Source organism: Phocoena phocoena, chromosome 12 (assembly GCF_963924675.1).
Source record: "Phocoena phocoena chromosome 12, mPhoPho1.1, whole genome shotgun sequence".
NCBI classification, from domain to species: domain Eukaryota; kingdom Metazoa; phylum Chordata; class Mammalia; order Artiodactyla; family Phocoenidae; genus Phocoena; species Phocoena phocoena.
In genome coordinates, this window is record NC_089230.1 from 11326158 (window position 1) to 12479590 (window position 1153433).

At 41.0% G+C, this 1153433-nt stretch overlaps 6 protein-coding genes and 1 non-coding gene across 10 annotated transcripts; 4 read left to right on the forward strand and 3 right to left on the reverse strand.

Annotated features, from left to right (window-relative positions):
• Positions 1-233187: 233187 nt before the first annotated feature.
• Positions 233188-291183, forward strand: NOX3 (NADPH oxidase 3). The gene is made up of 13 exons (XM_065888731.1): positions 233188-233235; positions 233842-233937; positions 234054-234164; positions 235166-235250; positions 243507-243652; positions 246122-246303; positions 249813-249942; positions 255060-255152; positions 257065-257318; positions 263610-263772; positions 275231-275377; positions 280090-280214; positions 291057-291183. Exons 1-13 carry the CDS (start codon positions 233188-233190, stop codon positions 291181-291183), a joined length of 1707 nt encoding a protein of 568 aa, XP_065744803.1.
• Positions 291184-345244: 54061 nt separating this feature from the next.
• Positions 345245-402105, forward strand: TFB1M (transcription factor B1, mitochondrial). Its single transcript, XM_065888962.1, has 7 exons — positions 345245-345423; positions 348105-348256; positions 361950-362058; positions 363407-363558; positions 371569-371688; positions 398669-398796; positions 401752-402105. The coding sequence occupies exons 1-7, from the start codon at positions 345291-345293 to the stop codon at positions 402008-402010; spliced, it is 1053 nt and encodes a 350-aa protein (XP_065745034.1). The 5' UTR covers positions 345245-345290; the 3' UTR covers positions 402011-402105.
• CLDN20 (claudin 20) lies at positions 384920-385638 on the reverse strand. Its single transcript, XM_065889184.1, has one exon. It carries the CDS (start codon positions 385615-385617, stop codon positions 384967-384969), a length of 651 nt encoding a protein of 216 aa, XP_065745256.1. The 5' UTR covers positions 385618-385638; the 3' UTR covers positions 384920-384966.
• Positions 402106-402601: 496 nt separating the features above from the next.
• TIAM2 (TIAM Rac1 associated GEF 2) lies at positions 402602-760120 on the reverse strand. 2 transcript variants are annotated; one of them, XM_065888960.1, is made up of 26 exons: positions 759421-760120; positions 514007-514050; positions 511664-512839; positions 505600-506035; positions 500216-500388; positions 496718-496942; positions 484822-485007; positions 483960-484106; positions 473339-473500; positions 471845-471949; positions 471585-471663; positions 468064-468156; positions 467230-467493; positions 446305-446408; positions 418832-419011; positions 416159-416227; positions 415495-415620; positions 414549-414657; positions 410742-410921; positions 408928-409046; positions 407613-407721; positions 406951-407009; positions 406126-406231; positions 405100-405187; positions 404568-404722; positions 402602-403194 (listed from the first exon to the last, which is right to left on the reverse strand). In XM_065888960.1, exons 3-26 carry the CDS (start codon positions 512831-512833, stop codon positions 402602-402604), a joined length of 5037 nt encoding a protein of 1678 aa, XP_065745032.1. In that variant the 5' UTR covers positions 512834-512839; positions 514007-514050; positions 759421-760120. The 2 variants fall into 2 exon arrangements, with proteins under 2 accessions (XP_065745032.1, XP_065745033.1); XM_065888961.1 differs by lacking the exons at positions 500216-500388; positions 505600-506035; positions 511664-512839; positions 514007-514050; positions 759421-760120 and adding an exon at positions 480956-481027 and having other exon boundaries at positions 496718-496801.
• SCAF8 (SR-related CTD associated factor 8) lies at positions 758768-849058 on the reverse strand. The gene is made up of 25 exons (XM_065888611.1): positions 849016-849058; positions 846604-846696; positions 843726-843835; positions 835190-835534; positions 834765-834852; positions 828790-828854; positions 803979-804062; positions 799936-799980; positions 795652-795813; positions 792811-792964; positions 791625-791755; positions 789421-789597; positions 787751-787830; positions 785884-786001; positions 779525-779656; positions 779154-779266; positions 777533-777726; positions 774266-774366; positions 771645-771758; positions 770517-770673; positions 768507-768640; positions 766736-766880; positions 764915-764983; positions 762107-762325; positions 758768-760884 (listed from the first exon to the last, which is right to left on the reverse strand). Exons 1-25 carry the CDS (start codon positions 849056-849058, stop codon positions 759431-759433), a joined length of 4527 nt encoding a protein of 1508 aa, XP_065744683.1. The 3' UTR covers positions 758768-759430.
• A 139197-nt stretch (positions 849059-988255) lies between these two features.
• Positions 988256-1088277, forward strand: CNKSR3 (CNKSR family member 3). 3 transcript variants are annotated; one of them, XM_065888551.1, is made up of 13 exons: positions 988256-988307; positions 1051555-1051718; positions 1058443-1058645; positions 1059160-1059247; positions 1064535-1064576; positions 1067306-1067425; positions 1069442-1069501; positions 1074051-1074119; positions 1074361-1074507; positions 1079768-1079892; positions 1083034-1083239; positions 1083726-1083815; positions 1086757-1087055. In XM_065888551.1, the coding sequence occupies exons 1-13, from the start codon at positions 988256-988258 to the stop codon at positions 1087053-1087055; spliced, it is 1665 nt and encodes a 554-aa protein (XP_065744623.1). The 3 variants fall into 3 exon arrangements, with proteins under 3 accessions (XP_065744623.1, XP_065744625.1, XP_065744624.1); XM_065888553.1 differs by having other exon boundaries at positions 1086845-1087038; XM_065888552.1 differs by lacking the exon at positions 988256-988307 and adding an exon at positions 1018757-1019053 and having other exon boundaries at positions 1086757-1088277.
• TRNAK-UUU (transfer RNA lysine (anticodon UUU)) lies at positions 1030798-1030870 on the forward strand. Its single transcript has one exon. It is a non-coding gene; the product is annotated as a tRNA-Lys (tRNA).
• Positions 1088278-1153433: the final 65156 nt, after the last annotated feature.

Here is a 1153433-nt window from a genome sequence, read left to right on the forward strand (position 1 = left end):
CACTTGCATCCCATATAAATTTGACTTCAAGAAATTTTTAAGAAAAAAAAATCAAGCATACACATATGTATCCATGAAAGTAATTTCTAAATTGTGGAAGTGAAAAGTAGCATCAGCATTTAATAGGGAGTTGAGGAGATTTGGTTAATAATGAAGCTTTAGTGCTTTTTACTGAATTCTGATTTAGTGAGATAAAAATCATCTGCGTACTGAATTATACATGAAGGGAACAGTTTGTAGATTATTCTTGCCTGTGTCTACTTGTGGGTGCTGTATAATTTAGGCTTTAATATATTTGGAGCCCCTTTTCTTTTATTGTTCAGAAGCTGGTAAATACCTTCCTCCCAGTAGCATTTGGTCAATTTTATTTGTATGCAAAAACTGATACATAGAGGGTTAGTTTCCAGTTTTATGTATAGAAAGACACATAAGTATTTTTCAGATCTGTCCCTGATGCAGTTTCCAGCAAGATGAAGGAGTGTGATATGAAAATATATTATTCTATTGTAAAGCAGTGGAGAAAATCTCTAGACTAGATTCAACGGGAACACTGCTATGGATTGCAGGAAACAGACTTTATTTCCATTACTTCTCTTGCCTCATATTTTGTTTTCCTTCCCTTTGGCCAAGCCAAGGGTCAGGATGACAGACAAAAACCATGGGAAGTTCCAGCAGTTCCCTGGATAATTGGCAGAAGATAAAGTTATGGAGGTGATGAACACAGGAGAGACCATGTCAGCTCAAGACTCATTCTGCCACCCAGATTTCATTCAACTGATATCTACTTGTGACCTTCTGCAACTCATTTAACTAGTCAGAGCCCCCATTGCCTTCTCTGTAAAATGGACTTCATAACTACCATGTAAAGACCACTACTGACATAATGGACATACAAGTCTTTAGCAATTTAACATACTAATAAAACTATAAATTATTATGAGACATCTAGCACCTCTATATCAGTCAAGAGCGGAGCAATTCCTCATTTAATTGTTGGAAACACAGTAATTTCTCTGTTCAAATAAAGAAAATACAAACAGAAATGTGTTCTCAATTTGAGAAGTGCTCCTTATGTCTTAAGATAAAAATAAAGTCTTCTGATAAAAATAAATTCCTGAGAAAAAGAAAAGAAGTTATGTCAAAAGGCTCTTAGTTGGAAGGGGCTGAAATCTCCCACACTATACTATTCTCATTAATTTTATGGTAATAGGGTATGTTAACTAAAGTTTCTACTATCACATGTGCTTTGTGGATTTTTTAGTTGAGGCCTTAGCTCTGGCCTCTGGACCCTAATTGGATATTGTCTAATTATTTATATTCATTTTTCCAGAGAAATTTGCTTCACAGAATTAAAAAAGTTGATGAGTCAACAGTAGCTCCTATTCCCCTCTGATTTATAAGCATAAAAATATGTAAATCAAACATGACCCTCATAAACAACCCTGGTATCATTATTATAAAACAAAGCTCAACGCTCTGCTTCTAGTCCTAACTTTTCAGAATATTGGGTAAAATAAGAATCACTGACTCAGTAAATCCCATGAATTCTTTTGGCAAATGTGTGGCTTAAAGAGATTCAACTGTCTGTCAATAGATCTATGGGAAGAGAAGGAGCTATGTTTTTCTTCTCTTAATAGAAGAGGCAATTCTATTGAAGAAAAAAATATCCTTTCCTAATCAAGATATAAATGGGCAGTCCTCAGTGTTTTGAAGAAGAAATAGTCCCTCAAAAAAGGCCAGCTCTATAGAAATCCATAGCCTTTTGTCAGAACTGATTTTTTAAAAGGAGGAAAAAATTTGTAGTCTGGGCAGAAGCCTTCAGAGTGAAAGAAATGAGATGGAGAAAATCAACCTGGAGAAAACCAAAATTGTCACAATGAACGATGGACAATATATTATTGAGAACTCTGTGGAAAGGCAAATGTACATGTCTCTATACATCTATATATCTCACTGTCCATGATCAAATATAGTGAAAGAAATAGAAAGAAAGATGACCCTCATGATAGAAATGCTGTGCCTGGTTTTTATTTTCACATGGTTTAAGTAAAGGTCTGTGAATTTCTGAGATCAGTCACTTAGAGGAAGAAGGAGATGTCTTCATAAATTCTAGCCTATAAAATGAAAAGAAGACAGGTCTTTATAACTTTTTTGCAGTTTGTTTTAAAATGATGTTTAAATGACTTTTTTAAAAGCTAGAAATAATCTAATAATGATGGGAAATCAATTTACATGCTATTCATAGAGAAAATATTGAGGCTTCCTACTAATACACACGTTAAAAAATTGCCTTTTTCCACGAATTGTTTTCATCCCTGTGCATCTTTATTTCTCTATGGGAGGAGTAAGAGATGTCCGGTTCAAATATATTTGCATTCACTCCTCAAGTGTATACCAAGAGCTCCCTGTGAGCTGTGAGGGGCCAGGATCAAGGGACAACAAACCTGGGATTTAGAGTCTGGGATTATGACCTTCTTACAACAAAGGGGCTGAAATTCCCTCAAAAATCTCACAGAATTTTTATGTCTTTTAAGAACATGCCTATCAACTGTGTAGGAACACATCTCCAGATTTAAGTATTTTAACAGAACGTAATGTGTGTCTCATGGGACCCCAGACATGCACTTGTATGTGTGTCTGTAATCAGATTTTCTTAACTTCTTAATTTGGAATCATATTTTCCTAACTTCTTGATTTTCCTATTCTTCTGAATAATAAAAGTCTAATAATAAAATAATCACCCTAGTAAGAAATTTCACCACTAAAAATTTAGATTTGATTTTCTGTAGATAGAGCTGCATCTTCCTTTGTGCAGTTAGAAGAAATTCACCCCTCTTCACCCTCAGGGGTGCTTGGGGGTCTAGGATCACCCACAGCCATATATGCGGGTCTGTATCTCAGTTTCTGTGTGCTCCCCAGCCCCAGCCCTGGTCACAGGTTAATAGAGAGAGATGTGAATTTTCTTCCCACTTGATGAGGACACCTATTAATAGATTTACACCAACAGAAGGTTTGAATTCAGAGAAAAGAGTTTTCTATTTCATGGCTCTGTTTGGCCTGACAGGAGGTAAGAACCTGCTCTTACTAAAAGGTTTAGCATAATGGATTATGAATAATGAATTTTAAATCACTAGAAGTGTAACTTCTCATTCTTAGGTGTGTAAAGACCAATCTAGACTGTGGCAAATGAGGTTCCATTTAATCTCTGAATAATATCCCATTTTTCTCAGTGATGCTGAACTTGTGGATGTCATAGAGTAAATTTTTGCTACCATTGTGTTCTCTCTGAATATCAGTTCAAAAACAAAGAACCAAGCTTTAACATGACTGTAGTGTTTTCTTTTTAACATGAAACTTTTTTTAAAGCATATGGATCCAATATTAGAAGAAAATATGGTATTATGTATGTTGTCTCTGGGAACTTGCTTTGAAATTGTGTACAGCAATGTGAAATTATAAGCACAAATATTAACTAATAAAGTATTTCTGTTTCACATTCCCAAATTGCAGATTTAATTTTAAAAAAACCAAATGGCCATCATGCCTGTAACTAATGCTCTTGATTAATACAATATTACATGTCAGCTAAATTTGTCTGTAAATGTCTTGAGATATACAAAAAGTCCAATATTTTAAAAATCATTTGATTTTTCAGAGAATTACTTAAAAAGCCTTTCTAGATTCAGAGATATTAGATTATTACTGTCATTGGTCCCCTTTGGTTTAATCTGTATATGTTTACTTCTAACACATCTACTCAACAGGCTGGTTTATGGAGTTACATTTTTGATCCATGGCTGTCTTCCATAGCCTCTTCTTTATCATGAATTCCTATTATTCAGATGAGAGTATATACATATTTATAATACTGAAGCAAAAATTTTCAGTATAACCTAATCTATCCTCTAAGAGGTCTCTCAAGTTGCTTATAAACAGCGCTTCCGGACATCCTTTGTCCACGTGGATACAGCTGGCACCCTCTATGTCCTGGTTGGAAAGGTCCTGTACTTCTGTCTACTACTTACTTAGTGAAAAGCTGCATAGCAAAGTGACTCAGAGCAAGAACTCTGGAGGTGCTTTGCAATTTCCTCACTGGTACAATAGAGGTTGTACAGAACCCGTCTGGGAGTCCTGTTTCAAGGATTAAACGAGTTAACAGAATCAGAAGCTTTAGAGTGGTGTCCTGCAAATTTATAAGTATTCACTACTATAATTATTTTCTAGTGGTAAAGGGCCTACAATTCCAGATTGTATTTGCTTAGAAGCATCACATGTAATTATGAAGAACAAGAACTCTGGAGCTAGACTGTGTTGATTCAAATGTCACTTCTTCCCTTCTGAGCTATGTGGCCTTGGGGAAGTTCCTTAACCTCTCTGTGCCTCAGTTTCCCCTTGTGTTAAATGACACTAACTACAATATCTACCTTACAGAGTTGCTACGAGGATTTAATGAATTATTACATTTAAACCGTGCCCCAAAACATAGAATAAACAGATTACTTATTATCACTAGAAATGCTAGCATTAGTACTATCATTATTGTTAACTCTGAATAATGCTTCAGCTCTCATCCAAACTCTTTATTTCCTGGGGCAGCCTCTACTGAACATGTCCACATTTCTTACCTACTGTGTCTCCTCCTCCGGGTTGTGATTCTACATTTCTGTCTATACTCCATGAAGGCAGGGGGTAGGGCCAGTCTTTGCTCCTCATTTTTTCCCAAACTGTTAGGTCACGGTACATGGTCAGCCCCCAATAAATCTTTCTTGTATGAATGAATAAATTGTATTAAAAGCTCTAATTTCTGTGATTGGTCTTGCTAACTCAGACACAGATCTTGTAAGATAAGTGGGGTGGTACCAACCAGGGCATGGCGGTTATGAAGTCTGAATTTGCCCCGGGCTTGAAAGTTTCACCGGTCATTATTTTCTAACATCATTGATCTTGGTACACCACAGGTCCAGAACTAGCCACAACTAATGGTTCTGTGCCCGGTTCAAAGAATGTGAATCTTCCTACTAAAGCAGGACTCCCAGCACCCCCATAGCCACATCGTTTCCCCTCATGCTATAGATTCAGGTCACTCCAGGATCCAGGATCCAGGATTCATCATCCTTTTTCATTACGCGGCTGTTTGAGCTCTCACAGTTCCCGAGGGCTGCTCTGTTCTTAAGATCTCACAGCAGAGGATAACCAAGAGATTAGAAAATCCAGCTTAATTGAAATTGTGAACCTTGTCAGATTCAAATAAGAGGGCTTAAGCAGAAATGCTAGCCTCTTTCCACCCAGCCAAAGAAACCAAGGTTAAATAATTAAGCTAAAAGTTTTTAAAAATAAAACCACAATAGAGAAGAAGGGGAAGAAAATATTTACTGAAATATTGTTCAGCAGTGAAGCAAGGAGAACAGGCATCTCATTTGCACGAGCATCAAAAGTGCAGTTGGCATAAAATCATACAGTTAAATTACAGAATACCAACGCTTTCAATCCTGCATACATACATATAAACAAGATGTTTGAAAAATAAATGTAACCTTGTTCAAATCATCAGCGCTTCCCTCCAGAATAAATTTTACAATTTAGTCCTTAAAACCTTGGCAGAGTTTCTATAAAAGTATAAGCAATTTTAGTCTCAATTGTCAGATGCTAAATATATAAACTATGTTTAAAATGTCTATATTTTAAACAGTATAGTGTTTCTTATTCTCACAAATCAAATAAATGTGAAATTATAGCTCAAAACAGGCTATTTTGAGCCCATTGGTCATGCTTGTGTTGTTTGGCCACATTTAACATCTCTGATATAACCATTTTCTAAAGCTAAGTTTTAAAAAAAAATCCAGAAAACTTGAAATTATCTGCAACAATCTGGCCAAATGAGCACACAAACTTGTTTTGTTCAATTTTTCTAGGTTGTCTTATTTTTTATTCCCACAAATGTTTCCTCTTGCTTCACCCCAACACATGATTTTTGCCACCTTCCATTGCTCTAAACTACGGGTAATGATCTACCTAAGATGTCAGGAGAAGTAACCTGAGAACTGTATGATAAATTACAGGTAAAGATAAAGTTCAAACCGATTACATCTCCTCTTCTTAACAATAATTAATTGAAATCATTTAAACAGACACTGACATAAGAAAAGAAATGAATTTTGGAATATGTGTTAAAAACGTAGATTATTGACTTGGGAGACCATAATGGTCCTTTCATTATCTTCAGGGACTATTGTATGAAAACACTTTTGAAGAGTTTTTTAAAATGAATATTATTGACCTGATAGACCACAATACTTCCAAAGAGGGCATTAGTATCCACCTTCAAGCTAGTATTTATATTATTTAAAACCATTATTGGCATTAGTGCAAAAATCTCTTTCAACTTGAGTGCAGAGGCTGCATGAGAAAGTAGCCCAGTAATATCTATTTAGAAAAAAAGTTAAACTTACTCTCCTTTACCTCCTCAAGCCAATACAACTATAGACTCTAATAGATTTATTTCTCATTAAATTGGATCGAATGCTTTGGTTCCTTTGACTTAAATTATCTTTTAAGGGAATCAAATGCCAAAAATAATGTAAAGTAGGCTTTTTTTGATAAGAAAATTAAATTTATCCTCACATTAACTTGTTGAGTGGTTATATTCAGTCTTTGTGGTAGCAGATTACATCTGCCATCAATTACTTAGAACTCAAGGAGAGCTAAGTCACTTTAGTGCTAGCCGTGACCATTGCTATGTGGATGAAACCATCCTTGCTTCATGTTTTGTCTGTGATAAGTCAACTCCCCTTAAGCAGCAGAGCAACTCAGAGAAGCACTGCTGGGCGCTTACTGTGAAGTGAGTAAATGGGGTCTGCGTGTGCTCATGGTATCTGACAAGTCTGGAATCCTGGTGGCTTGAAAAATAGAGTGCTGAAGGGGACACAGTATCCACTGTCGTTCAAAAGTATTCTGATCTAAAGATCTAGCGTGTGCTTACTGGCCTATAAACTCCCTAGATTTAGGGTTTGTGTCTTCATTAACATGGATTCTTTGACTGCAAGCATCAGAAATTAATTCTGCCTAAATTAAGGGGAGAAAGGAAGTCATTGGAAAAATAAGGTACTCGCAGAAAGGACAAAAGAGAAGGCAGAAAGAGCAGGTTTGATAATAGGCAGGAAACAAGAAGCACTGAAAGGTTTCAGAGACAGGAAATATGCAAAGACTGCCCCTCTTTCTTCCCTGCCACCAACACTAGAATGAAGGGACCTGTTCTAATCAAATTTCTGTTAATATGTTATGCTCCTCAAAGTTTATCATTCCAGGAGAGAGTGTGTAAGCAGCTAAGTTTGGGTCACATGTCAGCATATTGGACCCTCCAGGATAGTGAAAGGAAAGACATGGAGAGAGGCTCCTCCATGGAGTCCTTGGGCTTCTGTGGTGGAACAGGGATGCTTTGATTTACCACCCAACCAAGGTTTCAAACAGTGGAGGGAAGTTAATGTCCCCCCCAAAATTCAGGGGGCTCTTAAAAGGGGGAATGGTTGTTGGGTGGCCAGAAACGTCCACACATAGTAGACACCCAATAACTATTTCCTGAAGAAAGGAAAGAATAAATGAGCAGGTGAGAGAATGAATGAATGGTTATGAAGAAGACATAGAATTATTTCCTTCTATTTCTTTCCAACGTAAGTCAGATAATGGCAATCATATTATTTCAGTTATGTCTTGCCGTTGGTGCAGAGGTGTTCCAGTAGTTTTCAGTAAAGCAAATTTATGCCAAGCAAACTCTATCTTCTAATTTACTTTCATTATAAAATCAGAGAAAATGGACAGCTGATGATACTGATTCTTGGATATGTTAAAAATGAGACCAATTTATAATTATAATATATTTAGAAGAAAGACTACAACTTTGTTTAAAATGTTAATAATATCATTCACAATGTTAGGAATTATGTTTTTCCATCACATTCAAATAAAGTGAGCTAATATTCTTCATCTCTTTTTTAAATAATGATGGTAAAATGAGAACTGGCATTTATTGGTAATGCTATTATTAAAATTATACTTATGGAGAATCACATGTTTTAAAATCTTTACATTTCCTTGTTGCTGAAATGTCTTAAGTCGCTTTCTTATCCTGGTTGTCAGCCCTGAGTATAAGAGTTATAGAAGGAAAAAGGGTGCCTCTGTCGTATAAGGAACTAGCAGTTCTTCTCAAATCACTGTCCAACAAGAGAGGTGTGATTTCAATATTTAGAATGTACAGTATCAGAATGAAAATTGCATCTTAATATGCAAGGTACTTATGTACCAATTCATTTAATAGAATTTCTACTGTGTGCTAAAAACTTGTTCAGGAAAAACAGATGTAAGTTAAGATGCAGAAGAAAGAGAGAGAGAGAGAGAGAGAGAGAGAGAGAGAGAGAGAGAGAGAGAAAATGATAGGAAAACTGACAATACCCAATGGGAAAGGAATGAACTGAACGTAGAGAGAATATCAGGATTTTACTGACTACCCACCACATCTCCATAGGGGACACCTCATAGACGGGTACGGTTCCCTATACTTTAAGAACTTCTGAGATTTTTTTTTTTTTTTGCTCTTTCAGTGTGATGAAATTCTACTTTTGCTGTAAAATTTCATTGTGCCCCAAATAAAGAGATTGGATACCACTGTCCACACAGTTGCTCAAATCCTAGATTTCACTCTGTCCCCACTACTAAGCACTCTGTTACCAATTTGGCTTAGTTTTGTACTTCTTAAAACTTTCATTTTCCCACCATTCTTTCCTAGTTCATGCTCCCGGCATCTCTCCCTGCCCTGCTGCATTATTTCCTTGTTTTCAATTTTGTTCTCTCAAGTTTATTCTCAAATACAATTTTTCTTATGTCATTTTTCTGTTTTAAATACCTCAGCGGGGTTCCAGTGCCCCTAGTGTCAGGTCCAAGCTGCCTAGATGCCCACTTCTCTACTGTCCTCACCTCCAAAGCCTACTTTCTACTCAGGACCCACTGAAGTCCTTTCCAGAGCTCCCAACACTCATTCTTGACACTGGTTCCTGTGAGTGCTTTCCTTGTTGATTTTTATGGGATGGGAATGGGTTCCAATAGATTCTGTGACAAGACAAGAAAAAGCAATTAGTCAAACTCTTTGGATTCAAGGAATTTGAGCACAAGATGAGTTCAGTTGACTAGTTTCAGTTCCATCACTCATTTGGCACTACACTGTTGGAATTGATTTGAGGATCGCAAAGTCCCCACTTCTGGGTGCTCGATGAGGTGCTACTGACGCCCTTAAATCCCAGAACCTAAATTAACGTGATTTATTATTGGGGTCTACATGCCACCTACCTGTGACTTTTCTTTATATAGCAAGTCGAATCAGCAGTTGAGCAAGAGTCTTAGATGTTGTAGGGGATAAAGGAGTGGACAAGGTAAGATTCGTTATATTAAAGAGTTCAAACCTCATTTATGGTACTACCTTAGAAGCATAGATGTCTAGATTACCTCATTCTGTAAATCTTTTACTTCTATCTGCAAACAAACAGGTATGTAGGAAATAAAATAAGTAAAATACCTAGATTCCACCAAGCAAAAGCTGTTAATATGTTGGCAGTATAAGAAGTGTTTCTATGTTTGTGCTCAATGGTCATCTGTTTACTCCACACCTATATGTAGAGGTTATGATGGTGAACTTTAAGGAAACAATAATTTACAATATGAGCATTTGCTTCTTTGGTGGAGGACCTTGTTTCTGTTTACTTCTAAACCGACAAGCTTTTCAGAAACAGAGAGGACGTAAGTTCTGAGAAATTTTGATGAACTTTCTGAGCTGTATGCAAAAACAAAACAAAACAAAAACCTGACAGATTTATTTGGGTTTAAAAAGGTAATAATAACTCTTTCTAAACTGTTAAAAGTCCTGATTGCTAGAACTCTCATGCTGAATAAGTGCATGCATTTTCACAGACTTTCAGGTTTCTCTCCATAAAACTCCTTGAGAATTGAAAAATAGAACTTCTTAGTTGTAGTTCAGAATTAATTGTTCACACTAGCTTTGGAATAATTTGCTTGAATTTCTTCTAATTTTGGGCCAGTGTAGTTATTGTTCATTTCCTAAAAATATCTCACCATCACAGAAAACACAAAAACAGGTTCAATCAGAAACTTGAAGTTTTAGAATAATCAGAATCTTCATTGATTCATCTCCCCAGAATTGAGAAAAACAGTTCAGTGTTTCCTGTCAGTGCAGCAAAGTGTGGATTTTGATTGGACGTAGGGGAAACAGTTCTGTTTCAAGATCTCATTACGAGCCACCTGCTGACTTCATAATTATGGCATTATTAAAATGATATTCCTCAAATTTGGTATTGCTTAGACATTGTGGACAGAAAGAAAGCTGATTGAAACTATTTAATTTGAAACTAAGGTGGCAATTTGTAGAAAAGGTGTCCTGAATGTATTTGACAAACGCAACAGGAAAATACCAAAGGTGCATTTTATCTGGAAAAGAAATGAGTCTAGGTTATCCAGTCCATGAGCCCAGGTGCTGGCATCACCCACCAAATGGTCCTTTACTTCCCCTGCTCTATCCTTCCTTTGGACCGGAGAGAAGAACTAAATTGGCAGTGTCCCAAGATAATCATTTCAATAACAAAGATGTGGAGTCGTGGAACGGAAATTAATTAGGAATGAAGTATGAGAATTGTGGGAGAACTTGTCCCCAATGAACAATTGCACTAAAACTTCAATGAAGCCAACATTTCTTCTGTATTAAAGTGGCAGACCAGATAAATAACCCAGAAGCAATAATCCATGGATTGCCATATCAAATAATACAATATTTATTAAGTGCATGGCACTGCTTTAAATGTCATGACTATACAGAGATTACTTTTTCCACCTATCTTGAAGTTTTACTGCCTTTCCAGGTGATGTCTGCAGGCACGCGGATGACTCAACACCATAGCCTGGAATTTCTCTGACCTCCCTGACTCAACTAAGTTGATCTCCTCTGCCAGCCAGCCACACAGCCCTCTCATTTATACTGTTTGCTCACTTTGGTTCCTTTGCCTCTGACCATCAACCTGATGAAGTACTCCCAGAAAGATGAAAACAAACCAAGAAACCCATCGCATCCGGCCCCCAGTCAACCTCCATGAGCTTTTCTCCTCTTCTACTTCCCCATCATTTTATTCTTCAACTACAGTTTGGCTTCCATCCTCAACCCCACCCTGGACCACTGTGACGGATTCCATTGTTGTCCTCTCATTGACAGCTCTAATGCACCTTTCTTAATCCTTAAGTTATAGGACCTCAATGAGGCATCTTAGTCAGCCTTTTGCTTCTGAGACATCCCTCTGACTCACTCTTGGGTCATCCCATCTGACTCATCCCATCCACTCATTCTTGGACTATTTTAAGAATTCCTCTTCAGATCTTCTCATTTCAGAATTTTGTCTTTCATTCCTCGCTCTTCACCTGTCTCACATGCCTTAAATTATGGCTTCAATTTTTACCTTTATGAACAGATGAGTGCTTAATCTCCCCCCAGCCACAATGCCACATCCTCAAATTATTTGGATAATAGCTTTCTCCACTACTGTATTGTAAACTTCACAAGAATAAGCATGGTGTTAGCCTTAACCTCTCCTCTATATCCAGAGAGTGTGGCACAAAGTAGACGCTCAATAAATATTTTTATGTGAATGACAAGTGAATTAAAACTGATGCATGCTCTATATTTCTACTGCAAATGTCTTAATGTATCTTCTCTCATTTGGATCATTGCAAGAGTTTCTCTTTTTCCTTGATCTTCCACCCTTCACAGAGCTAACCCAGTGATCAGTCTGAAGTTTTAATTCACCAGGTAAACCCTTCAAGGTTCCTGGTTATTTGCAGGATTAAATCCTCTGTAACCATATGGTCCTCCAGGGCCTGGCCTCTGTCCCCATTTTTGGTCTTGTTTCCTGTTCCTGCCATCCTCAGACTTGAGGTTCTGGTGGTTGCGGGTCTGCACTCCTTTGGATGTTAGGAAGTAAAGTGCATCCTATAGGTCCCCTCCTCCCCATATCCTTCCACTTGCCCAGGCTGTTTCCTCAGCCCCGCTCCCCTGCCTCATCCTCTGGATAAAACCGCTGAAGTCTTCAAGACTCAACTGAGATGCTGTCATCTTCTCCAGGACTCCATCCAATTTGGGAAAAGTGACTCTACTTTGTACTCCCACAGAAATCTACACACAATCCTCTCATTGTAGCTAATATTTATTGAAGGTTTACTATGTGTTAGACACTGTTCTAAGTGCTTTACATATGTTAACTCATTCAAGGAAATAGTATTCTCATTTTAGAGAAGAGGAAACTGAGGTATAAAAAATTTAAGTAACTTACCTAAGGCCACATAGGCAGCTTGACCCCAGAGCCCACACTGTTAATGGCCAGGCTACACAAAACACATGCATACATGCACCCTGAGTCTCTATGATTATGTGACTCTCCTGCTCACTATCTCCCTCCATATTACGAGAAACTCCTTTAGGGCAGAGACTACGTCTAATATCTTTGTATCTGTAGCACCTATGGAACGGTGCTAGGTCATAGTAGGTGCTTGATAAACATTTCTTGAATTAAATGGAAAACAAAGTCCCTAGACTCAAGCAAAGAGTGAGATATACATATGAAAGATGAAATAGTTATTATGTGTTTAATTCTCAGTATGTATTTTCCTTTTCTCCTTTATGACAGTCTCATGCATATGCTAACAAAATATGGTCCAAACTTCATCCCAGGGAGACAGATGCCAAATTGACTAGCTTTTGGCATTCCTGGAAGCTGCTCTTTGCTTTGATCATCTACAGTCATTTTGCAGGTAACTGATGTTGAGTGGGGATGTGTGGAGGCAGAGGTGGTCTTAGCCATTTCAATCAATGTCAGAAGTGAAATTCAGGACAACTAAAAGATATATATCCCTTGTCTTCTGCTGATGTTGTGAAAATTGATCTCTAAATGCTTTGACTTGGGGTGAAAAGAGCTGTATATCATACAAGCAGCCTTGCAAATATATTTTTACCCAAAGTAAGTAACAATTTTCAATGGGCAAGTAGGAAAGAAAACATCTTTATTTTATGATCTTTGGCCAGTGGAGTAGAAAGCAAGCTGGGGAAAGAGTTTTATTTATGTTATGATCATTCACTTATCTGGATTCCTTCTTTATCTTGTATATATTTCTATGATTTCATGCATCATCAGTTCACTTATCTACTCCCCTTCCACATTTTATTAAGCATCATGGGAACAGGAATGATGCCCAGGGAAACCCCTGGCATAGAGTAAGTGCTTAATGCACACCTGAAAGGAAACTGATGGCTCTGGATACAACCTTAACTAAGTATCAGTTACTCAGGATCAGCCTGAAGAGCAGGCCTAGGGGTTCAGTGTTACTTTAGATTAATAAAGAGGTTTCTCAGCCCCTGAGATTATGTTAGGGGAAACATTGAATTGGGAGAGGCTTTTTTTACCATTTTTTAAAATTGAAGTATAGTTAATTTACAATGTTGTGTTACTTTCAGGTGTACAGCAAAGTAATTCTGTTTATATATATATATATATCTATTCTTTTTCAGATTCTTTTCCGTTATAGGTCATTACATGATACTGAATATAATTCCCTGTGGTATATGGTAGGTCCTTGTGGTTTATCAATTTTATATATATTAATGTATATCCATTAAACCTAAACTCCTAATTTATCTCTTCCCCCACACCCCCCATTCCCTCTGGTAGCCATAAGTTTGCTTTCTATGTCTGTGAGTCTATTTCTGTTTTGTTAATAAGTTCACTTACATCATTTTTTTTAGATTCCACATATTAGTGATATCATATGCTATTTGTCTTTCTCTGTCTGACTTACTTCACTTAGGTATGATAATCTCTAGGTTCATCCATGTTGCTGCAAATGGCATTATTTGATTCTTTTTTATGGCTGAGTAATATTCCGTTGTGTATATATAGAACTGGGAGTGTTGATAACAAGTCTGAAGCTTAGAGTAAAATTCGCATGCCTGGATTCTGGAGTTCATGCTAAACTGAATCTGGAAGGAGATGAAGCAGCATTTAATAAGCAGCTATGCCACATGGTGTTTAAGTCCAAGAGGGACTTTCTGACGATTGCATATAGGATGGATAAACAACAAGGTCCTACTGTACAGCACAGGGAACTATATTCAATATCCTGGGATAAAACATAATGGAAAAGAATATGAAAAGAAATGTATATATGTATAACTGAGTCACTTTGCTGTACAGCAGAAATTAACACAACATTGTAAATCAACTGTTTCGATAAAAAAATAAATAAAAATGAAAAAAAAAAAGCAGCTACTCCAGGGAAGGCCTTGTGCCAAGCCTCAAGTATCAAAGAAGAGTAAGACCTTGTCTCCACCCCACATCAGCTCTGGACGCGGCAAGCAACGAACTGTATCCTTGGCACACAATTTAAGGGGCTACCAGAAGCGCTCGCTAATCAAGGTAAGTCAGAGTCGAATGCAGTATTTTTAAAAAATCAAAATTAATGCAAAAATCCATGAGGAACAAAACATTAACCTTTTCTAATAAAGACAGAATCAGTATCAGGGTTGTACCAAGCTATATTGGAGCCTGAGGCCAAAAAGACAAATTCAGTGATGCAAATCCTGCGTTCCTTTTAAATTGTCGTTATTTTGCTCATCATAATTTTTTGCATTAATTTTGATTTTTTAAAATACTGCACTAAAGTATTCTTTCTTTTGATTATGGAGGGGTATTTTGTTGTTTGTTTTTTTGTGGTACGCGGGCCTCTCACTGTCGTGGCGTCTCCCATTGCGGTGCACAGGCTCCGGACGCGCAGGCTCAGCGGCCATGGCTCACGGGCCCAGCCGCTCCGCGGCATTCCCGGACCGGGGCACGAACCCGCGTCCCCTGCATCGGCAGGCGGACTCTCAATCACTGCGCCACCAGGGAAGCCCTGGAGGGGTTTTTGATGCCCTTAAATGTTGTACTGAAGGATATTGCCTCACCCCAGGCCTGGCTCGTCTCATGAGACTCTCACAGTGAAGCTGGGAGCAGGATGGACACCTGAGAGTAAATGGAATTTATTAAAATGAAATCTTCTGATGGGAGGCATCCTGGGTATGCTACAGGTGCTCAGGGCTCCTGACCCATCAGGATTCGAGGAGAAAATGATAACTCAGGATTGTTAGCGAGTGAGGAAGGGTTAGCCCAGTACATACATGGTACGATGGCACGGCGGGTGGAAGGGAACGAGCAAACCGTGGCAATATAAGGCGGGATATCCTGGTATGCTTGGGGAAGCGCCAGCAGGGTGGTACTGTCAGAGGGGAGCCTGTGCAACAGGATGGCAGGGGTGGATGGGGCTGGAGGTAAGGTGAGGCCAGCTCCTGGATGCCTAGTTTGCTTCACTGAGGTACTCAGACCATCCTTCTTCCTGTTATCTCACGGCCACCCTGCTCCCTCCCTGCCCTTTAGTGCCTTAGCATTCCACCTGCAGGACCACTGGGTGTTAACCCAACATGTTCTGTGGTCCGTATTCAGAGATAACCAATCCACCTGACAAATAGTCCCATGCTAAAGAATCCTATGTTTGGGACAGCTCCATGTTCTTCCTTTCCACTAGGGAGGGTATTTTCCCTGTGGCTTTCTAAAAACAATGCTTTAATCCAGAAATCTGATTCTAGAAGCAGGAAATATGCTTAATGTGGCAAACCTGAGGACAGGTGGGGACTCAGTATATCCACCACAAGACATGGTGCAGAGAGCCATGCAAAGGCCCTGTAGCTGCATCCATTGTTCTAGGGACAGTGGGACACTTCAGAGTCAATTCTTGTGCTACCTGCTGAAGGAAGAGGGTACACTCAGCAGAGTCCAGGGTTGAGTGGAGAATAGGAAAGAAATATAAAGCTTAGGCCATTCTCTTCCTTTTGGGAGATGTCAGGCACACTAATTGGATATTACGATTTAAGTGATAGCATTACCGATACGGTTATTGAGGACTACCGCATCTGAGGGATAGTGAGAAAAAAAATTAGAATGATAATGTATTTTTTTTTAATTCATGGTGAGTCACTAAAAGCCTTTCTCCAGGTGTTCCTAACCCCCCTTACTAACATCATTTCTTAAAATACCCTACGGTTCACACTGCATCAGCTCCCAGGCTCCTGCCCTCTCCCCAGTTCACACTGGATCATCCATGACTGTTCATTCCCCTCCTTCTGCTCGCAAAGCACTCTCTGTTCTCCACCAGGGAGATTTTTCTCATCCTCCACGCCCACAGTCACTGGCCCTCTTCTGGGAAGGTCTCTGGTCACCTCCCCTCCAATGTGGCTAAACTAACCACTCTGGCCTCCAGAGTAGCATCTTAGTATGATTTTTCATCTCAGGAATGTAACTGTTACAGGCATTACATGCTATTACCCTTTGTTGTCTACGTGACTCCTCCTTTTCTTATGCTTTTCATGTACTAAATGCCTAGGATAGCACCAGGCTTAATTAAAATTGTTTGATGAAATTAATCTACAGACTTTAGCAAAGAAAATTTAAAAAATAATGAATGTGTTACACAATGAAAAAGATGAGAAGAGGTTACATTACTTGGAACGTTTTCATCCAGAGAAGAGAAAGTTAACTAATTTACTAATAACTGTTTTCAGAATGTCAAGTGGAAAAATCAGGATTGGTTTGGAATCTCTCACAAAACCAGCAGACTCTTCATGGAGAATGCCACTCTTAGAAACCCAAGATAATATTATAGAAAATATGCTAATATATATCCTAAAATTTATTTTCAACCATCCACCAGAAGCACAAGAAAGCTCACAGTAGAAAAACAACTTGTTAGGAATCTTATGGTATGAGCACCAAAGGCAGGAAACAAAAAAAATTAAACAAACAAGAAAGAGTTAACAGAATGTAAAAACCACAGTTTAGGTCCTATCTTTCCTCCGTTCTCCCAAACATTACAAGCCAAGGGCAAAATGTGAGTCTTTACTTGAAATTTTCAGTCATTTGTCACTGTTTTAAATATTAGCATTATTCGAAACACTGATGTATTTTGGGGGGCCATGAAAATGACTGTGTTAAGTGCAGAAAGACCATGCATACGATTAGCATAATAATGGGAAACAGACACAAAGCTTCCGCTTGTCTTAACCTCTCTGACCTTCAGCTCTTTAGCTGGAGTTAGAGATGGCGCTGGGTTTTTAGACTTAGTATGCAAAGGTGGGTAGAGATGGTGTCATTTCTTAAAATCATTGCCCTCAAGAGAGTAACAAGTTGTAAATTTCCAAAATGTTTGAGATTTCTGTCCACCGGTTCTGATGTGTTGCCATGCAGAAAGCCCAGCTCTAGTTAAGGATTTATCTCAGTCACCGAAGCCCCAGGCCAATGAAAGCCACGTGCACTGTGAAGGTGAAACACACAGTCTCCAAAGCTAAAGAGCCATCCACATCAATTTGCAGCGCGCTAAGTGGCATCAGCGGCGGGAGAGCTATTTATACTCCCTTCTCGGCTGAGAATTGTGGTGCTGTAACCAGGAGGAAAGCAAGGGGAATTGAATGGGCTGCTCAGAAACATAATGGTCATTTATGGCTAAAGTACCACCATAACAGTAGGACCCTAGCTCTCCTCTGCAGCAGACTTGAGGAATTTGCAATGAAATGCATGCACACACCAAACACAGCCCCCCTGGAGACCTTCTGTGACATACCTGTTCATATTGAAGCACAGGATGGCATTTGCTTTGCTTATCCAATGGGACAAAACCAAGGGACCTTCCTGAATTTTGTCCTCACCCCACAGATGCTGATGGAGAGGTCTCAGCCCACCACTGACAACTAGACTCTAATGAGCAAAACAAGTGAATAAGGAGAGAATCAGGAGGAAAATAATCAGACAATGTTTATCATGCAATGGGTGAAACTACTGTATTTTGTCACAATGTAAATTATAGTTTTGCATTATCAAGATAATAATTTGCTTTTGTGGCAAGAAATCACACCATGATGTGCTGCATCTGTATTTTAAGTTAGGCTTTTTAATCACAGGGATAAATTACGTATGTAAGAATCCCACTTTGAAAATATTACACAACACGTCATCTTCCAGCCCGTTAAATGTTGAAGTCTGTTCCTCTCTTATTTAAATGTTCCCTGGTAGTAAGTGTTTACTCTTTCCTAGTTGACCGGGGTGCCCTTCTGTGTACTCCCACAGACCCGCAGCCCTTTCATCCAGGGACAACTCTATTCATTTATGGGAACAATAACACATCTGAGCACACCCCGGTTCTGATCCCAAATGCCACCATTCTAACTGTCAAGGAGCTTGGTAGCACCCATTTAGCTTTATTTTGTATACCCTGGGAGAAAGCTGCTTTTCTCTCCCAGTTACACCTGCGTGAAGGTTTACAGATGTCCCAGAGCTAAAAAAAAAATGAATTCAATATGAAGTCAAGGTTATCAATATAAATGGCCCTTGTCATCTACTGCAACATTTGGGAGCCCCGTCATATCTGCTTCAAATCCTAACCAGGTAAATAACCTCCCCTGCACCTCAGTTTCTTCATCTACATAAAAGGACAATAGTAATTCATGTAAAGAATGGGGATTAAATAAAACCAAGTCTGTGAAGGACCAGTGAAGGTCCTGGTACATAACTAGTGCTCATTACATGAGAGTATATATTTGTATCATATTCATATTCATATTCTCTTTTCAAAGCAATGATTTGAGACTGTTCAATCAGAACCTTCTCTTTGGATTTCTTTGATTTCTAAATGGCCCATATCATCACTTGATGCTGTTTATCAACAAAGAATGAGATTAACATGGCCCCCTCTTTTGAGCCAAGCAAAAGAAAGAGGCAACTTGAAAAAAACTGTAGGCTTAGTGGCCAGTGAGGCAAGCTGAGCCATTCTGTCCTTCATTTATTATTTTCTGGCAAAGGATATGCCAACTCCATCTGCATCTACCACCTAGTCACTGCTTATTTGTCTCTACAGCTGGGATATCAATGTCCTGCAGTCAGCAAGGAATGGAACAAAGAAAAGATATCCCCTGGAAGATGACTCAAGTGGAGAGTGTAAGCCTGAAAAGAAAGACTGTGGATCTTCCAACACACTCTTGCCTGATTTCTCACAAGAAATTGTGGGTTATGGTTGACCCTACCCTTGAAATGTCTTTGTGAACTTTTCAAAATGCATGGTCCAGTTTGAAGAATATTGAAGAACTGGATGAATTGAGATGGTAAAGTGTAACTTCTACCCTTGCCAAATATTCTTCCAGTTAACCAAGGAATCTCATTTCTTTCTCAGTCATGTCTTTTCTAGTAAACATAATCTCCCCCAAATTAGTAAAGCTAAGAAGAATTGCATTGCTAGAAGTAGGGAGGAAAAAGAGAAGTTAGTCTTGAGAAAAACATAAGCCAAGGAAAGCACACATGTGCAGAAATAAAGAGTTTCTTCAGGCCTGAGTATGTGTGTATGAGAGAGGAACTAGGTCCCAAGAACTGGAATTCAAACAAATAAAAATGTAACTACACAAAGAAGTGAATAGGAGGTAAAAGGCAGAATGCCCCCAAATTCTCATACTTGGCTTTGAAACAAGAAGAACAAAATCTGAAATAGTGATTTTGACTGAAGAATGAGAAGAGAGTATCTTTGTTTTGCTTCTCATGGTGGAAGTTCATTACTATGGAGGTAGATAAGACTGTATCATCCTTAACAGGCAGATTGATTCTGATACAAGAACCAGAGATAAAACGCAGCTCAGGTCCCTAGAAAAAAGGCTCAAAGTGTGGGGTCAGGCTTCATCACAGAATGACAAAAAGGAGAGGCAAATATGCTGAGTGAAGTGAGAAAACAGAGCTGATCAACTTATGCCTGAGGAGACTCCCCAATTCCAGAAGAGCCATCACGCTAAGAAGTTTGTAATTAAGCTCATTTACTGTTAAAGGCTCTAGAAGAAGGCATCAAACAAAATCTGTGTCGGTGCAAATGACCACATAAAGACTCGAGTCAATAATTAGGGTGCAGTCCTGCAAACTTCTGTGGTTTGATAGATTTCTATCTTTCTCCGTCACACCTTTTCCAAAGGTCTACAGCTCGTGGGTCAAATCCAACCTGCCATGGTTTTGCACTCCTTGAGAGTGAAGAAGAGTTTTTATATTTTTAAATGGTTGGAAAAAAATCAAAACAAGAATAATATTTTGTGACTCGTGAAAATTATATGAAATTCAAATTTCGGTGTCCATAAATCTAGTTTTATTGGAACACAGCCAGATCCATTTACTATTGTCTATGACTGAGTTTGCATGACAGCAGCAGAATGAAGTAGTTGTGACAGACACCATATGGCCCACAATGTCTAAAATATTTACTATCTGGTCCTTTCCAGAACATTTGGCAAATCCTTACCTAGAAAAAAAACACAGGCTGTAGAATCAGGAGCATCAGATTACATTTCCAACTCCCTCACCTACTATGCTGTTGTCTGATCTTAAGCAAATTAGCCTCTCTGAGTCTCGGTTTCCTATTCTGTAAACTGAACGTGATATGTACTGCTTCATAGGTTTGCTGTTTATTGAACCTGAGGCATGCAGCTCTGGCTCTGGTCCACAGTAGGTTTTCAAGGAAGGCATTAAGCATTTCCTCCTATTGCCCTCTCCTCCTCCAGGTGAATTCCTTCTTCCTATTCTCAAAATTAGGCATTCCTTAAACTTCTGTCATAACACTCTGCCTAAGATTGTTCCCTCAGGTTTTTTCTCATTTTTCTCACTTGTAACTCTTCATTGAGGCAGACAACTCCCATATCGATATTCTAGTTCCACTTCTGTAAGTTCTGAGCAGAATTTTCCCACTGCCTTCAGGATATCTCCGCTTAGGTGTCTGCTATAGACTGAAGGTTTTCACCCCTGCCCCAAAATTCATATGTTAAATCCTAACCCACAATGTGGTGATACTTCAAGGTGGGACCTTTGGGAGGTGATTAGGTCATGAGGATGAAGCTCTAATAAATAGGATTAGTGCCCTTATAAAAGAGACCCCAGAGAGCTCCCTTGCCCTTCCCATCATGTGAGGACAGGGCAAGAAGACCAGGAAGTGGGTTCTCACCGGACACCAAGTCAGCTGGCACCCTGATTTTGGACTTCTAGCCTCCAGAACTGTGAGAAATAAATTTGTGTTGTTTTTAAGCCCCTTAGTCTATGGTATCCAATTATGGCAGCTCCAATGGACTAAGACAATGCCCTATGAACACCTCAACTTCATCTTCCACCAAAGCAAATAAATATCTCCTCCCCCTCTGAAACTAAGCAAACATAGAAAGCTAAGATCTTGTCCTACTGATATCATTATCTATCTGTCATCAAATTCTTACAGTCATTCAGATTCAAGAATCTTGAAGACACATTTCACTCCTCTCGCTGCCTTGTCCTATTGCACATCTACCCTCACCTTTCCAGCTTTACTCCTTTGGAATAACCAATATGCTCCTGACCAAGCTGGCTCCTCTAGACCATCACAGCACTCCTAGATTAACCTAGCTAAAGCACAGCTGTGATCACGTCATTCTCTGCTTGCAGGACATTTGGTCCTGTCCAAAACATCCATAATAGGTTTGGTCCACACCAAAAAGTCCCTGATATTTGGTCATATTTGTTCCTATTCAAAATGTCCATGGAGACATTTGGTCCATGCCAAAAATTCTTTGATATTTAGTCCTTGATACCAAGTATACCAAGTATGTTCGTGGACATTTTAGACAAGACCAAATATCAAGAACTTTTGGCATGGACCAAATGTCTTATGGACATTTTGGACAGCATCAAATGTCCGCTAACCCAATTTCCTACTTGAAAATTTCCTAGAACTCTCTATTTTGTCTCAAATTAAGTACAAATTACTTAGTCAGAAATGAAACGTTCCAAACAGCTATACACAACCTACTTTTTCAAACTCATCTCCTTCTACTCTCCTTAATATGGACCATACTCCAGCCACATTTGATTATTCACTTTTCTAGAATGTGTCTTTCCCTTCCCCTCAATGTCTTTTCCTCACTTAAGCTATCCCATCCACCTCTTATGATCTTTACTCCAACATGGTTTAAATCTACCTGTACTTTAAATTTTTGATTAAGTGCCATCACTTCAGTGAAATTTCCCTGATTATTTGGAGCCACAAGTAAATCTTTCCCTCCACTGAAGTCCCATCATAATTGATTGAATCCTCTCATGGCATTTATTATCTTCTTTCTTGGGATATAACCCTGTGTCTGCATGTTTTATGTATAGACGAGGGCAATATATTACAGTAAGTCAGAGTGACTTCAGTCTCATTCCTGCCACTCCACAGTAGTAAGACCCTAGGCAAATTATTTAACATCTCTCGCCTCAGTTTCCCTACCTGTGAAATGGGGATAGTTACACCTAGCACATAAGACATTGAGGGGATTAAATAAGGTAATACATATTAGGCACTTGACACACAATCTGCTCGGTGGCTATTTTTATAGTCTACCTTTTTAATTCTATTTTTATTCCATCTTTCTTAAAAGATAATGTGTCTTTACTTCACTGACTGGACATTCAAGCAACTAAGGGCAGGCCTATGTTTTATTCATGGTGAAATCTTCCCTGAAAATGGCCTTAAAGTAGATACTCAAAAAACTCAAAACATTTGTTCTAAGGAAATGATGTAACAGTGAGATTATAATCAAATACAAAATGGTGATTACATGAACTCTGAAGTATAAGTTGAAAATAAAATTGAATAGCTGTGGATATGGAACATGGAAAATCACTCAGGAGTACTGTGTGACTAAAGGTAAGGTATTAATTCTTTCTGATTTCATGAGCTCCCTAATTAATAAAGGAAGATACTAGACAGTAAATTAATGAGATACAATATGACCTTGGCAAAAAATTGATGATTAAATTGATCAAAACAGTTCTTCCTTGGTAGGACGCAAGTAGATGGTTGAGTTTCAAATGATCATGTGGCACTTTAAAGATCAATGTGTTTCTCGGGTCCAATGGGGATCTTGACGGATACTGCCAGGTGCAAAGAATTGTATACCTCAGCCTAAAGGACCTCCTCATACAATGCTGGGGTCACAGCTGGCATGTTTTCTTGGGCTTACTCTCCTCCTTGTCAGAAGACAGTGAGACTGATTGGAGAACTTGACACAGACTTATTAAGAAACATTGTTTTTTAATTAAAAAGACAGAATTATTTATTTACTCAGGATTACATAAGAGCCTCACACCCAACATTAGCCTGAGGGGTTGTCTAAATACTGACGCATTGGGTACTCAAAGAGCAAAACATATAATCCAGAGTCCTAAATATACATTCAGTTGTGTGACTGTACCTTTCTCGTGGTTGACCTTGTAAATTAAAATTTCACAGATCCAAGTTAGAACTTTCTGATATTTATATTTACATTGAATATTCCTTTGTCCAAGTTTTTAACTAGTCACCTGCTAATATCCTGCCATTAGCTTACTGTTGATCAGGAAACACAAGGAACCGGAAGAGAATACATCAGTACCCGTTAGAAAATCTGAAATGGACAGGAACTCCCAAGGCAATCTGGAATTGCTTAAACTTTTAAGATCTTAGCCTTAAGTGCTCTTTTAATGTCTAACTGGGAAAAGTTAATGTCTCTCAGTTTAGAAAAGAAGCAATGCTGTGTTTTGGACATAATAAGAGCAGGAGTCAGGACAGCTGGGTGAACAGTCAACTCTGAGACTGCAAGGAAGGTCCTGTTATGTCCCTTGGAGACTGCTTAGATTGTGTGGGAGAAAATGTCATTGTTTTCAGGAGGATTTTTTAAAAAATTTTTATTGAAATACAGTTGTTTTACAATGTTGTGTTAGTTTCAGGTGTACAGCAAAGTGATTCAGTTAAATATATATAACCATCCTTTTTAAGATTCTTTTCCATTATAGGTTATTACAAGATATTGAGTAGCATTCCCTGTGCTATACAGTATGTCCTTGTTGTTTAACTATTTTATAGATAGTAGTGTGTATATGTTAATCCCTAACTCCTAATTTATGCCTCCCCCTCACTTTCCCCTTTGGTAACCGTAAGTTTGGTTTCTATGTCTGTGAGTCTATTTCTGTTTTGTAAGTAAGTTCATTTCTATCATTTTTTAAGATTCCACATACAAGCAATATCATATGATATATGTTTTTCTCTTTCTGGCTTACCTCACTTAGTATGATAATTTCTAGGTCCAGCCACGTTGCTGCAAATGGCATTTTTTCATTTTCTTTTATGGCTGAGTAATATTCCTTTGTGTATATATGTACCACATTTTCTTTATCCATTCATCTTTCGATGGACACTTAGGTTGTTTCCACGTCTTGGCTATTGTAAATAGTGCTGCAGGGAACATTGGTTTCCATGTATCTTTTCGAATTACAGTTTTCTCCGGATATGTACCCAGGAGTGGGATCACTGGATCGTACAGTAACTCTATTTTTAGTTTTTTGGTTGTTTTTTTTTTTTTTTTGCGGTACAAGGGCCTCTCACCGCTGCGGCCTCTCCCGTTGTGGAGCACAGGCTCCGGACGCACAGGCTCAGCGGCCATGGCTCACGGGCCCAGCCGCTCCACGGCATGTGGGATCTTCCCGGACCGGGGCACGAACCCGTGTCCCCTGCATCGGCAGGCAGACTCTCAACCACTGCACCACCTGGGAAGCCCCTATTTTTAGTTTTTAAAGGAACTTCCATATGGTTCTCCATAGTGGCTGCACCAATTTAAGTTCCCACCAACAGTGTAGGAGGGGGTCAGGAGGATTTAAAAGCCAAGGTGCACCTGATTAAAAAAAACAACACAAGAATCACTGATTTTTTATATTTTCTAGGAAGTTTCAGTAGTTCATTGTCCCAAGAAGTATGCCAAAAGGCTAAGAAATGTACTATAACAATGAAAATTGAGGTTATTGAGCACTCACTAAGCCTGGCTCCAGGCTAAGTATTTTATATATAATGATCATTTAATCCTCATAGCCTATAATGTAGCTCCATTTTACAGGTGATGCAACAGAGGCTCAGAGGAATTATTTGCCTAAGGTTGCAGAGCTTCTAAATGGCAAAGCATAGATTCACATCTAGATGTAATGGTCATACAATATCACCTTTCTTGTAAGTGAATACATAACGTTTAGTAAACACAAGTTTATATTTGATTATGAAATAGAAAGGAAGCACTCTTTTCTAATTACCAAAGCTGTCCATGACCTAAGATTTTACAGGATGAAAGGTGACTGTGATAAAGAAGAAAATTGTTCATACCTGAAGCTATATTTTCCTGAGAAATAAAATGCCAAAAGTGGGGAACTGTTACCAATTTTAAGCACAAAACAAATTTTGGAGATTCAGCTTGTTTTTTGTATAACAGGATATACGATAACTTATTCAGTTTATAGAAACATAAAATAACAATACTCTTAAAATCACTCTCAACCCAAAGGAGAAAAGAGAAGGCAAGTGAAAGAGTAGTTTAAGTTGGATTTAACCCCAGTATCGTGGTGCTTAACAAACTCTGAAAGTCATCATGTACCGACTTTCATCTTAATCATGCATCCTTGTGTCTAAAAATACTTGAGGATGATTCTTAGGACTGTTAAAGATTCCTCTTGAAAGAATACTAAGGATGCTTATTAAGTATTCACATGTCTTAATCAATGCTTACTCCATTAATGAATGAGACTCCTGTTTATCAGAAATGGCCTTATGAGGATATAGATTCTATCCTTTTTCTTGTCAGAGTCTCTGAAAATATGAACACTTTCTTCTCCAGTATGTAAAAAGCAGACAAGCAAACGTTTTAAAAGCAGCTAAAGTGATCTCCCTTTCCACATTCTATGCAGATAACAATACCTTCATAATTAAAGTACTATTATTACTATTTAATTGTCTGTTTCATTGTTTAATGAATAGGAGCTAGTTAATTATGGTGATGGGGAAAGACAAAGGACAGTTTTCTAGTGGGGGGATGCAAAGCTCTAGTTTTTACCATGTGGGCTGCAAATTGCTTTATTTATACTTCTGAACATCAGAACCTACATTCACACATCCTTGTCAAAATTATGAATATCTTTCAACATGATGCGAAAATGTGTTTAACAATTTTTTCTAATTTTGCATATTTAAATGATAATCACATTTATCTCTTGATAGATTAAAGTGGTTATTCTGGATTCATTCATCAAACAATGCTGAGAGTCAAAGGGCCACATCTTTTTAACCGCTCCTGGTAAGGACAGTTTTTAGGTACATGAGGTCAAGGACTCAAAAAATACACTGAAAGAACAAAACAGATCTAGCACTGATAAAACTCACCTTGGCCGGCTGTCTACACTGGGGCTTAAACCTCACTGTTGCTTTGTAACCCCTGAATAAGATCTGGATCTTGATGCAAAATTTGCCTTGCTGACTCCACCCCAAACACTACAGTTATACTCATGGAATTTCACATTCCAGGTTGAATGACACCTCACATTTGTATAGTGCTTAGCAGTTTTCAAAAGCACTTTTATGCCTATCATTTTATTTAATTGTTACAGCCTGTGAAGCATGCAGTTCAGATATTATATACATCTCACAAATTAGGAAACAGAGTCAATGAGATTGAGTGACCTGCCTTGATCTGGTGGCTAATACGTGGTAGAGATGCCTCTCCAACGCCTCTAGAACGATGGATAATTACATAAAGGAGTTGTCAGCATGACTTTGTTGACATTAACATTTTGCCAAAGCAACAAAGCCAAGAAAGAGAGTTCTCTGATCTGATGGAGTGCCTACTTCAGGAGCCTAATCTTCATGCAAAGAGGTGTTGAAAATTCTCTGTGTAGTGACAGACAAAATCTTCCTGAAATTTGCAAACATATCTCAATGCAAAAGTGTTCTCTGATGGAGGCACAACCCCAAATAAATGGACCTACACTGAATTTGTTATCTAACTTAATGTTCAGTTACACAAGGCTACTTCTGGATAGGAGATGGCGAGACTAGGTGACATTTCTGAAAGACACTGAGGAAAAAAGTATTAATTCTATTATTCAGGGGAGAAGTAAATCCTGTAGGATAAATAAAATTATGTTTCTCAACTTTTGTTTCCCTCAGTGACACATTAGAAATGTCACCAATAAATATATGCACCCAAGCCTGTCACCCTCCGTACTCTGTCTCTTAAGGCTGCCGCCACTGCCAGCTCACGCCTTGTACTGTTCCTACACCCAGGCTGAAAGTAACACAAGTCATTCTCACCAGGTGTGTCTGAACATCCTCCATGAGCAAATGCCAAAAATGGGTGGAGAGAGTTTGGAACAAGCCCAGAATTATAATAGGCACATAAAGCTAGATGTTATTTAATGAAAGAACCTTGCACATTGTCAATGTCACAAATATGAATTTCTTCATTTAGCAACAACCTCACAAAGAAAATATGTGAAATTTTTTGTCCCTATATTGATCTCCACAGGGTTTTCATCTGGCATTTTCTTTGGACCCGTATGTACTTGTGCTTAATATTGATTTTAATATGTTTCTTTACTGCTAAAAAAGTTTGATATTGTGTTTTTCTCTGTAATAGTAGGAAACTGGAGGTTTCATATTGATTGTGCTCCACTCCTACCAAATACTATCTGTAGAAAGTATATTTCTATCAATTTTTGCTCCCTCTCCACTGACCCTATCCTATTAAACAGTAAGAATTCAGTGATGGTGTTTCCAGAAATCCCTCAAGTCCGAGAAGAGGTAAAAACTAGGTCGTATGGATTTTTTTTAGAGATTTGAGTATTAAAATATGATTTTGATGACTTACTGTACAATCGTGACAACATGAAAATCAATTTTAATGGCATTATTATAACTTTTCTTACATTGTACAGTTTGTTGTATCCTACAAACAACGTAGGCAAATAAAATGAGTTAACATAGTGGAGATATATTAGGCTTAGGGAGATGGTGGGCATTATTTGATTTTTTTGTTTAATGACACTATTATGTGTCTAAAATATATGTTCCCTAAAAATTGATGTTTCTAATTATAACCATACCTTTAACACAGTCATATTACCCATTACCCGATGCATTCATATCTACTGCCCAAAGCACTGGAATATTGACTCTGTCAACTCAAGATTTAGAAGCAGAGATAAGAGTTATCTGTTTCCAATTATTGTAACTGCTGCAACTTTATTTCCTTTCCTTGACTATTCTAAAAGTTTTAGTAAACAGCTTGGTGATAAGTGGTCTTCGATAAGCAACAGCTCATATGAATACCCTGCAAACCAAAGAAACAAGTAAACTCAGACAACAGATGAATATTGAGATGTGAAATAAGCTTTCGGGAGATGCAAAGTCTTAGCAAAAGGAAAGGAACACAGGCAGCATCGGGGGCAGCAACAACAGGACTCCATATGGACAAGACCCAACCTAAGGTAAATGAGGGGTAGCAGGCCATCTGGGTATTGAGACAGAGCCAGAGGTATGAGAAGAAATGAAAGAAAGAAAATACTTCAGTTGCTCAAATTAGGATGCAAAGCCACACAGTTAAAGAGACTGAGATAGAGGGTGTTACTGATGGTATGCCGGCAGAACACTGCTTCGAACTCCATGTATGCTGACATTGAAGTTCAGGATTGATCCTTGGGTCTGGCAAAGTGGAACACATGCAGTTGGGAGTGAGGTGATCCTAAAGGCCGCGGGAATAGAAAGGCAGACAAGTCGTTAGTATAGCAGATGGGTACCTGGTATTATGAAGGCTCTTCTTCCTCTTTTCCTTTAACGATTTAGTGTTAGAAGAAAAGCACTGGTTCACCTGTCTGATCCAAGGAACAAAGTCAAGTTTAATAAAGCCAGACATTTGGAATAAAAGACATTTAGTCTGCTTTTAGGTTAAATTTCATGGATATTTATGACTGAGATAATTGCTGCCCCAAAGACCTTGTTGTTCTAAAAGGGGTGAAATTGAAAACAGAGTAGACGAGGGTTAGAAAAATAGGAATTAGGAAAGGGAAGAAGCAGAGGCAGACTCCAGGAAGAAAGATCAAGTTAGCAAGCCAAACATGAGAACCATGCAGTGTAAGACACACTCACAACATGATCCAAAGTTTGGCAGAGACAAACCAGCAATCAGTTAGCAATTTTTCTCTAAATACTTACTTTATCCAGTATATTGTAAAGATGATGAAGGATATACAACTAAAAAGACATTGTCCCTGACTATAGAACCTTACAGTTTAGTTGTAAAGAAAGAATATGTGTATTCAATCCAATAGAGCTGGAGGAAGGGCATCATAGTGGTAAGAGCAATAAGTAATATTGGCATTGGAAGAGGAGAGAGTGTCCCACAGTCTGGGATGATGAAGGAGATTTTCCACATATGTATAAGGAAGGTGGCCCTAAATATCTTGCAAGATGCTTTTCTACAATATCCTGATGTGATATTATCTTAGGGTACAGATTAATGTTGGGAGTGGAAAGAAAGAAAAATAAAAGAAGATAATGATGGAAGATTTTGGAATAAAATTATAACTGTTGCAGTAAAAAAAGAATATTTTAAATCCCAATGCTTTCTGTAAACTATTTAGATAAAACATAACTAGGGTTTTGATAAACACCCAGCAGTCCCCTCTCCCAAATCTCTTCATCTCCAAGTTGGTCCATTGCTCCAGAAGGTATTAACCAACTTGAACTGGTTAATGAGATAAAAACCTGGAGCTTAAAAGTAGCTTAAGATGCCCAGGGCTGATGGCCCAGACACCTTACAAAAACAAACACAAAGGCTGTTGGAAGGAATGCTCCCTCCATCCAAGCCTCAAATAATTCCCACGAATACAATTCTAATGAAAACAGCATATTATTTTAAAAATTACAACACACGTGAAAGACAAGGGCACATAACCAAGAGTCAGGAGAAACAACTCAACAGCAGATTAAAACCTGAAGAGACATCAGATATTGGAATTTTCAGACATGGAACATAAAACACATATATAATATGTTTTAAGAAATATAAGACAGAATTTAAAATGTGACAAAAAAAGAAACTATAAACTTAACTAGTGAGATCTGAAAAATAACCAAATAACATTTTTAGAAATAAAATATAAATAAAAATAATATAATAAAGTAGAAATATAAATACATTAAAATAACATAATAAAAAGTATAATTTATGTACACTTTTCAATTTTATAGATATTGAAATTAAAACATCCACTAATTTTTAAACTATTCTAGATCCTGCTGAAAAGATAAATAATGAGCTGGAAGATAGATCTGAAGGCATTATTCAACATATTGCAGCATAGACAATCCAGATGGAAAATAGGAAAGAAAGAATAAGAGTCATAGAGAATGAGGGAGTCTAAAATGTATACTCATATTTATGGATAAAGAAGATGTGGCACATATATACAATGGAATATTACTCAGCCATAAAAAGAAACGAAATTGAGCTATTTGTAATGAGGTGGATGGACCTAGAGTCTGTCATACAGAGTGAAGTAAGTCAGAAAGAGAAAAATACCGTATGCTAATGCACATATACAGAATCTAAAAAAACCATACTGATGAACCTAGTGTCAGGGCAGGAATAAAGACACAGACTTACTAGAGAATGGACTTGAGGATATGGGGAGGGGGAAGGGTAAGCTGTGACAAAGGGAGAGAGTGGCATGGACATATATACACTACCGAATGTAAACTAGATAGCTAGTGAGAAGCAGCCGCATAGCACAGGGAGATCAGCTCGGTGCTTTGTGACCGCCTAGAGAGGTGGGATAGAGAGGGTGGAAGGGAGGGAGACACAAGAGGGAAGAGATATGGGAACATATGTATATGTATAACTGATTCACTTTGTTATAAAGCAGAAGCTAACACACCATTGTAAAGCAGTTATACTCCAATAAAGATGTAAAATAAATTAATTAATTAAATAAATTAAAAAATAATAAAATGTATACTCAGATTTAGAGACAAAGGACAGAGAGATAAAGAAATGCAATATTCAAAGAAAAATAGCAGAGAATTTTCTATAATTGATAAAAGACTAAAATGTATTATTCATTAAGCTCAATAAATATCAAGCAGGATAAATAAGAATAAATCTAGCTATACTAAAATAAAGTGGGAGAAGACAAAAGGCAAAAAGTTCTGAAGAGTAGTCAGAAAGAAGATTAGATTGTGTATAAAATAATGACAAATGTCCTGTTTCTAAGTAGAAACAATGGAAACCATAAGGCAAAAGAATATCAAAGTATAACAGAAAAATGACTGTCAACTTAGATTGCAAAACTTCCCTTAAAGATCAAGTTTGAAATAAAAACAAGTTTAGACAACAAAGTAAAAGCATTCTCTATAGAAACTTCTAAAGGAAGTAGGAAAAAGATTCCAGAAGGAAGGTGTGATATACAAAAGAATCTACAAGTTCTCATTAGAACTTGGTGAAGTACATTATTATCCCCATTTTGCAGATGAGGAAACTGGGACACAAAAAATGTTCAATGAAAGTTCAATTTATTGAAGAAATATAATAATTTTGGACTCGCAGAAACCTAATAGAAGAGTTTAAAATTACAGAAAGCAAAAATTAACAAAATTAGGAGAAATTGAAAAGGTCACCATTATTGTGAGATTTTAATATACCTCTCTCATTGTTATTAAACTGAAACAAATATAAAAGATTTGAATGATATAAAAGCCAAACTTGATATAAAGAATACAAGTCAAATATCATATTTAAACAAGTTAAGAATAGACATTCTTTTCAAGTATACTTTAGCCATTTATATAAATTAATCATAGAGCAAATTTACACAAATTTCAAAGAAGTGATATTTTTCAAATTATATTTTCTGTCCACAATACAATTAGTTTTCAAATGAATGACAAAACAGATAATTAAAAACAAGTGTTTGAAAACGATGTATATATATTCTAATAGATATTTTAAGACACTGATAGCTAAATTATAATGAAAATGCTACATAGCATGCATAGCAAAACTTGTGGGATGCATAGGTCCATCAAATGACATGTCTCAGAATTTCTTACCAGTTTTATTCATGATTAACAAATTCTAGGAAAAAAACAAATGCCCACTAACATTAGAATGTTAAATGAAGTATGATACATTCATACCAGTAAAAAATGATGAATCTCTGATACTACAGCAAGGATAAAAGTCACGAGCATTGTTTGGGGGCCAAAGAAGCCAGACACAAAAGAGAACACATTGTATCATTCCATAAGACAGTGAAGAAAGAGCAAAACTAATCCATGGGGATAGATGTCAATATAAGTGGTTATCTCAGGGTGGGATGTTATTGACTGGGTTGAGATATGAGGGGACTTCTGAGTACTTGAAATGTTTCATACCTTGATCTTGGTGTAGTCACAGCTATATAAACATATAAATTCTTCTAAATGTATGCATAAGATCAGTGCATTTTATTCATTTCACTATATGTGTTTTTGTTCTCAATAAAAAGAAAAAATAAAACTTGTTAGCTGTAACTAATGGAGGTCTTAGAAGAATGTATAAGTCCTCAGAAACATTACATTTAGAAAAGACAAAAGCTAAAATTTAATGAGCTAAGCATACTACATAAGAGGATGGAAAAAAACGGGGAACAAAAGGCAAAGTCGAAAGAGGAGCTTTTAAAAAAATCAAAGCAAAAATTAATGAACCAGAAAAAGAATACATAGCGAGAAAATCAAGTTTAAAAAAAAAGATGGTTCTTTTAAAAGACTGATGAAATTAACAAAGCTCTGGAAAGTTTGAACAAGTAAAAGAAAGATGGGACAAGTAAGTATTAGAAACAAAGAATGGGATATAACTACAAATAGAGCAGATATATAAAAGATAATAATAACAGTAATGACAAGTAGCTAACATTTATTGAATATCTGTTATGTATTAGGCTTGCTCTAAGTGCTGTGCATATTTATTACTTCATTTAATCCTTGTGGCAATTCCTTGAAGTGGGTATTTTATTACAGCCATCTTTTGAAAGTAGATTTATGCCAATGAATTTTAAAACCAAGAAAAAGTTAGTAAATCCCCAGAAAAAGATAATTTAGCAACACTGTCTCAAGAGGAAATGAAAAAAAAATCTTAAAATATTATATAACAAGTTGAATAATTAGTTAAAATTCACCTATCATATAATCAAAGAAGCAAGTCATTCCAGTTTTCAATAAACTCTTCTATATAATAAACAAAAATAGAAACTCCCCAATATTTTGTATTAAATAGCAAAATAAAATAACATGAGAAAGAAAAACTAAAAGCTAACTTAATTCATAAATAGAACTGTAAAGATTCTAAACAAAATATAAGCAAAACAAATCTACCAATGTATAAAAAGGTAATTCAGCATACCCAAACTGAATTTATAGTAGGAATGAAGGTTTGAGTTACTATGAGCAAATCGATTGATGAGTGCAATCCACCACATTAATAGATTAAAGGTGAAAAAACATAGCATTTAAATAAGTGCAGGAAAAAACATATCACTTATACCACTAATCCTACTAAAACCCATGAAAGATAGATATTATCCTCATATTTTGTCAATAGGTAAATCAATAATAAGTAATAATAAAAACAGCCAACTTTATCAAGTGCTTGTTTTACACTAAGTAATTTGCAACTATTATTTTATCTCTCATAACGATCCTAAAAGCTATGCACTATTGTCTGTATTTTATAACCCTGTTATTTTTGCACTCAATTTTCACCAGCTTGAGTTTGAAACAATATTGTTCTTGTACTTTCCCTGCCCAGTTAGAATCACTTAATTAAAATAGTTTGCTTCAGTTATATCTAATACAGAGCGATGAACACCAAGATTTTTTTCATTAGCCATGGGTCTAATTTAAAACTGTTTCTAATTATGAAGAAAGGCTGAACATGTATATTTGTCGTATGTGTGTATACTGTCTTACATTTAAAAGATGGAGGTTTTTTGTTATTCTTTTTATCTTTTAAGTATTTCTGCATAGCAGGTTATTGATTTCCTTTTATAAAAAAAAAGGAGACACTTTGAATTATGCAAAAACATAAGTATGAATTTCATCTCCTTACACTTGTATCCTATTATAATCTTTCAGTCCATAAAGTGAATGCTTTCAAATGCAGAATATAAAAGTATTTTACATAGATTATTCCTTCAACAATGATATCTTAATATGAATTACAAAAGATAAGAAATAAAACTAATATCCATAACATTTAGAGAATATAAGACCTTGAGGAATTTATCAGTGTTTGAAATCAAAGATTTTATTTTAAAGCTACACTATAAGAATGTTCCATATCCACAAAAAGTAATGTGAACCAAGAAACAATGACCACACTGTATTTTTAGAAATAAAACTTAAATAGGTATTTCCATATTTGATCATGTGTCCAGGTTACAGAGGAACCTTGGCATTTAAAAAATTTCTTTCAAGTGTTCTAGAGCTCACGTTTTTTTTAATAAAAGCAAACCTGAAACCTTTCTGAAATTGTTTCCTTTGTGTGTGCACGTGTGTGTGCACGCACATATATTTTCCAAAGTGGTGGCTAATCTTAATGCATCTACTCTGCCCTCTGTGTCTGGTGAATGCTTTTACGCTTTTCTTGCTCCTGGGATGTTACCAAGCTTTCAAAATCTTAGGTGATGTGAAGAATTAAAAAAAAAAAGTTATATATATATCCTTTCATGGCTGCCCTCGTAATGTACAACACAGAACATCACTTAGGATTTAAGGGCCCATAAAACAGAAAGCTTGCTTAACCCCTTGACTGCTCGGTGCACATAAGTTGCTGTACCCTGTGAGACTAGAATTTTATGAGTGTTCAAGGCCGAGGTGTTTCAAGCTTCAGTAGCATATATTCATTCTGTTATGGTAACCCAGGTCAAAAGCAGCAGCAGATTTTCTTCCCTCTATTTTCTTTGTCTTTGAAACTGTTCATGGAAATTCCAATTTTGAAAATCAGAATGCCTGCAAACAAATAATAATCCACTAAATCGGTCACAAGAAATAGAAAGTATACATTTTGTTTCATGGATCAAAATAAGAGTGAATTCATTTCCAAAGAAGTCAGAAGTATCAGAAATAGTGGCATATTTTTTTCTTAAAAATGGCATGAACAGAGTGTAACGTTTGGAACTTAAAAAGGAACAGAAATCAATCCTATTGTGTGCTTAGTACTGTACCGTTCTAGCAAGGCAGCATTGGCTAGAATAGGACCCAGATATGGATACGGCAGCAATGTGAGCACATTCAGACAGTGTGAGCTATTCTAAGAGAGAAGGAGAAGCTGAAATTGGCTGACTGTGGAGATGGGAATCGTGAGGGAGGGTGAAGCGGGGAATGAGAGCCGCTTCCGTAGCTGGGGCTCCTGAACTGCCCCTTGGAATGCACTGGCTTCCTCTCTGAAGATACAATTTGATTATACAAAGGCCTACATGACCTGAATTTGTTTTGTTATTTTTAAATATAGTTATTTCCATTTAAAAAATCATTGCTCTGCACAAACCCATAGTGCTAAGTGGTGTGTGTGTGTGTGTGTGTGTGTGTGTGTGTGTGTGTGATGAATAAGAAACAGTGATTACCCCCAAGAAATCCGAGCATTCTGATAGTAGGGGTATGAAAATTATGGAAGCAGTTATAATACAAGACAAAACTCAGACACAAAATGTAACAATAGTTGCATTCGGACAATGCTCACTTAGGGTGTATGAAACACGCCAACCTGTATCATTTTATTTGTGCTTCACAACAATCTTGGATAGTAGATTTAACATCAGGGAGAACTGAAGTTCAGAGAGGTTGAGTGACTTTTACGAGATCACACAGTTTGTAAGCTGCAGAGCTGGAACTAAATACCATTCCTCTTATTTCAACTCCAATCTTCATTTAATTACACCTAGTGGCCGACATGTACTTATTACATATTTGACACTTCACTTTCCTCACAACAAAGGCATGCCAGGCTGTGGAATGGGGGGAGGGGGGGAAAGAGAGAGAGAGAAAAGGCAGGGAGGGGATAAAAGAGAAGGGCATGGGGGTGAGAAAGATGAATAAAGAAATCTGCACATAGGACAGGAAATGAGTTTCTCCCCATTATCCCCATCCACAAAATTTCCTAGGGCACCTCCAATTCTAAAAGATTTCTTACTCCTTTTAATTTCATGCATATTTCATCCTTGAAAAATTCTCCCCTGCCTAAGATTTCAAAATTTCTAGATGAAGCACTCTTTGTCTAAAGTTGTTGTTTGTCTTGGACTACCTGAGGGCTGGATGAGTCTTCCATCTTGTGTAACTTTGTTCCACACGGAATGCCTTTTATCCCCTAGAGTCATGCCTTGCCCTGGAATTCAGTTGCTGATGGAGGCATATAAACTCTTGCAGACTTTCAAAAGTCCATATCCCCGTTTTGAAATTAGAAAGCCTCATATTCTAAGTTCCAGTGTTTTCAAAACAGAAAAAGTTATGGTAGTCATGGCTTGTTTATAAGTTCAGAAGCTTTGATCACATAAAGAAATTGATGGTTATGAGAACTGAGTAATTTACTTTTATAAGCCTTTTATTTAATAAACCCATGACAAAATTAGAAACTGTACAATATTAATGCTTGCAACTTTTAAAGGTAATAATAAGTAAAACACTGAAACCTCATTTTAATTCTTAAATCATTTAATGAAGACAATACACATGCCCCAGTTTTATTAAATAGATAACGTGCTGTGAAAATTGGAATCCATATTATAGAAAGTGAATTAAACTCTGAGTGATGAATTCTCTTTATGTAAAGTCTTTGACTTTAGCAGATCACATGGCTCATGGAAGAGGTTGTTTCAGAAGAAGGACTTTGGATTAGGAATGTTCTGCCCTGACCTCAAGTTTAAGAGTCATCTTTATGAATGATGTGTCACTGCTTGGAAGATTTTTACAGTTTCTTTATCTTGGGAAAATTCTTTGGTTCCTGGATTACCTTTTAATAAGAAGTAGCTAACTTCTGATTGGAATCAACATCTCAACCAGAGAGCTCAACAAGAGTTTAATTAGCCTTCATGGTTCCACTTCATGATTTCACAGAACAGGTCTCTGGAAGTCAAGTCAGTGGCTATCAGTTTACTGCTGGGTCAGCATTTTGTGACTTCCAGATCACATTTATCAACAACATTTCGTGTGTCACTCAGCAGTCACTACTCTTGAGAAGGCAACACTGTTGGAATAGCTGTGCAGGACCGTGGTGGAAAGGCACATTCACACAGGAAAAAAAGATGTGAAACCAGAAGCCTCTTACAATGGTGGACACTTGAAGATTGTGTTGCTTTGGCTAAGCCTTTCTGTTGGAAATAGTTAGTCAAGGCACATGCTCTGAACTTGGCAGCTGAGCTAGAACACAGGGAAACAAAGCCTTCATTTGTCCTCATGAGCAGAAGAGCAGGAGAATTCTCCCCCTGATATTTTCATGTTGCTTTTGTTCATCTAGTATGCACAGCAAGCCACCACTGAAACACAATGGAACATTGTTCCACTGGATTGAAAATTGAACTTAAATTTATTTGAAATGATAATTTGTTGTCCCTCATGTCCAAGATACGGGAAGCTTTACAACTAAATCTGCATTTTTCAATTTTTTCAGGAAATATGTCTGGACCCAATACAAAATCTAGAGCAAGTCTGAACAATGATGTTACTAGACCAAGAATAGATGTGTCCCTAAACAAGCAAATAAATTACTTAGAGCAAATCAATCAATATTAAGAAAAAAACAAAAAAGGATGATTTAGAAATAAGTTCCCTAACATGATTGTATAAACTGACCTGAAAGTAAAACCCTATAAATTAGAGTTACATTATAAGAGAGAGTTGCTGTAATTATTATTATTTTTAACTTGCGCGTCAAATCAAAAGGGATCAATCACTATTTCTTAAGATTCTGCCAACATAACTAACACCCTAAACCTTTTGGCAACACACCGAAAACAAACACAAAAGAAAACAGTCAAAGCATCTGAGGGTTTATCAGGCAGATTTATTTTAAAAATCTGAACAAATGACTGCACTTTTGAATCTTACGAAATGTTTGACACCCTGTATTTGAAATCTTTGTTTCAGGCTTATTGCACGTGCTTGCAGTACGTTCCTCTTCAACTTGTACCTGTTATTTTCTGAATGGATGACTTGCAGAAGAGAATATACATGTACTTTTACCTTTTAATGTTTGACTTGATTACTAATGTTCTTGTGCTGAGACAATGTTATAAGCCAGAGAAGTTTAAGTGCATCGGGTACTAATGTAGGCTTGCCGAGGTTGTGGCAGAGTAATACAGAACAAAGATCACTGCATCAGTCACACCCTGCATTCTAAGTGATTGTATTATGATGTATCAGAATACGTTTCTGTGTTCTTAGGCTGTTAATAGTCAGCTACCATTTCAGCGACAAAGAAAAGCATGAAAGAAAAAGAGAGCAGCTAGTTAAAATGTCAATACCATTAGGTTATGAATTTGTTACATATAACATAGTAGAATAAAGTAGACATACCAGACTCGACATCCAGATATTTTGTCAATACTTTTTGGAAAGTACATTAAAGAGTAGGGTACTGTTTGGGTGATTCATTTTTCTCTTGATTTATCCAATATGTTCATTGGCTTGACAATACTCCCAAATCAAAACTGTCCAGAGAGAATAGCAATGTATCCATTGCCTCTACAGTCTTAAAATTTGGATTGTCAGATATCAAAAGGGTATAGGCAGCCCCTGCTGTTCTATATGGCTCGTTTTCCCACTTGGCTCATTCAAAGTGTCTAATTAGCAGCCACTCTTATTTCTCATTGCCTTTAGCGCCTCAATCAAGGATTTCTGCTGAAGGAACCCTGCTGCTGGTGCTAGAATTAAAAAAAAAATCATGAAACTCTTATTCATGTAATCAGCCTATAAACACCACCCCTTCATCACCAAGGGAAAGAGTATGATTATTCTTTTTCTCTTCCACATGCACTACTAAGACTAACCTTATATTACTTTCCCCTTTTTGTCTGATCTTGGTAATTCTTGTGTCAGGATAGACATAGGGAAGAAGATAGAAGGAAGAAAAAATGGAAAATCTTTAGGGTTAAGTGAAGTTTCTATTAAGTCTGGAAATACATGCAAATATCCATCTGTTCTCAAGGACATTTTCAGTCTGTAATAGTGCAAAATATGTCCAAAACAAATTACCCTAAAGACTTAAAACTTTGAATGAAACAAGCAAAATTATACCTGTTGGATATTTAATTGGTTATTTAAGCTTACACATTAAAAAAAATAAGTTGGATATATTCATTTATTCAACAGTAGTTAGTGGGGGCCATGTACCAGGCACTTTTCTAGGCGGTGGTGATAAAGAGGTGAGTAGGACATGATCTTTGAATTTAGAAGCTTATGAAAGAGACAGATGGGAAACAGGCAATTGAGAAATGTTTGTGAAAAGCACAGGTATTCTGGGAGATCTGGGAGAGACACCAATCTTAAGAGCACATAGATATCCTAATAGAATTGACAACTAACTTGTGTCCTAAATGATGAGTAAAATTTAGTAAGGCAGAAAGAGAAGCACTTCTGGAATTGTAGAGTAACAACATCTGAAAACCCACTCCTCTATTAAAGCAACAGGAACATTTGCAAAAATAGTCAAAACTTACATTTTTAGAACTCTGGAAATTAACTACAGGCTTGCAACCATCTAAGGAGCATTATTCAAGAAAAGTAGTTGAATCTTGGTAAGAAGTACAGGTGTCGTGGTGTTTCGACTTGGCCTATCCCCATCCCCATCTCTGCAACTCTGGAGCAGCCTTGAAAACCAACAGACTCAAAATCACTATAGCCGTGAATGCCAGCAGCCTAGCAGCCATTAGGTGGGGCTGAGTGGGTCTGCAGCTTAGAGCACACTCCGTGCAAGTACTTGTAGAAAACAATCAGCAACAATTGTTTAACACCAGAGCTGCCCAAGGCAGTGATTCCAGTTGGAGCTAATAAGAAGCTGACCAAAACATTTAAAAGAAACAAACAGGGGAGTAAGATGTTCATAGAGGACATTTAAAACTTCCAACGTATTCCTGGAAATCTAGAAGGCCAGGCGTACATATAGGACTGTGCACATGCTCAGGAAAGACGTGGGAGCATCCTGATCTCTCACCCCTGACTGACCATGACGCACTGTGCAAGCTGAGGTGGAGTTGTCAACTGCCTGCATGAGCACTGAAGGTGTGCCTCGGCACACACGAAGGACCAATCTGCAAAGCCTGAGAGACATGCTAGGTCTCTTCATTAGCTGACCACTAGGCTAACCACGCAGAGACATCAGTGGCCACAAAAGACAAAGAATACAGAACAAAGAAACAGTCACCAAACAATAAACAAACAAAAACACCTTATGGAATTGGGAATAGATACTGGATTTCCAGACTTAACATATTATATTATTAAAAATATTCAGTTTTCAACAAAAAATTACAGGATGTGCAAAGAAACAGGAAAATATGACACATAAACAGAAAAAAAAAAAGCAGTCAATAAAAAAATGTCCCTGAGGAAGTCCAGAGGTTGAACATCGTAAAAAAAGATTTTTAAATCAGCTATATACAATATGGTTAAAGAATTAAAGGAATCCATGTGCAAAAATTAAAAGAAAGCGGGAGAATTCTGTCTTGGCAAATAGAGGATATCATTAAACAGATAGAAATTATAGAAGTAACCAAGTAAAATTCTGTAGTTGAAAATTACAATAGCCGAAAAAAAATCATTAAAGGTGTTAACAGCAGATTTGAAATGTCACAAGAAAGAATTAGCCAATTTGACTATATTTCAATTAAGATTATATAATCTGAGAAACATAAAGAAAAATATTAAGAAAAATGAACACAGTCTCAGAGACCTATGAGACAATATCAAACATACCAATACATGAGTAACAAGAGCCCCATAAGGAGAGAGAAAAAAAGACAGAAAAAATATTTGAAGTAATAAAGACCAATAACTTCCTAAATTTTTTTTCTATTTAAAGTATTTTGTATTTTTATTTTTTAGCATCTTTATTGGAGTATATGTGCTTTACAATGGTGTGTTAGTTTTTGCTTTATAACAAAGTGAATCAGCTATACATATACATATATCCTCGTATCTCCTCCCTCTTGCATCTCCCTCCCACCCTCCCTATCCCACCCCTCTAGGTGGTCACATAAGACCTAGCTGATCTCCCTGTGCCATGCGGCTGCTTCCCACTAGCTATCGATTTTACATTTGGTAGTATATATAAGTCCATGCCACTCTCTCACTTTCTCCCAGCTTACCCTTCCCCCTCCCTGTGTCCCCAAGTCCATTCTCTACATCTGCATCTTTATTCCTGTCCTGCCCCTAGTTTCTTCAGAACCTTTTTTTTTTTTTTAGATTCCATATATATGTGTTAGCATACAGTAGTTGTTTTCCTCTTTCTGACTTACTTCACTCTGTATGGCAAACTCTAGGTCCATCCACCTAACTACAAATAACTCAACTTCATTTCTTTTTATGGCTGAATAATATGCCATTGTATATATGTGCCACATCTTCTTTATCCATTCATCTGTCGATGGACACTTAGGTTGTTTTCATGTCCTTGTTATTGTAAATAGAGCTGCAATGAACATTGTGGTACATGACTCTTTTTGAATTATGGTTTTCTCAGGGTATATGCCCAGTCGTGGGATTGCTGGATCGTGTGGTAGTTCTATTTTTAGTTTTTTAAGGAACCCCTCCATACTGATCTCCATAATGGCTGTATCAATTTACATTCCCACCAACAGTGCAGGAGGGTTGTCTTTTCTCCACACCCTCTCCAGAATTTATCATTTGTAGATTTTTTGATGATGGCCATTCTAACTGCTGTGAGATGATACCTCACTGTAGTTTTGATTTACATTTCTCTAATGATTAGTGATGTTGAGCATCCTTTCAAGTGTTTGTTGACCATCTGTATATGGAGAAATGTCTATTTCTTTGGAGAAATGTCAATTTAAATCTATTTAGGACTTCTGCCCATTTTTTGATTGGGTCAATCAGAAAATTTGATTGGGTTGTTTATTTTTTTGATATTGAGTTGCATGAGGTGCTTGTATATTTTGGAGATTAATCCTTTGTCAGTTGCTTTATTTGCAAATATTTTCTCCCATTCTGAGGGTTGTCTTTTCATCTTGTTTATGGTTTCCTTTGCTGTGCAAAACCTTTTAAGTTTCATTAGGTCCCATTTGTTTATTTTTATTTCCATTTCTCTAGGAGGTGGGTCAAAAGGGATCTTGCTGTGATTTATGTCATAGAGTGTTCTTCCTAAGTTTCCCTCTAAGAGTTTTATAGTGTCTGGCCTTACATTTAGGTCTTTAATCCATTTTGAGTTTATTTTTGTGTATGGTGTTAGGGAGTGTTCTAATCACATTCTTTTACATGTAGCTGTCCAGTTTTCCCAGCAACACTTATTGAAGAGGCTGTCTTTTCTCCATTGTATATTCTAGCCTCCTTTGTCAAAGAGAGGTGACCATATGTGCGTGGGTTTATCTCTGGGCTTTCTATTCTGTTCCATTGATCTATATTTCTGTTTTTGTGCCAGTACCATACTGTCTTGATTACTGTAAAATTTTAGTTTAGCCTGAAGTCAAGGACCCTGATACCTCCAGCTCTGTTTTTCTTTCTCAAGATTGCTTTGGCTATTCGGGGTCTTTTGTGTTTCCATACAAATTGTGAAATTTTTTGTTCTAGTTGTGTGAAAAATGCCATTGGTAGTTTGATAAGGATTACACTGAATCTGAAGATTGCTTTGGGTAGTATAGTCATTTTCACAATGTTGATTCTTCCAATCCGAGAACATGGTATATCTCTCCATGTGTTTGTATCATCTTTAATTTCTTTCATCAGTGTCTTATAGTTTTCTGCATACAGGTCTTTTGTCTCCTTAGGTAGGTTTATTCCTAGGTATTTTATTCTTTTTGTTCCAATGGTAAATGGGAGTGTTTCCTTAATTTCTCCTTCAAATTTTTCATCATTTGTCTATAGGAATGCAAGAGATTTCTGTGCATTAATTTTGTGTCCTGCTACTTTACCAAATTCATTCATTAGCTCTAGTAGTTTTCTGGTCGCATTTTTAGTATTCTCTATGTATGGTATCATGTCATCTGCAAACAGTGCCAGCTTTACCTCTCCTTTTCTGATTTGGATTCCTTTTATTTCATTTTCTTCTCTGATTGCTGTGGCTAAAACTTCCAAAAGTATGTTGAACAATAGCGGTGAGAGTGGACAACCTTGTCTTGTTCCTGATCTTAGAAGAAATGGTTTCAGTTTTTCACGATTGAGAACAATGTTGGCTGTGTGTTTGTCATATATATCCTTTATTATGTTGAGGTAAGTTTCCTCTATGTCTACTTTTCTGGAGGGTTTTTATCATACATGGGTGTTGAATTTTGCTGAAAGCTTTTTCTGTATCTATTGAGATGATCATATGGTTTTTCTCCTTCAATTTGTTGATATAGTTTATCACATTGATTGATTTGCATATATTGAAGAATCCTTGCATTCCTGTGATAAACCCCACTTGATCATGGTATATGATCCTTTTAGTGTGCTTTTGGATTCTGTTTGCTAGTATTTTGTTGAGGATTTTTGCATCTATATTCATCAGTGATATTGGCCTGTAGTTTTCTTTCTTTGTGACATCTTTGTCTGGTTTTGGTATCAATGTGATGGTGGCCTCATAGAATGAGTTTTGAAGTGTAATTTGAGAAGGATAGGTTTTAGTTCTTCTCTAAATGTTTGATAGAATTCGCCTGTGAATCCATCTGGCCCAGGGCTTTTGTTTGTTGGAAGATTTTGAACCACAGTCTCAGTTTCAGTGCTGTGATTGGTCTGTTTGTATTTTCTATTTCTTCCTGATTCAGTCTCAGAATGTTGTGCTTCTCTAAGAATTTGTCCATTTCTTCCAGGTTGTCCATTTTATTGGCACATAGTTGCCTGTAGTAATTTCTCATGATCCTTTGTATTTCTGCAGTGTCAGTTGTTACTTCTCCTTTTTCATTTCTAATTCTGTTGGTTTGAGTCTTCTCCCTTTTTTTCTTGATGAGGCTGGCTAATGGTTTATCAATTTTGTTTATGTTCTCAAAGAACCAGCTTTTAGTTTTATTGATCTTTGTAATTGTTTCCTTCATTTCTTTTTCATTTATTTCTGATCTGATCTTTATGATTTCTTTCCTTCTGCTAACTTTTGCGGTTTTTTGTTCTTCTTTCTCTAATTGCTTTAGGTGTAAGGTTAGGTTGTTTATTTGAGATTTTTCTTGTTTCTTGAGGTAAGATTATATTGCTATAAGCTTCCCTCTTAGAACTCCTTTTGCTGCATCCCATAGGTTTTGTGTCATCATGTTCAAAAAGTTATTGCTGTATTTGAGTATATCTTTCCACTTTTAATGAAGATATCTTCCCTAGAAACATGGGTAATTAGAAAATGATTACTATTTCCCCAATGTATCAGTTTCCTGTGGCTGCTATAACAAATTACCACAAATCTTTTGGCTTAAATCAACAGAAATTTATTCTTATTGTTCTCATTTTTTGGAGATAAAAGTTCCAAATCAGTTTCATTGGGTTGAAATCAAGTTATTGGCAAGACTGCACTCTCTCTGGAGTTTCTAATGAAGAATTCATTCTTACTCCTTCCAGCTTTTTTGTGGCTGCTGGCATTCCTTGGATTGTGGCCACATCACCAGACCAGGTCTGTCATCAGTGGGGCTTCACAGAATCCTCCCTGATATTTCAGTTTAAAAGAACCTTCAATTTCTTATTCTATACATGCTTAGTGGTTACCAAGTTTGAATCAGGAAATTACAAAACCACACATACCTGGACAATGGAGTTGTCAACAAAATACACAGGATGACTTTTAACAGTGGATTCCAATAATTAATTAATTAATAATCAAATAAAAGATAAGTAATCATTTTTGCATGTAGTATCTTTTGATGTAATACAAAAATTTTTATGATATGATTCCACCTGAAAAGTTCTTTATCTTGTGAATAAAGAACTTCACAAAGCTCTCAACATCACAAAAATATCTAATCAGAAAGATATTTTTACACAAGACTACATATCAACATCAGTAGGAACAGTCCATGCAGTGGTTCTCAAATTTTCATGACCATTCAAGGCAACAGAGCTTGTTAAAATACAGATTCCTAGGCTTCCCAACAGATATTCTGGTCCAGTAGGTTATGGACAAGAGCCATGAATCTGTATCTTAAAAGGTACCCTGATGCAGGTGGTCTGACCATGATTTGAAAATCACCAGTTAAGTGAGTACTGATCCTAAGTGAGATTTCTCATTCACTAGAGATCATCATCAGGGTGTAGGTACTGGGCCACAGTAGTACTGGGATTGCTCACATTAGCATGACCTACAGAGCAAGCTCTTTCTTACAGTGCTATAAGACCCTGGTTACAACTCTGCTACATTCCACGTATAGTAGAAGCACAGGAAAATCATTGAGAACCCACTCTTGTATTCATCAACCCTTCATTATCATTTTATATCATCAGTAGTTTGGGCTCTTGAAGCTGTGAAGCAAGGTTAGCTACCCAGAGAACTGTAACAAAGCTACACTCTGATGGTGAGGCTGGTTAAGTCAGAGTTTTATGCAACTCTGCTTAAGGACACAGCAAGAGACCCTACAGCTGGTGAGAGAGCTCTCTTGGACTCCTTTGAGAAAATTCCAACTTCACAGGCTATGAACATCACTAAAAGCCACTCAAGCTACTGACAAGGGCCAGCCACAAGTGAAACAGTGAAGTGTCAGAAGAGAGGTCAGTGTTTCCCTCTCTACGACTATACCAGCCTTATCCTGTGTTCTCACAGGACCAGGAATGGGCACAGCTTTAGGGTTGCTTTGAAGTCTCCTTCAAATGACACTAGGGACACAATGCCTTACCACTCCACCTCTGTGCCACATCAGTAACAGGGCTCTCCCCTGCTGAATATCTGTCACTTATTTTTCTACAGCAATGAAGTCTAAATGCCTTTGACCTTGCTGACAAGACCCCATAGAATCTGGTTCCTACACCTTACTAATCTTTTTTTCCTACTACCACTCCAACACCCCATGTACAGCTCACAGACACAATCTTCCTGGCTCCATATTGGCCCCTCTGGGGGCATGGCAAATACCAACTTCTCCCGCAAACCCAGTTTCCCTTATCCCTCAGCAGACTGAGTAGATTGTGTGCTGAACATCCTTGGGAAGCATCATTCACTCACCCTGCCACTTGAATGATGCCCCCTGGTGGTGGGCAATGTGGCTCTACACTGTTTTTGCACTGACATAAGAGTTTCTCCTCAGGGGTCTCCAGCTCCCTGTTAGCTATTTTCTGTCTCCACCTGTTACACTGAATGGTAGTCCTCATCTTACTGGTCTGTCTTCCTCCTTCAACTGTGAGCCTCTTGAGTACAAGTACAGTGCATGGTTCTATCATACAGTAAGCATTCAATAATCATTTTGATAGATGGATGGATGAAAAAATGGGTCCATGGATGGATGAAGCAATCACCAGGTTTCTAAATAGGCACTTCCATATGCTAAGAATTGAGCCCCCAAGGCATTTGAAATCAATCAAAATATAGTACAAGAAACTAATAACAATCTCAAAGAAGACATATCATTGCATAACATCATGCCCCAGGGACAGTTTATCCTGAGCCAACTATCTTCATTGGCAATGAGAATTGGAAAGCTGTCACTGGACTCTGTTCCTGCCGATAATGAACAGAATTGACTTTCCAGCAACTGGCAAGGTTGAGAATTGGATGAACAAGCCCATCATGTCCTTCAGGAGCCTGGCAGAGAGAGCACAGCTAAAGAGGCCTAGCTCAAGAAAGAGCTGCTATCTGGTGGTGATGTCTTGTCTTCATTGTGGCCTTGACCCACAGGTTGGTGTAGCATGTCACACTTGACTCCGTCATCAGTGTCTTTAAGCTGCTTGACATGAATCTCTCGGCAGGGTCAGAGCCCTTTGTGCTTGGACTCGCACCATCTAGAAACGTGGGACCAGGTTTCTTTTTTGGGGGGGTGGGGGGCAAGTACTTGATTAGATGGCTGTCTAGATGGCAGACAGCAATCCTAAGAACTGCTTTGAGGTTTGTGCTTTTCACAAGAACTGCACTTTGCTAAAGGTAGGCTGAAAACTTCACCTACAAGAATTCCCTGGTGGCAGCACCACTAGAAAGTGCCCCCTTTTCCAAACAAAGGCTTGTGGGTTGTTCCACACGACTCCACCCTCTGTGCAGTCTTTGAAAATGTAGTAACTTAGACACACGCTCTTCTTCACCTCCAGGAAACTGTTACTGAAAATTTTGTAAGAGAATTTAATTTTTTAAAAATCATTTCATCTTTCCAACTCTCTCTTTCCTCCATTTGACTTTAAAGCATGCCAGAATATGCTCTGAAGTATTATATGTGAAAATACGTGGCTTGAAAACAGCATAGAAATGTGCTGTTCAAGGCAAAAGGAGCTAATTAATAAGTTGCCTTCTTTTTTCCTTTTCTGCCTTGTCTTCCCACTGAGCAGCTCTAAATACTTGATGTGGAGTTGGGATTTTATTTTTATTTTTTAAATTATAGCCTATGCATCCTACAGACCTCTCCCTGAGACATATTGGCCTGGTACATAAACATCTGTGTGCTCCAGGGATCGTATATATTTTATTCTGGTTGGAACCCATGATAAGAAACTGAATTTAGAAAGTATTTTGTAGGCAACTAAAGTCAGCTACTGAATAAAATACAAAGAAAGGCCTTTAAAATGTGTTCTTATTCATTAGAATTTAATGCGTCAAAAGTTATTTTATGTCTAAAGTGAGAAGGACAAGAGTAAAAGAATAGCCTTCACAAAACTAAAGCCCCTAAAGACATTTATATTTTTCTTCCAGAATAAAGTAAATACTAAGAGAAATAATTTCACATGAAGTCAATGTACTGCGTGTTCAAAGAATAAACACAACGTGTTTCATTCTTGCTCTGTCCAACCCACAGCAGTGTATGTTTAGCCTCCTCTTGGAAATAGAGTCTTACAAAGTTTTAGGTTGTGGGGGAAACTTTAACTTTAGCTGATTGGAATTGCTGTTTTATTACACACTTTACCTTGTGTTCCCCTAACAAAGAATACATAGCCATGTAAACGTCTAAGTAAATGTTACCTTTCCCAGACTTTAACTCCAGAGATCACAGCTTTCCACCCTGCCCGGCATCCTGGGTCTAAGCTGAATTAATACGTGAAGGTTAAGAGGAGGTTAATCAATACAGTATAATCCATTATGAAAATATCTGCATGCTGCTTGTTTGTAAGGGAAAGGTGAGTGAGAAAAGGGGACATTTTCCACCAAGTCTAACACCTTGCTGCTGAAACGAAACCCATGGGACAGCAGTGCCAGCATCATCTAGGAGTTTGTTCAAAATGCAGAATCCCAGATCCCACCAGCTACTAACTCAGAATCTGGATTTAACAAGAGCCCCAGGAGGAGCTTATACATGTTAAATTTAAGAAGCACTGATTGAGGACCCAGTGTCTTCGCCAGAGGAGCTCAGAGACTCATTGGGATTGAGAGGTATACAAGGTTAAAGTTAGAGGATGACACAAGATCTCAAAGGAGTGGTGAAGACCTTAAATATTTTTGAGATTCAGAGGAAAGGGAGATCACAGTCAAGGACAAAACACTGCAAATGTCTACAGAGGTGAGGCTTAATGTGGAAGGGAAGGAGGTATGACAAACCAGAGGTAAAGGGGAGAGGACATTGAAAGAGAAAATTAAGCTGGCTTTATACATGAAGCAAAGGCACAGCGGGGAACAGTTAAGACCTGACCAGGGAGCTGCACATCTTACAGAAGGGAGCGTTCACTCTCTCATTCACATTTTGGAGTCCCTGTAATGTCTTCAATGTGTTGGGATTGTACAGAGCTTATCTCAATACACTTAGAATCATGTAAATAAAGAGTGGATGTTATGGACTGAATTGTATCTCCCCAAAACTCATATGTTGACACCCTAACTCCCAATATGACTGTATTTAGACACCAGGCCTTTAAACAGGTAATTAAGGTCAAATGAAGACATAAGGGTGGGGCCCTAATCCAATATGACTGGTGTCCTTATAGGACCAGGGAGAGACACCAGGGATGTGTTAGTACAGAAAAAAGGCCATGTGAGGACAGGGTGAGAAGGTGGCCATCTGGAAACCATCCCTACTGACACCTTGATCTTGACCTTGGACTTGTAGCCTCTACAGCTGTGACAACATACGTTTCTGTGGTTTAAGCCACCCAGTCTGTGTATTTTTTTATGGCAGCCCTAGGAAATTAATACAGTTAAAGTATTAATTAATATGCTTAACAAATACGCTTTGCTGGAAAGCAAAGTTGATGTCTAAGTCAAGTTTGAACTTGAGGCTTTAATTTATGAATAAGTTTTGGAGCTAATAATCTAGGTAGGATGGACTGAAGTAGGTAAGAAAAAAAGTTACCATCAAGTATTTGGGGATTGCTGTACCATCAAGGTGAGAAAGGAAGAAAGGCAGGTATCCAGGAGCTATTGCAGAGAAAGGCAGCTTAGAATTACTGAATTTTAAAGCAAAATGGGATGTCACCTTAGAGATCATGTAAGTCAACCTCTTCAATTTAGCTGACAGGGATTCTTCCACCCAGGCAGATAAATAACAAGGCTGGCATCATGGGCTTGTGATCTGTGAAGCCACACAGGGCCCCATGCTTAGATGGACCCCACATTTGGTTTAATGTCCTGCTGTTGCCACCTTAAAATTCTTAATAATTTTTGAAAAAGGAGCCCTGCGTCTTCACTTCACACTGGATCCCAGCAATCAAATAGCTGTTCCTGATCAATAGTGTGGTGGCCGTCATACCCAAAGCGTTCATTATGAGATCTCTACCCAGCTAGCCTGACCTCTAGTCCATGATTATCTCGCGTTCCCATGTGACCTCAGAGGCTGCTTGACCAGAGCCAGGAAAGGGGAAGTGGAGCCAAAAATCACTACCCCCATTAAGCTAAAGGGCCTGAAGGAATTATTGACAACAATATCAAAAATATGTTAGCCCAAAGTGGAGAGGTTCATTTTGAAGGAAGGGTAATAAGTTCTGTAGAGTTTGGGGGGGTTGTTTTGTTTGTTTTTATTTTGCTCTGCCTTGGGTTTTTGTTTGCTTGTTTATTCTGTTTCCTGTTTTTGTTTTTGATTAGTTTTGGGAATAAAGATTGGCCCCTCAGGTAAAACAGTTCAACAAGAAGAAGCAAATTTGGATTGGGAATCACAAAATATTGTAAATACATAATTGTATTGATACCCAGAATGGTGAGTGAGTTGTAAAACAACGAAGCCCTGGAAAGGGTGAAACCTCTCCGGAAAGAACTTAAAGAAGACAAAAAGGCAAAGATATTAGTGTTAAGAAATTAGTGGTATAAGGGGCCACATATAGGGGGCCAGAAAAGGAAAAGGGAAAAGAAAATAAGCAGACTAAGAATTGAGAAGGAAATCAATGTAAAGTATTATGAAATTCAAGGGTAGAGAGTTTTAGAAGGAATGGTCGATAGGTGCCAATAGTGAAGAAAAAGAGGAATGAGAAAAATATCATAGTTGGCAATTAGGAGGTTATTGGCAAATTCGACTGTGTATTCAATATTATCAGAAAAGTTAGACTAAATTGTGTGGGATTAAGGTCAGAATGTGATGGTTCAAAAAAAGCTAAAATAGCTTGTTTGGATCAACTAGAGTAAAACAGAAGAGTCAAGTAAAAAAAATTCCTAAATGGAGGCCAGTGTATATTTGAAAGAAGAGAAGAAACAAGCAGTGAAGAAAGAGAGATTAAAATATTAAAAGGAAAATGAAAAAGAAAGAGAGTGAGGGCTCAGAAGAGACAGTGGATGCTGGGACCTGAGTCACAGATAAGAGTGGTTGGCGTCGGAAAGGAGAAATATTTGTTCTTTCTGACTGAAAAAAGTAGAAAAGCAAAAAAAGGTATATATATAAAAAGAGTCAGTTTAAAGGATAGTGGGGCAGCTCTGAGTAAAAGTCATCATCTGAGTAAAATGGAAATGAAAGTCACTTGCTGAGGTGTTTCGTTACAATCTACAATTTAATAGTTTTCTACAAATATTGGGGGCTGTATGAGCAGTCTATCAGAGACAGGTTATGAAAATGGAATTTTTAATCATCCCACATAAACTCCTTTCCTAGAAACAATGTTATGCAGCATACTTGCCAAGGGAGAATTTAAAAACTGCTTATTCAGCAGTATGAAATATAGCATCTTTTGAATATTTCATAGCAAGGCTTCAGGTATAAAATTTCAGGAGTTGAAATCTGTAGAGTAATAAGAAACTGAAAAAAAAATTATCAGCAAAAATATTGTAGAGGGAGGCCAAAGCGACTAAACCGACCAAATTACAGAAGGAGAATAGAATCATTTATTATGAGCCTTGGAGTTAGAGGCTCCAAGAACAATCACAACCACAACCACACACACACACACACACACACACACTCACTCACAACTTGACATTTCTACTTCTACATAAAGTACCTAAAAAAGTGTGTTTATTTTGAGAAACACAGATAATCTAATGTGACTTAAAATCAGTCAATTGCTGTTCTTATTGGATACTAATGAATTCAATATATTCTATTAGAGATGGACTTTAGGTAAAGCAGTTAGAAGTGTTTTCCTAAAAATTTCTCATTCATTTATTTATTCATCCATAATGCTTACTCTTTGAAGTGAAAAAAAGTCATCTGCCTAGGAACTTTCTCTAACCTGTATGCTGAAATTTCGTGGACTCATAGAGCATCAAGCCCAAAGAAAAACCTCTTGCCAGAATCTGGAGGAATTTCCAATGACAGTAAGACCAATGGGGCTGGATCAAGAAAATTGATCAGTGACTTACGTTTCACCACATGAAGAAAGAAAAAGTATATTTGCTCCTCTGTGCTGTTGACTCTGATAGCCAGGTCCCTGTTTTTGCATTAACCACATGTTGTCCTTTAAGGAGAGCTCTATGCTGCCTCACTTCTCCACCATGCTCCACCCCATCCTTTACAATTCAGCTCTTCACCCCCAAGAAATGGTAGGTCTGATGTGTGTTACTAGTACTTCAGGAAAACAAGGTGTGAGGACTTAAGGCTTTTAATCGAAGAAGAGTAGAGTTTGAAACTGGTTTCCTAAGCAGATCTTCTTTGGGCTCTTTCTCCTCCTTTCTCCTCCTTGCTCACTGTGTTTCCTTCCTTTCTCTCATGCCTCTGCCATGTCAAGAAACTTCCTAAAAGATCAATGACACCCTGGGTGGAGCTCAAGAGAGAGAAGACATTTAGTAAGCACAGAAATCTGCTTTTATCTGTAGCCCTTTACACCTCAGCCGTGCACTTTTTATTTCTGAGAAAGCTTGTGGAAGCCTCTCCTCACTTGTCACACAGCCTCTCCAGAATTCCTCTTAATTCCTATTAGGTTTAATTACTTGACTTTAATATATTAGAGATTTGATGATTACTTTCAAAAGCAAATAAACTAGTAGCTTTTAAATGAATAATAATATATGTTTGTAAGATTACAAAAAAACATTTAAGCTAATTTTTAGGAGATATATATGTTTTGTCATTTAAAAAGAATGTCACACAAAACTGTACACCTTAACTGCCTTGTTCTCTCCTTTCTGATATCAAAGTCCAACAAATATATTTGGCGTTAGAAAGGATGGGTAGATACTGTCAGAGTGTAGATGCCTCTATAACACCAAACCAGGGAAAATGTGAGTGGTGGTAGTATGGTTGAGCTGCCAGTTAGCAAGATAGTATAACGTATCAATAACACTGTATCAAATTCTTTATGTTCCTCTCTCTTATAGTCTGTGCAATTAAAGAAAAATGAGTTCAGTAGAGTCTAGAGAAGTGAGAATTTGTAAGATAGCTGTCTATAGAAAATATGATGATTTATTATATAAGCAGATATGACATGTTCATAAATATTTTATTTTATTTGACCATGGATGTTTATCAGTATATATTTGACTATGTCCTCAACCAATATAACTACAAATGAGGTCCAGCAGAGCTTCCCTGGTGGCGCAGTGGTTGAGAGTCCGCCTGCCAATGCAGGGGACAAGGGTTTGTGCCCCGGTCCGGGAAGATCTCACATGCCGTGGAGCGGCTGGGCCCGTGAGCCATGGCCGCTGAGCCTGTGTGCCCGGAGCCTGTGCTCCGCAACGGGAGAGGCCACAACAGTGAGAGGCCCGCGTACAGCAAAAAAAAAAAAAAAAAAAAAGGATTCAAATGAGGTCCAGCAATGCCATTCCAACTGCATGATTTTAATAAATTTATTCTGACATGGTGCCTAGGCATTTTCTCCCACAAATTAGCCCCACTCCTAAGGATCAAGCAAGGTTGGAGATGGTCTTTGGAGAATATGGTCTTGACCATGGGCTCAAATCTCAGGTAGAGTTGGTTTTGAAGCTTACTAGTGCCATTTACTAGTTGTGTCATCTTGGAGAAGTGAACTGTCTGACCTACTCCTTGAATGTGTCAAATGAGGCTAAGATTCATGCCTTTCTCATCATGTGGGTATAAGAATAAGATAAAATAATGAGTGCTTAGCCAGGACCTGTCACAGAGCCAGTTCTTGGTAAGTGTTGACCATGACCTGTTGGCTCCTCTTTAGAAGTATTTATGATGCAGACTCATTCACAAACCTCAGGTCAAAGAGTTGCCACACTTGTCATGACATCCACAAATACTAGAGCCCTGGTGAATAAAAGAGAAACTAGACTTCTCAGAGATGACAGGCAAATTCTGGAGGTTATGGAAAAATGGCATGGATTTGAGCTGGCTGAGAATCCATGCCAAGAGAGAAATTATGATGTCCTTCAAATTGCAAAAGCAATTTTGAGGTCAGATTTCTATAAGAAAATTACCATTGTCCTGCACTGCTGACTACTGAGGTGCTGTGGATAAAGCTACAACCAGGATTTAAAATATTAATTATTGGTGCAACTTATCTTCAAGAAACTATTATTATTCCTATCCAAATACTTTAATTGTAATCAACAAGTATCAGTAAAAGAGTAGCTGTATATCAACTGTATAGTGTGATCTTATAGGCTTTTGTACTTTTGAGGCTTCCTTCCCACTCAGCTACAACCATCTTTCTACACCTTTCAGCTACTCCCAAAAACAACAGAGTAAGAGGGGATGGTGGAGGGGAGTAAATTATGAGTTATTGCAGGTTAGGTTATTTAGGCCCTAAAAGTATATGTATTGGGTAAATGGCAAAAGAATAAAGAGCTATGAGGAACTCTGTGAGAAGAACATGCAGTATGCTGTGGGTTTGCCTAGGTTTCTTCAGTCCGGCTCATAGAGAAATACAGACATGTGAAAGGACATGGCTTTGAGGCACAGGAAGCAGAACACCTAAAGAGAGGGGAGATCATAATGAAAACAAAGAAGGGTGAGCTGAGGAGGGATTCCTTGAAACTAAACGATGAGTAGGAATACAGTAAGACCCCTAAAATTCAATTGCATAAAATGTAGAGTTACATTATGACAAGGAGATCAAACGGCACAATACAAATCGATGCTGCTCCTGGCCACTGATTGGCGCCACCTGGTAAAGGCTATCTACTCCACTTGGACAACAATAGGGCCAGTCTGGGTCCTGTAGTTGGCTGTTTTCCAATACAGTGGCAGCAATTCCAGGAGTTTCCTAGGTGGATGATACTTTTTTATCTGCCCAATTTAGCAAAATTGAACTGAAATAATCCTGAGAACAGGATACCATCTCTTCTTCCAAGCTTCCCAAGAAGCCCACTGTTTCTTTGTTCGCCTTGCCTTCCTGTTGTCCCAAGAAGATAAGAACTTTAACTGTTCCTGATTGAGAGTTTGGCTATACCGAGGAGGTCAATTGTTATATGAAAATTAGCATTATTATGGAGTAAATTATTGTAGGATTTACAGTGTTTATATTCAAATTAGAGGCATTAAATAGAAAGATCAATCTACAAAAAACTGGATTAGTGATGTTGAATAAGTTCCAAACTCTCTCAGATTTGAAACAGAGGAAAAAGACAAAGAAACAAGACCAAGGAGAGAAAAGATGATTGAAAAATTAATGGACAAAATTAGATAGGATCAAAATTAAATTTTAGAATTAAAGCTGTTTCTGAGGAATACAGAATAATCAGAATAGAAGAGAAATTCAAGAAATTCAAAGATATAATTAAAATATTTTTTTCATTAGCCCAGTAAACACATTTGCACATAGATTTTTAAAAATTCACTATATTAAAGACAGAATCAATGAATCCCAATCCTGAAGGCAAACTGGAAAAAAAATTTTAATTTTTTAAATTAAGTTTTTAAAAATTTTTAATCAAGAAAAATATCCTACTGAATATCTTATTCAGCCATTAGATAAAATTCAGAAAGGTTATACATAATGCACAGATTATCTAAAGTTAAGCATGTTTCAATCACATCTGCAATACTACATTTTAGAAAAAAATAGAATAATTACAGAACTTTGAAAGAAAAATATGAAGACTCAAGTATGCTATGGCCAGTCAAGGTTTTGATTTTGTGTGTGTGTTTATATGTGAAAGCAATAGAAATACATTTCAGGTATGTATGGCTCATAAATATATCATTCACTTATTCCTCTAGGAAAAAAAGGTACTTAAAAATGTTTTCCATCTGACCAAGATTCAACATAGAAAAAGGGGAAATTTGTTGTATACAAAGATTGTCAGAAAGAGGTTGATAACCAGTTAAATACAGATTTATGTTTAGGAAATTGTAGCAAATTAGTTGTAAAACTGAATTACATGACAAGAATTATATTTGAGGAGAAATAACTTAGTAAAGAAATGTAAAACTAGGTTTATAAATAAAGTAAAAAAGTGCAAAAATTTGGGAAGGACCTTATAGGAGCTTTTAAACATATATGCAAAATTCCTATACAGAAAAGCAAGTCCAAAGATTCCAATTTATTCTTGAGTTACATACCAAAAAATAGTATGAGGAAAAGTAAGAAGGAAACTCCTAGTAGAATTAAAAGCTGAAAAAGATAACAGCTTAAAAATAAAAGTTTGTACATCAAAACATAGAAAACAAAACTAGCATTAAGGGAGTATAAAACACAGAAAGTAGGAAACAAAATGACAGATGACTTAAGTTTTGAGAAAGTAAATTTTTTAAGCTAAGCTCCCTGTTAAACAGCAAAGACTCAAATTAGACTATAACAGAATACAACAATATTATCCAAATTTTCCAAAATATTCTAAATTCTAAAATTTTAGAAAATTCTAAAGGCAGGAGAGTAAATCATTAATAATATGATTGTATGACTATTTATAAGCAAAATGTAAACATGAGGTAAGAAGAGTTGACGATATTATTTTCAGACTAGATGAAACTCAAGTTTAAAATATAAGTGTGTAAAAGATAATAAATTCATATTGATAAAGTATAAAATATACAATGAGGATATAATAGTGAACATTATGTACCAAATAGCATTTTATTACTCTATTTGAAGCAAAAATTCTTTGAAGTATAAGGAGAAACTAACAGAAGCAAAACAGAAAACAAATTTAATAAGACTCTAAAGAAATTAAATAGCTTTATTAATAAACTTGAATTAAGAGATGGATATTAAAATATACACCTTACAGAGCATATATCTTTTAAAATGTCTAAGTATAGATACAGATATATCAATAGATATAGATATAGGTATAGGTATAGTATAGATTGTATAATGCACATCAGAGAAAAAAAGGAGAAACCACATTAGCCTCTGACACAATACAATGAATCAAAAGATTATAAATAAACATTTGTGGTTTTTTTTTTTTACATCTCCAAAAATGACTTTGTAAATGAAGGGGAGGAAAAAAACCTGTAATTACAGACTATTTAGAAAGTATCTAAAGGATGTATACACATTTCCTTTCCACATATACCTATAGACATACATCTCTTTTATAGATTGATAAATAGAGAGATATGTATATAATCTGTATTTATAGATATATACATAGATACTCATGGCTTATTCATTCATGGCTTACTTCATAGTTGGAACATAGTGTAATTAATTATACTCAATGAATGAAATGACTTTAAAAAAGATCATCTTCAAAAAAGATCATCTTAAAATGTGTTTAGATTAAATTAGCATCCATTCCTAATTTAAGTCAAATAAAAAAAGGAAAATAGACTTCTCAGAAAGTCCTTCTTAACATGGTCAAAAACAATTTTAACCAACAACCAGCATTGCACCTAATGGTAGGAACACTAGATACATTCTCTTAAAACAACAGGAAAAACAAAGACATCTACTAGCATTGTGATTATTTTTTATCTGTCTCACCAATGCAATTGGACATAAGATAAAAATAGGAGATACCCCATCAGGAAAAGATTAAAGGGAGGAATCATTATTTATACATTGTATATATATATATATATATATATATATATATATATATATATGTACATATATATTTACTTAGAAAACACAAATGAAGACTATTAGAACTAACATAGGGACTTCCCTGGTGGTCCAATGGTTAAGACTCCATGCTTCCACTTTCAGCTGCGCAGTGAGAACAAAACAAATATACTTTGTTCAATAATTGTCAGTAACAAGTCAGTAATTGTCCTATATGTTAACATGTTAGAAAATATAATGTTAAAATAGAGCTCATCTACAAGAGTAAATACACAGAAAACACACACTATAATGAGGTGTGTCAACATTACTGATAGACATAAGAGAATAATACTTAAGTAAATGTAAAAATGATCCATATTCTTTTATTGGATAGCTGAATATTTAAAATCTATTCAAATATATTTATAGAATTTTTGCTTTTCTGATTAGTATCCTAGTGGAATATTGAGGGAGGGGTGATAGTTCTAATGTCCACCTAAAAAATTTGAATGTTAAGAATAACTGAAGAAATGTTTGAAAGAAAAACAGAGAATACGGTAGACTGTGCCTTAAGATATATTATTGGGCTGGCCAAAGGTTTGTTTTTTTCCATAAGATGACTCTAGTAGCACTTAGTTGTCTTTAACTTCATTTGAAACAATTTTGTTAGATTGTGACAGCTGTCATATCAGCGTGCGTTTAAAAAAAGGACATCAAAATTGGTGAATTTTTGTGCAGTCATTTTAATATTGAAGATGGAAGAAAAAGAAAAATTTTTGGCATATTATGCTTTATTATCTCAAGAAAGGTAAAAATGCAACTTAAATGCAAAAGAATGATTTGTGCAGTGTATGGAGAAGGTGTTGTGACAATTGAACATGTCAAAAGTGGTTTGCAATGTTTCGTGCTGGAGATTTTTCGCTGGATGATGCTCCATGGTCGGGTAAACCAGTTGAAGTTGATAGCGACCAAATCGAGACAGTAATTGAGAACAATCAGTGTTATACTACCCAGGAGATAGTCGACATACTCAAAATATCCAAACTAAGCATTGAAAGTCATTTGCTCAAGCTTGGTTATGTTCAGTGCTTTGATGTCTGGGCTCCACAGAAGTTAAGTGAAAGAAACCTTCTTGACTATATTTACGCATGCGATTCTCTACTTAAACATAATGAAAATGTTCCATTTTTAAAACAAATTCTGACTGCCAATGAAAAGTGGATACTATACAATAATGTGGAACAAAAGAATTCTGTTGAAATAAACCACCACCAACCACACCAAAGGCTGGTCTTCATCCAAAGAAGGTGATATTGTGTATATGGTGGGATTGGAAGGGAGTCCTCTATTATGAGTTCCTTCCTGAAATCCAAACGATTAATTCCAATAAGTACTGCTCCCAATTAGACCATCTGAAAGCAGCACTCGACGAAAAGCATCCAGAATGAGTCTACAGAAAGTGTATAATCTTCCATCAGGATAATGCAAGACTGCATGTTTCTTTGATGACCATGCAAAAACTGTTACACCTTGGCTGTGAAGTTCTGATTCATCTACTATATTCACCAGAGACTGCACCTTCAGATTTCCATTTTTTTATGTTTTTACAAAATTCTCTTAGGGGAAAAAAATTCAGTTCCCTGGAAGACTGTAAAAGGCACTTGGAACAGTTCTTTGCTCAAAAAGATAAAAAGTTTTGGGAAGATGGAATTATGAAGTTACCTAAAAAATGGCAGAAGGTAGTGGAACAAAAAGATGAATATGTTGTTCAGTAAAGATCTTGGTGAAAATGAAAATTTATATTTTATTTTTACTTAAAAACCAAAGGCAATTTTTGGTCAACCCAATAAAAACTACATAATATAAAGCTGTGATAATCAAAATAGGACAGGGATAGACAGAGTAACATATTGATGCTTGAACAAATAATAAAATGGAAATGATAATACAACCTAGAAATATCATATGAATACACTATTCTGGAACAATCAATTAACTGAAAATCACAAGACATGAACTAAAGCAAAATAAACCTAAGAAAGTTTATTTACAATAAAAAACCTAGACTCTTATCTAAGCCTCTTAGATAGCCTTATCCACCAGTGGGCAGACAGCAGAAGCAAGAAGAACTACAATCCTGCAGCCTGTGGAACAAAAACCACAGGCACAGAAAGATAGATGAAAAGGCAGTGGGCTATGTACCAGATGAAGAAACAAGATAAAACCCCAGAAAAACAACTAAATGAAGTGGAGATAGTCAACCTTCCATAAAAAGAATTCAAAATAATGATAATGAAGGTGATCCAGGACCTCAGAAAAAGAATGGAGGCAAAGATCAAGAAGATAAAAGAAATGTTTAACAAAGAACTAGAAGAATTAATCAACAAGCAAACAGAGATGAACAATACAATAACTGAAATGAAAACTACACTAGAAGGAATCAATAGTAGAATAACTGAGGCAGAAGAACGGATAAGTGACCTGGAAGACAGAATGGTGGAATTCACTGCTGTGGAACAGAATAAAGAAAAAAAAAGAAATAAAGGCAGCCTACAAGACCTCTGGGACAACATTAAATGCAACAACATTTGCATTATAGGGGTCCCATAAGGAGAAGAGAGAGAGAAAGGACCCGAGAAAATATTTGAAGAGATTATAGTCAAAAACTTCCCTAACATGGCAAAGGAAATAGCCACCCAAGTCCAGGAAGTGCAGAGAGTCCCACACAGGATAAACCCAAGGAGAAACACTCCAAGACACATAGTAATCAAACTAGCAAAAGTTAAAGACAAAGAAAAATTATTGAAAGCAGCAAGGGAAAAACAACAAATAACATAAAAGGGAACTCCCATAAGATTAACAGCTGATTTCTCAGCAGAAACCCTACAACCGGAAGGGAGTGGCATGATATACTTAAAGTGATGTAAGGGAAGAACCTACAACCAAGATTACTCTACCCGGAAAGGATCTCATTCAGATTCGATGGAGAAATTAAAATCTTTACAGGCAAGCAAAAGCTAAGAGAATTCAGCACCACCAAACCAGCTCTACAACAAATGCTAAAGGAACTTCTCTAAGTGGGAAACACAAGAGAAGAAAAGGACCTACAAAAACAAACCCAAAACAATTAAGAAAATGGTCATAGGAACATACGTATCTATAATTACCTCAATCGTGAATGGATTAAATACTCCAACCAAAAGACACAGACTGACTGAATGGATACAAAAACAAGACCCATATATATGCTGTCTACAAAAGACCCACTTCAGACCTAGGGACACATACAAATTGAAAGTGGATGGAAAAAGATATTCCATGCAAATGTAAATCAAAAGAAAGCTGGAGTAGCAATACTCATAGCAGATAAAACAGACTTTAAAATAAAGAATGTTCAAGAGACAAGGAAGGATGCTACATAATGATCAAGGGATCAATCCAAGAAGAAGATATAACAATTATAAATATATATGCACTTAACATAGGAGCATCTCAATATACCCAGAGAAAACCATATACCCAGAGAAAACCGTAATTCAAAAAGACACATGCACCCCAATGTTCATTGCAGCACTATTTACAATAGCCAGGTCATGGAAGCAACCTAAATGTCCATCGACAGATGAATGGATAAAGAAGATGTGGTATATATATATACAATGGAATATGACTCAGCCATATAAAGGAATGAAACTGGGTCATTTGTAGAGACATGGATGGATCTAGAGACTGTCATACAGAGTGAAGTAAGTCAGAAAGAGAAAAACAAATATCGTATATTAATGCATATATGTGGAACCTAGAAAAATGGTACAGATGAATCGGTTCATCCCAGTGTTTGGCAGAAATTGAGAACACAGATGTAGAGAACAAACATATGGACATCAAGGGGGGAAAGCGGTGGGGGGTGGGGGTGGAGGTGTGATCAGTCGGGAGATTGGGACTGACATGGATACACTGATGTGTATAAAATGGATAACTAATAAGAACATGCTGTGTAAAAAAATAAATTAAATAAAATGCAGAAATTAAAAAAAAAAAAAAAACCCAAAACCTAGAAGACCTTATAGAGAAACTGCTATCTGATCTTGCTCAAAAGAAAATGGGATAAATAACATAGGGAGAGAAATTACTAGACTTTGCTATTAAAAATTTAAAGCTTTTGTGTCTCAAATTGTAACACCAGGAGTCAACTTACAGAAGTAACTCTTTTGGCTCATTGTGGTTTTGAGCTTTGCATAAATGGAATGATGCAGTGCACATATCCTACCTGGGGCCTCTTTTGCACAGCATTATATCTGTGAGATCATCTGTGTGGTTGTGGACCATTGTAGTCACTTCTGCTGTGTCACATCACAGGGTGACTTGAAGGAGGTAGAAGGGGAGCCTCTGGAGACCAGGGAATGGTCTGTACTGACAATAATATGTTCACATTGTAAAACTGCATCATGATGTACACTTATAACGTGTACTTTTTTGTATAAATGTTACAATAGCAAGATAAAAAAGTAAACTTCAAAAAGAACTCTTTGAAAGCAAGGTTAAGCTGTAATAAAGTAAAATAGATAACCAGAAGCTAGAAATGATGAGTAAGAAAAATTTCTCCAGGATCTGGAGATGCCCTAAGAAATCTGCCAATCCCTGGTGGCCTAGAGGCTGGGTTTGAAAAGGTCACATTAGCACAGGGGGCAAGAGACAAAGCCCGGGGCCCGAGTTGAGTGTGAGGTCTGGGTCAGAAACTATAAATCTAGCACCTCTGCAAAGTGACACCTTCAGTGGATGAACCAGGGAAAAAGCCAACCCTGGAAGTAGGCTTGCCAATTTCACCCTTAGCTCAGGATAAAGGGAAATAAAAGGATGCATGTCCCCAAGAATTCCTGGCTATAAGCTGTGTTTGGGGCTAGAATTCACACTACCTTTGTGGCCTGAAAAGTCCAAATCAAAAATTTATTTTCAAGCGGTCTCCAGGCACCGGACAGAGCAAATGTCAATCATTTCTAATGCACCACAAATGACCATGATTTAAAATCAAGAGAAAAAACATCCTACAGAATCAGATCCACACAGAGATGAAACTGGGATTATACGAAACAGAGTATGAGTATATTAACACATTCAAAGAAATAAAAGAGGGGCTTGACAGTACAGTTAAGGAAGAAGAGATCAACAAACTTGACTAGGAAATATAAAGAAAGAAAGAGAATGTCCAGGAATAAAAAATATGATTATTGAAATTAGAAACTCAATGAATGAATTAAATGGCACATCAGATTCAGATGATGAGAGAACTGATGAACTACAAGAATAAATATCTAGAATGCAGCACAGAGTCACAGTGTTAGAAAATAGCTTATGCAATATGGGTAGAATAAAAGAGTCAAAAACACTTTATTCTTTCCAATAGGAAAAAATAAATAAAATAATGGCAACATAAAATTCAAGGTGATATAGGTGGTCAAGTATATTCCAGAATTGGTAAAAGACTACAACTCTCAAATTCAGAAATCTCAATGAAACACAAACAAAATACATTTTTAAAAATAGTCACACCTAAAAATATTTTCATGAAACAACAGAACTCCAGAGACAAAGAGAAAAATATTAAACTATTACTCAATGCAAATGAACTACAATTACCTTGAGATACCATTTCTCATGTATCAGAATAGCAAAACCCAAATGTTTGACAACATTCTCTGTTGAAGAGTCTGGCCTCATATTGCTGGTAAGATGCAAAATAAAATAAACCTTGTAGAAGGGATTTGGCCATATCAAACAAAATTATATATGCACATGTTCCTTGATCTAGCAACCCTACTCTAAGGGACAGCCCTCAAAGATACACCTGTAGAAATGTTAGAAGGTTTTACACAGGCTATTCATTTAAAATTCAATTAATAGAAAGAAAGAGACAATTCAAATACCTACTAATAGAAAACTAATTATATAAACTACAGTACATACACACAATGGAATGTGGTAGAGCTGTTTAACAGAATGAGGAATATCTCTATGTGTGACCATAAAGTGGTTCCAGGATATTTTATTTAAAAAAAAAAAAGCAAAGTGTCAAAGATGAGTAGGGTTTGTTATCATTTATCTAAGAATGTAAGAAGCATTCTTAAAACTAAAGATAAATTGAAAGTCTTATATATGAACAGAAGAAGGATATTGATTTCTCTAAATATTTCTTGTTTTGGAGATTTGACCTTGGGCCCAGGTATATGTTTTAAACAATTATAAAACAAAAATTAAATTTAAAAGTAATTCTGAAAAATTGAAAGCATTATTTGTAGATAGTATGATTACCTATGAAAAAGCTCCAAAATAACCCACATAATATAATTAATAAGAAAGTTTGATAAGTTTGCTAGAAGATCAATAGACAGAAGCAACAAACTGTAAAGGACATCTAAAGGTGGTAAAATTTATAGTAGCAACAAAGTAATATAAGCCACCTAGGTATAAATCTAATAAGACCCTTATGCAGAAAATAGGAAATTTCAAGAAAACATAAATAAATGGAGAGAAATACATTGTTCATGTATAGGAAGAGTTATTATTGTTAAGAGTCAATTTTTCCTAAATTGAGCTAAAGACTCAAGCAATTCTAATTAAAGTTCCTATGGGTTTGGGGCTTTTTTGTTTTTGTTTTTTTTGCTTAGTTTTCAAAACTTGACAAGATGATTTATAAATTTATATGGAATAGTAAAAAAGGCCAAGCCAAGAAAATGCAATTTGTCCTACGACATAGTAGTAAACCATATTGTTTTGGAAGGAAAGACAAATAGACAACAGGGACAGAACACAGCACCTGGAAGTAGAGGTGTATATATATGTATATATATGTATAATAATATACATATATATATAGAAACACAAAATGGGGCAGAGGTGGAAACATAGATCAGTGGAGAGGCTATTTAATAATTTGTGTTGGAGAAAATGTTCATCACATAGAAAATTTTTAAATAGATCTCTTCTTCAAACCGTACACAAAACTAGTTCTAGGTGGATTAAAGACTTAAATGTGAAGATCAAAACTATAACATTTTTATAAGACGATATGGAAGATATATTTATAAGTTTGGAGTAAAGAAAGAATCCTTAAGACAGTCACAACCAATACAAACCATAGCAACTATAAGAGCAAAGATGGAAAGTCCCAACTATATTAAAATTAAGATTTTTTCTGGTCAGAGAAGGCACATAAAGACAAAAAAAGACATATAAAATAAAAAGACTAGCCATAAAGTGGAAGATTTTTGCCAAACCTTATCAAAGAAGTAATGATCATTCAGAATATGTAAAGATCTTATATGAATTAATTCCTACATAGTAGGAAACTATTCAAAGGACATGAACACAGAAGAGGAAACATGAATGACCAAAATACACAAATTGAAATCACAAGAAAATACCAAACACACTACACTGGCAAAAGTTAAACAGTTGGATAATAACTATATAGCAAAGATGTGAAACAGCTGAAATTCTTATACATTGTTGAAGGGAATATTAATCAGTACAATTAGTTTGAAAAGCAATTTGATATAACCAAATAAAACTGTACCTGAGCACATAAGGAAGCCCCAGCAATTCCATTTTTAGTTATATCCCTAGAAAAATCACTGATTTTTTCATCAGATGAAAAACACTGGGATGGCATGTGTGGACAGCATTGTTTATAAGAACATAACAATGTTAGGTATTCCAAATATGTGTCAATGAAATAATATAAAATAATGGAAGTGAATGAACTATAGCTTCATGCATTAGCATGGATGAATCTCAGAAAAAGAAAAAGTGTTGTGCAAAAATAAATAACAAGCCACAATACAATACATACAGTATTATCTCATGCGTATAAAGCACAAATGCAAAATTAAACAATCAATGGTTAGTATGCAGATATTTCTAAGCTATGAAACAGCAAGGGAACAATTTATACAAATTTCAAGTTAATGGTTACCTTTGCGGTAGGGAGAGGGGTAAGTCATGACAAAGGGATATAAACAGGGCTCTAACGTACTGGTAACTTTCTATTTCTTTAGGCTGAGTTTGGGAATCATGGGTATTCACTGTATTACTTTAAACTGCATATATATATGTATATCTTATATATATATAAGATATACATATATATGCATTTTTAAGTATAATATACATAATAAAAAACATTTGTAATGTATGTAACAAATTTTTAATATCTTCACTATATTGAACCATACAAATTACTAAGAAAATCTCTAAATTGCCCCAGAAAAAGGTGAAAATAATTCATCTTTACTACTCTTCTAAAATGAAAATTAAAACAAATAATGAGGTAGCATTTTTCATCTATGAAATTAAAGTTTTATTTTTTTAATGAAACTGACTATGGTTGTTGAGGGAGATTGTGCAATAGTTTTTTGCACTATTCATGGGAAAATAAATTGGTACAAACTTTCCAGAAATAATATATTTCTATGGTTCTATTCATTTACTTCAAAGACTATATTTATATGTACAAGAATGTTTATTACAGCATTATGTATAACACTTATAAGAGTAAAATATTGGAAGCGATGTAAAAGTCCAAAAATATGGGGAGGATTAAAAAAATTATGATATAGCAATGCGATGGAATAATGGATAACATATAAAAGTCATAAATTTGTAGAATAAAGCAATGGCAAATTCTACTGATATATTACATCAGAAAAGTCAGGTACCAAACTATTTTGCAACAACATATAATTAAAAAATAATTCTTCGATACTTAAATGTGCTTGTATATATTAGATATACATAGAAAAATGATGAAAGGAAATATCTATCATAAAATACTAGCAATAATTACCTCTAGGGGATTAGATCTTAGATAATTTTATTATTGTTCTCCCAAAATTTCTATAATTTTCCTTTTTTTACAAAAGCAGGTATTATTTTTGTAGTCAGGAAAAAATTAATTTACTGAGTTTTAAAGTTTTATGAGTGATTCCAATGTTCAAAGGTTTTTTAAAATGTGGTGATGGCTATGAATATGTATCAGACTATCTCAAGAAGCCCACAAGCTAGATTTAAGGATAAAACTAGTTGAGAACATTCACAGTTTCAGGATAAACATACCACATGCCACAAGAGAGGCACATGTGGAAATCTTGGGAAAAGAGAAAACTCTCATCTGGTTGAGGAGGCTGAAGATGGGGTGGGAAGACTGCGTTGTAGACATTTAAGCATATAGCATATATAGTTGGAAAAACATATGCTTTAACACAGTCTGTGCTGTGTATGTGCACGTCTGTGTTTGTGCATGAGTGTGTCTTTTTACTCAAATAGGGAATGAGGTTTCTTGGAAAAACTAAATAATGATCCCAAAGAGTGTCCTTTCCATTATTTGTGGGCCTCATTCCATACATCTAGATTACTTCATTTTAAATTAATCCTTCCATCAGAACTCTGCATTTTTAAAAACTTATAGCCAAAACAAAACTTTTTACCTTGAAAAAAACTGCCTTCTACTTCGACAGCAATAGAGATTGCTAAATTTAAAAATATTATATGCAATATTTTTGCATGTTAACTATAAAAATCATATAATAATTAAATGTCCTAATCAGTCTTGGTGGCTCTGAGAAATCTAACGTATTTATACTATAAGGGGAAAAAAACCAACACTGAGGTAACAAATACTCTTAGGTTAAGAGTAGACTCACCCTCTTGTAACTGATAAAAGAGGAGTCATGCTTGTTTTTATGAATGTGATAGAATGATAGATAAATGGAAGGCAGCCCCGTAGTAATGTCTGTGACACAAACGGTAATGTACATCAGTATATTGCTTATCCTCTGTAAGATTGGTCCATGGCCAACACGGTCTACTGTGTTGAACACGTTATGCTAGACCCTGAGGGTGGGGAAGGAGTTTGGGTCAGATGTTTCAGGTCTGGGAGTGGGGAAGATCAGTTTCTCAGAAGAGGATTCATGTGCAAATGATTTATTAATAAAATACTCCCAGAAAAATAAAACTACAATAGTGAGAGGCTGGGGGAACATGGATCTGAAGGCGCAAGCAAACGCACATCTCCAGCAGTCTCAGAGCAGTGGGTGCAGCCTGACTCTTCAAAAGACTCTGGAAGGTAAAAAATCCTTCCAATCTGAGGCAAGAGTGTTGGCAATTACCCCCAGGAAACTTAAACTCCCTGGCACCTCTTTTCGCCTTCTCTCTTTGGAGCAAAGCTGTTGCGGTAGCTTAAGGCTATTGGAAAGAAGAGCATTCACAGGGGGTTGTTAGAGGCAAATAGGAACTAGTCCAGGGATCTGGGTGGAGGTCCAGGAGGGTCCGGTCCGGGAGGGTCCAGTCCAGAAAGCTCAGAGGAGAGGGTGGAGACAGAGATTCAGACACACCTTCATCCTCAGATTAATTATAGTCAGAGATGGCAGTGAGCGCAAGAAGGCAGCAGCTTAGACTGGAGATGATCCCAACTTGGGCAGAAGACCAAGGTGCTGCTTCTGGGGCCTCAGTTCCAACTGTGAGCCTCCCTGAAATGTTTTTCCTCTTCTGCCCAACAAGGATCACAAGGATATCTCCCTTACAGGTTAGTTTTGACCATCAATGAAGATAATGTACCTGTAAGTACTTTATAAGCTGTAAAATTCTATAGAAACAAGTAATTTTAATTATGATACAAGATGGAATGGGAGAATTCCCTGGCGGTCCAGTGTTAGGACTCAGCACTTTCACTGCCAGGGACCCTGGGTTCGATCCTTGGTCTGGAAACTAGGATCCCGCAGAAAAAAAAGAAAAAGAAAAAAAAAAAGATGGAATAGGAATGTCGCACAAAATATGTCATGAAATCCCAGAGGAGGGACAGTGAAGGCAGAATTTGAGTTGATTCTTAAAGGATGAATAAAGTTTTGAGAACAAATTCAGGGCAGAAGAGAGAATTCCAGGTGAATAGAACATTATCAGAAAGACCTGGGATACAGAAGCCCATTGCTCTGACTTTCCTTCAGATGTCCTCATCTGCTTCATCAGCCCTCTGTCTGTGATGTGACTATTTCTCTGGTCCAACAATTTGTGCTTTTGATGTATACAGTAACGACATTTTCCGTTATGTTCCACCCACATTTCCCTTCTGGCTAAAAGCTGAGAATAGAGACCAGTTTCCAGGTCAATTAAGAGATTACATCTATCATGCTAACTTTTCTTTGTCCCTCTGTTTACAGTGAAATCTTATTCCTTGTGATTTTGTATCTAATATCATCTAAACACATTAAATGCAAAACTGTGAAACTTGTGTAAAAATATTTGTACCCTTAAATATGAAATGGGATGATGACTTTCAAATTAAGGTAACTTGCATTTAGTGTAACCAGGTATATTTTAAAATCAATTTTAAAAATATATTGTATATATAACACATATATTATTCAGGCTCAACAGGAATTTATGATCCCAAATGACAGGTATTAGAGAAATGTAACAAATATGGTACATAAAATTTTTCAATTACAAAGTTATTTAATTATGGTAATAACTGATACTTGAACATCTGAATGATGAACATTTGAATAGCATCTTACAAAAGGCCTTTCTTATTACTTAATTCTCAATACAGCCCTAAAGGGAGTTATTAACATGAAGAAATTGAACTTTAGGGCATTCAAGTAAAGTGCCAAAGGTTGGACAGCTAATACTTGCCTAAATCAGAGCATAAACCAAATCATCAGACCCCCAACCTGGGCTTCTTAGATCATGTCATATTGTGCCATTTATAGAAATTACTTTAAAATATATATTCATCTTCCAGCAAATTTGTTAATAGTTCATAACCTAAAATGTGGAAGGCAAAGATCAGAGAAAAGTATGGGAAGCAGTAATTCTCCTTGCCCCCTACTATGTTAGAAGAGCGAATATTTTATTTTATGACATCCTTCATCCTCGACCATCTGCTTCAACATCCTTCACTAGATCAGTCATCTATTTTAGACCTAGGCCTGCTCAGCTTTTATCATCAACTGCTCAGATATACCTTATCTCAGAGCATGACTTGAGATTGTCATTTATTTGTTCATAGCCTATTTGTCTAGAATTTACAAGAACTGAGGGGGAGGTCTCATAAGTCTTCTTATCAAGCACTATGGCTCCAGCTCTGCCAAATATTAGGAACCTGACTCTAGATAAAAATCTCCCCTCATTCTGCACCTGCAAATATGTACAGATTCCAGGGCAGGGAAGGGGATGAATGTGCAAATTCAGATAATTTCTGACAATTATTGGTTATTAATCACCTCCTCTATACCAGTATGTATTTGTTGTTTTACCTACATTATCTCATTTTAATCTTCAAAATAATTCCACGAAGTTCATTACTTTCATTTATTACATTCATACAAGGAGGGCACTTGTAACAGAGTTCTGAGACAAGACCTGTCCAACACCCATGTTAATTATCTACCTTCTAGATTCTAGACTTGACTTTAAGTTTAGAGTTGAACTGTTGTTCATCTATCCCTTCCTCTATTCTTTGGTAAATATTAATTATCATTGGTAAATGATGCCAGCACTGAAATCATAAGAGAGAACAATATTCACTCCTGAAGATTAAAAACTACATCAGAAAAAAATAGGTAGAGTCATCTTAAAGAAATAGAATGAATACCAGACCTGTAAAACTTAACATGATTGAATATATTAACATAGATAAAGAAGGTGTCAATCAAAAAAGGAGGTATCTGTAACGTAAGTCTAGAAAAGTGCTCTCAGCATATCTGAGTCCCATCCAAGAAAGGGGATGCTTGGCCAATACATGCATAATTCCAGCCTCTCTGGTGATAATATTCCTATTGTGCAGATAAATATGTCAACCTGTGCTAACCTTGTGCTATTAAACATTCAAATTGTCTAATTCTTTGTCCTGATTTCTTGCTCACTAAGCTAACTTTTGATTACAGTTTGGCCTCTTAAGTATATGTGCCTACACAAAGGGAATGTGCTGGTCATTCCAATGCAAGTATTCAATTCCCATGACAGGTGTACTTCAAGTTCACAAACTGGCTTTCCCATTTAACTATCAGTCTTATGAGCTTTTTTACTATGGGTCTTATCTTGAAAGGCAGATACCTCTCAAGGAGTTGACAAAATCAGTTTTCTAAGTCTCCTATGTTGAAGATGAGACCACAGCCTGGAGTTGAATTCACCAAGATTGTCTACTGTCTACTGAAATAGTCTTCTGGCAAAACTCTAGAAGCCTACTATGATGGTTAATTTTATCTGTCAATATAGCTAAGCTGTGGTGCCCAGATATTCGGTCAAACACCAGTCTAGATGTTGCTAAGAAGGTAATTTTCTTTTAGATGTGATTAACATTTAAAGCAGTAGACTGAGTAAAGCAGATTACCCTTGATAATGTGAGTGGGCCTCATCCAATCAGCTGAAAGCCTTAAGAGCGAAGATCAGAGTTTTCTGAAGAAGGAGGAATTTGGCTTCTAGACTGCAACATCAATTCTTACCTGAATTTCCAGCCTGCCAGCTGCCCTACGTATTTCAGACTTGCCAGCCCTCATAACCACGTGAACCAATTCCTTAAAATCTCTCTTTCTCCTATTGATCAATTGATATAAAGATATAGATGTAGATATAAAAATTGATTTTGTTTCTCTGGGGAACCCTGACTAATATACTACCACTCTCAGTCTCCCAAGGTGGCCATCTACCTTTGCCACTGAAGATGTCTAAACAAGCTTATTTTTGTTAGGCACTTCACTGAATCATAGAATTTAGGGCAAGAGCACACTTTCCACCCAAGCAGAGTGGCTTTCTTTCAGTCAAACATGAATATAATTCATGTTTCTGGATTCTCAGTCTAGTGCTCTTGTGTTGATTTTCTTATTAATCAGTTATCTTCAGCCATATAATTTTTGTTGTTCTTCAAACTGCTAATTCTTAGCCCTACATTTACAGTGGTTTTAATGTTAACTTGCAGCTTGGGGTCTTGCTGTTGGTGGTCTTTGACTTTTGGTTTGAACATGAAATCTTCTAATCTCAGCCTCAGGCAGAAATGTCCTGCTGGGGTATTTTTATTGAATAGTGCATCTTACCTTTAAAAGAAATGTAGGTGGCATTTCAAATTTTTTCTTAGATGCCTTCAGGGATGCTTCAGGAACAAAGGTACTGCTAAGCCACTCTAATGTTCTTCAATAATTCTACATTACATGTGGAATCTATATAAAAGTCCATTAATTTTTGCATTTTCAGGCAGTGGAGATTGTAGCTAATCTGCTAATTGGATTGAATGAAAAAAAGAAAAATGTTTGAAAGCCTTCTTTGAGTATTAAAGTAGTATTCTGTTAGCTTTTCTTTCTACGTTAAACCAAATCAAATAGCTTCATCTTCCTGCACATTTACTGCCTTGGTTATGAAGTTGCCACATCCATGTGGAGTCCAGACTTATAGACCTTTGATTGCAGCTCATGAGTCAAAACTGGACTTTGAAAACTTTAATTGATCAGTGATACCTTTCTCTGAAAAGGAATAGAAAAGAGAAATAATGACTCTTACCTGGAACCATGATCTCACACTTATTTGCCAAGTCCATATCTGAATCTCAAATGTTCATTTCAGAAACTAAAGCATCCTGCAAGCCAAATAAGCCCACTGTGTCCTGAGAGGCACACCGTTTATTTTCAATGGCATTTTGGGGAACTTTTTGGCCTTTCCTTCAACTATCATCAAATGTTCATCTACCAGCAAAAGTAGATTTAGTCTGAAACCTGATAATATTTATAAGAAATTTGAGCATTGGTAATTTACTCATTCATTTACTCATCAGGCCTTTGGCAGTCTATGTGCTTCAGAAAAAACTAACTTCATGGAGCTAACAATCTATCTGATGATGTTGCTGACATCCTGTCTGAGAGACATAAAGGATGTCTTGTCAGTCACTAATAGACATTTTCATGTGAATGAAGATAAAATTTCTAAAGCAGTAGTGGAAATTCAGAATAGATTTGTTGTCAAACATTTATTAATAGTTCGAGATTATAGTCTCCTGGCTATGTTCAGTGATGTCTGGCCTAAACTCAATTCTTAATGAAGAATAGACACTCTCTTGAAAACTACCACTCTGTGCTCAGTGGATTTTTATGAGCTATTAATCATGTATTTGATTATTTTGGTATAAAACTTAAGCATGTATCGATGCATACAAAGTATAACATGACTGTGTTGTCCCCTCAAGAAAGCTAGCCACCAGAATCTTAGCATAGAACGCATTCATATAAGAAAGGACACAAGATTGATTAAATGCATTCTCGGAAGCCATCTCTGAGTTATCATCTGATACAAGACAGTACAACCACAGAATTACCTAGTCACTTTCCCAGATTTAGCAGCTGGGGCTGCTCTTATAGTTTACAGGAATATTAACCTGAATTCACAATTTCCTGTATGTCTCCTCCACCATGGCAAACTTGAGAGTTTTAGAGCTCAAGGCTTACCAATACAATCGGGGCTCATTAGAGCTGTATGAAAAATGTTGACTTGCGCAAGAATCTTCACTCAGGTCTAATTCTAATCTATATGTATAACAGCTGGTGAATCCAGACCGCTTGAGCCTCTTTTTCCCAATACAGGGAAAATCAGCTTCTTGCCATGCAAATATAAGTTGTTGGTAGTGTTACAAGGAAGGCATAGACAGGGGCCTTCACCAGGAAAATTGGAAGTTTCACTCAAAAAAAGAAAACGAAAAAGAAAAAATCTTCCTGGAGATGTTGCCGTAAGTGAATCTTCTTATCCCTGTAAGGTGTAGAGATCTGGAAGACAGACCTCATCCCCTTAGGTGATCCCAGCTGAATTTTAAGACATGGTAGCCAGCACGGAAGGGTAGGAAATCCCATTCTATATACTAATAAGCCAAATTAAAACGTTATTTGGAAAATAAAAATAATGCATCTCTTCAAAAAATGTCTAGGGAGCACTTAGTAGAATAATACCACATCTCAATGTCAAATAGCGATGCTGTTGAAATTATTTAATATGTATTGACCCAGCCAGAGTGTTTTCAGTACTACACGGGTAAAAGAGCAGCATCTTACCAAACTTCTAGTAAAAAGTCAATTGCTGTATTAATTGTTATAAGAAGTTCCACTCACACTCCACTTTATTGTGTCTTGGTGTTAGAAGGGGATGAAATACTAATATATATACCTTTTCAAGTCATGTAAAGTTCTCATTTTATCTGGAACAAAGTGGATAAGTACCAATGAGGCATCTTTCTTTTTCATTTGTACCTGACACAGTGTGTAAGAGCCTTATTCTGAGTATAAATGGACAGAACTTTCCCCTATACCTTGCAAAGTCTTTTAATTCTATTTCTAGGAAGATCACATTCTCCTGGATGAAAAGGGAGTTTGTCATCTTTTATATTATTTATCTGGAAATAATTTAACTGTGGAATTTCTGATGAGACCATCACAATATTTTTGCTTATGACTGTGCAGTGTTATATAAAAAGATAATGACACGATGCAAGTTTTCAATCCAATATCATTGCAAAAACCCTCTCCAAAGGTTCTTGGAAATAACCCTTTTCCAGGATATTCTTTCGTGATAAGAGAGTTAATCAAAAAGATAGAGAATTTTAACTCACTAATATTTATCTCAGTGGTACAAATCTTTGTGACAAGTTGAAAACAATGATTCCAAAGAAGCAGGGTGCAGAGTTTCTGCACTGCAGGCATATAAATTGCTGTCACTGGGACAATAGGAAAGGTCTCTGGGGCAGGACAATCTTACTATGCCCTTGGAGATCACTAGAATGTTAACAAGATCACTATTGTCCTCTTTTCAATGAATGTTCTGGTCTTTTGTGTGTAGGGGCCAGAAAATCCCATGACATTCTGTGAAGGTTGCAGGGTGTGTGCGTGTGTTTGTGTTCATTCACTGCTGATTTTATTTAGACAGGTGACTAGAGTGATCTGTAGATGCTATTGACATATATTGAAATTGAGCAGAGTCATACTACAAAGAATGAATTTTACTGTATGTAAATTTAAAAATAAATTAAATTTTAAAATCGGGAGAACCAGTTTGACATTTGAATAACGTTTGTCATTCCCTTTCAAAGCATTTTCTGAATCTGATTGCCGTTGCTTGTATACACCCAGCTTCTCTCCATTAGTGTCTGTTTATTGGGTTTTTATTAGGTGATAACACTTTTCCCTCCATTCTTTCCTTGGTTCCTTGCTCTCCATAACTGCTTATGCATTTTTTTCTTAAAATATCTTCTTCATTCCATTGCCTGCTTTAGACTTTGATGTTCACCTTCTGACTCATTGGGTCTTACTTGCATTATAGAGTTTCCCAGGCACTTCTTTGGAGGAAAAAAAAAAAAATCTATATCACAAACATGACAGTGACATTTGTTAAAGGTACGGAAATTAAAATTATGTAAACATTTCAATGATGGAGGAAACTGCAGTTCTTTGGAATTTTGCTTTTGATTTAACATCTGTGTTTGAATTTTCACAAGCTCAGCAATGAGTTCATTCCAATCCTGTATTTCAGTCTGTCTGTTGCCTAATGCAGAATAAGTAGGAGGCAAGAATGCAATATAAAACTATTGCTATGGGAAGCTTTTATAAAGAGTAGAATTTTTCTACTGATTATGGACTTTGAGCAGCAAGTGGCATTAAGAATCGATTTCATACATTACACTACATTAGGTATGATGTGGATTTCCATACCATAGGAAAGGTAGATTTTTGGCCCTCTGGGAATTGGTAATCTAAAGAAAATACTAGATAAACTGGAAAATATTCCCCATATATATTCATAAAAATGGCTCTCTAAAGGACTCTGTAATGGAATATTAAAATTTCTATATGAGTATTTTTAAAAAAGAAAGACTGATATGAATGGTTTGGGAGGAGGGGTGTGAGTGTGTGTGTGTGTGTGTGTGTGAGTGTGTGTGTGTGTGAATGAGCTTGGATTATTCGGTATCAGAATTTCCTTCATTTCATAGTCAATTGTGCTGCAGTTACTTGAACTCACTTTTAGTTTTCTAATTTTGTAGGTATGCTACAGTGGAATAATGTTGCGTCAAGAAAAGTATTAATAAAGCCTGAGTCAACAGTGTAAACTACAGGGATTTTACTTTAAATTGGAAGAAAGGAGCGTGAAAGCAAATTTGTACAACTCCTTTGAACTACAGAAGTTCAGGTACTTCCTATGCATTTGAGAAGCAATGAAATATGTAATATCAAGACTGTCAAAATTCTGTCTCCTCTTGCCCAAATCTTCCCACTAAGCCTCCTTACTTTCTGTAGGAGCTTAGTACTTTAGTACGGAGATTGGCTTTGAGATTTGATGCCCAAGGCCATATGTATGGTCCACACAAAAGTCAATCTCTAGCCATCTTAGAAAATGAGAGCCATTGCTACTGTATTATACATGTCAGTGTTACTCCCCTGTCATAGGTTGGCCACTGTATTCCTCATTTTAGTTATTGCTATTGCTCTAAACACTCAGGCCAGCAAGATTCAGATGAGATGACAAATACTGACTGCTCTTCTGGATACTTGCAAGGCATTCCACCTCTCTAATTAGGTACTGGTTGTCTGGAGTCAAATATATGCTGGCAAGTATGTCTCGTCATCCCTCCCCTGATTTAGACACAGCAATAGCTCTGTAGTCATCTTACTTGAAAAGGTTTCATCTCGTTTCACTCTGCATTTCCTCCTGTACTGGCCTGCTTTGCTCTCCTCTTTCCCACAGTGGATAGTTAAACCCTGTAATTTTCTAACAGATAACATATACAGCAACAATAACATATTTAGGGATAAATGTAACAAAAGACAAACAAGACCTTCATGGTTAAAGTTATGAAACTTTCTAGAAAGTCACAGTAGAAAATATAAATAAAAAGAAAAATGTGGGAAGCATCAAGATTGTAAAATTCTCCCAAGATTAACCTATAAATTAAATTAATTTCAATCAAACCACTAATATTTGTCATAAAAATTGATAAACTGATCTTAAAATTTGTATGAAAAAATAAAAGGTGAAGAATATCCAGGACAATTTTCAAGAACAAAAATGGAGGATTTTCTATACTATATGTCAAGACCTACTATAAAGCTACAGGAATTAAAACTGGGAGAAATTAGTACAAAGATAAACAAATATTCCATTGGTAAAAAAAAACACAGCGTAGAAACCAATCTATATATAACTGATATTTTTTATATGTGGCAGAGATGGCATTATAAATCAGTGGAGAAAGCCACATTCAATAAATGTCAATGAGGCAATTAATTGTTCATACAGAAAAGGACAAAATTTGATCTCTACCTCATACCATATACTGAATTCTATCTCAGAAGGATTAAGACTGAAGGATGCATTGTGTTTTTAATAACTACACACTTTAATAATAAATACTTTTATTAAAAAGTAAAACTATGAAACATTCATCATAGTTTGATTGCATTACAATAGGAAATGATTTCTGAAGAAAGACACAAAAGCATATCCAATGAAGAAAAAATCATTAAATAGGACTTCATTGAAATTAAAACCTTGATTTTGGTAAAAGACACCAGTGGAAGGGAAAGTCATTTATGAGAAAAGATATTTGTAACCAATATAACTAGTAGAGCATTTGAATATAGAGGATAAAAGAATACCTACAAATCAATAAGAAAAATGCAAAGAACCTACAGGAAAATTAACAAAGGATATTAACAAGCAACCCCCAGAGCTAAAAATCTGGATGGAAATTTAAAATACATTAGCAAAGTTTAAAGTGACAACACTAAATGCTGGTGAGAGTATAAGACAGTGGGAGTTGCTGGTGGAAGTGTAAACGGATAAAACTTTTTTGAAGAAAATTTAGCAATATTGAATATAGCTTAATTTAGAAATATCTTATTATCAAGCAATTTTATTTCTAAATAACTATCTTAGAGAATGTTTATCTGCAAAAGAAAACATACAAAAGGATGGTTATTGTCACACTATTTGTAAAAACAAATTTAGAAACAAATTGTCTTGTAGTAAAACATTCAATGGTTTACTCATACAATTAGGTACCATTTGGAAGTTTAAATGAAAAAACTAGATACATGAATATCAACACATATAATAAACCTAAAATGGTAATATTAGGTGAAAAAACTATGCATAATAAGGTTCACTATATGAGAAAATTTTGGAAATTTAAGACACAAAACAACAGTGCATATTGATTTTTGATACAAAAAATTATTAAAAATACATAGAATGATGCACATCTATCCTATTAGCAAGAGAAAGGTGAGAATAACTGGTAAGCTTTGGCTTTATCTACTGTTTCGCTTCTTCAAAAAATTAAAAATGAAATAAAAATATGACAGAATTCTGAGTTCTACTAGTACTTAATCTTTATTGTGAGCATCAGATAATAATACCATTTTCACTATTTTTCCATACACGTAAACATTTCAAAACTTTAAAAATTTGCATTATAAAGAGAAGAAAACAAGATTTTTTAATTTAGAAATCAATGACAATGAAAGTTTTACCTATCAGAGTCCGTGGGATATTGACTAACCACTATTCAGAGAAAAATGAAGTCTTAACGCATACTAAATTGACAAAATTAAATTTATTGATAATAAATGAAATAAACATTTAACTCAAGATGATAGAAAATGAACAATACTTTAAATTCAAAGGAATTAAATAACCATAAAAGCAGAAAATTACGTGGAAAGGCAAGAATAAACAGCAGACTTACTAACAAAATGAATTATTTTTAAACTTCAAGATAACAATACAAAAGCCAAACTGTGGCAAATTTAATCAGGAAAAAAAGAATAAATATCCAAACTTAAAAAAAGAAAAAGAAACAATGGAAGTGAGAAAGGAGATATAACGAAGGATTTGGGGGAGATTTTTTAAAATTTAAGTTTCATTAAACAACTTTATACAAATCAGTTATAAAATAATAAAATTGCATCAAGAGAAAGTTAATTCCCATATTTCCAGAGCATAAAAATGTACAATATCATCTTATGTTCTATAAGGCCTATAGATCATAGATTATAACCCTATTATCACAACTCACACATACACACACAAGCATAAAGCCAATCTCATTTGGCTTTATAGAATACAGAAATCAAAATCCTAAGTAAAACGTACACAAAATATATTCAGCAATGTATTAAAAGCAGGACAGTTTATCCCCAGATATGAAGGTACAGATCATCTGCCATTTTACTCTCAGATACATTCCTACCCTTTCCTGTTCTGCTGTTTGAAAGGGTTCTAAACCATGCAAACTCCATTCCCTTGATTTCTTGTTGTACTGGTTTCTGATTAGGTTTGGCCCATGGAAGTTTTGGGAAGAAAATTGTGGGGGCATAAGTTGCAGAAAACCTATGGTTAGTTCTCCAAACCCACCACTTCTGATGGCATCTCGAGCAGTTGCTGTCCTTCTGAGGTCCCAGCTCCTGCTGGCCTGAGCTCCTGAGGCCTTCGAACAGGACCCCCCCGCTTGGCTCTCCAGTCCCAGGGATGGGATGGTAGTGCAGCCTCTGCGCACTTTACCAGCCCTAGTTATCCCTTTCAGCTCTCCCAATACCTTTGTAAATAACTAGTTCCCCAAGTTCAATTTGTACTTTTGAACTACCCAGAGTAATATCCATTTTCCTGATTCTATCCTGACTGATAGAAAAAAGAAAGGTTTAATCAGGTCATCTCTATTAATTTATTTGCTAACTGAGTATAGAAGTAAATCATCATGATCTTAACAGAGGCTGAAGAAGGATTTGACAAAATTTAATATTTGATAGTGATGAAATAAGAATAAAACCCATACTCAGAATTAAAGTCTCAAGAAGAACAAAGGATAAAATTGTAAATATTTTAAGGTGGTATGAATGCCCTCTGCAGTATTATGAATCAGTACTTTCATCAGCAATGAATGTCAGATTCCTTAGTCTCAGTAGTAGGTTATCAAACTTAGATATTTTTTCCAATAGGGGAGAAAAAGAACATTTTAATGTAGTTTGATTTGCATTTCCTTACTAGGGCTGAGACTAACTTCTTGTCATATGTTGATAAGGTTTATTTTAAACTATCTTCTATATATTTTCCTTTTTTCTATTGACTAATGAGACGTTTTTATATATGCTCTTTGTCTATTATATAAGTTGAAAAAATATTTTTCCTGTTGGTCATTGGTCTTTTGGCTCTCTTTATATTCCTTTTTAACCATGCAAAACATCTTTTATTTTTATGCAAATTTATCAATCTTTTCTGTTATAGCTTCTGAATTATGAGTTATGGTTAGGAAGACTTTTTCACTTGATTTTCAAGGACTTATTCCATGTTTTCTTCTATAACTTTTATGGTTTTATTTCTCACATTTTTTAGTTTATTTAAAATTTATCCTAGTGAAAAATATAAAGTATAGATTCAATTTTATTTTTTTCAGGTGACCACTCAGAGGTCACAACATCTTATGTTGAAGAAACTATTTGTGCCCATTGGTTTGTGATGCCATTTTGTCTTATTTCCTACATTCACTATGTATTTGGTGTCTATTTCTAGACATTCTATTTTATTCCTCTTTCTACTTTCCACTAATTACTGAGACAATATATTTTTATGATTTTGTACTTTTTCTCATGTCTAGCATCAAATGTTACTGTAGAAAAATTTGAAACCAGGGTAATACCTTCCCCTATAATCTGGTTGTACAGAGGTTTCTTTCCTCTCTTTTAAAGATCAAAACTTTGTTAGGCTACATCTCAGTATTGATTAGTCTGGTGTTCTTTCCTTTGCATGCAGTGTGTCTTTAAATATATATAGAGGGAGACTTGTATTTTTCTAAATCTGTTTTAATTATATCTTTAAATATTTGTTCCACTCCATTGTTCTTGTTTTTCTTTTTCAGACTCCAGTTGTGTATATGTTGCACCTCCTTTGACTTAAACTACATTTTGAGTATTATCCCTAATCTTTTTTTATAATTTTCCATTTTATTTTGACCACTATTCTTGGGCAAGCCTTTAGGTCTCTGTCTGTACCTACTACCCTGTATGTGCTCTTTTGGGTTTCTCACTATTTCTTGTCTGTATTTCTACCAGTAATTTTTATTCTATTGCATTTTTCCTAAGTTCTGCCAGGTCATGTTTCAACTCTCCCTATTTTCTCACCATCTTTTCTTTGAGTTATTGTGTTTCTGCTTTACAGTGTTTTTTCATATTTTAGCCCCTTTTAAAGGTTTTTTGTTAAATGGCAAAATCTTAGTCCTTTAATCTGACCACAGCAACCTTTTGTAGTGGGTGTTCCTTAGGGGAAAGTTGTGCTGTCCTTTCCCACCTACTTCCCTCAGGTATCTGTGAATCAATGTTATGACATATTTTTATAAATCTTGACCCAGTTTAATGCTAATTTTCTTAGACCTGCCACCTCATTATTCTCTGAGCTTTCTCCCCCATGTACCTTCTGCTCCATTTCCTTGTGATTCTCTGCAGGTTGTGCAGATTTTGTTGTATGCAAGTGATATTGGCTTAGCACTTGAGAGTGATGCTTCCTCTCACTTATAGGAAATATATTTTTCCTGATTTTTCTTGAAGTCTGCCATCATTGGATCATCTCAATTTTACTTCTTCGAACATGATTTCAGAAGCACTTCACTCCTGTAATTTCTGTACTAATTTTGATTACTTTTGGTAAACTTGTGCATTTTAATATTGTATATTACAGCATAATATAGTAAAATATAACATAATATGATATTCCATCTCCTAGTTATGGTGAAGATGGAGAAGTTTTATTATCTTTATTACTATCCTTTGTTTTTGTGTAATACTCATGACAGAAACTGTTGTGTCAAGGTGCCATATCTATACAGGAGGTTATTCAGGACTCCGTATCCAGACTACACGGTTTGAATTCTAGCTCTGCCATTTATTAGCCATGTGACCTTAGGCGAGTTACTGATTCTCTCTCTACCACAGCATATTCCTGTATAAAATAATGGTAATAATACTGTGTACCTCACTGAGGTTGCGATATTACTACTTGTAGATAACAAAATCCACTATAGCTAGTTTAAGCAGAAATAGATCAAGTGGCCACAACTGTCACTCCCTTGTACTAGTATGATATATCCACACATTTGCAATGTTCTCATGAAAGGCAGTATATATTTTTCTACCCCATGACTTTGGGCTTAGCCATTTGACTTGTTTTGGTAAATGAAAAGTTAATGACATGACAGAAACAGAGGCCTGGAATGCGATTATACATATGGGTTTCTCTATTGGGCTTCTGCCATTTCTATGAGAACATACATCAGGTAGCCAACATTCTTTCTGCCTGAGCTTCAAGGTAAAGAATATCCAAATCAGACTTATAGCATGACACTTCCCTAGCCAACTTGTAGACTTGCAAGCCTAAAGCAGAGTCCCCCAGCCAACTGAGAGAAAAAGATAAAATGTGAATTTCTACTATTTTAGATCCTCACCCACAAAAGTCCATACTTGAGATACAGAATATAGCATACCTTCCCCATCACTAAAATTTATGTATTTTATGATAAAATTTTAAGATCCGTAATCCATGAAAAGAATGTTCATGTTTCAAGAGTCAGGTTCATGATGGATTTGGAGTAATTTAGAAACTATTGTCAATTAATTCTCATTTATATTTAGAGATAAAATTCATCCACTTTCACTAAAGGCTAAAAAATGAATTATAATGATAAATCAAAGGAAACCCTGTAAGATAAGTTATGACAGTTGATAAATTCACCCCAAAAGTATCTGATTTTTTCATTCACCTATCAGAAAGAGGTGGGGGGAGTAATATTTGTGAAGGAATTGATAATATGAAGCAATGAAAACTTACTTAAACTGCTTGCTGATCCCTGCTTGATTTGCCAACTATTTCCTCATCTCATCCTTTGGGAGATTAGAAAAGTACAGACAGAAAATATTTATATCCTACAGTGACTTAGTAGAACCAGTCAGCTGAAAAAAATTTGTGATATAAAACTATAGATTTTATTTAATAAATTTTGTGGGCTGCATTGTTTAGAAAACGGCAGCTTTTTCCTAAAGAAACCATAAAGTAGGTTATGTATCTGAAACTTCAGAATGTAACTACACTGATCTTCAATGTACTGTACTACTGTGTCTAAAAAAGGCAAATTTTTATACATATACAGTACAGGAAAGCTCCTTGACACCCACATGGGCATTGTTAATTATTAGTATCATTTGCTTGGAATAAAAAAGTGCAACAATTTGTTTGACAAAGAATCAAAATAGAAATGCATGCTTAAGTATTAGAAAGATTGCTATAGTATGAATGTAAAATACCTATACTGTATCTTGTTTTAAAAGAACAGTGAGTGACCAGCCATAATTCTTAGTCCCTAAAAAGTAGACCTGCCTTATAGTACTTTTATTTTATGTAGCCAAATGCTTGGAATTTCGGAGTTAGGATCACATCCCGCCATCACACAGCAGCACAAAACTCATTGGCATCTGATGGAAGTTTCACATGTGGAACAATGGTGGGTTTAAGACAAGGCAGAGAGTGTAATGCACTTCCTATAAAAAGAACACAACCTCTTCCTCCCTGTCAGCATTTAGGGCTACACTAAAGGTTATGTTTGCTGCTGCTCTCTGTTGTCCTTAACCACTGACATTTTAAAAAGTCTAAATGCACTGTGTCTTGGGACTCCTTTGTAAAGGGGGCTTTATAAGTGTAAATGGTTGTTGGTACAACCTCTATTTGACTTTTGACTATCACCTCCAGTTCCAAGTAGAACAAGTTTTGCTGCCTTTGCAGAGTCCTCAGCAGTCCTCACATTTCCTTGGGGAGTCCATATTCCATCTGGCAAAACCATCATTGTAATTTATCAAAGTAAGAATTGTGCCCACAAAAGCACGTGTTCTAAAGAAATAGAGAGTATTGTCTGCCTGCCTTCTCTTGCATAAGCACATTCAAAAGCCTTCAGTAAATGAATGATCAGCTGGACACAGACAATGGCTTGGGGTAAATATGAGCTTATGCTGTTATATTGTAGGAGGATCCATTAGAATGGAAAATGGATGGGGCTTTTGCTATGCAAGAGGCATGTTCCACGAATTAACATTAGTGCAGGTGCTAGAGGATTGTCTTAACTCGGGATGGAAATCTATGCTGATAAAGAAAGGGTCAAGGAACATGATCTGCATCATTAATTTGAACCTTTTCTTTGTAATAATAACTTAAAAGGAACAGCCAAATAACTGTAACTCAGTGTGTGGGAGTAAAACACTGCTCTGCGCATTTCCATGCAGCTGATAGAATCCAGCAAGTTGACCTCTTTCCAAAGAGATAGGTTGTTTATCTCTTTTTGAAGTTGAGTATTTTCAATGGATACTTCAGGAGATAATATCTGAGGAAGTTCCAGGTAGCAATCATCTGCCACTAACAGCACTGCCAACTTCGGTGACAGATGAACCTGGATGTTAGTCCTGGCTCAGCCACTTACAGAAACTCTGAGCCTTGGGCAAGCCATGTATCCTTTCTAAGTCTACATCCCCCCAACTGTGAACTATTATCTTCCTCATAGAACTGTAACACACGTCAACATTTAACACGTAAACACTTAGTATAATTTTAATAAATGTTAGTGATTGTTAGATTTATTGACACCCCTTGAAAGAATTGGAGATCATTTGTAATGAAAAACAAATATATAATAAAAGCAAAAGAATACAAAAAAAACTTATAAGACAGAAGAGGAAATAATTATACTAGAAATGTAGTAAAAAGATAGTTGCTGACAGCCAAGGGCAAAGCCAAGTGGGATAAATAATTTGGGACTCCTTACCTTATGATAGGACAGGAGCATTGTTCAGCCACAGGGCTGCCCAGGCATCCCCACCACTCCTCTGTTTTTAGCTGTTGCCCATCCCATTCCAGCAGTATTGCAGCTTCACAGTGTTTTGCCATTAATACTTCTCTAGACATCAAAAGATAAATGAATCAGCAAGACCAAGAAGTTAGCACCAAAATATCATTTTGTTTTTCTTAGAAAGTTTGCAATAAAAACAATTCACCTTGTGTAAATAAAAAGATGTCAATGGTTTCCCTTGTATATACAGCCTTAAAAAAAAAGGAAATCAGGAATTCTACCAGGAAAATTTCAGTATAATTTTTATAGTTGGGCTGACGTTCTGACTATAGAGAATTCTCAGTCTTTTTTTAATATGACTTCTCAAAACTCAAGCTTTAGAGTCTACAGCCTTCATGTAATAATAGCTGATTCTGGCTTGTTCTTGCCTTTTAGCCATTGAATGAAGACTTACAACTCCTGAGCTTAAGATTATGTAACTCTCTACCAGATGACAAATAAGCCTATTATATCTGTGTGGAAAAATCTTCCCTCCGTATGTGCTGAATAGGTGGGAGGGTTTATAGATATCTGATAGATTCTAGAAGTAATCTTACTGCCAAAATTCTACTCAATGATTACTTTTATATTGCACATACCTCTACCCACAGTGAACAGACTTTTCTGTCATTGAATATTCATTTATATAATTTCATACAAAGATGATAGATTAATTAAATTGTCACAGAAGATAATACATTGAAAGTTTATTTCATAAGATCAGTCATGTTAGACCATGCTCAGGAAGCATAAGATAAATCACAACAAATGATTAAGTTCCAAGTCTAGAAATAATATATTTCTTATCTCTTCTCCCTGTACTGTTAGTCTGCTTTTATAACAAAATGTCATAGACTGAATGGCTTAAACAACAGATACTTATTTTCTTACAGTTCTGGAGGCTGGGAAGTCTAAGATCAAGGTACCAGCTGATTTGCTTCCTAGTGACAGCCCTCTTCCTGGCTTGCAGACAGCCACCTTCTGGCTATGCCCTCATTTGTTGGGGTTGGGGAAGAAGGAGGTGGGGCGGGGAGGAGGAAGAGGGAGGAGGAGGGAGGGAAAGACAGAGAAAGAAAGGAAAGAGAACTAAGAGTACAAGTGCTCTGGTGTCTCTTCTTGTAAGTATACTAATCCTTTCGGACCAGGGCCCCATCCTTATGACCTCATTTAAACTTAATTACCTCCTTATAGGCCCTATCTCCAAATACACTCACATAGAAGCTTAAAGGTTCAACATAGGAATTTGGGGGGGGACACAATTCCATCCATAGCACTCCCTAACTCAAAACAGACAATGACCACATTGGGTTTGATCCCCTTTCATGGTAGGTAAGTAGGCCAGCTAAACTATGAGTTGACCCAGCCAGTCGATCAGTTATAGCAAGAAGAGTCTGGAGAATCCAGAGCTAGGAGTCTCTCACTTGATGTTAAAGTGCTAGCCAGTCAATATTAGATGGTACCCAAAATGAAATGCCTGGCTTAGGTGTCCATTATGCTTGGAGAAATCCAGGGACACTGGATTTCTGAAAATACACATTTTCAGTCAAGTCAGAATGTAGAACAGAAGTCCAAGGATCCTGAAAGAGGTATTGGGGTGGGGGTGACAGTAGGGAATTGTACAAGCCTAATAGATAAAATAGAAAGTGATCTGAATGGATTCCAAAGACCAGGCAATGCCCTCAGGTAGACCTGCACATGTTTTTCTATGTTAGAGCAGCTTAAGGGCACCAGATGCAAGCAGGCAAATAGACAGTCACGTTTCAGTCATTAAACTCTGGTACCAATCATCCTTGAAACATCTTAGGTAAATAAGAAGATCCTATGCATTTAAAGCAGAAGAGACCTCCTGATGTCTCTGTTTGAGTGGACAGTATATTTATGGGGTAACACACGTTACCTTTCACATAGTTGGTGCAAAATATTTCTGCACTGCATTAAATGTAAATAAAATGATAACTGTTGAAAGCAACAACAAAGCGTATTTATTTCGGCAAGATAAAATTTCCACAGCATTAATTACATTCTGATAAGATGGCCCATAACTTTCACCAAATTAAAAGAATCCCAAGAGAGGGACTCATTTCTAAGAAAAATAAAAATTAAAAAGAATATCCCATCCTTTCAACTCCCCCTTTGTCATCTTAATGGTTTAATGAATGCATATTTATGGATGCAATAAAATCCATCTCAAAAATTTTGGATAGTACATTTCTTCCCCATTCATTTCCTCCCTCCAGTTTTCTGGATTCATTTTTAATGTTGCTCTCTTTTATACAAATATCAGGGTAAGACTTTTATACTAAGACTCTGCCTAAAACTTGTCAGTGCCATCTCTGAAAGGTAAAACTGCCACCTTTGATGATTAATCAAATTTTCTCTAAATGGGATTAATTCGGGTGGATGTAAGAAAAAGATTGCCAGGGTGCATGTCCCACTTCCTGTCTGTCCTCGGGTCTTCTTTTTTTCCTTGTTGAATTGAAAATGAAGCTGAGCTATAATCTTGTGTGGCAGATACTGGATCCTTCCTTTGATAAACATCTAAAATGCTAATGAACGTGGGCTGCAGCTCTGAAGGAGCAAGCAAACGATTTGACAAGAATCTGGAGGGTAAAAAAACGAAGAACTTTCTGACTTAAAAGAACTCTTTTTGTTCACACTCGGTATTGTTTCCTGGAGAAAAAATTTTGCTCTGCGGAAAAACAGAACAAGATTCTGCTACATCAAAATGCGGAAGCATGAAAAACTGACGAGCTTTCAGATTGTCCTCTTTTGCATGCAAATCATATCAAAAGTTCTCATTAGCATAAATGCATGAGCAACTCTAAATGCTTTTAATTTCCAATCTCAGCCAGCAGAGGAGTAATTTGTCACTGTCAGGGTGAAAATCTAAAAAGAAAAAAGGAGAGAGAGAAGGACTCCATGCTAAATTGGAATCATATAAATTTTTGATTTGCTAATTGACTGATGCTACAGTTCAATCAGCTGCCTTGAAGGTGTAAATAATTCAAAGTACAGTCAGAAATAAGACCATAATGTGCCTCTACCGAAGGTATATTAGTATTCAGTGCAGCGGGACATAGCTGACCACACCTTTTTCACAGATACCCCCTTTAGTCAAATGATAAGTCTTCTGAAAGCAGCTGCACTCATACAAAACAATAAAAACACCTCTCCTATACCCCAAGCTTTACAAGAAGAGACATTAGGACCAAGGAAACAGAACTCAGCAATCTTTTACCTGTAAGCATCCCAGCAGGTTACAACCAAGGCTTCACGAGCCACCGTCCAACAGTAGCTCACTAATGCAATCATAAAGAGAAAAGAGAGAAGATACCAAATACAAATCTTATCTCTGCTCCTGATCACTTTCAATCTTTCTTTTCCTTTAATCAACTGCTTTAAATGTCATATGCAAAATGTATTTATTGCAAAAATCTCTCATTAGTTCTGGTGAGATAGGGATATTTGAAAATCTACTCCCTGTGGTTTATTTTTATCATGTAGTTCTATAATATTGACATCCTTACCTTCAAATGTCATCATTTGCACCATCCAAAAGTTAGCTTATAGGGACTTCCCTGGTGGTCCAATAGTTAAGACTCTGCACTTCCACTGCAGGGGGTGCGGGTTCCATGCCTGGTCAGGGAACTAAGATCCTGCATGCCGCACAGCGCGGCCAAAAAATAATAATTAAAAACAATTTTTTAAATTGTTTTTATATATAATTTATATATATAATTGTTTTTATATATAATTTTTTAAATAACTTTAAGCAAAGGTAGCTTACAAATATTCTAAGAAATATTGCTTAATTTAAAATCAAATGGGATAAATATGAGTAAAGTTCCAACTTATTGGGACTATCATTTACCTGGTAATCTGTATTTTATTCAGTAATAATCTTAGAACAATCGAGGAAATATGCTATAACCATGCTCCGGCACTTGCATTACAGAAAGTGAACCTGATGATAAAATGAAAATGCCAGTGACCTGTAGAATTGCAAGTAGAAATTAACTTTAGACTAATCACCCCGATGAGAAATTACAGAGGGCGCACGTGCCAACTTTCAAGGGATTCGCTTGAACTGCCTTTCAAGTTTAGGATACAGGCAGTAGCCTTCATCAATGTATGCACTCAAAGATCTATAACAAATACCACAAGCTATAAGAAAACTGACCTCTACATACCGACAAGTATGCCTAGAAAGAAGATAGAAAACTAAGTTCAAAAAACTCAAGTCAGCAATTAATGTATAGCATTTTTGGGCTTCCCTGGTGGCGCAGTGGTTGAAAGTCCACCTGCCGATGCAGGGGATGTGGGCTCGTGTCCCGGTCCGGGAGGATCTCACATGTCGCGGAGCGGCTGGGCCCATGAGCCATGGCCGCTGAGCCTGCACGTCCGGAGCCTGTGCTCCGCAACGGGAGAGGCCACAACAGTGAGAGGCCCGTGTACCACAAAAAAAAAAAAAAAAAAAAAAAAAAAATGTATAGCATTTTTTAAAAAGTCAATCTTCTCTAACCCCACTTACCACCATATTTCATTCTAGACTCTTATCCAATATCCTGGCTCTAAAAGTTTGTTCTTCAACAATCCTTTCAATCATTCTAGGTTTGTTTGGAAGTTCTATGGAGAACGACTTGCTATTACATAATGCAGATATAGTAAGTCTTATGTCATATGTGTTTATTATGGGCTTTTAGCTTTTTAATATCCTTTCACAGGTTGCCCTTTCTCGATTCCTTGTCATTGTCTCTGGGAAGACAGAATAAGGATCCAAAAGATGCAATTCTTAGCTTTTGAATGTTGAGTCAAGTCTCAAGAATCTGAGCATCAAACTCTTTAGCCCTTTATGTCATAAAATTTATGTTAGAAACAATAAACCTGAATGAATACATGATCAATTAAAGACAGTTTTGTTTTGTTTTTCCTGTCCCCAGACCAGCAAAAACAACTCGAACTTAGAAAGGAAAAGATAATGAGAGGAAAGCAAAGTAAGAGGCTGAATCTGAAGATACAAATGGATGAAGTCTGGACCCTATATAAAAACAGAACTCTGACCCACAACCTGCAGCTACCTGCCCAGGAAACCAACACCTTATCTACAATACATCACCCAAGAAGCCAGTCGGCTATAAGGCAGACTTGCAGGAAACCATGTAACCATCTTTAGTAACAATCCAGGAAGCCAAACAAAAACACCTGTAACTATTGGCTCCAAATAGCCAGGACTTGACTGATAACTGAGAGCTTCCCTAATTTCTGTCTCCATTTCCAACTTAGGACCAACTACCAAAAGCCATGTGCCCACCGCTAACCCATCCCATGGACCTCCTGCCCCTAGCCAGCCGCCTCCAGCATCCTGGTGCCCACAGCCTCCATCAGGGCACATGCCAACCTTCCCACCCCTCTGTCTGTCATTGGGTCTCCACCAATATTCAAGTAACAGTGGCTGACTCCCTTGCATAGCAAGCTCTGAATTGATAGCCTTTGCTTTTCTCGTTTAGGTGGTCTTTGTTTATTTCCACAAAAGGGATCCAGTGTGCCCAAGGGGAGCCACTTCCTCCTTGGAGGGTTGCAGTCCAACCTCTAGGTCCATTGTGAATCCCAAGAGCAGGGAGAACTTCTGCCTCGTTTCCCAATGGCTCCCAGAGGTGAGACGCTTTACAGAGAGTCTGCCCAGGATGAGGGGAGATCAGAATAACATCTACAACAGTTTTGAGCACATTCTACCTGCCAATATAAGAGACCCTAAAGGACTAACTAATTTCCATCCTGCCCTCCGGTGACCTTAGCTCCACAGCTCTCCCTCCCTCTTCCTCTTGATAAAACCCGAATTGCCCAGCCAACGGTGGCTAGTCCAAAAAAGCAACTCCTCTCCACCTGAGGACCCATTTTCAGCACCTAGTCCCCAAACTAGCTGAACTTCTTCTACTGACCTCTCTTTGCTCAGCTCTATAAAAATTCCACCCTTCTCTCCCAAGGTAGAACATTCCTTCAGCGCCTTCTCTGGCCGTGGCAATTTGAATAAAGGCTTTTCCCAGTGCTCTGCTAGATTTTCTTCCACACTAGTCTAAATGCTTTACATGTTTTATTTAATCTAATTTTCATAACAACTCTCGAGGTGGGTGCTATTACTATCCCCATTTTATAGAAGGAGAAACTCTGGCAGGAAAAATTTACTTGGGGGTAATTTCCAGGACTCATGGTATGCAGAGAAATACGCTGAATATGTTAGTACGACGCAGGGATTTCTTAACCTCATCACTGTTGACATTTTGGGTGGATAATCTTTTGTTGCAAGGGGCCAAGAACTAGAAAGAAGGAGAGAATTAGCATTTCCTTTTTGCAGCCTTTTAGAATTTTATTTTGATTTCACTTTTTAAAACAAGCATTTCTTCGTTTTATAATTTGCAAAGCATCAAGGAGGGAAACTTTCAAGAGAAAAGAAAGATCACCTTTGTTTTCTCAGCAGCCACATCGCATTACTGGTTTATATGGAGCTCATGATTAATTAAACTTTACAAGCCTTCTTTTACATAAATCGTTTCCTCTCCTCAAACCTCTACTCATAAAATTGATTTTTCAAACAAAACTCAGAGCCTTATATTTAATCTGTGATAGTTTCACATTCCATGCTCTGGTCTTTCATTGCAAAACCGGCAGTCGTTTGATTTTGACTCTTTGATTCAACTTACAATCTATCTCTCCTGGTTACTTATCATCTGTAATTTTGGTCACCACATCTCAATGCTAAAATAGTGCTGCTGAGACAGAACCAAAGAGTCCTGCATTCCTTCACTAGAGATTTCCTGCTCGGAAGTGGAAATACATTCATAAACATCAATTTAAATTGTTCTGCCAGCAGCCTGTCTCTGCACCTAATCATTCCACCTGTGGGGCCCCCGACTGGTACCCTGTGGGGTTGTGCACACTCTACATGACCATAGATGGTGGCGCTGATTGCCCGGATCACAATCCTCCAAGCATTTCCCACCAGAATCAGTAAGCACCATAAGGTGATTCTAGCCAGAGAGACAAACTATCTGAGCCTAGAAATATCCCACCTAGAGCCAGACGTGGGAGGAGGAAGAGAGGCATCCCCGGGACCTCTTCCGTCTTCATGAACAAAACCACGTGTGAAATAGGCCTCTCTTTTACTTCGTAAGTGTCTGGTACAAACAGTATTAAATGTATGAGTCAAACCATTAAGATGTGAACAAGAGGACCAGTTCTTCTATGTGACCCTATTTTTGAAAATCAAGTTTTTAATCATCTCCAGTCTTCCAGAACCACTTACTGTCACCATGGTTTCTTTTCTTAATTTTTATTTTTTAACATCTTTTTTGAAGTATAATTGCTTTACAATGGTGCGTTAGTTTCTCCTTTATAACAAAGTGAATCAGCTATATATATACATATGTTCCCATATCTCCTCCCTTTTGCATCTCCCTCCCTCCCACCCTCCCTATCCCACCCCTCTAGGCGGTCACAAAGCACCGAGCTGATCTCCCTGTGCTATGCGGCTGCTTCCCACTAGCTATCTATTTTACGTTTGGTAGTGTATATATGTCCATGCCACTCTCTCGCTTTGTCACAGCTTACCCTTCCCCCTCCCCATATCCTCAAGTCCATTCTCTAGTAGGTCTGTGTCTTTATTCCTGTCTTGCCCCTAGGTTCTTCATGACCATTTTTTTAAATTCCATATATATGTGTTAGCATACAGTATTTGTTTTTCTCTTTATGACTTACTTCACTCTGTATGACAGACTCTAGGTCCATCCACCTCACTACAAATAACAATCTCGTTTCTTTTTATGGCTAAGTAATATTCCATTCACCATGGTTTCTTAAAACATGCTAGGAGTGGTTGTGTGGTCACATGGGCAGGTTCCCTCAGGAGCCCATAATATAATTTTTGGTCCATGAGCATACATTATCCATATCAGCAGCATCCTTTTCCATCCCTACCTGTCACTTTTCCACCTTGTTAAATCCTTCTCATTTGCTGGGGCAGGGGGGTGGGGGGAAGGACTCTGAGAGGACCATGACCTAACATCCTCCCTTCTTCACAGCAGGTTTGGCCACCATTGAATTCTATACGTGCCCTAACATAGTACGTGGAACACCAGATGTACAAGGTATCCCAGTGAATTTCATTTGCTTACTTCCACTAAAATTCAGGAACTGAGAATGACCATTTCTCCCTTGCTCAGCCCAGTGTATGAATGTTAGTTAACATTTGATGAATGAATGAACAAAGATGAAACTGAATTTTAATACATTTAAAACAGGTGTTTTATGACTTCTTCAACTTCTCAGGCTTTGATTTCTTTCAAAATATTTGTTCTCAATTATCTTCCCCATTGGAACACAATTTTCCTTGAACAGGCTGAGCAGAAATAAAGCTGAAGGGCTGTGCTTTCCCTCTGTCATCTGTTAGCATCATACCATTTGCTCCAGGCAGAGGGCCTCCCTGTTTCTCTCTTACTCCAAACATAGCTTTAAAGAGTCTTTTTGTTGTCTTTGGCATTTTTTTTTTTTTGCAAGCCTCAGTTTATTCCCTGGCGGTCCAGTGTGTCAACTAAAAGTTGGCACTTGTCACTGGCACATGCCATCTACCTCTACAAGGATTAAATCATGTGCTGCTGTAGCTGCTGATTTTCAACACCCTCTGAAAGGAGTTCAGGGTGGAGAGAAGAAATGAGACACTCTGTGCTCTGGGAAAAACTGGCAGAACAGGTCTTCAGATAGTTAGATATTTTCAGGAGCCGATTTTATGAGCCAAATGCTTGTATCTCCTCATATCTAGAAAAGCACTAAAATCCTTCATGGTGACGACTGCTCCTCCTCTTGCAGAAACCTTCTGCCAGAAAATATGTGCTCGATTGCATGTACTCCCCCTTCACCAAAAGCACCTATATACTGACCTTCCCCCGTACCTCTTTCGAACAGTTCCTCAGAGCTATCTGAAACGCTGTCTCCTGGGCTGCAGTCCTCATTTTGCCCCAAATAAAACTTAACCCGCAACCCTCACATTGTGCATTTTTTTTTAAGTCGACAAGTGGTTAGGACTCCATACTTCCACTGCAGGGGGCACAGGTTCGATCCCTGGTCGGGGAATTAAGACCCGCAAGCCATGTGGCGCGGCCGAAAAAAAAATTTTTTTAATTAAAACAATGTTTAATTTTAATTTAATTTTAATTCTAATACTTAGAAAGTTCTATGACAAAAGGTAACATGTTCTTTTAAAAATGTGTACAAAACACTAATACAAAATTTATTTTAGCATGAGATAAAAGCAAAACAGTATTCTGTGGAATACGCCAATCACTGAGCATCACCTCCAGAAATCCTTTTGATAACTGCGCGTCATTCATCATGATTCAGGATCAACTCCCGTCGTGCCTTGGACATGTCCTCATCCAACGTGAGCTCATCTGGAAGCCCCTAAGGAGTCACACGGTCACATGAGGTTTCAACAATTCCCCCCTCACTTCTCAATTTCACCTGTGCAATTACATTTTTAGAATTTTAGTTCTAGAAAAACTGCGCTTTATTTACTTACATATGGTCTCTGACCATAATATGAATAGTCATATTTTTAATAAATATTTAAAATTCCTTTCCTAAAAGCTATGACCAATGTTGCTATTCTTGGCCATTAACGATTTTTTCTAAGTCTGCATCATTTCTAGCTACCTAGCCAGTTTTTTCCTGTTTGTCCAATTTCAGAATTATTTGTAAAATCAAGAAGACAAGAGTTATAATCCTACTTTGACTACTTAAAAAGGTGTTTTACCCAAGTGACTTCTTACTCTGAGCGCCTCAGTTTGTCTACCTGTAAAACAGAGATGACAACTGTAAATATCTATTCAAGTGCCGGCTTCTCTCAGAACTAGCTTCTCTTGCATTATAGTTGTTTATCATAGGGGTTCTCAACCAGGGAAATTTTGTGCCAAAGGGGACATTTGGCAACATGGAGACATTTTTGATTTTCACAGCTGGGGGGAGTTGCTACTGACATCTAGTGGATAGAGGCCAGGATGCGGCTTAACATCCCACAACAGAGAATCATCCAGTCTAAAATGTCAAGAGTGGCAAGGCTGAGAACCTCTGGAGACGTAAACCCTATGAAGACAAGAGCCATGTCGGTCATCACTATGGCATCCCTGGCACCAAGCACTGCACCTGGCACATGGTGGGTGTGCAGTAAATGTGGAATGAATCGTAGTGCAAAACAAAGGTCTGCAGACTGCCTCAATTCAAATCTCAGGATGAGAGTTACAAACCGTTAAATAAAATCATAGACCAAAGCACACATTCATCAACCACCATTCAGTACCCTGTGCATAGAAAGGTCTGTCCAAAACATGAGAGAAGAACAGCAACTAGGTGACTTCATACTTACCCAGTCATGTGCTGGTAAAAGTTTAACAATCAGCTCTCAGGCTGGTAGGGGCGAAAGGTGGAGGAAGCCCTGGTTTGCAGGGTCTTCCAAATTCTATAGTACAGATACTTTCACCGTGGATGTTTCCAAGTTACCAATGTGGTATCACTAAACCGAGATTTGGGAAAAGTTGCCCATGATCAGCTCGTATAAGCAAGTTCAAGCCAGTTCCAATATACCACTAGTTTTATCCTGAGCTTTCCCTCTGTCCTCTGTCAGCACCGTATCATCACCTTTACGCTGTGATTTACATCTTACCTTCAGCTGCTTTCATTACTCCCCCAGGTCCTCTGTAAACATAATATTAAAGAATCCAAAATAACTATGCCTCATCTATAGATTTCTTGTGGGCACAAGAATCCCACAGTGTTTTTCCAGCCTGAGTTAGAAGAAAACCATGCATTTGCTCTGGGTCCATTGACATGCTGATGGTAAATTCCAAAAAAAAGGTTTTTTAATCAAGAACATCTTTAGACCATCACTTAAAGTCATGTTAGACCTATAAAAATCATTAAAAGTACAGTTATAGTAAAGAATTAGAAAATAAACAAGTACATACCCTTAAAGGTCCAACGTGGTTCATGAAACGCTTCCAGTTACTTTCTGTGGTGACTAGTTCAAGCTCACACAATAAGAGCACCTGATTTTTTGAGGGTGTGTTGAGGCGGGGAATTCAAAGGAAATGTGAAGTTCATGCCTTGATGAATCACACAAATAGACATCCCCTTTCCCTTCACACACACTACACCTAATCAAATAAAACCTCGATTATCCAACACCATGAGAAATTAAGTAACTTTCTTTGTTAAAATAAAGATTAATTCAGAGGATTATTTTAGTCGAGTATCTCTAAACTTCTAAAAGCTTTAAAATTTTAGAGCTAAGAAAGAATCAGGAACTGTCAAATTTCTTTGTCCCCTAGATTTTATGAATGTATGTGTACATTTCCCTTGGCCTTCCCAGAAAACAGAATTTAACTAACAGAACATGGATGTGATGGCTTTGCAGCCTGTGAACTTGGTGGCATGCTAAGAAATCTCTTCTCTTTATTGTTTGGGGTAAGAAGAGAGATTTTTGTGAGATTTGGAAGTCAGAAGACAAGCAGTAGTCACTTTCTTCTGAAGGCTGATACAGGGCACTGGGCATGGTTTCGCTGTGTGCACATGGTTGCTGATCTGGCCACGTCATTAGTGGGATCCAGCAGTTGTGCCCACAGCAACCTGTACTGCCGCTTCCTCTCCTCCTTTAACTTCTCTAGTCTGGAGCCAGACTTGTGTGCTGCTCTTAGGCAAAGAGCACCAGCTTCTTCTGCGAGTCACCTTTGCTGTAGAGATTGCAAAGTGGTGACAGGTTCCCGTTTGTCCTCACCCCAACAGTGCCATGTTCCGTATAATGCACAGTGGTTCTGTCTTCCTGATTGAGCCCTAATCTATACAATGGATGTATAGGATTATGACTTCATAGGTATTCTCTCTCCTTAATAGAGAGCAATACACACCTGTTGGTGCCCTACCCACATCCCTTCACTCCAAGCCAGCGCTAACCTGCACACAGCGCTTTTATACACCATGGCCCCATGCATCTACTTCCCAGAATGATTTTGCTGGTGACAGGAATGCACTTGGCTCACACCTGGGGGAGGCCAGAAATAAGATGTTAGCGCCACAGAAGTCACCCTCAAACGAAGAGAGACAGGAATTGGTGGACAAGACTTCCAGGTTCCTCACCCCACCACAGGGGAGTTCTGAGGTGTGTTCCACAGTTTTTATGAGGGTCCCCATTGCACTTAAGCCCCCATTGCCCATGGCCATGATGTGCTCTTTAAAATATATTTGATTGGCCCCATTCCGTCCCTGCCTTACTTCTCTACCACAAAACAGCAGCTTTGGGATCACCTTCCAAAGTATTTACTCCCGAAGCTTTCTTTCAGGATCTGCGTTTGATGAAACTCAAACTAATACAACCTCTGAAAGTCTTTATATTCTACTTTGAAAAAGGACATTCCCTTGTGAAATGCAAAAATGTAATAGCCATCTTACAGTATCCCAATGTCGTCATTTTATTATAGCTCCAAGTAGAAAATTTAAGACAAGGTTCCCGACATTTTCCAAAGAAGAGTAAATTTTATTTCTCCCAAGGCTCAGAGTGCATGTATTCCCCTCTTAGGCTGACTCTGGAGTTACAGGCAGTGAAAGTATAGACACCTTACCTTCTTCCAGTTGTGACATCACATTCCAACTATCAGCCGTATGTCGGGATCTGCTGACGAGGTAGGCATGAAAGTCACCTGGAAAATGAAACAATAGATGTCCAGATCTGCTACATCATAAACCAAATTTGTGAAAAAGCTAAGTAGATAAAATCAGCCTGAATATTTACTTTCCCCATAATACACCCTATACAATGATTTTACAAATACTTTTATTTGCTTTTCTTACCTTTTTTTTCTATTAAAAAAAAAAGTCACCATGCATGGGTCACAGAAATTTATGGTGGGTTTCCAAGTAACTAAGTCCTCATTGTTCCAAATATAGAACAAAAATTGGAATTATTTTAACTAGTTCTTTCGAATATAAACTAGAACCAGGCAAATTATCCACCATGCAGAAGTCTATGGTGAAGGCTAGGTTTGAGAGGAATATTTAGCAAAAAATAAAGAACCATGCTGAAACTATTCTTTATTTTCTTCCTGGTTTCTCTTTTTGAGTCAATGACAATCCTAACAATTTTATTAAGCCAATAAAGGGTGACTGAAAGGGAAGCAGCCACAATGGAAGCTGGTGATCCAGAAATATGTGTGACAGTGCTACTGGCCCAGTACCACATAATCATCTGTTTTAAAGATTGTATAACAATGCTGGCCCAGATGAGTCAACACTCCAACTTATAGATGAAAAACTGAAGTCATCATCTAATTGCCCGTCACACACGCCAAATAATTTCTTTGTAAATAGAAGTGAAATATTTTTTTTGCATTCACATTCCAACAGAGTCAATAGAAAATTTAGATTGGAAAGTAGAAATTGATAATATGAAATGTCAATATGCTTATCTACTCTTTTTTTTAACTGATTGTAAAAGTTTGGTTCTGTTCCCCAAGACAGAGTTTCTAACACTCCTTAAGCAAATTCCCCTGTGGATGAATAATTCAGCAGAGAACTTCAGAAAAGGTCAGTTTTCATCATTGGAAGAAGGTGTGCCATATTAGTCATCCATGAAAATTAGAATAAATCACCATGGGTTAAAAGTATCGGCCAAGAGGCATCCAAATGTATTTAGATTAAATGAACTTATACTTTCTTCATTGGAGAGCTAAAACAGCTGTTTCACACCCTTCTGATTTCTTTTTAACAATGGCTATTACATCCTTCCCTTCCATGAAGTACAACTATGCTTTCTAACCACAATAATAGGAATAATATAAATGTTATAATGAGTCCGGGTTTAAGTGCATCTCTGGGAAATCATTTGAATGTAGAGAAAGAGAGCTTTATATGATAAGAGAAATTCAGCTTTATTGTATTAGTTTGTGTCATATTAGGAATATTCAGATTCTCTATTTTGCAGAAGACTTAGAATCTTAATTCAACAGCCCATTATAATCATGTACATCAAAAATATTTTCTTTAATCTGGAGAGTAAAATTTGTTTTGCAAAACAAAAAAGAGATCTTTTAATACAATTGGAACACACTGTACAAAGAAGAATTATTTGTGGGATGCCTCCTTGTAATTGCACCAGTTTTAATTTACAGTATCCATTTATTATTTCCACTGTTTTGTTTTCTGATGAAAGTGTTATGTTCTGCAGAAATTCAGTGCAATGAGGCAGGTCTAGTATTTTCTGTGGTGCTGTGTTACATCCAATCTTTTTTATTTATGCTAAGTTATTGTTTTAGATGATTCTTAGTTTTTCTTTAATACTATGACTGACTCTTGCAAAAATGTATGCAAATGTTTTTATTTTGTGAAAAATGAAAGGCAAAGTCATGCATTATGCTGGTCTTGCAAAAAGGAATCATTAGCTCTTGCCAAAAGCAAAGCAGTTGATCTCTTGCCATGCTATTGTATATGATTACTAATTTTCTATCAAGCATTGTCCTATGATAAACAAAATGGCCCATCAATGATGCCAAAAGGCAGATGATTCTTTGATAACTCAGCAACACTACCTCTAACTACTTCCCAAAAGGGTCTTTTCAAGAAAACCACATCTATGGCTTTTTCAGGAATGCCAGGGATATAAGTGTTCCTAGCGCAGATTTAACTGTAACACTAATTAAATGATCCTCTCATTCAGTAATTACTTATAGAATTATAGAATGGTGGGTTGAAAGGGACCTTGAGAGATTGAGTCAGCACCTACATCCTCTGTAAGGACCACATATAAACTATGCTAAACCCGAGGAAAACTACCCTATTTTTCAAATCTTAGTAAAAAAAAATTTTGTTGTTGTTTACAAGGTCTTTTCATGATCTAATCCAGAGATGAATGTACGCAGCATGAGAAAACTCCTTCCAATACACCATTTAGTTGCCATCTTCAGAGTAGCCTGAGAACACACCTGGAGCCCATCCTCTAGGTCAGCCAGTATTGTTTCATTTCCCTCAGGAACTATTCCCTGTCCAGGCTAAATAGCCCAGCTTCTAACTTATAAGTAGCACCTTCTTTTTCTTCCTTTTTCAGTTGTCACTTGTTATCCTAAATTCTCTTAAAATTTTCCTTTGTTTCCAGAACTTGTACATGGAAAATGTAAAGATCTGACCAATGCAGAATGAAATAATACCCTCTGACAAAACCCACCCTAGACCAAATTATGCAACAAAAGAAATTTGCTTCATTTGCCTCTTCCACCCACCACGAACAGCAGGGGAGGGTAGCTCTACGTATCAGTTCCATTTCAGGAGAAAAGAAGAAAGAGAAAACAGGGCAGGAAAAAGTGTTTAAATTTAATATGGCCAAACACTTCCCAGGTTATGTGAATGTTTTAAATTTATATATTCAAGAAGGTCAGAAAATTCCCCGAAGAGGAAAATTCAAAGAAAAACTGCCTATTCATATTAAAGTTCAAACTGCAAAACACCAAAGGTAAGGAGAAAAACTTGAAAGTAGTCAGAAGAAGAAAAGATGCAGTACATACAGTGGAATCATAGTGCAAATAATCAGAAATTTCTCAGTAGAAACCAGGGAAACTAGAGACAGTGGAATAATATATTTAAAGTACTGAAATTTAAAAAAAAAAAAGTTGTCAATGCAAAATTCTATGCCAAGTGAAAAATATCTTTAGAAATGAAGGTGAAACAAAGAAATTTTTTTTTTGGTGGTACGTGGGCCTCTCACTGTTGTGGCCTCTCCCGTTGCAGAGCACAGGCTCCAGACGCACAGGCTCAGCGGCCACGGCTCACGGGCCCAGTCGCTCCACGGCATGTGGGATCTTCCCGGACCAGGGCATGAACCCGTGTCCCCTGCATCGGCAGGCGGACTCTCAACCACGGCGCCACCAGGGAAGCCCAAGAAAATTTAAGATAAAGAAAAGTCAACAAAATATGTCACCAGCAAACCTTCACTATAAGAAATACTTAATACATTTCTTTAGGCTAAAAGAAATGTTTCCAGAGAAAAATTTGGATCTTCAGGAAAAACTGAAAAGCTCTGGAAATGGTAAATATCTATTTTTTCTCAATTTCCATAAAATACCTATGACTGTTTAAAATAAAAACTAAAACATTGTTTAGTGATGTTTTCAATGTTTGCAGTTGTAATATTTTATATTTATATACATTGTCATTGTATATAAAGAGATCTTGTATTAAAGAGATCGATATGATTGCAAGTTTTCTAATGTTACATTAAATGATACAAACTAATTTTAAGTAATCTGAGAAAGATTAAGGATACACATTGTTGTCTGCCAAACAACCATTTAAAAAACTGCAATAAGATATAGATAGAATGGCAATGAGATATAGCAATATATAAATTAAAATAGAATGCTAAAAAATATTCTAATAACTTAAAAAATTTAGGAAAGGAAAGGGGGAACATAAAAACAATAAAAGCAAAGGAAACAAGAAGAAAAAAGTTAAATGGATGACAAAATCCAAGCATATAAAAAATTACATTAAATGGTAATGATATAAACACTTTAATTACAAGTCAGAGGTTGTCACAGTGGATTAAAAAGCAAAACCACCATAAAACGCTTCCAATAAGAGATACATTTTAGATATGAAAACACAGTTCAAAAGGAAAGAATCTAATTACTAATATCAGAAATTAAAAAAGGGATTATCAATTCAGATCTTACAAATACTAAAAAGGGAAATTTTTAATGTCAATAAATTTGACAATTTAGGTAAAAAGGACAAATACCTTGAAAAATACCATTCTAAGAATGACAATAAACAAAACAGAGAAATTGAATATACCTATATCAATTAAGAAATTGAATTTGTTATAAAAAAATTTCAACAATGACTAAACACCTAAAATAGTTTTATTGGTGAACTCTATTAAACTTCAGGAAAAAAATAATACCCACCTTATACATTTTAAAAAACAAAAGGAAGAAATACTGACAAACTCACTTTCTGGGGCTATAAACCCAAAATTTTATAGAACATAGGTGTAAAAATCCTTTGCAAAATATTAGCAAATAGAATCCAACAATATATTAAAAAATATATAATACATTATTACTAAATACACCTTATCACAGAGATTCAAGGCTGGTTGAACATTTTAAAAAATGTAATTTACTCTATTAAAATAACAAAAGGGAAACTTCATATAATTCCAGTAGATACAGAAAAAGCAGCTGATAGAATTCAACACATATTCACATTAAAATTTTTAGCAAACTGGAAATAGTAAGGTATTCATCAATATGACATTAAAAAAAGCATACATAGTTAATATCATAATTAAGGGCCAAAAAAATCTCCCTAAAATCATTAAGCCAAGAATGCTCATATCCACCACTTCTAGTTAACATTATAATTGAAGTCTTAGCCATTGCGGTAAGGCAAGAAACAGAAATACAAGGCATACCAATCAGAAAGGGAAAACTAGAACTGTTCCTATTTACAAAAATCCCAATGAATCTACAAATCACTTGTAGACCTAAGTGAATAAACAGAACATGTTCATGGATTAGAAAACCCAGTATCACTAAGATGTTGGTTATAATAAAACTGATTTATGAGTTGAACACAATTTCAATTAAAGCTTTATTTTTGTAGAAACTGTCAAGCTAATTTTAAAAATATATGTGAAAATAAAAGAACTTAGAATAGCCCAGGAAATTATTTAAAGGAAGAACAATGTTGGAGGACTTACTATGATAAAAAAGCTTTTTACAAAGCTACAATAACCAAGACAGCTTAGAATTAGTAAACATATAAACAGATAATAAAATGCAATAAAGAATACAAAAGTATATCCACACATATAGTCAATTAATTTTTGGTAAAGGTGCCAAGGTAATTCAATGGAGAAAGGAGAGTCTTTTCATTAAATGGTACTTGAACAATTGGATAATCCATATCTTGAAAATTAACATTGAACTTTACTTCCCACAATGCATAAAAATCAATTCAACATAGATCACAGACCTAAATGTAAAATCGAATAGTATGAAACTTCTACAATAAACATGGGAGAAGATCTTTGTGACCTTGGGATAGGTAAAAATTTCTTACATCACAAAATCCACAGTACATAAAAGATTTTTGAAAAATTTGACCTCATCAAAATTAAAAGCTTCTGATCTTTGAATAAATGACACTATTGAACAAACAGTTAAGCCACAGTCTTGGAGAAAATATTTAGAAAACATGTAGAACAAAGGACTTGTATTTAGAACACTATATATAAAGAACACTTACATTCAATAATAAATTAAACAACCCGGGCTTCCCTGGTGGCGCAGCGGTTGAGAGTCCGCCTGCCGATGCAGGGGACACGGGTTCGTGCCCCGGTCCGGGAGGATCCCACGTGCCGCGGAGCGGCTGGGCCCGTGAGGCATGGCCGCTGAGCCTGCGCGTCCGGAGCCTGTGCTCCGCAACGGGAGAGACCACAACAGTGAGAGGCACACGTACCGAAGAAAAAAAAAAAAAAAAAAAAAAATATATATATATATATATATATATATATATAATAAATTAAACAACCCAGTTTAAAAAAAAGAGCAAAAGATTTGAAAAACAAGACACATCTCCAAAGGCAATATAGAAATAGCCAAGAAACACATGAAAAGATATTCAACATTATTAGTCAGCTGGGAAATATAGATTCAAGTCAAAATATGATACCACTAAAACTAAAAGGCTGACAATGCAGAGAGAAGGCAGGCAGAGGGAGCAACTGGAACTCACACATTTAAAACATATGTAGTTCATTGCATGTAAATTATCCTTCACTCAAGTTGGAAAACACCTGTACTCTACCTTGTCCTTAACGAAAAAGAATCAAGTATAACCTAGATAACAAAAATATATATTAGAGAGTCTGATTAAAATAACCAAAACAAATCATCATAAAAGGGAAATATTCTAATTTTGCTCAGTTATGCAAACAAAATAAATCCACATGGCTAAAACATTCCCATCAGTGGTTTACTGTCTTGGCTCAGCTTTTACTCAGAAGGTCCATTCAGTTTATATCTCCAACAGGATCACTGCAACCATGACTCATTTTGCAATTAGAATCTTCAATGTGAGTGTAGCAAAGCTAAAAACTTGGCATCATTTTCCTGCAGGAAAAAAAGAATCCCTGATAGAAACTGCACTTCTATTTAGTGTCCAGATGTTAACTTTATTAAACTGAAAACATTCTCCTCCCTCTTCACATTTTGTGGGCAGTACTTCGGCTCTAATAAATGACCTATTTTATACTCACACCCACACAATTAAATGTATCAAAACCCTATAATAAAGTAAAATTTTCAATGTTGAATTCCGGCTCGCTTTGGGTTCTTTTAAAGAATTAAAATTTTTTTTTTCTTTTTGCTTCACAAATATACAGAATTGTTTGTATAAACAAAATACATTTATGCAAATGTTATAACTCGTATTAATAAAGATAATGGGTCTCCCGAGAAAACAGTGGCCAAGGATCATGCAACTTGAAATTTATTTTAATTTGTATTCTTCTGGAAAAGGCAGAAAAAACATTTTCTCATTTCCATATCAGTTAAGATTTAGTATTCACTGGTCAGACAAACAAATTACCTTATATTGATATGATAATTAAGTCCTTAGTGCATATTACTCACACTTAGGGTGATATATAAATCTTGTTAATGAAGAGAACAGAAAAAAGCGTAAAGATATTGTGACGGCAAGCATGACGTAGAATATATCATTGTGGATCTAAGGCTGTGAGCTGCTTTCCTACCTCTAATAGCCACCATGGATCTCCCATGTATGGCTTAGATGTTTTAATCTGACTTTGTAATTTGAGTAAACACTGCATTACAGGAATGGAGGAAATGAAGTCCAAGCACCAGACATCCCGGGCAGTGAGGGGAGGTGCGTTTATGCAAGCCTGAGGTGGTGGCACAGGCACGGAGAAGCCAAATAGGAAAGGCCCTTACATCCTCCAAACCTGAGAATCTTTGCACTGATGTAAGAATATGTGAAAGTAAAGAGAAAGAAAGAAAAACAATTGGTCCTATTAACTGAACCTAAACCCCAGCCCTAAACAGCCTGAGAAGATGAATCCTAAGGTCCAGCTTTAAGTGTAGCAATGATTCAGAACCAAGAATAAGGCAACTTACAGAAAATGCATTCTTCCAAAGTGATGCCTGGATTTCTTTAGCAGAACAATAAGTTTTTATTCCACAGTTAGAATTTTAATGCATGTGGCAGAGACAGTTATTTATCCCCCAATATCTATTTGATTTTCATTAGTCTGCCATAATGGAATCCCTGGTTTTTAGCTGGGAGCCTCTCTTTAGGTGTGGCCATTTGACGAAGTTCTGGACAATGGGACACACGTGAAGTGGGTAACTACAAGAAGCTCCTAAAACAGAGTTTTGCACTTCTCCTTCCCTTTCCTCTTTCCTGCTGGCTGGAATGCATATGTAACAGCTGGACATGGACCAGCTGTCTTGCACAGAACACAGGACATGCCCTTGGAAATGGCCACACACAGCAGAAGAAGGAGAGAAAAGGAACCGGGGTGCCTGAGGCTTTCATGGAGTAGAGGCTTCGAAGCAGACCTACGTGCCTACATCTAGTCTTTATAGCAAAAGAGAAATCAAAGAAACTTAAATAAGACAGGAGCTTATTTGGGGGATTACTCTTATTTGCAGCCAAATCTAATTCTAAATAGCAAAAATCCTAGAAGCACAATTACTCAAAGGGGTTAATAGACTGGTAGGTATGAGTTTCACAAAACAGCACAGTCGATATTTTTACTCTTTCAGGTGGTAGAGGGCAGGAGAAGAAAAGCTTTGGATACTTCAATAAAAAATTGGAAATGACAAGGAGAGAAAAGAAGTGTAAAAGAAAAGGTAAAAACTCTAAAGACCAATTTCTTTAACGTATTTTGAGACAAAGAGTGGCTATGAACAAAGGTCCTTTCTTGTGTCCCTTCCTTCTCTCCTGAGGGTCTTTAAGTGTCACCTTCCCCATGAGGCTGTATTCAGGCTGTTACTGCCAAGGTTGAATTCATTCAATTTAGTTTGAATGATGACCACAGGCAGGAATGACTGTGGGCCCTTTAAATACTCATAAGGGTATTTGTGTCTGTTGTGGAGCCACCATGGTGTAGGAGTTAAAAACAGATTCTGCAGTCAGACTGACAGGGTCTGAATCATGGCTCCGCCATGTATACCTGGGTGAGCTCTCTGATCCTTGGTTTTCATTGTAAATGAGGTTAATAACAGTACCAACTATTTAGAACTAAATAAGACAAACATGCTGTGACATGTAAAGCACTTTGGAAGTATCTGGTAGGTATATAGTGCTTTAAAATATGTCAACATTATTTGATGATAATAATATTGCATTACCAATACATTTCTGAGCTCCTAGGGAAACTCATAGGATCCTATTCTTCTGCCCTTGATCAAATATAACTTTCCTCCTTTCTAGACCCCTCCATCTCCACCACAGCTGTGTGGATACAGAGGACCCAGCAAAAGACGCAAGGCTCTGGGACTGGTGAGGCCATAACATAGGAAGAACCGGGGCCTCTGAATGTCTGTGTGGAAGGCTGCCCTTCAGTCAAAGTCATTAGCATCTGCATGAGCAAAAAACAACTTTTCACCGTGTCTGTGCACTGAGATTTGGAGGCTTGTCTATTATACCATCTGGCATTACCCACCCTAATTGTATGAGATAGCTAGGACTGCTGCAACCAAGGCCCACAACTGAGTGGCTTAACAACAAGTCTATTTTCTTACAGTTCTGGAGGCTAGAAGTCTGAGATCAAGGTGCCAGCAGGGTCACGCTCCCTCTGAAAAACCTATGGAAGGGTCTACTCCAGGCATGTCTCCAAACTTCTAGAAGTTCCTTGGCTGTGGCTTCTGGTCTTCACATGAACTCCTAGCTTCATAATGCCACGTGAAGATTGTGTGTTTGTATCCAAAGTTTCTCCTTTTATAAGGACACTAATCATATTGGATTAGGGCCCAGCCTCATGATCTCATTTTAACTTGATTACCTCTGTAAAGACTATGTCCAAATAAGGTTCCATTCTGAGGTCCTGGGGCTTAGGACTCTAACCTTTCTTTTCTGGGAGACACAATTCCCCCCATAGCACTAACATAAATTACTAACTTCACATTCTCACTTACACCTAATTCTTCAAATCTGCAGAATGTGAGATGCCAGAAATTAAACCTATCATATTCTACCCTGGTTATTGTTAAACTAGAGAAAGTTTCATTATGTTAAATTAGCTGCTTTCCTAGCAAAGTCACTGTGTGGCTATATTTTATTCTGCATGTTAATACATAACCATAGATTTCTCTTCACTATCCATATATACATAATCCTATAAGCCTTTAGGTATGATATAGGCCTGGCATTTACCAGTCCCACCAATATCAAAGAATTATGAATAAGGCTTTGAGAAGTAGTTCAGGAAATATTTTTATAACAATAATTAGGATTGCCTTTTATATCTGTTACAGAAGAAGTCAGACAACTAGCAATTTCTATATACAAATAATAACAAAGGAATACAGTTTTAATAAAATCACTTCAAGTCATAAGTATTAGAATGGATAAAATATGACCAACATAATCGCTCAAAATCAAGGAGACCACAGTTGTAAATGGCACTGAACACTCTTGTATCCATGTCGTGTGTCATATCCTACACACATTGTAAGATGAAAAAGAAAGTTTCTGGAGCATAAGGCCCATATGTTTGTTCACTTCATCTCTCTTGCTCCCACCAATAACCTTAGAGCCAACTTTTTTCTCCAGGAGACTGATTTCCTTGCAATCTATTTAGTTTTGAGGTAGTTCATTGTTTAAATGTTCATATTTGAAACATTTAATACTCCCCAGAAAGCTTTATTTTGTCTTTAACTTTGTCTTTAACAAAAATCAGAAGAGCTCAGATAACTGCTGTACCTACCGGCACACCAAAGAAGAGGCTAACACACAACTTATTCTGAAAATTCACTTTAGAAAAGACCAAGTGAAGAAAATTCAGGCCTTAGGCGGGCTATTGCATGGATCCATTGCATCTTAAGTCTAATAACTTTTTCAGAAGCACAGTAAAAGAACAGCAAACCATTTTTATTTGAATAAAATCTACTCCCACAAAACTCAGAATTTCCAAACTACTTCAAAGGCCATTCACTGAATACCCCAAGGATGGTTTCAAGTTTAAATTTTGCGAAGGACTGGAATCAATGGTTCGGGAAGAAAGGCAAAAAGAGTTTTATTTACATTAAGAAACATGGTGAAGAAAGAAAAGGAAAAAAAACAACCACCTTACTTATTTCTAGAAAGGAGGTCAGAGAACCCAGTGGGTCAGAGAACCCACACAGATTAGAACTTGCTAAATTTAGACCTTGAGGTTATGAAGGCACAAGTTCCAAAATTATCTGTTTGTTCCACAAATTTCTTAAGAGTAAATTAACTATTAATACATCTCTTGATCAAAGGTCTAGGTTGGTTAACACCATGGTCACTCTGAATTGGGTTAGAAGAGTGGAAGGAACAACGTGATGGAGGGACACCACCAGCCTTAGAGCTGGACCCCAGTGGAATGAGAGGGAACATGGGAAGTGGCGAGAGCTCTGAGAAATCTCCCTTTCTGAGCACAGTAACTTATTTTGCCATCCTTTCTATGATACTTCTTAGTTCCTAGAATTTGTGGAACAAGAAATTAGTTTGAGAATGAACCCAGGATAATCCTACTACAAAAAAACAACATGAGGCGAAAGGAAATATCAACTGAAATTTTATCTCAAGGTCATCAATTCCGGGCAAGAGAAACCATTTTACAAGCTGAACCGACATGGGTTGACTCGTTACAACGAAGGCAGCTGAGATAAAAGTGAGACTTGTTCAGGTATTCTCATTTTCCATAAGGCACAAATAGGGACTGAAAGAGCAAAATTCTGAATCCATCAAACTGATTTTATTTAGAAAAACTATCGGGGCTTCCCTGGTGGCGCAGTGGTTGAGAGTCCGCCTGCCGATGCAGGGGACGCGGGTTCGTGCCCCGGTCTGGGAGGATCCCACATGCCGCAGAGCGGTTGGGCCCGTGAGCCATGGCCGCTGAGCCTGCGCGTCTGGAGCCTGTGTTCCGCAACGGGAGAGGCCACAATAGTGAGAGGCCTGCGTACCGCAAAAAAAAAAAAAAAGAACTATCTTTAGTTTCTATGTCCTGCCCCCTCCTGTTCTGTGGATTATGTTCATCTTTTCTATTCTAAAAATTTCTTCCAGAGAATTCCCTGGCGGTCCAGTGGTTAGGACTCCACGCTTTCACTGCCAAGGGCATGCGTTCAATCCCTGGTTGGGAAACTAAGATCCTGCAGGCTGTGTAGCACAGCCAAAAACTACATACATACATATTTCTTCCCTCTTCAAGGAGATTCCCTTGGTGTTCAGTCTCTCACTTCCTGTTTATTACCTTCATTTGCAAATGAAATGGTCACACTTGCAATTTTCACTTGCACCTCACCTAACTCCTCCTTAACCCTTTGCAATCCAACCTTTACTACCACTCTGCTCTCAGGGGCCACAAAGACAGTTGCCATCCCAACAGCCTTTTCTCAAGACACCCCCTCCTTGACTTTTTTCCAGCATTTTACGCTGTAGCTCTACTCCACTTCATTTGTACCTTCTTCCTCTTTCCTTTCCTGGTTTTAAAATTCCTGGTTCTCTCAATAGGTCTCTGATTATACTTTCTCACCCTCTTCCACTGCTATCGCTTCATCTCCTCATTCTCTGAATATAGACATTTCTTCCTAGGTCCTATACAGATCATCTTCTAGTCTCTTCTAGATGACCACAAGCTTCCCCAAATCCATTCTGTGCCTTCATTACTCAAATTCTTCATTACCAACTGCTGGCTACACACCCATCTCCACCTAAACATTCTACCAACCCTCAAACTTGATACGAAAGCAACATACCTCACTTAACTTCTGCCTTGCTAATACTTCTATTTAATCTAGTAGTTCCCATGGATGACTTTTTTCTCCAACCAGTAGATGCTGGCTTTGCTCACCACTGTTTTCCCAAGCAGACATGACCTTTTCAAGCTCAGCTACTTCAGACAACTCCTTGCTTTATCCATTTATTTATTTAGTAGATACCTATGCAGTGTTTATCATGCACCAGATATTCCAAGCATTGAGGTTACAATGTTAAACATACCGGGCGCAATCCTTTTCATCATTTCTTTGTGATTATTTGATTAAAAATAGATAAAAGCCTATAACTGTGAGGTATATAATAAAGGATATGTATGTGATGCTGTTAGAATAATTAGGAGATTGACTTAATCCAGAAACTCAAGGAAGGCATTCCTGGAAGACAAAAACTGAAGGAAAAGTAGAGTCTGGTAGGCTGGCTTCCCATACCCCCAGAAACCGTAACCATGACTCAAGGAATAACTGCTCCTCAGACAGTAACATTCAAGGTAAGAAGATTAGAATATTCCTTCACTTTTTCTTTCAGTTCTCTGAATTCTTACAACCAATAGGTTATTACGATGGCTATTATTATGTGTCAACTTGACTGGGCCATGGAGTACACAGACATTTGGTCAAACATTATTATGTGAGATTAACATTTAAATCAGTAGGACTTCGCTGGCAGTCCAGTGATTAAGCCTCTGCGCTTCCAATGCAGGGGGCAGGGGTTTGATCCCTGGTTGGGGAACTAATATCCCACATGCCGTGGCCAAAAAAATAAAATAAAATAATATTCCACTTTAAATCAGTAGACAGAGTAAAGCACATTGCCCACTCTAATGTGGGTCAGCCTTATTTAATTAGTTAAAGAGCTGAATTCAACAAAAACGTTGACCCCCCGCCCCCCCACAGAAAAGAATTCTTCCTGACATTCCTGACAGCCTTCAAACTGGGACATCAGATTTTTCTTGCCTTCAGACTGGAACTGAAACACGAGCTCTTCCTGTGTCTCAAGGCTGCTGGCCTTGGGACCAGAGCTACATCATCAGCTCTCCTGGTTCTCAGGCCTTTAGACTCAGACTGGACCTTACATCATCAGCTCCCCTGGGCTCCCAACGGGCCAACTCACCCTGTAGATCTTGGAACTTGCCAGCCTCCATAATCATGTGAGCCAATTCCTTATACATGCAGTATATGGTTCTATTTCTATGGAGAATGCTGAATAATACAATTATAAAGATTTCTAATAAATTTTTCTAATGCAGTTTCTCATTCTGTTTTTATGTTAACCCACTGTGTAAAGAATGAGAATAAAATTTTTTCTATTTCTTTAATTTTGTATCTATATGAGATGATGGATGCTCACTAAACTTGTGTAATCATTTCATGATGTATGTGAGTCAAATCATTATGCTATACACCTTAAACTTATACAGTTTTGTATGTCAATTACATCTTAATAAAGCTGGAAGAAAAAATAGAATTAAAAAAAAAGAATGAGAAAAGTGAATTACTATACCAGCTCATACTGAGTACACTTTTAGGAAACATTCTGTTTTTGTTTGGGAGAACATCTTGATGAATTTCTAAAAGGAGAAAGTGAGAACCTATGGGAAAATACCACGGCAACAAGGCATTATGGGTAAACTGCTTTACATGAAAACAGAGATTATTTAGGCTTCTAGGAGGGGATGGTGGAGAAGGAGCGGAGAGAGGAGGAGGAAGAGAGAGAAGTCCAAGCAAGATATGAGGGAAGAGAGTCTGGGCACCTTAAGAAATAGAGGGGCCAGGAACTGGAACCAATTTAAGAACCAGACACCCAAGTTCAGTACTAAGTATTTATACGATTCTATGGCAGAATCCCGAGGTATTCCCTTCTCTTTCCAACAGAGCCCCATTCTGTTCATGCATCTGGTAGCCCTGCATTTCATGGGCCACTCCCAAGACTGACACAGGGAATGATGAGTCTAAGCCCATCACTGTAATTATACTTTTTTGTTCCTGACTAGTCTAGTTTATATTTTTTTGTTCCTGACTAGTCTAGTTTATATTTTTTTGTTCCTGACACTAGTCTAGACATAGGCATGAGCATGTGCCAGAACCATGGCTCCTGAACAAATGGTTAATAAAGAAACACTTAACACGGGACTCACCCCTTCTTGCCTAAACATCGCTTGGACGTTGACAGATCTAAGGAAAAATTCACTGACCCTGGAACCACCCTACCATCAGGATTTCTTATGTGAGAAAAGAATTTCTTTCTGTTTTTCATTTTTACTCAGGTTTCCTGTTATTTGCAGCCAAAGGCAACATAACCGAAAGAGAGTGACTTGTCAGTAACTTGATGAAAGAAATGTATAAGAACGAGTCAAAATAAACTTACTTAATATATTCTAGACTGAAAATTTTATTACTCATAAAACAATTTTTTTCTGGCAATCCCCCATGTTATCTATCACACAATTTGTTAATCTAGTTAAATATCCATTAGATAATAAAACTGCAAGATACTTATGTATCATTTTTAATGTTCCTGAAAAGTAAATAATGAATGGTATAAAAATCATTTTACATTGGCAACTTTATAATATCCCGTATATTGGTAGCTAATAAAATCTGTATAACGACATGAAAGTTGTCTTAACCCAAAGTATTCTGATTTAATCATTCTATACCTCTAAGTACTATTTCTCCTTTTCTTTATTAGGAGCAGAGTGTTGTTCCCATTCTATAAGCAATGTATATTTCCAAGTTTTATTAGGTCTTAGAAAGTTATAATAATTAGAAAAATAATAACATCACTGGGTTCTAAATTCTGAGCTAAATAATCTGCTTGCAGTATTTCATTTCAACCTCATACCTTCCAATTTTTCAGATGAGAACCCAAGGTTTAGATTTAGAGTAACTAATTCCAGGTCCTAAAAATATAACCCAGGTCTATCTATGTGAAAAGTTATGAGTTATTAAAACAGCTGATCAATCAATTTTTTAAAAGCCTCATAAACCCAGTGTAACTAGAGTTTTCTCCCAAATTGTTTTATAAGAGAATTATAAATTTTTTTATCTTAGGAAAAAAAAAAGGAATTAAAAAAGACACATATAACCTAGTCTCTTTGAAACATTTTACTAACATTGATTCGGTTGTGAGATAAATGTTGGACAAAGATAATTCTAAAGTTTATTTAATATCAGTTAAAACAGAAAAACACTACAGAACTAACAGGGAAGTTTGCTATAGTTATAAAACACTATCCAGCTCCTCTGCACATCAGGAAATTCCATGATGTTCAAATTTGATATGGTCTGCAGAAGTTCACTTAGGTATTTGGTCCACTACTCATGCAGAATAGTTTCTCAACATTTTCTTTGAAATCTCTGGGGACTCAACTGTAATTATTGAACAATAAGAGGATACTTATGTGGAAAGAATACAAAAAGAAAACCTCTCAGCCTTTGTGTGAATTCTTACGAAGACATATTACTATGAGCTGTTTTAATGAATGCCAACCCTACTGTCTTACACTGAGATTTTTCTCTAATTATCAAATTGATTATGACAAAACTCAACTTCGTAGGAATATATTTACTGCAAAATCTCTTATATAAATGGGTCCTGAACTATTTGTGTGATGAGGTATAAATGTCCCATATTCAAGAATGCTCTCTTCTTTCCACAATAGTAAGAACTATTCTGTTCATCTGATTCGAAATAATTTTTGTGCTAAATGCATAGAATTCAAAGTTAAAACTGAGTTCCCAATTTTTATTTTCAACATTTTTAATAAAAGGAGCAGTACAGTTTTATCAGAAAAAGAAAATTTTGACATAGGTATAAACCTGTCAAAAGAATAAAATTAACTTGGTTAGATAGAATTTGTATTTGGTAAGTGCATGCTGGTTATTAGAGATCATTATTTCCTTGTCCAGATTCTCACAATTAATCCCTTTACTCTGAATGTAAAATCTTGCTCATATATAACCACCAGCCAAAAAGATTACAAGAAACCACAAAATAATACAACGTATAATTCACAAAAATAAATTTGAAAATAGAAAACCTGATGCTATCAAAGCAATTGATCATAGGCTAGAGAAACACATACATATTTTGAAATATGTCTGGGACCACATACTTTCATCTCTTCTCCCTCATAGAAACTCAATAAAATGACAGTTAAAGGCATAAAACCCTGTAAAACTATAAGAACCAAGAGAAGAAACGACACAACAGTAAATAAAACTATCATTTGGAAGATAAAAAGTAGATGACTTAGTAAAATCTAGGAATCTATAACCTAAGAGCTTACAGAATAGAATATCAATGAGAAGTGTGCCAATATACCCAACAGGAACCTGAAAAGCTCAGGGTATGGAAGAACCAGGAAATGTGCAGGGTAAAGATGATACCTCTCTGTTAAAACTGGGGTACTAGTTAAAATTATGTATATGGTTAGTTAGACCCCTAAGTATCCCCTCATCCTGCACATTCAGGGACAGCCTTTTTTCCCCAATATGCACAAGGGAACAGAGGAAACTAAAATTCAATTAAACAAAATCAGAGGGAAACAGACTCCTGTATAACAGGCAAGAACAGTATTGAGGAATGGAGAGCAAAATAGAAGGACTAAGTGAAATTCTAAATATGAGACAGTAGAACTTAATCCTTGTCTCCCACACTGCTCTAAGAAATGGAATAAGACATAAAGAAAGAGCACTTGGAGATTGAAAATATACTGAAAATAAATTTTCAATAGTAGGGAAAAGTCTTGGAAATCTGCCATAAAGGAAAAGAAAAAGACATATGTAGACAATAAGATAGAAAAAGTGAAAATTAGATGATCACACCAAGGAGTCCACAATTTGATTGGTAGAAATTCTAGAAATAAATAGAGAAAAATGCAGGGGAAGAAATTGTTAAAGAAAATACAAGAAATTTTCCTGTACAATTGAAATAACTTCCCAATATAAAGAAAAAGGAAGCCCACACTAAAGGTACATAATAAAATTTTATAACACTTTTAGAATATTTGCTTTTTCTTTCAGTTTCTAGAGAGAAACAAAAGATACACAAAGAACCAAGAATTTTAAAAGTCTGCACAATAATCTTCATAGCATCTTTATTCATAAAGTAAAAAACTGGAAATAATCCAGATTTCCATGATGTCCACCAGCAGTAGCACTAAATCCAGCAAATAAAAAACTGAGCTACTGCTACATGTCGCAACATAGATGGATATCAGAAACATAATGTTGTGCACAATAAACCAAACACAGAAGATTATGTGCTATATGATTCCATTTATGTGACGTTTAAGAACAGGCAAAGTCAGAACAGCATTTAGGTTCAGGAGTCAAGAATAATTTACTGTAAAGGACACAGGGAGCCTTCTGGGGTGGCTGGAAATGTTCTCTGTAACCTTGATCTCAATAGATGGCTCTTTCCATATTAAAACTCCATCAAGTTCTATATTTAAGATGAGTGTACTTCATATAGTACATACCTCCATAAACTTGTTTTTAAAAAAACGAACAAACTTGTTTTTTTAAATTGAACAAAAAATAAGAAAGGCATTAAATTTTAACATATCACTGAAAACTAGAAGGTAGACTAGTGTATTCAAAATCCTGAGAGAAAGAAATTTTCAATTTAGAATTCTATACCCATCAAAACTATCGATTAATACAAAACATGGAAATCCTCAAATATTATTGATACTTCCCATGTACTTTCCCTTAGGAAAATTCCGGAGGACGTGCTTCACAAAAATTTAGTAATTAATCAAAAAGGAGAAAGACTCAAGATCCAAGAAACAATATCAACACAGGACAAAGTTAAGGAGTTTCCCCAAATGATAGAAAAATGAAGTATCAGAATGATAGCTGTGTCACAGGTCTGGGATATGCTGTTGTCCTGATTGGAATGGGAGGCTAGGAGAAGTAGCCAGAGAAAGGATATGGAAGAGAGAATTTTCCTGATTTGTTGATCATGGAGTATTGGAGAATAATTGGCACTAGGTAACTAAGCCAAAAAAAAAAAAAAGTTTTAATGAGGCAATAATATTCCTCTTTCCTCCTTACAAAAAGAACTTGGAAAGAAGAAAAGAAAAATATAGTATACAACCTGGATCAAGAGTGAAAAATATTAAATAGTCATAATATAAATATTAAACATTGATTTAAACGAAAAAAGGTAACTATCAATATTCTGGTAAAGTAAGCAATGAGAAAATGAGGGTAAGTGTAATTAAATCCATATCTACCCATTGATTATGGACAATCAATTTGTAGTTATTAAATAAACGAGAAAAAGTGGCAGTTTAAACACACTATTTTGAAATACTAAGATAAAAACAAAAATTGAAAGTAGTTGCCTTGGGGAACATGGTTAAAGAAATGTGGAAAAGTATTGTTGTTTTTGCTTATTGGCCTTTAAGCATTATTTGACTCTTAAAATGTTAATATAATAGTTATGTGGACTTCCCCGGTGGTACAGTGGTTAAGAATCCGCCTGCCAATGCGGTTCAAGCCCTGGTCCGGGAAGATCCCACATGCCACGGAGCAACTAAGCCCGTGCGCCACAACTACTGAGCCTGTGTTCTAGAGCCCACGAGCCACAACTACTGAGCCCATGTGCCACAACTACTGAAGTCTACATGCCTAGAGCCTGTGCTCCGCAACAAGAGAAGCCACCACAATGAGAAGCCCGCGCACCGCAACCAAGAGTAGTCCCCACTCGCTGCAACCAGAGAAAGCCTGCACTCAGCAACGAAGACCCAACGCAGCCAAAAATAAATAAATAAATTTATTAAAAAAAATAATAATAGTTATCAGAAGATAAAAATACAAATGAAAAAGTGAAAACTAATTTTTGAAAGGGGTAAAGAGGGCTTTACCAAACAGTTTTATGGGTGAGTTATATAAATTCAGTTGGAACAAAGCCTTTTGTTATTTGAACTATTTCAGCTACATTATTTGAACTATTTCAAATATGGTAAGAAAATACAGTAAGCTTTCTAATTCATCCTGATAGCAAACCTCCGAAAGAAAATTTCAATTATGAATATAGATACAAATTTAAAATAAAGTATTAAAAAATTAAGTCCAGAATTACATAGTAATAATATACTATAACTAAAAAGGATTTATTCCAGATGATTCAACATCAGCATTTGATGCTGTTTATTGCATTTAAAACTTAAAAAGAAAAACTCATGTGATTATAACCCCATGAAGAATATGTGTTAGATAAAACTCAACAGCACCTTCTTAATAAAAAAAAAAAGTAAAATAAAAGTCAAAGAATAGTTTCTAAACATAATAAGGAATATTTTCCAGAAACTAATAGCAAATGTATTAAAAGAAATACATTGCTGTGATATCAGAAATCAGAACAGGGATACCCATTAAGCGGTATTATTATTTAACACTGTTTAAGGGTCCAGCTAATAAGATGAGAGAAAAAAGTCCTATAAATATAGTAAAGCTAGAGGAAAGAAATAATCACTATTTGCAGCTAGGACTATATCTAGAAAATCTAACACTCAAAATCTATTACTATTAATGATATGGTTAATAAGGTGACATTGGGAGATAGGCCTTCATGGGTCTCATGTTTTTGCATGTCTTGAAAATAGAGGCTCTGACAGCTCTTGTTGCAGACTATCTTTTCAAGGATGGGTGTATAGCAACCAGCCTTGGAAGACAGAGATGATATTTCTCTGGCGCAAAGAGCAGGTCTGCTTACTGTCCAATAAAATAAAAATAATATCTCTCTCCAGAGCAAAGGTCAAGTAGGTTTGCTTGCTGCTCATTATAAAACTTTGAGTTCCCTAAGCTCAGCCTTGCTCAGCTGTGATGCGAACCCACTGCGTACAGCATCCACCTGGGCCAATCCAGGTCTCCCCTGTGGGACGTGAGGAGAATGGAGGACTGATGTGCACAGAAAGCCCATGCTGCTTACTGTGCTGTGACTAATAAGTCCTTTGCCTGTGATCCAGGAGCTAAAGTTGGAGAGACAGTGTCCGCAATGGTGGCGACGTCTGGAAGAAACAGACCGCTCATATCCAGGAGACTAGCCATCAAGACACCCAGCAAGGCATATTTTCTCCCTCTTCCTGAAGGTGTTTCAGCAAGCCTCAGTCAAACAGACTGCCCTGCCTACCCAGCAGTGTGTGAAACAGATAAAGCAAGCGTCTGACAGGGAATCTCCAACTAAAAGATGAGCAAGAATCACCGAACAGTTTATAAAAACCAGCTCCGTTACAGAAGATATCGATTTCAAGAAAATGAAAAAGTACATCTAAGAAAACATTTTGTAAGGCAAACAGTTCTTTAGAACAAGTATACTAAAGAGCCTAGTATCTGTGAGAATATTTATTTAAAAATCAAGTAAAGTGAGTTAAATTTAAAATTTATCATGAAAAGAAAATTCAATTAGGCTAAATAGTTAAATGATCAGTTAAAGAGAAAAATAATTGAGTTGGAAGACGGGGCCAACGAGTTATTTCAGAATGCCAAATAAAAGGATTAAAAGATTAAAATTATAAAGTATGAGGCAAGGGACATGGAATATAGGGTCCAGAAGTTCTGCAACCTATTTCATAGGATTTTCTGAAAGGGAGGAATAGAAAGATGGAGGATTAAAATTCTAAGAAATAATGGAAAACATTTTCCCAGAACTGAAGGAAAAAATCCTCAGATTAAAGTAGTTCCTCTAGTCTTGAGTAGAATTTAAGAACACACACACATGCACATACCCTAGACATATCATTACTGAATTTCAGGTTATTACAAATGAACAGAAAACCTTAAATACTTTAAGAAAGATAAAAATTTTTTAAATCAGATTAGCAATGTCTTCTCACCAGCAATGTAAGAAAACAAGGAAACAATATCTTCAAACTCTTAGGAAAAATAACTTAGAACCCAGGAATCTACACCAGACAAGTCACTAATCACGTGTGAATGAATCATTAAAAATAAAACTTTGTGATATAGACAAAAATTGATCAATAAAGCCCAGATCTGGATGGGAGATATGATAGTGGGAGCTGGTTTGTTTTTTGGGGGGTTTTCTTGATCTCCCAAAACCACCATGAAAACAGAGCAAAACCAAAGATGCATAAAGCTGGGTGATAAGTTATCCTATGAATCCCCCAAATTCAAGTGATAGGAACAAAATACTGCCAGCTGAGAGACTACAAATGCATCTGTGCAGGAGGAAGCAGTGGAAACATGACCAGGCTTCCCACAGACCCCCAAGCCAGGAAACACTCACTGTAAAGGTACACAGGTGGCAACCTGAGAACAGCAGCAGAAACCAGAAGGTGATCTGCAGGATCCAATTCACAGGTGTGTGCAAAGGACCGGACCATGTCCCAGGTCGCCAAAGGTCTGATGGTGTTGGGACCATTTCGACCTTAAAACTAGTAAATCAAAGCTCCATTCCAAGACGAAGCCTTACACTGAAGAGAAATAGCTAGAAGTAAAATCCAAACTGAGCCAGGCAAGGACATTCAAAACAAAAGAAGGTGAAGGTCTATAAAAAGCTGGGAAGGAAAGCCGTGAAAGCAGACCTTGGAAAACACGAGGCAATTTTTCTCACCATGTTTTAAGAAGACAGAAGACTTCCAGAGCTGTGAATCTTAAAATAATTTATATAATAAATGAGGAACAGAAAAGAATCAGTCAAATGCCATAGAAAGTTACCATAAGCAAAAGGAAGACAAGGACAGGATAATACCTTAATAAGCAATTCCAACATGTCAGAAGGACAAGCCCTACAGATAAAACTGTAACCTCATATTTTAGCACAAGCTATGTCAGACACTATGAAAGAACAATATAAATTCAAATTAGAAAAAAAACCTCAGCAATGAAGATATTAAGGAAAATACTGTTGTGAAGAGGTGACATAATTCACAAAAGAATTTTTTTTAATTTCTTTAAATCATATCCAAAATGAAGAATAAACTAGAAAGAACATAAGAGCTAGTGAACATAACAGATAATGTCTTAAGAGAAATAGATGGAAAAGAAGAAATTCTTTAAACCTAAAAGATACGATGAGAGAGATCAATAGGAGTTGAAAGAAATGGATGGATTGGGGCTTTGGTTAAAGAAAAGCTAACATACATATGATAAGAGTCCCCAAAGACTAAAAGTAACACAAAAACTAATTCAAGAAAAGTTTTCTGAAATATAAGATGACTTGAAACCATATCTTAAAGAGCTACCATATGTCTTTGAAGATTGGCCTAGAATGGCCAACATCAAGACATATCAGAAAGTCAGCCAGACAGACAGACAGAAAAGAGAATGAAAAACCTATCTGGGCATCCAAGCAAAAAGGTCAAGTCACTTATATAAAAAGACATCAGACTTTTGACAATATCTATTTACCTGTAAAATTAAAGTTAAAAAATGATTATAAGGAATACAGTTATATACTGGCTTTATTTCCTTTAATATATATTTTTTTTTAGTTTTGATTTTGAAACCAGGTACGTATTTAAATTTTAACTTTAAAGTGTCATTATAAACTCATGATGAATTTATTATAAAAAACATTTTCTAGCTCTTGCCATTAACAAGGCCTGGAAATAATCACCAACTCAGAAGCAAAGAACATGCGTACCACCAAGACTATGATCTCTATGTGTATTTCCCACTAAAAAGAATCAGGGTTCCCTGGACAAGTGGCTGATTCCAGGTAAAGGACAGAAAATGTACAAGATGAGGATCCTTGTCATACTAGAAAGTAGGAAGTTATCAAAGGCCACAAAGGTCATGTCAAGAGGATTTAGAATCCAACCTGGATAAGCTCCCTTTGGCTAAAGGTGGGTCAGTTAGAACATCAATAATGATAACAACTACAATCAACTGAAACACAAATATGTTTAAATCTGTAAACTTATAATGATATTTTTAAAAGCTCATTGTTCACAATCATAAATTCATTATTTTGAAAACTGGTAAATAAAGAGAAAGCATCAAATATTTATCCTGCTTTTCCTCTAGGATCTAACCTCAGATCCTATGGGAATTAGATTATATGGGATCACCAATCATGATCACAGCTGATAACATCACATTAAGAGAAGAGCTCTACTGACGGAAGAGCACATCACTCTGAAGTAGGCTTGCCAAAACTTAATAAATAAATAAAACTGAGTCTGATCAAGCTCTTAGATCTTACTAAAATTTACAGGAGTTAAAGGGACAGAGAAATGTGAAATGGGAATGTAATCAGCAAAATTCAAAGTGTGAGAAACTCTATCGGACAAATCGTGTAGGTTGTTTAATGAACAAACTGCAGAGAAAGAAAAGGTGGAGGGAGAGAATCTGTAGATTAAAGATTTAAGATACAGTCAAACAATTGCAATGATAGATTTATTTGGATCCTAATTCAAACAGTATGTGTGTACACGTGCATTCGAGATAATATGAAAACATGAACATTATTAATATTTGATAGTAATAAATTCTTATTATCAATATTTAGGTGTGATAGTATTGTTGCTATGTATTTTTTAATGTAACTATTGTTTAGAGATATAAACTGAAATATTTACATTAAATATTCATATTTGAAATGATATGATGTTTAGAATTTGCTTAAAATAATCTGGGGAATATGGTGAGGGGACATGGGTAGGTAGAGGTATGAATAAAATAAGACAGCCCATGTTGATAACTGTTGAAGCTGGATGATGGATATGTTGGGTTATTAAACATTTTCTCTGCATTTGTATATGTTTGACATTTTTCTCCAATAAAAATGTATGAAAGGGCTTCCCTGGTTGCACAGTGGTTGAGGGTCTGCCTGCCGATGCAGGGGACACGGGTTCGTGCCCCGGTCCGGGAAGATCCCACATGCCGCAGAGCAGCTGGGCCTGTGAGCCATGGCCGCTGAGCCTGCGCATCCAGAGCCTGTGCTCCACAGCGGGAGAGGCCACAACAGTGAGAGGCCTGCGTACCACCAAAACAAAACAAAAAAAGTATGAAAAATGCCTTTAGGGCCTCCCTGGTGGCACAGTGGTTAAGAATCTGCCTGCCAATGCAGGCGACACAGGTTCAAGCCCTGGTCCAGGAAGATCTCACATGCCACGGGGCAACTAAGCCCGTGCGCCACAACTACTGAGCCTGCACTCTAGAGCCTGTGAGCCACAACTACTGAGCCCATGTGCCACAACTGCTAAAGCCCGCACGCCTAGAACCCGTGCTCTGCAACAAAGAGAAGCCACTGCAATGAGAAGCCTGCATACCGCAATAAAAAGTAGCCCCTGCTTGCCGCAACTAGAGAAAGCCCGCACGCAACGAAGACCCAACTCAGCCAAAAATAAATAAATAAAATAAATAAATTTATTTTTTAAAAATGCCTTTAAAAAAACTAGTGAGCACAATAAAGACTTTTTTTTTCAAAAGCACAAAGAAAGTAAATTGAGAATGAAAAGGGAAACTGTATGAGGGAGATTTTTTTAAAAGAACAAATGTCTATTAATAAATTTGTAAACAACTTAAAGTAAGAAATTTCTCAAAAATGGCCCAAGAATAAAATCTTGAGTAGACCACCTCTACTGAAGGAATTAAAACCATAAGTAAAATTACAACCCCTGGAACTACTAGGCATGGATAGCTTTATGATAGAATTGTAACAAATTTTCAAGCAACAGAAATTTCCCATCTTAAACAATCTTTCCTAAATCAAGGAAAAAATATGGACAAATTAGTAAATTTCCTATAAATATGCTATATCATAAAACATTAGGACTCCAATTAAATCAAAGAAAAGATCGAAGTGCCCAGTCATTATTACTATTCAGCAGTATATTGAAGTTTCTACAAGTAAAAAAAAATAAATAAATAAAAACCTAAAGTCATAAATAGAAGAAACGAAGAACAAATGTCATGATTTGACAATGATACAAAGATCTTATAGGGCTTCCCTGGTGGCACAGTGGTTGAGAGTCCGCCTGCCAATGCAGGGGACACGGGTTTGTGCTCCGGTCCGGGAAGATCCCACATGCCGTGGAACGGCTGGGCCCGTGAGCCATGGCCGCTGAGCCTGCGCATCCAGAGCCTGTGCTCCGCAACGGGAGAGGCCACAACAGTGAGAGACCCACGTACCGAAAAAAAAAAAAAATCTTATAAAGCCAACTGTCAAACAATTAGAATAATGATTTCAGAAATACAGACAACTGGAAATCTACATAGCCAAATAACCGTCTTCTCACGGAGGGCAAAACTGGAAAAGTGGGGGAGAAATAAGTACTTTCAACAATTCATACTGATTGAATTGTTTCCTGAGTATGTATTTCTTACTAATACAAAAAACTGAATTTTTTATTCAAAAACAAAGCATTCAGTGATGTCAAAAATGAAAACTAAGAAGTCCAAAGCAGCAGAAAAAAACACTTCGATGACACTGATGCTAAGATCACTGGCATATATTTATGGCATGTACTTCTACCCCTTTCTGAAAATCAAAACTGTATTTAACCATTTCTTCTTTTCTTCTACTCTTACCCATTCTCCTTCCTTCTTAAACTGGGCAAATAGCCAACTTTGTCTAAGCTGTGCCCACATACATTTGATAATTAACTTTCTCCTTTGTTCTCCATAAAGAGTAATTTTCGAACTCTCCCACCAAGGCGTCCAGTAACAGCCAACAGACTGACAGTAGTGTTCTAAGATTTTGCCACAATAATAAAATATCTTTGAACCTTATATTTTATCTTCAAATACATTTAAAGTTTGTATTATGAAACTTGCATCTATTGTAATATAAAATACCCCAACTACTTAGAAATTGTCTCCCCCAAAATTGTTATAAAGGACCCCTGAGGGAACTTGCCACGTTAATCTTGTAGCTTCCTGCACCCATTTTGCAAACCTCAGAGTCAGAAGCCCTGCTTTTGTTTCCAGAGCTGAACCTCTTATCAAACAGCATATCCTGTTTTCTTCCGAAGTCTTTCTCCGTTCCTATCTCCTCTTTCTAAATGTTTTTTTAAATGGTCTTAAATAAATGTTCATTGGGTTTAATTTAGCAGAATTTCTTTGCTTTTAGTGCTCCCAACAGCCTGCTAATCCCAGCCTGTAAGAAACTGAGAAGGTATTTTAGTCTAATTTTTAACGTTTTGGGTAGTTCTGGGTGTTTCCCCCCCCCCTCCATAAACAGACTCATCTGTAGCTAATTAAACGGTACGTCAGAGCTAGAGTCCGGATCTCCTAACTTCCAGTCTAGCGCTCTTTATAAAACACTGAATGGCCTTCAAAATCATCTTAAAAGGTAGGGGGAAGCATGACATAGAAGAAAAGGGCGGTTTGACCTGCTCTGGGTAAGTTGAGCAAAAGGGAATTATTGAAAGGATATTGAGAGCTCGCAGAATTGACGGGAAGTCTGAGGATCCAAGCTTGAAAACCAGACGGGTGAGGGAAGGCCCTGGGGGCTGGAGGTGAGAACCCCAGGGCAGCTCCATCTCTGGGCACCAAGTGGCGGGTCTTTTCCTGGATGAACACGTGTGTCAACTGCTTTCGGTGAGCACACTCCAGAGAGGGAGCATGGTCACGTGGGGACGTGGAGACGTGGCACTTCTACTTGGCTAGCAGAGGACCGCGCACCTGATTCAGGGTCCTAACCGATAGCATCCAACAGAGGAGAGGGCAATTCCCCATAAGGAAACAAAAGTGCTGGAAACAAGATGGAGATTAAAAAGTGCCGTGAGGAAAAAAAAAAACACCCGAATGGCTCACCCGCTTCGTCTCACAGAATTACAGTGATGAGGGAATTAGGTAATGTATGTAAAAATGCTTTGTAAACTATGACAAGCTCTACAAAGGCATTTTGATGAAGTGTTACCTCTTCTTCAAGGTAACATTTTAACAACTCCATTTAATACCTCATCTCCAAACGTGAAAATTTCAGGCAGGCTAACGAAAGAAATGTTTTTCTCTGGAGAGGAAAATTCCATTTGACTCTTTTCAGATCATACGTATTTTAACCCATGGTCGTCTTACTGCTGAGGTAGAATCTGAATACCACCACCTGAAGGGCAGTTCCACAAATAGTGCATTACAAATAATGTTCTACGGGTGCAACTTCCATCAAAACAAGGTCTTATCAATTTTAGTTTACACAAATCTTTCTAAATGGCATTGAAAATTGACTTGAATTATAAGCCACATTTTGCTCTGTAACAAAGTGTATTAAAGCAAAGCTTGAATTAGCTCCCCATAGAGCACTGTAAATTTCAGGATGGTGCCTGGAAAGGTCCAGCCCAAAATGAGTTAAAATTTCCCCTACAAAAAGGAAAGAGTACAATAACCCTCATTTGTCTTTGATATGTGTATTAGTATTCTATTGTTGCTTTAACAAGTTACCACAAATTTAGCAGCTTAAAATAACACCTATTTATTTTCTCACAGTTCTGCAGTCAGACGTCTAGGTTGGCGTGACCGGTTTCTCTACCCCCAGGTTTCACAAGGCCAAAATCAAAGTGTCGCTGGCCAGGATCTTATTGGGAAACTCTGGGAAAAAAACATGCTTCCACAGTGATTCAGAAGGTGGGCAGAATCCAGTTCCTTGGGGTTGTAGGACTGAAGCTCCTGCTTTCTTGCTGGCTGTCAGCTGGGAGTCACTCTGAGCTCCTAGAGGCCCCCCTCCAGCCTTTGCACTTAGCCCCTCAGAAGCAAAAACAGAAGGTAGAATCCTCCAAATGCTTGGAATCTCTCCGCTTTCCTTGTCTGCCTTATCTCTCTAGCTCACTCTCTCTTCTACCTTCCTTTTCTACTTTTAAAGTTTCATGTGATTACATTGGTCCCTCCTTGAGAATACAGGCTCCATTCTCTTAAGGTCAGCCTAATAAGTAACCTTAATTCCATCAGAAAGTGCCTTCACAATAGTACCTACTTAGTGTTTGATTGAATAGCCAGAGGTTGGAATCTTGAGTGGACATTTTCAGAATTCCACCCACCACAATATGTCTTTAGGGAGTAACCAAAAGTTTTTAAAAAACTGGAGTGATAAAAGCCATTAAATTTCTACAAAGCATCACAAGTGAGTATCTCTGGGTGATTGTTTCGTGAATCATTATCAGAACTGGCCCAAAATTGTTTACAGTTTTCAAAGTCCGTCGTGTGACCAATATCATAATTTAAAGTCCCTAGCTGTATCAAAAATTGCTGTGATCAGTGATGAAAATTTTCCAAATATTTCTTTATATTTCTAATACATAAGATATTCCTCAAATTTTTCAAATGGACATATTCAGTCATAACTCACACACTTATTATTTTAGATACTAGTTTATCTCTAAATTCCCTTTCCATCGGATTTTATGAGATGTAGTTTCCAAGGATTTGAATATAGTCAAAAGTTTTGTAACACAAATTCAGTTATATTTTTATTCCAGTCCTAAACAGCAATTAGGACATGGAGAAGAACCTAGATGCCTCATTTTTCCCACATGGAATCCTTAATACAGTTACAAACACACAGATTAATCACTAAGTCAGCAATTATTTATTGAAGACCCATGGAGCCAACACTACCATCTCTAAGCACTTAGGATTACACAGTATATAGAAATAGAGAAATTGTTCCTGTTGTAAAGGATTTTCTGAGGCAGGAAAACATATGACCAACATGAATAGTGTGTTCAAATGAATATTTTAAAACGAGTTAAGAAGGGTATTGGGGTATTGGGGTATACTACTGTAGATTGCAAAAGAAAAGTGCGTAATAGCAAGAAGTTTCTTTGAGTAGCTAAGTCCACAAATGATAGAATAATCTAGTAACAATTTACCAGTGTTCAGGAGATTCTGCTTGGTGACGGTGGCAAATGATTTGATGGTTCTAAGTAGAAACAGTGAAAGTAGACAGACTTAGAGAGGTAGAGGTGGAATTAGACTGCAAGGCTAAAAAGATAGCCTGATTACCTTGTGGTTTCAGGAATGTTTATTTTGTAAGATGTTTAATAACTTTTACTAACTTTAAGTTCCATTTGTTTATTCAACAGATCTGACATATAAATAGGGCTTTAACACATTCTTTTTCATGTAGGATCTATACTTTAATGTCCTAAAAAACTGCTTTCCATGAATAATTCATATTTTTCATATCTAGTCCACAGGAAATCAGACAAGTCTTTTCAAAGTAAGTGACTTCTATACTGAGACTGAAGGATGGATAGGAGTTACCAGATCTGGGTTTTAGAATAATCCTCCGGTCTGAATCGTGGACAGGAATGAGGAAGCCTGGATTTGTAGTTTGACGACCTATTAAGCATAATCAAGGTAAAGAGTGATGGCAACGTGAACTATGGTAGCAGTAGTGAGAATGGAGGGAGGAGACAGAATTGAGAGGTATTCATGGGAGAGAATAAAATAAATAAAACTTGATGACTGGCTGGAAATGGGGGACAGGTGAGGAAGAGGGAACTATTATGAATAAGCCCCAAGATTCTGGATGTTACTACTGAGGTCAGTTTTGTTGGAGAGGAAGTTTGGGGGATAAAATAATGAGCTTGAGAAATGTTGAATTTGAGATGCCTGTGAGACATGCAAAGGGAACTGCCTTAGTTGGATATATGGTGGGCAGTTGGCTGTAGGGAGTGGGAATTCCAGATGCAGGCCCTGAGTCTTGAGCACAGAGGCTGTGATTGACACCGAAGGAGTTGCTGTAACCACACAGGGGAGACCAAGGGGAGAAAGAAGACATGAGACCCCAGACAGAATCCCAAGGGAATAGTACTTAAAGATGCCATCTCTGTGTTGGACAAGAAAAGCAGCAGGATATGTAATGGGTATCTCAACGTGGGAGTCACTGGCTACCTCAGATGACGTTTCCTGGGGTTCTCAGTAAATAAAGACAGAATGAGTGCATTCGTTCAATGCCTACTTTGGTTCCAGACACCATGCAAAGCCCCAAGATCAGTCTCAGAATCCCCGAACTGAAGATAAACTTCTAGAGTGTTGCCCTCAAGACCCGTTTTATGAAGCTCTAGGTTAATCACACAGACAACCCAAATCAAAAGTTCTGTTTGGGACACGTATTCTCAAAGTACATTCTGAATAATAGGGGACCTCTATTGGGGGCATAAATTCGCAATGTGCTTCAAGGTGTATTTTGTAGTTAATTGATCAGGAGGCAGAATTATTTCAAATTAACCATTCTGTGGAGGGTTCTTTGTGGCTGAGGGAACTGATTGGTAGTATTTTTTTCCTAAAAATATCTAGACCACTTTGGCTTTTTCATATTTTGTGGCACTCAGCTCTGGAGTCTCCACCTAGAATTTTACCAGGAATTTTCCTTTTGAGAACATTTGACCCCTGAGCATAGGCACCCCTATGGTCTACCTGGGAGCAACTAAATTACCATTATTGTTGAAGGAAAATATGAGTTAATCTCTTTCTAATTCATGCCAATTTTATTACCCACGTATTTAATATGACAAGCATGTGGGTATTGTTTCCCTCATAGTAACATCTCGGGTGTGTAAGTGTCTTTACAAAACATGTACACATACAAAAGCTCTTTTAATCATCAGAGTAACATGTCAATACTACCTGTTTTACAGATGAGAAAACTGAGACTCTAGAAAAGCAATTGCCAAGGCCACTGAGCTAGCATATGGCAAAGTGAGAGACTGATTCTGGAGATTTAGATCTCAAATCAATTATTTTTCTAACTAAACAAATATTTTAGGCACCCAACATATGGCACCCTGCAATTTCATTCTCCACAGTAACCGTATTACTCTAATTTCGGTTATAGATTTTTTCCCTTCTTTTATGTGTTTCTAATCCTTCTTCCTGGCCTTTTAATTAATCTTTTATGTGGTTTAATTATGTTTGCTTTAAATCACTTTTTGAAAAAGGTGGGGTATCATAAATAAATTAGTAGACACTTAGATTATACATCTGAGGCTTGCTGATTCCCTTGGCAATAACAAAATTTAAATCACATTTAGGTGACAAGGAAAAAAAGCAAAAACTATCAATATGAACCAGATTTTTCACACATCTTCAATAAAGCACTTGTTCATTTCTGCTAATGATGACAATTCCCCAATTAAAATTAATCCTAATCAAGAAAATAATCCCTACTGCTTATAACCCCAAGTGCAGAGGATCCATCCATCTCCTCTCTCTATTTAGAAACACTCAATAAAACGATTTAGAGGGTCTAGTGAAGCTGTAATTTCAAAATAGAAGAAGGGAGGAAGCTATGAAAGCAGAAGCTAGGTAGGGAGGTGATCCAATGCCCACCCTCCAGCTATGAATGAAACAAATTATTTCCATATGTGTCCAAAATCACTCTTCTTACCAATGCTGTATGTCCTGCTCTATGTCCTTTCTCATTTCACTCATTTTCACTATCTACATGTCTACAACTTACAGATGATCCGTATTCATTAATACCTCTTTTTTTATACATGTAAATATTTCTAGGATTCATTCATTCAACAAATATTGATTGAAACCTACCAAATGCCAGGTGCTGTGCTAATAACAGGCAACGCAGCAGCAAAAGTAAAACAAAAAAGGAAGACACATTTGGGGATGATGATACATGATCAGTCATTTACAATCAGTAAAAATTATTTATTTGCTTTTCTTAACTGGCATACATGTGAAATTATTTTCACTGAGGAAAAAACTACTGTGTATATGGGTAAGGAGGAAAATAGATGGTTTGAGAATAAGAATGTCCTCCTCTGATTAGGAATGGGCTACTTATCCATTTACTGCCTCCTAGGTCCAAATTCACCCTTCACTACCTGAGCTGTGATAATGGGCTAGACTCTAAGGGTTTCTCCTCCACAGTGAGCATGATGTGATGCTTTATCAGTAGAGGCACTGAAGGGACATTGAAAGAAGAAGGGGCTCACTGCTGCTGTTTACTATCGTTATTATTGGTGTTGCTTCTACAGTGTTGTGGATCTGTGTGACACATCTGCTGCTGTTCTGCCTCAGAGCTCACGGTCCCTTGGTGACCTCACAGCCCTGTCCTGGGTCCAGTGGCCACCTCCCTCCAGTTGTCCCAATGCAAACACCACATGCTCTTGGCCGGTGCCCACAACAGCACTCTGACCCCCTATGTGTACCCACCACCAACCGTGGCTCACTGACATCCCAGAGTCACAGAGCCCTTGAGTGGCCTATACCCCTGTGAGGTTGATTCCTCATTTCCCAGGGACTGGACCAGCTCTGGCTTGGGCAATCCAGTGAACTTCTGCACCACCCAGTGGTGGCTACAGTCACACCTTCCCCAACAAGGTCAGAAGTGCAGCCTGGTGTAGGAGACACCCTCTTCCAAGTTTGTCCTTTCTTAGGTATTCTCCTTCTGTCAGTACCAGGGTACTTTTTTTTTAGATTCTGTTTACACCTTTATAATTACTTTCCTATCACAGCTTATTCATACTTAATATTAAACTTCTAGTCTTTAAATTACTGTGTGGTTTCTGTTTCCTAACTCTACCCAGACTGATACAAAGGGCTTTTGAGACAAGATACCAAAAGAGTAGCCAATGGTGAAAGAAAGAAAAACTGAAAAGATACCAACAAAAACTTTGCCGATTCCAATAGTCTACACAGAGCTAAGCCCAGTCCCAGGACATGAAAAGGGAACTCAACTCTTCTCTTCCTTTTCCCCACCTACATTGTCCTATCCCAACTGGCCCCTTGATTTTAGGACCCTAGCCTAGAGATTAGGAGGGGTTAGGTCTTGGAATCTAATCCCATTTTTGTATCCCATTTACTTTGCAAAACCTGCTTCAAATTCCCTACAATCGACTTATAAATAAACTTTTTAAGGGGGGGAGGCATTAAAATGTGAATATTCCCCATAACCACATATTGAAAATTGGTTTTACATATTCAATTCTAAAAAGTCAAAGCACAATAAAATTGACAACACAGTATGGGCCAGTAGAAGGAACATGGGCTTCTGCATCATGTCAAATGTTTTAAACTCTGATTCTACTGCTTACCAATAACATCCACCTCATAGGTTTGCTACGGGAATCACATATTACCATGTATGTGAAGTATATCACACACAGTAGGTGCTACTCAATAAACATTGTTTGTCTTTCCCTTGTATCTTTTTTTAATGAAATTTATTGTTTTCAATCTGAAAGAGAATAGTTCTTTTCCTGGGATCTACTGAAACACAGGGGCTGCTTGAGGCAGTGTTTCCACCTTTGTAAGTTTGCCCTGTGGCCTTCATTCTTGAAAAGCAGCAGGTTAAAGGGTGTGAGCTCCTCTCTCACGGCCTGAGCCAGCTGTCGCTGCCATGCTGGTTCTCTGAGCCTCGAAAAAGCTATACAAGGAGGTCCTCTTCACACACAGCGTTTTAGGTCTGACATTATTTTATTCCAGTGCTTTAATCACAGCATTATACATGTTTTCTTTAAGCATTTTGAGTTTAATAAAATCTCTGTTGCATATAGGATTATGTAATTTATGTGATAAAGAAGTTCCAGTCTTTCCTGATTGAAACCTGTTTAAGGCAGAACCCATTATTCTTTTAGGGTAGAAAGGAAGTCTGGGAGAAGTTACAATGGAGTGGCAATAAAAAAATATGTCAGAAATATCAGTCAAGAAGTGCTAAGAGACCTGGCTCAGAGCCCAATTAGGATTGAACGAAGATATATATATATATAACCTAGTTAAGCTAAAGAATCCTTGATTAAGCTACTGGAAAGTCAAGGATTTTAAAGTTCAAAGTATATGCAGACTTCTGTCAAATTTCTTTCAGAGAAGGCGACAAGAGAACTTACTAGCAGCCATAGAGAGTGACAGATATAAATAAAATTCTGAAGGAAACTTTAACATAACTGAAGCAAAAACGAAAAAAAAAAGAACAAGGTTTTGTATACTGTTCTTTGTCTTTGTACATTGATTTATCTTTTTTGCTGAAGGAGGTTGCATTGAGTTTTTCTTTTTAAAAGCACACACAGATATCATTTATTAATAATTATCTTTGGGCTTAAGAAGTTATAAATAACTACATTTCTCAATGACAATTGTCCATCATTGATTTGAATTCTTTCAGGAAATCTGCGTCCCTCAGAACAGTCAAGTGCCCAAGCTGCACTGATATGGCTACAGCTGCTCCTGTAGCTGAGTTCCAATTCATATACTCAAATTTGACTTGGCAGGGCTTTGTAGCATTCTTAGGAGTTTTTACCTTTTTACAATCAATATGCAAATAGTCATGACAGTAATAAAAGAACCACCTTCTGCATCTGTTTGGTCACCAAGTTTATAGCTGCTGCCCTCTCTCTATCCTTGAGTCTAATCCCTTTTCATCCACAACCACTGAATTATTTCAGATGCTCATCTTCCAGCTCCTGGATGGACTCAAAGTCTTCCTATAGTATTTCCTTGCCCCCTGTCCCCTCATAACAAGAGTCATCTTACTAAAATTTGAATCTATTTACATCATCCCCAGCTTATATTCCATCAATGGCTACCCATTGCTGAGGTTAAGTCCAGACTCTTTAGCATGTGTCTGAGGCCCTTCATTCCATGGTCCCATCTGTTTTCCCATCATCACCTCCTGCCCCACACTGAAGTATTCTACCACACTTGCTTCTGCATCCCTGCCATAGGAGAACCATATAATGCTAATTCAAGGCAAGCTAGCAAGAGGCACAGTGTCAAATTAATAGTAATCTAGAGAAAAGACTGAAAGCATTGTGGGGTAAGAGCTCATCCAAATAACCATTTAGCAATTAAGCTGACCCATCTTCCAGGAAGCCACTTAGTGACCATCTGCTGTTACATAAGCATGGTCCTTGGGAGTCCCCCTCCTCTACCCCAACCAGCTTGTCATCACATTCCTTACAACTACAGTCAGTGCTCTCCCTGGGAGGAGCTCTAATAAATACAATTGTGCCATCTTTTAATTGTCAAGTGATGTTTTAGCACCCCATATAGAATGGTACCCTCAAAAGCTGCCCATCTGATCAGCCCCTTTATCTACAATGACAAATCCCCACCCGTCCTTCGAGATTCAATTAATACACCACCTCTGTGAAGATTTCTGTACCTAACCTCCAATTCTCTAGCAGAATTAATTAAACAGACAGTTTCAGAGCACATACTATTATCAGTGCTTTATGATTTCTATTCTAAGTGTTTTTCAAATATTATCTGACCTTTTTCCTTGCAATACCGCTACATGTTATGTGCTATTATTTGTGCCTCATTTATAGGTAGGAGATCTGTCATGTAGCTAGTAAATGGTAGAATTAAGATTCAGATCCCAGCAGACTGGTTCCAGAGTCCTCGCCCCTAGCCAGTCTTCTTATCTGTATGCTTACTTTTCCACTCCACTGCCAGTACCTCTTATGATTAACTCTATTACGGCTGGCATATAATCATATATGTTTACATGTTGGTTTTTCCTCTAGATTTTGAGGTCCCTAAAAGTAGGGCTTTTTCCCATATGCATATCTCCAAGAACTTGCTTAGACTTAATACATAATAGGCATTCTCTAAATATTTGTTGGATCATTAATTAAACAAACAGTTTTCATGAAAGTGAAGCCTGTGTTTGGATCTCTATGTTAAGAATCCAAGAACTAAACTTATGGTGATCATTTTGAAATGTATAGAAATATCAAATCATTGTGGGTACCAGGAACTAACATAGCATTATAGGTCAATTATACTTCGAAAGCAAACAGACCAACTCATAGAAAAAGAGATCAGATTTGTGGTTACCAAGGGTGGGGACTTAGTGGAGGGGGAATTGGATGAAGGTAGTGAAAGGGTACAAACTTTCAGTTATAAGGTAAGTACTAGGGATGTAATGTACAACATAATGAATAGAATTAACACCGCTGTACACTATATATGAAAGTTGTTAAGACAGTAAATCCTAAGAGTCCTCATCACAAGGAAAAAATGTATTTTTTTCTATTTCTTTAATTTTGTATTTACATAAGTTGATGAATGTTCACTAAATTTTTGCGGTAATCATTTCATAATGTAAGTCAAGTCATTATGCTGTGCACCTTAAACATATAGAGTCCTGTATGCCAATTATATCTCAGTAAAACTGCAAGGAAAAAAGGGGAAAAAATGATGTGTCTAACATAGGAAGGGGTGGCACACTCATTGTCTGAAACCCATGCTTCTATGTCCAGGTCATGCTATGGACTACCGTCATCTTCATATTCTCTGTTGCCCTGAAGTTGACATGTGTGACTAAACTAAATGGTATAATAAAGTGCTAATCTTGACATTCAAAAAAAAAAAAAAGAATCCAATAAGAGATACCGTACGTATTCCAAAGGAGCTGCATTTCACATGGGAAATACAGAGGAGCAGAGTATTTGGTCATTTATGTCTTCAAAATCGAAGCAAATGGCCAAATTATCCTTGCTAAAGTTAAATTCAACTACCAAGTTGCATGTACAATAATAGGATATTTTCAAAAGCAACTTTAATAATGTAACCTATAAAAGCATAGTAGTGGGCTTCCCTGGTGGTGCAGTGGTTGAGAGTCCGCCTGCCGATGCAGGGGACGCGGGTTCGTGCCCGGGTCCGGGAAGATCCCACATGCCGCGGAGCGGCTGGGCCCGTGAGCCATGGTCGCTGAGCCTGCGCGTCCGGAGCCTGTGCTCCGCAACGGGAGAGGCCACAACAGTGAGAGGCCCGCGTACCACAAAAAAAAAAAAAAAAAAAAAATGCATAGTAGTAAAAAATATTTTCAGAGTCATCAATATGATGAAAAAAATTAAGATGATTTTCTGATAGTCACTTCTAAAAGAATTACTACAACACTAGGATAATTAAGGCCAACCAGGGAGATAAAAACCTTCAGATTCAAGATGTGAAGAAATGTCAGAGGGTATGAAACAATTGTTTTAATTTTTTCTCATTTGTAAATTCATTTTATGCCTCCAAGTGCAATATAAATTATTTACCAAAATTAGCTGTAATCATTTACAGGGACAAGCACAAGCGGTTCACACATAAACCTGTATCGCTGCTTTATTTGCATGTAAACTGTACATATGTCTAATTAGAGAGGCAACTGTAAAAGTAAACAATGCTTAATGTTGTAAAAAATCCCCGCGCCCTTCCTTCTCCTGATTTAAGGAAGAGGTAAGGAGAAAAGAGCCAGTGGCACAAGGGAAAAAATATTCTTATTTGAAACATCTTCAGAAACCATATTTCAAGATAGGATTCAGTAGGACTTTTATCCAGTTTCTAATTCTCTGCCTCAATTATCATTCAGGTTTATGAAGTGTATTGGAAATATTATTTTTGACTTGAAATATACACTCTATGAGAAGTCTGACCACAGGCGTGTGCACTTTATCTTATGAGGTTGAGATCTTGCCTTTGCCTCTGCCTAAGCTATGGTCCCATGTCTCTCTCTGGACATTAGTCATGTTCTCAGTCCTTATGTGATTCTCTTGGACAAGGACAACTTGCTTGCTATCCAGTAAGATACCATGAAAAGTCTCTTAAATTAACCAGCTGAGCACTACAGTTCATTATTTACTAATTTATGTTTCATATTCTGCTTTCAGTGGAACTTTCCCCCTTTTTTCAACCTAGGACCTGAGCCTGCATATCCCCAGCCATTCCTTATTTGTTAGTGCATCTTTTATATAAATGAATATAAATGCAAGGGACTTGGAATGATGGAGAGTTGTCCATACAGTGTTGGGAGGCAGATCTATGATGAGATGATCCTTTCTGAAATCAAACGCATCTAATCACATTGCTTCACGGCCACATCTATAAATGACACTGGACAACTGTGATCAAACCTTGGAAACCGATAACAGCTACTACTTTGCCTGTTTCTCGGGGAGATGCCCTGCCACAAGGGAGTCAGTAAAGATGGCGTTGGAGAGATTGCTAGTGTATCCTGTGCACTTTTGCAGATGAGAACCTGAAGGTGTTCAGTGTGTTCCTGGCAAACCCTAATTTCCATTCTCAGATGTAAATACAGAAATTTAACCCTTATTCTGCATTACATGTGCCTCCCACACACTGGAACTTGAAGATTCTGTGTTTAATGAGTCAATAAAAAGAATTATTTTTTTTTGCCTTTGGACATCCATTTTCCATAGCCATTACATCTTTTGTGTATGCATCTGAACACACACACAAACACGTACTCAGAATGTGTATAAATGCGTAGTTTAGATCGGTGATTTGGGGGAAGTCTTTCTGGCTGTTAAGCTCTTCCGGGTGAATATCATTCTCAGTATAACCTCAAGTTCAAAACGACACATACAAGGATGGTAGAAACTCCATGGAGCCAGTGGTAATAGCTAACTCAATTTATAAGCATTGCCATGCCCACGTCTTTAACTTTGCCTGTAGCTGTAGGCTAGACTGCGTTTCAATCGGTTCGAGTTCAGCTGTCTGTTTTATTACACCCAGGCCAGTAACACTTTGGGGATTTTTAGTCCCTTCAGTGACAAATGTATATTCAACCACTGCTGTAAGCAGAAGCCCACATTGCAGGTCACCAAAGGACAACAAACTGAGTAGGGATGTCAGAGAAATGTTCAGAAAAATATCTATATGTGACTGCAATTGACTCTACCTTCAATATTTTCAATCTTTGAGAAGCATATAAAGTTGTTTTTTCAAGTCATATATATATATTTTTTTAAATCTGTGTCTCTTAAAAAGAAATAGCTAGATTGCCTAAGACACTTCTAACAAAATTTTATACAAAGTTAACTCATTCAGATGACAGACAATGACAAGATTTTTACACTACCTCATGTGGAGGTTGGTTGGGTGTAATATTTTTTAATAGAGATCAGGTAGTCTATTCACAGACGCTACTCTGAGATTCTTATTGCACAAAGCTGAAATAACTGTCCTTAAATGGTATGATGCACCAGCTATGCTTACTGAGACCCTGGGAGAAATTCACCTTCATTGTGTTGTCACTTAGCCAACACAATTGAGAGATAAAGAAAAATGCCTTCCTACGGGAAAAGTGTCAGCTGTGCTGATTCAGAACAGACACTGAAGTGGCCCTAATATATTTTCACCTTGATGCCTGTGCTCAGGCTACACTGATGGACTCAAATTATCACTGTAAAGTTCTTTTATTCTATAAAGGAGGTAAGAAATTTTCACCCAGTCTCATCAGTCAACTGAAAACTTTCTTTCTGCTGACCCTAGATCTGCCTCCATCTGTTATAAATGTCCAATTCATTTGTGCAACATGCAAATTTTATTTAACTGAAAGAAAGTCTGTGAAATTTTAATCGTTGGCTTTTACTTGTGGCCCTCCTACCATCGAATTCCACAAATAAAAATCTTATGAGAGAGTTGAGAACAATAGTAACTTTACTTGCTTTTCTCAGTTCTTAGGCCTACAACACCAGGAGCTAATCACTTGACAATTAATATCAGAACATCAAGAGAAGAAATGTTTTTAATGACTGAAGTCTTTTTTTATTATTATTTTTTGAAGTCTTTTTTTTTTTTTTTTTTACTAGTTTGTGACATGCATACTTTTTCCTGTCCTATACCGTCTCCTGAACCTAAGAAATGAAGCAGGGTATTTTCCACATTGAGGTACACCTATCAGACTACTTGGCAAAAGTATATAACCAGATTTGACTTAACCAAACCCAGGCAAGGCTCAGTCTCCTCAGAGAACAATCAAATACACTTTGATTCTCTTATGTAAAAATAGCAAGGAACAGTAAGATCATATTCAAATCAATACTCATTTAATATCACATTTGTTCCCAGAAATAAACATTAAAAGGAGGCATTAAATATTAATATGTCAGAGTCCAAAATGAGTATATATATTTGGAACTGTTACAAATATGTATACAGTGTGTGTTATTCAGTGTTTCCCTTTCATGTTCTTTTTGCCAGAATCTGGCAACACTTCAAATAATCAGGGAAAGAAAAAACTATCTTCAGGGAATATCCTTCAATAATACTTTGTTTGAAGGTTGCTTGTATTCAGTGGCATGGTTTCCCTTCTTAAAACCTTTGCTGGACACAGTTCACCAAGCACCTGTTCCTGCGAAGGACTCTAACTCCGTGTTCATGTAGAGCTGTATCATTTTAAATGCCTTTCTTTGTTGTGAATCCAGTTAATTAAAAATTAAACTGTGGATCTACTGTCTTAAAAGCATGATTAAACCTCTGAAAACTCCTTAACGTTCCATTTTAGGGTGGGATCCCCCCAAAGCCTGTGAATTCTCATGAACCAGGCATGCAGAGTTTGAGTCACATTAAACTTTCAACATCGTTGCCCTATATCCCCCCTTACTCCTATCCTAAGTCTCCCCCAAACCACCATCTTGTTCCTTAGAAAATTTCACTCTCCCCCAGCTGTCCCTTGTCATGAAAAAAAAACAATCTAATAAATTTATTTGTCCATAAATTAGTGGTTAAGATTCACAACTGTCAAGGACATTTGCTTGGTCCATGTAGTTGCTCAACAAATATTATTGCAGTACCCACTCTGCAGGGATTTTTTTCCTAATGGAAAACACAGCCTGGAGCAAGATACATGTGTCTTATCTTCTGAAGCTATGGTTACATGCCCTTCGTCATTCCTAATAGTTTTTGGGGGTTTTTTGTTTTTTTATTTTCTCTTGATCTTCCTTACCAGGGGGGTTCTTTTTCTTAATTGAAGTATAGTTGATTTACAATGTTATGTTAGTTTCAGGTATACAGCAAAGTGATTCAGTTATATATATGCACATTCTTTTCCATATCCTTTTCCACTATAGGTTATTGCAAGATATTGAATATAGTTCCCTGTGCTATACAATAGGTCCTTGTCATTTATCTATTTTATATATAGTAGTGTGTATCCATCAATCCCAAACACCTAATTTATATCCCCCCCCTTTTTCCATTTGGTAACCATAAGTTTGCCTTCTTTGTCTGTGACTCAATTTCTGTTTTATAAATAAGTTCATTTATATCATTTTTTTAGATTCTACATATAAGTGATATATGATATTTGTCTTTCTCTGTCTGACTTAACTTCACTTAGCATAATCTCTAGGTCCATCCATGTTGTTACAAATGGCATTATTTCATTCTTTTTAATGACTGAATACTATTCCATTATATACATATACCACATCTTCTTTATCCATTTGTCTGTCTATAGGCATTTAGGTTGCTTCCATGTCTTGGCTATTGTAAATAGTGTTGCTATGAACATAGGGGTGCATGTATCTTCTCAAATTAGAGATTTTGCCTTTTCTGGATATATGCCCAGGAGTGGGATTGCTGGATCATATGGTAACTCTATTTTTAGTTTTTAAAGGAATATTCATACTGTTCTCCATAGTGGCTGTACCAATTTACATTCCTACCAACATAGGAGGGTTCCCTTTTCTCCACACCCTCTCCAGCATTTATTATTTGTAGACTTTATGATGATGGCCATTCTGACTGGTGTGAGGTGATACCTCATGGTAGATTTGATTTGCATTTCTCTAACAATTAGTGATGTTGGGCATCTTTTTATGTGCCTGTTGGCCATTTGTATGTCTTCTTTGGAGAAATGTCTATTTAGGTCTTCTGCCCATTTTTTGTTTGGTTGTTTGGTTTTTTGATATTAAGCTGTGTGAGCTGTTTATATATTTTGGAAATTAATCCCTTGTCAGTTGCATCATTTGCAAATATTTTCTCCCATTCTGTAGGTTGTCTTTTTATGTTTATGGTTTGTTATGTTTATGCTGTGCAAAAGCTTTTAAGTTTAATTAGGTCCCATTTGTTTATTTTTGCTTTTGTTTCCATTACTCAAGGAGATGGATCTAAAAATTATTGCTGTAATTTATGTCAAAGAGTGTTGTACCTATGTTTTCCTCTAGGAGTTTTATAGCATCTGGTCTTACATTTAGGTCTTTAATACCAGCGGGTTTTCTATGTTGTTCATCTTTTAAAAGGAACAGTTTTTACCTCCATCAATGCTATTCATTAAACTTTGTTTTCTATTTACTTAATTAACTTTTTCACTTTATTATTTTTTCCTCTGCTTTCTTTGCATATACCCTGCTGTTTCTTTTCCTAACTTCTTGAGTTGCCTGCTTGGTTCTTTAATTTTCAGTCTTTCTAAGAGACATATTTGGAGGTTGTAACTGTCCTGAGAGCTGATTGGCTTGTATTCCACAGTTCTGATATGTAACATTTTCATTAATTTTTTGGTTTTTTGAATTATTTAGAAAGGCATGTTTTATAATCTTGTCATTTTAATTCTGAGTCCCAACTTTATTGGTCAGAGAATGTGGTCCCTATGATACTGACTCTTTGGTTTTGATGACACTGTCTTGTAGCCCAGTGAGTGATGTTTTCATACATGTTCCATGTATGTTTGGAAGTACATTCTGTAACTGTGGGCTACAAGTTTCCATATATGTCCATTAGATGAAACTTGCCCATTGTTTTTGTTTCAACTTCTATGGCTATATTAAGTTTTTGCCTTAAATGTTAAAACATCCCAGATACTTGCATGCCAGTATGACTGTAGATGTGTAAGTTTACCCTGGAAATTCTAACAATTTTATATTATGAAATTTGAGGCTATGTAGCTAGATATGTACAATTGCTGAATTGTTATATTTTGTACAAGATTTATTCCTCTTACCATTATGTAACAGTCCTCATTATCCCTAATAAAATTTTTGCCTTAAAGTCCGTGTTGTTATATTAACGCAGCCACTCTGCCTTTTTTTCTGGTTAGTGTTTTCCCTGCATGTATTTTCTGATCTCCTTTACTCTCATCCTTTGTAATGAGATGAGTATATCAATGAGTATATCTCATCCTTAGATATATTGCTTGTAAACAGCATACCTGTGACTTTTTGAGACAATCTCTGTATTCTGTCAATTTTTGTCTGTTTACATTTACTGTGATCACTGATATAGTAAAGGATATTGGTGGCCTAAAGGATATAACTTTTATGTAACAGTGTAGAAATAGCACAACAAAGGAGGGAAAAAAGAGAAAAAGGGGAAAGAGGTGAGAAGGTAAAATAAGTTTGCTGACTGCCTCATATTGTCCACTCCAATGGCCTAGAAGGATGGTCACCACAGCAGTAATGAATTTTCTTATTGCTTGGATTCTCATCTTTTATATAATGCATGACTAAAAGAAACAAGGGCCCTTGAGGATAGGGCTGAGTACAGGTCTGAGTAAAGAAGGTACAGTGTAAGCCTGGAATATCTTGTCCTGCCAAAAAGCAAGAACATTTTCAAGATTAATGAAGTGTGTCAAAAGGACACAGGAGCCAAACTAATGGAGCTCTTCTACGGCCAGAATTATGTCAATTAGAGTATAAAAAAATAATGATTGTAATTGATTGAACCACATTTATGGAAATCCATCTGTTTATAATGATACTAAAAAAAGAGAAAGCCAAAAAAATCTTTTGTGGTCAATTGAGGCCACTCTTAAAGTAACTCCTTACTTTGAAAAATGTTAAATAAAGGGAAGAAACTCAGTATTTACTCTGCCTTTCAAGCAAGAACTTTATTTTAGGATAACCAAATAGTCTCAATTGATAAAACAAATCAAACTGATAAAAAAAAGTACTACTTTATAGAAAATGCCAGGTTATATATTTAGAAGAAATGATGGAAGTAGAAAATCATCACCTTAATTGATTCAGAAAAAGATTATCCATTGTTGTTAACATTAAGTAAATGGTTAGTGGGGAGCTGAACGTCTCTTCGATACCAAAGGAGCACTATACCCTCATAAGGAAAAACAACATTGGATTCTACTTAGGAAAAAATATCAGTTCTTAAGGATTTTTTATACAAGTAAGCAAAATAAATATCAAGAGATATTAAGAAATTATTACCATATGTGATAATGTTATTTTGGATATATAAGGAAATGTTTCTAGTTTTAAGAAGCAATCTAAAGTAGAAAAAATAAAATAATGGCTGTATAAACAAATGAAGTATATCCCTCATGTCTCTATTTTTCTGTTATATCAATCTTCTCTATTACAGAAGTAGATCTCAATTTAGGTTAAAAAATTGTTATTTTATGCAAATATATAAATATATAATACATACATATACATTTCTTTTCTCTATCATTAGCCCTTTATATTTTAATATAGACAATAATATGTGTTAAATAAACATAATAAAGTCTGAGGTTGATCAGTTTCCCCACATTCTTCATAAATAATACAAGACCCTAGAGAAATGTTTAACACTAATCCTACTCCTTTTATCTTACATGCTGTCGCTCTGCATTTTAAACTTTGTGTTTATATCCAATCACTTGTCATCATTGTGTCATCATTGTAACCATCATCATCATCATCTTTAGATTTCCCACATGTTTGCATTTTGCTGGTTAATCATTGCTTCTTGTGTCCTATACAAGATAAGTTCACAATTCTTCTTCCTGTACTTCATTCTTTGATAGTTCTTTCAGTATTATTCCATGATTGGTAAACTCTTCCAATATTTTCTGTCTGAAAAAGTCTTTATCTAACTCCCATGTTTAAATCATAGTTGATCTGGGTATAGGAATCTAGCTGGAGATTATTTCTCAAAGGTCTTTCAAATCTTATTTGTTTGTTCACTGCTTGCTTTTGTTGTAGTTGGGAAGTATAGAGACAATCTAATTGTTATTAATTTGTGGTTATTATTTTTTGGTGTTCTGCTTTTTTCACTAGATATTTTTAGCTCTGAAATTTTCTTTATCCTGCCATGAATTCATTGTGCTCATTGAATCTAAAATGCATGTCTTACAAAAATTCTGGAAAATCTATTACCTGGTACCTTTGAATATCACTTCTCCACCATCCTCACTAGTTTCTCTTTCTACATCTGCTATTTACTCTGTTGAAACTTGTCATTCTGTTCTTCGTGTCTCTTAACTTCTCTTCATACTTTCCATCTATTTATGTCTCCATGATGAAAGTTGCACAATTCCTTCAAATATATCTTATAGTTCACTAATTCTATGTTCAGTTGCCTAACCTATCTAATAGATTTTTTATTTTGAAGACTGTATTTTTAATTTCATGAAAATATATTAGTTCCCTTTTCTAACAGGACCAGTCTTTGTACCCATTAAACCTATTTACTTTATATGTCATATTGCAATCCTGTCAATCCTGTTAAGTTTAATATTCTTGTTTATTTTATATGCTGACTTTTACCCATAGTAGACTGTTTGATCTTGGAGTTTTTGGAATATTCTATTGTGAGCTCGTTATTTGGAAGATGGGGTCTTTATTAGTGAAACCTCTTATGATCTGGATTATAAAAGTATTCCCAGTGAGTTTTCTTCTGCTAGGAGCCCCAGGGCTATCACTAGCCTAGGATAACTTAATGTTACTCTCAGTTTAAGGATTTCCAGACAATTCAGAAAACATAAATTTAGTCCTCAAATTATGGTGAGGCTATGCCTGTGTTTCTCAATTCTCAGAGCCCAGGCTGAGACATCCAATTATTTTTGACATCTTCGCCAGCTGATATGCAGAAATTTTCTAAGATTCCTTTTCACTTAGTATGTAGCCCTTTGAGGGTCTTGGCTTTATGAAGCTGTAAGCCACATCAGTTCCTCCTTCCTTGCTAAGCCCCAATTTCTCTTATCTCTATATGAGTGTTTCTATGATAATCAGACACTCCAGAGCTGTAGAGTTTCAGCTCACAAACTCACAACAGTGGCTTTCATTTCCCTCTTCCTTTTTGGCTCCTATATCATGCTCCCTTTGTAGTTCACCTCTATATTTCAGAGAATTTTTGTCATATTTTATCCTGCATTTCTAGATGTTAGTTGCAGGTAAATTTTCAGATTACCTAGTCTGCCGTATTGCCAGAAATGGGCATATTAATTTTGGTTTTTTCTTTTAAACTTATGTGACATAAATTTTTCTCATTGCCTTTAACATTTCTACTTAAATTCCAGAAGAAGAAAAAATGAACGTATGCATCCTAATATTTGAGCCTTCTTTCATGAACATCTCCCAGGATAAGGTATGTTCCGCTGAAGTTCCTGGTGTATAAACCTTAAAAATCTGCTACTGTTATTTCGTTGACCTACATTTGGCCAATAAATTTATTGCTGCAAATGGAAATTAGGTAAGGGAAGTACTGTCTTCTTTCATTTAAAATGCTCCTGGTTTTCATTTGTTCGTCTTTATTATTGTCAGCTTTAATAGCTCTGATAGTGCCGTCTTTTCTATTCCTTGGGAATTATACTTGATTTGTCTCTGATTTCTCAGACAGCTTCTTCTGTACCTGTATGTTCTCCTATTTTTACCTATCCCACTGAAAGATAAGCCTTCTATTCCCTTTTTAAGTCAATGATCCAGGAAGTTCTTTTCCTGTCCTGATTGCACTAGTTCACCTAAATGACTGGGTCTCTTACTACAGCTTTAGCTATTCTTCCTAATCCAGCTGTGCTGGACATGCTGCCTCAGACTCAGTATTTGTGTCTTTTACAGCACACATTGTACTTTTTGTTCATCATGATATATTCAAAATCCGGCTATTTCCTTCTACAGAATAGTATGTTGTCTCCCTATCCCACTTTCTGGCATCAAAAAATTATTTGTTTGGAGACAAAAGATCTTCTGATGCTTGAGGTCCTGATGTCCCCATGCTCCCTACTCTCTTCTCTTCAGTCTCTGCCCTGTGTATGTACCAATGTGCATGATTACTATTTCCTCGATTAAATTTCCAGAATTCTGAATTCAAGATTTTTTTCCATCCATTTTGACTTTTTTCTTTCCCTTTTTCCCTTGCCTTCGAATTCAGGCTTATAAAATACCTTAATGTAATGGTCAGTTTGATATTGCCAAATAAAAAAAATTAAGCTAGTTTTTGGTACTTTATTTTAAAAACTGTCTCCAATACCAATCATCAGCACCATTTCAGAGGCAAATGGGAAGGAATAAAATATGTGCCGTCACCTCGTCTTTCCCACATCCTATCGTGATTATATATGCAGGATTATTCCTGCTCATCCCCTTCATGTGTGCAAAATCATTTTTATCTTTTTACTCTATCAGATAAGCACTGTCTGGAATAAAAGCAATATCCATATCTTTAGTTGTACCAAGGGAGTATATGTGAGAGTCTTAAGAGAAGAGGATCCAGAAGGTAAATCAGTTATTAAATGTAAATTATAATTAATATTTGACCAGCACCATGTTACCAAGGGCAGAATTCCTGCCTTAAAGGGTCCTACAATTCTTTTAATGAGAGGACTATGGAATGCGAAAAAGGAAAATGAATTACTACAGGGGTGTGTGTGCACGTGTGTGTGTTTGCATAAGCAAATAGAACATGGATGACAATCAAAAACATGTTTAGAACTGTAAAATAGAAACGTACATAGGAAGATACTTTTATTGCGATTCAAAAATCCTGAAAACTTCCAAATACGTGATTGTATCTCCCTTTCTGTAATATTTAAAGAAGTAAAGGAGGACACTGGTTAAATTGTAGATATGAAGCAAAATAAGAGCCAATAATATTTTTTTTTCGAAAGCTCACTGTTACCGAATTCAGATAGTCGCCCGAACTCTATCAGTCATTCAAGACTAAACGATAGTTTTTCTAAAATCGATTTGCATCATGTGGGTATTCTCTGAGGCCCTGTGACTATAATTCACACTACGACATTCAAAAGATGCAACTGAAAGGCTCCTGTGAGCACCGTCTCAACCTCATAACTCAGCTCCTCCGTGAGCACACATTCTGACTCTGAACGTGTCCCAGCATCCAGAATCCACAAGATGGCGTTAGTGTTCACTTTTTTTTTTTCTTTTTAAGCACGTTAATTTTACAAGTCATTTAATTGTCTTTTTTTCTTTTTTTTTAAGAAAAAGATAAAAATTTTTCCTCTTCTGGGATATATTTAATATGATTAACAGTGATTAACTTTATAATTTCTGGAAATAACAGAAAATCACTTGCCTACATCTTCTACTTTGCATTTGTGTTTTGAAAGTTGATCCCCTCATTCCTCGGGCTTCTATGTCTCTCTTCTGTGATAAAATTCTAAGACTGTACAGTCCAGTCATCAGTAGCCACGTATGCAATTTAAATTTTAATTAATCAAAGTTAAATAAAACTCAAAATTCAATCCTTCAATAGCCACAGCCACCTGAGGCTAATGGCTGCCATCCTGCACCAAGCCATACAGAGCATTCTTACCAGCACAGGAAGTTCTGTTGGACAGCACTGCCTAAACGATAGTGGCTCAAAGACCTGGATGTATTTCCCAGAACTGATATATCGAAATCGTATCCCCCATCAGTGTCTTTCACTGTGACACATACATTCTGAAGCGGAAATAGAGGTGATAGAAAGTTGAAATGAAAATGTAAATTTTCTCACACTTTTGTGTACAGTGTGTACACAGGAACATTGCTTCATCCTGTAAAATAATCCACACGTGGACCATGTGTTTAGAGTGTATAACTTTGGACATTTTCAGAGCAGCCACTGTCATAATTATTTTTTTAACTCATATTATTGAAGCCCAGCATGGTCATGATTTCAGAAACAGAAAAACAAAATAGTAGAGCTGAGAAGAAACCTGGAGATCATCTGATCCAGCTTCCTGTGTGACTCATTAGGAGACAGGACCAAAAAATGAGGCAAGTAATGTAACAGACAGTCCCCTAGTACAGGAGACCAGAAAAAATTCTATCTTGGGTGATCTTGGTTGAACTTTTCTGTACCTAACTTTTGTTACATAGAAAAGAAAGGATTAAGAAAGGTTATATGGAAGTTTACTTTTAGCTCTAAATTTATCTCTTGGATCACATTTAGTGTTCGGAATTCAAGCGGTTTCAAAGTCACAGGATAAAAGATAGTACATCCACCCTGAGTAGTAATTTTATTCAAAGATGTGAGGAGGGAAAGTTAAGTACTTTGACTAGTAAGTGATTTTAAAATTATTCTTTTACCTTTAAAAAATGCAGACGTGTTATGGAGGAGATAAAACATGAAGCTACAAAGGAATATTATGCCTGTTGTGGGCTATTTGAGATACACTCCCAAATCCCTCCAGGAGTTCTCATTCATTCTTTCTGCCTTTAAGGACAGTTTTTACACACTTGAGGAATGCCTCAATGGGCAGCTGCACAGGAGTGAAAGGCTTCCAATGACAAGTTTGGAGACTTGACCATGGTTTGAATAAGGTCCGCAAGTCCAGAAATTTCATTTGGTTAAATACATGGTAAGGTTATGGTTAGCTCACAATAAAATACAAAATAAAAATGTAATGGTTAATAGTGATGATGGTGCTAATTACACCAGAAATCTGGGCTAAATAACTACTAAATTGTATAAAAGCAGATACTCTGAGCCTACTGGAAGCTAAGTAAAAAGAAAATAGAATAAGTGACGGCATTCTCATTTTATACTAAATGAAGAATAATATTGTAAAGGAGAGTAGACAAATATATCCAAATTCAGAAAAATCAGAGAGGCCAAATGCAGGTGCATTTTTATAAGGAACATTAGGATTATATAATGAACATTGTATATAATAGTAATTTTATAAATTATGGAGAAGTACCCGTTATAAAGTCATTTCTTAGCTTGACCTTGGAAAAGGTGAAAAACATGTCGCTGTATTGGAAACCTGTCAAATCACTTCTGCAGAAAGTTGAACACTAATGTGTTCCAGCCTTGTAGCATTTCAGCAGCCTAACTTGATACAAGGGTAGATCTTAGAGAATATGGAGAAATGAATGACCACTGCTTTTTAAATGGTAAGTACTTAATTTTTACAATTTTGCACATTAAAATGTCACCAATTCCACAAGAAATCCATGTTTTACTGAAAAGAGTAAGTTCCGTTGTATCCTTAAATATCAGTTGTTTAAAACAGAGACCATACCAGAGACGTTTTGTATCCCTGAAAAGAAACAACCCACAAATATTTATCCAAGAGCCCATGGTAAATTGGGACTGGGAATACATTGTTAATTCTTGTCTTAGATTTTCAAACTGTAATGGTGATTAAATACTGATCGGTAGATGACTTTTTCCTTCATATTTTTTTATTGTGGTTTAAAAAAAACACACAATGTTAAATTTACCTTCTTAACTATTTAAGGGTACAGTTCAGTGGTGTTAAGTATATTCACATTTTTGTGCAACAGATCTCTAGAATTTTTTAAACTTACAAAACTGAAAAACTCCACTGATGAAACGCTAATCCCCTTTCCTTCCTGCTCTTAACCTTTGGAAACCACCTTTCAACTTTCTGTTTCTATGATTTTGACTAGTTTAGATTCTTCATATGAGTGGAATCTCACAGTATCTGTCCTTTTGTGACTGGCTTGTTTAATTTAGCATAACATCCTCAAGGTTCATCCATGTTGTAGCATATGACAAGACTTCCTTCTTTTTCAAAACTGAATAATATTCCGTTACATGTATATACCACATTTTCTTAATGCATTTATCCATCAAAGGACACTTGAGTTGCTTCCACCTCTTGGCTATTATGAATAATACTGCAATGAACATGGGCATGCAAATATCTCTCTAAAATCCTCCTCTGAATTCTTTTGAATATATACCCAGAAGTGGGATTGCTGGATCATTTGGTAATTCTACATTTAATTTTTTGAGAAGCCTCCATATTGTTTTCCATAATGGCTGCAACATTTTACATTCCTGCCGATGGTGCACAAGGGCTTCAATTTCTCCATATCCTTGTCAACACCTGACGTTTTCTTTTGTTAGTGGTGATCCTAAATTCTGTGTTGCCCTATCAAATATCAACTGTGCCAGCCAGTCTCTTGATAGGAATATTGCATAGCAAGCAGTTCAAGGTGGAGGTTGTTTGGATGCCCTGAATTGTAGAATCGTAAGGGTTGCAACAATCTTAAATGTATACATTTAATTAATTTGAAATGGTTTAATAATGGTGGGCAGTCAAATAGTGGTGCCCATGCTATACAGTCGTGGTCTTTGTTGATGCAGTAGTCTTCGGTAACGTGGTATAGCGCTGTCAGAGAAGACGGCTTGAGTTTCCCAACCCTGATCCTGCCACTATCAAGTTATAGGATGTGGGAAAATACTTAACCACTCTGAGCTCATTTCCCACATTTGTGAATTGGGAATAATGATATCTAGTGCACAGCACATTGTTGGCATGAGGATTAAATGAAAGGATGTACGTAAAGTGTCTGGCACATAATATGCTATCAACAAACGTTAGCTTCTTTTTGCTTAATCCCCAAATCCATTTCTCATGCAAGTTAATATAGTGAGAGATCAAGCCTGAATTTTTAATAAAAGTATGATAGGAAGTTTCAGGAGACATTCAACAGTCACTGTAATTTGAAGGAAGATTTTTTTATAGTAGTCTACACCAGACATTCAACCTGAAGCTACCCTACATGAAGAGGAATCTGCCACCCCAGATAAGATTTAAGCAATGCCTTCTGCAGAAGAGTTGCCTTATCTTTATCTTTAATATAAGATGTTAAATCAAAAGGGCTTTCATGAGTGAGTTGTCCTAGCACCTTCAGCAACTGGGGTCTGAGAAGCTATACTCATAGGCCCGGAGGAACACAGAGAAGGCCTTACACTGATGTCTTTGGTAGTTCACCAGTCCATTCTATTTAATAAATGCATTATTAATCTATTTTCAACAGATCAGCCAGAGGGATGTTCTCAAGCTATTATACCTCTTAATCCTGTCACACCTCCAACAGCTTTCTCCTAGAAAGCTATTAAGCCACAGATGGCAGGAATCTTTGTCCGTTTTGATCACTGCTTTAAACTTAGTACATAGAATAGTGCCTAAAAGATAAGAGGCCCTTAATAACTACTTATTGAATAAATACATATATGAGTAAAGGAATAAACGAAACAGTCAAACTGAAAGGATTTCCATACAGTATCCCAGGTTCTGATTAAATGTCCTACTTCTTGTCAAGGCCTTCCTTGACTTCTAACCAAGGTCTCTGAAATAGAGTCAGGAAACCAGTCAACCCCTGGTGATGCAAGTGTGTGTCACTTCCTCTCTGATGTTTGAATCTACAGTCAGTACAGACATCTCTCCCTAAAGATTTCCAGGCTTGAACACTGTAAATTGTTTTCAGCTCCTCCCCCGGCCACCCCCCCACCCCCCCACCCCCCCACCCCCCCACCCCCCACCCCCCCACCTCCCCCCCCCCACCCCCCCACCCCCCACCCCCCCGGCCAGGAGGAGAGACCTCACTCCAGTTCAGGCTCCAAGTCGGCATAAAAACTCAGGGCATTATTCTGGAGGGAGAAGCAAGTCTAGGGCACCATTATACTTTGAATTCCAACTAAGATGTTCTTCTCATGGACAAAGAAGGATATGCTAAATAGTCAATTATCAATAAATTTTTGCTCCTTCTATGCAAACGAGGTTACCGCAAGACTTATCTTTGAGTTTCACTTAAATATATTGAGTTGTAGTTGTGAGTTTGATCCAAAATTTCTCTTGCTGGATAGGATATCATTGTAAGAACAATGGCCTATTGGGAAACAATATCCTAACATTATCCTAAGCTAGGTAATCTAGCAATAGAATTCTTTTTTTTTTTTTTTTGCAATACACGGGCCTCTCACTGCTGTGGCCTCTACCGTTGCGGAGCACAGCCTCCAGACGTGCAGGCTCAGCGGCCATGGCTCACGGGCCCAGCCGCTTCGCGGCACGTGGGATCTTCCCGGACCGAGGCACGAACCTGTGTCCCCTGCATCGGCAGGCGGACTCTCAACCACTGCGCCACCAGGGAAGCCCTAGCAATAGAATTTTATTAGAACCATTTCTATTCTTGACATTCTGACTCCCAAAATTACTGTGTCAAATAAAGGGTGCCTCAGACATATAATGTTTAACCAGCTCTCTACTTGGGACCATAAATCTGGACTTTCACATGCCTACTGGTAGTGTGTGTGTGTGTATGTGTGTGTGTGTGTGTATGTGTGTGTGTGTGTGTGTATGTGTGTGTGTGTGTGTGTGTGTGGTGGAGAAACAGAGATAAGGACAGAGAGAGAGTGAGAAAAAGAACATACTCAGAGCTGGCTTGCCAATTAGTCAATCAGGAATTAGAAGTAGATTCTCATTGGTTTACATTTAGATAGTTTAAACATGACCTGATTGATACTGACTTCACTCAGTGTGATCAAGAAGTCCTGAACTCCACTAGACATACGTGGTTGGGTGATATTCTCTCAAAAACACAGAAAGAAAAAAAAAAGCAAAACATAAGTAGAGAAGAAAGGTTACTGTATTGAAGTTTCAATAAGTTAAATTTAGAAAACTGGACTGAAGGCCTTAGAATATTGTTTCCAGAATTGAAAGTGCACACCTATCACCCAAGGATCTTGTTAAAAATGCAAGTTTTTGCTCAGTGGACCTGGCTTGGGACTGAGATTCTGCATTTCCAACAAGTCCCAGGTGATACTGATGCCTGCTGGTCCACAGATCACACTTTGACTAACAATGTTTGCAAACATGCTGACAAAGGCCTGGTCCCCCCAAATGAGAAAGAAGCCACCCAAACAAGGCAGGTCAAAGCCCTAGGTGATTTTAGAAAGCCCCTGACTCATTGTCAACTCATTGGAAGACCATGATTACGTTATGGGAAGAAATCAGTATTTTATCGTGTGTTATAGTTCAAGCTCCCTTCCTGTCACAAGCACGAATCATTGACGCTTAGTCTGCGTCAGTTGTTGCCATGAGATTTTATTGCTTGAATTCAAGAGCTACACAGTAAGTCTCGCCTTTAGCACATTCCACATTTATAGGAAAAAGAAAGAGAATCCCATGCAGCAGCACTGCATAAAACCAGTGATCAGGGCTTCCCTGGTGGCGCAGTGGTTGAGAGTCCGCCTGCCGATGCGGGGGACACGGGTTCGTGCCCCGGTCCGGGAGGATCCCACGTGCCGCGGAGCGGCTGGGCCCGTGAGCCATGGCCGCTGAGCCTGCGCGTCCGGAGCCTGTGCTCCGCAACGGGAGAGACCACAGCAGTGAGAGGCCCGCGCGCGTACCGCAAAAAAAAAAAAAAAAAAAAAAAAAAAGAGTCACATCTATTCAGACAAAATTTTGTAAAGAACGGAAGAGTCAGGATTGAGTTTGGTGAATGGCTACAGTTAGGAAGAATAAAGGCTGTTAGAAGTTCATCTCTAGACATGATTTGTCCACTTAGCCTTGAACTTTAGGAAAAGTCTTTAAAGTGTGACCAGGCGCGTTGGGCAGGAAGGCCTAGAGAAGCTCTGCACCACCTGGATGCCTGCAGCTTGCTGCTGCCTTGCCTCCTGGGGGCGCTCTGGGGGGGCCCTGCCTCCTCCAAGCACCGCGCTGGGCCACGGTGAGCATCCCTGCCCCTCCCCAGGACACATTCAGCATGAGGCTACGCCTCACCAGCACAGAACAAAAGAAAGGAGACAATTATGTGAAAAAGCCTAGGGGGAAATACCAAATAAAAGCACTCAGAAAAGCTCTTCAACTTGCTGAAAATTCATAACTTGAATAAAAGTCATTTCCTTTTGAGCTTTTCCTACAGAATTCTCTGGCGTGTCCTGTTGTGCTGCATAGAGAAACAAAGCAAAGTCAGACAGTTATTTTCCTAACTGACTGAGCAGAAATATACGTTGGAGTAGATGTGAGTACACCGGAAACAGCAAACTCATCCACCTACGGCAAAGAGAAGATGCAGAGACCTTTGAATTTGGAAGTTTCAAGGTTTGACTTCCTTGTTCAAATAACAAAACATAATTTATGGGCCTTATATTACCATAGTTCTAGACAAAATGGTTTTGGCTATGACACATCCAATTGAATACTGAGGAGAAAAAACAACTTATTCTTTAACAGTTGTCAGGGTCAGTGTGACTTGCCTGAATATGGAAGCACATGTTCTGTGGGCGGGTAGGACATTGTTAGAGGTTGCACCCTATGAGTATTGGAGTGAAATGGGTAGGAGACACTGAGGGCCTAAGGAATGTGTTATTGAAGAAAATATAACGAAAGACAGAGCCAAGGACTTAACTTCAGGGAAATTTTATACTTAGGGGCGGGAAGAGAGAGAAGAGCCATGAAAAGCCACTAAAAGGACTGGTCAGAGTCAAAAGTATTAGCACAGAAGCCAAAGACAAGAAATGACTTGGGAAAGGGATAGAGGTGCCCAATTGCATTAAATATTCAAGAAAACTCAAGAGGTATGAGCACTGACCAAAGGTCACTGGATTTCACAAGCAGCATTTTACCTTGAGTATGTAGCTTAATTAGAGTTAATATAAATGACATTAGGAAGGGTTAAATTTAAAAGATAATGTGTTCGCAGGGAAATGGAGAAGTTTAACCTTGTATGAAAGAAGGTTAAGAGGGAATGACAAAATTAAGAGTTTTGAGAACAGGATGGAGAAAACACATTTATGTCAACATAACATGGAGAGGATCCATGCCAGACAGGTCAGTTTTCTAGTCGTGGTAGGTGGTGCCATATCATTTCTGAGAGGGACACATGGAACAGAGCTAAAGGAATATAATGGGCTTTGTTCTGAAATAGTTGGGAAATTAATATGAGAAGGATACAAAGACTGCTCTGTATTTATATACAAATATAAATACACTTAAAGTTGGTATAATTTAGCACTAAAATGACCTTAAAACTCACTTTATAAAAAAACATCGCCCATTTCTTTGATTTCTTGGAGTTATTAGTTTTATCCCTTGGTAATAATACTATCCTTTGATAATAATTTTATAGAAAAATCTTTCTAAACAAATTTATTATATTTCTTTTTTCTGTGCACATCTCTGCTCAGCCAAAGTCAGAGTAGCAAACATGGAAATAAACATGGCAGAAAGAGCCCTTGGGAATCTTCTGGTCCAGTCTGAGCCCATGTTTTGCCTCACTGAATATGCAATACTGTAACTATCACTCATGGTTGTCACCCACTGCCTTCCCTACTCTCCATTCTTCAGAGGAAGGAGAAAACATAAAGATCCTGTCATCCTCTTGACATTACGTACCCAACTGGTGATAGATAAAAAATGCCAAACCTCTGTTTAAGACCCAGTCCTCTGTCTGTACTTCAGGCATATCCCCCTATTTAGCCAGAACTCTCAACCTCTTAACAGAGACCTGAGTTCACTCAACATTTGATCTATTTGGTAATCAGTCATCTTAATAGTAAAATCTAAGAGGGTTCACCAAAGGAATGAGTTGTCATTTAAAAATATTTAGTATATTCAATAATAGTCCTATATAAAATAACTCAAGACATTATTCTATTATTTTATTTATTTTTTTAATAAATTTATTTTATTTATGTTTATTTTTGGCTGCATTGGGTCTTTGTTGCTGCATGCAGAGTGGGGGCTACTCTTCATTGCAGTGCGCGGGCTTCTCATTGCGGTGGCTTCTCTTGTTGCGGAGCACGGGCTTTAGGTGCGCGGGCTTCAGTAGTTGTGGTGCACGGGCTTAGTTGCCGTGGATGGCACATGGGATCTTGTGGCTTGAACCTGTGTCCCCTGCATTGGTAGGAGGATTCTTAACCACTGTGCCACCAGGGAAGCCCTACTGATTATTATATGATACACAGTTATGCCAAACAGACTCTCCCTGATTGCCAATTCTGCACACACAAATTCTTGGTTTTTCTTCAAAAGTAACTTGCATGTGTTTATATTATCTTCATATAAAGATTTGTCCCTGCCCCCTAGTCACCAAAATGTGTATCTGTATGTGAAACTCAACACTGGTATCATTGGCCCTGGGCTACCCATACTCCTTTGCTTAGAATCCTTTGTGATGGAGTGTATATTCATGCAACTTTTGACCGGCTTAAGTGTATCATCCAAATAAAACAGTCATTATTTCTTTTGTATAAATATGTGGGTCTATATGGAAACTAAGCCTAAGAATTTGGACTTATTAGCATGATGTTCAAACTGGCTTTGTTAACTCCCAGGAGGCATTATTACCCTGAAATATTCTTATTTATAAATCAGAATCCAATCTCATGCTAATATATCAGTATTGTTGGAAAGGGTAGTGCTCTAGGAAGATTTCAAAAATAAAGCAAGGAAACAGGATCAGGTACCACAATACAGGGAGAGACACTGGTACACACCAAACATGTATAGAGGTAAACAATAAGAATCCTGGTCAAAAAAAGAGCTGAGGGTCAGAAGCCAGCAGCTTATGGTGATTTGTGCTGGTTGATCACTCAGAGCAAGGGAATGAGGAAATACACAGGCAGGAAGGAAAGACAGTATGAGTTAAGAGAAGCAGACATGCCCCACAGGAAACGAGGGGAACACATCGTGAGGTCAAGTTCTACCAGAGCCAGGAATTTCCTCCCACGTGGAGTATCATTTTTGTTGCAAACAAACCACCTTAGAAATGAGTGGTTTAAAACAATATCCAGTCTTATGTAACATAGGTATATGGACCCACTGGACAGTTATTTCTGATGATGTGGGCCAGGCTCAGCTGATCTTGGCTGAGATTCCTCATGCGTCTGTGGACAGCTGGGGTGTTGGCTGGGGCTGGCTGGCCTTGGAGGGCCTCACCTCAGAAGACTCAGCTTTTCTATTTGTAATGAGGTGGATAGACCTAGAGTCTGTCATACAGAGTGAAGTAAGTCAGAAAGAGAAAGACAAATACCATATGCTAACACATATATGTGGAATTTAAGGGAAAAAATGTCATGAAGAACCTAGGGGTAAGACAGGAATAAAGACACAGACCTGCTGGAGAACGGACTTGAGGATATGGGGAGGGGGAAGGGTGAGCTGCGACAAAGCGAGAGAGAGGCATGGACATATATACACTACCAAACGTAAGGTAGACAGCTAGTGGGAAGCAGCCGCATAGCACAGGGAGATCAGCTCGGTGCTTTGTGAGCGCCTGGAGGGGTGGGATAGGGAGGGTGGAAGGGAGGGAGACGCAAGAGGGAAGAGATGTGGGAACATATGTATATGTATAACTGATTCACTTTGTTATAAAGCAGAAACTAACACACCATTGTAAAGCAATTATACCCCAATAAAGATGTTAAAAAAAAAAAAAAGACTCAGCTCTTTTCCAGGTTAGCCTGGGTATGTTCTCACAGTGAAGTACAAGAAAAGAGATTATACAAGTGCCTTTTCAAGCCTTTGCTCACATCTGGTCTGCTATTGTCCCATTGCCCAAAGAAAGTCATGCAGTTAATCCTGGAACTAATATGGAAGGGCACAACCAAAGAAGATGGTGTTAAATTGGAACCATTCATACAATCCATATACCATACTAAGGAGCCAGTATCAGGGCATTGGTAGTTTGGAGCTAAATGATAAGGACAGGTAAGTGCACATACCTTCTGATGAAGAAGAGCCTGGGAACTGATGCAGGGAAGGCAAATATTTCACTTGTAAATACTTGCCCAAAAGTAATTAAAGGAAGACAGGCCACTCAAAACCTGGCTGCACGTTTCTACCTGCTAAGGTTTCAGGATGCAGCATGGGAGACTTAGGCTAGATGTAAAGAAAATCTCGCTGACAATGAAAGTTTTTAAACACTGCAATGGATTACTAAAGGAAACTGTAATTTTCTTTTAAAGTACTTAAAATCAAACTAGCTACCTTGTTATCTGGTATGTGCTCTTGGACAGAAGCAGAAAGATGAACTAATTGACCTTTCAGAGTCCCTCCAGACCTATTATTGTCACGCTGAACCTATTCGCACAGTGGAAGAAAGACTCTAACAGCCTGCCTTTTATTCCTACACTAAACGCACATTTATTACAGACCCTCTCTGTGCCTGGCACGCTGCTTGGTGCTAGAGATATAATCTCAGCCTTTAAGGAGATCACAGGCTTTGGTCAAAAGGTGAAGCAAAAATGCTCCATCTACATAAGTGTTAACACACAGGTGATAGAAGATGCTATTTAAAACAGTGAATGTCTTCAAAGGACAAAGGCTACTGTGAAGGGGAAGACCCCCTGCCCTGGGTCTCTGCCTATCTTTTGAGCTGCCCAAGAGACCAGAAGGCTCTTTTGTTCAACTGGGCCCATTGATGGGTTTGAGATAGACAAAGGGACTTAGAGCAGAGTTACAGGTATGGGACTGGAGACAGCAGAGTTCTCTGCATAATTAAGTGAGAATTTGTGATTTGCTGGAAAACTTAGGTAAGAATGGGAGCAGAATAGGGATGGAATAGGGAAGGCAAGAGTCCAGGCATTACATGGGGTAACATGGCCAGGGAGAAAGCCCTTGGTCTGTGGTGGCTAGAGCATATCTATGAACCTAACAATCTCATTTTTAAAAAGCTAACAAGAGAGACTTCTGTCCAAACAAGATAACTAGTATAGACTCGTCTCTTCCTACTTTTTCCTACTTAGGATAACGATAAACACTGGAAATAATGCAGGCTAAAATCAAAGGAGAACTCTGAGAGGTGGCTGCTGAAAGGCAAACTGCTTTAAGGAGCCCAGGACTGAAGAAACAACATTATGTCTGGGCATCTTACAACCTCATGCCCAACAGCAGGGCACGTGGTTGGCATTTCCCAGCCCCCAAAACTAACGACAGAAGGTGTTCAGGTAGTCCACAGGGGTTTGACCGAAGCCCCAGTGAAAACAGGTTACCCAGGGAAATATTCTCCTTCCCTGACAGTCCTGGGACACCCCTCTCCTACTCAGAGACACCCACAAAGCAGATCCCACCACAAGCACCTTCCCAGGAAGCCCTCTCTGCCCCCACAAGTCAGAGACTTCATTTTCTCACCTCGAGATTCAGGACAGGTGACACACCTGGTGCCATTCCTTCCACCCCTTCAAGGAGCACCAGCGAAGATCTGTTGGAGTCCCGTGGCTGACCTTAAAGAATGGCCAGAAGAAGTTCTTCAAACAAAAATGAAATGAAAAAGAAGGTTTCCATGCCACGAGGAAGGAAGAAAAAAACAGCGAGAAAAGCAATACAATAGACTGTCATTTTTCTCTTGAGTTTTCTAAAATATGTGTTATGATTGAAATTAAAATTATAACACCATCTAATACTTAAGACAATGATATTTAAAGTAGAGAGGGTAAAAGATAAATTGAAGTGGGGTTTCCACATTTAACTGGAAGTGGCCAAATGCTGATACCAGTAGTCAGTGGTAAAGCATGTATATATGTTGTAATGCCCAGAGCAGATACCAAGAAAACTATACTAAGCAAAATTCTCAAAAATACAAAAATTACATCAAGGTGGAATCTTTAAAACATGTTCAAGTAACCCGCAGGAAGGCAAGGGGGAAAAAAAACAAAGAACAAGAAACAGAGGAAATAAACAGAAAACAAATAACAAAATGTTAGATTTAAGCTCTAACACATCAGTAATTACTTTAAGGGTAAATGGTTTAAATATGCCAACTGGAAGGCAGAAATTGGCAGACTGGATTTTTTAAAAAATGATCCAATTACATGCCGTTAACAAGAAATTTACTTCAAATTCAATGGCATAGGTAGGTTGAAAGAAAAAGGATGAAAAAAGGCATATCATTTTGTTTATGAAAAGGGATTGAGATACATGCATAAGCTTGTATATGTATAAAAATGTTACAGAAGGGCTTCCCTGGTGGCGCAGTGGTTGAGAGTCCCCCTGCCGATGCAGGGGACACGGGTTCGTGCCCCGGTCCGGGAAGATCCCACGTGCCACGGAGCGGCTGGGCCCGTGAGCCATGGCCGCTGAGCCTGCGCATCCGGAGCCTGTGCTCCGCAACGGGAGAGGCCACAACAGTGAGAGACCCGCGTACCGCCAAAAAAAAAAGCACTGAAAAAAATGTTACAGAAGACTACAAAAAAACATTAACAGTATTTAGTTCCAATGAGGGTAATTGGGGATCTGGTATGAGAATACTTTTCACTGTCTACCCTTCCATGCACTTTAAAAAATTTAACACATGCACTGGTAAAGTTTATGCACGTTTATGTAAAAATAAACCGAAGAAAATAACTTTGGTTAATAAAACGTAAGGACTATCTACTAAACAATGCTATGTTATTATAGTAGCGGAATAATAGACCCCACCAAGGCCAACCACAAACCATTAGTAAAAGTCCCACATTATGTGATTTATCTGCATTAATATTGCTCTAGAGTTAAAGGAGAATCATGGAAAGGGATCCATGTTCCCTCTTTGTGTCAACACCGGGACTGAGATATAGGAATAGCCACAAGCTAAAGAATGAAGAATAATAGCTCAGCAGAGGCAAGAGAGAGCCGAAGTTGCTCATAAAAATATAAGTCCCCCTTGCCCTCCCATCCCCATCCACCAGAGAGTCACAGAAATCTTGATGAAGCCATTGAATTTTACAGTCATGTGTGGTTGTTCAAGTTCATCTCCTTTTAAGCTCAAAGAAGAGACTTTTAGCTGACCATTAGGTGACAGCAGCATGACCTATACCTTGGTCTAGGCCACTTGTCCACTTGTGGAAAGACAGCATTAAATGGTTTGACCAAAAACAATTCATCCAGAGATCTCAAAATTTTTCAGTGGTAATACCCATTGACAAGATTTATTATTTTAATTACTTAAGTATTATTTCTAAATTATAACAAAAGAATCATGTTCCTTAGATACAAGCTACTTAAAGCATCTATACCATGTTTGCGATATACCTACATCCATTTTCAAATTCAGGAAAAAAATGCCCCATGATCAGAACCCTGATGACATATTCTGTTTCCTCTTTCATGACAGTAGCAGTGGGTGAGATTGATGACTCAGAGCTTTCATACATTATGGTTTTCCCCATTAGCTATTTATAGGGAAATCTTTTAAAAATGTATATGCTTAAAAGTTTAAAGTGTGTTTCTCAGGACATTACATTGACAAAATAGATATTCTGTAGGTTCTTTCACTCCAGACAATTTTATTGTCAAAGGAAACAGAAAACGTAGAACAGTTCAAGTTCCTGATCAAAACCCTTAAGTAGGGACTTCCATGGTGGCACAGTGGTTAAGAATCCACCTGTCAATGCAGGGGACATGGTTTCGAGCCCTGGTCCGGGAAGATCCCACATGCTGCGGAACAACTAAGCCCGTGCACCACAACTATTGAGCCTGCCCTCTAGAGCCCATGGGCCACAACTACTGACCTGCATGCCACAACTACTGAAGCCCACGCGCCTAGAGCCCGTGCTCCGCAACAAAGAGAAGCCCCGCTCACCGCAACTAGACAAAGCCCACGCATAGCAAAGAAGACCCAATGCAGCCAAAAATTAATTAATTAATTAATTTTTTAAAACCTCAAGTAAAAAGAGAATTTCTTCCTAGATAAAAAATAATATTATCCAAAAATCCTTAAATTAAAAGAAAACAAAACAGGATTTTTTTCCCTAGAAAAAATACAACAGTACAAGACAATACACTTGTAAGCCTGATTCAAACCTAGGAAAGAAGTGGTATTTGGAGGTACAGGAAGAATATTTAGATTAAATGGAAGAAATGACAAGAAAAACCACCAAAGAGGAGTTGGTCTTAAGGACCCCATTGCCTATCCTTGTCACCCGTCTCTTCTGTCTAGTGGCCTTAGAAGTGGCACATTTCTAAGTGAAGAGATGAAGAAATTACTGTAGTGGTTGCCATATTAGAATACTATCTACCTCACTGTCAAGTGAAGTTCATTTGATTCCTGTGGATAACTACGGTGCATTAGTCAGCACATTGAGATGGAGAGGTTTTTCATATAATCAAATGACCTATTTAATTGAAAATCATGATTTCATCTTGGACAAACTACTTTTGGCCTATGCATGCCTAACAGTAAAAAAAAAAAAAAAAACAGACCAGATCTTGCACTAGCATTCACCAGTAGGCTTAAGCTTCTTGGATACACTCAGTTTCCTTAAAGCCAAGAATACAATCTTCCACTTGGCTCCCAACCAGAGACGCCAAAACTCATTGCCTAATGCTGCAATTTATTTTGTGACAGCCCTCTTCTTAGCCCATATTTAAATTCCAGTACAAAATAGATACAGAAGGCACTTGGGATTTCAACTCTTATGGATTACATTGTTTAAACCTAGAAGAACAAAATGCCCTAAAATAGTGCAGGCAAAACATGTATAAGTATTTTGAAGATCCAAATTTCTTTAAATCAATATAGTATTCCCTTTCTGCTTTCACTAGAGTACTAAGTGGCATATGTGAAGGACATAGGCAAACCTGTGGAACCCGAGTCTGAAAGATTTTAGGACAGCAGCCCACAGTATAATAAAATCACTTTTAATTCAACAGAGTTACTAGGATAACCTAAAGTTATATACCAGCTTTTTAAAAAAATATATACAAAGCTTAATTCAGCTGACTCCCCTAAGTTTTTTCCTTGTATTCAAGGAATTTGTAACTGAATAGTATAACCAGCATACCAAATTGTTCAGTGATGCAAAAGATTATAAAGAGAAGAAGAGAGGTAAAGAAGGAAACAAGAGTCACCATTGGAGAAAGGAAGCAATGATTTACATGGAATATTTGGCATGGAATGCTTTACCTTGTCAAGACTTGCTGTGCACTGTAAAATCCTGTTTAGAAACTATGGCAGCATATTAAGGAGATTTAGTGTTATGAAAACAAATGGGGAACTAAAAGTAATAAAATGAAGTTTCTAATGTCAACTGACACGAAATGTGTGACCTCGAGCAAGTCACTTAACTTCGTAAGTCTTAACTTCTATGAAGGCCTTAAACTAGAATTATTTCTAAGCTCTACACAATAGGAAATATGTTTTTTAAGTATTAGGAGTGAAAATTTTAAAACATGTATTTTGGAAGAAGTAATACATTGACTATTGTTTCTTTTAGAAAAAAATTTTTACGTGTGATATTTTGCAAAAATAATTTCTATTAAAAAAGACATCTATGATGTTTTTCTCAAGAATTTTGCATTATTAAAGGTTGGAAAGTCAGCTGAAACTTGAAATGTTTCTGAATAACAACTATGTCTAAAATTTTTTAAAATTATTCAGTCTTCAAACAAGTTGATAATTATTTTAAAAATATCTTGCAATATGATATCAGAACACGTGATACCTGTAAAAATCTTTTGTCAACTGAAAGGCAATAAAAAATATAAATATCACTGTTATTATTGTTAGTGCTAGAAAATTCTACATACGCTGCTGAGTTCTTAGGTTTATGGATTATTCCTTTACATTTTTAGTGACGATAAAATCTAGATGTTAAGTTCTAAGCAAGATCCTGTAATGAACAGCTCGTATGAACGTTCTTTCTCCTTAGCTTTTAGAATATTTGGTAAACCCAGATCCTATCTATGATTCTTCAACAGTTTTATTCAAATACAGGACTAGTACTGATTTTAACTTAAGAAGCTATCCATTGTCACTCATGTAGCTCTGGATGAATGAATTTTAATTTGACCCTCAAGAGTCAGTCTAGCCAAATAATAACAATGAAAATGCATGAGAACAGTAATTTCAACCTGGCTATTTCACAGACAAGCTTATTTTATGCATCAATAGCAAATAAATCAAGAAATTGGATGGACTTGCTGAATGTCTTTCACTGCTCTAAGTAAATCCATCTAGCTAGCGTAACAAGCAGTTCTGAAGATTGGAATATAAGCAGAGAAGAAATATTGATTGATTGCTTTATTTAGAGTAGAACTGTACCACCTATGCAAGGCATTTAGCATATCAAGCTAGGCAGTACCATCTTGTTGCTATAAACTTAACTGCAAGATAGATTAGACACTGGTGTGTGGAGTCTGGTCCCATAACTAAGAGCCATCTCTAATAGCAAAGCAGCTCCTACTAAAGGCATTAACTTTAGGGAGATGCAAGTGACTGCTAGCTGGCACATTCGATTTCCACACTGCAACACTACAGGGCAGCTGAGCATCTGTGGGAATGTCAAAATTCGCCTGTGGGAGTGAGTTGTTTCCAATCGACCTTGTAGGCACTTTAAAGAGTGCACCATTTTGGATGTTTGGACATTGTTATGGACACGTAACAGCAAAGCACCCTCTAGAACAGCGGTCCCCAACGTTTTTGGCACCAGGGACTGGTCTCGTGGAAGACAATTTTTCAACGGATGGTGGCGGGGAGGGGGATGGTTCAGGCGATGGGGAGCGGCAGATGAAGCTTCGCTCGCTCACCCACCACTCACATCCTGCTGTGTGGCTAGGTTCCTAACAGGCCACAGACTGGTACCCGTCCACGGTCCGGGGGTTGGAGACTCCAGCTCTAGAAAAACCTCTCCTTCCCTCTCAGCAATTCTTATTGTTGTTGTAATTATTATGTCACAAATAGAAATAATACAAATAAGCCCTGGCCCATCATCTGAGACCTAGTAGATGTCCTACTGAGCATGAAAGAACATAAAAGAATTTAAAGAATGGGAAATACCTGCATTAGCAATATAACTGCCTGGCAGAGATATGTTTAAGTGCTTATTCCATGATGAGCAGCATTTTATTAACAATGCCAGCCCTGAGAAAAACTGGGAGAAATATTTACCAATCTCATAAATTTCTAGACTAATCCACAAGATTATCCAGATCACTCAAGTTTTCCAGTTGATGTTTCTCTGGGATTGACACATCTATTTTGATGCCTTGCTTGAACAGCCTCTAGCCGGGGCTACATTCATGGGCATTTGAAATGCCTGCCTATGCCTGGTGCCTGAGATTTCAGGGCACCCCTCATGCTCCAAGCTCCATCTCCCACTTGTAGTGTTGATGCAGACACTCCTTGGGGACCTTAAAATATGGGGGAAACAAACTTTGAAAGGAGACAACTAGAAATTCCAACAATTGGTTACCTTATGCCAAAAAACCAAATTGTCCAAAGTAATACAGTGACTCGACATTCAGGGAGACCTAAATCCCAAGAGCTTCGTGTACTACAAATTAACACCCAACAACGTAGCTTATAAATTCTTCTATAAAATAAAGCAAGTTATATCTGAAAAACAGACTTAAATGATGTCTGCAATTGCCCCAAAGAGTTACTTTGAATCTCATAACCAGTAGAGGAATCCCAGTGCATGGAATTCCAACTGCTTTTTCAGAAAAATGACAAATTGCTATAGATCCCAAGCCTTGAGGAGGGTCACTTGTAAATGTAACTGCTCAACCTTAATTTATTACTGTGTAAAACCTTATAGGCATTTTTATCAGAAGAAGAATGTTTGTTCTCACAAATAACTTGATAAAATCAGTTGTAATGTGATTCAGAAGTAAAATCATTGGTTATATTTGATACAAACGTCAAGGGAAAGTGCTTAAATATGTTTCTAGTACAACCAAGTGAACACTAGTAGTTTGTTAACTTTAAAAGAAGAACACGATTATAATTCTTTTTAAAGGCTTGGTTTACGAAGATCTTCTCCAATAGCCTTCAGAGACTCTCCAGTGAAACTGATGTTTGTCTAGCTTTTACTCTGCAGTTATAGTACTCCAGTGAACCCATCACGACAAGCCTTCTCTAAACACCACAGTTCCTACACTGGAGGATTACAGAAATAGGTGATATGTTCTACTGAATGTTATAGCTTTCACTCTGTTGCAGTGATGTCACACATGTGAGCATTACTTGTATGAAGATTCTGGAGCGACCTGACCTGGGTGGCTCTCCTTTTCCCGTGAGACCCCACCTCTCCTTGGTGCTCCTGCAGTTCTCTTTACCTCGATCCTGGCACATAACCCACCGTGCTGATATTAATCCAAACATCATGTGAATGAATAGACGATAAGCTCTACAAGAGTAGGAGCTTTCTGCTATCAGCTTTGTGTCTGCAGCCTCAAGCAATAACTGCACGTCACTCAAAAGTTCACAGAACATGTTCTTACCGGTTGAACTGAATAGTGACCAGGCATTTGACTATGTCAGCTTATTTTTTCTTCTTTCGTTTTTGCGGAATCTAAAAAAAAATAAAAAGATACAAATGAAGTTACTTACAAAACAGACACAGATTCACAAACATAGAGAAGGAATTTATGGTTATGGGGGTGGGGGGAATAGATTGGGAGTTTGGGATTGACATGTACACACTACTATATTTAAAATAAAATGCCCTTCCATATGTCAGCTTTCTATGTCTAAAGACCAATACTTTCATCTGAGGCCCCAAAAGGCATAACCAACCAACTTCCTGGCAGCAGCTCATAGGACTTTTTGGTCCTCAGGTTTTAGAAAGGAAGCTACTGTAACTTTACACAGCAATGCTGAAGGGAGATCTAAGTGCCTCTCTGTGAGATGCAGAAATGGGAAGAGTTTATCACCTACTATAAATAGAAAAAAATGAGCATGTTTACTCTCTTTTCTTGTAGTACAGTATGAAAAAAATTGAATAAATATCCTCGATGCCAAACTCATTAGGTTTCATTCTAGAAATGATTGTGTGAAAAGGGAGAGTTTCAGAAAAGCTTTTTCAAAATGAGACTGTTTAAGTAGGTTTTTTTCCTCAATCCAAACTACAAATTTTGATTTATAAACCACAAGCAGTTTCAGAAGCATCTCTGAAAAGGCTACTTATACTCTTCCAGGCAGGAATCTGATAGTGCTGGGTGGTTATTTTTCTAGAGAAAATGCTGTCTTCCAACAGGTTGGGCTTGCATTGTTCCATAGGAAACCACATTTCTCCCATCAGTGAGATCTCCCCGCTGAAAAGAGAATTCCATTTTCTTGAACCTTCCTTCTGCCACATCAGAGAAGAAATGCCTAGAAGTTCGCACAAAGCTTGCCGAGGATTGAGCTGCAACAGCATGAGAAGACTGGTAAACTCCCCACCCCTCCCTATGGGCACAGTGGCATCACGCCACGTGACTCCTGTGGCGGGTATCACATGCTCTGTCATAGAAGAGGACAGAGCGTCTGTGTCTGTTCTAGATTTCTCTAGCAGTGATTTTCCTGTTCCTGTTCCTATTTGAATTGCCCTTTCTCTTTCTTCACAAAACATATCACAGCTTCATTTTCAAGGCCAAGGAGGAGAGTAAGCTGTTTCCATCCAAGGGTGATTTTCATAATTAGTCAGTTCATCCCATTTCACATTCCCAATTTATTTCATGTATCTTCCAGTCCCAACAAAGGACCATATGAGCATTTTTATTTTTTTGAAGATATTTTGCAAATGGAAAAAAAAGAACAGTTTTGAAGTGTCCTCTAAAGTTGTCAGGAACATAAAATTAAAATCCCTTTAAGATACCAAAATCAAACTAATGAAGAACAGATTAATAAGATTTCAGGAAACCTTTCTTTATTCCCTTAAGCAGCTCTAACTAAGAAAAATATAAATTCAACTCAATAGAAAATTCTTTCATGAGAAATGATTAAGGTTTGGAGAATGAAGTTTAGGAAGGGAAGAGGGAGGCCATTCTTCCACAGTGAGGACTAATTTCTAAGGTTAACATCATTCATTCTCGTACAAAATGGTTCTAAAAATTTATGTGTACAACTTACTATACCTACAGAGTAAGGAAACCATCATAAAAGATTTCACCCATGAAGGATTAACTGCTATGAAAATTTCCACCTGCAATAAACAACTAGAAAATGAGACAATATTTATGAAACAAATGTTTTCAAACTGTGGACAACAGGCAATGTGTAGGTCAGTGGTTCCTAAGAGAAGGAGAAAATGAAGTCCTACAATTGCCCTTGTTTACTGCCTGGGGTCAGTTTCTAGGTCCAAAACAGTGAAGCAGGAAATAAAGAGAGGCTGAAGTTCTCACTGAGTTGAAGAGATCAGGTTTGGAGTTTGATTATCTAAGCCAGATTGTCTAAAATTTACAGAACAGAATAGGGGAGAGGAGGGAGCTACACAGAGATAGCTCCAGAGATCTGCAGAAGTGTCCACTGAAATCGTTGCCTAAATACTAAACTATGCATGTGTATGGTAGAACTCCAGAATGCTGGGGGAAGAACCAGAAAGCAGTAGGATGAAAAATTAATCTAAGAGAAGGCAGGAAAAACAGGAGAAAACAATGACCAAAAAACCCCAGATGGGACAAATAGGTAACAACTAGCAAGATGGTAGATTTAACCCAAAACTTGTCAATAATTACATTTAATATAAATGGTCTAAAAACTAATTAAGAGACAGAAATTGTTAGACTTAATAAAAAACCAAAACCAGCTATACACTAGCTTCAAGAAACCAATTTTAAATATAAATACTCAGATAAATTAAATATAAAGGAATGGAAAAAGATATACCAAGAAAAAGAATCTAAAGAAAGCCAGAGTGGCTATATTAACATCAGACAAACTAGACTTCAGAACAATAAATATTACCAGTAATTAAGAGGGATACTTTATCACAATAAAACAGTCAGTCCAACACAATCTTAAAGGTGTACATACCTAATAACAGAACTCCAAAATATATGAAGTGAATATTGATGGAACGAAAGGAAGATATAGATGAATCCAAAATTATTGTTAGATATGTCAATAATGTTTTTTTCAGTACCTGAAATGACAAGTAGAGAGAAAAATCATTAAAATATTGAAGACTTGAGGAATAACACTATCAATCAACTTTGACCTAACTGATATTTATAGAAAACTCCACTCAAAAACAGAAGAATAGGGCTTCCCTGGTGGCACAGTGGTTGAGAGTCCGCCTGCTGATGCAGGGGACATGGGTTCATGCCCCGGTCCGGGAAGATCCCACATGCCACGGAGTGGCTAGGCCCATGAGCCATGGCTACTGAGCCTGCGTGTCCGGAGCCTGTGCTCTGCAGTGGGAGAGGCCACAACAGTGAGAGGCCGGCATACCGCAAAAAAAAAAAAAACCACAAGAATAAATATTCTTTTCAACTGTAGATGAAACACATTTACCAAGATAGACCATGTTCTGAGTTATAAGACAATAAATTTATTTATCTCAATAAATTTAGACAGACCAAAATCATATAAAATATATTCTTTGATCACAGCAGGATTAAACTAAAAATTTTAAAAGATATCTGGAAAAATCACCAACTATTTGGAAATTAAATAACACACTTCTAAATAACCCATGGGTCAAAAAAAATTATAAGGAAAATGAGAAAATATTTTCAACAAATGATAATAAAAATACAACATTTGATATTTGTGGAATGTAGCAAAAGCAGTGCTTAGAGGGAAACTCATAGCTTTAAATACTTATATTAAGAAAGAAAAATGGTCTAAAAATTATTATCTAAAAAACTAAACCCAAAGTAAGCAGAAGAAAGGCAATAATAAGAAAAGAGACTATGAAATAGAAACAGGACACACAATAGAGAAAAAAATCAGTGTAACCAAAAGCTGGTTATCTTTAAAAAAGAGAAAGACTATAAATTACCAATATCAAGACTAAAAGAAGTGACATCACTTCTGATTCTATAAAAATTAAAAGAATAATAAGAAAATACTATAAACATATTTATACTAATAAATTTGACAGCTTAGATAAAATAGAAAAATTCCTTGAAAGACAAAAAAAATTCACTCAAGAAGAAATAATGTTAAAGACCTATATCCTATTCAAGAAGTTGAATTTATAGTTTAAACACCATCCCACAAAGAAAATTCCAGGCTTAAGTGAACTTATTGGTAAGTTGAACCAAACATGAAAGGAAAGAATAACACCAAAGCTTCTAGAAAACAGAAGAGAAAGGAATATTTCCCTAAGACCAACACTATCCCGATTCCAAAACAAGACAAAAAAATATTACAAGAAAAGAAAACTACAGGTGAAGATCTTTCATAAACATAGAGGTAAAAATTTTTAATGAAATATTAGGAAATCAAATCCAGCCATATATAAAGACAATGCACCATGACCAAGTGGGATCTATTTCAGGAATGCAACATTCAAAAATCAATGTAATTCACCATGTTAAGATGTTAAAAAAAAAAAAAAGCAAAACTACATGATCATTTCAATAGATACAGAAAGAACATTTGAAAAAATTCAACACATACTTATATCAAAAACTGTCAATAAACTACAAAAAGAAAAAAACTTCCTCAACTTGATAAAGAACATCTACAAAAAATATTTCAAAACACACTGTAAAGAAGGTAAGTCACTCTTGGAGGAGATATTTTCAAAACATATAGCTGATAAAGGACTTTTACCCAGAATATCAAAATAACTCATAATTTGTTAAGAGGAGAATCCAATAAAGACTGGGCAAAGCGTGTGAACACTTCTTAAAAGAAGATATACAAATGGCAAATAAGCACATCAATAGGTGCTCAATATCATCAGTCATTAAAGAAATTCAATTGCTACTAATGCCCGCTAAATTGACTAAAATTAAAGACTAACGCTACCAAATGTTATTGAAGATATGGAGTAACTGAACTTTCTTACATTGCTTCAATGTATAAATGAAATGAAACTTGCTATAGCTACTATGCGAAATAGTTTGGCAGCTTCTTACAAATGCTGCAAGTACATTTACCATACTACACAGAAATCCCACTCCTATATATTTACTTAAGAAAAATGAAAATATATGCCATGCAAAGATATACCTGAAGGTTCATAGCAGTTTTATCCATAATAGCTCCAAACTGGAAACAAACCAGATGTGCCTCAAGTAATGAATGAATAAACAAATGGTATAACTATACAGGTGACTACTACTCAGTCACAAAAAGAAATACTGAAAGACTTGAAGCATAGATGATTCTCAAATGAATAACGCAAGTGAAAGAAGCCAGACACAGAGAACCTACAGGCCAAATGACAAAGACAAAACTAATGTCATGAAAAGATCAGGAGTTTCCAGGGTCCAGAGCAAAGGAGAGACTGAATGCAAAGGGTCATAAGAGGATTTTAGGGATGATAAAAATGCTCTATATTTTGCTTGTGGTGATGCTTACTCAGCAGTATACATTTGTCAAAATTATACATTTAAGTTGATTAATTTTATTGTTTAATTGTTCATCAATAAAGCTTATTCTTTAAAAATATCAGAAGGAAACATAATAAAAAGAAGCCATCATCATTTATTTAAAATTCTATGCGAAAAGATATTGCTCTTTTTTCCCTATTATTGTGTGTCCTGAGGTGTGTTTTACCTTTTATCGAATAGGGGAAAAATCAAGCTATTTTAAACTGAGATTATGTGGAAAGAGCTTCAAGTGGTATAAATACATTTATATTAAAATTAGAGTACTTTACAATAACTAATTGATGGGGTTTTTTTAACAGATATTTTAGAAGTGCAAAGAATACACATGGATGCTTATCTTTTTTAAAATTAATTTTTATTGGAGTCTAGTTGATTTACAATGTGTTAGCTTCTGCTGCACAGCAAAGTGAATCAGCCATACATATTGGATGCTTATCTTTATTGTGATTTATTAAGTAGTTGGATGGCTCTACTCAAATCTCAATATTTACTACTTTCAGTACTTCATTTGAATTACAGTTTCATTTAGAGAATTCTAATTTTTATAATCAGTAAGTCATTACTTTTCACATAAAATTATAATGAACATAACGTTGGGATAACATTATGTTTACTGTTTTGCAGTTTCACTTCTAGACTATTTCGTAAAAATTTGAAAAACAAATTCACTGACGGGAATAGATTTCCTCTGCTTGGCTTTCAAATTCATTGTAATCAATCCTGGAACATTAAGCACATTTCCTCATCAATACGAAAATGAAACTTCAGGGACTGACCTTATAAATAGATCAGAGAAAGCTGAAGGACACTGAGAATAAGTTACCATTTCCAGATAATCAAGCCCGATAAAAATGTAGTGTTTGAATGTGAATTTGCAAAATAAATCAAATTCAAAGGTATGTTCTCAGATTTTAAATAGCCTATGTTGGGCTTCCCTGGTGGCACAGTGGTTGAGAGTCTGCCTACAGATGCAGGAGACGCGGGTTCGTGCCCCTGTCCGGGAAGATCCCACATGCCGTGGAGCGGCTGGGCCCGTAAGCCATGGCCGCTGAGCCTGCACGTCCGGAGCCTGTGCTCCGCAACAGGAGAGGCCACAACAGTGAGAGACCCGCGTACTGAAAAAAAAAAAAAATAGCCTATGCTGAAAGAGAAAAGAGTAACTTAGTAAATCTTGATCACTTTAAATTGGCAACACCGGAGGCTTCCGGGAAGATGGCGGAAGAGTAAGACGCCGTGATCACCTTCCTCCCCACAGATACACCAGAAATACATCTACACGTGGAACAACTCCTACAGAACACCTACTGAATGCTGGCAGACCTCAGACCTCCCAAAAGGCAAGAAACCCCCCACGTACCTGGATAGGGCAAAAGAAAAAAGAATAGAGACAAAAGGATAGGGACGGGACCTGCACCAGTGGGAGGGAGCCGTGAAGGAGGAAAGGTTTCTACACACGAGAAAGCCCCTTCGCGGGCGGAGACTGTGGGTGGCGGAGGGGAAAAGCTTCGGAGCCGCAGCAGCTTCGAAGCCGCGGTGGAGAGCACAGCAACAGGGGTGCGGAGGGCAAAGCGGAGAGATTCCCGCACAGAGGATCAGGGCCGACCAGCACTCACCAGGCCGAGAGGCTTGTCTGCTCCCCCGCCGGGGCGGGCGGGGCCTGGAGCTGAGGCTCGGGCTTCAGTCGGAGCGCAGGGAGAGGACTGGGGTTGGTGGCGTGAACACAGCCTGCAGGGGGTCGGTGCACCACGGCTAGCCGGGAAGGAGTCCGGGGAAAAGTCTGAACCTGCCTAAGAGGCAAGAGACTTTTTCTTCCCTCTTTGTTTCCTGGTGCGCGAGGAGAGGGGATTAACAGAGCTGCTTAAAGGAGCTCCAGAGACTGGCGTGAGCCGCAGCGAAAAGCGCGGACTCCAGAGACGGGCGTGAGACGCTAAGGCTGCTGCTGCCACCACCCAGAAGCCTGTGTGCGAGCACAGGTCACTATCCACACCCCTCTTCCGGGGAGCCTTTGCAGCCCGCCACTGCCAGGGTCCCGGGATTCAGGGACAACTCCCCCGGGAGAACTCAGGCGCAGCGCAGGCTGCTGCAACGTCACGCCGGCCTCTGCCGCCGCAGGTTCGCCCTCCCTCCGTGCCCCTCCCTCCCCCCGGCCTGAGTGAGCCAGAGCCCCCGAAGCAGCGGCTCCTTTAACCCCGTCCTGTCTGAGCGAAGAACAGACGCCCTCCGGTGACCTACACACAGAGGCGGGGCCAAAGCCAAAGCTGTGCCCCTGGGAGCTGTGAGAACAAAGAAGAGAAAGGGAAATTTCTTCCAGCAGCCACAGAAGCAGCGGATTAAATCTCCACAATCCGCTTGATGTACCCTGCATCTCTGGAATACATGAATAGACAACGAATCATCCCAAATTGAGGAGGTGGACTTTGACAGCAAGATTTATGATTTTTTCCCCTTTTCCTCTTTTTGTGAGTGTGTATGTGTATGCTTCTGTGTGAGATTTTGTCTGTATAGCTTTGCTTCCACCATTTGTCCCAGGGTTCTATCCGTCCGTTTTTTGTTTTGTTTTGTTTGTTTTCTTTTGTTTTCTTAATAATTATTTTTTTATTTTAATAACTTTATTATATTTTATCTTACTTTATTTTATTTCACTTTATCTCCTTTCTTTCTTTCTTTTTTTCCTTCCTTCCCGCCTTCCTTCCTTCCTTCCTTCCTGCCTCCCTCCCTCCCTCCCTTCCTTCTTTCTTTCTTTCTTTCTTTCTACTTCTACTAATTCTTTCTTTCTACTTTTTCTCCCTTTTATTCTGAGCCGTGTGGATGAAAGACTCTTGGTGCTGCAGCCAGGAGTCAGTGCTGTGCCTCTGAGGTGGGAGAGCCAATTTCAGGACACTAGTCCACAAGAGACCTCCCAGCTCCACATAATATCAAATGGCAAAAATCTCCCAGAGATTTCCATCTCAACACCAGCCCCAAGCTTCACTCAACGACCAGCAAGCTACAGTGCTGGACATCCTATGCCACACAACTAGCAAGACAGGAACACAACCCCACCCATTAGCAGAGAGGCTGCCTAAAATCATACTAAGTCCACAGACACCCCAAAACACACCACCAGAAGTGGACCTGCCCACCAGAAAGACAAGATCCAGCCTCATCCACCAGAACATAGGCACTAGTCCTCTCCACCAGGAAGCCTACACAACCCACTGAACCAACCTTAGCCACTGGGGACAGACACCAAACACAACGGGAACTACGAACCTGCAGCCTGCAGAAAGGAGACCCCAAACACAGTAAGATAAGCAAAATGAGAAGACAGAAAAACACACAGCAGATGAAGGAGCAAGATAAAAACCCACCAGACCTAACAAATGAAGAGGAAATAGGCAGTCTACCTGAAAAAGAATTCAGAATAATGTGAGTAAAGATGTTCCAAAATCTTGGAAATAGAATAGACAAAATGCAAGAAACATTTAACAAGGACCTAGAAGAACTAAAGATGAAACAAACAACGATGAACAACACAATAAATGAAATTAAAAATACTCCAGATGGGATCAATAGCAGAATAACTGAGGCAGAAGAACGGATAAGTGACCTGGAAGATAAAATAGTGGAAATAACTACTGCAGAGCAGAATAAAGAGAAAAGAATGAAAAGAACTGATGACAGTCTCAGAGACCTCTGGGACAACATTAAATGCAGCAACATTCGAATTATTGGGGTTCCAGAAGAATAAGAGAAAAAGAAAGGGACTGAGAAAATATTTAAGAGATTATAGTTGAAAACTTCCCTAATATGGGGAAGGAAATATTTAATCAAGTCCAGGAAGCACAGAGCGTCCCATACAGGATAAATCCAAGGAGAAATATACCAAGACACATATTAATCAAACTCTCAAAAATTAAATACAAAGAAAGCATATTAAAAGCAGCAAGGGAAAAACAACAAATAACACACAAGGGAATCCCCATAAGGTTAACAGCTGATCTTTCAGCAGAAACTCTGCAAGCCAGAAGGGAGTGGCAGGACATATTTAAACTGATGAAGGAGAAAAACCTGCAACCAAGATTATTCTACCCAGCAAGGATCTCATTCAGATTTGATGGAGAAATTAAAACTTTTACAGACAAGCAAAACCTGAGAGAGTTCAGCACCACCAAAACAGCTTTAAACAACTTGTAAAGGAACTTCTCTAGGCAAGAAACACAAAAGAAGGAAAAGACCTACAATAACGAACCCAAAACAATTAAGAAAATGGGAATAGGAACATACATATCGATAATTACCTTAAATGTAAATGGATTAAATGCTCACACCAAAAGACACAGATTGGCTGAATGGATACAAAAACAAGTCCCATATATTTTCTGTCTACAAGAGACCCACTTCAGACCTAGAGACACATACAGACTGAAAGGGGATTGAAAAAGATATTTCATGCAAATGGAAACCAAAAGAAAGCTGGAGTAGCAATTCTCATATCAGACAAAATAGACTTTAAAATAAAGACTATTAGAAGAGACAAAGAAGGACACTACATAATGATCAAGGGATCGATCCAAGAAGAAGATATAACAATTGTAAATATTTATGCACCCAATATAGGAGCATCTCAATACATAAGGCAAATACTAACAGCCATAAAAGGGGAAATCAACAGTAACACATTTATAGTAGGGGACTTTAACACCCCACTTTCACCAATGGACAGATCATCCAAAATGAAAATAAATAAGGAAACACAAGCTTTAAATGATACATTAAACAAGATGGACTTAATTGATATTTATAGGACATTCCATCCAAAGCAACAGAATACACATTTTTCTCAAGTGCTCATGGAACATTCTCCAGGATAGATCACATCTTGGGTAACAAGTCAAGCCTCGGTAAATTTAAGGAAATTGTTTCAAGTATCTTTTCCGACCACAACACTATTGATAATTGTAGTTATCAATTACAGGAAAAGATCTGTAAAAAATACAAACACATGGAGGCTAAACAATACACTACTTAATAACGAATTGATCACTGAAAAAATCAAAGAGGAAATAAAAAAATACCTAGAAACAAATGACAATGGAGACACGACGACCCAAAATCTACGGGATGCAGCAAAAGCAGTTCTAAGAGGGAAGCTTATAGCAGTACAATCCTACCTTAAGAAACAGGAACATCTCGAATACACAACCTAATCTTGCACCTAAAGCAATTAGAGAAAGAAGAACAAAAAACCCAAAGTTAGCAGAAGGAAAGAAATCATAAAAATCAGATCAGAAATAAATGAAAAAGAAATGAAGGAAACAATAGCAAAGATCAATAAAACTAAAAGCTGGTTCTTTGAGAAGATAAACAAAATAGATAAACCATTAGCCAGACTCATCAAGAAAAAAAGGGAGAAGGCTCAAATCAATAGAATTAGAAATGAAAAAGGAGAAGTAACAACTGACACTGCAGAAATACAAAAGATCATGAGAGATTACTACAAGCAACTCTATGCCAATAAAATGGGCAATCTGGAAGAAATGGACAAATTCTTAGAAATGCACAACCTGCCAAGACTGAATCAGGAAGAAATAGAAAATATGAACAGACCAATCACAAGCACTGAAAGTGAAACTGTGATTAAAAATCTTCCAACAAACAAAAGCCCGGGACCAGATGGCTTCACAGGAGAATTCTATCAAACATTTAGAGAAGATCTAACACCTACCCTTCTCAAACTCTTCCAAAATATAGCAGAGGGAGGAACACTCCCAAACTCATTCTACGAGGCCACCATCACCTTGATACCAAAACCAGACAAGGATGTCACAAAGAAAGAAAACTACAGGCCAATATAACTGATGAACATAGATGTAAAAATCCTCAATAAAATACTAGCAAACAGAATCCAACAGCACATTAAAAGGATCATACACCATGATCAAGTGGGGTTTATTCCAGGAATGCAAGGTTTCTTCAGTATACGCAAAACAGTCAACGTGATAAACCATATTAACAAATTGAAGGAGAAAAACCATATGATCATCTCAATGGATGCAGAAAAAGCTTTTGACAAAATTCAACACCCACTTATGATAAAAAAACCCTGCAGAAAGTAAGCATAGAGGGAACTTTCCTCAACATAATAAAGGCCATATGTGACAAACCCACAGCCAACATCATCCTCAATGGTGAAAAACTGAAAGCGTTTCCACTAAGATCAGGAAGAAGACAAGGTTGCCCATACTCACCACTCTTATTCAACATAGTTTTGGAAGTTCTAGCCACAGCAATCAGAGAAGAAAAGAAAATAAAAGGAATCCAAATCGGAAAAGAAGAAGTAAAGCTGTCACTGTTTGCAGATGACATGATACTATACATAGAGAATCCTAAAGATGCTACCAGAAAACTACTAGAGCTAATCAATGAATTTGGTAAAGTAGCAGGATACAAAATTAAGGCACAGAAATCTCTGGCATTCCTATACACTAATGATGAAAAATCTGAAAGTGAAATCAAGAAAACACTCCCATTTACCATTGCAACAAAAAGAATAAAATATCTAGGAATAAACCTACCTAAGGAGACAAAAGACCTGTATGCAGAAAATTATAAGACACTGATGAAAGAAATTAAAGATGATACAAATAGATGGAGAGATATACCATGTTCTTGGATTGGAAGAATCAATATTGTGAAAATGACTCTACTACCCAAAGCAATCTACAGATTCAATACAATCCCTATCAAACTACCACTGGTATTTTTCACAGAACTAGAACAAAAAATTTCACAATTTGTATGGAAACACAAAAGACCCCGAATAGCCAAAGCAGTCTTGAGAACGAAAAATGGAGCTGGAGGAATCAGGCTCCCTGACTTCAGACCAAGCTACAGTAATCAAGGCTCCCTGACTACAGACAAAGCTACAAAGCTACATTAATCAAGACAGTATGGTACTGGCACAAAAACAGAAATATAAATCAATGGAACAGTATAGAAAGCCCAGAGATCAACAGTATAGAAAGCCCAGAGATCAACCCACGCACATATGGTCACCTTATCTTTGATAAGGGAGGCAGGAATGTACATTGGAGAAAGGACAGCCTCTTCAATAAGTGGTGCTGGGAAAACTGGACAGGTACATGTAAAAGTATGAGATTAGATCACTCCCTAACGCCATACACAAAAATAAGCTCAAAATGGGTTAAAGATCTAAATGTAAGGCCAGAAACTATCAAACTCTTAGAGGAAAAGATAGGCAAAACACTCTATGACATAAATCACAGCAAGATCCTTTTTGACCCACCTCCTAGAGAAATGGAAATAAAAACAAAAATAAACAAATGGGACCTAATGAAACTTCAAAGCTTTTGCACAGCAAAGGAAACGATAAACAAGACAAAAAGACAACCCTCAGAATGGGAGAAAATATTTGCAAATGAAGCAACTGACAAAGGATTAATCTCCAAAATTTATAAGCAGCTCAGGCAAAATGGGCCGAAGACCTAAATAGACATTTCTCCAAAGAAGATATACAGACTGCCAACAAACATGAAAAAATGCTCAACTTAATTAATCATTAGAGAAATGCAAGTCAAAACTACAATGAGATATCATCTCACACCAGTCAGAATGGCCATCATCAAAAAATCTAGAAACAATAAATGCTGGAGAGGGTGTGGAGAAAAAGGAACACCCATGCACTGCTGGTGGGAATGTGAATTGGTACAGCCACTATGGAGAACAGTATGGAGGTTCCTTAAAAAACTACAAATAGAACTACCATATGACCCAGCAATCCCACTACTGGGCATATACCCTGAGAAAACCATAATTCAAAAAGAGTCATGTACCAAAATGTTCATTGCAGCTCTATTCACAATAGCCCGGTGATGGAAACAACCTAAGTGTCCATCATCGGATGAATGGATAAAGAAGATGTGGCACATATATATAATGGAATATTAGCCATAAAAATAAACGAAATTGAGCTATTTGTAATGAGGTGGATAGACCTAGAGTCTGTCATACAGAGTGAAGTAAGTCAGAAAGAGAAAGACAAATACCGTATGCTAACACATATATATGGAATTTCAGGGGAAAAAATGTCATGAAGAACCTAGGGGTAAGACAGGAATAAAGACACAGACCTACTAGAGAATGGACTTGAGGATATGGGGAGGGGGAAAGGTAAGCTGTGACAAAGCGAGAGAGAGGCATGGACATATATACACTACCAAACGTAAGGTAGATAGCTAGCGGGAAGCAGCCGCATAGCACAGGGAGGTCAGCTCAGTGCTTTGTGACCACCTGGAGGGGTGGGATAGGGAGGGTGGGAGGGAGGGAGACGCAAGAGGGAAGAGATGTGGGAACATATGTATATGTATAACTGATTCACTGTGTTACAAAGCAGAAACTAACACACCATTGTAAAGCAATTATACTCCAATAAAGATGTTAAATAAATAAATAAATAAAATAAATTGGCAACACCTGGAGTGTGCTCTGCAGAAGGTTTGTGTCAGGTACACACACACACACACACACCATGAGTTCATTGTCAAACCAATCACAATAATGTAGATGTAAACAAAATAAAACCAATTTTCTCATATCAGGACATCTCAGAACGTTTAATATGCTAATCTACATTGGGATTCTTACTGGAGAAAGTTGCATGTACCACAAATTATTTAACTATGAAATCTTTTATCCAGGATCAGCTACTGGAGTTTGTGTTTTAAAAACGAACTTTGGGAAAGCTGGCCTAAAGTGGTGTTTATTTTCCCAGAGAAACTCTTACATATGCGAGCACAGTTCTCTAAACCACATCTCACTTAATCTTTTAATAGGTATGTCGTTTTATTTGTTCTGTTTGTTAAATGCCCGAAATAATTATTTTGTTGCTTGTTTTTTAATAATCTCTTGGAAAGTGTTTATTTGTACACATTTTCAATAAGTAAATAATTATAAAATGTATGTATATAATTTAGCTAATTATGAATGGCTCTATAACATTTTCTAAACCTAGGCAAAGCTAGTCTGCTTTATAGTAGATAGGCATACCCTCTTATCTACAAAGGGACAGTTTTTAAACAAGAGCAGTTGTTAGAAGACAATTCTCCATGGGTTTCATGCATTTCTACATGTCTTATGACCAGAGGCATTGACAGTTTTTTCAGTACTATCTTTTGAAAGACATTTGTCTAGCAAACAGCCTTGGAAGATATAGAGTCTTCCTCTGGGGCACAGACAAAGGTTGGGTAGGTTTGCTAGCAGTCCCCTTCAAAAGAATAATTCCTTTAAAGTTTGGTCCCTGAACTCCCTTTAAACACTCAGGGCTTCTCAGCCATGAGACGGATGCACTGCATTGGAGTGTCCACCTGGGCTGCTCCGTATCACACCCACGGGCCTCACCGTGCAACAGAAACATTGTGAACATGAAGTTCAAGCTTCCTGCTGTGCCATGAGTAATAAGATCCTTTGTCTCTGACCCAGGAGTCTCGTATCTGCAAGCATCCATGAAACTGTGACAGGCTATCATTAGCTTGCAAATAGGATAAAAGCTCAGACTTTTCATAGTTCTTGGCAGCTGTAACATTTACACTGAGGTGACACTTTCAGGTGAATAACTTCCTATATAACAGCAAGAAAAGTTTGAAGATGTCAGTGGAGGATTGAACAGCACAAGACAGGGAAGGAGTAAGGAGGCTTAGTCTTTTATTTTATTTTATTTTTATTTTTATTTTTTGGCTGTGTTGGGTCTTCATTGCTGTGCACAGGATTTCTCTAGTTGCAGTGCACGGGCTTCTTATTGCGGTGGCTTCTCTTGTTGTGGAGCATGGGCTCTAGGTGCACGGGCTTCAGTAGTTGTGGCATGCAGGCTCAGCAGTTGTGGCACATGGGCTTAGTTGCTCCGTGGCATGTGGGATCTTCCCGAACCATGCATCGAACCTGTGTCCCCTTCATTGGGGGGGGGGGGGGCAGATTCTTAACAGCTGTGCCACTAGGGAAGTCTCAAAGGAGGCTTAGTCTTATTGAAAGAACCAAATACATACCATTGGTTCCCAGGAATGGCCAATGTAAGACACACTGACAAAGTCAGAAAGAAATAACAGAGGCAGAATTTCAGAACACAATGATTTTGTTTTCATGGTCCAGCTGTACCTTCTACACAGTTTATGGGACTTACAAGCAGAAAAGAGTGACACGAAGCTAGAATCTGGGAGAGCCAGGACAAGTCTATTCTATAGGTCTGCAAGAAAAAATCTAAAAAGCTAAAATAGTTCTGTGTAAACTGTAGTACATCTTATTTTGGTTGCTCAGGCATGATCAGAATACGTAGTTCATGCTTGCAATTCTAGAATGGAAGAAAGGACTTGAAAGGTAACTTGGAATAAGGACAAACTGCAAAGGAGAACATTCCAGAAAAATAAACGCTCTAGAATTAGAGAAATAAGATCCTGCTGTCTACATTCATGACTAGCACCTAACAAGTTATTCCTGTACCATTTTGTTCATTTTATTCTTTTAGGACCCAAAAACCAAAAATCCCAAAGTTTTGGATGATGAAACTCTGGGTCTTATTATTCAATACTGTGGTAAGCAGAATAACAAGCCCATAAATATTCATGCCTTAATCCTCTGAACCTGTAAATTGCAGTACATGGCAAAAGAGACCTTTCAGATATAATCAAGGTTACAAAGTTGCAAATGGGGAGATTATTCTGCCTTGTTTGGGTGGACCAATCTAGTCAGGCAAATTCCTGAAAGCAGAGAATTTTTTTCCAGCTAGAGCCAGTAAAGATGCAGCAGTGGGAAAGTCGGAGAGATTTGAAGCATGAGAGGGACTCGACTAGTTGTTGCTGGAGGGGCACCACATGGCCACATGGAATGCATGAGAAGGAATGTGGGCAGCCTCTAGGAGAAAAGACCAGCTAGGAGCAAGACCTTTGCTGACCATCAGCAAGGAAAGGGAGACCTCATTCCTACAACTTCATGGAACTGAATTCAGCCAATGACCAGAATGACCTTAGAAGTGGATTCATCCCAGAGCTTCAGAAAGGAGTGTAACGCTGCCATCACTTTGAATTCTGCCTTACAATCCTTTAAGCAGAAGACCCAGCTAAGCTAAGCTATGCCCGGAAATTCTGACCTATAGAACTGTGTGATAATAAATGGGTGTTGTTTTAAGTGCTAAATTTGTGGTAATTTGTTATGGCAGAAATAGAAACTAATACAACACTAAACTCCCTCTGTAACCACTGATGGACAATTTGTCTGAAGCTTTTATATTTGAGGATTCAAGCAGCGATGACCCGATAAGCAAACCTATGGAGATGTTACCAGTTTTTAATTCCAGTGTCATTTATTTGCCTACAGACATGTGTCTAGTAAATGAAATAACTTGGTGAATAATTGAAACTTTGCTATTTGATACCTTTTCAATTATTCAGTAACAAAAGAGAATAACAGTATCATTCCCAGAGAGTTTAAATAAATATTTCTCTCCTGAATTTATTTAACTCTTACACTGTGACCACAATGTCAAGGCTACCGTGCTGACAGTGAAGATTGGAAAACTTCTTTTGAATTATTCTTTTAGGCATTGTATGTGAGGTCGCTATAGGTTAGTGAAGCACATAGGTTAGTATTTGCATCAAGATGCAGTCCTTCTAAAAGGATCTTTCTCGTTCCTTTGGACTAAGGAAACTAACTTTGAGAATAAAATTCCTTGACAATCTAAACAGTAGAATTGGAGTGTTGTAACTTTGGGGAGATGGTTATATAGCTGATCATTAGTTAACTCACAGCAAGATTATTTTTATTAACAACTCAAGAATAGTAGTAAAGAACGGAAAAGAGAGGAGTGGTCTCTCTAGGATACAGTGAGTGGTTTGGCAAGATCACAATTATTTATGTGGTAACTCTGAGTCAATACTCCAGAGGAGGGAATGCTTTTCAGTATCACTAACGAGGTCTTAACTCTTCACATGGTTTCTCCCCATCCTTTCATTTAATATTAAGGTATGTTCGCTAATAATAACAGATTACCAATTACCTCCTTCCAAACATAAATCTCAGAAGCAGAAGATTCTATTTTCTGTCTTCTGACATCAACAACAAAACTAGAATAGGAAAAGATGCTGGTACCTCCCTAGAAAATGTTCTGCACTGCAGAACGTGGTAGAGAGCATTAAACCCCTGCCAGGAGAACTTCTACTTTGATAATAAGAATACACCATATCTCACTTACAATGTATGGTCTCCAGTAAAGGAGTACCAGAAAAATTGAGGGGAAATTCTCCTTATTGAGTCAACATTTATTTTTTAAATTGTACCCGGACATCTGTAAAGGGCAAACTCAAAGTGGAGCTTAAGAACTAAACGCTATGTAATATGTCCTCTTTTTAAGAAGGACAATACCATCTCAAGTGGATAAAATTTCCTGGTTTGAAAAAGTCCTCTAGAAAGGGGAATTTCCCAGTGTCCTATGGCAACTCATATTGATATAGCATTTTTGGAACATTTATTGTCATATATAACTCAGCTGTTGAAGTCTGCTTCTTCTTGAAAAATCTTTCAGTTAATATTTATTAAGTACCCACCATGGTCTGATTCTTCCTATCTCCTATTTAACAAAGTTATTGAGCTATAATTCAATACCAAAAATTCACCCATTTAAAGAGTTTTTAAAGTGGTTTTAGTGTATTTAGAGTTGTACAGCCATCATCCCAGTCTGTTTAGAACATTTCCATCACTCCAGAAGGAATCCCATGAAAAGTCTTTCCAGCATTCTTTCTTCCCCCAGCCACTGGCAACCACTAATCTGCTTTTTGTATCTGTAGATGTGCTTGTTTTGGACATTCAATAAATATATGGAATCATATCTTTAAGACTGTTTTTTTTCACTTAGCCCAATGTTTCAAGGTTTATCCACACTGTGGTATGTATCAGTTCATCATTCCTTTTTATGGCTAGATAATATTCCACTCTATGAATATATAACATTTTATTTACCCATTTATCAGTTGATGGACATTTGGATTATTTCCACTTTTTGGTCATTATGAATAATGCTGCTTTAATCATTCATTTGTCACACAAGTTTTTGTGCAGATGTATGTTTTCATTTCTCTTAGATACGTACTAAGAGTGGAATGACGGATCATATGATGTGGTTAACATTTTGAGGGACCACCAAATTTTTTCCCAAAGTGGCTGCTCAGTGTTACATTCCTACCATCAATGTCCTACACATCCTCTCCACACTTGTGATTTGTCTTGTGTCTTTTTTCTTACTGCCATTCTAGTTGATCCACAATCAACTTTTCATGTGCTAATTAACCACTTACATATCTTATTTGGATAACTGTCTATTCAAATAGTTTGCCCATATGTTAATTGAGTTATTTAACTTTTCTATTATTGAGTTGTAACAGTTCTTAATATATTCTGGATACAAATATTTTATCAGATACATGATTTTCAAATATTTTCTCCCATTCTGTGGGTGGTTTTTTCATTTTCTTGATGGTAGTGTTTGCTGAAAAAACTATTTGTTTCTCTATTGAATTGTCTTGACACCCTTGTCAAAAACCATAAATGTATGGGTTTATTTCTCAACCTTGAATTCTATTTCATTGATCTACATATTTATTTTTTTGCAAGTACCACACTACCTTGATTACTGTAGCTTTGCAGTAAGTTTCAAAACTGGGAAGCATGAGTCCTTTAGCTTTTTCTTTTTCAAGATAGTTTTTGCTATTCTGGGCCCCTTCAGATTCCATATGGATTTTAGAATCACTTTATCAATTCCTACCACAACCAAAGAAAAAGCAGCTAGGATTTTGACAGAGATTGTGTTGAATCAGAAGATCAGTTGGGGAAGTATTGTGTTTCAACAATACTAAGACTTCTGTTTTGTGGTTTGCACTTCTTTTGTTAATTTGTTTCTTTTGTTAATGCGTTTTACAGTCAGTCCTGTGAATTAACTGTCACTGTGCCTGCTGACCAGGCAGTTTGACTTGTTATGTATAAAAGCTCTTTAAAGCTGCAAATTCTCTCTTCTGTTGACTTTGAATCTCCCACAGCACCCAGTTAGAGTATAAGATACTCCACAGAAAGTTAATTTGTAAGCATTGAATAAATAACTTTTACTGAAAGTTAATTTTTTACCTATTGTGGGAGTGAATGATCCAATGATCACGAATGAGGAAATGAAGACAATATGCCAAAAGATATTGGAGAAAGTCACCCCAGGAGTGGTTGCTGAAGACAAAAGATGCAGTCCTTGACTTACAAATGATCTTTGGCTGTATAGCAAATGCTGTGGCTTGTACATTTTTTTTCCACCTCCAGAAACCCAGACATCCATAAATGCTGGGGGCATAGGCACAAGAAGCCTCTTCAGTCAATAGCAGTGGTCAACATTTTTATTCTAAAAAGGATCAGATAGTAAATATGTTTCGGGCTATCTGTCCTCTGTTACAGCTACTCAATTCCACCATTGTAGCACAAAAGCAGACACAGACAAAACGTAAACGAATGAGTGTGCCTGTGTTCCAATAAAACTTTGTTTATAAAAATAGGTAGCAGACCAGATTTGGGCAGCAAGCAGTACATAGTCAACTCCTGGTCTATCATCATGTACCTAGAACACTGTGCTGTCATTACAGACCTGTAATGGGTAGCATGGGCAGAGAGTGCTAGCTCAAAGAGAAATTTTTTTCATTATTACAACCTAAAGTATCAGAATCACATCTGCATCAGGCATTCAGCTGACCAAGAGGAAGATAGACTGCCGATTCTATACCTTCAGTGATGACTGACTCCTGAGGAGGGAGCTGGGTTCATGCAGCCAGAGAATGGGGACCTACAACTGCCCAAGGCTTCTGGATTAGTCTGCTAGGGCTGTTGCCACAGACTGGAAGGCTTAAACAACAGAAATTTATTTTCTCACAATCCTGGAGGCTGGATGTCCAAGATCAAGCACGTCAACAGGCACCAATCATATTAGATTAGAGCCCACCTTAATGACCTCAGTCTAATTTAATCATTTAAAGACCCTGTCTACAAACAGTCACATTCTGAGGTACTAGGGGTTAGGACTTCAATGTATGAATTTGAATACAATTCAGCCCGTAATACCTTCTCTCAGAGAAAACCCAGAAACACTTAAGTGTAAAACCAGCCCCTATATTTTCCTTTTCTTTGTTTCACCTGTCTCTGTACCTGTACTTCCCACTTCCCTTTCCATGGCCACCACCAGCTGTGTAGGATCTGGATTTCTTCCCATCCTAGTTTACCAAAGAACAGATAAAATCTCCCAGCTTCTTTCTTATTTCTCCAGCCTATAAAGCATGCTCATAGCCATCTGAAGATTTCCATATGTTTAAAGTAGTGTGTAATAAATATTCTTTCCCTCTTTCAGAACTTAAACCTTGTTAGGACAGACATAGTTATACTAGAAGAGGTCGTTGTATATACAATGGACAGAAGAAAGATTTGTCTAGTTTACTGTTAATAACACTAACTCACATTAACATCGAACTTTGCCAGCCACCATAATATACATATACATATATGATCACTTTTCATCCTTATGGTAGCCTGTGAGGAAAATAGGTCAACCCCAATTTACAAATGAAGGATCTGAGCTTTAAAGAGTTTCAGTGATTTTGCCTAAGATTATACAACTAGATTATACAACCAGAAAAATCCCATGGCTCTGACAAAGACTTGGGGCTATTTGTAGCTGATATTATTCAGATATTCAAAGCTAGAACCTTCCTATTTTAAATGTAAATGAAAGTGTGTCATTTCTGTCCATCAGCAGATGAATGGATAAAGAAGATGTGGCACATATATACAATGGAATATTACTCAGCCATAAAAAGAAAAGAAACAGTTATTTGTAGTGAGGTGGGTGGGGCTAGAGTCTGTCATACAGAGTGAAGTAAGTCAGAAAGAGAAAAACAAACACCGTATGCTAATGCATACATGTGGAATCTTTAAAAAAAAAAAAAAGGTACTGAATCGAGTTGCAAGGCAGGAATAAAGAGGTAGACATAGAGAATGAACTTGATGACATGGGGTGGGAGGGCAAAGCTGGGGCAAAGTGAGAGTGGTATCGACATATATACACTACTGAATGTAACATAGTTGGCTGGTGGGAAGAAGCAGCATAGCACAGGGAGATGAGCTTGGTGCTTTGCGATGACCTAGAGGGGTGGGATGGGGAGGGTGGGAGGGAGGCTCAACAGGGAGGGGATACGGGGACGTGTGTGTGCACATGGCTGATTCACCTTGCTGTACAACAGAACTAACACAGCATTGTGAAGCAAGTACACTCCAATAAAGATCTATTTTTTTTAAAAAGTGTGTTATTTCTGATTGAGAAAAAGGAGGTAAGGTTGGAGGGTAGATTTGCCCAAGGAGTAATGAGCAGATTCAGTCCTAGGAGAAAGGGAAGAAAATAAGGTAAGTAGGCTGCAATATTCAGAAAGTACAATACAAACCCCAACCAGGAGGGGAAAGAGTGTGCTTCCCCTCCCCCCACCTCTGCTAGGCTGAGGGTCCCCAGACAAAAGTCTGAAGTGCTAGCTTAGGGAAAACATGAGGGAGAAGCTAGGCAGAGCTGCCTGGGCTTCCCAAAACCATTTTCTAAAAGGAAAGATGGCAGAAGGCTATCCCAAGAGGTAGCTGCTCCCACGACCACGGGGGAACAGGTTTGCAGACCAGTTTCAGGTGTTCCAGGCCAACATTCCTTAATATGCAGCCTATAGTATGTCAGACACAAGTAAGCCTGGATCTGCCTGCAGCCTGTTGACAGAAGAAATGGTCTGTCTTAGGTTTATCTTAGGGATAGTTTATCTTAGGGATAAACCTAAGAAGAAATCCTCACGTTGGAATACTCGGTGTTGAAAAGAAATTGTACGATCCTTCCCTCCCTGTCCTCCAGAAAAGGCTTTTTATTTTCTAAAGGGCATGATGCTTAAATTGTTCCAACCGAGGCTGTGCAGATTTCTTCAAAGGGGCCTCTGTGGCTACCCTTGGGAGACAACGCCAAAATACATTAGATTTTGAAGCTCTAATTTGAAAAAATGTTTCTAATTCAGATCCTCCGGTTTCCTTTAGTAAATTTCACAGTATTATTTCTTGTTATACTTCCTCTTGGCACTATATATAATCCTACCCTTCTTCTTACCCTTTAGCTAGCAGTCAAGAGTTATTGCATCTCTCCAATTCATCACTTAGTTAAGACGTATAAAGCATAATGAGTTATTTTAGCCACCTTTCTCAGGCTTAAATCCCTAACCTGGTCTCTTTATCGTCCCTAGCACTTTTCTGGCAGAAGATCTCAAAGCTGGAAGAAATTTTAAAGATCACCTTAGTCCAGCCACCTAATTGATATCTAAATCCCATTCACCCAGAAGACCAATAAAAAGAACCCCAAATGGCTACTCAGCCCTCAGGTAACTCAGTACCTTGTGAAGCAACTCTTTCTTTGGACAGTGGATATGGTTTTTCTGTGTGTTTTTTTGTTCTAGTGGGGAAAAAAAAAATCTGTGGCTTCCAACTACTGTTCCATGCTCTTAGCACTAAACAAGAGTCTATTCTTTACACATGCAGCCGATCAAGTATTGAAAACAAGTTTCGAGCTCATTGACTATCCCCAAGGCTCTAGCTAAGGTCAGATAGTAAGGGCGTACATTAAATTTAACTATGAAGTAAGCAAATTGTCTACCTACTTACTCATTAGCTTGCCTGGAAAAAACACAAAGAAAGCATCCAAGTGCTATTTACGGAATTTCCACCCTCCCCACGTCTTTTTTTGGTCAGTGTCCTGCTTGTTCTCCCTGGAGAGCCTTTACTTTTACCTTTTCACCCATCATTTACCTATATTTTCCTTAAGTCCCTACTACGTAATTGGTTAAAAATCTAACATGTGAATTTGGACGACTAAGTGACCAGGACAGAATGACTTAGCCTTCTCTGACAACATCATTTTATGAGAGACCATCAGTATTTAACGCTAATAAATACAGGATAGTGCAAACACCAGATGACCTAATAGTTTGAAAGGGGTGAGACCCTGAGCTCTGGAAAGTAATTTTGACCCTTTGAAAAGTACTTTGTTTGTCTAGCCTAGGGCTCAGTGCTGGAGAATAACAGTAATGTGTTTCAGATTCTTGAATAAACCTCCATGTCAACGTTAAAGAATCGCTTATGTTTTTTTGTTTGGGGAGATGACTCAACACTTCCAGCGTAAGCTGCAAATCAGCTCAGCTGAATTGCATTCGCATCTGGGAAGTAAGAAGCTTACCATAAGCATTCTCCCTTGATTAGTCATATATTCAAGGGAAGAAAGGTCTTGACTATATCTTTACCCTCATTTCTAGAAATCCCTTCATTCTATGGACAGAGAGACCCATTAGCTTAGCTGTCTCTCTACCAAGGCAGCAGTCCTGCACCTTCTCTGACTGATGAGAAGTTAAAGGTTTCCCAGGAAGCAAATGCCACTGACTCCTGTGGTTACCTTTGTCAGTGTGGCACTGAAATATGCCTGTATGTCGCCCTGCCCCGCCCACCCTGATTCCAAACCCTCTGAGTCTCCCTGCCTTTTTCTACTCTCCCCATGAAGGCATTTTTCACCCTTCTGGCCCTGACAGATTAATCTTTGCTGGGCCAGCTCTGACCTCAAAGAACTCCAGACGTTCCATTTGCTTCCAGAGTAAAAGCCAAAGTCTAACCAGGCATTCCAGATTCTTCATGAGTGAGCCTCTTCCCACCTTTTTGGGCTGACCTCCCACATTCCCTTCACAAATCCTCTTAGGCAGAGCTAACCATTGGGCTCACCTCCCATAAACACAGACCCTTTCACACCAGCCCTTGATGTCCTTTCTGCCTGGAACCTCCTTTGCTACTTGTTCCCAAAGGGATGCGTTCTGCTGCCCTTCAGAATCTAACACTAATGCTTCCATCAAGGGTTCTTTGATATTGCTCATAACATTTCCTTCCAAACTCTCAGGAGATTGGCTTTATTACTTTTTTGTTGTACTTACAAATAACCTAACTTGAACTATTTTATCATCTTCCTACTTGCCTATAATAATGTCTTACACCATCACCTAGTACTATGTTTGAATCCATTGGCGCTCAATAAGTGCTTATCAGATGGCATCAAGCTAAAGTCATTAACCTGAGTTTATTCATAAACTCAAATTCCAATGAAAAAGAAATAAGAAAGAATAGATATATAAATGACACATATACATGTTCATTTTAGGCCCAAGACCAGCTTTTTAGAATATTGACCTTGGGCACTTGATCCAAGGCATTTTTGTGGTTGTTATCACTGAGTCCTATGTTATTTATATATTTTGCTATTAGAAGACAATGAAAAAAGCTCATCACTCACTCCCACCAAGTTTTAGTACTGATAAACCACCCTGGAAACTCTTTTGTGTTTCATTCATTGCTGGCTCCGTCACAATGTTGCATTCCATTGGTGCTCTTGCTTTCCTTTTAGCATTTCTGTGTTTCTCTCTTAAAGTCCTTGGAGTTGTTGCAGAATATCATTGTGTCTTGTAATCACTGAGAAAAATGGAACAATTCAATTTCCCACCAACGTAACTCTGGATAATCCTCCTTTGCTGCTAATTCTGGAAAGGACCAGAAAACACAAAGAAAACATCAAAGTGCTATTTCCTGAAGTAATTCCGTTCTCCTCAATGCCTTCTCAAAAGTGACAGCAGAAGCAGAAGAAACAAGGTGCAGCTTGCAGAAGCTCATGACAGTGCCGCAATCCAGGACTGCAATAACTGAGTTTTAATGTCCTGAGCTGTTACTTGTCATAAATCCTCTATATGTAAAACCCTAGCCTCCGCTAGGCGAGATGAATGGTTAGCAGTGTATATATTATTTATTAAACCTCTTTTTATGTTGCTTGGCAATCTGTGCTACCTTCAAACAAGTTGAAATAATTGACATTTAGCACATCAACCTGCTTTTGACTGAGAAGCATGACATTCATGTAGATAGTAAACACTTGGCAATTGCTGTAAATGTCTCCAAATTTAACGTCATGACCTTTTCTCAGGTAAATGTTTTTGGATAAAATGTAAATAATGATTCACTGTATGTCAAATACCACAGTATGTCAACTACTGTACAGTGTCAAGTTTACTGTCTTGTTACCCTCCAGAGGTTCATAGATTGGTTGACCTGTTGCATCTTTCAGTGAGTTTTATATTAAAACTCACCATTATTTATTATAATTTATTGGCTTTCCAAACTTTTTTCCCCACAATCTTTCTGATTAAGAAGAAGTGTGGTTTGGTTTCATTGTTTAATTAAATGAAACTTGGCATTTTAAAAATCCATACTGTGGCATGAAAAAATTAATTCTATTTCAGAGGCTTCTAGGCACAGGGATACACACATGCCTCAGAGTCTCTGGAAGTAGTGACTGCAGATCATCAAATAGAAAGTAAGACTAACGGATTCAAGGGGCCCATTTTTTACCCTCCAACATCTTTGGGCTCTTCTCCAATCACATAACAAATGCTAATGTTATGAAAGTATAATGTAACTGCATCTAATCATGCTGCTTTATAAAAATTCATCCTCATTCATCACCATGAAAAGGATCACTCTAATTAATAATCCATAGGGCCTTTGTTACTGCATTTAAATCCTTTCGCTAAGAAGAGTTCTACTTTTCAGATGGCGTTCTCTTTGTACATGCTAAGTGCACGTGGCATTTTTTTTCATGCGTCTTCCATTCCTTTAGTTTAACAAAGTATTCTAGACAGAGTATTTTGCAACTGTTGAAGTGGTTCAATTAGACTATTTTAATGTAGCAATAAAAATAGATATGCATTGACATGCTAAGAATAAAATGAAGTCTATTTAAATTCGTTTTCTGATGTTGAAAAATAAGCAATTCGGTCAAATTTCTAGAGAGGTTCCTACAGAGGAACTCAGATAATCAGTTAAAGAAGAAATAGGTATGAATTCTGTTTTTAAATTGAAGTTTAGTTGATTTACAGTGTTTCAGGTATACAGCAAAGTGCTTCAGTTTTATACATATATATAATACATATATATCTAAGTATGTATATATATATTCATTCTCAAATATATATACATATTCCAAAACAAGAATTTTAAAAAAAGAAAAAAGAAATGGCTATGAAGACCCATTGTGTGCCTGATATTCATTTTGCATTTTGCTCACCCTTTAGTAAACAGTTTTTTCAACAGAATTTTATTAAGCGCCTGCTCTGGGCAAAAGTCACTCTACACCTTGTGACTTTCACACTGGATGAGGCATTGGGGTGCCTTCCTCACAGAGCTTACACTCTGGGGGAAACTTTACATTACACAGACTCACCCTCTCTTTGTTTTCACAACACCAAGGCACAGTTAAAACTGTTGAAACCTAAGAGATCACTTCTTCCAACACCTTCATTTTCTACATGGAAAACTTTAGTCCCAGGATTTCTCTCTGACTTGTCCGAGGTCACACGCTCTCAGCAGCAGAAGGAAACGAGAATGGAGTTCTCCCACCTCCTGCAGGGTTTGTGATCCTCCCACTGTCCACCTAATTCATCTTCTAGTCCATTTAAAATTCAATTCAAAATGGCACCTCATACAAAAGTTTGGGGGAAATTATCCTATCCTTATGCAATTGCCATTATGGGAAAACACAACAAACTGCATAGATATTTAAATATCTCTTGGGAATACTGTCAAATTGTGGTTAAAAATAATAGTGATGATGATAATAATATTAAACTCCTTTATCATGCCTCTTAGCTTCCAAATATACTTCTAAGCCCTTTACGTATATTGGCTCATTTAATCCTCAAAACACTATTGGGCAGGTCCTATTATCCCCATTTTACACAAAGACACAAAAAAGGCACAAAGAAGCAAAGAAACTAGCTCTTAAAATATTCTTCAATTTAATGAGACAGTGCAGCCATTAAAAATAATAAGCTGACAATGTGTACATACTGTACACATTATTGATACTGTAAGATTTCCATAGTTTATTGTTAAGTGAAAAAATATGCATTTACGTATGTGTGTAAATACATATATGTATATATATGTACATAGGTACCTATATATGTGTGTGTATTGCTATTGTTTGTTTTCTTTTAATCACCAGGGAACTTAGTCAAAAATATACTTTCCACACTAGTCAGGCATAAAAAAGAATGAAATAGTGCCATTTGCAGCAATATGGATGAACCTAGAGATTATCATACCAAGTGAAGTAAATCAGAAAAAGAAAGCAAATATCATATGATATCACTTAAATGTGAAATCTAAAATATGACACAAATGAACTTATCTACAAAACAGAAACAGACTCACAGATAGAGAGAACAGACTTGTAATTGCCAATGAGAGTGAGGGGATGATTTGAGAGTTTGGGATTAGCAGATGCAAATTGTTATACGTCGGATGTAGAAACAACAAGGTCCTACTGTCTAGCACAGGGAACGACATCCAATATCCTGTGATAAATCATAATGGAAAAGAATATGAAAAGAATGTATATACATGTATAACTGAATTACTCTGCTGTACAGCAGAAATGAACACAACACTGTAAATCAACGATACTTGGATAAAATAAATTTAAAATAAAAAAATATATACATACATGTGTACATACATATACTTTCCAGTGTCTTAACTCTAACCTATCAAATTAGAGTATCTCTGGGTGGGGTCTACACCAACTGATTCATAAATAGATGATGCATCTAAGCACCCTTGGTTAAGATTGCCTGCCCTAGTGTAGTCGAACTCAGCAGGGAAACAGCATTCTAATTAACTGATTACTATAAGTTATATTAAGTTATGAAATCCAATAACCTTAAAATTCTCAAGACGTATTTACATATATATAAATATATCCCACATCGTGTACAAGGAAAGAACACATGAACAGGAGCAAGGGCTTTTAGCCCATTGCTAACAAAGGGCATCCATGAAATCTTTCCTGTCACTAATACACCAGAAAAGCAGGCTTCAGAATTTTAATTGTTAATCCCTGATTTCGACCATTGAACTGCAATGCCCTTTAAGGCTAAACTAAATTTTAAATTCAATTCACTTGAAGGAGTTCATTGGTGACCTTTGAGAAATCAATTGTGTAGTATTCCAGACAAAAAGATGATCTAACTTCCCTGTAAATTGATGACCTTAAAAGTCATGTGCCATCCCTACCAAATATATTGGGAGCGCACTTTCACGGTTCAAGCTCGATGACAGATTCTTATGTCCTAATGGGAAACTTTGAGTCTCCACAAAAAGAGGGATGAACACTGAGAGCCAGCTCTGAGTTTGGTTCTCTGGAGAAACATTTAGCAATTTTTATAAACGCTATTTTGGTCTCACCCACTCATTGTTTTGTTTACTTAAATAAAAATTAAAGTCAGTCCTTGATTAAAATCTTTATTTTAAAAGTAATAAATGTTCTGTTTTGGAAAAATAAAAGGTGAAGTGGTTTGTCTCTAGACAAACTTTAGAGGTAGTCATGGAGACACAATTTTCAGTATGTAGATGCAGAAAACAGTAGCTGTCACCATGAATTGTCGTAACGCTCGAATGAGTCCACCTCCCACAAGTGGCCATGGCCTCACCACGTGCTTTCTGTCTGTCAGGGGCCCAGGATCCCTGAACATCCAGATTCAGGAGTTCCTTTCCTATGGCTGAACCTTGTTTCTATTAAATTTCATATCAAGATCAGTGGACCTCCCTACATGACGTACGACCTGTTGCGGAGAAGCTCCCTCTCCAGAGACCCCTGACATCGAAGCAGCCCTTGTTCCATGGAAATGCAAACCAAGCTCCAGTATGTTAGCCGGGGTGGTGGCCATCCCTTGAGATAACTCCGTGATTGACTACAACCACCAGTTCCTAATTTTACTGGCACTTATTAGTTTAATAAATCCACTAATGAGGTAAACAACCGAGTACAACGTTTAGACAAAACAAGGAGATGACCCCTGTTTTGTGAGATCAGCAGAAGCTTAGAGGAAAACAGAACTGGTCCAGAATAATGAAAGAAGTGTTAAGATGCCCCATGTTTCATTTGTTTTCAAGGAGTGTTTGTCAGCTCCCCTCTGACTCTCAGTTAATAGCGGCCCAGGTCCCCGTTCTATCGGCCCAGCCAGCAGAGTTAAACACTGCTTCTCAGGACAGCCTTATATAAATAAGTTATGGACAATATATTGCCAGCTTCCACCACCTAATAACATCATGTATTTTTCATGTATTGTTGGGATTCATAAGTTGGAGGCATATCCATTGAGATGGATAATGGCTGTGCTCTTTTATTTTATGCACTTAGCCTTCTTATTGAGAATTGCATTAATCTTGTGTTTTTTAATGGTGAATGTCAAAGATGTGTCTCTCCTTCTCCTATTACAAAAAGAAAATCCTGTTTTGACTTCTAATGTACTTGCTACTTCCGTTCATCCCCTGCTTAGACATTTTTTATTAGTGTAATTGTTTTTAGAGTCATAAACCAAAAGCTGAAATCTAAGGAGATCAGATTCGTATGGAGTAGATTTATGATCCAATATGAAAAACTTTTGTACTTTGAGATGCAGTCCCCAGAGTCAAGAAGGATTTGATGTCAGAATGTTTTTAAATCATTTCCTAGAGGAGATCTAATACAAGTGCCTGGAAACGCTAGGGCTCCAACAAATGGAGTTAAATTTCAGATTAATTTGCATTGATATCAAGGAGTATTAGGTGATTTAACCATCATTAGTTTCAAATTGTTATACAGATTAAGCAGCTATTTTATCCTAAATGCAAACACAGAACTACTATTTAATTGTTTTAAATAGGCTGTAATTTTGAATATTTCTAGTATGACAGATTTTCTCAACCCCTCTGAAATAAGCAATGCTGAAAATATGTGAACAAAAACCAGTTAGTGCAAACACACCATTACACCGTAGAAAAGAAAGCTTCCACAGATATAGGCTTTCTGCAACTACAGATCTACGTGGACTTTCTAACAAATTTCTTAGCTTACAAGACATCAGAGACCAAAGGGACTGTGAAAGATGATCCAATCTTGTACCCTTATTTTACACCAGACATATCTGAGTGGATAAGTGGATTATCACACAGCTGTTTGAAGGAAGAGATTATGTAAGAATACAGGACTCTGTCTTCTACGACAATATTGTTTCCACCAGACCATCTTATGTCTACATGACCATAGAAAAGCAAAGTGGTAGAGTGTTTGTGAAATTTTTTGCCATCCTTGAATGACAATTTGAAGGACTCCATGATTACTATAATATTTTTAAAAATAAAACTAGGTAAAAACCAAATTGTTCTTGGGTGTTACATACAATACCAGCCACTTTTTTTTTTCTATTTTTGTTATTTTATTTTTACTGATGGTTCATGGAACTTATTTTTACTGTTTCTCTAACCTTGAAATTATCTTTTAGAAAGCGCTGTTTTCTGATCTTTGTTGTTTTCACTTAGGGTTCAGTAATTGTGAATACTTTGTTAAGATTTGAAAAGGAATATCCGAGGCATTGTGACAAAGCTATTAAGAGCTATTACATCTATACCATCAAATTACTCTATTAGACATACACATTTTCATACTAAGCCTAAAAATGTGATTAAGACCACCAGAATGAGAACCAAGAGGACAAATCTAATTGTTGTACTTATATCAGTATTTAAGATTGCACTGTTGACATGTTGCACGTTAGTAGAAATGTAAATTGGTGCAGCCACTATGAAAAAGAGTATGGAGGTTCCTCCAAAAATTAAAAATAGAACTACCATATGATCCAGTAATTCTACTTCCGGATATTTATCTGAAGGAAATAAAATCATTATCTCAAAGAGATATCTGCACTCCCATGTTAAATGCTGCATTATGTACAATAGCCAAGACATGGAAACAACCTAAGAGGCCACTGACAGATAAATGGACAAAGAAAATGCATATATATATATATATATATATATATATATATATACATTCAGCCATTAAAAGAAGGAAATTCTGCCATTTGTGACAATATGGATGGAACTTGAAACATTATGGTATGTTAAATAAGTCAGTCAGAGAAAGACAAATCCTTGTATGACTTCACTGATATGTGGAATCTTAAGAAAACTGAATTCAGAGATACAGAGAACAGATTAGTGATTGCCAGAGGCAAGAGATCAGGGTTGGACAAAATGGGTGAAGGCGGTCAAAGGTACAAACTCCCAGTTATATGACAAGTCCTGAGGATGTAGGGTACAGCATGGTAAGTATAGTTAACAATACTCTATTGCATATTTGAAAGTTCCTAAGAGAGATCTTAAAAGTTCTTATCACAAGAAAGAAAAAATTTGTAATTATGTCTCATGATGAATGTTAACTAAAAGTTATTGTGGTAATCATTTCCCGATATATACATATATAAAATCATTAGGTTGTACACCTAAAACTAATCCAGTATTATATGTCAATTATATCTCAATTTTTAAAAATTAAAATATATATGTGTAGCAATAGTTAAAATTTATTGAGTACCTATTGTGTGCCAAGCCCTTGTGAAGGGCCCTATATATATATATTTTTTTTTCATTTAATTCTCAGCACAAAACTACAAGGTGGATAGCACTACTGCTCCAGTATGCAGTTGAAGAAAGAGAAGGTCAAAGAGAACTTGCTCAAGATCATATTGCTCGGGAGGTCGTGGTTTTTGAGTATGAGCCACAAATTCCTTTTTTTTTTTTTTTTTTGCGTTACGTGGGCCTCTCACTGTTGTGGTCTCTCCCGTTGCGGAGCACAGGCTCCGGACGCGCAGGCTCAGCGGCCATGGCTCACGGGCCCAGCCGCTCCGCAACCACTGCGCCACCAGGGAAGCCCCCGAGCCACCAGTTCTTGCTTGGCCCTGCAATAAATCTTCCTCTGCTCAAAAAAAAAAAAAAAAAAATTAAAGGAAAGAAAGATCATATTGCTAACCAAAGATATGTCAACGTTCAGATCCTGGCAATCTGGTTCCAGAGCCTTTGCACTGAAGGAATCCAATGGAAACTTATTAAGAACTTCACTTGGAGCAGATTTAGGACCAGTCTATCTTCTACTATGCAGATAACAACTTCATGAGATTTGAAAGCTCTTTTTCCAATAGCCTCATCAATTGCTTTCAATTTCTTATGCAAATGAAGTTACAGATATGTAAATGCAAGCTCAAAGCAGAAATGCAAACCTAATAAATTTGTAATGAATGCAACCTTTATTAACAGTCTATGGTTCCAATGAGAACTCTTCCTATAATTTACAGCAGTGGCGTAATTATTCTATTTCCCATAAATGGCTACCATAGTGATACCAAGTTTGTAGCTTGTCACATGGATGACAGCACAAGTCATATATAGCTGTTCATTTTAAACAAGTCAGATACATTGTGGGTATTCCCTAGCAATAACATTATGAAATATATTTATGAATGTATGGGGACATTTACTGAATGGCACAAATTAAAACATTAAATAAGAAGTAAATATGATAAACAATGAACTGCAGCATACAAATAAAATGTTGTTATACATTTTGTCCTTTTTGTCTTGCTACCTATACTTATCCATTTGTGCCCTGTTTTTAGTTAATGTCTGAGTGACAAATGTCACCACAATTAATCCTCCTGTGAAGAGAACTATTTCTATCACTGTAGTTATGAAGGGAAGAATGATATCTGGAAATACTTTGGAGTCCTATTTCTGAAATACTGGTATTAAATACCAAAGAATGGCTTAATTATCTTATGTCATTATTTTACTTCAAAGTCTAAAATATTGATAATGAAGTGATTCACAGAGAGTGATGACAGTAACCTTTTACCTTTGTTATGTCTTGAAAGGTCACTTGGTTTTATGGACTTCTATGGGCACTTGTTTCAATAATTGTGTACTATATATCAGTGAAATCAGATGTATAATGCCAGAAGAGAAAAAATGCTCCAGCCTAATTTTACCCTATGTCTTCTAGACTGAAGTTCACAATGATGTGTTTTCACATTCACTTAGTTTGCTCAAACAATTACATCTTGGATACCTTCAAGATGACAGAAAATGGTGTAATGAATCTTAAGTTTGTGATCCTCATGTTTGCCCCATAACACTGTGTTTTCTTCTGTCTCATTGTTCTGTAATTGTCTATTTACTAATTTAGGGGGCCTATCTCCCCCTAAATTATAAGTTCCTTGAGATGATGACTGTGTCTTCTTCCTCTTTGAATCTGCATGTTCCTCTTTGGATTTTCAATAGAAGCACATTACCTTGAACGCAGTAGGCATGTGACATCCATTTGTGGAGTGAAGAAAGGAAAAAAGGAGGGAGAGAGGGAAAGAGTGATGGAAGGGAGGGAGAGAGGGAGGGGAGGAAGGAAAGAGGGAAGGGAGGAAGGAAGGAAGGAAGGAGGAATGAATTCTGCTGCATCCTCTTCTTAAACTAACAGACTCCATCCTTGTAGTCCTAGCAATGACATACATATGAAGGAAATGTGAATTCTAGATGAAGATATCACACAGATACAATTGATGCCAACAAAAGACATGAGCACAGTGTTCTGCTGCTATGAAACTTAGAGAAAATTCCTCTGGTTACAGTGTGCTTGGAGCTCTATTCAATTAGGTTAATCAAGCATGAGATCATACTGATCATTGTTTTTTTTTTTCTTTTTATACATCTTTATTGGAGTATAATTGCTTTACAATGGTGTGTTAGTTTCTGCTGTATAACAAAGTGAATCAGCTATACATATACATATATCCCCATATCCCCTCCCTCTTGAGCCTCCCTCCCACCTCCTTATCCCACCCCTCTAGGTGGTCACAAAGCACGGAGCTGATCTCCCTGTGCTATGCTGCTGCTTCCCACTAGCCATCTATTTTTCATTTGGTAGTGTATATATGTTGATGCTCCTCTCACTTCCCCCTCCCCCCGCCCCACATCCTCAGTCCATTCTCTATGTCTGCATAATTTTAAAGTACTCAAGTAGTGTTTATTAAGTGTCTAGCACAAGTCTAATATTATGCTATCCACTGAAAGAAAAGCAAAAGAAGTTGTGCAATCATCCATTCATTCAGCATTTATTATTTAGTAATTTGCCAGATGTGTTGAACACTTTCCCTGCCCTTGAGATAATTACATTGTTCCTGGGAAACCAAGGCCTGCAAGTGTAAAATAGGACACTGAGAACACTGGGATAAATATAAGCATTTAAGATAAAGGTAGTATTAGCCAACATTTAGTAAGTGCTTACTATGTGTCAGTCAAGGTGTCAAGCATTATACATGCATTACTTTAATGTTCACAGTACTTTATACTCATGTCATTGAAATACCCATTTTATAGCTGAGAAGTCTCAACCCAAAGCATTTAAATAATTTGCCAATTAATTTGAACCAATGGTCTTTCTGGCTCTGAAATTCATACACTTAACCATTATGCTCTACCGTCTCTGGTCACCTGCCTAAATTTTTGGAAGTAGACAATATACTCTAAGGAATAGAGATTCTGTTTTGGCTAAAATCAATTTTTTTTAAGTTTCATGGAATAAACAAAACTTGAGATACAGGTCCTGAAGTGTGGGCATGATTTATATTATTTGAATAAATAGAAGGAAGAATTGGTAATATCAAAGTGTGGAATAGTAAATCCAAATATGAAAATGTGGAATAGTAAATCCAAAAACATCAATGCAAATTTATGTGAAATGATGAGATCTGTCTAGGAGCAGATAATTTAATGGGATGGATGCCTTTGGACCATGAGTCTACGAAGACCAATGGATATGCTCAAGATGGCAACCTAAAACTAATGAACCACCATCCTCCCCTCCTCCATCAGCCCTTTCTTAATGACACCAAGTTCTGTTCACTTAGCTTTTGAATCAGTTTTCTCCTTTCCACGTCCATCAACAAAATCTTAGTTCCCAACTACACAATTTCTTCCTCAGATTTGTGCTCCAACATAACTTACTTTCATGCAAAGTATTAAATCTCTCTCTAATCCTAAGTTTTCCTATTAGAGAAGTGAATAGGAGAATAAAACCTGTTTCAAGGCTAGTATGTGCATTGAATAAAACAATACATAAAAAGTACATAGCTCAGTACTATTTTCCTGGCACATAGTATGAATTCAATAAATATTAGTTTTGCCATCTTCTTATCTCATCTTTTTATAATGTCTCCTCTGTTACCTATCTCCTAAAATACTGCTAGAGTTAATGTTTGCCAAAATGCACATCTCTTCATTTCAGTTTGCTGCTTTAAAATTTTCCAGTGAGAGGACCTTCAAAATGGCAGAGGAGTAAGACGTGGAGATCACCTTCCTCCCCACAAATACATCAAAAATACCTCTACACGTGGAACAACTCCTACAGACCACCTACTGAATGCTGGCAGAAGACCTCAGACTTCCCAAAAGGCAAGGCACTACCTACATACTTGCCATGTGGCTGACAGTGTTTTGGTGCTCTGGCCAGGTGTCAAGCCTATGTCTCTGAGGTGGGAGAGCCAAGCTTAGGATATTGGACCACCAGACACCTAATGGCCCCATGTAATATCACTTGACAAGAGCTCTCCCAGAGATCTCCGTCTCAACACTAAGACCCAGCTCCAATCAATGACCAGCAAGCTCCAGTGCTGGTCACCACATGCCAAACAACTAGCAAGGAACACAACCCCATCCATTAGCAGAGAGGCTGCCTAAAATCATACTAAGTTCACAGACACCCCAAAACACACGACCAGACATGGTCCTGTCTACCAGAAAAACAAGATCCAGCCTCATCCACCAGAACACAGGCACCAGTACCCTCCACCAGGAAGCCTACACAACCCACTGAACCAACCTTAGCCACTGGGGGCAGACACCAAAAACAACGGGAACTACGAACCTGCAGCTTGCGAAAAGAAGACCTCAAACACAGTAAGTGTGAAGAAAAATGAGAAGACAGAGAAATACACAGCAGATGAAGAAGGAAGGTAAAAACCTACCAGACCAAACAAATGAAGAGGAAATAGGCAGTCTACCTGAAAAATAATTCAGAGTAATGTTAGTAAAGACATCCGAAATCTTGGAAATAGAATGGAGAAAATACAAGAAACATTTAACAAGGACCTAGAAGAACTAAAGAGCAAACAAACAATGATGAACAATACAATAAATGAAATTAAAAATTCTCTAGAAGGAATCAATAGCAGAATAACTGAGGCAGAAGAATGGATAAGTGACCTGGAAGATAAAATAGTGGGCATAACTATCGCAGAGCAGAATAAAGAAATAAGAATGGAAAGGAATCGAGGACAGCCTCAGAGACCTCTGGGACAACATTCGAATTGTACCAACATTGTACATGTTGGTACAACATGGTAAATATACCAACATTCGAATTATAGGGTTCCCAGAAGAAGAAGAGAAAAAGAAAGGGACTGAGAAAGTATTTGAAGAGATTATAGTTGAGAACTTCCCTAATATGGGGGAGGAAATACTTAATCAGGTCCAGGGAGTGGAGAGAGCCCCATAGAAGACAAATCCAAGGAGAAACATGCCAAGACACATATTAATCAAGCCATCAAAAATTAAATACAAAGAAAAAATATTAAAAGTAGCAAGGGAAAAACAACAAATAACATACAACAGAATCCCCATAAGGTTAACAGCTGAACTTTCAGCAGAAACTCTGCAAGCCAGAAGAGAGTGGCAGAAAATATTTAAAGTGATGAAAGGGAAACACCTACAACCAATATTACCCTACCCAGCAAGGATCTCATCCAGATTTGATGGAGAAATTTAAAACTTTACAGACAAGCAAAAGCTAAGAGAATTCAGCACCACCAAACCAGCTTTACAACAAATGCTAAAGGAACTTCTCTAGGGAAGAAACACAAGAGAAGGAAAAGACTGAAAATAACAAACCCAAAACAATTAAGAAAATGGTAATAAGAACATACATACCGATACTTACCTTAAATGTAAATGGATTAAATGCTCCAATCAAAAGACATAGACTGGCTGAAGGGATACAAAAACAAGACCCATATATATGTTGTCTACAAGAGACCCGCTTCAGACCTAAGGACATATACAGACTGAAAGTGAGGGAATAGAAAAAGATATTCCATGCAAATGGAAATCAAAAGAAAGCTGGAGTAGCAATTCTCATATCAGACAAAACAGACTTTAAAATAAAGACTATTAAAAGAGACAAAGAAAGACACTACGTAATGATCAAAGGATCAATCCAAGAAGATATAACAATTGTAAATATTTATGCACCCAACATAGAATCACCTCAATACATAAGGCAAATGCTAACAGCCATAAAAGGGGACATTGACAGTAACACAATCATAGTAGGGGACTTTAACACCTCACTTACACCAATGGACAGATCATCCAAAATGAAAATACATAAGGAAACACAAGCTTTAAATGATACATTAAACAAGATGGACTTAATTGAAATTTATAGGACATTCCATCCAAAAACAACAGAATACACTTTCTTCTCAAGTGCTTATGGAACATTCTCTAGGATAGATCACATCTTGGGTCACAAATCAAGCCTTGGTAAATTTAAGAAAATTGAAATCATATCAAGTATCTTTTACAACCACAACACTATGAGACTAGACATCAATTACAGGAAAAGATCTGTAAAGAATACAAACACATGGAGGCTAAACAATATGCTACTAAATAGCCAAGAGATCACTGAAGAAAACAAAGAGGAAATCAAAAGATACCTAGAAAAAAATGACAATGAAAACACGACGTCCCAAAACTTATGGGATGCAACAAAAACCGTCCTAAGAGGGAAGTTTATAGCAATACAATCCTACCTCAAGAAAAAAGAAAAATCTCAAATAAACAACCTAACCTTACACCTAAAGCAATTAGAGAAAGAAGAACAAAATACCCACAAAGTTAACAGAAGGAAAGAAATCATAAAGATCAGATCAGAAATAAATGAAGGAAACAATAGCAAAGATCAATAAAACTAAAAGCTGGTTCTTTGAGAGGATAAACAAAATTGATAAACCATTAGCCAGACTCATCAGAAAAAAAGGGAGAAGACTCGAGTAAACAGAATTAGAAATGAAAAAGAAGTAACAACTGACACTGCAGAAATACAAAGGATCATGAGAGATTACTACAGGCAACTCTATGCCAAGAAAATGGACAACCTGGAAGAAATGGACAAATTCTTAGAAAAGCACAACCTTCTGAGACTGAACCAGGAAGAAATAGAAAATATAAACAGACCAATCACAAGCACTGAAATTGAAACTGTAACTAAAAATCTTCCAACAAACAAAAGCCCAGGACCAGATGGCTTCACAGGCAAATTCTATCAGACATTTAGAGAAGAGCTAACACTTATCCTTCTCAAACCCTTTCAAAATATAGCAGAGGGAGGAACACTCCCAAACTCATTCTACCAGGCCACCATCACCCTGATACCAAAACCAGACAAAAATGTCACAAAAGGAGGCTTCCCTGGTGGTGCAGTGGTTGAGAATCTGCCTGCTAATGCAGGGGACACGGGTTCGAGCCCTGGTCTGGGACGATCCCACATGCCGCGGAGCAACTAGGCCCGTGAGCCACAACTACTGAGCCTGTGTGCCTGGAGCCTGTGCTCGGCAACAAGAGAGGCCGCGAGAGTGAGAGGCCTGCGCACCGCGATGAAGAGTGGCCCCCGCTTGCCACAGCTAGAGAATGCCCTTGCACAGAAACTAAGACCCAACACAGCAAAAATAAATAAATTAACTTTTTTTAAAAGTCACAAAAAAAGAAAACTACTGGCCAATATCACTGATGAACATAGATGTAAAAATCCTCAACAAAATACTAGCAAACAGAATCCAACAGCACATTAAAAGGATCATACACCATGATCAAGTGGGGTTTATTCCAGGAATGCAAGGATTCTTCAATATACGCAAATCAATCAATGTGATAAACCATATTAACAAATTGAAGGAGAAAAACCATATGATCATCTCAATAGATGCAGAAAAAGCTTTCGACAAAATTCAGAACCCATTTATCATAAAAACTGTCCAGAAAAGTAGGCATAGAGGAAACTTACCTCAACATAATAAAGGCCATATATGACAAACCCACAGCAAACATCGTCCTCAATGGTGAAAAACTGAAACCGTTTCCACTAAGATCAGAAACAAGTCAAGGTTGCCCACTCTCACCACTATTAGTCAACATAGTTTTGGAAGTTTTAGCCACAGCAATCAGAGATGTAAAAGAAACAAGAGGAATCCAAATTGGAAAAATAGAAGTAAAACTGTCACTGTTTGCAGATGACCTGATACTATACATAGAGAATTCTAAAGATGCTACCAGAAAACTACTAGAGCTAATCAATGAACTTGGTAAAGTAGCAGGATACAAAATTTGTACACAGAAATCTCTTGCATTCCTATAACTAATGATGAAAAATCTGAATGAGAAATTAAGAAAACAGTCCCATTTACCACTGCAACAAAAAGAAAAAATACCTAGGAATAAACCTACCTAAGGAGACAAAAGACCTGTATACAGAAAACTATAAGACACTGATGAAAGAAATTAAAGATGATACAAACCAATGGAGAGATATACCATGTTCTTGGATTGGAAGAATCAACATTGTGAAAAAGACTTTACTACCCAAAGCAATATACAGATTCAATGCAATCCCTATCAAACTACCAGTGGCATGTTTCACAGAACTAGAACAAAAAATTTCACAATTTGTATGGAAACACAAAAGACCCCAAATAGACAAAGCAATCCTGAGAAACAAAAATGGAGCTGGAGGAATCAGCCTCCCTGATTTCAGACTATACTACAAGCTGTACCTTGTAGTGCTCAAGACAGTATGGTACTGGCACAAAAACAGAAATACAGATCAATGGAACAGGATAGAAAGCCCAGAGATAAACCCACGCACTTATGGTCACCTTATCTTTGATAAAAAAGGCAAGAATATACAATGGAGAAAAGACAGCCTCTTCAATAAGTGGTGCTGGGAAAACTGGACAGCCACATGTAAAAGAATGAAATCAGAACACTCCCTAACACCATACACAAAAATAAACTCAAAATGGATTAAAGACCTAACTTTAAGGCCAGACACTATAAAACTCTTAGAGGAAAACATAGAAAGAACACACTCTGACATAAATCACAGCAATATCTTTTGTGACCCACCTCCTAGAGAAATGGAAATAAAAACAAAAATTAACAAACGGTACCTAATGAAACTTCAAAGCTTTTGCACAGCAAAGGAAACCACAAACAAGACAAAAAGACAACCCTCAGAATGGGAGAAAATATTTGCAAATGAAGCAACTGACAAAGGATTAATCTCCAAAATATACAAGCAGCTCATGCAGCTCAGTATCAAAAAAACAAACAACCCAATCTAAAAATGGGCAGAAGACCTAAATAGACATTTCTCCAAAAAAGGTGTACAGATGGCCAACAAACACATGAAAAGATGCTCAACATCACTAATCATTAGAGAAATGCAAATCAAAACTACAGTGAGCTATCACCTCACACCAGTCAGAATGGCCATCATCAAAAATCTACAAACAATAAATGCTGGAGAGGGTGTGGAGAAAAGGGAACCCTCTTGCACTGTTGGTGGGAGTGTAAATTGACACAGCCACTATGGAGAACAGTATGGAGGTTCCTTAAAAAACTAAAAATAGAACTACCGTATGACCCAGCAATCCCACTCCTGGGCATATATCCAGAGAAAACCATAATTCTAAAAGAGTTATGTACCACAATGTTCATTGCAGCACTATTTACAATAGCCAGGACATGGAAGCAACCTAAGTGTCCATCATCAGATGAATGGATAAAGAAGATGTGGTACATATATACAATTGAATATTACTCAGCCATAAAAAGGAATGAAACTGGGTTATTTGTAGTGAGGTGGATGGACCTAGAGTCTGTCATACAGAGTGAAGTAAGTGAGAAAGAGGAAAACAAATACCGTATGCTAACACATATATATGGAATCTAAAAAAAAAAAAAAAAAAGGTTCTGAAGAACCTATGGGCAGAGCAGTAATAAAGACCCAGACATAGAGAATGGACTTGAGGACACAGGGAAGGGGAAGGGGAAGCTGGGACAAAGTGAGAGATTGGCATTGACATATATACCTGACCAAATTAAAATAGATAGCTAGTGGGAAGCAGCCCCATAGCACAGGGAGATCAGTTTGGTGCTCTGTGACCGCCTGGAGGGGTGGGATAGGGAGGGTGGGAGGGAGGGAGAAGCAAGAGGGAGGTAATATGGGGGACATATGTATAGGTATAGCTGATTCACTTTGTTATACAGCAACAACTAATACAACAAAGTAAAGCAATTATGCTCCAATAAAGATGTTAAAAACATAAATCAATAAGAATAAAAAAATGTTTTTAATTAAAAAAGAAATAAAAACTTCCAGTGATTTCTCATTGCATCCAGGATGAAATTCAAACCACTTAGTCTGGTACTAGCCTTGTAGGCCATTCATTCATTGGTAGATTAGTTTCATTTTAAAAATAAGTAAGCACCTCCTATGTGCCAGGAACTATTCTAGATGTGCAAACAGAAACAGCTACAAACCTGGTAATTCAAAGTCTAGAGCTCAAGATGAAGTTCTGGACTAGAAATAGTTTGGGGTTCATTATCATTAGGGTGAAACTATGGGGCTGGTTGAAATTGCTGATGGAGAACATGAAGCTTGAGAAGAAAGAAGGGTCAAGAATAAAACCTTTGAGATAACCAACATTTGATGTGATGTTGATCAGGACAGACAAAGAGGAGTTCATGAAGGAAATTAGAAGGAACAATTGGGAGAAATACAATGGGAACATATGAGGCTGACAATAGTCAAGGAGGAGGAAGAAAGGAAGGAGAGAGTAGTCAACGACATAGGTAAGTAGACCCTGCAATGAGAAAGCCATCAGTAACGTGTGCCCTGGCAAGGGTGGAAACCTACCTGCAACAGCTAGAAGAGAGAATGGCAGGTGAAACAATGAAAGCAAGGTTATGGGCTATATTCTTAGGTGCTTCTTGGTGAAGTGAAAGAGATACATCCCTCTATGCCCACCCCTGCATCTCCACACAGCCAAGAGCAGAATTTTCTTTAAAGAAAGATTTCATTTGCCAGGAGCTCTCAACACTGCCTGCTAGTTAGAATCACTTCAAGATAGTTTAAGAAATAATGACACTGTGCCTAAAGTCTTACCCAGTTGATTTTGAAATAGACCTGACATTAATATTGTTTTAAAGCTTCAAAAGTGATTCGAATTTGCAGCCAGGTTTAAGGACCATTGTCATAGGCAACAAGGAAGAAACGAGATCTGACATTAATATTGTTTTAAAGCTTCAAAAGTGATTCGAATTTGCAGCCACGTTTAAGGACCATTGTCATAGGCAACAAGGAAGAAACGAATCACAAGCCTTCTGGCTATCTCATGAAAGAAATGGGTAGAATCCTGTTGCGTGGCAGGGACTTTGAGTAACAATAGCTAATATGTTTTACGTGTTTATGCTGCATTGTGCCCAGGAGTTGATGTACACCATCTTAATGCATCCTTACCGTCACCCCGTGAGTATGAGTATGATACTCATCCCCATTATATGGCTGTGGAAACTGAGGCTCAGGAAGGTTAGGACTTTAGCCAACGTCAGCCAGCTGGTAAGAGCAGAGCCAGGTTTCACAGGAACCCAGTCTGTTGATTCCAGTTTCCTGTATGCCTAGCCTGCTCAATCCCACCACAAAAGCACTGTCGCTGACAGCACAGGATAACCAAATAATTCATTCCTGTGAGTATACAGACGAAAGCAGAAAACCAGAAGTGAAAATCTAAGACTAACAACACAAACCAACTCTACTGTAGGTTCTGCTAGAATATTCAGAAGTACGATGTTGTTAATTTCCAAAGTTATCCCTACATCATTTACTTGGCTAACTCTAGACTGCAGAAATTTAATTAGCAGGTCCCACACAATCCAGATAAACCACTAGACAGATAATTAATTTTGCTTAAACTAACACTGAACCTGAATGGCACTTCTATTCTACCTTCCTAAGTGACCCAAAACCGAATGGATGTGATGACGTAAACTTAAATAATGATTTAGTAGAGCAATTACCAGAAGTTACAAATTTTCTCCTAAATGATCTGCATGATAGAGAGTCCTAAATTTGCACGTAAGTGAAAGTTTATAAATTATTCAAGACAAGTGAGTGGAAGGGTATCACCAGCCGCCCTAAATTGTAACTCATTGTAACTAAAATTCATTTCATGGCACACACACATACAGATCACGCCTGTCCTCAAGGAGTAGACATAAATATGTTAGCATGTGTGTGTATGTGTGCAGTATTCACATGTTCCCTAACATGGAAGGGCTTAGGTCGATCACAGCATCTACAGTCGCACTGACAGCCACAGCATTTTAGAGGCTAAGTAAACAATGGATACTTTTTTAATTTGCAAATGACAGGATGAAGAATATTGTGGATTTTCCCCACCAGACTATAACAATATTAAGGTAAATCAAATTTTGCACCTCATTTATTTAACAATGTCATTTTTCAGTTGCTATAGGGTTTTTTAGCCTCTCAGAACACAAGGCTGCACAAATTGCCCAGAACTTATTTTTGCAAAGAAAAAAAAATTGTCACCTCTTGAACACTTAATTATAATTGGTTATGCTTCTTTTCTTTTATTAAAAGATAATTTATGAAAGACTATTTCAAGATTGTCTAAAATGCTGCCTTTGGAAAGACTGAAGCAAGGGAATGTAATCACTATGTAATGCAATCAGAATATGTAATTAACATATAATCATAAAAGAAGAAAATAGTCTCACAGCATCTGTGCCCCAAAGTCAACAACAGGACTGTATTTAAAAGGCTATATATGTTTTTTTTAATATTTTTAATGAAGATAATATGGATTTTATAAAATATTTTCTCAATCTTTTTTTTAAAATTTCAAACAGAAAATTTAAAAATTTGACCTAGAACTTAGTACCGGAAGGATGCTGCCTCTGGTTTTCAAGTCAGTTCACACATCCCTCCATATTCCCCAGTTCCCACTGAGCTCCCAATCATTCTCCATCCCAAATGTTTCTCCAGTCAAATCCTCCTCCATCCACCCCATACATTTCTTCTTTCTCTTGAGTCTTTGTTTGCTACTGAGGGCCATCCTCCAAAACCAAGACTTTGTTATTTTTAATTTCTGGTCAATTTTTTTTCCTAGTTAAGGATCCATAAGAACATAGAGAAATGCAATCACGGAAAATCACTGAGGATGGGGAGGTCACATAATTTTGTACCCCAAATCCATGACAAAACACAGGGCAAGAGACAAATTTGATTGAGTGATAAAGGTAATACTAAGAATCATAATAGCCAACAAAATTCAGAATCAAGTGCCTTTTATACATTCTCCTAGTTGTAGACATGAGGTGGTTTCAAATTTATTTCTTTAAAAAAATGCAACAAGGGCTTCCCTAGGGGCGCAGTGGGTGAGAGTCCGCCTGCCGATGCAGGGGACGCGGGTTCGCACCCCGGTCCGGGAAGATCCCACGTGTCGCGGAGCGGCTGGGCCCATGAGCCATGGCCGCTGAGCCTGCGCGTCCAGAGCCTGTGCTCCGCAACGGGAGAGGCCACAACAGTGAGAGGCCCGCGTACCACAAAAAACAAACAAACAAACAAACAAAAAAGCAACAAACTTCTTGTACATATCTCCTTGGATACATGTGTGAAGCTTCTTTAAGGCAGATACCTAGCAGAGTTGCTAGGTGGTAGGGTGTACAAATATTCCAGACAGCTACGTACTACTCAAGGCCTTTCCAGAGTGGTTTTAACAGTTAAATGGTTGGGGGAATTCCTTTTCCTTAATCCTTGCCAACTCAATATACTCTGGCATTTTAATTTTTGCCAATCGAATGTGTCAGAAAGGGTTCTTTGTTTCTTCAGTTTGTATTTCTCAAATTATTAATAAAGTTAAATTTCCTTTCATAGGTGTGTTGACCAATTTGATTTCCTCTTCTCATTGCTGTCCAGATTCATGTGTTTAGTTTTCTAGAGAGTTTTCTGTCTCTTTCTTATGGATTTCCTTCTATCTTTATATTAAAGGTATTAATTATATAGCATTAATATATGTTAACATTTTCTCTCAGTTTTCACACTCCTTTAACTACATATTATGTTTGTTATTGTATAAATTAAAGCTTTAATTTTGATGTGGTCAAATTTATAAATCCCTTTTTTTGTACCTTGTTTAAGACATCCTTTTCTATTCCCAGGTGATAAATCTTTCTCCTGTATTTTCTTCTAATAGTTTCAAATTTTTGGTTTTCATCTTTACGCATTTAATCCACACAGAATTCATTTGTATAGATAGAGTGAGAAAGGGAACCAATTCTATTTTTTCCATATTGAAAGCCATTTATCTCCTTATCACATATTAAACAGTCCATCTTCTGCCCACTGAGTTGTAACAGCACCTCTCATATAAGTTCCCACATAAGATAAATCCTCTACTAGACATTATATTCTGTTCCATTCAATAATTTGTTCTTATTCCAAAACCACATCATTTTATATTGTATCATATTTTTAATTAAGCTTTATATTATCTTGGTACTTAGAATAATTGTCCTTTCTTTGTGCCTATTACCTTTGCTTAATTTTGCTTTTAGAATTATCTTATTTTTCAATTTTTTATTTTTCCACTTTAATTTTTGAATCTCTTTCTCAAATTCCAAAAACTTAGTTATGAGATTTTAATGTAATTGCATTGAATTTAAAAACTGATTTGGTGGGGAAATGGCATCTTCATTATTGTGAGTCTTCTCATTCATGAAAATGATACATTGTTTATTACTTTAAGCTGATTTCAATGTTTACATTTCAAGGTTCTATAATTTTTTCCATAACAATATAACATACGTTTTGCTAAATTTGTTCCTGGCTACCACATACATTTTATTGCAATTGTGAATAGGATTTTATCGATTGTATTTTAGAAATAGAAAATCTATTAACTGTGTATGTTAATCTTTTATATACCAACTTTCCTAAAGTCTTTTAGTTGCTATAATTTCTGATTCTCTTGGACCATATATGTAGATAATCATTTGCAGTCTGCCTTTTTCTTGATAATTGTATAAATTGTAGTTCTATTTCTTGTATTATCTTCTTGGTTAGGTCCTCGAGGACAAGGTTGGATGATTATAACAAGCATCTTTGTTTTATAAAGTACACTAATGGAAAACGCTTTTAAGTTTTATCATTAAGTCTGAGGTTCATTATAACTTTTTGTTAGATGCCCTTCTTTAGTTTAAGAACTCTATCTCATATTCATAGTCTAATAAGAGCTTTCATCATAAATGAATATTGACTTTTATAGAATAAGTTTTCTCCAACCGTTGAGACAGTTCTATTGATTTTGATCTGAATTTGTTAATACAGTGAATAATATTTAGAGATGTCTAATTTTTTTAAGGAACATTCTTGAATTCCTTAAATAAACAGTAGTTTGTCCTAACAATTTTTTCTCTATACACTTATAGTCAATTGGCTAATATCTTCCTTAGGAATTTTACATCAAAATTTGTCTATAATTTTCTTTTCTTGTACTTTATCTAGTTTGGCTATCAAGATTATACTAGCATTGAATTGTTTTTACAAGAGAGACATCTCTTGTAAAGGTTCCATAAAACTTTCTTCTAAAACTTCCCGGGCCCTTTGTCCTATCACTGCTTTGGGAAAGGACAGGGTAGGATTTTGACTATTAATTAATTTCTTTAATAATTACTTTTCTACTCAGGTCTTCTATTTCTCCTTGAGTACATTGCACTAATGTATATTTTTCTTGAAAGTCATATGTTTTATCTATTTTTTCAAAATTTTAGAGAGTTATTCATAGTATACTCTGATGCTTTAAAAATATCTGTGTTGTTAGGTTCATTGTTTCAGTTTTGTCTTTACTATTTTGTTTTACTTATCTTTCATTATTTCATGCTATTATTTAATGATCATCTTCCTCTCTTAACTCTCTATTTTAAACATTTATTTTAAAGTCTCTTTCACATTTTTCTATTATTTCTTTTTCTAGAACTCTTTATTTTGTTAAATATTAGAGAGGGTAATATTATGAACCCGCATGTACTTGTCCTAGATTCAAAAATAATAAACTCTCGGCCAGTCTTTATTCATTTGTTACCCCCCATCCACTTTCTCCTACCCCTTGATTATTTTTAAACAAATCTCAGACATTATATCTTTGCATCCACACATATTTTAATATATATCTCTAAATGATAAAGACTCTTTTTTAAATGTAATCACCATAACATTGTCATACCTAAAGATTAAATATATATATATTTGATATCAGCAGATCCACTCAGTGTTCAATTTTCTTTACAGTCTCATAATTTTTTATAGTTTTATTGTCAGTTGTTTATTAAGGTCCATGCACTGTAACTGGCTAATGTGTCTTAAATCTATTTTGATATATAGATTTCCTCTAACTTTCATGTTGTTGCCTGAAGAAACTGAATAGGTTGTCCTACTGAGCACCCCTTAGTCTGGAATTTGCTAAATGCCTCCAGGTATTATTTTAAATAATAGAGTATTTTATACTCTTCTATACCCACTATTCCCTGAAAATTGGTGGTTAGATCTAGACACTTGATCATATTCAATATTTTGCTCGGCAAAAATACTTTATAATGTTATGGACCATGAAGAGATTCATAATGCCTGGTTGAATTTCTTTTTTTGATGTTATCGACTAGTGATAAAAGTTGCCTAAGTCCATTCAAGTTGCATTTCCAAATTATAATTCTAAAATTTTATTATTCCTTTTGCAGTCATAAGCTTGAAATCTGCCCTCCTAGAAAGAGAATTTTTCTTCATCAATTATTTGGTTACCCTAGGGACAGTTCAAGCAGAAAGGATAAAAATGTAAAAATGGTTGACTCTTTCAACAGGTTTCAAATGAGCTGGTGTCCCAGCTGCGTTGAAAGGTGATGAAGGAGGTGCTTCCTTTTAATATCTTTATGAACTCATGCCTTTAAATATATTTGATATGTGCTGTCTTTCTTGGTCCTCAAATTGTTCCACCTCTGGCCTGTGGGAGCTTTCTCAGTTTGGCTCTGAAGTCTCATTGACATGTTACTTGGAGTCTTTGATAGTTCCCTTGTTTTCTGGCATGACAAGGTAGTCCAGGCTATTGTAAATTTCCTGCTCCAGAACTCAGCCACTTCTCCGTGGATTTGTGGTTGCTTTTATTGGCAAATGGTATTTAGAAACCACAACCTGAGCCAAAAGATGTTCATTGCCCCTTTGCCATTTGGTCCCCTCCCCGTTCCCACCACTGGCCTTTTTCATTAGCATAACTAGAAAATAATCTTTTAGATAAATATATCATGATGTTATACTGATATTTCTAGTTCAAATCCATAATTATAGAGTTTCCATTTATCCTCATTAAGCTCACATATGTATCATTTTTCCCCACATTGAAAACCTTGGTTCTCAATGACACAAAAGTAAATATTCATTTTCTTTATCCTTCAATACACACAACAGTCTTAACAGTAATATTACCAATAAAAGTATACTTTAGTTCTTTTAGTCCTTACAGTTTATACCTCAAATGTAATTCAATTACTTTTAAAAATCAGTTGGAATAATTCTTTTTTATGTAGTTATTGCTCCTTTATTCCTAATAATTTAGATGATAATTATCTAATTTACTGTCTATGGACTGTCTTGCTGTGTACCAAACCTTAAATGTACTAAAAATTTCCCTATGTAAGGTTATCTCTCAATCTGAAAGGAAACCCAGTAGTTGAGTGCTACCTTCCATGGGACGTTTTCCAGTGTCTCTGCCAAGACCTTAAAAGTTTTGCTGGTTATGAACCATTTTTACATTAATTCATGGCTCTATGTTTATTGCTTTTTAGCACAAATTCAGGGTTCCAACTCTCAAGGCAATTGTCTCCTCCCACAGTAAGATATGAACTCCTGTCTTCCAGGATTATAAGCAAAGATCTTTCAGTTCTTATTGACAGACAGGACAGTGATGTCACAGCTTCTTCCATTGGGTAGGTAGCCTGTATCACCTCTTGGGTATGCGTGGGGCATCTTTCCTGACCTGTAAGTCCTGAGGTGAGTTTCCACACTGGAACCCACCTCTCACCACTGCTTCTCTGCATACTGTGCCCTCTTCATTTTGCTACCTGGAGTTTTCTCAAAAACTTGGTTTCTTAATATTTAAAAATAATTTAGGTGGCAATTTCTGTGTACTTTAAATAGTAGTGGAGTTCCCTGCATCTATGAACACCACAGCCTTGATCAGAAGTGTCAGAAATTAAACTTGTACAGATATGTTCACACAGTCCAGAAAATCCAGGTGAAATCTGGAAGCTTTCTTCATCCAGATATTTTGATATTTGTAAACATCTGAATAATTGAATTTTTCACCTGGACACTTGAGTTCATATAGATATATATCCAGTTTAATTTCTGGTACTCATTTTAGACAGTTTTTAACCTTTTAATCTACGTCCTGCCATAATTTGACCTTGAACTTGATACTTACACTCTCAGTGATTCAATGGGGACTCTGCCTTCTAGATCGTGTGACTATAACTGATGCACTGATGCACTACAGGCTAATAGATCCTACAAGTTTGAAAGCTTTTTCTCTGAGCATGCACCCGGCACAGTTTAGGGGTATTATCTTTTCCAGTTCCTTATTTAGTCAATTGTTGTTCTGAAGGAGACTTCAGGGCTCCCCAAGTGTCTCATTTGCATTTGTTATTAGGTTCCTCAAACTTAGCCCCCATATCTTCTTAAAAGTTTAATTTTTCAGAAGAGAAAGAACCACATGTTTTCAGCACTTTCTTCTTTTATGTCTTAAACCTATCTTAACACGTTTTTTTAAGATATTTTAAAATTAAATTTACCCCTCGGCAATTTGATTTGTAGGGTAAGGAGAGCAAAGTTTTACAAATGGAATACTTTTAAATAAATCATAATTAATTAACTATGCAAATATATCAAATAAGTGTGGATACATAGTTAGATGACTAATTACCATTCAGAAAGGTTAGAAATTGTAATACTATTTTTTAGCTTGGTTAATATAATATTATAATTGGGGTTGCTTTGATCATAGGGAATGTCACAGACAATAATTTTTCAAGCTTGGCTGATTTTGAAATCATATGGTTATGAGTATTAGCAGCTTAATATAAAATGTGGTGCTGTCCACAAAGTTAAAAGAAAATTATTTTTGTCATAATAAGCTATATTAATTTAATTAGCTGTGCATATGGTTACATTTTTCACTTGAAAATGAAAGCAGAATGTTCGCTGATCCAGTTTTTTAAAAAGAGAAAAAAGAATTCTTTGATATTTTAATTCTAGAGGAAAAAATGTTTGTCTCCTTAGGTTTTATTATTTCATATGTCCTAGTTTTTTAAGTGCCTGTTAATTCCTGTATCCTTCCGTAAGTGTTCACAGGGGCTCGGTGATGCGTTAGAGCTGCCACTCCTTGAATTAACTGAATGTGCTCTCTCCCAGCCTAATGCAATGACCTTCTACTTTGCCTTCTGGCTTCTAGGCTCACTCCCTCAGATCCATCCTCCACCCTGACACCAAGATCATCTTCTGATGCTGCAATCTGGGGCTGGTACCCTGTGTTTCACATTTTTACAGGGCTGATCACCCCTTGGTTCTCAACCAAGGGTCCATGAGCCATTCCCAATCAACAGATTCATTTCTTGGGCCCATACTGTAATATAAGCCTTGGTTTAATTTTCATTTAAATTTGTTCCCAAATTTTAAAATAAGGAGATTTTATGTAAAATTCTAGAAATCTTACTTTTCTTCAAAAATTGAAAAGATATAATAACGCTGGCCCACATTCCTTCAGGAGCTGAGTAGCGGCTGCTCCTCTCAGATGAGGTCGGTCACAGCAGGCAACTTGGGCCCCAGCTCACTGACATTAACCACCTGGAATCTGAATCTGTGGTCCCTGAAAGCAGGCTCAGATCCAAATCTGTTATTTTTTTCCTACAAGGCTGTAGTGGATTAAATTGTTGCCCCCAAAAGATAGGTCCACCTGGAATGTCAGAATATGACTTCATATAGAATAAGGGTCTTTGCAGATAATATAAAGGTAAGTATCTGAGATGAGATTATCTTGGATCAGGACAGGCCTTAAATATGATGATGGGCTGTCGTCATAGGAGACAGAAAAGGAGAAGACAGAGACACACAGAGAGCAGAAGGCCAAGTGAAGACGGAGGCAGAGATTGGAATTACACAGTCCCAAGCCAAGGAGAGCCAAGGGTGTTGGCAGCCACCAGCAGTGTAGGACAACAACTTTCTGTTGTTTTAAGCTTCCAGCTGGTGGTAATTTGTTACCGCAGCCCTAGGAAACTAACAAAGTCCCTCTGTGATCTGGCCCTGGTCTACCTCTCCAGTCTCTGCCCCTGTACATACTTGCCGTTCCCTCACAGCCAAGCGGTTTTGTGATTCTGTTTTTGCACCTGCTGCTCCCCCTGCCTGGAAAACTCTTACATCTCTTTCTTCCTGGTTGAATTTCACTTCACTTTAAGGCTCTTATCAGAGGGCAAACTCCTTGGAGAACCCCTCTTCCTTAGCTGGGAAAATGAGCAGGCTGCTGCCCCCTACTGGTAATAATGTTCCTTGACCTACAACACCTTTTAGTACTCGCCACACTAGGCTGAAAGCATGCCGGGGTAAGAAAGCTTCCAGAGGTGTTCATATTTGAACTAATCCTTGATGGCGGTGAAGGTTATGAGGCATGTGATGGTTAATTTTATGTGTCAACTTGACTAAGCCATGACTAAGCTGTGACAATGTTGTTTGGTCAAACACCAATCTACATGCTACTGTGAAGGTATATTTTTAGATGTATTTAACATTTAAATCAGTAGACTTTGGGACTTCCCTGGTGGCACAGTGGTTAAGAATCCGCCTGCCAATGCAGGGGACACGGTTTCGAGCCCTGGTCCAGGAAGATCCCACATGCCACAGAGCAACTAAGCCCCTGCACCACAACTACTGAGCCTGCACTCTAGAGCCCGCAAGCCACAACTACTGAGCCCATGTGCTGCAACTACTGAGGCCTGCATGCTCTAGGGCCTGTGCTCTGCAATAAGAGAAGCCACCACAATGAGGAGCCGATGCACCACAACGAAAAGTAGCCCCGCTCACTGCAACTAGAGAAAGCCCACATGCAGCAACAAAGACCCAATGCAGGAAAAAAAAAAAAAATCCATCTATAAAAAATATATAAATAAACCTCAAAAAAAAATCAGTAGACTGTAAGTAAAGCAGATTATCCTCCACAATACAGGTGGGCCTCATCCAATCCGTTGATTTGTTCTGTGCTTTAGAAAGGTAGCTACTTTGATTGCAATATCAAGATGGAAGCAGAATAACTATAGACAGATATCAATTATGGACTGTTGCAAAAATGCAAGTAAAATGTAATAAAGGCATGTAGTGAGGGACCTGGGATGAATGGGATGGCTGGCGTGCTGCGCTGTAACTTCTTGAAGTCAGGCTTGTGTCTTATTCCTCTTGGCCCCCCAGGGCCCACCCAGCACTCATGGGACACAGCATGCAACAACTTGTTAAATGAGGGATAAATGGAAGAATATACAGGAGAAGAATGAAGAAAGGTTTAAAGACAGCCTTGATGCTTCTATCGATACATCAGCATATCCATTCTTTTCCCTTTCAGTGCCTTTTTAAAGTTCTACTTGCCCATCCTCAAAATCTGTATCATCTAAAAATAATCAGGAACAGCGTGGATTTAACTTTGCGCAAAACTTCTTCCCCCTTGAGCCTTACCTCTAATCTCTTCCCTTTTTCCATCCTCCAGTTTTCCTTTGTATCATTTGGATCCATGAATGTATGAGATGAGTTTGATGAGTATGAGGATATGGTGATCAGTGAGGAGATCTAGTTTAGGGAAGTGGAGTCAAGGTTGGTTAGAAAAAATATTGTGTTAGCAAACTTACGGGAAAATGTATAGGTAGTCAAAGCCTACCTGTACAATGCGGACAGGAAGAAAATTAAGACGATGTCAAGATACCATTGGGTATTTTGCAGTCATCTGACCAAATCACCTGAACAGAGTCAGGGTGTGACCAATCAGTTTTGAGAAAACCCAAATTGTACTTTGTACCATATTGGTCACCTTGACAACAAATCCTCTTTCTTAGGACAATAATATCATACCAATAAAAGTGCTTGCAAATTAAGAAAGTATTAATTATAGGTGGAATACATATGGCTAAGCTAGCTCCACCTGGAGAAATAAGTGGGAGGGTATCTGAAGAGAGAGTACCACTAACACAGGATGGGGTAAGAGGGAATATTGAAGTTATATTACAGAAAGGATAAAGTGCAAAGAACAGATGGGTTTATTCACAACCAGCATCAATCAGTCAAATGATGTGCAGCCAGGATTTTGGATCCATTGCTCTCACCTCCTGGAAGTGACTTTAAACTGAAAAAGGAACAGTTATAGTAGGAGACTGTAGCATTGTAGCACCTGCAGCTTCAGTTGACACAAATCAGCTGGGATGATTGAGGCCACACAGAGAGGAGGAGAACCAGATATCAAAAGTGACCATAGACCAAAATACTGATTTTCAACATACTTATAGGAGCTCATTGTTCTTAATGAATATCCATCTTCTAAAAAGCACTCTAACATGGATTCTGAGCAATTTTGTTTCCCCCCCCCCCACCCCCGGCCAAAAGAATTGCTAAAAATATGGCAATGGGAAAAGTAAATTTTATTTTTAAATTATCTACAAGTAACAAAGCACTTCTTCAGGACTATTGTCCTATTAAGCTGTACTTTTCCCAGGAAAATTTAGGTTTTAAGTATCAACTTTTACACTTTGACATAAAATCCGCAAGAGCTATGTTGTCAGTGAGGCCAGAGGAGCGCTAGATGACTGATCCCGTCTTTACATGCGCCAAAAACACAGCTTAATGGCTCTAGTCATTCTGAATAATACTTCTTCTTTATTGGTTCAAGTTAATTAGCCAGACCATTGTAAAATGCATCTAGCTCTGGACACCAGTCCAACAGAAGCCTCCATGCGCATAGGGGAAGTTGTTATTGGTAGTTTGGGAAGAGCATCTGTGCACCTGTCTTTAAAGTAACAGGCAGACCACAGGACCAGGGGTCAGGTACGTACAGCTCAGCTATATTCACTAACTAGGAGATCTAGATGACTTCTGAGCCTCTTTGCATCGCTATATCACCTTCATCTGTAAAAAATGCCTTATACCACCCTCATAGATCTGCAGGATTAAGTTTCATAATATATGAAATGCCTGGCGCCTGGGAGGCTCTCTGGAAATGTCCACACTCCAGGCTTCTGGAGAGTAAATACATTCTCCCTATTAGCACTTCCAGGCCCCATTGTGTAGGACCCAGGCTCCTGGAATGAGCCCTTTGAGGCTTTTCGCTATTTCACCTCTGTATATTGTAGACTACAAAGATATGAAAACAGAGGTGTAGTGAGTGATACGATGGAATAGCCGGTAGACTTGAACAGCCGGACTCTCGTCCTTTTTTACTATTAACCTGCAATATTACTTTAAACTAGTCCCTTAAGCTGCCTGTCTCTGTTTTCTCCTTTGTAAAGTGAGAATGTTGATCTACATGATCCCTAGATTTCCCTCAGTTCTTGAGTATTATGATTCTAGGCAATTTTTTTACTGTATAAGTTTTGGGTGTACAGCATTATAATACGACACCTGCATACACTACAAAGTTATCACCACCACAAGTCTAGTAACCACCCATCACCACACAGCTGACTCCCATCACCCATTACCCTGCCCCCAACACACTTCCACTCTGGTAACCACTAGTCAGTTCTCTGTATATATGAGTTGGTTTATGTTTCATCTTGTTTGCTCATTCATTTTTTTTTTTTTTTTAGATTCCATGTATGAATGAAATCACAGTATTTGTCTTTATCTCTCACTTACTTGACTTAGTCAAATACCTTTAAGGTCCATCCGTGTTGTCACAAATGGCAGGATTTCATTCTTTTTTATGGCTGAGTAGTATTCCATTATATATATGTGCCACATCTTCCTTATCTATTCACCTATCAGTGAACACTCAGGTTGTTTCCACGTTGTAGCTATTGTAAATAATGCTTCTATGAACATAGGGGTGCATATATTTTTTCTAATTAGTGTTTTCCTGTTCTTCAGATGAATACCCAGAAGTGGTAATACTGGGTCATATGGTAGTTCTATTCTTAATTTTTCGAGGAATCTGCATACTGTTTTCCAGTTTACAGTTCTACCAACAGTACAGGATTTCCTTTTCTCTACATCCTCTCCAACATCTGTTATTTTTGTCTTTTCAATAAGAGTCACTCCTGTCAGCAAGAGGTGGTATCTCATTGTGGTTTTGATCTACTTTCCCTAATACTTAGAAATGTTGAACATCTTTTCATGTACCTGTAAGCCATCTGTATGTCTTCTTTGGAAAAATGTCTATTCAGATCCTCTGCCCATTTTTTAATCTGGTTGTTGTTTTATTGTTGTTCACTTGTATGCCTTCTTTATATATTTGTATATTAACCCTTTATTGGCTATATGATTTGTAAATATTTCTTCAATTCCATAAGTTGTCTCTTCATTTTGATATGTTGCAGAGATTTTAGTTTGATGTAGTTCCATTTGTTTACTTTTGCTTTTGTTTCCTTGCCTTTGGATTCAGATCCATAATAATACCTCTAAGACAGACGTCAATGAGGTTACTGCCTATGTTTTCTTCTAGGAATTTTATGGTTTCAGGTCTTACATACAAGTTTTAAATCCGTGTTAAGTTAATTTTTGTGTAAAGTGTAAGATAGGGGTCTAGTTTCATTCTTTTGCATGTGTGGCTATCCAGTTTCCTCAACACCATTTATTGATGAGACTATCCTCTTTCCTTTGTATGTTCTTTGCTACTTAGTTGTAAATTAACTGTTCATATATATGGGGATTTACTTCTGGGCTCTCAATTCTGTTCCATTGATCTGTGTCTGTTTTTATGCCAGTAAAATATGGTTTTGATTACTATAGTTTGTAACATATTTTGAAATTAGGGAGCATGATATCTCCATCTGTTCTTTAGAATCTCTGCAGATTCTTTTGACTATTTGGGATCTTTCATGTCTCCATACAAATTTTAGAATTATTTGTTCTTGTTCTGTGAAATATGCCATTGACATTTTGATAACAACTGCATTGACTCTAGATTAGTTTGGGCATTATGGACATTTTAATATTAATTCTTCCAATCCATGAACATGGAATATCTTTCCATTTATTTGTGTCTTCTTCAATTTCTTTCATGAGTGTCATAGTTTTCCATATACAGGTCTTTCACATCCTTGGTTAAATTTATTCCTAGGTATTTTATTCCTTTTTGATGCAATTGTAAATGGAAATATTTTCTTAATTTCTCTTTCTGATATTTCCTCATTAGTGCATAGAAATGCCACAGATTTCTGTATATTGATTTTGTATTCTGCAACATTACTGAATTTGTTTATTAGTTCTAAGTTTTTCGATGGAGTCTTTAGGTTTTCTATATATAGTATCCTGTCATATGCAAATAGTGACAGTTTTACTTCTTCCTATCTGATTTGGATGCTTTTCATTTTTTTCTTGCCTAATTGCTGTGGCTAGGACTTCCAATACTATGTTGAATAAAAGTGGTGAGAGTTGGCCTCCTTTTCTTTTTTCTGATCTTAGAGGAAAAGCTTTGAGCTTTTCACCCTTGAGTAGCTGTGGGTTTGTCATATATGACTTTTATTATGAGTCTTCTCTCTTTTTATTTAAGTCCTCTTTCTTTTTCATTGAGAAGCTTTATCAAAATGGATGTTGGATTTTGTCAAATGCTTTTTCTGCATCTATTGAGATGTTCATATAATTTTTATTCTTCATTTTGTAATGTGAGTATCACACTGATTGATTTGAAGATGTTGAACCATGCTTGTAAACCTGGAATACATCCCACCTGATCATGGTATATGATCCCTTTACTGTATTGCTGGATCTGGTTTGCTAATATTTTGTTGAAGACTTTTACATCTATGTTTATCAAGGATATTGGATTGTAATTTCTTCTTTTGTGGTATCCTTGTCTGGTTTTGGTATTATCAGGGTAATGCTGGTTTTGTAAAATGTGTTTGGAAGGTTTCTTTCCTCTGCTATATTTTGGAAGAGTTTGATAAGGATGGGTATTAAATCTTCTTTGATTATTTTGTAGAATTTGCCAATGAAGCTGTCTGGTCCTGGGCTTTTCTTTCTTGGGAGATCTTTGATTATTGTTTCAATCTCCTTACTAATAATTTGTCTATCCAAATTTTCTGTTTCTTCATCATACAGTCTTGGAAGATTGTATGTCTCTAGGAACTTATCCATTTCTTTTTTTATTGTTGTCCAACTTGTTAGTATATAATAGTTCTTATAGTCTCTTATGATCCTTTGTATTTCTGTGTTATCTGTCATAACTCCTCTTCTTTCATCTCTCATTTTATTTGAGTCCTCTCTCTCTCTTTTTTTGTTGATTAGTCTAGCTAAAGGCTTATCAATTTCATTTATCTTTTCAAAGAACCAGCTCTTAGTTTCACTGATCTTTCTATTGCTTTTTCTGTCTCTATTTCAGTTATTTCTGCTCTGATCTATATTATTTCCTCCCTTCTCCTAATTTTGGGCTTCATTTGTTCTTCCTTTTCTACTTCCTTCTGGTATAAAGTTAAACTGCTTATTTGAGATTTTTCTTGTTTCTTGAGGTAGGCTGATATTGTTATGAACTGCCTTCTTAGAACCATTTTTGCTGCATCCCATAGTTTTTGGTATGCTATATTTCTCTTTTCATTTGTCTCTAGGTATTTTTTTAATTCTTTGATTTCTTTGATTACCCATTGATTTTACAGTAGCATGTTGTTTAATCTCCATATTTTTTGTGGCATTTCTCTTTTTTGTGATTGATTTCTAGTTTCATGCCATTGTGATCAGAGAAGATGTTTGATATGATTTCAATTTTCTCGATTTATTGAGACTTGTTTTGTGACCTAACATGTTATCTGTCCTGGAGAATATTCCATGTGAATTTGAGAAGAATGTATATTCTGTTCCTTTTGGATGAATGTTCTATGTATATCTATTAAGTTCATCTGCTTTAATGTGGTGTTTAAGTCCAATGTTTTCTTATCGATTTTCTGTCTGGATGATCCATTGATGTAAGTGAGGTGTTAAAGGCCCCTACTATTGTTGTATTGAAAACTTTCAATTTTCCCCTTTAAGTCTATTAATATTTGCTTACATATCTTGGTGCTCATCTGTTGGATACATATACTTTTATAAATGTTATATCTTCTTGCTGGATTGACCCCTTTGTCATTACATAATGCCCTTCTTTGTCTTTTATTACAGTCTTTGTTTCAAAGTCTATTTTGTCTGATATGAATAGCTACTCCATGTCTCTTTTCATTACCATTTGCTTGAAATAGCTCTTTCCATCCCCTCACTTTCAGTCTGTGTATGTCCTTTCTACTGAAGTGAGTCTCTTGTAGAAAGAATATAGATAGCTTTTTTTTAAAATCCATTCAGCCATTCTGTTTTTTGATTGGCAAATTTAGTTCATTTACTTTCAAAGTAATTATTGATATGTATGTATTTATTGCCATTTTTATAAACTTAAAAAAAAAATAAATGCCAAAGCTTCATCTTTTAATTCCCCCTCCCTCACATTTTATATTTTCGATGATACATAGGCAAGGCTGCCCCAAGACCAGCTGCAGAGCCTGACCATGGCTGCTATGGCATGCTGGTGGGCAAGGCTGGCCCCTGGAATGGCTACAGAACCTGACCACAGCCGCTGTGAGATGCTGGTAGTAGGGCTAGCCCCCAGATGAGTCTAGGCAATTTTGATTCTAAGTATGAAGTTCTGAAGACCATCTTTTAAAAACTTTTACTTCGGGGCTTCCCTGGTGGCGCAGTGGTTGAGAGTCCGCCTGCCGATGCAGGGGACACGGGTTCGTGCCCCGGTCCGGCAAGATCCCACATGCCGTGGAGCGGCTGGGCCCGTGAGCCATGGCCGCTGAGCCTGCGCGTCTGGAGCCTGTGCTCCACAACGGGAGAGGTCACAACAGTGAGAGGCCCGCGTACTGCCAAAAAAAAAAAATTTTACTTGGGACTTCTCTGGCAGCCCGATGGTTAAGACTCTTCACTTCCACTGTAGGGGGCATGGGTTCAATCCCTGGTGGGGATCTTGCATGCCGCACAGCATGGCCAAAAAAAAAAGTTATTACTGAGTCTTTTGTGTGTGCGTGTCCTGTGTTGTTGGATGGTGGTTGTGGTGATGACTGTGGACAGGTTTGTCCCTTTTTGCCAGTTTCTAGTTTAGTGTTTATTGAATATTCACAGAAATTTTGTTAAGCTACCAAGCAAACATACCTCTTTTCTGTGCTTACAATTCTTTCTTCTATTTTCCATTTTTAAAATTTTTGCATTATTATGGTTCAGCTTCCTAACTGAGTCCTTTGTCAACATGACGAATCTTTAATGTTGTAATAATACAAATATTGATAGCTGAGCAGAATAATAACAAATTGCACATGAGATGACAAATGAGCAGCAAATCATTTCATCCAGAAGAGAGATACCGTTGAGCTTGTTGAGTGCCATTGGCATCCTTCAGAACAAATGTACAATGCTTTCTCCAGCTAATACTTCCTTATCTGATGGCTTTATTTAAAAAAAAAAAAAAAAAAAACCTTTGTTTCATCTTTCTGTTCTTTTCTGAACTCTGATCAAACAGTCCCACAGTTTGGCTTAAAAGTAAACTCTCCAGCTTGTCTAAACGGATCATGAAAACAGAATATTTCAATAGGTGTTCATTTGCTTTTTTATTTGCTACCAGAAAATTCATGGCTGTTACAAAAAAATATTTATTTTTAGGAAGCTTGTTTTATGTTGCTTCACCCCTCCCCTGTCTATTAAATCAAATGGATGTAATCCACTGCTTGATGCCTCAGAAACTTTCCCTGCAGCACACAGGGGATTAGGAAGCATGCAATGTGAAAGAGCAGCAGGAGAGATGGTTTGGAAGTGCTCTCCTCATCACAAATATGTGTCTTCAATATTTAGTTGTTGTGGCAGGAAAACAGCAACAAATACATGAACTGTAAACCATCTGGCTTGAAATATGTTCAAATATGAATGTTCATCTTGAAAAATGAAATCTATGGAATTCTGGCATCCACTTTGACTTTTGAGAGATGAACAGCTTGGATATGCAAAGAAGGGATTTCTAGACTAGCCTTCTTAAACTTTAAATTTTCCTGAACTGGAAGTTAAATAATTCACTACCTAGACAGGAGAACTTTCCTCTCACTTTTAAACTTTAAGGAGAAACGTTGCTCGAAAATCCTGCGATTGTATCTGTGTAGGGATTTGTACAGAATTGTCTTATGTTTTAGGAAGAAGAGAAATGAATGTGGCTCTGTGTTTATTATTTAACATTTATTAAGTTTCAGTGTATGCTAGGTACGATATAAAACACATAAAAAGCATGATAATTCTGACGTTCACCGGATTCCTAAACCAAAAAGTTAAAACTGGCAAAACAGGAGGCTTTGAACTGTTCCACTTAGTTTGGGGGTAAGAAATGATGAGTTAGTCACTCTGCTTGCTTTTGAACTATGATCCTGAGGCTACTCAGCATCCGTGCCCTATAAGAAGTAGCTCTCCAAATGACTCTCAGAAATATTTTAGGTGACTCAGTAAATGTAAAGATGAAACGTGCTGCAAACATATGTGAGCAATAGGGAAGATGAAGGCAAACAAAGCACAAAGCCCTCTGGGCTTAGCAACCGGATCAGAGGTAACCACAGAAAGGACTAGAAGCAGGAGTAAATTTTGCTTTTGCTGTTTGATGTTTTGGGAGCTTTTCAAATTGACCCTTTGAGAGACATAGAAATTCAAACTTATTTGCCTCCTTCTCTTCTTCACGTTATATAATTTTTTTTTTTTTTTTTTTTTTGGCGGTAAGCGGGCCTCTCACTGTTGTGGCCTCTCCCGTTGCGGAGCACAGGCTCCAGACGCGCAGGCTCAGCGGCCATGGCTCACGGGCCCAGCCGCTCTGCGGCATGTGGGATCCTCCCGGACCGGGGCACGAACCCGCGTCCCCTGCATCAGCAGGCAGACTCCCAACCACTGCGCCACCAGGGAAGCCCCTATAATTTTTGGCAAAACCCAGATTGATCCCCATTAGAGAGAATTCTCCCTACAGTAAATCCTTCAGCTAGATCTCTTTGTGCTTCAGTGACCCTCAGGTGGACAATCTCTACCACTCCAGGATGTACTCACTTTTAAATGATTCTTTAGTTGCTGCACATGTTCCCTGCTACACTGTAAGCTTCTAAATAGGGGACTATTCACTATTCACCAGACTCTAAGACCCTCTGTGCCTAGCGTCATGTGATGCGCGCAGCGGTCTCAGTAAGTATTCATTTGAAATTATGAAACTTGGATAAATGAAAGAATTATGCCTAGGTGGGAAAAAAAAGGTTTGAACTGGATAATGCTAACAAAGTTTGTGAAACAAGCCATTTTTACATGACATTAAGAGAGCACTATGTTTCCTAAAACAAAAATACAAGAAAAGGTAGGGTATTGGTGATATATTTAATTAAATTTTATTTTAAAATCAGGTATATTTCAATGCATGGCCTTTCTTTTTTTCTTTTATTCTACTTTTTTCTTTAAAAAGTTGAATTTATTCAACATATGATTTATCTAACAGAATCTCATAATTTTCACAGCAAATGTTCTTCAAAATAACTATGTAAAGACCTGAGATATATGTGTTTGTATTTTTTAATTTCTTTTTTTCACCTCTTTTCACTTTAATACTTAGTTGTTTGTAAATGCTTTTAGGAAAAGGGGCAAAAACATGTTCAACGCTTAGAAGAGGAAATTTGGCAATGCTATTTTTATGCTCTGTGAACTCTGCTATATCTACAGGAAACTTAGATTTTAGTATGCAGCAGCAAAAGCTACTAGATGATCAATCTTGCCCTTGAGGATCAAAGTTTTTCTTTGGTCAACTGTTCAACTAAGAAACTAAAAAGAACTAAAAATATAATGCAGCAAATCCAGTCCAGGAATGTATTGTGGGCAGCATGGAGTTTGTGTCATACATACAAGCAATTAACCTGCCTTTGTAAAGGTATTTGTTTGGTTTCCCTCCTACTTGTTCCATTATAGAAAGTTTGTTGTTGGTGATCTTTACAAGGGAAAAAACCCACATCTTTTGTGTAGTGAGCTGGAAGAACTTAATTAGAAAGACTGTATCTGCCTTAGAAACACACAATGCAGATTTCACTTCATTTGTTCTGAGAAAATTCTGAAAATGAAATGGACACAACATATTAGCAAGGAAAAACAATTAGATGAGACTAGATCAAATTCCGAGCATTTATATCATTTTAGTAGATTTCGTACAATTTCCTCTGCTTAGGTGCAACTCCATTCACCTGGCCCCAATTCTTGGGAAATGATTCAGGTAGTTCTGATTTAAATTCTGATCTGTACAGATTTCTTCACTGAAGTAAAAACTGCGGCAGACATTTTGGGGCATGATAGGCATCCTCGAACTTCACCAGGTAAATTAAAAATAAAGAGCACAGCCACAATATCTTAGTTATCAAAACTGAGAGCTTCTGAGGAGCCCAGAGGCTGAACTGAATTGTATGTGGGTGTGTGATATAAGGTATGATATCTTGTGTTTTATAAAATCTGATTCCAACATTGTAAACCAACCAGTGATGTCAACAGATTATTCTTATGTGTGAATATAGAGAAGATGAGAAGAAAAGGTATGTCCATCAATTGAACAAGTGTTGAGTTCTGAGTGAATTGAATATAATTTGAAAGTCACATACTTTTTAACATGAGTAAACTAAATATCATGTAAGTTCTACAAAAATAAAATCTGTAAAGAAAAGTGCTGAAGTTAAATCATGATTTATATTTTCATAATACAACTATGAGCCATTTCTTTACGCTATAAATGAATAATAGCTTCACTTTAACACAAAGTATCTTTACATATTCAAAATGAGGAACAAACATATCACATTTTAGAAATAAGAATGGAGCATGCAAAGATGTGTTTTTAAACCTAAACCTTTATATTTTTATTGTAGCACTAGAAATAGTCTAAGCAATTAACAACCACAATTGTTACCACAATTGTGATCACAATTATTATTCAGCAATATATGCCTCTCATTTGTAACACTGTGTGAAGAATACAGAAGGCTAGAAAAGCCCAACTCTTCCTGACACTCACTGAATCTAAAATAGACAAGATAGTATAAAATTCTGGAGGTAGTCTCTCTGAATTAATTTTTATAACCCAACTGAATAATGCCTCTAAGACATGTAAATCCTAAACACTTCAGAAATAACAAATCATCTCATCATGGAAGATTATTGGCTTAAAGAAATGAATATGAAGACTTTACACCTTTGTTATTTCTCACTGTTAAAAAAGCTACTGAGGATATTTCACTAGCTGCACGCTTACCTCAGGTTAATGCTGCCAAAATACATGTATTTTTATCTATTTCTAGAGGGGAAGGTTCCTTACAAAAATGATATCTTTTTCTAAAGAGAAGCAAATTTGCTAATTTTTGTGGCTACTCTAAAACCTCTCCCAAAGAAGCATTATCTCACATAAGTGTGAGTGTTTTATAACTGTGTGGGTGTATGTGCCTTGGTTAGGGGGACTGGAAGTGGAGGAGGAATGAGGTTGAATTCACAAGGTAGATATTACAATTAGCCTCTCTAAGCAAATGTATAAACTGAGGCTCAAAAGAGGTAACACAGCCAGGTCTGGGTGACAAGGAGAAAGCTCACCCATCCGTCAAAATGCTTAACTTATGATACCAAAGTTCAAAATGGTTAGAAATATGGGTGTTTTAAAAGGTACCTGGGATTTGTTCCAGCCAAGTATGGTAAGATGACAGACATGGAGATGTCTGCCTTGAAAGAAGAGTTTCTTACCTAGAGTTCCCAAGAGGAGGGGACACACACACCACACAGGGCCACATAGGGAAGCACCAGGGTCAGTCAGGAGGCAGGAGAAAGGGGATGAGCATGAGCCAGAGCCTTTATTGAGGTTTTTGTGGGAATGAATGGGTGAGACAGGGAGGGCAAACTGAGCAAGTTTAGGATTGGGTAGATTGAATAATTCCAATAGGCTCTGGGATAGAAAAGTGGTGCCTAGTTGTCCAGTATCTGGCCCTCAGGTGACTTAGGGAAAAAAGAACATTAGATTGGTGTGTGAGAGTTTGATCCAGGAGACATCTGGGGAATAGGCTCTAGATTGATTGGTTTGCATATCAAAGGCTGTTCTCTGCAGGTTGCTTTCTATCGCTAGGAATTAGCCAACCCTGGAAGGTACAGTTCCTCCCCTGAGTCTGCAAGTCTCCAACATGTCAAAGACATCTTCCTATATAGAAAATTAAAAAGAAAATGGTTAATAAAATAGGATAACATAGATTCATTTCTCTATAACCTATCGGCATTATGTAGAAATAGATGGCATACTTAATCACATATAGCAGCACACAGTTAGTGCTCTGTACCTGCAGGCTCCACATCCATGGATTCAACAATCACGGACTGAAAAAAATTTTTTTTTCCATTTCAGAAAGTTCCGAAAGGCAAACTTGAAGTTGATGCCCTCTGGCAACTATTCACTAGCATTTTCATTGTATTAGGTATTATAAGTACTCTAGAGATGATTTAAAGTATACAGGGTGATGAGTATAGGTTATATGCAAAGACTACACCATTTTATATAAGGGACTTGAGCACCCGCAGATTTTGGTATGCGAGGGCGTCTTCGAACCAATCCCCTGCATTTACTGAGGGAGGACTGTGTTTATTCACAATTAATTATTAACTAAATTAAATTAATTCCTATGACATAATGTGTCCGATTACAAGAATGCAATTTATACTGTATGTTAAGTGTGTTTGATGCACAAATCCATTTATTAGTACTTCATAAAAGGAGATGTTTAGGGAGCGGTGCTGGGGTTTGCCGCCATCTTGACGGAGAATCGCTGTGAGCTCCTGGGGTTGGGGGTTGGCCTCGGGGCGGGGTTGGGGGCGGACAGGGGCGGGGCTGGGGTGGCCTCGGGGCGGGGCTCTGAGCCTCAGCGCGGCACCGCCCCGGAGCGTGTCCTGCTCAACGGCCGAGGCACCGCTCCTCAGGCGTTGTGACGGGGATCCGAAATCCTTCCTGCACCGTCTGTGCCAGGCCCACCTGGACCCGGACTCGGACAAGCATGAAACAGGTGTCTCTTTCATGGTCAGAGACCGCACCTAGTTCGGCCCCTGGTGCACTCCGTGAGACACTGGTCATTCACAAAGACCTTGCAGAGGGAGCGGAATTTTACAATATCACCTCACTAGTAAAACCTGCAAAGGACAGAATTAGAGAAGGAGACAGCAAAACATCACGGCTGCGGGTGACGCACGTGCACCGAGGGCTCCAGGGTCCAGGAGCGGAGCTCCCGCAGACCGGGCCCACCAGGCCGACGGCGGGAGGTCCGAGCAGCTGGGCAGCAGCATCGGCTCTTCCTGCAACGACAGGGGTGCAGAACAGGTGGGTTCCTCTGCGGGGTCTCCCAGGAGCTGCACGACTCCCCCGACGGCCCAAGCAGGGAGCCCGGCGAGAAGGCCACCATCTTGTAAAAACGGGGTTCAAGGAAGGATGTGAGGAAGACAGTATCCACAGCTTTAGAAATGTTTTACCTTTTCCCAAGATGCAATGATCCGCCACGTCGAGGAAGACTGGCTGTGAGAAGAAACCTGCTTTGTACAATTTCTCGAGAGAGGTCTGGGTGTGACTCCTGGGCCCTCGAGGTGGGCGGTGAGGGACGGGGCCAGCTGTCCGAGGCCGGGCGTCCCCACTCAGGAGGCCTGGGTGGGCATCCCCGTAGGGACTTCCGCTTGGTTTCGCCAAGGGCCGCTCAGGCCTGAGGCAGGGCGCTCCTGACTGACCCTTTTAATCACCGAAGATAGCTGAAAGGACAGCGTTCTTGGTGCTACATAAACAGACTGTAACGGAGCCTGGGCCTCACTGGTGGGCAGTGGCAGCAGCGCCATGGCCCCGGGCTCTGGGTGCCCGCTGCTCACCCTGGCAGCGCCAGGCCCTGGTGCTCGGGGCAGGGGGTCTGCACTGCCTCCTCGATGAGATGGGTTGGTGGTTTCTCCTGGCCTCCGCGTGTTCAGTGATTCCCAGGCCTCCTTCCTGACCCGGCCCGGAACAATCGAGGCTTCTCCATTTGTCATTTCCAGGCGAGAGCCCTGTGCATCCTTTCTTTCCCTGTGTGGACGCTTTTACTTCTTAGAAATGCCTGAAAGTGCTGCTGCCTTTGGGGCTGATCTGTTAAGTCAGTTAAAAGGAGGTACAAGTTTTGCCTCGTCGGACCCACCCGGGGCCTTGGGGGACCTGGCGCCCATCCCTGCCTTGGTCTGGCCTGGGATGGAGGTCAGGGCGGGGTGTCTATGCAGCCGGCTTCTGGAGCCGAAACTCCGGGTCACGTTGCAAAGCGGACGTTTACAGCACATCGCAAACATCTCTTTCCTACGGGCCCTCTAGTCCTCTTGTGTAACTATGCACGTCTCCCTGATATATCTGGGGCGTTGGTGACACGGCCTGCACGGGCCCTGCTCCCCGACATGACGTTGGCGCTGCTAGGATTCCTTTGAAACCTTCCTCGGCTGGTCGTGCGGCCTGTCATTCCGGGGGGGCCTGGCTCGGAGGGCAGCTCTGCTACCTGACCTTGGGCTTCTAGGCAGGTCTGGCTCCAAACGCTTCCAGAGGCATCTCGCCTGTGCCCTCTTCTCATTTGCCAATATTACCTGATGAACCAGGTTCTGCGGCACCTAGGACTTGCCTCCTCCTTTTTGTAAGGTCTGTTGTATGTTGCTAAATGTTTGGCTTCATTGGTTTATAGCGACCTTTCTATAGGGCACACCCTGCTGACACGCCCTCCCCGGAGCCCGCAGGCGTGGGCGGCCCCTTCTTGGCCCGTGGGGCGCTGCTGTGATCTTGACATAATACATAGGCTTGTGGCTTTTTTTTTTTAATTTAAAGATATCAAGACTTAATTCACTAAAATTTATTCTACGTGGATATTTTTACTTCTGTACTTCTTTAAGTATCCATATTTTATCGGCTTACAGTTCATGCCTAAGTTTCCCCTGAAAATAGCAAATAAAATTGTGTATTTGTGGGGAAAAAAGAAATGTTTAGGGTAATGGTTAAAAATGAAGATGCTAAAATCAGAGAGAACTGGATTGAGGTCCCAGCTGCCCCTACTGCAAGTTACTTCATTAGGCCTGTTTCCACTTCTGTTTAAGGGGGCCCTACCTCATAGAGTGAGTCAGTGTATGATTTAATTGGACAATACTGGAAAAGTCCTTAACCTGGTGCCTGGATTATTGATTTAGGATTTAGAATTACTCTTATTATTTAGGTCAATGAATACTCATAATTATTATTCTCGACAGGTTTTTTCAAAGTTTTAATTTTTTTAGGATAACTAAATAGATTCACCGTATGAAGATGCAGAAAGCTTAAGCAATTATTCAAATGATTCAAATCTCCTCCTGTTTTCATCTTGTCTGAAAATTTTAAATGAAATATTTGAGTCAAAACTAGCCAAAAATTTGCTTCAAGTGGGCCAAGTTTGCCTACCAGAGCAACCATAGTCACTGTTTAATAACTATAACTTAAACAAAATCAGAGAATGGACCAGGCCTACGCATAGCCACTCCTGGCATCACTAAGGTATGAAAGAATATTCTCACTGACCTCATGGGTGTACCAAGTGGGATTAGGAAGAAAATAGGGTTTATTCCATCAATCCCACAAAAATGTCTCCTTTATTCTTCATAGCCACATGTTAAATTTATGAAAATTCTTCCATCTGTGTTTTTTTAAGATCCTTTTCTTTTTTCTTCACCATCTTCTGAAAGATTGTTTAACTTATATTTATTTACCCGCTCTTCTATGTCTTCTATAAAAAGCTTTTTTCAAAGAGGGAGAAAGGAAGTAAAGAAGCTAAATAGAGAAAACTCTATAAAAATGTTTTGCTGTATCCAGCCATCAGCAGCTAGGTTATTCTTCAAATTTACATAAGGATTTATTATCATCTTGACTGCAATCATATAGAAAACGAACGGGGTACAAAGTACATGAGGCTAATTTAATAAAACGAGCTTTCTTTGCTTGTGAAATCTTTGAAGAAAGGAATCATTAGACAGAGACTTGCCTTGTTTTCACCAAGGTCAGGAGGCATGTCAACTTGGAGATGTGCCCTTGGCGAGAAGTCCTTAATTAGAAATTCCTTGGGAGCTGCTCCCAGTAGGTACTTCCTAAGACGAAAAGACAAAATAACTTAGCAGGGAAGCCCTTACTAAGGGTAAGGTTACAACGTCCAGGTTCAGGTGAATGAAAGAAACAATTTGCTGACAGCAAAAGAGCAAAGCTGTCATGATGGGTTGCTGGATTTTGAATGAAAGTCTCTCCACCATATTAGTAGTAAGTATCATTTTTGTTATTTAACTTTAAATATATACATTGAATGTCTTGATGCTTAGGATAACTTGTAGAGCGATATGAAATAACTTCAAGTATTGCTCTGGTTAAAGGACTAAAACTTGTTAGAAAACATTCAATAGATATATTTAATTTACCCTTGCAGAATCATGTAAGTCATGACTTTTAAAGTCAAGTAGTTTGCTTTTGCATCATGTATGAATGTTTCTCTAAATCGAATGAAGGCTTTGAATTAGACTATGAAATTGGAATTTTTCCAGAGTACTTTCTGAGTTGTTTTTAAAGATTTCCTCCTTCTTGACATTATTGACTTAAAATGTTATAGCAATGTTGATTAGGATGGTTTTGTACTTTTCATTAATTTCCTTAAAATACACCCATATATGTTTAAAGTCTTTTTTTATAAAGTTAACAATTTCTTAGCATTACGATCACTGTTAAAAAACTGATCTATGAGAAATAAGTACTGTATTGTGGTTGATATTGAGAAGCTCTTCGTTTCACTTTAAAAGAAGAACCCCAAGTGATTTTGAATAGAAGAAAAGGTTGAAGACAGTATTGATTGGTTCTTTTTTCATTCTACTCTAGCTCTCATGGCTGGGAGTAAATTTATATCTGTTTATTGACACATTCTTTTGGTACGAAGAGGAAGAGTCTTTCCTTTATACACGAGTTATTCTGGGTGTAAGTAGATTTGGGGACTACACATTAATTATCATTTCAGAAAGAAAATGCATTCTATTTTCCCCGGCTTCCTTGTTTTCACTGTATCTCTTTCTTGTGTGTTTATGTATGGACAGTCAACACTGGCTTGGGCTCGAGCATCTGCAGTGTGCCTGAATTTTAACTGCATGCTAATTCTGTTACCAATCAGTCGAAACCTCCTTTCACTCATGAGAGGGACAAGTAGTGTAAGTACTAAATTATCTGAAATAATTTCAGTTGTTATGATCTAATGTGTGTCATTGAAAACAAAGATGTACTTCACTATGAAATTCCCAATAATCCTGGTTAGATTGAGGTTTGTTTCTCTGTAGTGAGAACACAAGGACTAAAACTGAACGTCTGAAATTGGAACATCTGATTTGTCTTTTGCTTTTGCCATTGACTCCCTACATGACATTGGACTCATTGCTCAACCTTCCCCTGATGCATTTGCTTCATTGGAAAAGAAGAGCTAATAAGATTGACCTGACTCGTGAAGATGGAAGTATTATAACAGCTTGAATTACTACAATTTCTGATTAAAAGGAGCTAAATAAGTAGATGAGCCAAATGCACTAAAGAAGCATCTCTCTGAGTTTTCAGCCCAGGAAAACACAGTCACTGTACATAGATTTTAGTATGTAACTTTTAGCCCCTACCAGACATATTGGGGTATTTCCCAATTATGTAGATTTCACCGTGTTGGGTGCTTACCTGTGTTTCCTGCCAAACAGAATAATGCACTGTACAGAAAAATAAGACCTTCAATAACCCTTCTAGACTACATAATTTATTATATAATCATCTTCATAATTTCATGAATATTTAGTTGTAGATGAATATAGAGCCTTTCTTGGTGTAGTAAGGAATAATTTATAGACTACTTAAACCATGTCACTGAGGATGATGGTTATAATCTTCATTTTCTAAATTAGCTGAGGCATGATTATTAGCAGGTTTATTCTAGAGTTTTGGCTTATAGCCAGGCAACTACTAACTCAGTCACTTTTATTGAGTTGAAATTTCAGCAAAGCCAGTAATAACCATTTGATTTTGCTTGTTTAATTAATGGCCACTAATTTTTGTGTCATGTAGCCTCACCTTCAGTAATTTAGAGACAGGGCCTGAGTCTTCCTTTCTTAACTCTTAGGACACAGTTATTGCTATGATTTTCCCTGAATAAGACTTTGAATTTCTGTTATTCTAGTGCTTCAGAGGACCGTGGAGGAGGCAATTAGACAAAAATCTCAAATTCCACAAACTGGTTGCCTATGGGATAGCCATGAATGCAAGTAAGTGCTAGTTATTAATTGCCTGATTAATTTTATAATACCTCCCATTCACTTTATAGTTTTATTTCCTCCCTGCCAAAGACTCACCCTTAGGTAAAAGAAATCTTTGCCTTCCATCTGACCGTACAAACCTTATATAAATGGATTTTTAAATTTCTGATTTATACGCATGCAGTCTTCCCTACCAAGCCTTCAATTTGTCAAGGAAAAGTTTATGAAACTTCATTTTCATTTGTGAATAACTAAGCTTGTTGATAATACCATGGTAAAAACCCACTTGAAAAATGAACACTTTGTTAGTCAATATAATTCACATCAGAAATAAAATTGACCTATACTCAAAATCCCATTCAGTCGTAGGAAAACGACTATCATATGGTATCATGGGCAATAAAAAGAAAAAAGAAAAGCAAGATCATGTGAACAAGGTCCTGAATAGTATTGAGCTAGTGGATATAAAAGGATCTTGAAAAGATATGAAGCTTTATAGGTATATAAAGTGTTACCACTATTTCTTGAATAGAAAACCAGAGAATTCAAGATACACGCACTAGAAGTTAGCATCAAAGGTCAAGGTTAAACTCTGGTGAGGAAGAAAGGAACAGGGGCAATAACCAACTGGCTTGTGGTTTTGTTGGGCAACAAAGACATTGAAATGAAAGGCTATCTGAACGATAAAGAGATATGATTCAGAACTGTTTCCCTCAAACTAATTTAACAATAAACTGTTTTTCTCATTTGTTTTTATCCTCTCATGCATAAAAAATAGCAGAGTAAAAAGAACACTCAAAACAAATGCGGGTTTAATTAGGCAACAAGACATGACAGACGGTGCCCCAGTGCCAATTAGCACAACTTCGGGTGTGCGCTGAGATGTGTGGGGAGAGTTCCCTACCGGCTGTCTTCAATGCCAGATTAAACCAACCCCGAAAACGTTTGCAAAAGGTCTTTGGAGTTTGTTAAGACTTAAGCGTAAAAATACATCATGTCTTAGAGAACACTAGCGAAGGGATGGAGGACAAGGAACAGGGCTAATTCATGTTTGTGTTCCAAGGCCTGCAATAGCGCTGAGTATATGTAGGTGCCAATAATCTTTGTGAATGGGGGAAGGGATGAAGACTCAGGGAAGCAGATTTCAGCTCAGAAATGCAAGTCTTTGCCAGACCTTGAAAATTATCTAAAATTAGAACGAGGGTCCCCTGAGAGTGCTGAGTTCCCTGTTGGGGGAGGTGTCCTAGTGGAATCCAAATTGCTCCTTGAAAAGCACTTCAGAGAAGGAATTCAAGGAATCGCTAGGCTTCCTTTAAAATCTTAAGAATCTTTAATTCTTTATTAAAAGAGGAGATAAAACACAGTATAATGTCAGGAAGAATATGATCACTCTGCAATAGCTTTAAGGCAGAATTGGACTCTAAGAGAAAGTTACAAACATATTACAGAGAGAAGGAACAAAAAAACCCACAGCGTCAAAACAATCAAAAAAGAAATCAAAGAATAAAGGAAAATATGTATTATACAATAGGTCTCTCCTTAAACCTTTGCGTATGTATATTTCTTCATCTGGAATCATATATCAATAGTATACCTGCATCAGTGATGTGTACCGAATATCTCCCTCCCATGTGCAAGATACCCTGATAGGAGCTGTAACCGTCTGAAACTGGTACAGTCAGTAATGTTTTCAGGATGGAGTATAATTCATAGGGACAGCAGTTGACTAGAATCAGATAACCAAGTTATTTTATACCCCTGCTAGTGATGGGTTGTGTGATCTCGGATAAGTTCCTTATGTCCTCCTCTGTGGAATTAAAAGAACAATAATCCAATCTATCCATCCTTATAAGATGCGCAGACCAGTTGTCAGGAGTGGACCTCTAGGAAACCGACAGACTTCAAGGTCATTCACTGTGGCTATTGCAAAGAGAATCAGGTCCAGGTTTAACAGGGCCAGCAGGCTCCGCTCGTCAAGCCCCGCCCACTGGTGCTTCCCCTCACCTCTCACCGCACCCCTTTGCTTTTCCCTAGCTCCTGGCGGTCCCTGAGCAGTCTGTGCCTTTACTCTTGGTATTCCCTTTGTCCAAAATGCTTATCCTCTCCTTCTTCATTGGGTAAGTGGTTGCTGTACCCAGGACTCGTTGCCTGGCCAGCTTTCCTCTGAGCCTCCAGGTCTGGGCTGTTGGCCCTCCTCACCTGTGGGTCCAGCCGCACCTCCTGCCCTATAGTACTATTTCTCAGACTCTCATCACCTTAAAATTTGTGACTGTGCCTTATGCCTCTTGGCTATCCTGGTCCCGGCACACAATAGGTCCTGAACAAATTCGGTCAAACCTGAGGATGAGTAGAGAAGTCAGCTAGCAGGCAAAAGAGATCAAGAGAATTCCTGGAAAAAGAGACAAGATATGAGAGTGCGGGAGTTCCTAGGGAACCTGGAGCGGTTTGGGGTGGGTGAAAGATGTAGTGGGCAGTGAAGAGGTTCAGAATGACGTCAGTCATCCAAGGTAATCAGTTCGCATTCTGCTGTGACAAGACGAAGCAGGCTGCTCTTTCTCCTCCGTCTTTCCCTCACAGATCCCTGGAGAGAATCAGGTATTCTCTCTGGCCCCCTTCTGCTTGAGTCCCCACTGTTGGCCAAGCTCCCAAACATCTCCCGGGGCTGTGCCAGCAGGGTCTGACTGCTTCTGAGAGCAGAGCGCCCCTCTTCTCCCACCTCCATGGCAACCAGCAGCGCTGCGGTTGTTTCCATTCCAGGCAAAGGCGGGAAGGTGGGGAGATGGCTCTCTGCTTCTCCCAGACCCTGACAAAGCAATTACTACATTTCACATTAACTACAAAACCTGGCTGGCAACGGTGCTTTTAGAAGAAAAAAAAAAAGCTAAGCCCTGGTTTCATAGATATACCTTTGCTTTTCACATTTTGTCCTTCCAGTGTATTCACTTGGGAGCAGCTGAAAATGTCCCCGTGCTTACTTTATTAGCATCGCCCATGATGCTGCTTTTCAAATAGCCGACTGGCTTAATAGAGGTGTGTAACCTTGGAAGAAGTGCGTCCACATAGAGGTTTGCGTGCCAGCCTCTAATTTCTCATCCATTCCCCTATAAGTTGAACTGCAGGCTTTAATTGGTCAAATCATTAAAGGATGTAATTAGAGCCTTGTGAAAGTAGGCTGGGGTGGAGGAGGGAAGAGGCAGACAATGGTATCCATAATCAAGGGCATCACCGAAAATGCAGTGACAGGAACTCTTCTTCCTTTGGCTTCCTGCCTTCCTGCATGCCTGCCTATGATAAGAGCTGCTGGAGCCTTCTTCAACCACTAATAAATCATTTTCAGGGCCCTATAACCTCACTGGTATAAAAATCATAGTTTCGCAGCTTCTCCGTTCTTACTAATGCAGGTCTTTCTGGGCTCTCTGGTCCACAGTAGACCTTGAAGACGCTTCCAGTGGAATAGTAGTACTTTGAGCCCGAGCTTCCTTCAAGGGGTCTGTGAATAGAGACCAAGGCAGCTCTCTCTGGCAAATTCTGCAGCTTGCATCCGCGAGGTTCCAGGGCGGACAGTGACCCACGTGTAGCTCCTGATGAGTTGCTGATTAAACCTCAAGAAACACAACACAGACAGGTTGAGAGAAACGACCTCAGAATCGGGGTGCTAAGAAAAAGTGATTTGGAGGTCTCACCACAGAGAACAGTCCCAGAGGCCCAAACTCTTCAGGACTTGATCCCAAAGGAATGGCTACTAGTTCTGCTTGAGGCACAGGGAGGTCCAAGGAGGCTCTCTACCCCGTCCTGCCCATAACATGATTTAATGTGATTTACAAATGAGTGGCATGCACAAGATGCCAGAGAATATGTGTATTCCTGCAGAAATCAGACCACACACTTGAAAGTTTGGGGCCAGATTCTGAAATGCAGAATCAAGAAACGCAGCCAGGATTTGTCCCAGCATCCTTCTTTCTAAAAGCTGCTTAATTAGGAGGTGACTAACTTCAGAATGACTGTTATCACTGACAGGCAGGCAGAAAGATAGCAAGAACTGACCACACTTCCAAGATTCTCCCTCAATTACCCTCGCTTTGATCTCCTGCAAAAGAAAAAGAAGGAAAGAAAGAAGGGAAAGGAACTTTCTCAGGGCAACTGGCTCTAATTGTAGCCTTTATGGTTTTTTTGTTCACTCTTCAATAAAATCTCCTTATGTGAGCTCAGAAGTTCACACACCAATTAAATGTGCATTTGTAGTGTGTCTAAGATTGTGGCTCTCTTTTAACTGTAAAAGTACTTTGGTAAGAAAATAAAATTGTGGGAAGACCCAGTCACAGCATCTTTTCGTCTGGCATTAAGGTGGGATCTGGAAATGCGTACCTAGGGCTCTTCCAAGGGCTTTGGCAGAAAGTCCCCAGAGGCACCAGGAAGAAGGAACCTGTGTAGTTGGTGACACTGGATTTGCCGTAACACTTAAGAAACCCCTTTGAGACAGTGTTGACTTTGAAAACATATTGAAACATAAGTTTCATGTTTGCATTGCTCTCGTGTTGGACTCCAGCTCCCTTTTAGATTGACAGATACTCCCAATTAGCTTCAGACGGAGACACAGGAGCCAGACAGCTGGAAGGGAGCCTAGACATCAAGGTTTAGTCCAGTCCACACATTTTACAGATGAGAAAACAGGGACTGAAAGAAGTTAAGTAACTGAGAAGTATCCTCTTCAGTACTGTTTCTCCTACATGCTCACATCAAATCTAGTAACATGATATGATTTTGATGCTAAGAAAGAGGAAAATAAAACCATATCTCTATTTTATCACATACTTGAAGCCACCGTCACTGTAAGTATAGCATGGCTATTCATATGAAAATAACTAAAATGTATAAAGGGAAGAATAGGAAATATAATGTCTGCAAAAGAACAAAATCAGTGTCTATCAAGTCCCAACAGTCCTGGATTTGGCAGCTGGGATACCTTTGGTTCCAAGCCAAGATCACAGTAAAATTAGGGTCTGCTCTAAGAGGAAATAAAACATTTAGACAAAATGGGCACAAGCAGTATCCTCTCTGAGAATTCCTAAGTAAAATAAGATATTCTACTTTTTATTTTCTACCTGTGAAAAGAAAACAAAATAGAGGTAGCTGGAGCAAAGGAACATTGAAGACGTGAATTTTAAAGTACATAAAAAAACTGGAAAGAATAATTGTCAATATATTCCCTCAGGAGCTACCTTTTGCAAAGCATCTTGGGTTTTCTTATACTACTACATTAGTTTCTTCAGCTCTGTTATGGGAAACCTGGCAAGAAGAATAAATAAAGAGTTCAATATCTTTGCTCATTCAATAAATGTACTTAAATTTTGTTTATCAGTGTCAAATTCTCATGTGGAAATCAACCTAACAGAAAATAGATTGTGATCAACAACTCATTACGTGGGAGAAAGATGTTACAGAACGTAGACTATAAAAGACCTAGAATTTATCCTGTGTTCCGTTTCTGACCATCACATGTGGATTATGTAATGGTAAATACATCACTTAATTTTTTGCTTGAAGCTCAGTATCTATTTCTGTAAAATGGGAACAGCTCCTCTCTGTCTGGTGTGCTTTAGTCCACAAAGGGAGAATTGAAGAAAGCTAGGAGCAGAGGAGCGAGGGTAAAGGGATATTATGTAAAAGGAGTATTTACACCCACCTACAAAGAGGACTCCAAAGGTCATAAGTCTTAGGAGCTATTTGACTCTAGATTAAAGACACCAACTGAGCCATTCAAAGAGTCTAGCTAAGCCCTTAGGAGAAATTCGTTTTCAGTAAACTGTAAGGGTATAACAATCATTGATTAGTGAAAAGAAGCAGTATAACTTAAAGGTCAAAAGATGGGGCCCTGGAATCAGGCAAACAGGCTTTTATCCTACCTTTGCCATTAATGGACTACAGGTCTCTTAACTTGTTATACACTGGTCTGTAAAGGGGGAATAAGATGAATACTTGAGGATTACATGAGGTCATATGCCTAAAGAATTCATACCAGTGCTTGCAGTATAATAAGTATTCAATATCTGTCAGCTATGAAAAATATTACCTGTTTCTTCAAAACTTTAAGATACTTACCAGAAAACAGCAATTAAAAATACTGGACAGGGGCTTCCCTGGTGGCACAGTGGTTGAGAGTCCGCCTGCCGATGCAGAGGACACGGGTTCGTGCCCGGTCCGGGAGGATCCCACATGCCGCGGAGCGGCTGGGCCCGTGAGCCACGGCCGCTGAGCCTGCGCGTCCGGAGCCTGTGCTCTGCAAAGGGAGAGGCACAGCAGTGAGAGGCCTGCGTACCGCAAAAAAAAAAAAAATACTGGACAATGTTTATGTTCAATTTAGCAAATAGTTCCTATTTTATCTACAGCATATTGCAAGAGTCTGCTGCCGGGTAAGCTTTTCTAGCTTTGTGGACGCTAAGACCAAACAAGGCAGCCCCTTCGTAGACGTGGCCGCATATAGTAACAAATGGAACATAACGAGGAAAGACACCGCCCCTTTGGTGCTAACCTCACCAAACCCGTAAGGAGACAGTCAACAGCACAGACCCAGAAACACTATAATGTGCTTTGCCTTCTTAAGTGAGCTTCAACCAAAAGTATATTTGAACTGATTTCTAACTAAAAGGCTGTAGGAAAATGTGTTAAAACACGTATCAGCAGGGAAAACACTACTCCAACGATGTTGCACACAGATTGACTCCCTGGACCTTTCTCCCTTTCTGTAATCTTATGGTCACTCTACAGATCATTACTAAGGACAGGCTGGTGCTAAGCGTGTGCCAGGTGTTGAGGTTTCAAGATGAACGAGTCTTGAGGCGTCAAAGTCCATCAAGAATCGCAGGTATAAATAAATACTCAGAACCATAGTATCTGGGAAATGTCATCAAGGTATGACATCCGTGCTTGTGGAATCGAAGAATGCTTGAGAAGACAATTTTTGAATTGGGTCTTAAAGCGTGAGGACTGCTTGGCAGCGCAGAAGAGGGAATGGCTCTGTTAAAAGAAACTCAGGTGGCAGAGAGAAGAGGCTAAATAGAAGATGTCATTTCTAAATGTATCTGATACTGGGACCACAGGAATCAAATGCCACCGATATTCACAGAACTTTCTGCTCTTCCTTTTCCCCTCACTCCCCATACCTCCAGCCACAACTTAGAGCCGTGGAGGACCCCAGAATTCACCCACAACTGTAGAGATTTATAGTAGTAGTAGCCTCTGCTGCTTTTCACTGTGGGTGCAGGAAAAAAAGAAAAACATATCAACCGGGAAATTATCTGTACTCTGGGTAATGAATTCTCATTTCACACTTGAATCTGATCCCAATGGCAAGTATCAGCTGGCCACCCAGCAGGGCTTCCATTGATAGGAAGAGACTCAGGATGTCTTTGTCTGGACGTTGTGACTGCTGGCTTCCCCACAGATTTCAGAAGACCGGGAAAAGTAGCATCGGGCACAGACTTCGTAGGCTGGATGATGCTGTGTTCTGAGCTTATTCTCTTCATGTGGAATTTAGACATCACCAATTCCCAGAATTAGAAAGCTGAATTTTCTTCTTAAGAATATACAAAGAGGCTTAGTTCCATAAATACTGGCTTATTTCAGTCCACTAGGAATAACACATGCAAGTATATGTGTGTATGTGTACATGTAGGTATATATATACATGTACACTAAAATGTATAAAGTAAGAATAAAAAATATAAAGTCTGAAAGAGAACAAGAACACTGTCTCCTCTGGTATCCATACGTATGTCGTATGCATATATATTAGTGTGCATTATGCACAGTATTCTAGACAATGTTTTCTTATTTCTTGGGAAAGAAGGGGTGTGTTGTGTGTGTGTGTGTGTGTGTGTGTGTGTGTGTATCTTATGTATATGTATAGGATGGAATACATATATATATATATATATATATATATATATATATATATATAAAATTAGCTTGTATATCATAATATCTATTCCAGGTCCAAAATGATTATATGTTTATAATTAAATTATGGTGAATTGAAATTTAATTTATGTGAATATAATTAAAATGAATGCTGTGAATCATACAATATCTTCAGAAGTATTTGATTCATTCCATTCAAGACACTTGGGAAAGATGCACAAATTACTCTTCCTTAGATATTACAAAAACCAGAACAGAGAAACTTGACCAGATAGGCACTGAGTTTCTGAGTAACTACCAAGGAAGAAATCCACATGGTGCATGTCCCATATCATCCCTGACCCGTAGCCATCCATATCTTGGCGCATTTGTGTAACCTGGAGTACTACCACTGGAGCCAGTCACCGGAAGCAGAGGGACTTGTAGCCGCACTTTCCAAACTTGGCAACGCCCCAGATGAGACCTACCTCAACCCCATCCGGACCTTCCACACAGTGAGTTCTCCTTGCATGCCACCTGGCTGCTCATCCCCCAGATTCTTCCTTTTCTGATCCCTTTATCAGGAATACTGTATTTCAAAAGCTTTTAATGAAACAAAAAGCTAGAGAGGTTTTTATGCCAAATGCTAACATCAATTTCACCTTTTAAAAAAGTTATTTTCTTCTGCCATCAATGTTGCTGAGAAGTTATGAACAAGAAGAAAAACCGATGCCACTTAATTAGTTTATAGCAAAAAATAGTAAATACACCTAAACAAGAAATGCAATAACCTGTTAAAACCCTAACATTTAAATTTTTTTAAGTAGCTCATGATTAGATTTTTTTTTTGCCTATGTTAGAATCATAAAGAATGTGAAGTGCCATCTAAATTCAGGGAGGAAGAATTGGATGTCTTCATTTTCAGTTTGCAAATTGTTTTCTGGATCCCTTCTCCTGTGTCATTTTTGGCACACAGGTGACTAGCTAGTTTGGCAAATCTGATGCTGGGCAAAGCAGCTAATTCCAGAATAAGACCCGCATGGCCAGTGACATCATTAGTGCTAATTAGCTGTGTGCCCATGTGGGAAACAAAAAAGAATACCCAAAGTATAGCCACAGAAAGCCATCTGTAAAGATTAAGACATTTCTCTCCTTTAATCCACCCTCTACCTCTCTTTTCCTGATTGGTTTAAACTTTTACCATGTACTACCTACTATATTGGAACATGTATTCAGCATGTTGACGAAGCTCAAAAATCTGTACTGCCCAAGAAGAGCCCTAAGACAATACTCTCCAGAATGGAAATTTCTCCACTACCATCTGGGCCATCCCTTTAAGTGACCTTTTGCCCACGCAGCCTGATTTGAAGAAGCAAAATTCAAAGTCTCTTTTTGGGGAAATTCTTCCATGTCATGTCCTCTAATTATCCTAAGATGATTTTGAAAAGCAGGCCACTGATCAAGTTAGAGCTACATTTTCTTAGCTGACAACAATTAGAAGCTACAGATGCCTTAAGCTTGTGGGAATGGAATGCCTTTGGTGTACTCATTTGAGCTGCAGGATTTGTCTGGGCACCTACTGGGGTTAACTCTTTTCCCCACTAGGGCTCTGGAAAATTCATTGCAATACACACCCGAGAATAAATCTCAACATTTTGAAGAGACTATGTAATAAATAGCACTTATTATAAATATTTTTAAAGCAATTTAACAAGATGATTAAGCTACTCCCTGTATGGTTATTTTGTAATTTTAGAAGCAATATACTATTTAAGTACTAATTAAGTTCAGGAAACCCTCTAATTTGGGATATTTAGAGAAAGATGGGTATCAGTAACACAGTGTGTACATTACAGAGTATTTCTAAAGAGACACAGTGGAATTGTTTAAGACAAATCATTGCAACTGAAACCAGTCTATAAATATGTCCTGGCAAGAGGGAAGTGGGGATTTGCTTTAATCAGCAAAGAAGAATGATTTGTAATTAGCACATCATATGATGTAAATGGATTTCTAAAATGCCTGAGTACACTTGAAAAAAGTCTTTTAAATGTTTTACACATACCCCTTTCAATTTTATTTCCACTGTGCTCTATGAAGAAAAAATAAACAACAGAGAAGTCCCTGTCCAAATTACCTTAAGATCTCAAAGCAGCCCAAATTAATGAGATTTAACTGACAAAAGATATAGTGTGAGTTCACTGAGCTCATTGTTGTCTCAAAGATAGTAACACAATGTGTGAATACTAATGACTTGGCCTGAATATGGGAAACTCACAATAAAAACAAAATGCTTTGTGATTCACATTCTAAAAAGCTATTTAATCAACCTCTACATTCACAGGGCAGAATTCTGGCCTTTTGGCAGGGTCTGTCCGATAAGGAGAGCTGTATCTTTATTGATCACCTGGGATTTACAAAGCCTTATTCCAAGCCTCCTGAGGTAACATGAAAGAAATGCAAGTCATGGTCCTTCCAATTAAAAAGCGAGAGCAAGGAATAACCGCCAGGGGAACAGAGTGTGCAGCTGCTTTATTAGGAATGCCCCTGAGGGACCTCTCCAAAACAGTGTTTATTAATGTTAAGATGCAATTAAGCATGGACATTCTTATTTTAAAAATTAAAAACTTGAAACTCGGCTTTATTTTGCAGTATTGTATCTTAAAATGCATTTTCATATATTGTCCTAATTTCAATTCAACATAATAACTTTGACATGACAGTTGATTTATACAGATGGAAAAATAAATGTAGTTAACAAAATGGCATTGGGCAAAATTTGAGCAGAGTGAATTTCCACCCTCAGGTGGAGTAGAGGAGAGGGCAAGGAAGTTCCCTCTTGAAGTGTATGGGGATGCTTTTCAAGGCTAATATGCTTCTGATTAGAACACTGTGAATTGCTACCTGCTTGGACTCTCAAATATTGATCCTAAAATGGAAAAACAGGACTGAGACATTAATGTCATGGTGCTTGTTTCTTTTAGAACACAATCACTGAGTTGCTAAGGACAGTCGCGGGTATTACTGGCCTGTTGATCTCTCTGGCTTTGATCTTGATCATGACCTCTTCCACCGAGTTCATCCGGCAGGCGTCCTATGAGTTGTTCTGGTACACACACCATGTTTTTATCATCTTCTTTATCGGTCTGGCTATCCACGGGGCAGGGTGAGTCCTTACGGCGGCGTCTTAGAAAGTCTTTTAGATGGAAAAACATGACATGCAAGACTAATGGACACATAGAATGTATGAAAAAAGCACATTCTCTGTGCCAAACACCTTTTTAATAATACTGAAAATAAGCAATGTAGATGGTGAAGGATTATACTTTTCCTAGCTAACTCTGTTGGAGAGTCTTGACATGTATATAAGAATTTTAATGAATGCTGAGTAACAATAGATCTCTGTTTCATTCAGAACCTATTTTCACAATCCAATTTATATGGGATTCGTTGGAATATATATTTTTGACACCCAGAGTTTACTTCTGCTTGACCAAAATCATCCCAGTGTCGGGGAGGGGACAGTGTGTGAGATGGCCAATCTGACCTAGGCTCTGCCACTGGTCTTCAGAGTGACCATGTGCAAGGCTTTCAATTCCCTGAACCTCAGTTTCCCCGTCTGACCTCTAGGAATCCTTTTTCCTCAAACATCCAATAAAATGCTGTGCTGGCATTCAACACCCACCTGGTAACTCTTAATTCCTTCATCAGGAAGCTAGAGCAGCAGCATCTGAAGTATAGCACCTTCAAAGATAGTGTTTTCAGTTCTTTAAATATTACCAAAATGGCTCTAGACCAATTAACCAATTGATGTCTGTAAACTAGGTTGTCCCATATTAATTACTTCATAAATTGATGTTCTTTTTTCCCATGTTAAATTTTCAAAGTACATTTATGTATATGCACGACCAATTTGACCTTGAAAACCGTCCTGCCCAATAGAGACGGTGCTGTTATTCCCCATTTCATAAGGAGGAAACAGATGTTCAAAGGGTTAAGTGATTCGCTCAAGATCCCAGGACAAATAAATGGCAGTCAGACCCAAGACACCGGTCTTCATGCAACCAAACCTTTACTCGTAACAAGCCCTGAAGATTGGTTCTCTACTTCCGCGAATAAACCATTCCTCGACACTTGCAAGACCGTGCCTGGTGATATTGCAAAGCCCTGTATGGCTTGCCAGAAGTTCTTCATCTGCTACCCACACTCACATGATACCATGTCCTGCACCTTGTTCTCCCACCACGGCAGCTGCTGAGTGCAGGGGGGCCGAGTCTCAGAGGTGGACTCTGTTTCTGCCCAGACCTGGAAGGGGAAACACACGGCCCAAGAGGCTGGATGGCCAAGCAGGTCACACACCACGTGGTGACTGTGGATCCCATGCGGGGCCCTCTGGGAGCTCTTCTCAATCAGCACCTCCCAGCAAGTCAACTGCGTCCTCCAGTCTCCCTCCCACACTAGAAGCACCCCTCATCTCAGCCCTCCACTTCTTGAAGGGGCTCCGAGCTGCTGCCACTGCCTCTGCCCAGTTAAGAGCTCCCCCATCATCTGTCAGCTTGTCTGACACAGACATTGTAGGAGGAAGAATTGCCCCAGGGGTGTATTTTACCCTAAAATATTGGCCATCCCTCTGCTAATCTTTAGAAACCTAGTCAGTCAATGTTCATATTGATGCTGCTGCCTGGCTAAGGGCTTTCTAGCCTCTTTTAACTTTAAAATACCTGCAGTTGACTCTTCTGAATGTGCCATCCCTCACCCTGACTTTTTGTATTTGGAGGGTGGGGTGGATGGTATGTCGTCCCCAAGCCTTCCACCCCAAAGACTGTCAGGCCTTCCTTTCTCTGTGGCCTCTTCTGCTGGTGCCAGGGTGTTAACCCCTGTAGTTCATTTGAGAGGCTCTTCATAATTCACATGTGTCTAGAAGAACTCTTCACAAAAATGACATGTGCATCACCCTGATCCTTCCTCCCCGGCATTCACACCCTGGTCCATTGTAGAAGCAAAAGAGGATTTCAATGGGCAGTGTTTCATTGGAGATATTTTTTAATATCCAAATAACATTTCATAAGATGAAATATTTTTTAGTCATTTTAACTTAGTTGGAAGGCTTATTTTGGGATAAGGGCCTCATTTAATCTTCTCAGCGTGAAGTATTCTACAGCTACTGTTTACAGCAAAAAGTAATTTGCAAATTCTGTACAAAAATGCCAAGTAGGATTATTGGAATGTGTTAAAGCCCACTAATCTTCTTATTTTGGGATGGCATAGATGAAGACATAAAAAGTTTAAAAAATTTTAAAAAGATACCTACTGCATTTGAGAAGTGTTCTGAGGTTCCTTTAGGTAAAATACGAAATGTTGTCTAAGGCCTGAGAACGAAGGTGTTAAAATTGACAGATTCTTTTCCTCTGGCTCCTATTTTTTATTCACCCTTCCTCTGTCTGGGCATCATTTGCTCATGGGAGATTCACAGATAGTTTTGCTCATCTAACTCAGTGGGATGTTATCAAGTTGGATGACTTCCATAAAACAGACTGGGAAAAAGGCCAGGATGGCAGTTCTCCAGGCTGTTTCCAAGGGCATTGCCGTGCCCTCGTCCCAGGCCCTACGATGCGAAAGGAGACATGTTACTCCACAGGCTACCCAGGACCTGAGCTGTGTCATGCTAAATTTTCTCTGTGAGGATCATGTTCCTCAAAAGTTAATCCATGTATTTTACTCATAAACTGCTAGGAATTGAGCAACACCTGGATTACATGACCTCAGCATCACATGCTTCACAGCCTGTGCACCAGTGGGTAAAGGGAGGAATTTGTACCTAAGCAAATTGTCCAGGGTCAATGGGTTCTGCATCTGTAGCAAATATAATATAGCAGGATCAGAACTTCCCTGGCAGTCCAGTGGTTAAGACTCCATGCCTCCACTATAGGGGGCATGGGTTCGATCCCTGGTCACGGAACTAAGATCCCACATGCTGCATGGCACGGCCAAAAAATGAAAAAAAAAAAAATATATATATATATATATATAGCAGTACCACAGGACTCTTGATCCAGTGCTCCATTCACGAAGGCCAGCTTCCTTTTTCACTCTCCAATTCAACAATATCGTCTTGAAGGCACATTTCACACTGACCTATTTTTACCCTGTCAAATACTAAGCCTGCTATCAGTCACTGGCGGGAAAAATACCATTATTCAGGGCACTTCTTTTGACTTCTTCACTTGATAACTTCTAGGTGCTTCAGAAACTTCAGAAACAAACCAGGAAGGGTAGAAGTTCAATAAATTTGCAAAATTTCCAAATAGTACAAAGGTAGCCAATTAGCCCAAATCAGCACTCAGGATAAGACATAACCTAATTAAAGTCAACAGTCTACAAAAGGATGTGTTCCCACAATTTCCCTTCATTATGAATTCTCTAATACAGACGCTTTCAATTTAACACAGGATACCACCGAGGGGCACTTCTTTTCTGGTATCTTCAGAGTTACTCGAAGCTTCTTAAATTCCTATTTTTAAAGATGCTCAGGGAAATACACCCCAGCCCAGATTTCAAGACAGTGGAAATGTTATTGCAGAGTCCGTCGTAGACTATGTATCTGTGGCATCCCAACACTGCACAAAATCAGTTTCAAATTTGGCGGTTTTGTTTTGTTTTGTTTTTAATGGCAAGTCGGATTGTTCGAGGGCAAACCGCTGAGAGTCTTCTGCTACACAACGTCACCTTCTGTAGAGAACACCTCGCTGAGTGGCAGACGGCTGCCCGGTGCCCCGTGCCTCAATTTTCTGGCAAGGAACCTTCGGTAAGAATGAGCCCAGGAGCTTTTAAAAATAGCTGTCGCCACAGTTGAAATAGCTAGAGCTTTTATATGCTTGAAAAAAGAACAGCGCATGTCACCATGAGACAAAGCCAACTCTTTATTAAGTGTGCTAATGGGGAACTCGAGTTATGGATCATTTTACAAGAGGTTGCCTGCCAAAAGCACTTTGTTCATTTTGAAACGTGTCCTTCCACTTACATTTAAATATGGATGGCTGAGAGGGTGGGAATTCAGAGCCCCCCCCCCCCCCCACCGCTCCCCCGCAAGCACAGTCCTGTCTCCAGAGGAGTCAGAAAGCTGTTTGGCTCACCTCCCTCTGCACTCAGCTCCCTACCCCCTGAACAACTGCCCTCTCCACTCTGAGAATTAATTGCATCCCTTCCCAAATGAACATTAGGCGACGACCAAATGAGAATCATGCCCTCTTTATAAGCTTGCCTTCTTTCTTTCCACAACTTTCGAGATGGAAAAAATTGAGTTTACGCGCATTTACTTCCTGTTCTAATTAAGCTTTTACTACTGAAATAATGAGAATATTAGCCCCAAATAGACTTAACTAGAGTAGACGATAATGTCCACAGGATCTCAAAAGTAAGATTTCCAGGGTATGCTGTAAGCATGACACTTGGTGGCATAGATAAATAGAAATAGTAATTCTCTTTGGTATCCTCACAGGTCTTAGAACAATGCAAACCTTGGGGCAGCTGGGTAATGCATGAAGGAAAGTAAATGAAACCAGCAGATTAAAACGAGGAGGAAACAAGTACCAAAAAATATGTATCATTAAACAATGGGAAGATAGTTTTCAGTATATAAATGGTGAGGATTCGGGAAATTATGTCATCAGCATGTGAAGAATATAATGATTGACTTTTTCGAAAATCCCTAACTCTATTAAATTAAGCGCTGGATTTTAAGAGTGGAAACAGCTAGGAAGAATGTTTAAAACCGAGAGAAGTACAATGGATGTGTCCATTAGGCTGTGGTTCTTTTAATGGCCGGTATAGATTGTCTCTGTCTTAAACCCAACCATCGGGAGCCACTACCCAGCCTGCATATTAATGAGGAACACGAAGGCCTCACTAAAATGTTCAGCTACAGTGTCTCCATAAAAAAATCAATACTCTCCCACACCTCATGAATACAGACTAGAGCCCGCTTCCAGCAGCGTATGCTGACGTTAACTATCATGAAGAGGGGGGAACGTACCCACCTCTCTGTTCACTCTCCCCTGCTATACTTCCTCGCACACCCAAACTCAGGTTGTCACTCTTTCCCATTATTTTTAATGGATCCTGATTCAAAGCGTGTGTGGGCTCTGCAATTACCGCTTGGCTGAGCTGTACGATATTCTCTCTGATGTCTTAGAGACACTGAATCCAAAAGGCATCCCAAGGACAAGTGCCCTCGCTTCACTGCACCACACCTACCCCGTCTTTGCAGGAATCCATCTCTTCCTCTTTGCCTCTCTTAACTCGGTGCATTTTCATGGTGCTTTTCTCAATAGAATATATTTATCAGTTCACCTTTAAGGGTGTACTACTCCCACGGTAGAGCTAAGGATGCTTTGTACATCACTTCATATAAACTGAACTGATCAAAGGAAACAGTTATACTTCGCAATCCCCTTTTCCCCCACTTGTCTCACTCCCCCTCTCTACCCAAACTCACAGACACATGCAAGACTCCAGACTCTATAGAATTCCTCATGCAAAATCCATCCCAAAAGATGCCTTGGTCTTCCTTAGCCAAAGAAGCGCCTTATTTCATTTAACTGCAACATTAACAACTAATAATAGTAATAAGACTGGCACTTTTTAAATTACTAGGGAATGATGTCAATGGTATAGGAAAAAGCTTTAACTGAGGTAGAGTCAATTTAGCAAACTTTTGCCAAGTGGTTATTATATTCTTGGCATCACAGTAGACGCAGGATTCAGGGATGTGGTTTCCGCTCCTGGAAATCTTATTGTCTAGAAAAAGAGGCCATTCGTAAACACATACATAAAATAAAATCAAAGCCAGCATGTTCTTATTTCTGGTAGGAATGAAAAACCAGGAGTGAAAGTGGAGGAAACAAGTTTCATTACTGCAGCTTTTAAATCAACATGGTTTTATTTCTATCATAAAATACTCACTGTACCATGACTTTTTGAGTATTTTTAGAGAAGAAAAAATAAAGCTAAAAATCCACAGGTCTTTTAACATTAAAGAAACTTAGATACTAAATAGACCTGACCCTTTATTTAATAGATGGAGAAATCGAGGTCCAAGGAGCTTTTATTTCTTACCTATGGTCACAAAGGGCATTCCTAGCAAAATCACATCAAGGAGCCAGAGCTCCTAACTCTGTGGCCATGAGCTTTCACCTCTCTACTCTTCGACATTCATTCTGAATCTCTGGCCTCCTTCCACTCCTCATTTTGTCAGCTCTCTGCTGCTATCTACAGCTCTATGACCCCGACATTGTGTTTATCTCTGTGAGTAGAACTAAAGCATATAAGAGCTTGGAGGGAACCCAAATAATAATTTCCTTCAATTCTCCCATTTTATAAAGCAGAAAATTTGAACATAAAAAAACCCAAGATTTTCCTAAAGGCATAGGGTGAGGGATGGTTACCCCAAGATCAGAAGCCAGGTCTTCTGGGACCCAGTCCAAGTTCTACCTTGCCCCTCCCGCTCTGGGCCGTGTCTCCTTCTTGTTTTTACTTGCTCTTGCCTATCCTGGTCATCACTGCCGGGATATTTATCTTTGAATATTCATCTCTGGCCATCCTCTCCCTCCATTCCTACCTTCCAGGGGCCCCAGGAGTATCACAGTGTAACTAAACTGGGCTTTCTCCTCCTGGAGCAATTTATATACTAGATAGAGATAGAGCCAAGGATTAATAGCTTACATTCTCCTCCCTGACTAACCGTACAAAGAAAAATAATCCGTTCCATTTTGTCAACATGGAAAAAGCAGAGAGCATGACTGACTTGACACCAACAAAATGAAGTGTATGTTGTCACAAACTTTCTAAAATGGGTGTGGAAGATTACTTGTAAAATCACATAGAAACTATGGGAGTGATTTTGCAAATCTCTCTCTAAGCTCATATAGAAAGAATTGCATCCTTGTTATCATTTCTGTAAATATCCAAGCCAACTCTCAAAATATTTTTTGGTTCATTCGAGCATAAGAGACCTAAGGATTCACTGCTTTGGTCCAACCACATCCTCCACGTCTACCCCTTCCTGCCTCATCCCTTACTCTGATCATCATCCTTACCTCACCCACAGCACAGGTGGACAGAAGGTTTTATTCTCTCTGCTATTCTGCACACATTGCTGAACCCCACTGAGGCAGAAAAGAATAAGTGGGTCAAATTGCTTTGTGTTGCCTACATAAATCGAGCCTTTGTCAGGCAAACAAGAGGCTCCCAGGGAAAAAGCACAGAAGGTTGATGTAAGTGAGAAAAAGTGCAGTGCAAACAGACCTAGAAATAAACAAAAGAGATTTAGAAGAAACAGGAAAGATAACAAAAGCAAAAATGATGCTGAAGGGCTTGTGACCGGTCAACAGAAAAGACAGAGAAGGATAATAGGGGAGTAATGAACAAGGAAGGTGATGAGTCAGTCGGTGAGGTTTTTAGTGAATATCTGAGTTCAAGAGAAGGGGACACCCTTTCTGTTCCTGAGATAGGATTCTAAGAGTAAGGTCGGTGGATTTAGAATTCCAAGGAGGGAATTCGGGGAAGTTAGGAGAAGGCTTGGGTTCTAGTCCTGGCTCTCTTGAGACCGCCTTCTGTGTCCCTAGGCAACTCATACTCATTCCCAGAACGTTATGTTATTTCTTCTTTAAAAGAAGAACTAGACTAGATATCCAAGAACCCTTATCCTCCTAAAATTCAATGAATTAATGAGTCTCTAATAGTTTGTAGAATACGTACCCTTTCTAATGTCAGCATTGGACAGAAAGAAGCATGATGACATGGGAAGAGCACAGGCTGGGTGGTCAAGACCAGTTCATGTCTTCACTGTGCACCTTGTTTATCACCTTTGTGACCCTGGACAATTTGTTTCATCTTGCTGAGCCTTAGTTTCCTTTTCTGCAAAATAAAGAGAATATCATATGCCTCAGAAGGTTGTTTGATATCAAACCTTCAAAATTTTTAAGTTGCCATTCCTTGCCTTTTAGGGGAAGCACACACCTAATGCTGTAACCCAACCCATGGTACAAGAGTGGCCTGCTGGTAAACTGACCCTCAGTAAGGCAGATTATACTCATAAAAGGTTAACACAGAATGGGGAAGTTCCCTGTCAAAATTCTCCAGACAAGTGTTGAGGCTTTTGCTCTGATTCTGTAAACCTAGATTTAAAGTGTTGAAAACTGGGGACTTCCCTGGCATTCAAGTGGTTAAGACTTCGCTTTCCAATGCAGGGGGTGTGGGTTCGATCCTTGGTCGGGGATCTGTGATCCCACATGCCTCGTGGCCAAAAAAACCAAAACATAAAACAGAAGCACTATTGTAACAAATTCAATAAAGGAAGACTTTTAAAAAAATAAAGTGCTGAGAAACTAAGTTTGTTTTATTCCATATAACATTGGCTGCACGCATGTGTGTGAGTGGGAGTGGGAGGGTGGGTGTGTGAGTTGCTCTAGGCAGATCCCCCAAGTTGTGATGCATTGTTGGCCCCCAAAATTACTATCCGAAACATTTTTTATTGAATTCTCATGTCCTGTTAACTCAGTAATGTAGTTTGTAAGCCTTTGACTTTGGCTGAGTTTGGGAGCATTTATGACCCTATCATATATAACATAAACATCAATCTGCTTTCTATTTCTTTGCAAATGCAGTTATTTCTAATTGCATAAAAGCATCATTGATCAAGTAAGCCTAAAAACCAATACAGAAGAGTTTAGTCTCTTAAATAAGCTTGTAGACTTCAAGGAATAATTGAATGTTATAGCATTTAATACAAGGAGATATCTTTGTTGTTGATAACTGGCCCAAACTTAAAGGAAAATGTCTAAACTCCGTCGTGTTACATATTGATTGGTTCAAATTGGAAATATTTGGATTCTATTTTCATTTCCTTTTCCTCTCTCTCTGCAGGCTTGGAAATGGGTTTTAGGCCCTGTGGTCTTGTATGCGTGTGAAAGAATACTTCGGTTCTGGCGATTTCAACAAGAAGTAGTCATTACCAAGGTATGCATGCAGGTTTAAGTCTGAAGAAAAACCTGAGTGTAGATGAAAATTTTTTATTAGCCCAAGTTTTTAATTTGCCATTTTTATTGCAGAACCATCTGTAATTTAGAGGCTCATCTTCTGTTCTAATAATTTCTTGTATCCTGTGCATCTTTTAGTGAGACTAATTTTACTGAAGACAGGGAGCAGGGCTCTGACTGGTGCACAGAATTCTGATAAAGGTTATGGTACAGCCCTGGAATCATCTGTATTTCTCTTTATTTCGGTGTCTCTCTAGGGGGAGAACGCAGGAGGGCTGAGTATGCTTTACATGGATCATAGTGACTTAGAGTATAATCACTTCCTCCACAGCATAAAAATACGAATGTTGCAAACACGCAAATAATTCACATATTTTCAAATACACACACTCTCACTTGGAACCACTCAACAGAAGATGCGGGAACAGTCACCCTCAGGTTCAAAGGGAGAAAGGGCACTCGGGGCGTTCAAAATGGAGAGGAAGGGCCCTGCCCTAAGGAATGAAGGCATGGTGGTAATATTTTCCAATCTTGCCCTCCCTCCTCACCGCTCTCCAGTTTTTACCTCGTGCTGGAGGAAGACCTCAGCAGATAGATCAAGAATACATGCCTAGGAGGACTTCCCTGACGGTCCAGTGGTTAAGAGTCCATGCTTCCACTGCAGCGGTTCAATCCCTGGTTGGGGACCAGGATCGGGCATGCTGCACAGTGTAGCCAAAAGATTTTTTAAAAAAGAATAAATGCCAAGGAGACCGAAAGCCTACCCCAAACTCTCCCCCTAGTTGTTTCAATCTCTTAAAAGAAATTCTCTGCTAACCAAACCCATGCAGCTTTGCTAATACAATATTAACAGAATACTTTGTCTCTTTAACTGTCTTCATGAAAGCAGATGCGCAGAAATTGCTCCATATTTCTGTTTTAAACTGCTTCCCTGTTGCTGTTTTTAAGTTAAGCACCAAAGGATATGAAGCTGTATCAAGAGCCAGACAGTAAAACTTCTGGAAATCGACTCGAGCTGTTACTAGGGAGACCATTTAACAGCAGAATCAGAACGAGTATCAGTAGGGAGAGGAGAAACTAATGATTAAAATGCTGTGAAATTCTCTTCTGAATGGAAAAATACTGTCACAGTATCTAGACACTAGATTCTGCCCCCTTATACCTCCTGCCACAAAAGAAGACCTGGGGGCCTGGCAACAAGAGGGAAGTCTAAGAAGGGAAATTAGTTCATTGTCTCTGATAAGTAGCAAGTTATAGAGCTCTTTAAAAAATAATAGCCTTTGCATCACGCTTTCTTACATCTAAAACTCAGAGCCTAGGCAGGAGATTGGACGAGACTTGACTAAAACCAAACCAAATGAATAAAACATTTCAGAGTATGAAGGCTGTTTTTCACTCAGAATGGAGAAATACCAGGGTTAGTTCACAAAGAAGCAGGAAAAGATGCACATCATTGAAAATAGTAACAAACTGGACCTATATTTTAAAACACGAAGTTGATTCTGTGGCTATTTTGATAACTTTAAGCATGATTAAGTGCTGTGGATGATATGCTAGTTTAGAATTCTCTTGGGCCTGAAATTAACTGTGCTATCGAAATAGTGGCCACTTGGGACAAACAGTCACGTGCTGGACACCACTTTGCCCCTGGATGCAGCTACCCAAATTTCCTACCTAGCACGCTGAAGGAGGTCAGTGTCATTCTTGCTGGAGTTGCCATCACTTTCATGTCCGGGTTGGAACGATTCTCGAAAACTCAAAATGAATGGTCTATGTCAATCATACCTCAGAAAAGTTGATATAAAAATTTTAAAACCTTTGATGGAATGAAGGCCATTGTCTTAGTATTTAACCTGAGTGAAAGAACCAGCACCTCTCTTGCTGTGATTTAGGTGGTAAGCCATCCATCTGGAGTGCTAGAACTTCACATGAAAAAGCGTGACTTTAAAATGGCACCAGGGCAGTACGTCTTGATCCAGTGCCCATCCATATCCTCGCTAGAGTGGCACCCCTTCACCCTCACCTCCGCTCCCCAGGAGGACTTCTTCAGTGTGCACATCCGGGCAGCAGGAGACTGGACAGAAGCTTTATGCAAGGCCTTTGGGGCAAACGGACAGGCCCTGAAGGAGCCCTGGAGCCTGCCAAGGTGGGAGCCCATTTCTCTTTTATGTGTAAGTTAGAATATTATAAAAAATAGGGTCCTTTAGTGCATCAACATGCTAACAACTTCTGCAATATATTATTCTGTATGGTAAATTTGAATCCATTTATAAAATTTGAGACTCTCTATTAAAAAAATATAACTCAGCAGATTTCCATTTGGAGCAAGTACATTTCTTTAAAAAACAAATGTTCAAGACAGGTGATGATCCAGGGAGAGGAAACATTTTGCTTTCCCAGGTCCAAAACGTCACTTTGGCAAATTATAAGCAGCTTATGATGAGTAAGGCAGCCTGGTGAACTTTTTGCTGTCACGGTCTGAGGTTTTTCAATTATATTTGTAAAGTTTGGTCTTCGTAAAAAGGATGCTTTACAGTCCAAATTAACCTGGCAGCCTCCATACACTGGAGAAAGAGCTAAACGATTAGACTAAAGCTCAGAAAATGACAAAATAATCTGAGAATCAAGAAAGTTAGTGGTGGTGTGCATTGTCAATCCCACATGTGTGATTGCAAAAAGTATTAATTAACCTCCACTGTGTGCCAGAAATACAAAGATGGCAAAACATTGCCTCCATTCTCTAGGACTTCTGAAATCAACACTGGTGTGCAAACAAATGATTTAATTTTGCTACACGGACGATGGGTAGACCTGAGAAAGTGGAATAACACTGATACCATATGTAGTTTCCTGGAGTTGTCGTAACAAAGTACCATGAACCAAGGGCCTTAAAACAACAGAAGTGTTATCTCTCACAGTTCTGGAGACTGCAGGTCTGAAATCTCGGTGTCAGCAGGGCCGTGCTCCCTCTGAAAGCTGTAGGAAGGATTCTTCCTTAGCTCCTCCCAGCTCCTGGTGGTTTGCCAGCCATCCTCGGCGTTCTGAGGCTGCGGCTGGCTGTGACAGTCCAGTCTCTGCATCTGTCATTACATGTTGTCCTCCCCTCTTGTGTCTGTGTCTCTGTGTTTCTGTGGTCCCTTCTTGCAAAGACACCAGTCACACTGGATTAAGGGCCCATCTTCCTGGATGACCTCATCTTAACTTGATTACATCTGCAACAATCCTATTTCCAAATAAGGTCACATCGGAAGATAGGATTTCAGCGTATCAACTGGACTAAACAATTGAATCCAAAACAACATCCTCTTCAGAAAAGCCTGGGCATGCGACAGAAGTCCCAGTGTCCTTGGCTCCTTTTAGTAAACAGTGGCTTAGAATTGATTCCCACTCTTGCTGCAGGATTATACAATAAGCACTCAAAGCCCATGTTTCAGGACCCAGAAAAACAGGGACACACACAAAAATGTTGAGAAAAACTTTGTGAAGGAATTTGATATTTCAAAAGAAGCATCAAGACATCCCCTCTTCTGCCATCCTTGGAGGGTATCAGGAACTGCCAAGCAGGTGACCACAGCTACAAGACTTCAGGTGGTGAACCCAGTAAGGACACACTTAGAATGGAACTTCCTAAGGGCAAGAGGTTGTCCTCCTCTATACGTCCCATGCCTAGAACAGTGTCTGACACGTAGTGGATACAGAGTAAATATTTGATGAGGAATGAATACCTGGACCCAAGATGGATGCTTCAACTCATTTAATTTAACAAATATTTACCCGTGGTAAACTAGGCACCAGAATAAATTTAAGGCACAGAATCTACGCAGCTTATTGTCCCTCCTCTGTCTTCCCATGGGACACTGAACTGTGACTATGTAGCACTGGGCTTGCTTGTGTTGAGTGGGTGGGAAGAGCCACAGTCTTCATTTCAAACACTGGTACTAAAGAGCAGTGTGATGATAAACCAAGTACAAACATCATCTATTCAGAGCCCCAAGTCACAAGACAACATCTGACTATTCCATTAAGACCTTATCCTTTTTATCGTGGAAAGGAAGCCATGTAACAGAATTCTGAGGTTCAGAGTGTAGTGTGAATGCTTAAAATCAGGAATGAAAGCATACACACATGCACATGCATGCACACACACAGGTCCCAGCCCTCCCTTGGCATTGCCAAGGTGGATGCCTTCATCCTATTTGCTAGTCTGGTTTCTGCTCTGAGTGTATACAGTTGTCCGGCCTATCGACCAACCTTCCTCTTCACAAACCAGCTCTCATTTCAGCCAGTCCCCCAACAAGAGCTCGGGAAGTGTTTCTCCGTAGTCGGTATGCTTTCTTTCTTTTTGTTTTATTGAAGTAGAGTTGATTTACAATGTTGTGTTAGTTTCAGGTGTACAGCAAAGTGATTCCATTTTACATATATACATATATCTATTTCTTTTAGATTCTTTCCCCTTAGAGATTATTACAAAATACTGTGTATAGTTCCCTGTGCTATACAGTAGGTCCTTGTTGGTTATCTATTTTATATACAGTAGTGTGTACATGTCAATCCCAACCTCCTAGTTTATCCCTCCCCCACTCTCCCCTTTGGTAACCATATGTATGTTTTCTATGCCTGTGGGTCTATTTGTGTTTTGTATATAAGTTCATTTGTATCTTTTTCTTAGGGTTCCATGAAATATCGTATGATACTTAGCATGCTTTTATCTCCAGAGTGCATCTTCAGCGCAAGGCCTGACATGATCTGGCCCCCAGACCTCCCTGGGCACCCCTGCTGCACCACCTGCTCCCTCGCTCACTCAGCCACTCTTCCAGCCTCCTGCTTCCCTCCCACACCAAGCACGCTCGCCTCAGGGCCTTTGCCGCTGCAGCTCCCTCTCCCTGGCACACTCTTCCCCCGGTCTCTGCTTGGCCGCCCCCTCACTGCCCCCAGGTCTCTGCTCTAATGTCGTCTAACGAGGCCTTCCCTTCCCGTTTCTTGCGATCCAGCAACCCCGACAGACACTCCACACTCGTCGTGGTCACTGTGCCCCGCGCCTTACTTTCTTCCTCTCCACCTGACACACTAAATGCCTGGTTGTTTATTTGTTTACCATTTAACTCCCCACACGAGAATGGGAACTTTATCTCTTTGATTCACTTTGTTGTCCCCAGTGACCAGAACGGGCCCTAACTCTCAGCTGGCACTCAATAAATATTTACCAGGTGAATAAAAATGAGTCATTGTACACAGTGCAGCTTCCCTTCATTTGTTAACTTCGTTTGACCTCTGCCTCTATATATGCGTAGGCATAAGAAACCCCCCAAAACCTAGAATTTGTTTAAATCTTCAACACATGACAAATCAGAATTTTACTGAACTTCCTTCGATGATTTTACCTCTCAACATTGTTTTAATTTTGGATTAAACGGAACAGTTTAGGGAGGGTACCATAATTCTTCACTGCTTTGCACCCAGAAAGGATTTAATCCAGTCCCAGGAACCTGTGAGACAAGCAGTGACTGAGGACCCCAAGAGGAGATGCAAAGCTTAGTGAAGAGCAGGGAAGCTCTTCCTCTGAACTCAGGAAAAAGGACAATGAAGCTCTTTTAAAAGACTTCGCATTAACTGATACACACTACTGTATATAAAAGAGACAAACAACAAGGACCCACTGTATAGCACAGGGAACTGTATTCAATACCTTACAATAACCTATCACGGAAAAGAATCTGAAAAAGAATAGATATATATGTATGTATCACTGAATCACTTTGCTGTACACCTGAAACAATGTAAATCAACTATACTTCAATAAAAATAAATAAATAAAATAAAAGACCTCACCTTCTGAAGTAAAATGGAGGAATTTCTCAGAGTCTGTGTTAGAGTTTTTAGCGATTTAATCTACTGCCCAGAGCCAAGGGTTCCAGCGTCCAACAGCCTGGGTTCAAAGCCCAATTTTGCATGGGATCTTGGAGGATGTATGCAACACCTGCCTCAGTTTCCTCATCTGTAAAATGAAGATGACAATAATAGTACATAGGTTCTGTTTAGGATTAAATATGACAGTCCATATGAAGCCCTTAGCATAATGCATAGTAAAAAAAAAAAAGTTAGCTCCTATTGTCATTGGCAAAATAAGAAAGGTCATCTACCACAGAGTCAACAGTGAAAGTGCTGATGACACAGGAGGGACAACGTGGATGGATAAAGTTCATGGGTTCAGAGAGACAAGACGGGAGGTTGACGAGGTGGTGGGTGGTGCTGCTGACAGGAGCAGCAAGGGCCGGGTGATGTGGCTGCTGGAGAGGGGACTCACTTCTAAGCTGCTTCATTAGAAACTGTATCCACATCAGACAGGAAGTAACTGAGTGAACTTGACAAATGAGAATTTGTGCAAAGGAAGCCAATTCAACATTGTGAGAGATGGAGATATTTTGGTCGAAAAAAGAACAATTGGGGTGTCATGATAGCTACATCAACTAGTTTAAGGGTTGAGAGGCAGGAAAGGGAAAACACCTGGTTTGTTTCTCAGGAAGGCAAAAGGCATGAGTTGTCAGAAGACAGATCCCAGTGAGACATGAGGAAAACCTGTCTAATACTTAGCCCTCCCTGCCCCTCTATGGAACAAGGGGCCCTACAATTTCACGTGGGAAAGTGATTAGTGATCAGGGATGTGAAAGGAGGGAATCTCTGTATGAACCAGGAGGTAGGACTCAATATTTCCTCCTGCTGCTTCCAGCTTAGGTTCTCAATTTTAATTATGTAGAAATTTGTTTATATGCACTTCTATGAATTATATGACACAATGCTTCTTTGGGTTTAATTGTTATCGTTTAAAATCAGTGTCAAATAAATCCCAAATACAACTAATTATAAAAACAATTAACAATAAGACACTTTCACCGTGGACCGTTTCATATTTATTCTCTTTCTCTCAATTCCCCTTATCTAATTATTTATAAAAGAATCTACCGTGGGCTGAGATACTAACCCTTTCTGATTAATGACCTTTTATTTTTATTCTTCTATTTCCATATATCAATATGTAATAAAGCCTTATTAATTAAGATAACTTGAGGAGAGTTAATTTGAATTGTTAGGAGGTCTGGCATATGGAATATTTTAAAATAAACCCAATTGAACTTTCATGAACACATAGTAAGCCCAAAAGGGGCAACCTCGGGTGCCTTCAACAGACACTCCTTAGGGAATGGTTATGAATAACTTAGAAGCTTCTTAATTAGCATATCTTTGTTCATATGTAAATGTGTGCTTTTGGAATAGTTGAGGTTATTTAATACATTCCGTTGACTGAAATATTTTAAACATTCCCTTTACAATTTATTCAATAAATTGTTATTGAACAGCTCCATGTAAGGTGCTGGGATGCAGTGGTGGGCAAAGGCAGACATGGTCCCTCCCTCTGCAGACCTGAGAGTCTAGTGACCAAACAGACACAAATTAAGTCATGCACACACACACACACACACACACACACACACCACCCAAAACAGCTATAAAATTACAACTGTGATAAGGACTGCAGAGGAGAGATGCGTGGTGTTATAAATTATCTAAGAGGGGATTTAACCTAGTCTAAGAAATCCGTGAAGACTTCCCCAGAGAAATGATAATTGGGATGAGACCTAATGGAAGGGAAACTATGAACCAAATAAGAGGATAGGAGAGAACTTGGGGCAGAGCATTCCAAGTGACTAGTTGGATTACCATGTGCAAAGGCCCCTTAGCCAAAGAGGGTCCTGTGTACGTTAAGAAACAAAAGAAAAGCCAGTGTGGAGAACTGGCCATGAGAGATGGAGCAGAATCCGGGGTCAGTCCATTTAGGACCAAGTTAAAGACAGTTGCACTTATTCAATGAATATGCATTATCCTTATAAAGAAAAATTTGCTAAGCAAAGACGAAACATCAGTGCAACCCCTGGCCTAATTATCACAGATTTTTGAGTTCGCATAATCTAAAATAATGAGTTTTAGAAATTCCACACAACTGACAAATTATTCCAAAATTATGTTTATTCCAAATGAATGGCTTCCATTAGACTAAAATTATATAAACATACGAAGAGGTGGGAACGGGGAGAATCATATTAGCAAAAGGACAGATAAGCCTTCTAAGCCACCTTGATGATTCTGTTTTTTCCCTCTGAGGGCAGATGGGAAAAAAAAGGAAAAGAAAAGGCATCTTCTACCAATCTACATGATGCTTGAAGGCAAAACAAACTCTTAAGAACTGTAAAAAAGAGCTGTGCCATAAGGCCGGCCACCATAGCCCTACACTATGTGTGTCCAAATAGGGCATTCTCAAGCACAGAGCCAACTTCCCTGCACACATTTGCTAACACATCCCATACAAAGCACTCGTTTAGGATGGCTTTGTTTTCAAGAGCGGAGTGTTCTGAATGTCAAACGGCGCACTTTGTGATTGCAGGCTGGCGGTGGACGGGCCGTTCGGAGCTGCACTGACAGATGTGTTTCACTATCCAGTGAGCATGTGCATTGCCACGGGAATAGGGGTCACTCCCTTTGCCGCTCTTCTGAAATCTATCTGGTACCAATGCTGTGAGTCACAAACCCAGTGGAAGCTGAGCAAGGTATGGAAAATATCATCAGCTTACCCTTCCATGAATTCAAAGGTTCAACATCCTTCTATCTATCATCTGCCGATTCCTGGGGAGGGTTTTAATTAACTATGAGGGATAAACTCAAGGATCCTTAACTATACTTATGTTCTTAAAAATCTCCATTCACTATTACATTTATGAGAAGGGTTATGTCTAATCTTGTTAAAGACGACAAGACATAAATTTTATTGCTTCATTGCCATTACAGGACATGTAATTGCTCATGTCAGTAAAATATGGACAGGCTGCAAATGGCTATGTGACTGAGGACTATTAGCAGGCAGCCTTAGACTCGAGCTTGATGCTGTGGTTGCAAGTGTACTATTCAATATCTTCATCTCAGGGACTCGGGGCCTTAACTGAGAAGCAAAAATGCCACAGCTGGGATTCCTTTGTCTGCTTGCCTGGTGCTGCCATCCAGCTCCAAATCTCCTTTGTGTCATCTCTTGTATGTTCTCTGACTAGCTGCCTCCATGGTTCCCTTGCTCCCTTTGTGCATCCCATGTTTTAACCCTCTTAGGATCAGCAACAGACACTAGAGCAGCAGGAGAAAGGGAGCCATGCGAACACTAAATGGTGTCAACTCAGGAGGGCCAAGGACATCAGGCACACTTGGTTCTAGTCCTGGTTCTGCCGCTTCTCTGACTGACACTTTGGCTGCAGTTTTGTCGTCTATCCCGGGAAGATGCTTGATTAAGTCAGCATGTCTATGGGACGTTAGTCATATGAGAAGGTCTACTAAGGAGAACTGTGTAGTGAAATGATTTCAGAAATGCTGTCACAGATCCCCCTTTAGAAGATTCACATCTTCTATTAGCCTATTAAATAAATTCTGCAGAAAAGAAACTCATTCAGTTTCATTTCACCCACCCTTCCCAAGCATATTTAGTCATGGAAACTTTCTTCATCTATCATTCTTTAAGAAATGGCACTTTGCGAAGCACTGGGGCAAGGCCAGAAGGGAAGATCTCTACAGGTGGGGCTTTCTCAACCAAGAAATTAGAGTAAAATTAGCTATCATTTCATGAGTTTCCAAGTGACAGGCGCTTGACATATGTTTTTTTCATTTTATTTTTATAATCTTCCCAACAACCTTAGAAAGTAGATAGCACAAGCTCTGTTCTCCAAATAAGGACTCTGAAGCTTTAGAGACACTAAAGTCACTTTCCTGAAAATACACTGTTAATGAAAGGCAAAATCAGGGTTCGAACTCAGGTGCATCTGGCTCTCTGGTTTGACATAACCAACACAGGTAGACATGGCTTCCACCTACTGTATTGTAGGAAGACTGTGGGATTCCTGGTCAGAGAATCTACCTCAGCCTGATTCCACCCTCACTAGAAGCATCACCCTGAGTGCATCAGTTCGCCTCTCGGAGCTAGGTTTCCTGATATACACGATGGAGAAATAAGAGTCCATATCCATCAGGGAGTTTTTGTTTGTTTGTTTTGTTTTTGTTTTTGTTTTTGTTTTTGCGGTACGCGGGCCTCTCACCGTTGCGGCCTCTCCCGTTGCGGAGCACAGACTCCGGACATGCAGGCTCAGCGGCCATGGCTCACGGGCCCAGCCGCTCCGCGGCACGTGGGATCCTCCCGGACCGGGGCACGAAGCCGCGTCCTCTGCATCGGCAGGCAGACTCTCAACCACTGCGCCACCAGGGAAGCCCCATCAGGGAGTTTTAATACCAAATAAATAATGTAGAAACATTACTGTATAAATGTGTATAAGATTATATTAAATGTGTATAAGATTATAATTAAATTAATTATATCTGCCAAAGATATAAATTACTAGTACTAATACTAATAGCCTAGATTAATCAATCATTGACTACCTAGAAGGCAGGGAGTTAGGCATTTTACACATACTATCTCACATCATCTTACACATACTATCTCACATCATCTTTACTTACCACTTTTCCATTTTACAGGTGAGAAAACTGAAGCTGGATCACAAAGCTAATAGGAATGATAGAATCATATCATTGAATCGTTGTAATACCTCTTTCAGATAAGTAGTATCCTCAGATTACCAGTGAGGAAACAGAAGCACAGAGAGCTAGTAAATATCAGAATGAGAGTTTGAACCCGGGTTCTTCTTAAGCTAAATCCCATCTTCTTTCCTTTATACCACAATAAGATTAACCAAGTGTTTTATTCTGTTCAGGCTGCTATAGCAAAATACCGTAGATGGGGTGGTATACCATACATACAACAGAAATGTATTTCTCCTACAGTTCTGGAGGCTGGGAAGTCCAAGATAAATGCACCAGCATCAGACTTGGTGTCTGATGAGAGCCCACTTCCTGGTTTATGGACGGTCATCTTCTAGCTCTAACTTTCCACTGCCAAAGAGGGCAAGTTTTTTGGACACTGATGGGCACTAATCCAATTCAAGAGGGCTCCACCCTTATGACCTAATCACCTCTGAAACTCCCCACCTCCAAATACCATCACACTGGGGATTAGATTTCAACATATGAATTTGGGGCAGGGGGCACAAACATTCAGTCTAGGGCACAAAGCAAGCAAAACAGACACTGTTTCATACATTTGGACTCCACTGCAAAGCTTTGTTATGGTTTATGTTGATTTCCCCATCTCTGTAAGCTCTTTCCTCTTGCTGTCTACCAAGTCAGACCCACTTATAGCAGCAGCTCATTGCTTCATGGTTCTCACTGTACAAAAGGTCACATTATGCTTCACATGGAGATGGTGATGGAATTGTGTGCCTCACTTTCATTCACTTATTCACTCAATGACTATTTATGCAGCACCTACTATGTGCCAAGCCCCACTCGTACTGACTGAAAAGCCTACCACTCTCCTCTCACCAGACTCACAATACCTGACCCTTCTCTCAACATCCATTACCCCTGTGCTGTTCTCCTTTTATATCATTTATCCTTCTTTTTTATTTTAACGTTCACAAAGTACTTTATTTCCCTTAACAGATTCTGAGCTCCTTAAGCGTGGCTTTTCTCGATATCTCCATTATTAGAGAGATCTATATTTATATATGCACACACACTATAAAGTTTGAATAAATCAATGAGTGAATAAATGTCCACTTGGCCAAAAGAATTAACAAATGGCTTCTGCACAATTTTCTGTAAAATTCTAGGTTACTAAGATTAATTTTCTTTTATTTAAACAAAAGACTATTCATTCAGCAACTTTATAATTAAAATAATACATTCCAATTATTTTATCACAAATAGGAAAATTCTTCTAAGAATCCACAGAATCTTAAAGTCCATATTGGAACCCACAGAATATTAATACCACCTTCTCTCTCACCATTTCATTGTTATTCCTGGGCTGTTTATGGGCTTTCTCAAAGCTGTTTCAGTGGGAGGGCTAAGGATTTACCACAAAAGTATAAAACAGGGGCTTTGATCTCTAGTCCAAAAAACAGAAATCATAGAATTGGAAATAAAACACAATGTTTTAATGACTTATAAAAATTGGGGGTAATACTGAGACAACCCTCAACTGAAAATAAAGGCAGGAGTTATAGTATATGGGAGAAAAGAAGCTAAAAGCATGGAATCACAAAATTGAAGGGGCTTGACCTTCCAGTTTTGCATAGAACAATACTTACAGTGGGAAGTGATTTGTCCAAAGTCCCTATCTGGCTAGCCACTGAGTCAGGACAGGAGCCTGTGTTTCTGGTTTCAAAGCTCTTTTATGAAAGAAGTGAGGTTTCACGCTACAGAAAGTTCAGGCTGAAAATCACACTTGACATCCACTTCCTCAGAATCTGCATGCTTGAGAAAAAGCTTAGGAAATTTCTGTTTTAAAGCAATTCTGTGTTTATTTGAGTACAGCTAACATTAGGCTTATGTAACTAATATTTGTCAGGGCCGCCCACATGCTTTTGAGATATAAATACTACTCCTTCCACTAAACTGTCAGCATCTCTATAATTTTTTAAGTGGGGGAGAGCAAAGCAGTACATTCTTATCTAACAGCATCTTCACAATTATAGATCTGGGCTATAGTTTTCAGAGTGTTCTTTTCTGCAACAAGGAAAGGGGAAAAAACAGCATAGAGGTTCAGAGCTGGAATTTTAAGTTTAAATAGTTAACTGCAATTGGTTCAGATTTTCTCCCTCCTGTGTAAAAGTTTGCATAAAGGCAGTCGTTTTTACGAACAAGGCTTATATTGCAAGTCTAGAGTAAAAAATTTGCACCAAAGTTTTCTTAGTTGTGACCATTGCAAACTACATCTCTTCCTCCTTCTCCTCTGCCACATTATTCTAGAACATTTCTAAGTAAAATGCAAAAGGATATCCAATAGGACTCCTGCATCTTCTTTGGGGTCATATGTAGCACTTTCTGTTTGAAGCTAGCGTTTTTCAAATTTTTTCTAGCTATGTGTTATTACTAAAGATAGTAGTGAGGAGCGGCAGAGGAAGAGAGAGAAGTGGTTAGGAGGACACTTCCCAAGAAGGCAAAATAACAATAAATATAATGATGCCCTGCTGTGAAGAAAATGGGAAAAAGTTGTAATATATTAAAGGGATATTTCCAACCCAAGAGTAAGAGCCACACTTCACTCAGTTAGAGGCAAATGAGAACACAGTGCTCTTTGGGGATGAAGGAAGGGGGTGTGAGCGGCTGGGACATCCCTGTGATACAGTATGGAGGAAGCCGAGGGTTAAAATGCCCCTTGGGGATGAATGTCCCCCCAGCTCCTGCCTAACGGAGATGATTAATTCTACATCACACTCAATTTGTGAAAAGAGCTCTTGAAAAAAGTTAGGACAGTTTGCTTGTGCAAACTGTCAAAATGATGAATGGAAATAGGTGTGTACAAACCAGGGGTGGGGAGGGGGCAGATTGCTGACATAAATGTATTGGCCTCCACATTTTAGTTCCCTAATATCACAGCCGTGCAGTCAGAACCGAGAGGACGGCCAACTGGATGATTTGGTTCATTTTCTTAACTGCATATGTAATCTTCAGATGATAATAAAATAGATTCTAGAAAAACTGAGATAACCTAATTTCTTCATAAATGGTCTTCCTTCATCAGCTCAATAATACATAACCGTGATAATGAGTATTTATAGTGTGTCCCGCGCAAAATGGCCTTTGGGTTCTTAACCTAATATAATAAACAGATAATTCAAATAAAAAGACAGCATGGGCCAGTGGGAACAAGGCAAAGAGGCCAAGAAAGGCAAAAATCCATACTGTCCTTAAATATATTAATAAAACAAAGGAGGGCCTGCTCTCTTTTCTAATGAATGAAAAATGCATTTAATTGAATCTGTTTTGAGGAATTATTTACTTTCACTTTCCCTCACCCTGCTGCTCTGGCTACTCCTGGAACTGATCATCTCTGGTAGCCACTGAGAGTGTCCTGATAAATTGAACCAGGGAACATGAGGCCAGCTTGCATCTCCAGGAGACACACGTGCTTCTCACCTTTCACTAGGCAGCCTCAAAAGACTCCAGTCCCCCAGGAGGTCTCCCCATTGTCCTGTGGGGAAGTGACCAGTATTAATATTTTTAATATCTTGGTTTATTAACCACACAAGCCGTACATGACTACAGGGTCCTTGTAAAAGATTCAAATAAAATAGTCAAAATCTCAATGAAAACAGACTTGTGGTTGCTGGGGGTGGGGTGGGGGGCGGTGGCGAGGGATGGACTGGGAGTTTGGGGTTGGTAGATGTAAATTATTACATTTAGAATGGATGAACAAGGTCCTACTGTAGAGCACAGGGAACTATATTCAATATCCTGAGATAAACCATAATGGAAAAGAATCTGAAAAAGAATGCATATATATGTATGTACAACTGAGTGACTTTGCTGTACAGCAGAAATGAGCACAACTTTGTAAATCAACTATACTTCAATTAAAAAAAAAAAAGAATGTGTAAGCATGGCTTTACAGAGAGGAAAGTGCACTGTTCTGGGGACCCTTGCAATGAAAGACATCAAGACTTCATTTAGCTGTGTTTTTTTAAACCTCATTTCTGTTTAGAAATAAATTGATTTAGCGGTTTGAAAAAAAAAACTCCCTTTATTCACCTCCCTTCCCAAATTAACCACCGCCACCACTTGGCCCTCCAGGGTTCTCACCTGAAACAGTTGAGCGCATCTTATTCCATTCCTTTCCTGCACTTTTGTGTACACATACGCACCTACACACATATGCAAGGTGTTATTTTATTTTTACATAAATAGGGATGTGGGGATGGGGAAGGAGGGAGAGAAAGAAAGGTGTGCAATTTGTGTTTTTGTTTTTCATTCTAACATGGCCTGGCGCTCCTTCAAGTGTCACTGCCTATTTATTGACTTTATTTTATTTAGCGCCTTCAGTGAATTCTGTAGTATGACTATCTCACAATTGATTTTATCATTCTGTTATTAATGAACATTCCAGTTGTCCAACAACCATAATTTGAGCAAACTGAGGCACAATAAACTTTAGGCCCTGGTCAAAGGGCAAAGCAGCAGCATAGCCATGACATAGTTAACATTAAGGATAATGGCTTTAAACAATAGTCTTAAGGGCGAAAAGTGATTGACAAAGGCTGGTCTTAGTATTACAATGGATAATGGGAAAAATAGTTTTATAATTTTATTTCTTTAAAACCAGATGTGGAAGCCATGTTAGGGAAGCTTCTCAAAACTAGTTGCTTCAAAATCTGTTTGCTATTGTCTTTACCCACGATGACCTTGGTAACAGCAACCACAAAATAAAAACCAGGACAATAATAGTTACCATTTATTGAGGAGGTATTATGTTTTCTAAATATCAGTCTCAGTCTTTATCTTTTCAAAGAGAAAAGTTCTCTTTTTAGAAAATATTCATGATTCCCTCCATGGAAAGTCACCATCACCCTCCCTGATTAAAGCTTCTATCAGTTCTGTTACATTGTATAGGGAGCGTGGAATCTTAGCTCAGGCTACTATAACAAAATACCAAGGCTGAGTGGCTTAAAACAACAAACATTTCTCATAGGTCTGGAGGCTGGAAGTCTGAAATCAGGGTGCCAGGATGATTGTGTTCTGGAGAGGACTCTTCCTGACTTGCAGATGGCTACCTTCTTGCTGTGTCTTCACATGACGAGAGAGGGAGCTCTGGTCTCTTCCTCTTCCTATAAGGGCACTAATCCCATCATGGGGGCCCACCCTCATGACCTCATCTAAATCTAACCATCTCTTAAAGGCCCCATTTCCAAATCATCACATTGGCGGTTAAGATTTCAACACACAAATTTAGGGGGGATGCCTTCATACCATAACAGTGGGGAACATAGGATGCTGCCCAGGAGGAGGCAAGGTCACAGTGCAATCCCACTGGCCTCCTAGAGGGAGCTGTTGTTCAAGGTCAAGGTCAACCCTGGCACCCAACATGGATCTTAGAGTACCTTTCACTAGTGAATGGGTTCCTCTTTCAGAACTACATCTTTATGACCAATGCTGAGGTTTTGAGACTGGTGCTAGAGATTTTGGTTTCACCTCCTGTCAATAACCACCATCTCTATAGTTCAGGAGTGACGGTGGACACAGACCCCCAAGTAAGGCAAGTGTCCCTCTTTGCTCTCTAATATAAACATGTGGCATTCATTCTGTAAGCTCCTCCAGATGACAGTGAGGTAGTAGCAATATCTCAGCTAACATCTCAGAGCACTTACTGCATCTTTAGATTTTGAGCTAAATGCTTCCACGAAACCTATCCTTTAATCTTCAAAATAATCTCATGGATTATTGTTCTGTGTTTTTGTTTTGGTTTTGGGTTTTTTTTTTTTGCCATTTCAATGTATGATAATCTAGACTCAAATTACATAACCTGCTCCCAGTTACACAGCTTGAAGGTGGTGAAGCCAGGAGACTAGGACAGGTTGCAGGACTCCATGCTCACAATGGTTAACTACTATGTTATATTACACCTTCAACCTGCACCCTCATTTGCAATTTCCTTCCTTAGAAAGGAAAAAGCCCCTTGGATGCTCTCGGCGATAGATAGATAGATAGATAGGTAATTTTTGTCCCCATTCCATCCTCAGGAAATTGATTTTGGGTCTAAAGAAATGCAGGTTGTATTTGAGGATGTGTCCCCTGCTGTGTTTGTGGGTACCTATCCAGGCCATGGCACGGGAATGTCTGATGGAAGAGTCTGGTGCTCTGGTAGTAAAATAGATAAGTAGCTTTTCTTATTTCATTTCCTGGAATTCTTTATCCAAAAATAGCATGGGGACATTTCCTACTGGGCCCAGATGACCTGGTCCACACTCTCTTAAAGAGAAGCCCAGGCTGTGGGAAAGGTGGGGATGAGCTGGAGCTGAGACCCAGGCCCCCCCAAGATTGGCCGTGGCTGAGTTTATCTCGTGGTTCGTGCTAGGAACGATGTGACAGCGAAGGCCTGTGATAGACCACATGCATACAGAACTCCCTAACCCCATAACAATGTCCTGGAGTGGTGCCCTGCAACATCTGGGGATCCATTAGATCTACAAAAATGTGTGGGCTGAGTCCTGTAAAAGAAAACTTCATTACTACAGAAGTTCAGAACTTTCATCATTTTACTGAGGATGACTTTCTGTGTAACAAAACCTTCTAAGGTTACCTGAGGTATTTTAGGCCTCTGTTATCTACTATAGATTTCTGAAAGCCATGCTTTATACAGGTAACCGGTTTTAGGGTGGTTTTATTTTTGGAGACTGAGGCGGGGCGAGAGTTGGGAAGCACAGATCACAGACGTGTAGCCTATTGTTTGGGACGTTTGTTCTACCATTGACCAGACCCTTCCTACTGGAGGAAACACAGAGGTGGGAAGCCTCTGTCCCTTCACAGTGAGCGTCCCTCACTATTAGAAAGATGAAAGGGAGTCAAAGTAAATGTGCTTTTTCCTCTCTTCAAAGTCCATTTTCTTCCCTTTCTGCCCAAGGCACTTCACCAGAGCCCATTCAGTGCCCCTCCATTGCCTCTTGCACCAAAGCTGCCCAGTGTCACCTGTGAGTCAGTTACAGAGGGAAAAACACACAAAGCCATTACAAGGAAGCAGAACGTATAAAAGGCTTGGCGAACCCTCAGAACACTGACACACAGCTAAGCCACAGGAAAGTAAAGACAGGAATGATTTCTGTTTGAAAGAATAAGGGTCAGTAAGTGGAGGAAAGCTAAGATGTGACTGTTTTTCAAGTAAGGGTGATTGGGACTGGATTTGAAATTGACAGGTTTAAAGAAAACGATTTTTTGGTTTGTTGTTTCAGATGAATGTATTTTTAGCATGTTTCTTAAAGAGTGAAAATAATAGAAAATAAGTCAATGTTGTTTGTTCTATACCAAATGCACCATTAATATTCTTAGATCAAACAAGCTACTAGGGGCAGGAACGAGGGGAGGAGTATAGGTGAGAAGGGCATTAAATTCAGTTAGTTGGTTTTGATTTCCACAGGGAGCAAAGCGAGTTAAAGGCAGGGCTGAGATTTTGAAAGAGTAATTTAAATGAGGCACTATACAAGGTGGAAAGAAAGAGGATAGCAGTATTCATCACCTACATAGCATATAAAATCAGCCTCTGGCCTCCATTCTTCCTTCCTTCCCCTACCCCTCCCCGATTCACCGCCCAGTCTATAAAAATGCTGCCAGAATGGTGGCCCTGGGATCCTTCCTCAGATGACGTCATTCCCCTGCTGGGCACCCTGCAGTGTCTCCCCACCTCACTCAGAGTAAAAGTCAGGACGGCCTCACAGCCCCCGTCTGCACCTCTCCGCCTTCCCCTCAGACCTCACCTCTCGCGGCCCACCCCCCACACACACTCCACTCCACCAGCTCCTGGCTCCCCTCTGACAGCTCCCACCCTGGGCCTCTCCCCTAACCATTCAACTCTCTCCACGTCTTGGCTTCAATGTCCTCTTTCCTTGTCCATTTGACTTAATATTGCAGGACTTTCCAGCCTGCCTTTTTTTTTTTTTTCAGAGTACCAATCACCCTCTGACATAGTCTATATTTTAGTTGTTAATTTATCATCTTTCTTTTCCCTCTAAAATGCAGACGCCATGAAGACAGGGAATTTTTATCTCCTTTGTTTGCTCTTCTAGCTCCAGAGCTGAAAACAGTCTTGACATGGACTGAGCATTCAGTATGTTCAGTACATTCAATTCAATTCTTTGAATCAACAAGGATGAACACGATTGTCAGGAGGGACCCACTGACTCAGTTTTACAGCTGAGAAGAAGCTCCTTTTGGGGTAGGGGAGCTAAAATACCTGGAGATTATTAGTAGTCCTGAGATTAATATTCCAAGAACCCTTCCAAACAGCAATTGTCCAACAAATATGTAGGCTCTAAGCTTTTGTTCTTCTTGAGTATTAATTTCATAAATTCCTGCACAAACCTGGAGAGAATAGGCAAGATACTTAGCCTGGAAACACGTTCTGTGATTTCTTTTTCCTCATGAATATGATCTGTTAATTAAATCTCGACTGTAAATTTCATTATATGATGATGGTGAGCTTGCAGCGTGGCGGGGGAGGGGAGGGTGAGAACACTGGCTATTGGAGACGATATTTCCTGGTGGAGATCAAGGCCGGCCCCCTCCTCTATCCTGTTAATCAGCATCTCTTTTGGGAGGGGGTGCAGGAAAGAGCAGTGGGCAGTGCGGGGTAGGAGTGTGAGAAAAAGAGGAGAATTAATAGACCTATCTCCCGTGGTTTCTTCTAGATACAATTATCTGAAACTCAAAGCGCAAAATCTAAGCCTTTATTTTAGCAAAGCCAAACTACTTCTCATCACATGCCATTTGCTAAACACAGAGAGTTTAAAAAAAAAAGAAAAAGAAAAGAAAGAAAAAAAAAATGTTCCTCAGTGTAATTTCATTATAGCAGTTGACGCACAACCCCTGCCACCACCCACCAGCTTCCTTGGACACTGATATGTCTGGCTGATGGGAAACTCCTGGACTGTGTGGCTTGATTCTGCGATTACCATAATCTCCACCCTCCGGAGGGCATGGCTGGTGAAGTGGATTAGTGAACAAGCCTTTGGGTCTCTGGAGAAGGTTCAAATCCAGAGCTTAGGTCATAAGTGAAGATGAAGGGCGTTGGTCTAACAGTTTATCCCCCTTTGGGAAGAGTGAAAGGCACAGCTAGTTATGATTATTAACCTCATTCAGAAGAAGCACAGCCAGGAATGGGGTAAATTAATCCTCATCCAGTGAAACTGGCAACAGCCCACAGGCTCCTGACTCTGAATTCATTCTGGGCCTTTTCAAACACAATGTGAATTTTTTCAAAAGAAATCACAGTGTGACTATTTGTTCGCTGGCAGAGTGAAGCGTGTTATTTTGCAGAAGTGCCCATTTGGGCTCAAATAATTTAGTGGAGATAAAGTAGTCTGCGATTATCAGCACATTATGAAAAGAGGGACAGATCTGTTTTCTTGCCTTCTCTCTTGACAGGTGTACTTCTACTGGATTTGCCGAGATCCAGGAGCCTTTGAGTGGTTTGCCGATCTCTTGCTCTCGCTGGAAACAAGGATGAGTGAGCAAGGGAAAACTCACTTCCTGAGTTATCATATATTTCTTACTGGCTGGGATGAAAATCAGGTATAGATAAGACTTTAAGAATGAGCAATATTATCTAACTTGTGTCATGATAGAGCAAAGAGAAGAGGAACAATTTCAATAATGCGCTACACAAAAGAAAAAGAGAATAAAATAAAACTAGATAAGAAAGAGCTATTCAAATTGTAGCAATAAAAGCTACAGTTGGGCTTCCCTGGTGGCGCAGTGGTTGAGGGTCCGCCTGCCGATGCAGGGGACACGGGTTCGTGCCCCGGTCCGGGAAGATCCCACGTGCCGTGGAGCGGCTGGGCCCGTGAGCCATGGCCGCTGAGCCTGCGCGTCCGGAGCCTGTGCTCCGCGACGGGAGAGGCCACAACAGTGAGAGGCCCGCGTACCACAAAAAAAAAAAAAAAAAAAGCTACAGTAAATTTGCTGAGGAATAGAAAAGAAGATTGGAAAAAGAGGTTGGTTAAAGGGAGAAAACCCCAAGTTTGGAAATCCAAGAGAAATTATGTCGTTAAAAGCTGCATTTGGGGCTTCCCTGGTGGCGCAGTGGTTGAGAATCCGCCTGCCAATGCAGGGGACACGTGTTTGAGCCCTGGTCCGGGAAGATCCCACATGCCACGGAGCAATTAAGCCCGTGTGCCACAGCTACTGAGCCTGTGCTCTAGAGCGTGTGAGCCACAACTACTGAGCTTGTGTGCCACAGCTACTGAGTCCGCATGCCTAGAGCCCATGCTCTGCAACAAGAGAAGCCACCGCAATGAGAAGCCCCCACACTGCAATGAAGAGTAGCCCCCGGTCACTGCAACCGAGAAAGCCCACACCCTGCAACGAAAACCCAATGCAGTCAAAAATAAAAAATAAATAAAATAAATAAATTTTTTTTTAAAGCTGCATTTGAAATTTAGTAACATCAGGCAAACATTATGGATTGGCTATATTGTCTCGTTGAGCTCCGAATTGGTTCTAATTCTATGTTTTGAGCTGTTCAGAGTTAAACAGAAAGAACTGACAGGTGTTGACAGTCAGCATTTTGTATTGTAAACCATGTGAGTTCCTACAGAAAATAATTATTATGAATACATGATTTATCTAGAGATTTATTTTTCTTAAGGCATTCTTAGAAATTGTGTGCACGTATGTTTATTCACCTAAGATCAAAATGATCTTCCGTTGGGGCAGGTGTTCTGCTGTGTCCATTAATATGTATTAATGACATATTAAGGTTGAGTTTACCAAAAATAATGCATATCAAAATATTGCACTGTGGTACTATTTCAGTGTTGACATGTTGAATGATAACTCTTACATTTCCAATCTTTTTTAATTCCTCAGATATGGACGCTAACAGTGAAGTGATTACTAGGCTATGACATTTATGTCCTAATCAGCACTTCCGTGACAGCTACTATAGATATATATATATTTTTTTGCTACTATAGATATTTAAGGAAAGTGTGTTTGAACCAGAGATTTGCATTAGTTACTAAATTTACAAATGAATGCACTCCTGAGAGCCTCTCTCTCTCTCTCTCTCTCTCTCTCTCTCTCACACACACACACAAATTGGCCCTATAGAACATCACTGTAGTTTGACTCTGTGCTTCTGCAAATGAATAAGACTTGCTTGAAATTCAGTAGCTAAACAATTTTTTAGGGTCTTATTTGCAGTCGGCCTTACATATTTATTCCTCTGGGATACTCTGAAATAGAGGTTTCCTGGGAATGAGGCTTGAAACATCTTCATGAATTAAATAGTGTTAATTATATTTTCCAAACAAATACTTTTTTCACATTCAATGGGATTTTTGACTAATGATCCACTTGGTGAAGTACAAACAAGCCTTTGTCTTCTGCTTTCTGGTCCTGTGCTGGCTCTTCTGCTTCTAAAGTGAATCGATCCCGAGTGTCCACTTAAGCAACCCCAGTCACTTGGAAGTTGCAAGACCGAGGCTCTGTTTGATTTTGTAACAACACAGCTCTACCCCATCCCATCCCTGCCACTTCCAAAAGTACGCTGTTAAGAGATAGTTTTCTTCTGAATACGAGCAAATTAAAATAGACATGTTCTTAAATTTTTGCCATGACATGTTGGAAATTCTTGAGATGCTTAAATTTCAGGACAAAATAATTGGTACATGCTGTCAGTTAGGAATCAAGAGGCTGTTTTAGAAACAGCCAATTGCTAAGCTGAATTCAACAACCTCAAAGTGGCAGAATGACAAGAACAGAAGGGACAGATGGAAAAGGGCAAATTATTATTATTATGAAGGGCAAATCAACAGGGTTTGGAGATTAATTGAACACCGGGCTGAGAAATATGGAGCAAACATAACTCCAAATGTTTGAACATCAGTGATTGGTAGCTGGAAGGTACCATGGGCGGAAGTGGGAAAAACTCTTTTTTCTACTGAATAATGCCCAAACTTCTTAGCAGATATTTCCAGGCCCCTCTTGACCTGACGGCAAAACCCACTTGTTCTATAGAATCCCCATCATTTTCCCCTGGCACCAGAGCCACCAAACAATACATGTTCTCCAGTCACACCAAGGACTTTCTTAATTCCATCTCCCCTCATCCTGTTTCCTTTCCCTGACATGTCACTCAGTGCCCTCTGTCCCACCTGCTGCACTACTGCATGGAATCATCCTTTCAAGACAGTCCCCACTAAGGCCTTGCCCAGTTCTCTTAGTCAAAATTACTTGGGGCTTCACCAGAGTAACATGCTTACTTCTCCAGAGCACTTCGCTTCTGTCTCTGGTAAAGAAGGGTGGTGGTCTGAATCAGGGCATAGAAATTGTGCACATGGTCTGCCTCTCCCTCCAATGACCAGTGCCTCACAGAGCAGAGACCTTCTGTCTGTCTTCTTTATACCATTCGATTCATAGCACTCTGCCTGCCTATGGAAATCCCTTAACAGTTGTACGTGGAAGTAACTTGAAGTCACAAATTATTTGGAAAGTGAGATGATTCATTTTTAGCTATGATGGTCAATTTGAAGGAACAGAAAGAATTCTACATAAAAATATGTTTGGGGAGTTTGTGATGCAGAATTCTACTCAAGCAGGAAGAGGAAGGCTTGGGAGAGAAAGTTTGAATTCATCTTTGTAGATTATGCTAATTGGATTGTGAAAATGGAAGCTCTTTGGGGAGTAGTGGTCCGAAAGAGATGCAGAGAGCTGAGCTAGAGACTGAGAAGGCAGCTACATATCAAGACAGGAGAACATGATAAGAAAATAACAACTACTGTTTCTTTCTTGAATCAGAGAGAAATAGAAGAACTAGGATTTTGTAATGCAAATAGAATCAAGAAGAAGCAATGTTCAACCACATGGTGGAGAAGCCAAGGAAAATAAGGCCTGAGTTAGTCATTAGATTTGGCACTTAGTCAAAAGGGAGTCAACTGTCTCCGCCTTCTTATTCTGCCCACTGCTGGAACCAGCTTCCTCTAGAGCACCAATCCATCGTACTGTGAAGCAAAAGCCTGTGGAGATGCAGCACTGCCATTCTAATCCGGAGGCCGATACAACTCTGACCCTGAGTTCCCGTTCTGATAATGCGGCTTCCGCCAGTTTTCAAGGCTCTGTCCTCAACTACCACCTCCGTTCTTATCCCTGAACTCTTGTCTCATATTTCGTGCTTTGAAAAACTTGCCTAAGAAGGGGGTCCTGCCCCACTCTTGCCAGTTTTCCCTCTCTTGCCTGGAGTCCTCTTCCCAAATTCAGTTCCTGTAGTAGCCCTGCTGCCTAGGCTCAGACTTGCCTGGTGCCAACTTCCTGCAGCCTGGATATCTGAGACTCCACCAAAGTCTGCCACCGTCTACTGACTGTTAGGGTGCAGCCTCCCTTCCCCTGGCTGCTTTCCTAGACTGATGTGAAGGCCAGCCGGGGAAGCCAGTCTTGCAGCAGGATCGTGGGGTAAGAGTTGGGCCCAGCAGGATTGTTACCCATACTGCTCAGAGGATGTAAGCAAATGAAGCACCAAAGGGTAAAAACCCATGAGCTCAAGAGCTGTGGTGGCATCTGAGCAGAGCAGACACATATCCCAGGAGGTAAGAAGCAAGAATCCTTCTTACCTACCAGAGTTCAGCATGGGCTGAAACAAATCATAGCAACTTAAAAAATCATCACTAGGCACGGCTATTCCCCAGACTCTTATTTATCGACCACTTGATGCCTGGGTGCTTTCGTGTAATTTGAAGGCAAGCGGTTGGCCACAGAGCTCCAGCCATGCCCCTTGCTACTTCTGGCCACCTCTCTGCCTGCCAGACTCAACATCCTCCCAGCACTTACACCTGGACACAGACCGTTTCACTCCAGTAGGCAGATCTCCCCGTAAAATCCAGCTTCACCCTGGGCTTTTTCTATCACTTTAATCTGTCAGGGCCCTTCTCACATCCCCAGGATTTACTGTGAAGTGAATGGGGACAGAGCTAGAGATTACTTTTTGAGAAATTTGGCAGAAAAAAAAAAAAAAAGGAAGTAGCTTAGTGCTTGCTTTCCTTTACCCCTTTTTACCGTATTACTCTCATCCTTTCAGGAAAAATCTTCTTTCCAGGCTCACATTTCTGCACATCAGCCACATAGAAAGCACTTTGTTTCAATAGTGCCCAAGGTAGACTACAAAGAATTTCCTATACAAAGTTGTGTATTAAATCTACAAATGAGCATAATTACTTCATCCTTTATTTATTAGAGGTTCCTTTTCTTTTCCCTCTAAATGTCATCTGATACCACAATTTTTACTTTAGGCCTTTCACATAGCTTTACACTGGGATGAAAATACTGACGTGATTACGGGATTAAGGCAGAAAACCTTCTACGGAAGACCGAACTGGAATCACGAGTTCCGGCAGGTAGCCTACAGTCACCCCAGGTAAGGCAGCTCTCTCTCCTCTGCCTGTTGGGAGCCTCCGTGGAGAGACAATGCCTCCATTGCTGCTGGAATGGAAAGCTCTCGGGCACAAACTGGTTAATCTGCAGCAGTGGGCATCTTGTTTAGAGATAAAACATCCACCTTAGAAAAGGTGGTCATGGGATGTTTCAGGAACTACAAACCTCTGCTTAAGCAGATTACAACATCTGACAATTATCAATTCCATTGAAATTTTTCACACTTAAACCCAGTCGAAGATGGTATTTCCTTTTTCTTAAATTTTATTGAAGTAGAGTTGATTTACAATGTTGTGTTAATTTCTGCTGTACAGCAAAGTGTCTCAGTTATACATATATATATTCTTTTTTATATTCTTTTCCATTATGGTTTATTACAGGATATTGAACATAGTTCCCTGTGCTGTACAGTAGGACCTTGTTGTTTATCCATCCTACGTATAGGAGTTTGCATCTGCTCATCCCAAACTCCCAGTCCTTCCGTTCCCCACCCTCCCTCCCCCTTGACAACCACACATCTGTTCTCTATGTCTGTGAGTCTGTTTCTGTTTCATAGATATGTTCATCTGTGTTGTATTTTAGATTCCACGTATAAGTGATATCATATGGTATTTGTCTTTCTCTTTCTGACTTACTTCGCTTAGTATGATCATCTCCAGGTCCAGAAGATGGTATTTCTTTTTCTTTTTTTTAATTAATTTCTTTATTTTGGGCTGTGTTGGGTCTTCATTGCTGCACACGGGCTTTCTCTAGTTGCGGGTACTCGGGGCTACTGTTCATTGCAGTGAGCGGGCTTCTTATTGCAGTGGCTTCTCTTGTTGTGGAGCACAGGCTCTAGGCACGTGGGCTCAGTAGCTGTGGCTTGTGGGCTCTAGAGCACAGGCTCAGTAGTTGTGGCACACAGGCTTAGTTGCTCCATAGCATGTGAGATCTTCCCGGACCAGCAATCAAACCCATGTCCCCTGCACTGGCAGGTGGATTCTTAACCACTCTGCCACCAGGGAAGCCCAAGATGTTATTTCTTAAACTCCCTATGCCTTCAAGAAATCTTGGGTGAACACAGTTGACCTCTAATTACTCAACTGGAGAACTCACTTATGCCAGACTGTAAACTGTATCCAGCAAAGCAGACAAAACTACTCTACAACCAAGCAGGGATTTGGGGTGGTAGTAGGGACCCAGGAACTGGAGTCCTAGTGCCTGGGTATAAATCCTACCTCTGCCGTTACCACCAATTTACCATGAACAGGTTATTTAGCCTGGCACTGACTTAGTTCCCATCTCCGTAAACTGCAGATAATAAAACTGTTTACCTCCTAGGCTTCTGTGAGGATTAAATGTGAGAATACTTATAAAGAGCCTAAAACAGTGCTTTGAGTTCAGTAAATGTTAGCTGCTATCATTAATATTATTATTTTAATTATTACTATTATTATCATTATATGTAGAGGAAGAAGAGCATTTGCTCTGGGACTATAAGGCAGGAGTGAAGGCTGATTCTAGAAGATTCTAGAAGATACTGGCTATGTGGCCTCAGACAAGCCCTCATTATAAAACATGAATGATTCTATGCATCCACAGTGTTATTTTCATATTTTAAAGGTGCATAGTATGTTGAAGAGCTTCGTAAAGGGCCAAGCACTAATATAAATAGTTGTTGTTATTATATATCGCCTAAATCAGTCTTTGTTTTGAACCCAATCATCTAAAAATCTTGAAAGTAGCCTGTCCTAATATGGTCTTTGTTTAAAGAATAGTTTCCACATTTGAGGAAAGTCCTGGAGGGAGCAAGGGAGTGTGCCACATGAACAACTGGGAAAGAGCAAAAGGGCAGCACATGCCAAGGCCCTGAGGCAGGATACACTGTTCCTGGCATGATCCAAGAGACCAGTGGGGTTGCGGAACCCAGCGGTTGAGTGAAAGAGTAGCAGGAGAAGGCATTTAGGAGAGACAACTAGGGAACAGTACAGGTCATTTTATTTGGATTTTACTCTGAGAGGGGAAGCTACTTGAAGGATTGAGCAGAAGAGTGAAATAATCCATCCATTTTATGTTTAATTGGATCCCTCTGGCTGCTATAAGAGGCGAGATTGTAAGGGGCCTTGGACGGAAATGGAGAGGCCAGTGAGGAGGTGGCCTGGATAGGGGGGGCCACAGTGGAGGTACTGAGAAGCCTTTGGATTCTGGATATTTTTTGAAGGTAGAGCCAGCATGACTTGCTAATGGGTTGGATAGGAAACATGGCCCAAGCTAGAATGGAGTTCCCAACAGCCGAGATGAGGACAGCTGTAAGGAGTGGTTGGCAGGCATGGGATGTCAGGAGTCCAGTTTCTCAACATGTTTAGCTTTAAGTTGCCTGTTATACATCCAGGCAGGGATGTTGAGTAGGCAGATGAATATGAGTCAGGAGTTCACGGGAGAAGTTCAGAATGGAGATACATGCTTGGAAAGTATGAGGATATGAATTGTGTTTGGGGCCATGAAACTAGATGAGATGGAGAAAGAAACAAATATAGATTGATGAGAGTTCCAAAAACCACAGTATTTGGAGGATAGGGAACTATATTGTCTATTTGCAGGTTATGGAGTTCAGTATATATTATTCATCACTATTTTATTTAATCATGTTGTTTAGGTCTTCTGTAGAACCTATTTTCTATCCATTTTATCAGTATTGAACCAGTAACAGTAAAACAAAAATCTAAGGTATTTCTGACTAATTTCTCATCTCCTGTGATTTCCCTGTTGTCTTCACATCTTTCCCCCCAGTTCTGGCATTGATGCTTTGCGGCCTTCCTTCACAGAGGTTATTGCTTCATTAAACTTTTTGTAGTTCCCTAGCATTTTTCTGCTCTCTGGAATACTTTTCTGGTGAATATTATTCCTCTTTTGCTCAATTTGGATGCTGTTTTATACTTTTTCTTATATTCTCTTTGTGCCAGAACTATTCTACTTTTTTTAAAAAAAATTAATTGTCACTGAATCTGTTAGACTTCCCTGGCCCAGCTATTTGAAGGAGGTTTGGTGAGGAGGGAGGTGTGCAGGAGGGACCAGATGGCTGCCCAAGGTTCATAACCTATCCAATTCCAATGGCTTCCTTTGTGTGAATTCACTCTGACCTAAACTGTCGTGCGCTGTGAGGCCCCCAGCCAACCCTTCTGCACCCTGTGCCCAGGCAGCCTTTGGGAGAAACCCTGGACCCCAAACAGTGTTCACTGCGGACACTCTGAACCCCTGACCACACCATGCCAGTGTCAGCCCGGGGAAGAGACAGAAGGAGTGCTTGTGGGGACTTACTCCTGGTCTTGAATTGTCCTGAGAATAAAAGACTTCCAAAGGGAAAAGCCAAGAAAAGCTTAATCTTTGGCTTCAGGATTAAGGGAAGGAACGAGTGGACCAGCTGCACTACCTCTTCCTCACCTCGGGCTCAGCTTCAGATGCCCCATAAGAGCTGGCCAAGCCCCGTGAAGGTGGCCTTGGGACTCTGCAGGCACCACTCCTGAAACCCAGCTGCTTCATTTCACCTCTTGCCTTGACTCTTGCTGACATTTGGTCTAGAATCCAATTCTCGCCCTCCATCCGTTCAAATGTGGTGCTTTGAACCCATCCCGGCTTCTGGAGCCTCAGAATCCAGTTCCTCTACGCTCCTTACTCAACACCCAGTCCTGGCTCCTAGACTCCCAGCCTCCTCTGAGCCCTGAAATTCACCCTTCATCTCACACCCATCCAGTACTTCTCGTCCAGAGGCAGAGACTGGATTATTATATCTGCAGTTTCCTTTAAAAATTGTAGGTCGAAAACTAACAAAATGTTACAAGCTTCTATGTTACAATCACATTGGTATTTTCTCCTTTTGGAAAAAAAATCTATTCATCTGATAAATGCTTTACACTCAGTTTTCAATTATCATGGAGTGAATGTTCCCACGTTGCAGGCTTTTGACACGGACACATATGTATATCTTGGTTTTTAAGTTTTTATAGATGAGACTGCTCTTTGCTATGATTGTCCCTCATTGACTCCTCACATTTGTGTTTGTGTTACACATGAAGTTTGTAGCCCAGTGGGAAGGCCTTTCAGATCAAACCATTTAACTACCTCCCTTCCCTCAGAAAGGTGTGAACCAGAAACACAGCATCCAGAGACCAAGAGTGGAACTGAGTTTGCACACACACTGTCTCCAAAATCATATTGCATCATGCTGAAAAGTGAGTCTGCCTGATTTTGCAGGGAGTGAGGAGTACAGAAGAGTGTGAAGGTGGGGAAACTATATAGCTCTCACTTTTCTCGTTGCCCTTGTGGGGAGTGTGTTCATTCCTTTTCAAAAGCCATAATCAAAGTGCAGTACATACATGTACCTAAAGCCCAGCTGAATCTTTCAGCACAGCTGAAAACTTGTGGAATCTCTCTCTTCCTGATGGATGACTTCATCTCTTCCAGAGTAGAAGGAGGCCCCAAGATTTGGATGTCACTGAATTAAGCCTCTATATCATACTCCCTAGCCCCAAATTCTAAAAATAGTGTATTTGTAGTAGATTTAGACTCTAGAACCCTGCAACTTGTTATATAGCTTCAACTTTCAATGTAACTAATATCAGACATGTGTAGGCAAAGATCAATTATCATTTTATCCATGGAATGCCGGATCCCTGGGAAGATACGAGTCACCAGTAAAACACTTAGCACTACTCTTCCAAAAGACCTTTTAAATGTCCTCCTTAAAATTTTGTTTTCTGCTGTGTAAAGAAGATTTATGTTTAATGAAGCTTTTAATGAAGAAATCTCAGAAAAAGAATGCCAATAGAATCTAATTTTTTAAAAAGAAAATCTAATATTGAGAAGAATTTCAATATCCTGGCCTTTGTCCAGATATAAATAAAACACAATTCAATTACTGTTCTGCACAAAGGACGAGGTCACATTAATTTTCCTCAAGATGGTTATTAAAGAGATAAACGGTATGTTTTCCCCTGATTATGTCAAGGAGATGTTTGTTCCCTCCCAAGCCTTCTTGGCTACTCTTATAAGACAGGTCTGTCCTGTCATTAGCTCAGATCTTTTGGCAAAGATGGGCCATAAAGAATTGGTGTATTTGTTCGTGGCCTCAGAAAAGGCTCTTTGTTCTTGAGGGTCTTTGAAATAGGCTCTCAACCATTTCTACTCATCAGCATGAAGCCAAGGATTCTCAGGGCTTACTCTTTTAAAAACATTTACCTGTTCACTTAAAGCTGGACTCTGTTCTTGTTATAAGAAGAAGGAGTTGAATCAAAAGAATAAAGGGAAGAGGGGCAAAAATGTTTTTTTTACAGAACATGAAAAACAGCACCAAAAATAAAGCTTGAAGGGAAGCAGATCAAAGAGAACAGTGCACGCTATAAAGGAAGCAGAAAATTGCAATAATAACAGTAATAGAGAAACAAATTGATGGGCATCAAAATGAAAACAAATAAGGAAAGGGAAAGAAAAAATTAAAAAGAGATCAAAGACCAAGAGTAGAAAATAGGAAAGTATATTCTGTTGTTTTTATGTGCAGTTAATTTTCGTAATTGTATCAGCTGTATTACAAAAACACAAGTATATTTTTAAAAGAAGATCAATAAATAGCAAGTGGATATGTAAAAAGTAAGTCTTCTACTGATACGGCCAAACTCACACACATGTGACAATTGTTGTATATTGCTTTAAGTTAGACAAGCACAGAAAATTACTCTAAACACAAAAACAATGGAAATTATTGTCTTAATTAAAATAAATAGGTTAGTTAAATACATACAATACATACTCTGATACCTCTGTCTTATTAATCTTTAGAAATGTGCATCTTATACAAAAATAGAAGTTATATTTCATTTTTTGTAGATGTTCTCAATATGTTCCCAAGCTTTCGGCAAATGTTCAGAAAATCAGGAAATCGTTTCCAAGAAGGTAGACAGAATGCAAATAAATACATCTTGATCACATCTAGCTACTTTTTTGATAAACACACATTATGCGTGTACCCAACCTTCTGGATTTGTAGATCAGTTGTTTTTAATTAATTGAATAAAATGATTCCATAAGACTTCAATCTTCGACCTTACATTTCACATAATATTTATAGTTTGCCACTTTTGACTTATCTACTAATAACTTCACCATGCCTTTTAGGCATAAAACTTTATGCAACTAATTACCATAAAAACTTGGAAGGTTTGGCCATTTTCTTCATAACTTCAGTAGAAGCGTTTCTTTTCTCTTGAAGGAAAAAATAAAGAAGAATACTACCATTTGTTAGAACAGCACAACCCAGCCCAACTGTGAAGGAAGGTGCCAATTTACCATAAGACTGGGAGCTTCTAATCCATGCTGCATGAACGTATTTTAGACCACCCATTGTTTCCAGAAATGTAAAAATACCTTTATACTAAATCGAGTCAATGTGTCCATCTGGAACCACATTTGCTTGTGTGCACACCCTCCAATTCTCATTTGTACGTGCATATGTGCAAAATGTTTTCAAATGATATTTTTAAGAAATTAACATTCTGATTATAGCACACAAGTCTGCCTATCTAAAAGGATATCCTAAACATTCCTTACATGACTAAATTGTTCAGAATACTCAAAGAAATAGACTTAAGTGGAAATCCCACACAAAATAAATTATAGCTTCATAATAAAAAGAAAGCCACCATAAACTTATGACTGGATATTATTAGCATACGTAAGTATACCTTTGCACCAGAGGGCATCCAGCCCTCCAGTTATAATCAAGTGAAGATTCAACGAAAATTACTGGCGCTATTCCATTTGTGGCAGGTGGGATTAGGGAGGTGGGTGAGCACAGGGTGGATTTATCACTATTCTGCAAATTTTCTTTGGTGATATTATCTGTCAAATCATTAGATATGGCAAAAATATTTGGATATTTCTGGGTGAAGTATATCAGTGAGAAGGTGTATATTTTTTAGTGTTTTATCAGAAGGGGAGGGGACAAGATTGGCAGAAACATGGCTCTACCATTCCCAGGGATCCGATACTACGAGTCAACTGCTTTCATTTCTCTCCCCTCTTTAACTGTGACATCCTCAAGGGCAGCAACTTTATCTGTGCTCCTCAGAGCCAAGCACAGTAACCAGCTTCAGCAAGTGAAGGGACCCCAAGAGGGATGAGGAAGCTAGGACAAGAGTGCTGACTCGCCAAAGAAGATGGAGTTGGTGGGAAGAGCTAGAGAAGTGCCTCAGCCGTGAGCAAAGCACCATTAGGGACGCCTGTAGCCCCTAATCAGCAACTGAATAATTAGGATGCAGAGAAAAGTAGTAGAGCAGGCTGCTACAAATCAGTTGGGAGATGGGTTTAAAAAAAAAAAAAAAAGGCCAACACAATTATCATCTGTGGTTATGAAAAAGAAGGTGTTGTACAAAATATAATTATGTGTTGAATCTTTTGGAGGCATTTCTAATGAAAAACATTCTCTAGGAAAGATTAACCAGAAGTTGTGTCCATTGTCTGATACCGAGCTTGTAGCTCTTGTTGTCTTCTTTCTAAGCCTCCATAAATCCATGGGAAGCTTCTGTTTATCGATTTTATTTGCAGAATGCACTCAGGGCATAAAGTAATTTGATTTTTTTAAAATGGGGTTTAGGGTCTGCCCCTACAGGGTTATAACTTACCAAGCATAAAAGCCAACACAGAAAAACAAACATACAATTTAAAGAGAGCAGGGCTCAAGGCAGCAGAACCTGGGAAGCCAGCAAGATGGTGGGATTATTCCCAAGCACACCCACTCTCCCATATATCTGCTGGGCGGAAATCTCCTGGGAGGTGACATTTTGGCTGCCTTTCAGGCATGGCATAGCTGAACTGTTTTGGAAAATGCATCAAGCCCACCAAAAAAGAGCACGATAGTTATTTAGCAAATAAGAGGGGGACAGGAGGATTTTCCTTATTGTTTATCAGAGCTAAAAATAATGCTGTTAATGTTAACCATCTTTGCAGCTTGTGTAAAATTTGTCTTTTTCCCATGAAAGTCAGCAGCCCAGACTGATCGATGCCGCTAATGTTGTCCCTAATCCAGTGCCTCCTGGGTGTGCAAACTCTGCAGCTTGCAGGCTGTAAACTGAAGAATAATGCCTTGTGTTTTTATACTTCTTTTAGAGAGAATCTTTTTTTTTTTTCATTCTGAGCAATCGTGGATAATTACAGTTTATAGAAGAATTTTTTCTTTACCAACCCCATTAGGGTTCTGTTGCAGTTGTCCGTTGCCTCATAAAAGAAAAAAAAAATGCTGCTGCATCTGTGCTTGAACCACTTTGTGGGGCTTCTCAGCTCCATGCTTCACAGTAAGCCTTCGTGATGAGAAAGCTCCGTACTGGAAACCACAAACGCCGAGGAGGGGAAGCAAGACAAGCAAAAGAACGCCATGTGTGGGGACAGTGATGCAGGGAGAGCTAGTGAACCACTGGCCTTTCTGCCTCAGTGGAAGATAGATAATGAATGGCCTTTGTGAGACTTTTTGGTCATTGTGTAGCCATGACAGTTCCATAAATACAGAAACGTGTGTACTCAGCTGTGTAATGTAGTAGCCACAACTTCACAAGAGGCAGGGTGACTGTGAACTGCTGCAGACACCAGTGGTACACCTGGCAGCCAGCAATCAGAATCCTTTGAAATGGAGCCTTAAAGGCAGAGCATCAAAGAGCATCTTCACGATCTGCAAACAGTCACCATGGCTGCAAACGAAAGGGCCATCTTAGCCTGTTGGGAATGGGCCAGTGGGCAATCTCTTTGGTGACACCTACACTAATGGAAAAATATCACCACCCATAACAATGTCTTTGAATATAGATGCAAGGATGCCTCAGGGCAGCAGACTCCCCACTGGGAAGCGTTTTGCCTGACCCATGTATCATTCAAAATGTTGCAGTCCAGAACTCAAAAAACCTAGTGCAAGAGTGCCGATTCCAGGAAATCTGTAATCACTGCTGGGTTAACAGCCCACATCGCATCTTGTGCTCAGCCTCGCGGAGCAGGCAGACATCGTGTGGGTCATAACGTAAGACAACGGTTCCCAAGAGCTCACCGTGTCTAACCCTCACGGAGGCACTAGGAGTTTGGCATAGAACTGTCCCCATGGAGAGATAAAGAAAGGGAGGCTTTTAAGAGACGAATTAATATGCCCTAAATTTCCCAGCAACGAAGTGGTGGAACCAGTAGCACTCTTAACCGTTGGGTGATATTTCCATAAACACCTTGAAAGTGCTTCATTAAGTCATAAACATAATTTTTCCAGTGGGCAATACTTTCTGAAAAAGTATTTTCTCAAATTTAGCCATGGGAATGATGTCTTTAAAAATAATACTTATACATTTTAAACATACAGTCATTTACAAATGAATCCACTTGATAAGTTCCTTTGAAGCTAGAGTTTGAAATGTAATTGAACCATCAATTTCTACCATGGATATTATGGTCCTGGAACACATAATTAAATGTGGATTCAATACATGGCACGGAATCATATTAATATACAAGCTAAGAAGAATGAGACTATAGAGGCATTTCCCAACAAAAACGGTTTGAGGAGGTAAAGGTAGTATAGTGAGCTGGTCCCAGAGTCCGAGGAATTTCTCTAAGACAGTCTTTCTCAAAGTGTCGCTCATAGTGCCGTGTGCTTTAATGTCACCTGGGGGCCTTGCTAAAAATGCATTCCTTGGATTCAAGCCTGGGACTCTATGTTTTAATAGTCTGTCTAGATAACTTTTTGCACAGCAAAGTATGAGAACTTTTGATCCAGACTAGAGCAACTAATTAAGCTTGTGCCAGAGATTGCAAAAATACTACAAGGAATAGTTCAATGCAAGATAAGGGGAAAACATGGTCTCTACAAGTCCCTATAGAGACCGGCCCCTCCCGATTCCCAGAGACAACTTGAATCCTGGTGCTGACTCATTGTTTATATATAACGAGAGCTGTCAGTTGTGTCTACAAGGGAGTTGAGCAGCCCTGGGATAGTCACTATATGCAAAAACACCTCTTCAACACTGTTTTCTGAAATGCCATAATTAGAGATGACAACTTGGGGGTGACTCCATTTTCAGGAATGTGATTTTCCTTTCCACCTCTTCTTTTTGACCTTCCTTGAAAAGTAAAGTAATTCCAAAGGGAGACATAAACTAAGTTGCTAGAACTTTTGTGTAAATGTTATCAACTATGAAAAGGCAGGGTTGAACAATAGTGATAACTAACACTTTTTAATCCTTTTGGAATGCATCATCTCACTTTGCTTTGGATAAAACATACCACGTAGTCGTTATTAGCTGGGTTTAATCATGCGGAGATTGAGGTTTAGAGTCTTACTCAAGACCACGCAGATAATAATGAGCAGAGCCCTTCATTCATTCCTTCAACAAACATGTATTGAGTGTCTACTGTACGCTGGATACTATTCTGAGTGGTAGGATTAGAGTGATGAGTAAAACAGACCAGATGCCTGCTCTCAGGGAGCTTACATTCTAATCACCAATCCAAGAGGTGGACCAAAACTCCGGGCGTCATCACCTCTATATTGAAATGCACTCACCTGCCCTCATGGCCCCTGCCAGCCTCAATCTTCTTGGTCTCACCTACCTGTGTGATGCAGGGCATAACAGGACTCTGGGAACCTGTGGGAGAACGTGGTACTGAAAGTAGGAGAAAAGAGTCTAAGAAAAAAGGAAGTGGGTGGAGAAAAACAAATACATAAAGTCACAACCGCAGCTACTCACTGACTGTATCATTCTGTCTTGGCTCCTGGCTGGCCGTGCCCTGTGTAACACGTTCTACCCTTGTCTTACCTCTATTGCAGCAGTAACATTGGAGTGTTCTTCTGTGGACCCAAAGCTCTCTCAAAGATAATTCAGAGAATGTGCCGCTTATATTCATCAGCTGACCCCAGGGGCATTCATTTTCATTATAACAGAGAAAGCTTCTAGACTTTGGAGGAAAAAAATCCACATGTTGTGTAAGTGGCTGCAATCATATAGGTCAAGAGTCGGGAAACTTTCCCCATAAAGGGCCAAGTAATAATTATTTCAGATTCCGTGGACTACATGGTCTCAGTGGCAACTACTCAACTCTGCCATTACAAGCACCAAAGTAGCCCCAGGACCTCAACAAATGGGCATGGCTGTGTTCCAGCAAAATTTTATTTATGGACACCGAAATCAAATTTCACAGTAGTTTCTTCTGTCATGAAATATTCTTCTTTTGATTCGTTTTCAACAATTTAAAAATGTGAAAGTCATTCTTGGTTCATGGGCTGTCCAAAAAACGGTGGGCCAGATTTGGCCTGTAGGAGGTAGTGTGCTGAGCCCTGATATGGGTCATCTTTCCCAAGCTTGTTTTCATGCTTAACAATATGTCCAAGTGGAGACCAGCATGGCTGCTTGGCTCGAAGCCTCCTTTAGAAGTCATTTCAAATTTCATCTCCCTGATGGCAGAGACATCTGTCTTGTATCCAAACCTGATCTTTTCTGCTTTAAACTTCAGCTCCTTTGTGCTTTTTTTCATCCTCTATAGATCTGAGAAATCACCAATGGAGGTTATCTTTCACAAAAATCCTTTCTATACTTGAAAATGATAATAAAATCATCCTTTACCTATCCCTTTTCTAGTCCAAACAATACTGAACTCTTAACTTTTCAGCCTAAGATATATACCCTAGCACTTCAATCATTCTTGTTGCCCTTCTTCAAATCCATTTTCATTTCTTCACATCCTTTTAAAATGTGTTGACTAAAATGAGACAACGTTCTAATCTAAGCATGACTAGTAGTGGCTAGAAGTGCGATTCTTTTTAGAGCTTGTGTGACGTATGCTTTTCAATACGACTAAATTCTGTTTGCCTCTCCTTTTTTCCTTCCTTCTTTCCTTGATTCCACATTCTTTCTCACTCTCTTTTAACAAATACTTTTCATTACTATCACATTTTGATCTATGATCATCTTGACACTTATACCCCAACTTAACTTCTGCCCCACAAACATACTGGGATTTTTTTTTTTATATATACTCACACTGAGCCAGTCTTTCCATGCCATGCAGCTCTTTTACCCCCAAAGCGTTCACAAAATAATCCTCATATCGTATAGTTTTCTCTCCTATTATCAATTATTTTTTAAGAACTTTTTTTTCTAATATTTCGAGATTGTTTTCAAGTCTAGCACCAGTGACTAATACTGGTATTTAGCTCAGTAATATCTATAGATTTAATTAGTGATATCTCAAACCTTTTGTTTAGATGTTCAGGTTTAGATTCTTTTGTTTAGATTCAAGTGATCAAATCCAAAGAACTCCATCATGAATTCTTGTAACTGCCTGTTAATGTGAGCACCCACTTGGGAACATGTTAATAATAACTAGCCATTGAGAATGGCACATCACCCTATACTTTCTTAGCTTAAAAATAACATGTCATATACAATGAAACAAAAGCATTTATTGAAATGAAAATAGACTGTTTTACAAATGCTTCTTATCTTTGTAGACTGCCATTTTTCCATAGAACAGAATTAAATTGGTATGACATGATTTGTTTTTACAAAGTTAGGCAACCACGTAAGCTCTTTCAGGTATTTCTAAATTATAAATTGATCATTTCTTTTACTTTATCCCCAGATATTAATGTTGATTCTATAATTTCTAGGGTATATACTTAACTATATTCTAGGAAAAAAGTTGGGTATATTCCCTGATGTCTCAAAAATTATTTCTACTAATTTTGCACTGGAATTTATTAGTATCTTTAAGTATTCCTTGGTGAATATTATTCAAACTCCACTAATTTTAATATACCTAATCTTTCTATTTATTTCTCCATTTAAACTTGATTCAGGCTTTACAACTAGGAATTTCTGCAGTCAAATGTATATATCTAAAATCTTTAGCAGGAAAATTAAATATATTAAAAGATTTTCTCTTGATCATATTCAGTTATTACTTTTCTTTCCCTGTCTATTTGTAAATAAAATGCACTCTCTGGTCAACTAATTTTGTCTAATAAGTATACTTGTCATTAAAAATAGATTTCAATCTCTGTACATGTCTCTTAATTTTGTTATAAACCTAAAACGGTTCAAAAAATAAACTTTAAAAAAAAAGATTTTGCTGCATTTTTAAAAATCTTTGCTGTTTGCATCGCTTTAAGTTTTGAGCTTTAGGTTACTTCTCTACATACTATGTAGAATCTGACCTATCTAGATAGAAAAATTACAAAAAAAGTCAGTAGATTTCTTTAATGCAGCAATAATCCAATAGGAAATGTGGATTTTTTTTTTTTTTTTTGCTTTACAATGGTGTGTTAGTTTCTGCTTTATAACAAAGTGAATCAGTTATACATATACATATGTTCCCATTATCTCTTCCCTCTTGCATCTCCCTCCCTCCCACCCTCCCTATCCCACCCCTCCAGGCGGTCACAAAGCACGGAGCTGATCTCCCTGTGCTATGCGGCTGCTTCCCACTAGCTGTCTACCTTACGTTTGGTAGTGTATATATGTCCATGCCTCTCTCTCGCTTTGTCACAGCTTACCCTTCCCCCTCCCCATATCCTCAAGTCCGTTCTCTAGTAGGTCTGTGTCTTTATTCCTGTCTTACCCCTAGGTTCTTCATGACATTTTTTTTCTTAGATTCCATATATATGTGTTAGCATACAGTATTTGTCTTTCTCTTTCTGACTTACTTCACTCTGTATGACATTCAAAGTAGAAACAGAAATGTAGCAAACATAAATTTATTTAACAAGAATTATGCAAGATGACTTGATAATGAGCAAATATTTACAGAGAGAGATTTTTAAATGGGTAGAAATAGCATGTTCCTAAATAGGAATATTAAACATACCAAAAATATTGATTTGTTCCAAATTAATTAATAGGTTAAATAAAATTACAATCGAAATTTAAATTCTCTTTAAAACTTTTTGAAATGGTAGATATGCTAAAGTTTACCTAGGAAAATATACAAGCAACAGAGAAGCAAAAACATGTGAGAAAGAAAAGAGCAAGCAAAGGGAAGAAAAGAAAAGAGGAGAGGAGAGAAAAAAAAGAACAGAACAGAAAGGAAGGGAAGAGAAGGAAGAGAAAGGAAAAGAAAATTCAACATCCAGAGCATCACTGTAAAACAGAAGACTGTAAAGTAACCAGAGAGAAAACGCTGTTACTTAAAAATAAACAATAAATTGGACAGCTGCCTTTCAGAAGCATCAGTAGAGACCAGATGATACTGAAGTAATATCTTCAAAGTGCTAAAGAAAACAATTGAGAATTTTGTGTTCAGTGAAATTATTGGTCAAAAGTGAAGGCAAGGGCTTCCCTGGTGGCACAGTGGTTAAGAATCCGCCTGCCAATGCAGGGGACACGGGTTTGAGCCCTGGTCCGGGAAGATCCCACGTGTTGTGGAGCAACTAAGCCCATACACCACAACTACTGAGCCTGCCCTCTAGAGCCCGCGAGCCACAACTACTGAAGCCTGCATGCCACAACTACTGAAGCCTGCGTGCCACAACTACTGAAGCCCGTGCGCCTAGAGCCCGTGCTCCGCGACAAGGGAAGCCACCGCAATGAGAAGCCCGCGCACCGCAACGAAGAGCAGCCCCCACTCGCCACAACTAGAGAAAGCCCACATGCAGCAACAAAGACCCAACGCAGCCAAAACTTAATTAATTAATTTAAAAAAAAAGTGAAGTCAAAATACAGATATTTTCAAACAAAAGAAAATCCTGTAATTTATCTCCCTCACTGAAACAACTACCAAAGGATAGATTTAAGGAAGGAGGAAATTCAGTTAATGAGATACAAAAAGCAGTGATGAGCAAAGACAGTGAGAAATATTTTGTCAAAATCTCTAAGCATTGGCTGTAAAAGAAATAAATGATTATTTCAGAAGGAATGCTTTTAAAAAGCAAAACTAAAATACTGGATGACGATAATATGGAAAATGGGAAGATGACACTAGAATTGAGGGATTCTAAGGTCCATACAGAATTGTTCAGGAGTATCCAAGAAATATTGACTAAATGTAGCCTTTTATTAAGTTCTATAAATAACTTTAAAAGGGATAACCTGAAATGGATTCCCTGCTCACCACCATTCCTTGTAATATAATTTCTCTATTCTTGAGTTTTATTCAGCCTAAATGACTAATTTGTTGAATTAATTGTCAAGCAATATGTTTTAAGAAGGACTCATGAGTGTTATATTCCCTCAGTTCATATTTGAGAATGTCAGTCTGTTGCTTTCTCACTCAGCTGACAGTTGGTTGCATCTAGTGCTCTTAGACCATATTCTTTTCCCCTCAGAAGTTTGCAGTATTACTCTGGTGTTTTCTGTCATCTAATATTGCTGTAGTGAAGTATGAGGCCAATTACATTCTTTTCCCTTTGAAAATAAATTCCCTTTTTTGCCTAGATGTCTAAATAATTCTTCTTTATCTTTGAAGTTCATAACTTTTTGGTATTGAATATTTCATACTGATTTTTCCTGTATTACAGTGTGCTTTTCTGAATATTTTTTCTTCATTTCAGGAGAATTTTCTTGCATTAGGTCTTTGAATGCACTTCTATTTCCTTTGTCTTCTTATTTCAGAGACTTCAGTTATCCCTATACTGGATCTTTTTTCTTATACGTGAATTCTTCTAATTAATCTCATTGTCTCTTTAATTTACTTGTGGCTTCTCCTGTCTTCTTACTGGTCCACAATCTCTTTCTGAAATGCTTAGAGCCATATATGTTTTGGAATTCAAAATTATTTTGTATTGTAGAAAATAAATGTGTATTTCATATATTGCATAAACTCCCAGTAGAATCAGGGGCAGCACCCAGCACTCAAAAGCTTTAATGTTTTTCAATGAAAAGTATAAATATGAATATTCAAATTAAGTGGGATAAATAAAGATCATAAGTAACTTCATATCTGTTCAGGATAGGTTATGCTGCCAAGTAGGTGACCAAGAAAAACCCTCTAAAATTCTTCATTTTTAAAAGTTTGAAAGTTCAGTTTAGGGAGAGATTATGGGCTTGGAATATGCTTTCAGCAATAAATTTTACTGTTGACAATTTTTTAATTAGTTCTGTAAAGAAGCTGTTTGGAGCCCTTTGTTACTTTAGACCTGCAGTATCTCTGTTGATTTCATTTTGTTGTTTTATAATTCTGTCTTTTTTCTCTTTCTTATTAAATTAATGTGCTCATTAAGTTCTCCATTACATGAAGGAATATTGAGGAATTACCTGAGTTATCATTTCTACTAGATTTGGTTAATTCATTCTTATGGTTGTTCTCTCTTTTTTCCTGTAGTATGTCTGCAAAGTTGCTATGCTCCTTGTATTTTATTTTTTACCTTGTTCATGTTAGTTGACTCTGTCCAGTTATTTTATTGATTCTTCCATATTATGAATACTTTCTTGGGTTTTCTTTTTCCATGCCATCTCTAAAACCACCTTTCTCTCCCTCTCTCTCTCTCTACTGTAACACCTTTATTGAGGTGTAATTCACAACCATAAAATTAACCCACTTAAAGTGTACTATTCAGTTGTTTTGTATATTAACAGAGTTGGGCAAGCATCACCACAATCAATTTTACAGCAGTTTTACCATTACAAAAGAAAACCCATATCAATTAGCAGTCACTGTTCAGAATGTACACTATATTCACGTACAGATTTTTGTGTGAATCATGTTTTCTCCTCCAGAGTTTGGTTTAGCCTGAGAATTTCATGTTTTATCCACTTTCCTGCCATCTGAGAGAACAGCAGCTGTGTTGGAGCACAGTGTAAGAGAGGAGGGAAGCTCAGCTTGAGTGGTGTACAGACTATCTTAGATTTCCTGGGCTCCATTTTATCTTCTAAGAGTATACTGACTGTCTTGTATCTTGGTTTACTCCAACTAACTGGACGAGGGAGGGTGTAGTGTATTTCCATGGGGAGGTACTCCCAGGCTTCAGACCATTTTGGGGGAGTTAAGTGTGAAGCTTGGATCTGTCTCTTCCAACAGGGAAAGTCAGCTCTATTGATTTCTTTCCCTCTCCATTCATAGCTTCCTAGTGGAAGAGGAAAAAGATAAGAATACCCTTTCTCTTCACTTCTTTCCAGAAATAAGAGTATTAGTGACTCAGGAGTGAAGCTTCAGAGGAGTAGAGTGAGGTAGAAGCCAAGTCATACTGTTGGTCTCCTTTCTGCTCCGGAATCCTCTGTGTCTTGTCTTGTGCACAAGTTTTTAAAATTTATTAGATTAGATTTGCCCTTTATTTTGTCTATGGGTGAATGTGTGTGTGACTGTGGCAATATCAATCTACTCTCTGTGGTTGAACGTCCACAATGGTCTCTCTTAACGCACTCCAATTGGATTGTTTATCTCCACAGCTATAACTATTTTCAAGAGACATACCTGCAGAATGTGAAATTCATCTGTTTTTTGTTGTTAGCAGTAACTGAAACAGTTGACTACTTCTCCCTTCTTCTGACTCTGGTGATATAGTAGCCCCTTAGTTTTCTTCTCAGGGTCCTCTGTCCAACTTTAAAATGTTGGAGTCTCCTAGGACTTGATCATAGTTCTTGCCTTCTTCTGTCTCCCCTCTACCGTTGACTGATCGCATGCATTGCCATGGCTTTGAACACTGTTTGCTGATGAGTTCCCAATTTAAAACTCCATTATAGACTTCTCCTTTGGATTCCAGTCTGATATATCCAACTGCCCGTTCCACCATTGGAAGTATAACAAGCCTCTCAAATTTTACATATCCAAAACCAAACTCTTTATTTTTCTCCTCATAATCCTGCTCTTCCATGTTTTTAAGTTTCAGTTAATGCCACCGTCCTCTACCAGAATGCATATGCTAAAAATGCTAAATACATCTGAGTCATCTTTAATTCTTCTCTTTTTATCATCATGCCCTCAAATCCCTATCCCAAACCACTGTTTCATCATCTTATTTCTCCATCTTTTCCTAAAAACATTTCAGGAAAGCATATGTAGTGCTTTCGTGACCTCAAATATGTACAATAGAAACTTCCAGGTTAATGCTTATGGATAGTCCAACTTCAGGCAATCTGTCCATACTTAGAGGCAAAGCTGATCCACATATAGGCACAAAGAAAGGCCTGATCATCAGGTTAACTAGTCTTTCCCTTCACTAAGAGGTGGATGACATCCTAGCTGTGCATTTCGTCTACACAGGTCACCTTATTACCAATTAATCTAAAGTGTTTTCTTGTACATCTATCAGCAATTATCATGCTGGATTTTTTTTTCTCTCCTCTTTTTCTTTTCTTGAATTCTTAAATTGTTCTCCCTATCAGTTTTCATACGAATTCTGAATCTGTCTAAGTTGCTTTTTCTCAGTTCTCTCCCTCAGACTGAACAGAAGAAAAGCTGCTTTAAGAATTCTTTATCAATTCCAAACACCTTCAGTTTATTACAAAACTTCCTGATTGATCTTAAAGAAAACAGCTCAATAACGATCCAGTCTTGATTTACTGTTCAATTAAATAATCCACTAACTAAGGAAAGGACAATCACCATTACATTTTTTATGTGACAGTCTTGTACCACATCCTCCAAATCTCTAGCCAACTTAACTCAACATTCAATTTTATTTTTTTAATGTTTGGAGTGTGTAGAAACAGCATCAACAATATATGGTGCCAATAAATAATTCTGGCAAAATACATGAAAGCTTTACAAAGAAAATGATAAAACTCTATCAACCATATCCTCATCACAACAACATGAACAGAGGTGTTACCCCTTTGCTGCCCCACCTCCACCTTGAGACTGTGTGGTGGGGACCTGTCAAGTGTTCTTGCCCTACACTAAACAAATATCTAGAAAATGTTGAGAAGAAGGGCCTGGGGAGAGGGCGGAGAGGGGGGTATCCCAGAACTAAGATTGCTGAAGAAAAGGATTCTTAAATCTACATCTAAAGTCCTGGGCAAATTCCCAAAAGGCCAGTGTGTAAAACCAAGCAGAATCAACAGCAAATGACTTGAGACTTGTACTCTGGTGAGGAATATTATCCAGTTTTCAGATTGGCCTCCAGGCTGCACACAAGTGAAGCATACCAGAATAGCATCGCAAAGGCTTTAAAAACTAAATTGATATTGGAACCACAAACCACAAAAGTGGGCCAGGATGTGTGTTCTGAACCCAAACCTGTTAACTGCCAGCTAAAATAGAAGATCTAAATAAGAACCAGAGTGTCATAACATTATACTCAAAATGTGCAGGATACAATCCAAAATTTTTGTCATACGAAGAACTAGGAAAATCTCAACTCAAATGAGAAAAGAAAATCAACAGATGCCAACACCAAGATGACACAAATGTTGGAATTATCTAACAAGAATTTTAAAGCAGCTATGATCAGGAGGTTCCAACAGGCAACTGCAATCACTGTGAAACAAATGCAAAAATAAATAGTCTCGACAAAGACATAGAAGATACAAAAAGAACCCAATGCAAGTTTTAGAACTTAAAAATATAATAACCAAAAGAAAAAACTCACTAGATGGCTTGTGGTAGGTAGGATAAGGCCCTGAACGTGCGTACATCCTAATCCCTAGAACTTGTGAGGTTCTTTGGCAAAGGGGAATTAAAATTCTAGATGAAATGATGGTTGCTTTGAGATGATCCCCTTGAGATGGGAAGGTCATCCTAGATTACCTGGGTGGGCCCAATGTTATCAAAAGGGACTTTAGAAATGGAAGAGGGAGGCAGAAAAGTCAGAGTCAAGAAACAGAAGTTGGAATGATGTGATGGATGACTTTGAAGGTGAAAGGGGCTGCAAGCCAAAGGATGTAAGCAGCCGCTGGAAGCTGGGAGAGGCAAGGATACAGATTCTCCCCATGACCCTTCAGAAGGAAGCACAGCCCTGCCAACATCCTGATCTTAATCCGGTGAGATTCATGTTGGAGTTTGACCTAAAAAAATTTAAGATAGCAAGATAGGGTTATGGAATTAAGAGATACAAACTGCTATGTATTGATATAAAATAGATAAGCAACAAGGATATATTGTATAGAACAGGGAAATATATCCATTATTTTGTAATAACTTTAAATGGAGTGTAATCTATAAAAATATTGAATCACTGGGACTTCCCCAGCAGTCCAGTGGTTAAGACTCTGTGCTTCCACCACAGGGTGCGTGGGTTTGATACCTAGTTGGGGAATTAAAATCCCACATGCCTTGCAGCACAGCCAGAAACAAACAAACAAACAAATTGAATCACTATGTTGTACACCTGAAACTAATATAATATTGTAAATCAACTATACTTCAATTTTTTTAACTAATTAATTTAAATATATATATGTAAGATAATAAATTTGCATTATGTTGTTGCAAGGTGCTAAATTTGGGGTAATTTGTTATAGCAGCAATGGATAACGGATACAGATAGAAAGGTGCAATGTTATCAATGTGTCAGTTCTCCTCAAAACAATCCACAGATTCTAAGTAACTTCAGTCAGAATTCTGAAAAGGTTTTTTATGAATCTTGATAGGCTTATTGAAAAAAATTATTTAGAAGAATACAGGAATAAGAATAACCCAGATGAAATTAAAGAACAAGAATCGTCAAACATTTTCCCACAAAGGGCAAGAAAATAAGTATTTTAGGCTTTGTCCACCTCTGTCATGTCTACTGTTTTGATTTATTATTCAATCCTTTACAGATGTAAAAACCATTCTGAGCTCAAGGCGTGTATAAAAACAAACCACCAGCTAGATTTGGCCCATGGGCCGTAGTTTGCCGATGCCAGAATTAGAAGGACACGAATAAGCCTCAAGATCGTATTGAGAAAAGAAAAGGTGTAGAAGAATAGATATTGTGTGGAACTACTCAAATAAGATTATAAAACATGTGAAACAATATTATTTACTCATACACACATAATCACATGCACGTAAGTGTACAGAAATTAAATTATGCACCCCAAATTCAGAACGCTGTTTGTTTCTAATAAGAGGAAAAAGATGAAGGACCTCAATAGTTTCTGTAATATTTACTTCTTAAGTTGGCTTTTTTAATATGTATTACTTAAGCTGTAATTTTGTATGCACCTGATATATTTCATAATATTAAGACATTCTTGGTAGATTTTTTGCTCTGCTAGGCAAGGGATGACTCCTCAAGTTATCAAGGGACATGTGGATTGTCCTCAGTGGTTGGAGGTTCCCAAGCTCATCCTTCTTGAGGGTTTATGCACTTATCCCATATATTAAAGATAAGGGTTTGAAAACACTTGGTTTTCTGGAACCCAGGAAGGCATGTTCAATTCATCATTGTGTCTGTGTCAAGGAAGCCTGGCTTGTCTCTCAACAACAGATGTCTAGAAATTTTCCAGAAGTCTGTGGTGAAAGAGACCCAGGCTGTCTTAGCCTCTCCCACCACTGCCATCTCCCAACCCACATGATCACTTGCCCAGTCACTGTGGGATCTGGATTTTTAGGACAACACACCAAGATCCTCCAGTCCACAAAGATGTCCTTTTCTAACACTCCCTGCCTTGGCCATCACATAGTACTGAGTTCTAGGACCCTCCACTCTGCTTCTATTCATTTACTTTCTTCAAACCCTGGAGTAAGTGTCAGAATATGGTACAAACACAATATGGAAAGAAAATATGAGAAGGGATCTGGCACAAACCCCCCACACTACAGCAGTTTGGGGGCCGGGAGACAGACCCAACCTATGTGCAAGAGCAGCTGGGCAGGAAGACAAAGTGTAGTGCCCAAAGAAGGGCTGTGTGTTGGGCAACGGTGGACATTAAGACTTCCAAGAGACAGGCATGTCCCAGGAAGGAAAGTAGACCAGGGTAGTAGAAATCCCAGACGGGTAGCACATTGGATTGAGGATGGCAAGTGTCATCAACAGGAAGCTTCACACCCAGGAATCAGAGTACTGGCTGCAGGACTGGGTATCAGAGGCAGAGGTGCCTGGACTTGACTGAGGATGGCAGGGTAGCGAGAACCAAAACAGAGCTCAGTTCTCAGCAGTGGAGCACACAGGAGCCCAGGAACATCACAGGGCTCTGGGGTCTGGGAAGCTGGAATATTCAGTTCCATGGGATGAAGCGATGGAGGTGTTTAAATTCTGCCCATCTGTTGTTTGAATTGGTCCAGGAACCAGGGCAGAGCTCAGCCTTGCGGTGAATGGCAAGACCCAGCCTAGCTCCTGTGACCTGGGGAAAGTCACAGGAAGAGAAAGGGGAGGGCAGCTGCCTGTTCCTCTTCTTCGTACGCTTGTCAATTTCCTCCCACCTCTCCCTGCTGTCCCCACCCAGGTATTAATTATTTGTACTAACATCTGCCGCACATTGCTCAGATTCACTGCTGGTACAAAGAAAGCGTTACAGAATAAAGTCGTGTTATTGTATTGTTTGAAATGGTGCATCTTGGTTTGAAAATTGCTTTAAGTTTTGGAAATGTCTCTCCATCCAGCATGATTAATGTGATACATACAGGAGAGCAGCAGAGTGAGTGGAGAATTAGAGTTGGTGCCAGTTCACCTCGAAGCATTTATCTTTGCTTTTTTTCCCCCTGGTGCCTGCACTGAGCCTGAGGGTAAGCTGACACTCTTTTTTTCTTTTTTAACAAATTAAGCTTCATTTTCCTTTTCATGCGTGTGTTAAGAACCTTGAAAGGAATGAGCAATGTCTGCAGCCTCCAATGCCAGCTGCTGTGGCAGGGAAGAAAGAGTTGACGATGTCCCACAGATTCGGAAAGATTGTTTAATGGGGCTGTGGCAGAGGTAACAAGCACAAAGATACTGTGCTGTCAGGACAAAGCAGGTTCTCTCTTCCCCCAGCCTCACGCTACATGATGTAACATTCAGCTTCTGGCCTAACGTGGCATCTCTTCCCGGCTTTGATTTATTCCCACTTTTGCAAATCACGGAGGTATGTTATAGGAGATGCATTTAGAGCCGTTGTTATAGTTCATTGAGGAGCCAGGTTTTATCCCTACCAGAGGAGAATCTCCTGCATAGCAGGGTGAGTGACCTAGAATAAATGGAAAAAAGGGGGGAAAAAAGAGAGACAGAGAGAGCAGGAACATAGATGTTATGCTGGGAGGAAATTGTATTTACTTTGATTGAAAACGCTTTTATTATGAACATAATTTAGATCAGAATGGAAAATAGAACAACTGGGCTCCTTGCCTGGTCGGGAGTGTTGCTGAGTACACAGCCGCTACAATAATGTAAGTGCGTATGTGATGACTGTGTTATTGTGTTTATATACGAAAGCACTATGCTCCATCAAAGGAAATGAAAAATATCTCCATGGGTTTGCTCAGTCAGCTTCTTTAGCAGAAAATGCTTGGAGGTGTGGAATAGTAACAGTGGCCAAAATGCAGAGTCTCAAAAGAACTACGCAGGTTTACATGAAAGTCACATGTCCACTGGAAACAGTGCAATGCTGACCAGACCCTGGCATCCTCAGAACAGTTAATCCTGTATTGTGACTTGGGCGTAAGTGCTCCTTGAGCACGAATTATACCCACAGCTGATGAGTTGGGCAAAATAATGTGCAAGGCAGCAGTACTGTCTGCAAGGAGCTTACAGTCCAGTTGAGCAGGCAAAACAAATACAGATAGAGAGATAATTAGAATTGCGGGGTGGGGGGTGGATTTCAAATGAATTGCTGAAACGATCCAAATTCTAAGGGGAATATTCCAGGAATTTAGCCACTCTCTCCAGAATGTCTGTGAGTATGTGTATGTATCTATACATATACACCTATATATTAACATTTTATTTACATAGATGATATATGTTTTTTACCTTTTTATCCTAACACACTCAATTAGGAAGTCTCTGTTTCCTTATTTCTAAGACTTTCTCCGTGTCAGAGGTACACTCCGGACCACAGAACTGACAGTGGAAGACTTTGTCTTCACATCCCACTCTCAGCAGCATAAAGGAGTCTCTAGATGTTTTCCTTGTCAATTCAAGTTGTAATTGATGCCCCAGCCACCGGCTGTGCCCACCCTCACCCCCACCCGCACCCCGCATGGTGTGGACTACTGCTAGTGCTGGAGGCGAAGTAAGGCTAAGAGGAGGGCAAAGAAAACTATCAGCTCCGAGCTTCACTCTGTGCTAGAACCATGGAATGATGCTAAAGGTTTCACCTGTTATCACATCTGACTCATGGAATTTCAACAAGAGCAGGGGCCTTGTCTTATAATCAACACTGTATCCCCTCTACCTAGAGCTGGTCTTGGCAGATAGAACATGCTCAGTAAATACCTGTTGAATGAATGAATCTTTATAGCAAACTCTGTGACGTGTATCACTACCTCATCTTACTGATGATGAAACTTCAACTCAAAGATTGAACCCTCTGCACCTGGTCACACAACACGTGGATACAATTACCCATATTTAAGACTAATTAGGTCTGACTCCAAAGGCCAGCTTCTTTCCACATAAGCATTGTGGCTGAAAAACAGGAGGTCTAAGCCTGACCTCAAAGGGCTTACCATCAAATAGGGAAACAACACTTAGCATGTACAAGCTGAGAACAAATGGCCCAAGGTAGGATGTGATTAAGAGAATGGAATGCTTGTGCAAATGATTTCCCTGAGCACGCCTCAGGCTCACACAGCCCCAGCACCCTTTCTCTGGCAGCAGCTACTAACCCACTCACTCCCACATCTGTACCATGACGGGGAAGGAAACTAATTACTAACACACTTGGTTTTGTCTACCCATGTTTTTTCAGGCCAAAATAACTTACGAGTAAGAAAGTAAACAAAATTTTTAAACTTATGATACCAGTTTACACAAACTTTTTTTTCTGATTTTGCTCTCATAAATTTCTATCAGATGGGTCTGGAATACTCAGAAGAGCTCTCTGCCATTGTCCTCTCTTCTTGCACCAGCTCACTGTGGTGACATGTATTACTCACAAAAGGTCAGCCATGCCTCGGACCTGAGTTAAAGACACTGCTGACAGGAGACAGGAGAGGGGTTAAGCACATAGAATCTGGGGTCAGATGCCAGTCACATGTGTAAAATAACCACAGTCGTGAGACTCAGATGATAAATGCCACCCTAGGAAGATCAGACGGTTACCACTTTAACCCGGTGATAAATTTTAGTGTCACTAATGGTGCGACAGCCAGAAATTAGGTACCTCCCAATGTAACGTAAAATGAAATACACAGCAACGCCTGTGAAGCATTCTTCCCGGAATGTTCAACCTAAACCTAATTGGGCCTTTCAATACAGGGGACAGAGGAATAGGTTAGATGACACCACAGAAAACAATCAGACAAATACAGAAGGAGGGACATTTTAAAGATAAAAGACCTGCTCTCTTCAAGCCAAAGTCATGATTTAAAATAAAAAGAGAGAGCAATGTTGTACTGTAAAAAAAAATGAAAGGGAGGATTTTCTAGATCAAGAGATATTTAAAGAGACATAATAGATGTGACAATTTAATTCTGGTTCAAACAAAAGAGCTATAAAGACATATGTGGAGAAGAATTGGGGAAATTTGAATATACACTGAGTTTTAGATATTGGAGAATTGTCAAGGATGATAATAATGTTATGGTTATGTAGAAAATGTCCTTACATTTTGGAGGTGCCTACTGAAATACGTAAGAGTGTAACGTTGTGATATCTGTAACTTAAAGTACTTCCACCAAAATAAAAAAACGACACCAGTGCAGAAAAGTATGAATAACTATTAAATGTAGATGATGGGGACTTCCCTGGTGGCACAGTGGTTAAGACCCGTGCTCCCAATGCAGGGGGCCAGGGTTCAATCCCTGGTCAGAGAACTGGATCCCACATGCCACAACTAAGGAGCTTGCATGTCACAACTAAGGAGCCGCAATCAAGACCTAGCGCAACCAAATAAATAAATTTTAAAAATAAATGTAGATGATAGGTTTATGGGTAATTTTAATTCTGACTTTCTACTTTTTAACACGTAAGTTTCTGTAAAAAAGAAAATTTTAAAGGATGATATGATGCATGTGAATTGTTCAACAGAATTCCTGGCACTCCGTAAATGCTTACTAATATTGGCTTTTACTACGATTATTGTTTTTATTATTTCCAGTTGTCAGTGCTGCTACCAGTGCCTGCCAACATTACCATGAAGGCCGCTGTCCCCCAAAGCCCAGAGCACTGTTGTCAGTGTGGACTGCTGTCTCCAGTCCCTGCCTGAGCGTGAAAGCCAGTGTTGCTGAGCCCTGTGCTCTCAATAACACGCATGTTGTTGTTGTTTTTTAGATTTTGGTCATTCTTAATGCATCCTGTTCCCTGGAAACTGGACCAGAGAAGAGTCTGTGTGGTGGGTCCTGGGCTCTATTTAGACAACAGCTATGAAGATACTGATGAGCCAGCTGTGTTGGAGGTGGTGAGGGTTGGTCATTCTTAATGCATCCTGTTCCCTGGAAACTGGACCAGAGAAGAGTCTGTGTGGTGGGTCCTGGGCTCTATTCAGACAACAGCTATGAAGATACTGATGAGCCAGCTGTGTTGGAGGTGGTGAGGGTTGGAGGAAGGAAGGGTCCCCGCCCAGGCTTCATCTTCACCATGAAGGGACACCAGTGAATTTTGATATACTCCTCTTCCTCGCTCACTCTTCTCCAAAAAGGAGGATTGTTTTATCTTACTGGCAAATTCAGGAGCAAGCACTTAGGCATGGACAGCTCAGCCTCTGCCTGTGCAGGACACATTATGTGTTAGGCTTTCCACATGCCAAGGCTTGCTGGCAAAGGCTCTGTGCCTACAGGAGGAGCCTGCAGTGTCACCTGTGATAGGGAGGATATTCGTCCAATCCTGAGATTCAAGATGGAAGTCCACGTCGCCACTCTAAAGCCATGTTCTTCAGTATTATTAAAACAACAAGCAACAACAAAACACCCAAAAAACTGCTATTTCCTCCTCCAGCTCCTTATTCCACTTTATTGTTTAGTTTCAAAGCACATGGAAGAGAAAAGGAGCGCTATGTGTCCATTTTCTCAAACCCAACATCCTGCGCCGAACGCCTGAGCTCCTAATCTTCCTACTGAGGTAAGTTCTTTCCCAGATCCTGGATGCACATTCCACACTCTAAGGCATGCAGGTATGCCCGGTAATGCCTACATATTAAGAAAACACAGTTGATCTGGGATTTCTGTTCTATGCGTTTTAACTGAGCTCAATATACTAGGGGTTACTAGTTATCAAACTTAAAGGGCTGGGCAAATGGGTTTTATATGAATTATAAGAAATTTTCAAGTTGGAGAACATTCTGAGTGAAGCTGAGTGAAATATGAGATTGCTATTAGTTCTCCTAGATATTCTAATGTTTCAAATTAGAAAGAGGAAGAGAACAAAGATCCATATGCTACAAGTATAGAATTAGTAAGTCCTTTAGTAATTACTTTTTCTATGGTCTGAGGAAAATGCTAAAGTTAATCTTCTTTTTTTATTTATTAATTTTTTGGCTGCACTGGGTCTTCATTGCTGCATGCGGGTTTTCTCCAGTTGTGGTGAGCAGGGGCTGCTCTTCGTTGCGTTGCGTGGGCTTCTCATTGCAGTGGCTTCTCGTTGCGGAGCACAGGCTCTAGGCGCGCGGGCTTCAGTAGTTGTGGCTTGCGGGTTCTAGAGCGCAGGCTCAGTAGTTGTGGCGCACGGGCTTAGTTGCTCCACGGCATGTGGGATCTTCCCTGACCAGGGCTCAAACCCGTGTCCCCTGCATTGGCAGGTGGATTCTTAACCACTGCGCCACCAGGGAAGTCCAACTAAAGTTAATCTTGAAGTTGAAATACTGGATGCCCTTCCAGTAACCATCTCAACTTGCTCTTCCTTGCCTAATAATTTCAACTATCAGGAGATATATTTCCTAGGAGGATACGTCACCAAATTCTTAAGGTAAAACAACTGATACAATGGATTTTGATATGAGCAGAAAACACCTACACGTAAGCCAAATAAACTAAAGACAATGATTTTTAATACATTTTTAAATGTGGTAAAATATACATAAGATGTATCAACTTAGCTATTTTTTAAGGGTAGATCACGGTTATTAAGTACATTCACATTATTGTGCAACCATCACCACCATCCGTCTCCAGAACTCTTTCATCCTGCAAAACTGAAACTCTGTACCAAGTAAATGACTTCTCATTCCCTCCCATCCCCCCAACCCCTGGCAGCCACCATTCTACTTTCTGTCTTTATGAATGTGACCATTCTCGGCACCTCCTATAGGTGGAATCATACAGTATTTGTCTTTTTGTGACTAAAGACAATTATTTTTAAGTGGCTTCCTTCCTGTGTTCTGCCCATCACTTATGTACACTTGGCCATGGGTATTTGCCCAATAACCCACCCAGCAATTGTACCAACACATAAGCCAGGCAATTTTACATTCAGAAGACCACCTCTTTCCACTTGACTTTTGCATTTAGCAATCACCATGTCAAATAAGGCCTCTGTGCCATAGCCTGTTTTCTTTGTTCAAAGTTAAATTTGTAAGATCAAAACACTCTCCAATTTGTCTGTACCAATCTCTGGAAGCCTCCTCAACGTGGTGTCAGCCTGGGTCATGCGCAGCAGACACCAAAAAGAGGGGGGACCAAAGCCAGACTCAGAGAGTAAAAATAAGCAGTCAGGAGTCTGGAGACAAAGCCATCAACAGAAGATGTCAACAGGCAACATCACAGACAAAGAAGTCTCAACTGAAGGAAGACCCACTGTGCATTTTCAGTAGCTCCGCTGGAGTACAGCAAGGCATCACATGTGTCAGAGGGTGCCCTTTACCAGCAACATGTGTCCAGTGTGTAAGACATATTAAGAAAATACTCTATATTCTCTACTTTTATTGTTTAATATTAAAATAAACTAAATCATATTTCTTAATCATCTCATTTCTACCAACAGAAGATACCAAATCCAAAAGCTGAATGGAATCTCACTTAATTCAAGTGTTATTTCTTCTATTTAAACACCTTGCTTTATATTAAGAAACGAAAACCCAGGTCTTAGGACCGAGAGGAAAGAGGGATCTTTTGTCTCGGATAGTTGTTTCTCTTATGAAAAGTGATTCTGGGAATAAGAAGTCAAAACCGATTTGACCTTTGGCCCTGAAATAGCACACACTGTATATCATGAAGCCATAACTAGAAATAGTGTTCAGGAGCTAGTAATAATGTATTTTTCAAACTGATATTACTGTATATAAAACTTTGTAATTAATTCTGGGTCCCGGAAGAATTAATTGTTTCTCATTTTGGGAAGAGTCTGCCTTTCTGTGCCTCAGATTCTTCATATTCTTAGTCAAGGCAGTAATTTTCAAGTTTCAGAGTTCAGAGTTGAAGTCCTGACAGACATAGTCATTTTCATAATCACTGAAAAAAATCTTCCATTAAAGAATTAAGCAGTTAAATCTTGACTTTACTTCATATGAAAGTGTCATGGTCCTGAAAATCGCATCTCTAGATGTCAGTTCTTATATACCACTTGGGCACATCATTATTCTTAATACACAGTTTGTTACAGAACCTCAGAATGTTGGAGACAGAATTGGAAGCCAACTACAACAAATTCTTCATTTTTCAGTTGAGGAAACTTTGGTCCAGACTAGTTTAAGTCAGTTAAGTCCATGTAACTAGAATAAAAATTCCCATCTCTTGAATCTTATTTCAAGCTATTTTCCTCACACCAAATAAAAATACCTAAATAGTGAGGAAAGAAATTGGTCTTTAGTTAGAATCCAACTCCTAAGACATTTCCAGAGTCCTCTTGCCTGACCAAACTTCTCCAAGATGAAGGATGCTAGTTTTGGATAGGAGCTAGTTTGATTAGTTGATTGGACAACTGGCTCAAAAATAGACTGTGTTGGCCGTGATCCATGTACTGAAATGCCCATCATAACACCTATGGTGCCCTTCGTAAAAAAAAGCTGCAATCCCTGGGGACAGTAAACAATTAACCATTATAGGGACTTAATTTGAATCATGCCTGGGTCAAATTTAAGTTACAAGGCAAACAGCTTCAGTCCAACCTCCTGAAGTAAGGTAGATTCTATGATAAATTTTTAAGAGAGCAGATTTCCAGAGTCTGAATATATAGAGAAGATAATGGTAAAAGGAAGAGATTTATAGATTTCACCAAGAACCAGGATATCTTTTGGAAAGTTAGAGTCCATACAGAAAAGAAAAAAAAAAAAAGTAGGCTATCATCTGAGGTAAAATAGCACCAGACTGTTAAGGTTACTTTTCAAATTTCAGAAAGATTCTTAAGATTAAGAAATGGGGAGAAAAATGGCTAGAAACATAATATCTGAGTTATCCAAGATTCAAATAAAGCAATCAAGGAGGAAGTGCAGAACATATCTGAGCAAAATAAGGATAGTAAAATAAGGATGCTGCAACCTAAGAACTAATAGATGGGAGAAGTGGTGAAAGACCAATTTCGTGTGCATAACTGCTTCAAATAAACATTAAAGACTCATCAGACCAAACGGCCAGATGGAAATACACGGTAACAAATGAGGGCTGTGATATAATTAGCAAGTAAGGAACCAGATAACCTCCTGCTGCCAAACAAAAACTCCGTATAGGAAGAATATGGTGTAAGCACATGGGAGGGGATATGGCTTTGTATTTTAGGGCCTGTTAAACAAAAACAAGTTGCAGAACTTTATGAGCAAAGGAAATATGATAGAATCACTGGGGATAGAAAGTGCCATACTTAAATATCTAGACCAGAGTTTGGCAGATAACAGCCTGTAGGCCAAATCCAGCCTACAGCTTATTTCCGTATAACCTGCAATCTAAGTGAAGTTTAAAAAGGAAATGTAGGGCTTCCCTGGTGGCGCAGTGGTTGAGACTGCGCCTGACGATGCAGGGGACGAGGGTTCATAACTCGGTCCAGGAAGATCCCACATGCCGCGGAGCAGCTGGGCCCGTGAGCCATGGCCACTGAGCCTGCGCGTCCGGAGCCTGTGCTCCGCAACGTGAGAGGCCACAACAGTGAGAGGCCCGTGTATTGCAAAAATAAATAAATAAAAATAAATAAATAAAAAGGAAATATATTGTTTTAAAGGCATCATATTAAAAATAAATGTGCCTGAGTAGAAAAATATCAGTGATGTCATACATAGCAGAAAAGATGCAAATAAAAAAATTTTAAGCTAAAAAAAGAATCAGGACACATGTCTGAGGAACCAACCCCAGTATTAAAATACTTGTTAGGAACAGGGGAGCCAGAAAGATAGCAAGAGAACCAATGAGACCAACTGAGTGATGATCACAAAATAAGAAGTCCATGCAGGTCTGAAAAGGAGATAGCAGAATGAATCATCTTATAAAGGAAAGCATTAGTGACAGTCTCACTCCTAAATTAACTTTTTGTTTGTTTGTTTTTGCAGTACGTAGGCCTCTCACTGTTGTGGCCTCTCCCGTTGCGGAGCACAGGCTCCGGACGTGCAGGCCCAGCGGCCATGGCTCACGGGCCCAGCCGCTCCGCGGCATGTGGGATCTTCCCGGACCGGGGCACGAACCCGCGTCCCCTGCATGGGCAGGTGGACTCCCAACCACTGCGCCACCAGGGAAGCCCCTAAATTAACTTTTGAAGCAGATCAGTGACAGATACAAAATCAAATAGCAACAAATAAACTAGATGTCTCGGCTGAGTCAATAATGCATTTTGTCACAATTTTCTTTCCCAAACTTGAGTAATCACTGGAAATAAATGGGCTCTACCCAAGAGTTTAGAAGACATTTCAAGGGTGAAATTTGGGATCCACTGAAACTTGTGTAGACAGATCAATTTAATGGAGCTGCTAATGTGACGAGCATTCACGAGTAAGGACCAAAGGCTATGATCCCCTGTACGTTTAAGAATAAGATAGTCTGCAGAGTAAGGCAAGATAGCTTCTGAAAGGAGTATTACACCTCCCTAATATTCTGACGGAAGCATGCAATAAATGTCCTCCATTTAAATACTCGGTAGGCCTGGGTTGGATACGAGTCCATGAAAAATTATGCATATTTGATAGTTCTAATTACAAAAGCGATATTTATTCTTTGTAGAAAATGTGGAAAACACAGAGAAGCAAAATGAGTTCTATTATAATCATCCATAATCTAGCTAACCAGAGATATCCACTGTTGATACTTTGCCATATATTATTTGGGACCAAACACAGAATTTAATTAACTGTTTTATCTTAGAAGAGAACTGACACTGACTCCCAAAAAGGAGAGAAGGGAAAGGAAAAATATTTTTTAAATTGTGCCAACTCACAAATGGATGCTAAGATCTTAACAAGAGACTGTTTACAATAAAATCCTCAGGTCTGCACATGACACTAAGTTCTTTTTAATAATGAAATATTATGCCACTTATGCAGAGGAAGCTGTGAAATTTTCACAAGACTGCATATGGGAGCAGAAAACTGGCAGATGAAATTCCTTATAGGCAAGTATAAGAGAATACATTTAGGGAAGTGTAAGACCAATTATCCTAGAAAAATGATGGATTCCAAGGTTTTAGTCACCATCTAGAACATGGAGTATGCCATCATTACAGACTGTACCTTAAAGACAATGTACTGATTCAACTAAAAGATTAAAAATTATGCAGAAACCAATATTATACTCTCAAAAAGAACTGTATATCTACAGCTAGAGTGCTCTGTGCATTTTCAGTCCTGCCTTAAGAAGGGCCAAAATAATTCAAAGAAATGATCAAAGCAAGATAGGGGTAGGGAATTAAGAGGTATATTTTATGAAGAATAAAATAAATAAGCTAAAATGATGTACAGCACAGGAATATAGCCACTATTTTATAATAACTATAAATGAAGTATAATCTATAAAAATTTTGAATCACTATGTTGTACACCTGAAACTAGTATAGTACTATAAATCAACTATACCTCAATGTTTTAAAATGCTCAAAAAGGTCAAAGAAGTGAAGACACTTGCCTATGAGAGTCGGTGATTATAATTGGTATTCTCCAATCTCCAAAGTCTAATTGTGATAGCTGAAATCTAAATGAAATGAAGTCTTTAAAATAGTGATATTTCTAGATTAGGTGATGCTTCTTAACCTGGGGTGCATGGCCTTTAGAATGGCACGCACATTTTTCTATACATATGTATTTATATATATATCTGTATATAAATAAAAATTGTATATATTTATGATACATATATATTTCTTCTGTTGATTAGATGCCTAGTTATCATCAGATTCTTAACAGTGGTCAAAACCCCAAAATCTCAAGAACTAGTGGTCTAGATGGTAAGGGTATGGATTCAGTCACTAATTCCTGGGAGCAGACCTTGCGGCTTGCAAGAGAAAGTTTTAGAATAAATCAAGTCGTGTTTATCCCATGAAAAATAAATGTGAGGAGCTCATTTCCCTGAGAAAGGCTGTAGAAGAAGAAGACGTAAACTTATGAGACTGTTTGAGGGAGATGTTTTAGGTAGATCTCTGAGTTTCTGATATTGGGGCTCCATGAGGGCAAAGACTGAGGTCTCTTTTCTTTGCGGCTCTGTGCCTAGTGCTTAGAACAGGGGCCTGGCACGTAGTAAGCACTCACTAAATACTTGCTGACCACTCAGGAGCTAGTGGAATCTTGTTGGCACCATCAGAGGTAGCGCAGCCTGAATGCAGGGTCTTTCGGTGGGTGGCATTCCTGACATTCACAAGGGTGAGGCTCTTTCCCTCCTTCTCTCTTTCCCATATCCTCATCTCAGTTTCTCACTTGATCATCTACCACCAGGAGGGCACCTAGATTGTGGAAGAGAACAGGCACCACATCAGCAAAGAACCTCATTATTTTGGCCTTCGAAGAAGACAGGAAAAAAGGCCTAGAAATGAAATATCAAAGAATTTAGGAACATAAAACAGGTAGGTACCACTGTTAAATAGAACACTGTCAGGCACATTAATTAGTTAACATTTGGGAAGTGCATTGAAGATGAAAATTGCCAAATAAGGGCTTTGCATGTTGAATCAGTTTCTCATTTGTTATAACTGGGTGGCATAAGGAACGATTCCACTAATAGTTGAGACAACTATTATGCCCAAAATGGGCTATAGAAGGTCTTTGGCCCTGAGAAGACTGAGCCCAGCGTAGCCCCGCTTTAGGATTTAGGGAGAGCATGTTCCCCCAGTATCTGCGAGGTTACAGCTATGGAGCTACCATCCCTGCTGTTCTCTGCTTTTGTTTGCCAATCCCTCTGCTACAGGCCTCTTGCAGGAGACCTCTTAAGGCCAGGTGAAGGCTTTATAAATAGCTTTGTTAGAAGCTTCCAACCCAACTTTCGATTCTGTTAAAATGGGATTTCAGCCAACCTCCCCTGGATGGATGGAATTCCATTCTTCTACAATATTGTGATATTGAGCTATCCAGGTATTCTTGAAACCCAATAGGACAAGAGCCAGAGCTCAGTACCAAGAGCTAGCTCGGCCTGTGCAGTCAGAACAGATACTCTCCCTAGAAGCAGGTGTCATTGAAGAGAGAATCCCGGATCAGAAATCATCTGGACTGGGTGGCTGATAGCATGTGAAACCAATTTCTTTCAGTATAATTTGTCTCTGAAAAAAAACGGGTTCTACATGTTTGATGTAGTTTTATCTATTTATACAGGATTTTTATTTTGACCAACATTTGTTTTGATTTACTTAAGTTTTAAGATCCCTCCTACTTCCAAAAGGAACTGAGACAGCTTATAGATTAAAACAAAGTACAAACAAACTAAAGCAGCCGGGCAGAAACTAGGACAGATAATGCATTCCTATGCTGGAATTCTTAGGACACAGTGAATATACGTTAGTAAAAAAAAAAAAAAAAAGTATTGGAACTGAGGTTAAAAAATCCTGGACTCTAGTCATAACTCTGTCCCTAATGAACTGTGTGGTCTTATGCAATCATTATTCCACTGGCAAAATAAAGTCTCTCGAAGTCTTTTAACGTGATCTTTTTAAGTGTTTAAAGAATAACGTTCTGGCATTAGTAAGTCAGGCAAAATGGAGTGGGTGAGGTTGTAGGGGGAACCGTTAAGAGATTGAAGTGTGATCCAGGTCCAGCAGGGATTAACAGTAGAGATGGATACAAAAGGAAGCAAAAAAGCTGTTTAAGGAAAACTTGACAAAACTTGGAAATTGACTGGATATGAGAAGGAACAAGATGATTCAAAGATACTGTGAGTGTCTGTGGCCGGGAGCGTGATATCGCTGTGAGTAGAAAGAGGAAAATGTTTCTAGAGAAGGAAGTGCAGCCAGGACAGAGCAGAGTGAGCTTGTCACGTGGAGTTTGTGATGACCGGAAACCATCCAAGGGAAAGCTCTATCATGGAGTCATGTCTGGTGCCAGCTGCACCCAAGGCAGGAGACACTCTCTCTGAAGTCATTAGTACTTCAGTGAAGGAGCAGATGAGCACAAACAGGAAGTGTGCAGAGGAGTGGAGTGCTGAGGGCTGAGTCCTGAGTTAACCTGGTTACTCAGTACCAACCGAGCCTTTGTTTCTGTCACTAAAGTGTTTTAATCTTTGCTCTTCTCAGGTATGTTCAATCCCATTGAAAGAGAGTGCGTGCTGGAGAAGACAAGCAGAGAGATGAGAAGCTGAGTTTCTGGTGGGTGTTCATCTGGCCTGATTGGCTGAGTTGTACTTTTCTCGCTTTCTTGCGCCTTTTATTGGATGGTGCCACTTAGTCGAAGGTCCTCTTCTGAATGCATATTGATACCGGGCAACCTGGAATTTCCTGAACTATGTAGGTAGACTCAGTGTGTTTCATCCAACTGTGTTTTATTTTCATTTTTCCAAGTCTGCCCCTGTCCATTCCAAGCTCCCGGGCTTCTAAGAGTCATCTTTTGTGCTGTGCTCACTGCCAAGCTTCTCCAGAAACCTTGGGCAAGTTAAGTCAGGAGTTTGTTAAGGTCTCTTTCCTCCCATTTATCAAGAGCAATTGCACAGATCCTGTATTCAACCCCATGATCTCTTCCCCTAGAACAGTACCCAACTTTGTTAATCCTCAGAGGCAGGTAGATAGTACTGGGGTTTTCCATTGCAGGATATATACTACCTGCATATGATATACACTATTATTTATTAGTATATAATAAATATAATATTATAATAAATTATAATTATTATATTATAAATATAATGCTATAATAAATTATAATAAATATAATAATTAGTATATATTATAATAATATATACTATTATTTACTATAATAAATTATAGAACAATGTACTAAACTACCAAAATACTCATCATCAAAAAAGAAAAGCATTTTTTATTTTCCTTTTAGTCTTTCCCCTTCTAATCTCGGCATCAAACATACCATAGTAAAAAAGAGGTAAATGTGTTTTATGTTAGAATAATAAGCTTATCTGAATATAAACTGGATATCTTTTTGGTATGACACACATTTATATAACATATATACTAATATATTATTATCAATATATTTTAATGGAGTATTTTCCTGCAGGGTAGGCTGTAATGTATATGTCTTAGTAATTGTAAAACTTGATGGCATGCAAACCTAAAACATTTTTTCAATAACAGAGTATAAATGATATTTTTGAAAATTTATTTAATTTATTTTTGGCTACACTGGGTTTTTGTTGCTGTGCGCAGGTTTTCTCTAGCTGCGGCGAGAGGGGGCTACTCTTTGTTGGGGCACGCGGGATTCTCATTGCTGTGGCTGCTCTTGTTGCGGAGCTCGGGCTCTAGGTGCGTGGGCTCAGTAGTTGTGGCTTGCGGGCTTAGTTGCTCCACGGCATGTGGGATCTCCCCGGACCAGGGCCCGAACACGTGTCACCTGCAATGGCAGGCGGATTCTTAACCACCGCGCCACCAGGGAAGCCCCTATAAATGATATTATCAATGTAGTTGATGCTAACATTTGCTAAACCAGCTTTTCTAATGATATTCATTTATGACACAAATACAACAATAAGACCAGACGTGGGAAGAAATAATGTATGTAATAGAAAAGAAAGGAACACCTAAGGACATAAATTCGACATGATTTTGGCTTTCTTGGAGAGTTGTCAGTGGTAGAACATTATTCCTGGTAGCTCTGGTGATCCAGGAAGAAGATTCTCCCGTCCGTGGTTCTCAGCTACTCGTGAACTGAAGTCAGTCAGAAACAAGTGAATGCTCAGGGCGGTTGGAGAGCAGAGCAGCCACAGCAAAATGGTTCTTCTCTCTGCACACTCAGAGGGCAAACTCAGATGAAACAGTCTAAGGGCAGAAGACGGTGGAACTCCACCCATGAGGTAAAAGTAAAAGAGAGCACGTGTGTGTTTGAGACAAAAAAAGAACAGAGCTGTAGGAGCCTCCAACAGAGAAGCATTAGCCTTCGGAAGAACGAGATCCCTGTATTTCTCACTTCTAAGAATTATTTGCACCATCTCTGCCCTGACATATCATCAAATATTTATTTTGAATGTAAGTGGAAAGTTCTGAAAGTACAAGAGGAAAATTGCTGGAATTAGAACCAGTCGGTTATGTTGTCTCTATGCTACTTCCTAGCCCTGTGGCATGAAGCAAGTTATTTAACCTCTCTGCCTGTTGTTTTATTTGTTTTTTTTTTCTTTTTCATTTTTTTAAATCTTTCTGAGCCTTTTTTTTAATCAGTAAAATGGGAATAGTAATTATAATGTGTCCCTTACAAAGTTGTTATCGAGATTCATGAGATAGTGTAGCTAGAAAGAATTTTGTAAATTTTGAGTGCTAGGCCAATGGCAGTTCTTAGCAATTCTCTAAGACCAGTGGCATGTATTTATCTGTTTATGATTGATATTGAGCTCAGTTCACTTGGGGATGAGCAAGGTCACTCAGGCAGTTGTGGGGGTGATTTGTGAAGAGTTCCACCAGCGTTTGGGGAGACAGGGTCTGTGGAAGGTGGCAATGAGACTACAGGAGGCTGCACGAAGGGGATCTGCTCTGTAGAGGCTGTCTCTGTCTGACCCTGGATTCCAATGGCCTTCCAGAAGTTACAGTGGTAGGGGTTTGGTGCCTATAACAAATGTACCTGTGGGTGGCTTCCTTGCTGGAGAAAAGGGGGTGAGAACCTCACTGATAGAGCGCTAATTCCCACCTCAGCCTGACCCCAGCTGCCACTGGGTGTCATTGTGAAGAATGACTGCTGGAGTCGTCCCACCCAGACCCTCTGGTGTCCCTGAAGGTCCGTGCGCAGGGGTCCTTGGTCATCGCTAGTTCAAAGGGATGTAGACAAGAAAAATGGGAACAGCGACCAACAGGGTCTTATGTTTAGTTAGCTTATTTCATTCTGCTGACTCAGCCCGCCTCTTTTTTTTTTTTTAATCTTTCTTTCCTTGCTGCAGGCCTTTCTTCTCCATGTTTCTCCTTTTTGCAAACTCTCTTCCTTCCTTTGGACTTCCCTCCTTTTCTCATGCTTTTAAATCATTTCTTCTCCCTTTCCCTTTAAATGGTCATTGTATTAAATCAAAACATTTCAATATCTCTTATGCAAAATAAATAGGGTTTTAGACTCTCTGCTCTTAAAATATATAAACAAAAATAATTTACAAAAAAATGAGATTAGGTTCATTTATTTAATGTAATGATCTTTTATTTTTCTGTCAGAGGCCCTTGATAGGAATTTGAACTTGAAGCAGTTTTAAGTGTTAAAAAGTCCACAACTGTCACCACAAAAAATTCCTGAAAAACTCCATCATGAAACATATCACTGTAAAGCAGATTGTATCGTCCCATAGAAACCAGTTTGTAATTAGGGGTTGTGTTCTTGATCAAGGACTTAAATTCAATAAATCATAGATATGACCGACAATAAGTCATAAAGGAAAAGACACAACAATAAAATTTTATAGGCATTTGAAATAGTAAAATTAGGCCCCAGGTCTTATAAAATGAGCAAAAATAGAGCATGCACCATGACTACGACAGGACCCTAACCTGCTATTAACTACACTGATCACATAAAAACACAACTCTACCTTGTCATAAATTTGACTAAAAATTAATATATATAATGGATATTAAACATTTAATTAGCAATAACTTTGTGTGCTGTCCTTGACTTTAGAAAAACTTTCTAGGGAGCCTTTGGGTGAGTTGAGCCTCCTTACAAAGCCAGCTGGTGAGCAGGGACTAGGTCAGAGCGTGGTGTTGGCCTTGGATGGGGTTCTGTTTTACACTCAATTTAGTCACTGAGACAAGTGAACATTCTAATTAAATTTGTAGGGGAGGGACTTCCCTGGTGGTGCAGTGGTTAAGAATCCACCTGCCAGGGCTTCCCTGGTGGCACAGTGGTTGAGAGTCCGCCTGCCAATGCAGGGGACACGGGTTCGTGCCCCGGTCCGGGAAGATCCCACATGCCGCGGAGCGGCTGGGCCCGTGAGCCATGGCCGCTGAGCCTGCGCGTCCGGAGCCTGTGCTCCGCAACGGGAGAGGCCGCAACAGTGAGAGGCCCGCGTACCGCAAAAAAAAAAAAAAAAAAAAAAGAATCCACCTGCCAATGCAGAGGACATGGATTTGACCTCTGGTCTGGGAAGATCCCACATGCCACGGAGCAACTAATCCTGTGCGTCACAGCTACTGAGGCTGTGCTCTAGAGCCCGTGAGCCACAACTACGGAGCCTGCATGCCACAATTACTGAAGCCTGCGTGCCTTGAGCCTGTGCTCCGCAACAAAAGAAGCCACCGCAATGAGAAGCCCGCGCACCACAACAAAGAGTAGCCCCCTCTCTCTGCAACTAGAGAATGCCCACGTGCAGCAACAAAGACCCAACACAGCCAAAAATTAATTAATTTATTTATTTATTAAAAGAAAAATTTGTAGGGGATGTTCCACAACTTTAAGATCTTGTTTAAAGTTAATAAGGATCAGAAGCTGGAAAAGTAGATGGACCTCAAAAGAATGAGATTCAATAGGGATTTATGATGAGATGAGACTGTCATCTCAGTAGAAGAACAAACCATGTATCATTATCATCAAAGAAACATTTCCTGAGGTCTCATCAAGCTAGGGGAAATACAACTGTTGTGTAAGCGGTTTAAAAGTAGTAAAAGGGCTGATCATAGATAAAGTTAATACCCTAAGTTAAAAGACATAAGTAAACATAAAATAGGCACATTTTGTAAGTATAACACATAGACATTAAATAGTCAATAAAAGCAGTAACTTAAGATTTGGGGGTTCCCCTAACCCCTCTGCCTACTGTAGCAGAGCACACAGCACCTGTGATGTCACCCAGTGTGACAATAGAGAGTGACATGGCTGTCTTCCTGCTCAGCTGTGTGTTCCCTGTGTCTTCCCGTCTTCTACCAAGCTGACCAATAACAAGCCCTCAGTCAATGTTTGTTGAATGAAAGGACAAATTAACACTCTTTTTCAGTGAGAAGCACTTGAGTAGGAGTCAAAAGCCCTGAGTTCTAAACCCCCCTCAACCACTCACTGCAACTGGATCTGGAATAAGTTCCAGTGAGGGGGTCCCTCACCTTTTGAATGCAAAGGACCACATTTATTACTCCTTCCGATGTTGGGCTCATGCCACAAAAATATTGGACTGCCAAATCCCTTTCATTAGGCGATCCTTTATAGTTTTCCCTTGAGACAACCAGCGTTAGCACACTAAGTCTATATGATTATTGCCAAGGGCTGAAAAATTACATTTTTATAGTCTATACAGTTTATCATTGGTAAATATTCCCCCTTTTAAAGGTGAAAACAGATGATGGCTACCCTTGCGTAACTATATTCAGAGTCTCCAAGGTGAAAGCAGTCTTGATGGTATCTGTGGGGCCTTCTCATCCTAACTTTGAAATCTGAATAATTTGGGGTTAGGGCCTAGAGAGGAAAAGCTAGGATGTGATAACAGTCTACATCCAAACATATGTAATCATGGATAAGTATTTGTGAAATATAGGAAAAGTGAAAACAGGGAAAGAAAATATGAAAGGAATTATCTATTTAAACAGAAGAAATAGGGATGTACATTTTTAAAAAACTCTCAACAGCAAGCATTTCCACGCACAACACAGAATTACCCAAAGAGACTTCAGTGAATCACGTGGTCCTCTAGAAGGGACTTGAAAAACACATGGTCCTCCCTCAGCAGCCAAAGGGCCAGGAATCCATTCCATGGCGTTTCTGACTGGACGATGCCAGCCTGGGATTTGATGAGTGAGACCCCAGGGCAATGCCTCCCAATCCAAGTGTAGATGGAAAACTACCTTAATCATTAGCTATATTCTCAGAGGATGAAGAGTAGAGGGGAAGAGGAGCATAAGAGAAGGGGGAGAAGCCAAGCCACAGACACTGCCTTGCTGGGAGACACAGGAGGAAGTACTGAAAACGCCCCCCTGGAATCCAGAGGGAAAGGCCTAGGACCACAGCACACTCTAGGTCGTCCCCAGGTGCGACGCAGCTGCTTCAGGACTGGGAGAGCTCAGGAAACACGCTCTTCCTTGCTCTGCCTGAGCTGCCCCATCCATCCAATGGAGACAGCCATCTTGCCTCATTCAACTGGGGTAAAAGGAGGCATAGGTACTTTGAAAAGTTGAAAAAGTTGCTAAACTATGGCTTTTAAGAAAGGCATAAACAGCTCTGCATATCTGGGGTGAAAGAGCACTTTTGCATAAAGGCTGAGGTGTGGGCTGCTGGCTGCCTCTTCAGCCCTACGATGCTCTGATCCCGGGGCTGGGGACAGCGGGTTCGCAAACCCATCACCTCTGGGGTTGTTGCTGTGCTTAGGAAAGCAGGCCCAGAAAGGGTAGCCTTTCCTGACAAGAGCTTTAAAAAAAAGAAAAAGAAGAAGAAAAAAAAAAAAGTTTCCAAATTGTTCTTCCCTTTAAAGTACTAAGAAAGAATAAAAGAACTGAAAAAAAGGAAGACAGAAATCACAGAAGAAAATAAAAAGATGAGGGTAGATTGGAAAATTTGAAAAATGAGGGAAGAGAATAAGAAGGGGAGAGAGGAAAAGATCAGAGAGATAAAAGAGATTTGTGGAGAAGAAAAAAAAAAAGAGAAACTGAGAGCAGATACAGGCCAACTTGAAAAGAAATGGAAGAATGTGTAAAAAAACCGACTTCACTGAGCACAGGAATAAAAAGCAATGCCAAATAAAAGGCAAAAGAAGAAAGCACTAAAATGAAAGAGCTATCAGAAAGGGAAAATGTCACATCGAGATAAAAGAGATATTTTTAAATGGGGGTAAAAACATCCTCCAAACATTTTTATTTAGTTAGCCAAGGAAGAACATGAATTCAAGAGGATAGGGAGATAAGAAAAGGAATGACAAACAGTCATATGAGAAATTAAATAATATTAAAGAAAAGAACAAGGAAGAAAGGAGACAAATGATTTTGGCAAAAGAGAAACTCTTATATAAGAAATTTCAGCAGCTAAATTAGGTTAAAAGCCCTTTGTAAACATTGTCCTCAATCAAAAGCATGTATTGAACTCACTTTGAACCTGGCAAACACAGGTAGGGAGAACACAGAGGCCCTTTAAAGAGGAGCGAAGACAAATCAGAAAACAAAAGTAGTTAACCTGGAATAAAAGCTCCAGGGCACACAAATCAGTCTTTTATCCTGTCGCCTGACACAGAGAAGGCATTCTAAAAGTATCTGTGGAATGAATAAATGAATGAGTGGATGGATGGGTGGATGGGTGGATGGATGGATGGATGATGGATGAATGGATTGGTAAATCTATGGAGTTTCAGGACCCTCCTGTGTGTCTATAACTCCTGATGACACAGAAACATTCTCTGCTCCCCAATGTGGAAACTCCTTTTCCTCCTTTGTTCTGCCAGCAAAAATGACAAAATCTCTGTGATCCATGGGCTACTCATCAGGGAGTCATCCCAGCCCCATTTCCCATTAGCAGGGAAGAAGGAAAATGTAAAAGTTTTTAACTTTTCAAAGCATTTCTAGAATAGCTCATTTTATCCCTGGCAAGTTGAGTGAGGCAACATAATTATCTTTCATTAAAATCAACTTTGAGGGCTTCCCTGGTGACGCAGTGGGTGAGAGTCCGCCTGCCGATGCAGGGGACACGGGTTCGTGCCCCGGTGTGGGAAGATCCCACATGCCGCGGAGCGGCTGGGCCCGTGAGCCATGGCTGCTGAGCCTGCATGTCCAGAGCCTGTGCTCCGCAAGGGGAGAGGCCACAGCAGTGACAGGCCCACGTACCGCCAAAAAAAAAAAAAAAAAAAAAAAAATCAACTTTGAGAAGTCTAGTGGTCATTTTAATGACCCCAGAAAAAGAAAACAATACCAGTCATGGGATAAGAAGGGCTAAATTGTGAGATTCCCCCAACACCTGAATAAGAGAGATTTCAGCACTACTGTGATTGAAGACAATTTAGCTTCACTCAGGATTCTTTGAAAAAGTGAGAGGTTAGCTGGGTTTTAAAATTTGAAAATAACAGGGCTTGAGGATATTAGACTAGGAAACGGAAAACACACGAGCGTGAGCACCCACCATTATCGTACACGTAAAGCAGTCGAAATCAACACTGAGAATTCTAGTGCCATTTAAGTGGCCTTGAATGAGGACCCAAAAACTCTCTCCACTCACTTCAACTGTTTTCGTAATAGACTCTACTTCCTACCTACCAAAGCCTAACCCTAAATTTAGAGCATTTTTTTTTCCTTTAAGGTATACCCTTTATAAGGCAAATACTGTGATAAACCTAGGGAGACACTAAGCAATACTTAAAAATGATTAAATGTGTATCAATCTCAAACTTGAAGTTATACAACTGCAAATGATAGTTACAAAATAGAGTTTGTATTGCAGGGAGTGGTCCTAAGACCTGCAAGGGAATTTTTCATCATTTCCTTGAGAGCCAGAAAAGCAATACCAACAACTATGGCCAAGCTTCAGAAGAGCAACTCAGAGCTAGACAAATACGTTTTTATGTCATCCCAGAGACTTTCAAGTTGCATATTAAGTATGGCATATTTAAATAAATGCATTTAAATTTATGGCATGGTAAGCCATGTTCATTTCAAATTGTCAAGAAATCCATTAGATAAATAGCATAGACTTGTCCTTCTAAAAAATATAATATTAAATTGGGAAATATTTTAAATAGGATTTTAAAGAGTTGCTCATATTAATGGAACTAATTACTGAAGGTTGTCATGTATACTATCAAGTTTCTTCTCTGTTTGAGAATAAATGGATTTCCTTTCACGTCTGCTTTCTTCAGATCAGAAATAATCCAGGTGTTGAGAGAGCCAGTGGTATGTTGTTACTACCCTAACTTAAAAAAAAACAAAATATTAATATCAGTTTCTAAAGTGAGTACAATTATTTAATTTATGTAATATGACTCATTTTCTAAGCTTGTGCTACTGGAAATGGATATTATTATTCTCTTCAGTTGAGCAGAGTTTAAACTCAGACTCACATATAAATGAGGGTCACAGAATCAGAAATTAAGATGGGTTATACAAGAAGAGAATAATAGAATGTTCTTGGAATTGGAAGGAACCTTGGCAATCATCATAGGTGCTTAATAAATATGTCAATTGGAAAATGTCACCAATAATGAAAAAAAAAACTGGATTTTGGAAAACAGTGCCAGTTATATGTGAATCCATCCTAATCACTGGCTATTTTCAGCAATTCCTGTTTAAGTGGTCAAACTTTTTTTTGCAGTGTAAGGCAAAGAGGAACTGCACAATACATACCCATGAGTCTGAATGAATTTTTGCTGTTGAATTTGTTGCTGGAAATCACTTTTTAGTGGCCACAGTCTCCTTCAGGAGCCTCTTAATGAGACCTAGGAGGAAAAAAAAAGATCGGAAGATGATGATAAAAAATAATACTGCAGGGCTTCCCTGGTGGCGCAGTGGTTTAGAATCTGCCTGCCAATGCAGGGGACACGGGTTCGAGCCCTGGTCTGGGAAAATTCCACATGCCGTGGAGCAACTGGGCCCGTGAGCCACAACTACTGAGCCTGCGCGTCTGGAGCCTGTGCTCCGCAACAGAGAGGCTGCGATAGTGAGAGGCCCGCGCACCGCGGTGAAGAGTGGCCCCTGCTCGCCACAACTAGAGAAAGCCCTCGCACAGAAACGAGGACCCAACACAGCCAAAAATAAATAAATAAATTTATTTAAAAAAAAAAAAGATACTGCAAAAGGTATGCAGTTAGGCTGAAATGGACCAGAAACATTGATCCACTGACCTACCTAAAAGGTAAAACATTCCCTGCTACAAAGTGGACCTTTTCGCATCAACTTTTTAAGAGCTCCTTAGGGCACTCTTTAACGCCACATAAAAAGTGTTTGCCAAAGGAACCCTGGGGTACTAGAAGGTTGTAAGTGACGAGCTAATTCTCAGAAGAGTTTTGGCTATATTGGATCACCATAGTATCAAGTGAAGAGTGCCACAGGACCTCAGAGCCCTTTTCCTGCTGAAATTTACTCAGTCGTGATCATCCTATCATTTTTTTTTCAATGAAACAGAAATAAGTAAGTTGGAACATTCATCCCATACTGGGAAGCCAAACTATATTCATGTATATTATTTTATTATTTTTTGCCTAGTTGGCCATGTCTGGTTCCTGTTTGGGTAGTGACTGGAACATACTGACAGATGTGGAAGCATGATTCAAAACTCAACCAGGGGGCTTCCCTGGTGGCGCGGTGGTTGAGAGTCCGCCTGCCGATGCAGGGGATGTGGGTTCGTTCCCTGATCTGGGAGGATCCCGCATGCCGCGGAGCGGCTGGGCCCGTGAGCCACGGCTGCTGAGCCTGCACGTCCGGAGCCTGTGCTCCGCAACGGGAGAGGCCACAACAGTGAGAAGCCCGCGTACCGAAAAAAAAAGAAAACCTCAACCAGGGCAATTTTTCCAAAAAATAATTGAAGACGGCATTCAAGCCTGGCATATACATAGACACCTACTATATTTGCATAGCCCAAGCTTACAGGAAGTTTTAATCAATCATTTTCTGTGTGTAGAATTATCCAGAAAACCATTACTTATTTTGCTAGAAAAAATAGTTTTGTTTTTCTTTGCTGCTGGATTAGTTGCATCCCATCTCCCACTCACCTCCCTCCCTCCACCAGCAAAAAAAAAAAAAAAAAGTTCATATCAAGATATAAGGATCAATGTCCCAGTTTATAAACAATCTTGGCTTATTTTTAAATCTCCAAAAAAAGTAGATTCTGTCACTTCTTTTCCCAATATGCATAAAAATTCTATCTTCTGTCACATACCTCTTCATTTATATTTATTGAGTGTTCCTCACTATGCCAGGTGCTAGGAAACTAGTAAACAAAAGAGAGAGACAAGTGTTGATTAAATAATCATAAAAAGTATGAATTACAAAAGTATGACTGAAGAAGGTGCTATATAAAAGGATAAACCAGGGGAACCTGATAGAACTGTAGGTCTGGAGTGGTGATGGGTCAAGAAAGAAGCAATATTTGAGCAGAGATTTTAATAAACAGACATTAATCCAACAGGATTTGGGAGGGAGAGACAAGAGAGGGAGGAGAAAGTTGCAGGCAAGACAAAAACAACACGTGCAAAGGCCCTGGGGCAAGAGGGAGAATGCACATTGAAGAACAGAAAGGCTTAAGAGAATGTAATACAGAAAAAGAGTGAGAGGGTTGAATTAGCTGAGGCTGGAGTATGTGAGTTTTTGCAGGCTTCCTAAGGAGTTTGATCTTCAAAAGCAACTGGAAGTTATTCAAAGGTTTCCAGATTTACTTTTTTTGTTTGTTTTCGTTTCGTTTGTTTTGTTTTTGTTTTGCGGTACGCGGGCCTCTCACTGTTGTGGCCTCTCCCGTTGCGGAGCACAGGCTCCGGACATGCAGGCTCAGCGGCCATGGCTCACGGGCCCAGCCGCTCCGCGGCATGTGGGATCTTCCCGGACCGGGGCACGAACCCGTGTCCCCTGCATCGGCAGGCGGACTCTCAACCGCTGCGCCACCAGGGAAGCCCCAGATTCACATTTTTAATAGCTCATTCTGGGTACAGTATATTAGAGTGAGGAGGTCTTTCAGTTGACTTAAAACAAGTGACAGTAGTACCTGCTGTAAGGATACCAGTGAGTTAGAGGGGAGTGTATGCATTCCGGAGATATTTAGGCAGTAAAACCCACAGGACTTGGCCTTGTTAAATGAATACATGAATGTATTAGTGAATCAGTCCTCAAAACGGTTCACATTCATTTACTCTTCCCACTTCCCACACTGACTGAATTTTAGAAAAATTCTCTATACAAATGGTAATTTTTAAAAAGAGAAAGTATAAAGTACATCCAGTGTTTTATGAAAAAAAAAGGCATGAGTCCTTATATCTTATGGACCTTATTTCAGGTTATAGACAAACCATCTTTAATTCAGTTATTTTTCCCCTTTGAATATTTTTGCAAGAAACTTTCCCAGGTTTCTAATTCATTCCCTACATTTATTAACATGTAAATGTTAACAGCCTTCAATTTAGAGCCAAGCTACAGATCATTCTTGAAGTGTGTTCACCAGAGCCAGCCATTGTGGAAGTAATAGCTATTACTTTAAAAATATATTTTTTAGAAAGGAAACAATGGTTAAGCAATATTCAACAAGTTTCCTTACTGAAAGGCTTTTCAGAGCCTTTAATGTGCTAATATGCATTATGAATTTCCAAGAGAGAAACAGGTAGCACATCCCAACTCATGTGTCCATGGAATGCCTTCCACTGAATATCTCAGGGATTCCATAAGAGCCTTTGGGTAAAGAGCTATGTACGTATTGACTCAGTTCCTTGAACAGAGTTTTGCATGAAACAGGTCTTTATAGTTTGTTAAATGAATGAAGATATAGATTACGACTTGCAAACTCTTAAGTCTCAGACGAGAGGGGGTTGGCAAATGTCCCAGGTCTCCACTGGGGGCAGGATTAGAAGGACAGCCTCTTATTACTCAGTTTCCAGCCAACTTGTTGACATGAAATATTCCTTTTTTTTTTTTTTTTGAGAAGCCAGAATTCTATATTTCTGTATGAAATTTCATATTTAAAAAAAGTTTTAATGCTATAGGTCAAACAGAACATATAGGTGACTGGTTTTCAACTTCAGAGGGCGATATTTCTCCACTTTAAAACAAAATTACAGTGAAGAGTCAGGACAAGCAACTCTAATGGAGCCACCAAGAATCCTTCTGTGAAATCCACAAATGCTTTCCACCCTTTTAAGGAACCCACAGTGTCCATCTGAGGAACATTAACTCCTTCATTGCCTGGAGGTATCATCAGAAGCCCAAAAATAGATAACTCACCAAATGACACTGTCAGACCCTGAAAGAAAGAATTATTTCATTTAAGTAAGCACATTTTCTCCCTATTGAGGAAAGATCAGGTCATTCAGGAATAAAGAGCAATGGAAGAGCAATGCCATTTGAGAAAGAGCATTATTATACCAGAGACCACACTTAGAGCAGCATAATCAGACCAGAGTTTAATTACAGGTGGGATTGTCAGATTGTTTGTCTGTTTTGCCTAAAAGAATATCACTATTTAAAAGACAGTCAACTCTCAGGTATTTAGGATCTGATTCATCATTTTATTGGTGACCTAACCCCAAATTTTGTCCTTTCTTGCTTAGAATACTTGTCCACTTCAGTGTTAATAGGTGCAGACAAATGCAGACTTATCAAGTTTTTATGCCTTAAATTGAACCAAAGATACACACACATACACCGTACACCCAGCATTAAGTATTCTGTCGGGGTTCTTCTCCTTACTTGTGTTGTTGCAGTAATGGTGCTTTATGGCTTATCCTTTGCTTAAAATTCTATTTGTATACCTTTTTTATCAGTTAGAAGTCCAACATGAATAGTGGGGGGAAAAATTATAGCACTGGCATGTTTCTATTTTGTAAAAATCAATTGTATTTTTAAATGAAGTGTAAACTTGAAAAAGTGAGGGTTTTTTTTTTTTTTTTTACTGCTAATGGAACCATATATATAACAAAACCTCTCTAACTAGAGATAACTTGTTTCATGACCTCAACAATCTAAAATATATCCAAGAAAATGAAATTGAACTAATAAGTCTATGAGAGCCAAAACAGATGATAACAAAAAATAATACCACGACCTCATGTTGCCACAGCGGGTTTTCTTTAAATCATTTTGAAACACCTTCATAAATATAATCTCATTTGGTTATTCTTAACAACATTGTAAGAAGGAAAGGGTTGGCAATATTATCCCCATTTTTCAGATGAGAAATGGAGGGTTACCATACAAGATTTTATCCAAATCAGGACATTGATTGAGGCCCTATTAATAATGACGCCAGAACAACAAACATAAACTGGCACAATCCCAGGCAAACTGGAACATACAGTCACCCTAGAAATATGGTGACTCAAAGCCATGTCCTTTTCTCAGAGCTTATTTGCTCCTGGAGTAGCTGACATGCCTCCCCTGTGAGGCAAGATGCTACCTGTAGCTGACAGGTGAGGGGTACAGAGTCAGCCTAGAAGGGCAGGTTTGGACCGGGAGTCTAACACAGACGAATTAGGCCAATGGTCCAAATCATGGTCACCAGGGCACTTAATGAACTTGTGGCTAATGTCCGATTCAAATGTCAGATAAGTCCCCAGATCAAACACAGTGCCCAGACTCTGAGTCAGGCAGTGGAAGAGTCTTCATGTCAGGGCTTTGTTCCCCAGTATTTCCAGTGAGTAACTACTCTGTGTTTGGGCTATGGGGATTGGTCAGGAGGGATAAGAAATGATGGAGAAAAAGACAGCAAAAGTCAAGAAGGTAAGTCTGAGACAATAGAGGTAAAATTCAAAAGCAGTCCCCAATCCCAACACAGAGGAACAGAGCTTAACATTTAGGGACATGGACCGGGCGTGTAAGCCGGAGCTTATCGGGAAGCAGCAGCTCCTGGGGCATTCACCAGGGCTAGGGACCTGAGGACCAAATATCAGATTTAGAGCACTAATACTAAACCCAGGAATGAGGCTTCTAATTTCTGCTAGGCTGGCAGCTAGGGGAAATCTTCAGAAAAAAGAAAGGAAGAACAGAGAGTCTCATAGGAGCCCCAGTTCTGACCAGTTCATCATCTGATCATCTTGGTTATCGACAGCAAGTGGCGAATGGGATGCTGCTGGACCCAGGCATTCTCATAGTCAGAGACCTGCTGACCAACTGACATCTGGGAAGAGGCAGATGCCCTTGAATGAGTGAACAGAGACCTGCATGGGTTAAGCAGGATTCTGAGTCCCAGTAGTTCCTGAGGGCCCTTGGTTAGATGGTACCTAATGGGCTTCTTGGCTCTAAAATTGGTTTTAAATGGTGAACCTTAACCTTCTTTTTCACAAAGGTTAAATTATATGCTGTTTAAAAAGGTGTGGCCATATGTAATAGATCTTAGAAAGATGATCTGTCCAAAATAATTAACATGGAAAGACTTTTTGCTTTAAGAGTAAGCCCCCTGGGCTACTCAGAAGCTTCAATTATCCAGACTGAAGCATTCAAACATGTCTGAGAGCCCGAATTCCAGTGCAACCGAGTACTGTTTTGCTTAAAAAGATTAGGATCCCTCCAAAATTAGCATATATCTAAACACTTCTTAGTCTCCATTTGAACTTCCCACTACTGAGTTGTGACGCTTGGGGTAGCTTCCTGAAATGCTCTGGGTCTCCTATTTTCATCTGGAAATGAGGGGATTAGACTCCTGAGATCAGGGCTCAACACACTATAACCCACCAGCTAAATCCAGTCTGATATCTGTTTTTGTAAATAAAGTTGTATTGGAACAGAGACACCCTCAGCCATTGACATATTGTCCTTGGCTGCTTTAAATCTACAATGGCGGAGTTGAGTAGTTAAAACACACACTGTATGGCTCACAAAGCCTAAAATATTTATTACATGACAGAATATTTACTACTTTGCAGGAAAATGTTTGCCCTTACCTGACCTAATTATTCTTGATTTTATAAGTATAGACAGACAGATATACAAGTATGGAAATCCATATATATATAATTTTTAAAATGTTCCTATTATTGGTGATTTCACTTCCTTAGAGGTTAGGCTTCTCATTTATTCCCCATCTCTCTCTGCTTCTCTCTAGCATTTTCTTACTTATCACAGCAATCACCTCTCACCTTGCTAGAAAGATTCTTCCTATCGCTTCATTTTGTGTCTGCTGTTCTCTCCCTCTCTCTCTCTCTCTCTCTCTCTCTCTCTCCCCTTCTCATTAAAGAGAGGGATAACCCCATATAACTAACAATGCTTAAAATTATTTTAAAAAGACAAAGCGGGGGCTTCCCTGGTGGCACAGTGGTTGAGAATCCGCCTGCCAATGCAGGGGACGCGGGTTCGTGCCCCGGTCCGGGAAGATCCCACATGCCGCGGAGCGGCTGGGCCCGTGAGCCATGGCCGCTGAGCCTGCGCGTCCGGAGCCTGTCCTCCGCAGCAGGAGAGGCCACAACAGTGAGAGGCCTGCGTACCGCAAAAAAGAAAGAAAGAAAGACAAAGGCCTTTGAAAATACTGTGACATGGTCTTTAAAACAAAGTAACTTTCTAAAAATAAAGCAAACAATACCAAAGTGGAGGAACTCTCCCTTCAACTAGCTCTCTTTCCTTTCAGCGTCCTGCAGAAGGTCCCGAATGCACGCCCACCCGCCGCGGTGTGTGGAAATGTCATGCTTGGTTTCGGCCACTTGTTTCTCTGCTTTCACCTCATTCTTACACCTTCAACTTTAAATTTCAGCTTTCCGTTTTCACGTTTATCTGCTGCACTGCTTCCCAAACCAGTGTGCCTGACCTTTCCCACATCACTTCCTGCTGGTTATTTTTCATGTTTTCATAGTCTCCTGACCATAATGGAAGTATTTTGGCTAAATCTTCTCTATCTGGAAACGTCTCCTATACCTTTGACTCCTTTTTTCTCCTAAATCATTTTAAAATCACATCACAAAGTTCTATTTTTACCTTTTCTTTAAATATAGTTACCTCTGAGCATTAAAGGACTCCCACTTCTTTCCCTTGACTATCCCTGTATAGAATACCCACTTGGGCTACTAGTTATTTATACTTTAGCAGTCAGCACTGGGGCTCCTTTCCCAGTCTGCTGCCATTAGGAGAACTAAAGCAGAACATTGAAACAAACCCCAATGTGAACTTTTCTCTGTAGTGAATCTGAGAATGAGCAGTCGACTTCCACTGATAACAAAGCACCATACATCCCATAATTGCAGTCATGCCCGCTGTAATGCGGTGCTGGTGAGGGGAGGAGATGGAGTCAGCTGAGAAAGCCTTTGTGCGGTTTAGTTGAGCATCACTCTTTAAACTGCATTATCCACACCGACGATGTATATTCAGTACTAATCGAAAAGGGAGCTAAGACTTGGGCAAGAGCATTTTAATCCTGTAGCACCTCAAATACGCTGTAGGTTAAATAGCTAAAGATAAAAAACTAACCTTGACCACTCAGTGTATGATAGTTCCCATGAATGCTAAGTACTTTCTAGAATTATCTCTTGTAATCCTGCCCCAAACCGCTGCCTACGTGCTTTAGGTTGTACACTGCACGAAAGCAGCAAATCGAAGGAGACTGTCACATCACAGCCATCTTATGATTCTGTAATTTTTTTGTATTTTTATCATAACTTTGTTAACTTCAGAGATGAGTGAGCTATATATTTATTAAGGCAGTTTTGTGGCAGATGACTACAAAATGTCTTTTTTCAATCGGATTGGAATATTATCACTGTCTGATTGGACTTACGAAAGAAGAATACATTTGATTATTAAAATATCTTGATGATCTAACAAAATTCAAAGTAAAATATGTTTCTAAATAAGAAATTGCTTTTCTCACTGAAGTACTGCTTAGTATCTTAACATTTTATAAAAATCTCTATCAGCGTCAATACACTGCTGTTCACATACTCTGCCATGTGTTTTTTGTGCCAAGTAGGATTGTAGGGTTCCTATTTTAAACATACAGGCACTTTCATTATGATACAAATAACTAGGTAGTAACTAATATTAATTTAGCATTAATAATATACAGAGTGAGTATTGATATAAATTAGAGATTACTATGTAATGATCTGCTAATTACATTAGAGCACTTGTTTATTTGTTGCTATGGAAATTTCATAATTAACTGCTATTAAACTTTTGGGATTGTTACATATCTCGTATTTTTAAATTTAATTTTTTAATTATTGTGATTAAAAATTCAAGTCATGTATTATATTGTTGAATAATTTGATTTCTATTATTTATTCAGAATTATTTTATGTTTGTATCACTGTAATTAATGAGAAATATATACTATACTGACTTCAGAAAGATGTTTTACTTGAGAGTGGGAACCTTTCTCTAATTTAGGCCAAGATGTCCTGTGAGCTAGCAGCAGCCCTGATTCCTCCACCAACCCTATGATGGAGAAGATATTATTATTTTTCTCTCTTTACACATGAGGAAAGAGAGGCTTAGAAATGTTAAATAATTTGCTCAGTGTCAGAGATAGCAAGTTATGAGCACAAGAATAAGCTAAAATAGGGAGTGACCATGTCTGTTTCGCTCACCACTTGGATCTCTATGCCTAGCACAAAGCATAGGTCATTAAATTCCTTTTAAATGGCTGAAAGAACCATGTGGCTTTGAGCAAATTACTTAAACTTTCTTAGTCTCTCTTTCCTCAACTGTTAACAAAAAAAAAGGGTAATAACAACACCTGCCTCAAAGGTCATGGTGAGGCTTACCTAACAGCAGCATTGTAGAGAACTAAGCACTCAATACACAGTAGCTATTCGTGCCATTATTTCCTGCAATGGCTACGGGCTACAAGAATTAGTCTCTATTTTCGAATTGGTTGGAGTCCTATTAAGAAAAAGAAGACATTCACACAAATAATTAAAACGGCTGCAGAATATGAGTTTATCAGATTAGCCAATAGAAGACCAAGCCTAAGGCAAAAAGTGTGAAATAACCAACATTCAGGACACCTTATCTACATCCTCTCTCCCCTGGGGTCCCTCAGGAGCCCTACTGCTTGAATAGCTGGCAATGTGGAGTAGGTTGCCTACTACTACCGAGGAGAATCACCTCCTGAGTGTTGCCCTTCTTCCCTCCACAAGGGGGACTCTACTCCCTCCTCCAGTGTCCTCCAGGATGGGGATGTGTGTGTGTGTCCCTGCAGGACATTTGGTTCTGTGCAAAATGTCTGTAAGACATTTGGTCCATAAGACATTTAGTCCATACCAAAGGTCCTTGAAATTTTTTCCTATCCAAAACATCCTTGAACATGTTCAGTCCATGCCCAAAGGTTTTAGACAGGATCAAATTTCAAGGACCTTTTGTCTCCATGGCCATTTGGGGCAGAACCAAATGTCTGCTAACTGTGTGTGCAGGAAGGTAGGGACCATTTGAAGAGTCAGTTGTTCATTTCCATTCTTCCTGCCTATCTCAACTACATTAAGTACCCAATTAAGGTTCATGAATGAATGAAAGAAAGGGGAATGAAATTACACACAAAACAGCAGAGATGTAGAAAAGACAAGTACGCAAGAGGAACCATGGGGAGGCAGTCCACAAGTCCAGAACATAAATCTGTTCAGAGGGTTTTCAGAAGATAGATCAAAGGAAGTAAAACCTCCACCAGGGGCAGCTCTGGTCTGTTTAGCCTTCAGCCACTTCATAACTTACTTGCAGCCCCTACCCTTGGATCTGCTTTGACAGGAGATCTTTAAATGTTGGGGGGAAATCACTTAACTGCTATCTGATTCTTCATCTGTAAAATAGAGCTAATGACACTGGCCTTCCTCCTAGAGCTATTGTGTGGGATAATTAATTAATAATTGCAGACTCCTTTGAGAGTATAAAGTGCGACATAAATGCTAAGCATTATTTCCATACAGTCTCTGCTGGCTCTTCGAAAGTGCATTCTGGTCCCGTGCCTTTGATCTGCTGTTATCACCTGAAACAGAGCAAACAAAGCCTTTGTATCATTAAGCAAATGCATAATGAATGCTATTCACTGTTAAAGGTTACTTAGCGCTCTAACTTTTTTTTTTCTTTTGAATAGGGACATCCTCCTGTGAGAGGATTATGTAAGCTAATAGCTAATGTATCAAAGGAAAGGGGAGAAAAGAAGCAGCCATGGCAACCAGAGCCACAAGGCCCACGCTTCGGCCATCAGAGGAAACCTGTGTCCACCTCAGAGGGAGGATAAGAAAGAAAACCAGAGGGGAAGATGAGCAGAGGAGTCAGTGGTGGCAAATGGCAGGCCAGGGCCTGTGTCTCCTCCCCCCGTCTCTCAGCTTATCGCGTTGAATATGAGATGCCATGTGCAATATTTGGGAGGGTGAAGGATTCATGCAAGCGTCAAGTTTCTCCATCGTTGCCCTTTTCCACGAGCCCCTCCATCTTCACTGGTGCTTTACTGGGGAGATTGTTTTTCTTTTGAATATAACCTTTTCTAGAGATAGAGGTGGGCAGCGCTGCAATCAGAAAGCCTTTATCCACCCCTGCGTTCCTACTGATGCTCGTTTATCTCCACAGAAACGGACCTCGACTGCAGACACCAGTGCAGTTCATTTACTCCAGAAACAATCGTCCCAAGGTTTTAAAGGTAAGCTAGGTGGCCTGAGAGAGACACACTCTCCTATAAAATGGGGAAAAGCTCAAAACTTGTAGATTGGTTCCTTTTATTTAATATTAAAATATTGGAACAAAATTACAATTCCCTTATGTGTTTCCTTTAGATTTAGACCGAAGAAATATCGCGTTCATTGATTTGGTTTAGATTTTGTGGTTTAGACTTTTATGCTCCAACGCAGTTTTATGGTATTCGGTTATTTTACAAGTTAAATCTTGAAATGTTAGGGTTAATTTTTAAACCATGTTTTTCAAAAACTATATAAATGTACAGTGTACTCCTCTCCCTCTATTCCTTTAAATAATACCCAAAACACAACTCTCACGTCCCCCTCTATGTTTTACTGCCTTGACTATAGAGATTTTATGTCTCTTATTTGGCATTGCTGTTTATTGTCATTCCTCCATAATTCTGGGAGGTTTTGCCGACCTGATTTTATTTCAGTATCCTTTGGAAAATCTATGTTCACTATGCTTAGTTAACTCAAACTTCAGCACTATTGGAAAAAGCTAGAAAATCTTTCTTAATGTAGAACAAGATCACCACCAAGTGGCCAGGCTGGGCTTCACTCTGTGCATCCTTCCAGATTTCCCCACACAAACACACATTTTTATTTCATTGGATTATACAGAGCAGAAATGTCCCTAAAGATAGCTAACCCAGCCCCTTCATTCTTCAGATGAGAAAATTGAAGGTCAGAAAGGTGAATTTCTTTGATCAAGCCCACAATGCCTCATGACATGCTACACTCTTCATTTTTTCAACAACAGTGCCTCACACCTGGGATTGAACTTCAGGGTCAACCAATCCAACCCTCTATCCTACAGATGGGGAAACCGAGGCACAGAGTAGGGAAATGGCTTCTCAAGGATCACAGAGCTGCTCAAATTTGGACAAGAACCCAGCTTTATTAACTCAGCCTGGCATTCATTCTCCTACAAGACCAGCCCCATGTAAAAATGTTTTCTTTTGACGCCTTGATTTATCATAACCCTAGTCTTAGTAGGTGACAACAGTATCTGAGAATGAAGTGGTCAATTTTTCCCTTCTTCAAAATAAGTCCACATCAGAGGAGCCCTTTGAAAGGCAAACTTCATTCTCATGAACGAACTGTTCCTTGTGGACAGGTATAAAAATATTTCACCACTTTTGTTTATATGATATTTAGGAGGTGATGAATTTCAGTGAAGGGAATTAGAAGTTCCAAGCGTATTCTTTTTTTTCCAGCACGCGGGCCTCTCACTGTTGTGGCCTCTCCCACTGCGGAGCACAGGCTCCGGACGCGCAGGCTCAGCGGCCGTGGCTCACGGGCCCAGCCGCTCCGCGGCATGTGGGATCTTCCCGGACCGGGGCACGAACCCGTGTCCCCTGCATCGGCAGGCGGACTCTCAACCACTGTGCCACCAGGGAAGCCCTCCAAGTGTATTCTTTTGGCTTAAGGAAAATAAATACTTATCTCTAGCTCAAAACGTCTTGATTCTACGGTTTGATTGCAGGCATTAGAGAACTTTCTTCGGCAAGTTGGGATGAGTCCTCATTGTCTTTGGACTCCCTTCCCTCTAACTTCAAAGTCATTGTAATAAAATAAGAAAGGTCCACAACACTGCAGATTCCTTATCACTCTGGAAAACTCTGAGTTCCTGAGTTCTCAGGGGGAATAGGGTTTGCACAGGGCAGCAGGTGCTGTGAGTTCCTGCCCCATCCCGTGTCCCTGTATCCTCCTAAGTTTACCTGCAGCTGTGATTCCAGGCGGACTGACAACTTCCCGCCTGCACTGCTGTCCTCCATTTTGAGGGCTTGGGGGAGCTTCCCCAGCTTCTAGTGGGAAAACTATGAGCTAGGCTTCACAAAGTTTTTCAACGTGTCCTCAGCGAGATTGAGGCTTAGTTGTCCTAGAGCCCTAGCATTAAACTACTCTTTAACCACATTTAATTAACTTTTCTCCCTTTCCCATCACAGGTTTCCCATTTCCTCCTCTGTGCTTCCTGGAATTACCTCCCATATAAACTACCTGCATCCACATCTTTGCCTCAGGATCTGATTTTGAGGTGCTACAAGCTACGATATTCATACTGTAAAGAAGCCCTGGTTCTGCCTTGGTGGCGGGACTGGTCCTCTAATAACTGTCTTCCAGAGGTCCTTCAGCCTGGCCCTTGTTCCTGCACGTAGGCAGATGAGCCGTGAAGCTCGGGATGTTGAAGCGACAGGCCTCGACTTGAAAAAACCTCTTGCAGGGGTCCCTGGAAATATACTCACATGGTTGTGCGTTTTTGTAAAACTTGTAAACGTAAGGCATTTTAACCACAGTTAAGACCATTGTCTCTGTCCAGGTGATATTCTGGTGGCCAAGACCACTTTGGGAGTCTGGCGAAAGTGGAAGATGAGTTAGGAATACATATTTTAATTGAACTTTGGAAAGATGTTTTAGAACATTTCAGTAAAACAAATACAAAATTATAGACTCCTGATTTGTGTGAATATGGAGTATGCTTTCTGTTATCTTTAAATTTGTGTATTTAAAGAGATGAAAGAAAATTTAGATTAAAAAATAGTGAGTAAGAAACAAAAGCAATAGAGTGATAAGTAGAGCAATAAAGTCAATAGAAATTATTCTTATATCAAGAAGTGAATTGCAACCAAAAAATTCATCATATCAAACGCAGTAATTTATTAAGAGGAATAAATAAATTGAGTAGAAGTAAGGAATAGGTTTATGGACTATTTGATAACCCAATTAATAAAGAGAAGTGAGTCATATGAATACATTGGAAAAAATTAAATATCTTGATTATTTGACACCAAATACTGACATCAGTGACTCTAATACAAACTCATAACACGTCATTACAATGAGGATGCCTATGACAAATTGGTTAACGAGTGTCATCAATTCAAAGTATTTAAAATTAGACCCAGCACAAAAAAACTTGAAATGCCCTATAGATATACAGATCATATACGCAAAAAGCCTAAAAGGGATTTTCCAAATTTGACAACAATCCTATTTACATGACATTGCCAATAATGAGTTTGAAGCTGCAATAAATGTTTCTAAACTATCAAAAACAAAAACCAAGTTTTAATCAATCAGAGTGGAGGAAACACTAAATTATCTTTCTATTCTCTCTATGGAAGATATTCTCAAAACCTCCTCATATGAAAAAACCACCAAAGAATTTGCTTCCAAAAATGTCAGGGAAAAATTATGAAAGCAGTTTGAAAGGAGTTAATTCATAAAAACATTACATTACTTTTCAGATGTTGTGATGTTTGTGCTATTTGTCATGCTTATAATTTCTTTCGTTATTCCAAATAAATAATGACTCTCATATCTAATTTTATATTCATAATTTTGTATTCTTTTTCTTAAAGAAAGCCTCCCAAGTTGTATAAACTTCCATATCTTCCCAAGGCTCCCTCTAACAGTGAACATGATATACGAGACCTTAATCCTGCAACAGAAAAGAAGCAAAATGCTCTGTCTTCCACTTAATATACAAGAATGGGTATGTATCATGAGACTTCCCAAAATCAATTCCTTTAAGAGAGTGAGAAAACAGTATATGATCTTTCTGTTATGACATGAATCATTATATCTTACAATAAATTAAGTTGGGACTATATACATTTATTCAAGAAAAGAATTACCCACCTACTGTATTTGATAGTGACCTACGCTGCTGGCATTTCCAAAACTTAGAAAGCAAAATGTCACATGAGTTAGTCATCACAGGGGAATGAAGGAAAACTGACAGAGACCTTGGAAGAGTAGACCCTGATACACTTCTTAGGCTTAGAGGACAATAAGAAAATAAGACAGTGTGTTACAAACTGCAGGTCAGAATCCATCATTGAGCAGTAGAAACTAATATATTTTAACAATCATGTTTTTAGAAAAAAAGATAAATGATTAAAAAAGAATAGACTAGGAAATAGATTGGATCACACATAGTTAGGTTAAGTGTTCTATGAAACGTCTGCGTGTGACAGTATGTGTGTACAGGGTTACCATGTAAAAGGCATTTTTTTACTGTGGATCACAGTCTAAAAAGTTTGAAAAGTATATAAAAGGGATATGGAGTAGCTGCAGATTTCAGCATAAGAGAATAAGAATGACAGAAACGGTTACCAGAGTTCAGGTTGGTTATTTGTGGCAGATTATTTGTAAATTCACTGGAATTTGGGAGGCATTTTTAATAGAAATAATAGTTTAAGTCATGATTGGATTCCTGAGTGAAACCACAAAAGCTTATTAACTCAAAATATAATATATAAATTATAGTATGATGTGGTACGATGTGATAAAATAGGATATGGTTGATATAATGACACTGCATAATATAATGAACACAATACAATATAAATTAATGATTACAGTTACTACAGCCCTAAACCAGCGCTCTCATTTCCCTCCCCACCGTCTCTCCCATGTGCAAGTCTCATGAGCAAACTGTTTTTTATATAGTCTACAATTACAGGATTTCAGTCACAATACTATGTGTATACATTTCAAAACACGATTTAACATTTTGTAATGATAATTTAATACTTTGTTTTGCACTGCCACTTGATTTGGTTTAATATAACTGTTACCTAAACCTTTCTGCCTAATTAGAACCACTCACCCTTCCTTGCCCTCACAAAAGAACAACAGAAGTATTGAATAGGCTAAATTAAAGGCCCTTGGGGTTACATTGGGCTCACCCAAACAATCCACGATTGGACAGTTTAGGAGAGGGGAAGTATAGTATGACAGAGGAATATGGTAAATTCAACGGCAGTCTGAAGGCACTGGGCTCCGGGTGGGCCACAAGGGAAAGGACAGGGTTCCAACAGAGCTGCTGTGGCCCTCCTCCTCTGACCAAGCCTCTCCATCCTTCTTCCTTCTGTTTTCACCAATCCCTTCTCAACTGGAGGAATAGGCAGCCCGCTGCTGTGAATTACAACTCACTAACTTGTACCGACAAGAATGAGGATCCCAGGCCAGGTATGTGCCCGCCGGCACTGCCATGCTCTTATGGCCTCGGCCTACACTCTTTGGTCTTTGGGGCTTGAGCTAGAGATGGGCAAGGAGAGGGAACCTAGAACAGAGAAAGAAGGAACAGATGTGGCCTGACTGAGGGTCTAGTCCACCCCGTAGTCCCTTTGCTGGGGAGGGACAGGGAGTTGTCACCAAGATGCCCAGGGAGACCCATTTACTGGCTGTTCACAGGGTCTCCTCATTCACAGAGCAGTTTGTTCCCACGTAAATTTTTTAATGCATGGAAAAGCCTTAAATGCAAATGTATTCATATTCACAGTTTTATTTATTCTTAACCTTTTTTTCTCCCAATTAAATGTTGAGGCTTAAACTAATAAACAACTGATATAATACAAGCTAATTATTTTTGCAATGTCTTTAGCATATGTTGACTTCTTCTTCATTCACAAGAAGATCTGCTTTATTCTGTAGGAAAAATCCCTACCCCCAGCTCTGAGTCATCCTGAGTGGTGAGGGTTGCCTGCTCTCACCACCTCATTAGGATACCTGACAACAGTTCACAGATCTTTGGGGATAATCAGCGGGCTTTCAAATACTGCCTGTAACAGTGATAAACACTATATTTTTAAAAAATAGTGTAACTCTTACATGGTTCCCTCAGGCAATTAGCCTGTGTTGCTTGCCATCATTGCCCTGCTTCCATCTGCAAAGAATAAGCATTTGGTCTGTCTGCTCAGAATTACCATGTATTCCCTCTAGGTGGGTCACTAGATTCCTTTGTGAACAGTGGGCATCAAACAGTCAATGTTTAATGACTGTTAAATGACAAACAGTCATTAAAAAAAAAAAACTAAATAGTGCAACATGTATCTCAACATTTCTCTAGAGCATGGAGTCATATTACATGGAATTATAAAATACTATCAGAAAAGGGCACTCTACATACCATAACAGTCATTTAAAAAAGTTCAGTTTGGCAATTCCTGGCCACATTTAATTTTCTCTGAAAATTCCCACATGGCAGAAACATACTGCTTTTTGTGGCTTTCAAGTCTCTTTCAGGGAACTGTAAAATGACAACCTTTTAGAATTAGCACTTTTTCTGTAAATAGACACTAAGTTACTTATACCAAACAAAGTCACCTATGCATTTTCATTAAAATAATACGAAAATGATAAGTAATTTTCCCACATAACCATTCTGGGATTTATGAGGATTAGAATTCTGTACTATAGTTCAGTAGAAAGCACTTGCAGTTCTTCATCTGCACCGATAGGTGGGGCTAGGAATTTCTGTGTTAATTATAATATTTTAGCATATTAAAATTTACATCTAGATGAAGCAGATACTTCAAAGCTTCAAAACTCATGAAACTGCATACGTCTCTTTTAAGGGATAAAACTGTTTGCAATAATACGTGAAATACACTAAAACACCCCCTGCTGATTTCATAGGCTTTGCAGGGAGTTATGCAAAATTTTCTGAAAACTAAAAGACTGAGGATGAGATATTTATGATGATAAAAATTAGATCTCAAGAACTATTAGAAACTTGGAAGATTCTCTTAAGGTGGAATTTTTAAATTCAATTCAGCAACTATTTAACACACACCAGAGGTAAAAGAGCCTAGCCGAGTCAGAAGATCGGAGTTTGAGCTGTGCCCTTGCTGGCAGCATGGCAGGGCACACTGAATATCTTTATAAACCTCCACCACGGAATTGAAATGAGAATTAACTGACGTAACTGTTTTGGGAATAAAAGGTCATCACCTCTCAAATATTGATTATTAAGACAGCATGGCATAAGACAATAATTCTCATATTTAGACGTGGAAACAAATTCTTCGGAATCCACCAATTCTCCATGTAAATTTGTTTTTGCCGTTTAAATTTTTGTTTTGTTTTTATGCTAATGTTAATCTTTTAAAAAGTTCACGTGAGCACATTCTGGATCATCTGAATACCCTCCTTCTAACTGCCATGCAACATGTGTACTCATGACAGCATTAGTGCCAAGTAATTGGACTTCGTTTGTTTCGAAGCTAATGAAAACAGACACAAGCTGACTTAACATGTAGCTTTCATATTCCTCCAAGACAAAGGCAAGCGACAATGGCAAAACTTCTGAACGAAGATTTGGTGGTAGTTTGGATCCGGAAAACTGATGAGAAAATTCTATCATTACGTGGTACACTATAGCATTTGGCAAAGCTGAACTTAAAAAAAACAGAATCCTGCCAGTCTGCATCAAGAACAGTGATTTAACATCATGCATCATCTGTACTGCTTTTGTAGCTTTAAATATGTATTCACTGTAATTGTGTTTTAGTTAGTCATATGAAAACTATAAGCTTAAGTTTATATTCATATTCTATATATTTAAAATAAGGTTATTTTAAAATTAACATACATTAATTAAATAATTAACTTTAAAATAATTTAATACTTGAGGGGTGTGGACAAGATCAGAACTCAGAAAAGAAAGAACTCAGGTTAAGTCTTCTCTCTAAGTCAAATGACCTCATCTCCCTCTATTTCTTCACAGAAATAAGGATAATAATCCCATCCACATAGGACTGTTGTGAGGAATAAATGAAACAATGAATATAACTGTGAATGAATACCTTCCCAGCCCTTACTGTGGAAAGTAAGGGCTCTGAATCAAGGGTCTAGACTTTCAGCCTACATTTCTATGCCACCTTGGGCAAATCACCTCACCTTTATGGGAGTCACTTCCCAATTTTCTAAAGCTAGGAGGTAGTTCAGATCAGATTATCTTACAGTTCCTTTTAATATAGCTATAACAGCAGGTGGTTGGGTTTTCCATTGGGATTTCAATGGACTCCTCATTTCCAAATCATACCCACAGTTACTTGGCTTTCCATTAGATTTATTTTAAATTTACTATTCTGAGAAATATAAAATTTTATCATTCACTTGTGACCAATGAGCAATTCACAAAAAAACACGGTTAGAAAAGCTAAATTCTCCCATCTATCAGAGAGATTTTTAATATCTTTCTTTGCTTTGTTGTTTTCCGTCCTAGGCAAGTAATATGACCTCTCCACTGCACTGCTTAAAAAGCAGGCTCTGGACACAGAATTGTGAATTTAAATCCTGACTCTACCACTTTTTATCTGGGCAGCCTAGGGCAAATTGCTGAACCTCTCTAAGACTTAATCTTTTGTAACAATTAAGGAGATGATGGTCCTAAAGCACTCGGCTGTGAAGCCTGATACTTTGGAAAAGCTCAGTGAATGTTAGCTATTATCGGTATTATCATGTTTAATTTTCCTTCCCTTTCATCCTTCGTTTTCCAGTTGCTACAAAGAGAGGCTTGCAGGATGAAGGGGCAATAAGAAAAGTCTGGGGAGCTATGCAAGAGGCGACAAACAATACTCAATTCGTAGGCAGATTAGCAGAAAGCAGCCACCACACGCCTCAGGAAACAGATTGGATCTGGGTTCTACAGTTTTCTAGCTTTGTGAGTTTCATTAGGATATCTCACCTCTCTGAAGTTTTTGTTCCTCCGCTCTAAACGAAGGCTAGTAATATTTACCCTATTTATTTCACAACACTGTTAGCGAAAGGTTCAAAAACAAGTATTTTATATATACACGAAAACACTTCCTAAAGCCTAAAGTACTAAACAAATCGGTTTTTCTAATTGATGACATTTTGAAGGGACAGGAGTTGGGTTCTACTCTGGCTCTCTCACGAACAAGCTGTGCTGACGTTGTTTAACTCCTCTGGGCCGCATTCACCTGCCAGATGATTATAGCAGTAACTGCCATCTTTGACTGCGGCTTTACCACACAGCATGCACTGCTCTACGTTCTGGACCTACACGCCAGGTGACCTCTCTCAGCGCCACAATTTTAAAGCAGATATTATGTTCACTTAACAGATCAAAAGAAAAATAGTAACAATAAGGCCAAGAGAAGTTAGAAACCTGCTACCCCGCACCTGCAGTGCTGAGGTTCTAAAAACACCTAACCATAAGAGACTTATTAGCAATCAACAGTCTTGCCTCTAATCACCCGCGACCCCTCACAGCGAGGCTGTAGGTACGCCCATCCACCTGGAGAACTTCATCCACCAATCCCCGGATCCGACCCTCCCCCCGTTCCTGCCCAGGCCCCGCCTCGCCCCGCCCCCGCCCCGGGCCGCTCCGGCCACCGCCCAACCACTAGAGGCCCGGCGCCGTAGACGCCTCCCCCGCCCTCACGTGCGGAAACCAGCGTGTACCCAGACCTCACCGCGCTTAACCGGACGGGGAGCATGCGCCATGTGTGCGCCTGGACTTCCTGTTCACGTCCCATCGCTTCCGGCGGGGTACGTCTGACCAATAAGGCAGGCCCGGAGGCGGGCCATAGTGCTACCCGGCTCTTCGCCCACCTTCACTTAAGGAACCGCGGGGAAGGACCTGCGTGAGACTTGTTCTGTGGGGTTGGGGCTCATGGCCGCCTCCAGGACGCTCGGCACTTTCCGACTCCCGCCGTTACCCACGATTCGAGAAATCATTAAGTTGTTTAGACTGCAAGCCGTGAAGCAGCTATCCCAGAATTTTCTCTTGGACTTGAGGCTGACAGGTGGATGGCTTATCAGTGCTCCCCGGATGTCTTCCCCCCGCGTCCCTGGGGCGTGGGTCGGGGGCGGGTCGCGCGGACCCTGCGGGCGGGTGATGGGGGACAGGCACAGGCGTGTAGTGGACTTAAGTCAGGCTCTTCTGCCGCTTTGAACTGAAAGAACTCCGGAGTCCCGCCGCCCAGGAGAGGTGGAATGCGTTGTTTGCTCAGGGGTGTTTGCCGTGGGCTCTTGAAGGCAGGTTGTACGGACGCCGAGCAAACACTAGGCGTAGAAGGGTTCGCGTTTCCTGAAAGGCGGTTTTGGAATTCGAGTCTCGGTGTGTTAACAATACGAAATACACCGCACGTGTTGACTAGATTGGCTTTTTATGCAGTTAAATTAGAGCAGGGATTTTATCAGTGACAGTGTCGGAAGAGTGTCAGTTTCATGGGATTCGTTATTTAAACGTTTACCTGTTGAGTCTAATCCTTGAGAATTTTAGATTAAACCAGCCCCTATGTGCTAGAGCTGAAGATGGGATATGCGAGTGAGCAAGGCGAAGCCTGTCCCCAAGGAGCTTACATTTTAGTCAGTTTACATTCCCATTCCTGAAGTAACATTTAAAGTACAATAAAATTCACCTGTTTGAAGCGCACAGTGTGATACATTTTGACAAACGTGTATATTCGTTTAACCGCTACCACCGTTTCTGAGTGTTGGTCGTTCTAAAAGCTGAGACTTCAATAATACGATGTATATCAAATGTGTCCACTAGTTCACGGTTGGAGTACTTCACGTTTCTGAGGTTTTGGTATTTCATTCTGTTTGGCCCCTCTTCAGAAACTGAAAGGATCAGTAAATCACACCCCGAAAGTTCATCTTCTGTTAAATGAAGTACAGTCCACAAAGCATGGATAGGATGTTTTATCTTTTGGACATAGAATAGCAGTGTGGACAGGCCAGTAGCAGTATAACTGGGTAAAAATAGCTTAACGTGGTTTCAGTTTTCTCATCTTTTAATTCGAGGAGAGCTCTACTATAAGAGCTTTAAAAGGTTACCCACCTCTCAGATTCTTTGCTTCTGGTAGTAAACCAGGACCAACCTTTATCTACTAGTCATAAGGCACATTCTAGGTATAGAGCACCGTTTTCAGGACTGAAAATACAGGTCTTTAAATTTCCAAAAGAGTCCTTCATGTACATTTTTTCATGTGAGTCTTTATTCACCTTTAGGAATAAATTCTGGAATCTAGGTACTATTATTCCCTGTTCTATAGGAACCAAAGTGAAGGGAAATTAAGGTGCTTGTGTGAGGTGAGAAGCTCAGGTGTGAGCAGAGCAAGATGGAAACCCAAGCGTAGTGAATTGACAGTGCCTCTGATAGTCATTTGTATTTGAATGTTTCTGAAAAGTTGAAGGTGGAACGACTGTCCTACCTACTGTGGTAGCTCTCCATTAAAAAAAAAAAGAGAATATTAAATTCACGATACCTGTGCTTAATGCAGACTCTCTGTTCCCTCCGAGAGGCGTTGGTCTTTAGTGGAGGAAGGATTGGCTTTAGGATTGACACCTGAGCTGGAGTCCCTTCTCTTCCATTTGCTTTCTAGGTGACCTCACCCAAATAAACTAATAAACAAGGAAACCAGGAAGTGTAGAGAAGTTAAACTGGGATAGTAGTTCTTAGTTAATGTGCTGTAAGGATTTGCTGTGAGAAAGCATGTAAAGCACCTGTAACAAATAGGTGGTCAGTGGGTGCAAGTTTTCTCCTGGCGCCCATTAAAGAGAAAACTATTTTTGGATGGTTGAGAGCCTGTTTTTGCCTCTAAGCCTACAAGGGTTGGTTATCAATAATAGAAGCAAAAATGAGACTGTAGTGAACAATGCGATGGAGTGCTGGTATGTTTTCAGTGGCTAAATTTCCACTATCCCAGGAAGCCCAACTGCTTGGATTTTAATATCTCAGTCAATAAAACCAGTCTGCTGTTTGTTTTCCCAGAAGTGATGGTTGATTGCAGTGAATCCCCAGTAGTCTGCTTTTCCATGATTTCTTAAGGTCTGCTTACTTAGATCGATTAATTAAAAAATGAATTTTCTCATATCAACTTGCACGTTTGCAAAGCTTAAAAAGCCTCCACTGCTAAATGTCACTTTTTCCTGAAAATAACCGAGAATCCAAGTTTCTGCAAGTCCTCTCAGCTAGGAACTTGTTGCCATTGCCCTATTGACCACCAACCAGATGCCTGCTAGTAAAAAGAGAGACTGCCAGCACTTTCTGCTTCTGGAGTTTTAACTTGCAGCACTGGAAATTCTGAGCGTGAAACTCATCTTGCTTATTCAGGTATTCAGCGTTCAACAGCTGTAGAGAAGTGGTGCGTGCTTTTCCAGGCAGTTCTTCATAGGAATTGATTGGTTTGGCAGAGAAAGACCATGTCGGCTAAATTTACGTTAAGGAAATTTGTTACGGTAATCTTATTTTTATTAAGGGTTTGGTACAATTCACCAGTTATATGGTAGAATGTTGAATGGCCCCTATATGTTGGTTTAGGTTGAGCGTTAAATAATAGGATAAATATTCAATATATTATATATAAAAGATTAGTTGATTGAGTAATTGCTGATAAGAATTGGTGTAGATTATTTTTCTTTTTAAATTCCATATGTTGAAATTTGCCAAGGTAATCGACTGAAACTTTCTTTTCTCTAGATAAAATTGTAAGGAAAGCTGGCAGTCTGACAAATGCTTATGTTTATGAAGTGGGCCCTGGGCCTGGGGGAATCACAAGATCCATTCTCAATGCCGGTGTTGCTGAACTTCTGGTGGTTGAAAAGGATAGTCGATTTATTCCTGGATTACAGGTGAGATATTTGGTGTCTTTTTTAGGAGGCAAAAACTCAATATAAATCTTCAAACAACGCTTCTTAAATCCCAGGGTATCCAAGGATTCTGTAGTTTGCTCCTCAAAGTACAGCTCTCCAGGCTTCGTTCCAGAGATTGATTCCATAGTCTGCAGTGGTATAGGAATCTGCATTTCTGGCCAGCATGCCCACATGAACTGTTGGCCACAGCTTGAATAAACCTGCTTTATGCATTGATACTAAACAAACTAATTGCCTTGTGTGACCTTTTTTTAATCTACTAATAGCTGTGCATGTCATGGCCCATTCTTTGAAAAATAAGTAAAACTAAGTAATGCCAATACTGATTTCTGAGAACCTCATTTAAATTCAGAAAATCATGTCTACAAGCAAAAGATGAAGACGTATGCCTCATCGAGAGAGACTAATTGTTAAGCTTAGGCATTTGTATAAGGATTTTTTAAGTGAAGAAATTAAGTTGTACCATTGTACATGTAGAGTTAAGATGAGGTTTAAATGAAATGATACATGCATCTAAAACAGTAGGTGATGTCATATGGGAAATATTTGAAGGAGTTGGGTGTGTTTCAACAGGAGAAGAGAAGCCTTGAGTGAGGGGATTGACAGCTGCCTATGAGAGGTTGTGGTGGGGGAGGATCAGCTTGTTTTGGTTTTCTCTAGAAGGGAACTAAAACAGGTAAGAACTGAGGGGGGAACTAAAACAGGTAAGAACTGAGGGAGGCAGACGTGGATTTAAAATGAGGAGGGACTTATATTTTTGAAACAGTGGCAAACAGTGGAACAGATTATATCGGGGATCTTGTAAAGGAAATTCTTCATGGGGGGCACTTAATGCACTTAAAAGAGTCTTTGTTTGATTCCTCTGCAATTCTGAAACTTTCAAAGAGCCCTTAGCCTTTAGTTCATATGAGTAGCAATTTATTAGGCGCGTCCAGCAGAACAATAAAAGTATCTACATTGTTACTTTCATACCAGAGGACAAATTGGTTTAAAATTAGGACGTTCTGATACTTTTGTATGAATTAATGGATAAACGTTTAATTTCCGCCGGAACAGTTAGAAAAATTTTGTTTGAAAATCTAGGGCTTTGTGTTCATGCCTCTGAATTTTTTTTAGAAACCTAGTGATTTTTTTCTCATTATTTTGCTATTTCTAGTTTTTATGCTTTAAACAATTATGTATTTTGTTTCATCTAATTTTGCCAGCCTTTATTCATAGAATTGGTTTCAGATTTATAACTTTATTTGAGGAAAGAGCGGTGTATCAGTGGGAGGTGGAAGTGATGATATTGTTATTTTTGGTGAGAGCATAAGGTGATAAAAAGTAACTGAATAACACTATGTAATTCCCTGCAGGTTTATTTATCTAACCCTTTTGTGGGCATAGAGAAGAAGACTCATCTGACCTTTTTCCCCTTAAAGGGACATCTTAACCCTAAATCTCACCCTCTCTTATGTGTAATTCTTTCTCATTAGGCAGGGAGGTGAATCACATTTCTCATCGCCAGCTTAATTTATATATTCTCCTCTCTGATCTCAACTAAAGATCTTTGAAGAAAGACTAAAACACAACTGTACTCTTCTCACCTGCCCACCCCCACCGCCTGTGCAAGTTCCTGCATTCCTAACCTCTGCCTTGTTTTATTTGTCTCGTGAGATTTATTATCGTCTGACACACTATACGTTCTTCTTTGTTGTCAGTCTCACCTCGTGGAATGTGAGCGTCATGAGGGTAGAGATTTTTGTTTGGTTTGTTCCCTGACATGTAAGAGTGCCTGGCACATAGCAGCAGGTGTTCAGTAGTGTCTCACGTGGGAGATAAATAAATGTTGCTCTGTCTTTGTAGGGATCTATCTAATTAGCTGATTAAATATGTTATTTAATGGTGAAAGTGAATAGTTGTGTAGCATTGATTATCAAAAGAGTTTTGTTGTTTTTTCCCTAACCATGAAGGTTGATTTCAAGGTAAATTACTGTGCAAGAAATGTGTATTTGACTTCTTTTTTGTCTCTGTAGAAGAGGCAAAATTAATTTTTAGTGTCTTATATGCAGGAAAGGAATTTACGTTAAAAAGAAATGTTGGGTACTAAAATATCAAATAGACTTCTTTTTCCTGTAAAGAATGTTTCAATATGTAAAACCACTTTCTTTTAGAGGCACTAAATTAATCATAAAACTCAGTGAAGGCAGAAGGAGAGTGATCTATTTTAAGGATTCCATTTTAGTGATATCTAAGCTAATAGAATTACTTTTTAAAGAAATTGTAATAATTTATAAGATGTCTGCTAGCTGAAAGTATGTCATTTGTAGCTTAATTCAATTCTTAAAATATTATCACGAGGCAGCCTAAGGGAAAGAACATAGTGATAACATAGGTTTCACCATCAGCATGTTGTAATGTAAGAAAACACGTCTGATACGTGGAAGCATTGTAGTCTGAGTTTGTAGCGAAGAACAGACTGTTAGCATCAAATGGCTTGTGTTTGACTTCAGGCTCTACCGTTTACTATTTATATGACTTTGGGCAGGTAACTATCGCTCTGTGCCTTGGTTTGTTCATAGGATTGCTATGGATTAAATGAATGCCTTATCTTAGTGGGCACTCAATACAATTTTTTTTTTTTTAAAGAAGATGTTGGGGGTATGAGTTTATTAATTTATTTTTGCTGTGTTGGGTCTTCGTTTCTGTGCGAGGGCTTTCTCTAGTATGGCAAGCGGGGGCCACTCTTCATCGCGGTGCGCGGGCCTCTCACTATCACAGCCTCTCTTGTTGCGGAGCACAGGCTCCAGACGCGCAGGGTCAGTAGTTGTGGCTCACGGGCCTAGTTGCTCCGCGGCATGTGGGATCCTCCCAGACCAGGGCTCGAACCCGTGTCCCCTGCATTAGCAGGCAGAGTCTCAACCACTGCGCCACCAGGGAAACCCTCAATACAATTTTTGTTATAAGTACCCCATGCCTTGGGCACTTTTGGTAATTAAGGATTGTTCATGAGACTGCTGATCTGGAAAGAGGTATAGGAGAAAAGTAATGTTGTTCCTTTGGAGCACTGGAAAATCCCCAGTGCTGTAGAAACATGGGGACTTTCTCCAACTCATCACACTAGTATTGGACACGTGGAGGTTCTTTCTCTCTTACTGTGGTTGCATTTTCTTGTGATTGTGCATAAAACTTAGTTTTTATCATGTAGAGTTTATCAATTTTTTTTAATTTGATGCTTTTTACACCTTAGTTTTAAAATAATTGGCCCAAACTAAGAATTTCTCCTACATTTTCTTCTGGATGTTTTATCTGGATGTGGAATCTTAAAACAACAACAATAACAACAAAACAAAAGTGAACTCCTAGATGCAGAGAACAGATTGGTGACTGCCAGAGGCTGGGGGTTGGGCTTGGGTGAACTGGGTGAAGTTAGTCAAAAGGTACAAACTTCCAGTCATAAGTCCTGGGGATGTAATGTAGAGCATGCTGACTACAGTTAATACTGTACTGTATATGTTAAAGTTGCTAAGAGAATGAATCTTAAAAGTGCTCATCAAAAAAAAAAAAAGTGCTCATCACAAGAAGAAAAGTATGTGTGTGGTGATACTTTCACAGTGTACACATATATCTAATCATTATGTTGTGCCCCGGAAACTAACATAATGTTATATGTTAATTGTATCTTAGTTTTTTAAAAGTTGTGCTAATTGAGTTGAAAGCTTATTTCCTGAATAATGTACAAATTCTTAGAATCATAAGCAACATAAGATCCAGTGGTTTTCAAAGTTCAGTTGACCCTAGAACAACACGGATTTGAACTGCAGTGGTCCACTTATACACAGATTGTTTTTTTCAGTAAATACATGCAGTACTGCACGATCCAAGGTTAGTTGAATTTGAGGTTGAACAGGTACAGAGGGCTGATTATGGGACTTGAGTATCTGAATTTAGGTATTCTCAGCAGGTCCTAGAACTAATCCCCTGCAGATACCAAGGGATGATTGTAAATGGGAAGGAGAAAAATAAAATCCCTCTCCAATTTTCCAAGTGTTGATTAAGTAGAGACCTTAATTTGGTAGTTAGAGGGCCGCCTCGTTGGTTTGCTCCAGGTGAGCCAAATTATAAACTGCCAGAACTTGCTCTCCTCTTGTTCTAAACATTCCACGACAAAACAAAAATAACAGTGAAAGGCAGAAGTCTCACTTTGATCTTCTTTTTGCACAATGAGAGGAACATGAACCTTGAAAATCTACAAATACACAGTTTGGAGTAAAATATTACAATAAATCCTTATGAATCACTAGGTAATATTAGTTCCTTACAATGAGCAGAAAAATTATGAAGGTATCTCTAAAATATTTTCAGTAAGGAAACTTTAGACACTAATCTTAGCGAGATCATTCTAACTCTAAATTCTCAAAATGGAGTCAATATAATTTGCTTCCACCTTACCCCATATAAGTGCATGAAATTTTAGCACTTAAATTTAATGCATGTTTCAGAGTCACAGTACTTTGAGAAATTAAAAAAAACAAAAAGCCAAAACCCAAACGAAGAATTTCTCCTGTCTTCTAGAAGTTTCATAGTTTTAACTTTTACATGTATGCCTATGACACATTTTGAGTTAACTTTTGTGTATATTGTGATGTGAGGGTAAAGATTTTTTTTTTTGCACCATTTGTTGAGAATATTATCTTTTCCTCATTGAGTTGCCTTGTTACTGTTGTCAAAAATCAATTAGGTTTACGTGTGTTGGTCCATATCTGGACTTCCAATTCTGTTTTATTGATCTATAGGTCTGTGTTTTCACCAATACCAATCTGTGTTGATTACCGTAGCTTTATAGTAAGACTTGAGAGCAGGTCATGTAAGTCTTCCAACCTTGTTCTTCTTTTTCAAAATTGTTTTTGCTATTCTAGATCCTTTGCATTTCCAAATAGTTTTAAAATCATATTGGCAATTTCCACTTTGAAAAAAAAAGCCTCACGTGATTGCTATTGGATTAAAACTGTAGATCACTTTAGGGAGAACTGGCATCTTAATAGTATCGTCTTCTGATGCATGAATGTGACATATTGCCCCATTTATTAGGTTTTCTCTAATTTCTCATGGCCATGTTTTATAGTTCTTAGTAGACAAGTCTTGCACACCTTTTGTCAGATTTACCCTTAACTATTTCGTATTCTTTGATACTGTTGTACATGGTATTGGTTTTTAATTTTAACTCAAAGTTGTTTGTTGTTACTATGTAGAAATACCATTTTTTTTTAGATATTGACTTTGTATTCCTACAACCTTGCTATACTCACTTATTAGTAGCTGTTTTATAGATTTCCTTAGTATTGTCTGCATATATTATTTCATCTGCAAATAAAGACAGTTTCACCTCCTCCATTCCAATCTATTTGTCACTGTTTTTCTTCATCTTGCACTAAGACCTACAGTACAGTGTTTAACAGAAGTGGTAGGAGTGAACATCCTTGTCTTTCTCGGGTCTTAGGGGAAAAGCATTCAGACTCTTAACCATTGAGTACGATGTTAGTTGTAGGTTTTTCCTGGATCTCCTTTTTCCGGCTGAAGAAGGTCCCTTCTGTTCTTAGTTTGCTGAGAAGTTTGTTTGTTTTAAATAATGAATGGATATTGGATTTGCAAGAATACATTTTCTGAGTTTTTGAGATAATCGTATGGTTTTCTTTTTTAACATAGCAAATTATATTGATTTTTCTAATGGTAAATAAACCATCTGTAGAATCTGTAATGATGTCCCCTCTCTCATTCCTGATGTTGGTAATTAGCATATCTCTCTTTACTGGTCAGTCTGGCTACAGAGTAGTCAACCTTATTGATCTTAAACAAAAACAGCTCTGGAATCACTGGGTTTTCTCTATTTTCTTATTTCATAGATTTCTGCTCTGAAATTTTTGTTCCTCTTGCTTTGGGTTTAATTTGTTCTTTCTGTAGTTTAAGGTGGAAACTAAAGTCATTGATTTGAAGCCTTTCTTATTTTCTTATAGGTGTTAGTACAATAAATTTCCCTCTCAGTACACCTTTAGGAGAATCCTACAAATTTTGATATGTTGTTTTCATTTTCATTGCATTCAGAATACTTTCTAATTTCCTTTTTCTTGTTAATATTTTTTGAGATATTAAAGAAAGACTTTAGCTCAGATTTCCCTTATAGCTTCTTATTTGACTTGTGGATTATTTAGAAGTGTATCATTTAGTTTGCAAATTTGGGGGCTTTTCAGACCTCTTTCTATTATTCTAGTTTAATTTCATTGTAATCAGAGAACATACTTTGCATGAGTCGAATCATTTTTTATTAATTCAGACTTGTTCATGGCATGTGGAATATGATCTGTCTTGGTAAACGTTTCTTGAAAAGAATATGCATTCTGCTGTTGTTGGATGCAGCATAAATTTCAATTAGGTCAGTTGGCATTACTCAAGTCTTCTATCTCCTTAGTGATTTTCTGTCTACTTGTTCAATCATTTATTGAGAGAAAGGTATTGAAATCTTGTACTCTAATTGCAGATTTGTCTGTCTCTCCTATCGGTTTTTGTTTCACCTATTTTTAAACACCGTTTTTAGGTGCATAAACATTTAGGATTGTTATATCTTTGTTATGGATTGGCTTCTTTATCATTTTGAAATGAACTTCCTGATCCCTGGTGATATTCTTTCCTCTGAAATCTACATTGTCTGATATTAATATAGCCATTCCGTCTTTCTTTTGATTAGTGTTAGAATGGTATATCTTTTCCACGCTTTTTACCTATTTCTGTTTTTATATTTTAAGTGTGTTTCTCAGAGGCAAGTGTGTAGTGGATCTTGCATTTTTCCCACCACTCTGGCCATCTCTGCCTTATGTATTAGTTTTCTATTGTTGCTGTAACAAATTACCACAAATTCAGTAGCTTAAAGTGACAAATTTTTATCCTACAGTTCTGGGTGTCAGAAGTCTAAAAGCAAGGTCAGCAGGGCTGTATTCTGCTGGAGGCTTCAAGGGAGAATGTTTCCTTGCCTTTTTCAGCTTCTAGAGGCCACCTGCCATCATTAGCTCATGTACCTCTCACTTCTACATCTCTACTATTGCCTCTAATCCTCCTGCCTCTCATCACCTTTGTGATTACATTGGACCCACTTGGATAATTTAGGCTTATTTCCCCATCTCAAGATCTTTTTTTTTTTTTTTTTTTTGTGGTACGCGGGCCTCTCACTGTTGTGGCCTCTCCCGTTGCGGAGCACAGGCTCCGGACGCGCAGGCTCAGTGGCCATGGCTCATGGGCCCAGCCGCTCCACGGCATGTGGGATCTTCCCGGACCGGGGCACGAACCCGTGTCCCCTGCATCGGCAGGCAGACTCTCAACCACTGCGCCACCAGGGAAGCTCTGCTGTCATTCTTATCTTTGCTTCTGTCTTTTTTCTCTGGCTGTTTTTAAGATTTTTTTCTTTATCACTGGTTTTGAGCATTTTCATCATGATGTGCCTTGGTGTCATTTTCTTCATGTTTCTTGCACATGGGGCAGTGAGAGCTTCTTGGATCTGCAGGTTTTCCTGCACTTCCTGTTGTCCAGTGTCTGAATATTGCCTCAACTATTTTGTCCGTTTCTCATTTAAGGCAAAAGAATGTATCTGGTCTCCTGTATTTCATCTCGACCAGAGTAAGAAGCTCTAGGAGTCTTCCTGACCGTTAAGTTATGTGTTTATTTCATGGAATTTTTGAGATAGTAAGGCATTGATTATTGTTAGTATTACCTCCGGGATTTTATAGTAGGTAAATAGAGTGATTATTTCTTGATAGGCAAAGTAGAGAGTTCATGGCACTGAGAATCAAATAGGCTGATGTTCAGATATCATATATGTCACTCACTAGCTTTGTGACCCTGAGCTTGCCTTTGAATCTTTTGTAGCTTCAGCTTTCTCATCTGCAGCATGGGAATGATAGTTATCTTTTGTTGTTATTACAAGGATAGATAGAAATTTATGTAAAGAGCCAGGCCTATTGCCAGTAGTCAATAAACGGTTACTATTATAACTATTCTCCTTCCCTGTCGTCTTGTAAAGGGACATATAAAGTAATCTAGTCATCCTGACAAAAGGAGCTGTTTTTAATCAGAGGTAGTAGAATTTTGAAATTCTTTCGTCACTAGCAAATTTTAAATAAGGAGGACTTTCTGTTGTGATAATTACATACTTTACACATGTAAGTTACTTGATATAGCTATAACCGTAGTTAATCATAACATAGACAGCACTCAACCAATTAGCAAAAGGTGACTTACAGCCAAAGTGCTTTCCTAGTCCACTGTAAGTCGTAAGTACAGAGATCAATGCTAGAAGCAGACCCACTGACAAGAGCAGGAAGTAACAATTATTACTGTGGCAGAAAAGCTATAAAAAGCAAATATAAAACTGAAAGAAAGCACAGCACTAAGGGATCATAACCATTGAGGCCTTTGCTCTACAGGCAGCAGTGACCCAAGTCATCAAGAAAGGGTGAAATTGGGTGCATTGTTCGTGGGGTAGGAAGAGAATTGTGCAATACAGTTTAGAAAGATTTCCACCTGTGTGTTTCTGTTGAAGAAATGTTAACACCTAAAGGAGTTACATTGGTTGAATAGAAAATTTATTAAATCAAACATCTAATTCCTTGATGAGTCTGAGTAAGTGAGTTTCTACTGTACATGTTCTGGTCCTGTTTAAAAAGCAAAGCAGGCTGACTTTTTGAAATCATGCTGTAATCTTCACCCTTAGAAAAGTCATTTGTAACATTATCTTAAATTCCTTTTGAATAATAGCATTAGTCTTTTCTCTGTGTTCTATATAATAAAAAAAACTTTTTTTCACCTATTGTGTTTCATACTGTAGATCCCTTATCATATAGTTTGCCTAACAGTTTTGTCCAGCCCTTATTTCAACAGTGTTTGGGTTCCTACTTTGTGGCAAGTTAGAAGGAAGGTAGTATCACTGGGCTGGGTAATTAATCTTTAGCCCACTGTACAGTGTTGGCTGCCATGAGCCCCTCACCATGAGAAGGTGGCATAAAACATACAAAATGGCTATTTGATACAGTTTTTCTCAAGGAATTGGTAATTGGGCATAAGTACCTTATAATTGGGTATAAGTTCTTTCCTCATCAAATTAGATCACCAGCAAACTATCTAGTTAGACCATAGCTACTTGCCCCCCACAGAAAGCATTCACTAAGACCTTGACTTGTTAGAGGAGAGAGATTTTTAGGTGACCATGTGAAGAATACTTTTGCATTTGTTTTCTCACTTTTATTAAAGGCATTCTCTGTTTGTTCCTTGTACCCTTTACAAAACTTAATACCAGAAAAACACATGATCTCTTGGAAACTGGGTATAATTACTTCCAATACTGAGTGAAAATGATATAATTCAGTATGTCAGCTGTGAGATCTAACATCTCCAGGATTGTTACGATGTAAAGCTCTCACGATTTACATGCATGTTTCTCCTATCGTGGTTTGGCTTTCTTTCTTCTTTTACAGCTTTATTTAATGAATATTTTTTACTCAAAGCTTACTCATGCCTCATTTTGGAAGAATATAGGATTGGAAACTAAAATAAAAATGATAGAATAATTTGAGTGTCTGTATAAATACCCATTTGGCTGTAATCAAGTGTGTGCATTCATAGCTGTGCCTTTGAGCACATTATGAGGCAACACCTCCAATGTTTTGAAGTGTTATTCTTGAAGGGTTGTAATAGTGATCTTTCCCACCCCTTCATCGTTCCCCAAACATCATTATGATGATGAAAACATTTTCCTCTATTAGTGGTTAGTTAGAAGGTCTTTCTATGTCATTGCTGAATATCATCAGGTGTTGAAATGGCTGCTGTCTGTAATCATGCTGTCGTTTCAGTTTGTATAGCATTTTCTTTTTTTTGGCCTCCATAATTGCTTCAGGGCCTTGCCATAAAACTGAACACCAGCATTCATTCCTTCTGCAGTGGGGAGTGGGAAAGGGGACGATTAAGCTACAGAGTGGTCCTGGAAACGGTAGACCTTTTAAAGGACAGGACGACTTGCTGTTTCACAGACTGACACTTAGGCCTGAAGGGGAATCCAAAAAAAAAAAGCAACTTTAAACTTAGAAAAGGAAGGTGAATGTGTATTATATCAGGTTTCTGGTATGCAGCTGTGTGTGTCAAGGTGGAAAAAATTAACACTTCATACTTGGTTATCAGAGCATGTAGATTAATGCCAAAAAGCCAAATTTACATTGTTTTAATCTTAATTACTGATTACTTCATTACTTTCTATATATTGACATGTGAAACATAAACTTTTAGTTCTGCCTCTTAGTTTTTGGTATGCTTATTTGTTTTAATTATGTGAAGCATAATTATAGAAAAATATTTTAAGTTCTTCATTGATGGTAAATGCTAACATTAAATACACAGTTTTTATACAGTAAGAACCTGTCCCATAGAGAGCTATCTCCTTTTTTATTTTTATGGTATATTGAGGTTATTATATTTTCTAAGATTAATTGTCTGGAACTCATCAGATTAAGTTTTAGCAAATCTTGGTAACTTAAAATAATCCATAAGTACATTAATATCAGAGGTACGCAATTATTTTTGCCGAACTACCATGGCTAAATGTATCAAAGCAGATGATTCCCAGACTTAAAATGTTTAGCCTCTAATTAGTATATGCATTTCAGCTATGCATTTCTCAACTTCTAATTGATTTATCAGTGAAATAAATCTTTGCAGGTTTCTGGACCCTACAAATTTTGGGAGCCCCAAATCTCACAGGCTAGGAGAGGAGTATTCCAGCTTCACAGAAAACTGAATGCCATTTGAGCATTCACTTATTCATCAAATATATATGAAGCACTACTGCGTACTATTGCAGCTGTAGGGGATATTAAGCTAGATAAGAAACAGGTGCCCTTAAGGGACCTATGTTGTTGCAGGGAAAAGAAACTTAAGTATACATAATTGTAATACACAGTGCTCTCAAGAAGCATGTGCAAGACACATTGCTGCCCCAAAGGTGTAAGTGATCTACAACTGGGTGCCCTGGTCCATGTCTCCTCTCTGGCTTCTGTGGTGGTGCTTTCATCCATCCTCAGTTGCCTCAGTTAGTGAAGAGGAGAGTTAGGAGAATTAGTTAGCTTTAATTGAGCTAGAGAAGAAGGTCCAAGGGATGCTCAGGGCAAAAGTTCCTTGAATTGGAGCCAAGGTTCTCTGAGCTCCGTGAGCTGAGATTTAATGTGGGTAGAGGGTTACCTCTTCCTTTGTAACCTACTTTAGATGTGTTTATTTTCATTGATTTTAGTCACTCCTGCATGTTGAGCTTTATAAGCTCAGGGATTGCATCTGTTTTTTTTGTTGTTTGTTTTTTAACTAAGGACTTAAAGAATCAAGCTTTGTGTTGGGTCCAGGGCACTTAACACAATGCAAATTTATAGATGGCTTAGCTGTAAGGCTCTTTTTAGTTAGGTGCCAGCACTTCAGTATTTTAAGAGCATTTCTTAAGATGTGATGCGAAGATGGATGAGATGGAGGGAAAAAAAAAGATTAAGGAAAGAGTACGTTTTTCCTTTATTTATTTTTCTTTTTTACTCAGAAAAACTGAAGGAAGAGGAAGGAAAGCAAATAGTGGAAGGTAGAAATAGGCTGAGAGGTAGCTTTTGTTAAAACATGCAGGGTGGGCTTCCCTGGTGGTGCAGTGGTTGAGAGTCCGCCTGCCGATGCAGGGGACACGGGTTCGTGCCCCGGTCCGGGAAGATCCCACATGCCGTGGAGCGGCTGGGCCCGTGAGCCATGGCCGCTGAGCCTGCGCTTCCGGAGCCTGTGCTCCGCAACGGGAGAGGCCACAACAGTAAGAGGCCCGCGTACCACAAAAAAAAAAAAAAACAAAAAACCATACAGGGTAATTCATTAGGTTGCAAGTGCCTGTGGATCAGAAGTACTTTAGGGGTACTCTGGTCAAGGAAGTGATTCAGACTCTGCCATGTACAGCTTGGCGACAACACATGACTTTCTGCTTGTTTGACTCTAGTCGTCGATTAAGTTAAAGATCTTGGTAATATGTAGAATCCTTTGTATATATTTAGGCTACAAAGATTTAGTTGAATTAAGTCCATCTCTCCTATGATTTGCTCCTAATTAATTCTCAGTATTTCATTATAATGTCCTTAGTCTCTAATTTATTTTTTATCAATAATTTTTAATTGAAGTATAGTTGGCTTACAATGTTGTGTTAATTTCTGTTGTACGGCAGACTGATTTGGTTATACATATATATACGTTCTTTTTTTATATTATTTTCCATTATGGTTTATCATAGAATATTGAATATAGTTCCCTGTGCTACACAGTAGGACCTTGGTGTTTATCCATCCTACGTATAATAGCTTGAATCTGCTAACCCCAAACTCTCAATCCTTCCATTCCCCACTCCCCCTTCCTCCCTTGGCAACCACCAGTCTGTTCTCTATGTCCGTGATTCTGTTTGTTTCAAGATAGGTTCATTTGTGTCATATTTTAGATTCTACATGTGTTACCATATGCTATTTGTCTTTTCCTTTCTGACTTCACTTAGTATGATAATCTCTAGTTGCATCAGTGTTGCTGCAAATGGCATTATTTCGTTCTTTTTTGTGGCTGAGTATAGTATTCCATTGTATATATGTACCACATCTTCTTTATCCATTCATCTGTCGATGGACATTTAGGTTGTTTCCATGTCTTGACTATTGTGAATAGTGCCACTGTGAACATTAGGGTGCATGTATCTTTTTGAATTATAGTTTTGTCTGAATATATGCTCAGGAGTGGGATTGCTGGGTCATATGGCAATTCTATTTTTAGTTTTCTAAGGAACCTCCGTACTGTTTTCCACATTGACTACACCAACTTACATTCCCACCAACAGTGTAGGAGGGTTCCCTTTTCTCTACACCCTCTCCGGCGTTTGTTATTTGTAGACTTTTTGATGATGGCCATTCTGACCGGTGTGAGGTGATACCTCATTGCAGTTTTGATTTGCATTTCTCTAATGATGAGCAGTGTTGAACATCTTTTCATGTGCCTATTGGCCATCTGTATGTGTTCTTTGGAGAAATGTCTGTTTAGGTCTTCTGCCCATTTTTTGATTGGGTTTTTTTGTTGTTGTTGAGTTGTATGAGCTGTTTGTATATTTTGGAAATTAAGCCCTTATGGGTCACATCGTTTGCAAATATTTTCTCCCATTCTGTAGGTTGTATTGTTTATGGTTTCCTCTGCTGTGCAAAAGCTTGTAAGTTTGATTAGGTCCCATTTGTTTATTTTTGGTTTTATTTCTGTTGCCTTGGGAGACTGCTTAGTCTGTAATTTAAAAAGACAGGTAAGAGTTGAGTTTTTGCTAAATCTGTACAGAAATACAAGTCATTCTGCGGGTCAGAATTAAGATAATGTATTACTTGTGATGTTATAAGCTATTGTTATACTAGTATCTGCCACTATCCCCAGTCATTCTTATGTGTTGAAAGTCAAACACCACAGTTGCCTGTTGGCAGTGGACACAGCATGGTATTAGTTCATTAATGATCATTCTTAGTCTCCTTTTCAGATTTATTTAACGATGCACAGACTTGAAGAAAAAAAAAATAGTTCTACTCTTCTCCAAAGTGTATGAGCTCATTTTATTGACCTTTTTGTAAACTAGATGCTTTCTGATGCAGCACCTGGAAAACTGAGAATTGTCCATGGAGATGTCTTGACATTTAAGTTAGAAAATGCTTTTCCAGAAAGTCTCAAAAGACAGTGGGAGGATGGTAAGTGACTTTGGGTTGGTTTTCTTATTTTCTTTTGTAATTATTTAGATCACAAATATTTATGTTATTTATTATACATTATAAATGTTTATTATATATTTATATTAAAAATTAAATGAATAGAATTAAATAGGTAATGCACATTGCAGTTTTTTTCTGCTTTTTCACTTTGTTCCAAAGTAAGATAAAGTAATTTGATTTTATAATTCTAATTTATTTACCCGATATTTTTCAGATACTTTGGGTTCTGTTCAAATAAACTTTCTATTTTTATGATACCATATAAGGATGGAATGAACTATAAAGTGTTACTTTTTCCAAGTGGTGAAAAAAGAAGTGTTTTAGTGAACCAAGCTGTACCCACACCTTTCTAACTTTATTTCCATTGTCTGTCACATTCAATGCCTAACCAAGGTGCTCTTCATTCACAAACAGTGTTTACTGGGTACCTGCTATGTGCCAGCTCCTTGGAATACATAGATAAATGGGGTGTGTTTCTTGCCCATAAAACCCCTCAGAACACCTGGAGGAGCGATTCTGGCATGCCCCCACGGCTGCCCCCCTCGTCTCTGGCCGCTGCACGCCAGGCTCCCACTGTCCTCTTCTCGGCACCAGCCTTCAGGTTTCTGCCTGCCCAGCCCGTCACAGACACAGTGACAACCGACCTAACTGCCTGCTTCAATCCATCTCAAGTTCCCTGGCATTAATCTGACTGTTACTCTCTTCTAGACTATTTCTCTGCTCCTGTCTTCCCGATACCAGGCGCTCCTATTCCTCCTTTTACATTGTTGGGAGCTTTCTCTAAGTATTCTTTGCTGGTGGTTATTTTTCCAGCCACATCTTACATGTTGTTTCTGAGCTGGGGGGAAGGGGTGGAATCTGCTGTTCCCATGCAGCAGGTTTGCCTGGATTGCTCCTCGCCTGTGGTTTCACTTACCATGTATATACTGCACACACTTAATCTTCATGTCCAGCCTGTATCCCCTGCCTAGGTATCTGACAGCTTCATCTGGGTGCCCCATAGGAACTTTGACCTCATCATGTCCAAAGCAAATGATCCTTTCCCTCAAACCAGTTCTTTTTCATATTTTTCCTAAGCCAAAACCTGAAGACTTTGACTGACTGAATAGTAATTAGGTAGGATTTTTTTCCCTTGATAATTCAAAGCGGATTGTGAGAAAACACGGCTTCTGAAGAATAAATGGACTGGAAAATACTCAGCCATATCTTTTTGTATATTTTTGTTTGATGCTGTTAATATCCAGTTTGATTTTACTCTTAGCTAAAATTGTATTCAGAATATATTGATGAAATAATCATTCCAAGTTTTTTTTCTTATGCCAAACAGATCCTCCAAATGTACATATTATTGGAAATCTGCCTTTTAGTGTATCAACTCCACTGATTATCAAATGGCTTGAAAATGTTTCTCATAGAAATGGACCTTTTGCTTATGGCAGAACCCAGATGACTTTGACTTTTCAAAAGGAAGTGGCAGAGGTAAGTTTTAACTTTTTCTGGCTATTTTATCATGTGATCAAATTACCAAATAAAAAGAATGTGATAATTTGGAGTTGAGAAAGGGAAGGCGGCTGCATGTCTTATTATTCAATAGATAGACTTTGATTCAGCTAATAAGCCTGCTAGGCATTCCCATGGCTGGAGTGTTCCAAGTTTGTCTCTCTAGAAAATAAACCCTTAGAGCAGATGAGAGCAGTTTTTGAAGTGCAGAGGTTTAAGGAGGGAATCTGTAGACTATAAGCATTTTTAAAAAAAGTCATTATGACATATAAATACAAACGAGTATATAATGTATATGCATGGCTTTGTGTACGTATGGCTTAATAAAAAGAACATATGAATCTCTACCACCCAAGTCAAGTTAATAATTAAATTATAAACATCTTTGACACCCTCTTCTATACCTCATTCTGATTACATCTCCTGTCCCCCACCTGCTACCAAGATAATCTATACCATGAGTTTGCGAATTATTATTCCCTGCATAGTTTATCGCATAGATTCTTATCTGTAGAATTAATATACTTTAGTTCTGTCCATTTTTTAACTTTATACAGGTGGGTTCATACAACGTGTATTCTTTTTATCCTGATCTGCTCATGTTCATAGCTGTAGTTTATTTGTACAGCTATTTACTACCCACTCTTTGACTATTTATCTGTCAGATTTATCTGTCCATTTTCCTGTTTCGGGACCCTGCATTAGTTTCAGTGTTTGATTATCACAACTGTCATGAACATTCCTATTTTGATGTCAACTGGTGCACATAGGCAAGATTTATTTAGGGTATAAACCTGAAAGTGGCAATGCTGGATCATTCTGCAGCTTTAAATTTACCACTCTTTTCTGCAGTGTCTAATCCGTTGTTAATTTTACTCAGTTTATTTTTCATTTCAGATATTGTATTTTTATCTCTAAAAGTTTCATTTGAGTCTTATTATATCTTCCCTTTCTCTCATTATGTTCATGCTTTCCTTGGCATCCTTATGCATATGTATAATATCTGTAATAGCTATTTTAAGATCTTTGCCTACTAATTTCATTACCTCTGTCATTTCTGTACTGTTCTACCAGTTGACTTTGCCCACCCTCTTTGCTATGTGTCCCGTTTTTCCGCTTCTTTGCAAGCCTGATAATTTTTGACAAGATACTGGATGTTCTGAGGTTTTTGGTTTTTTAATGTTGGGAATGCTTCTGGCATCTAGTGGATAGAGGTTAGGGATGCTGATAAACATCCTTCAGTGCACAGGACAGTCCCCCACAGCAAAGAATTACTCAGCACTAACCAGCCCAAAATGTCAATAACGCCACAGTTGGAAAAACTTTGTTTTAGATTATTTGGCTATAAAATCCATCACAAAAATTCGGACCCTTTTGTGTTTGTTAGAAACTCTAAGATGACATCCTCTTTTTCCTAAGGTCCTAGTCGTCTCCTCCTCGTGACTCTGTTCATTCTCTTCTGTTGGTTTGAATTGAGGCCATGCTAATAGTTCTTATTTTCTCAGCTTTTGGATTTGTCCTTGGTTTTTCTTTCTCAGCTGACAGATTATGGTATTTCTGTTCTTCAGTAACACAATAGAAATGCAAAATACTATGTACTCTGATTCTTTGGGGGGAAAGAGCAAAGGAACAGAGGCTGAAGAGGTGGGATAACATTTTCAATGACTGAGTGTCAGTTGTGCTTATTAATAATAGTGTTGCTTCCACTTAACCGTACGCAATTATTTTTCTTTAACAAAAAGTTGATTTTAGTATTAATATTGAGAAGAGTTTGTATTGAGTCTGTAATTAACGGAGTGCTTTGGAAGTGTAGATAACACTGCTCCTCTGACTGATTTTTGCAAGTGAAAGTTTCAGTGGGAGACTAAGCAGCATTGTCTTATGTAAACTCTGTTTGTTCTTGACACTGTCATATTTGTAATTTTGTATTTAGCCACAGAAAGCACTTTTAAACATTTGCTTGGCTTGGCTTTGTGAGTTACAGAACAGAAATGAGCATGTTCCTCTTAAGACTACAGGGTGTAAATTTAAGAATTCAGCTCACACATTATGAGGCGTGTAGACAGTTTAAAGTTAACAGCTCATAAAATAGAATCAGACTGTGTAGCAATAAATGAGACCTTAACAAATCTCATAGATGATGAAACTGAGGTTCCAAGTGGTTTAATGTCTTCCACAGGTTGTGGAGCTAGTTACAGGGAAAGCTGAACTTGAACACAGGTCATATGTTTTCTGCTGAAGTCTCGATGTTCACGTTCTTTCTGTGGCCAGACCTGTGGTCTTTTCTTTCTGGGTCCAGCATCAGCCTCTTCATCTCCTGCCATCTCCAGGGGACCCTGGCTGGTGAATGGTCACATCCCTGGCGGGGAGGAAATCACCTCTCCGTTAATTATCTAGTTCTCATCGTCCCTGGTGTTTGGCTGTGCAGCTTCTCAAGTATAAGCCTAATTTTTCTATTTGTACTTACAATTATTTTAGATGAATAGGAAAATAAATAACACTGTCCTTGTGAATTCTTGGACCCGTTGTTTTTCTTATATTCAATCAGAATTTTTTAAAAGCTTAAGGGTTAAGAGTTTTTCTTTTTACTGAAAAATTACCTGGTTTGATTCCCTGGGCTTTTGCTTTTCAAATCTATCCTGTGATGGAGTTTGAATTTTCATAGCTTTACCTGCAGTACATCTATCAAAGAAACATCAATTCATGTTTGAGTGGTTGATCGACTGTTTAACTCTTATGCTAGCGTTTAATGCAATCTTTTTGCAGAGCTTTCTGGTTTGTGGCTTGAATTTTTCCTTAATAAATTAGGGACAGGTATGTGTGCTGCTTTCTTCTAAGTTATAAGATGTGATTCACATATTTTCATCTCCACAGCCTGTGTGTGTATTTGCTACAAAGATTGGATGGGTTACACTGGATAGGTGTCTATCAGGACACCCCTTCCCCTGGCATAACTGGATACATAGCACTCTAGGTGAAATATATTGTACTTAAGTGTGTCTTTATAGCAAATTAGCTTACCACCCATGCCTCCCTGGTTTGCTTTTTGGTTAAAGTGATTTTTAAATTCTCTTCAGTGGGAACACACCTTTCAGATGTAAAGTAAAATACTGGAAGAAAATCCAGGATGAGATCATTTAAGTCTGGGCATTTCTTTTGGTTTATTTTCTAATTTTGTGATTATGTTCATGCTGCATTTTAGTTTTACACAACGGCTTTGAATGCTGCCGGTTTGCACAATGCATTTTAAAAATTTTGAATCTTATGCCAGTGGTAAAGTTCCTTTTTTCTTTATAAAGAACTAGAAATATTTTTGACCATTTGATCCATAAGCTTATTCTTTAACTTAAATCTGTACTTCCATTATTTGTCTTTGTTTTTGATTTTTTTTTTTTTTTTTTTTTGCGGTACGCGGGCCTCTCACTGTGGTGGCCTCTCCCGTTGCGGAGCAACAGGCTCCGGACGCGCAGGCTCAGTGGCCATGGCTCACGGGCCCAGCCGCTCCGCGGCATGTGGGATCCTCCCACACCGGGGCACGAACCCGTGTCCCCTGCATCGGCAGGCGGACTCTCAACCACTGCGCCACCAGGGAAGCCCTGTTTTTGATATTTGCATGAGAATATGTACAGTTCTCGGCTTTACATTTTAGAAGGGAAGAATTTATTTTGTTATATATACTGTAGCCACTCATCACTTGTCTTAACTTGACTTCCCGGTAATTTTAACTGTCCAAATACAGACAAGAGCCAGGTAATCTAAAGTAAAAAGGGTTGAGATGAGGGATGGCTTCTAAGTAACAAAATATGCTACAAAATCTACAGTTAACTTTGCCCATAGGAAATTTTCTCAGCATCTCAGATTAAAGCCTATTTTTAAATCTTACCTAAGGCAAAGCTTTTACAAGCCAAATTATGTGGTGTTCATGCCCACAGCTGGTTAGAAGCAGCAAAGTAAAAGGGACTATTAGAGTTTGACACGTGACAGTGAAGCAGGAAAGAGAAACACCCAGCACAGTAAATATATTGGGTTGGCCAAAAGATTCCTTCGGTTTTTAAGTAAAAATAAAAGACACATTTTTCATTTTTACCAAGAACTTTATTGAACAATGTACTCCACTACCTTCTGCCATTTTTCAGGCAACTTCACAATTCCATCTTCCCCAAACTTTTTCTTTTTGAGCAAAGAACTGTTCCAGGTGCCTTTTACAGTCTTCCAAGGAATTGAAATTTTTTCCATTAAGAGAATTTTGTAAAGACTGAAGTAATCGGAAATCCAAAGGTGCAATGCCTGGTGAATATGGCGGAGGAATCAGAACTTCCCAGCCAAGCTGTAACGGTTTTTGCCTGGTCATCGGAGAAACATGTGGTTTTGCATTGTCCTGATGGAAGATTATGCATTTTCTGTTGACTAATTCCGGACGCTTTTCATTGAGCACTGCTCTCAGTTGGTCTAATTGGGAGCAGTACATGTTGGAATTAATCGTCTAGTTTTCTGGAAGGAGCCCACAATAGAGGACTCCCTTCCATTCCCACCATGTACACGACATCACCTTCTTTGGATGAAGACCAGCCTTTGGAGTGGTGATGGTTCATTTTGTTTGCCCCACAATCTCTTCCATTCCACATTATTGTGCAGTATCTACGTTTCATCACCCACCACAATTTGTTTTAAAAACGGAGCATTTTCATTACATTTAAATAGAGAATTGCATGCGGAAATACAGTCAAGGTTTTTTTCACTTAACTTATGTGGTACCCAAACAACAAAGCGTTGAATATAACCAAGCTGGTGCAAATGATTTTCAGCACTTCATTTGTATATGTTGAGTTCGTTGGCTAGCTCCTGGGTGGTATAATGTTGCGTTCTCAATTAATTTCTCGATTTGGTCGCTATCAACTTCAGCTGGTCTGCCTGACTGTGGAGCATCGTCCAGCGAGAAATCTCCAGCACGAAACTTCACAGACCACTTTTGACACATTCGATCAGTCACAGCACCTTCTCCATACACTGGCACGAATCTTTTTTTTGCGTTTCAGTTCCGTTTTTACCTTTCTTGAAATAATAAAGCATAATATTCAGAAAATGTCGCTTTTTTTCTTGAATCTTCAATACTAAAATGGCTACACAAAAATTTACCAGTTTTGATAAGGTTTTTTCAATGCACGCTGATACGACAGCTATCACAATCTAACAAATCTGTTTCGAATGCAGTTAAAGACAGCTGAGTGCTACTAGAGCTATCTTGCGGGGGTGCCGGGGGGGGGACAAATGAACTTTTTGGCCAACCCAGTGACTCAGAAAGCGCTCCGTCTTTGACTGTTTAGTAGTACGGCACAGCACAGGCATACCTGGCCCCAGGATTATTCCAGTAATTGTTGGTATTTGTAATGTTGACTCTATCATTCAAAAGAGATTTAGAATGTCCAGGGAGTTCTAAGAACATAGAGAAGCAGGCTACATTTTAGAAAAATAAGTATGCCTAATTGTTTTATCCACCACTCAGCTTTGTCCAATCTTAATATACTGCCATATTTTTCATATCTTTTTAAGAAATGAAGTAGATATGTTTGGAGCCCTCTTCTATCCCCCTTTTCCCTCCTATGAATTGAACTGTCTTAAAATTGATATCATGCCCATGAACATGTTTTGCTTGCTCTACAGATATAAATAGATAGATATACACATGCACATAGAGAGTAAACAATAAATAATCTTTTGAAGTTATGAGGTGAGTGGAGTCATACTGTACATATTTTCTGTCAATTATTGTTTACTCTATTTGGGATTTATGTTGGTGTCTCTTGTTATTCATTGTAACTATTATTTAGCATTCCATTGTCAAAATTACCACAGTTTAATTATTCACCTATTGATGGACCTTTATATTTTTCCACTTTTTTTTGGATCCTACGTATAATGTTGCAGTGAATATCCCTGTACATATCTCCCTGTGAAGCAGGTCTCTAGGATATATTCATAAAGGTAGACCTAAAGGATCATCAGGGTTTACCCAACTTTAGCTTTGCTATATATATTGCCAGATCATAGGCCACAGTGCTTGTGCCAATTTCGCGTCTCACTAGCGGCGTATGGGAATTCCTGCTGCTCCGTATTGTTGCCAGTATTAGGTTCTGTCAGGTTCTTTTTCTGTTGTTTAAATTTTGTTCATTTCATGAATATGAAACTGTATCTCATACGGTTTTAATGTGCAGGTCCCTAATCTGTAATTTACTTACACATAGTTTATGGTTATGGTTCATTGGGGTTGCTCTTACCATATTTCTCATCATATTTTCTATTAGTTGTTTATCTTTTGATTATGGAGCTATAGGAGTTCTTCTGAGCACTAATCCTTTGTCAGATATCAGTTTCAAATACCTTGTCTCAGTCTGTGCCTTACCTTTATAGTGTTTTTATTACACAGAAGTTTTTAATTTAAATAGAACAAAATACATCAGTCTTTTCTTGCTTCTGCTTTTTCATTATGAAGAAATTCTTCCTTACCATGGGGGTCATAGATATTTACTTACAAAAATTAAAAATTTTTCACTTCCTGTTAATTCACTTGGAATTTATTTTTGGTTGTGATGTGAGATATGGACCTCCATTGTCCTCCTTGTAGATTCCTGTTTACAACAGTATCGCTGAAGGATCCTTCCTTTTCCCACTGGCAGCTGCTACCTCACATCTGTCACAGTTCAAATGTCCACATGTGCTTGGGTCTCTTTCTAAGGTTTTTGTTCCATTGGTCTGTTTGTACCTCTAGCAATACCGTACTGCCTTAATTTTGATATCTGGCAAGGCGAGTCCCCCCCACCTCATCTCCACACAGCAGCCTCTGCCCCCTGTTCCCCCAGTTCCTGATGTTCTTCTGGAGTATCCTGGCTGTCTTGGCCCTTTGCTTTTTCATATGAAATTTATATGGAATTTAAAGTTCTTTCTAAAAATCCTTTTCGGTTATTGGCTGAAATTGTATTTATGAGTTAATTTGAATATACCTAATGTTAAAATAAAAATGTTTGGGGCTTCCCTGGTGGCGCAGTGGTTGAGAGTCCGCCTGCCGATGCAGGGGACACGGGTTCGTGCCCTGGTCCGGGAAGATCCCACATGCCGCAGAGCAGCTGGGCCTGTGAGCCATGGCCGCTGAGCCTGCGTGTCCGGAGCCTGTGCTCCGCAACGGGAGAGGCCACAACAGTGAGAGGCCCACGTACCGCAAAAAAAAAAAAAAAAAAAAAAAGTTTGGGTGCTTAAAAGAATAAATTCCTAGTTTTTTGTAAAAATTAGTTGCAAAAACAGCCAATTCTTCAATAGTTCTGAATATTCAAGGTTTTATTACATTTAAGTAAAGAAAAGCACACCACTGAAAATGTTCATGCAGATATTGGGGTAGTTCATAAAATTAAAGCATCTTGGGGCTTCCCTGGTGGTGCAGTGGTTGAGAGTCCGCCTGCCGATGCAGGGGACACGGGTTCGTGCCCTGGCCCGGGAGGATCCCACATGCCGCGGAGCGGCTGTGCCCGTGAGCCATGGCCGCTGGGCCTGCGCGTCCGGAGCCTGTTGCTCCGCAACGGGAGAGGCCACAGCGGTGAGAGGCCCGCGTACCGCAAAAACAAAAACAAAAACAAAAACAAAAACAAAAAAATTAAAGCATCTTTAGCTCTTCATTATTCTTGCTAACTTTTTCATTTATCAGTACTTATGGATTACTTGTTTCATACAGTATCTTCTACATAATATAACAGTGGTTTGAAAATCCCAACAGCCAGTGGTAGGGAAGTTTTCTTATATGATTTTTTCGAGTGCACGGTATATGATATAATTCACGCTTCTTAGATGTACCTCAGTTAGTACTGGAGGAAAATATTCTCCATGTTGGCTTTGTATCATGTCAGATAGCCTATGCTTTTAAAATTTATCTCAGAAAATCTACCTAGTGCTCATAGATAATGAATGAATTACTTGCTAAAATTCCTTTGTGTCCTTGTGCAGAGACTTACAGCCAGTACAGGAAGCAAGCAGCGTAGTCGCCTCTCCATCATGGCCCAGTACCTCTGCGACGTTCAGCACATCTTGACAATTCCAGGTCAGGCTTTCATCCCCAAACCGGAGGTGAGTTTCTTTTTGTTTGTTTTAGCATACCAGAATTAGGATTTTAATTGTAATCTTTGCTCCTGTGAGGATATGTCATAGGAAATTATCTCTAGAATCTGATCTTATATGCACACCGTACCACACCTTTTTCTTTACCTCTCCTAAATGAGAATCATAAACATCACAGTATGAATAGTTCTTATTCTAATTTTTCTTCTCCTTCTATAGTGTGACCAAATGTCTAGGTTTATCCATGTTGCCCTGGTGGTGCTATTATCATTATTATTATTATCCCCTTTTACCCTTAAAAGTATCCCAGTATTTAAGATGAGTTATATGGTCACCCAATACTCAAAAAAAGAAATCAGTATTTCTTTGTGATTTCTGATGGAGACTTCTAGCTAAAGTTACATCAAACATTATCTGTTTATTTTTATTGAAATATATTTGACATTTAACATTGTATAAATTTAAGGTATACAACACGTTAACTTGGTACATTTATATGTTGTAATATAGTTGCCATTGTAGCAATAATTGGCACCTCTATCTTATTACATAATTATCCTTTCTTTTGGTAGTTGAAATAATTAAGTTCTAGTCTCTTAGCAAGTTTTATTATACTACAATATTGTTTATATTTACTGTGCATTATATCTCTAGGGTTTATTTACGACTCATTGTAAGTTTGTACCTTTAAACAGCTTCCTGTCCCCCCCTCCCCTGGTAACCACCATTTCACAAGTCTGGCTTTTTAAAATTCCACATGTAAGTGATAACATACAGTACTTGTCTTTCTGTCTGACTTATCTCACTTAGCATAATGTGCTCAAGGTCCAGCTGTGTTGTCACAGATTGTTGTGTTGTCAGGGTGTCCTCCTTTCTTATGACTGAATAATATTCCATAATATATGTATATAAAATATACACCACATTTTCTTTATCCGTTCATCTATCGATGGACATTTAGGTTAGCTTCCCTGTCTGGCTATTGTACATAATGCTGCAATTAATACAGAGGTGCATGTATCTTTTTGAGTTAGTGGTTTCATTTTCTTCAGATAAATACCCAGAAGTTGAATTGCTGGATCCTATGGTAGATCTGTTTTTAATTTTGCCAGGATACTCCATACCATTTTCCGTAGTGGCTGCACCAACTTACATTCCCACCAGCAGTGCACAAGGGTTCCCTTTTCTCCACATCCTCACCAGCACTTACCTCTTACCTTCTTGATCGCCATTCTAACAGGTGTGAGGTGATATCTCATTGTGATTTTCATTAGTATTGCCCTGATGATTAGTGATGTCGAGCATTTTTTCATGTACCTGTTGGCCATTGGGTTATCTTCTTTGGAAAAAAGTCTATTTAGTTTTTCTGCCCATCTTTTAATCAGATTATTTGGGGTTTTGTTGTCATTGAGTAGTAGGAGTTCTTTTTATATTTTGGGTATTAACTCCTTATCCAGTATATGATTTGTAAAATTTTTTTCTCATTCTGTAGTTTGTCTTTTCATTTTGTGAAGTGTTACTTTTGCTATGCAGAAGCTCTTAAGTTTGTGGTCCCTTCTGTTGATTTTTGCTTTTGTTCTATGTGTTTTTGTTGTTATATCCAAAAAAAATCATTGCCAGGACCAAGTGGAGGAGTTTACTTCCTACTCTTTTTTTCTGGGAGTTGTGTAGTGTCAGATCTTGTGTTTAAGTGTTTGATCCTAGAAAGGAGTCCAGTTTCACTGCGTGTGTTTATCCGGTTTTCCCAACACCATTCATTGAAGAAACTATGCTTTCCCCATTGGGTGCTCTTGGCTCCCTTGTCAAATATTAGTTGATCATATAAGCAAGGGTTTAATTCTGGGCTCTCTATCCTGTTCATTGGTCTATGCGTCTGTTTTTGTGCCAGTAACATTACTGTTTTTTGTTTTGTTCTGTCTTGTTTTTACTGTAGCTTTGTAGTATAGTTTGTAATCGGGAAGTATGATATCTCAGAAAGTGTGATACCTCCAGCTTTGTTTTTTTCCTCAGTATTGCTTTGGCTATTCAGGGACATCTGTGGTTCCATACAAATTTTAGAATTCTTTTTTCTGTTTCTGTAAAGAATGGCATTGGTATTTTCATGGGGATTGCATTGAATCTATAGATGGCTTTGGGTAGGATGGACATTGTAATAATATTCATTTTTCAAATCCATGAATATAAGATGTCTCCATTTGTGTTTTCTTTGATATCTTTCAGCAAAGTCTTGTAGTTTTCACTGTATAGGTCTTTCACTTCTTGATTAAATTTATTCCTAAGTATTTTATTGTTTTTGATGATATTGTGAATGGATAGTTCTGTTTCTTTTCAGATGTTTCATCCTTAGTATATAAAAATGCAGTTGATTTCTGTATGTTGATTTTTGTGTCTTGCAACTTTACTGAAATTGTTGATTACTTCCAAGAGTTTTTTGGTTGAGTCTTTGGGATTTTCTCTGTACAAAATCATATCATCTGCAAATAGTGACAGTTTTACTCCTTCTTTCCCAATTTGGATGCCTTTTCTTTGTCTTGTCTAATCACTCTAGCTAGGACTTCCAATATTCTTAAATAAATAAGAGTGGTGATAGTGGGCATCCTTGTCTTGTTCCTGATCTTAGAGGAAAAGCTTTCAGGTTTTCTCCACTGAGTGTAATGTTAGCTGTGCATTTGTTGTTTGTGGTCTTTATTCTGTGGAACTATGTTCCTTCTGTATCCAATCTACTGAAAGTTTTCATCAGGAAAGGTTGTTGTAATTGTCAAATGCTGTTTCTGCATCTAGTAAGGTGATCATGTGATTTTTATCTTTCATTTTATTAGTGTGATGTATTACATTTTTTGATTTGTGTATGTTGAACCATCCTTACATCTCAGGGATAAATCCCACTTGGTCATGGTGCATGATCCTTTTTATGTGTTCTTGAATTTGGCTTACTAATATTTTGTTGAGAATTTTTGCATATGTATTCATTAGGGGTATTGGTCTATGGTTTCCTTGTGGTATCCTTATCTGGCTTTGGTTTCAAAGTAATGCTGGCCTCATAGAATGAATTTGGAAGTATTCCCTCCTCCTCTGTTTTTGGAAGAGTTTGAGAGGATTGGTGTTAATTCTTCTTTGAATGGTAGAATTTTCAAGTGAAGACATCTGGTCCTGGGGTTTTCTGTTTTGGGAGGTTTTTGATTACTGATTCAACCTCTTTGCTCACTATTGGTCTGTTCAGATTTTGTTTCTTCGTGGTTCAGTCTTGATAGGTTGTGTGTTTCTAAGAACTTATCCATTTCCTCTAGGTTGTCTAATTTGTTGGCATATAGTTTTTCATAATAGTCTTGTATGGTTCTATGTATTTCTGTAGTCTCCGTTGTAATGTCTCCTTTTTCGTTTCTAATTTTATTTATTTGAGTCTTCTCTTTTTATCTTAGTCTGGCTAAAGGTTTGTCCATTTTTTTAATCTTTTCAAAGAACCAGCTCTTGGTTTTGTTGATTCTTTTGTTGTTTTTCTGGGCTTCATTTCATTTATTTCCAGTCTGATCTTTATTATTTCCTTTCTTTTGCTAGCTTTGTTCTTTTTCTAATTCCTCGAGGTATAAAGTTAGGTTATTTGAGATCTTTCTAATTTCTTAATATATGCATTTATTGCTGTAAACGTCTCAGAACTGCTTTTGCTGCATTCCATAGGTTTTAATATGTTGTATTTTCATTTGTTATTCGAGATAATTTTTTATTTCTCTTTTGATTTCTTCTCTGACCCATTGGTTGTTCAGAAGTGTGTTTAGTTTCCACGTATTTTTAGATCTTCCAGCTTTCCTCTCGCTGATTTCTAGTTTTATACCATTGTGGTCAGAAAAGATAGTTGGTGTGATTTTCATCTTCTTTAATTTTCTGAGATTTGTCTCATGCCCTGTCATGTGATCTATACTTGAAAACGTTCCATGTGCCCTCGAGAAGGATGTGTATTTTGCTCCTGTTGAGTGGAATGTTCTTTATATGTTTACGTCCGTTTGTTCTAGAGTATGGTTTCCAGCATTTCCTTGTTGATTTTCTGTCTGGATGAGCTTTCCATTGCTGACAGTGGCATATTATTGCATTGTTGTCTATCTCTCCCTTTGGATATGTTAGTACAGTAAGTCCCCTACATACGAATGAGTTCCATTCCGAGAGTGTGTCCTTAAGTCCAATTTTTCCTAAGTCCAACAAAGCCTAGGTACCCACCTAACACAATCGGCTCTATGGTACTGTACTGTAATAGGTTTATAATAATTTTCACACAAATAATACATTAAAAAACCCACAAAAATTTTAAAAAACACTTTTAGTCTTACAGTACCTTGCAAAGTACAGTAGTACAGCACAACAGCTGGCACACAGGGGCACGTTCACATCTTTGAAAGTTTGCAACTTGAAGGTTTGTATGTATTTGCTTAATATATTTCAGTGCTCCAATGTTGAGTGTATATATATTTACCATTATTATATCAATATCTTCAAGATGTACTGACCCTTTTTTTTTTTTTTTTTGCGGTATGCGGGCCTCTCACTGTTGTGGCCTCTCCCGTTGCGGAGCACAGGCTCCGGACGCACAGGCCCAGCGGCCATGGCTCACGGGCCCAGCCGCTCCGCAGCGTGTGGGATCTTCCCGGACCCGGGCACGAACCCGTGTCCCCTGCATCGGCAGGTGGACTCTCAACCACTGCGCCACCAGGGAAGCCCCGTACTGACCCTTTTATCATTACATAACAACCTTGTTTGTCTCTTGTTATCATTTTTTGGCTTGAAGTCTATTTTGTCTGATACAAGTGTGGCTCTACCCAGTTTCTTTTGGTTTCTACTTCCATTCCTTCACTTTGAGCCTATGTGTGTCTTTAGAGCCGAAATGAGCTTCCTATAGGCAGCATACAGTTGGGTTTTGGTTTTTTAATCCATGCAGTCACTGTGTACCTTTTGATTGGTGAATGCAGTCCATTTGTATTTAGAGTGATTATTGACATACAAGGGTTTACTGCTGCCATCTTACCATTTGCCTTCTGGTTGTTTTGTATCACCATTGTTTCTTTTGCCTCTCTGTTTCTGTCTGCCTTTCTAATGTGGTGGGTTTCCATGGTCATTTGCTCAGTCTTCCCTTTTTTATCTTTCATGACTCTACTATCGAGTTTGGCTTTGTGGTTGCCATGTGGCTTACGTAAAACATCTCAGAAACAAGACACTTCTTTTTATGCTGATAGCACCTTATCTTCGTCTATAAAGTTTCCATCCTTTCACTCTTCCTCTTTTATATCTTCGATATCTCACTTTTTATGCTGTGGATTCACAGAGAAATTGTAATAGCTATAGTTCTCCTTAATATTCTTTTCCTTAAGCCTTTATGCTGTAATTGTGGTTAACACACCATTCTAATATAAAGTTTTCTAATTCTGTTTTTCACCTTTGCAAGAGTATTGTGCGCTTTCTTTTGTTGCTTTAATGTCGTTATTAGTGTCTTTTTATTTTAGCTTGAAGAATTCCTTTGCAGCATTTCTTGCAAGGCAGACCTAGTGGTGAACTCCCTCAGTTTTTGTTTGTCTGGGAAAGCCTTTATTTGTTCATTATACTTGAAGGATAACTTTGCTGGATAAAGTATTCTTGGCTGGCAGTTTTTATCTTTCAACACTTTGAATATGTCATTATTCCATTCTCTCCTGGCCTGTAGTGTTTCTGCTGATAGCCTAGTGGCATTCCTTTGTAGGTTACTTCCCCCCCCCCCCCCCCACCGCTGCATTTAAGGTTCTTTCTCTATCATTGATTTTTGACAGTTTCATTATAATGTATCTTGGGTAAGGTCTTTTTGCATTGAGGTGATAGGGTATTCTATTAGTTTCTTGGACATGTATGCTTAATTCTTTCCCCAGGTTTGAGAGGTTCTCAGCAATTAATTCTCTAAATACATTCTCTGCTCTCTTCTCCTTTAGGAAGACCGATTATTCTTATATTTGTTTTTCTCATCACATCTGATAGCTCTCCTAGGATTTCTTCACTTTTTAAAAACCTTAGTTCTCACCCCTGAGTCATTTCTAAATTCCTGTCTTCCAAGTTGCTAATTCTTTCTTTGGTCTGATCTGCCCTATTTCTTAAGCTCTCTAATGTATTTTTCATATCATTCATTGAATTCTTCAGCTCCAGAATTTGGTTCTTTTTTAAAATTTCAATCTCTCTGGTACATAACTCCTTCTTTTTGCTCATTTTGTTCCTGAGGTCATCGAATCGCCTTTCTCAGTTTATCTGTAGCTCACTGAATTTCATCGTAGCAGCTATTCTGAATTCTTTGTAAGTTAGATTACAGTATTCTGTGCCTTTGAGTTTAGTTACTGGAGAATTATCATTTTCTTTTTGTGAATGCCATATTACCAGTTTTTCATCGTGTTTGATGAATTGTGCCTCTGCCATCTCATTTGAAGTAGCACACTTAGTTTTACTTTTGTTAAAATAAGACTGGCAAATAGAAACCCTTCTTTTGTTTTCCAGAAGGTGGCGCTATAGCTCAAGTTTTTGGTTTCTCTTGACCTGATCTGGCTTTGGGGCTGCACTCTGAAGGGGGTGTTAAAAAAAAAAAAAAAAAAGTTCGGCAGAAAAAGTCGGTGGCAGAGCGGCGGAAGGTTTGGGCTTAGTACCTGAGGCTCTGAGTGCTCACAGCCCAGTAGGGATGGTCCTCGAGTGGGGGTCCGCCCAGAGGTCCATGGCAGACCCCTTGCTGAAATCCCAAGGCAGACAGCAGAGAACAGCACCTTCCATGCACTCTGTTATTCCTGTCTGCCTCTTTCCCTTTCCTCTCCCTCGTCCCAGTCATGGAGGTCCCTCCTCAGAAATCCAGATGCTGCTGGAGAGAAGCAGGTCCATCTAGTTGCGATCTGGGCAGCCGGGAGGTCAGTTACTCGCCCCTTTCTCTTTCCACCTCCTCTGTGAAGCGAGGTCACCACTGTCCTGGTGAAAGCCCAGCACGTTGCTGTGTCGCTCTAGGGAAGGAGGGGGGCTCACTCCTGAGTTCCTCCTTCTCAGCTCCACGCTTGTCTTTATCACGCTCTGGTGGCGTGCCTGGTTCTCCCTCTGTTTGTCTGGACCTCTGCAAGTTCTGTCTCCCTGAGCGTCTGCTGCGGTTTTCAGTCGCCAGTCTCACTTCCCCCCCACCCCACCCCCATCAAGGTGCTGGGTGTGGGGCAGACTCACTGCCTTCCTGGGGTCCACAGCCCCATTCCCGGTCCTGTCTGTCTACTTCCTGAAGCACAGGTGGGTGGAAATCTCCTGGTTTGTCCGGTGTAACGTGCAGAGGCACTTTTTTCTGTTCGTTTACGAATGATGAATTGTATATAAAAGGGGAGAGAAAGAGAGACAAGTCGTGCTGCCAGGATGCTGATGTCACTGTAAAGATCCGAACATATTATATTTATCATGATTTTTCCCCCATTTTTTTGAGAGACCTTGTTTTGACAGTATTACTTGTGATCAGTCATCTGTGGAAAACTAGTTGGATATTAAACTAGACTCTGACTATTATATGCTAATCACAGAAGAGTAAGTGCTAATTACAGAAACCAAGGCTTCTCTGACAAAAGTACAAATCAGTAAGCCAGTGTCTAGTTTAGCAAAAGCACTGCTGGATGAGTTACTACAGGACGTGTGCTATAAAAACTTATTTATTTCTTCATTGAAGATATCCTGAGCCCCAGCCGCATGAAAAGCCCTAGCTAGGCAGAGAGGGGGTGGTGACAGGAGCGGTAGCCCAGTCAGACATCTGCCTTCAGGGAGTGCACAGCTAGTGAGGAACAGCTTTCTTCTTGCTGAAACTCTCAAGTCTTGCAAAGTTTCCCTTACGTTATTTGACATTCACTAATATAAGTAGATATCATGAAAAAATCATGTTTTTAGATTTAGGTATAGACGTAAGTTATAGATTTAGAATGGAGCCCCTGACCAATAGCGTTTGACCTGTTTGTACAAATTGAACCGTGATCTGAGGCATCGCCATGGCCTTTGCTGCCACCTTCCACGTCCTCTGCCATGTTGTCGACCACAGTTAGCCACGCTTTCGGGTGACTTTAGGAATTCAGTCCATCTTCCACTTTTATAACAAACTTAATTGTCAGCTTTTTCTAAATCAAGGTCAGTATTACCTCCCTTCAGCATCTCAAGCTTTCAGATATTGTAAATGACTTCTTCCAAAATAATAGATCCTATTAGATCCTAGACAGAACTTAATGATTGGAGATATAGATCATGATCAGATTTAACACAGTGGTGCTCTCAGGGATTTTTTTATCCTAGAATAGGTGGCCATTGTAATGAAGAAAACCAAGTCACCATATAGCCTTCTCTCTTCTCGCAGTGCATATATATGTGTATATAACTTTTTCAGCAGTATAAGAGCCAGTTATATCAGAAACCACTATCTTCACTTTTAGGCTTTTAAAGTTATGGTGATTGCTGTAATACAGAATCTTTAGACATCTAAATTGTACCAAGGGTTTCTCAGGGTAGATATTAGAATATTTTTAGTGGAAAGTTTCTAACTCTTTGTTTTAGTTACCTAGTTGAGAGTAATTGATGGTGTTTAGAAGTTATTGTCAACTTTATCTTTGATTTAGGGATAAGATCCACATATAGTTAAAGTACTCTTCCTCCAGGATTAAGGTCTTATGAAACTATTATTCGTTAAAAAGCCAGCTATGTCTTTGATTCTCTTTTTATTGAGGATGTTTGCTTTTTGGCAAATTAAACATACTCATAGCAGTTTTCTGTATGTGCTTTTCATCATGTTGTAAATACTACATGCGGAGGATTTATTTTTAATCCAGGAAAGCAAAGAGGAGAGAGAATGTATTATGATAAAGGAAAACAATCAATCAAATGATTAAATTTTAGTTGTAAAAAAATATGCTGCTGCTCTGAAGTAGTTTTACCATATTAGGGCAAATCGGGAATGCTCTGAGGAAAGCCAGAAAATATTTGACTGATAGTTACATGGAGCAAATCTTTAAAAATTCATTTTCTTAAGTAAGAATGGGGAAGAGTTCGTACAGAGATGATAAAAATAACAGTACAAGGGTGTCCCTCTGGCTAAACCCTTTTAAACGCAAGAAGAGAAAGTCATAAGCATAACACAGGTAAAATATGCTCAGAAAAAATTTACTAAACTTCAGTGCTTGTTCTCAACCCAAACTCTAAGAATAGATATGGAGAACTTCCTGTGTGATATAACAAGAAGGGCTTATTTATAACCATCTTAGGATTTTTCCTGTGAGAATCGGTTAACCCTTCTAATTATCGGTCTTTAAATTAACTAACTTAATCAAGCTTTAATGGCAGAACTCTCACAGCTGTGGAGCTATTACAACTACATGCTGCTCCTAAGTAGTTGGGCTCAATTCTTGGCAGATTCTTCCCTCTCATTAACTTACCTAGCCCAGTCCCCAAAGTTTGAACCCCAATTTCTTTACAGAAAACACAGCCTCTTAGGTTCTTAAAATTAGACTAACTGGTCTACTCTGATGTTTCGTAAACTACTAGAGTTTGTAGTATATGGATTTTTAAGTTAGAATTCTTTAAATTTTGTATTTTAATTTCACTGTTGAGTTCATAAAATTATTTTACCAATTAGAAAACAAAATGTCTCTTTTGCAGTGCAAATTCACAGTTGAAAAATGCTTCCATGAGAACGTAAGACTTGTTTCTGAAGTTTCTCAAGCTGGCATCTGAAGACCCCTGAGAATTTATATATTTCTGGGGTTCCACAGTAATTTTTATTTCAACTAGCCTGCACATTACAGTCGGCCCTCCGTATCCACGGGTTCCACATTGGTGGATTCAGCCAACACCCAGATTAAAAATAGTCAAGAAAAACAAATTCCAGGACGTTCCAAAAAGCGATTGTTGGTGAGGAATAGAAATAATCAATATACAGTGCCTAACAGGAGTATCTCACACAGGGAGGCAGTCAGTGAAAGGTAGATCTTACTGTTATGATTATAAACAAATATTTATGGACTAAGTTGTTATATCCTGATATAATAATGTGGATTATAACTTTTAAGACATACATATAATTTATATATAGTTTTGCCTATTTAGAAGTATGGCACATGGAGCGAGTAACTCCCAAACATGGTACAGATTTAAAGCGTAAGTTGTGTCAATACAATCTTAGATGAATTAATGATGCTACACCTGTGACGTAAAGAAAAGGTCAGCACTTTGGGGCATCCACGCATGACCTTTGAGAACAGCATTTTAGAAGCTTTCAGCTACGAGCCCCCAGCTATTGAGGCCTCGACCTCTGGTCAAATAAGCTTAGTAAATGGATGGGTCCACATGAGAAAGAGCCATTTTTCATGCTTTTGTGTTTTTTGAATCTGATACTGAGGCTGTTACTTCTGTCTGTTACCCTGTATTTGAAAATCCTTTGGACATAAGGTCAGAAGACTAATATTTTTCTGCTTAACTAATACTCTTTTGTATTTGGTCTGGCTTCCTAGAAGCAGAGATTGGGGTAAGGATTTTTGGGAAAGTGATGTACTGAGGAGACTCTGAAGAGGAGGAGTGAGGGAAGCAGGCCAAGGCAGGGCAAAAGCTAAGCAAGGGTGTTGTTGCGCTTGGAGACGCAGCTTCAGCCTGGTCCCACGGGGGTCCCAGGGTAAGGTCTGAAGGGGAGCGCTGGGGCACAAACGGCCCCACAGGGTTTGTCCTCCCTTGAGGCAAGGGGCGGCTGTTGTACCATTGTCAGTCGGTCTGGCTCCTGGCCACCTCCTAGGAACAGTTGGTGCCCTCACCTTGTAGTAGAGGCGGCTCCACATCTATGAGCCATTAGCACCCAGCGCTCAGAACAGCTGGGGAATGGGGGGGCAGGGCAGTGTGGCAGCAGCAACGGCCTCTGTTGGTTTCCTCCAGGAGACAAAACTATCAGATTCCTTATGTGGCCTTCTCCGACTTGGTGTGTGGGAAGTTTTAAACTACATTTCATATGTAATTGCTTCAGCAACCTTCAACCAGGATTATTTAATAGCATTCTTTCTCTCTTCCTTTTCTTTGTCATTTTAACCTTTCTTCTTTATCTTTTGGTTTTTCTGTTTATTGGACCAGCAGCTTTATTGTAAGTTGACTCAAATGCTTTTTGAAAGTAGATGAGTGTAAAAGAAATAAATATGTAAACTAAAAACCAGTTTTATAATTAGAAAAAAATACCTGAGTTGTCCTCCTTAAAAATCAGATAAAATAAGTGTTGAATAGAAATAAGAGTATTTACTGTTATAATCTAATTTAACATTAGTTATGCTTTCATATGTACTCAAGAATAAAATAAGCAATAAGTATTATAAATCCAAGGAAGGAAGAAACAAAATTGCATTTTTGCAGATGACACGTTTTTTATATGTATGAAGCACAATGAAATGAACAAAATTATTGGAGGTAAGAGATATGCAACAGGGTTCTGCAAAATTATAGGCTATGATGGAAATCCTCAGACGTCAGTGAAGTCAGTATATTCTCAAGTCATATAGCTAAAAATATAGATGGCATTTGTTTAGAAAGTATTTTGACCGCTCAAAAGGAATATATGTACTTTTTTTTTTTTTTAATCTTTGGCTGCGTTGGGTCTTCGTTGCTGCGCGCGGGCTTTCTCTAGTTGAGGCAAGCAGGGTCTGCTCTTCATCGCGGTGCGCGGGCTTCTCATTGCTGTGTCTTCTCGTTGCAGAGCACGGGCTCTAGGGCTTCAGTAGTTGTGGTGCATGGGCTCAGTAGTTGTGGCTTGCAGGCTCTAGAGCGCAGGCTCAGTAGTTGTGGCACACAGGTTTAGTTGCTCCACGGCATGTGGGATCTTCCCGGACCAGAGCTCAAGCCCGTGTCCCCTGCATTGGCAGGCGGATTCTTAACCACTGCGCCGCCAGGGAAGTCCAGGAGTATATACTTTCAATGCCTTCCTAATTCCCATGTGAAATCGTACCTTTATTTTAGCCATTCTGTTAATATGTAATGATGATACAGAAGAGGATGATCTACCAAATAAAATAGGTATAAAACATTTTAGTCTGTAGGTCTGTATGCACAATCCAAAATTATTTACTCACATAAAAGATAACTTCCCACTTCATGAGTTATTAATGTACAATGAAGTAGCCTTTTTCCCCTTTACCACTGTATTATGAACAATACCTAAGCGTAAATGAATAAATTGTTAGAAACAACAGTGTACAATGTTACCTTTGCACATTAGAAAATTCAATTTTTATTTTCTTATAAAGTGTTTGAATTACATATCATAATTTAACATCTTTTAAAGCGTCTTTTATTCTTTAAGAATTCTTTTCACATCCATTAACCAATTGAAGCAGCTCATTTATAAAAACATTTTTGTTAACATGAGTCAAACCTAAAAGAAAAAAAAATGACAACTTGAAAGTAACCTTTATCATCCAGATACTAATCAGTGCGATATTAAATGATAGGGGTAAATCAAGAACGATAGAGGAAAGTGAACTTAATCTGGAGAATCCTCTTATTAGCAGCCAGAACAGGGCAGTTCTTAAGCCATTTTAAAACAAACTCTTCATGTTCTCACTTAGCTTGTACTTGATGCTTTACAAGTCCTAGAGATTTCAGTTTGGGTTTGGTTTGGTTTTGCTTTGCTGTGGTAGCATTTACCAATTTCTTTTCTTTATTTCTGCCTAATCTTTGAATGCCATATTATATGGAGATATTTTTCCTAAAATGTCAACAGAGCCGGGGAGATGACAGTAGGTGGGGACTTGGGGTGGCCTGTTTGGGCATCCTGTGAAGGGAGCGGGCAGCTCCTCCCTGCGTCGTAAGGCGCAGGCCTATAGAGGGGCTTGAAAACAGAAGCAGGTGACTGTGGGGTTGCCAAGGAAAGGGAGCAAAAGCAGAGGGTATCCTGGGTTAACGCCAGGACAAGGTGCTTTTTATACTTGGCAGTGGAGCTCTTTTATAAAATCCAGTGAAGTACCAGTTAGGAAGATGTATCAACAATTTATCTTAAAAAGGAAAAAAAAAAAAGCCCTCAATTCCATTGCCTTATTAATAGAATCAGAACCTCTTTCCATTATAAACCTTTAGATAAAACATGACAACAATAATGGAAAAATCATCTAAAACAGATAAATTGTACACGAAGTTTGTTGGCATTTTGAACAACTTCATTTTTTAAGTATTTTACATTCTTTGTAGAGAAAGGTAAGCACAATTCTTGTATTTAATCTAAAATAAAGACAGAAATCACAGCAGGCACTTAAGTCATGTGCATCACACAGTTATTCACACATAATCCTTCAGGCTGTATGCTGAACGGTCCTCTGGCTGTGTGGTGGGGACGTGCTGCTGCTTGGATGGGTGGAGCCAAACCTCCGAATCCTTTTTTATACAGAAAATCATGCCAGAGATAAACAGCAGCATGGCCGAAATGAATCCAATGTAGACAGCTCCTCCGGGTTCATGTTTGTTGCTTTCTGGAACTGTCACATCCACAAAGTTGGCTATGATCTCCTTCGTGTACCACACCGTCGGTATTAAACCAGAGATCCCCGCAGACATGAGGCAGACTCCCCCAGCAAAACAAGCGTAACTCTTGGTTTCCCTGTCCCCTCCTAAGCGAGTGCATTTCATCCCGATTGTGGCGGTGCACATCCCCACAGCAGACAGGACACAGGCCAGGACCATGGCGGCCCGAGCGGCCTGCACGTGGGTGGGGAGGGCCAGGACGGAGTACTTCAGGGTACAGCTGAACATCCCGGTGCTATGCCACGTGCAGTCCATCCACAGCCCTTGCAGCTGCACGATGGCTGTGATGATGTTGGCGCCCGGGTCCACATTCACCTTCCAGTTGGGCAGCAGGGTGGCCATGAGCACTCCAGAGACCCCAGATAAGGCCAGGGCAAAAGCAAGGAGCTGGAGACCCGCCGAGATCATAACGTCACCGTTACCTTTGTCCTCCTAGAAAATCCTGATGGCTCTCGCTCAGAATTGTAGCTATTTCTGTACAGTAGAGAACCAGGTAACAAAAGGCTGGGGAAAGAAGACAAAATCAGGGTTGAAAGAAAGAAAAAACAAAAAGACTTCTGTGCACAGTGGGAGCTGAGAACCCATCTGAATAGGTCCCAGCAGTGGATGAGGACACTGCTTCCCAGGAGAAAAGCTCACACCAGGCCCACAGAGGCTGCCATTGTCCTGAGTGATTTTGGTTGGGTGGTGCTTGATACATGGCATAAAGGAGAGGGCTGTCCACTTCGTTCTTTTATTTAAAATTTAAGCTCTGCTGAAGTTGTCTGTGTGCCTTGTTAGGAGATTTAGACATGGAACGCCAGCTGTACGATATCTGATATAGAATTTTAATAGTATTACAGGTTTTAAAAACTTATTTCTAGTTAAAATACTCTATAGGTAATAAGGAAGAATAGTTTAAACCCACCTGTTAAAAAGGATTTATAAATATATATTAGAAAAGTTTGAAGCATTCAAAAAATGATTTTATTTTTAAAAATGTATCAAACACTCCCCATGTGTCATTCACATGGCCCAGGTGAATTGTTTAAGAAGGAGAAGAAAGTAGTAAAAGAAATCAAAGGCACTGGCATGATTATCTCTAATTTCCAGCTTGCAAAATCCTTACCTAAGTGAGCAGTTGTTTCCCTTCAGGTACAGCTTACTCAAAACTGAAACAATTAAGCCACTGTCTTTTGCTTAGGAGAATGTGAGATCCTTTCTAGTTGGGAATAGAATCGTTCCCTGACCCAAATGAAGTAGTCTGCTGCAAAACCGGTTATTCAAAACGATTCAGAAGTAGTGACATTGAATCTTGCAAATACATACCAGAAGTAACCACATCATTATTTGTATGAGAGAGATTCAAAAATAATTTACACTTTTTTCCTCCCTCCCTTCCTTCCTTCCGTTTAGTAAGAGGGAATAGATAGTACCTCCTTTGTGACGTGCTGTGTTTTAATCAGGCAGTACTTACTGCCTTCTTTGAGGAAAATACAATGGTTTCTGAAATACAGCAATATTGACCTTTTTGTGTTTCTGAATTTTTGAGTGATGTATTAGAATGGCTCTATCATGATTCATATATTTGTCACAAAAGGCAGTATGAGCTCTGAATCTAAAGCACTTGGGTCAAATCTTGGCTTTCCAGAACCTCTCTGTGCCTCGGTACTCTCTTCTGGACAGCAGGGAGGATTATAGTGTCTATATCATGGAGTTTCATATACATGACAGAATTTTAAGGGGTGTAGAACAATATCTAACCCATAGAAAGTACTCAGTAAATTACAATGACATTGTTATTAGTATTTCTAAAATTTATATTATGTCACGTGACACTTGATATTTAATGACATCTGGATTTTTTTTTTTTTCTCTCTTCCTTCCTTAGGCCGATTTCATTTGTTTTCATAGGAACTTAGAGATGAAGGAAACCATAGATGTAATCTTGGCCATCAGTGTTGTTTCAGATTAGGACACTTAGGTAGTAGATCGCCCCACGCCACACAGACCTCAGCGGCAAGATCGGCAGTGCCCACTTCCCCACCTCTTCCCACCTCACTGCACCTTGCACCCTTGTCCCCCTTTACCACAGCAATTCCGGGTGAAATCCTCCTGTGTACTTCCTGTTGGAAGCAGGGAGAATGCTACATCTAGAGACAAAGCACCATTAATCATCCCCTCACTCACTCCCTTTCTCACACAGAAAAAAAGACTCCAGAGGGAATTGATAGAGCAAATGAGCAAGTGGCGTAGCTTCAGAGACTCGCCAGGGAGGTTGATGCCTGGCTTTCGTGACGTATCTGCAGTGATGTGAATCCACGCCGGTGGTACTTTTAATACAGTTGTATAGTTAATACAGGCATAACATTGATTCCCTAAGAGCTTAAATCCTGGGCTGTCTGAATTCCATTGTTCTATTTTTGTTCATAATCTTAAAATGTAAATTCTCTAGTTTCAGGAGATTTCCCTGAGATTTTGAATTCTTAGAGTCAGTTTCACTCTGAGCATCAAAGTGCCTTGGCTTTGCCTGTCATCCTACAGTTCCTTCTTTTTCTGTTTTCCAAATTTCTTTTCATATCTGAGACCAAAATAGAACGAAAGTTAAAGTTTCTAGAAAAAAAAAAATGAAGCACATGTTTATAGTTTCATAATAGCTGTTTTCAGGTTTGGGTTTTAACATTTCAGACTCCAGCCAGCTCACTCAATTACTGCCTTCCCGGACCATTTTCGGCTTAAGGGCTTCTTCAAGAGCGAGACTGCTGTTAGCATTCCCTGCGAGCATCTCCTTTCTTTCTTTTTCCTTTGGTTGAGTAACCTTTATGTGTTGATCAGTCTCTGCTCAGCTTCCCAATTATAACTCTTTTCTTCCCATTAACCAATACATTTTATAAATTCCAGTGTAATTCAGACTTGGAGACAGCTTGTTCATCTTAATTAACAAGTGCTGGCAGTGATAAATTACAGATGGCCAAACTCGGTGTAAACAATAAGACATTGCATTCAGTTAGCATGGGGCCCACTTACTATTGAATAGTGGACTTTAAGTGCTTTCTTCTGCATGGAGAACTTATGCAGAAAGAATTTGTTCTCCAAAATGAAGGTCACTCTTTTCCCTTTATAAAAATATACTGGCATCTTAGCTATATTGCTGTGAAATCTTTTTTTTTTTCCCCCTCCAGCCACAAGCATGGTACAGTTTGTGGCCTATTCTCTCAGATTTCTGTCTCGTAGGGAATAAAGACATACTTTGTTTCAGCGGTGGTGGTGATGGTGGTGAAATGCTGTGAAAGTAAGCATGGAAAACAGTTCTAAATGAGAACTCTCTCGTGGTTCTAAAATCTGTTGCATATAGAACAGAACCTATAATGTTAAATTTATGAGCTATTTCCCAAAGAAATTCTGAACTGGATTTCGTTAAAATGTAAAGTCAGTTTTCCAGACAAGATTTATTTATATCAAATCTAGTATTTAAAAACAGATTTACAATGTACAGTTCAAACCGAGTTATACTTGAAGATCTATATTTAGGTCCCGAAGCATTGTGGAAGCTTCTCGTTTTCCATACCTTTTGTCAGTAGCCTTCAGTGACTTAACTCTCTTCTGTCAGTTGTCTTCAGTTGAACCCCAGAGGAGCCACATACCTGAGGCTCAGTTCACAGCTTCTGAATATTAGTGATGAAGCTCCAATAGGTTAACTTGCAAGTAGCAAATGAAGAGCAATGTAGAAATCCGAGCAGGGAAAACTGCTGGTGGTGCCAGGAGATAAATACCGGGTTCCCCATCTCATTTTTTGAGCTGGGGGAAAATTCAGAAAAGAGAGGCAGGGGTGGGAGGGAGCTGTTGTTACAACAGGATTTGTCGAAACCTGAAAGCTGAAAATGCTTCTGTGTCACATATACAGAGGAGGAATTATCTGGGTGCTCACAAAAAGACTTTCTTTTAATATTATGTTGTAGTCCATAGTTATAATTTATTTCTGAATTTTTATCTATGTTGGAGGATACCATTTATTATTTTATGTCCCCGATTAAAGAATATGGTCTGAAATATTTTTCACTAGACTGTGCTTTGTAAGTGATAGTTAATTGAGACTATCTGTTTATTCTGGTGCTTCTGACTTGTCTGAAATCAAGATTCACAAAATTGGTAACTTTCAAACTAAACATTCAAAAGACAGTTTTATATATATCTTGATAAAAGTAAAAAGAAAACCCAGCAACAGCTGTTGACTAGAATCTGAGCAGTAAACCTACAAGTATTTTTTTTTTTTGGGCGGGGGCAGGGGGACGGTATCCTGAATTTTCTTCTATTAATCTTTCCACTGAGAAAGATTTCTAAAGTATAATAGATAGCTAGTGGGAAGCAGCTACATAGCACAGGGAGATCAGCTCGGTGCTTTGTGACCACCTAGAGGGGTGGGATAGGGAGGCTGGGAGGGAGACGCAAGAGGGAGGAGATACGGGGATATACGTAAGCATATAGCTGATTCACTTTGTTATACAGCAGCAACTAACACACCATTGTAAAGCAATTATACTCCAATAAAGATGTTAAAAACAATTATAACTTAGTAAATTAGAGATTTTAGAAAGCATTGTAAAGAAATTACACCAAAATAATGTGATGAAAAATATTAGATGAACCAAAATCAAACACTGAGGTTCTAGACCATGAATAATGGTACAGACATATTCCATCTTCATCTGCTTTGGGTTCTCATTTTTTTTCTACCTCAGTAATGTTAATTCTACAAGCTGTACATTCATAGCCACTGTAGAGAGAAAAAGATAATTTTATGATGGGATGTTTAAAATTTTACAACTGCTAATAGCCATGTTAGATGTTAGCCATTTCTTTAAAAGCAGTGAATAATAAAAATGCATGTTTCATATATATGGAATCTAAAAAAAAAAATGGTTCTGATGAACCTAGGGGCAAGACAGGAATAAAGACACAGACGTAGAGAATGGACTTAAGGACAAGGGGGGGGGAAGGGTAAGCTGGGATGAAGGGAGAGAGTAGCATTGACATATATACACTACCAAATGTGAAATAGCTAGTGGGAAGCAGCCGCATAGCACAGGGAGATCCGCGTGGTGCTTTGCGACCACCTGGAGGGAGGGGATATGGGGATATACGTATACATATAGCTGATTCACTTTGTTATACACCAGAAACAAACACAACACTGTAAAGCAATTATACTCCGATAAAGATGTTAAAAAATATGCTTGTTTCAGTTATCTGGATTTTTCTGGATTTTTTGTTGTTTTTAGTTGGTTTTCATCTTTTCTAAGTCTGGCATTTAGCAAGATACATATTGTTTTCTCCTCTTAGAAATCTAATGCCTGTGGATTTGTGTTTTTAGCCATAGTGTTGTAATTTTGCTTTATAAACTTACTTATTTAAGTTCATCGAGATATATAAACAGTTCTTTGTCTAAGTACTGAGTGAAGTAGAGTTGAATTTCAGGCACTAACAGCACTGTTACTACTGCTGTAGCAAGAAATCCACCAGGTCCCTTCAGTGCCTTGTTTTGCTCCTTGCCGTGGTTGTCGTGCAGACTCACCTGTGCTGAGGCTGACTGGTGGCCGGTGGGGGGACCAGTCTGCTCCCAGCTCTGACCTCCAGCGTAATGTAGCTTGCCGAGGGTAAATGGGTTAAGCATGCTTTAATGTGCATTGCTATTTTCGAAACCTTTTTGATTATTTTTCTGCCTTGATGAGAACACTTATCTTCTAATACATTAGCTGCCTGTTTTAAAAAGGCAAACTTCTGAAATGCAGAGAACTTTCATTAACTACAGGCCTTTAACCGAAGGCAGAATTTCTTGTATAAGAAAGGAGCTAGAAAGTAGAGGTGTGTAGAGAAATATAATTCATTGACATTATTATCTACTTCCAATGTGGATATTAAAGAGAATTAAATCTTTTAAGTTCAGAGGCTTCCCTAGATAACTCTTTGTTTATCTTTACCTTAGTTTGTGTCTCTTCTCTAGCCCTCCCCCCTAAACACCGAAGGTTTGTATTGGGTTGGCCAAAAAGTTTGTTCGGGCTTTTCTGTAGCATCTTACAGTTGTAAAATTTTAAACATCCAACCGAATATGTCCAAGCTGCCAGTGTGATGTCACTGATAGACATCTCAGACCTATCAGGGACAGAACTGAGCTCTTGACTCGCCCCACACCAGTTCTCCCCAGTTTCCCAGTGTCCATTAACGGCAGACTCATCCTGCCATTTGGTAGACCCTGGATCTTAAAAACATCCTTGATTCCATACCCAAGAGCCATTCAATCAACAAATCCTTTTGTTTCTAAACTTCAGAATAAGTCAAGTATCCTACCGTCTGAGCCCCTCTACTGCTTGCTCTGGGTGAAGACCTCTAGAATGTGAACGCACAAGGGCAGGGATTTCTGTCTTGCTAATCGCCAGGTTCTCCTGGGCCAGGAGTGGTGCCTGCCTTATTGTCGAGTATGATAAATATTTGTTGAATGAATTCAGAAGCTGATTTTGAGTATATAAAATAACAATAATACATTACCTTTACATGATTAAAAGTATAATTTTGTCCTTTTTTAAGAGACTGTCATTTTAAGTAATTTTGTAACTCTTTAGTTTTATAATCTTGATGTAATAATAATATCTACCATTTATAAACTGCTTCCTATATGCTAAGTACTGTTGAGGTATTTAATTCTTAAAACAAGCCTATGAGATAACAGAAATCCTAATTTTACAAGTGAGAAAACTAAGCTCCAGAGAAGTTAAATAACTTGACTAAGGTCCATAATATACGTAGCAGGAATGTGGGATTCAGGCCCAGAAGACTGTGATTTTTGGAACCCTCATACACTCATAGCCCTGCCCTGCCCCCATTTAGAACAGAATGTGTTTTTAAGTCTCATTATAATGAGTCGTTCCTTTCAGTGGTAGTCTGGATTAAGCTGTGGAAACAAATGAACTCTGACATCTCTGTAACTTTACATATAAACATTTGCTTCTCACTCATGCCAAGTCCATGAGTGATTGCAGAGTAGCTGGCCGATGACTCAGCAGTCCCATCTGTTTTCTTTAAAATGTTTTTATTTATCTGTTTTTAAGACAAAATTACATGTGGTTCCCTTAGTGTGTTTTTCTTAGTGATGATACTCAGGATAGTCAAGACAAGCTTTTCTTTTTCTTCTCAAAGAATCGGTAGTTTGACTGAATATTTGAGAAGTAATAACAATACCAAACCTTTGTGGGAAGTGGTTCTCCAGACCTGTGTCTCTCACCCCTGCCCGCACGTGAGCATCATCTAGCTTTAGAAAAGCCTTGAGGCCCAGGCCCCTCCCAGTGGCTCTTAATTCCGTTGTCAGGGATGATGCCCAGTCATTGTGTATTTAAAATGCCGCCCACGTAATTCCAATGAAAAGTTAAGGTTCTGATTTTAAAAAAACAGTGTCTTTTCTCATTTGCTTTCTCTTCAACCTTGAAAATAATTAAAGTTCAGAGTAAGATTAAGATAGTTACCTGTTCCAGTCCCACAAATTTAAAGTGATTGACTTAATCTTAAAATAATGTTTTTCTTCCTACTCAATCGTGGGAAATTAACAGTATCGGCTATGAGCACAATCAGTGCGTTACTTCCTCCATCTTTATGGTTACTTTAGTTTTAAAATAATGCTTTAGGCTGCCCGAAGGCTTTATCTTTTAGAATTGGTAGTTTGTAGACTAGTTGATTATAGTGAGGACCGTGTTAAAAATGATGGCTATTCTCTGGTTGCTGTGTGTCCCCAAATGTCTAAAGAGGCCATCCTGGCTCCGATGGCTCTGTGCAAGTCATGTATGTTTCTGCTTGTAGGTTGCACTGCCATTTGCTCTGTCGTTTGTTTTGACAACATTTTGTTGCTCCTTTTTATGTCTTCATGTGAAAGGATCTTGAGGATTTGTTTTCTATGTCTTTATCACATTATTTTAGAATATTAAGACTGTCTTGGAGTTTGTGGTGACACTTGGCAGATCAGCCTAGTTTTTTCAACCTCGTAAATAATGTAAGTATGTATCTGCTGTGGCCTCACCACTGCATTCTCTTTGCACATTATTTTGAAGAGCAGGACATCTTTTTAAAAACGTCCTCACTTATTGGTAGTATCTCAGATAGTGGGCTGAACACCCCTCGTCTGGGCCTGGCTCTCAGCTCACCCCTCTCTCCTCCTCTTCCCGTCTTCCTCTTTGTCTTCCTTCCCTGTGACTCTCTCTCTCTGCCCACTGGGTCTCCTACATTTCAGTCCCTGCCCACACTCTAGGGTCCTGGGTGGGTTCATGTGGACTTTGTGATGTTGCCAAATTAGAGAGCTTGCATCAGTTTTAATCATTTCTCTTATTTATTTTTATACCTCCAGTTACATACATAGGAGGTCCCCCAAACCTCCATGAGTTAAACTAGTAAAATCAGCATGTAAAGGAGGAGATCCAGTAGCTATGGCATTCATCTTTAAAAAGACACAATGTCTTTCAAGTCAGAAACAGGAAGAGCTGGACAACATGAACACATTTAAAGAATAGCTCTGCAAATGGAGAGCTGGCCTGGGTACTGAGAGCACACGGCCTAGGAGCATCTGGTACCCTGTACCTTGTGCCAGTGAGTGGCCAGTGACGATTGCAGCATCGTCTGTATGAGTTTGTTCCCATTCCGTGTCTCTGCACAACGCTCTCAGCATAACAGAGCTTGTTAAGTGGTTTTTATAGGAAGGGGAGGTACTGACTGGTCCACTTGAGTGTCTCTTTGGGAGTTATGACTCATTATGAATGAATGTATTTGCACCCATATTTGTTTATCACTCTTTTCCTAATAGTAATGTTTATAGCGGCAGCAGTTGAGTACCTCGTGAGTTTGCTTAGATTGAAACCGTCCCCGAGGAGTTTCCCTGTACTGTGGATGAGAAACCGGAGGTCGGGCCCTCGCTCTCGCCCCCTGGGCTGCTACAGCGCGGCTCCTCCCCTGGCAGGGACCTCCCCCACCCGCACAGAGGGGGGCACAGTCCTGGCACAGTTAACACAGGCGCCTCCAGGTGCCGCCCTTTCACAGACGCCGAAGTCATGGTTTGTGGGAAAGGTCCTGGTTTCAGAAAGGTGTTTTCCCTGTGCTCATTGGGGAACTGCAGGCTAAGATAACAGAAAATCCTAATCCAGCGTTTGTGAGTTCTCGTCCCTCTTGTACTTTGTTTAGAATTAAGTGTTCACATCCCTGAAATTGTTTCCTTTCTTGGGACCAAGAGACGCTCATTCATCATGTTGTTGTTGCTAGTAGGCATAATTTACATACATACCTATATTTACATATACAATATACACAGTAAAAAGCTTTCTCCACCCCCTCCCCTCACCCTGGGCACCTCTTAGGCTTGTTTCTCATCGTGCCGTTAGCTCGCCCTGTCATTCTCTTACATGCTCGTGCTCTGAGAGGAACACTGACAGTTTAAGATCGGTTCTTTCTGTATGATTCCAAGGAGGAAAAGAGAAAAAAACCATTCAGACATCTGTGGGAGACAAAAGGTGTGGTGGAACATCTGCAGAAATTAATATTGTTTCAATAACAAACACAAATTGTAAACTTTAAAGAAAGAACTATAGGTCCTAACAGTCAGTCTTCATGGAATACCTTGGTTTGGAATACATGGAATGTTGTTGGAGTGTTTGAGTTGTAAGGTTTTACAGCGGAAATTCTGTCCTTAAATTGGGCTTGGGACGAGAATTATGGGCAGAATAAAACAGTTCTAGGAAATGTGATCTGCATGTTTGTAAAGACTTTGTTTTTCTACAAGATGCATACTTATAATTAGCATAGGCAGCAGTGACTTGCGACTGCTCCCCTTGTTGGCGGGAAGTTGTAACTGCAGGGCCCATGACATTCTAATGGAGACTGTCCTTAGCTCGGCGTAGGACCCTGAGGAGTAACCTAGACACTGGTGGGTGGAGGAACCAAGCATCCCCCAGCGTGCTCACCTTACTCTCATCTCACCTGACACTGAATGTGACTCTCCCGAACTCCTGACCCCGTGTTCCATCAGGTGGTGCTGGACCCTTCCCACTCCCGTCTGCACAAGTCTGTCTGAGACAGTACCACCTTGAACTGTGAATCCTTCTTGTGTTGTTCTGGGAGTCTTTCTGATTATTCCCTGTAGTCATTCTTTGTTCTCATCATTCCTTCTACGGTCTCCCAGTTATGGTTATATCTTGGCTAAGTAAACTGTAACTTCCTAATCGTTTTTCCTCCCCACTGGCTTATCCTTTAATGGTCTCGAACACCATGGGAGCTGTTGAAGACCCTTTCTTCGACAATGGCCAGTATTGTTTCTGTACCTTTTCATACGGTAGTTACTGAGCTCTTTGGCATATTATGATCATCTCAAAGTCAGAAACTGGGCTGTGCCGTCTTTGGTGTTCCCTGTACCATGTTGATTCAAGGTCTGAGTTAGCAGGATCTAATATTTAAGATTGAATAGCTTCTTACCCCAGTTCTTGTGAGCCCACAGTGCTGCTCTGAGCTCATAACCAGTCATGTCCTAGACATCCTGGCCTGGGACATGGGACACCTGCCCGCAGCCTGCCCGCAGCCAGGGCTGCCCATGCGGAGAAGCATAACCGTAGCTTTGCACAGCACTGACTTCATAGTGGATTGGAGAGGCAAATACTTACAGTCGCTATAAACCCTCTAATTTGCCATCATAGTAGGTCATTTTGGTATACTGATAGGCTGAGTTTGGAGAGGGGCTGGCAACATTTAAACTAGAATTTTTAAGTGCATCTAGTGCCTATGTACTGATCTCTTTTTTGTAATCAAACCGTTTAATGGACTTAAAACTCAAGGAAAAATAATGGTTGTAATTTCAAATAAGCATTCATTTATGAGTAAAAAGCATTTTTGTATGTTACCATAGTTACCGAGCAGCTTTCCTGTGGTTCTAGAGAAAATGGGCTCTGTCATACAGAGTAACTCTGAGAAGTGCGTTTGGAGGCAGGAGTAGAAGACAGGGTGGTACAGGTTTCCCAGAGAAGCAGGACATGTTACAGGAAGAGCCTTTTTGACGCCGAGTTTTATGTGGTCATCCACTAAATAGTAACTATTTGATTGTTGAGTGGAAATTTTCTTTTATCCGAAAGACACTAGTAGCCAACTTAACTGGGTATCAAAATTATAATCAAACTTTAGAAGTCTACTGCTACAGTGTACACGGGGTGCTGCTGTATTTATACGGGGTTTTAAAACTTTATTTAAATAACAACATTAGACATTGCCTGTATTTGCAAACATCAACTGTATCTCAAAGGAATAAAATCAGGCAAATAAAGATGAGGCCACAACGTTAAATCCAAAGAATCCAGAAGTGGCAGTTTCTGTACTGGAAGGAGAATGCATCTATCCCTGCTTTTGTGCCTTTGGTCTTAATAGTATTTGAACATTAGAGTTTTGATAATATTTCATGGGTTTAGGGTTGGGTAGGGTTTAATTTTATCTCATAATTTACTAAAAGATTATTTTCTCTGGAGACTGGCAGGCTGCTCACTGTGGAAGAATCCTGTCAGACTGACTAACTTGGAAGGATCGGATTGAAAGGGTTGGAGGACCTGAGTCATAGAGGGCTGGCGGAACACGAGAGGTGGGACGGGAATGCCAGTGAGCGCAGACGGTGGAAAGGGGCGGGGCGAAGTCAAGAGAATGGTCTAGAACAGTTGAGTTCACTTCTGTTTTCCCTTCCACAGAAGTGCTCTCACGTGAAGCATCTTTCATCCCTCCCTAGAGTGGTTCCCCAGCCGCATGTGCTCTCCAGGGGCTCTCCTCTCTGTACTGACCACAAACCTCTCTGGGACCCCTGGACCCTGTTCCATGGTGCTTTTGTGATGGTCCAAGGAAAGTCCCGGCCTTTTAACCAAAACACTTTCCCACAGGAATTATTTGTTAGTGAACTTGGAGGAACACATAGAACACAGTTTGAAAAACTATTAAAGTTTAATAAGAACGTTGAGATGGTCACTCTGCAGTGGAATAAGAGCTCTTCCACCGAAGGTGTATAATCGTCACTAAAGTAGTCTGAAGGCCGAGGGGCATTTCGGGGAGCATTTTCAGGCGGAAAGTCCTCTCCATTGGCAGTTTTCACTCGACTGCTTAGAACATTCCCAGCGTTTGCCAGCCTCAGTGACTGACGATGGGGCAGAGGTCTGGTGGGGCAGCTCGTGGTGAGGCGGCTCAGACCCCGCAGGAGAAACGCCACTCACACCTCTGGAAGCCCGTCCCGGCTGGCCATCTTTGGTCCATCTCGTCCACACGGTCTCACGTCATATGCCAGTATTTTCCCTCCAACCTAAAAACAAAAACAAAACAAAAACTTCCCCATCCTCATATATTACAGGCCCATTTTAAGGAATTTTGTAGCCACAACGAGCTTTAGGAGCGAGTCCTCCCAAGAGAACATGATAACCCCTATGGAATTTGAAGATACAGAGTTCCTTCTGAAAAGCAGTGGTACAACCCACACTTCATAAATTGCTGTACTTGCTTAGCCTTTGTAGAGTCTGTGTGATGTTCTGAGTAGCAAGTTTAGCAGTAATCCCTTAGCGACCAAAGCTTTTGTAAATTATGAATGCACTTCCCGTTTCCTAGTCCGTGGTCTCTGTCAGGCTTTTGTGTGGGCGATAACTGCTTTGACTCCGTTTCTCCGTTAGTCTTTACTTTCAGTATTTTTCTGTTGTTATTTTGAATATATCCTTGTGAATCACCATGAGTCCATTTTTAGAATAGGGCAGGGTATAAATCTCTTATCAGATATGTCTGAAAAGTTTTATTTTCTGATAAAGAATTTCAGCCACCGGCTAGCAGCTTGACACTTAAACAGTAATATTTTTGGTGGTTTCCGTTCTATTTGGATCCTGCCCGTGCCTCTTGGGGCATTTAGTCGCTACCAGAAGGTTATGTGGCCGTGCAGACGGGTATGAGTTCAGTCCAGCTGGTTAATCAGTGCCTCTGACACTCCGGGGAGTTCAGTGCTGAGTGGTCCCTGGAGGCCCATCTGCCGTGTCTCTCTGGTTTGAAGTCCAGCCTTAGAGTCAGAACTGCGGCTGCAGCTTATCTTCTGCTCATTCAAAAGCTAAATAAAATATTCGAATGCTATCTGTTATCTGCCTACTGACTTTAATGATTATTTGGATTGATCTTAAAAGGCCACTGTAAAGCTGCATTCTAAAATTAAGTGACTGTCAAGCACAGGCCTAGTGAATGTCATTATAGAATAGATGCAGCCAACCGTGAGCTAGCTCTCTGCGGCAGCTCAGATGCGAGCGTAGCGTCTTTCGTGCCTGGAGAACACGAAACTGAAGTCCACATAAAGGGCTGTTCGTGAAAACCATGCTCTTGACGACCTGTTCTCCTGTGTCCTACAAAGATAGATCGTTGAATACATTGTACCAGGCAGTAAACTGTTTGTTTTCTGACCATGAAGGTGGACTCGGGGGTGGTGCATTTCACCCCCCTGACCCGGCCGAGGATAGAGCAGCCGTTCAGGCTGGTGGAGAGAGTCGTTCAGAATGCCTTTCAGTTCCGAAGGAAATACTGCCATCGAGGGCTTGGGTAAGAACGCTTCCTCTTCCTTTTCAGTAGCGCTCTTTACAAACTCCTCAGACACCTTCAAGGAGTAAGAACTCTGTTTTTATGATTGTTCAACCTGCCTGTAAATATTACTCTTACTTCAGATCCTGTGATGAACAAACCTTCATGGCCACTGAGGAGAAAGCAAAATGTTGATTTAACCTGAGATGCCACCGAGAGGTTCTGTTTGGTTTGATCGTTACAAACTAAAACTGACATCACACAGTTTATACTGAGCCTGTACTGGGGAGGTCACGACCCCTCACTCAGGACTCAGACCATCTGAACTGTTTTCAGTCTCGACACTTCTGGCGCTAAATGTGTGGTGTTTTCCCCAACACCGACGAACTCCCTAACGCTCCAGACAGCACCTGGGCGTCCTACAACTTAATTCTAGTCCGGTCATTCACTACCTGGCATTAGCGCAGCGCCTCAGCTTATGGGCCCGGTGCCGCAAGGCTGTCCCCACTTCAGTCGCCAGTAGCGGGTTCCAGGTTGCCACTTGCATTTATAGCCATAAATTGGCAATTTCCACGATCCCGTTCATCTTCAGGTTGAGTAATTTGCTAGAATGGTTCACAGAACTCACTGTCATGTATCAATTTTAAAGGCTATAACTCAGGAACTACCAAATGGAAGAGAGGCACAGGGCGTCATATGGGGAGCAGGGTGCACAGAGCTTCCGTGCCCTCTCAAGGTTTCTCACCCTCCCAGCACCTCAAGTGTGTTCACCAACCCCGAAGCCCTCGGAACCCCATCATTTGGGGGTTTTATGGAAGCTCCATTACCTAAGCAGGATTGATTAAATCACTGGCCTTTGGCGATGGAGCTCAGTTTTCCAGGAGTGGAGCTGAGAGAGGTCCATCCTTCAGTCACGTGGTTGGTTCCTCTTGCCACTGTTCCCCGTCCTGAAGCTTTCCAGGGGCCACCAGGAGTCGCCGCATTAGCACAGAGCCCAGATGTGGTTGGAAGGGGCTTGTTACGAGTAACAAAAGATGCTCCTGTCACCCCTGCAACTCAGGAAATTCCAAAGATTTTAGCAGCTCTGTCTCAAGAACCTGGGACAAAGACCAAATATGTATTTCCTACCATCACACGAGCTAGTGGGTTTTAAATGCTTTCTTTCCATCCAGTTGTTATCTCTTGAAGCTTTTAAAGACGTACTTAGAAGAAGGAAGCAAATATAACTTCTGAGTAGCCAAGACAGTGGCTCGAAGTATCCGCATGAGCACATTTCCATTCAGCGGCGGCTCCTGTGTTCTGCCGTGGGCGCCGCTCTGGCCAGGCCCTGAGGTACGTCCAGAAGCCCAGACAGAGAAGGCAGCCTAAGAGTCTGCGGCCTGATGGCCCTGAAGTCACCGCGGCAATGTGTTACATCCGGTGACAGCCTAGAAAGTGGGTAATTAGGCCCAACTGCAGTCTGTGTACGAAGGCAGGAAAGTGTATGTGTATTTTTAAAAGATTTTCATCTAATATAGTCAACTTTAGCTGTTTAAGGGGGTTCAGCTTCAGTGGCCCGTACTTATTTTCTAAGAATAGCTCCATTTCAGTTCTCTCATTCGTGAAGGGTCCCTATAGCACATGAAAGTACTTTAGGCACAGCTAGACCGCTGTATCCTGAATCCACTGGAATCCACAAAGCACGCTCTTGAGGATGTGAGAGGGCTGATGGAAGAAACCTCACCCTGCCTGCCGTCTGTTGGCTCTAGTTAGTCCAGCGTTCATACGTCAGCAGCGTTCCTGCTTCTCTAGCTGGGGACAGAGATGCCACCAGCGATCCTCGTGCTAATGAGGATGAAGGCCCACCCGGCCCGCCAGGACGCACGACTTGGCAGGTGAAACACAAGCTGGATTCCACCAGGGTGTGACCCGCACAGTTGTACATGATAGCCCTGACTCGTGCAGGGAAAAAGTTACAGAAAGTACGTCCTACTTGTAGAAATCCTGGAATTGGCCTGAGCCCGGAGTTGGCCCTAGTGTTTCCAAGACAACCCCCCAGCTAAGTGATGGGCCCCGTTTACTTCACATGCACAGACCCCTACGCAGATAACGGACCAAATCTTGTGACCCACTTTGACCTTTTGGTGTCCTTCAGTCACACCACACCACACATCAGTCCCAGATCATAGTTAGAAACTATGATCAGACCCCTGCTTGCCATGAAAGTGAACTCGGCAATCTCAGTCAGCTCACCCTGAGAATGTAGGGACACGCAGCTCCTGGTTGCGGGGACCATCAGCCTGTAAGAAAAAGTCAGTCTCCTCTCGCCACGATGTCTTCCGAGCCCTCTGAGACTTGAGAGAAGAAAATAAAATCCAGGTGTAGCTTTGCAATATTTCAGTCAGTCAGTCACTTGTACTATTCATTTTAAAACAATGATCTGATTTAGACGAAATTTAAAATGTATACTTTGAATCAATTTTAAAGATGCTTCAAACATCTTAAAGAGGAAAATAGCTTTCTAGTTTCACATGAACTGTTTTCTAACTTTGCAAAGAAAGGTCATTCTTTTGGGATGAAGAGGTCCAAAGGCTGGTAAGTTCAAGTTACAGAGAATCAAAAGTTCACCAGAAATAATATGCAATTTTTACATTAAAATGTGAGGCACAGCAAACTTATGTTTCTTTAAGAATGCAACTGAGCATATGATAAAATTTACCTTCAAGATACATGTATTGATTGAGCTTTAGAAACTCTTTTCTCATGTGGACACACCGTGCAGGTCCGATTAGCTGTGCCTTCAGTGGTGGTTCGTACCTGTTGCCTGGTGGCGTAAGCAGAGTCCTCCACTGGCTCGGGGTCCTGCAGGGCTCTAGGGGGTGGAAGAAAAGCCTCTGCAAAGTTGTCAGAACCATGCCGGTTTCAAATGAGGGTAGAAGGAAGCATGATGATGGGCAGAATTTAAGTGGAATTCTGACATTTTTCTCTTCCTTTCAGAATGTTATTCCCTGAAGCTCAGCGATTAGAAAGCACTGGGAAACTGTTAAAGTTGGCAGATGTGGACCCTACTCTTCGACCCACCCAGCTCTCTGTCTTACATTTTAAGAGCCTCTGTGACGCATACCGAAAAATGTGTGATGAAGACCCACACCTCTTTGCTTACAATTTCAGAGAAGAACTCAAGCAAAAGGGGATGACAAGGAGAGTTACAGACTGTAGCTGCTACTTCAGGGGCTGGCAGCCGACTGGATGTTGATTTTCACAGTGTTGAACTTCTCCTATGTGTGCTCCCCAGGTGTGACTTATTCCCCTTTTACAGCTTGGTAAAGAGAATAAATATCGTCAAGTAAGGTACAGTACAAGCTTTCTTTTAATATATATACTGCATAGATATGACATGTTTAGTATAAACAGCATCTGTTACAACCTTACAAAAATGAAATACCTGCACATTGTACCCCTAACCCACATTAGAATAATTTAAATATGCTTTAAATAAAGCAGAACCTAAGAGCTCAAAGAAAATGCCCAGAAAAGCTATTCATCACAACTTCCCCACCCTTTTCCACATAAATTAATTAGAATGCAGTTTCATCTTAAGGTTTCTAAGTCGTCATTTTGATACCTGCTCAAAAGGGATACAAACTAAGTAATTTACAAATTCTGACCAGTTTAATCTAGTTTTCTGATCCACAATAAATTAAAATAACTTAAATCTTTACAATGATTTTGTGGGAAAATGTATACTGCACAAAACCCAATAATGAATAGTTTTTCTGCAATTTCCATTTTACCCCCAGTTTAAAAGTGAAACCAGCAACTTAACCCATATCTGGATTGACCTGTATTAGGCCTTTCCATGGCTCTCTGTTTCATAAAAACACTCCTCGTTGACAACCGACGTTAAGCTCTGGACGCTGAATTCTCGCTCGAGAACGGAGCTGAGATCAAGGTTGGCATTTTCCGATTGACTGTCCAGGGACTGGTGACGCATCTGCGCCTTCAGCAGAGTCCCCCTGTCCCTCTTGGTGCTGTTGGCTTTGCGTTTGATGGCGCAGAAGTGCCCCCGGACCAGCTTGGGCTGCCCGTCCTGGCCGGGCGGCTGCTGAGCTGGCCGGGCGTCCGGGTCCTCCGAGATCCTCAGTCTCTGGAACTGGATCTCGATGTCTGTGGTAGGGCTGCCCTGCTTCCCAGCCTGGTGGTCATCCTCGTCGTCGTCGCTCAGAATGTCGCTCTCTTTGATGAGACTGTCGGAGAAGTCGGCCAGGCCCTCGTGGGGGTGTTTCTGGGCGTCCCGTCTGCTCCCGGCCGGGGGGCAGCCGCTGCTCTGGGTGCCACTGCTCAGGCTGCCCTCATCCGAGTCCAGCGAGCTGCCCTTGCCCGGCTCCCCGGGCCACTCGCTGGAGGAATTCTTAAGGACTTTTAAGGACCTGGATGAAGCTGCAGTGAGAAAAGCACATTTTCCCTTATGATAGAGGAACCGATTCCACAATGTGTTCATTTTTGCCTTGTGGGTTATCAGATTTAACATCTTAATTAAAATTTTATCACCTCACTTCAATCCTGGGACTATCCTGGGACTTGGGCAAAAAAAAATGTAGATACTGCAAATATGGACATTTTTTATTTATGTTTATTTGAAATTTTAAGTTGGAATTTGGCATTTTTTAGAGGACCAATTACCAGAGCTTAATTACTGAGAACAATAAGCTATAAACTATCATAAGGCTAGGCTTCTTATTACCAATGAATAAATTTAAAAGTTAGTTTTACAGCTAATTAATGAATAAATTAGCTCTTGCTAATGAATAAATTTAAAAGTTAGTTGCTAATAAAATCTAGGTTCCTTTCTTTCACTAAAGTACTTTGTAGTTTGAGAACTAAGATTACATCACCATATTTCTCTGCCCACCTTCTCACCGGTTCATTTCCCTTGCTGCTCAATTAAAAGTACAAAAATGCTTTTTCTCTCTCATGAGGACTGTCTCTGCTGGAATTTCTAGCCAACTTTGAGATTTAATATGAATATTGAATCGTGTGTGTGTGCGTGCGTATAATTCCTTTCTCTTGGGTAGAAGGGAAAGGGGGAGCTCAGTTGTGTTTCTGCAGACAACAGTGTATTTTTAATGGCTGTAGCTATTTTCCTCCAGGAGAGGAAAAAATGGAAAATATATGGTAAATTTGAGGAGGTCAAACTGTGACCAAAAAGAAGAGATACACTTTGTAAGACTAAAAAAAATAGATCAGTGATATTAACAAAATAGTTAACATAGAAAGAAGGTTCTAAAAATTTAAGCTGACATTTTAAAAACGGGCAGAAAGTTGAAGAACAGCATGATTTGGAATGTTTACCTGTGGGCTTATTAAGAATGAGCATTAGCGAGCATTAGGTTTCTTGACCTTAATTCACTGAGTGTTGACCTTCTAGAGGCCTTGCACTGTTCTGAGCACCGGGAATGCGGCAATGAGCACAACGAAGTCCCTTGACTCCTGTACCTCTCAGCGGAAGAAAGACAGAAGACGGTAAGTGCAGACTGTGTCCGCAGGTGAAAGACGAAGGATTTGGATTGGGGGTGCTTATGTTTTATAAAAGGAGGTCTGGGACCGAGCATGTTTAGGCTTCTTAAAAGGAAATAAAATTGCCGCTACATTCTCATGTCACCCTGTGTATCGGGTGTCTGGTGTAGAGCTTACGAAGCTACTGCTGATGAGTTACAAAGCGATGACCTGCTGCTCTATCCTGAAAGCACACATCCTTGCAGAGGAGCTCCTCGTGTTTTCCTGAATAAACCCAAGGCTAGCAGAGTTCTTACCTAATTTGGCTGAGACAGGAACGCGGTTCTTGAGGGGTACCAGGCGATCTTTACATGTTTTCTCCAGAGGTAATTCACACTTTATGTGACGCCTGAAGTTCTCCCTCAGAATAGATCGAATCACCTTGACAATGTTGGTTTTGCTTTCGTTGTCACTGGCGGGGAGAGAAGACATGTTGTAGTGTCTGCTGTCTGGTCCTGCTTCCGTTCCAAGCCTCCTGGCCCTCCCGTGGCACGTGACTGCTCTCAGCACAGACTGACAGCGAGTCACCCAGCCTCTGTGTGCCTCGGTCTCTCGTCATTTACAAAAGGAGCGAGAATTGATCACTTTTTAACTTCCTTCAAGCACTAACGTTTGGATGTATGTTTAATCAATGTATATTCTCCTAGAGCCGCAGTTGCCAGTTTGGAGAGGGTGGGTGTGATCCTGAAGTCATCAAAATTTAGGAGGGCACTAAAAATAAGCCCACTTTTAAGAGAACATAATTCTGTCTTATACCCATTGGCTTTAATTTTTGGAAGTCAGTAATACCTGCAGCACAACTGAAAGATGGTTTCTGGCCGTCCTTCTATTTCTGACTTGGTGTGGATCAGCTCCCATAAGGAATTATTTTCTGTCCCTGTGTAAAAAGAAACAAGGGGCCGCAAATTTGCCAAAGATGCTGTGGTAAAGGACACTTGTGAAGCTTAAAAACCACAATTTTAGTAACTTTTTAAAGAGTTAAATATTCCCCATCCTGACTCTCATCATTTTCTGGTGTGGCTCCTCCTATGTATGACTTTCACAAATAGTTACAAGAAGTTAAATACGTTGTAGTTACTTTGTACACTTCCTGCTGAGGTTTCCTATCCGTCTTGGTGCTCTCGCCCTACCCTGGATTCCATCTCTCTGGGAAAGAGGTTAAATGGATCCCATTTTTCAACCCCGTTCCTTAGAAGGAACGGTAGGATGTGCTCAGGCTCTTGAGGTAAAGGAGGCCAGCCCCAAACTCAGTCATGGTCCAGGAAACATGAGCACTTCCAACGAAGACTGAACAGGGGCCCAGCCGTCACTGCGGGCCTCAGCCTGTTGGTCCTTTGCTTAACCAGAGGTAGAGGTACTGTCACCAGGACAGGGTTATTCTGAAAGGATCTCTGAACATTTTCCACAGTGGAAAAAAAATTTTTTTATATCACCTGTAATAAAGCTTAATCTTAGGAAATTTTCCGGTGTATCAAAATTTGTAAAAATTTAAATTTGTGGACCTTTGTTTCTTTAACAAATTTTAGAGATAGATATCATCCCTAAAGTTATTAAAATAATTAGAAATATTAGGATATTAGAAAAATGTTGAAAACCATCGACAGTGAAAATAAGGAAGCAATAAAGAGAGGTATTTGGCAAAGAAAAGCCATCCACTGGCATTTACTTTCTCCAATCTCTCTTGTCCTCATTTTCCTTGCCTATAAAATAAAATACCAAAAATTATTCCCAGGTTCTTTGCTACTTTTTCATTCCACAGTTTAAAAATTCCCTTAAAATGTTTATTCTGGCACTTGTACGACACACAACAATTACCTGCTGTATTCCCCAGTCTGACTTGAAGCGCGGATATGGGGATCAACCAGCGAAACTTAAACGGATCCAGGTCAGCAGAGTTGTGTGCCGGCCGGGAGTTCGACGGCTGCAACGTGAGAGCCCACCAAGAACAGTGTTAAAGCAAGCTCGCTCCCGCGGGCACGTGCGCGCATGACAGCAGCTGTGAGCTCACCCTGGTGCCGACCTGCCACCGTGTGGGGCTCAGGATGCAGAAGGGGATCAGGTCAGGTGTGCTCTCAGGGATTGGGGACAGGGCAGAGTCATGTTTTGGGACGCAGAAAGTTCTAGATCTTTAAGCAAAAATGACAAGCAAGCTTTCCATGACCCCATGTTACCTCTAAAAAACCCAAAATTACACAGACTCAGGTGTATGGAGAAAACGTGGACCATTTTTAGGGATAGAAAAGCTGGTTTTCTCTGTAGGGCCCAGCATGGGTATTTGTCTACATCTTCTTTTTCTGCTGTACACAGGCCTCTGACTGTTGTGGCCTGTTCCACTGTGGAGCGCAGGCTCAGCGGCCATGGCTCACGGGCCCAGCCACTCTGTGGCATGTGGGATCTTCCCAGACCAGGGCACGAACCTGTGTCCCCTGCATCGGCAGGCAGACGCTCAACCACTGTGCCACCAGGAAAGCCCCTGTCTACATCTTCTTTTAAAACAGACGTCTTTGGTGGGGAGGATAAGAAACACCTTGAGTCGCATCACTCAGTGAGGCCTTCATCCTTAGCAGGCTTCCCAGTTCAACAACAGGAGGATAACAGGCATGAAAAGATAGCTTTAATTAAAATTAATTCATGTCTTACCAATTTCTTTTTCAGTTTGCAGTTTTCTTTATAAACCAATATGACGGCTCTCTTAAAAACTAAAGAAAGGAAAAGAGAAAGAAAAGACTCTCATTATTTAATACAGACTCTCCCAAGGTTGGACTGTAGCTGAATATTTTAATAGAACGAAGCTCTACAAGATCCCACGATGCTGACATGAGTGAACAAGTGGTACTTCCTTCTGTTCATATTTGAATTATGCAGAGGTACCTGCTAATTTAAGAGCCATTATCTGAAGGAGATCCCGGCGTTTTGTTTTCTGAATTCCTGTTTTGTTTTATCGAAAGCTGAGGACATGTGTGTTCGTCTCAGTGAGCATACACGGTCTATACCCACTCTCCCAGCTGTCCGGGAGAATTAAGACATTCTGAAGTGCAGCAGATGACTTCAAAACAGCCTCGGGGAGACCTGTTCCCGTAACACGTGGTGAGATCCACCAAGCCAAGCAGCAGAAGGGAGGAGATCATGAGTATGTAGGGCAAGAGTTCTAAAGAGTTGGAAGCTGTCCATGTTAAGTCAAAGCCATTAGAGCAATGATTCTAAGTCCTTCTGGAAATCACGAGTTAGCTGGGTTTATTTAGCAGGTTCTTCATTCTTGACAGCCTCTTTTAAGTTTACATTCTTTTGAATGGAGTACTGACCGAATACTGTGAGTTCGAGGTCCTTTCTGGCTTTTCCTAGAGACAGAAATGGATTCAACCAGGACACCGTAGAGTGCATCAGAAGTTCCCCCATTGAAAGTTCTGTGACCTAAATGGCAAAAACGGGAGATCAAGAAGACGTGGAAACCCTGGGGGGAGGCTGTCTCATATGAGAGAGGGACCACACATATATGGTTATTGCTAAAACACAAGTACGTTCACTTTGATTTTTATGGTTCCTGTAAACATGCGGCCTTAAATAGTGGCGATTTTGAAAATATGAGCTAAGCATCAAACTGTTTGAAAAATACCATAAACGTGAAGGCATTCTGCTCCAGTGCACACCTCGTGGGTGAGACACGCCTCCTGCGCTGTGGGATGGCATTCCTTCCACCCCAGTGTCAAGGTTCATCCCAAGTGCCTTTGTTAACATTTCATCCAAGACCTAGTACAACTCACCACCTCTAATCCCAAAAGCACACTAGGCCTGCAGAGGTACCAACGTTGAAACTGATTGTAATAAAAAAAAAAAAAAAAACTAAACTCCAGCTGTTTTCTGTTCTTGTCTTTTTCTACTTAAATTATATTACTTCTTACATGTAGGCTTTTTAAAACTCAAAATTCTAAATTTAGTAATCCAGCCAGAGAAGAAAAACAGAGAAATTGTGATGTTCCACTTAAACTACTTTTATAAGTAAGGAGATAGCACCGATATTTGAGGTTAGAAAAGAAAAAAACAAAAGTTTTTTTTTTTTTTTTTTTTTTGCGGTATGCGGGCCTCTCCCGTTGCGGAGCGCAGGCTCAGCGGCCGAGGCTCACGGGCCTTGCCACTCCGCGGCATGTGGGATCTTCCCGGGCCGGGGCACGAACCCGTGTCCCCTGCATTAGCAGGCCAACTCTCAACCACTGCGCCACCAGGGAAGCCCGGGAAAAAGCTCTTAATTCTCTCCACATGCTGACTGCCACTGCCTTTATCCATCCTACCCCCACCAGCCCCAGCTCTCCATTTATGTTCTAGCCTCTGGGATCTGTCTTAACCTCACACTCCACGGGAAAGGAGGAAGAGGTACAGATACGACCTCAGTGATATTTCTTTTTTTTAATACGATATTAACAGGACATAAGGTTATATTTTTAAACCAATGTAATCAATTTTATGTTACATTTATACCTAAGTTGTGAGGCTTGTTATAAGCATTATAAGATCAAAAAGAAAATTTTAGGCATTTTCTCCCGCACGAAATCCCTAACAGGTGACCTCCAGACCCGGTGGTCACAGGCATTCAGCCTCTCAGAATCCGGAAGTCCTACTGACCTCCTTCTCTGTTCCGCTCTGCTCTGCTACCAGCTGGTCAAACACCGTCCCGTAATCCTCATATATCTTCTGCATCTCGTTGATGTGGCTTGCTACTTTTTCCATTGCCTTTAGTGCTTCTGCAAAATATGCAATCATATTTATTTTATAATTTTGGTTTGTTTGCAATCCTACTCAACAGCAATAACGAAAAGGTTCAAGATTCAAGCCAGAATCCGAGACCAGTTCTTACTAAGAGCAGCAGCATTCGAGTATGATGCGAGCAGCCCACGGTAATCTAGTTACAATAATGGAGAAGAGCAGAGTTCTCTTCCACCTCAAATTCTTTTTGAAGTGAGGCAGAGTACAAGTAAAAAGTATCACTAATAATAAGAGCTACTTATTGAGCACTTTCTATTTGGCGTGTTCTATGAGGCGATTTATGTGAAGCATCTCATTTAATCCCCACAATAACTCGATGACTGTAGGACCTGTTATCAATCCCATTTTACAGATGAGAAAACTCAGGTGCAGAGGGTTTCAGTTTTTTTGCCAGACTTCCAAAGACAGACGTAAGGAGTGGAGCCAGAGTTAAAATCCGAGGCTGACTGGCCACAGCATACCTGCTTTTAAACTTTGCCTCTCCTCCTGGACCACTTACTGGAATAGTGATCAATGACAATTTTTCTTAACAAGAAGTTGCAAGAGCCTCTGTAAATGCCCAGTTGCCAGAGTAGCTGTTTGCATTTATGCGTGGGCACGTGAGGGACAAAATGATTTCATCCAAGGCAAAAAGAAAATTTCAAGTCACCTCCAAATTCACTATTTTTCATACTTTGTTCTTCTGATTTGGTATTTTAATTCAGTCTGGAGGGATGCTGGGAAGGCAGTTTTTTAACAGACCCCTTTTAAAGATCATCTTAATGCAAAGTGAACTATTCACACAGTATTTGAATGCTAATCATAATTTGTATCATTTATGTATAAGCTTTAACTTTCATACAAAAAAATCATCCTCATTACTTATGATACAAAAGTATGCTTGTCACAGAAAAACAGCTAGTTTCAGTTACACTCTTCTTGGTGTTTGCTATTCAGTAATACTAATATTTATTAATAAGTTTCCCTCTCCACGTGCTTTATTACAGGTACCGTAACTGGACCTCCTAGCTTTGACACGTGGAGAACACATCACTCTTTCTCTGCAATCCAAACAGCAGCTCTTTAACGGATACTCTGTGTGTATCTGACAGCAGCTCTTTAACGGATACTCTATGTGTATCTGACAAATTTGTATCTTAGGCCAATAATTTCTGAGGTTACAAAAGAAGACACCTCCGCGTCAGCCGTAAAAAGCTTCACGGGTCCTCGGGTGTTGGTTTCAGAGTCAGACTCTGCTCAGAGCCGTCCACAAGGTGGAGCCTCACACAACATATTTGATCAGCCGTACTTGGGCAGCAAACAACACAAAACTTCAAAGTTGTAGGAAAAAAGGCCGGGGTTTTGGTCCTGGCAGCACTGTTTGTTTGTTAACCACGTAACCTGAAGTAGTTTATTTCAACTCACTGAGCTTAAATTATCTTCTCTGAAAAATGAAAATGGAAACACCCTTCCAGAGGCTATTCCAGTGAGAGAATTTTTGCCAAAGTATTTTGCCCACCTTACAGGGATGGCCATACTACCTAGCTATTTTCACATACTGAAATGGTACCTACGGTTAACAATCACAGTACTGACAAAGGTTCCAGAATGTGAAAGCAAGCAGGGAAGAGGGGAGCTCGTGGGCCTGGGGGGCGGCAGCCGTCACATCGCGGCCTGGGCCCCTCGCTTCTTACCTGTCAGGTGGTAATGCTCTTCGCTCTCGTGGTCTGTCAGGGACACGAGCTCCTTGAGCAGCAGTGGGTACTTGAGCACCCTCTGAACGGGCTTGATGAGGTAAGACTCCAGCGTGGAGGAGTGCTGCTTGGTGGGGTTCCGGGCGTCCAGAAAAGCCTTGAAGGCTTTATCAGTTTTAGCTACAAGCAGATGCATTAAAAGACCCTTAGAAGAGCACAGGAGGATGAATTAAATTCTACTTCATTTAGGTTTTAATGGAATTACAGATGATCCACTTCTACAGTCCTCCTAATGACATCCTTCAAGAAAAACCCAGATGCACCCACGGGTCAACTGCCCGGCTGTCAGGGTGGATTCAGCACCGCTGCTCTGTGATGAATCCCATGAGAGCTTAAGGGGGCTTACCAGGCTGCCAGAAGAGTCCCAGCCACACACTAAAGAGGAACGTGGAGTCAAAATGCAGGGGTGTCTGACTTTAAAGGCACATTCACACGCATACCCATGAGAGAGATTGGTATAGGTGCCGAAAAAGTGAGTTTCAAACGATTCATAAAGCCACAAAACAGTGTATCCAAACCCTATGCCATACCCCCCAAAAGATTCATAGAACAAAACAAACCAGTATTTTTTTTTCACGGACCTAGCACAAATTGTTTCTTATTCTATACACTTGAGGGCTATCTGAAGCAGGCTTTTTTTTCCTTTAAAAATAAGTTGATAAGCACTGCAGCCTCCACACCTCTACAGTTCCAAGCAATCTAAACCTTCCACCAGATTCAGACCCCTCTGGGCAGTGAAAACCACCCCTCTGTTCCATGTCACGAAGGTACACAGACGAACCCAAGTGCTTTCAGTTTTGAGGGTGCCAGTGGACACCCCAGCTGTTGCTTTGGATTCCACCTGCTGGCACTGGTTGACCAGCTGTTGGAATTCAGCCAATTTGGATGAAAACAAATCTTTATTTGGGGTTTTGTACAAAGGTAAAATGTAACTTGTAGGAGATGCAGTACCATTCTGAATGTGGCTACTACACAAAGTGGATGGTGAGATGATCATCTTTGTGGCAAAGAAGGAACTGAGCAAACCATTGGTATGCTTTTAATTTACTACACTGTCGATAAGAAGGTGTTCATGGGAGGAAACTAGTTCTTTCTGGTTTAAAGAACAAGAGGAGACAGACTGGGCTCTGTCTTGTTGGCCTGAAGCACTCCAAGACTTCCCTTTTTCAACTTGAGCCTGTTCTAGGATTTAAACCAAATGGCAGAACTGCATCAGTGGACCTGGCTAAACACTGTCGGTGTCTGGATGAAGCCTACACTCCCTCCACGACAGTACAGAGAGGCCATTCCCCAGTTCTGAAAAAGAAACACGAAGAGCAAACTCCGGATTCTTTATGGCAATGCCATCAAGGAGCGTCTGATGACAGACAGAAAGGGCTTGGAATGTAGCTCGGCTCCTACTTCCCTGCTGACACAACTAAAAAAGTTCCAATGCAGAATCCCCTCCAACACTCGCCATCGTCACGCAGGACAGCCCTGATTCACTGGGCAAATCGTAACGGGAGTGAACTACACGAGGCCAACCTTAACTGTGAAGAAGGCGTTCAAGTCCTGGGGAAGTCATTTCCTATCCTGGGAATTTGTAACAGTTTAAGCTTCAGTAGGTTCAGATCCTACTTCCAGGTACACGTGAGAAAACGCGGGTAGCCTGGCGAGCTTCCCTGGAGACGGTTCAGGGGACCTTAAATAGGATTACATATATTTTCATAAGACGCCTTCCACTGTAGGACCCATGCAGGACAGGAGCAACCCCTGGGGACCTGTATTTGTTTGATGTTCTCCGTGCAGGTTGAATTACTGCTGCTCGTGACCTTGAGCTTAAAGGCCTCCTCTCATCTCTGCCCCAGAAATGAGAATTCCAAAGAATGGGATAGAAAGATATCTTCTGAAAGAGACAAATCCGAGAATTCTAATCTCATACCTAAAGAGGTGTGTGATGACTGAAAGAAGCCTTTGGTAATAACAAAACCTCAGCTGAGCATTGCTAGTTTAGGGTGTGGTAAAAGAAATGGTCACATATTGAGGTCTGGGGAAGTCATTCTGGCCTATACACGAGTTAACTTTAATGTAACTAAAACAGCCTGTTCGTGGCCTTTCAAACATACACTGTACATCTGCTTTAATTATTAAAGAAAAGGGTGCATTGACCAGAAGTAAAGAATGTCCATGTTAAAATTAAAGATGAAATGCCTCCCTTCCTGGGACGCCAATGCTGGTCCTCCTTCCATGGTAAGAATTCCTTCCCAGGTGCCAAGGCCATGCTGACGGGCTGTGTACGTGCTGATCTGGTTTTCCTGAAATCTGGAAGGAATGTATCCCTGACTTGTTTGACGTTCTTTGTTCTGACAAGACATGAAACTGTGCTGACAGCCCTGCTTCTCCAGAGCAGATCCTCAGAGGATCGGAGAAGCTGTCTTCTGGGCAGCACTCCTCAGTCTGGCTCAAATAAAACTCTTTTCTATTCCTATTATAGACAGTTTATTGATTATTTTTGTCAACAAGTTATTACAGGAATAGCTTAAACACTGGGTTGATGACAACAGTGATGGTGACTGTGGCACAAAAACTCCCTCCAACACTCCTACACCTGGAGAAGGTCACTGCTGCCATCCAATCTCTGACTGCGCCTCCCAGGACGGGCTGACTGGCCGGCCCGTCACTGAAAGCCCAGGCAGATCAACGTGTTGGCCACCTGCCCCCGAGGTGACCCGCTGCAAGTCGGCGGCCAAAGCTCAGGCATCTCGCCAGCTCCACAGAGTAACGTTTGCTGTTGACATGAAGGGGACGAGCAATGCAGGTGGGTCACCCAGGTCCACTTGGACTTCAGAAAGATAAAAATGTTCAATTAAGGTCAATAAGATAAGATGATAACAATGTGGAGAGACGAAAGGTACTTCAGTGACAGAATGTGGCCTGCGATAAGCGCCCGTTTCACCAAAGAGGCTTTAATTTTAGTTAACACACTTCTTGTGAGTTTGGTGGTTGCTGTTTGGTGGTGGTTCTTTGCAGTGGATCCTCGGGCTTAAGAAGAAGGTTAACAGGAAGGAAAGAGGGGACTTCCCTGGTGGCGCAGTGGTTAAGAATCCGCCTCACAATACAGAGCACACGGGTTCGAGCCCTGGTCCGGGAAGATCCCACATGCCGGGGAACAACTAAGCCCGTGCGCCACAACGACTGAGTCTGCGCGTCTGGAGCCCGTGAGCCACACCTACTGAAACCTGTCCTCCGCAACAAGAGAAGCCCCCGCTTGCCGCAACTAGACAGCCCGCGCACAGCAATGAAGACCCAACACAGCCAAAAATAAAAATAAATTAATTATTAATCTTAAAAAGAAAGAAAATGGCATACATTGCTTTCTACCCCCTCCAGCGGCTTATACGGTTGGTTAAACGTTTTCAGAGCAAGGCATTTGGTGAAAAAAGAATCCAGATGCAATGTAACAGCAAAGTGACACATGGCAGAGCAACATCTCTGCTGTTCGGTACACACGTTCACTGTCACCGGTACACTGAAATAAACTGAAAACTTCATGTGTGTCAACTTCAAGGCCAACATTGGAGCACAATCCATTAAAATGGCACTCATCCCTACTTGACGAATACAAATTTACTCTTTTTAAAATATATATATTTATTTGGCTGCACTGGGTCTTTAGTTGCAGCGCGCGGGAACTTCGTTGCTGCGTGTGGGGTTTTATTAACAATTACAATTTCAAAAGTATAGCTATAAAAGGTATGAGCAACTTACCCCTCTCTAGAACCTTCTGTACTTTAATATGATTAGCACAGAATCCGCTATAGAGTTTAAAGTGGTCCGCGTAATAAAGGAAAGAGCCTCCGAGGGAAAACAGTAGTTTCTAGAAGGAAAGAGGAAAAGTTACATCAGGCGTGGTTTAATCAGTGTCTGTCTGCTGGCTCTGGCATGGTGTCTGACCGCTTTGCTGTCTCCATGGCATTTGTCTTTCGGACACCAGAGCACCAATGCCTCGGGGAAGGCACTGACTAAAAGCAGCCCCGGGCGGCCCCATTTGCCCGGTAGGTGGAGAACAGCCCGGGCGTCCCTCTAGCACGGCTTCAGTTTGATTGAAAAGTTCAAGGACAAGCAGGCAAGTTCTATAAAAAATACATCTGACACAGTGGGATATAAATAATCTGAGAGGCTAATTAATAAAGCTGATTCTGCATTACTTGGGACGAATGATGCTTGCTATGTACTTTCTCGGTCCCCTTCTACTGCCTTCCGCCTGTCCTTCCCTGGAGGGACCTCTTGCCAGTCACCAATGGCCACACTGGAGACAGGGCTCCATAGAAGAGGAGGCTCTCTCAGAGCCAGTGAAAACCTAGGCTTTCCTCCCAGTGTCACACGACCACAGAGAGGCAGAATCGGATGCAGTAGGTGCTCTTGCCTCAGAAGCAGTCGCCCTACAGATCCTTCTGTAGAGCTGAGTAAGGCGCGTGCGTGTCAACAGCAGGCAGACTCCATAAAAGCTGTGCTGCCCAGACGTCTGAGTCGCAGAGCATCTACTCTAGGGAGAAACGGGGCCTTCTTTTACCACCTGCCAGAGGAAAGCCATGCAATGAGAGCGCTAAACTTACCTTTTTCAATAGTCAAGGGACAACACTTTCTCTTCAAAGGGAGAATTTTGCACTGTTCCCACCTATGTTTGCTTTAAACCTAAGTCTAAAATACTTACTCTGAACTGCGAGGGGGTTTCAAGTATGTTAAAGTCAGCTGATGCTGAAATCCCATCCTCCAGCGTCTCCAGAAATACCTTTTGAAATTCAAGCATCTCTGGCAAACTTCCAAAAAGTGACTCCATCTATGTACGTGAAGATGAGAATTTGAAAAGAGGGTGTTAGCGATGACGACCCAGATACCACTCTGAGTCCCAGATGCACAAATGAATCACAAGTCATCCACCAAGAAGGAGACAGAAGTGACGCCTTTAAAGAAGACGGCATATTCAGTAGGGGACATAGCTCATACACAGAGACTTGGACTGCCCCGGTCCCTGTAATACTAAAATAACTGGAAGTGGGTGTCAAGTTTTCAGAATTCAAACTGGGGGGAAAATGGAAAGAACTAATTACTGTGATTTAACATTAAAAAGTCATGTATTAAAAGGTAATTTGGGGGACACCTTCTACTACAAAAGAGGCATGGTCATTTATAACTCTTGCCACTGTGTTTCACGGGATGGAGGCCACATAAATGGCTTTGAAGGAGGCGACGCTTGGGTCTCTCTGAAGATCCCGAAGTCTCAAATGTTCTTTGCGGATCAGTAGATAAAATCTAGGTCTGCTAAAAGGCAAACTGAGACTAACCTATGGGTCAGCGGACGAAGGGAAGGTATTTACCTCATCCTGGGTAAGAAAGGGCTCACTTTGAAGTGGCTCCAAGTATAAGTCAAAGAGGCAGCTCAGATCCTGAAAGACAGAAGAGAGTCTTTAACCCTTAAGTCTCCAAAATACCCAAGCGTTTCCAGCAGCCCGGGCTGCAGCTCAGACTCGCATTAGGAACAATGAAGTTTATGTCTGGTTGAAACGCTTGGCCCTGCGAGTGGTGGTTCCCGCTCCGCTAATTCAGAGAGGTTAATTAACAACACAGTACGACCAGCATCTGGACTCCACATTTTTCTTTATAGCTCGATCACCTACTCTGCGTATTTGAATATCTTAGTGGCAGAACCAGGACCTTTCTTTCGGCTGCTGCAGCAGGAACCCTCATCTCCCTTCAGAGAAGTGAGTTCTGGCCAGGTACCTCTGTCAGGTGTGGCCACATCCGCTGGCCGACCTGGCTTCCTTCTCTGCCTCAAAGAGCAAGGCGACAGCTCCAGCGTGGACAGCTGAGCTGATGACGGACGGGACGAGATCCGGAGAGCTCTTCGGCTTTGGGGCTGACACGTGAGCAGAATTTCAAACTCCCATGCTCAAATGCAAGAAAACATTTCTGAAGATGACCAGTCGTCATGTTTACAGTCTAGGCCATCTTTGAATCTCCAGTAAACTGGGCTCCAACGGTACAGAATAGTGGGAGTTGACTGTATTTACAAAACTCTTTAGATAAAGGTTTTTTTTTAAATAATTTGAAGCCAAGATCAGGATATAGTTTAGTGATAGAAAAGATTTCTTTTTCTTGTTTCATTTATTCCAAAGAATTTTGAGTCCCAAACTATGAGAAGTAGGTGACTACGTCTGCCTCCTTTTACAATGGAGAAATCCAGCTCTGGAGAGCCTGGTCCAGCCAGAAGCCTCCACAGCCTTGTGGTGTAGGTCCTGAGAGCAAGTGGACAGGCCTGTGACACTGAGTGCTTCACAATCAAATCTGCCCTGGCCTTCCCGACCTCCCCAGGCCCCACGGCGGCCGCTGCAGAGCAGGGAGAGGTGAGAAGTCACCGAGTCTTATCTCAGGGAACACATGAATGCTGAAAACGCCAAGTCACGTGCAGAGGGTCCAGGTTACAAAACAAGTAAAAGTCCATGTTGAATGTCAGCAACAAAAAGAAATTAAAAAATGAAAAAGGGGTGTGTGTGTGAGTGAGTGAGTGAGAGAGAGAGAGAGAATCACCATAGGCACCAGGCACTGGTTATTTTGTCAGAGGCACAGGTGGGCTGTGGTCACTCCCTGAGCCGGTCACTGCCACCCAGGAGCAGTGACACACCGAGGGAGGCTGAGCCGCGGAGCCAGAGCCGCAACATGGGGGCCCCAAGGAGACAAAGGGCAGGGCTCTCGCAGAGAGAAGGGAGAGCCATCCTTTGTATGCACTTCGCCCAGAGCATCCATCTCAGTCCTAGACCAGCGTCACGATGCAGTGACCCTCCCGTTCAAAGTGGTCTGACAGTAAAATATAACGACAGCAGTGACAAAAATAAAAAGGGACTTGGATTCCGCTCTCAACTACGCCCTCGACCCTGCAGGTGAGAACACCACGGCCATCATCAAGCTGCCACAGCGCACAGAGCTGCTGGGCAAGGTCACTGTCGGAAGCCCCTGGATGTTCGCTTCATCTCCCCACATTCGATACAGGAAAAGACACAGTGGGAAATGAAATGGAACTGCCGTCTCTGCAGTTTTCCTTTCTCCCCTACGGGACCAAAAGAAAAGGCTATGGGTAATTCTCCTGGGCTGCCTGTGAATGAGGCTTTCGGCAAAGTTCAGATAAAATGACAGTGATGTTAATGAAAGGGGAAGCTCAGATAAGTCATGTGGAGAAAGAAGGTGAGAGCCGTGTGTGTGTGCGCGCATGCCGAGGCTTAATTCACGGACACAGTGTGTTAGAGCTAGAACAAGAACACCCCCGTCTCAGACCCCAGTTGAGGGGCTTGGAGGGAGCCGCCCAAGGCCACTGCAGCAGGTGAAGGCAAGGCCAGGCCTGGATTCTCAGCTCCCACACTGCTGCCAGCAATTGGCCGATGAGATGAGTTTAAAACCATTCCAAACCATCAGCAAATACTTAAAGCAAAAGACCTCTGTCTTCCCAGGCACCTGCATTTTTTGTAAAATGTTTTTCAAACTACTAACTGAAGCCTCTGAGATGAATAAACTCCCCGGGTGGTGAAAGGTTCGGCTGCTGCCCTGTGTGATGGCTGGGGACGCCTACGAGATGCGCGGCACCTCCACCGCGGGGCTCTGTCCTGCGCGGTGACCGCCTGCACTCCAAAGCCCGTTCCAGCAGCTGCTTGCAGACAAGCTGTTCCCTGGTTCCTCAACACCTAAAGTGATCTCCATTCCCCCTTTCCCTAAACCGGTACAGGTTCCCTTCCCACAGACTGCAAATGGCAAACCAGAACGTCTGTTTCCATAGTGAAAGCTACCTCAGTAACAAAACGACCGGGGAATCTAATTTTTGCAAGCCCTCTCAGCCCTTTCATCCTCTCGCCCTCCCCTTCAGCAACTCGCCACTTCAGGGAGCAGGCATCTCCCTCGTGAGTGGCAGGGTCCCCGGCAGATACCTGGAGACCCCTGCCAACATACATACAACTGGCTGTCACAGGAGGGGAGCAGGAAATTGTGACAGCATCTTCTGTTACCTTCACATAGGACTTCTCTGTGTCCATGAGCTCCTGGATGACTTTTCGGAGGCGACCTGCATCCGAGAGGTGGCGAGCCAGCGGCCTCGGAGGCGGGTCCTGACTCTCCCTTGGTCCTTCCATGCCGTTGGTCTGGGTGTCGTTATAACTCCTACAGAGCGCGGCGATCTGCTCAGCACTCTGGGAGGGAACAAGAGGCACAGGACGTTCTCCATCATTATCAACAGCCCACCAAAGACACAGGGGCGCTCTCTTTGCCCAGCGCCCTCTCAGGAGTCTCACGGGGCATTTATCTAGGGCATCCGGCTTCATTCATCTCAAACGACGCTGGCTACCATTCAAGGTTCTGGTCGTGAAGATATGAACTTACACTTGTTCAGTACTTACCCATGATGCTTTTTCGCTTTCATAGTAGCTGTCTGACAGATGCTTCTTTAGTGCTGAGACTAGAGAATAAGGCAGAGCTAACCCTCTGCAATATGGCTGAGGTTGCTCTAAAATCAAGGTCATGGCTCTGTGAGAGCACAGAGAGAGACAGACTCATCCAGTCCACTCTGTCCCCTCAAAGGCTGGCCTAACGGAGTTCAGTTCCCACACTAAACGGCCCTGAGAGACTCAGGACCGGGGCAGCAGGGCAGCAGTTTTAGGATGGCCTGACCACGAGGGCCTTAGATCTGCCCCTAAATCCAGCCCTGGAGCTCTGCAGCCTCAGGCCAAGTAGCAGCATTAGGAGTGAGGGTTTGAGCCGCTGCATGAGCTACGAATGGCGGTAGAGGGCAGGATGTGTAGGAAAGATAAGGTCCCCACGCCGAAGGGGTGCAGAGCCCGGGGAGCAGATGACACAGGAAGCCTGGAATGGCGGTAGAGGGCAGGATGTGTAGGAAAGATAAGGTCCCCACGCCGAAGGGGTGCAGAGCCCGGGGAGCAGATGACACAGGAAGCCTGGAATGGCGGTAGAGGGCAGGATGTGTAGGAAAGATAAGGTCCCCACGCCGAAGGGGTGCAGAGCCCGGGGAGCAGATGACACAGGAAGCCTGGTGAGGCTCCGTGGGAACCTTCGCGGAGGACGGAGACTTGAGCAGCTTCTTAGCGGGAAGCAGACGTGTCAGACCCAGGACGTGGGGGCACGGAGGGTTCTCATTCCAGGTAGTGGGAACAGAATCACACACGTTAAATGGCAAGAAGGAGCGGGAACGTCTGCGGGGATGAACAGCCTTCTGTGCAAGTTCCTGCTCAGACTTAAGCACGGCATGAAAAGCCTTCTCCAGGAGAACCATGTGTACACTTAAAGCTGATGCTTTAAGGTCTCAAATGTGCCTCCTGCTATGCGCCTCTACCTGCCTGGAGCATTATCAGATTACACTCAAAGTATCTTTTTTATTCCTCTTTCTTTCCATTCCTCCCACACACAAGCTCCAGCCCATCTTACCACCCAGCAGCCCGTAAGCCAGCCAAGGGCAGGGTCCTGCCTTTCTCTGTCGTCGCCCCCAAGTGCTCAGTGCCGAGTCCACCTCTGGTGCACCGACGTTATTTATTACTGAATAACAGAGCAGCTTAGTCCCGACACGAATGACCAATATCCATCCGTCTTTGGCAACTTTCTGTCCCTCAACTAAAACTCTCCTTTCTTCAGCTAGATGTCCCCATGCCTGATCTCCATCACGCTGTCTCGGGTCAAAAGCTGCACCAGTCAGAAGCTCCTCTTCATTCTCACGGAATTCATTTTCTTTGCTTGGATATTTCAGGATGCTTACAACTCACACAGCACGTTGGTCAACCTCAGTGGCCAACTTGTTACAAAAGCTGTCACTTGACACACCGAAGTGCCTCGAAGTAAAAGTAGGACACCTGCCCTCCCTTCTCCTCTCCTTCTCTGTTCTACGCCCCACCCGCCTTTCCTCAACACGGTGTCTTCATATGATGGGAACAGACAACACTGACACTTGGCATTGATGTTCTGGCTAGACTTTCAATTCAATCTGGTGGGAACCAATTGCTCTGCCTCCAAAGAAATAGAAACCAGCCCCTGCACAAGGATATAAGACTTGCCAAGAAACACCAAAGCGCAGCCTACGGCAGACTGGAAACCAACACGAGCCTGTGTGGAACAAACGAGAAATGTGACACACGTTAGACGAATGGGAGCGTCATGTTGGAACAGGCTGTCTGGAAGGCTTCAGTGAAGAGTGGATTGTAACTGGTCCTGGAAGGAGCGTGTACCAAGGGAGAACCATGGAATGAGCCAAAGGCAGCGGGGGGAGGGAGGTGGTGGTGGTGGAGGGATAAGCCCAGTAACATAAAGAGCCCAACTCAAGGCGGGGGGGTGAGAGCGGGGCCCCCGCAGGTGTCTACGATGAGAACTCCCAGACTGCTGGCCTATTTCATATAATTGCTTCTCCTGTATTTTGGCATTAATCTTGGTGCAAAAGTTAAATCAACCATGTAACAGATACTAAACCTCCAACTAGACACACAGACACATCTGAAGTGATTTACTTCTAAAACAGTTAAAGCATGTGTAAGCACTAATGATCCTGCTTAAGTACACATATTATCCCCTTGTTTTTATCCTTAACTATAGCACTAGCATATTGCTGGTAATGCCTATCAGAAGATGTTCATTCAGAGTAAACTTTCAAAGAACAAGAAAACAGACATGGGGCTTCCCTGGTGGTGCAGTGGTTAAGAATCTGCCTGCCAATGCAGGGGACACGGGTTCGAGCCCTGGTCCGGGAAGCTCCCACATGCCGCGGAGCAACTAAGGCTGTGCGCCACAACTACTGAGCCTGTGCTCTAGAGCCCGTGAGCCACAACTACTGAGCCTGCGCTCTACAGCCCGTGCTCCGCAACGAGGGAAGCCACTGCAGTGAGAAGCCCGCAATGAAGAGTAGCCCCTGCTCGCCGCAACTAGAGAAAGCCCGCGCGCAGCAACGAAGACCCAATGCAGCCAAAAATAAATATTAAATAATTTTAAAAAAGACAACAGACGTGGATCTTAAAGCACCAATTAGAATGCAACTTGACCTATCAGAATGTCTCATAACATGTTTGAAACAACCAAGTCTCATGATTCATTATTGAAGAAACTCCAAACTGTTCGGTTTTACCCTAGAAGCCTGATGGCACAGCAAAAGGCAACCAGAGCAGCGCAGCCAAAAGGTGGCTTTCCTTCTCTTCCAGGACATGAGCCTCGCGACGGAGCACAAGGGAACATCCCCAAACCAGCCCCAATTCTGTCCTCCTCTTCCTGCTTCCCATGAAGCAGGTGACTTCAAGCCAGGTCACACGTCTGCTCTCTGGGCGGGGCTATTAAAAAACACCCACAGCTGGACCAACTGAATCAGAATCTTTGGGGCCCCAGGTATGCTGCTGTGGGACTCACATGAGAACTACTGGTCTACCCATCAGTACAGCGAGCGTTCTGCCTGCGGTTTCTGGGAGGATCATGTTGTCCCCAGGGTCTGCACCACAGGATGGCCACGTAAGAGGTGTGTGGACTGAGCTCACGAGATAAGAGGAAACAGGCAGAATCACACCTGTGCGCCTGGTGTTCTGGGTGTGGCTTCACTCACGGTCCAACAGCCCAAGATAATAATACTGAGACTCTCCAACTTACTTATTTGAAATCTCTATACTGGTATTTGCAGCACAAGCTCAGACAATGCAATTCTGCAATCCTGAAAAACAACGGTTTCCAGGGCTGTAGAATCCAAATTAATCGCTCACATATACTGTGTAAAATAAGATCTGACAAAATGCACCATAAGTGAAGCGGCAGCTGGTGAGATGCAGCTTTGCCTTGCTGGGATGTCAAAAATCACACCTAACAATGCAGTGTTAAAATAACGAGATTTTAAAAATAAAGTATCTTGCCATTTTAGAAAATCAGAATTCATGTTGAGAACGCTTCTGGTAAGATTAAGTTGGAAAAGTAAATGTTAGCTGAGAGTTTCACGGCAAATGTACTTTTGAAGGTAGGGCTCATAATGAAGTGCTCAAGTGCTACAAAGTCACCGTAGCTGCCGTCTAGGGAAGGTGGTGAGGATTACCTGGGGTCCGACAGGACAGAGCCACTAAAAGGAGAAGGGTAATTATACCTATGTCTTTAGATTGCATCTGAAAGGGTCACTTGTTTGGTTATATTTCATTTCCTCCGTTCTTAGCAATGGTTGTAAAATTGAACTGCTAAAGGTAGAATTCTGGGTGTATCTGAGAAGCAGTTTCTAGGAACAGCGACTATTTCGGTTGGGCTCTTTTCACACGTACACGTGGTGATGGAGGTGAAAAGCACAGACAAGATTGAGAGGAACCGAGTTCCAGCCCTGGCCCCTGCCCACAGTCCTCCACGCGTGCTGGGCAAGACTCATTGCTGCACCTTCAATTTCCTTATTGATGAGACAGAGGAAGCATTACCTAGTCCATCAGGTAACCCCTCAAATTGCCATTTGGACCACGGAGAAAGGGAAACTTGGATTTGTTGAGCACTTGCTGTATACGAGACAAACCCAGGGGGCGGTGTTCTCCTAGAACTATCAGGCATTCGGTCCTGACGATGCAACCGGCTGAGACTACAGGTGCCGAGTGCGAAGGCTGCATCTGATGGCACGGTGCCAACCACTCCCTGGGTATCTGGCAGAGCACGGGCAAAACAGGCTTGCTTCTCCGGCTGCCTCTGCCCACAGCGCCGTCAGGGCTCTCCCGGCCCCAGGAGAATCCAGACACACCCCAGGCGTGCCCGGGATGCAGCCAGCGGCCTCTGGAGGCCATCTCTGCTCAGGGAAGCAAAGGCAGCTCCCCACATCTGCACACCACTGTGACTTCTGTTAGGCTAATCCCCGCTCCCCTCCATCCCCAGGGATGCTGCTTGTAAAGCAAGAGACAGATGTTCACAAATCAGGGCTGGGCATGCAGGCGGGTTCAGCAGCCAGTGTGTGCTTGTGCAGAACAAAAAGCACACTGGAACCTGAAACTCAGGCTGGTATCTCCCAGTTCGTAGTGATCAATGCTGAGAACCTTGGGTTCACTGGGGGCCTTGCCTTTTATAAGAAAGCATCAAACATCTTTTCCTCATGAATTCATTTTTAAAATTTAATGAAAACAGGGCTTCCCTGGTGGCGCAGTGGTTGAGAGTCCGCCTGCCGATGCAGGGGATGCGGGTTCGTGCCCCGGTCCGGGGGGATCCCACATGCCACGGAGCGGCTGGGCCCGTGAGCCATGGCCGCTGAGCCTGCGCGTCCGGAGCCTGTGCTCCGCAACCGGAGAGGCCACAACAGCGAGAGACCCGCGTACCGCAAAAAAAAAAAAAAAAAAAAATTTAACGAAAACAGATTTCCCTAAAACTATGCTATATGAAAAAGTAGTGATATTGACCCACAAAATTTTTCTTCAGGCTTTTAAGTTTTCACTAAGGCTGATCCCTGCTTGAAGGTGATTTGATCTCATTTATAGATGAGGACATCTCACTCAAGACCTCTGAATTCAAAGTCACTCTTCCGTGTTCTCACCAAAAACAAACAAACAAAATGTAACTATGTGAGGTGACGGGTGTGTTAATTAACCTGACCGTGATAAACATCACAACGTATACGTATATCAAATCAAGTTGTACACCTTAAATATATATAATTTTTAATTGTCAACTATACCTTGATAAAGTTGGCAGGGAAAGACATCTAAAACAGAGTTATCTTTGTTTCTGTGTCTTAAACATGTGAATACGGACACCTGCTTCCCTGTATTAGGGGCTGCAATGTGTCTCTTTTTCAGGAGCCCCATTTCTTGGGGGTGGCAATGAAACTGCTCAGGATGACCAAGCGCCCTGCCCCGGATTCTCTTTGGAGGAAGGTGGGGGGCTGAGCCTTTTTCTCACACAAGCTTGGAATCCCACAGGTGACCTTTTTAACCTCGAGTTGGCTCAATACTTCTCATCCGAAGCCTCGGGCAGCTCCTCCTGGCCTGGGTTAGTTAAGATCTGCTCCCCTGAGCATAACTGCTCTGATGTTTGCTTTGCTCTTCTTTGAAGACATTGCTACCTGAGGCTTTTCAATTTCCCTGTGGGTTTTGAAACCGAAGCTGGGATAAGTACATCACATTATCCAGAACTATTCCCGGACGACGACTGAGGTTTCGTAGCTACTCCGTGAAATATCAGTGCCCACCGGGAGCCCTGCGCCTTGTCGGCAGCTCAGCTCTGCCCCACCTTTCCGGGCTCGGTTTGCAATCCTGTCCTCACTTAGGGGCCTCGGGTACTGCAGACTCTTTTGTCAAAGGCATCTGTTGTCTGACTTGGACTCCAAAAACACTTTCAGCTGAAGAAAAACGGTTTAAAAGTGCTGCATCATTTCGGGGTAATAGTTTGCAGGGAAATGCTGAAAGGTAAATGACAGCATTTGCCGTGTGCTCGACTTTTGAATCCCTGGTTTAGAGGAAAAGGAGGTTAACTTAGAGGGGAGGTCAGTAATGGACTCAGCCAAGACACGGACCTAGAAGGGAGGGTACCCCATACTGCTTCGTTAACTGGTCCTACACAGTATGTGACCCCCAGCTGCCACCCGTGTCCTCCGTCACACAGACCAGCTCTTCCCGCCGGGCCACTGACGGGGATGGAAGCCCGGGCTGGGTCACGTCTGCAGAGGCTCATCCTACCAGGATACCAATCAGAAGAACCAGATTCTACTATTTCTACCATCCCTAGAAAGAATGCTGGGAAGAAAAAAAAAAAAGCTGTAGGCTCTGGGCAAACAGTCAGTCGTCCTCAGGGACAGTCTAGGCCTGGAAAGGTGTGGTTGCATGGTGTGTGCTCAGCTGTGCTCATACAGACCCCCCAGTTCACTGTCCAGGGCATGAGAAGTCACGTCAGTAAATCACCGCAGACTGCAGCTACGGAGTCAGCTGTCACATCCTAGCAGATTAAGTCAGGAACGCTCCCTTTGGTGGGGGGGAAAAAAAAACCCAAAAATTGTACAAAGGACTTTTTCTCCATTGACTCTGTAATCCATTAAAGTCTCTAACTTACAGAAAGATCTGACATTATCCCCAAATGTTCCCAGCAGAGGGAATCCAGAAGGATCACCAAGGGTTAATGGCTTCCCCAGAAAGGCTAATGGGCAGAGAGACAGACGATGGGCGGGATTCCAGGTAAGCTGGATCGCCCACGTACAGGTCCAGCCACAGACACCCCGTGCTGCCCCACCTCTGCCAGGTCAGGATTCCTGGCCTACACTCTGCTCCGTGCTCAGAGGCGGCTGGCCGGGCCCACAGGCTAGGTGAGAGGGTCTGGTCTACCCTAGGGGGTCTCAGCATAGGGGGAGGGAAGAGGCGGGGAAGAGCGTCGTATCCACCACCTTGGCAGGGTGAAGGGGAGGCTCCAAACAGACCCAAGAGGATGATTTTTTATATCTGGGGATAGTCATTCACTCTACAGTGATACAATCCTTGGATTAAAAACTCTAGAGAAATGGCCTGAGATTTTCTCATACTTAACAAAATGGTACAAGAAGAATGAGAAAATGCTCATAATCTTTGTTTTCTAGACCAGACAGTTCTACTTCCAAAGGCAGAACGGAAGTTAAAAGATGTAAAATTAAATGTAAACGTACAGATGAGAGTCCTTATTTTATGTTGAAAGGCAAAGATTAACCTAAATTATGGCACAAAAATGCACTGAAATCTATGCAGCAATTCCCAACGATGGGAGAAATCGGCATCTGTTGACCAAAAAAGGACACGATTTATTGGAAAGGGAAGAAGGTAGGTCTGAATTTTGGAAAGTAACTTTTATGTATATCTAAGGCATGTAAACATATGTGCATAGATTTTTCTAACGGGATAATATATATCATAAATGCGGTGGTTAACACTGCATTTCAAGTTATTTTCATTTTAATCTTTGGCTTATCTATATCTTCTCATTTTTTATAGTGGTTTAATTTTTAAAAGAAATTTCTTAACGGAATCCTTTCCTGATGCTTTACAAAAACGATCTGAGGCAGAGGCAGCCTATTTCTAGGAGGACACAGTGATGGACGAGACTGACAGTCCTTGGGCTCCCAGCTCCCAGAGTTCAGCTGGGAAGACAAACTGGCAGCGAGTCAGTCAAGGTCGATGGGTGCCCAAAGCAGCGCAGGGGCCTGGGAACAGAACAGGGTGACTTTCTGTGGTCGGAGCACGGTCAGGGAAAGCAAGGTGGAAGCTAGGATGGACTCAAGGGAAACAAAGTTACCCACCCTAAGCAAAGTTTGGGGCTGGGGAGGGGGCCAAGAACTGAAGGCCAGCCCAGCCGTGGCCCATGGCCAAGTCAGGTCACATGGGGAGATGGGGCAGGAGACAGAGGTGGAGGCCTTGCTCTCGGGGGAGGGGAGCGGCAGAGGAAACCCACTTGGCGAGTGTGTGCTGGGTTCGCGGGCCACCCTTAGGTACACACCTTATAGCAGGCGGCAGGGTGAGTAGCTGGGATAGCATTAGAGAGGGTGGGGTGTGCACCTGTCACGTGAGCTCTGTCCTGTCATTACCCCCCATGAGTGTGAAGCTCACCTTAACTAAGGGCCTCAGCGCATGCTCTGGGCGAAGCTTCCTGAGACAGTTACTTTTTCCAAGACAGGAGACTTGAACACACAGGTTCTAGAGTGACCACCCTGGCCACGGCGATCACCAGTCCTGACGCACTCCTCCCTGACCCAGTTTGCTCACCTATAAAGCAGGGACCGTGTTTCATAGGGTCGTTGAGAGGATTTAATGAGGTGAAACATGTAAAACTACTTAGCACAGTGCAAGGGATCAACAGAGGCCAGTGGCTCCATGAAAGTTATAATATGCACAGGGAGCTTAATTTTCCGAGTTCTGTTGTTTTTACAAGCGTAGAAGGAGAAATTTCCTCTGCATTCCCTGAAGGAAGGGCCAGAGAAATCAAATTCCATTTATTTACTAACTTTTCGTTGAGCACCTCCTCCATGCCAGGCTCTGTTCTAGGTGCTGGATATGAAGCTTGAATACAAAAGAGGAAAACTCTGACCTTCATGTAAGACTACCAGGTGGAGTGAGAGGAAGGGCAGAGAGAGGCAACAAGGACACGGACGGATGACAAAAAGTGGAGCCCACAGTATCTGGACAGAGGCATAGGGCTCTGGGGAAAGCCGAAACGAGAGGAGACTATGGGGGGCCAGTGGGACGGGCTGCAGCCTCACCAGGTGGGCAGAGAAGGAGACAACTTCACCTTTGGAGAGCGGCTGTCCAGAGAGGACGCAGCGTTTGAGAAGGCAGAGGGCATCTGTGCGTACCAAGCAGGAAGCGCCCGTCCTCAGGAGACACACCCCCGGGAAGGCAGGTCCGAGCTGTGTGCCCGGAGGTGGGGAAGCACCACGTGTGTGGCTCCGTGGCTCCCAGGCCAGAGTCACCCCCTCAGGGAGGGAGCCATGGATCCAGAGCCCGCGTGAAACAGGCCTGCTGCCTGCCTTCTGCTCACTTTCCTTATTTAACTGGAGTTTGGTCTGAATTCAGGGATGAATAAGATACGCTCTCTCAGCCAAGGTTGTTTCAAGGGCTAGGGCAGCATTTCTACACGAGCAGGCGCTTCTTCCACATAAAATGTCGGGTGTTTCAGTATCGCTCGTATGTAATTCACAAGAATCGGCTCACCCTATCTAACAGATCCTCTGCCAGGTACTGTGTTCCCTCTTTCCCGTTTTTCACCCAGAAAGAAAGATACGGCTTACTTCTGATGCGCAGTCAAACCTGCGCATCAGGGAAGATGCGTGTGGGCCAGAATTTTTCCTTGACTTCTGAGCGCAAAAATGGTATAAAAGAGACTCTTATGACCCCACTCTGAAACAAGCAGGTGAGCTAAGGGCAGACCATCAGAGCAGGAGTTAGCAAACTATAGCTTTCAGGCCAAACCCAGCCTGCCTGTTGTCCTTGTGGATAAAGTTTTATTAGAACTCAGCCACGCTCATGCATCTGCCTATGGTCTATGGCTGCTTCCGCACTGACACGCAGAGGTAAGTGATTGCCAGAGCCTATAAGATTTACTACCTGGCCCTTCACAGGAGACGTCTGCCAGTCCCTGATAAAGAGCTGAGCCCAACCAAAAAAGATGTCTCTTTTGAAATTCAGTCTGAATTAAAACTTGAAATAATCTATAAAACTTTATTCTAAAGTTTTCAGTGAGTAAAATGTATATTTAAAAAATGACTTCTGGGGCTTCCCTGGTGGCGCAGTGGTTGGGAGTCCGCCTGCCGATGCTGGGGGCACGGGTTCGTGCCCTGGTCCGGGAGGATCCCGCGTACCACAAAAAAAAAAAAAAAAAAAAAAAGACTTCTACATGTCAATTGTCTACAGACTCCGGATGACATCTTAATTCCCATAAGATATAAACCATTTTATGTCATATGCTTTCAACTGTGTCAAAAGCCAAACAAAACAACAGCTGCGTGTTCACCTGGCTCAGAACCAGGGCTCAGAGAAATGACTCAAATTCTCTTTAACAGTTTTTGCTTTCTTTTGTGTTGCTTTTTGATGCGTGGGAGAATTCAGTTTGCTTTTCCTGTGACTTGGCGCATTAAGGTCTATTGTGATTATACCATTTAACGTTCATTCTAAATATGTTTATCTAGGTCAAGAAGTCTCTAAACCAGTATCTTTCAACTCATGGTTTGGAAAACATATACTTGCCTATCTACAACTTCTCTGTCTTACCCTCACTCACTTTCCTATCCATAGGTATTTATCTCAGGTCTTAGCTCCCTCTTAATTCTCTTCCTTTGGTTTTCTCTCACAGCCTACTTTTGTTCTGATAATCACATAAATTAGTTTCAACTGTGTATTTACAGTAACTCTCCCTTCAGTGGTTTATGTTTTCATTGAACCCTATTATTCTAGTTGGTTTGGTTTACTGCCGATTTTTCCAAACACAACATTTCTATTCAAGAGCTGTGCCTCTAACTTTATTCTTGGCGACTGATAATATATTACTGAGCAGTTTTTGCAGCAAAAGTCCTAAGTGCTACATATTCTGAGAATTTACTGAGCTGAGAATTTTTTCTATCTTCGTCACTGTATTTGAAGAGAAAATGTGTCAATAACAACACCAATAGTAATCAAATTCTGGAGAGACTAGAGCTTTGAAAAATCTTTGTTAGCCTCCAATTTCCTGGGCAGGTAGAGTCTCTACTATAAACAGAAGACTGAGGACGACACAGTTGAATCCTGGAAGGGGGCCCCGCACGCTGAGGTTCAACAGCTCAGGCTGTGTATGACTCTGCCTAGGACAGCTCTGCCCACCTACCTAAGCCCGGACTGTCCCCCAGCTGAGTCTTCTCTCTTTGCCCTGGTACCTTGAGAACTATATTTTCTTTCTCGTTGTAATCTACAAGAGTTCCTGGTTGCCTTACCTAGAAAACCAAAAAGCAGGGCAACACCTGCTTCCCAGCTGCAGACCAAGCCCTCAGCCCTGGGAGCAGTTCTAAGATTCTCAGAAAACTACAATTCAGTTGCCCCTACCCCAGTTCTCTGATGATACTCCTTGGGCACCTTAGATCAGCTTCCAGACTGTCGTAGCGTTACATCTCAGCTGGCTCTAAACAGTTGGCCTGGTCTACCTTCTTGTGGAACATAAGCCGGGGGCCTCCACACCCTCACAGACTCCCCTGACCCGTAGGGAAGTGGGGATGGTGGGGAGCTTCAAGGCATCACAGACTAATACCGTCATCTTGTTATGTGCCCTTCATTGCTCTTAACGCGCATAACCCCACCAGTGTCCCAAGTCTTCTTATTAAATATCATTATTGTTGCCATATAATAATTTTATCTTAGGAAATATTTTTGTAGGAATCCACAAGATAGACACTACTAGGACACGTTTACTGTTGTTAAAAGGTGCCCTTTCTTTCCTGCAATGTTTCTCCCAATACCAAAGAAAGAGAGCAGGAATAAAAGGAATCCAAATCGGAAAAGAAGAAGTAAAGCTGTCACTGTTTGCAGATGACATGATACTATATATAGAGAATCCCAAAGATGCTACCAGAAAACTACTAGAGCTAATCAATGAATCTGGTAAAGTAGCAGGATACAAAATTAATGCACAGAAATCTCTGGCATTCCTATACACTAATGATGAAAAATCTGAAAATGAAATTAAGAAAACACTCCCATTTACCACTGCAACAAAAAGAATAAAATATCTAGGAATAAACCTACCTAAGGAGACAAAAGACTGTATGCAGAAAATTATAAGACACTGATGAAAGAAATTAAAGATGATACAAATAGATGGAGAGATATACCATGTTCTTGGATTGGAAGAATCAACATTGTGAAAATGACTCTACTACCCAAAGCAATCTACCGATTCAATGCAATCCCTATCAAACTACCACTGGCATTTTTCACAGAACTAGAACAAAAAATTTCACAATTTGTATGGAAACAAAAAAGACCCCGAATAGCCAAAGCAATCTTGAGAACGAAAAATGGAGCTGGAGGAATCAGGCTCCCTGACTTCAGACTATACTACAAAGCTACAGTAATCAAGACAGTATGGTACTGGCACAAAAACAGAAATATAGATCAATGGAACAGGACAGAAAGCCCAGAGATAAACCCACGCACATATGGTCACCTTATCTTTGATAAAGGATGCAAGAACATACAGTGGAGAAAAGACAGCCTCTTCAATAAGTGGTGCTGGGAAAACTGGACAGCCACATGTAAAAGTATGAGATTAGAACACTCTGTAACACCAAACACAAAAATAAGCTCAAAATGGATTAGAGATCTAAATGTAAGGCCAGAAACTATCAAACTCTTAGAGGAAAACATAGGCAGAACACTCTATGACATGAATCACAGCAATATCCTTTTTGACCCACCTCCTAGAGAAATGGAAAGAAAAACAAAAATAAACAACTGGGACCTAATGAAACTGAAAAGCTTTTGCACAGCAAAGGGAACCATAAACAAGACCAAAAGACAACCCTCAGAATGGGAGAAAATATTTGCAAATGAAGCAACTGACAAAGGATTAATCTCCCAAATTTACAAGCAGCTCATGCAGCTCAATAACAAAAAAACAAACAACCCAATCCAAAAGTGGGCAGAAGACCTAAATAGACATTTCTCCAAAGAAGATATACAGACTGCCAACAAACACATGAAAGAATGCTCAACATCATTAATCATTAGAGAAATGCAAATCAAAACTACAATGAGATATCATCTCACACCGGTCAGAATGGCCATCATCAAAAAATCTAGAAACAGTAAGTGCTGGAGAGGGTGTCGAGAAAAGGGAACACTCTTGCACTGCTGGTGGGAATGTAAACTGATGCAGCCACTATGGAGAACAGTACGGAGGTTCCTTAAAAAACTACAAATAGAACTACCATACGACCCAGCAATCCTACTACTGGGCATATACCCTGAGAAAACCATAATTCAAAAAGAGTCATGTACCACAATGTTCATTGCAGCTCTATTTACAATAGCCAGGAGATGGAAGCAACCTAAGTGTCCATCATCAGATGAATGGATAAAGAAGATGTGGCACATATATACAATGGAATATTACTCAGCCATAAAACGAAACGAAATTGAGTTATTTGTAGTGAGGTAGATGGACCTAGAGTCTGTCATACAGAGCGAGGTAAGTCAGAAAGAGAAAAACAAATACCGTATGCTAACACATATATATATGGAATCTAAGAAAAAAAAAAAAGGTCATGAAGAACCTAGGGGTAAGATGGGAATAAAGACACAGACCCACTGGAGAATGGACTTGAGGATATGGGGAGGGGCAAGGATAAGCTGTGACAAAGTGAGAGAGTGGCATGGACATATATACACTACCAAATGTAAAAGAGATAGCTAGTGGGAAGCAGCCACATAGCACAGGGAGATCAGCTCGGTGCTTTGTGACCACCTAGAGGGGTGGGATAGGGATGGTGGGAGGGAGGGAGACGCAAGAGGGAAGAGATATGGGAACATATGTATAACTGACTCACTTTGTTATAAAGCAGAAACTAACACACCATTGTAAAGCAATTATACTCCAATAAAGATGTTAAAACAAATACAAATCAAGTGTTTTCTTTAACCCTTAGGTGATGGGATTTTTTTGGGGGGGTGTCTACATAAATCCTACAAGGAGTGAGCTCCCATGGAAAACCCAACATTAAAAGGTATGTTCAGATCAGGAAAGTTATAAATTTATGAAGAAATGTTCTCTAGGCATTACTGACAAAAATTATAATTCAATATTACTAGACCCTCTGCTCTATGCAGATATACCCAGGGTGGGACTCTCAGCTACCAATGCACTGAAGATCCAGGAAGAAGACACCCAACCAGCTCCGGGAGAGAAGAGCAATTCTGTTCAGATATAAGTGGTCTTCTCCAGTATCGCTGTACTTTTGTGTACCCCCAAGATACAGTTTTAAATGTTTTTTTTTAAAAGACCAGTATCTACTAGTTATACTGTATTATTTTAATGTTAAGGTTATTATATAGTGACAGATTTTAAAACATGAATTTTATCTATTGAAAAACAAGTTGGAGGTGAAAATATTCACATATGGCCTGCACCTAGTACAAAACTACACTCCAAATTATCAAACTAATCACTAGTCAGATGCAACTATCAGATATTAGTCCTTGGTAGTCTGGGACTTGAGAACTTTTCTGCAACAGATTTCAAATTTGTTGACCATAACAACTCCACAAATTTCATTATAGCTCTATGAAATAGATTCTTTAAAGGCCAAAACGAAACAAACAGAAACAAAACAACAGCAAAATAGCACATGTACACTGCTTAACCACGTCTGTAAATTAAGCTAAAGAATCAAAAAGTTGTGTCCGGATTTCTAACATCATACCCGCAACTGACAAACAGAGTTGCTCTGCCTTAAAGTCAAGTACATGTCTCTGGTATTTAAATGCACCGTTGTGTACCTGGTCTCTCCCTTCCTCTATAATCAGCACATTCTCCACTGGTCAGATGGGTGGAGTGGAAAGAATGGACGTTCGCATCCAGCAGAGCTGGCTGTGAACGCTGCCCCACCACTGACCGGACCATCAGCTAGCTTCTCCCATCTCAGTTCTCTCACACTAAAAGGGGCTCGTGGTATCTACTCAGTAGGGCTGCTGGGGAGAAAATGGGGTTTTCATGAGATGCTGTATATAAAATTCACAGTGCACGCTAAGGGCTGAGCATCACAGGCTACGGGCAGCTTGCAAAGTCCTTTCACTTCCATGGAACTGTCATGGCAATATAATCCCATTCTTTTTTAGTGAGTAAGGATATAAGGGCCTCAGAAGGTGAGGTGATTTTCCTGAAGTCCACTAACCAGTGAGAGTGAGCGAGGCTCCCGACACCCAGGGCCACCTCCTGCCTGGTCCAGCAAGTTAAGCGGTAAACCTCTACTCTTCAAATTAGGACAGCAGGGGATGAAACCCTTCTAGTGAATCCTCTTATTTTTCTTACGTATCTCACCCTCCTAATGTGAACTGCAAATGTGCGGTTTGGAATAGCCTTGGCCGTGGGGATGATCAGAGTCAACAGCAATGCTCAACCCCTAAGGAAGGAGGCACAAAACAGGCAGCACTCTTGCCTCTACCCCGTAACCACTCTCCAGAAGAAACCAAGCCATGGCTGCCCTCACTGGGACAGGTAGACGGGCACACGCTCTGACTTGGGGTCATGCAGGGAGCCATTTTCCCCGCCTGAATTTGGTGCAAATTACAAATTCTTAAAGAACTTCCCTGAGCATTTCAACGTTACCATTTATAATCTCTAGCTGCCACTGAGAAGCAGAGCTGTCATGGATGCCCAGCAAACCGAGGTGGCCACCTAGACAGATCAGCACATGGGGCCCCCGCTGCAGCTTCAGGAAGACGGCAGCCCACCCTCCTCCCCATGCCCTTTCGAGGCTGGTACCTTTGGGACAGCTTCACAGTTACACTGACTTCCAGTGAGTTCTGCTCCACAAGGTTTCATGGACCAGGACGCCACACAGTCACTTATGAAGACTGCCACGGGGTTAGGGACAAAGGGTCCAGGTGCTATGATTTGTCTGAAACACACCACACCCACTTCGTGCATAAAAAGGCCTGGATTTTCAGTTCCAATATTCAGCTGAAAGTAACATTTGGAATTTGGTTTCAAAAAAAATTGCAGCTTTGGGGAGAAAAAAAATCATAACAATATGAAAAATATCAAATTATTTGTTAAAATCCTGACAGCCTTAATTGGGTGTGGGTATTGCCAAGCACTACCTATCTGCCTTGAGTGAGCACAGGTACAACCTGCGTGGCCCCTGACTTGTGGTTTTAGTTAAATTTTTTTGCTGGATTTCAGCAATGTGATAGTCCAGTCTGTTACATTACTCTGGATTGCTTCTTACTGAGCGGTGGGGGGGGGGGGGGTCCTCAAAATAATCACCTCATACGAAAAGTGCCCACATCATACACATTTATCTGAGACTTTACCACCAACCCATCTCTAAAATTTAACATTAACTAAATAACAGAAAGGAAGTAATAACACTTAAACTAGGACAACAACCATTTTCAATAAATGGTTTGGCAATTCTGATCAAGCTTCTAGAAAATAACAAACCAATAAATACAAAGTAACCAAAGCCATGCTTCCCTGGGGTTAGGAGAACAGGTGATGACCTAGGGAAGGGGTGCACAGACAGACATACCCTCAAGTAAAACTGAAATACATCAGAGACAATGTGACCATGACACAATGTAAATTTACAACTTTTTTGCATAAGAATCACTTTGCTTTACACCTGAAACTAACAGAGCATTGTAAGTCAACTACACTTCAATAAAAAAACAAACAAAAACATCTTTTTTTTTTTTTTAAAGCCTCAGACATAGAAGACTGTTTTTAAATCTCACCTGAAGTTACTGGTTGGATAATCAGCCTTTCCATCTTGGAAACTCATCTGTAAAAGCACGACATACAAGATCTCGCAAGGCTACTGAGGGGAGAGCAGAGCATGCCAGGGCCCATCCTGATGCCTGGAACCCCCAGGCCATGGGGCCGGGCCAGGCTTCTCATCTGACTACCCTTTATCTTGTGACTGTATGAACCGAGAAGGGAATGGATTCTAGAACATTCCAAAGCCAGCTCAAAGCAGTTTGAGAGGTGGAAGACGGCAGGACTCCTCAAGCTATGTGACACTTGTGGCTTCTAAGCACTTAGAACGAAACCCCCAGCCCGTGCCAGTGCCAGGCGGGGACTTCCTAAGCAGTTGCACATGGAAGAGCTTCCTCATCTGAGACCCGTTTTCTGAAAACACGAGAACTTAGGTGGCAGCCAAGGATCTGAGAGCGTGAGGGAAGGTGAGCCACGGGGGCGAGGGGGGCACTGGGGGCTGAACCAACAAAATAAGAGAGAAGGAGGTGGCGACAAGCAAAAGAATGAAGCGGAGAAAAGAACCGGGGGGTGCCTGTGAAAACACACCTCCCATTTTCTCCAGGCTCCCATGTTAGTGACAAATACATTTTTCTTGGCCATTTAAAAACATTTTTTATTTTGAAATAATATGAGACTTACAGAAGAGTCGTAAAGGACAGAGAGTTCCTGTATTATCTTTCCGTCAGTTTCCCCTAATGCTAACAACTTACGCGGCAAATAACAGTTTCTGTTGTCCTGTTCTTCATGCTATTATCAAGAACCGCAGGAGGGGCTTCCCTGGTGGCGCAGTGGTTGAGAGTCCGCCTGCCGATGCAGGGGATGCAGGTTCGAGCCCTGGTCCAGGAGGATCCCACATGCCGCGGAGCGGCTGGGCCCATGAGCCATGGCCACTGAGCCTGCGTGTCCGGAGCCTGTGCTCTCCAACGGGAGAGGCCACAACAGCGAGAGGCCCGCGTACCGCAAAAAAAAAAAAAAAAAAAAGGAGACCGATTTACAAAACTAATAATCCTTTCCTTACTCTCAGCAGTTGGAAGCCGGAATCTGGGTGAAAACACTAACGCCTGCTTGTGTGAAGGGCTCCCGGGCAGAGTCCCCCGTCTCCCCAGATACCCTCCACCAGCCGCCCAGCCCCAAGGAGGGTGGCCCAGAAATCTACTCAAAGAGGAGAGCACGGGGGAATTGCCAAATGACTCGGAACAACTTCTCATAATTTTTTTTTCTTTTTAAAAGTGAAAGTGGCTACCCCGTGGGGCTGGGACATTATCAAAAGGTGAGAATCTGCCATGAGTAATGAAAATCACAAAAAAGCACTCAGGCTCAAGTACACCTTCACTGACCCAGCACAATCAGAGGGTTCGTTCGACTGCCGTCTCTACGTACACAGAAAGCTGAAAGGACTAACTCAGAGCTCTCAACAACGGCTAACAGCTGACAGCACCTTTGTGAAGGAGATTTTAGTAAAGGAATGAACAGGCAGTGTGATGCTACCCCCATTCTTGGCAGACACTACAGATAAGATGGATAAAGATTCCTGGTGCCCAAGCAGTGGCCAGCCAGAATTAGACTGTAACCATGGCTGTAAATCCTTCCAAAGAAAGGGACGGAGTGAGCAGCAGCTAAGACTCAGCTCACCTGCTGATGTGGAAGCGGCCGGGGTGATGCTCTCAGAAGAGAGACACAGGGGCTGCCTGGTCACCTCCAGACTGAGCATGTAGACCACCCCTCCTGGTCCTCAGACGGCGGCTCATTTTACAAAAATGAGTTTTCCACAATTTTGCTTTGGAATCAAAATGTAAACTCGTGTCACCCCCCCACGTCACTTCTTTTTCACTAATTACAGAAAATAAAACTTTCTGGAATGCTCTGACAGCAGCACACGCTGTTACAGTTGGTGTCAACCATCTAGGGATGTCTGCCCACCACCACCAACATGGCCTCCTTGTCTCAGCTTAGCAGTGTTTTGCCATCTAGGGAGGGGTTGTTATGTATCTGATGGCCCTCGATCTCCTAGCACGTTAAAAGAATCAAGCACTGATAGCCAACCCCACCCAACCAAGTAGACCTGAAGAGGAAAACAAAGTTGAAATGTCACGCAGTGCTTTTCTTATTGTGGGTACTTGATATCTGATTCTGTCATGTCCATAATATTAAGTCAAGACAGAAGCTAGAGGATTCAGATGTTCACTCCCAGTCAGAATTCTGAACCCAGAGTTCATCAATTCCTAAGGGGGAATCCACGGATAAACATCATAAGATCAATGAGCTCCCTGGAATCGTGGGTGACTTTTTTTTTTTTGCGGTATGTGGGCCTCTCACTGTCATGGCCTCTCCCGTTGTGGAACACAGGCTCCGGACGCTCAGGCCAAGCGGCCATGGCTCACGGGCCCAGCCGCTCCGCGGCATGTGGGATCTTCCCACACCGGGGCACGAACCCATGTCCCCTGCATCGGCAGGCGGACTCTCAACCACTGCGCCACCAGGGAAGCCCGTGAGTGACTTTTTACGTAGGCATCTGAGCAACTTTCTGAGCGTCCACAGACGCTCGGAGCCAGGACGGGCCGCCAAGATGGACAGACCCAACCCCCAGCTGCACAGACACAGATGTGTGATGACTTATCCAAGGACAAAGGGACTTCCTTGTGAGACCTGGAGCAAAATCCCACATGTCCTTCCTCTGAGGCCACCTGCCGTCCAGGAGGCTTCCCCTGAGCATACACAAGAGCCTGCAAACGGCGTTTACTGAGGTTAGGGTTCGGCCTGAGAAACTCAGACTCCCTGCTTTCTTCTCCTCCAAAAAAGCAAAGCTATACTCAAGTCTCTGTAACTCTCTATGTCCAACCCAGGAGGCCCAGAAAGAAAGATGGAGAAATAGAAGGCTGAACGCCGAAGAGGATGAGGATGGGGGATAGATGGAGGCCGCGACCTCTCCCCCACGACCGTATCCAAGAGCACGCAGCCACTCCTCAGCCAGCACAGAGCACAGGGAGCTCACGGCCCAGCCCCCTCCTGGACTAGTCCAAGCGCCGGCACCGCAGGCGAGGTCTCAAGGAGCAGGCCGAGGCCCCTGTCCAGCCCCGAGGTGCGGGTGGCCGGCACCTTGCAAAGGACCAGCACATCCCTCTGCGGTCGCATCCCAGAGAGGACAGGAGCGAAACCACACTCCCCGCTGTTCCAAAGGGGAGGAAGAGGAGGGAGGGGCCCGCATCAGAAGTTAAGTGTGGCGGGTCGGTCATCCGGTTAAGACCTGGCCTGGCCCTGCAGCATCTCTGTGGTCAGGGTCCACCCTGGGTGGCCTTCGCTCTGGGCCCCGCTTGGCCTCAGCGCCCCGCGGCGTGAGGAGGGGGCTGCGCTCACCACGTCAGCAAGCAGAGCCAGAGCGCGTCCGTCCAGCTGCCGGGCCCCGACGGCACAGCCGCCCGCGGTGACTCCCGCCGCTGCCACTCTGCCACTCGGGGCGGGGCGGGGGGGGGGGGGAGGGGGGGCTCTTCTCCTCCACTGTTTGACTCTGCAGATGCCTCGCCATGACAACGTTTTCCTTTGCCCAGAAAAACAGGATGGAAAGGGAGTGCCTGGAGGAGAGCGAGAGAGCAGGGGACGGAGGCCGGGGAAGCAGAGGGCTGGGGACAACGGAGGGCAGAGTGAAGGAAGAGGCCAGAGGGACATGGAGCCAGCGAGTTCACAGGAAAGCCCCGCCACCGGGGCACAAAGGGAAGGTGGCTGAGTGAGCTCTCGGGTGCTGGGGTCCCCACCTCACAGGTGCAGCCGGAGAGCAGGGGGCGCGGCGGCCCCAGGCCTCCCCGAGCAGAGACCTGTGCCACCGGGCTCCCCGCCCCTGCTGCCTGCCCACGGGCACATCCCACGTGAGCGCAGGGCCCCGCCCCTTGGGCGAGCCAGCCCCGCGCCGGAGCTCTAGGAGCCCCCAAGACAGAGGTTCAGGCCTTTGGGCCCTCGTCAGGCATCACCCAGCTGGGGGCAGCTTCTGGGTCTCCGGCCCCAGGTGGCCCACAGCTCTCAGCCAGCAGTGACAGCTCCCTTCCACTGGCCGGTGTGCCCTGTCCACGGACACACCGGGCCTAACGCAGACCCCTTTAGGACCACAGCCACGTCGATGGGGGTAGGGGCTGTGAGAGGAAGTGGAGAGAGGGGCCAGCACCGGTGAGATTTCTTCCCCCTGCCACCGTGTCCCCTCCTCCACTGGGCACGTCCTCCTGTCCCAGGCTGCGGCCAGGAAGCCACCCACTCGGCGTCTTCCCGCTGCAGGGCGTGAGGCACCCCACACCTCCACTCGCAACAGGCCCGCCCACGCCCGGCGCTGAGATTTGGTTTTCCTTCTTTCTTTCCTTCCCTCATCTGACACTGTGAGTGGCATCGAAGCCTGTGGGACAGAGTGTATAAATAATCCTTGGCCACAAAGAGGGCAGTGATGCCCCTTCCTTTCACTCCAGCAAAGACTTGGCATCTCCCCGGCACATCAGGCCCTAACGATCAAGGACGGACCAAGAACAGGGGGCTAACACCCTGAAGCTAGGAAAACGGGAAATTTTTTTTAAAATCCAGCAAACTACAAAGAGACCAAATGGCCTTTCAGACGCCAATGAAAATGAATCCCAGACATTTCAAACAAGTTCACCAACTTGCCCCCAAGTCCCTTCCGAAAGGAAGCAGGGTGCTAGAAATGTAGAACAGTGCATTGGAGAGCTAATGCGGAACTCAGTTCTACTTTGATCCGTCCCAGCCTGCGTCCTTCTGTGCCCTTGGTGACTCTCTCTGCCCTGAAGTGATGCCTCTCTTCCAAAAGGCGAAGAGTCTGCAAGACCTCCTAAGCATCTCTCATTCACATCTCTTTATCCTGCTAAGGATAAAGGCAAACCTAACGTACACTGCTTTTATTCAGTCATTTGAACAGCCCTTTAGAAAAGGTCATCAACTCACAACAGTCTACCTAAGAAAAATAAGCTAAAAGATGGGCAGGCTTTGTCTCCATGCAGATGACAAAGAGCTAAGAGGACTCCATGGCCAAGGCCCTCAGCTTCCAATTCTTTTTTATCTCAGGGGACAGCTCAGCAGGATTTGACCACAGACACTAACTTCAAGAAGACTGGGTAGGCAGCCTTGTGGCTGAGTCGTGCATTAGGTGAGCAGAGTGGGAAAGCATTCAAAACGTGCAAATGTCTGAGCCACGTCGGGAAGCGGGGTTACTGCTCACCTAATAATCAATCTCTCATGTCTGGGCTTCTAGTCATCCACGATCCTCTCCACTACACAGGCTTGGAGCTATTGTTATTTTTACTTACAGATGAGGACACAGAGACTTAGAAAGACCAGGTACCTTGCCCCAGGGCACGCAGTGGTAAAGCCTGGTGGCCCAGGATACAGATTCAGGTTTCCAACTACTGAGATCAAGAGTTCTTTCTATTATACCACTACCTACAAGAAAAGGCTACCCGGAATTGAATCACTGTGAAAGATTATTGTCTCACTACTGGGGAACATCAGGCCCCAGATCATCTTTCAGGGACAAATGGGTTTGCTGTAAGGATGCAGCCTCTCTGTTCACTCCTATAGGAATTACGTCAGATAGCATACATTTAGAAATAGGTATGTTTAGTTTTTGAAAAAGGATCATGACTAATCTATTCAACAGCAACCATGTAGAAAGACTACTATTTACAAATAAATTCTATTCTCACTGGACTTTTTAACAAAAGCATCTGACAACCAAGAGATCCTGAAATAATGCAGGATACTCAAAGACAGGCAAGAAAGATACATAGTTAAAAATGCTGAAAAATAAATCACACGATCCACGAATCTTTTTCTTTTCCTGTAGCTTCTTAGAGATGCAAGCTCTTAAAAGCAATTCATGCAAAAAACTCAAAAGGTTAAGCTAAGTGGGTGAGCAGGCATTAAATATTAAACGCAAGTTATGTTCATGCCGGGTACCAAAACCTAACCATCAGTGCATGTCCCTTTTTTCTACCTTGAAAAAATAAGCAGGACAAAATATATTCTAAACATGATTAAACTGCAAATAGCACAACACACAGTTGTCAAGGCTATATGTCTCCAGATCCTCAGTGCTCTCTGTTCTATCAACACAACGCCTACAAACTGCAAGAATAATCACTGCCAAAGCTACCCTAGGTGATTACATAAAATTTTTCTAAAAAGCTGAAAAAAAAATATTTAAACAGGAATAAGAGAAGTAAAACACTGCTTACCTTACAGAAAACGGGTTTCACTCTTGTGGATTTTCTTTTACAGCAATACGCCCAATACAAGTATGTACAACACTCCAAGAAAATTTGACAAAGCATAAAATTGTTTACTGTCTTCAAATTATCCTTCTCTCTCTTCAAACATATTTTACAGAGTAAATCTTTGAAATTTCCCTAGGACTTTCTGATACCTTTCTATTTCAAAAGGACAAACTATTTCAGAGATCCATTTAGAGACCTTGGAATGAGGAAGGAAAAGTTGACAGTGCCACAGAACAACTAGTATCCAAAAGAAATTCTCTTAATCCTGAGCTGTAAAGAGTGCTTGAAGATTACTGCCCGGATCCCTTCCGGAAAGAAAGGCTTATCTTGTCTGCATAACAGTCTTTAGACATTTTAGAGTGAAATCAACTTTCAAGACAGAGAAAAGAAAACCACGCAAGCATGCCTACATTTGGATCAGAAGGCACATCCCTGAGAATCAAAGCCCTTGTTTACTTACATGCTGTACGTAGAAAGGAAAAGTTCAAAGAAACCTGCACCCTCTGGGAGAAATGATTCCATCTAAGTCGGCTGCTGGGAAATGAGTAAGACACGCGTTCTCTCTCACTCTCAGCCCAGGCAGTGAAAAAAATCCCAAACTGTTCTTTCAAGTCACATTCACAAGGGCTTCCTAGCGCCACCAAGCTCTTCCTTCAAGGCAGCCTGGGGGTTGGGGAAGGCTCACCCCCTTGCTCTGGATTTCCACCCCATGCCCTGAACCCGCCTGCTCTGGGAAGGTGCCAGGTTAGGGCACACGGGGAGACGGCAGGACCACGAAGTGCCACATCTTCAGAGCCAGCTCAGAGGGTGGCAAACAAAGCAAGCGGCACTTCTGTGGGGACTGCTTTACACACCTCAAGTTCCCAGAACAAACCAGAAACTCCTTCAACTCCCTCACCTCCAAAGGAACTGTTTATTCCTTTCAGACTCCAAACTACTGCAGTAGTGCGAGCTGATTGCTAACAATATTGAAAAAAAAAAAAATCCCCAAACCGGAGAGGTTGACAGGGGCACACAAAGAGCTGTGACAGTAATAGGCACCCTTGAGGAGAATGGCGGCAATCAATTATGAACCATTTGCAGAAATTGCGGGGCTGTCAAAAGCCCTACTTACAGCTGTGCGTCTTCAAGCCAGGCTGCATTTGATTTTCAAGGGACATTATTCCTGATTCTCAAGTGTAGAATATTGTTAGTAAAAATACCCCAAACAGCCCAGGTTCAACCAGGGTCTTATGTGTAAAGAAGTTAATGACCCCTGAGAAGGTTGACGGGCCAGCATGAGAAGCCCAGGAACCAGAGACAGGTCTCCCCTCTGGGGAGTTACCACCTCCTGTGGGCACCATGGGACAGCGCCAGGGCCATCCCGAAAGACCCAGGACCAGCACCCGCTGGACAGGCACCCTAAAACTCCCAAATCACCGTTTGGAAAATAGGAAAGCATTGCTTTTAGATATAACCTGCTGTTTCTAGGAGGCTAAACATAATGAGAGAAGAGAAATTTTATTTTTTAACTCTTCAATTCAAAACTTCCTTTTCACTACTATCCATCACAGCGATCACTTTTGATGATCACAGATTCTCTTTTCCCCAAGGAACAAAGAATATGTAAACCGAGTAGCTGCTAGGCATTTGCTAGGATTTTTTTAAAATATACTGAAATGCATTATTATAGATAGATATCTTCAAATTTGAAAAAGGTGAGCTGATAACTACCCTAGACTTGAGAGGAACCTGACAGCAAATGCTCGACATGCTAATATTCTTTAATATTTTTTTCTTCTGTGTTCCTTGATACCTTTTGCTTTTTCCTTTAATCATCTTAGCAATGAAAATTAGGGCTCAGAGAGCTCCAATTTCAAGCTGAACTGCAGTTCACTCCTCTTCTAAATTTCTAACTGATGCTCCAATGTTCACCTTAAAAACCTTTGTTTAGTTATGATAGGCATTAAGTAAGAGAAATGGAAATAGCCTCAACATGGTAACTTCCTGCAGATTTATCTGATTGAATCTTCACATAAAATAAAACCTGGAAAAGAATTTAATTTCCTCCTTAAGAATTTTAATGGGGAACTCAAACGTTGTAACAGAGAGGAAACCATTATCCCTAATGGCGTTAATGATCTCCCCAAAGCTGCCACCTGCGCCAGTGCCGCACAGCCACACTGACCTTAAATAGAGAGCCTAGCTTCTTGAGTGTCGCCTTAGCATTCTCCTTTTTTAAAAAAGTCAAGACAAAGCAATCCAAACGCATCTATTGGATGCTCTAGGATCCACTGCTTCCAAAAAAATGATGAATTTGAGCTACAATATTGGGTTCCCACAAGTAAATAACCCACCAGAGAGAGAACAGAGCAGAAAGACTAAAAATGCTGATGACTGCAGTTTAGTAAAAGAAATTGCTTCCTGGGGGCATAACCAGGCCAGTGAAAGGAGCTGAGTATTTGGTTTGTATGAGGAACTGAGAAGAAAGGAAAGAGAGATTTTGGAGGAGGTGGCTAGGGAATGGGGGGAGGAATTCAGGGGGTAAGAAAGGGAAACAGAGAAGAGAGGTGAGGCCAGGTGCCAGTGGCCGCTTGACCCTGCTCTGCAGCTGGCAGGCTCCATCCCACCCCATCCACCCATCCCACACTGAGCACCACCACCAGTCACCTGGGGCTGGGCCAATGGCCAGTCACCTAAGGACCGGCTCCTACGAGTATTAGTTTAAACCCAACTGGGGTGTGGTCCTGCTATAAATTTTTTAAAATACCCATCACAGTTTACATTTCCTCCACTCGTTTTGTATTTAAGACAAAAGGAAGAAATATAAAACAGAGTTATAATCTCAAAGTCAATTAAAACTGGACTGTGTACTTACAAAGATCATGTCAGACAGACAATTTCTGAAAGAAGAGCTAACTAAGAACAGTTAAAAATGTAGGAAAGGGGGCTTCCCTGGTGGCGCAGTGGTTGAGGGTCCGCCTGCCGATGCAGGGGACGTGGGATCGTGCCCCGGTCCGGGAGGATCCCACGTGCCGCGGAGCGGCTGGGCCCGTGAGCCATGGCCGCTGAGCCTGCGCATCCGGAGCCTGTGCTCCGCAACGGGAGAGGCCACAACAGTGAGAGGCCCGCGTACCGCCAAAAAAAAAAAAAAAAAAAAACTGGAACCCTCGTGCACTGCTGGTGGGAACGTAAAACGGCGCAGCGCTGGCTGTGCAAGCCAGTTGGGCTGTTCCTCAAAAAAGCTAAACATAGAATTACCACATGACCCAGCAATTCCACTCTGAGTGGCACACCCAGAAGAAGTGAAAACAAGGTTTTAAACAGATATTTGTATGCCAGTGTCACTGCAGCGTTACTCACAACAGCCAAACGGTGGAAACAACCCACGTGTCCATCAATAGATGAATGGATAAACAAAATGTACTGTGTGTGTGTGTGTGTGTGTGTGTGTGTATACATACATATATATATATATATATATATACACAATGGACTATCATTCAGCCATAAAAGGAGTAAAGCTTTGATACATGCTACCACATGGATGAACCTTGAAAACATTATGCAGGAACAAAAGGACAAATATTATACGATCAAACTCACGTGACAAGAAACTAACACACCATTGTAAAGCAATTATACCCCAATAAAGATGTTAAAAAAAAAAACAAAAACTCACATGACATAACCAGAACAGGCAAATGAGACAGAAAGTGTAACAGAGGCTTCCAGGGGGCTAGGGGGTGGGATGCATGGGTGGTTATTGTCTAACGGGTACTGAGTTTCTATTTGGCAGGAAGAAAACGTTCTGGAAATGGATAGTGGTGATGGTTTGCACAATACCGTGAATGTTAATGCCATGAAGCGCACACTTAAAAGTGGTGAAAATGGCAAAGTTTATGTTTTATATATTTTATAACAAAATGACAACGTTCCAAAAATAGTTTCTCTTCAGCCAAAAATAAATGTAGTAAATGAATACAATAGTAATTTTATGTGACCCTCAGAACACCTGAGCTTAGATTTTCCTTGTCAAACCATCCTAGTATACAAATGGCCACGTTTGCAGTACTCTTTGGTGGCATGCCACAGGTCAGGCAGGAGGTTGGGCCAGGGTCAAGGATTCCTACTAGTACTTCACTTCAAATAAAGAAGGAAACTATTTTCTTTAAAGAAAAAAAAATAATGTTTGTATTGACTGTTGTACCTAGGGATAGGAGAACTCCATCTTTTTCTCCCCACCTCAGGTGCAGGTGGGAATCAACACTTGCCTGCCAGGCCCTTGTTTGGGATCTGGGACAGCATCTTACCCTGAAGGTCTGCTCCTTCTTCTCCCTGTGGGAAACCTGGTCCAGCGTGCCATCAGTCTGACTCCTTTTCAGGCCAGTTGTGATGTCAGGGACATTGCTGAAATCTGCATGAAAAGTGACAAAAACACAGGCGAGTTTGGCCAACTGCAAAGAATAGTAGTGAATGACTTAGAGGCTCAAGAGGCCACAGCAGTGAGGGGCCCGCGTACCGCAAAAAAAAAAAAAAAAAAAATTACACAGATTTTCATTCTAATTTTTGTATTTGGTAGACGATCCTCTCAACTAGGTGAAACCAGATGGTTTCTGATCTCAGTCAGCCACAAAAAGAAGTCACCAACCTCATACCTGTCTGAGTTGATCTAGGCAGAAAAGGCATGGACAGACACTGGCAAACCATCCAGCATGATGGAGGCAAGGACAGTGGTCTCCAGGAGACCTTTAGAAGCTATGGGAGCCCTAAGAGGTTGATGGAACTCATGGACAGAAATGCTGGTCCATGATCCAGGCTGATATCACCAATCACTTCACAAGAGGAGACCTCAAGAAAATGTCACAATGGTCTACAGAATTCTGGAGCTCCAATTTCTTCTTCCTTTTACTTCTTCTAACACCCTAACCCTGCCCAGAAAAGGACCGCACCGCCTGTCTCACATAAGGAGATACAGACAAGGGAGGTGGGAAGGCTTTCATGTCTTAGGTGACTGGGTAGATGGGGAGAGTACGGGCTGGGAGTGGAAGTCACAAGCTCAGCTTTGGGCCGCCCAGTGCCACACACCCAGGAGTCTAGTAGTGCAAGAAAGGTCTGCACAGGGATGTGGCTTTGGAGCCATCATCATACACTTGGCAGTGAAGCCACAGGGATGGATGGTGCCTCCAGGGAGCGTGTGCAGAATGGGACAACAAGAGGCCCAGGGAGGGAGCCCTGGAGCTGCTAAGGTACAGTGTGCAGGACAGGAGGTACCTGTCTCTTCAGAGAGAAGCAACAGCCAGAGAAGCACAAAGAAATCAAGAAAGAGCGATGCCACCGACGCCATGCAATGTAAAAATACATTACCTAGGCAACAGAGGCAGATCTGCATTACTGCTGCCTTTACCTTACAAATAAAAAGCTCCAATATTTCCAAAGAGCTGTATGAAGTACAGGAAATACAACACACAGTCCACGCATTTAGACGTGATGATGATTTCTACAGCGCCTGCTCTGTGTCAGGTATGTACTACGTTCTGGGGATACAAAGATGAAAGTGACCTCAAGTCCCCCGAAGATCTCAGAGACGGCACGGCCACAAGGAGCCTTGGAGCCCGGAGGCGCCAGATGGATATACTGGAGAAAATAACATGGCTGATGTCAAAAGCGGAAGCGAATTCTGAGTCATCGCTTCAATATATTCACACAACTTTGGAACTTCCTTAAACGCTGAAAATTCCCAGAACCACCTTTCACCTCTTACAAAGGCAAAGTGTTTTCCTGCTAGCAGAACATGCCATGCCCTTCCTCCCCAAATCCTGCTCACCCCAGGACCAAAGGCTTTACTATGAATCGGTGAGGCTCTGCAGCCACCTCTGCAGCCCCTTAACTTCAGGGAGGCCCTTGGTGTGGCGTGGGTCCTCTCTGAGGCAGGGCTTGGACAGGAAGGATCACAGGACCCAGCTCCCACCGAGGCTGGCCCCGGGGACCCGTGAGAAGGCAGGTCTGCAGATAGGACGTCTTGAGCTGTTCCGCCACCCAAATTTCAAGAGGTTGACAGGCAGCTGGGCATCGACAGAGCCTCGGGGGTGACTGATTCCCCTTCCAACCCCACCAGCAGGGCGCCCCCGCTGTCCTGGAGACGGCAAAGCCCGAGGAGGCCTAGCTTGACAGCATCCACAGCTGCGGACCTGGGTCCAGGAGCCTCAGGTTTCAACTGGACCTGCATCCCTGTCTGTAAAAAGCAGTGTGCCCTTCACATTCTTTCTAGAGGAGAAATGAGAACAAAGTAGGTTCTGGAAGAATAGAAGAAAAGTGGAGGCCGGTAAAATTTGAATCCTTATTTACAAAGCTCTTTTAAACAGGCACCGCGCTGACATCCTGTCCTGGGTGCCAAATGCCTAGGCACAGCCCCACTTACACTCTGCCCACATCCTAAGCGCCAGCTGCTAGAGTGAGTAAAATACATCCTTCCCCTCCCAGCCCAAAACTGCCTTCCCACCTTGGGAGAGCCTCCGTGCGGCCCTGTTCACTGGACACATGTTGGGGCACTGGATCCCTACCAGGGAACACGGGGCATGTGTTACCAGGGCCATAACACCGCCCACCCTGGGCTCAGCTGCTGCAGGACAGATGGTCAGACGCACTCCGGAAGAGTCTTTAGCCAATGTGATTGTAAATAATGAAAAATAACAAAATTACAAATCCAAGTCATCTATTTATAACTGGTAAATACACTCTTTTGTCTTTCTCGTCTCATTCCTTGTGGAAATTAACAATTTGGGGGGAGGACTAGCAATCTGAAACATGTAGCATCTAACTCTGCTGACATGAGCCGCTACTCAGCCGTGAGTGAGCAGAGCCGCGGCTTTCCACGTCACAGGCTCTGTTCCTCCATGTGGACCAAACGGTCCATTTATTTATCCCCTGGTCAGATGGGGGCTGAGCACTGCACACCCACAGGGTACCAGGTCCTGTGTCAGATGCCGTACATCAGACCAGCCTCAGACATCTTTCTCCTTTAAAACAAACACTTTTGGAGAGTGACGACACACTGGGCAGGCTATCCCGGAAGGTGACTGCCCCCAGCTCTCCTGCACACCCTATAGTTCCCCACAGACAATGAGGGAAACACGGGGCTTCAGGTGAGACACGTCCTAGTCACTCAGTGTCTTCCTGTTCTGAGCATCAGTACAGACCCCACAGGTATCACAGTCGGCCAAGTAACTGGCAACCCCAAACCCTTCATAATTAAAGGTCAAAACGTGTTCAAGTAACATCCTGGGTATCAACTTAAAACTGGAAACGTTAGGATAAATGCTAAAGTTAAGGTCGCTTCGCCCATACAGCTCACAACGTGAATTCAAAGTTTGCATTTACATCACTTCCAAATCCAGTTTAGCACGGTTAATATGCAGGAGTGTGGGCTCTGCCATTTATCCCCCCCCAGGCCTGGAAGAAGCAGCAGGCTATCTGGGTGCTAAGTCTGATGTGTGCAAAGGGGACTTTCAGGAAACGGGCGTCACTGGGGGTCGGGAAGAGGGTTTGGTGGCGTCCCTGCCAATCTCCCACCTGCTGCTTACTCTTCAGGAACCTCTGCCCAGCAGGCAGCTAGGATGTTGGGCTCCTCTGGCTGGTGCCATCCCATCACCCCGTCTTGCTGGTTGCTTCCTCCTTACTCAACCAGGCAGCCAGGGCAGAGGCAACAGGTCCTTCCCAGGCCCCGACACCCACCCAGGTGGCTGCCAGCAGCGCCCAGAGACACCAGGCAGCCTCTAGCTGCAGGAGGGCGGGCAAGGTGCTCTTCCCGGGCGGCAGCCAGACAGTTGGTTCCCAGAAAGGCGAGACGTCTGAGCATGCCTCTGTGTTCTCAGAAACAGCAACTGTAAGAGGAACTGAGTTAAAATCTCCAGAAGATATCAATCCCGAGGCCACAAACGAGAAACTAACGTGAGAGGAGAGCGTTTGTTTCCCCCTATTTCATACAGTAAGACTTTTTTGAGAAATAAATGATGGTAGTCACAGCGTCAGGAAAAGCTCTGCTTCAGTTTGTGGGTTGAGGACTCATCTAAAGGAGACTGAAAGGACAGGCAACGAGAACAGGAATTATTTTGAAACTACACTTTTTGTGCTTCAAAGCACATTGTACACTGATTCTCAATACTATAAGCTCCAAAGCCCCCCCTTTTGATAATATATACTTTTACTCTCCTGAAAGAAAATTCTTTCTTAACGTAATCTACCTCCACACATAATTTCACAAAAAAATAATACATGCTTTAATAGTAACACAAGGAGAAAAATAAATGGAAAGTAACAATTTTTTAAAAATATGTAAATGCTAGGGTACAAACACTCTAGAAACCGTGACTGTAAGGAACGGCACCAAGGAACGGAGGAGAGCTTAAACAAGCCTTATTTGGGGACACTCCTGGGCGAGGTTCACTGGTCCGAGAGAAAGGGGCCAGAGAAGTCGCACCCGGGCGAGGGTTGGGCAAGATTTTATAGGGGAAGAAGGGAAAGGGGTGTGGTGAATCCAGGAGGGCGCAGGGTATTCCTTATTTGGCGGTCTTTTCGAGTACAGTGGCAATGTCTGGTGCAGGTCGCATCAGTCTTGGGGCCATTAGTCCCGCCCCTTGAAAGGCGGGAAGGCTGGGCTGGGTGGAAAGTCCCCAGGTCAGTTCCTATAACTGGGTGGTCCAGAAAAGTTCAGTCTGATGCAACCTGTGAGTCTGACTGCGTTCCCCTGCCTCGGGCCAGTTGGCCTTACAGAGACGAAGCTGTGCAAAGCCTGTCCCACAGAGAATCACGGGGAATATCTCAGCTTCATCACAGACCCAGGCCGGGGTGTCCTGGTGGAGATTTAAATGCCTATGGGGTGCTGCCATCACACCTACGGGGCGACATGATTTTCCAAACGGGTAAAGACATTTGACAAAGTTCTGAACAAAACAAAGGTCAAACTCCCGTTGATTTATTGGGTTGATGCACTCCTATAAAATTCAAAGTACCCTACAGCTGGGGGGGAAAAATAATTTGTGTTCACTTGTAAAATGGAGCTGGTTCTTGGCTCAAGTAATTACACCACGGTTTTCACTTACATGAATGTCCAGGAGAACAGGTCTGCAGTGTGAGGGACTGACTTAAACACGCAGGACAGCCAGCACCATGGCCCCAAACACTAAGTGTCGCCTTCCCCCAATTCATTATGAAAACCAAAAACAGACCCATAAACCTCCAAAACGTCACTGGTGGGCAGTGCCCCAGCTGCTGAGAACTGTCTCTGCCCCTCTCCACGGCGAGGACTTCAACTTTCCCTCTGGGAGGGTCAGTGACATCAGAGGACACCGAATGCACCAAAAAGCACACAGCCCAGAGCAGGTGCAAAGGGAATATTAGCGCCCTCGCTTCCTGAGAAAAGGAAATACACTCACCAGAGCAATTTAAAAGACAGCATTTCAATAAATAATGTAGCATATTTAACTGGGACTCTCATCTTGGGATCAAAAATGTTTTATTTGATTAATCATCAGCCCTTAGACCCCCTCTGAGGTGAAAACTACAGAACGATAATCTTCTATGAAGACTGAAAAAAAAAATGTAAAAACTAATATCAAAGAAGTTACAAGTAAATAATAAATGATTTAAGTTTTCAACCACATAACGCCCTGTGGCATCAAAGTTGTACATCCTTGACACTGAACAGTTTTACATCCGCAGTCATCCCTCAGTATCCGAGGGGGACTGGTTCTAGGACCCGCAGGGAAACCAAATCTGAGGATGCTCCAGTCCTTTACAGCACAGAATAGTATTTTCCATCCACTGTTGATTAACTCCGAGGATGCAGAACCTGCACATACAGAGGGCCAGCTGTACTTATATTCACAGTTTGATCTACAGCCATACCACCCAGAATGTGCCCGATCTCATCACATACACACGTTTGTGTGAATTATGTTCTTAATCTACTTGATTTATTCAATTTCTCTATTCAATTTCTCAGAATCTCTACTATGTAATTCCATAAACGAACAGCTTGTAAAGAATCAATGAAGTTTACATCTGAAAAGAATCTTAGAACGTATCCAATTCAATTCCTTCATCTGATATATCTGTGTTACTTAAAAAAGTGAGTGTAATTTTAAGAAAAGGTAAAGATTTTGGTAAATCAAGGCTGCCAGTAGAAGGATACAGCATTTTGTAAATACAAAATTACAATTGTTTTTCAGTTCTCCAAGCTTCACACACTACATACAATTCTGTATTAATGTTTTTGACATAGTTTATCTTGGTGTCAAGAGCACATTGAGCATTGAGTTCATTTGCACAGAAAAGCTCAAAAATCTCTCAACTTTTAAATATCAATTTGCAAACTTTGTATAGCATTGGTTACTCTTAATTAACTCAGATTTCCCTAAATTTTACTCATGCTTTTACTTAAAGATGCAATGGTGTGTGACACCTTTCATTAGTGACGTTTGCTGTGCTCTGTCATCCAAGCAAATATCAATCATCATCGGTCAGGGAAAGAGAATGAAAATCAAACCATTTAAACGAAATAACAGAAGGACTACTCAACGAGAGAAAAAGATAACCGTATTTGCTGACCACATTCAAAGGCTAGTCAAGTCTAACATGTACCATTAACAAACAGATCACCATTACCGTACGTTCTTCTGATGTAGATAGAAATTGATCTACTTTTCAGAAGGTATCTGGGACTCTACAATTCTTTATTGTTATTATTCTTTTGTCAAGGAAATTCAAGGCAGCAGTATGCTTGCAAAGAAATAAATTCTATCATAACATAAATGTCATGCCAGAAAAAAATGTAATTTCATAAATCTTCCCAGTGCACTTGACCTGAGGTCACATTCCAATTGGTACTGTTCCTGACAATGCAAGGTCTCTGGCGATAAAAGAGAGAAGTAAATACTGGTGGTAAGTGTTTCTTAATAGCAGGCTGCCATGATTTGATTCAATTATCTTGCGATAAATATCCTCAGCGTCTGAAAGAACACTTAGAGGAACAGGAACGTGGCGGGTGTTTTCATGGTGGGAACGTACTGCAGGCCACCTCCACGCTCATTGTAACATGGGGGAGGGAAAGGCCTTCCTGGAAGAGGAGGGGGGAATGTAGGTGCTCCCACGCTCTCGGGCTCCAGGAGGCTATGGCTGTGCAGGGGTCCTCCCATGGTACCTTATCCGGGTCCCTGATGGAAAGTACAAAGTCAAAGGCAACAGGATCTTCAGCCAGAGTTTCGTTTCCACCAGAAACTGGTCCCTGCAGAGCTGGGAGGACCACGCAGCTGTCACAGTTATACTCAGGGGCATGTAACAGACACCACTGTAGTTCTGACACTTAAAGAACTTTGATAAAGAAGAATTTAAGTTCAAAACCCTTACAAACTACCTAGTTGGAATTCTATTGAAAGACCCGGAGGGACTTCCCTGGTGGTCGAGCGGTTAAGACTCCGCGCTTCCATTGCAGGCGGCACGGCTGGCTTCGATCCCTGCTTGGGGAACTAAGATCCCACATGCTGCGCGGTGCGGCAAAAAAGGAAAAAATAATAATAATAAAATTAAAACATTAAAATAAAAATAGAGACCCTGAGAAGAACCCTAAAAACTCATTACTTGCAAGTTTCTATTGGGGGATGTGCTATAAGAAAAAAGGAAACCTGAGGACCACCTCCTTTCAGGAAGTGCTACTGTTCTGTGCGATTAAAGTAAAAAAAGAACAGTATTCAACCATAAAAAGGATGAATGAATGAAGTACTGAGTCACGCAGCAACACGGATAAAGCTAGAAAACACGCTAAACAAAAGAAGGCAGACACACAGGCTACATATTGTACGATTCCACTTCTATGTAAGAGCAGAACAGGCAAATCCACAGAGACCGAAAGCAGACGCATGGCTGTCGGGGGCTGAGGAGGGGAGTGGAGAAGGAGTGACGGACAGCTGAGGGCAGCAGGGCTTCTTTCCTTTCCTTTTTTTTTTTTTTTTTGCAGTGATGAAAATGTTCTGGAATTAGTGGTGATGGTTGTACAACTTTGTGAATATACTAAAAACCACTGATTTGTACAGTTTTAGAGGTGACTCTTATGGTGTGTGAATTAAACTTAACTTTTTAAAAAGAAGGTAAAGAGGGCTTCCCTGGTGGTGCAGTGGTTGAGAGTCTGCCTGCCGATGCAGGGGACGCGGGTTCGTGCCCCGGTCCGGGGGGAACCCACATGCCGCGGAGCGGCTGGGCCCGTGAGCCATGGCCGCTGAGCCTGCGCTCTGCAGCGGGAGAGGCCGTAGCAGTGAGAGGCCCGTGTACCGCAAAAAAAAAGAAGGTAAAGATACCAGTGCAGATTTTACAGGAGAGAAATTAGGGTTACAATAGAACTCCACCATAAGTGGGTTCCAAAGCACCAAATCACACGAAATATACAGCTGCGTTACTACAAGGTTAACGAAAATCAGTGTGAATTATCTAAATAAATAAAGGTGCAGGAATAAAGATAACAAAACGATTACTAAACAATCGACCTCTCCCTGCACTTAGCAAGCCCCAAATGACCACACGGCAGTTAGCTCCTAATGGCCACCCCCAGTCCCCAGATAAGAACCCAGATAAGAAGACCAGGGCCCTTACCAATGCAGTTACATCTAAATTTGCTGTACTGCAGGACACATTATTATTGGGTTTTACTCTATGTATGTTAATAGAGGAATATTTAAAAGGAAAAAAACGTGGTTAAAATCCAGTTCCCCTACATGGAGGGAAAAACAAGAAAATACAGTTCTCTCCCTATCTACGATTGACCATGACCTTGTCCAAGTTACTAGCAACTTAATGTGTCTGTGCCTTGATTTACCCACAGCTGTGAAAGTAAAATGATAATAACACACCTCTGCTCCACAGGGCGATGGAACGGATGGTTAATGCTTTTAAGGTTCCTGGTGATCTTTATATTTGAGACAGCCTGCTATTATGACGAAGCCTTAACAAACACCTTCTCTCCAGCAGTCAAGACCTGATTCTATTTAAAGAGGTAATGAGATATGTTGCAAAACCAAATGGAATGCTTGATCCATTACTTTGGTTTTTTCACTTCATAAACTTGTGTAAAATAAATGCACATTCCTATAGTTGTTTAACTTGGTGCTTTAATCATATTGAATAACTGAATTTTCAAAAAAGAAAAAATGTTAAACTCTTTGATCCAATCCTTCATTTTAAGAGGATTTAGAAAAGGAGGAGTTAGAATAACCTGCCCAAGGTCAAGCATGAGGCCTGGAGCTAGAAGCCAGGTCCCAGACCCACTGTCTTTTATAAACATTAGTACCCCCAAATTAAACTTAAAACACATCTATCAGCTGGCTTTTACCGGGGATACAGATGTTACTCTTCTTTTTTAGCCGCGGTTTTGGTTTACCTGTCAAAACAAACCCATGGGCACCAATCAACGCATTAAAGGCGCAGAGCAGTCAGGCTCTTTGGAGCGGGGTGTATGTCACGGGCCACCCCAGAGTCCCTCAGGCACGTGGGCAAGTGAGCAGAGCCTTCAGCTCTGAGGAAGTCTCAGCACAATTCCCTTGCGACCAGATTTATAAAAAGAAATCTGGGAAGCTTCAAGGCACACTCCAAGGTTGCTTTTTATCCCCCAGGACCCACACTTGGGACGCTGCCTTTCCCTGCTAGACACGCCCATCACCTGCCTTCCACTTAACAGACAGCTGAGTGAAACACCTGCTATTCACCAAGAAGTGTGCTCGCTGCTGCATCCAAAACACCTTTGTGTTCCTCAAAGGCCCCGTTTTTCAAGGGATTTTCAGTCTCTTGAAAACAGTACGTAAATTACGACAAGCACACAGAGTGACACTGCAAGGCGATAAATCTTAACTTCCACGTCAGGTATACAGACAAAATGCTTTCAGAGCTCAGAAGAGGAAGGGCCCACGATCCCTCCAAGGTGACATGCGGGCAGCCCCCCTACTTTTTACAGAATACAATCCTAAAAGTAGGAAAACTGAGTTTATAGGTTCTGTGAAGACTTCTATTCCCAGGGATCTAAACAAATTATAATATTCCTATTTATACCCCGGCTTTTAAACACACCTGACACATATCTTAATCTCCTCCTTCCCAGGGAAAGCACATGACCTGCTGAAGATCAAAGAACATCCCCAAGGGGGCTACAGGCTCACCAGCCCAAACACACCTGACGACTGGCATTTTGGGGTCATAGGTATTAAGCTATGAAACCAAGGCTTCTTATCAACATTTTTCAGGTCCCTTTTCCCCTCATTTTTATCAAATAATGATGACAAAATTCAGTAAACATTCAAATAATTTTGCGGATACTACAAACCTCGCAGAAAGGTGATGTGGTCCTTCATCAACTGAAACGTGAAAGTCAGAATTAGAGTCACAAATAGCCATTTAGGAGTAAATAATTAGTGTTGGAAAGGTAAAGGCAGAAAAGTTGACAATAGCATGTTCTGTTTAGAAGCTTCAAAGTGCTTTGCTGGAAATTCCGGATTACCTCAGAAGCCCGTTAGGAAACTCTGGGGAGGAAGGGACATTCTAGAAACTGTTCCACGTGGCACAGCATCTGCCCCCGTCCTGGGGCAGCTGGTCAGGGCTCCTCACAGAAGACAAAATAATTTTGCTGACAACTGCCTATGTCTCTTAGCAAATAAATTTTCCCAGAGCTATTAACAAGTAACAAACTTGGATAATTTGAACTTTGTCACATTGTCCCATAACATGTTAAGGTGGTTAATGGCCAAAAAGCAAAAAAAAAAGAAAGGATAAAAGATAAAGGGATTTGCATGGGATTGGACAATTTATAAAAAGAGAATCAGAGCTGAGTCCTGTAGGATCAGAAATAAATTTATAAGCTGCAAAAATCATAACTGAATTGTTTGCAATGAAGGGAATTAATTTGCAGCTCTTGAATTTCAAACTTGATTGTTTTCTCCTATAAACAAACGTGTTTGCCTTACGCTATGAGTGGAAATCTTTAAAGTCGGCAAGCTGTCATTCAAATCTCCTCCTTTTCCCTTTATGTGGTTACCTTTGATGAGTTGTGGGATTTTATGGATGGCTTTCAGTATAAGCCATTAAAACCATTTGGAAACAGGTGGGATATTCACTATCGACATAGAGGCTTAACACAAGGTGCTCCAAAATGAACTCCTGGTGGTCTGCCAAAACCGCTCCACGGACAGCTTCCCCACCTTCATTGCTGACAACTTCATCCTTTCCATTGCTCAGGCAAAACCCGGGAGTCCCCCTTGGCCTCCATTCCTTCCCTCACACCACACAGCCATCTCTGAGCAAGTTCTGCTGGCTCCACCTCCCCCGTGACCACTGAGAACAAAGCCACCAACGCCTCTCGCCTGGTCACTGCAAAAGCCTCCATCCCACCCTGGCCTCCTACAGTCCATTCATTCTCAACAGTCACTGATTCTTTTGAAACACTAGTCAGATCATGTCACTTCTCTGCTCAGATACACGGGATGATCCCGCGTGCTCCCCAGAGTCAACGTCAGACCTTGGGAACACATCTAGGAAGTAGCCAAACAGCTCTTCTGCAACGGTTATTTCAAGAAAAAGCACTTATATGGTGGTGCAAGCTGAACCAGCTGCTTTTTTTCACAAAACACAATTTTTACTCAAGAAAACAACAACAGAAAATATTTTATTTTTAATGAGCAAAACGAGCCTGTCATTTCCAAGGGGAAAAAAATGACAATATTTGTAGATATAATTCAAACTTTGCAGCAAAAATTGGAATTTTGGAAAACTTGTGTTCACCACCGTGAGTTTGACAGCTTCCCAATACTTTGAGACTTTTCCAGTGAGATTGGAGGTGATATTAATGAATGTGATTTTTAATGCTATATAATAAAATGTCCATATTTGAAAGGTCTGCATAACCAAGTGATCTAGTATTTTGGAAATAACCATTGCATGTTATAAAATAATACATGAGTGAAAGATCCATTCAAAGTGCAAGACAGGCCAATGGACTTTAATGTGACCAAGTAAGGAAAGTCCACCACTAAGGTTTCAGATTCCACATTGCAACTAACATTGAAGGAACTACCTCTTGTTGAGCTTTGGTGTAATATTAAATAAGAATATCTGCAACTATCTGAAAGGATTATTAAAATACTCCCTTTTCCGACTACAAATCTATGCGAGGTTGAGTTTTCTTCAAATCACTTCCACCAAAACACAATGCAACAGGCCGAATGCAGGAGCTGAGGTAAACACCCAGCTGTCTTCTATTAAGACACACATTAAAGAAATTGGCACAGAAGTAAAACAATACCACTCTTCTCACTGATATATACATGATTTGGGTTCGGAGAACTAGTTCATTTTTGGAAATATGCTTATTGTCATTGTTGTTACGTTAAAATAAACTTTAATAGATTTTTGTAAATTTCTCAGTTTACATTTCTAAATATACTAAATACGGAGAGATAGTAATACAACTAAGCTCCTTAGAGTCCCACATAGCTAAGCTCTTTGGGGTCCCTGATAACGTTTTACAGTAAAGGATCTGGAGACCAGCATGTTTAGCAACTGCAGAATCAGAGCCATTATCATGGTGGACTGATTATTGTCTATTCACACGTCTACCCCTCAAAGTCTGCCCACCCCGAAAGTGGGGACTGTGGCTCTTTATTTTTGTATCTTTGCCATCAGACACAGTGCCTGACACATAAACACAAATGTATTATCTCACTGGTTCTGGGAGCCAGAAGACTAAACTTGGTCAGCAGGGCTGTATTTCATGTGGAGGCTCCAGGAGATAATGTTTCCAGGCCTTTTTCAGCTTCCAGAAGCTGCCTGCATTCCTTGGCTCACAGGCCTGCATCAATCTCTGCTTATGTCATCACATCTTCTCTGATTCTGACTCTCCAGCCTCTCTCTTATAAAGACCCTGTGATTAGGCCCATCCAGGTAATCCAAGATAATCTCCCCATTTCAAGGTTCTTAATTTAATCACATCTTTGAAGTCCCTTTTGCCATGTAAGTTCCTTCCGCCATATTCACAGGCTCCAGGGATTAGGATGTAGGCATTCCTGGGGGAGCCATTATTCTGCCTACCACAAGCCATGTATGAAGGTAATGCAGTTAAAGCCAAGGAGAAAATCACCCCATCATTTCCCCCAACATTTAAGAGTCTCCAGGCCAGGATGAGAAAGAAACTAAGCACAGGGCTTCTCTGGTGGCGCAGTGGTTGAGAGTCCGCCTGCCGATGCAGGGGACACGGGTTCGCGCCCCGGTCCGGGAAGATCCCACATGTCGCGGACGGCTGGGCCCGTGAGCCATGGCCGCTGAGCCTGCGCTTCCGGAGCCTGTGCTCCGCAACGGGAGAGGCCACAACAGTGAGAGGCCTGCGTACCGCAAAAAAAAAAAAAAACTAAGCACAGAGATTCCCTCTGGGAGAGAAACTGGGTGGCCAAGGGCGGGGGGGGGCGGGGGGGGGGAGAAGTGTATCTCCTTTTATTTGTTTAACCAGCACTTACACGGCCTTTCCTATGTGCCAGGCACAGTCTAGTTCTTTCCAGGTATCAGTTCATTGAGCCCATGATCCAAAATCCTAAACTACTTTACAGTTGCAAAACCTCAGCACAGAGAGTGTAAGTGACTTGCCCAACCAAGGCCGTCCAGCTAGTAAGTGGGCGAGCCTGAAGCCAAGACTCGCACCCAGGGTGTCTGGCTAGTGTCCGTGCTCTTAACCACTTGACTACATAGCTTAGGGGGACTTATCTATCACAGGTTAACCTTTTATACTGCTGGAATTTCATATCATGCCCATGTATTACCAATCCAAAAAAATTAAAGATACAGCCACATATAGCTGTCTCTAGAAGTGAGAGCTAAAAGGGAGATGTCTATACTTGGTCCTTCCTGAGTCTCAGTTCCTTCATAGGGAGGAATAAAGTCAGGAACGTAATTCATTTACAAAAGAAGGGGAACAAAAAATGGAAACGCAGACAAGCATCATTTGGCAATCAGTACTTGTAACATCCACAGGAAGAGTCAGACCTTTTTTTTTTTCCTTCTATGTAACAGGCTATGTAACATTTCCTCTTTCCAACAAATAAGCATCATTTGGCAATCAGTACTTGTAACAACCACAGGAAGAGTCAGACCTTTTTTTTCCTTCTATGTAACAGGCTATGTAACATTTCCTCTTTCCAACAATAGGTAACAGTTTTACAGAGCTACTACCTCATAGAGATCTGGCTCACTTTGCATGAACAGGAGACTATATTTGATCCAAGCATCCCAACTTTCAAATGGCTACCAAAAGTGATACATCCAACAGAAACTGCACGCTGTGTTCTTCAGAGAATTCTGTAGATTTTAACCTGAAAGATGAATTTGCATGTTACGTTAGGACAGAGAATACAGGACTGGTTTTACTCAAAGTGCCAGCAAATTTTCTTCACCAGCTTCTCCCTCAGTTCCAACACTGCCTCATCCTCGGTGCTACGGGCATCTGCTCACCACCAGCCGGCCTGGCCTGAGGCCAGCCACGTCCCTAAAGGGGACCTGCAAGGACCATGCCGCTAGTGGACACAGCATCAAATGCTGAGGAGCACTTTGTTTTTACAGGGCACGGATAGTCATTCATATATTCATTCTTTCCCCAAAAAACAGCTATTTGAGTCTTTATTTTACAAGGGACTTTTGATCATTAAAAATAACAATACTGTAAGAGCCAAAGGAATGAAGCTCTAGCAGTGGAATAATAAAGCCAATATGCAGAAGGTGGAGTATCTACCCTGCAAGGATTTCGAGCCACACTTTCGTGCTCCTTAAATGACCAGACAAATTCTCTCTTGTTGTTGTTTTTTTAAGGCAGGGGAAAGTAAGGCAATACTCGCTAGTTTCTTCAGCTACCTGCCATGATATATTTGTTAAAAACCCCAGGAATTCAGGGTTTTAATACAATCTGGCCCCAACAGACTTTCCAATGTTATTTCCCACTCACACAGAGCCAGGTGACCTCTGCTTTGGGCCTGTGTCGCAGGTTACATGCTCTCTAAGAAATGCTCTCTCGCTTCCACCACACACCTTCCAATCTACAACCTGCCCATCTAACACGCTCAGATCAAATGCCAACCTTTCTCCAATTCTCACACCTCTCTTTGGGGACCCCTTTGCTCCCAGCGGAAACAAACAGAAAAATCAGTGGGAATTCTACCTCTGAGGTGGACCTCTAATTCTCTTCATTGAAAAGCTTTTTTTTCAAACTGAATTATTATTTACAAGTGTCTTTTACTTTTCCTACTCAACTATAAGCTCCTTGAAGGTAAAAAATAACATCTAACTCATTTTTATATACCTGCAACATTTAGCAAAAAGTTGTTTATTTGTTAAATAAACAAGTGAATAAATGAATGAATACGGGAAAGAGGAAAACAAACTCCCCAATAGCGACACTGAGTTTTATAAGGGAATTAGCACCCAAGGATCATAGTTACTGCTAACAGAAAACCACATTGCTCACTTCTGCTAATGAAACTGAAAACTACCTTAGGAACCATCATAAGAAACTACGAACTCTGAGACCAAAGTTCTCTGTGTCCTGGTAAAATCAGTATTTCCCGCCCAGATTTTTAAAAAAATTTTTACATGCGCCAACCATCTTCAAGAACTTGAATATGTTTTGGCATCTGGGGATCCGGGGTGTCAGCCAGAGAGACTCAGTAACAGCAGTTTCACACACAAATAGGGCATTTTCTGAGCTCATTGCTCTTAGCTGTCCTAACCCAGGCTATGGAAGCCGAAATGCCCTCACTCTCATAAAACAGGAGATAAGTGGGTTCGCCACATCAGAGCTGGCTCTGTAACTCTTCCCCTGGTGCAAGCTGTATAGCAGACACATACATTCCCAGGAGCAATTCATTCCAAAGAGCAAATCTGCATCTAAGTGGCTTCTGGGAGACTAAGACTCTACACTACTCACACAGCAGTTTAAGAAGAGTGATTCAAAGTCGGGTGGGGAATTAAAAAAAGAACCTCAGGCTGCAATTACCTTCATCATCCAGTAAGAAGCATTTGCTGGGCTGACATTATCTAAATGGAAGCAGGAACATAGGTCTTTTCTATTTTTGTCTCCTGTTAAGTATACCCCAATCCTAACAAGGCCATATGAACAGCTGTTTATAGATGGAGAATACATTAATGCCACATCAAGTTCAATGTTTACATGAAGGCTTTGTTCAGGAAGTCTATGCCCGATGAGACTCTCTTAACAGCTATTGGAATTTTTCAAAAGATGGTATACACTGGAAAAGGGATTTTCCATGTAAATCAAAAACAGCATTAACAGGAACCCAATATCAACAGGGCTGGCACGTCTGATGCCTTCAATAGTGGCCTTGTTGGCTGAAAAATAACATTGGCTTCTCTGGGGAATTCCAGCGGTAAAACTAATTCTCTGTATAAAACGTCTTTACAGACGATATTTCCACTCAATTCAAATACAGCCTCTAGACATTTCTTCTCTCTCTCTCCTATAGAGAACTAGAACAGAAGTTCAAAGCCTTACAGGCTGGAATCAAATGGTCATTCATTTCTAAGGATACAAAGGAACTTAGTTCTGAACACCCATGACTTCTCGGTGCATTCCTGCCCATTCCACTCCTCACAGCGTCAGGGGAATATCACAGCAAAGCCGCTGACTGTTGCAAGTCCTTTGCCTCTCAGTGTATCAATCCGCTGAATGGGACTGTCTCCTGAGGGTGGGCTGAGAACCAATGAGGGGAACTGCTCATTTGAGAATACTGCGTGCTGCCTCCTGATGGACAGTGGTGGGGCTGGGGGCATGGGATCCCTGACTGAGAGATTAACAACACACGGGCATAATCGCTGTCACTTGCTGAGAACTTTACACACATTATCTTGTTTAATTCTCAAGAGCTGGGCACAGAAGCGTTCAGGGAAGGGTAGGTCCTACTGCTGAGGATCAGACCACCTCCTTCAGACTGCTGGCCTTGACAATGTGAGCGAGCCCTGGTCCACGAAAGAGCTGGCACTACCCCAGACCACCTGAAGGGGGCTCTCTGATTGCAGGACCCAGGAATTTGCATTTTCACAAGCTCCTCGGGTGAGTCTTAAGCACTGTGAAGTCTGACAACCATTTCCTTAAACACTATACACATCCATGAGTCTCAAACACCACTAGGATGCTTCTTTTCTAGAAAAGCATGGAACCTGAACAGCAACTCAATCCCTGCCGGAGGAGTTCCATGCGACTTGTCACCATTCCCACCATCTCTTTCACTCACGTATATAATAAGAGGGGTTTTGGTTTCGTTTTCCCCAGCTCAAACCTGATCAAGACACTAAGACTAACAAACATGAATTTCTGGATACCTGACTAAAACCAAAAGTAGACCAAACGTCCTAAACTCACGTCGCTTACCCTCCGGTCTTGCATATTTTAAACACCCAATAGGGCTCAGTGAATATTCAGTCCAGACAGTTAAGATATACCCAAAACAGCTGCTGAGGGCTTCTTCTTCCTCCACCTTCTGATGTTCTTACAGTTTCTACTCAAAACAAACAAACAAACAAAAATACCGGGTCTTCCCTTCCAGAGAGCCAGCTGTGTGGTTTTTATTAACAGGCAAAGGATTAGCTTCTCGGGAAAATAAAGCAGGGGAAGCTTCCTTCTTTTCAAGTACCAGGCTGCCTCTGGTAACGCTGAGAGCACATGAAATTTAGGGAAGGGCAGACTCTGAAATGACCACTCCTAAGGATCATTCAAAGTTGTATGAAAAATTGTCTTCCAAAAATCACTTAAATTCTTTTATCTGTGTAATTTTAAAACCTTTTTTTAGCATGAAAGTGGGACTGCTGTTTCCTAATTCATCACCAAAGCAAGTCAAGGTAAACTTTAATAAGACAGTGAGCTCACAGGACGGGGGGAGGGGAGAGGAGACTCCCGTGTTCAGGTTTCCTGCCCCACAGGAGCCGGGCTGGACCCGAGCGGACACCGACTAGCTCAAGCTCACCGCGGCCCGTGGGGCAGGGACGGAAGCCTCATCTTCCAGGTGAGGAATCAAGCCTCTGTGTCCTCATTCGGGCTCCCCCAGATGCAGAGTCTGAGCCAAGGTCGTGGGTGCAGAAGTTTCTAGAAGGTGATCCCAAGAAGCCCAAGCGAGGGAGTGAGGCCAGTGAGACCAGAGGGCAGAAAGCCCATAAAAGGTGTGAAATGAGGTTCCACGTGCAAGAGGAATCAACTCCACAGGGGCCTCTGAAGAACTGTGGGGTACACCCCAGAACTGTCTTGGCAGGGGATAGCGCAGCTGGGGTGTCATCCAGCGATGCCCACTCCTCCCTGGCTGAGCGCTGCCCCCAAGGTCACACAAACTGTGAAGGGCAGGCCCGGACTCAAGCCCAGGTGGGACTCAAAGCCTGCCTGCCTGTCACCACACCATCCACCTTCCCCACCTCCACGAACATGGGCTTCTCGTGCCATCGTGATGTTAGGCTCAGCTGAGAGCTTCCCTCTTTGCTCTCTCCTCTCCCTTGTCTTCTTCCCTCCATCCCCCCAACACAGCCCCGACCTTAAAAACAGGCAGGCTTCCTTCTGACAGACAGGCTTCCTTCTGAGATGTTCACTCACAGGCGTTTAACTTCCTTCACAAGCTACACAACTACTTCAAAAAAGAAAATAAACAAAGGGGGCAGGGGGGTGGGGGAGGGACAGACTGGGAGTTTGGGGTTAGCAGATGCAAACTATTCTATATAGAACGGATAAGCAACAAGGTCCTGCTGTAGAGCACAGGGAACTGAATTCAATATCCTGTAATAAACCATAATGGAAAAGAACATGAAAAAGAATGTATATATATATATGTATAACTGAATCATTTCGTTGTACGGCAGAACTTAACACGACATCATAAATCAGCTATATTTCAGGGTTGTTTTTGGTTTTTTTTGTTTGTTTGTTTTTGGTTTGTTTGCGGTACGCGGGCCTCTCACTGTTGTGGCCTCTCCCGTTGCGGAGCACAGGCTCCGGACGCGCAGGCTCAGCGGCCATGGCTCACGGGCCTAGCCGCTCTGCGGCATGTGGGATCTTCCCAGACCGGGGCACGAACCCGCATCCCCTGCATCGGCAGGCAGATTCTTAACCACTGCGCCACCAGGGAAGCCCCTATACTTCAGTTTTTTTTTTTTAAAAAAAAACAACAAATTGATAGAGAAAAAAAGAAAGAAAAGAAATCAATTCCATATTTGCCAAGCATTTGGGAAAGCAGTCCATCGTGGCTGTTTTGTTTCCAACACAAGCACATTACTCTGGAGCAATGGAGGGCATAGACAGTAAATCCCTGGGGAGAAGATGCTTCATGCCCACAGAGCACGGTCTCACCAGGAAGACAGGGTGGTGATAAACCATCCAGGGAAGGATGGGCAGAGGTATGCACTGCATCCATGCGGGTACCTGTTGGCATACACAGTTCAGACCAGGGTGGAAAAGCCCTGCCACAGGCTAAGCTAAGCCACCTGTACACACTGACATGGGTATTCCTAGGTAAGTTACAAAACTGTAACCCATAAGAATGGGTCCGTAGGACAAGAACTCTAGCAGTCATCTAACATATCCTGGCCCTCCTCTTATGCTGTTTCCCTGACAAAAAAAAAAAAGTGAAAAACAAGATTAACTGACCTGCTTGATCCTTAACTGTCTGGGAAAAAGAAAAACAAAAGGTACATTTGCCTCTTCCGCTACTTTCTACAGAACTTCATTCCTGCAAGTACCAAAAGGGCTATTGATTCTGCAGTGACTTCTTATTATGATAGAATACATAGAGGTGTAACAGGCAGTGAATGCATCCCTCAAGAATAATGAATCCAGCAAATGGTCACACGATGTCTTATGTAGAATACTCAGACCTGTAAAAGCAGCCCAGGGTGGCTGAATGATGACCCTAATATAACCAAGTAATTAATTAGTTCCATCATAATTTTGGTTTTATGACACTCACTTTTATATGTCAATAGTCAATGTAATGGCATTTTAAATTAGAGGGAAACCTCGAGACAGGAGGAAAAGGCAGTATATACCTTACTGAATCACAAATCTGACAATCTGATTTTTTTTTTTTTTGCGGTACGCGGGCCTCTCACTGTTGTGGCTCCTCCCGTTGCGGCGCACAGGCTCCGGACGCGCAGGCTCAGCGGCCATGGCTCACGGGCCCAGCCGCTCGGTGGCATGTGGGATCTTCCCGGACCGGGGCACGAACCCATGTCCCCTGCATCGGCAGGCGGACTCTCTACCACTGCGCCACCAGGGAAGCCCACAATCTGATTTTTTAATTCCAAAAATGACCCAATAAACTTGTTTTATAATTAAATTGATCCTAACTGCTTCTCTTTTTGTTTTCCATCCATTTTTGGTAATCATGCAGAGATGTCTATTGGACATCTATTATCATTATAATTAAGTATAAAAATTACTTTGTGTGCTTGTAACATAAGACCTCACGCTTGGTCTACTATGGGGGCTTGGCCAGCTCCCTCCAGGGGTACAGAAGGAAACCACAGGTTTTCAGTGTGAGCTGGAGCCCCTAATTCACCTGACTACAAAATATGGAATATGCACGAATAATTAGCTCGGCAGTTCAAACCTCCAAATGACTGCCTTCCATGGAAATCTCAGCTTCAGAAACATAAGCTGGCAGACAATTTTTCATTTTTAGGTCTTTACAAAATTTTAGAATTCATGACCTACGTGAAAAGTTCGTAGTTTATTGAGGAAGCAGTACTCAGCAACAGAGTTAAAGAACTGAACTGCATCAACCCTTCTTCGAACCCAGTAAATGACTGCACAATGCCTTTGCCTTACACTCAACTGAACAGAAAAATCAACTGTGGCATTTATGCTGGCTTTCATCTCCTTCAGTAAAAAAGTAATTACAGTACTAAATATCATGGGTGATTTTTTTTTTTAAGACTGCAATTTTCAAGAAAGTTATTTTGTGCAAAAACCATTATTTTCTATTTTCACTAAAAGAGATAATTACTAAAATGCATGGAATTTTATATCAAATCTACCTGGTTGGCATCTGTGTTCTTCTAAGAAAGGAGAAAACATTCTTTGAATAGCTTAAACAATCTCGGTTTGCAAGCAAAATCACTGCCTACAAATATTAGCTGTGATACCAGCAGTGAAGAAGGAAGAAAGAACAAAACCTTACCATTTGCCGTATCCTTTTTAAAGTTATCCAGGAATTCCTCCAGGAGTTGGGACTGGTTAGGAGGGGGCAGCAGACCCTTCTGGTCCCTTGAGAACAGGTCACTGTCTGACCATGAAGAACACAGAGTTGCTTTTGTGTCCGGCAGCCTGGCGATCAGAGTGAGCGCGACACTCTTCTCAGAAAACAGGGCCTCCATCTGCTTGAGGTCAAGATCAGACACAGCTTCCCCATTTAAGGTCATGATTTCATTGCCCTTTCTCAGCCCTGAGGAGAAAGGGGACACAGAGGAAGAAGAAAGAGAGAGATTACTGAGAGAAATATTTTAAGATGAAAGACGGCTGCAAACTCAAACCGTCTAGCGTTCTCAGGGACTGCTCTGTCGCCACTTTAAAAGAAAGCGCCAAAATGTGTAGTACTCGGATTCCACTGGTAACAAATTTCAGCTCTCAGACTAGTGTTAGAAGAAATAGTTTGAGGGTTACTCAAATTGATTATTCCTCTATGTGATATTCAGTGCCCTGGGAAATAACATTAGCCTGTGTCTGTCTGCCTGCCTGGCTCCATCTGTCTGTACGTATGCATGTGTACTGTGTGTGTGTATACTCTCTCTCTCTCTTTCAAAACCACACACACAAATTCTCTCTCTAGATATACATATAGGTGTGTATGGATATGGATATGGAGATGCGTCTTCAATTCAACTATTAAGTTTACTTTCTTTAAAATTCTAGGAGAAACTGTTTTCTGACAAAACCATAAGAAAATTTCACTAGCCAGACTGCACTGCACCGCACAGAATTAAGAGAGAACAGAGACACCGTGAGCCTCACGGACCTTCCCCATATGCCGGGCCACCCGGGAGAACATCGCTTATAAAAATGCGGCTGAGGTGCTGATGCCCGTCCACCTGCGCAGTCACTGCGAAGCCTAGGAATGAAAATAAAAGGAGAAAACGAGTCTAAAGTCATCACACTAAATCAATGGGCAGTACTTCCTTGACCATCTATTCTCATGAGTATGGTATCTTTAGAAAGTCTAAATTACAACTATTTTGATATCTAGCAGGGGCAGAAAAAGGGGAATGTGTCAGATCTAAAAGTATAAGAAAAATGAGTGCACAGCCTCGTTCAAAAGTTGAGACAATCTATCCATGTTCAGAGCAGCATTATTCGCAACAGCCAGAAGGTGGAAGCAACCCAACTGTCCGTGGACAGAGGAATGGAAAAACAGAACGTGGTAGAGACACACAAGGGAATATCTTCACTCAGAAAAAGGAAGAAAATTCTGACACACGCTACAACACAAACCTTGAGGACATTATGCTACATGAAATAAGGCAGCCACAAAACAACAAATACTGTATGATTCCACTTATATCAGGGACTAGAGCAGTCAAATTTATAGAGACAAAAAATAGAAGGTCGGTTGCCAGGTGCTGAGGGAAGAAGGAACGGGAAGTTATTGTTTAACAGAGTCCCGGTTTTGCAAGACAAAAACAGTTCTGCAAATAGGTGCTGTTAATGGTGACACAACAATATGAATGTATTTAATGTCGCTGAATTGTCATTTTAACCATTCTTAACAATCGTTATGAAGGTAAACTTTATGTTATGGGTAGTTTACCACAATTTAAATGTTTTTTAATTTTTTTAAAAAGTTGAGACAAAATATAGTCCTATTAAAATAAATTAAGTTCGCTTCAATACAAAATATTTGTTCAGAAACAACTCTATATGGGGCTAGGCAACCAGGAGAGACGGCCCTTCTCTGAATGCATCGCCCTCTGTACTCCATGCCCTTGACTGTGATTCCATGGTGGGAACACACGTTTCCATGTCTTGGTCCCATAACACTGGGAGTTCCTTGACAATAGGAAGAAAGGCATGTTCCCTGTTTCTTCTGTGCTCAGGCAGAGCCCAGAAGATTGTGGTCACCAAAAAGTATCTTTTCAAGTACCTTCCTTCAGTCATTCAAATGCAAAGAAGATGCACCAATGGGGACTGTGGAGAGTAGAGTAAAGGCCAATAGAAACACAGACAACATGCTCAGTGGGCTTCAGAGGAAAAACCAACATAACACTTGGGGCCAAACAGATGACGTAAAATTAAGAAACAAAGAACATGTCAATTTTATCAAGTACAAAAAAAACAACTCATAAAACGGAAATCTTAACATATTACAATGACTAGGATTTAATCAGCTTGAGTCATTTTAAGCAAAATAATTATGTCAATATATCTAACACGAAATAATCTTTCTACGGAGATATTTACTGACCATTATATAATTATCAGGTTCCTATGGTAAAAGGCAAAAGATAGGAAGGAACTTTCAGACACGAACACAGTCTATAAAGAGCTCAAAGCCAAGTTTAAACACAGACAGACAGAAATGCAAGAATTAAATGCTACCAAGTGAACGGCTGCTTCCTTGAAGGCGCTGTCACGCGGAACCTCTTAGCCTCGGCATCCTGAACTGATAGAGTTAAACAAATAGCACTTTCTTTGAAATCTTCAGCCTTCAAGAACCAGTCACCTCAAGATCTCAACATCATGATCTCTGCATGTTGCAGCACCAAAAGTAGAAGCCCGAGATGCAATCGCTCTCGTTAGGTGTGGTTCTCAGCATTACAGGAATTTGTGCTTGTTCGGGGGTGTATGCACGAAAGAGAAATGGACAGATGTGACTCTGAAGGGCCTCCTGAATCAAACCTTGCCCTGAAAACGTGTGTGCTATTGAGGTTCAGAACTGAGCTTTGGTGGCTGAAAGTTCCCAAGAAACAGTAAATAGGGTAGTTTCATGGTCTTGGCTATTTCCCTATAAATAGGAACAAATTGATATACTATGTTAAATGGAAAACAAAACGTTTTCTTCACAACAAATAATGCACTGAAAAAATGCCGTCTGTAATTTGCATTTGCTAGTTAGAAAGAAGGTCAAAGAAGTGAGATGGCTGAACTTTGCATAAGTAATATTTCATAGTTTCAGAATTCTCAATAGGAAGCAGAAAACTCTTGCCCAGAATCCTAGGAAACTGCCACTGTTCAGTTATAATCACAGCCTCCTGCATCACTGAGGAGTCTCTTCTCCATATTTTTAATGGATTTTTGTTTTGTTATCTCCCAAGTTAATACTGCACCTAGATATTAAATACAGTTGGTCAAAAAATAAAACATCTCTTTGTGGGGGAAAATGTTTAGAAAAACGTATTCGATGTATCTAACGTTGAAATGGAGAAAAGGTTTAATGTAAAAAAGATACTTTATATTGACATTGAAATGGAGAAGAGGGGCTTCCCTGGTGGCGCAGTGGTTAAGAATCCACCTGCCAATGCAGGGGACACGGGTTCGAGCCCTGGTCCGGGAAGATCCCACATGCCATGGAACAACTAAGCCCGTGCACCACAACTACTGAGCCTGCGCTCTACAGCCTGCGAGCCACAACTACTGAAGCCTGCGTGCCACAACTACTGAGCTTGCGCTCTGGAGCCCACGAGCCAGAACTACTGAAGCCCATACACCTAGAGCCCATGCTCCACAACAAGAGAAGCCACTGCGATGAGAAGCCCCTGCACACCACAATGCAGAGCAGCCCACTCGCTGCAACTAGAGAAAGCCCGGGTGCAGCGACAAAGACCTAACGCAGCCAAAAATAAATAAATAAATAAAGTTATTTTTTTAAAAAAAAAATTGAAATGGAGAAGAGATTTAATGTTTAACAAAAACAATCTTTATATTAACTGAGTAACATCTCCATGGTGAGAAGTACTATATTAAATATAAACCCATCATGTAAGTTAAATAAATAAACGCTATGAAGTGATCTGGGTAACACTGACCCTTTATTGTTAAACTGAAGGCAAGGCAATCAGATAAGCCTTCTTCAAGAAAGTCAGACTTTCAGTTAGTTCTTGAAGGACAGGTCAGATTTACATACTCAGAGAGGAGGGACTGGGGGAGGGAGAAATGAGGGGCGCCGTCCAGGTGAGTGAAAAGCTAAGAGCAAAGACACTGAGACAAAAAGAACTGTTACATGAATCAGAAGTTAAACAGCTTAGAACCGCCCCCAGCACACTATAAATCCATTGTCTTGTTATTGTCACCATCATTTCAAATTTCTCTTCAATGTTTGCATTCATCCCTTTGAATTACTTTGGCATTTTTAACTAACAGTAATACATACCTTTTAGCCTACTAATATAAACAAACAGAAATGAAGAAAGAGGAAGGAAGCTCAGAAACTATTGTCATAGTTTCTGAAAATGTAAAGAAAAAATATTAGGTCCAAAGATACTGGGGCAAGCTAGGCAAGGATGGACCAGACAGTTCCGTGGTGAGGGTGCTCCTTAACCTTACCGAAGTCAGACACACCCCCGGTCTCCATGAGCTGCATGTCATAAACATTTAGCGGAAAGACTTCTACTTCATCATAAACCTACAAAAGGTAAAAACCAAAATCAGAGGATTTGGTGTCATAGTATCTGGAAATTTATTTTGATTGTTTCCAAACCAGATGCCAATTCAAACAGAACTTTCCCCCCGGATTACGTATTTTTAAAATTAAGGGGCCACAGGTGGGGTTCAGATGTCCCTTTCTGAAGCCAAAGCCCACTCACCTGCTCTTGCATGTATTCATACGGTGCAGGAATACTGTACTCAACGTTCTCATCCACTAGTTTTCGAAGTTGTAGGCCATAGTGGCTGGGTTCCAACTGCCTCATCTACAAAGAAAAAGACAAATTATTCAGCTGTTGAATGTTCTTTCTAAATGCATCACTGTTCATTAAAAATCAAAGTGGAAATTTCTCAAAGAAATATATAATTTGCTGAGTTTAAATCTACATCAGAGCTCAAATTTAAGTATGCAAAAAAGAAAAAAAGGGACAAATAATTATTTTTAAGGTTTTCTCTAAATGATACCGCTTATCACTAAAAGCAAGAGAGGTGATTTGAAGAAGTATGGTCATAGACATCTGATAGTAGAATATATCTCATCATCAGTAAGTGCTCTCTTTTTATAGATTGACTGTACCTAACTTTAAGTTGTTTCCTGTTACTGAAGTAGGGAAATTTGTGAAATGTCAACCATCGCATATTCTACAGACTTCAGAATTAGGAATTTCCTATTCCAACCACTTCTCACAAGAAAAGGTGTATACACGCACACACATCCTCTCTCAGACACATTTTCAACAATGACAAATTATCTCAGGCCTCTGTTCTAATTGGGTCTAATTCACCCACTACTTCTGACCTCCTCTATCAGAATGCTTACCAACTTAATAAGTAATATCATTGCTATCGAACAATACTGTTTGCTGTCTGAATAAACACCTGACATAATGGAGTGAAAGGAAAGTAAATTCACGATTATAACCTGTGTGTATAAATGTCTGGAATCCTAAGGCGTAAGTCAGTGACAAAGGAGGCCTGAAATGAACGATGATCTAGTAAGTCAGTGTTCGTGGTAAAGAGTTACCAAACTCTACATGACTTTTTTACCATTTCATGTATTTGCATTTTCTCTGCAAAGTTAAAAATATTTCAGCTCTACTGTGCCATCTGGTGGTCTGAAAGCATCTGATCTGATGCTGCTGTGTCGGCTTCATGGATCTCAGAGGGCTCTCTTGAAAATGTATCATAAGCTTCCTTTTCAAAATAAAACCCAGTTTGAATAATGAATAAAACACCATCTCATAACAATCTCCATGAAGCAACTGTGGATGGTACCAAGTAACTCATTTAATCTGGAGAAACTTGATAAAACTACTTAGGATCAAATCAAAATAATTCAAAGTTTACACCACTTTCTCATAGAGCACCATCTCTAAGCACCCTAAATAACAACAGCCTTCATAATTATCCCAGATATAGAGGTACATATAGAATTCCAGTAAGATAGCTCAGGCTCTTCATGAAGGCAAAGGGGTCATGACCTATCCTTCTAAGACATGAAGAGAATGCTAAATGTGTTAATTAACAAATACGTTCATTGGTTCCTTCGTGTAGAAAGTGAGGTCTTAAACACCGCTCAAACTTAGAAGGCACGGGAGGGCGATGTGAACGATTATTTCCATTCAGAAGTATATTTCTACCGCAAAATCCACTACCTTGCACGCCAAAGTCAGAATATCTTCTACTCTGTGTTCCGGCTTGATCATCACGGTCACAGCTTGATGGTCCTGAAACTGAACGTCAGTCTGGCTCTCCCATGAGCCGTCTCGGGGAACACGATCTACTGCTGACCCGTATATGTGCAGCAGGTCATCCACCTGTTTTTAGATCCCAAAGGAAAAGGTGGACAGACTTGATAAGCAAATGATGGAAACTATTGGGAAAATGCCCCCTTAATTTATAGTTAGCCATTTCACACTCCTCGCATCCTGGCTTCTCATGACCCTCTGGGGCAGACAAGCCTGGGATTTCCTCATTTGTTTAACCCACGTGCAACTGAAGCCCTGGGAGGCTGAGCAAAGTCAATCAACTCCTCCTCCCGAGTTCTAGCCACTATGCCTTAGCCCAAGTTAGAACACTGCAGTCACTGACGGGCTGCTTAGTATCTCCTCTTACTGCTCTAGAAATTGCCGGCTGACTGGGGCACAGTGAAATCTGCATCTAAGCCATGATCCCAGTAAATTTCAGATACGCTCTCATCCACGGCCTCTGACACCTGCCTGCATTCTAACCATGAGCTGTGTTTAACTTAATCCAAGCACGTTTCTCTTCTCTCTTATTTCTACTTGTTTTTTTAAATTAACCCCTGATCCTGGGCTAAATGGTTTTCCATCCTTCAGCTATTTCCCATCTAGACACACTTTTAGAAATCATCCCCAAACATACCACCTTTCACAAACTTTTCCCAGGGAAGTTTTGTTTCCTAAACGTCACCATCACAGTAACTCCATGACCTCATGCTAATATGTACTTCTATAATTTATAAACAAAAATAAATAACATTCATTAAGCAACTCAGAAATGTTTCCCTCTGCTTAGGTTCTCACATTAGTCTGATGGTAAAGACAAGACTTGGGGATTTAAATCAAAAGACTGATGTTCAAGTCACAAACTCTACCACTTCCCCAGCAGCAACAGGACATTTCCCTTGCTGAGCCCTGACTTGTATTTTGTAAGATGGGATACTGTTAATATAATACAATTGCTTAAGTTGACTAATTAATAATACAACTTTTGTGAGCAAAGGAGATCACAGAAGCCAAAACACCTTACACACCAGAAAACGTTACATTCAGATCCAACAATATCACATTATTATATCCCACGTATCATACACTAAAGTTGTCATTGATGCCTGACTTTACTTTGAATTCTATGCATTTTTTTAAAATCACAAAGCAAAAGATCCTCCTGTATAGAATCAAAATACTAGAATACATACAGTAAAGAAATTTTAAAAAGAAAACAAAACAGGTTTAGGCAAAGAAAGGGAAGAATCAATCTTCCTGTGTTGTCTTTTTAAATGTGGTGCTCGCTCATCTTTAAAGTGGCATTTCTGGATCTGTCACTTTCTGTACATTTTCCTGGAAAGATGATCACAGCCTAGAATGAAAATGAACCTCACGTGCCAAAGCAAAAGAGAGAGAGAGAGAGAGAGAGAGAGACAGAGACAGAGAGACAGAGAGACAGAGAGAGAGAGAGAGACAGAGAGAGAACCAGATGCCCGGAGGACGCAGGGAACCAGCACGGACACCAGTTTCCCCTGTAGGGTCCCATCTCACATGGGTCACATTTTCTTCTCTGGTTAAATAAACCTCCAGGCACTTCTGCTCATTTGAGCAGGGACTTCAACCACGTGCAACGGCAACAAGCAGGCACTGCCTTAAAGGCGCAGAACCCGCCTCTCAAACTACGCTTGCTCAGAATCAAACGAAAACCCCAGCAGAGGTCACTGTGGAGTAAGAAACCACAAAGAGCCCGTCCCAGAGGAAGTCAAATCGCCCTGACTGCCACTGCAAAGCAATTCAGGTCTGCACTTTCAGAGCAGAACGGGAAAGGCGTGATCTAGGATGGCCCGCTGGGGGAGGGACGGGGAAATACAAATTCACAACTACCCTCCCCTGCCCTCCTGTCCACCCCAGAGAGACCATACTACACACTGCCCGTTCACTCACCGTCCGCAACCCTCTGCGGTCGGCACTGTCCCGACCCTCCATTCAACAAGTGAGAATTGTGAGGCTCGGAAAATTCTAGAAACTTGCCCACGCTCCCACAGGAAGCTGTGACTGCCGTGCTGTGGGGATCTGAACCCTGGAAGCCGGGCTTGAGCCTCTGCTCCCTGCCCCTGCACTACAGAAATACCAGCCCGGCAGTCAGTTACCTCTCGCAAAATGGACACAAGCCAACTTCCTGGACTCTCTGGCGTTTTTCTGGACGCACGGCATGTTCTGGCTCCCCTGACACCTCCACGAAGCAGCAGCGCTCTCCTGCCTCCAGACCCCTGGTCACCTCCACCTCCTTCACCTGCTTTACCCTCCTCACAGCTTCTGCGCTGAAACTACATATACCTTTCAACCTTATTTCAAACACTGCCCCCCGCCCCTTGTGAAGTGTCTCCTGCTCTCTTCGCCCCCTAACCCCAATTCCACTCAGACGCATCTACACCCCAATGTCCCGGTACAGCACTTAGCGAAGCCCAGCCCACTTGACAGTCATTTCTAGGCTGTTCCCACGCCCTCGGGTGCTGAGATGAATGACATCCGTCTTCCTCAGGCTCAGCCTCTTTCAGCCCTCCACACAGTGTGTCCTGCGCCCGGAACACACCCAAGCCATGGATGTTGAATTGGATGCAACGAGAAATTCACAGTCACACAGAGGCTTGGAAAGTAAAGGCTGCCCATTTTCAGTATCCTATTCGAATCTGTTTACACAGTGTCAAGTTCTTAATCCTCCCTAAAGTTTCAAGAAAAAGAACTAAGAGCGGATTACTGAAGGGGAAGAAGTTCTAGGCTAGGGAAAAGCGTGCAGGCCAACTAAGAGATGCAAAGGACAAAAGAGATGTTCACATTCTATTCGATGAAACAAGGTTTTGTGCCTACAAGTGCTCTGAGGAATCATTTTGAGTCTACACTGTTGACCTCAGATCAACTGAATGACAAATGAGACGATGCCTATCAAAGCCAAGGCCATGGAAGGTTCAGATCCTCTCAAGAGACCCTACAGTGAACATTTATGTGTAATTTTCTCCTGTGCATCTCACACACTCTCACAACACACACCCCCTAGAAATGTACACAATTAAAGAAAGGTAAAATCTGGCCATTCAACGGAAGCAATGAGGACGTAGAATTGATTTGTCAATTAGAACTAGAAAAAGAAAAAAGAAACGGCTACTTGGTGCTTACAGATCTCCTAGGCTGTTGGAAGATGTACCCACTTGGAGAAAACAACTGGACTGATTCCCTCAAGGGTCAATGTTATCCATGCTGAAATCACATGCTTTATGTTCAATAAGCCAGATAAGATATTCTCCTACATTGTTTTTCACAAAAGGAACAGAGAATCGTGAAAATAAGCCCAGCAAGTTGATGTACCTGGAAAACTCCTTTCTCTGCTTAGCCTTAAAGGTGCTACATTAATCTTCTAACCACCCACCCAGAAGTCCCCGGTTGGCCACCTCTGTTGAGACCCCTGTATACTCCTCCCACCCACTCCATCCCCCCCTCCCCACAGAATTAGTTTCCCATCAGCCTGTTCAAGGTTTCCAGTTCCTGGAGAAGACAAGTGAAACAGCAAAAATATAATAAACAGACAATGTGGGTCAAATCCCAGCCTTGTCAGGGCTGGTTATCTCACGTCTCTGGGCTTCTTTCTATTTCTTCACCTTTACAAGGGGCTAAAGCACGCCAGCCTCATGGAGGAATTAAGATTGGTGTGAGGAATGGCACTGGAAGGTACTACATAAACTGTAAAGAGCCATAAACAATGTAAAAGATCTTTTCTGAAGTTCAGTGTGGACTGTGGAATTACACTAGAGTAGGCTTGACCACCGTAATTCAACAATGGCCACTATAAAGAACCGCATGAGAATCACCCCTTGTTTCAAAACCCTGGGGAATCATGGTGACTACAGGTGCCCAGACCACCGCGTGGTCCAGCGCTGAGCGGCCACGCACGAAATGCAACATCACTGAACCGCAGCCGAGGCCACTGCGGCCACTACAGTTAAGGTTTGCAAATCACTTCCGCCCTCAGGGTAGGGCAACTTCCACAGAAGCATTCCTTATTACTATCATATTAATGGTCCTGAAAGCACATGTCAAATTACTTCTGCCCCGTGTGCCTCAAGGAGAGAACACTGAAACTCCGCGGGTTCTCACAGCAGATGCGTTTGGATCAAATGGCTCATAATTACTGCCGGGATCGGTGAAGGGGAGTGGGCAGCAAAACCTCAACCTGGCTGTGGCCAAGGGGCCCCCACTGCAGTCGCTGATAAAAGGGAGGCCTGTTAGCAAGTGAGATGAGAAGAGAACACGAAAGGAGTTACGCGCTCTTGGCTGTCTTAACAACAGCAAAATGTCACAGAGGAGGTGGTGTTGATTTCCTTCTTGGGCTGAGGCCCAAACATCAGTTGATATGAAAGGGAAACAAAGACCCATCTATACTATCCATCTGTGCACGTATGGATGTTATGTACGGTTCCAGACTAAATGTTCTATTTAAACAGACCTGAGTTACGGTCAAGAGTAAGCGGTTTCATTCATAGCTTCCATTTAAAAAAAAAAAAAACAACATTAGCGGGGTTTTTTTTTCCAGTTTGGAGCTAACGACTGATGTGACAATACTTCATTCACTGCCTGCCGCAGAAAGTTGGGACACCCCAAGCCAATTTTCCAGGAGAGAGAGCCAAGGCCCAGGGCTCCACAGCAACTGCAGTGAAACTTCTGGGGTAGCTGCCATCCAGAGCCTCCTCAGGGATTTGTTGTCACAATCTCCATAACAAACATCTCCCTTCACACGTTGATTGAGACTCATTATTACTCACCAAGAAGTACCCTAGGAAAAGCTTTCGTTTTCTGGCTGGCCAAAGTGTCCTTTAAAAAATGGTCAAATAAGGGCTTCCCTGGTGGTGCAGTGGTTGAGAGTTCGCCTGCCGATGCAGGGGGCGCGGGTTCGTGCCCCGGTCCTGGAAGATTCCACATGCTGCGGAGCGGCTGGGCCCATGAGCCATGGCCGCTGGGCCTGCGCATCCGGAGCCTGTGCTCCGCAACGGGAGAGGCCACAACAGTGACAGGCCCACGTACCGCAAAAAAAAAAAAAAAAAAAAAAGCTCAAATGAGACTGGCCTTATTCCAACCTTAACAGATTTCAAACTAGGGTGACTCACTGTTGGACGGTTATATGACGCACCAATTAGAATAGAATATTTTTAAATACCCGTGACCTCCTCCCTCCCCACACTCAGGAACGACTGCCTTTCTGTGTGACGCTAATGGACACAATACACTGTTTACAAACAGACGTTTTGTGCAGGTTATAAATATTCTCCAAGAACGATTAGCAAAGGAAAACTAGTGGAATGAAATATTAATTATTCAACCAGCTACAGGCAGAATTTTAAGTCCCAGAGACATAAAAAACCAAATACCCTTCATTCTAGCTGCAACTCACTTAAATGTAGTTATCTGAGTACTACAGTACAGAAATGATAAACACACCATTAAAACAGCCCTATATGTCAAAGGAATTTCTTCACTGTTGCTACAGCAGAAGCAATGTTTAGTTAAAACAAATAGGGATAAATGTTTAAATACATATGCCTAAAAAAAAGGATGCGGTAATTTTCTCCTCTCACTCGTTCCAGCGCCAGTGGGACTTGTCAATTAAATCACAAGAAGATCATTTGTTAATTAAAGCCCAATTTAAATAAACACTAAGCTTAATTCTGACCATTCATGGCTATTTTAGCAAAAATTTATCTTCAAAGTCCAACATAAGTTCTGTTAATAGAAAGTGCTTTGATGATACAATTTCTAAACTCTCAAAGTAGGAATTTTAAATTGTTATTTAATGCTGGAAGACATACGAAAATTATGGGTTTTCATTACAGATCAAACAGCTCTTCTCAACCATTAAAGGGCTACATCTAATATAGACAATTAAGAGGCAAATTTATTAAGCAATATTATGTCCTTAGCAGTGAGCCATGGATTGAGAACACACACACAATCAAGGGTCCTAGTTACAAGTTTGCTTGGGAGACATGACGTATACACTCGGTGGGATGACTAACCAAAAAAGATTGTAAGAACCAAGTAAATAATAGTGAAATAATTTTTTTAATCAAGTAAAATCCCTGGTGGACAGTGTATTTTGACCTGATTTTGAAATAAGCTCTGCATGTATATAGAAATAAAGGGGCAGGGAATGGAAATTATTCATTATGAAAAGTCCACCATTTTGACGGTGTGTTTTATAAAAAAGGAAGGTATGGGTCTGCCTTCCACAGGGCCCCGTTTGGTCAAAGCTGGCCAAAGGAGGGCACAGAGACCAGCCAGAAGCAGTGCCCATGACACAGCCTCCGGGCACAGGCACCCCATCTCATGACCTGCCCTCTGGCAGCCCCTGACCTCTGTGAGTGGGAGGTCAGGGTAGGGTTCTGAGCAGAGGTTCTCTACCCCATTTCAGGACACCTCGGGCAGAGTTGCCCCTCGGAGTGGTCTCTATAATAACCATGGAACTGAGCCCATGCTCAGCACCCACGGTTGGGCCAACCTCCCATGGAGGCAGAATAGGTAGTTGTCTATGGTGTATATTTTAGGATCACCAGAAAGTTCATCACTCACCTCCCCCCAGACCCATCACTGGGTCTAACACTCCACCATTCCTCAGATTTTTCAAACTACGGCCAAGTCACTGAATTATCCCAATTAATTTGTTAAGTAATACTGCCTACTTCTGCAACAGCACATTAAGTTTGTCCAGACCGTTAAAATCATGTTTCAACCTCAACAAAGAGTTCAGAGGTTTATTGGACATAAAACCTAAGAGAAAATAATTCGGTGAAGCAGATGATAAGAGAAATAGATCGTAACATGAAACACAGCTTTAAGGGGAGACACAGCTTTGTGTCTTTGAAAAAGACACAAAGAAGAGGCATGAGCTCACTCAGACCACTTTCACCCTACTCCAGAATTCCATTCAGAAATGGTTCTGAGGATTTACTCGGTCAGGAGCTGTCCTGGGGACTAGACGGGGCCCCTGTATTCAGCTCCACTGAGGGCACCAAAGGCTACTGATTCGCAGCATGATGTAATATGTGTGTGAAGCCCCCTGACACCCTGAGAGGAAAATGCAAGTTTGGATTCACCAAACTCTCAAATGACGGTAAGAACTGCTGAGGCATAGGGACAAATAAATGAAAGTTGCTATTTTGAACTAAAGGTGCTTTAGTCTAGCTATACCACTTTGAAGACAGAGTTATCACGAGTTTAGATACCTTCAAAAAAACTTGGCAAGCTGATTCACTTTGTTATAAAGCAGAAACTAACACACCATTGTAAAGCAATTATACCCCAATAAAGATGTTTAAAAAAAAAAAAATACTTGGCATTCTGCAAACATCTTTTACCTACTCGGGACCATTTGAGTTCTAACTTTACAGTATTTTCAACAGATTCAGGTAAAGATTCAGAACTAGCATCCCCTCATTAACTTAGCATTTGTGTCATCCAAGTAAAAATAAGATGGCTACCATCTATGGCAACGTTTACCTCACTGGAGTTATTGGAGCTTTGAGGTAGCTGAGTTCCAGAAAATCCATGGCTGCCACTTGAATCAAATATCTGATAGGCAGGAGGGAAAAAAAGACTAATGAAATGGCTCTGCAATATTCGTTTGGCAGCTACCTTTTCTCAATATTGAAAATTTTAAGGTCTATGACATTTGATAAGATCTTCATATTGCAATGTGTATTATTTACTACTCTACTGCATGTAAAGTTTGAACTTTAAAGTTGCTTTTTCTTATTCCCATATGGTTACATATTTTACTTTTCTGTGATACATATTATTCAAGTCACCCTGGATATTCTTGATGCTGCTTTTACCAAGAAGTATAACGTCTCTGAAGATGTAGAAATCAAAGCTGGCAAAGCCACCAAAATCAAGCTTATAACTTTCGTAAACGTGCATAGAAGAAATACTGGGAAGAAATAAAGCTAAATATTAAAAGTGGCTGTGTTTGGGTAGAGGGACTAAGAAAAATTTCCTTTACTTTTTCCAATTTTTATCTTCTAGATTTTGTAGTCGAATACTAAACATTAACAAACAGGCCATTTACACATTTACGGATACCTACTACCTCAACTGCATTCAGTTATAATAAATACCAGTGTCATATCTTTTTAAAACAAAAATGTTCAACCGAATGCTTTTGTTTCTCAAGAAATCTTACGTTAAGGGCATTTACTACGTATGATGGGGTAAAGACCATATTAGGGTCATATCTAATTGCTAAATGTCAACATTTTATAAGCAAATTATCAAGATATTTATCCTTGTCATTTAATTATACAGAATTGGCTACCCTGATTAAAATCAGAATTTGCCTCAAAGACATTATTCATAGAAGTTGAATTCAAAAACATAAGCCCAGCATTAGCCAATGGTTTATAGTTAACTATAGTCTATAACGAGGAAATACGTTTCCATTTATAACCAACAAATGATTACTTTCACAACTAAAGTACAAATAGAACCACAATTTTTTTTTTTATAAATGTATTTATTTATTTTTTTGGCTGCGCTGGGTCTTTGTTGCTGTGTGCGGGCTTTCTCTAGTTGCGGCGAGTGGGGGACTACTCTTTGTTGCGGTGCACGGGCTTCTCATTGCGGCGGTTTCTCTTGTTGTGGAGCACGGGCTCTAGGCGCGTAGGCTTCAGTAGTTGTGGCACATGGGCTCAGCAGTCGTGGCTCGTGGGCTTAGTTGCTCCACAGCATGTGGAATCTTCCTGGACCAGGGCTCGAACCCGCGTCCCCTGAATTGGCAGGCAGATTCCTAACCACTGTGCCACCAGGGAAGTCCAGAACCACAATTTTTAAACGTGATATTCTTTCCAATTGTGAGTATACAAAAACAGTGGCCAAGTAAAAGGGATTCCCTGTGAGTTTGCCCTCTTTCAATCAATCAACCCATGTCCCACCACCTCCAGCTTTATTGTTTTAGGATTACAGATGGGTCAAAGAAGTTGATTCTATCCCTGTTACTCACCTATTTCACAAAACTGTTATGTACAATCAAATGTGTATATCCATATAAAATTAGAAAAAGTCATGAAATGTGACCCTCTCTGCCAGCATATTCAGAATAACAGCAACCCGTCAGAAGTAAAAACAAGAACTTCCTTGAACTTCATCACAACTCACTTCCCAACTCACTTAAACGATCAGATCATTTTGTGACAGCTCATCTTTTCAAGAGTCTTTCAAAAAATAATAATCCTAAAACATATCGCTCAGCAACATAAAAATCATTATCATATACTGTATCAACAGCATTAGGAAATACTTCAGATATGAGTGTTCAAAATGTTTTGAGAACAATTCACTGTCCTTGGGCCACATTTCAACAATAAGCACTCAGGCTGTTTTTTTTGTTTTTGTTTTTTTGCGGTACGCGGGCCTCTCACCGTTGTGGCCTCTCCCGTTGCGGAGCACAGGCTCCAGACGCGCGGGCTCAGCGGCCATGGCTCACGGGCCCAGCCGCTCCGCGGCATGTGGGATCTTCCCGGACCGGGGCACGAACCCGTGTCCCCTGCATCGGCAGGCGGACTCTCAACCACCGCGTCACCAGGGAAGCCCACTTGGGCTATTTTTAACTTGACAAAATGTTGAAAGAGCCACCTTTCCTCCAGAAAACTAAGCAGCAGCAATGGCCCAGCGTTGCAGCATCCAGGGAGACCAGGTCCCAGCCCTGCCTCTCGGCTGCTGCGTGAACATCCGGGGAAAGGAAGTAACTCAACCTCTCCGGGTCTCAGGCTCCTCATATGTAAAATGTGATGACAAAACGCCTACTTTGTGTCATAAAGATGAAGTCAGCAAAGCGTCTGGCACCATCCATAGAATTTAGTTGCTGCTACTCTATTATTAATTTTACATGTTGGTTTTTGCGGTTTTGTTTTGTTTTGTTTTTTTAGTATATTTACAAAGTTGTACAATCATCACCACCGTCTAATTCCAGAATATTTTTTATCACTCCCCAAAGAAACTCCATATCCATTGGCAGTCATTCCCTATGCGCCCCTCCCCCCAGCCCTTGGCAACCACTAGTTACTCTCTGTCTCTATGGATGTACCTATCCTGGACTTTTAATGTAAATGGAGTTATAAAACCTGTGGCCTTTTGTGTTTAGCTTCTTTCACTTAGCATCACGTTTTCAAGGTTCATCCACGTGGGAGCACGTATCAGCACTTTCTTCCTTTTTTTTTCTTTAATATAAAATCTATGACAATTATTGCTAAAGGCTTCTTTTCTGATGACTCTTATTTTTGGGTTACCATGCGCTGCAGATGTGAGCAAGGTGTGAATACCTCTTTGGGAGTGCCAAAAAGAGACTGAGCAACTTGTGTGTTTCCATTTGAGGAAAAAATCCATGCTAAGACTGCATCCGTTTGAAGGAACTTTTATCTCATTCTGAAGGGGGATGAACATGTATGATTTATGGCATATCAAGGATTTCCCACTAGGTCTGCTGTCCCTCCCATGCTGGCAAACTCACCTGAGTTATAGACGGTCTTTTCTCCTTTCCTTTTCTTGCGAGCGTGTCCAGCCCTTTTAATGAAGAAAATAAGCCCTTCTTGTGTCTTCCTCGCTGGGTCAGTGAGAGTGTTCTTTTCCGGAGAGCAGAGTCATCTCTAGAACATACCTAATTCAAAACAATTTAGAAAAATCTTAAGACGCCATTATTTAGATGACAGAGAGAATTAACCATTGCCCTAGAACAGGAGTAAAGCCCTGCCTGCTATAAATGTGTTCTGAGCAGCCCCCAAAACTGCTGCAGGTCTGACATACCAGGACCGCATCCACCACAGAGATGTCCCTTATCTGGATAAACACATCTAGTTACAACATCCACATCTCTTCGGGGTGGACAGCAGGGTCAGCACAACAGCCCTCGGACCACCCGCCACACCCCCCACCCCACCCCCGCTGATCTAGTACTATCCACAGAAGCCACCTGCACAGGAGCGATTTCAGAAAACCCAGTGGGGCTCTCGGGAGAACAGATCTAACAACCTTCCATCAGCCCTTTAAATCTTCACACCATTGTTGCTACTCCTCGGGGATTCCACCTTCCTGACTATAGGAGGTGGAACAGACAGAAAAGGGCAGACACAGATGTGAATATTTAATAACTGTGTATTAGGAGCTGGATTCCGAGAATGGGCAGCAAATAAGCTGGGATGCTGGAACTTTGTAGCAGGACGCCAATCATCCCTCCCCCGGCGCCGGGCCCCTGGGTGGCCCTGGTCAGTTATTGGCTTAAGTCACAGCAGTGCTGAATGTCAACAAGCTGGAGAAAGGTGAGCATCCGCAGCGCTCCCCCTTCACGCTGCTGAACAGCCTTCCTGGAAACTTACCAGAGCGTGGAAAGAGGAAACTGACAAGACGCCCAACCGGCCCAGGGCCAGCTTGGAGGGGCGGCTGGCAGCAGCAAGGAGGCTCTTGGGGTTCGGCAACTCCCCGCCTTGCAGGCTGGCCAGATAGCAGCGCATCCTGAACAGATCCATGTGAAATTTCTCCAGGTTCTGCTCCCACTGCTGGATCTGTTTAAGCAAGAATAGGACTAATTTAAATAAAAATGAGAAGTGCTCGTGGGTCAAATTGAAAATGTGACCCCTTTCGCAAACTTAAAGGAAAAAGTCATTTCAGCTGGTGCTGCATGGTTGAAATGAGCCTTCCCTGCTCACCCCACCTCAAGCCCTCCTGCCCAAACACACAGGGTCAGACCGCTCTGTACTTCATCAGGATGGCCAAAGACAAAAACAAAGCCGGCGGTCCCAATACGGTGCCATGCCATGACCTCTGGAGAACTCTAGCGCTGAAAACCAGGCTGACGTAGGGCAGGATGCACAACTGAACGTCAGTTATTTCACTCTGTGTCGTTTACACTCACAGCCTCTGATCTTAATCAGATTAACCCGTCTGCACACAAACAGATGCTGGCTGAATGGAGACACGGGGCTGCACGTTTCTGTACATTCTGAGAGTCACTTAAAGTAACAAGCAGATGAACTTCAGGCGTGAGGACGAACAGAGCTTTTACTCCTATTTTAAGTATATTAGAGAAGAATCACCACCTACACATCTTTATTAAGACACATAAAATTATTTACACAACAGAAATTTCTACGTATTCTTCAAAACTTAAGTCATGAGTTGGTAAAGAAGTACCAACTCTGGGGGCCACTCTCCCTTCTTCCAAGAATGTCAAAGTATGTTCTGTGTTAAGTATTACCTTCATTTAAACATAAACGAATAGGTGAAGAAAGGTCCTAGTAAGTTGCCAACGTAGGGATTCAGAACAGAACAGAAAGCAGGGCTTCAAATGGTATTCAGAGCAATCTCGAAATTCAAGAGAAGGTCTGTAGTGAAGGCTTGCAACGATTCGGTACAAGAACTGTGTCATTTCATTTGCAACAACTGCATCTCTAGCTTTGCCAAGTTTAGCACCCAAACAGATCCCAAACTTTCACAGTACACTTTCCAGGTCAACCCGTGATCCTGGATAAATGATATTTTGAAGGCGCTCTGTCATTTAACACTATGGTCCCCTCAGTCTCTGCCCAGGGAAAAGCAGGACAAATTCTGGGTGCTCCCTAGACCCCCTCCAAGTTCTCCGTATCCATTTCTTAGGAAGGTCACTGCACAACTTTTCCACATAAAAGAAATATGATGGGGCTTCCCTGGTGGCGCAGTGGTTGAGAGTCCGCCTGCCAATGCAGGGGACACAGGTTCGTGCCCTGGTCTGGGAAGATCCCACATGCCACGGAGCGGCTGGGCCCCTGAGCCATGGCCGCTGGGCCTGCGCGTCCGGAGCCTGTGCTCTGCAATGGGAGAGGCCACAACAGTGAGAGGCCTGCGTACCGCAAAAAAAAAAAAAAAAAAAAAAAAAAAAATGATGGCTACAAGGTCTAAACAAATAATTTGTTGATCTGTCATAGTTTGTCCACAAAACAAAAGTCCCAGAGTGCACTGAAAAATCCCAATCTCCAGTTTAACTTCATTTAAGATGCCGTATGACCTTGCTAGTGATGTAACAGCCCCCTCATGTCAGCCTTGAATCAATACCAGAATGACCCGTTGGCTTTTACAAGTGAAAAATGCCCAGCTCCACTGCCTGAGGAGCCCACTCATTAGGCATGAGGCCCAGAAAAGCTGACACTTCAAAAGCACCTCCAACAACTCTGGTACCAGCCTGAGAGAGGATGACTGTTCTAGACTAACACGGCAGTTCAAATTGAACCGCAAATCTCTTCGTGGTCTTGCCATGTTACAGTGTTCTAGATTCCAGAAGTAATGGATGGGTATTCTGTAACCATAAACTACACATACCAGGAGCGCTAAGTCCCAGCAACACTATACTCCCGGTTCTGTCCCACAAATACCTTCGGTAGCTGACACCTGAACACCCACAACTTAGACGCAGTCTTCTGTCTTCTAATAATATGCAGGTATTTCTAGGTTGGGTAGTGTATTAAAGCTTATTCCCTCATCTATAACTCCACGTGAAACAGCTTATGAGATGCTTTCTAGGGGTTCTGGGGAGGGGTAGGTGGGATATGAAAGGCAAGAAAAACAGTGAGTCACTGGATACCAGACAATAAAGGAGCCCATGCCATCCACAGAGGAATAAAAAGACAAAATACCAAATAAAATAAAACCCAGGTCCATGCCAATCACTACAGATCAGGGAAGATGACAAACTCTCATATTTTCACTGACTTCTGCGGTTTACAAAGATTTTTAAAGGCATCATTGAATGTATTTAAATAACTACACATCAAAGCACCACTGGAAGGAAAAGACAGTTCCATCCTAAACGATACAGAGGGAATCTTCAAATTTTGCCAGAAACACTTTATAGTCTTCAGCACACCTAGACCTCTCTACCCAAAACCTGGGACAAAATGCAGGTAAGTTCATAGGAAGAAAATGAATTCAGATGCTTAGGTTTGCTGAAAGAAGGAAGGGGCCGGGAGACCCCAAAAGCCCCAAGCAGACCTTACAAAGATCAAGAAGTTTGTTAACATATGCGATTATGTTTCAAGAGAACTGGTATCTCAATCAGTACTGCACACTGTAGAGGCATTTTTTAATCTGAACTTAGTAGAAAATGCAAATGAGAATGGACTTTATGACTTCTCCATTTCAATGATGCGTCCTGTCCTTATCTTGACTGAGCCACGGGGTGCCCAGATGTGTGGTCCAACACTAATCCGACTGTTTCTATGAGTGTTTGGGATGGGATTAACATTTAAATGCATAGACAGAATAAAGCAGACTGCCGTCCCTCATGTGGGTGGGCCTCATCCAGTAAGTTGAAGGCCTGGCTAGAACAAAAAGTCTGACCCTCCCCAAGCAAGGAAGAATTCCTCTTGCCCGATGGTCCTTCAAACTGGGGTATCGGCCTTTTTCCTGCCTTTTGACTGGAACTGAAATACTGGCCCATCCTGGGTCTCCAGCCTGCCAGTCTTCAGGTGCAAACCACACCATCCGCTGTCCTGGGTCTGTAGCTGGCCGACTCACTGCAGATCTTGGGGCCTGCCCATCTCTGTAATCACATGAGCCAACTCCTTATAATAAATCTCTTTACAAATATATTTTTCACAGGTCCTGTTGGTTCTGTTTCTCTGGAGAACCCTGACTAATACATCCTTCATCCCACAGAGCTCTGTGGCAGAGTAAGCCGTCATTAGTCACACAGCTAGTCCATATTTAAAGACAATATTTATCTTACTTTTAAGGTCATGGTCCTTTACGGAGAGAATCGGAGAGCGTGTTCAAATGAGGATCTGTGGTTGGATAAGAAACAATGAAATATTTGATTTTTCTATCCACGGACTCACCAAAGTTGTAGAGAAGGATGTGGGAGAATATGCATGTAAAAAGTCCAGTGGATTCAGGTGCTTGGGTTACTTAGAGGGAAAAGAGAAGTACAAAGGCCAGACCCACGAGCTCAGTACAGACCCTGTAATACTGGGGAAGTCTGTGGACACAGGCAATGAGCTTGCAAGGGAGTTAGGGTCGCCACACCCTCATTTCTCAGCAGAGAATACTGAGGCCCAGGGAGGAAAGTGACTTTACCAGGGCCACACAATAAGCCGGCCCCTCCAGGTTGGCCAAGGCCCAAAGCTGATCCTGATGGGAGCAACATGCAGAAACAAGCTTCAATCGAGCACTTAGAACGCAGCCCCTGAGCCCCTGGTCCTCTCGCTCACAAGGTGGGTATCGTGCACTATCCAGTAATTACTTAGCAACTTGCAGTTAAATCTTCATCTGACTGTCAACTGCATTTCTACCCACAAATCCCCAGGTGTTCTACAGAGAAGATGTAAGACTATCCACACTCTCATTTGGGTGAACAATCTTGCCTCTCAATTTCCTACCAGCTTTGATCTTCAAGTTCAGCCCCAATTTAATGTTCACTAAAAGGAAAGACATTTTATTTTTATCCCTTTATCCCTCAAAAGATGAGATAAGGATACATTTTTCTTAAATGAAAGGGAGAAATAGAAGACAGTTTTGTATCTATGACACATACCACCACAGTAAATTTCAACCATCGTCACCAAAACAGCAATATTATCCAAGCTCACACTTAACAGGGAATTTCTGGAGATTTTTTCCTAATATGATCAAAAATGAAAATGCCCCAGATCAATTCCTTTAACCCAAGACTGTTTTTTCCCCCCTTTTTTCTACATTCCACAAGTACTGATAATTGCCCCAGACATTTATTTCATCAGGACATGAAAATCAAAACTCAACTTCTATGGGGCTTGAGCTTTCATTTCTTTAATACCTGTGCACAAAACACAAAAATAACGTGAATGAAGACAAGTCACGCAAAGGAAGTTTTCATTATCTTTCATTTGTAAAAGAAAAATTATCAACAAAAAATTAAGGAGGAAAACTCCCATTTTTAAGCACTGACACAAATGCAATGCAAAAGTTTCCTCTTCATTGCTAATACAGCTATATTTATTTAATGAGCTCAGAAAGGCTACGGTCTGCTCTGGAAAGTGGGAGGGGAAGGAGATGAAGGTTCATGCTAAAAATAACAGATGAATAAGTGACACATAAAAAAGATGACAAGTACATTCCTACCACACCCAAAACTCCTAGAAAACTATTTTCTGCCGTTTAGTCATTCAATCACAGTATTTGGCCATTTGGCCATTTCTAGGTTGGTCCTAAGAGATAATTCGTTTTTCCTTTCTGGCAGAGTAAGTTGAAAAACTCCCATGCAATATTTTCCAAGCACTAAAACCCACCTCCGCAGAAGAACCCAGCTAGTGACACAGAAGACACTGAAGCTCGCCAGTAGTTAGAATAACCAGCCACAGGTTTAGAAAATCAGTTTTGTTTTGTTCTTCCCTTTGAGATATAATTCACATGCTAGAAAATCCACTCACCGAGTGCATTCATAATAAATACATTTCCCATCAAATCAAGCTGAAAAACCCAAGTTATGAAAAGAAGTAAATTAAGGATTAATTTCTACTTTACACAAAACCATTCATCACATGGTTCCTTAGCAAGTGAAGCACAGTCTGATTCACTGAAGTCTTACTGAGAGGCTTGATTGGGTTAGGAGCACAGATTCGTGTTTAAGCTCTGCCACTTGACAGCTGTGTGACATTGGACCATTTCCCTCACCTCTCCCAGCGTCTAACCACTCATCCATCAGGTGGGTGATACAGACAAGTTGTCCGCATGGAGTTACTGTAGAATCATACAGGATCCTGGCCTGAGATAGGAGCCTTGAGAAGTAGACTCAGAAACCATGAGGACGGAGAGAAGAAGAGAGGATGTTCCTTGGGAAATGAAGGAGTGAAGCCTGAAGGAAAGTAGCCAGGAGCTGGTGAGGGGCTGGGGTGGGGACCAGCCCAGGGAAGAGGAAAGGAGACAGATGTGTCCACTCACTACGTGGAACCAAGTGCCAGAGAAACAGACAGGGAGAAATTTACCCACCCTTTGGGAGCTCTTATTTCATACTAGGAGCAACCTTATACACAAAGGGATAACTACACAACAATGCGTGAGATAAAGAGAGACCCTGAGAATTATGGGAATATAGAAAGGTGCCTGATGGCGAGGTGGGAAAGGGGGTCAAGGGCAGCTCCTTGGAGGAGCTAAATCCTTCATCACAGACAAGCAGGGGTGAGCCTGATGACAGGGGCAGGTGGGATAGGGCAGTTTGCGTGTGTGGTCTACGTGGGTCCTCTCTGCCTGAGGGAAAACCCAAAGAGAGAAGTGGAACCTACAGGAAGTTTGGTGTTGTAGCTAAAGGTCGAGGTGGGGAGAGGTTGTCAGGGACTTTATCTTGTAAGCAATGGGGTCCACTGGGGGATTTTTAATCCTGGCAATCCCATGGTCAGATTTGCTTTTTAGATGCAAACCTCTCTGACCTTGTGCAGAAGAGGCATCTGAGGAAGGGCAAAACCGGCAGCCTCACAGGGAAGAGAGAAGACAGTCCTGCTTACACCCCTCATCTCTCAGCACCTGCATACCGTGTGCTGAAAATTCAAACTGCCAGGGTGACCGCAGCATTTCAGAGTGCTCTGCCTTGGCTCACGCTGACCCCTGGCCTGGAATTTCCTTCTCCATTCCTCTCCTGATTAACTCCTCATTCTTTAAGAAGCAATGCAGGCATCCCTCCTCCAGGAAGTCCTCCATGACTACACAGGAGGCTAAACTTCACGTGTGTCTTCCACAACACTCTGGAATATCATCTGCTCTGAATTCATTCTATTATGTTGAAATTATATGCTCAGCTGTCTGTCACTCTGCTAGACTGCGAGCACCCTGAGGGCAAAGACAGCATCTTTGAATTCCCAGTCTGCACCCTCGCCTGGCCCAGAGTCTGCACTTAGTAAACGTTCGCTGAACTAGACTGACTGTTAACCTCCTGCCCTCAGCCCGTCCACCACGTCCCTGCGGCCTGCGGAAGGAAGGCTTGTCCTGGCCCAGCTCCTCCGTAATCTGGCCTTGTCTCCCTCAAACCCGCTTCTCGAAAACCCTCTGATGCTTTATTGCCCAAATGGCTTCCCCCACGCCTCTCAGATCACATCTTCCTCGAGGCTTTGTTCATTTTCTTTCCCTTCACCGCAGTCTCCGATGATCTAAATTCAATCCCTCCTCGTTATGATTTTCAAACTTGAATATTGAAACTGAAGCCTGCGGTGGTTCACAGAACCCAGCCAGTCCCAAACCCACCCGCTGCCAGTTTGCTCCTCCCAAGATACCACCTCCCTGGCCCCCACCTCCTCCCTCTCAGCCTCACTAACCCCGGGAAGTGAGAAAGGCCCAGAGAGTCGGGAAGGGGAGGGCAGACGGCTGGCCGGAGGCCAAGACCCGCCCAAGGGCAGGGAGGTTTTGTCCTTGTTCACTTGTTTAAAATAACAAAGGGGAAGGAAAGGAAAGTACTAACTGGACTTAATTTACAGCTCTTTCTCCCTCAGGACTTCAAAAGGAATCCAACATTGTGGATGGTCTGCTCCACGTTGGATATGCCCAAATGCAAGTTGCATCATCCTGTCCCAGAGTCGCCGCCCAGGGACAAGCCCATACGATGGCCGCTTTTAGGCAAAGCATGTCTCTACACACAGCGGTATGAAACTCAGCCGTTACTACTGTGATAGTGTCTTTTTATCTGGAAAGGGCATTGACAAGGAACTCCTCTGCCTCAGCACTTCCAAGAAAACCTGTTCCCTCTCGCGTGATGTAATATGCACTCTCATTTCAGCTGTTACAAGGCTGTAAGTGACTATATCTGAGTTTCTTGGGATCTCTGGGGGAAAGCGCTATGTAAATAAATATTTTCTATTGTGTAAAATAAAATATAGTGAAGTTGAGATTTTTAAATGGTAACTGGATAAAGCACAGCTCAGTACTTTGGAGAAAACTACATACTTACGGGATACGTAGGAGATCAGGTTCTTACTGATCTTGATTGGTAAATACCTTTGCCTTTGTAGCATCACAGAGCATTCTCTAGTCCAAAACCATCTCATAAAAGCAATTCTAAGCACGTGCTTGTTTCCCCCCTTAATGCTTCATACTCTCTGTGTCTGCAAGTAAAGAGCAAACAGCTCTCTTCACAACCATCTGGCAAAAGTTAAAGACAGTGGGTATAGCAAATATAACTCATGTTACCCACCGCAAGCCTTCTGGGAAAACATAGATAAATTACAACCTTAACAATTGCCAATATGGTAAGGAGAATATTTTCAGGTGGAATGTCTAAAGATCAACCCAAATTGTTTCTTACCAGACATTCAGAAGTGTAATATGAGAAGGTGAATGTGTGCAGGGGCGGGGAGTAGGGGAAGGGGTGAGAGCAAGGGGGATGGGGGAGGGGAGAAGTGAAATGAAAAAACAGCAGTATTAGGACAGTGTGCTTAAATAACTGATGTAATGATTCTGTCAAAGAATGCATAATGGGCCACTAGTAATAATTACCCTTTCTTTAAAAAAGCTTCTCTTGGTACTTCCCTGGTGGCACAGTGCTTGAGAATCCTCCTGCCAGTGCAGGGGACACGGGTTTGAGCCCTGGTCCGGGAAGATCCCACGTGCTGCGAAGCAACTAAGCCCGTGCACCACGACTACTGAGCCTGCGCTCTAGAGCCCGTGAGCCACAACTACTGAGCCCACGTGCCACAACTACTGAAGCCTGCATGCCTAGAGCCCATGCTCCAAAACAAGAGAAGCCACCGCAATGAGAAGCCAGCACACCGCAACAGAGTAGCCTCCGCTCGCTGCAACTAGAGAAAGCCTGCGCGAAGCGGCAAAAACCCAACGCAGTCAAAAAATTAAAATAATTAATTTTAAAAAAGCTTCTCTTCAGGCCAACCGACCACCCTAGACCCTTGGATTTGTGTAGGGATTTATGTGAAAGTAATTCCCCCCTCCCAAGAGAGAACAGCACCACTTTTGACATCATAAATTAAGCACTTACCAACTATGAAAAAAGAAATAAAGTTACATTTAATGAAAATTTAAATTTTTAAAAAATGTTTGCTTGGACTTCTTGTGGCCATAAAGAGAGAAAGAAAAAGAAGGGGGTGGAAAAAAAGGCCAGGAGCATCTCAGTGTTGCCCAATTTCCCTTTTCTCTCCCTGGACCTAAACATTTGACAACACACAAGGACCTGAAAACTCCAAGCTGGGCATCCCCTCCACTGGACTAAAGTATGACTTTGAATTTAAATTTTAGAGAGCCAGTAAAAGTTAAAACCATACCTTTTCCCACTACAATCAATATGAAATTTTTAATTGGGGCACCTGAATCCATGCGTTGCATCTCTGATGACAGACTTTCGGATCCTGGAAACTCAGGACCCCAGAGGAGATGTAGTACAGAGAAAATGCATGAAAAGCTATTTCTCTTTCTCCTCAAGCTTTTTGATTTGTCGTGTAAAGGTGACACAGCATCACATCGCTACAGGCCCCAGACAGAAAGCTGCGCGGTCGGGACCTGTCTCAAGACTGGCCCCCTTCCCAGACGTGAACAGGGTGAGGCTTCTGGGCAGAAGCAGGCCAAGGGCAGAGACGTGTCTGTCACCAGAAGCTGTGTCCTTGTCAAAACCCCCCAAACCCTTCCACTCCCTCTATTCTCCTTGGCAGTTTCAACTTCCCTTTCAGTTCCTCGGAAACACTATTTTGTAGTTTGTTAGCCGGCACTCCTGAAATAAATAGCATATTCTGTTTCAATTCAGGAGCATAGGAAACTATCCTTAATATTCTATAAAATTAGAGAAAATGAGATACTCTGAAAAACATTTTCCATATAAATTGTTAAACTTCTGCTGTGTTACTCTGGGCCAGGCCTTCATAACTGCACATCCAGATCAGGGCCATTCCACCACCCAACACTTTTCCCTACTTCAATTTGCCCCTCACCAGCATCACCACCGCCAAGCCACTGCCAGATTAATCTTCCATGGCTCACGGGCCCAGCCGCTCCGCGGCACGTGGGATCTTCCCGGAACAAGGCACGAACCCGTGTCCCCTGCATCGGCAGGTGGACTCTCAACCACTGCGCCACCAGGGAAGCCCTATCCAGGGTTATTTTTAAGACCCTGAGAAAGCTGCACCAGTACCTGTCCCACCAAACCACCAGCTCTTCATCACTTCTTAGCCCACACCTCTGCTCCCACGTGCTCAGGAGCCTCAAGCAACCACTGTTACTCCAACAGTTGACCCTTGAACAGTAAGGATTTGAACTGCATGGGTCCGCTTATATGCAGATTCTTTTCAAGTAAATACTACATACTACAGTACCACACGATCGTGGTTGGCTGAATACAGAGGGCCAACTCTAAGTTACACACTGGAGGGTTGGAGCCCCTAATCCTTGTGTTATTCAAAGGTCAACTATACCTCCAAACTGTCCTACCATGCACCCCACTCTCCTCCCAGCCTGGATCAGCTTTCATACCAACACGCCTCTTACCAATTTTTTAAGGCCATATTCTTCCAGGAAGTCTCCTCCATCTCCTCTAGATCACAGCACAGCTCAACCCGATGCCTCGTAGCATTTGATGACTATGCTAGCTGGTACTAACTTATACCATTCTAGAATATTCTTTAGTTTCATGTTTATGAGGCCTGCTTTCTAACTAAATAATATATTTTTTAGAAACAGGGTCCATATTTTATAATTATTTTTATATTTTGAAGCTATAGGCATCTGTTAGGTATGTCGATATCTGAAGATGGACAAATAAGCGAGAGGGAAGAATTGGGAAGGGAGAAAGACGACACAGGATATCAGAAAAGGAGAAGGCAACGATGGATCCAGGTATCAGCAGAAGATCTGTCTCAACTGTGCCATCATTTAGAAATACTTGATGAAGGGGCAAGAGATGGGAATTACTTGGTTATTTTGCTATTGCCAATTGGTAAATCCCAAATTCTTAGTGTAACACAAATATAACACTTGAATGCATGCCTTTCATCAGTTTCTTATTTACAGCCAGAAATTTCTTTCTATACATTCTAAGTTCTTCATATATATGCAGGCAGAAAAAAACATTCTAAGCAAGGTTAAATATTCAAACACAAATAGGAGATTGATAATGTACTGTTTGATCTGTGATTTAAGTCAAACGCTATAGGGAAAATTCTTTTCTGATGGGGTGTCCAAATTGTTGTATTGCCATGGAACTTTTTTTAAAGAACCTGGTCTCTCTATAATAATTTACAAAGTAAAAAGTATGAAAAATTCAGGAACACGCCAACCCATCTTCGCCCTATCCCTCTTTAAGTTCCCAAATCATCTGACACTGATTTTGAAGGGACTGTAGTGGATACTGTTGTGCACCACCAGACCTCCCTTTCAAGACAGAGGCATTCTTTCCCTTAGCTGCTCATGGCGCAAGAATGGGAACCCACCTCCTCTGAAGGCAGCTGCTTTGACCAGTAGACATGGCATGACACGACATGCCTCACTGGAAGCAAGCAATTCTGAACGGCCACCTCAGCTCCCAAGCCCCTGTAGGCTCAGCTCCACACAATTCAACGAGTCCCTCCTTAATCACGCTCCCTCACTCCCTTACTCCTGAGACCGGTCCTAATAAAACGCCTCACATGCACATCTCTACCTCAGTGTGTTTCCCAGGGAAACTGAATGAAGAGAGGGGCGCTAGAAATTTCACCGACACTTGTGTAAGTGCTCAGGCTGTCTGAGTAAAGGAAAATAGAAACTAAGCTTCTCCCTCTCCTCTAAAATGCAAACAGCATAGAAAGTAGCTGTTTAATTATTACGTGAATGTGGAGACAGGCCAAAGAAAGCATCTTCCTTAGCACCTTATCTGTTGTAAACAGAAAAAACAAACCAAAAAATTAGTGTTTTTTTTCTAATCCACAGACACAGGAATAGCTGTATTATACCAAACTACTCTTTCACAGCCATCTTCTGTATTAGAATCGTATGTGTCTAATCTTCCAACAGTGTTATCATATACATTTTGTTCCGAAAGTGCCAGTGTATGAGAGAATCATCCAGGCAAGGAGCTACTCAACACGAGGGAACAAGATCTGGTCACAAAATGTCCCAGTGCACGTATACAGCCACGAAAGGCTGCAAAGCACATCACATCCCTCATATGACAAAAGTGCAGCCATTAAGTACTCGAACCAAAAAGCCACAGAAACTACTCCCCGCAGAGGTGTAGGAACCGGTTCCCCCATCTGAGTGTGCCCTGAGTGACATAAGCCATGGGAGGAAACACGTGTAAGTAACCTGTACCTGGTTTTCTATGGCTTTCCGGTTCTTTGGGTCGCTCACCACGGACAGCTGTAACTCCGCCATCTTCTTCATCTTGCTGTCCATATCTATCTTCTGAACGAGGTTTCTGGTCTGGTTCTTCAGCAGCCGAACTGTGTCCTCTTTGCCGTGCTTCTTTGCGAAAAGGGATGCGCAGGCCGAGTGGATGGCAGTGACCCAGTTCTCCAGATCTGTCTGGCTGGTGGCCTAAACACGGGGAAAAAAGCAATTTGGAATTGTTTCACCACAAAAGTGTTCTCCAAAGTGGCAGGCTGGGCTTGAATATGTAAAACCCCAAAGTACCTTCGCTTCATAAAAACTGTTTAATTTTAAAAACACACACTCAGGGCTTCCCTGGTGGCGCAGTGGTTGAGAGTCCGCCTGCCAATGCCGGGGACACGGGTTCGTGCCCCGGTCCGCGGAGCGGCTGGGCCCATGAGCCATGGCCGCTGAGCCCGCGCGTCCGGAGCCTGGGCTCCGCAACGGGAGAGGCAACAACGGGGAGAGGCCCGCGTACCGCAAAAAAAAAAAAAAAAAAAAAAAAAAACCCACACTCAACACAGGTCCACAGGCTTCCTTTGCTCCAGAGGGCCTGTGAGAACATCGAGGGTGACACATGGCCCCAGACAGAACGGGAAGACAAGCTACTGATAGAATCAAGGTGTACACCAGCAATAGGGGAGTAATAAGAAAACGAGGGTATATCCATGCGTCACGCTGCTCTCTAAAAAGCGGTTTATCGCCATAATTTTAATACGATGAGAAAATATTAGGACTAAATGGTTACATTGTGAAGCGTGGATATGAAATTTCATCAATGGTATGGACTCAATTATGGAAAATAACAATAAAAGAACATTTCGGGGAGGACACAATAATATTGAAATAGTCGTCTGTGAATACTGGGAATATGGATAGCGGTTTTCTTTTTCTACCCTTCAGTACCTTCAGACACAATGACCATATAGTATTTTCATATAAGAATATTTTATCTTAAAAACAGTAAAGAAGGTCTGAACAAAGCAGAATGGGCAAAGATGTATGATTCTAAGCAGGCTGAAACGCACGTTCAGTTTCCCCTGATGCCCAGAAATAACCACACACGTTCACACCACGAGGTTAATCCTCCAATGACCTGGGGGATCGTACAATGGGAACTACTGGGAAAATTTCTTAAAAACTAAGGATATTTATCCTGAATCACAAAATAAAATATTCATTTCATACCTCCCCCTAGGTCCATGAAGATTTAATCCAATGTATTTACCTTTCCTACAATTCATATGAACACCAGTTTGTTACTTTGCTTTAAAGCACCACAGAAAGTTCAAGCAAACCTTTCTGTTAAAAGAAGGAAAATCAAACTCTTTTCAGTCAGGTCAGGTGGAGGACAGCAATAAGGCTAGGGGCCCAGGGCCTTTACCAGGTTAGCGCTGGGAAATCCTATTGCCCAAAACACTTCACACAATTCTAGATTCCAAAGAATCTAGAATCAAAGGGGCCCAAAACAACTATATTGTTCTACAGGGGCGCTGGGGGCAGCCAGGACCGAGTTTATCAGAGACCTGAATCGAGGACCTAGGAGGTTTTCCATGAAGCTTCCAGCCACGTAGAATCTATAGCTCACGTTGTGTCTACACCCAGTACTGGGTTTGGATTCGGAGGCATTTCAGAAGCACACTTCACTTCCTGGCTCTCTCCCCCATTTCTCTGGAGTTAATTCATAATAACAACAGTCATAATAGTTAGAATTTCTTTAGCACTTAACAGACGCCTAATCATACTGTTTACCCTTAAAACAATCCTAGAAGCTATTATTATCCTACGGGTTGAAGGGTCTGAAGCTCAGAGAAGTTCAGTTAAGTGTTGCAAGATGATTGCAGACTCAACGAGGGCACCAGGACCCACAGCTCAGCCTGACCCCGCCTTTGCTAGAAAGATTCTAAGAATCACAGCAGTAGATAACCTGAATCTTAACGTCCTAAGACCACCTCCACAGGGTAATGAGACCCTATAGTATTTGTCAATGAGGGTTTTCCTAAAAAGCTTCTTCACTTCCACTGGGATTCCTGGGAAGAACTTAAGCCTCTACTGCCCATTTTCTCTGGGTTTTCACTTAAAAACTTCCACTCTGGGAACTTCGGATCTTGTACTCACTAGATCACGGACTAGTCCAGAACAGAACGGTAATTTTTCTCTCTTTGTATCCTGAAGAGCAGCCCAGGGGCTACAGCCTGGCATTTCAGGGGCAGGCATCCAAGAAGTGCTCGCTGGATGAATGGCTGCATTTCCAGCAACCCTGCGGCACCTGGCAGTCAGCAGAGGCCAATTTTCTCGCTTAAACCTTAATCCAAAGTCTGACAGCTTTTAGTCTATTCCAAATTGCTAAGCTGTGCCTCTTAATTCTGGTCCTTCTCATCCTAGCAGGACACAAGCCATCGCCTCCACCCTCCATTTAGAAAGCTCAGCAGATGGGCATCATCAGAAAATCTATAAACAACAAATGCCGGAGAGGGTGTGGAGAAAAGGGAACCCTCCTGCACTGCTGGTGGGAATGTAAATTGATACAGCCACTATGGAGAACAGTATGGAGGTTCCTTAAGAAAACTAAAAACAGAATTACCATATGACCCAGCAATCCCACTATTGGGCATATACCCAGAGAAAACCATAATTCAAAAAGACACATGCACCCCAATGTTCACTGCAGCTCTATTTACAATAGCCAGGTTTTGAAAGCAACCTAAATACCCGTCGACAGATGAATGGATAAAGAAGATGTGGTACATACATACAGTGGAATATTATTCAGCCATAAAAAGGAACGAAATTGGGTCATTTGCAGAGACATGGTTGGATCTACAGACTGTCATACAGAGTGAAGTAAGTCAGAAAGAGAAAAACAGGACTTCCCTGGTGGCACAGTGGTTAAGAATCCACCCACCAATGCAGGGGACACGGGTTTGAGCCCTGGTCCGAGAAGATCCCACATGCCGCAGAGCAACTAAGCCCGTGCGCCACAACTACTGAGCCTGCGCTCTAGAGCCTGTGAGCCACAACTACCAAAGCCCGTGCGCCTAGAGCCCGTGCTCTGCAACAAGAGAAGCCACCGCAATGAGAAGCCCATGCACCACAATGAAGAGTAGCCCGCGCTCGCCACAACTAGAGAAAGCCCACGTGCGGCAACGAAGACCCAATGCAGCCAAAAATAAATAAATTTTTTTTTTAAAAAAAAGAGAGAAACAAATATCGTATATTAACGTATATATGTGGAATCTAGGAAAATGGTACAGATGAACCGGTTTGCAAGGCAGAAATAGAGACACAGACGTAGAGAACAAACGTATGGACACCAAGGGGGGAAAGTGGTGGGAGGGGTGGTGGTGGGGAATGAACTGGGAGATTGGGATTGACATGGATACACTGATACGTATAAAATAGGTAACTAATAAAAAGTAAAAAAAGAAAGCTCGGCAGTACCTGGAAAAGGTAGACATCTCCAAAGGAGTTGCTGAGGCAGAAGACATTTTCCTTCTTAGGATGTTCTGGGACGGCCTGCACTATGCTGTCTTCTGCAAACAGGGCACACCGAGGGGCGCTACTCTGATCCATGGAATTCTTCCCGTAGGTCTCATAAAACAGCAGGGTGCATCCTGTGAAAGAGAGAAGCACTGTCCTTATCACATGTCCCGAGGATCTATCCAGGAAAGGAATGAGAAGTAAAGGATACAGACAGACAGAAGGAAGGAAGGAAGGAAGGGGAAGGGAAGGAGGGAGGAAAACAGAGAGAGAGAGAGACAGAAAGAAAAGACGAGAAAATAACAGAAAAAGGAAAGGAAAGAAAAGAAAAGAAGAAAAGAAAAGAAAAGAAAAGAAAAAAGAAAACGACTGAACGAGACTATTTATCACAAAAGGAATTTTGGTATCTAAATTATGCCTAGTTGTGTTAGCATCAACCCAGATGAAAATGAGATGTTTCTTGTAAAGGTAATAATGGGGATAACAATACCAAGCATTTATTGTTGCTTACTCTGTGTCAGGAATTCTTCTAAGTATTTCACGTGCTCTGGCTTATTTGGTGCCCAAAGCAGCCTTAGAAGGCAGGCGCAGTTATTAGTCCCATTTTACAGATGGAAAGCCTGAGAGTTTACACCACTTTGCAGGTCCCATAGCTGGACTGCAGTGGAGCAGGATCCGAACCCAGGCACCCTGGCTGCAGAGCGCCTCCTTCATAACCACAGCACCACACTTCTTAGGAGATCTAAACGCAGGAGACGGAATAAAACCCCGTATTCATTAACTAAGCGAACTTCTACACTTAAAATGGGGGTCACAAGAAACAGAGTTCTCCTGGGGCACTTTGCCATTTATGAGAAAGTACCCAGTTTATTCTCCAAATGCCACATAGAATAACTTAATTTTAATATATTCTCTTATCTCACAGTGATAGGAAATATTACTACCATCTTGCTAATTTAGACTGGGAGGAAAATGAAGCTACATGTCCCTGTATTTTAAAACATTACCCTAAAGTGTTGCTACATATGCTTGCAGGTACATAGCTTTCCCCTAATAAGCTAATAAGATATTCTAGGCAGAAGTTACTAGGAATCTGTTTTGATAATTCGATAAGAATGCTTTCTAATGAGACATAATTTCCCGGACCGGGGCACGAACCCGTGTCCCCTGCATTGGCAGGCGGACTCTCAACCACTGAGCCACCAGGGAAGCCCATGGGACACAATTTTTAAGGAAATTCTAAAATACTCACAAGTATGTTTACTTGTTGAATATCCCTTAAAACCTTCAACCAATCAACGTTTCTGAGCACTTCTCATGTGCTGGTAAGTGATATGGTACCATCATGATATGGGCACCATCCCTTGCTTTGAAAACATTGGGCTGGCCGAAAAGTTCATTCCGGTTTCCCCATAAGATGTTACGGAAAAACCCAAATGAACCTTTTGGCCAACCCAATACTTTTCACACTGACAGTTAATGAAGCAGTAGCCTGCTTTCCCCTGCACTGTAAATGGATGGGGTCCACTTCATGGCTGCTTTACCCTACTACATTACGAGCCTTCATTCATAAAAGTTTACATGTTTTGAAAACTATCTCACTCTTACCAGTTTCACTTCTTCCCTTGAAAACAGATCTTAATTTGGACGAACAAGTTTATATAATGGAGCCCAGCACAGCACAGAAGCCAGGATCAAAAAACGCAGGACCCTAGCTCAGGACAGCACTTTCTCCCTCCATGGTACTTTCTCTCAAGTACTTTGATCTCAAGAAGCACTGAGCGATCTCTCCTCCCACAATCAAAACTCACCCAAACACAGAAGCTGTGAGAGCCTCTTAGAACAAGGGAAAGGAGCAAGAGGTTTATAGCCAGAGCTACTGCGGCAGGTCTGAGCCTGTCTTTTCTTCCAGCCACTAACGGACTTAGAAACAATCCCCAAGTCTTTCCATCAGGAAAAGCCTGTGCGACCTCCCATGACCATGGGACCTGAGGACAACAGAGCAACACCAGCTCCACCCAACTCCCAATTCTTTCCAAAGGGTTAATGTTCACTTCCCAGCGCCCCTAACACTGAGCTCCCAGGGGCGGTGGTTTGAATCGCGGCATCTAGAGGAAATGAACGCAATCTTGGGCAGACGCCAGAACACTGCCAACCCTAACATCCCCCTACGCCCCACCGTGACAGCATGCAGCTCTCCCGTGGAAGCGTGAAACCAAAACAGGCCATTTCGCTTTAGAACCAGACCAGTATGTCAAACAATTTGCAGAATTCTGTTGCTATCGAATTTAAGGAACAGGAAATCAGTCGTAAGTCTGTTACATCGAGTTTAACTTAATCTGCATCTCTGACGCGGGGGCAATGAGGCTGATGGAAAGGGGCTGCGCGCCCACATCAGCAGAGCCTCCTGTGCCCACCCCACCCCCCAATGCTGTGGCCGTCAGCCCTGCCCTGTCCACGCCCCCCCCCCAGGAGCTGGTGTCAGCCTGGGTAGTTGTCAGTGGAAACAAAAAGAGGAAACAGATCAGGACAGCACTGGAAGCAGGAGAGGCTGTATTACTAGAAATATCACCAGTGAAAGAGAGAAATTAGTCTCGGTCTCCCTTCAAATCCACCTTCTCAACCCACACTCATCTGTCCTTCCCTGTCACAGGCAGAATGACCAGCTTCTTAAACTTCCTTTATGAACACCTCTCCTGACCTCGGTTATGTATTGTGTGTTTTGAGGGACAGCTTTAACCCCCTTGCCAACTATTCTGCCCAGGAAGTTCCCTGTGAACCGCACAAAAATCCACTCATTGGAAAAGACAGATGGAAAGCAGAATTACCCTTGTTAAAGATTTATTACATCCTCCAAACCCTAAAAAACATTTGCGCCCTTAGCATACCTATACATTCGATGTAGGTGGGCAACCAGATGGTTGGCTGATAGCCGCTGTCTCTGAAAAACACTGTTTCTACTTTAGTTACATAGAAACTCCAAGGATAATTTTAAAATTCTGCTTAAATGTACGTGTGTGTGTGTATATATACACCTATATGTTTTTAACTATGATTAAATGAAACAGTTAAGTCCAAATATTACAACTTGGATTCTAAGCCAAGAAAGTTGAATTCAACATATTGAATTCCCAGAGGAAAGAGGTGTAGAAAACCACATGGAAAAGGTTATGCTGGGAAAAAAACATCTCTATCCCATGCCTTTCCTTGGCTGCAAAGGAAACAAAGGGATGTGTGCTTTATAACATTTACCCCTACAAAGCACCCTTTATCCACAGGTCTTCAAGTGTTTAACCAGCAAGGGACCAGGAAGGACTGTGGGTCTTGCAATCATCAGAGACAAGTCAGGACCATCCCTGCCCCCGAAGTCGGCAACCAGAAGTTCCCCGGGGAAGCTGCCAGGATGGAGGACAGGGTCCTGGAGACACCCTCTCCCAAACTTCAGTGATCCCTGCCTGAACTTCCCCCAGGAAGCCTCCAACACTCTGGCGTTGCACAAATGTCTCCAGTAGCAGGGAACTCAGGAAGAGGCAGTGGGTTTGTTTGTTTGTTTTCTGTTGTATTTTTTACATTAATTCACAATCAGCTTGTCTTCCATTTATTAGTCCTATCCCAACCTCAGATGAACCAGAATAAATTCAGCGTCTCTTTTACAAGACTGACACATCCTATGCATGACACATTCTAGAATACAGCGCACCCATTCTAAATACCGCACGAATGGGATGCAGCTTCAGGCTTTGAGTCACAAACAATTCCAGATGCTCATTCCCCTGAGGGGACATTTAACACTCCCCTCTTCAGCTGGAACTTTTACAAGACCCACTGGCTCCTTTATGAACAAGTCTCCTGCAATATCCTGCCCCTAAGGAGAGAAACGGCCAACTCTGACCAGGGCAGAGGCAGGGGGGAATGATGGAGCTGCAGACGACATGACACCTCTAACGATGTAGCCAACAACCATGTGCCCTCTTTAAATCATATTTACTTTCATTTTAGCCTCATCACAGTGGAAACCCTCTGTGAATGGCCTGCAAATCAAACCCTCAAATCTTTTTCACTTGGAATACTTTGCGGCTATACCTCCCTATCCTGTACTTGGGTAGCTCTTTGGTTATTAAACCTTAAAGCATCACTTATCCCTTCAAAATGTTATCTTGCTGGATTTGACCCATAATTCCAACCTTCCAAATCTCTTCCGTCATCCAGTAGAAAACCCCGCCTCTCCAGTACACCCAAGCTGGGTAAGCTCTTTGCCCTCCTCAGCCACAAGGTATCGCAAGGATCCAAATGCAGAAGTTGGAAAAGAGGACTGCATCCGTGTGGGATGCTGGGTCTTGGGTTTTATAATCCCTCCAGTTTGCTAGGGAAAGGAGATGAGATGCCTTCGCGGGTGCACCTTGCCCAGAGAGGGGCTTCTGGGTAATTATGAATTAACGCCAGCTCCCCAAGGCTCACGATTGCTAAATACGGGGAGCGCCGCAGACAGCTCCGGGCCTTCCACACTCGCTGCGTGCAGACGTGATTTCTGTTCCTGCCTTCTCCCGTGACAAGGAAGGGTGGTGGCCGCTAATGAGGTTTGACTTTGCGCACCACACCAGGTTCCGCTGACAAAGAGTCACAGGACAGCTGTGAAGAAACGCCGGAGGCTGTGGGGCTGCTGTGTTCACATCTGTATAAACCAACATGATGCGGACTCAGAGCCTTGGATCACTTCAAATGATCTCTCCATCCACCGTGAGCGAGGCGATTATAATTTTTTAAATGGCAATGCTTGTGAGAAAACGTTATCGTCTTAACAAAGCAAATGCTTCCTCCTATTTCCTCTGCATCAAAAAAAGAAGGAAAAAAAAGCATTTGTTGGTGACGACAATTAGACTCTCAGTTCATAAAGGCGAGGTGACACAGATCAAATAATGCAGATGAAATTCTTAGTTGTACAAGCTGGGAAGGATACCTCTTTGGAGTTTTGAACACGCACAGAAATTCATGATCTGTATTCCAAATAACTAAACTACGTTTGGTAACTTATTTGGGGCTCCCCTCCCACCCCCAGATGCAGGAAAAGTATTAAAAGAATGGTACAGAAATACCTATAAAATAATGAGCAATAGTTATTAAATTCAATCATTCCTTATGAGAATGAATAACGTATACGAATGTTAAGTGAGGCATATTATACAGGTTTGAGAAGGTATTTGTAGGAAAGCAGGCTGGTAGATTCTGGATCAGATGCCTTCACGTGAACTCAGGTCAACACCGCACTCACTGACACTTCCTAGGAAAGAGGACAGCGGAGGAAATAAAGGACCCCAGGGGCTCTCTGGGTGGTGACGATCACTTACCTTTAAGTGTCACCCAGTACTGTTTCCATTTCCTCCGAGCCACCAGCTCCAACTTCCTTTCCTTCTGCAGAGTGACGAGGGGTTTGAAGAAGAGCCACCCGGCTTTGCGCACCACCCCCTGTTCCTTCTCAAAGAGCAGGTCCAGTTGCTCCAAAGAGCTGAGCGAATCGCTGCTGGATTCGGCGGTCTCTGTGGACGTTTCGAGGTTCTCCGTGTTGGTCCTGCTCATTTCCAGCTCTCGCATGAAATTCTCATAAATGTTCTGTTGGAGGGGATCGCTGCCGATCGCGTGAGCGGATTCGCTTCTGTGGGACAGGATCTGAGCCGAGCCCCCTGACCACAGGGATGCAGATGCCTGGGAGGGCCCCTGCACGTCCGCATTCAGCCCATCCGAGCGACTGTCAAAGTAGTCACTGCCCTCCTTGGATCTCGGCTCCTGTGAGCAACACAGATGACCACCCGTCAGAGGTTACATATGACCAAAGCACCCCTTCCCCAATACGGCATACGTGTTAATAGTGTGGTTTGCTAATATTACTGCTGCAAAGCAAGATTCTTTTTTTTTTTTTTCTAATGCATCTTTAACCATCAAGTCTGCAAATCAGAAAGAATTATAGAAACAGTATTGCTCAACCCAACGTATAGCCTGTGGAATCAATGCTTAAAAAACGTAAACCAAATAACCCTGACTGTCCTAAATCGAACCCACAGTTAGCATCAAACAATGAACTAGTATATTCAAAACACACTAGCGAAGATTTCTGGACTGACACTTCTTTGCTAATTGAGAATCAGTATCTTCCGGGAAAGAATTCATGTTCTTGCAGTCTTGTTTTTCTTCTGGATCGTTTTTAAGCTAAATTAGACAAGCACTAGTTCCAGACTCAAGGAGGGTGTGGTTTATACAAACTTTTCTTCCCCTCCCCACAGTGAACAGTCTCAGCTTCTCACCCCCTTCCAAGGTCTAGACACTGAGATCTCTAGCATCGTATTTTCCCTCTTTGGACAGTGAAAACCACGCACCTGGGGTTCCTTATCCACAAAGGGTAGTGGTTACCAACTGTAGCTTTTACTTTGTAACAAATATTTTTTCCCTTGGAATTCTTTCATGAAAGGAATGTACTATTAATTCATTCACATTGTTTTATTTGAACACCTATTTTAAGCACTGGCAATACCAAAGCATGATTCTTTAATACTTATTCTGCCGCAAAATCAGACACAGGCAGTTCTAAATAAAATTAATATTTATCCTAATAACTGCTACCCCCCTTAGGACAACATGCACTGAACAGTGAATTGGCCACGTACAGAGATGAAAACACCAAGGCTTCCTCTAACGTCTAGATGAGAAGTCTAGACATTCAAGAAGAATAACCTGCACAGAGGCCACTCATTGGTCAATAGCAGTAAGGAAATTTTCCAGCAGAAAGTGAGCTAGTTTATGACTTAAAAGACACTGACATTCCAAACTTACAGCTTAAATTAAGGTAACTCTGCAGAGAGACTCTAATACTCATCTACTCAGAGGCCAGTGGGTTTTCCTTTTCCATTAAAATAAAAAGGAGGGAAAATAGGATCAAGGACCATTGACTAAAGACCTTATTTTGAATATTCCCCTGTGTGGAGGGGCTTTCTTTTCAGAAACTTCATCCAGAAATCGAGTCGCAGTTAGTTGCTATCTTTTGCAGGAAAATCATCAATAGAAAAGTGCTTCTAAACACCCAAGGGCTACAGGCAACTGAGCCCCAAACATAGCTGTTACTAATGAAAATGTTATCTTCCGCTCTGTTTATACTACGCCCCGTAATCAGATTTACTTACACACTGATGCTTATGCAAGAACAGAGCAAATAAGCCAGCTGTGGTGAGTCACTTGGACAGGAAACTTCCAACATAGTTTAAGGGTTTTTGTTTTTTTTTTCAATTGTCACTTTGTTGCTCTTCAAAAGTTCTTAGGAGATGAAGGAATACTTCTCATTTAGCTAGTATTGACATTATTTCAGCTATAAATAGGAGTCTCTGACTCACAGCCCCAAAACACTGGGATTGCCTCTGGTACCCAGCTAGAGCTATAGTGGGCTGTTTCAAACCAAGCAGAGCCCTGCCAGAGAAAGGCATCAAGTGGCAAACTTAAATGTAACCTGCCAGTACTCCTGACACTATTCCTCATAAGAGGGAGACTTAGAGTCACAGCGCTGACTTTTAAATGTTCAACTGGAGCAACACAAGACAAATTTTCCTCCTTGACAAATGGAGGAAGATCGCATTTTAGCATCCATAACTGATTCTTATACATAGACATGAACTTTCCTGGTCTCTAATAAATTTGTAAAGCTTCCCATCTAGAATCCTAATAGCTAGTGCCTCATTTTCAGGCTAATAGGAAGGAAGGAAGGAAGGAAGGAGAGGGAGGGAGGGAGGACAGTTCCTAAACAGTCACAGCTGGATTTCCTGATCACTGTGTTATGGGTGTGAAACTAAGGTGCTATGTTAGACATGTACATAAAGAAGTCTGATTTCCATTTCCACCCCCACTGGATAATCGTAAACAATGGATAACATAACGATGACAAGAGCACTACAGCAAAGAGTAGAGAGGAATTCAAGAGATGTCACTAAATTCCTTTGGGGCTAAAGGAAAACGCTTATCACCATTCCTCACTCTCTAGGAAAAAGTACCAAATTTACTATGTCATTCTTCGTATGCCATTGTCCTTTTCACAGTAACGGCCACTGGTCCTCTGCAGAAATTCCCTGTGACTATGTATACCTCAAAGGGCAGTGAGAGCCTAAAATTAAGATGGTCAGAAAGCCGGAGTCTCTGTGTCCTGAATCTCCTCTGTAAGAAACTCTGCAGCAGTAGTCACTGCTACCCCTCAAATATATCTGGTCCTCCCCTAGGGTACACGGCAGGACCGTTCCCTACTCCCCACCCCCCTCCCCTGGAGTCAGGCAAGGCCACGTGACTTGCTTTGGCCAATAAATGCAAACAGAAGTGAAACGTGTCACCCCTGAGTGGGAGCTTCAAAAGCCAACACACGGTTCTTTCTCCCTCTGCCACAGAGGCTTGCGGTGTGCCAGATGGTAACTGCTCTGTGGACCTGGGGTGCCAGAGAGGAACAATGCCGACCAGAGTTGCAGCTTGAATGAGACAAAGACTTCGCTTGCGCTAAACCTCAGAGAACCGCGGGCTTTTTGTTACCTCCGCATAACCTAGCCCACCCTGACTGACAGAATGGAAAGTTTACCCAGGACAGGAGCAAGGCCTCACAGGTCTCAGCAAGGCTGCATTAATGTGAATAGTTTACCAGCATCAAACACATGCCCTTCTACAGCACATGTGTGTTCCCTCCCCCTCCCTCTAGCTTTGAATAGTGAGATATTCTTTCTCAGCTATGTACGTTTTTCCACTGATTCATCTGCTTTCAGGCTCTAACTCCCCAGAGTGGTTGAAAACCCTATAAAAAAAAGGACTGCTCTTTTTACGTCACTTTTTTCTACAAAGTCAAAACAAATATGTCTACCCATCACAGGAAGATTTTCCAAGCCTAAGCCCTGCTGGCATACAGAAGTCTGCGTGTGTACGAGGATAAGCACTTGGTCCTTACTATAGTTACTGTCACGAACTTTGCCCCTGTGCACTGACTACATTTTTTAAGGATCCAAACTTTGTCTTCACGTTCAACTGTAAAAGAAAAGCAAAGGCCAGGGCTTCCCTGGTGGCACAGTGGTTGAGAGTCCGCCTGCCGATGCAGGGGACGCGGGTTCGTGCCCCGGTCCGGGAAGATCTCACATGCCGTGGAGCGGCTGGGCCCGTGAGCCGTGGCCGCTGAGCCTGCGCGTCCGGAGCCTGTGCTCCGCAACGGGAGAGGCCGCGACAGCGAGAGGCCCGCGTACCGCAAAAAAAAAAAAACAAAGGCCAGAGTTCCCTGGTGGCCTGGTGACTCGGGTTCAATCCCTAGTCAGGGAACTGAGATCCCAGAAGCTGTACGGTACAGCCAAACAAAAAAGAAGAACAAAAAAGCAAAGGCATAGCCAACGGGAGTGGCACACTTACCAAAAAAGTACATTTTGCTCACCTTTATAAATTATCAAAGTTTGACACAAGCAAAACTCAAAAGCTGCCTTCCTAGGCCACTTTTCAAAAATACAAGATAGCTTATTATCTTAATATTCAGTAACCCCAAAGTAATTACTAGTGGCTATCAACAGTACCTTGGCCATGTGGCTATCAACAGTACCTTGGCCATGTGGCGAGGTGGAAAACACACACCTTTGAGCTTTAGCAGAAGTGGCTTTGGCCCTGGCTTCTCCCCTAATGAGCCATGTGTCTTCAAACTCCTTGAATATTAGTTTCTTCATTTTAAAATTAGAGGGAGTCCTTTCTAGCTTTCAAATTCAGATTCTTTGATTGTAAGCAGTCTGTTCTTAAACTTCACAGGCTTACAGATCATCCAGTTAAATCTCTGGATGATACAGACTTGAAGGAGGTTCACTTCCCAGGGTGGCTGGGCAGCGAGGTCCTGCATGGGGCAGAATGTGGTCAATTCACAGTGGCAAAGGGTCTGCTTTGGACCTGAATGGAAACGGAATGAGACACAGCAGAGCCGGGTGTAAGCCAGGCCACAAGCACAGATGAGAAACATGCAAATAAGAGATATGGAGGAACAGGCTTAAGGGCCACAGCAGACGAGAGCTGAACACTAGTCGACAACACAACACTTGCATCAAAAAGACGGGAAAGCTGTCTGTGTGGGACTGCAGCTCCCCAGAAAGCAGGAGTTCTCTCTCCAATTACTCTTGACTGCTATCTGTTGTTTGGGAAATGGCAGCTGAGAAAAAAAGGTCAAAGAAATCTCTACTACAGCACTTAGCAGTTTAGCATGAAGAAGTAACAAGTAAGGAGGAAGGAAATGACTATATTCAGGGGTATGAAGAGTTCTGTAATAGGACAACAGTCATCTATTCTTCATCTCTGTGTAGAGGAGGAGAAAAGGGCACAAAGTACAATCTGGGGGCAGGGGCCACGCACCTTATACATAAGAAGGAAATAAGTAATGGTAAATATCATAGATCTGAAACAATCTGCTCAGGGAAGTTATTTTCTATCCCTAAAGCTCTATGCAACTTTATAAGTATATATCTATCTAGGATGGTTTAAATGCAATTCTACTAGAGACAAACTGGTCACTCAAATTTCCTTTAACAATCTGACTTACATTGAGTTAAAAAAACAAAACAAAACACTTTCTCCCTTCCATAAATGATTAAAAGTAAAAACAAACAAAGAGCAAGCAACTGAAAACCTAGAAATCCCGTTACCTAAGAAGGCAAACTATTGCTTTCCTTCCTGATGTCGAAGTCATTTTGTTTCCCCCATTCAAACTTTATATGCCCATTAAAAGGGTTACTGTCATCATCATGATTCTTATTTTCTCAACATCATCATACGTTTGCTATTCCACGTACTTAGGTCAAGATGTTTTCAGAACTGTTAGCTGCCCCATGAGGAGGTGGTGAGATTATACATATAGATAGATCACCCACATTTTTTCCCCCCCGATGTACCAACTGAACAACAGGAATTTTAATTTCTCCAAAGTAATATCGAGCTCAGCAAGGCTACTCATCCAAAAATGACAACGATCTCTCTCTCCTCCTTTCTGTTTAGGCTTTAACAATGAGCTCTAGCAAAATACTCAGATAACCAATTCATTGGGGGAGTCTCTCCAACACTGTCTTTTCTAAGAACCGTTTGGCCAGGTCTTGGGATGCGGCCTGTGGGGTTCATACTGGAGTCTAGGAGACGAGACTGGACAGAATCCGGGAGACTGAAGTCGAGGGTTAAGAGTGAAAATGCACATCTGAAGCAAAAGGAAAGAAAGAAAACACACACGCACATATACCTGCAAATAAGATATGCCATGGCTTAGGCTAACTCTTCACTCTCACGAGTTCATTCAAGCCTCAGGACACGCTCTGCAGTAGCTTCTGCTAACTTCCCCATTTTGCAGATAGAAAACAGAAGAGCATCTTTCCTGGCGCTCCAAGCCTGACTCACCTGGAGTCTTCTTTTCTTTCTGGAGAGGCTTCCCGTCCAGTCGCTGATGCGGCGCATCCTGGCTTTCAGGGTGTCCTTCTTGGAGGGCTCCTCGCTCAGGGCCCTGGACTTGCGGCAGGGAAGGGTGAAGGAGGCGAACTGCCCGGGCTCCCCGCGCTCCACGCGGGCCGGCACGTCTATGTCGGAGGCGAAGGAGACGCGGGCGCTGAGGCTGGCGCGCGTGCCCATGTAGTCGTCGGAGAGCCGCAGGGCCACGGGGGCCAGGCTCCCCAGGGTGGCGTCCGGGTAGGGTTCCCGGAGGGACGAGAGGGAGGCGCTTTGGCTGAAAGGCTTTGGAGCATCCCTGGGCGGGAAGCCGGCGTGGAGGCCGGGCTCGGGCTCCGGTGTGCCGGGCGCCGCGAAGGAGCCCTCGGCCTCGCTGACCTCGCCGGCCGGGCCCCAGGGCGAGTCGTACCAGGAGGACTCGGAGCTGAGCGAGCTGCCCTTGCTGGAGCGCGGGCGCGCGACGGTGGCGGCGGCGGCGGCGGCGGCGGCGGGGGAGGCGCGCGGGCTGGGCGGGGAGCCGGCCGAGTAGCGCAGGAGCTGCACGGGGCCGCCCGAGGCCCCCGGGGACGCGGCGCTGTGCTGGCCGCCGCTGTGGAATTCCACCCGGAGGCACCCGTCCAGCTTGCCCAGTGTCTTGATAAGCACCCTGGGGCTCTTGCGGTCCTCGCCGGGAGGGGTGGACGCGACGCTCTCGTCCCTGCCGTAGCAGTTGAGAAGGTGCCCATTGCAGTCCCTCGAGGCCGCGTGGTTATCCGCCGGTGGGTGCCCGACGTAGTGGAAGCCGTTCTCGGGGGAGAAAGCAGCATCGTTGCCCTGGAAATCCGATCCCGAGGCATTTGTCCTGTGCTTGGAGTAGGCACCGCCTTTGGAGACTTTACACGAGGGGCCACCCGGTCGGGATGCATAAGGCTGATTGCTCTTGAAGTGAGAAAGGCAGCTTCGGGCCAGCGACCTGGACTTGTACCCGGCTCCGCTGCTTCCGTGACCCCATCCGTGCAATGACTTGTCATCCTTTGCATGAAGGCCACGGATTTTCAGGGAGCAAGGCTTTTGCTTAGCACTGGTAATAGTATTGCTATGATTTTTAGATCCTTGAAGGGTGTACTGACTCTCGGAGTTCCCCATTTTAACCTAAATTAAGAACAGTAGCATTGGTAAGACTCACGAGCTAAATTACCTTCCACTATGACAGAACTTTCTAAAAACACGTTCTTCACATGACAAAGGAACCAAGCAACTTCTTTCTGAACCTGACACAACTCAAGAGACGTAGGGACAAGAGTGACGTACGGAATTGGTTCTCCTCCTAAAATGCAGGTCATCAGCCAGATAAACAGTACTGCCCGCTCCTGTGCTGGTGATTTTAAGCGCACAATCTCTTGTCTGATGTTAATTCAGAAACTCAACAGGCATAGCTTAAGACAAGAGACCTCCTATGGGCTTGGTATTGGGAGGTTTTGAACCAATGATTCTTGAAGAGAAAAATGAGGGGGAAATATCTTTACTCTGTCACTCCAATATAATGATTTTTCAGTGACCACACAGATATATTTTCATTATACATAAGCTACTGGAAGAGTTCATACCATACCCCAATATAAGTGACTCCTGCTGAAAAATGACCACATTTGTAATAACATGACTCTGGGTACCATACTATGTTGGAGCTTTTCATGTACCACACAGAGTAGGATATCAAAAAGGATAAGGCCTAGAAGTTCTCAAAAACTAAACTGAGATGGAAAAAAGGGGAGGAAAATACAAGCTCTCATTTGGGACAGAAAAACATTTTAATGAACCATCTCTAGAGCTTTTCTAAAGACTTTAAGGGTTCTCACTTTAGGACCTGATGACAGAAAAAAGTCTGAAGCTGACTTGTTAGAATGTGGGTATTAAAAAAAAAAACCTGCTAGATTCTTTCAATTCCCTTTAAAACCCCAATTTGCTTAAGGAGTCTATTAGTTAAGTCAAATTCAAGGTGAAACTTGATCCAAACCTCCCCCCTGCACCCCACCCTCAGTTTTTTTATTTTAACCAGTATATCACTGTTTGAGGCAAGTTGGAGGTGATGCTTCCACTCATGTCTCCAAATATATGTAGTAGGCTTTTCATTTTAATTCTTTTGTACCTAAGAATGTACAGCCACAAAATTCAAAAGGGCTGATGTTTCTTTGGTGACAATTATCAAACACAGTTTAAAACGCAAATAATGGGAACAAATAATTAAACCTTTACTAATCCCCTAAATCACAGTCATGCAACTAGACATGAACCGCAGCTCCCACGAGCAGAATTTACCTGCAGTCTGGTCTGTGCGCTGAGGGAGATTAATGGTCAGTCGACTTGACAGGGTCCTGGGAGCAAGGCAGCATGGTTAGCAAGTGAGAGGAGTGAGTCCATGAAATGATCCTGAAAAGCAGAAACAGGAGTAAAGTCTGTCAAGCGTTTAACACCCATTAAAGGAAGGTTTCACGTAAGTTACCTGAAGAAACAACAGGTGCCCAGAATCCCTGTCAAAACAATAAATGGAATGTCTGTGAGCAGCCTGATCCATCGGGGTTGTTTGGAAGATGTGAAGGAAGCCAGGACCAACCCCTCCCCCCACTCCTCCCCCCACCCCTCCCCCCTCCCCCAACCTTGCAAAGGCCTTTCACTGCACTCAGTCTGCATTCAAATGTACGCCTTTGTTTCAGGGGAGAGCAGGTGAAAGTGCTGCCCTGAGTCATGGCTCATCTGTCACCACTGCTAGGAAAACAACTCACAGAAGCACCGTCCTGGTATGGCGAGAACGGGTCCCTGTTCCCCATTTGACGAAGCAGCAAAAACAAAACCCAAAATGCAGAGTCACAGGGAAACAGCCCTTGGCTAAAATAATGCGTGTCAGAGAGGCAGACCCGGTTGGTCGATGAGATGAAAAGGTTTTCTCCAGCACCTGCTTGGGTCTCACTGCACAAGGCTAGAGGCAGGAAGCCCACCTTTGAGGGAATGAGGAGGGGGGCTTGGGGTGCTGCCATCTGGCTGTGCTCATTGCCGGACACAAAGCCTTTATTTCCGTCACAGACAGAGCGAGCAGAGCAGTGAGGGGCCACTAGTGACTTTTTTCCTCTTAAAATTTTTATTTGTAATTGTGGTACAACACATGTAACATTTACCATCTGAACCAATTTCAAGTGTACAGACAGTAATGCGAAGCACGTTCACATCGTTACGCAGTCCGTCTCCAGAATGCTTTTCATCTTGCAAAACTAAATCTCCTACATTAAACAGCTCCCCACCTCCCCCTCTCCCCCCTCCCCCCAGCCCCTTGTAACAACCATTCTATTTTCTGTCTATGAATCTGATAGCTCCAGGCACATTATGGAAGTGGAATCATACAGGATTTGTTGTTTGTGACTGGCATATTTCACTTAGCATAATGTCTTCGAGGCTCATCTGTGTTGCAGCATGCATCAGAATTTCCTCCCTTTTTAAGGCTGAATAATATTCCATTGTATGTGTACACAATTCGTTTATCCATTCATCTGTAAATGGATACCTGGAGACTGCTTTCTACCTCTTGGCCACTGTGAATAATACTGCTGTGAACATAGGTATACAAATAACTCTTCAATACTCTGCTTTTACTTCCTTTGGGTATATACCCAGAAATGGAATTGCTGGATCATATGGTAATTCTAGTTTTCATTTTTCAAGGAGCCACCATACTGTTTCCCATAGCAGCGGCACCATTTTACATTCCCACCAACAGTTCACAGACTTCTAATTTCTTTACATCTTCACCAATACTTGTGATTTTCTATTTGTTTTATATAGTGGCCATCCTACAGTAATGAGATGATATCTTACTGTGGTTGTGATTTGCATTTCCCTAATGATTAGTGATGTTGAACATTTTTTCATGGTTTATTAGCCACTTGTATAGCTTCTTTGGAGGGTTCGATGGTGACTTTTAAAGTTCATGAAGCACTAACACGGGAACTAAGTATGTCCAGTGAGGCCAAAGACACAAGTCTATCTGGGACGATCCACACACACACATTTTAAATTGAAAAAAACATATTTTAATGTCAAAGATTTCCCACTTAGGCATCAGCAGGAGATCTAACAGCCTTTATAAAGACTGAGGCCAGCATCTAACTAACAAGGTCTGAAATGGTACCTACTACATTACTGACCACACCTTCCCGTGGGCAGCTCTCCCAAACATCTAAAAGGCAGAAGAGCCACTGGTCGAGCTACCACTAAAAAGTGGCCCCCGTGATACCTCTGACACGGGAGCTAGAACACAAGAACCCCACCTTTTGAAACTTCAAAACCTGCGTTGTCTGTCTTTTCTCAGCTACACTCTTTTAACACAGGAACTAAAAGTGGCCAGAGAAGCTCCCAGCTGCTGGGGCTGAGACCTCACACAATAAGCTGAGGGGCGTGAGCCTTTGTGTTTGTGTACTTTCATCAAGACCAAGGTCTAGTGATGACCCACAGGTGAAAGTCTCCTGGGCGGCTCTTTGTCAGGCCCTTCTGATCCCAGATCACGTGCCCAAAGACGAGCACACAGCACTGGCTTAAGGCCCCCAACCCAGAGCGGCATAAAGCTGCCGCTGAGAGAGGGTCCCGCTGGGTCAGCCGCTCAAGGACACACAAAGACAGGGGTTCAAAGGTGCAGAATGGCTCAGGGCTGTAAGTTTATGCCCCAGCAGCAGATTGTAACCTCAACTTGTCTTACTCCTTGTGAAGTTAAATAGCTTAATTTTATATTTCATGTCCTATTTTAAAACACATAGCCCTAAACCCTGTCCTTTCTGAGGTGCTGTCCATTAAGGCCTGCAACTTTGGGGCTCACAGAAGCATTTAATAAACACCTGTTGAATTGAATGAAAGCAATTTCACCTGTTAGAAGGTTGATCTGGGCACAGACTAAGAGCAGGAATCATCCCAACAGGATCTGGCTGAAAGACTGATGTATTAATCCATGGGGCGATGTCTCAATAATTAACACAGTACTGCCTGGAGAAAAGCCAAAAGGCAGACACAACATGCAATGTGACACGTGGACGATGCTGACCAGCTGTTCAACATCCCTAGTCAATCAATCCCACAGAAGGAAAACAGCCTTAAACTGTAGCAAGAAGAATTTATCTAATATTTATGAGGAATTTATTGACAGAGAAGGGTAATCTCTGAGGGAAACTTTAGATCTGTCCCTGAGGAGTTTGGCAAATTGAACTGCTATGTATCTGTCATACTTCAGCTGTGATTTTTTTGCCTGAAAGCAAGAGAATAAACAGGTCAGGTTTTCTGCAAGCCTGACTCTCTGAACTTTTACTAAGGGAATTTTATGGTATTCAAGTTAAAAAAAAATGTTTATTGATAGAAAGCAGGCTGACAATATCAAAATGACAGATTTCCTGTGAAATTTTTTAAAAAGAAAAGAAATAGCTAAAAGCCCCCAATAGGAAAAAGCACGCACACTGGTACACTAACCTCCAGTAATACATACCAGGTACACTAACGTACAACAAGGCCCACGGTTGACCCAGAGAAAATGTACGTGCGTTACTCAGGGATAAATGAAAGGGTGCTAAGACTGGGTGGACTTCACAAATATTCTATGCTGTGTATATACATTTTTACAATTATTTTTTATTTAGTGAATAATTATAATAAAATATTGGAATTTTAAAAAACTGATCACCATCTCCTGAACCTAAAAACAATCCTTGTCTTTTGTTTTCACATTCCCTTCCGATCCCCAATCTAATGAATGTGCTATGTAGATTTTTAAGCTAAAATCACAAACAAGAATGGAAGTTTTTTTCCTTTTTTTTTTTAAATTCAAGTATAGTTGATTTACACTGTTGTGTTAGTTTCAGGTGTACAGCAAAGTGATTCATATACATATGATTCAGTTATATATATATGTATTTATATGTATTATATATATATATCTCACATATACATTCTTTTTCAGATTCTTTTCCCTTATTCTTTATTACAGAATATTGAGTATGGTTCCCTGTGCTATACAGTAGGTCCTTGTTATCTATTTTATATATAGTACTGTGTATATGTTAATCCCAAACTCCTAATTTAAACTTTTTAAAATTGCAATCAATTACCACCCCAGAAATGTCCAGCAATGTGGAGGAATTCCACAAATACGTCATCAGAATCCCAGGAGCCACTGTGACCTACTGAACCTCACAGGAGGAAACTTTTAGGAGGAAATTCAAGATTTACCTTTTCTTCACTTGCCTTGAGCTTGGCCTTGAACTGATGTGTCAGACTGGCAAATTCTCTGCTTCCACATAATATAGAGTTCAGAGCAAAGGAAACTAAAATCCTCCAACTCTGCTTGGTCTCCGCCTGTGCCGGCTGCCCAGATGGAGCAACTACAGGGAAATCAGAGACAACCCGAGCACGCCAGATGGGGCTGTGCGGAGGGCTGGGGGCTGACTGGTGATGGCAAGCAGAACGGAGGCGTGGGGACACGGAACAAAAGCCAGACTTACGCCTTGGCGAGGCAGTTAAGGGGAGCTCAACAAGATAGCAACAAGGCTTCTCACGTAATTTTAGAAAGATTTTTATACTGAAAGAGGAGCCTCATCACTGGACAAGACAAACATTTCAGATAGTGATAAGAGCTGGAAAAAAGATAAGAAAAGGACTAACCATTAATCATAACAATATCTACTTGGTTCCCTTTACTGAGGGGTGGGAGGCTGAGGGGAGCGTCACTCATTAAGGAGACAAATCTCAGAATCCTTGTCTGGTTTGTGTCACAGAACTTGGGTTTAAGACCTGCTTCCAGCTCTTAAATAACATGTGAGTTTTGGGTCGAACTACTTACGCTTTCTGAATCTCTTTTTCCCCATTTGCAACTTGAGGATAAAAATATCTGTCCTACCTACTTCATGGATAGGGAATCAAGTGTGGAAATATATGTGAAACAACCTAAAAAACTGTGAAACACAAATATACAGTACTATTATTAATTTTTAGTGATAAATTTAACTTGGTGTACTATGATATCAGATCTTATAACAGTCTGCTGTTTCATTTTATTAACTATTAATCAGTACATTAATTATTACATATGTTTATTATATAAATCTGGAACTTTCCAAGTTCCATTGTTAGCACTGATTTTGATCAATTCCCCAATAGTTACAGCATATAAAACTATCTAACTTGCCACACATGTGTCAAATGTCAACAGAAACAATGACACAAATCACGTACTTGTATTATTACATGCTAGAAAGTGTAGAAATGTAACCTAAGTGTTCACTGAACAGCTGGCGAATCTCAGCCACGGCGATGTTGGTCCCCAGGGGACATCTGGCAATATCTAGAAACATTTTTGGTTGTCACGCTGGGGCACTGGCATCGAGCAGGTAGAGTTCAGAGATGCTAAAGATCTTACAATGCACAGGACAGTCCCCACAATAAATAATTACTTGACTCCATACGTCATTAGTGTTGAGGCTGAGAAACCCCGCCTTAAAATGTTACTGCCTGTCTCAGTAAAAACACTAAAATACAAGAACAAGTATGCCGAAAAATCTAAAACCAAAGCATTCAAACTCTGTCAAGGACCCAAACTTACAAACTCTGTAAATACAGCCTGAAGCTGCTTCTCCCATCTTGCCTCAAGGAAGCGCACTCCAAATGCACGGATACCCAGACTCGAAGGAGCTCATTTCTAATCATAAGAAAACATGAACCCAATTTGTATGAAGAGGCAGGAGAAAGGAACATCTGGTCTCCATAGGAATAGTGCTGAGGGAGCGTAACCCTTATAAATAAAGTGGGCAGAAAGCGGGCTGCTGCTAAAGGCGTCAAAAGCTAAGTGTCCATTGTGGAGCCCCATTGGGTCTATTTCAATTCAGCAGGATTCCTTCCAAATGCATATTAACAGATGAAAAGACAAACCAATCTGCAGCAAGGGATGCCTAACAGGACCTCAGTCGACAAACACGGCTGGTATTCGGCAGGGGAAAAGCAATAAATTCCACAGAGACAATAGGCCAGCTTTCTGCATAGCACATCACCTTAGTAAGCCAATTTCTCACAAGCAGGGTCTCAGCACCCACACCTGTTTTCATAAAAAAAAAAACCTTTAACATCTGCAGCATTGCTTACAGAAGTGTTTGTCCAAGGGTTCATGATGCATTGTTGGCTCATGAAATTCATTTAATGATTTAATACCAGTATTTTCAAAGGAACAGAATAGAATAGGAATGGAGCAGAGACTATAATAAAATAGAAAATAGAGAATTGTATCCCAATAATGGTAAAAATTGTTCTATGACATTAGATTTTTTTGTGTGCTTGTATGTTTGCCTGTATACTGGGTGGTGAAGTAAAATTATATCTCCTTGAGTAATGGTCTGAAAAAAGAACTTGAAAACAATGACTTATAAAACCGCAAGTAGCAGTTTCATCAGAATGGCACATCCATTCTAATAAGACCCAAGGACAACCCAAGTCTAGAGAGTCTTGAAACATCCAAAAAATCATCACCCAAGGCAAACACTTCAGCTAGAAAGAAGAAGAGCGAGAGAGAAAAGGACTCTCCGTCACTGATGTGCAGTTCTGGGCACCACATGTGACGTCCCCACCCTTCTGCAGGCTACAGATTAAGAGGAACTTTCCTTGGACATTCAGACCCTTCCTATGAAAGTTAAAAATGACCCCATAAAGAAGTCAGCCAAAGAACTGAGTCTTGAGGATGTGTGAGATTCTGCTAGATGGAGAAAGGAAAGGACATTCCAAGGAATAGAAAATGGCACATCCAAAGACACGGGCGCTCCAGGACCCCTTGCTGAATCCGTATGTGACTGAATCAACAAGTGAACTAAGCAGAGAAAGCCCCCAGCTTGCTCAGGAAAGGTGACAAGGGCAGCAGGGACTGAGCACAAGTGTCAGGGATAACGTTGAGAGAGACGAGGAGGAAGAGGTAAGAGGGGAAGGAAGGATGAGGGAGAGGAGGTTGGGGGAGACCTTGCCTGTCCCTGCCCATCACCTTCGCGCCCTCCCCACTGTCCCCAGGAGCACCACACATGAGCCATCTCCTAGGGACACTCTGGGACACCATCTGGGAAGGAGTCCACAGTAATCAGTAGCTCGAAGCCCAGCGTGGGAGGCAGCGTTGGCAAAAGAAGAAAATGTCCTTAGTGTTCGCAGAAACTTGGGAACTGATGTGAAATAAGAGTTCCACTCACCAACTCAACTTGAATTTCCGCAGACCCGCCTATACATCCACCTGTGTGCTGGGCACTGGAGAGAAACAAGAGTGATATATGATCTGATCCCTTCCCCAGAGGGCCTTATCAGCTTGTGTAGGAAGGGGGAGCAATGATTAACAGGAAACATTTGCAGAATCAATAAGCGAGTTTACAACAACTTTAACAGCATTGAGTTTATGAGAGACGTGGTGAGACCAACAGTCCCACAAATATTACTGGTATGTTTCTGGAATGTCAGTGAGTTGAGAGGCCCAGCTACCTCTGAGCCATCACAGAAACTGAAAATATTTCAGGGGTTTTTAAAAAATCAACTTTTCAATAAAAATTGCAGAACTAACATAGTCTAAAATAAAACCATCCATGTAAAGATAAAACTTTTTTATTTTTCTTTCAAAAATTATCAAAATGCATCTCATACATTTTCATCCCTGCTCTTTCTAACACAGTAGCATGGAATTTTTTTTTTTTTTTTTTTTTTTAAAGAATCAGATGTTGGGATTCCCCTGGTGGCACAGTGGTTACGAATCCGCCTGCCAATGCAGGGAACACAGGTTCGAGCCCTGGTCTGGGAAGACCCACAAGCCGCAGAGCAACTAAGCCCGTGCGCCACAACTACTGAGCCTGCACTCAAGAGCCACAGCTACCGAGCCCATGTGCCACAACTACTGAAGCTCGTGTGCTTAGAGCCCATGCTCCGCAACAAGAGAAGCCACCGCAATGAGAAGCCTGCGCACCGCAATGAAGAGTAGCCCCGGCTCGCCGCAACTAGAGAAAGCCCGCGCACAGCAACAAAGACCCAACACAGGCAAAAATAAATTAATTCATTAAATAAAAATAAATTTATTTTTAAAAATCGCTGACCTTAAATATATATATATATCAAATGTTGAGTCCCACTCTGCATTTTCTCCCAAGTGTTCTTCAAGTCTCATCCACAATTTGGCCAACAGCCTGGTCTCTACAGACCTTATACTGCTTTGGTGACGGCTGGAACCAAAGATGCACAAGATTCAAAATGGTCAGCATGACTTTTAAATAACCCTCTTTTGTAACTTGGGATTCAAAATGGTTTGCATGACTTTTAAATAACCTCTCTTTTTTAACTTTTAGGAACATGAGCCATTCTACAACAAGCGAGTTCAGACATGGGTAGGCACCTCCCAAGCTTCACACCAAGATGAAAACAGAAGACCATGCATCGGAATGCCAGGCTATAACCACATGGCTTCTCACTGGCTCGGAGACCTGTCCATAAGGCACGTGCTTCAGTAAATCAGAAGCAGGCATCGCACTCCTAAACCTCAGTCGTGTTCTGTGAACAAAATATACCGTGGTCATTGTACCAGGCTATTCTTAGCAAAGTATTTCTTCATTATATACTGTTCCATTTAAGTTAAAAAATGAACAGGCTTAAAGCACACATTTTTCCCCTCATTTAAACAGGGGCTTTCCTCACCCTCATAAATGTGTACTATTTTCCTTCCATTCGGCTTGTAGCCTGATTGAAGCCTTCATTTCTATAGGTCTACGTCTTAAAACCACAATATAAGTTGGTCTTGGGCCTGAAGGTAAAATTAAACCAATCACTGCTGAACTTTTCCATAAATCATACATTATTCAAAATAAACCTGATTAGATTTTAGCTAGTAACTTTACAGAAACTTTCAGGGGGAAAAAAAAAAAAGAATAGCATTAGTACATATAGTTTAAGTTTCATAATTTACAGGAATTGAAAAGTTTTGATACCTCAAGTAGATGGGCATGCAGAGAGACAGGGAAGGATTTAATATGTCCGAGATGCTGTGTGCCAGGGCTACCCAGGGCACAAGAACCCCAAGAGCTTAGCTAATCATCCCTGTTTTATAGAAACGGAAATGTTAGCCTCCAGGGATTAAATAATTTGACCAAGATCCCGAAGGGGCAAAGGTAGAAATCCAACCTGCATTTCTTTAATTTTTTAAAAAATATATGTATTTACATCAATACAATTTTAAATGTTTCTGTACTTTTTAAACCTGAAAACATCTCGTATCTTTTTTTAAAAAGTACCATCTAACTTTCAGCTTCGTCCTTCAGAAGGATGATTGGGATCCATGCCCCTTTCATAAATACCTTTCCCTAGCGGTATCCGTTCTCCAAGCAGCAAAGGCTTCCACAGCTGGGGATGGGAACATGATAAAATGAAAAACTGCAATTTTAAGTTAACTAAGGAGCTGGAAGTTTAAAATGTAGTTATTCTTTTCTGCTGCTTTGCAACAACATTGCACAAATGAGAGCTTTTTTTCTTGATAGTTTAAGCTACATGGTCATTATTCTAAGTATCAAGACCATAGAATAACCAAGGGGAATCTTCCTGAAGTTTCCATTTCATCTAATGCTAAGTAACTTAAACACTGTTGCCATAATAAAGAAACATAGATCACAAAGTAAAATATAAAATTTACATTTTGAGATAAAACATAGGAAGTCAATGATATTTAGCATTTACATTAGGTTGCTTTAGCTACCTCACCAGGTATCCTAAGTAGGATATACTTCCATTGAATAACGTGATAAATGTTTCCTGAGCAACTAGTCTGTGCTAGAACTGTTCTGGGCCCTGGGATATAGCAATAAATATACCTTCCCCCCTCCAAAAAAAAAAATTCCTTTCATGGAGCTTATATTATAGTGGGGAGACTGAACGATAAACCAAGAAGGTAAGTAAATTATATATTAGAAGGTGATTGAGTACTTTAGCGAAAAAATACAGGGGCAAGGGGGAAATAGGCAATGTCGGGAGAGGGGAGCTATAGGTCTAGAAAGCGGAGCAGAGAAGTCCTCATGACTGGTGACATTCAAGCAAGGACTTGCTGGAGGGGAGAACATGCGGATTCTGGGGAAAGAAAGAGCCTCTGAAGCAGAGGACAGAAGGTGCAAATGCCCAGATTGGTGGACAGGCAGGAAGTCAGCTCGGCTAGAGCAGGAGCCGTCAGAGGGGACAAGGAACCAGAGGGCGCAGCCCGAAGGGACATTGTAAGGGCTCTGGCTTTCACACTGAGATGGCAAGTCATGACTAGAGGGCTGTGAATAGAGACGGCTCATCATGGGGCATATTTCAAGAGGACCCCTGCAGCTGCCCTGAGGATCTGGACTGCTGGCAGCAAGGAGGAAGCCAGGGCCTGTTGGGCTGGGAGGGTAATTCACATGAGAGGTGATGTGGGTGGGACTCAGGTGGGAGGGTTAGGAGTCTGGAGACAGGTGAAGGGAGAGCCAACAGGAGTCTCAGGTTGTTGGCAGTGAGCGGTGACAGGTCAAGGACGACACCGCGATCCTCAGACTAAGCCACCGGGAGAATGGGAAGGGCAGAGCAGAGCGGGCCTGGGAGGAAGAGAACGGGGTGGGGTCTGCTTTTGTCAGGTGGGAGATGCCCACTGGACATCAAGGTGGCAACGCTGAGTAGACACTGGGGTTTAGGAGCCTAGAGTTCCAGGGAGAGATGGGCCTGAGGTACAAATTTTCTATCACCCACGTGAAGATGGTATTTAAAACATACACTGGATGAGCCCCCCGAGGGAATAAGTAAACAAGGGGAAGAAAAGAGGCTCAAAGAGGCCCGGCAGTGCTCCAACGCCAAGAGGCCAAGAAATAAGCAGAAACAGGAATAGCAGTCGGTCAGTGGATCCAATTAAGAGGAAACCAAGAAAATATGTTGCTGACAAAGCCCACTGAAAAAAGGCTTTTCAGAGAGGAGATCATAAGCAAGTACCAAATGCTTCTGGTAGTTCACGTAACAAGGACTGAGAACAGAGCCCTGGACCCAGCACCGTGCAGGCTACCGGTGAACTTGACCGGAGCAGAGTCCAGGTGGAGGAAGCCGGGCTGGAGTGAGTCTGAGGGCCATGAAATTGAAGATGGTGAATAGAGACAACTCGTCAAGGAGTTTTACTGTAAAGAAGGGAGAATCAGGCGGTAGGAATCTAAAAGAAGTTTGTGTGTGTGTGTCTGTGTGTCTGTGTGTGTGTGTCTGTGTGTGTGTCTGTGTCTGTAAATCCGAGAATTGGATGTGGCAGGAGAGAGAGGGGAAATTCTGGTGTTGTCCTTTATTAGCCAAAGGGGAAGGAGGCTTCTCCCCAAGCCTGTTCATGCACCAGAGGGGGAACTGGCCCTAGAGCCACGACGCTCTATTAGACAAACTTCAGAAAAACATCTGAGAACTAATAATAAACACATGAGGTAAGGCACCAGGACAAAAGTGTATCAACTCTAGTAAGGAACTTTTTGGCAAATTATTTCTCACTGTGCCTTCTTATAATTTCCACTTTTTTTCCTCTCCAGGTCACATGTAGGGTAGAAAAAGTAAGTCAAGGTTTTTGCTATGTTCCGGTTACTTCTGGGTTTGGGAGTTGTTTTGTATTTAACTTTTGATTAATTTGTGATCAATTGTCAATGGAATATATATGTATATACATATATGTGACTCTGTGTGTGTGTCTGTGTTCCATGAATGGGGGTACACTTTTCATGAAGCTCTTTACTCTCTATTACCTTTTGATATCTTGGTTTTTCTTGGCTTATGTCTGTCTGTGAACAATGCTGCCTTTCACTTGTCACTCTACCTTTCAGGGGTGGCTACAGATGACTGGAAAACAAATCTATTTTCATTCTCTCCACTCAGAGTTTCTTTTCATTGGCTTTAAATGGTATGGACGTTTAGCTCTTGTCTTTCCCAGCCCATACACTCCGCATCTCTTTAGCCCTTCACATCTCAGCAATCCTACTCAATTCTGCAACTAGAGATGTGTCAAGGTCAAGTACAAAAACAGGATGGGGATTATAATTTCTTTCCAGTGTTGTCCTAAAGATACCCAGGATTTCTAAACCTTTATTTAAGTTTTAGGAACACCCTGGACCAACTTCATCCCAACACTACCTGCAGCACTTATCACATCCCTTTCCGAGAACAAAATGATTACTTAGTCTATCACTTTATATGTAAAGTTTATTTTTCCAAAAGGGCCTTACATTACCTTGGCACCAAAGCTAAAGTCCATCTGCTGTCTTCTGTTCCCTTCCAGAGCCTCTCTCGTCAGGCACAGAACTAATGAAAACGTCAGTCTTCTATTAGAGTGGGATCATGGGGAAAAAAACCTCTCAATATAAGGCCACAAAGAGGGACAGATTGACAGATGAAGTCTAGCCAAAGCTGCCTTATCATACAGGTTAACACATGGCACCTAACTCTCTCTCTGGCAATAGTCAATGGGAATGATGACCATCGGCTGAGTGTACAGCTCTGAACTTCATTAGGATCCAAGAAAAACAAAAGTCTTTGCCTTGTCTCTGACTAGAGCTTTAGGCCTGTCTGGTTTGGTAAGTAAGTAAGTATGTAAGTCAATGAAAGGAAGGAAGGAAGGGAGGGAGGGAGAGAGAGAGGGAGGGAGGGACAGAGGAAAACGGGTACGTATGTGTCAATTTATATCAGAGGGGCTTCCCTGGTGGCGCAGTGGTTGAGAGTCCACCTGCCGATGCAGGGGACACGGGTTCGTGCCCCGGTCCGGGAAGATCCCACATGCCGCGGAGCGGCTGGGCCCGTGGGCCACGGCCGCTGAGCCTGCGCGTCCGGAGCCTGTGCTCCGCAACGGGAGAGGCCACAACAGGGAGAGGCCCGCGTACCGCAAAAAAAAAAAAAAAAAAAAAGATAAATCAGAATGAGCCAAAGTATTCCCAATTAAAGAGACAGGTAGTGTAGGGAAAGATCAACAAGATAACTGGTATCACATCCCAGCTCAGCAGCCAACCATCTTGGTAGCTTCGGACGTGCCATTTCATTTCTGTAGGTTTTCAGTTTTCCCATTTGAAAGATTGCCTCAGGTCCCTTTTCAACTCTACAATACTACAGACTATAAACAGCTGACAAGAGAGTGTACAATGTATTCCTGGGATACTGACATTAACACCTCCTAGCATTTGGAAGTCCATCTGAGATAGAACTGAATAATCAAAAGACACTCAACCCACCATTACTAAAATTCAAACTGTTATAAACACAATGTTTAGAACCTTTCTGTGTCAACAGCCAGAAATTCAGGTTTGTCAACTACTATTATTTCTTTTCCCTGTCTCTAATATTATTGCTATTTATTTTGAGTCCATACCTTTATCTAATTTTTTTTAGTTTCTCCAGTAAAACCATTTTATCTTGTTCCTTATTTAAGGAACACAATTTCAAATGACAAATGCAAATGATTATTTATTTATTTATACTTATTATTACTCCCCTTTTAAGGGATCTCACTAATGGGGTTTATTATCTTTATGTAAATGAGTTTTACAAAGTGGGCTAAACCTGAAGGCACAGACAGACACAGAAAGGGGCCCCGTTAGGTATTTAAGGAGTGTGAGCTTTTCCCTCCAGGCTTCTCTCTGTGTTGTTTCCACATTCATTCGATAGCTGTTGAATAGGAAGAGGTTGTAGGGACCCTACGCTAACTTTATACTTCTGGAAAAGGGAATATGGCTCTTCTCGAACACAGTCTTGGACCACCAAGACAGAATCATCTGCTCTACTTAGTGGTTAAGTGAAGAACCACTTCAGAAGGATAATCTCTTGGCAAGGAGCCCAGCCCTTATCTCGCACTTCTAGGCCTCCTAGATCAGGCCTGGGGTAAGGAGAAGGCTTTGCAAGTCACTCCCTCTGCACTAAAGTATTGAAAGAAAGGTGTTATCTACTTGCATTCAAAACACCATGTCAGTATGGAGTGGAGTCAGAAGGTTCTTCAACAGACTTCAGTTTCTGTCTACAAGCTCTGGTGAAAATCAAAGCGGCTGACATGTGTTAATGCAACTACACAAGAAGACAGGTGGGGCTTGCTCTGTCCCTGCTCTACGTGGCTGCTGGCTCTGTCACAGCAGCGATTTCTACTTTCAAAGGAAGAGCAAGAATAAAACACTACCAGCATTTCTATTAATTCTAACCTACCTGCACGGCACTCACATTCCTCCATCCCTAAAAGACATTTCTGTAAAGGAAGACACACATTGAAGAGGCACACACATCACCCACCTTAAAATAACTCATAACCTCATTCAGCTGAAAGTAAGTACAAAATTTAGAATCCCTAAGTATGACGGAGGGCCACAGTGAAACGCTGAGACGTGTTAGGGAAAACTCTAGCAGCTGTTCTTCAGTACACTTACTTTCCAGAAATTCTATAAATAATCTTCCAAGTTACAATGACTGCAAGAAAGCTTCCTATTTCTGTCTCTCCACCTACCAATTTTCCGAGAATTACATGCTTGGCCAAATTAACATAAAGCTGAGGGAAATGCTCTGCCAGCCGAGTCCCTCAATCCTTGCTGATAAACTCGGGTGCTCAGACAGACGCCTAATGAATGAGCCGCCCCTGAGGGGTTATAACATGAATCAATCATCCTACTTAAATAAAGTGCTCCCCCCCCGGCCCCCCCCACCACACACACACACGACGAAGGATTCCCTTTCTTTCTCAGAAAGCTGGAGACAAAAGTTAAGGATAAACGTTGATAAAGAGTGAACATCAAATTACAAGCCGAAACTCTTAAACCAAGGAGCTCACTCAGCTCAAAAGTAAGGCCTGAAGAAAAAAAAAAAAAAAAAAAAAAGTAAGGCCTGAGCAAGTTACATAATGAGCAGGAAACTATAAAATACAATCTCTGCGCACATTTTCATTTCCCTTCGTGCCCTGAAAGAATTAACTGGTAAAGATAAGGTCATAGTCATCAGTGCTTTCACATGGTCAGACTGAGAAATGGCACTTTCCTGAGATAGCAGGAAAAATAAATCCATACAACATATACCATCAGCTTTGGGAGAGAGTTAATTAGTTAAAACGGGATGGGCAGCTGTGATAAATCACAAATAGGTGTGTGAAAGCATACAGACACTCAGCGTGAAAGGGACTGTTCCCCCATGCACACCAATGTGGGCAGCCCAAGTACAAAATAATGTGAAACAAAATTCAGCACACGATGACGTTACCAAAAGGAACGTTTCAAGAAACACAGATATCTCACATATAACACGAAGTCTCAACTGCAAAAGGGGGAAAATAAACTTTTATACCCTTACCTTTGCCAGAACTTTGGATGTAGCCAGTTCTTCTCAGGCTCTTTTAATTAGTCCACCAAGTTTCCCAGAGTCAAGGTCTACATACACATCCGTGGACTCCCTCTTCTTCCTGCCCATGGTAAGGCAGGAAACAACGTCTAACACTTCAAATGCTCGGCCGTTAAGAGCTAAAAACAGATCCTGTGCAATGCTCGATATATTTTCGTCTGCTAGCTACACACCCTCATCATGTTCAATTTTTTCCATTGGTGGGGGAGTATGATGCAGACTTAACCAGAAAGTGGTTTTCCATGGGCTGCCGGCAGTGATTAGGCAGGACAGCCTGCCATCAGGGCCTCGGAGCGGGGCTCGCCCATGACTGCGCTGCTGTTGGCCTCACATTCCAGAATTACCACCAAAGTTCCATAGGAACGCGGCTCCAGAGTTTGCTGAATAAAGGTTTACTCACTTGAAGGGAACCTCAGCTGTTTTTTTAAGCCTTTTCAGCAGGAAGAATACACACCTACCATCCTTGTGTTTCGAGCGGTAGTAAACATTCTATCTCCAAAACCACAGCTGGAATGTGACGGTCGTAAAAACCCTGCCTCAAGAGCAGCCCTTCAAAATAACTTTGTGATTTGCAAAATAGCGGGTGTTATACTTACTCTGTGTGCCTTGCTGGAGTTACTTCGTTTTTCAGTGAAGTAGCAGTGCCCTACAGTGCCCTACGCTGGAAGTCCCTGTTATCTCAAAAGGGTCACTATTTTCTCAAAAATTAACATTGAATTGTTAAAAAAAAAAAAAAAAAAAAAAAGGGATAGACCAGAGGTTTAAGGGTTAAGTCTTGCTGTACCTTTTGATGAAAGACCTTCCATTTAAAGTATGCCCAAAAGATAAAGCAACATTTTCAGATCATTTTATATTAGTTACTGGGGATGGAGGGGTTGCCAAATGGGAAAACAAGGTTACATCTGTGGAGCAGATTTTCAATTTGTTTCAATTTTTGAAATTATAGTCCATAGAAGAAAACAGTTTAAGCAGAAGTTTCCAAGTTATCCTGGACAAACACATGGCAAGAGTTTTTTAAGAAAATAACTTTTCATAAAAAAATGTGAATGGCTCTATACATGCAACAGACAAGATTCTTACATAATATTAAAGACAAGATTCTAGTTTAGACATATAAGCTTTTAATTCCTTATCTTGCATGAAAAATGAATACATATGTACACATGCATAATCTATACATACAGGTACACACATGTGCAAACAGAATGTTGTTTCCATCTAGTTTCCATGTAGTTAATACATGCTTGAAAATACACTTCCTAATCTTAGTTGACAAATAATAAGGGCCATTACATAAGATCATCAGCCCAATAGTTATAAAAGGTATTCTAACCTCCACAAAAACTTAAATTAGTGAACATAGAACCAAGGAATTTTTAGTGCTGGTGGAGAAAAACTGAAAAATTCCTTGCTCCAAGCCCCTCAGTTAGCAAATGAGAATCGAGGCTTTAAGTGACATGCCCAAGGTCAGCAGCAGGCAGCAGAGTCAGGACCTGCCACCCAAGTAGCCACAACCCCTGGGACTGAAGTCAGAAGGTTGCCAGGGAAGCCAAGTCACATAACAGAAAACATGGGAATTCCCAAAATGTTAATTTGACGTGTGTCTGTATTTAAAAATTCTCTGGGTAAATACAGAAGAAGCAAGTATGCTGTTTAAGTCACTTAGCTCCCATTCTTTTAGATCCAGCACCATCATTTCTGTTACCAAAAAAATTAAGTGAAAGAAAATATCAGCCAGCATAAAACAAGCATATGTCTTCCAAACAACCTCAAGACAGAAGAACAGCTCCTTGATGTGAAGGAGAAGAGGGGAATTATGTCAGAAAGAAGAAGGAAGTTTTAAAGAGATATGTTTCTGAGGATGGAAAAAGTATCAGAAGAACAATTAATTGCATGGAAACACTTGCACATCCCTATTATTCTTAAGACAATTCTGACCTTTTGATACATTTTACACGTAGATTGCTCTAAGCCAGAACTACCCAGAAGACTGACTTATCTCTGACATTCCTCAGACACTTCCAATGGGTTTGCATTGCCTGGCTCCATTTTTTATCACTGAGGTCACCCAAATAACTTTAGTTCTACAAATTTATAGAGTCACTTGGGGTTTCAAACTATGTCAGATTTTTCAAGTTCTTTAGACTTTGTCCAACTACAGCAAAACACTCTCAATTTAGTACTCCATCCTAAAATTACAAAACCCAGCATATTTCCACAACATAAAACCTAGACTTTATCTAATGCCTCACTCTGACATAATAATATAACTGGACATATGCATTAACAGGCATCTAAAACTGAATTCCTTGGCAAAGATCTCTGAGCATTATGTAAATTACTACTTAAGAAGTATTCTGTCCTCAAACACACCATGCAAAATGACACATGTAAAAGCAAATACAGCAAAATGTTAACAATTACAGAATTCAGGTGCTGGGTTTATTGTTCACTATACAATTCTCTGGACTTTTCTGTATTTTTGCAAATTTTCTTAATAAAAGGTTGGGGGGGAGATTGGGATTGACATATATACACTAACATGTATAAAATAGATAACTAATAAGAACCTGCTGTATAAAAAAAGTTTTGCAGGGCGGAAATTGAGACACCGATGTAGAGAACAAACGTATGGACACCAAGGGGGGAAAGCGGTGGCACGTGGGGATGGTGGTGTGATGAACTGGGAGACTGGGATTGACATGGATACACTGGTGTGGATAAAATGGATGACTAATAAGAACCTGCTGTATAAAAAAGTAAATAAAAGAAAAAGAAGATACATGCACCCCAACGTTCATTGCAGCACTATTTACAGTAGCTAAGTCATGGAAACAACCTAAATGTCCATCAACAGATGAATGGATGAAGAAGATGTGGCCCATTTATACAAGGGAATATTACTCAGCTGTAAAAAAGAATGAAATAACACCATTTGCAGCAACATGGATGGACCTAGAGATTACCAGACTAGGTGAAGTAAGTCAGACAGACAAAGACAAATATCCTATGATATCCCTCATACGTGGAATCTGATTTTTTAAAATGAACTTATTTACAAAACAGAAACAGACTTGCAGATATCGAAAACAAACTTATGGTTACCAAAGGGGAAACATGGGGCAGGGGGAGGGATAAATCAGGAGCTTGGAATGAACATACACACACTACTATATATAAGATAGATAACCGACAAGGACCTACATAGCACAGGGAACTCTACTCAATATTCTGTGATAACCTATATGACAAAAGAATCTAAAAAAGACTGAATATATGTATATGTATAACTGAACAACTAATACTCCAATAAAATTTAAAAGAAAAAGAGTGAAGCCATATATAGCTGAGACCACTCCTTTTTTGTTTATTTATGTGTTTGTTTGTTTATTTATTTTTGGCTGCATTGGGTCTCCTTTGCTGTGCGCAGGCTTTCTCTAGTTGCGGCGAGCAGGGGCTACTCTTCGTGGTGGTGTGCAGGCTTCTCACTGCAGTGTCTTCTCTTGTTGCGGAGCATGGGCTCTAGGCACGCAGGCTCAGTAGTTGTGGTGCATGGGCTTAGTTGCTCCACAGCATGTGGGATCTTCCCGGACCAGGGCTCTAACCCATGTCCCCTGCATTGGCAGGTGAATTCTTAACCACTGCGCCACCAGTGAAGTCCCAAGCATCATTCTTTTTTTTTTTTTTTGCTGTACGCGGGCCTCTCACCGCTGTGGCCTCTCCCGTCACGGAGCACAGGCTCCGGACACGCAGGCTCAGCAGCCATGGCTCACGGGCCCAGCCGCTCTGCGGCATGTGGGATCCTCCCGGACCGGGGCACGAACCCGTGTCCCCTGCATCGGCAGGCGGACTCTCAACCACTGCGCCACCAGGGAAGCCCCCAAGCGTCATTCTTTACTGACAATCTACAGTCAATTCTAAGGGCTTCATCTGGATATATATATAGATATACACACACACACACACACACACACACACACATATATGTAAAATATAATAGTAATAATAAATAAAGGCTAAAAACATAAATTACCTTTACCCAAACAGCATTCCAAAAGATCAAATAATCTCTCACAAATATGAACATCCACCTTTGAGGCAGTTACACAAATGAGCGAAAAACTCCACAACACGCTCATGCGCTGAAAGAGCTTTTAGTTTGCTGCTGATGGAAAAGCAACACTTCAAATAACGTGGGCTGAAAAAACACGGAACTTGAGTACTGTCATTGCAAAAATGTCCTAGATGAAGGCAATACCAGAAGAAAATGAAACCTGCAAAATATTCATGTGAAAACCCTAAAATCCGAAGAACTATTACTTGGGGAGGGGACTTTTCTCCCCACTTCATCAAAAGGCACAAATCTAGCTGTGCCTAGGCACAAGTCTGTTTCTAAAACCAAATGCTTCAAGTGAAAGCATGCATGGTTGGCCTTCATATCCAAACTGCCGTGAAGGTTTTACCTCCCATGTGTGACACTGAAAACCCACACAAATGTACAACTGACACGTGCAACTCATTTGCTACCCAGTCATTGTTCCCTGGGAGCCAGCAAAACAGCTCAGGGCCCAGCCATTAGAGTCCCTCTGCCCTGACCTCAGACCCCGCTGTGTGATACTGGACACATCACTTAACTTAGCTTCTCAACCTACAAAATGGGGATAATATTACCTACCTCACAGAGCTGCTGTAAGGATTAAGTAAAATAATACACGTTGATTGTTTAACACAGTGCCTGTCTGAGAATGCAAACTCCATAAAGCAGAGACCTTGTTAAAAGTGTCTACTGTTACGTCTAGTCCTTTAAAATGTGACTGGCACATGATGAATACCCAGTACATATCCACTGAGTCAGTGAATGAATGAATGAATGAGTGGGAGACAACAGCGATGATGGCAGTGGGGGTGAACATGCAAAGAAAAGAGCATCTGGGAATTCCCTGGTGGCCCAGTGATTAGGACACTGTGCTTTCACTGCCGAGGGCCCAGGTTCAATCCCTGGTCGGGGAACTAAGATCCTGCAAGCCGCACAAAGCAGCCAAATAAATAAATAAATACATAATTTAAATAAAATTATTTAAAAGAAAAGAGAATGTGGTGCAGTCTGTGTCTTTGTGTCGGAAGCCTCTAAAACCCCTTTATTTAAAATAAGCCACCCACAAGTTCTCAATGCCCACCGAGCAAAACTTTCAGAGTTTCCACTTGAAATTGCCCAGTGGTTCTCCTGTAGCATTTCCCATTCCAGGATGCTTCGGCCTCAAGAAGATGCCTGAGCAGCCCACGGCCATGCATCTTTAAAATCAGTTGACTTTAAGATAATTCAAAATGTAATGCTAGCATGGTACACACTGCTTTAAAACCGCAGCTTCACAAATGTTGATTAAGAAGAAAATAGAGGGCTTCCCTGGTGGCGCAGTGGTTGAGAATCTGCCTGCTAATGCAGGAGACACGGGTTCGAGCCCTGGTCCGGGAGGATCCCACATGCGACGCAGCAACTAGGCCTGTGAGCCACAACTACTGAGCCTGCGCGTCTGGAGCCTGTGCTCTGCAACAAGAGAGGCCGCGAGAGTGAGAGGCCCATGCACCGCAATGAAGAGTGGCCCCCGCTTGCCACAACTAGAGAAAGCCCTCGCACAGAAACGAAGACCCAACAGAGCAAAAATAAATAAATTAATTAATAAACTCCTACCCCCAACATCTTCTAAATAAATAAATAAAAAGAAGAAAATAGAGCGCCTCCATAGACTCAATAAAAAACTTAGTATTTATTAAGTGAGAACAAAATAAAGACCAAAATGAATTTTTAACTTTTTAAAAGCAAACTGGAGGTGCCTACACAATTGATAGTCAATTTTGAGATGCTTCAAAATGCAATACTGGGGGGGTGGGAGGGAGGTCCAAGAGGGAGGGGATATAGGTATAAAAACAAAAAAATCCAATACTAGCATGGTATGTATTGCTTTAAAACCACAACGAATCTAAATTTCATAATACAATCTTTTTCTAAGCATTTTAAAGGCACCAAATGTGCAAAAGGAATTTTTTAATGGAGACAATTATCATGAAAATGAGAGATTTTATGGTGTAAATGTTTATAAAGTCCAAGTGGTACCTTACATTCCATAACAAGCTAGCTCTAATAGTTTAACCAAATGACCAATTACTTTTTTAAGAATGAGCAAATATTAAGTGATGTAAAAATTAAGATTTAAAACAAATTCTTAAAAGAAGTTTTCCTTTAAAAGGCCTTTTACTGTAAGTCCTTATATCCAAATTAAATACACTTTGACAATTAACAGTTACTGACAATGTATAAAATGCTAAATTTTGAAATTAAATAGAGTGCTTTATAACAAGGAACAGGTAAATTTTTTATATAAATGACAAAATCTGTATTAATAATCATGCTATCAAAAATAAAACTACAAAATGAGTTTCAGCTAAGGTAAAATTTAAAAATTTAGTAGAAAAAAATCATTTAGGAATGATGCTTGCAAAATCCTGGCTTATAAATATTAACCACTAGACACATCTGTTTACATTTTTGAAGGGTTATATCAGAGTGTTTAAGAAAATACAAGTAATCTGCCCAGAACTAAATGTAATTAAGAAGCGTTATATTCTGCCTCTCACTCCACTCACAGTATTTTCTTTTTAGGGACTGAAGTGAAACTGTTTTAGCTGAAAGGTTCCTAATCAGTTTAATTCAGAGAATAACTGAATCTGAGTTTTTGAAGAGACAGTGCAGGTCATCTATCGAGCCTGGTCTTGCTTCTAATTTGAGGACCACCTCCAGTATCCTGACGGATGGGCCCATCTCTTCTCCCTAAATACATGGAGCGATGGGAAGTTCACAGCTCTCTCTATTAGGGAGCACATTCCACTGTGAAGTAACCAACTAATAGACGAGAACTCCTTCCCTGGCCTTTAGATCAGCCATCCTAAAAATTCCACTAATTAAGTTCAGTCTTTCTGTCATTATCCACACACACCCTACATCCCTCTTCCACCCAATCACCCTACAAAACAACAGAAGTCAATGTTCACGGTTCTTCCCTGCTCTCTCCATCCCTTTTAGTTTATCTTCACCATGAAGCCAGAACCACCTTGTAAAACAGAACAAACAGACAACACCAGATTTGTTTTTCACTAAAAATTAAATGCACATGGTAGAGAGTCCTAAGGCTTCAGTCTTGTGCCTGCGGGAGCCCAGAACACAGCTCTCTTGGTCACCCCACTCAGGATAAACGAGGCCACAGGCCCTCTTTGGTGCCACAAAGTCTAGGGAACATTGGTGCTCCAGTGGAGAAGGCAGAAAGGAACCTACTTTCAGAGTCCCCATGAGTGTGCAAATTACAGACTGTTGCCAGCCCACCGAGCAGGAGACCCAACAATTAATCTTAAGGAAGGCAAGGGAGTTTGCTGCTGAAAGAGAAGAAATGGCCTAAAATAAAAGCAAAAGAATGGTGTCTGAACACAGAAGGAAAATTTTACTGTCCAGAGGAGGGATCAGTCTCATACCTCCTGGGCTGTTTAAAATGTATGAATCAAACAGGCCTGGGTGCTGCGTGCTTAAGAAACAGAAACCATTTGTTTGCAAATGAAACGAGTACACGTATTCTTCACGACACACCAAAATGCTCTTTTTTTTTTTTTTAATATGAAACTCTACAGAAATACCTTTCGTTTTTCCACTACTGATACAGAAGTAGACTGAACCTTTTCACTTTTCTCCTAATTCTACCAGAAGTAAAACAACTTAAGTAAATGAAAAAGTCATTTCATTTCCAGTGTCAATCATGGCGACTGACACTCAGCGTCGGGGAGACTGCGTGCGCGGTGCGGACGGTGGCAAAGCGGCCCACGACGACGCGGCCCAAAGGGCTGCCCGCGCCCTTTGCTGAAGGCCACAAAACTACTGGGTTGGCCAAAAAGTTCATTCATAACATCCTTTCCATACGATATTACAGAAAAACCCGAACGGGCTGTTTGGTCAACCCAATAGTACAACCGAAAAACTCAGAGTCTGTCTGGTACCAAAGAGACAACAGCATTGCTATACTTACGGAAAATGGCATCTCTATAATGCTTTCTCGTTATAACTTATTAAAATGATAAATAATTATAAGCTAGTCTATTCTTTCCGGTGATCTCAGGAATGGACTGCTGTTTTCATCCACATTAATGCAAAAACAAATTCTCCAAATGGGTCACCACTTGATAAACAGCATCTAAATACATTATCTTAAAAACCTAGTTAATGTATTTCATATATAAAAATCCAAGTATACACTAAATAAAATAGAAATTCATATAACGTGTGTGAACACACTTAATCACGCTCAATGAGAAAAATGCTTTTCTTACTCCTGCTTTACAAAAGAAGAAACTGAGCCAGGAAATGCCAGAGACAGGAGTCAAAGAACACAGGCAGTCCGACTCCCCAAAACTCTAGACTTTAGATGCTTCAAACAGGTGTCTTCCAGTCATGGTTTTTGAACTTCATGGAAACTAAATGAAACATCTCTCCAAGGCTAACTGGATATTCCTTCTGAATATTCTAATGTAGATGATATAAAGGGCAGTCAACGCATAGGTTACCAATGACCATCAAGATGTGTAACTTTAATGTGTGCTATATTTACAAATAAACCCAGAAATGTTAGAAAACATCCTGTTTACGGGGAACGTAATGTTAAACACGATCATTCTATGAGGGAACGATTCACATTTTTAAAACAGTAACTAGGCAAATTGAGTCTTCAAAATCTCCTCCAGAGCAAACAAATTTCTCACCACATGACACTGACAACTTACACAGTGAGCTTCACTTAGCTGCCGAACTCATTATATGTTTGGTCAAACAATATCTGTGGTGCCCCAGACACCGTTCTGGCTGTGGAGCCACGTGAGGAACAAGACAGACATGGGCCCTGAGCTCTTGGAACTTCTGCTCCAGTGACAGTGGTCTGGACAACAAGCCAATAAATAAGTACAGGAAGGAGACAACTGTCAGGTAGGGACAAGCACTTTTCAGAGAACTAAGACTGATGTCTGTGGGTGGGAATGTAAACTGGTACAGCCACTGTGGAGCACAGAATGGAGGCTCATTAAAAAACTAAAAATAGAGCTATCATATGATCCAGCAACCCCATCCCGAACATGTATCCAAAAAAGATGAAAACTCTAATTTGAATAGATACAAGCACCCTAATGTTCATAGCAGTACTATTTATTTACAATAGCCATGACATGGAAATAACCTAAGTATCCATCGAGAGATGAATGGATAAAGAAGACATGGCGGGGGGGGGGGGGGGGTGTGTGTACATACACACACACAGACACAGACACACACACAAAGTGGAATATTACTCAGCCATAAAAAAGGATAAAATAATGCCATTTGCAGCAACGTGAATGGACCTAGAGATGATCATATTAAGTGATGTCAGAGAAAGATAAATCTCATATGACATCACTTATTTGTGGAATCTATAAAACGATATAAATGAACTTATTTACAAAACAGAAACAGACATAGAGAACAATCTTATGGCTTCCAAAGGGCAAAGGGGCTGGTGGGCGGGTGGTAAACTAGGAGTTTGGGAGTGAGAGGTACACACGCTACTACATATAAAATAGGTAACCGACAAGGGCCTACTGCACAGCACAAGGAACGTATTCAGCATCTTAGAATAACCCGTAATGAAAAACAGTCTTAAAAAGTATATATATGTACATAAAAAACTGAATCACTGCTGTACACCTGAAACTAACACAACACTGTAAATGAACTCTACTTCAATTTAAAAAAATTTTTTAAATTAAAACAAAAGTAAAATAAAATAGAGTGATAGTGTAGCAGGTGGCTGGGTGCCCACCTCAGATTGGATGCTCGAGAGGCAGCACCCTGAGTTGAGATCCAAAGGGCACAAAGCGGCCCAGGAAAGATGAGACGCACTGCAGCCTGGAAAGCTTCTGCCTGTGTCTGTGTGCTTCACCAAAGCAAGCACGGACTGCAGACACGGCAAACGCTTCCAGGGAATTACCTGCAACCATTCCAAACACTGCTTTGGGAACTGCTCAGCTTTCCTGCTGTAGCACTTACCCTGCAATGACCAACACGTCTACTAGTAAGACGCCCCAGTCAGAACGAAACAGCCTTCACATCGGAGTTGGAGCCTTACCTTTCCTCGGTGGTTTCCTAGTGTCTGAGTCTCCTGAGCTGTCCTGATCCTCCCACTGCAACTAGAAATGACACACTCTAGTCTGTTCTTCAGCAGGAGGTCCTAGCTGGCTTGGAGTTCAAATACATGCTTGTCAGTATTGGACATCTACAGAAAAGGAAATGAACACTTCCCAGGCTGCAACTTCTCCACCTAAGCTCCCAGAGAAGATGGACATATGCTCTCCCACATAGAGAGGGTTAGCCGGCGTATCAAAATTACAGGGCATTTGTAATAAGCCCCTCAGATTGGGCGCCCGCTGCCTGCAGGACCCTCAGACCAGCACCTGAGGAACCCTCGCCACCTTTCCCCACTCAGGTCCGCATACAAAGAGCAGTTAACAGAGCTACGTGGGAAACAGACACATAAATACAAGCTGCCAGACGTTATCGCCTTTGAGATGTACAAGTGCCTGGAACTTACCCCCAGAGGAAGTGTGGGCCACACGTGGTGCAATCATTCATTCATTCATCCGGAATGAGCAGGCTGAAGAGGTGTCCGTAATTCAAGCACAAAGCCCTGCAAGAGAAAACAAAAACACACAGGTGCTGAGAAACAATTTTTCAAACATCAGAATTTTATAACTAAAGCTCAGTTTCTCAGCATTCCGCCCTATCCCGGGCTTGATACAAAAAGGGAGCAGCTAAGAGAAATATCCAGTGCTGAGTGATGAACTATAAAGGAAATGTGAGGTCTTCCCACATCCTAATTGGAGAAGCAGATGTACTGCTTCACGCTATAACTTTATATGGCCAAGCCATTTTATCGATAGATATATGGAGGGAGGGAAGGAAAAAGGGAGGGGAGGGAGGGAGGGAAAGACAAACGATGGAGGGGGGAAGAAGAAGGGAAGTGGGGGAGATAGATGGATGGTTAAATAGAACGAGCCTACTGTTATCAAGCCACTATTCCACCCTCTGAGGATACAGCAGTAAATAAGAGCAAAAGTCTCTGCTCTCACTGAGCTTTATTCAAATGGGAGGAAGCAGTCAAACCAACAGGTAAATAAACAAATAAGAAAAATATCCTAGAGTGATACTTGCAATGCAGAGACATAAAACAGGATGATGAGCTAGTGAGTGACAAGCATCTAATTTACATTGGAAGGTCAAGAAATAGCCCCCTGAGATGGCAGCTAGGCTGAGATCTGAATGCTATTTCGAAATTACGGAAATGATCCCCCAGACAGAGGGACTAGCCAAGACCCTTATAAGTAGCAGCAAGTCAAGGGCAATGATCACGGCGTGTGGGGCAGAACCCACATGCAAGGGAGTGGGGTCAAAGGACCAGAGTTTCGTTACTAATTAAGCAGGTGGCTTCTGGGTCCTCTCATATTATGGACAATACTATGGAGAATAATACTTTCCTCCTACGTCTGAAATGCTGCCCAGGGACATATTAAAACTCATGGCCCTGTTGGTCAACATACCAAAAAGCACGTCTCTTTTCTTTCACTGTTTAAAATGTTACAGGGCTTGGGACTTCCCTGGTGGCGCAGCGGTTAAGAATCTGTCTGCCAACACAGGGGACACGGGTTCAAGCCCCGGTCCAGGAAGATCCCACGTGCCGCGGAGCAACTAAGCCCGCAGCCACTGAAGCCCACACGCCTAGAGCCCGTGCTCCGCAACAAGAGAAGCCACCGCAGTGAGAAGCCCGTGCACCACAACAAAGAGTAGCCCCCGCTCGCCGCAACTAGAGAAAGCCCATGCGCAGCAATGAAAACCCGATGCAGCCAAAAATAAATTTTTAAAAAATTGAAAAAAAAAATGTTACAGGGATTCCTTTCAGAGAATGAGACTTGTCTCTGTTTTTTTTTTTTTTATTGAACTACAGTTGATTTACAACATTGTGTTAGTTTCAGGTGGAGAGTTGCCTTTTTACAAAACACTATCTCGCCTCTGCTATGTACACAAGATGCTACGTTGTGGGAATAATTGCCTATGTGGCTCACAGTTCACAATCCTTGATAAAGAACGCAGACTTTGGAGCCAAAGGATCGGAGTGCAACCCCCAGCTCCCCCATTACCACCTGAGTGACATTATTTAAGTTGTCTGAGCCTCTGGTTTCTTCAACTATAAAATGGAAATGGTGCCTATTTTGCGGATAGGATAGTGCACATAAAATACTTAATAAAGTCGTTGAAAAATGTGAAATGCTCAAAGTGGCGATAAAGTACTTTCATTGTAAACCGTAGCTATTGGCAAAGGTGTGGTTATCAATGATTCATGCTACAGAAATACACCTATAGAACCAGGAACAATGGCGATAACGATTTTCATTGAGAGATCAAAGGATGGCCTCCGGGTGGACCTTTAAAAACCAGCCCAACTCCCTCTCTCTAAAAGGGAGAATTTAAAGCTTAAAGAGGTAGACTGATTTGCCCAAGGTGACATAACTGGTTCAGAGAAAATTTTTAGAAACCTAAATAACAGATATGTTTGGTCTAGAATGCCTGCCTTATAAGATAAATCCTAAAGAGACATAAAGTTTGAATTCTCTTTGTAATTAACCCAGTATGGACAAGAAACTATTTCTGAACAGAATGGAAAATTAAACAAGCTTTGATGAACTCTATTTAAATACATTATACTGACAATTTTTAAAGGCCAAAAATTACCATATCTTACTGATGGCCTGACAGATGGTTATTTCCTAACCAAGAAACTATAAAATATAACACCTGCCACACTTTAATTTTTTCAATGATAACAGCAGATACTGAGTCTCAAGCATCTACTATGCGACAGACGTTTCCATACATTCTTTCTGAATACTTTGCCATTTCATGCGTGTAACAGTCTTTTATTCTCCACACCCTCTGTACAATATTACTGTGTCCTGCTGGAGAACTCCTAATTACCCCTCCAGATCAAGCTTACCTCCTCTTCCATGAAGCCTTCCCTGATCTCTTACTTTCCTCCCGCCAAGACAATGAAGTGTTATACTCCCCTCCTTCACGTCACTACGCTAATAAAGGCAGCCATGTTGCGATCGTTTCTTTTTCACTTGTCTACTTCTAGAGTAGACGTTGATTACTTTGAATGTAAAGGGCTTATCTTTGTTTTCCTGATGTCAAGCACAGTGCCTTACACATGGGTGCTTAATAATTGTATGCCAAATGGATCGATGGAAGAATTGATGCCTTAAACTGCTAAGACAGCATGATTTAATTTTAGACTAGCCTTCTTTTCCATCCCATCACCATGACTTAAATTCCAAATAAAGAGTTTACAGTTTAACTACTGTGAGAGTTAACGTTATGTGTCAACTCAACCAGGCTATGGTGCCCAGATGTTTGGTCAAACACCAGTCTAGATGTTGCTGTAAAGGCCCTTTTTAGGTGGAATTAACATTGAAATCAGTAGACTTTGGGTGAAGCAGATTATCCTCCATAATGTAGGTGGGCCTCAGCGAGTCGGCTGAAGACATTAAAGCAAAGACGGAAGCTTTCCGAAGAAGGAATTCTGCCTCCAGACGGCAACGTAAAAACCCTGCCTGGGTTCCCAGCTGCCTGTCACGCAGAACTTGGATTCAAGGCTGCAACATCAACTTCTGCCTGAACTTCCAGACTACTGGCCTGCCCTGTGGATTTTGGACTTGCCAGCGGCCCCACACCCCAATCATGTGAAACAGTTCCTCAAAGTCTCTTGATAGATAGAGGGAGGGAGGGAAGGAGGGAGGGAGGGAGGGAAGGAGGGAGGGAGGGAGGGAGGGAGGAAGGGAGGAAGGAAGGACGGAAGAAAGGACAGAAGGAAGGAAGGAAGGGAGGAAGGAAGGAAGGGAGGAAGGAAGGAAGGACAGAAGGAAGGAAGGGAGGACAGAAGGAAGGAAGGGAGGAAGGAAGGATGGAAGGAAGGGAGGGAGGGAGGGAGGGAGGGAGGGAGGAAGAGGCAGGCTCCAGTTGGTTCTGATTCTCTGGATATCCTGATTAATATAATTACTAATCATTTTGGACTCAAATGATTTTAGGTAGGATTACGGAAGTTTATAGTACATCAGTTTAAGCCCTGTTCATTTTGCAGATGAAGAAAGGGAAGCCTAGAAAGGATAAATCAGACCTGCCACATAGAGAGTGGGAAAGAACTCGGGCTGCAACTCAGATCACCAAACAACGACCTTGGCTCTGGTCGCAGAACAGGCGACAATGGTTTTGTCAGTGACAAAGGAGCGGTTGCCGAAGTGCTCTTCCTTGGGTCCCCGTGCTCCCTTCCTGACCTCCTCCACTTTCTGTATGTATTCCGGAGCCACATGAACAATTAGCGTTCATCTAGTTGGATGGACTCAAACCCACCTTCAATAAGCAGATATTCTCTCTACAGTGTAGACTGGATTTAGCTGCCATCTAGAGCCATGTTTTAAGGTAATTCAACAATGGGACAGGTACTGCAATCTCCTGCAACTCCAGAAAGGTCTAAGAGGGCCCTGTGTGTAAAGTCTACGTGATTCAAGGCGGTGCTGGCTAAACTACATCTACCGTAAAACTCTAGTGATTCTGCATTATTAGTTACGCAAAGAGTATGCTTATATCTATGACAGCACGTAGGTAGCCTGTGTAGACAAAATCATCAACAGATTTCACTCATGCTCTTTTCAGCGTGGAAACCTGCCATCCTAAAGCCCCTGAGCTGTCTGCTTGTCACCATGATATCATTTTAATTCATGAACATAGCTTACATTTTTCTCTTGAGTTTTGTGATGAAAAGCTGCCCCCACGCCTTCCCTAAAGGCTGAATGTACTTGAACCTTCAGCTACATAACAGTTAAAAAAAAAAAAAAAAAAAAGGGCCACACCTAAAGAAAGGCTACAACATTCATCAACCCAGAAGCCTGTGGCCAAGCCCTGGCCTAAGTTCCCAGCACCCAGTGTTTATAAAACTTTCACTACTGGGCCAACCAGGTCAAGGAGAAAGTGCTGGGGAAGAGAAAGATAAATTACTACTTCACCATGCCTTGAAAATAGGCTGCTCGCTACCCAACTAGGTAAGAAGAATGCATTTCCCGCTGAGAAATCTCTCTTTAAAATTCACGCCTTCTTCAGATTAAATCCCCTTCGTAACTACTATCTCTCTGACTAAAAACATGTCTTCAAGTTTCTGGGTTTCCTTTAGCCTTGCTCTATCAGCGAGGCAGCTTATCAATTCAGAGACTCAACCCAGTGTTTGTAGTAAAAGAATACAGCAAGTGGGAGGTGTTCCAGGAGCCAGAAAGGGGCTAGGAGTAGACGGAACTCCTGTCTCCATGAACCCCTCGTGTGACCCACGTCTGCGCCACCTGACGGAGCCCGCCAGCATCGCCATCCACAGGTGGATTATTTCTTACCTCTGTCTCTCAGGCCCGTAGTGGTTTCAGAGACATAATGAACAAACCCCTCTGAGACTCGTACTCCAAGGTGGGAGGAGGGGCGTGCTGGATGCCTTCATTAAATGACAATTTTCACCAGCTTCTCACACTGACACTAACACCCTGTTCCCGCACAAAGAACTCATGGAATCAGATGCCGCCCTTAACAAAAGATGACGGTACAGCCGCCCAGGAGACTATAGCATGTTAGAGAATCTGCCCTCCTGACAAAGGGGTGATTGATTACAATGAAAATAGGCAGTTTCGGTCTGTCCTCCCCAAATAGCAGACTTCTGGGACCCACGGAGCACAGCATTTACTGCTTACTACGAACCAAGTCACAGCAAGTCCCTTGTTATTTATAAAACAGCTCATTTGAAACACCAAAACAGAAACAAAAACAAAACGACAGCAGGACGCAGGACAGGGCGTATCCATCTGGGCCACTGTATTCCCTGGGCTGGTGACCCTGTCAGCCAATCTGGCCTCTGTTTAGAGTGTTCCCTGGGATTCCCACAAAGGTCATGTATCCAGAGAGAAAATTCGAGGATGCCGAAGTAGGCGCATTATACCTTGAATGCCTACGTGCAGGTCATTTATTCAGTTAATTCAATTCAATTCAAGAAGTATCTGTTGAGGGACTTCCCTGGTGGTCCAGTGGTAAAGAATCTGCCTTCCAATGCAGGGGATGAGGGTTCGATCCCTGGTCGAGGAAGTAAGATCCCACATGCCGCGGGGCAACTAAGCCCACGCGCCACAACTACTGAGCTCACGCACCTCGACGAGACGGAAGCCCACGCGCTGCAACGAAAAGATCCCGTGCGCTGCAACTAAGACCTGATGCAGCCAAAAAATTAAATAAAATAAATATTAAAAAAAAAAGAAGTATCTGTTGAACGTCTATTGTGTTCAAGGTACTACGCTAAGTGCTGGGAATACGATGGTGATCAGAAGCCTGCGGACAGTCTCGCCAGCTGTAAATAAATAAGCCATCAGTCACAACACAGTGTGGAGACGATTACAGTCCAGAGGGGCAGACGCTACGGAAGCTCACAGGGGCAGCAGCATGAGACGACACTGCTAAACATCCTAGCCCATCCCTGGCCAAGACAAAGGAAACTGATTTAGCATTGATGTCTTAAAGCCACCACTGAATTTTGGCTTCTAGACGAAGAGATGAGCCTCATCCAGTTGACGGACACTCAGGGAGTGACTTTCTTCACGAGATAACTGCAGTGTAACAGTTCCTAATCACTTCCCAAACCACAGCATCCATGCACCACGAATTACACACACTCAGCACCAGGGCAGGCTCGCAAACCAATTATGACACAGCCTTGGGCATGCGGAAAACAGAAATGAGTCAGGCAACCACCTCGGGCATGAGAAACTCAAAACTATGTGGGGCAGAGACTACCTGGATGATCGTGGCAGGAGATACCTGCTTCCTTCTTGCTGTCTCCTGAGAAATAACGGTCCCGCCCACCTCTACTTCTTCCAGCCCTATGAACACTCAGGACCATCCTATCATCACTCCTAGCACCTCTTGAAGAAGAGAGGAGAGAGAAGAAAGGCAGCGGATGACTCATAAACAAACAAAACAGAATGTTTGTATGTGGAGGTTGGGGCGTGGGGCGTGTGTTTAAAAGAAAAGCAGCAGGGCCCCAGTTAACCGTCTTTTTACATCCCTGTCCATCCATCATGTTCTCCCTCCTACTTGGTTAGCAACACAAGCTCTAAGCATAAGAAGGCCCCACCTTTATATGGATAACAGGCAAACTATCCCATTTAATAGCTAAAGGAATGACGGAAGGAAATGATATCCATTCCTTTCTTACAAGCACATCATTTCCTTTATCCCATCCTTAGAATGAGTTCCTTTACAGTAACTGAAGAATCACAGGGATGAAAGAAGGAAATAAATGAGATCAAATGAGGTACTGTTGAATAACTATTAAATTAACAAATCAGCACAACACAATAGCTTATAAAAGGTGGCATGATCACAGATATAGGGAACAAACTAGTGGCTACCACTGCGGGGAGGGAACAGAGGGAAGGAGGAATGGGACGTACAAACTATTGGGTATAAGACATGCTACAAGAACATATTGTACAACGTGAGAAATAGAGCCAATATTTTGTAATAACTAAATGGAGTGCAACCTCTAAAAACTGTATTTAAAAAACAGGTGGGGGCTTCCCTGGTGGCGCAGTGGTTGAGAGTCCGCCTGCCGATGCAGGGGACGCGGGTTCGTGCCCCGGTCCGGGAAGATCCCACATGCCGCGGAGGGGCTGGGCCCGTGAGCCATGGCCGCTGAGCCTGCGCGTCCAGAGCCTGTGCTCCGCAACGGGAGAGGCCACAACGGTGAGAGGCCCGCGTACCGCAAAAAAAAAAAAAAACAGGTGGCATGAGCAACAGAAGAAAACACATGGAGAAGTTACCCTACAACATGGATTTAATGCTCCTTTAGTGAAAGGGTCTACTGACCTTAAAATAGGAAATAAACTCGAAAGGGCGTGCACCTGAAAATGGCACACAGTGGCAAGGTGATTCAAGAATCCCTGAATTTAAGTAGACTACAGAAAGATCTGTCCTCGAATGCTTTAATATCACAGGCTGCCGCCAAACGATGGTGGTGATAAGAGTTGGCCTCCTGAACTTTTCAAATCTGCCACACTTTTCCTTCCTGGAAACAGAGCACAAGCTAATGCTTCAATGGACAAAGGAATATTTTCTGACTGGCCCTGTCCCTGTGGACCTCCAGGAAACAATGATCTCAGAGTCATGAGCTTAGCTGAGAAAGTTCATGCCGTAGAACCTGCCAGAAAAGCACCAAATTCAGCCCGAGCAAGACTCGTTTCAAGACTGCTTTAGCTGTTCTCCTGCCCTCGGGTCGCATCTCACAGGTTCATCCTCAAGGCTGAGGACGTTGTTTGGGGCGTAAAACATTCTCTCAGATGATACCTGACAGCAACACACTACATAGCATGCTAATGTCACTATAATCTAAAAGATGCCACACTTGACACTCGAAGAAGTCATGTTGTTTTTACCTAAACTTCTGTTTCAACTCAAATTTTTTTAAATGGTTTTTTCACGTTATTGAGCATGAGAGGTCTTTTAAAAATATTTATTTATTATTATTATTATTTTTTTTTTGGCTGCATCGGATCTTAGTTGCGGCACGTGGGACCTTTCATTGCAGTGTGTGGGTTCTTTGTTGCGGTGCACAGGCTTCTCTCTAGTTGTGGCACACGGGCTCCAGAGCACAGGGTCTCTGTAGTTGCGGCACTCGGACTCTCTAGTTGTGGCACGCGGGCTTAGTGGCCCTGCAGCAAGTGGGATCTTAGTTCCCTGACGAGGGATCGAACCGGCATCCCCTGTATTGCTAGACGGATTCTTAACCACTGGACCACCAGGGAAGTCCCTAAAGTCAAATATTTAGGAAAAAGAAAACGTGGGCTATATACACCTTGCCCACAAAGATGTATACTTTTACTTCCACAAATAAAGAATGTGTAGGTTTTACAGTAAATTCTCTTTTGAACACCTTTCATAAATGTTTTAATGTCCTCCCACTGACAAACAGTACACGTGAAACCAGCTCACAGAGAAGGCTCTAGTGATTCTGTGTCACTGGTATGGAAATCGGAGATAAGGTTTCGCACAACGCAAACAAATACAAAAAAATGGCAGCCACGGTATAGGTGATGAAGCCTTTCTGAAAGGGGAGAGAAACACTTGGCAGAAGGCTGCTTTAGTTTTTGATTCATCAATTAATTTTGCAAAAAGAAGCACATGTGAGAGTCCCCAGTGGTCAAACAGCTGTGGCTGCTTCATCCCATTATTACAGGAATGAAATGTAATGACCCAAGAAGTAAACCAACATCAGAAACTTTTTGAACAAAGCAAACAGTAGGATCCATAAAATGCAGCCTATGGTTTCACACTACGTATATCTGAATCTCCGGCTGTACTGACTGTAGCTGACAAATAACTCATTTTAATTTAGTAACATTTAAGTCCCAGTTAACGGCAAAGTGTGATGTTGGGCACCATGAATGAACCAAAGATGAATCAGACCCGGCACCACGAATCGAAGGGCCTAGAGTTAGCAAGGGAGAAAAGACAGCAAAGACATTATACGTTATATAAAGAGGCAGGAAAAACTGGACATGTGGGATGGGAGCAAGATGACACTATGAAGAATGCCAGAAACTTCCCTTGGTTTAAAAAAAAAAAGAAGAGAAAACACCAAAACAAAACAAAATCCACTAAATTTATCCAAAACGGGCATTCTCAGCAGCAACACCACTCAGATCATCAAGTCAAACTAGAGCAAGAGGATTTGAGTCCAGCCTAAAAGGAGAAGAAAACAAAACACACCTAACAAAACAAAACAAAAAAATTAACCTCCACAACGAAACAAACTACAGAACTTTTCAAAAAAAGTTTGGAGGTTGCAGGGCACCTATTTCCAAAGATAAAGGCAGACTCTGCATCCACAGATGAGACAGGCTGGGATCAAGAAACACGGCCCTGGGGTGATGCCCACCAGAGCATCGCTGGGCGCAGCTGAGGAGCAGCTCAGACAGGAAGGATGTGACGCTGGGCTGGGCAGAGCAGGACAGGCTTGCCTGTGGACCTGGCCTTGAAGAACTGTCCAACTTGGACGTGGAACCAGGGAGGTCCTGCATTGTCATAAGGGGGAAAGCATAGATGAAGCACAGAGAGACCAGGAAGCCCAAGACCCACATAAGAGCAGCATCAAGTGCGATGAAGCACAGCACGGAGTGAAGGCAGAGAGAGAAGCAGGTGAGGATGGAGCCCCTCCAGCCCAGGCTGCCACCTGCGCTTAGTCATGAGACGGTGACCGCAAAAGCAGACGTGCGTGCCAGCAACCCATGAGCCCCTCCCACTGGCACTAGCCCGGCACCATTCATCGACATGGAATGAAAATTAACTGTAGTTCATAATGATGAAAATTAACAAGAAAATCCTAAAGTGTTTGCAAAACAGGAGAGAGTTCATTCATAAGAAGGCTGGAGCATATCGTAAGGAGTTAGGAGAAAACCCCTTGACGACCCCTGACTTTGGATCATTTATCTACCTCTCTAAACCTTATTTCCATCCATGCAAGATGGAAATGATGACACCCACCTCCTGGGGCTGTTGTGAAAGCAAAATGAGAAAATATCTTTAAATTACCTGACATGGGGCTTAGTCCCAGTCAATAAATGTTAAATAATAGATGTTAATTCTCTCTTCTTGTCCTGGCTTCTGGGATGTAGAAAGAAATGCAGGCTTTCTTCCACAGGGAGCAGCAGGAATAAAAACTCTGCATTATTTTTAGTAAGCGCAAGGCTAGCAAGCTGACTCAGTAATACCAAGTAATACTTCAAAGTCCGTTACTAACAAATACTGTAAAACATCTTTTAAAAACATATTTCTCTAGGAACTGAGTAAGTGGGTAAATTAAATATTAAAAGGAAAATGTCAATCGGGAAACTGGCACGATTTGACTTGGAGATTATTGTGTTTCAATATCTATAGTAATATTCTGAAACTATTTTCATAATATTCCCAAATCAAGAGCTATTAAATTAATTGGGGCACTGAAGCCTCCTCCAACCCCAGACCAGCAAGGGAGCCTTCTGAACGGGCAGGTAATTGTACATCTGTTTCTGAGTTTAGCAACAGACTGGGCCCCAGAGCACTACTGTTCTTTAGAAAAAATTACCCATCACTATGAAAGGTGCTCAACACACATTAGGAGGTTGTAGAATAAACAGCTTCCGGTCCTTTGGGCCCAAAGTAAAATAAACTAGGGGAATTGTTGAGAAATGAGCATAAATTATGGCAAATTTATTAAATGTGAACTCTGTGTATGCGAAATAAAAAGGATTGGGGGGAAAGGATATGAATTTCAAATTCTCAGTAGGCTGATGTGACTGAGGGCTTTGCTATGCTATTTTCCTATCTTCCTATGGCCAACCGTTCAGCAATCAATCTCTACCTTCTCTCCTGAGACCAAACCAGAGAGTCCAATTAGCATCAAATTACCGTTACTGTACCTAAACGATTTGTACACCGCTGAACAACTATAATCACAGAATTTCCTTAGACTGAAAGTACTTCAGACTTTTAATTACTTCAGCATGGAATCAGCAACGTATTTCCCACAGGTATTTTATTACCTGTTTTTCATGAGGATGACTGACTAAGATGTCAATTAGAAAATAGCTGTAAATGGAGAGGGGGTAGGGGCAGGACAGTGACCTACGTATTTGACTCTTACAATGTGAAATACATTTACAGGGACAGTCTAAGAATATAATTTGAGGCAAAATTTCAGGGCCCATAATGAATGTTCCATTCCCTTTCTACCTCTTAGACCTCCCACAGGAACTCTACCACCCATGCCTCAGACCTCAACCAAACTGCTATTAATAACTCCTTCCAGCTCAAACCTAAACTGCTGGATGCCTCCCAGAATTGTCTACCACCTCACTCCTAATGCCTAAGGCATCCTGTCTGCCCTGTCCCTGCTAACTCTATCACCCAGATTCTCTCCTTTGCCATTATTATTTTTTTCCTACAGTTATCATGGTTTATTTTATTTTATTTATTTATTTTGGCTGCATTGAGTCTTCACTGCTGTGCACAGGCTTTCTCTAGTTGCAGCGAGCAGGGGCTACTCTTCCTTGTGGTGCATGGGCTTCTCCTGTTGCGGAGCACGGGCTCTAGGCATGCGGGCTCCAGTAGTTATGGCACATGGACTCAGTAGTTGTGGCTCACAGGCTCTAGAGTGCAGGGTCAGTAGTTGTGGCACACAGGCTTAAGTTGCTCCGCAGCATGTGGGATCTTCCTGGACCAGGGCCTGAACCCGTGTCCCCTGCATTGGCAGGTGCATTCTTAACCACTGCACCACCAGGGAAGCCCCATTTTGCCATTATTTTATACTGATTCCTTTGTCAAGTCTTGTTCTCACTTCATTCGAAAACTTAGGGACTCCCAAGTGATATTAGGCAAGGAAAGAAGAGGTAGAGTCATTATATCCTCAACTCCCAAGGAAACAAAAAGACAAAGATGAAGTTTTTCTTCAACAGTTGGTTGCTGGATTTTTTTTTTTTATTTCCAATGTAGTGACACAAAAAAAGCCAATATTCTATTTAGCTTACCTTTCATCTTTTTGCTATAACAGAACTTGACTTCATTAAAAAATATTTCTATGGGGGCTTCCCTGGTGGCGCAGTGGTTGGGAGTCCGCCTGCCGATGCAGGGGACACGGGTTCGTGCCCAGGTCCAGGAAGATCCCACATGCCGCAGAGCAGCTGGGCCCGTGAGCCATGGTCGCTGAGCCTGCGCATCCGGAGCCTGTGCTCCGCAACGGGAGAGGCCACAACAGTGAGAGGCCCACGTACCGCAAAAAAAAAAAAAAAAAAAAATTCTATGGCATTAAGCATGCTCGTGAAAATCTTCTATATGAATTAGCCAGAGGGTTTTTTAACTTTATACACAGTTGAATATTTAATCCAACCCAGTCTCCCCTTACTACCTTACACTCACTCCCATCCCACAGTAGGAGCAGAGAGTAATCTGGAGGAGCTAGAATCACATTCCCAATCCAGTGTGCTCTGGCTCCGTATCCCCCGACACCCCACTATCCTTGCCCAGAACCGCACCTGCTCCAGCATCCTTATCTAGAGCTGCTCTGAGAGCCAGTCCTTCTCTACCGTTTTACCAGCCACCCACTCCGTCCTCGAAGTCCCCCAGGCCCTGGTCGTGAGATCAACATTGGTGGTCCATCTCCAGCTCTACTGACAATTCTCTGAGATTCTAATAACATTTTAAATAGCACTGGGATCAGTTCTCAAGACAGAAAGTACCTCAATGACAGTTTAAGAGTTAACAGTCTCTTAGTCCCTTAGGAAGAACTTAATAAGCATACAAGAAAAGGCATATTGGTACCAACAAGGATCTACTGTATAGCACAGGGAACTATATTCAATATCTTGTAATAACCTATAATGGATAAAAATCTAAGAAAGAATAGATACGTATATGTGTACGACGGAATCACTTTGCTGTACACCTGAAACTAACACAACATTATAAGTCACTATACTTCAATAAAGGTTAAAAAAACTGTTAAAGGTGTATTGATAATAATAATTTGAAAAATATGTTAAAGAAACTTATCAATACACTCAACTTATTAGATAAGATTAATATGCTTAAACCTTATCCAGATATTTTAAAGTCACAGTACATTAACTATTTTACAAAAGACTAACTTTGGAAGTAAATTAACCCTGATATAGAGAGGAGCTCATGACCAAGTTTATCATTAGGCATCGTGCTTTGGTTAGAACCCTTGTAGCCACACTGGCAAATCAGTAATATCAGCTGTTGATCAGGCGTGAATTAATATGACCTATGTAGGACCTGGTATCATGATAGCATTGTCAATACAGGACTGCACCTGCCGTGGGTCTTCTTTCAGATGATAAAATCAGTATTTTGGTTCTAGGCGGATCTAACTAACAAGTCACTTTGGGAAAAGCACACTTAAGGTCTCTTACTCTGTCCAGAATCACTTGGCATTTTCCACCTACCAGCCTCAAAGGATTTTGCAGGGATTACGATGTCTGAAAATCTTTCATCTCTGGGCATGAAAGGTGCTAATGAGTATCTGTTGGGAAGCACTCCCACACTGCCCTGTAGGAAGATTCAGAATTCTTCTAAGGCTGTTTACTGCAGGTAGGAAAATGTTACCTTTGAGGTGGAAATTACAATGGACTTTTAATCACGGGGAGGTGGGGCGGCTCGCTGCTGAGTGGAGACCGGGCAGCCTTCAATTCTCATTTCTCCTCAGCTACTGCACTGGGTGCAACCTTGAGCCTCACCCTCTTGCTCTGGGAATCCAGGTTAAGTACACAGAGTCCCAGTAGAAGCCAAACTGAAGTGGAAACATTTGTATAATATCACAATTATACAAAGTGGGACTTGGCTATAGTCTCAGGCCCTTCTGTAAAAGGTCTCAGTCAATCTGAAACACGAAAAGTACCAGGTACAACTAAAAATGGATAATAATACAGTCTAATACAGGGTCTTTCTAAAGTCTTTTAATTTCTAAACTTTAATACCAGATTTTAAGCATAACAAATATCGACTTACGAGTGGAATCTAAAAGACTTAGTTCCTAATAGGAAATATGGATTTGAATTTTGCTAACTATAGACTATTTCCCCTCAGTGAACACTGTTCATTTATCACGGGATCTATAAGAAATACTCTGTATGCAGCTTCTTGGCCCTCCGTCCTCCACTGGAGTCCTTGACTCCCCTCCCCGCCCCAATTCTCTGCCTCCTTCTTGAGCTCCTTCACCTCCACCCCCGTCCTTGGATGTTCCACAGTCCCAGTCTTGGTCCTCGAGGATCTTGCCACTTCGATATTCTCTTTCTGGTGACTTCATGGCTTCCACTCTGATAAGATGGCAAGTGAGTCTCCTTCTCCAGCTTTAAATGGAGGAGATGGCTCTTCTCAGCTCCAGATGCATTTAGAGAGCTACCTGTTGTGCCACCTCGAGATCAGGATGACCCAAACTGAACTTATACATTATTCCAACCCTACCCTGCACCCAAGTAACCCGGTTCTGGGTACCCAAGCCAGGACAACGGTCCCTCCAAGTGGGCTACTCTCACAAGATGCAACCCCCTCAGTTACACTAGTCTTGCCTGGCCTTTCCCTCAGTTTGCACTTCCAGGTGTCAGCAGACCTCCTGCGCCCTCAGTGTCTCTTTCACGTGCCTCCCTCTCCTCTGCAGCACTGCGTTCATGCATACCCCAGACGACCTTCTTGTTTCCTACAGGAATACCCCCAGGCCTTCCTCCATCCACAAATCTCTTCTCCAGTAGGCAGAAGAAAATTCACAAATCGGATGCTATGACGCTCCATCCCTTACAACTAAAAATCCTTCTTTTCAGGGCACACAAAACTCAGCTGACCCTTCCAGCTCCTGTCTGGCCAGCCTCCAATGCAAACTCCTTACGGCCCACGGCATCCTGTGTTCTCCAGTGCCTACATGGCTTTTGTGCGGTGAGAATGCTCCCCTCTGCTTTGACTGCTCAGCAAATTTCTCCTCATTCTCAAAACCAACTTACGTGGTTCTTCTGAGATGTCCTCGCTAACAAATCTCTGTTCGAACACTTACTACACTACACAAATTCTTTGCTCATACGCCCGTCTGTTTTACTAGGGCACGAACTCTGCTGTGAGTCTGTTCTTACTTCAGCATTGCCTAACACAGGGCATGATAAAGACTATATGAGCACAGAGTGTTTGCTAAATGAACAAACTAATAAACACAGACAAGTTCCAGAAGATAGTTGTCCTAATGTAATAAATCCATGCTGAAATGCTGCTTCCACTTTCTTCCTACCATCCATAAATCCAGTTATTTCTGGCTCAAGCGTCTCCTTATCTTGATGAAGATTCCATAGAGACATGCCCCAAAGTTGTCTGGAAAGCCAGAGCATCCCTATTCATTTCTATAATACGTAAGCACACGTTCAGAAAATATTTCTTATACGCTCAAAGCCCAAGCTGAACCACGAGGCTCCGGAGTGAAGACACATAAATAAAGGCGCTTTCTTGGGAACTAAGTCTCCACCCACACCTCAGGGCATCAGCATCCCAACATAAATTGCCCTTTAAAAGAGTAGGACGATCAATGTGCCCTAATATTTTTAAGGTCTTTTGCCCTTAGTTATTTACCATTTCCCTGTTTAACCCATCATAAAGAAATTCCTGAGGAACTGCCTTCGAGTCAGGAAGGATATGCTTACCAGATATATATTTCAATGAATACTAACTGCATGGAACAGGATTTTTTTTTAAAAGAACCAAAGTAAGCCAAATTTCATTTTGCAAAGGAAGTAACTGTCCAGATAGCAAACTGCAGACAACACATACGATGGCAAAACTCACAATACAGGTAAAAAACAGCAAGACAATTTATTTCTTCAATATCTCTATTGTTTCAATTTTCTTTTTTTTGGGTTCGCGGGCCTCTCACTGTTGTGGCCTCTCCCGTCGCGGAGCACAGGCTCCGGACGCCTAGGCTCAGCGGCCATGACCCACGGACCCAGCCGCTCCGCGGCACGTGGGATCCTCCCAGACCGGGGCACGAACCCGCGTCCCCTGCATCGGCAGGCGGACCCCCAACCACCGCGCCACCAGGGAAGCCCAATTTTCTTTTTTTTTTAATAAACATGCCAATTTTTTAAATAAATAAATATATTTGTTTATTTTTGGCTGCACTGGGTCTTCGTTGATGCACATGGGCTTTCTCTAGCTGCGGCGAGCGGGAGTTACTCTTCGTTGCGTTGCTCGGGCTTCTCATTGCAGTGGCTTCTCTTGTTGTGGATCACGGGCTCTAGGCACGTGGGCTTCAGTAGTTGTGGCTCTCAGGCTCCAGGGCGCAGGCTCAGTAGTTGCGGCGCATGGGCTGAGTTGCTCCGCGGCATGTGGAATCTTCCCGGACCAGGGCTCAAACCCGTGTCCCCTGCGTTGGCAGGGGGATTCTTAACCACTGCGCCACCAGGGAAGTCCCTCAATTTCCTTCACTTAAATCATAGTGGGAAGCTACACAGTGACTCAAAACCGATGACAAAGCAAATCATCTGCACTTGTTTTTATTTTTCTAATTAAATAGCTGCTATACATAATATTAACGTAACGTAGGGTGTTTCTTCTATACTAAAATTACTGTGTACAACTACATAGACTATCAACCTTTTTCTATGCCTCTACCATGTACTGGTAATTCCTTGTTATGTCCATTTCTTATTTTCTTTTGGTGTCTAACTTCAAACAGGCACAGATGGTTACCAAGATTACATGCAAATATATGCTGCTTTACAGAATCTTTGATAACCATTTCTCCAAAGGTGTGCCATTATTTCCTTCCAGTGAATGGAACTCTACTTCTTCTCTGATTGAACTTGAATCAAACAATGGAAAATCAGGCTATAATGTTTACTAACAGCTACCAGTCACTATAAAGGATGGTATGATACCATGCAGGTTCCACTCACAGAATTTCCTAAAGGGGGAAATGGAACGAAAATAGAGTATCTTGCAGTTGAGAAGTCAACAGAAGAGAGAAAGTGCTCTCTGGGGAAGGGCAGTCCTGGATTCAAATCGTGCCTCCACCACTTTCTTAATCAGGACTGAGATCCCTTCCTCACAGGGCTGTGGTGATTAGATGGTCAATGTGTATTAAGCACCCAGCACAGACCTCACCTCCAAGCTCCAGGCTGTCCACCTGCCACTTCCACCAGGCAGTCTCAAGGGCAATGAAAACTCAACACTCCCTCACCCCCAGCTCATCTCCAAGGCCTGCTGATGGTTCCTCCTCAGTATCTTCCCAGCATACCCACCTCCCTCCACCCCCTCAGCTGCCACCCAGTCCACGACACCAACTCTCTCCACCTTTAAAACCCTTTTGGAGTCTTCCCCATTCTCTTGGATGAACACCAAGATCCTTAATAGGATCTACAAAGTCTTGCAAAGACAACCCTTACCTGCCTCCCTGGCTCACCTTCCTCCATTCTCCTTCCTACCTCCTTACACTACAGCCACACTGCCTCCTGCCTCAGGGCCTTTGCACACACCACCACTCCTTTGCTTGAAATGGAGGGACCTTCTTTATTTCCTACCCCACTCTCGGCCTAATTATTACCTTTCCTGATCCTCAAAGCTAGGTCAGCTCCACCTCTCAATGAAGCAAACGCTTCGTCCTTCAAAGAACTTTTCACAGTTGAGATAGTTTATTTTTACTTATGTAACTAATCAATGTATACCTCTTCTACTTCACCCTAAACTCAAAGGAGAGTAGGGAACTAACAAGTTTTACCACTATCTTAGTTTAGGTGTTCCTGAAACAGAGCCTAAGAGAAGGACTTGTGTACAGATGGGTCATTTGGAAGGTCATCCAAGAGGAAGGAACAAGAGAGAGTAGGGAGGGTGAAACAGGGAAGAAGTATGAGTTACCAAGGCCAACACTGTGGACAACAGGGATCAATCCCAGGGTATCCTGGGAGCCATGCACATGCCAGCTGGGACTGTCCCCCTGCAGGAAGGAGGCAGAAGCATCTGTCTACTGGCTTCCATACCCTCTGGGTTTCAGGCTGTGCCCAGAGGTGTTAACTCTCCCATCTCCAGTCTGCGCTTCCACACCAAGTGGGCACCCACAGCATCAGAACCAGGTAAGAGAACAGGTACAAGGTAGTCACCACAAAGGGTATCTCAGACACACTGACCACCCCTCAAAGCTGTGTCTGAAAATGAAGGTGGCTCATGAGGCTGTGGCTCAGAGAGCTGGTGTCCCCATGCCCAGCACAGAGCCTGGTTCCCCAGAATCTCATCAACAGTGGTGGTGGTGGTGGGTCTCCAGATCATCATCTTTTTTCAGATAAATATAACTTCTTCCCAACAGCGCTGGTAGAGTATAAAAACAAGTTTGGGGGCTTCCCTGGTGGCACAGTGGTTGAGAGTCCGCCTACCGATGAGGGGACGTGGGTTCGTGCCCCGGTCCGGGAAGATCCCACATGCTGCGGAGCGGCTGGGCCCGTGAGCCATGGCCGCTGAGCCTGCGCGTCCAGAGCCTGTGCTCCGCAACGGGAGAGGCCACAACAGTGAGAGGCCCGTGTACCGCAAAAAAATAAATAAAATAAATTTAAAAAAAAAAAAAACAAGTTTGGGAAAGAAGGGAAAGTTAATTCTGCTATGATGTCTTAGAAGGTCTCTCCACAAGGGGGTACTCAGGACTGGGGGAGAGGGGTTCCTATCATAACAAAAAGAGTGTGAAGTTTTATACTGTTGCAATGAGAAGGTGATTATGTGTTTCATAGTGTATGTAGCTACATTTCATAACTTGGGCATACTTCCCAAACATTATGTTTGTCTCTAGGACATTTAAGAAATTATGTTTGACAGCGGACTTCTTTGTTTTGCCATAATTTTAGAAAATCATTTTTTAAAATTTATTTTTAACATCTTTATTGGGGTATAATTGCTTTACAATGGTGTGTTAGTTTCTGCTTTATAACGAAGTGAACGAGCTATACATATACATATATCCCCGTATCTCCTCCCTCTTGCGTCTCCCTCCCACCCTCCATATCCCACTGAGCTGATCTCCCTGTGCTATGTGGCTGCTTCCCACTAGCTATCTATTTTACATTTGGTAGTGTATATATGTCCATGCCACTCTCATTTTGTCACAGCTTACCCTTCCCCCTCCCCATGTCTTCAAGTCCATTCTCTACATCTGCATCTTTATTCCTGTCCTGCCCCTAGGTTCTTCAGTACCATTTTTTTTTTAGATTCCATATATATGTGTTAGCATATGGTATTTGTTTTTCTCTTTCTGACTTACTTCACTCTGTATGACAGACTCTAGGTCCATCCACATCACTACAAATAACTCAATTTCGTTTCGTTTTATGGCTGAGTAATATTCCATTGTATATGTGTGCCACATTTTCTTTATCCATTCATCTGTCGATGGACACTTAGGTTGCTTCCATGTCCTGGCTACTGTAAATAGAGCTGCAATGAACAATGTGGTACATGACACTTTTGGAATTATGGTTTTCTCAGGGTATATGCCCAGTAGTGGGACTGCTGGGTCGTATGGTAGTTCTATTTTTAGTTTTTTGAGGAACCTTCATACTGTTCTCCATAGTGGCTGTATCAATTTACATTCCCACCAACAGTGCAAGAGAGTTCCCTTTTCTCCACACCCTCTCCAGCATTTATTGTTTCTAGATTTTTTGATGATGGCCATTCTAACTGGTGTGAGGTGATACCTTTATTCAATATCTTATAATAACCTATAATGGAAAATAATCTGAAAAAATATATATATATGTATATATGTAACTGAATCACTTTGCTGTACACCTGAAACTAACACGATATTATAAATCAACTATACTTCAATTTAAAAAAAAGGAAGCTATGTTCGGACAGTAGAAAGCAAATATTATATTTATGTTTAACATAATGGGAGACTCTGAGGTGAAAATGGCCTTAAGACGTTGACTAGGTGATACAGCTGTATAATGCTCTTCCTAATCCTAAAGCTTCTGTAAATTCCTTAAGATTCCTTAATATCTTCACGGATGACTGTTAGCAACTAGTAAAATGTTGCAAAATGGGGCACTTACACATACAGATCATTTCGGTCAAATCCTTTAAACTTAAGGACTTTACCTGCTTAAGAGTCACAGATTAAACTAAGATTTAGAGAGTGTTTATGACTCACATGGACCTCGCTGAGGTTGTGTGGAGACGAAAGAAGAAAAGATTCAGTTCCTGGCATAAAAGGATGATCTAGCACAACCTAGGCCAGGAAGTAGACCTAGATTCACATGATAATGGCAGGGTGAAAAGCAAAATGTTATTTGCAACCAAAACTAACTGCCCCCACTTCTGTCTCCTGAAGAAGAAGCACAGTTCATACCTGTGGAGACATCAGTCTTTCAATTTCTCCTTTCCACTGAGAAGATTCATGAAGGAAGGAGAAAGAAAAAGCAGAAATTTCAAATCCTTTCTCAGGTCTTCCATGCATATGAAAGGTGAGTAGAGAGCCCTTTGTCTTTTTTTTTTTTTAATTGAAGTACAGTTGATTTACAAAGTTGTATTAGTTTCAGATTCTTTTCCATTATAGGTTTTTACGAGATACTGAATACAGTTCCCTGTGCTATGTAATAGGTCCTTGTTGATTATCTACTTTAGAGAGTCTTTGTCTTTAGCAGTTAATGGAAAGGGGCTCCAGAAATGGAGAAAGCCAGGAGATCCACGCCAACAGTTAAGGAAGAGAGAGACCAAGCAGAATGCCAAGAGCCTGGGAGCTTCAGGCAGCTGTGGTTGTGAGATCCCAGTGGTGGGATGGCCAGAGGTCTCCTCGAAGAACTGACAGTGTGACCTTCGACTTCAAGATGTTACACGGCTGCCTGTGAACGAGGAAGAAACTAACGTCCTCTGTGCCAAGTCTAGAGTGAGTTCCCGGAGCCCAAATGGATCTTCCATTGGCTCTGCTAAGTGAGGTAGTATGATGTGGTGGGGGTCCTTTTCCGAGAACCCTGCAGCTCTGTCAGGTTGGGAAGATCGTAATGGAAATGCTGGTAAAGAATTCATCAAACAATTTTTACTTCACCGTAACCGTTTGACCTCAGGAAGGTATGCAAAGAAGAGTTTCACCAAATATTGTTTTTAAAGTTTATTGTTAAAATCCAGGCTCGCGGGACTCTCCTGGTGGCAAAGTGGTTAAGAATCTGCCTGCCAATGCAGGGGACATGGGTTTGAGCCCTGGTCCGGGAAGATCCCACATGCCACAGAGCAGCTACGCCCCCGTGCGACAGAACTACTGAGCCTGCGCTCTAGAGCCCGCGAGCCACAACTACTGAAGCCCACGTGCCACAACTAATGAAGCCCGCACGCCTAGAGCCCATGCTCTGCAACAAGAAAAGCCATTGCAATGAGAAGCCCGCGCAGTGCAACGAAGAACAGTTCCCGCTCGCTCCAACTAGAGAAAGCCTGCACGCAGCAACAAAAATCCAACACGGCCAAAAAAAAAAAAAAGAAAAAATCCGGGCTTGCTTCCCATTTCTGAAATCAAAGTCTATTACAAAGGATAAAAACTAAAGGAAAACCAGGGCCAAACAGGAAAGACACACTAGAAATACGATGCAGAGGTCCCATAAAATATTGAAGCCTATCCACTGAAAGCATCCCTGGTGGGTCCCCTCTGAAAGTCTGCACACGCACACCTACCACCTCCTCACCTGGGAGGAAACTCTTCCAGGCCATGGCAGGGCACCAGCAGAACCGCACAGATTTAATTTCTGTGCATGCTCTGGGCCTTCACAGTCTCATGTGTGATGTGATGTTATCAATGAATAACAAATATCAACAAAACATAATGCAAATGAGAATCTGAGAGGCTCAAAATTAGAAACAGTGAGACATCTTCATGGTGAGGCTAAAAGTGGTGGCGGGGGTGGAGGTTAGAAAGAGGGGGCGGGGGGGAAGGGCACAGTCCCGAGTGGGCCCAGAACTACTATGGATGGTGCGAGAGACAGCATTATTCTGGAACCGCTTCGGAGAGCAGCTGGACTTTCCAAAGTTCAATGCTATCCAGTCTAAGGGACAGGAGCAGGTCTTTCAGACACATATCCAATACCTTGTCTCCAAATTACCAATACTGGGTTGGCCTTAGAGGCCAAGTCATGAACACAAATTAGCAGCATGACCGGTCGCCAAATCCACTTAGCACCTGTTCCTGCCCAGATTTCCAGCCAGAGTCACCACGCCAAAAAATAAGCTGTTCCTCCTTTTCACTAGATCATTGTTAGAATTCAAATATAAATTTGCACTTACGGAAGTTATCCTTTTGTATGACAAAAAAAAAAAGGTTATTTTCACTTGAAAATAAGAAGGTCATATAAGGGCAAGAGAAAGGAAATGTACAATTATTTGTGCGTAGTAGAATGTGCATTGTTAGAATATAAGAAAAACTAGAAGGAAATGGTTTAAGAGTGCACACATATGAACAAAATTAATTTTGCTGGTACCCTACTCTGGAGACAGGAGGGGAGGAGGAAGGGGGCAGAGAAGGGGGAAAGGAATGAGGGGGAGAGGAGAAAAATGAAATGAGATGCTTATCTTCACCACAGTAGGAACTAGAACTGGGGACAAATATGTAACCTAAGAGAAACATGCCTTGTTTACTTTCAGTATGCTTGCACACAAGTTATTAATTACACTGGCCTGAAGTATAATTATGTAACCCAGTTTTAATGTTCAAACCCAGTTTTTTTTTTAATAAATCTTTATTGGAGTAAAATTGATTCACAATACTGTGTTAGTAGTGTCTGTTGTACAACAAAGTGAATCAGTCATATGCATACATACATCCCCATATCCCCTCCCTCTTAAGCCTCCCTCCAACCCTCCCTATCCCACCCCTCCAGGCCATCGCAAAGCACCGAGCTGATCTCCCTGTGCTATGCTGCTGCTTCCCACAAGCTAACTATTTTACATTAGATAGTGTATACGTGTCGATGCTACTCTCCCTTGGCCCCAGCTTCTCCCTCTCCCCCAACGCCGTGTCCTCAAGTACATTCTCTATGTCTACGTCTTTCCTTCCCTGCCACTACGTTCATCAGTACCACTTTTTTTTTTTTAGATTCCATATATACGTATTAGCATACGGTATTTGTTTTTCTCTTTTTGACTTATTTCACTCTGTATGACAGACTCTAGGTCTATCCACCTCACTATAAATAACTCAGTTTCTTTTCTTTTTATGGCTGAGTAATATTCCATTGTATATATGTGCCACATCTTCTTTATCCATTCATCTGTCGATGGACATTTAGGTTGCTTACATGTCCTGGCTATTGTAAATAGTGCTGCAATGAACACTGTGGTACATGACTCTTTTTGAATTATGGTTTTCTCAGGGTATGTGCCCAGTAGTGGGATTGCTGGGTCATATGGTAATTCTATTTTTAGTTTTTGCAAGGAACCTCCGTACTGTTCTCCGTAGTAGTTGGATCAATTTACATTCCCACCAACACTGCAGGAGGGTTCCTTTTTCACCACAACATTCCCAGCATTTACTGTTTCTAGATTTTTTGATAATGGCCATTCTGACTGGTGTGAGGTGATACCTCATTGCAGTTTTGATTTGCATTTCTCTAATGATTAGTGATGTTGAGCATCCTTTCATGTGTTTGTTGGCAATCTGTATATCTTCTTTGGAGAAATGTCTATTTAGGTTTTCTTCCCATTTTTGGATTGGGTTGTTTGTTTTTTTTTGATACTGAGCTGCTTGTATATTTTGGAGATTAATCCTTTGTCAGTTGCTTCGTTTGTAAATATTTTCTCCCATTCTGAGGGGTGTCTTTTTGTCTTGTTTATGGTTTCCTTTGCTGTGCAAAAGCTCTTAAGTTTCATTAGGTCCCATTTGTTTATTTTTGTTTTTATTTCCATTTCTCTAGGAAGTGGGTCAAAAAGGATCTTGCTGTGATTTATGTCAAAGAGTGTTCTATGTTTTCCTCTAAGAGTTTTATAGTGTCTGGCCTTAGATTCAGGTCTTTAACCCATTTTGAGTTTATTTTTGTGTATGGTGTTAGGGAGTGTTCTAATTTCATTCTTTTACATGTGGCTGTCCAGTTTTCCCAGCACCACTTATTGAAGAGGCTGTCTTTTCTCCATTGTATATTCTTGCCTCCTTTGTCAAAGATAAGGTGACCACACGTGCATAGGTTTATCTCTGGGCTTTCTATCCTGTTCCATTGATCTATATTTCTATTTTTGTGCCAGTACCCTACTGACACTGTGCCAGTGTCCTGATTACTGTAGCTTTGCAGTATGGTTTGAAGTTGGGGAGCCTGATTCCTCCAGCTCCATTTTTCTTTCTCAAGATTGCTTTGGCTACTCGGGGTCTTTTGTGTTTCCATACAAACTGTAAAATTTTTTGTTCTAATTCTGTGAAGAATGCCACTGGTAGTTTGATAGGGATTGCACTGAATCTGTAGGTTGCTTTCGGTAGTATAGTCATACTCACAATACTGATTCTTCCAATCTAAGAACATGGAATATTTCTTCATCTTTTTATGTCATCTTTGACTTCTTTCAACAGTGTTTTATACTTTTCTGAGTATAAGTCTTTTGCCTCCTTAGGTAGGTTTATTCCTAGGTATTTTATTTTTGTTGCGATGGTAAATGGGATTGTTTCCTTAATTTGTCTTTCTGATTTTTCATTGCTAGTGTATAGGAATGCCAGAGATTTCTGTCCATTAATTTTGTATCCTGCAACTTTACCAAATTCATTGATTAGTTCTAGTAGTTTTCTGGTGGCATCTTTAGGATTTTCTGTGTACAGTATCATGTCATCTGCAAACAGTGACACTTTTACTTCTTCTTTTCCAATTTGGATTCCTTTTATTTCTTTTTCTTCTCTGATTGCCATGGCTAGGATTTCCAAAACTGTGTTGAATAAGAGTGGCGGGAGTGGACATTCCTTGTCTTGTTCCTGATCTTAGAGGAAGTGCTTTCAGTTTTTCACCATTGAGTATGATGTTGGCTGTGGGTTTGTCATATATGGCCTTTATTATGTTGATGTAGGTTCCCTCTGTGCCCATTTTCTGGAGAATTTTTATCATAAATGGGTGTTGAATTCTGTCAAAAGCTTTTTCTGCCTCTATTGAGATCATCATATGGTTATTATTCCTTAATTTGTTGATATGTTATATCACATTGATTTGTGTATACTGAAGAATCCTTGCATCCCTAGGATAAACCCCACTTGATCATGGTGTATGATCCTTTTAATGTGTTGTTGGATTCTGTTTGCTAGTATTTTGTCAAGGATTTTTGCATCTATGTTCATCAGTGATACTGGTCTATAATTTTCCTTTTTTGTGGTATCTTTTTCTGGTTTTGGTATCAGGGTGATGATGGCTTCATAGAATTAATTTGGGAGTGTTCCTCCTCCCTTATTTTGCAAGAGTTTGAGAAGGACAGGTGTTAGCTCTTCTCTAAATGTTTGATAGAATTCACCTGTGAAGCCATCTGGTCCTGGACTTTTGTTTGTTGGAAGATTTTTTTTTTTTTTTTTTTTTTTTTTTTTTTTTGCAGTACGCAGTCCTCTCACTGTTGTGGCCTCTCCCGTTGCGGAGCACAGGCTCCGGACGCGCAGGCTCAGCGGCCATGGCCCACGGGTCCAGCCGCTCCGCAGCATGTGGGATCCTCCCGGACCAGGGCACGAACCCGTGTCCCCTGCATCGGCAAGCGGACTCTCAACCACTGCACCACCGGGGAAGCCCTGTTTGAAGATTTTTAATTACAGTTTCAATTTCACTACTTTTGATAGGTCTGTTTATATTTTCTAATTCTTCCTGGTTCAGTCTTGGAAAATTGTACCTTTCCAAGAATTTGTCCATTTCTTCGTGGTTGTCCATTTTATTGGCATATAGTTGTTTGTAGTCGTCTCTTATAATGTTTGTATTTCTGTGGTGTCAGTTATGATTTCTCCTTTTTCATTTCTAATTTTATTGATTTGTGCCCTTTCTCTTTTTTTCTTGATGAGTCTGGCCAAAGGTTTATCAATTTCGTTTATCTTCTCAAAGAACCAGCTTTTAGTTTTACTGATCTTTGCTATGTTTTCTTCATTTCTATTTCCTTTATTTCTGCTCTGATCTTTATGATTTCTTTCCTTCTACTGACTTTGAGTTTTCTTAGTTCTTCTTTTAGACTTTAAAATAAAGACTATTACAAGAGATAAGGACACTACATAATGATCAAGGGATCAATCCAAGAAGAAGATAGTAACAATCATAAATGTTTATGCACCCAACATAGGAGCACCTCAATACATAAGGCACATGCTAATAACCAGGAAAGGGGAAATCGACAGTAACACAATAGTAGGGGACTCGAACCCAGTTTTAATGTTCAAACCCTGTCAAGCCTCCACGTGGAGTTACTCAAAAGAATTTTTCCCCCATTGAGAAAGAAACAAAGTCTCTGCACACAGTAATGAAATTCCAGAACCAGAGCTTCCTTACGGTGTCTGCCAGCTCTTATACTACGTTTGATTCCGGGCCAAACCGAAAGTTCTGAGGAGGTCAACTCTTCAAATCCCAGCCCAAAATATAGTCACAATTCACAATTAAAGCACAGGCAAGCCAGATACATAAACTTATCAGGGTTTTATGTTTTAGCAATGTTCACGAGACAACACACTTTTCTATGAGTTATGCGATTTTCATGTCCTAAGGCTGTAGACTAGACGACAAGTTTCATGTTTAGTTCTTAAAATAAGGCACTTGTATCTCACATTATTTGATTCTACTCACCAACAACACTGACATTCCACACTGGCAGAGGAAGTCTTTCGGGAATTACCAAATCAGCACATCGTCAAAGAAGCTTTAAAAAATGTACAGGTAAATGTGCAGATTGTTATTAAAACCCTACAACCAAGACACTAGGCTACTTACTTATTCATAGCTATCAAGAGAAAATGATCTATTTTCCAAGCTGTAGGATATCTAGCCTTTATGCATGAGGTGTACACGGGTCTATTATTTTCCTTCTAAGCTTCTCTGTATCTTCCACAGGACAATCGTGTGGAATTCCAGATAAATATTTTTTCCATATGTATTCATCCATCATTTCTACATGATTTCGACTTTCTTCTATTTATTACTTTTATCCAAGGCTTCACCACCTTATAGCCACATATACGTTGTTTATTTTTTATACAGTTATAACACGCATGCAACAAAAAGCTCAAATCTTAACTGCAGCTTTCCATAACTTCTACGTATGTATATACTCAAGTAACTATCACCCAGATCAAGATATACTGCAGGAAATGTACAAACAATTGTTCATGTCCATACACACATGCACACACCCACCTATACACACACAAACACACACTCCATCCCTAGGATCACATTAAAGCTGTGGTATAAACAAACAGGAAAGAGGTCAACCACAATATGATCAACTGTTAAAACAATTCTTTTTAGTCGACTGTGGAAAAATAAAGTATTTAAAGTATCATTTACAATTTGATACAGAGATCTTGTTACTGCATTTCTAACTCTTGAATCATTACCCCTTTCATTAAAGTATGTTGCCTTGCCACTAAATCTGAACCAGTTATTTTCTTAAAATAAAAAAAGTTACAAGTCTCAGAATGAGAGGAAATATTTGCAAATCACATAGCCAATAAAGGACCTGTCTCCAAAATATGTATAAAAAATTGGCAAAACCCAACAATAAGAAAACAAACAACTCAGTTTTTTACATAAGCAAAAGATCTGAACAGACACTTCACCAAAGAAGATATATATGGATGGCAAACAAGCACATGAAAAGAAGCTCAACATTATTAGTTATTCAGGAAACGCAAATTAAAACCACAAGGAGGGCTTTCCTGGTGGCGCAGTGGTTGAGTCCGCCTGCAGATGCAGGGGACACGGGTTCGTGCCCCGGTCCGGGAAGATCCCACATGCCGCGGAGCGGCTGGGCCTGTGAGCCATGGCTGCTGAATCTGCGCATCCGGAGCCTGTGCTCCGCAATGGGAGAGGCCACAACAGTGAGAGGCCCGCGTACCGCAAAAAAACAAAAAAACAAAAAAAAAAACCACCATATTTGGAACAATTTGAGCAACATAATAATGATAGTATTGGGTTATAACCCAAAGGATAAAATAAATTACCATAAACCCATACTGATACACAATAAATAAATAACTGAATAAAGAAATAAATAGAGAAGGAACAAGTCTTCATGACAAAGGACTTGCAAGAATGAGAGATATAGAAAATCATCATTAGAACAGCATAGTCATGGGACTTCCGTGGTGGTCCTGTGGTTAAGACTCCACACTTCCACTGCAGGGGGCACAGGTTTGATCCCTGATCGGAGAAGTATAATCCCGCACGCCACGCTTGGCCATGGGAAAAAAAAAAAAAAACAGTACAGTCATATTGCTCAGGCTGGATAAATACTAAAGGCAGTGGGCAGTGGGTGAAGCTATAGAGAAAAAGGGTTTTGGCAATGCCTCAAAGTACATCACCCCAAATTTATTAAACACTGTGCTAGTCTTCAGATTTGACCACAAATTATTTGATACTCCTCCCTCTAGAAGTTGGAGCTAAATAAATCCCCTCCCCTTGATAGGGGCTGGACTTGGTGACTTCCTTCTAACAGAATACAGAAAGTAAAAAATAGTTACTACACTACGGAGAAAGCTGGCTGACAACACTTTAACCAAGTGACCAAAGTATAAATCATGTTGACATCACGTGTCCCTAATATCATGCAAAGAAAAGGGCACACTGCCTTTATGATATTCTGCCCAAAATCCATAACCTCAGTCTAATATGAAAAAAATAAGAGGTCAACACAAATAGACGGACATTCCACGAGATTCCTGACTCACTAAAAATGTCAAGGTCATAAAAAACAAGGAAAAACTAAGACATAGTCACAGACTGGGGAATACCAAGAGATATGACAACTAAATGGAATGTACAATCATGAACTGGATCTTGGAACAGAAAACATGTATTAGTGGAAAAACTGGGCAAGATCTGTAGTGCAGTTAACAGTACTGTAGCAATGTTAATCTCCTAACATGGCTGCCTGAAATATCTTCTTCCTCTCCACATCACATAGTCAGCTCCTAATAATCTTTCAAAACACAGGTCAGATGCCCTCTCTTCCAAAAAGTCTTCCACGATCACATACGCTTTCTCTCTGGGTTGTTAGATACCATTTCTCTGTGCTTCTATCATAACCCTTTATCTCTCAGTATTGTACTGTTTTTTCCTGATTAACGTCCTCTACAGGGACTTATAGTATAAAATGTATCCCGTTCTAATACAATTATCTATTTGTTCCTCCACTCAAACCTGGAATCCCTGAGGAAGACGGGATAGTGGGTGGCTATGATGAGCTTTGGAGACCAGGCAGATCTCAGTGCAAACCCCAGCTCCACAACTTCCCATGTGATCTTAGGTAAGTCATTTAAATCTTTCAGAGCCTCAATTTGGCACACTGGTAAAATAGACCTAAGACAAAGAGCTGTTTGAAGACTTAATGAAATAATGTACATAAGGTGATTAGCTTAGTGCTTGTATATAGTATGTTTTCAATATCAACTGTTTCCAAGCATTTTTATCAGTGTCAAGGACCGAGGCTTTTATTCCAGTGATTTGTATAGTGCCTGGCAGGTGTTACGGACTCAGTAATTTTTTTCTAAGTAAATAATTAATTATTAACATTAACACTGGGAAACATTTATCCAGTATCTACTTCACATATTAGCAGCCTTTATCTTCAAGGGTTTTACAGGCTAGAACTGCTTCTCTAGCTGCACATTAAAATCACCGGGGGAATTTTAACAATATACTAATACCCAAGCCCCATGCTCAGAAATTCTGTCTTAACTGGTCTGAAATGGGTCAGGTTGAGAAACTAATCTAGTTGGAGGAACAGGAAATATACATTAAAATACATGTAAAGAAGTAACAGCACCCCAGTAGGTACACCTAGCACCCAGATCTTGGTTCCTAATACCAAGAAACAAGGGCTCCTTGGAGAAATGACTGATTCTAGGACTGGGGCAGGAAAAACCCACCATGATGAGTGTTATGTCAAAGGGACACAAAAGCCAACTAAAAGAGTTTCCAATGGCCAGAGCTGGAACAATTTAAGCAACAAAATAAAGTAGTACTGGATTATAATCTGAAGTATAAAATAAATATCCATGAATCCATACTGATATAAATAAATGATTGAATAAATAAGTAAATGTGGGAAAACAGACAACTCTCCTGTGCAGAATTAGAAGAATTTATGTAGATCCTTTGACCTCAAGTGTTGGAGCATAACTCCCACTCTTTAAGGGAGGGCTGTGTAAAACGACTTTCTTCCAAAGAGTATACTGCGGAAAGAGAGAGAAGAAAGAGTAACTTTACAGTCGAGAAACCTGCCAAATACTACTTCAAGCCAGATGGTCACGGTTAACATAAACTGTGAAAAGTCATACTGATAATATGTACCCTTGATATCATGTGATGATTATGGCTTTTGTATCTGTAATCTTCTTCCCCAAAACACATTAGCCTGGCCTAATCAGAAAATTAAGAAACACATCACAGGGACTTCCCTGGTGGTCCAGTAGTAAAGAATCTGCCTTCCAATACAGGGGATGCAGGTTCGATCCCTGGTAGGGGAACTAAGAACCCAGATGCCGTGGGGTAACTAAGCCCGTGAGCCACAACTACTGAGCCCACACGTCTCAACTATAGAGCCCGTGCACCAAAACTACTGAGCCCACACGCCCCAGAGCTTGCACGCCACAACTAGAGAAAAGCCCATGTGCCACAACTAAGACCTGACACAACCCCAAAAAAGAAAGAAACATTGTACAAAACGTCTGACCAGTACGCCTCAACTCCTCAAACTGTCAAGGCCAGCCAAAACTAGAGAAGTCAGAAAAACTGTCACAGCTCAGAGGAGGTTAATGAAACGCGATGACAAAAATATAACGGGGTATCCTGGATGGGATCCTGAAATAGAAGAAGGACGTTAGGGCAAAACAGAAATTCTGAATAGAGTAAGGAGGGGTTTTAGTTAATAACAATGTATCAATATTGTTTCATTGGTTATTAAAAAATGCACCACAGTAATGAAAGATGTTAAATATAGGGGAAGCTGGGTGCTGGGAACTCGCTATACTATCTTTGTGATAATTCTGTAAAACTAAAACTGTTCTACAACAAAAAGTTTATTACAAGAAAAAGAAAGTTGACCAAGAGATAAATGGATGGTATCTTTACACTGTGGTTGGTCACAGTGCAAAGAAACTGCTGAAGAGTCATGAAAACTGTCAGAAAAGAGGTAGACTGAGATTTGGGGAAAAGGCAGGTGTTAATAAAATCTCTGAAGTCCCAGGACCCAAGAAAGCAATAGCAAGGAGACATCAGAACCAGTTTGGCAGGAGCACAGAGCATACAGGAAAAAACTAAAAGATTGTCTGAACAAACAACTTGTGAAATAAAAAGACACTGGAAGAACGTAGTTAATTTTGACTGATTTTTAAGGCCATAGAGGTTCAATTCTCTACCATTCTCTCTCTAACATGTTCATTCATTAACAACCCCAAATTTTCTCTCTCCTTATACAATAAAAGATTTTTTTCAAATTAAATATGTGTATTAAGAGAGTGGGCAAGAATATCTCATGTATGGAATCCAAAGCTGTTTTCAGATTGCAGAAGATGGACCCCCAAACTTGAATTGAAAAGTATTTTACTGATTTTGTTTTCATCGCTGAAGATATAAAATGGTACTAAAACATATTAACTCCATCTTATTTAACCTTGCTTCCTACGGCTGATCCCTTGGGGATTTCGCAGATAATCAGCACGTCCTTATTAGTTTTCTTTGGAAAACTTTTGCACAGAAATATGATAATACTTCTGACACATGAGAGGAATGTGGACTCCTTACGCTGCTGTTAAACTCCAGGACTTTGTCACAAAAGGAGTCAAAGCTTCGAAAATATACACAGACCAGAAGGATACACTTTCTTATTCTAATGAAATACGTTCTGGAATGGTCAGTGAGCCAGACAAATCTCTTCTAACACAAAACACACCCAAACAATGGCTCCCTGGGTGGAGGGAATGGCTTCACAGGGTAATTCCACAGCCAACAATACGTTCCACTGCTTCCTGCAACCGCAGAATGTTCTCGTCCACCTCACACACAAGCTACAAAAAGTAACATTCTAAATTATTTCCTCCATGTGCACACAGACCACAGCCATTAAACCAATGTCTCTAACTAAATTCTAGGCTTGAAGATGTACATCCCTGCCTTCTCTTCCACAAATGTCACGAGTGCTAACATGAAGCGGCACTTCACAACAGATATACACAATCTTAACACCACAGCAGATCTTCTGTATCACAATTCCAATAGTATATTTTTTAAACGTTTTTCTTATATAGAATCACTTTTATGCCTATGAATACTTATGGTATCCCACTACCAAATGATTTCTCAAGTTCCTTTTTGCCCCTCACCTAACTTCTATTTCTGAGACTGTCTCTAGGCACTATTTAGCACCAAGTGACAGTAACAGCTTTTTTAAAAATGCAAAACATAGGGACTTCCCTGGGTAGCTCAGCAGTTAAGAACCCACCTGCCAATGCAGGGGACATGGCTTCGAGCCCTGGTCCGGGAAGATCCCACATGCCGCGGAGCAACTAAGCCTGTGCCCCACAACCACTGAGCTTGCACTCTAGAGCCTGCGAGCCACAACTACTGAGCCCGCGCACCTAGAGCCCGTGCTCTGCAACAAGAGAAGCCACCGCAATGAGAAGCCCGCGCACCGCAACGAAGAGTAGCCCCCCGCTCGCCGCAACTAGAGAAAGCCCGTGCGCAGCAACGAAGACCCAACACGGCCAAAAATAAAGAAAAATAAATAAATTTAATTTTTAAAAAATGCAAAATATAAAAACGATTTGGAGACCGTTAGAGCTGAAAGGGGCTCTGGAGACCTTCCAGTCCAGGATTGGCAGGTAAGAAGTATCCCTATCTTATGCCCAGGTAGACATCAATAATCAGTTATGATTCTTTCCCACTTTATAGCATTCTAAACTACTAATTGCCAATGTACGTAAATCTGATGTAAAAATCCACATCCAAACATAAGCTAAATTAGGGTGATTATTCACATTACAGCTGAATGTATACAGTACTTTAAAACTACAAATTTTCATTGGGTGATATATTTTAAATGATGCTTGCTTTTAATACTGATTTACAAAAACTACCTTAAGGCCATATACAACAAATTCACTTAGTATAACTGTTATACTTACTATTCAGCAGAAAAAGAACTTAGAAAGGCAGTATTTTCAAAGTTTTCACACATTTATTTAATGTCTGAAAACAATCAGTAAGTTTATCCTCCTCTAAACCATACACAGATTTTAAAACACTTTAGCTCCAATACCTTCATTCCCATCTTCCATGTTGTCATCTGGTATTTTACATCAAACTGTTTTAATCACCCCAAGATTAGTAAATTTTTTTTTTTTTTTTTTTTTTTACAACCTGATGCTTATAAAAATGTATTCATGTTTCCCGAAGTCTTTGTTCAACATGGCTTCTGACATTCCATTTCTTCCTTTCTTTCAATTTCAATTTTTTCCTTTAGGTCTGTGGGTAGTAATCTCCTCCTCTGTGAGTCTGTAAATGTTTTGCCCTCAACTCTTAAGTGACAATTTAAATGGGTATAGATATCCACATGATCTTCTGCCCTCTCTTATTCCCAATGAGGCATCTGTAGTCAGTAGAACGGCCTTGTCTTTGTAGATAATCTATCTTTTCTACCTGATTCTCTCAAGATGTTTCTCTTCAACTCAGGAGCTCGAAAGTTTCATATAACTTACACATAAATTCGATTTTGTATTTCCTGCCCATGATTCAGTGTGATTCTCCCAACATAACAATGTCTCTTTTGTTGGTTCTGAAAAGTTTATCTGCTATTATCTTTTTGAATACTGGCTCTTTCCAATTTTATTCTCTTCTTCTAGACTCCTGTTAGCTGCATTAGACCTTATTCTATCCTGCATGTCTCTCAATATCTTTACTGCTCCGTGCTACATTTGGGGTAATCAGCTCCAATCTCTCTTTACATTTCCTAGTTCTCTCTTCAGCTTTGCCTACTCTGCTACTAACTGTCTACTGAGTTTTTAATTGCAATAAGTTCATTGTATTTCTACGAGTTCCATCTGGTTGCTTTTCAAATAAATCCATGCTCATTTCATGGTGTACTATTACTTTTATTCTCAACCTTAATTTTCCTGTACTTATTTCATAATTCCTTTCAGACATTTTTAGTATCCTAAGTTCTTCCCATACAAATACTATTAATGGTTGTTTCTTCTGCCTCTTCAGAGTGGATTCTTTCTTCACGTTGTAATTTATGACCATGAGCTACTCTTCAAATTGTTTTTCTGTGAATCTCATGTTGTCTGTCCCTGTGATTTCACCTGTCAAAGGCCAGTTTTTAAGTTAATTTATTAGCTTCCTACTATCCACAGACAACACGGCAGCTGATGAAAAGAGAGAAACTGGTGTATCTGAATACTATCTCCCTTCATTACTCAGCTTCTCATTCTTTTTTTTTCCCCTTGAATGTTAAGTCTTGGTCGTGTAAGTCAAAAGGAACAGACATGCAATAATATCAGAATATCATCAGGGACGGTCAACTGGCTTTCACCCAGAGGCCTCCCTGGACCCCATCATCTTAGTGAATTCCCCATAGACCAGAGGATGGCTGTAGCTTAGAAGGAGAGAAGGATCAGAGGACAAATCGCCACAGTGCATGGAGAGTGGGAGTGCGGCCCAGGGGAGGAACCCCAACCGCTGGGCCGCGGACCGGTAGCAGTCCACAGCCTGTTAGGAACCGGGCCGCACAGCAGGAGGTGAGCCGCGGGCCAGCGAGCAAAGCTTCATCTGCCGCTCCCCACTGCTCACTTTATGACCTGAACCATCCATCCCCCTGCCCCATCCGTGGAAAAACTGTCTTCCACAAAACCGGTCCCGGGTGCCAAAAAGGCTGGGGACCGCTCTTCTAACTGATGATGGAAAACGTTAACTCTCCAGCACTCCAGGGCATCTACACCAGCGGGACTCACCCAGCAGATAAACACAGGATGGCAAATCACCATCAGGAGGGTTTGTTGAACTTGGACACAAGAGAAGTGGGGTTAGCTGGATAAAATGAAAATATAATGCCATCAGGCTAAAAGAGTTGATATATTCAACCTCCCCAATAATTCCTGGCCAAGCAAACAGAAATGTTCAAAGTTCATTAGATGTACGAACAGTGCTAGGTTATACGCCCAGATCTTGCAGGCCTCTCTATCAGGTGACTCTGCACGTCTCTGCTCTGATCGGTCATGAACTGTTTCCTAGTTAACTCTCAAAGAGGAAGGAATTCCCCTTGTCTCTAAATCACCGAGAAAAAGGATAATCATTTTTTATCTGTAAACACTGTCACACTTGTGTTTCACTAATGACAAAATATATAATAATATGTTTTTGTAGTATTTGTTCTGAAATAGTTTCAAGCCTACATAAAAGATGTAAAAAGAGTTTAAAGAACTCCCACACGCCCCTCATCTGGATATCCACTTTCTCCAAGTATCACCATTTTACCATATTTGTGCTCTCTCTCCCTCTTTGTGTGCAAGCTTCAGAGTAATATCTTGATAAATATATTGTATTCTTATCACCTGAACTAAGTATTCCCTTTCTAAACGTAAATAGTATTTCCTTAATGTTTCAATGCTTTGGATGCCCAACGTCACGGTAACAACACATCTTTATTCTATTATACCATAAAAGGTACAGAAGATTGAGATGAATTTGCAGTAATATCAGGATATACTCTGCTATATTCTGTTAGATGCTAAATTTACAGCAGTCAGCAAAACAAACATAATCCCGCATTCATGGAATTAACAGAATATTTCCTAAGACGTACTTTTATCAGAGAATTTATGGTTAGTCAGATTGTGGAGAATGAAGATACTCCTGTGTTGTGTATCACACCATCGATTCCATAATCCTTCAAAAATTTAGTGTTTCTTAAGCAGAGTCAGGAGATAGAGTATTTAGGGCTTCCCTGGTGGCGCAGTAGTTAAGAATCTGCCTGCCAACACAAGGGACACGGGTTCAAGCCCTGGTCCGGGAAGATCCCACATGCCACGGAGCAACCAAGCCTGTGTGCCACAACTACTGAGCCTGAGCTCTAGAGCCCGCTAGTCACAACTACTGAGCTCACGTACCACAACTACTGAAGCCCGCATGCCTAGAGCCCGTGCTCTACAACAAGAGAAGCCACCGCAATGAGAAGCCCGCGTACCAAAAGGAAGAGTAGCCCCCGCTCGCCGCAACTAGAGAAAGCCTGCGCGCAGCCAACAAAAACCCAACGCAGCCATAAATAAATAAATAAATATTGCTTTAAAAAAAAAAAAAGACCCATAGCTGAAAAGAGGGCATTTAAGGACAAGAATACCTTGCCAGTAGACATCCAGGAAACAGTGGTTTAGTAGAAAGAACACGTGCTTTGGAACCAGGTAGACTAAGGTCTCCGTCCTGGCTTGGGTATTTTTTTGTTTTTTGTTTTTTGGGGTGGGTTTTCTGGCTTACTTGTTATTAATAGTGCATTTTTGCCCTTGGGCAAGTTACTAAGATTCTTTCCTTCTCTAAGTAAAATAAATGTGGAGAATAAAACCAAACTTGAATTGGTAAGAGGATTAAAAATAACAAACCAGCAACGTAACATGTGCTCCATCACCAGCACCAATGGAGAAGTCCAAATGGGATCTTACTCCCCGGGTTGCCGGGCCTCTGCAAAGCTCTCCCTTTCCACTGTGGACCTGTACCCTCGTTGGGGTCTTTCCTCCAGACTCTGTCTTTGGCATCCAGAAACTCCAGTCTTCTTATTCTCCACTGGAGACCATTTGCTTCAGTTACAGACAGCGAAGCAGTGCGTTGAGAAAGTGTGATTGCGAAAACAACCAAAAACTACTGAGCTTTTACCTAAATAAAACACTCATCATAGTGTTATTTCTCTTATCATGATATATATTTACAACATGCGTTTTCCTACAACTACCACATAATTTTCTGACAAACCAGATTTTTTTGGTAATTTAAAAAGACAATTTGAAATGAAAGTATCTTGTTTGCCCTGAAGTCAATCATTCAAATTTCCTTTCCAAACAAATGTTTATACCAAATTTTTTAAAATTCTTGCTCTCTTTTTAAGGACTGCTATTACTTCAAATCAGAACTATTCTGATCAGTGAACCAGTTATAAAACTGGGGGTTACAACAGGTGGTTAAAACCTACACTCAGAACAAGGTTAGCTGCTGCCAATGCAACAGACATGCCAAGACTTAGCTGCAAGTAAAGTCAGACGAACTTTCCAGACACAGCCAAATCTAACAATAATTACGGCACTAACGACGCATCGCTAATGAGCAAGCTTGGCAACTAAGTGGGCATAAATTAGGAAAACACGGAGACTAAACAAAGTGATATTCCATTGTCTAAATTTTTTTTTAAGATTTCAACAAAGTCTAGGTATGAAATGTACTATTTGTAGAAGCAGCCTTTTGTGAAAACACACTGCCTCCCAGGCTCTACCCTGGAAACCATCTCCGGGTCCCCTCGCCCAGGACAGTGATGTCAGGAATGCACTCCTGGACTCCACGGCTGGAATCTGCAAGCTCAAGGTGATGGAAGGCCTTGCTCCAAGTTTCGCAGGTGAATTCGGCACCATGTCAGCATAATCGTGCAGCCTCTGGTTCTGAGCTCAAACAAGGAGCCACGGGCTCTTTCAGCGAGTGGATGGAGGATTTCAAGGGTGGTTTCTGCTCAAGCACACACTGAGCTTGTTTGTTTGTTGCGCCATTTACCACGCTATAAAAGTATTCTAGAGCAATTCAGCCAAAACTCTCCCACAGTCCTTACGCTACCTTCCCAGAGACATCAGGGCCTTCCGAGCCTGCCTTGCCAGTGTCAACCCCTGCATCCTCCAGCCTCCAGCCCTGCCACACTGAGTCCGTTTATCCCAAACACACCGGCCCTCGCATCCTCCCTTGTCTTACTTCTTCCTCTTCCTTTCCGGGCTGTGCTTTTCTCCTTGCAGCCTTGTTCATTCCTTTGCTCCCTCCTTCTCTGTGTATGGTCTGCTCTAAATATTCTCTCTCATTACAGAGGACAGCAGCAGACCGCAAAATCAGAATTTTTGAATCATCCCGGCTTCACCAGCCTAATGCCAGTGTTTGCCATTCAGTTCTACGTGACTCAGTCATTAGCACTGAGATTGTATTGACTTGCAATGTTCACCTGTGTGTCGCTTTTATTTTCCTTGCTGACCGAATGGAGAGAAAGCACCGGGGGAGAATCTGTGTCCTTACACAGCTCTCCTCCTCTGCCTTAGAAGGGAAAGCACTTTCCTTCACTGACCACTCTCTTTATACCATGTGCTCCCCCATCTCATGGGCTTCTCCAGTGAAAAGACAGAAGAAAAGGAGGAGCACGAGGTGATGTGGTGTTAGGATTTTTTTTTTCCTCATTAAGCTCAGGCTGGGGGGGCGGGGTGGGGGGCAGAAAGATCTTTGCGGGCTGGACAAACAGCTCCTGCTGCCTCTGGGGCGAATCTGGGACAAGGAATTGCTGAGAGGGACAAACAGAATGGGAAAGAGGTGGATGGATTAAAAAAGAGAGAAGAGGGGCTTCCCCGGTGGCGCAGTGGTTGGGAGTCCGCCTGCCGATGCAGGGGACACGGGTTCGTGCCCCGGTCCGGGAAGATCCCACATGCCGCGGAGCGGCTGGGCCCGTGAGCCATGGCCGCTGAGCCTGTGCGTCCGGAGCCTGTGCTCCACAACGGGAGCGGCCACAACAGTGAGAGACCCGCGTACCGCAAAAAATAAAAATAAAAAAAACAGGAGAGAAAATACTGTGTACCCCAACCCCAGACCAAATTGGAACTCAGCATCGCCGCCACTCTTTCCATCTCCCTTCCTTACCCCAAACTCACATCTTCACAGATCTGACTAAAAAATCTCTTTCAAGATGCATTTCACAGACCCCTACAAGTCTACTGCCACCGCTAGCTCACCTCGAGTTTCCAACCAGAATAAGCCACAGTAACAAATCCAAACGCTGGTGGCAGTGGCAATGGGGGCGGGGGGGGGGGGGGGGGAGTGACTGCCACACAGAAGAGGGGACTGTCCTGCAGAGAGCCACAGTCCACGCATCCCCCCGCACCTCAGAGAGGTGCAGGGGTATCCAGGGGAAGCTCCCAGAGAAGCAGAAACATTTGAGAACAATGTGTGAGCAGATCCCGTGCAATCACATCCTGCGCGTCTGTCCACCTGGCAGCGCTAGACTGCAGACAGGGCATAGAGGCTGCCGCCCTCCCAGGCTAGCGCTAGAACCACAGCGGGGAAAATTCGTTTAAAGACTAGAAACAGCAAAGCTGGAAACAGGAAAATGAGCCAGCTGTGCTTCTGGAGGTGAGAGCTTTCCTTCGCGGGAGTCAGTGGGGTGGGGAGGGAGGGGGCACGGGGCGGAGGAGTCAAAGATAAGGGGCAGAAGTGGGGTGGGCATGGGGCGCCCCAGGGGAGCTGAGTAAAGAACAAAGTGCAGAAGCCCCAGCCCTCCAGGCCCTTCCCCAACCATCTCCCTCCCCTCTTCTCTCCCACAAAAACAGAACCTTTAAGGCTGGGAGTCACAGCAGAGGGTTGGACCCATTGGCTAAAACCAAGAAACTGGGCACTAAACCTGGGAAAAATCCCAGTGTGCATGTTGAAGAGGAGTTCAGGATGTTTTGGCACCTCCACACCTGAAAAGGCAGCTCCCCAAAGGGGTCAGACGCACTTAGAGGCACCACCCTCCCTTCTCTGACAGTTATGTAGAGAAGGAGGGGGTCGTAGGCTACTTACACGGAAGGCTTATTTTGAAAGCTGTCTCTACAATGGCAGAGAAGATCAAAGCCAACCCTCCCAGCTTATCAATGGAGGTCTTCATTCCTCAAAGCAAACCAACAAGTGAGGGCCACAAGGAATTTGAAGAAAACTCCACATATGAAAGAAAAGGGTCCTAATGAACACACAGAACGACTGGCCCCAAAGAAAACATAATTTGTGGGACAGAAGAAAACTTTAAAAAAAAATTCTAATTAGTATCTTAGGACAGGTTTGAAATAATACTGTGTCCTAAAGCAAGACCAGCTGCTATGAAGAAGCAGCCATCTGAGAAAAAGAACTCTGCAGAAGAGAAAGAGAGAAAAATGAATGTAAAATGATTGGTATAAGGAAACTTCATGGATCTGAGAAATAAAACCGATCACAGCAATACCAAAGCTGTGAGCTGGAAGATATCGAAAAACATCACAGAGCAAAACGAAAAGTTAAGAGACACGGATAATACATCCTGAGGTCCGACACCCATTCGAGGTGAGTTTCAGAAGCAGCTAAACAAGACGATAAGGCAGGGGTGGGGAGGGGGCGGGGGGATGAGAGTGTGAAGAAAGTCTCCCCCAGCTGATCAAAGACATGAGCCACCACGCTGAAAGGGCCCCCGAGCATTCCCAGTGGATGAATGAAAAACAGGCCATAACTGTGAATGCAACATCACCCACGAGCCTCTTCGCACCCAAGGGGCTCGGCAACATGGCCGTACCACGCACTTCAGAGATCAAAGATGACCGTGCGGTTCAACTGCAAGAGAACCAGACCATGAATGAGAACACCTCGCTTCCGGTTTTGGCTCCAGGAACGATTTGTGTGATTGTACAGGACTTGTAACTCTAATATGGCTTCTCCAGAAAACGGAGATAGTCACAGACCCACCTGCTCGCAACTCTCCCTGGTATGTGGCTGATACTATAAATGCAAACAATTTAGCAAGCAGGAAGAGTCATACAAACCTAAACTGTTCCTGGCAACATCATACGTATGCGCATGTATAGGGACTGCTGTGGACTGAATGTTTGTGCCCCCTCCCCGCCAAAACTCATGTTGAACCCCTACTCCCCCTCCAATGTGACGGTATTACAAGATGGAGCCTCTGGGAGATGATTAGGTTTAGATAAGGTCACGAGAGTGGAGCCCCTATGACGGGTACAGTGACCTTACGAGAAGAGACCAGAGACCTTGTTCTCCCTCTTTTCTACCAAGTGAAGATACAGAAAGAAGGCAGCCATCTGTGAACCAGGAAGTGGGCTCTCACCAGACACCAGATCTGCTGGCACCTTGTTCTCGGACTTCCAGCCTTCAGAGCTGTGCGAAATAAACGTCATTAAACCACCCAGTCTATGGTATTCTGTTATAGCAGGTGGAACTAAGAGATAAAATTTAAGGCCTGCTTCCCATTTACTGTTACATATTAGCATTTCAGCTGATATTCACAAGATGCTATTACAGCCATGTGATTTCCTGTAATCCTTCAAAACCAAGCCATGCCCCTCAAGTACACAGTGGCATGCACCCTCTAGACCAAGAAGCCTCTCATATGATGTTCCCTGTATGCAGACTCTATTCGGGATTTGGAATGAGAACAGTAAGAAGAGACCAAGGAGGTCAGAAGATCTAGGCTCAAGTCCCGGCTTGGAACTAACTAGCTGACTGGCCTGGAAGAAATTGCTGGGCTTCAGATTCCTCTGAAAGCTGAGGGAGTCGGATTAGACCAGCGAGAGCCTGCTGGCTGCACAGGGAATCACCCCGGGAGCTCCTGAGACCCACCCCCGAGACTCCAACTAGCGGGCCAGGGGTGAGACCAGTGGTGTCTTCGTTTTAAATTCTCCAGGTGACTCTGATGTGCGGCCAGTGCTGAGATCACTAGACACGAAGGTCTCTAAGAGCCCCTCTGGCTCTACGCAAGGCAGCAGAGGGCGCGGGGAGAGCAGTCAGCAAAACCTGGTTTTAAAGCCACTTTCTGCCCCTTCCCGTCCACGTGACTCTGATTAGGTCTCTCTCTCCTCCTGGAGTCGGGCCTTCCTCACTTGTATAATGTAGCTAACAATGCTTCCCCCGCAACATTATGAGGCGGAAATAAAATCATGCAGGGGAAGAATCCTGATACGGCCACTGGCACTTAGCAGGGGATCACAAAATGTAATTATTACTAGGACAACTCTCTAATTAAACTACGGGATGAGTGAACTAAAAAGGTCACTAACACAGGATGACCGATGGGATCCTGCCTGCAGCTTAACCCTGCTAAGGAGGCAGCTGCTAAGGGATGAGCTGGGGAGTCCCACCTGCCAAGTGGACCAAGCCCTGGACAGGCAGGAGGCGGGGGCAGGGCAGCTGCCTGCAACAGGATGGGTGCAGGGAGCCCACACCCACTGGGAAGCCACAGGAAAAGACTTTCCTCTCCCTAGAGGAACAAACACTGTAGATAAAACGTCTATGAAAAGGTAGAAGAAGGCTGCAACGCTGGCTTCTGGCCAATCTGCCAGGGTGCGGGGACAAATTCCCACACAAAACTGTCTTAACTGAGACTATTCGTTAATTTATTTGAAAGCAAGCTGGTGCCAGCACACCACTGATTTTCCTCTCATGCTAAAAATAAAAGTTTCTAAGCTGCCCTAATTGGGACTGCCATCACACAGGCAATATGGATATCTCAGACGAAGAAGGGAAAATTGTGAAGAAGTTAATTTTAAAACAAACCTTATTGTTCATATTTTCACCCAAGTGTTGTAAGAATTTAGACGAGAGAATGTCTATATACCAAGTATTTGCTGGTAATGAAGTTTATACACTTTAGACACTCATATGAAAACAGTCATGACCAAACCAAAGCTGTGAAATGAGTATGCAAACTATTTTTTAGCCAGCATTATTCCTTTTTAAAATCCTTCCTTCTTCCACTGATCACACTAAAACTCAGAACAATACAAAATCCTCCCTGCTTTACAAATTCTCAACATCATTTCTTCAACCACACCCTTTTCTTTGGAATACAGGATCAAGCCAAAAATCATCTCGCTACATACAGACCCATGGAAAGGACTGCCACTCTTAACAGATTTTGAACTCCTTTTCATTTCATTTTTCCAGAGACTAAAATAAGCAAAGCAGCCTTCAATTCACCACAAACATGAACAAGTTTTATAAAGTTTCCCCCCAAGTCTGGGGATGGGCGGAGGGACAATTTTTTTGAACCATTTTCTATTATTCAAATGGCCAGAAACAGTATAAAAGACCCACTTGAATGATAATGGGGTTTAATTGGCTTAGACCAATTTGGTTTTCACCTTTAATTTTGGATTCAAATTCCAGCTTTGTCCAAGAAGTGAAAATGAATTTGGCAAATATATCCCAGCGCCGAATTGGCATTTGAACAATGGGCAATCTGGACACTGAAATCTACATCTTAAAAAGGAGGGATCTGGCAGAGTCGAGAAGCCTGAATGGCGGCTGGCCTCACCCTGTCCCGCATTACAAGGCCTGTGCTCCCTCAGGATAATGAATTCTGCCACAAAAAAGAGCGTGGAGCATGCTTCGATATTTTGCCTTCATTTTCATTTTCATGATATGAAATAAACACATTGTTTTACTTCTGAAAGTTCCATTTCTCTTTTTTTTTTTTCCATTTCTTTTATTTAGAAAAAGAAGAAATTATGCTATTACTGAAGGTAGTACAATGCAACAAGAAGAAACCCAGGACCCCACTCTCGCTTCCTCCGCACGTGTTAAGCCTCATTAAATGTCTTCTTGCCTGACATTTGCGCAAGTTGCCTCCAGTGAGTCCATCTGGTCACTAAGACAAGTTTTCAATGACAAAGGCTCCCTAACAGCTCCATTAAAGGCCTGAGTGGCAGTGAGGAATTCCCATAGGTAATGAGATTATTCTAATCTCTGATTGATGAAGTATTTATCTAAGTACAGAACAGATATGAAGACTAATCACAGGGGGTGGGGGAAAGACGGGAAAGTAATTACCAGACAGAGAAGAGTATGCATCCTCTTTGACACAAGAATACCTCAAGGTCATAATTATCGTGGAAATTTTATACAATTCCTCAGAAAGTGCCTCTAAAATTTTATCAGGCAACAGTCTAGGCAAGAAATTCAAAGTTAATTGGTTTTGGTCAAAGGTTACTTTGTGATACTAAATTACAGTACAAATGGCATCAAATTGAAGTCTGGGAAAATGGTTACATTAAACGTGGACCGCAGTGAGTTTCAACGGCGTAAAACGTTTTCCATCCCTAGGGGCTTCCTAGTTACTTGTCCATCTTCTGGATGTAACACATCTTTCCAAATCTTTTTGCTTCCGAGAATAAAGCTCAGAGGAGGTAAACCGTTTTCTCCGGGCACTCCCTACTGCATCCTGGAACAAAGGCCAGTTACATTAGACTAATGAAGCTTAAGCTTCAGGGCTCCTTCTAAAACCCTGGGAAGGGCCCCAAATGTGCTCACAAGTATTCTTGCAGAAGTTACAGAAGAAAGATCTCTTTTGTATGCTTTTTCTTAAGGAGAACCTCAAATTGTATGAGCTTTAGGTTCAACAAAACCTGGACTTCCCCGGACCTCAGAGTCTTTACCTCGTTATCCAGCAGCTTCTGCAAATGAGACGCGGGAGGGAGACTCTTACAACTCTCTAATTAAAGAAACTTCGGGATGAGTCGATTAAAAAGGTCACTGACATCCAGAGGTTCCCGGCTAACACAGGATGACCGGTGCGACCTGCCTGCAATGTAACCCTGCTAAGGAGGCAGCTGCTCCCTTGTCTCAAGGGAGACAGAAAAAGTAGCACACGCCCCAGGACACCACCATGGCCATCAGGATTTGTCTTCCAGATGTGGCCCAGGTAAGACTTCAAGGACTATCTTACTTCTCAGCTTGGGAGGGAGGGCAGAGAAAAGAGAGGAGCTTGATTATAGCCAAAGAGGATGAAAACACAATTCTGGTGATTGCGACTTTCTCATAGGGCCGACCAGAACATTATTCTTAAACTGAAACCTCAGTATATGTCAACTGAACTCCCCACGGTAAACAGTGCACAGGTGGACATGGCTTCTTTTTTATGATTTTTTTAAACTGGGGGAAATTATACATAAAACTTGCCATTTTAACCATGATTAAGCACACGCACCCTGCCGTGCAATCATCACCAGCAACCGTCTCCGGAACTCATTTCATCTACACGCTCTGCCCGTTAGACAGTAACTTCCACTCCTCCCAGCACCAACCAACCATCCTCCTACTTTCCGTCTCTACCAATCTGACTGTTCTAGGTACCTCACGTGAGTGAACTCATGTAGTATTCGTCTTCTTGTGACTGGTTTATTTCACCGAGCATAAGGTCTTCAAGGTTCATCCATGTTGTAGCAAATGTCAGAATGTCCTTCTTTTTTAAGGCTGCATGAAATTCCATTGTATGTATAGACCACATTTTGTTTACCCATTTATCTGTCCATGGACAGTTGGTTTGCTTCTACCTTTTGGCTGTTGTGAACAACACTGCTGTGAATTGCTGTGAATGTGGATACACAGATACCTGTCTGACTCCCTGCTTTCAATTCTTTGGGGTATACACCCAGAAGTGGAGCTGCTGGATTACACAGTAATGCTGCTCCACAGTAATGCCGCTCCGTAACAACTGCACCATCTTACATTCCCAACGACGGTGTACAAGGTTTCCAAATTCTCCACATCTTTGCCAACACTTGCTATTTTCTGGTGTTCTGCTTTGGGTTTGGGGGGAATGTTTTGGTAACAGCCATCCTGATGAGTGCGAACTGGTACCTCACTGTGGTTTTGATTTGCTTTTCCCTAACAACTAGTGATGTTGAGCATCTTTTCATGCGCTTGTTGGCCATTTGTACATCTTCAAGTCCTTTGTCCAGGGGGACAGTTTTTTGCTCAATATTTTGGACCTCCCTCTCCCACCCTCCCACTGCCACCCCCCAAGACCAAGACAGAAAGCTTCCGTCTTCTGACAGACTACTTAAATCATCATCACAAACAGAATGCTGGTAGCAATATGAACAGTAAAAGTCATTCTGATGTGGTCTCAGATGGAAGTGAGCAAAAGACAATCCTTATTATAAAATGACAAAGAAAATGGCTGAATTATGTTTGTGTTCTAGTGTTTTGTGGAAGGTTGAACTTGCGAGCAACAAAATTGGACACTTAGCTGAAGCAATTTCTAAGCCAAGTGTTGAAGACGCATCTTGGCTCCTTCGACAGCTTACAGTAAAAGGCAAGAAGAGAGAAATGACTTAAATATGGAACCATTAAGCAGAAAGGAAGCAGAACTTAGAGATTTGGGAAATTCTTGCCTATCCACATTGTAAAAAGTGAGAATATTGAGGGAGTGGCCAAGTTACCCTCTGATAAGGAGATTCTAGGATCAACCCTTTCAAGATAGCGGGAGAACTTTCTCAAAGGCAATTCAGAGGTCATCAGGGCTGCCACTCCCAGCACAGGCCCTAAGAGCAGGGGCCCAGGGTCAAAGAGGAAAACATGGCCTCCTCCACCTACACACCAAAGGACAGGGCTGGCTGGAGCCGGTGGGGGGGGGGGGCCCACTATCACAGTCCAGGAGAGCTGTGGGCATGAGACCCCAGCCTGGAGAGCCTTAGGGCCCCAACAGAGAGCCACTGCAAAGCCATCTTGCCAAGCCATCGTGGTGACGTTACCACCCCAGTGACCTGGAAGGCAGAGCATCAAGGATTATTCTCCAGCCTTAAGGCTGAATGTTGTTTGCCCTGTTGGATGACATGGGACTTGTTACCCTTTCACCTTTCCTATTTCTCCCTTTGGAATGGGAATGTCTACCTTTGCCTGTCCCACCATTATGTTTGGGAAGCAGAAAAGTTATTTGGTTTCACAGGCTCACAGCTGAAGAGGAATTTGCCTCAGCATGAATGGTACCTTGAGTCTCACTCATATCTGACTTACATGCTATTTAGATGAGATTTGGACTTAGATTTTAAAGTTGATGCTGGAATGAGATAAAACTTTGGGAACTATTGAGATGAATTAATGTATTATGCAGGTGAGAAGGACATGAATTCTGGGGAGCCAGTGCAAATTTATGAATGAATGAACATCTGTGGGCCCCCCCAATTCATATGTTGAAATCCCAGCCCCTAATGTGATGGAATTAGGAGGCTGGGCCTTTGGCAGGTGGATAGGTCATGAGGATGGAGCCCTCACGAATGGAATTAGCACTCTTATAAAAGAGGTTCCAGGGGCTTCCCTGGTGGCGCAGTGGTTGAGAGTCCGCCCGCCGATGCAGGGGACACGGGTTCGTGCCCCGGTCCGGGAAGATCCCACATGCCGCGGAGCAGCTGGGCCCATGAGCCATGGCTGCTGAGCCTGCACGTCCGGAGCCTGTGCTCCGCAACGGGAGAGGCCGCAACAGTGAGAGGCCCGCGTACCGCAAAAAAAAAAAAAAAAAGAGGTTCCAGAGAACTCTCACCCTCATGTGAGGACACAGTGAGAAGATGGCTGTCTGTGGACCAGGAAGCAGGCTCTCAGCAGACTCCGAATCTGCTGGTGCTTTGACCTCGGACTGCCCAGCCTTCAGAACTGTGTAAAATACATGTTGTTTAAGCCACCCAGGTATGGTATTTTGGTTACAGCCCAAACTAAGACATCACTTACTATGGTTCCCTATAGCTGTTCGCCTCGTTCTTTCCAGATGTTTCTCTAATGAACTGGACTGTCCTGAGTTCCTCCTGGGCTCACAGACCACCGGAAGAGCCCAAGAATCACCATCAGACCCATTTAGGAGCAGCATCATGAAGGGTTTTCCAGAAAATAGAAGGGAAACTTCAAAATAATAAAGCAAGACAGCTCAGTCACCCAAACCAAGGCTTCTTCATAAAGGGACAAAACTACACAAACAACAGAAACACCAGGAACGCTGCTCCGTTCCAATCTCATTACAGTCCGTGGAAAGAGGCACCTCTAGGTGAAGTGAAGGGCACAGTACAGAGCCCAGCAGGAGGTCCTCACCTCCAGAACCAGCCCCCAGGAGGAACTGCAGCTGGAGGTGACAACACGGAAAAGAACGTTCCTGTCACCCTATGTAGCATGCCCGCTTTACGCACTCTAACCCTTCTGTTTGGGGGCGGGGGGGTGGGGTGGGTGCAGGAGGAGCCAACGCGAGCAGCGCCCCCAGAGGCGCCATGTGTGGGGGCCCTGAATCTGCAGATGTGGGAACTCACGGTGCATGGTGGCCTCACTGCCCCTGAGCATCTCTAATCGCAGGAGAGCCTGCATCCAATTTCCCCCAGTTACCTACAGCTGAGAAATACAATGTTCATCCCCCAGATCAACTACAATCAAATCTCCAAGTGTTTGCTGAGAAATAACCACGAACCTTAACTTACTGTTCAGCGTGGTACAGGGTATGAAAGTGATTTACGACATCTGCTTCTCATGAGCCTATATTTCAGATTGGAAGATTATACATATGTTACATATAACAGAAGATTATAAACGTCATACATAAACAGAAGATTATATACAATAGATTTTATATTCTATATAATAGACTACATATATATATAGGAGAAATAGACAATATGATACATTATATATTATAGAATGGAAGATTATATAATTGAAGAAAGTAATATACGTAATATACAGTAGAGGGTTATGTATAGTCAATACATAGTTAAGATTGTATAGATTATAGATATTACATATATAATAGAAGATTTTACATATATCTTTGTAAATGAAACCTGTAAATGTGTAATAGGATAGTATGTGACACTGGGTCTTGTATAGTGAGTGCATGAGAAAAGGGGGGAGAAACAGCCTTATCTGCATGACCGACACCATCTTTCCAGAGAAGAGCAGTTTGAGGATCCACACACTAAATTCTATCTTTCAAAATGAGTCAACTTTGGGGGACTTCGCTGGCAGGCCAGTGGTTAAGACTCCGCATGCCTGATGAAGGGGGCACGGGTTTGATCCCTGGTTGGGGAACTGTACAGCCAAAAAAAAAAAAAAGGTCAATTTTTCCAAATATTTAACGTGACAAATATAAAATGCTGAGGGGGGAATTCCCTGGCGGTCCAGTGGTTAGGACTCTGCACTTTCACTGCCGAGGGCCCGGGTTCAAGCCCTGTTTGGGAACTAGGATCCCATAAGCTGGGAGGTTCAGCCAAAAAAAAAAACAAAGTTAGGAATCAAGATACCTTAATTTATTCAGTTTTAAAATGCTGTGGTACAATGAAGGCTATAATTACATGAGAGTAAGTAGTCGGGAACATAGTTCTTCCTTCTCATTGGCTTCAATAAGATCAGAATTAAAATCATATCTTTTTTTTAAGTATACCTATATACCTCAATAAAGGTTCTTTTAAGTATAGCTATCTTTGAGCAAATCCCAACATCAAACTGCAGACTTATATAAAATTATAAACGAGTGCTCACTTTACATCAGAATTTCTAAATAGAGACAAATTTCCTACATCACTTAAAATATGATTATAATTGCCAGCAACCATGTAAGTGAACTTGGAAGCCGGTCCTACCCCAATTGAGCTCTGAGATGACAGCATCTCTAGCCAACAGACTTGAACCAGAGGCTCCCAGCAATGCTGGCCACGATTCCAGACCCACAGAAACTGTGAGAGAAAAACTGCTAATTGGTTGCACAGCAATAGATAACTAATACAGTTACCCTTTTACAAATTATCTTATCAAGATACAAGTGCTTATATTTCTTTCCGTTTCTAAATTTCCGTTTCAGACTCTGAAGTACTCTATTACGTAGAAATGAATAGCTAATTAGGTTGTATGACTGTTGTAGACAATGAACTGAATTTAGTAAAATGTGATTCAAAGAAAAGAAAGAAGAGCTCAGGACACACAGAGAGACACCAGGCTGCGCCTGTATAGAGGGGTGACCATGTGAGGAGGGGGAAAGAGGGAGGCCGTCTGCAAGCCAAGGAGAGAGCCTCAGATGAAACCAGCCCCTTGATCTTGGACTTCCAGCCTCCAGAACAGAGAGAAAATACATTTATGTTGTTAAGGCCAACAACCAAAACAAAATATGACTCTATTATAGGCCATACTTTAAGATGCAAAACGAGACAAGATCACTGAAAACAAATCTGATCATCTATCCAAGGCAGAAGCAACTTGTTTCGGCATCAAGACAAAGATTACAACCTATGCCGCCCAGGGACAAACTGCTAAAGGAGGCCCCACAGCACCAGGGTCAGGCCTCCTGAAGATGGGGCCAAGGTGGGAATGGAGACCCACACCACCGCTCCTGACTCACAGCAGGAAGTGAGCCAGGGTCACAGGAGCTGGAGTTGGCCATCCCATTCCTGAAGTCACTATCCTCACGGCGGAGACAAGGATGCTGCTGGCTGGTCCTAAGACAGGGCCCTGGCCATGCAGACACCAAGAGGCTAGTAGCCTTTCTTACCTTTGGTAAGGGAATCAGGGTGTTGTTTGCTGTAGAACTGGCAGCGCTCAGTCTTACCCACTGCCCTGCCCCAGGGCTGTTTGAGAATCCACGATTTTTTTTTAATGCAACATACAAACTTTATTTAACAAAAGTGACAGGTCAAGTCAAACAAGCACTTATATTAAGAGAAAAACTAACCAGAGGCAATTTTATCTTAAACACCTTCCAGCAACCTACTGGCAGCTGCATTTCCCCGCGCTCTGCTGCTGTGAAGAATACAGCTCACACCCAGGTACAGATGAAGCATTTGTACATTTTTCAAGTAGAAACACAACGGAACACAACTTTATAAACACATATCCATTAAATCTGAAAAAGATTTACTGAGGCACTCCACACCTACATGATCCTGCAGCCTGTTTATGTTTCCCAGATTTGTTTTTCACCTCTAGCCTCCTTTTCTAAATCTACTGTTTCTCAAAAACTTCCTTACTCTCCAATAATGTAAAACCTGCCTACCTCTCAGAGCTCCCCCTTCATCTCAACCAGCATTACCTTCCAGGGCGCAGCACTGAAAACTCGAACAAAGAGCAGGACACTACTAAGATCTTTCTACCCCAGTGCCCCAAGCAACACTAGAGACAAGGAGGTCTGGAAGCCAAAGAGAAGGTAGAAAAGATGTGAGGTCAACACACAAGTGTAAATTCTACTGGAAGTCTAACAGCTCACTCTAGTTCCAACACTATGCCATTTATAAAGTCCTTCATATACGGTATCTCCTAAGTCTTCCCAACAATCCTTTTTTCACGGTTGGTCCTGCAACTACTAAGTAGTGAAGCTGGCGTATAAACTCATGCCTGTAGTCCGACAATACTTAGCACATCACTTCTGAAAAATCTCCAGTTCATACCAGAATGCCTGAATACTCCATTTCTTCTCATTAAATGAATAGCAGTAGAAAGTACTGGTATCTTTGATTGCATCTAGGAAACTACACAGTAATGAAAGAATGAGAACGAGAGGCATGTCAACTGCAACCCTTGACAGTGGCTGCTGTAAACACAGCCCCCATCTACCCAGGAGACAACGAAACACACACCTCACAGAGCCCCCTCCCACAGGAAGTTCTCCATCATGTAACCTAAATCCCTCTGCCTTGATTTAAGTCCATTTCCTTCTGCTCTATAGACCATATAACCCTCCTCTAACCATTCATCGCGCTCCCATTTACTCTTCATTTTCCAAAGTCTAAGTCTAGGTTATTTAATCTATTACGATTATTTATGATTGTTTCACACTAGCGTCTTACTTTAGCACTGCTGTGTCATTCATTACCTGCAATACTATGCTGAATAGAGAAGAAAGCAGAGGGAAAACGCAGTCAGCCTGGGTATCACTGAGCATTGTCTCTGCCTTTGCATCCCAGCCCCAGCTGGCCACAGGGGATGACTGTTGAAGGGAAAGTGGACGTCTCTCCCTCTTTGCCATCTACTCAAAGGCAAGCGGCATGAAGAAGAGCCTGCCCCTTTAACCCCAAACTTCCCATCTCAGGGATAAGAGAGGGAGGGCAGGGCAGGCCAAACCCGGTCCACACAGAACCAGCTGGCAGCTGGTGGGTCAGAGGGCACCAGGGGCTGAAATGCTTCTCACAACAGGTGGGTAATCGGTAATCTGAAGGATGACGAGGGGAAGAAGGCTTAACAAAGCCTGGAGCAGTTAGACTTTTCTTACGTTTACTGTGGTCCATACTGCACGGGCATGTTCACTTTGGAAAAATTCACCAGGCTCCCCACCATGATTTGTGCCCGCTGTATTTTAAGGAACAGGTTTTTTAAGTGCTCTTCACTTCGTAATTCAGCACGAGAGAAAATTCTCCAGATCAAGCTCTTTTCTCCTATGACTGGAGAAAAAAGATTGCCTCTTTTTTCCTAAAAGTAAAAATGAAGGAACAAAGAATTCCTTAGGACCAGTTAGGTATCGTAAAAACAGGATAGAGAACAAAGACCCAGCCAACCATAGCTTCAGATAAAGTTGCAGAACAGTAATGGATACAGAAGAAGTAAGGACTCAGAAACAGACGCTGAAGAACACAGAAAAAACTATTCATGCTGACCTACAACATTAGGGGAAAAGAATATTTAGTTGTGGGTAACAGAAGTGGGCTGGAATTTTTTTTTTTTTCAGGACAATAGAACCCCAGAGAAATTTTAAAGTCTTACTCATTGGAAAAAGATAATTGCTGAGTTTTATGACCACGGGAAAAGGAAAGACAGCAGTATTCAGTTTACTTAGGACCCAATACATGCCAGGTATGGTGTCAAGCTCTTCATAGCATTGAAGGCTCATGATTAAATTTGAATTATGTATTTTATTGCTCCCATTCTACAGAAAATTGAGACTCTCATACGCTCTGAAGCAGAAGCTCCATGAAAAAAGGAACTCTGAGGCAAAGCAGCTTTTGTCGTTTTTCTGACGCACTGAGTTGTAGGAGTGTAGCAAACAGCCAAATGAAGATACCCAGCTGGAAGCTAAAATCACTGGACCCCGAAGAGAGGTCCCAACTACAGGTGTATTAACTGGGCAGTAACAGACATGTATAAATGGTAGCTGATGTTGGGCAAAAATATGGTTATCCACTGAAGGGGATCCGGGATGGCTCCCTAGGGAGCACATCAATTTGACAGTGAGAAGAGGAAGGAGAATCTGAAGGAAGCAGGAAAGGAATGATGAGCAAAGAAAAGAAGAAAGCCAGGAGAAAGGGGCTGGCCCAGAAGTCAGTTGCAGAAGATGCTTCAAGAAGGGGCAAGAGACAAGTGTGTTCAAGGAAGCAGACGGAGCTGCTCTGAGAAAGACGCACAAGAACGTCTCCTGTACAGAACTTCTGAGTATAACTCATATCCGGCACAGTTCTTTTTTTTTTTAAATAAGAAGCTACGGCTTTCTACTCTTTTTTTATTTTATTTATTTTTAAATTTTTAAATTTTATTTATTTTTTTTGGCTATGCTGGGTCTGCATTGTGGTGCGTGGGCTTCTCATCGCAGTGGCTTCTCTTGTTGCGGAGCACGGGCTCTAGGCGCGCGGGCTTCAGTAGTTGCAGCCCGCAGGCCCTAGATCATGCAGGATCCAGTAGTTGTGGCACGCCGGTCCCAGAGCACACGGGCTTCAGCAATTGTGGCACACAGACCCTAGAGCGCGCAGGATCCAGTAGTTGTGGCACGGGGGTGCTAGAGCGTGTGGGATTCAGTAGTTGTGGCACACGGGCTCAGTAGTTGTGGCTCGCGGGGTCTAGAGCGCAGGCTCAGTAGTTGTGGCGCACAGGCTTAGCTGCTCTGAGGCATGTGGGATCTTCCCAGATCAGGGATCGAACCCGTGTCCCCTGAGCTGGCAGGCAGATTCTTAACCACTGCACCACCAGGGATGTCTAGTCTGTAACTTCTTTGTTATCTTTAAACTTGAAACACTTGCTGGGCTTCTATTCTGGATTCCAGAACCAAGGGGCTACACCAATTACAAGATTAGGGAATATCGTAAGATAAAATGGATATTTTAAGCCACATATAATGTTGCTCAAGAGCATAAGGCTATATTTTATCTTTTTAACTATTGCCTTGGAGGGAGAAGCCAGTTGCCCTGAGGGAATTAGGTAGTATAAAACTTAGCCACAGCTCCTGAAAGACCAAAGAAGTGGTACGGGGTAACAACACGATACTTGGTCTTTTGGGGCTGCATTCAAGTAGGGCTTAGGCAGTGCCGCAGAGATCCTGAGGCCACCGTTGCGGCAGTGAATACACATGTACTCAAAAATGGGACCCAGCCGTATTATCCTATTCCCAATGTCCAGTAAGGGAACTGAAAGACCTGGGAACAAGTAAAATCAAAACCAGTTTAAACGTGTGTTTAAGATACAATGTAACACTCACACACTGGCAAGAGTGCCAACACCACCAACACAAAGAGGAAATGCAAATGAACTATGGTCCTGGAATTTCAAACTACAATAACTTAACATATAGCTTTCTTTAAATGTAAAGACAGAAAATATTAGGGAAAATGATTCTTTTATGTGCCAAAAATTCCTTTAGTCTATATACAACACAAATATTAAAAATAAAATCTCCTGCGTCCCAAGGAGGTGAAGAAATGCAGAGATGAAGAAAAAAATCCTCATTCTCAAAGGATTCTCCCTAAATTATTTCGGCAGATGCCTCAATTCTCCACTTAGTCTCGTTTGTGTGTAAACAGAGATTTAACGATTAATGCCGCACGTGACATGGATTACCGTCAGCATCTGCATTTTTCAAATGGAAACTCACTGAGTGGGTCCCTTTCATGGACTACATGGTGAGTGGGTGGTGGAGAAAGGATCACAACATAATCTTTCCAAGCTTTAATTCCTGTCCACAGAAAAGCAGGTTCACACAGGCTTAAGACACATTGTGTACAAGGAGAAAACACACAGAGGCAGTGAGGAAAACATGTCGGCAAAATGGCTTAAATTGTTCTACCTAAACATAATTTCCTTTCTCACATTAGCGAAACCTCACTGAATCACAGGTATTTTCCCCACAGATCTTCTATTCTATAGGCTATAAAGTATATTATATATTCTATATTTTTAGAGACTCTTCTGTCCTCTGCAGTATTTACAAGACCAGTGAATGTTCTACCTCGATTAACATAGCCCTGGCCTCCACCTACACACCTTCAAAATACAAGTTAAAGTAACTTTTCATAGATCTTTCAAATTAAATATATGATATTTGTTCCTAGAAATTTTCTTTCTCTCAACTCCACCCAAAAGTAAGAAAAGTAAGATAATTCAAATTAACAAAACTGTGTTTTAATTTCTAAGTCTATGACACAGAAATCTGATATTTAGTTCTTTTTACTTAAATATATGCTCTGCAGTTTCTTAACTTTAAGAGGCCAGAAAGCTACGATAATATCCAGATGAACGATCGCTTCATTGTTTTTGTTTTTGTTTGCGGTACGCGGGCCTCTCACTGTTGTGGCCTCTCCCGCTGCGGAGCACAGGCTCCGGACGCGCAGGCTCAGCGGCCATGGCTCACGGGCCCAGCCGCCCCGCGGCATGTGGCATCTTCCCGGACCGGGGCACGAACCCGTGTCCCCTACATCGCATCGGCAGGCGGACTCCCAACCACTGCGCCACCAGGGAAGCCCTCGCTTCATTTTTGAAAACAAAAACTCTTCTGTAATTTGAGACAGCTAATTAAAAAAAAAAAAAAAAAAAAACTGGAGACAAACTATAAGATAGAAAAAAATTATTTAAAATATCAGCAACAGTGACTGAATTATTTACAAAGATACAGTAGGATCTGACTTGACTAATTCTAATATGTACCTAACACATGCAGACGCACATATGTATTTAGTCTTTTTAAAATGACGAAATCAAACAGAACAATTAAGTAACACCTTTAATCAGCTAATTTAGTTAACAACGGGAAGAATTTATAAATGTGCAGGTTCACACTGGAATTTCCAGCACACTGTCAAAGGGTTAAATATGTTAGAAGGTGTCCTGTGCATACCAACTGTTTGGCATTTCATGAAAACTCTTAGCCATGTATGACAAAGGGAAATAACAATAGTCGGGGAGGAAAAAGACCCTCCGGGGAACTCACTTTCCCAAAACCATGAACGCATCCTCAAATTTTAAAACTTATGGCAGTCTATTAGACATCATTACCATGCCAGAGACGGCTTTACTTATTATTTCCCAGGTCTTCTAACAAGAGGCAGCACAGATCTTGATGTAAACACAGTAAACTCACTGAAATGAGAGGTCTGATCTCATTACTTGGAACCATGGAATCTCCCTGGTTGAGACATAAGCCCAGGGCTGCACTTACCCAAAACATTCATGGTAAACAGTGGAATCCAAGATCTAATGTCCACCCTTATAGAAAAATAGCTTTCTTCCAAGACTTAGAAATGAGTATTATTCCACAGAAGTGAGGGCAAATTAGCTAAAACACTCATCCACAATCACGTGATGAATCTGATGAAATCATGGCTTGGTGAGCATTCCCAGTAGTATCCACTGCGTCCACCTGAGCAGTGGATGGACAGTACAGGAGACCTGGGACTCGGACGCAGGTTAAAAGCAGAGATCATCAACTAAATCCTTCTTACAGCTGGCCGCCTTAATCTCTTCAGGGAATCAAAATGTGATTAGTAACACAACGTGAGCAGCCATCTCAACAGTTGTGAAAATCAAGTTCTTACCAACAGAAGAGGTTCCATTTTAACACCCTAATCTGCTTCCTGGTTTTTAGGAGAAAGACCCTAAGATTCATCGCAAGTTGGCTGTGAAGTAGCTAAGGGATAAAGTGGATGTTGTGGACTTTCTCCTCTACATGAAATAATGACATTCAAAGAAGTTCTAGCACCAGATGGGGTGCGGGGGTGGGGGAGGAGGGGGAGATGGGAGGGGAGAGGTAAGAGGGGGTCCTCTTACCCGTGGACCATCTCTCTGCTTGTGTATTACAGCCAATCTCCCAAAGGCTCCTTAGAAACATGATTTTATCAGCTAATCTCTTTCCAAGTTGCTCAGCTTCTCCCTCTTGATCAGGACCTGCCTCATGTCCCGTCCCCGACCTTTCATCATCCCTCTCCAGCTGCACCCCCATCGCTCTCCCTCCTTTCTCAAACTGTGTAACTTTTAGAAAGTTATTGTGGAGTAATATAAAAATCACTTCACCCCCACTTGCTTGTATGGGTGGTAACTATGAGACTTCCAAAGAGCAGCAAATCCGTATGTTACATACAGTTCCTGAGTATAGAAAAAGATGGAAAGGCTATCAATTCCTTTCATGAACCTTAATGCAATAACTGAGAAATGAGGAACAATTATTATTCCTACTTTAATGGATGATATGATGTCAGCCTAGAAAATCAAAGATAGTCAGCTGAAAATGTGTTGGAATTATTAAGCAAGTTCAGTAAGGGGACCATACAATGAATAGACAAGATGAGTAGGCTTCTAATACATATGAGTAATAACCACTTAAAAAGTGAGGGAAGGGCTTCCCGGTGGCGCAGTGGTTGAGAGTCTGCCTGCCGATGCAGGGGATGCGGGTTCGTGCCCCGGTCCGCGAAGATCCCACATGCTGCGGAGCAGCTGGGCCCGTGAGCCATGGCCGCTGAGCCTGCGCGTCTGGAGCCTGTGCTCCGCAACGGTAGAGGCCACAACAGTGAGAGGCCTGTGTACCGCAAAAAAAAAAAAAGAAAAGAAAAGTGAGGGGGAAAAATCCTTTTTCCGTCACCAGCAAAAATTATTAAATAACTAGAAATTAGTGAGAATGCATAATATCTATAATAAAAACCTATTAAAATTTTACTAAAGAACATAAAGAAGATTTAAAAAAATTCTGAGACAATCTATGTTCCTTGGTAGGAAGATTTAAATCATAGGAGGTCAATTCTCTTAAATTACTATATATTCAGTGCAGTCGCAAATAGATTTTTAAAATGATGTGACTGATTCTAAAGTTCATCTGGGTGGCTAACTTTGTAGAAAATACCAAGAAAAGTATTTTGAAGGGAAAAAAAACAAGAATAACATGAGAGCATCTGCCCTATCAGATAGCTTACTACCAAACAGAAATATTCAAAGTCCAGAAATAGACACAAAGTGATATGGAGATTTAGAAAATGATAGAGGTGGCATTTCAAGTACATAAAGAAAAGATGGGGACCTCCCTGGCGGTCCAGCAGTTAAGACTCTGTGCTTCCAATGCAGGGGGCATGGATTCGATGCCTGGATCCCACATGGTGTGGCCAAAAAAAAAGAAAAGATGGGTGCTAAAACAACCAAAGTTAGAACAACTAAGTTTTTTCTTCCCAACCCTTTGCTCTGTCGTACAGTTTCACCCGTGTGTAAAACCAGCAGCATACCTGTCTCTCCCAAATCGCATATGGTACCAAAGCCCAAAGGTGTGTGGGAGCTTATTATAGCCTCTCACCAAGTCCCTAACCAGGAGTGAGTCCACGCTTGAACCAAGCCAGAATCAAAGCCGTACACGTTAACCTTTAAGTTCTCGTGGGATCAACCAGGGTACCACCTCTCTACTTTCAGGCACCGGCACCCGGGCCAAGGGGCCACACAGGCTGCCCTCTGAGTCATGGCTGAGTCCGTCCCACCAAGCCTGCCAGCCCCTGCTTGGGTGTCCCCACCTCCAACGTGCAACCTCCTTGGTACAAAAACACTTCCAGTCCTCCTTCAGCAGGGGTCTGTTCCCTTCAGAATGTGACAGTTAACCACAGTGAATTCTGCAAAGAAAAGTAACATTCTACTCCTGAAGTGAGAAAAAAAAAAAAAGAGAAACAATTCCCCTTGCAAAAGGATGATTCTTAATGGGAAACCTGGGAAGAACTTGGGCAAAGCAGGTCAGAAATGATTCCAAGATCATCTGTATTTGCTGAGGAATGAATAAAAGTTTTTATCATCTGAAATTCTGAACATGTCCCTGAGGGGAAGACTGTTTAGCATTTTGTGATGTGACAGCTTACCCAGGTCTTAAATATTCCTCTCAACAGAGGCTCTTTTTTATCCAGTACCTAGCCAAATCCACGCAGCACTGTCAGAGGACAAAGTAAAACGCCTGCTTATGAGCTATTTTATGTTTCCACATGGAAATCCAAGCTATCGTTATCAGAGCTCCAGCAGGGCTGCAAGGCGCCTCTGAGCAGGAAAGTACTATAAAAGAAGCCGATTATATTTCCGAGATGGGATCACTGAGAATGTATAGACCAGTTAATGCTCAATGTTCTTCATCCTCACAACTGCCAAAGAGGCTTCCTTCCAGCCACTCAATAGTAAAAGTTCCAAGTACTTTTCAGAAGGCTCCTAAGGTTTTTCTTCCTCCTTTTTTTCTTTGGGGGTGGGAAAGGGGGAGTGGAGGGGGTCACATGCATTTGTGTACGTGCAATGAAAATAGATTTTTAAATGTGCTTGGCAAAACTGGCAGGTACTAGTCTAGCCTCAGTGGTCAAGATGCATATACTTTCGAGGAAATTAATTTTAACTCTGATGAAAAAGATGTACAATGTGTATGAGCACACATTAAATAAAAAATGACCTTAAAAAAAAGGTTCTATGGGATGCTCAATAACTCAAATAACATTCAACAAAGTACAATGTTTGAGTCTATGAGCACTTCACCGTTCCAGATCCATCTCTTAATCTATAGGGCAAGTGCCAACAAGGAAGCTCTCCAAAGTTCAGTCACCTATAAATGTCTAAGATCCTAATTTTCAAATATTCGTATTCCCCACTCTGCCCCTGCAGGACCCAAAAGGGAAAAGGAAGTCAGGGCCATTGGCTTAGTAAAATGAAATCCTGTCTTGGCTCTCCTATGATTTCACTTACTTTTTATAGCTTGGCTTTCAAACGTAGTAATTGCTTTCTTTTTTTGAAGACATGGATTTATACCACATTTAATTTGAGTGTCACTATATATAGATTTTGGTCTACTATAATAGCAAATACATGAGATCCCACCCCTGAAGACGTAACTATAACAGCAATTTAGGGATAGGATTATCTTTTCCTATAAAGCAAAATTATTAAAGTGATCAAACATAATGTGTCCATCTGCTACCTAACGACAATTCCTAAACCCAGCTTTTATGACACTCTCAAAATAAAAAATGCACAACCTCTTCCAGGAAATTTGTGGTCTGAAAATTCTATGAGATTAAAAAAATTATATCATGTTGTCTCGTGTCTGTGAGCTCTTATATTCTCTGGTTCAGATACTGGTACTTAAATCTTACAGTTAGAAAAGCTGTAGACTTTTCTAGACTGCTCTCAATTCTCGGAAAACAGATACAGAATCCACTTTTGTTCTTCCATTACTTATCTCTTACCAGAGAAAAGTGGTAATAATTCTTTTTCCCAGAATCATGAAGCTGTAGGTAACAAGAGCATGGCACAGTCCAAAGAACACGTGCTCTGGAATCAGCCTGGGTCAAAACCCAGCCCCACTGCTGAATCCCTCACCCTCTCCAAGCCCACGTCCTCCTCTGCGGGCTGGGAGGGAATGCGCTCTGGGGAACTGCGGAGTTAAATGAGACGATGGCATCGTGGACTCCTACAAAGTCAGCGAGATGAGGACGTTGCTGATGATGAAGCAGAGTCTTGGGAATACTTCCTCCAATCCCTTCACTTTTCAGATGAAGGTAAGTGAGGACCAGAGAAATTACCGCACAAACCAACAATCTACATCTCAGTAAGTGGCTTATGAAGCAGGAGAGTCTAAGGCTTCAGTTAGGACTTCTAGATGTGATGAACAAAGCACGACATTACTCACACTCACGAGGGGCTCTGCCTCCAAGGAAGGCTAGCCAAAAGCTCACTAGTGCTGAGCGTGTAAGGAAATGAGAAGTTTCCCCCCAAGAGAAGGCCCCCAAAGCGTGATGGGTAACATCTGCCTTTATTCGACTTCAAATATCTCTTCATCTTTGCTTGGCCACTAAAGACCATTCACTTCCAGTTGGTTTCAGGCCAGTAAGCTGCCCAACACATCACGGCTGCAAAAGCAGGAGAGGACACACAGACGTGGTACGATTCCCACCTGCGCGTGATCCCATGCACAGACCAGGCAGACCTGTGTGGAAGGAGCTGAAAAGGACAGAGGTTCATGATGGAGAGGCAAACTCCCGGCTGCTCAACTGAAAATTTTCAGAAGAACTCTTAAACTTCCAACCATAAAGGCCCCTCACACCAACACCTCAACAATCTGCACCTTGGCCAAATGTGGCACCTCCGATCTCATTCCAGGCCGAGACCTGGCTTAAAGAGAGCCAGGTGCCAGGTACAGATAGCATCTATAGCTGAGATCCCCCAACCCCCAGCTCAGACTGTCCTCCTAAGTCCATTTCCTGAAGTAGCTGCTAGTAAATCCAAGTCAAATTCAGACATCTTGAACAAAGAGGAAAAGAATGCAGATCATAAAATAAAATCAGATGCCAGGAAAACACAGAGCAAAAACTGGGCTCCTCCTTCTCTTTCAATGCCCTTGTTTGAAAAACCACTTCTTCAAAACAGAAGCCAGAAATGAGGAAACCTAAGATGGATATGAAAATGAATTCACTTTATACATACCCACAGAGGCAAAGCCAAAGCCAAACCCAGAACATGACACAAGTAAGCCCAGTAATGCCTTACTAAAAACCATCATCAGTTCCAACGGTCACTAAGGGAGCTTATACTTAAGCAGTACTCTACCGTCAGAGTAAGCTTTAACTTCTCAAAACTCCAGAAATTTGACAACAAAAGACACTGTATTGCTTCTGCAAGACAGCCCCCAGTGGTTTTCCCTGCGAGGTGAGAGCCGCACTAACCCCGCTCAGGCTTCGTGGTCGTTTATATCTCTCCTCAGCATTAAACGTATCAGAGATGAGGTCAATGAGCTCTTCAAGAACCGGCCAGGCACACGCGTCCACACAGCACACCCAATGCTGTTTGGTCACCTTTAAACACGGTAAGCTTTCTACAACTCTTAGTAGACAGCTCACCACATCGCACCTTTCCCTTTTAGCTCATTTATATTTCCTTCTCAAATGACTTTGTGGCAAATTATCCAGTTTTGAGAGCTACACCGAGACTAGCGAGTTCCTTTTCATAAGCTCCTTTGGACCGATAATACAATAGGGGAGGGAAGTAAAAGCAAGAGTTATCACTCGTGATTCTGCAGATTCTATTAGCTGGTCCTAAATGACAGCGAGGCCACGCTGAGCAGCTCTGGGGGTTGCAGCAGCGGCAGCAGCCAGGGATGGGAGGTCAGGAACTAGTCTTTATCTGAACCACCCTTGTCAACTCCTACACCTCACACAGTACTGATATGTGTCCTGTGTGCTGTGTGTTGAATAAGGGAATAAGTGTATGACCAGACTGCACTGTACAAGCAACAACGAGAGTGGGGAGACTTGAATTTCAGTCTTATCTTTGACTGTGAAAAGATGTACGACAAGAGATGTGGTCAACTCATTTAACCTCTCAGGAACTGTTTCCTTATCTATTTCAATGAAGCAACTGGACGGATGATATCAAGATCCTTATAGTTCTTAGATCCTATAAACTTTTATTATTTAAAGTCTGGTTACATAACCACCTCACATCTATTAGGATAGCTACTATTAAAAAAAAATGAAAGAAAATAATAAGTGCTGTAAAGAAGTTGGAACCCTTGTGCACTGTTGGTGGGAATGTCAAACGGTGCAGCCATTGTGGAAAACAGTATGGTGACTCTTTAAAAAATTAAAAATAGAATTACCATATGATCCAGCAATTCTAGTTCTGAAAGCAGTGTCTCGAAGAGATATGTACACCCATGTTCACAGCAACATTATTCACAATAGCCAAAGGATGGATAAATAGACATTTCTCCAAAGAAGACATACAGATGGCCAACAAACACATGAAAAGATACTCAACATCACCAATTATTAGAGAAATGCAAATCAAAACTACAATGAGGTATCACCTCACACTGGTCAGAATGGCCATCATCAAAAAATCTACAAACAATAAATGTGGAGAAAAGGGAACCCTCATGCACTGTCGGTGGGAATGTAAATGGATACAGCCACTATGGAAAACAGTATGGAGGTTCCTTAAAAAACTCACAATAGAACTACCATATGACATAGCAATCCCACTACTGGGCATATACCCAGAGAAAACTATAATTCAAAAAGACATATGCACCCCAATGTTCACAGCAGCTCTATTTACAGAGCCAGGACATGGAAGCAACCTAAATGTCCATCAACAGCGGAATAGATAAAGAAGATGTGGTACATATATACAATGGAATATTACTCAGCCATAAAAAGGAATGAAATTGGGTCATGTGTAGAGGTGTGGATGGACCTAGAGAGTGTCATACAGAGTAAAGTAAGTCAGAAAGAGAAAAACAAATATTGTATATTAACGCATATATGTGGAATCTAGAAAAATGGTATAGATGATCTTATTTGCAAAGCAGAAATAGACACACAGACGTAGAGAACAAATGTATGGATACCAAGGGGGAAAGGAAGGGGGAGGCGGAAGGAATTGGGAGATTGGGATTGACACATATACACTGTTGACACTATGTATAAAATAGATAACTAATGAGAACATACTGTAGAGCACAAGGAACTCTACTTAATGCACTGTGTTGACCTAAATGGGAAGGAAATCCAAAAAAGGGGATATATGTATATGTACAGCTGATTCATTTTGCTGTACAGTAGAAACACAACATTGTAAAGCAACTATATTCCAATAAAAATTAATTTTAAAAAATATACATTGGGGGCTTCCCTGGTGGCACAGTGGTTGAGAGTCCGCCTGCTGATGCAGGGGACACGGGTTCGTGCCCCGGTCTGGGAAGATCCCACATGCCGTGGAGCGGCTGGGCCCGTGAGCCACGGCCGCTGAGCCTGCGCGTCCGGAGCCTGTGCTCCGCAACGGGAGAGGCCACAGTGGTGAGAGGCCCACATACCGCAAAAAAAAAAATAAATATATATATATATACACACACATTGGGACTTCCCTGGTGGCACAGTAGTTAAGAGTCCATCTGTCAATGCAGGGGACATGGATTCGATCCCTGGTCCAGGAAGATCCCACATACCGCGGAGCAACTAAGCCCATGTGCCATAGCTGCTGAGCCTGTGCTCTAGAGCCCGCGAGCCACAACTACTGAGCCCACATGCCACAACTGCTGAGGCCTGCGTGCCTAAAGCCTGTGCTCTGCAACAGGAGAAGCCACCGCAATGAGAAGCCCACGCACCACAATGAAGAGTGGCCCCCACTCACCGCAACCAGAGAAAGCCTGTGCACAGCAACGAAGACCCAATGCAGCCAAACATAATTAATTTTAAATATACAGATATAGATATAGATACAGATATAGATAGACAGATAGATACCATATATTTGTAGGGCCCAAGTGGCCCAGGTATTTGAAGTGGGCATGAAGGGATTCCAACAAATTGTGAGGGTAGAATATGTTATCTGAATATGTATTCCAGTCTTTTATGAATGAAAAGTTTCAAAGTTTTATCTAGCAGATAATCACCTAATTATTCTGAAACAAAACAGGAAATACAGTGGAATGTATACATCTTCATCTGATGATATTAAAATTATTCTTTAACATAAAAAACAAAGGATGGAAAAATCCAAGTGTCCACGAATGGATGAAGGATGAACAAGATGTGGTATATACATACAATGGAATACTATCCAGCCTTAAAAAGGAAGGAAATTCTGACACACGGTACAACAGGGATGAACCTTGAGGACATTACGCTGAGTGAAATGAGCCAGTCACAAAAGGCCAAATACTGTGTGACTCCACTTCTAGGAGGGACCTAGAGGAGTCAAATTCATAGAGACAGAAAACAGATCGACGGCTGCCAAAGCTGGAGGGGAGGAGGAACAGGAGTTACTGTCTGATGGGTACATAGTTTCAATTTTGTAAAATGAAATGAGTTCTGGAGATGGTTGGTGCGGACGGTTACAACAATGTGCTTAAGGCCACTGAGCTGCGTACCTGGTAATGGTTAACATGGGAAATTTTATGTGATAGAGACTTTAGCAAAATTAAATTTGTAAGTTAAAAAAAGGGTGACATGGGGCTTCCCTGGTGGCGCGGTGGTTGAGAATCCGCCTGCCAATGCAGGGGACGTGGGTTTGATCCCTGGTCCGGGAAGATCCCACATGCCGCGGAGCAACTAAGCCCGTGCACCACAACTACTGAGCCCACGCTCTAGAGTCTGTGAGACACAACTACTAAGCCTACGAGCCACAACGACTGAATCCCACATGCCACAACTACTGAAGCCCACACACAACTACTAAGCCCGCGAGCCACAACTACTGAAACCCACACACCACAACTACTGAAGCCCATGCGCCTAGAGCCCATGCTCTGCAACAAGAGAAGCCACCACAATGAGAAGCCCGCGCACCACAATGAAGAGTAGCCCCTGCTCGCCTCAACTAGAGAAAGCCCGCATGCAGCAACAAAGACCCAACGCAGCCAAAAATAAATAAATAAAATAAATTTATAAAAAAGGATGACGTTTATGGCACATAAATTATACCTAAATAAGCCTGATTTTAAAATAAAAATACGTTTTAAAGTTCCCCTGACAGTTACCCTTTCATTCTTCAAGTCAACAAATGTTTACCAATCACCCACTGATCTGCAGCTGATATGCATGGGCTTCTTCAGAGGCTCTTCTGGCAGGAACAGGGAACACCCTTTCACTCCCACTCCGTGAAAAGTGTGGAAGGAGTTAAGGAACTGGGGGCAAGGCTGCTCGGCCAGCACGGAAGACCCAGGCTGACTCCCAGCCACATCCTACCCTCACCTTGCTACCTTTTCTAATCTGCCTGCCCTGCTCTGCAAACGAGGAAGCAGAGGCTCAGAAAGGTTAAATCACTTCCCCAAGTTCCACACCGAGCCAGGAGGCTCAAGGAAGGAAGTCAGGTCAACCAGTTGCCAGTCTACTGTTCTTTCCAACATACCAGAGAAAACCACATTTGGGGAGAAAAAGTACCTCTGGGGTCCCATGGCCATTTCCAAGGCAGTCCACCTCCACCATTTTCAACCTTCTCCCCATGAAGGACTTTCATTTAATCATTTGCCATTTAATTTTGTTTACTTAATTTTTAATTTGATTTAAGTCACTTCCTTTCTTGTTCTCTCATTCATTCAACAAATCATTTATAAGAACTTAGTTTTTCTTTAAAAAAATATCATCTGGGACTGCCCTGGTGACGCAGTGGTTGAGAGTCCGCCTGCCGATGCAGGGGACGCGGGTTCGTGCCCCGGTCCGGGAAGATCCCACATGCCGCAGAGCAGCTGGGCCTGTGAGCCGTGGCCACTGAGTCTGCGCGTCCGGAGCCTGTGCTCCGCAATGGGAAGAGGCCACAGCAGTGAGAGGCCTGCGTACCGCAAAAAAAAAAAAAAATCATCTGGACACACATTCTCCCTTACAGCTACCCGTTCATTACTCAATCGGTAGATATTTATTTAGTCACCTACTAATTTGGATGCTATCAATGTGCGTTTCTTCAAGGACTTTTCCGGCAGAGACAGAGGGATCCTCAACATTGCCACTATTCAGAACTGTCACAAAGCAGTCAAACAAAAAATACTATCAGAACACAGCCAAGAGCCAAAATGCATGGCACCAACGATAGCTTCCCAGCTCAGGAGGAGAAAGTCCACGTAAGCTCAGCAGCAGCTTTCACTCACAATCTCAACATTCCAGACAAACTTTCCCAGTAACTGGGACCCCGGAACCACTGAACATTTACAAAGCATGCGGGCGTTTCTCAAAGCAAGCCTGTGAGGTAAGTGTGTCAGTATCTCAATTAAAAAGGATGCGAAGGTGCTAAGAATTCAATAACTTGCCAAGGTCACAGAGCAAATGATCATTCTAGACTCAATCTCAGGTCTACAGGTCACATACAGGTGACTCATCTGGATTTAAGAAGTGCATTTTGTTAAGACTGGAAACGCAAATATATCATCTATTTACTCATGCAAACTACAGGGACAAAGCCCAAAACAGAGACATAGCAGAAGCCAAGAGAAAACTACTACGCATATGGTATCAGTCCTGCTTGCAAGGAGATTACCATCTAGGAAAGGCAATGCCAGTCTTATCTGCTAGGAAGCGAGACGAGAAATGCTTGCAAGCAGATTTCAAATAAAGGTACAACAAGAAACCTGGGACATTCCCAACCTGAGCTAGGAGTAAGTGATAAGAGGCCGGACAGAAAGAGTCACAGACTGGAGAAGAGAGACTCAAGTTGCGCTTGAGGCACGGAAAGACAGAGAAGTGGGCAGTAACTGGGAAGGCACCCAGCAGAGGGAAAATGCACCCGCCCAGGCCCAGAGCTGGGCGACCCAACAGAGGTAAAATGTTAGCTGAGCATGTAACTGCATTTTCTAGAAACTATTTTGAAAAAAGCAAAAAAGATGCAGGTGAGATTGATTTAAATAATCTCTTTGAATCCAACATATCCAAATTATTATCATGTTAACATGAAAACAACATAAAAATTATTAATGAGGTAGTCCATTTTTTTTTCCCCACGAAGTTCTCAAAACCCAGCGGGTGTGGACTTTGCACTTAAGAGCACACCTGAGTTGCGCTGGCCACACGTGACTAGTGGCTACTGACGAAGACACGGCAAGTCTAGAGGCAAATCAGCCAGGAGCGGGTTTGGGGTTTTTCTGTTCCGGGAGGGTAGTGACTAAACCAATTAGGTCAAAGCAAGGACTTCGAGAAATCCTAAAGAGAGGGCTTAAAAAGTCAGGCTGGGTTTGGACTTTATCTGTTCAGGAATGAAAGGAAGTCGGTGATGTTCTAGAACAGATGACATAAAGTAAGGTCTTTGTACCAAACACTGAAGCTACTGCCCCAGCCCCGAGATCGCAGGCTCTCAGGGGCTGCCGCTCCCCGGATTCCCCACCAAATGCCCCTTCACCTCCCTCACTGGGTCCCTCCTCCTTCAGCCCCTTTCTGAGGGGCCCGGCTGACCCACCTCGTCTCCCTCTATCACTTGGGCACTATTCATTCCCAGCCATTTCCATGATGACATCATCACCAACTGGAAGCCCGTTGGCCCCTTAATTTCCCTGGATAAGCTTTATTTCTCCCCTCCACGGAAGTAAATTCCAAAGCCCATCTCCCACCCCTGCTCCTGGCCTGGCCGGTGGCCCTGCAGACTGCCTTTAAGTGTTACTGCCTTTGGGGTGGAGATGTCTAGGAAGTCTAGTTCTCTAACTTTCCCACAGCCCCTCTGCCGCTTCCCACTGTGATTACTGACGTGATACGAATTTTCTAGCATCTCCTACAGAGGCTGTCCCAAACTTTTGCATCTACCAAAGTACCCAAAGCGACCCTAAAAGCCCCTGATGCTCAGCCATAACTCTGCCTCCTGTATTATTTTAAAAACACCTTTCCTCAACTGCCTTTCTCCAAAGCTCTGTCTGTTCACCTGGCCTGCCTGCTGCCAGCCCCAAAAGCCATGCCCGCACTGCCCAGGCCACGCTCCTGGGCTCCTGACCCAGATGCACCACTGTCCACTCCCCGTGGCCACCTGCACTTCAGCCCCTCCATTTCCAATGCGGCTGCTTCCAAACTCGCCCGCATTTCCCCTGCACTGGACAAGCCTCTCTCAGCCCTGTCACCCGCTCAAACCACCATTTTTCTTTTTTGTCGCCGAAGATCTTTCCCTCAAAATTTCTTTGTAAAAAAAGCACCCCTTCACTATCTCCACTTTGTCACTACTCCTCACAGCAAGAAATGGGGCTTCCATTCCCAACTGCTCTTGGAAAAGTTTCCAGTGATTTCTAAACTCTAAATTCAATGCCCTTTTCTCATTGATTTGCAACCAACGCAGAGAACTCATAAGGAAGAAAGTAAAGAACAACATCTCCACACTCCGAGATACTCACCTGTAACATTCTGGTGACCATCCTTCTCCCATCTGTCTATACGTACACACACAAGTGATTTTTCACAATGTTTTTTCTTAGACATTTTGTAAGCAGTCTTGTTTTTTATTTACCTCCCACCCACCTCCACCCATAGTACCAACTTCTCTCTTTCCAAGCGGCATTAACATATATACAAGATTATTTTAAATCATTTTATATCCTCCACAATCAGGATCCTATTATGCATGGTTCCTTGCCTCTCCTTTTCTCATGGGAATCCTTCCAAGTCAAGTGGTACAGAAACCCAAGGCATGGATGTGCCACATTTTATCCGACCATTCCCCTGTTGAAAGCATCCACTTACTTTCCAGTTCTTTGCCACTACAAACAACGCAGTAATAAATATTCTTGTACAAACAAATTACATACAGCTGCTTTTATTTCTATGGGATAGAGTTCGGGGCGGGGGTGGGCATTGGTGGGTCAAAGGCTATATGCGTTTTAAATTTTAATAGACTCCGCCAGAACTCTTTCCACAGTGGCTATTCCCACCAGTGACGCTGGAAGACTGCCTTTCCCCAGCATTCCTGCCAGCAGGAGATAGTGTCACTTTAAAACCGTTTGCCAGTCTGATGATCTGCTATACACAAAGCTGAAAAACTCTCCCTCACCGCCCACCCTGCTCCATGTCACTCAGGAAATTAACTCCCTTCTCTGGCAGCCCTTTCTGAGCCACCTCCTCTGACTCCTGTCTTATTTTACCTCCAAAAATTAAACACAAAACAAGGCTGCCTCTCTGTCCTTTCCTCTCCTCTTCACATGCTGTTCTCTGACAATCTCATTCTTGCACAGGGTTTAGCCATCATTTCTAGGAGCTGAATCCAGATCTACAAAGCCAGCCAAGACGTCTCTCTCGAGCTCCAGATTTCTAACTCTTCGGGGGACATTTCTAACTGTTCATGGAACACAGTGCCTACTGATACCTCAAAAATCAGGAGGACCATCTCCAAATTCTCCTTGACTTGCTCCAAACCTATCCCTCCCCCTGTGCTCTCAACAGCACCATCTTTACCACAGGTACCCAGACCTGAACATCATACTTTACTCTTCCCAACACTTTGCCCCCATATCCAGCCAGTTGCCCAGTCTTGGCAGTTCTCTGTTCTCTTATCCAGTGGGTGAAGACTCTCCTCACAGATCACCAGGATGCCTGCAACAGCCTGGCTCACACCCCCCAGCTCCACACACACCCCCGACCCTGTCAATCCAACCCTCCGATGCCTCCCCGGCTGTTCGCCAAGTTGAGCCCAACCTAACCACACTGTCACGACCTTCTAAGCTCTGTTCCAATCTACTGCCCAGCCTTTCCACTGACAACCTCTTATGCTCCAAACTCAACAGGAGCAGGTCTGGTAGCCTTGAGGGAGATCCTTTTCAGATAGGAGAAGAATTCGTGGAGAAGGAAAAGAAAAAGTAAACGGATGCAGACTGGAATTCCCTCTGCCTCCCTGGCACTGCCAAGGAAATGTCTTTCTCTCTCTTAACATTAAATAGAAAAAATATTAGGTAAAAGAAATTGGATGAGTAAATGAAACATATTATATAAACTGACAGAAACTACAATAAGACGTATGTGTACACTTCAAAATGCCCAAAAACTAAAGACAGTAAAACAGGAAAATCATCCGCCAGTCAAGAGCATCCTACATTTATACAGATACCAGAGTCGTTTTACAATCACATCTGTCTCATGATAGAGTTTCACGAACCAGATATTCATAAATGACTGTCAATAAAACTCAGCAAGAGACCGGGAGTTCTATTATATTACCCTATAGTAGGAAAAAAAAAGTCCACTGGTGTGAACTAAACAAAACTTACTAAATGAAACCTGAAAGGACAAAACTCAAAAACTATTTGTAATAATAATTTATGTTTCAATTAGTCATTTGAAAATGAAACAATGAAAATGACTACTTAATAAACCTTCAGTTGATGCCTATGAGTTAAACTTTGTCCTGAGTAATTGAGGAAATATAATAAGAAATAAAGAGACAAGCTCAGTGACCTCAGAGAGTACAAATACTAACTAGGGAGATGAAACATATACCTAGGAAATGAAATAAAGGATGAAGACATGTATTGTCAAGGGCAAAAAATGGATAGAAATGCAATATGAAGACCATGAGATTAGTTACAACAGATTTTCTGAATTCTGGTACGTGGAAAAGGTCCCCACATTATTTGTGTCAAAGCAAACAAAATAATGATCTGCTCCACCTAAGTTGTTTTAAAAAAAAAAAAAGCCTGCCTAACAGTGTCTTCCATGTTTTCTAGCCTAGCAAGAACGATTAGAATCCAAGTTTCAATCACACTTAGCACTTTGGAAAAACTCTGTGAGCGCTGCTCCAGCGACCAGGACTCCAGCCTCTTCTGATGGGAACTGTCAACAATCAATCATACATGCTAATGTTGGATGCAGTGTCACAGATAATTGAAACAGCTGTCAGAGCCAAGCGGCGCTTCAGAATTCCATATGGCTTGTAAAATGCACGTGTGCCTTCCACCCTGCCCCCTCTCAAGAAAGAACCAGGAGAAAAGGTATGAAGTCAGCCGGACTGGGACCCAATCCCAGCTCTGTGCCTCTGTACCCTCATCTACAATAGGGATTGCCAATATCCTTTTCACATACTTGTCGGCAGCATGAATTTTAAAAGCCCTAGCACAGTGCCTGACACAAGAGATGAAGCACATGTTAGTAACCAGGCCTTTCTTCTCTTCCCTTAGTTCCTCAGCCTCTCACAGCATGCCATTTGCAAAATACAGAGCTCTTAGGAGTTCCCTGGCAGTCCAGTGGTTAGGACTCCATGCTTCCACTGCAGGGGGCACAGGTTCTAACCCTGGCCAGGGAACTAAGAACCTGCAAACCCTTCAGCATGGCAAAAACAAACCAAAAAACCTAAAAAATAAAACCAACAACAACAGAGCTCTCTCAGGCAAACATTTTAAAGCAAAAGAGATAAAACTCTTTGCCAAACTCTGAACACGGGGAATTTGTAGGTATTTTATGACCTGCTTTGTGGATTACCTATGGCACACACCCCCTTAGTGGCACAGACCAATTCAACTGGCTGCGGACCCCAAACCCCAGCTGCACTCAGGGGATGTGAGGGGTGTCTTATGCACAGAGAAAGCCTGGGGCCTCGAGCCCGAGGCGGGGCCAGCCCCAAGGCGTGAAGAGCGAGAGAAGAGATGAGCAGAAACTCAGATGCCCTCGCAGCTGTCCAGGCTCCCCAGGTGGGAGAAGCTGGGCAAGCAGCTGATCCTCTCTCCCCTCTGTCGTGTTAAGTGAGTCAGGGCTCACTCGAAGGTCTCTCCTGGTATTTTCAGATTCAAACAGATGAGGGACTCCAAAGCAGTGTGAGATTTTAATGTGGGGATGTGTGTACTAATCTGTGACAGCATCACAAGCTGTCCTGCGGTGACTTCTGTGAAAGATCACTATGTATATTACAGAATCATGACTTAGAGGGCTTCGGTTGTGACTCTGCTTTTGTTTTTAACATCCCACCCACCCAACACAGAGGTAGAAAAAATTACTTTTTTTTTTAAGTCTATATTCAATCTAAAGCTCAAAGGGAGGAAAAAAATCAAAATATGTAAGGATTATCTTCCTCTTCCTCAGTGAAATCTCACACCAAAGAACAGGATGAGAACTGTGGCCCTCAGGTGAAGATCCGTACAGTAGAAAGTGAACAGGATGATATAGGGGGTGGGTTGGTGGGGAGTAGGGGAAAGGACGAACATAAAACATTTGTTAAACTGGCCAGAAGAAAAGATGATATCCTTGAATTTGCAGGCTCTACTCAAACACTATATGTTATTTATTAACCACTCCTTTTTTTTCTTTCTATAAAGAAATTCAGTACAGTATCAGCTTTGATATATTTACAATACTCCACTTGGAGCAAGTCCAGAGTCTACATTTGGTTTTAAAAGAAGTTTCTTCCTGCGTAGAAGCTATCTCAAAAAGCCAAAACACACATTCAGAAAAGCTGAGCCTCTTGTTAACATTTTCCAAGCACACAGTAGCTATGCACCATTTGCTACCCACCAGAACCCCTCCAAAAGTATCACAAGGCTGCCAATTTCCCCATGCATATATAAGAATAATCCTGAAAAAGTGTCTGTTTGCAGAAGAATTCCATTTTTACTGGTATGCCAATCAAAAATTTACTGTCTCCCCAGGGAGAGTTCACTGGTTTTAGTGACTTGGCCGAATATCAAAACAGTTGTAATTAAATGGATTTCAGAGACAGATAAGGTATAAAAACTGAGGGTGATCCCAAAGGAACTAAAATTACACTTAGCACATGTTTAAATTATGTACTACTCATAAGGCAGACCACTGTCAGACACACCTCTGAGGAGAAAGATGGATCAACTGACCCAAGGAAGTATGCTCTGAAGATACGCCATTTCAGTCCAGCGCTGGGAGTGACTGATGACTACCTACATTTTTCAAAATAAATATTTCACACCCAATCATTTTAATATAAGAAAATCTGAAAAGCCACACCGTCTCAATTCAGTTCATTTGAATCTTAAGTTGAGACACTCAGAATGCAGCAGGTCTATGGTCAGGGCCGAGAGAGAGCTTTTAATGCAACAGATGAGGCATAGACTAAATGAGCACCTGTCCAAAGGTTTTCTAACTAATGTCAGTTCCACAGTGACACTCCCACCCCTTTATGACAACTACGTCTTACAAATTGAGCGGCTACCTGCAATACCTAAGGAGGTCATGAAGTGCTCACCTAACATAAATATGGCCTGAAAATAACTGCTTCCAAATTTAATTAATTTTTTTAACCTCCTTCCCAGGCTTAGAAAAATGAAAAATGTGTTGATTTATGTGTATAACAGTATCTCCCAGATCCTCCAGGCCCCATCTCTAGGGAAACTCCACCCAGAACAAAGCTGGTCACCTGTGATTCAAAGGGTATGTTTATAACATTTCAAAAGATTTTATTTATTATTTATTTATCTATTTATTTATTTAGGGCTGTGTTGGGTCTTCATTGCTGTGCGTGGGCTTTCTCTAGTTGCGGCGAGCAGGGGCTACTCTTCGTTGCGGTGCGCAGGCTTCTCTTGTGGCGAAGCATGGGCTCTAGGCGCGCGGGTTTCAGTAGCTGCGGCTCGCAGGCTTAGCTGCTCTGCGGCATGTGGGATCTTCCCGGACCAGAGATCGAACCTGTGTCCCCTGCACTGGCGGGTAGATTCTTTACCACTGCACCACCAGGGAAGCCCACAAAAGATTATAATAACACAACTGTAAAATTTTAAAGATGGTCATGGGTATCCCAGGAGTAGAGGGCACAGGCTGAGAGAAACCGTAGGTATGATCGTCACATACACATTTGACCCTTGAACAACCCAAGGGGTAGGGGCGCCAACCCCACGCAGTCAAAACTCCCTGTATAACTTTACAATCAGCCCTCCATCTGTGGTCCCACATCCACGGATTCAACCAACTGTGGAGAGTGCAGTACTGCAGTGCACATCGATTGAAAAAAAATCTGCATAGAAATGGACCTGCACAGTTCAAACCCATGTTATTCAAGGGTCAACTGTATTTTCAGTCACTTGGCAGGAACACTAACATCTAGGTAACGTGTGGAGGGCTGGTAAAGTGGCACTTGTTTCTATATGGTTAAGAGCGAAGCAAATATCAGAGTGTCTGTCAACTTCCAGAAGCACCAGGTACCATGTGTCGCTATCCAAGCTCCTGAGACCTCAGGGACCTCAGCCCAGAGCCCCCAAGAGCACATCACCTCCCACCTGCGGGTTGACGCCTAAAAGTCCACTCTCAGAGCGCCAGTCTTGTCTTCACTTCAGTCCATCAAACTTTTTCAAAAAACAGTTTGCTACTTCCTATCTCCCCTCCCCCTCATCCCTTTTTAAGATTCATTCTTCAAGGAGAAACAAGAAAGGGCTGCAGCACATACATACACATTTTAGAAACACTCCCCAGGTGATTAAGAAGACCCTTCTCCCCAGACTGAAAACCTCTGCTTTAGCTAAATGTTTCTGCTTCAGAGATATTCTAGAGGTATCTAGCTAATGAGCCATGCATCCATCCATATCTATCCATCTAATCTACCTACCAACCTTTCTAGAGATATCGAGAGAGACAGAAAGAGAGAGACACAGAGAGAGATTCCTAGAGTGGATATCATGTGTGAATGCACACAGGTGCATACACATGCCTGTGCGAGTGTGTAGAGAGAGCCCTATATACTGAGGGACATTTATCCCTATATATATAGATGGCTGTGTGTATTTAACTTTGACGGGTAAGACATATTTTGCCTTGTGGCTTAGTATACCTGTATGTGATGATGCATTTTATTTGTTAACTTGGACAGTGTTTGCGAATGAGATTAACATTTAAATCGGTGAACTGTCAATGAAACAAATTGCTCTCCATAATGTGGGTGGGCCGCATCCCATCAGCTGAAGGCCTGACTAAGAACAAAAAGACCAGCCGGAGCAAGAGGGAGTTCTCCAGCAGACTGCCTGCAAACTTCATCTGAACCAGGCTGAGTCTCCGGGCTGTCTGCCCACACTGAGATTTTGGACTTGCTGGCCTCCATGATCACATGCAGCCAGTTCCTTATTACAAAATTCTTTCTATATATAGACACATCCTATTGATTCTGCTTTTCTGAAGACCTTCAACTAATACTATATATATATATATATATATATATATATATATATCTCCCCTATCTACCTACCTATCTATATCATATATATACATCCCTATATACATCCATATGTTTGTGTATGTATATATATATACACATACACAAATATATATTCAACTAAAACAAAAGTTTCAAGAAACAATATCCTTGCTACATGTAATATATTTAGATACTTTCTTTTTTTTTAAACTTTTCTTTCTTTCATTTATAAGATGTACTATAAAATCCATGTTTGGTACATTGTCAAGGATTACCCCCCAGGCCTTCTGATCAAATGTTAACTCTAACACTTAACATTTAAAAGAGAAATTTTAATAGTATATCCTCCATAAATTCACAGTAAGCACATATTATGTTGAAGGCACAGAAATAATCCAGAAAGCACGTGATGTATTTCTGAAGCTAAATCCCACAGTTAGCAGGGTGGTAATTACATGCCTAAAATATATTTAGATACTTTCTATTCAATATTATGCTATGTCATTCCATCTCATGTGTGTCTTAATATGGGTCTTAGTCAAAAAAAAATGTCAGAAAGTTACTGGAATTTTTTAAAAAGTTTATCACTAGAATTAAAAACAAAACTAACCACTAAACTGATGTCACTACCTGTGACTTGTCTGAAAAACACTGTTTTATTCAAAAGGCTGGGCACTTCTGCAGTGTCTGCTCCTGGATTTTCCACTGAATCGACGGCAGAGACTGTTCCATTCTTATGGATATTTAGTTTCTTTCTATTTAGATCTTTTCTTCTAAGGAGAATGAACCAAGGAAGAAGAGTAAAAGTAAAGGTTTCGAGAAACCCAGAACAGAGACTCACTGAGTACCACAGTCAAGTTAAAGTTAATTCACCGTTTCCCTTAACGCTGGCTTTAGGGTTTCCATAAAGTGGCTGACAAAAGGAATGAAGAGCAATAGGCAGACATCTCTGGACAGTTGTGACGTCTGGGATCTTTCATTCTTTTCATTAAGACGTTCACTAAGACGTCTCCTTCTTATCTATTTTCCAGTAAAGATCCTGAAATCTAATTTTAGGCATGACCATCAGACTTACAAGAACACCTTCAATTCAATTACACACACCTGCTGAACCCAAAGGCAGTAAGGCACATCCCTGTTACCCAAGTCGTCCCCCTACCCTCCACCCATTTCCTTTCTTACTAGAATTTCCCCATTCCTCACCTGAAATGAGCTGTAAATCTTTTATATTACCATGAAAGTCTCAGACTCACTTCCTGCCTATTTACATAGCCTAAACACAGTCTCCTATATAAAAAAGAAGCACAACCTTAGAGTTAAGTCTCTTGGTTAGACTTGTCCAACTCTTTAAGTAATAGTGTGCGGTTTCAAGAGTATGCAGAATCAAAGGGAAAACGACAAACGCCCGGAGCCTTAGAAATCATCTCTTCCGTTGGATTTGTCACTGTTTTAGGTTCTTCAGAGAGACCCCAGGGATGTCTTCCATCTCCACTCCAGGGGAACAAGACAAAAAGATACACAAGAGGGACCTCCCTGGTGGTGCAGTGGTAAAGAACTGCCTGCCAATGCAGGGGACACGGGTTCGAGCGCTGGTCCGGGAAGATCCCACATGCCGCAGAGCAACTAAGCCCGTGCGCCACAACTACTGGAGCCCATGCACTCTAGGGCCTGCATGCCACAACTACTGAGGCTGCATGCTGCGTGCCTAGAGCCTGTGCTCCACAACAAGAGAAGACACCACAAAGAGAAGCCTGCACGCTGCAAGGAAGAGTAGCCCCGGCTCGCCGCAACTACAGAAAGCGCGCACGCAGCAACAAAGACCCAACGAAGCCAAAAGTAAATAAATAAATTTATTTTTTAAAAAAAGATACACAGAAATAAATGAATTGGAAAAAAAAAAAAAAAAAAAAGATACACAGGGGCTTCCCTGGTGGCGCAGTGGTTGAGAGTCCGCCTGCTGATGCAGAGGACACAGGTTCGTGCCCCGGTCCGGGAAGATCCCACATGCCGCGGAGCGGCTGGGCCCGTGAGCCATGGCCGCTGAGCCTGTGCTCCGCAATGGGAGAGGCCACAGCGGTGGGAGGCCCGTGTACCGAAAAAAAAAAAAAAAAAAAAAAAAAAGAGACACAAATCCTTTTATCCTCTACCTCTGCTGCCGTGAACATAATTCCAGTTTCTCTCTTTTGTATTTTGGAGTTTCACACAATATGTAGTTTGGAACAAAAGATTCCTGTGATTTCAAACATTTGAAAACCACTAGTATTGTACCATTTCACAACGGGAAAACAGAGCCCCTGAGAAGCGGACTGGTATACACGGAGCTACATCTCCACTCACTGAACCTCCAGGGCAGCAGTTCGACAAGTGTGGTCCAGGATCAACAAAAGCATCATCCCCTGGAAACTTCTCAGAAATGAAAATTCTCAGGCCGATCCCAGACCTACTGAACCAGAACCTGTGAGAGGGGTGCCCAGCAATTTGTGTTTTAACAAGCCCTCCAGGTGAATTTGATGCCCTAAAGTTTGAGGACCTCTGCTCTGGAGCAATCCCAATGTTTTCCATTATTCTCTTCCTCTTCTTATTCTAGTTAGTCCCATGTCTCTACTGCAGTACACATTCAGCAACTGCCCCAGAAATACTGAACCTAACTGGAAAGTCACCCATTGAAAAAGCCAAGATATCATGAGAAGGTATTTAGTCACTGCTAGTGCAGTCGATATATTTCTTTCTTTTCTCACCATAAGACTCACAACCAAAGAGTCAAAGTATCAATATTTTCTAGAAAATCCTAAAGATGCCACCAGAAAACCACTAAAACTAATCAATGAATTTGGTTAGGTTGCAGGATACAAACTTAATGCACAGAAATCTCTGGCATTATCATACACTAACAATGAAAGATCAGAAAGAGAAATTAAGGAAACACTCTCATTTACTGACACAACAAAAAGAATGAATTACCTAGGAATAAACCTACCTAAGGAGGCAAAAGACCTGTACTCAGAAAACTATAAAATACTGGTGAAAGAAATCAAAGATAAGAGCTTCCCTGGTGGCGCAGTGGTTAAGAATCCGCCTGCCAATGCAGGGGATACGGGTTCGAGCCCTGGTCCGGGAAGATCGCACATGCCACGAACAACTAAGCCCGTGCACCACAACTACTGAGCCTGCACTCTAGAGCCCGTGCACCACACTACTGAAGCCCGCGTGCCTAGACCCCATGCTGTGCAACAAGATAAGCCACCGCAATGAGAAGCCCGTGCACTGCAACGAAGAGTAGCCCCCGCTCACCACAACTAGAGAAAGCCTGCGCTCAGCAACAAAGACCCAATGCAGCCAAAAATAAATAAATAACTTTTTTTTAAAAAAAGAAATCAAACATAATATAAACAGATGGAGAGATATACCATGCTCCTGGATCAGAAGAATCAATACTGTGAAAATGACTATACCACCCAAAGCAATCTACAGGTTCAATGCAATCCCTAGCAAATTACCACTGGCATTTTTCACAAGAACTAGAACAAGAAATTTTACAATTTGTATGGAAACACAAAGGACCCCGAATAGCCAAAGCAATCTTAAGAAAGAAAACACAGCTGGAGGAATCAGGCTCCCTGACTTCAGACTATACTACAAAGCTACAGACATCAAGATAGTATTGTACTGGCACAAAGACAGAAATATAGATCAATGGAACAGAACAGAAAGCCCAGAGATAAACCCACGCACATATGGTCACCTATCTTTGACAAAGGAGGCAAGAATATACAATGGAGAAAAGACAGCCTCTACAATAAGTGGTGCTGGGAAAACTGGACGGCTTCACGTAAAAGAATGAAATTAGAACACACCCTAACACCATACATAAAAATAAACTCAAAATCGATTAAAGACCTAAATTGAAGGCCAGACACTATAAAACTCTTAGAGGAAAACATAGGCAGAACACTCTATGACATAAATCACAGCAAGATCCTTTTTGACCCACCTCCTAGAGTAATGTAAATAAAAACAAAACCAAACAAATGGGACCTAATGAAACTTAAAAGCGGTTGCACAGCAAGGGAAACCATAAACAAGACGAAAAGACAACCCTCAGTATGGGAGAAAATATTTGCAAACGAAGCAACTGACAAAGGATTAATCTCCAAAATATACAAGCAGCTCATGCAGCTCAATATCACACACACACACACACAAAAAAAACCCAATCCAAAAATGGGAGGAAGACCTAAATAGACATTTCTCCAAAGAAGATATACACATGACCAACAAATACATGAAAAGATGCTCAACATCATTAATTATTAGAGAAATGCAAATCAAAACCACAGTGAGGTATCACCTCACACCAGTCAGAATGGCCATCATCAAAAAATCTAGAAACAATAAACGCTGGAGAGGGTGTGGAGAAAAGGGAACCCTCCTGAACTGTTGGTGGGAATGTAGACTGACACAGCCACTATGGAGAGAACAGTATGGAGGTTCCTTGCAAAAACTAAAAATAGAACTACCACACGACCCAGCAATCCCACTACTGGGCATATACCCTGAGAAGACGATAATTCAAAGAGAGACATGCACCACAGTGTTCACTGCAGCTCTATTTACAATAGCCAGGACATGAAAGCAACCTAAATGTCTATCAACAGATGAATGGATAAAGAAGATGTGGCACATATATACAAGGCAGTATTACCCCGCTATAAAAAGGAACAAAACTGAGTTATTTGTAGTGAGGTAGATGGACCTAGAGTCTGTCATACAGAGTGAAGTAAGTCAGAAAGAGAAACACAAAGACTGTATGCTAATGCATATATATGGCATTTTAAAAAGTGGTACTGATGAACCTAGTGGCAGGGCAGCAGTAAAGACGCAGACATAGAGAATGGACTTGAGGGCACGGGGCTGGGGGAAGGGGAAGCTGGGATGAAGTGATAGAGTAGCACTGACTCTACTACCAAATGTAAAATAGCTAGTGGGAAGCTGCTGCATAGAAGAGCGAGATCAGCTCGGTGCTTTGTGACCACCTAGAGGGGTGGGATAGGGAGGCTCAAGAGGGAGGGGATATGGGGATATATATACATATAGCTGATTCACTTTGTTGTACAGTAGAAACTAACACAACATTGTAAAGCATTTATACTCCAATAAAGATGTGAAAAAAAAAGTTTCCATGTTTTCAAAGAATAATTCAAGAGAGCAGAGTTTACTAGTATTTTAGAGGTTTAAACCTCAAAAGGGCTGAGCAATGCTAAGAAACTTGTTCCCAGAAAACCAGGATCGTGGTACCCTGGACTGTCAGTGACCAATACCCACTGAAAAGAGGACCAAAGAGACAAAGTGATGAAACACGGGAGGATTATTAAACTCTGAGACAGCTCTTTCCAGGAAAACCTGGTTCGGATACCTCAGAATAAGTAGGAACATGACTACTGCTCGCCCCAGCCTTTGATAATTGATTTCGCTGTACCTCGAACTCTGTGCAGTTAGCGGCATAGGTCAGCCATCTACACAGGTGAACTTGCTGACCTTCTGCAAAATAACCATGGAAGAGGCACCATGCAGGTTAGCTATCAGTCATAAGCCACATCTCAATTTCATGCGATTTTAACAATTTTTGAGAACGCCAAGTGAGAAATTACATGAAGCTTCAACATCACAAACTATGAGGCATTACCGTTAGAATCAACCTATTTGAACCTATTACTCACTTTTCCTTTACGAAGTAAAATCTTTTCAACTAGTCTTTATTAAGCACTCACGAGATGAACCTTCATCTTGAAAAGTAAGGATACACTAAAGTGGAGAGGCTGGCAGAATGGGGGAAGGGGAAGGTGCACATGAGGAAGAAGCAGCGTTTTAGCTAACTTCCCGAATTGAGTAATGTGAGTAGTGATTGGCTAACAAAGAACATAAACACTGCCACGGGCTTTGCTCATTTACTTGGGATAACGGAATACCTTGCAATAATAACTCTTTGATAGGTAGAGCTTTCTTCATCTCTTAGCAGCATCTCCCTACGCCCACCCCACCCAAGCTCCTACCTGTTAGCATGTACTTGCAGAAACCCACACACTAATTCAGCGAAGACACAGACTTGAGAACCAGACTTCAGGCCACAATTTAAGCATGATTTCTGTTTGACTAAACAGTAAGTTTTCTTCTCTTGGTTGCCGTCATTGCAAGGCTGCAGGTACCTGCCCTTATAATCGAGGGTGCATTTGGAAGCATGGCCCACTGTCTTCCAATAGAAAGTCAATCGTAGGCCCCAAACTACCATCTTTGTAGACACATTACTAACTTCTTCCATTGTTTGGATATAATCAAGCCCAAAATGTATTTTGAATTTCATGGACATCTGTTTTATAATTATTTTGTTTATAATACAAGTTGATACACTTTAAAGATGTCAGTTTTTTTGTTTTAAAACAATTATTATCAAAAAATCATAGTTATTTATAACAGAAAGGCAGGACAAAGCTATGTTTCCTCTTACACAAAATAAAGGTGTGAACTTGATTGCTTCTAAGATTCCTTTCAGCTCAAATAATGTATACAGTACCCTCAAATCTCCCACTCACACCTAATTAGGAAAAGGTCTATTTATCTTTGTACAGATGACACAATCCGTTGTAAACCACATAATAAGCTCCAGTTGTAGGCCATTCTCTCCATGTAAAGTTGTACATTCCTTTGGGCAGGCTCTAAAGTACACAAGCTAATAAGTTGTTATTGCCTTTGCTAACTCCAAAATTTCGTAGGTTTAGCTTCCTTTCCCATAGAAAACCTAAAACATTTCATGGTTTTTTGACGCAGTCCTCCTAACATGTCCTCCTAATTTTTAAGCACAGAGAAAAATTCTAGAGTAAAGAATTCTGGAACGTAGGCCTCGCTCTGCTTACCACTAACTTCTTCCAATGGGGAATTAAAACAGGTCATTTAACTTTCCCAAAACATCAAGCTTCTCTTCTGAAAAATGGGTTGAATTAGATGATTTCTAAAGTTTATTCTGCTCTAGAATGCTTATTGATATATAACTATTAAGGGAATATAGCACAGTTTATGATTTGGGACCACAACATTTTGAATATGCATGACTATAAACCCTCATGTCTGTATCACCACTATTTACAATTTTTTTTAAAGTTTGTCATCTCTTCTACTGCACACAAATATAAATGTACTTTTACATTTTGAAATTATTCAAGAATTTTTAATGCACTCTACAAATGTTTAAAGGTTCTCCTTTAGACAACAGGACAATTATGTGAGGTGTTATTTAATGTTAACAAAATGTGGATGTGCCCATCCATTTTCAGAACTACCCATTGACTGATTTGCTGAAAATTCCAAATGCTGGCTGCCAGCTCTGTATGTACCATTCAAGTTTTAGTGAATTTTCTAACTAATGAGATTTATCAAGCCATCAAAATTTTGCTTCTGTGACAGACAGGTTTTCAGAAAATGCCATACTACAATGACATTCTCCTCTCAAAACACACCAAGACTTCAGCAATGTCAACCACCCTTCTGGACTCAATTTCCTCACACATTTACACGAATGACTGAGGTGGAACTTATTACAGTTGAATTTAGTGACATCTCTAAATTTCTAAAGACAAGTCATTTTTAAATTCCTATTACATGGAAAGCTGAAATACAACTAAGCAAAACACTACCTGTGAGTATTTCTTAGGAAATGACTTACCGAAGAGATGGAAATGCTTCCTCATTCATAGTCATCACAAAGTAGATGTTTCTATGTAGATTGAAATCTTCCCTGCTGCTTTTCACTATTAATATGCTTATAATTAATATACTTAACAATTTTTTTCTTTAGGGACCTGATGTTTCTCTTTAAAAACAGTGCCTGTCGGGCTTCCCTGGTGGTGCAATGGTTGAGAGTCCGCCTGCCGATGCAGGGGACACGGGTTCGTGCCCCGGTCCGGGAAGATCCCACATGCCGCGGAGCAGCTGGGCCCGTGAGCCGTGGCCGCTGAGCCTGCGCGTCCGGAGCCTGTGCTCCGCAACGGGAGAGGCCACACCAGTGAGAGGCCCGCGTACCGCAAAAAAAAAAAAAACAAAAAAAAACAGTGCCTGTCAAAACACAAATCATGGATCAGTCTGAAACAAGGCAAACTGCACTGCACTTCTCTGGGGCTAACCTCCGAATCTCTTGCCCATCCCCGGCAAAAATTAACATGGTTAGGTTCTGACAGTCCTATAGGAGCCATTTCAAATGGCGATCCTGCGGCAGAAAGACGTGGGAAAGAAGATCTGGGTTCAGCTCTGCACGCTTCCTCTCCAAGCTGAGTGTCCTAAGAGGGCCAGTCTCACCTGAAGGGCAGAGTTTTTCAATGTACAATCAAAGAGCCACCAGCCACACCTGCTGTGCCTGACTGACTGCACCCTAGACCTCCAGAATCATCATCTCAGGGTGACTTTCAGAAACCTGCATTTTAACAGGCTCCCAAAGTGGTATTTATACAAATCCAAGGTTGAGAACTCCCATCACTGGCTTCATCTTCTCCATCTATAAGTGAAGGTAACAAGACTTGACCATTAACTCTAAATTCTCTTCTGGATCCTCTTCACAGTCTGTCATATTAAGACTCAGCAGTGCCATCATTTTACCAACATTCTCATACAGCTTTACCTTGGACCTAGTGTGGCCACTTTCTTCTATATAGTCTACATGGCTGCTTTGTTCCACAAATATTCTATGTGGCTACTGTTTATATCTATTCTATGTAGCTACTTTGCTCTACATATAGTCTATTACATGGTTACTATTACTTTATATATATTCTATGTGGCTACTTTGTTCAACATATATTCTACATAGCTACTTTGTTCTATATTCTACATGGCTACTCTGTTTACCTATACTCTACATGGCTATTTTGTTCTACATCTAGTCTACATGGCTACTCTGTTTATATATATACTACATGGCTACTTTGTGCTTCATATATTCTATGCCTGCCCCGCTCTCCCTTCACCACCTCCAATACAGCACTGATCTCTCAGTTTCTTCCCCAGGCATTCTTCTATTTCAACACTGAATTCCCCTCCACCCAGTTCCAGAGGCCTTGAAATCCATATTAGCCCCCAAGATCACAGATAATTACCTCCCAGCAATGTCTCATCACACATTCTGGATTTACCAAGACCCTACGTGTTCACCAGCACTGCCCTCCTTACTAGTGTTGGGCGACGGTTATCTGTCATCCAGTAAGGCTCAAATGCCAGTGAGCTAATAGCATATTGTAAATACACTACTTTTAAATTTTTATAAATTTTTCCTCCGCTTTCTTATATCCTACTGCTGCACAGAATCATTGACTTTTGTAACTGAAAGGATCCCTAAAAGTCATTTAGTCCAATATGACTCCCCTGACCACCAAAGTCCAAATTAAGCAATGGAAATCCAGAGAGAATGTCATGTTTTGTTCAAGATCACACAGCTATTTTTGGCAAAACTACCCAAAATGCAGAGCTCTTATATCTACCCAAAACCCAGAATTCCAGTTTTGTTTTGTTTTCTTCCAAAACAGTATCTTGACTACTTGGATTATTACCTCTGACTGGACCAATACCAAGAACAATTCAATCAAACACAGACAAATACCTTTCAAATAGTTAACTCCTCGTTGCCTATCAGAATGGAAAAAAAAGTGGAGGCACTGATAAAAGTCATACGTGTCCCAAAACACCACAAACAGCAAACCTTATGGAATGATCACTTTTATATAGTTAATAAGGAATCCAACTGGGGGCAGGGAGAGGATGCAAACACATATACAGCCATTGTGTGGGCAATGCAGCCATTCAGAAGATGAACCCCAAGAATGGTGAGGACATAGCATTACATTTCAAGAAAAAATGAGGGGTTAGGAGAAGATCAGGGAGAGCTTCAGAAGGATGACATTTAAGATGAACCTAGCAGGCTGAGGAAACCAGTGCTCTCCAGTTATAATAATAAAACTCTGATTTTTTAAAAAGTGACCTGCTAGCAGGGGTTGGTGTATACATAATGAATGGATCCAGTCCATGGTATTTCTCATTTTCTTTTACATCTTATGTAAAATGAAGTTATTTGCCCACATGATATGCAGTGCACTTCCCAATGAGAAGTTCAACAGACAGTTGTGAAGGGAGAGTTACTACAGATGACTATGGTTTCATAGAATGATTAGGATCTTCCAGAGGGAAAGTTCAAAATGGACCCGTTCAATGGGTAAATATTCTGGTTTCTGATTTGGCTAACATGCATCAAGGCTTCATGTTTTCATACGGTAGGTACTGATTCCACAAGTTTCAAATGCCACCAGCACAAAGGATAACTTAATTCATTTCAGTGTATTCCGGACGTGTTCTTCCTTGGTTTCTGTTCATATGTATAAATGCTCTCTTATGAAAGTATAAAATCCATTTTAAACAAGCCTCATGGGGCTTCCCTGGTGGCGCAGTGGTTGAGAGTCCGCCTGCCGATGCAGGGGACACGGGTTCGAGCCCCGGTCCGGGAAGATCCCACATGCCGCAGAGCGGCTGGGCCCGTGAGCCATGGCCGCTGAGCCTGTGCGTCCGGAGCCTGTGCTCCGCGGTGGGAGGGGCCACAACAGTGAGAGGCCCACGTACCGCAAAAAAAAAAAAAAAAAAAAAAGCCTCATGGTTATCCAGAGTGGTAAGGGTAAATGTGACTGTTACTCTATCAACCAAGCCCTGGCATGAGGCCTGATGAGGAAGGTTAATGAGAAGAATTTGATGCCTCTGCTGCCAGAAGACATTGGGACTCATTAGAGAATAATTTTATTTTCTCCCTGAAGAATCTAAGGACCTCAAAGGTTTAGCCAAGTTGCCAAATGAGTAAAAGGTGTATTCCAGACCAGAGTCTAGATTAATACTCAGTATAACGATATTGCTACTACTCCACACTTCAGATGGAGAAACCTTTATTTTTTATCACTTTATTATTGATAAAGAGTCAAATATTTGGCAAAGGGTCACTCAACTTCATAATCACCAAACAATTTCAAACACGTAGCAATTTAAAAACAATTTCAATGAGCACTTCCTGCATTCTATCGACCACCATTTAAGAACAGCCACGAAGGCACCATGCTGGCCCTGGAAGAGGTACAAAAAGAAAATAAGCAAAGCACTCCCTGTGTGATGGAGAAATTGCCCACAACTAAATATCCCACGATGAATGCCACAACTGATACAGACCACATAGGACCAAGTGCCTGGAAGCACAAGAAAGAGTGCTTCACACTCAGAGGAAAGGCTTCACTGAGTCTCAATAAAAAATGATGAACAGCTGACCAAACGGGGAAGAACCATCAAAGGGAAGGACAGAGAGAACAGTGCAAAGCAAAGGAAAAGGAACAGAGTATGGCCTCTACTTTGCCAGCCCAACTCCCAGCTCCATCCTGCTCACCATCCTTATTTTACATAATTTGATACAGCCAGATCCGATCTACAGGGAGGGAAGAACAACTAACACTTCCTGAACTCTCATCCTGGCAGGTAGGGTTCTAAACACATTATGTTAATTAGCTCATTAATTTCTCAATTCTCCAAATAATCTTCTATGAGGAAAGCACTGCTGTCACCCTCCTTTCAGATGTAAATCCTGAGGCACAGAACACTCTTTACAAGACAAAGCTATTTTGAATTTTTAAAATGATAACAGGGGCTTCCCTGGTGGCACAGTGGTTAAGAATCCGCCTGCCAATGCAGGGGACACGGGTGGAGCCCTGGTCCAGGAAGATCCCACATGCCGCGGAGCAACTAAGCCCGTGAGCCACAACTACTGAAGCCGCGTGCCTTGTGCTCCGCAACAAGAGAAGCCACCGCAAGAAGCCTGCACACTGCAACGAAGAGTAGCCCCCACTCGCCGCAACCAGAGAAAGCCCCCGTGCAGCAACAAACACCCAATGTAGCAAAAACTAAATAATAAAATTTTTTAAAAATGATAACAAAATACTGCACAAAAATTCATCACTATATTTTAAAGGCTAAAAGATTTGGGGAATCCTTAACTTTTACCAGTTTGAGAAGATCTCCAAGCTTATTTTCTATATGCCATTTCCCAAACTACTGATGACAAAATGCTAGTTTTCCATCCTATTCCCAATGCAAAGGAATCACTTAGTAATGGGAACTCTTAAAGAACCATGTCCGAGAGACACATTCAGAAATCTAACCGTGAATTTAAAAGAAACCTTGTAATCCAACACCACAAAAACACAATGAAAGCTGCAGTCCAGATTCTGTTACTCAATCTGCAAACCTCCTAAATGGAAACGAAGCAGACCCATTTCCAGCTGGATGGAATGCCTGGAGAGGAGTGGGCCGGATCCCAGGCCAGACGGAATCCAAGATAGGAAATACATTACACGCTCCTGGCAGGGAAACTTCTCGAGCACCAGCCTATGTCTCCTGACCTCAGTCTGTGGGAGGGCTTCGGAAGGGGCACTTTTTGTTCTTTCTTAAAATTCTGAACTAACTCATAAAAGCTTTCAAATTCTACGTTGTTTTTTTATTAAAATCCTCGATGCATTTACGATTGGAGACATGCTAACAGTTGAGACAGAATGGGAGAGAGGAAGGAACACGCAGTCAGACAGACCTGGGTGAATCTCAGCTGTGCGACTTCCTAACTGTGTGAACTTGGGTGAGGGGCCCCCACAGGTCCCCAGCCTTCTCCTTCGGCATTGCTGAGGTCTGTGAACATCCTTAACTGGATCCACTGCCGCCTGCCCACCACACTCTTCCTCGCCAAGTCCATCCCACCTCCTTCAGATCTCAGGACTCCGTCCCCTTGTGTTTTCCCACTGCCCAGTCCAGCTGCCTTTGACCATCTGCACGATTACAACTGACCATCTTTCTGGCGGTCTTGTTTTCTTAAATCCACTCACCACACTCTAAAGAGGGACTGGTCGAAAATGCAAATCGTTCCTCTGCCTAAAGCCAAAGTGACTTGCTTTTATGTCACTTGTCTTTCTTCTCCACTTGAAGAAAGTCCTTTACTCAAGTCCAGAGACTCAAGATACTTAATACACTTTAGGGGTCACCAAATACCTGTTCCATGTGGAGGGACACTTGTTTAGGCTTCGGTTTCCTCCTCATTCCACGAGAGCCTTGCTGCTCTACTCAGAGGAATAAACGGGGTGATGCATACAGAAAGCCAGCAGAGTGCCTGGAGAGCACTTCCCACCACACAGTCTAACCCTTCAGTGTTCTAAAGTTTGCAAAGTGCTTTCACACGTGTGAGCTCATTCGATGCTTCTAACAACTGTGCGACTCAGGAGGTTACAGGAAGAAACTGAGGCTGGTGATATCCAAGGCTTGCAGAATCAAGGCTGGTCTGTGGACAAACCTACTGATTCCATATCCTGAGTTTTTCTACTGATGCCTCTCTGTCAGGAGTTCTGGCTTCTTTTACAGAAAACATTTCTTACCCATCTCTTTTTTTTTTTTTTTTTTGCGGTACACGGGCCTCTCACTGCTGTGGCCTCTCCCTTTGCGGAGCACAGGCTCCGGACGCGCAGGCTCAGTGGCCATGGCTCACGGGCCCAGCCGCTCCGCGGCATGTGGGATCCTCCCAGACCGGGACACGAACCCGCGTCCCCTGCATCAGCAGGAGGACTCTCAACCACTGCGCCACCAGGGAAGCCCTCTTACCCATCTCTTCCATCAAATTTATCTAACATTTTTATTGCATTTAAGGAATACAAACACATAGGCCAAATTCCACTATAATGGACTCCAAAGGACTTTGGTTTGTGCTATATCAAGTAATTACTTTAAATAAGTAAGCTTTCAACTGGCTCGTTCGTTCATTCCTTCATTCAGCAAATAGTTATCACCTGGCTACTTCACACAAGGCATTGTGTTTGGTGCTGGGAATCTTCCCTTTCCCTGAGATATAATTAGTCTATACCTTCAAGATTTCCCAACTGAAGCCAACAATGGAACATACAGAAGCTTGAATACATAAAAGCACTTGAATAAATAAAGCAATGAACTAAGAGCCAGGGAATCTGAGTGCTCACCTTGGCTGAGCTCCTACCTAAGCTCTGTGACCTTGGACAGGTCCCTGGTACTACTTTTCCTTACCTATAAAATGGGATAATTGATCTATATTATCTTTAAACTTATTCTATGCTATGAATTCTAGAGAGTCCAGGATTCCATACAACTGTCAAGTTCTTTTGATGTTTAATGGTATACGATTTTTTTTTTTTTTTTTTTTTTTTTTTGCGGCACACGGGCCTCTCACTGCTGTGGCCTCTCCCGTTGCGGAGCACAGGCTCCGGACGCGCAGGCTCAGCGGCCATGGCTCACGGGCCCAGCCGCTCCGCGGCATGTGGGATCTTCCCGGACCGGGGCACAAACCCGTGTCCCCTGCATCGGCAGGCGGACTCTCAACCACTGCGCCACCAGGGAAGCCCATGGTATACGATTTTATACCACCATGTTATAAATTTTGGTGAGATGATCCACATATAGATTTTAGCTTGACAAATATCTCTAGATTGCCCACAAATTGTTAGAAGTTTGAAACTACATACAAATTTGGAGCATTTTTAAGAACCTTACAGCCAACTGAGCTTGCAAACTGCCTCACATAAAAACTGCATTTTCTGTAATGTGTAAACTGCAATCTTAAATGCCGCTCTCATTTGAAGAATCTAAATAAATTAGATTCAACGCCTTCTTTTCTGACATTCTTTAATTCTATGATATGTCACTTTAGGATGACTGGTGCTTGTGTACAAAATGGCACTTCAACCAATGCAGTAACACATGTTCATGTAAGCAAAGCTCTTTATAGCCTTACTTTTAAGAGTCTTATACCCTTATCTCTCGCATCAAATCATGATTAGATGCATAAACCTTAGAGCCTTGAAAGGCAGTCAGCTGAGGAGGCCCACCACGTGCTGGCACACATCTCGGATACCCACCTGTGAATTTACAGCCCCAGATTCTTCCCTGTAATCAAGGATAAGACACCTCTTATGTCTGGCTGGTTCAAGAATCACTTGAACCAGCCAGACATAAGAGCAAACCAAAGCACATTCCTATATCCTGACTTACGTGAGGAATCTGCCCCTAAACTTCGGCTTCTTTCTAGACGTCTGTAGAGATGGTGCTTTCTTTTCTCTCATTCAAGGAATCTTAACTGAGCTTCTGCTCCGTCAGTCTCTGTGATGGGTGTCGAGTTGGGTAAATTAGAAAAGGTGGCCCCTTCCAGCAGAGAGGAGGGCACCAGGGGCTTGGTGAGTGGAGTGTATATTGGATTTCAGCCTCCACTTGCCCACGGGACAGGATGACCCTGTGCAGTGAACAACTCACAATTTTACAAGGTGGCATGGCCAGAGGTGTTTAAAAAAAAATCAGTTCTAGTAGAGACGATGACTACTAGAGAAGAAAGAGCTTAACTGCCGAGTGATAATGAGGAAGGAGAGCTTACTAGAGAATGCATCTGACTGACACATGAAGGACGTGTGAGTAACCAACAGATGGACAAGTGGAGCGAGAAGAGTATAAACAGAATGCTCATTCATTCCAGACAGTGGTCTGGAAATGACAACTTGGAAGGAGTCTGATGAGGCTGGCTGTGTGTGTGTGTGTGTGTGTGTGTGTGTGTGTGTGTGTAAGGGGGAGGGGGGAGGTGAGACCTGGAAGGAGTCTGATGAGGCTGGCTGTGTGTGTGTGTGTGTGTGTGTGTGTGTGTGTGTGTAAGGGGGAGGGGGGAGGCGAGACCTGGGGAAGAGTCAGGAGAGGAGGCTGTAAAGGCAGGCAGGGGCCAGATGATGAAGCATTTTATATGGCAAATTAAGGTGTCAAAACCGGATTCGGAGATCATTAGGGGCTCGTTTTGCCGCTGTAAATAATAAACTCTTCTTGGATTATACCTTGCCCTGTTTTTTCACATTTACCAATCACAAGGTAATTAGGGGCTCTGATTCCCTAAAGCAACAAGTCTTACCCTGTAAGCTGAGCAGGTAAAATCCAAAGGAAAAGAAGTTTGCTTTCAGCACAGCACCAATCTTGATACTACATTTTTAGAATATAAAAACCTTAAAGAATACCAGAAGATGTTTTGAAGTGTGTACGTACACAGGTTCTATTGGTTATGCTCAAATGATAAGACCAGAAATTGACACTTTTCATTGAGCTTAGGTCTGAAATATTTACAGCATATGGTCTGCACCTGTAAGAAACTTGGAAGACTTCAAAAACTTATCAGAGACCCTCCAGCTTAAATCTACTGGAGAGGGACTGGAGATTACCAAGTGCCGTCCGTTACAATAATTATGCCAGCGGCATTTGAGGGACGGGTGGTAGAACGGGTGAATAAGCATGAGAAGAGAACCCCCAAACCTTGGCCACACAGTGAATAAAGGTCTTACCGCGACGCAAGGCTGCCTAGATTACAACTGTCACCAGGCAGCCTCTCACAGGGCCCCCGCAGAGGCAACGCGAAGGGAAATATCTTCAGGACCAAGCAGCCTCCCCTCCCCCCAATTAAGTAAAGTTACCCTATTTTGCTATTTTAAAAAGTATGAAGACGCATGGAAGCTCATCATGGTAAGTTTCACCGTTTCTTAAAGAGAAACGACGCCGTGCAATCGTACCCCCCCCACCCCCGGACCTTTACAGCGGCTGCCGGCCGTCAATTGTTGGAAGAATGGCCTCTTTTCTTTCTAAACTGTTTTTGGTAAATATGATCCGTTTGCGACACGACGTGTCGGCTTTCCCAGAAACTTGGCACCTGGGCCCCTCGGAGCAGAGCCGGGCGGGGGCAGCGGCGGGACTCCTGCCCCTCCCGCCCGGTGGCCCCGGGCTTGGGGGACCCCCGGGCTCGGCGACCTGAGCCGCGGGCGCAGGGTCCGCTCCCCCAGGACCTTCCAGGGCGCTGGGCCACCGCACCCACGAGACCGGGCTCGGGGCGCGGAAGCCCGAACGCGGGGGTCGGGCGGGCCCAGGGGCACCGCGAGGGCCGGTGATCTGGAAAGCGTTTCCTCCGCCCGGCCAGGCTGCGCGGGGTTCCGGGACGCGCCAGGGGGCTGCCACCATGCGCCGGGTTGTGCCGGCTCGGCGACCGCAGCCGCAACCCTCGGCTCACCGCCCGGGGCAGGCGCCGGAGGGCGCGGCGAACAAAGCCGAGGAGGTGGGCCGCCCGCCCCGAGCCGGGGTCCGGCCTCGGCCCCCGCCTCCCCCCTTACCTGGGTGGAGCGCCCGGCACCCGCCCGTGCCCGAACCGGCGACACGGCCGTTCCCGCGGGGTCCCGGGGTCACGCGGGGCGGCGCCGGCCGACTTGGAGAAGTTGCTAGGGTCACTCCGTCCCGCGCGGGCGCTGAACCTCCAGCCGCCGCCGCTACCCCTCGCCTCGCACGCAGCGCCTGTGGCGGCGAGAGCGGCCGCACCTTCCTCCCCGGCCGCTGGGCCCGCCTCCTCCCCGCCCCCGCCGCCCAGCCCAGCCCAGCCCAGCCCAGCCCACCCCCGCCATCCCCCGTCCTCCCATCCCCCCACCAGAAGTCCCCCCGCCCCCCCGGCCCCGCGCCGGCCCGCGCCCATCCCCCGCGGCGCCCACCGCGCCAGGCCTCGGACCCCGCAGCCGGTTCCCGGGGCGGCCCGCGCTCCCGCCCGCGTCCCCCGCCCGCGTCTCCCGCCGTAGCCTCCTGCGCTTTCTTTCTAGGACTTCCCAACTAACCAACACCGAGAACTCCACGAGCTTCGAGTAAGCGCCTACCATGAGCTCGGCGCTCTGCCTGCCATCGTGGATGCGGTGCGTAAGGTCCAGTGCCTTCCCCAAAGAGCTGAGAGTGGGAAGACGCTTACTCGGGTACCACTAAGGACAGAAGCACGCGGAATCTGAAGCCTCGTGCAGGCAGGAGAGACTGTTCGTCCCCTAACCTTCCTGAGAAGGGAGAGAGGGAGGAGCCGGAGGGTCCGGGAGAAATCGGACTTCCCAGGTGGAAGCTGCAGGGTTTATTAGAGAAACCTGGGGGATCCAGAGGGCCCGGATGATGGGGAGGGGAGGACGCTCGGGAGAAGCGGGAGTGAGGGCTGTGTTCCCACCCTCGCTGTCCCTGCCTTTACAAAGGCTCTCGCGTAGAGAGGAGCGGGAAGGGGGAAGAGTTCGTGTGCTCGTGTGGGTGCCGCAAGGAGGAGGCGCCAAGACAGGACTAGATACGGAAGAATTTTCTTAGGGGAAATGGCTGTGGGATTAAACGCCAGGAGCTTCCAGAGAGCCAGGCTTCGCGCGAGTCTGATCCCAGTGAAGGAGCGAGGGAAGCAACATCCCAACCTCCCTGCAGCCTCAGGAAGATCATGGGTGAGTCCTACACCCAGAGTTACCCATCATAGGGGGCCCAATTCTCCTTGGTACCCACCTGCCTGAGCATCCGTGTCTCTACCAGCCCTTAGCTGGGAGCAGCCAGTTGAGAAGTGTGGCCTTGGGCACAAACCCAGAGGTGAATTTCAGAGCACAACAGCCAGGGCCCTTCCTCAGTTAAACTCCCAGAAAGCTGGAGACGGTTGGAGATCTTCCAGGAAGATTCCCACAGCTGGCGATTCCCCAGTCTACAAGACACATGGAATCAACTTTCCCACACACACCTACAATTTTTAAATGAAGCCCCAAGGGTTTGCTGTGTTCAGACAGACCTGGCTCTCCACTTTCTACTGCCACAGGCTCTGGCCACACTGACCCCTCTCCACTACATAGGCTCTCCCTGGTCCTGTCTCCACTCGGGCACATGTGGCGGTGCCTCAGGGAATGCCTCCCACTCCACTCACCCTCCAGTTCCCAATTCAAGCATCACCTCCTCTAAGGAGCTTTTTCCCCTTAGCACAGAGCTACCACCCTAGGATCTTCTTTATATGTTTTTCACCCTTGCTTCTTGTATCATGTTTTTTCATGCTGTTTCACAATGTTATGTTTTTGGGTTTTTTTTTTCTGATTATACAAGTAACACGTTCATTGCACAACTTGGGACATATAATCCAAATGTCTCCAATTCCTCCAGTCTTCAAGGGACACCTTCCCTTGATAGATAAGTAATCAGAGTCTGAGCCCCATCCCATGTGTATCAGTCTGGATCCAATCAGAAGAGAGAAACCACACAGCAATTAAGTGGTAAAAGTTTAATAGAAAGAATTATTAACTATGAAGGATTTGGAGCAATGAGGGATTGACTGGTTAGAAGTAAAGAGAATGCAAAAGAAAATAGGAACAGCAGATACAAAGACTTTTAAAGCAGCCACTACCCCTGGGGCCGAGATAGAGCACCCAAGGATAAGGGTGCTCCCTTATCCCTCCCCTACCCCAGGCTCAGACCCAGACCTTGTTGGGGAGAGCATGGCTATGGTTCACTAAGTGCCAGGGAAGTCACTGTGGTATCACACCAGTGGAACTTGCTGGAAATCTACCCTCTAGGGTGTGGGGAAAGTTGTATAGAGGGAGATGTCTCATGGAAGCAGTTCGCTGCAAAACCACCCAGAAAGAGAGGTGCCAGAAGAAGCCGGTGCTGCCCTGCACTGCAGGATCCTGGTGCTGGAGAAACCCCTCAAAATGCAGGAGCCACAGCCAAGCGAGGCAACTGGCAGGCAGAGTTCTGCCCTCCTGCAAGTTCTACCCACACCCTGTACTGACAAAGCTAACGACGAGGCAGCTGGCAAGGGAAATTACATAAAAGGCCGAGATCCCTTTTTACAGAGATGGCAGAAAGGATGAATTTGGAGCTGACAGGCAGTGAGTCAGTGACAGGCGTGCTGTGCGACCTCAGCAGAGTCCAGGCGTTGTCCAGTTTCCCCTCGCCAATATGCCTGCCCGGTGCTTACCATCTTCTCTCCAAATCTCGCCCTGCTGGCCCTTCTTCCCTCCTCCCTCGGCTGCAAGTTGCCTCTTAGCATTCTCTCCTCCAGTTTTGCCCCAAGGGGGAGGCGTGGCCTCTTCCTTGCCTCGCTTCTCACAGCACGCCATGACCAAGTTGTGAGGTCACAGTTCACGTCGGATTGAACAGACGTCTTGGGGAAACGGAAGGAAATTACAGAAGGGGAAAAGAAAAAAGCGAAAACCAAATAATGGTCCCAAAGAGACGAAACCATCCAGAGCCTCTCTCTCCTTAGTCCAAGCCCCATACAGGGCGCCAGTGTGTACCCCCGACCAGAGTCCGGGCCGCAGTGCCATCAGGGCCTAGCGAAGGAGAGAAAAAGTGTCTCCATACTTTTAGTGCCGCTAAATAATAAAATAAAAAATAAATATGGAGTGTCTCCATAATCTTAGTGCCACTGCATTAAATAAAAATAACCTGCGGAGATGAAGCTCTGTCTACAGTCAAGATGAACATTCGCGTGATTAGGAAGTGAAATTAGCCCCCGATACTGAAACTCATTCAGTTATTAATCCATTTATGGAGCCTTTCCTCAGCACCTGTACCAGGCAGTAGGGATATAAGCTGTGTCACCGTTACAATCTGAGGGAGACAGATAGTAAACAAATCATTTTACAAATAGTTCTGTTTGTGTCTCTGCTAAAGATGCAGAGCATATAATGAGAGTTAAGCTAGCTCTAAGGGATTAGAGGGGGCCCAGCTGAGCCCTGAAGGATGATTGAGTTGGATCGATCATTCCAAGTAAAGGGAATGGTGAATTTGAAGCTCTGAGGTGCGACAGAGCTGGGCCCATTGGAAAGGAAGGGAGTAAGGACAGAGCAGCCAGAGATGAGGCCAAAGAAGCAGAGAAGAGTCAGTCACGCATGGTTTTGTTGGCATGTTAAGAATTTTGGATATTATCCTTTGAACAGTAAGAACCTTCTGAAAAGTTTTAAGCACCAGTGTAGCTGGGGGGCTGGGGGCTGGAGAAGAGACGGGAGGGTATATGTGGGAGGGGTATGCAGAGAATATACAAGACTAGTGTTCAGAACAGAGTTTGAACCTGGAGATGAAGACAGAGAAATAACCAGCCCGGAGCAATCCAGTCTAACCCAGGGCCTGGCTGAGATGCCTGCGGGAAAGACTGGGAAAGAGACAGAACTCTCTCGAGATGGGGTCGAATCAGCAAAGAAAGCTGAGGGGGAAGAGCCAGGGAGCTGGGGGACCATCAGGAAGTTATGCTGGGTCATCTTCATTATAAAGCAGGATCGCTTCCCTGTAGAATAACCAAAGGCCCAATTAAAGCAAACCTACTCTCAAAGATAAACTCAAATCTCCACCCCTGGCAAAGACCAGAAGAGCCTGTTTTTAAAAGAGGCGGCCCCAGTGTCCTCACCATCCACTCACTTCATAGCCACCAAAACTCTTTAGCTACAGTATCCTACTATTTACCAAAAAGTTAAATATTAGCTGTAACCCCACTCCCTAGAAATAACCATTCTGTCATATTCTCTTGCAGACTCTTCATACTTAAATTACTCAGATCTAAATTCCTTGCAGTAAGGGATCAGCCCAATTCATCTGTTTATCCCCAGTAACTTCGTACATTTCCTGGCACCTAGAGGGTATCTAGCAATGTTAGCAGAATTGAAATTCATTTCCAAAATCTTTCCAGTACTGGGCAGGATTTCGTTGGACTTTCTGGTAGTAGGACACTTCAAAAAACAAGCCATCCTTCCTCTGTACTATGTCAGAAAGAGTTTTCTTAAAACACCTTTCTAGTTTTTGGAAGTTTTTTGTTTGTTTTGGAAGTTGTGGGGGGTTTTGTTCTCTTTTCTCTTTCCCAAAACCTAAGGAAAGAGAATATTCTTGCCAAGTAAACTCTCTGCCTCAGCCCGGGCCCCACCAGAAATGACATTAGAAACACACACACACACACACACACACACACACACACACACACAGTGGAATACCAGTTAAGAATGACTGTATTTAAAAAGAAACGAAATTGAGTTATTTGTAGTAAGGTGGATGGACCTAGAATCTGTCATACAGAGTGAAGTAAGTCAGAAAGAGAAAGACAAATACCGTATGCTAACACATATATATGGAATTTAAGAAAAAAAAAATGTCATGAAGAACCTAGGAGTAAGATGGGAATAAAGACACAGACCCACTAGAGAATGGACTTGAGGATATGGGGAGGGGGAAGGGTAAGCTGTGACAAAGCGAGAGAGAGGCATGGACATATATACACTACCAAACCTAAGGTAGATAGCTAGTGGGAAGCAGCCGCATAGCACAGGGAGATCAGCTCGGTGCTTTGTGACCACCTAGAGGGGTGGGATAGGGAGGGTGGGAGGGAGGGAGATGCAAGAGGGAGGAGATATGGGGGTATATGTATACGTATAGCTGATTCACTTTGTTATAAAGCAGAAACTAACACACCATTGTAAAGCAATTATACTCCAATAAAGATGTTAAAAAAAAAATGACTGCATTTAATACCTGTCTCCACGGAGCTCAAATTCACTTTTACAGCTTGTTTGGGGGCAAGAAGGAGGATCCCAGCGCTGGTTACTTCCACTAAGTGCTTTCCTATTACTTCAGGCCCCGAACTAACAGGCTCCATGCAGCCTCCCTCCCAGTGCCCCAGGATCCAGTAAACAGACAAAGACCACACTGACTCCAGCCCAGCGTCTCCCCAGTGTAGGCAGGCATCTCTGCCAGTGGGTCAGGCTAACTTTGGAGAAGTCAGAGGATAGCCTTTTCAAGGGAGCCTGCATCTCTCCTTTCTGAAGATCATCGGCGGAATACAAACGGTTCTTTTAGCGGCTGTTTCAGGAGCTTGCTCGATCTACTTCACGGCACTTTTCAAACTCCTGAAAGAAAGAAGGCAGTGGGCCTGATTACAATTCCAAAAAGCTGCGTTTAACCCAACAGTCTGGATGCACCGTGCACTGACTGCGAACCATTTGCACGTGTGTATGATGTATAGTGGGAGGCCAGGCGGTACACCTGCTCGCAGGGGTGATGGATCTTTCTTTCTCTTGGATTCCTTTGACCCATTTTTCCTTTCTGCTGACAAGTTACTAGAGGCTAACTGATATATTCTTGAAAGAAAAATGAAAAACAAAAGGTCGCCTGGGCTTCCCTGGTGGCACAGTGGTTGAGAGTCCGCCTGCCGATGCAGGGGACAGGGGTTCGTGCCCCGGTCCGGGAAGATCCCACATGCCGTGGAGCGGCTGGGCCCGTAGGCCATGGCCGCTGAGCCTGCGTGTCCGGAGCCTGTGCTCCACAACGGGAGAGGCCACAACAGTGAGAGGCCCTCTTACTGCAAAAAAAAAAAAAAAAAAAAACGTCGCCTGATAGGATTACTACCCCATGATAAAAGGTCTATGTTTGTTTAGAAGATTGCTCAAGATTCCAGGTCTAAAAATCTCATTTAATCCCACAGAGACTCTCTCTTGGCCAGGGCTGATCCTGTCTCTACTCCATCCCTGAGCTGGGAAGCATCTCCCCACATCTCCCAAGAGGAAACAGAGGTCCTCAATGCTTCCTGGGAAGTATGCTACTCATGTTTGTGAGTGAGCTTTGAGTGCATCAGCCCAAGTTACCAATGCACTGGTCTGGCTCCTGCGTAACCCATACGCAGACCCCCTCCAACACCCAGTGAAAGACTTTTAACCTTGGGCTTCACTCTTAAAAGGCATATCCTTGGAAAAATGCCCGTGCCATTGATTGTTCTAAGTTGCTAAAACTCATGTGATTTTAAGTTTGTTTCATTTTTCATAATTTATAAATAAACTAAGTCTGATAAACATATCTGAACATGTAAAAGTTAATATGTTCTGAATCAAAATAAAGTACCAATTATAATGCTTATAATACTTTAAAGATGTCCAGTCAGTTCTTGCTAGCCAGCTGGTTACATAGCCAGCCTTTCGTTTCACTGGAGCCCTCAGCCTAGGAAATGTGTTTACTGAACCCATAAACTTTCCATGAAATGCAAAACGTACACAATAGGAGCAAGTCTTTTCTCTCAAGTTTCCCTTTATGGCCCTGAGTTCCACCGTTTCAATTCCTGTGCCATTAAACTTGTTCTTGGACTTTGTTGCGGGTTCTCTGGTTGGACTCTTCCTGAATTCCTTGTACTTCCTCCCGGCCCTGTTCGCTCTGTTGGGTCGTTTCCCCTCCACCCTCAACGGCACAGTCTTCCTCACTCTCTGCTCTATAACTGCTGCTGCTTATTCTTATTGAAAGTATTGGGGTTTGGGATTTGCATGTGACAGTTCTAAGTGGGTCGGAAAGGAGGAAAAACAGATCAACTTCTGCTCGTGGGCAAAGATAATTTAAACCACATCTGAAGCTGAGGGTGGTTGGCGTGGAGCCATCTGATGTATGGACAAGATCCTTCACAAGGGAAGTGAGTTTTGAACTTAAATGACCTAGAGAACGGACTTCCGCCAGGATATTAGAACTAGCGGCTTTCTCCTCGTAAGTAGAGCTATGAAATCCTTTAGGCATACCAGTGTGTAGTGAGAATAAATCACATTAACTGTTATGGACATCCTCTAAAAGTTATAATTTGGTGATGATATGTAATTTGTGGGTTTCAGTTTCAAAGCTGGTGTATTAAATGAGCTAAAACCTGACCTCGAGCTCAGATTTCTCCTTGGTCCAATACATCTCAAAAGAAAGGAAAAGAAAGTCTTAGGATGGCCTATAACAATTATAGTAAATATTCATCAAATACATACTATACATCACAAACTTACATATATATGAAATAAACATATTTGCATGTCAGTACCTGTAGACTTACTTGATTCTTTTAACAGCTTCATTCTATTGCATTTTTAAAAAGAAATTTACAAACTTTGGTGATAGAATGGGGAAATCGTGTCATGCAGAAGAAAAACCCTGCTTTTTAAACTCTGTATCTTGCACATTATATAAATACTTATTGAATTAACAGATATGTAAATTAATAAATCTTTATTGTCTTAAGTTAGAGTAATAATACCTTGACCTTGTGGCTACTTTCTCATTAGAAGCTTTAAATAAGCCACAAGCTTTAAAATCCACACTCCAGGCTTTAAATTGATACAGTTTTCAATAGGACTATATATAACCTTTCTATAAGAGGTTAGGTTTGTATCTTTACACTGCAAAGAGCAAGTTTCCATAAAAAAATTTTTTAAATCACTTTGGCTTTGAAATGTTCTCTTCTAGATTTTAAAACTACCATCAACATCTGTAGTGGTTCCCCAAAGTTACAGGATTAATGAAATCTTTCTGCCCACAACTTTTCCCTGCTATTGTGTCAAGAGTTTTGAAAATATTTCTATTTTACCATTTTTTAAAGGAAAAGAAAGAAAGAAAAGAAACATAATTGTTGTCTACTCTTTATGCCTCTGGAATAATCTGCGTTCCTCCTCACCTCCACCTTCCATCCCCTTCTCTCAACGAGGGATGGGGAACTCTGTTTGCATATTTTCTTTTTATTCCATGTCATTGTAATGAGAGTCTCAGCAAGCATACTTTCCCTTGTGGAATTTGCTAATAAAAACAGACAGCCAGTTTTAAACAAGCAGCCCCGAGAATAGGAGACAAGCAGAAGCAGGGTGCAGGGAGCTGCTTTGCTTTTTACCTCTAGCCTCACAGATTGCCTTTTTCATCATATGCTCTTAGCCCGCGGGGCCGTAAGAGAATTTATAAAGCAATTTTGGATCCTTTGAAATAAAGCGAGCCAATTTGTCACAAGCTTTTGACAATTTCTTTGTTCAAGTATCGATACAATTTCCTACAGCAAGAGGATATTATCAATTTGTGCGGAGTCCTACCTGGACCTGAAATTCAACTGAGAAAGACACCCTCCCCTAATGACTCTCATTAACCAGTAGTGCTCCCGTTGCTACCTGCTTGCACAGAAACCCGAAGGCACTCCAGGTTTACCTACTGCAGGAGGAAGTGGTTGAGAAATCCATCTTCTTTTCACTGTGATGAGGTCATGAGAAACAAGCCATCCCGAGGAAGTGCTAGAGGTACTTCTGTGTCTCCCCAGCATCATCCCAGGGGCAAGCTGAACAGAGGGGTGATTGACGAGCAGTGGTGGAGACCCGCTGTTAGCGCATCCGTCTACCAGCTCCTGTGAAAATGAGCCCAGGAACAAGCAATAAGTCTGTCACCCAAGTGCTTCACGGCCTCACAGCCCACCACCCTCAGCCCCTTCCCTGCCTGCTACCCCCAAAGAAAGTTACATGTTGTCCCTATTTCATTTCCAATCCAACACAATTCCATTAAAAAAAAAACTTACTAGTGGGGCAACACCCCTCCCCCCCCCCCAAAAAAAATCCAGAGGATGAGTCCATGCTACCCTGACTCCCGGCCCTGGAGGTGTGGCCCTTATCCACCCACCTCACCACTGGGATGCCTCCCCAGATGAACTCCTCCTCTATCCCGCCTCCTGCTTCAGTCAGTAGCATCCCTATTTCCCAAGCTGCTGGGAGCCGCCTTTGACCTCTCCTGACCTTCACTCCCACAACCATCTGGTCTCCAGTCTTCACCTTGTTACCTCCTAGACAGTTTCCAACCCTCTCTTCCCGTCCACCACGACACCCAGCAGTACTGCCCAAAGAGTTGCAGCCAACTCCCGGTAATGCTGTCACGCTTCAGGACCCAGCAGAAATGGCATCTGTCTGAGCATCTTCTGGCAGCCGTCTGGGTGGAACCAGCTCTATGCTTCCCAAGCATTAGGCCTCTTGTTCCCTCACCATTGCCCCCTCCCCAATGGGACAGTGGACCTTGGTTGGGGAGGGCCGGTCGGAGGTGTCCTGGTAAGTGGCCAGGGACTTGGAACATCCCAGGCACTACGGGCCCTCGCTCCACAGGGGGAGATCTGTTTCCTCGGCGGAGCTGTGTTCAACTCTTACTGCGTACACACCTTTTGCAAAGCCCAGTTCAGTGATGTGGCAACTAAATGCTTTAGCCCTCGGGGGCAAGAATCTCCTCTTTGTTTCCTTCTGTCACGTTACATTCCTCTGTTAATATGTCTAACGTAACTGGGTTCTGAGAATCTCCTTTCCCCTCTCCTCTGTCATCCGGGAGCTGGTGACTGATAACTGCCTCACTGTCTCGGGCTGCTCGGCTTCTTCCCCTGCGGGTGGAGATAAAGAAGGCTGTCAGAACTCTTCAGGGATGCCAACTCTTGCCCTCACCCTCTGCCTGCCAGAAGATGGTACACAGTCCACAGAGGCTCCCCTTCCCTAAAAATTCAATCCACTTCCTCTTTTGGCCAGATCACCCTCCATCATCCCAGATGTGGTCACACGGAAAATGTCCACAAAGCTCGGACTGGCACACATTTTCAAGGAACGTGGATAGAGACATAATGGGAGGAGAAGCGTCCCCTTCTCACACTAGCCTGGCGACCCCAGGAAATGACTTACCCCTCCGCGTCGCCGTCGCCTCCTGTGTAAAATGAGGATAATAATAGGTTTTACCTGACGGAATCGTAGGGGTATCAAACGAGTCTGTGTTTGTAAAGCACATGGTAAGCTCTATCTAAGTGTTTTACAAGCTAAAAACAGCTGCGGGGTTTCTCTTATCCTGACGCTTTCTTTTACTTCAGCATATTTTCAAACAGGAAAAATACACAATAAGTGGCACAGTGCGGGCGCTGCCCAGCGTTGGGGGTCTTGACTGCTCTTTGACGCACCGATGTCTGTTTTCATATTAATACAGCCCTGGCCACTCTGTGGAACAACACAGATGATTTTAGCACAAAACCAGCACTGCACGAAGAAACCCAACCACGCACTAACCTGACGGGAGAAAAGTCACAGATCGATGATATACTCACGTTTCTTGAGCACTTACCCTGCGCCAAGCAATAGCATCAGGGCTTTAGATAATTTACTTCACTTGCATCTTGTAACCACCTGATGAGGTAGGTAACACTATTAGCCCATTTCACAGATGAGCCATAACTTGGGGTTTAAAAAGGAGAAGCAGCCTGCCATGGTCACAGAGCTAGTGGTCAGCTGACCCAGAGTAGATGGGCCTCACCACCAATCATATGGGGGAAGACAGGACTCTTTGTTTTATTAATGAACTCCTTTCTATTTTGAAAATATAGTGCATGCTTTCTAATTGTCATCATAACGACATGGATGATCATCGAATATTGCCTGTTGATGATTATGATGACCTCGCGCTCGGCCACACTGGGAAGCTGGCCACGGCCTTCCTTGTTCCTTCCTCACCTCTCCTCTAGGCCCAGGACAGAAATCACACAACAAAAATCTGCTAGCTATTGCTAAGAGCTTAAGCTGTGAGCTGAACTTTCTCGGGAGATATTTGTGCTTTAATTGTAAAACGGACGACACCTTCAAGAAGCAAAGGAATGATGCCACGTGATGGATCTCAGACACCTGTACAAGCAATCTGACCGAGGAGGCCTCCCCGGAGCCCTTCAGTCACCCCAACAGATTGACCCTGATGGTACACGTTTGTATGAGAAAACACTGTAACTCACTAACTCCCTTCCTGGTGAGACCTTGACCTGTTTGTTGTGGTTGTTGCTTTTGTTGGTTTGTTTTACTGCAAAGTATAATTGGTTGTAAACTGTATCTGTTTCCTCAGTTGGTGCAAATTCTGACTTGAGCCAGTTCAGGCTAGCTTCACGACACAAGAACCAGGAAGGCAGATAAACTCGGGGAACTGCTACATGGAGAGAAGCACATCAGGGTCGCCCAGATGCAAAGGTGACATGAAAGCTTACCTTTGTAAGGAATATAATACGAGCTCAATGCCTGAATTAACATAAAATGTGTGGACAGGTACAGAAATCTAATTGTCTTTCCTTTTCCATAATTGGTCTCAACATTAAGTTCAAACCCCATTTCCAGTTTGTAGTTGTACTCGTTTGCTAAGGCTGCCCTAAAAAATGCCCACAAACTGGGTGGCTTTAAACAACAGAAACTTATTGTCTCGTAGTCCTGGAGGCCAGAAGTCTGAAATCAGAGTGTCTGCAGGACCATGGTCTCTGCGAAGGCTCGAGGGGAGAATCTGTTCCATGCCTCTCTCGTAGCTTCTGGTGGTTGCCTGTAATCCTCGGACCTCCTGGGCTTGTAGGAACATCAGTCCCTTCTCTGCCTCTGTCGTCACGTGGAATCTCCCATTGGGTCTCTGTCTCTCTTCTTTTTCTTCTTGTTTTTTAATGATTTGGTTTTTTTTGTTTGTTTTTCGGTTTTCTTTTTTTTTTTTTTTTTGGCCGCACAACACAGCTTGTGGGATCTTAGTTCCCAGATCAGGGATTGAACCTGGACCCTTGGCAATGAGAGCACAGAGTGCTAACAACTGCACCACCAGGGAATTCCCTCTTCTCCTCTTCTTTTTTTTTTTTTAATTTATTTCTTTATTTTTGGCTGCGTTGGGTCTTCGTTGCTGCATACGAGCTTTCTCTAGTTGCAACGAGCGGGGACTACTCTTTGTTGCGGTGTGCAGGCTTCTCGTTGCGGTGGCTTCTCTTATTGCAGAGCACAGGCTCTAGGTGCGTGGACTTCAGTAGTTGTGGCACGCGGATTCAGTAGTTGTGGCTCGCAGGCTCTAGAGCACAGGCTCAGTAGTTGTGGCGCACGGGCTTAGTTGCTCCGCGGCATGTGGGCTCTTCCCGGACCGGGGCTCGAACCCGTGTTCCCTGCATTGGCAGGCGGATTCTTAACCACTGTGCCACCAGGGAAGCCCTCTTCTCTTCTTCTTAAAGGGACACCAGGGCTTTCCTGGTGGTGCAGTGATTAAGAGTCTGCCTACCAATGCAGGGGACGCGGGTTCATGCCCTGGTCCGGGAAGATCCCACGTGCTGCAGAGCGGCTGGGCCTGTGAGCCATGGCCGCTGAGCCTGCGCATCTGGAGCCTGTGCTCCGCAACGGGAGAGGCCACAGCAGTGAGAGGCCCGCATACCGCAAAAAAAAAAAAGAAAAAGGGACTCCAGTCATATTGGATTAGGGCCTACCCTAATGACCTCATCTCAGCTTGATTACCTCTGCAAAGACCATCTTTCCAATAAGGTCACATTTACAGGTACCAGGCCTTCAACATATCTTTTGAGGAGACATGATTCAATCCAGAACAGTTGTGGAAAAAGAAATCTCACCCCCAAAGAAATTCAGTCCCTTCCAGCTTAATAATCTAATCTATTTCTGATATTTAGTTTTCCTCAGTTCCTGATCTCTTTTCTTCTTCTCTATAGCCGTTAGTAGTTCCAGGAGGAGGCTGGGTGTGGGTCAGGCCAGTGCTCTCGAGAAGCAGGGCCAAGCCGGCCTGGGTGAGGGATGCACTTGGCGGACTTGCCCCAGTCCTCTCCAAGTCTGTCTTGCCTGGACCTGGGCATCGACCTTGGTCTTCGTAGCAAACACTGCCATCACCCGTCCCACCATGGACATCCATCAATAGGACTCCACAGACTGTGTCCTCCTTCTCTCAACTGGGAGGCCTCCCCCCATCTGCCGGGCTATTTTCAGCCCAGCTCTGTGCTTTGCTTTGAGGAATAGACAGGTTTTGGAAGTCCCCTTCCACCGCACTTGGGGCCCTTGGGCACACAGGACTTGAGAGCTGTCCTCTGGCTATCAGTCTAGCTTTTTCTTTTTCTTTTTCAGTTCACTGCTCCACTAGATGGGGACTTCCCAAAGTTTCTGTGGGCTAAATGGGAGGGACACGCTTGGGGATTCCCAAGCTTTTCTCTGGTTTATTTTTTGCCCATCCCCAGGGACAAGGCCCAAGGGTCAGAGGGCAAAACCCCACACAGCATTTCTCATCCTGCCTTTATCCCAGCTCCACACCAGCTCAGCCCCAGCCCAGGAAAGGTGTTTCTCTGCTCTGTGTGGGCAGATGGCCCTTAAGATATCAGACATCCTTCTCTATTCTACAGTTTTCCTTGGAAATACCCCAAACCAACAGTCTCTTTTTTTTTTTTAATTTCTTGGCCACGCCCTGCAGAGTGTGGGATCTTACTTCCCTGACCAGGGATTGAACCCATGTCCCCTGCAGTGGAAGTGTGGAGTCTTAACCACTGGACCGCCAGGGAGGTCCCCCCCAACCTTTTTTTTTTTTTTTTTTTTTATACCAACAGTCTCATTCCTGACGTTTTGCTTCTGGACATAAAGGAAGAGCTTATATTAGACTAACCCTTCTGATGCAAACAGCTAACAGGAAATCCAGATGAGCACACACTCACATGCTTGGGAGTCATCAAAGAGCTGCCCAGACACTGAAGTCTTAGACCAAAATCCCTGAGAAAAGGGAATTTTGGAGAGAGGAGCACAATGTTTGGATTCCTTTTCCCCTTGAGGCATTTTCCACTCACTAAGCTGCCAAGACAGCCAGAGAGAAGGTATCTGTTGTGATAAGGATCCCATAAAGGTCTGGTATCCAGAATATATATAAACGCTGATGAATCAATTAATTTAAAAAAAAAAAAGTAAAAGTCGGACTTCCCTGGTGGCGCAGTGGTTAAAAATCTGCCTGCCAATGTAGGGAACAGGGGTTCAATTCCTGGTCTGGGAAGATCCCACATGCCGCGGAGCAACTAAGCCCGTGCGCCACAACTACTGAGCCTGCGCTCTAGAGCCCACAAGCCACAACTACTGAGCCTGCGCTCTAGAGCCCGTGCTACGCAACAAGAGAAGCCACCGCAATGAGAAGCCCGCGCCCCACAACGAAGAGTAGCCCCTGCTCGCTGCAACTAGAGAAAGCCCACGGGCAGCAACGAAGACCCAACATAGCCAAAAATAAATAAATGAATAAATTAATTTATATTAAAAAGTCATTGCAATTAAAAAATAGGCAAAAGATTGGACATTTACTACACAATAGAAGGTATTCAAATAGCTAATAAACACTCGAAAAGATGCTCCACCTCAGGCATAAGGCCACAAAGAGACCCCATTACGTACCCTCCAAATGGCTAAAATTAAAAAGACGATAATATCGGGCTTCCCTGGTGGCGCAGTGGTTGAGAGTCTGCCTGGCGATGCAGGGGACATGGGTTCGTGCCCCGGTCCAGGAAGATCCCACATGCCGCGGAGCGGCTGGGCCCGTGAGCCATGGCCGCTGAGCCTGCGCGTCCGGAGCCTGTGCTCTGCAACGGGAGAGGTCACAGCAGTGAGAGCCCCACGTACCGCAAAAAAAAAAACACGATAATATCAAGTGTCAGCAAGGACACGCGTGAGTCTCCTAAATTGCCGGTGGGGGTGTAAGTTCATACAAACACTTTGGAAAAACTTTTTTTTTTTTTTAATTTATTTATTTTATTTATTTATTTTGGGCTGCCTTTGGTCTTCATTGCTGTGCACAGGCTTTCTCTAGTTGTGGCGAGCCGGGACTACTCTTCGTTGCTGTGCACAGGCTTCTCATTGCAGTGGCTTCTCTTGTTGTAGAGTACGGGCTCTAGGCACACGGGCTTCAGTAGTTGTGGCACGCGGGCTCTAGAGCGCAGACTCAGTAGTTGTGGCTCACAGGCTTAGTTGCTCCATTGCATGTGGGATCTTCCCGGACCAGGGCTCGAACCCATGTGCCCTGCGTTGGCAGGTGGATTCTTAACCACTGTGCCACCAGGGAAGCCCTGGAAAAACTTTTTGACAATAACCACAAAAACAATAGCTGCAATGACCCAGCGATTTTCCCCAGTCTATACACTAACAGAAATGCACTTAGAGTGTGCACAGTGTGGGGGTAAGAATGTAGCATCATTACTTGTATGAAATAGACCAAATGAGAAACAATTCAAATGTCCCTCAACAGTAGAATGGATAAATCAAGTGTGGTATATTTATATTATGGAATACTGTACAGCATAGTAAATTAATCAACTCATGTATGAATCTTACAAACGTGATGTTGAGAGAAAGAAGGCAGACATAAATTAATAGGTACTAGGTGGTTCCAATTATATAAAGTTCAAAAATAGGTGAAACTAATTTACCATGTAGGAGTCAGGAGAGTGGTTACCTTGGTGACTGTGAAGGGCAGGGAGAAGGGAGGAGTTCTGGGAATGTTCTATTTCTTGAACTGGACTGTGGTTCCACAGGTGTGTTTATTTGAGTAAACCCACAAAACTGTAACTTATGTCCAGTGCATTTTCTGTATTTATGAAACTGTAATGAAAATATTGTTTAAACAAACATTTTTCACATAGACTCTTAACATTGAAATTTAGAGCTATCGCTCCTAGTACATCTCGTCTTTGTGTAAAACAGGATATAAGCATCATTAAGACTGAAATTGTGGGGCTTCCCTGGTAGCACAGTGGTTAAGAATCCACCTGCCAATGCAGGAGACACGGGTTCGACCCCTGGTCTGGGAAGATCCTACATGCCGCAGAGCAACTAAGCCCGTGCATCACAACGACTGAGCCTGCGCTCTAGAGCCCGTGTGCCACAACTACTGAAGCTTGTGTGCCTAGAGACCACACACCGCAACGAAGAGTAGACCCCCGCTCACCGCAACTAGAGGAAGCCATGCACAGCAACAAAGACCCAACGCAGCCAAAAATAAATAAATAAATAATAATTTTAAAAAAGATGGACATTGCTTTTTAGGTCTAATAATTAGACAGGGTAATATTTGCCTTCAGGCAAGTGCTGCTCAAGTTGATCACCTTCAAGTTGAAAGTCTTGAGGTGGGATTCATAAATCAACCCACCTTCTTGAGCTCACCTCCAGACTTTACTTGTTTTAATTAGGTACGAATGTTCTTTAATTCTTCCTAGAGTCAATCAACAAAGGAATTATTCTTCCGTGAAAAACAGACTTGCTCTCGCAGTGTTTTTGTTTTTCGGTTTGGAGGATACAAAGACAGCACTTTTTTTTTTTTTTTTTTTTTTGCGGTATGCGGGCCTCTCACTGCTGTGGCCTCTTCCATTGCAGAGCACAGGCTCCGGAAGCGCAGGCTCAGCGGCCACGGCTCACGGGCCCAGCCGCTCCGCGGCATGTGGGATCTTCCCAGACCGGGGCACGAACCCGTGTCCCCTGCATCGGCAGGTGGAACCCGTGTCCCCTGCATCGGCAGGCGGACTCTCACCCACTGCGCCACCAGGGAAGCCCCCGACAGCACATTTTTATTCAGGGTCTTGCTCGAGGCCGAGGATCATCACTCCTCCTCCAGACACCCAGATCTTTCTTGTCTCGTAAACTTACTTTCCTTTGTACCACTTACTCCTTTGCCACTCAGAACCCTCCTGGCATTGTCAGCTGCCTTTTAATACTGTATCCCATCTTGGCCACAGGGACTGTAGCATCCTGAAAGGCAGAGCGCACCTCACACCACTTTTTTTTTATATATAAATTTATTTATGTTTTTATTTTTGGCTGCATTGGGTCTTCATTGCCGTGCACGGGCTTTCTCTAGTTGCAGCGATCAGGGGCTACTCTTCGTTGCGGTGCGCGGGCTTCTCATTGCAGTGGCTTCTCTTGTGGAGCACAGGCTCTAGGTGCGCGGGCTCAGTAGTTGTGGCACATGGGCTTAGTTGCTCTGCGGCATGTGGGATCTTCCCAGACCAGGGCTTGTACCCGTGTCCCCTGCATTGGCAGGCAGATTCTTAACCACTGCGCCACCAGGGAAGTGCACGTCACACTACTTTTTAAATGCCACCAGCCTTGGTGGTATCTTGTGCAGTCACTGACTAGAATTATTAGCTGTCAGATGGATAACAACCCATTTTTCCTTCCTGATCTCTGGAGGGGTGAGGAAGGAAGCACAGGAACAGCCTTAGGTTAGTTGAATATTTTTAATATAAGAACTTGTCACACTGCATGGAAGTGACCTAAGTGCCCATCAACAGATGAATGGATAAACAAGATGTGGTACATATATATACACACACACAATACAATATTACTCAGCTATAAAAAAGAATGAAATAATGCCATTTGCAACAACACGGATGGACCTAGAGATTATCACACTAAGTGAAGTAAATCAGACAGAGAAAGACAAATATCATATGATATCACTTATATGTGGAATCTAACTAAAAAATGATATAAATGAACTTATTTACAAAACAGAAACAGACTCACAGATTTTGAAAACACACTTATGGATATCAAAGGGGAAATGAGGGGGAGGGATAAATTAGGAGCTTGGGATTAACATACACACACTACTATATATAAAACAGAGAACCAACAAGGACCTACTGTATAGCACAGGGAGCTCTACTTAATATTCTGCAATAACCTATATGAGAAAAGAATCTAAAAAAGAACGAATAGATGTATATGTATAACCAAATCACTTTGCTGTACACCTGAAACTAACAGAATATAGTAAATCAACTATACTTCAATTAAATAAACAAATAAATAAATAGGGACTTCCCTGGCAGTCCAGTGGTTAAGACTCCATGCTTCCACCGCAGGGGCACAGGTTCGATCCCTGGTCGGGGAACTAAGATCCTACATGCCATGCCGAGCAGAGCATGGCCAAAATAAATAAATAAAAGTTAAAAAAAAAAAAAAAAGAACTTGTCATACTCAAGTGACTCCAGGTTTCATGACACAAACCTGATGCACCAACTCCCTGACAAGGAAAAGTGGCAGAGCGGGGTGACACTGCTGCGGGGTGACACTGCTGCAGGGCAGCAGTCCCAAAGCAGGTGCGGTGCTGGGAGGAGGATACCAGGCACCAGCGGCACCGGCAGAGATGGGCTGTGCACAGACACTCAGAGTTCCTCCCCGATGAGCAAAGCTCCCGGACCAAGTCCTGGTTCTACTCCAGAATATCATTACGAATGACAGATGATAGCTACTGGTTGTTACAGTGTGCCAGGCATCAAGAGAAGCATTTCACACATGCTGTCTAATCTTCAGAGCAACTCACAGAGGTAGAAATGTCATTCTCCCTATTTTGCAGAAGAGACAACTAAAGCTAAGGGAGGGAAAGTAGCTTGTCCAAGTTTTCATGGCAGTAGAAATAATAAGGCCAGCATTCAAATCCAAGTCTCCTGACCTCCGAAGCAGGGTCTAAGGAATACAGGTACATAGAGAACTGATAGGTAGTTAAAGGAGTCGAAGAGGTAATAAGACGTGCACACAAATATCTATCTTACCAGACGGACTGTGGTAAGTGCCAGGGGAAGAGAACGAGCAAAGGGTAATGATCGTTTCTGGCTGCAGGAGATTCCACCAGTAGTTGAGGTGAGTGGGGAAATGTCACCTCCACGTTGCAATATTATGAAAGTCAGATTGAATCTTCTTCCCTAATGACATGGTAGAGCTAGGCTGAGAGCAGACACTTTCAGAATTCCTCCTTGGAGAGGAAAGATCTTGGATCTAGATATCAATGGGGTAAAATCTAAAAGTCGGAGCTGGCTCTAGGAAGCCCCCGCATGGACACGCCTCGGCCTGACCCCTCCAGGCACCGTGGGCAAGACCTGGAAAAGACCACCAGGGTCCCTGGTAGGCACAGCGCTGTTGGTGCTCTGAAAATACCCCACGGACCACGGTGTTTTCATGAGTGTTTATCACAATGTAGACAGTGTCCAATGTGTAAAGATCCATCACACCACTTACCTGTTTGAAAGCAAAGCAACATGGGAAAAACTACTTTGATAAATGATTATGGGGTGTGTTATCATCTATAGAAAATAGTCATTTTATTTCTAAACAAAAAATGGTTTCAATGTTATTACCATATGTTTACTGTCATACACCCTTTATGGAAGCTGCTACAGGTTGTCCTAATAAACTCTGATATATTTGATAAATGATTATGGGGTGTGTTATCATCTATAGAAAATAGTCATTTTATTTCTAAACAAAAAATGGTTTCAATGTTATTACCATATGTTTACTGTCATACACCGTTTGTGGAAGCTGCTACAGGTTGTCCTAATAAACTCTGATATTTACATTCAGGCATTTGTATTTATATTCAGGCACAGTGGCTTACTTAACTTGGCATATACCCCAGCATGGCTTCTGTTTGGGGTTCTAAATTCTAGAGCAAGGGCTATAGACTTAGGGCCAGCTTAAAGTACCAAGAATTTAGTAATGGGGGAAACACGAGGAAGACTCTTATTCAAGCAACACTGTCAATTTATTTGTGCAGAGAAATCTTTCTTGGGAATCTTCTTAACTTCCAATCCTTTTACGGAATTCTTTCATTGTTTGAAAGTCTGGCCCATGAGTTTCCAACATACAAACTGAAACCTTCTTCTATGGAAACATCTTCACAAAAATAGGGTGACGTTGAGAGCCAGAAGCCACCGAATCTTCCATCTGCTCAAACAGCTCCGCTCATTTAGCTACGCCTTCATCCATCAGCTGCTCCAGGCACCGTGTAAGTCCTTGGGAATGTAACGTGGCTCCTGCCTTAGAGGAAGTTCCAGTCCAGAGTATGATGGGTGTGAGGCTAATCCTGTTCCAGACCATTCTGGGGGCCGGGGGAGAGGGGCAGCTAAACCCAATACTTAGCATCCTATTATCCTCCAGGAGGAAAGCAAACAAGCCCAGCCTGGGGGTTCGGAGTCATTCCTTCTCCATCAGGCTGGTGGCTTTCAGACAGCTAAGCCTCTGCTTGATGCCCAAGTGGCATGTCTCTATCTGAAGGTGTGTCTGAGTTGCCACTAAAAAGGACTTTGTAAAACATCCCCTTAGGGCTTCCCTGGTGGCGCAGTGGTTGGGAATCCGCCTGCCAATGCAGAAGACACAGGTTCGAGCCCTGGTCCGGGAAGATCCCACATGCCGCAGAGCAACTAAGCCCGTGCACCACAACTACTGAGCCCGCGTGCCACAACTACTGGAGCCCGTGCACCTAGAGCCCGTGCTCCGCAACAAGAGAAGCCACCGCAGTGAGAAGCCTGAGCACCGCAACGAAAGAGTGGCCCCCGCTCACTGCAACTAGAGAAAGCCCGTGCACAGAAACGAAGACCCAGCGCAGCCAAAAATAAACAAATTAAGTAAAGAAAAAAAAAAAAAAAAATCCCCTTACATCAGAGCCTCAATCAATGGGGAAACTGGAAATTATGTCACATTTCCAAGCTTGATTCTGCAACACAATCTCCACCAGAAAACATTCTTCGTGTTTTCTTTATGTAGCTTTGTTTTCTGATTACTCCAAAACACACACACTATTTAAAGGACAGGGACAAACGTAGCTGTTGATTCAGTGGTCATGAAAAGACAGGGACAAGAAAATTAGATATTCGGAGTAGAGGATATTCCAGATAAGAAGAGGACAAGCAAACCGTCTGCACATAGCTTCTCTGCTCCCATCCTTGCTAAGGAAATGCAGACGCACTTGGATATGGTACCATAAACGCTCGTCAGAATAAATACACACAAGCTGTCCTCACTTGCCTAAGTCAATCATTAACTAGAGCAGCTGTTTGTATCACTTACACCGAGGCAACACAGCAGAAACTCACTGAGATCATGAGCTCTGGAGTCAAATGGAACTGATTGAAATCCTGCTTCCGTTGCTTCTGAGCTGTTTGGCTTTGGGTTAATTACTTCCTCTTCCTCTGGCCTCAGTTTCCTCATGGGTAAAGTGGGGCTCTTCCTACTTCGTGAGGTTGCTGTGAAGAGTCGAGCGGGTGGTGTTTGGCACGTTCCCTGCCTGTGACATGCACACATTTTTAAAAAAAATATTAACATCATTAGTGTTTAAATATCAAATTTTCCAAAAGGAGAACTGGTGTTGTATGGAATTCATGATGTAGATATGGACATTTGAGAACTCCCAAGGGTTTTGAAGGAGGTGATTCGTCAACGCAGAAAGAAACTGGCCTGCTGCAGCTTCTGAAAGCTGCCCTGCACAGGGCTGAGTGCTGGGGCTCCCGAGTTCCTCTGTGGAGTGTGAAACGTTCACAGTCATCCAGTGCAACTGGGCCTGCACTCTAACCTGTCTCCTGCATGTGTGTTTTTATACTTTCTCCAGTAGCCCAGTTTTAGTCCCTTTGGGAAAAACTTCCTCAGTGATATGAAATTAGCTCTCTACCATGTAGTAAGAATGCACCAGAAAAGACCAGTCAGGATTTCCATTTCACAGGAAATTTTCTGAAAGGCCTGAAATCAGAAACAGGAAGTCTGTGTAATAGTGGGCGCCATGAGCACCGTGGGCCCGTGTGCTGCCCGCCCAGTATCTCGAGGCCCAGGGAGGCTGAACGCTGCACTCTTCCTTCCCCACAGACACAGCAGTTTGTCTTCTGAAGTAATTACTGGTTCACATTGCTGCCGACCTTCTGGGGAAAATGCTACAGGAGACTTCCCGTCCCTCTCACGGTCACGTGTGTGGTTTGCCCACCCTTAAACTCGCCCTGCCAGTTCTTGGGGGTGTTAGTTTATGCAGACAATAAAGTAAAAACAATTCTTCGAGTTGCTTTAATTTAGTCATCATGATAGATGAGTGTCTTGGTGACGGGGAAGTCCAGAAGGATCTTTTTAAACTGAGAAGGAGAAACGGCAGGCAATGCCCCTCTCAGACGTGGGGTTACGGGAGGGGACCTTCCAACACTCACTCACGGCCCCTTCACACAAAACAAGGGCAGGGTCCTTCGATGGCTTCACGGGGTGGGGGTGGGGGGAGAAGAGTTGGCATCATTTTTATGGTGACTCACCTGTAAACCTTAATTAAAAACCTGTTCATAATGCAACATGGTCAATCAACTCTACTTGAATAAAATAGTTTAAAAAAATCTGTTCGTGGGAATTCCCTAGCGGTCCAGTGGTTAGGGCACCGCGCTTCAACTGCAGGGGGCACAGTTTAGATCCCTGGTTGGGGAACAAAGGTCCTGCATGCCACGCAGCTCGGCCAAAAAATTTTTTTTAATTTAAATTTTAAACAAATTTAAAAATAAATTAAAAATCTGTTCAAATTGTGTGAAATGAACAATAGTTGACGAAAGCAACCTCATGACAGAGTTCTTTCCTGAATATAAAATCGGTCATGAAGATAAATCCAAACACCTATTTTTCCCCTTAAATCCAAGACGTAGGTGGAAGCTCGTAAATCCAGATACCCTCTTAGTTTAAAACATTTAAGTCATATCGACAGAGCAAGGAGAATTTTTGAAATCCAGTGACCCTTTCATGAACTTTGTCGTTAAAAACCTTCCAATATAATTAGGAAAATTAGCTTGAAATATTCTTTTTAAAGGGAGGTCCTTCATCTATCATCCTCTGAAGATATACTGCTATTCTCTGAAAGTTATTTACCAAAATAGAAAATGAATCAGTATACACTTATTATCTGGTATACAGTAGGTGTTATAAAATGAGCATAAGCTTCTCGGTCACTAGAGATTCAAAAAACTTTAAAAATTCCACCTGTCTTACTCCTTCCCAGGGAACATTATTACGGACGACAGGAAAGGCACATATGACGACGCAATTATGAGTTTTATTTGTTTACGCGTGTGGACAAGAGTAATGGATGATTGTGTAGGGTCTGTCTTTCAAACATTTAGGTTTGAAATTTAAGCAATTAGATATAGCTCAAAGAAAAAAAAAGACTAGTCTTTTTTTTGGTCATTATGTTTGCAAAATATTTTCCACACTAGCCTTTCACGAGGGGGAGCCTAGAATTGAAAAGGGTGTCAACGGACTATTTTGGGTAAAATGTACTGATTTTAGAGGGAAAACCATATGAGGTCAAACTGTTCATGTCCACATCCTCAACACACAGCCCTGTCCTGGAATATATTGGACACCCTGAAGTGTTCCACAAATGAATGCATGACTTAAAGATGATGAACTCAATCACTACATAACAGAAGAAAGAAGAACATGATTTAGTAGAAGAAGGAAGACAAGAGGAAATAATTAGAATTTGAGTCTGAAGGCATAACTTACTTGACATGTTTCTGCTGTGCTTATCCTATTTCTTCCTTCTCTCTGCCTTTAATCTCCTGATGGCCAATGTTTGTGTCGTATGTGGGAGGGCGGCGTGGACAGGAAAGTGTAAAAGCACTGGCCACCGCTGCAGGTACCTGCTTAGGGTGTTGATAGTAATAATAAAGGTGCTTAAAGATCATTAAGCCCAAACCCTCACTTCACAGATAAGGAAAGTAAGAAATCAAATGACTTGACTAAGGTCACTGACACAGCCAGCTGAGCGCAAGGAGTATTGTATCATTATTTATTGCTCTGGGGAGGAGGGGCTATGATGATGAATAAAGCTTCTCATAGACCTGCCTGATATTAGCCCCTAACCCCCAACACGGTATCGAGTTTGTTTGGTTTGACCAATTGATTGATTGTTTGTACATTGATTTTGACAAGAATGCCCGGAAAATAATGTTCTTAAAATCTTACTTTGCGGGCTTCCCTCATGGCGCAGCGGTTAAGAATCCGCCTGCCAATGCAGGGGACAGGGGTTCGAGCCCTGGTCCGGGAAGATCCCACATGCGGCAGAGCAACTAAGCCCGTATGCCACAACTACTGAGCCTGTGCTCTAGAGCCCGCGAGACACAACTACTGAGCCCACATGTCACAACTGCTGAAGCCTGCATGCCTAGAGCCCGTGCTCCACAAGAGAAGCCACCGCAATAAGAAGCCCGCGCACCACAACGAAGAGTAGCCCCCGCTCGCTGCGACTAGAGGAAGCAGTTTTGCTCACAATTGTACCCCTTGCACCCTTCATTTGCTTTGCACATGGGAGGTGTATGATAAACATATGTTTATAAATTAACCTAATAGAAGGGAATATGAAATAGCATGAACATTTGGATAATGCCTCTGTATAAGTAAATACCAAATACTTGCGATTATAAAATTGATTGATCCTTTATCAGAAAAATAATTCACATGTTTAAGAAGGTGTCAACTACAAGTCTGGGAGGAAATGGAAGGCAAGAAATCCAGAGGCTTGAGGAGAAAATCAGACCTTTCTTCCTCAGATCCATCTCTGTTTCTGATTCCCTAAATTTTCCATTACTCTAAACCACAAGCTTCTGCAAGGCTCAGTGTGTTTTAATTAAACCCCAACTATGAACGCAGACTTTCCGAACTCCGTCCTTGTTTGCGCCCTTATGCTTCCAAGCAGGCTTTAAAGACGACAGTGAGGAGGCCTGATACTCAACAAGGCCTTAGGAGTTTGCGTTACCCTCGCGCAGAACAGAACGGTGCAGGGAATTACCCTGAGGGCCTGTAGGGGCACTTAATGATCATTCCCTCGCCTCCTGGGATGGGCATTTTGTTCTTTATTTGCCTGGTTTGTGTTCACAGAGTTAAAGCTCTGTCTGTGTGACTCAGGCCATGAAAATGCTTGACTTGGCAACCCACGTGGCTATTCCCCACACGGGCCTCAGCCGAGGGCCCGGAGAAGCAAGAAGGCTGGCCCTGCAGCCCTCTCTGGTGGCGTCTGTAATGTCCCTGCGGCCCCTGCCAACAGCCACGGTGGAGGGAGGCTGCGAGGGGAAGCTGTGTCCTGAGTTAAACTCTCCTCCAAGAGGTGGCCTCACAAAACCGCATGGGATCCATGGGGAGACTTTCTTACTTTCTTTCTTTCTTCTCTTCTTCCTCCCTTCCTTTCTTTTCATTCTTTTTCTTTCATTTCTCCTTTTCTTGATCCTTCCCTCCCTCTCTCCTCTCCCCCGCCCTCCTTCTTTCTCTGTAGGTCTCTCTCTCTCTCTTTTTTTTTTTTTAATTTTTTTTTCGGCCTCACTGTGTGGCTTGCGGGATCTTAGTTCCCCAACCAGGGATCAAACCTGGGCCCTCAGCCGTGGAAGCGTGGAGTCCTAACCACTGGACCACCAGGGAATTCCCTCTCTGTGGGTCTCTTGTGAAAATGAAAAGAACAAAAATCTCAAAGAACTATTCAACTAGCAGACATTTCTATGTGTCCCCTGGCCTTTCCCAGATCCGTCCCTCTCTCCAACTCAGCCCTTTGCTTTCCATGTAAGAGATACAGGTAGCTCTTATGCAAAAGTATGAAGAAACCAAGACAAAATCAACAACTAACCGTTACAGGATTGTTGCAATTATACTTTAATCTGACAAACATGGCCTGAGGGTTACCTGCATGGTCTCTGCAGATTACGTGGGTGTCACCCACAGGGCCAGTTCGTATCCTTGGCTACTGTGTAACATTCAAAGAGGCTGGTGAGATAATCTTGGTTCAGGACACTGGACCACATTCTACTTGAAACATATGCTATGAAATGACTTTTGGACTCACCACGGTTATAACATTCGCTGAGTCTGCCAAGTTTACCACGTAGATAAGGAAAAAATACATAGTTTAAATATTAAACAATTCAATTGGAGGGGCAATCGCCTCCTAAAGGTGCACCAAGAAACTAATTTGCAGCCTGTACACATTCGTTTCACAGAGAAGAGTGGGTTTCGGCTAACAGGTCTCCAAGGCCTTCAACCCAGTAATGGCATGGTCCCCATGCACGCCTCTGGGAACTGGATGGCTGGATTGCAGCCACAGGGCCATAAAGATAAAATAATTCAGGAAGTGAGTTGGTATCTTCATTTTGAAATTCTCAGGCCAGCATCAGCTGGTGAGTTTTAAAGGAGAATTCATGGTTTGGAAACAGCTCCAGGCTTGCTGCCTTTTCAGTGTGCCAAGTCATTCTTTTCCTGAGTGTTCATCATCTCAAATCACCCTCAGCATCCCAGCTCTGCTACCTGGGAATAGGTGCACCTTGTGGTAGGTGAACGCCAAGTGCTCGATCCAGGAAATGGCTATTGGAATGATTTACACGCATGTCCTGAGCCCCACTGGGCACTAAAGAGATGGCTGCTTTGCTAATAAATCTTGCATTCGTCAACATTAATTAAGGTGATCTGAGTCTGCAGTCAAGCGTACACTTTTCAATGAGCAGCCAACTTTCCTTCTATTAAATTTTTAGGAGAATATATTAGCAAATTCTGGGAGATAGCATCGGCAAGAAGCTGAGCTGGAGTAGGTTTAGGAACTCAGCCGTGTTAAGCTGCCTTCTCTGAACACACCCAGGCCGTGTGCGCACAGCAAGTCAGATGGTGTCACCGCTTCCAGCGCCCCCATGGTGGTCTCGATCCAGCCACAACCACTGGAAGGAGGACAGAGGACAGGCTCGGAGTCTGTGCTCAGGGGAGGATGTAAAAGGAAGAAGAAACCTGGACCATGAGCTTTTGGAGACTGTAACCCAGTTAAGGGGGAAAGACGGCACCCATTAAAGTGGAAGTAACACTGCTGAATGGCAGGTGAGCCTGAACCAAAGGATGGGACAGAGCTTCAAGGAGGGAGAGACAAACGTGTGGGAGTGAAGAGGGAAGGTGGTGAGGATGTGAATTACAAGCTCGGGACCTGCAGAGGAGGAAGGGGGCGCCGAGGGAGGTGGCGGGAGGAACGATGGCTTGAAGCAGCGGTCATGTTGGGACATGGAGGGCTCTGTAGGTCAAGCTGGCAGGTGCCCTGGCCTCTCCTGGGCAACCCAGAGCATCAGTGTTTTCTGAGGAAGGGGGAAGAAGAAACCACCGTTTTACAAAGGCTAATACAGAGGTTGAGCTGGATGGGAAGACGACATGCAAGCCCGGCGGTGGACAGATCTGTTAGGACTCTGCGGTCATTGCTCAGGTCCGTGGTTTTGAATGCTGGGTGTGTATCCCGGGTACGCCGAGGTGATGCCCTGGGATGTGGGGAGAAAATATCAGAATTCTTACTTGTACTTACTTTTAAAATTCTCACCTTTTTTGAGTCTATTTTATGTATTTTAAATGAACATACCCGTTTAATAGAAAATATGTATATTATAGACTGACTTGTGCCCAAATTCACATGTTGAAGCCCTAACCCCCAATGAGACAGTATTTGGAGATGGGGCCTTAAGGAGGTATTAAAGGTTAAATAGGGTCATAAGTGTGCAGCCTTATATTTTTTATTTTTTTATTTTTTTTTGCGGTACACGGGCCTCTCACCGCTGTGGCCTCTCCCGTTGCGGAGCACAGGCTCCAGACGCGCAGGCTCAGGGGCCATGGCTCACAGGCCCAGCCGCTCCGCGGCATGTGGGATCCTCCCGGACCGGGGCACGAACCCGCGTCCCTTGCATCAGCAGGCGGACTCCCAACCACTGCGCCACCAGGGAAGCCCCTGCAGCCTTATTTTGACAGGACCCTTATGAAAAGAGGAAGAGACACCAGGACTCTCTCTCTCTCTCTTTCTGCACACACAGAGAAGAGGCCATGTGAGGATACAAGGAGGTGGCCGTCTACAAGCAAGAAGAGTCTCATCAGAAACCGACCCTGATGGCAACTTGATCTTGGACTTCTGGCCTCCAGAACTGTGAGAAAATAAAATTCTGTTCTTTAAGCCACCCAGTCCATGGCAGCCCTAGCAGACTAATACAGCACATAATACATAAACAGTCAAAAACTGGAAGAGTGAATTGTACAGATTTTGTTAATGCGTGTGATCGAAACAGTTTGGGGGATGGTGCTCTGGTTGCTAGGGTTCTGAGTTGAGAAGGCAGTGAGTGCTAAGAGCTTCTTCAGGGCAAAAATAGGAACTCCGTGAGCCACTGGATATAGGAAATGAGAGGAAGAGAAGTATGAACGTGAGCTCTGGGATTTTCAGTCTGGGAGTGGGGGAGAGCTATCTCTATCCCGTGGGAGATAAGGATGGCAAGAGTTGATCCCACGGGAGGATCAGAGAAGCTCAAGGACCACAGCACTGGATGTCCTCCGAATGAGAAAGAGATACGGCCAGAGAGGGGAAAGGAAAACAGGGATTTCAGGGCCACAGGGGTCAAGGGAAAAGAGAGTTTGGAGGAGGGCAGGGTGGGCAACAGTATCAAGGAGGTCAAGTGGAACGACCCCAAGAAATGTCTTGTGGAATTCCACAAGGAGGTCATTGAAGACGTTTAAAAAGTGACTCCGGTAGAGGGGAGAGGATGCAAGCTGGACTGTAGGGGGTTAAGAAGGGACAGATGGGGAGGAAATGAAGGCATCAGGTTATGTTTAGATTTTAACTATTAAAATGTGTCAAAGTCAGAACTGCAGGGGGTGGGAGGTGAGCATTCCCTTCATCTCCGACCCCTGAGGAATTCCCTGTTACTAGTTAAACAGTGTTAAGTGGTAACGGGGGCTGGAAAGGTGGGACATGGGGGTGAGGGGGGGATGGTGAGGCAACAATAAAGTGCTCAGTCCTGTCCCAGAGCCTTCCAGACAGCTCTGGCTTTGTGTGTGAGTTTGTGTGTGGGACAGAATACAAGACAAAGCCAGACAGGATACATAATTCTCAAACCCATATGCTGATTAGAAGTCTGGAAATTTCTCCCAAATTTCATACCTTATTTGATAGTTGAATGTCAGAAGATCTGACCTAAAGGGCGGGAATAAATGGCGGGAAGAGGATGGAGTTCATTTGGGCATCTCGGCCACCAGCAATCGGACACCCAGAAGACACCATCCCAGTATTCCGCCTTTGCCTGGGTGTAAAATTGTTTACTATCCATTTCACAAGTGTGCAGACAAATTGAAAGTCGCATGTGAGAACGAATGAATCCTTATAAAATTCTTCGAGATCCACAGATGAAAGGGACTGTTTAAGTACAGAGTATTATCAGCTAACGGTGGAGCACACTGAATGAATAGGATTCTCCCAGAGGATAAACTGTGTCCTGGGAATAAATTCAGGAATTGTGGAAAATGCGTTCAACATTTTAGGTGAAAAGCCATAACTACCGATAACCCTTCAGCAGGCAATCTTTCCAATTCTAGAATTATCTTACGAGTTCACATCCTGGGATGTTTGTGGACCTCATACAGAATTTCAACATCTGTTTCATAGAATCATTGACTCTCAGGTCTGGAGGGGTCACCTGATCCTGACACCCCTTTGCTCATTAAATGCCCTCTGTGATATCTATAAAAAAAAAAAATGGCAGCCCACCCCATGCTCAAGCTCTCCAGCTGGGCACTGATTAGCCCCCATTCTCACCTTCTTCTGTCTAAAGAGAGTTTTAAAAGTCCTTTTTACCATCTTCGCAAGCCAAGGTTCATTGAAGGCTTCTGCTGTCCTAGATTCCTTGTCATGTTCATCGTTGGTTATTCACTCTTCTCTGTGTTTTTGCACATCTTTCAAAATTCTGATCCCACTGGTGAGGCCCCACATTTTCTGCAATAATGACTTAAAATTTTTTTGTGAAAACGTGCACACACTCACCCAGTGGTTTTTTGTGCACAGTGACTTGCCTAAACTCAAAAAATAAAACCTGACATGACTGCAGGGTCAATATGATTCATATAAATCCTCAGAGAGTGGCTCAGCGGGTCACTTCGCATTAGGCTGAAGAGGTCTTCTTGAGATCAGTGGAGCTGATGTTACAGTATCAGTCCCTGGCTCAAGCCAACAATGAACTGTTTGTACCAGAGAGCGTAACCGGTTTGCATAACGTAATGATGGGACTCGGGACTGGCTTCCCATCCAGACCCGAGGCCTCCTGCCAGCGCCCTCCGTCCTGACAGGGTGAGGCAGAGCATGAGTGGCTCAGAACAATCACTGCATGGGCCTCTAGAAAAACAGATCACAGTAGCATCCACACACGGAGACCTCAGGCTGGCGCTCTGCCAGGAAGAAAAGACAATGACAGAAAGAAAGACAGGAGCCAGGAGAAATATGGCCTCATGGAAATACATCTTGGCTAAGGGAGGGGAAGAGGGGTGATATACAAAGAAAAATAGGAGGAATATTCAGAAATTACTCAAGGTGTGCCTTTGCAGAGTCTCATCCCATATTTGGACCCCCAGGTGGACATCCATGGTGTGCTTTTTTTTTTTTAATATTTATTCATTTATTTGGTTGCTCTGGGTCTTAGTTGTAGCACGGGGGACTTCGTTGCCACGTGCGGGATCTTCGTTGTGGCACGTGGGATTTTTAGTTGTGGCATGCGGACTCTTAGTTGCGCCATGTGGGATCTAGTTCCTTGACCAGGGATCGAATCTGGGCCCCCTGCATTAGGAGCGTGAAGTCTTAACCACTGGACCACCAGGGAAGTCCCCATCCAGTGCATGTTTAAGGACAGCCTTAAACCTTCAGGTATGTGTATTATGCCTGCGGGGGCGGGGAGATTGCAGGCAAGAACGTGCACGTGTGCACATGCGTATCTGTCTGGAAGGGAGGGCTGTCTGTAGGCCAGGGTGGGGCTGGCATGTGCTGGTTTATTCCCCCTTGGCTCAGAGGTTCAGGTAGGGGGAAAAGTACAGGTAGGGTGGAGTAGGGTATGTACCCATTGCAAAGGTAGGGATCTACCCCTGAGGTGCACACCCCTGAAATCTCATTCAGAGTTCAAAGAGGTAACAAAACGGGTGTGTGTGCCCACAGTGAGAGTCTGCCACACATGGAAGTAGATGCCCAAGTGTTTACACTCTAGAATTTTACGGTGCAAACCAGGAGGCAGCTCCTAATGATGTGGGAACAAAACAGTAAATGTTGAAGCTGCGGTCTCTCAGCAGGCACGAAGAAATGGTTGACCTTGGATCCACGGGCAGCCATGAATACAATGAGGAAGTTATAGAGGAGGAATTATCCAAAACGGAAGTTTCAAGGTCACAGAGAATTCTTCTTCTTATCCAAACGCAACAGTCTCAGGAATGCCATTCGGTGAGCACAGGCTGTGAAATTCCACAAAAATGGAATTCTCTCCACATGGGATCCTCGGTTCACTGAGGTTTTCACCCCACGTTTATTTGTGGAGGGAGCGGCTGAGGAGAGCTCTTGAAATTCAAGCTCTTCCCAGAAAGAGTGCAGGACTGACCAGGCATCTCAGCTCATCTGAACCCAGGCCTTTTTCATGTATTTGACAAAAAGAGCGAACTCTCTAAGAAGACCATTTTCACATTAGCCATGTATTTAACGTTAATGTTCATATAACAGTTCAATGGGATATTGACCAATAACAAATTCTAAAAGAGCGCTTTCAAAGATAGGAATTCAGGCAAAATACTACTCCCCACATGGGTGAAAAGGAGGCACAGTCTTCTCAATCCGCCTCAAAGGTCATCCTGTTTGGGGGGAAGGAGTTATATTTTTTCTACTCAAAAAAATTATTTGAAATAATCTGATGTGGTTTCACAAAATTGGTTGGATCCATCGCTAACAAATTGCTAACAAATGGCTAATGTCACGTTTCAAGAGAAAAGTAAAACTGTTATATGGACATGATGTCGTGGGTGTAGGAACGAAGGTGTGTGTGCAGGGACAATGGAGAAGGCTGCTGCCCAGTGCGGGGGGGCCCCAGAAAGGCTGCCCAGAGGGGCTGACACGTGAGTGAGTCTTGCAATGCAGGCAGGGGAGGAGGGGGCTAGAGATCGTGCCAGACAGAGAACAGCAAGAGCAAAGGCACAGAGGGACCCAACAGACGATGGGTCCAGAAGTGAGGAAGGGGCATCACGAGATGTGGCTGAGGATGCGGGCAGGGATGGGCCACAAAGCCCTTGGAAGCCAGGCTGGGAGGCTGGATTTAATCCTGGGGGAGACAGGGGCCTTCCCGGGGAGTGACGTGGTTGGACATGCATCTAATTTTAGGCGGAAGGTGGTAAAACTACAGCAGGCAGGGAGATTGACCAGAAGGTTAACATAGTCAGCAAAACAGGAGCAACAGACAGCAAATGAGTCAGCAGAAGACCTTTTTTTTTTTTTTTGCGGTACGCGGGCCTCTCACTGTTGTGGCCTCTCCCACCGCGGAGCACAGGCTCCGGACGCGCAGGCTCGGCGGCCATGGCTCACGGGCCCAGCCGCTCCGCGGCATGTGGGATCTTCCCGGACCGGGGCACGAACCCGCGTCCCCTGCATCGGCAGGCGGACTCTCAACCACTGTGCCACCAGGGAAGCCCAGAAGACCATTTTTTTTTTTTTTCAGAAGATCATTTTTGACACCAACTTCTTTGTCTCTCTATACAAGAAGCCATGTGACACCACCCTCTGGGCCCCGTGGAAGCTGACTCTATGTTCATTTTGAAAACAACAAAGGGAAGGGAGTCCTGCTTGACATTTTTGGCGGGGAGCTTAACCTTTCAAGCTGAACCACTTATTATCCGATTTTCTTTTCCATCAGAATCTTTGGGGGGGGGGGAGGGGCAGTGCCGAGAAGGAGCGAATGAGAAGCTTCTGTATGAGGGAGCTGGGGCCACAGAACTGCGCTGCTAACCTCTCCACACCAAGCATTTTACTTCTCCTAGACATCTGAAAACATCTTGACTTTCATACCAATGCAGGCTAGGCATTTCTAACCGCTCTGCTAACTTCAGGACAGCCTGCTCGTTAGGAGCCTGGGAAGAGGGCAGGTACCAGCTGGTAGCAAATGGAATTCACTACTGACCTTAAATTTAAACGAGATCCATGCAGAGGAAGGACTTCGTATTCTGCTAGGCTTCGAAGCTCCATTATCTTCCGAGTCATTCTGTCCTGGAAGAAAACAGCAAGTGGGCTCGTTAAATTACTCATACGTGAAGGATCGATTCACACTGCATTAAACGAAGCGCTGACATTTCATGGACAAGATGAAGTACAGTTCAGAACGAATTACTACTGTGACGATGCATGCAAAAGCCTGATTTTTTTTTTTTTTTGTTTCATTTACGCAGATGACAGATAACCTGACTCTTCATTGTGGTGATCAGGTCAGCTAAAGCGTCATTTAGTACTGCTGTGCGACAGTAGCAAGAAATGGTTATAAAGAGAAAAGGTTGCAGGTCCTGTATTTGATTCAGACTCGGCAGCTGAGATAACGTTTTCAGTGAAATGTTATCTCCTTGCCGGTTAATACGATCCACCAAATGTAAAATGAAGGGGTTTAAAGTTCATATTTGTGATCACAGAGTCTTGGGAATGGGTAGGATTCTCCTTCAAAGATGCAGAAATAAGATCCAGAGAAGCTGTCCTACCCACAGTCTAGTGACCGGTTACTGATCGAACCGCAAGTTCTTCGACCACTGCTCTTTCTGCTACATCAGACTTCATTTAGGTGTTGGCGCTCTGAAACAATACCTCTTATGATGAAGACTTCTGAGTCACAAAACACTTTAAATTTCACGCTGATTTTAAACTTATTTTGTGGTCTTCTAAAATGTGCAAGTCATTTTCATTTTTGCAAAGAAATTCTAATAATGAGCTCGTCTCCACTTTTCATGGAGAAATGAGTCCTACTAGGGTATGACAAAACCAACTCGCCCCATGACCTTCCCCTATTTACAGCCAGAGGCTGGCCTGGGCTAAACCCTAGAAGAAATTGCTCTCCCTGAAGGGCTATCTGTCCCTGGCTCCATGGCACTTGGAAAATCTCAGAGTGCCGAGTGTCTGGAGGCCTCAGGCTGATGGACTTCAAACCTCTCATTAGTTAAAGAAAGTGTAGCGCAGTTCAGATCATCAATTAAAGGGTGAGCCAGTTGGAGAAAACCAGAAAGAGACATGTGTTAATTGAACATCTGTTGGCACTAGGCCCTGTGTTCTCTGCTTTAAATACATGATCTCCTTCTGTTCTCACAACTGTCCCACAGGTATGCCTGGGTACCTCTCCATTTCACACATTTTACAAACGAGGCTGGGTTCCTTGGTTCAACTAGTATTTACCTGAGCATCTGCTACCTGCCAGGCACCAAGGTGGGTGGTCAGTCTACAAAGGAGAAATGGATAAGCCCCGCCTCCTGCCCACAGTGAGGTCACAGTCTAGCAGGGATGGGGCAGCGGGGAGTCAAGCGAGTTAATCAGAACCATGTTGTTCCAACAGCGGCTTGTAGCCCAATTAGAGAGAAGATCAAGAAGCCAGTTTAGCGGGTCTTGAGCAGCACTCAGAATAAACAAATGAACAAAGTAGAACAGAATAGCACAGAATGGCAAATAGAGAGCATGGCGTAAAGGTGAGGCAACTCACATGGGTATATGTCTATATCTCTGCATCAATCATATATATACGTCTGTGTGCCTTGATTTGCAATGGAAAATATACTTCCTTTCGTAGGTGATGGTGGAAAAAATTGTGAAAGCCGTCAAGTTATAGAGCAAAGTGACAAGCGCTGTGTTAGGAGGTCATGCGTAATGGTGAGCGCGCACAGGAGGGAGCGTCCTCCCGCAGATGAATTTGCACTTAGCTCCAGAGGAAGCTGGGGACAATTTTGGTTCCTCACCAAAGACAAACCTCTTAAGGATGGGATGCCCACATCTGATGCTCAAAGCTAGGAAGAGCTTGAGAAGGGGCTGGGGTGAAGTTTCCAGGACTAGAGAGGAAAACAGAGTAGGGGCCCTTCTCCCCCAGCCTGGGAAAGGTGGCAGCCATGAAGCCACAAAAGGCACAATGACACCAATGGAGTCAGACTCAAGAAGAGGGGATTAAACCTCAAGGAGATGGAACCCCAATCTAGCCCGAATTGCTAGAACTGTGGAAGCTGCTGGAAGGTCTCTCAATTCCCAGCATTCCACTGTGAAGAGAGTGTAGGAGAGCCTCCGGAGTGCGGAAGGTGGAAGCCAGGGAGCCAGATGTGGGCTCCTTTAAATGATCTTAATCTCATGAACAGCACCTCCTTTGGGATGACAGGTTACTGCGACCTTCCTTAGCAGGATAAAACAATTAACTCAGTTTTCTTTTCTTTTAACACAACTTCCTTCGGACATATTCTAGATACCATGCTTACAGGTTGAGGATTTGCGGCAGTCCACTGGATGGCCACGCGGAGATACTTTCTCAGGTGTTTGAGTATGGACTCAAGGTGAGAGAAAAAAGATCTTCCTGTAGAGTAACCTGAGTTACTCATGCTGTAAGCCTCTCTGATATGGGTTTAAGAGACTATGCAGTAAGACCTAGCTCAGGGCGGCAGCTAAATTCACTGTGTCATTTTGGTGACTTGGTTATTGCATATTTATTTTTTAACAAGCAATGACATGAGATAATGTCAAGATTAATTATCTTATCCGTTATTTAACCCATATTTTTTTGTGGTACAGACTTATGTGATGATGAGAAGCACTGGGTACTATACAAAATAAACAGCCCCAGAAATGTATAGAAGAGTAATGAATAGATGTTTATGTTTTATGTTTCTTCACCCATCACCTGCGTCTTTAATAAGTTCCTCTTCACTACCGGCTGAGGAGAGAATACTAGCACATGTTGAAAGCAGGAGAAATAATTAGGGTAGGATTTTTTTATTCTATTAAAACAGAGATAGTTCATATGAAAGCATTTCATGAACTAAATGTTATTCTGCAAGTATTCGCCATTTTAGTTATTATTATCAATGCTAATAAGCTATTATCAGGTAAAAAATATTAAGTATTAGTACCCACAAGTAAATGAAATTATATTTGATGGATCCTGAGTATGCTGTTTTTCACACCTTTTTATTTTTACACCAAGGACTCAGGTTTAACATTTTCAAGAATCAAGATTAATAATAAGGCAGAGGGCTTCCCTGGTGGCGCAGTGTTTGAGAGTCTGCCTGCCGATGCAGGGGAGACGAGTTCGTGCCCCGGTCCGGGAAGATCCCACATGCCGCGGAGCGGCTGGGCCCGTGAGCCATGGCCACTGAGCCTGCGTATCCGAAGCCTGTGCTCTGCAACGGGAGAGGCCACAACAGTGAGAGGCCCACATATCGCAAAAAAAAAAAAAAAAATAATAATAATAATAAGGCAGAGAGTTTAATAAGTAATCATTCTTCATAACAGAAGTATGGATGGACTTTTTAAGTTTTATTTTTTTTTTCTTTATTTTTTTGGCTGCGTCTGGTCTTAGTTGCGGCGTGTGGGCTTCTCTCTAGTTGTGGCATGCATTTTTGTTTTTTTTTTTTTTCTCTCTCTAGTTGTGGTGTGCGGGCTCCAGGGCGCGTGGGCTCTGTAATTTGTGGCATGCGGTCTCTCTAGCTGAGGCGCGCAAGCTCAGTAGTTGTGGCACGCAGGCTTAGTTGCCCCACGGCATGTGGGGTCTTAGTTCCCCGACCAGGGATCGAACCCACGTCCCCTGCACTGGAAGGCAGATTCTTTACCACTGGACCACCAGGGAAGACCCTGGATGGACTTTGATTAATAAATATGATCTTCACCGTACAGACGGAGAAGCTGATGCCTTGCCCAGCATCACGTGGGGGCAGAACCAGAACAGAAAGGCAGACCCCTGTCACACCAGAGCCCTTGCACTTTAACTTCTCAGCTTGCTCGTGATTTTGGTTTTGGGTTTGCTTTTTCTTACAGAGCCATAGCTGATTTCCGTTCTTTGTCCAGAAGAGAGATGATCATATGTAATGTAATGATTATATATAAGCACACACATCACAAAATGGTATCAGAGAATGAAAAGCTCTCCTTGAACATCAGCCAGACAGCTTCAACCTTTCCATTGCTCGTCTAGATTCAAAAGAAGTTTTCTGGCTTCTTAGCCTTTTAAATTATTTCTATCTTTAGGTTATACCATGTTTCAATTAAAATTAGGTGTTATCACTATGTTTGCAAAAAAAAAAGTCTCAGAATTGTAGCTAACACAAGGTAACTTGTGAGCGAGTGTGTGACTGGTAGAATTTAACTTAAATACTTTAAGTCCTACTTAAAGGTCATCCAGTAGGTAAATTATAAGGAGTTAGAGGAAGTATCTACAGTTTTTAAGAGTATTAAAAGGTATATTAAATATTTTTAAACAGGCAAATTAAACTTTTGAAGCTAGAGATGAAGCACAACTGAGTGATAAAACTATTAAAAGTTAAACACAGGAAAGTGGCCACCACAGAAGGGGCTGGGGGGATGCAGCAGTTCAGTTCTATTTCCTGGCTTTGGTGATTCATTAAGCCATACACTCGATTTGTGTGGTTTTCTGTATCTGTGGAGGGTTTTTTGGGGGGTGGGGGCGGGAAGAGGACTCTGATGGTACCAGCCCCATCCATGGGGAGAAAGTCCTTTTTTTGGGGGGGGGGCACGACTTATGGGATCTTAGTTCCCCGCCCAGGGATTGAACCCAGGCCCCTGGAATGAAAGCATGAAGTCCTAATCACTGGAGCACCAGAGAATTCCCTTTTTTTTCTTTTAAACTAAAGGGGGATTTACATAACGAAATCATTTGCTTGAAATAGGGAACTAACAAAATAATAATCAACTGTTATTTCCAGGCCTGGTAGGACGAAAAGAATGACAATTTAAGCCTACTTCCCTTCATTTGTTATACAAATGCCGCATTTTGAGGGGCTCTGGTGCAGAGTACCTGTGTCAGTCACTGAGTGGTCTTAGGTAGTATCGGGCTCCTTCTAAGAATGTGTTCAAAATGATTTCGATGGCAAGTAAGTCTAATCGATGGTACCAACGGCTGGAGGCTCTATTAGCTTTGGAACGAAATTTTTAAATAGATGGTATCCAAAAGTATCTTCAGCTTTATTTCTTGCTTTCAGGTTTTAATCAAGTTCAGAGCAGCGCCCGATCTCCTCCCCCACCAGGAATAGTCAAGATAATCCCCAGGTAAATTCTAGCAAACACCAATCCAGGGCTGGCAGTCCCATTCACTGCCGAACACCTGGGTCCGGGCTCCCAGCCAGCGCTGGCGAAGGCCTGTTCTGTGCTTCTTGTCCTGGCTCTGCGGGCGGGGGGGAATAGCACAAGCAGAGGACACAAGCCATGCTGAACCCTCCCAGCTCTCCAGGCTCACACTTCGCTCCTTTTTCTGTAGCTGAATAAAACAGTTCTCCCTTTTCTGTTTATTTGCACAGAGGGCTGTTTAACCTAGGAGCACAAAGAGTGGGGTGAGAGCTACAACCACGTGGCCGAGAATGATTTCCAATCACAATAAACACGCCCAAAGAGGGAGGAAGATGGTAAGCGATCTATTTCCTTTCTAACATTCTTTAAAATAAATGCAGGGCCCTGGAGGAGCCAGCCTGACATGTTTCCACGAGATGAATAAGCGTGAGGAAGTACAGATCCTTGTACACTACCTGCGCTGTGCCGAGGCCCCAGGCCAGGCCACAGTTCGGGTCCCCAGTGCCTGAGTATCTAGAGATTGTCTACAATGCAGTCGTCTGGGCTGCTTTCCCTTCCGTGAGCCCTTGGCAGTCTGACATGTAAGAAGATGCTCTTCTCCGACACATTCTGTAGAGCCTCCTGCATCCTCCAAACTGAGTCTCTGTCTGCTGAGAAGCTCTGTGACGGTTTACCCCAGCCACGGCAGGCCATGCCACAGCGGAGAGCAAGCCTAAGCTACACTGTGGTCTGTTGCCTTTGGAAGCTATTTCCCCTGAAGCATGTGAGCAAAATCCGCACCAATTTTAAAGCAACATGTGATTGTCGTGAAAGAATATATGGAACTATACTCTCTTCATCTCCTTCCGTGAGTCCGTTCCTTCTAAAGGCTGAATCTACGTGGCTTTCTGCATTACTCACTCTGAACAAGATGCAGAAACGCCCAGCACCACGGCAAGGGACACATTACACATTAGGAGGCCTTAAAACATCACCATTAACAAAACGCTGGATTCTCCCATTGCTGTCAGAAAGCAGGATGAGAGCATAATCTAAGTCCTTTAAAGGGAGAAAAACTTCTCTCATTTTTAACATGAAAAGACACCCCCTACCCAACATACATCTAACGCTAATGACCTGGCTATAGGAGGGCTCCCGTCAGATGATTTAACCTTGCAAGTCTATCAAGTTCCCATCCTAAACGCCTTCCTTTGTGGCTAAAAGCAACAGTCTGTGAATGCATTGAGCTGAAGGCCAAGAGGGACATACAGTAGCTTTACAGGGTGACCTGTTGCTATTACAAGTGCTGCTTCTTAGATCTGTGCAGTGCACAACCTGTGAGGCCACGTGTGGCAGCCCTGATTATACTTGTGAGGTCAGAACACACTCTTTCCTTGTGTATTTGCATATTATTTCTATTACAAAATGAATATGTATATTACATATTCTATATAAATCAGTTGCTTCTATCCTATGTCCACATAAATCTTATTGGTTACTCAACTCTTAGTTTCATTGTTCTAAACCAACATCAATAAGTTAATTATGCTCAGTGCCCAAGCGTTAGGAACTCCTTTCCTTTTCATCTCTGAATATAAATCTACTTGAAAGTCAGACTTAGTTTCACTTGAGTCAAAAGTGATCTTTGATTTCCCCCTCCCATTCCATTGGTCACCAAAAGTTGGGCTAGATGTTAACGCTGCCTTATAAATGTTTCTCAAGTCTCCACACTCTCAGGCCTTTTAACGTTTCTTCCAGATCATTACAGTAGTCTTCTAACTGGCCTTCCAACTTCCAGTCTCTCTCAATGAATCTGTCACGTTATAGCCAGAGGTACCTCCTCAAACACAGACAGCTTTAGATCATTCTTGTTTAATGGCTCTATATTCCCCAAGAGGTAAAGTCCAAACAAATTGCTGTGATGGAGGGCAATCAGCTCATCAGCCTGGGCTAAAATAACTTCCAACACCACCCAACACCCATTCAGGCATCCATTCAATGAAAATTCACTGGGCCCTCTTAGAAACCCAGTGGGATTCAGGAAGACTGAAGAAAGTCAGTAAAACCCATTCCCTGACCTCGGGGTGCATACACCTGGGCAGGAGATACAGACGTATAAAGAAATAATTAAAATCAACCATCATAACTGCAATTTGGCCCCGATCCGGTGTACCAGTCTCATATTCAGTGAATTCCCACTCATCCATTTCTCCTCTTTTCCAACCATGTTGAATTTTTGGCTATTTAGAAATGTGCCAGGTTCTTTCATACCTGCATATCTTTACTTCATCTCCAGTGTTTGGAATGCCCTCCCTGAGCCTCTGCCCAGTGAATCGCTATTCATCCTTCAAGACTTTGCCCAATATCCCCACCTCTGTAAGGCCTTCCCTGATACTCCCAGGCATAACTATTAGCTTCTTTTTTAGGGCTGCCTCTTCTTGGTTTCTACCTCTACTCTAGCAAATTCTTACATTGTGCTACAATCGTTGTTTAAATGTCTGTGCTTTCTACTACTTTGAGGGCAGCCCCTATGTTTTAAGGACTTGTGGCTTCTCTAGCTCCTCACCTACCACTTGGCACACAAGTGGATTAGGAACTAAATGCAGAGCGGCAAAAGTCAGCCAGGGAAAACTGGCCCTCAGAATGAAGGGCCTGAGGCAAACCCCACTTAAATCAGTCACCCCTTGTGTGCTGTCCAAGCCCCTGCCTCACTCCTGTCTGCTTCCTAGTGTTGGGGAAGATGGTTTCTTTGTGTCTGAGCTCATCCTAGGCCACAAAGGGCTGCAGTCTCAACAGGGGACGGAGTGGGGGTAGCAATGGGGAAAGGACTGCATCACTCTGAACAAGGTTGATTCTTTGGGCTGCAGTGGATCTTTGCTGTGTACAGCAGCCAACTCCAGTATCTTTTGCCTCTTTTGATTTTGGTAACCAAGAATCTGGGCTCCATGGAAGTGGCTTCTAGAAGTGGTAAAGTTTGCCTGGAACCAATATATTAAGGCTACTGAAGTAAATATGCAAGAAGAAATGAGGAATCCATATTTGAAATTAAGTACAAATGACCTTCCTTCTTCCCTCCCTCCGTCCCTCCCTCTCTCCCTCCTTTCGTTCCTTCCTAAACGTGGAAAAACTAACTCATATGACTGGTAGATGTCATTTTTATATATCTGAACACATTATTAAAGAGTCCATTCAAAAATCCATTTCCGCCAAGTGAAATTAATTAATTTTAGAGTCTTTCATTTGGTCTTCATTTATCCCACAAAAGAGGGTAAGATGTGAAAGTTGCCCTCAAGAAGTTCACAGTCTGGAGGCCACATTTAGTTCACTGATAGCCCTGCCTTTTCCCCCAGAGTGAGACATTTCACTCCATAGATAGTTCTTACGGAGGAACTTTAATTAATTGATCAATTAATTAGCCCACAACTCCCTCTAGGCTAAAACTGGTGACTTTTCCAAGAAAAGTTACTGAACTGAAGCTCAAACAATGGAAAGCTAGACTAGAGTGTGTATGTCTGCAGATTAGCATCTGTATACAAATATCCATAAACACAAAGACAGGGGGCTGAACATGACAGACATTCCCCACTGCCACGGCCGCCATCCAGATCAGCCAGGGGGCCAGGGGGCAGGTGGGAGTCGCGGCTGCTCACCCGGCCAAAGGCAGTGGTTTCTTCCCCAGCAACTGGGGTCCTGCAGCTCATCCTCCCCGTGACCCTTCACTCTGCCTCCTTCTCCATGGATACTGGGGGAGAAGAACCTGCCATGCCTGATCCAGACCTCAACCTGCTCCTTTAGTAGGTTCGTTAGGGAACCGCTGACTGAAACCACCCTCCTTGGCCAGGCACCACGATAACCACTTGCATGAGCTGTCTCACAACAGGAGATCCCGATAAGGAACATGGTGCTGTAGCCGAATACCAGCCAGGAGAAATCGGGAGGGGTCCAAATGAGAGAGGAGACGCCAGCCCATAATACTGTCCTGCCAACAGCCCAGGATCCTTCACGCTGGACTCCATCTTGGCTGAGAATTGCATGTGCCACCAGGAAGTACCCTGATTCAGACCAAATATGGGCCAAGCAAGATGACTGGCCAGAGACAACCTGGAAACTAACACCATTACCATACAACCTGCGACTGCGAGCCACGTGGCAGAGCGGTTCTCCTGGGTTCCCTACCCTGCTGCCCTCCACACGGGCGCCCCTTCCCAATAAAGTCCTTTGCTTGGTCAGTACTTGTGTCTTCTTGGACAATTCATTTCTGAGTGTTAGACAGGAGCCCACTCTCGGGCCCTTCCTGCAACAGGTTCAATTCCTGGTCCTCCCATCTCACCAGCAAAGGCACAGAATACAGGCTTGCACCCTCCTTGAAATGGTTTGACGTGATCCTAAGAGGCTCCAAAAATCCGGGTGTTATTTCTACTCCTTATTATACTGACTCCATCTTTCCCCTCTGGAGGTCACAGCAGCCCTGTGTGCAGGGTCTGTGATGGGCCAGCTTTCGGGTCCTGAAGCCTCGGTAAATTGGCTTTGTGGGGTGTATCTTCATTTCACAAAAGAGAAGCTGGAATTCAGAGTGGCTTACCCAAAAGATATTCAGTAAGTCAAAGCCATTCTGGTAAGTTATGAGGAAAACCAAAGCTATGTTGTTAAAGTTTGAGAAAAGCACATTCCAGAGCCGTGGTTTTCTCCTCGGCACGGCCAAGGGCCAGATAAAGCACAATTTGCCTCCATTTCTTTTCTTGAATGAAGTAAACAACACCACCTTTGAATTCATTACGTCAAATTAACTTCAGAGAAACGAGGAACACAGCCCAAGAAAGCACCGTTAGGGAAAAAAAGTTTCAAAACTACCGATCTGCCGTATGCAACCCCACAGTCTTCCAAACTGAAGGTGGCGTTTGCCCAGAGAGCAATTTCATCTTGCAGAGAGACAACCCTGTCCCGGGGCCGGAAGAATTTGAGTAAAAAGGCGCAAGCATCAGCGTAAGTCCCAACTTCAAAAGACGTATAATCACCATTTCCGGAAACTCTCTCCATCCAGATCAACAGGGTCCCCAGGTTGAGGATGAGTCACCTCCCACCCCCAGAGTTTCCCCCAAACCACACATTCCTCTCCCTGTCCTCGGCAGTCATTTGCATACGTTCTAACCTAAACGGGGGCCATTTATAAAAGGGCTTGTGTTTAACGTTATTCAGTTCCAGTGCTTTCTTCCAGCTGCCCAATCTGTACGTAATTAAAATCATATTGAGGCAAACGTTGAATGGTATGAAAAGTTTTACCATATGTATACAACTGACTGGCTGTAGAATTTGGCATGTCTGCAGTTATCCCATTAAGAGGGGCGAGCCTGGCTTATTTTGGAGTATACGTTGTACGTTTTGGATCGGTCCTGTTTTGTTACTTCTATTAAGGCTGTCTGTGATGCTTAATCCTTCGTCAACGGTTGCCACAGTGGGCCCCTGCACTGCAACAATGAAGACCACTGAACGCTGACTCAAAAATTATTTGGCTCCTTTGAATGTTTTCCACTTTCTGAACCCAAATTAGCTTTCTCGGTCTTGACAACAAAGGCTGAGCAGATACCATCAAAGCCTCTGGGACAGGGTGGAACTGAAGGGAGAAAACGCAGATGGAATCATCGCCCCCAGATCCTAAAGGCAGAGGGCCCTCCTTAAAGCTTGAAAGAGGTAATTTTAGGACAAAAAGAGGAAGTACTGTGCTACTGTAGATAATAAAAATATGAAACTTGTATCCCGTGAGGGAGCAGATAAAATATAAAGGGATTCAAGAAGGAGTTAGCAAAGGTCATGCTGACAGATCCACCCTTGAAGAACATTCCAGACATTCTGAGACTGAGACCAGAGAAGGAAAACCTATCTTTCCACCTTATCACATGCCCCATTCTACCCACCCTCCTGCACAACCATAAAAAAACTGGAGGCCTTTGTGGAGGGAGAATTCTAGCTGGATGGGCCTCTGGTCTGATTCTCCAGGTCACGGTACTCCTACTCGATCTAATTTGTAGTTAGTATAGCTGCAAAGTTGCAATTTTGCTTTAAGATATTCTTCAGTATAGATTTCAGAATGAATTAAAGTCTCTCTTAACATGTGACATGAAGAAACACATGTTCTTAATCTGTGGGTTTAAAATTGCTTTCGAATTACATCAATGAGACATAGCCTCAAAAGAAGGATCAGGCCACCAACCCTCAAACACTAGAGTATAAGAGCAGTGTAGGATAATACTACTTTCCACAATGTCTTACAACAAATCAAGCGTTAACATTCTTTGAAAAGGGACCTTCATCTGAAGCTAAGAACAAAACAAAACAAAAAGCAACAGAAGAAGTTGCATTTGGGGCTTCCCTGGTGGCGCAGTGGTTGAGAATCCGCCTGCCAATGAAGGGGACACGGGCTTGAGTCCTGGTCCGGGAAGATCCCACATGCCGTGGAGCAACTAAGCCTGTGCGCCACAACTACTGAGCCTGTGCTCTGGAGCCCGTGAGCCACAACTACGGAAGCCCACGTGCCACGACTACTGACGCCCGCACGCCTAGATCCCGTGCTCCGCAACAAGAGAAGCCACCACAATGAGAAGCCTGCACACCACAACAAAGAGTAGCCCCTGCTCGCTGCAGCTAGAGAAAGACCGCACACAGCAACGAAGACCCAACGCAGCCAAAAATAAATAAATAAAATAAATTTATTTTTTAAAAAAGGAGCTTTGGAACCCAGTGGGTGCTAGTTGCTTGCTGAAGACAGAAGTCTTGCTAAGCAGCTCTGAGGACGCAGTGAGGCCAGAGGTAGCCAACGCCCCCAGGGAAGGGAGCAGGGAAAGAAACGTCCTCAAGTCATGAGTCAGTCAAGTCCCCAGCCAGAGAGCAAATCCTGGGTACTCAGTACCAGATGCAAACCTACAGAATGTTAAGATTAGAAAACTGTAGAATAAACGTGGAGAATTCATCCTTCTTTCTTTTCCTTTGGCCACACCATGAGGCTTGCAGGATCTTAGTTCCCCTACCAGGGATTGAACACAGGTCCCCTGCAGTGGCAGCACGGAGTCCTAACCACTGGGCCATCAGGGAATTCCCAAAAACTCATCCCTTAAAACAGGAAGCCGATAGGAAGGTTATTGTGAAATGTTTAAAGATAGTTTTGGAGACAAAAATTTTGTATTTAAAGCTTAGTTACACTAAAACACTAATTTAAAACATATATGCATACCAATGTTCATAGCAACATTATTTACAATGGCCAAGATATGGAAGCAACCTAAGTGTCCATCAATAGATGGATGGATAAAGAAGATGCGAGATACACACACACACACACACACACACAAACAATGGAATACTACTCAGCCTTAAAAAAGAATGACATTTTGCCATTTGCAACAACATGGATGGATTTGGGGGCATTATGCTAAGTGAAATAAGTCAGACAGAGAAAGACAAATATGATATGATATCACTTATACGTGGGATCTAAAAAGCAAAACAAACTAGTGAAGATAACAAAAAAGAAATGGACTAACAGATGTAAAGAACAATCTAGTGGTTACCAGTGGGGATAGGGAAAGGGGAGGGGTAGGATAGGGGTAAGGGATTATGAGGTACAAACTACAAAGGAGAGGACGCAAATCAATAAAATTAGAAATGAAAAAGGAGAAATCACAACTGACACCGCAGAAATACATAGGATAAGAGACTACTACAAACAACTATATGCCGATAAAATGGACAACCACGAAGAAATGGACAAATTCTTGGAAAGGTACAATTTTCCAAGACTGAACCAGGAAGAGTTAGAAAATATAAACACACCTATCACAAGTAACGAAATTGAAGCCATAATTAAAAATCTTCCAACAAACAAAAGTCCAGGATGACATGGCTTCACAGGCAAATTCTACCAAACATTTAGACAAGAGCTAACACCAATCCTTCTCAAACTCTTCCAAAAAATTGCAGAGGGAGAAACACTCCCAAATTCATTCTATGAAGCCACCATCACCCTGACACCAAAACCACAAAAAGATATCACAAAAAAAGAAAATTATAGACCAATATCACTGATGAACATAGATGCAAAAATCCTGAACAAAATTCTAGCAAACAGAATCCAACAGCACATTAAAAGGATCATACACCATGATCAAGTGGGATTTATCCCACGGATGCATGGATTCTTCAATATACGCAAACCAATAAGTGTGATACACCACATTAACAAATTAAGGAATAAAAACCATATGATTGTCTCAATAGATGTAGAAAAAGCTTTTGACATAATTCAACATCCATTTATCATAAAAACTCTCCAGAAAATGGGCAGAGAGGGAACCTCTCACAACGTAATACAGACCACATATGACAAACCCACAGCAAGCATAATATTCAATGGTGAAAAACTGAAAGCATTTCTGCTAAGATCAGGAACAAGACAAGGATATCCACTCTTGCCACTCTTATTCAACATAGTTTTGGAAGTTCTAGCCACAGCAATCAGAGAAGAAAAAGAAATAAAAAGAATACAAATTGGAAAAGAAGAAGTAAAACAGTCACTCTTTGCCAATGATATGATACTATACATGGAAAACCCTAAAAATGCCACCAGAAAACTACTAGAGCTAATCAATGAATTTGGTAAGGTTGCAGGATACAAAATAAGGCACAGAAACCTCTGGCATTCCTATACACCAACAACAAAAAATCAGAAAGAGAAATTAAGGAAACACTCTATTTACCATTGCAACAAAAAGAATAAAATACCTAGGAATAAACCTGCCTAAGGAGGCAAAAGACTTGTACTCAGAAAACTATAAAACACTGATGAAAGAAATCAAAGGTGACATAAACAGATGGAGAAATATACCATGTTCTTGGATTGGAAGAATCAATATTGTGAAAATGACTATACTACCCAAAGCAATCTACAGGTTCAATAAAATCCCTATCAAATTACCAATGGCATTCTTCACAGAATTAGAGCAAAAATTTTACAATTCGTATGGAAACAAAAAAGACCCCTAATAGCCAAAGCAATCTTGAGAAAGAAAAACGGAGTTGGAGGAATCAGGCTCCCTGACTTCAAACTATACCACAAAGCTACAGTAATCAAGACAGTACGGTACTGGTACAAAAACAGAAATATAGATCAATGGTACAAGATAGAATGTCCAGAGATAAACCCACACACATATGGTCACCTTATCTTTGATAAAGGAGGCAAGAATATACAATGGAGAAAAGACAGCCTCTTCAATAAGTGGTGCTGGGAAAACTGGACAGCTACATGTAAAAGAATGAAATTAGAACACTACCTAACACAATACACAAAAATAAACTCAAAATGGATTAAAGACTTAAGACCAGACACTATAAAACTGTTAGAGGAAAACATAGGAAAAATACTCTTTGACATAAACCACAACAAGATCCTTTTTGACCTACCTCCTAAAGTAAAGGAAATAAAACCAAAAATAAACAAATGGGACCTAATGAAACTTAAAAGCTTTTGCACAGCAAAGGAAACCATCAAAAAGACAACCCTCAGAATGGGAGAAAATATTTGCAAATGAAACAACAGACAAAGGATTAATCTCCAAAATTGTATATTTTGGAGCTCAATATCAAAAAAACAAACAATCCAATTAAAAAATGGGCAGCAGATCTAAATAGACATTTCACCAAGGAAGACATACCTATGGCCACGAGGCACATGAAAAGATGCTCAACATCACTAATTATTAGAGAAATACAAATCAAAACTACTATGAGGTATTAACTTACACCGGTCAGAATGGCCATTATCAAAAAATCTAGAAACAATAAATGCTGGAAAGGGTGTGGTGAAAAGGGAACCCTCCTGCACTGTTGGTGGGAATGTAAATTGATACTACCACTATGGAAAACAGTATGGAGGTTCCTTAAAAAACTGAAAATAGAACTACCATACGACCCAGCAATCCCACTACTGGTCATATACCCTGAGAAAACCATAATTCAAAAAGAGACATGTACCAAAATGTTCACTGCAGCACTGTTTACAATCGCCAGGACATGGAAGCTACCTAAATGTCCATCGACAGATGAATGGATAAAGATGTGGTACATATATACAATGGAATATTACTCAGCCATAAAAAGGAACAAAATTGAGTTATTTGTAGTGAGGTGGATGGACCTAGAGTCTGTCATACAGTGTGAAGTAAGTCAGAAAGAGAAAAACAAATACCGTATGCTAACGCATATATATGGACTCTAAAAAAAGTACTGATGAACCTAGTTGCAGGGCAGGAATAAAGAGGTAGACAAAGAAAATGGACTTGAGGACATGGGGTGGGAGGGCAAAGCTAGGGCAAACTGAGAGTAGCATCGACATATATACACTACCAAATGTAACATAGTTGGCTGGTGGGAAGCAGCAGCATAGCACAGGGAGATCAGCTTGGTGCTTTGCGATGACCTAGAGGGGCGGGATAGGGAGGGTGGGAGGGAGGCTCAAGAGGGAGGGGATATGGGGACATGTATATGCACATGGCTGATTCACCTTGCTGTACAACAGAACTAACACAGTATTGTGAAACAATTATACTCCAATAAAGATCTATTAAAAAATAAAATAAATAATCTACAAGGATATATTGTACAGCACAGGGAATATGGCCAATATTTTATAATAACTGTAACTGGAGTATAACCTTTAAAAATTGTGAATCACCATGTTTTACACCTGAAACTTATATAATATTGTAAATCCACTATACTTCCATTTAAAAAAATAATAAAAAATGAAGCTGGGTTACATGGTAAATAAGGAAAACACGATAGCTAGTCTGCCAAGTGAATGAGCAAATAGAAAAAAGGAAAGTAGGAAGATGTCATAGTAAGAATAACAGCCTGAGATTAGGGCACAGACAAACTAGCAATGAGAAGGGATAATGAAGTGGAAAGAAAAGTTCCAAATTATAATGAAAACTTGTAAATAAGGATCGTCCATGAGGCCTCTCACTGTTTTAGCCTCTCCCCTGCAGTGTGTTCTCCTCACACTGCTTCATGAGGCAAACAGGAAAGAACAGAGCCCCGCAGTCTATAGACAAGGGGACAGGCTCAGAAGAGACTTCCATGCCCAAGCGCACAAAATTAATAACTGGTGACCTGAGTTCTATGCTCTTTCTTGATTAAAATGCTCAAAGGAAAAAGTAGAAAGAATGTGTCACCTTTTCCCCCTTTCCTACATCGATTACATGAAAATAAATGGGCTCCAAATGTCTTTCTCCCCTTTGGAAGATGTAATTAAACCATTAGAAGAAAAGTAACCAGTTTAGATGATTTATCAGAATATTTCTGAAACAATACCATGAACACCCCTTTCCCCCTTATTATCTAAATAGTAATAAAAGTTAGGGTAAAATGGTAGGGCCTTCTAGGAGGCTGGAGCAAAAAGTCTTTCATGTTCTGTTACTTTCACTAAAGACAAAATGGAAAAATGCCACGTTCCATTTGGGGACCCACCAATGGGACCAGCAAGGATTGAAGGGGCACACAAAGGCTTTCTTTGGCATCAGGCAGAGTTACTCACCTATCTGAGGAAACCAGATAGAAAGAACAATAGATGCAAAATGTACTGTACAAAAGAAACAAATATTGCATTTATCACAATCTTGGTTCTAAAAATAAAAGAATTGACTTGGGAACCTGAGTGTCTCAGGGCAGAGGGGATTGAATGATTCATAGACTTGCCCGAATACTCAGTCCCATCTCTTTTCCGTGGATTAGTCCCTAATGTTTTTCTGACTTTCTCCTGCTCTGGGTAGGATTTTACATAATGTATGTTATTGGTCTATAGATGAAAACCCATTGGAAACCAGCTCCCTATTTAGTAAATACACTTTAGGACTATTTCCCTTTGCCTGACAAAATTTTGATCTAGGATATTCTCTCCCTACCACCAAACATGTGCAATTTCTTTAATTTGCCTTCTTGGTTCAACTTGAGGTTGAATGCACTTATTGCCACCACAGAGTTGGATAAGAGCAGATCTTCTATTTTCTAACTGCCCTTAATTTAGAAAATAAAGCTTAAACTGAACTAAAAAAAAATTAAATTCAAAGTAAGAATTACTTTCAGACCAGACCAGGGAGTCCAGGCTCTACAACCACACGTATCTGAAGTGATCCAGGAGCATAAGATGCTTTAAGCTAAATAATGGCTCTGTATTATCCTGATTGCATGTCCACAATTTTCAATCCATTCTTTCTGCAGGCTGGGAAAACTGTTAGTTCCGATCACTGCAGGAAATTGAAAAATTCTCTTCTTAGGAGACGGTTAGGCTGAGAATTGGTAAGTGGCAGGAGGAGAGGGGGATCTGACTGGAGCCCAGAGAGTGAGATTGCTCCTCGTCCTGCAATAATCCTGTTAAGTGGTTCCCGGCACTACACAGTCTGGGCCTGAAGTGGCTGTAAGATAATGAATGAGTCTTTAAGTGTCACTTAGCTGTAGAGGTAAAACTCCAGTCCCAAACTCCAGGGCTTATCAGCAAACATTGAACATGAGGACCCTTGAAGGAGCCCCACTTCCCTGAGAGTCTTGTGTTGTAGCAGTTACAAAATGCTCCTCGGAGAAAGGGGCCTCACCTTATTTGGGCAGAAGCAGTTTACTCTGTTCACTAGAAACTCATCCTGTCTAGACTACAGGACTGATCTCAAGTGTACCTACAAGTGATGAGGAAACCCTCTCCAGCTCACTTGCCAAGGTAAAGACCTCAGGTTCACTCTCACAGCAATTATAATCAATCTCAAGACATCCTTTGGGCAACAGAGGATACAGAGACAGCTGCTTCTTCATTAGCCAAGGAAATTAAATAAAAGCCCATCGTGATCAGAGCACGCATTGGCTGATACCAGCTCAGTCCCTGGTGGATGGCCAATCTAGATGGAAGGAAATGCTTTTTTCTCTAGTTGTTCTATCAATTACTGACAGAGGGATGTTAAAACCTCTACCTGTGATTGTAGATTTGTCTATTACTCCCTTAAATTCTGTCAATATTTGCTTCGCATATTTTAAGCTCTGCTACTAGATATTTACAGATTTATGGTTGTTATGTGTTCCTGGAGAATTGACCCTTTTATCTCAGATAATATTCATCATCCTGAAATCTTGCATTCATTTGGCTATTCCAGCTTTCTAAAGCATACTGTTTGTAAGACATACTTACTCCATCTTTTTACTTTTGATCTACCTGTATTTATATTTAAAGGCAGCATGTCATTGGGTCTTCCTTTTTCTCCAGTTTAATAATAATCTCTGCCTTTAAATTAGAGCGTTTACTCCATTTATATCCATTTACTGTTACTTACTGATGTGGTTGGATTTAAGTCTGCTACTCTGATTTGTTTTCTGTCGGTCCCGCCTGGATTTTTAAAAATTCCGATGCTCCTCCTTTCTTATTTCTTTCTGGTTCAAATAGATGTCCATTCTCATTTCCTTTCTGTCTTTTAACTGTGCCTCACTGTATTTTCTTCAGAAGAGCTAATACAACTTTATAGAGAACAAAAACAAATGCCCTGGTGCCCTCTGCTTCACGATACTGCAGCAGTACAGAAAACTACACAACCAGTTACTGAGCAGAGTTGAGAATCCTGCACCTCCACCCCCCCACCCCCACCCCAAAGTCCTTATCAATAGGGAAAGACAATTCTTCTTCTTCTTCTTCTTTTTTTTGGCCGCACAGCACGTGGGATCTTAGCTTCCTGACCAGGGATCGAACCCACACCTCCTGCAGTGGAAGCACAGAGTCTTAACCACTGGACCGCCAGGGAAGTCCCGACAATTCTCCCTGTCTTCTTAAGAGCCCCTCTAGTGCTACGATTCCACACACTAAAAGATTGTAGAAGTTCTTCTTTAAGTTCTCTTGATAGTAAGTTTTATAAAATTTAAATCCCTGGATCTTCATGGCCACCCACCTAAGGATTCAAATGCCTAAACTTCTGTTTTGTTCCCTTGAGCCTCTTCTGCGAACTTCCTCTCCACTCATACAGGATTGCAATCCATTCTCTGAAAATCCGTTTTATAATCAAGCTTCAGGACTGAGAGAACTGAATAAATCTAAGGCTTGCAAGGAGCTCCCCCTTGAGGTAGCCTTTATAAAGATGCTGACAACTTTGTGTTTGTATGAATTGGTTGTTATAGTTCCAGCTTCAGGAGCTAATAAAATTAATCCAAAAGCTATGTTGGCTAAATTATGGAAGTAAATATCTTCTTATTATAAGTAATTCTAATTCCCAGAAGACCATATAACCTCCGGCAGAAAAATAAACACAGTGCCTCACTAAATGCATGCCCTAAATATAAAATACACTAACAACCAGAAAGATAAATGTGGTCCTAGAGTTCTGGTTTTAGATATTGTTCATTATCTTGCAGAAAGGCAAGTTTTCTCCAGAGAGAGAGATGGCGGGTGTGGGTTTAGGTGCGTCTCCTGAGTCAGAGGGACCAGGGTACGGAGACTGACTCTGCCACTCTGCAGCTGTGTGAGTCTGGGGGAGTCTTTAAATCCCCTTAAGCCATCTGAGAATGGGGGTGAGAAGAGAGTCCACCTCAGGGGGTGTGAAGGGAATGAAGTGTCAGGCTGCAGGGGGACCGTTAGCAAAGGACCCAAGGCACGGGAAGTGCTTGGGTGCTAAGTGCCCCATTACTTCCATTTATAAGACTCTTAGATGAAGGGCAGGACACCATTTAAAAAAGAAATCACCAGGATGCTTCTTGCATTCCTGATTACTGAACACTTCCTACTCTAGCTAAGAAAACTAATTTTTTCCCTAAGTTTTTCATCTTCCTTTGGGGCACCATCTGCTAAATTCACACGGCAATGAATGACCTTCTTTAAGGTAGTGTACAGAGGATACTTGGACAAGCACAGTCAGTTCAGTGGAAGAGTCAGTTAAGTCACCTGCCTGATTTTCACGGTTCAACTAAACTTACTGACAAGGGTATTATTATGGGTCTCCTCCCGAAGCTCTTACAAGCTTTCTGACGTGATCCTTGAGAAGGAGAAGGAACAGACTCTGTCCGGAATTTCTGCTGTAGTTCCTTTAACTCCCTCCACCTCCCAGCCTGGTATTAGAACAGAGGTGACACACACTCTTTTGCAGATACAACTTGCCAGTGGGACATTGTTGGGAACTTCTTCGTCAGTCTCCTATTTATTTTTGTTTGTCTGTCTGTTTTTGGTCTCCACCTCTGCGCATATACTCGAACAGCAAACAAAGCTGGGAAACTAGCAGGGAAGTCTGCAAGATTTGAACCGTCTTGGGAAAACAAGAAGGAACAAGAGGCAGGAAGATAATGATCTCGGTTTCCAACAGATTAAATTGAAAGACCAAGGGGAGGTGTAGTTGGAGAGTTAGGTAGTTTGACATAGTACAACCCATGACTTGTGTACTAAATCAAACCTACTTGCTGGAATAAAGTGCAGAGTTTGCACATGTTTTCACGATCACAGGAGTTTTGTGATAAAACAAGCTATTTCAACGTGTGTGATGACCACAGCTGTGCCCTTGGCCTCCAGAGGATGGGGATTTACTTTTTCCCCTTTGCCATTAAGTAGATGGGAAAGAAGTGTGACGTGCTGCCCTAAGAACATCAGGAAAATGCCCCCATCCCGGGTACGGTTTTGTAAAACCTCTTTTCAGTTTCACCCTGCTGGCCTCTCAAAGCGCCTTCAACACGGAAGTCTTCACTTGGGGAGCGGGCGTGCAAGAAGGATGCTCAGAACCTTCCAGGGGCACGAGATGTTGTCCATATGGGGCGCCCTGACTCCCCCGATGTCCCTCCCTTCAGAGCAGGTACCAAAAACCCCTGGGCCCACCTGGTTCCCCAGGCTTTAAAGGTGAGAGACTTCCAGTTGTGTCAGGGAAGCAGGGACCCAGGGGCAGGCTGGGCTTCCTGTCCTGTGAAGGATGGGCTGTGACAGGGGCAGGCTGTGTCCTTTCCCACCTGCCTCTTGGGACCCAGGAAGGCCTGGGAAGGTCCTCACAGTGAAAACAGAAGCACGCATCGCATTTCCCAACTGCCCCACTGTGACATCTTTTCAAATCTTGACTTGTCTTCGATGGAAAACTTAGAAAGGAAGGTCATAAGCAGGCAGCTTTTAACATCAGGAACACACTAAAGCTTGCGGCTCTGGCCTTTGTTTCTGCAAGGTCACGGCCACCGTGAGCTGTTTTCCTTAGGATGGTCAGTGAACCTTGCGGAGATGTGCGTGGTCTGAAATGAAGGAATGAGAGTGTGTGTGTGTGGACATGTGGGTCTGCGTTAAAACAGCCTGAGTTTAAAAGCATCCCCTGGGAAATCCCAAGTTCCAGTTTTTAAAAACATTAGCTCTCAGTAATTACAGCTCAGATCCTATGAAATAGATAAACAGAATTCCCCCCCTTTTCTGATAAGAAGACGGGCGCTATGGATTCCTAATATCAGTGTTCTTCCCTACGAGGTCTGAGTCCACAGAGCCATTCAGGTCAGACACCTGTTTCAAGGCAGTGGAAACTTAGTTTGAGAGTGCAGATTTGAGATCGAGGTCCCCTTTCCATTTATAAGTTTGAAACAGGGAACAATTAAAAATTGAGTGTATTTATTTTGGCACAGAAAGAATCGGGATGGCGGGAAAACATTTGGTCCCAGGTTCTCATCTGCTCATCACGTCACTGAGTTGTGTTCTCAGCACGTCGTGACTGAGTGGATGGGCCAGACCGGACCCCGTGGGGAGGTGAAGGGGGGACCAGATGGAAAGGGGAACAGCAGAAACCATGGGGGCTGGAGGGGACCTTCTCCACGGGAAGGAGGATAAGCACGAGGGAGGGGATTTGCTGCTGCCAGGGCCACGTACCCAAGGGCATCGGGAGCCGGCCGGGCTCTGCGGTCAGAAGTCGGACAGCAGAGGCTTCGCCCACCCCTTGACCTTGAGGACCCACGACCCTCCCAGGGCTGACTGATGGCTGTGCCCGTCCCGCCTGCAGGTTATCAGGGCGGAAACCCACTCCCTTCTGACACCACTCTCTGGGTTTCCCTTGGTGACCCCAAGAGGACATACGGCGTTTATAGGGTGTCTCCAGCCTGGCCCTGCAGGTCTCACTCCTGTCCTTTCCCATCCTGCCCATCCTGTCCCGGCTCCTACAAGGGATCTGGACCGTTCCTAGTGAGATGACAGCTCCCGTTTACTGACTCATCGCGATGCTCCCAGCGCGGTGCTGATGGCTCTACCGCACGTTCCGCATTTGATTACTCCTCACACCAATTTCCATCTCTGCTGTTCACCGACGTCACCCCTGACCAGCGGACCCACAATGCTCCCTGCCCTCTCATCCCCCCGGCTCTCCAAGACCCCATACGGCCACCCCAGGGCCCCTCTGCTTAGACAGCTACTTTCTCCACCTAGAAAAATGGCGCCACGTCTATGCAGACGAAAATCTTTTGACCACGCCCACTGCCCCCCAACCCAGACCACCAGGAAGTCCTGCTGAGGCTGTCTCCAAAAACATGCACCCTCTTCTCTCACTTCTCCTTCTCTCATCTTTGTGTGGCCCCCTTGACCTCAGGGAGAGCCCTGGGGCTGCTCTCCCACTGGGCCCTCTTCCATCTTTTCCTCGCAGGGCAGCAGAAGTGATGTGATTAGAATGATAACATTCTCCCACTTAATCTCCTCGGGGCCTGCCCGGCACACCTGGAAACGAATCTGAACTAGAGTCACAGGCGAAATGTCACCTCTTAAGAGTTTTCCTTGGCAGTACTTTTTATCTCCTCTCCTCCCCTCCCCCCAATTCTCTCCCTCAGACTCTCATCATTGCACTTATTACAACTGAAATTATTTTAGCCACATCTTTGTGGCTTTCTGTCTTAGAACATACAGACCATGCACGTAGCTCATACGTCAGAACCTACGTCCTATGTAGGAAGGGTGCTTGTTTATTCACGACTGTATCCCAGGGCCCTGATAAATATTTGTTAAAGGTTGAATAAACGACCCATCGGGTACTTGGATTTTTTCCTTCCCCTTCCCTCCACCCCACCTACCTCATTCAACTCTCCACTTTTCAGCTCTCTTGGCTTTAGTGAAATGCTCTCCTCAATAGCCTGCCTTCCCGCCAGAGGAAGGAGATCAGACGCCGCACTGGAGACCTCTGGTTCCTGGTTCCCACCTCCCTGAACATCTCCCTCAAGAACTGCCGTGCCTAAAGTCACAGGTGGAATTCCTGGGCTACATCCCTGTCTGGCCAAGGCAGCTTCGAGATGCAAGACACGTTACAAGCAATCCTGAAATAGGAGGCCCCAGAGTGATAAGGGGCTTCCTATGATTCACTGGGTTTGAACATTGTTTTCTTTTACCAGCAACACATTCTTCATTTTCTTTACCAGTCTGCTGAAATATAAGGCCAAAATATCTCAGGAGAGGAAGCAGGTTAATCCTGGCTGGGAACCCGCCCGAGTGCATGAAAGCCCTGCTCGGGCTCTGCGCGGGGAACCAAACACCTCCACAGGTTTACCGTCCTTCTCTCAGTCTCTGTCTGGGTGATCCTGGTGGTTGGCTGGGTAGGTCGATTGCTAGGGAGACAGAAACGGGGTTCAGCTGCAGCCCCACCAGCCGTGACATTAAGCGAGTTACCCTACCTTTCTAAATGCCATCATACACAGAATACATGCTAGATGTGCTATGAGAATTAAGAAAGAAAATGTGTCTAAAGGGCCTGGTGTGGAGCCTGGTACATAGGAAGTATTCCACAAACGAGCTGTTCCTTGTGTGTGTGTCACTAGCCGGGTGTGTGTGAGGGGCAGAGGGGTGTGGGCGCATCCTTTCACAGGACGGCCCCCGACACTGGTGCGCTCCATCCCCGAGCCCATGTCGGTAGGAGACTAGTCTCTATCGGGGGTCAGTCACCCCAGGGGGTCCCACAACCCCCTCTGGCCGGCCACTCGCCTGTCCTCTTCCTTTGCGGGGAGGGGAAGGGGAATGGTTTCAGCGGGACCAGGAATCCCAAGGAATTTCATGCCAGTGTTATAAGGACATTTTATAAACTAGTTGAGGTCATCTGGATTTTCACTGTCTTCTGAAGGATCTCACTGAGTCAGGGTCCCCGTGAATTTGATCAGTGTGCCTTACGCGCTGTCCCCAGACCATTGGGAAAGATATGGAAGAGGACGGGGTCGGGGGGCTTGGAACAGGTTTTGCTTGCGTGACCTCTCGAGCAGTCTGGCTCCATAAAAATACTACCATTGAATTGCCATGGGTCTTTATTTACATTCTGTTACTGGAAACTGCACCAATCTTCCCCCACACCAGCATGTTGACTCTGTAAAGATGGCAGGACTTCTTAAAGTTGCCAGGAGGCAAATGCATGGCAGCCCAGTGAATGTGAAAAGAAAATGCCACGCAGCCTGGCTGCTGCTTACACGGCCAACTCTGATTATTCCAAGACTGTGAGTAAGGGCCGCTTACGTCCACATGAAAGTGGCACTTATAGTCTGTCCGGTGCTAGAAAGAAACCCTGAAGGGCAGGTCACACAGATGGTCCTGAAGTGAAAGTCTGAGGATGTGCTCTGCAGGAAAGTGACTCAGTGCTATGAGATGACGTGACAGGAGGCGCTGACCCAGAAGGAGGGTCAGGAAGGCTCCCCAGGGGGAGTTTACATTGAGGCAAGATCTGAGGATGAAGCAGAAGTTGGCCAGACAAGGTGGGGAGAGGTGGGGGGACGTTAGAGAAAGGTGTGAGGCCTGAAAAAATACATTGTCCCCCGAATATGAAAGGAAAACTACAAAGTTGACATTACTGTTTAAGAAAATGCAAATAAAACAAAACACGCTATCAACTGTCTTAGGGCCTAGTAGTCGTAAATCTTTCACTGTGTTTGGGGAAAATGTGCAGTTTTAGATGCTCTCACTTGATCAGACTCCTCGAGCATGTGCAAGATGGCTGAGAAATCACAGGCATTCAAATTAAAGGAGTCACTCAGAGTTCAATCATCTCAAAATTAGTTGAAATACGGAAACCTTTAAAATATTATTTGCACCCAAAAACATCTAATGTGGCATGTGGGTGCATTGGAGTGTTTGATATATGAGCTGGGAGCCTTCAAAATAAAGCCTTGACACAGCCCTCAGGGCACGGCATCTTGGCAGGATGGAGGGCACCAGTGCGGCTCGAGCTCAGGGCTGGGGGAGGCTGGGAGGTAGGCAGGGTAGGGGCAGGTCACTGCAGGCCAGTGCAGGGCACGTTAGGGATCCGGGTTTTATTCTTAAGAGCAATGGGAACAGGTGTGTGTCGGGGGTGTCTCCGTGTGTGATGTGTGTGTGTTTGTACAACAGCTATGGCCGTTCGCAGCCAAGGTCACAATCCTAGGGGCCAGGCAAGGGAGTGAGGGGCCTTAGAATGAGGAGGGGAACAGAGCCTGGCTGCGGGAAGAATGTGAGAGGGCAGCCGGTAGGGAGGGGACAGAGGCTGCGAATGTCCACAAAGCCATGGAGAAGCTTGATGGAGATACTCTCCAGGTTCTGAAAAGGAAGATCCTTAACCTCTCCATCTCCCCAGGACGGTCTCCACCATCCACATCCCTCCAAAACCTGGGTCTAAGTGAGCAGGGTCCTGCTCTTCAGTACTACCTTTGTTCTTCCTGGCTGGTGGGGGATGACTGAACTCCTGCATCTGTCACCGAGCTGCTGAGCACACGTTGCGTACTGCACAAGAGCGTCTGTGAAGGGGTGCACGAGGGCTGAAATCCAGCTCTGTTCCTCTCTCTGTGCTGTGTACCCTCGGGGCAAAGGGGGCCCCTTCTGCAGTCTGCACAAGGCACAGGCCATGCTGGCAGCAGCCCTGCCCTCCCTGGGGTCAGCCTGGTCTTAGTCCCCAGCACCATAGCATCAGTGGGCACCTACTGGTCTCCAGCAACACAGTACCAGATTCTCTGCCTCCATGAGGACTCTCTGTCCCCCAGAAGAGTCTGCATCTCTCCTCTCCTTCCTTCCACATCCCCACACAGGACGTGGGTCTTCCTTTCCCGCCAAACTCCACCTCCCGTGCTCAACACCACTAGAGCAGCTATGAAACTTTCTAAAGCAGGAAATAATCCTGTCAAAATACTACTTCCTGGAGTGCAAAACTCCTCAAACCTTTGTCACAGGAAACCAGGATGAGGCTAGGTCAGTAGGCATGTGTATAAATAATGCACATCAAAGACATTTTCTAGGCTTTTCCACATGGAGGGCTCAGCCAGACCGGTCTACCTAGAAAGTTTATTAGCAGCTGTTTTAGAAAAATATGAACTAGTCATCTTTGACTCTATAAATTTCTACGCTTGTGAGAATCATTTATAACAAGAATGTAACCTTTTCTGACTTGGAAATATAAAAAACAAATCAGGAAAAGTTTGAGGTCGGTCATATGACACAGCAGCCAAAATAAAAGGTAAACAGGAGGTGGTCATTCAAGAGTCCCTTATTTTCATCATCAACTTAAAACTTGAACGATCAGGACTGAGTCCTTCCCAGTGCAGTTAAAACATTCATTTTTAAAATAATATGAAAGTGACAATATAATTTCACAATGCAGAATACATTCAACAGAGTAAACAGATGGGATCTGTCAGACCCAGAATCCACTTTCAATCATTTTCCCATTTGTCCTCGAAACAGTCCCGTTAAGTAGGCACAGTTGTCTCCATGTGACAGACGGGAAGTGAAGGCTTAGAGGGAGATGAGGTTAAACACTCAGCGCGTGTTGGAGCTGGGGTTTTCCAGTCCGGGCCAAATCGACTCCAGAGCCTGAATTGCTAACCACCAGATTGCACTCTCTCCTGGGGGGCGAGCCCTCGTGAAAATGAAACTATGCTAAAGAAAGAAAAAGGAAATACAAAGCATCCTTTTTCTTAGAGGCCTTTGCCTACTGCTATTTACCATGTGTTTGTGTCCCCCCAAAATTCAGAAAATTAAAAACCTAATCCCAGTGTCATGGAAGCCTTTGAGAGGTGATTAGGTTGTGAGAGCGGAGTCCTTACGAATGAGATTATACGAGAGACCCCAGGGAGCTGCCCCCGCCTTCCTCCACATGAGGGCTCAGAGAGATGGCCCTCACCAGACACCAAATCTGCCAGCGCCTTGATCTTGGGCCTCCCAGCCTCCTGGACGGCGAGAAATAAGCATCTATTGTTTAGAAGCCCTCCAGTCAATGTCAGTGTTACAGCAGCCTGACGGACTAAGACACCTACTTTCCCCAATTTACGGCCCGATTCCTGCTAAAACTCTGAGCCAGACTGAATCTTCACTGCAGGTTAAAATAAGGAGGGTTTTCGGCAGCTACAACAGCCCTGCCTTCTTCCTAGTGCCTTTGGGATGAAACGTCCCTGGTTAGAGGAAAAGTGGAGACCTCATTCTGTATCACATTAGCGCTGACTCAGGCTGTGATAAATGGGGAATTAGCAGAACCTGCGGCTTAAGCGCCCCCCACCCACCGATGACGCTTCAAACTTGCTGTGAAACCTGGGGAGTGGAGCTGGGAGAAAAACGTGGCCACCTGAGTTCTGCCCCACTGTGACTGCCTATGTGCTTATGAACAGGTTCCTTTGTTTCAGTTCCCTTATTAGTAAAATCGGTTCGTACTGGAGGCTTACCAAGCTCTTTGCAAATCTGCTGAAAAGGCCATGGCCTCCATCAAAGAAACATTGCCATCTGCCTAAGGTGTTGCATACACTTTCAGAGTGTTCCAGTAAGGAACCCCTGGGGTTCAAGTGATTGTTCAGGTTCCTTTGGGCTCTGACACTCGATCTTCCTCTGATTCTATCAGGAGGGAATGTACACCGCTCACCTCCCCTCTTCACTCCACAAAAGACCACCTCCCCAGAGCTACACGGGGCAAAATGAGATAGAAAGTCTATCCCCACTCCACCCTGGTTCCTGAGCGTGCATGCAGGAACCACACTCATCCCGATAGACACTGTGTTTATACTTCTTCCTTTCTTTCTTAATGAAGTTAATTTTTGTTTATTTGAGATGAACACAAAACAAGAAATAAAGATTGGGGAGTGGAAGAGAGATTTCTTAGATTAAAAAATACAATCAGGTGTCAGATTCTAATGTGACCAGGACCTAAGAGGTGACAGGCATGGTGTGGGGAGACAATGACAGCCCCACCCCGTTACTTCCTGTCACATCTGTCCCCAGGGATGTCCCTGGCCGGGGTCAGCTGTGATCAGCGAACGTGCCCACCAAACCCATGGAGTCAAACTGGGCTTTTCAAAAGCATCCACTTCCCAGTTTTTCAGATTGACCTGCCAACCAGATCCTGTTCACAAAGAACTGGGTAGATTCACCCCACCCTGGGAAAACAGATAAACACAATAGCCTTATCTCTGAGTATAACATTGTATCATTCTCTCCAACAAGCTAGCAACAGATGAACAATTCAATTGTCAGGGGGTAAAAAAGGCATCCCACGCAGCAGCAAGCCTGGTTGTCACCCTACCTATTTTCACTTTCATTAAGCCCATCACCTAATCATCCACAGTGCATTTCCTTGTCTTTGGAATGGATTAAACGTTATTTTACCCTCGGGATAAATCACGGCAGCCACCACTTCCTGTGCCAAACACATCACCCGCGCTGTCACCGATCATGTAACGTACATGATATTTTCACTACACAGTTGAGAAAATTGCCTGCATGAGTATCTCCGCTCTACAGACAGGAAATCAGGGCTCCTCGAGGTGAAGTAACTTACCCCAAATCACACAACAAACAGGAGGCAGGGCTAGGACTCAGGCTCAGGCTCACCAAAGCTTTCCTTTCTTCCCTCTAGCCCAGCAGTTCCCAAACTTCTGCATAGTAGGATCCCCTGGAGAGCTTTTAAAACTCCCAACACCCAGGGCACACCCTAGAAATCACAACCTCTTGGGAAAGATGCTGCCCAGGTGATTTTCATGTGCAGACAAGGTTGGGAACGACCGTGTGAGCGCCTGGAAGCATCTTCAGCTGCAAGTATTTGCCAAACAAGCCACGTGCAACTCAAGCAAAGAATAAAATGGAGCAAACTGAAGACTGAGCTCAGCGTAGCTGAGGAGACGCACCAGAATAAGGGAATCTGTTTTCTCTAAAGGCAATGGAAGAAATTTGATAAGAGGAGAAACTTACTTAATGCAAGCACCAAGGATTGCAATAGGATGCTGGTTTTTAGTGACTCCATGGTTAAGGGCTGAATAAAAATGCACTACGTAAATCTCTTCTTTTAATTGGGGTTCCTTTTTGCTTCGTTCTCGGGAGGAAAGTGACTCTTTAGTTCATGTTTATTCATGTTAGAAGCTAGTCTTTAGTAGAGCAGGCTCTGTGGCTGGCACTGCCATGGCCTCCAGAGTGGTAAGGAGCCTTCTGACGGCCTTTTGCAACAGCAAAGACAGTAGGATTACAGCCAGTAGGGCATTTGTGTTAGTGCATATAAGAAATATATTCGAATTCCTTAAAAATAGGAGTTCATTGGAAAAGCCTCAACCCCCTACTATGCTAGGAAATAAGAGTTTATTTTGACGCCATCTTGCAGAACCTGTTTGAAAACTTTGATGGTTAAGTATCCTGAGGAATTACTGCTTTTAGTTTGACTGTAAATAGAATTTTAGTTGAATGAAACGTTACTGCTTATGTCTTGGCTGAAGTCCAAGAGAGGATAATTAGCAAATGATTTGGTGGTGGTCATGCTTATACTTGCTAGAGTTAATACTTTGTTTTAAGTAACATGTATTGCCTGCATGGGTCTATAGTGTTTGTCACTGAATGGAAATCCTTGGATTTCCAAAGCAAACCTGCACATCACAAATCTTATAATCCAGTTAGGCAAATTCTTGTACTTAGATCTGATGCATCCTTCTACCTCAGATAAAGATAGGAGCTAATGATAATGAAATCCACAATTCACTGGTTTTCTATTGTTTTTATTTTCCTCTTTTGCATTTAATAGTCGTATCTTCCTAAGCATGCTATAACTAGACTGAAAACATTGAGTCAACCTACTTCTACGCATCTGTTTACTGTGACAAGGATCTGGGAAAACCAGCCTTGTTGTTTGTGTACTGCTGAGATGGCTCCAGGAAAATCAGACTCATTCCAGGAAAAATGAGGGCGAAGAATAACTTTCCATGTATTCCATCCACCCTCTCATTTTAGTCTGTCCTTCCATGAAATACACATATATTTTGGAAATGAGAGATCTCTCAAGAAACTCTGAATTCGAATGGTTTAATAGTAGAAATAGCTTCTCCTGTTCTATTTATGGGTTTCCAAAGTCATTTTGTAAAGCCAAAGTCACCGTGCCTGAGAGTAGTTTGAGTTTTTCCCTCCATCCACTTACAGCTGAAACCTGTCACTTCTTGTGTCAAATTTAACGACCATATTCATGGATGGTGGTACTTGTTTCTTCGCTAAAGTTTAGGGATTTCAAAAAAGAGGGGTCCTGTTTAGGATCTGTTGCGAGGAATGTCCAATCAGAGAACCTATTTGCAAAAATCTCTCTCCAGGGAACTTTGCTGCCAGGCCACGGAAATTAGATAAGTCCTTAGAAATATTATACTTTTGACTATAGGGATGGTTCGCTGTTGTAAGTAAATATAATGCCAAGATTCTTAAAACCAAATAAACAATAAACTGATCACTGGCTAGAAAACAGCAAAAAGATAAACTGTAAGAACTGTTTTCTTTTTCCTACAGTGGAAACTTGAGCTAATAAAAAGCTAGTCATTTTTAGGGAAACTTGGTTGATACCTGCCCACGTGAGGCTCTTTTGCGTTCAGCTACTGTTTAATACACAACGCACGCCTTCTTCCTTTCTAACATGCAGGTCTGAGTGATGTGCACAAGCAGCATTTTCACTCATTGCTTTACCTCTGATCTCAAGCCAGTCCTGCGCATTTAGTAAGCACTAAATAAATACGCGTTGGACACACAAAGGAGTATTGGTATTTGGAGACAAATGTATAACATTCTAGTAAAAAGCCAAACTTTGGGGTTGGAGTCAGATAGTGTGAAGGAGTCAGGGCCTCACTGGGGTCCGGCCTAGGCACACAGGTGAGGGCCTCCATCTCTAGTGCTGGTGGTCACGTTCTGGGGAGGCATCTCCCCACCAGCTCTAGCGGCAGGACCCCAGCATGTCCTCTCCTTGCCCGGGGTCTCCTGGGAGTCCCCGGCCAGGCCTCGTCCTGGGAAGTTTTGCTTCTCTGTGACCTCCGTGGATCCGGGTCGCTCTGCCATGGCCTCCAGGCCCGCGAAGTGTGTACATGTGCTTACGTCTACACAGGCAAAGTAAAACTCTTGATGACATGGACATTTCTGGCAAAACTGACTTTCTTTCCTCCTTAGCTTTTTTCTTTTTCCTGTCAGTAGTGAAAGGACAGGAATGATGCAGTGAGAAGGAGGGAGGCGCCCACTGAGTCTGTTTGTTGTGGCTCTTTGTTTGCGGGACGTTGTGCGGGGGACTTGTAAATACTAATGCAACTCTTTCAGGGGGAGCCTTTAAGATGATATAAAATGAGAACTTGGCTTGGTCTTCATCTAGTTTTTTTTTAAATCTTTGGAATAGCAATTGCTTCTACTCGAGAATAGTTTTCTCACCCATGATCATCCAGGCAAAATTATAAAAGGTGTATTAGGTTCTTTCCCAGCCATGCAAGCTGTTAGTCTCAGCCAGCTGAAAGCCACATTTATTTCTAGGCCGCAGATCCCTTGGTGGATTTTAAAATTTGTATTGATATTATGAATGTCATGGCAGTGAAAATCCTTGCCTTCTTAGAACTACTCTAGTGTTTCCTTACTTTTAATCAAATACGTTTAATAGGTTATTTTATCATTTTCCTTGGGTCATGTTATAATTTAGTCTTTATTGTCAAATAATTTTTTATTCAATTACTTTTGAGTTCACTTGTCTTATTTCATATATTTTACTATAAAAATTTATCCTTATAAAAAATATTATGAGTGTTATATCTTTTTAGAAAAATATAACTGAGTATTGTACTTGGGCCTGTATATAAAGAGTTTAGATAATAACATATATATATTTTTTTCTAGTTTACAATTTTCTTCGCTAAACTGTGTATTTGATTTGTTTGTATATTTTTGGATTAAAAAATAATTTATTTTTGCAATAACACAAGAATGTGAAAACGAGCTTCATTTTATTTCCTTTTTTTTTTTGGCTGCACTGCATGGCTTGTGGGATCTTAGTTCCCCCACCAGGGATCGAACCTGAGCCCTCAGCAGTGAGAGCCCAGAGTCCTAACCATTGGACTGCCAGGGAATTCCATCTCATTTCCTGATAGCCCATGGGTAGAGTCTTTTTCTATGATATTTAAAAACAAGTTTTGAAAGAGATGTATACCTCAGAAGAAGTAAGAGAAGTAAACATAACATTTCTCACAGATGCTAAAGGGTGAAGTAAGTATCTATAAAACAGTAAATATGCCCCAGTCTAAATACTGTGCCAGGTTCCTTTCCTGGTAATCTTGAAGCAGTCCCCTGAATGAAAGCCCAGCCATAAAAAGGACGGGATTTGATGCCATCCACGAAGTGTGGAATATTCCCCAATTTTAACAAATGGATGCAGAAATAGCAAATTTAGGAAAATTACTAAAATGAACGGAGAGAGACTTTCTTCTAAACAATCAAACTCAACCATTTTAACTACTTATGTTCTTCAATCATTTAAAACACAAATTGCTTTGAATATAAGTAATCGTCTATGTGTAATTCCTACGCGGGGACCATTCTGAAACAGATGTTTAGGTTGTTTTCTTTTTCCTCTCTGAAGAATTTATCAACCACAAAGACATTGCTTAAGACCACCCATCTCATTTAAATGACATCTCAGTATTAGAATTCAAGTATAAAACCAAACAACCCACATCAAGGATTCTTTCTAATTGTGTAAACACCAAATAGCTTCAGTTTGTCAAATTCACCTAATACTGTCTTTAAAACCAGCTCAAAATGTTTTAAGTCCCTAGAGAACGGTGACTTTTGAAAGCTTTCCTTTGCCACAGACTGAAGGCAGGGATGGAGTGTGCACTGTTAAATATTCATGCTGATTCACAAAGAGAGCTTGTCCAGGTGCTCAGGCAGAGAGAAGGTAGCAGAGGCTTTGGAAAAGGGAATCCGTCCAGGAGACAAAAGCATCAACCCCTGCCCTTATTATGGTGCCTTGGGACTTTAAAAAGACTACTCTTCTAACAGATGGGCCCTGGGTGTACACCCGATCACAGAAATGCACCTCCGGCTGAGTGCTAACACTGTACACAGCTCAGTCTAAAGGGGTGATCCTATCGTTAAGTTTGTTCACTATTCTATTCTTTCTCCTGCCACCCGCCCACTGAAAAGAACCCAGAACCTCCTATTAGGTTTTCTTTCCCCTAATTGAAGAGTTCCAAAGTCATTTGCTCATAGATGTACTAGGATGTCTATGTTGATCCCCAAATCCATGCTGTTCCTTTTTTGGGGGATGCCAGTGGGGTGGGAGCTGGGAGCTGGATGAGTGGTGTATCTGCCAATTGCAGGTTTAGTTACAAAAGAATAGAGGGAAAGGGCTCTTTTCTTATTTCCATATCAAATGCAGTAAGAGTGTCAAGCAAGATCTACGTTTTCTACACAGGCTCACGTATTGGGTTTCTTTGGAGTTTTTTAATTTCTTCGGACAGTACTGTGGAATACATAAAAATATACTCCAACACACAACACACGGGGCGGAACCAAACAAGAAAGATGTGATTGAAAGGCCCAGAGCTGGAACCAGATTGCCCACAGCCTTCTCCAATTTTCTACTTATTTAATAGAAAATATCAAAATATATTATAATGATATTATAATGAATCTAATAGAAAATACGATATGATCAGAAACTGAAGAAAGCCAAGGCAGAATCCTCAAGAACTATTTTTAACCGGTGTTGTAGAATGCATAATCGAAATGCATTCAACAAATGAAGAGTAGTTGTGAAAATCTAGAGAACGACAGTGATTCGATGAGAGACTGTGAAAGGCCTTAACTATGTATGTATCTCTACGTCTAGACATATGGCCATACAAATCGCTTGGCTGATAGGCAAAGGGGGACCACAAAAGATGCGCTAAGCTACAAAGCAAAATAAATGACTATCAACCAAAATTCGTTTCAATTTTTATTATGAATGTCCCAAACGGCAGCAAGCTGCGACAGTGTTAGGTTCTCATTGATTAAGTGTCAAGAGACCACAGACTACAGCATTCCAAGCACTTTAATTAGTGACAGAGCCAAAACAAATACAAGAATGATAAAAATATTCTTTTAAGTGTAAAGAGTGCTCGTATTTGAGTTTGGTTTCTTTTCCCTGCAGGTATTGTGAACACTGATAATTTCTGAAACACAAATCCTGGTCTGGATACTTGCAACAAACTTTTCTAATCTCTGCCTGAATAAGAAGCGAATAAGAAACGTACTTATAAAGTATGTTGACGATACAATGTGATATACCCACTTACTGTCCCTTCCTTCCTCTCCCACTAGGCTTCTCATCTGCCACCAGGTACCCGCTGTTTGTACGACCAGGACACGAAGGCTGAAGTGAGATACTTGGAAGACTACATTGAACCTGGATTTTCTCAAAGCTGCATTTGTTTCTTTTTTAATGAAAGGTGAAGGCTTTCAACGTTTGAGATTGTCCAGGGAGGTGACTAATAATGATGGATTGAAGCCACCAGTCAAGAACTACAGTTTATGCATGTCACGTTCAAGGAAAAAAGCCTCGCTTTGCTAAAGCTATGGTTCTAGTAATCTGTAGTTCCAACACAACATGACATGTCCCCCCGAACGGTTTCCTTGCAGTCTGTCCTTTTCATCACTGGTACAGGATGATGCTACAGCTGGAGTTTGTTGCCATTTATATTCCAAAAAAAATTCTGGTCCTGTGGAAGTATGTATCTCTTACAGATGCAATACTGTTCGTCTGAGTGGATCCTCAAAAAGAACAATTATGGACTAGAAACTCATAGAGTTTGTGTTTAAAATTTATAAAATTAAACCTGCTCCAACAGGTAATACAGGGAGGCATGCTTGCAACCTCTGGATTCAATCAGAAACAATGTCTGAGAGCACAGAGCCTTCAATAGGTAACGGCGGGTTCCTTTTAACGCTTCCTTAAACAAGATCCGATGTGATGCACATTGGAACTTTGAAGCACGTCTCATCTATGTCTACAAGGCCTGGGACACAGGAAGCTGCCAGAACTTCATTCATCATCTTGCCTGTTGACAAAAGGAACAATAACTGGTCATCACTGGTCAATGGAATAACTTTTCCTAGTTTTTTTTTCCAAGATAATTCCTAAAGAAGAGACGGTGTGAATACAACAGCAAATGTTTCAATGTTTGATGAATTTCTGTGCTCTAAAATGCCATGTCTGGGCTTCCCTGGTGGCGCAGTGGTTGAGAGTCCGCCTGCCGATGCAGGGGACGCGGGTTTGTGCCCCGGTCTGGGAAGATCCCACATGCCGCGGAGCGGCTGGGCCCGTGAGCCATGGCCGCTGGGCCTGTGTGTCCGGAGCCTGTGCTCCGCAACGGGAGAGGCCACAGCAGTGAGAAGCCTGCGTACCGCAAAAAAAAAAAAAAAAAAAAAATGCCATGTCTTCCTCCAGTGGAACAGGAAGAACCGGAGTGTTCATCACTCTCCTCGTGGGGGAATGGGTCAGGAGAGACCCCTGTCTTGGAGGTCAGCATGCCTAGGCTCCAGGCGAGATTCTGCCAGTAACTCACACGTCACCTAACCTTGCTGGGCCTTGGTTCCTCCACGTATACACTGAGGACTTCAGTGGATGAGGTCTAAAAAGAAAGCCACCGACTAACTTTTAATGGGTCCATGTGGTCCCGCCTTCGTAGCTCCTTAGAGAACGCAACCAGGTAGAACCATTTCTGACTGTGGCGATGGTTAGGCTTACAAAATCCCTGCGCCTGGGGTGCCTTCCATCCTAGTTTAGATTGGTGATGAGAACCAGCTGAACTACCAGAGAAGTCGCGACATATCTATTAGCATCTGAAGTCAATAAAAATCTTCTTAAATGATGATGTGATTAAGCTCTATGGGTGTAAAATTCTGAAAATACACATTTCCACATCTTTCGGTGTCTTAAGATCTAAGAATTGTCTCTTTATTTGGGGTAGCTACTGGTTTCCTTAAATTAAGAAATAATTATGTAAAAGTTGAAAGATCCATTAATAAGTATAACAACATGGATGCAATCTGTAAGAGCACAGTACCTAGCCCTAAGATCCAACTGGTTGGACTAGTTTAAGTAATTACTTCAAATAACTTTACAAAGACACACAAACTGGTAAGCAGAGACGGGACCTAGACACAGGAAGTGTGACCCTAAAACTGAGGCGTTTAACCACTATGCAAACTACTTCAACATGCCTTGTTAAAATGATAAAGAAATGGGACTGTAAAGTTCACAGCTGTCACAGGTACAACCAGGAATTTGGTTCAATATTTGGAAATTTCAGGCCATTAGTTCCCATTAGTCACAAAATGATAAGCTTCAACAATTGAAAAACTAGCAATTCTGATTTGATCTTTATGCTTCGGAGGCTGGTAAAACTTTGATGATGCTGAAACAACCGTTTATTATTTATATCATATCATACTACTATATTGTGTCATTATTATATCATATATGTATATAAATATATTAAGGCATCATGGCTGTCATGTGTGGCAAAAAAAAGCTTATTTTTTTTTTCATCTTTCTACTGTGGCTTTGGCATAAGGGGAGACACAACTTTGTGAAATGTGTGAATGAGTCACACAAAACGAAACTGGCACCAAGATATCATCTATTACTTGGATTATTCTAAGTGCTTTGCTAATGAGCTTATCCTTCAAATGCTGACGCAAAAGCTACTCAAGAAAGAAAACGACAATGAAAATAAGCTACAATGCTAAAGGGACAGAGCCATTTTCTTAAATCTGGATAAGATTTGCTGTAACACAGCAGGGTTGCTGTCCAGAGTAAACCAGCATTCGTGGGATAAAAGGCACAGAGACCACAACGGGGGACAAAAGGGAAAAGACACAAGTTTACTCAAATCGTGTGGTGGGGGTCCATGAGAATGATCTAGTAACACATGCACGTTTATCAACACAGACTAAATTTCTGGGTTTCTTCGTCACCAAGTAAGAGAAATAAAGACTGCTGTCTTGACAAATGAACTCGAAATAAACAAACAGTAAGTAAAATTTATTATGGAATTCTGGCAAGTATTTTTACGACCGTGGCTTTCTGGGCTGTGATAGCGTATATCCTAAGTGCCTGATGGAATCACTACAGGAGCACGTACGGTAAACCGCTCCGTCACTGGAGAAGGGGGACATTAAGACGGAAACATCAAGTTCTCGTGCAAGTAACAGTACAGAGGGCTGGAGATGACAGTCACACAGCTCACGTTCGGCCAGCGCTTTAGTTTTCAAAGCCCCTTCACACGTATGAACTCTCTAACATGAACTTACAATGGGGACCCTGCTGACAGGAGAGGCGGCTAAGGTTTGAGGGTTAGGGGACCTACCTGGCGTTACATGGGTATGTGGGTCACCGAGTCACTGGGCAGGAGAAAGACCAGCCCCTTCTCCTCTATGTGCCACCCCTGGCTGGTAACACTGAATATGGATGAATTCACTACTTACTGTAATGCATCTCTTCTGCATTGTTTTGTTCTTACTCTTACCCCTCATAGATTGTCTTATAAAGAACACCCTGCAAACTAGACCTAACCTCCTCCACAAAGAAGCTGGGTTGGAGGAAACGCCTTGCCCCGTGTTACAAGGCACCCAGCAAAGAGCAGAGAAAGGGCTCAAAGCCGCGGCAGCCGCGGTTCCCCAGCTCCAGCTCATCGCGGTACGCGCTGGGCCACAGGGCAGAAGCGTCTACGCGTGCTGTGGAGTCCCATCTTTACATGGCGAATCCAAAACGAGCTTCTGCGTCTACAGCCTGGTCACAAAGACAGACACCGCCGCTCCCCCCGAGACTTGCCACCGAGTGGCGCTGTGGGCAGGACGGCTTGTTCCAAACTCCTTAAATAGAGAGGTTTTGTGAAGAGCGTTCTCGCTTCTTCAGGGATCACTGTTAGCAGTGATCAGCACGCTGCACGGCTGCCCATAACATGGGCTATAATTTCATAGTAAATGAAGAGGAGGAGGCCAAACACGGCATTTGTCAACGAGAACATGGTACGAAAAAAATTTTTTTAAGTAAACTGAGAGGTAGCAGTGCCCGGAGGTAGAAGTAACACCTGAATGAAGTATTTGCTGCAACTCCTTAATTTTGAAATGCAGTTATTCTTTTATAAAATGGGCACAATGAAGGCGAATTGACTTCGGGGGGCCCCGCATCCAACTGTAACTCACTGAGAGGGTCCCACTGGTTCCAGGTCACTGACGTACACGTCTCACTGAACCTATGCAAACAGCCCTGCCAAGTAGACAGATTCATTAACTTCACGTTGCACATGAGAAAATGAGGTTCAAAGAGGTTAAATAACCTGGGAAAGACGACACAGCTAGAAAGTGGCTGAGACTGGCTTTCAGGTTAAGTGTGCCTCACACCCAAATTATCTGCCTTTCCTCGCACATCCCTGGGCTACACGCACAAGAATGGTCACCCCGTACCGGGACCCGTGGGCCCCACAGCTGCCGAGGGGCCGGCAGGGGACAGCACCGCAGGGGAAGTCCAGCTGCTTCCAAAGCAGCTACACCCTTCTTACCCGTGGAAACCTGGCTCCAGAACCAGCGGCCAGGCTTCCATGAACGCAGGGCCGCAGGAGGAGGAGGCAATAAGGACAGGCAGGAATGACCACAGGTGAACCAACAGCAGGGAGAAACAGGTATTAGGTTAACGTCAGTCACAGCCTAGAGACTTCTGTGGTCTCTTTCCCGTTCTTCCTCCTTAAGTAAATGTGATCTGATTTCCAAATAACCTATTAGCAGACTGAAAATTACCTACAGCCTAAAGAATCACTCCTAAATTACAGTTGAGAAAGAGACAAAGTCTACAGAGAGGCTCTGACCCCTGTATAATTGATCTTCATTTCTTGCCCCAGTAAAAGTCTCATCAGAGTAGCCAGTGATCGGCCAAGCTGACCGACTGGAATTCACCATCCTGTCTCCTGTCCTCCACAAAAGGAGGAGGCGTGTGATTGCGAAGCCAGGGGAAAGGAAACCTACCCTGGGTATGGTCTGTCCCGGCACTGATGCTATTGGATTAACCACCAGTGGGCTACATAGCGAGGAGATGGCACCATACCAAGAAAAACCAGGTCCTTTCAAAAGACTTTCAGATCCAAGCCTCAGCCAGCCTGCCTTGCCACGCTGAAGGGAAGGTGCCAGAGTTATTCCTGGATGCCAGGCCCCCATCTGCCTCGTCCAGCTGACCCACTCGGTCAGCCCATATGGGAGTAGTATGGCTGGCACAGATCTAAAAGTAGCAGCGTGTGCAGACGCGTTCTAACATAATTTGCTAAATGTTTTATTGTTCTACAAAAACCTACTTAAAATGTGTGCAGCCATGTCCCATTAGATTAGAACAGTATGAAGTCAGGTCTTCCCAAGAATCAGGTGTAAGAGTAATTAAAATAAAAGAAAGGGAACGATTTCCTATTACGGAAGTTCCTTTCTACGATGGGGGATACCCAGGGCTCCTCTATTAAACGGAGATCACGTTTTGTTTCCTGCGTCACGCCTACACGTGTACGGTGCATACCCTTTTTTGAATTCCCCAAAGAAGCTATGTAATTCCAACATAATAGAAAGCAGAGTCATATACATTAGTGCTAAAACAGACCTTGGGGATTGCAGGGCACAAAATTCTCCTCTTAAACATTAGAAATCTGAAGCTCAGAGGTTTCAGGCTTGCCCACGGGTGCACAAAGACTGGGAACCTAGCTAATGCTCAGATTTCTTGTCCTACCATGCACCGTATGCCCTACAGTGTCCTTTATTCATTTAATTCAAATCTCTCAGATACTAAATCCTGGAAAATTATGCCGCTTGGCATGAATGATCCAAATAGAATATAGACTTCTGAACGATCCAAATGTAACAGAGATTTCTGGTCCATGATGGACTGAGCTGTCGCCACAGGTGCTGAGATCCAACCTCATGGGCGCTGGTGGGCGGGAGGCACAGGGTCTCAGGGTCCGGCAGAGCCCTCCAGCGAGCTCATTTAGGGCAAGGCAGTTCGGCGTTCTGGCTAAAAGTGTGCCCTTTGGAACCGGACCCATCGGTGGCCTGGCGGCTCTGAAGTTGCTCTTTACTGGATATGCAATCCCTGGGCAAGTTCCTTAGCTACTGTGAGTTTCCTCAACTGTAAGATGCAGATTACTACCCACCACCAAAGCTACCTGTGGGGAGTATGTGAGGGGCTGCATGGGAAGTGGGCATCACAGAGGAGGCAGGAGGTCTGGAGACTCCCCTTTGCCAGCCGTGTTCTCAGGGGCCCTGGCGACACAAGGGGAGAGCAGAGATGCTGGCTGATACTTAGGTTTTAGAAGCGAGGCTGACGTTTGCCATTCCCTCTGCGTGGAACACTCCCTTCTCTACCTGACGGTGCTCAGTCAGCCACTGAAGACCCTCTACTTGATGGCGGCCTCCTTGCAAGGCCTCCTGCATCAGTTGAGGCCCCGTCCCCAGGCCCCCCTTGGTCCACACCCCCGGGAGGGCCTTCTTTTCATCCTCATCTTCTCCCTCCTTTCCTGGAATATGAGCGCCTCCATGATGGATTGAAAAAACGAATGAAATAGGCCCACAACCCTCGCCTCGCTCATGGAGGCGTCAATGACTCTATGGACTACACACTCCACGCCACTCTGGCCGTTACAGAGTCAGGACCCTTCCTTTCTCCACTCTGCTCCCAAAAGCCCAACGAGCCTCCCCCTTCTTGTTCCACCTGCCAACACTTCTCTCTCTCTCTCTCTCTCTCTCTCTGAGCCACTCCTATTCGGACGAGAGAATCGCCACGAGCAACAAGGAATCGGCGCTTTATATTTTTTAAAGTCAAAGCTTATGCCCTTGTTGAGGTACAAGAAAAACAAAACCAGTTTCTGTTAACAACTCACATGTGGCCTGACAAGTCTGGACGTTGACACCCTGAACTTTGGGGCAGGCGGGTAGGAGAGGTGACAAGTAGCAGAAAGAGAAAGAGGAAAAGAACGGGTTATCAAAGGGGCCGTTCTGGGACCTTACAGCGGGCTGCGGCTGTGAGGGCCGGAGGACCAGCCTGCGCTCCAGGAGAGCGAGGCCAAGGCCTGTCTTTGCCGCTTGGCACGGGGCTTCTCAACGGACATTCAACGCTGAATGAAGGTCTGCATGAACGGAAGAGGAATAACCCCACACAGCCATCCTGGAAGTATAAAGTCTACCCAGCTAAACCCTCAATCCTCCCAGACAACTTGTATAAAAGCCTATGACATTCATACTGCGGGCAGTGGAATCACCTCGACTCTTGGAGGTCCTTAGGCTGGGGGCTGAGGCTAAGAGCTCATGAATTTTACATGAGAGCTTGCTCGAGACAGCTCTCCTTCTAGCTTAAAGGTTAAAAGGTTTGACCTTGGGTTTCCAAGAACAGATACTGGAAGATTAATGAGTGGCAGGTCACATGACGCACTGCCCTCCGTTTTAAAATTGTTATGTTCAAACTATCCATAGTAGGATGCATTCTTCCCCTCCCCCCATCTGGAGCACAAACTATTAACAAGTATGTATTCAGTAAAATGGAACCCATCAGATAAAAATTTTTAGTAATTTAAAAAGTTAATTTTAAAAGACTTTCAGTATTTTTTACTGGCATACCACCTTTATGCATAAAGTATGCTCTAGAAACAAAGGACCTTAATTACATCTTATTTTTAGAGTACTGGAAGAACTTGCTGTTTAAAGAAATCCTCCTGTTCATCTCTTTTGTACGGTAAAGGAACTTTTGAAAAGTGAACAATCATCCACTTTTTAAATTTTCAATTTTCATATACCCAGTTTGCTTAAAGCAAATTCAATCTGGTATCCTCAGCTGTCTTCCCAATTGGACAGACTGGATGGCCACCCAGTTGAGCAGATGCTTTTCTTTTCTTTTTTTTTTTTTCAATTTGCAAACTGGATTAGTGGCAGAGAATTGACGGGACTTAGTCAAGGAGATGACGAGGCACTCACTTTTCTTGGACGCCAGAACATACGACCCCCAGGAAAGATGACCATGGGAATTCTCAGGACAGGGACACCCACTCCCAGCTCTGAGGGACAGCAAGCCCTGGGCAGAGCAAGGCCCTGGGGCTGCAGGGGCCAGGCAGCCAGGAAGAACACACCCGGGCCCATGCCTGGCCTTCGGCACGCGCTGCCCCTCTGAGCGGGCTCAGCAGTGCCTCCATCAGATCTTTACTTGGTATGCATACACTGTATCTCCTTACCCAGAATAAGCATTTCGAATCGGGAATTGGCTGTTTCAAAGAATCACCAGGAAGGTAGGTGAACAACAGAACAACATTAAAGAAAGAAAAAAAAAAAGACAGACTATTACTCCTCAAGGGCACTTGACGGGGCATAGCTGGAAAATGCTTTCGTGCCTGTTTGGAGAAGTTATCTGAGCTATGTCCCTCTGTCTTCATTTTAGTCTCTCTCCCATGAGCTCTTAAAATGACTAAGACAGGAGGTGCGGCTCCACATCCATCGGGGAGGCAGGCTCAGCAAACGCAACAACTGGGGTCATATTTACACTAAAAACCACAGAGCAGAGAGGACACACTCAGACTCCTGCCAGCTATTCCATACCTCATCGACATCAGCTTGTGCCTGAGGTCCCCTCAGCGCCTCAAGTAGTAACTCTGGTATGAGGGAGAAACACTACACTTGAATTGCATTTTTTTTTTTTAACAGAATAGCAGTTTTCAGGAAGGCACAGTGTCTTCCTTTAACAAGCTCACAGAGATTTCCAAACGTGATCCAAGTTAATGAACCACTAATAGACATTCTTCTACAAACACAACACAGTCTCAGGAACATCTGTCTTGGCTTGGGCAGATCTGAAGGCACTGAATAGAAAGGGAGGTGAGTTTTTGTAATGGGTGGCTTTCCACAGTCATGCTCCTCGGAAGTCCAGGATGTGGGATAAGAAAGTCCCTTCCTGTGCAGTGTTTGAGAGCTGATATGCACCGCATCGGCACCCCACACGCGCTCAGGAGGGGGTGTGACATGGACCCTCCCAGGACCCGTCTCATAATCCCCGGCCCATGGCACCCCCATTCATCCAGCTATCCAGCATCCTAGGCCTTTACACAGAAGACCAAAGTACAAATCCCATTATAGTCTGTAATTTCCCCCTAAAGCAGGTATGCAGCGATGAGTAGAAAAAGGCCGAGTGGAGACACAGATGACCGCAGTGCCCAGGGTCCACTCACCACTTGAGACACACTGCCCCGCATGCGCCCTGCAGTCAAGGCTGTTCACATCTGTGCCTTAGTAAAACTACAGATTACTACACGCTATGAGTCAGCTTGGAACAGCTAAAAGCAGACACGTTAGAGCCACAAATGCCAAGGAACCCCGGTATTAGCTCGTAACCCGCCTCCTGTTTCTCAAGCTGTGCGAGTCCATCGTGTGAGACACGGGAATGCCGAGTAGAAGCCGGCTTTTCCCCATCCCTGAGAGGACCCTGCAGGCCCCTGCCCCACAGACAGAGTCTGAAAAGCCACAGACCTAACGTTTACAACTTTGGTTTGGAAAGCTTTGTTCTGAAACGATTTTAGGCACTACCAATGAATCAGGTCAAATTAGGGGCGCTCCAAATACCACCTGCCCCTGATCCACACAAGAACTCCTGAGGACTCCCTAGGATGGACCTCTCTTCCTGTCAACTCAGGGGCCACCGTCTTGACTGACATCTTCTAAGGCCCTGCGAGATTTCTTCAGGCCTTTCAGGAGCCAGATCCTTGTCAAAGTCAAGCATCACATTTTGGAAAATTGAAACGTTTCCCTGGGAATAAATCCCTCCCTACAATTACAGTGGGTACTGCAGGAAAGCTCGATCCACTTTACAAATAATAATTCAAGACGAAATAACCTCTTCCATTTAGTTAGTCGTTATACAAACATCAGAAATACAAGCTGATCCTAAATAATCTCTTTTTCTTTGAGTCTCTCCCTCCTTTCCCCCAATCACATATACACTGAAAAACAGGCCACAGAAAACTTCCAAGTTGTAGGTACTTTTATCATTTGTATACAATTGGTAAGGAAACTATTAAAGTAAATGAACTCCCTGAGGCCCCCAAAGAAGAACGGCCCTTACCCAGCACCGTTTACAATGACGGGTACAAAGCAGGGTAAATCTGATCAAAAGTTAGGACAGGGCTAGGTGTTCTTGGCATAAGTGGCTTGGCTGGGAGACAGGAGAACTAAAAACAAAATTCTAACAGGCCCCAGGACAGCCTGAGCAGAGCCCCGACTATCAACTATTTACAGGAAAGTATTACACAACAAGAAAATGATGTCCATTCTGAGACAGCCAAGTTTACGAGTTTGCAATTCAGTTGTCTCTTTACATCTTCAAAAGAAACTGCTACTTACTTTTCAAGCCACCTGCCACTAAACACATCCAAAAGCCTGTGTCCTCCCTGGCAATTTCTGGGAAAATACTCCGGCCTCTTTGGACAACGCTGTGCTGAACTAGTTATCCTTTTCCTTCAATGACTGCTTGAACTCAGCGAACCTTTGTAAACCCTGGCAAGGGAGCCCAAACGGGCTTGTCAACACGTCTCATTGCAGCGGGGAGAAGGGGAAATGAGGGTTCGTGTCACCTGTGCTAGGTGCCAGGTGTGAGGCGGGCCTGGACCTTGGTCCTTCTCCCCTCCTTCAAGCAGCTGTCGCGACCCTAAAGAGCAGCTGAGGCTGTCACCTCCTCAGCTTGTGCTGCTACTGCAAGGCGGAGCCCCCACTTGAAACCAAAGTCCATCCTCTTCCCCGTGATGTTGCCTCCACAGAGGACTGCATTTCAACCCAACAGGGGGCTCCAGCTGTGTGGTGATTGATGCTTTAGGTGCAGGTCAAATGCCAGGAAACTTCTGCCTGTAAGCTGAACCCAGCCCGACAAAGTGCTTCTCTGCATCGATGACCCACAGCTGAGTTTGCGATGCCAGCGAAGCACATGTGAGCAAATCATCTTGAGAAGATCTATTCGCCAAAAATTTTGTTAAAATTTCTGGCTTTCTTTCTCTCTGGAATTATGACAAACTACAATTTTTTCTTTTCAAACTTTCTATAGCTCACTCTTTGGAACATCTCCCAGGAAGCTTAATAGAGTGTCACTCTAGAGAAGTGGTCCAAGGTTTACATAGTAGTAGCTGGACTTATACCAACACATCGGAACAGGGCACAGAGTCATGACACTGGGGAGAAGGCAGCCCATGACTAGTGGTTTTAATAACAGAAAACTAGAAGGTCCCAGGCAACAGGAAGATGGGCATTCACATGCCACTCTTTTGTTTGCATTATACTCAAAATAACCATGCTTCAGGGATCTCAAAAGTGCTAACCATAGATAGACAGATACTTGACTGCAACCAAAAGACCCAAATAAATATGGCTATTCACTTATTTCTTATTTAAGAAAAAGAAATGAAACTCAAGTTATAATTTGGTAGTTTTTGGTAGTGTATTAGGGTTTGTCTTTAAAAGAATTTCTACCAATACTCAATTACATTTCAAAGTCATAATTTAAAAATTATCTCGGTGGGTACTATGGTATATTATTTATTTTTGGTTTATTCCAACTGTGCCTCAGGCCTCTGATATGATGTTTCTGAAACTGCCTAAGCAAGTTTTACAGTTAAGTAACAAGTAAACATTTGGTGGTGACTAGAAACTGAAAAAGATATTCTCATTTCTCATTTATGTGATCCTCTGTGTTGTCAAAAAGCTTTTCATTCATCTATTTCAATGGTCCTGCCAGTGGAGTTAGATGGATTCCCATTTTGTCTTGTTACATGTAAAAATGAAACTGTCAACTCACTATCAACGACACCCATCCCGGCAGTTAGGTGAGCTTTTACTGAGCCATCCCTAGCTCCTCAGAAAGGTCCTCTTTGAGTCCAAGGTATTTTTTTCTCTTTCAAAGAAGTAAAATAAAGTCCACAATCCTCCTTTTTTAACACTAAATCTAGCCCACCCATCCTCAACCTCAAAGTAAATCTGCACTCAGCTAACAGAGGCGTCTCAAGTCATTTCTTAGGTTTAGTTACAATAATGAAGTCCAGATCTGCAAATTACCTGTTTTAAATAATCAGTCAGAAAGGATTCAAGGTTATCCCTCTAACAGTCCTTATCACTCATATTCAATGTGTTTTGTTGAGCGGGAGAAGAGCAGAGGTTGGTGGGGGTAGGTTGCATACGTAAGTATCACTCTTCACACGTATTTCACTCAAAGGTAGGTTCTGAATGAACCATGGCTCCATCAGTGGTGCTATACACTGGGGGCAAGGCTGACTTAGAGCTGATTTCTTTTAGGAAAACTGTAAAGAACACGTAAACATCCTAACTTAGGGCAAATCAATACATATCAGGGACCTAGGGGGTAGGGTTGTCAAACTTAGCAGATGAAAATACCCAAGAAGTAATTTTTAGTATGAGTACGTCCCAAATACCGCGTGGGACATACTCATACTAAAATTTCTTGTGTACCTGAAGTTCAGTTTAACTGGGCATCCTGTACCTTACCTAGCACCCTACCAGGGAGTGGAGTGGGTGGGTGCCTCAGAGACACTGAGCTGGCATAAGAGCTCTGAGCTTGTTCATGTCCACAGCAAGGTGGGCAGTCTAGAACTGAAGATGTCTGTCGGGCTGTGAGAATACTCCCGTTACAAGTTCTCTCCTCTGTCTCCCTCAGATAATTACTATGAGCTTCCCAACATGCTGTTCTAGGAGCGGGAGACAAGGCGTTGAATAAAGCACCGTCTCTGTCTTCAGGCTGCCTGCATGCCCGGAGACAGAGAATTAAACAGACAAGTGAACGGAAGTGTGCTGTTAAAGAAAACCGGGTGGGAAAAAAGAGAGTCACAGGGACTGGGGGTGTTGGGCACTGTTTCCTACTGTGTGCTCTTTAGGCTTTCTCTAAATTAGGACAGAGACAATGTGAGAGACAGAGGGTGAGCAGTGTGGAAAAATGAGAGGGTGTGTGGCAGGCAGAGAAGGGGAGGAAGACGGAGGAGTGGCCACCTGACATTCCCAGAGCAAAGCACTCTGCAGCGGCTTAGTGTAGAAAAGCAAGAGCCTTCAGGCCAATCCTACAGCACCTGAAACCAGCATCCCAAGTGATGGAGAAAGCACCTGCATTTAAGAACACCCGACCATCTACTAGGGGGGAAGGCGACAGCTAACGCTGTTTACAGACTGCAATAAGAAGGTACATCCGTGACCAGGAAAACAACTCCCTCATTTCCTAAGGGCATGTTGTCCATTCTGGGTCAGGAGGAATGTGTGACCAGGAAGAAAGTGTGGATGCTAAGGGGACCAACACTCCCCAGCAGAGCAACTGGTGGATCGTTGTCTCCACCTGGGAACATGTCGGAAACAACGTTCCCATGGCTTCTGAATCCCTTCCCCTGTTCAAAACGACAAGGACAAACATCTGATCTTAGGTCACTGCAGCACCGACCAGAACCAGGAACCTAGCCATCATTTATCAGTTACAGTTAATGACACTGGGCTTTTGGCTTGCACCCAAAGTTCTAAGGAAAGACTTTCCTTTTACATTTACAATAAATAAACTAATTTTTTAAAAAATTCAAAATATATTAAAATGTCTCTCCTTAACAACTTGCCTATATGATTTTTTTTTTCAAGAGTTAAGGAGACACCACAGCTCACTTTAACCTGTAAGAATTGCTCTGCTCTTTGGCACAGAGAAGCGTAGATACGCAGATTAGGACCTGCAGTTTCATTGCGTCTCCCTCTACCTTTCAGTCAAATTCCTCCCTGAAGGATAATAATGGGTCTCATGAAATGAACCAGGTTGAAATTGATGCCCTTTTCAAACAAGATTACCCCAACTTTTCAGTTTTGAGTCATACAACTCACAAGAAGGAGACAATCTCAAAGAGCACATATTTCCCAGAAACAATCTGGAACTGGCACGTGAGGCACTGCGTAACCACAACTACAGGAAAGTAGAAAAGAACTAGAAGCACAGAATCTCAAGCCCATAGGGGCTTACGTGTCATCAGACGGATGCCTACTTGGATCTCTGAGTTGTCTGACTTCCCTGAAAGTGGCCTGTGTCCAGCAGCCTCTCCAGTGGCTGGGCCTGTCTCCTGAGGTTTCCACTTCTACTTGGACATCTCCAAGGGCAGGAAGCCCAGATCTGTGCCCTCTGGTGTTACAAGGGATACTCAATCTTTCAACTGTGCTTCACTTAAGCCAGTGGCCAGAAAACCGCTCAAATGTTCTCCAAGATGATCACATTAGCCCTCACTCAAAATGTGTCCCTCAATGTATGGAAACTGGAACTGAATTGAAAACTTCAGATGTGACGAGATGTGTCTGGGACAGGATGACACTGCCCAGGGTGATCGCGCGTCTCAGCCTGAACAGCATTCTTCTGCTGCAGAGGCCGGAGCTTCCCTCCACCACTGCTGGTCCAGCAGGTCTATGCGGATGTTCCCACTTTGAGCTGACTGGCAGATGTGCCCAGAAGTGGAGTCTAACTCCCAAAGACCCTCTGTTTACTTTCCCCACCCTCTTCAACTTCTACATGGGAGCAAACACGACTAACGTAAATGGGCACAGAGCGGACCTGAGCCCCAGTGCGCTAGTAACCTCATTAACTAACTAATGCGAATACTTGGGGAGTTTTCCTAAGTATAGTCTAACAACATATACTGATTGTACGTGTATTATATTGACCTTAAGTGCACAAACTGGAAACACGGACTTAAAGGAGTCTGGAAATTTCTTAGGCACGCTAAGAAACCTATCCAAGGTTACACAGTTACTGACACAGTCAAGGACTACAACCTAAATTCTAATTTTTAAAAACTGAATTTATTCTAAGTTATTTTTAGATAAACTCTTGAGTTAATTTAAATAGCTTAATTCTAGTGAGGCAAGGCTGTTTGGAAATCAGATGTTTACAGTATATGGTATAAAAGGGAACACTTTTTCTCAGTTGAACAGTTATGGAGATTTATATGCATATTTCATAGTTTAAGAAAGTTATATAGATCAATGGTTTGGCAGCTGGCTGAAATAATTCCATATTTTAAAAATCTGTAGGGTGCATCTGTTAGCAGTTTTGCGTTTCTACCGCAGACTAACAATTTGGTGATAGCAAGCTGTCTTCCAGTTAATGTTCCAGAAAACATTTTATTTCAAGATTTTTGGAACCAGAGCCAAGATTTTCTGGGACGTGGTTATATGAAGCATCATTGTAGTTTTTGCCTTTTATAAATCTTTCACATCTAAGCTTAATAGGCAGAATGTCTTGAAAAATGTTTTGTTTGCCTTTCTAAAAAAGCTTAACCGACATTCTTTAATAGGTGACCTGCCTTTAATCTTTCCCGACCTATTGGATTAAGTCATAAAAACACTTAAAACCACATCACATTATATTTACATCACTCCGTTTCTCAGCATTATGCAATTTCCCTTGTGTTCTGCCCTTAACAAACTTGGAATCAGACTTTACAAACATTCACCCTCCCAAAGAGGTTCGTTTGGTTCTCTTAGGCTGGCGTCCCTGCCCCCCAGCCATCCATCTGTCTGTAAAATCACAGCCGCTACCACCTTCAGAACTCACGAGACGAACTGTCCTTTCAGGTAAATCCCTCTTAGCCACCAGACCTGGGTCCCATGGAGTCACATGCTACACACTGCGTACATATTTGGTTTCTATCCTTTCCTGCCTTCCGCTACTACTATACTCAGAGCTTCTAAAGAGATGACAGTGCCTAAAGTAAACAAAGCCTAAAGCCAAACTAATGACCAGTATGTACTCATTCTTTACAGTTAACAACGTTTCCTTTTTCTATACTATCTCGAACAATGACATAGAACATCTGAAAATCTCTACTAATACATTTTTTTTCATTTGAAAACTGAAAATATGGGAGAAGAAGCCTCGCACTCTGGCACTGACATTCTACCTTGTCCCATAGCTTTTGGTTTAGAAGCCATTAGCTCTACCAGACGGTGAGTTTTGCGGATATGGCGCTAATGTCTCATTCAACCTCGTATCGACTATAAAGCCAGTACAGTGTCATGCACCACGTCCCAATAATTATTTGGGGGAATGCCTAGAAGGCTGGGCAGGACGTTCTTTGCTTTCCTTGGATGGGAAAGAGAGAACAAAGAAGCAGATAAAGAGAGTATGTGTATGCACGAGAGACTATTACTTAGAATCAGCGCAAGTTCCAGCAGTGAAATACAGAGGAAATGCGGAGCGTGGTGTGTGTATTAACCTCTTGGAAAGGAAAAGCAGGAAGTGACGTGTCTTTTCTACATGCTGATCCGGGCCCACATAGGCCACCATGGACAGCACAGTAGCTTTAGAGAGCAGTGGGCAGAGGGGACGTTTTAAGTAACTGGTCATCTGGTCTTTGGGACAATCGACAATCAGATACCGACAGCTCTCAGAGTATCTAACTGCCCAATATACACAAGCAGTAAAAAACTATAATCATTTTTGTCAGTTTTGCTGCTGAAGTTGTTTTCTAACACCATCCACAGCAGCACAGAACAGGCATGAGGTCACATTCACTTTTTTTGAACTCCAAGTTGGGATGTGCATTTTTACCATTACAGGAGACCAGAACCTGCGTCCACTGAAATGCCTGCAACACGCGACGGGGACTGAGTATCTATGTGCTCAGTGAATGGTTTCGCAATAAGTCCTTAATGCTGAGGATGCTCTAGGGCTACTGCAGGTGGCCATGGTGGAAGTTTTCTTACACTCTGCGGCCACAGATGCTCTGTCCCTGTAACACTGATTATACAAAGCACGGGTTTAATGCTGACACGCTGGCTACATGGAAAAACCTGGGTGATGATGGTCTCATCACAGGTGACGTCACTGACAGAACGTCTGCAGAGCATGTGCTAGGCCTGTCTCCAGAGCAAGGCCTCCTGTTAGCCTCACATTTTTACAAGACAGGTGTTAAGGCTGCCTCGTGGATGAGCACCGTCTCAGGTGTGAGGATTGCGTAAGGAAGGTGTCAGAGCCAGGATTCGAGCCCCAACTTCCAACGCTCTTTTCACTCTATCCCAGCTACCCGTGAAAGCACACCTCCCCACCTTCGACTGGTAGGAAACTATTGATTAAAATTACACACGATCTCCTTGCTCCAAACCCATGAGGGATCATGGCTAAAGCACTATCGTCGGAAAAGCAGGCAGAGGAATAAGACTCCGCCGCTGAGTGGCTCCTTCCCTCTACAAGAACAGGAAGATAATACTGCTACACATAAATCTGTTGGCTGACATTAAACAATGTGCCCCCTCATTCCTCAAGCCCTTTCTCTGAAGGCTTACTGTACTGTGTGCTCCCAATGACCTCCTGATGGACACAGCTGCCCACTGGCGGTCGGCCCTCACACCGCCTTTCCCGAGGGGGGCTGGGAGCCACTGGGCTGTGTCTTCCAGCAGCAGCTCTCCCTGGACACTCTCCTGGCGCCGCCTACATCACCTGCCCGGGTTCCCTCGCTATCATCACCTCCAGCTGCACCTTGCTTCCCCGCTCCTCCGGGCCCTACGTTTGCATTCCACAAGGGAGGCGCAACACCACGTAGGAGAGAGAGAATTCCCACCCCAAACACAAACGTGCACAGTCTGACCAGTGTTGCTTTTCCACAGTCGAGTGGAAGGGAGGAGTATGTTTACTTAGTGCCTCCTACACTTCATAACTACGGTCAAGGCTAAGTTTTAATGTGTATAAATAGTCAACCCGATTGAGCACTTATGACGATACATGATGAACAGTTTCAGCTGAGTATAATGAAGAGTGGTCATTTTAAATAGAACTTCCTTGGAGAACGTAAGGAATGTTGTTCAGGGCTTTCCAAAATAGTGTCTTTTATAAACTGCTTTCTGCCAAGAGTTTTCCCCACTAAAGGGGAAGCGGCTCAGCTGCATGGCAGGTCGGTGCTGATCACCAAGAGCCTGCTTGGGGGACCAGAGATATTTGGACTTTGGAAACAAGTCAGCGTGCAACCCACACCCATTTCCCATTTAGATTCTTGAAGAACCATCAAATCCAATAAATACAAGATACCTTCTGTTCACTCCTCAGACAGAAATACATACAACGTACGCATACACACTGTAAGGCTGACATAAAATGAAAAATCCACCCAAGTCATTGTTCGTCAATAGCTATGTAAGACCTAAGGCGGCGGGTGGCGGGGGGGGGGGGGGGTGGGGGGGGGCGACGACTGCTTCCAGACAGGGTTACCGAAGGTCAAAAGTGATTCTTTACGGAAAATGAAAGTCTGCTATGGTGTTTATTATCCTTCAGAGTAAACACCAAGCTCTTTTCCTTTAGTAGGGAATGTCAAACGTACATTTTCCCCATCACCCACCGATCTCTCCCTAATATTCCTTTCCCTGTGGGCCAGATCCCCCATGTCCCAGGGCATCACAGTGATTCTCTGCCTCCTGTCCTCCCTCAAGTCAGGGCCAGCTCGTGGCTCAGCAACACACACTGCCTGCTATTTAAAGGGATTTTTAAGTCTACCTAAGCGTACAGGAGCCTTCGAAAGAAACATGTAAACAGAATAATAATAGTCATGAGTACTCAAGTACATACCAGGCACTTGACCTATGTTATCTCCGGCAGTCCCCAAAGAGGTCTCTGAGGAACGCACCGTTACTAGCACGCCTGTTCACTAGCACACGAGAGAACTGAGGCTTGGACAATTAAAGTGTCTTCCCCACCATCTCAGTGCTGTTCCCTATGGGAGATACTGGATTTGAATCAGGTCCACCTCAAAGGCCCATGCTTTCAACATGACATAACATTGCAAGTTTTACATGGAACAATCTTTGCACTTAGTTTACTCAGCAAGTAAAACAGACTTGCTACTGTTTTTATTCAACAAAATTAAACTTTCTTCATTACACTGGAAGAACTTCAAAGTGTTTTCAAATGAAAAAGACAACTAAGCAGCGTACATTCAAGAAAGCCATTTGGTGTTGAGAGGAAAAAGAATGGTCCTCAATATTCTACATATGCAAGAAAAAGTCAAAGCCTAAAATTAAAAAGCAAAAGTTGGTCCCTTGAAAATCAACCAGAAAAAATAAAACAATCAACAACAACAAAACAACCACCCCCCCGCCAGACTTCAGAGTTAAATGTGAATTTCTGGTTGTGTTTAGACATAAGAACTAACTGGGAGAGAAAACAGATGACTTGTCTACAATAAACGCTTAATCTCAGCTATCTATAATGTTGAAAAATGAGATATTCCACACGAGATATTTTTCCAGAACTATAACTGCACGCGGAACGTAAATTCAACTCAGTCTGCAGTGGCGTATTTGGACACAGTGCATGGCCTTTGGCTGGATTTTGCTCTTTATTAAGCGTTTTCTGTCTTATTTCACAGTGTAAAGCTACTAGCTGTCACTGCTTGCTGCTGTCAGCTCCACACTAGAGGCTAATCTCGTTGCTAGACTATGACGGAATTTCTTGATCTATCGGGACACCTGTCAGCCCCTTCTCTGTAATTATTGTGGCGCAGAAAACCAGATGATCAAAAGATTCTTAGAGCCATTTATGAGATATGAACCTGAATTCTTTCTCTGATGCCACACATGGGCCTCACCGGAAACCTGTCTGCACTCAAGCAGGCCAGGGGTGGTCTGGACACACAGGCCCTGCCCTTCAACCTGCCTACAAACACATACACACCCCACCAACTTGCGGGTGGCCTGATGCCCCCTGACAGTAAGACTTGCTTGACCACATCCACCTTGACCACCTGCCCTGGCCACGCCTCCTGGCCTTCCCAAGCCACATGTAGTCGCCTAGCCCTTCCAGTTCTACATAATCCTCCAAAACAGACCTCATCACAATGGCCTGGGCTGCTCGGGAGCCCCTGGTCCTCACTTCCTGGTTTTTAAGCAGCTGTGTTTAGGAACAATGGAAGGTCCTGCATAAGTAACTTTAAATAAGTCAGAAGTTTTTTAGAAGTACTTGATTTGAATGGTTTTGGAAGAAAATCATCAGTTTGTTTTGTTCTCAAGCGTTTATCACAATGGACATTCTGACAGTCTCTCTGAAGGAATTGCTATGATACTAGTACAATGGGTATCAGGCACTGCAGGCGCATAACTGATGCAGAGAATCCCAAGTTCTTACGGGGGTTTCTTCACACAGAAACACCACATTGAATTTGTGATCCGATAAAGGAGCATATTAAGGCCATGAGGTTGGAATATCACTTAGTCTGCGGACTATAAACATACAGCCTACGTCTTTGGTTTACAAAATGAAAGAGAAGTTCTGCAGTGACCTGTTTATGTCACTGGGCTGGACAGGGCCTAATGGGGCAATTCGGGGCAGCATCTTGAGGATAAGGCCAGGTCTCTGTCGTTCCCCGTGCCTCCCTGTGGCACCGGGCACACAGTAGGGATGCAACAAATGTTTGTTGAGATAAATGTCTAACTCAAGATTAGAAGCCATTCTGAGGCATCGGCTGTCTAGCCTCTGTCCTCCTCAAATATATCAGAAACTTGCTATTTCTTCCACTTCAGAGTCAGTAGATTAACCTGCCAAATTCTGACAAGTCCCACTCGCCTTTCTAAATCACTCAGATTTCACGTGTGGCTGTGTGACTTGTGACGACCGTTTTGTATTCATCTGAAATCACAGTTAAAAGTATGATGAACTTATAATTTATTGTCCATGGAAAAGTGAAAAGAAGCACTATTATTAATAATTACACGGGGACAACAGGCATAAACTGAGGTCCTCTGGAGCAAACCTGGACATACGGTCACGCTAATTTTAAGTAAGGTGACAAAGAATCTCAACCTGGCCAAAATGAATCCCAACTACATATCTTGGACCTAAAACAAATAAGACTGGAGCAATTTTGAGGAAAAGTTAAATGTGACAAGGGCACAGCGGTGGCCCTGCTCTATCTCAGGTTACACCATCAGAGGCAAAAATGCTACAAGGTAGGAAGACTGGCAAATTCTAAGGCAACTAACTACAAGATTGCTTAAAATAAAACAATTTGCATTGACTGGAAGTATAAAATATTTTTTAGAGAATTAAGTTACAAAATGTTTTTCCCCCCTATAACTTTATACTTTTCTCAGTAACCAGGCAAGATTCCTGGGCCAGAACCTTTTAGCGCCAAATTTCCCTATACTGTCCATCATTGAAGTTAAATTATTTAGGAAGATAAAAAAATTAGGCGAACTGGACTCAACGTTGTTAGTTACTATATAAAAGTTTTGAGTAGAAACACATTTTCTGAAATGCTTTTCTATTTATACTCAGTGGGCCTCTTCTTTTAGTCAGTTACTTTGCTTTATAGGCATAACTCTTACTTAGGAGAACAAATTCTAGCAAAAACCATTAGGCCTCAAATTTTTACTTATTTTTTACTCACTTATTTCAATTATAAAAGTGGGATTTCTCCTATTGGAAAAATACAGTGAAACAACTGGAATATAGTGGACAACTCTGCAAGATGACTTTTAGCTAATATTTGGATGAACAAAGTTATACTGTTACTGTCACGAGGTTTTACTGTTATGTCATTGGACACAGGGTGCAACTTATGTGCCCCAGAATAGAGATGTTAACTGTCACGGTATCCAAAAATAACACCTGAAGGAAAGTTTGAATACAAAGCCAATGCTATTCTATGATTCTTCCTTTTAAGAGCAAATTTTTTAAAACTGAGATACAGTTGAAACACAAGAGCAAATTTTTTTTTTTTTTTTTTTTTTTTGCGGTACGCGGGCCTCTCACTGTTGTGCCCTCTCCCGTCGCGGAGCACAGGCTCCGGACGCGCAGGCTCAGCGGCCATGGCTCACGGGCCCAGCCGCTCCGTGGCATGTGGGATCTTCCCGGACCGGGTCACGAACCCGCGTCCCCTGCATCGGCAGACGGACTCTCAACCACTGCGCCACCAGGGAAGCCCAAGAGCAAACTTTTAATGACAGGAAGTTTTGGCTTCTGGGCAGAATGTTTATCATTATACCATATAAAACTACCTGGAGAATTCTATCATACTTGTTTTGGGAAACCAGAAAAAAAATGGGTAAACAATGCAAAAGATGCTGATAAAAATAAACATGTATAAATACATACGACATCTTCATAAATGTCTATTTTATCAATGTCCCTTGTATCATTTTCTCACTTTTATAGGTGTATATGTATGAAGAGGTGAGTATATTTCTATGCTTTTTGAGAAAAAACCTCTTTACTTACAAATAATTTTATTAATATGTCTAAAACTGTTACCTGTCTTGGTTGTTCACTGAAATATTTTAGAACCTCAAATTTTCTGTTCCCATATTCGTTAACAATAAGGGGAACACGTAAAGTGAAATGAACAAAGGACAAAGGATCTTTTTATTTCCCTGTTAAAAATAATACACATCGGGACTTCCCTGGCAGTCTGGTGGTTGAGACTTCGCCTTCCAATGTGCGGGTCGGGGGTGCGGGTTCGATCCCTGGTCGGGGAGCTAAGATCCCACATGGCTCACGGCCCAAAAACCAAAACACAGAATAGAAGCAATACTGTAACGAATTCAATAAAGACTGAAAAAAAAAAAAGAATAGTCCACATTAAAAAAAAAAAAAAAAATCTTAAAAATAAATAAATAAATAAATATGAATACCCCAACCAGGCCATGTGATTTTAATTCAACAAATATTTACTGAGAGCTAGGCATGGTCTGGCATTTTGCTAAACAGCAGAGATAAAAAGCTGCATACCAGTAACATCTTATGTTTAAATAAAATGAGCTCATGGATATCAATAACCAAACTGGAAAAAAAGTTGGTTCCATAGTTTCCCAGACTGATAATACAGTAAGCAGTGGACATTACCTGTCAAATAATCACGTGGATAGAATTACCTAGCAAAGTAACTACGAGCAAATACCTCTGACTATGACAAACACTATGACTAAAAATTACCAACATATTTATGTGGTGGTATTTCTACACTTGCTCTACTGGCAGTTTTTGCGAAATCTCTCTCCCGATCGTTTCTGTCGTGAAGGATTACTACTTAACATAATTCTGCTAAAGAACCCACATATAAATGGGTTCTGCAAAACTGACATCAAACATATAATTTGACTTTAATTTCTTAACTAGATTTCAATATTGAGCAAATTCAAATCTACAGCTATTAATGGTTATAATTTGAAGTTTTTTTCTTTTTTTTTTGGTTGTGCCACTTGTCTTGCGGGATCTTAGTTCCCTGACCAGGAATCAAACCCGGGCCCCCAGCAGTAGAAGCACGGAGTCCTAACTACTGGACCGCCAGGGAATTCCCTATAGAGTTTGAGTTTATGCTGGAGTGCTGTACTGAATTGCATTTGAGTATTTTCCATGCCCCTTAGCCCAAAATGCTATCGAAAGACACTTAACAAAATTGGACCCTTTTTATCGTTGTTCATTCACTTAATTCCTTATTTAAAAGATATTGAATGTAAATGCCTTCAACTCAAAAATTTTTAAAGATGTGGTTTTCTTATACATTTCAATAAGCTAATAACACCCAAATGCAATTAGGAAAGCAATTTCCCAAACGTCACATGCAGCTGTTAAAAACAGCTTAAAAAAAATAAGATGACAAAGACAAGGCCTTACAGGACACAGCACACACATAAGCCCTCAGGAGCTTTTAACTGGGCCAAAGAGAAAAAATATCCAGCAAAAAGTGGGCCCACATGGTGAAAGCTGGTCAGGGCGCATGTGAGTTTTATTTTTAACTAAAATCTCCTTACAGATTCACTTAAGCCAAAACTTAATCTTTAATCACTAGAAAAATGGGAACATATTCTAGACCAGAACTCACTGGGCAGGTACTAATCGTATAAATGAATAGAACATGACGTTCCTTTAGTCTGTCAAACTTAAATCAGTGATCTTGAATAAGAACAGATTCTACATTTCATAGCCAACTGTCATCTTTCTAAAATCTCTGTAGCTAAGAACATGGCAGAAGTGAAATCAGATGGAGAAGAGAGCTGTGTTTAAGAGCTGAAAGAAAATAAAAATAACTTTAAACATAATTTGATTGATAAAATATTTTTCGACAGTGGATTTCCATTCTTTAACTGGATGTAACTCACTTAAAAGCTGTGTACAGTGAATAGATAAATGCTGACCACAGACCCACATGATTCTACAGACCCCTGCATGCCTTTCTCCAGGTTGTCACATGCACTGCCTGCCATGAATTCATTTATCTCATGCTGATCTCTACAAATGTAAGGAGAGAACCTAAATATTTCTGCAGGGATCAAAGTGTGCTATTTTAATTAACAAGATAAAATATTATTTTAGGCAAAGTGAACAAAGTCACAATCTGAAAAGAAAAATGACAGAGCATGAAATCTGAACACACAGGACACGCATCTGAAGAGAAATTCACATAACAGACAGTGAAGGAAAAGAGGAAAAGCTCTCAGTAATTTTCTGTCATAGATTTAGCTACAAATCATCCTGTCCCAAAACACGCAGAGTGGATACTAAGAACACAGGATTTATCATCAGACGCCCCTGGGTTAGAACCCACCTTTTGCCCAAATTAGCTGTATAATTTGGGCTAAACTGCTTGTTTGATCTGTGAAGTGAAATAATATTCTCACAGAAAAAATAACTTGTTAAAGGTCTAGAATAGCAGGTTTTCACTATAGAATAATCATTACTATTATTCTACAATAACACCGACAACCACACATGGCTCAATAATGAGGTCAAAGTGTTGATTCTAATACTCTCCAGTTCTGGGGATGAGGAGGAAGGAGGAAGAAGAAAGGGAGTGAGACATTGTTTCTAGGTATCTAGAAAAGTCCAAGGAGACCAAGGCCACCGGTGAAATCCCTACACATTCCAGGACATCAATCCTTCAGCCAATCTTGGATCTACTGTGATTCTAGGTTTCTAATTAATTAGGGGTACAAGATAAAATACAGGATGCCCAGTTAAGTTTGAGTTTCAGACATCCTGTACCTATACTTAAAAAAGTCATTCATTGGGGGTTTCCCTGGTGGTGCTGTGGTTGAGAGTCCACCTGCCGATGCAGGGGACATGGGTTCGTGCCCCGGTCCGGGAAGACACCACATGCCGCGGAGTGGCTGGGCCTGTGAGCCATGGCCACTGAGCCTGCGCATCCGGAGCCTGTGCTCCACAACGGGAGAGGCAGCAGCAGTGAAAGGCCTGCGTACCGCAAAAAAAAAAAAAAAATCATTCATTGTTTATCTGAAATTCAAATTCAACTGGGTTTCCTGTATTTTTATTTGTGAAACCTGGCAACTCTATTTCTACTGCCTCTTTTCTCTTAATTCACTTAAAGGGAGCCTCAGGGAATTCCACTTTATCTTCAATTCTGAGAGACTGATAAGGTGGTATCTACCAGTGCAACAAACAGCATCATTCATTTATACAAGGTTTTCTAACTTTCCCGAAACTTCCAAGGAATTTTTACTGTGATGTCATTTGATGCTCATTCTAAACAGCCGGTACCTGCACTCCTGCTTTACAGATGAGGAAACCACAGCAGAGAGATGGCTGCACAGCTGCTGCTAACTCAAGCCCACTGCAATCCTTTGCACGTGACCAGATTCCACACATCTTCCTTCAACCCAGGGGATGTGAAAACGTTTTATTTCGCATTATGAAACAAAGCGTGTTAAACATGCTTTTCAAACTCCCTCCTATCCTCCCCAATTTGACATATCCAAATTCTTATTCACGGACTAGATAATCTCTCAAGTGCTTTCGGGCTCTAATTTTCTCTGAACTCTGACCCATGATGTTGCTAAGTCCCAAGGCCCATTTGTTCAACAATCTCAAACAGAACTTGTACCTCCAGACGCTGCAGCCTTGCAGCCTGCTATTTCTAGCACTTCACCCTGCAAGACCAACTCTACTCTACACTAAAGGAACGTGGGTCCTATGGAGCTTGTCAAAGCCTGTTACTACAACTACACAGCTTGTCACCTGTGATACCTCACTGCAGTCAGCGTCAGACTCCAGGTTACCTGTGTGGGCAGGTGGAGCGCTGGCCCATCACTTCCTTCCCCGTCACCTGCCTCACTAGAGCCAGTTCTTTGAAGGCCATTTGGCTCTTCCTCTGCACAAAGCACCCTTCCTTTCCTCTGCAGACACTTGTCTCTACCTCTGCCTTTTCAGGTGGAGTAAAAAGAGTGTTACAAACTGTGAGGGTAATACGCTCTGTCCCTCTAGTTCTGGTTGCTATTTCTTGAATGGCTGCCTTTCATCTCTCTACTTTCCTACATGTCTATGAACAATAATGCTATCTATTTTTGAATAAATAAGACAAGATGGCAGAGGCTGTAGCTTTTATTGGCTTTATCCCACATCCAGCACATTATCACACACATGTCTTGTAAAATGTATGCTTTCTGAAAGCCAAGCATTGCTAAAAAGAGAGGGAGACTTTGAAGATACCCTCATTCCATTTCCATACATTTTACAGAAAACTTTCTCTTAAGAATGAATATTAACAGAGCGCCTGGTACTCCTAATGTCTGCAGTCTTAAAATCTTTTTCTCTAGAATCTAGATTACAATGAAAATAATAACTACCATGAATTAAGTGCTCACCATGCGCCAGTCCTATTCTAAATGCCATATGCACTGTTAAGTGCCATGATAAACCCTCTGACACAGATGAAGAAACAGAGCAACAAACTAACTTGCCCAACGTCATATGACTCTGCAGAGACAGAGAAGTTTGCTCCCAAGTTATGTTCTTTACCCATACGTTGTCCTGATGCCCTAATTTAAAATTCTTTAGCTAAAATTTTACTTGGAGAATAGATCTGGGTAGAAGGAAAAGGGTATGGTGAGAAAAAAAATACTGAAAAGTGACCTAAATAGTATTCTTGGCTATTTCCTGAGTTTCCACAAAAGAATTACAGCGTATTCACAAAACGTATCTTGACACACTGTCATTCTGGAAAACTAAGTTAGGAAACCAAAATTTTAACTATAATAATTAAACTTATAATAAATAAGTTTAATTTATTAAACTTCATAAAATGCATGGAAAACATTGAAAAGTAACGATTACTTTTACTTAAAAAAAAAAAGGCTTGTAACTTAGACTTATGAAATAGATCAAAGAATCTTCCAGTAAAATTCCCTCTGTCTCCTAGCCATTACGCTTTCTGGATAAATTAAATTAATTCAACATGCTGAATTCAACACATAACAGATGCTAATATCACTGGGAGAAATGTAGAGAAAGAAGGCTGCCTCCTTCTCTGATGGCTGACTTACAGAACAGTTAAAATACAGTTGCATGTAAGAAACAGCTGGTATCATACTGTCTTATGTAATGTTCTATACCAGGATGTTTCACATGTGGGGGGGTGTCTGCACAGGGAAGGGGTATCCACATACGTGACTAATTTAAAATTCTGAGCGCAGATATCTGAGTGTTAATGAGGTGCATTCTTTCAGGGAATATCTCAGTCAACATGATTTTTAACACCCTTTACCTAAGAAATGCATGGCTCTTAGGTTAATGGAGAGGACAGTCTAGTTATGGCCTTCCATTTATTCTGGGGAATTCCTTCCATTCCTCCCCTACAGAAATGACAGATGTTTATTTAAAAATTGAAAGTATTTACTGGTCTCACCTTTCAAGACCAAAAATCCACACCTATAAAAATGTGTCTAGGGGCTTCCCTGGTGGCGCAGTGGCTGAGAGTCCGCCTGCCGATGCAGGGGACACGGGTTCGTGCCCCGGTCCGGGAAGATCCCACATGCCGTGGAGTGGCTGGGCCCGTGAGCCATGGCTGCTGGGCCTGCACGTCCAGAGCCTGTGCTCCGCAACGGGAAGAGGTCACAGCAGTGAGAGGCCCGCGTACCGCAAAAAAAAAAAAAAAAAAAAAATGTGTCTATATATTTATGTGCCAGGTATTGGTTTCCTCACTTGGAACTGATTATGTGGGTATTATATTTTTATTGTATAGAATTTGAAAGTTAATAGAGACCTTTTAGATAAATGGTCAGGTCACTGTTCTAAATTTTTTAATGAGCTGACTGAATGAAATACTTCATAAATGACATAATGGATTTCGATTAAAAAAACATTCTGTAAAAATTTGAATGTTACAGAGAAATCCTGTTAAAAAAACTTGTGCCTTGTGATTTTCAGGAACCTAGGACATTTAAACATTAAAAAAGTGTCGATATGAATCATTAAAACAGCAACTGAAATGTGATTATATACTCCACAAGAAAAATTCCAGAGCAAAATATTGGATCAAAAGAAGGAAACTCATTGAATTAATGTGAGAACTTTAAAGAAAAGAAAGGAGAAACCTTAAATTATTAAAAATTATATACACATCTGGTTCCTTGATACACATGTCATTAATTGAGGGTTAATTAAACACAGAATAAACTCTACTTTGATCCTTAGGGAGCTGTCAAGAACAGAATAAGGTCTAAGAATTCAGCTATCATATCACAGCATGGGTTCTACTAGGAAAAAATGAGGGTCTGTAATAATAGCACTTGAATGTTTACTATGTTCTGGGTACATACTATTCTAAGTACTTTACATCTATTAACTTAATACTACTGCAAGTGTTATTATCAACCCCACTTTACAGATGAGGAAACTGAGGTGCAGGGAGGGTAACCACAAGATAACCTGAGAACTAGCAAGTGGCAGGGCCAGGATTCAAATCCAGGTAAGGTAATCGCCTTCCAGGATCCGTGCTATTAGCCCCTGCAGTATACACTGACCACGGACAACCAGAATGTTAGCACTAAAGGGACCTGTAAAAGCATCTAGAACAATGTTCTCACATCCTATAAACTGAGGCCCAATCACACTGGCCTACAGAAGTCGTCCTTGATTCCCAACTGCCTCTTTTCACAGCATTCCTTATCACCTTTCACAACCACCTTAAAAGGGGCTTGGATCACTATACAGGCTACAGATTTTGACTATCTGGTAACCAGCATTTGTTTAATTCTTGAATACTCCTCTGTCATTAAGAGCAGACACATCTGTGGAGATTACTTTAAAAACAGTATTCTCCTATGAAATAATCTGTTTATATACTCAGAGAATGAAACACTATGTCATACGAACACACCATAATGGTATAAAGACACGAGCAGTTCTAATAAGTAAAATTCTATACTACTAACTAGCAGATGACTGTACTGAAAATAATTACTTTGAGACTATTTTCAAATTAAATGTTAAAATAGATGCGCCTCATGAATATTAAAGTTCCTTCAAATTCAGAGATTCTATGATTTTGTGAAATCATAATTTCTGGTGCTTTAGTGGATGCACCTGAACATCGGATGGGAAGGTGTGTCACGACTCCACTAAGCATCATCAGGATATGCTCCCTTTATGTGGAAAAACGAGTGACTATCCCTTAAATAACAGGCAAGTGACTTTAAGGGGAGAGGAGGAATGTGCTTATTAGGTTCCCAGAAACACCAATGATGAATCTTAGTTCTAGGATAACCAGCTCATCACCAGAAGATACCACTGGGTTTCCTTTCCTAGGTGCAGTGCACAGTGACCTCTACTGGTGTAAATATGGAATCCTGAAATGCAACTTTCTCCATAAGTGAATTTTCAGAGGCACAATTAAGAATATTTATTCAGGGGCTTCCCCGGTGGCGCAGTGGTTAAGAATCCGCCTGCCAATTCAGGGGACACGGCTTCGAGCCCTGGTCCAGGAACATCCCACATGCCGCGGAGCAACTAAGCCCGTGTGCCACAACTACTGAGCCTGCATTCTAGAACCAGCGAGCCACAGCTACTGAGCCAGCGAGCCACAACTACTGAGCCAGCGAGCCACAACTACTGAAGCTCACGCGCCTAGAGCCCGTGCTCTGCAACAAGAGAAGCCACCGCAATGAGAAGCCTGCACACCACAACGAAGGGTAGCCCCTGCTCACCGCAACTAGAGAAAGCCCGTGCGCAGCAATGAAGACCCGACGCAGCCAAATAAAAAAAAAGAATATTTATTCTTTGGGAACCTTTTAAAGGTTTTGATTAAAAAATAAATTTCCTCCTCTACTAGTATTAAACATTCCAATTAAAACAGACCACATAAATAATATCACAGAATGGAAAGAACTAAACAGCATTTTCATTAAAAAATTAATCCTGCCAGTGATAGCAATAATACAGTTAAGTGTCATGGTATCAAAGCTGTTATTAAAAAAATAACCTTTTGGAAATACCTCTAATACACCCCAAAAGTTATCAAAGGCACCAACTACAGAACAAGAATTCAAAACTTTCAGCTGTCAAATATTATGTGGCCCACGTTCTCATGAATATTTTGCTTTCTTGTTTCCAAAATAATACTTAGAGCTTTGGTTTTTTTCTTTCAAATCTCAAAGGTTATCAGAAATAAAATAATTATAGATAGGTTTATTAAGTTTCTAAAACTTGCAATGAACAAATTTTACTATTCAATACATGTGAAAAAAATGTCAAATAATACAGTTGACCCTTGAACAACACAGGTTTGAACTGAGCAGGTCCACTTATTCACAGAATTTTCACAGATTATTTACAGGAGTGAATACTACAGTAGTACTACACGATCTAAGGTAGGTTGAGTCCCTGGATATGGAACCGCAGCTACCAAGGAACCTAGTATATGGAGGCCAGCTAGAAACAGCTGTACGTTACATGTGGGGAGGGTAGGCACTCCTGACCCCAACGCTGTTCAAGGGTCAATTGTACTTGACCTTAAAGACAGCCTTAATGTGCTTTGTTACATAATAGTCACACACATGCAACTATGATGGAAATACTGTACACAATTTCACAGGAAAGTATGAGTTTTAAAAAACCGACAGGACTATTTTTAATTCTTGCAGGCTGAAATAATTTCCTTGAAACTTAATTTCCATAAATTTCCATTGCAGAAAACGAGTACGAAAAAATTCAAAATGATACTTTTCAGTGATGAATACTCAAACCAGATTTTGTTCCAACGGTGGGGAAATATAGCTTCTCTAATCTTGCTCTATTTTTTTTAACCAAGCATAATAAAAATAGTTGAGGATTGGTGAGTTAGTTGGGTTTTGCACAGAATATATACTCAGATTAAATGCAGTTATTTTTCCAGCAATGTTATTTATTGCTTAAATAAGAGTAATGGGTTAGGAAAAATGAAGACATTTCTATTTAACTTTGATAACTCGGATTTAAATATTTCTATACTATATTTCCTTTTCATTATTTCCACTTATTATCAGTCAGTATTTGTTGTACTACATGTAAGGCACAATCAGGAAAAAAAAGGGTGAATAAGGCATTATTCTTGCTCCTGAGGAAGAAGCAGCCAGTAGGGAAAATAGGATTGCTATACAAATAACTACAAGGACATATTTTAAATAACTTAGCCTTAAAATACGAAGTTTTCCCTAAAAAGCTATCTAAGAGTTTGTGCAACTCCTTACCCCACCACATACATATCTGTAGCCGCGTGAAAGGCCTGCTTCTGCAGACCAGACAGTATCTTCTCTCTCCTCTCTTTTATCGGGGATGGGGTGGGGAAATTATGCTTCCAGCACAAGATCTATCCATATACACAGCTGTTAAAGCAATTAGCACCACATAAATCTCCTCCTTTTCAACCAATCATATCCATAAAATATGCCCTGGAATCAACTACTGAATGGACGCTTGGAATCACAGACTGAATGGACACGTAGTTAGTTTTTAGGAGAGAAAGCCTAAATGAGAAGTGAAAACCCATCGTGAGCCCATCAGAGTCTCTACCGTCAGCCTAGGATAACATACGACATGACAACAGCAATTTCCTAAAAGTTATCTCTAATTCAATGAAAGAATTAATGGTTTTCAAAATTATAAACAGTAAGTCACAAAATTCTATGTAAACACTGAAGTCTTGACAGTACTCTAAAATAGCATGCCCAAAAAAGCAATAACATCATTTAAAACTCTACCAAGACTGGGTGTAACAGAGAAAAACAGGAACAACTGAAATATTCCTCAGTAGAGGACTGAAACATCATTTAAAACTCTGCTGAGACTAAGTATAAATAGAAAAACAGGAGACGGCTGCAACGTCCCTCAGAAGACTGGTTAACTAAATTACGGGTAACTAAACTGGAATATTATGGATGTATTATAAAAAATGATATGCTTTTATGCACTGAAGTGTCTGGAAGGATAAATACATGGGGAACTGATGACAGTGGTTGCCTCTGCAGGACCACTGGCGGGCTGGTTAATTTTGAATTTTTTATTTCATATTCTTTAGTACTTGTTGAATTTTTCATGATAAACGTAGTGTTTAAAAAATAAACCAGAAAAATAATCATAAAATAAATACTATTTTGAATGACAAAAATCCAACCACTGCTCTGTGGAGAGTGGAATAAAAGCAGGAGTGTGAGAGATTTTCACAAGAAAAAAATAAACGACATACATCCATTTTTTTTGTCAAATGAATACTCTGATAAATTCATTTGTCAAAATAAACTACTGTCAATTTGAAAAAAAATAAACAATGGCCGAATTGGGTAAAAGGCCAGTATTCTTAAAAGGAAATAAACCTTTACATGAGAGTTACTCAATGTGGGAGTATTATAATCTTTTATAAAATATTTTCTATTTCCACTGTTATCCTCACAAGTTTTCTTATTTGTTTGCTTCATTCAGTGCTTTGCTCCAAATGTTAATACTCCAAGAATTAGCTGTGAGCAACCCTCCATGCTCCTTCCGGTGGAAGCTTTTGCTGCGTACACCTCAAAAGCACATGCGATGCAGTACACAGTGTGCAGGATGTGTACAAATCCTCGCGATAGTCGGGTGACAAGTTCTGTGCCTAGGACAGAATTCTCTGTGGGGGCTATAGGCAGTAAAAATTGTTTTGAAAATAACCACAATTCAGAAACACGTAACACTGCTTTTAAATGTAGATCAGATTTTAAGGCACTGAAATGCTGTCATTGAGAGATCCTTTTCTCCTTCATTTTTTGAAAATAATGTAGGGAAAAAACCCCAAACAACTACAAAAGCAACTATGTTATCTAGTATGAAATTCCACATTATAAATTTTCAATTTACTAACTAGTATAGGTAGAGATTAACTGGAAAAAGCAATCAGGAGGAAGAAAACAAAACCAGGGTGGAATTGGGGCCTGAGTGGGGAGGGAGAAACGAAGCAGGTCTGTCACGGAACATCAGGAATGCAGTTTGGACTTGTGAACTGCCGATCATTTACTGGCTTTTCATGTCCGTTAAGGGGAGATCTGCTCTATAGAAAAATGTGTGTTGTGACAGGGACAGTTCACTGGGGGTTGGGGTGGGGTGTGAAGAATAACTTTTTTTTTAATTCCTGAAAGGTTCAGGGCTAGATTAAAGCTCAACAGAGAAAAGCATAAAAAGAAAGCTAGGAAAAGGCAAACTTCACTTATTTTACAACATCACCTGAGGCTAACTATGTACTTTACAGATTAAATTCCCAAAGTGTCTGTGTGTGTATGCAACTTACAAGCTGTATGAAAATAATGCGTGTAAAGAAAGCAAAAGCAAACTTCTCACTGAGTCCCGACTGGCCTTAAAAAAATAATCAATTTTATCAGCCATGAGAATAATTTTATAAGGCAGATGTTTTTGTGGCTATAATTTTTAGAGTCAATTCACTTGTCCACTTTCAGATTTATTATCTTGGGAGAGTAAAACAGTAACGTTCTTCATCTTCTGGCAAAGCTGATTGTCAAATGATTTTAAAAATCTGCCTCTCATGAGTATTTATTAGAGTCAAAATCCTATACCAGTTAAGCCATCCGGCAACGGCAAAATTCTGTTGGAGCTTACAAAATGAGAGGAATGTTAATAACTCTCCAAACTAAGTCCTTTAAAATTAAGAAAAAAAAAAAAAAACACAGACTTTAAAAACTATAGTATACTCCAAAGGGAGTACACCCAGCACCACATGAATGGTAAAATGAAGTGACAATCTTGAAGAAATGAAGATTTATCCTTTAAAATAATATAAAATATTTTATATTCAGCTAAAAGCTTTCATGCTTCTAAGACCAAATTGAACTAGAAACACCTTCATTTCTGAGTTTCATAGCAGAGACTCCAGGTCCTCTATTTTAATAACTAACAGCACAATGTAACCTTACAGCAGATACAAAAATCAAAAGATCTTTGGAAAAACTGAAAATTAATTTGTTATGGCTAAATGACTTTTTTTTTACTGTATAGTAATGCTGTGTCATGAGGACTTAATTTTTTTGACAACTAATTGGAATTTCAAAATCCTACTTTTCTGGTTGGAAACCGACTGATCAGGCCTTTAATGGAGAGGCTCTCACACTCACCTTGATGAATCTAGTTAGCTACTTATTCCTCATTTAAATACGCAACGAAGCTGCAAACCAAAATGCTGTACAGTCTACATCAAACTAACTATACTATACAGTTTGATTTACAATGAATCTACACTATGATGGACTCCTGAAATATGTTAACTACAAAAATCCTTTTTCTTGCCTTTAAAGAAACATTTTTAGCCTAGTAGAAAACACTCTACATTAAAAGTTAGCACAGGAGATATATAGAAAAAAAGGGGGTGGGGGGAGGTCAGGGACAAATCTGCCTTGTTAAAATCTTTTCCTTAGGAAAAAAAGATAGAATGCACACTTGCATCTTAGATGATAACTTATTCACCCAAAATGCGAAGTGCATTATTGCTGTTTATATGTATCTTCTTAAATACTGCTCTTCCGCTTTACAGGCTAATTAGAATAGAGATCAATACATTGCTTCCTTCTTGCTGTTGCTCTTCTCACACTACAAATAAAGAGGTCCTAGTAGTAGAAGGATGACTATCAGCCTGGACACATTAGAAAGAAATATTTTAGTTTCAATGTTACCAGGAAACAAAGAGATTAAAAAGTAGCATGCTGGGCTTCCATGGTGGTACAGTGAGTGGTTGAGAGTCCGCCTGCCGATGCAGGGGACGCGGGTTCGTGCACATCATGCCATGTGAGCGGCTGGGCCCGTGAGCCATGGCCACTGAGCCTGCGTGTCCGGAGCCTGTGCTCCGCAACGGGAGAGGCCACAACAGTGAGAGGCCCGCGTACCGCAAAAAAAATAAATAAAAATAAAAAGTAGCATGCTATACGGTACAGTCATGGGGAACAAACATTTCTGGTTCCATACCTAAACTCACCTAAAAATGAATATAAAGAAATCCATTTATCTTAGTAGTATTTCTTAAGTATTTAATTTGCTTCTCAGTCAAGTAAGTAACAAAATGGTAACAGTTTAAATTTACTCATGTTTATCCGGAACAAAGGTCCATAAAGGTAAAGGAGTCAGGTGCAACAAAAAGGCAGCTATAAGGTCAATTGTTTGAATTTTTACCCAGCAAACTCCCTCTGTCCACATCCCCCAACAGGCAAACTTCAGTTACTTCTCTAACTTCTGAGACAGTGTTTTGGAACTCCTGTTTTAACGTTGTTGTTGTTTTTTAACACTGGCAAGTTACTAAAATTTAAAAATACATGTTCAATGATTAATATAATACTCTAAGTCAGAGCCTAATAATTATAGGGGATTTGAAGTAAACAGTCCAACAGGTAGAACAGGAATCATTCAACTCCAAACACTGGTAACACTGACATTATTATAGAAAAGGAATTTGATTTAATGAGATTTGACAAACCAAACCACACCAAACACTGGATGGGCTACTTATGCTGCTAGTAGTCAACCCTTCCAAGGGGGAACTGTTTGCTTTACTATATGCAACGAGGAATTGCCTGCACTCTAGGAAAAACTGCAAAACTAGGCCCCAAACACCAGTAGATTATTTAATGTTCTTTTAGCTTCCACCCGAGAATAAGATGCTACATATAACTTGGTCTACTGAGAAAAGTTCCACGAAGAAAGAAACTAATATGAAGGAAATGAAATCTAAGACTACCTGCTAGAATAATTTCATAGAAAATTACAGTTCCTTAATTAGTGGTTCTCAAAATTTAGTTATACCTTTAGTATACTTGGATTGCTGGTTGAAGAGGCAGGTTTCCCCCACTTACTCCCAAAGCTTTTGGCTCCACTAGGTCTTGGGAGGGGCTCAGTCTGCATTTTAAACAAACCCTTTGAGTATTCTAATTCAGGTTACCCTTGGTCCACACTTTGAGAAACACTGATCTTAAAAAGTGAGATATCCTTATAGGTGGTCCCTTCTATACTGTGATTCTACTGGGCAGTGTGCCCTGTCCAAAAGTATGAATTCTCTACCATTTTATCACTAACCTCCAGTGAAAATTTGACAAGGAAAGTTCTGTTTACAAAATTCACTTATTAAAGTGAGTTTTTAAAAAAAAATCACTGACTTAATGAATAACATCTAATTGCCATGAAAGGAAAAAGTGAAAAAAAGAAAGGTTAACAGCCTACTTAAAATTCTGCCTAGGACCGGACTTATATGTCACATAAAAGTGTACCCTACCCCAATGGTCTCTCCACAACCATTCACCTATGATACATAAAACTACGAAATTAACCTCTCCTAAAACACCAAACCATTTTTCAGTTTGAGAACCTATTCTAAGTGGTTCCTCACAACTTAAATGATGAGATATGAACCTCTCAGCTCCCGATGCTTAAGATTCTGTGTAACCCAGTCTCACTTAACCAACCAAACCACATGTCACCTTATTCCTACAGTGATCTTGCCAGCTCTGGTCAGATGGGTTTTACATCTTATCAACGCCTCTAAAGGGTCAACTACCGTTAACTGCAGTCCCCACTGCATTCCTTTTCTGATTAGCTGCAGCATTTCACACCTTCACCAAATACGGAAGCACTTGAGTATATTCAGCCTCGTGTTTTATCACAACTGTTCTGTAGTATTCCACACCCTTCCCTCCCCTATTAACCTTCCAAGACCCTTGAAGGCAGTAACATTGAAAGAATTTCTCGCTATCTCCATGTCAACCCCATCAACTCCCACTCAAAACACGTCATATAGAATCAGCTTGATAACAGCTGCCACAATTTCTGTATTTATTTATCAAATTATATCGAATACCTGCAAATTAATTTATCAGACAAACGTCTGGGTAATCATTATACATCAAGCACTATTCCTAGGCACCAGGGCTTCACTTAAACTGTCTTTGTCTTCAATTCTCTCTCATGTGAGTCCTTAAAACAAAAACTGATTTTTTTTCCCCCTTGCTACCAGCATTATAGCATTACATGAAGCCCTAAAACCTCTTTATTATAGACTCTGAAATTCAGAGTTCTCTACTTTTATAAGTTACTGACATTGGTATTACAACTAAGATGAGAAGCTGAAGCATCACTTTCCCTCCTCCCCCACCCAAGACCAAAATCACTGAATTTTTTATTTGATCATAGTAACATCTTGAGATAAATTTAAGGTATGGAGTCTATTTCCTGTATGCCCTATTCAGTACCTAGTATATATGACCATGAGATGTTAGCTGCTAATAATTTTGATTTTAAAAGTTCCAAACTGAGGATACATATCACCTGTCATCATTAAAGATTTCTATCTCTATGATTATCTTTTTCTGAATTAATAAAAAAAGAATAGGTCTAGGGCTTCCCTGGTGACGCAGTGGTTGGGAGTCCACATGCCAATGCAGGCGACGCGGGTTCGTGCCCCGGTCAGGGAAGATCCCACATGCCGCGGAGCGGCTGGGCCCGTGAGCCATGGCCGCTGAGCCTGTGCGTCCAGAGCCTGTGCTCCGCAACGGGAGAGGCCACAGCAGTGAGAGGCCCGCGTACAGCAAAAAAAAAAAAAAAAAAAAAAAAAAGAATAGGTCTATAAACACAGAAAGTAGAGACTACCTATGGATGAACAACTCTCATTAGACTTGCTATTTATTTATCATCTTTCAAATGGGGTAAAATATACACAATATAAAATTTTACCACTTTAATGGTATTTATTTTTATATTAAGAACATTGTTTAAATGATACTGTAATATTGACTAAAACATGGGATTCTTTCCTGCAAAAGAAAACTGCTATAGTTAACATCTGAATTTGGAAACTAATGTTACCAAATACCTTTTGCACATTATACGTACTGCTGACAAAAAAATTAAAATAGGGCTTCCCTGGTGGCGCAGTGGTTGAGAGTCCGCCTGCCGATGCAGGGGACGCGGGTTCGTGACCCGGTCCGGAAAGATCCCACATGCCGTGGAGTGGATGGGCCCGTGAGCCATGGCCGCTGAGCCTGCGCGTCCGGAGCCTGTGCTCCGCAACGGGAGAGGCCACAACAGTGAGAGGGCCGCGTACCGCAAAAAAAAAAAAAAAAAAAAATGCTATTAATGGCTAAGTCACCTATATTTCAGGTAGTAAAATAAGACACTAAATATTATACTTCACAGATTTCCTGCATTTTCTTCAAATTCACAAATGGTTTCTAATAACAGTAGCAGATCATCTTTATTGAGAGTTTATTATGTTTCAGGTACCTGCTAATAAGTGCTTTATATGCATCACAGGTTTTTGTCTTCTTACTGAGGTATAATTCACATACCATAAAATTCACCCTCTTCAAGTGTACAGTTCAGTAGTCAAGCGTATTCACAAAGCTGTGCAACCATCACTACTATCTAATTTGAGAACATTTTCATCATCCCCAAAAGAAACTGTGTACCTGTTAGCACCCTCCATTCCCCCTTCCCTCTCAGTCACTGGCAACCATTAATCCACTTTGTTTCCACTGATTTGCCTATTCTGGTCACTTCATATAAATAAATCATATAATATGTGGTCTTTTGTGTCTGGCTTCTTTTACTCAAGCATAATATTTTCCAGGTTCAACAGCGTTGTAGCCTGTATTGGTACCATGCATTACTTTTTAAGACCTCAAAGTAAACACGTGAGCTAGACACGATAATTGGCTCTACATAAAAATCCTAAGATTGAGAGATGAAGTAACTTGCCCTCTTTGAGTCTCTCTGAACTCAAATTAGCTCACTGCACTTCCACGGAGATACAGAAAGTATAAACACTATATAAATTACATACAAACTTATTATATAGAATAAACAAGAGTTGACCCTTGCACTGCACGGGTCTACTTATACTCGAATTTTTTTTGCAATAGTAGACACTACAGTACTAAGTGATCCGAGGTTCGCTGAATCCACGGATGTGGGACTTTGGATACGGAGGGCCGACTATAAGTTACACGCAAATTTTTGACTCTATGGAACCCCCTTGTTGTTCAAGGGTCAACCGCACATATTTTTTTAAAAACTGCCACCTACGTCGGTTACCATGAGTAAAAGTCATAATCTCTCTAAATTTTGTCTGTTTAATACAATGATCTCTGTGATGCTTTCAAACTCTAAATTCAAGTTGTTCTCAAAAACGTTAAGGGTTTAGTTACTTTCTCTTCAACTCTTTACCTGATTCATACTCTTTCAAAATAATTCCTACAATTACACTTACTATAATAGACATCTCTATATATTGTAGAGAATACTGCTTCATGTAATAAAGTATACAGTAAAAGGAACAGGGCAACAATATTAATAATATATTTCATATTATAAAAATAAACTCAGCATTTACTTACATATCTGTTAATCCAATCTGTTTTTATTGCAACAATTCAGAAAATAAGGAACATCAGTTTTGGGGACTATAGAATTTTTTTAAAAAGGTCACTCTGGAAAAATCCTGATAGGCACACATGTTGACTTTTATGGGATGAATTATAGGTGGGTTCTTGGCAAACCAGTATGGAATGTTTGTACAACTGAACACTTCTACTCACTATAAATTTGCCAGGAGCAGTCAGCAGAGAAACTTTTTAGCCTTTTTTGTTTTTTTGCTGCTTTATTCAAAATTATCTGTCAGCATTATTTGTTGGTGTGTCTGCCACAGTAATAATGTAGATGTAAATGGCAGCTGCAGTATGAAAACCCTAAATGAACACTGTCTGTATATGGAAGATACATGCTGAGTTGCTCAGAAAAAACAAATACAAGTTATAAAAGATTGAAGAAAGGGATTAAAGCAGTGTTGAACATATTTAATCTAATCAAATAACCAATAACCAAAGGTGATAGGTTTTTTTGCTTTAACATAGTGGGGGAGAAAGGATTTTGAATCATAAAATTGCTCAGGTAAACAGCCCACTTTCTGGGTCCTGTAAGACCAGCAATCGCTATCCTAGAATAGCGCTACAGAACAGCGCTTTTAGGAAGTGTTCTGCATCTGCGCTGTCCAACTGGGGAGCCACAAGCACACGTGGCTACCGAGCATTTTTAAGTGTGGGTGGTGTGACTGACGAACAGACTTTTGAATTTTTAACAATTTAAATAGCCAAATGTGACTAAGCAGTTCCTTACTGAACACTGCAGATGTTGAATGAGAGGCAACATGCCGTAAAAGAGCCACACCACTCATGTTCTGGAAACTTTAAAAAGTGAGAGAGACTGGGGTTATTCATACTGAAGGAGGAGAATGACAATGAGGGAAAATAAACTTCCAAAGAAATCTAAATTTGACTTCCAAGATTTTAGAGAGCCTCCTTCAAATCCATGCACGAGGGCTCTGAACATAAAAAGAAAGGAAGAAGAAGGGAAGCAGAACCCACAAAGCCAGAAGGAAAGATTCTCTATGGTTACACAGGAACTGCCACTTAGTCATAATAGCTAACATTTATTAAGCAATCAGTCCATTTTAGATATTGTACTAAGCACCATACATGTATTTTCACTTAATCCTCAAAGCAAGTCTTCCAGATAGATATATTTATTTTCTTCATTTTATGGATAAGGATACTGAGACTTAGGGAGTTAAGTTGCTGAAATAAAAATGCATCTTCTAACTGATATCTAGCAACAAGTGCCCTTCCTCTATGGTTCAGCTGCATCCTGTATATACTTCTGTTACTGCAATTCACACATCATACTGAAACGTAGTTTACTGGCTGTTTCCCACTTAAAAGGTAAACTCCTTGAAGGCAGGGACTGTGTTCTGTCAACTCCTTACCATCATTCTCAGCCACCTGCTACCACTTACTTTTATGTATCAAAGCACTTGAAATATATATACTCTTCAACAGGTATTTGCTGAATTTACTATGAATTTGTTTCTCTATTCCAATGATAAACCCATGTGGTAACATGCTTTTTCCAACTCTTACACCTCAAGCATTTTTATTTGAGTTTTAGAATCAAATTTAAATCTTAGCATTAAAAATAAAGGTTTGTAAATAGTTTCAAGGAACTTGGAAGTTTAAATGTCTGATCAAAACATGTAACTTTGAGCTGTCTTGTTTTTTCAGACTCAATCAAAAAATCAGATTTCCCATGCTTCTGGAAATTATGTTATAAAAAATTTAGTACTACAACTGAAATCCTACCTTACACAAAAGTTGTGTCATATAATACCATTCACCCTTACATGTTCATCTTAAAGCAGAGCTGAGTCATACTGCTTAAAGTAACTTTAAATAATAAAGCCTTGAGAGTTCCCAATCTTTTCATCTCATTTATCAATGACTTGTTTTTAGCCTTTCATACTTTATTAAATTATATTCACTCTTTATGGGCACGCTGCTAGTATCTACGGGGTAAAGTGAGGCCAAGATAACCTTTGGGACCTCCCCCTCCCCAATCAGAAACGGCCAAAAGAAATCTAGGAAGTCCTGCCCTCGATCCAAATCCATAGCCCCACCCCCATCCCAAGAATTAATGAAATTCAACTTATAGACAAAATAGGAATAGTCACATGAGAAATGTACTCAAGGCTCTTGTTTAGAAACATTATCAGAGATGGTATCAAATAAAAGTCTTAAATACACCAAGCCCTTCTAGTTAAAAAATATCTCTTTCTTTTCAGAAACGAGTATCACACAGGGCCTCTGCTGTTGTCTTATGAGAAATATAATTTTAAAGAATATGTAACACATCATCAAATTTACCCTTGCCTTAAATTTCCATTTTACTTTTTTTCTTACCATTAAGCCTATTTATAAAAGTAGCTATCCTTAAAAACATCAAAAATGTGTGTGTGTGTATATGTGTGTGTGTGTATATATATATGTGTGTATATGTGTGTGTATATATATGTGTGTGTGGATATATGTGTGTATAAACATATACATATATATTCCATTTGAACATACGAAAACCCACATTTGTTGGGGAAGAAATGAAGTAGAATCCTATTTCTCAAGTTTTATCATTCCTACAAATCACCTGAGGATCTTTTTAAAATGCAGATACTGACTCAGCACGTCTGGGATGGAGCCTGGGATTCTGAGTTTCTATCAAGCTGCCAGGTGTGATGCTGAAATTGCTGGTCTAAGGCTTTGTGTAGCTAAGAACTAATTTCTCCAAATCTGTGACTTTTTTTGACTCTTCTAATTTCTTTTTAATGTTCACTTATTCTTTCCACAAGTTTTTACTGAAGGTATATTATGAGGCAGGCATTTCACTAGGAGCATAAATAAGGTCTGATCTCAGCCCTCATGGAAGAGAACGGCCACTTTCCTAGGGGGAGCAGAAAAGGCTAAAGGTGTGGCTCTCGCACTGAGTCCTAGAGATAAAGAGGAGTCCACAGAGTGAAGCAGAGGAGGATCCCATCTCAGGCAGGAGAAACAGCAAGACAGGCAGTAAAGCACTGGAGGAACTGCAGATTACATCAAAACGCCGGAACACATGGTGTTTGTGGTAGAGAACAGATAGGTAACTGGGGAAAGGTAAACAGTTATTAGATCATGGAGTCCAACATGCCACTGGTGACTTTAGGAAAAGCAACTTTAGTGGACTGGTGAGGTCAAAAGCAGACGACAGTGCACTGAGAATAAAAGGAAGAAGAAATTGAGACAAATGAAAACTCTTTCCAAAGATCTTGCTATAAAGCAAATAAAGAGACCAGTAACTGGAAAAGGACAAAAAGTCAAGGGCAAGTTTTCATTTTTTTAATAAATGTGAGACACCTGAGCACATTAAACAGGGAAACTTGGGGTCAATGAAGAGAGAAAGTTTGAAAACACAGGAAAGAGATGATACTTGACCAAGTGGTGTCCTAAGTAAAACAGGATGAAGAGAATACCAAGAAATTCGCTTTGGACCTAAGGAGTGACACTTCTTCCTAAGACTAGAGAGTAAGGTTTCTAGTCCCAGCACTTCCGAATTTGGAGGGAGAATTCTTTGTCGCCAGAGGGGGTTGGGGTGCTGCCCTATGCACTGCGGGACTTTCAGCAGCACCCCTGCCCCTCGTACTCACTGAATACCAGTAGTAATACCAACCGCAGCCCCGCTGTGACAACCAAAAATGTCTCCAGACATCGCCAAATGTCCCCTGGGGGAAGGAGAGAGCAAAACCTTCCGGATTCAGAACTACTGGCCTAGAGGCACGGACTAGATCATCTTGACAAAGCTTAGAGGGAGACTGAAATAAAGTGGTTCCCAACTACCAGTTGTACCCTGAGAAAGGAGGAGGGTCCTCTGCTCAAAGGGGGGAAAAGTATGTATTGCTGTGGGTGAGAAAAAATTTGCAATGATTTTGTGGGGAATGGGAGAGGCACATAAGCAGGGAAACAAAATCACCTGGGTATTAGAAATATTTTCTATTCTCCTAGGCCTAAAAAGCAAGTACACTTCGCTCTATGGGCTCTCCAGAAAACAGTATACAAAAGGACATGAGCCTGAATAATGCACTGAAAGATCTTTCTCAAAATATTCTTAAAAATTTAAGGAAGTGAATCATTCTGAAAAGTGTTTTGACTCTTAGAAGAACCATCTTTGTTTACCAGAATAGAGATTTAGGGGTAAAAAGTGAATTGATCTTTTTTTCAGAATATACAATCTTATCAAAATTTTGTAAAGTCTTCATTAGGAAGTCTTCTGTTTTATTTTCGCACTCCTATCCATTACAACCAATACTTTGATTTTTATTTTAAGACACAAAAGTAAAACAATCTAATATTTTAAATGATGCATCACCTTTGAAAAACTGTCATGTTAACTTCCATATGCTGGGTATACTCCACATTAATATTTGTGCTCAGTGTAGAGAAAAATTTAATGTTTATATCTAGGTCCCCAAATCTTAATTACTGCATACTTACAAAGTGACTGGTCAGAAGATGTTGTAACTAGCTACCTCACTTAAACTTATCTTCTAAAAACAGTCTTTATGACTTAAAAATCTGGTTTATGTTTCAACAACCTAATTTTCTGAAAATGTTGAAAGTATACGTTTCACAGTACACATTAGGCAGTTGCCCTTATACAAGTGAAAACGGGCCAGATGTATGATAATACCTCCAGTGTTTGTCAACATTATTTCCAAGGAAAGTAATCTGCAAAGAAATTTATCTCACTTAAAAATCTCCCCAAAATATGTATTTAAAAGATATGGAACTTTGTCCCAGAAATTTTTCTCTTTTCCTTTTCCTGGATCCATAAACTTATTGTAGAACTTTCATGCACAGCTAAGAGAACTGCAAATCTCCCTCAAGAGACTTCAGCTCAACACAAATATCTAGCACATTAAAATATGCTCAAACAATAATTCCAGATATAATAGGCAAAGATTCTCATCTGCTAAAATGAACCTCAGCATAAGCATATATTCAGAAGTATGACTTTTTTCAGCTAGAGAGAAGCCACGGTGGTGGTTATCATCTCACTATGGTTATTAGTCTCACCGTCTAAACAGAACTCCTCTGGGCTCCACAACCATCTGAAGTTGGTCTCAATACTGAATAATAAGCACTTCGGATATGTTACCACTTCTCTTTCAAAGAAAGAAAATTCAAGTTGGGTTCATTTTCTGATCTGCTACATGTACTGATCAAAGGACAAAAAATTGAGCTGAAATTCCATATTATAAAGACCAAATGTGAACATCTTTCAACTGCACTTCTAACTTGCAACATGATCTGCACACTTGAGGCCTCTGTAAGATGAGCTCTGATCACGGGCGTTATATTAACAGGAAAAGCCCATGCACTTCACCCAAAACTGACCACAAAATGGTGCGTAGGCCATTTTTCTCTCTTACCAAGTGAGGAAGAATTTACTGAAGGCAAACATATTCGTACAGCAATCAGGGTTATTTCTAAAGCTGTCAGGTTATATCTTTATTCCTCCCAAAGGAAATGAAAAGTGCACATGATTTGGAAACACGTTAAAAGGTATAAGAATTGAGAAAGGGAATGTTAAGTGTAGTTAAAGAACAACCTAGACATAAATAATTCAATTATGCTTAAAAAAATCTAAGGATTTCAATACCTGGCCCACATTTTCAGCTACTGATTAAAAAAAACAACTCTTGTTGTCTATTTACTGTTGCAAGTTACTACTAAAATCAAATTCTTTCAAAACCAACATTAAGCAAATAAAATTTCACTAGACACTTCAATTAACAAAGTACTGAGTTCAGTCAAGTTCCAAAGTGGACAAACTTCTGAGACTTATTTTTCTTAATATAAATTGGATCCAATCTCTGAGGGTGCTCAATACTAAAAAGTCAAAAAGGCCATAAGCACTGATTTCCATGATGACTCATAATCTTAAAATTTTTTTTTTTTTTTTTTTTTTTTTTTTTGCGGTACGCGGGCCTCTCACTGCCGTGGCCTCCCCCATTGCGGAGCACAGGCTCCAGACGGGCAGGCCCAGCGGCCATGGCTCACAGGCCCAGCCGCTCCGCGGCATGCGGGATCCTCCCAGACCGGGGCACGAACCCATGTCCCCCGCAACGGCAGGCGGACCCTCAACCACTGCGCCACCAGGGAAGCCCCTTAAAATATTTTATTCTAACATATTTGGATTACATAAACATGAAACCTTGACATAAAGGTTAACTTTCCCATTTCAAAAAGAAATCTGGGTATATTTAGGTGCTAAACAATGCTCGCCCTTTTCTTAAACAATCTGTGTTGGCCTCTCACTGGCTTTATTTTCTGTGGGAAATAATGCAAGTATGCTAGTCCTAATTTTATTCTCTTTTTCTGAGTTCTTTTCAATTTTCCTCCTCCAATGTAATTTTAAAAAACTGTCCCCTTAATATTTAAAAAAAAAGTTTAATATTGGAAACAAAAATTAACTGGGTTCAAAGGTCATGCCTTAGCATGTTTCTAATAATTACTTATAACAATTTTATTGACAAGGTTAAAGTCAACCTAAAACAAATGGCAAAGGATGTAATTATTCCATTTAACATCTTCATTAAGGATTCTTTTCCCTAAAAAGTTGAAAATAAGGCCAAAACACAATTGGGGCATTGTGACATCTATAAAATTAAGAGTCAATAAATAATCTTAACTATATTACTATTTTTGTTTTACAATACTTAAAAGAATTCAGGAACAGAACACTTAATTAACTAAATTATGCAAGATGTGACTGCATCTCAAGTGAGGTACAGACAAAACAATATTAACTGTGAATGGTGTTCATCAATGGAAAGTAACATCATGTAATGTCACCTTAAGAACTAAAAAACTATACACTGCAAACTGAGATGATGCTGGGATAACTGTTTAAGAAAGGCATACAATTTTAAATGGTAAAATGCTTCAGGGCCAGAATGAAGAGGTTTCAGTTCTAATGCTAATAACTGTGACTAGCACTGGCCACCTAGAGAAATGTGGAAAATTCGTGGCTTAGCAAGAGTCCCTGGATAGATTAATGGTACCTGTCATAGCTGGACCTGTAAAGTATATACATCTTTTGAGGGAAGAAGGAAAATGCTGGTACACCTTCCATATTTTTGAACCTTGCTCTAGGTAAATACTAGAGTGCTAGAACAAGGCAACAAATTCCGTTACTGATGGGTATCACAAAGCTAACTTCCCCCAGACTCAGGGTTCTTTCTACTATGCAAGTTATAGGAGGAACGGTACCCTAAAATATGTGAGTCACTCTCCTGGGGCTTCAAAGATTTTTAATTAAAGATGAAAGCTATAAGCTCAGAAGAATATCAGAAAGCCAGAAGCAAGAACGGTGCTAGGGCCTCAGCAGTCCTGTTAACAGAAGTGAAATTCCAGATCATAAAATGCTTAGAGAGCAGAAGGGTGTAGGAACAATCATGTTGGCGCAAAGGCATTGAGAACGTTACTAGTTCTCATTTACTACGATAGGTTGTAATACTAAAGAGGGCCCAAGGGTGTACATCAGACTCTCTTGTGCAGGACCACCCATGAAGTGTTCTTTCCTGGGTTAAATTCCAAAACCATATAAATGTCTGGGTTTTTTGCTTGTTTATCATCATCCCAAGAGGTCTACTGTTTGGGTTTCAAATACGTACTCTAAATACATGATGAGCCAAAAGTACTGTTTTTATTTTTATCAATCCATTCTAGGCAGAATGGCTCAATGAAATCATGTACTTCACTTTGTTTTTGTTTTTCTTGCAGTACGCGGGCCTCTCACTGTTGTGGCCTCTCCCATTGAGGAGCACAGGCTCCGGATGCGCAGGCTCACAGGCCCCGCCGCTCCGCGGCATGTGGGATCTTCCCGGACCGGGGCACGAACCCGTGTTCCCTGCATCGGCAGGCGGACTCTCAACCACTGCGCCACTAGGGAAGCCCTGTACTTCACTTTGAATTAATCAGTTTGATAAAAAGGAGTTTAGAATGGTGGTTCATAAATTAGAACATCCAAGAGGACGCCCATAAAACAGCCTTCAAAAAATTTACAAAAAAGAAAAGAAGAAAGTTTTCTTTTTGGTAGAATACTGAATACGATACAAGTCAAAAGGCCAAAAAGGGGCACATGCCTGCCCACTGCTGTATCCCTCTCACTCATCTCACATCTCTGTCTTCTCTCTGAAGTCTTTCTTATTCAGTCTCAATTACCTTTTGGTGTCTTTGAAACCAGCTGGTGCAAAGAAAGAAGCTGAAGAAAATCCACCAAGTGAACCATACGACTGATGCTATTGAGAGCCCTGGACAGTAATTTTAGAGAGTACTATTAGGCTATAATAAATCAGAAGATGAATCATAACTCAAAAATCATTTAAAGCTACTTTTTTTGTTAGCCAGCTATCAGAAATATTATTGCTTTGCTCACTCTCATTCTCTGAGAATACATTTAGTACCGAGTACAAATTAATTTCCAGTTATTGGGGCATTTAAACGAGTCATTTTTCTAATAAAGACTGAGTTGGCCCTGATGAGACTGTATCAGCCTTTAAAGATCTAATTCCTAGGAACTACAAGTTTGCTAAGCATGTGTGAGACTCAAAGCAGAGAAAGATATTGCTTTTAAGTTGTCTGATTCCTGAGAGAATATTCAAGTACAATCATAAAAAGATCAAAAGAAAATCTACAAAGCGTGCTAAAGGTTGAGAAGGTGCCTGATATATACACATATGCATGTACATATATACATGTATGTGTATAAATTGTATTAGATTATCAGAAACCATTTTGAAATGTTAAATTTAAAATGTAAAGTCAAGAAACAAAAGCAAAGACTACTCACTGACAGAAAAAATATATACCATTAAAAATCAACCTGGAAGAAAAAAAAAAAAAATCAACCTGGCTCAACCACTTCCAGGCAGAAGAGATGCTTTAAGATGCCAAAGTAGATATCTGACAACAAAACACAACAAAAGGCATTAAGTAGTCAAGAGCGACTTTCTTTTTCCACCAGACCATCAACCACTGGAGTTAATGACAATGGACAGAGAGCTGTCTAAACTGCTAAGAACAAAGGGAAAAAGTAGCAAAGTATTCCTCTGGAGAAACTGAGAAAATCACACCTTGAAAGGACTCAATGACAAATCACAAAATGTCAGCCTTACTCAACTCTCTGGACTTAGATGTCATCCTGATTTCAAGACCTGGTTATACTACTCCTATATGCTCTGAAAATCATTTCCATCTGATGTTTAGTGCTTTAGAAAAGAATCAAGGCCATACCCTCATCTACAACCCTTGGATAGTTAGAATAATCACATAGCTGGGGGCTCATAAGACCCAAAGGCTAGTCAGTGCCTTTATTCTCATAGTTTCTCAGGTGAATCCTCCATTCGAATTTTTCCTTCATCCATGAACATTCCCACATTCCCTACTTTTACTAACAGTTAAATGAAAATGCTGCTGGTGTAAGGGAAATCCTTTTTTGACCCTTTGAAAATGGATACTAATTTAAGAAGTCACTCTTTGTCTGCCATTAATTAAAATGTACACTACTGAGTTTATCTGCTCAGAGCATAGAAGTCATGTTAGGAAGAAAACTTTCAACACAGAGCTCAAATTAAAACAAAGGCTTTGAACTGTGGATCTGGAGACAGGTACAGTTTGTACTTACACCTCCCTATTTAAAGTACTGCATCTACAGCATGTGGCAAAGAAAAAGTACAGCTGTAACACAGTCGAAGGGACTGCCAAATCCCAAATTTAGCTTTCTATATCAAGGTAACAATTAAATTTTACATTATCCCCTAAAGTCTAGCTATTATTTTTTTTTAAAGCTCTGATGAGAAATTAAATTACTGCTTTACATTTGGAAGCACAGGTGACTACAGTTATTGTGGCATTTCATGATTTCCAATGGAACCAAGATCCCTACTGTCTTCCTAAACTGGTTGCTATGAATGACTAGATAGTCCAGAATGGACAGTAATTAAATAACTTCACTTCTCTCTCCCAAGTAGATAATATCTTTTGAGACCTCAAATTTTATTTGACAGACTTAATTTGGGATAAAATAACTCTAAATATGCTTTTCAAATTCTCAGTGTCATATAGGGAGGTCTAATAAAAATTTTTTTAAGCATTTTTCTACATGATTTAAGACAATTTTTCCCATACAATGGATTGAGTCAGACACAATTTTTAAAAAGTAATTTGTTTATTTCAGTGATTAACAACTTTTCTTTTCTCCCCCACATGGCTGCATGGCGCGGCTTGTGGGATCCTAGCTCCCCGACCAGGGATCGAGCCCTCACCCTCAACAGTGAAAGCGTGGAGTCCTAACTACTGGACCGCCAGGGAAGTCCCAACAACTTTCTTTTTAGTATGAGTGTATTTATGAGAAAAGTATAAATCTTTTTTTTTTTTCATTTTAATCGAATCAGCCTTTTTCAAGTCCCATGGAAAAATCTCTACTCTTAAAACTTGAGTTCCTACTTTGCTGAATAAGAAAATGAGGAATACTATGTTTTCACCATTAAATTGTTACTATCTGGACATATTTGGACAATTAACAAAAGGAAGGAAGCCGTCTAATTGTTCTTCCTGAAATGAGATCACAGCCATCTCTTCATTACCAGCAAGCCAGGTACACCAGCAGGCTTGCCACTAGCCTAACAATTCAAACTCCCATTTAAAGACTGGTACTGAGGACCAGAAACACAAATACAGCTCGAATAACTAAGTAAGCTGTAGAGGTAGAAAAAAAGACTTCAGAGCTTTGAAGTTCTAAGAACATATAACTCCATCCCATCCCCTCTCCCTACCCCCTGATGTGAGGTTGTTAATATTCAAATCTGCATAAATTATCCCTTATTTGCAATTAATATACAACAGTGATTTGCATGCCCCCAAAGTCTCTATTAGCCACTTTGGACAATTATAACAATAGTGAACACCCAGGTATACTACATGTCAGGCAGTGTTCTAAGTGCTCTGGTGCTCTTCGAATGAAAATCAGGAGAATTCTCCATTCAAATTTCTACAGAAGTTATAGGGGACCTTGTTAAAACACCTATTTAGTAAAGACCTATATTTTTATACAACTTGGATTCAGTCAGCTACAAAGCCATTTTTCACTCAAAGATTTTGCTGGACAATTGTATGAAAAAATAGAGATATATATTAAGGTTATGCTACTAGATAAATAAAAATAGTGAACAAATTGTTAATTTATTTGGTAAATGAAAAACCTATTTCTAACAAACCACTAAAACAGCAAAATGATAGTTATATCATTTGCTTAACAGGAAATTTTAATGAGCAGACAAAACAAATGCTAATATACTATAAAAAAGAAACAATATAAATGAAATGGAAAGACACATTGCATATTTTCAGTGTAGCTGTATTCAATGAAGTCCAAAAAACCTTCACTTTTAAAAGTCAGCATGAATTTTTTTAAGTGCAAGAATAATTTTCAGTAAATAGATTCTTTGCTACATAATGCCAATACTTTTGGATTTTCTTTGCCGATTTGTTAGTTGAAGTATTACTAAAAAACATAAAAGTATGGGCGTTACAAATTCATCTTAAAAGCTAGGCAGTGGCTATCGTATTTAACAATTTGCAATACTTGTATGAAGGTTGTAAATTTGTTTATAACACCCAAAGTAATTTACAAATGGAATTCTATAAAGATGTGTTTCATCACTCTAAAATGTGACTCTCTTTCCCCCCTGTATGTGTGTTTTAAACTGTTCCAAGTGTATTTACTTAGATCTTAAATAGTTACAGAATCCAGTCATAGGTTGTTATGAAATGTGTCCTCCAAAAACATATGTTTAAGTCCCAACTTCCAGTACCACAGAATGTGACCTTACTTGGAAACAGGGTCATTATAAATATAATTAGTCAAGATGAGGTCATGCTGGAGTAAGGTGGGCCCCTAATCCAATAAAACTGGTGTGCTTTCAAGAAGAAAATTTAGATACAGACAAGCACAGAAGGAAGATGATGTGAAGACACAAGACGGAAAACAGCCATGTGATGACACAGGCAGAGACTGAAGTGACATATCTACAAGCCAAGAACAAGGATTGCTGAGAACTTCCAGAAGTTGGGAAGAGGCAAGAAAGGATTCTCCTCTAGAGCCTTCAGAGGGAGAATGGCCCTGCCAACACCTTGATTTCAGACTTCTAGCCTCTAGAACTATGAGAAATTAAGTTTCTGTTGTTCTAAGCCACCCACTTTTTGGTATGTTGTTACAGCAGCTCTATGAAATTAATTATACAGACCATATATTATAATTAGAATCTACCTGTCCAAAAGAGCATTTTTTTAAACTAAGGCATAGCTTTGAAGTCAGCAAACTCAGGGTTCAAACACCTATGCAAATCAAAGGCTGTGTGACCATGGATTTGAGTTTGCTTATTTGTAAAGAAGGGAAAATGAATCCTACCAAACAGTGTTATTTCTGAAGATAAATTATATAGAATGTCAATGACACAGAGGTTAAAATTTTTCTCTGTCCACTCTCAAACCCCTCTCCCTGTAATGAGAATGTATTTTAACATATGGTCAGACACTATTTGGCTAACAATTCAGAAAGTAATATGATAAAAAGAGGACTAATTCAAATATCACTAAATAAATTTTATAAAAAACACTGTCCTAAATGAAGCCCTGATAGCGTTGCTTAGAAATCTCTAAATCTTTACCCTGGGCATGACCACAGTGCTATGTGGTGTGCTGTTTTTCAGAACCTTCTAAGAAGGTAAAAGCTACCCTATCTAAAAAGGCTAGTTTCAATAACCAGAGAAGGTCAATTCTTAAACAAGTTATCTTTTATACTTTCAAAGGTTATTTATTTAATACAAATCTTCTGATTTTACTAATATTCTTACTAATGTGTAAACTGACCCAAGTTCAGTAATAAACACAAGACTCATGTCATTAAAAAGCGACTGTTCAAATGCAAGAACTTTTTATTTCATGTAATAATAACATAAGCAAATAATAATTAACTTTGGCAAGATTAGTAGAAATAGAAGTATAACTCACAAATATGATAGGCATGTTCCCCTGATGTGTGGATTAGGCAGTAATACAGCCACAATGTTTAGAATCATCTGTCCAAAGACTTTGGAAAAGGTGATCCAAGGCCAGCACCATGACATGCTGTGGATTAAACCTCATATGCACCTAAGTTTAGTGACTTGAAGAAAGCCTAGAATCAGGTTATATATTCTAATAAAGTAAAATAACTGTAAATTATTCACTACTACCAAAGACAGCAGCTAACCTCCAGACTGCTTGAATTCAAGTGGTGAATAACGACTAACATTGAATGCTTACTATGTGTAAAGATAACTTTACATATTTCATTTATTTCAAGCCACAGAATATTCCTAATATATGAGTTTTATACACAAGAAAACTGAGTACTAAATTATGGCTAAATATACAGTGTATAACTGCCACATTTTAGAAAGGAGCTGCCAAAGCCACAAAAGTATAAATTTGGAAGCTATCACTGGCTCTGCTTTACAAGTATTAAAACATTTTAAAGAATAAAAAAGTTTTGAAATTTTATTTAATTCGTGGGAAAAGGTGTTTTCAAAAAGAAATCTTATTTAATATCAATGCAACACAAACCTGCCTCCAAAGTAGCAAGTTATTTAGAAAGTTAACAATATTATGCTATGGTATCACTTTAAGAAAAAAAACATATTCTGAAAGTAGAATCTAAGAAAATGAAGCTGAAGTGAATGTTCAGACACTGGAAAAGAAGACAGCCCCAAGTACACCTGTACCAGTGAAAACATAAGTTCAGTGTTGCACTGCAGCCTTACCCTATAAGGATAAGCCTGGTACGCATGTTATGTTTTTCCGCACAAATTTATTTGCCTTTTCTAAAGAGAAGAGGAACTAATAGTTGGTGAACCTCTGCCACATATGCCTGGCACTTTATTAAGTGGTACATGTTAATTTTTTAATCTGACAGGCCTGGGTTTCAATCTTTGCTCAAATATTTACAGGTGGTGAGATCTTAGGATATTAAATCCGTGACTCAGGTTTCTCTTAGTAAGAGATACTAAAGCAACAACTACCTCACAGGACTGTCAATGAGAATTATATTATGCAGGTAATAAAACCATCCCAGTTCTTGTCACACAGTATATGCCTATTAAATATTAGCTAATATTATCATCAATTAAAAAAAAAAAAAAAGCAGCCCTGCAGGCCAGCTTTTAAGAAATGATGCTTCAAGGTGCAGTAACTTGTCCAAAGACATATATTTAGAAATGTTAGTTTTGAAAACCCAAAGGCAATAAAACCTATGCTCTCTTAAAAAGTGTTCCAATATTGTTAGCCTTTCCCTCTGTTCCTCCTGCTTCCTCAGCTGGTCTTTTACAGAAGAGAAAACTTATTTCATTGGCTCAAGGTACTTAAATGCTGGAAACGACCTTAGAAATCACTAAGCAAAGGAGTAGCAAATTGCTTTCAACAGACAAATCCAACGGATAGCCTCTGCCTGGAATGATAGGTCAAAAAGGAGGCTGGGAGGTGCTGTGATGAGAATTCTGAGAAAGGCAGAAAAATAAGATAAAACAGTGACAGCCGCCCACGGGCTGAGTGATAGTGGTGGGAGGTGGGAGGACAGACAACACAGGTCAACCAAGTGCTACATTCTGCCGCTGCTGTGCGAGCTTAATACGCTCATTAAACTAACTCATTTAATTCTCACTAAACTCAGGGCTCAAGGTCACAAGTTCCAGGCGCACTCTCTACCACCTACTGGGCTCTACATAAGCATGCCCTCAGCTTCCTTCGCTACAGGTCACCCTACTATCCAAAGCATCTCACATTTCTCATACAATATAAAGTTAGCCCATTAGCACCATTCTACCCCTTGATATACTACACATATTTTACAGATTACTTAGAATATTTGTTCCATATCTTGACTAGAACAAGGCAGGGTAATTCTAAGTACATATGAGGTGAACAGCCCCCTGGGGGAAAAAAAAAGATCTAAGTAGAGGGGAAGAAAAATGCCTGAGCAAAGCTCATGCCAAAATAAACCACTGACTTGCATTAGTCTTTGATGTGCAACCCACTTCTAAGTAGTCCTACTAGTAACATTACTCCTAATCCCTGATAAGCTTAATGCTTGCAGTTTTGGTCCCAAAGGGACCCTTTTTATAATCAAAGCATTTAATTACATGATACATCTAGTAAATTTTTCTTTGAGGTATCCAATAACAAAGTTTCACCTGGGTCAAAAATACTTCCAACAAAACCATCTCATATGCGTCATCCTTCTGTCCCTTTCTTGCTATAATAATTCATTTTTAGATTAACACTTGAATTTAAAACATCTGTGATGGACTTCTCTACTTTTTATTCACCCTCCAACACCAATTACCACAATTAACTGTATACTTTATTGAAACACTAAAAATAATTTTGTATCACTATTTTAAAAAAAAATGTAAAAAAATCTCAAGTGTATGGTACATTAAATATTTGCATATTTTAACATATCTAAAGTGGTGATATGTGGAAGGTATGTGTGTGTGTGTTGGTGTATGAACATGAATATCTCCCCAGGAGATTCTGTATTAGTAAGTCTGTGGTGACCATCCCCACCCCATATTTTCAAAAAGCTCCACAGGTGATTCTTCTGTCACACATTTCCTGGCTGAGAACCACAGAGAAAGTGTATTTCACATAGCTTTCAATACACATGCCCTCATTTAAAGTATGCCCCCAAAGAAAACAATTTGTGCCATTAATTTTAAATTCTAGTTCTAGAAAGTTCTGCTGGATCAAGGTATCTTGTTTTTAATCTCCCATTAAAAAGTGTAGCAACCTGACCTTTTTTTTCAGAAGTAGAAAATAAAATTTTTAGAGCCTACAGCTTAAGTTAATTTAAAAGATGGTTCCTATAAAACCACAGCATCATCAAGTAAGCAAACATTTATAATTCTCTGCCACACTAATATTTATGATTTCTCACATAATTTTATTTTGCCTATCTTAAAAATGAATATACACTTGCTCTCCTCTTCTTCATTATGTAAAATATTTAAAGAGTAAAATGTTAATGCTTTTTTTCTTTGAAAGAGTTAAAAGCCCTTAAAACATTTTATTAATATAGCACCCAATAATAACGATGAAGGCACATAAGGTACAACAAAATTATTTTTAATCAAATGTTAAATTTTTTTTCATTAAATGTTGTGCCCATCTAAAATATATACAATGACAAAAAAAATCAGAATTTTTCTAAATCACTTTACTGAGTAAGGGAATATATATATATATGGAGTGTGTATATATATATATATATATCAAAGAAATACCATATTTCTTTGATCCTAAGACACATTTTACATTCTGACATTTCTGAATTACAAATGTGTCTTATAAATCGCTGGCATGTCATATTGGAAGCATTTAAAAATTTCTGAATGGTGCTTCTTACAATCAATGATACCTTAGATCTGATGAACTAGTGTTTATAAAAAAATACTTTTTCAAATTAAAATAGGTAACTTTCTTTTTAAATGTAACGAAACTGTCCCATTCCCAAAACAACCCCAAATTTGTGAAGAATGGCCAATAAATTTGGTGAAGCAACTAAATTACCAGAACAAAAGCAACTGCTCTGGTAAGAATGTAATAGTTTAAATAATAAACAAATTGTATTAATTAAATATTATATGAAGTCATTTCCAGAGTTTTAAACAAATAATTTTATACTATTCCATCTTCCAATGCTTTCTAAGTATTCTGCACAGCCTACACATTGAAATAAAATTAAAATAAAGGAACACTCCACCTATGATGTGCTGTAGATAAAGACTACCTTGCTTTAAAATAAGTTTCTATCTACAATATAAAATGATCACGGTACAGTATATGCATTCATGCTAAGAACAGAAGCCAATGTTTAATGAAATGTTTAAACACACAAAAAATTTAGAAATTAGTGTCTATTAACGCTGCAATCTACTAATACCACACTAAGTCCTATCATTCTCTCTCTAAAATATCACAAATCAAAACACTAGGTGACCTCCTGTCTAATGTAATTATTGCCTGCAGCACTTCAACTGTTTTATTAAAGTATTGAGGTACTCCTTGCATATTTCTAACTGCTAGCATTCTAGTGACAGCAGTACTGTGATCAAAAGCGTCAAAAATGTGATAGGTCTTATGTCAAACTTAGCAAAGTAAGACAATTAACTTTTCTCTCCACCGTTTAAAAAAAAATAGTGAACGTAAATATCAATTTTGGAAATTCAGTATGAGGATGAATAATATCCTTTCACTCAAACATTACACAACAATACAAGGATACAGTGAGCCTAACTACACATAATTATTTTTCAGCTGTTTTAATTAAGCGTGTCACCCATTTCCAAGATGGGTTTCTAGGAGGCAGTACTGACAACTGATTAGGTAACTTCCACCATCAGAATCATCAAACCAGTGCAATACTTGTACACATTTTATTTTCAAGTTTGCACCTGAAGGCCCAAGGGTGATAAAAAACTTGGGATCAAAAGTCACTGAAAAGTCTCACTTTCTTTTTTCTTGCTACTTAATCCAAGTGAATGTCACTTAAGTTTGATAATGATAAATGTAACTAAAGTAGTTTGAGAGAAATCCCAGTTAATGTAATTTCCTTAAGGACAAGGCTAAATCTTTCCAGAATATTAAAACTTTGTACCAATGTCACAGTTTTTCCCATTACCCCAAGGAAATGATCTGAAACCAACTCGAAATTATTGGACTGAATTCAATTACCCTAGAAATAAACACCAAACTCCCCCTCTCATCCACTTTTCCAAAAAAACAAAATAAATAACATACTATTTCTATTTCAGAACCTACAAGAAGAAAAGACTTTATTTTTGGTGAGAATCCTTAAAGATCTATAGAGCATCAGAGGGAAGCAAAAACCACCCAACGTTCAATGGCTGGTGTACTCCATCATTTCTTCTGGTGCGGGGTGGGGTGGGGGGCTTGACAAATGTAACTTAAGAATTTTAGGTAAATAGAACAAATGAGGAATTACTGGAATAGGAGACAAAGCAACTGTTCATGGGACCAAATGAAAGCCATCATTAGAAACGGAAAAACACCAATGGTTTTATATATATGTGTATATATGTAAAACCCAAAGGAGAAACAAACAGCAAATAAATGAAAAAGCAAAAGCAAAAACATAATAATAATAAATAAAACAGGAAACGTATCCCCAACTTTTCTGCTACTCAGTTTACCTTGGAGGCTAATCTGAACAGCATTATGCAGAGCCTACAAAACACATGACGGACACATTGTTTCTGGTATACAAGTTAATGTTTTAAAATCCACCAACACTACTCTACATTTTGTGCAACTGAGAAATTCACTTCAGGCAAGTGACCAGTAAGTACTTCAGTATAAGCACTATCTATGCAGAATAGCAAATAGTGTGAAACAAAGCAATGCAAGCATTTACGTGGAATTCAGCTTGATGCTAAATCTGGCTTCATGCTTAACTGTATTAAAAGAGAACGGCCAAACTGCCAATGTATTTCTTTACAATATTTCTTATTTTACCATCATAAAGGCTAAGAGCTGTAACTATGAGCAATGTCAATTAGCCAAATTTCTCTCATTTTCTATCCAGTTTTAAAGAATATTTTACTATCTAAACTACCAACTTTCTATTTTTCTCTGTATGTGCATGAAAATAGACGTACAGAGAAAGAAAACTCTACGTATGACTTATGCAATAAATATACACAGATATTACACACATACTAATGAGACTGCATGATTTTTATATCAAAGTACATGCTTTTTTCAACCACATGGTTCTTTGTTGTTATTACGAGTTAATAGAAAAATTCTGCAACAACTAAGCACATGCTGCCAATGATCCATGGTTTTAAGAATCTGTAGGTTAAAAAAATACAATTCCTAGAACACTGTTATCAAACAAATAAGTTTTATTGGCATCTAAAAACAAAATTCACCCAACATTGAAACGTACTTTAATATTTATGTTGTTTTCTTTTTTTCTTTTTTCTTTTTTTACTCACTGCAGTATGAGGAACAAATCACAAACACTTACTTTGGAGAAACAGAGACCATAGTGTAGATTTTACAAAATCACTTTTTAAAATCTCTGTATTGTGCTCCTCAAATATCTAGAGCCAGTCTTTGCATAAAATATCACAGCTTTGTCTATTACCTTAAAATTCTGCAGCAGCCTAAAGATATGGATAAGATATACCACCGTTTGCTATTTTGAAATATATCTATTACCATATCCAACCTAATGGTAGTATCTAAAAAATTCTTTCTTCCATAGGAAGTCTCTGACAAGCTGTTATTCATTTCCTTGAAGTTAAAAGAATCTGGGGGCAACATTTATATTTTATCAGAAAAATAAAAAAATGTTTACCTACCATGTTCATATTAAGAACAATGTCTATACAAGTCAGTTGTACAATTATTTTAAGAGAAAGGTGAACATGAACATCAGATTAACTTAATTCTGGCAGACAAAAGTGAACTATGGTCCAGTCAGCCATTAATCTATTACAGAGAGATGACAACTTTACAAAATGTATCTTTTACCTACTGAGTGATGATTATGTCCCCTCAGTTTCTGTGCTTTCTACCACTGGTTCACTCTCTATATCAGCAACTGTGTCACTCTTCTCCTTGCTTATTTCACTTGAAGATGACAGTTTTTCATAAAGTTCAGGATCACTCTGCGCTGGTAGAGGTGGTGGCTGAGCATGTCTCTCGGTATTTTCACCATTAACCTGAGGCACATTATCACCTTTCCGTTGAGAAGTGGCCCCTTCAAAAAAATCAAAAACCCGAGCATGAGGAGGGGGGACCCAGGTGTTTTGAATTCTATCTCGTCCAAAACGACTTCCATTAATTTCTCTGCAGAAATCAAAATCTCTGTCATCCCTATCCCTTTGCCTCTCCCAGGGTCTTCTGCGGTCATCAAAATCTCTGTGAACTTCTTGTCCAAATCCTCTGTTCCAAGGACCACTTCTAGGATCAAACCGATAGTTTCCAGACCGAAATCTACCTCTTTCTTCATGTAAGCCTTTTGGACCACCATAGACAGGCAGAACCCGATGCTCTCTCTCGTCAAAATCTCTATGCCCCCAGGGCTTCTCTGGAGTAAAGCCAAAGTGGTCTCTTCGACCAAGATGATCTATGCCTGGCCTCACAAGATTCTCTCTAATATCTACAGGAGGTCGTCCAAAATGATCTCTACCGTCTAATGGAGGCCTTCCAGGACCTTCTCTTGGATCTACAGGCCGTCCAACCACATCCCTAACATCCACCGGGGGAGGTCTACTAATGGTTTCCCTGGTTTCTATGGGAGGAAACCGGTAATCTCTATCTCCTTCCTGTTGAATGTTATCATTCCCAAGTGGTATCCTTTTTTCTGGATTAGCAACATTGTCTACACTTTGTCTTCCAGGAACTAGAAAAGGTCTTTCAGGTGGACTAAAAATATCTCCTGGAGCAAAAGGACCACGGGGTGGTGGATGAAGAGCTGAATCAAGCACCGCTGGGGGAGGGAGTCCCCGCTGAGGTGGAATTCCAGGCTGCATTAAAGGGAATCTTGGTCCAGGTGTCTGTGGTATTAGTCCTGGACGAATGTCTAACATTGGCATTGCAGGCATCCTTTGATTAGAAAGATTTAAAGGGGGTAAATTTTGAGGCCCAGCTGGTGGCTGTGTTCCCAAAAGTCCAGAAGTATTTGGAACACTGGGTGGCTGTACTCCCATAAGTCCGGAATTGTTAGGTATATTTGGGGGTAGCATGCCCAGAAGTCCAGAACTACTTGACACACTTGGTGGCTGTATTCCCAAAATTCCAGAGTTATTTAGAATATTTGGTGGCTGGGCTCCAATAATCCCAGAACTATTGGAAACATTAGATGGCCGGACTCCAAGAATTTCATTATTACTTGATACATTTGGTCTTTGGACTCCCAGAATTCCAGAATTGTTCGTCACATTTGGCGGCTGTCCTCCTAAAATCGCAGAGCCACCTGAAACATCATTTGGAATCACTAAAATGGAAAGAAGAAAAATAACACAAACAATCATTCTGGTGTGAAAAGGAAACTATGTTTATAATTATTAATGCTATAATTTCCAGCAGTTAATCAGCTACTTGTATCCCCCCAAGAATCCACAGGTACACTAGATATTAAAAAATTAAAGCTAAAATTAATACCATACGTAGTGAAATTTAATATTAAAACATAAGTGGGGCTGCTACCTAAAATCTTTACATGAAATCTTTTTAAGTTAAATAAAAATATCAGGTTTTATACTGATTCTCCACCTTTAACAAAAGTCTTTCTGAAGTACAAACAATTCTTAATATACTAACAGTGGTGCCATAAAAAAAGGACTTTGGTTCTGAAGATCCTAGGGGCAGGACAGGAATAAAGACACAGACGTAGAGAATGGACTTGAGGACACCGGGAAGGGGAAGGGTTAGCGGGGACGAAGTGAGAGAGTGGCATGGACATACACTACCGAATGCAGAACAGGTAGCTAGTGGGAAGCAGCCACATAGCCCAGGGAGATCAGCTCGGTGCTTTGTGACCACCTAGAGGGGTGGGATAGGGAAGGTGGGAGGGAGACGCAAGAGGGAGGAGATATGGGGATATATGTATACGTATAGCTGATTCACTTTGTTATAAAGCAGAAACTAACACACCATTGTAAAGCAATTATACTCCAAGATGTCAAAGAAAAAAAAAAAAAAAGATGTATAGTGTAGCCAAAAGAACACTAAGCTTGCAGGTTTAAAAAATCTAAAACTGAGAGTTTAATTCCTGGCTCTGCTACTTAAAGCCTGTGTGTGGCATCATGCAAGTAAATAAACTGCTTTACGGTTGCAGGAAGAAAGAAAAAAAAAGGGACTCGCTGCTTTCAAAACTATATTTATCTTCTAGACCTAGCTGGATATCTGGTAGTAGTTACTTATAACTAATACTTGTTTGTTTTAATCTTTCTGTAAGTATACATATTTTGTGCAATCTTATTTTGATAACACATTAAAACAGTTCCAATAGGCCAAAAACAGGAGGAGAAGGAGTCTTAATGGAAAGGTGTCAAAATCTATACTATCCTAAAGAGAATGCCAAATTTGTTTTTAACAGGAATTTTAGGAGATAAATGTTTTACACATTCATGGCACCTAAGAATTAAACACCAATATAGAGAAGTAGTGATCATGATTTAGCTATGTATCTCTGGGGATTTCTTTTTTCTTTTTACCTGATCTGGTGTTTTCACCAGAAGAAATCTGGTGGTCTATAAGATGAGGTACTTTTTCTTCAGGCTCTGCTTGTTTAGTTGGAGGATTAAAAACACTTCCAGCTGGCAGAGTGGAAGTAGCAAGACTGCTGGCAACAGAACCACCTGGCAAAACAAGGCTACCAAATCCAACATCTTTCACAGTTTCTGGAGTCATAGATAATGGCGGCTGCACTAAAGCTGTTTAAAGAAGGAGAATATATATTTCAGATTTAATTAGCTAATCAATTCATGTGCTAGGTAAAAATATTAAGTATGACCAACACTGGTCTTGCCAAAGTTTTAAATGACTTCCTATCCTCTTTCCCCAATTATTTGGTAAGACGGCTCAGTTAACATGACATATGTGAATTCTCTTCTGGTCCCTTTATTTCATTTATAATGAAAACTATCTTCTGGCAGCTTGAGTGTTTCACTTAATGGCATCTCTGTATCACCTAGCACATTATATAATAACTGATGCTCAAAATGACAAATGAGTCATCCTGAAGAAGCTAAATTATATTTAGAAAGCTTCATTTTTTAAAAATAGGGAAAAACAACAATTTTTAGAAATATTTTCAAGAGAAATGTTTAGTAAAATAAGGATCCATACTTAAGAACAAAATCCCAGCAATTAAAAAAAATCATAATTTTTCAAGGGTGCCAGTTATGGGAGTATCTAAATATAGAGAAATGATTGGCGAAAACCAACAAATATGAGAGTGAAAATCTGCCCAATCCCGCTGAATCTGTAAGTACGAGGGTCTTTACATTCACTACCTTTTGTCAAATGAGGCAGGAAACTCATCAGGTGAGAACTACACATAAAAAGGTAAAACCATTTCTTTTTTATAAAGATATAAAAAAGGCATAAAGAACGGGTAGAAAAACTCTTCTGTATATGTCACCTATATGTTAAAAAACTAAGCTAGAGGAGTATAAAAATCACACACAGAATTTCTAGTCAAATTTATTTCACAACACTACTAAATCATGTACTTTGGGATTTTAGAAACTTTTATCCTCACATTTAACTCTGGACTACCTAGACAAACTGTTAGCACAGAAAAGAGCTGTAAAATTGGGATAAAAATCAACCGGGATCATGTATGGGAATTATGAGAATTAGGTAAGACAGTGTGAACAATTAGGGAAGCAGCTGGCACACAGTGGTGTTTCTCCTTCTCCTTTAATTGACCCCCGGTTTTCCAAAATGAACAGTGTAAGGAGAAACAACTGGGAGGGAGGCTCTAAGTAAGGTGAGTCTCTGTGAATGGTGAATTCAGAAACGGCTTATGAACACTTTTCTAATTTTCAGAAAGAATAAACAACTCTTCCTAATTAACCAACAGTAACACAAAAAGGATCCTAATGTTGTCTAAACACTGAAGGAGAGAAAAGAGTTTAAAAATGTAAGAAAAGTGGGTTATAACACCAAAACGTAAAACTGTATCATATACACTCTCTTTACAATGAAGTCCTTTGGTCTAGTATTAGGCCAAAAAGCTCTCAAAAACTGATGCAGTCATCTCAAAAGAATAGAGAAGTAACATGAAAGGCTCTTACTGCCCAAAAATGAACAAACTGAACTTTGGTGAATGCAAGAAAGGTGAATGCAACCACTTGGAAGTAAAATCCATTAATCCATAAACACTACTAAAAGTGAAGGAGAAAAAAGTAGAGGGAAGGGAGTGGAGAAGGAGAAATAAGAGAAATCCTCCCCCACCTTCAGTCACTGGATATCACAGGTAATATCCATAGAACTCATTACTCTGAAAAATTACACTTACAGGAAAGAATTTAGCATCTCCTGTACAACTGTACTTCAAGGTAACTAAATACTACTAGTTGATAAGAGAGTTTTTCTTTACAGAAAAAATTCCTGCTAAGAAATGTGGAAGGAATTACAAAATTCGGAAGGTCACCACTTTGCAACTAATGAAAAGTAGATTCAGCAATAATAATCAAAAGATGAAACCATCTGATGAAAATCTGAAGGGCAACTTTTTTAAATGACCAGGTCCCACTATCTGAATGCTCTGATCCATTATGGCATCATTAAAAGTGGGACGGGCTTCCCTGGTGGCGCAGTGGTTAAGAGTCCACCTGCCGATGCAGGGGACACCGGTTCGTGCCCTGGTCCAGGAAGATCCCACATGCCGCGGAGCGGCTGGGCCCATGAGCCATGGCCGCTGGGCCTGCGCGTCTGGAACCTGTGCTCCGCAATGGGAGAGGCCACAACAGTGAGAGGCCCGCGTACCGCAAAAAAAAAAAAAAAAAAAGTGGGACAAGAAGGCACTGCACAGGCTCCTGATGTGATATAATATCAAGTCCATAGCACCCCACTTGTTAAGTATTCTTACCAAAAAAGTTGAAGCATATTCTAAACAAGCCTATGGTGCTAAAAACTTTCTATTTGCAGGAGATTCAAGGAAGATACCACAAAGAAGCTAAAAAAACCAAACCCATTATTTGGGATCTTGCATACAGAAGTGAACTGCTTTTCAAGAAGTCAAAGACATTGAAGCATTTTTAAAAAGGGGGCTGTGGGTGGGGCTGCTCTAGATTAAGACATTTTATACATAAAACAAAAAACACAAATTTGATACAACAGAGCAAATATGAACTGTCATATGATACTGTTAATTTGTTAGAAATCATTTAACACAAAAAATGCATTTGTCTGAAAACTTCCATGAAAAAAAAATTAACAATAATTCACAAAAATGAGAACCAACACATTATCACTATCATAAAGAAAGAAAATTCTTAAAGTAGAAAACTCACATGTTGGTACTACTGGTGGAATAGTAGGTGGTGGTACAACAGGTGGTGGAACTGGAGGTGGCATGAAACCTACATGGAAAAAAAAAAGACCAAAAATAAAATAACAAAAAGTGTTACTTTCTTTTAAATCAAAGATTCCAACAGCTATAAATGAAATCCTACATTCTTAAAAGTCATTACTACCTCTTATTTATGAATATATTTTCCATTTAAAAAATTACTTTTATATACACTACCTTATTTGATCCTCCGTAAGCTAAGTAAAGCACAGAGAGCCCTATCATGAGCATATACTACTTATTTACTTGGCATGCTCTATGATGCTGTAAAATCAATGATTAAGTCAAGCCAGGCAACCTGTTTATATGTTAGCATGGTGACTGTACGGGAAGTTAAACATTGTGTTTCAAGCGGCTGATACCACTGTATGCAATAATGTCATCTGTAAAATGTGCTATTGTACTTCTCTGATGTATATGCTGTTTACCCACTGTATCAGAATACTTTTATTAACCTTGGACGTTACTATATTTTGAGCACTGAAACAAATCTTAATAAAAAATAAGTAAGAAATAAATAAAATAAATTTAATATTGGCTGTTTTATGATTTTAAATATCATATGATCAAACTATAAACCTGCTTCCCTGCATTTTTAAAATATAGAGCTACCATTAAATTCCAATAGAAAATAGTGGCTAAGAATAACGGGAAAAAAAGATATGTGGTTTTCAACAAATGAATGCTAGATAAAGACTATAAAATCCATGTGGTATGGTTTTTGAAAAAATCATTTAAAAATACCTTCTGAGAAAAAATTTTAATTTTCAATCACAAATACAGATTTGTGATTGAAGATATTTGATGAGTAGTTTTCCAATATTTAAAATATTAAAAGATAAAGTTCTTATTAAAATCTGCATCAATTTCAAATTATGTATTAAACTGTAATTTTAAAAATTTACATTACATGACAAATTACAACCATTTTCAGACAATGAATTTACTTTTTGGCCTTGTTGACAGTTTTTAGGAACTCTATTCAATGATTAAGAACTTAAATTACAGAAGTCAATTCAGTACTTCTTTTCTATAGTACACAAATAATTCATGAAGTTCAAAAAAAAATAGTTCTGAAAAACAACATATATCGTTTGATCCCTTGTATTATCTCTCTCCTTTATTTGTCTAAACCTTCCACGATCTAATACGAAAAACTCTATCTCTAACCTATGTAAGCAATTATTTATATTTAATTGATATGTGTTAAGTAACCTATAGTTTTTACCTAGAAACAATGATTCAAGGAACTTCTGTTTATCTATAATTTATTAGGTCAAAAAAAGTATTATGAATTCAATTACCATTTTAAGATACACTATAATTTCTAATGTCAAAATGGAAATCTAATGATTTTTAGGAAGACTAATCTATATAATTTAATGCATACTTTCTGATGAATGGGTGATAACTACAGAGAACTTTTATATAAAAACTTCAACATAAATTTTAAATCATCTTAAGGCATTTCAATGATTTTAAAGGATTCCATTTCTTTTCTGTCAGTGCTTCTTAAAGTGTGGTCCAGCAACAATACGCATCAGCTGGGAACTTGTTCGCAATGCAACTGTCCTGCCCCACCTCAGTTCCACTGACTCAAAAGGAGGCTGGGCCAGCAATCTGTGCTTTAACACGCCCTCCAAGTGATTCGCATGTAAGCTATGGTTTGAGAATCACTGCTCTACAGCGTTTAAACCTGGAAAAAGAACATTTTAAATGATATTCTAAATAGAGTTGAAACGATAAGATGAAAATTTCTTACCAGGAGGTGGTTGTGAAGGGTTAAAACTTGCGCGGAGAAAAGGCGGTGGAGGAATTGGACTGAATCCAGGAGGAGGAACTGGCATTGACACAGGAAATGCTGGTGGGACTAAACTAACTGTAGGCACTGCTGGAGCTACTGGAATCTTTTGTGGATAGAAAATAAAAAGTCCATGTATCATTTTATCCATCTGCAACGATTATATCTTAGGACAACCAAAGATAAATTATTTCTGTTTCTTTTATAGGAAAGTAACAAATATCATTATATTAAGTTGTTTTGGTTTTTTTTCCTTCCTTTTTGTATTCTTATAAGTGAACTTACTTGAGGTAAAAGCAAGACAGTATTTTTCAACAAACAGTATATGTAGAGATTGTGAAATCTACCTTACATTTGAGTGATGTAAAGATGTGGGCACCTACTTCAACAGTGAATACCGTGCTCAATTTTATGCTGCCATCTCCTACTAAGTTTATAATACCTAGCTATATTATGCGATCTAATCACCATTAGGAAGCATGTCACTAACAGCTTTAAAATGGCTTGAATTTCTCATTAATTTGTTTTCTACTCTTAATCATAAATTCTTTTACTCATCCTAGGTACAACAATTCCCAAATATTTATCTGTATTATGGCATGGCTGTACCCTTCTCCTAAAGTTCACACTGTATCAATGGTCTATTCAACATCTCAACTTTGCTGTCTAGAAAGACACTTCAAACTTCACACGCATAAAACTGAACTCCCAACTGTCCTTCCCAAACCACACTTCCAAAGTCTTTTTCATTCTCAGATAATGGTAACTCCATCTTTCCAATTTCTCAGACCAAAAACCTTGCCTCTGCCCTTCCTCACAACTCAAATCTAACCACGCGCACTGGCCACACCATGACAATACACCTAGGATCTGACGACTTCTCGTTGCCTTCACTGCCATCAGTCCAGTCTGAGCCACCATCATCTCTCACCTGGATTGCTGCAACTTTTAACTGGTCTCTTTGCTTTTATCAATGCCCAATATTCTATTCTCAAAATAGTTGCCAGTGTAATCCTTTAAAACTCTAAGCCAGACTGAGTCACTCTTTTCTTCAAAGTCCTCTAATGGCTCCCCATCTCAGAGTGAAAACCAAAGTCCCCCTAGAGGTCTCACTTACACTAAGTTGCCTCTCACTCACTTTATTCTTGTCCACTTGTTATTGCAGGAACACACGAAACATGCTCCTGGCTGCAGGCCTTTGCACTGGCTGTTCCCTCTGCCTCTAACGCTTTCTTCAGATAGCCACATGACTAATTGCCTCAGCAACTTTAAGTTGTGGCTCAAATGTCTTGTTCTCAATTAAGTCTACCTCACCATTTTATTTAAAATTTTAAACACCTACCTAGGCACTCTTGATGACCCTTGTACTACCTTCTCCCCTCCACAGTATCTTATAAACTTATTAATTTTATATTTTCTGTCTCCCCTATTGAGAACAAACTCTCCGTAAGGGAAGGGATTTGTGTTTGTTGTTTTTTTCCCACTGATGTATCCCTATTCCAGGTGCCTAGAACAGTGAATGTCACAGAGCAGGCAATCAATAAATATTTGTTCAATAAATAAACATTTAAATATGAATTACACTTTTTCTAAAAGGAAAATTTCAAAAATGCTTATATTTAATATTAATATATTTTGGACAATTTCTTCCAAGTTTTATGAAGTAAAGATGTGAGTAAAAACAAAACTGTAAAACAACACATTAAACAATAAAAAAACACCCAGCACTAACCTGTAACATAGCAACAGGTGGAGGGAAAACCTCTGCCTGGGTTGTGACCACTGTCTCCTTTTCAACTGGAGGTGGGCTCTGAGTTGTCTGGACCGTCTCTTTAACGGGTTCTGAGCTTTTCACACTTTCCCACTCTAAACAAAATATTTGAAATTGATTTCCTCTGGATAGGTGCAATTTTTCATTTTATATGTACACATTTGTTTCACATCTGAATAGTCCTTCATCTACCGTGGCACATCTTTAAGATGTGTCCACAGCTGTCAGTGCCAACCTATTTGGTTCTGCTGAGATAAATCTGATTAGGGTACCAGAAGTTCAAAGCAGCATGACATGAGGCACAAATCAAAGACACTAAAATATTCAGTCTAGAGAAAACACTTAAAAGGGATATAACAGATACGTATCTCAAAGGCTGTCTGATTTAAGACAAACCAACCTTATTCTGTATTTTGTCATAAGGCTAAGGGGAAAACAACAAGTATTAACCCAGTACAGAAAGATCTTTCTGAAAATACAAAAAAATGCAAAAATAGAACAAAGAGGCTCCAATGGTTCCTCCAGAGGTTCGCCTCCCTTAAAGCTCAAAGTCATGAGAATGACTAGTAAGACCACGTGACTTCGCCCCTCGGCACCTCTCTGCCTTCATCTCCTACTACTCACTCCTCACTATGCTCAAGCCATACTGGTCTCAAGACTTTCTAACAGACTTGGCGCTTGCTGTTCTCTCTGTATGAAACACTCTTTCCCAGATAGCTGCATGTCTCACGCCTCTGAATACCACCTTCTCCATTAGACCCTCTTCAACCACTTAAAACTCCAATAGCTCTACACCCATACTGCCTATCCCCTTTCCTTGTTTTTTCTTCTTAGAACTTAACCAACACTGAGATACTACCTAGTTTATCTATCTTATTTATTATCCATTTTTTTCCCACTAGAACATGGGTTGGCAAACTCTTCCTATTTGTAAGTATTTTAGGTTGTGTTCTCTGTTACAATGACTCAACTGTTGCTGAATTTTAAAAAGTCATATACAATAGGTAAACACAACTGAGCATGGCTGTGTTTCAATAAAACTTTATTTACTGAACAGGCTGCCAGTAAGATTTGGCCCATGGGCTGTTGTCAACCCCTGTACTACAATGTGCACTCCAAGAGAGGAAGGATTTTTGTCTGTCTGTCTCACTGCTATAATCCCAGCTCCTAAAGTTATGCCTGGCACACAGTAGGAACTGAAATATTTTTTGAATGAATAAATGTTCTGGAGGAACATCCATCCAAAAAAGAGAGAGAAAGACAGCGAGAGAGAATGACAAGAAGAAAACAACTGAAAAAGTGTTTGAAAATATGTACATTGGCCTGAGAACAAAAATACTATTCTGAAAATTAGCTAATTTTGGTAGAAGAGTAGAAGAGCTAAGATATCAAGAAATAAATAAGTATAACATATTGCAATTCTTTCCCAAGCATCCATTATTCTGTGAATTTATAACTGAAATTTTAAAACAAAAAGACAAATTTTTCAAAAGAACGGGCCAGATTATCACTTGGTTATAAACTTTCTAAAGCAGCATGAATCTGAACTACAGCTCTCTGAGATTCTATTCCTGGCATCCTCAACATAGATACTAATCAAAATAGTCTAGGAAGTTTTTTAAAGAAATTTCCTAAATCCCCAGTTCTCATTTAAACTCAAGTAACTGAAAAAATTAGTCTTTACAAGCCTCCATATATACAACGCTCTCAAAGACTGAAACTTTTAAAAAGACATATATAAAAATGCTACATTTAGAGTTTTAGGACACTATCTATATACTCTGACATTTATGAAATAGATCCCATTAAGTATACACATTGAACAGGGTAATGTTTCACTTTTTCCCCTCTTTTGCAGGATGGGGAAGAATCCAGGAAATAAACACAGTTCACCCCAACATGTAAAACTCTTATCAATTACAACCCTTTAAGCACATTTTTAAACAATAAAACTACCCACAGGGCTCTTACCAGTATTTACAGTTTCCTGATCAATCATGCCTCCTTCTGCAAAACCTTCCAAGTCATCCACTTTAACTTTTTCCCATGGTATATATGTTACTCCAAGATCCACATCCCAGAATTGTTTGTATTCTGTTTTTACACCTTTGTTTAAAGCCCAAGCAATCTATCAGGAATGAGGAGAGGAAAGAAAAAAGCTCATGTTTACTGTAAAAACAAGGTAAAACATACAAAATCATATGCTAACAATGCAAATATGAATAAAATTAGTTTTAAAAATCAGCTGGACAGGCAAAGCATCACTGCTGGAATAACAGTAGCCAATGAAATTTTTTCCATGTATTTTCTGATTTTGTTTGTAAAATAAAACCTGCATTAGATAGCAGTGGTGTTTATAATATGGGATTTATTTCCACGTTTTACTATGACCTTAAAACAACACATTTCCAGAAATAAACCAAATCTACTTTTCACCATAAAAATGTCAACCTACATTAGCGATAATTAGAATAGCTAAACAAAATCTTGGTACTCCAAGAGACCAGTGACACTTTAGCTTACATAAACTCTCTGCCATAAAATGAGAAAGCACGGGCATATTAGCTCCCTTGAAAGTAATTTTAAAAATTTTAATTCAGTTGCTGAAACTATGGAATAAATTAACTCCAAATAGCAGAAATAAAATGTAAATTAGTTATAAGAAGTAAAAATGGAAAAATACACAATAAATACTCAAAGACTAAGAGGAAACAAATATACATAAATAAACCCTTCACAAGGGCCTGAGTTGTATAAGACAAGATGTTAAAAAGGAGACATTAATAATATAATTAAGGGGTAGGATTAGGAAGCATTGGGAAGGAGTGAATGAAAGACAAACTTGTTAAAAATGAAAAAGTTCTGCTCATAAAATGGTGCCCGGGTTGACTAAGAATACTGTGCACGTGTGATTTTGAAGAACTGCTTGAATAAAGTTTTGGTTATTGTTTTACCTATAGCCAAATTCTATAATTTAACAATACTAAAATAATAAATTTCTGTCAAGGTTTGCCTATAACATTAAAGAAGAAGATGAATTAAGTACAGGAAACATTCTAACAATCCAATAAAATAAGAGCACGTGACCCCCAATCTCACCTTAATGACCTTGGACCCAATTTTATATGACCCGGAACTAAGTTTCTGAAGAGCCCGAAATGCATCTTGTCGATGAACCATGCAGACATAAGCACAGCCCCTGGGAGGAATCATCTATTAAAAAAATTATTTTCTTTAGAAAGGGTGTAATGAGGAGGGCAAGTCATTACTGGCATTTTATAGTTTTAATGGAACAGAATATTGATTATTAATACTGAATTGTTTCCCCTTTTCTTCCTCCAGCTATCTGTTTACTGGTAAAATTCAAGCACAATCCGTTGAAAAAAAAAAAAAATTCAGAAGCTAGTTGGGTCTCATTCTAAGCCATGATATATGTGAAACCTTGAATATCACGTGTCAACTAAAGTTTTAACACACAATGAAGAGCTATTAAAACAATGTATAGACGTGTATATAATACCACCAGATAAAAGGAAAACAATACTGTATGGCCAACATATTTGAAGGCATACAATTTATTTACAGTAGTATTTAAATTTTGCCAAATGTTATGTTGAGTAATGTGAGAAGGATTTTTGTTTTGGGGAAATATCTTATCCTTAATATAAAGTCTAAAATCTACAACAAATAATAAAACTAAAGCTTTTCAATTTTATAAAACTTAACTTTGTCCAAGTACTTCTGGACAAAGATTTTAATATGAATAAGAAGATAGCCTCAGTGTAAGGATCTCAAGAGGTTTATTTACAAAGCATTTAACTACTCTATAAACTACCAGATCATAAAATTATCTTTAATGTATTAACTCAGAAAAATACACAGAGCATTTCAGTTTCTTTATGAAGAACTCAAAAGGTATTCTATCACTTTGTTAGTACTTAATACCTAATAAGCTCTCGCTGTCAAAGTAACACTTCCCTCAGCCTTGCTAACAGCTGTCACTTTAATACCAAATTTCTCGAAAGAGAAGTCTATCCAACCCCTTATATAATTCATCTCTTGCAATGTAGATCCAACCCCTTACCAACCCACCGAAAATATTTTCTTCGAGCTAATGACCTACTAAATGCTAAATCTAATGGACTTTTCTTAGTCTTCAAACTCCCCCAAAACAAAGTGAAAGGTTTATAAATCTTCCATTAATTTTTCAAATCCTGGATTTTATCACTAGCCATTCAGTACACTTCAGTTCACAAAATAACTTAGTGCCTATTACTTTTAAGTACTACACTCTTAAAAGGTAATACAGAAGAAGAGGGAGACAAGGCAAACTAATGTCCAAATGACTGTGGTGTAAGAAAGACTACAAACGTCATAAGCAACGTGAAAATACAAAATGCTACTTGGATTCGGGGTCTGTTCAGAGCAGTGATTCCTGGCTTTGCATCAAAATCACCTGCGTAATTGTGGCACTTTGATAAGAATCTAAAGGTACTGATAATGGGCATCACTATATGGGCATCCCTATTTTTTCAAATGTCAACCCATTTCTGATATGCAGCTAGAGCTGAGAACCACTAATTTAAAGGCAGAGGAAAATCAGAAAAAATTTCAGAGGTTATATGATCACAGACTCAGAGATTACTTATGTTCTGACAGGTGAAATTTAAAAAGACGAAAAGAGAAGCCTACAACACTTTCATGGTGTAAAAAGAGGAATCTGAAATACCTAAGTTGAAACACTCAGCCAATTACCTATTAATTAACCAATCAATCAGCTATTTATTATCTGTGTAACTTAGACAAATCATTTAGATTCCTCACTGGTAAAATAACAATATTTGAATTACTTAACCAGCTTCTTGTGAGGCTCCAATGAGATCATACATAGTTGAAAGTAAAATACAAAATGGTCAAATTCAATTTAAATAAAGAGTGCTGCTATTAATACCAAAAAGTCAAGTTTGGCCATATAAGGAATGTTGAGAATATAAGGAATCTACAACTAGAAAGGAAAACCAGCCAATTTCCTGGTAAATAAAGATAAAAAGGTCCAACAGACATAAAAGTATAGTAACAGTGAATAAAATCAGAGAGTTAAGGAGTAAGACTCCTCAAATGACTATTCCATTATCTTTAGCCTCATGGAAAACAACAGCCCTGCAGGAGGAAGAAAATACTCGAAGGTGGAGACTGGGTACACTGAAAGAATCAAGCTGAGGAGTGAGAGAGCTATGCTGTGGCCACACAGGTTTTCTTGCCTCAGGTTTGCTCTGAGAGGAAGAGAAGGGGAAGGGGTGGGAAGAGGCTGGCAGAAGACTGGGACCTCAAGTCCAGTTGTGTCTCCACCATTACCTATGTGCGCATGTGCAGGTGATTACCATTCTAACTCAGTTTCTTCACTTCCATTAAAAAAGAAATTAAACAACATCACACATACAGTTCCTGCTAACTCAAACATTCGATGTTTTTGGGAATCAAGTGCTATTACATTGCTATAAAACTCCTAAGAATATTTTGTTAGACTTCCATTTAAAAAAGGAAAACTAATTAAGCAAAGAGATAAACAACAGCAAAGTAAACATAAAAATGATTAGAGTCAAACAATCCTTTCAAATTTTGATTAAAGGCAGATACTGCTGGGCTAATTAGGAACCAAAGTGACTCTGAAAACTCCCTATTTTTTTTTAACTTTAAATTATTTAAGAACTGATACTTACATTAATGGATTCAATCTGTCCAAACTCTTCAAACAGGTTGGTTAAATCTTGCTGTGTTGCCTTCTTGTCTACCTGACCAACCCACAGAGTAGTACTACATACTGTCAAGATATAAGAGACAAATAACCCAAATCACATAGACAGTTACTTCTTTCAAGTAGCTGAGGAAAAAACACTAGTAACAATAATAAATTAAAATTTCAGATAGTATATTTTAAATACTTGTTAACGGACATTTTTATGTTATGTTTAAAATCAACTAAAATACCAGGTACCCATTCACATCTATGCCAAGTCAACTTCTTGCATTATCACCTGCTCTCAAGCATGGCAGCACACATCAATCACCTGTGGATATCTAGAACCCACTCTAAAAGATGATGGAAGGTATGGGGTATGACAGATCAGGAACTGGGAGCTTTAAAATTCTGTAGGTGATTCTAACGTGCAACAAAGTTTCAAAACCACTCCTCATTGCAATCACATCTGTGTACCTTTTAAGTATCTTTCTGTGCTGGAATGATTAAATGGATGTTTCTCCTAAATCAACAGTTAAATCTTATCCTTAAGGAAAGAATAATTATATACAAAAAATATATATACAAAAAGGAAAAGGCTAATTTAGAACTCATTATCATGAAAGACTTAGGGATACTTAAGGGCTGGAAGCCACTTCCCTTTAAGAAATAAATGCTACACATGAGACATCTTGCCTACTTGGGGCTGCACTGTTCATGTCTCCATGAACATGTCCTTTTCCTGAAAACACTGACTTTAAAAATATTTACAGCTGATATATTTGCAGAGTTTTAATATATTTGGATTTATGTCAATATCATTAAAAAAAAAGTCTCCAGCTTTTGGGTTATCTTTCATCTACAACACAGCCTAGAGCAGGTTTTACTCTAGAGCTAAGATGTGACCATTGCAATGTGGGTTTCACATTACATTCTACTGAATGTGGGTTTCAATCAGGTCTCCATCTCTCTACTCTGGCTGGTCAGAACTTGAACGTCTTCCAGGCCTGTGTGAGCTTTAGGAACCTGTTCAGCTAACAGATGCCTGGAAATTGCTCTTTCCCTGCTCTTTGCTCTTTGCCTCATGCAGTCTTACCCTGTGCATAAATAACTTAATAGTCAACCAAAGTCTCAAAGGGCAACATATTAGTTTTCTTTTGCTGCTGTAACAAAACACCACAAACTTAGTACCTTAAAACAAAAAAAGGTATTCTCTTACAGCTCTGGCGGTCTAAAATGAGTCAACAAGGCTGCATTCCTTCTGGAGGCCCTAGGAGAGAATTTGTTTCTTTGCCTTTGCTAGCTTCTACAAGCTATCTGCATTCCTCAGCTCATGATCCCAACCCTCCATCTTCAAAGCCAACAGTGTAGCATTTACCAATCTCTTTCTCCTTTCCACGTTCACATCACCTTTTCTCTCTGACCCTCTCCTCTTGTTTCCCTCTTATTAAGACCCTTGGATTACACTGGGCCCTTCTGGATAATCCAAGTTAATCTCCCCATCTCAAGATCCTCATTAATCAGATATACAAATGTAAGGTAACATATTTACAAGCTCCAGTGATTTGGACATGGACATCTCTGGGTGACCACTATTCAACCTACCACCAACCCTTAACAAATTTCTGGACCTCTTTCACTGAACAGTTCCCATCTCTTCATTACTCTGTTCTACATATTATAGCTGCCTTAATCTCCCCAAAACCTGTTCCATGTTTCCCCTACTCTTTTGATATTGTCTCTCTACAAATTTTTCCCATGGACAACTCCATTTCCCGCCCCCCACCAGAAAGTAATGAGTCTCCTCCATCCCATGAGAAGGGGACACTTGATTCTTAGAATGTTACTGTTTGTTGATGTTTCACAGCCCCTAGACTATTCATGAAAACTCATGTTCTAAGAACCAATGGGCAGAGAAACACTACCACATGTGTTTAAAAGGTGTTGGGACCACATCAAATTGTTATTACTTCTCAGTACAGTTCTGAGGTAAAAGACAAGATATACTTCTCACTGTATTTTCTTATGTCCTTTCTAAATTTTTTAATTGTGTGTTTTACCCATGAAAATAAAACAGCAACAGAAAATAAATTCCACGGTCAATAACTATGTAAACGGTGGCAACGAAACATGACAAGTTAGGGTAAGGAACTAAACGAGAGACTCCACGTAAAAGCCCATCATAAAAATCGTTATTCTAAATGTCCTAATAGTAATCATGGGAGGAGGCATAGTTGAGATTTTACGATCAGACTTTTGACATTATTTATCAGACAGCACGAAAATGTTTGAATTTTGTCCCTCACCCTAAGGGATAAATAGAAACTTTCAAGAGTTAGGAATGTCAACATTACTAAATTAACAATGGCTCTCATAATCAGGTAAGATTCTGGAAAGATAGCCAAGGCTTGTTCAAATGGCTAGAATTTAGTAAGATGGCTGTTGCCTTTAATCCTAAGCCTCGATTTCTAGGATGCTTCAGCATTATAAATTATACCAGTTATTCATCTACCTCCATGGCAGAAGGAGTTTATTTGGATACATTCAGAAATTAGATAACCTGATCAGTGTTTCGCTCTTGGCAAAGAATGACAACTTACTTCGTTTTATGTACTTTATCCATCTGCAGTCTGTTGATTCACCTTAAAAGTCATAACCCGCTAAGAATCGTTGAGGCAGAATTTGGCACTAATTACAACTTATTTTCCTAGACCTCACATGCCTACCAAGTCAACTCTCCTGCAGCACTCTCCCGAAACAAACTCCCACTACTACCAAATGTGTTCTTATCATACATTATAGATTAACGTATAAAGGAGGGAAAGTTTTTACGAGAGAAATCTCTCCTTCCGTACTAATCCAGTAAGTTTATAATTAGCTTTAAAATTTGCATGCTTCCTATAATAATTACTCCTACAGACCCAGTGTTCATAATTGGTTAGGACACTGTGCATAGAAGTCACGGTGTCCATGAAACAGACACGAGGCCTAGGACACTTTATAAATCATTAATCAAGTCATATTTTCTAACTAGCATTAAAAAAAAAAACCTCTCAATGACTTTAGTACTTGAGTAGAAACTGCTATTCCTTTTCCTTTTCTCCTCTATCACATTACAAAACCCAAAAATATAATTACTCATATACCAAACCAGTTATTTAACCTCTTAGTCTGAAAATAAGGTTGGGAGACGTTGTAACAGATACTATTTTCTCAATGTTATTGAAACCAAAGCTTGTATGTCACTTACCACTTAATGTTTTAGATCTAATTGGAGGCAATCCCTTCTTCTGTCGTTCTTTCTCCCTTTCTCTAGCTCTTCTTTCACTTGAGTATGAACGTGATGATTTCCTTTTTCTTTCTCTAGAGCGAGAGCGTGATCGCTTTCTGTGTTTACGCTTTCGAGAACCAGATCGTGACCTAGATCTTCGTTTTCTTGGTGATCTACAAAAAAAATCTTATTTTACTTCTAATGACAGTTATTCTTCTATCGAATTTCTCACTTGTAGGTGGGGCGGGGGTGAGACTGTCTGGTACTTAGCTACCTTTTAAAAAACATTCAAGCATAATCAAGTATCAAACATGTATTTTCTCAAATCTCTGTACTGCTTAGGTCCACACTAGTCACAGATGTTTGTTTGCAATGATTCTTACTGAATCACAACCACAAGGAAGAGTAAGAGAAAGAGATTCTAGCAAGGCCTCACTTTCTCTTAGGGTCTTCCAACTCTTTTTTTCAAACAAGAGTCAGGAACAGGGATGAAAGATGGAAGAAAACAAAAAGATTCTTTAGGTGACAAAGATGTTACATTCTTAAAATTAAGAAACAAAGAATGTTTTCAACAGAACATTAGGCCACTATACAATTCTGTTTACAAGTTTTCAATTTCTAAAATCTCCTGTGCTTGACTTTACAATATAATGTGATACTGAAATACTGTTTCTTTTTTCCTGTCAGTCATATGCCATTGAACTCTCTTCAAAATACTTAGTAGGGAGGTGTTGCTAAGACAAAGAAGTTTCAGCACTAACACTGTAATTCACTGTAGAGAGGTCAGCTTAGAGAAAGATGAACTGACAGGCTCTCATCTGCAAGAGGCAAATACAAGTAAGTTCTTGAAACACGTAAGAAATGACTGAAAAAGTCATCAAGGATACTGCCTCTCTTCCAGCATTCGCTGTTCAGATTTTCTGGGTATTTGTGTGTAGAAAATAGGGCATTAAAATGTTAAAGATGAATGACTTTAAGTTTTAAGACAGTTTATAGCAAAAACAATATATACATGCGACAAGAAAATTTACCAGGTTAAGAATAAGGCACCTCCAACTCAACTCTGAATAAGCATGCACATCAATGAGCCTCAGCCATGCTGAACAGCCCACAAAGAAAACCACTTCTAGGATATGTTTTGTAACAGTCTGATATGCTTAATGTTTATAAAAATAATTTTTGTAGTTTTATTTTTATAATCATCTTTGGCATTATGAGATGAAATGGAATGTGAGAAATACAATGGAGTTTCTAATACTGTTCCTCTACAGCTTGATTTAAGTGTTGTTCAGAGGCAATAATACCCTAAGCTGACTATCATGATGTCATTAACTAAAACCAGATATAACCCCAAATCCAAGTCTCATGATACTGCCGTGACTCATGCAAGTTATTCAAATAAATGGCCACAGCCACACCCAATTAAAAGCAGAACACATATTTTCTGTTTTTTGAAGTTCTGAATTACTTCTTCCTGACAGAATGTCACTCTCAGAAAACATTTTCTTTAATTCTGATGCAAAGAAATAAAGGATGCAAAAAAGTAAAGCCAACAATTTAAATGTTCGCACACAGCTATTCTTAAATAGTATTGTAGAACCTTGAACGAGATCGTGAATGCGTTCTTGATCTTGAGCGAACAGCCACTTTCTTTGCTTCCTGTTCAAAGATCTCCTCTTCTACTCCATCTTGCCCTTCATCTATATCCATATCCTTGAAAGTCAAAAGAACAGCAGACAAAATGCCTGGTTGAGATTCAGTGTGTATTGGTAATTCTGCCTTACAAAATATTCACCATAGTAGCATTAATGACTAAGAGTAAAATGGTAAGAATGTGGAGCTTCATGAGCAGGAAAAAACCATTCAGGTTTACATTATTTACATACAATAAAAATTATTACTATATTTTAAGATTTTTTTCTGTAATTAATTTTATAAATTTATGCCCCAGAAAAACATTTACTTTTTTACCTGCTGCTGAATATCTATGGAATCATCCAAATTTGCTTCAGGTTCAAGGAAATGCTGTTGACTGCTCCCTTGTGATGGTGACACGGAATGCTCTGACCCAAATGTTCCTTCTTGACTATCCTGAGGAGTTGCCTATTGAGAATGTACATAAACACACAAACATTGGGAAATAATGAATATTGCTACAAATGAAATATCACAATTACAATTTTAAAAAGGAGCCCAATGCCTAAAGAAATCCCATTACATCTTTTATGATCAATCTAAAATGGCACTTTTGTATAAATCCAAGTTTACTTAAAAGCACAGAATACCTCCATAAAAGGGAGATATTATAACACTAGAAAGAATGGTAAGATAAAGTAGGTCTCCAAACAAATTTTATATTGTGGAAAATATAAACTACCAAGAATAAAGGGACTATATCATGAATGATATATAAAGAACTATGTCACCCAACTGCACGTGTAGAAGCAAAACAAAGCTCAAACCCCAATATCAAAATCATTGATCTTGCAAAATCAGTTCTCAACTTGGGTCTTTTTCAACCTCCACCTCTAGGAATTGACAAAAGAGTATTAGGAAGTACTCAAATATGTAAAATATTTCAGAAAGACTAATGAAAGTTAGGCAATGCAGCCTAATTATAGGAAAAACTAAAATTTAAACCTTTTTGCCCCCCTAGGACTAGAATTACAGCAACTTGCTATAGGGATACTGCTTACATGGTACTAATCAGTATGAACTTGACTAGCAATTACATACACTATGGTGTTAACTAAAATTGAGAAACTGATTATTATGAAGAAATGACTCCCTAGTTAAGCATTCCTAAAACATGATCTCACAGGTGTTGAGGATTAGTAAGAAGAGTTGGTACACAAGTTGGGAACTATTATAATAATTAACAGAAAAGAGCAACTCAAAACTACTGTTCCCTTGCTACAAACTCTGTGATTGTGAACCAAGTTACTCCAACTCTGAATTTGTCTCCCTACGTGTAAAAGGAATACAACCACAGTGATTATAAAAAACAATATTGTATTATAAATTTCAAAGTTGCTAAGAAACTAAATCTTAATTGTTCCCACCCCAAAAAAGAAATGATAATTATTTGACATGATAGAGGTGTTAGCTAACACTACAGAGGTAATCATATCCCAATATATAATCATATCCAATCAATATGTTGTACACCTTAAACTTACACAATGCTATATGTCAATTATATCTCAATAAAATTATTTTTACAACTTACTCTTACTCTAATGACATTTAAACTGAAAGAAAAGAAAGCAGCATAAAAATTAAGAGCCAAAAAGAGCATTAAAGAACTGTTCCAAGTGTCTTAATTTATGAAGGAACAGGCTCCCCAAAGACAAGTAACATTTTCAAGGTTTAGAAATAAATTGAAGCTAAAATCAGAATTAAAGTTCTATTAGTCTTTATTCCACAAAATTGACCAAAGAGTTGGTAAATAAGTATATGTTTGAGAACAAATCAAAATGTTTTTAAAGCACAGTCCTGGCTTATGCCTTTAAAATGGTACAATAAAACTAAAATTCTTAACTACACAGCAAGATAATTTTCAACTTTATCCTGAGCTGTATTGTTTGCTCCTAATTCAGTACTCATACATCCTTCACATTATTTACTTCTTACCTCACCATTCACCTTGAGCATCCTACCTACCATCCACCCACTTGTTTTTCATCTTTGATTTCCTATTAATGGTCAACCCTTGGTATAACCAGCAGAATCCACTGCAACCAATGCTAGTTCTTGAGGTTCTTTTTTGAGCAGTTTTACCTATTTGAAAAGGTTGTGATTCATGACTTTTATTCTTTCTTAACAATCTTATGAAGAACAAAGAGAAAATCTACTTTTAATATTCTACCAAATTTTATCTTATGATCTTGCAGTTAGCATTAATTAGGTCCACTGGACCCTTAGCTATATCTAAGATATGTTACGGGATCTTAGAGGTCTTATTTTCCTATATACTGAAACATTTTGCCATTTCATCATCCTAAGAATTATTCCATTATTACTCATCAATTACTCCCAACTGTAGCCAAAAAGACTAAAATAATAACAAAAAAAATGGGATTGTTGAGAAGGGTGATTCAACAGTGAAACCATCATCATTCAGTTTTACTGCATCACCAAAACCACTGCATTATATTTCAAGAAGGTATAAATAAGACTGGAGACATATCTGTAGTCTGCTTTTAGCTTTCCTTGGACAATGGATATTTAGATGTTTCATTTTCTGTCCATAATGGCAAAGAGAAGAAAACTGACAAAGAAACGTATTTCACAAAATTTTTTTTTGGGCACAAAGCCTGCAGGATCTTAGCTCCCTGACCAGGGATTGAACCCGCGCCCTTGCCAGTGTAAGCGCAGAGTCCAAACCACTGGACCACCAGGAATTCCCAGTATTTCACAACACTTAGACAAAGCAGATGATGAATGCAAAAATAAGACAGCAGCATTCTAGACTCTAATGGTAACGGTGAAACTTAATGTTTAAGTGAAATATCAGATGGTGAGTTTTCAAATGACTGCATCCCAAATGTATTTCTCAAACTCAAGAACTGATGAGCGAAAAACGTATCTCTAAGGACAAAAATCTCTAAGGGTATTTTCATTCAATTAGTCATTCAACAGGAAGGAGTTCATCTTATAGTATTTTGGAACAAGAAGCTGGACTGTCTGTTTTGTTAAAAGAACATGTGACATTTGAACTTAGTTGACATAAAAAGGTTTGCTATATTTCAACTATATTAAAATTCCTAATTATGTTTATTTTCCCCTATCCCTTTAGCTTCGCTTTTAAATTATTTGTAAGGTGACTAAAAAATATTTTTAAAAAACCAAAAAGACTCCATAGGACCCAGGTGGCAAATGACTTTTTACCCTGATATACTGATATACGTCCTTAGAATACATTCTGGTATATTCATCTTTAGTTTCTTCAGCAATGTCTTCAGGCAAAGCATCAGTGATAATACTGAGGGACTTCCCTGGGGGTCCAGTGGTTAAGAATCCGCCTTCCAATGCAGGGGGCCCGGGTTCAATCCCTGGTCAGGGAACTAAGATCCCACATGCTGCGGGGCAACTAAGCCCACACCGCAACTACTGAGCCCATGTGCCACAACGAAAGATCCTGCATGTCGCAACGAAGATCCCACGTGCCACAACTGAGACCCGACACAGCCAAATAAATAAATAAAGATAATATCGAAAAAAGTAGAAGACAAGGATAACAGCAGTTAGCAGAGACTTTTTTCAAAGTTGGATTAACATTCACTAAGTATCACATTTTGATCCCTTATAAATCTACTTTCCTCTATTTTTTTCTGTATAAGTGGCAGGAAAGACTTTGTCAAAAACCTTACTGAAATCCACACATGCTATGCTACACCTACAGTATTTTCCTAATTTATGAGTCTAATAACCTTACAACATCAACCTCAGTACCCTGAAATGCAACTCAAGTCTCTTAATGTATCACCCATCTTAGTTATCATGTTCAATTCTCCTCTTTCCATTATATTCTCCTCTATAAAAAACTACTGAAGCAAAGTAAGTTACATATTTCTGATATCCCACTGACAGCTCTTTATTAAGTAGCTGAATCTTCTATAATCTTTTTATTCCTAACATTCTTTTTAAAGCCCTTTTATTAGTCTTATCATTTTCATCATCAGCATTTCATTCTATGACTCTGACATCTTTTGGATATCCTGATAAAACAATTATCAAAATCATAACTCCAACTTACTCAAGACCATAGAAATCATTCCTCTTATGACATGATTGTTAGTCCCTTCACAATTCAACCATTCTCAGAAAGTGCTCCCATTTTCCACTGGTTTTCCATCATTAGATAAAAGACCTCAACCCACACCCAAGTATGGTCAAGGCTGCAAGGAACAGAGTGGCACTAGCAAACCTATTCTTTTCTCTGAGGCGCTCTAATAAATTTTAGGCAGCCACAGGGAGCTTACTGGTAAACAAAAATGCTTAATTCTTCTGCATGTTTCACCCCATCTTAAATACACTAAAGGCAACTGGTTTGATAGAGCCAATTACACAACTTATTAAATTTGTTACTCTGTTGATATTTACTTTTCAATTTTAAATTTGTGATAGGCTTTAAACACTATTCACCTTATGCATTAGAAAAGTTGCTTTTTTTTCTTCACTACTCCCTTTTCTTCACTGCTTATTTTTGAATAAGGAAGCTTTTAAGAACATCTACTCCTTTCAAAGAGATCTTATTACTGTATCTTCTAAAATTTTGGAGATGGTATAGAGTAATCAACTAAGACCAGAGTTCTTTTTTCTGTTTTTGGTTGGTGAGATTCTTAAAACAAAATCACTCTCAAGTTTTTAGTAACTTTCACTTCAGTAACTTGGTGTTAATTACAAGCTCAAGCTCAAGATCCAGGTCAAGAGTACTACACCTTTACTGTCTCTGCTAAACCTTCATTTTACTGCTTCTGCTAAAACTTCTGAAATGAAATTGGAACTAAGGCGATTCAAAAGTGTCACATCTATAGCTGAACAAATCTGTTTAGATAAACTCTTCCATTACTACTACCCCTTGCCTCTGTAAAAGCTCTGACAACCTGTTTCTCTTCCTTGAGTCACTACTTATGTTCTTCTTTAAATAACATTCAGGTTGTTTTTTGTTGTTGTTGTTGTTGTTTTGGCCACACTGTGTGGCATGTGGGATCTTAGTTCCCTGACCAGGGATCGAACCCGGTCCCCTGCATTGGGAGTGTGGAGACTTAACCACTGGACTGCCAGGGGAGTCCCCAAATGTTCTTTATTGTGCTTTGTCTTCAAGTTTCTGAATTCTTAGGCAGATATATTTTATTTTCTTGACATAAAATAATGCACCTACCCAACTACTTCTATCAGAATTATTTCTACAAAACAAGGTATGGAATTCCATTCTCATAATTCCAGGTACAAGTTCCAACATACAAATATCATCAAAATCCATTTTACAAGGACTTCCCTGGTGGCGCAGTGGTTGAGAGTCCGCCTGCCACGGCAGAGATTGAACACGGTTTCGATCCCCGGTCCCGGAGGATCCCACATGCTGCGGAGCCGCTGGGCCCGCGTGTCACAACTGTTGAGGCCCGCACCCCTGGAGCCCAGGCTCCGCAACAAGAGTGGCTCCTGCTCACTGCGGCTAGAGGGAGCCCACGTGCAGCGGCGAAGACCCAACACCGCCAAAAATAAATAAATAAATTTATTATTTTTTTTAAAAATCCATTTTACATTTACTCTTTGCATTAAAAGGACAAGTTCGGGGACTATGCCTTCTAAAGTAATCCTCCCTCTTCCATATTTCCATAGTCCTTCATATATATCTCTATTTCAGAAACCAGGATTCTGCCTTGTGTTCATATAGATATATGCACTCCATTGGAGAAGAGCTTACTTGAGGCCAGACACTTCTCTGTTCATCTCTGTATGTATTACCTAACAATGCTCATACTTTAAAAATATTTGTGGTATTGTATTAAATTCATCAGGGTCAAAAAGGTTTGATTAGGAACAAGTGTGAGTGGGGGTAATTCCCAGAAACTCATATCCAAACAGTTTAACATCCATAAGTATTTCTCATGTGGAGCAAAAAGAGGCTTTGTAATGGATTTAACCCTAGCTTCACAACAATTTGACATATTTTATCAATTCTAAGGTATGATTTTTCTTTACATTTTATCACCCTGAAATTTAGAAGATTCTTAAAACTCCAAGGGATGTTATATATACAAGTATCTAAAAATTCTTAGCTATACGTAAAATAATGGTGGGTCTTAAGACTGATGATATATGATACTGTGTACTTTAACAGTAGATGTTTCGATTTCACTAAGCTTCAATTTCCTACAATGTAAATGAGATTCAAAATACCTATCGCATAAGCATTAACTGTAATCATGACTAATAAAGCTCTTGCCACATACTAATAACAGTCTAATTAAAGACAGCAATCTATTTTGTCATCATCACCACCACCAACAGCAAAATCATCACTATCTTGGCTTGACAGGGAATTGAGAGGAAAGGAAAGTTTTCAGCTGTAATACTGAAACACCATCTCTGTCTTCTGTTCTCTAATTCCAGTATACTGAAATTAATGTTCTCAATGGATACATAAGTTGCCAGTAAACATTGTGATTACCGAAAAACAAAATGAAACAAAAAAACAAACAAAAACTGTAAAGGTCCTGAAAAGACTGATCTCCCTAGTAATAAACAGCTGAAGAAAAAAAATCACCAAATGAGACTGTACAAAGCAGTAACTCTAAAGACCACAAGATGGGGATATAAACCTTTTGAGGCTGTTGCTGTTCCAGGAGTTGCTGTCTGAGATGTTCAAGATTTTGCTGCTGTAGCTGTTCTGCTATCTGATGAAAGATGGAATTGTTCACAGATTCTGAAACATGAGAACTAAAAGGAAAAACAAGTGGAAATGTATATTAAAATCCAATAAAGATAATATGATAATAAACGAATATTCGAAAAGAACACCCCAAAATGCAATTAAATTAGGAACATACTCTACTATTATACTCTATGTTTACTTTTGAAATATTAACACAGAAAATAGAATACCTCAGAACATTAATACATTAAAATAGAAATATACTCTTCAATAGTGTTTCAATAGATGGATCACATGTTAGAGATACTCTGATGAAGATCTGATATTACTGCCTCACAGTATTAAAATACATATAAATTAGTACTTTTTACATTACAGCATTTTAAGAAAATCTCAATAAAACACTTATAAAAAGAGTTAAAAGTACTTAAGCATTGTCACTCTAACTCCTTCTAAACTATGAGACAGTGGGAAAAATGTTCCATCAATCACTATATGTGAAATCTACCATCATAACTGATTATACACTTCATAAAACTAATCTGCTTTCTTTAGAAAAGCATTCACATTATTAGGTATGTTAACAGAAACAGTGTTTAGATAAGAGGAATTAATAATTTAACTATACTCTGGGAAATTCACACCTGGAATACACCTGGAATTCTGGGTGCCACAAGGCAAGACATGAACAAAAAAGAGGGCATCCCAAAAGGGGCAATCAGGATGGTGAGAAGTCTTGAAACAGTTGGAAAAAAGTGTACTTCATCTGGAGCAAATAAACCTAAGGGGAAGAATGATACCTATCTTCAAATACTGGAATGGCTATGTCTCAAAAGAAAATGGAGCAAATTTGTTTCCTTGCTTCAGAAAGCAAAATGGATCAGTGTATAGAAAGCAAATCAAATAAGATTCAGTAACAGAAGATCATACAGTATTAAAAATTACCTTCTTGTCATAGAAGGCATTAAAACAATGGATAAATAACCTGTACAGATGGTTAAAGGAGATTACTACATTGCTCAGGACACTAACCTACATGATCTCAGATGCTGCTTACAACTTTAGAATTCATAATCTAAAACATTAGTTTTTAATTTTTTCAAGTAGAATCTCTGTCATAAGCATATAATTGCAATTTTACATATAAGTATATTTTTAATATATTATCACGATATAGAAAACTAAATAACCACTGAAATAAGATTTCTAGAGGCTTTCCCCACTCATCATCCCTTTCTAATCCTCCCACCTTCCACCCCTGCTCTCCAACATCCTCCTTCCCTCTGGTCCTCTCGTGAACCCTCACCGAACCTAAGGCTCTGCAGAACTGTATCACTGATTTAAAGAAAAACATACAATCCATTCCTTTAACAAACAAAATCCCTACAACCCTATTCCTTACTTCTGATTAGTCTGATCTACTCCCAGAATTTAGTGTTCTTCCTAGTAGTGCCCACTGGCACTAGAAGCAAACGTCTTTCCTATAAATATTCTTACAACGGAGTTAAATAACTTAAAGCCTAATATAGACAACAGAAAATAACACAACTAGATTTATCAACACATCAATTTTCCAGTAAAGAATCTTGATATATCCCAATTATTTACAAAGTTCTTAGGAAGAGTCAAAATAACACAGGGAAGCAACAAGCAGCAATTCTACCATCTTTCTGTAATGTGAGAGCTCAAGAGCCTGCAATAATAACTCAACTCACTCAAAGTACGCTTAGTAGCTCAATGGCAACGTCCCATACAATGTTTATAAAGATAACAGAAAAAATTTATGGTTTATAAAGAAAAACATCATGACTTACAGTTGAGAAGCTGGAATTTCCTTTTTGGGTTCTTCACTATGCTCAGAATCTTCCCCAAAATCAAACCTATCCATCAACTTCTAAGTGGGGGAAAAAAAAAAGAGAAAGAGACAAATTTAAAAGTGCTTTGCACTAATAAAAGTTGCAAATGCTATTCTGAAGGTCACTGACATCCCATTAATTTATCTCTATCATTTAAAATGTAAATGTTTCATATCATTTTATTGTTATACTCCAATAAAACATTTTATTTGAGTGGATCTTTACTTTTCTTCAGGGCAGTTTTGACAGACATTGCCTTATGAAGCAAAACAATCATGACACGCAGGATAAATACCAATACTCTTAACTTTATAAAAGAGAGGATTAGGATTAAAATAATTAAGTGGCTTGTCAATAGTAACAGAGCTTGATTAAAAAAAAATCTAGAACTATAATCAACAGATCTGTTACTAGCGCAGTTCTCTCAGAACGCTCCACTGTCTTCTAAACGGTCAATTTAAAGACTTTTTGGAAGCTGCAGGCTAAAAGAGTCTAAGTAATAATCTAATAAATCAATATTTATACTTCTATGAAAATAACAGTAGCAGAAATAAAAATAATACAGATAACACTTCCAAAGTAGTATAATATTCCCATAAATAGCAAGAATATTAAGCATATCACACAAGTTAAACATAAAAGATTTTCAACTTTAAAAACACTATTCTTGGGGCTTCCCTGGTAGCGCAGTAGTTGAGAGTCCGCCTGCCAATGCAGGGGACACAGGTTTGTGCCCCCGTCTGGGAAGATCCCACATGCTGCGGAGCGGCTGGGCCCGTGAGCCATGGCCGCTGAGCCTGCACTCCACAACGGGAGAGGCCACAACAGTGAGAGGCCCGCGTACAGCAAAAACAAAAAACAAAAAAACACTATTCTTTAGTTAGACCTCGATTTATCACAGCATAGTAACAACCTGTAAAGAAGCTTTCCTTTGAATTTTCACATACTTTACAATTTTAATTCTAGCAGATTAAAATTATAGGACGGACACCATAATTAATATATTTGTAACATCCATAAAATAAATTAGGAAGTATAAAAAATAATTATCTGCCTCAACAGTGAATACAGGGGGCTTCCCTGGTGGCGCAGTGGTTGAGATTCCACCTGCCAATGCAGGGGACACGGGTTCGAGCCCTGGTCCAGGAAGATCCCACATGCCACGGAGCAACTAAGCCTGTGCGCCACAACTACTGAGCCTGCCGCTCTAGAGCCTGCGAGCCACAACTACTGAAGCCCGTGGGCCTAGAGCCTGTGCTCCACAACAAGAGAAGCCACCGCAGTGAGAAGCCCATGCACTGCAACTAGAGAAAGCCCACACGCAGCAACGAAGACCCAATGCATCCAAAAATAAAATATATTTTAAAAAAAAGTGAATACACAATTTTACTGACCAGTTATTATTAGTCAAAAGAAAATATTCTAAATGTTGCCAGTGGAATTATAAAATTACTTAATTTCTTTCAGAAATTTGAACTTTTTCTAAAATTTGTATCTTACAGAGTATGATGGATGTTAAAATATAAAATAGTGCTACGGTAAAATGTAATTTACAGAATTGGAATATACATGATAGTATAGAAAATTCAGTTCTTCATACAGAACAGATCTCTTATCTTAGTTTTTACCTTGTTAAAAGACACTCCCTGTTCTAGGGGATTAAGGGTGCTGGCTGCTGCAGCCGCTGCTGTGAGCTGTGCTGTAAGAGCCTGCAGCTGGACCACAAGGCCGGCATCCAGGGCTTGCAAGATGGAAGGCTGAGGCTTCTGCTGCTGTATCTGTAAAGTCTGTATTAACTGCTGAAGCTAAAGGGTGGGGAAAAAAAAAAAAAGAAAATTACTACAAACAGGTGTTGGGTTTGTAATAAGAATACTCATCTAAAACTTTTGGTCAATAAAATTTACCATTCTACAGTCTAGAGACCAAGAAAAAATATATACTAACTTAAAACAATTTTTTAAAAAAAATAAGACTTTTTGTGTGTGCCATATATAACACAGTCCTTAATAAGTTTGTCTTGCTTCTGGAAAGTCAGGGAAGTTTAAACAAAATAAAATGATCACACCATGACCAACGGATAAAAAAACTCATCACAAGCAGACTTTTTTTCACTAAGCTTTTTCATCCCTTCTTCAATTAACTCAATCTCTGTAAAAGGACAAGCACTTACAACTGCTTTTACTATCATTCAGATTTACCATCTGATAACACATTCCTGAAAGCAGCTAAGAAAATAAGAAATCTGTCCCTTGGAGCAGTCTGAAACTAAGGAAATTAAAGGTGAATAGTGCCAACAAGAGTTGAAAGCAACCCCTGTCCCCCCATTTACCCTCCCTCTTAAAAAACAGAAACAGTAGTAAGATGCTGAAGATAGTTCAGTTCAGTAAACCCTATATATAACCTAGTAGTAATTAATACTTTCCTACTCAAGATGTAAACCCAAGTTAAATCTGAAAATTATCAGTTTAGAATAGAAAAAGAAAAATAGAAAAGCTATTGCTAAATAAGACATTCGCACTCTTTAAGTTCAGTTTACAGTGGGAGAAGGTAAAAACATGCACGATGACAGTAAGTAAAATAATTTCATCTGAAATAGCAACATTAAGAAACAAACTAGTGTCTTTACCTATCATACCAACATTTACTACAAACTACTAATGTGATAGGAAAGAAACTACAAAAACATATGCTAGTTGAGCTACTGCACTGAGGAAGCTCCAAAACAGGATGGATGAATAAGAGGCAGGGAGAGAGGGAGGAAAGAAGAAAGTAAGGCAATTATCACATTTCTCCTTTACACATTTTAAATGCTCCTTTTGACATCTCCATTTCCCCCCACAGCACTGTTAGTCTTTCAGGCACCCAGGCTCAAACACTGCAGCACCCTACTTTCTTTCCTCTGCTCTGACTTCATATCTTATAGATCACTGTGTCTTCCTGACTCCTTGTTCTATTCTTCCAGAAAATCCACACTCTGGCCAAAAGTATTTTTTTAATAGATGTCTTTTAAAATGACATTTGCTTTACGAATTACTTTCAAAATATCATCATCACAAAAGGTTAGTAATTCTATAATTTAATCTAATATCCAATTCAGTTTCCCAACTGTCCCAAAAATGTAGAAACTGGATCCAATCTTAAGACGATAATTGAACGGTTTTTTTTACATTTGTAAATCACTAAAATGGTTCCATTTTTTTTTTTTGAGATTGTCTTTTTAAAGAGTCCACAACTGCACCGTTTTTTACTTACTCATATCACAATTAATCTGGTTTTTAGAGGATAAGTTAAAAAAAAAAACCAAACAGATGCTAGACTATCCTCATATCTTTCCACGACTAGCTCCATTTAAAGTCTCAATTCAAATGTCACTTTGTCAAAGATGCCTTCTCCTGGCTACCCTAATTCTGACCCCTTCCCCCAAACTTAGTCACTGTAAAGACTTACCTTGTTTTAAGTCATATATCACTATCTAAATAATGTTTTATACTTCTTTATTGTTTGTCTCCCCTAAGATAGATAGGTATCTCTTCAAGGTAGAAGACTTCCCTGCCTTGTTACTGGAATAACAATAGCACCTAATAACGTCTGGCACAAACTGTGCACTTAATTATTTTGGTGTGGAACGAATTATTTGTAAAATAATCTTTAATGACATAAAAGTGTTCATGATGCATTACTAAATGAAAAATAAACCAAGTTACACAGTACTATATGTAGTGTGGTCATTTTTAAAAAATAAAACACATACTCCTTAGGTGGTACATAACGAAACAATGTGTTAGGAAAATAATGAGTCCTAAATCATTGACATAATAAAAAAGCTGCTCACCTGTTGGCCTTGAGGACTTTGTAAGATCTGAGCTACAGCTGCAAGTGTATCTGTATTTGTTATCTGAGACACCCACGGATCAGGTAAACCTTGGACCACATTGGCTGGAGTAACAGGTGTCACAGGAGTTCCTTTTAGAAAAGACATCAAACCCAACCCCAATAAATATGTAGGAACATAAATAAGACTTGGAGAAGTAGAGAGATTTGTTCTGTCACTTTTATAAAATATGTACAGATTTATATAAATGTAATTTTACTGTCTCCATTTTGAAAAACCATTACAGAATCAGGTATGTTAAAACAACAACAATTAAAAAAAAAAGACCTAAAAGAGCTATCCATATTTGTTCTCAATTAACTAAGTTACTACTTTAAAGGAACCTACAGGGATTTCCCTGGTGGTGCAGTGGTTAAGACTCCACGCTCCTAATGCAGGGGGCACAGGTTCAACCCCTGGTCAGGGAACTAAGATCCCACATGCCCCATGGCATGGCCAAAAATAAAAAATAGACAAAATAAAGGAGCTTTAATACTTGCAAGTCATTAAAAATCTTATTAAAGAAGAAAATTCAATGACATAAGGAAATATTCAAAATGCAATCTTTCATGAAAAAAATTATTATAAAATAGTGTGCATAACATAAAACTATTTTTGTTCCAAAATATGTGTGTGTGTATGTATACACACACACATCAAAAACGAAATATATACCAAAATGCTAACAAATGTAATTCTTGGACTATGATAAAAAATTTCAAATGTCATTTAAATACCTTAAAAAAAAACCAAAACATGATTTTGAGATTATTACTAAACATTCTTCTCTCCATTAAATAAATTTTTCAGGGTTCTCTTTATATTAGTAGTCTTAGTTCACTGTGAATATCAAGATGATATATATGCAAGTTTAAAAGATTACAGTCTAAATCAGGAAAAACTTAACTGACACACCAATTTCCAAAGCTGATTATGTTTCTAGGGATTTTAAAAACTAAGCTTTTTAATTTTTAGAAAAGAATTACACACAAATATAACTTCTGATTTTATTTTTCACTTAAACTGCATTTCCTTTCATTTACCTAATGCTAGACAAATTCTCCTGCACTGTCAAATTATTTCATCTATGAATAATCACCTGAAAAGCATGAATAGAATACTCAGAAAATCTATCAAAGCAACATACCTGGGGTATTGCTCATAGCAGCAGTAGTACTGGCCAAAACAGGTGTGACAACTGGAGGAGGAATCCCTGCTGCCATATCCAAAAGAGGTTGAATAATCTCACTTTTAAATACATTATTCTTCTGCCACAAGTTTAATACTCTCACTATTTTACTCTACAGGGAAAAAGAAAAATGATATTTTGGTTTTTTTGCTTTCAAAACCTTAGCACAGTCATATCTTAGAGGCTACTTGGACAATAGACAGGAAGGATGGATTAAAATACTGCTGATACTTTCCAGCCCTGATATTATGTTTCTATAAATTTGCATTTATTAACTCACTTGCAAAAATATTCATTCTGATGAATATACAAGTTAATGAAAGCAATATTTAGCAGAAAGAAGGAAGGAATGGTAACTAGGCTTCACCTTCTACATGAACACTAATGAGATGGTTACAGTTAGCTGGAGAACCGTGTTAAGGATTCTGAGGCTTAGCACTAAAGTTATATTTACTGTTGACTTTAATTTTATCTTTTAAAAAAGTAACTTCAAGAGAAAATCCCTATCTTATGTGACTTTAAAAAATTTTTTTCATTTTAAAACTAAGAACAAGAAAGGGTATTACCTCACATAAGAATTTAACCAAATTTACTTTCTGCCACCACTGTTCAGCATATAAAAGTTCTGTAAACAGCAGTAAGTATCAGTTACTGACTACTGTAAGGCTACTTAACTCCAGTAGAATAAGTTAAATGACAGAGGCTGAAATTAGTACTAAAAAGAACCTTTTGTTAAATAATCTATTTTGTAATAGTAAAATAAGGATTTTTTTTTTTTTTTTTTTTTTTGCGGTACGCGGGCCTCTCACTGTTGTGGCCTCTCCTGTTGCGGAGCACAGGGTCCGGACGCTCAGGCTCAGCGGCCATGGCTCACGGGCCCATCTGCTCCGCGGCATGTGGGATCTTCCCAGATCGGGGCACGAACCCGTGTCCCCTGCATCGGCAGGCAGACTCTCAACCACTGCGCCACCAGGGAAGCCCCAGGAATTTTTAAGAATATCTGGTTCACCTTTAAATCACTCATAATATTATATCAACATATTTTCAAACTATGTCCAAGCTAAATTAACATGCAAATTTTTGTATTTCAAATGAAGCATAAGAAAAAGTTACACAAAGAATGCTTCATATCTTCTGATTTAACTATTTTTCCTAAGATGTAAGCACTAAGAAAGTGTCTTATACTTTTTTTTGCTTTACATAAAAAAAAAAAAAACTTCCAGTTCCCAAGATACTCATCAAGCACTAAAAGTAGTCCCCGTCTGGTAAGTATCATTCTATGTATCTACCCACACACAACCCTTTATGGAGTTTATGCACTGAGATTACAGTAGCAATGTAATCTTTCCTACTATGGTTATTAAAAAAAAAAATCCCTATATACTAAACTTTATTATAAATGAGAAACATTATTATTATGAAATCTATGAATTCAAGACTGACTTGTTCATTGTAATTGATAGAAATCCAAGTCCAAACTAGTGAAATTCCTAAATCAAAGTGTTTAAGTTACTTCAAAAATGTTTATATAAAATTTCAAATGCGTTATTTTAGGTGGGATTCTAAGGCATCTACTTTGATAAGTCTCAACTGTGATGGGTTACTTAAAAACTAGAAGCATTCTTTCTGCCTGCATAGAATTATCAACGTACCAAAGTTAATTAAAAGAAAAAAATCTGCTTCAAGAAGCATATCCAAGAACAGTTTAATTTATCTCCATATCTATCTATTATTAACAAGACTTCTTTTGTTTCAAAACTGTACAATAGTTAAAATTCAATTCAATTCAATTCAATTAAAAATAAAAACTACCTAGGGCTTCCCTGGTGGCTAGGTGGTTGAGAGTCCACCTGCCGATGCAGGGGACACGGGTTCGTGCCCCGGTCCGGGAAGATCCCACATACTGCGGAGCAGCTGGGCCCGTGAGCCATGGCCGCTGAGCCTGCGGGTCCGGAGCCTGTGCTCCACAACGGGAGAGGCCACAACAGTGAGAGGCCCACATACTGCAAAAAATAAATATAAAATAAAATAAAATAAAGACTACCTAATCTTGTACTTGAGGGAAGGTAAAAGATTTGTGGTGAGCTTTTAAGTTTTGTGGCTCTTCCTCAGAGTAACAGTTAGTCTTCACCTGTTTGTTCCTTTTCCTACAAAATCAATATTGCAATCAACTCTGTCAGAAAAAGGACACTAAATTTCCAAATCAGCATCCAAGATACGTAACCTTCTACTATCTTGGGGCACCTATGAGGATACACAGCGCCTTTTTATTCTCCCTCAGGTCCCAAAGCTTTTGTTTAATGTGGGATAGAATATTTATTCATTCAGATCCAGCAGACCCAGTAGTGTGGTTTCTAGCACTAAGAAAACTCTACCATGACGAAGGAATTTTGATATGCAGTTATTTTCTATTAATTATTTGGTAAATCCATTTTTCACAGACACTAAATAGGTAAATATCAGCTCCTGTCAAATAATCAAAATTCTGAATTGGTTGTGCGTGTAAATAAATAAGATTTTAGGATAATTCCAAATGCTTATTAGAGCTAGTTTCTTTAACACCAACTGCTTCAATAAATTAAAAAGTAGCAAAATCAACTATATCTTTCCACTCTGTTTAAGAAAAGTCTAATAACAAAAAGGAACATGGAGAATGCGATAACTAAATATTCAAATTCAGAATAACAAAGAGTAAACAGTAACATAAAATGATAAAATTATGATAATGTAAAGAGTCTCATTAAGACAAAAAAGGTAATTACTGTAGTGACTTAAAAAAAAAGACAAAAGGCAGTATACCTTGTCGTCTCCAGGGCAACGATATAAATTCTGGAAAGTGCTAATGATGTTATTACTAAATCTGGGTGCGAACACATCCTTTTCTTGACCAAACTGATGTCGAGATTGTCGTACAATAGAGTCAATAACATAAAGTCCAGGTACCTTGTATTCTGGTTTACACTGAAGAAAAAAAGAAGAGTGGGAAGGGAAGCAAATGAGAAGGTTAAAATTCTTGATATACAAATGTCACCACAAATCCTGTACAAACACAAAAACACTGCTCATGCTGAGGTGATGAACATTCGAGGTTGACAACTATTCCATACCGTCTGTCTCTGGAATGGTATCTGAAAGAATCTACTTTGGCTACTCTACATATTCAGTTCAACTGCCAATCACCTAAGTTCTGAAATAGCGCTGAGTAACTGGCTTGAACAATAAAAAAAAAAAGATAAGGTACTGTTGTAATTAAAAAAAAATGTTTAATGATTTTGAAAAGCCAAATAAAAGGAAGCAGCAAATTCGGGAAAGAAAAGCACTGGTAAAAGCATTGCCAACATGCCTAGACTTCGTCTGAAACATATAGGGAAAGGATTTCTGTACTAATGAAGGAACAAATCAAATGACAAATTGTAACACTCCAAACACAATGAACCCAAAGTTTCAAAACTTTTCTCAAATACCACACCTATATAAAAGACAAGACACTACCATTATGATTCTAGGAATCTATCCTATGAAAACATTTTTTAGCTACTCCACTGATCAATGTTTCTCAACCTTATCCATTACCCAATCTGAAGAATATGAAAGTCTCCTACTTTCCTGAGCACAAAGAAGAATCCTTTCACTATCAAGCTCACTGCTTCGATTTCTTCCATATCCAGAAGCATAAGAACACCTGCCTCCCAAACATATACTGATTAAAATGAAATTATGGCTGCAAAAAGCAGGTTCAAATTCTGGGTATAATTTAGTATTTCACCCAAAGTAATTTCATAGAAATCATATATGGACTAAATCAAAATTGCATTCTTGAAAAACTTCCTGGAAACCCAAGGACCAGTGGGTAAAGGATCCTCAATCTACCTCCAACACAGACATACATGTTTCTAAACAGGATTTTCAGTCAAGACAATGAGTGATTTCATTCTGCAAAAAGACTAGATGATTCTTCATTTGTTCCTTCAAATCCCTTTTAAGAACCTTCTCTTTAAGGTCATTATTAAGAAAATGAAGAAACCTTTAGCACCAATTCACAAGTATCTACTGCAAGGTTCTGGCTGTTTAGTACTTGAAACATTTAATAAAAGGGCAGTAACACTGGTGATTGGACATTAAAGTTTTAGGTTTAACCTACCAAAAAGTTTCAAAACTGTCTGCTCAGGCTTCCCTGGTGGCGAAGTGGTTGAAAGTCCGCCTGCCGATGCAGGGGACACGGGACACAATGCCCTGGTCCGGGAGGATCCCACATGCCGCGGAGCGGCTGGGCCCGTGAGCCATGGCCACTGAGCCTGCGCGTCCAGAGCCTATGCTCCGCAACGGGAGAGGCCACAACAGTGAGAGGCCCGCGTACCGCAAAACAAAACAAAACAAAACAAAACAAAAAAACCTGTCTGCTCTATTGAAAGTTACTGTTTTAGAAGTCTGAAATAGTTTTTTCCCTCACGTTCCCCCCAAATCTAGCATATCTGTCCCTCAGTTCATATATCTGGCCAAGGCTATTTTCCTTTGACTACCATACATTCAAAGAAATATTCACCTAGCCAGGCAAATAATACATCCAGTAAAGAAAAGAAATTTTTAAAAATTTAATGAAAAGCAAGACAACTCTGTTAAAAATCATCTATTTCCCAATGCCGAAAACACAGATAAAATAATCTGATATATAACTATTACTTTACAGAAATGATTATCTTGAGACTAAGGCTAAATAAAATTTATAAGTTGCTGGTAAGTTATTAAAATTAATACTGAATGGTAAGTAATAAAAGTGATTAATGCAGTGAGTTTTGTTTAAACAAATACACCTTTTTCTGTGATTTATAATAAAAACTCAATTATAAACTCACAGTACATAAGAATCATGAGTACGTAACACAATAAATGCGCCTTCCTCGCCTGCTGTGAAGATTCCAAAGCTTCAAAAACGTTAGCAGTTTTAGTATTAAGCTATAAAGAGAATTCTTCTTCCACAATATCTTTAGAAACACTATATTAACGTATTATGGTACAGAATTTCCTTCACTGACAGACTAGGCATTTTTATGTGTCTGCCACATAAAATGGCAAAAAAAAATTATGTACGATTTAAATGTTGTAGAAGTTTTAAAATTACAATATTTGGTAAACTTGGCTAAGTCACCAACTAGAAACTTGAGAGGCAAATTAAGACCAAAAAATCTGAAATGTTTTCAATCTCTTTTTCAAGTTCTAGCAGTACTGAAAACGCAAGAATTCCTAAGACTCCAATGTCATGAGGTATTTTTTACGCTTTGAATAACAATTGTGGCTGTACTTACAAAGCACTAAATGATGCTGACAGGAGCATGTAAGAAAAGAGGGCTGGTCTCAGGAAACAGTTATACCTAATACCAAATGAATTCTCAGAGTGAATAGAGCATGCTTCCAAAGGAAGGAGAGGAAAAGGAACCATTCTGAGACAGCCAGAGCATTCAGTTCTTCACAAGGTCTTCTCTCAGGAGAAACTTTTTAACCAGAGCCTAACTTGCCGAGGTTGTATCAGAGCCTAACTAACCCACACTTAGGGAAACAGAACCTGCGTTTCAACAAGATCTCTAGGTAATTCCTGTGCACAAAAGTAGTTTCAGAAGCACTGTTTACAGACACTGAACCTTTTGAAAAAGATTTTTAAAAGCTTTAGAACAATGAAATTTTCCAATCACCAACATTTGTATTTTCTAGTTGGATTTACCTAAAACACAGCATACGTATTATTTTACCCCATGCCTTAAGCTTCAACTCACGAGTTGTTCACCTCAAAATATGTTTTACCAATACTTTAAGTTTTGAGAGAACAAGACTTTAAGAGAAAAAAAGTTGAATCATATAAAGGTTAACTGATTTATTCAAGATTATATAGCTAGTTTAGTGACAGTAATATCACTTTGATTCATGCTCCAGTCAACTATTTTCGTTCAAGAAACACACTGCAACCTTGCCAAGTCCTTAATGGCATTTACCTCTGATCCTCACTGGTTCTGCTTACATCTAGGCATGAACAATGGGCAGAATAAAAAACCTAAATTCAATTACAGATATCTTACAGTACAATATTACAAGTTATAAAAGTTATGTACTCCTCCCCAAAAAATGTGGCACCAATAGGGCACTGATCACAAAGGGGCAAAGAAATATAATCTAGTCACCTCGGGCCCTAGTTACAAAAAAAATTACTAAGTGTATGCCAAACAGCTGTTTTCAACTTCATCTCCCTCTGCTTACCCTGGAAAATGGAACTTCAGGTCTATATAATAAGATGTAGGATGTGTAATGCCCTAATGGATGAGACAAAATGAATCAGCAGAAGGAAAGTGGCTGGTATTTTTACTACATTTTACCACATCTTATCTAAAAGGAAGACTGCTCTCTAAGCATTCAGCTTCAAATAACAAGGGAGAATTTCTTTAAAGGCTATAAAAAATAATGAATCTATAATTTCATTAAAAATCAATCATATTGGGGGGTTTCCCTGGTGGCACAGTGACTAAGAATCCACCTGCCAATGCAGGGGACACGGGTTCAAGCCCTGGCCCAGGAAGATCCCATATGCCGCGAAGCAACGAAGCCCGTGCGCCACAACTACTGAGCCTGCGCTCTACAGCCCACGAACCACAATTACTGAGCCCGCGTGCCTAGAGCCCTGCTCTGCAGCAAGAGAAGCCACCGCAACAAAAAGCCTGCGCACCGCAACAAAGAGTAGCCCCCGCTCGCCGCAACTAGAGAAAGCCCGTGCACAGCAACAAAGACCCAACGCAGCCAAAAAATAAATGAATAAATTTTTAAAAATCAATCATATTGAAACATTTTCTTCAAGGGACGGATGCTCACTACGGCAATGCAAATTAACAAAAACATCTATCTAAAAGCTTTTGTTTTTAGAATTATCCAAAAAGCACTTTCATTTTAACTCTTAATCAGATATTAAAACAAATGGAATCACTTTTGAACAGTCCATCAAAACAATTTAAATTTGGATATTTGATTTAAAAGAGAAGAGTGCAGGCCATTAATCTATAGTTACAGAACATTTAGCATATATATAGAAAATTATATACTTACTTTCTGAATGAATTTCTCAACACTCTGTACCACATGTTTATAAAACTAAAAGAAAAAAAAGAAATGTGGTTTTAAATGTTTGATTAGAACTTTCCTGCTAAACATACGGTTTAACATAGCTTCAAAGGTCTATCAAAGCAATGAATTTTAATCATGAATTTTGATTAAATTCATATTAAACACTATGATTAGTAAAGGGATTCTTCAAGTAGGTGTATGATCAGTATATCCAAAGTGTGTTACGTTAACACAGATACAAAAGAATTCTATTACAGTCTTTAAGAAAGCAAACTTTCACAAATAGTTAGGTTGACAGCAAAATACTGGTGGTAAGACACTGGTAGATGTACATTCTTCCTTCCTGGAAAAAAAGCAAAGCTCTCCTTTAGTATCGTTTTATTGGCTAAATTAGGTTAGTACTAGAAAAATCAAGTAACTGAAAATAAAGAGCATTAATAAATGTGTGCAAGGGAGATGTTTTCAACTTCATTATCTTCTTCTGCTTCTCCTGGAAAATGGAACTGCACGTATATGTAACAAAACACAGAGATGTATAATGTTCTAAAGGATCAGCCAAAACGAATCAGCAGGAAGAGAAGTGAGCACACACATTAAAAATTAGAAATGGGCTTCTATCAATTATGTGAAAACTTAGATTTAAGTTTTATGAAACAACACTATGAATAAACATGAAAACAAATAAGATGAAAATTACAGGTTAAACAAAAATTATCTGGAATTTGTACCTAATTTAATTTTAAGAGCTCAATGGCAACTGCACAATCAGCACATTTCTGTTTAAAAAAAACTATCCTGAATTGTACTTCTATTTATATTTCTGATCCCATGAATTATGCTCTTTAGGGACATCCCCTTAGACTGAAGAGACACAAGAACTTTCAACTGAACTGCAGCAAGAAATCCAACATTTATAAAGTCAAAAACCAAGGAAAACTGGGACTTCCTTGGTGGTGCAGTGGTAACACTCCACGCTCCCAATGCAGGAGGTCCGGGTTTGATGCCTGGTCAGGGAACTAGATCCCACGTGCATGCTGCAACTGAGAGTTCGCACGCCGCAACTAAGACCTGGCCCGATCAACCAACCAACCAACTAACTAAATGTATATAAAAAGGCGTATTTTAAAAAAATAAAGGAAAATCTCATTATTCATATTCACCAAATCAAAATCTACAATAAAAGTTTCCTTACTACAAAGTAACAGTTTGGGCTTCCCTGGTGGCGCAGTGGTTGAGAGTCCGCCTGCCGATGCAGGGGACGCGGGTTCGTGCCCCAGTCTGGGAAGATCCCACATGCCGCGGAGCGGCTGGGCCCGTGAGCCATGGCCACTGAGCCTGCGTGTCCCGAGCCTGTGCTCCGCAGCCGGAGAGGCCACAACAGTTGAGAGGCCCGTGTACCGCAAAAAAAAAAAAAAAAAAAAAAAAAAAAGTAACAGTTTATGCTACAGTTTAAGTTACTCAAGTAAAAAAAGCCAAACTACTTAAAAGTTATTAGGCACTTTATAAGTAACTAAACATTTAAAATCAATATATAAAATAGTAATTACACACTAAATGGTTTTTATTAAATATTAATTTTTCTGGAAGACATCTTGGCAGTGCTTCTTGCTTCTAGTTACTTCATGTACTATATGTAATTCAGAGTAAAACAACTTACTGTTAATTCAAAGATACTCAACTCACATAGGCCTTCTTCCGCAATAGGTTATCAGAAGTTTTGTTGACAGTGTGCAATGTTAACAAGCACCCAGAAGAATAATCATGTCTCTAAACACTGATAAAAAGACAATGACTTACCTTAATATGAAACACAGTATCATCTAAATCTGATTTAAAAGGCAGTTCAAATATCGACTTACATATGTATCAAATGCAGTTTACATTAATACAGTACTGCAAAACAGTTGGTCTGAACTCTTCCAAAATGTCAATGTAATGAAAAAGAAAACAAAACAAAGCAAAAAGGCTGGGTGACAGGATAAATAAACGACAGGATCTCGACTGCATCCTGAAAATGCACAGGTGCAGGTGCTGAAGTTAATACTGAGACAACTGGTAAATGAAAGTGTAGATTATATATTAGATAATAATATAGCAAAGTGAAATTTCTTGCACGTGATGTGTATTTGGTTACCTAGGAAATCTCTTTGCTTTAGGACATTCAAATTCAAGTATTTAGGGACGACGTGCTATTCTGATGAACACTGAAACGAACTCTCGGACGACATGGATTCTGAATGAACACTGAAACGAACTCTCAAATGATTCAGCCAAAAAAACGTGAAAGTGTGTATGTACGTGCTTCAGTGTGTGTGTGTGTGTGTGTACGCGCCCACGCGTGTGTAGAAATAAACCAAATGTAGCAAGATATTAACACCTGGTGAATCTAAGAGGCTATGTGCTGCTCATTATATTATGCAACATGTTTGTGTTTTTTCAAAATTAAAAACATTAAGACAGTACCAATAAATCAAAATAGTACAGTATAACATGTTTAGACTCATTAATTGAGAGAAAATCAAAATCTAGCTGTTTTTATTCTGACTGTTGCAAATTACTTCTCTTAGACCCTTCCAACATGTGAAAAATGGAAATAATGTTAATACCTATTCCTTAGAGTCTTCTAATTAAAAAGTATTCTGTTCAACAAAAGGTTATATTAAATGCATCAGTTATTAATTTTCAGAATAAAAATGATAATAATATACACATTCGCATACTCTCAGGATCATGACCATAAAAATCAGATCACAATGAAGAAGGGTATAAAGCAAGCAGAAGAGACTAACGTTCTATATTGAGTCTATCAGATAAACTGAAAAATCACTTCTTTGAAGAATTCTCTATCTTAAGTGTGTTTACTGGTCACTGTCCTTATCCCCTCTTTGATATTCTGCATATAAATACAGGGATTTGAACTATAATACTATCAGATATTAATTATAAGTTTGAAAACTAAGTTTGGGGCATTAGAACACTGCAAAATCAACTACCTAAATTTTCTCCTAGTAGTGATTCTCTGTAAAGAATTTGTTAAATCTAACAGATAAATGCTATTAGTCAAAGACAATTTATTCAGGGAATTCCCTGGCAGTCCAGTGGTTAGGACTCCGGCGCTTTCACTGCTGGGGCCTGGGTTTGATTCCTGATCGAGGAACTAAAATCCCGTAAGCAGCGAAGTGTGGCCAAAAACAAACGAAAAAACAAAAAAGACGACTTATTTAAATAATGATGCTTCTGGTTATGAGCTAATGCTCAGAGCAGAAAAACGTATCACCAAATATCTATAGGTTAATACCTACTTAATTAAAAATAAGCACTCACTCATTCTCAATTTTAACAACGCTACTAGAGCAGGGAGTCTTAGCTTTGGGGACAAGAACATTTTGGAGAGATGTCTATGGTCGAGCTTCATAAGGTCCCTAAAACCAAGAAATTTTATGCAAAATTCTGTACATATGTGTATTTCTCTAGAGATGATCCAACCTTTTCCTGAGATTTTCAGAAGTATCCATAAATCAAAACCACTGTTATCAGAACAATGGCTAAATACCTGTGGCCTCTTCCCACAGTTTAAATGTCCTATGTACAATGAAGCCCAATTATTTTCCATAATGGCCCATTTTTAAATCTATAATACAATCAATAAGAAAAAGAATACATTAATTTTTTTAAAGAAACCTTTTCTTAACTTGTATTTCAAGATTCTGTAAAGTCAGTGTGACAAATAACAATGTTAAACATGTTCTCCACAATGTGGCTACATCTAAAATCTTACCTAAGAAAAATAAGGGAAAATGATTGCTTCCAAGTTTATGGAACAATATTTATCAAGATATTAAGTGTTTATCTCTAGGTGAGAGAGTTTGCAGGTGACAGATTTTCATTTTTGCGCTTTTTCTCTTGAACATGTACTGACTCTGAAAAGAGGAAGACAGCATATAATCTATAAAAAATCACCCCTCCTCCAAAATATTAGTTTAGTATTTCCTTTGAAAAACACAAGAATAAAAGGTGTTACTCACCTTAATAGCTTTGATGGCTGCTTTAGTAATTTGGGTCATTTTCGCTTTAGAAATGGGTGGCTTGTAGTCATTCAGGGAATACAACTGATGAAAAAGAAGAACAAATTTTAAACACAGCAAAACTGGTGTCTAAGAAATTACATGAAATTACCAACCATTTCTATTTTTATATTCTCAGTGAAATTAAAGTGCTGCTTTTCTTTTAAAAATCAAGTTCAACATTATTAGCCATCAAGCAAATACACATCAAAACCACAATGAGATTATCACTTTACACTTACTTGCTTATAATCAAAAAGACAAGTGTTAGCAAGGATGTAGAGAAACGAACCCTTATCCACATTACTGACGGGAATGTAAAATGGTGCAGCAGCTTTGGAAGACATTTCGGCAGTTTTTCAAAAAATGAAAAATAATATGTAATATGATCCAGCAATTCCACTCCCAGGTATATACCCAACAGAGGTGAAAATATACGTTCCCATAAAAACTTGTACACAAACCGTCACTGCAGCATTATTCATAAAAAATTCATTTAAAAAGTGGAAACCACCTAAATGTCCATCAACTGAGGAATGGATAAACAAAATTTCTTCTACCCATTCAATGAAATATTAGCCATGAAAATGGAATGAAGTACTGATACATGCTACAACATGGATGAACCTTGAAAACATGCTCAGTTTAAAAAGCCATATTTAAAACAAGTTACAGAATTGCATTTATATGAAATGTCCAGAAAAGGCAAATCTATTGGTGACTGTCTAGAGCTGGGGGAGCTGGGGAGAAATGAGGAGTGATAACTAATGAGTAAAGCATGTTTTTTAGGTGACAAAAATATTCTAAAATTGACTGTGGTGATGACTGCACAACCATACTAAACACCACTGAATTATACACTTTCAATTGGTTAATTGCGTGGTATGTGAATTACATCTCAATATAATTGTTTTTAGAAGTCAAGAGATCTAATATTTAGCAATAATCCCACGCCCCCCCACCCCAAATTTTTGTTTTAAGATTTCTCATATATGCAAAGGACAATAATACTGCTTAGAGAGAAAACGGATGAAGACAAGGTGGGGGAATTAGGCAAAAGACAAATAACTAAGCTTAAATAAATACTGATGAAAACTGGTATTAAATGATGCTGGGAATTTAACTACAATGCTATAAGATATTAACTAGAAGCCTGGAAACTAAGCTTTGGCCCTCAGAACATCGCAAAAACAACTTGAACAGACTTGCAAAGCAACTCAAAACAACACTGGTTGGTTAAACAACTAGGGAGTCCCTCTAGAGCAGGGCTCCCCAACCCCCGGGGCGGGACAGCAGTGGTCCATGGCCTGTTACGAACCGGGCCATACAGCAGGAGGCAAGCGGGGGGCGAGTGAGCGAAGCTCCATCTGCTGCTCCGCATCACTCCTGTTCCCGCCTGAACCATCCATCCCGGCCCCCCAACCCCGTCCATGGAAAAACTGTCTTCCACGAAGATGGTCCCTGGTGCCAAAACGGTTGAGGATCGCTGCTCTATAGCCTTTGCTCCAGCAGCCCTTATAACCTATTCATCACTGAATTCTATTGATTTTTACCCAGTTTCCTCCATGTGTGCCTCTTCTTCCTCCAACCACCACCATGACCACAGTCCAAATTACCTTCATCTCGCACATTGTGATAGCATGTCTATCTTTTCAAAAACTAATTGATCAGGTGACTGATACTCACCCACTTCCTCTACCACCCTAAAAGGTTCAATGACTTCCCACTCTTTGGAGAGACACAAAAATCTACACATACAAGGCCCTTGCCTGATCTAATTCCTGTCTACCTTTCCAGTCTCATCTCATACCATGCTCCTCTCCCCAGCTCTCTGCCCTAGGCACAATGGTCTTTTTTCAGTTCCCTGCCACAGAGCCTTTAAAAATGGGCTTGTTTCCTCTATTTGGAATAGAACTTGGACCTCGCTACTAGTTTACGCATAATCATTCATCTTAGTTAAAGCATCACCTAATGAGGAAAGCCTTCCTACAACTCCCCAACCAGAGCTATACCACTTTTTTTTTTTTTTTTTTTGCGGTATGCGGGTCTCTCACTGTTGTGGCCTCTCCCGTTGCGGAGCACAGGCTCTGGGTGCGCAGGCTCAGCAGCCATGGCCCACGGGCCCAGCCGCTCCATGGCATGTGGGATCTTCCCAGACAGGGGCACGAACCCGTGTCCCCTGCGTCGGAAGGTGGATTCTTATCCACTGCACCACCAGGGATGTCTGAGAGACCCTCTTTTTAATACTGCAGAAACTTAAGGTATTACTTAGAAAAATACTAAGCAATTAAGTACTTTTCAAAGGCCCACTGAATACATGTGCTTCCAACTAACCATTTATTTAGATTCTCTAAAATCTCATTTCTTTATCAAATCTGACAGCCAGAAAAGAGGCATAGATCACTTCGTCTAATTCTTCACAGAATGCCTTTACTAAAACTTAATGAAGTCCCAGACCTGACGTGTCCTTCCTTTGGCTACTCAAGACTTATGGATTCAGAGGAAAGATACTAAACAACAGCCTGGGCTTTCAGTCTAACTCATTCATTCTTTTGTTTTTCAACTCCTTTCAGTTACACTGCAGAGTGCTCTTTCAATCAGTAACATTTAAATTTTCTATTCTATCACCTGTATGTACCACATGAAATGCACATTTTTAGATCTGAAAACAACTTCTTCAAATCAAATCAGTTTCTAATGACTTCAATCAAGGTTTGAGAAATCTTTAACCTAAACGGAGATTTCTCAGTGGCTGCTGGCTACTCCCCCAAAAAACTCATTTCTAATCAAGAGTTTTTAAGTTGTCCATTATTGATTAGGCCAGGGGGCAGCACAGTAAATATTTTAGGCTTTGGAGGCTACACAGTTACTATCGCACGACAGGCATATTTCATTTCACCGTGCTTTGCAACCCCGTGTCAGTGAAGGAGGCAGGGTGATAGACCTCTTGCGCCAAACAGTCAAGTTGTGAATACAAAGGAAAAGGTCTTGAAGGAAATTAAAAGTGCTATTCCAGTGAATATGTGAATGATGAGCCAGCAAAGCAGCCTTACTGCTGATATGGAGAAAGTTTCAGTGGTCTGGATAGAAGATTAAACCAGACACCACATTCCCTTAAGCCAAAGCCAAATCCAGAGCCAGTCCCTAACTCTCTTCAATTCTCTGAAGGCCGAGAGAGGAGAGGAAGCTGCAGAAGAAAAGTGTGAAGCTAGCAGAGGTGATTCATGAGATTTAAGGAAAGATGCCATCTCCATAACATCAAAGTGCAAGGAGAAGCAGCAAGTGCTGATGGAGAAGCTGCAGCAAGTTATCCAGAAGATCCAGCTCAGATAATCAATGAAGGAGGCTACACTAAATTAGAGATTTTCAATGTAGACACAATAACCTTATGTTGGAAGAAGATGCCATGTAGGACTTTCTAGCTAGAGAGGAGAAGTCAATGCCTGGTTTCAAAGTGTCAAAGGACAGGCTGACTCTCCTGTTAGGGGCTAATGCAGCTGGTGACTAGCTGAAGCCAGTGCTCATTTACCATTGTGGAAATCCTACCGCCTTGAAGAATTATGCTCAGTCTACTATGCCTGTGCTCTCTAAATGGAATAACAAAACCTGGAGGACAGCACATCTATTTACAAGATGGCATACTGAATATTTTAAGCTCACTGTTGAGACCTACTGCTCAGAAAAAGAAAAATTCCTTTCAAAATATTACTGCTCACTGACAATGCACCTGGTCACTGCAGAGCTCTGACGGAGATGTACAATGAGATTAATGTTCTCATGCCTGCTAACACAACATCCATTCTGCAGCCCATGGATTGAGGTGTCATTTCAGCTTTCAAGTCTTATTAAGAAATATATTTCGTAAGGTTATAGCTGCAATAGAGAGTGATTCTTCTGATGAATCCAGGCAAAGTAAAGTGAAAACCTTCTGGAAAGGTTTCACCATTCCTGATGCCATTGAGAATATTCATGATTCATGGGAAAGGGTCAAAACATCAACGTTAACAGGAGTTTGGAAGAAGCTGATTCCAACCCTCATGGTTGACTTCGAGGGGTTCAAGACTTCATTGAGGAAGTAACTGCAGATGTGGTAGAAATAGCAAGAGAAGTAGAATTACAAGTGGAGCCTGAAGATGTGACTGAACTGCTGCAATCTCATGATAAAATTTTAAAGGATGAGGAGTTGCTTCTTATGGATGAGCAAAGAGGTTTCTTGAGACAGAATTCTATCCTGGTGAATATGCTGTGAAGACTGCTGAAATGACCACAAAGGATACAGAATATTACATAAACGTGGTTGATTAGGGAGGATTTCGGAGGACTGACTCCAATTTGAAAGTTCTACTATGGAAAAATGCTTTAAAGAAGCACTGCATTCTACAGAAAAATTGTTTGTAAAAGGAAGAATCAATCCATGCAGCAAAAACGTCACTGTTGTTTTAAGGAATTACCATGGCCATCCCAAACTTCAGTACCACCACCCTGGTCAGTCAGCAGCCATCAACAGCGAGGGAAGACCCTCCACCAGCAAAAAGATGACAAGTCGCCAAAGGCTGAGATGATGGTATTTTTTAGCAGTAAGTTTTAAAAACAAAGTATGTACATTTTTTAGACTGAATGCTACTGCACACTAGTATAGTGTAAACATAACTTTAATATGTACTGGGAAAGCAAAAATTCACGTGACTTGCTTTATTGCAAAATTTGCTTTATTGTGGTGGTCTAGAACCAAATCCGAAACATCTGAGGTATGCCTGTACTCAGCACTACCCCTGGGTAAAGAAAGCAGCCACAAACAACTCATATATGAATGGGCAGGGTGTGTTCCAACATAACCTTTTTACAAAACCAGGTCAACCCGATATTGGGCAATTTTATTTCTCAATCCTACAAACACTCCACTTTGTTTGTTTTTGGATAAACACGACACTCTCACATCCTGCAAAGTGTATTGAGGCCTTTCCTCATCTATGCACTGAGTAAGGCTCATTACCCAAAATTTAACAAAATGTTGTACTTCATGCTTGTTATTTCGAGCAAACTCTTCACTTCAAAAATTTTAGTGCCTTTCCCAATCTGAGCAATATTAAATGAATTCTACCATGACCCTGGAAGAATGCAACAAAAACACATGTGACCTGACAAATCCAAGAGAACCATTAAATTGGGGTAAAATCTTGCTCATTTACAGATTAATCTTATGCCTTCAAGGTTGATTCTATGTCCAATATGAATTAACCTTAAGTGTGAACCTAAAATATTAATCAATCCAATTCATTTTTCTCTACAATGGTCCTTCAGGGCCTTGAGAGTACTAGAGTTAGGATCCTTCAAATCTCCTAAGAAATCAGACAATCACAAAAGTTCCTGGATCCAACACAACCTTGGTACTTTCAACTCAAGATAGCATGCTGACCACCTTTTCCTTTTCTTCTTCTTACTGGCAGGACAAAAAAGGAATAATTTTTAAAAGGTATTTAAAACTCACAATAAAAAGTAGAATGGGAATGGGAACAGAATAAGCAGACAAGAAAATTTCCAGAAAATGGAAATGTGGTAAGAGGACTGGTTAACTGATGAAACAAAGAGAAAACCGCAAGCCCCCAAACACACAGATACAGCCAAAGAGGGAAATAATTTGCCCTGCAAAAATCCAGTCTCACCATTCAAAATCAAGGTATTCAGGGCTTCCCTGGTGGCGCAGTGGTTGAGAGTCCGCCTGCCGATGCAGGGGACACGGGTTCGTGCCCCGGTCCGGGAAGATCCCACATGCCGCGGAGCGGCTGGGCCCGTGAGCCATGGCCGCTGAGCCTGCGCGTCCGGAGCCCGTGCTCCGCAACGGGAGAGGCCACAACAGGGAGAGGCCCGCGTACCGCAAAAAAAAAAAAAAAAAAATCAAGGTATTCAGAGGGCAAGACCAGCACAAGTGAACTAATGCCTCACCTACCGTTGCAAAATGTCACTGTCTAAAATTGACCATTAAAGAAACACATATAAAATTATTGCTTAGTGATATGAAGGTTATCATCAGAAGTGTTGTGAATTAAAACACTGTTCTTTTTGGAGATCCAGCACAGGGTGAGAAGAAAGAGCTTCCAATAAAATCTCTTTTGTACTTAAAAAGAAACTACATGCATACGTTATTCTGAAAAATGTAACAATTACATTTTAATACAATCTTGTTTTAACTCCACTTGCCAACCCTGGCCTTCTACAGTATCTCTCCCCAAATTTCATATGTTGAAGTCCCAATGCCTAACGTGACTATGCAGTGACCACTGAACAATGCAAGAGTCAGGGGTGATGACCCTCCACATAGTCAAAAACCCACATGTAACTTATAGCCAGCCCTCCATATTTATGGTTCTGTATCCGTGGATTCAACCACGCACGGGTTGTTTAGTACTGTAGCATTTACCACTGAAAAAATTCCACATATAAGTGAACCCTCACAGTTCAAACCCGTGTTGTTCAAGGGTCAACTGTATTTGAAAATAGGGCCTTTATGGAAGTATTGTATTTAAGGTTAAATGAGGTCATAAGAGTGAAGTCCTTATCCAATAAAATTACTGTCCTTCTAAGAAGAGACACCAGAGAACTAGCTCCCTCTCACAGCCATGTGAAGACACACATAAGAAGGCTACAAGGCAACTAGGACCTGAGGGTGGCTGCTAGGAACTCCGAAAGACACCCAGCCCATAGCCAGCAAACAAAATGGAGACCTCAGTCCTACAATGGCAAGGAACTGTATTAAGCCAACAATCTGAATGATCTGGGCAGAGGACCACAAATTTCAGCCTGCCTGGCTGACGCCCTGACTTCGGCCTAGTGAGCCCATCAGCAGAGGTCCCAGCTAACCAGTGCCTGATCCTGACCCACAGAAATTGTGAAATAAATGCATGGTGCTTAAGCCGCAAGCTAAGTTTGTGGCAATGTGTTACACAGCAACAGAATATGAATAAAGTAGAAGAAAGCTGTGAACAATTTATCTTAATTTTCTAACTTGACTGCATAGATTTTTTTACTTTTCATAAATATTTTTGCAAAAACCATTTTTATAATTCAAAGTATTCAACAGAAATTAAAAGTTCAAAATAAAACAATTCTCTGTCTTTTCCTAACTTTAAAAATAGAAATTCAGTATTTTGCATATAGGAATAAAAAGTAAATAAGAGGGCTTCCCTGGTGGTGCAGTGGTTAACAATCCGCCTGCCAATGCAGGGGACACAGGTTTGAGCCCTGGTCCAGGAAGATCCCACATGCCGCAGAGCAACTAAGCCCGTGAGCCATAACTGCTGAGCCTGTGCTCTGGAGCCTGTGAGCCACAGCAGCTGAGCCCGCGTGCCATAACAAGAGAAGCCACTGCAACGAGAAGCCTGCACACCGCAACAAAGAGTAGCCCCTGCTGGCCACAACTAGAGAAAGCCCTCGTGCAACAACGAAAACCCAACACAGCCAAAAAATAAATAAATAAATTTATATATATATAAAAAAAGTAAATAAGAGACTTGTTTCACTGATAGTCATTTTAAAGAGCATAATATTCACCAATTTTAATACCTGAGAACCAATACACCGCATTACAAATTTTACCTCAACAAGTCAAAAACTAGGTATTCTCCATATCCAAAACTTCTCACTCCCTAACATAGGAGTTCTCCTTTCTTTACATAGCACAATCTTCCATATTACTTTTGGTTTGGAATACAATATAAACTATCTGATAATACAAGCATGTAACAAAGTGACGTATAAAATCAGACTCACAGGACATGACAAAATGTGACGAGAACATTAACATTAGACTAACAGTAGTAGATCCAACATTAAGAAAAGCACATTCTAAAACAATAATGTGACCAATATCGACATCTTCCTAAGGTTTTTTAAAGTAAATTTCTTCGTAAAAAGTATTTGAAACAAAGCTCTTTATAAACTTGGGTTAACTTCTACTGAAGTAGCAATATTCTTGAGCAATCACAATGTTTAAAGAACAAAGGCTAAATATAAGATACATCACAGATATCCTGTGAGGACCACCAGATCAGGCTTTTAACAAAGGCAGAACTCCCAATTTTACACTAAATATTGTGCCAGCATGAAAACTTCAGAACAAAGTTTCAAATGCATCTTTGGGGCAGGGGGGGCATAAATAATTGCAAACACCAAAGCACAAAACCTGAAATGTTACATAATACCTAAAAACCAGTGAGAGAACATAAAAAATAATCACCTTAAAAAAAAATCTTATAACTTTTTTCTGATTATAAAAATATTTTACTATGGAAAAGCTGGAAATGCAAAAAAAGCATGAAGACAGCAGAAAATGCAAATCATCTATAATCCAAGAATTCATCACTCATTCCAAATATACTCAATTAGTACCAGGCACTATGGATCCAATAGAATAGGTAGACAGTCTCTGTTCTCATGAAACCAATGGGCTGCTTTTGGCGATGGACAACATTCTAACAAACAAACAGAAACACTCTGCAGAGTACAGTTAAGCACATAATGAAGGTAACAATGTGATACGGTGAAGAGTATGCAAAACTGTACATCTTTTTCAGAATCTCAAATCTAGAATCCCTTTTTTTGTTTTTTTAAAAGGGTGGCAGCTTCTCTAATTTTTCTATTTTTAATTTATTCATTTTATTTTTGGCTGTGTTGGGTCTTCACTGCTGCCCATGGGATTTCTCTAGTTGAGGCAAGCGGGGGCTACTGTCCTTGTGGTGCATGGGCTTCTCATTGCGGTGGCTTCTCCTGTTGCAGAGCACGGGCTCTAGGCGTGCGGGCTTCAGTAGTTGTGGCACGTGGGCTCAGTAGTTGTGGCTCCTGGGCTTAGTTACTGAGCGGCATGTGGGATCTTCCCAGGCCAAGGCTCAAACCCATGTCCCCTGCATTGGCAGGCAGATTCTTAACCACTGTGCCACCAGAGAAGCCCCAGAATCCCTTCTTTAAAAATGTAAGATATTATAAAAGGAAATGATGCCTATCTTTTTTTAATTATAAATCTGAATTATGCAAACATCTGTCCAGTAAGATCAAATTTGTATACCAAACTTTGGCGGGGGGTGGGTTAGAGATCCTCTAATTAAAAAAAAAAAAAGAAAATGAAAAACAAAAAGCGAGAATTTGATATATAAAGGTGCTAACCAGATTATTATGACAAATACAAATGTTTATATCCTTCATAAATTATCTTTTGCTATCGGCTATAAGCAGTTTCACATAAATAATTAACCTTTTATATTATTAAGCAGAATATCCCATTTCTCAAGCATGGCAGACATCTAAGGTTAATATTACAGTTTTAAATACTGTCAAAAAGGAAGCTATTTTAGAATCTAAGTTATAGCTTAAAACTGTGTTAGTAACAAAGAAAAACTATCATCTCTCCCCCCCAAAATATTACCATTTAAAGAATTAAATTTAGGGGGCTTCCCTGGTGGCGCAGTGGTTGAGAACCTGCCTGCCAATGCAGGGGACACAGGTTCGAGCCCTGGTCTGGGAAGATCCCACATGCCGCGGAGCAACTAGGCCCGTGAGCCACAACTACTGAGCCTGCACGTCTGGAGCTTGTACTCCACAACAAGGGAGGCCACGCCAGTGAGAGGCCCGCGCACCGCGATGAAGAGTGGCCCCCACTCGCCGCAACTAGAGAAAGCCCTCGCACAGAAATGAAGACCCAACACAGCCAAAATAAATAAATTAATTAATTAAAAAAGAAAAAGATCTTTTAAAAAAAAAAAAGAATTAAATTTAGGCCACAAGAACTTATTTTCATGGTCCTTTAATCCAACATCCAAATTTATACAACCCTCCCAAGTCCCTGGAAAAGGGGGGTTAAAAAATACTCTTAAAAAAGGTACATAAGAGTTACAGTCAGCCAAGATAGAGTAAGCAACTGTACCCTCTCTCGCTCTCACTGATTACAAGTAAACCCTACTGACTACATATAAAAAACAACTACCTGAGGATGCTGTAAAAGGGAACACCAAGCCACTGGAATCAAACTTGAATAATGACCAGTTACAGCGGGGCGGGGAGCTGTGTGTGGATGTTAAGGTAAAAAATTTCGCAGTGTTTTGTGTTCCTCTGTTATTTCCGGACTTTTATCCCAGAGCCGGCATTATTAAATGGTGCAGCCAATACCAGAATTAAAAATACAATACTAGGGGAAACCCCCTTCACCTAGCCAGAAGACTAGGTAAAAGGAATCGTCCACACTACCGGGGAAGCAGGGGTGAGGGAAAAAACAACTCCTCCCCCTTTTCTTCCCAGGCCCTGCTAAAGGTTAAAGGACAGCCGCTGTTGCCACCCCAGCACCAAAAACGCCAAGAGAAAAGCCATCTCCAGACAGGAAAAGGGCCCCTACTATCCAAAAATACCATTTTCTTCTCTCTCTTGCCACTTCACTCTGAAGGCTAAACCTGGAGAGAAACCTGACTTTTTGGCCAGAGAACAAGGAAAAGGATGCCCTGGGATCTGGAGAGAGTATGGGAACCCCAGAGAGAGATAGAGAGGAGCCCAACGTAAGTCCTGGGCTTGTCTTAAAATTGTGCCTGTGTGAAACAGACCCAAAGAAGCCCAGCAGAGGCTTTGAGAAATAATATCTATGTAAACCATTACCCAGTACCTAGACAAGTGAGTGGAACATATGCTGGGCACACCTAAACAGCAAAAGAAATGCTTTGAAAACTGAACTGACACTGGAACCACCCAAAAAGGCAAGACAGAACTTGCATCCTGAACCAAACCAAGTTGAATACCTGCTAAACAAAAATCAACATTATTCAGAGGATTTTAATAAAATACTACAATACAATATTGAAAATGTCTAGCATACAAGCCAAACTTACTTGACATACCAAAACACACACACACACACACACACACACACACACACACACACACACACACACACACTTACTCTCTCTCTCTCTCTCACTGTCCTGGAAAATCTGTCCACACTGATCAGGGAAAAAATAATCAACAGATGCCAACCCCAAAATGACACTGATGTTGGAATTACCAATCAAGGACTTTAAAGAAGTTATAATCATTCTGAATAAGGTAAAGGAGAAAACTCCCGAAATAAATGCAAAGATAGAAGTTTTCAGCACAGAATGAGAAACTACAAAAAAGAACCAAATGGAAATTTTAGAACTGAAAACTACAGTATCTGGAAGAAAAAGACAGTATGGCACTATATATAAGAGCTATAAAATTTCACCAGTGACTTTACACATTTTAAGAAGCAAAAGGCCATAATCATGATTATTTTTACATCAACATTTTATATGGCAGTTAAAAAAAAAAATGTCCAGGAAGAGAGATTTAGTAAGGTATACTAAGAGATAGAAACCTGATATACACATTATTAATGCAGAAATATGGGAATGTCTAATGTTACATGACAAATAGAAAATATTTGCAATAACTGCAACTTCATAAATATAAGAATTAAATGCAAAAACTTCCTTGCACATATTAGTTATTCAAATATAAGCTGATTTAACTTTGATAAATTAGCTTACTAGGTTCCAAAGATAATCAGGTAACCAAATACAGCTAAAAAATAAATCTATCCAGCTTCTTCATATCTAAATTCACCTGAATGCAACAGATCTATTGTGCTCAAAGGAGCAGAATGCCAAAGCCAGAGTTATGACATACATTTCTTTACTCCCATCCCCCCCAAACTTTACTTTTAACAATCTCTGCAACCCTGTATCTATAATCCTATGCCAGTATTCATGGAAATAAAGAACTATTTCAAAGGAGTGGAATGTCTCACTCTGAAATAATCTCAATATAACTTGTAATTGACGTACAACAATCACCCTTGTGTACTTACTTTCAAATTTACTTTGAGAGTTGATCATAAGCACTCACGCAATAATCTTACTGAGATCAATCAAGTTTTATTTTCAAGGTAAAACCAACTGAAAACAAAACAAAATCAACTAAAAACAAATAGAACAAAAAGAACTGGGAAATACAAAGCCAAACTGAACTGATTAACAGGTCAAAGCTAATGGTGACTTAAACCAACATCCACTGATTAGCTACTGTAGATATGCACAATATATTAAGCCCTTCAGGGGATAAAAGATAACATAAGGCCTTTCACCTCAACTATCTAACAATCTACTGAAGTGGAAGGGGAGGGTCATAGACACATCATTACTCTAACATAGCAGATTCTTCATATTCTGAGATTTACCACTGTCAGTTTTGACAATTCACTAACGATCCCAAAGGTCTCTAAAATGTAATCACAGGTAATTTTCTGGATACTAATCCGAAGTGTGTATATTAAAAAGCTGGTGTATGGGGAAACAACTTACTTAACCATTAGTGACTGAGCATCTTTTTCTTCCCACACGTTCCCATACGCATTTAACAAAGGAATAACATACCAAACTAGTATTTAAAAATGGGGGATCCATGAGGACCTTAAGACTTTGCCTCATGAAAACAAGAACACGGGGCATAATTTAGTGCCAAAATAAAAAAAGCTACTGGGGAAGGTATTCAGACAAATGAAATGTAATTAGAAACAATAAAAGGTTTAATAAGGAAAGTGGAAGTGAAATGGACTGAGTAGAAAAAGAGAGCATTCCTGTCACAGCTGTGATTCTGCTTCTACACTATTTACATATATAGCATACTCATCAATAAATCTCTTGACAAGCAGTAATTTTCACAAAGGATTGGAGAAGTGGCTATTTCCTAATGGGAATGCATTAATATCTCAACAGACTGCTGTGCTTTCCTACTGGAGTATCACTAAGTACCAAAAGCAAGACACAAAGGTGGGAATACATAGTGTATAGCTTTGCATACAGTAAATCGTCCTATTTCATAGCATTTTCAAATATGCAATGCTTATGACAAACATATTGATAATATTTATTTATAAATATTTATAAACATTTATAAAATAGTCTTATAAAAAGCATTAAATCCACAGTTAAGAAATCTGCACAGGGCTTCCCTAGTGGCACAGTGGTTGAGAGTCTGCCTGCTGATGCAGGGGACACGGGTTCATGCCCCGGTCCGGGAAGATCCCACATACTGCGGAGCAGCTGGGCCTGTGAGCCATGGCCGCTGAGCCTGCAGGTCCAGAGCCTGTGCTCCGCAGCGGGAGAGGCCACAACAGTGAGAGGCCCGCGTACCGCAAAAAAAAAAAAAAGAGATCTGCACAGTTAAAGGTAAAGGAATCTTAATGGTTTTTCAAAATACAAAATGATTCAAACAGAACAGTTGTTCAAAGAGATTAACCTAGTAAAAATTAATCTAGTAATCTTAAAAAATGTAGTTCTACGGTATGAACAAGAGAGAACAGAGAATAATAAATTAAAAGTCAATTAAAAACTGACTATAACAAATCAAGTGGGGAGTTAGGAAAATATGGACCAAAGTACTCGTACTAAGAATAAAAGGGGAGGGAGACGCAAGAGGGAAGAGATATGGGAACATATGTATATGTATAACTGATTCACTTTGTTATAAAGCAGAAACTAACACACCATTGTAAAGCAATTATACCCCAATAAAGATGTTTAAAAAAAATGAAATATATTTTGGAAGTGACATGCAAAAAAAATAAATAAATAAATAAAAATAAAAGGGAAGGGAAGGATGAAAAGCATATTTTTAAAAATAATTCATTGGATTTCATGACTGAAAAGATACAAATAAAAGAGAGACACTTATGAAAATTCCAAGTTTTCAGGTCTGTGTGTTTGGGAACACACTTTTACTACCGACCTAAAGAGGAAGTGTTTGGGAACACACTTTTACTACCGACATAAAGAGGAAGTCTAAAAGTAAGTTTGTAGAAGAAAGACAAATTTAGATTGGAGTGATAACAATGTCATTTTATGTACACATAATACCTAGAAGATATGGGACTGAATCCCGGAAGAGAAAAGCAAAATTACAGTCTTTCCTGAAGAGCTAGGAGTTGAAGAGATGAAGAATAAAATACTGAAGACTAAATATCAGAGAGATAATAAGTAGACCAAAAGACTAGCAGGCCTTACAGTAAAATCATTTCAGAAATATAAGCAACAAATGCAAAAACTAAAAAAAAGAGATAGGCAATAGCATAATAAAGAAGAAAGATAAAAATAAATATTACGGGCTTCCCTGGTGGCACAGTGGTTAAGAATCCACCTGCCAATGCAGGGGACATGGATTCGAGCCCTCGTCCACGAAGATCTCACACATCACAGAGCAACTAAGCCTGTGCACCACAACTACTGAGCCTGCACTCTAGAGCCTGCTCGCCACAACTACTGAGCCCGTGTGCCACAACTACTGAAGCCTGTGTGCCTAGAGCCCGTGCTCTGCAGCAAGAGAAGCCACTGCAATGAGAAGCCTGTGCACTGCAACGAAGAGTAGCCCCCGCTCGCCTCAACTAGAGAAAGCCCACGCGCAGCAATGAAGACCCAATGAAGCCAAAAATAAATAAATAAATGTATATATATATATAAAATCTTTAAAAATAAATATTACTTTTCATCTGTATGGCACTGTCAACTATTAAGCACTATCATATTATACATGCTATATCACTTTTACCTTCAGAATGGCCCAGTAAGATTAGTATTTATTATTCTCATTTTACAGATATATAAACTTAGGGTAAACGACCTAACTAAATTCAAACTGGTATTAAGCTACAGAGCCATGTCTCAAACCCAGTTCTTCTGGCTACCCCAACACTCAGTTTCCAAAAACAAAGCAAAGTCCTCCAAGTAGCATCCAACTAAACATATACAACTGAGTCACTGAGTAAGATGGTAGATGACCGTGGAGACAACCATGTAATAGCATCAACCTAACCAATAATAATAACCAAGAAGGTTTGAAGACAACAGATTATGAAGCTTATATGCCTACTGATCAAGTTTTAAGAGTCTTCCAACCCTTAACAAGGAAGCTCACTTTCTCTAAAGGATTTAAATCAAATAACATTAAAACAGAACAACTCCATCTTTCTCCCCAAAGCTAAGACACATAATATTTTGGGTTTGAGGGAAATATTACAAAACTGGTATGGTAATAGATGCTGAATGAAAAATTCCAAACGCTGAAAACTCTCATTCGCTACAGCCTATCGACCTACTTCTCTCTTAAGAAACAACCACTGCTAAAAGGCTGGTAGGCTAGTTTTCAGAATTTTCTACATACATCTATATGTGTGTTTGTATATATAAACATAAATGTGTACACATATTTATATATGTGACATACATACTTTAAATACAATCTGGTGCAAAATTATACTCGTAGTAACAATTTAAAATTGATTATCTTAAAAGCCTTGCTGGATTAATAGAACATTGAAATTCTTATAAATGATGACCAAAAATAATACTGGTCCAAAATACATCATGGTCTGTATTTTGTTACTGTCTGATATTCAAAAGTTTTGTTCAACTTAAAAATATTTCTCCAAGTTGGAAAATATGTTGAATATAATACAGCACTTTCTTTATAGCTCCTACTCTCCAAAACTTTTATCCATTATTAAAATGTTACAATATGAAAATACTTTCCAGGGCAAAAGAGACATCCACAATGACAGTAAATGTTCCCAGTAGCAGCTTTAAAAAAAAAACTACTTTTCAGTTTTCTCTAGAAACTAAGAATATTAGAACTAGTATTCTTTAGCTTTCCAAGTACTTTATAAAATTATTTTACAATTTTATATATTAAACCACCTTCTCTGAATATTTAAAATTTTATATACACCAACTTTTTTGAATATTTCAAACCAGCCAATATTTTAAATATTTAAACCAATTCTGAGAGGTAGTCAGGGAAGGTATCACTATCCCTATTTTTAAAATGAGTAAACTGAAGCTAAGAAAAATTAATTAGAAAACTTATTCATTAGGGCTAATATTTAAGAGATCCTAAAATTTATCTTGTCTAATCATATTTTATAAATGGTAAAACAACCACCTCCTTCCTTGCCAACTGTAATCTATCACATCTTACTTTGAAAGCAACCACATTAATTTTGTAGCATTGTTGTGCCTTAAAATACCTGTACCAGGAGCTTTCTAAACAGTAGTCTATGAAAATTTAAAGAAAGCAGTTACAGAGTAGGCACCATTATTAAAATGAAAATTAGAAACATGCTAATGATGCAGGCTTACAGAGTAACTGTATCCCTCTTCTACGAAGAAGGTACAAGATAAGTAAAAAAGGCTTTTTTTACTCTTCTGCAGAGGGCTGGGTTGCTAGAAAACTGCTGGCTACGTGGGTGTTATTGTACAATACCTCTTTGCCAAGGAATGCGTGTTTTCCTATGGCACCCTATTTTATGAGCAGGGAAGCAGCAGCCTTAGTAGTTTGTTCCTCATTCTGGTCCAGGGTTAGCATAAAGTGATATTAATTTACTAAGAATCACCAATTCCCACTCCTCTTCCACCTACAACACACATGAACACTACCAAAATCTCACTCAAAAAATTATACTGAAAAAGTGAAAACAATGAACTGAGATGCAGAGAACAGAAATTTCTTCTAATTTGGCTGCTAACTATATGCCTCTCATAAACTGTGATTCTTAACAAGTTTCATCACCTTTGGGTCCTGATTCTTCATCTGTCTATTAAATGATATACTATCACAAGTGTTTCAGGTCTAAAATTTGTAATTTCTGGAAATCAAGTTTAAGCATTAACAAGGAAGTAAACAAGAAACCCAATCATAGAACCTGTAACTACAAATGCTTACCATGAGTGTAATGGTCTTTAGCTACCCCATTCTAAAATCAAAGAGAACAGAAATGATTCTCCATGAGAGAAAGCAAAATGTATAAATATAAACATGTACATATATAAAAATAAGTCTTCAGTTTAAATTTTCCCAGGAATCCAAACAACCACCTTTCTTTGATTTCAGTTCTTTCCTATGTTTTTTGTAACATTAAAATAAAAAGATGTGAATTTTACCTCCTCTTAATTTTAGAGGTACTAAATAACTGATAAGTAATCTATTAACAGTGAAATGGCCAAAATGAGAACAAGAGAAAGAATAATTCATTTGTCAATCCTCTTCATTACAAACCGTATTAGCTGGAATTTCTCAAATAAATATGGGTTCTATTTCTAATAATACAGTATTTAAATTCACCACAATTCCATGTTCACAGTAAACTGGTTATTGCAGACAGAGTTATGATAAAAAAACCACGTGACCAAGAGGAGCTAAGAAAACACTCAATGATACAAGTCGGCTCAATGTTACGGAATTCTAATAAAGTTTCATTAAACAAAATTTAAATCTTTAATTTTATTCATAGACCATGCAATTTACTACTTAACTTTTAATTGCATATAAGAACATCTGGTTGTATAAACAGAATTTAAAATCAGGCAAATTCCAAGCAGAGCTGCTTTAAAATGTCCTTACATTCACAAATACAATATGACAGAAAGGGTCAATCCTTATCTAAAAAAACAAAGAAAAAAAAAAAACTGAGTAAGATAAAAGATTCTAAAAGATTTTGCCCCAAGACTTTTTCTCTTCTTTTTCTACATCATCTCCCCCTAATCTCCATCTCTAGCCTATTCTCTAAGTGCTCGACCTATATCCAGCTGGTCATCTCCACCTTGATGTCCCATAGACACCAAATCTTCACGATGCTCAAAACTACAACTGTATTCAACAAACTAGTTACACTGTCTTTGGGTGGTTGAGATATGGGTGATTTCAATCCTCCTTCCATACTCTTTTATTCTAGGTGGGAAAAATGATCCCTCATCCAACCCATCAAATTATCTTCCTCCTCTAGTGTTTTGCTCCTCCTGATTTGCCCTATTCATGGTTGGTACCATATCATTTTATCTACATCGTCACTCAGCCAAAGCCCTGTGGCACCACCCTCTTCCTTATATCCAGCTCCCTATTATTACTAAATTTATTTTGCATTCATCTAGTCATCTCTTCCCCATTATTACTGTAGTTGGGCTCATCTTCTCTATAGTAATTTAAACTTCCTTCCCTCAATCTCACCCCTCATTGACCTGCCCTGTTCTGCAAAGATATTAATCATCATTCTAAAATACAAATTTAAAACTTGTGCTTTTATTAAAAACCCTTCAGAATCTCCATTCCCTTCTGATTAAAAATGAGGTCTTGTGCATAGTACACAAAGACCCTTCATCAGAAGACCCTTGCCTAACCCTCCAGCAGTCCTCCCAACCACCTCCCCTACCCAAAGCTGCCATTTCCTTGAAAATGATCTCTAGCCTTTGCCTTACACAATGTCTCCTCCATCATACTGTGTACAACATGATATACACAGAAGAGTATACACATACTGTTTATAAACTGTCTACACCACTACTCTGTATCATAGTATTCATGTCACGTTACCTTCTTACCCTTTGTGGTAGTCCATTCCCAACCCCACCCCTATTAAAATATGAGCTGTCTGAGAAAAAGGACACAGGTATCTGATTAACCTGGTAACCACTCTGCAGAATACAATGCCTGATAGATGGCAAATACACATAAATAACAAGGCTCAAAGGACCAGCCACTACTTTCCAGCATTCCTTCCAACCACTAGTTGCTATTACACTAGAACCTTTGCGGGTTATTATTGCATTCTAGCAATTTGAAAACTGTAATATAGTTAAAATAGAATGAAACAATTGTCTGACAATCTTGAGGGACTAGCAAAATAAAGGAAACACTCACACAATTATTTGGAACCACTCTCTGTTAACAGCTCTAAGATGCCTGAGATACCTAATCCTTTGATTTTGCAAATGAATCAAAGTACTGACTGGGAAATTTTGTACTAGGAATGATGTGGCAGCCTCTGGCCTACTCCTTTGGGATATCAATCCTCTTCAGCTAAGTTGGTCACAACCCTTGTTCTTGTAATTGCCACCAAAGCAGAGAGAGGCCTCTAAAAGAGGTTCTGAGTTCTCTGACAAAATGGGAACAAGAATTTGGAAAATTCTGCCCAATAAGAGGAACTGCTATAAAAATAAAAACCACTTTTCTTGGTGTAGAAAAAACAAAGCCAAACATGTTAATAATCCTTACAAAAGCAGTCACTCGTATTTCAATAAAGCATTGGGGGGGGGGCACTAACTGGTTTATTAAATGCTTACAGAAAAACTACCCAAAGCTATAAGTCATTTCAGCAACTAACATACAACATGGTAAAAGCTCATTTTGATGATTTTTATTCAAAGGTGTTGGTATTTAGCCAGGCAAAAGATAGATAACCTGCACATAGTTTTTAAGCTTTTATTAGATAAATGCATATTAGCATTATCAGGAGACTTTCTCCCTATTTCAAGAAAACTACACAGGCAACTACTTTCACAGTGGTCCTTAACTTTGGGCAATACTTTAAAAAACATTCTCGGACTTCCCTGGTGGCGCAGTGGTTAAGAATCCGCCTGCCGACGCAGGGAACACAGGTTCGATTCCTGGTCCAGGAAGATTCCACATGTCGCAGAGCAACTAAGCCCGTGCGACAGAACTACTGAAGCCCGCACGCCTAGAGCCCATGCTCTGCAACGAGAAGCCACCGCAAACGAGAAGCCTGCGCATCGCAATCAACAAAGAGTAGTCCCCGCTCGCCACAACTAGAGAAAGCCCAAGCACAGCAACAAAGAACCAACGCAGCCAAAAATAATTAATAAACAAATAAATTAATTAAAAATTTTTTTCATTCATTCATTAAAGCAGTAAAGGAAGATTAGCTGATTTACTGTTATGTACACTGTTGAACAGCTTTTTAAGGCTCTGTAATACATGTGTACTCATCACTAAATTAGGTCTGGCTTCTGTGCACAGCCCAATAAATGAGGTTTCTCTTCTCTTCCTTTAGTGAGTTAGTGTAGCTACACAATGAAAGCATCATGACTGGGAGACAGGAAGAAATGAACAACGCTTTTAAAAGTTTGCTCCCTTTGCTGCATTTTTTATCAAGTTTTCAAGAAAGACTGCTCGCTCTGCAATTAATACGAAAAAAACTTTTAGTCCATCAGAAGTCACTAAATGTGGAAAAACAAGAAATGTTCATTTCCAGTACACACCCACACAAAAAAACTGAATGTAAACTCCAAGAGGACAGAGGTATTTTTTGTGTGCATGTTTTGTACACTTACATCTCTAGAGCCTAGAATAGTGTCTGCACATCTGCACATGGTGGTAGGTGCTCAAAAAACATGTTGAATAAATATTTTCACTAAGGGAGCTTTTAAAGTTATTTTGTTTCTGTTTTTGATGTTAAAAAGGCTTATAAAGCCTATAAAAGAATATATCTTTCTGCTCAATTATAATTCTGATTTGCAAGTAGCATGCTATTAACCAAGTTCTTAGGTTTCAGAGTGCAGTAAGGCCATAAGTGTATGGCCCATGGCCTATTTTTGTAGGCCCTTAAGCCAAGAATGGTCTTACATTTTAAAAGAACTGTGAGAAACCAACAAGATTATGCAAAAGAGACATAAGCGGCCCACAAAACCTAATATTTACCATCTGGCCCTCTACAGAAACCGTGAATGGAGATTCCATTCAAAAGAGAATGAAAGTTTTTTGAATATGTACTTTCACCTATGAATTGAATCTCTGCTACTAGAAACATATTTTTCACCTAAGACCTTCGCCATATCTAAACCTCTAAATTTTGGTTTATTTGATTTGAAGAATACTAAGGAAATGGTTTTTTGTTTCATTTCTCTTTTTTTTCACCAGAGCATAAGTGGTTATAATGCTGAGACTAATAAGAAGTAAAGGAGGATTAAAGTTAATTTATGTTTAATATTTTACATACTAAAACATCACAAAAACGAACAGAGGAAAAAACAAAGGAATATAAACAGAGAAAAAAAAAAGCCAAATTATATTTCAAAAGAATAGCAAGACTACATTAAGGGAGAAAAAACTAACAAAGCAATCTTTGAACACTGCATTTTGACTATATATCCTCAGGCTAAAAAAGATGAACTATAAACAAATACTAAATTCTAGTTAATAGGTTTGTTTTCAGACCTATGGTTTAGAATTCTGCAACTACTTTCTGCATATTTTAGGATTGATAAAACAGTAAGTAAATATATTGTGGATAATGGGAACTAGTTTTCTCACTGCCAGAATGAACCCTACAGTGCTGGACTGTTATCGGAGATAGGATGAACTCATGGCTTTTTAGATAGGCAGATGGATAAACAACAAAAATTTGTGTGTGTGTGTGTGTATGTGTGTGTGTGTATATATATATATATATATATACACACACACATACACACACACACACACACATACATATAAGCATGTTCAGACATATACCCAATTTCTAGCTCAATCTGTTAACAGATAACCACCAGAAGAAACTAGGGTTCCTCAGAGAAATGGCTGATTCCAGAGCTGGGGTGGGAATATCTTATTATACAAGAAAGTAAGTACTCAAAAAATGATAAGCACATGCCAAAATGACACAGGTGCCAGCCTGAAGGAGCCCTGGCATCAAAACACCCCAATGAATAAGAAAAGAATCCTTGAGTTCATACCGATATGCATAAATGGGGAGAAGGAAAAGCTCTTACGCACTGCCAATAATAAACAAACAATAGACTTAGAAAATCTGACAACCATCTTAGTCCTGATTCAGGCAAGAACTAACTGGATGCTAAAAAAAGAAGAGCGAAGTTTGATGTTAGGACTCCGTGCTTCCACTGCAGGGGGCACAGGTTCGATCCCTGGTTGGGGAATTAAGACTCTGCAAGCCGCATGGAGTGGCCAAAAATAAATTAATTAATTTTTATAAAAGATATCTGCCACAAGGGAAAAACAGTAATTTTACAATGGAGAAACCTTGCAGAAAAAAGTTAACCTCCTACTAATGGGATAAATAGACATCATGTGCTTCCTGAGGACAAAATATTACTTCTGGATTATTCCTGCTAAAGAAGCATAACCTTAAACTAATCATAAAGCAACAGCAGACAAATCCATATTGAGGGAATTCTAAAAATAACTGGCCTAGTCTCATCAATCATCAAAGGTCACAAAAGACAAAGTAATAACCAACTGCTCCAGATTAAAGGACACTAGACAGACATGACAAGTGAATGCAAGGTGTGATGCAGGATTTAGATTTACTCTTTTTATTCAGGACATTACTGGTACAGACAGTGAAATCTGAAGGTCTGCAGACAACTGCATTATACCAATATTAATTTCCTGATTTTGATAACTGTACTATGGTTACATAAGAGAATGTCCTTGTTTTCAGAAAAGACAGTTATATTTAGAAGTAAAAGGCATTAATTGCAATTTACTCCTCAAATGTTCAGAAAAAAAGTTTACATGTGTCGTTCATGTGTATGTCGAGAGAGAAAGAATAAGAAAGCAAATATGATTAAATTAACTAGATAGAGGAATCAGGATGAAGTGTACATAAAAATTATCACTCTTTCAACTTTTCTGTAAACCTGAAGTCGTAAAAATAAAGTATAAAAAGTGGGGAAAATAGTTAATTTATATTTGGACATTATACCAGCAAAAAAAATTGTGAAAAATCGAGTGATTTCTCCTCTACATCTCAACCAGGAGTTGAGAGCCGGCCCTTCTAGTCTCAGCTCTAACACAAAGCTGCTTTTCCTCGGTAAAATCACAATGGTAGGCCTCAGTTCCATTGTTTGTAAAATGAAGATAGCACCTATCCTACTTTTCTCACAAATTAACCCTAAAGATCCACAGAAACATAATAATAGTTGGGGAAAAGAGGTGCATAAAACACTGTATATTATAAAGTGGCTCACTTTTAACAATGTTTGGTAAATAAAAAGTACTTCAAAATTACACAAGCCAGACATTTTTTCACCATAGCAAGCGGCTGTTTTAGAAACTAGACATTTGCTATGTGTTTTGGTTTGCAAAAAATTTAACTTATTCAACATTCTTCTTACCATTTCAATAAATTCAAATACCTGTATCATTTTTTTTAACCATAAAACTTTACAGTATCAAAAACATTACTAAAGAAAATCATTAACCAGGACTCTGTCAACCTTTTTAAAAAAATTAAGATACAGCTGACATACAACTTGTATTAGTTTCAGGGCTACTGGTCAATCTTTTAGATACCGTGACCCAGATTAAAAAGATTATATCATTACCCAAGTTCCCAAGATCATAAAATACGTGATCCAAACTTTTCATCCTTCACTCACAAGCCCCAAGGAATTAAATCAAATTCAGAAAATTAGTGTTTATAGAAGAGAGAAAAAGAGACACCAAATTTTTTTCATGCACTCAAATCAAGGGAAAGTTTGTTTCAAAAATAAAAATATTCCTTAATTTATCCTTCCAAACTCATAAGGGTTTGGTCACCACTTAAAAGTATTTTTTAATTGTTTACACATGGAGACTAATTAATATCTCACTCACAAAAGAAAACATCCTTAAAACTGTGTTCTCTAAAACAGTTATGATTCCAAAATGCCAAATGGAGATTTAATACGACAATTTAGTTTAAAATAAATAGGGTAGCTTGTCTTATTTCCCCATTGTTGAAAATATAATATCACATTCTTGTTTAAGAAGTCTACTTGCTCCATCTCACGCAGTTCCTGGCAAAGAAGCAAGCCCAGAGTCAGTAACGCCTGCCCAGCCTCACTAGCTCTGCAGCAAGGTCATTGCACACAAAGCTGATGAGGTGAAAGAAAAAGGATTACAAGAACATAAGCTCAAAGAGGGTATGCTTTTCACTTGTCTTGTTTACAACTGTATCCCAGCAGACAGAAAAATGGCTGGTGTATGGTAAGCATTCATTAAGTACTGGTTAAATGAATAAACGAATGAAATCCTAAGTCTTTATAAAGTATACCAGTCAGTCTTTATAAAGTATACTAAGTTGCAGAATTATTTTAAAAACAAATTTGGCATACATTAAATTAATAGCCACAAATGTCTTTTAAAAACATGAACAAATAATCTATATTCCCCATTCTGACTAAATAGAGTAGTGTCAAAGTTCCTAACGTATTTCCTGACCTACAGTAGATACCATAACATATTTACATACCCTTCCTTGACTTTAAAATATGGTGTATCAGAAACTGGCAAAGCAGAATTACAAAGACGAAATAAATGCATAAAATCAGAATCAGAAAGATCAAATGCATCGTGTTTACCATCAACCTTAAGATAGAACTAACTCAGACAAGGAATCAGAAGCTACAGAAACATTTCTCACCAGCATTTATTTCTCATAATAGTACCGCTAACAAAATCTGCTCCTCTATAATTAGAAAATCAAAAATTTGACTTAGTCTTGTTTTTCCATTACTACACAACATCTGTCAATCATCTGTTGTCATCTTATAGTTTGAAGAACTTCCTCAAAATATAAGATGTATTTTACTTCCTACCACCAAATTCAGAGATTTGCAATTTACTCATATTATATACATAAGTAATATTTCTTATACAAAAAACTATACGGAGCAGAATGCAAGTAAATGCACAAGAGTTTAGATATGATTTATACTCACTACTAAGCACAGTAACTTTTTTTTCACTTAACCTATTTTTTGTGAAAAATTCAACTTATTCCCTACATGTTCTCTTTCAGATTACCAACGTACTCTAAGTGACAAACTTCATTCTGCTTCCCAAGTACTTCCCATATAATCAAGACATCATTTCACTACCAATTTAACCCTAAGTATTTTCCAAAGGGCCTGCCTTATGTGGGTCATAATCATCTTACTATGCTTCTTGTGTCCATGCTGCTGGAAAAGCAGTCTGTACAAGCAGGAGTAGAGAGGCACAATCCTGAGAGAGAGGAGTAGAGAAAGATGTTGAGAAAACAAAACCAGATAAAATGAGCTCACTTAAGAGCTCAGGAGCTCAGCCACTGTTCAAGGTCAAGATTGATTACATTCTCTCAAACCATTATGAGTTAATTGTTGTCCAATAACAGGAAAACTGGCCCAGAAGAAATACCTAAAATTCCATGTACAAGCAGCAATACCAGCACTAATTCTAAGCCAACTATACTTCTAAAAAATGGAGCAAGTGATCATAAAATATGACTATTTAGAAGACTGGGGAATACAGATGTCCCCTAAATGCCAATCAAAATTACTGTAACAAACTCAATGCTAGCCTAAAGTAGAACAGCTGAACTATATATATCTTATGAATTTCAATGTTGCCAAAAAATTTTTATATTTAATCCTGAATGACTGAAACACTCTCATAGAGTCCCCAAAATCATTAGTATCAGTCTCAATTATCCTTGTATTCTAAATTTTTTAAATTAGTTAAAAACACAACTTTTACCATATGTTGTTTTAAAATGAAAAACAAAGCAAAAAGGATTTGAAATAGCATAATTACACAATATAAAACTTAGGAGGGATTAAATCTAACTGAAACTTTCAATGGAACAGTCCCCTTCCCACTATTCCCTCTTAGTAAGAAATGAAAACCATAAACAAATCAGTTTTGATTTTAAATTTCCCATCTGAACTCCTATACGCCTACAATGCCATAAAATGACCTTCAAAATAATGCTTATACATACTAAGTCCTCCAAAACATTAATTTCATATTTAGTCAAAGAATCTTCCAACTAATAGGGAACCTAAAAATCTCAAATCAATCATTTATTTCAAAAAAAAAAAAAAATCATTTATTTCACAGAGGAGAAAACCAAATGTCCAGAAATGTTAACTGCCTTGGTCCAGGCCATTCAGCTACCTACTATAACATCAAGCTATCCATTCAAGAAATCTTTATTTAGCATATACTATGTACTAAGGCACTATGCTATGTACCAAGGATATGAAGCAATAAAGATATGTGGTCACTGTCCTCATGGAATTTATAATATGGTGGGAAAGATTACTGCTAACTACTTAAAACTGTAGTTATCACTAGAAGGAAAAGCACAGAGTGTTTTAAGACAGTTTAACAGGGGACCTAAATCAGTGACTCTCAACCATGGTCGATTTTGCCCCTCAAGGGGCATTTGGTAGTATCTGGAGATATTCCTGGTTGTCACAATGGGGGAGCTAGTAGGTAGAGGCCAGGGTTGCTGCTAAACATCCTGTAATGCACAGGACAGCTCCTCACAACATATAATTATCCAGCCCAAAATATCAATAGGGCCAAGGCTGAGAAACCTTGATCTAAACCACTGGGGGCACAGAGGGGTTAGTGAAGGCTTCCTTCCTTTATAACACCAAGACTGCTATGTCTTTAAGGGATTTTCACAAGGTAGAAACAAAAAAGATAGACTAATTGTTACAATTAAAACTCCCACTGGGGCATCCCTGGTGGCGCAGTGGTTGAGAGTCCGCCTGCCAATGCAGGGGACACGGGTTCGCGCCCCGGTCCGGGAAGATCCCACATGCCGCGGAGCGGCTGGGCCCGTGAGCCATGGCCGCTGAGCCTGCGCATCTGGAGCCTGTGCTCCGCAAGGGGAGAGGCCACAACAGTGAGAGGCCCGCGTACCGCAAAAAAAAAAAAAAAAAAAAAAAAAAAAGACTAATTAAAACTCCCACTGGAAAATCAAAACAGGAGAGAGAGACTTCCCCCATACATGAAAAAGAAAAGAAAAAGGCAACGTTTTATAGCTACTTCACATAAATTCCCTTTCCTGAACCACAAGGGGAAAATATAAAAACAAATTTCACATGCTTTTATTATTCCTGTTACCTTTCCCACTGTTCTCTACCATGCCTACTACTAGATATTGGTGGAAAGACTGTATTAAAAGTCCTGTAGTTAACCAAATGAACACTCTGGATACAAACTTGGAAATGGAATAAAATGAAGATGGGATTTCACTATTGATATGAAAGACAAGGCACAGAAGAGGAAAATGTACTGGGTGTTAAAGTGACTCTGGAAAGGGCTACATCCTGAAACAAAGAGTAAGCTATCGGACTAACCAAAGGATCCTAAGAACAAAAGACACTAAGAATTTAGATATCCTTAAGATGAGTAAAGAATTTAAGAACCAAGGTAAATTCAAAATTTAAACTGCAATAATTTTCCTGATACGTGCATAACAGATTCTTATAATGCATAAGAGATTCTTATATTTTCCACATATTATTTTAAGAGTTCCTATATTACTAAAATGCCCTCTCCAATTAAGTTATAATTTTCTAAGGAAAGGGTCCTGTATTGCTATTCTCTTTTCCCTCTTTTCAAAAACAAAAACCCTACCACAATAACCTCCATACAGGAGGAGTCTTATGGACAGAGTACAAATATGCAGCTCACATAAAATTGCTGCATTCCAGTAATCAACTGTGGTCCTAACGTAATCCACAGATTTAAACAGATAAAGATGAGACCCTTTCCACTGAGGTGAGAACTCTAAACCATCATAACAAATAAATGCCACCATCTTTGAGCAGCAGTAACTACAATACCTTGTAATGATGATAATTCTTCTGGAATTAACCGCTCAGGTCAAGCACTGACCGTTAGGGAATCTTGTATTCCATCCTGGACAAATTTTCTTTCATCATTTCAGAACTGACATTAGTGGTCACGGGATAAACTTTTTTTTTTTTTTTTTGCGGTACGCGGGCCTCTCACCATTGTGGCCTCTCCCGCTGCGGAGCACAGGCTCCGGACACGCAAGCCCAGTGGCCACGGCTCACGGGCCCAGCCGCTCCGCGGCATGTGGGATCCTCCCGGACCGGGGCACGAACCCGCGTTCCCCGCATCAGCAGGCAGACTCTCAACCACTGCGCCACCAGGGAAGCCCACGGGATAAACTTTTATCACAAGGATGATGCTTAACTGGAAATTAAAGTTTTCCCACAAAACTAGCACAATGGGCACTTAAATATCAGTTCTTGAGCCTCAATCTCATTTAACTCATGATACGTACGAGGGATTTACCACGTAAAGGATCTTCTGACAGTGCATTTGAAAACGGGGTAGGGAGGCACAAAGCCCCTTTGAGAAAAGGGTTGGGCGGGGTGGAGGGAGGCGGGCAGGCAGACACGCCATCATGACTCGGACATATCCTGCAGAAGGCCCCACACGTTCAGACTGAGACTTAGCCACAATCTGCAGATTAAAAGCCTATCTTCTGAACTTTAAAATCTCTGGCACGTTCCTGCTTTCAAGCCAAAATCTGCTTGCTTGTCTTTTTTTTAATCTTGAAAAACCTGATAATTAGCAAGTTATAAAAGCTAAGCATTTCTTATTTTAAACATTATACATATAGCGCTAAATTGTGGTGCCTTATAAAGCAAATGGCACTTCTTGACAATTCAATGCTTCAAAGATACCTTTAAACTTGCCAGAGAAAGTTCTGTTGGGCTCAGCCCAAGGACAGATGCCTTTAAAAGCCAAATTCACTGCAAGTAAACATTCTAAAACATCCTTTTCTCCTAATCCTGTAACTCAGATTCCTTTTTTATTTTTGCACTTTGCAACACGTGATTTAATGGAAAAACGTCATTACTGAACTATTTCCCACTATATACTTCCTTGCAACAACAAATTTTTACTACATCAGCAAGTGTTATAGATATTCACAGAAACTATATTCAGAAATCAGAAAAAAACAGGATTATGTACTTTGAGTTTAAAGCAAAAAAAAAGTATATTCTTCTGAATCTCCTTCAAAATCTATTGCCCTTCCTCAATTCTATGACTGTTAACTGCTACAATTTTTAAGCCAACCCCATTTTCAAATATGGTGAATTCAGTGCGAGCGTTTATTAGTAAATAGGAAGTTAAAAGATGTTTTAAGGTCTCTGAAATACGTAAGGGGAAAAGAGAGAGTGCTACATAAAACTAAAATGGGAATACTACCACAAATCTCAAGTTCTTATGAAGATTAGCTGAGAGAAGAGCTGAAGCATAAAGCCAGCCATTTAAATGTTAGGCTCCTTACCCTTAACATCAATGCTAAAATGAAAAACCAATTGTTAACACCTGTAATCCACCAAGCTTTACAGTGACCAACCACAGTGTACTAACCACTTGTTTGTATCTACCACGTGGCAGGGAGGGCTGGGAATGGAGGAGGGTACATATTAGGAACCCCCAAGATAAATAGGAGAGGCACCCAACAAAAAGGCGTAGGGTAAACAAATAATTGCAAGGAAATAAGAGAAAGGATATTTTTTATAATTAAAAAAAAAACACTTTAACATTCTCTTAGTGCTATAGCACCACATGTAGCAAATAAAAAGGCTACAGACCTGTTGTTTTTACCCCCTGCAGAGCCATGAAACTATTAGCAATAAATTGGAACATACAGTATCCTTACTTTTTATTCCAGATTTTAAGGACAAGAGTATTGTGGGGTTGAACCAAATTTTATAATCTGACCTAAATTATCAGCTATAAATTCATAAAAAAATGGAAAAGATTCCCAAGTCTACTGCTCTAATTTGTATCAAGAAGCAGTAAAAAAAAAAAAAAGAAAGAAAATCCAGTATTGAAAAAGAAAATCCTTTCCAAATAAAATGCTTGCTTTCATGTAACTGTGTCACTGCTATCTAGTCTAATATGAAGAATTTAATTCACATATTATCTAACTTTTAGCCTCTTTGCTAAGTTTCCAAAACGTCAATTCTAGGGAGGAAGGGAGGGAGGGAGAAAAGAGGGATGGTGGGAGGGAGGAGGGAACGAGTTTTCTCCTTTTGGAAAACAAAATTGTAAAACAGCTTTTTAAAGTATTGCCCTGTTCAGAATATCACTATTATACTACTGAATGGAGTATTAACACTTTCACATGAAAAGTTCATAAAATTTATATAAATTTAGTTAACATCACATTAAAATATTGTTAAATAAGTCATACAGGTTAAGGATAACTCTGGTTGTGTAGATATGTACTTGTTAAATGTTCGTTTAATGTTAGCATTAAGGTCTATTCCTACCGGAGTTTTAAAAGATTTTAAAATATTTTATCAAAACTTGTCTCCCTTCAGACTAGTGAACTCAACTAAACAGTGAAAACTGGACACCTGCTTGTTAAAAATCTAGCCCTATATATGACACGTGAAGGAGCCCGTGGGAAATGCTTCTCCAGCATCTTCCCTCTGCATGCACAACTCACCCTACCTGTCTTTATGTCGGATGATGAGAACGGGGGGGAGTAAGAATAGGAGAAATTGCAGAATAATCTCGCCTCCCGATCAACCATGCCCTTAGCTTAAGTCCCTAGTTGGCAGGTTACCTAGCCAACAATATCTCAATTATAAACAAACACTACTTGCAAGGTGACCACAGGTTATCACCCCCGTAGGTGCTCTGCCTGCACTACCCCCGATCACGGCCTGCCTCATTAAGGACCCGGGAAAGGTCTGGGCGGTGATGCCCGGCCTCCAGTTAAAATCCCGCAGGCCCAGGAAAGAGATGGGCGGGCCAGGCATTGGCGGAACTGACCCGGAGAGACCTGCCGTAAGCCTCCGGGGGAGGGCCCAAGCGGGCCTTCCCTCCAGCCCCGCAGCCACTCAATACTCTGCTGGAGACACCGGAACCTCCCTCCGCTCCGGGGCGGCCCTCTTCCAGCCCTCCGCCCACGGAATCGGGGGAGGGGCACCGGGGCAGAGAAACACCCCTCCCCCACGGCCACAGCTAGGCCGCCACTCGCCCCACCCTGAAAAGCACTGCGGGCCAGTGCCCACCCTCCCGCAGTGGCCTCGTCCCGGGTTGGGGGGAGCATGGGTAGGAGGGGAGGCTAAAGTACAATACCAACCTCGCTATTGAAGGTTTTCACAGCCTCCATGTTGTCGGTGCGGAGGCTCGGAGCCCGGCGGCGGAAGAGGCGGCGGCCACTGCACTGGGTGGGGAGAGCGAGACGGGGGCGGCAACGCGGCTGCGAGGAGGGGGCGCCGGCGGGAGGCCGGGCCGCTGCGACCCCGGGCAGGAGGGGAAGGGCAAGCACCGGCGGGGCAAGGTTCCCTTAGGGGCAGCGAGGCCCCGGCATGGCCGCTAGGGCGGGCGGAGCGCCGGTCCGGGAAACAGAGGCGCTGCCGGGGCTGGTTGGCAGCGGGCGGGGGAGGGGATGGGCGCCTTCTCTTCTCCGCCCCGCTCGGTCTCGGGCTTCCACCCCCTAGCCCGGTCCCCTACACTCTCCACCCCCTTCTTCCTCTTCCTCCGACAGGCTCCTGTTTCACCTCCCCGCCGCTCGGGCCGTAGGAACCAGCAGCGCACGGCGAAGACGGAGGAGGAAGCGCTGGCAGCAGCGGCTGCGGAATCCAATATGGCGGACACGAGTCGGGCCGCGCAGCTCGGAGATCCGCGGCTCCTGCCAGCGCGCCCCCTGGCGACGGGACCGCGCAGGCCCGGGCCGCCGCGCGGAACCATCGAGCGCGCGCGGGCCAGAGCGTCGCCGCCAGGAGGCCCCGCTCATCTCGGCTCCCGGGGTCCCTGCCCCTCACCCGCACCCCACCTCCTCGCCGCTGCGGGAGCGAGTGCTGCTGCCTCTTGGAGCGCCCTTGGGGCCACTGCAAAGCATTGCTCTAAGAAAATCCCAAATGTCCCTCCGGCAAGTTTAGGCAATATACACGTTTCCGTTGTTTCCATGTGGCTTGGCCCCTTTACACGAGGTTTAGTTGCTTTTCAGAACTTTACTGGACGTTGGCCTAAAGGTTAACAGCCGGAAAAGCTCCTAGTCAGCCACTTATTTGGTAACGATGTGCCCAAGCATTTTAATAGCGTCGGGAGAAAACGTTAGAAGCAAAAGCTTTGGATCCGGGCGGGGGCAGGGGGACGAGGGAAGCACGCCTGCAGCGAGCAAGCAGCTCAGTGCAGGAAATGCACGCTGCATAAAATCCGGGGGGGACCGGCGTGGTCTAGACAATGAGTGCATTTGTCTGTACAGCGGGAAGCCGTGCCCAGAACGCACAAGATTTCCATAGGCGAAAGAACCCATCTTTTATGAAAGATGAATTATTCTAAAGGAATTTTGCCCTAGGTTTAGAGGAAGAGGGTGAATACCGTTTTCCTAGCTGAAATAGATGCTGCTAGCAAAACGCCTTCTCTCTCACTTCGTGCAATGTAAGATAACCGATACCAAATTCAAAGCGAGCATTTAAATTAAAAGTTAGGGGTGTATCACTGAACCCCGAACACCACTGTCGTCTTACTGGGAGTCATTTTTCAGCAATCACTTCTCCGAAGTTCACTCAAAGGAAAGGGGAAAGATGACGGCAGAATTTTTCTAGAGGATTGTTGGAATCAAGGTACTAATGTAAGAGCTGAGCCCAGAGCCGTGTGAAACTGGGGAAGGCAGGCGCCTCTTGACATTTTAGGGTCTGCTTTTTAGAGCCTACTTCATTGACAGCTTTAATACGGTGGCTGGCTACTTAGAAGGTAAAATGGATAACTTTTTCGTAAGAGCTTATATGTCCACTTTCAAAATCTCGAATGTGTCACAAAGTTCATAGGCCAAGCCATTACGATCTCTTGCCAACAACTGCAGTAGCCTCCTAACTAACTGGTCCCTGTCATTCATCCTCCAGACTCTAGCCAGAGGGGAATTTTTTAATACACAAATCAGATCAGGTCACTCACTTGTTTAAATCTTTTTAAGACTTTCCCACTGCACTTCAGATATTATCTTAACCTCTTATTATGGCCCGAAGGTCCTACCTATCTCAGCTCACACTACTTCCCCTGTCCTCTTTACTCTGGCCACAGTGGTCTCCTTTGTTCCTTGACAACACTGAGTGCTTTCCTACCTAGGACACGTGTGCCTCTGCCTTCTGGGGTGCTGTTGCTCTCGTTCTTTCCTCCTGCCAGAGGTTTCTTCTAATCAGTTCATCTACAGTAGCATGCTGTGACTTGCAGAAGTACCCACTCAGTTCTGCTCATGCCAGATTTTTACCACTCAACATTTGCTGCTCTGGCCTATGAGGGATTATTTATTCAGTCATTCATGAATGAATGTTGACCGAATTACTTAGGCCTGAGAGATTAAGATGCAATACAAGCTAAAGAATTATATTAAAAAAAAAGAATTACATCTATTGTTAACATATTACAGGACTTGATTTCATATAGCTTCCATAGCCAGAAGGATTGCAGAAGGCGTATTTTGACCAAGGGACGGAAAAGAAAAATGAAATAGGCAGAGGACAACCTAAGCACACTCTTTTAGTGAGAAGGAAGTAAAGCAAGAGGAAAAGTAGAGAAACGTTAGAGGAGGGTAAAGGGGAGTCTGGAGGCCCAGTGCAGAGTAAATGCAAAGTCTGTGCACAACTACACACACCTCTACGTTGTGAACATGTCAATGCCCATGTCTGTAGTTTATGTATGTATGTATATTAGGATTCTGATTCCCAGGTAACAAATCAATTCGAGCTAGCTTAAGCATTAAAGAATTCACCATTAGGATGCAGATTTTTCTCCAAAGTCAGGAATGCAGATGGGCCTAAGGAAGGCACCCAAACCAGAATTTAGAAAGCCTAAAGCAGCCTTATCTGCTTACCAGCTTGAGTTTTCCTTCTGTTGCTTTATCCACTCTCTGTTTTACTTAGTGGGATATGACTGTCACTCCTGGTTTTATAGTTCTAAACATCTAGAGGACCTGACTGATAGCCTCTCCTTCCCAGTTCCAAATTCCTTAAGAGGTAAGTAAGGAACTGGATTGACCCAGCTTGGATTAGGTGATCATCACCGAGAAACTTAAGACCAATAATTCATTTTCTGAAGAAGATTAATGTGGGAAATAGTGGGCAGGAATAGCCCAGCCACTGGAAGCAATATTCCCAATTGTGAATTATGAAACTCACATTCCAGAGTTTATGGCATTCTCTTCCAAGTGCAGTTATCATTGGCCTTTCCCCTAGGACTTAATCATTTTGGGAAGTAACTCATAGGCTCTAATTCAGCCGTAACCAAGTGGTCAGAGTCAAAAACAGTCTGAAGCAGCACTCGCCATAGAGCTTTCTGAGATGGTGGACATGTTCTATATCCGTGACGCCCAATTCAGTGGCGCTAGCTCCGTGTGACTATCATGCATGTGAAATATGGCATGCGCAACTGAGAAAATAAGTTTTTAATTTTATTTCACTCTAATTGGCTCAAGTTTAAATATATGCTAGTGGCCACCACACTGGAAAGCAGAAGTCTAGCTAGAGACGACTTAGTCCCATCCATAGGGCACGTCCTGGATAAGGGGAGTCATTGTGAGGTGGCAGTAAGCAAAAAACAATTATCAGCCATCAGAAGTAGCTGTATATGTATATGAGTTATTTTTAAACAAGGGCAAAAAACCTGGAGCACTATCTAAACCAGAACTAATTTCCATCCAATGAAAAAAATGAAAACTTGAGATTCCTCAGGAAACACTTCAGGAATGGTTTAGTAAATTAGGGCACAGAAACAAAATGGAATATTATATAGCCAATTAAAATGATTAGACTGTGGGAAACAATACAATGGTTCTTCAAAAATCAAATAGAATTAGCATATGATTCAGCTATTCCACCTCTGGATTCACCCAAAAGAAAGGAAAACAGGGACTTGAGCAGATATCTGTGTACCCATGTTCATAGTGGCACTTTCACAATAACTAAAAAGTGGCAGCAGGGCTTCCCTGGTGGCGCAGTGGTTGAGAGTCCGCCTGCCAATGCAGGGGACACGGGTTTGTGCCCCGGTCCGGGAGGATCCCACATGCCACGGAGCGGCTGGGCCTGTGAGCCATGGCTGCTGAGCCTGCGTGTCCGGAGCCTGTGCTCTGCAACGGGAGAGGCCACGACAGTGAGAGGCCCGAGTATCGCAAAAAAAAAAAGAAAAGTGGCAGCAACCCAAGTGTCCATTGACAGATAAATGGACAAACAAAACAGAATGGGGTATACGCATACAATGGAATATTTTTCAGCCTTAAAATGGAAGGAAATTCTGACATCTGCTACAACATGGACGAAACTTGAAGATATTATACTACGTGAAATAAGCCAGTCACAAAAAGACAAATATTGTGTGATTCCACTTATATGGGGGACCTAGAATAGTCAAGTTCATAAAGACAGAAAGTAGAATGGGGGTTGCCAGGGGAGAGTGGAAATGGAGAGTTAGTGTTTAATGGGCATAGAGTTCATTTTGGGAAGATGAAAAAGTTCTGGAAATGAATGGGGATGATGGCTGCACAAGAGTATGAAAGTACTTAGTGTCACAGAGCTGTACACTTAAAAATAGTTAAATGGTAAATATTATGTTATCTTCGCTTAATCACAGTTTAAAAATATTTTTAATGGTTAGAATAAGACTAGAAATACAGGAAAGGGAAAATGCATGTTAGCCTATTAAATACAAAAAAACAAACTTAATGTATTGATATTTTAGTTTTAAGAGTATATATGCAAAGATTGAAAAATGATATAAAAAATAAAGATAATTCTATTAGGGTGCTGGGATTGCAAGGGTTTTTAAAAAACATTTTTTGCCCCATTTCAATAATTTGGTAATTTTGTATCTTATTATTTTATTTTATTTTATTCTTTTTGACCCCACCATGTGGCTTGTGGGATCTTAGTTCCCCAACCAGGGATTGAACCCAGGCCCATGGCAGTGAAAGCACCAAGTCATAACCACTGGAGCGCCAGGGGATTCCCAATCTTATTATTTTAAATGAGCACAGTATAACTCACCAAACTTGATAGTGAAACCAGGTATGTTTCCTGAGAGAATCATAAGATGTTAAAGGTACAAAGTAAATATTTTACTTCCACCAGCTTCACTTAAATTAAGTAGGAATTTTGAGTTTGCCAGATGTGTTTTGTTTTCTGTTAAAGAAGTGGTTCTTCAAATAGCTAAAGGTAAAACAGCACATGTTATCAGTAGTAGTGGTCAAAGATTTAAAAAAAAAAAATCTCTAAATTTCCAGGCTTTGTAGTTTGAATATTGATTTAAGCTTAACCTTTGCCCTTCAATGAGTAAACCAACAGATTCGTGTCTTTTTCCTTCGCAATGAATCTTTCCTTACTACTTACACACACACACATACACACACACACACTCCTGACCCAAAATATATGCCCAACCCACAGACACAACCTTCAGTTGTTCCCCAGACTGTCCAAATGGACATGACTTCAACTTGCTGGTGAGAAGGAGCTGTTTCGCCTGCCTTAAAGTTTTATGCAGCTATTGTGAAATGACAGAAAAACTTTCTGAATATAGGAATTTTCATTCATTTCAGATCATTGAAAAGGAGACCAAATTATTTTGTTGCAGTACAATGAGAGAAGACTCAGGGTATGATGAAAGAGGTCATATCACCCAAAAGGCATTTTCTTATATCCCTAAACTCTGTCTACCTTTCTGCTACAAACAGCTGTTATAAATTGAGGGCACTGTGCTAAGTGGCATCAACGAGGCTGTCCAAATAAGGCCTCACATTTTGACAATACATTGTGACCACTGTATTGCTCATATGTTGATGGATTAGTAACTCAATTTAATTCATCCAGAGTAGATCAGAGGCTCATGGACAAACCAATAATAACCAAACACAAGATACTGACATATGCCCCCCAGAATCCAAGTTTATTAATTTACTATATAATATATCTCATTCAAGTGACTGGAATTCGCATGTCTACTATTCAAGGCAAAGTCTTCTACACCAAGGTAGCTGGGAAACTAATAATCTGACAGTTGCTTTGAATTATTAAATTGTAAAAAGAAACTTTTAGTGACTAGAACTTTTATATCCTTCCCCCTGACGTATACCCAAGCTTCAGTGCTCCTTTTTCCTACACCATATTGAATAAACACTGCAAATATCTCTCTGATACCTATTTTGTTTTTATGCTAATCTCTTTTGGCTCAATCTGAAGCCTATAATAAGACTACCAAAATCATGGCTTTCTGAAGATTTGAGTTTATTCCTTATATGTTAATTTGTATAGATTTTAATCTAAGTCAGAAGGTTTCAAGGCACTTTTTAAAAATCAGTTTTGGGTGTTTTTATAGTCTGAATTGTGTCTCCCAAAATTCATATGTGGAAGTCCTAACCCTCAGTACTTCAGAATGTGACTGTATTTGGAGATAGGGTCTTCCCTGCCTCCCAGCTTGAGATATGATTGAAAAATAAAAATTATATACATTTAAGGTGTACAAGGTGATGTTTAGATGTATATTGTGAAATGCATACCACAATCAAGCTAATTCATCGCTTTCCATAGTTACCACCTTTTTTGGGGAAATGAAAACACTTGAGATCTACTCTCTTAGCAAATTTCAAGTATATATTACATTATTATTAACCATAGTCATCATGCTGTCTCTAGAACTTATTCGTCTTATAACTAAAAGTTTGTACCCTTTGATCAATATCTCCCCTCTCCCCTGACCCCCAGCTTCTGGTAACAAAGATTCTACTCTCTGTTACTATGAGTTTAACCTTTTTCAGAAAAAAATTCCACAGATAAGTAAGATTATGCAATATTTGTCTTTCTGTGTCTGGCTTATTTAACTTATAATAGTGTCCCCCAAGTTCACCCATGTTGTTGCAAACGGCAGGATTTCCCTCTTTTTATTTTATTTTTTGAGCATTCTTTTTTTATATATTTTTAAAATTGAGGTATAGTTGATGTACAATATCAAATTATATAAGTTTAGGCATACAACATAGTAACCCATTGGTTGTTCAGTAGCATGTTGTTTAATCTCCACATACTTGTGAATTTTCTGGTTTTCTTTGTATAATTAATTTCTGGTTTCACACCGCTGTGGTTGGAAAAGATGCCTGAGATGATTTCAATCCTCTTAAATTTATTAAGACTTGTCTTGTGGCCTAACATAAGATCTATCCTGGAAAATGTCCCATGTGCACTCCAGAAGAACGTGTATTCTGTTGCTTTTGGAGGGGATATTCTGTATATATCTGTTAAGTCCATCTGGTACAACATGTCATTTAAGGCTGATGTTTCCTTATTGATTTTCTGTCTGGATGATCTATCCACTGATGTAAGTGAAGTATTAAAATGCCCTACTATTATTGTACTACTGCCTATTTCTCCTTTAAGTCTGTTAATTTTTGCCTTATATATTTAGCTGCTCCTATGTTGGGTGCATAAATATTTACAAATGTTGTATTCTCTTGTTGGATTGACCCTTTTATTACTATGTAATGCCCATCTTTGTCTGAGAAGCCCTGGGTTAAGATTTTGTTTTATTGTTTTGTTCTGCTTCTGATAAGAAGAGATAAGAGAGCTATGTAAAGTTCAAAAAGTTCTTAACGATCATATGCCTGTCATGTTATTTTGACTTACTTCACATAAACTGTTTGTAGAGAGGAATGGGTTAGTAATCAAGAAGAGTTATAAAAGAGAATTGAGTACGAAGGCAGAGAGAATTCGCATTCAAGGCATAAAATGGTGGTGAAATGGAATCTAATCTTATCCTCCGGGTCAGGGAGGACTTCTGGAGGTCAGGACACCATGGTGCCTACTTTAGGAACTATAGCCTTCGTCCCTTAAATTCCAGCAGACTGTTGACACTTCAAAATGATGAATTTCTGACAGAACGACAGAGCAGATTCCTAAACACCTCCACTGCACAGCAACTACCAATACTCATTAAAATAGTTAAATTTTCTTTTTAAATGTATTGCTAGGTTGATAAAGAGTAAAAGCAGCCTTAGAAGCCAAAAAAAGTAGAGGCAGAAATCTAGAGAAATAAGGAGGCACTGTAACGGCAGAACACTGCCAATCCCTGGTGTCACTAAGCTTTGATTTTGATATGTACATAGGACATGAGATGGCCAAGTTATGGAGTCTTTTTAATTTAAATAATTAAACAAATAACACTCTATTAGTTTTAGGTGTACAAGATGATGATTCGATATTTGTATATATTGCAAAATGAGCACCACCATAAGTCTAGTTAACACCTATCTCCATACATAGTTACAAAATTTTGTTTTTTCTTGTGATGGGAACTTTTAAGATCTACTCTCTTAGTCTTATAAAAGAACCTTGTACAAAGCTAAGTGTCAAAAGGGAACCATCAGCAAAGTGGTTAAAGTGTAAAGGGAAGAATAAAACAAAAACAAAAGGTGTTGGCGGATGAGGGAGGAGGGAGCGGCACAGAAATTCCTGTATCAACATCAGAACTGAGTAAAGAGAGGGAAGAAATTCCCACAAGAATGTGTAACCAAAGTCAGACCTCATGCATGTTTGTGGTCCACTTCATAATACCTGGGTGATGTAGAAAACCTCAAGCAAAGGAATTATTTTTAATTGGTACTGAGTTGGCATGCCTCCAGGCAACTGAAAATACAACTGCAATTTTTTTCTGGGGGAAAGTGACTTCAACCTAACCTTCAAAGAAGTTTGACAAATAAAGGTCTATTGAAAATGAGATTATAATTAACCAAACAAATAAATGAACAGGAAAACAAAGCATCGTGAGTGGGAGCCAGCAGAAACACAAGACAGCAAAATCAGATCATCCAAAAGTTTAGATGGTAGAACTGACAGATTCAGAGGACAAAATTTTTAATAGGTGCCTGGGAATATGTTGGGCTAGGTTATTCAGATCAGTCCCATTACTGAAAACCACAACAAATGCTGGCTAAAAGAAAGAAAAATATGAAAAGCGTTGAAAGCACTGAAAACAGGGCAAAACTTAAAGAAAGTGAGAACCAGAGAGACCCCGAAATTGCTTCTGCCTTGGGTGCATTTTCCATCCCAGACAAACTTGAACTTTGGGTTTTGACAGCCTTCTGGGGTAAAAGGGGCAGAAATCAAAGCCTGGGAGCCCCCAAGTTGGAAAGTCTAACAGGAGGGTCTCTTTACACTGGGCTAGACCTGCAAAGGGTTACAACCCAGGATTAGGGTGAAACAGAAGTAAACTCACATCTCTCTCCACCCAGGAGACTCTGAGAAAATTTTCCTTGTCTAACAGAACAAGGAGAGAGGGGAACAGCGAAAAGTATAACATAGCCTAGACTTTACACGGATTTGCAGCTCAAAATCATGTTACCTCTAGCCCTTAATGTAGTTCAAAGTGTTCCCAGGCTAGTAGTGCCCCTAGATCAGCGGTCCCCAACCTTTTTGGCATCAGGGACTGGTTTTGTGAAAGACAATTTTCCACAGATGGAGTGGGGGTGGGGTGCTGAGAGGGTGCAGGGCTCGCTCAGGCAGTGATGTGAGCGAGGGGGAGCGGCAGATGAAGCTTCGCTGGCCTGCCCACCGCTGCTCCCCTCCTGCTGTGAGGCCCTGTTCCTAACAGGCCTCGGGACAGCTACTGGTCCATGGCCCCGGGGTTAGGGATCCCTGCCCTAGACAACTAGGAGAAGGAAATACACGTCCTCTCTGAAATATTGGTCCTTCCTTTAAGGCCTTAAGGAAATCCTGCAAATGAATCCTTAAGGGAAATGAGTGTATTTGTTTCCCATTGCTGCTGTGACAAGTTACCACAAACTTGGTGGCTTAAAACAACACAAATTTATCGTCTTACAGTTCTGGAGGTCAGGAGTTCACAGTGGGTCTCACTGTGCTAAAATCAAGGTGTCAGCAGGGCTGCATTTCTTCTAGCTGGAGGCTCTAGAGACAACATTTGAAGATTATATACCATAAATGAGAATCAGCAGAAAAGACAGATGAAACATACATTCATACATATATACATCATAAACCAGTTAGATTTATCACAGGAATATAGGGTTGGTTTAACATTAGAAAAATTCATTAATGTAATTCACATTTTAAGAGATTAAAAGAGGGACTTCCCTGGCGGCACAGTGGTTAAGAATCCGCCTGCCAATGCAGGGGACACGGGTTCCATCCCTGGTCCAGGAAGATCCCACATGCCACAAAGCAACTAAGCCCATGCGCCACAACTACTGAGCCCACACGCTGCAACTACTGAAGCCCGCGGTCCTAGAGCCAGTGCTCTGCAACAAGAGAAGCCACCGCAATGAGAAGCCTGTGCACTGCAACGAAGAGTAAAAAAGAAGAGAGAGATTAAAAGAGAAAAACTATATGACTGTTTCAGTGGATGCAAAACAAATGCATTTGATGTGATTCAATATCACAACTAAATAAAAACAATATTAGATTCCAATGGCTGCCATAACAAATTACCATGAATTTGGTGGCTTAAAGCAATAATTCTCTCACAGTTCTGAAGGCTAGAAATAAGAAATATAAATGTGAGCAGGGTCAGGCTCCCCTCAGAGGCTCTAGGGGAGAGTCAGTTCTTGTTTCTCACAGCTTCCCCTAATGTTTTTTTGTGTTTTTTTTAACATCTTTATTGGAGTATAATTGCTTTACAATGGTGTGTTAGTTTCCGCTTTATAACAAAGTGAATCAGCTATACCTATACATATATCCCCATATCTCCTCCCTCTTGCGCCTCCCTCCCTCCCACCCTCCCTATCCCACCCCTCTAGGTGGTCACAAAGCACCGAGCTGATCTCCCTGTGCTTTGCGGCTGCTTCCCACTAGCTATCGGTTTTACATTTGGTAGTGTATATATGTCAATGCTACTCTCTCACTTTGTCCCAGCTCACCCTTCTCCCTCCCCGTGTCCTCAAGTCCATTCTCTAGTAGGTCTACATCTTTATTCCCATCCTGCCCCTAAGTACTTCATGACCATTTTTTCTTTTTTAAGATTCCCTATACCTATATATGCATTAGCATACGGTATTTGTTTTTCTCTTTCTGACTTACTTCACTCTGTATGATGTTTTCTGACCGATGGTGACATCACTCTGATCTCTGCCTCTATCCACACCTGGACCTCTCCTCTGCGTCTGTCTGTATAAAATCTCTCTCCGCCTCTCTCTTCTAAGGGTACATATGATTGCATTTAGGGCCAACCCTGATAATTCAAGATAAAGTCCTCTCAAGATCCTTAACTTAATCACATAATTTGCCATATAAATTAATTTTCACTCTTGCTGTGTAATGTGATATTCACAGGGTCCAGAGATTAGGAAGTAAATATAACTTGGGGGGAGGGGACATTCTTCCAGCATACCACAAAACAAACCACAAAGGAATTGTAAAAGACAGCTTCCTTAACTTGTATTTTAATCAGGATCTTAAAAAAATAGCTACAGCTAATATCAAACATTCCTTTTAAAACCAGGAATAAGAATGGATGTCCATTATTACCAGTTGTATTCTACATTATCGCAGAAACCCAAACCAATGCAGCAAGACAAAGAAATAAAAATTCTAAGAACTGAAAAGAAAAACACACAAAATATTATTTTAACACAACTATCTGAATATAAAGCTTTAAAAACATCTACAGACAAGTTATAGAATTATTAATAGTTTAAGAAAATTGCATTTCTTTTTTTTTATTTTGGCCTCCCCGCACAGCTGGTGGGATTTTTGTTCCCTGATCAGGGACTGAATCCAGGCCTTCAGCAGTGAGAGTGCAGAGTCCTAACCACTGGGCCGCCAGGGAATCCCTGACAATTGCATTTCTATATGCCCATACATGGAAGTTATATTAGTAACTGTAATCGATTACAGAAATATTTACCAAGTAAAATAGCAACCAAAATATTGGGCTGGCCAAAAACTTCGTTTGGGTTTTCTGTACGATCTTATGGACAAACCTGAGCGAACATTTTGGCCAACCCTAGTAGAGGGCGTTGTGCTTCCTCCTATGATGGAATACTGGTACTGCACTTGGCCTTTTATAGTAACAACTAGAGAATGTACAAAACATAAGCAACAATTGTTTTCAGACATTGGGCACTAGACAGAGAAGGATAATAAAAACGGTATCCCAGCAACACGTCTACTTTCTTCCTGGTGGCTCTTTCTGGACCACAGGTGGGGAGGAGGAACCCAAACAGAGCATGAGAGTCTTACTGGGTTGAGGAGACAGAGATCAGATTTTGGACAGGTGGCTGGAATTTGGAGGACAGGATGCTAGAGTAGAGAGAGCTATGTGGAGAAAGGGCTCCAGGGACTTCCCTGGTGGTCCAGTGACTAAGACTCCAAGCTCCCAGTGCAGGGGGTCTGGGTTTGATTCCTGGTCAGGTAACTAGATCCTGCATGCTGCAATGAAGATCCTGCATGCTGCAATGAAGATCCTGCACGTGGCAACTAAGACCCGGCGCAGCTAAATAAATAGTTTTAAAAAATATCTATCCTAAAGAAAGGGCTCCAGAAATCATCATAGAGGTCACCTTGAGTTTTGGCTGACTACAAAGCAGCACATGCCTAGAGAAAATTCTACGAGGTCAGGCAAAGAAAAGCACTTGGGAGCCCAAAGCTGAACAATTCCCAGAACTAGGAGATACTGAGTTCTCATCAGCCGGAGTGGAGAAATCCTTACTGAACACCTGGGAAGAACTATAGGCACACACACACACAATGATGGTGTGCATCAAAGCAACACAGGAACCAACTGAAAGAGCTCCCAGTGCCAAAGCAGAAACAATTTGAACAAAATAAAATATTACTGAATTATAATCCAAGCAAGAATGATAACCTCATTCACGGCGTGAAGGCAATATTGTTAAGATGTCAGTTTTTCTCAAAATGTTTTAAATGTTCAGTGCAATTTTTTAAAAAGCAGGGTTCCCCCCCTTAGAAATAGACAAGCTGATTCCAAATATATGAGGATGAAAAGGATTTAGAATACCTAAGACAATTTTAAGGAAAATTGGGAGGACTTCTACTATCTAAAATACCATTAAAAAGCTACAGTTTCAAGACAATGTTGTGTGGTAGTAGAGTATGAATCAACCTATGTATCAATAGAGAAGACTAGAAAATCCAGAAATATACACATATGTGTATATATTCCCACACATATATAGTTTATTCATTTTCAAAAACGTACCAAGATAATTCATAGTCTTTCTAATAAACAGCAATGGAAAAAAGGGGATGCTAATGGGAAAAAAAGGTGTCTCAACGTTTGCATCACACCATAGATGAAAATTAGGAGGAGAAGGGGCAGTACATGGAGGGAAGATGGGGTCGGCAGGAACTGGGAAGACTTTTTCATGGAGATCACAACCACGGCTACTTCTGATTACTTCTCCAGTTTTACCATTTCCTCTGATTCCTCTGCTCATAATTTCAGTTCCTTGAATGAGATATTCTGTGGTTTGAGTCTAGACTTTGCCATGCTATTTCATTTTACTGGAACGCTTTCTACACAATTACATCTCATCTTTACTTGGGTAACTCCTATTCATTTCACCTTTTATTTTCCTTTTGATTAATCGGTAAATACATGCAATATTTATAATATATGAAAGATATAAAAATTTTTGAAAGAACACCTGTATAGCCCTCCCTGAAAGGGATTTCTAAAACCAACACTAGCTTTGAAATTAGCTAGGAGGACTCATAGTCTCAGAATCAGGTCATATTCACAGTAAGATTTATTACAGTGAATGGATACAAAACAAAATCAGCATAGGGAAAAGGCACAAGGAAATCAGGTGCAAGCTTCTAAGAGTCCTCTCCCAGGGGAGTCAAGTAGGATGGGTTTAACTCTTCCAGCCATGAGTCGTGACAACATGTGTAAAGTGTTGCCTATTAGAGAAGCTCATTAGGGACTCAGTGCCAAGGGTTTTCGCTGGGAACTGGACATGCAGCTCCCTCTGCCTGGCATGTACCAAAATTCAAGACTTCCGGATGGAAAGCAGGTGTTTGGCATAAACCATGTTGCTTAGGCACTGTGAGCCACTCTTATCAGGCAATGGTGGGAACCCTCCCAAGATGAAATCTAAGCTCCCAGATGCTAGCCAAGGTCTAAACTTACAAGCAGGTCTTTCTAAGGATAGCATCTCAGTCCTGCTACTTATTCTGGTACCCACTTCCTGTTTATGCCCATCCCAAATCCCAAACACTTCCCCTCCACCCATCAAGTAACCACCATATTAATGAATATTTACTGTGGCCTTGCTTTTCTTCCTACAGATTTATTTTATATGTATGTATGCCTATACAATTTATTTTTGGTTTTGCAATGTTTCGAACTTCATCTAAGTAGAATAACGTACCTTTCAATTTTTCATTTATATAATGCTTGTGATGTTCATCCATGTTAATATCTGCATTTCCTAGTGTGTATGTATGTGTATGTATACACACATACTTTATTGTTTAAACTTAATTATATGTATGTATGTGTTGTGTGTGTACATATACATATACACATTTGTTGGAGACAAAATATAATCTTCAACTCAATAAAGCATTACCTTTAAATTTGCTCATTGATACATTATTTATTTTAATAACTTTACTGGTTTCTTTTTTTTAATTTTAATTAATTAATTAGTTTATTTTTGGCTACGTTGGGTCTTTGTTGCTGCACGCGGCCTTTCTCTGGTTCTGGTGAGCGGGGCTACTCTTCGATGCAGTGTGTGGGCTTCTCATTGCAGTGGCTTATCTTTGTTTTGGAGCACGGGCTCTAGCACGTGGGCTTCAGTAGTTGTGGCTCGCAGGCTCTAGAGGGCAGGCTCAGTAGTTGTGGCACACGGGTTTAGTTGCTCCATGGCATGTGGGGTCTTCCCGGACCAGGACTTGAATCTGTGTCCCTTGCACTGGCAGGCGGATTCTTAACCACTGTGCCACCAGGGAAGTCCTGATACATTATTTATATTAGTGAAAACAACTCAAATTTCAATAGAATAATGAATAATTAAGTTATACGGCAGGAGATAATTTAAAGATAATACCGTACTGAGTTGAGGATTATATTCTATCTTCAACAAACTTGTATAGAGAATCCATTATGTTCTAGGAAGGCATGAACATGGATGTAGATGTAGATGTCTGTTCATGTGTCAAGTCTATAGTTTTTTATTACCATAGGTTTATATTATTTTAATATCTGATAATATCAGTTTTCTTAATTGTCTTATTTTTCCAAATTTCTTGACAATTCCAATTCATCTAATTTCTTATTTGGAATTTAGAAGCATAGTACATAGTACAAAAACCAACAAAATTATCTTCTGGGATTCTCATTAAATTTACATTTTGCTCTGGATTTGACTCTTATTTTTTCCCAAATGGTTACTGAATTTTCTCCAACTCATTTATTGAAAAGTTTATATTTTTCTCAAAGGTTTGCGATACAACCTTTCTTGCATGTTAAATTCCCACATGTTGTTCTACTCTATCGGTTTTGTCTATTAATATTTCTCTATAACACTATTCTGATATTCTAGGCTTTTATGATATATTTTATTATATGGTATGGTTGGTTCCATCTTATTGCTCTTCTATTTAAAAGATTTCTTATTTTATTTCTTTTTTTTTTTTTTTCTTTTTGCAATACGCAGGTCTCTCACTGTTGTGGCCTCTCCCGTTGCGGAGCACAGGCTCCGGACGCGCAGGCTCAGCGGCCGTGGCTCATGAGCCTAGCCGCTCTGCGGCATGTGGGATCCTCCCGGACCGGGGCACGAACCTGCGTCCCCTGCATCAGCAGGCGGACTCTCAACCACTGCGCCACCAGTGAAGCCTTCTTATCTTATTTCTTGATTCTTTTTATATATGAAACTAAAATCCATTCACCTATTCTCATACACAGCCTTAGATATTTTTACTGGAATCCTACTAAATTTACGAATAAATTAGAAAGAACTGACATCTTTTTGAAATTGAGTCTTCTGTGGAGAGATAGACAATAATCAAAATAAGCAAGCTAAATATATGAAATATTTTTTGATGGTAAGTGCTAAATAAAGCAGGGAAGGAGACTGGAAGGTGGGGCTGGAGGTTGCTATTTTAAATAGGAGAGACTCACCAATATTTTGGTATAGACTCTAATGAAGTGAGGGAGACTGTTCATGTTCTAGACCTAGGGAATGGCAAGTTCAAAGGCCCTCAAGAATTGGCTTTGGCTAAGAGCACAAACAGCTCATCCATAGTAACGGGAAGCCAGGCAGAGTGTCCCACCGAGATGCAGTTCAGTGGGTAGATGCGGTGGTAGGCTGGGGTAGACAGTCTCCTGTTTTCTTAGTGAAATAGGAAGTTGCACAGAGTGAGGATCTGGAAGGCAGTGTTAAGAGGAGAAGGGGATGGTGGTGTTAATAGCAGGCAGCACTAAGGGCCTATTCAAGAATAGTGACTGTGAATTCACAGTGAGGACTGTCAACATGGCTGTGCATGGTTCTCTAGCCACAGTCAGCCACGTGGGTAAAGGCTTGGAGGATGCAAGAGCTGGACTTACTCAGGGTTGTGATTTAACCAAGCAGGAATCACAAGGCAAGAGAAGGGCAAGGAAGCTGAGGATGAAGTGTTTGAGGATAATAACAGTGGCTGTGGAATTGCCGCTGGATAAGGGGAGAAGTGACGGCAGGAGGGGGCAAGGGACTGTGACCTTTCTTGGGTCTTTTAAACTAGCACATCAAAATTACTTTGTAAAATTTATTGTAAATCTAGCTTTTTAGAGATTGTTCTTCAAACTATAAATCTGTGAAGAGATCACCTCATTATTTTAATTAAAGAACGTAATTATTAGTATTCTTACAAACCTGAACATTTTTCCATCCCCAAAGGTTATCATATAACCAAGAGTGTAACAATAGTTAAAGACTCTGTTATTAAACTTCAGCATCAATCATAAAAGAAATTTCACCCTTGTAGCCTTCAAATAATTATCCATAATGTATGGTATCAAATACAGGCATGGAATGAATAATTAAAATTCACAGAAAATGGGAAAGCTTTGGATAACAGTTAAGTGTTCCATTGGATGCTTAAGCCTTTTCAATTTTTTTTTTTTTTTTTTTTTTTTTTTTTTTTTTTTTTTTATGCGTTACGCGGGCCTCTCACTGTTGTGGCCTCTCCCGTTGTGGAGGACAGGCTCCGGACGCGCAGGCTCAGCGGCCATGGCTCACGGGCCCAGCCGCTCCGCGGCATGTGGGATCTTCCCAGACCGGGGCACGAACCCGTGTCCCCTGCATCGGCAGGCGGACTCTCAACCACTGCGCCACCAGGGAAGCCCCCTTTTCAATTTTTGATACAACAAAATAGCAAATCTGATTAACCACCATTTTATATTTTCTTTCTTCCCTTGCAAGGGATCTGAGAAGTAAAATGGTAGGCTATAGGACAAATCCTAGGCCTTGCTGAAAACAAGGCCATGATTTGTAAAGTACTGATTAACTGTCCAGAAACAGCTACGTTGGCTTTTTTCATTTCTAACTCAATAAAGCATCAAACCTACATTTCCTTCCCCCTCACTCATTTTTCACTAAATCTCAGAGTGGAAAAGAATGTAAGCATACACCAGTGCTTAGCTCCTATGTGGATTTTTGACAAGGGGTCATACAGTTTCTGCTGTTGTGGCGCCAGGGATGGGGAAGTCCAATTTATTATCCAATTAACTTCAGCTCTGTTTGCTATAAAGTTCTACCTCCAACTGAGCCTAAATATGTTGCCATAGTACTTTCACCCACTTGTCTCGGGCCTGTACCCAAAGTCACACTATGTAGATTTGATTCCTGTCCCACAATATAATCTTTCAAAGAACATTTTAAAAAACTGTAACTTTTTTTTTTTTTTTTTTTTTGCGGTACGCGGGCCTCTCACTGTTGTGGCCTCTCCCGTTGCGGAGCACAGGCTCCAGACGCGCAGGCTCAGCAGCCATGGCTCACGGGCCCAGCCGCTCCGCAGCATGTGGGATCATTCCGGACCGGGGCACGAACCCGTGTCCCCTGCATCAGCAGGCGGACTCTTAACCACTGCGCCACCAGGGAAGCCCAAAAAACTGCCATGTTTTTTACTCAACATAAACAGCTATACTTTTTCCCCACTTCTTTTAGTCATTCTTCATATGATCTTCTACCAGCCAAACCCTTGTCTTCACATGGGTTCCAGAGTATTGTTTTACAATTCAAATACTACAAATAAGGACAGCCCAACTCAGAGAGGATCTATCTATGAAGGCTTCTATTATACTTCTCTTTGGATAACTTAAAATTCCATTTGCTATTTTTAGAATCTATATCACATCGCATTTGTTGCTCTTAAGCTGTACTCCTGTGTGGTCGGTTTCCTGGGCCAAGTTCCAGCCATTACATTTGTCTGTATTAATCTTTATTCTCCTAGATTAAGCCCATCAACCTACTACCTTTTCAACCTACTACCTTTTTGATTGTGATTCTGTCAAATCAAGTAGCCTTCTAGTTTTACCTCATCTAAAGATTTAATCAGTATACTCTCAATGTCATTATATCTATAGCCATAAAAAAAGTCTAGTAACTAAGGAGTCTGTTCTTCAGTTTTTTTGTTTGTTTTTTTACATCTTTATTGGAGTATAATTGCTTTACAATGGTGTGTTAGTTTCTGCTTTATAACAAAGTGAATCAGTTATACATATACATATACATATGTTCCCATATCTCTTCCCTTTTGCGTCTCCCTCCCTCCCACCCTCCCTACCCACCCCTCCAGGCGGTCACAAAGCACCGAGCTGATTTCCCTGTGCTATGCGGCTGCTTCCCACTAGCTAACTACCTTACGTTTGGTAGTGTATATATGTCCATGCCTCTCTCGCTTTGTCACAGCTTACCTTTCCCCCTCCCCATATCCTCAAGTCCATTCTCTAGTAGGTCTGTGTCTTTATTCCTGTCTTACCCATAGGTTCTTCATGACATTTTTCCCCTTAAATTCCATATATATGTGTTAGCATACGGTATTTGTCTTTCTCTTTCTGACTTACTTCACTCTGTATGACAGACTCTAGGTCTATCCACCTCATTACAAACAGCTCAATTTCGTTTCTTTTTATGACTGAGTAATATTCCATTGTATATATGTGCCACATCTTCTTTATCCATTCATCTGATGACGGACACTTAGGTTGTTTCCATCTCCGGGCTATTGTAAATAGAGCTGCAATGAACATTTTGGTATATGACTCTTTTGAATTATGGTTTTCTCAGGGTATATGCCCAATAGTGGGATTGCTGGGTCATATGGTAGTTCTATTTGTAGTTTTTTAAGGAACCTCCATACTGTTCTCCACAGTGGCTGTATCAATTTACATTCCCACCAACAGTGCAAGAGGGTACCCTTCTCTCCACATCCTCTCCAGCATTTATTGTTTCTAGATTTTTTGATGATGGCCATTCTGACTGGTGTGAGATGATATCTCATTGTAGTTTTGATTTGCATTTCTCTAACGATTAATGAAGTTGAGCATTCTTTCATGTGTTTGTTGGCAGTCTGTATATCTTCTTTGGAGAAATGTCTATTTAGGTCTTCTGCCCATTTTTGGATTGGGTTGTTTGTTTTTTTGTTATTGAGTTGCATGAGCTGCTTATAAATTTTGGAGATTAAGTTCCTTTAGCCATTGTCGTAAAGCTGGTTTGGTGGTGCTGAACTCTCTCAGCTTTTTCTTGTCTGTAAAGGTTTTAATTTCTCCATCAAATCTGAATGAGATCCTTGCTGGGTAGAGTAATCTTGGTTGCAGGTTTTTCTCCTTCATCACTTTAAATATGTCCTGCCAGTTTCTTCTGGCTTGCAGAGTTTCTGCTGAAAGATCAGCTGTTAACCTTATGGGGATTCCCTTGTGTGTTATTTATTGTTTTTCTCTTGCTGCTTTTAATATGTTTTCTTTGTATTTAATTTTTGACAGTTTGATTAATATGTGTCTTGGCATATTTCTCCTTGGATTTATCCTGTATGGGACTCTCTGTGCTTCCTGGACTTGGTTAACTATTTCCTTTCCCATATTAGGGAAGTTTTCAACTATAATCTCTTCAAATATTTTCTCAGTCCCTTTCTTTTTCTCTTCTTCTTCTGGAACCCCTATAATTCGAACGTTGGTGTGTTTAATGTTGTCCCAGAGGTCTCTGAGACTGTCTTCAGTTCTTTTCATTCTTTTTTCTTTATTCTGCTCTGCAGTAGTTATTTCCACTATTTTATCTTCCAGGTCACTTATCCGTTCTCCTGCCTCAGTTATTCTGCTATTGATCTCATCTAGAGTATTTTTAATCTCATTTATTGTGTTGTTCATCGTTATTTGTTTCATCTTTAGTTCTTCTAGGTCCTTGTTAAATGTTTCTTGCATTTTGTCCATTCTATTTCCAAGATTTTGGATCATCTTTACTATTATTATTCTGAGTTCTTTTTCAGGTAGACTGCCTATTTCCCTTTCATTCGTTAGGTCTGGTGGGTTTTTATCTTGCTCCTTCATCTGCTGTGGGTTTTTTTGTCTTCTCATTTTGCTTATCTTACTGTGTTTGGGGTCTCCTTTTTGCAGGTTGCAAGTACGTAGCTCCCGTTGTTTTTGGTGTCTGTCCCCAGTGGCTAAGGTTGGTTCAGTGGGTTGTGTAGGCTTCCTGGTGGAGGGGACTAGTGACTGTGTTCTGGTGGATGAGGCTGGATCTTGTCTCTCTGGTGGGCAGGTCCACGTCTGGTGGTGTGTTTTGGGGTGTCTGTGGACTTATTATGATTTTAGGCGGCCTCTCTGCTAATGGGTGAGGTTGTGTTCCTGTCTTGCTAGTTGTTTGGCATAGGATGTCCAGCACTGTAGCTTGCTGGTCGTTGAGTGAAGCTGGGTGCTGGTGTTGAGATGGAGGTCTCTGGGAGATTTTCGCTGTTTGATATTATGTGGAGCTGGGAGGTCTCTTGTGGACCAGTGTCCTGAAGTTGGCTCTCCCACCTCAGAGGCACAGCACTGACTCGTGACTGCAGCACCAAGAGCCTTTCATCCACATGGCTCAGAATAAAAGGCAGAAAAAGTAGAAAGAAAGAATTAGTAGAAGTAGAAAGAAAGAAAGGAGGGAGGGAGGGAGGAAGGAAGGAAGGAGGGAAGAAAGAAAAAAAGAAAGAAAGAAGATAAAGTAGATAAAATATAATAAAGTTATTAAAATAAAAAAACAATTATTAAGAAAACAAAACAAAACAAAAAAAACGGACGGATAGAACCCTAGGACAAATCGTGGAAGCAAAGCTATACAGACAAAATCTCACACAGAAGCATACACATACACACTCACAAAAAGAGGAAAAGGGGAAAAAATCATAAATCTTGCTCTCAAAGTCCACCTCCTCAATTTGGGATGATTGGTTGTCTATTCATGTATTCCACAGATGCAGGGTTCATCAAGTTGATTGTGGAGCTTTAATCCGCTGCTTCTGAAGCTGCTGGGAGAGATTTCCCTTTCTGTTCTTTATTCTCACAGCTCCCGGGGGCTCAGCTTTGGATTTGGCCCTGCCTCTGCGTGTAGGTCGCCGGAGGGCGTCTGTTCTTCGCTCAGACAGGACGGGGTTAAAGGAGCCGCTGATTCGGGCGCTCTGGCTCACTCAGACCGGCCGGGCGGGCGGGGGGAAGAGGGCGGAGCACGGAGTGCGGGGCGGGCCTGCGGCGGAAGAGGCCGGCGTGACGTTGCAGCAGCCTGCGGCGCGCCTGAGTTCTCGCGGGGGAGCTGTCCTGGATCACGGGACCCTGGCGGTGGCGGGCTGCACAGGCTCTCAGGCGGGGGTGTGTGGAGAGTGACCTGTGCTCGCACACAGGCTTCTTGGTGGCGGCAGCAGCAGCAGCCTTAGCGTCTCCTGCCCGTCTCTGGGATCCGCGCTTTTAGCCGCGGCTCGCGCCCGTCTCTGGAGCTCCTTCAAGCAGCGCCCTTAAGCCCCTCTGCTCGCGCACCAGGAGACAAAGAGGGAAGAAAAAGCCTCTCGCCTCTTCGGCAGGTCCAGACTTTTCCCCGGACTCCCTCCCGGCCAGCCGTGGTGCACCAACCCCCTGCAGGCTGTGTTCACGCCGCCAACCCCAGTCCTCTCCCTGCGCTCCGACCGAAGCCCGAGCCTCAACTCCAGGCCCCGCCCGCCCCGGCGGGTGAGCAGACAAGCGTCTCGAGCAGGTGAGTGCCGGTCGGCCCTGATCCTCTGTGCGGGAATCTCCCCGCTTTGCCCTCCGCACCCCTGTTGCTGTGCTCTCCTCCACGGCACGAAGCTCACCCCTCCGCTACCCGCAGCCTCTGCCCACGAAGGGGCTTCTAGTGTGTGGAAACCGTTCCTCCTTCACAGCTCCCTCCCACTGGTGCAGGTTCCGTCCCTATTCTTTTGTCTCTGTTTATTGTTTTGCCCTATCCAGGTACGTGGGGGGTTTCTTGCCTTTTGGGAGCTCTGAGGTCTTCTGCCAGCGTTCAGTAGGTGTTCTGTAGGAGTTGTTCCACGTGTAGATGTATTTCTGGTGTATCTGGGGGGGAGAAAGGTGATATCTGCGTCTTTCTGTTCCGCCATCTTCCCGGAAGCTCTGTTTTTCAGTTTTAAAGCACTTTCACAGCTTTACATCAAAGAGCACTGTTTCAGTCTTCTCTGATTACTTCATTGAGTACAAATCCACCCATGTTACGTCATCTTGTCTACAAAAGCATCGTGCAATTCTTGACATTCCCTCTAAATCCTGTAGTATTTATTTCATAAATCATCTATAAGTACAACTCCATAGTGGGTATCATAGCTTTAAGCCTGCAGTTAAAGACCACACTTTTATGATTTAAATACAGCATCACAAAAATGTTTTAGAGGTCTCTGGCTCAAGATAATGGACTGAACACAAATATTTGTCTTGTGTTCCTTCTGAAACTCCACTAATATTATGCTCTGTAATTATAGAAAGTTATGTAAACACTGGAAGAGGGAAGTTAATGAGGGGATTTATCCACAGATAAGAAATTTCAAACAAATCTGGAAGACAAAGTGGGACAGAAGTGTGTTTAATAGGTGAGATGGAGCTCAAACTGCAGTTCAGTGAGATAGCAGCGTAGTTAGGAGACCAGCCAGAATCTGGAGATCAGAGTAGGAATGCAGACTCGGGCTGAGTATATGGAGGAGCTGTGCTAATCTAATCCCAGTTTTCCTGCCTCACCCACCAGAGGCTGCATCACAGAAGAGAAAAAGTTCTGATTTTTAAGGAAATTAAACAGTTTGAAGGCCCATGTTTTCCAAGGCGAGTACTGGGTTTGACTCCCTAATGATGAAACACTACATCTGCACTAAATGTCCCTCCAACATATAACAACTTCCCATCTGGGGAAAGAGGTTTATCAGGAGGCAGTAAAAGTAGAAACTCATACCAACTACATGAAATAATCCATCACATCTTTTATTCTTAAATATAAAGGAACTAACAAGGTTCAACAGATATATCAGGGAAGAAGAACAATGTGAAAGAGCTAGACCAAGATACACAAGAAAAAAATAATCCCAGAAGAAATAGATAATTCAAGAAACAAAAGAGGGCTTGAAATAAAATAATTAGCCTCAAGAAAATATTATATACATAAAACAAAATAAAATCCGTTGAAAAAGTAACAGTATAAAAAACGGCTACAATAATAATGCAAATGTGACAGTAAAAATATTTCAATAGAACTAGAAGATAAAGTTGAAAAATATCCCATGTTACTTTTCAAGGTTTAATGTGCGTAAGAATCACCTGGGGATCTCATTTGTAGAGTCTTGTTCAGTAGTTTTGAGGTGAGGCCTGAAGTTCTATATTTCTAACAAGCTCCCAGGTGAGGCCAGCGCTGCTGGGCCGTGGACACACTATGAGTAGAAAGCCCGTAGATATAGAAGTTAAAAACAAGAGAGTTCAGAATTACAAAACAAGAAAGAGGAGTGAAAGACAATCTAGGAGAGCCAACATATGCAACTAATTAGAGTCGCAAGAAGAGAAAATGGATAAAATATGTCAAAGAAACCACAGAAGAAAACTTCTGGGATTGGAAAGTGATTCAAGTCTTCAGATTAAAGGGGCTCATTGAGTAGGGTTGAGTAGGATGAATTTTAAGAAGACCCACTTCTAGACACATTCATATGCAATTTCAGAACACATGAAAATAAATAAATATAAATATCCTAAGAACTTCCAGAGAGTAAAAAGTTAGGACAACTAGAGGAGTTTGGAAGAGACATATAGAACTTCTCTTAGATGGATTGGATGCTGGCAGGCAGCACCTTCGAAATTCTGAGTGTAAAACTGGGGATGTGAATTTTTAGATCCTGTTGCTCTTGATCACTCAAGTTAGGGCAAAACATTAACGTAACCAAGATGTGATAGACACCAAAGGTTGACTGACCCGTTTCCATTCCCAACATCCTTCTCCCCTGCCTGCCTCTCCAACAGAGGCTGGTAAATCCCAGTGTTTGTTATTGCTATAAATGCTTGTTATTGCTATAAATCTTTTAAGGCATTAGAAATTGTTTCTTGGGCCCTTTTGGCTCTCTGAGTAGCACCGTAGCAGTCGGCAAGAACAAGCACCTTATGAAAGGTGACAAAAGGAAGCCAAGAAGAAAGTGGTTGACTCATATTCTAAGGAAGATTGGTATGATGTGAAAGCACCAGCTATGTTCAATATAAGAAATACTGGGAAGACACTAGTCATGAGAACTCAGGGAACCAAAATCGCATCTGGTGGCCTCAAGGTCGTGTTTTTGAAGTGAGCCTTGCTGATCTGCAGAAAGATAAAGGTGCATTTAGAAAATTCAGGCTAATTACTGAGGTTGTTCAGGGAAAAAACTGCCTAACTAATTTCCATGGCAGGTTTGAATGGGAAAACTCATGGATCTACATGGTGAAGGTAGTAGTTCTGGAAAAGCTACTGGGGATGAGACAGGTGCTAAAGTTGAACAGGCTGAGGGATATGAGCCACCAGTCCAAGGATCTGTTTAAAATTCAGGCTTTTAATGGTGACAGATAAAAGATCTTACTTGTGATAAAAAAAAAAAAAAAGAAATTGTTTCTTGGAATTTCCCTTAGGAATTCCCAGAGGTTAGGACTCAGCGCTTTCACTGCTCAGGGGCCAGGTTTGATCCTTGGTGGGGGAACTAAGATCCCGCAAGCCGTGGGGTGCTACCAAAAAGAAAGGAACTGTATGTTGATTATATTGTTAGTCTTAATGCTCCATCTTCCTTTAGAGCTGAGCTTGCAGCCTGAGTTGTTTGCTATCACTTCTGGAACTGGGAGGTTGGCCTCTACCATGAGAGTCTCTTTATGGCCTAAGAGAGAACATTTTATAAATATTCCAAAGATACTTAAAATTTGCTGATGTAGGGTACTTGCTCTTTTAAATTCATCTATAATACTTTTTTCAGGTCTCTGACCATTGATCACTAATTTTTTTCAAAAGCAGTCATTAATCAGTACTTCTGTAATGGTCAAGGTCAATAGTGAAACAAAATCTTTTGAAATCTTTTTATTTTTGGCAAAGCAGTTTTAGAGTAAGTTGTTCAGTCTTCACCCCCCTCTTCCTCCTTTTCTTCTTGTTCTAATATAATCTTAAATTAATTCATATACATTTAATAATAAAATAATTAATAACAATAATAAAATAGTACTTTTAATATCCGCTAATCTCATTTTGAGAGTAATCTTTAATATTTGTTTTGTTTTATAATAAACTTAAGGTCTCTATTTTTGCATATTTTAACTTGTTTCAGTTCTCACCACTCATTATTGCACCCTGAGGTCTGCTTTGTCTGGGCACGAAGCAAAAAAGAACTTTAAGTCTTACTAAAATATGAGGAAAGGTAGTGACTACAGGCTAAGATCAAAGGGAGTTGGTATAGCTTTGTGTGTTTCATATGTATTCTGCTTTGACCCCAATTAACGAAGAACAAAATTAGGAGCTTCCGGGCTTCCCTGGTGGTGCAGTGGTTGAGAGTCTGCCTGCCGATGCAGGGGACACGGGTTCGTGCCCCGGTCCCGGAAGATCCCACATGCCGCGGACCGGCTGGGCCCGTGAGCCATGGCTGCTGAGCCTGCACGTCCAGAGCCTGTGCTCTGCAACGGGAGAGGCCACAACAGTGAGAGGCCCGCGTACCACAGAAAAAAAATAAAAAGAAAAAAAATTAGGAGCTTCCCCTCACCAACCCTTGGGTATTTTTATACCCTTACCACTGAAGACGAGAGTTCACTGGCTACAGTGCTAGTTTTATTTGTGATCTCTGGCAAAGTATTCCAAGTGATTTGAACTGTAGAGGCTATAATTTCTGATTCAACATAGCTGAAAATCTTGGGGGGAGGAAAGTTCTTGAATCCCAAATTAGGGTCCATGTCATGATTTTTATTGTCTTGGTGCTTAAAAACCATTGATGTGATGCCCCCCTTTCCATTTAATTAAAAATTTAAAAATCCTAAGCTGTAAAATAGATATTGGAAAACCCGGTACAATCCTGGCATTTCTCATGCTGACTTCAGTGTTTTAACAACATAAAGATTTCAAAAACAATTCTCATGTAATGGGATCCTGTTTTCAGAGCACCTTAACCACAAACATAGTGGGCTTATTGGGTTAATGAACTCAGGTTACATTTCCCCAGAAAAACTCACTGGGCCAGAGTGGCAAAAATCAAATGCCTGTGGGGGCCAAGAGGTAAAACAAAATGACAAGCGTTGTGCGTAAACTCATAAAGAAGATTGTGTTTATGGCAAGTACGAGAAAATACCCCTTCTAAGAGGGATGGGGCTTTCCAACTCCAGGCAGTTGTGGGCCAAGAATTGTTGCCAAATATTGCCAGATCTTCCCAAATACAAATTTTACAACAATACTTCCTGTATTAATTCTGGTGACTACTTAGAAACTTTTTAGTAGTTACACATTTTATTTATTTATAATATATATACTTTGTAGGCCAATAGAACACACCAACGAGCTAAATCCAGGGCAGTTTGTGGGCACCAGTTTGTGACCTCAGTTACATGACTTTAATACCTTCTGACACTGTCCAGGGAAGATAATTCAGATTAAATTTCCCATCATTTGGTGGGATGAGGTTTTCAGGAAGAGATTTAAGTTGATTGAAAGAAAATGGAGAAATTTGCTATTTCTGACAGTTTGGAATGTGTGATACTCACAGTAACTCCTAACACAAATAATACTTTGGTATCTGATGGTGTCTCTTCTTACTAAGCATTCAAAAGTTCTGCAGTAAGATTTATGACATTTACGAAGCTGCATCCCAGAGACAAGACCTCCAGTCAGAATGTGACTAACCAAACTTCTAAACTGAAATCTTTTTCAGTAATCATTATTATGTATACTGATTTATTCCTCTCTGTTCTGATAAGTGCAATAACATTAAGCCAGTTTCCTTAACTGTTCTCTGTATTTCAAGATCGGCTCCCCATCAATAGGGCTTTAATTTTTTTTTCTCAGAGTCTTTTAAGTGTATTTTGGATGGAACAAAATTGTTTTTCATCTCACTTACAGAGTAGTTTTCTAACAACCACATAGAACATTTTAATTGCAAATGCAGCCACTCCAAATAGCTAGGCAAATTAGCATAAATACAGAACTGAAAGCTGTTAGGATGGTCCTAAATTAAGTTGGGCTACAAGAAGAAATTTTAGTGAACAAAAAAGATTAAACATAGAGAACTCACTGAATTGGTGTTGTAGTTCTGGCCGTTGGTGCTTACAACTGTGCATTCTTCCCACTTAGCACAGGGCATTTCACATAATTTGGTTGTTCAATATATACTTGCTACATGAATGAATGAGTAGGCTAGGTCTCCTGGCTTTCACCATGCATTTATCCTCAATGCCTCTGTTGCATTAATGTTGCTAAAAAGCTGATTGCATCATGTCATTCCTCAGCTCAAATACCCTTGCATTATCTACAAAGTAAAAATGTTCTTGGCCTGAATAAAATCCTTTTCTACTTTTAATGCTTGCTACTTCTAAAATGAGCCCTCTTGCACCAGCCAACCACATCATTTAGCACACTTCTTCTTAAAATACACACACACACACACACACACACCCTTGTTCCACCTCTCAAAACTAATTAAATCCTCTCCATCCTGTTAGCTTTAGTTGGGTGCTTATTTTCTTAATGAAATACTCCTTGGGCACACCAGCTTACTTTGCTTTTATCTTAATAATAATCAACATCTGGCTCTTGTAAATTCAGATTCCCTGGCTCTTCCCCAGACCTAATCAATAAGTTCTCTAGAGGAGGAGTCTGGAAATTTCCTCCAGGAGATAATACTTTTGATAGGAATGTATAGGAAACTAACATATCTTGCTTTCTTTTGTCATAGAATGATTGATAGCCTTTTATTGTTACCTGTTTCCTTTGTCTTTCTCCTCAGTAAGATAATGTGCTCTTGATGTATAGAGATTATATTTATTCTGTTTGCTTCTCCATGCCTAACAGTATGCTGATAACAGATACTTTACCAATTCCTGCTACATGAATGGATCATCTAGTAAAACTTTTGCCTAGGCAAACCTTTTCAAAAAATGTGATTTGCAACATTGGTCCCTAATAGAAGTATTTGTGAAGAACAAACACTTTCTAGCTTAAAATGTTCCTTTTTATTTGGTTAGGAAAGGAATAGAAAAATATATTACCCAGCTTCAATGTTAAAAATGAATAAGGGCATATGGGATTGTTTAGGAGTAAACTGTGGTGAAATGCTTACTCATCAGAGATTCTATATTTAAGCACTGATGTTGGAACAAATTCAAGAATAAGAAAATATCCTCCATGAATACTTAAGTAGGACAGAAATGTGAAATGAAAAGGTGAGGCCTTTGAAACTGGAGCCAAACATCTTAAATTCCATTACCACTTTTCTTTTAAAAAAAAAAAGTTTAGTGGGGCTTCCCTGATGGCGCAGTGGTTGGGAACCTGCCTGCCAACACAGCGTACACGGGTTCCAGCCCTGGTCCGGGAAGATCCCACATGCTGCGGAGCAGCTGAGTGCGTGCACCACGGCTGCTGAGCCTGTGCTCTAGGGCCCGCGAGCCACAACTACTGAAGCCCGCGTGCCTAGAGCCCGTGCTCCGCAACGGGAGGAGCCACCACAATGAGAAGCCCGAGCACTGCGGCAGGGAGTGTCCCCCACTCGCCGCAACTAGGGGGAGCCTGCCTACAGCAGCAAAGGCCCAGTGTAGCCAAAAATAAATAAATAAAATAAATAAATTTATTAAAAAAAAAAGTTTAGTGGATGAGACATTGGTTTAATACTAAAGTGTCTTCTTCAATTTGAGTTGTACCAGTATGTCACTTTATTTTGAAAATCTTTACTATTGGGTGTCTTTTCGTGAATTTGTTAATCTTCAGAATCCATATGTGTAAGATGAGAAAATAGAAGGTACCTCTGGTTTCTTAAGGTGTGAAAGGTGCGAATAACTCCTATTTTCCAACTTGAAATAGAATAAATGAAGTGTTTTGTTCAACTGTTCTATATGCCATCGATCTGATTGAAATGATACAGTAAATGGCTCTTTATAGAGTTTTATAGGAACACATCCATGACTGTCTGTTAAAGGATGGGTGTATGAGAAGTTAGTTTTAGCTTTAACATATTTCTTAAGGGAAGGAGAAAACTCCATTTCTAGAGGAAAAAAAAATCTGACCAAAATGATTTGTTAGAAGAAGCTCAGAGATACTCTAACGAGATTTTAAGGAAGCTGCAACATGACTTTGGCTCAGAAGGAAATGCCAGAGTTTCTGTGGTATTTTCAAAGTATTTTTACACATTTGATAACAATCTTCTTTATAAATACTTTTGTGACAGTAGTGGTCTGTATCACACTACTTTGCATTTGCTATATGTGATGGCAAATAGAATTCTTCTCTTGTTACGCTTCATGCTCCAGAAATACCAGACCACTTGTAGGTCTCCAAGTGTATCATGCTGGCTGAACATTTCGTGTTTCTCCTCTGCTGTTTGGAATGTCCTTCCCAGCTTACACGTAACAGACTCCTGCTCTTCTAAGTCTACGTTGAAACATCATTGCTTCTGTAATTATTTCCTTGTATCAAGATATACTTAAAAGCTCCTCATCCATGGTCCCATGGTGCCTCTTGAGGTAAATGTATCTATTTATTTCTCCATTTCATCAAGAGACTATAAACAATTTCAGGTCCAGAATGTGAGGGGTTTTTCTTGTTTTTTGTTGGTCTTGCTCTTTTCAGGACCTAGAGCAGTTGTACTTGCCATACAGTAAGAAGTCATCAATAAATAGATTATGAATGTTGGGAAATTAGACAACCAACAGTGATCAGTAAATCCTCTAGTAATGGAGAGCCTCTATAATATTTTCCATATTAAAAAAAGAAACTTCCCAAATCATGTAAAACTATTTTTCCTAGGCGTGGCATCATTTTAGGATTGAAAATCAGTGAGGCCAAATCTAAACGAGGTTATTTGACAGTTTATCTGTCTTCTTTCCAACCTTGATTTTCTGAGCAGTTCCCCTCCTTAAGGCACTACTCTCCTTTCATTTTCTAATGTTCTTCTCCACACACTATCAGAAAAAGTTTAGATGCTATTTGTGCTCATTTCACGATGGATCATAAATTAGGAAGTTCCGATATGTTACCTTAGTTATGTGTAAATAATGTATTCTAGTTCACTAGTTTGGGGTACAAAGTTCCTTTTAATATTCAAATTAACTTTGAGATTTCTGGTTCAAATGGCTCAACTGAGGTCATGCTTTTTTTACTTTTCCTTCTTGCACCCCTATGAAAACTTACAATAATGAAAAATATAAAATCATCACAACAAAGGGAAGGAAAGATGGACAAGGATTTTAACTTGTTGGGTAAGATGGAAAATAGATGAAACAGTAACTAATATTGCAGCATAGGTGACCTATAACCTAGAAACAATGTACAGAGGGGTGCTGCCGAAAGAGAGCCAATCTGCCATGCATCACCTTGCAGACACTCAAAATTTGCAGGTACCACACACAGTGCGTGATGCTAAAGGCAGAAAAAGCAATGTGAGGAATAATGTATGGCTTTTTTTCCCTGAGGACATTAAGTAAAGTGGACACAATCTGGAGAGTTAAGATGAAGCGTCTGGGCAAAATCCGGGCTGCTTCGGCATTCTGGAATATGGGGGTTCCACCCTGTCCATGCTTTCTAAAGCAACACCTGCCTGTTGACAAACTCACCCATAGATTCAGAACTTCCCATAAGCGTTTCCAATTCTCCAGTCTTCAATAGGATGACCAAAGATCATGGAAATGAATGAGGAAGAACAAGACAGCAAGCAGGAAAATTGACCTGAGAGGAAACAGATGACTTAGGAAACTTATTAAGAGAACATTTTGTTTTTCTCTAATGAAAATCTCCTTTAAGATTCTAGATTTGTAACACAAGGGAAGTTTACCCTGAAAAAGGCACAATCAGATAAGAAGAAGATTTTCTTAACAAAAATGTTATGGAATACCTGGGGGTGGTAGGGGGAAGCTGAAGAGAAATCTCAGGAATTTGAGTAAAAACACATGGAAAAAATAACGTAAGGATCGGAGAGGATCATTGCAGTGGCTCCAACAAGAGGTGAGTTGTTTGTCATTGTGCAGGTTGTGCAGGCCACAAAATGAATGCAAAAACCAGCACTTAAACTGAGCATTGTAAACGTTCAGAATATTGAGGCTAAAGAGAGTATTTTTATTTATAGTATTCAGCAGATGTATTTTGTATCCCAAATATAAAAGTCTAAAGATACAAGTGAGGGTGTGAGGAAATGAGAACTATGATACACTGTTGATGGAAGTGTTAACTGGAACAGTTACTTTGAGGAGCATTTGGTCAATATCTAGTGAAGCTGAAGATGCACACATGTAATGCAGCAGGACCCTATGGGACCCTCCTGGAACAGACTACCCCCCCAGGCCCCCGCCATGTCCTCTGCCGATCTCTTGTTTGTAGAAAAACTTTGGCCAAAGAATAAACTTAATCGGAGAAGTGAGAATGCAGAAGCAAAGAAAAGCAGTCAAACAGAACAAAATAATAATAGTTTAGTCATTTAAGTCAAGGACCTTAATTCCTCCTCGAGGGCTATAGATAATATTCTGAACCATACCCTTTGAGCTGTTTTACAGATACTGAAAACCCCTCCAGGTGGAAGAAGTTAACTACATGATGACCAGACTGTAGCCATGACACAAGCTGTTCCATCTCACACAATTCCAAGAACTGGCCTCAAGGAAATGGGAACAAACCATGCATGGGACTGAAGATTAACTGTACTTAAAACAATCAAAATGATGCTGATCAGACCATCACGTGACCACTTTCTTTTTTTTTTTTAAATAAATTTATTTGTTTATTTACTTATTTTGGCTGCATTGAGTCTTTGTTGCTGTGCAGGGGCTTTCTCTCTAGTTGTGGTGAGTGGGGGCTACTCTTGGTTGCGGTGCGCGGGCTTCTCATTGCAGTGGCTTCTCTTGTTGCAGAGCACAGTCTCTAGGCACGCAGGCTCAGTAGTTGTGGCATGCAGGCTCAGTAGTTGTGACTTACAGGTTCTAGAGCACAGGCTCAGTAGTTGTGACACACGGGCTTAGTTGCGTCCCACATCCCGTGGCATGTGGGATCTTCCTGGACCAGGGCTCGAACCCGTGTCCCCTGCTTTGGCAGGCAGATTCTAACTACTGCGCCACCAGGGAAGCCCCCACGTGACCAATTTCAAGATGACTGTCAGAGGTAACTGTATTGTTCTGCATGTAGTCCAACCCCCCACCCAGCTCCCACCTGTGTACCCCTTTAAAAACTCTTGCTCCCGATTGGCAATGAGAAGTCAGTTCTTTGGGACATTAGTCAACCTTCTCCCCAGGATTGTTGACTCCCTCAATAAAGCTATCTTTCCTTTCACCCAACATTTGTGTCTCAGTATTGGATTCTTGAGTGACAAGCAGCAGAACCTGAGTTAGGTAACACACAGACTGTGACTCAATACTTCCACTTAAAGATATATTCCCTGGAGAAAATGCTACCTTTCCTTAAGGAAACATAAACAAAAATGTTCTCTGCAACATTGTTTATAATAGAAAAACAGCTTGTGTAATAGTTAAAATTACTATGTATCAGGCTTCCCTGGTGGCACAGTGGTTGGGAGTCCGCCTGCCGATGCAGGGAACATGGTTCGTGCCCCGGTTCGGGAGGATCCCACATGCCGCGGAGCGGCCGGGCCTGTGAGCCGTGGCCGCTGAGCCTGCGCATCCGGAGCCTGTGCTCCGCAATGGGAGGGGCCACAACAGTGAGAGGCCTGTGTACCACACAAAAAAATAATAATTACTATGTATCAACATAGATAACTCTCAAAAACATAATGTTGAGGAAAAGAGCAAGTATGCAAAGTGGTATTCTGATGTATATTTACAATCATATATTGTATTTAAAAATAAAAATATAGTTCTATACATTTAAAAAAATGTTTTTAAATTATGTGTTGGCTGTGTTGGGTCTTCATTGCTGTGTGTGGGCTTTCTCTAGTTGTGGCGAGTGGGGACTACTCTTCGGTACACGGGCTTCTCTTGTTGTGGAGCATGGGCTCTAGGCACGCAGGCTTCAGTAGTTGTGGCACATGGGCTCAGTAGTTATGGCTCGTGGGCTCTAGAGTGCAGGCTCAGTAGTTGTGGCACATGGGCCTAGTTGCTCTGCGGCACATGGGATCTTCCCAGACCAGGGCTGAAACCCATGTCCCCTGCATTGGCAGGCAGATTCTTAACCACTGTGCCACCAGGGAAGTCCCCTATACATTTTTTAATAGTGAAAGTAGGTTAAAAAATTTCCAGAGATTAAAAAAGCATAAAAACAATCCGGGTCATCTAGAAAGAACATGAATCAGACTGGCATAGGCTTCTCATAGCAATACTGAATATTACAAAATATGACCTGATACGTTAAAAATCCTGAAGCTAGGACTTAAGCCCTCATTTTGCCACAGTGGTAACTATTGAACTTCTCCACAAGCTCATATCACTACCTTTAGGACCAATCCTGTCTTTAAGTAGGATACGTTAAAGCATATTCGGCAGTCTGTCTAGAATTCAGTAGAACCTTCCTCACTAATGCTAATGATCCAGCTTTGACCCTATCTTCACTTCTAATATTTAGAAATTATCTTTTCTCTGAAAACTTTTTTTTTTCCTATAACACACACAGTATGACATGCATAAAGGAAAGTGCACAAATCATAAGTGCTCAGTTGATTATCTTGACGTGCACACACTCGTTACCAATACCTGGTTAAGAAATAGAACATTATCAGGACCCTGGAAGTCTGTGTTCCCTGCCAATCACTATCTGCTCCTTTCTGCCCAAAGTTTACACTAGTCTGTCTCCTAGGGCCTGCTACTGCACTTTATGTACAGAAAGTTGTACTGTGTATATTCTCTCATGACTGGCCTCTTACACTCCACGATGTGTTTGTGATATCCAACCAGGTTGTTACATATAGAAGTGGTTCATTCTTCTTCACTGTTGTGTAGAATTCCATTGTACAAATAAACTGTAATTTATTTACCTAATCTACCCCCCGATTTTGGCTCTTGTGAGTAATGCTGTTCCGGACACTCTTGTGCATTTCTTTTGGGGTACGTGAGCATTCATTTCTGTTGGGTATATATGAATATATATATGTATTCAACTTTAGTAGATGATGCCAATGTTTTCCAGCATAGCTGTACCAGTTGATGCTTAACTTACAGTGTAAGAGATTTCTCATTTGTTCTTAGCCTCACCAAAAATATGTCTTTTAAATTTTATTTCTTGGGGCAGCTTATGTTATCTCATTGCCATTATAATTTTTTTAACATCTTTATTGGGGTATAACTGCTTTACAATGGTGTGTTAGTTTCTGCTTTATAACGAAGTGAATCAGTTATACATATACACGTGTTCCCATATCTCTTCCCTCTTGCGTCTCCCTCCCTGCCATTATAATTTGCACTGCCCTGGTGACTAATGAAGTTAGGCCCCTTTCCAAATGTTGATTGGTCATTAAATCATCCTCTTGTATGGTATCTGTTCAGGACTCTTGTCCACTTTTCTATTAGGTTGTCTGTTTTCACTAACTTGTAAGAGCTTATATATTATGGACACAAGTCTTTAGTCAATTATATCAATTGCAAATATCCTCTCCTACTCTGATTTGCATTTTCATGATTTTAGTGGTGTTTTGTTGAAAAGCAGAAACTTAATAAAGTGTAATTTTTCTATCACTTCATTTTCAGTTGAAAGTGCTTTCTGTATCCTGTTTAAGAAAGATTTTCCTATCCCAAGGTAATGAATCTTTTCCTCTGCTATCTTCTAGTAACTTTACTGTTTTATACTTCATAGTTAGAGCTATAATCCACCTGGAATTAATTTTTGTGAATGACGTGAGGTATGCAAAAAGTATTATTGTTCTGCATAGTTGCCTAACTGACCTGGCACCCACCATTTATTAAAAAGACTGAGGTTTCCCCACTGCTGCCTCTGTGTGTGTGTGTGTGTGTGTGTGTGTGTGTAGGTGTGTGTGGTTAAAGACTACTATTGTAAGTAAACATGTTTTCTTTTGAGACATTCTGTGACTTGATTATTATAAGTAGTCACAAGTAGATGCAAATGTATTTAAAGTTTTGCTTGGAAATTATAACTGAGTCATATAAGAAAATCAGAGGGAAAAAAAAAGAAAATCAGAGGAAAAAGGAGAGGCAGATAGCGTTAAGGAAGTTAGAACTGGGAGAAGGCAGAAACACATCTATAAGGGATTCCAACAATGAGGAGGTGGGTCAGAGACCACTAGATATGCTCTCAGGTAATTAAAATGAGACTATATGGTCTACATTAAAGCCTAGGTCATGGCCATAGGAAGGATCGGCTGTATTGGAATGCACCCAGATCTCAAGATTGACGAGGTGGGTGGCAGTGATTTGTTACAATTTAAACCTGAGACTGAGCGAAGAACCCATAGGTCACTAAAAGAGACTAGGTGGAGGCTTCCCACAAGCTGTAAGTTACTGAAGGAAGTGAGGACAGCAATGCCTAATGAAGATGCTTTAGGTTTGAACAAAATGACTCATTGCCGAGTAATTGTATTGTGCACTCTCTTCCTTACTCTGAAATTCTTCTCCATAATAACGTGCCTGTCAGAGATTCCCAGATTCCAGTAGCTAACACTTAGGAGAAAAACAGAAAGCCGCTAAAGTGTGAGAGTGTCAGGAATTTCACTTGATACTTCTCACTTTCAAAAGGGGAAGTCTCGGTTTCCACCTCTGGCTGGTGATCGTGTAGAGAGAATGAAGAAGTTTGGAAGAAGGCACACCTCGGAGGGGACAGTGGGGTGGTACAGGGCTCAGGGTTAAGAGTGAAAGAGCTTGGACCTTTATTTCATTGCAGACAATAATGTGACAGCTCTACGTCAGTTTATTAGGAATAATCTTTCACTCAGTTCATCAGTAGTCATCTGATTTACTCACAAAGATCACTTGGTCGGCATATACACGTCTAGCTATTAATAGAGCTTTCAGGTGAGGGGAAAAAACCTTTCGGCCTTTGGTGTTCCTACTGAAATGTGTTTCTGAGCTTGTAATAAATGGTATTTGTTTTGAAACACTCTTAAGTTCCCTCAGAGTTAAGCCAAAGAAATTGCAATGTAAGCACAAAGTACTAAATGTATTATCTCAGTCTGTTTAAGTTCTGAGTTACTAGTTGAAGCATTTTGTTGTTGAGTTATTGGAATTAGGAACCACTTGAGAGCTTGTATCATGTGCGTAACCCAATCTCTGAAGTATCTAGTACAGTGCTCTGAGTATATGGGTACTTAATAAATGCTTTTTGATTGATTACAAGAAAATCTTCAGCAAAATTATGTAACACTCACTAAAACTGAGCTCAGTTGAATTGGGGATAGGTGAAAGAACACTCAAAAATAACAAAGGGCTTCAAAATACTGTCTTCATTGCGGTTGCAATAATCATTGCAAAGCAGATACACAAAAAGAAGAGGACCTAATGAAAGCTTCTAATTTCAGCAATCAAAGCCCTTATATTTTCAGTTTGCACAATTCCCAACACCTAGCCTTTCTGAAGTAGTATAAAAATACCCCTATGATTCCCTCATAATTCTAACAGCCTCTAAATTGTTGAGGGAAATCCCTGGGCTGTTTTGTTTTCAACTCCTAAAATCCATGTCCTTTATCTTTCCTTAATCTTTGGGGGTTCAGCATTTTCCCGTTGAACTAGTTAGTTTTATTAGCCATTGTGCTTCTTGGTGTAGTACATTCTGCTTGTTCAGAGCACGGCCAATTCTGTTGGAAGAAGCAGGAAATGACTAGAAAATAGTTTTGGAGACTGGACAGTAGTCTAATATGCTGAAGCCCTCCAAATGAGGGTTTAACTTAACCTTACAATTGTTGACATTCTATCAGTATAAATTCTGGGTTCAGTATGAATTTTTGGTATGGAAAACATTGCACCTGATCAATGTTTTTCCTCCACTCCTTATTCCCCAAATGCTAATATACTCTGGTAAGCCTTCCACTCCCGGGTAAGTGGGTGGAATCTTGGGAAATAGTTACACCTAAAATCATCTCTAGGTCTTAGGAGGTGCTTTGAGGATATACTTTAATTTGATGTCCTTCCGGATCTTTCACATAAGTTAAGTTCAACAAACATTATTGAATTCTCCCATGTGTGCAACATTACGCAAGTGATGGGGATACAAAGATGAGTAGTTCCTGTTGTCAGTGGTAACAATCTAACGCAATGATACCCAACCCTGGAGCATGCAGCTCACTTGGGGAGCCTGAAACATACCAATACCTGAGCAGCCACAACCAGAATCTTTTTTTTTTTTTTGCCGTACGCGGGCCTCTCACTGCTGTGGTGTCTCCCCTTGCGGAGCACAGGCTCCGGACGCGCAGGCTCAGCGGCCATGGCTCACGTGCCTAGCCGCTCCGCGGCATGTGGGATCTTCCCGGCCCAGGGCACGAACCCGTGTCCCCTGCATCGGCAGGCGGACTCTCAACCACTGCGCCACCAGGGAAGTCCTAACCAGAATCTTTTAAAATAGGTCTTGGGTGGAGTCTGGGCATCAGTATTTTTTTAAAAGCTCCCCAGGAGATTCTAATATACCATGAAGACCAACCAACGTAATAGGTGAGCTAATACAAGTTAACATATATTGAGGACTGCTTTATGCCAGGCACTAGTCTTTTCTTATGTTTTATATCATTTTATCCCTCCAATAACCCAATAGGATAAATATATTGCAACTTCCATTTATGGATGAGCAAATGAGTCAGGGCAAAGTTTAACGACATATCCAAGCCCACAGAGTTAGTATGTGAGAGAACCAAACATCAATGCCGGAGTCTACTCTGGAGCCCATGTTTCTCACCACTACACACACTGCCTCATGTTACCTGCCCGGCAGTGATTTAATTTGATAAGTTCTTTCATGATAGCAGTTTGTAAAATATACTGAGGGAAGAGAGGTCAGAGCTGTTGATTTTGACCATAGGTAGAGGAGGTTGGAGAATATTTTACAATGGAAGAACTATTTGAACTTAAACTTAAATGATGAATAGGATTTATATGTAGAGAGGAGAGTTCAAACAGAAGAGACGTCCTCTGAAAAGGCGCTCAGAAGATGGGCATGGAATATTCCAGAAACTTGTTCTGTATTTTGGGTAAATTCTCCAGTCTCTTTAAACCCTTTACCTGTGAACGATCTATTCTCAGTCTCCCAGCCTGCCTATAAAGTACACTCTTCCTCTCTCACTTTATATTTCAAGATATATAGATATAGATATATAGATATATATTTTAATATACTTAACATTTAAAAAATTATAAAATGAGTAAAAGTACAAGTGGAAGCCCTTGTTGGTGTCTTGGTCAGGTCTTTCTAAGCACTGGGTTCTTCTAAGCAACAGTGTTGATAAAGTGGGGTAGGTTTTACCTCAAGTAAAATAGTCTTCATAAATGGAACCATTAGTTTTAACTACTTCAGCTGTCATAATAACAACAAAAATATGTTAATAATTATCTCCATACCTATCCTCACTAGATAGCCTTTTACTCTTGGAATGTCATCTTTATGAAATAGGCAGTAAGTAGAATCGGATGAGATACACCAGACTCTGAGGGTTGTTGACAAGAGACCTCCATGAATGTCTCATATAGGCTGCATCTGCATATGAAATGATAAATTGAGATAGCTTTCTAGATAAATCACGTAAAGTCCAAGAGGTAAGGTGTGGGTAGGGCTGCTTTAGGTAAGCTGATGGCATAAGAATGAGAACTCTGAAGTAAGCAATTGGTGCAGCAATACATTCCTTATAAGGTCATAGGGTTCATCCTTCCAGGCTGACATGGCCTCCTTTATACATGGTATAAAAGATCAGGAACCTGTGTTCTGGGTTCCTCTGGCACAGCCAAGTCCTCACTTAATCTGCACTTCATTGACCACCTCTGTTGACCACTAAACTTGGTGCTATGGACTGAATTGTGTCCCCTCCAAACTGATATATTGAAGCCCTAGCCTCCAACGCGATGTTATTTGTGGACGGGGCCTTTGGGAGATAATTAGGTTTAGTTGAGGTCATAAGGTTGGGGCCCTCAGGATGGGATTAGTGCCCTAGTAAGAGGAGATACCAGAGAGTTTGCTTCCTCTCTGTCTCCTGTTTGAGAACACATCAAGAAGGTGGCTGTCTGCAAGCCAGGGAGATTCCTCACCAGGGAGCTGAATTGGCCAGCACCTTGATCTTGGACTTCCTAGATTCCAGAACTGTGAGAAATAAACTCCTGTTGTTTAAGGCCCCCAGTCTATGGTATTTGGTTACAGCAGCCCAAGCTGACACTTGGGAGCACACTGATGAGGGGACAGTAGAAACACTGGAAACACTGTATCCGTGATCTTAGGTGTAGTATGGTTTTTGGTGAAAGCCGTTGAGAAAACAACCTTGAACCCAGTCTGAGCTGTCATTCCTGTCAATTAACCCTCTTATCTTTCCCTCTGTTACCTTGTCATTTCAAGCAAGATATTTTATTTTGCGTTCTCAGAAGATAAGTGAGTTGTGTTTGAGTTTTGGGTAGACTATCTTGACAACCAAGTAGTGTTATAAATACTTTAAGTTTTATGAAAAGAATAAACGTAGCATAACCTGCCTTGACAGAACTGAGATGCTTATGTCTGCGAAGTGTAGTTGGTGAAAAAAAATCAACCTCAGGATCTGTGGGATTCTAGTGACACCTGCTGGACTCATCAAATGGTAGCCATCGTTGGTTGGTTAACCCTGTCTCTTCCACTGTGACAAAAGACAACCAGACCTCACAGTTAGGAGAGTGACCTCTAGCGAAAGATCCTTGGAAGTTTTCTTTTTAATTGAATTTATAAAGGCTTAGAATACCATTTAGACAATATATAATTAGGGATAAGAAAGGTAAGAGTGTAAGTACTGAGCATATTCAAACTCATCAGTGATGTTCAGTTCTTTGCCCTGTGAAGAGAAATCTCCTAGATGTACCAGAATAAAATTTGATGATTGTAGCCTGTTTTATTGATTTATCGTTTTGCATTGACATGTTGTTTTATATCAAAAGGCTATGTAATTTAGTCATTTAGAGCAAAGGCTCTGGAGTCAGAGCCAGAGTTAAAACACAGGATTTGTCACTTACTAAATTTTTGCCCTGAGCAGGTTATTTAACTTTCCTGTGCCTCAGTTTCCTTGGCTTAAAATGGGGACAATTGTACCTACATCATAGAGATGAGAACATTGCCTGACACGAAGTAAAACACTCAACAACTGTTAGCTATTTTTTTTTAACATCTTTATTGGGGTATAATTGCTTTACAATGTGTTAGCTATTTTTATTACAAGAAAATTAACGGAATCCCTGCAGTTTCTCTCATTCTGTTATAAAATTACTCTCTTAGCTATCCCTTTGTTGGGAGTAAGCTGAGGACAAAAGACTCATCCCGAGGATGGGGGAGAGATTTGATAAAAGGGAGGGTTCACATTTGTGCTTGTCGCCTCATATAATCTAGACGGAGAATCCACAGAGACCACATCACAGATGTCAGAAAGAGAAAAACAAATACTGTATGTTAACACATACATATGGAATCTAAAAAAAAAAAAAAGATTCTGAAGAAACTAGGGACAGGACAAGAATAAAGATGCAGAAGTAGAGAATGGATTTGAGGACACGGGGAATGGATTTGAGGACACGGGGAGGGGGAAGGGTAAGCTGGGACGAAGTGAGAGAGTGGCATAGACATATATACGCTACCAAATGTAAAATAGATAGCTAGTGGGAAGCAGCCACATATTACAGGGAGATTAGCTCAGTGCTTTGTGTCCAACTAGAGGAGTGGGATTGGGAGGGTGGGAGGGAGAGGCAAGAGGGAGGAGATAAGGGGATATATGCATACATATAGCTGATTCACTCTGTTATACAGCAGAAGCTAACACATCATTGTAAAGCAATTATACTCCAATAAAGATGATAAAAAAAGAAAAAGATCACTCAGAGTTTCTGCAGTTTTTCATATACGATGTCCAGCATTCAATAAAAAGTTACTACTTGTTTCAGCACAATATTTAGAGAAAGAAAAGATCTGCAAGTGACTCATATGTTAGAGTTATCAGACACAGACTTTAAACTGATTATTCAGATTTTCTGATATTCATAAACTAATTTTGGTAAGGTTTATTTTGCTGGAATTTTGTCCATTTTACCTAAATTTTCAACTTCATTGGCATAGTTATTCACAAAGTTCTCTTATGTTTTTAATGTTGGTAGAACATATAGTTATAGCTTCCTTTCATTCTTTGCATTGGTCATTTATGCCTTCTTTCTTTTTCCCTTAATCAGTTTCACCAACTGTTTTATTAATTTTCTTAATCTTTTCACAAAACAACGTTTTGATACTCTCGATTCTTTTCACTATATATTATTTATTTGGCTTTTGTTTTTATTGTTAGCTTTTCTTTGTGTTTATTTCCTGTTCTTCTCCACCTTCGTGAGATGGTTACTCGGTTCATTTTTAACTTAATTCCTTTCTCATACAAAAAGATCATAAGTGTGCTTTAAATACTACAAGATTTTGATATACATTTTGATATGTTTTTATTGTTACACAGTTACAAGTATTTTCTAATTTCCTTATAATTTTTTCTTTGAGTCATTGGTTTTTTTGAAGCATGTTTCCTAATTTTTACGTAGACGGTAATCTACATATGGCTTGTTATTAATTTTCATCTGAATTGCATTTTGGTCAGAGAATATAGTCTGCATGATTTCAGTCCCTTGAAATATGTTGAGACTTGCTTTAGGGCCAGAAATATAACCTTTCTTTTGTTGATAAATATTTTATATATGCTGGATGCTTTGTTGATTAGATCCACATATGAATACAGCACTACCACTTGTAGTAAGTTTCACTGATGGAGTGAGTTTCATTGCTAGGCTTTGCTATAAAGAACCTGGAAGTTCTTCAAGTCTTGAAGTATTGTGTAATCCCTCTGTGACTGCTTCCTTGTTGGCACAGTGTGGCAGCCTGACTCCATTATCTCCAAGCACATTTTCAGACTCTATAATCTGGACTATGTGGTTCTAATTTTTCATAACCCTATATGTACCCGGCAGGCAAAAGTGAATAAATCCACCAATGTTCATAGTAGCACTATGCACAACCGCCAAAAGGTGGAAGCGATACGACTGTGCATTGATGAATGGATGGGTAAATGAAGTGTGGCTCATGCATGCAATGAAATGATTATTCACCCTCAGAGAGGAAGGGAATTCTGACACATGGTACAGCATGGATGAACCTTGAGGACATTACTAAGTGAAATAAGCCAGTCTCAAGAGGACAAATACAGTGTAGTTCCGCTTATATGAGGTACTGAGAGTAGCCAAATTCATGGTGACAGAAAGTAGAAGGGTGGTTGCCAGGGGATATAGGAGGGGCAATGGGGAGTTAGTGGTTAATGGGTGTGGCGTTTCAGTTGGGGAAGGTGAAAAAGGTCTGGAGACGGATGGTGGTAGTGGTTGGACAACAGTGTGGATGTCCTTAATACTACTGAACTGCATTAAAAGTAATTAAAATGGTAAATTGTATGTTATGTGTATTTTACCACAATAAAATAGAGGAGTATTTGAGTGAAGGACTGCGTGATAATCAGGAGTGGAAAAAAATAAAAATGAGTAGCAAGGCTTCTACTAGAGAGTCAATGAATATGATAAGATCTTACCATATTATAATATTCATATTTTCAGCATACTTCCATGATCTAGGCATTGGTCACAGAGAAAGTTTTGGGGGCAGGAAAGTTTCCTCAAATCACCCCGCTACATTGGGGAAGAAGGGTAACATTTAAGGGAACCCTCTCCCCTTCCCCAGGAACTCCACCTTTGAGAGGAGGTTATTAACAATCCCCATTCATGGATGAGGCCAGCAGAGGTTTGGTATTGCTCCAGGGCACATGGCATGTAATTAAGCTGGCAAAGGGAAAGACATGCTCTACTTTATTTTTTACTTTTAGTGTTTGGAATGTGGCAGGTGCTTGTTGAATAATTATTAAGTGAATAAATAAGATAGGATATGAACCCAGATTAATCTAACTTCAAAGTCCACTCTCCTCCAAGAACCTATACAGTTACTATTAGGTCCCGTATAACTGAATTTGGGGCTGGACCGCCTTGACTCTGGGTAGGAATTCTTTATGCCGACTCCTGGTTAAAGCTTCACAGAGGTGGACTCTGGGAGGACCAGAGTGCCATCAAGACACCGGGACTTCTAATTTGCTGTATCTCCCACTCCATTTTCTCTTACTTTACCCCTTCCTTCTTTGATGAGAATTTTGTTATAATCCCAGACTCTTGGGAGCAAAAATCATTTAATCTGGGAAATGTCACCTCTTTTGGGAATAGCTGGTAGATTTATGCTGCCTTGCCTCTCCATCTCCTACCCCCATGCAGGAAATCACTGAAGGTGTAGGAGTTTTTGGGAGCAAGTTTAGGCCACAAATATGTGGTTTTAGAAATTTAGGGTTGGTGCGTCTGTTATTTTGGATTATTTACACAAGTCATATGAAGGGCACACTGTTTCTTCAAGTCTTCAATCCTATTGAAGTATAATAAAATGATCACTTTCATATTCTTGTCAACAATGCGCTTATTTTAAAAAAAACCTTGAATGTTATACCACACGCAGCATTTTTCCAAAATTTCATTTTCTTTTTTTGGCAAGTTTATTGCATGTTCTCGCTCTCACTCTTTCTATTAACCTTTGCCAAATCTCTACTTTCACTCCCACCTCTTACAAAAGTTCATTTAAATGTAATCTGAATGAACTACAAATATATCTGTGAAGGAGAAAAACTAATTTTCAGAGAAGTTTAAATCATAATACAACAATTACATTGTATTCAAGTATTCAATTCATATATATTTTATGTATGTACATAGGTATGTCCCATAAATAATTATTAACATTAGTTACTAATGTTACATTAGTTCTAACATTAGGTTAGAAGCCTGAGTGACGTGAACAAAACCATTCATATATTATACTGTGTCTGTTCAGGGTCATCCTTTTCTTTTATTTTTTTAAAAATTTATTTATGTTATTTATTTATTTATGGCTGTGTTGGGTCTTCGTTGCTGCACATGTGCTCCCTCTAGTTGCGGTGAGCGGGGGCTACTCCTCGTTGCGGTGCACAGGCTTCTCATTGCGGTGGCTCTTCTTGTCGCGGAGCATGGGCTGTAGGTGTGTGGGCTTCAGTAGTTGTGGCATGCAGGCACAGAAGTTGTGGTGCACGGGCTTAGTTGCTCCGCGGCATGTGGGATCTTCCTGGACCAGGGCTTGAACCCGTGTCCCCTGCATTGGCAGGCAGATTCTTAACCACTGTGCCACCAGGGAAGCCCATCCTTTTCTTCTAAACAAGAACCCCAGCTCCTTTTCTTCAAATTACTACCAATGCGACACTTCCCTGGTGGTCCAGTGGTTAAGACTCCACGCTCCCAATTCAGGGGGCCCAGGTTCGATCCCTGGTCAGGGAACTAGATCCCACATGCCGCAACTAAGAGCCTGCGTGTTGCAACTAAAGATCCTGCATGCCGCAGCAAAGATCCTGTGTGCTGCAACCAAGATCTGGTGCAGCCAAATCAATGAATAAATAAATATTAAAAAAATTACTACCAATGCTGGAGCATGTACAGTATCATTCCCAGGACCACCTCACTCGGCTGCCCAGGTTGTGCACTGAACAACCCTGGAAGACATCTTTTACATAAAATATAAGTGAATGGTTCCCTCTTGCAATTGAGCAGGTACAATGTGTATAAGTGTGTGTTGTAGTCCTATTTTTCTGTTCACTTCTCCTCCTTTCCTAAAATGTACCTTTTCCATGCTCCATCCTTTTGGTTTTCCTCCAGACTCTGGAATCCTTTTTCCATTCAATTTCTTCATTAAATTCCATTTAGTTTCTTCAGAATTCTCAGTCAGTGGATTTCATATAACTTCTCTCCACCATTGTATCTCGTGGGACACTTAAGAGACTGTAGTTACAGCCAAGTGGAGCAGTCAGGAGGCAGCACATAACTTAGGGGGAGAGAATGGGCTTGGGAACCAGACCAGCTCTGTCTCTTATCAGCAGGATGGAATCGAGCAAGTTAGTTAACCTTTCTATCTGATGTATGGAGATAATACTAGCAACTACCTCACATTCCACTGAAAAGGTTAAAGGAAATAATCTTAGGATAGTGACTGACAGAAATTTCTCAATAAATGGTAGGTTATAAAAAGATGGAAGTATTGGGGATGTACAGAAAGAGCTGTATGGATAATTATGGATAATTAAGCCATCTGGTATACCAACAAAAAAGAACCGCAAGGAAACTAAGGCCATATGCATCCCCCTATTTCTCCTCACCTATCCTCCTCCAAGCCACCCATTAAGCTAAAGCTAAGGAGGTGAGATTGAATTGTTCTCTATTGGCTTCAGGTCTGCTCCTAATTTTTATTTTGACCTGGCTTCATCTCTGTGAATTCAGATGGGGATGGGGATATGAGGGTGTGAGGGAAAAGCATCCTTTATAGTGAGATTTTTTTTTTTCTGGACCCCAACACTCTTAGGAACATCTGGACTCCAGAGCTTCATTCTTGTAGCATCCAGGGCAGAAGAGTTCCTTGGGAAATTTGAGGCAGCAATTCATACCCAGGCCATTCCTTCAATGACACATGGAAAGAAGCCCAAAGATGAGAGTCTGAAGACCCTTATCAAGATGTTTGAAGCCGGAGTTGTGCAGTTGTGTAGTGGCTACAAACTGGGCTCCAGGGCAGTGTCTGGACATCTGGGTGGTGAGTCAAGTTGCTGCTGAGCGTCACCACTGGACATGTCTTCACTTGGTGGACGTGTCTTCACTTGGTCTCTCTCAAATGTTCAACACAGTAAAAAGGAACTCAAAAGAGGGTTGCCCCAACATTTGACAACCCCCCACCAAACAAAGAAGGTGTAGGCTTACTGGGGAGCTGAGAGACATTGTTACACCAATGTCACCAAAATTTTAAGTTCTCTCAGGTGCAGTTAGAGACTTTAGGACACAGGACTCATGGTGATTGTAGAAAACTGTTAAATACTGTGCAAAGAGCCTTTCTTACACGATATTTTAGACAAAGTTTTGTGTTTTTTTTACTAGGTACAGCAAAATTAATACATACTTCCTACTAAATATTTGAGAAGTATAGGAATCTATAAAAACACGTGAACTTTTGTGTTCTTATTTTTACTTATGTTAGGGGCTGGCTGTGGGGTGGTGGGAGTCATCTAGATTATTTGGAATCATAGCCCCAGGGCCATGGAGGCAAAACATGCCTGGAAAGGAAGCTGTGCTGAGAACTGGCCTGCAAGGTGTTCCTTTCAGAGGTACGTGAGTTCTGGAGGGTCTGGGGCAGAAAGAGGCCTCATTCTGTTCTGTTTGCTGTTACATCTGCTGCAACATCTCTTTCTGCACTTACAGTGACTATATTTGTTTCTTAGGGTTGCTGTAACAAAGTACCGTACATGCTTGACTTGAAACAACAGAAGTTTAATGTCTCACAGTTCTGGAGTCTAAAAGTCTGAAATCAAGGGGTCAGCAGGGCTGTGTGAACTGTGAAATCAGTAGGCGAGGATCCTTCCTTGCCTCTTCCTAGTTTCTGGTGACTCCCAGCAATCCTTGGTGTCCTTGGCTTGTAGCGGCATCACTCCAACCTCTGCCTTCCTCTTCACACAGTCTTCTCCCCATGTGTGTCTCTGTCTCTGAATTTCCCTCTTCTTATAAGATACCAGTCATACTGGGCTAAGGCTCACCCGAATCCAGCATGACCTCATCTTAACTTGGTTAGATCTTCCAAGACCCTATTTCTAAGTAAGGTCAAGTTCATGGGTACTGGGGGTTGAGACTTCAACATATCATTTTTGGGGACACAATTCAATCCATAACAGAGGCATTGTATTCTGAGTCCACACAGGGGAGTCCAAACAAATAGGCAAGATTCTCTCCAAAATGCAGAGCAAGCAGCAGTTGCCACCACAGCCACTCAAACACATGACCTTGTGGTTTTTAAAAAATTAATTAATTAATTAATTAATTTTTGGCTGTGTTGGGTCTTCATTGCTGCACGTGGGCTTTCTCTAGTTGCAGTGAGCGGGGGCTACTCTTCATTGCGGTGTGTGGGCTTCTCATTGCAGTGGCTTCTCTTGTGGAGAACAAGCTCTAGGCACGTGGGCTGCAGTAGTTGTAGCACATGGACTCAGTAGTTGTGGCTCGCGAGCTCTAGAGCACAAGCTCAGTAGTTGTGGCGCACGGGCTTAGTTGCTCTGTGGCACGTGGGATCTTCCCGGACTAGGGCTCGAACCTGTGTCCCCTGCATTGGCAGGTGGATTCTTAACCACTGTGCCACCAGGAAAGTCCCTGACCTTGTGTTTTGTCCATTTTTTTTTTTTTTTTTTGGTATGTTTTTTTTCAGTACGTGGGCCTCTCACTGTTGTGGCCTCTCCCGTTGCGGAGCACAGGCTCCGGACGTGCAGGCTCAGCGGCCATGGCTCACGGGCCTAGCCACTCCGCGGCATGTGGGATTTTCCCAGACCGGGGCACGAACCCATGTTCCCTGCATCGGCAGGCGGACTCTCAACCACTGCGCCACCAGGGAAGTCCGACCTTGTGTTTTAAAGTCCATCCTTGAACTCTCATCTGGGCCTAACAATGATATCGAGTTATTTTTATTTAACCTTTTCTTCCTTAATACATATTTTGGACCTCTTCTGTCCCCCTTCCTTCCTCCAGATTGCCTTTCAATTTTCACATAGCCATCTCTTTCATTCTCTCTTTAGCATCTTTGTTAATTTGGCTTTTCACATGGCTCACAGAAGGCCATCAGTAAAAAAATAAATTAAAGTTGTTACTTAAGCCCTAACATGTTTCTTTCAAATGTTATAAGCTAAAATAATCCTCGGTGGGTGGTATCATTTTTGCAGTACTGAGAAGACACCTTTCTGTCCATGATTATTTCCTCTATTTTCTCCCATTTCCTTGATATCTAAAATTGATTTGAGGTAGTAAATCTTATTTTGCAATTAAAGGAAAAGCAAATACCCCTGGCAGGGGTTGTACACTGGTTTAAGTTTATTCTGAGTATAAATGACGAGGGTGAAGTGCTCTCCCAAGAACAGGGTTGATGATGTAAGGAGTGAACACCACAGCACCGGAATTCTGAAGTAAGACAAAAGGTCATGGAAAGGACAGAACTGTAATATGGAATATAAACTCTCCCTATTGGAAAACTTGCTCTGCAGCATTCTTATTTATTTACTTACTTAACATTATCCACAGAGTGAAAGGAATTGAAGTCTGCATATAAAGATGCACACAATTTAGCAAGATCAGCTAAAAATAAGTAAGAAAAAATAGGTGTATAGAAAACGTGAGGAGGAAAGAAGGTGGGCCCAGGGGTGATGCTGGCGGACGATGCACATGTGATGCTGGCACGTGACGCAGATGAACCCCAGACCGGGCCCAAGTGTTCTGATAGTCCCTGTGGCAAAAAAAGTGTGCCCACTCATAATATTTGTAGTGAACTAGAAGCTCAGAGGGTGAGCCCCAGACATACATTTTAAATAGCTCTTCCTGTTATTCTGACCTGCCAAGTCCCCAAAGGCTTACACTTTCCCTTAACGCTCGTCTGGTCCCTCTTGTCAATGTCTTGCCTGCCTGTCATTCCCATATTGGTGCTGAGGCAACATCACGATATCTTTTCCAGATAAAGTACAGGAAAATCATTTTGCAGTAAAATAAAACGTTACAGGAAATTGCTTTCTTTGATAGCAATCAGTTGACCAAAGTAACATAAAGGAAGAAAAAAAGCTTTGAGAGTGCAGGATAGACTAATATTATCTCCCCTTATTTCTAAAAGTTAAAAAATTTAAACTTAAAAAGTTTCAAATACATATAACGGAGAAGTCCATGAATTTTAAAAGTCAATTAATGAAATGATTCTTTAATGTTGCAAAGTTCTTGGCTCTTAAGGAAAAAGTGTTTAACTTGTTAATTATTTAGGACACATCTCGGTGAAGCCATTCCCATACGATTTAAGAATGCTAACTTGTTGACTTGCATTTCCTAATTGCTTAGTGAAGTCTGCTGTTTCCTTCCCTAGGCTATGTGTACTTGCTGGGGCTCCCTGAGTGTAACATTTTTAAAGAAAATGAGATCAGGGCATAGACGTTCTTTTTCCCTGTGTATGTGCCTGTGCATAGCATTTCTGAGCATGTCTGAGTATGAAATATGTGTTGATTTTCATACATTGATTCACATTAATAGGAAAGCATTTTTTTTTTTTTTGGCTGCGTTGGGTTTTCATTGCTGCACGCAGACTTTAGTTGCAGCGAGCGGGGGCTACTCTTCGTTGTGGTGCGCAGGCTTCTCATTGCGGTGGCTTCTCTTGTTGAGGAGCTCGGGCTCTAGGTGCACGGGCTTCAGTAGTCGTGGCACGTGGGCTTGATTGCTCCACGGCATGTGGGATCTTCCAGGACTAGGGCTCGAACTCGTGTCTCCTGCATTGGAAGGCGGATTCTTAACCACTGCGCCACCAGGGAAGTCCCAAAGCATTTGAATTTATAGTAAATGCTTTGGCCACTGTCTCTGATGTTACTGTAACTGAAGTAGCTCAGAAGCACAAAAGGTCATGTCAGGCATTTATGTAAAATTTATTAGAGCTCTTTGTAAAGAGGCACCTTGTGTATTATTGCTTTGTTCGTGCACTTTACAGGAAATCCTGTCATTCTATCATTTCCTTCCATATTTCAACTGTTTCTCATTATAAATAAAAGCCTTTATTGCTAATCGTCAGTGAACCACACGAGTTGGGGCATGGACCTCTGTGAAGTCTCATTCACTCTCAGAATCACAGACTCACTCAAACTTGAGTATGGAAAGTGGGGTCTGAATTTCACATTCACTGTATTGCTGGGTCCAAACTGCAAGGTGTCATCAATAGACAACCTTCCAAAGGACAGACTTTACACACTAAGTCACAAACGTATTACCTCACCCATTGTTAGTTTGCCTTCTCCCTGGTTACCAAATCTAATTCTACCCCTGAGACGACGGCCATTTTTACAGGAATTTTCTACATAGACTATTAATAAAGGTCACTTATAAATATTACCCAGATATATCTGGTTTCCCTACTCTTCTTCCTCCCTGTTGCCCCCTTCGCCTCCTGGAAAATGCAGAATTGCCTGTAGAAGCATCAACAGGAGACACGTTGAAGCAACCCATTTGTATAGGATACATATGTTCTCGACTCACCCCTTGGAAGAGAGCCGTGTGACTGGTATTAGAGTATGTCGTGAGTGAGAAATAAACTTCTGGTGTTCTAAAGTGCCCACTGCATAGTCTACGCAATCCTGCCTCCCAGCTCTTGAGTTTGAAAGTGAAGTGGTGAGGGGAGAGAGAGGGGTCAGAGAGGGGAGTCAGAGTTCCAGTACCTGCATGTAGAGCACATCCATGAGATGGCCATGTTTAAAATACGACATCTACCTGTTACTGATAAGAAGCAGAGATAAAGATCATTCTGATGACAGGTGGGAAGCTTTTGTTCTGTTTTGTTTTGGGATGTGATGTCTGACTGTGGGAGTTACCCTTACAAACAAAATGAGGCTTTGGCACTCAGCGTAGGGCACAACTCAGCCTGCATTGATGCACTGGTACCTGCGGGTACCCTAGGGACAGCGGGAAAGCTCCTGAAGCCTGAGAAACAAATACTCTGCATGCCCCCTTCGGGCACTCATCCCATCCCCAGTGAGGCCAGATTTGTATTAAAATAAGGCACACCTGTTCTGTACTTAGTGTGGTCAAGATATTGAAAACAGCTGTGGCTTAGAAAGCAGATGTGGCTTGAAATCCTTCAGAAAATCAGCAGCAGGGACTTCCTTGGTGGTGCAGTGGTTAGGAATCCGCCTGCCAAAGCAGCGGACATGGGTTCAGATCCCTAGTCGGGGAAGATCCCACATGCCGCAGAACAACTAAACCCGCGAGCCACAACTGCTGAGAGGCCACGTGCCACCACTACTGAAGCCCGAGTGTCTAGAGCCCGTGCTCCAGAACCAGAGAAGCCACTGTGATGAGAAGCCCGCGCACCGCAACGAAGAGTAGCCCCTGCTCGCTGCAACTAGAGAAAGCCCGCGCGCAGCAATGAAGACCCAAGGTAGCCAAAAATAAATTAATACATTAGTTAATAAAAAAAAAAATTTAGGGCTTCCCTGGTGGCGCAGCGGTTTAGAATCCGCCTGCCGATGCAGGGGTCACGGGTTCGTGCCCCGGTCCGGGAAGATCCCACATGCCGCGGAGCGGCTGGTTCCGTGAGCCGTGGCCGCTGAGCCTGCGTGTCCGGAGCCTGTGCTCCGCAATGGGAGAGGCCACAACAGTGAGAGGCCCGCATACCGCAAAAAAAAAAAAAAGTTTAAAAATCAGCAGCAAAATAGTTGCAAAAATTGCCAAGGTCATTTTAAGAAAAGGTGGTTTCCTAACCCTGTTCCGCAGTATCATCATCGTCACCATTGGCAGCAGCGGAAGCAGCACCTGTAACCCTGCAGGTGGCTGCAGCAGGGAGGGGAGTTGGAGGGGTGCTCTACTCGCTAAAGCAGCAGCAGCAGTGCTGATTCTGGGTAAAATGATAAATTAGGCAAAAAATTGTTTTGCCTTCTCATCTTCCTCTTCTTAGTCCTGGGGTACTTTCTCCTTTGACTAACGTTGTCCCTCTTTTACTCTTTTCCCTAGAAATGATTTTCATACATTCATTTATTCATCCAGCAGACATTTATTGAGTACCTTCTATGCCCTGTGCCAGGAACATAAAAACGAATAAGATATAGTCCTTCGTCTCCAGGATGGTCTAGTGAAGTGAAAGATTATGAGAATAAGGGGGAAAAAAAATCACAAGGGAGAAATCTTTGCCAAAGGTATTACATCCTTGAGTGGTTACAGTACCAATATTCTGGCTAACAGCTGAAGGTGGTAATTAACTTCCCTACAGAGACATCCAGTTTGCCAGAACATAAGAGCTTAGGATGTTCCTCAGCTCTGGAGTATTTATGCCACTAGACTCGGAAAAGAAAGGAAGGAAAATAGTCCTTGCCAAGTTCTTATGTCTCACCATTTTCACATACATTATCCCCAGGTAACAGATGTGGAAATAAGTGTTCACAGAAGTGACCTGCTAAAAGTCCATAGTGTGCAGAAGAGCTGAGATTTGAGCTCAGGTCTGCCTGAAATTGAAGTCCAAGCTCCCTCTACTTTAGCACACTGCCTATACATGAAGAACTCTCTAATTATACAACCTCAGATGCTGTAATAGATTAGGGACCAATATTTTAGAGGCACGGAGCCCTCCTAGCTTCCATTTTGTCCTCCAGGCAGGCAAGTGCATGTGAGACTGGCCCTTCATGGTGACAGCTGAACTCTCCTGCCCTTCTCTGCTGAGAAAGCAAACCAGAGGACCAGCAGGCAGAGTGGATGCGCTCAGAGGGTCTGGCTCTGGATAGGCTGATCATTCAATGGGAGCTATAGAAAGCAAGTCGGGTCCAGTGCCTTTCACTGTGGTTCTCTGCCCCATCCTCACATTGCAGTTCTCAGATCCCACACCTCCCAGAAGGGCCTCCAAAAGCTCTTTCAGGGCAGGGGACGTGCCTTGAATTAATTTTGTACCCCCTTCTGTGCCCAGCAATAAGATTCAAAACTTCTTCAGAAATCTCTTTGGCAAACTCTGGACACGATATTCTTACAGAATATTGCTTGGCTCTATTAAAGAGTTGAAAATTGGTATTTCATGACTAAGGTTTTCTCATGAACTCCACCTTGAAAGCACTGTTGACTCAGACAGGAAGCTCTGTTGTGATCACAAAGAAATACACGGTTCACGGGAAAGCCTGCCTTGATTACTCAGCTGCCGCTGCCTCTGCGGTCACGTGGTTTGAGATGCTTGAGCGTTCCGGGAGTTCCCAGTCTTGTTTTGATTCCTTTTCCATGAACCTCCCTCCTATCCAGGCCCTCCTCCCTGAAAGTGGCACGTTTTCCACGTCGTTAAAAACAAAACACAAAGGACAACACATCACAAACACAGAAATTCTTAAGCAGCCCACAGTGATCATTTAAAAATCAAACACACACGCACACACCCCTCACAACATTCCCTTCATTTCCTTCGACACTTTGCAGCTCAAGGCCAGCAACACAAACTCCAGAGGTTTTCTTTGGCAGGCAGGCACCAAACATATATTTTCCATCCCTTATAGAAAACAGACAAGAAACACTCTTTTCCTTTGCTTTCTCAGCGTCGCTGGGATTATTCTTTTTGTTTCCACTGGTGACCAGTGCAGAGCTTGACCCCTGCTCGGTTCCTGGTTCTGGCCCAGGCTTCCAGCTCATGTCTCACACTGGCTTGGCCAGTGTCCCCTGTTTATGGGCTGTGAACATGGTGGTTTGCAGAAGGTGATTCAAGTTCCCTTTTCTCAAAATACCATTCTCCCTTTCCATCTTTTCCCAAGGCTGAACCACATAATTTCTTTTCTGCTTAGCGAGGCAGGTGGGGTGAGGGCAGAAGGCCACCCCAGAGGCAGGAGAGGCTTCACTAGCGCACATGATTCTGTCCGGTCAGCTGACTGGCGAGTGGGTACATACGGGAAGCCACGTCCTGAAGTGTAAAGACAATGGACAGGTAGAAGAAATGACAAACTTCAGGGGACTGTACACACCTGACATTGAATCAGAGCAAAGGCAGGCACCCAGAGGAAGAGGGATACGGCACGGGTTGAGAGCTTAAGCTTCCCATTTTGCCTTGAACTGGCCTCTACCCAGTTCAGGGGATAAACTAGCATGTCTGGTTCTGTAAATGGAGGTGAGAAAAATAAGAAAGGAGAAATAAAAAATTAAAAATCGTAGAAAAGTGTCAGGCAATTTGATTAAGAATGTTATAAGAGAGTAAATCTGTGTTGATACATCGTAAATACCCACAAACAGATGGTCCTTCCAATAATGTAATTCAACTGTTTGTTTTCAGACATAAAGTCTCTTTAGAAACGGACAAACCTCAAAGTGAGGCAAGGACACTCTTAGGAGTTGCCTTTTCAGGTGACGAAATAGACTGACAGAAGTTAAGAGGCCTGCGAGATCACACAGCTGCTTAGTGACAGAGCTGTGACCCGAGTCACACATGTCCTGAGTTGAGTCCTCACCCACTGAGCCATGCTGGCTCCTGTGTTTAAGTGAGGCTCTGGGGAAAAGCCTAGCACAGATCTCTTCGTTCCTATTCTACTGGGGTGAAAAAAATATAGTGACTTAGGATGAAAGTAAAACGGTATGAGAATATATTTGGACACTAATCCCCTGTGAAATATAGATGGACTTTGGGGGCAGGAATTGATTACATCAGATTCTCTTTTCACTTAAAGTGACATTAAGGAAAAATGGGAAGAATAAGCGGTTCTGCAAATCTTACCTGCTCTTACCTGGAGATACAGGTCTTGAGGTTGAAAATTCCAAGTTGGGATCAAACAGGACAGTTTCCTGCTTTTGGGCTCTCAGAGCAGACCAGCCTGGCACCTGATACCAAGACTTCTCTTTGGAATTTCAAAGGGAGAAATTCCCCTTTCAAAACTATAGGAATATGTAGGACCAACTTGTCTCTTTGGGGATTTATTAATAGAGAACTTCCTGTGGTTTTTAAATTAAGGCTGGATCTCTTGCAATATACAATAGCTTTTTAACCAAAACTTTGCGTTATGACTTGTTGGGTTTTGAGTGGAATTTCAGGTATCTCTCAAGCTGTCATGGGGGCAGACCAGATCATGCTCTGGTAACAATCAACCCCCAGATCTCAGTGGCTGAAAACAACAAAAGTTCCTTTCTCACTCATGCTACACTTTCTAGTGGGTTGGCAGAGGGGCTTCGCTTACAGTGGTCCTTCAGATCTTCAGGCTGATGGAGAAGGTCGCCATGATAGAGGGAGCAAAGAGAGAACCCAGGAAATCTCACGCTGAAAATCAAATCCTCCAGAATAGGGGCTTCCCTGGTGGCGCAGCGGTTGAGAGTCCGCCTGCCGATGCAGGGGACACGGGGTCGTGCCCCCGTCCAGGAGGATCCCACTTGCCGCGGAGCGGCTGGGCCCATGAGCCATGGCCGCTGAGCCTGCGCGTCCGGAGCCTGTGCTCCACAGCGGGAGAGGCCACAACAGTGAGAGGCCCGCATACCGCAAAAAAGAAAAAAAAAAAATCCTCCAGAATAGAAGCGACATTGTTCATAGTCCACTGGCCAGATCAGTCATATGGCTCCGCCCCTAATGGGACCAGGAAATCCAGTCCTACTGTGTGCCCAGAAGGCAGAAAACTGGAAATACTGGAAACTAGCACCAGTGGCTCTCACGCTCCATACATAAATAGATGAGACCGTGGTAAATAAAATCCTGTAAATCAAATATTTTTTCCTAATGATGTTGATGATACAATTATCTAAAAAATGGACTATTCTAAGATGCTCGTTCATAGCTATAGTCACTAAATGAGAAGGGTGGTTCAAGGTTAGGAGGAAAATGGGATTTTAATGTAGTGATTATTCCACATTGTTCATGAGCTTAGGGGGAAGGAAGCAAGTAGTAAGTCAGGGTTTTTGTTTGTTTTCTGTGCAGAAGGTGCTGCAGTATGTTAGAGAGATTCTAGAGTAGGGATGGCAATTCGATTTTATCTTCTATGAAAATTCCAGTGGATTGGTTATGGCACCTTAAAATAGCAAACATCAAACTTCTTTGATATTTCTCCTGCCTGTTGGTAAAGCATGCAACTTATTTACTTTCACCTCCCCTCATACATACATTTATTTAATTATAAATTACTACTACTTATTGCATATACTGAAAAACATTGGCAAAAATAGAGGTTAAAACTAGAAATAGGCAGTTTCTTCCTACCTCACAAAGAACTGTCTTATCTGTCCACTTTGGAAACAACAGTTCTTTAGCACTTGTTGAACTGGATTTTCAGGCTAGATTAAGGCTCAGTTCTTCTCCTTTTTTTTTTTTTAATTGATTTTTATTGGAGCATAGATGATTTACAATGTTGTGTTAGTTTCTGCTGTACAGCAAAGTGAATCAGTTATACATATACATATATCCACTCTTTTTTAGATTATTTTCCCATATAGGTCATTACAGAGTATTGAGTAGAGTTCCCTGTGCTATACAGTAGGTTCTTGTTAGTTATCTATTTTATATATAGTAGACTTTATATGTCTGTTATGTCATATGTCAATCTCCCGATTTATCCCTCACCCGCTTTCCCCCTTGGTAATCATAAGTTTGTGCTCTACATTTGTGACTCTATTTTGTAAATAAATTCATTTGTACCATTTTTTTAGATTCCACTTAGATATCATAAGATATTTGTCATACTCTCTCTGACTTACTTCACTCCATATGACAATCTCTAGGTCCATTCATGTCACTGCAAATGGCATTATTTCATTCTCTTTTATGGCTGAGTAATATTCCTTTGTATATATGTACCACATCTTCTTTATCCATTCCTCTGTTTATGGACATTTAGGTTGCCTCCATGCCCTGGCTATTGTAAATAGTCCTGCAACGAACACTGGGGGGCATGTATCTTTGCAAATTATCTTTGTCTCCGGATATATGCTCAGGAGTGGGATTGCTGAATCATATGGCAGCTCTATTTTAAGGAACCTCCATACTGTTCTCCATAGTGGCTGTACCAACTTACATTCCCATCAACAGTGTAGGACGTTTCCCTTTTCCCCACACCCTCTTCAGCATTTATAGATTTTTTGATGATGGCCATCCTGACTGGTGTGATGTGATACCTCATTGTAGTTTTGATTTGTGTTTCTCTAACAATTAGTGATGTTGAGCTTTTCTTTTTTTTTTTTTTTTTTTTTTTTGCGGTACGCGGGCCTCTCACTGTTGTGGCCTCTCCCGTTGCGGAGCACAGGCTCTGGACACGCAGGCTCAGCGGCCATGGCTCACGGGCCTAGCCGCTCCGCGGCATGTGGGATCTTCTCCGACCTGGGTACGACCCTGTGTCCCCTGCATCGGCAGGCGGACTCTCAACCACTGCGCCACCAGGGAAGCCCAAGCATATTTTTGTATGCTTTTTGGCCATCTGTATGTCTTCTTTGGAGAAATGTCTATTTAGATCTTCTGCCCATTTTTGGATTGGATTGTTTGGTTTTTTGATATAGAGCTGCATGAGCTGTTTGTATATTTTGGAGATTAATCCCTTGTCGGTTGCTCAGGAAACCATGAACAACCCACAGAATGGGAGAAGGCTCAGTTCTTACTGAGTAGCAATGCCTGTCAAGCAAAGGGAGAAGGCTGCTGTATGTTCCAGGTGGCTGACATCTCTGATCGGAGTTAGGATCCTCTCACATGGGTTGGCTACTCTACATTCATTTTTGCGTCTTTCCTATTGTCACAAGACATCCCACCCCAGGTCTCCATTTTTAGATCATGGTAAGTTACACCCCTTGACAACTCTTCCCTGACTCTTTCAAGTGGGTTCTTCCTAAGCTGGATGAAGTGGAAATTGTACAGAGGAATCAACAAGCATCTGAAAGTTTACAACTGCAAGCAATTAAACAACGGTTAGCAAGTTGGATCCAGAAATTGTAAATTGCATGTATAAGATTTCATGTGATATGTTTCTATAATATGAAAGATGCCTGAACTTTTTTGTAGTAAATATACTTTGACTCATCTATAACATTTTATATCAAAACTAATAACAAATTTAGGAATCATAAATTTGAAGCACAGGAACTACTATGTGCTAGACATATTTTTTAAAATATATTTTTTGCATAATGGCTGATATCTTCCAGAAAAGGATTAAAGAACTTTCTGTGCTCATGGCTGGAACTACCCATGTTTTATTTATTTTTATCACAGAAAGTGATTTTATTTTATTTATTTATTTATTTAAAATAAATTTATTTATTTTTGGCTGCGTCAGGTCTTCGTTGCTGAAGGCGGGCTTTCTCCAGTTGCGGCGAGCAGGGGCTACTCTTCGTTGAGGTGCGTGGGCTTCTCTTTGTGGTGGCTTCTCTTGTTGTGGAGCACGGGCTCTAGGTACGCGGGCTTCAGTAGTTGTGGCACGTGGGCTCAGTAGTTATGGCTCGCGGGCTGTAGAGCACAGGCTTAGTAGTTGTGGTGCACGGGCTTAGTTGCTCTGCGGCATGTGGGTTCTTCCCAGACCAGGGCTCGAACCCATGTCCCCTGCACTGGCAGGTGGATTCTTTTTTTTTTTTTTTTTTTGGCCGTATGCGGGCCTCTCACTGTTGTGGCCTCTCCCGTTGCGGAGCACAGGCTCCGGACACGCAGGCTCAGCGGCCATGGCTCACGGGCCCAGCCGCTCCGCAGCATGTGGGATCTTCCCGCACCGGGGCACGAACCCGCGTCCCCTACCTCGGCAGTCGGACTCTCAACCACTGCGCCGCCAGGGAAGCCCTGGCAGGTGGATTCTTAAACACTGCGTCACCAGGGAAGCCCACAGAAAGTGATTTTAGAAGCATTGAGTTTTTAGGAAGCTTGAAAGGCTGAGGAAAGAATTTGGATCTAAAAGATTGACTTCTAGGTCATTGTGATTAGTGATAATACATTTTCTTCCCTTCTTGTACTTACTGAACTCAAGTAGGAAGACCAGGTACTCTGGTGTTTAGATGTTTATGCATTGTACTAGGCCAGAAATTTTGTTCAAAATACGAAATAAACATATCATCTTTCCCAAGGATTGGTATTGCAATGAGAATGTCTATTTATTTAAGTTTTAATTTATTTGTTTTGGAAAGAGGGTTTTAATATACTGTGCAAAATTTATTGACAATCACTTCAAATCTGGCAGTGGTTCATAGGAGTATAATATGTAACTATCAAAATCAGAAACTTCCACAAATTGAGAGGAACAGATTCTGTGTGACAAGTGTAGTTGTTTCAGAGTTTAAAGAAGTGGAAGAAGTAAAGGTGGTGACATTTCAAAGATATCTACAGGCTGCAAAAATTAATAAAGATTTTTATATTTATATATAAATAATATATAAATTATATATAAAATAATTTAGACTTTGTGTGTGTTTAACAGCCCAACCTACACAAATAGACTACTACACAAATGGGAGATGTGATATATAAACACAATTTGGTACTTGTTCCACTGAACTGTGGCTTCTAACCCTAATATGGTTCTTTATCAAGCACTTTAGAAAGACAAACATGTTTTTCATATATCAAAAATGTTTAACTGGTGATTGACATTGCTTCTTTCCAACAGATGGTGCTATCTTACTGTCAACTATTCCAGGGCAAACACTCCAGACAAAAAATAAATCCCTCTCTCCACTTATCAACCACTGGTTCAGGTACATCTGCCCCATGAGCCAATCGAGTATCATAATAGCTTAAGGACAAAGTCTGTTAAAAACTTTCTAGGGCTTCCCTGGTGGCGCAGTGGTTGAGAGTCCGCCTGCCGATGCAGGGGACGCGGGTTCTTGCCCCGGTCTGGTCCGGGAGGATCCCCCATGCCGTGGAGCGGCTGGGCCTGTGAGCCATGGCCGCTGAGCCTGCGCGTCCGGAGCCTGTGCTCCGCAACTGGAGAGGCCACAACGGTGAGAGGCCTGCAAACCACAAAAAATAAAATAAAATAAAATGAAGTGGACAAAAGACTTAACCAGACAGCCACTTAACAAAAAAGGGTATCCATACAGCCAATACACATATGAAAAGGTTACTATATGAGTTCCTAACTGCTGCTATAACAAGTTACCACAAGCTTAGTGATCTATGAATGACTCCTTGGATTAAACCCAACAGAAATGTGTACCAAAACTTATCAAGATACAGATGCTATGAATCCACACAGTAGTACTATTCATAATAGCTTCCAACTGGAAACTATCCAAATCTCCAGCAACAGTAAAATGAATAAATAAATTGAGGTGTATTTGAGGCATATTCATGTAATGGAATACTAGACAGCAATGAGAATGAAGGAACTATTACTACGTGTAAGTACATGGATGACTCTCCCAAATGTAACAGAGAGCAAAAGCATCCAGACACACAGAGGACATACTGTCTGATTCCACTTACATAAAGCTCAAAATTAGGCAAAATTATTGTATGGCATTAGAAGCCAGGATAGCAGTCCCTTTGGGGATGGAAATGTAGAGGAACAGGCAGTGGGAAGTTTTGGCAGTGCTGGTGATGCTCTAGATCTTGATTTGGGGCTGGTTACACAGATGTGTTCATTCTCAAACATTCAACAAGCTCTCATGGCTTGTGCACTTTCCTACGTGTATGTTATATTTCAATAAAATGAACTTAACTTACAAAATAAGTAAATAAACATGCATGGAGTCTTTCCGAGAAATCTCTGAAGGGGAAGTAAATCATTATCTTGTAAACTTTTCCCTTTCCCACCCCACCTTGAAGTTTTTTACTTGAAGAAAAATTTTGTTTCCTTTTCAGGATCCTCACAGTCTCCAGCTGAAGGCTGGGCCCAATTTTAAGTCAGCAGAGTAGCTGGAAAGTTGAGAATATCCTTTCAGGAAATGGGTCTTGAGTAGTTTGGATGTGTTTCACAGGTTACAAAAACCAGCTTGGTGGGAATTTCAGTTTCAGTATTTAATCTACTGCCAACTGCCCTTGACATAGATACTCCAGTGACTCATCATCTCAGGTTGTGACAATGAGATTAAGATGAGTTTGGAAATTCAGGCACAGAGAGGATCAGTTACTAGCAAGCCAGTTTTACTTTGTTTTGTCTTTTCAATAATGTAGATATTCTCAGCGACTTTCAACCCTTTTTATGACTGAAGATGTCCTTTAAGTATAAGACTCCATACAGTTCTTTAAAGTTTCTTTTTATTTCACTGAAATTGTTTGCTTGTTTACTTATTTACAAACTTGCTTTAAGAAACCCTGTAGTGAAAGATAGAAAAGGAAGACTGCATTTCTTTCCTTTGGAATCACAGAATCTCGATTTACGGAGCCCTTAAGGATCATTCAGTCAACCACATATCCAGAGACTTGAGGGGACCATGTTTCTGAATCTTCACGTTTTCATAAAAGAGAATGTCCGCTCTAGTTCCTTAGAGGGGACCTTAGGAGGATAACTTCTGCTTTTCTGTCATCTACCTGCACTTGGTGACTTACCTGCTTGATGAGATTAGAGAGAACCCTGAGCCCTCAGTGGCTTGGTTCCCTGTCTCTCAGAGTGGTGTGTCCTGAAGCTGTTGGCTTTATCTCTCATCCATTGGAGCATTTCCTGGAGAGGGTGATGTCTCTGCAGTGGATGGGCTTGTGGGTATTTAAGCAGAACTCATGGCCATAGATACTAGGAGGTTGATTGTGGCTACAGGTCCAAGCTGCCTCATCAGCAATAAATCTTATAATTTGATCTCTTTTCTCTCTGACTCTGTGTCTCTTTCTTAATTGGGCTCATTCCACTTTGATTTCAGATGGTCACAGTTCTTAGTCTGTTTAGGCTGCTACAATAAAATACCAAACTCAGTGGCTTATAAGCAAGCAACAGAAATTTATTTTTCACAGTTCTGGAGACTGAGAAGTCCAAGGTCAAGTGTCCAGCAGATTTGGTGTCTGGTAAGGGCTGTTCTTTCACATGGTGGAAAGGGCAAAGTAACTTTCTGGGGGTCTCTGCTATAAGGGCACTAATCCCATTCATGAGGGCTCAGCCCTCATGACCTAATCACCTCCCGAAGTTCCCACTTCGCCAAACCATCACATTGGGAGCTAGAATTTAACATATGAATTTTGAAAAACACAAACATTCAGTCTATAGCACCACACAATGTCCAGGAGTGTGCTGTTCTCCCTGCAAGGCTCAGAAAGCATGGCCATATCACCCTGCACAGTTGAACAGATTAGCTTGTTAGAAAGAAAAGAAAGCTTTGCTAAGTTTTAAGGAGAGATCAAAAAAGGAAAGCAAGAAATACACAAAGAAATACTGTATGATATCACTTATATGTGGAATCTAAAAATACAACAAACTAGTGAATATTAAAAAAAAGAAGCAGACTCACAGACAGAGAGAACAAACTAGTAGTTATCAGTGGGGAGGGGGCAATAAAGCAGTTGGGGGGGTGGAAGGTACAAACTGTTGGGTGTAAGGCTACAAGGATGTATTATACAACGTAGGGGATATAGCCAATATTTTGTAATAACTGTAAATGAAGTGTAACCTTTAAAAATTGTATAAAAAAGAAATATACCAAGAAAAACAAGAATAATAAAATAGTTAAATACTGAAAGCTATGTAAATGCTGGAATCAGGAATTTGGATGCCTCAAGTCTCTTTCCTTGAGATTGGTTCATTTGTAGTTCTGCTGCTCCAAAAGTCAACAAGGAAAATGATGTTATTATTCTTCTGATTATATAGGTAATACTAATGCAGAAAACTCTAGCAACAGAACAGTATAAAGAAGAAAGCTGAAAAATCACTTAAAATTCCTCCAGTAGGGTACAAACTCAACGTTTTTGGAAACATTCTGAGGGAGCCTTTTGGAGTCCTGGAAATGTCCTATATTTTTATGTGGGTGGTAGTCACATGGGTGTATACAAAATAAAAATTCATCAAGCTGTAAAAGATTTGTGCACTTAACTGTATATGTTTTACACATCAATTTAAAAAGCTTCCAGTTACTTCTCTCTGTCTGTATAATTTTACAGAAACAGACTTTTATTATCCATGCTGTTTTGATAACTCACTCCTCAAGAAGTCACTCCTTATCTTTCCATAACAATATACTTTCTTATACATCTTTGTCTCAGACAACAAATGTTTGGTGGCAAAGTTTAGAGTCTTATGAAAGTTAGTTTAAGAAAATAGAGGTTTTAGGGAAAGAAAATAATAGGTATTCTCACAGCATCCCAGACCAATTATATGTTTTATTTTAAAATTTATTGATTACCTTTAAGCCAATCTTCTGAGCCTTCTCTAATTATCCTACTTGCTATTAATTTGGGAATCTTAGAATTTCATCGTAATCTCAGAGAGTAGTGTCATGATTTCCATCAGACAGTTTGCTTGCTGAAAGTTCATTTAATGAGGTCTAGATGAATCCATGGAATCCATTGTGTTCATATTCTGTGCTCCCCAATGTAGCTGTGCTCACAGAGCAGAAAAATAAATAACAGGGACAGTAACCTGCATCTTGCCAACCAATCAAAACCATTGGTTTAACTATGTGGGCAAATGGCAGAAATATCTTTTGTTATTATGTTAGAAATTCATTCAGTGGACATTTTTTGGTTGAGAATCTAATGGATGCAACATTGTGTTGGATGCTGGGGATACAATAATGAACATGATGTTTATACTGGACCCCAATGAACACAGATTCCAGTATAAAGATGAGTATAGAATGCTCCTTTCAAAACACATTCCTAAGGTGGATATTTCCTGATTCCCTGATTGCCCAAGGGTGAGAGCTGCGTGATGAATGCCAAAAATGAAGGAAATGTTTAGTTAGAGTAAGGCTAAGCAGAGATCTAAAAGCACGGAGAGGCATTTGGAGGTTGGTAAAAAAGTGAAGCAGGTCAGTAGAAGATAAGCAGGCCAGGTTTCAAAGCCAGAAATTTGAGACAGGGGCAACAAAAAGAAGTGAATCCACAGTAGAAGGGAATGGGGAAATTAACGTCCTAAAAGAGAGTGAAGAAGGGTAAAATGAAGCACAGGTAACTGCTGGCGCTGGAGGTTTGATATTAAGGTTAAGTACATTGAGCTAGGTGGCCAGGGGAACAAAAGAAAACAGATGAAAAAATATATGTGCAGGAAATGTGATATAACTCTGGAACTCACAAGAACCTGTGGCTAGGTCTGCTCTGTCTTAACTGCAAACCTAGATAAATTGCACTTGATTCCGTTTTAAGTATCATCTTTATTAAAAAGAAGATAAAAGTTTTAATTGCCTGGTAAAGGATGCATAAACATTGTTGGTCATACTCTCCCCCCACAAGAACATATTACATCTTCTGGTATTTTCTTAGATTCCTACTCCTGTCCACTTAGGTTACATGTTGAATAGAAACAACAACAGGAAACTTGAGTCTTTTCATTAACGGAGTATAAATTCTGCTGAAGATGGATTAAAAACACAACATAAAATACAACAAAATATTACCAGTTGGCAGTTGGTGGGTGGTCTGGTTTGTTAATTGTTCTAGAATAAGCCTCTTACTGTCAAACTGGAAAAATGTAAGAACCAAACAAAAATTATGACCCAAGATAGGATACTTAATTCTGATCATTAAGAATGAGAAAGGGCATTTGAAGAAGTAAAACACAGGTTAATTGAATGTGAATAAATGTCCAAGTTTAATATAATGGCTAATGGACTCACCTCTACTAACCCCTAACCTGACATCTAAGCCAAATACTTAGCATGAAAGAAATGCTAATCAGCTCTGTGGAGTTTGATCCCAGTGGAAATTTCATATCCATTGTTTCTCAGAATAAGTAGATTTATCTTGGCTTCCATTGTTTAAGGAAATGCTTTGATTCCTGCGTTCTTTCCACCCAAGGGCACAGGGAAGACTTCCAGAGTAGGAAGCAAGCTGTGTGTGTGTGTCTCTGTTGCAGACTTGGACAGTTATTAGGAATTTTCAATTCAGAATTGATGTGGGAAGATGGAAAGAATCTTATGATGAAAAAAGCAACTACAACCCAGAGGTTTGGTCCCTCTAACCTGCTGAATCAGGGCCAGTGACACTGAAGTTTTCACTGTGTTGCTTTCACTCTTCCATAAACAAAATACATGCATTTTAATTAAATTTCTCATTCACAATAGCTTATCAGAGGGAGAGAGAGATACAGAGAGCTAGAGCGGGAGAGAGAGAAGCTTCTGTTGTACTTCTATTGCTGTGGATGTAAATTTGGTATTACTAAATATGGATACTTCCTAGTATTTGCTTTCTAATCAATTTGTTTTTTTTGTTTTTTGTTTTTTTGGTACGCGGGCCTCTCACTGTTGTGGCCTCTCCTGTTGCGGAGCACACGCTCCGGACGTGCAGGCTCAGTGGCCATGGTGCACGGGCCCAGCCGCTCCGCGGCATGTGGGATCTTCCCGGACCGGGGCACGAACCCGTGCCCCCTGCATCGGCAGGCGGACTCTCAACCACTGCGCCACCAGGGAAGCCCCTCAATTTGTTTTTTATATATCTATATCAATTGGCCATATCCAATGCTTTAGGTACCTAAGAATGATCTCATGACATTGGATTGGTATGTACTTACCCAAAACACAGGAAACATAGAGACCTCATTCTATACCCAGGAAAGTACTGGCAAGATCACTGGAGGTTGGTGTGTACTTGCTTATCATTAAAGTGCTTGAAAGACCCGTAGTCATGAAATATGAATGCTAAGGACCCCACTTGCAGGAAGAAAGAAGAAAAAGGTGGTGGAGGAAGACGAAGAAGAAGAGGAGGAGGAGAAAGCAGCAGGAGCAGACCAGGAAAGGAAGGAAGGAAAGGAAGGAAGGAAGGAAGAAAGGAAGGAAGGAAGAAAGGAAGGAAGAAAGGAAGGAAGGAAAGGAAGGAAGGAAATAAAGGAAGGAAGGAAAGGAAGGAAGGAAGAAAGGAAGGAAGGAAGGAAGGAAGGAAAGGAAGGAAGGAAATGAAGGAAGGAAAGGAAGGAAGAAAGGAAGGAGGGAAGGAAAGGAAGGAAGAAGGGAAGGAAGGAAGGAAGGAAGGAAAAAGATACCATTAGCTCCCACTAGTTTAAGTATTCGTAGTTATTACCAAATTCTAGACACAGGCAGGCTGGCCACACATTTTTGTGCTAGTGCTGTGGCCTGGAATATTGACTCTTCCATGACAGCACAGATGTTTTCCACGAGTCTTTCTGTCTGTAGCTCCTCTGCATGTCAGTTGCATTTACAAGTAAGGCCCCGTGGCCGTCCAGTGGTTAGGACTCCACACTCTCACTGCTGAGGGCCTGGGTTCAATTCCTGGTCCAGTAACTAAGATCCCACAAGCCGCGCAGCGTGGCCAAAAAAAAAAAAAAAAAAAAAGTAAGGCCAAGTAGTTTAATACATAATGGTTTTCTAATATATCTTATTTGCTAGCTTTCTCTTTCTAATACGCTGTATCTTCATAAGAAATCCTCTGTGTGTGTCACAGTGCGTGGTGGTACTGAAACAGAAGAGAAGAGGGCAGGGTACAACCTTTAAAAGAATGACATAGCCCTTGAGGACATAACCTGGTTAGAGTCATCTAGGTCCAAGATGATGGAAGATTCAACTTCCAGTGAAGTTGAGCCTCATTGTAATGCATTAGCTGAATGACCCACCAGCACCATGACAGTACCAAAGTCAACCATAAAAGGCCAAAAAGTGGGCGGTGGCTGAATTCTTGGAAATCTCCGCCCTTTCCCCAAATAGTTGGAATAATCCTCCCACTCATTAGCCTATGAAATTACCCAGCCCATAAAAACCAAGCACCCCATATCTCAGGCCTCTCGCCTTCTGAGATGGCCCACACGCTGCAGTGTGTGTGTCTCCCTTGGCTGCTCTTCTTTCTGAGATGACCCCATGCCCTGGGGCTGCTCTTGCCTTTTGAGACAAATTGCATTCTTTCTATGAATGTGCATCTCTCTAATAAATCCACTTCTTACCTATCACTTTTTCTCTCACTGAATTCTTTCTGTGATGAGACATCAAGAACCTGAACTTCATTAAATCCTGAGACCAGGTGTGTGATCTCAGTTAGAAGACAGTGGGTTCAAGTCCCTGCCCATGGGTTCAAGTCCCATCTGAGTTGTGCGGTTTCAGTACTACATAAGTAATAAGTACTCACTGATCCATGACTTTTGAAAAGTTACACTTTGCATTGTTCCCCATCCACCCAGTTACCCTCTTCAGAGGGGAACATTACCAGTTTCTTGGATGGCCTTCCAGTGACAATCTCTGCATATTCCAATAGTTATATGTATAGTTCCCCAAGCCCCATTTTTACCCAAATGATATTCTGCATTTTGCTTTTTTTCATCTGAAGATATATCTTGATTTTTGTTGCACATCAGAATATAAGGAGCGGACTTCCCTGGTGGCACAGTGGTTAAGAATCCGCCTGCCAATACGGGGGACACGGGTTCGCTCCCGTGTCCGGGAAGAGCCCACATGCTGCAGAGCAACTGAGCCCGTGCTCCACAACTACTGAGCCCACGCTCTAGAGCCCGCGCACCACAACAAGAGAAGCCACTGCAATGAGAAGCCCACGCACCGCATTGAAGAGTAGCCCCCGCTTGCCGCAACTAGAGAAAGCCCGCGCGCAGCAACGAAGACCCAATGCAGCCAAAAATAAATAAATAAATAAACAAATTTATATAAAAAAAAAAAGAATATAAGGAGCTTCCTCATCCTGTCTTTAAATAGCTCTTTAGCATTCTGTGCCAACGTAGGAAGTGTCATGATTTTTCAAATCAGCCAACTCTTGATTGACTTTTATGGTACTTCTGCTATTTTGCTACTTAATATTCTACTATAATTAATGAATAGCCTTAAAATATATAATCTTATAGAGGTGTGAGTATATATGTAGTGTGTGTGTGTGTGTGTGTGTGTGTGTGTAATTGGCTAGGTTAAAACGTATGCATATTTTATTTAATTTACTTTTTTTTAAATTAGTTTTTATTGGAGTATAGTTGATTTACAACATTGTGCTAGTTTCTGCTGTATGGCAAAGTGAATCAGTTATACATATACATATATCCGCTCTTTTTTAGATTCTGTTCCCATATAGGTCATTATAAAGTATTGAGTAGAGTTTCCTGTGCTATACAGTAGGTATGCATATTTTAAATATTAGTAGTTATTACCAAATTCCCTCCATGGAGGCATCAAGTACAACCCAGTCAGTAATGTCCAAGCACTAACACACTGCATCATTAAATTTTTCATCTTTATAAATCCGATCATTGGAAAAAAATACCTCAGTAAAATTTGGATTAGCATTTCCTTGATTTCAAGTGAGGTAGACTATCTTTTCATACGTTAAAAAGCTATTTGTATTTCCCTTTCTGTGATCTGTCTGGTAATATCTTTTACCTATTTTTCTACTGGTTTGTTGTTGTTGTTTTTTAATATTTATTTATTTTGGCTGCGCCGGCTTACTTGTGGCATCCAGACTCTTAGTTGCGGCATGCAGACTTCTTAGTTGTGGCATGCATATGGGATCTAGTTAAACGACAAGGGTTTGAACCTGGGCCCCCTGCATTGGGAGCACAGAGTCTTTAACTGCTGGACCACCAGGGAAGTCCCTGATTTTTTCCTTAATTCTGGGATATCTGTACATATTAGGGAAATGAGCTCTTTGTCAGTGATAGGAATTGCAAGTATTTTCCAGTTTAATATAACTTTTATGTAGCCAAGATTAGCAACTCTTTATTTAATGGTTTCTGTATTTTGAGTCATATTTAAAAAGGCCTTCACCATGAGTTCTGTAAGGCTCTCTCTCTTTTTTTCTCTCCATTTACATTTAATTCTTTGATCCACCTGAAATTTATGTTGGTATAATTTGTGAGATCCTTTAATTTAAATTTGTTACAGTATCAGATGATTGCTTTGTCACTGATATGCCCACTCTCATAACGTTAGTTACCATGTCAGTGTGGTTTATAGAACCAACAATGGCTCTTAGAAGGAATGAAACTTGAATCTAATAAGAAATAAATCAGTGTGCCCATGAAGGTTATGAAACATTTAAAGCACTACCGAGTAGATTGTTAACTGTATAAACGTTGTTTTCTGTAGTACAAGATCTCCATTGTATCATTAAAAAATATCTTAATATTACAGATTGAAAAATGTATTTTGCGTAATTTGAGGCTGAACTTAATTGCACCTCTCAAAAATAAACACTTCCTGCAAAAGAATCAGTGTTTAACATATTGGGTAAAGTAAGTCTTATTGATGTATTTTAGGATGTTTTTCCATGTGAAAGAGGTCATTTTGTAAGCCCAGACCATACAGAAGCTTTTTGTAACTTTTGACTTCTCCAGCATGGGGGCATTGAAAGGATACCACAGCGGAAAGATAGGAAATGTCAATAAACAGATTTCAGGGCCAAAGGCAGAAGAAATATTGTTAACTTTCTCTATCATTTTGCTAACTTTTACTGAACCTAATTAAGGAATTTAAAGTAAAAACAGATAATTCAACTAAGTAAAACATTTTGGATTTATGTCTACTGAAGAGTGACCTCGGTTGTTATTTACTCTGTTTTTGTTCAAGTGTAGTGCCTGCTAAAGAAGGCCACTTGCTGCCACCCAGTTCTACAAGAATAATTAAGTCACTAGCCATAGCAGTCGCTGACCTTCAACACACCCTGAAAGGAATTCAGGGTAGAGATCAGGAATGAGGCACTCTGTGCTCTGGGAAAACTGGCAGAACAGGCCTTCAGATAATTAGATATTTTCAGGAGAAATTTTTTATGAACCTGCATTCTTGCATCTTCCCATACTTAGAAAAGCACTGAAACCATTAACTAAGGTGTCTGTTCCTTGGCACTAGCAGAACCTTCTACCAAGATGTGTGCTTGGTTGCAAGTACCCTTTGCCCAAATCACGTATATCCTGACCTCCCCCGTTACCTCTTCATAACAGTTTCTCAGAGCTCTCTGAGAGGCAGTCTCCTGGGCAATAGTCCTCCTTAAAACACTGAATAAACTCAACTCACAGCTCTTACATTGTGCGTTTTTTTCCCCAAGTCAACAGTAGTGTAGGGCTGAAATAGAATGCATATTGCGAGTAAGTTTGAGCTTTCGTTGAAAGTTCAGTTGAAAGTTACTTTGGAGATAATCTTTAACTAATCTTCTCATTTTGCTGATTAAGAAATAAAGGATCAATAAGATCAGATAACATGTCTACAGACTTCATATTACTAGCAAATAGGTTTAAAACAAAGTATTTATGGATTTATAGAAATGCATAAAAATACAGAAAGTAGGGAGAGAAAATAAAAAATCTTTTAATTCATCAGTCTTCCTAAGAGAAGGTAAAATGTGTTGCCTTATAAAGAAAATATTTGAAATAAGTTTTCAAATATCAGAAAGAGATTTAGGGGCAGCTTGGAAAGCTCAACTAAATCATTTTAGGACAAACAAGAATGATTTTTCTATGTGAAGAGTAAGTTCATGGAACTTATTTCCTCAGAAAATGCTCCCTGTTAAACTACAAAGAGGTTAAGTTTATGGATGATTATATTATTAAGAAAAACTAGAGTTTTTCTGGGTACATTTTTTACCTTTTGAGTTTAACTTCATGGAAGGCAACCATGGCTTTTCAGAATCCATCCCTATCAGGAATAGGATAGTAGGCTGGTTTAACTCAGTAGGAAGTTTTCTTAATGAAAGTCAGTTTAAATAGAAATAACATTATGTCTCTTCCAGTCACCAAAAACTTCCTTTCAGAATATTTATCCTTACAAATGAAAAACAAATATTAGGAACAGTATTTGTTCCTAATATTTGTTCCTAACAAATGAATGAGATTCCTTTTCCCTAACTGCCCATGTTATTAGAAAAACAATAAAGTCAATTGCCCATTCTGGCTGTTGGAAAGCTGTCAAGAGGCCCATTCAGGGAAATTCATATTTGTGGAATTATAAAAGAAATGAAGTTTTAAAAGCCAGAGTCCTGTGGCGAGAATTAAAATCTGTACAAATATTTAAATGCAAAAGGCTTTATGTTTAGAATTTGCCACAAATTCTTATCTTTCATGCTGGCTGTTTTTCTTCTATAAAGAAAACAGGAAACGTCTCAAAAAGTCATTGGCTCTAGGCTTAGAATCAAAATGACCTTTAGAACTAACTGTAGGGTTTAAAAAAAATTAAATGAAGACTATTGTGTCACTGATTTCAAGACTTGATCTTTCTTTATCAGTTGTTTATTAAGCGGAGAGTGATGACATTTCAGGAAATTGAGGATAGATTGTCTGCAAAATATGAAAAAGGAAATATGAGCGCAGAATTCTTTTCTGAGATGTGTTCCTAGTTTTTTTCTCTTTGTTCCTAACTTAGCTAAGCCAGGTCCTGTGGCATGTGTCCTTTGAGGTTCACATTTTGGATTTTACCAAGCCAGAATTTCTTCTGTAAGAAAAATACTGAGTACTTATATACTTTAGATATTTATGTATATACTTTTATCAAAGAAGACATTGAGCATTTTCTTCAAAAATTTGTACTTATAATTTATTCTTTTTTTTAAAAAAATTATGTATTTATGGCGTGTTGTGTCTTCATTGCTGCATGCGGGCTTTCTCTAGTTGCGGCGAGTGGGGGCTACTCTTTGTTGCGGTGCGTGGGCTTCTCATGGCAGTGGCTTCTCTTGTTGCGGAGCACGGGCTCTGGGCCCACAGGCTTCAGTAGTTGTGGCACATGGGCTCAGTAGTTGTGGCTCGCGGGCTTAGTTGCTCCACGGCATGTGGGATCTTCCTGGACCAGGACTCGAACCCATGTCCCTTGCACTGGCAGATGGATTCTTAACCACTGTGCCACCAGGGAAGTCCCTTATAATTTATTCTTATGATTTGGAATAAGGCTTCGTTTCTAAAGAGTTTAAAATTTCCCTTGATCTCTCTTATATTCCCTATCTCTACTATGAAAATACATCAATATTATATATGTTGTAATGTATATTGGATACATAAATCCAGTAAGTAATTTGGGAATAACACTGTTTCTTTTCCTCTATATTTGGGAACAAATAGGGTTGATCTATGTGAACATTGGCAATTTGTGTTTTTTCTGTGCTACTATTAGAATATAAATTGAAATAGTCTGTAGATTCAGGGCAAAATGCTAAGGGGAGAGACAAAGGCAAGTTCTGGTCACAATTATTTAACTATATCCCTTAGAAAGAAAAGATGGCCTCAAGTTGGCTGGCTTAACTTGGCATCCATAAAATGGTCATTCTTTCCTTCTACTCCATAGCCAGAGATATAGGGGAGAATAGAAATATAAGGTTCTTTGTCTTGGTTGGTTTTCCTTCTTTTGCGTTCAATAAAACCATCTCTGATTTCATGCTTGAGTATGTGATTTCTTGAAAATCATTTAGATATTTGAGAAGTAGGATGGCATAAGGACATTTTTATCTTCATTGATTTGAACACTCAAACTAGATAGCTATCTTTTGCCAGAATTGTCTTTGCACGCTTTAAAGAGAGAGAAAAGGGAACATGTATTACATGACTTTAATTTGTCTTCCCATAGACAACAACAAAATACTGAGGTATTCCTAAGCTGAAACAAACATTCAGAATATAGCTGAATGTAGAAAATACAGAGAATAATTAGGATATTTCTGCCCAAGTTTGGATCTCTCACATATTTTACTTCTTACACATCTCTCTCTGTAGTCTTTGGAGTCATATTTGTAAATTTTTCCTTGCCAGCATTTGACCTCCCTTCCTGTGTTGGAGAATCAGCCATGTGTAAGTTTTGGAAGCCAAAGAGTCACTTATGTGCTTCTCCTGACTCCTGGCAGTTAGGATACCAGCCATTGGCTGAGGAATTCAGAGGCTGCTCCTTAGACGCTGAGAGGCAGATAAAGCGGTGGAGCTGGCCTGCCTGGGTTTGAGGGCCTTAGGCAAGCTGCTCAGTTTTTGTGAGCCTCAGTAGCCTCACCTGTAAAATGGGACGGTCACTTCCCTCTGGGTGTCAGTGAGAATAAAATGAGACGGTGTTAACTTGCTTAGAACAGACTCCACAGAGTATAAACTCACAGTAGATGTGAATTCTTACTGTGAAGGGGCCAACAAGGCAACCAAACAAAGACGATTTAGAATCCATCTGGCAGTGGCCGTGTCTTATACCTGGAGTCTGGTGGTGGCTTAGCAACTAAGCAGTTCCTTTTACATGACTCCAGTTGTGGATTCCTTTGGTTTTGTCCTGTTTTCCAAATGTAGTCCTCCAGCCTACCAATCAATTTTGTGAGCCACTCAATAACTTTCCAGAAAATTCTTTTTTGGCTTTAAGTTTACCAGAACCCATATCCAGATGGATATTGTCTGTGACAATCAAATGAATGTCTGACTACTGTGTCAGACTGTTTTACTTTGGTTTCGTTTATATGCGCCTTTTCCTGATAAAGAGGGAGTTCACTTCTGAACTACAAAACCCTACCTTGCTTTTTGTTTGTATCAGCCTCAGAGTCCTGCATGGTACTGGGTCCAGGACCAGCAGGTGCCACCTTCTCCTAGCACATGAGCTGGCACAGAGGAGGCCAAGGGAATATGTAAAGGGGCACGTTGGATGAAAGAATGAATGAACTCAATAGATGTTGTCGACTCAGGGCTCTGACATGGTCGAGCTGTGCTATCAATCCTTTAAGAAGCTTCTGGTTAAATGAAACAGAAATTCTTATATTGTTTGTTATTTTTGAAATTCTTATATTGTTTGTTATTTTGGGTATTCTGTAATTGTAGTCAAATAGATCCTGACATTAAGATTAAAAGTGTTTTGGGTCTTCCGTGGTGGTCCAGTCATTAAGAATCTGTCTTGCAATGCAGAGGACGCCGGTTCAATCCCTAGTCAGGGAACTAAGACCCCACGTGCCACGGGGCAACAGAGCCCATGTGCCACAACTAGACAGCCGGTGTGCCACAACTACTGAGCCCACTCACCTGGAACCCACGCACCCGCTGCAATTAACAAGCCCTCGCTACCACTAGAGAGAAGCCCACACACTGCAACAAAGAGCCCGCGTGCTGCAACTAAGACCTGACGCAGCCAAAAAATAAATATTAAAAAAGAGATTAAAAGTCTTTTTTCCCTTAGACTCTAACCACCCCCCCCCCCTTTTTGTTATCTGTCTACTGCCAAAGAAGTACTTCTTGCCATTTTTCTGAGAAGTAATCTACAAGTGTGCTCTACAAAATTCTGTTGGAAACAGATATTACTTTGGACCGATTTTGTATGGTTCATTGAAACCAGCACCGTTTCACTGTTTAACTGAGGAGAATCTCTTTCTGTGTGGTTGGTAGAACATCAGAATGGATGGAATAAGAGTAGATGCAATAAAAGATTGAGGCAAATGCTTTTACTTCAGAATGAGCTTTTTGTAAAGTTTTTGCATGGTTTGGCAAATTTTGCATTAATTTGTCATTAAGGGATAATCAAGTTATTTGGATTATACATGTTCCAAACATTTTTTAAAAGATGAAAACAATTTTCTATTTCATTCTGAACTGCCTCCATGACCTGTTTTTACAAAGGTATTTTAGAAAACAGCTAGAGTCAACATAGAACAAGGAATCTGAGTGGGCACAACAAATCCTTGGAAAGAATTCTAACAGAACTTTCATCTGACCACCAACCTGAAATGCTGATCACAAACCAGAAAGTCTCTCCACGTCATCTCTCTTCAAGGGGTGTTAAATTGCAGTGCAGTCAGGATGGAAAAACAAGTCAGATTTTAATAATATCCAGTCGTAGATGCCATCAGTAAGATGACATCTCCTGGAAAGAACTATGTGATTACAGTATTATTATTTGTAATGATTTGCTTGACATGATCAACAAAGGAAAAGTAAATGATCCAAATGGGACTTCTGGCAGGGAACTGCATTCTCATTAAAAGAGGTATTAGTGGGCCCAACACATTTGAGTAAACACAGAATATGAACTTAATGTTAGAAAAGAGAGGTGTTCATGGAGACCACAGGAATTTATAAGGCCAAGGAATTCTGGTTTCACCCACGTCGAGTAAAACCAGGCTGACCTATGTCAGACCTCTTGGCAGCCTGAGCCAGGATTTATATTTAAGGAAAACTTAAAAGTCAAAATTACATCGTTTACATGATGTCATGTGCTTTATCATTTCCATCTTTCAGATACACAGACATAATGGCATAAACCCTAGCACTCAGGCATGTCAGAAAAATACCAGGAAGAATGGGGGTAGTGGAAAAGACTTCAAGTTCTTTGCCATGAGGTCAGTAAGCTTGAAAGATAATCAAAAAATTAGAGCTGCCAGGCTGTGAATATGTTACTGACTCAGTTTGCCAATGAGAAAAATGTGATGCAAAAACTTTAACAATGACATCTATGGGTTAGTTATACAAAGACTAGAGACAATTTAACCAAACCTATTTATTTCTATGTTTTGCACAGTTGTCTTTTAAAAATACGTAAGATGAAAAAAAAAAAAAAACAAGGAAAATTTGAGTTAGGTAAATGATAGATGCCTGCCAGTTCCTGCTGTAATAAATGCCAATCTTATTTTCTAAAAAGCCCTGTATAAATATAAGATCTCCAAGTCCCAGATGTTCAGTGGTCTAATTCAAGTAACGTTAGATCCAAATCGTAAGTGGAAGACCTTAAACAATTTAGAATTACTTGTAATAGAGTAAGAGCAATACTATTATGAAATAACTATGAAAGTACAGAAACATAGCTGTTAATTGTTCTACAAAGAAGATATTTTTCAGTGGATAAACATAAGATATACTTTTTCCACCCTGATTTTAAAAAGGATGATAAATTATGCTGCTGGTCATCTTCCAGATTTTATACTAAGAAATGAATCAGTCTTTTTTTTTTGGCTGCGTGGCATGTGGGATCCCATCTCCCCAGCCAGGGATCGACCCTGCCTCTCGTCCCCTGCATTGGAAACGCAGAGTCTTAACCACTGGACCGCCAGGGAAGTTCCAATATGAATCAGTCTTGAATGATACTCCATTCGTCTGCAAAACAGCAGTAGGTTCATTCAGAGGTTTGCTCAAAAGATTAAACTTTATGCAAAAATGCCTCCAAACCAGCTGGGGAGATGGATCCAAAAGTCACATTCTTTTTTTTTTTTTTTTTTTTTTTTTTTGCGGTACACAGGCCTCTCACTGTTGTGGCCTCTCCCACTTACGGAGCACAGGCTCCGGACGCGCAGGCTCAGCGGCCATGGCTCATGGGCCCAGCCGCTCCGCGGCACGTGGGATCCTCCCAGACCGGGGCACGAACCCGAGTCCCCTGCATCGGCAGGCGGACTCTCAACCACTGCGCCACCAAGGAAGCCCCAAAAGTCACATTCTTATATAGGGAATGTGCTACGCATTTACAAATGAGACAGTCATAGGCTGGTGAGGGTAGGGGGAGAGTGAGATGCAGAGAAACTTGGGACCACTTTGTCAGTCTCTTACAAATTTGTGATTGATGGATTACAAAGGATTACCAGAGGCAGGCTTTCCTACACTTCCGTGTAAAGTTCTTTTTAGGGCCATCTAAGACACTAGGAAAATTGGACTGTTTACAGATGTAAACCTCCCTCTCCTTGCCCCTCCTCTTCCCCTCTCCCTAGCCCCCCTCCCCATTATTATTCCCTTCATTCCCGGCACGGAATGAAGTTCCAGGTGGATGCCAAATTTGAGTCCGTTTCTCATCCCTTAGGACCAAATATTCTGCACCTGGTCCCATTTTTAAAACAAAACTCTGCATGTAGTCCAGATTCTTTGATTACCATTTGTTGAATCGGAATATAGAAAGTATTGGTTTCAAAGGGGATCTGGCTTCGGGGCCTCCTGATCCATTTGCATTCATTAATGCTATTTGCAAGGTCTCTGGGCTCTGGTACCATTAGATGAAGACCAGCCAGCCCAGGTGATGGTAATTATGGTTGAGGGCCAAACCTGGAGCTACCCAAAACCCAAAGGGCAACTTGGAAAGAGAAGCTTGAGAGTTCTTCCCTCTTCGGTGGCTATTTTGCTTTTAACTGGAACAATGTACTCTTTCCATAGATAGAAAAATAGTTCTGAATTTCAGAATTTACTTGAGGAGTTTTGAACACCCGCAGTAGGAACCGTTTATGCTCACTCAAAATTTTCCACGTTCCTCTGCATTTTCTTCACCTCATGTAGAACATAGTCTTCCCTTGGGGGCTTTCTCCCTCCTCAGTGCTGAAGTCAAAGCTCAGCTGTTACCTTTGCAACTGCACCTTGGGAAGGTTTCCCTTTCTGGGCTTGGGGCTCTACTTAGAACGTATCAATAAGAGAATCTAGATGCCCTTTTCTAAACCTCTGTTAGTACTTCATTGATTCTGAGGCACACAGTTTTTCACATTAGTATTTCTGGAACAGAGATGCTTGTTTCAATCTGTGGCATCTCAAAAACATTTTTTGTTTGTTTGTTTGTTTGTTTTTGCGGTACGCGGGCCTCTCACTGTTGCGGCCTCTCCCGTTGCGGAGCACAGGTTCCGGACACATAGGCTCAGCGGCCATGGCTCACGGGCCCAGCCGCTCCATGGCATGTGGAATCTTCCCGGACCGGAGCACGAACCCGTGTCCCTTGCATCGGCAGGCGGACTGTCAGCCACTGCGCCACCAGGGAAGCCCTCAAAAACATTTTTATACACACTCATTTGTCAGTTACTTTCATTCTTGAATTGGGCATAATTTCCAATTAAGTAAATTTGGGCAAAAAATTTCTCCAGTTGTTAAATGTATATGAAACAGCCACCATGTATGCCAGACATCAGAATTGCATTTTGTCTTGATTTCTCTGCTTTGGAGCATTGGCTCTTGCTGTTAATCTAAAAAACATTTTGGATTTTGTCATACCTGCATATTTGGGTTAGTGAATTGACTGTTTCTTTGTAATAGTTTGTAAATTTAAAAAACACTTAGGTTTCAATCAACTATAAATTATATAAAATTTATATGAAATTGTGTAACTATATGAATTATATAAATTTATATATCAACTATAAATGCATGCAAAATTATATAAATGTCTCTCATTAGGCACTCCAAAGGTACAGTCTTGGGCCTGAAGGGAGAGTGATTTTCTTATCTAGTGCAAGTGATTTATTTATTTAATTTATTTTTATTTATTTATTTTTTAGGCCATACGGCATGTGGGATCTCTAGGGGCAATGTCTTTTGGTTTTTTTTGCTGTACGGGGGCCTCTCACTGTTGTGGCTTCTCCCGTTGCGGAGCACAGGCTCCAGACGCGCAGGCTCAGCGGCCATGGCTCACAGGCGCAGCCGCTCCGCGGTATGTGGGATCTTCCCGGACCGGGGCACGAACCCGTGTCCCCTGCATCGGCAGGCGGACTCTCAACCACTGCGCCACCAGGGAAACCCTGGCATGTGGGATCTCAATTCCCCGTCCAGGGATCGAACCCGTGTCACCAGTGTTGGGAGCGTGGAGTCTTAATCACTGAACAGCCAGGGAAGTTCCAAGTGCAAGTAAGTGATTTAGTATTGAGGGAAAAACCTATAGGTAAGTGAGAAAATGACAAGAAAATAAGCAAAGACTTGGCTTTAGATGAATCCCAAGGGTAGCTCTGGAGCTTGGAGAGAAGGGACTGTGCTTTTTAGCTCACCCAGTGGCGTGCCCTGCCCGGCGGGGAGGGATAGGAGGCCCATAAACTTGTGGGTGGTTCTTGGTGAGGATAGTTCTCCTGGGAAAGGGTAACTGTGAGCCACCAGCAGTGGGCACTTATCGAAGCTGGCCAGGGGTTTGGGGGTGGGCCGCTCTCCTGGTAAAGGGACAGGGCAAGGCACCAACAGTGTCCACCACACACCCCAGGGAAGTGGGATAGGGAGAAATCTCAGTAATCTCACAGAAATGGGAAACTTGGATTTGGCTGCCCTTTGACCTTTGGAATTATTTTCCATCTTAATCAGTTATTAAGTGACTTCTGATCAGGGAAAGTGAACCTGCACATAGTTATGTCTATAACTCAAAAGAAAAGGGAGAACTGAATCGTCTTACCTTCAGATCTTTGAGAACTTAAAGTTTATTGCTAATTTAATAAACCTGAGATCAAATTGTTCACTTTCTCTTAAACTCCTTTTGTAGCTCTTTAGGAAAGTGAAGCCCAGTTGGGGATAAAAAACAAAAACACCAACACCTATTTGATTAAAAACTGAAAGGAGTGCCTTCAAAAGAAAGTAATTATTTTATTTATTTTATTAACTGCCAAAACTACTAATCGCTCATTGGTACAATTTGGAGTATGAGAGGTATTTAAAGAAAGAGACAGTCATTTTGTCTCTTCCCGTTTCTGAACACATAAAACGTGAAGCACTTAAAGCTTCCTTTTCTATCTTTTAACAAAACGGATTACCTTTTTAAAAAAGTAGCCCTATGATGACATACTGTGGCCCTGGGTTCAGTGAGCACCATTTGTGCTTAGCTCTGCTTTATCAAAATGATAACGAGTGGAAATTCCACGCATAGGGACCCAGAGGTGAGGGTTACAGGATGTCATATCTGCTCAAGAAGGAAACGTGGCCCTTGGTCAGGGTAAGAGAACCAGAATAGCTGCACTGGGAGGTTGATGCCCTTGACCGTAAAGTCAGGCTTTAGAGTTTTGAACTCTTTAAGAACATTTTGGAGTCACTTTGGCAGAGAGCTAAAGTTTTCAATGTTTATGTTCTAGACTATCTCCTTGGAAGGTTACCTGTTGCTTTTCCTTATGACTGTATGCAGAGACAGCATAAACATTTCCCTCCTTGATAACAAGCTGCTAGGCATCGCCCCGGATCCCAGAGTTAAGGAACTGTTTAGCACTGAAAGGGAGCCACACAGTTATGGCCTATACCTTCTAGGACATTCAGCATAAGGGACTTACCCTCATCTACACTGTAGGCTCTGGTAGGTGTCTATCTTCTAATGGCTGGTCCAGTCTCCTGGCACACACTGGGCCCCACTCATGTTTAGTCCTATTTTACTGATGGGGAAACTGAGACTCAGAGAGTTACATCACTTGCTCAGGGTCCCACGGCCCAAGGTCACATACTTAGGGTCTGATAGAGCCTCCCTTTGAGTCTAGGTTTGTTTGACGCCAAATGCCATGTATTCTCCATTGCATCTCACTGACATTCACAATCCTGTACCAGAATTTTACCAGTTGGTGGGCATTGCAAGTGTTTATGCCACACGAAAAAAATTCTACCAGATATAGCAGCTGAGAGCAGAACAAGGTGCAAAAAGATGGAGATGGGAATGGTGAAGAGGATTACAAATCCAGAGACTTGGACTCCAGGGCAGCTGGTTAGTTTTAGGTGAGTCACGTAACCTAACTGGGCTCAGTCTCCCATTTGTCAATCAAGAGTATGAGCAATAGAATTAGAAGTTCCAGTGCTAACATTTTCTGGTTCTGATCAAGGAAGTTTGGAAGGAACAACTATACGAACTTTGTCTTGAAGGGAGAAGTGAAGGAATGATGGAAGCACAGTTCAGGTTAAGGAGAGTAATTTAAGCTCTGAGATGAGTTCAGACAAGCTGTATTCTTGGGGTCAGTAACAGACCTCATAAGTTCATTCACAAAGCAAAGTACAGTACAGTTTAGACAGAGGGTGAGAGCAATGCCAATGTAGAAAGGATTTGGAGGTCCATGCTTAACCCACTCGTTGTGGATCTCATCTCATCTATTTTCCCTCTAGTTAAAAGTTTCTTACTCTTCACTCTGAGATGGTGAATTGGAAATTTAATAATTCTTAAAATATAATGACATGGGAATTCGCTGGTGGTCCAGTGGTTAAGACTTCATGCTTCAACTGCGGGGCACAAGGATTTGATCCCTGGTCGGGGAACTAAGATCCTGCGTGCCACACAGCCAAAAAAAAAAAAAAACAAAACAAAACAAACAAAAATATATATGGGACTACCTGCTAAATGCTACAGAGAAGCTTTTTCTTACTGACAAGGAAAGAGATCAAATGGGGACTAGGGATTTGAGGAAACTCCCATATATGTATTGAGTAATGAGGTTGCATTTATCTCCTCTTATCCTTGCTGGGTGTTCAATGCCATCCAAGCAACAACTATGAAGAGCTGATTATACACATGGCATTATGGATAAAAGCAGCTCACAGTCAAATGAGTCTTGGGGTAAAGGATAGTGAAACTGCTAGAGAAGAGCTATGGGGCTATGGGAATTGAGCGATTAAACCAGGCCAGAGGGACTGGAAAAGGCTTCCTAGAGAAAGGGAAAATTGAACTGTAGAAGAAGGAAAGGAAGAAGAGGGAGGAAAAACCAAACCAGATGAAGGGAACAGCATGAGGAAAGGCACAGAAGCATGCCATGCCCAAGCTGATCAGAGAATGACAAGACCCCCAGGACATGGCAGGGGTGGTCCATGGAGAGTTGGAGAAGGACATAGATGAACGTGAGCTAAGGTCTCATAATGGCTCTGCACGTGCTGAGCAAAAATTTTCTGAATTTTAAAAACATGTTAATTACCATACCACATCACAAGACATAGTATGGGATTCTGGGAGTGTATCTGGGTTTGTTGGAACATTACTGTTGCATGACAGAAAAAATGGAATAAAGTAGCTGATTGAAATCAAATGTCAAACCAAATACATACTGAGGCTAATAGGCTAAAAAACAGAGGGGTGGGGAACTGAATATGGGGAAGATTAACTGAATATGGGCTGAATAAAGACTCTAGTATAAAATTATATTTTAAGTTTACTGTAGAGCACGGGGAACTGTATTCACTATCTTCTTATAAACGATAATGGAAAAGAATAGAAAAAAGGAATATAGATATATACATATATATGTATAACCAAATCACTTTGCTCTACCCTTGAAACTAACACAATATTGTAAATCAACTCTACTTCAATTTAAAAAATTATATTTAAAAAAATGAGTTCAGGTTCAGTCAGAATCATCAGAGATTGATTCAGTAGTTCAGGAAATAAAAAGTTGACTTTTACCTTGTGCTATGTTGAAACTTTGTTACTTGGACTTTACCTTAAAACTAATTAAATGAACGTGCCCTACTTAAAGAAAAGCACAGTTAAGTGATGGGTGTTTCTTAGAGTAAGGTTGGTTTATTACTATTGCTCTTGGACCAGCACTGTTGAAGGCTGTCCCCCTATGAAAATAATTTCAATAAATATTTAAAAGGTGATTCATTGCTCAAGATTGGACATTTGCACTTTTATTTTTTCCATCTGAGGGCTTAGAAAATTATTTAATAGACTCAATTAGTTTAGTCAATGCCCATGCATTCATCAAACATTTATACTTTTTAGTTTTTACTGTACTTGGTACTAAGTCAGTAGGAGGAAGAGATTCATAGACTCTCCATAGGTAGAATATCATGAGATTGCTTAAGAATCTCAATAGGAAAATGAAAAACAAATTAAGGGACAAGTTTGAAGTATTTTATAAGCATATACACATTTTTAAAGTTAATTTTATTTATTGCATTTTATCTATCAATTATTAAATGTGAAAGGGATGGGGAGACTCACCCTCGAAGCAGTATGCCAAGGTAAAAATCTGAGTTATTCTTAGCTATTTTTCCTCTCCTTAATTTGCTCCCAGCCACCCCACTCAACCCCACCACTAATTCAGTCTATCATCAAGTCCCCCTGAGTCTACCTCTGAAGTGTAATCTTTCTGTGCTTTTTTCTTCCCTGCTCTCTGTACCTTGGGCATATTACCTATTCAGTGGCTCTCAAAGTATGTTCTCAAGATCCCTGGGATCCCTGAAACTCTTGCAGGAGAGTGAGATCAAAATATTTTCATAACAATAGTGAAACATTAATTTCTTCTTTCACTCTCATGCTTTAGGGAGTAGAAAGTGGAACTTTTCAGAAGCTGCAGAAACTGTGATGCTATCACGTCTCTGATAGCTAACAGAATGTGTGCTTGCATTCTTGTATTTCAGAATTCTCTTAAGTTAAATTTATAACACCGTAGTATATAGATAGATATAACTCACATAAATGAAAGTTTTTTGGGGTCCCCAATAATTTTTAAGAGGGTAAAGAGGACTTGAGGCCACTAGTGTGAGAATTGCTGACCTCGATGAATGTCTTTACTTCTCATGCTTCTGCAGACTTGTCCCTACCCTGATTACCATACACACACACAACAGAGTCTTCTTTCTGAGACATAGCTCTGGTAGTTGCCTTGAGCTTAGATGTTTACAATGGTTTCACATTTTTGTACAGAATGACACCCTAGACGAGCACTGAAAGGTTGTCACAGTCTGGCCTAAATTTTCCTTTCCAGTTCCATCTCCTACCATATACCACATCATGTAAGCCCTAGGCATCCAGAGCTAAAGATGGCTGAAGACAACAATTCACTGAGTATGTTTTCTGAATAACCTCCCAATCAAAATGACCTACTCTCATGTTCATTGCAGCACTATTCACAATAGCCAAGATGTGGAAACAACCTAAATGTCCATTGATAGATGAATGGATAAAGAAAATGTGGTATAAATACAGTGGAATCTTACTCAGCCTTAAAAAATAAGGAAATTCTGTAATATGTGAAAATGTGAATAAATCTTGAGAACGTTTGTTAAATGAAATAAGCCAATCACAGAAAGACAAACACTGTATGATTCCAATTATATGAGTTATCTAAAATTGTTAGATTTATAGAATCAAACAATGGGATGGTGGTTGCCAGGGGCTGGTGAGAGAGGAGGAAATGGGGAGTTACTAATCAACAGGCAGAACTTTTCAGTTAAGCAAGATGAGCAACTTCTAGAGAACATTGTACCTCTAGTCAACAGTACTGTATTGTACACATAAAAGTTTGTTAAGAGGGTAGATTGTATGTTAAATGTTCTCCTCAATAAAAAAATCACATCAAATCAAATCTTAAATTATTGCCAAATTAAAAAATAAGACCTATTCCAGAATCTGTGTTCCCAAAGTATAGTGTTTACCCCGTTATTTGTTATCGCTCACAGCCTGACTTGTGTGAAAACCAGGTAGATGTCTTGATTCACCTACTGTTGAATGTGAGTTCCTTAGGCACAGAGACCAGGTATCACCCATTCTTCCTGTACCTCAGACCTAGGCAGTGCTATGCTTATTGAATTTTTAAAATAGTACTTTGTTGAATGAATGAATGAATAAATCCTTGCAATAACTAGATTCTATTATCTACATATGTAAGCATTTTGTAGTAGGTACAGATTTAGTTATAAAATATTAAGACTGATTTTTGCACCAAGTTACCTTATGACACATATAAAGACATTAATCTCATTATTTGTAGACATTTCTGGGTTTGTATAAGATAGCATTGCTCAGCCCAATTACCCACTTTGTTCATCAAAGTAGGTACTAATCTGCTTTGATCTTTCTCTCATCATATATCTATCCTCAGAGCATTAAGATTTGCCACCACTGGGGTTGTTAAAAAGAATATGTCATCTGATGCTGGGCTTAATTACAGTTCAGTTCCATTCCAGTCCATTCCATTCAGCAGGCACTTAGTGGGTTAGCAGCTTTGCAGGAGGCTGCAGAGATGGAGATGGAGATGGAGATGGAGATGGAGGTGGAGGTGGAGATGGAGATGGAACACTCCCAAACTCATTCTACGAGGCCAGCATCACTCTGATACCAAAACCAGACAAAGATGTTACAAAAAAGAAAATTACAGGCCAATAACCCTGATGAGCATAGATGCAAAAATACTCAACAAAATACTAGCAAACAGAATCCAACAGCACATTAAAAGGATCACACACCATGATCAAGTGGGGTTTATCCCAGGAATACAAGGATTCTTCAATATACGCAAATCAATCAATGTGATACACCATATTAACAAACTGAAGGAGAAAAACCATACGATCATCTCAATAGATACAGAAAAAGCTTTCAACAAAATTCAACGCCCATTTATGATAAAAAATGAGAAAAACTTTTTTCTCCGGAAAGTAGGCATGGAGGGAACTTATCTCAACATAATCAAGGTCATATACAACAACCCCACACCCAACATAATTCTCAATGGCGAAAAACTGAAACCATTTCCTCTAAGATCAGGAACAAGAAAAGGGTGCCCACTCTCACCACTATTATGCAACATAGTTTTGGAAGATTTAACCACAGCAGTCAGAGAAGGAAAAGAAACAAAAAGGAACACAAATTGGAAAAGAAGAAGTAAAACTGTCACTGTTTGCAGATGACGTGATACTATACATAGAGAATCCTAAAGATGCCACCAGAAAACTACTAGAGCTAATCAATGAATTTGGTAAACTAGCAGGATACAAAAATAATGCACAGAAATCTCTTGCATTCCTATACACTAATGATGAAAAATCTGAAAGAGAAATTAAGGAAACACTCCCATTTACCATTGCAACAAAAAGAATAAAATACCTAGGAATAAACGTACCTAAGGTGACAAAAGACCTGTATGCAGAAAGCTATAAGACATTGATGAAAGAAATTAAAGATGATACAAGCAGATAGAGAGATATACCATGTTCTTGTATTGGAAGAATCAACATTGTGAAAATGACTATACCACCCAAAGCAATCTACAGATTCATTGCAATTCCTATTAAACTACAAATGGCATTTTTCACAGAACTAGAACAAAAAAACTCACAATTTGTATGGAAACACAAAAGACCCTGAATAGCCAAAACAATCTTGAGAAAGAAAAACGGAGCTGGAGGAATCGGACTCCCTGACTTCAGACTATACTACAAACCTACAGTAATCAAGACAGTATGGTACTGGCACAAAAACAGAAATATAGATCAATGGAACAGGATAGAAAGCCCAGAGATAAACCGATGCCCATATGGTCACCTGTCTTTGACAAAGGAAGCAAGAATATAAAATGGAGAAAAGACAACCTCTTCAATAAGTGGTGCTGGGAAAACTGGACAGCTACATATAAAAGAATGAAATTAGAACACTTCCAGGAACTTCCCTGTTGGTGCGGTGGTTAAGAATCTGCCTGCCAATACAGGGGACACGGGTACGAGCCTTGGTCCGGGAAGGTCCCACATGTTGCGAAGCAGCTAAGTCTGTGCGCCACAACTACTGAGGCTGCGTGCCACAGCTACTGAAGTCTGTGTGCCTAGAGACTGCCTAGAGACGGTGCTCTGCAACAAGAGAAGCCACTGCAATGAGAAGCCCGCACACCACAACAAAGAGTAGCCCCTGGTCGCTGCAACTAGGGAAAGACTGCACACAGCAACAAAGATGCAAAGCAGCCCCCGCCCCCCCAAAATAACTAAATAAAAGAAAATTAAAAAAAAAAAGCACACTTCCTAACGCCATACACAAAAATAAGCTCAAAATGGGTTAAAGACCTAAATGTAAGGCCTGATAATATAAAACTCTTTCTTTTTAATTTTTAAATTTTATTTTATTCATTTTTTTATACAGCAGTTTCTTATTGGTTATCCATTTTATACATATTAGTGTAAACATGTCAATCCCAATATCCCAATTCATCACCCCGACTCCCCCCACCGCCGCTTTCCCCCCTTGGTGTCCATACGTTTGTTCTCTACATCTGTGTCTCTACTTCTGCCCTGCAAACCGGTTCATCTGTACCATTTTTCTAGGTTCCACATACATACGTTAATATATGATATTTGTTGTTCTCTTTCTGACTTACTTCACTCTGTATGACAGTCTCTAGATTCATCCATGTCTCTACAAATGACTCAATTTCGTTCCTTTTTATGGCTGAGTAACATTCCATTGTATATATGTACCATACCTTCTTTATCCATTTGTCTGTCGATGGGCATTTAGGTTGCTTCCATGACCTGGCTATTGTAAATAGTGCTGCAATGAACAATGGGGTGCATGTGTCTTTTTGAATAATGGTTTTCTCTGGGTATATGCCCAGTAGTGGGATTGCTGGGTCATATGGCAATTCTATTTTTAGTTTTTTAAGGAACCTCCATACTGTTCTCCGTAGTGGCTGTATCAGTTTACATTCCCACCAACAGTGCCAGAGGGTTCCCTTTTCTCCACACCCTCTGCAGCATTTATTGTTTCTAGATTTTTTTGATGATGCCCATTCTAACTGGTGTGAGGTGATACCTCATTGTAGTCTTGTTTTGCGTTTCTCTAATATTTATTAGTGATCTTGAGCAGCTTTTCATGTGCTTGTTGGCCATCTGTATGTCTTCTTTGGAGAAATGTCTGTTTATACCTTCTGCCCATTTTTGAATTGGGTTGTTTGTTTTTTCAATATTGAGCTGCGTGAGGTGTTTATATATTTTGGAGATTAATCCTTTGTTGATTCGTTTGCAAATATTTTCTCCCATTCTGAGGGTTTTCTTTTTGTCTTGTCTGTAGTTTCTTTTGCTTTGCAAATGTTTTTAAGTTTCATTAGGTCCCATTTGTTTATTTTTGTTTTTATTTCTGTTACTCTAGGAGGTGGATCAAAAAAGATATTGCTGTGATTTATGTCAAAGAGTGTTCTTCCTATGTTTTCCTCTAAGAGTTTTATAGTGTCTGGTCTTACATTTAGGTCTTTAATCCATTTTGAATTTATTTTTGTGAATGGTGTTAGGGAATGTTCTAATTTCATTCTTTTACATGTAGCTGTCCAGTTTTCCCAGCACCACTTCCTGAAGAGACTATCTTTTCTCCATTGTATATCCTTGCCTCCTTTGTCATAGATTAGTTGACCATAGGTGCATGAGTTTACCTCTGGGCTTTCTATCCTGTTCCATTGATCTATATTTCTGTTTTTGTGCTAGTACCATATGGTCTTGATTACTGTAGCTTTGTAGTATAGTCTGAAGTCAGGGAGTCCAATTCCTCCAGCTCCGTTTTTTTCCCTCAAGACTGCTTTGGCTATTCGGGGTCTTAATGTCTCCATACAAATTTTAAGATTTTTTGTTCTAGTTCTGTAAAAAATTCCATTGGTAATTTGATAGGGATTGCATTGAATCTGTAGATTGCTTTGGGTGGTATAGTCATTTTCACAGTGTTGATTCTTCCAATCCAAGAGCATGGTATATCTTCCATCTGTTGGTATCATCTTTAATTTCTTTCATCAGTGTGTTATAGTTTTCTGCATACAGGTCTTTTGTCTCCCTAAGTAAGTTTATTCCTAGGTATTTTATTCTTTTTGTTGCAATGGTAAATGGGAGTGTTTCCTTAATTTCTCTTTCAGATTTTTCATCATTAGTGTATAGGAATGCAAGAGATTTCTGTGCATTATTTTTGTATCCTGCTAGTTTACCAAATTCATTGATTAGCTCTAGTAGTTTTCTGGTGGCATCTTTAGGATTCTCTATGTATAGTATCACGTCATCTGCAAACAGTGACAGTTTTACTTCTTCTTTTCCAATTTGTGTTCCTTTTATTCCTTTTTCTTCTCTGATTGCCGTGGTTAGGACCTCCAAAACTATGTTGAATAATAATGGTGAGAGTGGGCATCCTTGTCTTGTTCCTGATCTTAGAGACAATGCTTTCAGTTTTTCACCATTGAGAATGATGTTTGCTGTGGGTTTTTCGTATATGGCCTTTATTATGTTGAGGTAGGTTCTCACTGTGCCCACTTTCTGGAGAGTTTTTATCATAAATGGGTGTTGAACTTTCTCAAAAGCTTTTTCTGCATCTATTGAGATGATCATACGGTTTTTATTCTTCAATTTGTTAATATGGTGTATCACATTGATTGATTTGCGTATATTGAAGAATCCTTGCATCCCTGGGATAAATCCCACTGGTTCATGATGTATGATTCTTTTAATGTGTTGTTGGATTCTGTCTGCTAGTATTTTGTTGAGGATTTTTGCATCTATATTCGTCAGTGATATTGGTCTGTAATTTTCTTTTTTTGCAGTATCTTTGTCTAGTTTTGGTATCAGGGTAATGGTGGCCTTATAGAATGAGTTTGGCAGTATTCCTTCCTCTGAAATTTTTTGGAAGAGTTTGATAAGGATGGGTGTTAGCTCTTCTCTAAATGTTTGATAGAATTGACTTGTGAGGCCATCTGGTCCTGGACTTTTGTTTGTTGGAAGATTTTTTTTTTTTTTTGCGGTATGCGGGCCTCTCACTGTTGTGGCCTCTCCCGTCGCGGAGCACAGGCTCTGGACGCGCAGGCTCAGCGGCCATGGCTCACGGGCCCAGCCGCTCCGCGGCATGTGGGATATTCCCAGACCAGGGCAAGAACCCGTGTCCCCTGCATCAGCGGGCAGACTCTCAATCACTGCACCACCAGGGAAGCCCTGTTGGAAGATTTTTAATCACAGTTTCAATTTCATTACTTGTGATTGGTCTGTTCATATTTTCTATTTCTTCCTGGTTCAGTCTTGGAAGGTTATACCCTTCTAAGAATTTGTCCATTTCTTCCAGGTTGTCCATTTTATTGGCATAGAGTTGCTTGTAGTAGTCTCTTAGGATGCTTTGTATTGCTGTGGCAGACACTATAAAACTCTTAGAGGGAAACATAGGAAGAACTCTCTTTGACATAAGTCATAGCAAGAATCTTTTTGACCCACCTCCTAGAGAAATGGAAATAAAAAGAAAAATAAACAAATGGGACCTAATAAAACTTAAAAGCTTTTGCACAGCAAAGGAAACCATAAACAAGACGAAAAGACAACCCTCAGAATGGGAGAAAATATTGGCAAATGAAGCAACTGACAAGGGATTTATCTCCAAAATACACAAGCAGCTCATGCAGCTCAATATCAAAAAAACAAACAACCCAATCTAAAAATGGGCAAAAGACCTAAACAGACATTTCTCCAAAGAAGATATACAGATTGCCAACAGATACATGAAAGGATGCTCAACATCACTAATCATTAGAGAAATGCAAATCAAAACTACAATGAGGTATCACCTCACACCTGTCATAATCGCCATCATCAAAAAATCTAGAAACAATAAATGCTGTAGAGGGTGTGGAGAAAAGGGAACCCTCCTGCACTGTTGGCGGGAATGTAAATTGATACAGCCACTATGGAGAACACTATGGAGGTTCCTTAAAAACTAAAAATAAAACTACCATATGACCCAGCAATCCCACTACTGGGCATATACCCTGAGAAAACCATAATTCAAAAAGAGTCATGTACCCCAGTGTTCACTGCAGCAGTATTTATAATAGCCAGGACATAGAAGCCCCCTAAGTGTCCATTGACAGATGATTGGATAAAGAAGATGTGGCACATATATAAAATGGAATATTACTCACCCATAAAAAGAAACGAAATTGAGTTTTTTGCAAAGTGAGGTGGATGAACCTAGAGTCTGTCATACAGAGTGAAGTAAGTCAGAAAGAGAAAAAGAAATACTGTATGCTAACACATATATATGGAATCTAAGGAAAAGAAAAAGGTTCTTAAGAACCTAGGGGCCGGACAGGAATAATGATGCACACGTAGAGAATGGACTTGAGGACACGAGGAGGGAGACGGGTACGCTGGGATGAAGTGAGAGAGTGGCACTGACATACATATGCTACCAAATGTAAAATAGCTAGCTAGAAGGAAGCAGCCACATAACAGGGAGATCAGCTCAGTGCTTTGTGACCAGCTAGAGGGGTGGGATAGGGAGGGCAGGAGCGAGATGCAAGAGGGGGTGGTATGGGGATATATGTACACATGTGGCTGATTCGCTTCATTGTACAGTGGAAACTAGCACAACATTGTAAGCAATTATACTCCAATAAAGATGTTAAAAGAATAGAAAAGTAAAATATAGATCGTTATAATAAAACTTGTTAGAGTCATTATTATTTATCTTCTTACTCAGGAAGTCCAGGAAGTCAAAGGAAATGTTTACTGTTTGAAAAAACAGGGCGGTATCTGTAACCTCAGCCCAAATGAGAAGCAATTTTAGAAATTCTGTGCTCATGAAATAAAAGCATTCCACAACGACATTGTTTCCTCCTCCACGCTGAGAAATGAAGTTTGAAAACCGACGTAAATATTGGTAATGCTGCTTTGATGAGCCTGAATTCCTCACAGTGAGGTTAATGAGTTAGAGGCAGTGATGAAAAATAAACATATCTAAGCTGACAGCGAAGGGAGGGTGACAGAATTCCTTTGGCTGGCCATGCACATGGGTTCAAAAACTCAAATTTGTCATGGCAGATGCTATGGTGTATCTGGTCCAGAATAACTTCCACAAGGAACCAGGAAGTGTAGGGAAGTGATCCAGATGAAATGCCATCTTTTACCTTATCCTTTGTTCAGCTACACTGGTCTATCAGTACTTGCGGTCCCTTAACTAATACTCCTCCTTGGAGCCCCCAAAAATGCAGTTCCTACCCCCCACCCCAGAGTGTCCTCTTACCCAGTCACAAGTGCTTCCAGCTGACCGACATTTTATGAGGCCATCCCAAATCCAAGAGTAGGATTTGAACAAACCCAATTTATTTCAAATCTTGTTTCTCAAAATCTTTCTCAAATGTCTGTATCCATTTCCGCCTTATGTCTATACAATACATTGACTTGAATCTTTCTTTGATACTTAAGGCTCTTGTATTGCTTTGGAGTTGATCAGCTTAAACCCTTATCCTTAAACATTACAGTAACCCTTATAAAAAGATTGTTATATTTAGAAACCAGCCTACACTTCATTAATATTCTTAGCCAATAAATCAAAATGACTTTAAAATAATTGAAGTATAGTTGTTTACAATGTTGTATTAATTTCTGCTGTACAGCAAAGTGATTCAGTTATACATATATATATTCTTTTTCATATTCTTTTCCATTATGGTTTATTACAGGATATTGAATATAGTTCCTTATGCTATACAGTAGAACCTTGTTCTTTATCCATCCTATACATAACAGTTTGCATCTGCTAATCCCAAACTCCCAATCCATCCCTTCCACATCCGCCCTCCCGCTTGGCAACCACAAGTCTGTTCTCTATGTCTGTGAGTCTGTTTCTGTTTCATAGATAAGTTCATTTGTGTCATATTTTAAATTCCACTTATAAGTGATATCATATGGTAAAATAAATTTATTAAGTACTAATTATGTTTACGTCACTGAGCTAAGAGGGCTAAATGCTAAGAGACATCAGAGTTCTAAAGGAATGAGATAGAGTGAGAAAGCTGACTTCATTGAAAGTCAGCAACATAATACAATCCATGATAGATACCAAATTGGCGGCATGGGTAGCGAGCGCTATCAGAATTCAGAGCTGTGAGAAAATCACTTCCGAATGGGGTGGAATCTGAGCTTGGCCTTGAAGAAGAGCTGGGATTTCAATAGGAGGAGAGGAGGGGTGAAACCACAGGCAGGGTTGGTGGCGTGAACAAAGACAGAGGGGTGAGGAGGTACCAGCCTCTGCATAACATCAAAGAACTTCAGTTTTATTGACTGGCCAAAGCCTCCACGGCTTTCAGGTGGTCATTGTGTTACGGGAAAATTTGAGTTCCCAGATAAGAATGACTGGCAGCTTTCTGAAGACTTCAGTTGAAAAGCAGAAAGAGAAATGATGGTCCTGCGAGGCAGTTTGTTTAATTCTATAAACCTTGAATCTCTTTTGATACTGCTCAGGAGAGCCATTCCCTTCATCAGTGATTGGACTGTTAAGGTTTAGCTTCTCTACTAGGAAAAAAAAAATCTGTTTGGTTGCTTAACTCAGGTCATTAGAGGCCTTCTCTGGAGAATTACTCTTTGTGGATAATTTCACTCACCGCCCGGTCAGATTAAGACTTTCAGGTACAGATAATGACATTTTCCCTGGGCTGTTGTTTCTGTGAACTCCGTTGTGACAGCTTATATTTAAAAGGTGAATTTGTGTAAACAATGTGTCTGATGGGGTTTTTAAGTTTGGTATGAAAAGTGTTTAGTACAGCTGTGACTCAAAGAGTTTTGATTCCCTACAATTTTGCAGGAATGAAGTTTCTGTATTAGCCAAATGATTTCTGGTTTTGTGCCTAGGGAAGAGTGAAGTCTGGTGGTTGGTACCTGCCAGCCAGTCTGGGTCACATTGGAGGAATACACTTCCTTTGGAGAGGGATGGGGGTCTGTAGAGGGTGTTCAGAGGAGAGCAGTTGGTGTGAACCCCAACTGTAGATATTGAGATGCCAAGTATGCGTTCAGAAGGATAGCGCTTGGTGTTAAATCTAAGGGTGGAAATAAGATATGTTTGAAAAGTTAGAAGTTTGAGGATTGTGGGAATTCCTTAGCGGTCCAGTGGTTAAGACTCCGGGCTCTCACTGCCGAGAGTCCAGGTTCAATCCCCGGTTGGGGAACTAAGATCCCACAAACCGCTCAGTGCGGCCAGAAAGAAAAAAAAACAACAAAGAAGTTTGAGGACTGAAAGCAGGACACAGTGCAATGTGAGGAACGGTTGTTATAGGCAGTTCTTCGAGAAGGGGCTGATGCCACGATGCCTGGTGTGTGATGCAACCGGGCCCAGAGGAACCATACGGAGACTGGACTCCATTCTTTCCTGGGTGGGGGGCAGGGGGCTGTTGGTGTCCTGTATGGGTGAGAGAGGGAGCTCTGTGTCAGGACCTCAGTGTAGAGGAACAGATGGTGTTTCAGGGAAAGTCAGAGTTGGAAGGTGGGTGACCCAGTCATCCTAAGATCAAAGGTCATGGGGCCGGGCTTACCTGGTGGCGCAGTGGTTGAGAGTCCACCTGCCGATGCCGGGGCCACGGGTTCGTGCCCCGGTCCGGGAAGATCCCACATGCCGCCAAGTGGCTGTGCCCGTGAGCCATGGCCATTGAGCCTGCACGTCAGGAGCCTGTGCTCCGCAATGGGAGAGGCCACAACAGTGAGAGGCCCACGTACTGCAAAAAAAAAAAAAAAAAAAAAGGTCATGGGGCCAAGTGTCCTTAGAGCAACGTGGTTCATGCATTCCACATAGAATGGACGTGGAACCCAAGTGGCAGACACTGGGCACGTTGCTTTGTATGAATGGGATCTTGAAGAGCAACTTTGAACCGCAGAGACTTCCAGTTAAGTTTCTTTGGGCTTCAAGCTGGACATATTCAAGTGTGCTCAGGTGAAATCACGTTTTTGTTTATTTCACCCTGTGTGTGAGTGTGTGTGTGAGTGTGTGTGTGTGTGTGTATGAGCGTGTGCGCGCACATGCGTGCGTACATGTGTAATGTTATAGAAATCCCACTGACTCCAAGCACAGGAAGGAAATTTTAATTTCAATGAAACTGCAGTTACTTCACTCAGACTGAAAGCTGAAAAGCCTGCTGGAACCTGAAAGCTCTCCCCCAGTTTCTCATGGGAAATGTGGTTTCTTGCCTCTGTTTCTCTCTGTGCATTGACTGCAGTGTCCCCAACAGCAGACTCTCTCTGCTTTTTCATTTCACACATGGGCCAGCTTGGTTGCCAGCCCTGATGCTACATCAGACCATCACTGGCTGGGGCTATCTATTAGTTCACGTTTTTTCCAAGGGGGAAGTCGCTTGGATGCTGGGAAGTCCATGGATTGGCTGGCCTGGGATCATGTGTGCAGCTCCAACCCAGGCACCTATGGCTGTAGTGACAAAGACATAGCACTGTCCCTTCAAAGGCTGGAGTGAACTGTGGCTGGGAGAAGAGTGTAGTCCTCAATCCCTCCATCTGTGCTGCAGTGGGTTAGGCTGTAGTCTGACCATCCCTCTCGGAAGCAGAGTGACAGAGGCTGGTGCCAGCATGGCTGGTCCGACGAAGAAAAGACTGTGGTGGCCGTGGGATAAGGAAGGGGCTCGTGCCAAAGTCTGTGGTTGTAGGATCCCAGGCAGGAGCAACCCTGCTGCCCTGACAGTGTCCCAGTGTGTCTTTGGTCCTGGCTGTGGCCTTCCCATTTTTTGCACATCTAGGTACAGTGCAACATTGGGGACAGCCCTTCCACAGCAGTGCTCTCGGGTCTGCCTGGAGATTCAGCTGGTGTCAGTGACATGGGAACGCTTGAACCCGATCCCCGTTAACTGAGGCATGGAGGTGGCTCAGTCTCCGTACGGCTTTTCTGTTCTGAATGGGGCTAACGAACTCCAGGTTCTGGAGGAAGGAAGTGCTGAAAGGCCATGCTTTGAGGGCTTGGCAATGGCCTGGCAGACTTGACTTTTGAGTAGGTGTGGTAGATGCAATGTCTGGGACAAGAACACAGCTAGAGGCCCTCCACCTGCCCTCCAGTGCCCTTCACTCTCAGCGCTTGCCCACCCCCAGCTTTGTCTTTCACTTCAAGGACCTCACTCAAGAGTACAGACCCTCCAGCCCATGTGTCCCAGTGATGCGTACTCTCCCCGCACACAGTCACCCACGGGCCATCCTTCAGTCCTGAGGGCGTGCATCCCAGCTGTGCAATGTTGGCTCCCTTAGGAAAAGGCCTATGTTGGCCCTACATGAAGTGAGCTCAGGATCACGTGGGCAGGAAATTCTGGGTCTTGGATGACCAGAGCAGATTCTAGATGTGGTGAGTGATGTGCACTCAGAGTGGGGACATCAGGTGAAGCTCAGAGTTGTCCCCTGGTCACTTCATCTGAACAGGAGGGGTGTGGCCAGAGAAGGGCCAGAACAGGACCCTCTAAAACAGGGGCTCCAGAACCTGGGGGCCATTCCGTTTATAGTTTTCATCTTGGAATTATAACTTTGAAAGAATGGGCACACAGAATCCAGTGTGGCTATTTTGATTAGCTCCAGAGAGGCAGACAGATCTCATGATCATGGGGTATTAGGCCTCTTGAAATCAAGTCTCTAAGCCCAAGTAGGATGCCTCCTGTCATACGGTACCATTGGTCTTAGCAAGGTCTCTTGAAATAGTTATGTGTACACGACAGGACTTTGGCAACACTTTCCAGCCCCTCTTTTCCCCTCCACTGCCTGCATTTGTTTGAGGAATTCTTCAGTTTGTGGGAAGCTGCCCCTTGTTATAGAAATAAAAGATGAAAATTGATACTTGCTTTCCCATCCTCCTTTGCAGCTAGGGAATATGACCTGGGCTCAACCAAGTAGACACACCTACCTAGGGCAGAGCTTCTCAACCAGTGTGCTGTGGCAAAGCGGTAGACCATGAATAGATCATAGGAAGGCTGAGTTAGGGAATTCTTCAGTCCTTGGAAATGTCTGGTAGGGCCTGGGGTGGTCAAAGCTCCTGGACATGTCACCTCTGTCTGCAGCATCCTCATGTACCCCAGTGTATTGTAAAAATACAATTTTCTGTAGTGCTGTGGCATGAAAAAGCTGGGAGGCACTGGACTAGGAAACTGAACTGGGAGCTTGGAAGTTTCTCTCCATTGTTGCTGCAAGATGTCGCATAGTGGGCTGCCCTGGGCTAAGTGTTCTCTCCTCGACCACTTCTGTGACATCGTTCTCCATTCCTTCAGTTAATATTTAAAAATTTTAATAGATCCATTTTCTGTCTCAATCAATCAGCGTTCTGTAATAGCTATACAATAACAGCTACTGCAACAGTTACAACACAGAAACCCTAAGGGAGGGGAAACTGGTTAGGAGAGCAAATACTTTTCTTCTCATTCCAGGGTAAATATGAGCAAGCTGAGCCTTTTGTTGGACAAAGATATTCCTGAAAAGTCACACGTTATAAAATTTAGAGCTTGGGGCTTCCCTGGTGGCGCAGTGGTTGAGAGTCTGCCTGCCGATGCAGGGGACAAGGGTTCGTGCCCCAGTCCGGGAAGATCCCACATGCCGCGGAGCGGCTGGGCCCGTGAGCCGTGGCCGCTGAGCCTGCGTGTCCGGAGCCTGTGCTCCGCAACGGGAGAGGCCACAACAGCGAGAGGGCTGCTTACCGAAAAAAAAAAAAAAAAAATTTAGAGCTTGAAGGAGCTTTGAAGGTTCTTCTAGTTCAATCCTCTCATTATAGCAATACTACTACGAAGCCAAAGTGAAAGAGCTTGCAGGCTCACATAGTTAATGGAAGAATCTCTAGAAATTCAGAACCATGCGTTCCCCAAAGTTTTCCATCATTAAAAAGGGTTTTGTTGCTGTTGCTTAGTTTCCCCCCCGCTCCCCAGAGCAAATGCAATCCAAACCAAGAATAAACTTTGAGCACTTTGTTTTTCAAAGTTAAAGTTTCCAGTTAGTTTGTTCCCTAAAGTATTGATGAAGAAGTTGCTCAGTAATTGGCACTTCCATGGAAACAGAAGGCATTCCACTCAGGTGAAATCTGGTTTATTTCTATTATCTGAGTGGGTATTTCCTTTAGCAATGCCCTCTCTCGATTTTTAATAAAAACTTGGACCATTTCAGTGTCTAGCTGTTCCTGGCATTCCCTTTTCCATAGGAAAGAATGCTTTTAATGGCCTTAAGCTAAAGCAAATACTTCTTTTCCTGATGCTTGCTAAACAAGCCAAATACGTTCTTTGCTCCCTTGGAATTTTCTTGTATTTTACTTATTTATTTTTTAACGTGAAAAGTGTGCCAGACGGACAAGGCAGATTGCCATGTAAATTTCACATGGATTAGCAAGAAGCCTTAGAGCTTCAGAAGGTTTAAATTAAGCAATTAAAAGCGTATTTGCAAAGAATCACTTTTTTAAAGCGTTTTGTTTGTTTCTTTTGTTTTGTTTGTTTCTTTTGTTTTGTTTTTAAGCCAAATGAAAGATGCCTGGGGATGGGAGTTGGGCAGTGGGAGGGGCTGATGGGAGGAATTACCCAGGAGTGGGAGGAAACTTTTGAGGAGATGAGGATGTTCATCATCTTGATAACAGCAAACATACCTCAAAACTAATTAAATTGTACACTTTAAGCATGTGCAGTCTGTTCTATGTCAACTATAGCTCAACAAGGTTGTTTATAAAAAATGAAACAGTTCAAAAAAGACTGTGTAAAAAGTTAGGGAAGGAGAGAGAGCCAAAGGATCAGAAAGTCTGCTGACCTGCTGTTCCAAATGGCCAAAGAGGATGTGGAAAGCATTATTTTGAAAAAGCTGCCAACTCAGCTCACAGGTGATGGCCAGCTCGGAAGACCCACACCATGACCAAAAGCCATTTCTTTATGAACGGCACGTCCAATGGCCTCCTTCCAGGTCTGCTTTCTCTAAATGCTTTACCTAGGTTTTGTGAGTCCCTTGATCATCTCTGCTTAACATGGGAGATGGGCCGTCTTTGTGTTTTAAAAAATTACCCATTTATTTTTCAGGAGAGTGCAGCAAGGATTTATGTTTATTAAATGTAATTCTATAATTGATTTGAAGGTTCCTGGAATGTGTAAATTATAGATCAAACTCTTAGCCGTAAGCCATAAGGCACTGCTCAAATTATTATGTTTCATAGGAATTCACTGGAATTTCATCCTATCAGCTGCTGTGTGGAATAAATGGGAGAGAGGCTCAGAAGCAGAGGCTGAGCTCCTACTAAAATTGGTTAGAAACAGCGTGACCATATAGTTTATTATCCATACAGAGACACTTTTGAGAGTGAAAAAAATCTACTGTTGATTTGTATTTAAGTTGGCAACACGGACGTAAACTAGGACTGTACCTGATAAAGGAGGACATCTGGTCACCCTCCTTAGAAGACTCTTTGATTTTATAAAAGTAGAAATTGATGAGCCCAGGTCACCCTTCCTGTGTGCTGGGGAGCAAAGCAATGTTCACACAGACAAAGGGAGCTAGATCTGAATATCCAGTGGACCTGCTTTACTTGGAGCTGGAGAGAGAACGAGGTGGGGAGGGAAAGAAGGCAGGGATTACTCACAGGGGTTTCAAGGACCCAAGTCAGCCACTGGTGACAAGGACTGATTGTCATATATAGCTCTGAGGAACATCAGAGCTATATATAAGGAAACCTTTGCATGATGGCAACATATTCAGCCTTTCGTACTTGAAGAAAATGTTGGTTAAGACAAATATGACTTTTCTTCAATTCAGTTTCCTGAATCTGTCAGGATTTTTGAAGCTCAGAAAGCAGAATTTAAGCAGACCCTTTTGGTTATTTGTTTTGTTTTTTAAAAAATATATAATTTTTTTTTATAGTTTGTACTTCCATTTTCTACAGTCTTAAAGAATTACCATTAGGCCTAAGTAGCTAGAATTTGAAAATGGAAGAGTAGATGGCAACATCACAGAGATGAGAATTACAAAGGTTTTCAAAGATATGAAACTATCTTTAATATCCTGCCTGGGGATTAAAGGGACAGGATGTATCTTGGATAAGCTTTCATGAGTCCACAGTAATTAGTTTTTATTACATTGTGTTGAACAGCTTTTCCTAACATGTACCTTTTGCCAAACACAGTGGTGCGCGAGGCTCTATATGATTTTATTCTTGCTTATCTTGCTAGCCTCATCTCTCAATCCTTGCTTGACTCACACTTTAAATGCTAGCAATATTAAACTTCTTGTAATACCTCTGTGCCCCACACAGAAGACTTCAGAGACTTTGAATAGCCCTTTATCTCTCAGTCCTGTTCATTGCTATGTTCTTTGTAGAGAATGTATTTCCTTCTACTTCACTCCTCCTCTTCTTTAAACATTCAGTGGTCACTGCTTCCAGGAAGCCCTCCCTAACTCCTTTCCTCACTTCTCCCCTAGCTGCTTTAGGATTCTTGTTTTCACCTCCTTAATATGTATGCAACTCTCTATTACTATGTGTTATATTTATGTACTAGGGAAGAGTAAATCTGACTCCATATGGGATCTGTTTCTTTTACTCTAACCTTTGTATTCTACTGCTTTTCCTACAAGTTAAGAATGTTGCCTATAGCCTGAAATATACAGGATAGCCCATTCTCAAGGTTCTGACCTTTAAAGGTATAACATTTTCCCATTCATACAAGATTAAAAAGTTGTAGGACAGAGAATAACCTCTGTCTTGTTGGAGGTTTATAGGAACATTGTGACCAGACCAACATGGGCAGCTGCAAGAACAAAGGATTCTAGCACCAAGAGGTTTGCAGCAACCAAATACATCCCCTCCCCTTTTAGGAAAAAAGAAGCCTTCTAACTCAGGGAAGATGGTTCTTTGGGACACTAGTCCACCATCTTCTCTGTCTTTTGAATAAAGTTGCTATTCTTTGCCACAACAACTCATCTCTTGATTTATTGGCCTTTTGGTCATGTGGGGAGCAGTATGAGCTTGGACTCAGTAACAATTATAAGGTTTTTTTTTTTTTTTTTGCGGTATGCGGGCCTCTCACTGTTGTGGCCTCTCCTGTTGCGGAGCACAGGTTCCGGGCGCGCAGGCTCAGCGGCCATGGCTCGTGGGCCCAGCCACTCCACGGCACGTGGGGTCTTCCCGGACCGGGGCGTGAACCCATGTCCCCTGCATTGGCAGGCGGACTCTCAACCACTGCGCCACCAGGGAAGCCCCCAGTTATAAGTTTTTATATTTGTGTCTGACGTACATTGAACAAGCATCTAGAAAACTAAATCTAGTATAGAATGTTCTCTCTCTCTCTGTGTCTCTCTAATGGCCAGCACAGTTGACCCAGAGTAGGTGTTTCCAAAGCCTATGAAAATGTACATGAACCTGAGAAAACAACCAGTTGAAACATTTCCAAGAAAGACAGGTGTGCAAACGATTCCAGCTGAGAGTAGGTGCAGTGCTGTTTACTTTACTGCTCTTGAGCCAGCTTTGCTTTCTCATTTCCTCAGAGTACATATATGTACATATGAGATAGAAGCAGATGTATAGAATTTAAGTGTAGTGGTGCTATTGTCAGATCAGAATAACACAGGCTTTGTTGATCCCACAATACTGGATTCATTTTTTGGTGTTAGTTTATTTCGTGTCAGTTTCCATTATTTCCTGGAACTGAGACATACCACATATTTAACCGCACATTTTTAAGGAAAATGATGATAATGTAACAACTAGGAAGTGTTACTTCCAAACTACTATTAATGTGCTTGCAAGGTTTCTTTTTCCAATGTCCTTTTTGACTGAGCAAACACTGAATATTCTTGGGCAGCATCTTTGTTTTTTTTTTTTTTTGCGGTACACGGGCCCCTCACCGTTGTGGCCTCTCCCGTTGCAGAGCACAGGTTCCGGACACGCAGGCTCAGCGGCCATGGCTCACGGGCCCAGCCGCTCCGCGGCACGTGGGATCTTCCCGGACCAGGGCATGAACCCGTGTTCCCTGCGTTGGCAGGCGGACTCTCAACCACTGCGCCACCAGGGAAGCCCAGCATCTTTATTTCTGAAGAAGTATGTTACCCCAATTAGCAGGGGTATGAAAAGACTGGGGGAGAAAATGATTAGAAAAGTTCAAATATATTTAGTTTTTAACTTTCTGAAATCTTAGTGATTATTATATGTTTAAATGGTAAACTTAAAAAAAATTATTAGTCCAAAAGCTGGGAATCAGGACTTGAAGTTTGTATAATATGTTTCCCAAATCAATGTCACTAGAAAGCTAGCAAAAAGCAGGGTAATCTAAGCTTCGATTTCTGAATGAAGAAGAGAAGGTTAAGCAATCTGATTGTTACCAAACCCAAGTTCATGTGCCTGACACACAGTGAGGCCACACAAACTGAAACATAGGAATTTGGAGCAGAGAAAAGTTTATTGCAGGGCCAAGCAAGGAGAATGGGTGGCTCATGCTCAAAAAACCCTGAACTCCCTGATGGTTTCTGGGGAGAAGTTTTTACTAGGCAAAATTTGGGGTGAGGGCTGCAGGGTGTGTAACTTTCTTCTGATTGGTTGATAGTGTGGTAACAGGGTGGTGCTCCAGGAATCTTGTCCTCAGCCTGAAGTTACCGTCCTCCACTTGGGTGGGGGCCTTAGTTCTTGCAGAAGAACTCAGAGACAGTGTTAGGTATATTCCTTGAGGAGGAACCAGGACCTTGGCCCAAGGCTGCACTATAGTTTCTTGACTGCTTCACCTTTGTTTCTGCCTTTCCTCCCTTCCCTGATTAGCAACTGTTTGAATCTGCCCTTGGAACTCAGTGAAGGTCAAGGAAGCTGAATGAAGCCTATTTTCTACAAACGAGAAACAGGGGATGCAGAAAGGCTTTTGTGCCCAGGAGGGCCTCACAGGGTCCTGCTTGGTTTCATGATCTATTTATTAAGTGCCCATGAGTATAATTATTTTTAACTATACAGATAAACCAATGGAATTGGAGATGGCTAGAGTATTCAGACCAAAATTCCCGGTCAGTTATTCAAAACACAAATGGGTAACTGGACAAAGGAAGGTGGCTCTGGATACATCACTCACAGTACAACAGGGCTGAGTTTTGTTAAAGCTTTCCTCTGCAGAAACCCAAAGCTTAGGAATTACCAGTTCAATGTGCAACAGGAGGAGGCCCCGGGCTTCTGCAAGGTCCTTTCTTAATTAACCAAGTCTGAGGCACCTGTGCCTTCTGATTTTGCATGTACTAGGCAGGTGAATTACAATGCCTACTGCCACGAGTTTTTTGTTTTTGTTTGGTTGTTGTTGTTGTTTTTAAATAGCAGAACCCTCCTGGCCACAACCTCTTGCTTAGCGATGCGATATCTGATGATAGTTGTGCAGGGGTTGCCTCTGATATGGGATCAGCATTGAGCACCCAAACCAAGGATAGATGTGAAAGGCTTTGTTCTATGGGAGAGTAGTAATTAGCTAAGCCAACCAGACTAGTTCCCTCCAAAATTGTTTTTGGGGAATGCAGAGTAGATTCACAGAAATGTGGAGTAGATACGTAGATCAGAGCAATGGTACTTTGAAGGAAAGAATACATGGGCAGTTGTTAGGGGAACCACTGACCGAAACTGCCTACCCTGGCCAGGCACTGTAGTGACCACTTGCATGAGTTATCTTGCAACAGGAGGTCCTGATAAGGAACACAGAACTAACAAGCCACCACCAGCTAGAAGAATTCAGGAAAGGTCAAAAGGAGAGAGGAGACGTCAGTCCGTGTGTCCTATCAACCTCCCAGAATCCTTCTCGCTGGAATCCATCTTGGCTGAGTGATGTGTGCACCACCAGGAAGGACCCTGAGTCAGAGTGATTGGCTAGAGACAACCTGGAAACTAACCCCATCACCATAAACCCTGAGACTGCGAGCCACGTGGCAAGCAGAGCAGTTCTCCTGGGTTCCCTTACTCCACTGCTCTCCACCTGGATGCCCCTTCCCAATAAAGTCTCTTGCTTTGACAGCACATGTGTCTCCTTGGACAATTCAGTTCCGAGCGTTAGATAAGAGCCCACTCTTGGGCCCTGGAAGGGGTCCCCCTTCCTGCAACACTATTGGAGAGGTGAAGCAGAGAGTTGTCTCAAGACCTGCCTAATATTCTCATAGCTAAGTTCTGACACTCACATACCTTTATATGTCCTCACTTTTCTTAAGGTGGCCTGAGAGAATCTCTGTTCCTGATAATCAAGGGTCTAATGACCACACCCAAGGGACAAAAGATGACTGCATAAAACCCTACAGCCAACAAAGAGAGAGTTACTAATCAGAGACTCTTAACAGAAGGAGAAGTGGAGAAAAAAAGACACAAGGTACAAAGTGCCAACTCCTTTAAAGCTCCAAACAAATGCCAGAGATTCCTCCCTATGCCAATCCTAGATGGCCCCAGGCAAAAATGACCACACTAAGATCAACTGAAATCATTGAAGAGGGTGTGGCTCAGATAAAAAAAATAGAAGTTCTAGTAATTATTTAATCCTCTTACATTGTTAGGAAGTCAACTTTTGGCCAGAAGACAGGAAGTCCCTTCCCCATGATACACAGATGGTCAAAAAGCTTTTGGTTTCCTGGAACTGCTATTTAAAATTCCAAGTATCTGAGTATAAATTAGAGGCATTAAAGGTTTGGCTAGGGGACTTCCCTGGTGGCGCAGTGGTTAAGAATCTGCCTGCCAATGCAGGGGACAAGGGTTTGGGCCCTGGTACAGGAAGATCCCACATGCTGGGGAGCAACTAAGCCCGTGTGCCACAACTACTGAGCCTGCGCTCTAGAGCCCACGAGCCACAACTACCGAGCCTGTGCGCCACAACTGCTGAAGCCCGTGCGTCTAGAGCCCATGCTCCGCAACAAGAGAAGCCATCGCAATGAGAAGCGCGTATACCGCAACGAAGAGTGGCCCCCACTCGGTGCAACTAGAGAAAGCCTGCATGCATCAACGAAGACCCAACACAGCCAAAAATAAATAAAAATTAAAAAAAAAGGATGCAGTACGAGCTTAGTTTTTCAAAACTCACTTCCTACAAACCTCTTTGCTTAACATATTTTTTATTAGCTCTTCTAATTTATGAATATGGCAAAAACATACAAATGAGTGTAAGTATCCAGACATGGCATATGATATACAAAATCTCTTATAGTTTTAATTTAAAAAATTTTTGTTTTCTTATATATAACTTGGGTTCCTTTTGGCCAGGTTTGAAGTTAGAGTCTCTTTAGATCTGGGACCTGCTACATCTGTGATCCCATGAACCTCCATCATCACAGACTCTATTCTAGGTGGGTTCACTACTCACCAGCTTTTTGGCCTTGGACAGCTGTATCTCTTGGCCTCTGTATCTCCTTAGTTCTTATTTCCTTACCTGTAAATTGAGGGTTTGAGTAGATCTAACTGTGTTCTATAAAGCCTTGATGTGACTGTGGATACCCTTAGGGACCTCTGGGTGGGATGGGAGCAGTGGGCACAAGCTGCTGGGGCTCTGGGATCCCTTAGTACCTGCTCAAATGGAGCAGTTTTACTTACATCTACTGGATTTATTGGAGTTCTATGTGAGCTTTCACTTGATGAAAGAGTTGTAAGGCCAAAAAAAAAAAAGAAAGAAAGAAAGAAAAAGATTTGCAAACCACTAGACTAGATAAAAATTGTTACTGTTTTGTTCTAGAATTAAATTATTCTACTCTAAGCACCTTAATTGGTTCTGGCATGAAATGGCTCTCAAGAAATATCTGTTAATGGGACTTCCCTGGCAGTCCAGTGGTTAAGACTTTGCCTGTCCTTCCCCTGTAAGGGGCATGGGTTCAATCCCTTCTTGGGGAACTAAGATCCCACATGCTGTGTGGCATGGCCAAAAAAAAAAAAAAAAAAATCTGTTGGATGAATGGCGTCCCTGCCTTTAGGGAATTCATAACCAGATGAAAAATCTTCCTCATCTTAGAAAATACTATAGTTAAAATAATGCTTCTTTTACCCTATTGCCATCATACTTTCAGTTGTTTACTTTTTGAATTTTGTAAGAACCAAAAGAGAATGTCTATTCTTCATCTTCAAATGGCCCACACTAAAATCATCCCTTTCAGATGAATATCAGGTGACAGATTGCAGGCTATGATTGTTAGAAGTTTCATCATTAATTTGTGTAGTATCTATAAGAGAGATAGGCTAGAAACATTGATCTTACTGTACAAACATGGGACTTTTTGGTAGGATTAATGGAAATCTTTCTTTATAGAGAGAAAACTCTTCCAATGGTATGTGCGTGAGTACAAATGAATATATCTAAGTATGTTTTCTGAAGAATTTATCCAGAAATCTTTCAGTGAGTCCACATCAGAACAAGTGTAGAAAACCATGGAGTTGAAACAGTGTTGCAGTCCATGAAAATCTGGAGATCTTTAATATGTGATTGTCTTTTTTTTTTTTTAAGTTTATTTATTTTATTTATTTATTTTTGGCTGCATTGGGTCTTCGTTGCAGTGAGTGGGCTTCTCATTGTGGTGGCTTCTCTTGTTGCAGAGCACGGGCTCTAGGCATGTGGGCTTCAGTAGTTATGTCATGCGGGCTCAGTAGTTGTGGCTCACAGGCTCAGTAGTTGTCGCTCGCTGGCTCTAGAGCACAGGCTCAGTAATTGTGGCGCATGGGTTTAGTTGCTCTGTGGCATGTGGGATCTTCCCGGACCAGGGATCAAACCTGTGTCCCCTGCATTGGCAGGCGGATTCTCAACCACTGCACCACCAGCGAAGCCCTGTGATTGCCTTTTTGTTAACTCTTTGTACATCTGTGAACTGTAGCCTTTCAGAATGTAACATTCTCAAAGTTATCCTCGTATTTCACATCTACATCTATTGCAACTACTTAGAATGTCCTTCTCACTTTTTCCACCTATGTCTGTCTTATTTAACCTTCAGAAAGTCATACAAGCATCGCCTACTCCAGGTTCACTTCTGGAGTGAATTATTTTTGCTGAGATATTCCTCCTCCATACCTCAAATTCTACCCATATGTCTAATGTAACCTATATCCAATGACTGTAACCATGTGTTTACCTTTCTTCCTCCCTGGCCATAATGAAATCTCTTTCAGGATAGGGATCATATCTTATTTATTTAACTTTGTGTTTCCAGTGCCTAAAAAAGTGCCTGGCACTTTGTAATTGCCCAATGAATTATTATGATTTTTTAATGAAAAACTGGTGGCTTTGAGAATGTTGTTCTATAGTCACTATAATAATCAGAGTCCAAACAGAAAAGTAGAGATCACTCTGAGTATTTCCGATAGAGACAACTTACTATGGGGAGTTGGTTTCAAATGCATCAGAAGAGCTGGAGGAGCGAAAGAATGAAGAGAGGGGAGCCTGAAGAGCAACAAAGAATAAGGGTGATTCCCAAAGACCGGAAGCCACAGATGCCCCTGAGCTGAAAGAAGCCCAGGATCCTGAGCCTTCACCTGCTGTTGCATTGTTGCTTCTGGATCTACTGAAGAAGTAGGTACCGTTCAGGAAGTGGACACTTCCTGGACTGATGAGCCAGCTTCCCATCCTACCTCCATCTTACCAACTGCTGGAAACTGCCAGCAGCTACCACTAAACCGAAGGCTTCTCTCTGCCTCAGATTACTGCTTCTTCCTGCCAGAAGCTAACAGTTAGAGAGCTGACAAGGATGTAGAGAATGTGGCATGCAGCCCCGCAGCCTTGGTGGGTCAGAGAGCTGGGAGACAACAGTCACTAAGAGACTTCTGGTTCCAGGAAGCCCCCAGTTTAGAATCCATGGTGCTAAGTATCAATATATCGGAGTTCTTCAGCAGAGCAATTACTGATTGATCAAAAAGCATGAATGTGAACATGTCAGACATTTCATCTCCTGCCTAAAGACATGCTAATCAAACTTATCTACGACACAAAAATGGGGGATAGGAGGCACCTCTATGAAATCCATCAGAATAATATTCAAATTTATCACAGTAGACTAGAACTATGATTCTTAAGTCAGTGAAAGAAAACCTAACGGAAAAGAAGGAAGTTCTGACATATGCTACAGCATGGATGAACCGGGAGAACATTATGCTAAGTGAAATAAACCAGTCGCAAATACTGAATAATTCCACCTCTATGAGGTACCTAGAATAGTCCAATTCATAAAGAAATACCAATTTCTCCATCCTTTTGCTTTTAATTCAACCTTTTTCTTTACATTTAAAGTTCTTTTCTCATGGACAGCACTGTAGTTAGGTCTTGCTAGTTTTTATCTGACAAGCTCTGTCTTTTAATTGGAGTGTTTAATGTAAATATTGATATGGTTGGGATTAAATCTACCATCTCGCCATTTGTTTTCTAGTTATCCAATTTAGATTTTTTTCCTCTTTTTTCCTGCTTCCTGCTTCCTTTTGGATTAATCAGGTTTTTGTTTTGTTTTTGTTTTCCAGATGATTTCATTCTTTCCTCACTATTGGCTGATACATTTTGTTTTATTTTTTAGTGGCTGCTCCAAGGCTTACAATATACATCTTTAAATGATCACAATCCATCTCCAAATAATATTATATGACTACACATATAACGTAAGGCCCTTACAACAGTGTACCTTTGTTTTTTTCCTTCTAGCCCTTTGCACTGTTGCTTCTTACATGTGTTATCATACATTGGCACAGTTTTTGTCATGCATGCCCCACAGTACATGCTATTATTGTGGCTTTAAATAACCACTTTTCTTTTAAAGAGATTTAAAATGAGAGTCTTTTTATATGTTTCCACACGTCTATCATTTCCATGCTCTTCATTCCTTTGTGCAGATACAGAATTTCATTTGGCATTATTTTCCTTCTGTCTGAAAGAATTCTGTTCATGTTGCTGTGTTGCATCTCTCTGGTGAAGAGTTCTTTCAGCTTTTGTATGTAGAATTCTAGATAGAAAACGTTTTCTTCAATACTTTAGAGATGTCACTCCATTGCCTTCCAGCCTGCAAAGTTTCTGATGAGAAATCTGCTGTCATTTTTAATCTTTGTTCTTCTGTATGTAACGTGTCCCTACAACTCTCCCACCAGAGCTTTTAAGATTTTCTCTTTATCATTGATTTTATGATGTTTCTTAGCTTTATTCTTTATGTTTGTTCTTCTTTGAGTTCCTTGAGAATCCTAAATCTGAGAGTTTATAACTATCATCAGATTTGACAATTCCAGCTATCATTCTTTAATTTTTCTGTTCCTCCCACCTATTCTAGCTGGTACTCCATTTATACATGTTTTAGACCACTTGATGTTTTTCGATGTGTCACTGATCCTCTATTTTTTTTTATTTTTTCTTCTATCTTCTCTTTGTGCTTCGTTTTGGAGAGATACAATTGTTTCAAGTTTACTGATCATTTTTACTGCAGTGTTTAATCTGCTATTAATCCCATCTAGTGTTTTTTCCTATCAGGTATCACATACATATTATGTATATAAATATATATTTATATAATATATATATATATTTTTGGCTGCACTGTACGGCTTGTAGGATCTCAGTTCTGGGACTAGGGATTGAACCCAGGCCATGGCAGTAAAAGCCTGACTCCTAACCACTAGACCACCAGGAAACTCCTTCAGGTATCATATTTATCATCAGTATTTAGTAAAAAATTTGAGGGCTTCCCTGGTGGTGCAGTGGGTGAGAGTCCACCTGCCGATGCAGGGGACGTGGGTTCGTGCCCCAGTCCGGGAAGGTCCCACATGCTGCAGAGCGGCTGGGCCCGTGAGCCATGGCCGCTGAGCCTGCGTGTCCGGAGCCTGTGCTCCACAACGGGAGAGGCCACAGCGGTGAGAGGCTCGCATACTGCAAAAAAAAAAAAAAAAATTTGAGAGAAACTTTTTGCAGATCTCAGGCATTCTCTCTCTGTGTGCAGCTCCCTTCTTGCCAATACTCTGTCACACAAATTCTAGCCACTCTGGCCTTTTAAACTCTAATCTCTGTCTCCTCATCTCAGTGAGATTCCTGGGCTGTGTGCCGTGGTTTGGAAACTGCTTCTAGGCAGAAAGCTGGAGCAACGATAACACTCACTTCATTAGATCTCTCCTTTCAGGGATCACAGTGTGGCTGGTGCTGCCAGTTGTCCAACATCTGAAAACAGATGTTTCATGTAGTTTGTTCAGTTTTCAATTTGTGCACGGCAGGAAGATAATTACTATAGCCATGCATACTTTATGAGCAGTTGGTGCAAGTCTAAATAAGTACATTTGAATGTTACTTTAGTATCACTGTGACTGCAACAGTTACAAAACAAACTGACATAGGTGCTCTCTTCTTGGTGCCTCCCATATCAGGAGCAATTTTTGATGGTGATTTTATTCAATGGTTAATTACTTTTGGTAAATTTCCAAACAAAATAGGTCTCAATTTTCCCTCGTTACACGATAGTTGCATTCTTAGAGAATTTCGTAACTATTAAAATGAAAATACTTTGTGTTTAGATGTAAAATGGAGTTAGGTTCTGGGCTCAGATAATATACCTGTAAATGGGTTTTCCTTTTACAGAAAAGTCACATAGGATATAGGACCACAATCCCTTGTGTAGGACTGTGGTGTGGCATCCTTGGCCCTTGTTGGAAACCACTGTCTGCATAATGAGTGCCTTTCATACTTCATGTATATTATCTGCTGAATGCATAACCATGTGGTAATTTTGAAGCCTACATGTGGTGGGAAAGGCAATAAATAAGTTATATCTTAGCTGTGGTTCCTGTTATAAGGGAAAAGAAGAGATACTTAACATTGTTTTACCAAGATAATCATGGTAAATAATTATTCCTTTATAATGAAGGAATCTATTTTTAGTTCACCTTCCAAACAAGGGACTCTTTCTGCTGAAAGTCATTGTAAAATGTTCCCGCATGATCATAATTCATTCATTCAACAAATTTTTATTGAGCTTCCATATGTGCCAGGTATTGAGGATATATGAGTGATCCAAACAGACAAGAATCTCTGTCCTCATGGAGCTTACATGTTTATTAAGGTTCAGGGCAGAGAAGCTGGCCACCAAAGGAAACATTCACACATCCCTCAAATTTAAAGACAGAGTTTCCACATCACGCATTTCCGTTAAGTAATAAAACAGGTTACGAGAATTTTATTTATTTATTAAGATTTTTTTGATGTGGACCATTTTTAAAGTCTTCATTGAATTTGTTACAATATCGCTTCTGGGGACTTCCCTGGTAGCCCAGCAGGTAAGACTCCATGCTCCCAATGCAGGGGGCTGGGGTTCAATCCCTGGGTGGGGAACTATCCCACATGCATGCCGCAACTAAGAGTTCACATGCTGCAGTTAAGACCTGGTGCAGTCGAAGCAAACAAACAAACAAATAATAAATATTAAAAACAAAACATAAAAACCATTGCTCTGAAGAAGTGCATAACCAAAGTTGAAGACCAGGGCATCCAATCAAATTTGGATGATTTGCTTCAATTATATTGATAGGTTCAAAGGGATCATCAAATAATCCTGCTCAACCCACACTTCATGCTTTCCTGAAAGAGCAGAAGAAGCCTCCTTTCTCACAGAACTCAGTTGCCCTAGATCACCTTGGCTGTTGAAAAATTATTAGTTTGGCTGGGATCCCACTTTCAGAACATACTTCCTTCGATCCGGCAACTTGAATTCTGGATTGATGACCACTTGGCTTGTTTGAACGGATTCTCTGGTTCACTCTCTGATGTGGCCTCAAGTAAAATGCACATTGTCCCCCTCCCCCCAGACAGCTGCAATACCACCATGGGGCTGCAATGGGAAATTTGGGATCTGCAACTCTATGGAATGTGTAGCCACAAAAATAAAACTTGGTGTTAGGAGTCCTAGGTTCAAATCCCTGACACAAGATCTACTTCATATGGATCTTGGGGGGAACCAATGAATATTTTTCTGAGGCTCAGTGACTCCAACTCTAAAACAAGGACAATGGTAACTTTGTTCAAGAGTTGTTATAAGGATTACAATGAAGCCATGTATGTCAGAATGAGTTGCAAGTCACACAGTACCATGTACATATGGGCATACGTACACCATACATGTACGCATTGCTGTAGTGGTCAGTGATGATGAGTAGGGTAGGGGGCCTGTTGAAAGATTCCGAGGTCTGAAAACTCTGTAGCCTTCTGGCCTGTACTTCTAAATGTACTGTGTTATTTTGCTGCTTTTCCTGATGAGACAACAGTAAGCTTTTGCTCTCAGTACTCTTTCCAGTTTTCACTTCCCTGTTGGATCTGTAGTCATTGCTTGTGGTCCAGTCTAAATGTGATTAAGTTTGATGCCCAAGAGACAGTGAAGTAGGTGCACGTGGTACCCAGCTTCCTTTCCCTTAGTGTGGGAGATTCTGCCCGGGGCTGACCGCCTTCTCTGGGTTGGGGGAGGTCCCAGTGTAGCTGCCTCAAACTGGCTGACCTGAAGTGGATCCAGACACACCTGTGAATTCCTTACCTTGCTGGGTGGTGCCAGTCCTGGGGCAGGCTTACTCCTGTGATCTCTGTGGCCCAGTAAAAGATGATTATGGCTCCACTTGCTGAGTGGGAGCCAGTGAGGTGATGACAGCCTCCCTTTACAGATGGCAGGCATGTATTCTTGTACTAACAAGAATTTCTTGCTGGATCATCAAGACATTTACCTTGTGGGGACTGGACCTTGTAGAATCTTACTCCTAGGTGTGACGCTTCAGCATCTGTGTTTTATCGTCAGTCTGACCTGTCCTCAAACAAAAGATCTGGAAAGAAACGCTTTTCCAGAAATCATCCACGTGCTGTTGACTTTTACTTTCTACTGTATCCCTTTCTCCCTACCCCCAGCAATTTCCCATGAATACTAAATAAGTGTCTTGGGCTAATTGAACCGAACTGTTTTGTCAGATCTATTTACAAGCTCCTTTTAGTTTGTTTACTTAGCTTCCATTCTGGGTGCGCTATTTCACTGTTTTTTTGGTTTAGATAAAAAACCATACAAATTGCAGTGTTTCCGTCGTGTGATCGATATGATAATAATAATAATCCATTTCCATACTCTATTATGAATCAAATGTTTTATACACCTGATCTGATTTAATCCCCATAATGTTCCAGAGTAGACAATATTATCTCCCTTTTACCCATGAAGCTTAGAGGGTACAAAAATTTGTTTAAAACTACAAAGTTAGTAATTATTAGACCAGGAATTGAAATCTAGGTAGGTTTAAATCCAATCAATCTTGTCTGCAGCAGATACCACTGGTACCCTCTGCCTGCAGCTGTGCCGGGGCAGTGGGGCGGAGGTGGCCAGGAGGTGGACTTTTTGTGCACATCGAATGCTGGTTCACCTCACCTGCAGGCTGAGTCCCCTGTTTCTCTGCATCAGGCTTTCTCAGAAGTTGTCTGGGAAGTTGCCTCATAGCCTGGAAGTGCTGGGGAGTTATATCCCCAGGAACAGCCCTCTACCAGTAGAGGAAGGGAGTCAGGGGCAAGTGCCAAGATGCCCTCCTTCAGAGGGACAGTTGGGTACCTTCTACAGCAGTGGTCCCCAGTCTTTTTGGCACCAGGGACCAGTTTCATGGAAGACAATTTTTCCATGGACTGGGGGGTTGGGGGGATGGTGTTGGGACGATTCAAGTGCATTACATTTATTGTGCACTTTATTATTATTACATCGTAGTATATAATGAAATAATTATACAACTCACCATAATGCAGAATCAGTAGGAAAAATGGAGCTGGAGTACCTGGCTCCCTGACTTCAGACTATACTACAAAGCTACAGTAATCAAGACAGTATGGCACTGGCACAAAAACAGAAATATAGATCAAAGGAACAGGCTAGAACGCCCAGAGATAAACCTACACATATATTGTCACCTTATTTTTGATAAAGGAGGTGAGAATATACAATGGAGAAAAGACAGCCTCTTCAATAAATGGTGCTGCAAAAACTGGAAAGCTACATGTAGAAGAATGAAATTAGAACACTCCCTAACACCATACACAAAAATAAACTCAAAATGGATTAAAGACCTAAATGTAAGGCCTGACGCTATAAAACTCTTAGAGGAAAACATAGGCAGAACCCTCTATGACATAAATCACAGCAAGGTCCTTTTTGACCCACCTCCTAGAGAAATGGAAATAAAAACAAAAATAAACAAAGTGGACCTAATGAAATTTAAAAGCTTTTGCACAGCAGAGGAAACCATAAACAAGACGAAAAGACAACCCTCAGAATGGGGGAAAATATTTAGAAATGAAGCAAATGACAGGGATTAATCTCCAAAATTTACAAGCAGCTCATGTAGCTCAATATCAAAAAAACAAACAACCCAATCCAAAAATGGGCAAAAGACCTAAACAGACATTTCTCCAAAGAAGATATACAGATTGCCAACAAATACATGAAAGGATGCTCAACATCACTAACCATTAGAGAAATGCAAATCAAAACTACAATGAGGTATCACTTCACACTAGTCAGAATGGGCATCATCAAAAAATCTACCAACAGTAAATGCTGGAGAGGGTGTGGAGAAAAGGGAATCCTCTTGCACTGTTGGTGTGGATGTAAATTGATACAGCCACTATGGAGAATAGTATGGAGGTTCCTTAAAAAATTAAAAATACAACTACCATGCAACCCAGTAATCCCACTACTGGGCATATACCCTGAGAAAACCATAATTTAAAAAGAGTCATTCATGTACCACAATGTTCATTGCAGCTCTAAGTGTCCATCGACAGATGAATGGATAAAGATGTGGCACATATATACAGTGGAATATTACTCAGCCATAAAAAGAAATGAAATTGAGTTATTTGTAGTGAGGTGGATGGACCTAGAGTCTATCATACAGAGTGAAGTAAGTCAGAAAGAGAAAAACAAATACTGTATCCTAACACATATATATGGAATCTAAAAAAAAAAAAGGTTCTGAAGAACCTAGGGGCAGGACAGGAAAAAAGACGCAGACATAGAGAATGGACTTGAGGACACAGGGAGGGGGAAGGATAAGCTGGGACGAAGTGAGAGAGTGGCATGGTCATATATACACTACCAAATGTAAAACAGATAACTAGTGGGCAGCAGCCGCATAGCACAGGGAGATCAGCTTGGTGCTTTGTGACCACCTAGAGGTGTGGGAGGGAGAAGCAAGAGGGAGGAGAGATGGGGATATATGTATATGTATAGCTGATTCACTTTGTTATAAAGCAGAAACTAACACACCATTGTAAAGCAATTATACTCCAATAAAGATGTTAAAAAAAAAATAACAGATTTCACTTGTTAGTCCAAAATATAAAGGCCAGGTCTAGGCAAACAAAGCCCAGAACAAGAAAAGACTGTCGTCATACTTGTCACCTAGGAGTTCCACAGAAATGAGGCATCTCAATGGAAAGTTCGTACTCTGATTAGTTAAAATTTTCTGAAATGCACATCCCTCAAAGGACCTGAGCTTGTTTGTTTTTTTTTTTTTGTGGTACGCGGGCCTCTCACTGTTGTGGCCTCTCCCATTGCGGAGCACAGGCTCCGGACGCGCAGGCTCAGCGGCCATGGCTCACGGGCCCAGCCGCTCCGCGGCATGTGGGATCTTCCCGGACCAGGGCACGAACCCGTGTCCCCTGCATCGGCAGGCAGACTCTCAACCACTGTGCCACCAGGGAAGCCCTGAGCTTGTTTTAAGAAGAGCATCCAGCGTTACAACATCGCTAAAGCACTGAGGACTCTCTTCTAACAACGGACCAGCCTCTTATCACTAACATACGCTTTTTTGGGAAACTGTGGGGGCATTTTCCCTTGGACCACAGCACGGTGTGTTCTCTGCTCATTCGCATGAGTGTTCCCCTGAGGATATGGTTGTGGCTGTCCGTGGACACGTGTGTGCCGGCCAGTCCCTGCTGGGGAGTTATCTGCTTGCACCCAGGCCTGCCATGCCCTGTAGTAAACTGTCTCTCAGTGATGAAAACCCCAAAGACAGATGTTTCCTACCAAACACAGCGTGCTGCAGCAAGTCCCACGAGAAATGTGAATAAGCAGATATTGAAACAATATTCAGTTTCTGAACGGTTTCTCCAGATGAATACCCTCTCATTATTAAAACCAGAGCAGGAAAGAAGAACAAGTGTTGTAGCAAATGTTCTGATTTAGAAATTTCCCCCGCTTATTCCAGACTGAGAGCGAGAGATGACATAAAACAACAAAAGCAGCCAATTGAAAGACTACCCAAATACTGAGGCAGTGATTGCAAGGCGCTTTAGGAAGAAGCCTGTGAATATTCTTAATTATTATCGGGTCTCTAAGACTTTGTGTACTGTTATTGAACTTGACAGTGAACAAGAAGCTGGTTGCTTGAGATACAGAACACTCTTGATGAAGTATTTTTTCCCTCTTAAATAGGATACTTTTCTCCAAATTTGAAAACCATAACTCTCCCTCCCTCAACCCCCTGTTTGATTTTTTTTCCCTGAAAGAATAATCCCCTAATACAAAGCCCATTAGTAAAGGCAAGAACAATAATAACTCTTTTAACATGTACTGAGTACCTGCCTTATGGGTTACTATGTCATTTAACGTACACACACCACTCTAAGACGAATATTATTATGTGCAGACTCTGGTTTGTACACGAGGAAAGTGAAGCTTGGAGGAGTTCAGTGAGTTGCTCACGATCATGTGAATAATAAGAGGAAACGAGGAAAGTGGGATTCGAATCCTTGCAGACTTCTTCTAAACGACTCTACAATGTCTTCTGAAGGAGGAACCCCCGAATAACACTGCATAAGAAATCGCTTGTCCCTGTTTCTGAGTTTTTTATCCTGTTGAAGTCTTGTTCAGATCAAAGGTAGCAGTAGTGGGGAAGGTGGCAGGGAGAAGGCAATGGGAGACTGAGTTGGGACTGTGGAGCAGCTAGAGTTAGTATTCAGACAGCTCTATTTGTTATTAATATTTTATGATAGTTATTTTGTCACCTTCTTCTGATCTCCTTCCCCTGTCCCGCCCCTCCGCCACCCAAGTTGAACTTGGGCTGCTGGATTCTCCCAGGAAGGCATGGGTCCTTTAAATCAAGGGGCCTCTGGGGGTCTGCCTGACTGCCTGTATCCCACTAACCATCTATAGTTTGCTTGACTATGATTGTAATCGATAGATCAAATCTTTTCTGTGTGTCTGCAAAATTCAGGATCAGTTATCTAGTTCCTAATCCCAAACTGGGTAGCTATGTGTCTTAGGTCTGGGCAGCCCCTCCCTTGATATCCTGCCCACCGCGCCCTCTGTTGACTTAGCCACTCTTTCCTCACGTGGTTGAGGTACCTAAACTCTCAGCAAACGGGAATCCCCTCAGTTCCTCAGCGGGTACATGGTGTAGGTAATGCCAGGCCATTCAGAACTGGGTAAATAAAATTACATTCTACAGCATTTTCTGTAAGTTGACTTGCTTGTTGCAGCTATGGTTGAAACGTCTCTAAAGATTAGTGCTTTTTGGTGTGAACTATGAGGTAACCTACACTTGGGGTTTAGTGTGTGTGTGAAACAGTATGAGAGAATCAGTGCCAACAGACATTTAATAGAAAGCAGGCATCAATACTGTCCAAGTATCCCTTTTACCTTAAAATTGTTAGAATTAGAGGTGAGAAATTTCTTATTGAGCAGGTCCCACTTATTTCTTCCCCCCTTTTTTTCCTCTTACATATCATATCCCTGTCCACTCAAAATGATAATGCACACTTCTAATACTGTGTCCTTGATAGATCACATTCACAGACATTATCTTGTGGCTCCTTGACCTCACCCTGTGAGCCAGGCTGGCTGGATTATGCCCATTTAACAAGGGAGGAAACTCAAGGTCAGAGAGCTTATGATCACATTAAGCTCACATCTGTGGCGAATTGCCTCTGGCAGGAAGCCAGGTCATGTGAGTCTCTCTCAGTTCATTTCCACTAGACTCGGGGGCCAGCTGGCCTGTTTAGTGCTGGGTTTGGGGGATTCTGTTTTGTTTCTTGGGGCATGAGGTTTTGGCCCGCAAAGTAAGAACGTAGTATCAGCCGGTCATAAAATCACAAACCAAAAAATAAATATCACTTTCCAGGATGTTAGGAGAGCAAATGTCCCATGCCACACAGAATAATACCGTGTCCAACCCTATCTGGCACTTCCACGGAAACGTATTTTACAATGATACCATCATCCGTCTCGTGACATTCAAACTGACCAGTAATGCATTCAGAGCACTCCAGATGTTATTCTTCTAGCGGGCCGTTTCCCCTCATTGTATGCACAAAGTGGTGACTCAAACACAAAGCTATCCCTGTAGATTTCTGGTACCTGATGGAAATCTTCCTGGATGCTCTTCTGCTTCCTGGCAACAGTTTAATTGATGCAGAAATAGGAACTGAACTTGCCTTCTGGTCTTGACGTGTCCTCAAATTACAAGACGTTTCCCCCCCAAAATCTAACAGCTGGCATACACAGAAAGATCTGAAAAAAATCATTCAATAAAGTTTATTGGAAAAACTGTCCACCCCAAAATGCTATTTTGACGGCTGTTTAAAACACAGGCAGCTGAAGTGAACCCACTCAAGCACCCTCAATTTTATATCTTTAAATTGATATATTGAATTACCTCGCCTGATTTCACTTACTGTTTGAGTTCATACTTTGGAACCTAAGTATTTGTCTTGCAGTACAAACACCAAAGTCCGTAGAAATGCTAGCTTGTGCTTTTCTTAGGAGTTAACGATAGATTTTGTAAAAGATTTTGAATTATACTTCCTTTTCTCAAACATTCATTAATCCACCCACTCATCCATGATCCATGTTTGAACTTGGTGTATACAGCTTTGTTTCTTGGTATTGCTCAGGACTTCAGGTGCATGGGAAGTCTTTTATTTTTTATTTTTTGTTTTGGCCGCACCATGCAGCACGTGGGATCTTAGTTCCCTGACCAGGGATTGAACCTATGCCCCCTGCAGTGGAAACGTGGAGTCTTAACCACTGGACCACCGTGGAATTCCCTATTTTTGTTTTTTTAAATATAACAGCTTTATAGATGTATAACTTAAATGCCATACAATTCACTTGTTTACAGTATAAAATTCAATGGTTTTTAGTATGTTTACAGAGCTGTGCAACCACAGCCGTAATAAATTTTAGAATATTTCATCACCCCCAAAAGAGACCTCATGTGCATTAGTAGTGCATGGACAATCTTTTGTATATGATCACAGCCCTCTAAATTCTGCTTAAACCCAGAAGATTAATATATGTGTTTATCTCTGCTTTTTCTCAAAGCCCCACTAAAATAATAATGAAGAAAAAATTTCTTTTAAAAGCTTAAAACCACAGACAGAAAGAAGAGAGGAGGTAACAGCAAGTGATTCTAAGTGATTTTGGAAACTGAACTGTGAATGGACAAGTTGTAACTGACTCAGACTGAAAGAGAGAACACTGAAAGCTAAGTACCTGCCAGGGGTGGCAGATGGCAGCCAATCAGCAACAAGCTAATTCTCACTGCAGGACCCCAGAAAGGCTCAGAAATGTGAGGCATCTGCAATCTGAAAGCAGAGGTGCTGAATGGGGCTGCAGTTAGACTCTGATTATTGGGAAGCTGGTTGAAACCCTTTTAAAGGAAGAGGTAATGTTTCAGTTTGAGGCTGAAGACACCATGGAGGAAAAAAAAAAAACAGTGTCCCCCCTTGAAAGCAGTCAGGCAGGAGAAATGCCCTCTTATTCGAGGGAAGGTCAGCTTTTTTGTTCTATGCAGGCCTTCAACTGATTGGGTGATACCCACCCACATTAGGGAGGGCAATCTGCTTTACTCAGTCTACCCATTTAAATGTTAATCACATCCCAAAACACCCTCAAGAAATACCCAGAATAATGTGTGACCAAATATCTGGGCACCCCATGGCCCAGCCAAGTTGACATATAAAATTAACCATCACAGTCACCCTATCTGGAAGTCCAGCAACACTCAGAACTTTCGAGCAGCATTTGACTGTTTTATGCCTCAGATGCCCGGGATGGCCAGGCATCTGAGGACAGCCTCTAAGATGCAGGAGCGATCCCAAATAAAGGCAACTTGGAAGAAAAGAGAAGGAAACATCAAAAACAAACAAACAAACCACTCACTATTAGTTAATATACTCGGAGAGGATGAGAGACAAAGTTCTTATAAAAAAAAAATGAGGAAGCTTAAAAAAGTAACAGTCAGAGAACAAGAAAGAGCCTAATGGATATTAAAATGAAGATGGCAAAAGTAAAAAATTAAACAGAAGGTAAGAAAAATGAAGTTGAGCAAACTGTTCCCAAAAATAGAGGAAAAAAAGACACTGGAGAAAAAAATAAAAAGAAAGAAAGAAAAGTAAATTAGAGGATCAATCAGTAGTTGTACTGACTATTGAGAGAACAGCGAACACAAGGGATGGGTTGGGAATGGAAGGAGGAGTGGGAATTATTTAGAAAACCAAGAGGCCTGTCAAGGGCTCAGAAGTAAATGCAGGGAGACACGTGACCCAAGCCAGAAGAGAGTATCTCCAAGATACAAATTAGGACCAAGAGAAGAAGACGGCTTTCCCTGCGAAGTTAGCAGGATGTAAGTTCAGTGTTTCTGGTGGTTGTTTCTGTTTCTCTTAACATTTGGAGAAGGCCACCTGCTTCATCCAGGGCAGAGATAAGAGATGGGGGGCTTCCCTGGTGGCGCAGTGGTTGAGAATCTGCCTGCTAATGCAGGGGACACGGGTTCGAGCCCTGGTCTGGGAAGATCCCACATGCCGTGGAGCAACTAGGCCCGTGAGCCACAACTACTGAGCCTGCGCATCTGGAGCCTGTGCTCCGCAACAAGAGAGGCCGCGACAGTGAGAGGCCCGCGCACCGCGATGAAGAGTGGCCCCCGCTCGCCGCAACTAGAGAAAGCCCTCGCACAGAAACGAAGACCCAACACAGCAAAAATAAAATAAATAAATTAATCAACTCCTACCCCCAACATCTAAAAAAAAAAAAAAAAAAGAGATGGGGAGAGAGACAGAGAGAGAGAGAGGGAGGGAGGGGGGAGAGAGGGAGGGAGGGGGGAGGGAGAGAGAGAGAATCCAGTGTTAGAACCTCTTGTTTTAGCCACTTGTGAGACCAGACTCAGCCTCCAGTCTTTCTCCTCGAGGATGATGGGAAACAATCAATTCTTTTCCCAATAAGGTTTTGAGAATTTTGTTTCCACCACTTTCAACACGGCGGGCACAGGGGGTCTTGACCCGCAGGCTCGCGATGCTCATCACCGTTCTAGTCACCCTCACACCCACTCACGCATGCACGTGCATGTGCCGTACACACGTCATCTGCAAACTGCAGTTCACAAGAAAGAGCTTCATCTGATCACTCATGAAAGCAAATATTCTTACACGCTTGTCACATTGCAGGCTCTGTGCTGAGCTCCACAGATACAGCGAATGAGAGTCAGTCCCTGTTACTTAAGGAGCTTTCTGCCAAAAGGCAGGAAGACGTGCAATTTCATGTGGTTGATCCCTGAGGCACAGAGCACTAAAGGAAGACGTAGGAGGAACGTCCATCCCGGCTTGGTGGCAGAGACCGTTCTCAGGAGGATGCTATATCAGAGTTGAGTCTTACTGAATAAATAAGGATGCCTGGGGGGCAGGGTCTTTGGGAATTTGCAAGCAGTTCAGCGTGCCCAGAGCAAGAGATGAACTTGGGGCGGTCAGCAGGACCTAGGTCATGACGGGATAAACAACTACAAACGTCAATGCAGTGAAGCTAGTGAATAAGGGAATCGGAAAAGGACAAAACCACTCTCCTTACATGTTTCCCTAGTACTTGGCCGCAGTTTGTTGTGGTGAATATGTGAACTGGGTATGACTTTTGGCTTTAAACTTGTCCCAATATTTCAAAATGCCTCTTCTCCACATCTGACAATTTGAGTTCTTGGGTCAGTTCCACGATTGCTGCTTGCGGGGTTGCAGCTAGACCCTGAGCGCAGGAGAATGCAGGGAGTTTGGGTGAATTGAGGGAGACTCCTGCCCTCCCCCGATTCCCTCTGAAGGATCCGGATGGTGGTGCCACTTTTCAGGATACCCTATTCGGCTATGCCAGGTGTGGTCAAGGTGCTGTCTTCAAAGGAGCAATAGAGTGATGGGGGCAAGCTCATGAAACCCGGTCAGCCCCTGGAACACACTCACTGCTGGCCACCCGTGGGCCTGTCCATTGGTAACCTACCAGAGTCTAGACACTTTCTTCCACAGGCTCCTGGAAGTTCTCATGGGGCACGAAGATGTAAATGTCCAGACAGTTATTTAGATGGCTGATAATCTGCTTTACATATTGGTAATTGTTTTCTCCCTCACATTAAAACCTGCTTTTAAGTGTGGGGAGTGTGTTTTATTTTACCCGTCCTCTATAGAATCATTACATGGTAGTAAAACAGAAAACACTTCAATCAAAGCAATACACCCAAGTTTTTACTCTGATTTGCTAACCCTATACGTGGTCAGAATATTTGTAGAGCTTTTTTTTGCCCACATGAGAGAAAGACAAATAGAAAAAAACCTTTCTCTTCACCGGAAAATAAGTAGTGAGAGTTATAAGAACAGTTGCCAGTTTACACCCTAGAAGAAATTTCATAAGGGTACTTGTCCCCTCTCTTCTGTCAGAAAAAGCCTTTTGGGGTTGTGCCTGGCCTAGGATGGAATGGGTTTCCCAAGGCATTCCGACTGTAGCTGAAGAATTCAGGAATGTTAGATGTCGTGTTACCAAAACACTAACTCCTCATTTCAGCCTGTTCAGATGGGCGACCTCTGACCCCTCTGACTTCTCACCCTCACGGCAACAAAACGGAGTTCATGCTTGCTTGCCGTGGGTGTTACTGTGCTCCAGGATTACACATTAATCCAGACTATGTAATTACCTTGAAACTTAGTTCTCTTAATTGTGCTGAGCTATCTAAGGAATTCGACAGTGCTGGTGCTAAGGTTGGCATTTGTTTATACCAGCAACATACATCATTAAGCAGCTTAAGGTGGCATAAATTTAAGGCATTAGAAATGTCACAGTTTAAAAGTGAAACCGTATCACCGAGCCTATCTTAACACAGGTGCAAAACTGTGACTTTTTATAATGAGTAAAAGGAGTCATTCCCTTGGGCTAGGTCATGGTTAAGCGGAACACAGAAACGACATCGTCCTGACTTGGGGCGTTTGGCCTCATGTGTACTGTATGTTGCATCCTTAATAAAGGGGGGAGTTATCTTGTGTCTTTCACTACGAGAAGAAAAGACACCAGGTTTAAAGCAAATGAAGTGCAAATCATGTTCAAAGTCTTAAAACTGGGCTTCCTACAATTGGACTCAAAGAAGCAGTATGTGAACTGGTTCAGGGAAAATCTGAAGTTGCCCACCTTTCCCCATTCTTTACCTGCCAGTGATACTCTAGACACCACTAAATGGGAGATGCTATGACCAAGAGGCGTGCTGAGCCTAGGACCCCAACATCTCTGCAGAGAGAGTCGGCATGGTAATACGATACCAGTGGGGAGGCTCTAGAGATATGTGTATGGCTGTACGTTAAACGCTGAGCCTCCATGGATCACAAACAAAACAGTCTCATTTTTTCCAATGTGCGTTTTGCTCAGGAAGGAAAAGTTATGGGGCTGGGACAGAAACTTGAAGGGCAGGTGGAACCCTGGACCTTATCCTGGTTCACTTTTAACTGTCTCTGTGACTTTACACATAAAATGGAAGCATTTTGGAAGTGGTAAAATATACATAGATTTGCAACTTTTAAAAATAAATTGTGTGGGATAGGGGAACAGTGACTTGTCTGGGCAGCAGAGAGGTCAGGTCTGAATCTTGGCTCTGGGACTGAATTTCTGAATTGTCCAGGCAAGTTACCCTTGGAATCTCTCAGGGATTCCACTCCCTCCCTCTTAAGTAAAAATAGCTACCTCATAGAGTTTCCTGTGAATTAATGCCATCATATCTGTTGTGCAACCAGGTCATTGCCTAAGAAAGAGGAGGTACTCAGTGAAGAGTAAGAATTCTTATTATCTGTAAAATGGGCAGGTTGGGTAACGTGATCTCCAGGGTCTTTGTTATCAGCAACTCCTTTGCCCCATAGTAATACCTTCCTTACTTCAGACTTTGCAAGAACAACGTCTTCCCCACTGCTTTGGAAACTCCTTCCAATCTCCATGAACTGGTACCACTTATTATTCAGCTGTTCAGTCAAACACAAGGTCCTTCTTCCATCTAATTAGTATCCCTCAGATCCATTCATTTTCCCCCATATCCACTGCCACAGAGAACTACTGTTTAGATAATGATCTCTCTCTCTCCCCCCCCCCCCTTTTTTTTTTTTTTGCTTTCCTCACCATCTCCATTAATCCTGTCACTTGCTACCTAATATCCTAGCATCACATACTGTTAGAAACCATCTTGGTGTATGAGCTGTGAAATTTCATTTAGAAATCTTAAGTTTCTCTTCTGACTTTTCATCCACTTATGAGAGTATTAAATTTCCTGTTTGTTTTACTTTGAGAACTGTCCTAAAACTTAGACAATTATCTCTTGCATGAATTGTTGCAATTGCCTTTTTTTAAAAAAATTGAAGTATGTATATATAATATATATGTATATTCTTTTTCAGACTCTTTTGCATTAGAGTTTATTACAAGATATTGAATGTAGCTCTCTGTAATTTAAAGTAGCACCTTGTTGTTTATCTAATATTTTATATACAGTAGTTTGTATCTGCTAATCCCAAACTCCTAATTTATCCCTCCCCACCTTTCCGTTTTGGTAACCATAAGTTTGTTTTCCATGTCTGTGAGTCTGTTTCTGTTTTATTAATGAGTTCATTTGTATCACTTTTTTAGATTCCACATATTTGATGTCACATGGTATTTGTCTTTCTGTCTGACTTCCTTCTCTTACTATGATAATCTCTAGGTCCATCCATGTTGCTGCAAATGGCGTTATTTCATTCTTTTTTATGGCTGAGTAATATTCCCTTGTATAATGTGTACCACATCTTCTTTAGCCATTCATCTGTCTGTCGATGGACACTTAGGTTGCTTCCACGTCTTGGCTATTGTAAACAGTGCTGCTATGAACATAGAGGTGCACGTATCTTTTCAAACTAGAGTTTTCTCAGGATATATGCCCAGGAGTGGGATTGCTGGATCATATGACAATTGCCTTTTAACTGGCTTCCTGACTTCCAGACTTGTACTACCTACTTTATCAATGCGTAACCATGAATGCACTCCAGGTGTGTTCATCCCCTCAGCCCTCGTGGAAGGGCCTGGGGCCACCTCTTTCTGTTCCCTCATGGTGTCTTACAATATTACCATTTTCCATGAGTGTCATGGGTGCAAAATCAGGGAAGACCTAGCATCTAATCCACTCTACACTGCAGCCAAAGGGACCTTTGAAAGAAAATACCATCATGTTTATAAGTCAGTGGCTCTTCACGTTACCTTTAGGATCAATCAAAATTCCTTTAGCCTGCTTGATTAAGTTCACTTCATCAACTTTAATTTATATCAGGCTTGCCAGGCTAGCTTGAGAAAATATTTTCCAAATTCTTTTAATTCCTTTCTTAGCATACCAACAACTAAGCTTGGAGAGGAGAGCTTACAGAATTTTCCCGCAGTGTAGAGGAGAGACTCCTGCCCTCAACCGTAGATAAAATCAGAAAGAGAAGGACAGGATGGTGGCAAAGTGCAAGAAAAGTCCACCTGTTTGTTTTCTGGCCCTGGGGAGGTGCAGGGAGACCCAGAGCGTCTGTATGAAGGCTCAGGTGAGGGAGGAGAGCCAGACATCAGTCCTGAGTCTCTGAGAGGGTGGGGACCCATTAAATCAGCGGGTTACATCGAGGGCAAGTTGGGGAGGTATCACCACAGCCACCCAAGGGTGCGGCCTTGGAAAAATACAGCAGCATGGATACTTTCTGAGGTTCAGCCTCAGTTTCTGTGTGACCACGAAGCTAAGTCAGCCTGGGGCCTGTTGAGGCATGGCAAGGCGACCTGAGGCAGGGCTCGGAGCTCAGGGCACTTGGGTCAGGGAAGAGGGCCGGCCGGAGCCCAGGTGAGGTGGGGGGCAGCCACAGGGCCCTTCTGGTCCTGACCAAGCCCAGAGGACCCGATTATACATCCCACAAACACCTAGGATGCCGAGGAGCGCTGGATGATGCTGTGTGGATCTGAGAACCGTAGCATCTCCCCCAAACCTCAGAGACACATCCCTCCCGTACTTCTGTTCCTGTACACCCATAAACACTTCAAGAAAGACACAGAAGATGAGCAGGCTTCTTAAGCACTTTTTCCAGAGAGACTTGGCATTCCCTACCTGTGCTATTTCAACTACTAGACTGAGCTACGCTTTTAACAGATGTGAACTTACCTTAATTTGTTTTTCTCTTAAGTAGACTTATGAAAAAGACCAACCTAAAGAAATCACATGGTTCTGCACGTCTCCGTTGGAATGTGTGAAACATTCTGCTCGCTGTTGTTATTTGTAAACTCGAAGAAGAGTATGGTATAAAGTAGAATATAAAATGCTCACTTCCCCTTTCCCATTTTCCCCCTGTCTCCTGCTTCAAGTGTTTTGCAAAGTCAGTAGAGAACAGAGGGCGATGTTTTGAGGCTCCAGTTTTGGGCGACTGATTCCATGAGGCTACTGCAAATACACGTGAGACTGGAGTGGATTGGGAACTGGGAATGTGATGATGACTGCATTTCGGACAAGTTTAACTTGATGTAATTATGAATGATCAACATCAAGATATATTTTGGAAGTTGGGGGTATCTACTTGGAGCTTAAGCAAGAGATTGGGGCAGGAGGTACAGATTGGAGAGTCTTCAGTAGATGAGTGATACGTGAAGCTATGGGGCTGGATAAGGTCTCCTTTGGTGAATATTAAGAAGGACATGTATGGATGACAGAGGAAAAGGCCAGTAAAAAACACTGAGAAAGAAGAATATTGTTCGTAAAGTGGCCAACTGGGCAAAAGCACAACAATGTCGTGGAAGGCAAAGGAGAGACAGTTTCAGGAAAGCGTCTGTGATAATCTGGGTCAAATTAGTGAATTAATTATTAATCCATTTGACAGCAATTAAGCACTCATCCTGGGCCCCGTGTGGAATTAGGCTCTGGAGATACAAAGATGAAAAGACAAGAGCTGCAAAGTCATTGGTATCATGTGAATTTGGAAGAGGCCACTGGATTTTGCCACCAGGAAGGCACAGTGTATGTAGTTTCAATAAAGCGATGGGATTAGAGGTCAAGCTGCGGCAGCTGAGGCGGGGCTGAAGAGGAGGAGACTCTTTCAAGGCAGTTTGGGGTGAAATGCAGGAAACCAGTGGGGCTCCCTGGGATGCATATTGGGAGGAGGGGTGTTTTAGGGAGGGTAACAAGACAATGTGTGTAAACTGAGAGGAATAAGCCAAATGGATTCAATATGTTCTTTCAGCAAATATTTACGGAACAGCTCGACTGTGTCAGACACTGTTATTGAAGGGGGGCGTGCGAAACAGTGACTAAAACGCTCTCCTCAGGGGCCCCAATCTAGTCGGGGAAACAGACATAAATCAGAACGTATATAAACATTGTCAGACGGTGGCAAATGTTATAAACAACATACAAGGCGGGTGAAGTGAGGGAGGGGCCCTTGTGCAGAGGCTGGGACCCCTCGGGGGGGACGCTGAGACCTGAGTGAGGGGAGGGGCAGCGCCCAGTCACCCAGGTGAGCCGTCGGGGGCGGGCAGGGGTGGGGATGGGGGTGGGGAGGGAACGCCAGGCAGGAGCAGGGCTGCAGGAGGGGAGGCTGGAAACCCAGGCCGCGTCAGCTGGCACAGGGCTTCGCTGGGCAGGGCAAAGCGATCGGCTTTTGTGTTTTAATGGCGCTGGGAAACTACTGGAGGTTGTAAACGGGGGCTTGATGTTTTCTCTTGAGGCACCTTGGCTATTAATGGAGAGAGTCTGTTGGGACAAGAGACATGGCAGGGAGGCCTGGGTGGTGGGTGAGGCCGGAGTGCTGGGCCTGGACCAGGCCTAGGCGTTTGGCACCAAGGATGTTGCCAAGTGGTGGCACTTAGGATATTTTTGGAATGTAATGCCATCAGGAGACCCAGGAAAGTCGGTGGTGTGGTTCAGTCCCAACCCACAGGCCTGAGAACCAGGGGCCTGCTGGTTTAAGGCCGGGAGTCCGAAGGCTGGAGAACCAGCAGTGCCAATGTGCCAGGGCAGCAGAGGAAGGACGTCCTGCTCCCGAAGAAAAGAGTGAGGATTGGCCCTTCCTTCCGCTTTCCCGTTCCAGGCGGGCCTCCAAGAGACTGACGGTGCCGCCCTCGCGGGGCATGTGGAGCTCTTGACTCTTCACTCAGGTTCAAACGCTGATGGAGAGACAGCCTCACAGACAGGCCCAGAAATACCAGCCATCTGGGCATCCCTCAGTCCAGTCAAGCTGGCATATAAAGTTTATCATCACAGGGGTTAACGGAAAGACTGGATTAGAAAAAAGGGAAGTCACATGAGGATGGAGCAATTGATAAAATCCCCCGAAGAGGTGAGAGGCACGGGTGTGTGTTCACCTGTGTGTGTGTTTAAGATTTGATAGGGATGCTTCGTTTTATCTTTTTTTTAAAAAATATTTAGTTATTTGGCTGCGTCGGGTCTTAATTGCGGCACATGGGATCTTTGTTGCGGCATGCGGGGTCCTTCGTTGTGGCGCACGGCTCTTTGTTGAGGCACTCAGGCTCCAGAGCACGCAGGCTCAGTACTTGCGGTGCAAGGGCTCTCTAGTTGTGGCTCACAGGCTCTAGAGCGCTCGGGCTCCGTAGTTGCGGTGCACGGCCTTAGTTTCCCCACGGCATGTGGGATCTTAGTTCCCTGACCAGGGATTGAACCTGCGTCTGGCGGATTCTTAACCACTGGACGACCAGGGAAGTCCCCGTTGTATTTTATCTTATTTTTTAATTTTTTCCCAGTTTTTTGAGGCATAATTGACAAATACAATTGTAAGGTATGTAAAGTGTACAACGTGCTGATTTGATATATGTATATATCGTGAAAGATTCTCCCCCATCCCCTCCAGGGACTTACATCCATCACCTCACATATTTACTTTTTTTTTTTTTTCTGGTGAGAACATTTAGCTCTACTCTCAGCAAATTTGAATTATGCAACACAGTGTTATCAACTCTGGGATGCTTCTTTTTAGACGCAGAGGAGGAACACATAAGTGAAGAAACCCTGGTGAATTCCTGAACCTCTCTGAGCCTTTTTTGTAAAGCAGAGAATTATCCTTGGGATTAAATTGGCTCACACGTGCTAAGGGCCTGGCGTAATGCCTGGCACCATAGCAGGTAGGTAGCCAGTAGGCTGTACACATGGGGAGAGGGAGCTGAAGGGATTCTTACGTTATGAGCTGTATTGTCTTGGAGAACTACTTGAGGAGCTTCTCTGAGAGCAAGGGCCTGGAGGCAGGATCTGGCTGGGGCCAGAGGAGAGTGATAACATTTAGAAAGCTGCCTGCGGGGAGGTGGAGGGGGGCTGGGAACTCCTAAGACTTCTAAGGTTTTTGTTACTCTGTAGTTCAGTGATATTTTTTCCCCCCTGAAGTATTTTTTTAAGCAAACGGTTTTATCCAAAACTGAAGTCTCTTTGTACTGTGCCCAAGAACAACAGAAGTCATATTACAATGATAAGACTTGACAGGAAAACAGTACCCAAGAGAGCTGTCCTGGTATATGCTTGGGAGGGGGCCTCCCTACCCATTGCCCACCTTGACCTGAGTCTGGTCCAGCCTGAAGACTCTTACCTTGCAAAGGGACCTTACCTTGGAAAGGATGGCATTGGTGATGGTGATGGTGGCTATGTCAGTTTACTTCTAGGTCCAATCCGTATGTGGGGTTTCTTTACTCAGAGCTATGGGATTAGGTTACATCCAGTAAGAGGCTGAGGAATAGGCATTGATGTACAATGTTTTGATACACAATTTATATGGCACAACATCCAATTAGAGTATATTTTGATGGATTTAAATACCCAGCTCATTCTCTTTTTTCCATTTAAAAACATGTACACGTATATATTAGTTTTGGCTGCACCACGCGGCTTGCGGGATCCTAGTTCCCTGACCAGGGATCGAACCTGGGCCCTTGGCAGTGAAAGCGCCAAGTCCTAACCACCGGACTGCCAGAAAATTCCCTAAAAACGTATTCTGAAAGCATATAATATGCATATAATACTCCTATCCTAAAAAATTACTTAAAATTTGTGCTATTTTTCTTTGTAAGTAGTTTTCCTTGCTCAACAAATACAGGTAATATTGCCATTAAAATATTGTGCTCTTATTTTTTTAACATCTACTATCTTTGAAGTCATTAGATGAATTAAACTTCTTTTGTATGTCTTGTTTTCTTTATATAATAAAACGTACAAGTATTTACATGTAGCTATTAATAAAAGAAGTTAATTTAATCCTTTGTGGTACTGATTTAACATGTTTTTTTAATATAAATTGCCGTTGCTTGTTTTAATGAAACAACCTGTGAAATTTCTTGAAGTACTGTTATTTTTCCTTCTCTTCCTTTTTCTCACATACTTTCAAATTTAATTTGGAAGTTTGCAACATCTTTATTTTGGTATCTAACTGTTAAGGTTCTTATCCTTAGAAAAGCTTTCTTACATGGAAATTAAAAATCCAGAATAAATTTATGGCTTTAGACTTGTGTTTAAGTTAGGACACAGTATCTGTTGCTGATGGGTAAGAAAAAGATCTTCACCCATGCAGCTCTCTTTGACTTTTCTTAGAAAGTGACCTTTTCCTGTTAAATGGCAATTATTAGGGGAGTCATGAGAAGAGATGGAAAGACACTGCATGGGGTTTATTAATGATGTTATCTCCTTGATATTAAGTCTATGAAATACATCAACACTTCAGATGTGGATATCCTGTACAGATGCTTGGCTTGAAAATATGATCGGAGGTCAATGTAAGTGCAGTCCTCGGACCATCTAGCCCCCTCCACTGGTGCTGTGACTCTTTTTGGCAGTCCAGGTGGTTCCACTTTCTGGACTATTCCCCTTTAGTTTAACTGAAGTTGTAAGTTGTTTTGCGTAGCTGTGTAGTGGCATCTGTGTACTGAATATGATGTCTGTAAACAGACGTCACCACGTGAGCAAACTGAAAAGCTGTTGACTTTGCTAATTACCAATGATTTAACCTATATTATAACACTATTTGCTTTAAGTATTTTCAAAATTTTCTTGCTGTTCTGGACTGTGATCAAATCCACGAAGGAAATGATGCAAATGTTAATTCAGACTGAACTTCTATGCGTGTTAAATTTCCACTCTTGGAAAAGTTAAAACGTCCAGTGCTTTTGGTCAGTCTTTTTTTCTTGATTGTTTTATGATTCATGCTTTAAATTCGGCTTTAACGACCACAACGTGATCTAGTTTGACATTTGAACAATGACAGCACGTTAGCTTTTGGCTGTACAGCGCAGCTTGTGGGAGTTCCCCCACCAGGGATTGAACCCAGGCCCCTGGCAGTGAAAGCGCGGAGTCCTAACTGCTGGACCGCCAGGGAATTCCCTAGCTCACTAGCTATTTTTTAAAGAACGTAGGCTTAGTATGGAGGGAAAGTGTGAAATAAAAGCAGTGGGAATATAGGTTTTCTGGTCACCAGGGAATGGATTTTTTTCCACCTGGCAAGATTAAAATGAGAAAATTTGTTTGGAAGTCAGGGTCAGAGAATCATGAAATTTCTGAGGTATGGCGAATCTTTAATTCTATTATAATCGAATACAACTCTCTTATTTTTATACAGGCAAAGGCAGAAGAGAAAGGAGGTGATTTGTCTGAAGGTATTTAGCTGTTAGTGGTAGAGACAGAGCTGGGGCTGAACTCTAGTGTCCAAATTCAATGTTCTGCTTACTTTCCAACAAATCATGTAAGTGGAGGTAGGGGGAATAAGGGGGATTGGGACAGGATTTTGAAAATAATTATCACCGAGTTCTCTTTGCTGAGTCCAGCCTTTTTGGAACCCACAACTCTGAACCAAATGGAACTAACCAAGCAGGGTCAAGGGGCAAAAGCAGGTGAAATTTGCCTTGATGTGTTTCACACCTTGAAGCCTGCAAGAGATTTTGAATCAAATCCTAATTTTGACATTTTCGATTTTAGGCTTAGATGCCTCAATTGTTAAAAAAAAAAAAAATGTGTTTGCCGAAAGGAGTGATTCTCCAACTTTACCATGCATCACCTGGAGGGCTTTTTCAAAACTAGTCATCTAGGCCTAGCCCCCAAGTTTCGGGTTCAGTGCCTCCAGGTGGGGCCTGAGAATTTGCATTTCTAACAAGTTTGTAGGTTGTCTGAGGACCATATTTTGAGAACTAGTGGCTTAGAGATCATTTTAAAGGTCTTTTCCTGCACAAAAGAATTCTTTAAAACAAAAACAACTTTATGGAGGTGTAATTTACATGCAATGAAATGCATGAATCTTAAGGAGATAGTGAGGTGGGACAAATGTATTCATGTATGTAACCACCACCCACAGGCAAGGCGTGAAGACTTTTTCCATCAAGGCAAAGAGCCCCCCAATGCCCTGCTGAAGTCAGCGTCGTTTTCTTTTTTCTCTTTTTTTAACCATTTTTTAAATTGAAGTATAGTTAATTTACAATGTTGTGTTAGTTTCAAGTGTACAGCAAAGTGATTGTTACACACATATATATATATATATATATGTTGTTTTTCAGATTCTTTTCCATTATAGTCCTGCACGAAAAATTCTTAACCTTCTCAACAAACAGAAGTTTATACATTCATGGCACTTGGAAAGCATGGGCAGGGAGATGTCTTATTTTATGAGAAACCAAGTTTTGTGAGGTCTTCAAATGAAAGATACAAGTTACTTTAAGTGTGATTTTAATATAGTATTCTGTCAAAAGTCACAAATGTTGTTGGAAAAGGAATGAGGTAATTGTCAAGGTAATTGGCAAAGTAAAATTGTGGAAGGACTGTGCTATATATACTAAGTACAGCAAAGGCTTCTCATTAGTGCCTTCCCATGGAAGTGGATCTCAAAACAAACCTTATTTATTTAAATTAGAGTCCATGGGAGTTCCCGACAAGAAAAATAGTTATAAGATCAAAGCACTAAGTGAAAAACCAGGAAGCAGGAATTTTATGTAACTACCATCTAAAGAATTCTTAAGGTAAGAATTTTCAGTTACATTTTATTGATGTTCTTTCATAGTTGAAAGAGCATGAAGCCGTGGTTTGAAACCCACTTCACTCCTTTCTTAACCTTTAGTGCAAATATGCTTGGTTATTTTATTGAGTTTGGCAGTTCTTTAATCATAACAAAGAGAAATGGGAAAGTCCAAATGTATAGTCAGTTCTTGTTCTTATTACAAATCCAGTTTTATGTAACATTTTCTTGCAGGAATATACTTTGGCTGAGGTTGCTATGCTGGGGTTTTAGAGATTACAGTTACATTTTGTGCAATGTGTAATGTAATTGCTAAATGGATGCACTGTTTACACACTGTTTTAGGCCAGGTTTTAAAATATTCCCAAGAGTTGGAACATATCTTTTAAAAGGTAAAAATTACACTGTAGATGTAAAAATATACCCCCAGTATATAAGAATTTATTTTGTATTTCTTTAATTTAAAAATAACCACAAGTCTGATATAAGCCACTTATAAAGAGGTGACTTTCTTTATTCTGGTAAAGATCTAATGCACTGGTGATCTACTTTTGTCTTAATGAGATATGACCCTTGTAAAATGCAAATGTATAGGAAAGAAAGATGAACCCATACTTCTCAGTTGGCTTTCTGTTGCCTGTATAACAGTTAGCGTTTCACCTGTTTTTTCACCGACACAGCAGGGAGGAAGATGTGTGAGAAAGGGTCTTGTGATGAAAAATAGCCTGATTGATCATTTAAAGACCATCTGGGAAACTTGCCTCCAAATAGCTGGTGGGCGTCCCAGACACTGAGTGCTGGGCACCATTGTCCCACGCGGGGTGGAGAAGCTCTGCGGCCTGTGTTTGGGCTTAATTAGGGCTCGGAAATTTAAGACTTTATTTTTTCCTTAATCTGAGTGATTTGTGACATTATCTGTGGTTTTATTTTAGAAGTAATTACATCAGATTAAAAATGAAGTTCATTATGGCTATTTTTTTTAAAAGTCGGGTAATAACAAATGTTGGCAAAGATGTAGAGAAAGTGGAACCCACGTATTTCATTGATGGGATGCAAAATGGTGCAGCTGATTTGGAATACAGTCTGGCACTTCCTTAAATGGTTAAACATACAGTTCCTGTTTGATTGGGCAATTCCGCTCCTCTTTCTCTCTCTCCCTACCCCTTTTCCCTACATTCTTTCCAACTCTCCACCCTAGAGTATAAGCTCCAGGAGAGTGCAGGCCTGGTCTGTCTGGTTGCTGCTCTGTCTCTGACATTTGGAACAGAGTTTGTCACATGGCAGGTACTCAATGGATTTTTAATTGAGCAAACCAATAGGAAATAGGCATACAGTAAAGTTATTAAGAGCAAAGCCTCTGGAGTTACCCTGCCTCACTGTGAATGCTGGCCTAACTCTTCCTTTGGGACCTTGATTTTATTACTCAGTCTCTTTGAGCCTCAGTTTCCTCATCTGTGAAATGGGATAGTAGCAGCACATAAAATTTTTGAGTGACAAGCCCTCAAAAAAGTTTATTAAGAACAAATAAAAGTCATTTAAAAAACTTATTAGATATAAAGAAAATTCATTTAATAAAAAGTTATTAAGAATTGATTGCATAACACTTTGTACCATGTAATATGGGCATCATCCCTGTAGATGAATAAGATGTGGTCCCTGGCCTCAAGATAATAAGGAAGTGTCACCCTGGTAGGAAAGAGATCCCTAAAAGCCAAGAAAGAGGCCTAGGTCTGTGGAGAATACACTAAAGTTAAGGCACCACCTTAGCCAAATGCATTAGGAATCATGCAACAACCAAACTTTGTTCCCAGTTTTTAGCATTAAGGAGACAGTCATTTTGAAGTGAATTTATTTCTCCAGTATATTATGTATGAAAATATTAATTCCAAGGTATTTCAAGTGGATACAATTTAGCCATCATGAGAAAGTTTAATTTTATGCCTGGCCAATTTACTTCATTTAAAAACAACGAAGGGAATTCCCTGGCAGTCCAGTGGTTGGGACTTCATGCATTCACTGCCAAGGTCCTGGGTACTATCCCTGGTCAGGGAACTAAGATCCCACAAACTTCGTGGTGTGGCCAAAAATAAAAACGACAAAAATAAGTACATTGAGCACAGGATATATTCCAAAACATAGCTTTGTTTTGTCTTCTTTAAAATGTATTCAGTGGGAGTATTTTTCCCCTGCCCCTGATCATAACTTGGGAAGGTGCCTCAACTCTGGGGCTCACTTGTAGATCAATTTATTTCTGTTAGTTGTGATCATAGTAGCAGGTTGTGCCTTTCTTGCCTTAAAGTTCCCCCTAGACCTGAGTTCCAGAAAATATGAAAGAATTCACAGTTCAGAAACATAATGCCTTATGGGAAAACAAAACAGAGATGGGAGACTGGGCCACGATTCAATAGATTCTATCCTCAGATTTACCAACTCTAGCTAATGACAATCAAATTTGGAACATTAATCAGCACAAAAGCAGCCCAAACTTCTGCAGGTGTTGTAAGATCACTTACAGTTGGAGAACCATAGTTAGGACATTTTACAAAGTTTCTCAGAACATGCTATACAGATGTTTTCGAACATGGTGGCAAATGGGTTCATTGCAAGGTGTGCAATGTTTGGGTGCTCCCAAGCTGGCTGTTTAAACCCCAGAAGACGTGTCTTGCTGACATCCTTAAAAGAGAGGAGACTCCCTGGGAGGAAAGGGTGGCAGCTGGGAGGTGGCACATTCTAATTCTTAGCAGACTGACATCAGGAACTTTTGTAAGGAAATCTTGGCTGGGTTTTTACCAACATATATTTTTTAAAATGCATTGTAGGAAATAGCTGAAGTAAAAGTTGTTTATTGTTAAGAAAATTACTATAACCATAGGATGTCAAATTAATGGTTTACTGTTGTCACTATCATACCTAAAAAAAATATTATATATGTATGGGATGTGAGTATCTTTTTTATAGTCCTCATACTTGGCGACGAGCCAAGTATCAACATTCTGCTTTCAATTTAAATAGTGGAGTCATTTTCACCACTATTCTCTTAATACTGGAATGTCCGTGCTTGCCACCTCTATAGGAGAGGCCCAGAGTGGCTTTTCTGTATAAAGCAAAACTAATTCTGTACAGAGCAGATGAAGGTCCAATTAAGTAACAGTCTTTGTGTGATGACAATTTACGTAGTCTTTACCAAGTCCCTTGTTCGTAGTTTTTTTTTTTTGCGGTACGCGGGCCTCTCACTGTTGTGGCCTCTCCCGTTGCGGAGCACAGGCTCCGGACGTGCAGGCTCAGAGGCCATGGCTCACGGGCCCAGCCGCTCTGCGGCATGTGGGATCTTCCTGGACCGGGGCACGAACCCGTGTCCCCTGCATCGGCAGGCGGACTCTCAACCACTGCGCCACCAGGGAAACCCCCCTTTGTTCGTAGTTTTACATTTAATAAAAGAAAAGAGTACACTAAATTAAAATGCTTTTGGTGGCATCTTATACACGTTACACTAATAGTAAGGGACCATTTCTTGTCATATACTCTAGCTAGAAGCTTTCTTTCTCTCCTCCTTTTCTAGCATCTTAAATAAATTAATTTTACTCTGTAACAAAATAGATCCTAAGAGTAGTTTTTCCCCTTTCTGGTGCCCCATCCACACGTTCAGAGCCTCTTCTGGCTTCACCCTCCAGAGCTGTTAATGCTGGTCTCTGGGGTCCCAGTATGATCCCAGGAGGTGCAGACCTGAATAGTTGGGATGAGAAAAGTTTGGAGAAAACTTTACTTAAGCTATCTGATATAGTTAAACATTTCTCAATTTCCCAAACCCCCATCCTCACTTTTCCCGGAACACAGGTTATAGTCTTAGCTCTGCCCGTGATCACTTCTTGCCCATGTGCCTGAATCTCTCTAGCCCGTCTAACCCTTCTGAGTCTCAGGTTTGCATTTCCATAAACTCCCACATTACGTTCCTGGTCTGTACTGGACTTGATCACAAAAACTTTAGCTTCTGCTTTACCTAATTTTTTCTGTTCTTAGCTCAGAGTATCTGCTTTTCTAATTATTTCCAAAAAAGTTTTATAATTCATGTGTACTGCATCAATCTTTGCTGTGATCTAAATACCACATAAAAGTGAATCCACTGTACCTGAAAATGGCATCAGGGAATATGTGGCTGGGGAAGGAATTTAGTATTTAAAAACTAAAAGCCGGACTTCCCTGGTGGCGCAGTGGTTAAGAATCCGCCTGCCAATGCAGGGGACGTGGGTTCGAGTCCTGGTCCAGGAAGATTCCACATGCCACAGAGCAACTAAGCCCATAAGCCACAACTACTGAGCCTGTGCTCCAAAGCCTCTGAGCCACAACTACTGAGCCCGTGCACTGCAATGAAGAGTAGCCCCCACTCACCGCAACTAGAGAAAGCCCGTGCAGCAACGAAGACCCAACACAGCGAAAAATAAAATAAAATAAATAAATAAAATTTAAAAACCTAAAAGCAAATTGACAAATAGACACAACAAAACAAAAAAATTTCATTTCACTAACATCTTAATACAGGTTGTGCTACTTAAAAAATTATCATTGATTATTGCTAAATCTGTTCAGGAGATTTTGATAATGTACTGTAATATAGGCATTTTTTGCCCTCCTTTTCTTTAACCTTAAACTTTAATGAAAATATAAAACCTTTTGTTCTGCAGTTTCCTAGTGCATTGCTAAATGGGAAACCATAACATCTCCTTATATCACAGTTATAGTATCCATGACTGTCTGACCCTTGTACTATGTTGTAATGCCTCTGAAATCAGGGCTGGATTTTATTTATGTTTGCATTTCCCCCTGGCTCTTCACTTGTCAAATAAATTATCAGGGGAAAAATCTTTCTCATCACTGCTTTTTCTCTTCCTGGAAGATGATTTGCAAAAAGTAATAAGGTCACTTGTCAGCGTATACCCTCCAAAAAGAAATAAAATTTAATTTGTGCCAATTAGTCATTTATTTCAATGGGAAAGAATAGAGGATGAAAAATCAGGACAGTGTCTCCAGATCCTTTTCTAGCTAAAAAAATCACACAGGGATCTTTTTTGTTTGAATGTTTTAGTTTGCTGCTGCTATTAAAAGAACTCTTAAATCACTACTCCAGACGCAGTTATTGTGGGCAAGTCTTCAAGATGGAAGACACAGAGAAGGAGGCACACACACACACACACGTGCACACTGACAAATGGCTGCCTCTGTGACGGCCCTGCGGGCTCATGTGGTGTTTTATGGCCTTTAACTGATGACCATACCACATGGTGACCTGTGAACACCCAGATGCAGCTGTGTGCTATTGTTGTCAAAGAAAACAATACAGGTAAGCTCACACATGCCTAGTAATAAACATAATTGTCACAGAGATGCATGGTAATTAAGCAGAAATGTTCAGCATTTTATATAAATTGCTATAATAATTATTATATTTTTACAAAAAACACAGGTTTTTAATTTTTTGCTTGGGTGTATTTGTAACCAGTCCAGAATATTCCCTGTAAAAGCTACCATTCCTTTCTGTCATCCTCATCACCAAATCCAACTGCATTTGCTCACAGAGTACCTGGGACCCCTTGCCTTCTGTGGCATCCCTCCTGTATCCCCAAGCCAATGTCCTGTCTGCGCACTCAGACCCTGGCCCAGCCTCCTCCGTCCTCCCACACTACTCACACCAACGGGGTCCTTACACTATGCTCCCTGAGCCCAGAGCCAAGGGGGTGAGCACGAGGTCAGAGGGCTGTGGACTCCACAGTGGCTGAGCGAGAAGGTAATAATCCAGTGTAAAAGGGTGAGTAAGAAGGTAACAGTCGGACGTAAAAGGGACGGGAGGCTGAAGTTCAGGGACAGTCATATAAGAATAAAAGGATCCATTGAGATTAAGGGCTGACTCCCCGGAGTCCTTGAATTGTGATCACATGTGCTGAAGGAGATGTGGCAGGAAGGAAGAGGAAGGAAGACGAGGGCCTGTCGCAAGCACCGTGTCAACCCTCCTCTCAGCATCACCTCCCACCCTGACCCGAAGCCACAGACTTGTAACCTGGCTCCCCTTCAGGACTCACAGGGGGTCTCTAACACCCGCATCTATTATGGGGCATGCCTAGTGTGAATATTCTACATGGATGTGAATTTTAGTAGGTTAATAATTATACCATGCCTATTGTGTTCGGAGCTATATAATTTTAAAAGAGTGTTCTCATTTTACTCCAGTAACCTTGTGTGGTAGGCATTATTATCATTCCCATTTAAAAAATAATTTTTAAATTTCAGCTTCATTGAGTTATAATTGACGTATAAAATTGTAAGATACTTAAACTGTATATCACGGTAATCTGATACGTGCATATATTGTGAAAGGATTCCCCCTATTTGGTTAATGAACATGTCCATCACCTCACATATTTATCTTTTTTCTCCCCCCTTGGTGAGAACACTTAAGTTCTACTCTCTTAGCAAATTTCAATTATACCTTTTTTTTTTTTTTTTTGGTACATGGGCCTCTCACTGTTGTGGCCTCGCCTGTTGCGGAGCACAGGCTCCGGACGCGCAGACTCAGCGGCCATGGCCCACGGGCCCAGCCGCTCCGCGGCACGTGGGATCTTCCCAGACCGGGGCACGGACCCGTGTCCCCTGCATCGGCAGGCGGACTCTCAACCACTGCGCCACCAGGGAAGCCCCAATTATACCCATTTTTAAACAAGTCAGTTGAGGCTCGGAGATGAGCCATCCCATAGTTAGCCGGTGGTCAAGCCAGAACCCTGACTCATGAAGCAGGGAGCTCAGAGGAGATGCTGTGAAGGTGAAGGGAAAGAAAACGGAAGATGGGGGCCCAAGAAGAGTGATTCGTGTCTCTCACTCCCCATTTTGTTGGGCTGGCCTCAGTTTACCTTCATCTTTGTGCAGTCAGTTAAGAACTGTCACAAGGGACTTCCCTGGTGGTGCAGTGGCTAAGACTCTGTGCTCCCAATGCAGGGGGCCCGGGTTTGATCCCTAGTCGGGGAGCTAGATCCCACATGCATGGCGCAACTAAGAGTTCTCATGGCACAACTAAGGATCCAGTGAGCCACAACTAAGGAGCCAGAGAACTGCAACTAAGACCTGGTGCAACCTAATTAATTAATTAATTTTTTAAAAAGAGAGAGAACTGTCACAAAAGGGAATTGGGCCCTTGGAGGGTCTACTTTTTCATCTCAGCAAGAATTATTAGCTGCAATTTTGAAAAACTGAAAATAAAACTATCCTAATTTTGGAAATTGCGTCCTACAGTCTTCATTCTAGTCATATTATCGCATTCTGTTTATAATGAATTTGAAGGGACCATAAAAATCCTTCAACTTGCTGACATCTGGCATCAAATATTGCTTCTATGAGACATCTTAGGAAGATTTCTTTCTCTTGGAATAGCTGAGTTCTGTTGTTTTAATGTCACCTATAAAATATTCTACCACAGAGTATTAAATATTGAACTGCTTCCCTGCTAATCCTACTCTTTTCTAATCTTAAAATAAGAAAAGAGGTTCATTTAATTTTTAAATGAGATTAAAAAATCTGTTGTTTTTATATGGCAAGATATTCTCAGCCCACTCTTAGCAGCTGGGGAACAGTTGCTCTTATGGACTTTTGCTTTTTACTCTTGCCTTTTGAATTCCATGTTCAGATCATTTTTCTATGAGTAGAGACAGGTTTATGTTACTTATAATGACCAGCAGATCTGTAAATGACCAAATCAGTGGTTCTCAAACTTTTTAGTCTTAGGATCTTTCATACTCTTAAAAATTATCAAACAACCCCAGAGAATTCTTATGTGGGTTTTTCTGGGGTATATCTACTAATGTTTACCCATAATAGAAATTAAAACTAAGAAAGTTGCGAAATATTTATTTATAATTCATTTAAAATAGCAATAATAATCTTAACAGAAGTAACATTTTTTTAATAAAAAAATACCAAACCAAAAGAATTTTATGAGAATGGCATTGTTTTACATTTTTGCAAATGTCTTCAGTATCTGCTTTAATAGAAGACAGCTGAATTCTCATATCTGTTTCTGCTTCAATCTGTTGCAATATCACACATCATGTAGTTTCTGGAAAACTCTACTGCAAAAAAGGCAAATAACTTCGTTTTATCATGAAAATAATTTTTTTTAGAATAACATCTTTTTTAAAAATTATTTTTGGCTGCGTTAGGTCTTCGTTGCTGCAGGTGGGCTTTCTCTAGTTGAGGTGAGTGGGGGCTACTCTTCATTGTGGTGCGTGGGCTTCTCATTACAGTGGCTTCTCTTGCTGTGGAGCACGGGCTCTAGGTGTGTAGGCTTCAGTAGTTGTGGCACACAGGCTTAGCTGCTCCATGGCATGTGGGATCTTCCCGGACCAGGGCTCTAACCCGTGTCCTCTGCATTGGGAGGCGGATTCTTAACCACTGCACCACCAGGGAAGTCCCTTGACCTCTTTCTTACCCATTTTTTTAAACCTGTAAATTGAAGTTATTGCTAGTATCTACCTCATAAGATTACTGTGAGTATTAAATGAGAAAGTAAAGTAGTATCTTGTTCTTGGCCCATAGAAGCGTGTGTTTTACTTATTATTGCTAATCATAATTATCATCACTTTATGAATCAAAGGCTTATTTTGAAAGTCACTAATCATTCTTTAATTTTCCTGTTATTGGGTGATTTGAAGTTTCATTAGACAACTATGGCAATGAACTTGCAATCATGATCTGCTCTTTGAGGGGTTGTTAAAAAGTCCAGATTAGTCTGTCAGTTTTTGACTGCATCTTCTCATCTTTCTGCCGAGTATTGTTTGTGCATAATCATACATCTTATGCTTCACGCATGTCCTTGGTCAAATTTAACCTGGGCCTGGATCATAGGTCCATGCTTCCTTTACTCTACGGCAGAATCCCTAGCTCTAGGCCAGCCAGCCTGAACTGGCTTTTTGCCCTTTTTATGCTTGAACGTGCTTCATTCTGCCCTGTCATTCATATATTGGATTTGGAATCATCTATTTTTTTTCTTTTTTTTTCCGGTACGCGGGCCTCTCACTGCCGCAGCCCTTCCCGCCCCGGAGCACAGGCTCCGGACACGCAGGTCCAGCGGCCATGGCTCACGGGCCCGGCCGCTCCGCGGCATGCGGGATCCTCCCGGACCGGGACACGAACCCACGTCCCCTGAATCGGCAGGCGGACTCTCAACCACTGCGCCACCAGGGAAGCCCGGAATCATCTATTTTTAGTAAACTTTTTATTTCTTGATTATTCTCTTAGCTAGGATAAATTTTTAAGTTCCGGCTCCTCTGGTTTTGATTCTGTGTATGTTCCTGCCCTGAATGCATTACTCACTTCCTACTTAACTTAATATCCATATGATTACTTACTGCATGCATCCCATCCCATCATTCGGGTTTGATCCTTGATGGTCACTTCACAAGAATCTGAGCTTCATCTGCTAATTCTTTTTTTTTTTTTTTTTTTTTTGCAGTACGCGGGCCTCTCACTGTTGTGGCCTCTCCCGTTGCAGAGCACAGGCTCTGGATGCACAGGCTCAGCGGCCATGGCTCACGGGCCCAGGCGCTCCGGCGCATGTGGGATCTTCCCGGACCGGGGCACGAACCTGCATCCCCTGCATCGGCAGGCGGAGTCTCAACCACTGCACCACCAGGGGAGCCCTGTTTTTTTTTGATTGATTCTCTTCTCGTACTTGTTTGTTAACACTACGTGGAGAGATTATAAAATTTATCTCCAGTTGAGCCTGTTCCTTTTGCCAACAAATTTCACAGATATTATATCTATCTAATGAAAATTATCTTAACATTAGAAAGGTTATTCAACCTTTACTATAAATATTATTACCACTTAGCCCCCCTGCTGAACTTTATTTCGTTTACTACTGATGAAACAGTAGTTGAAAACTTTTTTTTAACCTGGACCCTTCATCTGATAGAGATTACAACAAATTCATCGAATGAGTCATACACTTAAGAAATATTTATTGAGCACCCACTCTGTGCCATGCAGTGTTTTTCACTGTAAATGCACAGCACAAAACAGGAATTTTCTGCTTTCAGGCAGCTTACATTCTATTGAAATGGGTTTGACAATGGAAAAATTAATAATGTTTGAGATAGTGACATATTGTCTATTTATGTGAAAGAAATCTTAATGTAAAAGTGGTTCAAATATTCTCTTTAGTTACCTAGTGCTGCAGAGCTAAACCCCCAATTTAGCTACAAAATAAATGCCTATTAGCTCACCTACTTTCCATGAGTCAGGGATCCAGGATCGGCCTAGCTAATGGTTCAGCTCAGGGTCTCTCATGAGGTTGGAATCAAGATGCTGGCTAGGGCTGGAGTTATCTGAGGGTGGACTGGGTTTGAAGGATTCCTTTCAAGGAAGCTGACTCCCAGGGTTGGCAAGTTGGTGCTGGTCTTTGGCAGGAGGCCTCAGTTCCTCCCCACCTGGACCTCTCTGCAGGGCTGCTTGGGGTGCCCACAACATGGAGGCTGGCTTCCCCCGCCAGAGAGTGATCCAAGAGCAAGAGGCAGAAGCCACATGTCCTGTAAGCCTTCGTCTCAAAATCACTTATCTTCACCTCTGCCATATTCTGTTAGAAGAGAGTCACTCACTCAAGGAGAGAATTTAGAGTCTACCTTCTGAAGGTATGGTATCAAAGAATTTGCACATTGTAAAAAAACCCACCATAATTACTTAGATACATTTAAGAGCAAATTAAGCAAATTAAATGGTATGTTTCAGAGATATTTCACAATGAATTATACCTTGTTTTATACTCACTGTTTGTTAGTATATAATGCCTTGTTATGCCTTATTTTGCAGCTGTTTTTTTAAAATTGCTTTTTAGTGTTACTTATGGACACAGAATCATTGAAAATTTAGGTTTCTTCTTACTCTTTTCTTCCTGCTTTGGTTGCTTTGCTACAATGCTGTCAACATTGTTTAGGGTTCCATAGATGAAAATATTTGAGATTTTTTTTTTCATTTCTGGAATTAGTTGATGAATTCAAGATTATTTATATTACTTCATGTTTGTATTGAACATGAATTGTCTAAGTGACTGGGAGAATGGAATTTCATGGCCCAGGGGTAAAATAAAATCCCCTTTGGTTCTCAAATAAGTTACTTTTGGTGGGGCATCTAAAGTCTACAGAAACGTAGCTCCTGTGTGGAATCCACATAAGCCTGTCTGCACATAAATGCCGTACAGTGGGATGACCATTTAAAATTGCAGTCAGCTCCACTTTAGCTTAGAAAGCTGGTGAGAGATCATGTATGGCTGTTCAGAAGATAGAAATAACATATAGAGAAATGTGGGTGAAGGATAATTCTTTGGCTACTTGGCTATAATATTTGTATATTTGACTAGAATAGATGAGAGGCTCCCCTTTGTGGCTCATGTATGATGACAGTTCCAGGGCTTATCTCTTAATGACTGAAATGATAAATTTGGAATTCCTCAAACTTAACTTTTCTCCATGACTGGACTTACCCTTTGGGCAGTCTTCCATGGGAAGCCTTTAGTGAATCTTTAAAAGTACAGCAGCTCTACTGGAGATTGACAATGATTTAACCTTTGGACCTTTAAAGATAAAGAACTCTTGTCAACTGTATAAGGCCTCCTTTCTCAGAAGGGAAGAATGCTTTTAAGTTTCTTAGTGGATTAATTAGTAACTGAAAATAGCACCATTCTTTGAATTGTTCCCACTTTTACAACAAATAACAATGGAAACAAGTGCTGTCAGAAGGAGAAATAAGAAAAATACATATAAAAGATGATCAAATTTCAGACCTTGTCATTTATGTGGAGATTTTATTCCTACTCCTAGATCCTGCCCTCAGTAGAAGAAGCTGTGGATGGAGTCAGGTGTTAAAGAGGAAAGGGGGAGCAGGAGAGGTAGTTTTCTCCCCCTGCATTCGTGGGAGTTTAGCGTCTTGAATATCTGAGACATTTCTAGTTGTACAGACAAGGATGGAAGCTTGTTGTCTCGGAAAGGCATACTATTTTGCACAGTGAGAGTGAAATGAAGACTAGAAAAGAAATCAAGTTCTGATTAAAGCCATGCTTGGGTCTGGGAATTCTTTTGGGTAGGAGGAGGCACTCCTCAAATGTATTTATGCTGATTTTTAACCAATGTTAGGCAGCGTTGCAATGGTTAAATTTATGATGACACAGAGCTGGGAGAGACTTTGTAGATGGTTTGGTTCTGACCCCAGAGAGATGAAATGATTTGGTGAATCATTACTTGGTGAAGGGATGTGGTCAGAGCTAGTTCTAGAAACTTCCAGTACATTTTTTTCTGGAAAAACCGAACCACTGATTCTGGATTTTTACATTTGGTAAAACAGTAATTTAATTAGAGGTTGTTTTGTGGATATGTTTTCATCTGAGGGGTAGGAAAAAAAAAAAAAGACCAAGAGCCACAGAATTAAATAGAATAGGAATTGTAAAAAAAACCCAACAACATTGAAATTATAATTCAAACAGTGTTTGCCTTTGAGACCTCTTGGGCTGGGAAGAAGGCAGGGTGAAGGGGACAGGAAGTGAGACAGTGGTTTGGGTCCTAAATGAAATTGGGGCAGCTCCCTTCACACCAGGTGACATTTCTTTCTTGGGGAGCCAGACCCTCCAGAGGAGTCAGAGTTGGCATCTGATGACTAGCAATAGTAATTCTCTGTGCATTTAATATTTTTGTTTATTTTGTTTTGATACTGACAGAAGTGAGACCCTTGGTTTGACAACCAAAATGTGATTTGCTCTCATTACATTATTGATAGCTACTCACAAATGGCAAAACTTCATTCTGACAAATTGCGTATCTCCACTCTGTTAAAATCTATAAACAATACACAGAAGACTGAAGCTCTGTTTTCTCCTCTTATCATTATTCCACGTCCTGCTTTCAAAGCCAATGTCAGCAAGTCAGTTTACGCAACCATGGTGAGTCCTGCAGATTTACAGTAGTCAGAAAGGAAGGGCTCAGGTCCCTCCTGCAAAACAGCCTTCCCCCCTGGTCTGCCCTCAACAACTGATACTGCAGCATTAGAAAAGAGAATTTTTTTCAAAAATTAATTAATTTATTTATCTTTGGCTGCACTGGGTCTTCATTGCTGCACGTGGGCTTCCTCTAGTTGGACAAGCGGGGGCTACTCTTCGTTGCGGTGCGCAGGCTTCTCATTGCAGTGGCTTCTCTTGTTTCGGAGCACAGGCTCTAGGCACGTGGGCTCAGTAGTTGTGGTGTGCAGGCTCTAGAGCGCAGACTCAGTAGTTGTGGCTCACAGGCTCTAGAGCGCAGGCTCAGTAGTTGTGGCACACGGGCTTAGTTGCTCTGTGGCATGTGGAATCTTCCCGGACCAGGGATTGAACCCGTGTCCCCTGCATCGGCAGGCGGATTCTTAACTGTTGTGCCACTAGGGAAGTCCCAGAAAAGGGAATTTTGAAGCTAGATGGATCCTCAGAGTTCCTTTAAACCTAAATCCTCAATATATAGCCCCAAAGAAGCTGGTTTTCTCAAGGTTACAGGGCTGGTTGTAGACTGCTTCAGGATTGGGATCATAAAGTCAGCTGGGATCTCAGAGAGTTTTCCTTCAAGATGAATTCTCTGAGAAAGGAACCATCTTAGGCCAGAATCTTAGTAGAGATGAAGTTATCTAACCACAAGACATGGACACAAAGGGGGAGGAGGTGGCCCTGGGAGCAGAGGTGATACAGGAGGCAGACTTGGCCCCCTTGACCATGTTGCCTGGGTCCTCGCAGGTGAGGCCAGCATCGTATTTCTCCTATTCTTATCTCCTCCTCCACCTGGCTGGTGACTGTGTGGCATCCACAGGGGACATTATTTGGAGCAGGAAGAGGTGAGGCCTGCTGGTTTGTCTCCCTGGTGTTATGCAGGTCCCCCCTTTGTTTCATTCCTCCCAGCACCAAGGATTTCCTAGGACCCAGGTAGCACGAACTCAACCACCGAAGAGCTTTCTGTTGGCCCCTGAACTGAGGTTCCTCCAGCTCCTGGAATCCCCCACACCCTCACCCCACAGTTGTTTTACTGGGACTAAGCCCAGGAGAAGGAAAACAATGCGGAAAAGGAACGAATACAATCCCATTCCTCTGTAACTCAAAGCAAAACTTATATGGAACGCAAATGGAAAAAGAGATTTGATCTGGGAGTTTTTTTTCCAGAGTGGAATGCATACTGTAAGACAATTACTGTGGCTAGCATTTGTGAGTTAGTTGGTTGTGGGTTTTAACAACCATTTTGCTGACTTTTAGGCAACAAGTGTGAGTTTTCCTGTTCAATTAGACCTTTGGGAGTGCTCTTAAAATCCTGTGGAATCATCTGACTTCCTCTGGGAAAACACTGATTGGTGTTAACTTTCATCCTTTCCCTTTTGATGCCGAAGTAGACTGAAATACTTCCTGCTTTTCTAATATGTTCTTTTTCTTTCCACCATTCCCCCATCCCCAATGATTACAGTATTTCCAAGTACAAGGGACTAGTTGTGGAAAATTAAGGAATAGGCTCCTGTTACAGGCTCACATTTCTAAGGATCCCAAATGGGAGGCGTAAACGTGCTTTTAGTGAAAACGTGGGTGTGTTGAATAGCAAGGGCTGCAGAATTTAAATACCCTTGATAGGTTACAACTAGAAGAAAGTTTCCTCTTCTGTGTGCAAGTGTAACTATGTAATGAAAGAGCCAAGCATCCTTTAGACTGAACTCAAAGTTCATTAAAGCTGCTTAGTTACAGTCTGGAGCACTTGAATTTATATTTCTTTTTCTTTTTAAAATATTTATTTATTTATTTGGCTGTGCCAGGTCTTTAGTTGTGGCATGTGGGATCTTTGTTGCGACGTGCAGAATCTTTAGTTGTGGCATGTGAACTCTTAGTTGCAGCATGTGGGATCTAGTTCTCCGATCAGGAATTGAACCTGGGCTCCCCTGAATTGGGAGCATGGAGTCTTAGCCACTGGACCACAAATATTTCTATTTGATCTGAAGTGGCATTATAAAATATCTCTGTTATGCCAATGTCAAATTAGGAAAATACAAAATAGTAAACAAATTATTTTTACATTCTTCTTGTTAACACTTTAGAGAATTTTGTAAAATTGTGGCTTAGTGTGTTTATGACCCACAAATCTGTTTTTTATTTCTAATGTTAAAAGTGTACTTGGTTTACTATGGAGAACAATATGGAGGTTCCTTAAAAAAGTAAAAATAGTGTCACCATATGATCCAGCAATCCCACTCCTGGGCATATACCCAGAAAAGACCAAAGCTCTAATTAGAAAAGATACATACACCCCAAAGTTCTAAGCAGCACTATTTACAATAGCCAAGACATGGAAACAACCTAAATGTCCATCGACAGATGAATGGATAAGGAAGATGTGGTACATATGTACAATGGAATATTGCACAGCCATAAAAAAGAATGAAATAATGCCATTTGTAGCAACATGGGTGGACCTAGAGATTATCATACTAAGTGAAGTAAATCAGACACAGAGAGAAAAATACCATGTGATATCACTTATATGTGGAATCTAAAAAATGGTACAAATGAACTTATTTACAAAACAGAAAGAGACTCAGAGACATAGAAAACAAACTTACGGTTACCAAAGGGGAAAGCAGGGTTGGGGGGAGGCATAAATTAGGAATTTGGGATTAATAGATACACACTACTATATATAAAATGGATAAAAAATAAGGACCTACTGTATAGCACAGAGAACTATATTCAAAATCTTGTAATAACCTAGAATGGAAAAGAATCTGAAAAAGAAAAAAATATATATATACATATATATACATATATATATATATATACACACACACACATATATACATATATATGTGTGTGTGTGTGTATAACTAAATCACTTTGCTATGCACCTGAAACATTATAAATCAACTATACTCCAATTAAAAAAATGTAAAAAATATTTTTACTTGGCCTAATTTATAGTTTTACTTTTAGGTTTAGCATGACAAACATTAATCTTTTTTCACCCTGAGCTTTTGTGTGTCATTATCAACATGGAACTTATGTTTGAAACAGACAGAAGTCGTTGGGTCTGAAACTCTTGGCATTAGATTTACTGGTTCAGAGATGCTGAGCCCCACAATGTTAAACTGAAACTGTAAGAGCCACTGGTGCAAATGGAATTTGGTTCTTTCTGGACACTCCGCAACTTGATAGCTGGAAGGCAAGGTAGCATAAATCTGTGGGGGAATGTGTAGGATTGATTGTTTCTTTTTGGTCTATAGCATGCTCCCCTGTTAGCTACTTTAACAGTTGCACATAAAGAAGCTCAACTTCTTTTCTGGGTATGGCCTCATATAACAACTCTTCAAAAATACAGCTATACATCCTGGAAAAGAGGATTTAACGGTGTCAAATGCTTCTCTTTTGTGCTAGAAAAGTGTCATCAACTTCTCCAAGTCTGATTTAAAATAGGTGAGGTTTTTGAACATTTATCCAATCAACATCGATCTCTGAGTTACAAATAGGGCTCAGTAAAAGAAAGCCAAATATCAGCTTTCCTACTGTTAGGAGGACAATTAATATAACTGATCAGAAGAATTTGAATACGTACAGCAGCCCCTGTGAGACTTAAAAAAAACAAAAAATAGTTGGAGGACTTTCCCACCTGAATTATCTGATAGAGAACCCGGCATATTTAGGAAGATAATTACATGACTATGGTGTGAAGAATTCAGATCAAATGGAATTGAATGAAAGACAAGATCATCAACAGCCTGGATAATTTACTTACCTGATGACTTTGCAGTGAGGTAATGTCACAGATAAGAATGCTTAACGCAAACCAAGTAGGATATTTCCCAGGCAGCATTTTGAAGAATTGTTTGGGATCTTTCAAGATAAAGGATGGCATAAGAGACATACACGAGACAATATGTGCACAGAATGTTAAGTAATTTTGAATGTTCTGAAAAGAGTTAAAAAGCAATGTGATGGGAAAAAAGTGATAATTAGGAGAAAGATTGGGATTCCCTGGTGGCGCAGTGGTTGAGAGTCCGCCTGCTGATGCAGGGGACGTGGGTTCGTGCCCCAGTCCGGGAAGATCCCACATACCGCGGAGCGGCTGGGCCTGTGAGCCATGGCCGCTGAGCCTGCGCGTCTGGAGCCTGTGCTCCACAACGGGAGAGGCCACAACGGTGAGAGGTCCGTGTACCGCAAAAAAAAAAAAAAAAAAAAAAAAAAGAGAAAGATCATAGGTTGTGAGATAAAGTAGATTATTTGGAGCAGCTCCGGTTTTTCATTTTTTCTCTCATTCTGGAAAACATTGTTTTGAACTGGGGAAGGAGCCTGGGTCTTTACAGATTAATTTGTTTAAAAGTTTGCTTATTTTGCTTCTTTTGTGTTTATCAAACAAAGTATGGTAATAACTACTAATTCAAAATGCTCCATTCCTAGTTCTCAAAAAATTAATAAAATATGGACTGGCTCAAAATGTTGATGTCACATTGATCCTTAGAACTCTCCATCTGGGTCTAGCAGGGTACTTTCCTCTGATTAAAGACCAAAGAAGAAAATCCACCCCCTGAAAATCACATGATATCTTTGATCTACAAAGGCTACTTGGCATTTGTTTCTGAACCCTCCCTGTGCCTAGTTTAGTGCCTTACAAGTACAGAATAAATAAATGACCTAAATGTGCGACCCCAAGTCAGAAAAATAAAGGTGCTGAAAAGAGAAATCTAGGGAACCTGGGCTCTAGTATCAGTTCTACAAATTCAACTCAATTAAAAAAAAAAAAGGATTTCTTCAGCTCTTTGTTCTGTGTCAGGGATTGTGGTAAAACATCAAGCTGCCCATGAGGAATTCTGCTTCTCAGTAAGATGGCCTGGCTGTCATTTGGTAATGTGCAGGCATATACAATGTAATAGGATGGCAAAGATTATAGCTAGCAGAGAGGAAAAATAAGCACATTCATCAATGATCATTTTGTATCCACTTTAATTTCCAAAGCTATTTACCTAAGATTCTGCCTTTATTATCTGCCATTAGTGACATTGGATGTCTTCAAGTTTGCATTTCAGACCAGAAGGCCTCCCTCAAACTTTCACATGCTAACAGCTGTAATTAAGGTAGAAGGCCTTATTTAGGTAGTAATTAGCCTTCAAGACTTAAAGTGTAAACAGAATGCTAATTCATTTAGATAGTTAATTGGTTTTCTGGGTTAGAGATCTTAGCATGGCCTTCTACTTCAGCAATGATGTATTTGTCATCAACATACAGATAGTGTGTTGACTTAGTGCAGTGAAATTTTGCAAACTCTTGTTTGACTCTCAGAATTTTAGCTTTTAACTCTCTGGTAATGATGAATGCAAATGAATTTGAAAACATCATGAAAATATCAAGTAAAATTCTGTGGCAAAATCATTAACAGTTGACTTTTTCTTCATAGTTACAGGGACCATATGGCTCAATCTATTCATGTTATTCCAGCGTATGTATTCATAAATCCCCTTTCAAATTCAGGAATATCTTGGCTTGGAGATAAATTATGTGGTCACACTAATCATCATTAAAGATGATACAAAATACAGTGATTGCTGTAACTAAAGGTGTGGGTAAGATGGGTTACATTTTCCAGTGAATCCAATGACAGATGTTAAGATCCTCTCTACTTGCTGCCATAAAGAAAAGACGGTTAACAATTGATGTTATTAAGTTTTAAAAGTCATTTCTTTTTTGAAGGACAACTACGCCATCTGGAATTTTGTCACTGCCTTTACCAAGTTTCCTGGTCAACCAGCAACTCTTGCTCAAAAAACGACAGCAAAAAAATTATTGGATTTGATAACTGCGTGTCTTTGTGTAGTTGTGGCTCCTCTGCTGTAGATGAGTTGCATGGAAGGTGAGTCCGGTGTTTCACTTTTTAAAGTAGGTTTCTTCTTCTTGGGTACTCCAGATCATCACAGTACGCAACAGATGCTTAGGCCTTCTGCTAGCCATCCTTCCAACAGGTGCATCCAAGTTGACCTGTATACATAGTCCATATCGTACTAATTCAACAGATATTTCATGAATGAAGTGGCTGGCACACAGGAGGCATCCAGATATATGTTAAAGAATAAATACCAACCTCACCTTTGACTCCCTGCTAGGTGGCACCAGCTAGGTGGTAGGAAGAGGGAGAGGAGAAAAAGCTCTATATAATATCAGGTAAGTTCTGCCTCCCAGGGGTTAACAGTCTCCAAGGGGAAGATGTAAATAAATAACGCAATGGAAGGTAAGGATCACTAAGTGACAGAGCATCTGTGAGTGGGAGGTAGAGCTCACTGGGGCTGGAGAGGAGGGGGTGAAGTGAGGCTTGAAGGAGGAGAGGTAGGTTTTCAAATTTAGGATTTTCCCCCAGTTCGGGGTTAACTCTGGCCCCAGATTGAGCCCCTGAAAGTAAAAGGGCCTTCTGTCAGTCGCTGAAACTGCACACAGTATCTTTTTTTTTGGAGCTGGCTAACAACTTTCCCTTCACGATTGATGACTAATTCAAACGAGCATTAGCTCACTATGCAAATATGAATATTACAGTATGGCAATATAGAACGCTAAAAGCTACCAGTTTATTATGATTCATCTTAGTTGCGAAGTTGAAATCTCGCAGTAGCATTAAAAGAGAAGTGAGTTACAGACATATAGAACGGGTTGCCAAGGGGGAGGGGAGGTGGGAGAGGGATGGATTGGGAGTTTGGGATTAGCAGATGCAAACTGTTGTATAGAGAATGGATAAACAAGGTCCTACTGTATAGCACAGGGAATTGTATTCAGTGTCCTGTGATAAACCGTAATGGGAAAGGATATGAAAACGAATGTATATGTATAACTGAATCACTTTGCTATACAGCAGAAGTTAACACATGGTAAATCAACTATACTTCAGTAAAATAAATTTAAAAAGAAGTGAATTAGATTGTCACAATGTCATCCAAAATATAAATAAAATAAAATAATTTTCCCTTAAGCAATTTAAAAGCAGGAGGGCTTAATCGCATAGCAGTATTGACCCACAGAACTTAAAACGAACAGAACGTGCAGGTCTCACTTTAGTTTTGATTTTATTATTACTTTCTTTAGTGCACTGTTGCTCACAGCCAGCCTGTACAGCTACCAATAGGACCCGGGCCTCACCAAAGCCGACTGGCTCTGCAGGATGCACGCGTATCTACAACCCGCCCCCTGAGAAAGAAAGTCCGGCCCGGGCCACTCCGAGTGTGCGGAGACCCGCTGAGAGAGGGAAAGTAACCGGAGTCGGCTGGCTGGGCGGCCCCGCCCCCTCCCACGAGTTTCGCTGGGTGTCCGGCCCCGCCCCTTCTTTTATTCCGAGCGCGCAGCCTGGAGCTGGAACTTTGTAACCCGAGCGCGCTCGCCCTGCGTTCCTCCCCGCCCTGGTGCAGTCCGCGAGGGAGGCGCAGGAGGTGGGACCTGCGGGCGGGAAGACTCCGGACGCCGGCGCGCGAGGAGCGGGGACCCGGGAAAGCTCGCAGCCCAGAGGAGGAGCTGGAGGGGGAGCGGAGCGCGCGGCCCGAGAACCGGAGGCAGCGGTCCCGGCCGGAGGCGCAGAGGGGCGGCGGGGAGCAGCAGGGCCGGGAGAGTCCCGCTCGGAGCCGAGGCCGGGGGATCTGGGCTCACGGCCCCGAGGCTCGGCAGCTGCCGTCGCCCAGGAGCAGCAGCTGTGCTCGGGGTCCCGGCCGCGGCGGCCGCGGGAGGAGGAGCTGCAGCTGGACGGTGGCAGCTGGAGGAGGGGCCGCGCCGCCTGGGCTGAGCCGCGCTGGGATGTCCCGCTGACCGCGGCAGTCATGCAGCCTTGACGGGGCGCTCGGGCGCGGGGACCAGCCTCGGGGCGCGCCCTCCCGGGAAGGGGCAACGGGCGCGGGCAGCAGGACTTTACCACCGACTCCAGCCCCGCTGGGTGCCCAGTCATCCACCATGGAGCCCGTGACCAAGTGGAGCCCCAAACAAGTGGTGGACTGGACTAGAGGTGAGCGAGCCTGGGGGGGCCCGGCGTCTCCGGCCCCGGGCATCGGCTATCGGGGAGCTGGGGTAGGGGGTGCTCAGCCCTTCCTGCAGGCGAGAAGCGTTGAGAGCGCAGCGCGGTGACAATGCAAACTTCATCCCAGTGGCTTGTGCGCCCCTAGCTCTTGTGCCTGCTTTCGGGGGTGCGAGTGGTGGTGGCAAGCCGAGGAGAGGCCCGTCTTTAAACCGGAGGCAGGGTAGGGGTGGCCTCTGTTGGAGGATGGGGGTCGGGGGTGCGGATCTCGGACGCGGGACGCCCTCCCTGCCCTTCCCGGCGCCCCGGTTGCCTGTCCCGGAGCGCAGAGGCACAAGGCGCCTTTGTGTGGGTGACTCCCCTCGGACGTCGTCAACGCCGCCTGCCCAGAGCAGTTCGCAGGCGTGACGAGGCGGTTGGACAGGTAAAGGGAGACCCCGGCGGCTCGGCGAGCCTCTGTTTTTGTCGGAGAGGGAGAGAGGGCAGCGCAAGAACCAACACTTAGGCATTCGCGCCGGCGACGAGCCTTGAGCCAGACTCCCCGGGCCTCGGCGACTTTCGCTCCGGGAAGGCGCCAGTACCCCCCGTGGCGCCGCATTTTTAGGCCATATTTAAACCCGGGGAAGAAGAAGTCTAACTGTTTGGAACCTTTCCCCTGAGTTATGCCGTCATTTGGAATGAGGAAAAGCAGGGGGTTGGTTGGACAGGCAGCGGGTGCTGGAGCAGGGGTGCGTGGAAGCTTGGACCCTGAGCTGTCGCGTTTACTTTTAAGTACCTGCCAAGATTTCGAGGGAGAAGTGACGGAGGTTCCTCAAGCCTCTTTGAACCCTTCCAAGAGCACAAGCCCTCCAAGAACAGCTAGTGTTTTAATGGGTTCCTCACCCCCCTCCCAGCTCAGCATCTCTGTTTCAAGTTACTATTTTTTTTTTTTTTTTTACTTTCTTCTGTCTGCTCTTCCAGGTGAGAGGAATGGTGTCCTTTCTCAATAATAATAACTAGAATTGTATAGCGCTTTACGGTTTGCTAAGAGCTCTCTCTCTGTTATTGCCCTTGGTCATCAGTAAGCCTGAGAGGTAGGTAACACTGGTAAGATCAGGTTGTCTTTCTAACTGTCTCACCCATGGCTGCGGCATCACAAACACTGGTCATCTCTGCATCTCATTTCTCATGCCTGCGTAGTACACACAGACCACGTGGAATGGGATGTCCCAGATGTATGGGAGGCATGGCACGTGTCAGCGGGGCATGTCTGACCATTTCGTGCTCCTTTGGGAGAAGGGACAGGATACATCGCTCCTGAGAAGAGGTTTGCCCAGGGACCAAAATTTCCTGGGCTCTTACTTAAAACAAACATGAAAACACCAAGTACTTGTACACTGAGTAACATGTAAACAGCAATGTCACAGCTTGATACGAAACATAAACTTAAAAAAGCTATGAAGACCCAGATCCTATTTTGAAATGGTGTGTGTTCCCCCATTCAAGATACTACTAGGTCCCCTGTCTAGCGACTTGCCCAGTCTGAGTTGGTTGATCTATTTTACCAGTGTATCCATCATAGAAGCAAACTAAGAAACTGATGACTTCAGCGGTTTTTGACCTCAAGAGCTGCTTTGTCCAAAATGGTAACCAGACCACAAGTGGCTCTTGGGCCCTTGAAATATGGCTGGTCCAAATTGCCATGTGCTGTAAGTGTAAAATACACACTCGTGTGAAAAACAGCATATAAACTATCTCATTGCTAGATTTTTATACTTATTACATGTTGAAATGATAGTACTTTAATATATTGGGGTAAATAAAGTTTATTACTAAAATTAACTTCAGCTATTTATTTTTACCTTCTGAAAGGTGGCTCCGAAAAAATTTAAAATTACACAGGCGGCTGACTTTTGCAGCTCACATTGTATTTGTACTGGACAGTACTGCTCCCGAGTAAAAGAAAGGGTTACAATTTATCACTTCGGCTTTTCTGAGCTGCTGCCAGCCTAGTTGATAAGGTACAACCAGAAAACCAGTAACAGGCAAACAGGGAGATTATGGAGTGAGATCTTCACACCCTCAAGATTTGTGTCTTTTTTTTTTTGGTCCCTCTTGGGATTGGGAGAAGAGAAGCATAAATTCACATCCTGTTGTGTTTGTTTAGCATTTAAGTCAGAGCAGATTAAACTGTTTTTGGTATCCCGTGCCTTGACATTGTGACTTAGTTGAGGTTGCTTTCACCCAGGGAAAGTTTTCTACTGACCTGAAAGAGGAATTATGGGTGGTTCAGTATCTTGGTGTCTGGAGCATTGGATACTGATTAGGTTACATACCTGTGGGTAGTACGTGGCAACTTTATACAAAATTCATGTGCTCTTTTGGATCCTTAAGTACAGCCTCATAGAATGACCTGGATACTTTTTGTGTTAGAATCTAGAGAAGATAAAAGGAGGAAGTGTGTGGTGAACTCTTAGACGAGAGGCTACATTCTCCCAAATTGGGTGACACGTTACTTCAATATTTCTCATAGTCATGATGTGAAAATATTGACTTTTTCATGAACTATTGGCTTATGCAAACTTGTTTGCTGATAGAACTATTTTTAGCTGTCTTTGCTAACCTCCCTGCCCAACCCCCATTTTATAAATACATCCTACTGATAAGTAGCTCTTCTTGTAGATTGCCACTCTTGGCATTGCGTGAGTGTGGCATCGTGAGTGTGGCAGTGGTGATCGTGACCACTGTAGAAAGCCTTAGACTTAAAACTGTCTAAATCCGGCCACAATCTCCAACTTGCTCTCATGTTGATGTTGTTAGGTAGATGCATATATTAGGAAAAAGGTTGCTGTCTACAGAATGAAGTAATTCATCTGGCTTTTATTAGTAGTAGTATTTTATTATTATGATGATTTTTATTTGTATTAATCACTAGCTCTGTCAACACTAGTGTTATAGTATTAGTAGGTCCTCAGTGCGTGTTAGCGCAGGTCTAAGCATTGTACAAGTGTTAGCTCATTTAAATGCGTAAACACGCTTTGAGGTAGGGACTATCATTTCCAATTTGCACTTGAGCACACCGAGGCACAGGAAGGTTAAGTACTCTGACCAGTGTCACACAGCCATGAAGTGACAGAGCACCGTTTGACCCCAGACAGTTTGGCTTCATTTCCTTCCATCTTCTTGGGAGGTTCTTCCCAGGGTCACCCCCAGAGGACGCTCAGCATCTTCACCACATTGACAAATAGACCATCAGGATCCCTGTGATGAGTTATAGATCATGTGTTAGTGGAGGAGAGTCATTCGCTGTATGTGTGTCTTATTCTACCTATTCCGTATATGTCAGGAAAGTTATTTGTTAATCAAATTAATTCATAGTTTGATGGCACCTTGCCTTCCAAATGATTTGGTGAAGGCTTTTGCAAAGCAGATGAACTTGTATCAGGCAAGAATAGGGTCAGCTGCGTAAAACAGAAAACCCAGTTTTTGGTGGACTCTCCAAATGAGAGTTTTGATATTTCCTTGGAAAAGAAGTCTGGAAATAGGGAATTCAGGATTGTGTGGGGTTTCCGTGGTGCCATCAGGACTCCAGGCTCCTTCTGTCATCCTGTTCAGCCATTCTGAGCAGGGGGCTGAACCCTTTATACCAAACACCTCAGTGCAGGATGGGTGCTCCACCACCAGGATCATATTCTTGTTCCAGGCTGGAGAAAGGAGACCCAGAGGAGACAAAACACTGGTGGTAGCCAAGTCTTCCCCTTCAAAGAGCTCTCCTAGAGGTTCCATCAAATGACTTGGCTTACATCGTAGTTGCTACAACTGTCACGTGATTACCTCATGCTACAAGGGAATCTGGTCACTGTAGTTTTTTTTTTAAGTTTCGTACACTGTGGCCTTGAAAAAAATTTGGAGTTTATTCAGTAAGGAAGAGGGGGGAATAGATATTGGTAGGCAGCCAGTAGTGTCTGACATACGGTAATTTACATGTCCTGATACTCATAGATCAGCTCTCAAAGTAGGACACATGTCACAATTTCCCACTTCCCTCAAGCCCATGGGTCCGCCTTATTTTAGAAATAGTGTTGTATTTTCATCCCTGTTACTTTTTCTTAGGTCAGAACCTTAAGCTGATTATGAGGTCTTCGTCTCTAAGCCTGATTTTTTTTCTTGTTATATTTAATATGCTCATTTCATTTACAAAGATGTTTCATTGACAACAGTTAATTGCAACTTTATGGTAAAGAATTAAATTAAAAAATTCACATCTGGAGTTCCTTGTAATAATGGGAAAAGTTGGAAAGAGTCTGGCTTAAAGCCAAATCATTCTAAGCTTGATTTAAATATTAGAAGTTGCATCATAAAATGCCGCGTCCCAAGTTGTGTTTCTGCTTTCAGGCCATTGGGGGAGTGTCTTCAGCAAGGAGGAACGGTTACTGGTTTGTTCCTGCAGCCCCGTCCGTCCAGCCCTTGGTCATTGATTGGTCTGCGACGGACAGTCTCGAAATAAGTGTGTTTGTTGTTGGGGGAGCACATCTATAAAACCAGCTTTAGTCCCAGAACAGAAGTATCTCTGGCCACCTTCTGGTGCTGCCAGTGTGGTTAATGTTTCCCCATCACCAGCCAAGAGGAAGGGAGCTTTCTTGTTTGAGGTCTGAGCGTGTGCTCGGGACATCTGCTCATTCTCTATATCTGGCCTCGGGCACTGCTTTTCTCCTGATGTGTCTGTAACATGTGGCAGGTCAGCAGTTTTAAAGTGTCTCACTATCTGGTCACAGAGGAGCTGGAGTTCTCATGTTAACTGTAGAGATCTTGTTCGTGGCTGGTCAAAGGCCAGTTCTTTTTGTCATTCTGATTCCAGTTAGGTTGTCCTTCTTCCTTTAGCCACTAGGGTCGCTGAAAAAGGGAGGCCGTTTCTTTTGGCAGTTGTAGATCCACCATTTGGCTATAGGTCAAGAACTCTTTTCTTCATTCCAATTTCTTGCCAGTTCTATCTCCTGGACTCCAGCCACAGAGTTTTCTTAATCATAATAATAGAAAAACATTCATTGAGGTATTTATTATGTATCAGACACTGGGCTAAGTGCTTTATTTAGACTCCCTCAGTTACTCCTCAGAAAACCCAGGTGAGGTGTGCGAACAATTATTAGCCCGTATTAAAGGCGAAGAAACTAAAGCAGAGACAGGGAGTCTCTGGTCTCGCGCTGATAGGCGGTGGTGCTCTTAAATGCTCTCCTCTCCTCCATCACTTCATTGCTCCCGTGGCTTGTACCAGGCATTGGAACTTAAAGGTGAGAGTGTGGGCTCTGGAATCAGTCTCTGGCTTTGTATCCCGGTACCACCTCTGCCTGTGTGATCTTATGTAAGCTCTCAATAAATTACTACTTGTTTTTATTGCTTCCTCTCCTCTTTTATCCTATAGCTCCAGGACATAAATTGTTCTGAGCCGCATGGTCTGTCATAAGGTTGATTCTTACCATTCAGGGACACCAGTCAGTGCCGTGGAGATTTCCCTGCCATTTGCCAACCACTCAGAGGACCTGGGGTGGGACTTGCAGCTGGTCAGGAAGGTTCTTTGGTTTTTTGCTTTTTCTATGTTGGTATTTTATTAAATTCTTTACATATTATACTCACAACGATACTATTGCACCCTCTGTGCAAAGTAAATTCTAGGTGTATCTAAAGCTTAATTATGAAGAGCAAACTTAAAAATATTAGAACAAGTATACGAAGGACTCTTAATTCCTCTTAGGCAAATTTCTTTTAAAAATACTAAGAAGCAGAAATAATAAAAAGTGATGAGACATACCGATGCCCAACAAGTATATGAAAGGATGCTCAACATCACTAATCGGGGAAGGTTCTTGGTGAGCTGAGTGGTAGATGCCTCTTGCCAATATCATGAGCCCTCTTGGGGTAACGAAGTTCAAACCGTATTTTCTCAACTTTTTTCTTATAGTCACTGGACTTCCAGTGAGCATGGCGTTAGGACTGGCTCTTGCTTTGGACTGTTGACCGCTCTGTGGCACCTGGTCCATGGCTAGTGGTACCCGCGTCTCCTGGGAGCTTGTTGGAGATGCAGAAGCACAAGCCGGCTGACTCTGCATTCGAACAAGATCCCCTGGTGATCCATGTGCACATTGCAGCTTGAGAAGCTCTGCCCTAGCAGCCACTGCAAATGTGTTTTCGCACTTCACTGGTAGGTCCTGCTGTCTGATCTGACATGGGCTCCACCTATTTTATTTAAGTTCCCTGGTGACGACACTTGACTTGGCCACTAATTAAAACAGAAAAGAAATCTTAGGGTGTGTGCTTATATTTATATATTTATAAGCACCACCTAGCGACAACATCAGGTGATTCTCTGTAAACTAAATGAGACATTTCCCTTAAGCTGTCTTCCGTATTTCTTGGGATCTGAAGAGTTCTCATAACAATCCTTTTTTTTTTTTTTAAGCCAAGTAGGAAGAAGGGAGTCATGGGGTGGTCAGTGGGCTTGTGTGGTTGAGGTGTGTTCTCAGGATCCTTAGGTGGACTTTGGAGGATGAGCTGGGCTTTTGGCCAGCCACATGGTCCTGTAGTCTGTGATTGCACCGGGTTTATCAAACTTAGATGATTTTGGGGGGAGATTTCATTGTTGCTGGAAAGTGGCACTGAATGTCATTCAGGGCAGTTCTCAAAATTTGGAAGTACATGCTGTGCCGAGGCCGGGTGTCTGAGTTCTGTGTCGGTGGAGATTGGGAGGTGACCTCTCCTCGTTCAGGCCTCACCTGCACGCTTCCCTTTTGCGTCCACATCATTGCGGAGAGCTGCGGGCACCTCAGTTCTCTGTCTTGCTGTTTCTGTGTCACTGCCTCGATGTTTGTTCATTCCTAGCCTGTTGTGTTCTAGCTCTGGGACATCCATGTTCTCACCTCCTTTTCCCTCTTTGCTCTCATTTTGTGAGGTTTCTGGTGTTTTCACCACTGGTATAGCCATTAGCTAGGCTTTAAAGCAAGTTTTATTTACACAGGCTCTTCCATATTTGTTCGCATTTGATATTTTCACAAGCCCGAGAGGAGCACAGTGAAGGCCCAGTGAGGATAGAGGCTTTCGTACATGAAATGAGTTGTCCAAGGTCAGAAGGCCAGGAGTTGGGACCTGACTCCACAGGCTTCTGTCCTCTTGTTCTGTGCAGCCCCTGGTTCCTCCTCTGGTCAAGGTGGTGCTTTTCGTTCTCTCTTCATCAAGTGTTGGGAGGGGCAACTTCAAAGAACTTTTGACTTTTGTGTTTCCTGATTATCCCTTCAGGGTTTACACTCATGGGCTGCATTCCTTTTCTTTCTCTTTCTCTTTCTTTTCTTTCCTTCTTTTTTTAAATTACATAGCTTAAGCAGGGCCCTACGTATTCTGAAGCTGACCTTTTAGCATTTGAGACACTTCTTGCCAGTTATTTATTTTTATTGTAGTTTGTTGACTGTGTTGTATTGTTTCAGAATGCTACTCAGTAATGAATCATTTCTCTTTTTGACTCTCTTAATCTAATTTTTATTTTATCTTGAGTGTCATATGGCAGATTTTTTGTCTGGTACAATTAACATTTCTATTTGGTGGAATCACATCCATCCATCCATCCATTTAACTTTCTTAAATGATTATTATGGCTTCATTTCCTGCTTGCCTTTGATTCTTCACGGCATTTTCATTTTAACTGCTGAGGGAGAGATTGGGCATGGCGAATAACACACAGGCTTTGGAATAAAATAGAGCTGGATTCATATTCTGTATTTTTAAAAAAAATTTTTATTGAGGTGTAGTTGCTTTACAACAGATTTTGTATTTGATACTAACCGATTTGAAAACTTAGTAAAGTATCTTAACTTCCCCAAGCCCGCCTTAGGTTTCTCATTTGTGAAATGTGACTGATAATTAACTCACAGTGTTTTTGTTAGAATTAAAAGAGGTAACGTAGGGAAAGCATTTTGCATAATGTACGGCATATAAATGTTGACAAACTCATTATTGATTAATTCATAATAACTCCAAGTTAATATGTAGTATAATTGGATTATTGTTGCTTAAATATTTAATGCTTCTGTGTCACCTTTCACGTGTTTACTAATAATTTACTACAATTCCATCCTTCTCTGTATTGGTGGATAGGTGGTGAGTTAAATTAACTCTACCTTTTGTTTTCTCCTCGTTGTTTCCTTGGACACTTTTCCCTCACTTCCTTTGAGGACCTCGTATGTCCTGGAGGAAGGTGGCGCCATGGAAAGGTTTAGTAGTAGTTCTCTTGGAGACAGCTTCAGAGGAACACTTTCCTTGATGACAAATTCCACCCTGTAGTAATGAGAGAGTTTCATTCATTCAACAAGTGATTACTGAGGACCTACTAAGTTCCAGGTGTTGTTCCAGGTGCTGGAAATCCACTGTGTTCTAGGTGCAGGGTTCCAGCTGGGTCCCTCCTTTAATATGGTAGATGTGGGGATGACAAACAAAAATACCAAAACCACCACCACAACGAAGCAGGTGAACAAGAAAATATTCGCTAGTGATAAGTGCTAAGAAGAAAGTAAAGCAGAGAGGTGAAGGAGAGTGGCCGGGTGGGAGACTTCTTTGGATGGTGTCATTGGGGAAGCCTCTCTGAGAAGATGACACTGGGTATGAATGACAAGAAGGAACCAGCCATTGGAAAATTAGGGGGAAGAGCACTGTAGGCAGAAGGCACAGCTAGTGCAAAGGCCCTGAGATGCAGATGAGCTTGGAGTGTTTGAGGAAAGGAAGTGCAGTGGAGTCATGAGCAAGGACAGTGGGGATGTGGTGGGTGGGGTGAGAGACACAGCTGTCAGATCATGGAGGGTCTTATAAGTCTTGGACAGGCATTTGCAACATTTTCTAATCATGAAAAGCAGGGGAGCAACATGATCTGATTTGGGTTCTTGGGGCACAAATGAGTTTAGGGAGCCCAGATGGAAGGCATTGCAGTATTCTGGAGATGATAGTGTCTTGAACGAAGGTATTGGTGGTTCTAGCATTTGTGAAGCCAAGTTCTAGGTAGAGTTGGTTCACTGATAGCTTCACATCCAGATAATTTGAAAACTGTATTTGTGGGCTTCCCTGGTGGCGCAGTGGTTGAGAGTCCGTCTGCCGATGCAGGGGACGTGGGTTCGTGCCCCGGTCCGGGAGGATCCCACATGCCGCGGAGCGGCTGGGCCCGTGAGCCATGGCCGCTGAGCCTGCGCGTCTGGAGCCTGTGCTCCGCCACGGGAGAGGCCACAACAGTGAGAGGCCCACGTACCGCAAAAAAAAAAAAAAAAAAAAGTGTATTTGAACTTGGGGTGTAGATTCATTTTTTGCTTTCTCTGCCAGGGTTAAGAGCTCTCCCTGCCCTTCCCTCATCCCGATTACTCTCTTGTCATTTAAAAGGCAGAGCACAGTCTGTCTTTCTGCGTTCACATGCTTTGTTTACATCATTGTTCTCTTCTGGCACATTTTGCAGGGAGCTACAGTTTCTGAAGCTGTTTATTCATCTATGAATAGGGTTTTTGTGAAAGTGGACTTAGCCTAGTTTGTTTTCTTTGACATCAGATGGCTGATGGAACAGTTTTTAACCTGGGATCAGAAGGGCAGATGCAGTTGTGTTTACTAGAGCAAAACGGTTCCTTAGAATGCACATCAGTAGTTGTCAAAATTAGAAAATTTTTTTATGAAAATGAAAAATAGTTGAGTCAAAGGAACTGGTCAATAGATCTAATTTAAAATACTTTGCTCCGCTGATAGACTGTCCTAATTTTACTTTGGAAAATAGAGTCACCATTTTTTGATTGAATAGATGGTATTTTGAGAAATTTCAACAGGTAGGAGTTGAACACATTCTTTTTTGTTTTTAAACACTCAGTGCATCACTTATCAACAGGGTAGGAGTGAGTGGGAGAGAATCGAAGGTCAGTAGGTTTATATTAGAATAACCTAGAAACTTTACAACACACACCTCATATCACCCCCTATAGGGAGAGTATCTTTCAGACTTTTAGAGGAGAAACCCCTACGTGTCATCAATCAGAAAAGGCAGTGACTGTGGTCATCTGAATCATGCTTTCCTGAGGAAAACCTTTTAGTGAAAAGAAACACTCTATTTCCTATTTTCAGAGATTTGCAGCAGAAGGGAAATTCAGTGCTTTTGGGTTTAGAAGTGGATGTGTGTGTACATGAGTGTGTGTGTGTGTGTGTGTGTGTGTATGTGTTTCTAACTTTAACCTGTGTTAACAGATTTTCATGTTCTCAGGGTAATTTTATATTACCGTGTCTTAGGGAGAATCAAGTCAAAAGTCTACCTGGAATATGACCTTTGAAACAGGAAAACTAGCTTAATGTGTAGAGTGGAACAGATTTCACGAGGCACCATCTTAACATGGATTCCAACTGGAGTCTTAAACTAACCATGAGCAGATGACAGAGCTGTGAGTAGCGTTTATGAAGATGGCTGTCTACACTAAAGCCTAAATTGTTGGTAATAAGTGTTAAATAAAAAACACAAATACTGCTTGTGAGTAAGACATCTAAAGACAGATGGTATGAAGTGGTTTGGTTACAAGCACCCCTAAGCCAAGTTGAAGAATCTCATCTAAAACTGATGTGTAAAGAAAGACTCTTTTTGGAGGTGGAGAAACTCTTTGTTCTTCTTATTTGGCACCATGTAATCGGGATACTTAATGAGCACCTGTAAACCTATGACAATTGTCCCTGACTCTTGATGTTTTTAAACGGAGATTTTCAAGAAACCCTTTTCCCAGCCACATGTCTGTGGCTCAACATCTTGTCACCGTTGTTCTTGAATTTCCTCTTTTTTTTTTAGTGTTTGCAAAGTGTAATCAACTTTGTTTTAAACAAATATACACATTTAAAACCTAGATCCTGTTTTAATTTGTCAGTTTTGTAAAGTATTTTATTCAAGTATAGTTGATTTACAATGTCGTGTTTAATTTCTGCTTAGGGACAGCAGAGGGACTCAGTTATACATATATATTGATATATTCTTTTTCATATTCTTTTCCATTATGGTTTATCGCAGGATATTGAATATAGTTCCTTGTGCTATACAGCAGGACCCTGTTGTTTATCCATGGACCTTCCTTTTTCAACATTACAGCTTAGACATGTAAATTCTCAGGCCCCATCCCAGACTCACAGAATCAGAAACTCTGGGAGTGGGATGCAGGAAGCTGTGGTCCCTCAGTGATTCTAGTGCTGGCTAAAATTCGAGGACCACCAGTCTATACCACTCGTGTGGAGCCTAGAAAAATAAATAATGTATGTCAGACCATCCCCCATAATTCTTGTCTGCAGTTGGTTTTCAGCTAATACATAGTGATTGGGTAGGAAGGAGAACTTTTCTAGTAGGGACAGTTGTTGCATATTTCAGTAGGTGCATTAATGCACTGAGGTCTGTAAGTGTCCTTCCCACAGAGTGGGCAGGGAAGAGTTAAAAGCCTTTGTCCCCATGGGCTCCTAGACAGCTGTGCCACTCCAGGCCCAGGGGACCCTTTTGTTGTGTATCTCTGTGAGTGTTCAGCCCCAGGAAAACAGAATGAGGGGAATGTTTCACCGCCTGAAGGGACCCGTTTAGGTTTTGTGTGGAATTTCCAGGCCTCGCTCTCATAGAAGAGTAGAATGTGACACCCCGTCCCCCGTTCCATTTTGAGGGAGAGTGGATAGTTGTTCTCTTTCACGTAGCACTCAGGTTTTGGCTTTGAACAATGCATGCAGATGCAAAGGGAAATGAGAGGAAGAAAAAGCAGAAAAGAGAAATACTCAGAGTGGCAAATATGCTGCAGTCCAAGGTGAAAAGCTCTTTGGTTTTAGTTCATGGACATCGGATCAGTGCAGATGGAGTTTGAGAGTTCCCCATTCCCCCTCCACCCCACCCCGCCCTCTGCACAGTCAACAAAGGCCAAGAGAGTCCAAAATAAAAAAAACTGCTACAGAAGTGAACATTGAGGACTGGGAATGGCCCTGAGACTTGCAACAAGAGTTGCAAACTTAGACGCCTACAGCGGCCAGGAGGCAATGTCAGAAATTGAAATGTAGGGGCAACTGAGACAGTAGGGAGTGGTGGAGACTGTGGCGAACCCAAAGATACATGGACTGCTCAGTTTCTGCTGACTGTGGACCTACAGTTTCTAGAATCTTATGCTTCTTTGTTGTTCTTGTTGTTTTCAAATGAAGTTGGGTGTCTGTATTTCTCTGTGACATTTTCCAGTTTTTAGAAATCTGTCAGTTTTTCTTTGGTATAGGCCAAGCATAACATATCTGTGGGCTAGTGTGTTGATTCCCACTGTGGACAGCTGTGGTCAGGTTTGTCTTAGTGAGAAACAGACATATGATATGTGAATACAAGTAGCCATAGAGCAACTCATTAATTATTTAGTAAATCTGTTTCTTAACCTATAATTTCATTTTGCTACTTAACTAATTACCTTATTTCCAAAATTGTAACATGTAACTCTCTGCAGGTATTGTTAAGCCAGAAATACCAATACCTTGTTGAACCCAGCAGGCCATTGTGTAGTTACTCTTCAGTGTAAAAACAAGAATTTGGCTTCTTCTGAGTGAGTTTACTTTGCCACTCACTGGCTGTGTGGTATTGGTCCCTGACAGGAACTGTTTCTGTTTGTACAGAAAGGTTCTATGTATAAAATAAAGCATATACCTTGGAAATAAGGTATATGCTGCTAACTTCCGTGCTGGCTTGTGCGGTCCTGTTTGAAATAGTAATTTATCAGTTTACTCAAGGTCTTTCTATCTTCCTGGTGCTCTGAATTGGGAGACAAAACAAACAGGAAAAGCACTAGTTTTAATACTTAAACTGGAGTGGTACTGACCCCAGGATACAATCTGCTTCTCAATAAAAATCTCAGAACGTTGGGCTTCCCTGGTGGCGCAGTTGTTAAGAATCCGCCTGCCAATGCAGGAGACGCGGGTTCGAACCCTGGCCCTGGAAGATCCCACATGCCACAGAGCAACTAAGCCCGCAAGCCACAACTACTGAGCCCATATGCCACAACTACTGAGCCCACATGCCACAACTACTGAAGCCCACGAGCCACACCTACTGAAGCCTGTGTGCCTAGAGCCCATGCTCCGCAACAAGAGAAGCCATTGCAGCGAAGAGTAGCCCCTGCTCGTTGCAACTAGAGAAAGCCCACACTCAGCAATGAAGACCCAACGCAGCCAAAATAAATAAACAAATAGATAAATAAAGAAATAAATTAAAAAAAAATTTCAGAATGTTTTAACTTTTCAGCTTGTTTTGTAAGTGAACAGTCCATATACGTGTCTGTATTCACATACACACATATAAGTATACAGACTATATTTACATATATATATACATGTGTATATTCATTATGGATGATATTTTGTTAAACCTTCATGAGGTGTTTCTTTCAACCATTTATTCCCTTTAGAAACTTAAAATGAAAAAATATATAGATTTCCTTTTTAGTACCAGTTCCTCTGCTTCATGCTAGGAGCAAAAAGATGAGATGTAAACAAAGCCTGCCATGAAGAAGCACGCTCCTTGGTCGGGGAGGCAGCAGCTAGCAGGTGACATTTACTGAGATTTCTTACGTGCTCGGCCCTTGCTATGGCTCTTCGTGAATTATGTCGTTTGGTCCTCACAATACTTGTTTGACAGCAGCACTTTTATCGTCTTCATTTCAGAGTGAAGGAGGCCAGGCCCCGATCCTTCTGAGGTTGTGTACACAGTAGATGGGGTTTGAGTCAAGAAACGTTTGATTCTAGAACCTGACCTTACCTGGCTGCTGTTGGGTAGGCACCGACGTAAGTTCGTCCTGATAATAAGTTTTGAGGGCAAGAGGAGAACACTGACGTTACTGACAGTATGGTCTGAATTGCTCTACTTAAATTTAACCTGTAATTTTACCACTCGATAAAAATAATTGTAGGGAATACTGTATCTATATTTTTTCTCTTTTTAATATTTGATAGGGTGACTGGAAAGGGAAGAAGAGGGATTTAAAAATATACTTAATAGGGATTATGCACTTTTGGATGGTCACTTAATGTTTTCAAGTTCTAGTTTTGCCTAAGTTAAATTTCCGAGGTTGTATGAATACATACGTACAAAGACTAGAAGGAAATATATTACAATGCCAGCACTGGTTCTCTATGGATGATGGGATTAGAGATGGCTTTTGTTCTCTTGTTTGTACATTCTAGGGTAATCAGATGATTTTTCTGCTGTGTTCAGAGCCAGGGCTCCTTTCTGCTTGGCCTCATCCTTAGGCTGCTGGGGACTCATAAAGGCCATAAAGGGCCACATGGGAGAGAATGTGGGACTTACTTTCCTGTCTTTCTCTCCAGGATCTTGAACCCTTAAGTTTGGCAGCCTTAGCAGCTCTCTCTTACCTTCAAACTGCTAGCCCATCTTTAAAAAAATTTCCTTTTTACTCTTATGGGTTGGTTTGATATGTAGTAAGCCAGCATAGCCAGATGTGTCCAGCCATGTTGCTTGAATGCAAGACGTAGGGTGTTGGCACTTAGATTTTAGTGGGCCTGAGAGTCACTCACTAATAAGGATCAAATGATTCCCGGCCCTAACTCCCCAGAGCCTGCTGCCGTAGGTGTGGGTGTAGGTGAGGCCCTGGGTGCTGGGTGCTTAGCAGGCAGCCCGTGAATCTTTTTCAGGTGTTCGTTGGACCACAGTTTGAGAGCCACTGACTTTTAGGAAGTTTGTACTTAATTCAGTGGATAATGGAGAAATGATAGAGGGGTTTGAAAGAAGGTGTGTTGCTGGCAGAACTGTGGGATGTAGGGAGGGCTTTGCAGGCAGGAGTGATTGGAATCTGAGAGACCAGCTCTGGGAGGCATTCAGGGTGGTCTCTTGGAGATAGTTGAAGAGGCCTGAGTAAGAGCAGGGGCCTTGAGAGAGACAGAGACGGGGGAAGGGCTGCCGATAGAGGCACCACCCATGAGTGTTCCAGAAGCCTTGGCAGGGTCTGCATGTGAGCGTGGAGAGAAGGGGACTTTCATGTCCACGGTTTGTGCCTCGGTGCCTTAGCATGGCAGTACCATTGAAGTGTGCTGAATTCCAGGAGGAGCTGCTTTGCAGGTTCGAGAGTGAGCACACCTTGCGGGTAGCAACCTCAAAAGCCGTTCTAGTTTGTAGAGGAGACATCTTGCATGGTACCAGCATCTTGCATGATTCAAATACTTCAGAAAACTCAGTGCCCTCTCTCACTGCAGCACTCTGATTGTCTCATGTTTTAATGAGGTATAAATATCATGCAGCTTGGCACATGGAATGTGTTAAAATAGGAGAGTGTTAGCTGAAATTCAGGTCCTCCAACTTGAGTGTGAAATGATGCAATACACATGAATATGGCACCCTGAATTATTTCTGTACCTCGCAGTCTAAGACATAGAACACACAGTGAAGTAGAGAAGGTTAGGGTCCTACAGGAAGCTTGTCAATGGAGATATAAGATCAGTGCTGCTAAATGCATCGTAGAGTAGTCCCTGCAGTCCTGCCCAGGGCTTAGTGAGATCAGCAGTTCTGGCTGCAGTCGCTTTGTGGGATGGGGAGCCGTCTCCCTGAGATTAGTGCCTCCTTTAGGTCATACCGGCTGGGAGAGAGCCAAGGGTGTGGAGGGCTCTTCCAGGGCGCGGCGCTCAAGGGGGTGGCAGGTCCGTCCTTCACAGGCATGATGGGGCCCGTTTTCTTGTTCGTCATTGGCCCATCAACCCTTAGAAGTAGCTGTGATTTCTTCTGTGAGTTTCAGGTAAAGTGAACAGATTCTTAATAGGATCAGCTATAAAACAATAGGTGATTTTTCGTATAACATCTCCCCGGTATACTGCACAGCTGACGTTTCCGTTAGAATTTGCTCATTTCTGGGACTTCGCTGGCGGTCCAGTGGTTAAGACTCCTCGCTTCCACTGCAGGCGGCGTGGGTTCAGTCCCTGGTTGGGGAACCAAGATCTTGCATGCCGCACGGTGCGGCCAAAAGAAAAAGGTTTTTTTGCTCATTTCTCGTCTATGATTTTTAAAGTAATCCTAACTGTACAACCTGGCATTCTGAAATGATGCGCTTGTCTTTCACGTTAATTCGGGAAACGAAGTTTTGGATGAAGTAGTGCACCAGGTCACATTAGGAGAAATAAGACTAACTCTTCGCATTTAACTTGTCGTCTGTTAACTGGAGTGCCCTCTTAACTGACACTTCCACTAAGTCTGATGAAAGTAGCCAGTCACCATGCATTCATTCAGCAGTGCCTATTGAGTGCTGACCCTGTACCAGGAGCTGTTCCGAGAGAGCTGAGGATACAGCAGTGAACAGAAGAGGCGGTAAGTAGTTCCTGTCTTCCCGGATCTGACATTCTAGTGGGGGTTGACACACAGTAAGTAAAACTCGTAGCACGTGGATGTAGTCCATGTTGCAGGCAAGGGCCATAGGTGGATGCAGGAGGGAAGAGGGGCTGCAGCGTTAACCGGGATGGCTGGGGGAAAGCTCTCAGTGAGCACTCGGCCAACAGGCAGAGGGATGTTCTTGGCAGAGGGAACAGTAAGTGCAAATGCCCTGAGACAGGCCAGGGCCTGACACATGGAGGGAGCAGGGAGGCCAGCGTGGCTGGGACAGCGGGAGCCAAGGGCAGAGCGGCAGGAGATGAGATCACGGGACGGGTTGAGGCCAGATGGTGCAGAGCCTTAGAGACCGTTGTGTATGTTTTGGCTTTAATTTGATGTTTGGGGAGCCATTGGAGGCTTTGGAGCCAAGGAGTGATATCAGATTTACATTTTAAGATTACAGGGGTTGCTGTGTTGAGTAGACAGAAGTTAGCAAGGGTGGAATCAGGAAGCCAGTTAAGATACTGGAGCAATAACCATCTGAAAGATGATGCTTGGACCAGGTGGCAGCTGTGGTCACCATCACGAGAGGTGGCCATGTTCTGGGTGGTCCGAAAGGCCAGTGGGATTTACCAAGAGATCGGGTGGTGGTGTGAGAGGATACCCATGGCGTCTTTGGTCTGGGGAATTGGAAGGTTAGAGTTGCTGTCCGCAGAGAGCTGGAAGAGCGTGAGAGGAGACGGTGAAGGGGATATTTGGGTTTGAAACATCCGTGCTTGTTAGTTCGCCAAGTGAAGTAGAGATGTGTGTCTGCATTAATGGGGGAGTTTGGGACTAGATAGAAATTTGGTGGCCATTGGAGTATATACATGGTATTAAATCTCTGAGACTGGATGATATCACCCAATGAGTGGGCAGAGGGAGACAAGGGGAGAGAAGAAATCTAGGGCGTTCCCACCCTTACAAGTCTGGGGGTTGAGCAACCAGCAAGTTGCTGCCTGTAAGTACAGGAAATCTCGGGAAGGGTGGTGTCCTGGGGCCAGTGAGGAAAGTGCTCCCAGAAGGAAAGAGTGGTCAACTGGGCCCAGTACTGCTGGTGGGCTAATAAGGGGAGACTGAGAATTGACCAGTGTATTTAGTGTGTGGAGGACATTGAACTTGAAAGTTAGTTTTGGTGGGTTGATGGGTGCAAACGTCTGAGTAGATCCAAGAGCAAATGGGAGACGAGGCATCAATGTCCCGAGAGATCACGTTGTGTTAAAGCATCTTCCTGAATGAGCACAGCACAGTCTCAGGATGACTTAAGCATGGAATGCATTTTATTTGAATCCTTTAAAATCTGTAACCATCTTTTGGAATAGATGACTGTTTGGTAAAGTAGATGTTTGATGAATTGGTACATGTTCCGCCCTCCCTGAACTGGGTAACAGAACACCATAGATTATGCAGTCTCTTACTTTAATACTAACAGAGCTATTCATTCATTGAATGACTATGTACTAGTGGCTTCTATAGAGAAGAGTTATTCCACAGAAACTCTCTCTCTACTCCAAGTTTTCCCACAATTTTTTTTTTTTTTGGAAATGAGAGTAAATGCCTCTCTACCTGGGTTCTGTATTATTCCATAGTTTAACCATTTAGGTAGAAAAGATTTGTTATGGACGGCCCCAAAACCTTGGAAGAATACCTTGTTGCTTTTGATTTACCTTCATATGTTGTAGGATTTATCTGAAATATTCTGAATGCCGTGAAATTTTGTACAAATAATGTCTATTACAGCCCAGAGGTGGAAGCCATTTGTTAGCAGGAAAATTGGTGCAAATAGAGATTAACTAACTTTAAATATAAGTCATCAAACATATATAGAGCACCTATCATGTGTAATGTCTCTACTAGGTGCGGTGAAGTGGACAGGGTCCCTGTCTTTGGCACCTTCCATTGAGTGGAGAACACAGACAAGCCCACAGGTATGTCAGCAGAAGAGTAATTCACTCAGAGTTTGAACAGGCACAGCACGGAGGGCTTCCTGGAGGAAGCCACATCCAAATCCAGACCTGCAGGATGAGCAGGGGGTGGCTAGGCCTAGAGGAGGGGAAAGGAAAGATTTGGGAGAAAACTGGGAGGCAAGAGAGAGAAGGCATTTGCTCACAACTGAAAGAACTTGATTGTGCTGGGTCTGTCCTGAGGTCGGGTGGAGAGAGGTGAACCTGGAGGGGTGCTGTGTGGGGAGGTGGGCTACATCACCAAGGCCCTGTTTATGCCTCTTAGTAGGTAGAGGCCAATGGAGGACTTTTTTTTGTTTGTTTGTTTGTTTGTTTGCTTTTTGCGGTACGCGGGCCTCTCACTGCTGTGGCCTCTCCCGTTGCGGAGCACAGGTTCTGGACGCGCAGGCTCAGCGGCCATGGCTCACGGGCCCAGCCGCTCCGTGGCATGTGGGATCTTCCCGGACCGGGGCACGAACCCGTGTCCCCTGCATCGGCAGGCGGACTCTCAACCACTGCACCACCAGGGAAGCCCGGACTTTATGTTTTTGATTGGCCTTTCTTTGTGGAAGAAGTGCGTGTGTGTGTGTGTGTGTGTGTATACATATGTAATACATATATAAATATCTATATCTATTTACCTATCTATCCTCACACACATACATAGAACTATACACATATGTGTATGAATTTTTTCAGGCTCCTGAATGTTATTTGATTCAGGGTTCTATTAGGGCGGCACTTGCCTTTCTGTTAAGGAACATGGCAGTCTACTGGGTTTTAGACCTGGAGTGAACTGGGCCTTCTACTGTAGGGGAAGCCCCTGAATCTCAAGGAGAAAAACCAGTCGAAGGCTCTGTGCAAAACTTAACTTGACTTCCTGAGTATTTATTTCCTTTGATCTGTGAAATGTGAAATTGACTGGACTTTTATAGCATAAGGAAACATAAAACCTCTTCACTGAAAAGAGGAGGAACTACTAAAACATTGACTAGAGTGAAAAAAAGAGAGAGGAGTTTGGGCTGCCAGGCAGTGCAGGTGGGAGAGGGAGAAGGCGGTGAGGACCGGAGAGGAAAGGTGTCTGCAGTGGAGGCTGCTGCGGGAAGTGAGGGCTGAGGGGGTGTGGCCTGGAGGTCACGCCTGGAGCTGTGGGTGTCCTGTGTGTTAGCACCTGCCGTCTGCTGCCCGTGACTGATCAATGATTAACCGTCGCTCCTAGCTCCGCATATAATGTAGTCTTTATATGTTCAGAGTCTTCACTCTAGTGGTTGAGCCAAAGCAATAGCAGAGCATTTGTAGGAATGTATGCTCTAGAAGTGGTCAGAAATAACATGCAAGCGTTTGTTTGTTTGTTTGTTTGTTTCTGACCACACCTGCGTGTGGGATCTTAGCTCCCTGATCAGGGATCGAGCCCTGCAGTGGATGCCCAGAGTTTTAATCACTGGACCACCAGGGAATCCCAATCCAAGTGTTTGGAAGCCTCCCCACTCTCGCCACCCCAGAAGGGTGCTGGAGCATGTAAGAAACACTGCCCCCTACTCCCATTTCCACTTTTAGCTTGGTGCATGGTGTACCGAAATCTTAAAAATATATATATACTCTGAGCATTTCAGACCCAGGCCCAGATGAATCATACTGGCTCTACCAGATCCAGAAGCAGCTGCATGGGTATTCATTTCTGAGGTCCTGGACTCTGGAAGAACGCACAGATTATACTTAAAACTAATGGGGCTAGATTATGATAGGATGAAAAAAAACTGAGGACCCACCTCTGCAGGGTGTGGCTGCCCTTCTCTTGCTCTGCATTGTTTCCCAGATTGTTGTGGGTGGTTGCCATTGCCACATCATTCCCAGGGTTAAACATATACTCAGTTCTGGGAAAGCTTCCACCTTCAGCCGTCCACAGTGACAGTTCAGGGGAATGTGGTTTTAAAAATAATTTAACAAGGTAAATTTTTACTTTTTAGTAGTTACCACTTAAAAAAACCAGGCAGTTTTTCTGCTTCTGCGTCCGCCTTGCTCCTTCCCCGTGATTTCTGAGTGTGTGATCCCTTGGAGGGTATTTATAGCTATTACTTTAATCCATTTAACACCTTTCTCTGTATATTTTAGCAATTTGAAATTCTGTTTGATAACTTCTTCTTGCATCACTGAGGGTGTTTCTGTTTCTCCTTCATCTTTTTTAAAAAAAGCCCTAGAATGGATATCGCAAAAGTATTTTATTGACTACTGTATAGCATAGGAACTCTGCTCAATATTCTGTAATAACCTAAATGGGAAAAGAATTTGAAAAAGAACAGATACTTGTATGTGTATAATTGAATCCACTTTGCTGTACACCTAAAACTAACACAACATTGTCAATCAACTCTACTCCAATATAAAATAAAAATTAAAAAAAATCTTATTAAGGTAGCATGCATATTGGTACCTTTTTCCTATTTTCTGATTTTAAAACCAACTTAATGTTAGATAATATGTAATGTTCCAGCTCAGCTGTAGAAATTCCATCTCCTAAAATCATGTTCTAATGAATCAGGGCGAAAAGAAACATTTAAGACTAACTAATAACAACAAAAAAAGAAAAGTAGAAATGCCTAGGAGCAACCTTAGGAATTCAGGGGGAATGCTGAGCATCTAAGAGAAAGTTGATCTTATTAAATGTAGTTGTGGTAGACTTTCTGCAAGTGATGAGTGCAGTGAAATCAATCTCTTATAATGACTTAATTGTCACCAGAAGATCTAAAAACAGTTTTGTGGGTTAAGGTACGTAATTATCATCCTTGGTGGTAACTATAATGACTATAATGTTCTAAAAACATTACAAGATTTTTTCTTATAAAAGCAGACTTCATATTATAGATCTTTTTATTATAATTGTTGGTTTTTTTGCTTTTTATAGATCCAAAGATACAATATAATGAAAGTAACATATTGTTGCAGTGAGATGTAAGGAATAGAGTTGTTTTGGTTTGGTTTTTTGTTCCATGCAGTTAACATTCTTTTTCTCTAAAAAAAACCCAAACAAACATTTTCATTCCAAAGCCCAGTGACAGGATTAACATTTGCACTTGAGGTGGTCAGGGATGGTGTCTGTTTATCTGCACAAATCAGGGCTCGTGCAATAAAGGCCTTTGGTCAACACTTGATGGGGGAGAAGGTAAAACCTCGGAGTCTCCCTAGCAAAGTTGGAATTAGTTTTTAAAAATCATGGGTCTCAGTGGAATGTGTCTACATCGGATGCCTGTAGTTAATTGCCTGCAACAGAGGAATAACTGTTTTACTCTTAAGGATTTTGCCTGGAGAGAAAAGGTATTCACATATCCATTCATAGTCTCTCTCTTTTCTGTCTGTTACGGTTGTTTAAATTTGTGTGTTTGTGTTTGGGCCATTCCTCATTCTAAAAACATCTGTGGCTGCTACGGTAGTACATGGTGGTTAAGACCAGGGCTGGCTGCTTACGTTTGGATCCTTTACCAATCACTTACTAGATGTGTGATGTTGGCCAATTTCTATGCACTGCTTAGTCAACTAGCTTATTTTTAAATCTGGGGTCATGCCGTTACTAAACTTTGAGGGTTTATGTTGAGGATTCAGTGAGATAATGCAGGTGAAGCATTTACCACAATGAATGGTAAAATAAACTGTATAGCATATAGTAAGTGCTGAAAAAAACTCTAGCCGTTGTTTTGTTGCATCCATTACAGGGATATCCTGGGGAAAATTTTTCACATTTCTGACAGAATAGTTTCAAAGTGAACACATACGCTGCCTTTTACAGATGGTAAATTACAACTCAGTGAGAAGAATGGTGAAGAGAAAGATTGGATCACATACCCTTTGGGGAGTGTGTCGACATCACATGGCATTAAAAAGGGGAGGTGCCAATTATACCTCTTTAATCTTAAATCTCTCTCCCTGGTTATTCCACTAACGTAGTGTTCTGAGGCTTGACCGCTGCTAATAGTAATCTGTAGAATACAGTCACTAAAAGTCAGAGGGAAGGCTGTCACCAAAGTCAGGCCCTTCAAGTTTGTATTTCCTGTTTTATCACAATTAATGTCCGCGGCGGCTTATTCCATTTCCTGCTTTGCTGTGGCATTCGATAACCGGTGAGTGTGAGTGTGACCGTAATCCCTGGGTGTGTCCCTGGTGTAGTGTGTGTTCCTCTGAGTAATCATCTTCTGTGATCAACTGGCCCATTAGCCCCCGATGGAAGGCAGTCTGTCTCACCGAGTCCAATTAAGGAAACCAGCCCGATTTCTTCTTGGGAGCCAAGAAGTTATTTCGTAAGATGTGCTCCTGTAAGCACTGTGGGAATAGCTGTCAGAATGGTGATTACTTCTGTTCTTTAGTCACCAGAGTTGATTCCCTCAGTTTCAAAACCTCAGAAAGTTGCAAACTTCTCAAAGGACTTTTATTTAGGGTTACACCTGCAAAGGGAGAAAGAATGGTCCCCACAGGTCTCAGAGAGGCACCTTTGCAGGTAGGCACCTGGACTGTTGGGGAGTCTGTCGTTAGTGCTAGAGCAGACCCGGGTTTATGGGCGCGACTCATCCCTGATGTTCCTTTGGGAGGCATAGGGAGTGAAAGAAAGAGCTTCAGAGTTTACCTGACTTGCTTATCTATAGATGGAGTACTTTTTGTAAGACGTCCTTGAGCTGAGGGAATACGTGTTTTTATATTTTAGTCCATGTGTACCTGCTTCCGGAACAGGATTTCAGCAGTGTTGAATGTAGACAAATTGTCTTAAAACTAGATTAATCTCTATTAGCCAGAGAAGGCCCTTTCCCCCTTGAGAAACTGTCACATGATTTCTTCTAGATCAGTTTCCAACTTAATATACTTGCTTAATTAGTTTCTATTTATTATTGCTTTAAAAATATGTGTTTGTAAGCTACCTATACTACTCCCCCCCTCCCTCCCGCGTTACAGCTTCAGAACTCTGTGTAGAGAGATGCAATCCATTGTTGATGAATTAATGCACAGCATATTTTAGATGCTATCCTTTTTAGCTTATACATTGAACTGTTAAAAAAGATTATTTTTAAAATTGAAGTATAGTTGATTTACAATGTTGTGTTAGTTTCAGGTGTACAGCAAAGAGATTCAGTTTTATATACATACATATATATATATATTCTTTTTCAGATTCTTTTCCCTTATAGCTTATTACAAAATAATGAGTATAGTTTCCTGTGCTACACAGTGTACACTGAATTTAAAAGTTGAAAAAAAAATCCACCGAAAATCCCATAAAGAGAGAGTTAAAAATCTGTGTTAATCGGCTGTGCTGTCTTCAGGGGAACTGCAGTTTTGCTCTCGAAGAAAGCAGGGGTGATGACTCAAGCTAAAAATCCCCCATCCAGCGGCCTGAAGCAGTCAGGCTGGGAGCAGCCACCAGGCCTGGGTGCCTACATTACCATCTGTTTACAAGCCTTAAAGACCCAGGGTTCACTGTCAGTGTCCTTTGCTGCTTAAAATTGCAACAGAGGACTGCCGCAATTAAGATATTAGCGATTTATTTTCATATTTTTTCTTCATTTTGTTTGGAGGAAGGTGTAGGGGAAAATCATATTAGGTTTGAGATAAGGGAGACCAGGAGGATCTTTCTAGTGAAGAACTATTACGTGTTTGGAAATGCTAAGATGTTCGTCTTGTTTTGGTTTGTGAACTGGAAGACGGCCTGTGTATTGGGAAAACTGGGGTGTTTCTTGACTTCTATTGGGAGAGGCAAGGGCATTTTTCCTCGGGCTGTGGTTCCAACACTCTGATTTCCATGTTTTTTTCCCATCGCTGACTATCTAATCTTGAGTGTTGGTGATAACCGTAGGACATGCAGCCCAAATACGTGTTCTTTAGAGTGAATAAATTGTTTCAGTTTAACGCTATAAAGAAACTGTGGCCCAGAGAGTTCCACGGCTAAGATGTAATGGCAGTACCCAGACTGGAATGGAATTCTCCAGACTCGCGGTTCTGGATGTTTCTGATTATACTATTTTCCCAACCTTACCCGAATTGCCCTCTACCCCCAAATCCTATAAAATTTATTGGCCTTGTAGGTCCCACCCCCCAGCATTAGTGTGGAGCATCACTTGCCCGTCTGTACTGCCATCCAGGGCACTCAGTGAGCCTGGTTAACCATCTGTGATGCAGACTCAGTGTTGGCTTATGGGGGTCCAGTGGGGAGGTGCTTTCCATCTAGCAGGGAGGTAGGTGGCAACACTGATTATGATACCGTACTGTGTGGTGCACTCGATGATGGCCATGTTTACAGGTCTAGGAGCCGTTCAGAGGAGCATAGAATGCATTGTGTGTGTGTGTGTGTGTGTGTGTGTGTGTGTGTGTGTGTGCGCGCGCGCATGTAGTTTAGGGGGCAGTTTGCAGAGGGTTTTAAAGGATAAAGGGGACTTTGCCAGCCAGATTGGGGTTGAAGATGGATTCCTCTAGGTGAAGAGATTTGGGAAACTAAAAACCAGTCCATTGGCAGTGCTGGAGGGTGAACGTGGTGGTAGGATCATGGCCCCCTGCTGACGTCTATAGGTTGTACTCACATCGCTCTCACCTGCTCCAACCTGTCTCAGAATGGAGAGAGGTGTTGAAAGTTCATCAGTGATCCTCTGTTTTCTTTCGGGCTAAAGAACATGAAATGTCTTTGAGTAGGTATGATGTGGAGAGGCGGTGACGAGTGTGGACTGCCAGGTGCCTGGAGGCTCTGTGACTCAGGTGTGATCAGGGAAGAAAGTTCAGGAATAGTGCTTTGCTTTGGACTCAGAAATATAAAGGCAACAGGTTCTGTCCGGAGCCTTCCTGCCCTTCCTCCATGGTGCCATTGGGGTGAAGGGGTGGAGGCAGGTTTACATGGTCAGCTTCTGGAACCAGACACAACTGCCTTTCAGTTTTCACGGCCTTGGAGGAAACAGATAATGAATGATAGGAAACAGCTGCTCCTAACGTGGCAGCCAGAAATGCAGCCTCATGGAGCAACGTGGTAATCACGAGAATATTAATGGAAAGTCCTCTCTGATTAAACACTGGGAGCTGTGGAATGTGGTTTGTTTTCATATATGTACCCCTCCCCCCATTGTCTTTCTGTTGTCTGCAGATTTTATTTTTATTTGTCCAATCATACAGAAATACTTTCTTGTAAAGTATTACAAGAAAGTTATCTAGAGTAATTAAAAAAAACAGATAATTTTAAAAAATCTAATTTCCTGCTAAACCCTTCACTTTTTAATTTGATTTTATTTTTTTTAATTTTTTAACATCTTTATTGGAGTATAATTGCTTAAAATGGTGTGTTAGTTTCTGCTTTATAACGAAGTGAATCAGTTATACATATACATATGTTCCCATATCTCTTTCCTCTTGCATGTCCCTCCCTCCCTCCCTCCCTATCCCACCCCTCTAGGTGGTCACAAAGCACCGAGCTGATCTCCCTGTGCTATGCGGCTGCTTCCCACTAGCTATCTATTTTACGTTTGGTAGTGTATATATGTCCATGCCACTCTCTCACTTTGTCACAGCTTACCCTTCCCCCTCTCCATATCCTCAAGTCCATTCTCTAGTAGGTCTGTGTCTTTATTCCCGTCTTACCCCTAGGTTCTTCATGACCTTTTTTTTTTTTTCTTAGATTTCATATATATGTGTTAGCATATGGTATTTGTTTTTCTCTTTCTGACTTACTTCACTCTGTATGACAGACTCTAGGTCCATCCACCTCACTACAAATATCTCAATTTCATTTCTTTTTATGGCTGAGTAATATTCCATTGTATATATGTGCCACATCTTCTTTATCCATTCATCTGCTGATGGACACTTAGGTTGCTTCCATGTCCTGGCTATTGTAAATAGAGCTGCAGTGAACATTTTGGTACATGACTCTTTATAAATTATCGTTTTCTCAGGGTATATGCCCAGTAGTGGGATTGCTGGGTCCTATGGTAGTTCTATTTTTAGTTTCTTAAGGAACCTCCCTACTGTTCTCCACAGTGGCTGTATCAATTTACATTCTCACCAACAGTGCAAGAGGGCTCCCTTTTCTCCACACCCTCTCCTGCATTTATTGTTTGTAGATTTTTTGATGACGGCCATTCTGACTGATGTGAGATGATATCTCATTTAAACCCTTCACTTTTTTCAGAGTTGGGTGTGAGCACCTTCCAGAATCCTTCCTAGACATTTGCATACATGTTTATACAGTTTAATGTATAATTATTTTCATTTACATAAATGGATTCACATGTAGCTTGAATCTGATCCAAAGTTTCTTTTTGAGTTTCATACTGTCTTAAAGGTCTTTCCACATCACTCTATTTAGATAATCCTCAACCATTGCAGAAGTAATTTTTTACACAATCAAACTTAATTACCTTTGTCAGTAATTCAGGAATGGCTGTATGGAAATATGGGTGACTCTTAGGAACAGGAGGGTGTGATGGTTTACGCACATGGGTACCGAACAAGGATTCAGGATGTTTTACGGCAGACTGGCTGGCACCTGGCAAAATACCTTGGATCAGCCAGACAAGAGAGGACTGATCTCTTGCTCTGAGAATTTATTACTGTGACACCAGCTCTGCTTCAAGCACACCTTTAGTCTTTTCTTGCCAGAATCATATTAAAGTGAGAGGTGGCCTGATATATAATCTTTGAGATCTCCGACTAAGGCATCAGGAGAATGTGGGACTTGAATCTTTCTCCAAAGCTTGCTTTATAAACTTGTAAAGCTTGTTTAAGAGAAGTTGACCCAAAAGACAAGCGGACTTCGAATTTTAACCCAGAGAAGTGGGACCCAGAATTGATGAGGGGGAACCCTTTGGAAGGAGAAATGGGACAGGTCATTGTTTTGATATATTCATGGGCTGCTGACATGGGAAGCAGTCGGTGACATCTTGCTAAAATTGTACATTTGAGCTTGCCAAACCCAAACAGACCACGGGTATTTGTGTCTGCTCCCCAAAGTGCAACAGCAGTTGTCCCCGGAGCTGTTGGAATGCCGTCGTTGTAACCTCGGTACACGTTGTTTAGACAAAAGGGGAAGACGCCTTCTTGGCTTGACAATTTGCCAACCACCTGCTATCATTCTTTTTCTTCAGTGCTTTGAAAGTGGCCAGAATCTGGTCATCAGGCCTCTTTTAAAATAACAATGCAGGCACGTATAAAATCACAAAATCCAAAAAGCTGATGTAATTATAGAGGACACATGGCAATGGGTGCCTATTTTCCTCATCTCTTCTCTTGAAGGCATCGGGTCTCTTATATTTCACGTGGCCAGTTGCTGCCTTAAGGAGGGAAATTCTAGAGGAGAGATAGACTTTCATGGGAAAGTTCCTCAGATCTTTTACCGGAACGAACTGTTATCAAATAAGCATCAAAATGACCTTCAGATTTCTCGACGATGTGTGGCCATGTCGTGGCTTTATAAAGAAATCGTAATCGCTAGATAAAGTGGCACATGCGCAGTGAACTGTTTTAATCCGGCTTTCAGGGAAGTTGAGGTTTATGGGAGATTAAGAGGCTGGGAACGAGGTGTTTCTTCTGTTGGCTGTGAAATTGCTCTTTCCAGCTCTGTGGTGTCATGTCACCGTGGCTAATAGGGACAGGCTCACACATTTGTTGTTTTTTTTTTTTTCACCCACTGCCTTTCTTCACTTAAGCATCACTGAAACATCAACCAGTTTGATCACATAGAGGACCAGTCAGGTCCTCAGCTCTGTTTCCCTGGATCCATCCTGCTCTTGAGACCCTCCCACACTCGAGGGCATTACTTGCCTGGGGAGGTCACACTGCAGGAAGGGAGCTTCCCATGCTGTCACCTGCTGCCGGGAGAAGGTGGAGCCAGCCTGGGGCGGAGCAGAGAAGGCTGTGCAGAGTTCTCACTCCAGTGCTTTCTCTGGTGGGATAACCTTGCACACTTAGCCCTTCAGAGCTTCCTTCCTCATCTGCAAAACGGGGATCATAATCCATCATGTGGTCCTTCTGAGAATTAATCAGACCCTGGGAGTGAGTGCCCAGCCCATGTTGGGGACTACAGAAAGGCCTAGGAATTGGTACTTGGGTGATTTCTTTCTTCCTTTCTTTTTCTTTCGTATTCCCTGTCCCGAAATGAGATGGTCCCAGCCCCGGACATTCTGGTGCTTGGTTCTCATTCACCAGGGATAACTTTCTTTTGTTGACAGTCAACAGAAAGAAAGTTGACTTCTCCAAAAATTACCCTTCTGGAGTTGCAGGCTTTCGGCCATCTGTTTGCCTCCGTCCCTCCCACACCCTGACCTCCGCAGTGCAGTAAACCCCAGGTCTGTGCAAGGGCAGAGCTAGTTTTAACCACAGAGTGAAGGAGTCTGGGAGCTGGGGGAACCAACAATATAGAGTTACAGTGAGTTGCATGTACAGAATCTCGGATTACTTTGGCACAGGTTTTACATTTGAAAGTCTCTTCCAGGTGCTTCCTCTAGACTGAGGAAGTTAGAATTCCACAGAAAAGGGCACTTCAATTTTTAAAAAGCCATTTTGAAATACGTGAACACAGACTTTTCGCAATAGGGATGGTCGTTGCTGTAGTTGTGCGTTGTACATCTCCGTATTAATCTTTAGCAGGGGGCTCAATTTGTGTGGTGATCTCTGTCAGCCCCGGTTTGACTCATGCATTCCTCACCGCCACAGTAAGATCTGTGTTTATGTGAAATATGGAAACGATTTCTTCCCCCTCTTTCTTTTGTGCTTGAGTTGGGATGGAGCCGCTGAGTTGTTTTCCTTTGTTATTTTTAAAGGGTCTTCAGTTTCAGAGCTCCACTCGGGGCTTGAGCAGAATAGCAGAATAGCTGGCAGTGTGGCTTGGGCTGGTCCTCGTGAGATCTGGCTCTGAATCCAGCATCCTTACGTTGAAGCAGGAGGCTCTCCTTTCTAAAACTTTGGTTTGCCCAACCCTAAAAACCAAATGGAAACTAAAATAGGGTAGAGGAATTTTCACTGAACGAAGAGTTTTTTACCCTGAATTTGTCTTCTTTATCAAGATCCATATGTCTTGTGTCCTGCTCTCTGCCTTTTTTTGTTTTTCCTTCTCCTCAACTGCTTGGGTACCATGAGGATGGAGAAGGTGTAGGCCGAGTCGTTAAAGGTCCAGAGTTTAATTGTACAAAAAGAAGAACCAAAAAAAAAAGTGTGTGTTCCTCCCCATTTCTGAACAATTTATCCTCCTAAAAAAGAAAGTCTGGTGAAAAGGATCCCAGGCTATAAAAGAGAGGATTAGCCGCTTTCGTTGGGTCCAACACCATGTTCTCACTGTATCGTTGGCAATCCTTGTAGAGTGTCTTGGCAGATAGGGGCTCTTCCTTCACAGTGTAATGTTTTTCCAACTGCAGAGTTAGAGCTGCTTCACGTGCCGTGACGCATGGCTAGGTGTCAAGATCATTTTATGGGACGAAAAACCCAAAAAGACTTTTAAAACGTGCAGCTTTCGGGGAAAAAAAAAAAGTCAGTTTTACCAAGAGAGTTTTAAATAAAAGGGCATTCATGGGTTTATGCTTTCCTCACGGGCAGATCTTTTCAAAGATGGAAATTGTAAAAAGAGGACATACATTTCTTTCATTCATTACCTGAGTCCTTAAGGTACAGCTGTCTTGAAGGGCCAGGTGCTGGGGATACGGGGATGAGTGTCACCCTCTGGCCTTTAAGTAGCTCCCTTTTACTCAGGAGCCAGAGACATGAGTCAAAATACCTGGTCCAGATGGCGGGAAGGAGTGGGTGATGAACTTGGCTCGGGTGGGAGGTGCTGGATGGCCGGTGTCCAGAGACGGCCTCATAAAGGAAGAGAAGCTTCAAGTGAATCTCGAAAGATCAGGAGGAATTTGCCGGATCAGAGAGGAGTGTGGTAGGCATTGCGGGCAGAAGAAGAGCAAACGCAGAGGCTCAAATCTATGAAGCGGCAGGGTGTTGGGAGAAGGAATCCCAGCCCAGGGAGGCCGGAGTAGTCGCATGCAGGAGGGAGAAAGCAGGGGAGGGGCGCGCCCAGGAAGCCCAGGGCCAACTTCCGGAGGCCTCTGCAGGTCGTGGGGTCGTGCTGTCACCGTTAGGACTTTGCCCCCCTCGTGTGAGAGGCCTTCTCTGACTAGGATCCTTCTTATTTCCTTTCCCTGCTTTAGCCTTCTTCCTAGCACTTACCCCAGACCTGTTTTGGGCTTGTGAGTTTATTGCCTGGGCCCCGTTGTTAGAATGAAGACCCCAGGAGAGCAGGGACTTTCCTCTGGGTGGGTGACCGTGTCCCCAGTGCCTGGCATCAGTGATGTTACAGAGTTTGGCTTCATCCTCTGAGGGCTGGAGAACCACTGCGGATGCTAAATAGGGGTGGGAGTGGAGGTGGGGTCACATGAGTACATTGGGGTGTTAGGAAGATCAATGTGAATGTCGCCTATAGCCGATGACAGGTCTTTAGGAAGGGAGCTCCTTGGTGCATACGGAGGGCAGGAGAAGGAAAGAGGCTACTGATCTTACTCCTTGCCTGCCTTGGATGGTGCCCACCTTTGCCGACCTGGTTAATTATCAGTAGCCAGTATCAATCTCATTTTATGGCAAATGTTTGGAAACTTTGCTAAACATTACAGAGAAGCTCCGAGAATTTTTTTTCCCTATTCTACAAACCCAGTAGCTGCCCAGGCATTCCAGTAGATGTCATGATGTCATACGTGATAATCATTTTCTTCATTTATTGCTACTTCCATGATAGATTTGAGAAATCTTAATGAATTATCTTTCTTTGCAATGCATTGAATGCTTTGATATAAAATGGATTCTTTATGTAAAAATAGGTTTAATGGTTTCAAGATGGCTGACTTCATAGCTGTTTGGGTCACACTAGTTAGGTTGTCTGGAAAGTTAAAAATAAAAAAGATAAGAAAGTGGACATTCTGCAGTTCTTCTGAGAGAATTGATATGATGTATCATCCTGTTGGCTGGGCTTGATGAGGGAATGAACAGTTCCTCATATATAACTTTTCCTGGTAACTGAACTTCATCACTTTAAGACCTGGATATTTAAAATTTTTCTCTTCAATTCTGGATGGAAATCTTTCGAAAATTATTTACTTTCTTGTGCTCATAAGCAGAGTGAATTCAACATTCCTTTCTTGGGAAAGAAAGAAGTTTGCACAATGATTGAAGTATGTGATAATGTATTGGCACTTGTGAGTGTCTTGCCAAGTGACCCCAGAATGCCATGTTTTCAACAGTACTGCCCTTAGTTTTTGGGTAGTGGGTGCTTCTAGCAGCATACCCACGTGTGCCTTTCTTGAATTTACTCAACTTGTCTCTTGAAGCCTGGGAAACAAGATAGCTTACTCGCTTTGTAAAATGAGAGTAAATATGCCTTGGGGGAGGCTGAGAAGGCCTGTGTAAGTCAAGTGAATGGATCTTATTGCACAGGCTTTATTATATCTTTAACATTTCAAAGAAAGAGGACTCATTTTATATTTTTCAAGCCTTCCTAACATTAAACTATCTGTATCTGAAAAAAAAAAAGATTATAATATCTCCCCTTCTACTGTCAGTGATGCTGCCTTTGCAAAGTGAAAGAAAAATCCCCAGGCCTCTTCCAGTGTCTGTCCAGAGGCCTCCTCTCTTCCCTTTGGGTGCAAGGTGTATGAGGTGAGGTCACTGGAGGTGTTCCTATACTAAAGTTTGTTTGTCATCATCTTTGATTACTTACTGGGCACCTGTCATATGTAAGGCACTGGGAACAACACAGGGAGTGCCTTCTTCCTAGAAATTTAAATCCTAGTTTGGAAGAGGAAGTAGTGGAAGAGAAGCAACTACAGTACTTGGATTTTGTCAGAGGATGCAGTAGCGTACTACACCCCTAGAAAGTCCAGGGCTGAACAAGAGTCCTTTCTCCAGAAGGCTGACCTTTGACTGAGAATACAGACAACCCAGATGGAACCGAGGGGAATGAAGCAGCCCCAGGGAAGGCCCAGTAGCAGAATCAGTCGTGTCCATCTGTGGGGTGGCACATCGTGGCCAGGTCAGCATATTGTCTGCACATGCCAGGAGAGCGGGGTGGACAGCAAGGGCCACGGGAGTTGGGGTAGGTGATCACGTCCACGTGGGGAGGAGGGTGATTCATGAAAACCGCATGGAATGGGAGGGTTACTGTTGGATCTCAATGAATGAGTACAATTGCTGAATTGCAGAAGGGGAGAGAAGGCTGGCCAAGAGGAGAAGACTGCCTGGGATGGGGGGTGGGGGGGTGCCGAAAGGCCAGGTGTGTGTTATAACTCTGTTCTGCTCTCTTCCCGAGAAGAAGACTTCTCTCTCTGAGCCTCCCAGTGGGAAGACAATGGGTTCTGGAGTTGGGTGAACTGGTCTCCAGACCAGTTCTACCACTTTCCAGTTGTGTCATCCTCAGCAGCTTTCTTACTCCCTGTTAACATCAGCTTCCTCCTAAAAGGAAGGGAGATAATAAGACCGATCTGTGGACTCCTCGGAAGAATACATGAGAGTTATATTTGACCATGCGCTATATAAACATAGCATGTGCTCAGTCATTGGTAATTTCCTCGGGCCAGCCCTTCCTCAGGGCTTGAGCTCCTGATGCCCACAGGCTGTGTCCACTTACTAACTCAATTAGAGGTACAGTTCAACTCAGATACAGATCTGAGTTGAGGTACAGATCTCAATTGTTTGCCCTTCCCTGTTGCTGTTTCTATCTGGTTAGCGTTTGAATTCTTACAGTTAACCCAGCTCAAACCCTTGGTGTCGTCTTTGGTTAACTTTTGCCTTTCATGTGACATTTCTAGTCCGTCATCTGATCCTGTCCGTTTCTTTCTCTTGCGATGTTATCGTCTCCGTCTCCGGGGGGCTCACACCATGTCATGAATGGATTGCTCAGAAGCTTTCTGACTTTGGTCAGCCCTATCCAGCTTGCACATTCTTTAGATACCACTGAACACCTCTGTCCTTCCATAATCCTTTGATTTGGCCGTACCTTTTCCATCTAACCTTGCTTTTCATTAGTTCTTAGAGTAATAACAGACACATTTATTTATGCTGCGTGTGTGCCAGGTATGTGTTGAGGACTTTATTTATATTAGACCATTTTCTTTATTTCAGCCCCCAGCGTTGCACAGTTAATCAGTGTTTGAACCCAGGAAGTCTGGGTTCACTCTTTTTTTGTTGTTTTTTGCTGCAGCAGGTAGCATGCGGGATCTTAGTTCCCCGATTGGGGATCGAACCTGCGCCCCCTGCAGTGGAAGCTCGGAGTCCTAACCCCTGGTCCACCAGGGAAGTCCTCAGAGCCTGCACTCTTCAGAGCTGTGTATCTTCGTTGGCTTCCATCCGTATAAACTCCTAGAGAGCAGGGGCCACGTGATTTATCACTGCTCACCACACTCCGTGCCTTGTCCGGACATACAGTAGACACCACTGAATGCGTTCTCTGCATAATGTCCTCATTCCTTCTCTGGGCCCTAGTTCACACCGTTCTCTTCCAGCATCATGGCGGGAGGTTCAGGAAGGGCTCGGTGGTCTGATATGAACTCATACAACCTGGGTTCATATCTCAGACATTTACCCACTATTTCACCTCGGTTGGGTCACTTCTCTGAAGCCACAGTTTTCCTCTACAAAATGGGGATAATAGTAACTCCACCTCATAAAGTTTACACGAAGAACCAATGAAGTAACGTGTGTCAAATGCTTTAGTCCTGTGCCTGCACGTGGAAAAGGGTCCATAAACATCAGCTCTCGTGAGCAGTAGAATTACGCCCTCCCCTGCCTCTTTCAGCTCACTTTTGTCTTCCTTTTAGGCCTATCTCAGCTCGCATCATCTATCTGGCACTTGTGTATCTTCTTCAGCTCACAAAGAACCAGACACTTCCTTCTTTTTGACGATTTATTAGCTGCGTGACTTTGAGCATGTTACTACATTGTACAAGTCTCAGTTGTATTATGGTGATAAAAAAGGGTTTTCTTTGTGTGGAGTAAAGAAGGAGTATGTGACACATTGTAAGCACTCAGTTAATTTTAGTTTTCTTGCCTTTTTTTCCCTCCCTCGTCACCAACTCCTCTTCTACCGACAGACCAGCAGGCCCCCATAAAGGCTCATTGACAGACTCAAGTCCTAACTTCGTTGTTTGGAAGTTACATGGAAGAAAGGGAGGCTTCTACTGTATGGAAAGGACTGGATTGAGGTCCAGTAGCAGGAAACTCTAAGTTGAAGAACCCTTGCCCTGTGCCCTTTGGTCTTGTTGAAATGTACTCTTGGTGGCCCTTATAAACATAGCCAAGTTTTACACTGTGTAACAAAATTTTGACATCCTTTGGACTCATTAATTCAACAAATGATTCTTGAATACCTACTTTGTGCCAAGAACCGTCCTAGCTGTCAAGGGTGTGATGATGGACAAAACCAACCTGGTTTTTGTGTTCACAGAGCTTGTCCTGCCGGGGAGACAGACACCAGCCATGCAAATATTACATTATAAAGCTGGATGTGTTATGAGGGGAAAGCAAAGGTGCTAGGAGATACACGCTAAGGGGATTTAGTGTCGAAGGCCAGGGAAATGTTCCCAGTGAAAGGGATGTTTGAGCTGAGATCTGAGGGCTGAGTACGAGAGCCCAAGGAAGGAGGCAAGGGAAACCTTCAGATTTAATACTCACTCTTATTCTCTTAATGTGACATGCTACTTAGTGTTCTGTGAAGCTTGGATGATGACAGATGATAATTAGTTTGCAAACCTGGGGGTGCCTAAATATGCTGTCACTGACTGTTTTTATCTCACTTGTGCGTAAATAGTGTGTGTGTCGGGCTGGGAGAGGGAGGCTGAATGTACTTGAGCACAGTCAGGCGTTGTGTTTTTATTACACTCGGGGCCAATGCTGTCAGTCAGACTCACCCAGGCACTTTGTCACGTTGCGGGTCGCGTTGTCTGGGCTTGTCTGCTCAAGGACAGGCGCTCTTTATTTTAATTTGTATTACGTATATTTGCTCTGTAAGTTGTTGTTTGTTGGAACTTGGAGAGCCAGGTGCTTGCAGCTAGAGTATGGGCCAACTTTTTGGAAATTTGAATGAAGTTTGTTAACACAAAGAAGGGACACCCTTCAGCCAAGTGTAACGGGCTACCAAAATATGGTAGCTGTTAAGGAACAGTCCTTTAAACCCCTCCCCGCCGCTTCCCCTAGTATAATCATCTCAATGGAACCCATTTTCTGACCTCTTTCAGGAAAGGTATTTCCTGAAACATTACAGCAGAGTTTTCCAAAGTGATGAGCCCATGATAGTATTAGAGATGATTTTAGACTGCCTGACTAGGTCAAGGGAAGACTGTGTTTGTAGCTAGCCTTTCTTCAACACCTGTCACTTGTGATTTCCCTTTTGACATCAAGAAGCAGGCCCTAGGACATTAATAACTTTGCTTTGTTTTCATTATACTTATGTTTATGATACTTTCTGTTTATGGCAAGTGATACTAATTTATAGCGGTGATTTACAGACTTTTTCAAAAATGATGTTAAAAATGAATTGATTTTTAAAAAAATAAAGTACATAATAGTAGAAATGGCACTCAGAGTTGACAAAATCATTAAGGTGGTTCTTGAATGACTGAAGTTTGGGAACACTGCCTTGGTGTAATCTGGACTTTTTTCCTGCTATCTGGCATTTGTATTCTGGTTCTGAGGGCCTATAAAAATTGGGTGTTAAAATCTGATGACGCGATAAAATATTACGTTACTCTCATTGTGGCTCTAATCAAAAGGATGGATAATAGTAAGTGTTGGTGAGGATATGGAGAGGTTGGAACCCTCATAAATTGAGAGTAGGAATGAAAAATGGTGCCATTTTTTTGGGAAACAGTTTGACAGTTCCTCACAAAGTTAAAACATAGAGTTACCTTATGATCCAACAATTTCACTCCTAGGTATATACTCAAGAGAATTGAAAACCTATGTTCAGGTAAACACCTGTACCCGAATGCCTATTGCAGCGTTCTTCATAATGGCCAAAAAGTAGAAACAACCCATATGTCCATCAGCTGATGAATGGATTAAAATGTAGAGTGTATCCATCCATACAGATATTATTCAGCCATAAAAAGGAATGAAGTACTGGTGCATGCTGCAACATGGATAAACCTTGGAAACGTTATGCTAAGTGAAATAAGCCAGACACAAAAGGTTACATCTTGCAGCGTTCCATTTATAGGAAATGTCCAGAACAGGCATATCAATAGAGGTAGAATGTAGATTAGTGACTGCAAGGTTTGGGTGGAGAGGGAATGGAGAGTGGCTGCCAGTGGGTATGGGGTTTCTTTTCTGGGTGATGGAAATGTTCTCAAATTAGATGGTGGTCACACAACCTTTTTTTTTTTTTTTTTTAAATAAACAGCTGAAATTTATTTCTCACGGTTCTGGAGGCCATACGTCCAAGTTCAAGGTGCCGGCATGGTTGGGTGAGGGTCCTCTTCTGAGTTGCAGACTTTTCTTTGTATCCTCACAAGGTTGAGGGACAAGCTATTAAATATACTAAAAATCACTGAATTGTACACTTTTAAAATTAGGATATAATTCCTAATACCATAGAATTTATGGTACGTGAATTGTATCTTAATAATAAAATTGGGCAGCATAAAAAAGCGTAGCTGTCCATATGAAGGCTTTTCGTGGCGCTGTTGACTACTACTACTGCCGGTAGAGTGACATTGCCCCTCTGTTATTCGGATTATGCTTTTCCCAGTGGTGCCCATGTGGCCTTTGGAGCCAGAATCCTAACACAGACCAACATGGGTAAGTTCTAACATGCTGTGCAAAGTGTAACATTACATCTCCATCTTCACAGTAGTACTCTGAGATCTGTGGGCTATTCACACGTATGTGTATATACATATATATACCTAACAATATATATATGGATGTATGAATACATATATTACTCATATGTAATGGGGGAGATGAGACTAAAGAAGTTGGGTGGTAGAGTAGGTAGGGCCTTGAACCAGTTCTTTGTGCTATACTTTCTGCTATAATCTGTAAACAACTTGTCACACACTTGAGAGGTAGCAGGCCAAGGTCACAGTTGCAAAATGGGGTTGAAGATGAGAAAGCTCACTCTTGCCAGATTAACTCACTTATTTAAGGATGTATTCTCATGAACCTTTTCGTTGATGCCACTGTAAATATTGACTCAAGATGTCTTAAACAGCAATAATAGAATACTTCATAATTTACAAAGCACTCTCAAACACAATACTTCATGTTATCTTAGTTTAAAGCCAGGGAAACCAAAGTCTGAAAGTTGAGTAACTGGTCGTAGACACATAGGCCAGTCAGAAATCAAGCTGGATTTTAAGCGGGGTTGTCTGACTCCATGCCTGCTGTGTTTTCCTTCTTTCCTCACGCCCTCCCGTTGTTTTGTTTGGAACGTGTGGATCCATTCATTCTCCATTCATTTGACGGTTACTTACTGAGTGCCTCGTAGGGGTAAGGATCTGTTCTCCGGAGCTGGAGCCAGGCTAGACGAGGACCCTGAATCTTATGGTGCAGATGGTTTAGAGGGAGGGGCCCAGCTGGAGACCATTAGCCTAATAAAGCAAGGTACTTTCAAAGAGTGATGCCTTAAGAAGAAAATAAGGTGGTATGACAGAAGGGACTGAGACATGTCCAAGGACTTTTTTAGATTGGATTGTCAGGGAGCACCTCTCTGAAAGGTGACATTTGAGTTGAGACCAGAAGGACCTGAGAAAAGTCAGCCAGGCAAAGATCCGGCAGAAGATTTTTCTAGAAAGATGAACATCTAGTGTTCTGCATAGCCCCAGCATTTCTAATGCTCCTTCTAGGAATCGACTTCTGAGTCCTGAATTTAAACCATTGTTCTGGTCTTCTTCTGTATACACATCTGTCATTTTCTACTTTTTGGCAGTGTGTATGTGTGTGTGTGTGTGTGTGTGTGTGTGTGTGTATGTATGTGTATATACCTATATATATATATATATATATATATATATAATATAGCATGTGTGTGTATGTACCTATAGATATAACACACGTTGTATTATACATAGTATAAATAAACAATTAGAAAAATAAATTTCAAATTAAGTACTTCTTTTTCAGTAGAAAAATATCATTCTAAAGGTGTGATTTTCCTATCAGGCATAAGCCTTTTGCGACATCACTTTGAGTGATTCCCTCTTAGGAATCTGACCTGGGGTCTTTGCTTGGGTGACTAAACAGTTGTTGTGATGACCATGAGAAGAAGGTGGCATCTCCAGTTGTTGGCCCTCCTCAGGACCACCTGTTGACCATATATTTCATGAGACTCCCTGAAGGCATTTGCAGACCCTGCACACACAAGTGCTGTCGGGCAGTATCTATTTGATGCTAAATAAATAGATCTGAGTTGGCTCAGATGGAATGAATACTTTGTTCCGGGGAAGATGTCATTCTTTCAGAACTTCCAAGCAGAAAGCTTTTGTTTTTTAGGTAGTGCCATGCATTCTAAAATAAGAAACAGGCCGATGAAAGGATAGAGGTGATTTGGGTCAAATACTGTGAGTTTCGGGGTGGGAGGTGGCTGGTGGCGACTGCAGTGGCATTTGGGGAGGATGAGGTAGGAGGTTCCGTGAAAAGGATTTCAGTAGCTGCCGTCTCCCTTAAGAACCGGTCTCGATGCTGATTGTCAAGGCTCTCTGGGGCTCTCAGTGGAAACAGAGCCGCTGTCGAACCTCAATTCCTCTTCCTCAAAGCTTCAACTGCCTCCTTGCTTTTCCGTACCTCCCTATACTGTATGTTCTCTTTGCAGTTAACTTTTTTTTTTTAAAAATTGTTTATTTATTTATGGCTGTGTTGGGTCTTTTTGTTGCTGCGCATGGGCTTTCTCTAGTTGCAGTGAGCGGGGGCCACTCCTCGTTGCGGTGCGCGGGCCTCTCACTGTCGTGGCCTCTCTTCTTGCAGAGCACAGGCTCTAGGCGTGCAGGCTTCAGTAGTTGTGGCTCGCGGGCTCCAGAGCGCAGGCTCAGGAGCTGTGGCTTGCGGGCCCAGTTGCTCAGTGGCATGTGGGATCCTCCCGGGCCAGGGCCCGAACCCGTGTCCCCTGCACTGGCAGGCAGACTCTCAACCACTGCGCCACCAGGGAAGCCCTGCAGTTAACTCTTTCCATAGAGCAACCCTTCCACATTTTCTTCCCCTTGTAAAAAAATACAAGTGGAGGACAACAGCTCAGGACATCTCTGCCCTCCTCCCCCAGTCCCATCGCTCCCCAGCAAAGGCTTCTCCCAGGGAGTTCTCTATTCTTGCCCTGAGAGCAGAGCCTGGGTCCCAGACTGTGGTAGAACCTTCCAGTTTTACGGTATTTCCCAGTTTTTGCAGCATCCTTGCTCATGTGTGCTTCTGGAGGGCAGGTGCTTCTTTTTGTGTGTATCGTAGATGCAAATCAGTACAGGAGCCCAGTGAACTGAGCTGTTCTCTGCCTAGAAAGCGTACCACACACGGGTTTTTTTCTTTTCTTTCTTTTTTTTTTTCTCCTGTGGTTTACTTGGCTGATTTTTTTTTAATTGAAGTATAGTTGATTTACATGTTGTGTTAGTTTCAGGTATGCAGCGAAGTGATTCAGTTATACACATACATATATATCTCCCTCTGTTCTTTTTCAGATTCTTTTCCATTTTAGGTTATTACAAGATATTGAATAAAGTTCCCTGTGCTATACAGTAGGTCCTTATTATCTATTTTATATATGGTAGTGTTTATCTGCCGTACTCCTAATTTATCCTGCCTGCCCGCCTCTCCCCTCTGGTAACCACAGGTTCGTTTTCTGTGTCTGTGAGTCTATTTCTGTTTGGTAAATAAGTTCATTGTATCACTTTTTTAGATTCCACATGTAAGTGATATCATATGATACTTGTCTTCCTCTGTCTGACTTACTTCACGTAGTATGATAATCTCTTGGTCCATCCGTGTTGCTGCAGATGGCATTTTTTCATTCTTTTTTATGGCTCAGTAATATTCCATTGTATATATGTACCACATCTTCTTTATCCATTCATCTGTTGATGGATGCTTAGGTTGCTTCCACGTCCTGGCTATTATAAATGGTGCTGCTATGAACGCTGGGGTGCATGTCTTTTTTTTTTTTTTTTCTGTAGCCCTCAGGATATACAGGTTGGTGTTGACCTGCACTGACAGCTACTTCTTGTTTTCTCTCTCTCTTTTTTTTTTGTATTCTCTCTCTCTGCCTTTGTCTTTTCCTGGGATGCTAATGGCATGCGGAAATCTTGAAGTATACCCCCTAATCTTCCCTATTTTTATTTGATCCTGGAAAGAGATAGCTTGCCTTTTTCTAAATTCAAGTTTTTGAAAAATTACTCTGGGAAATATAGGTATGTAGAGAATTTTATGAATTCTGCAGATATTTAATCCTTTAAAGGCAGTCATTTTTATTGGTGTATCACCACCCTCTTATAGTCACTGCTGGCCTAAAAGGCCAGTTTCTAGAGTCACCTTCAAAAGTGAAAGAACTAGAAAAGAATTCAATTCAGATTTCCTAGAAAAAAAATAGAATCCATCTCACCTGTATTTTAAAGTGCTGTTAAGAAACTTGGGACAGCAACTCAAGATGTTATCAACAACAAGCCTGTAGGCATTGGTGTCCCAAGTTCCTTAATTTTCTCATTGACCCATCTAGGTGGGAGAGCCATTTATATTTACATTACCGTTAAAATTTCTGATGGTAGTCATAGACGGTAAACTAAATCAGCTTAAATGACTTGAATAATTTCCTGGTATACAACACTGTACTTTCTTTAGATCATTTAAAGGGATGTCTGTGAATCTTCTGCATTGGAGGATGGAGAGGCACTATATGGTAGTGAAGAGCAGAGACCCTGGTGCCAGCTCCCTGGCTCTCAGCCTGGCTCTGTGTGGCCTTGGGCAAGTCACCTCCCCTCTCTGTGCCTCAGCTCTTCAGCTCCGAAGTGGGACACTTATAGTACCCAATCTTGGGGACACTGGGAGGATTAGATGGTTTATATATATTAAATTTTGGCAAGGTGCCTGCCATGTGGTAAGTGACATTTAACTGTTTGTAATTTTATATATTTATTTTTCCCAATTTTAAGAAGTTTCTTCTTCTTAATTTTATATCACAGAAAACTTGATATCTTCTCAGCCATAGTATTTGGTGAGATAAATCAACCCTATTTTATTTTGCATTAAAGGCTTTAGAATTTGTTTGAAGCCATCAATTTTGCAGGTCTTAAGACTGAAACTCCTCTGTTTGTTCACCAAATACAGACCTCTTGGAGGGTTTTCACCTGCATTTCCTCCCGTATCCTGATGCCATACCTGAGAGGATCCTGGGAGCTTAGGCTTTATGGCTCATTCTGGCCCTTGACTTTCTTTTTTTTTTTTTAATAAATTTATTTATTTTGGCTGCGTTGGGTCTTTGTTGCTGTGCACGGGCTTTCTCTGTTTGAGGCGAGCGGGGGCTACTCTTCGTGGTGGTGCGCAGGCTTCTCATTGCAGTGGCTTTGCTTGTTGCGGAGCACGGGCTTAGTTGCTCCGCGGCATGTGGGATCTTCCCGGACCAGGGCTCGAACCCGTGTCCCCTGCATTGGCAGGTGGATTCTTAACCTCTGCACCACCAGGGGAGCCCTGGCCCTTGACTTTCTTTAATGTTCTCTTAAAGTCTATAATTTGTACCGTATGTCAGTGTAAATGTTTCCATGTGTAGATTTTTTTCTTTTGTGTATCTCAGAAAGCTCTGTAGCCATCGTCTGGTCCCTCGTTGAGGGAGACAGAGCGGGCGCTGCCGGCCCTGCTTCATGAGAAGGGAGCGCATCCAGGGAGGCTAGTTGCACCGCATCCTGAGTCAGTGCTTGCTGAGCCAGCAGAGGGCCAGTCTTTAAATTATGTATAATTCAAAAACAAGAAGTATACTTTTGAATTCTGCCCTCATTCTGGGCCTATATGATCTTATAAGGTATTAACCTCAAAAGTACTATTTTTCCCTCGTGTCCGTTACTATGTACAAATAGTGCCAACTACCTGCCCTGTGGATGGGAGCTGGCTTTGGTATTTGGGCCCTTGCCCTTTCTGTTAATAGGAGGTTGGATGATGGTGGTATCCTATTAATTTGAAGATGGGAGGAAGGCAGTGACCGAAGATTATAGATCCATATGGGAATTCCCTGGTGGTCCAATGGTTAGGGCTTGGCACTTTTATTGCCGTGGGCCTGGGTTTGATCCCTGGTTGGGGAACTAAGATCCTGCAAGCTGCGCGGCGTGGCCAAAGAAAAAAGCAAAAAAGGTTACAGAGTGGTAGAAATTCAGTGCTGGTTGGCCATGGGGTCAACTTTCCAGCCCCTGCCTTTACACACCGAAGAACAGGGGACAAGGTCTGCTCGAGGTCACGTAGCTCCTAAGGTTAGAGCCACAGGCCTACCTGGTGTTCCCCCTGCACAACATAAAGGCGACTTTGCAAGATGAGGACCTATGAGATCAATGTCACTCAGTAGCATAGGACATGAGGCATTTCATGTTTCCCCAGAGTACAGTAAAAATGGGATTTTCTGGAGGACGAGGAGAAAGCTTCACTTTAATCACTCAGGAAACCAGAGTGGATGTTCTCTCAAGCCACAATTATGGTAAACTTGTGGGGAATTTGTGTTGAAGAATCTAGAAGATTCTTCCCCCGCCACACCATAAACTGCAAGGGCTAAGACCTTCTCTATCGATTTTCCCATCAGGAATATCTGCAGCTCTGGTCTCAGGGGGTTCATGAAAGAAAATTAAGAAGGTGAGAGCCGGACAGGGTCACTAAGAGGAATGTGACAGATGAGGGGGTCCCGCAACCTCAACAATTCACCCCTGTCAGAGTTGGGATCTTCAACCTCAACCAGGATTTCCTTTCTTTTCTCTCTTTTATCCAGCCAATATCTGAGCGTCGCATGGTGCCAGGCAATGCATGAGGTGTAAGGCTGAGTCATCGACACAGGCATGGCCCCAGCCCCATATTTTAGAGAGGGAGAGAGGCAAATGCAGGATAATGAACAAATAAATACTCACAGGCTTTCTAAGTCCTGTGAAGGGAGCAAACGGGACACACAGGGAAGAACAGCGATTTAGGGGCTCTTTTGCGTACCGGGTTCCACCGGAGGCATCCCTGCGATGTGATATTCGAGTTGAGACTGAGAGGTGAGAAGGCACGAACGTTCCAGGTTAAAGGAGCGTCACAGTGACAGGCCTTGAGGTAGAAAGGGCCAGATATCCTCAGTGTCCCACGCGGTGGTCTGGGGAGAATGTGACAGGAGGCGAAGTTGGAGAGGCGGGCAGGACCCGGACAGACTAGCCTGCACTTGGCTGCCTGTGGATTTTGATCCCACAGGGCTTGGAGCAAGGGAGTAACATTTAAACTGTGTGTTGAGAAGGTTTTAATGAGTCTTCAGAACGTGAATCTACGTGAAAGACGCCCATCACCCAAGACCGTATATTGTATGACCCGATTTATGTGCAATGTGCAGAATCCATCGTGTGAAGTGGCCAGGCGAACCCAAAGAGACAGAAAATAGGTTAGTGATGGCCCAGTGGTAGGCGGTGGGCTGTGTGACATGGGCAGTGACTGATTATGGGCCCAGGGAGTTTTTTTGGAGGGGGGGGTGTTGCAAATAAAATTGGTTATGGTTATGGTTACGTGAATATACCAGAACTCATTGAATTATACACTCTATATAGGTGACTTGTAGGGTATATACATGATATTTCAATAAAGCTGTTATTAAAAAGTAAAAAACGTCTACTGCTGCCCGACAAACCTGCTTCATTGTTCTAGGCAGCTGTCCCCAGTGTAGCAGCCGTGAGGGCCTTTCTCCACCCTCCTGGACTGTGCGCGTCTCCTTCGGCCCCTTCTCCTGCGACCTCACCAAGGAAAAGACATCAGCTGCTGATAATGTCAGCTTCCTACATCAAACCTCCATGTCTTCCGATCCCGTACAGGCTTCTGCGCTGTCCTTTCACAATGCTCAGAAATGCTTTTCAATCCTGGCTCTGCGTCTTGTTGGTTGTGTGACTTAGGCCAGTTATCCGACAGGTCCGTGAGCCCCAGTTTCATTTCTTTTTTTTAAAATTTAACACTTTGTGGGCTTCCCTGGTGGCGCGGTGGTTGGGAGTCTGCCTGCCGATGCAGGGGACGCGGGTTCGTGCCCCGGTCCAGGGAGATCCCACATGCCGCGGAGCGGCTGGGCCCGTGAGCCATGGCTGCTGAGCCTGCGCGTCCGGAGCCTGCACTCCGCAACGGGAGAGGCCACGGCAGTGAGAGGCCCACGTACCGCAAAAAAAAAAAAACCCAAAAAACAAAAAAAAAAACCCAAAAAACAAAAAAAAAACTTTGTATTTTCACAAACACTTAACTAGCACTTACTACGTACCTATCACTAATATCTGTAAGTGCTTTAAGAATACTAACTTATTTACAAATTTTAACACGTTTACTCATCCAGATAACCCCATGAGGTGTAGGTACTCTTAGCTTCTCCATTTTGTGGGTGAAAAAACTGAGGCACAGAGAGGTTAAGTTACTTGTATGAGGTCACACAGCTGGGAAGTAGCAGAACTGAATCCAGGCAGTCTGGCTCCAGAGACCTTGCTCCCAAACGCTCTACCTCTATGGTCACAGGTACTCTCCTGGCCTGTAAAATGGGCTTAATCTAAGCTCCTTCCCTTGTTTCGTTTATGGTCCTTTGATCTTCAATTACTATATCTTATATCATTTCTGCTGTGCTCAGCGTGGTGCCTGAAGCATCGTCTGTACTTAATTAATGTACTTAATTAAGTCACTTTCAATCCATTTCTTCATTGATGACCTCAGACCCCACAAGGTTTTGGGTGCCCCATTGATGTTTGCGCTCTGCCTTAGCTCTGCCTTTTAGGGCCATGATGTCACAGGGAAGGCCCGCTCTGCATTTACGTTTCCTCAATCAGTAAAGTAGAGATAGTAATGACCTGGTCAGCATCCTCCCCCGACTCCTCGCAGGGATCAATAAGACATCATCGCATGGGCGGGCGCCCTGTAAACCCTGCAGCCCCCTAGCAATGCAGGAGTTCAGTTTCCTGTGCAGACCAGCTGTTTGGACTGTGCAGTGTTGGTAGATGGTTGAATAGACTGCAGTTTTCCCATGGAAATGTTGATGGACCCAGATGAATTGGAGGTGATTGATGCATTGTACGTTCATCTCAAGATGGAACTTGGCCTCTGGGCAGTAATGACACCCAAGCAGTGGGCGAAGCTTCCAGGTTTGTTGCCGTGGCCACGGCATGGTCCACACTCTGAGTGGATCGTCTGCAGTGCTATGAACTTAAACTTGCTGCGTGTCCACGGAACTAGTTAATTCTTCCTTCGGTTCAGAGTAGGCATGCCAGTGACAATACTTGTAGCCAATGTTTGGTTCTTAGACCAAACCTAATTTATAGTTTTGGAAAAATAAACTGTGCTGGGGCTGGTGGAGAGTACAATTTACTGGGTGAAGGACATTCTTTCCTCCTCTTTCACAAGTTGCCCCCCTCCCCCCTTGGTCCAGGTGTTCCAGAATTGGATACAATGGTTTGGTTACTGAATTACAACAACCGACCTTGGAAAGTACACATTTCTTTTACCAGAGTATTGTGGCATGCTTTGTGTTCATCTTCACAATTTTGTTTTTGTTTTTAGAATCTGAAAACTTGGTTTGCAGTTTTTGTTGAATAACAACGATGATATGTACGTATATGGACGTCTATGCAAACACAACGCATACACACACACACACGCAACCTCAGACATCTACGTCACTGTTCAATTTCTTCCCTGCCCTTGGTGTTATCTTTCAAGTTCATGATACCTTTTGGGGGTGGGGGTAAGGGAAGAGGAGCTCAACGCTGAGCATTCAGGTCTGTCGTTATAGTCTGAATTCTGGTCTTTAGACCCTCAGTTCTTTGGCTGATTGTGATTTGCATGTCAGTTTTTTTTCCCCAGTGATTTAGAGCAGTGTCTAAAGATCATCCAGAAGATGATTTCAGACAACACTAACTTCTGTCCTGTCCCCTGCCCCCTCTCTGGGCACTTCTCCCCTTCGTGGCTGGACTCAAGATGCTGGGGGCATGGCAGGCTGGGTCCCTTTCACAGCATCAGAAGTTGTGCAGAGTCTGGGTGGGTGGAGGGCTGGGGGGCGGCAGGTGGGTTTGCCAGACCTTCAACTTGGAACCCAGGCTTTCCTGGTTAAAATCTTCAGCTGGGATGCATTCCTTCCCAGTTCAGAAACCTCAAACGAGAGCAGTCCATCTGACTTGTTTTCTGGGTAGCTTGAATCCTTGAACTCCTATTTTCACTTCCTTAAATTATCCTGGCATGGACATATTTGCTACTTCCAAGTTTTGTTTTAGTAATAAATCCTCTACTTACGTAGTAAAACCCAAAGAGTAGCTGTTTTTTGGTTCCATCTTCTGATGTCTTCTGAGTGAGGTAAGTCTTAGAAGACACTGGTAACTAGTAAGAAAGTTGAGTTTGCTTTAGAAACAAAGTACTGTTTTTTTGTTGCTTCTTGTAAGAACTTGAAGCCATGGATTTGTTGCTGCATTCTCTTGCAGCTCTTCCATGATGTGCAGACCAGCTTTGCCCAGATGGTTAAGAGCACAGACTTTTATTTTGTCTTCAGCATTTCTGTTCTTTCAGCTTGATGCCTTCCTCCCCACCCCAGATGGACAGCCGCGTGTTCCTCCTCCTTCAAATCGGTTGCTCCTTCCATAAACACAGTGAAGAGGCTTTGTTGGTTCTTAATTGAGCTTCCAGGGTCCTCGCGGCTGGATCTGTGGTTGTGTTTGGATTTCACGCAGCTTCTGCTTTGAAGGCAGCGGGAGGCCTCAGCAACGACTTCACATGCTCACAGCTCTAATCAGGGCAGAAGACCTGACAGAGTTTTTCTCAGGACCAAGTTCATTCATTTGCTAATCGTTTTTGGCTCTGAGGAGGTTTGGGATTTAAGTTTCTGGGCAGTTTATTTCCTTCTTCGTACTCTGCAATTGTAAGTACAGGTAACATACTAAGAGTGGAGAAGTGTAGACTTTCAGATCTGAAAGGTACTGAGAGTTCTTTTAACCTGCTTTTCAGACAGTGAATTTAGTTGTTGTCCCCTTTCTTCAAATTATATTTAACCAGAAGCCTGGCAGGATGACTGAGAAAATCAGAGCAGCGAGCAGTAGTGTATGTGGGTGTCAGTTTTAAAGGAAGCCTGTTAGTTCACTCGAGGGGCCCAAGAACCGGAAGTAAGTGGTTTAGCCAGTGTTGTGCATGGCAGGACATGGACTAAAGCCAGACTAAGAAATCAGGTTCCCTTCATTAGAAAGCAGGTTATTGGCTGCAGGGGCCGTAGGGAAAGAACTGACACAGCAAGAGGGCACAAGGGAACTGACTGGGGTGACAGAAATGTTCACATCATGATTGTGGTGTGGTTACACGGCTGTATGTATTAGTCAAAACTCATCGACTGAAAATTGGTGAGTTTTATTATATACAAAGTGGATAAAAAGTTATAAGGGGTCTCCTAAAACATGTTCAGGATTTTTGGGGGGAGGGAGGGAAGGAGATAACATTTTCTCTGCTTTTTAATTCAGTGTAATTATATTAAATGATTCTTTCAAAAATATCAAAAGAAAAGAAACAATCAGATTCACTTCATTCCCAGTCTAGTCTGTTTTTCCAGTTGGCAGATTTACCATCACTCTGTACTCCTTGCTGCTGTTAGTTATACCAAGGCTTTGCACACCTTTTCTCTAGAAGGCCAGATAGTAAGTATTTTAGGCCTTGTGGGCATTTGGTCTCTGTCTCAGTTACTCAATTCTGTTATTGTGTCTCAAAAGCAGCCAGAGACAATATGTAAACAAAAGAGCGTGGCTGTGTTCCCATAAAACTTTACGTCCAAAACCGGGCAGTGGGCTGGATTTGGCCCATGCGCTGTATTTGCTGATCTGTGAGTTACACCTTTGTTCCTTTTGGAGAAACTCAGCGAAATGGGCGTTTTTCTACATCCTCACCAGAAAGATGAATGTTATAGAAAAGTGGGATTGTAGAGGCGTTTGGCAGACAGCAGGTCCTCAAGGGCTTGGAATGCCCAGCTAAGCTCAGAGATTTCGCTCTGTCAAGGAGGGGATGGTTTTGCTCAGGTGAGATTGTGGAGGACGAACCAAGAGGAAGGAGGGACTGAGCATGGGAACCAGTTTCTGGTTGATTGTAGAAACCTGGGCAGCTGTGACAGTAAGACAAGACGGAGGAGATCTAGTGGAGGGGTACTCAACATTAAGATGGAGAGAACTCAAACCCCTGAAGACTTGAAGTTCTGGGGATGAAGAATCTGGAGGAGGAGGCGGACGGCTTCCACTTTCTGGCTGGACAGCTCTGTACGCCTTGGGGTCATTGACCAAAATAAGGAAAATGGGGGAGAGGCAGGCTTGATGAGAAGGATGAGTTTAGGTTTGAACTGTGTCGAGTTTTAGATTAGAGAGCAGAATTTGGAACGCATCACTCTATAGCTCTGTAGCCTTCAGGTTTTTTTAATTTAATTTTATTTTTTTTTTGCGGTACACGGGCCTCTCACTGCTGTGGCCTCTCCCGTTTGCGGAGCACAGGCTCCGGACGCACAGGCTCAGTGGCCATGGCTCACGGGCCCCGCCGCTCCACGGCATGTGGGATCTTCCCCAACCGGGGCACGAACCCGTGTCTGCTGCATCAGCAGGCGGACGCTCAACCACTGCGCCACCAGGGAAGCCCTGCGTTCAGATCTTTGATCGTGCTTTTCCATAAGTAAAATATTTGCGGGCACACACTGACAGTACGTAGACATTTATCTCTAAGTAATACACACATTCTACTGGACTAAAACCTAACATAAGAATTAGGCATATCCAAAGGGTAAGAAATATTTTTTTAAAATCACAAGGCAAATGTATGTTTAATGTGTGATTCTTCATTAACATTAGGATGTTACATCATGAGATGTGACACCGTTTTTCTAGTAGTTCTCTTAGATCTGGTCATCATTTGATTAGCAACATCAATTCACCGTTTTTGATAGTTGGCTTGGGCTTGTGTTACCTTCGGTGTGCTTTTGCTTTTCTTGCTACTCCTTGTCCTTTTGAGATCGGTGGCGGATCCTGAGCTGAAGAAGGGAGGTCATGGCTGCAGTTTCCTCCCCTCAGAGTGCACACAGGATATTCTGACACGGGAGAAAGAGGATGGCTTGTGAGGAAATTGGGTCCTTCCATATCCAGAGGGAGGAACTGTGCTTCCATCAGGGGTCTCAGCAGCTGCAAAGGCAGCGGCACAGCTGGCTGTGTCCTTTTGTCTCAGGCTGCTGCTGGGGCTGAGACAGGCTGGGACCTGGGACCCTTTGCTTCAGCGCCTGCACCTGGACACACGTCTCCTCGGGCAACAGAATACAAAGAAGCTACAAGGGACTAAAAAGAACTGCGTGCATGCGCAGCTGGGGCAGATTCTGGACAAGATACAAAAAGAGCAGAAACCCAACAGCTGCTTCTGAAGAGCCGGGAGCAAAAGCAGGGCACTGCGCATGCCCCCTGCACTCAACCCCTCCAAAGGGGCGGGCAAAACACCTAAGCCCCACCTCCAGCCCATCCCTCTGGACCCGCCCCCACCCTCACCCTATATAAGGAACCAGCTGGCCCCACCTCCGGGAGTGAGCAAGGGAACCTGTTACTTGTTTTTGCTCCCCGTGCTGCAGCAGGGGCCCCAATAAAGCCTTGCCTGAATTTTTTGTCTGGCCTCTGATCAATTTCTGTTGATTAAGGAGGCCAAGAACCCTGGTTGGTAACAGACTCCCCCCTTCACCGTTCTTCCTGGAGACACTGATTGTAGTTTTGACTCATTAGGAAAGGCCAGTGGGTTAGGGGCCCGTCTGACCAGGCAGAAAGAATTCCTCAATCCTTCAACGTTATGGAGCTAAAACTCAGTACACCCTGTGTTTCAAACATGGTGTTATTGCCTGAATTCATACTGCTATACTTAAACCAGTTTTATCAGATAGTTTTTTGTTTTTGTTTTGTTTTTTAATATTTATTTATTTATTTGGCTGTGCCGGGTCTTAGCTGCAGTACACGGGATCTTCGTTTCTGCATGCAGGATCTTTTCATTGCGGCGTGTGAACTCTTAGTTGTGGCATGTGGGATCTAGTTCCCTGATCAGGGATTGAACCTGGGTCCCCTACATTGGGAAGGCAGAGTCTTAGCCACTGGATCACCAGGGAAGTCCCCTATCAGCTAGTTTTAAAATTAAGGCCTACAGACTTCAACAAAACGGGGTGACAAAGTCATTCTAGGGTAGAGTTGTGTGTCTCACTTCACAAAAAGATACTTGGAGGTCCGAACAGTAGACCACCCTTCTGAATTTTGGGGAGACGTTATAATACATTGAATCAGGAGTGTCAGTAGGTTGAGAAGGCGGAGGAGTTTTGATGTCAGATCCTTAACCATTTAATGTTTTTAGAAGTGTTGGGAATTCCGAGAATATTGTAATGAGATGTAAATATTCCACCCAAGCCTTGCTTCCTTCCCTTTGGTTCAGATCGTCAAGAACTGACCTCCTGCTAAATGTTCATCTCCTTTGCATTGGAGGTTCCTCCCCAGTACAGTGCTTTGTATGTGGTCATTGCTCCATACTGTTGTGGGGTTAAATTGAATTGTGTGATCTGTGATTGATTCTCCTAGTCAAAGAATACAGTATACCCAAACCCTGTTTGCATCATCTGTCACTTGGTGGCCCTTTTAGGGGACCTACATGAGATGCAAATCTACAAACATGAGTTAGATCGATTTCCGAATCAACACATTTACTTTATTTATTTATTTTTGAATTTTATTTTACTTATTTTTTTTATACAGCAGGTTGTTATTAGTTATCCATTTTATACACATCAGTGTATACATGTCAATCCCAATCGTCCAGTTCATCACACCTCCACCCCCACCCCCTGCCACTTTCCCCCCTTGGTGTCCATGTTTGTTCTCTACATTTGTGTCTCTATTTCTACCCTGCAAACCGGATGATCTGTACCATTTTTCTAGGTTCCACATATATGTGTTAATATACGGTATTTGTTTTTCTCTTTCTGACTTACTTCACTCTGTATGACGGTCTCTAGATTCATACACGTCTCTACAAATGACTCAGTTTCATTCCTTTTTATGGCTGAGTAATATTCCATTGTTTATATGTACCACATCTTCTTTATCCATTTGTCTGTTGATGGGCATTTAGGTGGCTTCCATGACCTGGCTATTGTGAATAGTGCTGCAATGAACATTGGGGTGCATGTGTCTTTTTGAATTATGGTTTTTCTCAGGGTATATGCCCAGTAGTGGGATTGCTGGGCCATATGGTAGTTCTATTTTCAGTTTTTTAAGGAACCTCCCTACTGTTCTCTATAGTGGCTGTATCAATTTACATTCCCACCAACGGTTCAAGAGGTTTCCCTTTTCTCTACACCCTCTCCAGCATTTGTTGCTTGTAGATTTTCTGATGATGCCCATTCTAACTGGTGTGAGGTGATACCTCACTGTAGTTTTGATTTGCATTTCTCTAATAGTGATGTTGAGCAGCTTTTCATGTGCTTCTTGGTCATCTGTATGTCTTCTTTGGAGAAATGTCTACTTAGGTCTTCTGCCCATTTTTGGACTGGATTGTTGTTTTTTTAATATTGAGCTGCATGAGCTGTTTATTATTTTGGAGATTAATCCTTTGTCCGTTCATTTGTTTGCAAATATTTTCTGCCATTTTGAGGGATGTCTTTTTGTCTTGTCTGTAGTTTCTTTTGCTTTGCAAAAGCGTTTAAGTTTCGTTAGGTCCGATTTGTTTATTTTTGTTTATATTTCCATTACTCTAGGAGGTGTATCAAAAAAGATACTGCTGTGATTTATGTCAAAGAGTGTTCTTCCTATGCTTTCCTCTAAGAGTTTCATAATATCTGGCCTTACATTTAGGTCTTTAATCCATTTTGAGTTTATTTTTGTCTATGGTGTTAGGGAGTGTTCTAATTTCATTCTTTTACATGTAGCTGTCCAGTTTTCCCAGCACCACTTATTGAAGAGACTACCTTTTCTCCATTGTATATCCTTGCCTCCTTTGTCATAGATTAGTTGCCCATAGGTGCGTGGGTTTATCTCTGGGCTTTCTTTCCTGTTCCATTGATCTATATTTCTGTTTTTGTGCCAGTACCATATTGTCTTGATTACTGTAGCTTTGTAGTATAGTCTGAAGTCAGGAGGTCTGATTTCTCCAGCTCCGTTTTTCCTCCCTCAAGACTGCTTTGGCTATTCGGGGTCTTTTGTGTCTCCATACAAATTTTAAGATTTTTTGTTCTAGTTCTGTAAAAAATTCCATTGGTAATTTGATAGGGATTTCATTGAATCTGTAGATTGCTTTGGGTGGTATAGTCATTTTCACAATATTGATTCTTCCAATCCAAGAACATATATCTTGGATAGTATATCTTCCATCTGTTGGTATCATCTTTAATTTCTTTCATCAGTGTATTATAGTTTTCTGCATACAGATCTTTTGTCTCCCTAGGTAGTTTATTCCTAGGTATTTTATTCTTTTTGTTGCAATGGTAAATGGGAGTGTTTCCTTAATTTCTCTTTAATATTTTTCATCATTAGTATATAGGAATGCAAGAGATATCTGTGCATTAATTTTATATCCTGAAACTTTACCAAATTCATTGATTAGCTCTAGTAGTTTTCTGGTGGCATCTTTACGATTCTATATGTGTAGTATCATGTCCTCTGCAAACAGTGACAGTTTTACTTCTTCTTTTCCAATTTGTGTTCCTTTTATTCCTTTTTCTTCTCTGATTGCTGTGACCAGGACTTCCAAAACTATGTTGATAATAGTGGTGGGAGTGGACATCCTTGTCTTGTTCCTATCTTAGAGGAAATGGTTTCAGTTTTTCACCATTGAGAATGATGTTTGCTGTGCGTTTGTTGTATATGGCCTTTATTATGTTGAGGTAGGTTCCCTCTATGCCCATTTTCTGGAGAGTTTTGATCATAAATGGGTGTTGAATTTTGTCAAAAGCTTTTTCTGCATCTATTGAGATGATCATATGGTTTTTATTCTTCAATTTCTTAATATGGTGTATCCCATTGATTTGCATATATTGAAGAATCCTTGCATCCCTGGGATAAATCCCACTTGATCATGGTGTATGATCCTTTTAATGTGTTGTTGGATTCTGTTTGCTAGTATTTTGTTGAGGATTTTTGCATCTATGTTCATCAGGGTTATTGGCCTGTAATTTTCTTTTTTGTAACATCTTTGGTTTTGGTATCATGATGATGGTGGCCTCATAGAATGAGTTTGGGAGTGTTCCTTCCTCTGCAATTTTTTGGAAGAGTTTGAGAAGGATAGGTGTTAGCTCTTCTCTAAATGTTTGATAAAATTCACCTGTGAAGCCCTCTGGTCCTGGACTTTTGTTGGTTGGAAGATTTTTAATCACAGTTTCAATTTCATTACTTGTGATTGGTCTGTTCATATTTTCTATTTCTCCCTGGTTCAGTCTTGGAAGGTTATACCTTTCCAAGAATTTGTCCATTTCTTCCAGGTTACCCATTTTATTGGCATAGAGTTGCTTGCAGTAGTCTCTTAGGATGCTTTGTATTTCTGCAGTGTCTGTTATAACTTCTTTTTCAATTCTAACTTTATTGATTTGAGTCCTCTCCCTCTTTTTCTTGAGTCTGACTAATGGTTTATCCATTTTGTTTCTTTTTCTTGATGAGTCTGACTAATGGTTTATCAATTTTGTTTATCTTCTCCAAGAACCAGCTTTTGCTTTTATTTATCTTTGCTATTGTTTTCTTTGTTTCTATTTCATTATTTTGCTGTGATCTTTATGATTTCTTTTCTACTGCTAATTTTGGGGTTTGTTTGTTCTTCTTTCTCTAGTTCCTTTAGGTATAAGGTTAGATTGTTCATTTGAGATTTTTCCTGTTTCTTGAGGTAGGCTTGTATAGCTGTAAACTTACCTCTTAGAACTGCTTTTGCTCCACCCATAGGTTTTGGGTCGTTGTGTTTTCATTGTCATTTGTCTCTAGGTATTTTTTGATTTCGCCTTTGATTTCTTCAGTGATCTCTGGTTATTTAGTAACGTATTGTTTAACCTCCTCCATGTGTATGTGTTCTTTACGTTTTTTTCCCTGTAATTCATTTCTAATCTCATAGTGTTGTGGTTAGAAAAGATGCTTGATATGATTTCAATTTTCTTAAATTTACTGAGGCTTGATTTGTGACCCAGGATGTGATCTATCCTGGAGAATGTTCCGTGTGACAAGAAAGTGTAATCTGTGTTTGGATGGAATGTCCGATAAATATCAATTAAATCTATCTGGTCTATTGTGTCATTTAAAGCTTGTGCTTCCTTATTACTTTTCTGTTTGGATGATCTGTCCATTGGTGTGAGTGAGGTATTAAAGAACCCCACTATTATTGTGTTACTGTCGATTTCCTCTTTTATAGCTGTTAGCACTTGCCTTATGTGTTGAGGTGCTCCTATGTTGGGTGCATAAATATTTATCATTGTTATATCTTCTTCTTGGATTGATCCCTTGATCATTATGTAGTGTCCTTCTCTTTCTCTTGTAATAGTCTTTATTTTAAAGTCTGTTTTGTCTGATATGAGAATTGCTACTTCAGCTTTCTTTTGATTTCCATTTGCATGGAATATCTTTTTCCATCCCCTCACTTTCAGTCTATATGTGTCCCTAGGTCTGAAGTGGGTCTCTTGTACACAGCATATATATGTGTCTTGTTTTTGTATCCATTCAGCAAGCCTGTGTCTTTTGGTTGGAGCATTTAATCCATTCACGTTTAAGGTAATTATCTATATATATGTTCCTATGACCATTTCCTTAATTGTTTTGGGTTTGTTTTTGTGGGTCCTTGTCTCCTCTTGTGTTTCCCACTTAGAGAAGTTCCTTTAGCATTTGTTGTAGAGCTCATTTGGTGGTGCTGAATTCTCTTTGCTTTTGCTTGTCTGTAAAGCTCTTGACTTCTCCATCGAGTCTGAATGAGATCCTTGCCGGTAGAGTAATCTTGGTTGTAGGTTCTTCCCCTTCATCACTTTAAATATATCGTGCCACTCCCTCTGGCTTTTTAATTTCTGCTGAGCAATAAGCTGTTAATCTTATGGGAGTTCCCTTGTATGTTATTTGTCATTTTTCCCTTGCTGCTTTTAATAATTTTTCTTTGTCTTTGATTTTGTCAATTTGATTACTGTGTGTCTCAGCGTGTTTCTCCTTGTGTTTATCCTGCCTGGGACTCTCTGCACTTCCTGGACTTGGGTGGCTATTTCCCTTCCCATGTTAGGGAAGTTTTTGACTATAATCTCTTCAAATATTTTCTTGGGTCCTTTCTCTCTCTCTTCTCCTTCTGGGACTGCTGTAATGTGAATGTTGGTGCATTTAATGTTGTCCCAGAGGTCTCTTAGGCTGTCTTCATTTCTTTTCATTCTTTTTTCTTTATTCTGTTCCATGGCAGTGAATTCCGCCATTCTGTCTTCCAGGTCACTTATCTGTTCTTCTGCCTCAGTTATTCTGCTATTGATTCCTTCTAGTGTATTTTTCATTTCAGTTACTGTGTTGTTCATCTCTGTTTGTTTGTTCTTTAATTCTTCTAGGTGTTTGTTCTTTAATTCTTCTAGGCCTTTGTTAAACATGTCTTGCATCTTCTTGATCTTTGCCTCCATTCTTTTTCTGAGGTCCTGGATCATCTTCACTATCATTATTCTGAATTATTTTTCTGGAAGGTTGCCTATCTCCACTTCCTTTAATTGTTTTTCTGGGGTTTTATCTTGTTCCTTCTTCTGGTCCATAGCCCTCTGCCTTTTCATTTTGTCTATCTTTCTGTGAATGTGGTTTTCGTTCCACAGGCTGCAGGATTGTAGTTCTTCTTGCTTCTGCTGTCTGCCCTCTAGTGGATGAGGCTATCTAAGAGGCTTATGCAAGCTTCCTGATGGGAGGGATTGATGGTGGGTAGAGCTGGGTTTTGCTCTGGTGGACAGAGCTCAGTATAGCTTTAATCCACTTGTCTGCTGATGGGTGGGGCTGGGTTCCCTCCCTGTTGGTTGTTTGGCCTGAGGGGACCCAGCACTGGAGTCTACCCGGCTCTTTGGTGGGGCTAATGGCGGACTCTGGGAGGGCTCATGCCAGGGAGTACTTCCCAGAAATTCTGCTGCCATTGTCCTTGTCCCCATGGTGAGCCACAGCCACCCCCAGCCTCTGCAGGAGACCCTCCAACACTAGCAGGTAGGTCTGGTTCGGTCTCCTCTGGGGTCACTGCTCTTTCCCCCTGTTCCTGACGAGCACACTACTTTGTGTGTGCCCTCCAAGAGTGGAGTCTGTTTTTCCCCAAGTCCTGTCGAAGTCCTGCAATCAAATTCCGCTAGCCTCCAAAGTCTGATTCTCTGGGAATTTCTCCTCCCGTTGCCAGACCCCCAGGTTGGGAACCTTGCTGTGGGGCTCAGAACCTTCACTGTAGTGGCTGGATTTCTGTGGTATAAGTGATCTCCAGTTTGTGAGTCACACACCCGGCGGTAATGGGATTTGATTTTATTGTGATTGTGCCCTTCCTACCGCCTCATTGCGGCTTCTCCTTTGTCTTTGGATGTGGGGTATCTTTTCTGGTTAGTTCCAGTGTCTTCCTGTCGATGATTGTTCAGCAGTTAGTTGTGATTCTGGTGCTCTTGCAAGAGGGAGTGAGCGCATGTCCTTCTACTCCGCCATCTTGAACCGGGACACCAACACATTTCCTTTAAAACATAGCAAAATAAAGCAAAATCCTGTGGTTAAAAATACTTTAGTGATCAAAGTACTTGATGTGAAGGGCTGTCAGAACAACTCTGGGCTCACTGTCTTTGTGGAATTAGAGGTTTTGCTGACTTGAGCCTATAGGCTGAAAGCATAGCTTTGGGACATCTTTCTCATGGGCCACACCTGCCAGGACAGAGGCTGATCTAGTCAACAATCTGATTTCAGTCTCGTACAGAAAATTAGAAGGGAATAGCTCTAGAGTTTTTGCACTGGGGCATTTACTCTCATGTCTTAATCTTCATGTACACAATCCTTTCCACATTTTGGAGAATTAATTAGTTAATAAAAACTAATCCGAGCAAGTATCTTGTCAAAGATTGGAGTTTTGTTTTGGGGTTTCATTTTGTTTATAATATTTCCCAGTATAGAAATGACCTCCTTTAATCTTGAAACATTGAAACTTGCAACAAATACCCTGATATCACAATCAGTAGTTCTGTTAATTTTAGTTACTCACTTGTGTGGGGAAAATAAAATCAGGTGACTTGTGCGTTGGTAAGAACATGAAGTTCTTTGTCTTTCTGATGCATTCAGTTATTTATTTCACAAACATTGTGTACCAGCAATGTTCTAGATGCTGGGGAATAGCAATGAATAAAAATGAAGACTCTACTTTCATGGTGCTTGTATTCCAATATAAATCCTAAAACATTTTTAGGTAGGATCAATGATAACGGTAAGCTACCAAATTTGGGAATATATTCTGGGGAAGCTAATAACAAAGGCTGTTGAGATTTTATTTTATCTCCAATTTATGCTGTTCCAGAGGGGGCCACCTAAGCTTTTGCGACTTTGTGTGTCTCTCTAGCAACTTCTGTTTTGAACACCGAGGGGACTGACGACCTGAATAAATCACTTTTTTAATCGAACGATATATGTAATTATTTGCTGCATAATGTTCTAAGCTCTTTATAACTATTAACACTTAATTTTCATCACAGATCTGTGTAGTAGGTAGTGTTATTATCTCTGTTTTACAAATGAGCCAGCTGGGTAACTTGCCCCAGGTACCCAGTTAGCAAGAAGTAGGATTGAGATTGGAACTCAGGCTCTTAACCACTGCCCTGTTGCATTCTGATATAAATTATAAAATAGTATTTTTAAAAATCGTAAGATATTTCTTTTGTTTTTTCCTCTTTGCCTTTGGGATTTCTCTGAAATTTTAGGGTCATTTACAGGTTTGGGAAGAGGGGAGGAAGTCTGGCTGTCTCTCCCTGCTGCTTCCATTCTGTGGGAACTCCCTGTCCTTTGCCTTCCTGATTCTTTTCACATTGAATTATGTGTTTAATTTGTGTAAATGGAATGTGTTTAATCTAATTTTATTTAATTCTGTGTTTCTCTCAGCGCTGCTAGACTTTCAGTAAGTTCCTTGAAGCAAAGAACTGGTAAATAGATACATTTGACAAATAGGTTAAAGTGTACTGTGTATTACAAATTCTAAAACCAGTTTATTTGAAATTGGGGATTTTCCCCTCCTTCGTGGGACTGCGTAATAGTTTGATTTGGCTGTTTATAAATGTGTAATTGTATTCTAAACAATAGGATAACTGAACAATAGGCCATCTTGTATTGGAATAATAAAACTGGAGACAATACTATTTAAAACTTAGCATATTCAAGAGACATGTCCCTTGAGGGGAAATTCTGTTTACTTTTTAAATTTTTTATTGAAGTATAGTTGATTTACAGTGTTGTGTTAGTTTCAGGTGTTTAGCAAAGTAATTCAGTTATATATACATATATATATATATGTATTTCTATTTCTCTCCAGAGTCTTTTCCATTATAGGTTATTACAAGATATTGAATATAGTTCCCTGTGCTATACAGTAGGACCTTGTTGCTTATCTATTTTATATATAGTAGTGTTTATCTGCTAATCCCAAGCTCCTAATTTATCTCTCCCCACCCCTTCCCCTTTGGTAACCATAAATTTGTTTTCTTTGTCTGTGAGTTTGTTTCAAAATTCATTTCTGTCATTTTTTTAGATTCCATATATAAGTGATATCATGCGATATTCGTCTTTGTCTGACTTACTTTGCGTAGTATGATAATCTCAAGGTCCATCCATGTTGCCGCAAATGGCATTAGTTCATTCATTTTTATGGCTGAGTAATATGCCATTGTATATGTATATCACATCTTCTTTATCCATTCATCTGTGGACGGGCATTTAGGCTGCTTCCATAAGGGAAAGTCTTTAAGCCACTCTAGATTCTGTATTTGGGTAGGTAGCAACATGGTGTTTCTACTTGGTAATTCTCCTACATCTCAGGGATCTTCTGATTAGTTGAGATCAGACCATTTATATTCCTCAGAATCTTCAAGGAGATTCTTGCCTTTTCTCAGGCAAATGTTCTGCTGTTTTGTTCAGTTCCCTCTTGTCCTATCCAGAAACTTCATCACACCTTTCATCTCAACCTTCTTCTCTGTGTCTGAAATATTTCCTTAATGCACTGAAGCTATTTCTGAAATCCTGTTTCTTCAGTGAAACTTTTCATAGTTAAAAGAGAAATCTGGGGCTTCCCTGGTGGCGCAGTGGTTGAGAGTCCGCCTGCCGATGCAGGGGACACGGGTTCGTGCCCCGGTCCGGGAAGATCCCACATGCCGCGGAGCGACTGGGCCCGTGAGCCATGGCCGCTGAGCCTGCGCGTCCGGAGGCTGTGCTCCGCAACGGGAGAGGCCACAACAGTGAGAGGCCCGCGTACCGCAAAAAAAAAAAAAAAAAAAAGAGAAATCTGGTCTCATCTTTATTTCTGCTTATTATTCAAGGGTGAAATTTTATGAACATCCATCGTGCATGGTTCCTTCACTTTACACTTAATGGACTGGTTTATCCTGCACATGACAACTAATATGAGTTGGTTTTGTTCTCGTATTTTGAGCAAAGAACTTGCTTGGCACAGTAAACATGAATTGCAATTCTTTTGGTCATTGGGCCTTTTTTATTTTAGGAAAGAGTTTATCGCATGTGGATGAACATGAAATAAAGTGTTATTAGGTTTGTGTTGGTTTGTTAGGGCTGTCGTAACAAAGTGGCACAGACTGGGTGGCTGAAACGACAGGAATTTATTTTCTTGAAATTCTGGAGGCTAGAAGTCTGAGATCACAGTGTTAGCAGAGATGGTTTCTTCTGAGGCCTCTCTCCTTGGCTTGTAGCTACCTTCTTCTCCCTGTGTCTTTACATGTTCTTGTCTGTGTATGTGTGTCTCCTCTTCTTATAAGGACTCAGTCGTATTGGGTTTGGGCTCATCCATATGACCTCATTTAACTTAATCACCTCTAAAGACACTACCTCCAAATACAGTGGTGTTCTGAGGTATTGTATTGCTGATTAGAACTTCAACATATGAATCTTAGGAAGATCAATTCAGCCATGACAGGGTTGAAATGTACAATATAGTTGTCTTAAATTTTTATGACAAGTTAAAACAAAAATTCCTTTTTAAGCTTAAAAGTAGGCAAAGGAAGAGAACCTTCTGAAGGAGGGGAGATTGTAAGATATTGGTTCGATCTGGCTTAAACCTGGCTAAGTCATTTAGGGCAAAATTCATAGTAATTAGTCTTTTGTCCATACTTTCCCAATTTTTTGGATTTAGTAAAACGTGAAGTATCTTTTAAGTACCTCTAGGTTTCCATGATTCTATTTTAATAATAACTGTTTTGTAATTAGCCCTTACTGCTGATTTAGGAAGGTGTTTGGAGAGGGATTTTTATAACCTCATGTTTGCAGGGTAGAATGCAAAAGGATCAGGGCTTGTGTCAACAAACCTTGATTTGAATTTGAGCTCTTCTGTATTGAGCTGAAGAAAATGGCTGACAAAATCCTTCTCTTGGCATCTTACCAGCTATGTGACTGTGGACAAGTTATGCCACTTACACGAGCCCTAATTTAGTCATCTATGAAATGGGAATAAAGTTGTAAGGAGGCTCTCCTTGGCTTTTGGCCCTTGTCACTGTTGACTACTGCAGCTGGATTCTGTGCAGCTGCCCCCGGCTGCCCCAGTGGCGTGACACTCCATGCCTGTGGACTGCCTGCTCAACTCACATGCCATGGAGGCCACTTGTGGCTCGAGGCCATCAAAGTAGAGCTGAGTTTATATCAGTGTCCCCAACCGTGCTGCTGTGTGACAGATCCCCTCTGATAGACACATGTCCCTTCAGGGAGGATGGGTTGGTTCTGAATAGTTATCATAAAATTAATTTTTTCTTAATCTCCTCTTCCTGTATTTATTTGATCGTCCCAAACGGTTATCAGGACATTGCTCCTCTTTCTACATCTTACCAGGAGGTGAAAGCTTTTGCCGCTTTCAAAACTTTCAAAAAAGTGGGGCAGAGATATCGTTTAGCCTAGGATATCAGATTTTGAGATGCGTGGACCTTAGTATTGCCAGAAGTAAGTGCCGGACCTACGTCTGCTTTTCCTGGTTCAGAGTACCCGCATAGAGAGCTTTCGTGAGAGTTAAATGAAGTGTATGTGTGTGTGTGCTTGTGTGTTTGGGTGGGAAGGGGACAGCAGCATGCCTTCCACATACTTTATTCTAGTTAAACTGAGTTTTCATCCTTTGTGTTGGGATTGCATTTATATAAATCTACCTTTTAAAACACTAAGGTGGCTTTTATTTTGGGGCTTAAATAGATCAACTAATTTAGTATAAGATTTTCCAGTAAAACCATTAACGTGTTGACCAGAGAGTTCTCTATATAGGAGTAAAGAATCCCAAGTTCTTTTAGGATTACCTATTTTAATCATTATATAAGAGCATTAAAACACTGTTGGCAGTAGTATTTGACCTGGAAAAATTCCCATAAACTAACCCATTTAACATTGTCTTTCTCTGGTACCACTGCTGATACCTACTCCTCTAGATCTTGTATTCATCAGAACTTTTTCAGCTGCAAGGGACAGAAACTCAACACAGATAAGCTTAAGCTAACAAGGGAATTTATTTTGATTTAAGTAAAAAATACTGGGGTTAGAAGTATCTTTAAGTAGGGTTAGATCCAGGGACATGTTGGATATTACTGGGACATCTTCTTTGTCTCGAATAGATTTATTTTGTAAAACTGATCAGAAAAATGACTGCCAGTGTCCCCAAGTTTGTATCTTTATGACTTGTAGTTGGAAAGGAAGAAGGGGACTCTTTCTTCCTATGTTCATATATCAAATATCAGGGAAGATTTTGATTGGTTCTGCTTGAGTCACATGGTCATCCCTGAACCTATAACTGGCTGATGGATAGAATAGTGTGGCCAATCACTGTGGCAAAGCAACTTGATTGGCAAGTCCACTGGGATCACATGGGCTGGGAGAGGGATGGTGTTCCAGAGGAAGACTGTTTAGCAGACAGACAAACATATGTCTAGCACAGGTAACTAGCATTTCAAGTCAGCAGGGGTTAGTGTTTATTCTTTTAGCTGAAAGGGAATGGGATGGTAACTGTCAAAATTGTGTAGGATAGGGCTTCCCTGGTGGCGCAGTGGTTGAGAGTCTGCCTGCCGATGCAGGGGCCACGGGTTCGTGCCCCGGTCCGAGAAGATCCCACCTGCCGTGGAGCGGCTGGGCCCGTGAGCCATGGCCGCTGAGCCTGCGCGTCCGGAGCCTGTGCTCCGCAACGGGAGAGGCCACGACAGTGAGAGGCCCGCGTACCGCAAAAAAAAAAAAAATTGTGTAGGATCCATTTGAAATTTCTCTTTTTGCATTTTTAAAAATAAAACATTTTTAATTATTTATTTTTAAAGGTGGTAAAAGATACAGCACATAAAATTGACCATTTTAACCTTTTTTTTATCGCAGTATAATTGCTTTACAAAGTTGTGTTACTTTCTGCTGTACAAATAAGCTGTGCATTAGATTTAAAATCTACTTAAAAAGATGAGGACACACTTGAAAGATGTCCTTCAGGTGGAATATACATTGTATAGACAATCAAATAGTGGAGCATGATTGGCAGTTCCTGAGGTTGATTTAAATGTGGGCATCTTTTTGAGTAAAGGAACAAAAATGACAATAATGGACCCTTTTGCTTTTGTTTTTGGTAGGGTTAGATGATTGCCTGCAGCAGTATGTCTACAAGTTTGAACGGGAGAAGATAAATGGAGAGCAGCTGCTGCAGATTTCCCATCAGGATCTTGAGGAGCTGGGTGTCACACGAATTGGACACCAGGAACTTGTGTTGGAGGCTGTCGACCTTCTCTGTGCACTGGTTAGTTCAGGAAAAGGTGATCTGTACCGCCATGTGTTTTTAAGAATCTCATCTTCTAAATCTCCACAGTTTTGCACTTTAGCTTATCATCATTTTCTTAATGATCCATGGAAGTAGAGCATGAGCTGAAGATAATATCAGAAGGGAAGAAAAGAAATCATTTGCTAGGTAGAGTTGGCAAGCGATGGCCTACAAGTTCAATCTGGCCCGCTATTTTTGTAAATAAAGTTTTATTGGAACGCAACCATGCCCATTCATTTAAGTGTTATCTGTGGCTGCTTTTGTGCTACCGTGGCAGAGATGGGTAGTGGTAACAGGGACCGTGTGGCCCCTCAAATCCTAAAATATTTACTCTCTTGGCCTTTACAGAAAAAGTTGGCCTTTTATGGAAAAAAATTTCTGTATTCATCTTATTTTCTTATCTTTTCAAAAAGAAGAAAAAGATGAAGATGGTCCTGAATGAACATGTCATCTTCTATATTGAAAGGACAAATGGGTTCTGATTTTCGTGTCTGTTTTCGTTACTATAAAAAGCATTTTTATGTTTCACAGATACCCGTGATATTTCAATAACTGATACTGGTGCTTGGAATAATCAACCTGTGGAATGGCAGCTAGATGGGGAAAATGGGAACTTAGTTACATGTCGCAGCTGACTGAGTTTTGGCTTGAACGTGAGTGAGTTAAATCCTGCCAGGTTCCGACTCGTCATTACATCTGTGGCCGTGTGGGTAGTAGCTCTTTTAGGTATGGTTTAAAACCACCTCCAAGGGTACTGTGTTTATAAATTGGTTGGCACAGGGTGGGATCCTTGTCAGTCTGCTGTGATGCCATGCGAAGGATGCTGTTTCCTTAACTGTCAGGATTTGGGCAAAGTCGGCAGCATTCAGGCTGGTTTAGTTACGCTGTGAACCTGAGCAAGGGGTGTATACAATTATATCACCGAGAATGGTGGGAAAAAATGTGCTCCCGATTATTTTGCCATTGCTGGTCCGCGTTCCATTGATTCTTTAACACTTGCTGCATGGTGCGTGTTCTTCTTCCTAAAGTGGATAGAGCCTTGTCTTCTGCTCTGAGATGTGCTACTCTTGTTTAGGAAAGTAATGGGGAAATTATTTGTGGTTGATAAATGAGCTGCCACCAGGAAGATGCTGTGGCCAAGTGATGTGAGAGCTGGTCTGGGAAGCAGGCTTTTGCATTTTAATCCAGGCTTTTCTGCACGCTCCTGGCTCTGTGACCTCCAGGGAGATGGTGGTGTGTGTTTTCCCCATTTGTACAGTGTTGCTCCCCTAGATGTGGCTGTGTACTAACCTGTAAGTGTTTTGCACTGCCCAGAAGATATCTGAGTCCTGTTTATTATTAAAACTGTTTGTTTTTCATACAGTAAGACATGTTTGAGTTTAGTCTTGTCCTTTCTGGAACATTACTTTTTGGACTTTTCTGCTATTTCAGATCGTCTCTTTCACTTCGTGGTAGGACTTGGAGGGCAGGTCAATAACTTTGAAATCCACAGTGTGGGAGGAGAGCAGGCAGGATGGACTGGAGGCACGTTGTGGACCTCAAGTGGGATAATTAACATAACAGCTGCCTCCCCGCTTTCCTCCCTTCCCTACCTCTTAAAATATTAGACTAAAGTGAACAGAGCTGGACAAATGCCAGAACCTAAAGCTGTGTTTTATCTCTTACAATTTCCTCCTAATTTCCTTTGTAGACAAAGTTTTGACCTCAGACTCATTCTGGACATGTTTCGTGTAGCAGGGTGCCAGTGAATGCATTTGACACGAGGGTCACAGAGAGTTCTTAAATGAATGTGCCTTTTCTGGGTTGGGGAGGATTTTAGATCATTTCACTAAAATATCTTTAGCCTTGCTATAATCTCCTTTTAAAATATTCTTATGGTAATGCATCTATTGATTATACTGTGTTTAACCCATTCACACCATATAGATCTTTGTGTATATAAATAGGTGGTAAGTTTTTGCCTTGAACTGTCCATCCCCTGGACAGTTAATATGTGTTTGCTGTTGTCCCTGGTATTATGGAAGACATTTTTATGTAAACAGTTTAGTGGCTGTTGATTTTATGATGGACAGGAAATGAGTAGAATTAGAAGTAAGAGATGGGGAGGAAAAAACAAAAACCACTGGAAAGTTTTGGAAAGAAAAGTGCCGATAGGATCTTTAGGAATCTAAAATAGGGAATAGCTATTGATTAAGGTTCCAAAACCAAGAGGGAGCAAGGAGAAAAACTCCCTTTTGTGAACACTGACCTTGGCTGGCTGGAGTGGCTTAGGAGAGAGTGACTTGTTTTCTGAGGCAAACCAGGACCACTTCCCAGGATTGAGTTCAGAGTCGGAGCCCAATTTTTCTCCCTCTGTCTGGGGCAGAGGGTGACTGGGACCGGCTGTAGAGCTGCTTTTTCCAGTAGCTATTAGCCACATGTGACTATTTACATTAAAATTAATTAAAGTGAAATAATAAAATTCAGTTCCTTAGTCACAGAGCTACATTTCAAGTGCTCAGTAGCTACTTGTGGCCAGTGTCTACCATATTTGGATAGTACAGATAGAGAACATCTTCATCATTGCAGAAAGTTCTGCTGGGGACAGCATTTGTCTCTAGGGTGGGTTTGAGAGTAAAAATGTGTAATTGTGAGACCCATTTTCGTTGCCAGATCAACCAAACCCTAGTTTCCTAAAGACCAAGGCAGGGGCAGATTTGTTTTTAAGGTGGAAGTAGCCTGAGAAAGTGAACAAAGTTGGAATCCTTACACGTATGAAGTGATGCCACCTACCTGTGTGCTTAAGTGAAATACCTGTAATGTATCCACCTGCCCTGGGTGCTTCTGTGCACTCGTGTACCCCTGAGTGTACCCCTGAGATGACTCACTGTTTATCGTTTACCCAGCCATGGCAACAGTTAAAAACTGGTATCCTTTTTGTTATGGGGAGAAATAGTGAAGGAAGAGGAATCTATTCTAGCAATTTGTATTTAACTTGATCTTGCTTATGAACTTATTAAACTGTGAAGTATACTTCTTAGGCTGAAACTTAATTGACCCAAGTCAGTAAAATGGATTTGATTGTGTGACTGTGAAACTCCTTAATCACCATGTATGTTAGACCACAGACAGAGCTAGTAGGAATGGGGAAAGAAAGTGGCAGAGAAGTTGTGTGAGGTTTGTCCTTAGCTAAAATGTGTACAATTTATGACACCAGAAGAGTGAGCATCTGCCTCTTTCCTTTTCTCCTGTCTCATGTGTTGTTTCTCTAGCCAGACCAGGAAATGACCCCTGATGGCTAACTTCTAATGACGTGAGATCTCAGTGGAAGGTTTGTAGTACGTGTCTAGATTTTTGGAGACTCATTTCATTTCTACTTTGTACTGTCTTGATGCCTTATCTTAAATTAAGCAATTTCTGAAGGAGACAGATATTAGGGAAAAGATTAGTGAAAATAATCAGATCTGGTCTGAGAAATTATTCATTTACTGTCTTTCATTGTGGGACACTTAAGTCAATAATCCTTTCCTGATTATGTTTCTATAGTAGAGGTTCTTTGGAGCTAATATAATCAGTTTCTTGTTCTCTTCTTATTGTGGAATGGGGTGGAAGGGGATGGAATTTTCCTTCCTTTCTTTGTTCCTTCTTTACTGCTTTTTAAAATTATAATCTATATAGAAAAAGCAAAACTGCAGTGACAGAAAGAAGATCAGAGGTTGCCAGGGCCTGGGGGTTGGGGAAAGTGACTATGCAGGGGTATGAGGGATGTTTTGGGGGCGATGCAAATGTTCTGTATGGTGACTGTGATGGTGCTTATGTGACTATATACATGTGTTCAAATTGATTATGTCGTGCACTTAAAATTAGTGAGTTTTATGCATCATAAAGTATACCTTAATAAAACTGATTAAAATTTCTGAAGTACCTTAAAACATAAAATAAAATTATAATCTATTATAGCTACATCTGTCTATCCTTCTAGTCCCACGATTTGTTTTTTGGGAAAACAAAAAAAAAAGAATCAGAGAAACTGAATGGAAATGAAAAGAACCAGTTAACAAGCTACATTCTCCTTTATTTTAATATTAAAAGTGGTAGGTTTGTAGAAGATTGAGGTTTAAAACTTCCTGTAACAATAAGATGAATTTAATCCTCTTTGAGTTCAAGAAATAAATGTTGTCTACAGTAATAAAAGTTCCGAGTAATTCATGGTGTCATTGGCTATAGAAAGCTGAGTTTCCTGCTTTTAGTTCAGAGCTCTTGTTATAAGTCGGCAGGCTGACTGAATAAGGGGACACTTCCCTTTAATCATAGTCACAAGTGCTTCAAAACAGGCTGTGTCACGTGGCTCTTTATCCACTCAGTTTTGGGTCTTTGATTCTCTGATTTAAAAAGCCATGGTGGGGCTTCCCTGGTGGCGCAGTGGTTGAGAGTCCGCCTGCTGATGCAGGGGACAGGGGTTCGTGCCCCGGTCCAGGAAGATCCCACATGCTGCGGAGCGGCTGGGCCCTGAGCCATGGCCAAAGAGCCTGCCGTCCGGATCCTGTGCTCCGCGACGGGAGAGGCCACGGCGGTGAAAGGCCTGTGTACCGCAAAAAAAAAAAAAAAAGCCATGGTGAAAATGCATCTTTTTATTTTTGTCTTCTCTACTGAAAGACAGTGCCACATTTTGGTCTCCAGAAAATGACAGTGGAAAAAAAATATGAATATCAAGTTTAGACGGAACATCACTGTTAATACAGAAGACTCATTTTTGTTCTGAAATTTACATTTTTTTTTAAAGCTCACAAAGACAATTTCAGTTAATGCATCTGAAGAGTTTTTTTTCTTTATAATTGTTCTTAACTCTTTTCTATATAAATTTTTTAAAAATATTTTTTATTTTCTAAGAAGCAACATGCCACATAAATTTAAACTTCACATAAAACCTAATGAAAGTTTGCAATGTTTTCATTCAGGGTATTGTCTTTTGTTGTTACTGTTGCTACTTACCATTGTTCATCTTGCCAAAAGAAAAAAGTTCTCACAGACTCCCTGGTTTATTTATGCTTTATGTCTCTTGATTTGGGGTCATGGCTCACCCCTCCCTGAGGCATTAGAGATGGGGCTATAACAGAGGAGGGACCAAGGGACAGGCTAGATGCAGTGGGGACAAAAGCAGTGATCAGATCCAAAGAGGGCCCAGCGGCCTCTCAGAAGAGTGAGGTCCAGTTTGGCCGAAGCTGGCTGAAAGAAGCTTCTAACACATCATAGGGGATGGAGCAGGTGAGGATAGAACTTAGGGGGGTTAAACAGTTTGCTAGTTTGTGCTAGATCCAGGATGACTGGCCACTTCTCTTTTTTCTTGTCCAGTGCCCATCCTGGTTTCTGTCTCATCGCTTTGCCCGTTCTTGGACAGGGCGTGTGGAAGGGGGCATATACAGCATCATGATCCAAAGCTTGTACCCTCGATGCAGATTGCCTTGGTTAGAATCGCACCCGACTCCCACCCATTAGCTGTGTGACTCCGGAGAATTTATTGAATGTCTCTGTGCCTCAGTTTTCTTACCTGCAAAATAGAGATAATATCACTTCCACCCTCATACGCTGTTTTACCTGAGATAATATTTGCCGAGCACTAAGCCCGGTTTCTGGCATAAAGTGTTCAATAGTGTTGGCCATATATTATAACCAGTTTTTAAATGATACCACATTCTTGCTTTGGGATGCTATTGACACAGTTTAACATACCCCAGAAATATTTTCACTTTTTTCTTAAAAAAAGGATGAAACGCCAATTTAGGATGTGTACATACAATTGAATACTGAAATTCATCCTCCCCCCAAAGTCATGTCAGATTTACATGTCATTTCTTGTCGTTACTTGGGATTTGTTCTTTATCTGGAAGAGAGTAGTCTAGGGCAATATTATCACGTGAAACGGAATTTTTGAAAGCATCCAGGTAAGTCAAACACTGTTCAGAAAGAACGGAGGTTAGAAGCTCACAAGATGGAAATGACTTTCCAGGTGAATTGATGTTTAGTCAGTGCTGTTCCGTTTCTGTGTGACTTTTATCTGATGGAAATCCCTCCATTCAATGACTGCTTTACGTCTGCTGTCCTGGAAACGCAGTCATGAGTAATACACGCAGAGCCCAGCTCTCGCAGACCTTGCATCTGACTTAGAAAGACAGCAGTGAACAAGGTGGTTCAGAGATGACAGAGGTGATGGCTAGAGAGTGACCTCAGGAGGTACTTGGCAGTGTCTGGAGACATTTTTGTTTGTCACAACTGGGGACCGGATGCTACTGATACCTAACGAGTAGAGGCCAGCTAAACATTCTACCATCTACAGGAATCCCACCCCCCAACCCAAACAAACGATTATTAGGCTTTCAGTGTCACTAGGGCCCAGGATGAGGAACTGCTCCAGATGGTCCTGGAAGCCTTGAAGAGGAGGGGACATTTGGCTAATTAGGATGTGATAGGAAAGAGCTGTCCATGCCAACCTTTGTGGGAGGAGAATTTCGGGAAGAGAAACTAGCAAGACAAAGTCCCTGAGGCAAGAGGAACAGAGGCAAGACTGGTATGGCCCATGTGGGTGAGATCAACACTGTGAGCAAATCATGTAGGGTTTTGTGGCTGACATAGGAGTTATTCAGGTAACTCAGTGGGTTTTTGGTTATTATGAGAGTTTGGACATTGTTGATTGTTTTGAATTTTTCCCTTTGATTTTGTTTTCCAGAATTACGGCCTTGAAACCGACAATATGAAAAACTTGGTTCTAAAACTGCGAGCATCTTCCCACAATTTACAGAATTACATAAGCAGCCGGAGAAAAAGTCCAGCCTATGATGGGAACACCTCCCACAAGCCCCCCAATGAGTTCCTGACTTCTGTGGTGGAGCTCATAGGCGCTGCCAAGGCCTTATTAGCTTGGCTGGACCGGTAAGTGATGGGTGTGCTTTACTGTCCTGTAAAAGGAGGGTCTGAGATGCAGAGAAGTCAGTGTTTTGCCTGAGGAAGAGGAACCTTTATCCCTTTCTTGCCCTTGCCATTGGACCTGTCCCGGAGTTTGGGGTCAGTGGTCCATTTTAGGGTCCCTTTGGAAGTTCCTGAGGTGAATAGCAGGAACAAATTAACCTCAGCTTAGAGAAGAGTTTAAGTTGAGTTTTACTGAGGTTAAACGTTACTGGTTATTTGTTTGTACGAAGGCTGTTAGTTGACTTTTGAAGGGATGTTCATTCTCTTGGCTGATTTTTGGATGTGTTTCCATCTAGAACTTCTCTGTCTCTGTTCTATTGAGATTCCTATTTTGTGTGTTTCTTGAGAGGAAACAGTTACATAACAATTTAAACCAGCCTGTTGTGTAGCTGTGCTTGTTAACACACAGTGTGGGAATCCCAGTGGGTTCATCCTCTCCACTTTTTTTTTTTTTAAGAGAATTTCCGTTGCTTTCTAGGGCTCCATTTACAGGAATCACTGATTTCTCTATAACGAAGAACAAAATCATTCAGCTTTGCTTGGACCTGACCACTACAGTCCAGAAGGTCAGTACATCACTGGTGTTTTTCTAAAAGTTTTTTTTCCGTTTTCCTTTTCTTCAAAGGGTTTACATGCAGGTATGAAGTACCATTCTTTCTCCCCCTTTATCCCCCCATCAGAGCTGGGGAGAGATGAAGGGCTTTAAGTTAGATGAATTTACAGATAGTTTCTATGAAAAATGACCAGTGACCTTTACATCAAAGATTACCTTCTTTTGCTTTAAAATAGTTGAGCTAATAGCCCTGTACTTTCTCTAAAATGTTAGCGCACTTAATTTTTTTTAAATAGAAATTCTGGAGTAACTACATTTCACCATAATCTTTGTTCTGAGTATGTTACTGTATCTGCTTGTTAATTTTCTTTTATTTTGACCTCTGGTGGTTAGGTTAACCAGTCAGTAGGAGCTTGGTGGTGATTCAGTAACAAACAGCCCCCAAACCTGAGCAATTTATTCCTGGATTATCTACGTCCAAATGGGTCAGCTGAGGGATCTGCTTCAGCTCGCCTCACTTCAGGTTGTAGGCTAACAGAACAACCAGTATCTTATGTTGTTTGTCTCTGGGGCAGAGGTGCAGAGAACCTGGGTGATTCTCACACTGACAAATGTTCTGGTTTGGAAGTGACGCGTCAGTTTCACACACAGCTCATTTGCCAGACCTTCACATCTCAGTGAAGGCCAGGAAGATATTAACTGGCATGTAGCAGACTGTTGTAAAATTATTTTTGAATTGAGTTGAGGCCATAAAATGTAAGGAAGAACTTGTTCTTTTTTCACATCTCACTAGGTTTGAAAATTCTGTGATTGCACATTTGTTTCCACTGGTGATTTGGCAAAAAGTAAAGAACATCCTTTCCTCAGTTCCAACCGTGCCATAAAATAGATGCAGTTCTGAAAAGCTATGTGCTTTCTGTCTGTTCCCGGAACATGAAGAGTGAAGTTTGGCTGTTGTTTAAGGTCCAGTCCTGAGCAGCCCTTGAACTTGAGGCACGTGGGACTTCATCATTGTGCTTTTGAGGCCATGTTCTTAGGAAAATGCTCAGAGCAGTAAAGTGGCTCTGAGTTTCAGCTCTTTTTTATGGTACATAAAATAATCTTGACAGAAAGAGTCTGATACCAATCACGGTGCATTCATCATGTAGCCACCAAGTCCTGGCATTTGCGGTAGAGGCTGCCCAGGGCTACAGATCCCACTCAGAAGGGTGCCCACTGGGCATTCTCATCACTTACCCCTGTTTACTGGGGCCGCACGATGCCTGGCCCATGATTCATGGTACTTTTTAAATGTGTGTTTAAACGAATGAGATAATGCTTTTGACAAATACGCTGTGGAGAATTTGTCGCTTATCAGGAAAAATTTAACCCAAACTTAAGGGACACAACACGTATTGTTTCTATTTGTGTTTATTTTTTGTTTTTGTTTTCCTTTTGGTGCTCATTGAGCGTATGCTTCAGAGACAGACAGCTATGGGTTCAAATCCTACCGCTACCATTACTTAGCCCTGGGACATTGGACAAGTCACTTCAAACTTATGAGTCTCAATTTTCTTACCTGTAAAACGGGAATACTAACAGTTACCTTACCAGATGATTTGCTGGAATTTCTACAAGTTATTGTGGAGTAAGAAAAAAGGGAAAAAAAGTGTAAGAGGAAGACAAATGGTGACCAAAATTTTTAAAAATGTATGTATATATGTATTTGTAATATGTAGTACATCTGAAAACCTATATACAAAGGAATATATAAATACAGTGGGCAATTTGGAAGAAAAGTTGGGTTTACTTTGGCTGGAAGAAAAGTTGGGTTTACTTTGGCTGGGAGAAAAGTGGGGAGAGAATGTAGGAGGCAAGCCAAAGAACAGAAAACACTTATTCTTTTACAAAAAGCATGTATGTGACCACATTTACTCATGCAAAATTAGATCTAGAGAATTAGTATAGAATATTTAAAAAATAGTAATACCTACATCAAAAGATTATGAAGATTAAATAAGATATATGTATAGCACAGTGCCTACTTAAGAAATAGTAGCCTATAGTAGGAAATATAAAAATCTTTTCTGGTACTGCTTTTCTGGAGCCGAACTTGTGGCTTAAGAAGACGACAAAGTTAACAAACATGTTGGGATTTCTGGTACTTTTTAGTTTATTTAAATTTGAACAATTTTTAAGGATTAAGACTGGTAATGTATAAATATATATGGGAATGTCATTTTGTGAACTTAGTTTGAAAAACATGTTTAGCTCTTGACGGACGTGTGTTTTCTGTAGTAATTGGAGAACGTAGTCGCTTTGGCAAGTAGTAAAATCTGTGTGCACAGTTGAAGGATGAGTGGAATGTCTTTTTCCACGTGCGGTGTCGTGGCAGCAGCAAGGCTGAATTTGCCAGGAGTTTCACACCCTCTCACAACTGTGAGAAGTGCAGTTTTTCTCCAAACTTCTTGGCAAAAGATCTTTTGACTCTTTAGGAAGAAACCTGCCTTTTCCATTTATTGCTTTTTTTTTTTCCTGAAGAATTGAAGGAATAAAAGCTGTGTCTCTTTATTTCTGATGACAAGGAACATGTTCTCCTAGAGTCTTTTTTCTCTGTGTCCGTGTGTTTGAAGACAGGCCTTTGTTTGTCCCTTTTCTTCTTTCTCTGTTCCACATACTGCCACTCTCCCCGCCTCTTTCTTGTTCCTTTCTCTGCATCCTTCCCTCTGATGACAGTGTGTACCTCTCCAGATTGGAAGGATAAACAGTTGTTGTTTTCTTCCTCCATAAGAAAAGGGCACTCTTCTTCTTCCTTGTGCTAATTAACTTTTTTTCTTTCCTTTTTTTAGTTGAAGTATAGTTAATTCACCATGTTGTGTTAGTTTCAGGTGTATAGCAAAGCGATTCATTTACGTCCCACGCCGAGTCCGTGGATAGACCTTCCATCCAGTTTTCAGGCTATAATTTCAGGTGAAGTCTCCTGGTGGGAAGGGATTCTGATCTCTTTCTTTAATTGGTCCTCCTCAAGTTGCGAGGGCATGAAAACTGGCAGGAGACAACATGGCAGTGGTAGATGCCGGGTTCCAGTGTAGGAAGAAATGCTGAGCAGTAGAGAGCCCAGAAAAACTGCGTGGAGAGAAAGCATACCGTCCAGCAGAGGAGGGAAAGTCAGGAGACCATTTCTGGGAGCTGGTTGGGTCTCAGGTGTGGACTGTCTGCCTGACCTGTGTTGTCACGTTTAATTCTCAACAGTTCTCTGAGACAGGTTTTATCATCCGCACTTTCCAGAGAAGGAAACTGAGCCATGGAGAGGTTAAACCCATCTCCCAAGGCTCCTCAGTTAGTAAGAGAGTAGAATAAGGAAGAGTGGCAAGAAGGGGCAGCTGCTAGCTGCCCTGGCTGGGTCTCTGCCAGGTTGATTGGCCTGCGTCTGCTGATTCAGGTGACCAAGGAATGTGACAAAGTCAGGCCTGCTGTCGGGGTCATAAGGGCTGACTTGCTTCCAGTTCTTCTTTTTACCATTCTGTTGCCTTCATGCCAAATAGCATGAAGTCAGGCCTGCAGCTGCTTCCTCCCGGTAGGAATGGGTGTGGGAACCCACGTTCACAGGGGCGGAAGGTAAAAAGCGGCGCTTTCACATGCTGCCTTGGACAGTCCGTGGAGACAGGTGCGCCCCTCTCCCACTGGCTCCATCACCACAGGAGCCCATTTTCCTAGTGGCTTCTTGGATCCGTCAAGGAATCAACCATGAGGTCACACATGCACCTTGATGCTTGGGCCCCGGTGTATGGACAGGAGCTCTCTGCCGGTGGGTGATTACCTCCTGAGGACAACAGCCCTCGTGTCATTTGGGATGTGTAGTGAAAAATCATAAACACAAATCATTAGTTTTATTTCTAGCACGAGACTGTGTAAGTATTCTGTTTTGCTACAGTTGACATTTATTTGAGAATTCTGTCCTTCAGATGGTGTGTGTAGGGGAGGGGCCGTCACAGCAGTTGACGGTTTAGTTCCACGCACAAGTTGGAGGACGAAAAGCACAATTTTGAACTGTAATCATTCATATTTTACAGCAGTTGTTCCTGGAGTTTGAATTTATGTCTGATTCACACATGCAAAAATACATTCCTAAGTTTCCTTTTTTTAAGTGTTTTCTCACTAGGCTGCTCTTTTCCTGAGAGTCTGTGTAAATTTGGGGAGCAGTAGAGTGACTATTATTTCCCACATTTTTACCTAGTAGAGAAAATTTAAAAACCTTTTAAGAAGAAGGCACCTAACATCTGATTAAAAAATGACATAGGGTAGAATATCATACATTTTCACCCCTACCCCCAGTGGCAGTAAAATGTGACCTAAAATGACATTTTTGATTGAAGTGAACATCTTTGATGAATCCAGCAGACTTGATCAGTATCCTTCCTGTACATAACATAATTCGCATTTTCCTTCGGGTGCCCCAGTTTGGGATTTACTGAATGATGCCAAATAAACTGTCAAGAATCCTGTTGATCTCCCTCTTCTTCTGCATGCACTCTGCCGTGTTGATTGAAATCTGCTGTAGGTACGCTTTAGAAGGTTAACTGAGAGTTTCACGTTCCACCGGACAATGCTTATTCCTATCATCAGCTAACTGGGTTCCTACGGTTCCGAGTCTTTTGTTCTTACGCTGAGTAAACAATGCTTTGCATTCCAGCCCATTCTTTAATGTCATCAATAGCATACCTCAAGACCACTTTTCTGGCAGTGTGTTAATGAACGTTTTGTTGAACGCTTTTCATCTATTAAGGACTGAAATACCTGATTTAATCTCAGCGGTGCTTAAAATAAACTCTGTGGCTAAATTTACTCAAGCCCTTATTTGAAAGCTATTCTTATGGGCAGGCCCAGAGCGAAAGACTCCAGGCTTGTTGGCCCAGTGCTGGCTCAGCCTGGGGTCACATTTGAGAGTCATTGTCAACTTTCTTGGACTCTTTCTGGCTTCCTACTCTCTGTACGGTCTGGATAATAGGTGGACTTTCAGTTCTGGTGATTTTTGTAGGCTTTCTGATTAAATAATTGGTCAGATGGGTCCTTGGATGATTAGCGTCCTGGGTCAGGAGAGATTGAAATCTTAGGAGGAGTCAAATGTCAGCTCCTTTCCTGTCGTGCCCTCTTCTTCCATCCAGGTCTCTCCTCCAGATGGTCCAGGACCGCTCAGGCTGCAGGGTGGGAGGTGTGTCAGGGACCTCCTTGGACCCCAGGAAATAATCTAGTGAGCTAAGCCAACGGTTTCTGAAAGTTTTTAGCTCTTATAGTTTTCATTTTCTTCTTTCTTCCTTTAGGATTGCCTTGTAGCAGAAATGGAGGATAAAGTTCTGGCTGTAGTAAGTATACCTTCTAAAAGTTACAGTAAAATTCCTTTTCCCAAAACAGTGGGAATCACATGAATTAACGTAAATGTACTGTGGCTAATGAAATACCGGCTTTTGGGATGTGAGTCTATTAATTTAGGTGGAAAAGGAAGAATAAAAATTATTTAACAATATGACCAACTCCTGTGAAAATTCCTGTGCTTAACTTGGGTATATTGGGGTCTCTGCTTTACTCTTTTTTTCCCTGCTCTGAACCCTTCATCAGGGTACAATTATACTTAAATTACTAACTAGCCTGTTAATCAGGGTGAAACTGATGTGCAAATTTCACTTTAGGACATTGTGTTTAAAAAAAAAATCTTGGCAAAAAACCTTATGATAGAGGGGAGATGTACTGTGACTGTTTAAAGAGCATTCTGTAACTATTCATCATCGCTTCCTCCTTTTGACATAAGCCAGCCTGCGCTCTTTTGATAAGGCCTTCCTCCTACTGGTGTTGAGGAAATTAGCAATGAAACTTCTATAAATATATTTTCCATAAATAGGGAGGCTAAACACATTGGAGGAATGTAAAAAGTGTCACTTCTTGGATTCTCCCCCCTTAGGAAAAAAAAAAATCACTCTTTGGAATCTCCTGATTTCCGTAGCTGTTTAATTTTCAAAGGTTAGATGAATCTGATCGGGAGAAATAACCACACGTAGCCACTGTGATTTCTACACGGGGACCACTTAATAGGGATCCTCACGTCTCTACAGTTGTACCTGCTCAGTGTTTGGCGTTCAGAGAATGTGAGCCATCACTAAAAAGATCATAGACCTAAATGTAAAACGCAAAACTATAAAATGCCTAGAAATAACAGGAGAAAATCTTGGTGACCTCGGGTTTGGCGATGAGTTTTTAGATACAACACAAAAAGCGTGATCCATGAGAGAAAAACGGATGAGGTAGACGGCATTAAAATGAAAAACACTGCTCCATCAATGCACTGAGAATGAAAAGACAAGACTGGGAGAAACTGTTTTCTGAAACACATATCAGATAAAGGACTTGTAGCCAAAATACACAGAGAATTCTTAAAACTCAATAATAAGAAAACAAACAACCTAATTAAAAAGTGGACAAAAGGTCCGAACAGACGCCTCATGGAAAATGATATACAGCTGGCAGATAAGTATATGAAAAGATGTTCAACATCATGTTTCATTAAGGAATTGCAAATTAAAGTAACAAGGTACCACTATACACCTATTAGGATAACTGTAATCCAACACGTGACGGCACCAAATGTGGGGCAGTAGGAACTCTTGTTCGTTGCTGATAGGAATGCAAAGTGGTACAGCCACACTGGAAGACCCTGTGGCAGTTTTTTACAAAACTAAACATACTCTTACCCTACGATCCAGCAGTTGTACACCTAGGTATTTACCCAGAGGAAAGAAGCTTATATCACAAGAACCTTCACAGGACGTCATAGCAGCTTTAATCCTAACTGCCAAAACTTAGAGGTAGCCAAGATGGCCTGTAGGTGACTGGTAAACAAACTGGTACATCCAGACAATGGAATGTTATTCAGCAATAAAAAGAAATGAGCTATCAAGCCTTGAAAAGATATGGAGGAATCTTAAATACATATGACTAAGCGAAAGAAGCCAGTCTGAAAAGGCTACGTACTGTATGATTCCAACTATACAGGATTCTGGAAAAGACAAAACTATAGAGACAGTGAGGAGATGGGTGATTGCCAGGGGCTCATAGTAGGAGAGTGGGGACAGACAAGTAAGTGGAGCAGAGGGAACTTTTACGGTAGTGAAGCTCTTCTCTATGATACTGTGATGGTGAACATATGACATTATGCATTTGTGAAAACCCGTAGAACTGTACACCACAGAGGGTGAACCCTGATGTAAACTACAGACCTTAGTTAACAATAATGTAACACTATGGTTGATCAGTTGTAACGCATGTACCACACTAACGCAAGATGTTAATAAAATCTTGTTATTATTAACTGTTATAATAATATAACTGTGTTGGAAACTGTGTTGGGGTAGGGAAGGAAGTATATAGAACTCTAATTTCTGCTCAGTTTTTCTCTAAAAGCTGTTTAAAATATAAAATCTATTTTAAAAAAAAGGTGCAGGGCTTCCCTGGTGGCGCAGTGGTTTAGAGTCCGCCTGCCGATGCAGGGGACACGGGTTCGTGCCCCGGTCCGGGAAGATCCCACATGCCGTGGAGCGGCTGGGCCCGTGAGGCATGGCCACTGAGCCTGCGCGTCCGGAGCCTGTGCTCCGCAACGGGAGAGGCCACAACAGTGAGAGGCCCGCGTACCGCAAAAAAAAAAAAAAAAAAAAAAAGGTGCAGGCAAAAGTATATATTTTTTTACCTTGTCCGTATTTGGTATGCAGAGAATGTGAGCAATCCCTAAAAAACCACACAGATGGCTGGGGAATACAGGATTCTTTAACTGCTGAAAGGGGGTTTCTGCGCAGCCTGTGCGCTTCAGTGCTTGTAAACGAGTTAATATAAAAGGTGCACTTTTTAAGCAAAGCTGAAATAGTGGCGCTATTCCCACACATTGCAAACGTGGAACCCAAGTGCCATGTGTTCACTGAGCAGTATTATCACAGTACTATCACAACCAGAGCTAAAGATGATAGGTGAAGTGCATTAAAAAAAAAATTCAGCCGGAGATAAACTTGGTTAATGATTGAACCTTCCCTGTTTGCCTCTCCAACTCTAGGTCAAGGTTTTAAATGGCATCTGTGATAAAACAATCCGATCTACCACGGATCCTGTTATGAGCCAGTGTGCATGTCTGGAAGAAGTTCACTTACCAAACATTAAACCTGGGGAAGGCTTGGTAAGAATTCTGGCAACACTTGTTTATTTTCAGATAACATCATCATTTATTAAAGTTGGTGTGTATGTGTGTGTGTGTTTTTAAATTCCTTATTGCTTTCACTAGAATTCTGAATAGTAGAATTCAGTTAGACTGTCTTCCATTATGTAGTTAGGAATTTTCCATCCTGAACTGTTGATAAGTTTTATGTCTTCAAAGTATAAAAATAAATAGTTTTAAAACTATATACTCATATCTCGAAGGAATTGTCTTAACAGTTTTACTTTTAGGTCTTAGCAATTTAAGGAGATAGAAAACATTTCCACAAAGGAAAGGTGGTCTCTGGGTATGAAACAACATCTGCTTTGAAGTCTCTGTTACCACTTCGGCTGAGAAGAGACTGGCTGAAAGAAATGATTCTTAAGAAGAAGTTCAGAAATGCTTTAGAAGCACTGTATGAGCTCTGTAATAACAGGCCCTGAGAATACATTATACAGGTAGATTCCTAGATCAGCCCCTAGGTACCTACATCTCCAAATACCTAGCATGCAGCCGATATGGTTAGTCTGCTGAAATTTAAGTGAGGAAACTGTGAGGCCCATTGATGAGCTTAGAGGCTTTGAGTCAGAGAGTGTGGTTCAAATCCCAGCAGTCAAGTGACTTTACCTCTTCACGTGTCAATTTCCTCATCTGTCAAAAGTGAATAATAATAATGATAATAACCCTCACAGGGTTGTTGAGTGTATTAAATTAGATGATGCGTGCTGAGTGCAGATGCTGGACGAATAGTATGTGTGCAGTAACTGGTGGCTGCAGCTACTGTGGCTGTATTGATGGGGGGGGAAGGGGAAGTGGGAGGGGGGGTGCCTAGTGTGTAGGTAACTGTGGGAAGATATCAGGGCAGTCTCTGCTCTCAGGTAGGAAAACAAAAATCAACCAAATGTTGACAAGCCCACATTCTTGGTAAGGAGAAAGGTACATACCGAGACTGCTTGGCTTCAGAGTAAATGATGGCTTATAATGGAGTACACACAGAAGACTTCCAGGAGATGGGTTTATTCACATATTGAAGCGGAGAACTGCCTCGCGTGGGCAGAAATGGAGTTGCCGTTTCAGAAGGTAAAGTTATACCAGCAGAGCTCTGGGGAGAGAGGAGTACTGTGTGGAGGGGAAGCCAGTTACTCTGCCGATGAACGTGATGGGAAAGGAGAGGACAGGCAGAACCGTGCAGGTGTTAGTATTGGATGAGGTGCTCGTTGCAGAGCGCGGTATGTTGCGGAGCAGGGCAAGTTCACGGTCAAAATGACTTCTGAGGAGAATCTATGTTATTATCAATACAGTTATTGGTACCAGGGTGAGCAACTACTCTTTGCTCTGTTTACTTTTGCTCTTTCCCCATCTTATCAAAGTTTAATAACCCTTCTTTTTTATACATGCTGTGTCAAACTACAGAGATGTTTCCTCCACGCTAGGCGTTCACCTCTGAATTTGACTGTCGGGCCTTTGAGGAAGGAGAGTATTAATCTATACGCCCCCCTTAAAATGCAGGAGTGCCTGTTTCTAATTTATTTCCTATGTTGTGTTACTTAACAGTCTTTGCTCATACATCCTGGTCTGGTTGTTAGTGGCTTGAATAAGTTACCGTGCAGGGACTGCTGAGACCAAATTAACTGAATATATTGTCTCACTACACAGAGAAATGGTCGGGAGAGGACCGGCCTTGTTTGAACTGCCTCATTCATCCAACAGGTCTGAGAACATTCTTTCTGAGTCCCCAGAGTTAGACCAAAATTCTGTGCGCCTGGTACACAAATTATAATATCAAAGAGATCTTTTTTCTGATTTCTTTCACCAGTATTTCTGCCTTGGTTAGTTCCCCTTCCTGCTCTGTGGATCTTGCTTTGCAGTGTTTCAGGAGACTGAAAAATGAGTGGTGTTCTGAAGGGACTGCCTTTAATGTTTTATAAGTTTACGTCTCACTTGCGGCTCTATTTCTAAATGTTGGAGTAATGAGTTAATATGTCTGACTCACTCTAGGGCATGTACATCAAATCAACCTATGATGGATTGCACGTGATTACTGGAACCACAGAAAATGTAAGTGCTTTTCCATTAAATGTAAAACCATTGTATGTTCCAACAGATTGGACAGAGTCCCTGTACTTTTCATTTAAATATGTGTGTGCTGTTCTATTGTATTATCTGTAGTGGGAGCAACCGTGCCTATCTTGTTTATGTCTGTGGCTAGCAAGCAGCTTATACAGCTGTCGTCAATGTATTATTTAAGTTGTCCTTTATTGCTCTCGTTCACACACCTTGCCCGGTTTTTACCGCCACCCTTGCGTTTTTTATTATTATTATTTTTGCACCCTGAATATGTTAACCCATAAATACAAAAAACAATGATCTCTTTGTTGTTGAGAATCCCTCTTGTAAGAGCTGGAATTGGTGACCATATGTGTGAAATACAGTTTTTTAAAAATGGAATTTATATATGTCACCAGAGTGACTATTTTGGGATTTTTGCATGACAAAGATTCTTTTTATAGAGCTGTATTTCATAATATTTGCATGATATTGAAATTTAGTTTTTCTCCCCCCTAATCCTTTGAATAGAAAAAGCAGGGCTGCTTCTACTGAAAGGGACTTTGTACCCTGTTATCTTCCTTTTGAAAATTCTGCTACATGAAAGGTTTTTCTTTAGCCCCTCAAACATTTTGAATTTGTGAAAAGTAGAGCTAATTGAATACTTTCTTTATGCAACCTACAGTATGGCTAGCTTTTGAACGACACTGATATGAAGCTAGAAATATCTGAAAAGCTTCCCTGCACCTGTGGCAAAGAAGCATGTGTCTGTGGCATTAGTTACTATTTAATCAATTAAGACAAGAGGAAGTAATTCAAGAAACAAGAGACTTAGCAACTACTTTTCTAATCTGGTGGAAATATGTATCGGAGTTTGAGCTTCAGCTGCTAGGTCTGTTGATAAAATAAATAGCATGATCTTTGATGAGGGTTTGTGACACACACTTGACTTTTGTAATAAGAAAAAAGTGGCATCGCTTAAGGCAGTCAATGAGTTATAAATTAATTGTGCAATTCTGGGAGATGAATGAATAGAAGACGGTAGTGTCTTTAAGCATTCTTTGTTGAGCTCTACTGAGAATACACTGAGACCGCTGGGAATTTTTATACCGCATCACCTAATAGGCAATAATGGCACAGGACGTTCTCCTTATAGGCTGGGGATGGTGCAAAAGAAAAAAAAAATCACAACAAATGCTTCTCCCTTATCCTTATCAGAGACTTCATATATTTTAGCTGAACCACAATGAGAACAGAGTCATGTACCACTCAGTACATTTTGCGGGGGCGGGGGCTGGATAGATTCAGAAGAATGGTGAATGTCATTTCAGTTTTTAAGAAAGTTAAAGTTTTGTGTCTAGCAATTTGGTGATTGCATTAACAACCAGACCTGTGCAGTCCCAGACTCAATCCGGTCTTTGAATCAATTTCAATCTCGGAAGAACATGTAGAACACTATAATAGTATTAGCAGAAGGCTGCACAGATTTCTTCCTTTCGCTGTCCACCCCTCTCCCTCACCTCCCCCCACTGCCCCCCGCCTCCACTTTTAAGGATGAGATAACTAAACAAAACTGCCTTTGAATCAAATGAAATGTCAAATGATACATTCTGTAGAATCCCTACCAGATCATATAGGACTGGGTGAGAGATTCAGGGTTCACCTGGATGTGGTTGATCCTACCGCTTCCGTACAGGATGGTAAACGAGTCATCCTAGAGAGAGGTGGTTTCCATCTTGTTAAAGATCAAAAAAGGGAAAACTTGTCTTTTTTCCATCCGGTAATCCACTTGAAAATGTCCCTCATTCTTTCAGCCAGTCACCTTGTGTTCATTGTGTGTCTGGAATATGCCAGATACTTTCTAATTCTTGTCGATGAAAGTGGGAAGTTAGGTAAGAGTCCACTTCTCGAGGGCTTGAGCTGGGTAGTTTACACTTAATGCTGGATATTTTACACTTAAATGACAGTAGAAAAATGCCAGCTCCAGGACAACTTTCTGGCTATCACTTAAGGTCGCTCTGACTTAAGCGACCCTAAGTCAGAATGTTTTAATGCCAGTCTAGTGTTGGGGGGTGGTCGTGGACGGAATTCCCAAACTGCATTCCCTCTATCTTGGACTCCAGGCTGAAGCAATGCCAGCAGGTCATCTCAGGCCTCCTGTCCACTTTTTCTGGGTTCTTTTGGAGGTTACCTGAGCAGCCAGGATCATTCCAAGGTGAGACTAACAAGATGTAGTGATTCTCTATCTTCTTTTTTGATGTTGTTCAAGACCTTGGCAGGCGTCTTGATAGGACCTCATCCGTACTCCTATCCCCCACCCCCAACGTGAGTTGGGAAGTAGGTGAGCCTCTGAAGAATGGATGCACTCTTCTGCAGCAAACCAGAACAAGCATCATTTTTCAGTAGTCCGGCACATGGTGAAGATAGGCAAGAGCTACTGCCCCAGGGAGAATTTTGGCTATCAGGCTCTCTCTTTACCAGTGTTCTGCCAAGCACAACTCTTAATCACTTGGTAGGATATTTGAGAAATGAATGGGAGAGGATCCTTAGGACGGGAAGTCAGTTCAGGACACCGGGGCTTGTTTTTAAGATTGCATATCTAGAAACAGGGACTTCCTGGCCTCAGGGCCATCTTTTAGAAAGTGAAGCCACCTTAGAAGAATCTCCAGCCCAGGAAGATTAACTGGACTGGACTGATTACGATCAGACTTACTAAAGTTGATCTGTAACCATGGGTTAGGCATCTGACACCAGGGGCAAAAAGGAGCTTTGATACATTCGTTTGTTTAAGAAGTGCTTCAGTAGAAAGAGATTTGAGACAAGCCATCTCTCTGTGGTACCCACAATGCTGGTCTCTCAGGTGAGGCACTGCTGGTTGTTATGGTAGCAGGTTAAATGCTTTCAAAAATAACTGTTATAGTTACCTATGCCTTACGTTGGCCCTAGGTAAATCAAAGAGACTGTTTCTACAGTTTAACACTACTTGCTCATTTCCTTTCTTTTTTTTCTCTCTCTCTTTTTTTTTTTTTTTAACTTGCTCATTTCTTTGTTGAGCCTGTCACAACAGCTGAGTGAGAAAATTCAGCAAGGGTGTCTTGAGTTTAGTTGCTGTCCCCATCACTGTGTTCAAAGATGCTATTTTTAAAGGATGGTTGTAAATTGAAGATTCAGTCAGCTATGTAAGTCACAAAATAAAACACTCTGACTTAGATAACATTTGATTATAATTTGAAATCAAAGTTTGATCCTTTCTTTCTCTTTTGATCATAGGAAATATCTTTTTTTTACATAGTTCTGTTTTATTTTATCCCATGCTTTTGTTGTTTTTGCAATTAAATAATAATAATAAACTTATACTTCTAGGAAGGATTAGACATTACTCTTATTCTAAAATACTTTTCAAATTTCATGTACAACTAAATGCCAAAATGTTTACGTCTAGAAAATATATTAGCGAGAGAAAAAAATTTGAGATGAAATTATGGCACAGATTCCTTTTAAGATGAAATAATCACTTCAACATATAATTATAATTTGGCAGGGGAAAAATTTTAAGGTACTACTTTAATTTTAAAAGCCACATAATAAGCATAAAATTATATTCTGCATCTTTCACTTACTATGTGTCCATAACACTGGGCACATAGTAAGTTATTTAACACTGAATCTCAGTGTTCTCAAAACTCCATAAAATAAACCTAATGATATCTTAGGCTTAGGTAAAGGTTGTTGGCAGAATTTTTTCTAACCATTTTTTAAAATCATCTGAAATACCTTAAACATAAAGAGTTTAGTTTGATTCAGTGAACCAGAAACTGTGGGAAAATATTTGACAAACAGGTTACATCTATTTATCTCTCTGTACACACACATGTGGATGTATATATATTTGTATCAATATTTGCAAATTTGTAGCAAACTATTATTTGAGAGAAACAAAGCCTGGACTTTGTTTTGATACTGTGACAACACATGCACTTAGAATTCCACCTGAAAATGCAAAAAATTTAAATTTTCTCTAAAGAAATATTGTCACTATCTTTCTGTGTTAATAGCATTATGATAACATGTAAAACAAGTTTAAGTAAAAGTAAGATTTAGTTTTAATAATTGCTTAAAAGGAAACGGTAGGACAGAGGTACACTGATGATCTTTACACATGAAGCAGTTGGTCCACGTGAAGCAGTTGGTCGGCTTTTACAAGATTAATTTTGATAGGGATATAGGTGAGTCTCATTTTAGATGAACCGATGGCGTTGATCAGCCCATTATGTGGACAGTGCGTCCCACTCTTCACGATAGGTTAGATGAACCTTGGCTGTTCCAACTGACAGATTATCTGTTATAACAAACTGCTAATAGAAGAGAGAACACCAGTACCCAATGCCAAGTTCTACAGGCTGTGTACTTTTAGGGAACTCAAGTACACTGTGTAATGTTTCCTGAGAAGATTATATTTCCGTTGCTCGTTTTCTGTAGAAAAAAGAAGGGAGAAGAAATAGAAGCAGAAAGAAGTAGGTTTAAAAAATATGACCGGTCTCTCTCTGTTTTTTTCTAACAGTCTCCTGCAGACAGATCTCAGAAGATTCACGCCGGTGATGAGGTCATTCAGGTCAATCAGCAGACTGTGGTGAGTTTGTTCATGGAGACTTCCGACTTCATATTGCCCTCTAGAACTTTTAAACCGTTTTGCATGCATTTAAAAAATTTTCAGTTTATATCCAATTTTCCATAATTTTAAGCAGTGCTAGGATGAACAGATTTGTGTCTACCTATTTGCTCATAGCTGATTTCCTTGAGGTAAATTCATAGGGGTTTGGGTTTTCGTTATTCATGAGCAAGTACCCTCTCCTCATTTTCTTTCTTTGAAGGTGGGATGGCAGCTAAAAAATCTGGTGAGAAAGTTAAGAGAGAATCCTACAGGAGTTGTGTTACTGCTTAAGAAGCGGCCCACAAGTTCCTTCAACTTCACTCCCGCCCCCCTGAAAAACCTACGATGGAAGCCGCCTCTGGTCCAGGTACCGTCACTGGTTGAAATCTTTCCTCTGGCATCGGCGCAAGAACAATGTCCAATATCCGATTTGTCTCCAAAAAGAAAGACTGCACTTTGATTGGTTTCAGGAGCTTGTGCATGGATAATTATCCTATAATCTTACTTATGTGAGAATAGCCGTGCTGGATTTGCATTGAACAGTATGGCAGCCACTAGCCACCAGTGTCTATTTCAACAATTAAAATGAAAGCTTCAGTTCCTCGGTCTCAGCGGCCACATTTCAGTGCTTGGTAGCCACTTGGTGGCGAGTGGCTGCCAGCACTACAGAAAGTTCCATCTGGTCCTTTTCCTCTCTCATTTCAAACACGTGCTCACATAAAGGAATCCAGTTTGACCGCTGAACTTAGAGAGACCGCATGGGGTTGAGTCCTCAGCATGGTTTAAAAAGGCAGGGGTGTAGACTGTGAGAACAACCCACCCAGCGGGGAGCTGCATCGCTCCGTTGTTTAGATTTGGCAGTCTTGGGTGATAATAAAAAGCACACTGGTCTTTAGTGAGTTTTATTATTTAAATTCTCTACAAACAGTGCACTCCTTACTGCCTACACCTGGCTGGACCATGCACCCTGAGCAACCTCTTCCTTATGTCATCGGTTCTTAGTGTTTAATTCCTAAATCATGAATGAAAAGCAATCACATTTTAGTGCCCTTTCATAAGATTGAGATTTGCCATTTATATGTAACTTTCTGTGCTTTTATTGTACATCTTCAAATGGAAGGAACAGCAGTGGTCTCAAGCCATCAATTTGGATACCTCGTGATGCACACAGCACTGGAAATATGCCTATGTGTGTATCTTAGGGGCATGGAGGCACGTAAAAATAAAGACCAGGCTGTGGAGGGTGGAGCCAGGAAGGGGCACATAATTAAGTTCACTTTTTAGGTAATAACGGAACATATCGATCACACCCCAGCTGCTTCTGTTTGCATCGCTCAGTATAAGGGGCACCATCTTTCAGTAGTTTTGGAATTCTCAGAGTGTGTTACGTAACATCGAAGAGGTCTTCACTGATGGTTGATGGAGTGCTTGCCACACAGCAACTCTGTCAGCTCCTTGGTGCAGGGGCGTAAATGTTAGGTTCTGAAGAAGGGGCGGTGGGTGTGGACAGGTAGGTGAAGGAGCTTCCTCCTGAGGAGGTGGGAGCCCTTTGGAGCCTGGAAAACTAGGTGGGATTTGGGAGGCAGATGGGAGGCTGTTTGGTGGAGGAGAGGAACGCTGTTCTTCAGACACACGCCCACCAACTGAGGATGTGCTGCCATCAGGGAAGGGCCAGACAAGGTTTCCTAGAAGCGGAGTGTGCGACAGACATTCTTGTGAAAGCGATTTAGTGCCTGTGCTTCAGGTAAAACTTGTCCGGGAGGGAGGGAGGCAGAATAAGGAGGGGAAGCCAGCAGATGCTCTCTCAGGTAGAGTTCAGTCTTGGCCTGTTACCCAGGTGTAACCACACAGCACGGGCGCTGGTAGCTGTACTCAGGGGTGGCAGCTGTCCACTGAGGGCAGTTTTCCAGAGAAGGGGGCAGCCGTGAGCTTTTAGCAACAGACACTCACAGCAGCCGGGTTCACTGACTGACCAAGGCCTCTGGGTAGACACCGCAGCGCTCCTGTAAGAATAAGTAGACCAGACTCTTTGGGGCAGAGGGTGGGAGAGAAAGCTGGACCAGCGGACTGAGCTGGATGGGTGGGTATAGAGTCCCAGGCTAAGGAGTATGGACTTCATCTCACAGGTAATTTTTGTCAACAGGTTCACAGTTGATTTTTACACTAATATTTGCATCAGTTTGCTAGGGCCACTGTAACAAAGTACCAACGACTGGGTGACCGAAACAAAAGTTTATTCCTTTAAAAGTCTGGAGGCTAGAAGTCTCAAATCAAGGTTAGCTTCTTCCAAGGTCTCTCTCCTTGGCTTGCAGACGACCGTCTTCTCCCTGTCTTCATGTGGTCTTTCCTCTGTGTGTCTGTGTCCTGATCTCCTCTTCTTATAGGGACACCAGTCATACTGGATTAAGGCCCACCCATATGACCTTGTATTATTTTTTTAAATTTTTATTTATTTATTTATTTTTTTGGGGGGGAGGATGCATGCTATGGGGCATGTGGGATCTTAGTTGCCTGACCTAGGGATCAAACCTGTGTCCCCTGCAGTGAAAGTGCAGAGTCTTAACCACTGGACCACCAGGGAATTCCCACATGACCTCATTTTATTTATTTATCTATCTATTTATTTATCTATTTATTTACCTTTTGCGGTACGCAGGCCTCTCACTGCTGTGGCCTCTCCTGCTGTGGAGCACAGGCTCTGGACGCGTAGGCTCAGCGGCCATGGCTCACGGGCCCAGCCGCTCCGCAGCATGTGGGATCTTCCCGGACCGGGGCACGAACCCGTGTCCCCTACATCGGCAGGCAGACTCTCAACCACTGCGCCACCAGGGAAGCCCCCTCATTTTAAATTAAACGTGTCTTTAAAAATCCTATCTCCAGAGTACAGTCACATTCTGAACTACTGGGGGTTTGGGGGACACAGTTTAGCCCATGATACTACCTAAACACAAGAAACACCAGTTGGGAGCTGTTACACGTGTAGGTGATGGGTAATGTGGTTCTGGGCGAGGCTGGGATGGGGCAGTTCTAGTGCAAGAGGCCATTTGGAAGAAGCATCAAGAGGACTCACAAAGCAGCACAGCATAGTGGACAGGAAGGGGCCCCGGAGTTGAACTCCTTGAGTTCAAATCCCACCTCTGCCACATCTTAGCTGTGGCACCTCAGATAAGTATTTAGTATTTCTGAATGTCACTCCTAATTACTCATGTTGACAGCAGAGGTTTTCGGGTAGCGGTGAGGAAGGTAGGCAAGGCAAGGAAGAAGCAGATGTGAAATGTGGCAGCGAACCTGGGTGGCAATACCAGTGACAAAAATTAGAATGTCAGGAAAGAGCCATCTGGGAGGCAGAGATGAGAGGTCTTCTGGGCATCACTGAGCTTGAAGTGACAGGAAAATTCAGGTGGATGTGTTCAGAAGGGAAGTGAAAATGATATCTAAGTATAGGCTAGAGTTAGTTCCTTGACCTATGGAAATTCACTTAAGAAGGGGCATGCTTCCTTTTTCTTTGGTTTTGTCTACCTTCCTGCCCGGTTCCACTAACAGTGCAGTTTGTGGGGCGAGGTGAAGGTGAGGCATGAGACACCTAGCTTTGCTTCTGACCCAGGGAGGGAAAACTGTCAAAAGGCAGAGCCCGTTTTACAGCTTAGCTATTAGGCATCTGGTGATGTGTCCAGGGTATTTTCAGAACATGAACTCTGGTAGACCAGTACTCCGTACAGTTTCTCAGCCCCTACCCTGGCTGTTGCCCTGTGTGTCATTCTTCAGGGGTCTGTATGCCTGGGTGCCCACCTCTACTGGGAGGGAGCGTCTTTAGTTCTTATCAACATCATTCATGTTGTCACTGAAAAGCTGTTCATCGCTCTGTTTTTAGGCCACAATCCTGGTAAACAAGGGTTATTGATTTAGAAGTAACCATCAGTGTTGGAGTTTTTGGAAAATGCCTGTTCTATGGAAATGCTCCAATTTTCTTCTGTTTCTATTTGTTGAGGGCCTGGGTCCTGGCCCCATGTTTTCAGACATTGTCCAAGATTGTCAGAATGAGATGTGGATCAATTATATAGTTCGGAGAGTTGACAGACTGTGGTGTATGCTCTGGGAGACGGTTTCCCTGTGCCTCGGCATCTCTCCCCCAAAATGGGGCTGTCTCTCTGTGAGCACCGGCTACTCCCGTCCTCCCAACCCTTAGACTCCCATTCCCACTCTCACTTCCAGGAGATAGGGGGTCTTCCATCCATCACCACCTGGGCTAGATAGGGCGTAGGTGTCCTTTTATTACTCCCCAGGGTCTAGCACTGTCCTCACGGGCTGCCTCCCACTGGCCTTCACCCAACATCTTCGTGCCCTGACTCATTTTCTTGCTGTTCCTTCTCCAACCAGAAAAGGCCAATCATTGCTGTTAGATTGTAGAAGAGATAGGATTGAAGGTCTCACACAAGATTTTAAAATATTTTTTTAAAGCTGTGTGGATTTTAAATTTAAAAAATTAACTTGTGTGTATAATACTAAGTTAGACAGCATAAGGTTGGGTACTTACTATGCGACGAGCCCTGTGCTAAGCCCGTTACATGTATTACATTACCTAATTCTCACAGCTACCCTGTGTTGCTACTGTCTTTGTCCCTGTTTATTCCCAATCTATAGAAGAGGCACAGAGACGTTGAGTGAGTTGCCTGGAAGATACACACCTAATCAGAGGTATAACCAAGATTGCACCCAGGCAGTCTGAACTCCAAGCCCATACTCCTAGTGAATGGTAGCATTGTTAGTAATTAGTGTGAATTAACTCATTCTGTCCTCACTGCAGCCCTACGTGAGAGGCACTGTCAGTATGGCTGTTTTTCAGAGGAGGAAACTAAGGCTTGGGAGTTTAAGTGATTTGCTCAGAGCTGGAATTCTAACCTGCCTGACACCTGGCTCCTGGGCCTCTGCCTTTCTTTCACTATGCACCTAGGCTTTCAGAACTCTTGGTAAATGGTTTATATATACAATGGAATACCACTCAGCCATAAAAAAGAATGAAATAATGCCATTTGCAGCAACATGGAAGTACGTAGAGATTATCATACTAAGTGAAGTAAGTCAGACAGAGACAAATACCATATGGTACCACTCATTCGTGTAATCTAAAAAATGATACAAATGAACTTATTTACAAAACAAACAATCTCACAGACAGGAAACAAACTTATGATTACCAAAGTGGGGAGGGAGGAAGGGATAAATTAGGAGTTCGGGATTAACAGATACACACTACTATATATAAAATAAAAAGGTCCTATTGTATAGCACAGGGAACTATATTCAATACCTTATAATAACCTTTAATAGAAAAGCATCTGAAAAAGAATATGTATATACACACACACACACACACACACACAACTGTATCACTTTGCTGTACACCTGAAACTAACACAACATTGTAAATCAACCATACTTTAAAAAAAACAAAACAAAAAAACTCTCGGTACATTTTGAGTGTCTCAAAGCAGAATACACGTTGGATGTTTCCAGTAGCTGCAGACACACAAATGACCTGGGCCCCTGTTTACCCGCGGGCTGGTGTTGGTTTTGGGGAGAACGATCTCCGAGGTAATGTTCATGCTTTTACACTTACTCCCTTTCAGACCTCGCCTCCGCCCACAACCACTCAGTCCCCGGACAGCACGATGGATGCCTCACTGAAGAAGGAGAAGCCAGCCATCCTGGATCTTTATATCCCTCCTCCACCGACCGTTCCCTACTCCCCCCGGTATGTCGGTGCCCATTTCTGTGATGTGCACGTCTCCTTGCGTGGAGGTGCTAGTGGTGGTGTGAAGACCACAAGTATCTCGAGAGGAGACGCTGCTGACACTCCAGTGTGTTGGACATGAGTCTTGAATCCACCGTCAAAAAGTATCGCCCTGGGCGTGGGCGTTGGGGAATGGGTGAAGGGGGTCGAAAAGGACAGACTTCCAGTTACAGGCGAAGTCCTGGGGGTGTAACGTACAGCGTGGTGACTGTTGTTAACAATGTTGTGTATCTTTCAAAGTTGCGGAGGGAGTAGATCTTAAAAGTGCTCATCACAGGAAAGCAAGAATTGGTAACCACATGTGATGATTGTTTTGCCGTGCATATGTAAATCACTACGTTGTACCTCTGAAATGAATGCAGTGTTATATGTCGATTATATCTCAGTGAAACCAGGGGTAGGGGAAGTGTGATCCTTTAGGGCGAAGTGTAGGAACAGATCTAGTTTTATGGGCCTTGAAGCCAGCCAGTATGATGGGGAGGGGGCTGATTAAAGCATGTGCTCTCGGGGACTGCATTGTTTTAATTCTTCACTGGGCATCGAAGTTTCATTAACTACACGGTAAATTCATCTCTGGGGCGGAAGATAATAAATATTTCTGTGAGATTGATTAAAGTTACAGTTTTATTTTGCTGAGAGGGATGTGTTCTTCGTAGGACTTAAAAAATGTGAAAATAGGTGTGGATGGGCTATATTTGCATGGCCATGTGTGTTTATGTGTGTGTGTCTATTATACATTCTTCAGGATCATTACTTTCTTAATGGCTATCTTAAATGTTTATGGTAAAATGAGGACGGTTATGCTAGATGTTATATAGGGGATGATTAAGGTATGAAAATATAGGCTTATTTATATCATCTTCCATATTTACATATGCTGGTAAAAGTAGAGAATCTGGCTCATTTATGAAACATACATTTACTGAGAGTTGGGCCTGATTTACCATCTTATGCAAAACAGATGTAGTTCTTGCCCCCAGAGAACTGCCAACATCTTAGTCAGCTGTTCAAGACTAAATTGAGAAATACTTAACCATGCTGTGATATTTCATAAGACACAGTTTGGATTGAAGTTACAGTAATTTTTCACTTCAGGGTGGAGTTTTTCATTTGATTTTGTTTTAAGCTGTGCTCTTTGCTTCTGCTGTGTTTCTTTCCTGGGCACAAAGAAAAATTAATGGCATTTTCCTCTTCCTCGAGTCTTGGTTTGCCCAGAAGTTATTATAGCATGTAGAGCAGTGGCTGCAGTGATCAGGGGCTTTCTGGTTGGTAGACCAGGTTCTTCCCTGTATTCACAGACCAGAGTCCTGTGGTCACGAGATCTAAATTGTGTTTAAAATTACAAGGAGTTGGGCTTCCCTGGTGGCGCAGTGGCTGAGAGTCCGCCTGCCGATGCAGGGGACACGGGTTCGTGCCCTGTTCCGGGAAGATCCCACGTGCCACGGAGCGGCTGGGCCCGTGAGCCATGGCCGCTGAGCCTGCGCGTCCGGAGCCTGTGCTCCGCAACGGGAGAGGCCACAACAGTGAGAGAGGCCCGCGTACTGCAAAAAAAAAAAAAAAAAAAGAAAAAAAAATTACAAGGAGTTGTTGCTTTTGCACATAGAGAGCAGAGGGTTTCACTGATAGAACAAACCAGTGTGTGGACTGTTCTATCAGAAACTGTAGGCTGTAGGGAGGATGGCCCCGACTCCCCTAATCCTGAATATTCTTGTCTGGGTCTCAGTGAGGGGTCACAGGAGCTGTGGCAAGAAGGGTATGTACATAGTAAAGGTGAAAGGGACCTGGCGCTTCGATTCTATTGGGGGAAACACGTGGGCACGCGCACACCATTAATGAAGGATATTTTATTTTATTTTTTAAAAATTTATTATTTACTTATTTATTTTTGGCTGTGTCGGGTCTTAGTGGATCTTGTGGCACGCGGGATCTTCGTTGACGCATGCGGGATCTTTCGTTGCAACGCGGGCTTCTCTCTAGTTGTGGCGTGCGGGTTTTCTCTCACTAGTTGTGGCGCACAGGCTCCAGAGCATGTGGGCTCTGTAGTTTGCAGCACGCAGCCTCTCTAGTTGAGGCACGCGAGCTCAGTAGTTGCGGTGCGAGGGCTTAGTTGCCCCGTGGCATGTGAAATCTTAGTTCCCTGACCAGGGGTCGAACCCGCATCCCCTGCATTGGAAGGTGGGTTCTTTACCACTGGACCACCAGGGAAGTCACTGAAGCGTATTTTACTAGGAATGAAATGTGCAAATGGTCACAGAGAACAAGTGGTGAGTCGCGAAAGCTTTGTGAATGGGGAAGTTATATGCCAGGTTTAAAAGTATAGAAGGAGATAGATTTGTGGTGGGGAAAGGGTATGCAGGCAGCAGGCTCACTGGGAACACCAGTAGGCAAGGCTGATCCTTAGACTGTTTTTGAACTCAGTGGATTCTGGGTTTATCTAGTAGTTTTGCAATGAGCCCGTAATGGAATTTACTCAGTGCCAAAAATTTAACCAGCTGGTAATCTGGACTCAACTAAAATTAATTTTAAGTTTTATTATAAGCTGACATTTAGAAAGAACGAAGTTGCAAGCAGCGGTCCAATTTTTGCTGGTTTCTGTACTTTGTTTAGAAAATAGACACTTTCCATTGGCCGCTCTAAAGGCCGCTTTGTAATCTTTGACATCATTTCGAAACCTGACAACTGCCATCGCACATCAAGCGTCTTCTCTGCTGGATCTTGGCAAAGATACTACTCTTGGCATGAGAAAAAAGGTTCAGTAGATCATACCTTCACTTGTGGTGTCTGTAGTAAGGAGGAGATTCAACTCTAGGACAGATGTACAGGAAAACCAGAGCTAGCTCTTCAAGATATATGTGTATCCCTTAAACAAATATGAAAAAAAATCTCATTTTCTCTTATTTAGTAGGATCATGGTATTTACTCTTATTTAATAGGATCTCTGTGTATTTGAGAAGCAACTGTGATTGAAAAAGTGTTGCTTTTTCCTCCAGAGGGAAAGGAGGATTTGTTTTCTTCCGTGTGCTAGAGGCAGAATGCATCCTATAATTCTTTAGTGTGAGAGGATCTTCGTAAGCAACTTAACTATTGCCCTCTATCTTGCAGGGAAGAGAATGGGAGTTCCGTTTACGGATTCAGTAAATGTAAACAGCCACAGCCTGGCCCTAAGGGCTCTGAGTCCCCCAATTCCTTCCTGGACCAGGAAAGCCGGAGACGGAGATTTACCATCGCTGATTCCGATCAGTTGCCTGGGTATTCCGTGGAAACCAATATTCTGCCCACAAAAATGAGAGAGAAAACACCATCCTATGGTACGTTACTGAGTGTTTGTTTTGTTTCTCTTCCCCTCCCCCTTCCTTGTTTGGAACTGTTGGATGAATTCGGCAGACTTGAAGGGTAATCCAAGGAAAACATAAACCTCAATGAAATTCTAAGTATGAGACCTTTGTTCATCTTTCTAAAGCTAAGGCTTGTTGAGTCATTACACTGCCTGGCATCCAAGCCCAGCGGGGTGAGATCATGTTACAGTTTCAGCTTTCAGTGCCTGCATTTTAACTTGGAGCTGCTTTGCTCCGTGGACCCACAGACGCAAGTTCAGCATGCCTCTGTCCTAATGGTTTGCTGTGGAAATACAGTGCTTTAAAATACTTTTCTTATTTTTAAACTGTGTTATTTTGCTTATGCTGAAGTGAGTGTGATGTCCGGGTGGGGGAGGGTCTAGTTCTAAATAAAGGGAAGGATTCTCTAAAGTCCAAAAACTCTGTCAGCTTTTCCTTTTCCTTCCCCTCCCTCTGAAGGCAAGCCCCGGCCTTTGTCCATGCCTGCGGATGCGAGCTGGATGGGGATTGTGGACCCTTTTGCTAGACCTCGAAGTCATGGGAGGAAAAGTAAGTTTAATTTAAGCAAACTGAAAAACACCAAACCTGGAGTCCAAAGCCCAGACCCTCGTTTCAGCCCTTTTGTGCTCTAATGACCATAAAGTCATCTTCTCATCTGCAAAATCAGGGGTTGCTGAAGGCCTCTAAGGTCCTATCTGTGTGTAGAATGGCAGAAATATATATTCCTAGGTAGTGATTGTAAATCTCCTAAACAGTATTGTGTGCTTTAAAAAGGCCGTAGACACTGATGGTCCAATTTCTAAACACATAGAAATACACTATTCGTTAAACAATCTCATCGTCAATTTTATGACTATTATTATTGGAACCTGTTTGATTTTTGACCAACAGACATGGGTGTTTTTCTCCCCCAATCCTTCTTGAGTTAGAGAGTAACTACTATTGGAAAAGAAACTTGTGTTTAATTTACCCTGTAATCAAAGTTACAGGTGATAGCACTGGTCTTTTGAGGAAAATGTTTATAGTCTTATTTTTGGCCAGATTACATTTGATTGTCAGGACATCGTAACATTGCTTTTGTGGCACTGAAACAAAGAGCTGGTGAAAAGTTAGAGAACAGTAGGTCTTAGATTGTAAAAGGAAGAAGAGAAAAGTTCTGGAGGCCTAACTTCCAAAGTGATCAACCCCTGACTTCTCCCTGCGACTTGGTAAAGTTTGTCACCTAAGTACCCAAATCACCTGGATTACACTAAATTGGAAAAGGGAGAAGTTGCCTTCTAAGGTCCAAGATACCCTTAGTTGACACGAAAATCTGTGGAGCAGACAGCAGGGGGCAGGGCAGTTCTTTGTTTAGATTGAGAAATGTCCACATCTTCTTTGCCATTCTTTTTAGCATTTGAAGTCCCCGATTTATACTTTTATTTCGTTTAAGGTTGAGATGTGGGGTGTAGGGGTGCGGAGTGTGAGGTCAGGAAAATGGAAAGATACTTGGCCTCCATCCCACCTTCCACATTTTTTCTGGTGTTATCATTTTAGAAAGAAAGGTACCTGCATAATGGGCAATTAAAAAAAATAACAGCTTTTTTGAGAGACAACTCGCATACCATAAAGCTCACCCTGTTAAAATGTACGATTCAGTGGTGTTTAGTATATTCATAGAGTTGTGCTAATTCCAGAATATTCTATCACTTCAACAAAAAACGCCTGTAAGCAGTCATTCCTCATTCCCTCCTCCTTCAGCTCCTGGCAACCAAAAATCTACTTTCTTTTTTTTTTTTTTAACTTTCATAGTCATCTTTTTTTTTTTTTAAATAAATATTTATTTTTGGCTGCGTTGGGTCTTCATTGCAGTGCGCGGGCTTCTCATTTTGGCGGCTTCTCTTGCCGTGGAGCGCGGGCTCTAGGCACGTGGGCTTCAGGAGTTGCAGCACGTGGGCTCAGTAGTTGTGGCTCGCAGGCTCTAGAGCGCAGGCTCAGTCGTTGTGGCGCACAGGCTTAGTTGCTCTGCGGCATGTGGGATGTGGGATCTTCCTGGACCAGGGCTCAAACCCACGTCCCCTGCATTGGCAGGCGGATTCTTAACCACTGAGCCACCAGGGAAGCCCTGAAAATCTACTTTCTGTCTCTGGATTTACTTTTTCAAGGCATTTCATATAAATAGACTCCTACAAAATGTGGCTTTTTGACAGTGGGCACTTTTTAACGTAACTTTCCCCCTTTGATTACAGAAGTAAAACAAATTGTTGGAAAACCTCTAGAAGGTACGAGAAAACTAATCTGTAATCTGCTTCCCCAACCTAGAAATAATCACTCTGAATGTTTTTTGTATCTTCTAGTTGTTCCTATATTTACGTATTATACGCTTAGAAAAATGTGCAAAATGGAATAGATAGATATTCAGTAATACTATGAAAGGGGAACGTTAACAGGTGTATTTTTGGTAATAGCTGCATTAGTAATCCATCTTATGGCAATAGCACCTCTTCATTCAGTCTGCTATGGTTGAGCATTTAGGTTATCTGTGTTTTCCCCCCAATTGTTAATATCGCTTCAATAAGCATCTTGTACGTAGTTCTTCATCCATTTTTAAAAGTGGAATTTCTGAGTCAAAAGAATGCTACATGTTGCCAGGGTGCCCTGCATTTTATGTTTCTATTCAGTTTCTTACCCCCCTGCCCCCATCCCAGAGGGTCTACTGGCTTGTAGGGTGGGATCATTCTTCCTTCTCCAGAAATGTCCCAAGCCTTGCAGAGCATTAAAATCTTTGAACCCCATCCATTAAAGGTGAAGAGTGCCTGCCCTGCATTCAGAGTGATAACCAAAGGCATCCCACCTCCTAAATGCTCCTTAGGGATGCTCGGGAATAAGAACCACCGTTCCAGGGGCACGTGCTCTGGGCTGCAGGCATTGAGCAGGGACAGATGTGGAAGGACTGATAGAATTATAAGATTTTCTCTTGGTTTTTTGATTTCAAGTGAAATCATGAAAATTCTACACTGATTAAGAAGTGCGGGAAAAAAAAAAAAAGGGCTTCCCTGGTGGCGCAGTGGTTGAGAGTCCGCCTGCCGATGCAGGGGACACGGGTTCGTGCCCCGGTCCGGGAAGATCCCACATGCCGCGGAGCGGCTGGGCCCGTGAGCCATGGCCGCTGAGCCTGCGCGTCCGGAGCCTGTGCTCCGCAATGGGAGAGGCCACAGCAGTGAGAGGCCCGCGTACCACAAAAAAAAAAAAAAGAAAGAAAGAAAAAAGTGCGGGCTCTCTGATTCTGCTCTGCCCCTGTGTTACCTCTCAGATGGAAAAGCAGCCTGAAGTGTGCACCTACCTCTTCCGTTTCTGCTTTCTTAGCACCCAGTGGTGTGAGCCTGGCCTCCTGGGGGGCCTGGTAGCCCATCCCTGGGAGGAGGGCAGGGTGTGCCGCCACCTTCAGAGGCAGTGCCATGCAGAGGATGGGTATTTTAACGGACTACTTGTGGGCTTTGTCTGAAAACAGGTGAGGACGGCCTTTGCCGGTATTTCAGTAATGAGCGGATCTCTCCGATCATCGAAGAAAGGTCATCCCCCCCATACCGTTTCTCAAGACCCACGACCGAGAGGCAGCTGGTCCGAGGTGCAGACTACATCCGAGGCAGCAGGTGCTACATCAGTTCAGATCTCCACAGCAGTGCCACGATTCCATTCTCGGAGGAAGGGACCAAAAAGAAAGCCAGCTCCTCGGCGGCCAAGTCCTCTTCTCCAGAGCCGTCCCTGCTGGTCAGCTGGTTTACTCGCCTGAAACTGTTGACTCACTGAGCCCTGCGTTCCCGGGACCCTCCCTGTCTCCTGCTACCAAGTGCCTTGTGTCCTCAATCAGCAACTTGTTCTGATTTTCATCCACAGTATTATGCAGCGACCTTATGCGATTTCGTGGCTTTTCTTTTTTCTTTTTCTTTTTTTTTAAGTTGTATACTGTACTTGGAATTTTGAAATCATTGGATGGGAACAAATCCAGAGAATCTTAGATGCTGGCTTATGGAGGCCAAAGGAGAGAAATGGGGAGAGTCCGCTTTATTTTTGCTTCCTTGAGAGTCAGAACACGGAGACACACTCCCTAAACCAGAGCCTTGGCCGGGAATGTTATCGTCATTCTGAGGATCTGGGCCATTGTTCTTTTTAGGGGGGTGGGACTACAGTTGGTGGCCAGTGTCACACAGATGTGTTGGTTTTTGGTCCAACTTCTTCACCTGAAAAAGCCAGTGGAGAAAACAGTTTTGTTTTGATTTTTCAAGCTACATACCACATGTGTAAGTGTAGCAGCTTTGACTCTGAAATAACACGTGGGAAGCATCTGATGCTCTTTCAGAGCAGAGGTTTGAGTGTAGGCCAGTTACACTTAGTTAATGCCCTTTTCATAACAGTCTCAGTGTAAGTCAGTTAATACAGAAACACGTGAAAATGTTTAGATAGGGCTTACTACACACAAAGAAGTTTATGGTTATTTGTGAAGGGTGTTGTATATTATTGTCTTTAAGGGAAAAGAAGCTATAAGATTTGCTGACAGCCAAAGTATCATTGAGAAAAACGAAGCAACCATACTTAGGTTTATGAGAGAGACATCAGTTTGCATTTTGACCTGTTCAATGACTATCTTCTAGAAAAGAATGGACAGTTCTTCAAAATTGTACACATTTTGCTAATTAGAAATCTCTTGGAAAATCTCACGGTCACTCATTTTCAACTAGCATCAGGTATTTTGGAAAAGTGTGTCTGGATATTAACTCTTGTTTAAACTGAATGTATGATATTTTGCTAGAATGGAAAAGTACTATCTTGTTAATTTAAGTGTTTTAAATATAGTTGTATATTTTTCTTACTCTTAGTCACATGTAATTGATATATTTCTGTTTTGTGTCCTACATGAAGCTAACGAAAAAAGTGTTCAAAATGTTTTCAGGTTTACCAGTGACCACCTTGGCTGTTGCCACTGTGGGCACTATTGTTAAAAAAACAAAATAAACCCTCCCAACCATTTTAGGATTTTATGGATTAGAAATGGGGGCGTTGAGGGAGCATGTGTAAAGTAAAATTACATTTGGAGAATTTTCTGAGCTATATCCCTGGGCAAAGCTGGTATCTCCTATTCAAAAATATCTTCCCCTCACCCCTTGAAATGTCTACTTTGCTGAACTGCCTGAAATTGGAGATTGCTTGGAGTTAACATCTTCCTTTTAAAATGCCTCTGGTGGGACTTCCCTGGCGGTCCAGTGGTTAAGACTCCATGCTTCCAATGCAGGGGGTGCAGGTTCAATCCCTGGTCGGGGAACAAAGATCCCACGTGCTGCGTGTTGCGGCCAAAATATTAAAAAAAAAAAAAAGCCTCTGGTGGGGTTAAGGGAGCTGGCAACCACTCACATATTAGTGTGAGTGAATTCAGTCAGGCTGTTTTCCTGCCAACCAACCCCCAAGGGAACTGCAGTGAAGATACAGTTGTTTCATGGGGAATGAAAAGGGGTTTGGCCAGTGGAGGAGAGAAGAGGCTTGGAATGCGTGATTCATTGGGTGCTTGACAATACAGTATAAGGGCAGAGCAGGGGCGGGGAAGTCTGGTAACAGGGCACTGATGACTAGAAGGGACTATGGAAAAGCGGGGAGAGCCAGCCCTCGCCCTTTGACTGTTAGCGTGGCCCAGAAAATGGGGTGGCAACTCTTCCTCTCACTCTCCAGATCACTCTCAGATCCCGAGTAACGAGTTTAGTGGTTTTGGAGGTCTTAGCTGGAGGTCAGCCCCTTTTCTGTGGAGTCAATGTCCTTTGTGATCAAATGACCATCCTCAGATGAATTTTCAGTGCCCAACTCAAGTACAGTAACTGTGTCCAATCAGTGTTTCTCAGACTGTTCCCTGAAGTCCTAAGGGGAGGCCACAGAAGTTTCTGGGTTCTCTACCTTCAATCAGCCTCCACCGCTTCATTTTTATTTGGGATTTTCTCCTGAAATGTGTCTGAGAAATAGATTGCTGCTTAAAGAAGTTTCTATGTATCGTTACTGTTGACATATATAATTAACAGCTTAATACTAATTTCTTAGAAATTAATGGAAACTGCTTGCCTCAGTATTAATCCAGGTTTAATGGTAGACATGTGTGAACATATGAAGATGTAAATGACACTTTTTGACATGATCCTTTAAAACAGTGATTTTTGATTACTACCAGACCCACCTCAACACTAACCCTTTTGTATAGTAAATATTTTATAATATCACTATAGTCATCAAATGAAATTCATGGATGATAAAACCTTCTTTCATACATAAGAGCGTCATCCCTATTTGCTGTTCCAAAATGAAATAGGTACTATAACTGACCTCTATACATCCCCGTCAATATAATGTCCTAACTGAATATAAACAAATATACATATATAAATATTTTGTAATGAAATCGTTATTTTAATATGTAAATGCTCTAGCATGATTACATTACAAGATGTATGAAATCATGTAACAAAGCACACACTTGTATCTGTACATGAAATCACCAGGCCTGTGGCAGCTCCACAGGCCTGCTGTGCTGGCAACTCAACAGCAGAAATGGGATTGATGTCAGCAATGCAGTTTTCTAAAATGGGGCCAATTCTTTTTTTTTTAAATGGAACGAACAATTCTTTAAATTCTATAGCGCTTTACAATTTTTAAAAGTTTCACACACGTGATTTCATATAATCCCATAATAATCCTTTTTTTCCCCTACCCCTATCCTGCCCCTTCTCCTTTCCCTCTCCCCACTGATAACTACTAGTTTCTTCTCTATATCTGTGAGTCTGCTTCTTTTTTGCTTTATTCACTGGTTGTATTTTTTTAGATTCAACATATGCATGATATCATACAGTATTTATCTTTCTCTGTCTGACTTATTTCACTTAGCATAAAGCCCTCCAGGTCCATCCATGTGGCCACAAATAACAAAGTGTCATTTTTTCTTATGGCTGAATAGTATTCCATATATATATATATATGTGTTGCACATCTTCTTTGTCCATTCATCTGTTGATGGACACCTAGGTTGCTTCTATACCTTGACAATTGTAAATAATGCTACGAACATTGGGGTGCTTGTATCTTTTTCAATTAGTGTTTATGGTTTTCTTGGATGTATACACAGGAGTGGAATTGCTGGGCCATATGGTAGCTCTAATTCTTAGTTTTTTGAGAAACCTCCATACTGTTTTCCACAGTGGCTGCACCAATTTATATTCCCACCACCATTGTACGAGAGTTCCCTTTTCTTAACATGTGGCCAATTCTTGATAAGGTCCTAGACAAAACAGATTTCTATAACAGTTACATCCATATAGTGTTTACTGGATGCCTGGCATTATTCTAAATACTTACCTGACAACTTTATGAGGCGGGTGCCACCGTGATTCCCATTTTACATATGAGGGCACAGGGCTGGTAGGGCAAAGCTGGGATTAAAATCAAAGTAGTCTAGCTCTGGTAACCTTGTTCATCATCACTTTGCTGTACACTTTCCCTCAGTTTATAGGATAATTGTATTCCTGAAAAATCCAATGCATATTAAAACTGGGCTAGAGGTTCCCTGTATGTTTATATATAAAACAAAATTAGATTCTAATTTTCAACTAAACTCAGATAATTCTAGACCGGCTTTCCATCTACATGAATATTTGGTCGGGCAATTGATAGTTGTGCTGATGAGGGACAGTTTCTTGCTGGGAGGGGTCTAACCTGTAGAACTTGTGTAGCATCCGTGTTCCATCTGTTGAATGTAGATAGTGCCCGTCCTATCATTAGCACTTCAGAAGCCCTTACAGTTCCAAAACCACATCTAAGGGGCAGTACCATCCCTTTGAGAACAAGTGATTTAAAAGAAATGCTGTTTCATCTTTGAATAGAGTTCCAGTCTTCACGTTATATATTTGTCAATTTTCTATCTTTATTTCTGTCTCCTCAGTTCTCTCCCCACCACACCGGAAGTTTTAGAATCTGTTTTGTGAGGGTTGTTTTCCTTTTTTGTTTTTCCACCTGAAAGTCAAGCAGTTGTTTGTTGCCTCCTCTGGCCCAAAGACCATCAGTATTCCCAAGTTTCAGTTTATTAGCTCTCAGAAAACTCTAAGAGGTATTTACTCTTCACTTTTCATCCCCCAAAGAGCTGGTGTAAGTAAATGTCTTTGACACAAGTATGTTGCTTTTTTGCCACCAGAGGCATAAATGGGATGGCCACGCAGGCCTAATTTGGATGTTTGTACCTATTGAATCTGTGGTTAGTCCTTACAGAGAAGTGGGTCACATTTTGCTCCCACTCTTTTTTTTTTTTTTTAACTTTTTGTCCTTTATGTACCAATTTTTTTTTTAAACATCTTTCTTGGAGTATAATTGCTTTACAATGGTGTGTTAGTTTCTGCTGTATAACAAAGTGAATCAGCTATACATATACATATATCCCCATATCTCCTCCCTCTTGTGTCTCCCTCCCACCCTCCCTATCCCACCCCTCTAGGTGGTCACAAAGCACAGAGCTGATCTCCCTGTGCTATGTGGCTGCTTTATGTACCAGTTTGTCTCTTTCAAGGTAGAATGGATTCATCAAATCTGTCTTAAAAGGTTAAATTATTTGATTCCTTTACATTACAAGGGGTGACACCTGGCTTCTCATGACAGCGGCACCCAGTCAGGTAGCACCTTCCAAGTGTGCCTGCTCCCCCAGCACCCCGCCGCCACCCCCGGTACCATCCATGTGATTGAACCTTGTAGCGCTGTTGACAAACGCAGAGTCGAGTTAATTTAGAAAACACATGCACAACCTGCCCATTCTTTTCCTAACCCCAAACATCCAAGGCTCACGGAAGCCATGAACATGTTATTTCAGCTGTCAGAGTAATGAAACCATTAGCCAGGAGGTGCAGGTAATTCAAGATTATTGAAGACACAGCATCTTAGCAGGGCATTTGAGTAGGTGTGTGTGTGTTTTTTCAAGCTCATATTTTAAAACTGAACATCATTCAAATGAATTGTTTAGAATGACTTCTTGGAATATATTATGAATATACTGGAAAGTCAAAATAGAATGCCCGGAGAGAGCATAATTGTCAATGCAATAGACAAGGTTATAGAAAGTGTACCTGTCATGTCCTTCTTAGGGTCTGTATCTGTACTCATGTTATTTTCCCAGTGACTGGCTTTAATCAGATTCTCCCATCTCCTGACCTCAGTGCAACTGTCTTCATAACTGTCTTTGCTCCCACTCCTATGGAGAGAATCACTGCATCATTTCCTTTGGGATGCGACTTCTGCCTGCTACTTCCTTGGAGATTATATGGAAGGTGGGCACCTTGAAAATGAAAAAACTCCTTTTGGTAGGGCCACTTTTTGGGTTGGCCAATGACATTTGATTTTATTCACCTTTGGAGTTACCCTGCTTGTGTATTTTTTTTTTTGATATATTCTTGCTAATCACCTGGAAGGTGAGTATTTAAAAATCTATTGATTAAAAACTGGATTAAAGAGAACACAAAGCTGACCTTTCCAATGTTTCTCCTGGATCTGACGGCCCTGGAGTCACTGCGCAGAGGAAGACAGTTCCCCGCCCGGGCCTACGTGTCACGCTTGCAGCTGAAGATGACACACGCTCTCCTTTCCCAAGCTTCCTGTTTCTCTGAAAAGTTTTGAAACTGAAGCTGTAGGAGAAAATTAAGAAATAAACCTCAAAGGTATTTTAAAAAGAAGAAGGGCTGCGTCACCCCTCAAGTCCAGGAATGTTGATATTCTCATCATTTTCTCTCTCCTCACCTGGAGCATTGTAAACACTCAAATGCTTGTGAAGGAGTGATTTAAAAGGAGAGATCATTAGGGAAAAAACCCATTGTTTTCCTTGTGCTTCCATTGACTAGACCCATTAAAAAAGATTTCCCATTTAAGTTTGTTTTTTGGGTGACAAAGACTGGATTTTAAGATAATCCTTCAGCATTTTGACATAGCTCAGTCTGAACATTTTGATTTATCTTAAAGAGAAAAGACTTTAAAAATGAAGTTCAATATGAAGTAATATGGTGCCTGAAGTAAGAAATTGTCCTTTGAATTCCGTGGGTGTGGGGTTCTCTTTTCTTACTCGTATATACCTTCTCTGTCATTCCAGCTGAGGCCCTGTCAGGGTAAGAATGGAGGGATTTCAGGGATTAGTACTACTTTAGAAGTCTTTGCCTTTTGGAAATGCATCCAGTAGTTAGAAGCAGTTGTGGGCTCGGCTTTTGAAGTTAGATAATCCAGCTGTCTCACAAGCTCTGTGACTGGAAACAAGTTACTTCTCTCTTTGCTCCCCGGTTATCTATGAAATGGGGATGATAATAGAATCTCATTCATAGGCTTATGGGGATTGAATGAGACAATTTTGTAAGGCCTGTAGGGTAGTCCAGCGGCCAGCACTTAGGAGATGTTGACTCTTGCTGGAACACTCTAGTAGCAGTGTTTGCTCCGTCTTAACCTTTAGTAAATAAAGCATTCAGAGGTGGCCAGTAGGCTTTCATCCATAACCAGCAAGATGATGCCACGGCCACGCTGTCAGAAGGCGGCTGTGTAGTCCATAGCCTGGAAATGTGGCTTTTACTGGTACAAATCTCAGTTACTCAGAAGCTTTGGCTGAATCAGAACCCAAAAAATGATAAAAGTCTATGATTGGACACACTCAGAATAATAGAGTATTATTTTAATATTGGCTTGATTCGTCAGCAGTATATTTTCCCTCTTTAATCCCACAACTTTCAACAGAATAATGTATGAAAACAAAAGAAATCTGAGCACTTCCCCATCGCCTAGTTGGCTGAATGACTTTTGCCTCCCATCCCTGGTTTGAAGTGGTACGCCCAAATTTATTTCTGTGTTTCATATTGAAACCGTGCGCCTCAGATTGGAACTTGAACCCACGTGGCCGGGACTCGAACCCTGCCAAAACCCATGATCTTCCAACTGAGATCACACACCTGGTTTCAGGACTTAATGAAGCTCAGGTTCTTCATGTCTCGTCACAGAAAGAATTCAGTGAGAGACAAAGCGATAGGTAAGAAGTGGATTTGTTTAGAGAGAGACACACTCCACTGAGTGTGGGCCATCCCAGAAGGTGAGAAAGGCACCAGGGTGTGGGGTTGTCAGTTTTTATAGGGGTGGGTAATTTCATAGGCTAAAGAGTGGGAGGAGTATTCCAGCTATTTCCAGAAGGGGCGGGGATTTCTAGGAAGTGGGCCACCGCCCACTTTTTGATCCTTCTGGTGGGTCTTCAACTGTCATGGCGCCTGTGGGTGTGTCATTTAGCTTGCTGATGTGTTACAGATACTGAGGCTCAAGATCTAGTGGAAGTTGACTTGTCCGCCATCTTGGACCCATTTGGTTCTAATCCGTTTATGTCATGTCCTCGGGCTATGTCATTCTTTCAGAGGTTGTGCCCTGCCCCCTTCACTCCTGTTTCAATAAGACTAGAAGAAAAAGGAATCATGTAAAATGGTTTCTGTGTTGGAAATTCTCCTGAAAAGGAACTTTTTCATACATATAAAACTAATAGACTGTGTTGCCTTTGCAGAAGCTGGAAAGGATTGTCCTCTGATGCTGCTCCCAACTAATGCTTTGGTAGGTCCAGGGAGAAAAAGGGTAAGAGGTTCTATGAGAGGGACAAAGGGAACTAGAAAATGGTTGTTAGGCTCAGCTTTCATTTGGTTTACTGAGTTTTGCCTGACTTTCAACCATCTGGACACATGCCGCGTAGACTGCGAGCACACAGACCGAGGATGTTTAGCTAATACACACACAGCAGTGCCCTTCCCTGCTTGAACTTTTGTGTTCGTCTTTCTCATCTGTTAAGCAGAATCGTCTGAATTTGTGAATATTTGGCCGTATTGAAATAAAAAACCTACGTAGTCAGCAGTCAGTGTGATTCAACCTAGTAGATTACAAATGCCCCAAGGACAGAGATCATATTTGTTGCTTCTTTTTACTTTCTAGAAAACTCAATTCTGTTCTGTGCCGCGTGTCACAGTTATATTTTGTAATAACTGTTTGCCTCTGTGGATCTCTCCCCCACTCCACTGAACACCCAAAGAAGACCCTCAAATTGGATCCTACTTATGTTTATTTCCTAGGAAATAATCTGTTTGATTCCTAAGTAAAAGGGAAGACAGTCATGGGTGAATGACTAGAGTGGCAGTTTTACATTATAATGCTCATGGCAATGCCAAGGATAAATAAGGGTTGGCCGTGGGTATTTAGCTCAGATGAGCAATTAAAAAAACAAAAGAAAAAAGCCCACAAAACAAACAAAAAGAAAAAAACAGAACAAAAACCCTAGAACCTGATTCTTAGAGAAGAAAAGAAATTAACCTAGACCTTTCAATATTTGCTTCTCTTTTTAGCTCTTATGACAGTTTAATAAATGGAAAAATATTTAAGCCAATCTTGTTTAGAATACTGTATTTTACTTGGAAGTGCTACTGATTTTTTTCAGATTTCTCCTCAAGGAAGGAATGTCATTGAACCCCCCCCCCCTTAGAGGGTATTCAAGGAAGTTAATTGGATTATACTCTTCAGACAACATAATATACAAATTATCAAGGTGTAAGGTTTGGTTTGTGTGTTAGTTTTAATTAACTAAATTAACTAACAACTAGTTAATTTTAGCTAATGCTCTTCCTTAGGCCCCTGACTTAGCCCTGAGTTCTGGCTTCTTAACCAGAGGATGGACTCATCCTTCTAGATCCAGTCACCAACGGGACTTCCAAGGTCGTCCCTATGAGACCCTCCTTGACCTTACTCTGGACGGAATTCATTAGTCTGCAGTTTTTCTATAGCACTGACTCATCTTGTTAGATGTTTGGCTCTCCAGCTTGGATTATGAACCTTTCTAAAGCAGGGTCTGTATAACTCACATGGTAGGGAGAGTCAATATTATTGAAGTAACTAGATGGTAAAATTAATGACCTTGCAGTCAGAAAAAAATTGAAAGAAATTATTAAAGTTTCATGTGAGAAAAAAAGATTTTATATTAAGGGGGTTTTTGCAGACAACTACGTATAGAATTTCATTACATTGGCTCACATGCTAAAGAAAAACATTATACCAGGTGTCAGAACTCAATCATATTTATAGGAAGAATAAACCTTGGCTGTCAACCATAGCTTCTTTGGTTACAGGATTACAGTAACTGCTGAGAATGTAAGCACTTTCCAAAGTCTACAAAGGACTCATTTAAGAATCATACAGGCAGTTTTAAATTAGCCATAGGAAAATTAATAGTGGGGAGTACTGGCAAAAGGACGTTCCTATAAAGTTAAGCAAGATGGAGGACAATTCCAGTTGTATGACGTTTGGCTGAAGGAGAAGTAGTTTGGACCTGAGAAAGCCAAGCGTATAAATACTAAAGCTGTTGACTAGACAATGAAATATTATTAAGAACCTTCATCCAAGTGAAGGAACTACCGAGAATATTCTTGCTGTGTTTTAGAGACAACAAGCAATGCTGCTGATACTGTGTGAAATATAAGTCTAGTTTTAAAATAATGTCCTTTGCTTGAGGCTACACTGGGCTCACATGAGTCTGTGGAATTCTGCTTTGTTGATGTATGAAAACAAGCAGAAACTCTGCTCCCCCAGGAATCCGACTCTCCAAAAAGATGACAAGTAGCAGGAGACGTTCAACTAGGATGTAGTTCAACAAGCAATAAAAAGATTAAAAGGAAGAAATATCAGATGATTAAGTAAACTGCAAATTGAAGTTAATGATGATGATTACTGGGTCTCTGTGGGAGAAATTTATTTTCCAATAAATACAGCCATGTATTGTACTTTTATCAAAAGAGCTCCTGTAGAATTAGCTGAAAATGTGGGAAATAGGATTGGATCCTCTTCTTGGTAGTGGAAAATACTTGGTGCACTCAAATGACAATACCTATTCTGTTTGTGTCTTTTCTCATCGCAGGGGAGCCTTTGCCCTGAGCACTCCAGGAAACCCTGCTTCCGGCTCTGCTTGTTTTTCTTCCTCTTGCCCTTTTTCACCTTCAGTCTCTGACTTTTGGCCTCTTGCTCTGCTCTTTCGCCTTTGTGTTTTCCTGATGCTGCTCAAACCCCAGTCACCCCTGTTCCTCAGATTTGCTATCTATGCTCAGTCCATCTCCAACCTTTTTGCTTCCTGCATTGAGAAAATACAGCACATTTATTTGGCAATCAGAAGAATAAGAAACAAATAATCCAGCCTATTCAGCTTTATATATGTGGGCTCTCAATGTGTTCTTTGGAACAGTGTGGAGAGATGAAAACACATTTGACAAGGAGACCGAGACCAGAGTTGGGCAGTTACCTGATGGCTTTTCTAAGGCTCAGGAAAGAACAGCTCTCCCTCTGGTGAGTCTGCTGCTTCTTTGTTTTCCATTTCATTGATCTTTGCTCTTTCATTTTCTCCTTTATTTCCTTTGGGGTTATTGTTTTTTTGTTTTTTTTTTAAACTTCTTGTTTTAGGCTCATGCTGTAACAACCCCAGTATCTCAGGGACTTAACACACTAAGAGTTTACGTTTTCCACATGCAAAGTCCACTGTGGGTGTTCCAGGATGGACAACACTCTACGATGGCCCTGCTCCAAACAGTGACTCAGGGACACAGGCCACACTCCTATTTCTGGTTTCTCCAACTTGGGGCTTCAAGCTTACCCTGGCATTATCCATCTCGTAGATTGGGGTGTGAGATATGAGAAAGTGAAACTGAGTAGTTAACCAACTTGGCCTAGAAATGACGATCATGGCCACCTTAACTGCAAGGGAGGTTGGGAAAGGGATATTGGTGAGGGCTAATGGTCTCTGCCATGTTCTCTAAGTTGGATACTTAGTTCATTAATATATAATTTTTCTTGTCTAATATTAACACTTAAGGCTATAAATTTCCCCCAAAACATTACTCTTGCTATATTTCACAAGGTTTGGTATGCAGTGTTTTCACTATCGTTCAATTCCAACTAATTTTTAATTTCCGTTATGACTTATTCTTGGGTCGTTCTTCATTTTGAGGTTTATATATTTTTATGATATTGGAATAGGGAAGAATTTCTTATACAAGACGATAAAAATGCCAACTAAAAAGATGATTGATAAATTCAATTACATTAAAGCTAAGAACTGTTCATCAAAACACACTGTAAAGAAAATAAAAGGAAGGCTACAAATTGAGGAAGGATAACAAATCTTAAAGGTAATCATCAAGAATATATAAATAATCCTTACAGGTTGGTTAGAGAAAGATAAACCAGTACAAAAATGAGCAAAAAGCATTTCACACAAAAAGCCACAAATGGTCCATATGCACATGAAAAGCTACTCATTAGTCATCAGAGAAATCGAAATCAAAACCACAGGGACGTATTCTTCCATACCTAATTGATCACCAGAAATGAAGTAACTGAAAAATACTAGGAGGATGTACTCAGAGGATCAGTGGGGCCTCACATGCATTGGCCGGTGTGAGATTAAATTATCCCTGAATATTCATACCATATGACCCAGCAGTTTCACTCCTGGGAATATATTCTGGAGAATAAAATGATAACTACCTGAGATGTAAATGCTAACATGTCAAAGACTGATACCCTATCAGCTGTTATCCCAGTAAAGGAGTTGGGCTCCTGCAGCGCTCCATGGAAACTGGCTATGACCCATCATTTAGGGCAATAAAATCTGATCAAATGCAAGGCTTAGAACCTACTTTCCTGGTGCTACCAGGGGAGGAAAGGGCTGGTTCTTCCCGACCATGGATGCTAAAGAAGCAAATCTTGCTGCTGGTTGGCAGTGTCACTCAGCTGCAATCACGACCCCTGATCATGCCAGGGGAGGGCCTGCTGCTTCCTTAAAGATGCAGCTTGAAATCCCCACAGGTCTAGTGACTCTGTCCCAGAGTCTGAGATTGGGCTCTGTCGACTTTCCATCTACTGCCCTCGATGAAACTGACAACAGGAGCTGCACTCCTGCTGCTGCTTTTTCTGAGGGTCCCCAGCACATAGTCTCTAAAAGGACTGTTTCTGCTCCTTGGCCATCTGCCTTTGTTTGCACAACACAACCTAATGTCCATCAGCAAAATAATGTTTATACTACGGTTTATTCTTAAAATGGGGTGATCTGCAGCCAGTGAGAAATGAATGAATTACAGCTGTTCACATCAAAGAGATGGGTTTCATTAATGTAATGCTGAGCAGGAAAAGTAAGTGCCACAATGCAGCATATAGTATAACACTCTTTAAACATTCTAAAACAGGTAAAACTGAAGAAAATGTTATTTAGACACAACACATAAGTGAAAAGAGAAAAGAAAGGGGATGAAAACACCCAGTTCAGGATGTTGCTTACCGGTGGGGTGACAAGAGCATAAGAAAGGGAGGAATCCACAGGTGGATGCATGTAATGGATTCTTGTATTAGTCCAGTTCTCACCAGAGTCAAGGATAAAAGTATTGATGCTTTATCTGCAAGTTAAAACTCAGGGCAACTAGAATGAGAAAAAAAGAGACGTAAAGCAAAAGATGTGAAGTGGTACATGGTGTTATGGGCTGAATTGTGTCCCCCACAAATTCATGTGTTGAAGTCCTAACCCCAGTATCTCAGAATGTAACCATATTTGGAGATAAGATCTTCAAAGAAGTAATGAGGTCTTTAGGATGGACCTTAATTCGATATGGTGTCCTTATAAGAGGGAATTTGGACACAGACATGTGTGTGCACAGAGGAAGGACCATGTGAAGACACAGGGAGAAGACTGCCATCTACAAGCCGAGGAGAGAGACCTCAGTAAAAAGCAACCCTGCTGACACCCTGATCTCAGACTTCTAGTTTCCAGAACTGTGAGACAATAAATTTCTGCTTTTTAAGCCACCCAGTCTGTGGGACTTGGTTACAGCATCCTGAGAAGACTAAGACACACAGAGATGCATGGCCTCATCCACTGTCACTTCTGAGATGAGCCAGGAAGACACAGAGTGGGTCTCTGGGCAATGGTGTTCCACTCAGTGGGGCTCCTCCGGAAGCTCTAAGGAGGGAGCTGAAGGGGAGATTTGTCTTCCAGGTCAGGGCAGCCCATGAGAAGTTAAAGTCCCTGTACTTTCTCATGTCACCTAGCCTCTTTGATGGCTGCTCAAAATGCCAGCGCCCAGCTGTGCAGTGTAGCTTTTCACCTGAGTCCGCAAAAGGCAGGAGGAGCTGGATATGCAGGAGGTTGGTCCGGCTGCATGCTCGGTGGTCAAGGAGATGCCCTGCGCTGATCTGCCCTGGACCGTGGACCCGGGAAGCCAGGTGAGTTGGATTTTTGACTAATCGGAAATATTCCAGTCCTTGGTTAGGATAGTGGGTCTGTAGGTATTCATTTATTATTTTTTAAATGAAATTTAAAAAGTAAAAGAAGGACAAGCATGGACCAATGATGGTAATGGTGATGTATAAAGAATCAAAGACTAAATTATGAGTAGTTCAATTCTGTGTTCGTGAGTGTTTGTTTTTCTGTACAAAAGAGAATAGAGGCTGCTTTTCAATTCTGAGAACCCCTTACTCTTCCTTACATCCAGGAAATTAGCTGGCTATTTTGAAAAGCTAATTTAAACCTATTTTGAAGACAGAAGGAATCAAATCGCCAGTAAAAATTCAACTATTAAGTCTTTGACCAGTTTTACTCATAAGCTATTATTTCAAATGTTAAAAAATAACGTACAATACATTTGATTATAGAAAACCTTTCTTATTAAATAAAGCCTAACAAAATAATTAAATACATATGTTTCTAAGGCTTGCCAGTTTCTTATGTTTCATTAAAAGTGGAAAAATTTTGCATGTGCATGTTCACGTCCGTTGTGAATGACTCATGTGGCGGCAACAGGCAGCAATCTATGGTATCAGGGACCCTGAACGTGACAAACATTCCAGCTTTTCTTAACGTTCCTTTCCTATTGCCTTGATTAAGTAATGCACACAGTGAAGCAGCTTTCTTTAATTTTCTTTGCAGCAGTGCCTAAATTATTCTCCTAGTTATGTAAAGTTGTGCACCCTGTGGTTGGCTTATTCTTTTCTAATTTACTTTCATTTGGAAAAGAGTGGAATACTTGATATATTGATACGAAGGCTAAAAAAGCCAGTCGCGCACAGTACTGGTCACGGCCAATGAAGGAAACACATGGCACCCTCACAGGGGACCCTAATGAGAGTCTCATGAACGGGCTGTTTACAAAAGTGTCAGGAGATGCAGAGACTCCACAAGGGGTGGTGAAGCATCCCAGGATCAGCAAGAAGGATGGCTGGTTAGGGGACGGAAAGGTCCAGGGAACCCAGGAAGAATGCGGCAGTTGGAGAGGGGAGGGGATGCCCTTCAGTAGCCATGATCTTTGGTAGAAGATCACTGGTAATGCAGAAGAGGTGGTGGGAAGGGAGAGGGAGGAAGGGAGGGAGGAAGAGAGAGAAAGAGAGAGAGAGAGAGAGGAGGGAATATGTGTTCTGACCTTTCTCTCCTTCTGTGAGTTCCCCCCACTTGGCAGGACCCAACCAGAAGCCAGGGGCTGAAGAGCCCCGTTGATGGGGTGTCCATGGAGGGCAGTATCCTTGGCCCAAAACAAGGGTGGGGGGAGGGGGGAGGTTCGAGGGCGTGAAGGGTAGCTCTGACGGGACAAACAGAAAGCATTTGGTACACTCATAGGGCAATTCTACAGGGGTAAATACATTTTTAATAATTCAATCGGACTTAGTCCGATTTCAAAAGTGAAGCACTCTACAGGGGAAACTTGCCTTTGGATTTCGGGGGATGGCTGTTACCGTTTTTGATCCTGGGGATGGACAGGTGGAAGGATGGTGTCAGAAACACATGCTCTTTGTTAGGTAGGAGGGACACAGGAGGGCAGAATGCTAATAATTTCGTATGAATCTTTGCATTTATGTAATCCATACGTACCTTAAAATTACTTTTAAATGGAAGGTTTGGGGATTGCTAATCTGTAATGTAGAAAGATGTCTTTGGCCAATACTGTATGATCTCACTTATATGTGGAATCTTCAAAAAACAAAAACAAAAACAAAACCCAAGCTCATAAATGCAAAGAACTGATTGGTGGTTGCTAGAGGTGGAAGGTGGGGGGTGAGCAAAAGGGGTGAAGGGGGTCAAAAGGCACAAATTTCCAATTACAAGATAAATAACTCCTGGGAGGTAATATACATCATGGCAGCTACAGTTAATAATACCATGTTGCATATTTAAAAGTTGCTAAGAAAGTAGATCTTAAAAGTCCTCGAGACAAAAAAACGTTCTTGAGAAAAAAAAATGTTGTATCTATGTGTGGTGATGAGTGTTAACTAGACTTACTGTGGTGACGATTTCAAAATACATACAAATACCGACTCATTACGTTGTACGCCTGAAACTAATATAAGGGTATATGTCGATTATATCTCAAAAAAGGAAGATGTTGTCTTTAAGAAATTTAGATATTTCAAGATGGAATAGACTCAGGGCTCTACTCCATAAACCTAGCTGCTTTTGCATTGTGCTGTTTTCTTTTCAAAGGATTCCAATAGATAAGAAAAAGGAAGTTGGTGCATATAAATAGGATTATGCGTTTGAGTGAGTCTTTAGTTTGGATGGGGTAGGATTACTTTTTCTTCCTCTAGAAAAGAAGAAAGGTCCTAGGATGTATGTAACCTCTAAAGAGTCTAGTTGAAAAAGCCATTGCTCTTGGCACTCCTACTCTCCTTTCCTAGGAAGGTTGTCATTCTCTGTCACTTGGGCAGTGTTCCTTGCAGTCAAGGCTTTGGGAGAGCCCTGGACCCACCCGTCCTGTGTAAATCACCAGGGGCTGAGATTTGCTTCTGGACGCTATTATATCATAAAACCACGACGCTGACAGGATGAAAAGTCTAAAATCTGAAAGTAATGCCTGGGCAGGCTCACAATCCATGTTGAGCAGATTTGGGGAAGATTTAAACAGAAGGAGATTCCAAACATCTAAAATTTGGAGGGAAGATCATTCCTAGAGCTAGGTGGCTGCCCTCTCCAGGTGTGCTGTTCCCAGGAAAACTGAGGGGAGTGGGGGGGATGAAGAAGGAAAAGAGTAAGGCAGAGGCTTCCTCCTTGAATTCCTGTATCACCAGCTTCTGTGTCTTCCTGCAAGTTGATAACGGGGAGAGGACATGATGAAAACCCACCACGAGGTTGGAGAAGTTTCCGGCACTGAGCAGGGATGCACTAGATGCCGAAGGGCAGGATCTTAGCTTATTGTCTCCTGGAAGTCTAGAAAAATGCCTGACACATTCTGGTGGTTGACTCTCTTATAAACATCTCTTGAATTTGATTATCCAGGAGGAAGAGGGCGCTTAGAAAGATGACTTTGTGATGTTGATGCGCCTCGTGGAAAGATCCACCAGTTCTTCAGAGGTTTGGCGATTAAAGTTATATATAAATATTTTATAACCACTGCTTTGTTGAACTTTGTCAGCTTTCTGGCTTGCTAACCTAGTAGTGACAAGGCTAACATGGTTTTACAATTAGACTTATGACTTCCCGCCTCCTTAGAAGATTGTAAGGAGATTCCACAAACTCTGCAGGTGCTATCATATCAAGCATTCTTGAAAGCAAAGCAAAACAAAAAAATGGAGTCTGCCATTATTCTGCCAAAACAAAAAAAAAAAATGGAGTCTGCCACTCTTCGTTAAGATGACATTTACTGTCCGGAGTGGAAGGGCGAGACGTTTTTCCATTAAATGGAGCTTATTATTCTGTGGAAAAATAACTAACCCAAAAGACTCTCGAGAGGCATACTTAGGAACCTTCCAGTAACAACTTTCTACCGTACCCCATTGTTTCTATCAGCGTGGCTGCTTCTCCATCTTTAGTCATGAAATGTCATTTCATTTTTGGAATCTCAAGAAAGATGTAGGTGATAAACCCCAAAGATAGGAGATTTCTTGCAAAAATGTGAAATCATCGTCTGCACAGGAAATGTAAAAGTTCCCTTTCTGCTCTTTATTCAGCGTGTTGGAGTAGCTTACAAACTGTCGAGCTTCAGGCTCTGGGGATCTTTGGCTTTATATCCCTTTCAAAGGAAAACGATTTGCCAGGCTTAGTAGGCAGCCTAAGGAAGACCTCCAACGATCTCCATTTCCAAGTGTTCAACCCCCTGTGTAATTCCCTCCCACACCCAATAAAGAGGACTTGTGATACTAATTGTGACACTGTGGAAAGGACAGCATGTGACTTTTGAGGTAGGTCATGGGAGATGTGGAGGCTTCCACCTTGTTCTCTCTTGGATCGCTCATCCTGAGGGAAGCCAGCTGCCATGTTGTGAGGACACTCAAGCAGTCCTTTACGGAGAGGACCACGTGCTGAGAAAGTGAGTTTCCCCGCAGCACTTAGCACTGAGTCGTCCGCCATGTGAGTGAGCCACCTTGGAGGTGGATCCTCTGATCAGTGAAGTCTTCAGATGACGGCAGCCCCAGCCGACATCCTGACAGTAAAACCCCATATGAAATCTGGAGTCCCTCAGCTAATCATCCCCCAATTTCTGACTGACATAAACGGGGTCAGAAAATAAATGTTTATTGCTTTCCCAAACTGTTCAATTTTACAGGATTTGTTACACAGCAATAGATAACAGATACCAAGTGATGCTTATTAACTAGGAATTAGAATTAGTCATTAAGAATGATCAGAATAGGAACCGAGATGAGGCACAAGTTCAGATAAAAGTGTTTTTTGGTTGCGTACTTTTTACCAGGATTTTAAAACTCAAGGCAATGCGAGGCCTTTTAGTTTGAGGAGTCCACTTTGTAAGCAGTACATGAGCTACAGCACTCACTTGAATGAGTGAAGGATGCGATAAGAAAAGGGGTAGGGAAAGAAGATGTTTGTTTTTCAAATTCCTACAATCTTATTAAGAGCAAGGCTCTGAGGGTAGATCTAGGTAATCAAGGACTAATCCCTGAAGAGTGAAATACCAGGAAACATACGTTCATCTGAAAAACGCAGAGGTTGGAACTTGGGCTGTCCAGGCTAAAGTCTTGTTAGGCTGTCACTCATCGCATGCCTGCTCACAGTCGAAGTTGAGCATGCATTTCTGAAGAGTTTAGAAAAAAATCTCGAGGCCTTCAAGACAGAATGTCAGGTAACCACTACCAACTATTTGAAACTGTTGTAGATAATAAAACTCCTAAGGGGTAGTAGCATTTGAAATAGGATTTGTTGTAATCCTTCCTTATAGTATAGCAAGGAAGAGTGATACTATCGCAAGACCAGAGGCTAGAATTATGAAACCACAGACTTCTACTCATAGTAGTTTGGCCTACTAGCTACCATGAGGAGCCCTCCTGCTACACTACAAATAAATCTCGCATTCAACACCGTGAAGATATTGTATAAGGCATTGCTGGATTTGTAAATGCACGGGACCTCTACCAGTGAGCTCAGAATGACGGCAAGGGACACGAAAGTGTTCCTGAGGGCAAACTCTTACATCAGTCCTGAGAGATGCAGCCTAAGCCTTGTCCAAATAATACAAAGTCTCACCAGTAGGACTCATAGGAGGCAAAGGTGGCCCAGGAGTCACCCAACTCTCAGCAAATGCAAACACACATCCTCTTTGGCAGAGGCAAGAAGGAAAGAAGGGAGACAGATAGGATCAAGCAAGAACACACAGGTAGCTTCAAGGATATTGTGATAGTCTAGCTCTTAAATTGTGGCATGGACTGTGTTTGTATTTGCATCATTAGTTACATAGAATTTGCATATATATATGTGGCATTTTTTATTTAAACCAAATATAAGAAAATAAATAAATAAAACAACACAATCTCCCTTCCTTACCTGTCCCCACAAAGCAAGAACCCAGAAGATAGATTTAGGAGTTCAGTAGAGTGAGATCAGGGATAGGAGTCCAGCCATGCAGTTCAAATTGCCAAGCTTTAAAGTGCTGTTGACCTGACTAGGTCCCTTCCAAGGAAATTGAGGACTCCAGGGTCTGGGAGGAGAAGGGACGAGGATGACAGCGCTCCCTCATCGAGGGTGAAGATCTTGAAACTTCTGGGACAGAAAACGTTTGTAGTTGTTAGATTTACTTGATAGAAAAATGGAGTTGGGGAACAGAGGAAGGTTGGATTAATAATAATGTGTAATGTCTATTAATTCCTTCCACTAGCTCTCGCTTGATAGATAGGTTATCACTTTCCCATGGTTTTCAGGGCAGGTTGGGTATTTGTTTTGTTCTGTTGCAGGACAAAGGGTAGTCAGAAGCCTTGTTTATTCTTCTGCATCTTGTTTCCATTTAAATAAACCTTCTGATTTTATGATTCAGCCTCCACAGCTCTGACTTCCCAGTGCTTTTCAGTTTTTAACTCTGCCCTTTCCCATGGAGGCTGCTAAAGTACAGTTCTGAGACCAGAATTTTTACATCACCTTTAAAAATATCTTTCTATGAATTGCCTTTTGGTCTCATACATTGCTAATGAGAATGCAACATGACACAACCCCCGTGGGTTTATTTGGCAATATTGAGCATAATTACACCTGCATTCACCCTTTGGTCCAGCAATCGCACTTCTTTTTTTTTTGAAATTTATTTATTTATTTATGGCTGCGTTGGGTCTTCGTTGCTGCGCGCGGGCTTCCTCTAGTTGCGGCGAGTGGGGGCTACTCTTTGAGGTGGTGTGCGGGCTTCTCCTTGCGGTGGCTTCTCGTTGCGGAGCACGGGCTCTAGGCACATGGGCTTCAGTAGTTGTGGCGCACGGGCTTAGTTGCTCTGTGACATGTGGGATCTTCCGGGACCGGGGCTCGAACCAGTGTCTCCTGCATTGGCAGGAGGATTCTTAACCACTGCGCCACCAGGGAAGCCCAGCAATTGCACTTCTAAGAATTGATTCCAAAGTTACAACGGGTAGAAACACAACAAGCAGCAAATAGATACCACGCCATTCATTGCAGCATTATTTATGATAGAGATAACAGAAGTAGAAATGTCATTAATGCCCTTCAGCAGGGGCTGGTTGAACAAGCTACAGTGCATCCACATAATGGAGTGCTCCCAAGCTGTACGAAGTGGTGAGGTTCTCTCTCCACTGCTCGGGTGTCACCTCCTGGTGTATTCAGTATCCTGATATATTAAGTCTATGAAAACAAAGTATGCCTCGCCTCCTTCCCTCTTCACCTTTCTTTGGTGAGTGGATTCTTACGCATCCTTAAGAGAGTACTAGCAATTGCCTTCTCAGGAAAAAACCTTTCTTTCCCATTCATTCTCAAGATGGATTAGGTGCCCCTCCCCTCTGCTTTTAAAATACCCTGTGCACATCTCTGCCACCGCACTCCCTGCATTGTGCCATAATGATCTGTTCGTGTATCTGTCAGTGCAAACAGCTGACTCTGAGAAGAGCGCCCTTAACCTGTTCGTAACACACCCAACGATTAATATATCCTTGTTGAGTGAAAGAATGGAATAAACGAACGTCAGCGAAGGAGTTTGAACTTTATCTGAGATACTGAGGACACAGGAGAGGTTTGTTTTCTTTAAAGAAGGGCAATGATTGCAACTTACTTTTGAAAGATAACAAAGCATTGTTGAGAACAAAGATAGGGAAGTATGAGCTGCAGAGGTGAGGGGCCTGGTCCGAGGTCCACATGGTAGAGGAGGGGAAGGCTTCTTAAAGGAGGTGTTGTCTGAGGTGAGACTTGAGGATTCAGTCATTCATTCATTTATTCAAAACTGATTTTACTGAGCACGTACTATTTGATAGGCTGTGGCAGAGACTAAGGCTATAAACATAAACAGACAGGTCACTGAGTTAGGCAGTCAGACACTGGGGGGCGGGGCAGGCATTCTAGAGGGGAAATGACTCTGTGAATACCAGGGCTGCCAGAGAAGGAGGCTTTCTAGTGAGTAGCTGGTAATTCAGGATAGAAGTAGAATATGTGCAAAATGTAATATGTGAGACTAGACTGAGGGGAGAAACTCCTGCATATCCCTTATTCTGAGGCTGAAAACTGGCCTGAAGATGGCAACTACACTCCAGGTACACTCAGCTTTTTATGGGGAAAGACGCTTGGTGTGGGGAGAACCCAAGGTTTTAGAAATCTGTCTTTGAATTGCCGAGAATCACCAAGGGGGTGGTTACTGAAATAGTTTTCTTTATATGTGAAATAAGAATGGTGACCCCAGAAAAAGAACACTGATTTTCAGTTTAATAGTGTGTATGTTAATCTGGAGGAAGGGTGATGACCATTTATCTTCTCTTTTTTGGGGGGGACACACGGCAATGCAAGGTAGGCAGGAGGTGCTGTCGCCTTGGGAATTCTCACCAAGAGCATACATATCAGTGTCTTGAGCAAAAAGCGGAATTTACGTCCCCATTTAAAATAGAGTAGAAGTTCTCGCTTCGCACAGTAGTGCAGGACCATGAGCACGATCATGCAGACCGACACCTCGCAAAGTGGTCTTAATAATCAATGGGCAAAGGTACAATTCTTCTGTGACTTTTAAACTTTTTTGTCAAAACCTCAAACGCTCCCTTTCTGTCAGTTATAAATGTATAGGGAAATGAAACACTAGTAAAACTGATCTATATATTTAGTACCCGGTAATTTCAAATGTTAGAAAGATTGAGACTGAAAGCATTTTATTTCTTTGTAAAAGACTTTATCAAGAATAGTGGCTTGCCTTCTTTGGCCCTAACCCGTTTACATTTGGTTGGAAATTGACTTCCAGCGTTATTACTTTTTATTTCTTTGCTGTACTTTTTGCTGTTACGTGTTTGTCCATCTTTGGACACTGATCTTGATGTGCGCCTGCTATTTACGTAGTGATTAGGGGACTGAAAGGCTAGCAGCGAAGTTTATACTTTATGCAATTGATCACAGTTAATACACTTCGGTAACTGCCGTTTGCACCACGTTGTTGCATGCCTGGTGTTGTTTAAACCGTAGTAACTGAAATTCATGCATATTGGAACTATGCAAAGTGTGGACTATCTGTATATAAGATTGCAATATTTGGATGTGTTTTATTTCTTAATTGTTGATAAGGACAATCATACAATAAAGCCACCTATATTATCCTAATATAAAATTTTAAGTTTGTTTGCAAAATGCTATCACTGCTAATAAGTTAATTCATCTCTGACACCATTTCTCCCCAGGCTTCTTCTTTCTCTGGGTCGAAAATGATCCCAATAGCATTTCCCACCCCCCATACTCTTAATTTCAAAAACTGAGGTGAAGCTTACTGATGTGATCTCGAATTCCACATTCAACTTCATGTTAACTTATCCCTAAATGCATTTTGCTTCCAGTCACGGCCTTTTAGTTATAATCTTAGTTTGGACTCAGTCTTTCAAACAGAGCCGGGGTTTTCAGGCTTTGTTTTCCTTCTCCCAGTGCCTGCAAGGGCTCTCTGTAAACTCCCGTCAGAAGCAAGACATGAGGATTCCAGTGAGAGATGCTTGGACCACCCTGCAGGCGGGCTGTTTGCCGTTTGGCCTCACAGATCTGGGGAGCTCGCACAGTCTTTGGTGGGAACAGTTCAGTCTCTTGCTCAGTGGTGATGCTTGGGTTGTGTTTTATGCGCTTAACCATGCATCTGGTTCCTTCTCCCTCCCTCTTTGCTCTCTGGAAGGATGTCAGAGCAGCACAGCCCAGGGGTCATGCAAGGCTAAGAGCAGTGAGCCTTCAGGAAGGTGCTCTGGAATTCTTTTCTCCTTGAAATGCAGAGCTTAGAGCCACAGGCAACTCTGTAGGAAAACAGGGTTAGATCCGTCCCATAGCAAGGCTGTTGATGATAAACGGAGGAACTTTTCTACGGGGGATTTCGTTATAGAAATTGCTGACAATTAACTTGAGAGTTGAATGACGTTAGGTCCTGGGTGTTCTTTTGCCCCACTTGTAGGGGAAAAGAGTCTTTCCAGAGTCCAGTCTCCTTGGGATTTCTCCTGCTTCTCTGCTCTCTGGCTGGTGCAGCCTTGGCCCTAAATCTTCCTGGTTTGGCTCTGATGTTCAATTTTTTCCCCCGATTATTATCAACATGTGAAAATCTTCTCCACTTTACTTGGGTCTGCAAAAATTTAAATCCGAAATGCCACATCAAAAAAAACCAAAAAAACAAAAAAACAAAAAACAAACTCAGCTATATTTTAGTTCGTTTCAAGTTTTGCGGCTACCTAGATTTCCTTGCTGCTTGCGCAACCATTTAGGACATATTTGAGGCCATAACAGCATAATCATTGAGAGGTCATAGGTGAATAATTTGGGCTTCAGATATGTCCTGAGTTACCAGCTCTGTCTCAAACAAAACTGAGGGCTGGCATTTTACCAAGAATTATAATCTAAATATACCACAATATTATTATAAATATTTTAAAAATCTCTAAATAGACCCAAAGAAGAGAAAGGCAAAAGGCAAAAGATAATGGACAGTGCCTGCATAAAAGGGAAAATCAGCCATGCTGTGATTCTGATACTAGGGCCCTTTAGTACACTATTAGCAGCCCTTTGCATCAGATCCTTCCAAGTAGCTTTGAGAGGCTATTCCAGAACTATTTTTTTCAAGAATCACATTTTCCATCCTGTAATTTTAATGTCAGAAGGATTTGATGTAAACTAGGAGTTAGCATATGGAATCAGAATTATTTAAAGCTTTCTCAACAGGGTCCCTAACCATATCCTAAGAAACATTTGGCATACCAATTTTATGGGTGAAAACATAATAAGACCAATTAGTTTATATTCATCATAATTAGAGATAACTTAGCTCCAAAGACTGTTGTTTAGATTTGGTGCCAGTGACTACAACCAATGAAAAACAGAAAAGAGATAGTCAGAAATCCACACATCAGATACAGATCTTATTTTTTAGTTCCTCATTACTGCCTCGTTAATTAATGACTGCAAATCTCAGCTCATATATTCAGAGCACAGGAATAGATGCTAGGAGACCTGGCTACTAGTTTGACTCTGCCACTAATTCTGTGAATTTAGTTGAGATGCTTCTTCTTCTTTCTTTGGCCACACAGCTTGTGGAAGCTCTGTTCCCAGACCAGGGATTGAAACACAGCCATGGCAGTGGAAGCCCAGAATCCTAACCACTAGGCCACCAGGGAACTCCCCGAGATGCTTCTTCTTTATTTGCATTTTCCCACCTGTTAATAATGCACCGTCTTTATCAACTCCTTGGTTGCACCAGTCATTTCTATAGTCATGGTGTGTCTAGTGGCTGCCATATTGGACAGTGCAAATCCTGAAACATTTCTATCTTTGCAGGAAATTCTGTTGGACAGTGCTGGGCCTAGAGGTATACTTTTCAAGTATAGCTGAATTTGGGTGTTTGAACAAAGCCTTCGGGACTCTTGCTTCTTTCTATCTTTCAACCATTTTTTCTATTGTGTTGGCTCCATTCTCAGTCCAGCAAGATGGCCATAGCAGCTGTAATCTCACCTCTTAACAAGTTTAAGTTCAACATGAAAGAGATTCTCTGCCCAAGAGATCCTGTACAAATGCTGGAATTGGGCTGATTGGACCAGCTCAGATCACAAGGAAGTCTCTGATTGGCTTAGGCTTAGCCATGTGCTCTAGTCCTGGACCCTGCAACATCAATGAAACACAAATGAGTGGAAAGCATAAAACAAGCTGGCAGAGGAGCAGATATAGCAGTTTTGAGAAACACAAGCAAATACAAAGTCTTAAAATATGTTTCTACAAAGTACCAAACAATATACTACAAACAACAAAAAACACCAAAAGTGAAATTACTTAAAGGTGAAAGAAAAAAACGATGGGCAAAGATTAGTCATGCAGACAAAAGAAAACAGGGAGTGGCAATATTAATTTCAGGTAAGATAAATTTCAAGGCAAAAGCATTAGATAAGACAGAGTGTCATTTTAGATAAAAGATACAATCTACAAGGAAGATGTAGCAGTCAAAAACCTGGGTAAGCCCAAGTACATGAATGTAAAACATATAAAACAACTCCCACTGGAAACATAAGGAGAAATTGACAAATACCCAAATGTCATAGAGGTTAACAAACCTCCGTCAGTCTTTGACAGATCAAGTAGACAAAGTAAATAAGGATTTAAAGAGCAGGGATATAATTTGAAAGTTGAATTAATAGATATAAATTATTTACGATACAGAGAATTGACTTTTTTTTTAAAAGGTGTTCATAGAACAAATACAGTAATCAATCATATACTTGGATAATAAGAATATGCAAATCTATTTTACAGAGCATAAATTATACACCTTACATTCTCTTATTATATTTTGTAACAGAAATAGAAACGAATAGCAAAACTTTAAACAATGATAAAAAACAATCAAATGCTCCAAACTCAAAAACAAACAAAAAAGCAAATCAAAGCATCATCCTTAATGACTTTCAGGTTTAATAGTATTTTTAGCTCATTCTTTTGTTCTCAAGGAACAGAGAGTCATGTAATTTATCTGGGGAAAAGGGGAGCATGTTGCTAAGCTACAGGAACTAGAATAGGAGCAGAAATGCCATCAGAACCCAGCTCCCTGCTTCTCTCTCTTAGGGGGCATCGATGTCTCCCCCACCTCTTTCCTCCTGCCCTTGACGCCAACTCCTGTTATAGGTACTGAAGAGAGTAATCAGGTTAATGTCAAAATATAATGTGCTGCATTTCTTATCTCAAATGCATACATAAATCTGCTTTCAGGTTTTTGTGTGTGACTAGGTTAGGGTAAATCAGCATCCTCGTGTCCAGGAAACCCCAAGGCAGGGACAAAGTGGAGTTTCTGTGCCCTCAAGAATGGGCCCGACCCTGGACAGCAGGAGCCAACCCTCTAGGCAACTACTGGCCTTTCATGGCTGCACCAAGAGAGAAACAGGCACGCCATGCAGTTCTAACTTCTATCACAGGGAAGTTTAACTATAGATGGCTAAATTGTAAAAATAAGTTTTAATCCTTAAAGACGTAAGCTTGAGTTACCTTGAAAATAACCTTCCAGGTTGTTGTATTCCCTTTAATGTCAAGTAAACGATGTATTATTGTGTTTTGCAAGGTTGAATGTGGAAAGTAGAAGGAAAAAAGTAACTGATTTCTATGGTGAAGCTCACAAGAATTTTTACCTCTTCTTTCCTGTTGTGATATAAAAGTCCCGCAAATTGCTATTCTAAGTCTCAGCTCATCACTGGGCCAATGAAGGTCTGAGATATATTTCGTGGCCTTCCTTACATGTCTAAGGCTTAATGGGAAGAGTGAGAGGGTGCTGTCTGGGTTCCCTCATTCCAATGACAGCATTTGCCACTGGGTGGCAGTGATCAGTGTAGACCTGCCAAAGGAATCAATCACAAACTCCTGTGATTTATCTTCTGAATCGTGGAAATCTAATGTTATAAATATGCGGTATCCACTCGTGTGAGTTACAGTGGACGAATGGACCAGTAATGGGCTTCCTTACAGAACTGAAATATGTGAAATCAAAATAATCAAAATAATCAGGAAGCAGCAGATCCTAGATTATAGGATCTGCTTTTCAAATAATTTGTTTTTTTCAAATCAATGTCCATTATCACCAGTTATGTTTCAGCAGATATTTCTTGAGGGGTTATGTGCAGCTCCTGAGGAGTGACAGATCTGTGTGTTTGAGGGATTACTCGGAATCACGGAGGATGACTTGGTGAGATCTATTGGAGGTGAGGGGATTGGCCGGAAAAGTATTGCAGTTCTGCTGAAGGTGAGACCTGCAGGTGGAGTAAGGTTGCAGGTAGGGTTGGAAGAAAGTTAAAGTGATAAAATTTGGTGATTTACTCATGAGGGTAAATAGGGGTCTGGAAAAAAACTAATGTCTCTCTTGCTTTGGCTTAGTTAGTTTCATTAACCGAGCTAGGGCTTGGAAGGAAATTATAATAGCTCACATTCTAAGTGAGATCTAGCCACTAACGGAATACACAAGCAGTGTGTATTACAAACTATTAGAATTAAGTGAAGGAAAAAGTCTACCCCAGTAGACTGTTGGTAGGCTGAATAATGGCCCCCCAATTATGTCCCTGTGCTAATCCCCAGAATCTGTCATTTCACATGGTAAAGGGACATTGCAGATGTGATTAAAGATCTTGAGACTGAGAGAGTATTTTGGATTATCCTAGTGGGTCCGGTGCAATCACAGGGTCTTTATAAGAGGGAGGTAGGAAGGTCAGAGTAAGAGAAGGTGATGTGACAGCAGAAGCCGAGATTGGAGTGATGTGGGGCAATGGGCCAAGCAATTCAGGTAACCTGTAGAGGTTGGAAAAGCAAAGAAGTCGTTCTCCCTTAGATTCTCTGAAGGAATACAGCCCTGACAGCCCGTTTTGAAATTTTGACCTTCGAAACCATAAGATAATAGGTCTGTGATGCTTTAAGTCACCAGATTTGTGGTGATTTGTTACAAGAGCAGTGGGAAACTGGCGCATCCACTTACGTTGTTCCTCTACTTCTTCCATCTTTCCTTCACTTTCTCAACAAATATTCATGGAGTGCCTACTATGTGCTGACCTCTGTGAGGTTCATCGATGAACAAGATACTGGCCCTGGCTTATAGGAGTTTATAGTGTAGAGGGAATTATGATCATAGAAGTACTCCAATTTATAGTACCATGAATTTCTGGACCTGTAGATGTTGAAGAAACTATCAGTCCTTACTTATAGATGAATCCTTGTTCTACAACACTTCCGTCTTCATTCTTTACTGACTCTAGTTGCTAGTAGCATCTTGAAAATTCAACAAATATAGTAAGTCCCCTACATACAAATGAGTTCTGTTCTAAGATCGCGTTTGGAAGTCCAATTAAGTTAGCCTAGGTACCCAACTAACACAACCGGCTATATAGTACTGTAATGTAATAGGTTTAGAATACTTTTCACACAAACAATACATAAAAAACAAACACAAAAAATAAAGAAAACATTTCTAATCTTTCAGTACAGTACCTTGAAAAGTACAGTAGTCCAGTACAACAGCTGGCACACAGGGGCTGGCATCGAGTGAACAGGCAAGAAGAGTTACTGACTGGAGGAGGGAGGGGAGGTGGGAGATGGTAGAGCTGAAGGATCACCAGCAACAGGAGACGGAGGGCAAGCTGCAGTTTCACTCACGCCTGACGTTGATGGAACGCATGTTCGCATCTTTGAAAGTTCACAACTTGAAGGTTTGTATGTAGGGGACTTACTGCAACGTATGCTAGAAATCTTATGGCAGATATATATTTAAAAACATTTCCAGCAGCTACCCCATTACTTGTGTGTCCAATTCTTCGATCATCTATTTTGTGAAACTCTCTTATTTTGCCTCCACTATGATCCATCGTTTCAGGCTCCATAGTGTCTGCTGATGGACGATGCTCATAGATGGCAGGCATGGAAGATCCAGGGGAGGTGAGCCTCTGCCTGGGCCAGGGCCATGGATACAGTCATGGCTGGAAATGTAGGAGATGGGGAAAGAGTGCTCAAGAGTGCTAGAAGGAGTACTTTGTGGCTGAGAGATGAGACCTTCACTTGCCAAAGGCCTGCTTCGTGAAACCAGCTACAGTCTGGCTGGGGGCTCACCTGCCTTGGGTGGGCCCTGGCCTTACCTACAGAATGTTGGTTTAGTCCTGTCCTCAAGACCGAGTGAGGTAAGTAAGGCTGAGATGCTGTGTCCCACCTGGGCGTGGTCTTCCTATTATTACTGATTAAGGCTTGATTCAGAGATGGTAAAACAAGGTTCTCAACCAACAGTATTGCAGGCTCCATGGGATTTGTCAGCAGCTTGCTATTAAGAAACAATCCAGGCTAAAATTGCCCCAGTTACTAACTCATTTACTGAAACAGGGAATGATTATTTTAAACTTTGCAATTCTTAGGCATAGGGGTTTCTTAAAGTGATAAAATAACCCATTGGTGAGACTAATACGGGGATCTTTGCTTGTTAAGAGGAAGACCCAAAGGTATCAGGTTGGAGCTATTGATTTTCCTAATTAAGCAAGTGACTGAAGGGTGGAGAGGAAAGAGAGAGAGAGAGAAAGAGAGACAGAGAGAAGCCAAGCACCAAGCTTTTACATTCTAGTCTTTAATACTGGAAAATTTAATTAATTCAACAAACATTACTTGACCATCACGTGCCAGACACTTGGGGTTTACAGTTTTTTAAAAAATCCCTGTCTTTGGAAATCTTGCTTCTTTTAACAAGGAGAAGATTTCTGCAAAGAAAAATGATAGAATGTTAGGAAACTACCTTATATCCATTATATCCAGGATGCTTTTTGTTTTTGTTTTTTTCAAAGAAAAATGATAGAAAGTTAGGAAACTACCTTATATCCATTATATCCAGGATGCTTTTTGTTTTTGTTTTTTTCTTTTTCTGCGGTACGCGGGCCTCTCACTGCTGTGGCCTCTCCCGTTGCGGAGCACAGGCTCCGGACGTGCAGGCTCGGTGGCCATGGCTCACGGGCCCAGCCGCTCCACGGCACGTGGGATCTTCCCGGACCGGGGCACGAACCCGTGTCCCCTGCATTGGCAGGCGGACTCTCAACCACTGCGCCACCAGGGAAGCCCCAAGATGCTTTTTATTCAAGGGGGCTGGGCTCCTTCTATACAACTCATTCCACACTCCTTGGCTTGGCAGGTGAGATGTGCCTTAGTCCCAGCCTCAGACATCCTTTCATTTCTATTTCTTGCTACTCCTCCCTCCCATAGCTTCATTTCTCAGCTATGCCAATGATTCTCATCCTTTTCCAACTCCATGCTTCCCTTTTCTTGATAAAATATATTGAAATGCCCTCTTTACTATCTTGAAATGAGATTCACAAATAATATAACCTACTTATAAACTTAAAAAACCCTACTTACATTTAAACTTAAAGAAAAAAACCCAATATAATGCAGTACAGTAATTTGGCTGAGGGCGTGAGGCCTGGAGCCAGCTTGTCCAGGTTTGAAACCGGGCTCTGCCATGGTACCTTGGGCAAGTTACTTGACCTCTCTGTGCCTTAGTTTCTCATCTCTGAGATGGGGGTAAGAATATCTGTCTCAAGGAGTTATTGTGAGGATCGAGAGAGTCATCTGCACAGCTCATAGAATATGTCTGGCACACAATAAGCGCTCTATTAATTCTTCATGTCCTAAATGAGATATGAAGAAGAAATAAAAGTGGTTTACAATAAAATAATATGTGTTTTAATATATAAATGCTCAGACATGATCATACTAGGAAAACAAAAGAAATAGTCAGACCCTTGCTCCAATTTATAAGGAATAAGTTTTTTTTTTACATCTTTATTGGAGTATAATTGCTTTACAATGGTGTGTTAGTTTCTGCTTTATAACAAAGTGAATCAGTTATACATATACATATGTTCCCATATCTCTTCCCTCTTGCGTCTCCCAAGGAATAAGTTTTGATTTAGTTAAGTAAGATGATACTCAACTAAATACTGTTGATACTTTAAAAGGATATTTAGCTTTTGAAGAATACCTAGCTAACCATATTCACATACATATGTCAAAACACTGTGAATGTCACAGCTACTAATACAGGTGGATATAAGACTGATTCCATAAGCAGGCCTTCCAGTGCTATTTTGGTTTTTTGAAACGGTGAATGGTTCTTCATAAAGTTCCAAACAAAACAAATTTACAAGATAAATTTGGAAGTAATGATATTTTAATGTTAAATATTAATATCCAGATATTAATATTAGATATTAATATAATGTTAAATATTTAATATTTTAATATTAAAGCCATGCAAAAAATTCTTTGCTTCTAGACTCAGGAAGGTAAAACCTGTATACTACTCATATTTACGAATATCTGGCAGGACACGAAGCTGGGTGGGACATAGGATAATTCTTTGTTATGAGGCTTCGCTTTGGTTTTGAGCAGCATCAAACTCTTGCCATGAAACCCACCCCCAGCCCAACTCAATGCCAGAAACAACTCTCAATCCCTGTAACAAACAAAAGCCCTTATAAATCTCCAAAATGTCCCTTAGGCGGCTGTACGAGCTCAGTGAGAACCACCAAGCTGGTCGTCAACGTGCCAACCTCCTGAACCTTCTCTCTCTGCATAGATGGTCATCCCCTGCCCCATCTCCCCTGTTGATACTTCATCAGTGCCTCAAGGATCAGAGATTATGCTGTGTCCTGTGCGAATTTGGCTCAGGGAGATCCAACCAGATTCTTTTCCTCCGTCTCTGACCTTTCATAGTCCTTCTATTTGGCCCCAGTCCTATGCTGTCTCCTGTCCTCCTCTTCCTCCTAAGTCTCTGAGTTCTCCTCCTGCCCAGGCTTCAGAACCCTCAGGTTCTAGCACTCAAGAAACATATTCCAGGGCTTCCCTGGTGACGCACTGGTTGAGAGTCCGCCTGACGATGCAGGGGACACGGGTTCGTGCCCCGGTCTGGGAAGATCCCACACGCCGCGGAGCGGCTGGGCCCGTGAGCCATGGCCGCTGAGCCTGCGCGTCTGGAGCCTGTGCGTCTGGAGCCTGTGCTCTGCAACGGGAGAGGCCACAACAGTGAGAGGCCCACGTACCGCAAAAAAAAAAAAACAAAAAAAACCCAAAACACATATTCCATAAATACATTGAATAGTATTTAATATTAATAATAGTAATAAATAGTAAATAAGGTGAAGGTTATTATATTGATTAGTGGAAAATATTGAAAAGATGCTTCAGGTCAGGCAAAAATTAGAGAGGATGTCATATGTTTTGGACATATGTATATTTTTTTAAAAAAATCTTGAGTATTGATGTACTTTCATGTATAACTAACATTTTCACTTCACTGATTTGCAGTGGCTGAGGCTCAGGAAGCTGAGTTATTTGTATGTATGTTTTACCAATACCGTCCCAAATCAGGAACACAGCTGTGTGCTGTGTTCAAAGTGTGAGCTTGAAACGATTCGCCTGCTTTTGGGATAGGGTTGATTCTGTCTGAACTGAAGGGATCTGACAAGCTCATATTGGTGATGGTTCACTAGTGAAACTTAAAGGCTGCCTCTCCCAGAGGGATTGACAGCACAAGAGAAGGAGACGGCTTAAAAAGAAAGGAATAAAACTGTAATTATGTCATTTCGAATCAGAGAAAGAGTCAGAGATGCTTTATGGATGGTGTTAGGGTGACTCCTGGCATAGCACAAATCATAGTTTTCCTGAAAGATGGATTATGTTTTTGGATCTTACAGTGTAAAATTATAGCCCTTACAAGTAAAATATATGTAAGTATCAGTTAGGCACATGGTAATTTACCGAGGGGCCTACGGGGATACAAATTTAAAAAACAATCCGTCCCTGCTTTCAAAGAGCTGACCGTCCAGTTAGCAGCGAAACTTCCAAGCAGGACAGCTGCATAATTTGCAGGTCCCAGTTCAAAATGAAAATAGGGGAACCCTTGTCCATGGATTATTAGGAATTTTGAAAGGGTGATATTAGAGCATTAAACCAAGTTCAAGGTCTTTCTTTTTTTTTTTTTTTTTTTGCGGTACGCGGGCCTCTCACTGTTGTGGCCTCTCCCGCTGCGGAGCACAGGCGCCGGACGCGCAGGCTCAGCGGCCATGGCTCGCGGGCCCAGCCGCTCCGCGGCATGTGGGATCCTCCCGGAGCGGGGCACGAACCCGTGTCCCCTGCATCGGCAGGCGGACTCTCAACCACTGCGCCACCAGGGAAGCCCAGTTCAGGGCCTTCTAAGGACAGGGACTTGAGAAGGCACATGTCACATAACATAATCATAATAAAATAGAATTCGAGATTTTGTAGATAATACTGTGAGAGCAAAGAGGAGGAAATAGCGCAGTCTGAGGATGGGGAATGCTTTCCCAAGGAAGTGACCCATGGGCTGCACCTTGAAGGACAGACAGCTGGGGTAGCTGGGGTGATCCCGGGAAGGGGAGCTAACGGAAAAGCATCTTCGCGCTGCTGCAACCTTCTTCCCGCCAACGTGATCACAGGCTTTCCACTTAGCTCTTCTGATTTGAATCCTTCTTGTGATTTCTCTACAGTGTATTCATGGTCTTCTTGTTTTGTCAATTTCAGACATTATCTACTGACCTCAGAGAACAGGCAATGAGAGTTTGGCTCACTTGAGAACAAACACCCTCATCATCTCTTTCCTCCTCCCATTATAATTAAATTTCTATTTTTAGTGCTTCTGTTGGTTACTTGGGTGACTTTCTGAACAATATGCTTACACTTCCTTTCTTGCCTATACGGCATCTCCTGACTGCTCACATTGTCAGTTAGCACCTCAAACTGTGCCCGCCCCTGCCCCCAGCACCATCCACTCCCCCACTTCTCCAGTGCTCTCCAGTGGAAATTCCTGCATTAGTAGAGATGTTCCATGTCCAATATGGTAGCCACTGGACACAAGTGGTCTTGAGCACTTGAAATGCAGCTAGTGTGACCTAGGAACTGGAGTTTTAAATTTCATTTCACCTTAATTAACTAACATTTAAATTTCAATGGTTAGTGGCTATCGTGTTTTACACCCCAGCATATTTTTTAAAAATTAACTTAATTAATTAATCATACAGCAGGTTCTTATTAGTTATCTATTTTACACATATTTGTGTATATATGTCAATCCCAATCTCCCAATTCGTCACACCACCACCACCCCACCCCCGCTTTCCTCCCTTGGTGTCCATACGTTTGTTCTCTACACCTGTGTCTCTATTTCTGCCTTGCAAACCGGTTCATCTGTACCATTTTTCTAGATTCCACATATATGTGTTAATATACGATATTTGTTTTTCTCTTTCTGACTTACTTCACTCTGTGTGACAGACTCTGGGTCCATCTACCTCACTACAAATAACTCAGTTTTGTTCCTTTTTATGGCTGAGTAATATTCCATTGTATATATGTACCACATCTTCATCCATTCGTCTGTTGATGGATGATGCAGCATATTTTAACTTTTATATTGTCAAGGCTTATTTACAGTCTTTTCTAATTTTATATTTTCTCTATACCTTGATTCTTAAAGTTGGAAATCAGTTGTGAGTATTGCATTGTCATGCCTATATAAGTATTACTTACTTTACCACCAAGTAATATAGTGTAATTAGTTCTTTTACTGTTTTTATTTTTATTTTGGGGTATTCTAACTACTTTTACAATTTGTTTTTTTTTTAAGATTTTTTTTTGATGTGGACCATTTTCAAAGTCTTTATTGAATTTGTTACAAGATTGCTTCTGTTTTATATTTTGTTTTTTTTTGGCTACAAGGCATGTGGAATCTTAGCTCCTTGACCAGGGATTGAACCCACACCCCCTGCAGTGTAAGGTGAAGTCTTAACCACTGGATTGCCAGGAAGTCCCTCAATTTACTTTTTTAATTCTCTACCGACCCTTAGCTTACTCCATATTTTCAAGGATAGTACCACACTCTGTGATCCCATGTTTCTCCCCCAAACTTTGCTTTTGGAGCCATTTCCCCTCATGCTTGAGTCTGCTGCATTGCTGTCTATGCCAGCAGCTTTACTGCGCCTTTTCACTCCATTCCTAAGCTGGGTCTTCTCTTTCCTGGATTCTACCTCCTCCGTTATCTGGTTTACTCCCTTTTTTGCAAGTAAATTTCTAAGACAGGGTGTGTGGGAGGTCATCTTTCTGCATCAGCTCTTTTGTGTCTGAAAATAGGCATGTTCTGCCTTCATACTTCATTGATAGCTTAGTTCAGGATCAACGAGCTACTGCCCATGGGCCAAATCTAGCTGCTGACTGTTTTCTGTACAGTTCATAAGTTAAGATAGTTTTGACATTTTTAAATGGATGAAAAAAAGTCAGAAGAAGAAGAATATTTTGTGACGCACAAAAATCATGCACAATTCAAATTCTGGTGACCATAAATAAAGTTTTATTGGAACACAGTCTTGTTCATTCACTGACATATTGTCTATGGCTGTTTTCAGATTGCAACAGCAGAGGTGAATAGCTGATCTGTGACTACTTATTCCTTAAATATTTACTATCTAACCCTTTACAGAAAAAGCTTGGCAACTCCTGGTTTAGGTGATTAGAGCCAAAACCCAGGTTTCATGACCCCATGTAACCCAACCGTAACTCTGTATGGCTTCCCTTTACCTTCCTGAATACTTCTCCTCTTCTCTGGCCAGACCGGCCTCCTTGCTGTTCTTCTACCCTACCAGTCAGGCTCTGGAGCCTCCGGACTTTTGCATTTGCTCATCCCTCTTCTGATCACGCTCTTTCCTCTGACGTCCGCTGGCTCACTCCACTTCTTTCAGATATTTTCTCTGGGATCACCTTCTTTATGAGTCCTTCCCTGGATACCCCATCTAATTTTTAGCCTAATTTTCTCCCTATACTCTGTGCATTTCTTACACTGCTTTATTTTTTTTTCCTCCTTAGCACTTATTACTACCTAACACATTAGCTGTGGCTTGTTTTGTGTAGAGAGCACACCATCCTGATTGGGGCAAGAACAGAAGGCTCCTGAGGGCAGGGTTTGCCTTATTGTTCATCCTCTGCTGTATCCCCAGGGCCTGAAATGGTGCTCCAAGATGTTTGCTGAATGAATGAATGTTGTACTCTAGTGTGAAATCAAGGTCCTGCAGAACTTGGGAGGTTTTGCTCACTTGCCTTCTAAGCCTCAATTCTACTTCCAGAGAAATCTGGAAACTTTCAGTTTCTGTGGAAGTGACTTGTTTTCTGTATTTGGGAGATTTTAGGATTTTCTCTTTGTCTTTGGTGTTTGGGAATTTGACCATAACTTGAAATTCTTTCTCCTGGGTACTCAGTGAGACTTTTTTTTTTTTTTTTTTTTTTTTTTTGCGCTACGCGGGCCTCTCACTGTTGCGGCCCCTCCCGTTGCGGAGCACAGGCTCCGGATGCGCAGGCTCAGCGGCCATGGCTCACGGGCCCAGCCGCTCCGCGGCATGTGGGATCTTCCCGGACCGGGGCACGAACCCGTGTCCCCTGCATCGGCAGGAGGACTCTCAACCACTCCGCCACTGGGGAAGCCCCACAGTGAGACTTTTTAATCCAAATACTCTTGAACCTCGCTTAACGGAATTCTGTCATGTTATTTCTTTGATGAGATCATTGAGTAACATTTCCTGAAAGATTTACTTGAATTTATCATCTCCATTAGAATCTTTAATTGGCAATCATATTTATAATATCCAAGGGTTCTTTCTTGTTCTCAGATTATTTATCTTTCTTAGCACCCTGTTCTTTTTTTATGGATACAATATCTTCATAAATATCTGTAAGGACACTGATTAGGTTGTTTTCCCACTTTTCTACATTTCGTTGTTACCCAAAAAGGAGATGATGTCATGCCCCAGCACATGCTGAGTGACACTCTCATGCCAGAATGCGGAGTTCTCACTCTGAAGTACCCATATGCACATACATTGCCTGTATTCTCTGTATAATTTCAAACTTTTTAGAGAAGAATCCCCCGTAATATTGCCCAGGGCGGGGTGAAATGGCTGTCCGCAGGATTGTGGGTGTTTGCTGTGTAAAGGCTGGGCTGATAGAGATGTTTGACAGAGGGGTATGGGAGGAGGGCTAGGTTCTTACAGACTTTCAGTGAATCTTCCAATTTTCAGCCCCCTCACTTATTTAGATTTTCAAGTTCCTCTTGGCTTTCTGAGTCCTGATTTGCTCAGGGATTCCTCATCACAGGCAGTCCATTTCTCCCATAGTGTCCTTCTTATGGGTGGGATGCTGTGATTCCCCTGCCCTCCTTCATCTCTTACCCCTCCTCTGTCATCCCATCTGCCAGAAATCTGTTGAGATCTCTCAAGCTCTAATGCGCTTCCTTCATTTTTACTTTTGCTATTGTCAGTTTATATATTTTTTATACTTTTCCTATCATTTTAATGAAGTCTTGGGAGGGAGGGAAAGGGGAAAAAAAAATCTGTGATCAGCCCATCTTGAACTGGAGGGATTTGAAGAGGATTCCACTTCTATAAATCAGGTGATTATGCTCAGAGAATGTAAGTGGCTCCAATTCTAGCCCTACGATGGTAAATTATGTGCCCTTTGAGGATGTCTTTGAAGATGACATCTAAAAGCCTGATGAGAAACGAGGCCCTGCTACTGATGTCACTAAATACTTTTCATATCATCTATTACTTTGGGGGGCTACCTAACGCAAACCACTAGAGGACAACTCAACACAGGGATAAGAGGAGGCAGAACTGCCCAGAAAGAGAAGTTTCTACAAACAAGAAGCCACTGGGAGAACTTTCATTTTATCCCTGGTCAAAATGTATAGCATTTCGGGCTTCCCTGGTGGCGCGGTGGTTGAGAGTCCGCCTGCCGATGCAGGGGACGTGGGTTCGTGCCCCGGTCCAGGAGGATCCCGCATGCCGCGGAGCGGCTGGGCCCATGAGCCATGGCCACTGAACCTGCGCGTCCGGCGCCTGTGCTCCGCATCGGGAGAGGCCGCAGCAGTGAGAGGCCCGCGTACTGCAAAAAAAAAAAAAAAAGGTATAGCATTTTATAATCCTGTCACTCCTCCACAGATTTGATTTAATTTTTATCTTCTCATGAAACTAACATAAAGAAATCAAAGATGTCTGAGACCAGAGACTGAACTAGTTTTCAAACTATTATTTAATCCCCAAAGGCAAAGCTTTGACAAGATAGCAACTTTGTTATACATTCTCTTTCTTTGCTCCCTCAACAGTTATTTATTTATTTAAACACAGTTTTTATTGACATTTGGATTGTGAGGTATGGGGGATGTCAGGTTTAATCTATAAATTCAAAAACTTCTGAAGAAGCAGAAATGTAAACCATGCCTTACAGAGGGTTTCCACTTTGCTTTTGAAAATGTTGCCCTTAATCTATTGCCAGTTAAACTGCAAGTCAAGTGACACTGGTTTCTGTCACCTGTTATCAGTACCTCTTCAAATTAGGAAGATCTAAAGTCAATTTAGATCTTAGAATTATTTACTCCTCCATCCAGAATGACCCTTTTCTCCTTATCTCCAGTGGTTGTGGGCCAGGAAACAGACCCTCTATTTGCCCTGATCTAAGCAGCTCCTGCTTAGAAAGGAAGACGGAAGGAGTGATCTGCTTTTGTACTTGGTAGGGTTGGGGGAGCCCCATGCAGTGAAGCTCTGCCTTGTCATCCTTAGGAAGGAGCAGATTCATTGACCATTAAGAGGAGAAAGGCCAGGTCTCAGGGATTTCTGATCCTCATGGGGTAAGTGATTAAGGTGACTGTATAAACCTATATAAGCTTATAGAAGAGTCCAACTCTGGGTTTGCTTTGAGGTTTTTCTCATTCCTGTGGTTAGGTGAAAAGGTATTCTTTTTACTGAAATTGCTTCAGCCACCTTCCAGATTCTAGGCTAGTTTTATAGTGTCATTTAGGTTTTTGCTTATGTGTCACTTTGTTTCTTAGAGATAGAATGATGAGGGTCGTTAGGTTTTCAGGTCTGAGCGGTGTGATCTTGGTAATGACTAGAGTGGGCTGCAGGCTAATTTACCGCTTGGATGAAAGGCTCAGATTTCCCCTTAGTGCTATGACTATATTGATGATTTTATCCTGAGTCTTCCCTCTTGTTAATGTTTGAATGGACAGGGACAACTTCCGTTTGGATAAAATTTTATATATTTTGTTTAAATAAACCTGTAGGGTAACCCCCTGTGATCCCCACCTCCTAGAATGCACACTTTCTAGAGTCCTCTCCTCCGGAGTGTAGACTGGAACAAGTAACTCGCTTCTAACAAACAGAATGAGGCAAAAGTGTTAGGATATCACTTCTGAGAGTAGGTTACAAAAGACTGTGACTTCTCTCTTTTTTTTTTTTTTGCGGTACACGGGCCCCTCCCTGCTGTGGCCCCTCCAGTCGCGGAGCACAGGCTCCGATCGCGCAGGCTCAGCCGCTGTGGCCCCTCCCCTCGCGGAGCACAGGCTCCAGACGCGCAGGCTCCGCGGCATGTGGGATCTTCCCGGACCGGGGCACGAACCCGTGTCCCCTGTATCGGCAGGCCGATTCTCAACCACTGCACCACCAGGGAAGCCCTGTGACTTCTCTCTTGCTCACACTCGCTTTCTGTCAGGAGGTCAGCTGAGCTGGGCAGGGAGAGCTGAGCTGTCGGTGGCGGAGCAGCCGATTAAAGCCATAAGGCGACAGTGAGAGATCACTGCCCGTGAGCGCACAGGCAAGTCTATAGCTGGAGGAAGGGCCCGCTCCCCCTGTCCCATTTTCCCCAGGGAAAGGTGCATTGTCGGGGGTCAGGACCAAGGTGGGGATCTTCTCACTGGGGAGGGAACCCCAAATAAAAGGCTCCAGCGGTGTGATGGCCCCCGAGGTGTGTGTACGTGTGTGAGAGGGGGCCGGGAATGGACTAGTCCTGGCTGCGTAACGGGGGTTCTCACACCTCCCTTTATAAGGGGGTCTCGGCAGAGACACCGGAAGAGGACCTTGGTCCAAGGTCTCAGATAAAATGACTCTGGGATATAAATATGCAAAAGAGCTAGACTGACCAGGGAGGGCCAAGACCTTGACCACAGCTCCCCTCAGACGCTGCCGTGCCCTGCTGTCACCAAGTCTGCTGCGGGGAGGGCAGTGTCCCTGTGAGACCTGCCAGGGAAAGCCCTCGCAATTACCTGTGGTCAGGCCTGAAAGATGACACGTGGGAGTGTAACCAGGAGCTGGACTCCTTGCTCCCATTCTCTTTCGCTCTTGCTTATTTGCTCTCATGAGGCCAGACACCATGTTGTGAGCTGCCCGAGGGGAGACCCACGGCGTGAGGAACAGAGAGTGGCTTCCAGGCAACAGCCAGCATTGAACTGAGGCCCTCGGTCCCGTAGCCCTTGAGAAACTGAATCCTGCCAAGGACTACGTGGGTGAGCTTGGAGGAATTTCCTTTCCCAGCCGAACCTTGAGATGATTGAAGTCTCCGCTAGCACCTTGGCAGTAACCTTGGGGGAGACCTTAGCTGGAGAACCCAGCTAAGCTGGGCCCAGATTCCTGACACTCAGAGACTAAGAAGTAATAGGTGTTTGTTGTTTTCAGCCTCTAAGTCCTGGGGTCTTCCATTACGTAGTGATGGATAACTAAATACACGTGCTAGCGATCTAGCGACCTCATCTTGGGAAACTGCATGGTCATGAGCCTGTTTCTAATGATTTGATTCCTTTTCTTTGAAAGTGGAGTATAAATATAATGAGATTGTGTTCTTTCCCCAGCAAGGTATAAAGGAAACTGGTATTGAAAAGGAGAAGTGGGAGGACTGGAATTTTATATACTTTATTTAAATAAACCTGTAGGGTAACCCCCTGTGAACCCCCTGGGTGATGCATTCAAATCTAACTTTTCCCTGTCATTTTCCTCTTCTAGTGTGTGAAGGAAAAGTTTTGAAGTTAGGCCGTTCAGTATGCTACAAAAGAATGGCAGGCTAAGCCTTGTTCTTATCCTAAGATACTTTTTTATGAATTTATCTGTGCCCTCTATTTATAAGTAATATGAACCGTTAAGAGAGGAGAAAGAAGGGAAATGTGAAAGAACATTCAGCCAAAAAAGACTGATGATAAAAAAGCGGCACTTCAACTAGACACACCGGGAACAGTTCTGCAGGTGACCCTGCACTCCGTGCCTGCAGATGACCTCGCCCTCCATGCCTGCAGATAAACATCTTTGCCTCCAAATCAGCACAGCCAAACCATGCAATGTTTCACACACGTGTCCGGGAAATGAACACACCGAGTAGTGTTTAATGATCGGTGGAGCCAGACAGATGAGACACGACTGATTTGCAAGAACTGTGTCCTGGGTTTCAGAATTGAGGAAGGGATCATTAAATGACAAGAAGGAAGAACAATGACATTGGGGAAGTAGAGATGACACTTCCTCTTCTTTCGAAAGAGCCTTACGCTCTGGTCAGCCTCTAATGGTCATCCGGTGTAGCCAGAGCCGCCTGAGCTGTGGCCGCTTCCAGTGGAATCCTCAACCTTGGCCCCAGAGTATTATGAATTTTCTGAATTCAGGGATAAAGAGCCAGTGCTTGGATTTACTCTCTTTTTATTGCATGTAAGTAAAACCACTCCTTGGCTGATATATGAAGTCGTTGCTTGGCATCTCAAGATGGTAAAGCAGTGGATACCCTAGTACTCTCTTTAACATAGTGAGTTGTAACTAAGATGTGACTCTTGGGATGTACCGTTTGCTCAGCTCTTCATAAACTTGCTGCTGTCAAGTCCAGTGCTAAAGACACTCTTTACCTTTGAAGGAGAGAGCTGTGTACTCACTCTGCTTTCCTCTGTTTCTTAAATGGTTGTTGTATTGATAGCTGCTGGGACCTCTGACCGTGGCTTTGATTTAGAAAAGCACAATTCAGCATGTGTGTGGGTCCTGAGGAGTTCATTAGGGGAAACACTCTGTGGCCACCCTCTTTTGAGAAGGTGTGTTCTTTGTGGAGAATCCCCCTTTGTATGCAGGCAGCTGGAGGGGATCTTACTTTTAGATAAAATCACAGGCTTGACAAGACATCTCTGTGTGAAAACGAGAACTTATGTGATGTTGGTTCAGAGGTTTTTACCCAGGGCATCTGAAGCATTTGGTTTTCTTTGCTTGTGTATGTGTGAAGGAAATTTAACTGTAAGAGACAGGGTTATAACCCACCAAGGCATCTTTGACTATGGTAGTGGAATTTATTAGTCTGTAGGGGCCTGTGTGTTCTTAGTACTGTCCTAGGCATTGTATAGTCATACACAGAGTCTGATTCCTCTCCAGCTAATTAAAATTTTATGTGGAAATGGAAACAGAAAGAACACAGGTTTCTTTCTGATCACATCATGCAAGTGAGAAGAAAAAGGACTTCAGTGTGTGTATTTCATGGTGTTCTCATTCTTTAATTTATTTTTTAAATGTCCCTTTCCTCTATATATCAACTGTCTTTTCTGGAGAGGGTCCATGTGTGAACTCTTGCAGGTAAGCTGCATTAAGCAAATACACATCATCTGAGTACGGAAATAGGAAGTTCTTTCCTGCGGTAGCTTGCTGTGGCAATAAGAGATAAGAAATTACTTCATGACTATTGCCTGAGACTTTCCTTTTTACTCTCATATCCTTCTTAAGCAGCTCACTTCTGCTTTCCATCCGGCATGGAAGCCAGGCAATGTGAGCTGGGAACCCAAGCACAGGCTGATAACTTGCAAGCAGGTTGAATAGGGTAAATGGTGTGTGAGAGTGCAGAAAAATCCTTAAAAATAAGCTCTTTGGTATTGAAGAAAATCCTACAAATGGGAGAATTACTGGACTCTTCAGTGCTCTGGACAGTGCCTGACCCATAAAATTCTCTCAGTCAATGTTTGTTGAATGACTGAATGACTGACTGGGATTGTTCATAAAATGAGTGTGGTAGGGTAGCCTTTGCCCTGTCTCCATTACCCAGGCACATAAGGAACTGCAGGTTGGAAAAGGACAGAGTGAAGCAGGAGAGGAGGAGAATATGAAGGTGGGAAGAGAAGAAAGCGTATGTAGAAAGGAGACGATAAGAAGCCTTAAAGGTGGCAATATGGTGGTGAAGGTGGAGGTGGAGGAGTGGTAGAGTGGTGGTGATGGAGGTGGTGGTGGAGATACTGGGGCCGGGGGTGGAGGTGATGATGGAGATACTGGAGGTGGTGATAGAGGTGATGGTGGAGGTGGAGTTGGTGGTGGAGGGGGGGACTGTGGAGGTGATAGTGGTGGTGATGGAGGTGATGATGGAGATACTGGAGGTGGTGATAGAGGTGATGGTGGAGGTGGAGTTGGTGGTGGAGGGGGGGACTGTGGAGGTGATAGTGGTGGTGATGGAGGTGATGATGGAGATACTGGAGGTGGTGATTGAGGTGATGGCGGAGGTGGAGGTGGAGTTGGTGGAGGGGACTACGGAGGTGATAGTGGTGGTGATGGAGATGGTGGTGGACATACTGGGGGTGGGGGTGGAGGTGATGGCAGAGGAGGTGGTAGAGGTAGTGATAGAATAGGATTGGAAGTGGTGGTGATACAAGTGGTGGTGGAGGTGGCGGTGGCTGTGGCAGAAGTGGTGAAGTGGAGGTGATGATGGGCGGGCAGTGTGACATAGTCGGGAGAAATAGTTTTGGGATTAGACACAGCTGTTCAAAATCCATATGCACCACTTACTAGCTCTATGACCTCTGAACCTGCAAAATGGTGACTATAATAAACTGACCTTTTTGTGTTGTTCGATAAGGATTAGAAATACGATTGCACGGTGCCTGCCACCTCGTGGATCTTCACCAAATGGCAGTTACCAATATATTTTCTTCAGTTTTTAAATCGCTATAGCCACACTTACAGATTTAACCACCAATTTATCTTTTCTTCATGTTTTTTGCTGTTTTCTAAATTTCATAAATTGAGCATGATTCTTTTAAAGAATTATTTATTAAAAATAAATGTTATATACCTAGTTATCAAGATGGTTAAGCACATGGTGGTATATCTGTATAAAAAATACTATCAATAAAATGATGTTTATGTCGTATATTAAGGCTAAGTTAACAAAAAGGAGAAACATAACTCTCAGCTATGTAAAAACACTGCAGAGAAGCAAGATTGAGGTAAATATGTTAAAACGTGAGCATACAATTAAGTTGGTTTATAGCTGATAGTTATATTTGTCTTCGTGCTTTTCTATTTTTTTTCAAAATTTTCGTTAGTGGAGCATATTGAGACTACCTTAAAAATCTGAAAACAAAATAAATGTTGAATTAAAATAAATAAGCAAAATTTTAACTCTCTTAACCTTCCACCAAAAGTGAAACAAAAGTAGTGTTTTAGTTACAGTGTGCTGAAGTTTGTGGTTCATTGCAATGGATGAAATAACACGATGTATGTTATTTAATTTTCATAGGGGGGTCTCCTTTGAGATTAAGACTGGTGCAGAATCGTGTGACAGTTCTAAAGTGAGAACAGTGAAAAAGGTCCCCTCTGGGGCTGACTGGTCTACTTAGTTCCTAGAATCACATGAAAAAGGGCAATTTTGTCTATATGATTTACAACTGCCTCTAAACCTGTATTGGGTGCTTTTCTAGCAAGTTCAACGTCAATTTGATAGTTCTAAATTAAGTTTAGATTTGCCACCATAAGAGTAATTAGTTTTTAAGGGAATGTTGACTTGTGTTTTTCATCTTGGTGTACCTGGGGAGGGATCAGAAAAATATTTTTGTGCAGTAAGAAATATTTCCTGTTAGGATCTCGGCCATCCCACCTCCCAGTGCTGGCCTGTCACTGTGGAGGAGGCCCTTATCAGAGACTTAACCGAAATCAAGTATTTTGGCTTATAGGTAGGTATTGGAATAAATCTCCTGTCCTTGACTTAGAAATGATCTAGTGAGAGATAATTGGCAGACAGAGAGGCAAAAAAGTGAACAAAGGTGAGCAAAAGACAGATTTCCTAAACTGACATGGGTGTTGAAATAGGAGGACTTGAAAGGTGAACAGTTAGCCAGTTTAAACTCACCCCAAAATTACTAGAGTGTGGATGAACTCTTAAAAAAATTCTGAATAAAAAATGACCAGATCTTCAGTGAGAACTGAAATTTAGATTAGAGATGAAAGAATTAATCAAACAGACAATGGACCTTATGACCAGTTGTAAAAGCCAGAAAACCCAGTATGGAATATGATTTGAACTAGATGCAGCAACATGGTAGACTTTGGAACAGTTGGTCCATAGCATTTGCTGAATATTTCATGTGTGGAGCATTGAATACAAACCAATGATATTATTGAACACTTGCCATATTCAGGGCACTGTAATCAACACTTTCATTTTTACACGAACACTGGTCAAAGCAATCACTTTTCAAAACAATCCTGGGAAGTAGCACTACTGTTATCTCCACGAAGCTGAAGTTTCGAGAGGTAAATTAGTACCCTAAAACCACTCCGCTAGGCAGGGGCAGAGATAGGATTCAAACCCAGATCTTTGTGTGTCTCTGAGCCTGTGGCCTCACTACCATCGTACATGACACTACATTGATTTCATTTGCATTAAAGATTTTCTTACACGGGATAGTTATCTGAGGCCAAGAATTGGGAGACCAAGGGGGAGTATGAACAGATTCATGCTCTACTTTGAAATCTCCTTAAGGGACATTCCTTTCCATTTCTTGGTTGAAGAGGTTGGAAAGGAATTTTTCTTTTCAGGGAGCTACCTATGCCCTGACATGACTGCACATATGTGGTTGTCAATGTAGCTGCTTCTTAGGCAGCCCTGAAGTATTATGTAAGGAACCAGCAGGAACCAAAGGGCTCTGGAGAGCCAGGGGGGTTCCATGACTTTCAGAGCCATCCCTGGTTAGTCCACAACCTTAGTCAAGATATATAACATTCTCCCTTCACAAGGGTCCCTCCTGTTGCCCTTTTATAACAAATTTAATTTGAAAACATCCAGTGCCTTTCTTGAGTGTCACTGCACCCTTAGTGATAATGCTACACATTAGGCTCTGTTTATTAGCGGGATGGAGGGGTTAGGAGGCCTAAGTGCCCTGCCTGTGGCATGTAAAGGTTGTGTGCTATCAAGCAGGCCTTTAACTTCTCCGTGCTTCAGTTTTCTCATCCATAAAAGCTGAGATAAAAATACCTAACCAGTCTGTTTTGTCGTGTGGACCAAATGCAATTAAGTGGAAACGCTTTGAAGAAAGTAAAAACGGTATAAACCAATGGGGCCTTCTGTCTTGGCTCGGATTTTATTTTCTTACCATGTAGAGACTCAGTTGACATACAAGAGCTTTATTGGCATAAGAGGATTAGGTGAAAGGTAGTAGGGGGTGTTATGGGTTAAACTGTGCCTCCTCCCCCCCCCCCCCAGAAAAAGTATGCTGAAGTCCTAACCACCAGTACTTCAGAGTGTGACCATATTTGGAAATGGAGGTGTTGTGGATGTGATTAAATTAAGGTTAACGATCCAATGAGACTGATGTCCTTATAAGAAGAAAGCCCTGTGAAGACAGAGATACCCAGGGAGAAGACCATGTGATGTGGAGAACAGAGACTGGAGTGATGCAGCTGTAGGTCAATGGACACCAAGGAATCGCCGGCCCTCCAGACGCCTGGGAAAAGTCAAGGAGGGATTCTCCCCTATGGGTTTCAGAGGGAGCATGGTCCTGACAACACCTTGATTTCAGATTTCTGGTCTCCAGAGCTATGAGAGAGTACATTTCTGTTGTTTTAAGCCACTCAACTTGTGGTCTTTTGTTACTATAGCCCTAGGAAACGAATACAGGGACTAAAGAATAAAAGCCATTGTAAATGCTAGTAATAAACTCATCTAATTGCTGGCAAGCACTTCTAGGGACCAAATCCAATATGACTCATTTCTCTGACTTTAACCTGTGGTGTTGGGCCTCAGACAGTAGATTTACTACATCATTGAATGGGAATGAACACAGACACTAAACAATGGAACACATTTACAAAATGGAAATCAGGCTATGGTGAAATCTACAAAAGGACATTCTTTCATAAATTGAGTCTAGCTGGGGATTTCAGACTATTATACTGATGTGGTCATTTACTAGACATGGAACAGTAGTGTCTGTTTGGGAGGATATTTACTTCTCCAAGTTGTATAGTGAAAGAAAAGTTCAAATATTTGGAATTGGAAAATGATGTAATGTGATAGCACTTTGGTCCAAACATAAAACCTAAGGCTCCAATCTAAACCTATAGCAAATGGAAACTCCCCAATTAATGGATGTTGGGTCATTTTAGTGGTTTCATCTATAGTTGTTGATCCTTCTGTTACATAAAGTTAGTTTGGTACCTGCATGGCTATTTTAATGACAGCGTAAATAGCCAGGATTTCAAGCATATTCTGTGTTTCTCTGCAACATAAGAACCCCTTACTTTCTCTTTTCAGTCGAGTTTAAATTACTCTAATTCCTATTACCATAATTATTCCTAGCAGAGCAACATTCTTTTAGCAGGAAAACATCATTGTAAGAGGCTAATTCATTTAATCTACTCAAAACTAAAAAGATCTTTTTGCTCCTTCCCTTAATTGATTTATATTCAATTTTCTTTAGACTTGTTATTAATTTTATATAATTTCTTTCAAAATGCTCAATGGAAAGTTGTGACTGGTTAGATTCTTTCACATTTGAACAAGGTAGAATTTCTTTATTTTCCTGACTTTCACGAAAGGAAATACTTCCTTAGGAGTCTTGTGTACTAACCTCTAATATCACGTGAGACGAGAACATTTAACCATTTATAGGCAAATTTATATGTTGATACCAAACACTGGTCTAAAATAGGAAAATACAAGACGTCTCAGAAAAAAGGAAAGAAATGGAGCTGACTCAAAATTCTTTCCAGGAGTCTCAATTTAACATTATCCACTCCTACAGGATATAATTCGTTATAAGGTGTCAGGACTCAGCCAGAAGACACTTGGCTGCGCTTATACTAAGTCACATTTTAAGGAAGAAATGTTTAATTCTTTTCAAAAACTGAGAAAATGGCTGCAGACGTGAAAACCATACTTTTCAGGCTACTTGTTTATGATTATTCTGTTTGGATAGCTCAGAGTATAACACAATATGGGGGAAGTTTGCACTATTTTTCTGGTCTGATGACCACATGTTGTCTCATTAATTTCTTGAACGTGTTGAAGATTCTGCTAGTTTAGCAAACTAATGGTCGCAACAGGAACATTTTATTAATTCACTTGAAGTACAGGTCAGTTATAACAACTTTGTTCTTTCCCCCTGTTAAAAGCCTGAAGCAAATTATGCTAAAGGCCTTATTTGCTGGTTCCTTATTGAACCATAAATCCCAACCTCTCTTACGATCCTGACCAATAGGCAAAGAATTGTTCTCACTCGTGAGTGTGAATATTAATCATACAATAGGATGAATACCCATTATTGAACATTTAATAGTCACCAAATGCCTATTGGATACCTCATGTTTTCCATGTGTTTTATTGTAAGAGAACAGACAAGATCACCTTTTAAGTTCCCTTATAATCGTGTGAATTAACGCTACCTTTTCTTGGTTAGATTCAGTTACAGCCATTCTGTCAAAGAGAAGGCTCTGAACTTGAGCTCTCTTGGTGAAATATGTCCAGGGTTTTCCAGCTAGAGCTGGATTTCACCCTGGAAGCTACCAAGCTCTCCTGCACTTGAATTTTCAACTTGATTAATCAGCTGGAGCCCTTTTGCGTAGGTAACAGGGACTTAGAGGGAGTTGTCGAGCAAGGTTTGAGGTAGGCACTAGAGCGCAATTGTTTTATTTTGTAGACGCTCATCAACATTCCAAAGTGATGTACAAATCAGTTGCCTTGAGAGGAACGCCAGACCCCTAGCTCTCCTGGGCCGAGAAGCCAGCGCGAGATGAGAGACCCCAGAGCATTCATCAAAGCAGAGTAAGTGACCAGAGCGTGATAGGTTTGGCTATTTCTTCCGAAGTGACTTTGCTTTTCACTTTGGTGTTCCCGGTAACAGCAGAGTCCTAGACTCAGGGTCATTTCCACTTTGCATTAAATACTTTGTGAGCTCTGCACTGGGAGCAAATTAGCAAGATTCTCCTCTCAATCCTGAATTGAGTTCAGACACTGAGCATTGCTGCCTGCCCCCCACAGCCTCATGTTTCTTACCAAGGACGTGCACCTTTTACCAAGGACGTGCACCTTTTGCCAGTGGATGGAGGCCCCTGGCCAGTGAGATGTTCTCTATATTGCTTGGAACTTTCTGGGCAGTGAGCACCACTGAGGCAAGCCTTTGAAGGCAGAAAACAGCATTCAAGACGGCTCCTTGTTTACGATTGTAGTTTCTCAAACAGGCTGCATTTATTTGCATGTGCCCAGCGGCTGTATGTCTTGTGTAGTCAGTGCTACTGTTATTGCTAAGAGTTAACGTGTACTGTCCACTTGCTGTCTGCCAGGGAAGGGGTTAAAGTCTGTATATTCATTGTCTAATTTTCTTAACCAAATGACTCTAGGAAGCGCTGTTATTAACTAGCTTCCCTTTTCCTGATGAAGAAACAGGCTCAGAGAGGTTAAGAACCTGGCTCAGGGTCACACAGTAAGTGATATAGTCAGGATCCCAACCTCAACAATTTGCTTCTGGAGTCAGAAGTTGAACTGGGTCTGCTGGACCTGAGAGTCCAGTAACATATGGCTGCTTTGAGGGCAGAGGGAAAAGGATGCCACGTGATTTCTTATTTTTAGATAAGGCTGCTTTGTGCTTGTTCACCTTTCCATTCATTCCCCAGGCTGGGAATGTATGTAACCCGACCCCATTTGGGCCAGAGGATATGTGTTTGGGTGAAGAATATAATGCTAAGAGTGCTTGTCACAGATTCGCCTGAGCCTTAAGGAAAATCTCCTTCCTAAAGACATTTCCAGGTCACAGCTGAGGAGGCTTGGGACAAAGAGACAGGACATTTGCTTCTAAGAATTCAGAATGAAAAGGGGAAGAAAAATGGATATTAAAAGTTAGGAAGGCAGGATTTTGAGAAGATGTGTTTGAATAGTTTCCATTCATGATTTCTATTTATTATAAGACCAGGAAAAGTTCTTCAGAAAAAGAAAAGGTTAGTAAATAGCAAATTAGATAAAAGGAGAGGAAAGAAGGAGCTCTTTAGGCAAGTACTTTGCATTCAACCTCGTACTAAATTTATGTTATCAATTATCTTGCTATTTACTTCTTAAGTTTTTAAAATAATTTTTTTTCTGTAGTATACATGTAATGTATGTTTATTGCCAAAAATGCACATAAACAAGATAAATATTTCCCATGATCCTACCATATTGAACTAATCATAGGTAATATTTTGGTGCAAAAACTTCAATATTTTGTCTTTTTTCTTTATATATGAGTGTATTTGACAAAAATGAGATAAAACTGTACTCTGACATATTAAAATCATATTCCTATCACATTACGTATTTTAGATATAATAATTTACCAAATAAGAGTGCAGTTACCAAACTTTTTGAATGGGTCATGATGGATAAGTGAAGAGCTTTTTCTTCATAATAACTGACCATAGAAAAGTTCAGGTATTGAGAATTTGCAAATACTGCAAAGAAGTGGCAAGTTTAACAAGTTTTAATCCCAAAAGTGGCTAGTTGTCATATAAAACAAAACAGAAAATAACAAGAGAGCAAAATGCAGTAGAGGGAAGACCCCAGCATGAATCTGAATAGGCAAGTTTTGGGGTGTCATAGCAGGTGGCAGCGGCTGTCTTTTGGAAAGAGGGTTTTCCTCGGCTGACTTGTCTTTTTGCAGTCTTGTTGTGGTGTCTGGTGGTCCTGAAGACTGGTGTAGGACCCTAATCTCCATGTGTTTTTAAGTCTGTCACCATCATCACTCATATGAATTTTTGAGTTACTTGGCCACAAATGGTATTGGAAAATTATTTCTTAAACATAGAAATTCTCTTATGGTCCCTGAGAAATTCACCAAAAATTTGTTGAGAATTTTCTGTGTATCAGGCATTGTGGAAAATATAAACAAAATATTTTTTAAAAGTTAGGCCCTAGAATATCTTACTAATTTACTGGGGCAACAAAACTAACACGAGACATTAAACGAAAAGACGAAAGTGATACATGAGTGTCATAATGAACAGTGTAGAGAGTTAGTACTGTAAAAGTTAGAGAATGAACCGGGAGAATTTAATGGTGGAGGAAGAAGTTGATCAGGATATGAAAGAAAGGGTAAGTTTCAGGCGGATGGAAAGAAGAGAGATGACCACGGAGTCAGGGGGAAAAAATACAAACAGAGCTTTTCCCCTGGAGCCAAGACAAGATGGCGCTCATGCTGCGGTATATCAGGCAGCTACATAATGGGAAGAATCTTGGACCCCAAGCCACATGCTTTGTTCTGCCAGTTGCTATGTTGGTGAACTTTGGGTTGTAACTTTTTCATGTCTCAGTTTCTCCATTTGTGAAATGGGTAGCATAATATGGCTACATGCCTCAAAGAGTTATTGGGGTCTTGCACCAGATGATGTATATATACATGCTGTAAGTGTCACTTGTGATGGTGATTTACTGGAAATACAGACAGAAGAAGAACACAAAAGGACAATAAAGTAGTTGTAACATACCCCAAGCCAAAGTTGAGTGTTTTGAAGACAGAGGGAGTATATCATTGGGTCAAACGTAGCAAGAGCAAAGGGGAAGTCAGAGGGTTGATAGGTTGATGGCATTGATAATTCCCCTCTGGAGACATGGAGAAATGAGGGGAAATGAGAAGATGAGGAGGAAAGTGGTTGATGGGGAAATGGAGCGCTTTGGAGAAAGTTTGATGATAAGGATGGGTTTTCATACATTTGTATTTTTTCTAATAAAACGGTTCTTTCTTGAGTATTGTGGGCAATGCATCATGTCAAATCTTTTAATATGTTCTTCCCACTAATTGAATGAGAGGAAAAGGAAATTTCTTCTTTTCTCCTTATTTCACTTATTTTCCCTTTGTATCCCTAGAAGCATGACACACTTCTCAACAAATAGTTGAAATAGTTTTGAAAAAATATTTTCATCAATCCAAGTGGGTAGTAATTAGATCTTGGGCAGCAGTTCTAGGCTTATGCATCACACTTCTCTTTTTAAATCAAGTCATAGAGCTATTATAAATGATTAAGGCTAAATATTGTATAATTAACTCATAATGAGTTATAACCATGAGACTCAGATAAAGCATGAATGATTCCATACAATCCATAAAGATACATTTCACCGTTTGTGCTTGTGTCATTCCTTTATTAAATATTTAATAGATTTTGACAACTAATGTCATCTTCCTTGTGCATTGAACCTTCTGGTGGACACAAAGCAAAAACCAAAAGACGTGTAGCAAGTAGGAGAAGAAAAAACAGAGAGGTTGGAGAATTCACACACTCTATAAGAGGCTCCTGAACTGACTTAATCTGGCAAGTTGCCTGCCTATTTTTGTTCATTATACTCTATTCACACTGCTCTTATGGTCAAATCTAGGGCCTTTCTCAGCTCTCATCCTCCTGGATTCAGCATCTATAGACTTCAAGACTCACGTAGACCTTGTCTGCCTTAAGGACATATACTCCATCTCTCAGATTTCTCCTTAAGCCATTCAACTATAGCATCTTATTTGATTTACATCTTGGTTCCCTGTCTTGTTTTCTGTGGAGGTTCTCGGGAAGTTCTCTGATCTCAATTCTCTTCAACTATTATTCCACAATATTATTTGAAACCCCCACCTTTCCAGTCTTGATCCAACTCTGGCTCCCCACTCAGTTTCCTCTTACTAGCAGGGTTTTTTGCTCACATGCACTGGCGTTGTTGCAACTCACATATGTTTAGAATTGAACTATTGCCCAATATTCTCTGGTGGTTCTCCGTATACTCTCCAGAGTATACAGAGTTCTTGGAGAGTTTCTTGGCGAGTCGAGCAAAACAAATGAACTTGGGTATAATTTTAGAAAATCATAAGCTCTCTTACTCCCTCATTTAAGGGTTAATTTTGCTTTATCCAATCACACTTGCATTGATATTGTCTACTTGTTCCAGGTTCAAGGTAGCTTTGTTGTCTAATACTTCTCTTCCTAGATGACCTAGTCATTCGGGGAAGAAAAGTTGTCTTCTTTTTCCCTACCTGTTCACCCCAATCAATAGCCCCCAGGGAATCTTGGTTGTGGCCAAATCTCTTTTCTCTACCTCTACCCCCAGGTTTCTGTACCTCTTCTTCACGATTACCTGGGCATGTTGGACTAATCCCTCTGCTGAGTCCTATCCTTTGCCTTCCCTCTCAGCATGTGTCCTGTTCCCTGGTGTAAAGCAGAGATTCTCTGATTCTTTTTCTTACTTGAGTGTCTTACCTGGTCCAGGACTTTGAGTAAGTATGACAAAGACTTGGGTTTAGCACTCTTTTCATTATGCAGTCATTTCCATTGAAAGCCTGCTTTCTGTTCTCCTGGAGAGCCTAGGGAAGTTTCATGTATTGACATTTCAGTGTCTATATTTTCAGAGTGGGCAAATAGAAAGCTGTTTACTCAAAAGTTTTCTGTTTTTCTAGCCTTTGTCTGTTTTTGTCTTATTCTTTGGGAAGGAGACCTCCCTCTAAATCCTGAATGTCTGTTTGTGTGGAGCCTCTGAGCTATAACTGCTTTACAATCCCCCGAAAATGTGCGTTTGTGCACGTTTTCTTAGACTGACTTTTGTGCAGGGCAGATAGTAACGCCCCCATGGAAGAAACCGAGGCTCAGAATGGTGAAATGACTTGTCCAAGGTTGTAGTACTAATGAATGGCTGATCTGAGGCTCGACTCTAGTTTGCTGTTTCCTACAGGAGGTTTCCCGCTCTGGAGCATTCTATTGCCTGACCTTTATCAGTGAGCGGTCTCTACTGATTTATCATCTAGGTAAAGTTTGAGTTCAAGCCTAATCACCTTCTCCTCCTCAGGGTGTCCCAGCCTGGATCATCCCATCGGGCGTGTATTCTTAGCCTTATACTTGGGTGGGTAGAGGCCTCTACCCACCTGTGTTGGACGCCTGATGTCGGTGCTTACTGCATAGAATCAGGCACCAAACTTATTTTAGCTCAGAGGCACTATGGACTCCATTTACTCTCCGTTTACCAGTTTATGGATAAGGAACTGAGGTCCAAAGAGATTTTGTGATTTCCCAAACGCGAACCACTTTTTAGAGGTAATGCTCACTTCACTGCCCAGATTTCCTAGACTCCTAGACTCTCCACTGTTAAATCTGGGTTAAAATGAACACGTTCTTGGAAAGGAAAGGTCTTTCAGTTGTTATGAGTCACTAACACTACTGCGTGAATTAGCTAATCAGATCCTTCTGACTGGGAGCTAATTTGGGTTGCCAAACCACCTGGCTCACCTGTCCCACAACTCTGAGCTGATAAATGCCTAGTCTAAATGTCAACTACCCAACAACAAAGACTGCACCATTTATTTTTGAAGATTCTTTCAGCTTTTCTCATTTAAAATGTCTTTCAGTATAATGCAGGATTGTCCTTTGTGTGTGAAGATGGTAGATTTCCTTCATTTCATCCTTCCTCTCTCCTAATAATCATTTCTGTCAAGGCTTTGCATGCATAAGGCACTAGGGTTGAGTCTGTGACTGAGGAAGCATCTAAACAAGTTGGCTTATTTGAGGATCCAACCTATGACTTCAGTTTCAATAACACTCCAAAGACCATCAGAAAATGAAGTCGACATAGCTTAGGGGGCTTTGGATAAGAGACAAGCCTGTATTTCCACAAGGCAGGAGCTAATGCTGGCTTTTCCATTAGATGAAATTTCTTTCAAGTCTCTCCCACCACGATCCCCTCCAGGGTCCCCACCAGACCTGCTTTAAGATCAGCTGAGCATCGAGATACTTGTAAGGTCTTTGGGGAACCTCCTGATTACACGTTATCTTTACTGATAATTTTTCTTTACCTTGTGATGTGCTTATTTTAAACAGAGCCCCTACTCAGTCTTCCTTTCCCTCCTGAGCCTCTCTCATTAAGTGAAAACTTCCTTGGGCTTGGAAGGCATTTGTGCTGACTTTCTGCCTGGTGGTTTCTCCAGTGATTTAGAAATCTGCACAGATGGGGCTGGGGGAGGGAGGGTACCCAGTTGGTATAGAGGACGTGGAAATTCAAGCAGAACTGGACACAAAATACTTGAGTCTCCAGTTCCATTTGCCGAAGGAAAGAAGCTCTTCAAAGTTTGCAAGATTTTTTTTTAATCAAAACGTTTTTAAACACACAGTAAAACAAACTGACGAGTTTTAGCTTCTTGATATATTAAGCTTAGATTGTCAGATAAGTATTTGTCACTCACAGGCTTTCACCAGAAGGTGAATTTTCCTCATAAAAAGTTATCAATAGGTCAAATGTCTCATGTGGTATAAAGATGAAAATGTCATGGTCCCTGATTTCTCAGTTGTGTTCGTCCTACATGTGAATTAATGAAATTGTAGCAGGGTTTTCTTGGTGGGAACTGCACCTTTAAAAAATGGAAACAAATGATTCCTTTATTAAGGTTCACCTTTAACTCATAGACTATTTTGGCCCAGGAAGCTTTGGAAGCAAGGTGTACTGATAAAAGTCAAGAGCTAATCAGAACTTAGGAAGGCCCGGTTTCATGTCTGAACATACTTGGGAGAGACACTGTAAGAGAAAATTCTTGGATTGGTTTTAACATTTCATCCAATAAAACTTTCTTGGGCAGAGTGTTAGTTGAAAGAGAGGCTATAATTTTAGAAGTCCTGGGACTTCCCTGGTGGTCCAGTGGTTAAGAATCTGCCTTCTAGTGCAGGGGACGCGGGTTCGAACCCTAGTCGGGGAACTAAGATCCCACATGCCGTGGGGCAACTACTCCCACGTGCTACAACTAGAGAGTCCACGCCACCAAAAAAAAAAAGTTGTTCTGTTGGTATTCTGTTAACAAGAAGGTTGTTTCCCATCACATTTTGTTTCGGGGGAGTGCCTTAAACTGGATCTCTTTTGTTCTATACTTAAAAAAAATGGATTTTGCATTTGTTGTTATTGGTTATTGCTGTGTTCTCTCAGAGAGGATTATCCTCATGAGGAAGCCATTTGGTAGGTAATATTGAATTCCATTTGTTCTAAGCCCACACATATTTAGTCTTTTCACTTTCGTCTTGCCAGGGAACCAAGAGTGCACTGCTTGTGACAGAGGTGTGCTGTGCTGTATTTCTTACAGATGGAAGATTCAGGTTAGCTGTGAGCTAGTAAGAAATTTGACAGCATGGATTTCAGAGTAGGACCAGGAAGTACTCTGGTGGAGTTTGCTGAGAAGAAAGCAAAGATTCAAAACTGAGACTAGTCCTGATTTGAGGTTAGATGAAAATTTCCTCTGATGTCAGGAGATCTCTTAATTAGCAGGGAGAAGGGAGAAAGAAAGAGAGGCTCAAAGTTAAGCAAACTTCTTCACTGAAGGATTTTTTTAGGGGACTAATATGCTAACAGAGTTGTCAATCTGCAGTATGGGGAAAATTTTTAACTGTGGGGAAACTTACTAAGCATCTTTTTCCAATTTATTGGCCAAGAAATCCCTTTATGACAGAGCACTGAGGAAGTCTCGTGTTCATCCACTGTACTTTAGAATATTGTTTTTTAGCTTACCCCATCCTTTAACCAAAATATAAATAAATTCTTTTAATAGATGAAACAAAGTCTTAACAGCTGTAATTTTACATTTGTTAGCATAGTTGTTCTATATCCAGAGAAAGAGATGTAGAGATGCAATGGAAATGAGAACTTAGGACACTGATGGGAATTTTGTGTATATGGGTGACAGTAAAAGTCTTTGGGATTGTTTTTGTCCTGAATCTTCAGGACATAACTTAGATTTGAATTCTAAGATAATGAATTAAGTAGTAAGGGAGTGAGAGGCTTCTAAACTCTCCATAGATAAACCATAAAATGAAGGCAGAGATTAGAAATGCTGTGTTGCAAGGACAATGAGGTTTATAAGTGGTATGGATACACATGGAGCCATGAACGATAAATCTCTCCTTGCTTCTTCTAACTTGACAAAGCCTATCCAAATTATGATGTTGACAGTTGTGTCAGTTCCAAAGAACGTGTTTCTATAGTTACTATTGTATGTAAGACTCAGTATATTCACTACATGAAAAAGGACACGTATCCAAAGAAAACGTTTGTAAAGTTGCAGTCAAAAAATTACTATACTGAACACTATTCATTAGAGACTTTTATTATTCTCCCCCCAGGAGCAATGTAGAGCTGGAGACAGAGAATTAGGTTGGTTTTCCATCACCTGTATTCTCAGTACTTCAACAGTGATTTGCACAAAGAAATGCTTGTTGAACACATTAACTTAGTTTTTTTTTATCAACTAGTTATTTTTCATTGAAAAGGTAAGACAGACATACATTTAAAAATTTAAATGTTGTAAAAAGCACACAGGATGGAGAGTGGTGTTTACACCTCACTCAAGACTTCCAGGCTCCCGCTATAGAAGCAACCACTGTAACCAGCTTATACGAGGTTCTTCTAGAATGCTCTATGTGTATTGAAGCATAGTGAATATATGCATATATATAGATATGCATGTAGATATGTACAGTTATTTTTACACAGGTAGAGGCGTACCATATAGATTGTTCTACATCTTGATTTTTTTCATTTAAATATTCTTAATGACATATATTTTAAGAAATGACTTCCAATAAATGGTCATATAACATTGACATTTTACTTTTCATTTCTTTATGATTGAGGTTGACTGTCTCTTCATATGTTACAAACCATTAGTGTTTGTTTTCTATGAACCGCCTCTAAGTTCTTTGTCAGTTTTTCTATTGGTTTAATGGCCTTTTATAACTGATTTGTAAGAGGTCTTTTTATATTAAGAAAATGAGCTCATTGTCATATGTGTTGAAATATTTTTCCCAGTTGATCATTTGTCTTTTGACTTTGTTGGTATTTTTTTCTGTGCAGAAAAAAACTTTTATGTCATCACATTCACTAATGATTTTGGAATCTGGGTTTTGAGTATTGCTTAGAAAAGCTTTCTTATCTCCAAAAAGAAATAAATTCTCCTATATATACTTCTAACATATTGGTTATTTAATTTTATATATTCAAACTTTTAATTTACCTTCAAGTTAATTTAGTGAAACATAACTTTTTAGATGTTTTCTACACGGCTAGTTAGTTGACAATGCCACATTGCTAAATTTCAGGGTATGTAACATTCATTAAAAAAAAATTAACTTTTTCATTATGGAAAATTCCCAACACATAAAAGTGTAGGACCTTCAAGATGGCAGAGGAGTAAGACGTGGAGATCACCTTCCTCCTCATAAATACATCAAAAATACATGTACATGTAGAACAACTCCTACAGAATATCTACTGAACATTGGTAGAAGATCTCAGACTTCCCCAAAGGCAAGAAACTCTCCACGTACCTGGGTAGGGCAAAAGAAAAAAGAAAAAACAAGGACAAAAGAATAGGGATGAGACCCGTACCTCTGGGAGGGAGCTGCGAAGGAGGAAAAGTTTCCACACACTAGGAAGCCCCTTCACTGGTGGAGACGGGGGTGGTGGGTGGAGGGGAAGCTTCGGAGCCATGGAGGAGAGCACAGCAACAGGTGTGCAGAGGGCAAAGCGGAGAGATCCCCGCACAGAGGATCGGTGCCGACCAGCACTCATCAGCCCGAGAGGCTTGTCTGCTCACCCGCCGGGGCGGGCGGGGCTGGGAGCTGAGGCTCAGGCTTCGGAGGTCAGATCCCAGGGAGAGGACTGGGGTTGGCTGCATGAAGACAGACTGAAGGGGGCTAGTGCGCCACAGCTAGCTGGGACAGAGTCCGGGAAAAAGTCTGGACCTGCCAGAGAGGCAAGATACCTTTTCTTCGGGGTGCGCAAGGAGAGGGTATTCCTTCCATGTGTGCCCACAGAAGGCAGAACACCACCTAAGTGAGCTCCAGAGATGGGTGCAAACTACGGCTATCATCTTGGACCCCAGAGATGGGCATGAAACGCTAAGGCTGCTGCTGCTGCCACCAAGAAGCCTGTGTGCAAGCACAGGTCAGTATCCACACCTCCCCTCCTGGGAGCCTGTGCAGCCTGCCACTGGCACGGTTCTGAGATCCAGGGGCAGCTTCCCTGGGAGAACACATGGCACGCCTCAGGCTTTTGTAATGTCATACTGGCCTCTGCTGCCGCAGGCTCACCTCACATTCCAATTATGATAACTGTACCCCTCCCTCCTCTGGCCTGAGTGAGCAAGAGAGCCCTAATCAGCCGCTGCTTTAACCCCGTCCTGTCTGGGCAGGGAACAGACACCTGAGGGCAACCTACAGGCAGAGACAGGGCTAAAACTAAAGCTGAACCCCAGGGGCTGTGCAAACAAAGAAGAGAAAGGGAAATTTCTCTGTGCAGCCTCAAGAGCAGCAGATTAAATCCCCACAGTCAACTTGATAAACCCTGCATCTGAAGGATACCTGAAGAGATAACGAATGTTCCCAAAATTGAGGTGGTGGACTTTGGGAGCAACAGTAGACTTGGGGTTTGCCTTCTGCGTCTAATATGTTTCTGGTTTTATTTTTATCTTAGTATAGTATTTAGTGCATATTGTCATTGGTGGATTTGCTTATTGGCTTGGTTGCTATCTTCCTTTTATATATATATATATTTTTTTTTTTTTTCTTTTTCTCTTTTTGTGAGTGTGTATATGTATGCTGCTTTGTGAGATTTTGTCTGTATAGGTTTGCTTTTACCATTTGTCCTAGGGTTCTGTCTGTTTGTTTTTGTTTTCTCTCTTCCTTTTATTCTCAGCTGTGTGGCTGGCAGGGTCTTTGTGCTCTGACCAGGTGTTGGGCCTGAGCCTTTGAGGTGGGAGGGCTGAGTCCAGGAAATTGGACCACCAGAAACCTGGCCCCACATAATATCAATCAGCGAGAGCTCTCCCAGAGATCTTCGTCTCAACACCAAGACCCAGCTCCACCCAAAGGTCAGCAAGCTCCAGTGCTGGACTCCCCATGCCAAACAACTAGCAAGACAGGAACACAACCTCACCCATTAGCAGAGAGGCTGCCTAATGTCATACTAAGTTCACTGACACTCCAAAACACACCACTAGATGCGGCACTGCCCACCAAAAGGACAAGATCCAGCCCCACACACCAGAACACAGGCACCAGTTCCCTCCACCAGGAAGCTGACACAAGCCACTGAACCAACCTCACCCACTGTGGACAGATACCAAAAATAATGGGACCTATGAACCTGCAGCCAGTGAAAAGGAGACCCCCCCAAAACAGTAAGATAAACAAAATGAGAAAACAGAGAAAGGAAAATACACAGGATATGAAGGAGCAAGGTAAAAATCCACCAGAACAAACAAATGAAGAGGAAATAGGCAGTCTACCTGAAAAAGAATTCAGATTAATGATAGTAAAGATTCAAAATCTTGGAAATAGAATGGAGAAAATACAAGAAACATTTAACAAGGACCTAGAAGAACTAAAGAGTAAAGAAACCATGGTGAACAACATAAAAAATGAAATTAAAAATACTCTGGAAGGAATCAATAGCAGAATAACTGAGGCAGAGGTATTGATAAGTGACCTGGAAGATAAAATAGTGGAAATAACTGCTGCAGAACAGAATAAGAAGAAAGAATGAAAAGAATTGAGGACAGTCTCAGAGAACTCTGGGACAATATTAAGTGCACCAACATTTGAATTATAGGAGTCCGAGAAAAGAAGAGAGAAAGAAAGGGTCTGAGAAAATATTTGAAGAGATTATAGTTGAAAACTTCACTAAAATGGGAAAGGAAACAGTCAATCAAGTCCATGAAGCACAGAGAATCCCATACAGGGTAAATCCAAGGAGAAACACGCCAAGACACATATTAATCAAGCTATCAAAAAGTAAATTCAAATAAAAAATATTAAAAGCAGCAAGGGAAAAGCAACAAATAACATACAAGGGAAACCCCATAAGGTTAACAGCTGATCTTTCAGCAGAAACTCTGCAAGCCAGAAGGGACTGGCAGGACATATTTAAAGTGATGAAAGGGAAAAACCTACAACCAAGATTACTCTAAGTAGTAAGGATCTCAGTCAGATTTGACAGAGAAATTAAAACCTTTACAGACAAGCAAAAGTTAAGAGAATTCAGCACCACCAAACCAGCTCTGCAACAAATGCTAAAGGAACTTCTCTAGGCAGGAAACACAGGAGAAGAAAAGACCTACAATAACAAACCCAAAACAATTAAGAAAATAGTAATCGGAACATACATAGCGACACTTACCTTAAATGTAAATGGATTAAATGCTCCAACCAAAAGATATAGACTGGCTGAATGGATACAAAAACAAGACCCATATATATGTTGTCTACAAGAGACCCGCTTCAGACCTAGGGACACATACAGACTGAAACTGAGGGAATGGAAAAAGATACTCCATGCAAATGGAAATCAAAATAAAGTTGGAGTAGCAATTCTCATATCACACAAAATAGACTTAAAAAAATACTATTACAAGAGACAAAGAAGGACACTACCTAATGATCAAGGGGAATCAATCCAAGAAGAAGCTATAACAATTGTAAATATTTATGCACCCAACATAGGAGTACCTCAATACATAAGGCAAATGCTAACAGCCATAAAATGGGAAATTGACAGTAACACAATAATAGTAGAGCACCTTAACACCCCACTTTCACCAATAGACAGATCATCCAAAAATGAATATAAATAAGGAAACACAAGCTTTAAAAGGCACATTAGACTGGATGGACTTAATTGATATTTATAGGACATTCCATCCAAAAATAACAGAATACACTTTCTTCTCAAGAGCTCATGGAACATTCTCCAGGATAGATCATATCTTGGGTCACAAATCAAGCCTTGGTAAATTTAAGAAAGTTGAAGTCGTATCAAGTATCCTTTCTGACCACAATACTATGAGGCTAGATAGCAATTACAGGAAAAAAATTGTAAAAAATACAAACACATGGAGGCGAAACAATACACTACTAAATAACGAAGAGATCACTGAAGAAATCAAAGAGAAAATCAAAAAATACCTAGAAACAAATGACAATGAAAACATGATGGCCCCAAACCTATCCGATGCAGCAAAAGCAGTTCTAAGAGGGAAGTTTATAGCAATACAATCCTACCTCAAGAAACAAGAAACATCTCAAATAAAGAGCCTAACCTTACACCTAAAACAATTAGAGAAAGAAGAACAAACAAACAAAAGAAGCCCCAAAGTTAGCAGAAGGAAAGAAATCATAAAGATCAGATCAGAAATTAATGAAAAAGAAAAGAAGGAAAAAATACCAATGATCAATAAACCTAAAAGCATGTTCTTTGAGAAGATAAACAAAATTGATAAACCGTTAGACTCACCAAGAAAAAAAGGGAGAAGACGCAAATCAACAGAATTAGAATTGAAAAAGAAGTAACAACTGACACTGTGGAAATACAAAGGATCATGGGAGACTAATACAAGCAACTATATGCCAATAAAATGGACAACGTGGAAGAAATGGACGAATTCTTGGAAAGGTACAAACTTCCAAGACTGAACCAGGAAGAAATAGAAAATATAAAGAGACCAATCACAAGCACTGAAATTGAGACTGTGATTTAAAATCTTCCAACAGTAAAAAGCCCAGGACCAGATGGTTTCACAGTGAATTCTACCAAGCATTTAGAGAAGAGCTAACAGCTATCCTTCACAAACTTGTCCAAAATATAGCAGAGGGTGTTACACTCCCAAATTCATTCTAAGAGGTCACCATCACCCTGATACTAAAACCAGACAAAGATGTCACAAATAAAGGAAACTATAGGCCAACATCACTGATGAACATAGATGCAAAAATCCTCAACAACATATTAGCAAACAGAATCCAACAACACATTAAAAAGATCATACACATCATGATAAGTAGGGTTTATCCCAGGAATGCATGGATTCTTCAATGTATGCAAATCAATCAATGTGATACACCATATTAACAAACTGAAGGATAAAAACCATATGATCATTTCAATAGATGCAGAAAAAGCTTTCAACAAAATTCAACACCCATTTATGATAAAAACTCTCCAGAAAATAGGCATAGAGGGAACTTATCTCAACATAATAAAAGCCATGTATGACAAACCCACAGCCAACATCATTCTCAATGGTGAAAATCTGAAACCATTTTCTCTAAAATCAGGTACAAGACAAGGATGCCCACTCTCACCATTATTATTCAACATAGTTTTGGAAGTTTTAGCCACAGAAATCAGAGAAGTAAAAGAAATAAAAGGAATCCAAATAGGAAAAGAAGAAGTAAAGCTGTCAGTGTTTGCAGATGACATGATACTATACATAGAGAATCCTAAGGATGCTACCAGAAAACTACTAGAGCTAATCAATGAATTAAGTGGAGTAGCAGGATACAAAATTAATGCATGGAAATCTCTTGCATTCCTATACACTAATGATGAAAAACCTGAAAGTGAAATTAAGAAAACACTCCCATTTACCATGGCAAAAAAAAAAGAATAAAATATCTAGGAATAAACCTACCTTAGGAGACAAAAGACCTGTATGCAGAAAACTATAAGAAACTGATGAAAGAAATTAAAGATGATACCAACAGATGGAGAGATATACCATGTTCTTGGATTGGAAGAATCAACATTGTGAAAATGACTCTACTACCCAAAGCAATCTACAGATTCAATGCAATCCCTATCAAACAACCAATGGCATTCTTCACAAAACTGGAACAAAAAATTTTACAATTTGTATGGAAACACAAAAGACCCTGAATAGCCAAAGCAATCTTGAGAAAAAAAAACGGAGCTGGAGGAATCAGGCTCCCATACTATACTACAAAGCTACAGTAATCAAGACAGTATGGTACTGGCACAAAAACAGAAATATAGATCAATGGAACAGGATAGAAAGCCCAGAGAGAAACCCACACACATATGGTCACCTTATCTTTGACAAAGGAGGTGAGAATATACAATGGAGAAAGGACAGCCTCTTCAATAAGTGGTGCTGGGAAAACTGTACTGCTATATGTAAAGAATGAAATTAGAACACTTCTTAACACCACAGACAAAAATAAACTCAAAATGGATTAAAGCCCTAAATGTAAGGCCAGACATTATGAAACTCTTAGAGGAAAACTTAGGCAGAACTCCCTGACATAAATCACAGCAGGATCCTTTTTGACCCACCTCCTAGAGAATTGAAAATAAAAACAAAAATAAACAAATGGGACCTAATGAAAATTAAAAGCTTTTGCACAAAAAGGGAAACCATAAACAAGACGAAAAGACAACCCTCAGAATGGGAGAATATATTTGCAAATGAAGCAACTAACAAGGGATTAATCTCCAAAATATACAAGCAGCTCAATATCAAAAAAATAAACAACCCAATTCAAAAATGGGTGGAAGACCTAAATAGACATTTCTCCAAAGAGGACATACAGATGGCCAACAAACACATGAAAGGATGCTCAACATCACTAATCATTAGAGAAATGCAAATCAAAACTACAGTGAGGTATCACCTCACACCTGTCAGAATGGCCATCATCAAAAAATCTACAAACAATAAATGCTGGAGAGGGTATGGAGAAAAGGGAACCCTCTTGCACTGTTGGTGGGAATGTAAATTGATACAGCCACTATGGAGAACAGTATGGAGGTTTCTTAAAAAACTAAAAATAGAACTACCATATGACCCAGAAATCCCACTACTGGTCATATACCCTGAGAAAACCATAATTCAAAAAGGGACATGTACACAATGTTCATCGCAGCACTATTTACAATAGCCAGGACATGGAAGCTACCTAAGTGTCCATCGACAGATGAATGGATAAAGAAGATGTGACACGTATATACAATGGAATATTACTCAGCCATAAAAAGAAACAAAATTGAGTTATTTGTAGCAAGGTGGATGGACCTAGAGACTGTCAAACAGAGTGAAGTTAGTCAGAAAGAGAAAAACATACACTGTACGCTAACACATATATATGGAATCTAAAAAAAAAAAAAAGGTTCTAATGAACCTAGGGGCAGGGCAGCCATAAAGACACAGAGGTAGAGAATGGACTTGAGGACACAGGGAGGGGGAAGGGTAAGCTGGGACGAAGTGAGAGAGTAGCATTGACATATATACACTACTAAATGTAAAATAGATAGCTAGTGGCAAGCAGCTGCAAAGCACAGGGAGATCAGCTTGGTGCTTTGTGACCACCTAGAGGGGTGGGATAAGGAGGGTGGGAGGGAGACGCAAGAGGGAGGAGATATGGGCATATATGTATACATATAGTTAATTCACTTTGTTGTAAAGCAGAAAGTAACACAACATTGTAGAGCAGTTATACTCCAATAAAGATGTTAAAAAAAAGAAAAAGCATATAGTGAATAGTAAAGAAGATGACTTGATAGGCAAGATTTTGACACTTTTTGCCATATATGACTGGAAATGTTTATTTCTTTCCTCTAACCACTTCAGCTGTATACATTGGAAATAACAAAGATGTTTTATTTAAACTGATTCCCCACATTTTTGACAAGAAAATAAAACAAAATAAACAACCATCTCCATTAGGACGAAATTAGGAAAATTTTTCATAATTTTAAAATGCTGAAACAGGATGGTTGCAGGGAACAAAATATCAAACCATACTGTATAATTTTATTTCCATGCTTACTATCTTTCTGTTACTCTGTGCTACATGATTTTGGGGATGCCTACAATCACCTGGAAAAATCTGAGTTACTAATGAATAGCACCAGTTTTCCTAGAGTCTAAGTGGATTTCTAATCTTTCTTCAGTATATTTATGAATAGAAGCTATTACTTGGGAGACAGTACACATTAGCATATTTTTCTATTTTGTGTTTCTGGCAATATTTTGATTTTTATCTCATCCATTTTTCTGTATACACCTAGCTAGATTTGATGGACTGAAGGCATAGCCAGTATCAAATGTGTTGCATTAAAATATAATCATTGTCAGAGAATGAGAAGACAAGCCACAGACTTGGGGAAAATATACGCAAAAGGCGTATCTGATAAAGTACTGCAACCCCAAATATACAAGGAACTCTTAAAACTCAACAAAAAGAAAACAAACAACATGATCAAAAAAATGGGCAAAAGATCTGAACATATACCTTACCAAAGATATAGATGACACATAAGTGTATGAAGAGTCTCAACATTTTATGTTGTTAGGGAAATGCAAATTAAAACAAGGGGGTACGGCTACATACCCGTCAGAATTGTCAAAATCCAAAAACACTGCCGATACCAAATGCCAGTGAGTATGTGGAGCAAGAGGAATACATCGCCAGTGGGAGTGCAAAATAGTACAGCCATTTTTGGAAGTCTGTTTGTCAGTTTCTTACAAAACTAAACACATTCTTACCATACTATCCTTCAATTACACCCCTTGGTTCTTACCCAGAGGAGTTGAAAACTTACATGCACATAAAAACCTGCACAACAGATGTTTATAGCAACTTTATTCCCAACTGCCAAAACTTGGAATTGACCAAGATGTCTTTAGCGGGGGAATGGATACATAAACTGTGGTTCAACCAGACAATGGAATAGTATTCAGCACTAAGAAGAAATGAGCTATCAAGCTGTGAAAAGACATGGAGGATTCTTAAGTGAATATTACTAAGTGAAAG

Bases quoted from the DNA above. Each gene is read 5' to 3' on its own strand.
- NOX3 (XM_065888731.1), top strand. From the start codon at position 233,188: ATGATGGGTTGCTGGATTTTGAATGAAAGTCTCTCCACCATATTAGTA. The intron at 257,319-263,609 runs GTGGGAGCCCAT...TTGTGATTGCAG, and splicing joins GAGCCCTGGAGCCTGCCAAG to GCTGGCGGTGGACGGGCCGT. The intron at 275,378-280,089 runs GTATAGATAAGA...TTTTTACTTTAG, and splicing joins CTGGCTGGGATGAAAATCAG to GCCTTTCACATAGCTTTACA.
- TFB1M (XM_065888962.1), top strand. From the start codon at position 345,291: ATGGCCGCCTCCAGGACGCTCGGCACTTTCCGACTCCCGCCGTTACCC. The intron at 348,257-361,949 runs GTGAGATATTTG...TTTGTAAACTAG, and splicing joins GATTTATTCCTGGATTACAG to ATGCTTTCTGATGCAGCACC. The intron at 398,797-401,751 runs GTAAGAACGCTT...TCTTCCTTTCAG, and splicing joins TACTGCCATCGAGGGCTTGG to AATGTTATTCCCTGAAGCTC.
- CLDN20 (XM_065889184.1), bottom strand. From the start codon at position 385,617: ATGATCTCGGCGGGTCTCCAGCTCCTTGCTTTTGCCCTGGCCTTATCT.
- TIAM2 (XM_065888960.1), bottom strand. From the start codon at position 512,833: ATGGGGAACTCCGAGAGTCAGTACACCCTTCAAGGATCTAAAAATCAT. The intron at 471,664-471,844 runs GTGAGTGGGCTT...TACCTTTTGTAG, and splicing joins ATGAATACATGCAAGAGCAG to GTTTATGATGAAGTAGAAGT. The intron at 410,922-414,548 runs GTAAGTTGCTCA...ATCTGCTTGTAG, and splicing joins ACAGAAGGTTCTAGAGAGGG to CTAAAACTGATAAAGCCTTC.
- SCAF8 (XM_065888611.1), bottom strand. From the start codon at position 849,058: ATGGATGAACATCACAAGCATTATATAAATGAAAAATTGAAAG. The intron at 787,831-789,420 runs GTAAAAACTAAG...TCCCCCACTTAG, and splicing joins AGGGAGTGTCTTTTAACAAG to AAGTTGATGGATAGGTTTGA. The intron at 779,657-785,883 runs GTTTATATCCCC...CATTCTCAATAG, and splicing joins AACAGCAACAGCCTCAAAAG to GCAACTCCTCAGGATAGTCA.
- CNKSR3 (XM_065888551.1), top strand. From the start codon at position 988,256: ATGGAGCCCGTGACCAAGTGGAGCCCCAAACAAGTGGTGGACTGGACT. The intron at 1,059,248-1,064,534 runs GTCAGTACATCA...TTCTTCCTTTAG, and splicing joins TGACCACTACAGTCCAGAAG to GATTGCCTTGTAGCAGAAAT. The intron at 1,083,816-1,086,756 runs GTAAGTTTAATT...GTCTGAAAACAG, and splicing joins TCGAAGTCATGGGAGGAAAA to GTGAGGACGGCCTTTGCCGG.